We start from the raw sequence: 1,153,433 nt of genomic DNA on the forward strand, positions 1-1,153,433 counted from the left end.
TTATTTGTTAATGCAATTATAAATGGATTGTTTTCTTAATTTATATTTTTGATAGTTCTTTGTTACTGTATAGAAATGCAACTGGTTTTTGTATTTTGGTGTTTTATCCTGCAAATTTACTGAATCCATGTATTAGTTCTAAAACGTTTTGGTGGGATCTTTAGGGTTTTCTATATATAAGATCATGTCATTTGCAAACAGGCCCAATTTTTACTTCTTCCTTCCCAATTTGAATGCCTTTTATTTCTATTTCTTGCCTAATTTCTCTGGCTAAGACTTCCAGTCCTATGTTAAATAGATATGGTGAGAATGGGCATCCTTGTCTTATTCCTCATCTTTGAGGAAATGATTTCAGCTTTTCCTCGTTGAGTATAATGTTAGCTGTGGGTTTGAGTTATACATGGCTTTCCTTATTTTGATGTACATTCCTTCTATATCCAATATTGTTGAGAGTTTTTATCATGAATATAGGATGAATATTGTCATTCTGTTGAGATGATCATATGATTTTATCCATACCATTCTGTTAATGTGCTGTATCACACTTACTGATTTATGTATATTGAAACATCCTTGCATCCCAGGGATAAATTCCACACGATTCTGGTGGTACGTGATCCTTTTAATGCACTGTTGAACTCTGTTTGCTAGTATTTTGTTGAGACTTTTTGCATCTATTTTCATTAGGGATATGGGCCTGTAATTTTCTTTTCTTGTTATGTCCTTTTCTGGCTTTGGTATCAGGGTAATGCTGGCCTTGTAAAATGAGTTTGGAGGTACTTCTTACTTTTCAGTTTTTTGGAAGAATTTGAGAAGTATTAGCATTAATTCTTTAAATGTTTGGTAGAATTCAGCAGGGAAACTATGTGGTCTTGAACTTTCTTTGTTGGGAATTTTTGATCACTGATTCAATCTCTGTACTGGTTTTTGCATTTTTCATTTCATTTATTCTGTTCTTCATCTCCAGAATTTCTGGGTGGTTATATTTTATGATTTCATCTCTCTGTGTAACCTCTCAACTGGTTTGTGTATCATTTTTCTGATTTGGTTTTATTGTCTTTATGTGTTTTCTTATAACTCATTATGTTTCCTTAAAACAATTATTTTGAATTCTTAATCAGACAGATTATAGATCTTTATTTCTTTGTGGTCAATTACTGGAAAATTATTGTGTTCCTGTGGTGATGTCATGTTTTCTTGATTTTTTTGCATGTTCCTTTACATCTTGTGCTGCTATCTTTGCATTTATAGAAGAAGTAACTTCCTCCAGTCCTTACTGAGTGGCTTCTAAAGAGAAATATTCTCACCTGTCAGCCCTGCTAGGGATTCTGAGGTTTTCTCAGAACTTTTGGATTTACCCCTCTCAAACTTATGGATTTACCCCTCCCACACTTATTCTCTCTTGGGGAAGGGTGATAATTCTGAAAATTGTATGCCTTCTGTTAATCTTACAAAGCCAGACTTAATGCTGACAGCCTCCCATTTTCTTTCTCTAAGGTGGTGCTAAATATTCAAGTTTGTGTGCTTTCTCTTAATCTTTGTGGTTGGGCTGGCTTTCTGCACATGCTCACTAACTGTCTTCAAAGTCTGATACTTTCTGCTCATGGGGCACACTCAGGCAGCCCATCATAGGGGTTGGGAGTGTGTAGGTGAGGCACATGGAACACTGGGGGTGGCTGTGGGCCAGTCAGGGGGATCCACAGGTGAGGAATCTTCAGCATTCTCTGGACAGGCTTTAGATGGAATCCATGAAGCAGTTAGTAATCCAGTCTAGGCTGGATTAGATTGTTCAGTTCACCTGCGATATTCTCTCCAGGAGTGGGGTCCACGTGACCACTAGTCCTCTACCTCAGAGCCCTGAGTTATGTGTGACCGCCCTGTTCAGCTTTCCTCTCTCCTCTCCCTGAATGGGGTCCCTGCATGGAACTCAGCCTGCTTGTGGGTTTACCACCACTCCCGGTTCGTGTCTCCCACTTGTATTAAACGGTATTGTTCTAATCTTATCTGTACGCATGAAGTGGAGGAAAAGCCTTGGGACAGGGGAAAACCTTGATCTCCATCTAGGTTTCTTTTTAATATGGAGAAAAAACCCTATTGAACTATGTAATGCTTAGATCTGAAAGGCAAACTAACTCCCTAGGTGACAGTAGCATGAGCAAGTAAATGTAATGCTTCCATGACAGTCCTGTGTGGAGCTTGCAGGTTGAGAGAGAGCTCCTGAAACAAGCTTTCTTCCAGGACCTGGGACTGCTTCCCTCAGGACCAGGCCCAGCAGAACTGGGCACGGGGCTGGCAAGACCAGTCCCTCCTAATCTGAAGCACCAAAGCTCCCCAGGCCCGCAGTTAGTAGGATCCACAACCTTTTGATGAGCTCTGAGTCCTGGCTGCTGCATTCCTACTCCCTCCCTGCCCCACAGTTGTGCAGGCAGCCTCAGTACTCTGGATGGACTGGGAAAGAAGTGGACCTCTTAGCAGCATCCTGCACAGCTGGGGAAGAAGGTTCACTTTCCCTTGTGGGAGACATCATAGGCTAAGAGAGTCTCTCTTGGCATTGAGCTGTGCTGTCTTGGGGGAGGGTGATGTGGGCAAAAGTGAAACTATTCCTTTTACCCTCCTCAATACGTCTAGTCTCAGATTTTTTGCTTCAATAGAGTACTAGACTACCAAACTTCCACAAAGATATTCTCTCTTTTTCATGGGTGATAGTCAAAATTGGTGTTCTTTGAGGGGAAAAAGAGAAAACTCCTATTCTACAATCTTGCTGACATAAATCTCCCCCATTATTAAATCTTATGTTTATAATTAGATTTTTCTGTATTGTGCTTAAGAATTAGTGGTATGCCTGCCATGATATCATTAGGTAATGTTCTTGTAGTATGTTCTAATATAATATAGATAAGTTCTATATAGAAATGTTCACATATATATATGAATTTCTGGAATCTCTAATCTGTCCTATTTCACTGATATATTTATTTATCTTTACACTAACACCTCACTGTCTTAACTATGGTAAACTTCATGATAAATTTGATGTATGACAATGTAGTGGTACAACGTTTAAGGTCAATTTAAAATTATCATAGTTGTACTTTGTATTTTGAATTTTCATATAAATTTTAGAATCAGCATTTTCGTTTGGTAAGATAAAATACTGCTAATATTTTAAATATCATTACATTGAAACTATTGAACGATTTAGGAGGAATTGACTACTTTGCAATATTTAGACTCCCAATCCATGAACATTTACACCTTCCTCAACTGTTCCCCATAATGTTTACTATAAAGACTTTCATTCGTTTCTTCTTTAACTGTTCTCGATTGTGGTAGGCAGTATGGCAAAAAATCCACAAGCTAGTCTCTGGAACCTGTAGATATGTTACCTTGAATAGCAAAAAGGAACTGCGTAGGTGTGATCAAGTTAAACATTTATGGATGGAGATTATCCTGAATTATCTGGGTGGACACAATGTAGTCACAAGGATCTGTAAGAGGAAGACAGGAGGGTCTGAGTCAAAAGAGACGTGACAAAGGAAGCAAAGACTGGAGCAACGTAGCCATAAGCCTACTAATATAGGCAGCTTCTAGAAGCTGGAAAAGGCAAGGAAAAATTCTCCGCTAGAGCTTCCAGAAAGAATGTAGCTCTGCTGACCCACTTTGTAATTCTGATCTAAAGAATTCTAAGATAATGAATATGTGTTCTAAGTTTGTGGAAATTTACTATAGCAGCAATAGGAAACCAATATGGCCATAATATTTACTATAAAGATCTTGAACATCTTTCATTAGTGTATTTCTGAGTATTGATATTTTTGATGCAGTTGTAAATGATATTAATTTCATTTTCTAAATACTCTTTGCTGTAAAATAGAAATGTAATTATTTTAGTACATTATTTACCTTGTTTCTAGTGACCTAATTAAATTTATTTATAAATTTCGATATATTATTTGCAGTTTTTTGGGAGTTTCTATTTATACAATTATGTTATTTACAAACAGCAGCATTTCATTTCTTCCTTCCCTATACTTCCTAATTCTTTGTCTTATGGCATAATTTAGGATCTGACCTAGTATGGGGTACTAGTAGGAAAGAATGTATATGCGAATATAATGTGTTAGACATTTGAAAGATATAAATAGCTGTTATAGATATTATGGAATTAGATTTTTTTCTGAGTATAATTAATGCCTTAGAGAAAAAGAAAGAAAAACTAAAGGTGATTAGCCACCAATTAATACCTAAGTGTGAAAGCTAGTCAGTCTTTTTGAAAACATATAAAGACTCCTATCTCCTAGGATCAGAGGGTAGAAAAATCTGGAGACCAGGCCTAGTACAAAACTATAAGAGTAGAATACTTTTCAACAAATGGGTTGGGAAAATATGCAAAAATAATTAACCCTAAGCATACCTTGCACTTGGTTTAGGTAAAGAGTTCTTAATAGAATTCAAAATCATAAATCATAAAACAAAAGAAAAATCCTCTTTTAGTGATAGGGATAGACAAGAATATATTAATTGGCTCACTGGTCACCTTCCTTTTACCTGAGGCCTTGTTAATGCTCTAGGGAAGACACCAGAAATAGCATAACTTCAGGTGCTGTTAGTACTTGCCCATTGTCATTTAACATAATCTATTTGGTTCTGTAACAGCCAGACTGGTAATTATATACAGATAGACAGTCACCTCCATCCTTATATTCTTTATATCTACAAGATCACTATTAATTTCTGCCATTACTCTCTGGAAGTAATCTGTGTGTGTGCGTGTGTGTGTGTGTATGTGTCAGTGGAGGGGGTGTTGTTGTATTTGTATTTGTATTTTTATTTACTAACATGTCCAGATGTGGCAGATGGGTAAATTTAGAGAAATCACACATTAATTATATTACAAACAAGGAAACCTTAATTGAGCAATAATTTTTCATTGACAAGACACATAAAGAAAATAACAATAAAAAAATACATTTGCCAAGTGATCCATGTTATGAATTTATGAATTGTATTGACAGAAACATAAAGAAAAAAATTCAAACTTCCCTTTTATTTTCAAAGAAAATGCTAATCAGAGTAGAAAAGTATAGAAAATGTTGGTAGAAAAAAGTAAAGTACAGTTTAGGTAAGACTGTGGGAGCACTAGATTTGTCCTTGCTCCATCAGGCTATTAATTATATTAACATATGTTTATTGAACACCTGCTACTTCTGTGGTATTTTATATTTATTTCCCTTATACTTGTTTACAACCCTTTGAAGTATAATTCCTAGGATAATGATTGCAAAACTTGAGACAGAAAGTTGGAATAAGGTAAATAAGCAGCAGAACCAAGGAGCCAACCTTGAGTTCTGCCCCTGATTTCCTAGCTCTTGACTCTCTACCAATCATCACTGAAAACTGATGAATCACAGTGAGCATAACATAGTTGTTCTTGGGATAAGATGGGCTATTTTAACACATACTCTACCACTTATCTATGGTATTTATCTCTTTAGAAGCTCTCTAAGGTTAGAAATACTCAAAGACATAATTTTCTTAAAAGTAAATGACATGGTTCTAAGTGCCAGGACCATGGACAAGTGAATTTCAGTCTAATGTCAAGAAAATTTTGATAAAAAATTTCAAACAGATGATTTATAAATATTTAGAAAGGCAGTGAATGACCCATAAAAGCCAATGAGGATTTTTAAAAATCCTCACTTAATTAAAGTTATTTTTTGATAGACTTGTAGAAGAAGAGGGTTCATTCCTCCATTCCATCATTTAGACTTTTATTCAGCAAACAGTTTTTGAGTGCAAGGAATTCTTCAAAAGACAGGGGATAGGCTTGTGAATAAAACAAAAAGGCCCTGCCCTCTTGGTGAAAAATGAAAAAAGGATAAAAATATAATTGCCTAATATAAGTGTATATCTATATCTATCTATCTATCTATCTATCTATCTATCTATATATATATATACCTATGTATCTATATCTACATCTACATCTATGCCTATACCTATCTCTAAATCTATCTATCATCTATTGATCTGTACATGATACATATTATGTGATATGCAATGTCAAGTAGTGACAAATACTATGCAAAAACATAAAACAGTGTTAGGAGATAAAAAGTGATGGAAAGGGCATGTTCTTTGAAGCAAGATAATTAGGGAAGGTATTTGTTGGGATATATTTGAGTAGAGTTTGTACACTGTGAGGGAGAAAGCCATGTCCCTACGTGAGGGAAGAACATTTCATGTAAGAATATCAGCAATTACAAAATTTCTAAACAAAGGCAATGTTTTACAAGAATGGTTGGAGATAACTAGAGTTCAGATCATGTGGGGACTTATAGGAAAGACATTGATACATTAGGAACAGGGCTGTAACCTAATCAGATTTGAAGGATTATTTTGGATCCTGAGCAGAGAACAGTCAGAAGGAGGAGAGTAAAAGCAGAGAGATGAGATATGAAATGCTAAAGCTACAGAGTAAGAGAATTTTAACGTGATTATTGACAATTTTTTTCATATTTTTGAGGAATTGATGGATAATTCTGAACTTCCTGATAATATGGTTAGCTACACTTAATAATTTCTCAGTGAGAATCCCAAGGGAATGTTGATTAATGACTCAGTGTCAGCTTGGAATGAACAGAGGCACAGGACTTTGTTCTTTGTTAGCTTGGAATGAACAGAGGCAAAGGACTTTGTTCTTAATATTATCCTGTTGAGCGTCTTTATCTGTGATTTAGCTGGGTACATGGAAAACATGCAAATGAAATTCACAGATGACCTGAAGCTGGCAGTAAGCCATTGAAGCACATAAACAGGCTATAAAATTACCACAACAGACTGGAAAATATAGTCATATTTTCCAGAGAAACTACTTTGCTTCAGAGAGTCAAGTTTAAGACACCAGACAAAAATTCCACACGAAGCTAAGATCACCAACCCTACAAACCCCCGAGTCCCATGGAAAGTCTAAACACCATCACAGAGATCAGACTATAGCTACAATGTCAGAGAAAAACAAGAAAGTGTGCCATCCATATGTCAAAAATTTTCAGAAATTTCTGTCAGTAAAGAAGAGGATTTCATTTTCTACAGAGAAAGATAACCAGGGAAATCACAGTTCAAATCAATAACAAAAATACATTGTTGATGCAGTAGGAATATTTCAAGGGGTATATAAACCAAACTTAATAGAATAATATTGAACCCTCTGGCGTTCACTAGAGTTATTAAGCAGGAAGTCATAGTATAAGAGGGTTGGCTAACCACTGTTAACACTGAAGAATGAGGGAGATGCTTTAGGGAAGTTATAAAGTCTACATAATCCTACCCCTTCCATGCACTCAATAGAATTATATACATAGAACAAACACTGGTGAACAAGAATTAGTCATTAAAAATACAGAAAAACAATCAGAAAGAAAACTAATTCCATGAAGTAAAGTTAACAAATTCAAAAAAATCTAACAGTACAAAATTTAGAAGTTTTGGGGAAAAATTTTATGTAAATAATTAACACTAAAAAATATCCTATGAAGCTGATGGGCATCTAGTCAGAAAAGGAATTTGTATACTACTGGAAAATCATGTTGGCTTCAAATATTCTCAAAATAAAACAAAATTTTGAGTAAAGGAAATGTATCTCAGTAATTTTATATTCAGAAAAAATTCAACCAGCCATAAAGCAATGAATGATCTTATATCTGCAAAACCATCCTTGAGCATTTACTATTGAGAAAATTACTGGAAGAGTATCATATCTGGACAACAAATAACTCCCTAAAAATAAAGAATGAAGGAATTTGGAAGGCTATAGTTTAAAAAATAATTGATTAGGAACTTTGACTCTATTCAATCTCAAATCAGGGCAAACTAATTTTAAAAATTACATTTAGGTAAGAGAAAAGTAAATGTGATATATCTTGACTATATAAAATGGTAATTCACCTGACAAAATCAGGTTGTTGGAATGGAGATAAAAGGTAGGAAGAAGTATGCTAAATCTCTCATTTTTCAAAACAGAGTCAGCAGGTACAGTCAATAATATAAATGTTTAAAATTATTCTAATTCTTTTCATATAATTTAATATCAGTTAAATGTCATCATTCATAATTTATATTGTACATGAATATAGTGATTTTTTTCAGTATTGCAAAATGTCTTCACACAAAAACATCTGGAATATGAGAGCTTATATAAGGATGTATCCATTAAAAATACATCTCCTTACAAAGACATCTCAGCAGCAATTGAGAAAACACCTATATTAACAGTGTTTTAATTACACACAAAGTTTTATTCCTTACTCAAATCTCTGGAGATTTGTCATTCAAGTTGGGATCATTGTTCCTCCAAGTTACCAGTAACAGGTTGCCTTCCCTATTTCCAGTGAAATCTTCCTAGAATATTTAGCTCATACTTATACTCAGATGTTTACATAAGCTCCATATATTTATAACCAAATTTCAAGCACATTTAAAAGAAACCAATGAGAGGAGGAAGTTAGAGGAAGGCAGAGAGGGACACATCTCTCCTTAAAGACACTTCTGAATTTAGCACAGACTGCTTCCTTATATATTCAATTTACTAGCACTTGGTCAGTTATCTATACACAGCTGCATGGGAGGCAAGAATGCAGTCTTTCTTCTGGACCACCATAAAAAGGCAATATGAAAAATATTTGACAAAAATAAAATTTTTGCCCTGGAAAAAACCAGACATAGTGGACATGAAACTTTTGCTAATGTACTCAGTGTCTGACACATAGAAAAATGATGACCAAGAATTTTTGTGAGTCTAGAGAGCTAAAGTGAGATCCATGTTTATAAGATTTTGGAGGGAGGTGGCAGTATAAACCATAGAGAACATAAACATTTGCACATTTGCTTGAAAATAGAATTGGATATTCTCTGTGTTCTGTGAAAACACAGAACACTAGTGATGTTCAAGCAGAGTTAGTAGTGTGGTGTAATGAACTAACTGATCTCTACAATTCATTTTAGATTTGATCCTATAATGATAAAATAGAAATTATTTTGTTAGTAAGGTTTTAAATAGCAAAATAAAGATTAAACATGTATCAGTTCTGAAAATCTCTCAATTCTTTTTGGTATTATTTTTTACTATTATAAGAGATAAAATATATCATTTTATTTCTTATGCTGGTTAAACTCTTCCATTTTAATAAATAAATGTGCCCAAGAAAAATGTACTTCTATAAAGTGAACATGGAAATATTACAGGAAGATAAAAAAGGAATAACCAAAACTAAAGAGGGAAACATATGAAATAATTTTCCTTAAGTTCAAATCCCATAAGTAATGGATTTTAAATCCTAAAATCCCAAAAATTAATTTACAGTAAACATTTTTTAGACATATTTGTTTTCTTAGGGTTCTTTTACAGATCTTCTCTACCGTGCAAGAATGTTCCAAATTCACTTATTAACCCCCTACCTTTATGTATTCAGACTTTTATTTTATTCTGGTTTAGACATCCCACATAATTTTCATTATTAATCATTGAGGTAATAGTAAATAATAGTGGTGAGAAGCACCTCACTCTTTCATCCATGGAGTAAGCTCTTCACCTGATTTTGGTTCCTTCAAGTGAAAGCAGAACTACTCTCCTATAACTCCAGACCAGACAAGGGAAATTTCAGTAATTGGAGAGGTCCAAGGAAAAACTTTTAATATTCAGTGCTTCAGCGAAAAATTAGGGATTTTCACAGAGTGGATCTATTCCTTACTAGTGAACTAAAATATTTAGGAAAAAAACCCAATTCTAATAAATATATTTGATCTTGAATATTTTTTGAAATCCTCCCCTTATTTTTCTACTTAAAAGCAATTCCACTGCAGAGTAAATAAACCCGTGCACCACAACTACTGAGCCTGAGCACCCTAGAGCCTGCAAGCTACAACTACTGAGCCCACACACCCTAGAACCCATGTGCTGCAACTACTGAAGCCCACATGCCTAGAGCCCGTGCTCCACAACAAGAGAAGCCACCACAATGAGAAGCCTGTGCACCACAATAAAGAGTAGCCCCTGCTTGCTGCAACTAGTGAAAGCCTGCAAGCAGCAATGAAGACCCAACACAGACAAAAATAAAAATAAATAAATTAATTAATTAATTAAAAAAAATATTGGAAAGCAATTCCCCAGATATTCTACATAGAGTGTTTTGCATAAGCAAAGATTTGCATGTCCTTAGAATGGCAGAAAGAGAATTTAGTTGGCCTTGTTGAGGATTTAATATATCCCAGGCACTGCACACAGTGCAGTATATACATTATCTCTGAAACAGCATTTCTACTTAAACATACACTTCAAGTTCATTTAAATATTTTGCTTTGTTGTAACACTTTGCAGATATTCCCTTTAAATTTTCTATTGCCTTTATTGTTAAACTTTATAGTTTTTCCCCTTTAATTTCATATTACATTGGGCTGCAAAAAGGATACAGGATAATGTGTGGGCATCAAGTAAATTAATTTAGATGTGAACAATTCCATATACAATTTAAAATAAGCATATAATCCTTAGGTTTTTGAGAAAGTGGGACTAATTCATTGAGTTAGTTAACGACTGTCAATTTAATTATTTCCTTTTAATACTATCTTTACACATCATCATTTTTATTAAATATTGATATGAAAGTAGCAGAGATACTAATGATTTTCAGTACCCATTCACTGCTTCTAAAGAAATTTAATACTTAGCTGGTCATACAGTCAACTCTAATAAAGACCATGGTTCCATCCTCCTTTGCATTGTGGATGGGCTTTGAGACTGCCATCAACCAATGGGTTGTAAATGGAATCTCTACATAGCAGTTATGGGAATCTTCCTAAAGAGATACTATTATTATTTTTGATTCTTTATTATTTTTCCTATTGTTTTTGATTCTTTTTTCCATCTTATTACCTTGAGAACAGATGCTACTCTGCCACATGAGAATAAGTTCCAGACTCTGCACAAGGCTGAGTAATAAACTGAGTTCATGGAGATACATTTTGCCATTATGCTAGTATAATTTCCGAGGGTTTTCTATTGCTCACAGGTAAATCTATGTCTAAGTTACATATATAGTATTTCCCTTATAGGTAATACATTTTTAGCTTAGAACGATTCTTTCTTAATGTAGATGCACTAGCTTAGTATAAAAAAGAGTGAATCCTTATTTTATTTACAGTCAATTTCTTATTAGCCAAGTCAGTAAGAAAATTGCTATTAATATCAGGAAATGATGAGATTCACTTTACTAAGAACCAAAGTGTCGATTTTCAAATATGAGGGATATATTTCCACCTCAGAGATTGGTACCGCAATCCTGTTTTCTCTCTCTGAATTATTTTCCAAAGTGATCTTATTCAACATGATATACTTTAATAATATTGATATACTTACAAGTCTTAGAGTTATGGACTCAGCACCTTCCTCCCCTGAACTCCAGACATGTGTATCTATATTTTTCTACTTCATGTATCCACTTGGATTTCCAATGATTATTGCAAACATAGCAGAAAATAAAAGAATACTTGATTTCTACACCTACTCTCAACCTTCTGCTTAAGAATGTTCTTTTTCTTCTTTTTCTCACCCTTTTATTTCCAACCTATTGGCAAATTTTAATGACTTTATTTAAAGAACATATCAAAATTCCCCTCTCTCCACTACTACCACTTTAAATAAATCCGTTCGTTAGATCCATTCCAGGACTAACAAAGTAGTATTTTATCCTAACTTCCTTCTTCAAAATACACTCCCTTTCCATTTATTCTGTATATATTAGTTTATTCATTTCCTTTACTTCAACCAGAATGATCTTTCCAGATACTCAGATCCTGAAGATACCCTATTTAAGCCCTCAATCGATTCCCATTAACTTAAGAATAAAATCTGAACTCCATATGATATTCTAAAAAGTTTGCCATTAACTAAGGCCCTATTTGTTGACTTCACTTCCTGATATCCTCCAGCATCCTCACTGAAGTCTAATCACACTGGCTTACTTTCTGGTTCTGCAACTACCAAATTTTATTCCTCTAGGTCTTTATATGACCTGCTTCTTCTTTCTGGTCTATTTGTATCCCAGATTTTGGCATGTGTGGATATCTCTTGTCATTTATGTATGATGCTTAATATTACTAGAGTAATGCTTTTCCTGGAAATTTAACTGAATAGACCCATCCATTTTTTATCTCAATTAACCTATTTTATTTTTATTATATAATTTACCACTACTGATCAATCTCATTATATTTTTGTTTTCTATCTCCCTTTACCAGAGTGCAAAATTTATGAAATAGTGGTCTTATCTTCTTGTTTATCTGAATTTCCCCAGAACCTAGAACAGTACTTGACATGAATATTTAAAGTAAATTAAGGAGTAGATTACTTTGAAGCTTATTGTCCTGAAGTCTAGACTGTTGACTAATGATATTGCCTTCATTACACATTAGTAATTTTTGCCTCTATAGTTATAATATAAGCAATGAAAAGGAATTTTTAGATTTCATTTTGCTCTTGATTGATGCAAATAAATACAGAAAATATTCTCAGTTATCTGTAGACATTGTCATTGGATTGATGAACAATCTTCACCTTTTTGATATGTTTAAATATTTATTTTTAAATGAAACAATTCTCTTGCTCAGATTTTAGGCTTACCCTTTGTGTGCGTGTGTGTGCACGCATAATAGAATCATCCAAGGGTTACAGAGGATAAAACAAGTGGAAGATAGGGACCTACTTCCTCTTTATTGGTTAAAAGATAGAGCTTACTTTGCACTGAGCTACTGTGGGTGACGATTAGAATAAAAATCTCAGTTTCTGGTGGCTGTACTTCCACTTACTAAACCTGTCTTTTGCCCACTCGTTTCTGATGCAATCCAGACCCAATGATTAGCTTTGTTCTTTACTTCCTAAAATAACTGGCATCTGTCAACTTCTTTTGTAGATGTGAGCATTTTCTAGGACTCAAATCCTGGCTTTCAGTTCTCTATTATGCTTTTTTGAGGTTAGTTCGTTCTAGGATATCTAACACCAATCAGAATTTTAAGCTATCTTTAATGACATTCCTCTAGTCAGTTAAAAATTGATATCAGTATACTAAAATAATAATAGCATAATTGTTCATTTTTATTGGATACAGAGTAAGTATTCAACAATGTACTCAAACCTTATTTTCACTACAAACACTCTATCCTTTGAAGTGATTATTATTTTTATTTTTCAAGTGAGAAAACTGAGACTCTAAGATTTAGGAAACTCAAACTCAGATGCACAAATGCACATAATTTGATTTCAAATGTCTCACATATATCCAACCAAGTTATGGAGGAGCATTATTTTTCTCAGGAAAAATAAATTACTCAGTTCCTTTGTGTTCCACGACATCAAAAAGTGATAGTATCCCTTCAGTATAGGCCATCAAAATCAGGGCATTTCTCATAGCCTATACTTGTGGAAAAAGTGCCAATATATTAATAAGTAAGAAAATTTAAAAGTTTCAAAAAAGAGGGTAATACACTATATCAAACCATGAAAAAGTTTAATTAGAGAAGATACCTATTTCATTTGAAGATAAAGATACATTTCAGTAAAACTATATAGTTGCTATTGGGTCTGTTTTAGAACTGACCCACTGTACTTTAAGTGCTGCACAGTAGAATGTAACTGGTAAAGCTTATCTGGTACTTAGAACGTAGCAAAATACAAGAAATCACAGTAAGCAGGAGTAGCCTCTTCTTTTTATAATACAGTCTCTTGAAAAAGGAGGAGAAAGTCCAGTTTAGCTTACTGAGAGATACTTTTAACTCATAGATCTCCTAACTTCATTTTTTTTCCAGCGATAGAGCTTTAAAAGCGATAGATTTAAATTAATGTTACAATGTCCCATTTAAATGGATAATTATTAACAAAATCATTCAGATTACTCATCACCAATTTGAAAGCCAAGAAAGGTAAAGCTAGGGCTTCTCTGGTGGCGCAGTGGTTGAGAGTCTGCTTACCAATGCAGGGGACGCGGGTTCGTGCCCCAGTCCGGGACGATCCCGCGGAGCGGCTGGGCCCGTGAGCCATGGCCGCTGAGCCTGCACGTCCGGAGTCTGTGCTCCGCAACGGGAGAGGCCACAACAGTGAGAGGCCCGCGTACTGCCAAAAAAAAATAAATAATAAAAATAAAGGAAAAAAAAAAGGTAAAGCTATATAGGTCAAGGTCCGTAACTTCTACTTGTTTTATCCTGTAACCCTTGGATGATTCTAATGTGTGTGCCTACACAAGTACTCACACAATTAAAGGGTAAACCTAAAATCTGAGCGAGAGAATTGTTTTCTTTAAAAATAAATATTTAAACATCTCAAAAAGATGAAGAAATAAGGACAAGTTAAATTATAGGAAACAAAATATAGGAATGAAAGGCTATCTTTGTAATTATATATTATGTCTCTATAATCAGTGTTTGATTACTCGTCCTTATTAGCAAAACTGGCCATTTGAAATATACTCAGAGTTCTATTCATGAACCTTATGTAACTAATTCAAAACATTGATTTATTTGCACAAAAACATTATAAAACACTTTTCTTTTAATTCACTGTATTCTAATTACTTAGAAAAAGAGACTTGAATTTAATTAGCATCTTAGAAATAAAATATTTGGCTTGACAGTAAAAGAGGAATCATAACCTTGTATTATACCATGTTGCCTAGGCTGTATCACTTACAGTGTGGTTTGCAGCAGTAGTTTAAGTCCATTTAAAGAATGCAGAAATGATGTCCAGAATACTGAGAAATGACTTCTAATTATCTGCTGTCTCAGATACATCATGGTGTGGTTCAATTCAGAGACTATTGTATCACAATTCAGCCTTGAAGTTAAGTGTGAGCTTCATTTATAGGGCAAAATCTTTGAGAAGTGGGTTATGACTATGAAATGCAGAGGAAAATCTGACTCAGCATCAAGTATTTATTATATTCCCTTTCTTAAATAAATAATCCTCTTTATTAGGAAGAAAAAGTATTAGACATCAAGAACTATTTATGCTTGTACTTCTAGATAATTGTATAGATTTCCTTACAGAGTTAACTATAACTATAACTATAACTATAACTTTCATAACCAATACCAAATTAAATTCAATAAATTTTCCCATATACTATATATTCAAGTGCCACAAGGGCAACATTTTATTTAAAAGTTATTCATTCTTTCAAAATGTTATAAAACAACCCACACTCTGTTAAAACATTCCACTTAAGGACAGGCTGCCTGCATAGCACTATAAAACTGTTTAATTGAAGAAATATTCCTTTTGTTTAATTAAAGAATAATAATTTAATATTGACCCTGGGATTGCAGATAATCTACAAGCTATGACTGTGGACACTTAAGGCAGTCATACTGAGTCTGAATTTTATGCCTATAGTACTTTGAGCTGTATGACCTTGAGGATGATCTTTCACACATTTGCAAAATGAGACAAAATTTATTGCCTTACCTATAGGCTAGTTGTGTGACTTAATATGAATTTCTCACCTCGGAAAATTGGGAAACAAACCAGTCTCTCTGGACAGCCTCCCTCTTTCCACTTTCTTAGTTAGGTGAAGCACCTTGCCGTAAATGGTGGAATGGGGCTTCTTCACAATGGCAGCTGCTCTGAATATTACAACCTGGAGTGCAGGGGAGTTTGCTTACCATGGTTGGAACCTTAACCAAAGAGAAATCTCAGACAGGAGACAGCCAGACATGTAAATTCCTTGCAGTCCTTCAAGAAAAGTCTTCCATGCTGAGTAAACACAATGCTGAGAAATTTGCTTAGTTTGTTCTTAGACATCAGTGAGGCAGGTGCCAACAGGGTGAAAATGATGTTGCTTCAAATCTTTCCTTGTCTCATTTCCTTTTTCTCCCCCTCCCCCATTATTATCCTAAACTTGTACCTTCAAAATACGCTTTCTAGAGGACATGGCTTAAAACATATGATGTCTAGCAAGTCAATTATTTATATATCTTAGGAATTATTATTATTATTTATTTTTTTGAGGTGGAGAATGGTAGTATGAAGTTGTAAATTATAGAATATTTCCCCTTATTATAAAATTAGCATCATGAAAAATTAGTGTATTATTAAGGTGAAGGTTTAGAAATTAGTATGACATATGGGATAACTAAACATTAATTTGAATCTTTTGTTTGTGTTTTATTGTGACAGTGAGGCAATAAAATTAAATGCTAGTTTCTGTTTACAAGTAACATGAAATAACGGAAACAATTTATTTAACTAGTTCTCTTTTTGTTTTTTGTTTTCCCAATTGTGTTGAGGATAAAATTTTGCTTTAAGTCTTTGGCAGCAATTTCCTTATGGATTCAAATCATAGAATATACAACTCGGTGTAGGAAGAGAGACAGCTCCTGCATAGATTGTGTAGTTTTCAAAAGCTACTTTAAGTCTGAATTTTTATTTCTATATTCCTAGTTCCATCTGTTTTTTTTTTTCTTTTTTGACATCTGTATGTTGAGTTCTCCCATCTGAAAAAAAAATGATGACAGAAGAAAACAAAAACTGCAGTAGGGGGCTTCCCTGGTGGCGCGGTGGTTGAGAGTCCACCTGCTGATGCAGGGTACATGGGTTCGTGCCCTGGTCAGGAAGATCCCACATGTTGTGAAGCGGCTGAGCCTATGAGCCATGGCCACTGAGCCTGCACGTCCGGAGCCTGTGCTCTGCAACAGGAGAGGCCACAACAGTGAGAGGCCCACATACCACAAACAAAACAAAACAAAACAAACAAACAAAAACAAACAAACAAAACTGCAGTAGGAAACAAAAGTCACTGGAAATGTTAAACAGCCAGAAAATTCCACATGAATATCAAACATTTAAAACAGTAAGTGTAATACCTGTGTAGTTTAAAATATACATAGAATTAAAATGAATATAAACAATAACAAAAAATCTGAAGTGGAGAAAATGTGTTTTAAATGATCTCTAACAATATTGCAGGAGGTGGTAAAGATAATAACTTGTATCCAATGTAATAAGTCAAAAATAATGGTTGTGATATCTACTATAACCACTAAAAGAACACTGAAAGAATGTAACTAATAAGCAAATTATACAATAGAAAACAAGAAATGAACACTTTATTAATTCAAAGAAACAAGAAGGAATTAAAACAAAACAAAACAAGAAACAAAAGAGCCTAATTGAAAACATAGTTGGCATATTAAAACCTATTTCAGTAATTATTATAAATGCAAATAGACTAAATAGTTCATTGTGACTAAGATAGCCAGATTCAATTAAAAAAAAACATATGCTGTTTATAAGTGACACACTTAACACATTACTGACCAGGGGATCTTTGCAGAAACTAACACCTATGTCTGTAATACATCTCTGGTCAAAAATATGTTAAAATAAAACAGAAAATTGAATGATAGAAAAAAAAATGTAACATGCAAATATCACAATGAACGAAAAAACTGATGTAATTATGCTAATATCAAACGTTAACTTTAAGGAAGGAAGCATTATTAGTGATTAAGAGGGGTAATTTTTAAAAATAAAGGGGTAAACCCCATAGGAAATTATCACAATTAAAAAATTTGACCAAAGTGGCATGTGGAGAACCATGCTTTCCATGATGAAAGAGTTCACATAGTTTTGTCAGGTATCCATGTAACAATTACCATAATTGGCAAATCCTGAGCCATATAGAAAACTTCAATAAATAAATTTTAAAATTGTTCAGCATCTATTCTTAGACTACTGTGAATTTAAGTTGGAAATTATTAATAAAAGGATAACTAGAAAAAAATACAAATACCTAGAAATTTTTAAAATACACTCAAAATTAATTGAAATATGAAAGAAAAAGTTTAAAATATTGGCTGAGATTAGTAAAACAGGTCAATTAGATGTTTAAATGATTAATATGGGGATAAGGAAATGCATACTTGTGGGTTGTAATTAAAGAAGCTCTCCAAGGTATATTTATAACTTTAATGCATATATTAGAAAATAACAAGATTTGAAATTAGGTAACCTAAGCACTTCCAACAGAGGAAGCTAGAAAACAAAGAGCAAATCCATCCCTAAGACAAAAAGAGATACGAGGGAGAAAACCTTGAAGATAAGAAGAGAAATAAATGAAATAGATAAATAACAGAGAAAATTAACAAAGCCAAAAGCTGATTCTTTAAAAAATAATATAAAAATATATTTTTGTAAAGAATGAGGAAAAGCCAATTAACCAAAACTAGGAATGATGAAGGGAACATTACTAGGAGTTCTATTCACAAAGAAATTAAGATGATATTGTGAACAACTGTATGCCAAGGTATTTCATAACTTAAAGCAAAACATAAATTCCTTGGGAAAGCAATTATATTATCTGACATAAGAAGAAATAAAAATTTTGATGAGTCCAATATTTATTAAAGAAATTGATTGTATTATTAAAAATCTTCCTATAAGAGAAAGTTCTATCTCAATTAGATTCACCAGCGACTGCTCCCGATGTAAGAACAATGAACATTTATCTTGAACAATGTTTTCCAAGGAAAAAGGCAATATTTCTTAACAATTGTTGTAAGACCAACATAACCAGATATCAAAAGCTGACAAACATAATAAAGGAAAATTATAAATAAATCTCTTTCATATACATAAATTACAGATACTTAACATATTGGCAAAACACATCCAGATATATAGTGTTCTATAATCAAATGTTGCTTCTATATTATTTCTACTTGTTCAAATTATTTTTTTCTGTTTAAATTCTTTCTCTTGCAGTTGAAAAGAAGTACATTTTTCTATACTACCGATGAGTATATGTTGATATATATATATATATATATATTTTACAGTAAGTCCTTGTTGGTTATCTACTTAAAATATAGCATTGTGTACATGTCAATCCCAAACTCCCAATCTATCCCTCCCCCATGACCCTTTCCCCCTGGTAACCATAAGTTCATTTCTAAGCCTGTGAGTCTGTTTCTGTTTTGTAATTAAGTTCATTTGTATCTTTTTTTTAAGATTCCACATATAAATGATATCATATGATATTTATCTTTCTCTGTCTGATTTCCTTCACTTGTATGATAATTTCCAGGTCCATCCATGTTTGCTGCAAATGGCATTATTTCATTCTTTTTAATGGCAGAGTAATATGCCATTGTGTGTGTGTGTGTATATATATATATATATCACATCTTCTTTATCCATTCATCTGTTGATGGACATTTAGGTGGCTTCCATGTCTTGGCTATTGTAAAAAGTGCTGCAGTGAACATTGGGATGCATGTATCCTTTCAAACCATATTTTTCTCTGGATATATGTCCATTGGGGGATTGCTGAATCATATGGTAGCTCAATTTTTAGTTTTTTAAGGAACCTCCATAATATTCTCCATAATGGTTGTACCAATTTACATTCCCACCAACACTGTAGAAGGGTTCCTTTTCTCCACACCCTCTCCAGCATTTATTGTTTGTAGATTTTTTTGATGATGGCCATTCTGATTGCTGTGAGGTGATATCTCATAGTTTTGATTTACATTTCTCTAATAATTAGTGATATTGAGCATCTTTTCATGGTCCTCATGGTGATCTGTATGTCTTCTTTGGAGAAATGTCTATTTAGGGCTTCTGCCCATTTTTTGATTGGGTTGCTTCTTTTTTGAATATTAAGCCACATGAACTGTTTGTAAATTTTGGAGACAAATCCCTTGTCAGGTGCATCATTTGTGAATATTTTCTCCCATTTTTGGGGTTGTCTTTTTGTTTAGTTTGTGGTTTCCTTAACTATGCAAAAGCTTTTGAGTTTAATTAGGTCCCTTTTGTTTATTTTTGTTTTTATTTCCATTACTCTGGGAGACTGATCAAAAAAGATATTTCTGTGATTTATGTCATAGAGTGTTCTGCCATGTTTTCCTCTAAGAGTTTTATAGTATCCGGTCTCATATTTAAGTCTTTAATTCATTCTGAATTTATTTTTGTGTACGGTGTTAAAGAGTGTTAAAATTTCATTTTTTTACATGTAGCTGTCCAGTTTTCCCAGCACTATTTATTATATATATATATATATATCTTATTAATTATATTGTTTAAGTTGGGTCTTCTCTGTACTTATGTTTTATTTCCATTTGAAGTGTTTTGTATATAGAGTAATAATTTAAATCTCTATTTTGGGTGAATTTTGTCTGACTCTCTATCACTTCCTTCATTTCTTGTAGTTTCTACTTTAGAAATTTTGTTGCTGTGTTTTTCATAGGCTAGCTGTTTGGAATTGTTGTACAACCATTGTGAATTCCAATCTTTAATACTATAGATCTATCTCATTTAATGGTTGGAGGTTAAATTCTGCCTTTCTTGATAAACCTCTGTTTTCTTTTTGTTTGCATTTGGCATATATTTTGTTGCTCATTTTATTTTAGCCTCTTTAATTCAACTTGCTTTAGGTTTATCTCTGGCATAAAGCATATAAATCTAATACAGAGAAAAAACTAAGTGTGTATAAAGTTAACATGGAAAAACAAACAACAATAACAAAAAAGACAATTAAAACATTTCAGCAGATTAAAACACTTCCCTCAATAATTTTCAAAATGGAGGCAATTTAATATAATATTCATAATATAAATACAATATAAAAATGTAACTACAAATTTGTTTACATGAAAGAAACCAAGAAATTCAAAACCAGAATATAACTGAACAGAAAAATCAAGGAAATGTTAGATTTGAACTTCCTGAAATCAAAAAAGAAATTGAAGAAATGACAAAGCAATCTCATAAATAAAGACAAATTACAAGATATCTAAAATATATATGACAAAAATCACAGTAAGGAACATAGAGATAGAAAAGAGCAAATAAAGACAGTGATTGATATAGGCAACAGACAAATATATTTCAAAATATTAAAATTTGAATCTCTGAAGGAGAAAAACAATATAATGCAATAAAACAAAAACTGAAAACTGTAATTGAACAAAGACATGCTAGTTGAACATATTACAAGGGTACTAGTAAAGATGACCCAGGATGGTCAGGCGGGTGCTAGGAAGTTAACAGAAAAAAATATTTCTGTGTGGAGGAAAAAAAGGAAGTTTATCAAGGAAAAAAATAGTTTTAGGTGTCTGTCATCTTTTTTAATGAATCTGAAAACTATATAGATGATGATATTCTCACATGAAGCTTATATTTTATATATAACATAAATATATATCAATGTATATGTATATGTGTACACAAATAATATTAACATATATATTATATATGACTATATATATATATATATATATAGTCATATATATGGAAGCTGACCCATGAGCAACATGAATTTGAACTTCATGGGTCAACTTATGCATGGATTTTGTTCCATAGTAAATATTACAGTACTACAAGATACATGATTGGTTGAATCTGTGGATGCAGACCTGTGGGCATATCCATGGATATGGATGAACTGCATGTACTGAGGGCCAATTATAAGTTAAGTGAAGATTTTCAGGTGTATGGAGAGTTGGCACCCCTAGCCCCTGTGTTGTTCAAGGGTCAACTGTTTATTTATAAATATATATGTTACATACTTATATAGCATACAAATATATATGGATATATAGATACATGGATGCATATGTATATGTATGTACATACATATATATGAACTTTATATATATATGTATATATATACATATATTCTAATACTCTAAAATTAAACAAGCAATTAATAAAAATGTAAATGGATGATGTGTGTATTTCTGTAAATCACCCAAATGGCTATTCAAATGTAGAAATAGTCAAGTCATATTATTCACTCAAAATTTCTTTGACAATTTACCCTAAAATAGTAGATACTGAGTACTAGTATTTTCTGGTTAAAAAATGATATATGAAATATGTTCTATGTTGTAGGCATTGAGTTAACATTGGGACTGAAGATGAATAAAATGCCATGAAAACCATTAGGATTTAATTCACTTAAACGTACCCAGTTATTTTTTTTTCTGCTTTATAACAAATTTAATTAGTTATACATATACATATGTTCCCATATCCCCTCCCTTTTGCATCTCCCTCCCACCGTCCCTATCCCACCCATCCAGGCGGTCACAAAGCACCGAGCTAATCTCCCTGTGCTATGCAGCTGCTTCCCACTAGCTATCTGCCTTACGTTTGGTAGTGTATATATGTCCATGCCGCTCTTTTGCTTTGTCTCAGCTTACCCTTCCCCCTCCCCATATCTTCAAGTCCATTCTCTAGTAGGTCTGTATCTTTATTCCTGTCTTACCCCTATGTTCTTCATGACATTTTTTTCCCTTAAATTCCATATACATGTGTCAGCATACAGTATTTGTCTTTCTCTTTCTGACTTACTTCACTCTGTATGACAGACTCTAGGTCCATCCACCTCATTACAAATAGCTCAATTTTGTTTCTTTTTATGGCTGAGTAATATTCCATTGTATATATGTGCCACATCTTCTTTATCCATTCATCTGATGATGGACACTTAGGTTGTTTCCATCTCCAGGCTATTGTAAATAGGGCTGCTATGAACATTTTGGTACATGTCTCTTTTTGAATTATGGTTTTCTCAGGGTATATGCCCAGTAGTGGGATTGCTGGGTCATATGGTAGTTCTATTTGTAGTTTTTTAAGGAACCTCCATACCGTTCTCCATAGTGGCTGTACCAATTCACATTCCCACCAGCAGTGTAAGAGTGTTCCCTTTTTTCCATACCCTCTCCAGCATTTATTGTTTCTAGATTTTTTGATGATGGCCATTCTGACTGGTGTGAGAGGATATCTCATTGTAGTTTTGATTTGCATTTCTCTAATGAGTAAAGATGTTGAGTATCCTTTCATGTGTTTGTTGGCAGTCTGTATATCTTCTGTGGAGAAATGTCTACTTAGGTCTTCTGCCCATTTTTGGATTGGTTTGTTTGTTTTTTTGTTATTGAGCTGCATGAGCTGCTTATAAATTTTGGGGATTAATCCTTTGTCAGTTGCTTCATTTGCAAGTATTTTCTCCCATTCTGAGGGTTGTCTTTTGGTCTTGTTCATGGTTTCCTTTGCTGTGCAAAAGCTTTTAAGTTTCATTAGGTCCCATGTGTTTATTTTTGTCTTTATTTCCATTTCTCTAGGAGGTGGGTCAAAAAGGATCTTGCTGTAATTTATGGCATAGAGTGTTCTGCCTATGTTTTCCTCTAAGAGTTTGATAGTGTCTGGCCTTACATTTAGGTCTTTAATCCATTTTGAGCTTATTTTTGTGTATGGTGTTTGGGAATGATCTTATCTCATACTTTTACATGTCCCTGTCCAGTTTTCCCAGCACCACTTATTGAAGAGACTGTCCTTTCTCCACTGTACATTCCTGCCTCCTTTATCAAAGATAAGGTTACTATATGTGCGTGGGTTTATCTCTGGGCTTTCTATACTGTTCCATTTATCTATCTTTCTGTTTTTGTGCCAGTACCATACTGTCTTGATTACTGAAGCTTTGTAGTATAGTCTGAAGTCAGGGAGCCTGATTCCTCCAGCTCCATTTTTCGTTCTCAAGATTGCTTTGGCTATTCGGGGTCTTTTGTGTTTCCATACAAATTGTGAAATTTTTTGTTCTAGTTCTGTGAAAAATGCCATTGGTAGTTTGATAGGGATTGCATTGAATCTGTAGATTGCTTTGGGTAGTAGAGTCATTTTCACAATGTTGATTCTTCCAATCCAAGAACATGGTACATCTCTCCATCTATTTGTATCATCTTTAATTTCTTTCATCAGTGTCTTATAATTTTCTGCATACAGGTCTTTTGTCTCCTTAGGTAGGTTTATTCCTAGATATTTTATTCTTTTTGTTGCAGTGGTAAATGGGAGTGCTTCCTTGATTTCATTTTCAGATTTTTCATCATTAGTATATAGGAATGCAAGAGATTTCTGTGCATTAATTTTGTATCCTGCTACTTTACCAAATTCATTGATTAGCTCTAGTAGTTTTCTGGTAGCATCTTTAGGATTCTCTATGGATAGTATCATGTCATCTGCAAACAGTGACAGCTTTACTACTTCTTTTCTGATTTGGATTCCTTTTATTTCCTTTTCTTCTCTGATTGCTGTGGCTAAAACTTCCAAAACTATGTTGAATAAGAGTGGTGAGAGTGGGCAACCTTGTCTTGTTCCTGATCTTAGTGGAAATGGTTTCTGTTTTTCACCATTGAGGACGATGTTGGCTGTGGGTTTGTAATATATGGCCTTTATTATGTTGAGGAAAGTTCCCTCTATGCCTACTTTCTGCAGGGTTTTTATCATAAATGGGTGTTGAATTTTGTCGAAAGCTTTCTCTGCATCTATTGAGATGATCATATGGTTTTTCTCCTTCAATTTGTTAATATGGTGTATCACGTTGATTGATTTGTGTATATTGAAGAATCCTTGCATTCCTGGAATAAACCCCACTTGATCACGGTGTATGATCCTTTTAATGTGCTGTTGGATTCTGTTTGCTAGTATTTTGTTGAGGATTTTTGCATCTATGTTCATCAGTGATATTGGCCAGTAGTTTTCTCTCTTTGTGACATCCTTGTCTCGTTTTGGTATCAAGGTGATGGTGGCCTCATAGAATGAGTTTGAGAGTGTTCCTCCCTCTGCTATATTTTGGAAGAGTTTGAGAAGGATAGGTGTTAGCTCTTCTCTAAATGCTTGATAGAATTCGCCTGTGAAGCCATCTGGTCCTGGGCTTTTGTTTGTTGGAAGATTTTTTATCACAGTTTCAATTTCAGTGCTTGTGATTGGTCTAGTCATATGTTCTATTTCTTCCTGATTCAGTCTTGGCAGGTTGTGCATTTCTAAGAATTTGTCCATTTCTTCCAGGTTGTCCATTTTATTGGCATAGAGTTGCTTATAGTATTCTCTCATGATCTTTTGTATTTCTGCAGTGTCAGTTGTTACTTCTCCTTTTTCATTTTTAATTCTATTGATTTGAGTCTTCTCCCTTTTTTACTTGATGAGTCTGGCTAATGGTTGTCAATTTTGTTTATCTTCTCAAAGAACCAGCTTTTAGTTTTATTGATCTTTGCTATCGTTTCCTTCATTTCTTTTTCATTTATTTCTGATCTGATTTTTATGGTTTGTTTCCTTCTGCTAACTTTGTGGGTTTTTTATTCTTCTTTCTCTAATTGCTTTAGGTGCAAGGTTAGGTTGTTTATTCGAGATGTTTCCTGTTTCTTAAGGTAGGATTGTATTGCTATAAACTTCCCTCTTAGAACTGCTTTTGCTGCGTCCCATAGGTTTTGGGTCATCGTGTCTCCATTGTCATTTGTTTTTAGGTATTTTTTAATTTCCTCTTTGATTTCTTCAGTGATCACTTCGTTATTAAGTAGTGTATTGTTTAGCCTCCATGTGTTTGTATTTTGTACAGCTCTTTTCCTGTAATTGATATCTAGTCTCATAGCATTGTGGTCAGAAAAGATACTTGATACGATTTCAATTTTCTTAAATTTACCAAGGCTTGATTTGTGACCCAAGATATGATCTATCCTGGAGAATTTTCCATGAGCACTTGAGAAAAATGTGTATTCTGTTGTTTTTGGATGGAATGTCCATTAAGTCCATCTTGTGTAATGTATCATGTAAAGCTTATGTTTCCTTATTTATTTTCATTTTGGATGATCTGCCCATTGGTGAAAGTGGGGTGTTAAAGTCCCCTACTATGATTGTGTTACTGTCGATTTCTCCTTTTATGGCTGTTAGTATTCGCCTTATGTATTGAGGTGCTCCTATGTTGGGTGCATAAATATTTACAATTGTTATATCTTCTTCTTGGATTGATCCCTTGATCATTATGTAGTGTCCTTCTTTGTCTCTTCTAATAGTCTTTATTTTAAAGTCTATTTTGTCTGATATGAGAATTGCTACTCCAGCTTTGTTTTGGTTTCCATTTGCATGGAATATCTTTTTCCATCCCCTTACTTTCAGTCTCTATGTGTCTCTAGGTCTGAAGTGGGTCTCTTGTAGACAGCATATATATGGGTCTTGTTTTTGTATCCATTCAGCCAATCTGTGTCTTTTGGTGGGAGCATTTAGTCCATTTACATTTAAGGTAATTATTGATATGTATGTTCCTATTCCCATTTTCTTAATTGTTTTGGGTTCATTATTGTAGGTCTTTTCCTTCTGCTGTGTTTCTTGCCTAAAGAAGTTCCTTTAGCATTTGTTGTAAAGCTGGTTTGGTGGTGCTGAACTCTCTCAGCTTTTGCTTGTCTGTAAATGTTTTAATTTCTCCATCAAATCTGAATGAGATCCTTGCTGGGTAGGGTAATCTTGGTTGCAGGTTTTTCTCCTTCATCACTTTAATTATGTCCTGCCACTCCCTTCTGGCTTGTAGAGTTTCTGCTGAGAGATCAGCTGTTATCCTGATGAGGATTCCCTTGTGTGTTTGTTGTTTTTCCTTTGCTGCTTTTAATATGATTTCTTTGTGTTTACTTTTTGACAGTTTGATTAATATGTGTTTGGCGTATTTCTCCTTGGATTTATTCTGTATGGGACTCTCTGTGCCTCCTGGACTTGATTAACTATTTCCTTTCCCATATTAGGGAAGTTTTCAACTATAATCTCTTCAAATATTTTCTCAGTCCCTTTCTTTTTCTCTTCTTCTTCTGGAACCCCCATAATTCGAATGTTGGTGCGTTTAATGTTGTCCCAGAGGTCTCTGAGACTGTCCTCTGTTCTTTTCATTCTTTTTTCTTTATTTTGCTCTGCATCAGTTATTTCCAATATTTTATCTTCCACCTCACTTATCCATTCTTCTGCCTCAGTTATTCTGCTATTGATCCCATCTAGAGTATTTTTCATTTCATTTATTGTGTTTTTAATCAATGCTTGATTCATCTTTAGTTCTTCTATGTCCTTGTTAACTGTTTCTTGCATTTTGTCTATTCTATTTCCAAGATTTTTGATCTTGGAAATAGAATCTTGGATCATCTTTACTATCATTATTCTGAATTCTTTTTCAGATAGACTGCCTAGTACCTCTTCATTTGTTAGGTCTGGTGGGTTTTTATCTTGCTCCTTCTCCTGCTGTGTGTTTTTCTGTCTTCTCATTTTGCTTATCTTACTGTGTTTGGGGTCTCCTTTTTGAAGGGTGCAGGTTCATAGTTCCCGTTGTTTTTGGTGTCTGTCCCCAGTGGCTAAGGTTGGTTTAGTGGGTTGTGTAGGCTTCCTGGTGGAGGGGACTAGTGCCTGTGTTCTGGTGGATGAGGTTGGATCTTGTCTTTCTGGTGGGCAGGTCCACGTCTGGTGGTGTGTTTTGGGGTGTCTGCGGACTTTTTATGATTTTAGGCAGCCTCTCTGCTAATGGGTGGGGTTGTGTTCCTGTCTTGCTAGTTGTTTGGCATAGGGTGTCCAGCACTGTAGCTTGCTGGTCGTTGAGTGAAGCTGGGTGTTGGTGTTGAGATGGAGATATCTGGAAGATTTTCGCTGTTTGATATTATGTGGAGCTGGGAGGTCTCTTGTGGACCAGTGTCCTGAAGTTGGCTCTCCCACCTTAGAGGCACAGCACTGACTCCTGGCTCCTCAATTTGGGATGTTTTGTTGTCTATTCATGTATCCCACAGATGTAGGGTACATCAAGTTGATTGTGGAGCTTTAATTCACTGCTTCTGAGGCTGCTGGGAGAGATTTCCCTTTCTCTTCTTTGTTCTCACAGCTCCCGGGTCTCAGCTTTGGATTTGGCCCTGCCTCTGCGTGTAGGTCGCCGGAGGGTGTCTGTTCTTCGCTCAGACAGGACAGGGTTAAAGGAGCAGCCGCTTCGGGGACTATGGCTCACTCAGGCCGCGGGGGAGGGAGGGGCACGGGGTGCGGGGCGAGCCGGCAGAGGTCGGCGTGACGTTGCACCAGCCCGAGGCGCACCGTGCCTCCTCCCAGGGAAGCCTTCCCTGGATCCCGGGACCCCGGCAATGACGGGCTGCACAGGCTCCCGGAAGGGCGGCGTGGACAGTGACCTGCGCTCGCACACAGGTCTTTTGGCGGCGGTAGCAGCAGCCCCAGCGTCCCACGCCCGTCTCTGGGCTCCGCGCTTTTAGCCCGGCTCGCGCCCGTCTCTGGAGCTCCTTTAAGCAGCGCTCTTAATCCCCTCTCCTCGCGCACCAGGAAACCAAGAGGGAAGAAAAAGTCTCTTGCCTCTTCGGCTGCTCCAGAGTTTTCCCGGATTCCCTCCTGGCTAGCTGTGGCGCATTAGCCCCCTTCAGGCTGAGTTCTCGTCGCCAGCCCCAGTCCTCTCCCTGCGCTCTGACCGAAGCCCGAGCCTCAGCTTCCAGCGCTGTCCGCCCCAGCAGGCGAGCAGACAAGCCTCTTGGGCTGGTGAGTGCCGGTCGGCACCGCTCCTCTGTGCGGGAATCTCTCCACTTTGCCCTACCCAGGTACGTGGGGGAGTTTCTTGCCTTTTGGGAGATCTGAGGTCTTCTTCCAGCGTTCAGTAGGTGTTCTGTAGGATTTGTTCCACGTGTAGCTGTATTTCTGGTGTATCCGTGGGGAGGAAGGTGATCTCAGCGTCTTACTCTTCCGCCCTCTTCCCCGGAAGTCTGCCACGGAAGGTTTTACCCTGTTATTTCTATCATTCAGTTCTATTGTATTAATTTCCTAATGTTACTCATAACTATTACATAATTTAATCTCTTTTAACCACAAACTTCCTGTTTTAGCACTACATATTTATGTAAGGAAAAAGTAAATAAGCTGAATAATAATTCACATATTAATTAAATATTAACTGCTTGTATCAAAACAAAGTTTTGGGGAAAATTTGCAAGGTTCTATTGCTCATCTGAAATGTCAAATGTTTCAAAGTCTCCTTTGAGAGAGGGAACACAACAAAAGCACTTAAGATTCTAAAGGAACACGGATGGTAGGAAGAAGATAATACAAAGCATTTGTTTCTAAGGGCAAAAGAAAGACATTGGTGATATCAGAGAAAACCTTTCTAATTGTTTCTCAGGGAATTAGTGGCAAGTAATATTCTACTGATAAGTATGGTTTGTTCCAAGTTTGTAAATCAGACTTAAGCATTTGAAATGTAAGTAAATATAAAGATAGAAAAAAACACCACTTCGCTTCTAGTTCAACTTCTCCAGCTAGTTCCAAATACCTATTTGTATCTTGCCCACTGAGAAATTAGAATAGGGGCAGAGAGGAAAGTTTGTTGGGGGAAACAGAGAGAAAATGTCTTTCCATTATTTTTTATAAGGCTCCCATTTTAATATCCCCCAAGTATATTTGTCTTTGTTTCTCTTTAGCATCATTATATCTTTAGCATCCCACAGAGGTGGGAGCTCTTGAAGTAATCTATGAACACTCTTGTAATTTTTATTATGATAAATGAAACTACATATTTTGGAATATAGATATAGATATATAGATACAAAGATGTATGGGATGTGTATGCTGCTAAGTAATGTGAGTTTACAGATAAGCTAGTTATATATTGTAAATGCTCACATTTTAGTCAGCCATCTGTTCTTTAAATATTAGGACTTATGCATAGTTTCAACATCTGTGCATGCACATGTAGAATTGTACAGTGCTGGTAAAGTGCTGACAAAAGTGTAAACAAAAAAGTAAACCAATGAAACTTCAAAGGCCTTTGCTTTTATGAATTTATGTAGATTTATCTCCTGCCTCTAAAGTACATCTGTTGTTATCTTCATTGAAATTTAAAACTAATCAGAATCCTTTTGAGAACAAAAATGTATTTAAATTAAATTTTAAATGCTTCATAAATTCATTTGTAAATGTACACAGGTGAACTAGATTTTGAGTATCAGTAAGATAATTTACCATAAGCCATACATGGCCACCCAGTTACTTTAAAAATATCACTACTGATTAACCTTAAAGAATTTAGTAGCTATTTACTGTGACTGACTACATTTCTTCCAATCAGGAAAAAAATTGCACACACACAACATCAATCTGATAAAGGAGAAAATATAATTTTTTTTTTTTTTTTTTTTTTTTTTGCGGTACGTGGGCCTCTCACTGTTGTGGCCTCTCCCGTTGTGGAGCACAGGCTCCGGATGTGCAGGCTCAGTGGCCATGGTTCACGGGACCAGCCGCTCCGTGGCATGTGGGATCTTCCCAGACCGGGGCACGAACCCGTGTCCCCTGCATCGGTAGGCAGACTCTCAACCACTGAGCCACCAGGGAAGCCCCAGAAAATATAATTTTTGAGGTCAGTATTTCTGAAGAGTCTACCAAAGATATAAATATCTCTCCATATATAAACAAAGGGAAAAATAAAGGAAAAGGAAGAAAGAAAAATAGAAAAAAGGAAGGAAGGAAGGAAAGAAGAGAGTGGGAAAGAGAAGAAAAAGGGAGAAAGAAAAAGAGAGGAAGGGTTATAGAGAATGTTAGGAGAGAGAGAATAAAGAGAAGGGACAGAAAGAAAAATAAGTTACATGAGTGAAATAATTAACTGAATAATTCATATCAGAGAAAAAGTATTTAGGATTTTAAAAAGTTATCATTTGAAGTGAAAATACATATGCCTTAAAAAATCTTGGAAATAGCCTTATTGTATTAATTTTTTTATGTATGGACACAACTTTTATCTTAGAGCATAGGAAAAAATATTTTTTGGGGGGAGAAATGTCACATTTAACTTTAAGCCATATGGAGAACAGATGAATATTATTTAAATCCTAGCCAGGTCAGATTACCATATAACCAATAGGGAATAACAAAATAAATGCAATGAGGTTTCAATATGCTTTCAACTGAGAAAAAAAAAAGAGAGAGAGAAATACATGTACCTGAGATTATTACAATCATTATTTTCATTTGAGTTTGCAATATACAACTACATGAAAGTAGATAAAATCTCAAGTATTTTGAGAAATTTCCTGTACACTATGAAAATTCATTCTTTATTTGTTGATAATTAGGGTACTAAGGTACTCTCAAGGTGGACAGTGACATCGCACATTATAAATAGCAGTTAAGCAGCAGTCTTACTCTGAAAAATGCAAAACCTTTTTGAGTGTTGGAGTTCCGAGTTTGTTCTTAGTCCTTTTCTGTAAGCAAATCGCCATTGCTATACTTTTGGGAAGTTTATCGTTAATCACTGATTTCCATATAACTATCAGAGTTAGCCACCATTTTAACAGCATGACATTATAATAGGGTGCATTATTTGTTACTAGTGTTGGGGAAGGGGAAACTTCCCCTTCTACTCTTCTTGTGTTCTTGTGGCTGGACTAATAATGAAATCAACACAAAACAGATTAGCAGAAAAAAAAAAGAAACAACTTTTAATTTGTGGGCTTAGAAGTCTCCTAGAAAAAGAACCTAAGAAGTGGCCAAAGCAGGTAGCTTTTATACTTTTTAGACAAAGAAACAATAAATATGTGATAAATTGACAGGGTAAAGAAACTTAAGCTTTGGGTCCTTAATTAGTGAAGAATCTAAACAGAATTTGGACTTGGGGGTGGTAAATTAAAGAAATAACAGGATTTATTTATATGAACTTCTCCTCTCAAATTCCCTATCTCTGGAGATAAGGGTGTTCTACCTCCAGTTAAAGGGGTTACATCTTTCACATGGGAGATTTACTTCCTGCTTTTAGGGATACAGAGAGAAGGGTCAGAGTGTCCCTCTTGCATTGGCCATTTCTTAAGTAACTTTAATTCAAAGCAATCAATACAACATTGAGCCATATTTTGGGGTGACTGGCCCTGGGCCCCAACACTAGATAAAACCATGAGGGAATTCCAGAGACCCTGGAAACTTTCACTCAGGATTTAGGGAAAGTTGATTTACTTCTTGGGGAATCAGACGTTCTCAAATAGGAACCCCCAGCACATCATAAAAAGCCTGATTTTCTTTGACTGGTATCCTTAGTTTTAAAAAAACAAATACTAAAATACCACAACTATTCTGGAGGTTTTGGAAATGTGTTTATTTCCTGCAGGACTGAATAAGAGTGCATCAACAGAGGGGGCGGTATGGGAGATCTTCTTTCATCCAGGCAGTTTCACAAGACCCAGCTTTAGGGTTCTAAAAGGAAGAGCCAGATTATGTTTTTCCCATTTCAGCACTCTCTGCCTTTTATTCTTAGTATTAACTATTAGGTTATCACTGAGTCCTAGTTTATTCTGGTGTTTTATGATTTTCTGAGCTTTCATATGTATAGCAGTATAATGTGAGATATAGCAATAAAAATTGAAAATTTTATGTTAGTTACAATATCCTCATATAAACTTGTAAATGCCCTTGAGTATCCTTTCTAATGTTGGAGCTGGTTAGATGAAGAGACCTGGAGGTGGTCTTTCTTCATTTTTTAACTTCTCCTCAAATCCAACCTGTATCTTCTACCTTTCTCAAAGTTGTGAGTAGAAAATGCTTTCTTGGGCTTCCCTGGTGGTGCAGTGGTTAAGAATCCTCTTGCCAATGCAGGGGACATGGGTTAGAGCCCTGGCCTGGGAAGATCCCACATGCCATGGAACAACTAAGCCCGTGCATCACAACTACTAAGCTTGTGCTCTAGAGCCCGTGAGCCACAACTACTGAAGCCCACGTGCCTAAAGCCCATGCTCCACAACAAGAGAAGCCACTGCAATGAGAAGCCCATGCACCACAAGGAAGAGTAACCCCTGCTCGCCACAGCTAGAGAAAACCTGCGTGCAGTAATGCAGCCAAAAATAAATAAAATAAATAATTTAAAAAAAATGCTTTCTTCTTTGTAAATATTTCTGATTTTTTCCTGGGCACCTCAATTTGGTTGCTGTTTGATTTTGAGACCTGAGTTTTACAGACAATCTATAAAAAATACAGCTTTTGCTTTCTGTTACAATTTTTTTCTGATTTTTTTTAAGATTTTTTTTTATGTGGACCATTTTTTAAAAAGTCTTCACTGAATTTGTTACAATATTGCTTCTGTTTTATGTTTTGTTTTTTTGGCCACGAGGAATGTGAGGTCTTAACTCCCCAACTAGGGATCGAACACGTACCCACTGCATTAGAAGGTGAAGTCTTAACCACTGGACCGCCAGGGAAGTCCCTTTTTTCTGTATTTGTTAGTAATCATAGAGAACATGATTAGTTAACAAAAATGAATTATTTTTCTTTTCAAATAAAAGCTTGACTTGGTTTTAAACATTTCCAAGGCTATAAGCATCCATTAACTCTCAACAACGTATAGGAAATAAACTGATCAGAGCTTAATGTGAAATAGAATGTCTGAGATAAAACTGATATCAACTGGCAGAATTATCTTTAATATCATTATAACATAAAGGGGTCCTGGAGCAGGCTCTGCTTTTAAGCATAAATACCATTTTTGCTTTGTCGTAACTTATGTACTAATGTTTTAATGTACATGACTATAGTTTAACAACAACAAAAGATTGCAAATTAAAATCTCAATACATTATTGCATATTTAAGCTTTTGAGATATTAAAATCAATTGATTTTCTGATGATGATTATTTTATAAAATAGATTTTCACCAGCAAAAGGGATTCTAATCTTAAAAAAGGAATTCACCTAACTTTATTTGTATCCTTCTGTAACTTCTTTACGACTGTTACAGCTGCTACTTTTTAGAGTAGCTACTACATCTTTCTGTGAACCAAGAAACAATATTAATGGTACTAACAGAGGAGGAGTTCAAATATTTAATGAATTTCAGAAGTAATAACTATTTTAGAATTTAGGCATCTGACCTAATCTCAGTAGTAGGCACTGGAGGATTTAAGACAATACAAAGAAATTAAGCAAATAGACAAAATATGGAGCATATACATGAAAGAAAATTTGGTGCTGTGCAAATAACATGCTATATAAATGCTTCATAACAATATAATATGGGTGAATAATTAATATAAAAGATCTTTTTTTTTAAATGTGTGACTTTTATCAACTTGACAAGCATGATGATAGTGATTTGTCTTCTCCTTATTTGATGTGAATTCATCTGCTAGAATACATTTAATTATACACATTCCAATCCTAGGAACACATAGATAAATGAAAACCAGGAGCTCACAGCAAAAGCAATATGAAAGATTAAGAGAGTGAATAGATAGACTAATGAGAAGGGATTAAAATACCTCAAAGTTTATGAGCTAGAGTGAACAAAGTCTGCCTGGGGACATAAAGTCTATCTATAAATATTAATTACATGTAAACATGGATTAAGGACAAAATTTTTAACCCAAGAGTAAAGACAGGAACACTGTATAAAAAAAATAGGACAAATGAAATATACTGGATATTTGAGAAACAACTGCATTGCTTCAGAAAGATGACATGGGCATAACTTTTTGATTCTTTTGGAAATATCTTCATAATGAACTGAATGGTATAGAGGCAACATAGTTGCCTGGCTTAATTCCATTGAGAAGTCCTCAGTGACAAAATATGGGAAGCATTAAAATTTAAAAAGTAGCAGTGTGTTGCACTGTTTCTTTGGAAGACCATAGCCCTAGTTCCTTATATGTGGCATGCATAGTAAACTGAAAAATATTTTTCTTTAGTTATTTCTATGATTATGTGAACTCCACTGTAAGTAGAGTACTTAGATTTTAGTTTTTCTATAATAGAAAAGTTGAGGAATTTAAAGGCACAATTAATTGAATAAAATTAATCTGTAATGTCTACATTTAAAAATCTAAGAACCCTGTATCAAACTATGGACTATGTTCACAACTATGAGCCTGCAAAGAGTATTGAGAGCAACCATTTATTTAAGATAATTCTATGTGTCCTGGTGTTGGACATCTTGCCCTAATGCCTTAATAGACTCTGATTATTGGCTTTGAGTATGACATTCCAAGCTCCCATCTTCCCTCAGTTTCACCTCTCTCATAAACCTGATTTTGGTGATTGGATCCTTCATTTTGCATTTTTATCACCCCAGATTCAAACATAATCCTAAATTTCTATTATTTACACAAATTCTACCCTTTTACATTTTGCAGACATCATATTAATTGCCACTATCTTCTTGAAACACTATGTTAAAAGACTTTTGTTGTAAAAAAACCAAAAGGCATAGTCACTTAATGATGTATAACATGGGTATAGTAGAAGAAAGTACCAATTCTTGTACCATGGATGAGCCAGTCTTAATCATGTTATGTATGATTCTAAAGCCTGTGTTCATATCGTCTCTAAAAGACTCTTACCTGAGAGAATTCTATTTTCTACATAACTAGCTCTATCACAAATGCATATATGTCTTACTCCTTACTTTACATTGTCACTTGGATATTTCAAAAATGTCTTAAACATGAAATTTCCACCACAGATCTATTGTTTTCTATCTAGCCATGCTCCCTTTTTGTAATTGCAGCGCCAAGCACAGTGCCTGACAGCAGTATTGATTTCAATAAATGTGAACTAAGTAAATGAATGAAGAAAATGAATAGGCTCTTGTTTTCCCACCCTTGCAGTGAGGGAGTTGATCTGGATTACTGATTCTCAGTTTCAGATTGTATCTAAAATTAATGTGGATGAATAATTATTTTAATAAGTGCCTACAATGCCTCTGCCCTAGTACAGTTGGGATGGAGCATAGTAGATTCATTTCTCATCTTAGTTCAAGTAGGAGGATCCAAGTAGGTTATTTCCTAGGAAGAAGATGAAGTTTAGCTCAGAGATGACACAAAATAATATCCAGGGAATGGCTTGCAGTGGAACTTATGATATAGAAAAAGATTACTGAATTCTAAGATGGTGGAAAAATGAGGATAAAAAGCAGATAGGACTGGAGAAAAAATATCTTATTTCTGAAACTCTAGATGAAGCATAAAGATAGTTCAAAATGTAGTACTAAAGAATAGAAAACTTAGGGATTGGGTAATCAGAAGAGTCTCCCCGCTTCCCATTCATCTACCTTGACTACATACATACACTCCAACTTAAATGAATTTGAAGCAAATGACAGATGGATCTAAATTTGAATGTGAGCATAGTTTTGGTGCTCTGAAATTACTTCCAAAATTTTCAGCTCTACTATAGTGGTAAAAGCTCTCTACAGCTACAGTAATCAAGACAGTTTGGTAGTGGTGAAAAGGTAGACATTTTACATGGATGGGGAAATAAAGGGGTCCAGAAATAGACACACATTATATTGTCAGTTAATTCTGACAAAGTTGACAAGCTGTTTCAATGAGGAAACTATATTCAGTATAAATATAGACCCTTACCTCATATTATAAACAGAAAAGTAACTCAAAATGGATCATAGGCTTAAGTGTAAAACCTGAAAGTATAAAACTTTTAGAAAAAAGGTAGGAGACCATTTTTTCTACATTGGAGTAGACATAGCTTTCCCAGACACCAAACAAAACACATGAATCATTTTTGATATATCAAATTTCATGACCAATATTCATTTAAATTTTGGTGTTCAGAATATATTATTTAATAAATGAAAGAACCAGCCACAGATTAGCAGAATTAATTTCAACACATATATTAGACAATGGATTTGTGATCAGAATAAAGATTATAACACTTTACTAATGAGGCAAACAGTTCAATAAAAATGGGCAAAAGTGAACAGATACCTTATAAGAGAAGACATATGCCAATAAGCATAGGAGAAGCTCAACATCATCAGTTACCAAGAAAAGCAAATGAAACCATCATATGACTAAGCATATATTAAAGGGGCTATAATAATAGTAATAGTGATGATAAACAGAAAACAACGAAAATAAAAATGAACAACAGGGCCTCCCTGGTGGCGCAAGTGGTTGAGAGTCCACCTGCCGATGCAGGGGATACGGGTTCGTGCCCCGGTCTGGGAGGATCCCATATGCCGCGGAGCGGCTGGGCCCGTGAGCCATGGCCGCTGAGCCTGCGCGTCTGGAGCCTGTGCTCCGCAACGGGGGAGGCCACAACAGTGAGAGGTCCGCATACCGCCAAAAAAAAAAAAAAAAAAAAAAAGAACAACAACAAAAAACTGACTATGCCAAGTATTGGTGAAGGTGAAAAGCAATTAGTACTCTTCTACATTGCTTGTAGGATTGTAAAATAGTACAATTACTTTGGAAAACAGTTTGGAAGTTTCTTAAACAGTTAATTATTCATCTATATGTGACCTAACTTTCTACTGCTAGCTAACGATCTAAAAGAAAGGAAAGTGAATGTCCATACAAAGACATGTACATAAATGTTCATACATTTTTATTTTCAATAGCCAAAATCTGGAATCAAACAAATTGTTCATAAAAAGTGAATGGGTAAATTGTTGTTTACCCATATAATGTTATACTACTCAACAATAAAAAGGAAGCAACTATTGATACAGGCAAGTACAAGAATATAGATTATTTTCAGAATCCATATGTTGAGTGAAAGCAACTAAGAAATGAAGTATAGGTACAGAATTTATATTTCTGAAATATGCAATTTAATGTATAATAAGAGAAAGCAGATCACTGGTTGACTATGGATGATGTTGAGGGGGAAAATGTGTTTCAATAGTGGTACTAGGAACCTTTGGTGATGGAGGATATGTTCATTTTCTTGGTGTGGTGAAGGTTTCTTAAATCTGTGAATTTGTCAAAATTCATAACGTACTCAAAACGTGTGCAAATTTTGCATATCTATTTTACCTTAAGAAAGTGTTTTTTAAAAAGTGCCTCCAAGCACTCATTCATTCCAATTTAAACTTTCTCTGGCCAAAGGAATAGAGAAGTAAGTGACTTCATTTTTAAATCTCTTCCTTCCCACACCAAGTTTAGTTAAAAAAAAAAAAAAGCAAGCAATAACATTAAAATATTAAAAGTTACTCACCCATCCCCTATAGGAATTATATTATGAGTATAACCGAAGATGGTATTAACCAGGAGGTTTTAAAAATGGGGAGAGTAAAAAAACTTCTTGCTCAAATGTTTCATTATTAACCCATAGTATTCAATCTATTAAATAAAAAAAGCCCCCATTTTAAAGTTTTAAATTTGTTTTTGTTTTTTTTTTATTCTTTTCCTATAAGGTTGACCTATATCAAGCCCCATTATTTCTCAAAGATAACAAAATATGCAGAGATATATTTTAGAAACTGTTAATTGTTGGGAAAATATACCAGCAATGCCGTGGACTATATTTCAAAAATTGTAAAGATTTTTATTTTATACTCTACTTTTGTAAAACAATTATTTTTTTATTTCTAAAAAGTATTTTTTAACAAAATATCACTTATATTCCTTTATTTTTGTAAATTTTTAAATTATCATTATTTTATTTTATTTTTCTTAAAATATATAATTAAATTTCCTTAAAAATATACATTTTATGGGAAACCAAGATTTATGCTTATGCATGACTAATATTGGTATTTGAACATAAGCTCTCTTGATTCTAGGGATGTGTTTCTCAACCAATGAATTAACACAATAGTTTAGAATAAACATTTTTTAATCAAGTTTGATGTATATATAAAATTTATTTTGTCATAACCAAGAGAGCCAAGTACTACCACTGAATGTAATGTTAAGCTGAGTTTGGCATGATAGATGACAGTTAAAACTAATGGTAAATGCATGAGGCACAGGGTAAAAACAAGCATATAGCAAAGTTAATTATATGCACTCTGAAATATTAAAAGAACTTTGCTTCACAGTTATAAAAGAGAACACATCAGGTTGACAAACTGGCTTATTTAGTTAATTATATATGCTTAGGCAGTGAACAAGAAAAAATAAGATAATAGATAATGTAAACTTTCCAGTGCCCTACCAAAAGTTCTAGTATTCAGTAGCATTCCAGCAATACAAAAATTGTGTTAATAGTCTATGAGAGATTCAGAAATAGTGGATTGTGTGATTAAAGAAGCACAAGATATGTATTAACTTGGTATTGGTATTCAGTTTGCAGTAGGAACCAGAATACATTTTCACAATCTCTTTCCAAAGCAGGTAAAGAAATGGCTCATAACAACACATTCTTACAAACATAGGAAGTAATTCTGAACATGTTTTTCTTTTATTATTCTCTGGACCAAGCTGTGAGACATTTAGGAATTTATACAAGTAAATAAGTACAAAATAGTATAGGAATTTTTCTGTTTTCCTTTGTTGCTTGTTGAGTAAAAAATGTTTCCATACTGTACTTTTGGAAAATTTAACTTATGTAAGTAATATCATAATATATAAGGTACATTTACCTTCACTTTTAACCTTAGGTCACCAAGTGCACAGTTAACTGGAGATTTGTAACGATTATGTAGAAAACTGAGCCAGTTCCAGATACAATAAGCAATAGACAATAAACTCTATACCTGACAACTAGCGTTTTTAAAATTTACAGACATTTAAAAAATGTCTGTCTCCATTTAAGTAATATTGAATCATTCTTTTTCCATTTAAACAATCATAAATGTTTCAAAATCATGTTATATGTATTCACTTGAATATGTATTTAGTATCATTTTATTTCTTCATTGTCCCTGCACTACGAACTGAAATTCACACTGTCTTGAAATAATGTCACAACTTTTCCAGATTTGAAGATTTACTATTAAATAAGCAGTCAGGCAAAAACAATGTGAAAGGTTTCCCATGGCCCAGTTAAAAATGAAATTTCTCAGTTTGATTAAACTGATTGATTCGTTTAATTGATTAATAATGTGTGTATGTAAATTTATATATTTATAAGTCAGTGACAACTTCTTGGTAACAGGATTTTAAACATTAAACATAGGCCAAATAATTGATTGAATTATAATTCAATTGGTTACATTACATGTTAAGTTAAAACACTTGAGGGATCTGAATCTTAATATAATAAAGACAATATTTTCCAAAGTAAATTTCAAGCTAATGCTGTTGTTGACAAGTACAACCCATAGCCAGTCTTTCTTTCCTTTTTTGTTTGCTTGAGGAGTTCTGCCAAGCCTTTAAATTCCAAGCATTAAATCATTAGTTTAATCATTAAGATAGTATGCAATTACCACAGTTCTACAATGATAAATAGCTTTCTTTGTCCTTATTATTTCTGGATTCTCTTAAATAAAGATTTTGCCCAACACTCTTCTGTTTCTTGAACTTAAAAAATAATTCTATTAAAGGAAATGTTTTCATTTCAGAAAATTCTTTATTCAGAATTCCAGAAATAGAACAGAAACATGACTGCAGAAAAATTAATGAATGCTTTTATTACTTAAACAATAAAATTAGACACAAATGGAAATCACATTAAATTTTAATATATGAAAAGCTAATACAGAAATTTAATTGTGCAAAATATTATTTGTAAAATATAAAGTTGGAGAATTCAAATGATTTTTTTGGCATTTTTAATGTTTAAATAGGCTTTGTTGACAAACTGTATAGAAAATATCTTGTAAAATGAAGGTTCTAACAAGGCAGAGAAAGCATATAAACTGTGAAACATAGTATTTTTTGTTTTATAATTACATTTACATTTTTCTCAAAATTACAAAATTGATGGAGTCATTAAAGAAAAACTGCAATGTACAGAAAAAAGAAAAAAATAATCAGCCATGATCATACCATGAAGAGATACTCACTTTAAAAATTGTATGTTATTTATTGTTAGTCTATATCTTGACTTTGGTGATTGTTACATGATAGTGAATATTTTTTAAAGCTCATCACATTTGCATTTGCACTTCCAGATGTGACGGAATAACCTGTTTGTCCATTTGCCTTAAACAATCAATAATTCAGCCAAAATATAAGAAGCATAATTTTCAGACATGAACCAAATATAGCATAAATTAGTGATTTCTGAGGAAACAAAATAAATAAGCACAGGAAACCAAATAGACCCTAGTGGCCTCCCTAAGTTGATAATATAGAATTTAAGATTTAGGGTAGACAAGGCATCTATAATCCATAGGGCAGAGCACTGGAGAGAAGTAATCTATGTAAAGAGAGAGATCTCGATGTCTAGAGTATTTCCCTTGAGTCTTCATCTGAATAATGATCAATGTTGGACACAGGGAAACCGTCCAAGCCCAAGCAAAGAAGCACAAAAAAGAGAGCAAGCAATAAAATCACTAGAAACATCAGAAGGCCAACTATAATTTATGTTCTCATTAGGCAGAGTGGAAATACCTCCTCAACATATGGAGTAGCAAGTAGAGGACTCTAAAAGGAATGGCCTCAAAAATGGGGCCAAGTTTACTGTAGATTAAAGGCTGCTCTGGTCCTGCCTAACAGAGCTTAAACTCAATCCTGAGGAATAACTAATTGTTTCCACTTTACTTAAGTGAATCCTGGAACCAAGCCCAAACATATTTAAAAAAATATAAAAACAGAACAAAACAAAATCAGGCTACAACATAAAAATATCACAAACATAATGACTAGCATCCAATCAAAAATTTCCAAGCATGCTGATAAGCAGAAAAATATGATCCATAATAAGGAGAAAACCAATCAATAGTGATAGATCCAGAAATGACAGATAATGGAATTAGCAGATAAAAGAGCTATTAGAAATATATTCCATACATTTAAGAAATTATGGTAGAGGAAAGCATGAGCCTAATAAGGAGAGTTATAGACAATATAAAAAGACCCAAAGCAAACTTCTAGAGATAAAAATACAATGCCTCAGAAGAAAAATACACTGGATGGCATTAATTAAGCATTAAGTCTATAGAAGAAAATGTTAGTGAACTTGTATTTATAGCAAAAATACTAGATTCTATCAAAATACATTTTATCTTATTTACTTCTAAGGTTTATAGATTCAGCTATTATATTTAAGTCTATGATCTATTATGTGTTACTTTTGTATACAGTGTGAGGAAAGGGACAAAATTCATTTTGCATAGGGATATTTGTTTGTTCCAGCACAATTTGTTGATAAAATCATTCTTTTACAATAGAATTATCTTGGCAGCTTCATTAAGAATTGATTGCTCATATAAGGTGGATTTATTTCTACACCCTCATTTTTTTCTATTGATATATATGCCTATCTTTGCTTTATTGCTGAACTACCTTGTTTACTGTAGTTTTAGACTAAGCTTTGAAATCAGATAGTGTATGTTCTCCATCTTGATTCCTGTCTTTCAAAATTTGGCCCTTCTGTGTCCTTTGTGTTTCCACATAAATTCAAGAATCAGTATGTATGTTTCTAAAATATATTATTCAATAGGATTACATTAAACCCATACATGAATTTGGGGAGAACTAACTGATATCATAAAAATACTGCATCTTCTACTCCATTAATATTGTACCTCTCTATATTTATTTAGTCTTGTTTTATTTTCTTCAGTAATACTTTGTAGTTTTCAGGATACAGGTCTCCCAAATAATATGTTAAAATATTTCTAAGTTTTGCTTGCTCTTGATGTTATAGTAAATAGTTTTTCTTCTTTTTAAAATTTTTAAAATTTTAGAACAGTTTTATATTTACAAAATTATTGCAAAGATTATAGAGAATTCCTATATACTCCTCATTCAGTTTTCCTATTATTAACATCTTCCATTGCTATAGTACATTTGTAACAATTAATGAACCACAAGTACTGATACATTATTACTTTATTTTGTTATTAATAACTACTTTAAAATTATATACCTCATTCTGATTGCCCTAGTTTTTTCTCAATATCTTTTCCTGTTCAGGATCCCACCATGATACCACATTACATTTAGTATACAGTTGACCATTGAACAACATGAGTTTGAACTGTGTGGGTCCACTTAAACATATATTTCTTTCACTAAATACATACTACAGTACTATATGATCCAACTTGGTTGAATCTGAGGATGCAGAACAGTGGATATGGAGGAATGGTGTATACGGAGGGCTGACTATAAATTATATGAGGATTTTCGAGTGTGTGGAGAGTTGGCATCCCTAACCTCCACGTTGTTCAAGAGTGAGATGCAAGAGGGAGGGGATGTGGGGATATATGCATACATATAGCTGATTCACTTTTTTATACAACAGAAACTAACACACCATTGTAAAGCAATTATACTCCAATAAAGATATTAATAAATAAATAAATAAATAAATAAATAAATAAAACCTTTAAAAAAAAGAGTCAACTAATATCTTCTTAGGTTGCTTTGATTGTTAAAGTTTCTTAATTTTCCTTGTTTTTGATGAAATTGAAAGTTTTGAGGAACACTGGTAAGGGATCTTATAGAATGTCCCTCAATTGAGATTTGCCTAATGGTTTTCTCATGATTAGGTTGAGGGAATGTGCTATAGAGAGGAAGACCAGAGGCATAAAGTGCTATGATCTTCACATTATATCAGGGGTATATACTATCAGTATGTCTCGATATGTCACATCACTCTTGATGTTAACCTTGATCGCCTGGCTTGAGGTAATGATTGTCAGTCTTCTTTACTGTAAAGTTACGCTTTTTTTCACTCTCAGTTCATAGTTTTAGAAGATAGTCACTATTTACAACCATGATTAAGGAAGGAGAAGTGATACTCTTCCTCCTTAAGGGGAGAGTAAGTATATAAATTACTTGAAATAATTCTGAACATAGAATGTATTTACTCTCATATTTATTTATTTCATCAATCATTTTTATATCAACATGGACACATAGATATTTTATAATTTGGTCATGTTGCTCAAATTTTTCCAGCTTTGGCTATGGAGACCTCTTTCTATTGACCTCTATGTCCTTTTGAAATATCTCCATTATTGTGGATAGGCGTTTTGTTTTTGTTTTTGTTTTTTGAGATTCTTCTTATTTTCTGACACCATAAGATACTCCAGGATCATCTTGTGTATTTCCTATCGAGTATTAGAATCAGTCATTTCTCCAAGGAGCACTGGTTCCTTTTATTGGTAAGTGGTATTAGAAAACAAGATCTGAATTGTAGGGATACTAATTACCACCAGGCTATCTTCACTTCCAGGCCTTCTCAGCTGAAAAAGCATAAGAGATATATATGAATATATAATACTAACCTGTGTATACATACATATCTATAAATATTTCTATGTGTAACAACCTGTATTTATATGAAGGTAAATATGAGTTCATACTGATGTTTCCAATTCTAATCCACTACCACATTTATTATTCTATCTTCCTCCCCTTGTATATCTGTAACTCTCCACTCAACAGTAAGAAACCCAGTTCCCAGGACTTCCCTGGTGGTGGTAGTCCATTTGCCTTCCAATGCAAGGGATGAGGGTTTGACCCCTGGTCGGGGAGCTAAGATCCCACATGCTTTGCGGCCAAAAAGCCAAAACATAAAACAGGAGGAATATTGTAACAAATTCAATAAAGACTTAAAAATAGTCCATGTCAAAAAAAAAATCTTTAAAGGAAAAAAAAAAAAAACGAAAGAAACGTGGTTCCCAACATCCACTATCCATTTACTTATTTGTTCAACTCTAGTAGACATGTATAGTTGTTCCAGAATTGTTAACCAGTAAATCCATGGGAAAAAACTTTATCAACTAGAGTACAAGTCTTATGTACAGTTCCTTTTGTCTTTAGTCTTACAAACTCCACTCATTTCCAAAGGTGCTTAGGTCAACATCTCACTCCCCCAGCCCCTTCAGCGAGGTAATGTCATACAGTTGTAATACATTTATACTATTTTGTTACATTCTACATTCCATCCTGAGATCACCTGAACTCCTAAATGATTTTTCAAAATTTGCATAAGGTTTATTCTTTGTGCTGTAAAGTTCTAGAGACTTTGACAAATGCCCACCATCTTGTATTCACCATTACAGTATCATACAGAATATCATCATTTCTCTACCCTAAAAATAATCCCCTGGGAATCACCTATTCAACTCTTTTATATCAAGTGTTGATCCAGTGAATTTGCTATGCTCACCGATTAGTTATAGAAGTTTTTTTGTCCATTCTTTGGGATTTTCTATGTAGACAATCTTGTCATTTGCAAATAGAGACAGTTTTATTTCTTCATTTCCAATCCATACACCTTTTATTTCCTTTTCTTTTCTTATTTCACTAGCAAAGACATCCAGCAAACAAACTGTAGTGTTGGAAGAGGACCTCCTTGCCCTGAACCTTGGTTAGCCTTTCTAGAGAATTTATTTCCCCCAGTTTTGAGGTAAAGTGTCTACTTTCTTACTATTAAGTATGATGCTACTGGAAGGTTTTGGGGTAAGTGTTCCTTATCAAATTGAAGTTTTCCTGTATTGCAGCTTTTCTGAGAGGTTTTGTTTTTAAATCGTGAATGGATATTAGATATTGTCCATTATTTTTCTGTGCCAATTCTGTGATCATATAATTTTTCTTCTTTAACCTGTTGATGTGGTAGATTACATTGATTGATTTTGAATGTTGATCCAGCCTTGAATGCCTGAAATAATTTTTTTCAAAGACTTGTTTAAGAGCAGTTTTATTTATTTTTTTAAAAAAATTACTGAAGTATAGTTGATTTACAATGTGTTAATTTCTGCTGTACAGGAAAGTGATTCAGATACATATATATTTTCTTTTTCATATTCTTTTCCATTATGGTTTATCACAGGATATATTGAATATAGTTCCCTGTGCTATGTGATAGGACCTTGTTATTTATCCATCCTATATACAATAGTTTGTATCTGCTAATCCCAAAATCCCAGTCCTTCCCTCCCCAACCATCCCTCCCCCTTGGTAACTGCAATTCTGTTCTAAGAGCAGCTTTAGATTCACAGAAAAATTAAGAGTAAAGTACAGAAGTTTCCCATATACCTCCTACTCCACACATGCACAACCTCCCCCTTTATCAACATCTACTACCAGAGTGGTACATTTATTACAACTGATAAACTATATATTTTTAAATTTCCTACTATTTATGGCTAGTATATAGAAATATAAATTACTACACATGCAATTCTTACTGTGCATGCTAGTATTGGGCCATAAACATGACTGTTTGAACTGAAACATTACAAATCAATCTTAATAATCAATGGTAAAAATTAAATTTGTTATATTCTCGCAAAGAACATATTTTTCCTATACCAGAAATGGCCTTTGGAATACAGCAGATGGATTCATTTGGATCACCCTGAGGCTGGGGCACATATCTCTTGCATTAAATTTAGGCTACCTGGGGGGGCAGAGATCATGGTCAGCTGGACCACCTTGGATAGGGGAGAGATGCCCTTTGGGCATAAAAATAGGTCACAGGTGCTGTTAGTGATCATATACCTGCCTGAAGGTCACCAGATCCACTGAGAGTCAAGACCCTAGGTCACAGAAAGGGCTAGTTGTCTAGTTGTTGCATTGTTTACCTGCAAGCCCCAACTTACCATGAATAGATGCAGTGTCCAGAGAAGGTAGATCCCCCAGGAAACCTTGTGATGTACATTCAACTTGAAATGAGAGACTGGAACAAAAACTTCTAGTAACCAGTAATTAGGCACATTTTCTGTTGTTGTTTATAGGGGTATATACCTGCTTGTAATTCAGTCCCTTGGCTCCCGCTCATGAATCTCCCACCCCTTATGAGCTTTAAGGTTAAGGAGAGAGCACAAAAGATAAAAGATCCCACCATCCTATAATGGGGGTGCTAAAGCATCCTAATATTATAGAGAGCACCAGGATCTTTTGGAAAATTTCAGGACCAGAACATATTTAACAGTACCTGGAAAGATAACTAATCTCCCTCAAAAGCAAGAGCATGCAAGCCTGGAGAAATTACTAGAAATTTAAATGTTGATTTCAACTTGTGAATGCTGGCAGACAGTAGGATGTGGTTTACATAGGAGACTCACTTCTAACTAAGGCACTAGACTGACCCATCAGAAGGGGAAAAGAGAGCTGCTGAACTCAGGGAGCAAAAAATACTTCCTTAGACTCTGATTCCATTTGGAGACAGCCTATTGTATTAGGAAAGTTCCCCTCCTGAATTGTAGAAATGTCTAAGAGATGAATGCTGTTGGTTCTGGGCCAGACTCCTGGGAAGTTTGCCAGCAACTGAAGCACTGTGGCTAATACAAAAAGCAGAGTGACTCTGAAAGAACTGTCAGGGAGAAAATTGTCAGGAGTGAACAAACTGGGTTAAGGACAGGAAGCTAAAATAATTCTAGGGGAAGAGACATCTGGAAATAAAGGAGGATGAGAAAATATTATTAAGAAGGCATTGTGGAACTTTGAAAGCTGGGAAGCATTAATAAGATGCAAGTTAAAATAGTTGAGGGTGAGATTGGTTCAAGATGGCAGAGTAGAAAGACATGCTGAACAATCATCAACAGGAAGATGCCAGAACTCACCAAAAAAGATACCCCAAATGCAAAGACAAAGGAGAAGCCACAATGTGATGGTAGGAGGGGCACTATCACAATAAAATCAAATCCCAGAACTGCTGAGTGAGTGACTCACAAACTGCAGAACACTTATACCACAGAAGTCCACACGCTGGAATGAAGGTTCTGAGCCACATGTCAGGCTTCCCAACCTGGGGGTCCAGCAACGGGAGGAGGAATTCCTGGAGAATCAGACTTTGAAGGCTAGTGGGATTTGATTGCAGGACTTTGGCAGGACTGGGGGAAAGAGAGGCTCCACTCTTCAAGGACACACACAAAGTAGTGTGCACATTGGGACCCAGGGGAAGGAGCAGTGACCCCATAGGAGACTGAACCAGACCTACATGCTAGTGTTGAAGGGTCTCCTGCAGAGGCAAGGGGCAGCTATGGCTCACCAAGGGACAATGACACAGGCAGCTGAAGTTCTGGGAAGTATTGCTTGGCATGAGCCCTCCCAGAGTCTGCCATTAACCCAAGAAAGAGCCTGAGTAAGCTCCAGTGTTGGGAGGCCTCAGGCCAAAAAACCAACAGGAGGGAACCCAGCCCCACCAATCAGCAGACAAGTGGATTAATGTTTTCCTGAGCTCCGCCCACAAGAGCAACAGCCAGCTCTACCCACCACCAGTCCCTCCCATCAGGACACTTGCACAAGCCTCTTAATAGCCTCATCCACCACAGGACAGAGAGCAGAAACAAGAAGAACTACAGTCCAGCAGCCTGTGGAACAAAAAGCACATTTACAGAATGATAAACAAGATGAAAAGGCAGAGGGCAATGTACCAGATGAAGGAACAAGATAAAACCCCAGAAAAAACATCTAAATGAAATGGAGATAGGCAATCTTCCAAAAAAAGAATTCAGAATAATGATAGTGAAGATAATCCAGGACCTCGGGAGAAGAATGGAGAAGTGACCTGGAAAACAGAATGGTGGAATTCACTGATGGAGAACAGAATAAAGAAAAAAGAATGAAAAGAAATGAAGACAGCCTAAGAGACTTCTGGGACAACATTAAACACAACAACGTTCACATTATGGGGGGTCCCAGAAAGAGAAGAGAGAGAAAGGACCCGAGAAAATATTTGAAGAGATTATAGTTGAAAACTTCCCTAACATGGGAAAGGAAATTGCCACCCAAGTCCAGGAAGCACAGAGTCCCATACAGGATAAACCCAAGGAGAAACACGCCGAGACACATAGTAATCAAATTGGCAAAAATTAAAGACAGAAAAATTATTGAAAACAGCAAGGGAAAAACTGACAAATAACATACAAGGGGACTCCCATAAGGTTAACAGTTGATTTCTCAGCAGAAACTCTACAAGCCAGAAGGGAGTGACATGATATACTTAAAGTAATGAAAGGGAAGAAGCTACAACCAAGATTACTCTACCCAGCAAGGATCTCATTCAGATTTGATGGAGAAATCAAAAGCTTTACAGACAAGCAAAAGCTAAGAATTCAGTACCACCAAACCAGCTCTACAACAAATGTTAAAGGAACTTCTCTAAATGTGAAACACAAGAGAATAAAAGGACCTACTAAAACAAACCCCAAACAATTAAGAAAATGGTAATAAGAACATACATATCAATAATTACCTTAAATGTGAATGGAATCAATGCTCCAAATAAAAGAAACAGGCTTGCTGAATGGATACACAAACAAGACCCGTATATATGCCATCTACAAGAGACCCACTTCTGACCTAGGAACACATGCACACTGAAAGTGAGGGAATGGAAAAAGATATTCCATGCAAATGGAAATCAAAAGAAAGCTGGAGTAACAATACTCATATCAGATAAAATAGACTTTAAAATAAAGAATGTTACAAGAGACAAGGATGAACACTACGTAATGATAAAGGGATCAATCCAAGAAGAAGATATAACAATTATAAATATTTATGCACCCAATATAGGAGCACCTCAATACATAAGGCAACCACTAACAGCTCTAAAAGAGGAAATGGACAGTAACACAATAATAGTGGGGGACTTTAACACCTCACTTACACCAATGGACAGATCATCCAAAGAGAGATTAATAAGGAAACACAAGTTTTAGAAGACACAATAGGCCAGATAGATTTAATTGATATTTATAGGACATTACATCCCAAAACAGCAGATTACACTTTCTTCTCAAGTGCACATGGAACATTCTCCAGGTTAGATCACACCTTGGGTCACAAATGAAGCCTCAGTTAATTGAAATCATAACAAGCATCTTTTCTGACCACAGTGCTATGAGATTAGAAATCAATTACAGGGAAGAAAATGTAAAAAACACAAACACATTGGAGGCTAAACAATACCTTACTAAATATCCAAGAGATCACTGAAGAAATCAAAGAGGAAATAAAAAAAAATACCTAGAGACAAATGACAATGAAAACATGATGATCCAAAACATGGGATGCAGCAGAAGCAGTTCTAAGAGGGAAGTTTATAGCTATAAAAGCCTACCTCAAGAAACAAGAAAAATCTCAAATAAACTATTTAACATTATGCCTAAAGGAACTAGAGAAAGAAGAACAACAACAACAACAACAACAAAACCCCAAAGTTAGCAGAAGGAAAGAAATAATAAAGATCAGAGCAGAAATAAATGAAATAGAAACAAAACAATAGCAAAGATCAATAAAACTAAAAGCTGGTTCTTTGAGAACATAAACAAAATTCATAAACCATTAGCCAGACTCAACAAGAAAAAGAGGGAGAGAACTCAAATCAATAAAATTAGAAATGAAAAAGGAGAAGTTACAACAGACACGGCAGAAATACAAAACATCCTAAGAGACTACTACAAGCAACTCTATGCCAATAAAATGGACAACCTGGAAGAAATGGACAAAGTCTTAGAAAGGTATAACCTTCCAAGACTGAACCAGGAAGGAATAGAAAATATGAACAGATGAATCACAAGTAATGAAATGGAAATTGTGATTAAAAATCTTCCAACAAACAAAAGTCCAGGACCAAATGGCTTCACAGGTGAATTCTATTAAACATTTAGAGAAAAGCTAACACCCATCCTTCTCAAATTCTTCCAAAAAATTTCAGAGGAAGGAACTCATTCTATGAGGCCACCATCACCCTGATACCAAAACCAGACAAAGATACTACAAAAGAAGAAAATTACAGACCAATATCACTGATGAATATGAATTAAAAATTCCCAAGAAAATACTAGCAAAGAGAATCTAACAAAACATTAAAAGGATCAGACACCATGATCAAGTGCAATTTATCCCAGAGATGCAAGGATTTGCATCTCTTGCAAGGATTCTTCAATATATGCAAATCAATCAATGTGATACACCATATTAACAAATTGAAGAAGAAAAACTATATGATCATCTTAACAGATGCAGAAAAAGCTTTTGACAAAATTCAACACCCATTTATGATAAAAACTCTCCAGAGAGTGGGCATAGAGGGAACCTACCTCAACATAATAGAGGCCATATATGACAAACCCACAGCAAACATCATTCTCAATGGTGAAAAACTGAAACCATTTCCTCTAAGATCAGGAACAAGACAAGAATGTCCACTCTCACCACTATTATTCAACATAGTTTTGGAAGTCCTAGCCATGGCAATCAGAGAAGAAAAAGAAATAAAAGTAATACAAATTGGAGAAGAAGAAGTAAAACTCTCACTGTCTGCAGATAACATGATACTATACATAGAGAATCCTAAAGATGCCACCAGAAAACTACTAGAATTAATCAATGAATTGGGTAAAGGTGCAGGATACAAAATTAATGCACAGAAATCTCTTGCATTCCTATACAGTTATGATGAAAAATCTGAAAGAGAAATTAAGGAAACACTCCCATTTACCATTGCAACAAAAAGAATAAAATACCTAGGAATAAACCTACCTAGAGATAAAAAGCCCTGTATGCAGTAAACTATAAGACACTGTTGAAAGAAATTCAGGATGGTACCAACAGATGGAGACATATAGCATGTTCTTGGATTGGAAGAATCAATATTGTGAAAATGACTATACTGCCCAAAGCAATCTACAGATTCAATGCAATCCCTATCAAATTACCAATGGCATTTTTTACAGAACTAGAACAAAAAATCTTAAAATTTGTATGGAAACCCAAAAGATCCCGAATAGCCAAAGCAGTCTTGAGGGGAAAAAAAACAGAGCTGGAGGAATCAGGCTCCCTGACTTCAGACTATACTACAAAGCTACAGTAATCAAGACAGTATGGTACTGGCACAAAAACAGAAGCATAGATCAATGGAACAGGATAGAAAGCCCAGAGATAAACCCACACTCCTATGGTCAATTAATCTATGACAAAGGAGGCAAGGAAATACAATGGAGAAAATATAGTCTCTTCAATAAGTGGTGCTAGGAAAATTGGACAACTACATGTAAAAGAATAAAATTAGAACACTCCCTAATACCATGCAGAAAAATAAACTCAAAATGGATTAGAGACCTAAATGTAATACCGGACACCATAAAACTCTTAGAGGAAAACAGGAAGAATAGTCTTTGACATAAATCACAGCAACATCTTTTTTTATCCACCTTCTTGAGTAATGGAAATAAAAACAAAAAGAAACAAATAAGACCTAATGAAACTTTAAATCTTTTGCACAGCAAAGGAAACCATAAACAAGATGAAAAGACAGCCCTCAGAATAAGAGAAAATATTTGCAAATGAATCATTGGACCAAGGATTAATCTCCAAAATATATAAACAGCTCACGTAGCTCAATATTAAAAAAACAAACAACCTAATCCAAAAATGGGCAGAAGACCTAAATAGACATTTCTCCAAAGAAGATATACAGATGGCCAAGAAGCACATGAAAAGCTGCTCAACATCACTGATTATTAGAGCAATGCAAATCAAAACTACAATGAGGTATCACCTCACACCAGTTAGAATGGGCATCATCAGAAAATCTACAAACAACAAATGCTGGAGAGGGTGTAGAGAAAAGGGAACCCTCTTTCACTGTTGGTGGGAATGTAAATTGATACAGACACTATGGAGAACAGTATAGAGGTTCCTTAAAAAACTAAAAATAGAATTATCATATAACCCAGCAATCCCACTACTGGGCATATACCCAGAGAAAATCATAATTCAAAAACACACATACACCCCAATGTTCATTGCAGCACTATTTACAATACCCAGGTCATGGAAGCAACCAAATGCCCATTGACAGACATATGGATAAAGAAGATTTTGCACATATATACAATGGAATATTACTTAGCCATAAAAAGGAACGAAATTGGGTCATTTGTAGAAACATGGATGGATCTAAGACTGTCATACATAGTGAAGTTAAGTTAGAAAGGGAAAAACAAATATCGTATATTAACGCATATATGTGGAACCTAGAAAATGGTACAGATGAACTGGTTTGCAGGGCAGAAATTGAGACACAGATGTAGAGAACAAACGTATAGACACCAAGGGGGGAAATTGGTAGGGGGTGGAGGGGTGTTGAATTGGGCGATTGGGATTGACATGTATACACTGATGTGTATCAAATGGATGACTAATAAGAAAAAAAATTAAAAATAAACAAGTAAAAAAAAAAGAAGGCATTGTGTGAGGACTGCCTGTGTTAGAATACTACCATCCTCTAGATATCTGGCCTATTCATTCTCACAACCACAGCACACAGCCTCTGAGTTCTCAAATATACAGTAGAGGAGAATTGCTTGTCTTGCCTAAAAATTACTTAAAACAACAACAAAAAAACCCTCTCCACTATTTCGATTGCTGCTCTGCCATTGAGTTTCTCTGAATCTGCTCAGACAAGGGGAGAACAAAGCCTGAAAGGCAACAATGCCTCCCTAGACAGTTGCTTGCTGAAAAGAGAGAATATCCTTAACATTCCTAAGTCAAGGGGACTCCAAACCCCTGGAAACTGATTTTTGGCTCACTTGATGAAACTGCCATTCCTTTAGCCTCAACCGAATAAAGCTAGCACCGTTCAGCTTGCTCACTAATGCTGGCTGATGGTTTTCATAGTGAGGGATGGATCAAATCAGAGTTTGTTGCATGGTGGAATGCTGATATGGGAAAGATGTATCTATACAATAATCACAGCTTTTAACAGGAACTCAAGACTTCCAGGAAGAAAAGAGTGTAGAAATGGGAAGTGACAATGAACTTCTTCCCTTTTTCATTTTTTTTAACATCTTTATTGGAGTATAATTACTTTACATTTTTGTGTTAGTTTCTGCTGTATAACAAAGTGAATCAGCTATACGTATACATATATCCCCACATCCCCTCTCTCTTGCATCTCCCTCTCACGCTCCCTATCCCACCCTTCTAGGTGGTCACAAAGCACCGAGCTGATCTCCCTGTGCTATGTGGCTACTTTCCACTAGCTATCTGTTTTACATTTGGTAGTCACATGAAAGGATGCTCAACATCACTAATCATTAGAGAAATGCAACTCAAAACTACAGTGAGGTATCATCTCATACCAGTCAGAATGGCCATCATAAAAAATCTACAAACAATAAATGCTGGAGAGGGTGTGGAGAAAAGGGAACCCTCTTGCACTGTTATTGGGAATGTAAATTTATACAGCCACTATGGAGAACAGTATGGAGGTTCCTTAAAAAAACTAAAAATAAAACTACCATATGACCCAGCAATCCCACTACTGGGCATATACCCTGAGAAAACCATAATTCAAAAAGAGTCATGTACCACAATGTTCATTCTTCCCTTTTACTACTTCAACTTCAGCAGATAGACATTTATACCTGGATGAAACAATTTCTGAGACTCTGTTGAAAGATAATATTAGTGTAACAGCCTATCTATCTATTTCACTCCTGAGGGGAAATGACACACCACAGTTGACTTGACATACATATAATATTCTCCAAAAAGCAAATAAGTATTTGGGGTCAGGTAGAATGATAAATAACTCCTCTTTTTATTCTTGTCTTGGATATATGGTATGAGCACCTGAATCAGGGGGTTGAACCAAAGTACAATGAGCAGAATTGTCTAAGGGGACTTCCAGAGGACTCAGAAAATTTGATTTGTAGCTAGTGGTCTAACAAATAGCTTCTAAATTTGTTTTGATAAAAATGTTCAAAAGTACTTCTGTTTTATGTGAGATGGACGATAGTCCACATTTGTCCCAGATTCATGCTTCTGTTTTTACTCACAGTTTAGCCTGCAGGGATGTTAACCCTGACATTTCATAGAACATCATGCTGTATTAATGGTATCATCCTGGTCGAATCTGATAAACAGAAGAAATAAGTATTCTGGATGCCTTAGTAAGATGTGTACATGCCAAAGTGAGGGAGATAAACTTCAAAAGGTTTTCAGGGGCCTTCGATATTCCTGAACGTTTTTGGGAACCAGTGGTATGGGCATGCTGAGACATCATCTTTAAGTCAAGGCTGATGTACCTTTCATGCTCTACGATTAAAGGAACAATTTGAATTGCTCCAAAAATCAACTTGGTGAGCTTCCATGGATTTGGAAGGAGATGCTGAGAAGCCCCAGTAGGAGAGTGGAGCAGGTAGAATTCTAAGATAAACTCAGTGGCCCTCACCCTTGTATAAGCTCCTCCCTTTGAGTGTGGGCTGAACTTGTGAATTTGATGAACTATCACTCCAATGATTATGTTATATTATATGTCAAAAGATATTTTACTGAAGTGATTTTGCTCCCAAAGCAACTTATTTTAAGATAAGGAGATTGTCCTTGGTGAGCCTGACCTAATCACGTGAGTCTTAAAATGAATAAGGTTCTTCCTGGTGAGAGACATTCCTTCAAATTGCAAAAGGATTTGATATTATGGAGATTTTCTGTAGTTGGCTTTGAAGATGGAAAGTACCAGGTAGCAAGGAATGCAGGGAAACTCCAGGAGCTGAGAGTACCCCTTGGCTAAAGTTATGAAGGAACGAGGACCTCAGTACTATAAAAACAAATAATTGGATTCTCTCAGAAATCTGAATACACTTGGAAACAGATTCTTCGTTAGGTTCTCCAGACAAAAACTCAATCTGGCTGATACCTTTATTTCAATGTTAGACCTTTAGCAGAAAAATCAGCCAAACCATGTTTGGATTAATGACCTACAGAAGTGTGAGATAATAAATGTGTGTTGTTTTAAGTTGTTAAATTTGTGGTAATTTATTACAGCAGCAATAGAAGAACTAATATCAGATAGCAAAGAGCAGTTTCCTAAAATTCTGGGAAAAAGCCATGTCTTTTGCTGCAGAGCATAATTTACCATTTGCAAGATATTCTCGCAAGTGATTGGATCCTCGAATAAACTAAATAGTTCACTCTGAGTTATCAAGTGAGTTTACAGGCACCAGATCTACAAATCTTGACTTTGCTATTACCTTATCCAGTGAATCACAAGTTCAGAGGGCACAACAGCAATCTCTTTAGGATGCAAATGGTACATTATAGCTTGGGCTCAGGTAAATTGAGTGATCAGACACCTGTGTTGCTCACTTCTGTTGCACAGACGCCTTTGCTTTAACTCACACCTATAGATTATGGTGCAGCTTTTTACAAACAAATAGCAGTTGAATGAACCAACTCAGAACTGGTTTACTGATCCCTTAGCTTAATATGTTAATGCAATCCAAAAAGAGATGGTTTTGTACTCCAGCCCTCCTTTAGTATTGTCCTAAAGAATGCATGAGGTATTGCCCTAAAGAATGCTCTCAGAAGCATAGCTGTGAGCATTAAACATAGTTATTCACCTTTTATGTTAAAAAATGGCCTAATATATGACTAAACACTTATTTCTGGACATTGGCCAATAGCTTGGATGATTGGCTAGGGAAGAAACAAAATTGAACTTTCAAGAGACAGTGGATGGATATTTTGGAGTGGCACAAAGTGTTAGATATTTGGGTCTCAGTAATTCACAACAGAGAGCATCCACCAAAGAGGAACCACTCAACATTCTTGTAGATAGATTCATTCTAAGGATGTCAATCAGGCTCTTCTGATCTATCCCAGCACTTGCACAAATATTCGTGAGTGGAGTGGCCATACTAGCAGCTATGAAGCCTACACATTAGCTCCTTCTCATCAAGGCTCATCTTGTTACTACCTTTGCTGAAGGCCAAACCTGCCAAAAGCAGAGACCAATGTTTAGTCTTTAATGTGGTACTAGTCTTCAAGAAGAAATCTAGGAACTTAATAGAACACTGACTGTGTTGAATCACATCAACCTCACCAAGGACAATGATTATTTCTTATTGGCCTTGACATCAATGTTTGCTTTTTCTGACTGCAGTTACTCTTCCAGCACAACCCCACATAGGATCCACCATATTGCTAACTCAGACCAAAGGGCCCATTTTATGTTTAAAAAAGTTCAGATAATGGTCTATTAAAGTTAAAGTACCAGTTTTAGAAAAACACTGCAAGATTATGGAACTGTCCTACAACATGGAACATATATGCCAGGTAAATAGCTTAGTTGGTGTTGTTTTCTCAAAACCTAGAATGCTGGTTCAGGAACCAAGAGGTAGATGTAGAATTAGTCAGTTGCCATGTTACATCCTGTAACTCACTTGCCAAATTTTCACTTTGTATCTCCTCACCCATAGGCTTGGCAAGATTAAAAGTCCTGGTCTGGAGTGAGGTGATGTAGGTTTCTACCAAGGAATACAGAACTTGAAGTTATGACTCTCATAGCTTCAATATGACTCTCACATGGTCATATTGGGCTTATCATGCTGTTGGTTCAGTAGACAGTGAAAGGAGATTGTTGGAGATTGTTAGAGTTTTGGCAACACAATAGGTCAGAAAGGGCTATATCTGGAATTCAGGAGATTCGCTGGGGTAAATCTTGATGATCCAGACATAGTGATAACTATGTGTACAGTTGCAACAACTTTAACCTGACAAGTACAACAACTGAAGGCTCTAATTCTTCAGGGATCAAGGGCTGGGTCTTCTCATCAGTCAAGAAACTGAGACCAGCTGGGGATAAGAGTAATCTAAGACTATACAGTAAAAGAGAGAGATGATGAATATCAGTTAAATCCTAGGGACAAGTTACAATTCTGGGTATGTTAAGTTATTCAATTAACACTCTTGTATTAAGCTTTGTGTAGAGTCTGAGGCTGGCCACTACAACTGTGGTGTACTGGACTTAACGTAGGGCACAGGAGATCTTGAGCGGTGCAAGGAGAGGTGGTCTCTATCAGATATTTCTTATATTTACCTCAAACTTTACTGTAGGTTTTTGCTCTAGCATGACAGCATTTTAACATGGATATACAACACATGTCTTGCTTTCTGAATGGTGTTTCTCTGCTACAGCTCCATTGGAAGACTGTTGAAGCTGAATCAGCCAGGATGATGCATGCATGCACATATAACTGTGGGGCAGACTGGGTAAACAAATACCCCTATTCGTGTCTCAGGCTGATATGCATTTTATAGGATTCCTCATAGAGTTCTTAGTGGGATTGGGTCTCAGTGACCCATAGTGGAAACAGACTAATAATGCTACTTAAGACAACTTTCCCTCTTTCTTTTTTCAATTACTGCCTTCACTTTGGTGCCTTAATGTCACTTCTAAAAATAAACACCTGCATAAGAGTCCTTGTCTCAAACATGCTTTACTGTGGGAACCCAAACAAGGACAGCAGGGTCCCTGAAATATCCTATATACAAAGTACCTAAACAATGAAATATCCCCATCTTTACTATGGGCTGTTTGCCCAAGTTTCCACCCTGGTTATTCATCTCAGGAAAGCTGTAGTCCTGACCATCAGCAGAAACCATAAAGAAAAACAAAAAACAAAGCCTGAGGGAAATCTTTTCAAACCCAAAGCTGTAATGTTTTCCTTGAAGCCTAATAGATTTCAGGGTCAATATACATGTTTAACTAATTTCCAAAAACCTGTTACTGTCAGACTCAAGGTGTTTATAGTCCTTTCAATATGTAACTTTCTAGTTCAAACTGTAATTAATAATATCACATGTATGAAAAGTTATCTGAGTTATGCATTTGACTTCCTTTCTCTGGGTGCCAGGCTCTTAGAGTCAGAACACTAGAGTAATAGTTTTATTGACATCAGAATTCTAGATAAACTGTTTTTATTATTTTTTGGCATAAAAAAATCTAAAGAACTTGATAGAGAAGACACAGTCTAGGAGCCTGACCAATTTCTTTCCCCACTTTCTCAATTTTCTCTTTTTCTGGACGTTCCAGGAGAAAACGTGAAAAGAAGCAGCACAGAGACTCCAATAGCCACTCTATTAATAGACTCTTGCTCCCTTTGGGGAAAAAAAAAGTAAAGGAAATATTTTAGGATGTCAAAACCATTGAGATTTGGGTAAACTCTGACTATATGAGACTTTATGTGTATACACAGCTATCACAAGAATACATCTGCCAGTGACTTTTAATGGTTGTTAATGCCTCAGAATATATGGAAACTAATATATTTCTAAGTTTGTAAAATAAATTTGTGGTGCTTTACAAATTTCTTTTCAGATATAACTGAAGAATAAGAATTAAGGCATGATAAATATACATTTTAGAGGAAACTAGGTGTTACTCTTAATGATAGACTCAAAGCAACCCCAAATACCTTCATATTGATGTAATAATAACCATATAGAATCTTTTGAATATGAAATCCATCAAAGAATTTACGTGAAGGTAGTAGTTTATGATATATAATTTTCCCCTATTATATAGTTTTATGTGAATTTTTAATAATAGACGTTTATGCTGGTTATTTCCTTCTATAGGGATTTTACTTAATTCTCTACTTTATCTTACATTTACAACATTTGTTAGAATGAATAGGAATATTTATATAATTACAATCCAGTCTCACCACCACAGCAAATTTTTATTATGGGTAAATCTATATTAATATTTTGGTGTAATATCCCATTAGACCTTTGGGTAGAAGTCACTTTATCTGTACTCCATGATATTCAGTGAAGCGTAATTTTCATGGAAAATGCTATAAGCATATTTCATCCTCAGAAAGTTAATTAATATGCTAGAAGCCTTGCTACCAAGTTACATTGATCATATAAAGGATATGGATATCACTTAAAATAAAAACAAGTGAAACAATCTCATAATTTCCTCATATTTCCATGTCATTTTACCTATTTCAAATTTACTTTAATGGTCCAATTAATTCATAATTTTGTGTATTTTATAAAATTTATAAGATGAATCAAAATAATTTAATACTACATTTTAAATTTTCTTTTTTTCTCTAAAATAATATATTGTGTCTATTTGATCACATATTCAGACATAATAGTTATTCAAATTCTTAACTATGGGCTTTATAATAAAAATTGTATATATTCATATTTATGCATTGAAAAAGAGAAGTGCTCAATGAGCTATGAATAAATTATGACTCATTAACTCATTGATCACAGATATGAAAGCGTGGCAGCCTGGAATACTTTCTAAGTGTCATGAAAAGGACAGTCCTTTTTTGCAAAACTGTATATAGTGGTGTTGGAGAAGGTCACGGAAAGGGCATGACCACTGGATGACATGCAAGCTGCAGCTTACCTGCCTCTTGTGTTTTCAGAATGTACATTATGCAGTCCATTTCCTTACTAATTGCTACTTCAAGGATACAATCTTTAGAGTAAAGTATTACTGAGACCATCTGGACAGTATGCGTGACTGAACTTAAGGCTTCTATATAAACTCTTAAGATTCTGGTGGCAGGTGAGGAGATCTACTCATCTTGCTACTACGCATGACAAGCCTGCTACGTAAGGTCCCTTGATTGTTAACACAGCTGCCTACCAATCTGGAGTGGTCTTTCTTCCTTCAGTCTCTTTGACCTCTGCATAAAGGGGGCCAGTTTCAAATTTCACCCTGGGAACCCCTAAGGAACTGAGGTTTGAACCAGCAAGTGGTCGAGCACTTTACCTTTCACTGAAAGGAGAAACAGGAGAATCCCTTCCGGAAAGGGTAAGGTCATTCTCTTTCTTTCAGCATTTGCACAGTGAAAGACACACACAGGAAACTGGGGAATGTCTCCTACTTCAAAATGAAGAATCAGATTAAGTATTTTTGCAATGTTTTTCATATTATTTTCTGGAGATCAAATTTGGCACTGGTGAGATTTGAATCAAATACACATCATTATATTAAGCTGCTTTCAGTAGAAATTTTTTAACACAAATGTGAAAGCTAGTATTTTTTAAATACAGTTGACCCTTGAACAACACTGGTTTGAACTGCATGGGTCCACTTATAGGCACATTTTTTTCAATAGTAAATAATATAGAACTATACAGACTGAGGTTGGTTGCATAAGAGGATGCAGAAATAGGGATACAGAGAAACCTAGGATAGGGAGGGCCAACTATAAATTATATGCAGATACCGGGGGAGTTGACACTCCTAATGCCAGCAGTGTTCAAGGGTCACCTGTAATCTGCTTAGTATATATATTATATATATATATATATATTATATATATATATAATATATATATAATACATTTAATTATTTTTCAGTATACTTATTTTTCAATCATATTTCCTATCAAGAGAGCTAAAATTAATTTTTATTTTTTTTTTAATTTTTATTTTTTTTTTGCGGTATGCGGGCCTCTCACTGTTGTGGCCTCCCCCGTTGCGGAGCACAGGCTCCGGACGCGCAGGCTCCGGACGCGCAGGCTCAGCGGCCATGGCTCACGGGCCCAGCCGCTCCGCGGCATGTGGGATCCTCCCAGACCGGGGCACGAACCCGTATCCCCTGCATCGGCAGGCGGACTCTCAACCACTTGCGCCACCAGGGAGGCCCTAATTTTTATTTTAAAATATTGTTACCGAATTAGACACGAGGCTCCCTCTTGGGGACCAAGCCTAACTCCTGACTCAGTCAGGGAGTTCTTTCCCACTTAGGTTTGTGCTAATAATAATGAAACTGAGTTTGTGCAAGCAAGACAGGCTCTTATTCAATGGCCAGAGAATGGAGAAAGGGAGCTCAGGCTCTAAAGGCACCTTCTCCCCGAAGGGATGGGAGTATAGGAATTTAAGGGTTAGAAGGCAGACAGGTCTTCTGGGCCTCTAGGAAAGGGGTGGAAATTTCCAGGCACTGCCAGGGCATGCACAGTCTTCCAAGCTCCTTTGCACGGGGCACAGATTATGCCTAGCTGAGTACAAATCCCTCCTTTGGGCGGAGATTTTAGTATGATAATGAAGCAAAGGTAACTCTCAGATTCCTCCAGGTGGGTTCCTGTGGTCAAGTCTGTGCTGGTTCGAGGTGGTTGACCACTGTGTACCTCTCAAAGCATATATCTCTCAAAGTACAGCTGCAAAGCATCTTTGCCATATACCAGGTACTTTTGAAACAAACACAGAGATAATCAGGGCAAGTCTCCTTCAGCTCTCAGGGGTTGGTATAGAAACAGAGAGAAAAATCAAGGCAACGAAAGTGGTGACCTTTGGCCTACTTTGCCTGTTATCTTGTTTCTGCACCTGGGCCCTGGGCTGCATGGGTGACAATATTATTAATTTCTTATTAACAATCATCACAGTAATTATTTAATAAATTGTACTTATTGTTCCACTATCAACTATTAAGACTTCTAGTCACTACATTTAGACAAAAGGTCTGAGACACTTCTCTGAAAAATGTAGGTTTCTCACTTGGGAAATGAGGGTTGTAACTATACACATGGTCTTACCCAGACAAAAGAGTAATGGTTAAAGGCTCTGGCTCTAAGTCACACATCTACTGATTCATTGAGTGCAAGGTGCTCCTCTTCGAGTTACAATCTTTTCACCTATAAAATGAAGACAATATTACTAATGCCTAATTGAAAAATTGCCTGAAATATTAAATGAGATATTCCACGTGAAGCACTTTACACTGTGTCTGGCTCATATTAAATGTCAGTAAATGTTATTTTTATTATTGTTATCTCTATGGATTTTTTTTGGTGAACGCTGGATAATGTTTGTAAAATCAATTTGTATATTATTAATATCTGTTCAGTATTAATTTATCACTTTATTAGTATCAGACTGAAAAAAAAACCCTCAGTTAATTACTTTGGAGTAGTTGATCTCTATGTATTGTACCAGACAAAGATAATAGAGCAAAGTCATTATGTGGATCAGGAAACAAATAATTTTCATTTTTTAATTTAATTTTTTCCATAAATTTATTTATTTATTTATTTATTTTTGGCTGGGTTGGGTCTTCACTGCTGCGCACAGGCTTTCTCTACTTGCGGTGAGCTGGAGCTATTCATTGCGGTGTGTGGGCTTCTCATTGCGGTGGCTTCTCTTGTTGCAGAGCATGTGCTCTAGGCGCACAGGCTTCAGTAGTTGTGTCACATGGGCTCAGTAGTTGTGGCTTGTGGGCTTTAGAGTGCAGGCTCAGTAATTGTGGCACACGGGCTTAGTTGCTCTGCAGCATGTGGGATCTTCCCAGACCAGGGCTCAAACCCCTGTCCCCTGCATTGGCAGGCAGATTCTTAACCACTGCGCAAACAGAGAAGTCCCCAAATAATTTATAATGTTTTAATATGAAAAGAAACTATCAGATAACTGTATAGTGTTACATTATTTATGAATTAATGACATGTTGAATATCTTATCTTCTACTCTGCCCCTAAATCTTAAGAGTGGACACACAATAGGATGTTCTTGCTAGAAGTGAGAGTAACATAGATAGCCCCATTGGAAGATTCTAAAATTTGTAACAAAGTAGACAATCAACAATAACATTTGCAAAGGGGGAGAGTCTAAGATTTAACTCAAGGGCAAAAAGTCCAACTAAAAGAACCCTACCCAGTTAGATGGCAAGATGTGGTAGACATGTACAGGCACTGCCCAATTCCTGCTTCATAAAAGGGCTTGATGCCCACCAGCAGGGGGTGCAGGTGGCACATGGTCTCCAGGTGGCAGCTCCTTCATGCCAGCCTCAACTCCCCCAAAGTCATGTCCTTCCTGTGGCAGCCCACAAACAGCTACTGAGCCAGGTGGTGATATAAAAGTCCTGTCATTTCAACAGGCAACACATACTCCAGAGTTCCCCACCATATTGGCTGAGGCTTCGTCAATCCTGAATTGAAGTTTGATTTCTTCTTTTGCCCAATCCAGCTTCTTCTATTCACAGGTGTTGATTTCCAATAAAGAATTTACACCTTGGGCTTCCCTGGTGACGCAGTGGTTGAGAGTCCGCCTGCTAATGCAGGGGGTGCGGGTTTGTGTCCTGGTCCGGGAAGATCCCAATGCCGTGGAGCAGCTGGGCACATGAGCCATGGCCTCTGAGCCTGCGCGTCCGGAGCCTGTGCTCCGCGACGGGAGAGGCCACAACAGTCAGAGGCCCGCGTAACACACACACACACACACACACACACACACACAAAGAACTGACACCTTAAATTTCATCTCAGTGTCTGCTTCTCAAGAGATAATTTGTGACACTAGAGCAGAATAAGAGAGACTTTTTCCTAGCTTATAACTGAGATAGCAAATCAATGTAAATTTTTTTTCCTCAAGTTATTATGAAATATGAGAATAGGTATAATGATTAAAACAATTTGTTTCCTTTGACAATTTTTGGTAATAAAACTAAAGTAAATGATATGAGAAAATTAGGGACATGTTAGTATAGGAGACCTAAATGTCAATATTATGGCACAGTCATAGAATATTATGTTGTCATTACTTATCATGCAGTGATGTTTATTAAGTAGTAGTATTAATGTCAAAAATGTTTTCAATATTTTAGGAAATAAATGGAATTAAAAAATCCAATATATTTTTATTTAGGCTAAAGATACTATGCACAAGATAAAATATCTAATGTGATTTTATTTATGTTAAAAGCATTATGCCTAGAGGGAGATATGTCAAAATTTTTTAAATGTATACTATTATTTCTTTTTTTTAAAAAAATTTATTTATTTTTGGCTGTGTTGGATCTTCGTTGCTGCATGCAGGCTTTCTTTAGTTGTGGCGATCGGGGGCTCCTCTTCGTTGCGGTGCATGGACTTCTCATTGTGGTGGCTTCTTTTGTTGCAGAACATGGGCTCCAGGCACGCAGGTTTCAGTAGTGGTGGTGTGCGGGCTTCAGTAGTTGTGGCGTGCGGGCTCAGTAATTGTGGTTCGCAGCCTCCAGAGCGCAGGCTCAGTAGTTGCAGCGCACGGGCTTAGCTGCTCCACGGCATGTGGGATCTTCCCAGACCAGGCATTGAACCCATGTCCCCTTCATTGGCAGGAAGATTTTTAACCACTGCGCCACCCAGGGAAGTCCCACTCTTATTTCTTAATGGTAGCAATTTTTGTTTTCTTCATGGCTTAGTTTTTTGTTTGTCTTTCAGAAAATGAGCGTTTAAACATTAGGAGTTTACTATTAAGTGACTAGATTTCTGCTCTTATATTGCTTGTTTTCTAACCAGGAAGAAAGGGCATGTAATAAATTAACGCTATTGTCACACAAGTTACTCTAGGCATTTCTAGTATTCCATACCACTTCAGATCTCATTTGTTATTTTGGCTGCTACATTATTTCACATTAATTAAAAAGTCAATTTAAAGTTTATAGCTGCAAAGCCACAGTTCTCTATAGACAGTTTATTCGATGAGGTATTTAAAACTAAGGGCAGAATGTGTTATTTGTTCCTATTAAGGTTCATCATTTTAGATTCAGCACCAGTTTCCAGCCTGTTAAAATTTGTTTATATCTAGATTCTATCTTCTGTTCTTCAAAGGTATATGTCATCTGAAAATTAAATCACTTCCATCGATACCTACTCTAAATTTTTGTCAAAAATTTCTTACTAAGATTCAGAATTTGCCATAAATTTGCCTTAGGTTTACAGAGGCCAATTAGTTAGTACTTTCTGAGTTAGGTTATTCAACATGTTAGGTATCCATCCAAACGCAAAACTTTCTAGTTTATAGTTCTTAAACTTTTCCCATAAATATAGTAGGAGACAATAGAACAAAAAAAGAAAAAGTTTATTGTGTGATGAAACAGTCTGTCAAGAGTTTAGACAGGATGAATGACAATATTGTACCTTGAAGTATGATATATGAGAGATTTATCAGTATTTACAATACCTAAATTGTCAGATAAACCATGGACCATAAATAATAGATGAATATATGAATGAATGAATGAATGAATGAATGAACCTAGTATGTAGGTAGACTAATTGATCCATGACAAATAAATGTAAAGTTACCAAAAAAAAATAAAATTATCTAGAGGACTTTTCTTCCATTTTGCTACATCTGGATTTTGAGTCAGGTTTTTAGGGTAAGAAAATCCACCTTTTACACTTATCTATGCAGATGTTTCTTGTCTCCTTTTTGGTTATTTCAATTTTTGATTCCTAAGTGCTTCCATGCTTTCCAGTCTTTAAAATTATGATTACTAAGCTCATTTAAGTATTATCTTTCCTGAATTTATAGACATGGCCAAATTACTGTTATTCTATGAGATTGCCGAACAATGTCTGATTCATTTTAGAGGCAAATGCTTTCGTATTTTCAAACTTATTCATAGATATTATGCATGGATAAGCACCAAAGCAACATTATTTTATTGCTTTTATTTGAATTCCTTTTATTTTCTGCTAACTCCTAGGGCTCCACGTGGTCTCTGCTTTTAACATAATCACGGAAGACTGTAGACCTTTTTTATCTGTTGTCTAAAATAGTCTTCCCACTGTTCCATGCTTATTGATTCTCGTACTTTTAAAATCTCTTTTAGAAATCAATATTTTGACCTTGACATATTCTTAATTTGAGTATTAAAAATACATTCCTTACTTCAGTTTCATTTTCTTTGACTTGGTTTGCTTTGTTGAACTAAAAGTTATGAAAAGTAAAACTAGGACATTTTCTCTGAGATATTTTTCTTGATGAGTTTGCATTATTCTATTCAAATCATGGCAAAAAGATTCCAACAAAACATGGGTTTTATGTCACATAGTGTTTAATTTATTTTGGATTGGAAGGACATCTTTTAAACTCTCAAATTTGTCAGTCTATATTGTTTTTTGTTTGTTTGTTCGTTTTGTTTTTTGTCTTTCTGTCCCACCATTCCCAGTTCACACATTCTTGGTCACTCATTTTTACCCCTCCTTATGATTCCCAGTCACATGGTTCTCTTTCCAACCATGACAACTTACCTTTAGAATGTCTTCTCCTTTACTTTGCCCACTCTCTTTCATTCATTCACTTTAAATATTTCTTCAAATCTTTCTTCCACTGCTGCATTTACCATGATTAACCATATGTATCTCTTTCTAACTTCTTATATTGTATTTAAATCTAATTCCCAGTACTGTGATTTGAATATATTCATATGCTTCACTTGCTTTCACAATTTTTTTGTGTTTTACTCTGTAATAAAAATTCCCGCTTCTCTGATATAAAATTAAATATTATCTCTTATAAGAAGCTTTTCTATTTCTACCAGGAAAAATTAATTACTTGATTTTTAGTGACACTGAATGACTATTTTACAGGTATCTTGCATAATAGGAGGCATTCTAAATGCTTTTTAATAGTTTACTATTAAACAATCACTAGTTTCTTTGTAAGGGATAAATATATATGTAAGTAATCATTAAAATTAAAGCCTTTCTTTGCCATTCTTTTACTACAGAGCCTAGGACAGGGAAGTGGTTGAAGTTAAGTTATTCAATTAAAATATGAACTGTATTCAACTTGAGATGCTTTATTATAACTTCTAAAGACTAGCAAATTATCCACCAAATAGTAGTGTTCAATAAATATTGTTGGATTAATTTTTCAAATAAAATTGAAATGTCATTGGTCACCAGAGAGTAGTCACAGAAGAAGTAGCTATAAGAAATAGGTAAAATATATGAACACATTCTAAATGACCAGATCCTAAGAAAATTATAAAATTGAAATGGAGAATTAGAACAATTTACTTAAGCAAAAGAAAACATTTTAATCTGCCGTAATATCACTTATTTTCTATTTCATTGTGTGTGTGTGTTTTGTTCCACTCTTTCCTCTTTCCTCATTTCCTGTGGGTTATTTGAACATCATATAGTAACCATTTTGATTAATCTATATTTTTCAAATATTATTTTATTGTAGTAAAAGCACTTAGCATGAGATCTATCCCCTTAAAATTTTAAATGAACAAAGTATTATTGTTTTTTTAATAAATGTTTGTTTGGTTATTTATTTATTTATTTTTGGCTGCATTGGGTCTTTGTTGCTGTGCACGGGCTTTCTCTAGTTGCGGCGAGTGGGGGCTACTCTTCGTTGCAGTGCGTGGGCTTCTCATTGCAGTGGCTTCTCTTGTGGAGCACGGACTGAGTTGCTCCACGGCATGTGGGATTTTCCCTGACCAGGTCTCGAACCCATGTCCCCTGCATTGGCAGGTTGATTCTTAACCACTGCACCACCAGGGAAGTGCCCACAATGTATTATTGTTGACTATAGGTATAATGTTATACAGCAGATCTCTAGGGCTTATTAATCTTGTTTAACTGAAATTTTATACCTGTTAATAAGTAATTCCTCATTTTTCCTGTTTTTCAAGTCCCTAGCAACAACGATTCTATGAATTTGACTACTTTTTATACCTTAAATGAGTAGTATCATGCAGTATTGGTCTTTCTGTAACTGGCTTATTTCACTAAGCATAATTTTCTCCAGGTTCGTCCATGTTGCAGTATATGGCAGAATGTCTTTCATTTTCAGTCTGAATAGTATTCCACTGTATGTATATAACACATTTACTTTATCCATTCATCTGTAGATAGACATGTAAATTGTTTCTGTATCTTGGCTGTTGTGAATGGTGCTGCAGTAAACATGGGAGTGCTAATATCTCTTTGAGATCCTGATTTTAATACTTTAGGATGTATACCCAGAAATGGGAGTGCTGGATGATATGGTAATTCTGTTTTTAATTTTTTGCAGAACCTATGTACTGTTTTCCATAGTGGCTGTATGATTCTACATTCCCACCAACATTGTGCAAGAGGTCTGATTTCTCTATATCCTTACCAACACTTGTGTTTTGTTGTTGTTATTGTTGTCATTGTCAATAGCCATCCTGACTGGTGTGAGATTATATCTCATTGTGGTTTTGATTTTCATTTCCCTGATGATTACTGATGTTGAGCATCTTTTCATTTACCTGCTGGCCATTTGTATGTCTTCTTTGGAGAAATGTTTATTCACGTCCTTAGCCTACTTTTTAGTTCGGATATTAGTTTCTTGCTTTTAAGTTGTTTGAGTTCCTTATATATTTTGGAGAAATACCCTTCATTGGATTTTGCCTTATAAACATTTTCTCCCATTCTGCAGTTTGCCTTTTCACTCTGTTGACTGTTTCCTCTGCTGACGAAAGCTGTTTAGTTTGATGTAGTCCCACATTTTTATTTTTGATTTTGTTGCCCGATTTATCCATATTTTTATTATTGCATTTCTTTTTGTAAGTTTTTAGTGGTTGCTTTAGTTTTGGCAAATATTTTCTCTAAGGATCAGATAGTAAATAATATAAGCTTTGTGAGATATATTGTCACTGTTGCACCTTGTCTATTTTGCAAGTGTAGCAAAAAACAGCCTTAAGCAATACATAAATAAATGGACATAGTATTGCATCAATCAAACTTTATGTACAAAAGCAGATGGAGGATGGACAGGTTTTAGTCCAAGGGCAGTAGTTTGCTAACCACTGCCATTGTAGGGATCACAATCTGTATATGTAACTTACTACCATCCACTAGTATCAATATTCGCCAATTTTAAAAGAAAGTACATATTTCACTACATTTTTGTCCCTTTATATGCTCTATTTTATGATATAGTGGTAGTAATTATTATGCTACATATTTGGAGGATGAATCAGGCAATTTTTGCTTTCAACCATGAAACATTATTTTAAAAATACAAGAGGAGTCACTGAGTACTAAAAGAGATCTTAAAACTCTGAGAATCAATAAGTATGGAATAAGGGGTAGACTATTTTAGAAAATAGATAAGAAAAAGATCTACTGTCTTTGGTAATTGTGTTAAAAACAGAGACCAAGAGGAGTCATAGGAGGTAGGAGGAAAAAAATGAATTCAAATAAGAGCAATAAAATAAAATTCCTTTTGTTATTGTCCTAAAAGAGTCATTAAGGCTTTATTTTCTCTCTGTTCCTCAGATTTAGTAATATCTATTGATCTATTTTTAAGTTCCCTAATTATTTCCTCTCAACTCCCTTCTGCAGCTGAGTTTATCCAGTGAGTTTTTAAATTTTAATATTTTACTTTTCAATGTTAAATTTTCTTTGGTTCTATCTTTTATCTTCTATTTCATTCCTTTTACTTAAAGTATCTTTTTTCATTTGTTCCGAGTGTTTTTAATTGTTTCTTAGAATATTTTTTATGATTCATGCTTTGACATTTTGTTGGATAATTCCTACATCTGTGTCATCTCAGTATTGACATTTATTAATTAAATTTTTTTCATGAGAGTTTAGATTTTCTTTATTCTTGGAGTAATGGTAATTTTGGGTTGTATCCGGGACATTTTGAGTGTTATGTTAAAGAAGTCTAATTCATATTTAAATCTGCCTTTTTTTCAGGCATTCAGTATGCTGAGGTTCAAAAACATAAAACCTAACCCACTTAGTGGGATGTGGTTGAAAGGTCAACTTACTTTTCAAAGCCTTTGCAGTTCTGTTCTGATTTGTCCCATGTATGTGCTACCTTTAGGAATTCTTTGTCAATTTCTCTATGAATTTACTCTAGGAATTTTTAGTAAGTGGGAAGTATGGGATGGAATGAACTTACTCTGTCATTTCCAGAACTATAATCAGGAAGTTATTTTTTATATTTGCAAGAATTATTTTAGTTTGATTGTTAAGGTGTAAGCCAGTGAAAAAAATATGTTGAAATGAGAGAGGGAAGTGAGGGGACAGAGTATGTGAACAGACATATATTTGAAAAATGTTGCCATTATGAGATGCAAAGAGACAAGGTGGTAGTAGAGGAACTCATAAGTTTATAGGAGAATTTTTATCCCCAGAGGAGTCAACATGAACATTAAATAGTGATAAGAATTAGGCAAAATGGAATAAGAAGTGGAACCCAGAGAGGAGGAGCTTAAGACAGGAAAAGGGTCATGTTTCCTATTTTAACTGGAGAGCATAGAAAATATAACTGTCTTTGAAATTAAGTGTATTTGGTTATAAACACTTAATTAAATCTATAGCCCCTCTCAGGTTAAGGGAAGTCAATTTTAACATCTAAGAATATAGAAAGGACTCTTTAAATATCTTACAAAGAACTGGAGAAAGATACAGAGCTGACTAGGGAAATTAAAGCTGGATACATTTGTAGATATTTTTAAAAGATTAGTTGGTGTAATGGCACATGGAATCTCAGCAGAATTGAAAGAAACTGATGACAGAGAATGACCAATATACAAAATCAGATAAATAGAGGGATACAAACACTGGAGGTCTCTGTGAGATCAAAAAACAGGTATAGGAAGTGTAAATGCATCAGAGGTTTGGGAGGATAGGGGATTATAGTGAGATAATGATGTAGTTAAATTTATGAATTTATGGGTTGAGTCCCTCTCAATGACAACAAGATATATAGTTTGATGAGAGGAATAAGTGGCAAAATTGGAATGGAGTGGAATAGTGAGGTGGAAACCAATAACCAAGAGCCTGGGATGTTGATTGGAAAATGACAAGGTCTCTGGTTTAAAGAGATTTGGGGCCATAAGAAAATAAATAGCTTCAATGGGTGTCTAGAAAAGTGTTCATCTTCAAAGAAATATCTGAGGATGCAGAATGTTTGTAATATACAGGTGGTTCAAGTAGTGGTTCAAGAAGTGGTTCAGGGGCCTCCCTGGTGGTGCAAGTGGTTAAGAGTCCGCCTGCCGATGCAGGGGATACGGGTTCGTGCCCCGGTCTGGGAGGATCCCATATGCCGCGGAGCGGCTGGGCCCATGGGCCATGGCCGCTGGGCCTGCGCATCCGGAGCCTGTGCTCCGCAGCGGGAGAGGCCACAACAGTGAGAGGCCCGCGTACCGCAAAAAGAAAAAAAAAAAAAAAAAAAAAAAAAAACAGAAGTGGTTCAGGCACAGCCTTGGGAGCCAGACAGCATGGGCTTAAACTTGGCTAGCTGTGTGACCTTGGGCAAGTTAAGTAACTTTATGACTTCTGGTTACATATCTGTAAAATAAGGGTACATTAGTGTCCATGCTAGACAATTAAACAACTAATACAAGTGTGCCCGTTATTAAGCAATTGTCTCTCAGCTTTAAAGCCATCTTTCTATGCTCGACAGCAGCATTTGGTTTCAGTAGCAGCTATTGATTTCAGTTTGCAGATATTTTTGGCACTTCTGTAATCAACCTCATAACACCTGTCAGAAATACCAGCACCACCTGGCTGGGGCCCCTTTTTTAGGGGTATTATGTCCATGTCCATGATCATCTTCAATAGCCAAAGGAAACAGTACCAGTTAGGCAGCAAACTCCAGAAGTCTGGGTCCCTGCTTTACTGTTTCCCACCTCTAAGTTTTAAATTCTTACAGTTCCCAAATTTTGCTTGTTTCACTAAATCTTGGGTTTGAACTGCATTCTGTGATACATCTGTAGTGCCTTTCAGTCTTCTAATTTCTTCAATACTGGCTAAATAATTATTTATCTTCAATTATTTCTGTTGGCAGTGTGGTTTGTATTTTCCTGATTGCATATTATTGATACTACATAAAAATATTTATCACAGAAACTTCTTAAACGTGCTAATTATTATTTTGCTTTTATTAAAGCAGAAAGATTTTGTAATCATGGGATATATAGGTGGGTGGGTTAAGGAAGAGAAAGGACAGATCAGCATGAGAATGGATAGATAGAAGGGAATATATGACCGGGGGATTTACCTCTTATATGTTGCCTCTAAGAATAATATCAGAGATAGGATTTCTATGTGCTTAAAGCTACTTAATGATTAGTCCCTGTACAGATTTAGCTTTACTTCTGAGTAATAAAGAAAGATCCTTCAGGAAGAGGCTCTAGTTGATGGGGACCTGATTGATACTTTGGTGCTGAGAACATCTACAGCTATGGCCTAAGTAGTTAGTGGCTTTGCTTTAATTAAAAAAAAAAAAAAAAGAACTACAAGTGAAAATAATAAAGTGTTTTTCACCTGTAAAATTAGACCCTCCAAAGTGATTATACTCAATGACAGCTAAGTTGTAACATCGTAGTCATTTCCTACATTTGAAGTAAACATGTAAATTTATAAAAAATCTTTCCAGAAAGAAATGTGGAAATACGTATCAATAATTTAAAATATAAACATTTCATACTCAGTAATTCTAGATATTACTAGTGTTATCTAAACATAACTGGAATTGCCGTTGAAATTTTGCATAAAATGTGTTTAAATAAGAATAGTATCTGTAGCAGGGAAAGACTCTAAAAATTTACATTCTGCCAATAGAGGAATATCTAAATAAACTATAAGGCACCTGTGTGGTGATGGAATGATATTCAGCTATTAAAAATGATGGTTAAGAAGATCACTTAATTTCATGAGGAAAAGCTTAATTTCATCATAAGAGCACCTGGAGATAGATATATGTCTTCATCACGCACACATATTCCAACATATAAAAGAAAGACAAGTTAAAAATCGTCATCTAAGATCCTTAAGTATATGGAATTAAATACATTTTTTCCATTTTATTGGTTTTTTTCTTTTGTAAATGTTATATGTTGAGCCAATATTACTTTTTGATCCTCAAAACAATAGTAAATAAAAATTAAATGTATGTATGCATGAGTCACTATTCTTAGGAAAAAATTGGTGAGAATTCTAACTACATATCTTATAATGTGTGGACATATTGTAAGCTTCCTATAGAGTGGTATAGTGTACTACCTTCCAATGCTGAATTTCTCAGTTTATAATATAGACACGATAAAATGAATTAGAAAATTTTATATCTCATTTAAATGAGTAGGGTAAAGAGAGAAAGACTCAAAATCTATTAAGATTTTTTCATCTTATCATTTGTATTATAAAATTTATAGATTGTACTTAGCTAAAATATGAGCAATCATGATTATGGCAACCATAGGAAAATGAATAAAAATGTAGAATATATGATATTCCTCTATTTATAAAAATCCTTATATGAACTTAAGCAAATATATAACCTAAGATTGTTGATTGTGTCTTTGATTGCAAAGGGTAAGGAATCTATAAAACACTTTCTCTTCTTGCTTGATGTAGTCAATATGCTTTTGCCTATGTCTGGATGGATTCTTTTCTTTCATGGATAGGATACCACTGATATGAATCTGGAAATAAATTTTTCCCTTGCTGCACTGTCAAATATAGTTTTTGCATGTCTCATGTCTTAAGTGATTAGTTTTCTATTGTTTTAATCTTTTTCTTGCTTGTTCATGAATACATTTCAAAAAAAATCAGTGTATCTCTTTGTATTTGTTTTCTTAGCTTTTTTTAAATTAAGAAATCAAATTTGGTTATTGTATAACAGTTCCAAGGTCTTAGGTAGCAAAAGGAATGAATTTAACAAAGTACAGTGAAGAAATAAAAACAGTCATATAGATATGTATATTTTTATCTATATGTTTTTGTTTTCTCTCAGATGTGATTTCAGGGAAATTAAAGGGATACATAAAATAATATGCAGAATCATGATTAGAAGAAGAAAACTATATCAAATGTTAGCACAAAGAGATAGATATATCTGAATCCTTGTGGGTTGGAAGTTTTAACTGGAATTCAGAAATATACATTATTCCAAAGGAAGGAATTTACAGAGAGGCAACACAAGAGTTTTACATGTGAAGATGTTAATATCTTGTGATGATAAGATATCTAAAGGAGTTAAAATAGTGGAAAATATTTTGTTATGTTACTATATTATGTATGTTATTAAATGTCCAACTATGTTAGAGAGAGATGAAATAATTACCACCTTCAAAATGCAGACTGCAAAATGTTAGGGTCAAATGTATTCGTTGTGAAAGTCCAGACTTAATTGGATATCTGTTCTGGGCTTCATTGAAATAAAAAGTGTAGTATACATACTTACTTCATACTTTATTGCCAGTTTCATTTTGGTGAACGTCAAGGCAATCAGAAGTATAACAACCAATTTTTACCTAATTCTGACAAATAGATCTTGGTTCATGAAGTAAAATAATGGGGAACTTAAAAGAAAACAATTGTATAACAAAATATTTACCAAAGCAGGATACGAGTATAAGTACAACATTATGGGAAAGCAGATTGTACAAAGACAAATTTTCAAATTCTAAAGAATGAAAGATTGCTGTTTCTCATGATGTGTATTTGAAAAAGAAATGAACACACTTTCAAACTTACACAAATGGGTTGTGAAACATTAAAGAACATCTTAAACAGAGTCATGTGATTAAGCTGATGTCCTCTGACTATTACACATTTCAAAAATACATATAGAAATAGGAATGAATATCACAAATTTTATCAGAAGGAATATAACATAGTCACAGGGACATGCATAAACTTCATTAAGAGGGCTAAAGCTAAAAGGCAGGTAAGGCTTGCCGCTTTTTCCCTCAAAGCACCTCAAGGTTCTTTAAAAAGCTTTTTGGTAAAAAATATATCCATAAAAAATTATAAATTTATTAATAGCATAAGATGTGTGGGAAAATGTACTACTTCTCCTCTTCTGTAAGATGATTAAGAAAATTATATATTCCTACTCGATGTGATATAACTTATACTGCCTTCCTATGAAAGGAGTATACTTCTCCTTCTCAGTGATAGCAGGACAGAGGGTGTCACGTCTTCACCAGTGAAACACAATCAGAAGTGACAGTAGGGTGACTCTGAGAAGAAACTTTAAGAGTCATCCCTTATTTTTTCCAGCTCCCTTTTTATTTTTCCTTTGTCACCAAGAGTTTGCTATATATGTAGAGTTCTTTTTAGTTTGGAACCTGGAATGAGGACAACAGAGGAGAGCCAGACAAACAGAGCTAAGGCTAACATGCAATAAGAGGAAGACAGAATCCCTGTTTTCAGAAACTGTTGGCATTACTGAGTTGCTGTTACCCAATTATATTATATTCTTATATAACTGTTTTATATAGATGTATATAAAACATATATATGTGTCTTTTATAATTCTATTGCATATATATACACACAGAAAGAAAAGAATCCATAAAGTGCAATATTATGTCTATCTTTTATATTTTTACCACCACAATTTTTAGATTAAGAAAAAATAGATTATATATCAATATAAGAACAAAGAGACCCTTGGTAAGTGAGGAGCTATTAAGAGAACATGTAGTTACTACCATTACATGAGACAGCTATTTTTAAGTTCTTTGGTGAAAGAGAAAAACAGTAATGGAATCCAAAAGCTAGCATTAAAGATATTTTGCATTATTATGAACTTTCATCAAATCTTTAACCATGGTCATTTTTAAGTCTTTTGTCATTTACAGACAGTTCTGGGTGTACTCTGATGCTTTTGCAAAAATGTTCCTATAAAAGGGTTACATGTTCAAGGAATTCATTGAAGAGACTCTGACAAATACAGGTTTCTGGTAACTGACTATACTGCTGAACTGAATGAATAAGCATTTTCAGAACTCTAATGGAAAACTGATGAATTCATAAAAGTGCTAACAAAAGATCAAGATAAAAAAAATTAGTTACGTGGGACTGAGTGAACTGATGAGGATGATTATAATTTTTGTGACTTTCTGTTTGAATAAAAAAAATATTCCACAAGGACTCACAGGCAAAAAATATACAAATCGGGCTTCCCTGGTGGTGCAGTGGTTGAGAATCCGCCTGCCGATGCAGGGGACACAGGTTCGTGCCCCGGTCTGGGAAGATCCCACGTGCCGGAGCGGCTGGGCCCGTGGGCCATGGCCACTGAGTCTGCACGTCTGGAGCCTGTGCTCCGCAGCGGGAGAGGCCACAGCAGTGAGAGGCCCACATACAGAAAAAAAAAATATATATATATATACATACATATATATATATATATATATGTATATATATATATATATATATGTATGTATATATATATATATGTATATATATATATATATATATGAATCAATTTTCCCTGCAAAGTAAAGGAGCTGTTACAGTGGAGGATTACTGGACTGAATGTCAATATTATGACATAGTATGAATGTGTTTCGTGTTTGGTAATTGCAGTTGTTGCTTTTGTTTTGGTCATCCATTTACAATGCTTGGTGTCAGTTTATTTATCTCTCGTAAAAATAAAATACAGTGTGTGTGTGTGAAAAAAAAAAAGAACACTGACAATATTCTAACACTGTGTGCTTAGACACAGTGGTTGAAGTGGACATTATAAGAAAAGTCAGATTCTAGATATATCTCCTTATTGAAGTATAATTGACATATACATTATACTAGTTTTGGGTGTACAATATAATGATTCAACATTTGTATCCATTGGGACATAATCACCACAATAATGCTAGTTACCATCTGTCACCACAGAGTTACAAAATTTTTTTTTTCTTGTGATGAGAAAAAAAAAGGAAAAAATAGATTATATATCAATATAAGAACAAAGAGACCCTTGGTAAGTGAGGAGCTATTAAGAGAACACGTAGTTACTACCATTACATGAGACAGCTATTTTTAAGTTCTTTGGTGAAAGAGAAAAACAGTAATGGAATCCAAAAGCTAGCATTAAAGATATTTTGTCTGAATTCATCTTTTAAAGGAGGACATGAGTTATCCTTTAATTAAATACTGGGTAAAATATTCTACATAAGCTTATCATGGATGTCTGTATTTAGTAAAGAAATATGTAACAAAACAAGAGAGACCTGATAAATTCATAGACAGTTTTTAACCCAGACTGAGGACAGTTCTGTTGAGATAGAGCCATTCCAATAGTGAGCAAAAAAAAAAAAAAAAAAAAAAAAAAAAAAAAAACAAGAGGCAAAATTCTTAGATGTGAAAATATATTTAAGTATAAATTTACTTATATTGAATAACTTAAGTATAAATTACTTAGTGACTTCCTAACTACTTAATAACCACACTCAAAAGGTGAATAGTAAATTTTCTTAGAGAGACCTTCCATAACCACCCCATCTAAAATACCCTTCCTCATTAATGGACACATTACACTGTTTACATATTTTTTTTTCACTTAAAAATCAGTTTTTCTAAGTTGTAATCCATATACCGGTCAGAATGGCCATCATCAAAAAATCTAGAAACAATATATGCTGGAGAGGGTGTGGAGAAAAAGGAACACTCTTGCTCTGTTGGTGGGAATGTAAATTGGTACAGCCACTATGGAGAAGAGTATGGAGGTTCCTTAAAAAACTTCAAATAGAACTACCATATGACCCAGCAATCCCAGTACTGGTCATATACCCTGAGAAAACCATAATTCAAAAAGTGTCATGTACCAGAATGTTCATAGCAGCCCGGAGATGGAAACAGCCTAGATGTCCATCATCAGATGAATGGGTAAAGAAGATGTGGCACATATATACAATGGAATATTACTCAGCCATAAAAATAAACAAAATTGAGCTATTTGTAATGAGGTGGATAGACCTAGAGTCTGTCATACAGAGTGAAGTAAGTCAGAAAGAGAAAGACAAATACCGTATGCTAACATATATATATATATCGAATTTAAGAAGAAAAAAAATGTCATGAAGAACCTAAGGGTAAGGCAGGAATAAAGACACAGACCTGCTAGAGAATGGACTTGAGGATATGGGGAGGGGGAAGGGTAAGCTGTGACAAAGCGAAAGAGAGGCATGGACATATATACACTACCAAACGTAAGGTAGATAGCTAGTGGGAAGCAGCCGCATAGCACAGGGAGATCAGCTCGGTATTTTGTGACCACCTGGAGGGGTGGGATAAGGAGGGTGGGAGGGAGACGCAAGAGGGAGGGGATATGGGAACATATGTATATGTATAACTGATTCATTTTGTTATAAAGCAGAAACTAACACACCCTTGTTAAGCAATTATACTCCAATAAAAATGTAAAAAAATAATCTAACACTAGGAAGTTCTAACTTACTACTAATGCTGGCTCTGGTCACTCATGTCCCATCAAAATGCTTTACACTTTTTAAAACCTTGACAACTCATAATTTTGTTGAAGGACAGCCATATTCCTGGTTCCATAAATGCAGTAACATGTTCATTTAGGTTTATAAATACCAATAAAAATGATCAATTCAAAAATAAATCAGTTTTTCTAAGTTGTAATCCACATACCATACAATTTATCCATTTAAGCTCTAAGACTCTATGTTTTTTAGTATATTTACATATATGTAAATGTAAAGGTACATATATGTAAATGTAAATGTACTATATGTAAATGTACTATCATCATCACAGCCAATGTTAGAATATTTTTTCATCTCCAAAAGAAACCCTGTGTCGTTCAGTTTTAACTCCCCTATCCCATCATCTTGGGGATGAGGAGATTTTTTTTTAAACATCTTTATTGGAGGATAATTGCTTTACAATGGTGTGTTAGTTTCTGCTTTACAACAAAGTGAATCAGTTATAGATATACATATGTTCCCATATCTCTTCTCTCTTGTGTCTCCCTCCCTCCCACCCTCCCCATTCCACCCCTCTAGGTGGTCACAAATCACCTAGCTGATCTCCCTGTGCTATGCAGCTGCTTCCTACTAGCTATCTATTTTACGTTTGGTAGTGTATATATGTCCATGCCTCTCTCTCACTTTGTCACAACTTACTCTTCCCCCTCCCCATATCCTCAAGTCCATTCTCTAGCAGGTCTGTGCCTTATTCCCATCTTACCCCTACGTTATTCATGACTGTTTATTTTTTCTTAGATTCCATATATATGTTAGCATACAGTATTTATTTTTCTCTTTCTGACTTACTTCACTCGGTATGACAGACTCTGGGTCCATCCACCTCAATACAAATAACTCAATTTTGTTTATTTTTATGGCTGAGTAATATTCCATTGTTTTATATGTGCCACATCTTCTTTATCCATTCATCTGTTGATGGATACTTAGGTTGCTTCCATGTCTTGGCTATTGTAAATAGAGCTGTGATGAACATTTTCGTACATGACTCTTTTTGAATTATGGTTTTCTCAGAGTATATGCCCAGTAGTGGGATTGCTGGGTCGTATGGTAGTTCTATTTGTAGTTTTTTAAGGAACCTCCATACAGTGCTCCATAGTGGCTGTATCAATTTACATTCCCACCAACAGAGCAAGAGTGTTCCTTTTTCTCCACACCCTCTCCAGCATTATTGTTTGTAGATTTTTTGATGATGGCCATTCTGACCAGTGTGAGATGATATCTCATTGTAGTTTTGATTTGCATTTCTCTAATGATTAATGATGTTGAGCATTCTTTCATGTGTTTGTTGGCAGTCTGTATATCTTCTGTGGAGAAATGTCTATTTAGGTCTTCTGCCCATTTTTGGATTGGGTTGTTTATTTTTTTGTTATTGAGCTGCATGAGCTGCTTGTAAATTTTGGAGATTAATCCTTTGTCACTTGCTTCATTTGCAAATAGTTTCTCCCATTCTGAGGGTTGTCTTTTGCTCTCGTTTATGGTTTCCTTTGCTGTGCAAAAGCTTTTAAGTTATATTAGGTCCCATTTGTTTATTTTTGTTTTGATTTCCATTTCTGTAGGAGGTGGGTCAAAAAGGATCTTGCTGTGATTTATGTCATAGAGTGTTCTGCCTATGTTTTCCTCTAAGAGTTTGACAGTATCTGGCCTTACATTTAGGTCTTTAATCCATTTTGAGCTTATTTTTGTGTATGGTGTTAGGGAGTGTTCTAATTTCATACTTTTACATGTACCTGTCCAGTTTTCCCAGCACTTATTGAAAAGGCTGTCTTTTCTCTACTGTATATTCTTGCTCCTTTATCAAAGAAAAGGTGACCATATGTGTGTGGGTTTATCTCTGGGCTTTCTATCCTGTTCCATTGATCTATCTTTCTGTTTTTTGTGTCAGTACCATACTGTCTTGTTTACTGTAGCTTTGTAGTATAGTCTGAAGTCAGGGAGCCTGATTTCTCCAGCTCCAGTTTTCATTCTCAAGATTGATTTTGCTATTCAGGGTATTTTGTGTTTCCATACAAATTGTGAAATTTTTTGTTCTAATTCTGTGAAAAATGCCAGGGGTAGGTTGATGGGGATTGCATTGAATCTGTAGATTGCTTCGGGTAGTATAGTCATTTTCACAATGTTGATTCTTCCAATCCAAGAATATGGTATATCTCTCCATCTATTTGTATCATCTTTAATTTCTTTCATCAGTATCATAATTTTCACCATACAGGTCTTTTTTCTCCTTAGGTAGGTTTATTCCTACATAGTTTATTCTTTTTGTTGCAATGGTAAATGGGAGTGTTTTCTTAATTTCACTTTCAGAATTTTCATCATTAGTGTATAGGAATGCCAGAGATTTCTGTGCATTAATTTTGTATCCTGGTACTTTACCAAATTCATTGATTAGCTCTAGTAGTTTTCTGGTAGCATCTTTAGGATTCTCTATGTATGGTATCATGTCATCTGCAAACAGTGACAGCTTTACTTCTTCTATTCTGATTTGGATTCATTTTATTTCTTTTTCTTCTCTGATTGCTGTGGCTAAAACTACCAAAACTATGTTCAATAATAGTGGTGAGAGTGGAAATGTTTTCACTTTTTCACCATTGAGAATGATGTTGGCTGTGGGTTTGTCATATATGGCCTTTACTATGTTGAGGCAAGTTCTTCCTTGCCCATCTGAGTGCCTTTTTTTCTTTTTCTTGCTAAATTTTCCTAGCTATAGCATTCAGTACAATATGAATAAAAGTGGCAAGAGTAGACATCCTTATCCTTTATTAACTTTAGGGAAAAGGGATCTATTCTTTCACCATTAAGTAAGATGTTAGTTATGAGTTTTTCATAGATGCTCTTTTACAAGTTGAGGAAGTTCCATTCTGTTCCTAGTTTTTTTTTGTTGTTTGTTTGTTTTTGCAGTACGTGGGCCTCTCAGTGCTGTGGCCCCTCCCGCTGTGGAGCAACAGGCTCCAGATGCGCAGGCCCAGCAGCCAAGACCCACGGGCCCAGCCGTTCCATGGCATGCGGGATCCTCCCGGACCGGGGCACGAACCCGTGCCCCCCGCATCAGCAGGCGGACCCCCCAACCACTGCACCACCAGGGAAGCCCTGTTCCTAGTTTTTTTAAGTATTTTAATCATGAAAGAATTTTGGTTTTTGTCAAATGCTTTTTCTGTGTCTATTTAGATGATCATGCGATTATTCTTTTTAATTATATTAATATAATGTATTACTTTAATTAATTTTCAACTATTATACCAACCTAGTATTCCTGGGACTGATCACTTGATAATGATATATAGTTCTTTTTGTATGTCCATAAATTCACTTTGCTAGATTTTGGTTGTGGATTATTTTGTTCATATTCATAAAATGTATTGTTCACTGATTTTCTTTCTTTTTAAATTGTGGTAAGAACACTTAACATGAGATTTACTTCCTAACACAATTTTAAGTGCACAGTACATTATTGTTAACCAAAGACAATGTACAGTATATCTGTACAACTTAATCATCTTGCATAATGGATACTTTATACTCTTTGAACAGCAACTCCTCATTTCCCCCTCCCCAGCCTTGACAATGACCATTCTACTCTCTGTTTCTATGAGTTTGGCTACTTTAGATACCTCGTATAAGTGAAATCATGCAACATTTGTCCTTCTATAACTGGCTTATATTGTTAGCATAATGTCCTCCACACAGTTATGCTGTTGTATATGGCAGGATTTCCTTCTTTTTCAAGGCTGGATAGTATGTCATTGAATACATATATTTTTTTTCACATTTTCATTATCCATTCATCTGTTGATGCACATTTAGGTTGTTTCCATATCTTAGCTATTGTGAATAGTACTGCAGTTAACATTAGAGTGCAGACATCTCTTTGAGATGCTGATTTCAACTTTTAGAATAAATACCCAGAAGAGGGATTGTTTGATCATATGGTAGTTCTATTTTTTTTAATTTTTTTGTGAGCTTCCAGATTGTTTTCCATAGGAGCTGCACCATTTTTCCATTCCTGTTTTCATTGTACAGGTTCTAATTTCTCCCATATCCTCACCAACAATTTTCTTTTTAAATTTATAATAGCTATCCTGACAGGTATGAGGTTATATCTCATCATGGCTTTAATTAGCATTTACTTGATGATTAGTGATGTTGAACATCTTTTCATATACCTGTTGACAATTTGCAACAGGTGAAACATCTATTGAAGTTCTTAGCCCATTTCTAAATAGGGTTATGTGGTTTTTGTTTTTTATTAAGTTGTTTTGAGTTCCTTATATATTTTGGATATTAACCCCTTATCAAATATATGGTTTGCAAATATTTCCTCCCATTCCATAGATTGTCTTTTCATTATTTTGATTGTTTATTTTGCTGTGTAGAAGCTTTTTAGTTTGATGTAGTCTTACTTGGCTATTTTTGCTTTTGTTGCTTGTGCTTTTGGCGTCATTTCCAAGAAATCATTACCAAGACAACTGTCCTTAATTTTTTCCCTTTGTTTTCTTCTAGGACTTTTACAGTTTCAGGTCTTATAATTAAGTTTTTAATCCACTTTGAGTTGTTTTTGTGTACTGTTTAAGATAAGGGTCAAATTTCAATCTTTTGCCTGTGGATATTCAGTTTTCCCTGCACTGTTTGTTGAGAGACTATCCTTTCTCCATTGTGGATTCTTAATACTCTTGTTGAACATCATGTAACTGTATATGGTTGAGTATAATTCTGGGCTTTTGTTTCTGTTACATTGGTCTCTATGTCTGTTTTTATGCCAGTACTATACTGTTTTTATTACTGTAGCTTTGTAATATATTTTGAAATCATAAAATGTGATGCTTCCTGCTTTGTTGTTTTTTAAGATTGCTTTGGCTATTTGGTGTCTTTTGTGGTTCCATGTGAATTTTAGGATTATTTCCTCTATTTTGATAATGTTTATGTATTTATCTGGCCTTTTCCTCTAGGTAGTTAGCTACAATATTTAGTGATTTTGCTTGTTTTGTTTAACATTGTGTTTTAGTACCAAGTACAGTGCTAAGAAAATAGTAGGTTTCTCAAAAATACTTACTGAATAATATTGAATAGAAGGAAGGGAAACAAGAAAGGGAAGAAAAGAAGAGAGAGAGAGGATCAATATACAGAAAGTCTCTCATTAGCCTAGCTGGTGAAGATGATGAAGACAATGGTGACAAAGTCAACTAACAGTGGTGATTAAATCTTAAAAAGAACTAGAGATGGTCATAAATTCTAGAATGCCAAATGCCAGATGTATTAATCATATAACAAATGGTATTCTGAATCACTTGTACTGTTGGTTTAATTAATGTTTACTGAACACAGTGTATGTGCCAGGTGTAGGTGATACAGAGATAAAAGCATATGTTAATTGTGCTTAAGGAGCCTTAGAAAATCAGACTCTTCCATTTGGGGGAAAGAAATTAGGAAGATTAGAACCCAGTAACTGAATAAAAATAAGTGTAAATACCAATGACATGTTTCTAAACCAAAAAAAAAAAAAAAAAACCTGAATGATGTGACAATTGCTTACCTACACTTGGATTAAAAGCATAAGGCTTCTGTTTTCCTAAAGCGTTTTGTTAACCACTAAAATAATTTTTTTATTCTTTTTAATACTAAGGTGTAAGTGCCCTATAACATTATCATTTTCTTTAAAAGTAACATTTAATAAATTTGTCACTAAGCTAATTAGTCCATATTTCTGAATTACTCAGTGTACTGCATTTGTGGCTTACTATGACTAAAGCAAAAATTATTTTCATCACTACCATGTTAATTTTTTAATTGGGGTATGGTATTAAAGTCAAAAAAAAACCTTTACTATGTTTACATTTGTTCTAATAATTAAATGTTTGGCTAATTTTCTTACTCAAAACATCTCATTATACTCTAATAGTAAAATGTGTGTTCTATATATAATATTTGGTGTTTAATGCATTTTTACTTTTATTTAATTCAAAATACATGAAATGTCCCAGGGACCATTGCTCTAATATAATAAAAGTTTAGGTATTTGTGTATTTCAAATAATGAATGATTATGTAAGGCAAAACAACTTCAGAGCTTGTTGATTGTATTTTAGAGCCAGATCTAAATGGAATAGCAAACACACATGCAAAAAAAAAAGTCTAACAGTGAGTATAATCATAACCTATTTAGAATGAATAGTTCAATCCAAGACATAAATGCTTTATCAATGGCTTTAATTGGAAGAAAGGAGGTTTGCAACCACTCAAAATATGATGGCTGTGTCAATGTTACAAAACATATTCTTCTTAAGAGCAGAGGGGTGGAAAAAGAATGAAAAACATGATGGACCTTGAATAACAGCTCAACAATAATGCTGTATAATTGCTTTTCATCCTTTCTATCAGCAGTGAAGCTTTAAAATATTGATCAAAGATGATGACTATCACAAAGTGCTTAAAGTGCAGCACACTGTTAAATTTCCTCAGCTTCTGAAATAATTATAGCATGAACAAGCATAAAGATGATTTCCCCCACCTTCACCTGCCTTCCTCAAATGATTTTCCAGTCAAGGTAGATGGGATTAAAAGAACTCTGACATGAATGAGCTACATTAGAACGTCAATGTCAAAAGATATATCACAGGCACTTGTCTCAAAAAGATAAAAATACTGTGAACGTTTCACATTAGTGCACACCAGAATTCAGACACCCTCCCTACTGACAAACACAGTACTGAAATAAAGGGCACAAAGCACACCCAATGCATAAGAAAGCACAACAGAGATATGAGAAGTGTTCATTGATAATATAAGAAAGATAGCTCTTGTCTGCTAAGACTTTACAGCTAAAGAAATGATGGAGAAAGTAAAGTTTTTTACCAATTTATGGGAATAAGAAATAAAGGACTTTTTTTCAAGAATTTAGTAGTTTATGCTAGATTAAAATCTTAAAATCATGGTGTCATTAGAATTTAACTATATTAATTTATTCATTTAAAAAATAATTATTGAAATCCTAGTAAGTGTCAGGCATCGTGTAGAAACACAGGTGCTGTGCTGTTACAATAGTTGCATGTGGGGCTCCAAGCCAGGCTCTCAACTCCTCTGATTTCAGCACAGGCATCTTTGCCAGTTTCCTATGTCAAGTGCTCACTCTGATGTCTCTCTGCTCTAGAATGCCACTCAGTTACAATTAGAGGAATTAGAAAGTAAAGGAAATTTAATGCCCTTCAAAGGGAGTCTTAACCAGCGGTGAGTGGATAAATGTTTCATCCCCCATGTTCTCTGGAAGGATAAATTAAGATACATTCAGTGTAGTTTCTCAAATGATTCCCTGAGAGTGGATTTAGCTCTTGTTGTTCACAACAGTAGCCAGAGCATAAGTGCTCAATCACAGGCTTTCTTTTTCACCTGTTCAGTTTCCCCATTCTCTCCGTTTTTGTTACTCCGTTCTTCCTCCCCTCCCCCTCAAACTTCCAAGAGCTTGTTTCAGTACCTGCTCTCAGGAAGGAACCTAAACCAAAACAGTTGATACTGAAAGTAGCAATAGTAAATAGCCTCTTTAGATGGGATTCTGAAATTGGTTTCCTCACAGGTCAAATGGCAAGAAAGACCCCGTTACTGGTGATAAATGGGATGCTGAAAACGCCTCGTTTATGTGCTTTACCACCATGTTTTTAAAGACTCAATTGTGGAGAGTTGAATGAGAATCAGGTGGAGGGAGGCACACAGGTTTGTGTAATAGCTCTAACACGTGAAAGCTATGAGGGCAAGCCCTTTATACGGGTTGTGGAGGCAGCTTACCTTTTTCAGTTGTTCCAGAAGTCTTGAGGTGGAAGGATGGCAGGCTCAGTTCAGCCAGCTATGAGCTCAGGACATGCTAGAAAATTAAGAAGGCCTTCTTGCACTGTTTATTACCTGCAACTGGAGGAGAGATAACACTGAAAAAGCAGGTCCAGGATTGAATTACAAGTGTTGAACAGTTGCAAAATACATGGAACATTCAGCTTCTGGGGGTGTCCTGACATCAGTGTTGTGGTAGTGAGTAAGTGAGACTCTGAGAACTTGGATGGCTAAAAAGAATTGACCTGAGAATGTTGAACCTCCGGATTTTCCTGATATCTCTGGACTTTTTGAGCAGCGTCTTCCCTTGACAGAGGACAATATAAAGAAATTACCTGAGGTGAGTCCCTTGAAATGTTTTTTTTTCCTCTGAAGGTCATTCACATCTTCAATATTTCACTCAAATCTGTAAATATTCTCAACTCTCAGTATAGTCCAAGAAGGGAAATATAGTCTCTGCTACTAGTAAGATATCTCATCAGACAAGCTTCAGGACTGGGGTAATAGGTAAATACGCACTAACAGAAACTCAGAAACCTATATAGGAGTGGATATTGATAATATTTCACTGGATAAGTACATAATATAGGTTGAAGAAGTACAGCTTTATTTACCTGGAGGCATAATTTAGAGACATAAAATACACTCTGTGTGAACACTTAGAGCTGGTTTTAATATGATGCTGGAAGGACTACTTAAAGCTTGAAGCAGTAGTGGTTTACAATAAATGATGTGGAGATGCCAGGATCTCTCTGGCAAAGTTCTAAGGAAGAGCTCAAAGTGGTGGGCCTGAGAAAATAGGTTTATTACTTGAGACTGGAGTTCTCTTAACCTTTGTCCTTTAGAAGGTCCAGAGAACACTAAAGTGATATGCAATTCAACAGAGAGGTATTTGAGAAAGTTAATGTTGGGTATTTTCCTTGGGCCAGAATTAACAGTGAGTGATACTTCCATATTTCTTGGTGTGATAGAATCCTGGCCTAGCAGAACACAGGTGATGGCACTTAAAGGCAAGACACACATAATGGTAAAAATAAAAATAAAGCAGAATTGTAGGGTATCTTTACTCAGAGCAATCTGTGGCTATGGCTATTAGACCACGGTGGTCCAAGAGAGGAGAGAGATAGGCGGTAGAACAAGCCATTGCTTGACTTACTTAGCCAGAATAAATTGGTATTAGTTGCCTCTATGGGAATTTGTGATACCTTGCTCAATTTCCAGATTTGAATCACTTAGATCCAGAGCCCACTGATTAAAGGTAAGTCTAGATACTCTTGAGGAGGGATCCTGAAACGTTACTACATGTATATGATATTAGTATTTCCCCAGTACTTGCATAAAGGGCTTGCAGCTGTTTAAAACAGTAATGGTACCTCCGGGAAAAGAGAATTCCTTTGGACTGTTAAATATAGGGTCTGAGCAAACACTGATATCAGTGAGACCTAAATGAAATCACAGCCCCTGTTTAAAGTTGGGTCTTATAGAGGCCAGGTGCTCTATAGAGTTCTAGTCCAAGTCCAAAAAATACACAGACCCAACCTGTGGTTATTTTCTTGACTTTTACGTATATATTTTTGTTGGACATACTTAGCAACTGGCATTGCTTTTAGAATGATTACCTGGACTTAGAATAGAACCAAGATACAAGAAGGCCTTGAAATTACCCATTCCTGGCTAAAAAAGTAAATCAGAAACAATGTAAAACCCTAAGTAGCACTGCAGATATGAATGCTCTTCTCAAAAACTGAAAGAAGATGTGATAGACCCTATCCCTTTCAGTTTGCCTTTTTGACCCCTTCAAAACTCAGATGAATTCTGGCTAATGACACTGTGACTACATAATCTTAGCAAGTGGTTGCCTCCATCACAGTCACTGTGCTTAATGTGATAATTTTATCAGGAAAAATCAATACAGTCCCTGGCATGTTGTATGCTTTATTGATTTAGGAAATACATAGGTAAGAGAATCAAATGTAGTTATTTGTTACGTGAGAAGAACAGCAGTAGCCTACAGATGTTTACCACTATAGGAGAATTGAAGTGTAGAATGCTAAAGTTGGGCAACATGTGAATGCCTTCTGGAAATCTACTCTCATCATTTCTATGTAACGTAACATTATATTGGAGACCCTAGTCAGCACAAATAGGAAAGGAAGTAATAAAACTGCCTTTATTCATAGAAAATAAAATTGTATAAATGGGAGATCCTAAGGAATCTATAGAAAGATCTGTAAGAACTAATAAGTAGATTTTGCAAAGTCAGTGGATATAGGGATATTTAGAAATCATCTGTATTTTTATAAATAGAAATACACTATTGGGTAATGAAATAAAAAAGAAATACCAATGAATATAACATCAAAATATTGAATATATGTGAAGGACCAATACAAGGAAACTATCAAACATTGCAAAGAGAAATTAAAGAGAAATTAAATAGTGGAGTTTATTATGCATATGAATCGGATAACATAATTTTAAGTTATTCTCTGCAATTGATCTTTAGAATTTAAAATTCCAATTAAAATAATAGGTTTTTTTCCCAGCAAAACTGACAAGTTGGTACAAAATTTATATGAAAATGCATTGGGCCTAGAATAGCCAAAATAATTAGGAAAAATAAGAACAAAGTTCGTACTTACACTACCTTAATTTATGTTCCACCTCAAATGTTTGTCAACAGGTAAACTGATAAACATTAAGGTATATCAGTAAAATGGAATATTACTCAACAACAACAAATTCTGATACCCACGACAACAAAGATAAATCTCAAAAATATTCTGAGCTAAAGAGGCCAAATGCCAATTTGCACATACTCTATTATTTTGTTTAAATTAAGTGGTTGATATGATTTCATATTAAATTTTAGAACAGACAAAACTAGAATGTAAGGACAGAAAGAAAAAGAATGGTTTCCTGGTGATTGCAATGAGACACGAGAAATTTGGGGGGAATGGACATGCATACACAAGTATATATTTGTGATAATTCCTTGAGATATATGCTTAAAATCACTGAGTATTATTCTATGTAAATTATACCTCAAAGTTTATTTAAAATAAATGGTTAAACAAAATGAAATTTTACTGCAGCCAAGTAAGAAACAGAAATATTGGTTGAGTTTTGTGAAATAATGGAATTATTGAAAGTTGATGAATGGGTGCTATTGAAGTCACCTATGATACTTGAAATTCATTTGTAACATTAACTATTGTTAACTTTCAACTGGAAATGTAATTTAGCTCTTTCAAATTTCGTTTTCCCACTATTGAAATCCCAAACCACCCAGTCATGTTTTGTGTCTTTACACAAAACTATACCTTTTCCAGTGAATAATATTTTATAAAAATAGAAATACAGTGAAGTAGAAAAAGGATACCTCAACTTTTAGTTGTATTAAAAAAAAAGTTGTTAGACATCTTAATGGCTACAGTAATGACATACTTTAACATAACTTGAAAATAATGAAATCAAAATAAGCTTCTCCTAATTTACTCTTTATACAGTGTATGAGGTTAATCATTAGATGGTGCAAACCGAAGATTGTATGCAAAGTATGTGTCTGAGAGTATGAGAACTTACAAAATTCTAAACCTTGCAAATTGGATGAGATATGATTAAAGTACCTATAATTTAAAAATATAAAATGTAATGCATTATATTGTATCTTGCATAAAGAAAGGCTGTTGAAATCATAGCATAGGATTGTCAGATTGAAATATAGAACAAATATTAACAATCAGATTTTCTCCTCTAGGACAACATAGAACTAGTTAGAGGTCACTTTTATTTATGCCACAGCAGTCAGGTGGACCAGACAAACCCTTTGCTGCTGTTCTTAATGTCTCACTTTTTAGCGCTTGCTTGGAACTTGCCTGTTTCCTAAATCTTAATTCAATCTGAGGTTCCGCCAATAAGTCCTTTTTTGGCTTAAACTTGTTAGATTAACTTTCTGGCAGGTGTGCTTGCATATGGGGAAAAATAACACTTTTGGTTACTGTTTTTCCATCAGTTGTCTCAACATAACACACTGGTTAGGATGATACATTTGTTAAAAAGAAAAAAAGGCAAAGATTAAAACTAACACACTTGGAAATGTACAATCAAAATTTAAATTATTGTTTGGAATAAGCAATAACAAAATCATAGAATACCCATGGGTCTTCCATTATATGTGTATAACAGGGAAAAAATCCATTGTTTTTAGTGAGAGGTAATTAAGATGAAACAACTAAGATGAGTGTGTTTCTGAACTGAGTGTTTGATCATATCACTCCATTGCTATGTAGTGATACATATCACTCCCAATAAATGCATAATTAAATTCAGTTGTCTTGACATTACAAATTCATTTCCTTAACTTCCCACACACTCACCTATTTTCCAATCCTACAAAACCCATGAGCTTCCAGCAATCAACTTTCTCAGTATTCTTGAGCCATTTTGATAGATGGGACTATTCAGAGTCATTATTTCTTAAGTGACTTTCCTAGTCAATTCCATATAAAATGTTCAGTTTATGGAGATAGATTTGTTCACAATATTTCCTTGCTATTCTTTTTTTTTCTTTTTTCCTTTAATATTTTTACTGGAGTATAATTGCTTTACAATGTTGTGTTAGTTTCTGCTGTATAACAAAGTGAATCAGCTATATGCATACATATATCCCCTCCTTCTTGCATCTCCCTGCCACCCTCCCTATCCCACTCCACTAGGTGGTCGCAAAGCACCGAACTGATCTCCCTGTGCTATGCAGCTGCTACCCTCTAGCTATCTATTTTACATTTGGTAGTGTACATATGTCAGTGTTACTCTCTCACTTCGTCTCAGCTTCCCCTTCCCCATTTCCTCAAGTCCATTCTCTACATCTGTGTCTTTACTCCTGTCCTGCCCCTAGGTTCTTCAGAACCTTTTTTTTTTTTAGATTCCATATATATGTGTTAGCATACGGTATTTGGTTTTCTCTTTCTGACTGACTTCACTCATTATGACAGACTCTAGGCCTATCCACCTCACTGCAAATAACTCAATCTCGTTTATTTTTATGGCTGAGTAATATTCCATTGTATATATGTGCCACATCTTCTTTATCCATTCACCTGTCGATGGACACTTAGGTTGCTTCCATGTTCTGGCTACTGTAAACAGAGCTGCAGTGAACATTGTGGTGCATGACTCTTTTTGAATTATGGTTTTCTCAGAGTATATGCCCAGTAGTGGGATTGCTGGGTCATGTGGTAGTTCTATTTGTAGTTTTTTAAGGAAACTCCATACTGTTCTCCATAGTGGCTGTATTAATTTACTTTCCCACCAACAGTGTGTGAGGGTTCCCTTTTCTCCACAGTCTCTCCAGCATTTATTGTTTGTAGATTTTTTGATGATGGCCATTCTGACTGGTGTGAGGTGATACCTCATTGTAGTTTTGAGTTACATTTCTCTAATGATTAATGATGTTGAGCATTCTTTCATGTGTTTGTTGGCAATCTGTATATCTTCTGTGGAGAAATGTCTATTTAGGTCTTCTGCCCATTTTTGGATTGGGTTGTTTGTTTTTTTAATATTGATCTGCATGAGCTGCTTATAAATTTTAGAGATTAATCCTTTGTCAGTTGCTTCATTTGCAAATATTTTTTTCGTATTCTGAGCGTCATCTTTTCATCTTGTTTATAGTTTCCTTTGCTGTGCAAAAGCTTTTAAGTTTCACTAGGTCCTATTTGTTTATTTTTGTTTTTATTTCTATTTCTCTAGGAGGTGGGTCAAAAAGGTTCATTCTTAAAAGTGAATCTTAAAAAGAAACATATGTTCAACATTTCTTTTAGTGAAGGATGACAGTTAAATGTCTAAAGGCGGAAAGAGTGGATCAAAGTAGAGAGGAAATAGAGATGGATGTACTTAGTTGTTGAATAAGAGGTTCTGCCATGAAATTTATCTGGAAAGCTCTCAAGGATAGAAAGTCTAAAGAGGAGTTAATTAGAATAAATGTAAGCATCACTGCCTAATTGTGATCATTTTCCTCTGGTACCTACTTGATCTAACTTTAATCCTCACAGTCTAAATATATAATAATGACCAGCTTTAACAATTACTTTGCTAAAGTTAATCCTTCAACAACATTTAGAGAAACCAAGGGATCTAGAAGGGATTTCATTTTTGTAAAATAGAGGTTGCTTCTTTACTTTTTAACCTTAAGCATAGATTGAGCATTGAACCAACTCATTTTCTAGTTGGGAGATGAGTTTTCATAACCTTGTGGTGTTACCTAGGATACCAAGCCCTTGTGACGTTTAGACACCTGCATAATTTTTCCATGTACACTATATCTGGTCACTTGTGAGGCAAATCAAAGAAAATCATTTAACCAAATGAGATTCTGATGAAATGAAGATTGTAAAATAATATTTTGACAATTTTTAAATATTTTCAAATTATTCTGAAATACTGCCTTTCTCCAGTATAATTTTTGAAATCAGTTTTTTTCCCACATAGTGTCAATCATTTATTGCTTCTAGTTTGTAACTTAATCCTATTATCAAAACACTACGACTGACTTTTATGACTTTTTGATGCTGTTAACTATGATGTTGATGCTGATGAGAAAAATAATTCATTCTAACTTATGTAATAAAGTCACTAGTAATTTTTTAATGAAAGCTTTTGAATAAGATTTTGATAGTTATATAATCAAGCGAGTGAACTAAATCCTAATAAAATTTTCTAATAAAATTGTATAAAAATAATTTTTATGTCAGAAATAGTCATTGTATAAAACTATTTGTTTATTTTCTAAGCTGTTTGATCTCCAGAATTCATTTCAATAAATGATACCATGATTGAATTAATGTGTTGTTACCATCTTCAAGCTGGAGTCTTAGGTGGACTTTCAGAAGGGTGTTCTTCCTCATTGAGCTCATGGTTGGAGAGTGTATGGGAGGTAATGGAATAAGTGGACGTCATGATCATGTGCTCACTTATGCACATCTTCTGCTTGGTTCCATGTGGAGTAACGAGGGATCTTATGTTAGTGGATCACTATATAAATCTTTAGATAGTGATGTTGGCTAAGGTCCTATAAGAAAGAAAGGCAAATCCATATTCAGAATGGGCATCAGTTCTAGTCATCATGAAAGGAGTCCACTGCTGAAAGGAGTCCCATGTAATCACCTTACTAACAAGTCGCTCACTGGTATCTTCTAGGCATGATCCATAACAAATCTTATGCACTGGATTCTGTTGGATATTCAGAGGCATCAGCAGCTAGATTAGCCTTGGTAAGTGGGTGTAGCTCTATTGCTCTCTTCATGGGCCCATTGTAACATCACTGCTGTTGCTGAAGGCAGGCTGACTGACCTGAATTTGTTGAATCAAAGCTTTACCAATAGGGAGATTTCACCTCACTGCTGGCTTTCAGGGTCATACCTGAGTGTGGCTGTAGTATAGAAGGAGTGTATCTTCAGTTTGCATTCATATATGAGCTGACCCACATACAAACCAAGCTCATCCTTGCTTTTTCTCCAACATCTGTTTTAAGTGCTCCCCTGGCACCCATAGGTGTGACATGAGGGATACGTATTGGGACAACATTGGAGGACATGGGAGTCTGAATCACTTGCTTGTGAAGTTAATTTCTGCTCTCTGGACCTACCTGTACCGTATGCTTCCTAGAACACGTCTGTCTTGTGATGAATTGCTGCTGGGCCTCCCCAGTCTTTTGACTTGGTAACTTGTTAGGTCTGATAGAATGCCTATTCATGATGGACATTCTTTTTTTTAATTGGATTATAATTGGCATAGCATTTAGGTTACAATGTAATAATTTGAGATTTATATGCATTGCAAAATTATCACCACAATAAGTCTAGTTACTGCCTGTCACCATACAAAGTTAAAATAATTTTTCTTGTGATGAACATTTTTAAGATTTACTTTCTTAGAACTTTTAAATTTGTGAAACAATATTATTGACTATAGTCACCATGCTGTACATTATATCCCCATGACTCATTTTATAACTGGAAGTATGTAACTTTTGATCCCTTTCACCCATTTTGCATACTCATGATTGGCATTCTTTTTTTTTTTTTTTTTGCGGTACGCGGGCCTCTCACTGTTGTGGCCTCTCCCGTTGCGGAGCACAGGCTCCGGACACGCAGGCTCAGCAGCCATGGCTCACGGGCCCAGCCACTCTGCAGCATGTGGGATCTTCCCGGACCGGGGCACGAACCCGTGTCCCCTGCATCGGCAGGTGGACTCTCAACCACTGTGCCACCAGAGAAGCCCCCCAGTAATCTTTTGAAAAGTTATGATGATTCTGTTGGATATTAATTTGAAAATTACTACTTTAAAGTATTAGTTTCCTAATACTTTAGGAACAGTTGACTGTCCCTTTTAATTTTAGATATTCCTGTTACTTTTTGTAACAGCTATATTGAGGGTAATTGATATAAACTGCAGATATTTAAGAACACAGTTTGATAGCTTTTAAAACTATCAGTAAAATCAAGATAGTAAACATATCCCTTATCCCCCAAATTTCCTACATTGCCTTTGCAATTCCTTCTCCCTCCTCTCCCCAACCTTCACTCCCTCTCTTCCCAAAAATAAAGCCTGTCCCACTTTTGGTTACTTTACTTTTTGGTTACGTAACTTTGCACATACAGAGTTTCATATAAATGGAACCAAAACAGTGTGTACTTTTATCCTATTTTTTTTTCACGTCATAATTATTTTGAGATTTATTCATGTTGTGATATGTATAAGTAGTCTGTTTTTCAAAAAATTGTCCTGTGGAACATTCATCTAATAAATATGTAGGTTTTCAGCTTTTGGTTATTACAAATACAGCCACTATACTGTATATGTGTAAGTCTTTCTATGGACATAAGCTTTCTTTTCTTTAGGGTAAAAAACTGCATGGAAAGGTTGAGTCATACGGCAGTTGTATACTTAAGTTTTTAAGCAATAGACAAACTATTTCTCAAAATCGCCATATCATTTTACATTCCCAGTAGCAATTCCTCATCCTTTTCACCATTGGATGTAGTTATTCCTTTTATTTTTTTTCCATCTTTATTGAGGTGTGATTTACAAAAATTTAAGTATATTTAAACTGTACAATGTAATATTTCGATACGTGTATATATTGTGAAATGATTACCACAACCAAAATAATTAACATATGCATCACCTCATATAATTACCTTTTTTTCCTTTGGTGATGAGAACACTTAAGTTCTACTCTCTTAGCAGATTTCAATTATATAATACAGTACTATTAACTGTAGTCACCACTAGTACATTAGTTCTCCAGAACTTACTGATCTTATAACTGAAAGTTTACATCCTTTGACCAACAGCTCCCCATTTCTCCTACCCGCCTTGACCCTGGTAATCAGCATTCTACTCTGTTTATATGAGTTCAAATTTATTTGATTCCACATATAAATGAGATCATGCAGTATTTTTCTTCATGTGTTTGGCTTATTTCACTTAGCATAATGTCCACAAAATTCATCCACATTGTTGCAAATGGCAGAATTTTCTTCTTTTATTATGGCTGAACTATATTCCTTTGTGTGTGTGTGTATGATATCTTCTTTATCAATTCTTCTGTTGATGGACACTTACTTGGCTATCATGCATAGTGCTGCAATGAACGTGAGTGCTTTGAGATAGTGAGTTTATTTCATTTGGAGGTATACCCAAAAGTGGGATTGCTGGATCATATATTTTACTGTTTACCCTAATGGCTGTACCAATTTACTTTCCCGCCAACATTGCACAAATATTCCCTTTTCTCCAGATCCTTGCCAACACTTCTCTTTTGACTTTTTGATAATAGTCTTCTTAACAGGTGTGAGTTGATATCTTACTGAGGTTTTCATTTGCATTTCCCTGATGACTAATGATGTCGAACACTTTTTCATATACCTATTGGTCATTGTACATCTTCTTTGTAAAAATGTCTATTCAGGTCCTTTGCCATTTTTTATTTAGATTTTTTCTTATTAAGTTTTATGAGATCCTTATATATATTTGAACCCCTTAGCTGTTACATGGTTTGCAAATATTTTCTCCCATTCCATAGATTGCCTTTCCACTCTGTTGTTTATTTTTCTTGATGTGCATAACCTTTTTAATTCTATGTAGATCCACTTGTTTGTGTTTACTTTTGTTTCCTGTTCTTTGGGTGTCATATCTAAGAAAATACTGCCAAGACCTATGTCATGGAGCTTTTCCCCTATGTTTACTTTTAGGAGTTTTATGGTTTCAGGTCTTATATTTAAGCATTTGATCCATTTTGAGTTGACTGTTCCTTTTAATTTTAGATATTCCTACTTGTATTTTATTGTGGTTTTAACTTGGATTTGGCTAATGACTAATAAATTTGAATATTTTTCATAAGCTTATTTTTATCCATAAATACATACATTTGGATGAAATATCTGTTTAAATTTTTGTGCGTTTATTTGTTGAGTTGTATGCTTACTTATAATTAAGGTTTGAGATCAATACAAGTTCTTTATCAGATATATGCCTTGCAATTATTTGCTCACAGTCTATAGTTTCTTTTGTTTATTATCATTCCTAATAGTGCTTCTTGAAGAGTGAAAGTTTTAAATTTTGATGAAATACAATTGACCAATTTTTATAGATTATGAATTACAAGGAAGAAAAATTACATATCTTAAGTCTTTCAAAAATAAAGGTAAAATTTATGAATATATCCCATTATATATGCATATATGTTATTAGGAATAATGGTACAAAGAAAAATATAGATAAATAAGAAATAAAAAGGTTTCAGATAATGTGTCATAAAAAAGTGGAGACTAATTCCAGAAGTGAGAGGTTTCAGTATTTTTTTCAAGATCCACTATTGTAAATCACCACGTTAAGAGTGTAGGGTGATTAAAGAGAGCTCTGTAATCTCAATCCATCTTTGAAAACTAGGAACAGTAGGGAACTTTCTTCATTTCACCCTAGTATTTATTAAAAATTAGCATCAAAGATTACACAGATGGTCTCATAACACTACTTGTATTTGTTGTTGTACTAAAGCCACTAGAAGTACAAAAAAGAAAATAAAATAAAATACAGCTCATGTAGATTTAAAAGAGAAATAAAACTTTGATTATTCATAGACATTACCATTCTGTGCATCGAAAAGTCAAAGAATCTACTGAGAGACTCTTAGAATTTAAATGTTAATTAAGCAGATTTCCTTTATTCTGTATCCTGCTTTTCTCTCGGTCTTCCAAGAAGCAAACACCAAGACAGAATTAAATGTATGAGAATTATATGAGGTGAAATGCCTTTGTTATAGGAAATAGGGAGGGAGATGTAAAAGGGTGGGTGAGAGGTCAGAAAGGGGGATAATGTTGGGTGAAAGTATCTTAGACTGCCCAGCAGTGTAAAGAAAATTCTGCAAAGCCATCAGTGAGTCCTTGAACAAAAGGCAAAAGACAAAGTGATCCTTTCTTTCCCAAGAACTGGTCTGCCTTTGTATCTCTGATGTATTCCAATATGACACAGTTTCTGTGCAAACGGGTGATGGATTTCAAAACTGGAATGGCCTTTGTCATTTATACTCCCTACAAAAGAATATCAGCAAGGCATATTCTCATGACTGCCACATCATAATGTAACAATACTGACACAGAATTTTAATTTATATGATAATATTGCCATAGTGACTTATATTTGCTAGCATGTATATGGTACATAGTTTTCATGCCTTCCCTTTATTTTAGATGTGTCTCTTATAAGAACACCATTTTAAAACAATTTTTACTTTCCTCTGGGAGTCAAACTCATTCTGATTTATTTGGATTATTGATGTGCTTGGAATTACTCTTTCTGACTTTATATTTTTAGTCTTTACAATGGTTTCTTTCTCTTCTCTTTCCTCTTTTCTGTCTTAATCACTTTCGACAGTTTCATTTCCTTGTTGTTTAAACCCCCATGTTGATTTCAATTGATAATTTTTTTCTAGTGGCATTTAATAGTTGAGCAGATATATTTACATTTAATCAGTAATCTTTACTGCCTCCAGAGTAGACCCAAATGATGGAATATTTGTAGATATTTACATTCAATATTTGGGATGTAACAAGGAAATCATGAAATTCAGGACCCTGCCATAGGAATAGAATATTTCTGTAATCTGTGGATTGTCTTTTATTTTGTTTTAATAAGAAGAGTTTAGAAAAACTCAGAATGTAGGTATATAGTCCTATTGACTCAGAAACAATTATTTTACACTGTCAGCTTAAATAGATTGGGAAGAGGAGATTCATGACCTTCGTCTTGTCTCTAAATATATCTTCTGCCTAAAAAGAAGACTTCTCTCTGAAACTAACATCATTTTCTAAATATATGTAGAGTTAATGGTGTGTACATTACAAAAATGATTAATAATCTTAAAAATATACTTAAATACTCAAAACAATGAAGATACAGTAATCATTTACATCCAACTAATGCATGACCCTTTGGTTCATATGACAAGGTTCAAAGAATGTACATTTTTTCTCCATTCTAAATAACTGGAAAATAATAATGTCAAGTTGCAAACGTAAAAATTGCACCAAGGAGAACAACTACTACAATGAAATGAAAAAGGTTATCATATATTCTTTCTGTGTGAGTGGTCTCTAAACATGGAATCTGTTCTTGACATTTTGTGCTAGGTAACAGCACTGTTTTTAAATGTCATCTTCTAATTATTGAGATAAATTGTCAAATTACTCCCTTTTGATACTCCCTTATTTTCTCCATTGTGATTTTTTTACATTTTCTATTTACTTCCATTTTTCTTCTTGTGAAGTATAAGGTGTACAACTCTATATATTCTGTAGATTCCTCAAATTTTACATTCAAAGAATTGGAGACTAGAATTGGCAAACAGACAGAATATCTAAATATGGTCTTTATGAGGGAGGATGCCTTTCATTCTAACACAATTATTACGTCTTTTGAAAACCAGTATTATAACATCTAGAAAGCAACGCCAATACAAACAATACAAAACTAGCTTTCATATTACATACAAATTCTCTATCCATGAACTCAACAGGATATATTAACTACTACATGCAATGTACTATGTAATTATTTGAGTTATTAAAATGACCTGTGATTCAAACTTTGATATGCAAAAGTAGTTGCAAAATATGATTTTGACTATAGTTGCACAAAATCTGAAAAGTTTAAAACAGAAAAGAATCAGTATAGCACAAAGTGCTACATTAAGACAGAAGATTTCATTAATTGGTAGAATGTATAACTAGAGTCTACGTATAATTTCTAAGACTCCGTATGCATCAAGAGCCTAGTAATAAGATGGTAAATTCTAGATAAACATTTGGATGAAGTCAATTGACAGTTTAACAGTTTCTTACTGAAATAATATAATTTCGTATCTCTAAAGGAACATAATTTGAGACCTATTGATTTATCTTAAATATTTTCTCTGTTGAATAATATTACATTTTTATAGAAACTATAGTTTATGTTGATGGTTTTCATTTCTAGGATTTTTTAAAATTATTTTTTCTGTTGTCATAGTAGCTCTGAGTATTAGAAGTCTATCTTTCCCACTTGTAACATTTCAAGTTGTCATTAGGAGTAAGTGCAAAGAAAAAAAGGAAACATATTGAATAGCATTGTTTTTTAGTGATTTTAAATATGAGTGTGAAATTTCCTTTTTTTTTTTTTGATCCATTGAATTTTGGCAAAGCAGTTTTACCTGTGTATATTTATTCAGTGGTAATTCCATGATACATTTAAAAAGAAGTATCTTAAAATCTTTTAGAGTCCCTAACCATTTTAAGATTTGTTTTAAAAAATAATAGTGAAAACTAACATTTTAGTTACAATAAATGGAAACACTAATACTTTGCTTATGATATCACATTTTGTCTTTTTTAAAAATAATTTTATTACCTGTTTGAAAGAATGTAACATAGAATCTTTTTCTGAACCATTCTCTGCTCAGGGATCTGAAGCCATATAATTTTCCTGTAATTCTTATATTAGTTAGTCAGAAATCTTGCAACAAATTTAATCCATGACTACCAATAGGATGGGTCAGCTGCTGTCTGTATTTTTGGTTTTGTTTTCTTTTGTTTTTAGCTTTTGAAATGTAACTTAAATTATCTTCCAAGGAGGCTTTGCTTTTTTTAATCTCTCCTAAAATTAGAAAACAAAAAGCAACTAGACATATACATGTTAAAGAATTGTTGCCAAGCCTTAATTCCATAGTTTATGTACTCTCCTGCAGTGTCTTTTATAGAAAATATTATAGTTTTCATCTTATTATATTCTCTTTAACATAAAATTTACTTTCCTTTTATTTGGATATATGATGATTTATATTTGTAACAAGCTTGTGGTTTCAACTCATAGCTTTTGCTTTCACAATTTTTCTTCAGTAATTTATTTATTTGTGATTAAACAAAAGTATACTAAATATGAATTTGGTTTAATTCATGCTTAATTACTTGTCTAGATAACATTTCATAAATAATTTATGCATACTCTTCTTCATATAATTCTTTCATCATATATATTCACTAAACCAACTTTTTATGTAATTTTGGGACAGTATCACAGATGGAAAAAGTACTAGTCAGAAGACCTATGGTTAAATCTTTGGTATATCTTTTGAAGTTATTATTGTTAATATTATCACTATGGTGTCTAAATGATGCTGTTGATCCTTGTTTTGATGAATTACATTTTATATTTATTTATATGTCCTTATATTTATATGTCATATATTTATATGTCAGGTATGTCATTTACCATTTCATTGGTAAATGAAACTAGTACACATTCGTTCTTCATGTTGCCATTAATACTATTATTGTTATCAAAGAGATAGTCATCAATATCACATATTCTGCAGTTACAGAAATAAGGTTTATCTGTAAGGCCAGAGGAGTTTGGGAGTCAAATAAAAGTAACTATTTCAAGCAGTTATTAATGTAGAGTATTAAGTAACAGAGCATGAAGAATGTGTCACTCTAGAATTGTAACTTGGAAGGCATAAGCAGTATTTAGTAAAAGAGCAAATGGTTGAAGTAATAAAGAATAAATCTCCTTATGACCACATGCTTGGATGACTTAAAATATCTGTACTGAAACCAGTCAACAAAATGTGATTGAAGGACAATTTCACAATGAAATATAATAAACATAATTCTTGATGTTCAATTCATGGTTTGATTGGATTAGATCATAGGAAATATGAGTCTTATGCTTGTAAATTATAAAGAGATCAGTGAAAAGAGGCAACGGCTGGACCAGATACCTTCCATTAAAGCAAATATTAAAGCAAGATGAGCCAGTCTATTAGTGAACAGAATTTCAAACAAATTAAGATCTGGCAATGTTAAGCAACATTATTTACTTGATTTTTAAAATTTCAGACATGTTGTTGCCTTAATCTATGACTTCTTAAAATATTAGTTATATACCATCAACTAGTTTACATACCTCACAGACCCTATTATTCTCCATTGCAGCACCCTTTTCATCTCTTTTACATTTGTACTTATTTATTTGTTGTGGCTAATTTTTGCATTTCAACCAGACTATACAATTTAAGGCCAGGGATTATGTCTATCATGTGAATACCTAATGTGGTGCTTAATACTTTACAGCTATTCAAATATTAATTGTGTGAATGAATTGAACGATTTACTATTGATAATCTGAATATTACTTGCCATATACTCCACCCTAATATATTATTGCATACCTTATAGTCAAAATATATTTTATACAATGATATCTTTGGTGTTTGCTATTTTTATGCAAACTTATAAAGAAACAAACATGATGACAAAACTTTACTTAGCTATATACCCCACAGGCATCTGACCAAAGATTTAAAAGCTGTAGATATTTAATGTTACTTATATACTGTTTGGTATGATATTTCAATTTTCCACTCTGCCAAATATTAGTACAGGGATTAATTATTGAAACCAACATCAACTATGATGCTCCAGCTGCTTTGGTACATTAAATACCAGATGCCTATAGGTGACTCCATGAGAAAGGATGGATACACTTTCACTACAGCATCAGCTAAATGAAATTTGCATCCTTACTACCTTTAATTAGCATAATGTCTATTCCTTTTTTTTTTTAAACATCTTCATTGGAGTATAATTGGTTTACAATGGTGTGTTAGTTTCTGCTGGATAACAAAGTGAATCAACTTTAATTACAATAAATTTAACAACCACTGAGTTTTTATTATTTTCAGAAGATTAAATGAAGGAAGAATCTACTCAGTGTTTAGTATTTAAAAATTGTGCTATACAGAAATAATCTGACTCATGTAAAAGAGTGATTTTAAAACTAAAACTGTTTTCTTAGAAATTTGAAATTTAAAAAGTAAGTTTTGATGCCAAAATTTAGTCAATTTAGTCAATCTGATCTTATACTTTTTTGTCTTCAACTTTCAATAAACTGGTATACAGTCAATATTGTTTTATTGGTTCTGGATAAAATTGTATTCTTTTTGCATAGTCTGATCCTAAGCACAAATAAAGAGGAATCAAACTGAGTTTCACAGTCAGTATTCAGTAAGTATAATATCTATCAATTAATTCCACATTTTATGTCTTCAGAATCAGAGACTGCTCAGATAAAGCAATCAGAATTGCTTTATTTGGCATTAAAAAATCTACATAAGTGTCTGAATTATCTTTTTTTACAATTCTATTGACCCTAACTTTGCCTTACAATATACTTTATAGCAGTTTCTCAAGCTATCAAATTTATACAGGTTGTCATTACTACATTTTTACTGATAGGTAAACTGAAAATCAGTGTTTTATTAAAGTGATTTACTTAGATTTTGCACAGTGATTTACTCAAAGATGTGAAGGGACTGGATAAGAACCGTATCATCCTCGCTCCCCTACCTCTAATGTTTTTCTAGTAAATAAACTTTGAAAGACCTTAAAAAACTAACAACTATATTTTGGTGGTTTGTTTAAAATACATCATAACTGGTATGTACAACAGTGATACTGTCAAATTGTCTAATTTGATTTGGGAGAACATATATTATAATGAGTCAAAAGTGAATAGATCAACTTTAATTTTGTAGCAGAAGAGAAAAGGCAAGCGAATTTCAATTTTTTCATGGCATTCTGGGGAATATACTCTCTGATCCTGAGAGCATCTTGCCAGACGACTGGACTAAGATCTAATACACTGGTAATAATTGCCAATACATTGTACAAAGCCAATATGAAAAAGATATTAGAAAATAAAGAGAATGCCTCCAAAATACTTGCCCCATAACTTGAACTTAAGACCTCAAAATCACAGAGAACTTAATGGGTAAACATATGTGAAACTTCTCCAAAATGAGGCATTAGCGACTCCAAGGCTTGAACAGTTAGAGCCCTCCCTGCTTGCTAATCTTGCACACTTATAGTCCAAACTGCCCTAACTGGCATGCTGTCTTAGGATCAGGTTAGACTTCACCTCTTCCAAGAAATCTTCCCTTACCTACAGAATGTTTCATTCTCTTTTGAGCTACCCTACCAAACTGTTTCTCTCTAGCATGGCTTTTATCACATAATATTGGCCTTTTTTTCCTTAAGAGTAGTAGCTGAGACCCATAATAGTTCAGTTTCTGGCCTATGGTAGACACTCAGTACATGTTCCCTAAAAGAATGACTAAGCAATTAAATGAATTAATTTATCCAGAAGAAAAAAAAATTTAAGTGTGAGAATGAGTTACTTAGTCTATATTTGGGAGATATATGTCATATGATATATGACATATGTCAACCAGTTCAGAATTAAGATAAGATCCAATTGCCTCAGATTCTAAATTAGAAAATAACTCAGAAGGTTCTGGAGATTCTTAAGACCCAGATGTGGACATAAAATTTGATAAAGTAGGAGAAAAAATCTTTGAAACTCACTTAGGGTGTTGACATGACCAACTTCAATGAATAAAGGGACCCCCAAAACTGGCTGTAGAGAAAATCTGGAATTCAGATATAGAGATAGGTAAACCCAGGAGGACTTTTGTAAACAAATGATACATCAGTATTTTAAATTGCTTCTTTAGTATTAGGATCAATTTCATACTTAACCTTTCAGAGAAAACTGTTGGAAACAGCCCAAGAATCTGAAAGTAACTATAGTTTCATGAGATTAAATACAGAAATATACTTAAATCTAATATAAAATTTTAAATATATATCCTCATGTATGTATATATTATGAATGCAATACTGGATTGATGTTTACTTGTTTTTGGGGTTTTTTTTTTTTAGCTGTTCTCTTTGGTCTGTCTGGTGTATCAACATACCATTAGAAAAGCAAAAGGAAAGAGTCAAACTTGTGCTCTCTCTCCTAGAATTAGGATTAAATGTCTAAGGGTTTCTCTAAACCAAATGAAATCATTGTTTACACATTAATCATAGCTGGTATGCCAAAGAATTACCAGGAATTACCACTGGTATGCTAAAATTTCACTAGAAAACTATTATAATAAAAATACTTGTTTAAATCACTAATTCTATTATGAAGCAAGTCTGAGGTTCATATCATGATGTATAATTTCATATAATTAATTAAAGTTTATAAATTTTCACTTTTAGTATATTTTGAAACACTTTGGATACAATGAGTTTTGTCTTTCAGACTTTTATTTTCCTCTGAAATGAGCACTAAATATTGAAAACATTGCTTTGTTTTTAAAATCATATGCTGTTTAGTTATGAAATTTAATATTTGAACTGTATTTTAGATCTCTCCAAATACAAGAATATGATACCATCACAATTATTTATGATAAAATGTATATATTAAATGAAATGGAAAAACACTGAACTAGGTTAGCTAAAATTATATAATGGAAATAAGTCACCAAGCTAGAAAAATTAGACAAAATAAATAACACACATTTGGAAAATGGATCTTTGATCAAGCACTAAAAGCAGTCATTTTAATTTCTTCACAGAAAACAAAACTGATTTTAGATGGTTCAGAATGTATTTACCCTACAATTTATTTATAATTTAAAAGCATTTGAAGGTGATTTGTGATAGAATCTGTGATCTGTAGCAAAATTGAAAGTTTAAGATTTGACGTTTTCCTGCTTAAACTCTTTCATACCATTAACTCATTTATGTAACACTTACTTATTGTCACATCCTATGGTAGGTTCATTACACTCATAATGATAACAGGTAGGCATTTTTATCCCAATTGCATAGGGTAAAAAGTGAGTTTCAGAGAAATTGGGTAACTTTCCCAAGGTAGCATGTTTAATACATGGGAAAGTTAGAATTTGAACGTAGGAAATTTTGGCTTCAGACTTAAGGTCCTTCTCTCTCTACCAAACTGCTTTTCTGTTCAGTATCATACCTTACTACTTTTCACTCCCAGCTCAGTTTCCACTAAAGCAGTATAAATATAGACCAGTTTTCTGAAAATTCCATGATGTTTCTTACCTACTCTCTTTATACCTTTCATACATTACTTGTTTTCTTTCTTTTTTTCTTTTTTTTTTTTAGTTTATATTGAATTTCCTTCTACTTTTAAATACCTGGTAAACGATTTTTCTTAAAAATTATTATCATTTTATAGATTCCCCCCAAATCCCTTCCTGACCAACACCATTCTCCTCAAAGGGTCATTTGCTCTCTATTTAACGTTTGTACCTTCTGTGTTCTCTGTACTTCGTATGTATGCAATTTTTGTATATTTATATGTATATATAAATTTTCTAATGTGTTGGCTTCTTCAGAGATTATGCCATAATATATTTGTATATGAATTCCTAGTGCCTAGAACATTGTCTGGTACATAATAGGTGCTGAATAAATATTGAACTAAAATAAAAGGCTTTAGCTTTTTTCACAATCCTATTTATAAAGGCAAGAGGCCAAATCTGGATGGATGATGAGAATATCATTGTTTTTGACCTTAGATGACTGGAATTATGAGTAGAATATTTTAAATTTGGATATTTTAGAAAAGGATACTAAACTTGAAATCAGAAGACCTAAATAAATTTTTTCTTTTTCATGTACAAGCAATGAGAAATTAGGCATTTCATTTCTCTCGAAGCTTTAATTATCCTCTAAAATGTGGCTTATACAACTCTTTTTATATCACATAGTTATTTTGAGGAATCAAATGAAAATGGAATAATGCATATGATAACACTTGCAAACTGCAAACCATTAAATGTGATGGTCCTTTTATTATTTCAGAGAGAGAAAGTGACCTAAGGAAGATTAGCAAAATATAGTAGGTCTGCCAGTCTAGTGATTTAGTAGAGTTAGGTGCCATGGACTATTTTAACTGAATTTGTGGGTAAGTCTTCCAAACATTCAAAGATGAAATTTGTCAGCAATGAACTGTAGTTAACCCAAGATGTAGTTGTGAGTGGCATGCTGTAGACTAAATTTAGTCTTCATCTGTTTAGGAATTACATTTGAAATTAAAATGAAATATAGAAATCATGAATGTTGAAGTTATTATCTCTCCACTTCCAAAACTGTTCCATCAAAAAGTAATGAAGTTTTTGAGAAAAGTGAAAAAAATAAAATGTAGTTAGAATAATTTAGGATTACTCTACACCATATCTGCTTGTGGCTATTCAGAATCACATATTTAATTTAAATATTTGTTCCTTTATAAGTTTAGTATTTTCAGAAATTATCAGCTTTATTTTCAGCAATTTCAACCCAAGTTATTATTTTACAAAAAGCTCTTTGGGAAAAATCTGTCCTAGATATTTTTAACAAATGAATAGGGAAGTAAAAGAAGAGGGACCCCAGATTTGAAGATCAAAAGTAACTGAAAATTTGTCTCCAGCTAGATATTCAAATTAAGAAGGAGGAAATAGTAAGATCTCTACTTAGATTTGTTCCACTGAGGATGCTTCATTTTTTAGAGCAGTAATGAAAGTAGTCAAGTGTTCTGTCAGTCAAGTGTATTCAGCAGAGTTATCTCAAGTTCTAGGCAAGCGAAGAGCCATACATTTTGTGAATATATTCTTCTTTTGATTACTGCTTTCCTGATGGATGAAAAGAAGCTGTATGCTGGTATACAATGGTACTTTAGGGGCTAAGAGAGAGCACATTGTTGCACAGCCAATATTTAATAAAGATATGTACCCTCAGGGAATAGCTCTGTTACATATTAATCCAAAAGTAAGCAAAGACTGTCAATACCTCTTTAAAAGCAGAATTAATTCATGATTAATTGTGGAATTAATTAATTCCAAATTATGGAATTCTTATTTGTTATTTACAAGAAAACCCATGAACAAGCACTATTCTTAGACTTGAAAAAAATTCAGTTGATATTAAAACAAGACAATTCAGAAGTCTAATATTTAGGTAAAATATTCAGATTCTATGCCTACAATAAAATTGGAAACTTATTAGACAGGTGACATGACATTGAGTACTTCTGCAAAATCCAGTTTGAGAAATATTATAAACTATTTTGAGATTTATATTATTTTTAATCAATTTTATAGGTGAAAAACATACTTTGATTTAGACTTTGTATGATTTTCTAAAGGAATTCAAAACCTGTTGAAGGATAAAAGAAAACATCTGGAAAAAAGAGAAAGACTGAGAATAGAAGCTGAAAAAAATTAAAATAATTCTAAGCTTTGAGGAAAGTTCTAGAAAGAATGATTAAAGAAATGCCATCTTGAAAAATAATGGTAATCATTAAATATAGACAAGATTTTATTTAAAACACATTATGGTAATATGACACAAGTTGAACAATAAATAAGAGTAATGCACATGTTCACTTATAAATATTCATTGGTGTCCATTATTCCAAGAAATTTCTTAGCTTCTGTGAACACAAGTATAAAACAAAAACAAAGAAATTGAAATCTTTGTCCTCATGGGGTTTACATTCTAGCTAGGGGGAGTAATTGACAAATAACTAAAACATAAAAACAAAGAAAAATAGAAGGTTGTAAGGCATGCGTGGGGTGATGAAAGTTATAATTTAAATAGGGTAACCGTGGAAACCCTACTGTAAATATGGTTTCAAAGAACTGAAGGAAGGGAGAAAGGAATTGAGGTAGATATCTAGGAGAAGACCATTAGAAAGGACTCAAACATGCACTTTACCTTGCTTTTAGTGCTGCTTTCAATAAAGTCTCATATAAAGTTTAGATATTTAAGATGATTAAATGGTTATAATTATAAATGAAAAATATACTCTCAAAGTGTTAATGAAATAATGTCAGCTTGTAGTACAGTGCATACCAAAGATTCTGCCCTCCAATCTGTACTCTTCAGTAGTCAATAATTAAAATCAGGATATAGAAAGCATACTTCTCAAATATGTAGACAAGTAAAAAATGGTAAGGTTAGTTAATCCTGCATGGATAAATTTTACTTCTAAAGAAAATTTGTCTACATCAACAGAAATGAACTTGGCAAACATGAATATTAGATCTTGTATTTGGTGACAGAATCAGTTTTATAAGTGCAGGATTATTGGGACCTGGCTAAACAGAAACTTTATTTAAAATACTAGAAATTTTTGGGCTTCCCTGGTGGTGCAGTGGCTGAGAGTCTGCCTGCTGATGCAGGGGGCGCGGGTTTGTGTCCCGGTCCGGGAAGATCCCAATGCTGTGGAGCGGCTGGGCCCGTGAGCCATGGCCGCTGAGCCTGCGCGTCCGGAGCCTGTGCTCCGCAACGGGAGAGTCCACAACAGTGAGAGGCCCACGTACCACAAAATAATAATAATAATAATAATAATAATAATAAAATACTAGAATTTTTTGATCACAAGCTCAATGTCCTACAGAGTTCATACTGGGGTAAAAGATAGTTATATTAAATTAGGATTTGCTCTACTGAAGAAAATAATTCAGTCATTGTTTTTTGTAGTGTTTATTACATCAGAAACAGTATGTTCAATGTTAAGAAAGGTATTGTAAGGGGGCACTAAAATATTGATGTTAATCTAGAAAGGAACAGTAACCCTAGAGGAAGATTTAAACTTTACATATGGTCTCCCACATACAGTTAATACAGATAATAGTCTTGATTTAGAATCTCAGAAGTGTCCATTTCCTCAATGGTCTTTGTAGGCTGGTTAGGAGAGAGGTATTTATGCCATTCAGTTCTAGACATTGCTTTTAATTAATAAATTGGGATTTGCTAGACAAGCCCAGTAGGAAAAGGGTTGTGAAAGTTTATCTTCACACATAAGGCATTGTTTTGGGAAAAGGTGTGGAAGTAAGACAATGAAGATCACTAAGAGAGGACTTTGAGGTGATAATTCAAAGAAAAATAAAGAAAACAAGTAAATCTGGGTGGAAGATTGCATAAGAACACTTTGGAGACTATTTTTAATTTTTTTTTAATTATTATTTTTGGCTGTGTTGTGTCTTCATTGCTGCATGTGGGTTTTCTCTAGTTGTGGGAAGCTGGGGCTACCCTTCTTTGCAATGCACAGACTTCTCATTGCAGTGGCTTCTCTTTGTTGTGGAGCACGGGCTCTAGGTGCACAGGCTTCAGTAGTTGTGGCACTCAGGTTCAGAAGTTGTGGCAGACGGGCTTAGTTGCTCCACAGCATGTGGGACCTTCCCAGACCAGGGCTCAAACCCGTGTCCCCTGCATTGGCAGGTGGATTCTTAACCACTGTGCCACCAGGAAAGTACCTATTTTTAATTTTTATAGTAAAGATTTCAACTGGATTCTTGGTAAAATGGAAAATTATTACAGAACTTTCAGGAATGGCATGAAGTCCAACAATTAGTAACAAACTGAAGAAAAAAGTTGCAGATTTCCATGTCTAGAAAGGGCCCCATGGAAAGAAACTACAAGCAGTCTCTCGATGCCTGGCTGATGGTCATAAAGAAAGCAGAGACCTCAGTCCTACAATCACAAGACATAAATTCAGCCAACAACCTGAGGGACCTTGAAGTGGATTATTCCTTGGTCTAGATTTCAGATGGTTGTGACTTTGCTAAATTAACTTTTGTTAGGTAGAGCCCTGGGGTGTTGATAATGAGCCATGGGTCAACAAAAGACTACAAGGGAAAGTGAAATAGAGAAGTTTATTATTTACAGGTTCTGGAGAAGTTACACAGCACACCTCTAGGGGCCATAAAGGGAGGTCAAGGCAGGGTGCAGGCAGAGGGAGCACCTCAGGACCTGGGGCATACACTCTGTCAGGGTCCATGGGGTGGAGTGTTTTGGGGTTCCCCTGCTAAGTCTGGAATAGTCACCTCAAACCAAAAAGAGTGGGGTTTTGGTAAGCTTTGATAGGGCTTTATCAAAGGAGTGGACAAGGGGAAGTCTTGGGAGATGGGGTAGAGTTCTTACCACAAAGAAGTCTGGGGAGTTTATCAGGAACTTACAATTACTTGGGACTCTGGGGGGCTGTTAGCTAAGGTATGTGCTCCAGGGAGGGGCTCATATCAGTTCAAGGTCCCTGCAGGCCACTTCACCACAAAAATGGATGCCAAGGTAGCAATATCATGGAGTAGCTGAGGTAAACTCTCAACATAGATTATACTGCAGCCTGATGGAAGTCTTGATATCAGTCTTGGTCTAGCTTCCAAATGGCTGTGACTAAGCTGAGAAAAAGACCCAGCTGAACTATGCTTGTACTCCTGACCATGGAAGCTATGAGAGAATAACCATGTTTTTGTTTTAAGCTTCTAAATTTGTGGTAATTTTTTTTTATTTAGCAGTGGAAATACAATCCATTCAAACAATTTTAATAGCAAGGTAGTGTGGTGTAGTTATATAACTTATGTCAAACCAAATAAAATTACCTTAGCCAGAGAAGAAAAGATTTAGAGATGGACATGTGAATCAAGCCGAGTTGATCAAAATTCTCTTTAAGATATTTTTGCTAGAGCAGATAGACGGTTTTCTGCTAAAGCTTTCTATGCCAGTCATCATGCTACCTGCAAAGAGAGAAAATCTGAAAATATTATATTTCATCTATATTGCTATGTATAAAGAGCTTCTGATCAGTTGCACACCTTAGAATTCCATAGCTGCATAAGAAATATGATTTGCCAATGAAAGAGTAAGCCTAATACAAAGACTAAATATTGGGCCTCTTATCCTGTCCTAGTATATCCTTCCTAATCACTAAATTCTGGTTGACTGTATATCTATATATATATATGCTATTTACCAAACACATCACTTATACTTTTGTATCTTTGTTCACAGTTTGTTTCACTGAAATGTACTCCCCTTTTTATATTCAATCTCATCCATTCTCCAATGATCTGAGTTGAACTTGCCTGTCAAGAGAATGTCTTTGATTCAAAATAAATTCTTAAAATAATTTTACTTTGGTCATGCAAATTAAATTCCTCTTTTGGAATTTAGTAAAAATGTCTCTGTGACTTAGTTGCATGATCATTTTTTTTATAACTTCTCCAAGCTTATTTGAAATTAATGTAATTTCTGTTTATAGGCTTTCTTTCATTTTAAAAAAATCATTTCTAACTACTGTTTATGGGCTTTCGGGTCTAATGTAAAACATATCATCATTTAAATTTAAAAAATATCATTTGTAATTACTGCTGATATTTTTAAAGGGATTAAATTTGAAATACATGTAAATATGTGATTATAAATAATAGTTTTAAATAAATGAAATGCTACAATCTTGGCTTTCAAGAATGAAGAATCTATCATCAACTATGCAATTGGAATGGAGTGTAGATACCTCTTCTCATTTTCACTACTTACTACACTCTGATACTGATCAGGATCCTGGGAGACAGGTATTGAACTCATAATGTCCTCTCAGAATTCTGAATAAGACATTGAATTTGACAAGTTTGATATGTAGCTAACAATCTATACATCTCATAGTTTCATATTTGTATAAATTTCTGCTTTAGTCTCTAGACTGTAAATACCATTCTGGGGCAGGGGTATGATATATACCTTGGTATACTCGTCCTCTCAGCTGTGACCCAGCAATAAGCACTTTGTTTTTACTCAGCACAACTTTGGTACTGAAAGTGAATTAAGGAAGCAGTCGGGACCGCTTAGAACTGAAGCCTGGTAAAAATGCTTCCTCTTGGCGGCAGCATATGGGGCTTGCCATGAAGTTAATAATAACAGTGAACTAATCTGCTGAGGAATAGGACAGAAAAGAAAAAGTTATGTGATGACAGCTTTGTAATGCACATGCATGCTGATATTTTAAAATCAATGTTGAAGACCTTACTTGACTGACATATATTTAACTTTATTATGAAGTATGGTCTGTAAAGATAAGAACTTTGTAGATAGTTCACTCATCTATCCTCAGCATCTATTCTTGGCATGTATTAGTGATTAATATTGACTAAATGGATTAATGGATCAATTATTATATCAATGATTTGAAATATGAATTTGAAGATAAGTTGCTAAATATGTGGTCCTTGTTACCTGAACTTCTGGATGTCATTTAAAGCAACAAAACCCAATTTGAAGATCATCTACTTATATTTATTTGAAAAAACTCTAGGTTTATATTAAGAAAGGTTCACTCTTTACCCCTGAATTCTGACGTTTTTATATCTACGTTCCACTTAGTCTTCAAACATAACATGTCCAATCTTAAGATCATCATATTTTGCTCAAAATAGTTTGTCCCTCTTGTCTTCCTCATACTATTGAGGCACTACAATTTTTCTAGCCATCAAAACCTACAAACGTAAGGTAATTTTCAAATGTCTTCTTGCTCCATCATATCGGATTAATTGTCTTAGACTTTGAGTACCTTGTTAAACACATTTATTTTGATAACAACCCAATTACACATGGTAGAACTCAGTCTACAGATGGGAAGATGGTGAGTGACTTCCCCAAGAAATGTTTAAGTAACCATTACTCAGGCCCAGATTTATTTCCACTTTCCTCATTAGCTCTTTCTATAGCATTCATTCTCATATTTTACTTTCTTTTTTTCCTGTTATCCAGTAATGCACATGTCCTAAATTTTACATCTGGTGTTGTAGTTGAATTGTTTCACTTGTGCTTACATTTCCTCAGAAATAGTAAGCTCTCTGATGTCTCAGACTAAGGGCTCTCTCTAACCACCCCTGAAAAGTGAGTAACTGCAGTATTTCCTTTTGCTACATTCTTTGGGGGCAATTACCACTCTCATTTTGAAGCAGCCCATGATCATAGAGAAATCCCCAGTAGGTGTTTGTAAGGTTCAATTTTGTATTTTTCCAGTGCAGTGAATATGTACTTCAACAATAGTTCTAGCTATTAGACTGAGGTACATTATTACTAATCCCCATGAACTCACAGTTAAAGTGAAAAACATGCAAGAAAATAGCAATTTCAAGAGAATCTGATAGATGTATATCATGGGTCCTATGATATCTATAAGGAATACCAAACCTAATGTGGAAATGTCTTGAAAACCTTTTGGCAGGGGGAGGGACTCATTTTTATTGAGATAAATTCATGTAACAAAAAAATTCACCGTTTTAACGATTTTAACTGTAGAATTCAATGGTGTGTAGTAAATTCACAAAGTTGTGCAACTATCACCATTATCTAATTCCAGAAAATTTTAATCAACCCAAGGAAACTCCATACCCATTAAGGAGCCATTGCTCACTTCCCCCTCCCCCTACCCCCTAGGAAACCAAAATATGTTTTTTGTCTCAGTGGATTTGCTTAATCTGGACATTTCATATAAATAGAAACATACAAATATATTAATCTTTGTCTAGTAAGCTCAGTGTTTGAGCTTCTTTAGGGACAGTTTATATCTATTGCTTTTTTCTCTTCTGTATATGGGTCATATTTTCTTGTTTATTTGTATGCATCATATTTGTTGTAGAAAACTGATCATTTTTAATATGATAATGTGACAACTCTGGAAATCAGATAATGCCCCCATCCCATTATATTTTTATTTCTTAGGACCCCATTTATACCCAGAGTTTCTTTTATCACTTATATACACCTATATAATTTATATACAATTTATATATTGAATACATTGAATATAATTCTGAATAATTAATTTTGTAAAGTCTTTATTCTTTGTCATGTATGGCCACTAATTTCTCTATCTGGGTGGTTTGGTGGTGAGATTTGCGTAAATACCTAGAAACAATAAACTCCCAGTCTGCTGATGGCCTCTGCATGTTGGGCACGTCTTCAACGCTCAGCCAGGCAGTTTACAACTCTTCCTTAGTCTGTACTTCCTCTCCATGTAGAGCATAAAGGTCAGTCAGAGGTGACAACTTAGAGCCTTCTTTCTTTCTTGAGCATGTGCCCTACTCTGGGAATTCACATTGCCTTCTAGATTCCCAAGAATAACTTGGAGCTTTTAAAAACACCTATTACCTAAAGCATCTCATTCTTCAGGCTTTTCTCCCAAGTGTTTTGTTTAGTCAGTGATTTGTTCCAAATGTTATTCACTGTCCCAGACAGCAATGGATATTACATCTCCCTATAAAGTTTTTGACAAATGCCCCAGATAGTTTCATCACTGGGAGAGTTCCTATTGGGCAAGACAAAGGCAAACCCTTTGGAGCTGGTCATCTAGGGAGCCACTTAAAAGGTCAAACAAATCATAATTTTGTTCCATTTGGTACTGGTACCTGAACAAGGGTTTTGGGTTGTTACCTTCAAAGTCATTGCATAACTGGGGAATGTGAAGTAGAAACAGGGTAGATTAAAATGCCACAAGGTTCTTTCCAAGTTTCAGATGACTTTTATTACTTAATTATTACCCTCACTGCTGCAAGCTTTTGGTAATTTTCCCAAGTTCCATAAAGGTTGATTCTGACAGTTTTTACACATTTTTCATTGCCTTTATGGAAGGATGAATTTCGGGATTTCTTTGCCATTTTTACTCACAACACTAGAAAAAAACTTTTATAATAATGTTACAGCTAAGCTGGACTTGAACAAGCAGGAATTAGGTAGGAAAGGTAAGAGAAACAAACCAGGTAGAGAAAGCATTGTGTTAAAAGGCCCAGAAGCAAAGGAGAATGGTGTGTGCTTGGAAATGGCCCTAATTCTCTGAGGCTAAATGATAGGGGGCAATTAAAAGTAAAAAGACATTCATTTTACAGGAGATAGGATGGAGACTGAGAGCTCCTTATGCCATAATACAATATTTGGACTTAATTTGGGTAATGTGGACTTAATCATTTAATGCAGATTTGTTAAATCATTTCTGTAAACATTGCAGAGGATGGATAGATTGAGAATAAACTTAGGAATCTAGTAAAGAGGCTAATATTAAAAGTCAAAAGCATAAGAGATGATGAACCAAATTAAGGATGTGACTGTTGAAATGGAGAGAATGTTTACATATTTAGTACTTAGAGAGGAAGATACCTAGGAGCTAAAATATATAAATATTGATCTCCAGTTGTTTCATTGAGTGCAGAGACGGAAGGCATGACAACAAGAAGGAAAGGTGGGGAAAATGTCTAGAATGATTCCGATATTTTGGCTTTGGAAACATGAGAGGAAACTGATACCATTCACTGAAATTAAGAATACTGGCCATGACTGATGAACCTAGTGGCAGGGCAGGAATAAAGATGTAGACATAGAAAATGGACTTGAGGACACAGTGGGGAGGGGGAAGCTAGGGCGAAGTAAGAGTATCATTGACATATATACACTACTGAATGTAAAATAGTTAGCTAGTGGGAAGCAGCAACATAGCGCAGGGAGATCAGCTTGGTGCTTTGTGATGACCTAGAGAGGTGGGATAGGAAGGGTGGGAGGGAGGCTCAGGAGGGAGGCTCAAGATGGAGGGGATATGGGGATATATGTATGCATATGGCTGATTCACTTTGTTGTACAACAGAAACTAACACAGTATTGTGAAGCAATTATACTCCAATAAAGATCTATTTTTTTTTAAAAAGTACTGACCATGAAGTGAATTTGGAGAAGGAAAACTAAATAAATTCAGTTTGGACATTATGAGATCAAGTTGTCCTTGAAACATACAAGGCCATATTCAACAGACATTTAGAGACACAGGTTTGGTTCTCAAGGGGAAATTCGGCACTGCTGATGCAGATTTGGGATAGCCAAAGACGTATGGAAGTGATAAAAGGAATTCTGGGTATAAATGGGGTCCTAAGAAATAAAAATATAGGGAAAAAATGGTTAAGGCTACCCTAGGAGTCATTAACAATTTAATAGACAATTTATTAATAGTATTTCTAGTGAAATTACATCATACACGGAGTCAATGAAAAAGATTATTCACACTAATGAACTGAATGAAGTTTAAATTGCTTTCTTAGGTGTGTACCTTAACCTTACTATTAGAGAAGTTTTCTTATAGTAGTTCCAAAACTTTTTCTGATGGAAGACTAAGTCTGGAGTGAAAACTTGGTTCTAATAGTATAGAATCTAAAGTTATCATTTATATGGTAGAACAGTAAGCGATCTCAGGATCAACATTGTTTTTAATTTAGGTCATCAATATGAGGTGATTTTTTGTTTGTTTTGTGTTTGAATTTGTTTGTTAATATCATCAGCTGCAAGAAAATTAAACTCTTCTAAGAAAATAAGCCAAAAGAATCCCAAAATATAATCATGGAGAAAAATAAAATTGCTCTTGGGAAATCTGAGGTATAGTTATATCACCCAATATTAGCTTTATTCCCTAACTTTATTCCAACATTAGAGATTTAAGAAACATAGCTACATCCAAAGAAATAGCCCATGTTTTGACAAATAAGTAATTAATGATTTCTTCCTATTTTAATATTAGTTATTTGTGGATAGGGGCTCCACTTTAGATTTTTTTAATTGTCATAATTAAATAGAGTAATATCACATATATAATACCAAATATTCTATATTTGAAAACAAACATATTACTTGTATTTTTAAAAAATTGCAATAATCAGTCACAATCACTGTTCAAAATGGGCAGCATGTAAATTTCTAATAAAGAGTTAACTAAGTTTTTCAGAAAAGGATTATTTCAGTGTGAGTAGCTCCATTCATACAATGAGAATTTTTCAGTAAACACTTCATATATGGGTGGATATGGGTAGTATATGTGAGGGGCAACAAACATATCTAGAAAGGTACAGATAGCAAATATTTTAGGCTTTGCAGTTCATATCATCTTTCATAGCTACTCAAATCAGTCCTTGTAGTGCAAAAACAGCCATAGCCAATACATAAATGAATGAGCATCGATGTGTTAAAAACAAACAAACAAACTTATTTACAGACACTAAAATTTGATTTCCTATAATTTTTATGTGTCACACAATATCATAATTTTGATTGTTTTCAGTATTGGGGATGAAAAATACTTCCTTACCTCAACATGCAAAATGAACCAAAACAGACAGAAGGCCACATTTGTCATTTGGGCTATCCTTTGCTGACCCCTGGTCTAGAACCTAAAATTGACATGATTATTTCCTCACACTCTATACATATAAGCAGTTTATATACAGACTAAGATCAAATTTTCTGGACTCTGAAAAACCTAAGCTGGAACAGTGTGATTTTTTTTCTTCATCATCATTCTATTCCTTGTATTTGACATAGAATAATAGGGTTTTTTTTTGTTGTTCTTATTGTATTTCATAGACTCAGAAAATGTTTTTTGGAATGACTGCATACATGTATGACTGAAAATATTAATGACATTTCTATTTCGGCAGGGCACTAAGAAAGAGCCAAAATGACTCAATTTTCTTTTCCCAGCATTTTTATGTAACCACATTATAAGCAGCCCAGTTTCTTCACTGGTTTTGACTTAACCCACAGTGTATAAGGATAAACAGTTTTTAAAATTCCATACCCATTTCAGTGGTTCACAAACGAGCATTACAACAGAGTTTCTCATAGAATAAATAAAGCACATTATTGGTTATACGCTTGCAAAGCTTAGGCATTTAAAGACTTGAGTGTTTTATAACTATAAAGCAGAATTATTTTAAATATCATTATTTCATAAATATATATAAAGTAAAATAACTATTAATTTTAATTTTGGATGATAATGGTCTAAATATTTCAAAATTTGTTTTCCTTGCATCACATATTTAGTTGTGTTTTCCAGCTATTTAATTTTTCAGTTGGAAATAGTTTTTTAACAGAGCTTGATGTATTATAGCATAATGGTTGAGAGCATGGGGTCTGCAATTAAACTAATTAACTACAGTTTTTAGATCCACTTTTTACTAAGCATGTGACCTTGCACAATTTACTTATCTGTGATTTATTTTCTTCTTTTTGCCTGGAGATAAAAATTCCTAGCTCATAGGATGTTGATATGTAAAAGATTTAATATGTGAAAATTGCTTATAACTGTTTCTGGTACAGTTTTTGAAACGTTTTAAGAACTTACTACATGTGAACTTTTAACATATATTTAAATTAGACAATAAAATATCATAAACACTTTTCTCAGTTATCTATTTCATCCTATCCAGCAAATATAATGTAGGAGAAAATAATTTGGAGACATTAAGGAAGATTTCAGACAAATTGGTTAATGCATTAAGAGTATATATTTTTAAAATTTATTTATTTATTTATTTATTTATTTATGGCTGCAATGGGTCTTCATTGCTGCACGCAGGCTTTCTCTAGTTGCGGTGCGTGGGTTTCTTATTGTGGTGGCTACTCTGGTTGCAGAGCGTGGGCTCTAGGTGCTCAGGCTTCAGTAGTTGTGGCACACGGGCTCAGTAGTTGTGGCACACGGGCTTAGTTGCTCCACAGCATGTGGGATCTTCCCAGACCAGGGCTTGAACCCGTGTTCCCTTCATTGGCAAGTGGATTCTTAACCACTGAACAACCAGGGAAGCCCAAAAATATAGATATTTTTTAATCATATAAGTAACTGGCATTGAAAATCAGAACTGAAGGAAACCTCCTACCATCAGAAAGCAGCTAAAGGCACTGTGGAATTTTACCCCAGATCAGAGGAAAAACAGATTTCTTTTCCTTTTAGAAGGCATACTCATATCAATCCATGGGCATGCATGTGTTTGTATCAAGTTTCTTTACCTTCAGTTATTTTAAGTTAGAAGGAACATTTGTCTCCTTTTGATGTAAAAAAAAAAATTCCCCTTTGAGTTAAGACTCCCTCTTCCTTGGCTGCAAAAGCATATTAATGAGAACAGTATTTATAAAAATGTAAATTATCATATCAATATCACTGTACTTAGTATGTGTAGTGATTTCAAAAGTGGATAGAATGAATACACTAAGATGTCAAAATGGAAATAAAAGGGGAAAAATGAATTTTTATTAGAAATTATGACATCTTCTCAATGTGTAATAGTTGCCTATCACAGCATCCTGCACATCACAGAAGATCAATAATTACTTATTAAATTAATGAATAAATAGTGCCACTGATCTCCTGCAGTCTTCACAACTACACCCAATAAATAAAACTTTGCCTCACTTTTCAGTCCCTGGTGTTAAAGAGTACTTACTTTGATTGACAGATGTGGGTCAAAATGTGAGAAATTAAACAGGCTTTCTACAAATTAAGTTAGCCCAGGAACCATTTGCCATAAACAGATTAGAAGTTTGTACTGAATTTATCTCAATTTGCCTGTTAAAAATCTTTGATAAAAGACTCATCATCATCTCACACTCAGAATAATTGAAACAAGACCTGCCATATAGAACCTAATAGCTTCCTCTACTCAATAAACCTGCTTCTGTTACTCATTTACTTAGCCTAAAAATCTCAATACCTAAACTTTGAGTCCTGTTGATTTTTTTCCCTATAAACCCATGTAGTCATAGAAATACTTATTCATTTTCTCTGTAAATCTCTTATTCTGCAGTAACTATGTATAAAGTCCTAGAATTAAAAAAAAATCAAATCTTATCCCTGAACATGAAAAAGTTTTAACATTTCTGAGGCTCAGATTTATCACCTGTTTAAAGGGAATGATATTGTCTTGTTCTAATAGGTGTTATGAAATTTACACAGTGATGCAAATTAGAGCCTTGGGAATTCAAAGACTTTGGTTAACATCCTGCCTCCTCTTCTTAACAGCTGTAAGTCTTTGAGCAGTATTTCGACCTATGAACCTGAAATAGGAATAACATCTACTTTATATGCATCTAGAGTGAAAGGTGCACTTTCTGGCACACAGTAGGAACTAAATAAATGGTATCTACTAAAGAACTTGGTGGAAAAGTTGGGCATATAAGGGAAAGTTGGACCTACAAATATGAGTGAAATAGCAAGGTTATATGCAGAATAAAAAGAGCCTTATATTCATAGAGTTGTGACAAAAGAAGGGAGTAGCCAGTACTTCTGAAAGAGGAATTATTGGGCTTCCCTAGTGGCGCAGTGGTTGAGAGTCTGCCTGCCGATGCAGGGGACACGGGTTCGTGCCCCGGTCCGGGAAGGTCCCACATGCTGCGGAGCGGCTGGGCCCGTGAGCCATGGCAGCTGCTCCTGCGCGTCCGGAGCCTGTGCTCCGCGACGGGAGAGGCCACAACAGTGAGAGGCCCGCATACTGCAAAAAAAAAAAAAAAAAAAAAAAAAGGAATTATTTACAAGATGAGACAATTTAACGGAATTTTGAAAAATCAGTAGGTTTTCACCTAATGGATATGGGTAGAAATATATTCTATGAACAGGAAGAATGGTAGAGATTAAAAAGCAATGAGAGTTGGTATAATGATCTTAGACTGAATAGCAGTTTATCAGCCTTAATTGAACATTGAGTGGAAATGGAGAAGAGGAAGAGAGGAGGGAGGGGGTAAATGTGTTTTTAGATGCAGGTAGGGACCATACCTTATGAGACACAATAAAAATATGACTTTATTTTTACTGAGACAGAAAATAGATGAAGGTTTTGAACAAGGGAATTATCTAATCTCTGAAAAACTGTTGTGATTTATAATAAGAAATATATTTTTGTTCTTTGTCCCCTTTTCTGGCACATAGCCCCTTAAACCACTGGAATTTCCTGAGTGTTAAGAGACATAAAATATATCTTATGTCAATGAGGTGATTTGGAGGCAATCTAAGTAGGGGAGCTGGTTGGTAGGAGAACAAACCATGTGATTAGAGGGTAGGAACTTTCAGTCCTATCCCCCTGATCTCCAAAGAGGGAGGGGAGAGGGACAATAATTTGGATCAATAGCCAATGACCAATGGTTTAATCAACTATACCTATCAAATAAAGCCTCTATATAAACCGAAAAGGACTGGGTTCAGAGAGCTTCCAGTTTGATGAACGTGTGGAGATTTGGAGAGAGTGGCCTTCCTGGAGGGGATATGAAGGCTAGGTGCCCTTTCACCATACCTTGTCCTATATGTTTCTTCCATCTGGCTGTTGTTGAGTTATATTCTTTTATAATACATAAATAATATTTTATAATAATCTACTAAGTAAAATGTTCCTCTGAGTTCTCACAGTGAGCTACTCTAGCAAATTAATCAAACCTGAGGAGAGGGTCATTGGAACTTCCAATCTATAACCTGTTGGTCAGAAACACTGGTAATAACCTGGGTTTTCAACTCATATCTAAACTCAAGAGAGAGGAGCAGTCTTGTGGGGACTGAAGCCTTAACCTGTGGAATCTGAGCCTATCTCTGGAGAGATAGCCTCAGATTCGAGGTGAATTGTAGGACACCCAGCTGGTGTCCGAGAATTGTTGCTGGCATAGGTAAACCTCCCCTCCCATGTAGAAATTGGGTGATCAGAACTTTTAACTGTTAGCGGCCAAGTGGTTCCCAACCAGCAGTGCAGGGGCAACTTCTAGGTTCTAGGCAGACTCACTACAAATACATAGATTCAGCTGATGAGAAGACAATGAACCTAAGTAGATTACTCACAGAATACAGCAGGTAGCATGAGCTCCATGTTTTCATCATTACTTACCCTCCTGAGTCCCATGGGGGTGATGCAGAGGTGCACCCAAATGGATGTTGTATATGTTGTGTCACAGCTGAGAAATGCTTAGGATAGTCCCAGTCTTAAAAAGTGACCTCTAGGAAACCTGTTCATCTTCCTTCCAGAAAGATACATTATTACCCTGAAATGTGAGCATGTTTTCTCAGGATAGAGGATTGAGGTCTTTATCTGTGTAATCTTGGTATGTATGTTTAGGGAAAGAGACATTCTCAATCTTTACTATCCTGGAATATAAAAATAAACTTGAATAAATATGCTTTGAATACCTAGGCATACAGAAATGTGAGATAATCATTGAAAATATTTTCTTCCAACTAAGAGAACTCTTGAGCACCCATATGAATGAAAGTGGGGAAGCACCAGAAAACCTAAGAGAAAATTTCTCCAAGATTTAAGGACAATAAATTGAAAGCTCTGGAGTCAACAAAAAACGGCACCTTTAAAGAGCAATGAGATGTTATGTTGACAAAAGCAGAGTATATAAACACATAGTGGTAGGAGATTAACTCAGGGAGGTAGGCTTGGGAAAATTATAAAGAATATTATCAGTTTTAATTTGGACCTCATGTTGAGATTCATGAGAAGCTACTTAAGAGTTTGAGTAATAGAATGGCAAGATTTATTTTAGATTTTAGTAAGTTCACCCTGGATGCTATGTGGTTTTAAAATTTGAAGGAGTACCTTTTAAGGAAAATAAAGTATTATAAATCTGAAATAACTGTGGCATTTTATATATTGGTTAGATTTGGTATGTTTTGAAATCAGAAACAATAGAAGTTTCTAGCAGATAGAGTACAAGCAAACGAGTATTCAAGAATAAAACATTATTTTGGACTGAATGCTTAGGCGAATGGATTTGCCATTATTATAATGACTAAAACTAAATTGGGAAGTGGAATCAAGAGGGCTGTTTGGATAGAATGTCCATATTATCCATATCAAGATCCCTTTGAGATTGAAGGGGAATATATTAGTAGTTATACAAAGACAATAAGACTATAAGTGTAAATACAGATTGTCCTGGCTAAACTGGGACCCATGATCATCACGGTTTTAGGTATTTGAGGTGCTTATTAGCTATTCATTTGTAGAAGTCAAATTGGGAGTTGGATAAGTGAGTCCAGTGCTCTGTGAAGAGATCAAATGGAGGTATGATTTTGGAAGTAATCAGTGAACGGATGATTAAATGAGAGTAAATATCACCACTAAGAGAATTAATGTAGAAAGAATAAGAGATTGAAGAAAGAGCTCTGAATAAGTCTAATTTTTAGAGTTTAAGATGCATAGGTAATAGCATAAAGGAGACTAACTGGACTTGGCAGAGAAAATGGAAGAATGTGAGCCCCACAGAAGCAGAGAATTTTGTCTGTTTGATTTATTAACATATCCTGGGCTCCTCAAAGCATGGTTAGCACATAGTAGGCACTCAATAAATATTTGTTGTATTAAATTATTTTTTAATTAAAAAAATTATTGAAATATAGTTGATTTTTAATGTGTTTCAGGTGTACAGCAAGGTAATTCAGTTATGCATATATAATTATTTTTTTACATTGTCTTCCATTATAGGTTATTACAAGGTATTAAGTACCTTAATTTCTTTATACTAAGTATATTAATAGCTTAATATCTTAATACTGTGCTATACAGTAGGTCCTTATTGGTTATCTATTTTATATATAATTATGTGTAAATTTTAATCCAAACTCCTCATTTGCACACACACCCCAACTTTGGTAACCATAAGTTTCTTTTTTTTTTTAATTAATTAATTTATTTTTGACTGAGTTGGGTCTTCATGGCTGCATGTGGGCTTTCTCTAGTTGCAGTGAGTGGGGGCTCCTCTTTGTTGTGATGTGCGGGCTTCTCATTGTGGTGGCTTGTCTTTTTGCAGAGCAAGGGCTTTAGGCACGTGGGCTTCAGTAGTTGTGGCTCACCGGCTCTAGAGCACAGGCTCAGTAGTTGTGGTGCACAGGCTTAGCTGCTCCACAGCATGTGGGATCTTCCTGGACCAGAGCACGAACCCGTGTCCCCTGTATTGGCAGGCAGATTCTTAACCCCTGCACCACGAAGGAAGCCCTGATAAGTCTGTTTTCTATCTGTGAGTCTATTTCTGTTTTGTAAATAAGTTCATTTGTAAATATATTTTTTTGTAGATTCTACATATAAGTGATATCACATGATATTTGTCTATCTCTATCTGGATTGCTTCACTTAGTATGATGATCTTTTGGTCCATCCGTATTGCTGCAAGTGGCATTATTTCATTCTTTTTCATGGCCGAGTAGTATTCCATTGTGTATATATACCACATCTTCTTTATCCATTCATCTGTCAGTGGGCACTTAGGTTGCTTCCATGACTTCGCTATTGTAAATAGTGCTGCTATGAACATTGGGGTGCATGTATTTTTTTGAATTATGGTTTTCTTCAGATATATGTCCAGGAGTGTGATTGCAGGATCATATGGTAGCTCTTATTTTTCGTTTTTGTTTTCTTTTTTTGTGTTTTTATGGTTTTTTTTTTTTTTTTTGTAGTATGAGGGCCTCTTACTGTTGTGGCCTCTCCCGTTTTGGAGCACAGGCTCCAGACGCGCAGGCTCAGCAGCCATGGCTCACGGGCCCAGCCGCTCCACGGCATGTGGGATCTTTGCAGACAGGGGCACGAACCCGTGTCCCCTGCATCGGCAGGTGGACTCTCAACCACTGCGCCACCAAGAAAGCCCTTATTTTTTGTTTTTTAAGGAAATTCCATACTGTTCTCCATAGTGACATTCTCACCAACATTGTGCAAGGGTTCCTTTTTCTCCACACCCTCTCCAGCATTTACTACTTGTAGACATTTTGATGTTGGCCATTCTGACCAGTGTGAGGTGATGCCTCATTGTAATTTTGATTTGCATTGCTCTAATCAATAGTGATCTTGAACAACTTTTCATGTGCCTTTTGGCCATCTATATGTCTTCTTTGGAGAAATGTCTTTTTAGATCTTCTGCCCATTTTTTTGATTAGATTGTTTGCTTTTTGGTTTATACAAACAGCTCATACAGCTTAATTTTAGAGATAAACCCTTGTCACTCACATAGTTTGCAAATAGTTTCTCCCATTCTGTAGGTTTTCTATTTGTTTTGTTTATAGCTTCCTTTGCTGTGCAAAAGCTTTTAAGTTTAATTAGGTCTCATTTTTTTATTTTTGTTTTTATTTTCATTACTAGACCTTTTGGCTGCAAATAGATCAATTTGTTGTGAAAACTCATGAAATAGATAAAACATCAATAAATGGCCCTTTTACAGTTTGTCTGATAATGTGCTATTATCAAAGTTACTTAAATATGCATTGGGCACACTGCAAACAACACAGTAAATCATTAATATCATGAGTCATGTTTGCACAAGGCCAGCAAAACCAAAACAAATAAGCCCATTTAATTGGCTATTTCAGAACTCAGCTGTAAAAATAAAATATTACAAGCATACCTAGTATTTTTATTTAATATCAATGGTATAATTTACACATAATAAAGAGTTCCCACATTTTTACTTTGAGTTTTGAAACTGTGTTTACCTACTTACCACCATCGAAAATCAGACATAAAATAGTTCCATCATCAGGAAAAGTTTCCAAAATTTTTTCCAGTCCATTTCCTGTCTTTCTCTGTACCCTGATGAAATCACTTTCTGATTTATATTACCATGGATTATTTTGCTTATTTGGGGACTTAATACAAATATAAGTGATTATGAGTAAAGACAGTTAGAATCTGTTTCTTTTGCTCAAACTAATGCTTTTTTATATACTGATATTATTTTTGAAGATTCACATTATCAGATAGAAGTATGTTCTTATTTCTAAATTAATGAGTTTTTATTATAAATGCATGTTGGATATTATCAGTTTATTTTGCATTTATTTAGATGATTATATGCTTTTCTCCTTTCAATTGTTAATACCATAAATTGATTTTCAAATATAAAATCAGTTTTTCATTACTGAGAATTCTCACTTGATCATGAAGTACTACCCTTTTGGTATATCACTGGATACACTGTGCTAGTATTTTGTTAAGGACTTTTGCATGTATCATGATGAGATTATTCTGTGATCTTATTTTGTATAATAGTCTTATCAGATTTTCACATCCAATTATACTGGTCTCATAGAATGAATTGGGAATGTTCCATTCTGCTGGATTTTCTAAAAGATCTTATATACAATGTTTGTTTTTTAAAAGGAAAATTCACCAGTAAAGCATTCTGAGCCTAGAGTGTTTTTTTTTTCCATAGTGTTTTTAAAAAATTATGTTTTCAATCCTGTTGATTGATATAAAGCTATTTTCATTTCCTATTTGGTTTTGGATGAGTTTAGGTAAATTTTATTTTCTTAGAAAAATTTTGTGGCTGACCTAAATTTTCAACTTCAGTGGCATAATGTTCATTATATTTCCCTCTTATCCACTTAATTTCTATAATACCTGTACTGTTGTCTCAGCTTTCATTGCTGGTATTTTTAGTTTGTTTTCTCTCCTCTTGTTTAGTCATGCAAGGGGTATATTTACTTTCTATCCCTGGAGCTATCACAAACCTGTTGCAGTGATGGCTCCTAGGACCATTTTTTTAAAGTAATAATCTATGCTTAGTGAGGTGGAGATGCCTGTAATGAGCATGTCTAAGTGAAGGAATTCTCCAAAACCCACCAGATGGTCGTGTTCCAGGGGAGGATTTAAAGGTCATTCTATTTACTAAAGTGATGAGGGATATACAGGTGAGTGGGGCAAACACCAGCATCTTGGCAGTTCACTGGTATATTTCCTCTGAAAACCAGAGCTTACTGTAGAAGATTCTGTTATAAAACTAGATCCACTGACAGCAGTAAGGATTCTAGGCTTGCAAAACTCTATTGGCCAGGTGTTGGTGTTTTGCTGTCAGAAGGCAAGTGTTCAATTATCATAATGAACAACAATGTTAAAATGACAGCCAAGACCCAAAGAGCATTGTGGAATATTTATTAGAGCACAGTATCATGACGGCAAAATATGTGGACAGTCAGTAAGGGTAATTCTAACTTTGTACCATCAGAAGAAATCAAGGATGGATGATCATGAATCTGAGGGCAGTTGTTCCATTAAAACATCATGATAATTTGTTCAATTTCTAGACCTACATTAGTTTTTAAACTCAGAGCAAATTGACTGAAATAATGGTTAGGTAACCAGAAGGAAGGACTCTACATTGACACTACACACAGTAATGATTACCTCAGTCCTTCCTTAAAGGAACTGAAAAATGACTATTTGTATAACTCTGCACTGTTGGCGAGGGGAATGGAGGAGATACTTAAATACTTTGAGGACTGTCCACAAGGTATGATTTCACATGTGTATCTGGAGACATGAAGTGGCTTCATAACTTTTGGTAGACAATTCCCCATGGTCCTCTCTGTTTTTACATTTTTTTGCATGTTTTTAAATCAACTTTTTTTCTGAAGAAGGTGAGCAAACAAACTTAGATGATAGTCATAGTGTACCCTTCCAGAGCAGAGGTCAGATTTGTTTATTAACTATGATAATAAAGATAATGTCTAGCTCTGGGGAGAAATATAAGCAAGTTTTCTAACAGCTTCCTTATCACAGATTTGAGTTTAGTAAGCTTGTGGTCCCTCAGCTGAGGTTCAAACCCACTCTTTTGTGCAGTATCCACTTGTATCACCCCACATGGACCCCAATGGGACTTGTAGAGCAGGTGGAACTAATGCAAACATGAGATTCTTCTTGTGCCATGAGTAATAAAAGTCCTTTGTCTTTGACCCAGGAGTCTCATGTCTTCTGCTACCATCCATGAACTTGTGGCAGGTTAACTGTTAGCTTGCAAATAGAGGAAATTCCAGATACTTTGTACTTCTTGACAATTACTCCACAAACCCTTAGAGATTCGGAACATAAATTGAGCAGGTATTAAGTTGAGTTCAGACATAGACCTACCTGTTAGTCATCTCTCTAACCTCTAAATGTATAATCAGAATCAATCTACTTGTCATAAGGCATAAACACTATATTTGGCACTTAGCCCATGTGGTAGGCTATATTGTAGTTTGGAAGTCTATATGGCACCTCTGAAACTGTTCTTCCACAACCAGGATTTCAATTTTAAAAAGTCACATCTTTGAGGGAATAGCAGAAATTGATGTCACCTTAAAGAACTAATGGGTGGAGAAGTAGTGGTCCCAACATTCATCAGTTTAATTCATAAATCCAGACCTTGCAAAAATCAGATAGAATATAGAGCATGAAAATTAAATACTGGTATCTCAAGCAAGTGGTAACTTTAATTTCAGACACTCTACCAGATGCAGTATCTGCACTAGAGAAAATTAACATTATCTCAGAAACAAGCATGAGTCCATAGGTTTATCAAATTCATTTGTTTATATCTCTATTAGGACAGAGAATCAGAATGAGCTCACATTCACTTGGAAGAGATAATGGTATATATTTACAGTTTACACAGAGCTATGTCAATTCCCTTGTTCTCTTTCCTGTCAACCAAAGAGATCTAGACAGTCTAGACATCAAGGACTCCAGAGGATGGGAACTAAAGATTCAGAGACCTGCAACATTGGTGAAATGGCTAAGGACCAATGCTCTTAGCATTCTGGGAAATCCCTTCCAAAGTAAAACAAATTATTTCATCTGACTCTCCTACCATGAAGGCTTCTTAGATTTATTTTTCCGTCTTGCTTTCTAGTAGTTGTTCTAGAAATAACAGTATCTATCTTCTCTGATTAGATTTTGTCTTTAAATAACCTTATACTGTTTCACAAATAATATAAGTGACTTACATAATTCCATTTACTTTTCTCTCATACTTTGTTTTCTTTTGGCTGTGTTGGGTCTTTGCTGTTGCGAGAAGGTTTTCTCTAGTTGAGGTGAGCAGAGGCTACTCTTCGTTGCGGTGCACAGCCTTCTAATTGCGGTGGTTTCTCTTGTTGTGGAGCATGGGCTCTAGGCACACGGCTTCAGTAGTTGTGGTGCACGGGCTCAGCTGTTCCATGACAAGTGAGATCTTCCTGGACCAGGGATTAAACCTGTATCTCCTGCATTGGAAGGATTCTTAACCACTGCCCCACCAGGGACGTCCTTCATACTTTGTTTTCTTGATGCTATATATTTTATTTCTACATATACTGTAAATTTCATAAATGCATGCATTTTCATAAAATAGTTAGTTAATAGTATCCTTTGAATATACAGCAGAATTTTGGCCCCCATAACCTTTGACTCCTGGTGTTATGCTGAAGAATAAGTTCCATTAAATGAAAAAAGGGGCTTTCTAGATGTTACTAAGGTTACAAATCACTTGACTTTAAGATTTCCTGGATTATTAAACTGGGTTCAGTGTAATCATGTGAGCCCATAAAGCTAGAAGATGACTGTAGAAAAGGAAGTCAGATGAGAAATACAAGAAGAATTTGACCGTCCATTGCTGGCTTGAGGATGAAAGGGCAATGTGGAAAGTATGAGAGAGAAATTAATTCTGGCAGAAATCAGTGTATTTAGAAGTGGATCACGAGCCTAGAAGATACTTGGGGCCCAGGTTTATAACTTGATTTTAGCCTAGTGAGATTCTGAGCAGAAGATCTATCCACTACATGCCAGGCTTCCAACCTTCAGAAATTGTGAGATAATAAATTTGTATTGCTTAAAGGGCTGGTAATTTGTTATATAATGATAGAAAGCTAATTATATATATATATATATATATATATATATATATATATATATATAACATAATTATGTATATTACTATGTATATTATATACATTGTATATATACAAGTATATGCATATATATATATATAATACATACATAATAACTAACATATTCTTTTCTATTGTTTTGTACTATTTCCACTCTGCTATAGTTTGAATGTGTCCTCCGCAAATTCATATGTTGAAACCTAACCCCAAAGGTGATGGTATTAGGAGGTGGAGCCTTTGTGAGGTGGTAAGGTCATGAGGGTGGAACCCTTATGAATGGGATTAGTGCTCTAATAAAAGAGGCTTCAGAGAACCCCCATCTTTGGAGTCAGTTGCCCTGTCTCCCTCCTTCCACCTATCCCTTCCACTCTCCCCTCCAGTTTCCCTAACTGGCTTTCTATAAACCCTTTTCTATAAATCCTACAGGCACAAGAGAATGAATTATGCCAATGACTGGAGGGAGCTTGGAAGTAGATTCTTTCTCAGTCAAGCTTCTGATGAGATCCCAGAACTGGGGTAAACCTTAATTACAGTTTTATGTGGCCCTCTGCAGAGGGCCAAAGTGAGCCATTCCTGGATTCTAGCACCACAGAAACCATGAGATAATAAATATGTTGTTTTAAGCCACCACGTTTTAGGTAGTTTGTTATGCAGCATAAACACTCTGGGAAGTCCAATGTATCTTAAGAGTGATCTTCCTCAGCTCTCTTGCCCTATCCTCAGCCTTCTATGTATTATCTCCTTGCATTTTGATAAAGACTTGTAAAGAGTTGTGGGGCAGGTAAAGAATTGCTGTGTGTTTTGGGGTCCTCAAAACTTAAATTTAAGAATTTAGCAAATCATGCCAGCTGAAATATGACAGATAACTTACCCAATTTCTAAATATAGCTAATTTCTTCCCATTCTCTTTGGCATCTCCTTCCTCTTTCTGCCAATTAATCAAAGCTGAAAGCAGTATTAGTCTCTTCTCTACTAGGAAGGACTTGCTACACTCTGGAATTCATTTGGCATTGATACCATATCTGGCACAACAGCTACAATAAGGCTAATGCTAGAGTCATTGAGCTACAGCCATTCTGTAGTAATTCTTCAGTGTTTATGATAAGGACCACCACCCTTGGATCATTTAGGTGTTTAATAGGATCACTAGTGTCTGACACCTCTCTTTGAAGCACATTATTTTTGATTTACTGTGTTGGCCAAAGTAGAAGGACAGTTTCAAAGGCTTCAGTTTGGCTTTCCACACCATGATAACACTTAGTCTGTAAACCAAGGTCCAAATGTGGGAGTTATTCCAACTGTCAAATACGTCAATCTCAATTATACCTTCAAGGACTGTGGAAATGAACACTGAGTGGATCCATGGTTCCATGGGCCCACTATATGTTAAACTTCAGCCAGGTATCCATATATTACCTGGCCATTATGAGTCATTCTAACAGGATTGCCAGCAGACATCAATGTCAAACCAAACTCGGTGTCCAAGAGTCTTCAAAACATCAGGATAGTCTCCTTTTCTCTGTGTTCTGTCACCTGAGTAAAGGGTTGTATGTCTCTTTGGTGAAGGACTGGTAAAAATCGTTATGGTCTATACTTTTCATAGTTTCTTCCTATTAAACTATTCCTATTGTCTGCATCTTCCTATTAAAATGCCTGGCCACCTCCTCCATCATTGGGTTCCAGATGAGAAAATAGGCTTAAGTTTGGGCACTGAACAAGGCATGATGACTTTTTCTTTGTATTACTGACATTAAGCTTCCTCCTTCTCTATTTTTGCTTTCTTTGGATTTACTTTCCTACATAGCAGAACCCTTGTTGGTAACCTGTCTGTTTGGATGTCATGTTCTATTAAACATCTCCACAAATGCCTGCAGGTCAAGCCCTCTTACTTGTTCTCCTAACCTGGTCTGAAATTTTGGCATTTTTTTCACACTGGCATTTACACTTTCCTTCACCTGTGACATTACCTTCTCCAGGTTTTTAAGAGCCACCCTAGAAGCAGGTTTGCCACATCCCTTGAAGTCTTTGACAAGCTATTATTTCCCCAAGAAAATGCCCTATGGCAATTAATTCTTACTTATTCAGTCTTATGTTTTAGTCCCCTTGACCCCTCCAATAGAATCTCAGGGACATTCCCTGGCTCCTACTGTGATATGCTGGCAACATCTTGCAGTTACTTTGGAGTGTACTTATTTTCATCCTTATCAAGTTCAACATATCTCCAGTGTGCTTATGTGACAGTATAACAGTTGTTTGGGGCCTGGTAGTTAGGAAAGTAGGCCTTGGGAGAATTACGTCTTATAGAGGAAAATCCTTAAGCATCTTCTTTTGTGTGGGGGAGTGCTACGTCATACTACACAGAGATGGGTCACCTCTTCAATCTCTGAGTGGTCTGCACACCATACATTTTCAGGGGCCCAGGTTTTACAGATTATGCCTGACTTTAGCATACCAACAAGCAATGGCAGCCTTTAAACATCTCCAGAGCTCTATGGCCATGATTATCAGATCCTGAGTTTTATACTCTTCTGAGTCTCTCTCCCACTGGAGGAGATAAAGGCCTTTTTTACATGCTACTAAATAGGATCTTAAGTTTTTACTCTGACCTCTGTTTGTTAACTGCCTTCAGTTTCTTGTTAATCATCCCACTGCAGGACATCAATGTAACTTAGTACATTGGTACTTAGTAAACAGGCAACTGTACTGCCCTTGTAGTCATTATTTCCCCTATAACTTTCAAATGCCTACATTATCTCACCAACCAGTCAAGGCACCTCCCACCACTGGGTTGTTTCCCAAGTTATCATTGATAAAATCTTCCAGAAATAGACCTGCAACCTTGTGCACAGTGTTCCATGTTTCACTCAGGATGGAGTCTTCCCTGCCGTGGATAGCCTTCAAACTTCATCTTAGAAAACTTAATTTTCTCGGACCCCTCCCATGATCACCTTTATTAGTTCAGATCCTCTGAGAAGCATGCTCCAAGAGGAGATTAGATATACACATTTTTTTTTAAGAAAACACTTGTGAAAGATAATAGATGAAAAAGAGAAAAGCAACCCCTAAATATCCTGGAGCTTGCCTCATAGTATCAGTCAGAACTTAGTGTTGCTATAAACTGGCCTGGCAGTCACAAATAGGTTGGTTGTTCCCTTATTGAAATGAACATTTCACAGAACATGAATATCAGTCAAGTCTACTCTGGGACTATGATTCATTAACATAAAAACAAGATCGCTCCATGTAATAGTCTGCTTGGGCTGCCATGACGAAATAGCACAGACTGGGCAGCTTAAGCAACAGAAATTTATTTTCCACACTTGTGGAAGCCATAAGTCCCAGGTAGAGGTGCTGGTAGATTCGGTTTCTGGTTAGGTCTCTCCTCCTGGCTTGTAAACAGTGCCATTTCACTGTCCCCACATGCCCTTTACTGTGGGTACACTGTGGATAGCTCTCTGGAATTTCTTTTTATGTGGACACTAGTCCTATCAGATTAGAACCCAACCCTTATGACCTCATTTAACCTGGATTACCTCCCTAAAGGCCCTATCTCTAAAAACAGTAACATTGGAGTTGGGCTTCAACATATGATTTTTGGGGAAACACAGGGCAATCCATAACTTTCTATAGACCTACACATAAAAAACATGAAAATTGTCCAAGCCCAAAGTACCAAACATCCCTGTCTTAATAAGAAGTATATATTTGGTGTCCTGGGGATCTCTGAAGTGAGAAGTGTCTCTTTGTATGATAATGAGATGGCTGTTTGGCAGTGGTTTCCTGGATGGCCTAAGGATGCGGGGTGGGGGGGATGGATGCCAGTGGACTAACCATGTGGTTAGAGGGTGGGAAATTTACTACCACCAGCCCCCAACCCCCAGGTTGAGTTCATCACCAATAACCAATAATGTAATCGAACATGACTAATTCAGGTGCCATAACATGCCCTTTCTGAAGAGAATTAGGAGAACCTCCACACTGGTGAGCACATGAAGATTCTGGAAAGGTGGTACACCTAGAGAGGATATGGAAACTGTGTGACCTTTCCCCATACCTTGTCCTATGCACCTCTTCCATCAGGCTGATCCTGAGTTGTATCATTTTATAATAAGCCAGTAATATAAGAAGTAAACTATTTTCCTGAGTTCTGTGAGCTGTTCTAGCAAATTATCAAACCTGAGGAGAAGATTGTTGAAGTCTATGCATAGCCAGTTGGTTTTAGAAACACAGGTAACCACCTGGACTTCAATTGGTATCTGTTGTGGGGTAGAGCAGTCTTGTGGATTGAGCCCTTACCCTGTGGAGTTAGCACTAATTCTGGGTAGGTAGTGTCAGAATTAAGTTAAATTATACGGCACCCAGTTGGTGTCAAGAGAGTTGGAGAATTAGATGGTGTGGGTAAAACACCCACAAATCTGGTGCCAGAATTGCTGTGGTAAGAATGTAGAAGAAACAGGTGTTTTTTGCTTTTTTGTTTTTTCTTACAATCCCTCTCTTTCAGCTAATCTGAGTAGTCATTGTTTCTTTACAAATTACAGCTTTATCCTTCCCCTAGTGTGCCCTCCCTGTAGATAAAATTTATTAAAATTCAATGATACAATTATCCCCACTTCCTGACAACATTCAATACAGATCTAAGCCATACTTACAACCTCCCTTGAATCACCTAACACAAGTCCAGATCCTATAACAAGTTCTTTCTAATACCTCATAATTGGGACACCCCTCAGTTTCCTGTGATATGCACTTTTTCTTGCTGGAATGAGTAAAATCTGAATTTTCAACTACAGGTATGTTCTTGGTGGTTTTTGACTGTGGGGCATTGACTTGGGAAAGAGAACTGGGGCAAACCAAGAGAGCCTTTGGCCCACAGTACATATCTGATACTTGTAGGAAGAGAGGAAAGGAAGGAGGATTGCTAGCAAGAGACTGAGTATCCAGTGCAGTTCTGAGGAAATCCGATCTAGGCGAATGGCCTAAGCAAAAATGGTTCATTAGAGGTGTCTTTAGTTTGGCAGAAACGTCTCAGCCTTTGGTTGGGAGCAGTCTGGGTGAAGTGTGGCCATATTTGTGAATGTTTGAATAAATCTAAATGTAAGACAGCTGATGGTCATCATTCAACTATGTTCTTCACAAAATTTTCTGCTGAAGGCAGATCTCACTGGCACATCTCCAGGGACAATACAAAAAGAAGAGAGAGGAAACTGAGATGAGTTTCCAGATCAAAGTTTTGTCACTGATGAAAGATAGTACAGTTTGGCAATATTAATACAAATAATGGATGCAAAAGCAATTTTAAAACATATGATCATTGCAACTTCACATCTGATTGGATATGAGGGTTTAAAAAATAGGAATAATTAATGGATAACAAGAAGCTTGAAGTTTGAGTAACAGAGAATGGTAAAGTTAAAGCAATAATAAAGTTAGAATAAGAACAGTTTGTAGGAGGATATGATGAGTTGATTTTGAGATTCTGGAGGAATTTATAAATCAAAATTACAACAGAGTATTAAAAATATGACTGGTGTTCACAAGAGGTGAGAAGATTTTTAAAGAAAAAAGCAAGAGTTATTATGAATTTACTTTGATTTTATAGTTGAAATTATGGGAGGTTAAGTCACTAAGATAGCCAGGATAGAAAGAAAAATAATAGAAGAATCAGGGAAGAGTATAGAAAAACAGCAAAGGTAAAGGTGAAGCAAGAGGAAGAGGTATTAATGGAAACAAAGGCACAGCCCTAAGAAGTTTAATGAAAAAGGGCTAATTCAGGAATCCTACAATGATAAGAAAAGTATGTATAAATTAGATGAAGGAAAAGAGTGTGAAATTGTTCAGGGAAATAAAAAACAAGAACTATTAATTTACTGATCAGAAGACCACTGCTATCCATTGAGCAGTGTCAACAAGGAAATCAATACAGAATACATTCTAAGGATAGAAAGTGTTTTCCAAAGTTTGGTCAAGAGCTCACTTAGATTAGAAACAGATTCCTGGGTTTTCCCCAGAATAGTTAAATTGGAATCCATGGAGAATAAGTTGGATGGGGCAGTGAGTCATATAAATCAAAGTCTGAGCACCACTAGTAATACCACTTTCTAAAGAAATTTGTAAGTAAATAACGAGCTACAGAGAGGATAGGAAAATAAACAATGAAATACTTAATAACATGAATTAATAAAAAAACACTAGAAAAAAAAGTGTTAAGGCACTCCATGGAGAGAAACATGAGATAAGAAGATTTGATAATTAACCAATGAAGAACTTCAAGATGGCATTCCCTCCTAGGAATTGAAGAGTATATACTTATAACTACTCTTATTTACAATAGGGATGGGCTGAGCCTTCTTTTTTTTTTTCTTATTAGTTTCTGCTTTATAACAAAGTGAATCAGTTATACATATACATCTGTTCCCATATCCCTTCCCTCTTGCATCTTCTTTTGAAGGGCACCACAGAAGGGAAAGAACAAGCCTTGCAGAAGATAAACTCTTAAAATGATAGTTTCTCCCTGCTCACTTCACCAATATATCACTGCCTAAAATGACAGAGGTACTTACTCTTTCTAGCTTTTTGAAATTTTCCTTCAGGCTAGGTAGGTAAGTATGTTAAGGTATTGAAAACTCTGGATAGTCCAGTAAAAAGCATTATTTACATGTGGTCAATACTGAAAAGTATGACAGACTTGTGCCTGTATCTCATATAAGAGAAGTGTGTGACAAGATCAAACGTATCTGCAGGGAGGCTGTTAACTGGAGTATCTTTCACTTTCAAGGCTCTGTATTAGGGGAAAGGAAGAGAGAAAGTATCTGGAAACCAGTTTTGAGCATTTGTCATTTTCATATTTAAAATATGTCTTCAGTCACAGACTGATGTTTAAATGTTATAAGAATTATCAACAAAGGCTACAATTTATAATTTTTAATGTAGTAAATGAATTTTATTGTATACCTTTAATGTTATAAGCTGAAGAGTAATAGTGATTTATTATAATGTTACATTTTGGATAAATGCTGTGCATGTGTACATAGATATGTACAAATGCTATAGATATAGATATGTATTTAGCCACATTTTCCAATTCTGGTAGTTTAGCTTTATATTTAGAATATTTTGAGATACTGAAATCAGATTTTTCATTATGAGATACCCTTGACAAAATTCAAAACAGAAATTTTTAGAACTAAAAAAATATTTTCAATGGCCTTGGTCCATAGAATCTGTGTTATCTAATAAGGATCACCACTTTCTTAGATAAACATGATGGCATATGAAGATGTAATAAAGACAGGGATAAGAACTTGAATAATACTTATTAGTAGAACTGTTCTTGAAGCTGGGTATTAATTACAATGAAAAATTAAGCATATATTTGCTTTGTTTGGTTCTATTAATGTAAATAACAATACTACTTATGAAAGAAATTGATTTGAATTAGCATACATAATCTTATAATTACAAATTAATATTCATTTCATATTATCCTCATGTTAAAATATTTCAGTGATTTGTTAAAATATTAGAAAATATAATTTTTGAATAAAAATTATTTGCTTGTATCTGAAACATGTTTCAGACTATTCTGTACTGAAGTGGAGATCAAATATGATGGACAAATATTTTATTCAAATGTTTTGTAAATGAAATGTTCAAGGAAATTATAACAGCCAAGTTTAGATATTACATAGCCCAAATTTTCCTTCAGTCTTTCCTTATCTGTGGCAATGGAATCATTTACAATGTTAATCACAGGGTTATCAGTCTTCCTGGCCTCCTAAAATATCATTATTATTCTAAAAATTCTGAACCAGTAAAAATCAGAAAAGGTCTGCTGGGTGGGTGGGGAATCTAATCTATGAGCAACTGGACAAGAACTAATACAAAATAATATTAAATATAATGATGTTAATACTAAAAAAAAACAAGAATATGCTATTTTTCAGAAGGGGAAAACTTCATTTTTATGATAGAAGGAAACTCAACACCCTACTTAAAAACTTTAAACTTTGAAAATGACAAATGTTTAGAGTTCAAGATATGCCTATCACAATATTTTAGATACACCTTCCATCTCAGGATAAACGTTAAGTATTAATTACTTACTGACATGCTATATGAAATGTATCGAGAGCTAAAATCTGTTGTACATTGCTTTGTGAGAAAGTTTAATCTACCAAGAAAATAATGGTCTTCAGCGCATATTTAAAAGAGAGTTAAAAAACTTTTTTTCCCCCCCTGTGGACCTCTTCTTTTTATGTGGTAAAATTTTATTTCTAAATAGATAGCCTTAAATACTGAAATTATTCAGCATCATCCTTCTTAGAAAGTAATAAATGTAGAATTACTGTTTACATTGTTATACCGGCATTTCTTATCATGACATATACAGAGATCATTCATTACAGTACTGATTGGTAAACTAGAAATCTGACAGTTCTTCCTAGGGTTCTATCAATATTACATTCATTGCATACATATAAATAAAAAGATTCATATGAAAGAAGTGGAAGTAGATAAAATACTTAAGATTGTGAAAACATGTATAGTGTGAGTACTAAAATAATTTTCACAGCACAGTTTTAAAACCTGTCTAAAGTGTATAACAAAACTGCTAGCTCCTTGTCTACTGAAGATTTTAAAAGACTTTGAAATCCTAAATAATATTGTCTGAAAATACTTAGTATATTATAATTTGTGGTTATTAAAGTTTTTAAAGTGATGTCTTCTTCCCCATGGCTGTGTATCTTCCTATTTCTCCGTTATTCCTGAAAATAGTTTTTCCGTTGGCTTAGGTAACTCCTCCCATTTATTTTCTACAGTTTGTCAGGGTTTCTCAGGATATCTGAGCATACATTCATTTCTGCTGTTTGGAAGCTTTCCAGGAAATTATATACATACATATATATGTGTGTGTATATATATATATATATATATATATATATATATATACACACACATATATATGTATGTATATATATATACACACACACATACAAACATATATATAATTTTAATTGAATATCAAAATTGTTTCTGCTTCTATATTCACCTAATAGTAGTAGTACTATCACATAGCAGGGAATTTAAAATGAAACTTTTAAAAGGACCAACTCTATGTCTAGTTTCACGACAGATTTATACACAAAGATTTGCTCACTAAAATAACAAAGTGAGGGAGCTAAGCCCTGCATGATTGAAGATGTAAAACTTTTAATGCTAAGTATTCAAACTATGTAAGATTTCTTATATAGAAAACATACTCAGTCTTTAAATAATATGACTTGCTATACAGGTTCTAAAAGACTTTACTGATCATTACCCATTTAATAGTCATGGGTTTGAAGGAAACAATGTGACCAATAACCTTAAGTTGCAAAATACAGACAATTAGTAGATTATCTAACAGAATTTTCCTTTTTATTTTTCTATAGCTTCATGTACATCAAGTACAATTTTTGTTGCTTTATAGAACATTTTATTTGCTTAAATTATTATGCAATAATTGATTAAACTATTCTCACATATTTATATAAAACAATAATTTAGCTATCTCCATGTAACTTGAATATTAAATACTTGAAATTCATGGATTTTTCCATAAAACTATTTTATCTTAGATAGGAAGTTACTTGCTGGAAATGTGGTATAAATGAAAATAATGGGCATTTAAAAAATAAACTCTGTTGCATTTTTAATGTTTTTACTAGTTAAATAAATGACAATATAAAATAAACGCATCATTCAGAATATCAAAAAGAGTTCATAGTACCTTCTTGACAACATGAAACACATGTAGTTACTATTTTTAGCAGTACTAAGTAGCTGAATGCACAGTGAGATAAAATTACATGAAATGTCTCTCCCACTGATTGGTACAGGGCTTGAAATTGACTTATTCAAAATATATTTATAAACTCTTAGCTAGTTTAGCTAAAAGGAAATCTACTAAGGAAAATGGAATCAAAGCTAATCAGGAGAAAAGAGCATCTTCCCACACTATACTCACATTATACTTTTGATTTGCATTTCTCTAATAGTGCTGCTATGAACATTGTGGTGCATGTATCTTTTCAAATTATGGTGTTTTCCAGATATATGCCCAGAGGTGGGATTGCTGGATCACATGAAAACTCTATTTTAGTTTTTTGAGGAAGCTCCATACTGTTTTCCATTGTGGTTGCACCAATTTACCTTCCCACCAACAGTGTAGGAGGGTTCCCTTTTCTCCACACCCTCTCCAGCATTTGATATTTGTAGATTTTTCAATGATGGCCATTCTGACCAGTGTGAAGTGGTACCTCATTGAGCTTTTGATTTGCATGTCTCTAATAATTAGCGATGTTGAGCATCTTTTCATGTGCCTGTTGGCCATCTGTATGTCTTCTTTGGAGAAATGTCTATTTAGGTCTTCTGTCCATTTTTGGATATGGTTGTTTGTTTGTTTGTTTGTTTGTTTTTTGATATTGAGCTGCATGAGCTGTTGTAAATTTTGGAGTTTAATCCTTTGTCAGTTGCTTCATTTGCAAATATTTTCTCCCATTCTCAGAGCTGTCTTTTCATCTTGTTTATGGTTTCCTTTGCTGTGCAAAAGCTTTTAAGTTTCATTAGGCCCCATTTGTTTATTTTTGTTTTGATTTCCATTTCCATACAAGGTGGGTCAAAAAGGATCTTGCTGTGATTTATGTCAAAGAGGGTTCTGCCTATGTTTTCCTCTAAGAGTATGATAGTGTCTGACCTCACATTTAGGTCTTTAATCCATTTTGAGTTTATTTTTGTGTATGGTGTTAAGGAGTGTTCTAATCTCATACTTTTACATGTACCTGTACAGTTTTCCCAGCACCACTTATTGAAGAGGCTGTCTTTTCTCCACTGTATATTCTTGCCTCCTTTATCAAAGATAAGGTGACCATATGTGTGTGGGTTTATCTCTGGGCTTTCTATCCTGTTCCATTGATCTATATTTCTGTTTTTGTGTCAGTACCATACTGTCTTGATTACTGTAGCTTTGTAGTATAGTCTGAAGTCAGGGAGCCTGATTCCTCCAGCTCCATTTTTTGTTTTCAAGATTGCTTTGGCTATTCAGTGTCTTTTGTGTTTCCATACAAATTGTCAAACATGTTTTTTTTAAATCTACATTTTCTTACTCTCTTCTCTCACATTTTATAATTTTTGATGTCCCCTTTTACATCTTCAAGTTTATCCTTTGCTGTTTATTATAGTTATCATCACTTTCACAAAAACATTTTTGATTTTTGTTTTTTAAACTGTGTACTGGCTTATTTAAGTCATTTACTTTTCAGTTGTGGTTTTCTCTTTCCTATAGATTCTTCTTTTCTATTTAGAGAGGATCTTTCAATATTTATTTTAGGATATTTTTTTTGTTGCTGTATTCCTTTAATTTTTGCTTGTCCGAGAAATTCTTTCTCTCTCCTTCTATTCTAAATGATAATCTTGCTGGGTGGAGTATCCTAAGTTTCAGGTTTTTCCCTTTCAGGACTTTGAATATATCTTGCCACTCCCTGCTGGCCTGCAATCTCTATTTGTGTAGAGAATCAGCTGATAGCCTTATGGAGTTTCCCTTGTAATTAACACTTTGTTTTTCTCTTGCTGCTTTTAGAATCCTCTCTTTATCTTTAACTTTTGGCATTTTAATTATAATATGTCTAGGTATAGGTCTCTTTTGGTTCATCTAGTTTGGGACCCTCTGTGAATCCTGTACCCGGATATTTGTTTCCATTTTTAGGTTTGGTAAATTTTCAGCCGTAATTTTTCAAATATGTTTTTGATGCCCTTTTCTTTCTTCTCCTTCTGGGATCCCTATTATGTGTCAGTTGGGATGCTTTATATTATCCAACAGGTCTCATATATTGCTTTCATTTTTTTTTTCACTTGCCTTTCTTTCTGCTGTCCTGATTGGTTGATTTCCATTATTCTATCTTCCAGATCACTTATTCATCCAGAGACCATATTTTAAAATGTACTACTCTGTTAACTTTGATGAACAGCCTAGATTAGGAATAAATATAATAGTAGAAAATATCTTCAATAGCATTTATATAACATTAATATTAATAATAATATTACAAAAGAGTAAAAGTTTACCTGACATGGTTACAACTTCAATGTCAGGGCATGTTATAAAAACTGCTGAGTTTAGTCTTGCAACATTGTGCAATGTCCCTTTCAAAACTAGATATTTCCTGTAGAAGCCAATTGTATGCAATACAATGCCAGTGTGTTAGGAAGTGTAACCCAGGAATTCTTCTGGAAATTAGGTGGTGTGGAAAGGAATTGGAAGTTTATACTTAAACTAAATTAAAGGACATAGTTGTTTTATATTTCAACACTTACTAGAAAGAGAAAAAAGGAAACTATATACTCCTATGCCAAGACAGGTTTCCTGGGAGAGTATAGTTTTTAGGGGCTGGCAGTCAGGAAAGCACTAAAAGTGCTGGGTGGATGGGGGGCACCTGCTACTAGAAATTATAAAGTTGGCCAGAGCCTAGAAACAACAGTAGTGATTAGAACATTTAGTCGAGATTTGAACATTTACTTCAATGTCAATGAGTGAAAATAAGTATTTGCAAAGTTCTTGGGTTGCAGTAGGAGCCACACATTCTCCAAGCTAACAATTTCTCAGGGTTGGAAACAGCAGTTACTGGTTAAACACTATTTTATTAAATGAGGCTGTTAAGTACATTGAAAAACATTCAGCATGTTTGGATCTTGCCCCAACTCAACCACAGATTCTTAAGTCAGGGCTTAAATGTTAAGTGTTTGTGTAAAGCTTGTATTCTATGAATTCTGTTTTCCTTCCCTGCCCAAATCTCACCAGTTATAAACTATTCTATACTCCCCCAATATTTTATCTCTTTTCTCTTTACACTTCCTATCAGTCAATCCCGTTTCATCCTTGTGCACATTTGCAAAGCCTCAGCAAGCACGCACATGAAAATGACACTCACATGTGCACGCGAAGTCCTGAATTCTCACAAAAAGAAATTAAAGAAGAAAATAGAATTTTGTAAAACTCATTGGAAACATAAATGGGAAACAGTGAAACCCAGTTTGTATTCTCCAATCTTTATTTGCTATATACTCTTCTGAACTTGTTAAAAATATTATATTATATTTTCTCATGCAATTATGTTATCCCATAATCATCCCAGCATATTGAAAGTCTTGAGGAATTAACGTGTTTACAGCTAAAAATGCCCATATTTTAGCTATTTATTATATCACTATGCTTTTGATTTCACATCTCACTAGTAAATGATTTCTTGTGTCTGTTTTATTGGCCTTGTCAGCCCAAACCTAATTTCTGCCAATGAATGATAAAGAAGAAAAGAAGATTGTAGTTCTTACCTACTGCAGTTGTTCTTCCAGTAAGCTTAATATAGTATTCAAATATGCAGCAAGCCTAGGGTCCCTTAGCTATTTTCAGGTTCAATTCCTTTGCTGAATCAAATGCTTTCTCCCAACCTTTCAACCTCTTTCCTCCTCTGTAGTAACAATATCTGTTCCATTGGACAGTGATCTGTTGTTTACATGCCAGATTTTTTAAGCTACAGATTTATAGCTGGATGTTGCAAGGAACTTCAAGCAACAGCTTGATCAGTAAAACAGGTAGTCATGCTTCAATTGTGCTTTGCTCTCTTACTTGGTAACAGGCCAGATTGAAAAACAAAAAGGAATGGGAAAATATAAATGAGTGCCTAGGGTAGGTTACATAGTACTTTAGGATATAGAGACTGCAGCAGTGTGCAATTTGAAATTCACAGTAATGGACATCTCACTTTGTGAGACTTTGCTATTATGGATAGACTATGCTATAACAGAATAAAGGAGGGGATCTAAAAATAGTTCATTGCATTGTGTTGCTATCTATGGGCAATTCTGCTGTATAAAACTTTTGCCACTCTGTCTGTGGAAACCAATTAGACATAGGACGCTTTTTGGATGGTACACACAAATCTAGCTAGCCTCATTTCTTTTTAAAAAGCATAAGAAGAAGAAAGGAGTGAAAAGACATTTGGAGTTTCTGCGTGTGGATAACAAGTAGCCCAGAAGCTAAGTAAAAAGACCCAGTTCCAGCAATTATTGTTGTCGAAATTTAATGCATATAAGTGTGCTCTTAATACATTTATTTTCTTTTTTTGTATTTAATAATATCTTTTAAAGAAAATGAGTCAAATTTATTGTATCATATGAAAACAATCACTGAAGTTTCCTACTCTTTTGGAAAAACAAAAGGAAATATATATCTTCTCTCTATTCAGACACCTGAGTTTTTTAAATAATTAAATGTCAGCATTTTAAATGCAAACCCTATTTTCAAGAGGTTTATGATTGCCTGTTAAAAATCAGTATCAAGCTAGAATTTGGCACAGTGAGTGTTTAGTGGAGGGCAGTGACATTTCAAACGCATTTTTCTTTAATATATTATGGACCCAATTTCCAAGAGATTGGCCAATTTACTTTCAGAACAATTCAGTGCCTTCCAAGATCTCCATCCCTGCTGCCCTCCATAAGTATACTCTAGCCTGTGTAGAGTGTTCCAATACACAGATGTAGGGAATTCTGAGAAATCTTAGCCGAATGAAGAGAGAAGAAGAGCAACTTATTATGAAAAGTTGCTGGTTCAATGAGCTAAATCATATTCTTGTATTGTAGAGTATAGGATTTTGGGAAAAAAACTGGAAAACTAGCAATTTCCATTTTATGGTGTGGACAAAATGTTACAGTTCACAGTTTTCATAATTACAGTTCATAATTACAGGTGAACTTATTTCAGATACACCCATGCAAAATAAACAGGGAAAATAGTGGTCAATGTATTGTCTTCAATGTCTTGTACCTCAGTTGAAGGACATAATTAAAGGCAGACAGGAGAAAAGAATGGCCAAAGAGGGTAAAAAATGCAACACAGTTTTATGACAATAGGAGCACTGAATTGGAAGTCAGTACATGGGGATTTGAGTTATTAATCCATAACTTCCCTTCTGTAGGTCTTGGTGTCTTCAACTGTGAATTAAGGAATTTAGAACCCTTATTCCTACTAAGTTTTACCCAGAAATTTATTTATTCAATCCTAAGGAATATCTATTTTTCTTTCCTTTTCCTTTATAAATTCTAAATTAAAACCCTCTAGCCTTATGACCAATTAAATATTTTATTTTTATGAAATAAACCCATAGGAACTAAAAAGGACTGATCTCATCAATTAGCCTTCAATTTCCTGTTTTTCAAGCATATCAATTATAATTTATGAGATTAAGATGAATGGTGAGAATTCCATGATACTGAGGGATAACGAGGAAAATAAAAATGAAAAGTGCTTTTTTTAAATAATAGCAAAAGCGTGTAATTAAAATAGTTTTTCCTCTGGCATTCTGGAAGATATATAAAAGGTTCAGAAAAGGTTGTTTTGACCTAAAATGAATGTGGTGGAATCATGGGGCACTTGAGACTTTTAAACCCAGACAGCTGGGCCATTCATGCCTACAATCATTTTTGGCTGTTCTTTTTTATTTCATCCATAATGTTTCCCAGTTAATAATTATGGATTATGTTACTCATTAAATATATCTATAATCTTACTTGATTGTCTCAATTCTCTCTATTAAGTAGACTGTGGTTTTTCTAGTAAGAATTTAATACAATTTTTCATGTCTGAATACAGCATTTGGTCAATTTGTTGAGAAGACCTGGCCTTTTAAATCTGTTTTCCTCACCTTTGCCTCAAAATCCCCAAATGTCTGCCTTTTGCAGATGGAATCACTGTAGCAAACAGAAAGGTGGAGTTTGGCCTTTTGCTGGGTTTGATGTGGTTCTTTCTTTCAGGACAAGACCTTTCCTATAAAGGGATTTTTTTTTTTTTTACTGTTTTGCTAATGTTTATTTTCTGAGTTTCTCTCTTTGTTTATATTAAAATAAAGTTTGAGGGGAAACAAACCTTCTGAAGGCCAAAAAAATCTGTAAACATAATATAACAAGGCATATTTTTATTTTCCATGAGCACTAACTGGTTACTTAGTAGCAAATTGGTCAGTGTGCTGTTCAAAGTAGTTTCTGATTTTGCCAAAGTGATGAAAGTACCAGACCTAGATCAGAGGTTACATTCTCTTCTTTCTGTGCTGGAAGTGGGCCTGCAGGTCAAAATGTAATAAAATAAAAATATATACCGCATCATCTAAAATTAGAGAAGGTGCTATGTTGCAGATGATAGAGGCTTATTTAAGGACTTATTAAATTGATGTGCAAATTAATTTAAAAAGTAGATGAATAGCTTTGGTGGACACCCCTCTGCCAGTTTGGCACTACTCTTGAGTTATATTAATTTTGTGGCAAGTGGTAAATATGATGATGAAAGGAAGTTACAGGTAAGGGAATAGCACACAGGTACTAAGGGCAAGAGAATGTGGCAAATACAGATTTGTCGATGAATTTAAAAGCTCAGAAATTATAACAGCTACAGCATTTAACAAAAGTTTAAAATATAAGTCAATATTTATTGAATACTCTTATATGAAATAATATTGATTATGATGTTCTTGTGCTTTCATATCAAATATTTATAATGTGTAGCATTAAGCAAGTCAATAATTTCATGATACCATTTATATTTTTTCACAGTCTCATTAATTAAAAATATGCAAGTAAGATTTCAGTTCTGTGAAGTAAAGAGCTTATATATTGTATGCAGAAGAACATGTTATAGGTTAGATACTTGGATCTATATAAAGAAAGGAAGAAGGCCAGAGAAGGAATAAATCAAGGTAAAATAAAATCCTTTATTTTCTTAACAGATTTAAAAGATAATTGTCTAGTTAAAGTAATAATTGTAAAAATGCATTGGATTGCAATAGCATTTGTTCGAGTGAAATGAATGACAGCAATGCCACAATACATGAGCAAGAGGAATTGGGGATATTTTATTCTTAGGTTCCTGAAATTCAGGTGAAGTGACAATGTTATTTGTAGGTTGATTTACAGTAGTTATATAGTAAACTCTAGGGCATGTAGTAAAATTTTAATAATAATTGGTATGCTAAGAAAGAACATAAAAAGGAACTATTTAAAATGCTCTATTTACACCAAAAAAGGAAGAAATATTGGCAAACATAGGAGATATCAATATATTAATAATCACTATAAATGAGAATGGTGCAAATATAATTAAAATTTACAATTTTTCAGATTGAATTAACAAAGAAGAACCAATTACCATTGGCCCTCTGTATTCATGGATTCCTGCCACCATGGATTCAGTGAACCACAGGTGTATCCATGGATAAGGAGGGGCAACTGTATTAGGCCATTTTATATAAGGGACTGGATGATGGGTGGATTTTGATATCCATGGAGAGTCCTGGAGCTAATCCTCCCCACAGATGGGGAGGGATGACTGTGTATTTTGTCTACAAAGATTTGTTTTAGATATACATACTCATATAAGTTAAAAGTAACCTATAGGTGCATTAGAGGTTTTCTCTAATTTGGGAAGTAATTCCACCTTCCACCAAGTAGCCCTCTTTCTATCCCTAAAATTTGCCAAGCTCTGTCACACATCAAGGAATTTTAATATATTGCTTCTTCTCTCTGTAATCTAATCCATTTGCCTTCTTATTGACCATATCCTTCTCATCCATCTTGTTTCCTCTACACTATTCAATTACATAATGTTTTTTTTTTCTTTTTTTTTTTGCGTTACGCGGGCCTCTCACTCTTGTGGCCTCTCCCGTTGCGGAGCACAGGCTCCAGACGCGCAGGCTCAGCAGCCATGGCTCACGGGCCCAGCCGCTCTGTGGCATGTGGGATCTTCCCAGATCAGGGCATGAACCCGTGTCCCCTGCATCGGCAGGCAGATTCTCAACAACTGCGCCACCAGGGAAGCCCTCAATTATATAATTTTAACTGTATATTTTTTGTTGATTAAACTGGTGTGTCTTATCTCTTTCAGTAGACATAAGCTCCATGAGAGCAAGGACTAGGTTTGTCTTGCTCACTGATGTAATTCCAGAAATTAGATTAAGTGCTTACCATTATTAGTTCAAGATAGATGTGAATTGAATAAATTACTTGCTAAATGAATTTAAAAAACATTTTTTAGTGCGTTCATGATTAATATGGCTTAATATGTTAATCCCTGTATGTTGCCTTAACAACAACAACAACAACAACAAAATGACTGTGAAGAGGCAGAATGGGGAAGTAGATTGGGGAGATACAGGGAGATGGCTTTTCCCATCATCACACACAAAAAAAGAGACTGCTTCATCCTCCTGCAACAGAAACCTCAAAGTACAGGTGTGATGCTGGTATAAATTAGGCCTAAATTATGTAAAGAGACAAAGTTCTCAGGTTCTTTGTTCTTAAAGGACCCTTAGCAGGGACACACATGAGAAGCTAGAGCCCACTGAATGGGAGTGCTATTAACCATGGAACTATTGACTCACACACAACAAAGGTATTTCATAAACAGAAGTGACATTACATTTGGATTTCCATCTCTGTGGGACATAAAGGAATGAAGAAGAAATATTTCTCTTTGATTTCCCTTGCACATTATGGGAAATACAGTGGTGTTTGTCATGTGGTTATAACCATGAAGAGGAAGTCAGGTCTGCTCTCCCCCCACTGTTCACCACTTCAGGATCTAAGTAACCATGACAGCATTCATTCATCCTCAAAGCTTTGAAGAGAATTTGAGATGAAGGTTGAGGAGAAAACCCAGATATTCTTTTAAAAGTTAGAATTCACAAGGAAGGAAAAAAGACCTATTCATAAGAGAGACTGTTTTGGGTGAAATGCAATAAATTCCATACTCATAAGAGTTAATGTCTTAGTTTTTTAAAATAATTGTCAACAAAAGCTTTTATGCTTAAAATTAATACTGTAGAAGTTACACAGAATTCATGTTTATTGACTATCAGGAATCAGGGCAAGGATATTCAAGCTAACATGAGTGCATGGGGGTGCCGAGGAAAACATGGATTTGATAGTAAGGAAAATAATCACAGAGTTTAGGTAACAAGGAGAATATATGTCTTTTGCATAGCCTGGACACACTAGAAGTTTAATAAGAGCTGTTTTTTGAGAAAATAATTTGATGGCTCAGAATCTAATGTTTTGCCTTGTATGCTGGCCATTTACTCCAGGTATGATGTTTTAATACTTAAATTCAGGGAGTAAAAATACTATATTTTCAAGAAGAAACAATCAGTGTGTTGTGTACCACATTTTACTTCTTACACTCTAAAGTGTGTCTGTAATATCCAGGGGTCAGCAATCATTTAAAAAGCCTTTTGTGAATTCATAGAAGTTCACAGATACACTGTCATAGATAATTTATTCTGGGCTACTGGCTTTACAGAATGAGGCATGATTGTAATAGGAAAGTTGATGAAATTTACAAGTAAATTGATAATTCATGAAACATTCATTTTTCACGTTTCATATATGTTTCATTTATTCTGGGCAAAGATATATGTTAAAAGAGACTCCTATTTTAAGGTGATTTTTATATAATTTTGCACAACATTCACAAAGTCTTTCTTTTGAAGTCAATATAGTACAATCTCATACCAAATGAGAAAAACCTCCAACACTACTAAATACACATGAAAGATAAATGCTCACATTCACAACACATATAACTGACATATATCTACTATGGATTTAATACTTATTGAGTGAAAACATCATACATACAAATGTAAAATGATTTGTGTACTTTCAAAGTTCTCAGATTTTTACCAGTTGTTGCAATATATATACAATATATATACATACATATATATACATATGTATATATATACGTATATATATTTTTTACCAGTTGCTATATATATATATATATATATATATATATATATATATATATATATCAAGGATCTTGCTTGCTTTAATATAGTATGTTAGACACTGTTTTGTTGGCCATACACATAAAAATGTGTGGACTAAAAATCAACTTTAGACAAGCCTTTTAGATAGCCTCATCCACCAGAGGGCAGACAGCAGAAGGAAGAACAACTACAATCCTGCAGCCTGTGGAACAAAAACCACATTCACAGAAAGACAGACAAAATGAAAAGGCAGAGGATTTTTTACAAAATGACAGAACAAGATAAAACCACTGAAAAACAACTAAATGAAGTGGAGATAGGCAATCTTCCAGGAAAAAATTCAGAATAATGATAGTAAGGATGATCCGGAACCTCAGAAAAAGAATGGAAGCAAAGATCAGGAACATGCAAGAAATGTTTAACAAAGATCTAGAAGAATTAAAGAACAAACAATTAGAAGAATTAAAGAACAAACAGAGCTGAACAATACAATAACTGAAATGAAAAATACACTAGAAGGAATCAATAGCAGAATAACTGAGGCAGAAGAACGGATAAGTGACCTGGAAGACAGAATGGTGGAATTCACTGCTGTGGAATAGGATAAAGAAAAAAGAATGAAAAGAAATGAAGACAGCTTAAGAGACCTCTGGGACAACATTAAATGCAACAACATTCACTTTATAGGGGTCCCAGAAGGAGAAGAGAGAGGAAAAGTACCTGAGAAAATATTTGCAGAGATTATAGTGGAAAACTTCCCTAACATGGGAAAGGAAATAGCCACCCAAGTCCAGGAAGCACAGAGAGTCCCATACAGGATAAACCCAAGGAGAAATATGCCAAAACACATAGTAATCAAACTGGCAAAAATTAAAGACAAAGAAAATTATTGAAAGCAAGAAGGGAAAAATGACAAATAACATACAAGGGAGCTCCCATAAAGTTAACAGGTGATTTCTCAGCAGAAACTCTACAAGACAGAAGGGAGTGCCATGATATATTTAAAGTGATGAAAGGGAAGAACCTATGACCAAGATTACTCTACCCAGCAAGGATCTCATTCAGATTCAGTGGAGAAATCAAAAGCTTTACAGACAAGCAAAAGCTAAGAGAATTCAGCACCATGAAACCAGCTCTACAACAAATGCTAAAGGAAATTCTCTAAGTGTGAAACACAAGAGAAGAAAAGGACCTAAATAAAACAAACCCATTACAATGAAGAAAATGGTAATAGGGACATACATATTGATAATTACCTTAAAGGTGAATTGATTGAATGCTCCAACCAAAAGACACAGGCTTGCTGAATGGATACAAAAGCAAGACCCATCTATATGCTGTCTACAGTTCAGACCCAGTTCAGACCTACAGAACATACAGACTGAAAGTGAGGGGATGGAAAAAGATATTCCATGCAAATGGAAATCAAAAGAAAGCTGGAGTAACAATACTCATATCAGATAAAGTAGACTTTAAAAAAAGAATGCTACAAGAGACAAGGAAGGACACTACATAATGATCAAGAGATCAATCCAAGAAACAGATATAACAATTAAAAAATATATATGAACCCAACATAGGAGCAGCTCAATACATAAGGCAACTGGTAAGAGCTATAAAAGAGGAAATCGACAGTAATACAATAATAGTGGGGGACTTCAACACCCTACTTACACCAAGGGACAGGCCATCCAAACAGAAAATTAATAACAAAACACAAGCTTTAAAAGACACAATAGACCAGGTAGATTTAATTGGTACTTACAGGACATTCCATCCCAAAACAGCAGATTACACTTTCTTCTCAAGTGCACACGGAAAATTTTACATGATAGATCACATCTTGGGTCACAAATCAAGCCTCAGTAAATTTAACAAAATTGAAATCATATCGAGCATCTTTTCTGACTACAATGCTATGAGATTAGAAATCAATTACAGGGGAAAAAATGTAAAGGACACAAACACATGGAGGCTAGACAATACGTTACTAAATAACCAAGAGATCACTGAAGAAATCAAAAAGGAAATCATAAAACACCTAGAGACAAATTACAATGAAAACACGTAGATCCAAAACCTATGGGATTCAGCAAAAGCAGTTCTAAGAGGGAAGTTTATAGCTCTACAAGCCTACCTCAAAAAACAAGAAAAATCTCAAATCAACAATCTATACTTACACCTAAAGAAACTAGAGAAAGAAGAAGAAACAAAACCCAAAGTTAGCAGAAGGAAAGAAATCATAAAGATCAGAGCAGAAATAAATGAAATAGAAACAAAGAAAACAATAGCAAAGATCAATATAACTAAAAGCTGGTTCTTTGGGAAGATAAACAAAATTGATAAACCTTTACCCACACTCATCAACAAAAAGAGGGAGAGGACTCAAGTCAATAAAATTAGAAATAAAAAAGGAGAACTTACAAAAGACACTGCAGAAATTCAAAGCATCCGAAGAACAACTCCAAGCAACTCTATGCCAATAAAATGGACAATCTGGAAGAAATGGACAAATTCTTAGAAAGGTATAACCTTCCAAGACTGAACCAGGAAGAAATAGAAAATATGAACAGACAAACCACAAGTAAATTGAAACTGTGATTAAAAACCTTCCAACAAACAAAAGTCCAGGAACAGATGGCTTCACAGGTGCAATCTATCAAACATTTAGAGAAGAGCTAACACCCATCCTTCTCAAATTCTTCCAAAAATTTCAGAGGAAGGAACACTCCCAAACTCATTCTATGAGGCCACCATCACACTGATACCAAAACCAGAAAAATATACTTATAAAAAAAGAAAATTACAGACCAATATCACTGATGAATATAGATGCAAAAATCCTCAACAAAATACAAGCAGTCAGAATTCACCAACACATTAAAAGGATCATACACCATGATTAAGTGGGATTTATTGCAGGTATGCAAGGATTCTTCAATATACACAAATCAATCAATGTGATACACCATATTAACAAATTGAAGAAGAAAAATCATATGATCATCTCAATAGATGCAGAAAAAAGCTTTGGACAAAATTCAACACCCATTTATGATTAAAAAAAAAAACCTCTCTAGAAAGTGGGCATAGAGGGAACCTCCCTCAACATAGTAAAGGACATATATGACAAACCCACAGCAAACATCACTCTCAGTGGTTAAAAAGTGAAAGTATTTCTTCTAAGATCAGGAAGAAGACAAGGATGTCCGCTCTCGTGAATATTATTCAACATAGTATTGGAAGTCCTAGCCACAGCAATCAGAGAAGAAAAAGAAAAGAAAGGAATCCAAATTGGAAAAGAAGAAGTAAAACTGTCTCTGTTTGCAGATGACATGATAGTATACATAGAGAATCCTTAAAATGTCACCAGAAAACTACTAGAGCTATTCAATGAATTTTGTAAAGTTGCAGGATAAAAAATTAATGCCCAGAAATCTCTTGCATTACTTTACACTAATGATGAAAATTCTGAAAGAGAAATTAAGGAAACACTCCCATTTACTATTGCAACAAAAAGTAAAATACCTAGAGATAAACCTACCTAGGGAGACACAAGACCAGTATGCAGAAAACTATAAGATACTGATGAAAGAAATTCAAGATGATACCAACAGATGGAGAGTTATACCATGTTCTTAGATTGGAAGAATCAATATTGTGAAAATGACTATACTACCCAAATCAATCTACAGATTCAATGCAACACCTATCAAATTACCAATGGCCTTTTTTACAGAACCAGAAAAAATTCTTAAAATTTGTATGGAGACACAAAAGACCCCGAAGAGCCAAAGCAGCCTTGAGGAAAAAAAATGGAGCTGGGGGAATCAGACTCCCTGACTTCAGATTATACTACAAAGCTATAGTAATCAAGACAGTATGGTACTGTCACAAAAACAGAAATATAGATCAATGGAACAGGATAGAAAGCCCAGAGATAAACCCATGCACCTATGGTCAACTAATCTATGGCAAAGGAGGCAAGGATATACAATGGAGAAAAGACAGTCTATTCAATAAGTGGTGCTGGGAAAACTGGACAACTACATGTAAAAGAATGAAATTAGAACACTCCCTAACACCATACACAAAAATAAACTCAAGTTGGATTAGACACCTAAATGTAAGACTGGATACTATAAAACTCTTAGAGGAAAACATGGGAGAAACACCCTTTGACATAAATCACAGCAAGATCTATTTTGATCCACCTCCTAGAGTAATAGAAATAAAAACAAAAAGAAACAAATGGGACCTAATGAAACTTAAAAGCTTTTGCAAAGCAAAGGAAACTACAAACAAGGTGAAAAGACAACCCTCAAAATGGTTGAAAATATTTTCAAGTGCAACAATGGACAAAGGATTAATCTTCAAAATATATAAACAGCTCATGCAGCTCAATATTAAAAAAACAACACAATCCAAAAATGGGCAGAGGACCCAAATAGACAGTTCTCCAAAGGAGACATACAGATGGCCAAGAAGCACATGAAAAGCTCCTCAACATCACTAATTATTAGAGAAATGCAAATCAAAACTACGATGAGGTATCACCTCACACCATTCCGAATGGGCATCATCGGAAAATCTACAAACAACAAATGCTGGAGAGGGTGTGGAGAAAATGGAACCCTCTTGCACTGTTGTTTGGAATGTAAATTGATATAGGCACTATGGAGAATAGTATAAGATTCCTTAACAAACTAAAAATAGATCTACCATATGACCTAGCAATCCCATTACTGGGCATATACCCTGAGAAAACCATAATTCAAAAAGAGTCATATACCACAGTGTTCATTGCAGCTCTGTTTACAATAGCCAGTTATGGAAGCAACCTAAATGCCCTTCAACAGATGAATGGATAAAGATGATGTGGTACATATATACAATGGAATATTACTCAGCCATAAAAGGGAACGAAATTGGGTCATTTGTAGAGACGTGGATGGATCTAGAGACTGTCATATAGAGTGAAGTAAGTCAGAAAGGGAAAAACAAATATTGTATGTGAATGCATATATGTGGAACCTAGAAAAATGGTATTGATGAAATGGTTTGCAGGGCAGAAATAGAGACAGAGATGTAGAGAACAAACGTATGGACACCAAGGGGGGAAATTGGCGGAGGGTCGTGGTGGTGTGATGAATTGGGAGATTGGGATTGACATATATACACTAATATGTATAAAATGGATAACTAATAAGAACCTGCTGTATAAAAAAAATAAAATTCAAAAATTCAAAAAAATTAAGATTAGCGTTGGTATGTTTAAAAATCTTTCATTAGAAACAATATTAAAAAATCAACTTTAAAAACACATTCTGGGGCTTCCCTAGTGGCGCAGTGGTTGAGAGTCCGCCTGCCGATGCAGGGGACACGGGTTCCTGCCCCGGTCCAGGAAGGTCCCACATGTCGCAGAGCGGCTGGGCCCGTGAGCCATGGCTGCTGAGCCTGCGCGTCTGGAGCCTGTTCTCTGCAACGGGAGAGGCCACAACAGTGAGAGGCCTGCGTACTGCAAAAAAATAAAATAAAATAAAAAACACATATTCTGGAGTTATTTTAGAAAACATAATACATTTTTTAGAGAGATTGATGATTTCCATCATTTACATATATTGGGAGCCAGAAACCTTAGTTTTCTTATGATTTGTTTGAGAAATTTCAACCTTACAGATCTTACAAGTTCAAAGCAGTGCAGTGTATTTTAACATACCACATTTTTTTTTTTTTTTTTTTTTGGCGGTACGCAGGCCTCTCACTGTTGTGGCCTCTCCCGTTGCAGAGAACAGGCTCCAGACGCGCAGGCTCAGCAGCCATGGCTCACGGGCCCAGCCGCTCTGCGGCATGTGGGATCTTCCTGGACAGGGGCAGGAACCCGTGTCCCCTGCATTGGTAGGTGGACTCTCAACCACTGCACTACCAGGGAAGCCCAACATACCACATTGTTAAACCTACCGATATTCTCCCTGGAAAGTAACTGAGAGTATACATGGAATTATGTTCCATGGAAACATTTTAGGAAAGCTAAAAATTTCTATCAGTGGAATATGATTCTCTGAACATTAGTAACTAGACATAAGTTTGAAATCCTGCACATAGACACTGACTTTGGGATATAGACTTTCTTCTTAGAAGATGTACCCTGTCGTGTTTCAAACTATTAGATATGTTAAGATTGGACTACATTACTTTGCTTACCTGCTTCCTATTATATCAAAAAGCATTCTTGGGCTTCCCTGGTGGCGCAGTGGTTGAGAGTCCGCCTGCCGATGCAGGGGACACGGGTTCGTGCCCCGGTCCAGGAGGGTCCCACATGCCACTGAGTGGCTGGGCCCGTGAGCCATGGCCGCTGGGCCTGTGCATCCGGAGCCTGTGCTCCGCAACGGGAGAGGCCACAGCAGTGAGAAGCCCACGTACCGCAAAAAAAAAAAAAAAAAAAAAAGCATTCTTTTTTTCAGGTGTATTTTTAATTGAAGTTACAGTTCTAAGAACTGAGTGGAAATGTTGTTTAGAACCATATTCAGCTATCATGGTATTTTCTAGGTAAAATGAATCATTTAAATAAGTTTCTCCCACTGGTCATTGTTCAATTTCAGTTTTACATTTCAAAATAAAGAAAAACAAAGAAAACATTTCAAAATAAAGCAAAAAAACAATGAAATGTAAAAACAATACCTATCTTTTAAAAAAGTTTTGACATATTTAATGTAACATTTTGTAAATTGAAGGTATATAACATGCTACTTTGATACATTTGTATATTGTAACATGGTTGCCATTGAAGCAACATTTATCATATTACTTTATTATAGTATAATGTTACTCTATATATTTATTATTCTGTGCATTAGGTCTCTATAGTTTATTTACTACTTGTTACAAACAAAAGAAAGCTTCATGAATTTGCATGTCATCCTTGTTCATGGACCATGCTAATCTGTATTCTAATTTTAGCATATGTGCTGTGCAAGTGAGCACTTGATATACTGTCTTGAGTTAGTGCAAACAAGATAAACTTACATTATTACAAACATATGCTCTATGAGCAGCTAAAATATTAAAAATCAAGGTAGTGGACTGTGATAACTGGTGCAAAAATATAATTTAATAAGTGTTCTTTAATTCAGAAACATATTCAGATAAGAGAAAGCCATAATAATTTCAGTAGAATGCAGGGAGGATATTTTATTGAAAGAAAACTAGTAATGATATGGTTTTTGCACTATATTATTTTTGTAAATACTCACTCTGCCTACTACTTACATGGTTAAGTAATATTTGCTACTCTTTGTTGCTGGACTTGGTCATATAACTTGCTTTGAATAATTGGATGTTGGCAGATGTGACAGAAGCTGAGAGTTGCTCTCACTTCTCTTTCACAACCATGAGAAAATCATGCCCATGTTGACTACTGAGCCCAGGAGAAAGATATAAACTTAGGGGGCAGAAATCATTATTCCTATCTTTTCCTAGCCTAAATCTATTCTGAATAAATGACAGTGGTTTTAACACAATGACCTTTAAGAATTTTGCTGCCTTTATATGGCAATAGCTAACTGATTGCACTGAATTCAAGACACACTGAAACATTCATCTTTTTTACAATGCCTTGACACATTAGATTTCCTTAGCCTAGCATCCTCATACCCTTTTTAAAGCTTATCTTTCATGGTCCTCTTCAAATGACACATTTCTCTGAAAGCATCAATTATTTATCAACTTATATCTGTTTCCCTGAACACAGTTTTTGTGCTGTTTTACAACACTAATAAATCATACCTTGTGTTATATCTGTGTATTTTTCATATATCTACTTCTGGATTCTACCTCTGAAGAGTGGTTTGTATCACATCTATCTCACTATTCTTAGTTTTTAGAATCTGGATATTGGTTATTATTAATATTTCATAAATATTTTTGCAATGAATAAATATATATTAAGCAATGTATTGGGGAGTCCTAATCAAAAGTAGAAGCCTATTATTGCTCTATTAGTGGGGTAAGATGGGGAAATATGTCAATTATTATATGAGCAAATATAAGCATAAATTAAACAAATTACAGAGCAGTCTTGGGCTCTTTGACTTACAGAACTGAGGGCTCCTTAGTTGGTTTTGACTTGCCATCAACATCAAGTTCCTTTACTGTGATTAGAAAACCTCTGCTCTAAACTGCTGATATTGAGGAGATGTTTTCCTAATTTATTTAAAATTAGTAGAAAAGCATTTGCTTGCTGTACAGATGTTTTTACACTGGTGAACAAAGAAATATGTTTGAGCTACATTATTAAAATACCTGTGAGTATTTCTCCTGCTACAACCTAGAAACCACAAGGAGTCTTGGTACATTCTAAACGTATCTAAATGGAGAATGGCATTTAGAATCCAACATCTGGGCTCTGGGTGTGCTCTTTACCACGTGGGTGCTATTGCTTCTAGGTCTTCTCAGTGTATAGTGTTAGGGAATATAAGTACATATACTAACCCACATAAATAAACATGTCTATATCTAATTATTTGTGTGTGGATATAAATATATATCCCCAGAGTTGACCTTTCAGCATGTGGGTTGGGGAGCTAACCCTCAATGCAGGCAAAAATCCATGTATAGCTTACAGCTGGCCCTCTGCACTCAGCTCCTCCATATCAGCAATTCCACATCTGTGTATTCAATCAATGATAGATCATGTAGTACCATAATATTTACTGAAAGAGATCTGCATTTAAGTGGACCCATGCATTTCAAACTCATGTTGTTCAAGGGTCAACTGTACACAACAATGCATTTTATGAGTCATATAAATTCACCATATATATAAAATATATATACATATGTGTGTATATATATATACATATATATATACATATACATATATATATATTTTTTATATATATAAAACTTTGTACTAGTTAAGTCGAATCCAAATCCAACATCACAGAGTTAAATGTAGCCTGTCCTCCTTTCCTTATTTGTGAATTATTTCTCCAACAGTGAGAAACCTGGTTCTTACTTGCTACGAGGTACTTGTTTTATTAACTACAGTGTACTTACAAAGCAATTTAAGAATTGCTACCCATATTTCCATGTTTCTTCTTGAAACATATTTATTCAGTATTCAGTCAAGGTACTGTTTCCTGAAATTACTTAAAATTGCTTTTTCTGTTGTACTGAACAGCATGTTAATAGTTAGGTTTATTTATTATTGTTGGTATTTCATTTTTAGTTTTCCCACATCCAGGTTGATTTTAATTGTTCATTTATTTTGGGGGTATGTTAATGGCATGTGAAATATGGCTATGGTTCTAATACAAAAGATAATGAGAAATGTCACTTCCTCCTAATCTCGGCTATTATATTACCAATACCTGCTTTTTTTCCATTCCATTCCTATCCACCTCTGATAAGAAAATAAACCCTTTAGTTGATTCTTACCCATAAAGCCAAAATAATAGTGGATCCGTAAATATATAAATACCACTGTTAAAATAGATATTAACCAAAAAAGAAAGACACTAACTTTAGAGTGAAAAAAATAAGAAGGACGACATCACCAGTAATAACACATAACAGCAATATGAACCTTGTGAAGTGATGCTTTAAGAACTCAACATCAGCTCTGTTATATTCTTGACAAAAATACATAGTAATGAAGAAGTCTCACACTCAACCAAATTGACTGACATTCGATACAATAATTTATCAATATTCTTCAAATGTGTCGAGGTCATGAAAGACAAGGAAAGTCTGAACTTACAGACTAAAAGAAAGTAAAGAGAAATAATAAATAAATTCAATGTGGGATCCTGGATTTGATATTGGAGCAAAAGGAAAATGTTAGTACAAAAACTGGTGAAATTTGAATAAAGTTTTTAGTTTATTTCATAGTATTGTACCAGCGTTCATTTTCTGGTTCTGAGAATAACACTGTGGCTATGTCAAATGGAAATATTAGAGAAAGGGGAAGGAAGGATATATGAAAACTCTTTTTAGAATTTTTAAACTATTCTCCAAATCTAAAGTTAGTTCAAAAAATCTTTTAAAAGATCTCTACTTTTCTTTAGATTCAAATATTTTATTAATAATTATCAAAACTGTGGGTAGCTTTAAATACCTTTCATGCCAAAATTTGGAGTGGAATCCAGCTTTCTTGATTCCAAGTTCAATAATCTTTCCAATACTCTTTATTCTTCCAAATGTTCCCGGGATATTTTACTCAAAGTACAATTGATTTGGTAATGCATTAAACCTGAAGTCTATTGTTAGGCATTATAAAATATGAAGCTCATTCTTTAAAAATCTCATAGATCCCTATTCTTGACTCCACTGAAAATAATACACAAACTCCTCCACTTAATTTTGTGGCTACTCAATTAGTTACTCTCTACAAAAGAGTGAGATATCCAAGATATATTTTTAAGAAGGCAGTAGACTGCTTTTTAATATATATCTTAGAATTGTAGAGCAGTGAAAAATCATTTAGAATATTTTTAGATTCCTCTCCTATCCTAAGCTTGTCCTTAAAATTGGTAGTTTCAAATTATCTCTGTGGTTTTATAATACCCTTTCTGCTTTTTTGGGTGATATTAAAAAATCTTTAATTAGATAATATTTATTTTTAAAAACACTATCAATAGAGAACAAATACTTATTAATGCATATAGTAAATATATTTCTCCCTGACCTCCAAAATTAGCATTTTCATTCTTTAAGCCATAGTTGAAATCATACTACCAGTTGCTAAATTATCAAATAATACTATCAGGAATTATTGGATATTTTCATTCTGTGTTTTGATTTGGCTGCATTTTCCAGTGCTACATTTTTATGTGATTGGTAGATTGTTATTTAAATGACACCAGTGCCTGTTAAAACATGCAGAAAATTAAGCTCACAGAGTCATGTGCTGAATTTTATAGATGGTTCTATAGTGATACTTTTATTAGTATTGATCTATTAAAGTTTATAGCAGCTAATGAAAATAATATTATATAATGTGGTATACAGATATTAATCTATGGTTAAAATCATCATTTGGGGATTTATCAGTAAAATAAAGATTTTATTAAGTTAAAATTCTAGATTTGGAACTATTAGGCTAAATTTTCTAAATTTATAACATTTCCTTGAATCTTGCACTATAGCATCTGTAATGTCATTCTTTAAGTAATTGATTTTGCATGAAATTCATTCCCATTTTGATTAGCTAATTGAGATTATAATTGTCATTTTAACGTAAAACTTAAAGTGAAGTTACTTCTAAGAAAGATCCTGAGCAGAAACACATAGAGACAAATCTATTTAAACAGCACATTATTTTGAGGATCCCACAGAACTGAACTCAATAAGAGCCATTGATAATGCAAACCCTGGGGACATCCTTATTAGCCTGCCCACCAAGTGGACTGTGTGTGTGTTATGAACTCTGTGGGTTAGCAATGGCCACTAATTTAAAGCTGGTAGAAGAGTCATTCTAGATACTTAAAATGCAGTCACCTACCCTTTTCTGGCATTTAAAATAAAACTAAGTCAGTGTAAAGTTGGTGAAGTAGACTTGACACACTCCAGGGTGATACATGAAGTTGTCTTGTGGTTTTGTAATGCCAAGTTTAAGTTGAATATGAATGTTTAGACTTTCAAGGATTTCCTCTTTTTAGCATGGTGGGAATGAGGGACATAACATATCATCAAATGTTCACTGAGTGTTTATAATTCTTCGTCTCCAGATATAAGAAAGTAAAGAAGGATATTCTGTCTACACTAAAATGTGCTTCAATGGGATAGTTTCCAAATGACTGATGTATGTAATGATGATGATGGTAGGGTGATGAAGACGATGATAATAAACTATTTTAAATTTAAATACAAAAATAAATAAAACAACAGAAGCGGCATATTTAGGTAAAGTGTGGCTGTCAGAGCTCAGAAAATGACCACTGAAAACTTGTGCCCTATCCATGTCCTCAAATTTGTCTTCATTCTCTCTTTCTCTGGGTTAGGGAGCGTTTTATTGAAACCACTTCCAGTAACTTCAAATGTAGACTAAAGAGAGATGTAACCCAAGTTAAGCTTCCTTTCAATCTTTTCCTATATGTACTATTGATAGCAGAATTTCTAAAGTAGTCACATGGAATTTGGAGTTTAAAGTGTTTCGGGGACCAATCCCAAGTTTGCTCATTATTTTTACTCTCTTAGTCATTACACTGTGAATCTTGGAAACGGTAAGTAAACCTAAGTTTTTCAAGTTACTGTATTACTTGGAAACCTATACGTTAAATTTCCCCATCCTCCACCAGGGAAAGTTACTATAATATATTACATCTCATAAGATATAAATCTCATAGGATTTTCTAGTACAATTTACATAAAATACACATGCTTCTGGATCAAAAACAGTCAACGAAAATCTAACAACTGTGCCATTAGAAGAGGCATAAGGCTGAAGCTCATTCACAGATTCATTTACAAGATGGAAACACTGCTAGAATCACATAAACATTTTGTTCTGTATTGTATAGTTGTAGAAATAAGATTAGTTACTGGTGAATTATGACATGTCTCTTTACCATCCCCCAAACAGGATAAGCATATTTTGAAGTATTAAAGTCCAAGTGAACTTTAATACTTTGGTTTTGATTTTACCTCCAAGTCTATGCTAGTCTTCATACTTAAGCCATAGTATTTTTAAAAGTATGAAAAAAAAATAGCATCGTCAAAAACTGGTTTTGCTTTAGCTTGACATTATTAGAAATATAATTCAGTTTGTGTAGATTCTTGTGTTCTTCCTATAGTGACTCTGGTCACTAACAATATTTAACCTATAAATTTTAAAGTATCACATTTTTATGGGCAGTTCTGTTGATGTTTGTTTTTTTAATTTTTATATAATTTTTAAAGTTTACTTTTCATTTGCAGTTATTACAAAATATTGGTTATAGTCCCCATGTTGTACAATAAATCCTTGTGCCTATCTTACACCCAATAGTTTGTGCTCCCACTCCCCCATTCCTATATTGCCCCTCCCCCATCCCCATTGGTAACCACTAGTTTGCTCTCTACATCTGTGAGTCTGCTTCTTTATTGTTATATTTAGTTTGTTGTATTTTTTATATTCCACATATAAGTGACATACTGTGTTTGTCTTTCTCTGTCTGACTTATTTCACTTAGCATAACGCCCTCCAAGTCCATCCATGTTGCTGCAAATGGCAAAATTTCATTCTTTTTTATGGTTGAGTAGTATTCCATTGTATTTATATACATGTGTGTGTGTGTGTGTGTGTGTGTATGTATGTATGTATATACATCTTCTTTATCCATTCATCTGTTGATGGGCACTTAGGTTGCTTCCATATCTTGGCAATTGCAAATAATGCTGCTATGAACATTGGGGTCCATGTCTCTTTTCAAATTAGTGTGTTTGTTTTTCTCAGATGTATACCCTGGAGTGGAATTGCTGGATCATATAGTCATTCTATTTTTAGTGTTTTGAGAAACCTCCATACTGTTTTCCACAGTGGCTACACCAACTTACATTCCCCCCAACAGTGTACAAGGGTTCCCTTTTCTCCACATCCTCACCAACATGTGTTATTTGTGTTGTTTTTGATGATGGCCATTCTGACAGGTATGAGGTGATATCTCATTGTGGTTTTGATTTGCATTTCCCTAATGATTAGTGATGCTGAGCATCTTCTCATGAGCCTGTTGGCCTCTACGTTTCCTCTTTGGAAAGATACCTATTAAGTTCTGCTCTTTTTTAAATATAAATTTATTTATTCTTGGCTGTATTGGATCTTCATTGCTGTGCACGGGCTTTCTCTAGTTGCGGCGAGCTGGGGCTACTCTACGTTGTGGTGTGTGGGCTTCTCACTACAGTGGCTTCTCTTGTGGATCACAGGATCTAGGCACGTGGGCGTCAGTAGTTGTGGCTTGCAGGCTCTAGGGTATAGGCTCATTAGTTGTATGGGCTTAGTTGTTCTGCGGCATGTGGGATCTTCCCGGACCAGGGATTGAACCCGTGTCCCCTGCACAGGCAGGAGGATTCTTAACCACTGTGCCACCAAGGAAGTCCTTCTGTCCATTTTTAAATTGGGTTTTTTTGTTTGTTTGTTTTCTTTTATTTCTTTTTATATTAATAGACTGTTCCTACATTCTTTTCACACTGTAGTTTTGACATGTTTATTAGAAAACTGATTTTCCCTGATTAGGAATAATCGTAAATATGGCCTAATTATATTTCAGATTCCTTTGCAAAAATTGTACTAATTTAAAATAATTTGTAATGGACTAGCACATAGAAAAATGCCTAGCACCACATAGTAGAGTTGGTGCTTGGGGTGCAGGTTCTGGGAAGGTTGGTTTGCATATGAAAGTTACAATCACAGGCAAGTCTTTTGATCTAAGAAGTAGATAATACTGCAAGAGGCAGTTTCTCCAGTGTCAGCTAGGCCCCAGATGTCAGAGCATGAAAATTACAGAAAATAAAAACATATGCTTAATATATACCCTTTCACAATTCTTTTAAAAATCTACAAATTTTTATTCATTATTTTGATCCATTACAACGTTATATATCAATTCAAATACTTGAGTGGTGTTAGGAAAGCTTTTCCTTTCAGAAATCTTGTTGACTTCTTCCTATGAGATTATCCCAGTTCATGGATTCGGTGAACCTGCCTTTTATCTGGCTGCCAAGCATAGGCATTCACATCTGTTTATAGCTCCCTGGGTACTTTCAGGACCCTACACACTGATAAGTATGGCACTGTGGAAAAATCAACTAATTACAAGTTAGGAATAGCAAATTGTATATTTTGAATAAGGTAAGGTTTTTGCTTTTGGATTGCTTTACATATAGTGGATGTCAGGTTTTCTCAAATTCAGCTGGGTTTTTTTTAGTGCTTGGTTAGTTTGCATGTCTTAAATTATGTTTGAGTTTTAGAATCTTTTCAAACAAACATTTAAAAATTTTGCTCTCTGTCAAGTTTGTTTCCTGTTTTTCTTTCTTTTTTATAAAATAAAACCATTGTTATTTGAGGAAACAAGTACCTCATTTAATGCATGTTTTGCACATACTTCCCTAGTTTACTAGATTTCTTTTTTGTTATTCGTACTTTTATAAAATAATTTTTATAAATAATTTTATAAAATCTAATTTGTCAGCTTTTTACTTTATGATCTTCTGGTTTTAGGTCAAGCATAGAAAGGCCTTCTATACTTCAAATTTATAAAATTATTTAACCAGACTTTCTTCTAATAGCTTATACTTCCCTATCATATTTTCACTATAGATTTTTTTAGCCACTTAGAATTTATGTTGGTATTAAAATATTCTCTTAATCGTGTAATAAAACCCAGTACATATTTGGGACTCTTTACAGACTCCATTTTTTCTCTAGTGACAAATTTATTTTTTGTCAATAATAATAAATATTTTAGTAATTGGCAGGTCTTTCATTACTCTATTATTTGCCTTTAGCCTGACCATGTCCTGATTCTTTTTACATGTTTAATTTTCAGACAACTTTAGAATAGTTTTGTCAGTTTCCAATAAAAAAGTAAAAGGTTATTTTAGTTGGTATTAAGTCCAAAATATTGGTATTTTGGGGAGAATTAATGCTTTTAAATATTTAGTATTTAACCCATAAACATTGCTTAAATATTGTTTTTCAAAGGATGAGAAGTGATAAGATGCCGCCCCCACCTTCTGGTATTTACATTCCTTTGTAATTTCCTCTCCTTTAGTATGGGTGGGACCTACAGCTTTCTTCTAACCAAGAGAATATTTCACAGGTGATGGAATAGCATTTCCATGATTATGCTTCATAAGATTGTAATTTCTACTATGTTAGAAGACCCTCTCCCTTGTCTGCTTTGATAAAACAAATTGATATGTGCAATACTCTATGTAAAGGCCCATATAGCAATGAACTGAATGTGATCTCTATCGGATAGCCAGAGAAAAACTGATGCTTTTAGTCCAAAAGTCCAATGGAAATAAATTCTGCCAATACCAAGTGATCTTCAAAAAGATCCTTCCTCAGTCAGGCCTTGAGATGAGATTGTAACCCAAAGAGAAACCTCATTTACATGCAGTATACGGATATGTACACACTGAATTTAATAAGCTAGTACTTTCAGTTTTTTTGCATGGAATTTTTTCAATTAAATTAATTGGCAATTTTCATCTTCATTCCATCTTTCACTAATTTGGTACTAATGCTAGGTCAACTAATTTACAAAATAAATGAGAAAGTATTTTTTTCTAATCTTAAAAAATTACATTGTATATTATTTTCTTCATTACAACTTGAAAAAATCATATAACTTCCTCATAGAAACCCTATTAGAAGCAAATTTGATAAGCTGTGTAAACCTCTTTAATCAGAGCTTGAAATGTTTGGCATTCAGTAAATGTTAATTAGTTTTATTAATGGTACTACTCTGACAGTTTTACCAGTTTCTTCCAAGGTATTTAACTGTTTAGGTTTCCTGTCACGTAATGACATTTTAAAAATTGTACTTTATGTTATATCTAATGCTTCAAATTATTTGCATGAGTTTTACAGAGCACTCATTGGCCCCTTCAATTTACTTTGCATATGTTGTGATTTTTCTTATTCTTATTTTGCTGCATTGTGTGGCTTCTCCATGTCTTTTTTTTTTTTAGAATATATTCTTTTTAGATAGGATTATTTCTTGTATATTTTATTATTCTACTCATTCTCCATTAAAATTTTTTTGATTAGGTCCAATTTACTTGTATCTTTTTTTCTTTGATGGTCAGTGCTTTTTTTAAAAAAATTAATTTATTGTTTGGTTGCGCTGAGTGTTAGTTGCAGAACACGGGATCTTCACTGAGGCATGTGGGATCTTTCGTTTTGGTGCGTGGGCTCTTTGTTGCAGTGTCTGGGCTTCTCGCTAGCTGTGGTGTGCAGGTTTTCTCTCTCTAGTTGTGGCATGTAGGCTCCAGGGTGCATGGGCTCGGTAGTTTGCCACACGTGGACTGTCTCGTTGAGATGCGCGAGCTCAATAGTTGTGGCCCATGGGCTTAATTGCCTTGCAGTATGTGGGATCTTAGTTCCCCAACCAGGGATCGAACCCACGTTCCTTGCATTGGATGGCAGATTCTTTACCACTGGACCACCAGGGAAGTCCCCAGTCTCCATTTCTTATTTCACTATTTTTTCTTTAATATTATGTCTCAATTCTTAAAGTAGACGATTAATTCAATTTTTTTCTCCCATGTAGCCTTGAAACAGGTTAAAAGTGACTTTTTTTTCTTTAGGAAAATGTTTAAATATCTGTAGATTTAGCTATGTAATCTTTATATTAAAACATTTTTCTAGATATTTAGCAATTTTGGTGGTAATTTCCAGTTTTGGCACCAACATTATTTCTGATTTTTTAATAGTTTTTTATATTTTTGTTTTGATATTCGTTTTATGCTTTTATAGTTGTACTACATTTATTTATATTGTTCAAAGTACATGGCCTATGTTATTTGATAATTTTTGAAATTGAGATTTCCTTTGCAGAATAATATATAGACAACATTTTAAAATGTTTAATGAGGATTTGATAGGGAGTTTTGTATTTCAGGGCATAGAATTCAATACATATTTTTAAACCTACATTATTGGTTAAATATTTAATTATTCAATATCCTTTCTTACTTTAAGGTATATATTCTCTAACATAATAGAGGCAAGTAAGTTTTTTTGTTTCCATTGTGTTTCTTCAGAATTTGTTTTTATATTTCCTATATTTTATAACAATAATTTAGTTTTTAAGGGTTCATGGCATTTCGATCCTCAATGTGGATTTTATATTTTTATCATTTTATAATATCCTCTTTTGGTTTCATTTAACGAATCATATACAAACTTTGATGTTAATATCTTAAACTAGATTTTTTTTTTCTAATGATTGTCTGGCAATTTTTAACCATCTTCTACTGGCCTTGGTATAGTTTTATTCCTGAGTCAAAATATAGAGTGATGTGTATTTAAATAATTAAGTACACAGACCCTATCATTGAGGCCAAAAAGTTCTGAAACTATCCTCGCAGTGTTCCAAGCAAGGCAGTTCTTATGGTAATTACATTAAAGAGACAAACAATTATGAGTCTCCCTGTGGTATAATTCTATCAGTGCAAGAACTTATGGGAATGGGAAGCATATTATAGTAGTGAGATCAGCATTATTTTAAGCACTAAAATGCAACTTACTGAGGCTAAATAACCCAAGTAATGGCATTCACAGAACATTCCTGGGTTTGAGGTTAGCAAATGTTATCAGTATCTTTGGCTATATCACTTATTCTGTAGAATCAGAAATAGAAATGTATTACCAAAAAGAATATCTCAGAAGATAGAAGTTAATTCAATTTTAAACACTATAGACCTTGCATAATATTTTATTAGACTTCTGATTTTTGATGTAATCAAATACAGGAGGCCCTAATCAAAGTAGTTGTTTCCTAAAAATATTAAAGACTGTAAATAGACTTTTCTTTTCCTCTCTCTCTACCTTTTATTCAAATTCTATAGCAGCATAATGTTGCTTAGGTCATAGATGAACCTGAGGTAGAAACTGCTTTTATGATCAACAACTCATGGTGATTTAGTCTCTGCTATACTCATAGATCCATGAATGTAGTAACCATGGCTAAAGTAATTGTCTTCCCTGTATTCTCATTGTCAATCCTATGCTTGGTACATTATGTCTCCTGCTGTTGCTTAATAAGTATATTTCACCTTGACAATAAATATGAGTGAATGAAGTTGACTACTAAAGTTTATCAAATGTATCAAAGTCATATTAAAATACATATTTTTAAGTTTTTCTCAATTATCCTAGAGATAAGAGTATTAATAAAAAATGGATTATATGTATAGAAAGTTTAAAAATTTGTGCGTTAACAGTTGTTTCAGGGAAATTATTGGTCAGTGTTTATCCACATATTGGGAAAAACTAATAACAGTAGTCAGTTATAAAGATGGTTTAGATCATATTTGTTGAAGGTTGAACCAGTCAAGTTAAGTCTACAAGGAGTCAACAAGATCTGACTCTTCCATGAATAAGATATTGAGATTAAACAACTAAAGAAGAAAGGGCAGAAGAGAACATTTGTTGAAAGTGTGTTATGAATGCGTAACAGGGAAACAGTGATATAATCACTATCCATAGACTTTAAGATCACATCTTTATACTCACATGTTTTAAACAAACAAGTAAATAAATGCTTTAATGAGGATAAAGCAAAGGTATATATCTCTACCAAATCATGTAACTCAGATGTTCCTGGTATTGTCCTTGTTTACACTTTTGCCTAAGTTCTTTAGTTCAACCTAAAATTGATAAACTCTTAGAATAACAGTCTTAACTTTAATAAACATTGGCAAAATTAACTGAGTTTATTTTAGTAAGAGTAATAGCAAAATTGGCTATTTCACCACACGCACAATACTCCCCCTATTTATGTTTCTAAATGCCCTAATCTTTGGATTCATTAGATATGAACACTGATTTTATTTTTATATAATGTACTAGATTCTTTTTATTTATTAAAAAAAATTTTTAATGTTTATTTATTTTGGCCGAGCTGGGTCTTAGTTGCGGCACGTGGGATCTTTAATTGTGGCATGTGGGATATTTTAGTTGCAGCACAAAGACTTCTTAGTTGCGGCATGTGGACTTCTTAGTCGTGGCATTCATATAGGATCTAGTTCCCAACCAGGGATTGAACCCGGACCCCCTGCATTGGGAGCACAGAGTTTTACCCACTGGACCACCAGGGAAGTCCCTGTACTAGATTCTTTGTATACATTGTGACTGTGTCCCTGAAATAAATCACCAGATGTGAAATACATATTCAAAGTGAAAAAAAGTAAATAAATTACAGATATATACATATATAAGAATTGTCCTCTATCAATTTATAAAACAAAACCAGTAAATAACTCTTTTTGCCCCACCATTGCTGACAGTATATTCAAGTATTTTACAATTTTGTATAATACTGCAGGTAAAAATTTTAATGACCTACATTAAGTTAAAATGCACATAGAAAGAAGCCTATACAATTGTAAATAGCAAGTTCATATTTTGTAAGAGTCCTCCTTCAAAAGACAAAAACTTGAAAGAAAAAATTTTTTGAAAAGCACTGAAATATAATAGCAGTGAGGAATTACTGAATCCTAGAGGATGACAGGAATCCAGATCATGAACCTGGGATCAGAGCCATTTTGCCCTGTTGGTGTCCATATGTCAATCAAAAAGAGCCTGGAGCTTCCGGGTAAGATGGCGGAAGAGTAAGACGCGGAGATCACCTTCCTCCCCACGGATACACCAGAAATACAGCTACACGTGGAACAACTCCTACAGAACACCTACTGAACGCTGGCAGAAGACCCCAGACCTCCCAAAAGGCAAGAAACTCCCCACATACCTGGGTAGGGCAAAGCGGAGAGATCCCCACACAGAGGATCGGTGCCGAGCGGTACTCACCAGCCCGAGAGGCTTGTCTGCTCGCCCGCTGGGGCGTGCAGCGCTGGAAGCTGAGGCTCGGGCTTCGGTCAGAGCGCAGAGAGAGGACTGGGGCTGGCGGCGAGAACTCAGCGTGAAGGGGGCTAATGTACCACAGCTAGCCGGGAGGGAATCCGGGAAAACTCTGGAGCTGCCGAAGAGGCAAGAGACTATTTCTTCCCTCTTGGTTTCCTGGTGCGCGAGGAGAGGGGATTAAGAGCGCCACGTAAAGGAGCTCCAGGGACGGGCGCGAGTCGCGGCTGAGAGCGCGGAGCCCAGAGACGGGCGTGGGACGCTGGGGCTGCTGCTGCCGCCGCCAAGAAGCCTGTGTGCGAGCGCAGGTCACTGTCCACACCGCCCTTCCGGGAGCCTGTGCAGCCCGCCACTGCCGGGGTCCCGGGATCCAGGGGTGGCTTCCCTGGGAGAACGCACGGCGCGCCTCGGGCTGCTGCAACGTCACGCCGACCTCTGCCGCTGCAGGCTCGCCCCGCACTCCGTGCCCCTCCCTCCCGCCCGGCCTGAGTGAGCCAGAGTCCCCGAAGAGGCTGCTCCTTTAACCCTGTCCTGTCTGAGCGAAGAACAGACGCCCTCCGGCGACCTACACGCAGAGGCGGGGCCAAATCCAAAGCTGAGACCGAGGAGCTGTGAGAACAAAGAAGAGAAAGGGAAACCTCTCCCAACAGCCTCAGAAGCAGCGGATTAAAGCTCCACAGTCAACTTAATGTACCCTGCATCTGTGGAATACAGGAATAGACAACAAATCATCCCAAATTGAGGAGCCAGGAGTCAGTGCTGTGCCTCTGAGGTGGGAGAGCCAACTTCAGGACACTGGTCCACAAGAGACCTCCCAGCTCCACACAATATCAAACGGCGAAAATCTTCCAGAGATCTCCATCTCAACAGCAGCACCCAGCTTCACTCAACGACCAGCAAGCTATAGTGCTGGACACCCTATGCCAAACAACTAGCAAGACAGGAACACAACGCCACCCATTAGCAGAGAGGTGGCCTAAAATCATAAAAAGTCTGCAGACACCCCAAAACACACCACCAGACGTGGACCTGCCCACCAGAAAGACAAGATCCAGCCTCATCCACCAGAACACAGGCAGTAGTCCCCTCCACCAAGAAGCCTACACAACCCACTAAACCAACCTTAGCCACTGGGGACAGACACCAAAAACAACGGGAACTACGAACCTGCAGCCTGCAAAAAGGAGACCCCAAACACAGTAACATAAGCAAAATGAGAAGACAGAAAAACACACAGCAGGAGAAGGAGCAAGATAAAAACCCACCAGACCTAACAAATGAAGAGATAATAGGCAGTCTACCTGAAAAAGAATTCAGAATAATGTTGGTAAAGATGATCCAAAATCTTGGAAATAGAATAGACAAAATGCAAGAAACAGTTAACAAGGACCTAGAAGAACTAAAGATGAATCAAGCAACGATTAAAAACACAATACATGAAATAAAAAATACTCTAGATGGGATCAATAGCAGAATAACTGAGGCAGAAGAACGGATAAGTGAGGTGCAAGATAAAATAGTGGAAATAACTGCTGCACAGCAAAATAAAAAAGAATGAAAAGAACAGAGGACAGTCTCAGAGACCTCTGGGACAACATTAAATGCACCAACATTCGAATTATAGGGGTTCCAGAAGAAGAAGAGAAAAAGAAAGGGACTGAGAAAATATTTGAAGAGATTATAGTTGAAAACTTCCCCAATATGGGAAAGGAAATAGTTAATCAAGTCCAGGAGGCACAGAGAGTCCCATACAGAATAAATCCAAGGAGAAATACACCAAGACACATATTAATCAAACTGTCAAAAATTAAACACAAAGAAATCATATTAAAAGCAGCAAGGCAAAAACAACAAATAACACACAAGGGAATCCCCATCAGGATAACAGCTGATCTCTCAGCAGAAACTCTACAAGCCAGAAGGGAGTGGCAGGACATAATTAAAGTGATGAAGGAGAAAAACCTGCAACCAAGATTACTCTACCCAGCAAGGATCTCATTCAGATTTGATGGAGAAATTAAAACCTTTACAGACAAGCAAAAGCTGAGAGAGTTCAGCACCACTAAACCAGCTTTACAACAAATGCTAAAGGAACTTCTCTAGGCAAGAAACACAACAGAAGGAAAAGAACTACAATAACGAACCCAAAACAATTAAGAAAATGGGAATAGGAACATACATATCAATAATTACCTTAAATGTAAATGGACTAAATGCTCCCACCAAAAGACACAGACTGGCTGAATGGATACAAAAACAAGACCCATATATATGCTGTCTACAAGAGACCCACTTCAGACCTAGAGACACATACAGACTGAACGTAAGGGGATGGAAAAAGATATTCCATGCAAATGGAAACCAAAAGAAAGCTGGAGTAGCAATTCTCATATCAGACAAAATAGACTTTAAAATAAAGACTACTAGAAGAGACAAAGAAGGACACTACATAATGATCAAGGGATCAATCCAAGAAGAAGATATAAAAATTGTAAATATTTATGCACCAAACATAGGAGCACCTCAATACAAAGGGAATTATTAACAGCCATAAAAGGAGAAATCGACAGTAACACAATCATAGTAGGGGACTTTAACACCCCACTTTCACCAATGGACAGGTCATCCAAAATGAAAATAAATAAGGAAACACAAGCTTTAAATGATACATTAAACAAGATGGACTTCATTGATATTTACAGGACATTTCATCCAAAAACAACAGAATACACATTTTTCTCAAGTGCTCATGGAACATTCTCCAGGATAGATCATATCTTGGGTCACAAATCAAGCCTTGGTAAATTTAAGAAAATTGAAATTGTATCAAGTATCTTTTCTGACCACAATGCTATGAGACTAGATATCAATTACAGGAAAAGAGCTGTAAAACATACAAACACATGGAGGCTAAACAATACACTACTTAATAACGAAGTGATCACTGAAGAAATCAAAGAGGAAATTAAAAAATACCTAGAAACAAATGACAATGGAGACACGACGACCCAAAACCTATGGGATGCAGCAAAAGCAGTTCTAAGAGGGAAGTTTATGGCAATACAATCCCACCTTAAGAAACAGGAAACATCTCGAATAAACAACCTAACCTTGCACCTAAAGCAATTAGAGAAAGAAGAACAAAAACATCCCAAAGTTAGCAGAAGGAAAGAAATCATAAAGATCAGATCAGAAATAAATGAAAAAGAAATGAAGGAAATGATAGCAAAGATTAATAAAACTAAAAGCTGGTTCTTTGAGAAGATAAACAAAATTGATAAACCATTAGCCAGACTCATCAAGAAAAAAAGGGAGAAGACTCAAATCAATAGAATTAGAAATGAAAAAGGAGAAGTAACAACTGACACGGCAGAAATACAAAAGATCATGAGAGATTACTATAAGCAACTCTATGCCAATAAAATGGACAATCTGGAAGAAATGGACAAATTCTTAGAAATGCACAACCTGCCAAGACTGAATCAGGAAGAAATAGAAAATATGAACAGACCAATCACAAGCCCTGAAATTGAAACTGTGATCAAAAATCTTCCGACAAACAAAAGCCCAGGACCAGATGGCTTCACAGGCGAATTCTATCAAGCATTTAGAGAAGAGTTAACACCTATCCTTCTCAAACTCTTCCAAAATACAGCAGAGGGAGGAACACTCCCAAACTCATTCTACGAGGCCACCATCACCTTGATACCAAAACCAGACAAGGATGTCACAAAGAAAGAAAACTACAGGCCAATATCTCTGATGAACATAGATGCAAAAATCCTCAACAAAATACTAGCAAACAGAATCCAACAGCACATTAAAAGGATCATACACCATGATCAAGTGGGGTTTATTCCAGGAATGCAAGGATTCTTCAATATACGCAAATCAATCAACGTGATACACCATATTAACAAACTGAAGGAGAAAAACCATATGATCATCTCAATAGATGCAGAGAAAGCTTTTGACAAAATTCAACACCCATTTATGATAAAAACCCTGCAGAAAGTAGGCATAGAGGGAACTTTCCTCAACATAATAAAGGCCATATATGACAAACCCACAGCTAGCATCGTCCTCAATGGTGAAAAATTGAAACCATTTCCACTAAGATCAGGAACAAGACAAGGTTGCCCACTCTCACCACTCTTATTCAACATAGTTTTGGAAGTTTTAGCCACAGCAATCAGAGAAGAAAAGGAAATAAAAGGAATCCAAATTGGAAAAGAAGAAGTAAAGCTGTCACTGTTTGCAGATGACATGATACTATACATAGAGAATCCTAAAGATGCTACCAGAAAACTACTAGAGTTAATCAATGAATTTGGTAAAGTTGCAGGATACAAAATTAATGCACAGAAATCTCTGGCATTCCTATATACTAATGATGAAAAATCTGAAAGTGAAATCAAGGAAACACTCCCATTTACCATTGCAACAAAAAGAATAAAATATCTAGGAATAAACCTACCTAAGGAGACAAAAGACCTGTATGCAGAAAATTATAAGACACTGATGAAAGAAATTAAAGATGATACAAATAGATGGAGAGATGTACCATGTTCTTGGATTGGAAGAATCAACATTGTGAAAATGACTCTACTACCCAAAGCAATCTACAGATTCAATGCAATCCCTATCAAACTACCACTGTCATTTTTCACAGAACTAGAACAAAAAATTTCACAATTTGTATGGAAACACAAAAGACCCCGAATAGCCAAAGCAATCTTGAGAACGAAAAATGGAGCTGGAGGAATCAGGCTCCCTGACTTCAGACTATACTACAAGGCTACAGTAATCAAGACAGTATGGTACTGGCACAATAACAGAAAGATAGATCAATGGAACAGGATAGAAAGCCCAGAGATAAACCCACGGACATATGGTCACCTTATCTTTGATAAAGGAGGCAGGAATGTACAGTGGAGAAAGGACAGTCTCTTCAATAAGTGGTGCTGGGAAAACTGGACAGGGACATGTAAAAGTATGAGATTAGATCACTCCCTAACACCATACACAAAAATAAGCTCAAAATGGATTAAAGACCTAAATGTAAGGCCAGACACTATCAAACTCCTAGAGGAAAACATAGGCAGAACACTCTATGACATAAATCACAGCAAGATCCTTTTTGACCCACCTCCTAGAGAAATGGAAATAAAGACAAAAATAAACACATGGGACCTAATGAAACTTAAAAGCTTTTGCACAGCAAAGGAAACCATAAACAAGACCAAAAGACAACCCTCAGAATGGGAGAAAATATTTGCAAATGAAGCAACTGACAAAGGGTTAATCTCCAAAATTTATAAGCAGCTCATGCAGCTCAATAACAAAAAAACAAACAACCCAATCCAAAAATGGGCAGAAGACCTAAATAGACATTTCTCAACAGAAGATATACAGACTGCCAACAAACACATGAAAGGATGCTCAACATCTTTACTCATTAGAGAAATGCAAATCAAAACTACAATGAGATATCATCTCACACCAGTCAGAATGGCCATCATCAAAAAATCTAGAAACAATAAATGCTGGAGAGGGTGTGGAAAAAAGGGAACACTCTTGCACTGCTGGTGGGAATGTGAATTGGTACAGCCACTATGGAGAACGGTATGGAGGTTCCTTAAAAAACTACAAATAGAACTACCATATGACCCAGCAATCCCACTACTGGGCATATACCCTGAGAAAACCATAATTCAAAAAGAGACATGTACCAAAATGTTCATTGCAGCTCTATTCACAATAGCCCGGAGATGGAAACAACCTAAGTGTCCATCATCGGATGAATGGATAAAGAAGATGTGGCACATATATACAATGGAATATTACTCAGCCATAAAAAGAAATGAAATTGAGCTATTTATAATGAGGTGGATAGACCTAGACTCTGTCATACAGAGTGAAGTAAGTCAGAAAGAGAAAGACAAATACTGTATGCTGACACATATATATGGAATTTAAGAAAAAAAATGTCATCAAGAACATAGGAGTAAGAGAGGAATAAAGACACAGACCTACTAGAGCATGGACTTGAGGATATGGGGAGGGGGAAGGGTAAGCTGTGACAAAATGAAAGAGCGGCATGGACATATATACACTACCAAACGTAAGGTAGATAGCTAGTGGGAAGCAGCCGCATAGCACAGGGAGATCAGCTCGGTGCTTTGTGACTGCCTGGAGGGGTGGGATAGGGAGGGTGGGAGGGAGATGCAAAAGGGAGGGAATATGGGAACATATGTATATGTATAACTGATTAAATTTGTAAAATAAAAAAAAAAAAAAAAAAAGAGCCTGGAAATGTCCAAAGGAGAAATATAGTGTAAAAGTTATTACAGAGGTAAACCTGGCTGGCCTTGAGAATGTATTAAATATGTAATACATGAAAACAATAGATTAAGTGCCTGCTTTCATGAAGTTTGAAATCTGCAATAATAAATGCATTATAACTACTTGAAATAACATGTGATAGGGAATACTATGATATAAACATCAAATTAGAGTTCTGGAGGAAATAACATAGCTATAGATAAATATGGTTTCCCTTTTTATTTGAGCCATGTGGAAAGTGTTCAGACATCCAGAGATCTTTGAATGTGAATTGCATCAACAGCAATATAATGAATGGTCTTCTAAAATGTTTTATTTTAAAATTGTGTGACCCTTTACAGGTGCAGGCATAAGAAGTCTTACTAGAAGGTATTATTTATTAATATTGTTATTATTATTATCATCATTATTATTGAATCCTATGTAATTATGATGTATTACTCAGGAATAAAACCATAGAAAATTGACAGTTTAGACAAATAAGGTTGTGTATTCATATGGTGAAATTGAGCATTTTAATATCACAGCCAATGGGCAAGTTGATATCTTATATTTTGAGCCTAGATTTTTTTTCATTTTCACTCCTTTGAGGAAACTAAACCACCAAGTCATTAAAAAATGTATCACAAGCCTAAAGTAACGTATTATTCTTTTGACAGACTGAATGTCTTCTTATTGCTAATGTACTCATTTGTTTTTACATTACATTTGGAATTGAGTGATTCACAATGTCCACTACTTTAGACTCTTCCATCAAACCATGGTTATAAAAATAACGAACTGAAAGGGACTATTTTTATTAGCAGGAAGTAAAAAAAAATAATTAAGTTTAATGAAACTCTGAATTCTTAGACCCTAATAAGAAACATTTTTATTTGTTCTTTAAGTTAACAGAATTACTTGAATGATATGGAAAATAAAAGACAATCAAACACACTCCTGGATCTAAATCAGTGATATTGTGAGCACGGTATTACTGAGCAACTATCACGGCATTTATTGCTAAATAGAAATATTTATGGCTCTAAATTCTTCTAATCCATCCTAGTAGATTTATCTGTTTGTCTCTTCCACTATCCAAAGAACAAACTGAGGATAAAGCCTAGGTCATTCACTCAGTATTACTAATAACAATAATCATAACAATACTTATAATCATATGCTATGTTGTGTGAATACCTTCAGGCGCTTCACAAACAGTGGCTTACTTAATGTTCATAACAACCACGTGAGGTAAGGTCTCTTATGAAACCCACTTCAATTCCGGTATCTGGATTTAAAGTCCATGTTTTTAACCACAATATTATGCAATACCCACTAGTACCTTATTGTCAGTTAACGGCTGTCTCTTTTAAATGACTTATGAAAAAATATTTTTTATCAATCACTGACTGCATTAATGTAGAAATATAAAAGAATACAAACACTCTCTCTCTTCTCCAGGGTCTCAAAATTTAGAATTAGGAATCTATATGCATACATATTTGAGTATGTTCCTAACTTTTTTGTGTTGTATTTTTTCTCCTTTTCTGTTTTCTGACTTAAATTTTGTGTTGATTTCTTTTTCTGTGTGCAGTAAATAGTCTTAGAACTATGCTCACTAATTATAAGAATCTTCTGAGGTTTTTTCCCCCTATGGAGAGAAATTTCTTTTATTCAAAGAGGCCTCAGTGGGGCTATAAGACTACAGCAATACTATTTAAGCATAAGATTCACTTCAATTAAAAAAGGACACTTTTTACTGGATGTTACACAATAGTAGTACTTCTTTTTAGATAATGAAAGTGAGAAAATTTAACACTACCTCTATGAAAATATAGCACAATATTAAAATATTTGTGATTTAATTTTTAAACTCATTAAATTACTATTAAATATAGCATTATATCCTTTACTGAGTTTGCATTTTCTTTCAAAGATTGTACAACCATGTAACAAGCATTTCAAATCTAAATATAATATATATCATACTTTTAAGATTATGATCTTTTAAACAACCTCATTATTCTGTCTATATTTTTAGTTTTCACTTGTGTAATCTTTTGTTTTATTTCCCCTTCTTAAGACAAATTTTATCAGTTTCATGTACTATGCCCATATAGCAAACACAGTGAAATTAGTTATTCCTGCACTTTATGACAAATGCTCTGTGCTTCTAGTTCCAAGTCTTATGTGATAAGGGGACTACATAATTTTTGTGCAAACTTGAGCCACTCTTGGGAATCCAAAGGGTGCTTTTAATAATTAAACAAAGGTAACAAGTATAATTTAACAACTCAGGGCTGTTTTGAATAAATTGGGATATACTTTTACCTTATATACAAGTTTTCCAGCCCTTATGTAAGATAATCTTTGATAGAGGAAAGAAGAGTCATTCACAGCTGTCTCCCTTCCCTAATGCAGAGATTTTACCATATTTAACATCCTACCTTTTCTGGATATCCAATGAGGGCAACTGACAAAAACCCAAGTTTGGTACCTAGAACCATACTGACCCAACTAGATGTGTATATTCAAGTAGTCAAAAAATAGTTACTAGTGCCTCCCTGGTGGCGCAAGTGGTTGAGAGTCCGCCTGCCGATGCAGGGGATACGGGTTCGTGCCCCGGTCTGGGAGGATCCCATATGCCGCGGAGCGGCTGGGCCCGTGAGCCATGGCCGCTGAGCCTGCGCGTCCGGAGCCTGCGCGTCCGGAGCCTGTGCTCCGCAACGGGGGAGGCCACAACAGTGAGAGGCCCGCATACCGCAAAAAAAAAAAAAAAAAAAAAAATAGTTACTAAATACATGCCAGGCACTATGCTATTATTTGGGAATTCACCACTCAATGAAATAGGATGCCTTTTGTATGGAACTCTTAGTCTAACAAAAAGGGGAAAACAAATGGGCAGATGCAATCTTCTGTGATAGGCAACATGACGGAGTATGTAACAAGGTCTAAGAGACCAAAAGTGAGGTAAAACTATTTCAGTTTTCATGAGAGACATCTCCGGAGAGTAAACTGAAATCTTCAAATTTACAGATTCTTTTTAATTGGCCAGGTAAAAATGAAGATTATTTCATTCAGTAAGAATAGCAAAGGGACTTCCTTGGTGACACAGTGGTTAAGACTCCACCTACCAATGCAGGAGACACGGGTTCCAGCCCTGGTCTGGGAAAATGCCACATGCTGCGGAGCAACTAAGCCCATGGGCCACAACTACTGAGCCTGTGCCCTGGAACCTGTGGGCCACAGCTGTTGAACCCGTGTGCCACAACTGCTGAAGCCCACATGCCTAGAGCCTGTGCTCTTCAACAAGAGAAGCCACCACCGCAATGAGAAACCCGTGCACCACAACGAAGAGTAGCCCCCACTTGCTGCAACTAGAGAAAGCCCACTCCCAGCGATGAAGACCCAATGCAGCCAATAAATAAATAAATAAATAAATAAATAAATAAATAAATAAATTTTAAAAAATGGTATGTGTAGAAGCCTAGAGGGTATAAGATCCATGGACTATTTGGAAGAAGAATATGAAGTTTGATAAGAGGGGGCTAAGATATGGGAAAGAAATGATGAGAAACTTGATGAATGAGAGTACAAGAGCTCATTTCCAAAGAGCCCTTTAAGTCATTCTAAAGAGTTTGATTTGCGTCCTGAGCCTAATGGCATTTAAATGTTTTACGTAGGAGAGTCATGCAACTTGATTTGCGGAGTGGCAGTGAAAATGTGTTGTTCAGATTTCTTACTGTTAGGTACATGATTCACAGAGGTGCTGCCACTCTGGATCTGTCATTTTTGGTGAGGATATACTTCCTGCCAGCGGCTCTCAGGAAATGACTGAGCAAGGTGACGATGACAGTGCTTACCCATTTCTGCAAGAGACAGGGATCCTTCAGGTGGCCCCAGGACTCCCCATTGGCTCAGCTGGTCTTTCTTAGAACTGCACTACAGTCTGAGATTCTTTGTATCCAACTGTCTTTCCTTCCTCCAATAAACCTCTTGTTCATCTAATCATATCTTGTCACCCAAACTGACATAATTTGATCTCTGATTATTGGGCTTGCAAACTGAAATTCTGTGTGAGTGTCAGCCTTGACTGAGCCTTGGACTTTGTTTTGTCCAACATTACTGTCCACTCTATGGATGCCTACTCAAACTTACATGCCTCAGAGAGAATAACATTAATTTTAAGTAAAACCTTGGATGTGCATATCTTAATAGAGATGTTCATACATATGCATTTTCTAATTTAATCATAGCAATGTCTATTTGTCACACTACTTTCATAGCCCTTTGAAGGCAGGAAATTTTCCTCTTGGTCATTAATATACATCCTACCCAGTAGATCACCTAAAATATGATAGGTGAACAAGTATGGTGTGTAACATTAAGGAAATATATTTGCCAATTAAACAATGATTTAATGCCAATTTATCTTTATTAGATTAATTTTTAGTACTTATTACATTAATGAAAATATTTTTTAATGAAAATATTTTATCATATATTATACTTGTCATACATAAAAAGGAAAATAAATTTGTTGATTTAGCCCTAAAATCATTCTTTAGAGTATGACTCTCCTGATCACATTTCAAGTCGGTTCTTGATAACTGTGCCTTCCATTCCACACAATACAATTCTGTGTCCCATCATGAATATTGGCCAAAAAATTTACTGTAAAAATAAAGCAAACAAAAAACTTTTATAAAAAAGTCAATGGCACTGTGTTGTTAGGATGACTTTGTAACTAAATAGAGTTAGCTACATTTTTCAACTATTTTGCATTGATACATAACATCATATGAAGTTCAAAACATGTAAAAATAAAACATGAATGCACTTTTATAACTACATGACAAATGATGCTATAGAGAATTGCGAGCATGGAGAATCTACCTTTATGTTCTTCCTCAGTCCTTACCTCCCCAAAATGACAGTCTGACTTCTATTGTCCATTTATATAACTATATGTATACATGGAATTATCCAGCAATACGGTATAATTTCTTCTGTTGTCTAGTTATTTTAATATTTTTGTCCAGAAAATACATCTATTCATGCACATATAGCTAAAGTTTATTCTTTTTTATTGCTGCATAGTGTTCTTTACATGAATATATTGTAGTGATGGATATATGGGTTTTTCTAATATGTGGCTAATTAATGCTCTGATTTTTTATAAATTTTTTGAGCACATGATTGATTATATTCCCACAGAGGTATATGAATTCCAATTCCTAAATATTCTAACCAATAATGGTTACTGTTAATTATTTAATTAAAGGTATTCTGTTGGTTGTAAAATGACATTGAAAGATACTTATTAGAAAGCTTGAAGAAAGACAAATTATATTCCCTTGTCAAAGTTAGAAAATAAGTTCCAGATCATCGTCCTTGAATATGCCCTGATCATACCTTTTATTATAAAGTTTGAGATAGATTATTCCTTAGGGGGCTGAGCTGGGTATTATAGACTGTTTAGCAGCATCCTTGACCACAAAATGCTAGTAATACTTGCTTTTTCCTCTCCCCTAAGCTTGACAACCCCAAATCTCCAGGTATTGCCAAATATTCTCTAGGATGCAAAATTACCCATGGTTACAAAGCACTGGTATAAAGGAAAGATTCAATCAACTTTATGTTCAACGTCCTGAAAAACAAATACTTCAAACTTTTACTTAGACACAGTTTCATGCTTCAGGCACATTCTAGGAGGGGAAGAGTGGAATACTTATGAGAGTTTTGTACCTAATTTATCAGGAAAAGGGAATATGTCTTAAAGACTTTAACCACAGCAGATATCTCGAATATAACTGATTTCACCAATGAGAATATGTTTCTAATACACATTTTGTGAATTAATATGCCATTATTTTGACCAATGTGAAAATCTGTAAATGCAATTGTATATTTCTTGAAGGTGAAGGACACTGAATCAAACTGTAGTAAGCACTTCTAGGGTATAGTTTCTCTTATTTAATGCTAAATGACCATTCTTGGAATATGCATTAATTACTAATATGAATTAATTATTAATTAGGAAAAACAACTGGCCCATAAAGTACCTTAAAACTAAGGCATATGTAATTTCCCATTGTTTATTTAAAAGTAAATCACAGGGCCTCCCTGGTGGTGCAGTGGTTGAGAGTCCGCCTGCCGATGCAAGGGATACGGGTCCGTGCCCCGGTCTGGGAGTATCCCATATGCCGCGGAGCAGCTGGGCCCGTGAGCCATGGCCGCTGAGCCTGCGCATCCGGAGCCTGCGCATCCGGAGCCTGTGCTCCGCAACGGGGGAGGCCACAACAGTGAGATGCCCACATACCACAAAAAGGAAAAAAAAAAAAAGTAAATCACAGATATCATAGTAATTGGTTATACGTCTTGATTGGATTATTACATCAATCAAGCTTCATCAAGAGAAGCAGAATCACTTGGAGATATGTACAAATACATGTGCATTGATTTCTTATAGAGTTTGACCCTATGAAATTGTGGTAATGGTTAGGCAATCTCCGTCAATAAGGCAGTTGTTTCATGTCTGATGTTGGAGCCTGAAGTCCACAGGGTAGGAAGTCGGGATAACAACATGAATGGAAGGTGGGAGAGATAAGAGCAAACTGGAGCTCCTGAGGACAAACAGAAAGTATGTTAAGTGGTGGTGTGGGTGTCCTAAGCAGCTTAAGCCAACCCATCACAGAGCTAAACATACACTCCTGACCCAGGAGTCAAAGATGCTGAAAGAGGATCCCGAGACAAGTAGAGCATCATAGGCCAGCTGTTGCCTCACACCAGTGAGGTGAGGCAGCAGATCTTTAACGATGTGTATGAGTTGCAAAATGGCTGCTGCTTCCCTTCCTCCATCCAATTTTATCCCAAGTGTCTTTCTTTGGGCTCACCCTAAATAGAAAGTATACGAGAAAGAAAATTTTGGAAAATGTAGTTCAGTCTAGTCAAATTTAACCTTACAAAACCATGACAGTTTATAAATATTATAGCATGATATATATTGACTTAAAACGTTATTTATTTTTCTATCGATAAATAATTGGCTAGCTTATACCACCCCTTTCTCTTCCCCCTCTCAAGGTAGTTCATGTTTTATGAATTATAGCAATTATACCTTGAATCCCCACTGATCTGTTCATAAATTCTCCTTTACCTCCTTTTTCCTCTACCTCCTTATTTTATGTTCCATCATCTGTTATCTATAACTTGCCAAGTGCAAGTGACATGATGATCTTGATTTTCAGACACAAAGCCATATTTGTTTGACTTGCTTTTTCTATGAGTAGTAACTCAGTTTAAGTTGTAATGAATATCTAAATATTCATTTCTAAATAGTCAAAACTATGCTGTGGTTATATTTTCTTTCTTGAGAATCATTTTGTAAATTTTTAAATGGTGTTTCATTACCTTTATTATGTTTTCCTTGATTTCTCTGTCTATCATATCTGTACATTCATCTGCTGTTTTCTATAATCTGCTCTTATCCCAGTGACTTCCTTCCTAGAGCAATCTGGATCAGTTGCTTTTTAAGCCAGTTACAAGTCCTGGGTCATGTCAACAGTGTTCCATGTCTTCTGTCTTCCTCTTCCTCCTTTGTGCTTTGTGTATTCTTCAGTATTGGGAAGAGCATATTCTCAAATAACATCCTAAGAAGGGAGTTGCAGGATGTTAAACTTCTGAGACTTCAAATTTCACACACACACACACATATGCTGCTTTACATTTTCCTCAAATTTGGTTAATAATTTGTACATAGAAGTCTAGGTTCAGTATTGCCTGTAAGAACTTTTTAAGTCTTTGCTGCATTGCGTTCAGCACCTGATATCATTGATTAAAAACCTGAGGCCATCGTGATTCTTGTGACTTTGTATTGAATATATGTCATTTCTTTTTTTTTTTTCTCTCTCTCTTTAGAATCTCTTATAAACTTCTCTTTATTCTGGCTGTTTTAAATTTCACAGGGTTGTATCTAGTTTAAGTTTTGTTTGGTTTTTCTTTTCACCCCTCAAATTTCTTGATGAATACTTAAAGCTTGAAGAGTTGGGAAATGCTTTTCTACTATTCTTTTTCCTTAATTTCCTTTGTTTGTTTGTTTGTTTTTCCTTTCTGAAACCCTTGTTAGTAGGATGATTATGTATTGAATTGAGTCTCTGTGTATATTTTATGATTTGTTTTATTTTATATCTCAGAAGGCCATAATTTATGTCTTTAACAGTTCAGTTCTATTCTTTTTGGATAATGTTTCTTCTCTTATCATTTTTGTTGTCGGTTGTTGAAATTTATTATGTTGATGACATTCTGCACATGCATATGAATCCTTATTTGTCCATTTAAAATGTATAGTAGAGCTGCTGGAAACTCTTTGATTAGGTCTGTGTTCATCAGTGTCAGGCCTGTTATTAGGTGAGTGAGCAAAGAACTGGCCATTATTTTAAAAACCTCCAAATTCCTGAAGGCATGGGGTCTCTTTGGGTCTCTCTCATTTCCTCTATTACTATACAGTGTTTTCAAATCTCACGAGTAAAGAACAAAAAATCTTTCTCATTATATAATTTAGATTTGTTTCTTTATTTTCTAGAGAGTAAGCACATGGTAGCTGCATTCTACAAGTTACCTTTTGAGAAAAGAAGGGGAAACATACCCATTGCCTCATACACATAATTTGTATAGGTTTTTCTGATGTTCACCCATTGTTCACTCTTTTAGATACATATTTTGAGTTTCTTTAGGATATCTTCATAAATTGTAAGACTTCTCATGAGAAATGGATTGCTGGATCCCCTGCTTTGATTCATCTACCAATGTACTTATTTATATTTATTGTACTTGTTTTTATTATATGTGATAATTTTAAGTGTCAGCATGAAGGGTTTTTTGGATAGAATAAGCATTTAAATCAATGAACCTTGAGTCAGCAGATTGCTCGCCATATTGTGGGTGGGCCTTATCAAATCAGATGAAGACTTGACTAAACAAAATGTCTGGTTTCTGCAAGCAAGAGGGAATTATCTGGCTGACTGCCTTTGGACTTCATCTGTACCATCAGTTTTCCTAGGTCTCCAGCTTGCCATTCTTCAGACTAGAGCTGCATCATTATCTCTCTTATGTCTCAAGCTTGCCAGCCCACACTGCAAAGTTTACACTCTCTGGCCTCTGTAATCATGTGAGCCAGTTCCTTACAGTAAATTTCTCTGTATATATTTACATATCCTATTGGCTCTTCTTCTCTGAGAACCGACTAATATACTGGGTTTTCAATTTTTTTTTTATTTTTAAAAATATTGTATCTCCTGTATGTCTTCCTTTTTAATGCAGAATTAAAAAATATTTTACCATTATTTTAACACAGTTTTAGTAGGAATTAAATATAAGCATCTGTGTGCTCAGTCCATTATCTTGAATTGGAATCAATGTTTACTTTTTAAAAAAGAAATCTGTAGTCTGTATGTGGAAATGGGTTGGATGGGGTCAGAATAGAAGGAAAGATTCCAAGTGGATTAATATTTCATTAAATCAGGTAAGATAGTGATGACCTGTACAAATGAAATTCAGTGTATATTAAGAGGCTATTTCAGATCTAGAGCATGCTTTGCATCAAATGTGATTTTCTGTTTTGTGATGGCTTCAGCTTGATGCTTCCTCTAGGTCTGTGGGGATTTTCAGTCATTTAATTAATCTGTCTTCTGTTTTATTCTCCTGCACTTCAGGCTGCCATAACAGACCCTAGACTGCATTTATTTTTTCAATTTGATAACATTTCCAAATTGGTAACAAGCCTTGTCCTATCTTGTGCTTCTCCAGCTTTCTGAAACTCTAATATCTGCTCTTTTGTAACATTTATCATTAATCAAGTCTCTTTCCTTTGCTTGTTTTCTAGCTTTCTTCCCTCCTTTGATTTGAAGGATGTTGGCTTTTTTCCTATTTTCTTGTAAAATTTATTTACTTTGCTTATTGTTATAAGCTAATATAAATTCCATCTTTTTGCCAATTACTTTCAAAGGTAGGGACTATAAACTTTCTATTCATCCCAGTTTTCCTTGCTAGGAAAGACTAAACGTGGGTCCTCTTTAATTTGTCTAGATGGATATCTTCTCATTCAGCTGTAGATTTTGACTATATCCTGAATCTTGGATCTGCCTCTCATTTGTGTTGGTACTCTTGTCTTTGGGAAATTGTGCATAGATTTCATGTATTTGGCTTGAAACCTGGCTCCCTAGAAAGACTGTGTGTCAACTGACCCCTCTGTCTCCTACCACTTAAGCTTTATGTTTACTTTATCTATTTTGGCCATCATGGAGACAATCAATATCCCTGCCTTAAAGGACACCTTCTTGGCGTGACTTCTCCTTACTCAATATGATAATATGTATAAAATACATAACTAATGAAAACATACTGTACAGCACAGGGAACTCTACTTAATGCACTGTGGTGACCTAAATGGGAAGGAAATCCAAAAAGAAGGGTTATATGTATATGTATAGCTGATTCATTTTGTTGTAGAGTAGAAACTAACACAACAGTGTAAAACAACTATACTCCAATAAAAATTAATTTTAAAAAATGAGAAGCGGATTCAGGTAACTAAAACGATGATGAGTAGGATTCCAAATATATCTATTTCCTGAGTTCTGTTTATAGGAGTTTATAGTCATTTTTAGGTCTTTGTCTTATACTCTATAATCCTTATTTTACTCAATTACTTTTTTCAAACTCTGTCATCCAATTTCCCAGACACTGAACTGTAACAAAACTGAGATATACGAGGCTGTTGCACCTATCATATATTAATAATAGTTAAAATTAATCGAATGCTTATAATGTTAGGAACCATGTTAAGTACTTTACATGACATATTTAGACTCTCAAAATACTATGATTTAAGTAATAATTTTAACATCATTTTATGTATAAGAAAACTTAAACTTTGTGAAAATAAGTTATGCATTTAGCCAGGATGCTACATCAATGCTACTTATTTTAGAGTTTATTAACAATAGGATCATACCTCCATTACTAATTTTTATATAGGCTACTATAGATTAAACTTATAGTGAGCTAACATACAGCCCCCAAACTGTCAATACCTTAAAAAAACATTTTTTTCTTAACGCATGGCTTCAAGATTCACCCCTGAAAGGAAAGAGGGAACATGGATAGCTTATATTTGCAGTTCTATATTTTGTTCCATAAGTGACACCTGCCATTTTCATCACAACCCATTGGCCAGAGTTAATCAAATAACCCCACCTAAGAACACTAGAAAATGTAGTCCTTTGTGTGCATGGAAGAGAAGACAACTAGTTATTCATGACCATTAATAATGTTACTGTAACAGCAGTTCTAAAAACCAAGGGTGTCTGACTCTAAAGACCATGATCATAAGCACTCAGTTATCCTTTCTTCTCTCAGTTTTAATAAACACATTTAACAAAACTATATACTAACTTAAAATAAAATTGTTTAAAATACAGAAAAAAGTGAAGAAAGAAAACTAATCACTAATGACTGCTGATATCAAAATATGAAAGTGCTTTCATAACAATTCCATACATAAATCCTAATAAATAGTTAAGATAATTACCAATGTTGTATTCTGTAGTTTTCACCTATTATTTAGCATTTTCATGAATTCAAGCTTGGTGAGATTATATTTAAAAATTATAAACTATGCTAGAGATATTCTACTTAACCAATTGGCTAGGTTGGATATTAAAGTTGTTGACGTGCCTTAGTATTATTTAATAGTACTCCATTAAACATCTCGGCCCCTCAACATTACCTCTAACATAAATTTACAAGTATAGCAATACTCACCTTTGTGATCTGATTTTATATTTTTATATAATTGTTTTGCATTTCCTTTACTACTTTTCACTTCATTTGTGGCTTCACTCTTTTTCTTTCTTTCTTTTTTTTTTTTTTTTTTTTTTTTGCAGTAAGCGGGCCTCTCACTGTTGTGGCCTCTCCCGTTGTGGAGCACAGGCTCCAGACGCACAGGCTTAGTGACCGTGGCTCATGGGCCTAGCTGCTCCACAGCATGTGGGATCCTCCCGGACCGGGGCACAAACCCGTGTCCCCTGCATTGGCAGGCGGACCCTCAACCACTGTGCCACCAGGAAAGACCGTGGCTTCACCTTTTATGCCTGACTAAATCAGAGATTTGTTTAAATTTTTAAAGGAATAAAGTACTTCTAAAAGAAGGTATTTTCAGTATCAAATCTGTAATTGCCTAAAAATTAGATTTTAAGAAATAGCATTTTCATCAAAATATCTCCAGGGAATATTTGACTTTCACCAATTCAAAGCAAATTGTTTTCCACCAATTATTGACTTGAATGACTTATTTTCCTATTAGTAGAATCCTGTATGGTGTGTCTTTTTTAGTTCTTCCTCCTCTGAATGTTCCCTGGTGATTCTATGATGAGAGAATTATTTTTTTCTCACTGATTTTAGAGAATGGCTTTTGCTAAATTTGGCCTTGTATCTGATAGAACCATGGAAACCACGAAACTTTCTAAGAAACAAGTTAATGAGCTCCTTTGCCTTAGCAGTTTGAATTTCATTATGATACAATCCTATCTCAACAATTCTATAAATTGTATAACTCTTCAGAGGTAACCCCTCACATAGTAGGGAACTGTTCTGATACCAGTGGAGTTCATAAGTTAATTTTTAGTGACAATCTCATAAATTTATAACAAATATATTTTGAACAGTATTACTGTTGAAATGATGGCACTCAAAGAACACTTTTTAAAAATATTGGATTTGCCGTATTATGCTTATGATTGTTTCTGAACAACATTTGGCCTAGGAACGAAGTATATTCCTGCTGTAAAATTTTTCAAGCTGGTTTATTTTTTACTACTATACTTCCTTTACTATATTTGGCATATATATTTGGTTTCTCCTTTCAACGTTGTTCTTGAAATTTTTAAATAAATTATATCCTCTTGCATCTACAGTGTTTTATTTAGAAGGCTGTAATTACATAAACACAATAGTCAGAGGATGTTCTATTTAGCAGAAAATAATTACTTTCTCTTTAACATACCATAGATGCAGAATGGAGGTATAGAAAGATAACATTTATACAGAAAAGAAAATGTGAAATATTCCTTCAAATTAGGATGTTGTGATAGCTTCATTTTCAACATGAAGATATTTTATACCTAAAAGTTGAGCAAAACATGTTTAGAAGTGAAGACACTTAAAATCATATCTCATATGTTGCCATAAAAAGCAATGATATTTTTATGGACTTAATAAAATCTCAGCTTTCAAAAGACTTGTAAAATTTATTCTTAAGCAGGATCTGTCCTGCAGTTAAACCCAGTATTTAAAAGAATTTTGATAACTTTTTCCTTTAGCTTACACTATAATCAGCTCAACTGAATCATTGTCTTTGTGCCATAGAAAAATGAGAAACTTTGATTCTGTGCGTAGCAGAACAAACATAAATAATTAAAGTGATATCCTCTTTTTTTAAATTAATTTTTATTGGTGTATAGCTGATTTACAGTGTTACATTAGTTTCTGCTGTACAGCAAAGTGAATCAGTTATACATATATATATATATATATATATATATATATATATATGTATATATATATATCCATTCTTTTTTAGATTCTATTCCCATAGAGGTCATTATAGAGTATGGTGTAGAGTTGCCTGTACTATACAGTGGGGTCTTATTAGTTATCTATCTTAATCCTATATTATAAATTTTTACTTTTTAAAATTAGGTCAAACATATCTTTATATTCACATGATATCCGTAAGTAGCAGATAACAATAGCTAACCAAGCAAACACAGCAAAATATCTCATTTAGTCTTTCCAGCTACCTGACCAAGTGTTTACAACTGCCCATTACTTACCCACTTACTTGGTTTGAGCAGACTTTAGTCAAGCTTCTCATCTCCCCACAGAGCCTGAAACTTTGGCTTGCCGCTAAGCTTCAATAAGCACTAAGGTGTATAGCATGCCCTCTTAACAACTCATTCCAAGAACTAGTTGACCAAAGAGAGAAACATCTTCTGCTAATATACCCAGTCATATTTTCTGTTCATCCCCACTACTTACTACCTCCCTAACAAAATTCTGCTAGCCCTACTTACCTCTCACAATAATTAATACATAAATAAGATTTTTTCTTCTGTTTAATTTTGAGATGCTTGCAGGTTTTGTGGTCAGAGATCTCTTCCTATTACAAAAGATTTTTTTTCCAAAAGACTCGCCTTACCTAAGTCCAGGTTTGTTTTTATTTGGTATACACAATGTTGCTGTTATTATTCTTATTTATATCATCTAGGAATCCGCATATAAAAGAAATATAGATATTTAGCAAAGATTACATATATAATGTTGATACTAGAATTTTAACATAAGTCTTAGTGCGTAGCTTCATTTTATACTGCCTCAAATGTGCTGATATTTATTAGAAGGATTTGTACATTTTAAAACACTAGGCTGAATTTTCAGTTTCTGATCTGTTCGCCATACTGCCTGCATTGTTGGAATGGGTCTTGCCAAGCCACTGCTAAGTAGAATTATTAAGCACATATACTCTTTTGGCACTTGGCCACATGTTTTGTCCCCATGATCAAGTGATAGAGACTGCATGCCACCAGCACATGGTGCAGCAATACTGTTTCCTGGCTGCCTGACAGAGCCCTCTGTGATACCTCATCCTCAGTTGGTAGGGTGGTTTTGATCTAGCCCTTCATCTGGATACTCCTGCCATCTCATCCCTCGGAGACCTGAAGCATGATCTAATAATCACATGGCAGGAATTGACTAAAATTTAACAGGAGACAATGAGAGCTATAATTCTTAAATCCAAATGAGTGATCCTATGAATTCCATCCTTACTGGATGGAATTTCAGGAATTTGAACAAGTGAGATTTCTTAGAAATGGGGTCTTCAATTTGTTCTGTTCAAATCATACCACAGAGAAAAAAATATCAAATTATCCTTGGTCTTTGTTGAGGCATGTATCCCCAAATCCTATCACTTTGCAGTTTCATTGTAGAATACATAAATTAGCACTGCTCCAATTTTTACCTATATGTAGAACTGACAAAGGTGAATTTCTTCACTTTCCACTTCCTTGTGTAATTTTAGGATAACTAGTGAACACCATTCCAGTTTCTGATTGTTGTTTAATGCATTTACATAAAAAACAGACATAGAATAAATCATAACAAGTTTTTGTGGAACAGCTCAAAATGTGGTAGGCGATGAAATTGTTTATCAGGCCCATAGCATATGGTTCTCTATAGTGTTATTTCCATGATGTAACCCATATAATTTGTGGGCCTAGCTTCTTTTAGAATAAATAGGAGGTTTGGGCACAAAAGCAGGTACTCTGTCAGTATTCTGACAACAAAATAAAAAATAATTCTGGGATTCTAAGTTTAAGATGTTAACTATGATTATTGTGCCTTGCTACAAATAATAAGAGAAGTTCATATCTACATTTTATCTGGGATAGAGAAGCAATCATTGATGCATGGCTATGTATAAAGATTAGCAATGGGAAATTACTTCTTCAGGTTATACAGAAAAGAATGTCAAGCATAAGTTTATATTCAAGCTGCAATCTAAAAGTTGAATCATGTGCTCAGGAGCATGCCATTGTGTTGTGCTTTTTTCTTTTGAAATGTTTCACTGCTGTCCTCCAGAATTTGTGCATGGCCAACAAACTATGGAATTATAAAGTATCTTCAGTAAGAGTGATGCCAAAATTAATATTAAAAAAAACCCAACTTAAATGAAGAGAAATGGAGAAAAAAAAGAGGGAAATGAAGCATTTGGTCGTAGTATTCCAGCTAATTAATAACTTTTTAGACTCATTTAATTATATATTTAAACAGGCATTTAACTTTGCTAAATTTAAGATAAATTTAGGATTTAAATTCTATGTTGAAAAAATTTAAAATATCAAATATATAAAAACAATTTATTGTGCCTCAAAGGAAAAACATGCACCTATTACAAATATGTAGATAAAGATATCTATATCTATACCTCTATATCTTTCTATATTTAGGTGTAGTATATATTATTTTATAAGTTAAAAGCAACTTGTGTGTTGTTGAGAATCTAGCTTTGATCATATTATTGTAGGAAATTACTTTTCATTTGTAAAAGTTGTGACTTTATGTTGAATATTGAAAAAATAATATATGGTAGTCCCTTGGTATCCGGGGTGGATTGATTCTAGGACCCACTATGGATACCCAAATCCCTGGATTCTCAAGTCCCATACAAAGCCCTATGTATCCAAGGTTCCACATCTGTGGATTCAAACAACCATGGGTCATACAGTACTGTATTTAATGAAAACAATCTGCATGTAAGTGGACCCAAGCAGTTCAAACATGTGTTGTTCAAGGGTCAACTGTATATGTTTTATAATTTTATTTTTAATTTTCCTTCCCTATTTTTAGTAACTCTGCCTTCCATAGTTTCCACTTCTCCTTACCCAGCCAATTTGGAAACTATTATTTGACTGTAATTCTAGAATAGAACATATTTATAAAATCATCAAATCCAGCTCTCTAAGCAGAACTAGAATATAATTTTTTACAGTAACCATATAAGTAGTCTATCTTCAAGTTTTCTATGGAACTCCTACTTTGAGTGAGTGATAGTCATTTTAAACATTTTGGAACTAATGCAGGAAGCAGTATGTGATGACTTAGTTGTCCAAGGTCAAATACTACATCGTATTTATAAAATTAGAAAAATTGGAAAACTCAGCATTTATGGAAAGAGAGGCTTTGTGTTAAGAGATTAAATATCTTTTTAATTTGCTATAGATTATTCTGTGCTCCCTCCACCCCCGCCAATTCTGAGGCCATTAATTAAAGTATAAGTAGAGGTGAGAGTGTTGGAATTATATACAATTACTTTTATTCTGAGAGATTAGATTTGAAGTTGGTGGAGAACACATAGGTAGATCTGCACAGGCAGCAGTTAAAAACATTTACTTGCAGTTCAGGAGAGAATTTTCTCTCCTAAATGTTAAATTTGGGAATTGCATATTTGGTCCTAAGGCTTTATTAAATTTCACTGCCATTCTAAGGTCTAGGGATAAAACTGCATTGAGGTTTGACAAGGATTCTCCTCTGATTCTAGTGATTTGAAACTCATAAATATACAAAGGAAAATATAAATACAGGAGAAATTTTGAAGTCATTAAAATTCTAAAAAGTAGATAATTTGTTAAAGTAGTGACTGGGCAGGGAAGGGCTTTATTTAGAATGAATAGTGTGAGCTCATAAATGGGTATTGTTGAAAGCTGCTATGTGTGTTGTAGTTTGTTAGGCAGCATTAGGACACTGTCACAGAGAGCTACTAGAAAAGCTCTTTGGTAGAACCTGATTCCAAGGCATTCCAGGGATGGAAACAGGGCCAGTTTGGCTACAGTGTAGGAGTGTGGGTAAGAGTAATAGGAGGAGAAATTGGAGTTATGAGCACAGTGTACAACATCAGTAACTGTTAATGGATGAGATTTTCTTGGGAGTTTTGTAGAGTGAAAAAAGGAAAATAAAAGAACAAGAAATGGTAGAGAACAGCATCCTGTTAGGAACAGATAGAAGGGGAATAACCAATGAAGGAACATAAGGACATTTGTTAAAGAAATTTGAAAGGAAAACTTATAAAGTATCTCAAAGCCAAGGAATCCAAGGGAGGATGATTTCAAGAAAGCCAAAGTGATCAGTGATATTGAGCAACTCACAGACAAGTTTGACAATATTAGATTTAGCCATTTGAAGGCAGTTAATTATTAGTTTCAAGTAATTTCCTCTGCTTATCTGTTCCTTTTTATACCCCAGTGTGGAAGCAGCAAGCAATATACTTCTTCACAAATTTGAAAGTCACGTTTAGAATGGTCTAACTTAAAATGAATGAGATATGCTATCTTCAAGTTTTATTTTTAGAGTTGTGTCTATAGGGAATGTGAGTGCACCTCTGTATGTGTATTTAGAAACATTTCAAAGAGGTAGAAAGAGACCTGCGACTCAGGTAAAACCAGAGGCCTTGAAGGCATTCCATTTGTACTAAGGATTCATAAAGAAAAATTTAAAACCAACAACCTCTGATTTTAAATATGGAATCCAAATTGAAAGTTACTAAAACAGATGTTCTGAATTTAGCAGCTTATTGGATAATTATGTCACATGCTCCAGGGTTAGTTGCAACAGATTTATTCATTGAAATTAGTGATATGTCTGAAATGAGTGAATAGTCAGCAAGTGTTAAATAATCTTGCTGGAGGTTGGTAAGGCATTAGTAGAGAAACCAAAGTGAACTAGGACGTTGTGTTTACAATACAGAAAAATAACTACTGGGGAAAATGTGTTGCCAGGGTAGCATACATTAAAAAAAAAAAAACACCAACTAGAAGAACAAATATCACAGCTGATTTTACATTTTTTATGGACTGAATATACATGTCCCCCCAAAATTTGTATGTTGGCATCCTCGCCCTCCATGTGATGGTATTAGGAAGTGGGGGGCTTTTGGAAAGTGATTAGATCATGGAGGTGGAGCCCTCATGAATGAATTAGTGCCCTTATAAAAGAAACTCCAGGGAGCTCTCTGGTCTTCCTTCTGCCATGTGAGGATACAAGGAGAGAATGGTCACCTGCAAACAAGAAGAGGTCTCTCACCAGAACCCAACCACACTGGCACCCTCATCTCAGATTTCCAGAACTATGAGGAATAAATTTCTGTTGTTACAAGCCACTCAGTCTATAATGGATTGTTGTAGCAGGTTCACATTAAGGCTACATTTTTATAAGTAAATAGATCACTTATTAAAGTAATATATCACTTTAAATATATCATTACGTACCATTTATGAGCTTTATGACCTTGGCCAAGTTAGTCTTTCTACATCTCAGTGTCCTGATTTGTTAATTGGGCACATTAATATTAAGATTTTTGTGAAAGATTTAAACATACAATGTATAAAAAATACTTAACCTAATACACAGTGTGGGTCAATAAATCTTAGTCACTAATAATTGTATATGCTAGCTAACTTCCAAAGTTCTTTATACCTATAATATCTATCATCAGATGAAGTGGTTCAATGTGTGATAAACTTGAGGTTTTTCTTGTTGAATGGGGGGGGAGGGGATTTGGTTGGGGGCCTGGCACTACATCAGCCTCTTACTTCCTCCTTAAGTGGCCCAACAGTGCTTCAAGGAGCAGAGATGGAAGACTATTGTCCTGAGAAAGCAGACAATTAGCAAGTTATCTTTTCAAAAAAGACAGTAGAAATATAAAGCACAAGTCCATGTTTCAAATCTCTAACTATAATGAAGATAATTATTGTCAAGATTTTCTATTTTAATCTACCTATTTCCTCCATGGTCTGAAGACTGGCACTGCACTCCTTCCAAAATCGAATATAAGATTTAAACAAACCTATCAAAATGACTTCTGGCCTTTAAAATAACAAGTTATAATCTCTTTGGACTCAGATCCATGGCATAATTCTAGGTTAGCAGCATGTTTGCTAAAATGCTTCCAAAATTGCCTCAGCTCTTTCCTTTGAGCATCAAGGCTTGACATAGATGTATGCACAGATGATATAGTCTAGAGATTTTATAGACAGAGTTTTCTATTAAATGCATCTTGGAGGATGATAAAGTGTCTTAGGTGAATTCCTGTTAGGCTTTTATTTCGGTTGTCTTTACTTCTAAGGAGAAAAGAAAAAAATAGATTGCAGAAAGCTATTTCTGCATGAGCTTCTCCCATCCCGTGGTATTTCTGGTTCAATAGGAGATTAGTTAGCTACTCCAGTCATTAAGTTACTAATTTGGCAAGTCATATTCTTTTTTCATATGTTTTTTTCTCTGCTACATTCCCTAGGCCTTTCTTAGGAATGGCTTCATTAACATTGAATGGGCTTTCTTTATGGAGGTTGGAACTCCCAGTAGATTTAAAAAATATTTTACAAGCTGTGCAGCCCTCTGTTAATTGATGCTTTGCCCTCTTTCTAAACACCCTTAGATATATGAATCCAGCAGAAGCTAAAATATTGTAAATGTAATATTGAATAATTATGAGTCCTTTTTTAAATTAAACTTACTATATGTAATATTCAAAATTTAACATGGAAATTACAGCTTATAAAATTCAAAATGTGACTAATTACTATAAAGCATATTTGGAGTAAGCTATTATTTCCTCAAATGCTTTAGCTAATTGATCAATTAATGTTTATTGACTTGTTTTATATTAATATTGAGATTTGTTGGGTGCACATTGGATGGGACCATAACAGGCTGTGTGTAAGAATTAAGCCATGAATGCTCCCTTTAAGAAATTGAGATTTCTACTGTAGACAAAAACTAATACTTATTATAGTTGAACCAGTTCAGAATTACCTGATTCCTTTTAAGTTATTAAATGTTTCAGAAATCATCTGCAAATGTTTGTTATTTATCATCCACTTTGATAGACATTGATAGAGCTGGATATTTAAGAATCATTTGAAAGTTTTTAAATTTCTTTTTTTAAAAAATTTTATTGGAGTATAGTTGATTTACAATGTTGTGTTAGTTTTAGGTGTACAGCAAAGTGATTCAGTTATACATATACATGTATTCATTCTTTTTTTTTTTTTTTTTTTTGCGGTATGCGGGCCTCTCACTGTTGTGGCCTCCCCCGTCGCGGAGCACAGGCTCCGGACGCGCAGGCTCCGGACGCGCAGGCTCAGCGGCCATGGCTCACGGGCCCAGCCGCTCCGCGGCATATGGGATCCTCCCAGACCGGGGCACGAACCCGTATCCCCTGCATCGGCAGGCGGACTCTCAACCACTTGCGCCACCAGGGAGGCCCCATGTATTCATTCTTTATCAGATTCTTTTCCCATATAGGTTATTACAGAGTATTGAGTAAAGTCCCCTGTGCTATACAGTAGGTCCTTGTTGGTTATCTATTTTATATATAGTAGTGTGTGTATGTTAATCCCAAGCTCCTAACTTATCCCTCCCCCCCTCCATGTTTCCACTTTGGTAAACATAAGTTTGTCTTTGAAATATGTGAGCCTGTTTCTGTTTTGTAAATAAGTTCATTTGGTTCATTTTTTAAAATTAGATTCCACGTATGAGTGATATATGATTTTTGTCTGATTTACTTCCCTTGGTATGATAATCTCTAGGCCCCCCCCGTGTTGCTGCAAATGGCATTATTTCATTCTTTTTTATGGCTGAGTAATATTCCATTGTGTATATATACCACATCTTCTTTATCCATTCCTCTGTTGACAGACATTTAGGTTGCTTCCATGTCTTGGCTATTGTTACTAGTGCTGCAGTGGACATTGGGGCACATGTATCTTTTTGAATTATGGTTTTCTCTGGATATATGCCCAGGAGTGGGATTGCTGGATCATATGGTAGTCCTATTTTTAGTTTTTTCAGGAACCTCCATACTGTTATCCATAGTGGTTGTACCAATTTACATTCCCACCAACAGTGAAGGAGAGTTCCCTTTCCTCCACACCCTCTCCAGCACTTATTGTTTGTAAACTTTTTGATAATGACCATTCTGACCAGTGTGAGGAGATACCTCACTGTAGTTTTTATTTGCATTTCTCTGATAATTAGTGATGTTGAGCATGTTTTCATGTGATTTTTGGCCATCTGTATGTCTTCTTTGGAGAAATTTCTATTTATATTTTTGGCCATTTTTTGATTGTTAAATTTCTGTGTTTTATAGTTATCAGTATTGAAGTACATGAATGATTTTGTTTTGTGTAACTGTATTTTATTAAATAAGTGTCATGAAAATTACATGAGGAACTCATAATACTGACAAGAGAGAAAAGATCAATAAGGCAATGGAGAAGACTTACCTTATTATCTTTCTACCTGAAATTCCTAAATAAATCACATGAACATGTGTGTTATGTGTACATGAATGTGCATATATATACACAAACATGTATCTTTATGTGTTCTAATCACTTATATACCTACATATTAATATATGTGTAACATGCATCTTATGAAATCCTCAACTACCTTGAGAAACAAAAAATAGTCATCAGGAGAAAGAATACTGAAATGAATACCAGAAAGACTGAACATGGAATGTAGCCTTATTTGGAAATAGGGTTATTGCAAATGCAATTAGTTAAGATGAGGTCATAGTGGAGTAGGGTTGACCCCTGATCCAATATGATTGGTGTTTTCACTTTAATTGAAAAATATTTTTAATACATACACAAATCTTGGAGTCTTAAAAGTTAGCACTAAAACTAAAGTAGATAATATTCAACAAAAGCAGTGAATAGTGTTATTTCAGTGAATTTGCAAACTATGTGACACAGAATACATTTTGTAGTGTTACAAAATGTAGATGTTACTTCTGATACATAAACTCTTAAAAAAGAACAACTAGACAAAGAACTCCACTGAGTTAAGTCAATAGCTATGTCTCATGCCAAAATAAACATATTTTATTTATAAAACTTCTTTCTTAAGGATTACTTTAAATGTGAATATAATAACAAGATGTAGTTGTGTGTGTGTGTGTGTGTTTTAATTATTGGTCTTATTCTAATAAAGAGAATGGATGTTCAATTGATTCTCCCCTCAGGAACCTGTACTTACTACCAATTTTCTCCTAAAATAAAATTCAAAGTATGGTTTTTGTATTTAAATCCCTATGTTTTTAGCCTTTAATCTCTGTATGTCACAAAAATATAGATTAGACATCCAAACTAAAATGGGGATTGTCTGTTCTGTGAAACCTCACAGAATTGCCACTTCATTTTGTTCCAGTTTCAACCTTTGAGATATTTTGTTCAAATAAGTGTACACATATTTTACTAACTAAGAATTAAAGATTTTAACACCTAGATTGCACTCACTACTTTATTAACTAGTGTACAGATGAAAACCCATCACATACACAAATGAACAAAGAAATATCCTTAAAAATCACTTGATTGATATTCTTCATTGATTAGTTCATGCCACAAAGAGAACTGATTGAAAAAGGGAAAAAATTTCAAAAGGACAAACAAAGCATTTTATTCTGGCAGCTCTTCTCAGTCATTTGACTAATTCACTAAATTAGAGGTTTTTATAAGAATCTTATGTAGATTCTGTACAGAAGAGACAGAGTAGATAGAGAAGAGCCCACACAGCCTTTCCCATTCTCAACACAATGGTAAATGATGCATTTAAGGAAGGTTTTTAGTTATGTCAAAGTCCTCAAATGTATTTGGAACATCAAAGAGTAAACTATATTCAGATAAGTTTTGATTTTAAACATATTTTATTATGCAAACTGCTCTTATTTGAAAATAAATTTAAAAAATAATACTGTGAAAATGCAATGAAACTCCTTTGAATTACACTAAAGATCACTTATTAACATCAAGAGAAATTGTGTTTATTCTTTAACTGCCTCTCACTAGGTTCCATGAATTAAGATTGCTTTTTAGATTTCTATTTTTTGGCATTTCTTCCATTTCCTTTATTCTTTTGAATTAATGCCCCTCACTCATAATGGTTTCAACCTAAAACTTCCTGATTGTTTCTAAAAATAATTCCCAATGTTATTTTTTTTTAAATTATTGTGATCCTGTTTCATAGGGAAAATTTTAAGTTTTATTAAAAACCAAAATCTAAATGTGAAGAATTTACTTCCTAACCCCTTGTTAAATAGTTCTCACTTTTTCCCAACATGGTTCTTGTCCTAGGTTGAACACCAAACAAAAAATGTGTTGGTGGTCCACAAATTTCAGCTTACACCTGCAAAGGTACCTCTCTATAACCTCCTCCTGATACAACACTGCATAATTTATTGTACAAAGAGACAAAAAGTTCAGTTTAAAGAAGAAAAGTCAGTAGAACTTATTTTTAATAGATTTTCAATGTAGCTGATTATCAAGCTTAATCTAATCAATTCAGTACACATACTTCTTTAACCTAGTGGACGATACTCTTTAATTCTTCTGTTTTAGCATTCGCCTAATTTCATTTCTCTCCACCACATTTCCAGTTATTGTTAAGAGTGTGTTCAGTATCCCTAGGGATAACACATCTGTACCTGGTACAGCCGCTCACTTCTCTAAGCTTTTCTCTCGGATCTTATTTTCCACCCAACTCTACCTACCTACTTCAGTGACCATGCTCTAGAATATGCAATTACCTATTACTGTTCTATTAAAATACCTATTTCAGTAGCCTCATCATCTGACCACCACTTCCTAAATTCTAGTAAATTTCCCCTTAGTACTTTTCCTGATAAGACTTCAAATAACTGAACAGTAAACAATCACTGACAGACTTCAAAAGAACTGATGTACTTGGTCACCGAACATGATGCACATCTATTCACAGTGATTTGTGGACAAAAGAGCTAGCAGCGAAGTTTGTGTAATTACTTACGACTAATATAGTTCAGTAACTGAAATTTAAATAGTACTGTTGGAGGATTGATGTTATTTAACTAAACTATGATAATGCACAGATCTAAGATTGCCTTATTCAGTTATGTTATTTTATAATTTAGAAAGTGTTTTGATATAGGGACAATATTGAAAATATTGCAAATACTTTAGTTTGTAATTAAACTGAGGCAAATTTACTCTTCTAATATTTCAACTAGTAACAAGAAGCAATGTGGCTTTTATGACAAAGACATATTGATTTCCATTCTGGGTTGTAAGGGTATGCTCTCCTTCCACGGTAATGTCTTCTTTTCCTACTCCTCTGTGTAACATCTATAGAGTTGTACAATATGTTGTTTAGTCTCCATGTTGCTGTGCAATCCAGTCACTCACTGCTCTTCCTAAAGGAAATAAATGATCACTAAAGGTGGCTGAAATTTAGGAATAGGAGATTATTCTGAAAAGAGAGCTTAAGCCCAAGGTCCACATTGAGAGACACAGTAAAAACTCTACATCTCACTTTTATAAATGCTGGGTTATTCTGAATAGGCATTTGATAAATAACCACAACTTTTTATTATAGTATGCAGACCTTTGTCCTTATGTTTTTGATTGAAATGTGCTAGTGATAATACTTACGAGTTTAAAAATGTGCAGAAGGTAATCAATATATAGCTTAGTTATAAAATATCAATATTTAGAGTATGGACCTTCCTATTGTCCCATAAATTTGTTTCCTTATTTATTTTTGATAATACTAGATGGCTTTCAATAGTTTGTTTTTCCTCTTAGAATACAGCTCATATAATTTTGAAGAAAATCACTTTGCTTGAATCCTCAGTATGCTATTTTAAATCTCTTATCTTAGATTTTACACAGTTTAATCTTTCTCATGTAATAGGGAGAATAAGAGTTTCTTTATTTTTTGCCATTACATCACTAGACTCTCACATGAACAAACATATTAATATATGTAAAGTTAATGAGCATATATTACTATTGGCTGCTGATTTGGAGACTGCAGGGATCCATTGGAAGAACAGGCAAAATAGAAAGGAAAATGATAAGACATAGAAGAAAAGAAACCAAAAGAGGGAGGGATCTTGTATGGTCAATCTCAAATTGTTGGGATTTTTAGGAACAGGAAAACTGAATTGAATCTCCCTATTTGAGATATTGAGGTCCCTTCCCTCTTGAACCACTGTATTCTGGACTGGGAGTTATGGTTATAATAATGTAAACTATGAGTGTTTGTAAAGGGACAGAGGCATAGAGAGTGGAATATAATGGAAACTCAGAAAACAGAATGAAAAGTCTATATTAAAGTATTATAATGTTTATCTAAAGACACCATTGATTTAGGTATTGTCCAGCCATAGACTGCGGTAAGATATTTCCAACACATAAGCTGACTTTTATCCAGAATATGAAAATAACTCCTATCTATCAACAAAAAAAAGACAATTAAATTTTTAAAATGAGGAAGAGACTTGAACAGAAGGTTCTTCCCAGAAGACCAATAAATATATAAAATAATGGTCAATCTCATTTGTCATCAAGGAAATACAAATTAAATCCACAGTGAGATACCCCTACAGACCCACCAGAATAAAGTAAAAACCAAGGAGAATTCCAATTGCTGGGACTGATGTGGAGCAGCTGCTTCTATCATTAAAAAAAAAAGATGGATAAATTGAAAAACAAACACAGGAAAAGATGCTCAACACAATTAGTCATCAGAGATTTGTCAATGAAAACCACAGTGATAGTTAAATGGTATGGTCCTAGCTTAAAAACAGGCATATATACCAATGGAACAGAATAGAGAACCCAGAAATAAACCTAAACATATGGAGTTAACTATTTCTTGACAAGGGCACCAAGGACACATGATAGGGAAAAAATAGTTTCTTCAATAAATGATGTTGAGAAAACTGGATATCCACATGCAAAATAATGAAACTGGACCCCAATCTTACACCACACACAAGTAACTTCAAGCAGATTAAAAATATAAATATAACACTAAAACCATAAGACTCCTAGAAGAAAAATAAAGGGGGGGAGCTCCTTGACATTGGAGTTTGGCAATTATTTTTTGGCTACGACACCAAAAGCACAGGCAACACAAGCTAAAATAAACAAGTAAGACTACATCAAACTAAACAGATTCTGCACAGCAAAGGAAACAATAAATTGAAAAGGCAACCTATGGAATGGGAGAAAATATATGCAAATAATATATCTGATAAGGATTTATATATATATATATATATGTATACATTTATATATATCCCAATAGCAAAAAAGAAAAATTCCAATAAAAAATTGGCAAAAGACCTAAATAGACATTTTTGGAAGAAAACATTCAAATGGTCAATGGGTACAGGAAAATGTGCTAAACATCATTAATTATTCAAGAAAATGCAAATCAAAACCACAATGAGATATCAACTTACACTTGTTAGAATGGCTATTATCAAAAAAGATGAGATAACAAATGTGAGGATGTCGAGGAATTAGAACCCTGTATGCTAGGAATACAAATTGATACAGCCATTATGGAAAACTGCATGGAGATTCCTTTAAAAATTAAGAATATAATTACCATATGATACAGCAATCCCACTCTTGGGTATATATCTTAAGAAAATGAAATCAGTATCTCAAAGATATATCTGGATTCTCAGGTTCACTGTAGCTTTATTCACAATAGTCAATATAAGGAAACAAACTAAGTGTCCTAAGATGGTTGAAGAGATGAATAAAGTGTGATACACACACACACAGAGACACACACACACAATGGAATGTTATTCATCCACAAAAAGAAGGAGATCCTGCCATTTGCAACAACATGGATGAGTCTGGAGGACATTACACGAAGTGAAATAAACTAGACAGAGTAAGAAAAACACTATGATACCACTTATATTTGGAATCAAAAAATATGTCTATTGCTTAGAAACAGAATAGAATGATGGTTGCCAGGGGGCTTTGGGGAGAGAGATAGAGAGAGAATTGTAAGTCAAAGGGTACAAACTTTCAGTTATAAGGTGAATAAATTCTGAGGATCTAACATATAGCATGGATACTATAATAATATAGTATACTTAAATTTTTCTAAGAGTAGATCTTAAACATTCTCAAGACAGAAAATAATTTAAAAAGACATAAATATATGAGGTAATAGATGTGTTAATTATCTTGAACATGGTAATCATTTCACAATATATATGTATCTTAAATCATGTGTACTTTATGTACAAGTATATTTGTCAATTTTTCCTCAGTAAATCTGGGGGGAATTAAAAAGCTAAAGGCATAAAAATGTTTCAGTTATGCAAGTTTAATTAGCTCTAGAGATATGTTTTACAGCATATTGCCTACAGTCAACAAAATTGTATTGTGCACTTAAAGATTTGTTAAAAGGATAGATCTCATGTTAAGTGTTCTTACCACAGAAAACAAAGGGACACAAGGAAACTTTTGGAGGTGATAGTTATGTCTATTACCTTGACTGTGGTGATGGTTTTATGAGCATATGCATATGTCCAAACTCATCAAATTGTATGTACTAAATATGTGCAGTTTTTAGAATATCAATTATACTTCAATAAATGTGTTTAAAAACAAAAAGAGAAAGTTTGACAGTAGCAAATGTTGGTAAGGGAATGAGACAAATGGAACTCTCATGTATTGCTGGTGGGAATGCAAAGTGATACAGTAACATTCAAAAACTCTGTACTGGTATCTTATAAAATTAAACGTACACTTACCATACCACCCAACAATTTTGCCGCTAGGTATTTATTTAGGAGAAATGAATGGGAATGTACCATGAAGACTTTCAAGTTAATGTTTATAGCAGCTTTATTCATAGTAGCCTCAAACTAGAAACAACCCAAATGCCTATCAACTGTAAGTTAAAAATATATAATGTAGGTCTATACAGTGCAATACTACTTACCAGCAGAAATGAACACTTTCAATAACGGATCAACTTAAAAAGCAAGTTAAGTGAAAGAACTGTGGTGTTATTACCTACTATATTTTCACTTTTGTGACATTCTATAAAGAGCAAAATATCATGAAAAATATATGATCAGTTTTCTGTGGAGAAACAGTACTAAAAGCACATCACTGAGATCTGGAAACTTTACCTTTCACATAATATTAAGATAACTCCAGGGAGATTAACTAAATAAACTGTGTAGTTTATTCTCTTAGTATCTAATTGAAGGATGCTGTTAAATATTTGAAAGGAATAAATCAATCTTTTGACTTTACACAGAGTTTAGAGAAAACACTGTACTCGAGTTTTGCTCCTTATACACATAAAGAAAAGTCAGGGAATGTATCATTATTTATAGTATCACACAATTGATTAATATACATTGTTGTTGCTTTGTAAAAATACATTGAAAAAAATCTAAAAATTAATTCAGTGTTTATTAGTAGAATTTTCTCTCATAATTTGCATAGATGTTCCACAAAGAGGAGCAAAATGACAGGATTCGTTAAAGAATATAGATAATGAACTAGGAAAAGAAGTATATCTTGTGAAAAATACCACCAATTTGAAATTGTAACCATTTAGAATCATTTTTCTTATCACTATTATCTGAGAATATCTGGAACAGTAGGTAATAATTCGAGGGAGGTCTTCTATGTTTCTCCAGTTTTTCAAGGACATTATGATGTTAGAACTTCAATTCTTTAGTTCAAAAGAATTTTTTTGACTTTCCAGGAAGCTCTTGAATGGAAGGCTTATAAGGATTAGGACACAATTGAATAGCTGAAGTCAAAATAACGACTTTGATATTTCTTTGTGCCTCTTCTATCAAAGCAAAGGGAGAGCTCCTCAACTGAAGGAGAATGAAGGTCAACAGACAGGAGGTGTTTGGCGGCCTTAATTTAACTAGTATGCAAATGATTTAAAACATTCTTTTAATAGTACTTGGGTCAATTACTAAATCTGACATGAAAGGTCTACCTTTCAAGGAAACCAAGCTTAGGGTCCGTATGCAGCCTTATGGAACCAAAAGAATAGCCAGCACTCAGCATGGAGCTGGATGTTACATAAGTAAGAAAACAGAATTACTCTCCAGCCCTATGGATTTATGGTCTGTGAGGAAATGACTTTCAGTGTGGAAATTTTCAAAGTTAAAGTACTGCCACTGCAAGGAATAGTGAAATTGGAGGAAAAAATTCTCTGAGTGTTATTTTTGAGGATAGAAAAGTATATTTTGTAATTATAGATGATTTTGTTTTCATACAGAGAACAGACTATTTTGAAAAGTGTCAAAAGTTTTAGAGATTGTCTGTTTGCAGGAAAGCAAATCATTGGCTCTTTATTTTATGAAATACAATAATTCGATTCCTACCCAAGAAGCCAGGTGCTTTAGAGAGTCAGTAATATGTAAAATGAATGCAGAGTTTGTAGTCATACAAACAACTTGGCAAATATAGCTTTGCCACTGGGGAAGAATTCTGGGGCAAGTGACTTCACTTTTCCAAATCTCAGGTTCCTTATTTTTATGGTGGTTTAGTGATATTTAGTTCATTGGATTGCTGTCATGATTTATTGACATAATATGTAAGTATCCTGGCACTTTGTAGACATTCAATACTATTTGTTTTCTTTCCTTTTAAAAGAAGTAGCTCAGTACATTGAATTGTATGTATACTTTCACATCAGAAAATTCTGCTGGATACCGCCATTTTAAACTGTCTTTTCTCTATCTAAAAAATAGGTAGTAAAAGTATCTGACTGACAGATCATCCTAAGATTTATGATGGTTAAATATGATAAAGAATTTTAAAGTTTTTCAAAAACTATGTAGGATAAAAGCAATGTGAATTATTTTATTAAAAATAATGGCATATTTCAGATATAAAAATATGTAAGGCGTACCATTTTACAAAATGTAAAGTATCTATGTGCCAATAATTCACCTTCAGAAATTAAAAATAATACTGTAATGAGAACCAACCACATGGGTATCTTTCCAGTCCCCACACCAATTACTCACTACCCCCCTCACCCCTACACAAATAACTATTGGCCCAATTTGATATCCATTGTTATCATGAAATTCTCTATACTTGTAGTATATATGCATTTTCCCATAAATGTTATTTCACATGTTTTTAATTTTTGTTAAATGGAACATATTATATTACATGTGTTCTTCTATAATGTTATATGTTACATGATATATTGTGAGCCCCATCCTGTTGATTTGCAGAATTCAAATTCATTTATTTTTAAAACTTATTATTCCTTTTTATACATAAACTGACTTTTTTTTTTGCTAAGATTGATGGTCCTTTAGTTAATTTTTAATTTTTTATTATTATAAACAATGCTGCTATATATTTTTATGCATATCCAAGTGTACCTGTCAAAGAGGTTCTCCGGAAGATATATCTGAGAGTAAATTGCTGGATAATAAATGCCCACATTTTCTACTTTTCTAGACCACAACAAAATGCTCTCTAATTTGTGTTAATTTGAATTTTTAGTCTTCTGCCTTGCAAATAATTAGTTCACATATCTGGCTTTTCCACTTTATAATTTTGTTCTTTATTGTTTATGCTTTACACATCTTAAGATATCTATTCATTCCCCAGGACATAAAACTATTCTTTCTATACTTCTAAAATTTTTTTTTTTTTTTTTTTTTGCGGCATGCGGGCCTCTCACTGCTGTGGCCTCTCCCGTTGCGGAGCACAGGCTCCGGATGCGCAGGCTCAGCGGCCATGGCTCACGGGCCCAGCCGCTCCGCGGCATGTGGGATCTTCCCGGACCGGGGCACGAACCCGTGTCCCCTGCATCGGCAGGCAGACCCTCATCCACTGCACCACCAGGGAAGCCCTATACTTCTAAAATTTTAAGGTTTGCTTTTCATATTTAAGTTGTTAATCCAGAATATTTATAAGTGTGATGTAAGAGAGGAATGCAGTACTTTTCTTTTTCTTTTTTATTCAGATTACTGATTAGTTCAAAATCATTTACTGAGTAAATCATTATTTTTCCACTGATCTTGCTTGTCACTTCAAACACCAAGTTTCCATATATGCACAGGTTTGCTCAGTGATCTTTATTTTGTTCCAGTAAAATCCTTTTCTTTTCTGACACAAATTTCAATTTAAATTCAATAAGTCTGTAATTTGATACCTGGTAGAACAAAATCCTCTGTCTTGTCTTTGTAGGTTTCCTATTGCTGTGTTTAAAAATATCCTCAAATTTAACAGTTTAAGCACCCATTTATTATCTCCAGAGTTTGATAGATTAGAAGTCTGGACATGACATCACTTGATTCTCTTTTCAAGGTCTTTCAAGCTAAAATACAGATGTAGGCTGGGCTGCCTTCCCATCTGGAGCTTGATTCCTCCTCCATACTCATGGTGTTATGTCAGGAATCAATTCCTTGACTTTGTAGGACTCAGGTCCCTGATTCCTTGCTGGCTGTCACATGCCCTTCATTCTCAACTCTTGGAGAGCAGCTGCTTTTCTGTCACGTCCCTCTCCATCTTCAAAAACAGCAATGTATCTCTCTTGCAATAAATCCCTCTCATGCTTTAAATCTCTTCTTCAGGAACTTTACAGTCCATTTTAAGGGCTGGCTTGATTCCATTAAGCCCACTTCAGATAATCTCCAATATCCCTTTCTCTGAGGCAACTGGGCCATATAACATTATAACATAGCCTAAATACAGGAATGACTAGATAATCACAATCACAAATTGCATGGAATATACATAGGACATGTACATCAGCATGAGGAGTCTTCGACGACCATCTTAGAATTCTGCCTACCACATTTTCCTAATTCACGTGTCCCTTGAGTGTCATCCATGTTTTTCCTAGAAATTTTAGAATCATCTTATAAAATTTAACAAAACTCTGATTATTTTCACTGGATTTATATTTAATATATCAGTATAGGACAAATCAACCTTTTATGATATATTACCCCACTTCTAAATGTGACATATGACTCCATGCATTTTAGTATTCATTCATATATTTAATTAGTTATATTATTTTCTCTCTCCTGGTCTTGAACATTTTTTGTTGTACTTATTTCTGAGTAATTTATTTCTCTTTTTTATTGAAATTGTGAATGACATTTTATAAAATCACATTTAAAATCATTTTTGTTGGGTTTGAGAATTCAACTACATTATTATTAATTTTATTGAAGTGCAAAATATATATGTGGGTATATATATATATATAAATACACACACACATACACACACACACACACACACATATATATATATATATACATGCAAAATAAAAAGCATACAGCCCAACAATTTTCAAATAGTGAAACACTTCTGAAATCAGTGCCAAATCAAGACGTGGAAACAGTAATTGTATCCAGAAAACACCACTAGTTATTATCCGTACCATCTGCTCCCCACTCCCTATTTAGACACTACCCTGATATTTTTCTTCTTTTTTTATAATTAAGGTGAAATGCACATAACATACAATTAAGCAATTAACTCTTTAAAAATATACAAGTAAGTGGAATTTAGTGCATTCAAAATGCTGTGCAAATACTACCTCTCTCTAGTTTAAAAATTTTTCATCATCCCAGAAGAACACCCGGTACTCTTTAAGTAATTTTGTTTTCAGTAATGTTTTGTAGTTTTCCGTGTACAAGTCTTTTACCTCCATGGTTAAATTTATTCCAAAATACTTTATTTTTTGGATGCTACTATATTTAGAATTCTTTTATTACTTTCCTTTTTAGATTTTTTCTGCAGCTGTATAACAACACAACTAATTTTGGTATGCTGATCTTGTACCGAATGATATCATTTGCAAATAAGAGATAATTTCCTTCTTCGTTTCCAATTTGAATGCATTTTATGTCTTTTTCTTTTCCAGTCACTCTGGCTAGGGCTTCCCAAACGGTAGTGGTGAAAAATGGTCATCATCCATGCATTATTTCTGATCTTGGAGGAAAAGCTTTCTTTCTTTCATGACTAAGTATGATGTTAGCTTTAATTAATGCTGTTCAGGAAGTTCTATGCCTAGTTGATTTATTCTCATGATGCTATAGCATGTCTTTTAAAGAAAATAATTTCTTAATGTTAAGTGTAGTCCACTTTTCTATGTTTTTCCTTCCCTTTGTTGACATTAATTTCTGTGCCCTAAAATATAAACCTTTGCATACAATAGGGTTGTGAAGATTGTATCCTGTTTTCTCCTAAAAAATTATATTGCTTTACTTTTCACATTTCAACCCACAATCACATAGAATAAATATATTATATATATAAATATATAAAAAAATAAATATATTTGATATTAATAAATATATATAGGCATTAGATATATATAAATATATATATAATGGCATTATATTAAGGTTCTTATGTTTCCATGTTATCCAATTGACCCAAAGTGATTATTGAAATGCCCATCTTCTTTTTTTTTTTTTACTGCACTGAAGTTTTACTTTATAAATAAGAAGACTTTATATGTGTGTGTCTATGAAATTATTCTATTCACTTAACTTGTCTTGGTTCTCTGTACCAATGTGACACTGTCTTACTAGAACATCAAAATATGACATGCTATTTGAAATTAAATCTTCCTATTTTTATTCTTTTTCAAAATGTCCTTGGCTCTTACTTGTCTTCTGAATTTTCACATGACTTTTAAAATCAAATTGTCTGTTTCACACACATAGAATAAAATTGCTGGGATTTTTTTCTAAATTTAACTGAATCATTAATTCATGATAAATTTAATTTACTCCTTATCAGTGTTTGCCTTATTGTTGTCATGTATTTCAATTATGCATCCATCTTAAACCCCAAAGATATTACTATAATTATTTTGATCAGTCATTACCCAGTCAATATTCATTTATGATTTATCCTTTTCTAAGATTCATTGTTAAATTTCCTTCCTCTAGAGTCAGTTTCACTGCTTGTAACAGTCATTTAAGTATTTCTTTTACTACATAATTATCAGTTGAATCGAAAAGTTTCTGTGTGTCTGAAAACATCTTTAGTTTATTCACTTTTGAACAATATTTTTACGGGTCATAAAATTTGGAATAGACGGTGCATTCCTTTCATAATTTTAAAATTATTATTCCCTTATATTCTGACTTCCTTTATTTCTGTTGAGAAGTAAATTGTTGTCTTGTATTGTTCCTTTAAAGAGATTATGTCTTATGTTTTTCCTCCAATCTAGTTCATAATTTTTTTCTTGAACTTTGGTTTTCATAAGTCTTATAATAATATTCCTCATGTGGTTTTCATTGCATGAATCTTGCTTAGGTTTCAACAGAGCTTCTTGAATGTGTGGGATTCTCTTTCACCAGGGTTGCATAGCCTCAACCAGTGTCTCTTCAAGTATTGTTTCTATTGTTTCTGTCTCATTCTTTCTCTCTTCCTCTTGGATGCCAATTGTATGTATGTCAGTCCTATGCAATAACATATGAGTTAAACCTGTTTACTGACTCCTATATTGGTCCAACTTTCTTTAACTCCCTTTATTATTTTCTGTCTCCGTACTCCGGTTTTCATGCTTTCTCTTGGAAACATCTTCCAGTACATTAATACTATTTTCTGGAATATCTGCTCTGCTGTAAAACCTACGACATGAGGTTTGATAGGTTATACTTTTCACTAATACTTACCACAATTCAGTTCTTAATAAAATTTTTAATGTAAATTCGGTTCACTGTGGAAAAATCTCCAGCTTTTCAGCTGTTTTTGAACTTTTTTCTTTCTGTATTTTAGAACATATTTATCATAGTCAAAGTCCTAATCATCTAATTTAAATATTTGAAGCACTTATATGCCTGTTTCCATTGTCATTTTTTTTTGCTTGATGTTCAGCAGTATAATCGTGCTTTTTAGCCTACCTAATAATTTTTATTTAATGACTTATATTGTGTATACAACATATAGGAGCCTCAGATGAGGTTATCTTCCTCTAAAGAGGGTTCACACTTTACTAGGCATAAATAGAGCTGACTGACAGATTTATTCTTGTCAAGAACTCTTATTTGAGGCTACATTGTATCTCCCAGTAAGAGTCAGTTCACACCTAGTTCATTGGTGTCTCTCCAGTGTTTTCATATGTTGAACCTATTATATTCTGCAAGTGTCTCTCCCCTCAGGACCATACTGACATCTGGCTATGTCAGAGGCTATGACACTTTACACCAGATTCTCAGCCTCCTGCTGGCATTTCTGACTCTCTTTCAACAACTGCCTATTTTACTATTTCCTGTAATGCTGGGTTTGGCAAAATCCTCCCTACAGGCCAAATGCACCATCCTTCTTCATTTTCCCAAAAGTTTTTGGTGGCTTAAAGATTAGAATTTTTCTATTATAATGTTGAAAAAAATCAAAGTGAGAAAATGTTTTAGGATATATGAAAATTAAATTTAAAAGGTTCAGAATCCATAAATATAATTTTATTGGAACTCAGACACATTTATTCATTTAAGTCTTGCCTAAGGCTTCTTTCTCACTCTACCATCAAAATTGAGTAGTTGAGACAGAGACCATATATGGTGTTTCCTTTGCACTGCTGCTCATGGCATTACAAGTTGTAGTGAGGATGTTATGACATCACAACATTGTGAGTGCCACCTATGTTGCCTGACTGTGTGAAAAGACATTTTCAAAGATAAAATATGTAAAATCTCTTTACAGATCAGCATTAACAGGTGAATGTCTGCAATCAGTTTTGAAGATAAAGAAAACAGACTTTGAACCCCAGTTGGAAAAATGTCTTCCCCTTAAAAAAGAGTTTCATTATGGTTTTTAATATATTTGTACTTTAAAAAAACCCTATTATTTTTACTATTATTATAGTTTAAGTTTCATCAATACAATTTTTGGTTATTTATTATTTCTCATGTTATATAAGTCTCTATATAATATCCTCTAGTTTGCTCATTGGACTACAAAGACTAAAATGATTATTATCTGACTCTTTACAGAAAAATTTGTCAAACCCTGCTCTAACAGGTCCTAAATACTAATTGTGGTTTTTCAAGGATGCTAACAATTTCTGCACTGCTTTTCAAAATCTTTCCATTTAGGACTTCAGACTTCTTCTCATTACAGCCCCATTATTCAGAAAATTTCTTGAAGCTCTGAGGGCAAAAAGGAAACAACATACCTGAAACACGTGTCTGTTTCTGTGATAACAAATTGATTCTAGGAGGGAAGGGTTCCCATGTAGTAAACTTTCCACTAAGTGGTCAAAGCATAGTTCAGAATTGGTGTCCATTGCTGGGAGGTTGTATATAAGTGTGCTTTATGCTGCTGGGCCCAGAATAGTCTCCATCTCTACCACCTTGGCAATTCCTTTCTGACTCAACTTATCAGTTCTGTGGTGGTCAATAAAAATGGCTGGCTAAGGGCAAATGGTCAAAGCATTTTTTTCTACTCAGTTGTTTACTTCATCTTCTATGGGATATTATTTCTGGTGCAAATTAACATATGGTACAATATCATTATACTTTGTCCCTACAATCAAATATTTGTGCACATGCCTTACCCCAGACCTCCAAGCCTCTGAGAAGCCAGTAAGGCTGTTTATCACTGACCATACCCATATATATATATTTTACTTTTGGCTGTGTCTCCTTCTATTCAAAATAATTTAGGGATCTGACTGCACTTCACGACCTCTTCCACAGTAACCCTTGTATAAGCCATTTTCATTTCTTGCCTGTATTACTGCACTGGTCATATTGATTTTCCATATCCCTATTTCCACTCTGCAATCTCATACCCATTCAGAGTACTACAAAAGTACTAGTTTTAATTCCAGACTTTTTAGTCACTTTACAGCTCCTATTACAAAGTAACGTAAAGTGGTGTTTTTGGAATTCTGCCAAAACAGAGTTTAGTGGGGAAAAACTCTTGGCTAATATTCTACACTAAAATTAGATAACCTTCAAAATATCTGGGTTAACATTTGAGTGAATAATATATAAATATAATATTATATTTAAATATTTAATTGATCTGGAATTTATTTTGCTTTAACTTATATATATGGATATAACAATGCTTCTAATTATTAGCTCTTAGTCATAATACCATTTACTTAATTATTAATAACTTTATCAATGGTCATTTCAGTGTTGAGATCTTACTATAATATTTTGAAGTGTGTTATACAATTGATCACCCATTTTACTAAGAATATGAATTACATAATTATGTCCTTTAATAATTAGGTAACTGAATTATCTTAATATTCTCTATTTGATCATAGTTAATTGTTCTATTCTCCTATCATTTTATGTCAAATTGTTAATTTTTTTTTACTGAATTGAACTATAACCTTTGTCATGTTATATACCCTTATAAAAACCATTACTTCTTTCTAGTTTTTTGACTCACTCCATTACTCTAATTGCTAATATCTATACCAACGTCACTTGTGACTTGATTGCAGTGAACTTATAATATGTATTCAAGTATCTGGTAATTCAAGTCTGTACTTGCTGCTTGTATTTTTAATATTTTAAAAAGCTATTATAAAATCATTATATCCAAATAGCATTGCAAAGTCTTTGAGAACTGAACTGTCATTGGAACTATAGCCCACAAAAGGTCAGTGTAACTTAATGCCTGAATATAGACAGGTTAATTTTCTGATAAATATTAAAAAAATCAATATTCTCTACAGGCTTTATTTTTATTTTTTAATTCTATTGAGGTATAGTTTATTTACAATGTGTTAATTTCTGCTGTACAGCAAAGTGACTCAGTTTATATATATATATATGAAATATCCTTTTTTGTATCTCCTCCATTATGATTTATCACAGGATATTCCACAGGCTTTAAATGTCAACATTCTCAAGTCTCATAATATAATACTGAAAACTTCCAAAGCACAATTCAAAACATTCAGCATATGTAGATATCCAGGAAAGTCTTGATTCACATAAGAGTATACAATCAACAGATGCCCACAATGAGATGGCACACAGATATTACCTGACAAAGACTTTAACTGTTCCAACAAGCAATTATGAACACTCTTTAAACAAACAGAAAAATAGAGAGTATCTACAAAGAAACAGAAGATGTAAAAAACAACCAGATGGAAATTTATAATTAAAAATTATAATAACCAGATTCTACTGAAATAGGTGGCTATAGTGATGGTTCTAAGTTTATCCTAGTCACAGCAATCAGTCAAAAAAAAATAAATTAAAGATATCCAAATTGTAAGGGTAGAGGTAGATCTGTCACTATTTACAGATGACATGATAGAGAACCCTGAAGTCTCCACCAACATCTGCTAGAACTAATAAATGAATTCAGCAAAGTTTCAGGATACAAGATTAATACACAGAAATCTGTTGTGTTTCTCTACACTAATAACAAAATATCAAAAGGGAAAATTAAAAAGAAAACAATCCTGTTTAAAATTACATCAAAAGAAATTAAATACCTGAATAAAACTTAAACAAGGAGGTGAAAACCTGTACTCTGAAAACTAGAAACATTGATAAAGGAAACTGAAGATGATACAAAGAAATGGAAAGATATTCCATTCTCTTGGATTGAAAGAATTAATATTGTTAAAATGGCATACTACTCATTTCAGCAATCTATAGATTTAATGCAATCCCTATCAAAATACCCAGGACATTTTTCACAGAATTAGAACAATAATCCTAAAATCCATATGAAACCACAAAAGACCCAAGGTTGACAATCTTGAGGAAAACATAAACAAAGCTGGAGGTATAACTCTCCCAGTATTCAGAATCTATTACAAAACTACAGTAATCAAAATAGCATGGTATCAGCACAAAAACAGATAAATAGATCATTGGAACAGAATAGAGAGCCCAGAAATAAATCCACACACCTATGGTCAAGTAATTTATGACAGAGTAGGCAGGAGTATACAACAGAATAATGGCAGTCTTCAATAAGTGGTGATGGGAAAACTGGACAGCCACAGGCAAAACAATGATTAGAACAGCAACTCACACCATATAAACTCAAAATGGTTTAGAGACCTAAATGTCAGAACAGAAACCATAAAACTCCTAGAGGAGAGCATAGACAGGACACTCTTTGATGTAAATTGTAGCCATATTTGATTGGATCAGTCCACAAGGGCAAAAGAAACAAGAGCCAAAATAAACAAATAGGACCTAATTAAACATAAACGTTTTTTGCACAGCAAAGAAAACCATTGACAAAGTGAGAAGACAACATATGCAATGGGAGAAAATATTTGCAAACAATACAACCAACAAGGGGTTAATATCCAAAATATACAAACAGCTCATACAATTCAATATCAAATTAACAAACAACTCAATACAGAAAAAAAAAAAAAAAGAAATGGGCAGAAGACCTAAATAGACGTTTTCCATGAAGACAGACAGATGGCCAATAGGCACATGAAAAGAAGTCCAATGTCACTAATTATTAGATAAATGCAAATCAAAATCACACCAGTCATAATGGTTATCATCAAAAAAGTCTATAGATAATAAATGCTGGAAAGGGTGTGGAGAAAACGGAACCCTCCTACACTGTTATGGGAATGTAAATTCGTGCAGCCACTATGGAACACAGTATCATGTTTCCTTAAAAAACTAAATATAGAACTACCATACAATCCAGCAATCCCATTCCTGGGTATATATTCAGAAAAAAACAAAAATTCTAATTTGAAAAGATGCCTGCATCCCAATGTTCATTGCAACACTGTTTACAGAGCCAAGACATGGAAACAACCCAAGTGCCCATCAGTAAACAATTGGCTTAAGAAGATGTGGTATATATACACAATGGAATATTGCCCAGCCATAAAAGGGTTGAAATGTTGCTGTTGCAGCAACATGGATGGACCTAGAGAATATTATACGTAGTGAAGTAAGTCAGACAGAAAAAGACAAATATTATATCACTTATTTGGAATCTATAAAATAATACAAATGAATCTATATACAAAATGGAAACAGATACAGATATAGAAACCAAATTTATGGTTACCAAAGGGGAGAGGGAAGGGAAGACATTTTAGGAGTATGGGATTAACAGATACAAACTACTCTACATAAAATAGTTAAGAAACAAGGATTGACTGTTAAGCATAGGGAAATATATTCAATAGCTTTTAACAACCTATAATAGAATATAATCAGAAAAAGATAACTGAATCACTGTGCTGTACACCTAAAACTAATGCAGTATTGTAAATCAACTATACTTCAATTTAAAAAAATCAAATGAGACCAAGATATTGAAGTTAGATTGAGAAGTATTTTTTTTCTCACCATAAAAGATGAATGCTCTGAATTAGCATGTAAGAACTTCTCCAGTTTCTTGTTCTAAGTATAAATTCCTATCCATACAGAAGATATTCTGATTTGGGGATCTAGAGTTGGCCATAAAAATTTGCTATTTAACAACCACCTAGGATGTTTCTGTTGTAGGTTTCTAAGGACAACACTGCCCTAAATAATTCCCGATCTAAAGATCGTTCATGTGTAAATTATATTTTATTGATTTATATTTTCCCTACCTAGTAATTACTCAGGTATTTCAACTCTTCTTCTTTAGAGAATTGTTTCACTCCACTCCCTATGTGTTTCCATACTTATATTTGTTGTAAGTATAAAATTTGGATATGTGACTTGGACTTTTTTTTTTTTTTTCAAAATACTGGTGTTACATTTGGAAAACTGCAGTGAGGATTTAACGATGAAACTGAAGCAAATCACATTTGAGTCTCATAACTCATCTTAGTAAAAGAAATGTCCACTGTATTCAGTATCTTATCTAATTTATTTTTATATACTTCTTTTCAAGTATACATAATGGTCTCTAAGCAAATACCTGTTGCATGTTAGACTATGAATTAATGAGGAAAATAATGAATTAGGTTTTGAGATTTTTCTAATAAAAATATTCAGGTCAGAGTCTAGTTTGTTTAAACATGCTTGCCATGGGATTATTATGGATATAAGCTCTATAAGTTTGTGTGTTGGAAGAAAAATGGGGAGTCTGTGGACTCATTTATGTACTTATGTTTGGCAGAATATACAGTTATTCTGCTTCTGAGTGTCTTGGCTATTGAATCATCAGTATAAGAACTAGCAGTATGTACTTAAAATGCATATGGCCAAGTAATAACCATAGCTATAGTTATTGTATTTTTATTCTGTGCCACAATTTTTATTCACCATCTTATTTAATTCTCAAAAATTCTGTAAGAATTTTATAGTGTAGGCAACAGGGGTTCAGGAAAGTTTTGCAATTTTCCTAAGATCACACAGCTTGTATGAGTTACCATTTAATCATTGATGAATCTGACTACAAAATTTGTCCTCTTAATGTTGGTGTTATTCTGTTTCATGGATTAGGAGAACAGAATGACTAATCTAAGAAAAGAAAAATACATTTTTCCAAATTATCATGTCATGTTCATAATTACTCTATGTTCATAGGAACAGTATGTTAGCCTAATTTACTGAGATACTTAAACTTTGAGGGAATAATAAACTTCTGTACTCCAAATTCAAAACCCAAGAGCACAAAATAAATTATCATAAAACATAAAATTATATACATATGTTTAGTGAAAATGCTTCCACTAACTCTTAATGTAGCCTACTTCAGTTTAAAATTGTTCCTTATATTTTCAAAATATATTGCTCTGTAATACTCATCTTTTAAGATCCCATCATCCTGCATTATAGACAAGAGTATCCCTTCTTTTTTGTGACAGATCTTCAACAACTGAAAACAGGTCCCATTCTATTCTTTCTAGTCCTCATCTATCTTCCCTTTCCTTTTACATTAGACCTGACTCTGGTCACCTATTTCCATCCGGTAAGCTTTGGCACACAACTCTAATCCATATCCCTCTAATAATAAGCTATTCAGACACAAATTCAATAATCCAAAAATGTTCTGGCTAGGATTGCAATTATGTAGGGGTCCAGGTTTTTTTGTAGGATAGAGTGGAGCACAAACAATAAGTGCCTGTATCAGGCATACCTGCATGCATTTTAGTATGGATGTGTCATTTGTGTTTAGATACTATTTTTTCTTTGTTGAGAATCAGGGAGACAGACTAGAGCCAAGGAATAAGAAAGAAGAGAATTGATTTTATTCTGTTCTCCAGACTTTTACTAAACTTTAGTTTCGTATTTTAGAAAAAAAAAAGTGATTTTTAGGGTTGTTCACCATTTGTCCTGCTAATTAACTAGAAGACCATTGAAACTAAATCATTTTTTCATAAATATGATATAGCAATCGGAAATTTTGTATATGCTTTGTAAAAAAAATAACAGTGGTTGTTTGGGTATAAGATGGCCCTAAATTCTAACTACATCTTTTAAATGGAAACAGGTGTTATGATCAGATTTTGATCTGCATTTATATTTAACCTCTGTTCAGGTAATCAAGTGTGTACTCCTAACACCTATTTCTAGGATGCTTGAGTGAAAATAGAAAATCTCCTGTCGTCCTTTCCTTCTTTCCCTGTGTCCTGCACACACACACACACACACAACCTAGAGATGGAATGATTTTCAATATTGGTGCACCCTTTTGTTGGAAAACAAAAACACGGGATGGAAAGAATTACTCTCAAACACGTTCCACTGTCATGACTGTCACTGGTCTAGAATTATTTATTTGGCATAAGGCTTGATGGGTAGGATTATGTTTCAGCTGGCGATTCCTAAAACAGTAAGATTCTATCCATAGTCTCTCAGTGATCCAATATTAAGAGAGTAGAGGATCTCAGGGTAAATTGCTAGTTATGTTACAAATGCATAAATTGGTTACTTTCTGTTTTGCTTTTTTATCCTTCCCATTTTTCCAATAAAATCATCCTCTTTCGCACTTGTTCACTGGCACCCTTGGACATTTTTTAAAAACATTTTAATATGTCCTTGCCTAAATAAGATCTCCTCATTCTCATTTTGCTTAAAAGACAGTTGAACTGAGTGTTAAGTGACTTTGGAGTTGAGCTGCTTGGGGTTGAATCTGAGACCTATCAGTGATCTGCTATTTAACTCTGTATACATTATATAATCTCCTTGGTCTCAATTTATTCATGTGTAAAAGAGAAAAACAACATCAACTAGATTGTATGCTTAACAATTAAATATGCTATTTCACATGTATAGTATTATCATAGTACCTGGCACATAAAATTTTCTCAGTTTATAGACTGATAATATTTCTTTTTTAGTTTGGCTATCATTTATTTTAATGAAGGGAAAATTAAGTCTTTTTTTAGGGTGATAAATTTTAAATTACAAGTGTACAATGGTTGCTATCTATTTGACTAACAGGGCCTAATAAATCTTCACATTAAAAATATATGTAATTTTAAGTAATAGCATAAATCAGTAGAGAACAAAACTATATTTGCAGTAAGTCACTGGATAATAAGTGCTTCCTATGATAATGTTAATCTCTTTACTCTCCGAGGTTTATTAAATATTTTGGAAAAGTATTAAAAGTAGTATATAGTACTTTGCAGCCACCAAAACAGTGCATCCAGATATTGTTAGAAGAACTGCTGTCACATTTAATAATATTCTCTATTCAGTCTTACTGTAAGGAGAATAAATTCAGTTTGTATTTCTGATAAAGGATAAACTCTTAAATTCAATTCTCTAAGAAAGACTATCATCTTTCAAATCCTCCTTTCTTTCTGGGAAATTCAGCTAGAAACTCCCTGGTAATTAATTATAAAAGCCAGAATAACTTTTGGGGGTTTATTTATTTATTTTTTACTTTTTACTTTTTAATATTTTTAACTTGAAAATGCTTGAGTACAAAAGCATTTAAAACTCCACAGTACTTTAAAAAGTTAGTAATTAACTTGTGTTAATACAGTCTTCCCCCTATTATTTTTGGTAGGGATCAGCAGACTTTTTCTGCCAAGGGCAAGAGAGTAAAACATTTCAGTTTTGTGGGCCGTAAGGTCTCTGTAAATACTACTTAATTCTGCCTTGGTAGTGTGGAAGCAGCCACAAACAATGTGTGAATGAATATGGCTGTGTTCCAACCAAACTATTAACCAAAAAAGGCAGTCTGCTGAATTTGACCCTTAAACTATAAATTACCAAAACTGGTCTAAATCAAGCCCAAATGAAAGATCATAAACGTGTCAGATTTCTGGTGGAAAACAATTTCTACTTACATAGGCAGAATTATTAGGGTTGAGCCTATCTAACTTAAAGTTACATAATATTCTCTAAAACTGTAAGCTAAAGGACAAGAAACCTAATATAGGACTCATCATACCTTGTACCGTTCCTCGTAACACTCTTATCCTTCCCGTCAGAACATAGTTCAGAGTTTCAAGAGCCATATGTAGAATAACCATTTCCAATTTCCCAGATTCTTCAAGGTATCAAACCCAAATACACGTTTATATTAGAAGCCTCCTGAGGCTATACTTGTTTGCTTTCTTCTGGGAAAATAAAAAAATATATATACATATATACCCAGGCCATTATTATCCCAGGGCTTACTAAGGCAATCTCCTACTATGCATGTCCTTAACCAAGTCCTGAAGAACCATAACATTTCCTTGATTCTACTTTTACCCAATATGTGGATGACCTTGTGTTGTTTCCAAAAGAGAAAGGGCATCTAAGATTGTTTCCATCTATCTACTCACACTTTTAGGTAAAAAGGTCATAAGTTTGCCAAAGACAAGTAACAATTTTGTCAAGGTATACTACTTAGGACATGATTTTTTTTCTGGTGGAGTTAAATCCCTTATGCTGGATATGCTAAAACCAGTTCCAAATTTTCTGAGGACAGTAAGAGTAATTCAGAGGACTTCAGAGTCTCCCTGGCTACTGCAGACAATAGGTTCCCGACATTTCTAAAATCCCTTTTCCGCTATATTATTTAACCTAAGTCCTTTATAACCTAACCTCTTCTCTCCTGATAGCCTTGGGAGTTCAAATTCCATTTGTTTTCTTGTTTAGCCCATGAGTTTACCTAAAGCAATGTAGAATTTTCTATGTTTAGCCAAAATTATTTTTCTTGATTCTTGGCTTCTTGCCCTGTGCCAAAGAGTCATCAAAAGCCCTAAAAACTTGAATAAAGTCTTACATCCTCTCTCAGACTTAGCCCCTGAAATCTTGGTTTTCTTGGCCACTCTGATATTCTCAAGCCAGATTTCTAAAATTGACCTTACCTACTCCACTTTAGCTAAAAGGAGATGAAGCTTGCACTAAAATCAACCCAACCTCACAAAAAAGAACATCTCTTCCTTAAATAATTTTTTAAGTCCTCCTCTTATTTCAGCTCAGAGATCTGACAACTAATTGCCAGATATAACAAGCAACTGGTTCTTTTTACATCAGTATGTCATCAAAAACATGTACACAAGTAAGAATGTAACTATAGAAATAGACTCTAAAATTACTATTAATCTAAAGGTTGTACCTCTAAAAATAAATTAGTAATTTGTACAAATTTTTATGCTAACCAAGTAAACTATTTAAACAAGTGACTACATATAAACTCAGTTAATATAAGCCATTGGTCCTAATATAAATGTCCTTTTAGTTTCTGTTTATGATTTCTCTAATAAAATTTCATATTCAATTGTAAGAAAAAAAATCTTATAGTTATCCAATTTAGGTATATTGAATTATGAATTCTATAATTTTGTATTCTGCTTAAAACCAACTTAATTCTTCTTTTTAAATTTTTTTGGTGGGGGCCAAAATAACTGCACAAACAAAATTAAAGTTACTTTGGCAGAAAGAAAAGGAAGAAAAGTTGAGTCTCATGGCAATTTGGCAATCCCTACCATGGACAAAAGTAACAGAACCTGCTGTGATGCAATGAGCTGACCGTTCCCACTGACTCTTCACTATCCCCACAGTGCTCTTTTCAAATGGAGACTTAGAATCAAACTGATGTAATAGAAACCAATTCTTAAATATTAACTGCATTCTTTTGAGACAGGAAAGCTAGCAAACGTTGATAGAAAATAAAATGCAACCAAACCATAACAGAAGAAGAAATATTTTTTTCAGCATAAAACAAATTATCTTAGTTAACATGATCAAAACCTGTAATAGGTCATTGATGCAAAAATTGGGTTAAATAAATAAATCAAAAAACAATAGACACATTAAATTAAATTTATTTTAACTTTAAACATGAAATCATATTCATGAATCTGTTACTCACTAGTCAACTAGTGTAGATGTGTCACTTTCTAGAATAAACCACATCTATAATTCTTTGCCTATCATTTTTTGATTTCAGTTCCTTTAAAATGGGGAAAATATGTAAAGACATTTCTAAAAAAAATCTATGCAGAATTTTTGTAAGTATATACATTTTTCTCAGATTAATTGAGATCAATTTTTTACCTAATTTGATGGCACTCTTTTTTAGTGATATAAATGTATCATGCTTTTTAAAGAGCACTCAATTTAGTTTTCCTTTAAAAATGGCAAGGTTTTGCACACCAAGTTCTGTTTGTTTATGTAATATTTTATTAAAATGTGTTTTAGTCTATTTGGGCTGCTACAGAAAAATACCATAGACTGGGTGGCTTACAAACAACAGAATTTTATTTCTCACGGTTATGGAGGCTAGGAAATCCAAGATCAAGTTTCTGACAGGTTTTGGTGTCTGGTGAGGACCTACTTTTCCTGGATCGTAGTCAGTTGTCTTTGCTCTGTGTCCTCACACGGAGGAAGGGGTGAGAGTTCTCTCTGGGGTCTCCTTTTTAATGACACTCTGTCCCATTCATGAGGTCTCTTGCCCTCATGACCTGATCACCTCTCAAATGTCCCACCTCCATATAGCCTCACATTGTGGATTAGGTTTCAACAACATACAAATCTGGGGGTACAACACATTCAGTCTAGATGAAAATGCATAATCATAAAATAAAACACAATATACAAAATTTAGCAACAAAAGCAAATTACTTAGGGAAGTATTCACTCAACTTGTGTGAGTGTGTATACTATCAGAAAGTGCACCTCTTGTTATTTCCATGCTCCATGTGAGCTATAGTTCAATAAATGTTTTTCTGTAATTCAACCAATCCTGAAGTGTTTCTTGATGTACTAAGATGAAGAATGGGTTACTGTGTTGAAAGGAAAAATGTCTTGAGGACAGAGTGTGGTCAGTTGCTGGACTGAATGGCTTGCTGAGGATGCTGCACAGGAGTAGGAAGAACAAGGAGTAGAGGCAGGCTGGGAAAGTAGGGAGCCTTACCATATGCCAAATCGCAAAACTGAAGTGTTCGTAAGCTTCCCTTTGTTCAGTACTATGGAATAATATTACTAGGATGTCTACTTTTATTTATCCATGTTATATAAATGGTTTACAGATGACCCCTGGATGTTGGCCTTATGTTAGTTACTTCTTCAGAGTAGACTTGTACCAGCTAACTCAGCCAAACTCAAATACTTGCACATTCAATTATGTTAAATATAGTCACAATAGGTTGATTTTTTTTTTTTAGCAGTTTAGAGACAGTTGGCTTTGCATACCTCCCAAAAATGCACCCAACATCTGCTAGCCATAACTAAAATAGACTGTTTTGTTATAACTGACCCCAAGCCTACGCTGCCCTTTGGAGCTCTTTGACTCAGAGACTTCATAGTTCTGCCAGGTGACATCATCTAGATGTCAGTCTCTTCTCTGATTCCGCCTTTCTCCTGGGAGTCCCTTTGCTCCCTTTCCTTTCTGGGTCATAGCACACTCTGATGGGCTGTTTCCTCTGGAGGGTTTCATGCTGTGTAGGGATTTCCCACATGCAAAGCTGTCAAAACACCACCCAAGTAAAGCTCTTTGTGTGCTATTGCCACCTTGTGGTCAAGACTTTTTCCTTGATGAGGCCCTAATTCTCTTTCAACTCCTGACTTTCCATTAGGGAAATACCATTCCAAAGTTTGAATACCATTCCATACTTACTGATGAGGAGTTGTTTACTAAAGAATGAAGTCTGAAGCATGATTCTAAGAGAATCTTCCTTTATTACATGTGCTATGAAGTTCACTCTGGATCTTCTAAGGAAATTACAGCATAGAATCACCACTGATTTTTAGCAACAACCAAGAGTGCCAGAACACTAGAAACACAAAGTGATAAAAAAAGAAACATTTTAATGATTACATGCACATGAACACTACTCTTTGAGATTTATAACCACTGGACCCATTGCCTTCTTCACAATATGTCAAGAAAATGAGTTCTGATTCTAGTACTGACAAAATAGTTTATCTCAAGCTAATTCTCACAAAGGAAACAATTATAATCTTAGAACCAAAATGAAGAAAACTGCCAAACAATAACAAAACAAAATAACTATCATCAGCAAGGAAATGCAGGAGATTTGACCCTTGAAATAGGGCATCACTGAGTGCGGCCCACATTCCTAAGGCTTCTTTCCTGATGTCACGCCCCATTCCCATAGCGAAGGGGAATTGGAACACAAACAGAAAGCTTCAGTCATATTAGGGGAAAGTTAGATAAGAAGGTTAGGAATGACAGAACATCTGGAGATTGAGGGAAGAAAAAATTCTGGAAGAGAAAGCCAAAGAGAAGAGGAACAAAAGTATGAATGTAACACCCTTCAGATTCCAAATACTGAATACCAAACATTAACAAAATCTTAAAGGCAACCAAAGGGGGGGGGGGGAAGCTTTGATTACATACAAGGAAAAACCAGCAGGAATGACAGTTGGCTTAGTAGAAACAAGAGACAAGAATATAGTGAAATACAATCATTGAAGAGGCAAACTTTTTTAAAAAGACATTTTCAAATTAGAATTCTGTCTAGTGAAAATGTCTTTCAAGAGTGAAAGTGTAATAAAATATTTCAGATTAAAGAAAGCAAGAGAATTTTCCTCCAGCAGGCCTGAACTCAAAGAAATACCAAAGAAATATCTGTAGAATGAAAAGGACTAAGACATGAAATTTTAGATCTCCATATAAGAAGAGGAAACACAATAAATGAGTAAACATAAAACATTTTTTTTCTGTTTCTTTTTTTTTTTAATTATTTGAAAGTCAGTTGCTAAAGGTGAAATGAAGTAACTTGGGGTATATAAGATATGTATAAAAATATTTCCAAAAGATGATAAGGAAGTTATTGGAATAAAGTTGTTTTATATATATGTATATATGTATATTTATATTCAAATTGTTATTATATATAAAATAGTATAATACTAATTCAAGGTAAATAGTGATAAAGAGTAATTTTTTTATCTCTAGAGCAAACACTAGAAATACACAAAGAGACAGAGCTGAAAATCTGAAGGAAGATATATCAAGATAAAATTAACATATATGCATTTAATCTGAAAGAAAAGGGAAAAAAGAACAACTGAATAGAAAACAGAAAGGGCAAATCAAAAACTAATAGCTAGATAGTAGACATAAAAACCATACTCTTGCTAACTGCATTAAATGAGGATGGATTCAATTTCAAAATTGTATAACAATAAAAAAATCAAGACTGAAACATATGATGTCTAAAAGGGATGCTCAATGTACCTTAAGAGATGTACCATGCAAATAATAATCAGAGGAAAGCTGCAGGCTGCAAAACAAGAAATAATACCATACATAAAGAAGGACATGCCATATGTCTAAGTCACTTAGTATATTAACATTCTTAAGAATATAGAAAGTAAAAACTGATAGAAATGAAGGGAGAATGAGGCAATTCTATAATTTTGTGGAAAAAGTTCAATTCTCTTTTCTCAATATTTAAAACCACAAATAAGAAAAACTATTTCACCTCTCAAATCCCTCCAATGCTTTATGTTTCGCTCAGAATAAAAGCTAAAATCTTTATTGTGCCCCCCAAAACTTGTACCTCCTTCCCCACTCTACCTCCTTTTACTTTCCCTCTCCCACAAAATACTTCAGGTATCCTGTCCATGTTGCCATATCACAAATCCTCCATCAGCTTCCTGTTTCAGAGTTTTAGTATTTTTAATTTTGTCTTTCAGGAGCAACCTTCCTCCAGATACGTTCATGGTTTGTGACCTCATCTCTCTTAGGTCTTTGTTCGAATGTCATATTCTTACTGCAGCTTCCTCTGTCCATAAAATTTAAAATGTCAACCACTTCCCTCAGCATCCTCCATTCTCCTTTCATCCTGATTTTTACTTAATTGTACTTATCATCATCTGACACCCTCCTTACATATCATACTTGTCTTTTTGTTTATTATTTGTTTCCATGCACTGGGATATAAAATCCATGGAGGATATTCATATGGTTTATTCCCAGCCATATCCTCAGTGCTTAGAACAGTCCATATTGTTGTCCATATTGGCAAATAAAATAATGAATATATAATTACACAATATTTTTCTAATCCAGTGACAGATCTAATATCTACACACCTATGATCAAACAAACATCAGATGAAAGGCACTTATAAAATAAATTGCAAAGAATTAGAGGTCTGGAAGGGAACATTTTGGTTTAACACCATCCTTTCCTTTTACCACCAAGAAAACCTAGAGAGACCTGGAGAGATTTGACCAATGTACAAAAAAGTGAGTAGCAGACTATACCAATCTATATATTTTCTACTCCTATACAGTGGCCATCCTAGAATTTGGGATCACTGAAAGTTTTCTTTTTGTCTCCCACTGAATTTCTTTTTTTTTAATGACTTAGTTGCCAATGTTTAACATTAGTGTATTTCTCGTAAGAGTCTAAATATCAGCTTCTCTTGAAAAATTGGAACATTTTCAACACAAGATTCATGTTTCCATTTGGCAATAATCTCCACTGCTTAGTTGGGACATGTGTTCTCAAATCTGCTTCCCTCTTTTTTTATTTAACCATATCTTCTTGGTCCTTTTGGATATCTGATTTTGTAACTTGGAATTCATCTTTTATTTTGATATTTTGTTTTGTGTATGTATCCATAAAATTGTTGATTCTGGTAATTATGGCATAATAATGGACTGAGGAAAAAACAAACTAGCATTATGGAAAGGAAATTTAAATGGCACTATGATTCAAAATCACTGCACCATGCATTTGACTAATTAAATATTCATACACTTCTACTTAAATGTACTTTTTAGAATTTCTATCTCCAACTGAAATTCTACCTCAAAAAGTCACTTAAAAATAAAAAAAGTCACTTAGGGAAATAATCCCTCAACATTGAGTTTTTATTTTAAATTATCTTAATAAAATCATATTTTTATTACCTGCAAGAGACAGGCTTAATTAATTAAAAGAAATCTTGATTGAGAAATAATAATAACTATTAACAAAATAATTATAATTATTTTGAGATATCATGAAGGAAGCTAAAGCTAGGTTAACTGTGTGGGTGTCGATTTGATAGTCAAAGAGAAGCCCATGTTTACATACAGAGTTTCAGTATAGTTAAAAGAGGGGTATTAGGAAGTGAGGGAGATATTTATGTTAAATTTAACCTAACTGTACTGAATTAATCTTGCCTGACCCAGGACTGCATTTCTGTTACAAGTGGTATAAGTAGAATTCTAAGAAAAACAAGTCTCATATTTTCATGAGTATATAAATTTCTTATATAAATCTTATCCACTATTTAATTTTTGGTGATATCAACAATATGCACAGGCTGTTTGATTCTTGGTTCTAACTTAGACCATTATATGTATTTTTAGTGAAAATGTGAATTGAAGACAATCCAAATCATTAGGTTATTTTTCTCTGTTTTAATGATATACTAAATAAATTTTTCTGGTTCTTTTATTTTTCTTTATTGCCTACACAGCCTCCCACATGGCCAAATTTCTTTCTCGATTGCATGTTGGTGACTGAACATGTAGGTGCTTACTAAAATAAATATGCTAATGGGACTTATGGGCGCAGCTTTTTTCCAGCTAATTTAGCATTTTTCCTTTAATGTCTGCATAATATTCTGATTTCCTAAATAGTATAGCTGGCATTGATAATTACCAGTTTTGCGGGACTATGTTCCCAGTTCTAATACTTGTGTTATCATCTGTCTTGCAGGATGATTTCTTTCCCCTTTGTGTTAGGATGATTCAGTAATGACATTCTTATTCAAGCCATTGCTTCTTAAAGTCTGAACTATTACTTTTCATATTCTTCTCTCTGTACCTTTCTTTTTTTCTGAGAGGAAATCACCTACCTTAGGGCATAACAGACTTTTCTTTTAGAGGAAACATTTCTTTCAGCTGCAGGTGGCAGACATAGACATCATGATGGCATAACGCATTTCACCTGAAAAGAGATGATAGTTTTCAGTTTTTCTAAAAATTGTTTACATCAACACAACATTATCATTGCAATACTACATTACATTGTTGTTTATGTTATTTCCGAAATCACGGGGACTACATTTTGGAAAAGATCAATAAATTTCAGTTATAAAAATTGTCCTGTGTTTCCCATATCCCATCTTCAGTGTGAAAATGTGGTTACTCGCTCTGGGCTTTCTCCAGCACTGGGGAAAATGTACTGTGCTTTGTCCGGGAAAAGAATGCATTTATGTGAGATGGCTCAAATGATCATTACCTCCAGACTGTTGTGCATTATATTTTTCTTGCTGCTCTGTTTCGTCCAATTTTTTAAAAGAATTTATTTATTTTATTTATTTATTTTTGGCTGCATTGGTTCTTCGTTGCTGTGTGTGTGTTTTCTCTAGTTGTAGCGAGCACGGGCTACTCTTCATTGCGGTGTGCGGGCTTCTCACTGCGGTGGCTTCTCTTGTTGCGGAGCATAGGATCTAGGCGCATGGGCTTCAGTAGTTGTGGCTCGCAGGCTCTAGAGCGCAGGCTCAGTAGCTGTGGTGCACGGGCTTAGTTGCTCCGTGGCATGTGGGATCTTCCCGGACCAGCGCTTGAACCCGTGTCCCTGCACTGGCAGGTGGATTCTTAACCACTGCACCACCAGGGAAGCCCTTTTACAATTTTTTAAGTTTTTGAATTTGATATTAGATATTTGCATCAAAACTTAATAATTTGGGCTAGAAATACTAGGAACAAGTTGTTTCGCTGTGTAGCCGTATTGTGGAGCCCGCCTATACGATTGTTTGACATGAAGAATGGGCTGGCAAGATGGAGATAAGTCTTATGCTACATAAAGCCCTGGTTGTCTTTCTACTCTCACAGAATTCTCTTTTGTGCTCTCAGTTGACAGTTGAGCAAAAGGACTCTGACTTCATGTATATGTTTCTGATTTAATTATTATAAAACTATATTTATTAAAGACATAGGGAATTATATAGCAGAAAACAAATTTGGACTCACTGAAAAACCCTGATTGAGACTAAAAAGAAAAAGAAAATCTGAAGCATTTGTGAAAAACTTACGTTCTTATTCATTCATTCATTCACTCATTTGCTCATTTGTCTATTACACAAATATATATTGAGTGTTAAAGAGGCTGTAGAACCAGAATGCTAGGGTTCAAATCCCCTGTTTGTCACTTTCTAGCAGTTTAAACTTGGGAAAGTTAAATTCTTTGTAGTGGGTGGGACTTCTAAATCATAGGTCTTCTTAAGAACTCTCAAATATGATGTAAGAATATATTTGTTATACATACAAAGAATTACCAGTCAATGAATATTTGTCACCATTAGTAATTTTATTACATACCAGGCACTATGGATACACAAAGGGAAATAGCAAAATATTTGGTATCAAGTAGAACTCGACAGAGATGCACATTATGGAGTTAGAGGGTATAAGTGAAATCAGTCTAAATATATTGTGATGTATATAAATAGGTGTAGCTGATATACATCAAAGATATGCATAAAATGAAATGCACATAATATACTAAAGAAGTTGGAAAATAAAAAACTTACTTTATTGTGAAGGCCTGAGAAGATTTCAGATAAAGCTTGAGCATTTAGAAATCACTAGTGAACAAGAAGGGAAGGGTATTTGAGGTAGAAGGAGCAGCATATGTCAAGTCTCTTGAGGTAGCAGAATAGAATCAAGGGCGGCTAGAGGATAGGTCTGACTGGAAACAAAGTGGGCTGAGATGGGACAGGAAAGAAATGAAGACATAAGGTTGCTGCAGGTATACAAAGGACGGTTAATTGATAGCCTTAAAAGATTTTAAGCAGGCCAATGATATAATTTAGTTTCTTCTTAGGAAATAGTGGTGGTACCTCTACTAGATGTGGATGTGAAAAGACAAGTGGTAAATAGACCACCGGGATGGATTTTGCAGTGACCTGTGAGAAAAGTTGCTGACCTGTACTAAAGAAAGTAGTGAGAAGAGGGAATAAATAGATGTGTTTTGGGGGGCTTCTCTGGTGGCGCAGTGGTTAAGAATCTGCCTGCCAATGCAGGGGACATGGGTTCAAGCCCTGGTCTGGGAAGATCCCACATGCCGCAGAGCAACTAAGCCCGTGTGCCACAACTACCAAGCCTGCACGCTAGAGCCCGTGCTCCGCAACAAGAGAAGCCACCGCAATGAGAAGCCCCTGCTCTCTGCAACTGGAGAAAGCCCGCGCACAGCAACGAAGACCCAACACAGCCAAAAATATATAAATTTCAAAAATAGATGTATTTTTATGAAATAGAATCTAATGCAAATACCACCTAGTGAGATAAGGATGAACTGAGTTGGAAATGATAAACAGAGGTATGGCCTGACACTCCCAAGAAAACATTTTTTATGAATAAAATGATATATATGCTTTTTGTTAGATTGAATGTCAGTTGCTTGGTCTTTTAGATATTTAGATACACACAGGTGTGCACACACACACACACCATTAGTCCAAGAAGGCTGGATCAGAGAATCATTCTGGGAGAATCATCTTAAAATGGTAATCATGGATGTGGATGAGATTATTTAGGTATGCAGGAAGGGCACCGAATAGCCAGGGAGGTATACAGAATCCAGAAGAGAGAGGTGATACAATAGCAAAGAGAAAGATCAGGAAATGAGTGATAAAAACTAGCCATTGATAGAAATTCTTAAAAGTGACCCTTCTCCTAGGAAATTAGAAGAGCAGTGGTGACATTGCAAGAATAGTCTCATTGACATGCTGCTGACTGACCCAGACTGCAGGGCATACAGTGGAAATTTTCTGTTCTTGCCAAATAATATTTAATCTTATATGTTAACTGTTTCAAACAGCATGTGTGGTTTGGTCCTGTTTCTGTTAAAATATTTATTTACTTATGTACATAGGCAGGGATATATGATTTTTATATGTGAATGTTAAGAATTCCTATTTTTAGTGGTTCTATAATTATTCATCATTTTCTTCTTTGAGCTTTTCTGAGGTTTTTATTTTTTTAAACAATGCACATACTTCTTTTTTTTAAAGAAATTAGGAAGTATTATTTAAAGACTAGCTGTTAAAAAGGAGAGGAAAAAGTAGAAGTAAAGGTACATCTAGAGTTCAAGGAGTTTTAACATAAAAGATTATGGAAATATAATTATGTTTACATTCTGAAAACAAGGAGTCAGTGCAGAGAGAAGGCTGAATATGTAAGAAGAAAGGACCGTCATGAAGAGAGGATCCCTGGAGAAGAGAGAACAGGAGACACCGACAGGATGATGGCATGGAAACAAGGTCTGCCATGGAGAGGAAGACATTTTATCCTTATAAGTAATAGGAAGAGATTCAGCATAGATGTGGGCTGAAGACACTGATGCTGATGTAGATATAGCCTATCTATCACTGTGAAAACTGATTAAGTTTACCTATATTAAGTGTTGGTAAAATTTATTTTAAATAGATTTGGTTTAGTTATGTAAGGGCCAGGTGTATAGGTAATATATGACTCAGGATTGGTGTAAAACAGTATGGAACAGTAGAGATTATCATTATTATTATTTATTTCAAAAATCAACTGTATATGATCCCAGGAAATATTAAATTCACACAGATATGGGGTTGACTGCAGCTGAAAGGTTCCCACTTCCCAATCTATTTAAAAAATGTTAAATTAATGGAATACATTTAAATAAAACTTCAGGTAATGTTACTTATACCATGTATATAAACATCACTTAATAGAAATATGACTACCCCAGACTCCTTCACTTACATTCATGTGGATTAAGTTCCCTAATAGAAAAAATATATTTTCTATTTTCTTAAATAGTTTCACTTTGACAGCTTTCTGAATAAAAATTCATGAATATAAATATGATGATCCTTTTCAGATTATACATGATTTTTTGTATACTGACTTTTTTTTTTTCTGTGCTGGCTTTCAGCTAAATAAGATTTCAGACAGGAAGAATGAGAAAACCAACACAAATTACAACAGAATTCATTCTGAACAAAATGAAGTGGGATGTAAAATATAAAACAAATATCTAAAAATGAGATTTTGGGAATTGCATGAGATTTTTATATTGTTCATATTACATTTTAATAGTATGAGAATAAGTTTTTCTCTACCTTTATGTTTTGAAGCAAAGATTGTGCGTTATAATGTTTTATAGGGAGTATGATGTAAGCTTGCAGATATCAGAACATTAAAAGGAAGCAATTTTTGCCAACTCTATTTATGTTATTACCTTCTAGAGAGAAAGAATTGGCCAAGTATTTTCTCAATTTTCCATCATATTAAGAAACTCTAAAACGTTTAAATTTGCTATCCAGTTCACAGGCACAGTGTGTAATTACCTACAAGCATTCTTATCTGGGGGTTGGGTGGGAAACAAGATGAACCCATTTAATAGAGTTAGATTATATTTAAACAGTTTGAGTTTTCTGCCTGGGAAATTAGGAAAACAGTGCTTTAAAATAGCGTTTTGAATGTCTTATAAGAGACCATGGATAATGTTTATATATTTCACAAATGAATTTTTAATTAGCTATTATTTCAGTATTTTGCCTGAAAAGAGCATTTTTTTCCTGACATTTAGTCTCTGAGATGAGGCAGTCAAATTTCCAAATAGTTTGTGATAATAACTGGCCATTTACTCTCCACTATATCAACACCAAACTCTGGAAATAGAAAGCATTTTATATGAAATAATTTTACCTTATAGATTTCTTAATGAAATTGTATGCTATTAATAAGGTGGTATTTTCTTTTATATTCTCCAATAACAAAAAGGATGCCTGAAATAGCAAATAATAGCTTTGATCCAATTTGTAGGCAATTCTGTATACTATCTGTAAATCAAACACTTAGAATAATAGTAATTGACATACCAAAACATTTATTTTGTATTTATGAATACTATTATTGTTACTACATCTTAGTTTGGTAAAGTACGTGGAAGAACAATATTTTATTAAAGAATTTATCAAAAGTTTTGTAAGCTGTAAAACACTAAATATAGATTACTTTATTAATTTTACTTATTATAATTTTAACTAATATTAGTTCTACCTCTGCTACTACTATTACTATTTTTATTTGTGCATGTTTTAGTTGGTTCCAAATGTTCAAAATCCATTCGGTAACAACTTACTACGTCAGCATTTTAATTATTAATTAAATTCAAACCGTTCTTTAGCACAGCTCACTTTGAGAATTAACATCAGAAGAGTGCATAGTTATATGTTGCAGTTATAACTTTTCTTCATTGCTAACAAATTGAATTGGAAAACATATTTACTTATTTAACAGAGGTTTTTATATTTCAAGACAGAGTAAGATTAGGAAATGATTGATATATATGTGCAATTAGGAAAATACAATTACAGTTTGCTTGGAAAAAATCTAGGGAGCATAAATAAATACAACCTCAAAGTATTATCCCTAATTTTGAGAAACATTCAAATAGCAAATGTAATGTTCATTACAAGCAATACCTAAATTATTGATATTTACTATATTTTAAGTAGTTAGCTAAGTAAACAATTATGTTAATTATCTAATTGTACCTCCATCATGCCAGTAAGAATTAGGTAAGATTCCCATCTTCCACATGAAAATACTGAGGTTTTCTCAATGTCACAGAGCCAGGAAGTGCTGGTTCTAGTATTTGAACTCTTCTGTCTTCTTACCCACTATGTTATACTGTCAAAGAGTCATTCTTTTCTTTCATATGTTAAACATTATGTCCAGTTATTGGGTGAAGGTGAAATTTCTCCTCCATCTGCTCCTTTGGGATTGTGTTTATACAACTATATTTGTTTCTACTAATCTCTTAGCAGTTGCTTCTTTTTAGACATCCGCATGTAGCTTTTGCATCTTTAATTCTAATTCATCACATTTTAACATAGTTGTCTTTCGGAAATAGCAGGTAAATTTGAAGCGAGGATAATACCTCATGATATGTGAATATATATATTGTATTATATATATAAATATTCACATAAAACTTCTGAATGGTTTTTTTTTTGTCGTTATTGTTGTTCTCGAACTACCATTTGAGTTTGACAGCATTTCAATTTTTTTTAAGCTTCCCTGGAGGCAGGTCAAACATCAGCATCTAATTTATCTATACAAGTGTGAAATTGTGAACTTTGGGATTTATGCCCTTAGTTTGTTTGCCTTTATAAAATGTAATTGTTCATTCATTGCACAATAAATGCTTAGCAGTGCCTGTAATGCTATAGAAAAAAACATGACAAATGAATTGGGAAAATTTTATATGTATAACAAAATTTATTTTTCCACTGAGTTGCAAATTAAGAGTGTACCAAGTTAAAATTTTAGAAATCAATGGAACAGACAAATAGAGTTGATTTGAAGAGCCTGCTGAACTAAATTCAGCATGGGGCCTGGGATGTTAAAGGATGACATGAGAGAATCAACAAGATGTCTATGTTTCAAGAGTTGAGACATTGTGGGAGCCATCTAGTTAGAGTATCAGCAGTGGGTTAGCAGAAAAATAGTCCAAGTTGTGCAAGGGAGAATGCAGTAATAAAGCTAAGAGTAGCAAATGAAGATCAGTATCACAGAAAACTTCTGAGGTATGGGGATAATAGTAAAAAAGTAATTAGGACAATGCATTTTGCTAAATAATGTGTCTTTGTTTTGACTGAATCATTTAACAGTCCAGGTGAGCACTGCCTAGGAGGCATCTTTAATAAAGGCAATAAGTGACCCTTCACAGGCAGCCTGGTAAAGAAGCAGCACATTGTGAATATTTATGTACATTTTTTTGCTCATCAATGAGGTTTTGTCACTTACAATCAGATAGTAAAATAATCCTATCTAGAGTTTTTTGGTTTTAATTCATCATTTTTATAAAAATAATGTTTAATTTTAACTAGGAAGAAATATTATACTAAAGTGGGTTGGTTACATGAGAGCTCTCATCTAATTTATAGATGGATACAAGTTCATAACTTATGTATATAGGTCGAATCATTTAAAATATGTTCTTATATTTTTTTAAATCCAAAAACAAAAAGAAAGAACAATGTCAAAAGAAATAAACTTCCCTGAGTTTGTTAAGAACCTGAGAAAGGTATTCTCACTTTTATTTGTGGAGTGCCCTAGTAGAAAACAAATAGACGTTACTTAACACTTGATATGTGTCCATTTACAGGTATATATTGTCATATATACTAAAAATATTCCTTATATAAAATTACATGTTCAAAAATACACCAAACTTCTTAATTCCACAAATACCTAATTTAGAATAAATGATTATAAGGCAGAAAATGGCTTTACTGTTCCTTTTGTCAAATCTCAATTCTAAAATTGAAAAATCTGTGTCCCCAAAATGTGAAGTAACTTGCTGTGAATTCTAATCCAAGGATCTTCTCACAGTATCCTTATCTCTATTACAGAAGACTTTAGAATAGCTTTAATGATACCCTTGTGAGTGTCCCTCATCTAAATATTTTAACTGCTTTAGTTAAGTAGTACACAATATTTTGGGGTGATAATTCTATTCAATGGCCATTGTTATTTAGAGAATAAACCTAGATATTTTCTACTGGAAAGAAGCAAATAATAAAAATCAACTAGGCTTCTGTTATTTTAACTTTCTCATCTGATCTGGGATCTGAGCTGCCTTTTTTTTTTTTTTTTTTTTTTCCAAACTGCCCTTCTCCTCCACCACAAAAGTGGATCTGTGGGAACCTTTAGGAAACAAATTAATGCTGGGACAGATAAAACTTGTCTTTTCAGTGGGATTCCAATATCTAAAGGATGATTTAGTCTTGACTCTGCTTGAGGGCAGTTGATGCATGTGGAGAGAGTTTTCATGATGATAAAGAAAGATAGGGACAGGGATAGGCAGTAAAACAGAGAGCTTTTGACAATTTTGAAACTCCTGATTCAGAATACCTGACACCAATTCTGCTCTTTGGACAACCTGGTTGGTCTGTTAATAATACACCAAATGTTTGTGAGCACCTATCATGTGACAGGCATAATCAAAACACTGGGGAAACAGCAATGAACCAAAAAAGTCTTATGGACTCACATTCTAAGTGGGAAAGCCATAAACACTACCATGGAAGATTACAACAGCACCATGTTGAATAAAGTATGGAAAGTGAATTGGAAATGCTGATAGTGGGACTGGGTAGAGTTCTGAACAGGGTCAGCAGGGAAGGCTGAATTGAATAGGTTATTATTTGACGTATAAGTCAAACATTTTGATGGGACCAGACATGTGGAGAGTAAACATCAGTTCGTGTGTCTGCAGCACAATGAGATAGGTGGGTAGGAACTTTATCAATTGTTTGTCACTTATCAAAATTACCTAAACTCCATGAGGCCATATGTTTTATTTCTGTGGTTCACTCCTATATTCCCAATCACCAGAATAATGCTTAGCACACAGTTAACACTCAATAACTTAAATCTTTATTAAGTGTGTTAACTTAAAACAGCCTGTTATTTTACCAGCAAAACTGGTTTATTCAGGAGCAGCAAAGTACCATCAGGTACATGCAACTATGGCAGACCAGAGTCCAGTAAAGCAAAGGAGAAAAACTCTTTTATAGAGAAGACGGGGAAGTTAGGAGGTCTGCTGTAAACAACACATCCATTGGAGGAAACCGAAAGTTTGAAGTATGGTGGCTTTTCATTGGCTAAGTTATGACAGTTGCTCCTTGGCTGAGCTGTTGCGAGACAAGGAGAAAATCCTTTTTGCTGCTACTGTAGGTAGTATAAAGGAGGGTCACTTCCTGCCAGAGATCAGCCTCTTTCTGTTGGGATCTGCACTGATGTTGAGTGGTACCTGCACGAGAGCACCCCCTTCTGGCCTCTTGACTCCACTTTAGTCAGATTTTCTTCTATTTTCACAAGTGAGTATATGAATGATCATTGTGTTGAAATAGCCTGTTGCCAAATTGCTGTCACACACAACACCCACACACGATGATCTTATCTGACAATGAAAACCGGTAAAGGCAGGGAGAACTGAGAAATTGGAAAGTAGTTCTAGATCTAGGTATATTTTAGAACAACTTAATCTCTTGGACCTTCTTGTTATTATAAACACATGAATTATTTTTAGTTTTCTTCTCTAACCAATTCAGGTTAGATTTCTGTCGCATGCTGTTAAATGAGTCCTGAATAAAATGGGATATATTCGTGCTTAAAAATGTCACTTTCCTTTTAGTTGGGCATTAGCAGTTTACAGGGTATTTTAGAAACCTGGTAAGTCCTTAAATTCATAATTTCCCAACTGTATTTTTTTCAGAGAAAAACTTTTTACAGACATAACTAGAGAGATAGAACTCACTTGCCTTAGCTAATAAAAACTTTCAATAAGTTAAAAATATATATTTTTCATGTCTAGAATTTCCATAAACATTATTGTTAGTTTTGAATGGGACCATTAGAAATTTTAAATTTTTGGCAGGAAAATTGGAAAAAAAACACTTTGCAGAAAAAGACTTCCAGTTCTCTCAGTTATAGCAAATGTTTACATCAAGCTATATCAGGCATATAAAATTGATTATTTTTAAAGTAGTGGAACATACCAAATTTTTGAAATTTAAATTAGCTAATGAATATTTTTATTTTCACGATAAAGTTCAAATTCCTTGATAACTCAGAATGCCCTTTATTTTCTTAGAAATGTAAATTGAATGTTTCAATCAACAATGAAAATTTTATGGAAATAATTTACAATAATTTTTTTCCAGATTATGATAATCTTATAAAATTTAGCAAAAAAAGACGTATTACTGCACACTTACCAGTATTTGAATACCAATAATGACAAGGTAGCTCTTTAAAACAGTAAAGATAGTGTAACTAAATGTTGAATCAAGTGTAAAGATAGTGACTCAAACATGATAGATAGGTAGAATTGGAGAAAAACGTTTAGAGAGTCTATGGCAAAATATAGTAATGACCAAAGAAGGACACTGATTTAAAATAGAATAACAATAAACCAGTCTAAGAATTGATAAAAACTAAGCCTAAGAATTGAAAACGTGGAAGGCCAGCAAACTGTAGGTGTTAGAAAATCAAGACAGCTAATCATCTCACTAAGTATGAATACTTATAATTTATACTACCTAGGAAAATGCACCGCTCTTGTAATATAACATTCACAACTTCAGTATGCAGCTGTGCTCCTACCCACAGGCTAGTTTTCCCCCCAGAGAGAGTGTAGTTATAGGTCTTTCAAGATTAAGTTCTTACTTTGAAATCTAGAGGCTCTAATTATCTCAGACATTGGGAAAATCTTCCATTGTCCACTTCTCTTGATTTAAGTTTTAGGAAATTGTGACTCATTAAAAGTACATTGTTTCTCTTTTTATTTATCTTGTAACTTTGTGCCTTGCTGAAATACGTGCTATGTGATATATACTATGCTTTACTCTTCTATTATGTATTTTATTAATTTCCCTGAACAGCCAAATGTCGACAACAGGGAGAGCGTGACCTTTGAATTCTAGTGGCTTATGCTGTTATAAGACCAAATATACAGGATAGAGGAGAATGTTGTTCAGGTTTTTATTTAAATTCAGCCAGAGAATAAAGACACATTGGCCTAGGGTCTGTCCACCCCTCAAACACACCCATCTCCCTTCAAGGGATTGGACTGCAGTGAGTAGGTGCCTATAGTAAGTAGCTTTTAGCTACTATACTTTCAGATCCACAATGCCGTTTCCTCTAAGGCCATACTTCCTTTAGGATCCTCCCTTCTGCCTTTTTTTGAGGCTTCTCTAACGGGGAAACTTTGCTCAGTGACTCCTTATCAATCTGGTGAAGACTTTCTCAGAAATCTCCTGGGAACATTCTTCTTAACCAATTCTTCTTTCTCTCTTTTCACAGTTGTCAAACCGGCATTATGGTCTGTAGCCTCTCTTCAGCTGTGATCTGCTCTCTCTCTCTCTCTAATTATCCTTTGTAGCCATTGTATTTCAAAGAATCTCTTAAAAGTCTATTTCCTTTTGGCATCTGCCTCTCTGGGAACCAAACTGTCACAGGGAAACAAGCTCAGTTCTCATCAGAAACAATAGGAAATACAAGAAAATTAAATGATATCTGTAAAATGCTAAAATCTAACAAATCAATTTAGAATACAATATCTAGTGAAATATTATTTAAAAATTAAAATGAATGGGCTTTTACAGATTAAAAACAAAACATACTACCAGAAACTGAGAAACCAGCAGAATTACTCAAGAAGAAATCCTAAAGCAATAGCCCTTAGATAGAAGGAAAATGATACTAAATGGAAGCTCAAATGTACAAGGGCTGAAAAGTATCATAAGCTATATATATGTTAAGTAGTACTAAAAATACTTTAAAATATTGTCTTATCTGAATTTCTTTAAAAGAGTAAATATTTTTAAAAGCACAGAAATCAGTGAAATAAAAAACACACTAGAAATAGAAAATATTAAAAATACAAGTTCTTTGAAAAATTGTTAAATCCCTAGCAAATCTAATCAAGAGAAAGCAAATAGCAAATATCAGCAATGACAAATGGATATTAATACAGATTATATGCATATTAAAATGATAAGGGTACATTATTATCTAATGTATAGATAAACTTGAAGATTTGTCTATTTCATGTGAATCTTCAAGTATAGATAATTACTCAACTGTGGTAAACTTGGAAAAATGTATCATAATTTGCAGTGTATCCAATTTAAGAAGCTTAGAGTACCTGAAGTTGAGAAATAGCCTGAGAATGATTGTTGGCAAACCTTATCCAGATTTGTCTGAATTTGCTATTGCTAAACACAAGAACTGAAAAATGAAAAATATTCCTTAGTTACACCAAGCATTATCTTTCTTGTAGATCAGATAAGAGCATAGGGAACCATATGAAGAATTATGTTTTTTTTTTTTTACTGGTCTAATGAATAAAAATGACTGTTGTGAAACTGCATTCTGGCAACTACTAGCTATGCAGTCTTAAAAAGTTACCAAAACTCTTACACTCTTTCATGATTTTACAGCAAGTGGTATATACTTTCTCTGACCTATTTCTTGTAAAATGCATAGTAAGATGGGACTATACATTAAATCTAGATTTATTAATCCATGTTTCCCATCTCTGCTTGGAATATAAATTTTATGAAAGTTAATGACAAGATATGCCTCTGGGCTTTAATAATAGACACTTTTAATTCAAAATATCCAGCATCTAAATCACCTTCCTAGTTTTGAAAAATTCATATTTGTGTGATTTTTGGAAAGGGAAAAAGAGTTTTCTTCAGAAGTTAAGAGGAACATGTTGTATCCTTATCTTTTGGTGGCAAGGGTGAAAACATGTTATCGAGGTTTGGTTAATCCACCAAGGATTTTGAATCTTCAACACATGACTCAAGATCAAGGATAAGTGAAAGAATCTTGGTGGTGATGGTGTGGAGAGGATCGTGCTGTCCTTATCAGCCTGTGCTTGTCTAGATAGAGACAGGGGTATTGTTAGAAACAGCACTATCTGCATTCCTAAGTTTAGCTCTCCAATTTTCTTATGAAACCTATAAATTAAATTTATTTTCCTGATAAGGTTAGAACCTGTGTCTAACAAGTGCATTCAAGACTCAGGCTGAATGACTGGAACACCTATTGTATAACTGCTTTTGATAAAAGTTTAAGTCATTGAGACAGTCAGTCCTATAAAGCCCTAAATGCTAATGACCATGCCCTTGAAGTGTGGAAAAAATAAGGCCCGGTCTTTCTGGCAAAACAAATACAGTCTGTGATAAACTAATAGAACACCAAGAGAAAACCAACAATATGTCAACCAAAGACAGATAAAATTAAAAAATGGTTCTAAAGCCTGACACTGAGGACATGTCCCTAGTCAATGCATTGTCTAATGATGTTCTTGTCTGCCTAATGATGAAGGAAAAATGAGTAAATAAAGTCAATTTATTCCTGAAAAAGCTGACAAAATTCAGATCATTGTGGTTTTTAAACATAACAAGAAAAGCACAAGGGGATGCAGTGAAATGATGTGACTTTAAGTGCACATCAGTCCTGGAACATATAAGTTAGATCAACAATCGTGAAATATCTAAGTACTGAGAATATCTCATCTTCTAAATGCATTAAGCTTTGAATGATCAGCCAACTTTAAATTTCAGAAGTTCTTTACATGCCTGAATATGTGCCCTAAGGGAAAGAGGGACCTGTATATGAAGCTCCTATCCCACTGCTTGACACGTCAGTAAATGTTTATTAATTTGAATGAAAAGGATGTTTTTTTTTAATTTCAAAGTATCTTTGCTTAGAAAGGTGAATATATGAAGACAGTATTAGGAAATAAAAACATGCTGTGTAAGAGTTGAATTTTTGAGAGAAATAAATAATGATAATGTTTTGAAGAAAACCACAATGAGCAATGAAGCTCATATTTTGAAGAAAATATAAGGTTTGATAGTATTTGTGGAAATCATATAAGCCAAATTTGGTAAATATGCTGAAGGAATGAGGAAAGTCACATCAAATTTAAATCTAATTGAGTAAAAAAAGAGTTTAGCATATACATCTTTGAGAAACCCCCAAGACATTTTAATAAATTTGACAGCATAATCCCCTAAAATATCAATCATTTAAACACTGAATTAAGATGTCTCTTATCATTTATGTTAATAATTTAATTGAGTTTGCCAAATAATATTTTATTGGAAGTGACACCAGTAAATCTCAGGACCACTATTAAAAGATGTCAATATGTTTCAGAGATAATGAAAACTTTGATGACTGTCAAATGTGTCTCACTGCCATTCTTAAGCTTTTTGTATTATGATGAAGTTCCCTAGCTAGCTGTGCAACACCTGTGTGTTAATGCATGATACACAAATAAGGAGTACAGATATCCCCTCACCAGTATAACTAAATTATGTTTCTTACCTTTACCTGAATTCTGCAAAAACATTTATAATAATTTTATGATATAAAGACTTTTTAATGTCAGCATTATAGAACTAAAGTATCAGCCATTTGATAGGAGATGTTATACTTGAAATGATAATATTTCTATCAGAAGAAATATAATATTTCTATGTGCTATGGCACATAATATAAATGGCTATAGATAGACGTATTGATTTTATTGCATTTTGAAACAAGTAAACAATTTAACAATAGTCCTAAATTTTGAAGTCTATAACAAACACATTAGTAACTACTATTTATATAACATTATGTTCATGTACAAAACAAAAGTAGGTTAATAACCATTCACACATTCAATTATGAGTTATTCACTACTGATGATTCTTCTTTTTTTGTTTAGTGGAACATGATTTTAGTTATTTATGTACTTGAATCCATTTGATTTGCTTGGAGAAAATTAGTGTCTACACATATTTTCCCTCTTTACTATTCTGATAGTACTCAAAGTAATTTATGACATTTAAAAATGAAAATCTATAACTATTTTAAAATAACTGTCTCTGGAATCCTTTTAAGAATCCAAAGAATTAATTAAATTTGAAATTTTAATGATTTTAATATATTCAGGAATGAAAATCACTAAAGTCTTGATCTTTGCTCAGTTATTTAAAAATCCTGATTTAGAAGATATTTTCAGAGGTCACCTGTTATATATAAGCTCATATGTTCACTAACTAGTAAATAGCCCATTCAAGGAATTCATTCTTTCTCTAGCTAGCCCATTATTAACAAAGCAACAGAAACAAAACAAAACCAAAAAACACCGGAAGACTGATTTCAATCTCTCCTACTGAGGGAATTTGTGGAAGTTTATACACATTATCATGAGAAAGTCACTAGATTCTTCCCCCAAAATATCATTCTTGCTTCTTTATCAAACTTCTGGGCCTCCAGTGTGTGTGTCGCTTGGATGTAAAGTTGAATAGGAATAGTCCATGCCCTTTGTTAATTAGCCAGTTGAAGAAACAGACATGTAATATAAGAAAAAATAGAATGAGTCAAATAAATAGAGTTCTAAGTAAAACAAATGGGATTACAAGGTAAAAGTTATTAATTATGCTCTGGGGATTAAATTAAAGCTTCACAGAGGAGGTTATCTGAACAAGACCTTGAAGGGTGAGTAGGATTTTACCAGAGAGAAAATGGAAGGGTACTCTAGAATGGAGGAAGTCATGTTGCAAGTTTACACCTGTGAAACAGCAGGAATCACTGTAGTACATGATCACAGATCCAAACAATTCATGATACTAGATTATGTTTATTTAAGGGTTTTAGTATTTAGCATTTGTAAAATCTCCTTAACTTAGACAACTAACTCTAAAAGATTGATATTCTCTTAAAGCATGTCTAAGAGAATATAATTTATAAACACGTATATTAAATGTAGAAAAATAATTGTCAGAAAACTAAAATTGTCTGCTAAAACATTAAAAATATGTATTAAATTTGATATGATAGCTTCCATGCAAAAAATAGAAAACTTGAACAGCTTACTAAGCAACAGTTGAGAAAAGTAAGAAAAGGAAGAGTCCACTATTAGGAAGTTGTCTAATAAGTTTTGCTAGAACTGCTCCCCCACCACTCTTTTCTTTCTTTCTTTCCTTTTTTTTTTTAATACTAACACTGACATTGACATTTACATGGTTTCATGGAATGGGGAGGAGTAGTTTTGTTTATGTACACACACACACACACACACACACACACACATTGGTGTAGAATTTGGCAGCCACTTACTAATAAGTTTCAGCACTCGTTTTCCAGAAAGCCAAATTAGAGAGAAAGAGAAGAGGGAGAAGGCAGAAAGAAGAGGGTGAGAAGGACAAGAAAGGAAAATAAAGGAAAAGTCAAAGACTGAATTTTGCAGAGAGGTACATTCTGGGTTGATAGAATATATATTTCTGACAACTTGAGTCATATTGAAATTGTGTTAATCATAAAAGTGTCTGACTGAGTTAAAATTGTTGAATCAGAAGTACACATTTCTAGAGAAAAGACAGGGCGACCTCATACATTCTGTTTTTTGTTTTTTTTAAGGTTGTATTGTTCCAAAAGACCTGTTTCAAAACCAAAACACATATGTGGCATACAAACTTTTGTCGATTATGATTCCCAAGAAAGTTTGAGAAAATGTGTCTCTAAAAGGGGGGAAAAAAAAAGAGAGAGAGAGAAACTGGTCAGAGTGTTTGTTTTCACCCTTAAACACTTCATTCTTTGGAAATCTTAATTCCCTGCCTCTTATGTCTGCTTTTGACTCAAGACTTGAGTTCTCATAGGTGGTTTCTCTCACTGCCCAACTCCTGTTAATAGTAACTGGGGGAAGAGTTGTACTGTGTGTTGAATGGCGAGTTTTGTAAACTTGAGCATTCAAGTACTTCCTTAAGCCTCAAATTTCTTATCTCTAAATATAAAACGTCAATAGCTTTTACTTCATAGAATTGAGGATTAGATATGGTGATGCAAGTGCAAGTTAGGTGCATACAGCAAGGACTCAACAACATTAACAAATATTGCCTTATTTATTGTATTATCATTTAGCATTACTCATCATTCCTTAATATGCTTAGATTATAATTTCTTTGTATATACATGTGGGTTTTTTTGCACATGCCTTCACGTGCAACATCATCCATCTGTCCTCTGACCTTCTGTAAACACATCACATAGAAATGGATGGATGAGATGTTTAGAATGGATTCGCCTAAAATATGGCTCCTATGTACCATATCCAAAGCTAATATGGGTAGAGGAGTTTTCTCAACAAGATAGGCACTAGGATTAGAACTTGAACTGTTTAGTACCTATAACACTTAGAATTTAGTACTACTAATATGAGTAATATTTAGTACTAATACTGTTACTAAATAACTATCATTCCAACTCAGAACAGTGGGGAGCTGTACAGAACCAATCAACTTAGTTATATCTCTGTCTGTAAAGCTACACATTTATTTATTTTCTTAGTCCTTCCTTATTGCAAACATATTTTAAGGCACCACTAGTTGCTGACCATACTAGCATATGCACTAAAAACTACTGAAGGAAGAAAGAATTGGTGGTGAGCAAAGAGTGCAAAGCCACCCCAAGCTTGCATCTGTTTCCCATGATGAGATAGAGAAAAGGAATGATCATGAAAACTCAATCCGGTAGTAAAGATATATTCAAGGTGCATGCAACAGACGTACAGGAGCAAATTACCATTGAGCCCAATAACAGTTATGTGCGATTTTAGTGCCATGATGACAAATTTAACCCATATTTATACTAACTCAAAACAATAACATTAATGACGACTTCTGACACATTTCATTTCATTTCATAGCCAACCTCTGTTCGCTCTAGTTATTCCAGCCTCAAAACATTTTTCCATTTCTTTTTGATGCTGGCTGCCAAATCTTCATCATTATTATGGGTTTCCAAAGTATTTTTGAGAGAATTATGTTTCTCAAAGCCTGTGAGAAAGGGGGAGTAGAATCATTTTGCAGGTGAATGAAATTAAGACTTTGGAGCATTAAATAACAACGAGGCTTCACAGCTGTGACTTCTGATAACTTGTGTAAATTCTAAGTAACTTTTAAAATCCCATATTGATATTGCTGCCTTGATAATTTTCTCTGCAGTATGAGTCTCCAGGGCACTGTGATGCACTTTTATTTCCTTTCTTCAGCCACTTGTGAAAGACTTGGCTAACTCTACACTGCTTGTGGATCGCTTTCAGCCTCACACAGGGACATACGATTAACTCCTTTTTTAATTGGCTTATTAAAGCCAACACCTGCACCTTGTTTAGCAAGTCACCTGCAGTGTAGAGTAAATTAAAGTGATTAAAAAGATGTGTGAGTTTCACTCCACATTGTCTTTGCATTTTCATCTTCCTAATCTCTTGGCCAATTTTTTTTCTTAGCATCATTGATACTTGAGAGTAATACATGCAGGGAAGTTTACTGTTTTAATCATTTGTGCCTCTATTCAATTCAACAATATGTATTCAGTATCTGCTATGTGTCAAGCTCTCTGTTGCAAATCTTGGGAGATAAGCAACAGAATTTTTTTTACAGATGCATAAACTGAAGTTGATAGACATACAATGCTTTGATTGAGGCCATGAAGGCACAAAGTGGTGAAGTTCAGTTCTGTTTGAATTCCAATCTCATGCTCTTTCTCCTAGAAGTAAATTTAGTGATTGGAATAGCACGCTATGTTTCCATTTGCAGAAGTGCTTGAAGAGGTTGCTCATCACAAATCCATTAATATTTCTGTTGCATGGAATTATTTTTATTTTGTGTCCTGAAGAAGGAAATTGAAATATGACTAAAGAGATTTGCATCTGTGCCTATTATCTCTCTACTATCAAGTAACCTGAGCAAGTCACTTTGATTGACTTATATTTCAGCTATCTTATCTGTAAATAAGAAATCAATTACAGTTAGATCATAATTTTGACGACTGAATAAATAACATACATAAAAAGCATACCATGAAAGGTAAAATAATCTATAATTTTAAGGTACTTAAGTGACATTCAGCCAACTCTCCTGTTTTTCAAATCGGAATTTCCAAAAAAAAAAGACAACAAAAATAAACACACAAATAATTTTGTTGTATTCTTCTTACCAGCTCATTACTCTTGATTAGGAGTGCTACTTTTCTTGCCTCCACCCAGTTAAGAGAGCAGAGTTGTGAAAAAAATGTGAATAATGTTAAACTCTCAATATACAAACTTTTTAAATAAACTGCCACAATTCATGAGACTGTGTTCTATTCACTGTTTGTATTTCCATTACTGACATTCTCTCTTTAAACTTATCAATCCAACAACTGTCCCCATCTAGTTCCACTGAAACTGCAATCACTAACTTTGCTGATGCTTGCTATTTGTTGATCTCTATTTTCATTTTAGATTGGTGTCATTGTTGCCACTTTTACCCTTTGGAAACTATCCCCTCATTGGTTTTCCTGTTGGTCTTTCCTAGTTTTATTTTTCTGGTTGTTCTTTCTCGGTTTTCATTCTGCATATCCTTATTGTTACGCTTTAATTATAGAGGTTCCCAGGTGCTCACCCTGAGTGCTCTTAAGTCTTTCTCAGCATGCTCTTTTCAGTGATTATATTTGTTCTCATTGGTATAGAGTATACACCCAACTCCTTAGAATCTCGACTTTGAAATCTGCTTTTCCCTCCCTTACAGCCATCAAGAACAGCTGTGACCCTGTGTACCCCTCTTCTGCCATATCGAATTACACCAAAACTGTATACCTACCTAAGTTGGAACAAACTCCTCTCTCAATACATCTCTCTCCCTCCCTCCCTCTCTCTCTCAACAGAATGGTGACTGAAAGATGAGAGGCAACCTTTTAGTTTTGTTTTTAACCAGAACAGTAACAGGCACATTTTGATAATGAAGGTTACCAAATCCTGACAGGAGCATGGAGAGGTAGAAGGAGCTGGTGAACAGAGCAAGAAGTAGTTTAGCAGATGCCAAGAAAGAAATGAGTTCTAGAAACACAGTGTTTCTTGGCTTTCTGATATTTCTTCATATCCTGATTTTTGTGATAGATACATTTTTTCTTATAATACATTCACTTCATTTTCTTAAACAACAGAATGTGTTTCTATTATTTACAACGTGTCCCTCTTAACTAATATTCTAATGTGTTCAACTAAAATCGACGTCCTTTTGGATCAGAAATGTGTACCTACAAACTGTACTGTAGGTTATTTCAAAGGGAAATACAAAAATCTCAAACTTAATATGTCCATTAATTTTCTGTCATTTTTAACTTATCCTTATTTCCTCTCTGTAACAACCACACCCCCAAAAGTAAAATTTCTGCCAAATATTCTGTATTTTGCACTTCAAAAAATTAGAAAACACAGATGGAATGTTAGGTACAAAGAACTGTTCATTGAGTAAACACTCAATAAAAGTTAGCTATTATCCTCTGTATAATTGTGGTAGCCTACATGCTATTATGCACAAGGTTGTTAAACTTAAAGCCTAGGGATGCTGTCATAAGGTGAAATACTAGTTTTTCATAAGTAGACTCATTGTTTTTACTGAATGGGAGAAATTTTATCTGAGTAAAGTAACATAGAAAATTTTCTTCCATCCCATAGGAGAAAAAAACTACAATTTTCATATTAAGATAGTGGTTAGATTGTGTTCAGAGAAGGTCAGAGAGAGATGGCAAAGCCGAAGAGCTGTGTCAGAAGAAAGAGAATCCATTACTGGGATTAATAGCAGTTTGATGCATGAATCTTGCAAATGATATTCATGGAGACATACTGTCTCAAATATAAAGAACCTACTTAAAGTGAACTTTCAGCAAGATCAAACAAGAGCAGTAGAGTTTAGTATTTTCTGCAGTTTGTAGAAGAAAAACGTCATCTATCTGTCCTCTGCCCTTCTGTAACCACATCACATAAAAATGGATGGATGAGATGTTAGGATGGATTTGCCTGAAATACGGCTTCTATGTACAGTATCCAAAGCTAATATGGGTAGAGGAGGCTTCTCAACAAGATAGACACTAATATTAGTACAAATACTTGAACTATTTAGTACCAATAATATTTGGAATTTAGTATGATGAATGCTAGTAATATATAGTATTAAATATTACTAAATAACTAGCATTCTAACTCAGAACAGTGGGGAGCTGTACAGAGCCAGTCTACTTAGTTATATCTCTGCCTATATAGCTACACATGTATTTATTTTCTTAGTCCTTCCTTACTGCAAAAGTATCTTAAGGAGCCTCTGACTAAACTAGAATAGAAACAATTTAAAGGTTTTACAGATTTATTGTAATGAGAAACTCATTGTGCATCATGCAGTATTTATTGTGTGTATTTTATCTGTAACTATCCCTTTACTGACTACTTGTATGTTAGTCTATTCTTTTTTATATATATAAAATGCATTTCTCAGTGCTTTTTGGTTGATCTATATTATGATGCCCTCCAAGTATTAACACTGATTTTAAAACTTATGACCAAAACTGAACTGTGTGGAACATGAGGGAATAGCCATACTATAGAAGAATTCTCTCTCCTCAGGATTATATTTAGGTTACAGGTGTTTAGTCATACTACTCATTTTGATTTATGATAATTTGTTTATAGGATGAGAGCTCATAGAACTTGTGAATTTTAGATATCAGCCAAAAATATTGGAAAGCAGAATTTAAAGCCAGTTTAAAAAATTTACTTTAGAAAACTGGTTTAAACATTTTGAAGTATTTTCAGCTAAAATCTTCTAAAACTTTGCTTTCCAATTAATATTTATCTAATACCTTTATTACATCAACTTCTAAAACCTTTTCTGCTGTTGTAATTTTAATTAACAATAATTCTCTAGAAAGCTCTCTATTATGAAACTGGTTAGCTGCTTAGGAATCCAGAGATGGTAGATGAGGTCATTGAGAGGATGTGACTGCTGGTTGAACCAAGAGCTGGCCCAGGGCAATTGGAGTCTCCTCACTTCTATACCTTGTCCTTGGAATGTACATTCCACCTACTAGTCCTATACCAGCAGCTGTTTCAAGGACAAAGTTTTGAGGAAATAATGTATTGTTTAGACCATGTGGATTGAATACCTGACTGGACCACGTTAAGGCCCCTATATAAGATTTTAAGATTCTGGAGGACGGGTACAGAGACCTACTCACCTTGTGGTCACGCAAGACAAACCTCCTATGTAAGTGACCTTGCTTACACCACCTACCAGTCTGGAGTGGTCTGCCGCTTTCTTAGGTCTCCCTTGCCCTCCTTGTATGGGGGCCAGTTTTGGATTTCACCCCAGGGAAATCCTGAGGTTGTAAATCAACTAATGAGTACTGTTGAGAATAATAAGAGGTACGGATACCTAATTCTAAGTTTCTGATTTTTTTCTATATTTTAAAAAACTTGGGCTACCCTGGTGGCGTGGTGGTTGAGAGTCCGCCTGCCGATGCAGGGGACATGGGTTCGTGCCCCAGTCCGGGAAGATCCCACATGTCGCAGAGCGGCTGGGCCCGTGAGCCATGGCCGCTGAGCCTGCGCGTCTGGAGCCTGTGCTCCGCAACGGGAGAGGCCACAGCAGTGCGAGGCCCGCATACAGCAAAAAAAAAAAATTAATTAATTAAAAATAAATAAATAAATAAATAAATAAATAAATAAGTCTTTCTATCTGTTTATCATTTCTTTCCTTATCTAAAATATCAGTAACAATTGATGATGAGATATACATGCTACATTTATATTGAATCTTACTTCAGGAATATATTCTGTTTTGAAAAAATAATATTCTTAACCTACATTGGTAGTAAGAAAAATCTTTTTCTATATGCATACACATGGCTATTATTAGAAAAATACAAACATTAATATTTTTAAGAAATATATAAGATAACTATATTTTCTAAATTATGTTGGCCTTTCCAATCTCCTTTATGTTATAGATAAGGCTTTAGCTATGTGATGTAATTTTAACCACACCATGCAGTTGCCAGTAATGTAGATGAAATGAGAGTTCTTTTTTTCTTATGAAGTTTTTAAGCAGTAATAATGATCTGGGCGGGGGGAATAATGCTTTCTCAAAGTGTTACCTTTGTTACTTATCTTTCTGGCTAATCATGGGTGTGAAATATATTGTTTTAACTTCCAAGATACCCATCCAGATTCTTCTTCAAATGATAAAAATTTAGTGAGAACCCTGACCTCCATTAGAGTCAACGTTTGCCCCATCCTTGTTTCAGAGATAGCTCTTTGTATAGAAAGTGCTAATTGCCTAATTAAACATTGTGATGACCGAATTTGTTGGAGCAAAATTGCACAGGATTTAGAACTTTAGAAGTACAGCTTAGTTTTATGATTTTTCTTACAGATTCCAAGAATCCAACATCTACCTTACCTGTTTGCTTTGGATCTCTAATAAGATATAATCAACTGATAAATTCATTGATTTTAAATTATTTTATTCAATCCATATTTATTAAATACCTGCACTGCACCAAGCATTATATTAAGTACTGGGACAACTGAGATGAGATGACTCTTACTGAAAGCCAGAATTTTAATGAACATTATAATTGCTCAGTCATATTAGTCATATATTAAAAGACCTAGACCCTTATCACTCAGGATAGTAGAGAGAAAACCAGCCATCATTAGGTAGATAAGCATAGAGTGCATATAATATGACCTAAAATTTTGACCTAATGATATTTCACTGGCTTTAAAAAAATTTAGCAGGTAAAATCATCTGAATACTCCATGCAACACCTAATGCCCTTTTATAATATGCCAAAGAGTTTAGTGAAAGATCTGGAATGCACTTGAGATTTTCTTAAACAAATTTCTAACAATCAGGCAGCCATCCCACAAAAAGAAATTGGTATTAATATATAAAAATGATATTCATCCTTATTATGGTTTTCTAGATGGGGTTTGCATATAATTCTTATTAAAACTTGGCAGCTATTCACTTCAAAGTCAATATTCTAAAAGGTTCTACTATATATTAGAAATAAAAAGTATGGCATATTATATCATCATAATGATGGAGATAGAAAATGTCTTATTTATTATGGTAATAAATCAAGTAATAAAATATCACCTATGTTAGAGCTAGAGGATTAAAATACATTTTAAATCGATTTAAAACAGTAAAACCCACACATTTAAAGTTTATGTTAAACTGGGATAGAGATTAAACCTGACTGAAATAAAATAAAACAGTCTGTCAGGAGCTCAGTTTCGCTGAGAGAGAGCTGACCTGCCAGGTTGGAAGCAGCCAATTAAAGCAAGCCAAATGAAGTAATAGTTGAGCCTTTAATCACTTACTGTGATACTGTAAGCAAGAGGCTAAACTCCCCTATTTCATTTCTTCTCATGGAATGGCATTCACAGCAATCCATGGGGGAACATGGGACAGGGGAGGAGTTTAGGTCAAGGGTCAGGTGAATCAACACAGTGGAAAAGTACTGACTATATTGAGGGCACAGAAGAAAAGTGTCTTCAAGGTTTCCCTTTCCTCCCAGTAATAAAGTCTCCATGGAGGCTCCAGAGGAAGGGTTGGCAGAAGGATCCAGATGAAAAGAAGTCTCTTAATGAAGGTGGTTGCACTAGGATTGTAGTTATTCCTAAGAGCATGACTGGCCTGGGGTGCCTGAGTCTAAGATGGCAACTGCCTTTAGAGACCCAAATGCACTGGCTGCACTTCCAGTCCAGTGTGGGAGTGGGGCAGCCCCCCACCATGAGGTGAGGTAAAGGCTGTGAAATTGCTTATATTTGGGTTTTAAAGATCAGAGAGAGATTTTTTTGACGAGGAGCTCAGCTCCTCAATTCTATTTTAATCACTGAAGTCCTGGAAATACATATATATTGTTTAAACTATTTATCCATATGTATATTCACCTAATTACCCTGTCATCTTTCTTGCCCCTAGAATGCATTTGTTGACCAAATGAGATGTATCTGCATGTTTTCCCACTGAGACCATGATCTCTTTTTGTGGCCTTGCATACTCCTGAGAAAAGGTCAGTTCTATGAGATAAAATCACCTTCTCACAGCGGGGTTTTCCTTCTCATTTTATCCTACTGATTGTTTACAATTTATTTCTTCCTGTTCTAACTGAACAAGCAAGTCATTGAATTTAGTGTAAAATACTTAGTGAGGTGCCATGAGCCTCGGATTGGCATTTTAAGGTTATGATGTGGTCATGGACACAATTACAAGTTAGACAAAATTTAGTTGAAGCCTCTGTATTCCTCATGCATTTCTATAGTTCCTCTCATGGAAACAATTGAATACTTTCCTATTTAAAAAAGTCTGTCTTCTCATATAGACCTTAATATCTTATGACTCATCAGTGGCATTCCATTGTATTTAAATAGAATCCAGTGAATAAATTATGGAGAGTTAATGTACAATATGGTAACTATAGTTAATAAGGATGTATTGTATATGTGAAAATTTCAGAGAGTATGTCTCCAGTATTCTCCCTATACAAAAGGTAACTATGTGAGGTTATGGATAAGAAACTGAAGAGACAAAAAATCACATCACATACTTTCAATATATACAATTTTAATTTGTCAGTCATACCTCAAAACTGCTGGTAAAAAATGTAATTGGTTTAAAAGAAGAGAGAAGAAACTTAAAAAATAGAATTGAGAATCATTAATATGCCTTACAATATAAAATATAAGTAGATTCTTGTCAACCATCAAGTTGACCACTAATATGGTCTTCTATTTCTATAATTTGTTATTTTAAGAATGTTATATATATGGAGCTATACAATATGTAAACTTCTGAGATTTTCTTTTTTCAGTCAGCATAACTCTATGGAGATTAACTCATATTTTTGTATACATCAACAGTTTGTTCCTTTTTATTGCTAGATATTGTTGCATTGTATGGATGTACTACAGTTTATTCACCACTGAATGACATCTGGATTGTTTTAGTTTTGGGCTAGTATAAATAAAGCTGCTATAGACATTCACAAGCAGGTTTTTGTGCATATGTATTGAATAACTCTATTTCCCTGGTACAAATGTATAGGACTGCAATTGCTGAATGGCATGGTAGATGCAGGTTTAGTTTTTTATTTCTTGATTTGGTTTGTTTATTTATTTATTTATTTATTCATTCATTCATTCATTCATTCATTCATTCATTATTTATTTATTTATTTATTTATTTTGCTTTGTTTTGTCTTTAAGAAGCTTCCAAACTCTTTTTCCATAGTACCTATACCATTTTACCTTCCCACCAACAATGTATGAATGATCCACTTTCTCCATGCCATCTCCAGCATGCAATGTTGTCACTATTTTTTATTTTAGTAATTCTGATAGGTATAGAGTAATATCTCATATGTGTCTTTAGGTACATTTACCTCATGGCTACTGAAGTTGAATATCTTTTCATGTGCTTACTTTCCATCATCTGTACATCTTCTTTGTTGAACTATTTCTTCATGTCTGTTGCTCATGTTTAAACTGGTTTGTTTACTCTTACAGTTTAAAGAGTTCTTTCTGTATCCTAAATTCTAGTCCTATGTTGGGTATGTGAGTGACTGTAAATGTTTTTGTGTTTTTAATTTTAGGTTTCACGTGCTCATTGTTGATATATATAAACACAGTTTTTTGTATAATTATATGGTATCCTGTGATCTTGCTGAATTCATTTACGCATGGTAGGAAAATCTTTTCTTTCTTCCTTTTTCCTTTCCTCCCTCCCTCCCTTCCTTCCTTCTTTCCTTCCTTTTCTCTCCTCTATAGATTCCTATGCCATTTGCAAATAGGAATATAGTTTCATTTCTTCCTTCTGATAGGTGTGCCTTTTATTTTTTGTCTCACTGAACTAGCTAGAAATTCTAACATTGTATTGAATTGAATGGTGCCAGTAGAGATATTTATTGTGTTGATATAAAAGTATAAGAATTTATTTTTTCACCATTAAATAAACTGTCAGCTGTAGTATTCTGTGGATGTTCTTTATGAAATTCAGAACGTTTCCTCTATTGCTGGTTTGCTGAGAAACTGAAGAGACAAAAAATCACATCACATACTTTCAATATATACAATTTTAATTTGTCAGTCATACCTCAAAACTGCTGGTAAAAAATGTAATTGGTTCATTTCCAGTGAACCATCTGGACCTGGAGGTTTATTTTCTATGCTCTAGGGCTATTCATATTATACATTTAATATTGGGTGAATTGTGGTACTTTGTGTTTTTCAATGGTTAGCCTATTTTGTTTAAGCTAACAAATTTACGTGTGTAGAATTTTTTGCTTTATTCCCTTATTATCATTTTGATGTCTGTAGTGTCTATAGTGATTGCTCCCTTTAAAAATTTCTACTGCTGGTAATTTGTGTCTTCTCTCTTTTTTTAAATCAATCTTTCTAAAAGTTTGTCAATATTATTGATCTTCTCAATAGACCATCTCTTTGTTTCACTGTCTTTCCATTTATGTTTATGTTTTCAATTTCATTGATTTCTTCCATTTATCTTTATCACCATGATTTCATTTCTTCTTGATTTGGGTTTAGTTTGCTCTTCTAGTTTAGGCAATTGTCCAGACTAAGTTGTCCCTTTTCTGGTCCTTTTACCAGCTTTTGGGGAGTGCTTTGTTTTTTTCTTTTTCTGCTAGAGTTTCCTGGTTTTCAACTGTATCCGTTCCTAGTCTAGATACTAGTTATTTGTTCCTGAGTTCTTTGACTGAATTATCTTCTATCCACCTTTCAGTGTCTTCTTATATTTGTGTTATATGCATATAATGTCTATGTTTTATATTTGTACTTAGCAGGAGGAATAAGGAAAAGTATATCTATGCCAACATATCTTCCCAAAAGCAGAAGTTTCTTTTTTTTTTTTTTTTTTAGTTATGGAAGATCATGATCTTTGATATATTTTTTCTAGAGAAAACATAACTGATTTAATTAATTTACTATGAAGATAAAGAAGTAAATGGGATTTTATTATCATTTATAAAACACAAAGTCAGAGTGAATTTAGTTTTCACCAGTAGCTGTTCTTTATATATTTAAAGAAAAATTTAAGCAGTATTGACTAGGGAAAAAAGAAAGCAAGCTATTACCCAGGGAAGGAAAACTACAATTAAGCCTACTAAAGCATTTCAAGAGAAATAAAATGGAAAATTTCACTGAAATTGACAGTATAGTAGTTAGAATGATACACTTATTTTTCTGGACAATATGGGTGCTTATAAAACTAGTTATCATTACAACTTTGTTTTCTTATAGACTTTAAATTTTTTTCCTACTGCTAAAGAAATATTTAACTATTCACTTAAGTTTTCATGCCATCTTGGTGGTTATGTTTCAGTTTTGGAAGGAATAAGAATATGTTAGTATCTGCTGGTTTCCATTCAAAATGGCTTTATTTTGCATATATTCACATTTCTTTATATCTCTCGATATATCTTTCAGCCAAGGCATTTCTACATTCTAGTAGTCTTGTTAGTACTAGCAAAATGCCCATAAAGTATCTGTTTTTAAAATTACTTGCCTTTTCTCATATTATTCTTATTATTTTTAAAAACAAGATAATAATAATGGTGAGAGTGGGCATCCTTGTCTTGTTCCTGATCTTAGTGGAAATGGTTTCAGTTTTTCACCATTGAGGACGATGTTGGCTGTGGGTTCCTCATATATGGCCTTTATTATGTTGAGGAAAGTTCCCTTTATGCCTACTTTCTGGAGGGTTTTTGTCATAAATGGGTGTTGAAATTTGTCAAAAGCTTTCTCTGCATCTATTGAGATGATCATATGATTTTTCTCCTTCAGTTCATTAATGTGGTGTATCACATAGGTTGATTTGCATATATTGAAGAATCCTTGCATTCCTGGGATAAATCGCACTTGATCATGTTGTATGATCCTTTTAATGTGCTGTTGGATTCTGTTTGCTAGTATTTTGTTGAGGATTTTTGCATCTATGTTCATCAGTGACACTGGCCTGTAGTTTTCTTTCTTTGTGACATCTTTGTCTGTTTTTGCTATCAGGGTGATGATGGCCCTGTAGAATGAGTTTGGGAGTGTTCCATCCTCTGCTATATTTTGGAAGAGTTTGAGAAAGATAGGTGTTAGCTTTTCTCTAAATGTTTGATAGAACTGGCCTGTGAAGCCATCTGGTCCTGAGCTTTTGTTTGTTGGAAGATTTTTTTTTTTTTTTTTGCAGTATGCAGGCCTCTCTCTATTGTGGCCTCTACCGTTGCGGAGCCCAGGCTCTGGACACGCAGGCTCAGCGGCCATGGCTCACAGGCCCAGCCACTCTGCGGCATGTGGGATCTTCCCAGACCAGGGCACGAACACGTGACCCCTGCATCGGCAGGCAGACTCTCAACCACCTCACCACCAGGGAAGCCATGTTGGAAGATTTTTAATCACAGTTTCAAATTCAGTGCTGGTGATTGTCCTGTTCATATTTTCTATATCTTCCTGGTTCAGTCTCAGAAGGTTGTGCATTTCTACTTATTTGTGCATTTCTTCCAGGTTGTCCATTTTATTGGCATATAGTTGCTTATCTCATGATCCTTTGTATTTCTGCTGTGTCAGTTGCTACTTCTTTTTCATTTCTAATTCTACTGATTTGAGTCTTCTCCTTTTTTTCTTCATCAGTCTGGCTAATGGTTTATCAATTTTATTCATCTTCTCAAAATACCAGCTTTTAGTTTTATTGATCTTTGTTATCATTTTGTTCATTTCTTTTTTATTTATTTCTGGTCTGATCTTTATGATTTCTTTCCGTCTTCTAACTTTGGGGTTTTTTCTGTTCTTTCTCTAATTGCTTTAGGTGTAAGGTTAGGTTGTTTGAGATGTTTCTTGTTTCTTAAGGTAGGATTGCATTGCTATAAACTTCCCTTTTAGAACTGCTTTTGCTGCATCTCATATGTTTTGGATCGTTGTGTTTTCATTGTCATTTGTTTCTAGGTATGTTTTGATTTCCTCTTTGATTTCTTCAGTGATCTTTTGGTTATTAAGTAGTGTGTTGTTTAGCTTCCATGTGTTTGTATTATTTACAGATTTTTTCCTACATTTGCTATCTAGTCTCATAGTGCTGTGGTCGGAAAAGATGCTTGATATGATTTCAATTTTCTTAAATTTACCAAGGCTTGATTTATGACCCAAGATATGATCTATCCTGGAGAATGTTCCATGAGCACTTGAGAAGAATGTGTATTCTGTTGTTGGATGGAATGTCCTATAAATATCAATTAAGTCCATCTTGTTTAATGTATCGTTTAAGGCTTGTGTTTCCTTATTTATTTTCATTTTGGATGATCTGTCCATTGGTGAAAGTGGGGTGTTAAAGTCCCCTACTGTGATTGTGTTACTGTCAATTTCCCCTTTTATGCTTGTTAGTATTTGCCTTATATATTGAGGTGCTCCTATGTTGAGTGCATAAATATTTACAATTGTTATATCTTCTTCTTGGATTGATCCCTTTATCATTATGTTATGTCCTTCTTTGTCTCTTGTAATAGTCTTCATTTTAAAGTCCATTTTGTCTGATATGAGAATTGCTACTCCAGCTTTCTTTTGATTTCCATTTGCATGGAATATCTTTTTCCATCCCCTTACTTTCAGTCTGTATGTGTCCCTAGGTCTGAAGTGGGTCTCTTGTAGACAGCATATATAGGGGTCTTGTTTTTGTATCCATTCAGCCATTCTATGTCTTTTGGTGGGAGCATTTAATCCATTTACATTTAAGGAAATTATAGATATGTATGTTTCTATTACCATTTTCTTAATTCTTTGGGGTTTGTTATTGTAGGTCTTTTCTGTCTCTTGTGCTTCCTGCCTAGAGAAGTTCCCTTAACATTTGTTGTAAAGCTGGTTTGGTGTTGCTGGATTCTCTTAGCTTTTGCTTGTCTGTAGAGGTTTTAATTTCTCTCTCATATCTGAATGAGATCCTTGCTGCTTAGAGTCATCTTTGTTGTATGTTTTTCTCCTTCATCAGTTTAATTATATCCTGCCACTCCCTCCTGGCTTGCAGAGTTTCACTGAAAGATCAGCTGTTAACCTTAGGGGATTCCCTTGTGCATTATATGTTATTTTTCCCTTGCTGCTTTTAATATTTTTTCTTTGTATTTAATTTTTGATAGTTTGATTAATATGTGTCTTGGCATTTTTCTCCTTGGATTTATCCTGTATGGGACTCCCTGTGCTTTCTGCACTTGATTAACCATATTAGGGAAATTTTCAACTATAATCTCTTCAAATATTTTCTCAGTCCCTTTCTTTTTCTCTTCTTCTTCTGGGACCCCAATAATTCGAATTTTGGTGCATTTAATGTTGTCCCAGAGGTCTCTGAGACTGTTGTCAGTTCTTTTCATTCTTTTTTCTTTATTCTGCTCTGCAGTAATTATTTCCATTATTTTATCCTCCAGGTCACTTATCCGTTCTTCTGCCTCAGTTAGTCTGCTATTGATCCCTTCTAGGGAATTTTAAATTTCATATATTTTGTTGTTCATCTCTGTTTGTTTGCTCTTTAGTTCTTCTAGGTCCTTCTTAAACGTTTCTTGTATTTTCTCCATTCTATTTCCAAGATTTTGGATCATCTTTACTATCATTTTTCTGAATTCTTTTTTAGGTAGACTGCCTATTTCCTCTTCATTTCTTAGGTCTGGTGGGTTTTTACTTTGCTCCTTCATGTGCTCTGTGTTTCTCTGTCTTCTCATTTTGCTTACCTTACTGTGTTTGGGGTCTCCGTTTCGCAAGCTGCAGGTGTGTAGTTCCCATTGTTTTTGGTGTCTGCCCCCAGTGGCTAAGGTTGGTTCAGTTGGTTTTGTAAGCTTCCTTGTCAAGCGGACTAGTGCCTGTGTTCTGGTGGATGAGGCTGGATCTTGTCTTTCTGGTGGGCTGGTCCACATCTGGTGGTGTATTGTGGGGTGTCTGTGACCTTATTATGATTTTAGGCAGCCTCTCTGCTAATGGATGGCATTGTGTTCCTGTTTTGCTAGTTGTTTGACATATGGTGTCCAGCATTGTAGCTTGCTGGTCATTGAGTGGAGCTGGGTTTTGGCGTTGAGATGGAGATTTCTGGGAGATTTTCACCATTTGATATTAGATGGAGCTAGCAGGTCTCTTGTGGACCAGTGTCCTGAACTTGGCTCTCCCACCTCAGAGGCACAGTCCTGATGCCTGGCTGGAGTACCAAGAGCCCATCATTCACACGGCTCAGAATAAAAGGGAGAAAAGGAAAAGAAAGAAAGAAAGAAGGTAAAATAAAATAATTAAAATAAAAAATAATTATTAAAAAATTTTTAAGTCATAAAAAAAGAAAAAATAAAAAGAAAGAAAGAAGAGAGGAACCAAACCAAAAAACAAATCCATCAATGATAATAAGAGCTAAAAACTATACTAAAAAACAAACAAACAAACAAAAAACAGACAGAACCTTAAGACAAATGGTAAAAGCAAAGCTATATAGACAAAATCACACACAGAAGCATACACATACACCCTCAAAAAAAGAGAAAAAGGGGAAAAAATATATCCTTATCCCCAAAGTCCACCTCCTCAATTTGGTATGATTCCTTGTCTATTCAGGTATTCCACAGATGCAGGGTATATCAAGCTGATTGTGGAGATTTAATCCAGTGCTCCTGAGGCTCCTTGGAGAGATTTCCTTTTCTCTTCTTTGTTAGTACAGCTCCTGGGGTTCAGCTTTGGATTTGGATCCATCTCTGAGTGTAGGTCACCTGAGGGCATCTGTTCTTTACTCACACAGGACGGGGTTAAAAGAGCAGCTGATTCGGAGACTCTGGCTCAGTCAGGCCATGGGGAGGGAGGGGTACAGAATGCAGGGCGAGCCTGTGGGGACAGAGGCTGGCGTGATGTTGCACCAGCCTGAGGTGTGCTGTGTGTTCTCCCGGGGACGTTGTCCCTGGATCATGGGACCATGGCAGTGGCGGGATGCACAGGCTCCCGTGAGGGGAGGTGTGCATACTGACCTGTGCTTGCACACAGGCTTCTTGGTGGCTGCAGCAACAGCCTTAGTGTCTCATGCCCGTCTCTGGGGTTCGCACTGATAGCCGTGGCTTGTGCCCATCTCCGGAGCTCCTTTAAGTGGCGCTCTAAATCCCCTCTCCTTGCACACCAGGAAACAAAGAGGCAAGAAAAGGTCTCTTGCCTCTTCGTCAGTTCCAGACTTTTTCCCAGACTCCCTCCCTACTAGCCGTGGCACAGTAGCACCCTTCAGGCTGTATTCATGCCACCAAACCCAGTCCTCTCCCTGGGATCTGATCTCCAAAGCCCGAGCCTCAGCTCCCAGCCCCCACCAGCCCCGGAGGGTGAGCAGTCAAGCCTCTCGGGCTGGTGAGTGCTGGTCGGCAGTGATCCTCTTTGCGGGAATCTCTCCGTTGTGCCCTGAGCACCCCTGTTGCTGTGCTCTCCTCCGTGGCTCCGAAGCTTCCCCCCTCTGCCACCCACAGTCTCCACCCACGATGGGGCTTCCTAGTGTGTGGAAACCTTTCCTTCTTCACAGCTCCCTCCCACTGGTGCAGGTCCCATCCCTATTATTTTGTCTCTGTTTTTTTTTTTTTTTTTTTTAATCTTTTGCCCTTCCCAGGTACGTGGGGAGTTTCTTGCCTTTTGGGAGATCTGAGGTCTTCTGCCAGTATTCAGTAGGTGTTCTGTTGGAGTTGTTCCACATGTAGATGTATTTCTGGTGTATTTGCGGGGAGGAAGGTGATCTCTACCTCTTACTCTTCTGCCATCTTGAAGCTAACTCTCTGAAGTACTTCTTATTGCAAACCCAAGATCAAAGAAGACCTTGGGGTCCAGAGGAACATCCACAACTCAATCTTCTGAGAAATTTCCTGCAGTAGAGCCCACCTTTAGCCACCTCATTCCTATTAATATCTGGATCAAGCTAGAAACTTCCTAAGGCATTTGAAATGCTCCTGCCATCTGCCACATCTTTGAGCAATCTAAGCTTTAAATTATTTTAATCCCTTCCTGCTAAGGTCCTAGTTGCCTCTCTCATCCTTAAGGGCTGAGCCGAGGAAATAGTGACTATTTCCAAGGAACATGCTGCCGGGAAGATACTGACAGTGAGGTTTTCTCTAAAATGGAATGTGCTATTCTGATGAGGTAGTGAGTGACCTCACTCCTACAGATCATCAGCCAAATGACCGTCCCCATGATATTGTGTAGAATACAGCTTTGGTGGGAGATCCGACTGGGAAGGTACCTGAGGCTCCTTCCATTGCTCCTGGTTCCTGATGGCCCTCATATATACTCTCTCCCACACGCAGATGCATGCACATGGACATGTACAGTCACAAAATCCAAACTGATTGTTTTTACAAATAATGTATATGCATACACGTGTCCTTGAACATAGGTGTGCACTGATTTTCTAAGCCCAGTAGTTTGAGATTTAGGTCTTAGAATATTCTGGCAAATTTTGAAAGTTACAGTCTTAATCACTAGTACTGGCATCACTTATCAGTTGCCATGGAATTGATATAAATGCCTCACTTTACCAAACAGTTCACCGAAACTGTTTTGTTGAACATAGTATTTATTTGGTTAGACATAGAAAATGGGGTCATTTTTCTTGTAAGGATCATAAAAGCAATAAACTATATATAATTTATATCTATGTTTCAGATCATCTAGAAATATCAATGGAACATTGTAGGCTTGTTCATGTCTACCAAATTAATAGAAAGTAGATTGATAAAAAGAAAAATTTGTGTTTAAAAATGGAAAATAAGACAAAGCAACAATGACAACAAGCACAATCAAAATAAAGACTATTCTTTCAGCTTTTCATATATGAACTATAATATTAGTAAAGTATAGTTATTATAGTTTAGAACATTGAGAGTTAATTATCTTTTTTTAATTATCTTTATCTTTAAAACAGTCATTAATAACTAGTTTCACCAAAAAGGAGACTTAAAGATCTAAAAGTCAATTATGCCATATTGAATAGTGTCCCCTAAAAATTCATGTCCACAAGGAACCTCAGAATATGATTTTATTTTGAAATAGGGTCTTTGCAGATGTAATTAGCTAAGATTAGATCATATTGAATTTAGGTGGGCACGAAATCCAATGACAGGTGTTTTTATAAGAAAACTGTGGGAAGACACAGATATACACACAGGGGAGATGCCATGGGGGGATGGAGGCAGAGATTGCAGTCATGAGTCTGCAATTCAAGGAAAGCCAAGATTGTTAGCAATCATCAGAAGCTAAAAGTAAGACATGAAACAAATTCTCTCTAGAACTTGTAGAAAGAATCAGCCCTGCTGATACCTTGATTTCAGAATTTTGGCCTCCTGAATTGTGAGAGAATAAATTTATTTTAAGCCATCCAATTTGTACTTTGTTTGAACAGCCCTAGGAAACTAATACACAAACTAAGGAAATCAGAATTGGCATTTTGGAAGAATTAGTCATTATATTTGACAAACTGACACAAACTCTAAATACTAAGACATCTACACATAGAATCTGGGTTTTCAAATCTAGACAGAACCATATAATATTGCTATGTTTTCTGTTAGTTATAAAGCTGATCATTGAGGAAAGAGTTCTCCTTCCTGTCTGAATTTGCCATTTATCTTTGTTGTTGTCATCATCATCATTATCATTGTTATTATCATTATATCCATTATCATTATCTTCAACAACACTATAAACAAATATCAAACTACTTAATCATTTCATTTAGCTTATCATAGTTTTAGATGTATGATCCCTGTCATAAAGGACATCAGGAGCAACCAAGTATTGAACAAGCACATAAATAATTAAGAGTGCACTTCCTTTCTTAAACCCATTTGTAGCAAACATCATTACAAAGAAATGTTCCTTTTAACCATGTTATTTCTACCATGGGCAGATGGCCAATACTGAGTAAACTCCAATAATGTGATTGAATTGAACCCTCAATGATGAATCAAATTACATTGTGGATGATTCCTTTGGTCCTAACCCAGCAACAGCCATTTTCAAAACCAAATATAAGTGTAATTTGCATTACCAGAGTAAGTCCAGTGGGTCTAAGCTCAGAAAATTTGAGACAAAAAAAGTTGAAGCAAAGATTGCATTAACAATTTCTTAACTGTCCTTTACCCAAATTCAAATTATATACCCTTGAAACTCAAATATTTCTAATTCATCACCCAAAGGCCTCCTACAAGCTTAAACCATCCACACAAACTAAATGTTTAGGGTCCTTCCAAAAGAGAGGAAGAGAATGCGGTTAGAGGAGAAAGGGGGAAATAGGAAAAGACGGAAGGGGAATGAGAAGGAAACACTGGCAAGGAGAGAATTCTCTCTCCAGTTCACTGAATAGGGATGGCAGTTAATATTTCCCTTTTTCCTCCCCTGAGTTCAAAGTTTGTTTTTTTTTTTTTTTTTTTCTATTCTAATGAATTAGAGAGACTGGGCATCAATTCAAGTTTTACTGTAATTCTGCTGACTGGAAATTTGATACCGAATAAAAGATTTATTATAAGATAAGCTTATAACAGCAAAACAGTGTGGACATACTGCATTTCGTCATAATGGAATTTTACCTCTAAGAGCTTCCTCACACTAATGAATTGCAAAATAAAAGTACAAGTATTTGAAGTTCAGAGAAAATTTTGTTCAAAAATGATGTGATGATTACACGTTTGGATTAGACAGTGGGTACTTATTTTATTCATTATTATCAATAGACTGCACTACCATGATATATAATGTAATTACCATGAATTATTTTTTAATGTGAAACATACATTCACTAGTCTAATGTAAAATAATTAATGCATTGGTGTAAAAAGCAATGGGTATAGATTTAGATTTTTCCAAGATAAGAAATGAGAAGTTTCAGAACACGTAATGGTCTTTACCATTGAAAGGGTAATTTTATTGTCTTATTGTGTTTTACAAAAAACAATACTACACAAAATTTACATTTTATCAGAGTTCTCAAAATTCTTCTTATGAGATTTTTTTTCTCCCTGGATGTCTGAGCAGGTCCAGATTGCTGACATATTTTTGGTGGCAGACCCAAAGGGTCTCCCTTGGTACCTTTTGGAGAAGTGGGTGGCATCCTAGACTTCCTACCAGCTCTGCTAGGACATAGACGGTTAGAAATAAAGTCCATCTCATATGATTAATTAATAGGTATTTTTTTTTCTGGTTTTGTCAGAAAAAAGATCTTTCACAAGAATTTTGAAAATTGTACTTGTCTTATTTCTTACAAAAATGTGCAGTTCACTTTTCTGAAATAGATGCAAAAGGATATTAATGTGACTTCATGAAAATAATTATAAAAAGTCATAGTTTCTTATTTCTATGTTTATCTGAAAAGAAGGAGGTGATATTAAATACAGAGCAAAAGGAAGCTTTGGGACTAACAATTTGAGCAACTGTCTCCTACACTATTTAGTAACCTGTATCTTATCCTTGACCTGATACAACGCCTTAATAATAATCATAACCATGCATAATTATGTAGCCTTACAGTTCACAATGACCTTTCAAATCTATCATTTTATCAATATAGCACTACCGTTGAAGTAGACATTGTAACCTATTTTTTTACTTGCCAGAAAACTGACATTAGTTCTCCTATGTAAGTAAATAAGACTCATCGTTTGGATTTAGGAATTCTCAGACCAAGTTCTGTGCTGTATAAAAAAGTGAAAAATAGTAAAGTTCACAGTAGTAACATCTATCCTATTGCAGACTGTAGGAGGGCCACTGAACATTGAGCATTAAAAAAGAAAAATGACCTACCATTGCAGTGGGATTTCAGAGAAAAACCCTTCTGTTGTTTTTCTCTCCCTCCCCATACTGAAAGAGATTCTCAGCCACTGATCTTGAAATTGCTCAGAGATTTAAAAGCAATGTCATTGTTGTGCTTCATGGACAAACGTTCCTCAAAATCCTATTTCCACTTCTTTCATTCCCTAATGTTACTTGTATAGATACACTCTCTTCCAATCAGATAAGCCCTGATTTCAGAGTCTGTTTAATTTTTCTTATATACTTGCATCAATGCCTAGGCTGATATAAATTTTAAGAGGTCTTCTGAGAACAATATGGGTACTTTCTCTAAGGGATCATTCCCTCTTTGTCATAATCAGCTCAGGCTGCTATAACAGAACATCATAGACTGGGTGACTTAACTAAGACCTAAAATCAAGGTACCAGCTGATTTGGTTCCCGATGAGGACACACTTGTTGGCCTGCAGATGGCTACCTTTTGGTTGTGTCCTCACATTGCAGATTTATATAGAGAGACTTCTGGTCTCTCTTCTCTTTTTATAAAGGAACTAATACCCTCATGGGGGCCTCACCTTATGACCTCATCTAAACCTAATTACCTCCTAAAGACCTCACCACTAAATACCACCACCTTGGGAATTTAGATTCAACATAAGAATTTTGGAAGGACACAAACATTCATTCTGTAATACTCTTTAACCTAAGTCTTCACATTTTGAGAAATAAAACATATAACTTTTTTTTCTGCATGTTTCAGTACCAGATCCTTGGAGAATGATCATGTTTTTCTAAAAGGAGATCTCTGTCTGGTGGGCATAGTGGTAGAAAAGGTTACTGACAATGAAGAAAGATAATTTCTATTTACCAAGCATGTCCAGGAGGCAGAAATAAGATAGGCATATTCCATTCTTTATATGGTTTAATCCTTAGAGCAATTCTATAAAGTATATTATCTTACCTCAGTTTTGTATATGAAGATATCACTGTTTATGAAGTTTGAGTAACTCTTCCAAATTACTCATCTTTTAAGTAGCACAGACCAGACTAGAAATATACATCTATATATATTTAAGCATCTGCTTTTATCATTTGTTGCATAGTATATAAAATGGGACTCAACTTAGGGTTTTAGCTTCTATGAGTATAGTTTATAGTTTTCAGGTCACAGCAATCTCTCTAATGCAGCCATGTCTTAGTAGCAGTAGGAATTTGTACAGGGTACAATGGACAGAGTGGAATTGATGAGTTATCAGAATAGACCTTTTGGAGAAGGCTGACTCTGAAATAGGTTTTAAGCAAAAAATGGAGGGACTCCATTCCACATTCTAAGTGGAAGTAATGTTGTGAGCAAAGTCATAGAACTTTCTAGCATATTTTCTAACAAAACACGCACATTTTTCATAATGATGGGGGTAGTGCTGACAAAAGAAAAATTTCAGAAAGTTACCAAGTTCCAGTGATTATACTTCTACTGCAAAAGGGAGGATATATATCTGGGACAAAAACAAAAAACAGAAAAAGAGATGAAACAAAGCTTGGAAATGCAGTCATGACATCTGTGTCGGGATAGTATCTTAGTAGTGTTATCACAGGAACAAGCAATAATCACAGAAGTGGTGTTTAATATTTTTTAAATAAAATAAGATGAATAAAATATTAAGATTTAAACTAATTAAGCACAAAGTGTTAATAGGTTCTGTTAGGGTTTTTTTCTCAGATTTTTGTAAATTTAAATACATGCAGAAATAGATTTTGTTTTTGTAATTTTAGTATGTTTAGGAAATGAAGGTTTAAAATGCATAAAGAAATAGAAACTAATTTTCTTAACAGTTCATCATCTAGAATGGCCAAATATTCATTTGGTCATTTAATTGTGACTTCTTTTTCTTACTAAAAGAATAAATATGACGGGTAACTCTTTGTTCCTTTTTTCTACTCTTCTATACTATTTCCCCATGGCCCTTAAGGGCAGTTCTCAAACTGACACATATATGGGTTTTTTCAGTCTTTGTTTCTAAATTTTATAGTTTTACTGCTTATATGTATTAATAAAAACCTTTGATATAATATTGCTTGAAATGTAGATAGGTGATAAACACAGGAAGTTTCCTTTCTTCCCTCCTTTCCATCTCTTTTCTTTTCTACCAAAAACCCTAAAACTAAAGCCTCTCCTTTGATTCATTTTGGGGTAAGCAGAGAAATGAAAGACACGGAGATTTTCTGGCAGCAAAGAGACCTATTCTAATAAAGGAGTAAGAGCAAAATATCTAGAAAAAAAAAAAAGTTGGAAGGAAGCATCTTAAATTTACAATGGCCTGGTAAGAAATATTCAGATGACTATCCATCCATATGTAAGATAGTAAAGGCCAAATTATGAGACACTCAAGATGAGTCAGGATGAATAGATTAAGGCCAAAATGAGGTAACTCTTTTTGAAGTCTAATCAGGTGGTTAATTTACTCAAATGTATTATAAAGGACCTTATAAACACCAAATTCTTTTGAATTTAGAAAAGCCCATTTTTCAGTGAAGTGCCTGGGTCTTCCTGGCATATGTTGCAGTTAATAAAAGGCTACAAAATTGAGAAATACTTTTATAACTTGGCTACGACCTACTCAAATCAATATTCCCTTGTTGAAAACATGACATTTAACTTCTTCGTTGTTTTGTAAAAAGAGTTCTATATTGTTGTTTAAATCCCATAATAAATACTGTTTAAGAAAATGAAGAGGGTACATAAAATACCTGGAACTTTAGATATCTGAGCCATAACAACTTAGAGACACAATTCAGTAAACCTTGTGTGGATACACGTTTCTTCTGACTTATTGAAACAACGTTTTCAACTAATTAAGAAATTATTAACACTCATTAGTGTAGCCTATGATGTGTCTTTTAGGGCTAATTCCTATGGAATTAATTTACTTCACAAATACTTATTGAGTGCTCTCTAGGTACTAGGCACAATTTAAGGTGATTATAATAAAAACACAGCAATGGTAATAAATATATTTCCGTCCTTGTGGAAGTCTAGTATTGCATAATAGGTTTGCAAATTCAAATACTTTCATACTTCCATAAAGGTTAGTGCATTTGTACAGATTTCACTAACTAAAATGTAATGTTGAATGATTGAAAGAGCAGTTTCTCCATCGTATGTCCAGTACTAAGATATATGAATATAGGAACAAATAAGTCATTGTTATTTGGACATTATTAAAGTAAAATAAATTTATTGCAATATTTCCTAATATGTTTTTTTAAACACTATTTTTTTAATGCTCCTACAAAATTTTTTCTCAAGAAAATACTGCCAAAATATCACTCTCTAGAAAGGTTACATTGCACAATAGTAGACTAAATCCTTAAAGGAAACATGCAGGAAAAAATGTACATTTTTTTCTTTATACCAGTATTTCCCAAATGTCTTACCCTGGGATCTTTTGCGTACGTATCAGCAATCTCAGGATATCACTAATCCACAAAAAATTTTGAAGACTGTTTCTCCAAACTAAACCAAATTTTGGGATCGTTATAGCTTTAGTAACAAATGTCATTTGCATGGACCCTACTAATATCCACAATATGCATTCTTGTCATTAAAAAAAAAATTCCTTGAGTTTTGCCTAGAAGCTGAATGCTAAGCCAAGATGCACATTTCTCAGCATTCCTTGCAGCATTTTATGGCCATATACAGTAACTAAATTTGTGCCATGTGGCTGAGGTTGGGCCAATAGGATTTATTTTAAAAAGTAATGGATACAGTTTCATGCCATATGTTTAAAGACAACCTGCTTATCCTTGACTTTCTCCTTTGCTTCCTGCTGGCTGTGAAGTGGTAGGGAGAATAGCCTTTTTAGCTGCAGAGAGGATGATAGAATTGTCTAACTAGACCAAGTCCATTGATGAACTTGTGGAAGAACTTGCTCTTGATGCACTGTGATGAAAGAAAGAAGTATATTAACATCAATATTATGTGAGCCATTATATTTTTATGTATCATTGTTTTAGCAATTTTGTATTTAACCTAAATATTATAGTAATAATCTTTGATTCTTAATTTTCAACATTTCTTTTCACTTTGACATTAAGCCCAGTCTTTCATTCCCACGTGGGTTAGTTTGTTTAAAAAATTGGCTACTGAACTTCCCTGGTGGAACAGTGGTTGAGAGTCCACCTGCCGATGCAGGGGACACGGGTTCGTGCCCCAGTCCGGGAAGATCCTACAAGTCATGGAGCTGCTGGGCCGCTGAGCCATGGCCGCTGAGCCTGAGCGTCCGGAGCTGTGCTCCGCAACAGGAGAGGCCACAACAGTGAGAGGCCCGCGTACCGGAAAAAAAAAATTGGCAACAATTTCCCCTCCCTATATATCCACCCTTTTGCAATGTGATTTTGTAGTTATTCCCCTTAATGTTTGAATGCAGCTTTTTTTTTAACTGATCTTGATACTACCTTTTTAAATAAATGTGTATGAGGACCAGTAAAACATTTTCTTTATCCTCCATGCAATCATAAAATTTTACCAAAGCTAGGTAAAATTAGGATTTAGGTAATATTAGTCCTTTGTGTCATGTGACTTGTTGTGTTCCATAATCCTAAAATGAACATTGGTCTAGTCTTCCTTTCAGGTACAAATTTTCATCAACTTCAGATATTTCAAATTCCAGTAAAACAATTTGTGACCAGTAGACTGACAATCAGTAGTGTATTGGATCCCCCTACACCTCCTAATTTTGTTACTAATGCTAAACATGGTCCCTAATCCTTTGGGTAGTATTCTAAAAGAGGGGCAGTAAACATTATAAACAGTAACACTCCTTTAAAATGTTCAGACATAATGCTCTTTGTAATCACTTTTCATCACCAACTACTCTTTGTGTATTTCTATTCCTTCTAGCATAAACGTTGTGTCATTTCAGAGAAAATAACAAATCCTCCTCATACAAAGTTCAGCTAGAGCTTTTCTATTACACTGAGATTAAGTCCCATTCGGTAGGCAGTAATCTGTTCTGTAAAATGGTATATTACTGTTTTGAGGATTGAATGAGATAATCACATGAAGTACTTACTGAATGATAAACTGAATACTTCTTATAAATATTAGCTAATAACTATCTGCATCATCATTGTTGGCCGATTGTCGTCATCATCATCATTATCCTCACTGTCACTTATAACTGACTTTTGAGATCATGGTCTTCACTTTTAGCCCAGTCCAAGGTCTCTGTCGCATATTTTTTGCACATCTTTTCTCTTTTCTCTTCCTGTAAAATCCTACAACATTTTCCAAGCACAGGACAAATCTTATCTTTTCCATGACCTCTGTGCCAATGAGTCTTTTCTTTCTTGTTACTTTCATAGAGCTAGTTTAGTATGTATTACCTCTACCACTATTCTTTGCTCTGTTATGTATCTATTTACTGTTAGTCACATCTCTTTAATTAAACAGTTCGTTTTCTGTTTGTTAAGATAATTACACTCAAAAGAGTAAATGAAGTATATTCATCTTAAGTGTACAACTAAATGAATTTTTCCTCGTTTACTCCAATAAAACGAGCACTCATATTAAGATATGTCACTTCCAGCAGCCCAATGGATTCGCCTGTACACCTTCCCAGTTATATCACTCACTTCCCCTCCCACAGGGACATCAACTTTTATGACTTATATAAACATAGATTAGTTTTGCCTGTTCTTGAACTAATGCATGGAATTTATCATTCTAGTATTTTTTAAATTTTATTTAGAAGTAATTATAGATTCATAGGACATTGTAAAGAAATGTACGGGGAGGTCCTGTGCACCATTTACCTAGCCTCACCCAATATTAACATCATACATAACTATAATACGGTATCATAACCAGGAGCTTGATATTGGTATAATAAACAGATTTCACCAATTAGTAATGCATGTACTGAATTTTGTGTGTGCAAGTGTGTGTTTCTATGCAATAAAATTACATGTGCAGATTTAAGTAACTAAACTATAAGACACAGAAGTGTACCATTACCATGAGGCTCCCTGGTGCCATTCCTTCATAGCCACACACATGCATCATCACCACACCTCTGCAGCCTAAATTCCTAAAACCCTGGCAAACATCAATCTGTTCATCATCTCTATAAACTTGTTATTTCTAGTAGAATTATACAGTGTGCATCCTTTTGAGACTGGCTTTTTTTCATGCAGTGTTACCCCCTCGATGTTCATCCAAGTTGTGCATGTACCATTAGTTTGTTCTTTTTTATTGTTGAGTAGTATTCCATGGTACACCTGTACTATGGTTTGTGTAACCATTCACCCATTGAACACTTGGATAGTTTCCAGTTTGGGGCTGTTACAAATAAAAGTTCTGTGAGCATCAGAGTACAAATATGTGCAAACATAAGTTTTCATTTCTCTGGGATAAATGACTGAGAGCTCAATTACTAGCTCATATAGTAAGTTTAGTGTTAGGTTTTTTAAATAAACTACCAAACTCTTTTTAACTGTGTCTATAATATTTTACATTCTCATCAGCAGTGTATGAGTATTCGGGTTTCTCTGCATCCTTGCCATCATTAGAGTTGTCACCATTTTAAAATATTTTAGCCATTTTGACTTGTGTGGTTTTAATTTGCATTGGATCAAAGTTTTAATTAGCATTTTCATAATGACGTTGAGCATCTTTACAAGTGCTTATTTGTCATCTGTGTATTCTCTTCAATGCACTGTATGTTCATATGTCTTTTCTCAACTTTTATTTGGACAGTTGTTTTTATTAAATTTTGGGTTTGGGGAGTTATTTAAATATTCTAGAATATAAATCAAGACAGTGTGGTATTTACAGAGTGATAGATACATAGAACAATAGAACAGAAGAGAGAACCCAGAAAGAGTCACAAAAATATGCCCAGTTGACAAGTGTGCAAAAGCAATTTAATGGAGAAGGGATAAACTTTTCAACATATTGTGCTGGAGCAATTGGACATCTATAGTAAAAAAAAAAAAAAAATGGACCTTGACCTAAATCTCACACTTTATACTAAAATTAATTCAAAATGGTTTTTGAAGTTAAACATAAGTCTAAATCTAATGTTTGGTAAAGAAAAACATAGGAGAAAATCTTTAGGACCTAGAGTAGACAAAAAACCCTTACACTTGATATTAAAAGTATTATTCATGCAAATAAAAGTTCATAAATCAAATCTCATGAAAATTACAAAATTTGCCCCATGAAAAACTTTGTTAAGAGGATGACAGATATTTTAGAGACTGTGAGAAAATAATTTCATTTTTAAGTGCAGGAATTAGATTTGTGTCTCTCCTCATATTTCATACACAAACAATTTCTAAATGTAAATAGTACACAGTCATTTTGAGAATACCTGTTGAGATAAAACTTGTAAGTTGACTGAGAGAGATATTCTCTTTCTACTTTGGTATCAAAGAGGGCAAATTATTCCAGAATGCACAGGGAAAAGTCTGATTTGGTATTACAGAATTCATGAAAGAAAATGCAAAACTTTTTGAGAGCTCCAGTTTTCGTGGACCCTGTTTAACACAATGGTTCTCTGAAAATGATGTGCATTGTTTACCATGCACGGGTCATACTCTAATGTCCTTGTTGACAGGTGTAATTGATTGCAATGGAACTGCTCTTGACAGAGCTTGGTCTGCTTGCTTTGCAGTATTTGAGTGTCCTACCACCGTGTTGCTTCAAGTCAATAGGAAAAAATTACCAATATTCTGAAAAGTCCTTTTATGTATATCCTGGCTATCAAATGTCAACATAGCTGACAAAGTGGCCAGCAAACTGCAAGTATTAGATATCACACAGTGATTATAAAAATTTACAGCTGTCAGCTAAAATGAGAATGTCTCCCATGGGTGTGAAAGTAAAATGTGAAGATTAGCTGATAAAGCACTCTGCTCTGGCTTTTTACTTCATGAACTAAGATCACAGGGATGTGAGAATGTCATCCACAATATTCAACAAAAGGTTCACCAAGATTTAGAACATGATATGGGATTTTTTGCAAACATCTTTCTTATGTAAGACAAATTTTTAAACTACTTTGAAAGATAGGGTGAAGTTGTTAATTGGCAAGATAAACTCAGAAAAGATTAAAATGAACTGAAAGTAGCATCATACATTTAAACAATGAATTGCATTCCCAAGTAATCATTAATTGTGGCATGGGTATTGCTGTTATATTTAAAGGTACTGCTAATTTGAAGATAAGACAAGGGTCATCAGTTTTCAATCATGCCTAGAGAGGTCAAGGGTTTTGACAAGAAAAGTAGGGATATGACTAAGTTTTGATTTGACATTTGCACTCCTCTAAAAGAAAATTTTCTTATACATCAGTGTATTCATATACATGTTTGGGAACATGCCTTTATCAGTAAATCTGGATGAATTCAAGGCTTGGTTATTAGAATTTTGTCTGAATATCAGTGGCGTTGTTATAACAGGGAAGTGGATAATTTAGAATGGTGTGTGGATCAGCAGAAAATGCAGAAATATCCTAGAGGTGAAGCAGACACAGATAAGGAATGAACAAGAGACACATAAAGCAAATTTTACAAATTACTCTCTCAAGCCATCCTGCTACCACATTTATGAGAACAATGTAACTTCTTAGTTTACAACTTTCTAATCCAATAGCTACAATTCAATACTTTATTTCCTCTCTTGGATGTGTGCTACCTGGATTTTTCTGTCCTTAGTTTCTTTCCATCATCTCTATTACCAGGTTAATTTTTCTAAGGCATAATTCTTACTACAATAATTTTAGACTCACAAATTTGATTATCAAGTAAAGCCATCCTAATTTAGTATGACATTCAAAGTCTTTGGCCTCAAAATATCATCATAGGAATATTTCCCATTCTTTCCTATCAGTTATCTAAATAAATTAGATATGCCATGCATAATACCTAATCTTATTGCAGCCTTTTTCACTAGAATTTTCCTGCTAGCATGTATGATTTTTATTTCCAGCATATTAAACTTGGAATCAGTATAAAAATTTGGAGAAGCCATTTCTGACAATATATTAGGGAAATATGCAGTACACTGGGATATATGTAATGACTTGTTGAGGGAAGAGAATCTGGTAAAATTAAATCTTTTTTCAAAAATGTGAGTGGGAGGGCTTCTCTGGTGGTGCAGTGGTTGAGAGTCCGCCTGCCGATGCAGGGGACGTGGGTTCGTGACCCGGTCCGGGAGGATCCCATGTGCCGCGGAGCGGCTGGGCCCATGAGCCATGGCCGTTGAGCCTTCGCGTCCGGAACCTGTGCTCCACAACGGGAGAGGCCACAACAGTGAGAGGCCCACGTACCACAAAAAAAAAAAAAAAATGTGAGTGGGAAAACATTAATTTGTATGAGTTTATTAGCAGTGGATATTGATGCTAAAATAAGCATACATAGGAGCCTTGAAACTGATCTGAGGCCATGAGTGGTAAAAGATAGCTAAAGTTATAAAGAAAGAGAATATATAAATGATTGGAAGCAATGAGAGTGCATCAGTGTACAATAGTCATGAGGAAAGGATTATTAGAGAGATGCCAACAGACATGATAAGTGGTTACTAATTCCTGTACTAGAGCAAAACTAAGTAAGAATTCAGCCACATGAAGATGGCTCTACATAACAGGAATTCTGACAGGATTGTCAGTCAGAGGGAAACTTTCTTGACTCCAGTCCCCATGATATCCATCCTGCTGGTAATGATGACACCTAATTGGGTTGAGGATTTTGATTTTGTTAGGTTTGTTGAGAAACTACCTTTTTCTGTTTGCATAGAAGAAGTCCCTCCTCACCCTTCAAAATGGTTCTGGAGATTTGGGTTAGGTTCCTACTTCTCATGATGTGCACTAATGTGGTAACAACCCCAGAGTATGCTATGTTCTTACTTAGAGACTGGTCCATTTCCAAGGTCACTAGCAATTGCAGAAGTTATGCCATTCTAAGTTTATTCCGAAAATAAACCTTAGCATTATTGTAGATTCCATCCAGCAGGTTTAGAGCAGGATCCATTTAGTAGGTTTAGGCTTTTTATTTTGTTCTTTAAAAATTAACTATAACAAATCAGGCACAAGTCAAACATCACTATTACAGTTACTTCTTGAATGGCTCAATTAAGAAAATGTAGCATACTGGACTTCCCTGGTGGTGCAGTGGTTAAGAATCCGCCTGCCAATGCAGGGAACACAGGTTTGAGCCCTGGTCCGGGAAGATCCCACATGCTGAGGAGAAACTAAGCCCATGCACCACAACTACTGAGCCTGCGCTCTAGAGCCCACGAGCCACAACTACTGAGCCCGTGCACCTAGAGCCCGTGTTCCTCAACAAGAGAAGCCACCACAGTGAGAAGCCCACACACTGCAACGAAGAGAATCCCCACTCACTGCAACTAGAGAAAGCCTGCACGCAGCAATGAAGACCCAATGCAGCCAAAGATAAATAAATAAATTAATTAATTAAAAACAGAAAATGTAGCATATTAAGTAACCCAGTCTGTATATAATAAGTCCCTTTTAATCCTTAGTTCAAGAATATTGGGATGACTCCAAAATGTACAGAGAGTAATGATACTGCTCAGCATCATATCAACATCAGTTATCTACCTAGAAAACCAAAATTCTCAGTAAAGGAATGATATGGATTAGCAGGCATATACAATTAACAGAAAATAGCAGTGAAAGGGACAAGATATTAAAATACAAGCATTTGATGTTTGCCTACATTCTCATATGTATTTATCTCTCTATTTTTGAACACTGGCAACAAGGTTTTTTTTTTTTCAACAGTTTTTACTTTTATTTTTTAATTCTATTTATTTATCCATTTATTTATTTATTTTGGCTGTGCCACGTGGCATCTGGGATCTTAGATCTCCAACCAGCGATCAAACCCATGCCCCTGCAGTGGAAGCACAGAGTCTTAACCATTGCACCACTGGGGAAATCCCCAAACTTTTTTTTTTTTTTTTTTACAGTTTCTAAAAGCCATTGGATAAATGTGATATTAATATCTATTATACCATTCCAAATTTCTAAAAGTTTATTGAGAAGACAGAAAAGTACAACATTACTGTCAGGTATCATCATAGATCTTTAAGACAATCCATAAATTTCAAGTGGAATATTTTCTATCTATATTTTTAAAAGATTTTCTGGGATTCTATAAGAACCAAGGCTCAAAGTCCAAGTTTCAGGTTGGATTATCACAAGTTCTAGGTGCACATTTTATTCTCTTGCATTTATATAGTGCCCTCATACTTTAAAAATTAACATCTAGCTATATCATATCCATTTTCATAAGTTTTGTTCTAACACAAAACAAATAATTCAGCAAGTGATTACTATAAAGTGTTTCAGAGTAAATAACTCTTGGGGTCAATTAATGGTAAGCTCTAGAGTCTTTATAGATTCTTGGACTTTTCTGTCATTGACACTTGGAGGACGGGGGTGCTAAATTCTCCTCTCTACCCCTTTTCTTTCCTATGTCAGAAACCATAGTTTTAAATCATTTATTTATTCCTTAAGGCCTAGATGTGCTATGTTGGAGCAGCTAAACTGGACAGTTATTTCAATAATTTCTCTTACTATTTCACTTGGCTTTAGCTCAGGAAGGAATAAAGACAATCTCCATAAAAAAATAATGGTTGTTGTAGCAATCTTCACAGTTGTAAGGATGAAAGTGAGGTGATGACAGATATGTTCAGTGCAAAGAACTCAACAGTAACAAAGGACACATGTTCCTTTACTGTTAAGAAAATGGTAAAAAAATTACTTAATTGTATGAAAATGGTTCTGCATATTACTAAAAAATTACAACTTAGAAAGTATCCTCTCTGATCTTTAAATTCTATTTACACACCCAGTTATGGAAGTATGATCGCAATCAGATACTTCAGGAACCTTCCTTTGCAATGTTTACGCTCTTGGTTCTATCAGACTATCCTGAAGGCTAAACAGAATATTGGCTCTAGAATACAGGCCATGCAGACTCCTGTAGTATTTTGCTTGTATTTGGAATGCCTTTGTCTGGATCTGTATAAATGTGTCAATGCTCCAGGATATATTTCAATAAAAGTTTTGGACAACTGTATGAACATAGCTTAATCCCTTCTTTTCTTTTTTTAAGTAAAATGATCAAAAACTATAAAACAAGGAAAATCTTACATCAGTAATGAACTTGAGACACAAAGTGTTGCTATCTGCCCCTCTGATACAGTAAAAAAATTATCTTGATAAAACGCAGATGGAATCCGATCGAAGGGGATATTTAAATCTGACACCAAGTTATTCCCTCAGCTGAAAGATGAGTGTACCTCAGCAATAAGTAGATGACACATCTGCCACATAGCACTAGTACTTCTAACACCAGAAGCTGATATGGCAGAGGACTTATTCCAGTAAAATCCTGTGAAAAGCAAGCAGACTCTTCCTGAAGTGACAGTCTCAATAATTGGACAAAATTGGCTCGAAATAGTATCTTAAGCTTTAAGTGGAAAAAAACTCAGTATCCCTTATCTGAACCATAGTGTCTGACATAACATAGATGTACAAAAAATATCTACTGACTATATGTATTGAATAAACTCTATTTAAAATGGTGTGCCAAAATAGTTTGAAATCCCATACTGTGGAACATTTTTTAACATGGTAATAGGAGGATGTAAACTAAATAAACAAAGCTATAGTAATTTTAACAGAAAATAGTGTGGTTAGGAAAAATTTCATAATATGAAATGAGAAACAGCATTTTTGTTTTGAATACTGAAATAAACAAGTTCCACTGTCCAAAACATATAATTTGATAGGAAATATCGCTAAAAGTCTCATGGTAAATTTGAAAGTACTGCAATCATCCACCATCTGGTGATTGTTTATAAGATTAGCTGTACAGGGATCTAGGCATTGCTATTGGGATTCAATGAGTTAGTTAGAAGGAATAAGAAGGCACAAAGTATTTTCTACAAATATTATAATGATGCGGTGTACCAATTTCACACAATAAATGTTACTGGCATGTGGATAAAATGATACAATACTATTCGACTTTGTTTCAGCTTTGTAATATGTATGGTTATTACATCATTCATGTTTCAGACCCAGTGCCTTTACAGAAGTTCGTGTTTGTGAAAGGGTTGAGTGGGTGGGATAGTCAGGGAAATGTTTAAGGACTGTGAAATTCCACTTTGAAAAATCCTGGTCAAGATTAAGTAACAATCATGCCCTAAAATTAAATAAATTTGTTCTGGCAAATTGATAAAGATGGGTTTTCAATATTGAAAATTTTCAATGTTGAAACATTAATTTGTTGAAATTTACATTTTGTCTATTTTTCCTTTTCTCTGCTAGAAAAGAATTCTCCATTTTCTCTAATTAACTCATTAACAAAATAGCAGTAAATTTGACTGCTTCTATGAATAACTTGAGCCTCTTTAACTTTATGTTTTTCAGTTAATGTTAGAGTCAGAAATTATGTTTACCCAGAGGATAACTGGAAAAATTAACATTGCTCTCTTTCACTACCATTGTGAATTTATCAGTGATTATAGAATGAAAAAAAATACATAAACATTTTGGCAAATGTCTCCAGGCATCTGATGATAATTGACATAAGATGTATTAAGTAAGTTTTGTCTCCAATTTGTCAGTCAAATCATGCCAACTTCAATATCTTTATTAACTTCTCTGAGCAAACATAATCTAAGAATGGGGTTATACCTAAGGTAAAAATTATTCCATTTAAAATTCTTTACCTCTTTTACAAACTTAGCTATTTATACCAACATAGCTAATTTTACAGGAAAATGAGGGAACATGCATATAGGTCACAAGAAGAAAATTATTATTAAAAATAGTAGATACAGTAGAATCAAGACTTGTCTACAGAAGGAATAAATTTATTATGAACTAATTAGCAATGTGAAAATATTAAATATCACTATGTGTGTATGTATTCTCTCGACATCATGATTATTTATTAATTAAATCTTATTATTTGGCATATGGCTATTCTGTCTCCACTTCATGTACACTAAACTTCTCTCAATTCCTCAAATGCTCAAACTGAATCTAGAGGGACTAATATAAGCAGTCCATGCACAATTAATAATGTACGATTTTTCATTAATCCCATGTGTTAAGTAGCACTTTAAACACATGCACACATTTATGTGAAGTCATATTTAATAATTGCAAAAATCTGATATGATGGTGCATTATTATCTCCATGCCTAGAATTAGTAAACAGGAGCATAGAAAATTTGAAAGTGACTTGCCTGGGGATACTCACAGTATGTAAATAAAGAAGCTCTTAAAGCACAAGGAGGAGATTAATGCATTCCAGTTTGAGGGGAGACACAAGGAAAGACAGAATGACACAGGGAACATAATCAATTTGAAAAACTGCATGTAATGAATATGATTGAAGTAAAATAGGACCCACTGGAGCATGTCTCACAAATAAGTATAGAATGATACACATGCTCACTTCATTGTAGACTGTCCTGTCCAATATCTACTCCCTTGTCTATCAAGACCCAAATAACCAAAGATAGATATATATTATATTATATTATATTATATTATATTATATTATATTATATTCAGACATCTTTCTTCATTTAGAAATACATGTCCTAAAATGTTTAAAGATTATAGAAAAAGACTTTCTGAAAATTTGCTCACATGCAATCAATGTTGAACTAACTGGAATTCTTAGGTATCACTATTATCCCTATATTTAGTAATGTCTATTTCAACTCTGAATAGTCATGCCAGTTTTTTGCTGTTGGGCCCAATTGTTTTATGAATGAAATAATGTCAATAAATAAAACACCACTGATAGCCATTTTAGACCTTTTGAGGAATGAGGTAATTTATATATAATTGAATGCATTAAATGAAATCCAAACAGTATACAATTTTATAATTTAGTCATGATGATAACACATTCTGAGAACTGAACAAAAATGGTTAGTCTGAGAAAATGGATTGTTTATGGGTGAGAAATTTTATTAAGTTCCTAATGTAATGAAATTTATACTGTCTTTTAATGTATGATGTATAATGATACTGTGTGAAAATTAATTATGTAGATGAAATGAAGTGATTGCATGTAATTTATTAAATTAGAAATATATAAGTAAAATCTTAGAATAGCAACATAAATTTCTTTGAAGTTATTTTTCTGATTTTCACTGAATGAATGTTCAGCTTGAATATGATGACTTCCCAGTACAAATTAAATAAGATATCATAGAAATGAAAAATCAATGAGAGTAAGTTTTACAGCTGCTTTCTTTTGAACTGTATTTACTGTTCACATACAGTAAGCTTGCACTTAATGTGATCAATTGATTAAAATATTTTGGACATAAACTTCACAATTGTGGGAACTTAAAAATGAGTAATATTCTTGGGAGTGGAAAACTAAAAAAAGTTATTCAGAAAATACCAGACTACTCTGAAAATAATGTAGTTTCTCAGAGTTGTCTGTTTCATCTTATGTGTGATGAAAATTTGCTGAGTGCCTACCTAGCATCTATTTCCTCTTTCATATACACATAAAAGTATCCAGATATTTTCCTTGGGTTTCCTTCTCTTCCAGCACTGTCCTCATGCTGGCTGACCCCAGTACTGATGAGCCTTGATTAGCCTAAGCCAATTGGTAATTCAACCTTAAGTGTTACACTCAGTATGATTTCAGACTCTTTTTTTTTAATTAATTTTTATTGGAGTATAGTTGCTTTACAATGTCATGTTAGTTTCTGCTGTACAGAACAGTGAATCAGTTATACGTATACTTATATTCCCTCTTTTTTAGATTTCCTTCCCATTTAGGTCACCGCAGAGCACTGAGTAGAGTTCGCTGTGTTATACAGTAGGTTCTCATTAGTTATCTGTTTTATACATAGTAGAGTATATATGTCAATCCCAATCTCCCAATTCATTCCTCCCCTCCCCCCTTGGTATTCATAAATGTGTTCTCTACATCTGTGTCTAAATTTCTGCTTTGCAAATAAGTTCACCTGTACCATTTTTCTAGATTCCACATACGTGATATTATATATTTGGTTTTTTTCTTTCTGACTTACTTCACTCTGTTATGATAGTCCTAAATAGACATTTCTCCAAAGAAGACATACAGATGGCCAACAAACACATGAAAAAGATGCTCAACATCACTAATTATTAGAGAAATGCAAATCAAAACTACAATGAAGTATCACCTCACACCAGTCAGAATGGCTATCATCAAAAAATCTACAAACAATAAATTGCTGGAGAGGGTGTGGAGAAAAGGGAACCCTCTTACACTGTTGGTGGGATAGCACTATGGAGAACAGTATGGAGGTTCCTCAAAAAACTAAAAATAGAACTACCATATGACCCAGAAATCCCACTCCTGGGCATATACCTGGAGAAAACCATAAATCAAAAATATACATGCAAAAAAAAAAGAAAGAAAAAGAAAAAGATACATGCACCTCAATGTTCATTGCAACACTATTTACAATAGCCAGGATATGGAAGCAAAATTATGTCCATCAGCAGAGGAATGGATTAAGAAGATGTGGTACATATATACAATGGAATATTACTCAGCCATAAAAAAGAACAAAATAGTGTCATTTGCAGAGGCCTGCATAGACCTAGAGGCTGCCATATAGAGTGAAGTAAGTCAGAAAGAGATTTCAAGACTATTGATTGGATATTTCATTTTAGTTGTTTTGTATGTGTTGATAGGAAGCCTGAATGAAACTATTTTGCCAATATGAAGGAAAGGTAGCTTAATACAAGCTAACACTGAGGAGGGCAGACATGGCATATGAAAAGAAATTTGGTCCTTGAAGACACTGAGCTGCTGAAACAAAACAAATTAATTTTCAGACTTTTTGGTTTTTCAGCCAATAGCAGCTCACCACACCCCACCACCACCCTAAGTTTTCTGTTTCTTGACACAGATCTTCCTGATTGATATATAATATAATGATAAAATGATGTTTGTGGTATTGGGATTTTAGAAATGAATTTGTGCATATACAAGTGATGAACTGTGAGAATAATTAATTGTATGATCAAGAAATAGAAAAGGTAAATTTCACAAAGACAGAGTGGTTCTTGAACAATCTAGAAAGATAGCCCACCTGTATAGCATAATTTTACCCATCAGGTGGGCTGCAAATTATGTAAGAATCAAGATGATAAAATTAGGGAATCCAAATCCTAAGAGATATATTCCACTTACACAATGAGAGATACTAACATGTAATGTAAAGGTAGAATAAGATAAACAATAAATTATAATGAATTCCTCCTGTTGTCATAGAATAATGACTAAGTGATACATACATGGTGGTACACACACAGATAAAGTAAGGTCACATGGATAGGAAGTTACCAAATAAATCTGTTGTGCTTTGAATTGCTCCTATTCTATTTTCAATTAATCTGGGAAACTCAGGTAAATAACAAATATGTATTTGGTAAATCAGAGATGAGCATGTAGAGTACATGTTTACTAAAATCTTTACTTTTATTGTATGTTAACAATGTGCACAACTGATTATGAGTACTCTGATTTTACTCTAGATAGAACATGTATAGAACATTATAGTGCTTTATTTTCCCATTATCATCATTATTATATTATATATGTTTTCTGATTAAATGGCACTAAATAAATTGGGAATAGTTTGGTATTGGGGACAATAATGCTTGAATTCATACTGTCCTTAGGAAGTGGGAAATCTAATGGCAAGTTTAACAAGTTAAAATCTAGAGGTAAATCATGTGAGATTATTCTCTTAGGTAAGAAATGCATTATCTAAAAATAAATCAGATATTATCTATACTAGGATTTACTGTGATTTTCTTATTTCAAATACACATAGTTTATGCTACTTGAAGAAAAACCAGCACAACCTTGCTTTTTTGTTTTCTTTCCCTGAATAGAGAGCAAATTAATTAAAGTGTTTACATCTATTTTTTTGTTATCAGATACAGACATGGAGAAGAATTCATACACATAATCAATATATTTGGAAATGTGAGCCATAAATATATATTTAATGGAAATTTTAATCATAGAATCATAAATTCAATTATTCAAAAATCTTGCAGCAGAGAGTTGAAGCTTTAGTCCAAGGAAAGGCAACCAGGTCTGCTCTACTTGGGTTCGGTTAGTTATAGTCAAAAAAAAAAAAAAAAAAATTCAGAAGCTCAAAAAAAAAAAGTCTTGCAGCAAAGAGAGGCACAGAGAAATCTTCTGAATTCTGGTCATTGTGCATTTCTGCATGGGACATTGTTGTATAGAAAGGTTTTCATATACACATATAAGGATTGTCTTCATCTGCATGAGATATGTCAGTATCTATCTATATATATATGTTTTTCGGTAGCTGTTGCATTTAAAGACTTCTTCTATTGAAAGACCTATAGCCAAGTTGTAATTCTCCTACTTACTGATAAATGATTTTATCAAGTCAGTCTCCCTTTAACAATGATCCAGTGGGATAGTAAATGTAACTCTTATTTTCCTGGACTTTTAACCACAAATGATAGGTTCAAGATCATTTGCATAAGACAATCTAAGAAATTATGAAACCTACTGTGTGGCTCTTAGTTTATCACCCATTTCTAAAGATTATAAAATAACTGAGAAGATTGATTAAGAAATATCAGTAGTGGGGATTCCTTACAGGGAATGCTCAAAATAACTAGGGTGAGCTTAAGAAAAATTTCAAGGCAGCTTGACATTGGTTTCCTTGAATTTGAGTGAATCATATGAACTGGCTCTTAGTCAGATTTTCAAAAGGTTAAAGATCAAGGGCTGGCTAAAGCTATCCATGATTTTAGTGAGAAGGAAGAAGACTAGAATGAAAGTACAGCCATCATAACAGCATGACAAATATTTCTATTTCCTATTGGCAGTATATAGATACCAAGGATGAATGCTGAATTGAGTTGTTTTGAAAAGGACTTTCAACCAAGGGTATAAAGGAGATATAAGTGACAGTAAAAAGAAAGTTTGTGTGGAGTGGTTAGCCAGATTGTTGGGTGTTTGGGGGGTGAGGCTGGGGGAGGGAGGAGTAGAAAATAGTCAACAGTGAGAATAATCAACTGCATGACCAAGTAGAATATGCAAGTTTCTCAAAGACTGGGTTTCTTTTTTTTTTTTGCGGTACGCGGGCCTCTCACTGTTGTGCCCTCTCCCGTTGAGGAGCACAGGCTCCGGACGCGCAGGCTCAGCGGCCATGGCTCACGTGCCCAGCTGCTCCGCGGCATGTGGGATCTTCGCGCATGTGGGATCTTCCCGGACCGGGGCACAAACCCGTGTCCCCTGCATCGGCAGGCAGACTCTCAACCACTGCGCCACCAGGGGAAGCCCAAAGACTGGGTTTCTTAATAATCCACAAAAGCTTTTGGGGTGAGGAAAACGATTGCACTTGGAGAGCTACCATATCTGAGGGTGTTTGACTGCCAACAGAGAACCACTGACATGTTGCAACATAGTGAATTTTTTTTTTTGCTCTTTCCCCCTTTTTTGTACCTATCCATTATTTGACAGCACAGAGAATGGGGGTAAATGGTAAAGTCAAAAAAAAAAAAAAGAAAGAAAGAAAAAAGAAAAGGAGCACGCCCATTTTCTGTCTATCCCCTGTAGCTTTGGGAGCCTGAGTTAATCCTGAACTTGAAGGGAGAAAATACTTAAAATAGATAAGAGGTAGATATTAGATTGTACTAGACTTTTATAAAATGAAAAAAAGAAGGCAAGTTGGTATTATTGTGATCTTATTGGAAAATCTTGCTTAGATACAGCTATCAGCAGTGATAAGAAAGACTAATGTTGTTTTGTAGTTTATACATAATAAAATATTACAATATTTCTCCCACACATACTCTCCTCTTGAAAGATTTAGTCGGTTGGTTTTGATAATAATAAAAAACAGACATTTATTAATTGTTTTCTGTTGCTTATTAACATAAATGTTCTATTATATGTATATCGATCTTTCAAAAATCTTTAAGAGGTGAATATGATTAATATTGCATTTAACAGAAGTACACACTGAGACTTGGAGTGATTAAGTGATACTTCTGAAGGCGTACAGCCAGCAACAGAGAGTGCCTGCGTTTTAATCAAGGTCCATTTGATTTTTTTATACATTTTTTAAATTTAACTTAAATCTTACAAAAACATCAGATTATAACTGAAGTCATCATATACACCATCAGTTCTGTACTCAACACTTCAGGAGCTTTTACTCTGAGAAAAGAGCAAGGGTTTTGAACTTAGAACTCGAACCTCCAATCTGCTTTTTACTGGAGTCAGAGATTCTCAATTTTGTGAAAACTCTGACTTCCTTTGTGAGGATCTGATGAGGTCATACATGTACAGAATCTAGCACACAAAAATGGTTAACACTATACTCCATTAGGTCATTTCTCAGACTCACTTAATGTACTCTCTATCCAAATACACTACTAACCAAACTTTACAACTAGAATAATTTATACTATTCTGACCTGACTCCAGAGTAAAATTTTAAAAGAGGCACAGTCTTACTGGCATCACTTTTATGCATGCCTTTCTCCAGGGCTGACTTACAAGCTTATTATAGGGAAGGGATACAGGGTGGGACACGATAAATGTCAGCTGGGAACCTCAATATCAGTGCAACATAAAAATTCTACTGAGGAACTTCTTTTAGAAGCAGAGCCAAGAGGACAACTGTGGAAATATTTATGTTAATAAATCATGGTTTAGGAAAAATATCAACCCATGAAGCAGGTTTGGAAAGTTGTGTTAGTCTATATTTCTACTTGATCCAATAGTGCTCTAAATAGAATCTCAGACTTCATCACTGAAAGTTAGTAAATGATAATTAGGTTTTGAAGCAATTTTCTCAGTTTACTCTCTTACCCATCATTGACATAAAACCAACATGGTGCAGTATTTCACCTTTCTAGTGTACTTTTGCCAAAGATGACTTCAAATGGAACCAAGTTCATTTCAATAATAAAGGGATATTTTAATTGAAGTAATCAGACAGTCTTTTCCAAACTGTTATAGCAGGTATCTGTCAGAGTATTGTGCAATCAAGACATATTGTTACAACATAAATTTCTGAAATAACACCACTAAAAATCTAATTTACAAACCTGCATGATACTTTTAAAAATTTTGTTTTTAAGGATTTCAGGTGCACAGAATTGGCTTAATTAAAATCCTTTCTTCCTGAAAGATATCCTCATTTTCCATGAACGGTGTTATTTCATTTCATTGTGTTTTATTTTTTTAGTTATAGAATGAATACCTATGTATCCCAAACCAGAGCATAGCTGATAATTTATATATACTTGTGTGCTCATTTTACCATCTCGTTGCATCTTTCTCATACTAACCATTAGTCTAAAATTTGCTTTTATCATTTCCTTGCTTTGTTCCTTTTTCAGATTTATCTCACATGCATGCATGTTTATATGATATATGTAGTTATTGCTTTTTGTTGTTTTTAAACTACATATAAAGTCTCTAAAACTGAGTCCTTTCCACAGGACTCCTTTTCGCTAAATATTATGCTATAAAATTTGATCACTGCTATCATGTGTCATCTAAAATCACTGATTTTCATGGCTGTGTAATAGTTCATTATATACATATAATGATTTTGTAATTAAATTTCCTGATTTTTTTTTTTTTTCTTTTTGCGGTATGTGGGCCTCTCACTGTTGTGGCCTCTCCCGTTGCGGAGCACAGGCTCCGGATGCGCAGGCCCAGCGGCCATGGCTCACGGGCCCAGCCGCTCCGCGGCATATGGGATCCTCCCAGACCGGGGCACGAACCCGTATCCCCTGCATCGGCAGGCGGACTCTTAACCACTGCGCCACCAGGGAGGCCCAAATTTCCTGATTTTTAAAAATATTTATATATTTATTTTTGGCTGCATTGGGTCTTCATTGCTGCATGCAGGCTTTCTCTAGTTGCAGCGAGTGGGTGCTACTCTTCTTTGCAGTGCACGGGCTTCTCAATGTGATGGCTTCTCTTGTAGTGGAGCATGGGCTTTAGGCACGTGGGCTTCAGTAGTTGTGGCATGCGGGCTCTAGAGTGCAGGCTCAGTATTTGTGGCATACGGGCTTAGTTGTTCCACAGCATGTGGGATCTTCCCAGACCAAGGATTGAACCCATGTCCCCTGTATTGGCAGGCAGATTCTTAACCACTGCACCACCAGAGAAGTCTCTGACTTTTTTTTATTGTTGCATAAGTAATTATAAGAATGTTTTCATATATGTTCCCTGATGTATATGCACAAGGAGATATGTACCTAAAAGTGGAATTGCTGAGTTGTATGGTAGGCAATATCCAATATTACTCAAAGATGATCTTAGCAACTTTCGAATATGCAGTGCAGTGTTGTTAACTATAGTCACCATGCTGTACATTACAGCCTCAGAACTTACTTATCTTATAACTGGAAGTCTGTACCCTCATTAGTTTAATTTTTTGAAATATTTGATATAGTAAGATTTCTGAAATTTTTCCAGCTGACTAGATGTAGAATATTACATCATTGTGATCTTGATTTGCATTTCCCTGATCACCGTGAAGGCTTAGCATCTCTTTGTAAATTGATTTGCTATGTATTTTATTTTTGGCAATTTTTATTCACTTCATGTAAAAATTCTAATAATTATACAGAATTATTCAAAACTTGTCAGAATCTGGTGATTCTCCAAACACATATTAAGTGTTTGGATTAAGTACTGCTGAAAACAACTAAATATGAAATAGTCTTCAGGTAAAGTAGAGGAAAATTACTTTACTTTTTGGCTAATCACTGGGCCAACAAAATACTTCCATTATTTTCTGTAAATGTACTTGTTATTTGAGGGAATATATACCATCATTATAAAGGCAGTTTATAATAATTCAAATATAGCTATATGAATCAGTAGAATAGAATAGAATGGAAAGTATCTTGTATGATAATGTTTAGATTCAAATAAAGAAAGCACTGTAAACACATCGTTAAGTGAAGCTGTATTAGTAGAGGATACTGAGAGGTCTTGCTTGAGATATGAAAAACTGAATTGGATTCCCTCTTTTTTCAGACCTAATGTTAACCTTAATTTAAAGAGATTAAGTAGATAACTATTTGAAAATTAACAAAGCTATTAGTAAAAGAAGGAAATAATTTAATAGTCTTAGATATGTGTGATTATTTTATTGGTTTTTTTAAAAGTTACTGAAGTACAGTTGATTTACAATGTGTTAATTTATGCTATACAGCATATTGACTCAGTTATACATATATTTTCCATTATGGTTTATTACAGGATATTGAATATAGTTCCCTGTGCTATACAGTAGGACCTTGTTGTTTATCCATCCTATATATACTAGTTTGCATCTGCTAATCCCACACTCCCAGTCCTTCTTTTCCTCCACCACGCCTCCCCCTTGGCAACCACAAGTCTGTTCTCTATGTCTGTGAGTCTGTTTGTGTTTCATAGATATGTTCATTTTTGTACTATTTTAGATTCCACATATAAGTGATATCTCATGATATTTGTTATTCTTTTTCTGACTTACTTCACTTAGTTTGATAACCTCTAGGTCCATCCTTCTTGCTGCAAATGACATTATTTAATTCTTTTCTATGGCTGAGTAGTATTGGATTGTGTGTGTGTGTGTATATATATATATATATATATATATATATATATATATATATATACACACACACATACATACATATACACATACATACCACATCATCTTAATCCATTCATCTGTCCATGGACATTTAGGTTGTTTGCATGTCTTGGCTATTGTAAATAGTGCTGCTATGAACATAAAATATTCATGTATCTTTTCCAATTATAGTTTTGTCTGGGTATATGCCCAGGGGTGGGATTGTTGGATCATATGGCAACTCTATTTTTAGTTTCTTGAGGAACCTCCTTACCATTTTCCATAATGGCTGCACCAATTTATATTCCCACCAACAGTGTAAGAGGGTTCCCTTTTCTCCACACCTTCTCCAACATTTATTATTTGTAGATTTTTAATGATGACCATTCTGACTCATGTGAGGTGGTACCTCATTGTAGTTTTGATATGCATTTCTCTTGTAATTAGCAATGATGAGCATCTTTTCAAGGGCCTACTGGCCATCTGTATGTCTTCTTTGGAGAAATGTCTATTTATGTCTTCTGCCCATTTATCGAGTGGGTTGTTTGTTTGTTGTTGTTGTTATTATTGAGTTGTATGAGCTGTTTGTATATTTCAGAAATTAAGCCCTTGTCAGTTACATCATTTGAAAATTTTTTCTCCCAACCTGTAGTTTGGCTTTTCGTTTTGTTTATGGTTTCCTTTGCTGTAGAGAGGCTTGTAAGTTTGATTAGGTCCAATTTGTTTATTTTTGCTTTTATTTCTATTGCCCTGGGAGAGTGACTGAAGAAAATACTGGTGGAATTTATGTTGGAGAATGTTTTGCCTTTGTTCTCTTCTAGGCGTTTTATGGTGTCAGATCTTATATTTAACTCTTTAAGCCATTTTGAGTTTATTTTTGTGTGTGGTGTGAGGGACTGTTCTAACTTCATTGATTTATATGCAGCTGCCCACTTTTCCAACACCACTTGCTGAAGAGATGGTCTTTTCCCCACTGTATATTCTTGCCTCTTTTGTTAAAGATTAATTGTCCATAGGTGTGGAGGTTTAGCTATGGGCTCTCTATTCTGTTCCATTGATCCATATGTCTGTTGTGTCAATAGTATGCTCTTTTGATTACTGCAGCTTCATAGTATTGTCTGAAGTCTGGGAGGGTTATGCCTTCCACTTTGTTCTTTTCCTTAAGTATTGCTTTGGCAATTCTGGGTCTTTTATGGTTCCATACAAATTTAGGATTATTTGTTCTGTTCTGTGAAAAATGTCATGGGTAATTTGGTAGGGATCACATTAAATCTGTAGATTTCTTTGGGTAGTATGGCCACATTAACATATTCTTCCAATTCAAGAGCATGGAATAACTTTCCATTGCTTTGAATAATTTTCAATTTTCTTTATTAATATTTTGTAGTTCTTACCACATAAATCTTTCACCTCCTTGGTGAGGTTTCTTCTCAAGTATGTTATTTTATTTTTTGCTGTGATTTTAGAAAGTATTTTTTTTTTAGTTTCCTTTACCAATATTTCATTGTTAGTGTAAAGAAATGCAACTGATTTCTCTCTGTTAATCTTGTATCCTACTACCTTGCTGAATTTGTTTATTAGTTCTAGTAGTTTTTGTGTGGAGTCTTTAGGGTTTTCTATATATAGCATCATGTCATCTGCATATAATGAAAATTTTACCCCTTCCCTACCAATTTGAATACCTTCTACTTCTTTTTCTTGTCTGATTGCTGTGACTAGGAGTTCCAGTACTATGTTGCATAGAAGTGGTGAGGGTGGGCATCCTTATCTTGTTCCAGAATTTAGCAGGAAGGCTCTCAGCTTTTCACCATTGAGTACTATATTGGCTGTGGGTTTGTCATAAATGGATTTTATTATGTTGAGATATGTTCCCTCTATACCCACTTTGGTAAGAGTTTTTATCATGAATGAATTTTGAATTTTATCTCGTGCTTTTTCTGCATCTATTGAGATGATCATCTGATTTTTATCTTTTGTCTTGTTGATGTGGTGTATCACACTGATTGATTTGCCTATGTTGAGCAATCCTTGTGACCCTGGGATGAATCCAACTTGGTAGTGGTGTATAATCTTTTTTATGTGTTGTTGAATTAGGTTTGCTAATATTTTGCTGGGAATTTTTGCAACTATATTCATCAGATATATTGGCTTGTAGTTTTCTTTTTTGGTAGTGCCTTTGTCTGGTTTTGGTATCAGGGTGATTGTGGCTTCATAGAATGTCTTTGGGAGTGTTCCTTCCTTGTCAGTCTTTTTGGAGGAATTTGAGAAAGATTGGTATAAGTTCTTCTTTGCATGTTTGGAAGAATTGGCCTGAGAAACTATCTGGCCCTGGACTTTTGTTTGTAGGGAGTTTTTTTTTTTTTAATTATAAATTCTATTTCACTTCTAGTGATGCATCTGTTTAAATTATCTGTTTCTTCTTGATTCAGTTTTGGTAAGCTGTCTGTTTCAAGCAAGTTGTCTATTTCTTCTAGGTAATCAAATTTGTTGGCATATAATTGTTCATAGTATTCTCTTAATTTTGTTGTTGTTATTGTTTTTCTTTTTTTTTTTCTGGATTTCTGCAGTATCAGTTGTGATTTCTCCTCTTTCATTTCTCATTTTGTTTACTTGGGCTTCTCTCTTTTCTTCTTGGTGAGCCTGGCCAGAGGTTTGTCAATTTTGTTTATGCTTTCAAAGAACCAGCTCTTGTTTTTGTTTCTTTTTCTTTTTTTTTAATCTCTATTTTATTTATTTCTTCTCTGATCTTTACTATTTCCTTCCTTCTGCTGACTTTAGGTTTTGTTATTTCTTCTTTTTCTAATTCCTTTAGGTTGTGAGTTAGGTTTTTTATTTGAGATTTTTTTTTATTTCTTAAAGAAGGCCTGTATCAATATGAACTTCCCTCTAAGAAGTGCTTTTGCTGCATCCAACACATTTTGTATGGTTGTGTTTTCATTGTTATTTGCTTCCAGGTATTTTTAAAGTTCTTCTTTGATTTCATCACTGACCCATTGGTTTTTTAGTAGCATGTTGTTTATTCTCCATGTAATCATTTTTTCTCATTTCTCTTTCTGTGGTTGATTTCTAGTTTCATGCTGTTGTGGTAAGAAAAGATGCTTGAAATAATGTCTATCCCCTTAAATTTGTTGAGGCTTGTTCTGTGTCATAGTAGGTGGTCTTTCTTAGAGAATGTTCCATGTGCACTTGAAAAGAATGTGTTTTCTTATTTTTTTCAATGTAATTTCCTGAAAATATTAATTAAGTCAGTCTAACTGTAAGGATCTTTTTTGCCTTATTGTTTTTCTGTCTGGAAGATCTGTCCATTGATGTGAGTGGGGGTTAAAGTCTCCTACTATCATTATATTCCCATCAGTTTCTCTTTTTATGTCTGTTAATATTTCTTTTATATATTTGAGTACTGCTGTATTTGGTGTATATATGTTAGTGAGTGTAATATCCTCTCCTTGTGTTGATCTTTTTATCACTATATAGTGTCCTTCTTTATCTTTCTTTATAGAGTTTGTTTTAAAGTCTGTTTTGTCTGATATTGAATGTGATTATTTTGAAGCATGAATTTATAAAGAATTACATTGAAATTGTTAATATAAATTATTAGTAGTTATTATCTGCATTTAATCAAAATTTGTATATTTTTAAAGAACATAATAAGTGCCTAGTAGATGAGTAACAAAGGAGATAAATAGGCAATTTTCAAAGAGAAAAACAAAACTAACAAACAAAAGGTGGTGAGTTATTAATGTTTATAGTCATCAAATAAAAGGCAAACTAAACACAAAGTATAATTTTATGCTTATTTAGAAAAATGGATCCTAAGACTCACTGTAAGCAGATATTAGTCAAGCAGGTATCTTGTATATTGTTATTGCTGGCTCCTGGGTGCATAATATTGGAAGGAAAGCATGTTATTGATATAAATTAGGAACAATAAATATTTCATAACCTTGGTATAGGAACTGATTCCTGGAGACTATCTTAAAAACATAATTTAAGGAAAGAGAAAAACTGTTTGCAGGGTAAAACTTATCATGGTTTTAATTTAATTATGAGCAACTATATATAAATAGCTTAGATATCAGAAAATATATGCAAAATTAAAAAGTTAAATTATCCCTTTAGGCAGAATCCTTCCCTTCATTTTTCAACTATGTAATTTCAGTTATCTCTAGCATCATTTAACTCAGGAGTGGTTTTCTGACATCCTCAACCCATACCAATCCTTTGTCCCAAACCTGATTTACCTGTCTTTTCTATATGGCCTCATGGTAATCTGTAAATGACTTATGTTCTTTACAGTTTTCATGGAACTTTCTTGAAAATAATGCAGATGACACCTGGGTCCTTCTTGCTCTTTTATATCTAGGTAGAATTATCATTTTTTTTTAGTTTCTCTACTTGGAGATGCAAAACAGTTCTCAAAATTTATGAAGAAACTTACTTTCTCATGGTTAGTTGTGGACTGCTGCCCCATGTAAGCCATCTCTAGCCAGAAACTAATATAAATCCTTGATTTCACAAATTTCCACTAATCATCTAGTATATTTTTCAGGAGTTGTGAGTTTACATTTCAGAGAAGAAAATATTTCAAATTGTTCACAAGAAATTCCTATTCTGCCTTCCTGCCATTCTGTCAAGGAATTTCCACAACCTCTTCCTTCAGTCAACCTAGTCATCTGACTGTTAATCTACATAGCTTCCTCTTAATGTATTTATCACTGCCCTTTTCTTCTCAGTATCAAAAACTACATTGCTCTTATTGTTCCATTTTACCAGGCCAAGTAATTTTGCCATCTCTTTTCTTACCTTAGATACTCATATATCCATATCCTGGGGGGGGGTCTCACTTTTTGTCCCAGTTAGCTTATAAAGTTACTTTTCTAAGCAGACAACTGTTAAAAAGTTATGTTTTTTACTCTATGCTTATTAATATATGTTTACATGTCTGTTTCTCTTATTCATTATGAATTCCATGAAGTCAGATAGCACTACTCTTTTGATATTCATGACAACTGGAAAGATCTTTTTTGTATAATAGGTGCTCAATAATTATTCATAGATAATAAATAAATGAGCAATATTTGGGGTGATATTTTCATTTAATTTTAATTATATTTATTTCATGTTTATTTTATTGATCTCCAGGCTGATTTCATGTGTGCTTTGTCATATAAAATAAATTAATGAATAATATGTAATGATTAAATATACATGTCATAGTAAATGCTATGGAGAATTTACAGAAAAGCAAGTTTCAAAGAAAATTACCATCCTCTGGTGGATGACATATACAGCATTATGTAATGATTCACTACTTTTTTTAAAAAAAATTGATTTCATAACTATTAAATAGTAAGTGTGGTATCATTGACATATATACCTGCTAAGTTCAACTGAAAAACTACCTAAATTTTGAACCTATTAGCTGAAACCAATCTTTATTGAGATTTAGTGTGATAGAAAAGAACATTAACCTACAACTGAGAAGACCTTTATTTTATGTCTAATTAAAAGACATTATAAATTAGTATAGGTCAGTACTTTCTTTTTTGGACTAAAATTCTCTATTTAAATAGCATAGAATTAGATAAGAGATTGAAACAGAAACTGGTTCAAGAAGGCATCTTAGAGAATGCCTGTGTGACACATGACTAAATTAGAGCACAGAGCTTCCATTTCTTCTAAAGAGATACATTTGTTGTAAGAATTAAGGGAGGAGAAGTTTATGTAAAAACATTTTCCAAGATTATAAGGACATACAGGTTTCAAGGAAGAGGCATTAAAAAGAGCATGTAAGTAAGGACAAACGTGGACTGGGAGCTTGGGGTTGGTAGATGCAAACTATTACACTTAGAATGGATAAACAACAAGGTCCTAATGTATAGCACAGGGAGCTATATTCAATATCCTGTGATAAACCATAATGGAAAAGAATATAAAAAAATGTCTGTATGTGTATAACTTTCACTTTGCTGTACAGCAGAGACTGGCACAACATTGTAAATCAACTATATTTCAATAAAAAAAATTTAAAAAGTAGTGGGGAGAAACAAATGACATCATGGCAGGAGAGTAATATAGAAGTCTTGGCAAGATGGAGAAGGAGGCTCATATGCACTTAGCATAAAGTCCTCCAGGTTCATCCATGTTGTTGTAAATGGCAAGATTTCCTTCTTTTTATGGTTGAATAATATTCCATTGTACAGAAAGACAAATGCTTTATGATCACACTAATGAATGGAATCTAAAAATGTTAAACTCATAGAATTAAAGAGTAGAATAGTAGTTGATCAGGGTTTAGAGGGTAATGGAAATGGGAAGATGTTGGTGAAAGGTTACAAACCTTCAGTTATAAGATGAATAAGTTCTGGGATCTAGTATACAGAATAGTAATTATAGTCAATAATACTGCATTATATACTTGAAATTTTCTAAGGGAATAGATCACGTGTTCTTACCACACACATGCACACAAAAATGGTAAATATGTGAGATGATGGGTGTAATTAACTTGATTGTGGTATCATTTCACAATGTATACATATGTTAAATAATCATATTACAAACCTTAATCATGTTATTCAACCTAAATATATCCCATTTTAAAATTTGTGAATCATACCTCAGTAAACCTGGGGAAAAAAATTGCCTCATATTTCCCAAATCAGAGCACTCAATTGCCATGGAAGCAAAGGAAATAGTTGTAGGGTTTCAACTTGCTGTATATCAAGACACTAAAAGCAGGGAGTTTAGAAAATTGATGAATTGCATTTTTGAGAATTTCATTTAATTTAAAACAATATATCTGTGAAATTGCTATTTTAGGTTTCTAATTAACAAAGAGAAAAACTTCAGTGAGATTGAAAAATATCAGGGAGCTGTATTTCCAGGCTAGGTTCTAACACTAAATAATTGACCTTGATTAAGGACATAAGCCTTTTGGGCCTACATCTTTTCATCTTAAAATGAAAATGTTGGATTTTACTATTTTAATGTTTTTTAGCTCTCTCATAATTCTTAGTAAATTATGCTTAATATATATATGCATATTTCTCTGTTTTTCTCTCCCTTATTAAAACTTTGAAAAGGGGTGATGTTTGACAATTATGTGCCTGGTGAATAAAATTCTGTAGAATTAATAATAAAGAATAACAATTTAACTATTGAATTATTAGCACTTTGTAAATATAGGAATATCTATATTATATAAAGAGTATTTTAAATTGGGAATTTTACCCACAGTTGCGTCATTTTAATTTTATTTTTTCTGTTGAACTAGATCTAATTCATTTATTTACATGTCATTCACAAATATTTTAGATACTATGAATTCTATTTGAAGAAACATTCTAGCACATATTATAGATTAAGGTTTCTGTTAGCTTTCTATATATTTTTTTCATAGGCAAACGTATAAAGACATTACTCATATACAAATTTATATAGGGGACCTTGAATGACATAATGGAAAATGTCCTCAGTAACAGTTGTAAAATAGATGTTGAAATAGTTCCCATATGGCTGTTTCTTATAAAACTCTTAATAAAAACAGAGTGTATAATTTATTATTACTCAATAAAGGTGATTATGATGTGGAAGAAAATAGTATTTATTGACCATTATGTGTCTGGCATTCTACATTCATTACCTTAATTTTCAATATCATTGAGACATGGGTGGGATATCCCAAGAGAGAAGTGGGGAAGATGCTAGGGGTAACAGATAGAATATTGGCCAATTTGGGGCTTGAATCCAGATCTATCTAACTCCAAAGTACCTACATTTTTCCATACAGTCAAAGTACATCCACTTCCCTGGCCTAAAGCAATGTTCTCCTTCTGACATTCTAGTTAGTTAAAGATCATTAATTTCTGGAGGAGTGGATGACTTTATTCTACTAATAATGAATTTTGGATTCCATCAGGGCTTGTGGAAACACCGACTGCTGGCCTGGACCTCAGTTCCAGAGGTTCTGGTTCAGTAAGTGAATGGTGGGGTTCTTGAATTTTCATTTTTTACAAGTTCCCAAAGGTTGGTGCTGTTGCTGTTATGGGGACTATGCTTTTAGGACCACTGGTCTAAATTAATCCACTCCATTGTGTAGCAGGTGACTCCAAAGAAATGAACTTAGAATTCTTAAAGGAATTGATAATCTTTTATGGAAATAGAGAATTCAAAACAATAAAATAATAGTAATAACAATAAAAACAGCAAGGAAATGATTACTCCCTTAATTGTAATACATAGAGCAAGCATTAGTTTCTCTTGAGCACTTACCAGGTAAAAGGTACTAAATGTTTTACGTGAAAGATGAAGTCCTCAAGGTATCTGCAAAGTAAATAAGTGTAGAGAAAATGGCAGTCACAGCATGAGTGTAATCTTTGCAAAGTGTGGAGTTTGTCAGCTAAAAGTCCATTTGCACAAAGGAATTAGCTGATGTTCTTTGCAGGAACCAGATCACAGCTTCATCCAAGGCCTCACTATTTGGATGAGATGGCTTATTTTGATAGACACTTGACTGCAGTATTCTGATTTGTCTTCAGGTCCAACATTAGTTTTGTTTCTTTTTCGTTTTTCTTCACTTCCTAGAAAAAGGAGTGAAAAAAAACTTAAGTAGTTGTTCTTCCTAAAATATATATTCTTATTTTCCTCTTACGCTTCTGTAACACTCTCCTCTCTCTTCTTATTCTCAAAACCTTTTCATTTTTCTTGTCTTCCTAAACCGTAAATTAGTCATGTTCTCTAGAGTTTTATGTTCAACCCTTTTCTATTTTCTCAATAAACCTCTCATACCTCTAACAGATCTAAAATATGATCCTTTCATGATCATTCATGTATTTATGCCTTTGAACTTTCTGAATAATGTTCCTGGGATGACCTTTTTTCTTTCTATTCATCTAGCATATTACTGTTGAGCTCAATTCTCACTCCTACAATGCCACTCCAAACTCCTTTAAAAATTTCCTCTGTAATTCCAACTACATTTGCATATATCTTGAATATTATCTACATTAATTTATATTATACTTATTTATTTATGTCTCTCTCTCTCTTCCAAATGACCCTGAAGAGTGGTTCTTATGCCTTCTTAGTCTTTGTGTCCTTCCCTTCATGGACTCTGAGAATATATGTTACACTCCAGCAATGAAATGAATAAACGATTGATATCATTTGCAAATTGCAAATAATATATAAACATGCTCTCACTACGACATGAGTAAAGCCCTTAAATAGGAATGACTAGCATATTGAAGGTGGTCACTTATTTTACCACTCATTTGGTGATAGACTGACTGCTGTCCAGAATACTCCTCTACATGACTCTAAATCTCTCTATACTGTGTTTTCTCTTTCATTGTCAGATTTGTTCTACTGGTGCAGGTGCCCTGGGAAAAACCGTTTGTGGTGAGGGGATGTATTTCTAACACTTAATGTCCATTTTTCAAAGGATTACACTAATAAGTCAAGTCACAACTGAGATGAAAGGAAATCTAGATATATAGGGAAACTATTAATGAAAACCCAACAAGTCTAATGTAGGACCAAGTCCATGAGTATGCACCAAGTATATACTCATACATAGATGAAGCAGGAGGTACAGCTGTGGGTAGCAGAGTTCCAGAAATGGTAGTAGGGATCTAGAACCAGATATTCTAGACCAAAGTTAAGAGTAGAGACTCTTCAGTAGAGGAACAAAAACACGGTGATCAAATGAAGCTGGTCTTGTTTTGTGGCTCACAAGTGTATCTCTCCTATCTTATATTAGCATGTGTCCTGGATTTGTGTGCAGAAATTGAGTGAGATGAAACTTCTGAATAATGGCCAGAGGAGAGGAATGTCAGACAACCTCAGATATATCTTGGCATCTTTTCTTTAGTTGTTATGTGTACACCACAAGGGTTTAAGCTAGAAAGATCTATACTTTTTCATTTTTATGTTTTAGTATACAGCATATGGAAGATTCTCAACAAATATTGTATTAAAATAAATAAGTAAATGAACAAAATAATAAAAATAGTTGGCTTCTCACACTAATGCATTCACCTCAGTCTTTTCATATACAGGTCCAGCAAGCCCCTCAGCCCAGCATTTTGATTGTTTTTAATTTTGTACTTTCATGCTGAAAGCAGTGCCTTAGGAAACATGCTATTTTCTGTGAATTGTAGGCTTGAGATGACTTTGAGAGTTCCTCGGATCCATTTTTGTGCCTCAAGGCAACACTAGGACTAAATAGACTGAAAGAAAGTATGGAACATTCTTAGTCTTGTGTAAAAACTTAGTTGTTTTACCCGGCAAAATAGCGTACTTCACATTTTTCTTTTCTTGATTGGTGTTAAAATCATTTTCAATGTCACCAATCAATTGCCTATGTTCAGTGGCCCAAACCGTGTTACTATAAAATGAATGCTATTTTTTATCTGACTTTAGACATTGTTTCCTCATGGCTAAATTTCAAGTTTTATAATATTAAATACCTCATCTTGCAGAGACATAATTTCATTTCATATCAACATTTAATTTGATCTGCATTTCTCTTGACAACACAATATCAGTGATCCAATGTGTTGTTACCACAAAATAATTGTTTCTAAATGGCACTGATCACTTTAAAAAATTGTTTCTCCTCTATATGTTCTGAAATGACTCTATGACATGCTCAGTTGCACAGGAACTAGCTAAAACTGCAAAAAAAAATTGGCAATAATTTTAGAAGTAATTAAGAATTATGTGAAGATTGAGAATTGATTATTTCAAGAAATATAGTATATTATGGAGGTACATACATATATATATATATATATATATGGAGAGAGAGAGAAAAAGTGTGTGTGTATAAATTTTATATCCATAGAACTTATTTGTGAGATGTATTAATTATGTACACATTCAAAATATTAGTTGCACCTATCATCAACTAAAATGTTTAAGCATTTTGGAAGAATATAATTTTTTTTTTAGTTTCTAAATTTTTACTCAGTTCCAAATATTGTGCTTGACCCCAGGGATACAAATTCAGGTAAGACCAAATTCCTGATCTCAATGACCATAATGTATGAAAATATACACATAGGTAATTTTCATATAATATTATAAATAAATCACAACTATATGTATAAATTCCTAAGCCAGCACAGGAGTTCTTAAATTATCCTGGGTTAGGGTAGGTAGGTAGAGGTAGATCAAGTAGATTTCAAGGAAAATGGTAATCCAGAGTGGAATGTTGAATGAGTATTAGGAGGTAACCAAAAATGATGAAACCCTTCTATCCACTTTTCCATGTTTGCATGTTTACTGCCATTATCCTAGCCCACATCCTCATGTACCTGTATTATTTTAAAAGGTTTTTGGTCTCTTGCCACCCTACACCTCATTAATTCTATGGCAAAAAAAATGATATTGTTAAAATGTAAATAAGACAATGTTTCTACCCTATATTTTCCAATAACTTCCTGGAACTTAAAATAGAATCTGAATGCTTTATGGACTACCTAATGGCCTAAAATATTCTAAAAAATTATGGTCTGTGCCTACTACTCATTTCTCCCTATACTTAAGCAATTTAAATTTTTTTTCTCCTTCTCAAAGTTAAAACGTGTTTTCTACTTTGAGACTTTAGACTTATTTCTTCCTCTGTGTTAATTAATGAGTTCCTCAAGGCTGACTTTTGGAGGTTTTAACATATGGCCCCACTTTTTCTTTTCTTTTTTTTTTTTTTTGGCATTCCTTCTATAAATAAGTCTATGTCTTGGCCTCCCAAATCAAAGGGCTTGTTTGACCAACAGAGTGTGCCAGAAGTGAAGCTATGTAACACTCAAGTTTCGGTCTTGAGTTGTCATGTAAGAAGTCCAACTATTTTGAGACTGCCTTGCTGTGAGGAAGCCAAGAAACAGAGTCCACTCATGTATTATTGTTAACAGTAGAGGTCTTCAAGTCATTCTAACCCAGGTATCATAAATGTGAGTGATTGAGCTTTTAAACCATTACAGCTCTCAGCCATCCAACCATAGCCAACCTTTGAGTCTTTAAGTTGAAGTCTCAGATACCATGAAGCAGAGGGAAAATTATCCAACTGTTCCTTTGTATAAACATTGGTTGTTTAAGCAATTACATTTTGAGATAATTTGTTATGCACCAATACTAACTGATATATGATATAAATCTTATTGCAATAACACCTTCTCAGAAAATATTTTCTGACCAGTTTATTTAAAATTGGGTGCCATCACCAAATTTTATTAAGCATAATATTCATAACCATACTATTTGTAGCCCAAATCTGGAAATAACCCAAATGTTTATCTATAGTTGAAATAAATGTTGATATATTTACACAGTGACAGATTATACAGTACTTAGAATGGAGGATCTATATTCACATGCAAAGTCATTAATGATTCTCCAAATAAAATTTTGACCAAAAATAATCAGGTGTGAAAGAGTACTTTTCATGTGAATTATTTTATATAAAGTAAAAAACAGGTGAAACACCCTTTGTACTCTTTTTAAAAATGACAAGAGGGCAGCTTCTGGGGTGCTGGTAATATTGTGTTCTGAGTGCTGGCTGCAATTTGTACACTGTATGCATAAAATACAAGTCTAAGTATTGGCCTTCAGTTATTTCCCACTTTTATAATACATTTTTTGTTTTTCTTTATAATTTAAGTTATTGAGAATTATCTGGTATTATCAATATAATTATTGTTATAACTCTGTTGTCACCCTTCCAGAATGCAGTGAGAACAGAACCTAGTCCTGTTTACTTTTTTATGTCTTTTGTCAGATGAACTGAATTAGTGTCAACCTGTAGAATATTAATATTATGTAATTATTTGTAAATTATATTATAAGATTCTGTTATATTATTTGATATTAATTTAGAAACACTTAAAGGAAAGAGCTTTTTGGAGTGAATCATGGTAGATTCTGGAATTGAATTCAAGAGTACTTACCTTTTAAAATCAGAAAAACATATAAGCTGGAAACTACTGTGTCCTATCCTAATTAAACATAGCTAAAGCACTCTTTTACACTGAAATTCCAGGTTTTAAGAGAAATATAACAAACTAGGGTATCTTCAGAGAAAAATAACTAGAGGATTAAAAATATTCCAGAACTTATACTGTGCAAAAAGATTGAAGGTCGCCTGCTTTCACTTGAAAATCTGTCTCTTATTTGTGCTTCTATGAATCCTACTTCTTTTAAAAACATAGCAGAGTTTTCTGTTTCTTCTTGTAAACAGAAAACCCATAGTGAGTTATTAATTCAATCATTCATTAAAGATAAAATCTCCAGACACTCAGCACGTGAAGTTTGATCTCTGTCTCCTCATCTCAGTGAGAGAGAGAATGCTGGAGTATGCTTGGTTTCGCTCTCTTTCCTCTATATTCTCAAGACTACCGCTGGGCTATAACATGGAGCAAAGTAAGACTCACTCTGTTTATTTCCCAATTCTCAGGGACCAAAATCCTGTGGTGCCTTTCCAATATGTGAAAACAGTTTTCTAGTTGTTTATAGTGTGAGGACAAGTTTAGTATCCATTATTATATCACGGTTGGATGCAGAATCATGACCAAAGTATTCAATTAAAGATATACTTTTGCACTTACTTAATATCTGCTTCCCTCCTTAGATTGCAGTCTCCAGGAGACTAGATTCCTACCCATCTTTAAAAATCAAAACAAACAAACCAATAAAAATACTTCTTGGCCTGTGTCTAGCACACTGCCTAATGTGTAATTTGTGCAAAGTAAATATATACTGAAATAATGAGTTAGTTGCTAAAATATATATAAAAACCCAAAGAAAGACTCCTTTTACACCATTATTTCTTTGGTTATCACAGGCACAAATACTTTGAAGAGGATAAGTAATATATCTAGATATTTTATGTAATTATTAGTTACCAAGATTCACCTTCCTACAAAGCAAAAGAAATGAATATATATCCTTCCACATTAAAAATTTTATTTAGTTTCACAATAGCCCTATGCAGAATTACTATACCCCAAGAAAAGTGAGAGCTATAGAATTTAAATTTGAATAATTAATGGGTCAAAACTTTAATATGAACTTATTTCTTTTTGCTTCAGTACGCTACCAAACTTATCTCTTACTGCAGTAATATGATTTGGTGTATCAAATATACCATTTACTGTTTTTATATTGAAGTTAATTTTTATACATCAATTATTTCTTAGGAGTAGTATATAGTATGAATGTGAACATATTGGGTAAATTTATAATTATTTTTGCAACCATATTGTAACTCTTTCAATGGCAAGAATCATTCCTTAATAGCCATATACCTATATAAAATGTGTGTATGATATATAAGCAGTTAATAAGTATTTTGTTTAACTGATCATGTAACATTATATTAGAACTGTTATACTATTCTTTATTGATGCTATATATCTTTTGCAGTAAACTATGAATCTTTGACTCTCACGTTTACCCACAACTGATGAAATTCCATTCACCTCACACCTCAGAAAAAGAAATTGAGGTGTCTGATGTGATTAAACTAGGGAGACTGGGGGTATACCATGTGGGCATACAATATCTACTTTTCCAGCTTTAATGTAGCATCTGCCCTTTTTCCATACTGATCTAGACTCCTTTCATGGTATATCTACCAAGAGCTCTTTTACTAGCAGAAGCCCTTTTACCCTGATGGCCACTGTCACTGCACACCATAAGGGTGTTAATGTTTAAGATAAGAGATCCTGTCTCCTAATGCCCAAATGCTACTTGTTTTGCCTTTCTTCTTTAACACTGATTATTACTGATGCAAAATTCATGCTGAACTAAGATGTGCAATAATTCCTCTACCCAGATGGTGGTTTTCTGCTAAATGTCTGTCCAAGCTCTTGTTCATTTAGACACTGGCTTTCTCACTATTGAATCAGACAAGTGGGAATTACAAAAGTATACAGTTTAGATTTAAACTGGGAATCTAAGTGCCTTTCATATAAACAGAGTGATAGCTGCCAATATGTCATTCTCCATCATGCCTTTGCCTAGATTCATTTTCTTGTACTCTTTTTTATAACAGACATAGTCAAAATAGAGCAGTGAGACAAAGGTAATTAAAAAGTGACAAAGATAGATGAGTAGGGTTCAGTGTGGCTTTCTTCTCTTATTTAAATATTTCTTTTTCTACAAAGCAAAATTGGAAATATCATCCATCAGATTATCTCAAACTTGTCATCTGACTTAATTAGTTAGTTAATATGGGCTTCTAAATGGGCATACTTCTATTTTTACAGGAAGGTTTTATATAAAAGAAGCTCTCTGTTTAAATTAACTAAAGTCTTTCATCAATCTCTGCCCAAATGTGTACAAGAGAACACTAAAACAAATAACCTTTATGTGATAGTTCCATGAATTCTGGAGAGAATCAATAAATGTTCATTGCAATATTAATTGAGTCATTTGAAGTGAACACACATAGGGCACTTTCCTGGGTGTCACTTGCTTAAACTATTCATTTATTGTCAACCCAGGATTTTAAAAAAAAAAAAGGTTGACAAGTCAACTGCAAAACAGAAGCACAATACATGACAAATACTTGAGCACTCTTCTAGGCAAAATTAAATAGGTTCTTGTGGATACCTAGGCATATGGAAACTGACTGCAAGAAGTCTGTGAACTCTCTAAAAATGCGTGTAAATTTTTAGTTATACGCAAGTGTTTACATGCATATTTCTTAAAAGAGCTTCCATTGCTTTTAACGCATTCTCAAAAAGGGTCATGAATCATTATTCTACTTTGATTCTGGTATAATCCCATCTAGAAGTGTTTCAACAACTTGTATATGTTCCCTATATATAAGAATGAGTCAAAAATAGAATATGTTTATTACTTTAATTGTAGTGATGATTTTGTGGGTGTATGTATATATCCAAACTCATCAAATTGTACACATTAAATATGTGCTCTATTTTGTGTGTATATATATATATATATATATATATATATATATATATCAATACAGCTGATAAAAGAATCATTAAAAAAATAAGACGCTTGCATTTTTTGAGAAATAGGAGAATGGAGAAACCCTATTCCCATGCAATTTTTTGTTTCTCACATTTGTGTTTCTTGTCATTGGCAAGGCCTTAAATAGAGATTGCTGATTTAGTGCATATACCATGACCAACAGGATAAGCTATATACTTTTTAATATACAGAACCCCAGCAATTCCATGGAGAGTAAAAGAAGAAAAAAAAAAGAATATCAAGGCCACTTTTGAAGTAAATAAATATAGATAAATAAAATCATTAGAGACATTATGGATAGGCTTAAGTAGTGCTATAAAGCAAACAGATAAAATTGTTTTTGACAAAATCATATTTACTGGAAACAGAAGAAGATCTCATGAAAAGAATATCTCATTTAACAATAACTGGTAATAACAGAGTTGAAGAAATGGAACTGAAAACTATATAAACATGTAATAATAATCTGAATAAATTCCTGAGTTACTAATATGTGGAAGGAATTCAATAGCACTGCTAAACAGAAGCTTCTTTGAGAATACTGCAATGCTAGAATTTTGAAGGAGTGTTCTACCTTGATTTAGAAAGAGGGACTTTTATAGGACAGGAAAATTTCAGCTGGTATCAGGAATAGTTGCTAAAAAATGGTTTTGGGAAGAGGTTAAATTGTTCTTGTGATTTAGCAGGCATTGTTTTGTGCAATTTGATTTTGAGAGCTTTGAGGAAGAGTTAAGGTCATGTGCAAGAGGGTGGGGAGAAGCAGCTGCAGAGGCCAAGGGAATGTGAAGGCCTCTGTGGCTACCTCTCTTGGTTAACAGGGAGATGAGTCCCATCATTTTACTGTACTTTGGTTTGTTTAGAATTCCAGATCTAGTGCTGATGGCAGTCTAGGACTCACTGGAGATGACTGCTGTTGTGGCTTCCTGTGACTATTGTCTTTGCAGTTGCATTTCAGTCATGTATCATGAGGGACTAGAAACATTTAAAAATTTGGAGAAAACCTAACAACAGACAGTAGAGAAAACAAGTATTAACTGGAGAATGGCTAGCAAGTCTTGAACAGTACCTCTTAGTCAAAATCCTGCTATTGTTGGTATTAGGTAGGTTCTTGTCACCACCTTGATCAGTAGAGAAGGGCACTTTGATATTTATGGATTTGCAAAAACTTTGTTTATCTTCTTGACCTTGGCTTAGAAGCAGGAGATCTAGTCCCCTCCCAGTCACATCACAAGCTGTAAAAGCATATTAACTAGAGTATATGCTTCTAGGCATAAGCTTTTATTCAGAATGCCAGGACATCCTGACAATGCCTAGAAAGACTGATCTACCTTTGGGAAGAAAGGTAGACTTTAGCCAGAGGGATAAGCTGAATTTCAGCCAGTTTCTGTAACAGTTCTTCAAAAACAGTTCTCAGAAGAGGATCAATTTTCCTTATAATTTAGCAGCCATTGTGTGGGCAATTTGGATTTGAAAAGAAAGGTAGATGTTGGGGAGGAATAGTTGTGAGGCCTGAGGTTACCCAGGGGTCATGCTGGAAATTTTTCAGTCTGTCAGGACCTTTCACAAATAAAAAGTCTGTAACATATCCCCAGAGAGAAAATTATATGGATAATTAACAAAGACTATATATATATCACAAGAACACTGACAAATACTAACACTATCTTTTCTTCTCTTTTTATCTCTTTCTTAATATGTGAATAAACTGATATCTGGAATAAAGTTCACTAAATATTGAGGTTAGTTATTTTGGCTTAGGATGTCCTTTGTCATTTTTTTCTTAGTTTCTATGTGATTGAAGGGTCTATTTTTATTACTAAATATGCATCACTATTAAAGCAATAATATTTTAATAAAATTATATTGATGGATATAGTATTTAATCATTTATAATGATTTAGCCAATAAATGATGCCTAATTACATTATTTTGATTTCAGTTTTTCTTTTTAATTTTGTCACTTTTGTGCATTTAAAATTTTTTTCTGTTTAAATTTTTTGGTCTTTCTTTTCTATATTCTATTAATGGAATACTTTTCCATCTATGCTGTTTACAACAATGGAAAGTTAGAATTTTAGGTATTCATAAAAAGGGATTACATAGAAACATGCACAGTTTCTAGAATTGGTATACATCTTACATATATTAAAAGAGCACACATAGCAGTATAATTCTATAATCCATTTCTGGGAGAAAATAGTAATATATTCATAGGCTTCCCTGTGGTAACAATGGAAATTCTTCTCTGATGTCCACAGTTGTGGGGAATTAAAATGCCTAAAAAGAAGCATCAATTTTACCCTTAAAGTTATATTTCCTCTAGTGAATTCTGATCCCATCATAAGAATGCATTTCTTTCATTCTCTCTCTACTCTCTCTTTCTCTCATATATATATACATATATATATATGTATATATATATGTTTAATGTGTATTTAATGACAATGAATGACAAATAAGTGCTTAATGCTTATTTATAGAAAGATATTTAAAAAGTTATATGTCAATGTTATCAGTAGTTGTTTCTAGAGAGTAGGATTATTGATTTTCAAACATCTTTTAATTTTATAATTTTATATAAAAAGAAGGTATTGTTTTTGCAAAAGTTATAAGATAAACAAATAATAAATAAAACAAAAATGAGAAATTACATTTTTAAATAGTTTTTTCAGCATACATGAAAATCCAAACATGACTTTTCACCATTTATTTTGGAAATTAGTTCACTCCAAATAATTTTCTTTGTTGAACATTCAGAGTTTATAGATTTCTTTAATCACTCAGGGTTTTCAGAACATTTAGGATAATAAAGGATGATAAAAAGAAATATTTCGTTGAAAATAAATTAAAACCAAAGGAAATAAAAAGTGTGAAATTTACAAAATTCTTAAAGTGAGCACAGTACATACAGATGAATGAAAAATTATGAAACTGCTCCATGTTAGACACACACACACACTGAAATACAAAAAACAAATCATAATTTTTACCAAATTGCCCTATTTATCAATGTATTATTTTTAATCAATTTTTAAAATTTAAGCCAAAAAAATGTTAAGGCTATCTTTCAAAAGCAAACTGTAGTATGAAACTTTTAATGTGTAAATTATTTCTAGTAGTGTTACTTTCCTTACAAGCAGTTAATATTTAAGATCCTGTACCAGCCATCTTAGTATCTGTATGAATGATATACCATTAATTGAATGTCATTATGCTCAAAACTGAGTAACTAGTATGTTAGCAACATTTTAATCCTATCACTTCTACAATGACGTACTACAAATAAAATTAAGGCAAGAAACATACTGAGAAGGGGAATTCATAATAAAGAAGTATCTGGATTTTGCTTTGATTTTATTGGCCCTTCATTTTCAGTATATTACCCAAACTACTTGTCCCCATACAGTGTGAAAATTGTGTTAGATTCTCCATTTGTAAATTCCCTGCTTATATAATAGGATTCTTATTGATTCTCTATTAATATCAATGAGATTTTTAAACATGTATTAGAAGTTACTTCTCCTGATTTTCTGTTTATTTTGACTTAAAAAGTTTCATTTTAAAAAAGTTTCTATTCTTAAACTGATTAGTGTCAAAATAAGAAAGGTTTTAATGAATGACATGTAAACTTTTGGAAAACAAGAAACAATGAGATACTGGGTCGGTTTTTTTCCCATTATAAAAGAGCCTTTATCATCTCTGATAAGTGGGGCAGAGACTACATTGAGTAATCAAAAACTTATTTAACAAGAAATGACTGGGCTGCTTGTTTTCTAGGGAGCTGAAGATACATGATAACAATTGGCATGAGGGATACTTCACAGAATATTGTAGTTTAAGGAAGCAACTGACGTTATCAAAGATAAAGTAAGAATATAAAAATTGGGATGTGTCATTAATAACTTGATTGAACCAACTTTCAGGAATGTAAACAATCCAAAAGCTTGTTCAGATACATTATTTCTAGCATGTTTACATCACTAATAGCCTTTTAGGTTTATAGAGTCCTTAATGGAGCATCAAATATTTTCACATACATTATTATCATCACAAACATCTGCTTCTGATATAATCATAGGTGCCCCCAACTTAAAGCTGAGGGCATGGACCAGAGAGAAAGATTAACTGCTGCAATATCACTCTACTCATCCATCCACCCAAACAAACAAACAAGAAGCTTGATTTGAAGTAGGCTTTTTGCTTCTAGGGTTAATAATCTTGAATTGACCTTATATGTCACTCAGTATTCCCCTAATTGTTTGAAAATGACCCAGATCTCTTCATTTCTTTTAATCTGGCCCTGAGTCATACTGTGGCTGGCATCACCATCAGTAAGAAATTGCAAAATCCTTTCTTTTTTTCCTACTTTTCCCCCTTTCTTTCTTTTTGAAAGCACTGATCATTAACAACTTATCCCTACTAAAGGACCTTAATTACAGATATTTATATAAAACAACTTATGCAAGTAGACACCATCATACAAACAATTCAAAAGCATTCTCATGAGCAAATTGATATGACATTCACACAAGCTTCAGTGTTATCTTTTGAATAACTAAAATCTTTGTAGAGGTATTTATATGGTTAGGCAGTAAAAATATAAACTGTGGATGGTTCATTTGCAGCAGAAAATACCCACCCATTCACCTATCCCTGCCACTCTCAGAAAAAATATAATCACTTACTGGCCAGGCTAGTTTTCCCCTGGAGAAATGCTTTTAAAGTGGTCTTCTGTTCTATACAACTGTACAGAAGTACCATGGGGGCTTTTTTGGAATGGGACATTGGACAAAGTTCTGGGGACCCTTTATTTAAATCATAAGTTCTGAATGTGTTCTTGTTGGGAGGAGAGGTTGAATTCTACTGCTAAAATAAAATTTGGAAATAATGCCTTATAACATAGATTAAAAATAAAAACAAGATAATAAATCAAACTTTAATTTCCTAAAATATATGGATGGCATTTTTTCTTATTTTTATTTTTCATTAGCCTTCATCAGTTTATTTCTATAATCAATATGGGTCCAATGTAAGAATGTATCAATTTAAGTGTTTTTTAAAAGCAATACAAATATAAAATACTTAATTTTCATTTGAGTCCAACAGACTCAAATATTTATTCCTCATTATAGTTCATTAGTTTTCAGGAAAAGTTTATATGTTTTTATGAAATATTCTCCTCTGCATCACTGTCCACTTGAATCACATCTTGAAATAATAATTTGATCATTTTAAACAGGGGAGGTCCAGTGGGAATGTGTATGGCACCTTACTCTCAGGTGTCAAATGGTCCTCTGAAAACACTGCCATCTTGTGGTTACTCTCTTAAAACGATTCCTGCCTGTCTGTATAGGCTGCAAAACTACCAGTAAAGACCAACTTCAGTTAAAATGGCCAAGAGTACTACAATTTTCAAGTGAGTTAGCTCGTTACTCAGTAGGAACTTAAACAATACCAATGCTAAAGATAGTAACAAAGGTCGACAAAATATATTTTTTCAAGACAAAGCTAGTTACTTAAATACAGTCTAAAAGTGTAACTGAGGAGAACACAGCCAGAATATGTATCTAAATATGAAGACACTAGTAGATTTCTACTATCTGTATAATAACAATAATAGCTAATGTTTATTTAGTGCTTATTGTTTATGATGCTGAGTTCTAGGTTCTTTATAACCAATAACACATGTAATCCTCAAGTCCCTTAGTAAAGTAGTTCTCGCTCTCTCTTTCTCTCTCTTTCTCTCTCTCTCTCTCACACACACACACACACACACACACACTATATGCTTTATGTTAATATAGCATTAGATATTCTAAGTATAATAGTTAATGTATATATTATCAAGAAACAATGTTATCAGAGTCTTATAATACACACACATATGTGAAAATAATTGGATATATTTGAATTTACTTGGTAACAATTTTAATTAATACAAAAAAATGTATAATGTTTCTCCCATTCCTGCTCTTCAGTTTCCCTTTTCATAAATGACCACTCTTACAATTTCTTGGTATGTTTATTCTGGATAATACATACTCATATGTGTGTCTGATTATATATAATACTCATGTATATGTGTGAGTGCACATGTACGCACTTGCATGTGTATAATATCTGGGAAAACACATTTATTTATTTTTTTTATATGTTGAACTTTACTTTCTAGCTCTGGGCTATATACCAAATATTTCTATGCCTTATCTTCCTTTTCTGCAAGATGAAACTAAAAATGTTACCTACCCCATGGAATTATTGAAAGAATAAAATAGTAAAAATTCACATAAAGGTAAGCTCTCAGCCTATCTCCTGGCATTTGAGTGAATTCTTATATTAATAGATACATTTTGCTGCTGCTGCTGTTGTTGTTATTATTTTCTTAACTACTATTAAGGTAATAGAAAAGGACTTTCAAGTAATTTTCTCACATCAATCTGATTATAGGAAACACATCATAGAACTACCTATTTTATCAAAAGGACTTTTCTGCTTAGTTGCGCAGGAGAGTCTACCATTTCACATGTGATTTTTCTTATTGTTCAGGGCTGTTGTTAGCACATTAGCTCTAGAAACTTGGATGCACCAATGTTGAAAACCCTCATAAATATTTCCTTCAGTTATATAGAGATAAAAACACTTGTGTGGACGATATGGCAAGGATTTTTTTCAAAATTATGTGTGTTTAAGTCATATAATAATATCAATTTAAAATTATTATTTTAAATAGTGTAACTTTTTTCTGATTATGACTGTAGCTTTTTAAAATTCATTTTTAATAAAGATAGGAAAAATTTTGAAGTTACTGTAATGCGCATCTCTTCATAAACATATAATGTGTTGATGGAAAATTACTGATTATACAAAATCATGAAAAAATTTTCTGACCGTCTCCTTAACCATGGTCTTAACTATCTCTAATTTTTATGAAGTGTTTTTATTTCTGATGTTAGCAAATGTGTCATTGCACCTTCTCTAAAGTCTCACCAGGGATGCCAGAGCCTGCCAAGAGGGCACATTAATTTCCGGGAATCAAATCAAGGTCTTACTAAGGTTATCAGGAATTGCTAACAACTAGAAAATGGTGCAGTATCTATATGTATACCTGTGATTCTTATTAAATCTTATCTGTCAGTCTTTTTTAAACACCATGATAACCCTTGTGTACTTGACCAGTCACAAGGATACTTCCAATTCCATAAATTGCAGGTTTTTTTCACTACACAGATTTCTAATATATGCATCATTTTGCCATTTTGGTATAAAACTGGGACATTCAAAACATGAAATTTCAACATACATTTCAATAATTAGCATTAAATGTTTAATAATATCAATTGGCATAGAAAAAGTAAAAACAAAAAAAGCAAAAAGTGTTTATTCTTTTCACAAAATTGAAAAATGATTATAGAATTTATTCATTTCGCTGAAGTCTAGTTTTCCCAACTGTGTCCTGTGAAGCTATGTTACCTTAGCACAAGTATCAAAGCAATTCTGAAAAATAAAATATAAACAAAATACACCTTTCAAATACAGATTATGATATATTATTTTTACTATTCCAAAAGGCAGGGATCTCCATGATCGCACACAGTTGTATTTCTAGAAAAATGTTTTGTGGGCGATTAATGCTGAACAAACTTTTGATTCCAATTGTGAAAATTATCAAAATACTATTGAAGTTTGTCTCATTGACATAATTCCCCAGCCTATCCATTTGTAGATATTTTTAATCCAGTTAATATGAAATATATATATTTTTTTATTCAGACTGATATATATTCATATTATACATTATTTCAATAGACTTTATATTAAACTGGAAGTGGACTGTTCCTCAAAATACTTACAAAGATAATGAATGACCACATAACACCACATATTATTTAGAGTTGAAATAAATATCACACCTAATTCACACAGATCTCGTTGGAATCACTCAGCAGCTGTGTTAGAAAATTGTCTCACAAGTGGCCCTGGCTGATTATGACTTTGCACTGAACACTCTGCAGAGTGTACAGCATTCCATTTACTCTGAAAGAATTCAAGAGGAAAAGAAAAAAGTAAGATATGTCTCCTCATCTAGTTATGGGATTCTGAGATATTGTAAGAAAATCAAACCAACATATGTGGAAAATGACTTCAAATATAGCAGAGATGTTTGACCTGTTGTATATATATTTTTGTCTCCTTTTGTTTTCAAGTACAATATTTTATGGTTACTTATCATGTTTCAAGTGACTGAAAGTAATAAATGCTGAAACTGAAGTAACCTTCCTCAAACTATTAGACATCTTTGGAAATAACTTTTGACAGTGCTTTTCCAGGTGAAAGTTTTGGGACACTAAAGTTACTTGTAAAGGGATTTATAAAAAGGTGGCATACTTAGAGATAAATATTTGGCATCTTAATTCTACTGGCTGTCTGATCTATTCATTCAACAAGTCCTATCAAGATTATTTCTTCTGCAGGGAATTTGATGGCACAAAATATTGGCATAAAGTTCAAATTATTAGAATATTTTTTTCTATCACTCATCTGTAAATTACAGATTATGTAACAAAGCTATTTCAATGACACCATCTATGTTCCACCTGTACCTGAAGGGGTTTGCCTTTTGATAACATTAGCAAAGGGGTGCTTGAACAGACAAAAGAGGAAAACTAATGGAGGAAGAAGAGTTTTGAGGGAAATACCTCAAGCCAAGATCCAAATAACCTACTCCAAACCATGTCCCTTAATGTCTAGCCTTGTTTTGTCTGTTAAGGATTTAGCTGTGACTTTCCAATCAAAATGAGTATACCACATTACTTAAGATAGTTAGTCTTACATACCCCCGTAAAGTAATGATCTAATTCTCACTTCTTTAGTGAAAAAAAAAGTCTGAAATATACATCAATGAGAGTGTGTGTTTTAACTTAAAGATAAACAAGATTAAACTTCAAATCCAACAGTTTTCAAATAATTATTGAAACTTCTAAGGCCCTCCTGTCTTAATTGTCTCTTTCTCTGATCTCTGGTTCCCCTGTATCCTGCCTGCCCACCCAAAATGACCACACCCCTAGGGTTGTCATAACACAAGGCAGACTCACTGCCAGGAATGCATTCTTAAAATTTAAATGATGCCTTTGTTATCAGAGAAGAAATAATTGGTCAATAATATGAAGTCAATTCACTCTTTGGAAGATTTTAACTTTTATTTATTATTTACTAGCTCACAAAATGTACCAGCTTTCCCCACATTTACAACTAGCAGAATCCTAAAATGCAGCGGTAGTTGGGCAGTGTTGCTACATCTTTGTTGAAGTTTTCTGGCAGCTGTATTTCTTTTAACTGTAAAAGGAAGAGAATCCCGTTGATTCACCACAGAGCAAAAATAACTCATATAAACACTAGTGTCAAATTACATAATAGGTTTCAGGCTAAAATACTCAAAAACACAATTTAAAATAATGAAATACTTAATTTACAACTCACATTATGAGTAGAAATTTTTTAGCTAATTCACTTTTTATTATATGTATCTAATACTGTGCTTTTTAGAAGGAATTTTATCAAATAACATAAAATATTAATTTTTAAAATTTTGTATTTAGTTTAGGATTTTTTTCTGTTGTTGCTGTTAACAACTAACCATTTTGGTGAAAAGGCAATAATAGTACTTATTTCTGGCAGTGTCTATAGTTCTCTCTATGTCAAAAATTCCAACTACTTCTAATTGGTAATTTAGGGATTAAAACATTGTACATGTTTTGTATCTCACTTCTTTGCTTTGATAACCAAATTTTCAATTATCATACACTCCAATTTAGAAATATCTGGTGATATGAATATTAAGAGCAGTTAAATTATGTAGAAATATTTCTTGCTTAGTAAAAATATATTTGAAAGCAAAATTACACTGTTGAAATACCTAAACAATTGATTAATACAGAAGTAAATTATTTCCAGTAACAAGTAGATTTTTAATAAATATGTTGTTACCAGAATACTTCTATTAAACAAATAACTCTTTGAGAAGCACCAGGGAAGTGATTTGGTTTCTCTCTTTCAAGATTTGTTTCACTGTATATTATGGGGCAGAAAACATTTCTTTTAGGAAAATTAATGGCATATATATATATATATATTTATATTTATATTTATATTTATATTTATATTTATATTTATATATTTATATATATATAACACCTATTTGGCAGTTTTACTTAATATATTAATAATGGGATTAGAAAATGAATACAATATTTTCAAACCTTTAGCCACTAATATAAAATATTTAACCTTCCTTTGTAGAAATGTAAATGCATTAACTAAAAGGGAAACCACTTTGTTTAATTAAGTAATAAAATAAAGAACCTCAGGAGTTTATGCTGTACTCTATGAATATCATTTGAAATATCCCATATTCCACTACTTTGTAATTATCTTTCTAAGTTTGTTTTAGTTATCTAGAAATGATTAATTTATGGTCAATATGTGCTTCTCTACAAAGTAGACTAATAGGCAAAAAATAGAAAATATATTTTACACACTATACAGATGGCACATTTTAATAACCTTTTGCTTATCTGATTTAAAATATTCTAGAATTTACATGAGAAAACTTTTTAAAATGAAGAGTGGAAAAATTTATAGATGGAGGTACCCATTTACACACAGTTTGTCAATATGGAGGGGTATTGTAGTAAAATCATTAGCAAATATCTCTGCAGTGCTTACTGTGTGCCAGGCCCTGCTGTTCAGTGCTCCAAATCTTTTAGTTCATTCATTGTTCACAGCAAAACTATGAGTTAGGTATATTTTACTAATAAAAGAAATGCAGTTAAGTAACTTGCTCACTTGGCTAGTAAGTAGCAGAATTTGTGTTTTCTACACTATATCATCACACTTACAGCACATTTGGTCCTGGCTGAAATATCCATAAGACATCTGGTCCACGCCAAAAGGACATCAAAATCTGGTTCTATCCAAGATGTCCATGAACATGTTTGGTCTGTGCCATATGGGTTGGACAGGACCAAATACCCAGGGCCTTTTGGCATGAACCAAGTGATTTATGGAGGTTTTAGACAGGACCAAACATCTGCTAACCTTTCATAACTAGTAAAACACAACTTCAAACAAAAGTAAAAATAAACATTTCCCTTCACTTATGTGAATTTAATAACAATAGCAACAACAAAAAGGAGAGTGTAGTGAAGTACAATGATAGTGGGCATTAAAATGTACAGAATTCAAACAAGAAAAAAAACTCCATAACTGAAAATTAAAAATAAAAACAAAAATGAAACCAAAATGAAAAGAGGCAAACTTGAAATTACAATTTTGTCAATGTAAATGAATTTACCTTCATGTTTTGCTATTTGACTTAGATTAAAGTCATGTCATTACATCACATTATTGTAGCAGTATCTTTTGGATGCAGTGGATTTTAGACAATAATTCAAATCACTACAAATTCAACAATATGTTTGGCTAATTAAATGCCATAGAATTTAAAAACAGTAATGATATGGAGCACAATCTGTTTCTTACAAGAAGCACATTAACAAAATACTCTTGAAAAATAATCATTGTGTGTTTCTTTTTTTTCTAGACTAGCAGCAAAAATTCAGAAAACAGTTAAATTGAAAGGACTATATTACTAAATGTATATAAGGCAACAACTTAAGAATCATCTACCTCAATTGTCTTGACTATTAAGCCCCTGGTTTACTGTCTAATGTGAAGGGAGCACATACTTTCTTAGTCCAGTTGAGAGTCATTAGTCTGTTTTTATTGTACCACCTCAAGCAGAAGTGGCCATTTGCATATGAACTTTGTGCAGAAGCATATCTACCCTTAGTCCACTAATATTAATATACTTTATAATACATGCTCAGTTATTTTCTTAAGCCTTAGGATATAGCAATAAATGAAATAAATTCTACGTGTTCAAAGAACTTTCTCTTCTCTGGGAGAGAACGGCCATGCACACCATGAAGCAACGTGGGCTCTATAAGAGTTGTTATAGAAGAGTGTTATGGAAGCAAAAGGATGAATAGGCTGTAGTTCTCTTGATAAGAGGAATGTGGAATAATAATAAATGTCAGCTATCCTTATTACGACTATATAAGCACAGAGTAATAATCTCTGAAGAGGAAAATTCAAAATGCGATATAATCCTTACACTTAATAAAATTAAAATTCTATCCTAGTTATCTTGATTATGTTTATATTTATGTAGATTAAAACAGAAGTTGTGATGTAAATTGATAAGTGGACCAAGGTGACCTTAATGATTCTCTCAGCCTGACTAAACTTCAGACAGGCTTCCTCCTGACTCTAGGCCATGACCTCCTGTTATGTAGAGCATTTCTTTAGAAAACTTGTAATTGTGAATTCCTTCTCTGCACATTGAGATGTTGTAAACCTTTTTCAAAGCTTCTTGCCTGTTTCGCAGCACAGGACTGCCTTTGCCAGGGACCTGGGAGCCATCGCTCTGAAATGTCATTGTCAGTAGAGATAGCATCCCCAGTTCACAGTCTCTATGGGAGGGTAGAAGCCTAACTTCTGCAGATGCTTTGCTCCAATTGTAAAATTAACCCTGTCATGAAGATAGGAGCTGCTTACTTTCCTTTGGATAAAACCAATTAGTAAACACAGATGGCCTAGCAACCCCCAGACCAGCTCTTAAAAATTCTCCAGCTCATTCTTTCAGAGAAGTTGAATTCAGAATGAGTTCTGATCTCTCTGCCCTGTTGAAATAGTCTTGAATAGTCATCCTTGCCTGTTTAACTTTGTCTGGTGTAATCTTGGCTTTGACAAAGTGAATGGAGCATCATTTATAGTCAAAATCAACAGATGATTTTTTTAATTAGAAAAAAGAAATAGGTGAGATGCATATTACTGATTGTATAGAAATAAATGCTGGAAGAAACAGCTAGAAGTTGTAAAAGTAATTGTCTTTAGGGAACAGAATAAAAAATTGTGCAAATTTGGAGCAGGGGACAGGAATTTTTTATTATAAGCCTTGTAGAACTATTTTTATTTATAAATTATGAACATGTATTACATGTTGAAATTTTTTAAATTAAATTTTAAAGACACCAAAGCAAAAGATTTCAGTTAATTAAGCACATGGGAAATTAGATTAAAATAATCTCATAAAATTTAACATATATTAAATCATTGTTAAATTTGCATAATACTTTTCTTGCTTACTAATGCCTCCTTGTACATACATTCTAATTTATGCTTCTTTTTAAAAACATTCCCAATAATAACAATGCCATCAATTATAATATTGTGCATTTTCTAGTGCTTTTCATTTTACAATGTGCTTTTATATAAATTTTCATTATAATTATATTGGATATCTCCTTCACCAAGCTAACAAAACAGAAATAATTTTAAGAGAGAGAGGGAAAGAGAGACAGAGCAGATAGGTAAGCACCATATTACTGAGAAGGCTACCTTTCTTTCAGTGCATTGCAGGGTAAATGGTGAAATAACTCAAATGTGTGAGTCTGTTTTAGCCACTGTCTGCTTAACACTCCTGCCTCTTTCCACTGTGGCTTAGTTTTTCAGTATGCTTGAAGTCATTTGGTAGTGTCTGCACAATCTGAAAGTCCTTGCCTTTGTTTTCTGTCACATAAATCACAACTTAGCTATGGAGAACTCAAATAAATGATCATTGTTACTTGTCTGACATCTCTCTACTCACCCAACAAAAGAAATAAAAAGCGAATGTGTTGCTTTTTAGAATGAAGACAAAGTAAATTACAGCATGTGCAAATTATATAGTTTGTTATTAGAAAAATAATTTAGAAGAATTTGGTGCTTCTTTTTCAAATAGTAAACCACAAAGATAAACAACCTGTTTGTTTTATATAGCAAGTTCATATGATTGAATGGTGTGTATGTTCTGTATGCACTTGACTATGATATTATATTTCCCAAAGGCTCAATTTTCTTATATCTAAAGCTAGCACAACGAAAGCAATTTATAAGGCTTTCAGATAAGTAAAGCTATAACATATTAGGTTTTCTCAACTCTAAGTATACTACATTTAATAAAATCTATTCTTAATATCCTCATTTGAAATACAATAAAAATATATATCTTACAGGGGTTATTTTTAAAATTAGATTAAATTATATTTTAAAAACACATCTATAACCTGCCAACTACAAAAATTTTATTGTACTACTGGGTAGGATCTTTCAGTGGAATTCCTTTTGGTGCACCTCAACTGAATACTGCTGTAGAGGAAATAGTATTATGGAAAATGATGAGGGTAAAAATAATAAATATAGCCTTTGGAAGAAAAAGGTCAACTTTTGTCCTTGAAGCCAATGAAATTAATACATTCATTTATGAACTCAGAAGGAGTAAAGAGTGTGCTTCACAGTTTAAAAACACTTGACATGAACTCATCTTCTTCTAAACTTCCTAATCCCCAATTCTGATATGATACTTATTCAACTCTGAAGCCCTATATCTGCAAATTCCTTAATCCTACCTCAGGCCAAAGACTTGATTTTTGGATTTAGTACCTCTAAAACTGCTTCAATAGATTTATAATTTATTATGTATTCCTGGACTCTTGGGTAATTAACAGAAAAAATGGGGATTATTTTAAAGCTACTATGAGAGGAAGATACCATATCTATATATCTGTCATCTATACCTATTTATCTATCTATCCATCCATTCATATAGGTGTATATATTTTGTATGCTATACACATTATTTTCTCTTAGAATTTGTATCTGCTTGTTTGTATGTCTGTGTACAGCAAATGAAACGAAAAGGCATTATATATAACAAGAAACTAATGCATATATTATATATATTATATGCATATACATGTTCATATGTACACATGTAAGTTTTACATAGCTTAGAATTAATTAGAGACTATAAGTCAACATGCAAAGAAGAAAGGAATATATTACTGCATATTGTAGATTTGAATATTTGTTTGATGTTCCCATAAAATAATCTAAAATAAAATATTCAATACTTTTGAATTTTATAACTGGGGAAAAAAACCTTAATCTACTCTTTGATGTCTGCTATCCTTGAACATAGAACTTGTATCACAATATTACTTTAGTATTTTAGAATGAGTTTATGTACAAACTTTAGTATTTTAGAATGAGTTTAGGTACAAACAATGTAATTTACAAATAAAAATGGACCTCAGAGATGCATAGTTATATGTCCAAGGTCAATAGTTAATTAACAAAAAAAGCTAAAATTGGAATATATTTTTCCTGACTTCACTCTTTTCTTTTTTTGAGACATGTGGAATATTACAGTGGAGTCTTATTAACATTAATACAATAATTGTTCTTCTTGAATGAATGAACCACAGGACTTAGAAAACTCACAGACCAAATACAGGCTTAGACACTCACTTACCTTGAAATCCACTCATAATAAATGTTATGAAAGTCTGTGATAGACAATGTGTTTATAGCTGTCATGCACCTAGCAAGTAGTTACTAGAACTGGAGGCTGTAATTCCATGTATAATGCATGAACTCTCAGGCTGTCAAACCCATGTATGTCAGAAATGCAGTCATACAAAGTTTTATGCATTCAGAACATACTGCATAGCTCACCTTCACCTTCAGGCATCCTTTAGATGGCTTCAAAAAGCTGGAAGAGGAGTTTGTTCATACTAATAGTCAACCATCCCACAAGTAATGTGCATCAGGAGATGAAGTTATATAGAAAGAGGTTATTCTCCTCTAGGCATATAACAAAATTGCTTTTTCTTTTCTTCAACCACTGTTTGAGAGGCTTAGAGATGATGACATAAGCTGTGTTGTAAACAGTCATAGAGAATATGTTAAGCATTCCATTTTGTCACAATATACAGAACACATAAAAGTTTCCAAACAATACAGTTGATGCTAATTCCCTGCCTAATGACAAAAGAGATTTTAAGAATTTACCAAAGCATTTGATATTTGGTTTAGCAAAATGGTTAAACGCATGGACTCTGGAATCAGAGTCTCAGTTCTAAACTTGCCTCTGAAACTTAAATTTTACAACTTTGGGAAAGTTCCTTAAAACTACTGTATCATTAATTTTCTCTTCAGGAAAATGGGCTGATAATATCTACCTCATAAGGTTGACTTAAGTATTGAGTTGTTACCTTTGCAATACTTAGAAGATGTCAGACATAAAGTAAATATTCAGAAAAATTCAGTTTTTCTTATGAATATTTAATGAGTCTCTAACTCAAAAATGTAAGGTAGGGCTTCCCTGGTGGCACAGTGCTTGAGAGTCTGCCTGCTGATGCAGGGGACACGGGTTCGTGTCCCGGTCTGGGAAGATCCCACATGCCGCAGATCGGCTGGGCCCGTGAGCCATGGCCGCTGGGCCTGCACGTCCGGAGCCTGTGCTCCACAACGGGAGAGGCCACAACAGTGAGAGACCCGTGTACCGCAAAGAAAAAAAAAATAAAAGAAAGTAAGATAATGTAAACTCAGCCATAGCATTTATGCTCAAGGTAGAGCTGTCATTTCCTACTTTAGCACATTGTCTGCTAAAAGCCAAAACAATATCAAAAGAAATATAAACAGAAAATTAAAAATATATTTATATGCTTAAAAGCAAGATTAATGTATCCATGAGCCAGAAATAAAGTAGAAACTACAGGAAGTGAATGGGTCTGAAAGCACTGCTCTTCAGGTTTCTGAGCTAGAGACCTCCTGGGGACCAGAAGATCATACAGACTAAACTGTACATAAAATATGGCATACTACAGCCAGATTCACTGCTTTAGGCAAATGTATGTAGAAGGCCTCATGCTTGATGGTGAAAAAATAACATGACTACCAATATAGGGCTTTGATTTTATCAGAAACTATGGATACAAATAAGCTAAGGCCAGGAGGGAAAGGCAAAACACATACTGGAAAGACAAATTTAGCCAACTCCTACTAATTTCATGATGACTGATGATTTGTAATAACTATAAATATATAAGACTTCATTCTAGATTGGGGATTTATCAGATAGAAGAATGCAAAATGGCTATCAAGAAGGAAAGAGTAAATCAACTGTACTTCAATAAAATGTTTAAAAAGAAGGAAGAGAGAAAATAAATAATAATAACAATAGCAATACAGAATAAAAACATTTCCCACTCAAAATTAATCTGCAAACCCAAATTACAAAACACATGAAAGAACAAAGTGCTACAAACACATCCTACAAAAACCAACACTTGAGACATGAATTTACTTAAGATGAATTTCATTTGCAGGAAGCAATCTGATAAAGATTTAAAATAAGCATAGTTAACAAACTCAGATTGATAAAGAAGACCATAAAAATAAATGGTGAAACTGACATAATTAGATATGAAGGAAGGACTGATAAGCATGAAAAATTTAATTCTTTTTTCCTGTGAAGAGGTAATTAGTGAATTGAAATATAATATTTAGTAACTAACTCAGAATTTATTACAGAGAACTAAAGATATAAAATATATTAAAGAAAAGGTCAGAGGAACAGAAGAGAGACTGGGCTGTGCCTGCATTCTTAAATAAGAGTTACAGAGAATGTAAGAAATGTCAGAGTTAACAATGTTTAAAGAGATAATTACCAAGAGTTTAGCAGAATTAAAAATCAGAGAAATGAATTTCAAGTGTGGGACAAATATAAATATATATTCACACCAACAACACTGTGGAAACTCTGAAGGAAAAAACACATATAAAAGAAGAAAACCGTAAAAAAAACTACTTGAGAGAAAACAGATTATTTTCAAAGGAATTGCAAGTACACTGCAGCAGATGGATGAATAGCAATCGGTTTCATTTATCTAATATTCAAATATTTATCAATTTCCTACTGTTGGCCTGACACTGGTATTCATGCTCTGGAGAGAGCTATGAACAAGAGACAGAAATCCCTGCTGTCATGGAACATATTATATTCTAGTAGGAGAACAAGAAAGAATAGAATATATAAACATTCTAGGTCAAATAACTGCGAATCTGCTGTGTAAAAAATAAGCCATTATAAAATGATAGGGACAATAAAGATATTTTCAGGCAGTGAAAATGAAGATTACATTTTAAAAATAACCAAATAAGGAATAACCACATTACAAGAATGATTGTACGTTTATAAAATCTACTGAGCCACAATACCAAGCCAAGAAAGAAAAATATGTGGTCACTTCAGCAAACAGAAAAAAAATCATTAACATACAATGATTTTTCATGAATTTTTAAATTTTCTAAACTATGTGTTTATTGAAGACCATAAAGTGATGAAATTGTGGCTGATATGACCAAACTCACAACTTTATAGTATTAAAATACATACAATATCTGACATTGATGTTAAGGTAATAAAACTGATTTTAAGTGCTGCAAACAAATTAGGCTTCTATTTGATAAAATATGCTTTCAGACTTATAATTAATACAATAAAGAAAATATGCAATGCATTGAGGAGAAAAATGCGTGCAACAATCTTTTAAAATTTTTCTCTTCATTTTTATTTTTATTTTTTGTATTGAAATATAGTTGATTTACAATATTACATTAGTTTCTGGTGTACAACTATTTTTTGAAAGGTAATTGCATGGAATTAATTACACATGATGGAAAAGGCTGAGAAGCTAATCAGGAGATACTGAAGCAACCTTAAAAAATGATCATAATAATCATAATAATAAAGAGCAGGAAGTCATGACTGTCCCTAGATATGGAGGTCAAATGGAGGAGATTGTGTTAACTGATCAGAGGGACTGACATCAACTTACAGAAGTTAAACATTCTGGAGCTGTCTAGCAGGAACTGGCCCTATAAAGAGATGCAGCTGCTGCCAGTGACATCTCACAAGCACAGGAAGAAGGGAAAATATCAGTCCCTTCTCTTTCAATTTCCTCCCCATATTTTCACCCAGCCAGAAATAGGCTGGCACTTAGGAATCACAGGAGTCAGACCCCATTTCAAACAGAAATGAGAACCAGAAGAGGTAAGAAATGCATTTTGGAGCAAACAGTGAGAAAACAAAAGGAAAGATAAAATGATCCTTAACTTATATTATATGCACAAAGCTGAGTTCACATTACTTAAAATCTAAATGTGAATAGTAAAACTTCAAAAGTATCAGATAAAACAGTATCATTATAATCTTTGCTGGGAAAGTTTTCTTAAATAAAACAGAAGCATGCAAATTATAAATGAAATACTGATGTATCTTGCTACATTACTATTAAAATTTACTTTTCAACATAAACAACATTTAAATATATATATATATATATATATATATCTGTAAATTAGAAGAAACCTTTTCAATGCATCTAACTCCTATTGAATTACTTTCCAGAATATGGAAAATCCTAAAAATTAATGAGAAGAGATAAATAGCCTAATATATAAATGGCCAAAAGATGAAAGGAAATCCAATGTGCTGATAAAATATAAAAACATAAATATACTATCAACACAACACACAATCATTCCCACTCATTAGATTGGCATCAATTTAAAAACCCAAAAACATGAATATTAATGAATATTAATGAAAATATTAATGAAGAGCAAAGAAAATGCTCAAAAACTACTGGTAAGAATGTCAGAATAACTATTATGAAAAGCTTGGTGTTAGTGAAGTGAAAATATATTGAACTGAGGCATAGCAAGATAATATAATTTGCCGATGGTTCACAGTCTGTAAGTGGGGAATGTGGATTTTTTTTTTTACACTTTTCTAAATGAGATGATGATAACTCTACTGATTACTTGCATATGCTAAAAACTATTAGGTGATGATATATACATGTAATTCTATCAACAGCTTGTGAAATATTAGGATGTTTCTTTTTTTAAGTTTTTAAATTTTATTTTATTTATATTTCTATACAGCATGTTCTTATGAGTCATCCATTTTATATAAGTGTATAAATGTCAATCCCAATCGCCCAATTCATCACACCACAATCCCCACCCCCTGTCGCTTTCCCCCCTTGGTGTCCATATGTTTGTTCTCTCTCTACATTTGTGTCTCAATTTCTGCCCTGCAAAACGTTCATCTGTACCATTTTTCTAGGTTCCACATATATGTGTTAATATACGATATTTGTTTTTCTCTTTCTGACTTACTTCACTCTGTATGACAGTCTCTACATCCATCCACGTCTGTACAAATGGCCCAATTTCATTCCTTTTTATGGATGAGTAATATTCCATTGTATATATATACTACATCATCTTTATCCATTCATCTGTCAATGGGCATTTAGGTTGCTTCCATGACCTGGCTATTGTAAATAGTGCTGCAATGAGCATTTGGAAGAGTGTGTCTTTTTGAATAATGGTTTTCTCTGGGTATATGCCAAGTAGTGGGATAGCTGGATCATATGGAAGTTCTATTTTGAGTTTTTTAAGAACTTCCATACTGTTCTTATAGTGGCTGTATCAACTTACATTCCCACCAACAGTACAAGATGGTTCACTTTCCTCCACACCCTCTACAGCATTTGCTCTTTGTAGATTTTCTGATGATGCACATTCTAACTGGTGCTAGAGGTGATACCTCATTGTAGTTTTGATTTGCATATCTCTAATAATTAATGATGTTGAGCAGCTTTTCATGTGCTTCTTGGCCATCTGTATGTCTTCTTTGGAGAAATGTCTATTTAGGAATTTTGCCCATTTTTGGATTGGGTTGTTTGTTTTTTTAATATTGAGCTGCATGAGCTGTTTATATATTTTGGAGATTAATCCTTTGTCTGTTGATTCGTTTGCAAATATTTCCTCCCATTCTTAGCATTGTCTTTTTGTCTTGTTTATAGTTTCCTTTGCTGTGCGAAAGCTTTTAAGTTTCATTAGGTCCCATTTGTTTATTTTGTTTTTATTTCCATTACTCTAGGAGGTGAAACAAAAAAGATCTTGTGATTTATGTCAAAGAGTGTTCCTCCTATGCTTTCCTCTAAGAGTTTTATAGTGTCCAATCTTACATTTAGGTCTCTAATCCATTTTGAGTTTATTTTTGTGTATGGTGTTAGGGAGTGTTCTAATTTCATTTTTTTACATGTAGCTGTCCAGTTTTCTTAGCACCACTTATTGAAGAGACTGTCTTTTCTACATTGTATATCCTTGCCTCCCTTGTCATAGACTAGTTGACCATAGGTGCATGGGTTTATCTCTGGGCTTCCTATCTTGTTCCACTGATCTATATTTTTGTTTTTGTGCCAGTACCATATTGTCTTGATTGCTGTAGCTTTGTAGTATAGTCTGAAGTCAGGGAGTCTGATTTCTCCAGCTCCACTTTTTCCTCTCAAACTGCTTTGGCTATTCAGGGTCTTTTGTGTCTCCATAAAAAATTTAAGATTTTTTGTTCTAGTTCTGTAAAAAATGCCATTGGTAATTTGATAGGGATTGTATTGAATCTGTAGCTTGCTTTGGGTAGTAGAGTCATTTTCACACTATTGATTCTTCCAATCCAAGAACATGGTATATCTCTCCATCTGTTGGTATCACCTTTAATTTCTTTCATCAGTGTCTTATAGTTTTCTGCATACAGGTCTTTTGTCTCCCTAGGTAGTTTTATTCCTATGTATTTTATTCTTTTGTTGCAGTGGTAAATGAGAGTGTTTCCTTAATTTCTCTTTCAGATTTTTCATCATTAGTGTATAGGAATGCCAGAGATTTCTGTGCATTAATTTTGTATCCTGCTACTTTACTAAATTCATTGATCAGCTCTGGTAGTCTTCTGGTGGCATCTTTAGGATTCTCTGTGTATAGTATCATGTCATCTGCAAACAGTGACAGTTTTACTTCTTCTCTTCCAATTTGTATTTCTTTTTCTTCTCTGATTGCCAAGGCTAGGACTTCCAATACTATGTTGAATAATATTCACGAGAGCGGACATCCTTGTCTTGTTCCTGATCTTAGAGGAAATGCTTTCAATTTTTCACCATTGAGATTTATGTTTGCTGTGGGTTTGTCACATATGGCCTTTATTATGTTGAGGTAGGTTCCCTCTATGCCCACTTTCTGGAGAGTTTTTATCATAAAATGGTGTTGAATTTTGTCAAAAACTTTTTCTGCATATATTGAGATGATCATATGGTTTCTATTCTTCAATTTGTTAATATGGTGTATCACATTGTTTGATTTGTGTATATTGAAGAATCCTTGCATCCCTGGTATAAATTCCACTTGATCATGGTGTATGATCCTTTTAATGTGTTGTTGGATTCTGTTTGCTAGTATTTTGTGGAGGATTTTTGCATTTATATTCATCAGTGATATTGGTCTGTAATTTTCTTTTTTTGTAAGTATCTTTTTCTGGTTTTGGTATCACGGTGATGGTGGCCTCATAGAATGAGTTTGGGAGTATTCCTTCCTCTGCAATTTTTTGGAATTATTTGAGAATGATGGGTGTTAGCTCTTCTCTAAATGTTTGATAGAATTCACCTGTGAAGCCACCTGGTCCTGTACTTTTGTTTGTTGGAATATTTTTAATCACAGTTTCAATTGCATTACTTGTGGTTGGTCTGTTCATATTTTCTATTTCTTCTTGGTTCAGTGTTTGAAGGTTTTACCTTTCTAAGAATTTGTCCAATTTCTTCCAGGCTGTCCATTTTATTGGCATAGAGTTGCTTGTAGTAGTCTGTTAGGATGCTTTGTATTTCTGCAATGTCTTTTGTAACTTCCCCTTTTTCATTTCTAATTTTATTGATTTGAGTCCTCTCCCTCTTTTTCTTGATGAGTCTGGCTAATAGTTTATCATTTTTGTTTATCTTCTCAAAGAACCAGCTTTAGTTTTATTGACCTTTGCTATTGTTTTCCTTGTTTCTATTTCATTTATTTCTGCTCTGATCTTTATGATTTCTTTCCTTCTGCTAACTTTGGGTTTTGTTTGTTATTCTTTCTCTAGTTTCTTTAGGTGCAGTATAGATTGTTGATTTGAGATTTTTCTTGTTTCTTGAGGTAGGCTTGTATAGCTATAAACTTCCCTCTTAGAACTGCTTTTTCTGCGTTCCATAGGTTTTTGATCATCGTGTTTTCATTGTCATTTGTCTCTAGGTATTTTTTGATTTCCTCTTTGATTTCTTCAGTGATCTCTTGGTTATTTAGTAATGTATTGTTTAGCTTCCATGTGTTTGTGTTTTTTACAATTTTTTCCCTGTAATTCATTTCTAATCTCATAGCATTGTAGTCAGAAAAGATGCTTGATATGATTTCAATTTTCTTAAATTTACTGAGGCTCAATTTGTGACCCAAGATGTGATCTAAGCTGGAGAATGTTCCATGCATACTTGAGAAGAAGGTGTAATCTGTTGTTTTTGCATGGAATGTCCTATAAATATCAATTAAATCTATCTTGTCTATTGTGTCACTTAAAGCTTGTGTTTGCTTAGTAATATTCTGCTTGGATGATCTGTCCATTGGTGTAAGTGAGGTGTTAAAATCCCCCACTGTTATTGTCTGACTGTTGATTTCCTATTTCATAGCTTTTAGCAGTTGCCTTATGTATTGAGGTGCTCCTATTTTGGGTGCATTTATATTTATGATTGTTTTATCTTCTTCTTGGATTGATCCCTTGATCATTATGTAGTGTCCTTCGTTGTCTCTTGTAACTTTCTTTATTTTAAAGTGTATTTTATCTGATATGAGTATTGTGACTCAAGCTTTCATTTCATTTCCATTTGTATGGAATATCTTTTTCCATCCCCTCACTTTCAGTCTGTATGTGTCCCTAGGTTGGAAGTGTGTCTCTTGTAGACTGCATATGTATGGGTCTTGTTTTTGTATCCATTCAGCAAGCCTTCGTCTTTTGGTTGGAGCATTTAATCCATTCACATTTAAGGTAATTATTGATATGTATGTTCCTCTTACCATTTCCTTAATTGTTTTGGGTTTGTTTTTATAGGTCCTTTTCTTCTCATGTTTCCCACTTAGAGAAGTTCCTTTAGCATTTGTTTTAATCTGCTTTGCTGGGGCTGAATTCTCTTAGCTTTTGCTTGTCTGTAAAGCTTTTGATTTCTCCATAGAATCTGAATGAGATCCTTGCTGGTAGGGTAATCTTGGTTGTAGGTTCTTCCCTTTCATCACTTTAAGTATATCATGCCACTCTCCTCTGGCTTGTAGAGTTTCTGCTGAGAAATCAGCTGTTTACCTTATGGGAGTTCACTTTTATGTTATTTGCTGTTTTTCCCTTTCTGCTTTCAATAATTTTTCTTTGTCTTTAATTTTTGTCAATTTGATTACTCTGTGTCTCAGCACATTTCTCCTTGGGTTTATCCTGTATTGTACTCTGTGCTTCCTGGACTTGGGTGGCTATTTCCTTTCCCATGTTAGGGAAGTTTTCGACTATAATCTCTTCAAGTATTTTCTCCAGTCCTTTCTCTCTCTCTTCTCATTCTGCGACCCCTAGGATGCGAAAATTGTTGTGTTTAAGGTTGTCCCAGAGGTCTCTTAGACTATCTTCATTTCTTTTAATTGTTTTTTCTTTATTCTGTTCTGCAACAGTGAATTCCACTATTCTGTCTTCCAGGTCACTTATCCGTTCTTCTGTCTCAGTTATTCTGCCATTGATTCCTTCTAGTGTATTTTTCTTTTCAGTTATTGTATTGTTCATCTCTGTTTGTTTGTTCTTTAATTCTTCTAGATCTTTGTTAAACATTTCTTGCATCTTCTCGATCTTTGCCTCCATTCTTTTTCTGAGGTCCTGGATCATCTTCACTTTCATTATTCTGAATTCTTTTTCTGGAAGTTTGCCAATTTCCACTTCATTTAGTTGTTTTTCTGGGGTTTTGTCTTCTTCCTTCATCTGGTACATGCCCTCTGCCTTTTCCTCTTGTCTATCTTTCTGTGAATGGGAATATGTATTTTCATTAAAGTTGTGATCTTAAATTTCCATAGCTATACTCTATGATGATAAATAAAAAATATTTATTGTAATGAGCAGTAAATTCCAAAATGATCAATGTTTGAATTGTTGAAAAAAGTTTGTTTCCTAAGGTAAGAGACTGTGTAAGCATGGGTCAAACTATTTTGAAGAAGGTGTAAATTGAGGGGACTCTATTAATCGGAAAATATTCTGATCTATCTGAGAGTGATAAGCGTTTTCCACTCTTTTTATTTTCTTTGTTTGTCTTTTTAATAAAATTTTTAAAGATTACTTTCCATTTAGAGACATTACAAAATATTGGCTATATTCCCCATGTTGTACAATACCTCCTTGAGTCTGTTTTATGCCCAATAGTTGGTATTTCCTATTCCCCTGTCCCTAAGTTGCCCCTCCCCTGCCATTGGAAACCACTAGTTTGTTTTCTATATCTGTGAGTCTGCTTTTTTTGTTATATTCATTAGTTTGTTTTATTTTTTAGATTCCACATATAAGTGGTATCATACAGTATTTGCCTTTCTCTTTCTAACTTATTTTACTTAGCATAATGTCCTCCAAGTTGATCCATGTTGCTGCAAATGACAAAATTTCATTCTTTTTTATGCCTGAATACTATTACATTTTATACTTTTATGTTTACATATATATATATATATACCACTTCTTCTTTGTCCATCAACCTATTGACTGCACTTAGGTTCCTTCCATATCTTGACAATTGTAAATAATGCTCCTGTGAGCTTTGGGGTACCTGAATCTTTTTGAATTAGTGTGTTTGGGGTTTTTTTTTTTCGGATATATACCCAGGAATGGAATTGCTGGGTCATATGGTAGTTCTATTTTTCATTTTTTGAGAAACCGCCATGATGTTTCCCACACTGGCTGCACCAATATACATTCCCACTTACAGTGTATGAGGGTTCTGTTTTCTCCACATCCTTGCCAACTTTTGTTATTTGTATACTTTTTGATGATAACCATTCTGAAACAAGTGTGAGATGGTACCTCATTGTTGTTTTTATTTTCATTTTCTCCATAATTAGTGATGTTGAGCATCTTTTCATGTGCTTGTTGGCCATCTGTATGTACCCTTTGGAAAAATGTCTAGTCAGGTCTTCTGCCCATTTTTCATTGGGTTGTTTTTTTAATGTTGAGTTGTACAGGTTGTTTATATATGTTCAATATTAATCCCTTATCAGTCATATCATTTGGGAATATCTTCTCCCATTCAGTAGGTTGTCTTTTATTTATGTTGATGGTTTCCTTTGCTGTGCAAAAACTTTTAGGTTTAACTAGGTACCATTTGTTTCTTTTTGCTTTTATTTCCTTTACTTTAGGAGACGGGTCCAAAAAAAGATTGCTGCAATTTATGTCAGAGAGTGTTCTGTCTATGCTTTCATCTAGAAGTTTTATAGAATCTGGTCTTACATTTAAGTCTTTAATCCATTTTGAGTTTATTTTTGTATATAGTGTTATAGAATGTTCTAGTTTCATTCTTTTACATGTAGTTGTCCAGTTTTCCCAACACCACTTATTGAAGAGATTTTCCTTTTGCCATTTTATATTCTTGACTCCTTTGTCATAGATTAATTGACCATAAGTGCATGAGTTTATTTCCAGGCTCCTTTATTCTTGTCCATTGATCTATGTGTCTGTTTTTGTACCAGTACCATGTTGTTTTGATTACTGTACCTTTGTAATATAGTCTGAAGTCAGGAAGTGTGATTCCTCCAGCTCTATTCTTCTTTCTCAAGATTGTTTTGGTTATTTGAGGTCTTTTGTGTTTCCACAGAAAATTTAAAATTATTTGTTCTAGTTCGGTCTGAAATGCCATTGTTATTTTGATAGGGATTGCATTGAATCTGTATATTGCCTTGGGAAATATGGTCATTTTAACAACATTGATTCTTCCAACCTAAGGACACTGTATTTCTTTCCATTTGTTTGTGTCATCTTCAGTTTCTTTCACCGGTGTCTTATAGTTTTTGGAGTACAGGTTTTTTGCCTTCTTAGGTAGGTTTATTCCAAAATTCTCAATAAAATACTAGCAAACCAAATCCAACAGTACATTAAAAGGATCAGACACCATGACCAAGTAGGATTTATTCCAGGGATGCAAGGATTTTGTAATATCTACTTATCAATCAATGTGATACACCACATTAACAAACTGAAGAATAAAACCATATGATCATCTCAATAGATGCAGAAAAAGATTTTGATAAAATTTAACATCAATTTATGACAAAAACTCTACAGAAAGCAGGCATAGAGGGAACATTCCTCAACGTAATAAAGGCCATATATGACAAACCCACAATTAACATCATACTCAGTGGTGAAAAGGTGAAAGCATTTCCTCTAAGATCAGGAACAAAACAAAGATATCTACTCTTGCCACTTTTATTCAACATAGTATTGGAAGTCCTAGCCATGGCAATCAAAGAAGAAGAAGAAATAAAAGGAATCCAAATTGGAAAGGAAGGAGTAAAACTGTCAATGTTTGCAGATAACGTGTTACCCTACATAGTAAATCCTGAAGATAATACTGGAAAACTACTAAAGCTTATCAATGAACTCTGTAAAGTTAAAGGATACAAAATTTATATAAAGAAACCTGTTACATCTCTATAAACTAACAATGAAATATCAGAAAGAGAAATTAAGGAAACAATAATCCTATTTACCATCACATCAAAAAGAGTAAAAATCCTAGGAACAAACCTGCCTAAGGAAGGATTTTCCTTTCTTAATAAAATTCTCTTTAACAGAGTTCCTTGGAAATCTCCCAAACCAGTTTCTGTGTGTATATTTTACATATCACACATTCTCTAATTAGATGTTATGGATCCCTCCCCTCTTTACCCATTCTTCTCATGTCTGGGAATAGGTTTCTTAGAAGCTCTATGATTCTAATGGCTGTCAAGATTTTTCCCCCCTAACTGTAAGTCTCCGTTACATTGTTATTTTTTTATATATATTTTCAGTCACATAAATATTTTTTCCTTCACTAAGTGTTTGTTTTGGTGGAAATACTTCTTGCCTAGCTAAAAATACTGACATACTCTAACAGACTAACAAAATAGGGATCCTTTCATGCTCAGATAGTTTCTAAAGACAGTTTAAGGTTTCTCGTTTGTTTGTTTGTTTTGTTTTTAATTTATTTATTATTGGCTGCATTGGGTCCTCATTGCTGTGCAAGAGCTTTCTTTGGTTGCAGCGAGTGGGGACTACTCTTCCTTGTGGTGCACAGGCTTCTCATTGCAGAGGCTTCTCTTTTTGTGGAGCACAGGCTCTAGGCATGCAGGCTTCAGTAGTTGCATGAGGGCACAGTAGTTGTGGCTTGAGGAATCTAGAGCACAGGCTCAGTAGTTGTGGTGCACAGGCTTATTTGCTCTGCAGCAGACAGTTTTGGTTTTATAACATTATTTTTTCAGTGCATTATTTCCACCTTCTATCGTGTTGTATCCAGGGAAATTGTCTTAAAGTCAAAATTAAGCAGAAATAACTTCTACAAAAACTCTAACAAGTATCTTATATCAAGAAACTGAAAAAAAAAAGTCTATTTGTCATGGAGCACTTCCCCTATCATTAATTCACATGAACCATAACCAAACCTGGGTCTCCTAAATCCTATGGATTGCAATAAAATGTGCATACAAAATCTTGTATAAGGATAAAAACTTGACCAAATGTATTTGCTAAGGATATTTTCAGCTCTGAGATCTGTCATTTTATATTTCTCTCAACTATAGCCATTTGTTGCTACTAATTGTATTATATAAAGCAATGGCTTTACAAAAATAATAACACTGACAGTAAACCACAGTCACTGCTCTGCTACAGTACAAGTTTCCAGGTTACCTACATTCACAGCATTAATTTACTTGTTCAGGACATTTTATAGATTAATTTCCATGCTTAACAAAAATCTTAAAATTTAATAATATTTAATGTTAAATTGCTAAATATCTGAATGATTATAACACTTTTTTCAGAAACATTTGCAAAAACATATTTCTACTTGTAAATATTCATACATGCTGCAGATAAAGTGGGGAAATATACAAAATTACTAATTATGATCTATTGACTTGTAATTAAGTCATTCAAGAATGTGTAATTCTATCTTAGCAAATGACCTAGAAGACAACTCATTTTTAATTCAAATGCTTTGCCAAAAAAATGTACTAATCGGATAATTTGTATTTATATATTCCTTCATATAAAAGCAAAATATCCCTTTAATATTAAATACACCATTCTAAAAATAACTTGTTTTCAGGTTAAGGATTGCCACATTATATGTTTATTTAACCTTAAGGTGGAATATTCTGATAAGTGTCTTCATGTCATGAATCTGAAGGTAAGCTGACCTCCTCTGATATGAGATTACTTCAGTGCCAGCAGGAATGAGTTCCCTGTGGTGAGCACTTGGCTCCTGACAGACTTGTTTTCTGTGTATTCTGTGGATTCTTAGCAGGGTAGGAAGCAATAGGAACAGACAGAACCATCACAGTTGACAAGAAACTCACTTTGGTGTTCAGTACAAAGATGAACTTAAGTCATGTTTTCCTCATAAAATATAATTACATCACATAACTAAAGAATGTCTACTTCATTCATCTCACTGATGAGTAGTAATATGGCTTTTGAGGTTGATAAAAAGAAGGAAGAACACATGAATTATTGGCCTACTTGGCCACCTTTTTAAGGAAAAGGTTCTGATTTAAATATGCATCTCCATTACAAAGTTTCAGTACACTTTCAAAATGATGTCTATTTTACTGGAAAACTACTGGGTATCTGCTAAATTGTATTTATGATATAATACTGTGTGTGGTATTTTTGAAAGTAGTGTTCATTAATTAGAAGAAGGATAAAAGTTCAAGCTTTGGAATCAAACAGAATTAAGTTTAAATTTAGCGCCGTCACTTAACTTCTATAAGCCAGACATTTCTTCATCTGAAAAAACATCAACATTGTTAATATTGTCAAGTTCTAATGTTATGAGACTTAAGTGGGAGGACACAGATTCAGCACTTAGCACAGTGAATGGTATCCAATAAACACAAGCTATTAGTGGCGTTATTATATTTCCTCTTAAATTATAACAAATTTAGAGAAAATGTGTATGCATATTTGTAGTGGACCCTTAACTTTTAGCTGACATTCAAAGCATATTTTAAATACAGAAGAATGAACACATGATTCCATATATACATATATATATATATATATATATATATATATATATATATATATAGTAGAGGTGGTGAGAATGACACAGGTTAATTTACTTGATAAAAAAGTTAAGCAAGGCCACATATATAACTAAAAATGGAATTGTAGACCTCTAGATTTATGAACAAATATTTTAATCATTAGGCCATTTGATCTTTATATCGCCTTAAAAACCTTAGTTAGTATATGTTGTACTAAGGTTTTATTTAAATTAGTCTTCTTTGTTCTTTCCTGCTAAGGAGCTTTTTAAAATTTACTTGTAGCATAATTTTTAAAAAGTATAGGTAGTCTTTAACTTGTAAGTGTACTTTCTTCTCTAATTAATTTTGTAGAATTTGTATTATTTTCCTATAGAAACAGCACTGTAAACATATCTTGCTGTTTTCCAGAACTAACCCTGACAAGCCCATGTATTCAATGATATCACTGAATAATAGTAATAACAGTATTAATCTCAGTTCTGGTTTCTGTACAGATGTGATATAAAAGGGAGGGGGAAATAGAAGGCACCTGTGCTTTTTCCTCACCCTCTCTCATGGAGCAGCATGAACAGGAGAAAACTTCTCCTCCCCCCTCCCCATCCTCCTCATTATTCTTCACTTCACCGTTGTTGTTATTATTTTCATATGACCCTAGTCTTTGACTCATTTCCCCCCACAGCATAAACCCCTCCCACCTCTTGTGGTATCTTCTGCTAATTAGTCAATGAATCCTTACCCTAGCAGTGCCCCCTCTACCACAATACCAAATCTACTCTGTACCCCAAAGCAACCCAGTCTCCAAAATTATGTTTTCTCAGATCAAAGCTCCCATTTCCACTAGGCAGATCTGGAATTAGGAAACCATGTGCCTGGGTTTAATTCATGAAAAGGGGGAGGGATTTTAGCCCCTTAAACTTTCTCGGAGTATTTTGCTTTTAAAAAGGAACTCATCCAGTCAATTGATTCTCTAAATATTAATATTTTAGAGACTCTAATATAGATGATGTGACTGTGGCCAAGGAGTCTTGGGAGAGTAATTTATTGGCATCAGTAGCATCAGAAGCCAGCCCAGGCTTTTGAATGTCTGTTCCTAGGGGGCCCTCCCTAAGCTCTTCCTGGTTTTCACAGATTTGTCTACTGTGCTTGGCATACGAAGCAACAGATGTTGATTATACACGGGCACAGGGATTCTTTTGGGAGCAAACAGATATTTAGGGCAGTCAATCAGGGAAAATAACTGCAGGGAACCAAGAGCAAGAGGTCGTGAGAGAACAAGAGGCAGATGGCATTAATTTGCATCCTGACTGGTGGTTTGAAGAAATACTATTTACATATATAAATAGAAGTTTCTTCAGATAATTGTTTCTTTCACAGTCAGTTATTAAATGTTTATTTCACTCATTCATTCAATCACTCATTCAACATTAATTATCAAGCTCCTCTTGTGTGCTGTGTACTGAGGGTATAGAGGTGATTAAAACAGACACAGTCTGACTTTCAGAAATCACAGAGTGTAACAGGGAAGAAAGAAAACTGAACAGTTTTTTTAAGGAATGTTTTTATTTTGAACAGTTTTAGATTTATAGGAAAAAATGCAATCACAGTGCAGAGAGTTCCCATACACTTCACACCCCATTTCTCCTATTATTAATAACATATTAGCATAGTGCACTTGTCACAATTAATGAACCAATACTGATATATTGTTATCAACTAAGGCCCATAGTTTATTCATATATTCTTATATTTTACCGAATATTTTATTTCTGGTCCAGAATCCCATGCAGGTTACCACATCCATTTGCTGTCATGTTTTCTTGGGCTACTCTTGGCTAGGAGAATTTCTCAGACTTCTTGTTTTTGATGACCTTGATTGTTTTGAGGAATAATAGATATTTTGTAGGATTTTCTTTATTGGAATTCATCTTCTGTTTTTTTCCATAATTATCCAGGGGATATGGTTTTTGAAAACAAGACCAAAGAGATAAAGTACCATTTTTATCACATCATATGAAAGGACCACACTATCAACATGATATTGCTGTTAAACTTGATCACTTGCAGAGGCTGTGTTTGTCAAATTTTTTCACTATAAAGTGAATCTTTCTGTCACCTTTCCATAGTGTATTCTTTAGAAGAAATGACTATAAACAGGTTTTAAACTATAAAGTGGGAATAGTGATAACATAGGAAGGTACAGAGAGTTGTGAAAATGTGCATAAGGATGAAATAACATAACCAATGGCAACAAGGTTAAGAAATCTCCCTCCTTAAGAAATCATGCTTATATAGTATCTGGAGATGGAAATTAATTAGCCAAAAGAAGCATGAGATAGAGGGGGCAGAATAGGTATGCAATTATATTTAGTGTTTTTAATATTTAACACATTTGTATAGGCTAATGATCTCTTCAATTTATAAAATTTTATTATCTAAGGTCAACTTAAGCCCAAAGTCTGTCTGAATAGATAATCTGCATGCTGAGTTTTCTATCTACATAGAACATTGTACCCAGTGGATGAAGATAAACTTAGGAAATGTATATAGGTTTAGCTAAATATATTTTTCTAACTTTACTATAGCCTTTATAAACTCAATCAAGTTAATATAAACTATTGGCAAGTGTTTCTACTCAATTCTATCTATTCTTTGTAATCTTTTAGAGGCAGGTGTTAACCCTGGTGTTTTGAAAGAAAGTCTGATAATTACTAGGAAGGGAAAATGATTGATCCTGTACAAATGGGATGGGTGCTGAAGGTGAGGTGGCCTAAATCCATTATTCTAATTTATTTGTATTTAACCCCAGAAATCAGACAGAGATGAATACCCTGGAAAAATACAAACAGGAGAAATGTGTAATTGTCAAAATACGCAATTGTTCAATCATTCAGCAGTTATTATCCAGTCTACTATGGAGCAGCACAGTTTTTTTCTTTATTGGAGTTCATATGATGAGCATAATCAACTCAAGTACTTTAATGTTATAAATACAAATATACCTCAAGGACTTGGTTTTCACACTGTGCTGTTTAACTACCTATGCAAACTTAAGACAATTAGACTAAACAGGATCACTTCTCCCAAACCTTAGAAAGCTACATTTTTTTAGAGCATACGGAGCAACTTGTGTAGAATAGAAATTGTAATAACACATAACTGGTTTTCTTAAAATATCATCTCTAATACCTGCTTCAGAACTAATTGGTCTGGCATGGGTTATGGAAGATAAAAAGAGAGAGAGAACCCACAACAGACACAAAGAATAAGAATTTCTGAGGGGCAGGGCTGAGAAAGTGGATTTTTGAATAAGTTCTCCAGGTGATCACAAAAGCACTAAATCTTGAGCCCCCCTAGCCTGGATCCAAAAATATAGTAATAGCAAGAAAGAAGAAAGAAAACAGAGGAGATTGGAACAGTAGAGAACAGGAGAAAAAATACTTTATTCATTGTTAATAGGCATACTCAGAGCTCTCAAATATTTAAGAAGTAGCCAGAAAAGAACTTTTATATAATCATGAATGTGTTTATGTCTCCTGAGGTAGTTTGAGTGCATATGGAATCATGGCTTTTTTTTTTTTTTTTCATCATCAGGAAGTTGAGATATGTAAATTCAGTGGGTAAGGGCATAGGTGTGCTCTGGGAAATGGAGAGCACAGTTAGAAGATACTGAAATGTTAATAAAAATGCCACCTTTATTCTCTGAAATGCTAGTGGAAAGTTAAGTATGTACAATTCAAAGAAGCTTCCAAGTATACTCACAATTCATTTCTTCTTGATACTTAGTTTTCTACCACTTGCAATATCTTTCCCTTCAAACTCACGACATCTGTTTTAAAATTCAGGCGTAGTGAAAGAACTGGTTAAGCCTTTTTAAAACTCCATATGCCCATTTATTCCTACCGGGCAGCGTGTTATCTTACTCTCCTTTAGTTCTTCCCCTTTTACTTTATTTCTCCCTTTAAAGGCTCTGATTGGTGGGATCATTTCTGTCTTCCAAATGAGATCTCTTGCCCGTTGCCTGGGGGCTTGGCCTCAGCTGTTCTTTCAGCTCATCCTTAAATTTTGTCAGAAGCATTTACAGGGTTCAGGGTCTTAATCTATACTACGTTATGCTAGTCTGATGTTCTCATTCTTTCAAAATGCCATAGTGAGATTTAACTGTGGCAGAGTCCAAGCTCAGTGGGAAGCAGCTGCATAGCACAGGGAGATCAGCTCAGTGCATGTGACCACCTAGAGGGGTGGGATAGGGAGGGTGGGAGTGAGGGAGATGCAAGAGGGAAGAGATATGGGGATATATGTATATGTATAGCTGATTCACTTTTTTATAAAGCAGAAACTAACACACCATTGTAAAGCAATTATACTCCAAAAAAGATGTAAAAAATAAAATAATAAAATAAAATAAAAATGAAGGCATCTAATTACCAGCTGTACCTGGAAGAATAATATAACTTTGATAATTGTCATATTCCTCCTAAGGAAATAGAAATAATAATGCTACATTATAGGATTCTGTGAGAATTAAACAATAAATGTGATGTGAGTAGCTCAGTGTCTGACACTAATAGGCGATCAAGCAGCAGTGGAGACCATAATTACTAGCACAAAGTGAAAGTATTAGAGATTTGCGGTTCTAGTGAATGTCTTTCTGTGTTATTACAGCATCTCTGAATCAATTTGTACTATTATTCCTATGTTTCTCTGTCTTTAAAGCTCATTCAGAACCACAGTCTCTCTGGGATTTAAGCCTAGTTTAACTGTTTAATCTCATCAGGGACTCCAACCCAGATTATACTTCTATGACTAGAACTATGATAATTTCAATCAGTTTACCCCACAAAGCCACATGGTCCAAGGACCATCAAATTAGAATTATTTGGGAGTAGAGTTATATGTAAAAACTGCAGAGCCCTGTACCACATCCTAGAAATACTGAATCAAAGTCTCTCTAAATAGAGCGTGAAATTGTGACTTTATGAAATTGTATTAGCTGAATGTTGATGCACTGTTATAGATTGAGTTTTATTGCCTGACTCTGTCCACCTATCACCTATGGCAGGGCTGGACTTTGGAACCAGCAAATAATTGGCAGACAAAAGTAGAATCTAGGTTTCCAAATTCCAAAGTAGTGCTATTTTCCATACTTCATGCTACTTTTCAAAAGACAAATTATTCCTGCTATAGAATTTTGTAAAGATTGTCACATTGTGACTTTTTAGGGATATTGATACTATCACTGAATATTTTGTCTTGTGAATTTCATCATTTTAGATAGGGTCAAGCATAGGATGAAGGGAGTGAGGCATTTACTTCACATATAAAATTTAAAGGGGCACTAAAAATAAACTCAGTAATTCAGATAAATACCATTTTAATGCAATGTTTAAAAAAATCAAAGTTAATGTAAAAAAAAAAACCCTGATAAATAAAATATCAAAACTTTAAAGACTTGATCAATATTAGTGATTTTTCCATTTGACTCAGGTTCTAACATGGCTTGATGTAACACTAATTCTAGAAGCACATAATTAAAATCGTTCTATTATTTTGCAGACATATACATAAAAAGACACAGCTTTTGTCTATTAACAGTTTACAAAATTGTTAAGAAACAGACAATTCAACACAACACAACTGAAAAGATATTTATTGTATCTTAAGTACTTAAGAGTGACTGTCATAGACTGAGTTGTGCCTCCCCCCAAAATTCTTATGTTGAAGCTCTAACCCTTTTATCTCTGAATGTGACTGTATTTGGAAATAGGATCTTTAAAGAGGTGATTAAGTTAAAATAAAACCTTAGGATGGGCCCTAATCCAATATGACTAATGTCCTTATAATAGGAAATTAAGATACACAGAGGGAGATAACGGATGTGTGCACACAAAGGAGAGTCCATGTGAGGAAACAGCAAAAAGGCAGCAGTCTGCAAGCCAAGGAGAGATGCCTCAAGAGAAACCTATTCTGCTAGTGCTTTGTTCGTGGACTTCCAGCCTCCAGAACTGTGACAAAATAAAGTTCTCTTAAGTCTCCCAGTCTGTTATTTTGTTATGGCAGCTCAAGCAGGTTAGGAAAATGCTTATTTGTGTGGTTGTGGTATGATGGTGCACATGTCACGAAGTGGTGACATTAGAACCTTTTTTTAAAAAGTAGTTAACAGTTGGTCAGGGGGAAGGTACAGGAAATAGAATTTGCCAAGTGGAGAAATATCTGAATGTTTGAATGAATGAATGAAATTTAAAAAGAATAAGATTAATGAATGCACCAGGTAAAGAAAATCACAGAGCCATATATATTTGTATCTCATGACCTTACTCTGTCATTAAGCACACTGCATATGATCAATGAATTTATACTGAGAATTTCAAATATGACATATATAAAATTAAATGTAATTCTATATCAAGCAATTATTTATTCAAAGTGAACTCTTGTGGTTCCCCGACCCTGTGAGTTTTTACTATATAAGGAGAGCTCCATGGATGAATGGTATGAAAACTGATATATTTTATTCACATTCATTCATTAGGCCCACCCCTGAAAGAAAAATGACTGGTACTCTTTTACAATTTGCACTTCTTTCTTTCTTTCTTTTTTTTTTGCGGTACGCAGGCCTCTCACTGTTGTGGCCTCTCCCATTGCAGAGCACAGGCTCCGGATGTGCAGGCTCAGCGGCCATGGCTCACGGGCCCAGCCACTCTGCGGCATGTGGGATCTTCCCGGACCGGGGCACGAACCCGTGTCTCCTGCATCGGCAGGGGAACTCTCAACCACTACACCACCAGGGAAGCCCTGCACTTCTTTCTTAATAGGAACAATTTGTTGTTTATAAGTAGAACTTGCTTTATGACATAGTGGGTCTTGAAAATCAGAGCAAAAATTGTGGTAATCAATACATTTTGTAGCAAATATTGACTACTCATATAAATCCTTATGCTACACCATAAACAAAAATAAACCTCAAACAGAATAAGAACTCAATTGGAAGGTAAGACTAACAAAGAAGAGGTACAAGACTTTTTTTTAAGGAACCAGATGACGGGCAAAAATACTTAAACTGTATAGAAATAAACTTACAAACTACACAGAGCAAAATTGATAAATTCAATAAAATTAAAATCCTTTATTTATTAATTAATTTATTATTATTATTTTTAACACCTTTATTGGAGTATAATTGTTTTACAATAGTGTGTTCGTTTCTGCTTTATAACAAAGTGAATCAGTTATACATATACATATTATCCCCATATCTCTTCCCTCTGGCGTCTCCCTCCCTCCCACCCTCCCTATCCCACTCCTCTAGGTGGTCACAAAGCACTGAGCTGATCTCCCTGTGCTATGCGGCTGCTTCCCACTAGCTATCTATTTTATGTTTGTTAGTGTATATATGTCCATTCTTATTGAATTAGAGTTGATGTACAATATTATGTTAGTTTAAGGCATACTACATAGTGACTTGACATTTGCATGCATTATGAAAAGATCACCACAGCTAGTCTAGTAACAACCTATCCACCTACAAAGGTATTGCAGTATTATTGACCATACTCCCTATGTTGTATATTACACCCTGTGGCTTATTTATTTTATAACTGGAGGTTTGCAACTCTTTTTTAATTGAGGTATAGTTGATTTACAATGTTATGCTAATTTCTGTTGTATAACAAAGTGACTCAGTTTGGAGGTTTGCACCTCTTAATCCCCTTCACCTATTTTGCTCAAACTCCTCATCTCCCACCCCTCTGGCAACCACCCCTTTGTTCTTAGTATCTATGAGTCTGGTATGATACGGTATTTGTCTTTCTCTGACTTATTTCAGTTAGCACATACCCTCTAGATCCTTCCATGTTGTTGTAAATGTCAATATTTCCATGTTTCATGGCTGAGTAAGTTCCATTGTGTATATACACTACATCTTTCTTATCCATTCATCTATCAATGGACACTTAGGTTTCTTCCATATCTTAGCTATTGTAAATAATGTTGCAATGAAGATTGGGTTCATAAATATTTTTGAATTATTGATTTTGTTTTCCTTGGGTTAATACCTAGCAGTGAAATTTCTGGATCACATAACAAGAACTTTTATTTTTCAAATAATCATAGAAAGGCATTGAAAAGAAAAACCACAGAGAAAAATATTTGTAATAATTACAGCAACAAAATACAGTTGATTGTCATTACTTGCAGTACTGCATTCTATAAAGTTATCCAAACACAGATTTAGCCAATACTGAAATTTGTTCCAAGGGAAGATATAGAGTTATGTTCCTATGAGCCTCTGGTCAAAAGGTTTTCATCAGGCCATCCATATAGCACTTTGTTTAATGTGTGTTTCTGTTTAGTGACACCTTATTTAATACATATTATTGATTCATTAACATTAGCTCATGGTCACCAGCACTATAACTCTTGCCTGATCCAAGGTTATCTAACATACTTCTTTTTAAAGCACATCACATCTTTCTTGCACTTAGGAACAACACTACACTGAACTTCAGCACTATGCTTGAGAACCATTTAAAACAGTAAAATTACCAACAAACACACAAAAATGAATACAAGGTGGCACTAAATAGACAGCAAAAATGACAGAGCAGAAATAAGGAGCTAGAGTTTTATCTTACTCTACCCCAGCAGGGACCATGCATGTGTATCAAGCAACTCAAGTTTTTTGCTGCTCCATGCATGTCTTTGAATGATTGTGAAAGCACCATGACTGTTTATTTTAGGGTTATAGGTTAATTTTAACAGTAGGCAAATTCAAAAATATGAAATCTGCAAATAATAAAAATCAACTGGATTAGTATTTGGAATATATAAATTATTCCCTACAAATTAATATAAAAAAGTAAAGCAGCCCTGTAGAAAATGGGCAGAACATACACAAAAATTTGATGAAAGGGGAAAGACAGAAAAACAAACAAACATGAAATATGGCCAACATCATGCATGATCATGGAAATGATAATTAAAAACATTAAAGCATTATTAGATACCCCTTCACAATGATTACCCTAATAAAAACAATTACTGGTGAGAATATAGTACAATGGGAACTCAATAATATTGCTGTTGGTAGTATACATTGCAATAACCACTTTCAAAACAATTGAATATTTTAGATAGTAACATTGAATATTCATTTTCTATACTAAGCAACTCCAAGCCAAGGCATACACCAGTGAGAAAGAATTTGAACATGTACACCAAGGGTCAGATGTAACAACATTTAGACCAGTATTTCCATAATACCAAAAATCTGGAAACATCCCAATTGTCCATCAGCAATAGAACAGATAAATAAATTATGCCATCATGATAAATAAATTATGCCATCTTGATATAAGGGAATACAAGAGAATTTACAGCAGTAATAATGAATGAACTGACTCATCAACATGAGGACATCAACCTGAGTAGATTTAAAATATGTAATGCAGGGAGACAGAAGCAAAGAACTGAAGAATACTATAATTTAATCCAGTTAAGCAAAGTTATAAAATAGATAAATTTAAACAAATATTTGGGAATGAATAATACAAAAGTCAGTTTTGAATGATGAAATGAAAAGTGAAGAGTGCAAGATTGCTAAGGTGGGCTTTCATATGCTAATACCATGTTATTTCTTGTCCAGTGAGTCAACAGATATAAAGGTTTTTATTATTTTACTATGAATTTAAACTATAGCATAAGCTTCATAGTTTCATGTGTTTGTACTATATAGATCATAATAAAAACAATAAAGATGAAATTACCTGAGGAAAAAAAGACTTGGTTCAATTCCTAAATTTGTGAAAAGCTCTAAAACTTGTGAATTATTTTACCTACCAAAACTAATATGAATCAGATTAAAAAATATATAAAAGAAAAAAATTGGATCTGATTTAGATAAGCTTTGTACAATAGTCAGTTCCCCATGAGGTAGGAAACTGCTTTGTGTTGTTTTTTCAAACACAGGAAACAATATTTTTGGTCACGTCCCCCCAAAAGTTAAACTGTAAAAAATGCTTCCATATTATTATTAACTGTTAAGATGAAATGAGGTGTCTTGGATAAAACACCAAACAAAGTTTAGCTGTATTTCAGTCTGACACCTATTTCTTTTCTTCCATACTTCTCTACCAGCTTGCTCTGAATATTTTTGAAGTCCCACTGTCTTTGCAAAATCAATTCTTGTTTAGTATTAAGTTAAAATCCTTGCAGTCAGAGCAAGAAACAAAGGAGAGGAAGTATGTAACTTCGGAAAAATCAATTCAGTTGCCTCTTTGCCTAATTTTTTTAATTGGTGTGTACTTAATTGGGTTAATGTAATAATTAAATATATCCTCATATATAAAACCCAGTACAACTGCAGTCGAAAGATGAGTGCTCAATTAATAGTAGGTATTATCTGTAGTAGTAGTAGCAGCATCTGCAATGCAGAGAGTCAGTAATCAAGGATATTTCTCCAACTTTTGGTAATGATAAAATAGTAAATAAATGCTAGTAAAGGTCTATATCAGTTCCTTAGAGGAAAATTGTGTGCATTTGTTTATATTATTGCCTGTTTTATGTAAAACTTCTTTTATTAATGAGCTTGTACATTTCCCAAGGGAAGTTACCATAACTCCTTAACTTTCCCTCCTAAGCTCTTAGCATATTAGTGGCGAGATTAAAAGGATTGAGCAAATGGAATAACTTCCAACAAAACATATTTAATCCAGTTAGAAAGAATCAGAATATTTATACATGAAGTACATTTCTAAACCACTTATTTTACTAAAGAAAATTTAGAAATATGAACAATGTTTTCAATGTTTGTAAATCCATATTTATACTTGGAAATTGTTTTAAAACACGTATAAGCCTATAAAAGCCAATTCATTTTAGAACCTATTGTTACATTATATTAGAAATGATATGAATAAGGTAATTGATAACATTGATCTTGGCTCCACAGAACAGTATAAATAATTTTAAAATTTAAAGTTTAACCATGAATATGTATTCAATGAGGAACAGCTCATTGTATAATGTCTTAATTTTTATTTGGTGAGTAATAGTGTGTAATGATTCAAAGGGAAACCTTAGATTATTTAGAGAGCAAAAATGTCCTTTATCATTGTAATAAGTATGATTCTTTGTCTTATAAATGTTCACTAACCTCGTATTCCATTTACTTTACTTAAGCCCTTAAATTGTAGTGCTCCAATATAAGAAATAACATTGTCAACTTTACCCAGAGTGCCATCTAATGGCACTGATGTCTCAGTTTAAATCAGTCCAATATGCTGCTTTGCATAACTAATTTCAACTGAAAAGAAGTGTATCAAGCATTAGATATTATTTTGCTTTCCTAGTATTGGTTTTCCAGTTTCTCTTTACAAAAAGATGAAGTAGAGAAACTATTATAAGGATAAGTAAAAAAGAAAATATAAAATAAAGACAAAATATAGTATATAGCAGAAGGTTGCAAAGCTGTGTATTTCTGACAGTGCCAAAGTAAGCTTTTTTGTGTGCACAAATCATTAATAAAAATTGCAAGTTGAGAAGCACAGAAGCAGAATTAGTGTTAGGCAGCCATTTTTGAAATAGTAATTTGAGACTGCCAATTTCTGGCAGTCTTGATTATTATTTAGCCTTTATCATTAATTAGCTGTAAAACCTTTGGGAAATGCTCAACCTGGCTTATCTGCGTCCTGTTGTGTACAATTACGATAGTGATATTTTCCCTAACCTATTTTTGTCACTATTATGATGAAAGAATAAAAGGGAAACTTCTTTGCCAAACTCAAAATGTTATATAAATATAGAGATTATTGTCAGATCAAAACAAAGTTTATAAGAAGGAAATGCCTGAAGTTCAGTAATTGGCCAACTATACAACAACCTTTAAACAATCTATTATATGAGAAAACACAACAAATTATCTTTAAATTTTTGCATTTTTTGTGTATTTATTTGTTTATCCAGCTTTACTATTCATGTGGAGTACTTTCACAAGTACTCCATACACAGTCCCACTATTAATTAATACCACTATTAGTTGCCATGTCTTTTAAACATATATGATTTGAGGAGAAATCAACTATCCTTTGCTTCAGCAACAAAACTTGCAGTAACATCTCACACAGATATCAAACTTTTGCTTTCGCTCTTATCTCTTTTATTTTCCCTGAGGGTTTGTATAAGAAATCAAGCAATTATATAATTCAATATATCAATGACTTATAGACATGGCTTAGCATGTTTTGGTTTTAATGCTTTTAAATGGAAACAGTTATGTATGAGCATCATTTCAGTAAGTACTTATCTTTTTCCTTGGTTCTCATTTACTTGTTTAAATTAGAGTTTGGAACTTTTCACAGGGAATCATCACTTAAAACTACTAAATCTAATCAAGAAATATCTTCATGTTCCACCTTCTTAAATTCTGACATAAGACTCGAGAGCTAGCCTGAGTTTTCTAAAATTTTATACTTGATTTCTCAAAGTATTGATTCTCTCTTATGTCCGAGTCTAAAAGGATCTCTGTCTAACTGGCTTGAAGGAATAGACAAGAATCTTTTCTTTACTGATACATAATTCATCTTTGATTATATTTTTAACAAATTTTAGATAGACTTTTAGGTATTATAAGTTGTTAATTATTTAATTGGTTTTAGACTTTTTCTCTTAAATAAGAGAAATGAAGAATTGAAAATAAAGAATTATCCTCCAAGCATAATAAACTTTTGAATGGGTCTATAAAAATGTTATTTTAATTTGAAAAGACTTATTTATATCTCTTAATATATGTCTAATTTTTTGAAACAATAATTTAAACACATTCCGAGAGAGAATTTGTTTCTGATGAGGAAAAAATACAATATGAAGACCAATTCAATAATCCTATCTTGATTTTCCAGGGTAGATTACCACAATAAATAGTTTAATGATCATAAAAATGATCAAGTGAAGGATAGGTTTTAAAGAGCTTCTAAAAGACAATATTTAAAAGAAATAAAATCACTCTTCTCTTAACCAGTTACATATCAATTGCTATTATAGATAATATGATACTAATTTAAAATAACTCCAAATAGATATGATAGTGAAAGGAAATATTTATTTATGCAGAGTTCATAATAGTAATAGAGTATCTATTTACATATATAATTATATGGTAATATAAAATTTTAAAGTAAACTAATTTTTCATTATGCAAAAGCTATTCTCAATACTATAGGAACATTTTTCTGAGATCAAAAGAGAATAACAGATGGTAGTCAGCATATAGAAATATGTCACCGTTTTGAAAAGTATATCTGTAAGAAAAGAAAATACCCGGATAATGGGAATTTCTATAGATATATATGTGTAGGGAAAATTTACAAGAACTAACTAAAAAAAGAGTCCAATATATAGGCAGAGATAGTTTTAAAGTGAGGCAGAATCAGTTGAAATACAGGTAATGAATGAATGGATTGCAGATCAGGCCTCATTACATAAGGTAGCTAAGTCACAATGTTCAGCATACATAAATTTGGAGAAATCTACATTTATGATGCTTGGTAATGAAAAGGCAACTGTTTTATGATGATTCATAGACCCTTTTACAGTGATAAAATAGAAGAGTAGCTTAGCAAGTCACCGAACTTTTCACAAAGGAATCAAAAGAGGAGAAATAACACAGAGAGGTCCATCTGTTCCCTCTCTCTCACCCTGGCAGGACCACACGTAAACTATTCTAGACAGGATTATTTGCTTCTGAAAATGGAAGTAAAACTATGTGGTTGGATAAATATGGGACAGTCTCATCTGACTTTTGGAAAGAAAACTTTTATTTTTTCCCTTTTACTCTTCTTCAAGTTTCAATGACAGAAAAAAATTAACATTATAACCAGAAGTGGAATGGAATGTAGATAACTTTAAAATTCAAAAATGGAGAAAGATTAAATCCCCCCTACTTAATTTACATCAACATTTTCTGTAAATAAATAAATGATATCAATATCTACAGGGTACAGTGAACAAGGTATTATTTGAAAAAAAGATCAGAGCACCGTAGAATAATTGTTACATAACCCTTTCCAATTGCTTCTCAAAACTAAAACCTGTAACAGGAGACCAATAAATAAGCCAGATAAATTAAAAATTCAACATATTAGCAAATTAAAATTACCATGCAACTATTTAAAAACAAGAGTATAGTTGAAAAAGTACTAGTCTCTGAGCCAAGAGGTCTGAAATAATGTAGTGGTTCTTCTAATAAGATTGACATTATATATATCAATCCCTTTTTATGGATCATCCTTCTCAATAAATAAGTGGAATAGACTGGGTATTTTTAAGACCAAATTCTAATACAATTTGTAGATATATCAAGGATTTGTAGACAGAGATTAGAATGATCAATATTCTACTGAAATAATGAGAAAAGATTATTTTCTTTTCTGATTTTCTTTTCTAACAGCGTCATTCCAAGGGTTTTATGACTTATTGGAGTCTTTGAGGTGGCCTAATAAATATTATACATTTTCTTAACCTTAGTTTTGAACCAAAATGTATCAGTAGGTGGATACTAAAAATATAATCTTTAACATTTATAAAGCGTAGGTTGAAGGACGCATCTTAATGTCAGAACAAAACTGTGTTTGGTAATTGCCCATCCTCCCCCAAATTTGAAATGTCCTATTTGAAGTGAAACTTGAGAATCGATGACAAATGCCCTTGCACAGGCAGCAGACTGCCATTGGTCATGGTGAAGAGGGAGGAGAAAAATAGCAAATCCTCTGCACTAAGTTCCTTTAATGAGTGATTTACTCAATTGAGAAACCAAGATGAACGTCTGCTGTTGACCAATCAGATAAGTAGCTCTTTCAGTGTCAGGAGTAAGTGATGGGATAAAGAGACCAAGAGCATATCCTCAACTCATATAAGCAAAAGATATGGGGGTGAGGTAGTCCTTCCAGCTTAGCTTAAAGACCATACTTATTTGTCCTACTCTATAAAATGTAATAAGTGCAGTATGAAGCAACATATAAAACATTGCTGTAAGAAAGTATATTTGAAATATCAAATAATTTTGATGACTTTTTTTGAAATTTCAGAGAATAGCAGATAACTGAATAATTAGAAAATAAGAACTAAAGGAAAAGTTAAAATATTGGGGATAAAACATTTTGGAAAACAGAAGACAAATATGATGGATATGGAAGATTGGTACTTTTGAATATAAGTTATTTTATGATTTTAGATACTACTTAATACCAGTGATAATATTCATACTATAAAAAAAGGAAATTTAAATGAAATGCTTTTTTTCTTCTGGCTAAGATAAAGTAATAGGGATATGATTTATATTTCTGCCTGAAACAACTAAGAAGTTTTAAAAGTGTATATATCAATATATAAATAAATATGCATGTATAATTATATATGTATATATAAATGTAATGTATGATACATATACATACTTTCAAACTAAATGAAAAGAGCCCAAACACCCCAGTAACAAAATTAGCAAAATACTTGAACAGAAACTGAACTAAAGATAATATAGATATAGAATATAGGCATATGGGGCCTCCCTGGTGGCGCAAGTGGTTGAGAGTCCGCCTGCCGATGCAGGGGATACGGGTTCGTGCCCCGGTCTGGGAGGATCCCATGTGCCGCGGAGCGGCTGGGCCCGTGAGCCGTGGCCGCTGGGCCTGCGCGTCCGGAGCCTGTGCTCCGCAGCGGGGGAGGCCACAACAGTGAGAGGCCCGCATACCGCAAAAAAAAAAAAAAAAAAAAGAATATAGGCATATGAATCTCAGCACCTTTATTCTTTAGGTAAATGCAAATTAAAAACATGAGACAACACTACACACCTATGAGAATAGCTACAAGCAAAAAACCTTTTCATATCAAATCTAAGTGAGAATGTAAAACAGTATAATGATTTTGGCAATTTCTTAAGCATACAGAAATATGTGTTAACAAGTATTTTTAGAAAGTTGAAGACAATATAAAAATAGAATTCAGTCTTTCTACTCCTAAGTATTTACTGAAGATAAAACTATGTCCATAGTAGGATATGTATACAAATGTTCTTAGCAGCTTTATTTGGAATAGCCCCAAACTGAAAATAATCCAAATATCCATCGGCAGGGGAATGGATCAAATATTGTGGTATATCCACAAATGGATTAGTACCCCACATTAAACAAAATAAGTTAAAGAACTGTTACTGCATTAAAAATGTCTAGGTTTCCAAATAATTATGTTGAGTCAAAGAGACCAGACAAAAAATGTATAAGATTTCATTTATATAAAATCCCAGAAAATGCAAACTGATCTTTAGTGATGGAAAGCAAATCAGTGGTTTCCTGAGGAGCAAAAGGGAAGGACTACATAGGAAATTTAGGGGAAATTTAGGAAATTTATATATATTTAAAGTGTACATGATGATTTAACATAAATATACATTGTGGAATGATTACCAAGACCAAGATAATTAAAACATCCATAACTTGACCTAGTTAAGTCTTTTCCTTTTTGTGGTCTCAGCAACTTTTATGTAATACTGTATTATTAACTATCATCACCATGCTGTACATTTGAGCCTCATGATTTATTCTTATAACTAAAAGGTTGTATCCTTTAACTTACATCTCCACATCCCCATCTCCTCAGCCCCTGGAAAACGCCATTTATTTTCTGGTTTTATGAAATGGGCCTTTTTATTTTTGTTTTTAAGATTCCATAAATAAATGACACCATACAGTATTTGTCTTTCTCTATCTGGCTTAGCATAATTCCCTCCAGCTTCATTCATGTTATCCCAAAAGGCAAGATTTCCTTATTTTTCTGGCTCAATAATATTCCATTCTGTGTGTGTGTGTGTGTGTGTGTGTGTGTGTGTGTGTATAAAATCATAATTTCATTATTCGTTCATCTTCTGAAGGACATGTAGGTTGTTTCCATATCTTGGCATGTTTGTCATGAATTATGCTGCAGCAAACATGGGGGTGCAGATATCTCTTCAAGATACTTTATTTCCTACAGGTACATATTCAGGAGTGAGATTACTGATTTAAATGGTTGTTCCATTTTTAATTTTTGGAGGAACTGCTGCCATAGAGTATTCTATAATGGCTGTACTGATCTACATCCCTATCAACAGTTTACAAGGGTTTCATTTTCTCCATATCCTCACCAACTTTTGTTATCTCTTGTCTTTTTGATAATAACCACCCTTACAGGTGTGAGGTAATACCTCCTTGTGGATTTGATTTGCATTTCCCTGATGATTGGTGGTGTTGAGCACTTTTCCATGTACCTCTTGGCCATTTGTTTGTCTGCTTTGGAAAAATCTCTATTCAGCTCCTTTGCCACTTTTTAAATCGGGTTTTTGCTTTTTTGCTATTGTGTTATATGAGGTCTTTATGTATTTTAGAAATTAGCCTCTTATCAGACACGTGGCTTGCAAATAGTTTCTCTTATTTCAGAGATTGCCTTTTCAATTTATTGATTGTTTCCTTTGTTGTGCAGAACATCTTTAGTTGATGTAGCCCCAGTTGTTTATTTTAGCTTTTGTTGCCTGTGCTTTTGATATTTTAACCAAAAAATTGCGAAGACCAATGTCCAGGAACTTTTCCCCTATGTTTTCTTCCAGTAATTTTTGGTTTCACGTCTTACACTGAAGTCTTTAATCCATTTTAAGTTAATTCTTGTGAGTGGTGTAAGATGGGGCCTAGTTTCATTCTTTGCATGTGGATATCCAGCTTTCTCAGAAACATTTATTGAAGATGCTGTCATTTCCCCATTGTATGTTCTTGGTGGCTTTACTAAAACTTAATTAACCATATATGCATGGGGTTATTCCTGGGTTGTTTATTCTGTTCCACTGGTCTATGTGCCTATTTTATGTCACTATGATAGTGTTTTGATAACTATGGCTTTGTAATATAGTTTGAAATCAGGAAGTATGATGCCTAGAGCTTTGTTCTTTCTCAAGATTGCTCTGGCTATTCATATTTTTTTGTGGTTTCATACAGATTTTAGAATATATTTTTCTATTTCTGTGAAAAATGCCATTGGGATTTTGATAGAGATTGCATTGAATCTGTTGATCATTATTGGACAGTATGGACATTTTACCTTTTTTTGTGAAAGAATATTAATTCTTCCTCAAAAATAATAAACTGTTTAGGAATAAATTTAAACAAGGAGGTGAAAGTCCTGTATACTAAACTATAATTCATTAGTGAAAGAATTGGAGAATATATAAATAAATGGAAAGATATCTCATGCTCTTGTATAACTTTGTTAGTGCATGGAGATTTGAAGCACACAGACCCACATATCAACTTACTGGAGATTTAGTGGACCTAATACTTTTTGAGGGTTCTAGGGTTGAAATTTTAACTCATATGTGAGTTATAATTTTATGAAGAAATAATTGACTCAATATTTACTACATCTAATCATAGGTGACTCTAAGAGGAGGATTTGAATTATCGTATAAAAGAAAGAAATTAAAAGAAAGGGTACTGAAGATTATGTTACCATATGTCAATGGAGAGACAGGGCTCCTATAACCCAAAGATAAAGAATGAAAACAAACCTACTCCGTAATGTTTTATAGCAATACAGTTGATGTAGTGCAGGCCCAGTGAAATTTTTATGTTTTTTCCTCAATTAAAAGCATATTTGAGCATACAACACAATTAGCCATGTGGATGAATCTGAATTCTGTGAACAGAGACAGATTTTCTAGATGATGTATTTCTAGATTTCTTTTAAACTTTACATTCTTTTGGGAAGCTCTTTTTAGAACAGTGAATTTTGCAGAATTACTTAGAATAGTACTTTGAATAAAGATCAACAGAATACAGGATTTAAAATTCGGATGGACGGTGATTTGTTATCATTTCATAATTAAATTAAATGACGTATGAAGTAGTTATTTTGGCATTCAAAGCTTAAATAGTATGAAAAAATAAAATTTACAGATCTATGGCTGTTAGTGGATTTACTTTATTTGTATTAACTTTGTGAAAAGTAAGAGACTTTATACTTTATGACTCTCCATCATAAACAACATCCCAAGTAATATCAATTATGTTTCAGTTGAAATAATGGCATTAGTTATTACATTTACTTTTAGTATTACTAATTATGGTCTTTTTGAAACAAAATACAAGGCATTAAAATGAGCATAAAAGTATAATCCAGGAATGACAGATCAGCAATAACATATTAACGGGCTTCCCTGGTGGCGCAGTGGTTAAGAATCCACCTGCCAATGCAGGGAATCCAGGTTTGAGCTCTGGTCCAGGAAGATCCCACATGCTGCAGAGCAACTAAGCCCATGTGCCACAACTACTGAGCCTGCACTCTAGAGCCCACGAGCCACAAGTACTAAGCTCACATGCCGCAACTACTGAAGCCCACATGCCTGAAACTCATGCTCCGCATCAAGAGAAGCCACCACAATGAGAAGCCCATGCACCACAACAAAGAGTAGCACCCACTCAATGCAACTAGAGAAAGCCCACGCACAGCAATGAATACCCAACACAGCCAAAAATAAAATTACTTACTTAATTAAAGATACCCATATTACCAAATAACATAGTTTTATTCCAAAGCTAGTCTAAAAGTTATGATGATCTCTAGAGTTAAACACGGAGATAATCATTACCTAAAACTTGTCTGAAATTTTGTCTGATGGGCACTGAAATTTGAAAGCCTTGGTCTGAAAAACATATTTGAAAATAGAAGGCAAACTGTGGTCCCAGGGTTATGGTTTTTATAGTCTGCTTACACTAATTGTTTCTAAAATATTACATATTACTATTTAGTACAGTTTGATTCAATCATAAGCTAATTTGATAAAAATATGATTTCATTAGAAAGACTATTTCAAAGCATAACCTTTCTGTACAGGACAATGAAGTTAACAGAGTTTGTAAAATGTATTTTGGTTATGCCCAAGTTTGACTGAATCACAATCAAGTTAATTATTGTACATCTTCCATCCTTGCGGAAATGATGTTTTATTTTCAACACCTGAATTTTAAAGCATCTTTTCTTAGGGGGTGGGGGTGGGAGGGGATGAGGTCATTATAGAACCGGAAGCCTAACTAGCAAAACTAAACTGTTAAAAGCACATTGGAAGCTGTTTCAGGCTACTGATAGCTGTCATTATTTAGAAGTCATTGCAATATAAAATTAGTGATGTTGTCAGAGCTGAACAGTAACTCCTTTCCCTGATAAAAGCAAGGAAGAAAGAGAAAGGTAGTGCATTTGTAAAGATGGCACCTCTTCGCACTGGTGTGGAGCTCAAACTGAGCTTTAATTTTTATAGGATTGAGAATCTGATGTTCTATATTTACAATAAAGCTAGTGTACCATTTATTTTCTAATTTTTGCCATCTGTTTCCTCTCATAATTACTGCTTAAAAAAGAAAAGAGTTGGGGTGGGCAGAGAATCATCAATAATGTGACAGTTTGCACCAGTATGTATACTGGCTCCCATCATAATATAAGAAGTCTACACTAAAAAATAATACTACTTTGTGGTGTTTACATGCAGATAAAACAAAGTAATGCAACAGTATATCCCCAAACTTGATAAAGAACATTTTAACTCCAGCTCTATCAGCAGCCCCCGTTCTGTCTGTGGGGTATATGTGAGGCTAAATTTAGATTGCCTCCTATGATTTTGATTAAAGTTACCTTATTCCTGGATGCAAATGGAAAGTCAAGGTGGTAAAAAGTTTGCCAGAATTTCAAAAAGATTGTTCGTAAAATATAAGTATGGGCTCCTTTGCTGTGATGATAGCCCTCTACCACTCTTTTCTTCAAGATATTTAAAGTCTGTAGGGATTAGTGACGTCCTAATAAAACAACATATGTTAGGCTCTTTTATAGATGAAATATGCATACAATGTTCAATGTTGATGATCCTTTTAATTTTTTCATAATAGCGTTTATGACTAAAAATGTAATGATGAGACATTAAGAGCAAAAATTCAGTTTCTGGCTAATAAAATGGAACTTGGTTGAAACCATGAAAATTACTAAATAAAAAGTTTTTAGTCAAATATATTTATTGCCCTTGGTTTAGTCACAATTGTTCCTTTTTTGTAATTGAATTCTTTTTAAATATCATGGAACTTAATTTAGTCAAACTTCATATGTTTCATTCTCATCTGAGAAAGTTAACTCCTAAGAGGAAATAAAAATGAGTAAAAGAAATATCTAAATCAAAACTTCTCCAATCACTGAAACTTGAAAATATTAAAAATTAGTGTTCTAGTTTTCATACTAAGCTTTCCCCGTACATCTTAGCAATCATAGTGTTTTACCTTGAAATATATTTTGAGGGAAAAAATTACAATAATGAGTGAAAGATAATTCCCTTTCTACAAAAGCGAAATGTAGAAAATACTTTAATTCCTTTATGACTGAGAGCAAGCTCCATCAGAAACAAAATTCTAATTTCATATCATATATATGTGTGTGCATATATGTATGTGTGTGTATTTAGAGCTTTAATTTTTATAGGATTGAGAATCTGTTGTCAATGAATAAAAACTCAGTGACTAATTACCTGGCCTGAGAAATCTTAATGCATTATTCTCTGTCTTCTTTCAATTTAGGCCTTTAAAAAAAAAAACTGCTTTTTTTTTATACTCTAACTTTATCTCTAAAGGGCGAGGTTTTATTTTTATTAAAAAATAAGAAAACATTACCAAATAATTATGCTTGTCTATTAATTATTTCTGTCATTTCTTTCCTTTGTCACTGGAATAATTTAGCTTTGGGTCTGTAAATATTCTGTTCTAGAATTTTTTTGAGGGTGCATAACCAACAATTAATGAAACTTAAGAGCTGATTATCTACATTTCTAAATTTTAGTTTTTCTTCAAAGTCATAGGGAGCCTAAAATGGGATATTATTGCCATTTCAAGGAATATTTAAATATCTAGAACACAGAGGTCCATATAAAAATTTCAACTTAATGAGATTAAACATTTTTTAAAGAAAATCAGAATGAATTAAATGATTTTAAGTTTTTTTAATAAATCCACTTTTTTATCACTGGCTCATTACATCTTGAGATGATTTATTTTTCTAGTTTGGGTACTTTTCAAAATAGAATTTTTATTCAGCATTTTTATTTGTGAAGGCAAATAAAAAGTTCTATCAAAATGTCCATATTTTTTAAGTGGGGATGAGGCAAACTTCAAATTTTGGATTTTATGAAATGCTTGACGTATCTGTTATTTAATAGAGATAGATTTTCACTGAAAATATTATTATTTAAAAATTTTTAAAAAGCCAAGAATAAGCTTCAGGATTCATTATCTAATTATGGCTGGTGATGCACTTTTTTCAAAAGTATGTATGTGAGTGTGCATGTGTGTGTATGCATATATACATATATGTATATATCTATGAATATATTAATATATATTATATGTAAAACATTTAATTAAATTCAAATACAATAATAGTTAACATTATATAAACATATACATGCCAAAATTTTTTTTAATTATCAATTAAAGAAATTTGCCGAAGTTGAATTTATTTTTAAAAAAGAAAATTATTTTCTTTTATATATTATCTTTTCTTTTTCTTTTTTTTTTTGTTGTTGTTGTTTTTGTGGTACGTGGGCCTCTCATTGTTGTGACCTCTCCCGTTGTGGAGCACAGGCTCCGGACACGCAGGCTCAGTGGCCATGGCTCACGGGCCCAGCTGCTCCACAGCATGTGGGATCTTCCCGGACCGGGGCACGAACCCATGTCCCCTGCATCGGCAGGCAGACTCTCAACCACTGCACCACCAGGGAAGCCCTATATATTATCTTTTCTATGTAGCTATTCAGAGTTTTTAAAAGCATGTTATATTTTAGAACCTGGGTAGGAAATATCTGAACTAAGGTCATCTTTTAGTGTCAGAATGTAAAGAAGTACTAAAGAAAAAACAAAATCACAACAATGTAGGTATGTCAGAGACACAGAAGCCAATGTCCAAAGGTGTAAAAGCAAGAAAATAAAGTAGCATTGGATAATAATTCAAAGTATAAAATAAATATCTATTAGTCCACACTGATATGAATAAATAGATGGAGGAGAACAGGCAGATCTCCCATGCAGGAGAACTTATGTAAGTACTTCATCCTCAGAAAGGTAGAGCTTAATTCCTCAGACCTTAAGTGTGTGCTATACACAATCACTTCATTCCAAAAAGTACAATGTGGAAAGAAGAAAGAAAAGAGTAACTTTATAGTGGAAAAAATTGACAAATAATATCTCAGCCAGGTGATCAAGGTCAACATCAATGTTGATAAGTTATGTAGATAGTATGTACCCTTGATATGATGTGATGAGAATGACACTTTACCACTGTGGTCATGTGTCCCAAAACACATAACTTCATTATAATCTTGATAAAAATGCCTGACAAATCCCAATTGTCTGTTAATCCATAAAATTACTGACCAATAATCCTCAAAATTGTCAAGGTCATCAAAAACATATAAAGTATGAGCAAATGTCACAGCCAAGAGAAGTCTAATGGCACACATAGATAAACTAGGTAAAATGCATCCCAGATAATATCCTGGAACAAAAAAAGGACATTAGCTAAAAATTAATGAAATCTTTATAAGACATGGGATTTAGTTAATAATAATGTATCAGTACTGGTTCATTAACTTTGAAAAATGTACCCTAGTAATATGTAAGATGTTAATAATAGGGGACACTAGGGGTGGTATACATGAGACTTCTCTGTACTATCTTCATAATTTTTCTTCAAATTTTAAATATTATAACTAAACACTCCAGGTACTAAAATTAGAGGAGAAAAATATTAGTCACACAATATTCATGTCTTTCCTCATGAACAAAGATCACAAATAATTTAAGCCATATATTCTACAGAAATAATTTTAAAATTCCTATTATGAGAATATTACTTTCCCATCTAATTCCAAAAAAAAAAAAAAATAGATGTTTTAATTAGACATTTCAACTAGGGTAGGAGAAGACATTGTATGTCATGAAATAGGAGCAGAACAAGATGTGGCAATTTATACTGAGTCACTCAAAATCAAAAAAAAAAGTGTCTTATTATTCTATTTTGTTTGTCTTTGAGCTATATTATTTTATTCTATTTTGTTTGTCTTTGAGCTATATTATTTCCACTTTAAGAAAGATAAATGAGGCCCTTTATTCATATAGACATTATTAAAGATAGGACAGTATTTACTTCTGATCTCATAGACTCTTGTAGAATATGAATGATTCCGAATGTCAGAGACTATAAAGAGTTTATTTTCGAAAGCATATTGATATTCTCAAGATGTTTGCTTTCCTAAGTAACCCAACGTGAATGGAACAAAATGTTTCCATGGTGGCCCACTTCAAATGTAACCGTCTGTACTTTTTAAGATGTAAAGTATAAACATGGTAGAAAGTGTGTCTACTCTTTTAATCCAAAGACAATTAAACCAGAGTTCACTCCTGTGGTTCTACAGCAGTAGTCCCAGAATTCTGCACATTTTTTATCATCTTATGAACTTATTTCTAGCCTGTGACACTTTTCCCTCCCACTTTGACTGCAAATTCTTTCTCCTTTGCTTAGTGTCTCCAAAACATGTGCCTTTGAGTATTTTGTTTTTGTGTTTGTTTGGGGTGCTTTTATTAAATTACAGATATTCACATGTACTTTTTGCAATGCAGTTTTCAGAAAATACTCATTGGGAAATTTAAGAAGTGCTTTACTCCCACCCACTGTGCAGCTATGTGCTGCAGGCCAAACATAATTAAAATTATTTCAGTCCTCTGAATCCTAGACTCTTTTCTAACAAATTAGCATTAAAATGCCAGAAAAAAATGAGCCAAGCTGACACTGCTAGATGAAAACCATTGGTAAGCTTTCTTTATTTCTGCCTTCGTAAGACCCTTTCAATTCTGAACTCCTAACAGTTAGTTAAGGTCTTTATAGAAACGTTGACAAATTAGATTGGACCACAGAATTTGGATATTTTGTTCTATTTTTTTTTAGCTAATTTATGGCACTTGTACTAGTAGACCAGAACCCCAATATCTTTTTGTCTTATTCATAACACAGGTAATTTCTTATTTTGCAATCTCATTCTCTTTTTATTTTTTATAGATTCTTTATTTCTTTTTATAACTTTTTATTATGACGATACTTTGACTTATTTAATCATTCAGTATATTTTAGTAAATTCAGACGATATATCAGGTGTACTATGAAGTGCTAAGACTATAAAAAAACAAAAAACAAAAAAAAATACAATCCTGTATGGCAGGGAGCTCACAGTCAAATGTGGCACAAGAACAAAGTAGATAATTAAAATAACTAATTGAAAATTAAGTAATATACTTGCAGTCCTTTGCATCTTTCCCCTGTCTACTGACTAATGTATTTTTGACATCTCAAAGCTTTCCCTCACCTTAAGATTACAGACATCATCTGGCTCAAACTAAAATTAGTAGTAAAAATCAGAACAGGCAGACCAACAGAGCTTTTCATGAAATGATGAGTTCCAAGTGAGATCTTCATCAGTCTTAATTTCAAAAATCAGGGCTGTCAGTATTGTTTACCTGGATCCTCAGTAGCACTTTATGAGCAGTGCTTCTTAATCAGGGTAAATGTTCTCAAGGAATATTTCAGTCTTGTTCATTCACCACTGGCTCCATTCTAATTGTACTTCCCTGGCCATTCTACCAGCAATAATAGGTTGCCTTGAAAAATACATCACCTTTAGAGTCAGATGAACTTGGGTTTTACTCCTAGCTTCATCATATTGCTAGTTTTACCTTGGTTGAGAAAAATTATGAAAATTTCCTGAGAGTCTGTGGGAGCTCTTAGTTTAGAAAACAGTGATTCTCAGTCAGGTGTCATTTTACATCCCAAAGACATTTGGTAAGATCTAGAGCCATTTTTGATTGTCACAGCTGAAGGGTTACTACTGATATCTGGTCCATAGAGGCTGAATATGCTGCTTACCATTCCACAATGAACAGGATAGCCCCTGTCAGCAAAGAATTACCTGGCCCCAAATGTCAGTGGGGCCTGTAAGAAATCCTTTGTGTTACTTTACAGGAGTTGCCATAACAAAATAGCACAGACTGGGTGGCTTAAACAACAGAAATGTATTTTCTCACAACTCTGAAGGCTGGAAGTCCATGATCATGGTGGCAGCGGGTTTGGTTTCTTCTGAGGCCTCTCCCCATGGCTTGCAGATGGTCACCCTGTTGCTGTGTCTTCACATGGTCCTTCCTCTGTGTGAATGCATCCCTGGTGTCTCATCTCCTTACAAGAACAGCAGTCATATTGTATTAGGGCCGTACTGTAATGGTCTTATTTTAACTTAATTACATCTTTCAAGGCCTTTTCTCCAAATACAATTATATTCTGAGCTACTCGGAGTTGGAACTTCAGTATATGGATTTTGAAGGAACACCCTTTAGCCCATAATATCTTGTCTAAAACACTGACTGGTCTATACTCAACCTTCAGTTACTATCTCAGTAAACTGTAACTCCTTCCTTTCAGTTATTCAAGGCAAAGGCTTTGGAGTTATCCTTTGGATTTCTACCTCATGTATTTTCTTTTTCTTGTTAAGTCTCGAAAGTATATCCAATATCTGACCACAGGTTTTTCACTGTTACCCTCCTTGTCAGAGCCACCATATCAGTTAGCTATTGTTAATAAACCACCAACCACACAACTTCAGTGGCATACATATAACAATAAACATTTATTCTTATAAATTTGCTAGTTGGTTGGTGAAATTCTGCTCTAGGCTGTGATGGCTGGACATTGATGAACAAGTAGGGCTCAGCTCAGTGGGCCAACACCCTGTGTCCCTCATCTTCCTCCTGAGACCTGGGCTCCAACTGAGGCACACTGTTTTAATGGAGATTGCAGATGCATGAAAGGTTAAAGGGGAGCTTACAAGATCTCTCAAGGCTTAGGATCAGAATTGGCTAAGCCCCACTTCAAGAGGTGGTACGGTACCTTCCACTCATGATGATGTTGCAGCAGCAAGAGTTTGATGTGGGAAGGAATGAAATATTTTGGCCAAACATTTAATCTATCATAGTAGTAGAAGGAGAGTCATGACTCTGGTATCTATGAGCAAAACATCTACAGAAGAATTTATACTGGCTAGTTTGGAATAACTTAACCAACTCAGAATAAATCATTATTACTAGCAGGATGGTATCAGCTCTTGGCCACAGACCCTACCCAGTGGCTAAGAAAGGGTAGGCTTAGCTAAAACCCCCTAAAATGAAGTACGTTACACAGAGGAGGTAAGACTTCTTATATTATGAAGTGGAAGAAACTTAGTTTCCTTAGGAGCCTTAGTCTCAGAGTATACAAAGCAATGAGATGAGTATAATTCAAGTTAAAGTAAAAAAAAAAAAAACTGATGAAGATGTTAATAGTTTACTTTGTTGTGTTCTCCAAATAAATCTAGAAAAAATGAAGCTTATAAATATTATATCTATAATATATGTGTATATTTATATTTAATATTTTAACCATACATATATCATTTCTCTAATCTCCTTCACTTAATTTATTCACTACAAAATAATATGATCAGCTATAAATGAAAGATTTTTGTTTTCCACGGTTTTAAAAAATATTATCTTACTGCCTTGTATTGTTAAATGTTTTTAATGCCTAGTATTTTTATTTCTATACCATTGACACTTTAATTTTACAGACATTTTAAACTTCAAAAGCTTATGTGTCTATTGGTTCACACTCATTCTAGGAATATTTTCTAGAGATTTAAATAGCAACTCCCTTCTGAAAGAAGTAAAGGTTTGTTTATTATTATTTTGATTCAAATGGCATGTATACCATTTTGGAGAACATACTGCTGACAGTGTACATTTTCAACTCATTATCAGTTTTACACAGCCTGTCAGAGTTGAGTGACTAATTTATAAATATGTGGCACTTTTCTTAAGAAGAAATGATAATTGTAAATTCTTAGAATGTAAAAGGTGCCATAATCACTTTATCCCTGGTGTAACATTAATAGAGTTTGTTTAATAAATCAGGTTTATTGCTTGTTATAACTCTATGATGCTGGGTTGCTTTATACTTGCAATCATATCTGCGTGGTGCGGTTTTACCCCTTGATGGCTGCTAGTTGCAAAGACATGAATAAAGATTAGGTAACAACAAAATCTGGAACATAGGCCAGTTGCTTTAAAATTGTAATTTTATTACCATTAAATCAGTAATTTGGGGGTATGTTAAATTTTGGGAAGGTTTCCAAAATATAAACCTTATATGTCATAAACTATAATTATAGGCTGTTTTAGAGAGAGAGTTTGCACTAGAAAGGTGAAGTATTACTCTGTTATAGTCATTATAAAAGTGATTTGAATATAAACAATTTACTGAGTGAGGCATGGCTCCAGAAGCCTCCAAAAAATATCCTGTTTTCTCTAAACCATCAATGAAATATCCTAGAGAGGGTTTCAATAAAGATGGTTTGAATTCATCTTAAGTCAGATTCAAGTCTGAATAGCTTCTTAGGCATTTATCTGTTATGTCTGCTCTGAAAGAAATATCACCTCCTATTGCAATACTCTCCTTCTCCCTCAGGCTTAGAAGTGTTTCACATAGCTGGCACATGTAGGTACTCCAGCTGCTCCAAAATTCCAGTAATAAACTTGGCTTTTGTTTCTGGGGAATTTTAAAAATTTACTCATTTCTCTTCACTGAAATGGATGAGAGGTTGGAAAACAAAGAGACATCCTCCTTGGATCTACTCTAAGTTAAAGAAATTGATAATTACAGACATGCATATATGTGCACAGACTTACACACTCACACAAACACACTGATCAAGGGAGAAAATGATTCTTCTTTTACGTCTGCTAAATTTTCACAAAAGTGATGCCAACCAGGAAACACTTGACATGGATGAATGTTGCAAACATACTCTGTTTCATAACCTCAACCCTTTATTCCATTACTTATATAATATTTATTTGGCACCAATCTGGTGTCAGTCACATGAATCTTGTTGAGTGCCTGTAATTCTAAAAGTCGGTTCATTTTAGTTACCTGTCACAGAAACAGTAGGTGATGCTGACATTTAAAGTTCCTGACTCATGATAGGAGTGCACAGACAGCACTGACTGAAATGGAAGGAGGCAGTATTCATACCTCTGGAGGAAATATCAGATCATCCAGTGTAAAACTTGGAACACCAAAATATAGTCTCCAAACTCTCTTTTGCAGGCTTGATTTAAACTACCAATAGTGAAATATTGACATTCATTGATACAAGCTTTCTGGATTTATCTCTGTTTTCTGGTACAGAAAACAGTCTCAGGTTCACTTGGCTAGAGGGCCTGTCAAGAAGCTCCCTGATAAATGAGTCATACAGTTGGAATGATCTGATGAGAGGAAAGGGAGAGGGAGATTGGAGGAGCGACAGTGATGATTCAACACCCTCTATAAGCCGGGTACTTTGCTCATTTACTATATGTACCATATTATGTAACAATCATCTCAAACCTATGACAAAAATTTGAATTATAGTTAATAGATAAGTAAACTAAGATCAGTTAACTTATTTTAAGTCATATGTCTTATAAAAGTTAGATCTAAGTCTAATAAATTTGGTCAGATTCTAAAAACAAGACTCCTAGGAAAAGCAAACGTATAAATCTTGGATGCATTAATAGTTATGGGAGGGGTTTCCCTGGTGACGCAGTGGTTGAGAGTCCACCTGCCGATGCAGGGGACACGGGTTCGTGCCCCGGTCCGGGAAGATCCCACATGCCGCGGAGTGGCTGGACCCGTGAGCCATGGCCGCTGAGCCTGCACGTCCGGAGCCTGTGCTCCGCAATGGGAGAGGCCACAACAGTGAGAGGCCCGCGTACCGCTAAAAAAAAAAAAAAAAAAAAAAAAAAAAAAGTAGTTATGGGAAACTTCCGTGCAAAATATTTGCCAAAAAAAGGACAGAAAAGAAAAGAGAGCTTTACATTCTGGTCCTGGCTTGAAGTTCCTTAATCAGCTTAGACAGCACCTATATAAATTATAAAAGTCAGAAGTGGAGTAAAAACTAAAATTTGGTTTTGAGGAAGATCAATGGCTTAAACATATTTTAAGTTTAATTTTTTTTTTCAATTTGTGATGTTAAATTGATTAGCAAATGTAAAAAAGTAATAAAGCAAGGGTAAAAAAGTAATAAACAAAAACCTCTACTAAATAGAGTGTGGAGACCAGAATAGGGGAGTTTTCACACCCTCTGATGATAACAGAGCCCCATAGGAAGAAGAAAGACTCCTTCCCTGGCAAGGGCTCAGCCAATGAAAAGCAATGGACTCTTTAGTTACTATAGCCCTCCCGACTTCCTTTTCCTCTCTATAAAAGCATTCTCTTTTCCTTGCCATGCGGAGACTTACACTGGCTCGAAGTGGTTGCAGACCCCTAATTGCAATTCTTAGCTGATCTCAAATAAATCCATCTTTGCGGGAGCAATAACTGGCAGTCTAATTGTTTCAGGTCAACACGAACAAATTATGTGATGTATTACGGACATAGCTTGACCCTAGGGAAGTCAGAAACATGGCCTCCTCCCTCAGGGAGCTAACATTCTAGTTTTAGTTAACTATAGTAAATAATATAAAACACTCCATCTTTAACAATATAGAACGGACATCAAGCCACATAATATTTGTTATAGTTTTCTATCCCAGTTGTAACAACTTACCATAAATTTAGTGGCATAAAATAACACAAATGTATTATATTATTGTTCTGGAAGACAGAAGTCTAAAATCGGTCTTCGAGATGTTCATAGAGCTTGCTTCTTCTGGAGGCTCTAGGAAAAAAAATACGTTTCTTTGCCTTTTACAGTTTCTAGAAGCTGCGTGCATTCCCTGGCTCATGGACTCTTCTATTTTCAAAGGGCATCACTCCAGTCCCTGCTTTTTTTGTCCATTTCCTCTCTCTCTAACATTGCCCTTCATATCTTCCTCCTGTAAGTACTCTTGTGACAACATTGGGTCAATCTGGACGGTGCAGGATAATCTCCCCATCTCAAGATCATTAATTTATTCAGGTCACGAAACTCCTTTTGTCATTTAAAGTAAGGTATTCACAGGTTCTAGAGATTAGGACAAGGGCATCTTTGGGGACCATTATTTTGTCCTTAAATGCTATATAAGTTAGAAGAGGGAAATCACATAGTTCAAAGAACTTTTCACTTCTATAACTTCACATTTCCAAATTTTTCAGTTTACAGTGTCTCATCCCTCTAATCATAAAAGCCATTTTAAGTGCACTTTCCCTAGCCAAGTTTTTTTCAGTTCTTCAAATAGATTGTGCTCTTTCTATGCAAAGGTTTTGAAATTACATTTCCTGGGGCCTAAAATATTATTAATCTCCCCAATACTTCTGTTGTATAAGAGTTCTCATAAAGTTTTATTTGTGTAATTAGTTTATTTGCATAACTTCCAGTTATGCAACTGAAACATAAACTCTGTGAATGCAGGGATCATATCTCTCTTGTATTAGAGGTTAAATAAGGGTATGTTTATTCAATGAATGAATGAAAGAATGAGTAAAATACATAAATAAAACTCTTGTCGCTAGGTATTATGAACTACAAAATGACAGGAATGCACTCAAATTTTAAGAGCTTACTTCAAAGGTATTCCTTTTTTTCTATCATTAAAAGGTAGTCTCACGTTTTGCTAAAGGAAAGACACACTAGAAATTAAAATAAGAAAATGCTATAATACACTCAGCAAAAGTCAATGCTCTGTGTGTCCCCAAGATAAAGACCTTAAGATTATCTCCCAAAGGTCACACAAGTGGCCTTCATTACCTTGGTACATTTGCCAGAACCCTGGATCTTGCCCTCTGGCTTAGAAATTGATTTTGTCAGCATACACAGAGCAAATTCATCTCTCATGAGTGGATTTACATTAAATAAGCATACAAGTCTTATGCCAATATATTAATTTACAATGAGATATATTGTCACAGATGCTGGAATATTTAAGTCTGCATAAGTAGTCCATTTGTTCCCTCTAAATTGTTCAATATGGAAGGGAGATAACAAAATTTTGCTTGGTTAGCACAGATTCAAGGATAAAAGCAGTTAGTATTAATAAAATTGTTATATATTCTTTAGAAGTATTTAGGACCCCACCTGACTGCAGATCTACTAAATTAGTACACACTCCTGTCAGACACTGACAAGATGGATGGTCATTGCTAATACTTTTTCTATGAATTTCCTCTCCTGTGCTTATTTGACTGAGTGATATTTCTCTGTTTATATAAATTTACACATTCTCCACTAATATTTAAGTCCTTTTAGGCCTACTAGCTATTATGTCCCTTTAAGATGGTTTCTATGACTTTGATTTAATTAATTAGATTTTCATTGTTTTTTTCTCTCTAATGCTTATCTTATTTACATCATTCCTAAATCCTTCAAGAAAGAATATTGCACACTTTTGTTAAAAACTTCAATTTTTATGCAGTCCTTACAACTACTAAACATTTGTGAATGCATTAAAAATAGCTTTTAAAATACTGTAGGGATCATATTCTGAAAAGACAATTTATTGAGACTCCACAAAATTATTTTTCCAATGTTCTTAAAAATCTATGAAATATCCAACTTGATATATATTTTACAATGAATAATGTTATCATTTGCTAATAATCTGTGACCTCCATATACAAATTGCAATCTACTCTTATAGACTCTGTTTACACAGTGAAGAACAGGTAAGTGAGGTCTTTTTTCATGAAGTTTACATTTTATTGGGGGAGGCAGAGCATAACACAAACCAATAAACAGGCTAAAAATGTCATGAATAAGTGATTTGATTGAGAATGATCATATGGAAACTATTTTAGTTGTTCGCTTAGCAAAGGTTTCTCTTCAGAGGTAATGCTTCAGATGAAATAGCCATGAGAGGGTAGCAGCCATGTGGCCATTAGGGCTCACGGAAAAGAACAACAAAAACCACAAATATAACAAACCTAGAAAGTGTTTCTAGTGTAACAAACCTAGGAAGATTAGTGAGGAAGAGAAATAACTTTAAGAGAGAAGACAAGAAAAGTAGGCAGGAAACAAATCCTGTCCGGCCTTGCAGGTCAAGGTCAAGACTTTGGCTTTTAATCTCAGTGTCATAGAAAGTCACCGGAAGCCTTCAGAATGAAGAGTGAAACGATATGATTTGTATTTTTTAAAAGATGGTTTTGTCTTCTGTCTGGAGAATGGATTATAGAAAAGCAAGAGCTAAACTAATGAGTTCTTTTGGGAGGTTACTGCCACCATCCAGATGACAGATGAGGACTAGAATTATGGTTGTAGTGGTTGAAGTGGAAAGAAGTGGTCAGGTTTGAAATATCTTTTGCAGCTGGAAAGGACAGGACCACTGGTTAGCTTGTGTGGAGCCTGAGAGCAAGCACAGGGACAGGAGTGGTTTGTGGATGGTGTCATTACAATATCACTCTCCTTTATGTCCCCAAGACTTAAGTGCAGAGTCCATCTGACATCTGAGGGATCGAACAATCTAAGTTACTAACAATCTAACATTACTTCTGTTCACATGCCTCAAATTGAGATAATCATTGTTCCGCCCAAATACTCTGCACTTTGGTATTTCTGCTTCTTTCTAACGCACTTCACTCTGCCTAGAAGGATCCTGCTATTCATCCCTGCCTCTCAAAACTCTATTCATTCTTTAAAAATTCAAATTCAAACAAGTGCTAACTCTTTTGTGTGTGGGGGGGGCGCTGTGTTGGGTCTTCTTTGCTGCACGTGGGCTTTCTCTAATTGTGGCGAGCAAGGGCTACTCTTCGTTGCGGTGCGTGGGCTTCCCACTGCAGTGACTTCTCTTGTTGCGGAGCACAGGCTCTAGGTGTACGGGCTTCAGTAGTTGCGGCTCGCAGTCTCTAGAGCACAGGCTCAGTAGTTGTGGTGCACGGGCTTAGTTGCTCTGTGGCATGTGGGATCTTCCCAGACCAGGGCTTGAACCCGTGTCCCCTGCATTGGCAGGCGGATTCTTAACCACTGTGCCACCAGGGAAGCCCCACGTGCTAACTCTTGTCAAAACTTTTCTGAACCCTATAACTGGTATCTTTCTCTTTAGAATATCCAAGAACTTGACTTATAACAACTCTTAAATTATTAATAGTACAATGCATTAGAGTTATTTGAGCAATCATCTCTTCTATTATCTACTCAGGAGAATGAGTATTGCTTTGCATTTTTATACTTTATATTTTTGTATGTTATAATAACCATTCTTTTTATATCCTGGATATTCAGAAAAAGTAGGATAAGTAAAATAAAAGTCCACAATCAGTTCAGAGTTAGTCCCACTATTTTGGCAAAAACTAAAATTTTAAACTGGCTTAACAGTGCACTGTAATTCATTTTTGTATAATAAGACCAAATACAAAGAATTTTTTTGTTTTTAATTCAGTTATAACTGAGGGAGCTGTCAGAAGAATTTACCTCTCATCAGAGGCAGCCCATGCCCAATTAAATTTAAATAGGAGGAACAGGGCCGACCACAGTAGGGTAAGAAAGCATAGTCGTCTTACGTGAATTAGAGCCAACTCTGAAAGGTCTTTCCAGCTCCAGAGCTTTCTGTGGAGTTGGTGTTTTACACCTTAACCACTGTTCAATTTCTATCTGGACCGTTCTGTTTCTCATAGTCTCTTACAGGTATTGTTACTAAGTATGCTTCTAATAAATCTTCCACGCATGAGTCTTTGCCTCAGAGTCTGTTTAACAGGGAGCATGACCTCAGATACAAATAAATCTAAGTAAAATGAAAGAAGCAAAACCTTTGAGGCAAAAATAGTTATAACAAATTAAAACCTGCAGCTTCATAAACGTTACATTTATGAACATTAAATTAAGTCCACTCAGAACAAATGACTTTAGAGCAGTGTTTTAGTCAGCTTTTGTGGGGGTTCTTTTAGGTTTTCCAAAATTATATATATATATGTAATTTGTCCTTTATCCTGCTGAATTAGAAAATTCTAACTCATATTTATATGACATTATGAACTGTAGCAAGCAAGCATATGTGGATATCGATATTCTGGTAAAATATAAATGAAGATTTACTTTTTTTTAAGTAAACAAGGTAACAAACAATCAAACCTGGAAATGTAGATGTTTCATGTATTAGTAGGAAAAAAATTACTAATTTGAACTAAAGTTGCGTTAGCATTTTTCTTTTTACGTTTGTCCAATCACATGCCATTAGTTTCTCTCTGTAGTGAATGAAGAAAACTCTGAAATGTTGGAAAATTGTCAAGCTCTTGAGTCATTTCCTAAAATACTTGATTTTATGCTTAAAATTAAATGAACTTTCAGCCATGAAGTGAAATGTTAAAAATTATTCAAGAACCTGAATCTTTTGTTAAAAAGCAATACTTAAGCAAGGCTCTTTAAAATATAGAAATAGACTTGACTCTCACCAGTATTGCAAAATGATTTTTTTCATCTCATTCCACTTGTCAAAACTTTGTGTAAGTACATTTCCACACAAAAGAGGACAAACTGAACATTGATAAAGCAGATTGAATTCCCTGCCCCTTTTTTTCTCATAAACCAGAGAAAATTCCCTTCAGTCTCAATGCTTTAATGATAGTCACAATTTTCACTAGATTCTTCAAAGTTGTCCCTCACCTTCTATTCTCTCATAATAAATTATTATAAAGTGGTTTTTGCATTAGCTTTCAGGAAAATTTATTTTCATCCCTAGTAAGTCTTTATAATGAGGGATATATAGTGGTGCTGTAAGCTCTTTAGTGAATTAGTCAGACTGAAGTGACTAACAAAGTTCCCTGGTGCATGTGCCAATTTTAAGATGATGACGATTATTATTTAGAGTGGCTTCTAAAACTATATGTTATTATAGCAACTTTGTTTTCTTATATTTATATATACCAATATACTTATTTATATGTTATATATAATTATATAAATAAATTGTTTATAAGGTATCTTTATATATACTTATCAATATATAAATATAACATATTTATCTTTACATCTTATTCATATTACATAGTGACTTCTAAAGCTATGCATTATTGGTAGAAATGTAAAAAATTTAGTATCTTTCAGAAAATTAACTTGAAAGTAATTTTTTAAACACTAAAAATATTTCTTCTACTTAAGAATTTTATTGAAGAATTTAATCAAAGGAGGTTTAAGACATGGAAAGATTTGTGAACAAACATTGATTTAATAATACTAGAATAGGGCTAAATAAAATATGTCAATGTGATAAAATAGTCAACCATTAGCTATTGTACAGGAAAATTATAATAACATGAGATAAAGATTCATGAAACATGAACATCAAATACAAAATTATTCATATTTGTATGCAATCTAATGGAAATGGATATAGGAATGTTTGTGTATGTATGTGTATCGGGGTGTGTGTTTAGTTGCTGGTTTTCTTTTTCTTTCCACTGTTATATAACATTTCATGATGAATGTGGTTTACATCTATTATGTAAAACAGCAACACTGAAAGTTCTGTTTTATCAAGAGAAAGACTTGCTGGTTTCAGAGCACATTGAAGATTAGCGGAATTTTTTTTGAAAACTGGGGAATGCCTAGTATAGGGGTAGAATAGAATAGGAGAGAGAAACATTCTCCAAAAAGATGCACTAAGAGCAGTGATATGGACAGAGTTAGACTAAGAGGGTTATTTACTGTGTTTGTTTTCTTTTTGTTGTAGTTGTTTTCTAAAGGCATATACATACATACATACATATATATATATATATATATATATATATATATATATATATATATATATGGATTCAAAAGCATTGTAATTTGGGTGTTTATTTTATATTTAAACTCAATTTAGCCAAATTATTTTCAGATTAGAGAAGTTATCATTTGAACAAAGAAATTAAACTGTAAATAACTAATGAACAAAAGTGTGTGTATGTATATGTATATATACGTATAAATTGTGTTTCAAGGAATTGGCTTACACGATTGTGGGGGCTAACTAGGTGAACTGGAAACTCTCAGGTAGAGGAGCTGAAGCTTCAGTCCACAGGTAGAATGTCTTCTTAATCAGGAAAACCTCGGTTCTGTTCTTAAAGCCTTTCAACTGCCTGGATCAGGCCCATACAGATTATGGAGGACTCCAAGTCAACTGATTGTAGATGTTAATTAATTCTGCAAAACACCTTCATAGCAGCACCTAGGTTAATATTTGATTAAATAACTGGGAACTGAAATCTAGCCAAGTTGATGCATAAACCTGACCATCACAAGCACTGTGAAACAAGAAATAGTGCACTTGAAAAGCAAGAATAGTAGGAAACGCTAATATTGACCTACCTTGCTTGATGAAAATACACAAACCAAAACATTTTGGTTATATGCAAACAGGTGGAAAATTCACATTTCAAGGCTATAATTAGAATTTGTATCTCTAATAAATTGGCAAATCTGTCTTTTCCAAAACTATAACTTCAAAATATCACTTTTTTTTTTTTTCTGCAGTATGCGGGCCTCTCACTGTTGTGGTCTCTCCCGTTGCGGAGCACAGGCTCCGGACGCGGAGGCTCAGCGGCCATGGCTCACGGGCCCAGCCGTTCCGTGGCATGTGGGATCTTCCCGGACCTGGGCACGAACCCGTGTCCCCTGCATCAGCAGGCGGACTCTCAACCACTGCGCCACCAGGGAAGCCCAAAATATCACTTTTTAAATGATCATATTTCATTTGTTTTGTGGTAGAAAATTCATTCGGCTTGGAGAGAAAAACAAAAAAAAGCTGGAGTCAAATGAAAATATAATAACTTTTTAAGCTCTGTTATAAAAAAGAGTGATGAATTCAGCTGTGGTTAGGTGAAATTTGGTATATATATATATATATATATATATATATATATATATATATATATATATTTATTTTTAAATTTAAAATTTTTAAATTTAAAATTGAAGAAAACATGTGAAATGCTTTATGTTATTGACCCAAGTAAAAAATCCTAAAAGACCAACCAATTTATTTATTAGTCCATATCACAGCATGTAACAGTGAATTTCTGATTTGGTTTAATATATCTTTATTTTGGTTAAATATATCTTTAATATATCTTTAAATACTTGTATTCTGTTCTTAATAACTAGTAATTTGAAATCAGCTGACATTGATTTGGGGGGTAGTAAGACTTGATTTGGGGGGTAGTAAGTCTTTCATGGTTTTCTTCAATTTCAGTACTACAGAATCCTTTTGAGCATATTTCATGTATATAAAGTTATAGCAATTAAAACTACTACTAATTCATCTCAAGAAATTATATACAAAATATATAAGAAGTGGTTGTTTTAACATGGTTATTGTTGCAAGGGAAGTTACTACCCTGGGATCTCTATACTCAGTATGCATGTCTCACTTTCTTAAATCTCACAGAGGTGACAGCACACTGAAACACTGTCATGAATATAGTTCATTGATATTAACTATTTTGGTAGCAGTATCTTGAAGCTACATAATGTAACTTTATTGTGCATGGGTTTAGGAGTGAACTACATATTACAAATCTGAGATAAAGTGTTCACATATAGCCATAAACAAATACTCATTTATGTCCCAGGATTCCAAATTTAAACTCTAAAAACATCAACTAGCAATTTCTGAAGTACAGTTAAAAGGCTTGTGGAGCAAGTAGACACAAACACATGCATCAATATTGTATTTAGGTAACATTTTACTCCTTGGCTGAGACTAAAGACAAACTTTTACATTAATCAAAATAAGTCTTAAAATGTAATCAATTGCATAATTTTATTTCCTCTTAGACTATATAAGACATCAGGTTAAATAAATATGAAAAAGAATGAGTAAGTAGGTTCTGAGCGGCTATCAGGATGGATCCCAGAGATGGGCATGAGATGCTAAGGCTGCTGCTGCAGCCACCAAGAAACCTGTGTGCAAGCACAGGTCACTATCCATACCTCCCCTCCTGGGAGCCTGTGCAGCCCGCCAATGCCAGGGTCCCGTGACCAGGGACAACTTCCCCGGGAGAACACATGGGGCACCTCAGACTGTTGAAATGTCACGCCAGCCTCTGCCACTGCAGACTCGCTCCGCATTCCGTACCCCTCCCTCCCCCTGGCCTGAGGGAGTCAGAGCTCCCTAATCAGCCACTACTTTCACCCCATCCTCTCCGGGCGGGGAACAGACGCCCTCAGGCGACCTACACGCAGAGGTGGGGACAAATCCAAAGCTAAACCGCAGGAACTGTGCAAACAAAAAAGAGAAAGGGAAATTTCTCCCAGCACCCTCCGGAGCAGTCGATTAAATCTCCACAATCAACTTGATGTACCCTGAACCTGTGGAATACGTGAATAGACAATGAATCATCCCAAAATTGAGGTTGTGGAGTTTGGGAGCAAATGTAGACTTGGGGTTTGCTTTCTACATCTAATTTGTTTCTGGTTTTATGTTTATTTTACTTAGCTTAGTATTTAGAGCTTATTATCATTAGTAGATTTGTTTGTTAATTTGGTTGCTATCTTCATTAAAAAAAAAATATATATATATATATATATATATATATATATATATATATATATATATATATATTTCCTTTTTCTCCTTTTGTGAGTGTGTATGTGTATGCTTCGTTTTGTGATTTTGTCTCTATAGCTTTGCTTTTCCATTTGTCTTAGGGTTCTGTCTGTCCTTTTTTGTTTTGTTTTTTAGTATAGTTTTGAGCACTTGTTATCATTGGTGGATTTGTTTTTTGGTTAGGTTACTCTCTTCTTTCTTTCTTTTTTTAATTACTTTTTTATTTTTAGTAATATACACTTTTATTTTTGATTTTAATAATTTTATTTTCTTTTTCTTTCTTTCTTTCTTTCTTATTTTTCTCCCTTTTCTTCTGGGCCATGTGGCTTACAAGGTCTTGGTGCTCCAGACTGGTGTCAGGCCTGAGCCTCTGAGGTGGGAGAGCCGAATTAGGACATTGGTCCACCAGAGATCTCCCAGCCCCACATAATATCAAATGGCCAAAGCTCTCTCAGAGATCTCCATCTCAATGTGAAGACCCAGTTCCACTCAACTACCAGCAAACTACAGTGCTGGACACCCTATGCTGAACAACTAGCAAGACAGGAACACAACCCCACCCATTAGCAGAGAAGCTGCCTAAAATCATAATAAGTTCACAGACACCCCAAAACACACCACCGGACATGGTCCCACCCACCAGAAAGACAAGATCCATCCTCATCAACCAGAACACAGGCACCAGTGCCCGCCACCAAGATGCCTACACAACCCACTGAACAAGTCTTCTCCACTGGGGGCAGACACCAAAAACAACAGGTACTACAAACTGGCAGCTTGCCAAAAGGAGACTCCAAACACAGTAAATTAAGCAAAATGAGAAGAAAGAGAAATACAGAGCAGATGAAGGAGCAAGGTAAAAACTCACCAGACCAAACAAATGAAGAGGAAATAGGCAACCTACCTGAAAAAGAATTCAGAGTAATGATAGTAAACATGGTCCAAAATCTTGGAAATCAAATAGAGAAAATACAAGAAACATTTAACTGGACCTAGAAAAACTAAAGAGCAAACAAAAGTGATGAACAACACAATAAATCAAATTAAAAATTTTCTAGATGTAATCAATAGCAGAATAACTGAGGCAGAAGAATGGATAAGTGACTTGGAAGATAAAATAGTGGAAATAACGACCACAGAGCAGAATAAAGAAAACAAAATGAAAAGAATTGAGGACAGTCTCAGAGACTTCTGGGACAACATTAAATGCACCAACATTTGAAGCATAGGGGTCCCAGAAGAAGAAGAGAAAAAAAACAGGACTGAGAAAATATTTGAAGAGATTATAGTTGAAAACTTCCCTAATATGAGAAAGGAAATAGGCAATAAAGTCCAGGAAGCATAGAGTGTCCCATACAGGATAAATCCAAGGAGAAACATGCCAAGACACATAATAATTACTCTATCAAAAATTAAATAAAGAGAAAAATACTAAAAACAGCAAGGGGAAAGCAAAAAATAACATACAAGGGGATCCCCATAAGGATAAGAGCTGATCGTTCAGCAGAAACTCTGCAAACCAGAAGGGAGTGACAGGACATATTTAAAGTGATGAAAGAGAAAAACCTACAACCAAGATTACTCTAGCCAGCAAGGATCTCATTCGGATTTGACAGAGAAATTAAAACCTCTACAGACAAGCAAATGCTGAGAGAATTCAGCACCATCAAACCAGCTATACAACAAATGCTAAAGGAAATTCTCTAAGCAGGAAACAAGAGAAGGAAAAGACCTACAATAACAAACCCAAAATAATTAAGAATATGATAATAGGAACACACATATCGATAACCACCTTAAATGTAAATGGATTAAATGTTCCAACTGAAAAATATAGACAGGCTGAATGGATACAGAAAAACAAAAGACCCTGTATATATGCTGTCTACAAGACACCCACTTCAGACCTAGTGACACATACAGACTGAAAGTGAGGGGATGGAAAAAGAAATTCCATGCAAATGGAAATCAAAAGAAAGCTCGAGTAGCAATTCTCATATCAGACAATATAGACTTTAAAACAAAGACTATTACAAGAGACAAAGAAGGACACTACATAATGATCAAGGGATCAATCCAAGAAGATATAACAATTGTAAATATTTATGCACACAACATAAGAGCACCTCAATACATAAGGCAAGTGGTAACAGCCATAAAAGGGGAAATCAACAGTAAAACAATCATAGTAGGGGACTTTAACACCCCACTTTCACCAATGGATAGATCATCCAAAATGAAAATAAATAAGGAAACATAAGCTTTAAATGATACACTAAACAAGATGGACTTAATTGATATTTATAAGACATTCCATCCAAAAACAGAAGAACAGAATACACTTTCTTCTCAAGTGCTCATGGAACATTCTCCAGGATAGATCATATCTTGGGTCACAGATCAAGCCTTGGTAAATTTAAGAAAATTACAATCATATCAAGTATCTTTTCTGACCACTATGAAACTAGATATCATTTACAGGAAAAAAATCTGTGAAAATTACAAACACATGGATGGTAAACAATAAACTACTAAATAACCAAGAGATCACTGAAGAAATCAAAGAGGAAATGAAAAAAATACCGAGAAACAAATGGCAATGAAAACACGATTACCCAAAACCTATGGGATGCAGCAAAAGCAGTTCTAGGAGGGAAATTTATAGCAATACAAGCCTACCTCAAGAAAAAAGCAACATCTCAAATAAACCACCTAACCTTACACCTAAACCAATTAAAGAAAGAACAAAAGGAAAAAAACTCAAAGTTAGCTGAGGAAAGAAATCATAAAGATGAGATCAGAAATAAATGAAAAAGAAATGAAGGAAATAATAGCTAAGTTCAATAAAACTAAAAGCTTGTTCTTTGAAAAGATAAACAAAATTGATAAACCACTACCTAGATTCATCAAGAAAAAAAGGGAGAAGACTCATATCAACAGAATTAGAAATGAAAAAGAAGACGTAACAACTGACACTGCAGATATACAAAGGATCATGAGACATTACTACAAGCAACTATATGTCAGTAAAATAGAAAACCTGGAAGAAATTGACACATTCTTAGGAAAGCACAACCTTCTGAGACTGAACCAGGAAGAAATAGAAAATAGGAACAGACCAATCACAAGCACTGAAATTGAGACTGTGATTAAAAATCTCCCAACAAACAAAAGCCCAGGACCAGATGGCTTCACAGGCGAATTCTATCAAGCATTTAGAGAAGAGCTAACACCTATCCTTCTCAAACTCTTCCAAAATATAGCAGAGGAAGTAACACTCCCAAACTCATTCTACAAGTCCACCAACACCCTGATACCAAAACAAGACAAAGATGTCACAAAGAAAGAAAACTACAGGCCAATATCACTGATTAACATAGATGCAAAAATCCTCAACAAAATACTAGCAAACAGAATCAACAGCACATTAAAAGGATCATACACCATGATCAAGTGGGGTTTAACCCAGGAATCCAAGCATTCTTCAATATATGCAAATCAATCAGTGTGATAAACCATATTAAAAAATTGAGGAGAAAAACCATATGATCATCTCAGTAGATGGAGAAAAATCTTTTCACAAAATTCAACATGCATTTATGATAAAAAATCTCCAGAAAGTAGGCATAGAGGGAATTTACCCCAATATAATAAAGGCCATATATGACAAACCCACAGCCAACATCATTCTCAATGGTGAAAAAGTGCAACTATGTCCTCTGAGATCAGGAACAAGACAAGGTTGCCCACTCTCACCACTCTTATTCAACATAGTTTTGGAAGTTTTAGCCACAGCAAACAGAGAAGTAAAAGGAATAAAAGGACTCCAAATTGGAAAAGAAGTAAAAGTGTCACTGTTTGCAGATGACATGATACTATACATAGAGAATCCCAAAGATGCTACCAGAAAACTACTAGACCTAATCAATGAATTTGGTAAAGTAACAGGATATAAAATTAATGCACAGAATTCTCTTGTATTCCTATACAGTAATGATGAAAAATCTGACAGATAAATTAAGGACACACTCCCATTTACCACTGCAACAAAACGAATAAAATACCTAGGAATAAACCTACCTAAGGAGACAAAAGACTTGTATGCAGAAAAAGATATGACACTGATGAAAGAAATTAAAGATGATACAAACAGATGGACAGATATACCATGTTCTTGACTTAGAAGAATCAATACTGTGAAAATGACTATACTACCCAAAGACATCTACAGATGCAATTCAATACCTATCAAATTACCAATGGCATTTTTACAGAACTAGAACGTGAAATCTTAAAATTTGTATGTAGACACAAAAAAAACCTGAATAGCCAAAGCAGTCTTGAGGGAAAAAAATGGAGCTGGAGGAATCAGACCCCCTGACATCAGACTATACTACAAAGCTACAGTAATCAAAACAGTATGATACTGGCACAAAAACAGAAATATAGGTCAATGGAACAGGATAGAAAGCCCAGAAATAAATGCACACACATATGGTCACCTTATCTTTGATAAAGGGGGCAAGAATATACAATGGAGAAAAGACAGCCACTTCAATAAGTGGTGCTGGGAAAACTGGACAACTACATGTAAAAGAATGAAGTTCTAATACTCCCTAACACCATACACAAAAATAAACTCAAAATGGGTTAAAGACCTAAATGTAAGGCCAGACACTATCAAACTCTTAGAGGAAAACATGAGCAGAAAACTCTGTGACATAAATCACAGCAAGATCCTTTATGACCCACCTCCTAGAGAAATGGAAATAAAAATGAAAGTAAACAAAGGGGACCTAATGAAACTTAAAAGCTTTTCACAGCAAAGGAAACCATACACAAGATGAAAAGACAACCCTCAGAACAGAAGAAAATATTTGCAAACAGAGCAACTGACAAACATTAAACTCCAAAATATACAGGCAGCTCATGCAGCTCAATATCAAAAACACAACCCAATCCAAAAATGGACAGATGACCTATATATACATTTCTCCAAAGAAGATATACAGATTGCCAACAAACACATGAAAGGATGCTCAACATCACTAATCATTAGAGAAATGCAAATCAAAACCACAATGAGGTAACTCCTCACACTGATCAGAATGGCCATCATCAAAAAATCTACAAACAATAAATGCTGGAGAGGCTGTGGAGAAAAGGGAACCCTCTTGCACTGCTGATGGGAATGTAAATTTATACAGCCACTATGGAGAACAGTATGGAAGTTCCTTAAAAAACTAAAGCTAGAACTACCATTTGACATAGCAATCCCACTGCTGGGCATATACCCAGAGAAAACCATAATTCAAAAAGAGTCATGCACCTCAATGTTCATTGCAGCTCTATTTACGATAGCCAGGACATGGAAGCAACCTAAGTGTCCATTGACAGATGAATGGATAAAGATGTGGCACGTATATACAATGGAATATTACTCAGCCATAAAAAGAAATGAAATTGAGTTATTTGTAGTGAGGTGGATGGACTTAGAGACTGTCATACAGAGTGAAGTAAGTCAGAAAGAGAAAAACAAATACAATATGCTAACACATATATATGGAATCTAAAAAAAAAGGTTCTGAAGAACATAGGGGCAGGACAGGAATAAAGACACAGATGTAGAGAATGAACTTGAGGACATGGGGGCAGGGGAGCGTAAGCTGAGACGAAGTGAGGGAGTCCATGGACATATATACACTACCAAATGTAAAATTGATAGCTAGTGGGAAGCAGCCACATAGCACAGGGAGATTAGCTTGGTGCTTTGTTGCTTTGTGTCCACTTAGAGAGGTGGGATAGGGAGGGTGGGAGGGAGACGCAAGAGGGAGGAGATATGTGGATATATGTTTATGTATAGCTGATTCACTGTGTTACACAGCAGAAACTAACACACCTTTGTAAAGCAATTATACTCCAATAAAGATGTTAAAAAAATAGCAAGAAAAAACAAAAACAAAAACAATGAGTAGGCTCTTTTAACTGAAATTCTGCAAAGGAGATAGCTCCAAACTGGAATGTAGATGCAGCAGAGTAACTAATTAGACAGCCATCTGGCACCATTTAGATCAGGGCAAGAAGGCCTCCACCTACTAATAGTCCTTTAAGGCATCATTTTCTTACTGCAGTGTGCTAATTGATAGTCATGTGAGGGCCCTGAGTTAGAAAAGAAGTGTTAAATTATGCTCTGCATATTGTGATTAAGATGATTAGCAAATTACATTATAGGGAGATGTCAAACACAATCATTGATGTCTCCAAAAATGTCAATAATTATAACTGTGAGACCCTAAGTACAGAAATGCCTTGTGAAAAATTATTTTCATCAGAAATATTACCACCATCTCCCTCTCTTCCATCCCACTTCTTTATTTGTCTTGAAAAGTTCAAAAACATAAGAAATTTCATGCCCTATCAAACTGTATTATTGGGGAGAATTGTGGAAGACACATAATTTTTCTTTTTTAATGCCTAGCATTGTAGATGAGCCACCAAGGTAAAAGAAAAGTGACAACATGACTGAAAATGCCCTTCATGTCTTGAACTAACTCTGGAATTTGGGCACAGCCTGCCAAGATTATGTGAGTGAGTGAGTCCTGCTTTCCTTCTCAAACAATTGATTGCCCAGCAAATCCCAGTTATCTCAAGAATTTTACTATTTTCTTCTATATTCATCTGTCAATCACTGCTGCATTACTGATTTTTCCAGCTTCTCTGCCTTCTCTGCCATAATTATCCCTAAGCAGGAGAGACAAGGTACTTTTTTCTTTTAAGGGTCATCATTAGAATAGCTTTTAAAATATGTTGGAAGAGTATCAGGAAGTAAAATATGTATTTTTAAGACACAAAATTGTTCGGGCAATTATAGATCCAATTATTAAATAGAACACTCTAAAGTGTCTAAAATATCCAGTTATTGTGAGGCAAAATGTGCTTTTCCCTGTAAGATATAGACTGACTTTTCTGTTCCTCAAAGTCCTTTGGGGACTATTTATCTATGGCCATTGTCTGGCAGGCAGTTATTTTGCTAACTTCCACATTCTCCCCTGAGGATTACACAGACTGGACATTCCTATCAGATTGGATTTAGGTGCTTTAAAATGACTTGTGACCAGTAAAGTGTAGAGGTGGCCACTCAACAGACTCTAAATCTTTGGAAGATTATTTTTAAAGCAAATCCTTTAAAACTGCTATACAATGATCTCTTTTATTTAGAATGATGGGAGAGAATAGCAGAGAAAACCAGTAAGGATCACCTTTCTGATAAACTAATGGAATATGACTTATTCTCAAGCTGTGGATAATGCAACTAATTCTATTATGGAAAAAGTTTTAATCTAAGAAATCCAGTCCTAAAAGTATTCATTCACTACATCTGAAAAACACAACAAGAATTAACTCTTTAAATTATGTATTAGTCAGATATAATGTAGGAATTACTAGGTTATCACATGATACCCCCTTAATGCTTAAAATGTGTCTTTAGGTTCATGTATCTCTGGTGCATATTTTCTTTGAAATAGAGAAAATTAACTAAGTACCTATATGACTAGCAATGGCAATTAACTATTCTTATACCAAGATCTAAATTATTTCTTATATTTGTAAAATAGAATATTTTAGCTCAAATTATTTTCATTTCAGAAAGCTAGTACACCATTCCTAACTATGAATGTAGGAGATACTGCTTACATCTTAATTGTGTTTATGAACAACTATTGGGGAAAAAATGAAATCCCTCCAGTTTATAATTGGACTATTTTAATAAAATGTATTTTTTTCTATTTTTTGGTAATAAAACTGTTGCCACTTATATATTAACACAGAGTTTTTAACTTAGTTTTAATTTGGAGTTTTAACCCAGGGTACACAGACTAATTTTAAGTTATACGATGGCTTTTTCTGAATAGATGGCCAAGCTTCAATCACACATATTGAGAGCCCCTGCCATATAGGCATGCCAGATAGGCATCCATGATCCATTCACTCTCTTTCAATCACATGTATTATATAATACCCTTACACAGAAGAAAATAAGTTCCACTAGAGTTATCTATTCTAAGAATTCTAGAACAAAAAGGTAAGATGGTCTGAGTTATTTCAGTATTTTTGTTGGCATCTCATCATGAACACTGATACACTTTGCTGATATATAACAGTAAGTAGAAGAAAGCTTTTTATCCAGCCTGTGTTATGAGCTGAATTGTGCCCCCTGGAATTCATATTTTGACAGCCCAATTGCCAGTAACTCAGAATGTGACTGTGTTTAGAGATAGGTCCTTTTCAGAGATGATTAAGGTAAAATGAGGTCATATGGGTAGGTCGAATCCAATATGAGTGGTGTCCTTATAAGAAGCAATTAGGATGCATACATGTACAGAGGGAAGGCCATGTGAAGACACTGAAGGAAGATGGCTATCTACAAGCCAAGGAGAAAGATTTCTTAGAAGAAACCAACCCTGACATTGATCTAGAACTTCTAGCCTTCAGAATGTCTGTTGTTATGGCATTCCTAGAAAATTAATGCAGCCTGCATTTATGAAATACTGTCTTCTAATATGTGCTCTGGAGAATAATCAGTCAACACTCAAACAGTACATTCAGCCCACCCACTAAATGTCAACTACTGTGCCACAGCATCCTGGCAATGCAATGATGAGATAGAAACATAGGTCCCTGCCTTCACGGTGCTTACATTTCAATATGGAATACTTATATGAAGCATTCTTTACCCTCCTGCAGCTTGGAATTTTGAGGGAGTTTGTATTCCTATAGGAAACAGTTACCTTGGTAATGAAGTGAATCTATAACAGTGTACTAAAATTAACATACCAAAAAGAGTATTTCAAAAATACTAAGATGGACAAATACCTGACTATTAATAAGGATATAAAGATAGACAACAAAATACACATTGTAATCTAGAAGAGGCACATAATTCAATCCAGAATAAATTAATCATTAGAAACTAAATAGGGTATCACATTTGAAGGCTTCACAGCATAAAAAATTATTCATTTATTTATGCATCACAAAATATGATTAAAGTTGAATTAGAAAACTTGAATAAACATTGAGTCTTAAGAAAGTGTAAAATGTTTTAAAAATGTGACTGCTCATTTCTTGGAGATCATTGAGGGGACATGACCACTGGTTGAGCCAAGAGCTGGCCCAGGGCAATCAGAGGCTCCAACCACCCCCCTATCCTTGAAATGTATGCTCTGTCCACCATTCCCATAGGAGGAGCCATTACAAGATACAGCGTTGAGGGAGTGTGTTGAAACCATCTGGACTGAATGTATAATTCCACCCAGTTAAAGCCTCTATATATAAACTTTTAAGGTCTAGAGTGTGGGTGTGTATATCTACTCATATTGTGGTCACCCAAGACAAGCCTCCTCTGTAAGTCCCCTTGCATAATGAAACAGCCACCTACCAATATGGTGTGGTCTTTCTGTTTCTGTGGTCTCTCCCTATCCTCTGTGTATGAGGGCCAGTTTTGGATTTCACCTGAGGAACTCCCAATGTTTCCAACCAACATCCTTTTTCATAACTTACTTCTTGGAAGCTTTTTACAAATTATCGAGAATTTATTCCATATTATACTACTTAATTAGTAGAGTTTATAAGAGTGGGTTTACTAATTCAAGTTATTTTTTAAGCCAAAAAGCCTCCTTAAATTAAATTTAAACCATTTTATTCTTTATATTAAAAAAGTGGAAGCAATATAAAAATTTTAAACATCTGCAGATAATTCAAATAACACCATCCCAAATTGCTGATTTTGCTATTCAGTGAAATTTTTTCTATGTTTCACTTTAAAAGATGAGATAGGATGCATAAAGAGATAATGAAAAAATCTATTTTATTATAAGATTACAATAAAATTAGATTAGGCATGCTATTTTAATTTTTCCTGATTTCTTCTTTTTTTCTTCCTCCAGTTTTATTGATATAATGACATACAGCACTGTATAAGATTAAGGTGTACAAACTAATGATTTGACTTACATATATCATAAAGTGATTAACACAAGTTTAGTGATGTCATCTGATATAGCTACAAAATTAAAGAAATAAAAAAATTTTTTTCTTGTGATGAGATTTACTCTCTTAACAACTTTCATGTGTAACATACAACAGTGTTACATCCCCAGTACTTATTTATCTTATAACTGGTTGTGTATACCCTTTGACTGCCTTCATCCAATTCCCCCTCCCCCAACTCCCTATCTCTGGTAACCACCAAACCAATCTCATTTTCTCTGAGTTTGTTTGTTTAGTTAATGGTTTTTGAAGTATAATTGATTTCATTCTTTTATATGACTGAGTAATATTTCATTATCCATTTACCTATTAATGAGCTCTTAGGTTGCTTTCATATCTGGCTATTGTAAAGAGTGCTTCAGTGAAGATAGGGATGCATATATCTTTTCTAATTAGTGACTTGTTTTCTTCAGATAAATACCCAGGAGTAGAATTGCTGGATCATATGGTAGTTCTATTTTTAATATTTTGAGGAATCTCCATGATGTTTGCCATAGTGGCTATACCAATTTATATTCCCACCAACAGTCTACAAGGGTTCCCTTTTTTCCACATCCTCGTCAGCACTTGTTATCTGTTGTCTTTTTGATAATAGCCATTCTGACCGATGTAAGATGATTTCTCATTGCGGTTTTGATTTGCATTTCCCTGATGATTAGAGATACTGAGCATCATTTTATGTGTCTGTTGGTCATCTGTGTATCTTCTTTGGAAAAATGTCTATTCAGATATTCTTCCCAGTTTTTAAATCGTTGCTTATTTTTTGGATGTTGAATGATATGAGTTCTTTGTATATTTTGGATATTAACCCCTTACCAGATATATCCTTTGTAAAATCTTCTCCCATTCAATAGGCGGCCTTTTCATTTTTTTGATCATTTGCTTTGCTGTGAAAAATCTTTTTAGTTTGATGTAGTCCATTTGTTTATTTTTGCTTTTGTTTCCTTGCCTGAGGAGACATACCCCAAAATATATTAATACTGAAGTCAAAATGTGTACTTCCTATGTTTTCTTCTAGAAGCATTAAGGTTTCAGATCTTACATTTAAGTCTTTAATCCATTTTGGACTTTATTTTTGTGCATGGTATGAGAGAGTAGTCCAGTTTGATTCTTTTGCATGTAGCCGTCCAGTTTTTCCAGCACCATTTATTGAAGAGCTGTCTTTTCCGCATTGTGTATTCTTGCCTCCTTTGTCATAGATTGACTGTCCTTAACTATGTGGGTTTATTTCTGGACTCTCTATTCTGTTACATTGATCAACATATCTGTTTTTGTACCAGTACCATAATGTTTTGATGACTGCAGCTTTGTAGTATATTTTGAAATCAGGGTGCATGATACTTCCAGCTTTATTCGTCCTTCTCAAGATTGTTTTGGCTATTCAGGGTCTTTTCTGTTTTCACACAAATTTTTAAAATATTTGTTCTAGTTCTATAAAAAATGCCATGGGTATTTTGATATGGATTGTATTCAGTCTGTAGATTCCCTTGAGTTGTACCATCATTTTAACAATATTCTTGCAATCCATGAACATGGTATATTCCTCCATCTGTTTGAGTCTTTTTAAATTTCTTTCATCAGTGTCTTATGGTTTTCTGAGTACAGAATTTTTAACCCCTTACTTAGATCCTCCCTAGGTATTTTTATTCTTTTTGATGTGATTGTAAATGGGATTGTTCCTTAATTTCTGTTCCTGCTAGTGTATTGTTAGTGTATATATAGAAATGCAACAGATTTCTGTACATTATTCTTCTATCCTTTAACTTTACTGAATTTATTGATGAGCTCTACTAGATTTTTGGTACCTGCCCACTGATAGGTGAGGCTGGTCCCATGTCTAGTGCCTTCCCACTGATGGGTGGAGCTGGATCCCAGGGTCTCTGGCTGTAAGGCTGGGGATCCTGGGACTAGGGCTGGCACAGTTGTACGTGGGGCCAGTACCTGGGCTCTCTGGTGGACACAGTCAGGTCCTGAGGCAGCTGTGGGCTCAGGGAAACTTAAAGAAGCAGGCCTGCTGGTGTGTTGGGCAGTGACTCTGCCCAGCTATTTTCTTGACCTGAGGAGTCTCTGTACTGGTGTCAACAGGTGGGAGGTGAGGGCCAGATTTCAGGATTAATAAACTAGAGGGATAATTTCAAACTGGTGCTTGCCAATGCCACTGTCCACATGGTAGACTGAGCTTCCAAAAATGACTGTTGCCCATGTCTATTTCCCCAGGGTGTGCTCAGGCTGCCTCCTGCCTCCCCAGGCAAGATCAGCAGGTGGGTTTGACCCAGGATTCTTTCAAATCCCTGCTTCTGCCCTGGGTCCTGGAGCATTTGAGATTTTGTGTGTGCCCTTTAAAAGTGGAGTCTCTATTTCCCATAGCTCTCTGGCTGTCTTGAAAGTAAGCCCCACTGGCTTTAAAGCCAAACAGTCTGAGGGCTCATTTTCCCAGTGCAGGACTCCCACACTGGAAAGCCCAGTGTGGGTCTTGGACCCCTTGCTCTTTGGGAAGAACCTCTGCAATTATAATTATCCTCCCATTGGTGGGTTGCCCACTCAAGAATATGAGTCTTGAGAATACCACGTCTCCACCTCTCTGACCTGTCTCCTTGTGGTTCCTTCTTTATATCTTTAGTTGTAGAACTTTTGTGCTAGTCTTACAGTCTAATCAATAGTTACTCTGTAAATAGTTGCAGTTTTGGTGTGTCCATGGGTGGAGGTGAGCTCAGGGTCTTCTTACGATGCTATCTTGGACACTTTCTTCTGATTTCTTCTTAAATTCTTAAAAATAGTGGGCCATATTAAGCTTGCCAAAACCATCACCCCTTGCACAAGACAACACAGCTTAGAGTTAACAGAGATCTTTCTCAGCCTGTGACTCCTCCTGCCCCTCCAAGTCTTCATCTGAAAAACTGTGTGCATTGAACTGGATGTGATTTTAAATATCTTTCAAGGCACATTATTAAATAATTCCATCTTTGATTTTTTTCTTTTGGGGAATTAAAAGTAATATGGGGTAAAACTGCCCACATAGATACTGCATTTTAAATAAAAATAATGAACTCTCTTTTTCTCAAACTAAGAAAAAAGAAAATGGAAATAAGACAGTTAACTGAAATTAAAAGTCTATCAATCAAAAAACATATTAGTCTTCAAAGATTTATTGAAAATTATGGGGAAGATTGGAATTATTACATTGCTTAATTTTTGTACTAAATAGGTGTTCCTTTAAAAGAAACTCCAATTATTCAATTATAAATGAGGATATCTTTTTATTTGCATTCATACCTCTCTCACCTGAGTACAATTTCCCATATTTATATCACATTTATTTTAAAATTGTCCACATTTATTTTAAAATTTGCCCAAATTGTTTGGTCAAATTCCAATATTTAGGTTAATTGTTTGCCTACCATAATTTACTGTGACATAATTTTACTATAGCTGTGGTGGTATTTGTTTTGTTTTTGTTTGTTTTAATTCATCCCTTGTTTAACTGGGTTTTAGGATTCAGTAATTTCTTCATAAATGTGCTCAAAGTGGTTATATCTTGGGATTGTTGTGATGTTTGAAAATATCTTGATTTTGCCTTTTACTTGAATGAAAATTTGACTAGGTGTAATTCCTGGGTTGCATTATTCTTTCAAAGTCTGACAGTTATTCCATTTTTTTCTAGGTTTGACTGCTGCCTTGAAGAAGTCAGAGTCAACAATATTTCCCTCTTTCACTGGTAAGTTTCACATTAAACAATGTTTCCTTAATCTTTGATATTCAGTAATTTATAAGAATGTGTTACTCAGGATCTTTTTATTTCTTTATCTATTATAACATATTATATATTTATTATATAGTCAATGTATGTTTATAAATGTACATTTTATATATATTGTTGCTAACACATAAGAAAAAATGTTTAGTAGCTTACATTCTTACATCTTGCACTAAATAAATGTCAGTGAAATAAGACTTGTATGTATTAGAAGACAATGAGGTACTAACCTTGGAAGGAAAATATCCCAGTTCCCTAACTTATAACACATTTTTAACCCTTATAGACCTACTCCATTCCACATCTTGCCCCAGGATCCAAATTCATGTCCTTGAGGGTTACTTGAAACCTGGGCTCTAGAATCTGATCTAGCTTAAGAAGTCTATGAAAATTTCTCACATACAGATAGGAAAAAATATATTTAACTGATTTTTTGTTACAAAGGGCATGAATAGTAATTAATCTTATATAATAATGCATTTTTCTATAGCTTGACAGGTGTAAGTGATAAAGAATTAAAAAGATAAACTGAGAAATTAAACATTGAATAATTAAAGAAAGCCCACAGAAGTAGTTTCAAACTAAGAAGGCTTTGAAATTAATATCTTAATTCAAAGATTTATATCTTTATAAAATTACATATATCCTAATCTTAAAATTGCTGAGCATTAAATATTTCACTTCTATTATTATTTAATGATATTCAAGTATAACTCCTATATTTAAAAATAAATTTCATTCCCATTATCTTTCCATGATATTACAAGAGAAAAACATAGATATGTTTTGAATCCATTTAAAAGCAAAGCATGCTGTAGTTTGCTTTATGATCTCACTGAATTAGAATCTAATAAAATAGAACTAATATTTTCTTTCAACACATCGAAACACATGTCCTTTTTTCCTTTATGTTAGAGCTATTACATGAATTGATTGCTTTCTTTAAAGCTTTAACTGAAAAGTTAAACTCGTTTGAAGTAATTCCAGAAATATAATCTTTAAAATATAATTTTCTTGAACCTGGAGGAGATAGAGGTATAATTAATTAAATAATAAATTAAAGAATAGTAGATTTTGATATGAACAAAGAAAGTGAAATATTCATTGGAGGCCTGAAAGAACTAATGCTCTTTCCTAAGCAGCTAAAGTATTATTTAGTATGACAATAGATTTTGGGTAGAGATGAAGTTAGTCAGTTGGCAAAAAATAAAATAACATAGCATCCAAAGTCTGGACACGCTTTATAAATGTGCTACAATCCTAGGAGAGATTATTCACATCATAGTGGTGATTATTTCTTCTTGATTTTTTTTCAGTCAATGATAAAACAATAGTTTTAATAATAGAATATGGGCTTAAGATGAAATATTCAGTGCAATGCATCTTTCTAATAAAATTGCTATAGTCTTATGCTTCAACTTTACCTTATGTATCAAATGCCAAACCTGATTTCTAACATGCAAACCTTTAGCACCTATCTACTTAAGTAATTTCTTTCTTAACACCTAAAATCTATTTATTTTGAATGCAAAGGATCACATTGCAACAAGCACTTTTATAATGTCTGCTTAGGGAAAATTGAGAAAGGGCACATTTACATAGTCTAAGTGGAGTGTGTGTCTGTAAGAAAGTCACACATTGCATTATATATTGCTTCACTATTTAGTTCAAAGGGAACTTTCCAGAAGCTTAAATATATGCACAATACTAATGAGGAGAGGGGAAAAAATGAAGTACAAATGATCACATATGTGGGAAAGTAAATTAGTCAATTCCTAGAGGGAGTGAGCTCCTTCACTTCATGTTTCTAAGCTGTGCTTGAATCACCATCTGTCGGGTTTTGTGAATAGAATCCCTAACTGAATGGTTAGTCCTGTTATGAGTGGAAAAAAGCCCCACTTCTTCTAAAAAAGAATAACAGACTTATTAACAGACTTTATTTATCTTAGAGCAAGTTCAGATTTACAGACACACTGAATAGAAAATGCAGAGAGTTCTTATGTACAACCTCTCCCACACTCTTCACAGTTTTCCTTGTTATTGATGACTTGCATTGGTTCAGTACTTTTCTTACAAATGATGAAACAATATTAACATGTTATTTATAATTAAAGCCCAGAGTTTGCATTATAATTCATTTACTGCATTGTATAGTTCTATGGGTTTTATAATTCATCTACCCTTATAGTAGCATATAAATAATTTCACTGCCCTAAAAATTTCCTAAGCTCCACGTGTCCATCCCTTCTTCTGCCCCAGTCCCAATTACTGGTAACCACTACTTTTCTCACTCTTTCTAGAGTTTTGCCAAAAATGTCCCTTTTATGATTCAATGCTATTTTACTTTTAAGTTTAAATACTACTGAGATAATACATAATAAGTTTAAGCAAGAAAGCATACATGAAAATGGAAATGATATGTTTTCCACACAAGACTCTATCCAAAGTCTGAAAATTTTAGAAAAGGATTCAGGTCTGTAATATATGGGGAAGAAATGGTGACATAAAAATCTCCATAGCTGTAAAATTTTGAGATATCCAGAATTGAGGATAAAGAGAGATTTCCTATAATTCCATGAAATTCTTATGACATATAGCAGGTACCTACCCAAATAAAGAGTAAGCCTTGTTGTAATAACTTTTTGAATTGCAGAGGAAGTTTACTAGTGCTTACAATTTTTTCTACCCTAGACACTGCAATCTTTATCAAAAGATATTTTATTTAAAAAATTTTTCAAGGCATTCTTTAAATTGAAATGTTATGGAACAAATAAATGTCTCATTGAAAATGACTAAACCTATAATACTAAATGGAAACTATGCATTTACCTATATTGTCAATTTAAACATAATTATGTACAATGAATTATATTTTATAAATTATGGATTTCATCTATCTATATCTATATCTATATCTATATATTTGTGTTTCTACCCTTACAAGGATAATAGTGAAATAACTTCAAAATAGATGACTAAGATAAGTATTACTGTATTGCTTAGGGCTAGATTCCAATATTTAGATTTTCCAAACTCAGATTCTTTTCTGCATTTGCTCAGCAGTACTTTTACCCATCTTGGTCAGAGACAGAATGTTTCTTCCTTGTACCAGAATCTTAATAACCAGAATATACGTCATTTAGAGCAGTGGATGTGTGGTTGGAAAAGGGAACGTGCACTGACTCTGTGGGTCATCATGCATGGTCCTCATGGAGATGATTTGGATTTTTCCCACCTCTTCAATATTTCTGAAGTCACACTGAACTTCTGGCATTTTTTTTCTAGCTTCTCATCATACACATTTTAGACATCTCAGGCAACTTTAACATTTCTTAAGACCTTCAAATTACCAAAGGAGTTCCATCAATTAATCTTTGATCACCAGCTGATGTTTACCCTCTGATTACTACACCTGTCCCCCTATAGGTGTCTTGAGCAGCCAAAAACCTTGCATTTTATCTGACAGCATGATACTTTCCCTTGTTTCTGTGTGGAAGGTCCAGTGGTGTCACATTTGCCCCTCTTTTTGTCATCGGTTCTCATGCTATTCACTAGAGTACAAGTAAAATGGGAGATAGAGAAGCTGTAGTGAAATAAACAATACACAATCAACTCAGGATAGTGTATTGGCTGGGCACATTTGCATATGAAACATTCCAGCTCTCGAGCTTGCCATGTCAACCTCTGTACATTCTGGCGTACTGAGTCTCATTGCCTCTAAGGATACAATAATATAGAGAACGTGAACAAAATACAAATACTAATACACTATAGTTATTTTTAGAAAAAATATTTTTGGAAAAAAATAGCTGAAAAATGCTTCTGTGCCGTGTTGGGTGGCATTATGTGAGGTATATGTAAGTCTGATTTTGACCTTGCTCAAAAACATCTGAGGATAGAAAATTCATAAGCCCTAACACTAAATTTGCTTTCCTCCAAAATACTCAGCAAAAGGTCTGCCACTTATGCTACTGCAATGAGCTTCTTTCTTTTTGGGTAGTGTTATAAATCACTCCTAATCCCCCTTGCTGTAGCATTCAGGAAATTACAGTTAAGCTGCAGTATGTATAAATGAATATAAATAACAAATCATTAGAGAAATTATTGTTTTCATTTTATTTCTGATTAGGAAAATAGGAATTCTTCTCATCTAGGGGGTTAGATCTTTAAAGTTAATTGATTCATTTGAAAGATGAGGGGGGAAAATGAATCAACAGAGATCAGTATTCTTCTAAAAAGAACAATGGTAATGATAGTATTAATAACAACAAAAATAAAAAAAATAATACTTATACTTAAAAAAATAATAAACCAACGTTATCTGAGTCCCAGGCTCTTCCTTGTAACTTCATTTTGTTCTCATATTATTCCTTTGAAGAATGATATATTTATCACTATTATAAAACAGAAGATGCTCAGAATTTGAAATGTTAAATTGTTTGTTTAAGAACAACTGGCTACAAAATGGTAGAGCCAAACTGAAACCTAAGTCCATGCTTACTCCAGATCGCACACTTTAATATCTTTAGTAAACTAGATACAATGATATTATTTTTAAATGCCAAATTAATAGAAGAAATTTACATAGATGACTTGGCATAGTCATTTAGCAATGAAATATGCTTTATGCCATTCCATATACTTTTAACGATATGAAATATCTATTTGGAAATATAATTTATTGTATATAAATATTAATCCATAATTCTTGGATATTTCTATTATCACTATTCTACAATGAATATTAAAGAAAGCATTGCCTTCTCTCTTTTTATTATAAAATCATACATAGTAATTTCATAGATGTCAAAAGAACTGTACCAAGAATTTTAATCATTCTACCTAGTAGTTACCGGTAATATTTTGCTGAATTTTATTCCAACTTTGTACTCATTCACAGGCACACACTCCCGCACAAGTATATAATCACACAAGAATATAAAATATATAATCATTCCACAATATTTTAATAGTGCTTAACCTTACTACTAATAATGAAAAATACATTTAATAAATACAGATTTTTACCCACTGATTAAGAACTATTAAATGATTGATAGCATCAAATGTTGGTGAGGGTATGAAATTATAACCTCCCTCACATTTTGTAGACATATAAATTTGTGAAATCTTTTGGGAAGGCAACACTGTTTGTCTGCCCTTTGACTCCTCATTTCTATTTCTGTGATCCTATTTTTCAAAAATACGTGCATACGAGCATAAAAATACATGAATACAATTGAGCTTTGCTTCATTCTTTTAAAACTCAAATAAGAAAACAAATAACCATTAATAGAGGAAAGGTTAAGTAAATTTGAATAACCACTGTAAGTAGTACTATGCATCTGTTAAGAAGAAATGAAATCAGGCCAAATGTATTAACATGGAAAAATCTTGAAGACATGTTATTAAATATTAATAGTAATTGTAGTCCAATACATAATATGTGCCATTCATTTTAAAAGATGTGTATGTATATCTGTCTGTTCTTAAATTCATAGGAAAGAGGGCTGTAAGTGGAAATTGTATAGGATGTACTGCTGGCTGACTTTCTAGCACTCTGACAAATTTCCCAGTCCTATGTTTTGGTCTTGGTTTTGGTTTTGTTCCAAGGGTGAGCCTTTTACGATTTAAGTCAAATGTCCATGAATTTATGATCAAAACTTGAACATGTTTCATAATGAGTGGGGCACTATTAATAGTTATGCATACTAAAAAGTATAAACCATATCTCTCCCAGCAAACTTCACAACTGTCTCAGCAAATTGTGACACATGTTCTCTATACTTGATACTAGTTAGTGAATTTTACTCCCTCTTTACCATTTGTTTTGATACATGCACCTAATCTAAAGAATCATTTGGGAAACAAGACTTCTGCAGATACTAGAAACCAAAAAACAAAAATAAACAAACAAAAAGAGTCCACTTTCTTCTCTGGACCTAGGAAAAACAGCTTCACTCATGTATGAAAACAAGGAGTTTGGAGGTGAGGTCTACAACTGCAACAGTTATTATGATTAAGGAAAAGCCTAAATCTGCTCAAGGACCCTGTGTGTTCCCTGGATTTTGCTGATACAGTAGAAGAGCATAGAGACAGAGAGAAATTAAGTTACTGACATGTTTTGGAGGCACTTAATCAAACCTCACTTGAAGCTCCAGAATATCATCTGGAGTTTTTAGTTGCATTAGTCAGAAATTTCTCTTTTTTGTTTAGGTCAATTAGAGCTGGGTTTTCTACTTTCTATATACATAGTACTAAAAAATATTCACTCAGAATCATCCTTAATGATGGTTGCCTTTCATGCAGAGTCTGGGAGTGGGGGATTCATGGAGCCAAGGTTGGGGAGTTTCACATTTTGTTTGGGTTCTCTCAATATTTTTTTACATTTTACCTTATTTACCATTTATGAAATAAATTTCAAGCAAAAACTTTTTATGTGATATTTAGATTGAAAGATAGCATTATATATTTTGGTTTTATCCTCTGCAAGTTAGGAAAAAATATACACTATGATTTCTCCCTGGAGAATCCCCTATTTTGAAATATCCTTAATAGAATCTACTTACTTTTTTTCCTTGGCTTACAGTTACTGAGTTGTTTTAGGTTGTATGATTATTTTAGTAAACATTTCCATTGCTGGTGTAGCCAATTATTTTTAATAATGTTTAACAGATGTTAATGCTCATTATCCTTTATTAAACTTGTATCTTATATTGTACAGTATGATTCATTTCTCATTGGCTGCAGTACATATTCAAATATTTTTTTCACTAGTAGCTGATCTATTCTCTTGAAGCATAATCTATTTAAAACTCTCATCTTTACACCAAATAGAAACTTGAGTTACTATAGTTTTTTTAGTTACTGTTTTTTATTAGACCTTATGCTGTTTATTGTTAAATAAATAGGAGACTAGTCTTTTAAAGGTTTATTTGCAGCTTAAACTATCTTTTCTGTCTGTATGTTTGAATTATATTTTATCTTTCATTTATAATCTAAAAACCAGAATAAATCAAGGTAACATTTATTGTATACTATATCCTAGAAAAGGACTATGCAAGTGAGAGTCATTATAAATTTCTCCAGGCATTTTCTGAATTAAGAATAATTATGAAGGAATATATTTAAATTTATTTATTTTGGTAAACTTTTAAATGTAAATACCCATACTTTATGTTCAGACAATGTTTCTGACCATTGTTTTGAATATGGATAATAACCTAATTTTATAATGTATTTCTACAGAACAACTTGATTTTCACAGGCTAAGCATCCGTTCTCTGTCCTTTGTATCTCTAATCTTTTTCTGCATCCTTTGTGACTCCTCTATTCTATTCTACATGTTAGAACATCTTACTACATTTTCTCTACATATCACTGATTGGGTTTTCTTCCAAAAATTCTCTTTTTAAATTTCTTCATTATGTACTGAAAATATGCTGTTGCTTTATAAATTTCTTCATCATATTTATCTCTCATGACACTTTATCCTGTGGTATTTTCTATTCACTTTCTCCCTTTTATCTTTACCATTCCATTCCACTGTGGTTTCTTTTTTTTAATTGAAGTATAATTGATTTACAATGTTGAGTTTGTATCAGGTGTAAAACGAAGTGGTTCAGTTATATATATATATTCTTTTTCAGATTATTTTCCCTTATAGGTTATTAAAAAATACTGATTATAGTTTCCTGTGCTATTCAGTAGGTGCTTGCTGGTTATCTATTTTATATATAGTAGTGTGTATATGTTAATCCCAAAGGAAATCAAGAACATAAACCATTGCAATACCCACTTTTCACTTAGAACTCTTTTCCCAGGTTGTTTGTGCTTTAATTATGGGAGTTTTACTACCTGTGTTCAATACTTTATTGTTAGTTCCCTGCCTTCACTTTTCCAATACACCCCATATTAATTTTATACCAGATATTAATTATTAAGATATTCTATCCTCCAGCCTGTTATATCCAAAGTTCTGATGGCAAAGAGGATGCATATAGCTATGGATAATTAAAAATGCAACACCAATACTGGAAGAAGGACAGCTCTAAGATTTTACCACAGGGCTATAGAAAATGCAGACTGCCAAATGATTCTCCTAATCTACTTTGATGCTAGGATGTTTTCTTTACGCCATGCCATATAGCACAATGAGTGATCAATTGCTTCTCTCAGTCAAGTTCCACTGTTCTTGTAATAAGTAAATTTCTTCCTTCCAGATAGATGCAGAAGTATATGTATCAACCAAAGATTGCATTATGTTGTTTCTTTTTCTTTGACTTTATACATTCTATTGGAAATTATACATTCTATTGGAAATTAGAGGCTGTATCAGACCCTTTATTTAAAACAAATTATTACTTTCTAAGCATAATTTTAACATTACTGGAAAAATAATGTTACATCTTTGAGATGTAAAGTAATCACATCTTTGAGGAAAGATGTAAGGGAAATATATGTTGTCAGTCTATTTCTAAATTATGGGATTGTGATAGACATACATTTAAAATGCCACGATTTCTTCTTTTGGATTTAAAATTAAAAGCAAATTGTGGTCTTTTTAACTTTTGTGATTTTATGTCTATTTTAAAGAAAAGCATGAAATAAATATGAATGTGAATTTAGTTTTGCTAATGGCATCTTTGAAAGCTGAAATAAACACTATTATATGCCTTGTGTTTGTTTACATGACAGTCATTGACAGAGGAGGTAGTTCTACATTTATAGAATTTAAAATAATTCCTCTATGGCAGCTCCAAATGCGTAATTTTGGTTTGCTCTTCTGCCCTGATGTTCAGGGTTATAAGCTCTGATGTGGAGGATGATGCCTACCTGCCTACCATTGCTGTTGCTGTGGAGTAATACATAAAGGTTTTAAAGGTACTTAAATGAAGACAGTAGAAAAGAGAGGCATTCTTTACTGATCTCAAGAAGGCAGCCAAGTGGATTAGCAATGCCATCCAAATTTGAAGCAGTTTATGAATGCAACAATGTGAATGCATGAAAAAATAAAATTGGCCTCTGTTTTTTAAGGATTTAGGAATACAAGGTTGTTTAACAATGGAACCATAATCTGTAGTATTAGGGAGCAAGACTTCATTTATAGTCAACTTCAACCACGTCTAGTCATAGAACTCATGATCCTAGTTAATCCACTTAGAACTGTTCCAGACCATATTTGTAGTTTTGATAACTGGAAGCCAAAGCTCTCCCCACATAATTTGAGGTTATTTAAAGCTGATTATATACTAGGAAAAAAGCCTGTACAGTTTACATCTTAAGTCTAAGAATATCACAAAATACCAATTTTCATCAGTTGTAAGAATATTGGCATTTCGTTCACAGTCTGAGTTCTCCACATTTAAGATGGAAGGAACCAGGGTTCTTGAATAAAGCTCACACATTAGCCTGAGCTTCTCACTCATTAATAGAGACACAAATTACTGGACCATTAATCTGGGGCAGGACCTGCTTGTTTTGGGTTGAGATAAAGTTTACCTAAATGTGGGTTCAGAAATCAGGACAAGATTAAAGATTGAATGGAAGGTAAAGATGTGTAAACATCACAAGTATAAAACAATTCAGAAGAGGAGAATGGAAATTTTAATATATAAATGTGTACTCTGTATATCTACAAAATATATAATAGTTGATAAAACAAATAAGAAATAAAGGAATTTTAATGATATCAATACAAGATATTCTGTAAGATATTATACTCTGTTTATATGCTAACTGGCAGTATTCGGAAAATAAGACACTTGATAATGCAAGAGAAAGCCAGACTAACAAAAGGACCCCACTTCTTGAGAAAGATCTAAAGAGTGTACAGAGTATGCTCTCTGACAGGAGAAAGGACTCTTCCTAGATCATATGCAAACAACAAAAAGAGGCTATAAAAGTATAGGCAGTTTTAGAGAACTCAGTAGAAATAGCTAACCTAGTCTGGAGATTCAGAGAAAACTAACTGTTCTGTTTTGAAATGAGATATATGAGAAAATTTTCAGGAATGAGGAAAATAGAAGAGTATAAGCATAGGATTACTTATAACCACAATTATGATTACAGTTTTGGGAATGATAATAATGATAGATGTAAAAGAGTAAGGAAGGGTAAGACATTTGTATTACAAAAGCTAGAATTTATTGTCATTGACAAGTAACTCATTAGTAGATCTTTCTCAGAAGCCCTGAAAGAGAGCTTGAGTTAGGTAATCTTACATTACGAAAATCTCTTCCCTTACATAGTTAGTTGAAAATCAGTACAGATTAACTGCAACCCTCCCCCAAACCAGACCTCAGTAAGAGCCAAGGGGCTTAGCTACTGTAGGTTTTGTACTGAATAAATAGAATTTTAAGCAAGTTGAACAAATATAAAAATTGGAGCAATAAATTCCCTTATTAAATGTGTCACCATTAATTGAAACACTTTTACTAGCAGTAGCCATATTCTATATGACCATACAAATATTTTCATTACTATTTAGTTATTCTCCTTAGTTGAAATATAATTTTTCTTTTATAAAGGAGATATAAATAAAACAAAATTATTAAGAATTTAGAAGCTAGACCTTGCAAAAACCTGTACATTTCCTGGAAAAGGTCCCTGTATTGTTCATCACTGCTTCATTTAAACTGATAAAATATTTCAAACTTTCAGAGTCTCAGGAATATGAAATTGCTTCCCTCAGCCATGTAGCTTCTCCATACTTTTATTAGGAAAATTAATTCTACTTGGTTAATTTTCCTTACTTGATACAAAAGAATCAATAAGAAGCACGTTAGTAGTGCTTCCAAATATTAGGACAAATTATCTGTAATTTCTGTTACTTTAACTTTTCTTGAAGTACATCTGCAAATTTAAATGGTCATTGGTATTTATTTTGCCAAGTGTTTTCAGAGTCAGTCACCTCTAAGGGACACACACACGCACACACACACACACACGCACACATACTTATTACTAGCCAGATAAAAAACATACCAACGTTTTAAACTCAATTGACTAATGTATTACATACATATTATTTCTCTCCATTTTTCTTTTGCTTATGCAAGGTTATTTTTTTCTTAATTGTATTTCCTTCAACTTAATATGAAAGACATTTTAGACTTATTTCAGCGATTTAAAAAACTATTGAACTCTTAATAATTCCCATCAAAATAGAGTACTTGCACAAGAATAAGAAACGACCAAACTATATCTTGTAATAATACATAAAAAGTAATATGAAATAGTATATTACTAATTCATTTTTTATCAAAGGTTAAAATAAGCAATACAAAAAATAATATGAATTTAATATTTTAGTTCTACATAAAAATAAATGATTTAGTTTAAAAACTCAAAATTTCATATTCCTGAGACTCTGAAAGTTTGAAATATGTCTCTTAAAAAAGAAATTCCAGTGGATTGTCACAAAGACTGTCAAATGCATTTACTGCATTGTTGCATTAAGATGAGTGACTCATAAAAATCAAATCTTATACTCTTTGCTAAATATTGCTGGGAGGAAATATGGGGCAGTAAAAAGACAATGAATAATCTGATCCTCTAGTTTTGTATATTGGTCCTGTATAAACCAACTTGTGACATAGGACAAAATAATATAAACACTTTCTTTAATACTCTTATCTTTAAAATAAAGACAAAAACTCCTCCTCTATTTTTTATGAGAAAAAAATATATAATAAATCCAAACAAAGTTATAAAATATAAAATGTTATTATAATAAACATTTTTTATGTGACAGATATGTATTTATTCCTTCTATACTTATTTATATTTGTTACCATTTTTGTTAGCTTCTTACATCCTTCCATCTTGTACACTATTAGAAATGACAGCCTCTAATGGTGAGGCTACCATAACATTTTGAGAAGAAAAATATTATATTTATACTTGCCCAAATCATAATATTTAATGAGTGAGTAGGACTTAACCACTTAACTAATTAAATTAGTCTGCCTTAAGTAAACCATTATAACTGCTGATTGTATTGTTTTCATGAATTGGGATGATGATTTACCCCATAAAATTGTTATTTAAAATTTTTATTTGTAAACAATGGAAGAACTATGTACCTAAACATTACTCATATTCTTTACTGTGATATATCACTTAAGATAATTATTGTTATGAAAATATAAAATTGGAGAAGCACAGAAAATTAAAATTTTAGCTTAGAAACCAATTCTTAGCAATGAAAAACTACAAATTCTGTCAAATATTAAATCTTGGGCTCAAAAGATAAGAGAGAAAAATCTTATTCCTGTTATTTAAAATTTAGTATTAGAGATATATGATTGATGTTTTTTCCCACTGAGTTATAATCTTAAAGAAGTAAGATGAGATTCATATACATTTGATATTATGGGAGGGAAAAAACAGTAAAAACACATTTCAGCCATTAAATTGTAGCATCATTCTTCTTGCCAATTAAAACATGAATAATTAAATTCCATATAAGATCATTCCACATAGAATTCTGCTTGGATAACCCATCTCTATCAAAATCTATTTGTTATATTTTTTCTTTCATCAGCTGCTGAGGATTGAGTTAAAGATATCACCAGTGGGAGTGAAAACATGATTTGGAAGCTTATGTTAAAAAGTTTTAAAAGTTGCATCACTAACTCCAATCTAATTTAAATTGTAGTAACATTTTCAGGGCCTTCTCTGTGCCTCATGCAAATTTCTTCTCATGCTATCACAGACATCCCTAATATTTTGAGTATATACTATACAGTGTACTTAATTCTGATGTGTCCTTGCCAAATTTTTCCATGTCAAAATTGATTTTGGATTTTTATAAGAGCCACATTTCTAAAGGATTAATTTTGTTCTTCAAAAAGGGCAGTAAATGTATTTGGCCGGTTAAGAAATGTTGACTAGTACCACTTGTAAAGTACTGTATACTGCCATTAAAGCATTTGTTTAGTGTAATAACTTACAAAATAGGATTTTAGTAATATAAAATAGCTAATGTTTCTAAGTAGCTTGCCTAACCACTTCCACTCAGACCTAAATCAGAAATATAGAAAATATGGTTCAGAAAAATCCTTAAATGTATTTCATATAGTAGTTATCTCAGAAGATGACATTCATAATGACCTTGACATAATAGGAAAATTGATTCATATTGTAAAAGTGTAGTATTCCTGTGATGCTTTGTTTTTTCTTCCCATGAGGAGACTATAGCTCAACCAACTTTGGAAATTGTGAAAATACTTTGTGGCTAGTCTATTGACTTGAATAAATATCATCAGAGACCTCAGTATATCCTCCATTAGTGCCTACCAACAGAAATTCAGAGTCAGGGTTTCAACTACACCTAACTTGTGAACTTTCTCTAAAATTCTATGGTTTATACAGCCTTAATTCCTACAGATATCAATTGTTATCATGGCTTTTCATCATGGCATTCTTCAATACTGGAGATTTTGATGGATTTTTGGCAGTAAAACTCTTCTGTTCACCCCTTTTTTCCCTTCCAGATAGTTAAAGAATCATATATCATGAAATAATATCCAAGTAGGTAATTACAGTATTGCATGGCTGGGGGAGCATCTGACAATCCCAAAGACCTGGATTATGTGGTGGAATAGATTTGGAACTTGAGATTTAAGTTCAGGATTAAAGTGAGGTGGCATGAGAGTGTGAGGGGCTCAGCATACCTGCTTAAACTGGGAAATATTTTTAAAACAAAACAAAAACTACCATGTAAAGTCTCTGGAAATGTTCCTAATTGTATATAGCCAATGAAGAAATATTTATTCAATAAAATATACTAAAACTTGGTAAGAAGTATGAGAGTCTGGAGAATTTGCATGAATACCTGTATCGTCCATCCCTGTTCCAGTGAGATGGAAATTCTACTCCAGAAAGGTACAGCTAAGAACTCCTACAGGCTGTCTGGGTGCAGCATGACTGAGAATACAAGGGGCTCACTTGCCTTTGTATTGGCTTTTGGATCGTGGGTTTCACACCCAGAGAGAAAAGCAGGAGAGACCTGGGGCTGCTGCACCACCAATCTCTGAGCACTCAGCTCCTAAAGCAGGGGTTTCACTCAAATAGAAGTAAATTGTTGCTCCTATCACCACACCAGAGATGTGTCTCCTAACCATTTCCCCAGGGAAGTAGCAGACTCTGTAACAGGGAAAGTAAATCTCTCCCTTAAGGGACAGACTAAATTCGCAAACAGAATAAGGAAAGTTCAACCTAAAGGTGCTCTCAAATACAGTAAAAGTTGTGGTGAAAGGTAATTAGGAAATGATTGATAGGTTCACTGGTTTTACAGGCTAAACTGCAGGTTTTTCACCAACTTAAAATTGAATGAATTCAGCTTCCTATATGTCATCCCACTTTTTCAAAGGGCCAGTTGGATGCATGATAATATCACAAACCCTGCCCAACACACACAAAAATGTTCAACTCACTCTGACTTCTGTAGCAATATAATTTTTCAAAGTCTATGAGATACTTTACATATTTCTGCTGCTAAAAATTGACCAAGAGAAAGCTAAGCTCTAACAATAGTAAATATTCAGTGTTTAAAATATCTTATAAACTGTGTTCAGAGAATATATGTGCATATACTATACTTACATGCATATAAAATAAGTGTGTATGCTAATCCACTTCATAAGAAATTTAGGATACAAGGACTCATTATATATGAGAAAACTGAGTCATGCAGAGGTTAACTAAATTATTTAGCTTCACATTATTAGCAAGTGGTATAGTTTAACTTTAATGCCAGTCTAGCTACAGAAAACTTCTTTAGCAAAATGTAAAAAGAAACTATAGCATTATGGTTAAGAGCTATCATTTGAGGGAAGAAATATAGTAGAGAACTATTCTGTACATAATCACAAATGGGTATAAGTACAAATGTAAGACTAGGTAGAGAAGTCCACTTGTATTCACCTTTAACTCTGTAATTCTATAGCTGCATCTCCAACAGAATGTTTCCCACATGCCTCAAATTCAATCACCTGTTAATCTTATGGGAGTTCCCTTGTATGTTTTTTTGTTGTTTTTCCCTTGCTGCTTTCAATAATTTTACTTTGTCTTTAATTTTTGCCAATTTGGTTACTGTGTGTCTCGGTGTGTTTCTCCTTGGGTTTATCCTGTATGGGACTCGCTGCACTTCTTGGACTTGGGTGGCTACTTCCTTTCCCATGTTAGGGAAATTTTTGACTATAATCTCTTCAAGTATTTTCTCTGGTCCTTTCTCTCTATATTCTCCTTCTGGGACCCCTATAATGCAATGTTGTTGTGTTTAATGTTGTCCCAGAGGTCTCTTAGGCTGTCTTCATTCCTTTTCATTCTTTTTTCTTTATTCTGTTCCACAGCAATGAATTACAGCATTCTGTCTTCCAGGTCACTTATCCATTCTTCTGCCTCAGTTATTCTGCTATTGATTCCTTGTAGTGTAGTTTTCATTTCCGTTATTGTATTGGTCATCTCTGTTTGTTTTTTCTTTAATCCTTCTAGGTTTTTGTTAAACATTTCTTGCATCTTCTCGATCTTTACCTCCATTCTTTTTCCAAGGTCCTGGATCATCTTCACTATCATTATTCTGAATTATTTTTCTGGAAGGTTGCTTATCTCCACTTCATTTAGTTGTTTTTCTGGGGTTTCATCTTGTTCCTTCATCTGGTACATAGCCCTCTGTCTTTTCATCTTATCATTCTGTGAATGTGGTTTTTGTTCCATAGGCTGTAGGATTGTAATTCTCTGTAAGTATAACTTTTATATGCACTGGGAAGACAACAATTTGTGTGATTTGCTTTATTACAGTGTTCACTTTAATGGTCTGGAACCAACACTCAGTATCTCTGAGGTATGCCTATATTTGCTTGAGGACATTGTCTGCCTTACAGAATCTGTTAAACTAGTGTGCAATATGGGCAAGAAGTGTGAGGGAGTTAACACTCCTGAGCAGCCGCCTTCAACTAATTACTAAAGAAATTAGTATATTAAAAAAAAAAAAAAAAAAAGCTCCCTCAAGCCTCAGATGGGATACTGGTAGCACATGTGTTCTTCATCATTTCCCAGAGTCACCCAACAAGATTAAGGTCCTGTTGCCAACAGCAGCCACTTATTTAAGAATGTACCCTCTTTTGCCTTCTTTTTGTCTCACTTCCCTATTCGCTACCAATGTTTCCTGGGATTAACTTCAGAATTAATTACTTATACTTAAATCATTATCCCAAGATATGCTTCTGGAATTCTTATAGTAAGAAAGGTAAAATAACCATTTCTTACCTTTGCTCACTGTTTTTTATTCAGAATATTTTTAACATACAAACAGTAACTAACAATAGAAACACGCTCTAATAATTTAGAAATAACTTTTCATGCCTATTGTTTTAGTTAACACTTTAACGATTCTGTGAAATGGGAATTTCTCCATAGACCATTTTAAAGATAAAGAAATTAAAATTACAGAGGTTTGGTAACTGAGGAAATCATAGGTTATAGATTATGTAAATGATGTATCAGAATCCCAACTCAGATCGAGTGACATTAAATCTTGTGCTTTTCTCATAATATATTGAGGTAAACACGGTAAATATTCTCTGTTTTATGAGATTACATACATGAATATTTATTTACAGAGGGCTTATAGAATTTGGCTAAGTTCAGAAGGCTAGAGAGGCTCATAATCAAGACTAGAATCAGGATCTGTGTGTTCTTATTCCTGATTATGTTCTTTCCACTATATTGCAAGACATTGATATTTAAGCAGGCTGAAATCAACTCAATGAATTTTGGTCTAGAATTAACTAAAAAGTTTGGAAATAACTCTCATGGCAATTAAATTCCATGAGTGATTTTTGAAAAGTAAAATGATGAAAACATTATTTTATATCAAGACTTATTTTATTGTTTCTGGCCAAAAGTCTGGCAAATAGTGTTTTAAGAAAATTAACATGCCAAGGGTATACAGGATGATTTGGAGGAGTACAAGATTGAGGTCAGAAAATTTAAAGGGGCGAGTCATTATAGTAATACAGGCGTCAGGTGATAAGGACCTGAAATAAGGTAGTGAGCGGCAAGGAGACTAGAAATGGATAAATATAGAAAACAATTATGGAAGAATTACTATAAGGAAGAGATTGATTACAAGAGAGATATGATACTATGTTATTATGTGATTATGACAATACAAGTGTATTTTTTCTCTTTCAAATATGGACAACTACTCTGTTTTCCTATGATTATATACATGAATGTATGAGTGTGTGTATTTCTAATCTATGTGTGTGTGTGTATATATATATATATATATACACACACACACATATATACATGTATGTATATATATATTTCTAATCTAGAAATAGAAAGTTAAAATGGCCTAGAGATTCATTTTCCAAAAGAAAATAGGATTACAAGTCATGTTTTCAAAAATATGTGTGTTTGGCTATTAACACTATTAACACACTTACTAGGCCTAGTTATTTATCTGAATTGAAAAAAGAAAATTCCAGGTAATATCTATTTTCCTAGTAAGGGCAGAAGACGAGACCATACAGTGACAGATTCTGGAGTCTATATAAAAGAAACCAAGTTGATAGCCTTTGTTTTGTATACAGTTTACAACCATATCCTTTGTATAGTATATAACTTTGTATAGAGTTATAACAGATTATAAATATAATTCACTATGCTTTATCATAAACACTACTCTAATACTTAAATAGTGAAAGGAAATAACCTGATACATTTACTTGCAATGCATTATTATATTTCTTCTGGGTGCTTATGACAGAATTCCACAGGGTATCCCAGCTTTTCCATTTTACCCATTTTTCGCCATTTCATAGTCTCTTCTCAATTTGTAGCAGCTGAAGAGAACCTAAAAGAAAAGTAAGCAAATATTTCATATTACTTCTCTACTTAAAACACTCCAATAGCTTCCTTATGCAATTAAAATACAATCTAAACTCTTTATCATGGTGAAGAAATTCCCTTCGCACCCTAATACAAACCCACTTATCTGACTTCACCTATTTCTCTCCCTTTCATCAGGTTTTAGTCACTTTGACCTTTTGTCTCTCTCTTGAAGCTTATTTCACCAATTGCCATTATTTTTGACCCCTGCCTGAAACACTATTCCGAAAGGACTTCACATAACTGCTTCTAATAATTCACATCTAAAACCTAATATTACCTCCTCAGAGAGGGCATACCTGACCACTTGATCTAGAATAGATCCTGAAAAGCACTTATATCTATGAAAATTCATCTTTGATTGATTTCTGTTGTTTGCTTCTCACTACTAGAAGGTAGCTCCACATACGGTGGTTGTAATGTTGCCAAGCACATGGTGAGCACCCACTAAATAACTGCCAAATACATAAATTTATTGAATAATAGCAGACACTAAACAATAAATTATTACATAATTATTTTAATTCTCACAATAAACTGCTAGGTAGATATTTTAATATATGAAGAGCTTAGGTATAGATTGTATCTAACTTTTATTAGATCATTGATAGAAGCTGATCGTCTGAATACTATGGAATAGTTACCTCCACATCATATTCTCTGTTTTGACTATAAGCATTAGACCATGGACCTTGTGTAGTATTATGCACTTTTCTAATAGTTTATATTTAAATAGATATTTATAAAGTGGAATTACAGCTATGAGAAAATAGAATAAATTTTAATTAAACATGCTATTATTTATAATATATGATACATTTCTCAAATAACTCAATTTTGATAAAGAAAGAATGAAATGAAATAGAAAATGAAGAGGTAGAGGAAGAAGAGAGGGAAGAAAAAGAGGTGGAAAGAGAGGAACAGAAACAGGAGGGAGAATGAGATCAACAGATATTATTAAAAATATCAACTACTGATGTAGCATTCTCACTTTTAAATAAATGTCCATTAATTTAAAGGCAACATTCATCAGTATAGTTTAATCAATTTCAGCACAAATTTATTCTGATATAGCATTGTTAAGAACAGTTCAAACTATTAAAAAATGAATGTGAAATAAAGAGGCTCTTGCTTTATTGGAACTGAGTGACTGAGATCAAGAGTGGTAGCAGTCACTTAGGTTACAGTGGCACATTAAGTGGCTCTGTGAAAAGGTCAATTCAGTTGTCTAGCTAGTTAGCAGCGTGACTTGCCAGGTTTTCCAGATCTGGTTTTGGCCATAGTGTATAATATACCTATTTTTTTTCTAATTTTATTGAGGTATAGTTGACAAAGTTTTTATATAATTACATTGTACAACTTGATGGTGTGATAAATGTTTACATTATGAAATATTCACAAGGTCCATTCACGTCACCTTCATTTGCACACCACACACACATATGATACCTTGGCAGACACACACCACAATAACCTTGTGACCTTCTTTTATTTTTTCCAGATGTTCTAAAATATATTTTAATCCATATGTATATACATGTATATGTTATATGCCAAAGAAAAATTTGGGTTAATCAGTGAAAGCACAGACTGCATGATGAATTTGACAGTATCTTATCTCTTGAGTTAATATTCTAGAATATTTTTAGGTGTAATTACTTATTAGCAGATGCTACAATCTGATTATAGCCAATATCAAGATTCATATTGTTCCTGTTGACACTTCATTTCCTCATCAAATTGAAGGATAAGATTTTGTAAATGAGTATTATGAGTCCACTGTTGATATGTGTATTTAAATTTCATCTTTCTGAAAATTGTTTTTAGAAGATGATTATGGTTTATGTTTCTCTCCATTTTGTTTCAGTACTGTTTTTCAAAATATTACTTGAAAGCATGTGGTCATTAAAAACATTCATGTATTTATAATTCTATTAATATTCATGAAATATCTTGTTTCTGAAACTTTTTATATGAGTATCAAGCAAATGGGTTCCAAGTTCATCTCTAAATTAATTAATTAGTACACTACTTTAAAAATATTTTGGGACACTGCTCTGTGCACTCCATTGTGTGAGGTATTAGGTTAACATGGTGAATAGTATGGATTTAGACTTTGCCATCATGCTGCTTTCATTCCACCTAGTAGGATCCAAAACCATGAGCAGTCAGTAAAACAAATCATAATATATACTACAGAGACAGCCTGTGGGATACAAACATATATTCACTTTTTTGAATTGTATAAGAAAATAAAGCTTTTGTCAAGGTTGAAGTCTTAGAAGTTCTAAAGTTGAACTGAAACCTACAGTTATAGAGAAGCAGAGGGAACAGTACGTGAGACGATTTGAAAGGCAAGAAATTGCACGGTAGGATTTAGAAAAATAAGAGTTCGGAAGGCTATAGAATAAATTTTCAATGGTGGACAAGAAAGGAAAAACAGATAAAGCTATAGGAAAAGGTAAATGGATAGCTGAAATAGGGTTTTGTCACTATGTTGAATTGTCTGGATTTTTATTTTAAGCTCAGTGGCAAAGTCATTGCAAAGTTTATGCAAAGGCTTATGTGACAAAATGTCATGTGAATTTAGAAGGATTACTTGGAGTGGAGAAAACTGGAAACAGAGACATTCAGGAAGTTGTTGCACGTATCCAGTAGGGAGACGGTGTGAAGAGGTAGAGATAATGTAGTTGATGACAATGATCATTCTCTTGACACAACATAATAAACCACCAAACCTAGCTAGACTCTGAGAGGAAGTTTAATATAACATAAAACTCAGGTTATTTTGTTCCTTTATTAGAGCCAGAAATATTAGAGTATTAAAAATAAGTCATATAAAATATGAGCTATTTAAATTATCTGTTCTAAGATAATTGCACTTTACACATGATGTTTGTTTTGCTTTTTAAACAGTCACTCATTTGCTTTTCTATATACATTTTGAAACAGCATGTCAAAGTCTCCATATTCAAAATGAGGGATTTTCAAAATAATAAAGGAACAAGGACATTAAACAAATAATCTAACACACAAATAATCAGAAGCACAGGGACCTGATACTGTAATTCTGTGTAAATTAACTAAAATACCTTGTAATGAACAAAAGCTAAGGACTTGACTGGGATCAGTAATGTGAAAGTCTGGCAACTGTGATATTTTGCAGGTTCACTTCTGAGTTGGCTATAAAGGGCAGTGTCCTCAGGCAGACTATTTATATTTGTACTAATTTCCTAAGGCTTCCATTAAAAAGTTCCACAAAGTGAGTGTTTTAAAACAAAAGAAATGTGTACTCTCAAGGTTCTTGAGGCTCCAAGTCAACAAAGTTTGTTCCTTCCAGAGGCTCTAAGGTGAAAACTGTTCTTGGTAGTTGTAGGCAATCCTTTATCTCCTGTAACTTAAATAATGTCCTGTGAAGTTAGCTATTATTAATACAACTTTTATTAGATAATAAGGGAGTAATAGAAGAAAAGAAGATATATTTTATAAACTTATTCATAACAAATACTGATACATACTCATAAAAAATAAGGAAGAACTACTTATAGCAATTAGAGTCACATGGTCATAACTAGTATTTATAACTATCTTTTTCCATTATGCAGTTGATATTCCCTGTGCTCTGAGCAAGCACCTCAGCTGGTCATGGTTCTTTGCTTGGTGGATTGATCCATACCTTCAATCCTGAAAAGTTTGCACCTTTAGTAGTCCTGCCTGGATTGGGTTGTTTTGATTTTCCATTAATTTTACTCTTTTTTTTTGTTTGTTTGTTTTTTTGCGGTATGCGGGCCTCTCACTGTCGTGGCCTCCCCCGTTGCGGAGCACAGGCTCCGGACGCGCAGGCTCAGCGGCCATGGCTCACGGGCCCAGCCACTCCGCGGCATATGGGATCCTCCCAGACCGGGGCACGAACCCGTATCCCCTGCATCGGCAGGCGGACTCTCAACCACTTGCGCCACCAGGGAGGCCCTAATTTTACTCTTAACCTCTCCAGTATATGAGGAGGAATATCATTCAGTGCAGGAGTTAGGCTTGTTCATTTTGGAAGTGGGTGCTACCCAATATTCAGTCAATCACTAAATAGTATGCATTGACTATAGCACTGACTTATCCTGTGATATATGACTTAATCTCACATCTACTTCAAATATTTATTTAAATTCTACTTCTCATTGAGGCGAGCCTTGCCACTATATGTAATATCACTGCTCCCATTATTCTACTCCTCATCCCACATCTCTTTATTTTTCTCCATAATACTTATCATGTTCTAACATATTACATATCTTATGTACTTTTTAACAGAAGTATAACATGTCAACACAACTAGAGATTATCAGGCAAGGCAGCAAGTACCTGGTAGCTATTGTAGTTTTCACTCTCAAACATGGTAAGGCTGCCCATCAAAGAATGCTTTCTGTGTTCTAACAGAAGATATACCCCAGTGAACATATCACACTCTATTACTGCAAGATAGGGAGTTTCTTTGTTGGAGATTGAAGTTCATGTATCCCTCATTATTCACTGGATACATTCAGTCCTAGAAATCTTTTCTTTACATTTTGTTGTAACATTTGGACATGGTATCAAAGTATGCCCAATAACATTGTCATTATTTTCTTTATAAAAACAAGTAAACATCAGTGTTAGGTAACATTAAACTTTCATCAGTGAAGCTGTTTGCTGTAATCTTCATAGATTACTTTAAATTAAACAATCTTCATAGATTACTTTAAACAATCATGAAGTCAGAGGTTCAGTTTACTCAGGATTCTAATAATGCCATTTAGACATATTGCTTAAAAAACCACTTATTAAAGTCTTTTCTGGCATTATCTGCATCTCAAATGCACACTTTTAATTTCTCATTTCAGCAATTCATGTGAGCACTCTTCTACTTAACAATTAATATATTTCATTATGTTAAAGCAGGACCTTTTACTCAATTCTTATTTTTTTTAAACACGCTAAAAACTCAGTGATTGTGAAGTGCTCATATTATTTATTTTCATTATGTTTTTCAAATTGAATAAATAACAATAGAACATTGTTGCCAGCAGACTGTTTTTCTGTGACTAAAGCAAATATATATTGCAAATATATATTGAATTTTAGGACAACCTCTTCCTTGCTATGCATTGAGATTGTACTCTTTAAATGATTAAATACTAATCATTTTATAGTCTAAATCATGGTTTGCAAAATAACCATTAAATAAATTAAAAAAAAATCTTTTATGACTAACGTTGAATGTAGGGAAAAGAAAAATATCTAAGAACATTCTTTTTTATATGAACTACTCATATGGCAAAGGTTAATTTATACTCTCTAAACCAATGTTTCTGTCCAAATGTAAATTAAACAATCTTCTAGCATGAATATATAATATAATTGCTTTTCCACATTAGAGGTATTAATATTATATTAAGTCTAACCGTCATTTGATAGAGGAATCTTGCCGATAGCTTATTCTGCTTTCTCTGTGAGAATAATATTTTCATTAATAATATGTCTAATTTTACTAACTCCTCAAAAGTAGTTTGACTCAGGCATGTTTTTCTACAAGTGGGATGCTTTTGAATGATGTTTCTGTTCTGGGGTGTGCTCTTGCTTTTAGCAACAAAATTCATCAATTTTGTATGGAGGGACGTTGGTTTTCTTCTAGAAAACACACTATTTGGTTTTGGGGGTATTCTTTTTGCTGTCTTTGAAAAAAACAAAAAAAGAAACACATTCTTGATGCTTCATGATGCTATTTGAAGATTCGTAAAAGACAACCTACTGGCCAATATTTTAGTAAAAGTCCAATACATTTCATATTTCAGATACATTTCTGATTCTCCATTTTCTGTTTTGTTTTAGTTACTTGTTCAAAACCATCATATTTACAGATTCACTTATATCATCACTCAAGATAAGTTTTATATTAAAGTTCAGTTTTCTCCTTAACTTAGTAACATCATCTTCAATGATATTTGATTTATTTTCTTCATTATCTTACCTTTTCATAACAATTTATGAAATATTGGCCTAATATTATTTTAGCTTAGGAGTTTGAAAACTAAAAATATAACAACTTAAACATAGCAAAAGTAGAAAAACATGTGATCAGAAGTAAAATAAAAAATTATGGTAACTAAATGTTAGCAGGGGCAATCTAATAATCTTTGTCCATATAATGCATAGATAGGTTTCACCTGTATGTTTAATAAGGGAATCATGATATTTTATTAAAAATCATAATCCATCATATATTTAAACTGTTTAAAATGTTAATAAAATGTTTATATTGCTTTTTTGTTTTAAAACTACCAAATAACCTGAGAACCACACAACAGACAGAATAATCACAAATTATAGTCAAAATTATTGTGATCTTACTAAATTAAATCTAGAACAGTTTAATCAACTCAATATTTATTGAGCCACATTTGTACTAGGTACTGCATCTGGATCTTGGGATGCAAAGATAAATAAAACAGGGGTCTTCTAGTTAAGCATGATGAGGTGAGCACTTACATTTACTTCCATGCCCTTTTAAAACTACAAGAATTGACATAAGCAAGATAGTGGCATGTGACGTCCCAGCCCTCATCCCTCCACAGAAACTTCAATTTAACAACGGCAGATGAACAAAAATATGTTGATAAGAAGTCCAGAATCCAGCTAAGAAGTAATAGTGTCCAGATGCACACAAAATTGAGTACAGCTGCATTGAGATGGATAAAAGAACAATTTCCCTTTACCCATATTAGCCCTTTAGCCAAGCCAGAACAACTCGGAACCTAGAGAGATTGCTTTGGCTGATGACTATTCCCTCAGGAGAAAGAAAGAACATGCATCTAAGATCCCTGGTTATTTGGGGTGCTGCCCCAGAACATGAAGTGTAGAAGGAACCAGCATAGTTGGATGTCTGGAGGCATCCAAGAAGAAAAGAAAGGGGTAGGTAGTTTACTGCAGAGCCACATCTCTGCAAGATTGGGAGAAAGCACACAACCATGAGACATCTTCCCCAGGAGGATGGGAGAGGAGTGGAGAACACAACCTTATAGTGTACTGTACTCCAGGACTAATGGGTGGGTGGCTTATTGTAGGTAGCATGGCTATGCAAGATTGGGAGAAGGCACACAATCCTTACATTCTCCCCCAGGAGGGAGGGAGAGGAATGGAGAGTACATCCAACATCCCAGACTTTCAGTGCACTGCCCCACAGAACAGGAGTGGGTTGCTTCCTGCAGCCAGCATGGTTATGCAAAATTAGTAAAAGTTCACGGTCAAGAAACTTCTTCTCTGGGAAGAAAAGAGAGGAGTGAAGAAGGCACATCTGTTTTTAAAAAAAAAAAAAAAAAAACCCGAAAGATTCATTATCTCTAGCTTGACTAATTGATGAAGGTCTTTCCCTGTCAAAGCCAGTCCATAAAGACTGGTAAAGGTGGCTATTTCTTCGATTGCACAGAGGGCAGACCTGGCCTAGGAGGTACATGAATGAGAAATTTTCTTTCAAGAAAGCTAACTATCCAATGGAAAAATAAATCAAAAGATCAATCATAAAAGAAATAAAGATTTCCACAGTAAGGCAATTTCAATGAAACATACTAGAATAAATCCTTTGGTCCAGATTCTAAATACTGAAACACTAGAACTTCAATTAACTTTCTATTATCTCAATAAATCTAGAGAACATTCAATGAACAGCAAACACTTGAATATAAAGAAGAATTACAGAGACAAACTATGTCTAAAGAAAGTCAGACACTCTTATGTTGTAGAATAAAGCACTGTAATGGGGAAAGATTAACCCTAGTCTATTTGATGCCCTGATCTCATCAAAAAAATCTTCAAATTACCAAACTATTTCCAAGTAACTTAACTGTATTCCAGATTAAAGCTCAAGTATATTTATGGAAGTTGTAAAATATTCAGAAATCAAGAAGGTAAAATTCCCAACATTGGGCATCCAATGAAAACTTCTCAGGCAAGCAATGAAGCTGGCAAATACATCCCATAATGGAAGGAGAAATCAATCAATAGAAAAACACTAAGATGTGATCCAAATGAGAGAATGTCAACAAGAACACTGAAAATGTTATTATAACTGTAATGTAACTATATTAGTATAACTTTATTGTAATTATACTGTTACAACTCTTTTATGGAAGTAGAGGAAAGCTTAGTATGATTAGTAGAGAAATTACATGTATAAAAAGACACAAATCTAATTTCTAGAGATAAAATTTATAATACCTGGACCAAAAAGAAAAAAAAAGAAAAGAAAAATCACTTACTGAGAGTAATAGCATACTATATACAGCAGAATAAAAAGTTATGAAATTAGGACAGAGCAACAGGAGCCATTCAAAGTAAAATACAGGTAGAAAGAAATATGAACAGATTATCATCAGCTGTGGGACAACATTAGTCAGTTACATTCACATAACTGGGGTCTCTGAAGGAGGACTTAAAAATATTTGAAGAAATAATGGCTGAGGATTTTCAAATTTTAATCAAAATTACATCCAAGAAGACAAATAAATCTCACTCACAAGAAACATAAAATTATACTGTCTCATTATAATTGAAGTACTCAAAACAAGTCTTAAAATCAGCCAGAGAAGAATGGCACATTACATAAAGAGATTTTAATATAAAGATGATAGCATACCTCTGGTCAGAAACAGTACAAGCCGAAAGACAGTGGAGGACCATCTTTAAATTACAGAAGAGGGCCTCCCTGGTGGCGCAAGTGGTTGAGAGTCCGCCTGCCGATGCAGGGGATACGGGTTCGTGCCCCGGTCTGGGAGGATCCCATATGCCGCGGAGCGGCTGGGCCCGTGAGCCATGGCCGCTGAGCCTGCGCGTCCGGAGCCTGCGCGTCTGGAGCCTGTGCTCCGCAACGGGGGAGGCCACAACAGTGAGAGGCCCGCATACCGCAAAAAAAAAAAATTAAAATTAAAATTAAAAAATAAATAAATAAATAAATAAATAAATAAATAAATTACAGAAGAAAAAAAAAAACCCACCCATCTAGAGTTAAATAGTCAGTAAATCTCTAAAAGCAAAGATGAAATAAAGATATTCTCATACTACAAAAGCTGTAAAAATAAGTATTCATCAATAGCAGACCAGTACTACAAGAAACATTAAAGGAAGTCACTTAAAGCAGATGAAATTTATACCAGATAGGAATCTGCATCTACACAAAAGAATGAAGAGCACTGAAAATACTTATTTTTGTGTCAACTAAACCTGCATATGACTGAATTTATACAAAGTAAAGAAGTAAGCATAAATATACTGGAAAATGTATACTAAAGTGTTTTTAAGACCAAAATTTGTCTTTAAAACTGAAAACAGTGCAAATGTTCATCAGCAGTATAATGTGTAACTAGATTGGGTTATATTGATATTAAAAAACTTTTATATAAAAAGATGAATATTAAAACAATATTAAATAAATGATGCTAGGGGCAAAATATGCATACACTTTCATTTGTATAAAGTTCAAAACTGTAAAAACTTCATGGCTTTAGAAGTCAGAAATAATGTTTACCTTTGAAAGATCTTGATTGGAAAAGTTCATAATGAAACTTCTGGGTTGTTGGGTGTTCTATTTTATTTTATTTTTATTTACTTATTTTTAAAAATTTATTTATTTTATTTATTTTATTTTTGGCTGTGCTGTGTGTTCCTTGCTGTGCACGGGCTTTTCTCTAGTTGTGGCAAGCGAGAGCTACTCTTTGTTGCAGTGCACAGGCTTCTCATGGTAGCTTCTCTTGTTGCGGAGCACGGGCTCTAGGTGCGAGGACTCAGTAGTTGTGGCTCACGGGCTCTAGAGCGCAGGCTCAGTAGTTGTGGTGCATGGGCTTTGTTGCTCCACGGCGTGTAGAATCGTCCTGGAACAGGGCTCAAACCCATGTCCCCTGCACTGGCAGGTGGATTCTTAACCACTGTGCCATCAGGGCAGCCCGGTGTTCTATTTTATAACTCAGGTGTAGTCTATATGATATATTCCCTGTGTGCTTATTATATGTGCATTTACTGTATTTATATTATTATTAAATTTTTTTTTTTTTTTTTTTTTGCTATACGCGGGCCTCTCACTGCTGTGGCCTCTCCCGTTGCGGAGCACAGGCTCCGGACACACAGGCTCCGCGGCCATGGCTCGTGGGCCCAGCCGCTCCGCGGCATGTGGGATCCTCCGGGATCGGGGCACGAACCCGTGTCCCCTGCATCGGCAGGCGGACTCTCAACCACTGCGCCACCAGGGAGGCCCAATTATTAAATATTTTAAAGGATTCAATTATAATTCTCTTGGGGAATCAAGGAGTAAATGTATATTGAGTTGGAAAGGGTAACAATATAAATCCTTATCTTCAACAGTAGAATTGAAATATATAATATTCATAACTAATATATTTTAAAGATATCAATGTTCATGTATATAAATGTTTCTTTAAATCTGAAAAAAGTAGATAAATGATTGCAAACTTTTTAACTGAAGCAGCAATAGGGAAGGGCATGGTGGATCAGGGGAACTGATATTTTAAAATATAAATCATCTACTATATTTTTACTTTAAAATCTATAATGACATATTTTAAAAGATAGTACATATTTAAAGACAAGTGTTTAGTTCTCATGGACCAAACAATATATGGGGGGATAATATGCTGTATTTCTTTATTAGAATTTTTATTATACTATATCATCATTTATTAATTTCTTATCTCTGTAGAGTAGAAATTACTACCTTAGGTCAAGGAATTTTTTTGTGTTCTTTTGTTACATCTGAACAACATAAAATAACTTCTGGTATATGGTAGCACTCTGTAAATACATGTTAAATGAATGTATAAATAAATGCATTAAAGATAGATATCAGTCTGTAAATTCTGGAAAAATTCATGTTATGACAATATAGATAAAAATATGGTTTTAAACAATTGAGGGGAAAAGGTTAAGTTTAGAAATTTAGGTCCTGTCAGAATGTCAATGTGGGATATTCTGAATGAATCTTACAAAAGAGTCAATGACTTTACAATTACATGTTGTTTTTATCCTTTTTGTTCAGTCTTGACAACATGGAAAAATCGACCACATTGACTATCCTGGGCTTTTACTAATTGTTTCATCTCTTTATTTATTCCATTTTTAAGGACTCAATAATTCCTCAGACTTAAGCTGAATAGTTGGCTTTCAGTGACACAAAATAACTTCTATTTAAAATACCATTGGTGCTGCTGGATCACTTACAGTAGATTATAATCCTTGATTTTTCTATTATTTTTATCATTTCAAACCCTCCACTACTTTCACATTTGCAGAACCAATTCATGAGTCAGATATAACTATTATTCAAAAATTGTAGCTTTATTAAGCTGCTGCTCTCTTTAGGAATTCAACTTCTTCCTTACCACTACATGTGAACTACAGTAACACTTGGGATTACATAAAATAATTATTAAGTAAGTAACATAATCATAGATATTCATATTCATTAATAAATGCAAATTATAAATGATTAAAAGTTCCTTAGCAATGTTTCTTAGATGATGTCCCCAAAGTCTATTAATTATACTTGGATTTAATTATAAAGTCAGCTGTGAGACAACTAAACATCAGGAGAGCAGTTGTTTTGATATATTACATTTTTGGTACTGAGCTTTGTGATCAGTTTACTCACCAAATTATGTAATTTGAAATTCTAATCCCACATTTAAATTGTGTTATGCCATTATATATGAGCAGGATCAATGGAAAACATGATTAAATTTTAAAATAGGTTGTGAAAATTATATGCTACTTATACCAAATTTCCTAATTACAGGTTTATAATCTTACTATACTTTAGCATAATGTTTATTAGATTTAATAGAAAATAGCTGTCCATGAAAATGTTAGTAGAAGTAATATGGATTTCTAAGTTTGGATATTTCCATTATATTTTATATTTGTTCTTTCCTTAATCTATGTCTTTTTACTGCACTGAGACTGTGAAATCCCTCTTACAGGAAAAATCTGATTTTTTAAAAATATGGCTTGCCTATATTTTAAAACTAAAATTAAAGGAAAACCTTAAATTATTACAAATTAATTGTTTTAAAATATATGCATATTTATATTTGGACAATATTTTACTGGAGACAGAAAAATAACTTGAAAATATATAAATCCACAGTAAAGACAAATTAATGCTGAATAGGGACTCAACATACATACTATATCTGAGTTTATTTCTCTATTTAGTCAGGTTAGCCTAGCAATATATATTTATTAAGTACTCACAAGATTTATACTTTAAACTACTCAATATATATCAATCAATAGAAAATAAAGTACAACAAACAAAACAGTAAAAACACGATATTTGTTTCCTGTATTTGATAGTAGCAGTTGTTGATAACTAATCCATTAGTATCCAGTCAGTTAAATTGATTTTGTTTTTGCACTACTCTTTTGTCATCTATGATTATCACATTAAGTTTTCATAAAAGTGATAATTTCTTAGAAAATGACCTGTTTCATAACACTCTTCATAAACTTTAAAAATCTGATTTAAATATTTTTATGAAAATTAATGACAATTTTTTAACAGTGATGGCCTGCTAGATAATTTTCACTAAAATTTACAACTTGTATTATTAAGTTTAATGGTTAATTCTTACGTATTCATTAAGTTGTTTTCTAACTTTATCGTTAGGTTCAGTGATTATTTGCCTTACAAAAATTTTTCATAGTTTTATCTAAATGAATTATCAAGTAACATACCTTATGCATTTAGCGTGGTTTCCCATACCTTCTACATCTCATATTTATCTGAAACTAAAATGGGTCTGAAATTGATTTCTTCATAGACATAGATTTTACTAAAATTAATTTTAACTCAATATTTAGCTTGTGCTTATAGATTCAACAAAGTGAACTCTAACAAATACAGCTTCCATTTTCTAACCATTTCACCTGAACTTCACTTTCCAATCTACGGTCCTACTGATCCCCTTCAAATATCCTGAACTTTCACTCTAATTTGATTTATTTATTTCAATTTCTGTCCTTGCTTATTTCATTTCCTTTCCTGAACATATTATTTTTTGACCTGTTCAAGTGTAGCTAATGTCATAAAATATTCCTTAACCACTCAAATTAGAATTGAATTCTCCCTTTCTAAGGATCAATTTATATTTATTAGCACATTATCACTTTTATAAAATATATTTAATTCTACTTGAAATCATGGTATGTCCATACATTTTAGAATATTGATTCCTTGAAGCCAGGTCCTGGTTTCCTTCATTGTTTAATAAAAATAAATATGTTACATATTATTTTAGCACTTTGACCATTTTCCCAACTCTACCCTCAATTTCTCCACCATAAAATTAATCTCTCATGCTTTTTCTATATTAAGGAACACTGTATAATTTATAATTTCAATTTCTCGTATAACTTACATTTACCCCTATGTTGATTACTGCTTCCCAGGTGATAGGTTTGGGGTCTTTTACATTCTTTCTCTTAGTGGCTTTCCCTAGGACATTTGTTCTTGACCTTCTTATCCTCTCACTTCACTCACATTCCTAGGTGAGGTCATCATCATTTTCTTAGAGGTTTCCACTTCCACTCATAGATTGGTTACCAACCTATATCACCTAAGTTTAGAGTGACATGTAAACTCCAATCACCTTCTGGAAATGAATGGATATCATACAGAAGGATAAACTGTGTGTAAAATGGAAACAGTGACCACTCTGTCTCCCAGTTGCCTCCCCTCCTCTATTCTATATCTTGCTAAGATAAGCATAGGTTGATTTACTCTGATCAAAGATTGGTTTTCAGTTGTCACTTCACCCTCTACATAATAATCAGATTCCTAGTGCTACAGAGGGAATATCATGACTCTCTCTCAAATCTTCTCATGTTTCTCTCTCCCACCCATGGCTTTAGTGCAACCTCATAACTTTTCTAACTGGCTACTAAGCTACCAGTCCATTTACTGTTTCCACAGGTTTGTTTGATTTTTTTTAATGTTTTTATGTTTTAATTCTAATTTTGAAATAATTTTCGATTTACACAACAGTTGCAAAGATAGTTCAGAGAGTACTCTTATACCTTCACTTAATTTCCCCAAATGGTAACATCTTAAATAATTATAGCACATGATTTCTGAGCTAAAATTAAGAAATTAGCCTGGCACATTACTATTGAAGATTTTATTGAGTTTATAAATTTTTCCATTAATGTCATCTTTCTCTTCTAGAATCCCATTCAGGATATCACATTACATTTAACCATCAAGTTTCTTAGTCCCCACATGTTTGTAACAGTATCTCAGACTTTCCTTGCTTATCATGACATGGACCATTTTGAAAAATACTGGTGAGGTATTTTTTAGGATGACCATCAATTTTTAATGTTTTCTCATGTTTAGACTTGATATTTTTTGAGGAACATAATGCCGAGGTGACGTGACCTTCTCATAGCATGTCAGAAGGCAAATAACATTAACATAATTACACTGTTATTAATGTTGATCACTTGCTTAAAGTTATATATGCTAGTTTTTTCTACTGTAAAGTTACTATTACTTTTCTATATTCTTTGTAAGTAAATCACTAAGTCCAACCCATTCTCGAAAGGAGAGGAATTAAGCTCTATATCTGGAGAGGAGATGATCTACACATATTATTTGGAATTCTGTAAGGAACTGTATCCTTTCTCATTTTTAATGAAACATTGTTTCTGTATTTTTTATAGTCTGAAGTACAATTGTTTTAGAAAGGTGTACAAAGTCTTCTTTAATCAGATACTTCCTTTCCTGGCTAACTTCTTTTATGGATTACTCCCTCTTGTACTTTGTGAAGACTAGTTATAGTTTAGTGTGATTGTACCATGATTTTCCAAACCATTCTTTTCTGGAATGACCTGTCCACCATATAAACACTCATATATATCCTTTCCTATTATATTTTCTCGACATTCTCAGAGGGAATTGACTGGTTATTTTTGTGTGTGTGTGCTACTGTGCAAGGACTGTATCCTAGAACCACATTTATCAGAGTGCTTAACAATTTTTTTAAAATAATTTACTCATTCAACACAACATTATAGACTAGACACTGAAGATATTTCTATTAATACTTTCACTGCCAGATCTCACATTCTCTTCCATAATTGCAGTCAATAAGTGTTTAATGAGCAAACTGATGTAAGACTCTTCTAGGTTCTCAAACATGTGATTTAACTGTATTGTTACATGCTCATTCACAGTTATGTAGCAGTCATTACAAGATGAAGATGATGATAGATAGTAGGAGGAAGAGTAAGAAGGGGAGGAAGAAAAGATGAAATTGAAGGGAGGGAGGAAGGAAAGAAGGAAAGAAGTACAGATAGAGGGAGAAATGGATAGAGAGAAAATCTAATACAGAGAAAAAGCAAATTCAAATTCTATCTTTCTGGGAGATAAAACTCGAAAATCCTCAAGCAACTTATTCCTTTCCTCTTAGGTTTCTGTGTTATTTTCTATCTACTGCTCTACTCTAAATAAGAGTTACATGTATAAAAATTGCTTTTTCCAAAATGTCATTTACAGTTGATAAGTCAAGTGCAGAGGTTTGTGCCTAGAGCATTTTCCATTAGCATTTATGTTTGAGGATATTTGTGACTTTCACTTTCAAGACATTTCTGGACCATACATGGTCTGTGTCAGCATTTTTCCTGATTTTTTCATAGCATGCAAATTGCTGATTATTAACCTGAGAGAAACCTTTGATTGAGGTTTCCTTGTGTTCAAATAATTCACTTTAAAAAAAATACTGTAGGAAATGTAACTGCCATTGACTCTTTATTTCATCTATTTTACATTTCTTAGATTGCATATAAATATATCCTTTCTCAAAAATGTTTTAGTAATATTTGTAAGACTCGGGACAATGCATTTGCTTTTGAAAACAGAATTCATGTTTATTGCCCCAAAATCTTCTCTGTAGTTTTAAATTTTACTTTAAATTATTAAAGGATTTTTAAAGATAAGTCTTTCATAATACTTTCCTAATACATTGCCCTGGCTCACTATATATCATACTAATTGATCATTTTGTTTCAATGGCATTTTAATCGCTTTGAAAACCTATTACTACATGGGTAGACATATTTTATTTCTTCAGTTAAAAACTGATACAAATGAATATTCATTTTGTAACAATTGGTTGTAAGAGCAAAATCTATATAAGAGTTGTTTTTAAGGAAAATACATGTAACAAATATGAATCCAAATGTTCAAATGTGCTGTTTTCAATAAAACCTCTCATTATAACCATTACTTTTCCTAAAATTTATGTGAAGCTACAGCTTGTTTTGTGTATTCTTCTAAGTAAATAGATGTCTTAAATTTATTCTATTGTTATGCATTTATGGTAAAATTGCAGTCTCATTCTTTTATAAAGTTATTTCTAATGAATATCATCCATTTTCATTCACTAGAAGCAGAAAATAATATAAGAATTATAACATTATAATGGAGTGAGACATGTCTACATATGAAATTAATAGATATGGTGTTGATTTAAATGTTTACAAAGAGTAGTTGAGACTTTAGACAGTGGTATGTAAGCATTCTTGATGAAATAAACATGTAAAGAGAAAGCTATGGGTTTTTGCCTAAATTATATCTACCTGGTAAAATGTTATTTATGAACCATCATAATTATCATTTCTTTCTCTTTCTATCTATTAATGAGCAAACAGCTTGAATTGAGCTATTTTGAAAGGTTATTTGACTTTTTTTTAAATTGAGGTATAGTTGATGTACAGTATGTATAAGTTTCACGTGTGCAACATAGTGATTCACAATTTTTAAGTTTATTCTCCATTTATATTCCCTGTGTTGTATAATATATCCTTATAGCTTATTTATTTTATACATAGTAGTTTGTACCTCTTAATCCCCTACCCCATCTTGCCCCACCTCTTTCCCTCTCCCCACCAGTAACCACTAGTTTGTTCTCTATACCTGTTTCTTTTTTTGTTATACTTACTAGTTTGTTTTAGTTTTTAGATTTCACATACAAGTTCAAAAGGCTATTTTACTTTCAATGGTACCAGGAAATTGTGTATTTGTATGAAATTCAATCAGAGGGCATATGTTAGTGGCCCCATGAATGGTTTAATAGCATGTTTTTAAAAATTTTTATTGGAGTATAGTTGATTTACAATGTTCTGTAAGTTTCAGGTGTATAGCAAAGTGAATCACTTATACATATTCCACTCTTTTTTAGATTCTTTTCCCATATAGGCCATTACAGAGTATTGAGTAGAGTTCCCTGTGCTATACAGCAGGTTCTAATTAGTTATCTAGTTTATATATAGTAGTATGTATATGTCAATTTCAGTCTCCCAGGTTATCCCTCCCCCCATCCCCTAGTAACCATAAATTTGTTTCCTACATCTGTGACTCTACTTCTGTTTTGTAAATAAGTTCATTTGTACCGCTATTTTAAGATTCCACATATAAGTGATATCATATGATATTTGTCTTTCAGTGTCTGACTTACTTCACTCAGTATAACAAGCTCTAGGTCCATCCATATTGCTGCAAATTGCATTATTTTGTTCTTTTTTGTGGCTGAGTAATATTCCATTGTATATAAGTACCATGCTTAATTTTTTAAATTTATAATTCCTAATAATTGTAAGTTACCAATGATGAATGTTAAAGAGAAATATGAGTTATTTCTCTCAATATTATATTGTGAGATATTCATATTGTTACATGAGGTTTCTCATTTCTGTATGGCATTTCCTTACATGAGTATACATGAGTAACTTAGTCCAACTCTTGATAGAATTTTAGTTTATTTCAAGTTTAAGACAATTATAAATTGTGTTTTTCAATATTTTTGTTCAGGTCTTTGGTCTTTGGTGAATATGTGTGTGTGTGTGTGTGTGTGTGTGTGTGTGTGTGTGTGTTGGATATATATGAATGTGTGTTGATTACTTAGTTGCAGTGTATTCATACTGTTTAGATTTGGTAGAAACTGTCCAAAATTTAAAAAATAATAATAATATTGAGAGAAAAAATTCTATACAAAAGAATACATACAGGATGATTTAATTTAATATATATATTAATAGTTGCAAAACAGGAAAACTAATCAAGGTGTTAGAAGTCAAAATATTATTTATCCTAAGGTAGGGAGGGTAGTTACTGGAAGTAAGCAGAAAAGGTCTTCCATGGGATCCTGCTAATTATCTGTCTCTCAATTTGAGTTCTGATTCATGGAGTACTCAGTTTTAAAAATATATCAAGTTTGGTAAACAAAGTACACTTATGATTTTTGCACTTTTCTATATGTATAGCATAATTCAGTAACATTTCACATTATCAACAAATATGGAAAGATATTCAATATATAGCAAGAATGGTTCCTTAGACAACCATAGGTTTCTAGCCATTTGATATTTGAAAATTCTTGCTAGCATTTCTACAATATTAATAAATATATACGTGCATAAAAACAACTTATTGTGCATTGTATTTAATACAGAAGTTTCTATACACTCATTCAAAAATACTTATTGAAATACAACTATGTGCTAAATACTCAGATACAAATTTTGATTAAAGGAAATATATACCATGAGACAAGACAATCATCGACTAATAGGAAAAGCAAGTCAACCAGGCAATTGTACTGCTGTGTGGTGTCTGCTAAAATCAGAGTGACCATACATCATGCTTTGCTCTGATTTAGACTAATTGTTATTATTCAGTTATTAACATCTAAATTTTAAGTTAAAAGAATCCACTTGCACAGTAATTTGTATGATCAGCCTAGCTGTTGTTGAATTAAAGATCAAAGTATTATGAAAATCTGGAAAGGAAATTAATAAACTCTGCTGCAAGTTGGAACAGTTTTGTTTGTTTTGCTGCTGTTGTTTGTCTTGAATTGATATAGTGGGAGTGAGGAAACAAACACTGGGCTGGATCTTTTAGGAATATTTTTCCTCCTCACTCAAGTCATCGTTAAGTTTCTTCTAGTTGCTAACACATTTCTAATGCGTTTTACACTAAGTAGTTATTAGTATTCATTTGATCCTTGTCTTAAGCAGACCGTCTCTGAAGGACAGGACATTGATTCATCTCTGCGATCCCAGTCCTAACACAGTCACTATCAAAAATTAGCCCTTCCATAATTTGTGGTTAAATTGGTTAATTAGCTTACAGATCATGTTGATCTTCAAGAGTTTATGACTCTACCAATTGAAACACTATAAGCAGGGGTCCCCAAATCCGCGGGCCGCGGAGCTTCATCTGCGCACCCCCATCATTCCCCATCCCTCACGATACCGCCTGAATCATCGCCTGCATTACTGCCTGAACCACTCCCCTCCCGTCCGTGGCAAAATTGTCTTCCACGAAAACGGTCCCTGGTGCCAAAAAGGTTGGGGACTGCTGCTATAGAGCCTAGAATTTAAAAAAAAAAAACAAAATAACGATAAGGATTTATATCAGTACACCTCATAGTTCCATGTAAAGCTTGTACGCTAAATGTATAAAAATCTTAACCGATATATTCACTTTTTACAATGTTAGTGCAGTTGTAACATTACCACTTGTGACTGGTACCTTCATCTCTGAGTTTATATCTAATATGGAAATATTTTTTTAATTTAAAAAAATTAAAAATATTTTTTTAAATATTTTTTTTAATTTAAATGTTTTAAATTGTGTTTAACATTAGATTTGTACAAGAAAACAGTGACTTACTGGAGCAGATGGTGATACCCTTTGAAGGCAGCACAGGAAGAGTTAAGAGCAGAAGCTCTGACTTCAAATTTACACACTACTTCCTCCAAACTGGGTGATCTTGGCCAAGTTATCTTAGTCTCTTCATTCTGAGGTTTATTATCTGTAATCTGGAATCCTAGTAGTACATAGTTCTTAAGGAGAGTGAAATGATTAAATTAGATACCTATAAAAGTTTAGAACACAAAGACCGGCACATAATAAAAGCTTGTTATCATCCCCAAATTTGAAAATTTACAGAGAGGAAGAGAGAAAATAGATGCTAAATCTTCTATCAAGTTATATTTCAACATGTATCTGGTTCTGATATTAGTTAAATGGTTACTTGGTATTAAATATGCTGAATTCCAAGAATTTCCTAAACTCATTCACTTTGAATCCCTTGCCTTTCAATGAAAAGAACTTGTGATTGAAAATTCTAATATCCCAAATTGATCAAGTATTTACCAGTGTTTAATTCTTCAGTGATTTATAAAAGCTTTTTGATTACATGAATCCTTCAAATCAGTGAACTGCAGGCATAGACATATTTCATTAATAGGTACAAATAGATCAGCACCACATCGTTGGAGAAAATTGAACTTATTAGGGAAGATTATCTTGCTATAGAATTGCTGTCCATGCCACCTGTGTTGACTATCTGTGCCACTGAAACTCCAGTGGTGTACAGGGATGAAATCTAATTATTTAGTGTTATTATCTATATTGCTCAGGAAGATTAGTGTTTTAAATGGGAGATAAGTTCACAGTAATTTATGCAGCCAAAGAACAGGAAACAACCTTTTTTTCCCACCATTGATTGGAGAGTTGCTATGAATCAGATTTGATTCTTAACATGGTCCTTCAGTACATATTTTTGGTGCTTTTTTTTCATAAACATAGCTAAAATGATTTTTGTTAATTTGTATTTATTTTTAAAAAATCGTTTTCACTGACTAGTTGTCTCTTGAAAAATAAAGTGAATATTATGGAGCATAGTAGATGAATTTTCTTTTCATGGAACATAGAAGACTTAGTTTCCCCAAGCTTCTGTAACAATAGACTTTTTCTGGCACATACCAGGTAACTAAATGCAGTCAAACCTTTTTTGTTTAGGGGACACTGATTTTATCACTGAATTTATCATCATTTATATAGGGAATGAGTTAAAACATTTTTTTAGTACTCATATTGAAAGGATAAATATGTATCTATATCCCTAAACTTTGCTTAATATAGGGAAACAAACATTTTTCTAAGAAAATTAATGTTGTAAAATGTTATTGGAGAATATATTTTAGTGATACAAGGATTTTAAAATAATTTTATTTTTTTCAGACATTTTAATATAAAAATTAGAAATACTTTATATTTTTATAAAGATAATGCTTTACATTGATTGAGCAGGTATCATGTTAGATATTATACTTAGTGCTTTATGTGGTTGCCTTATTGAATCCTCCCCCAAGTGGGCTATGTCTGATCTACTAGATGACAAGCTATATGTAAGACAGGACTGTATTTTTAGTCATCACTGTAGTCCCCTCCAAACTAAGCACTTAATTTTTTATTAAATAAAATGTTATTCTTCCTAATATGTCTATGTAGTAAGGAACTGAGACAGAGAAATGATAAGAAGAAGATCATGCTGCTTATCAAAGCTCATGCTTCTAATAAAAGTTAGAATCTGGATTTGTCTAAAACAATCTGACCAGAGAGCCTAACTCTTAACTACTTAGATCTAACAAAATATTGGCACCTCTAAATGCTACTAATTTATTTCCCCAGTGCAGTTTCTCCTTGTTTTAATATGCAAATGTCATTTAACTAAACTTTTAGGGAGAGGAGGCGAGGTAGTAGTGAGGAAATTATTATTTTTGCTCTTCTAACTCCACCTAGGTTAGACTAGAATTTGTTACACTTGGAATACAAACAGATACATTAAAGAATATTCAGATTACGATCATGCAAAATAGGTACGTGATGAGGCAGTTGCCTGCAAGCTACATTATATGTCTTGAAAAATAATTTTCCAAAATCTTAATATTTTTCCCTCAACCATGTCTGGATAATCTACTATACATAGTTTATCCATCAATATTTCCATTTTTGCCTGTGGTAGCTATGCAGGCTGTAAGTTTTAGGAAGATATGTCTGTTAAGAAAAAACTGTCTAAAATGTGGAAATCAGTAAAGAATACTACATGTCATTTCAGTGTTACCGAAGACAATATTTAGCAAGCTCACCAAAGAATTACTTCATATTCTAGAAAATTTTAAGTGTAATTGATTTTATGATTTAACATTTGAGTAAACTGTGAATTTACATGATAACTTGTAGATTTCTGTTCAGCAGAAAAGATACCACCAAAGTTGTTTATTTCTTTCCTTTTTTAAAACTCTCTATAGGGCCAGTTTTGTTTCTAACTATTGTTTTAACAATCACTTTTTTTTTTTCTCAAAATGAGAATGAAGAGCCAGTTCCTCAAAATGTTTTCTTTTTAACCAGCTTTATCATCTATGATACTCTTATTAATTATGGGATTGAGTAAAATATGTGACTTTTTTTCTTCTATATTTGTATGAGAGTAATGTTTTTAACTCTGAATATTATATCTTGAATGACGTATGCAACGTACCAGTGCCCTTTAGCCAGTGATACCAGGGGTATCACTGGAGTTGAATAAGTTGGATTCATGATTCATTAAAATGAGGGAGAATATACACCTTGGGTACTTGCGATGTGTTTCAGTAACAGGTAAAAAGGATTAATTATAGGATTTGGGCTTTTGTTAGGTGACATTGGAAGGGCTTAAGGGAGCAGGGCATTACCTGGATTGCTACCTAGATTACATGCTGTCAGGAAGCAGAGGTAAATGAATGATTGGGTATCTAAGTGGGTTTTAACTAGAAAAAGTACAAAATAGAATGAGGCTAAAATTATACTTGAAACAGAAGCAGCACTTATTCACATTTCTCTTTCTCTAAAGAAAACAATAGCAATGATAACTGATATAATAATTTTACAACTAACAATAACAATCCACTTCTTTTCTGACTCAGAGGATTGTTGGAAAGAAAAGAAAGATGGAACAGAGAGTGAAGACGTGTATTGCCCAACTTCTTACTAGCGGATTGGCTCATTCAAAACAGGGGCTAGGCAGTTCTTAGTCTGTTATGCTCTTTTATTTATTTATTTATTTATTTTGCGGCACGCGGGCCTCTCTCTGTTGTGGCCTCTCCCGTTGTGGAGCACAAGCTCCGGACGCACAGGCTCAGCGGCCATGGCTCACGGGGCCAGCCGCCCCGCAGCATGTGGGATCTTCCTGGACTGGGGCACGAACCCACGTCCCCTGCATCGGCAGGCGGACTCTCAACAACTGCGCCACCATGGAAGCCTTGTTATGCTCTTTGATATCGCTGATATTTGGCTAAAAATGTACTAGACTGGAGTCACCTTTACAGGGAAGGGATATCTCTGCACTGAGCCCTGGGGAACAAACCTTCTTTGAGCCACAGCTCTCTTCAGTTGAAGAAGAAGCGAAATAGGGTCAGCCAGGGATTGCTAACGGGTTCTGAGCAAACCTAAGCCATAAATCTTTTCAACCACAGATTCATATTCCTTCCATAGTTGTTAGCAAGGAGAATGGCACACAGTCCTGTGTTTATAAAAGGAAGAATTCTGGAAGCTAATTGAGGTAATTGATACCTTGTTCAAAAACACAATTCTTCCCTCCCATCTTGGAATTGCATAATCCATCTTTCTCTCTCTCTCTCTCTCTCTCTCTCTCTCTCTCTCTCTCTCTCTCTCTCACACACACACACACACACACACACACACACCACACATACACTCTGAGGGACTGAACCTAAGACACTGAGCGTTTGGTTCATAGGACACAAAGATAACTACCTGAATGTACTGCTTACATTATCAGATTAGACTATAATAAAAAGTCAAGTCAACATTGAGTTATCACTCTTTTTTACAAAAAGTTGAGGTTTAGAGAAACAGCAAGATAACTATAGAAAAAAATATATCAGTATACTCTGTGGATCTGAGATATTGTGTGGAGTAAAATTTTGACCCAGAAAATGGACTTATGATATTCCATAAATATTAGCTCTTGGTATATTTATTATATGTATAATTAGCCACTTATTAAATATATAATCAAAGTAAGAATCAGTGCCTATGTTGAAAATAATTGTATTGAACTAAGGTTAAAAAGGGAAATCCTGTTTTGCTATTTGTCTCTGTATCAAATTGGATATACAGAAAAACATTTTTTTTTAATTTTCAGTAAATCATAATCACAGTTACACGACAGAACATTAAGAAGCTTTTTTAAGTCATTGGGTTTTCATCATAAATATATTACAATATATAATCACATTTTATCCTGTATTCTTTTCTACTGCAAATGATATCTTTGTCATTATTATATAAATTTTCAATGCAAAAATGTGACAAGGTTAATATAACAAATGCTTCTGAACCCACCAATCAGCTTTGGAAGTAAAATAAAATAGATATATTTACACTATTGTGTGCAATTACCAGACCCTTACACTTTATTAAATATCTATCATCTATTAATCATTATTTCAGAACTATATTAAATATATAGATATTAATATATGCTTGCCTTCATTGCTCAGCATTTCTTTGTTTTTTTATTTATACATGTTGATTTATAGATTTCTAGTTAATTCTTTTTAATTGAAATACAATATTCCTTTTCACAATATTGCAACTTTCTTACCCTTTCTCCTCTTGTTGAATATTTAGATTGTTTCTATATTTGGCTATTATAAATGATTTGTGATAAGCTCTCCTAAATATTTCTTCTAGGACCCAAGTAAAAGACATTTTTCTAAGGATCTAGAATATATACATTGCAGCCATGCATGTCTTCACATTTACAATAAATTGCCAAATTAGTCTCCAAAGTGCTTTTTCAATTTTGAATCCCATGATAGTATTACAATGTTTATGTTTTTTACTACCAGACGTTTAAATTTTTTGTTTCATTTGGATTATATCTTAAAGAATTTCCCTCCTAAAGTCTTTGAAGAAAGTTCACTTTACCACACCTGGACTGCAAGAAGAAATATAGCAAAAGGATGCACCTCATCCACCTTTGTTTCATAATCTCCAGAACAGATACTTTCATGGGCTATCCTTTCTCACCATGAATTCAAGGCAAACTATTTTTCACCAAGATTATAAACCAACGGCTAAACTCTGAAGCAGTCTTTTTCACTCAATACAAAGTAAACAAGAATTTTATTTTGATTGGAGGTGGGACTAGTATTTTTCATTGCCTCCAAATGAATGTCCACCAAATAAAATGGATCTAAATCTTGTGGAAAAGTTAAAATAAAAAAAACTAAAGCCACTGGCAATACTTTAACCAAAGAAGAAACTGTTTAAAACACTTGTTATCAGATGTTTACATAACTACCTATAATTTTTTATCTTTAGAATAATGAAAATTGTGATGTTCCATTTGTTTTGCCATGGTGTTTCTTAAATGTATCTTATCAAAAATTCTTTACACTAAAAAAAAACAAGATAAAGTATTACTGGACATGAATGAAAGCAAAATATTCTTAGGAAGGATAATTAGAAAGATTGTCTTTTTGCATTATTCATTTACTTCTCCTTTGACACAAAGTTTTTTGAAAATGGAATTAAACTCTGAAAATGACATTCAGAGTTCTCTGATGTTTGGATTTTAAAAACTTTCAAGTTTTTTTTTTTTTCATATCACAGAAAGAAAAATCTAAAATTCTTAGCGTGGCCTTTCGGTCTAGACTTGATGTGGCTTCTGTCTGTTTCTCAGACCTAAAACTTAACACATCACGATCCCTGTCATCGAAAGCTCCAGTCACATTTCACGATTTCAAACTGTGTTTCATTCCTCAACTATGACAGTAATCTAGTATAGGGCTTTCACAATTATTATACAGTGCTCTCCCAATCAGCTTTTTGCATAACCAGCTCTTTCTTTTTATATAGATATTTAGAAAACTCTTATAATGCAATGATATCTTATTGTTTAGACATTTTATTTTATATCTTTTGAAAGAGATTCCTTAGAATTGGTTAAATATTTTTTTACATAAGATGTTTCTTTTCCCATTCTTAGATACTGAAGTGAAATATGCATGTGCTTATCTGAAACCTGTACTAGAACTCTTTCCTGACTATACAGTTTCCCACATACAGGTTAGAACCAGGCATTGAATATAGGACTATAATGGGTGTCAAATAAATCTGAAATCTAGTATCATAACTGAGTAAAGTCAAATTACAAAAACCTAAATGATTTCTAGCCACGTCTTTTCCCCCAGCTTTATTGAGAAATTATTGACAAATAAAAATTATATATATTAAAGTTGTACAAAGTGATACTTTGACATAAATTGAATTGTGAATTCAATGTAAATTGATTATCTCGATCAAGCTATTTAACATATCCATCACCACATATACCACTTTTTCTTCCATGTGGAGAGAACACTTGAAATCTACTCTCAATAAATTTCAAGTGTACAGTGTATTACTATTAAGTACAGTTAACATAGTTAACAAAGATGCATAGTCCACATCTAAAATAATATTAAATACTAATATTAATATTAAATATTAAAATAATCATGAGACTCTTATCAGGTTGCACATACTTCACTGTCAAAGGAATGATTAAAAATACAATTTTTATAATTTTTATGCAAAAATTATATAATGGAGGACATTTACAAAAGAAATTTAAATGTATAGCCAAATTATATTTTTACATTTTATTAAAAATTTTTAAAAAACAAAACAAACTGTTTACATTACAGCAGATTTACATCTGAGTTTTGATTAGAATGTTTATATTACTATTCTGACTCCATAATTTATAGTAGACCCTACATGTATTACTTGATGATGTTAGCATTTATCTCATATTTACTTGTGATGATTAATGAGAGAACACATTCAATGAATTTCACACAGTGGCAAATTAAGCACTTCCTGAAAGGATAAGTTACTATATATTCTGTTTCATATTTTCAATAATTTTAGATAAGTATATAAAATAATTTAAAAAAAATTTTAAGTATAGAGTATGTTGTTATGTTTTGCAACAAAGATTTTAATGATAAAGGATTTTGTTTCTTAACTTTTCTCTTAATGTATCTGAAAATTATTCATTGACAGTAATGACAAGATTACCAACTAGTGGCAACCATCATTAATTACAGACACATGGTCCTTGTAAAACTGAAATATCAAGTTCAGTCACTGTATATACTAGGACTAGATTTGATATATGTATTTTAAATCTGAAAAATGACGATGTGTTAAAAGTGGACCTGATAGGTGTCATGAGTTACAAATTCAGTACAACACACTTCCATTCACAAAGAGGGCGATTCATATACACTTGTTAAAATTATATTTTAAAGATGAACACATACTGCAATATATTTTAGCAAGTAAATAGGAGGTAACCTTGATCACAAAAGTTGGATGTAACATGGAGTATATATGTAAGTATTCATATATTTTAGAGTAGAGATAGGGTACATGGACTCTGAATTTAGCCACATTCTTTGTAAATTTCAGCTTTGTCACTGTCTAATTTGGGGGCGTAGGCAAGTTTTTTAATCTCAAGTTATTTAAGCTAATTGTCAGTTTCACATATTTGTATACTACTGCAATATTACAGGGATAATCTGATATTTATGCATGTACTGCTTCTAGCAGGACAGAGCAACTACTCAATAATGTTTTTCTCTGTTATTACCTCAATACTTTTAACAATTCTGCAAATAATACAATCACAATAATCACTAATATTTATTACCCTAATGATAATGAGTATATCTGATCTTTTACATACCACTTCTTAATACAGTGATCTAAAGAATGCAAACGTTTGATTAGAAATCAGTATGTTGGGGCTTCCCTGGTGGCGCAGTGGTTGAGAGTCTGCCTGCTGATGCAGGGGACACGGGTTCGTGCCCCGGTCCGGGAAGATCCCACATGCCGTGGAGCGGCTGGGCCTGTGAGCCATGGATGCTGAGCCTGCGTGTCCGGAGCCTGTGCTCTGCAATGGGAGAGGACACAACAGTGAGAGGCCCGCGTACCACAAAAAAAAAAATAAAAATAGATAAAAATAAATAAAAGAAGAAAAAAAGAAATCAGTATGTTGTTATTTAGACCTTATAATTAGCTAGGATGTTAAAATAAGAGTCATATCATCAATTAATTAAGATTTATTTATTCATTAATCTTTACTGTCAAATTAATTTATTCATTAATCTTTTTTTTTTTTTTTTAGTTTCTGCTTTATAACAAAGTGAATCAGTCATACATATACATCTGTTCCCACATCCCCTCCCTCATGCATCTCCCTCCCTCCCACCCTCCCCATCCCTCCCCTCCAGGCAGTCACAAAGCACCGAGCTGATCTCCCTGTGCTCTGCGGCTGCTTCCCACTATCTATCTACCCTACGTTTGGTAGTGTACATATGTCCATGCCTCTCTTTCGCTTTCTCACAGCTTACCCTTCCCCCTCCCCATATCCTCAAGTCCATTCTCAAGTAGGTCTGTGTCTTTATTCCCGTTTTACCCCTAGGTTCTTCATGACATTTTTTTTTTCTTATATTCCATATATATGTGTTAGTATACGGTATTTGTCTTTCTCTTTCTGACTTACTTCACTCTGTATGACAGACTCTAGGTCTATCCACCTCATTACAAATAGCTCAGTTTCGTTTCTTTTTATGGCTGAGTAATATTCCATTGTATATATGTGCCACATCTTCTTTATCCATTCATCCGATGATGGACACTTAGGTTGTTTCCATCTCCGGGCTATTGTGAATAGAGATGCAATGAACATTTTGGTACATGTCTCTTTTTGAATTATGGTTTTCTCAGGGTATATGCCTAGTAGTGGGATTGCTGGATCATATGGTAGTTCTATTTTTAGTTTTTTAAGGAACCTCCATACTGTTCTCCATAGTGGCTGTACCAATTCACATTCCCACCAGCAGTGCAAGAGTGTTCCCTTTTCTCCACACCCTCTCCAGCATTTATTGTTTCTAGATTTGTTGATGATGGCCATTCTGACTGGTGTGAGATGATATCTCATTGTAGTTTTGATTTGCATTTCTCTAATGATTAATGATGTTGAGCATTCTTTCATGTGTTTGTTGGCAGTCTGTATATCTTCTTTGGAGAAATGCCTATTTAAGTCTTCTGCCCATTTTTGGATTGGGTTGTTTGTTTTTTTGCTATTGAGCTGCATGAGCTGTTTATAAATTTTGGAGATTAATCCTTTGTCAGTTGCTCCATTTGCAAATATTTTCTCCCATTCTGAGGGTTGTCTTTTGGTCTTGTTTATGGTTTCCTTTGCTGTGCAAAAGCTTTGAAGTTTCATTAGGTCCCATGTGTTTATCTTTGTTTTTATTTCCATTTCTCTAGGAGGTGGGTCCAAAAGGATCTTGCTGTGATTTATGTCATAGAGTGTTCTACCTATGTTTTCCTCTAAGAGTTTGATAGTTTCTGGCCTTACATTTAAGTCTTTAATCCATTTTGAGCTTATTTTTGTGTATGGTGTTAGGGAATGATCTAATCTCATACTTTTACATGTCCCTGTCCAGTTTTCCCAGCACCACTTATTGAAGAGGCTGTCCTTTCTCCACTGTACATTCCTGCCTCCTTTATCAAAGATAAGTTGGCCATATGTGCGTGGGTTTATCTCTGGGCTTTCTATCCTGATCCACTGATCTATCTTTCTGTTTTTATGCCAGTACCACACTGTCTTAATTACTGTAGCTTTGTAGTATAGTCTGAAGTCAGGGAGCCTGATTCCTCCAGCTCCTTTTTTCGTTCTCAAGATTGCTTTGGCTATTCGGGGTCTTTTGTTTTTCCAAACAAATTTTGAAATTTTTTGTTCTAGTTCTGTGAAAAATGCCAGTGGTAGTTTGATAGGGATTGCATTGAATCTGTAGATTGCTTTGGGTAGTAGAGTCATTTTCACAATATTGATTCTTCCAATCCAGGAGCATGGTATATCTCTCCATCTGTTTGTATCATCTTTAATTTCTTTCATCAGTGTCTTATAATTTTCTGCATACAGGTCTTTTGTCTCCTTAGGTAGGTTTATTCCTAGATATTTTATTCTTTTTGTTGCAATGGTAAATGGGAGTGTTTTCTTGATTTCATTTTCAGATTTTTCATCATTAGTGTACAGGAATGCCAGAGATTTCTGTGCATTAATTTTGTAACCTGCTACTTTACCAAATTCATTGATTAGCTCTAGTAGTTTTTCGGTAGCATCTTTAGGATTCTCTATGTATAGTATCATGTCATCTGCAAACAATGACAGCTTTACTTCTTCTTTTCCGATTTGGATTCCTTTTATTTCCTTTTCTTCTCTGATTGCTGTGGCTCAAACTTCCAAAACTAGGTTGAATAAGAGTGGTGAGAGTGGGCAGCCTTGTCTTGTTCCTGATCTTAGTGGAAATGGTTTCAGTTTCTCACCATTGAGGACAATGTTGGCTGTGGGTTTGTCATATATGGCCTTTATTATGTTGAGGAAAGATCCCTCTATGCCTACTTTCTGCAGGGTTTTTATCATAAATGGGTGTTGAATTTTGTCGAAAGCTTTCTCTGCATCTATTGAGATGATCATATGGTTTTTCTCCTTCAACTTGTTAATATGGTGTATCACATTGATTGATTTGCGTATATTGAAGAATCCTTGCATTCCTGGAATAAACCCCACTTGATCATGGTGTATGATCCTTTTAATGTGCTGTTGGATTCTGTTTGCTAGTATTTTGTTGAGGATTTTTGCATCTATGTTCATCAGTGATATTGGCCTGTAGTTTTCTTTCTTTGTGACATCCTTGCCTGGTTTTGGTATCAAGGTGATGGTGGCCTCGTAGAATGAGTTTGGGAGTGTTCCTTCCTCTGAAATTGTTTGGAAGAGTTTGAGAAGGATGGGTGTTAGCTCTTCTCTAAATGTTTGATAGAATTCGCCTGTGAAGCCATCTGGTCCTGGGCTTTTGTTTGATGGAAGATTTTTAATCACAGTTTCAATTTCAGTGCTTGTGATTGGTCTATTCATATCTTCTATTTCTTCCTGAGTCAGTCTTGGCAGGTTGTGCATTTCTAAGAATTTGTCCATTTCTTCCAGGTTGTCCATTTTATTGGCATAGAGTTGCTTGTAGTAATCTCTCATGATCTTTTGTATTTCTGCAGTGTCAGTTGTTACTTCTCCTTTTTCATTTCTAATTCTATTGATTTGAGTCTTCTCCCTTCTTTTCTTGATGAGTCTGGCTAATGGTTTGTCAATTTTGTTTATCTTCTCAAAGAACCAGCTTTTAGTTTGGTTGATCTTTGCTATCGTTTCCTTCATTTCTTTTTCATTTATTTCTGATCTGATCTTTATGATTTCTTTCCTTCTGCTAGCTTTGGGGGTTTTTTGTTCTTCTTTCTCTAAGTGCTTTAGGAGCAGGGTCAGGTTGTTTACTCGAAATGTTTCCTGTTTCTTAAGGTGGGATTGTATTGCTATAAACTTCCCCCTTAGAACTGCTTTTGCTGCATCCCATAGGTTTTGGGTTGTCGTGTCTCCATTGTCATTTGTTTCTAGGTATTTTTTAATTTCCTCTCTGATTTCTTCAGTGATCACTTCGTTATTGAGTAGTGTATTGTTTAGCCTCCATGTGTTTGTATTTTTTACAGATCTTTTCCTGTAATTGATGTCCAGTCTCATAGCATTGTGGTCAGAAAAGATACTTGATACAATTTCAATTTTCTTAAATTTACCAAGGCTTGATTTGTGACCCAAGATATGATCTATCCTGGAGAATGTTCCATGAGCACTTGAGAAAAATGTGTATTCTGTTGTTTTTGGATGAAATGTCCTATAAATATCAACTAAGTCCATCTTGTTTAATGTATCATTTAAAGCTTGTGTTTCCTTATTTATTTTCATTTTGGACGATCTGTCCATTGGTGAAAGTGGGGTGTTAAAGTCCCCTACTATGATTGTGTTACTGTCGATTTCCCCTTTTATGGCTGTTAGTATTTGCCTTATGTATTGAGGTGCTCCTATGTTGGGTGCATAAATATTTACAATTGTTATATCTTCTTCTTGGATCGATCCCTTGATCATTATGTAGTGTCCTTCTTTGTCTCTTCTAATAGTCTTTATTTTAAAGTCTATTTTGTCTGATATAAGAATTGCTACTCCAGCTTTCTTTTGATTTCCATTTGCATGGAATATCTTTTTCCATCCCCTTACTTTCAATCTGTATGTGTCTTTAGGTCTGAAGTGGGTCTCTTGTAGACAGCATATATATGGGTCTTGTTTTTGTATCCATTCATCCACTCTGTGTCTTTTGGTGGGAGCATTTAGTCCATTTACATTTAAGGTAATTATTGATATGTATGTTCCTATTCCCATTTCCTTAATTGCTTTGGGTTCGTTATTGTAGGTATATTCCTTCTGTTGTGTTTCTTGCCTAGAGAAGTTCCTTTAGCATTTGTTGTAAAGCTGGTTTGGTGGTGCTGAACTCTCTCAGCTTTTGCTTGTCTGTAAAGGTTTTAATTTCTCCATCAAATCTGAATGAGATCCTTGCTGGGTAGAGTAATCTTGGCTGCAGGTTTCTCTCCTTCATCACTTTAATTATGTCCTGCCACTCCCTTCTGGCTTGTAGAGTTTCTGCTGAGAGATCAGCTGTTAACCTGATGGGGATTCCCTTCTGTGTTATTTGTTGTTTTTCCCTTGCTGCTTTTAATATGATTTCTTTGTGCTTAATTTTTGACAGTTTGATTAATATGTGTCTTGGTGTATTTCTCCTTGGATTTATTCTGTATGGGACTCTCTGTGCCTCCTGGACTTGATTAACTATTTCCTTTCCCATATTGGGGAAGTTTTCAACTATAATCTCTTCAAATATTTTCTCAGTCCCTTTCTTTTTCTCTTCTTCTTCTGGAACCCCTATAATTCGAACGTTGGTGTGTTTAATGTTGTCCCAGAGGTCTCTGAGACTGTCCTCTGTTCTTTTCATTCTTTTTTCTTTATTTTGCTCTGCATCGGTTATTTCCACTATTTTATCTTCCACCTCACTTATCCGTTCTTCTGCCTCAGTTATTCTGCTATTGATCCCATCTAGAGTATTTTTTATTTCATGTATTGTGTTTTTAATCGATGCTTGATTCATCTTTAGTTCTTCTAGGTCCTTGTTAACTGTTTCTTGCATTTTGTCTATTCTATTTCCAAGATTTTGGATCATCTTTACCATCATTATTCTGAATTCTTTTTCAGGTAGACTGCCTATTACCTCTTCATTTGTTAGGTCTGGTAGGTTTTTATCTTGCTCCTTCACCTGCTGTGTGTTTTTCTGTCTTCTCATTTTGCTTATGTTACTGTGTTTGGGGTCTCCTTTTTGCAGGCTGCAGATTCGTAGTTCCCGTTGTTTTTCGTGTCTGACCCCAGTGGCTAAGGTTGTTTCAGTAGGTTGTATAGGCTTCCTGGTGGGGGGGACTAATGCCTGTGTTCTGGTGGTTGAGGCTCGATCTTGTCTTTCTGGTGGACAGGTCCACGTCTGGTGGTGTGTTTTGGGGTGCCTATGGCCTTATTATGTTTTTAGGTAGCTTCTCTGCTAATGGGTGGGGTTGTGTTCCTGCCTTGCTAGTTGCTTGGCATAGGGTGACCAGCACTGTAGCTTGCTGGTCGTTGACTGAAGCTGGGTGCTGGTGTTGGGATGGAGATCTCTGGGAGATTTTCGCTGCTTGATATTATGTGGAGCTGGGAGGTCTCTTGTGGACCTGTGTCCTGAAGTTGGCTCTCCCACTTCAGAGGCACAGCACTGGCTCCTGGCTGCAGCACCAAGAGCCTTTCATCCACCCAGCTCAGAATAACAGGGAGAAAAAGCAGAAAGAAAGAATTAGTAGAAGAAAGAAAGAGAGAGGGAAAGAAAGGAAGAAGGGAAGAAAGAAAGGTAGGAAGGAAGAAAGAAAGAAAGGAGGGAGGGAGTGAGGAAGGATGGAAAGAAAGAAGGAAAGAAAGGAGAGAGGGAGGGAGCAATGAAAGCAAAAGGAAGAGTGAATGGAAGAAGGGAGGGAGGGAGGGAGGAAGGAAAGAAAGAAAGAAAGACAGGAGGGAGGGAGGGAAGAAGGAAAGAAAAAGAAAGTGGAAAGAAGAAGGGTGGGAGGGAGGGAGGAAAGAAAAAGAAAGAAGGAAAGGAAGAGCGGAGGGAGGGAGGGAGGAAGGGAAGGTAGGAAAAAAAGAAAGAGCAGGTAAAGTAAAATAGAATAAAGTATGAAATATAGTAGCGTTATTAAAATTAGAAAGTAATTATTGAAAAAAAAAAAACGGACCGATAGAACCCTGGGACATATGGTGGAAGCAAAGCTATACAGAGAGAATCTTACACAGAAGATTACACATACACATTCACAAAAAGAGAGCAGGGGGAAAAATCAAAAATCTTGCTCTCCAAGCCCACCTCCTCAATTTGGGATAATTCGTTGTAAAAAGAGGAAAAGGGCAAGAAGTCTGAAATCTTGCTCTCTAAGTCCACCTCCTTACTTTGGAATAATTCGTTGTATAAAGAGGAAAAGGGGGGAAAGTCTTAAATCTTGTCCTCAAAGTCCACTTCCTCAATTTGGGATGATTCGCTGTCCATTCATGCACTCCACAGACGCAGGGCACATCAAATGGACCGTGGAGCTTTAATCCGCTGCCTCCGAGGCTGCACAGAGAGATTTCCCTGACTCTGCTCTCACAGCTCCCGGGTCTCAGCCTTGGACTTGGCCCCGCCTCTGTGCGTAGGTCGCCGGAGGGCGTCCGTTCTTCGCTCAGACAGGACGGGTTTAAAGGAGCCGCTGATTCGGGGGCTCTGGCTCACTCATGCAGAGGGGAGGGAGGGGCGCGCAGTGTGGGGCGGGCCTGCGGCGGCAGAGGCCGGCGTGACGTTGCAGCAGCCCGTGGCGCTCCGTGCGCTTTCCCGGGAAAGCCGTTCCCGGGTCTCGGGACCCCGGCAGTGGCGGGGTGCACAGGTCCCCCGGAAGGCGGGGCGGACAGTGACCCGCGCTCGCACACAGGCCCCGCGGCGGCGGCGGGCCGCGGCGGGCGGCGGGCGGCGGCGGGCGGCGGCGGCGGCGGGCGGCGGCGGGCGGTGGGCGGCGGCGGCGGCCCACGCCCGTCTCCGAGGTCCACGCCTTACCCGCGGCTCGCGCCTTTCTCCGGCGCTTCCCTAAGCAGCCCTTTTAATGCCCTCTCCTCGCACACCAGGAAACGAAAGTGAAAGTGAAAAAAGACTCTTGCCTCTTCAGCAACTCCAGACCCTTTCCCCGGACTCCCTCCGGGCTAGCCGTGGTGCACTAACCCCTTCAGGCTCTCTTCCTGCCGCCCGCCCCAGTCCTCTCCCTGCGCTCCGACTGAAAGCCGATACCCAAGCCTCAGCTCCCAGCCCCGCCCGCCACGGCGGCCGAGCAGACAAGCCTCTCGGGCTGGTGTGTGCCTGAGGGCACCGATCCTCTGTGCCGGAATCTCTCCGCTTTGCCCTCCACACCCCTGTTGCTGTGCTCTCCTCCGTTACTCCGAAGCTTTCCCCCTCCGCCACCTGCAGTCTCCGCCCGCGAAGGGGCTTGCAGTGTGTAGAAACCTTCCCTCCTTCACGGCTCCCTCCCACTGGTGCAGGTCCCGTCCCTATCCTATTGTCTCTGTTTATTCTTTTTTTCTTTTGCCCTACCCAGGTATGTGGGGAGTTTCTTGCCTTTTAGGGGGTCTGAGGTCTTCTGTCAGCGTTCAGTAGGTGTTCTGTAGGAGTTGTTCCACGTGTAGATGAATTTCTGATGTATCTGTGGGGAGGAAGGTGATCTCCGCGTCTTACTCTTCCGCCATCTTCCTCCTACCTCCTATTCATTAATCTTTACTGTCAACATCAACATAAAGTTAGTACAATTATTTGTACACAGATAACAAATGTAGTATATTTTAATTCATTAAAACATTGTTATAGTATAATTTTATATCTACCAAGAATATATATGTTTATATCATCAGAGTATATATTTTATTTAAAATTTTGGTTTATTCATAACGGGATTATTCTTTTAGAAAGGTAATATTTTAATTTTTATCTTTCTTTTTTTGAGTTATTTTATTTTTGTATTTTGTAACCAGCACTAACTAATGTATCTCAAGAAGCACTAGGAAGTTTGATACAAACATTGAAGCTAATTTTTGCAATACAAAATGTATGTTGTAAGTAATAATATCTTGTGAATCTATTATAGTTGACTATTGCACATTACTGTGGACATGTGATAAGAATGTGTTTGGAATATGAAGATAGAACTAGCATATCTTCCCATGCATAACTCTGCATTTTTGTTTAATTTTGCAGATCTGATTGAAATCATGATGCTTTTTTCAACACTAGACACTTTTTTCCTAAGTTATATTCATTATGAACTACTTCAAGTAAACTATAAGTATGCCATTAAATATCTTATGTTCTCCCTAGGTTGCTGTTTTAAAATGTACTACAGGTGGTAGAAAAAATAAACTGCTTTGATTTGAGAGAGAGAGAGAGAGAGAGAGAGAGAGAGACTACTTAGTATAATTATGGGGAAAGAAGCTCAAAGTTTGAAATCAGAATACATACCCAGGATTAAAGTTATCAGAAGAGTTAAGAAAATCAGTAAATTTGAAAGCAATGATTTCTTAGGTTTTCTTTTTTTTTAAGCTATATATTTGGAATATATATAACTTGTTGAGTTTGAAAATAAGTATACACTCATAAAACTATCAGCCACCACCATCAAGGACATAAATATATCCATCACCTCCCAAAGTTTCCTCCTGCACATTTATTAACATTATTATTATTTGTGGTAAGAACATTTAACATGAGATCTACCCTCTTAGTAAATTTTAAGTACACAGTATAGTATTATTAGCTATAGGCACTCTGTCTTATAGTAGATCTCCAGAATTCTTCCGAAACTGAAACTTTGTACCTTTTAACCATCACCTCCTCATTTCCCCTTCTCCCCAGCTCCTGGTAACCACTATTCTATTCTCTGCTTCTATGAGAGGACCTATCAGACTATTTTCAATTCCACATGTAAATGAGATCCTATAGTATTTGACTTTCTGTTTCTGCCTTGTTTCTGCTATACCTAGCATAATTCTCTCCAGGTCCATCCATGTTGTTACAAAAATAGAAAGACATTCTGTGTTGATGGATTGGAAGAATTAATATTGACAAAATGTCCATACTACCAAAAGTAAACTACAAACTCACTGTAATTTCTATCAAAATCCCAATGACATTTTTCACAGAAATAGAAAAAGCAATCCTAAAATTCATATGGAATCATGAAACACCCCAAATAGTCAATGCAATCTTGAAAAAGAATAACAATGCTTGAGACATCTCACTTTCTGATTTTAAATTATATTACAAAGATATAGGAATTAAAACACTATGGTACTAACATAAATTTATAGACCAATGGAACAGAATAGAGTGCTTAGAAATAAATTCATGCATCTATGGTCAACTTATCTTCAGCAAGTTTTCTACAAATTTGAGTTAATTTGACCTTTTGCTATTAGGTTAACCTGAGTGTAGGGCACACTTAGATTAACCTAATCAGAAATTTTCATTTCAATCTAGTAGCCTGTGAACAGCTATCCTATTATGTCACAGTTTCACATGTGAATATTTAGCTAGGAACAATTTAGTTTATAAAAGGAAGGAAAGAAGAAATAAAGAATGGAAAAAAAATTTAAGTCACAGCAAAGAATTTCTTTTACTCTAGAAACTCAAAATATCTGTCTCTATATATCTTGGGTCAAGTAAAGCCTCGTCTTGTCTTTTTAACACCCTGATTGTATTGTTATATTTATTTTGACTTCATAATTTTGTGGTCATAGCTTTAAGAGATTCTCACATCCACAATACTGTGAACTCTTTGGAAAGCAAAATCTTTATTCTCAGGAACCAGATCAGTATCTGAGGCATAACTGATATTAAATACTATTGTTTGACTAAATAAATTGGTAGGTGAATAGATAAACTTATTAACACTATAGTATTAAACAATAATTGCAAATTTTTATAAATGTCTTCACTGATGCAACCTCTTGCATGGAACTGACACATTAAGAATGATATGAAGTTAAAGCACTAAAATAATACTACTTATTGATTGTGGATATTTATATAATTAATAAAGTAAAAAATATCTTCGAACAATGCATATGAACTTCAGTATAATTCTTGGTTTTCTATACAGATGAAGTAAATAAAACAAGATATGATATTAAATAATTAAATAATAAATAAATAATTTTGGCTAATTTCAAGAACATGTTAAAAGAAATGTTAACTTCTATCTGTCTTAATAACATATAAAAAAGTGTAGGGAAAAGGTTTGAATAACGTATATCTATTTTCAACGTCGGTTCGGAAAAATTGAATAGCCTACTTTTCTTGTGATAAAAATTTGAAAGTGGTCAAAAGATACCAAAAAAAAAAAAGTGAAGTTTTGTTGCAAGCAGAGGCATTCTGAATCATTCATTTCCAAAAATAGGCATTGATGTATCTAAATTACTAAGGATTTGGGGTTGGGAGGGGAGGTGGGGCAAGCTTATACTGAAACTGTTGCTTTAGTTCATTTTCTTTCTTCTTTCTTCTCCTTGACTTGGTAACAATAAAGAAAAATTTAAGAAAGACAACAAATTGAAGCTCAAGATATGTGGAATAAAGAAAAGAAGGACAACCAAAATGTTTTGCTTTATAGAATTTAAAAAATGTTTTTGTTTTATTTTTACTATGGACCATCAGTACTAGTAAATTCTTCAAAACTTAATCATAGAACAATTTACTGTAGCCCCTTCCCACTACTCTGAATGATTTGGAAGGTTCAATAACATGAGAAATTCTGCTCCTGAAACAATTAGAGTGCAGATGTGATTGAAATAAGTAAATTGCAGGTGTTGTTAAGTTTTTTAAATGACATTTCTCTTATGCTAAATTTTATATCATGGAGTTTCCTTAAAGGGAAAATAATTTTAGCTACTATAAAAGAAAAAATGTATTGAGAGATTATTATATATTTTAGTTTGAATCTCAATTTTTTTGTGTGTTTGCTTACTAATTTCTTATAAAGATCAATCGTCTCTCTCATCCTACAGCCCTATTCCATCAGAAAATCTGCATGATGCTCCACTAGACAAGGTAGAGAAAATTTTTTTTTTATTTTTTCTTTGTGGATTTAAATATTTATGTACCTATATCTCTTGATATATATATATATATATATACATATATATATACACATATATATTTATATGTATTTATATATATGTATATATATAAATATTTTAATGTTTTGGGTACTGTCTACAAGCCTCTAATTTTCCTCTTGCCCCAGGTCCTCACAAATGTTATAAATTTGTACCAGGTAACCTCCTGCCTGTACTTTTCTAGTGTATGCACTGTACAAAGGCTCAGAGGGCTGGGAGAGTGATTTCTTGTCCAGGCTTCATTTTCCAAAAGCTATGCCCTAGCCCTGACACAATTTAACCTGGAGAAGTGGATGAGGTTTGTAATTCATGTTTCCTTTTGCAATTTCCACAAAAGTGCCTTGGTATATTCAGGAATCAATAATTAGCTGAATCTGACAACAATGATGAGTTCTATCTGAGTGAATATTTAATTGTTGTTAAGCTTTAAAGACGAACGTTCCACCAAGGGGCCAGTGTTCCAACACCCATGTGCCTAGTCTTTTAAATATTTACTGGATTTTGTACTTTAAGGATAATAAGTTCCATTAATTTTCAAATAAAATCAGAAATTTGTAGGTGAAAAATGTTCCAATACTCCAGAATGTATTTAATGGCTTTAATTTTAACATGCTTGTGTGTAAGAGATAACTGTTACAAAATAAAATAAAATTCTCAGCCCGAGTTTGACTTAGCTTAGCAGTTAAAACTATAAAACTACCTATTAGAAAGGAACACAATAAAAATGGTTCCACTGACTTTAGAAATAATCTTGAAAATAGGATAAAAGAAATCACCTTTGAAAGCTGTAAGAAATGTGTCTTCTGCCTGACAAAGTGGTAACACTGGATCATCTTGTGTTGGGTCAGTGACAGTATGCTGATTTGTGATCATCGTTGAGTAATAAAAGACAGCATGGCTGACTTTATCCACACTGATTCCGATTTAGAGCTACCAGATGTTTGTTGGCACCTTTTACCACAAGATTTAGTTCATTTAGTCAAAACGATTAGTAGAAAAGCACATGCTAGAGTGAATCTACTGTCCTGTAAGCAAAGCTGAGACAGTGATGGAGCAAAATAGCTTATCCACAGCAAGTCAGCAGGAAGTTTTATTCTGTCACCTCTCTTCATTAATCTGTACACATGACTGCTTGGAGAGACAGTGAGTTGATTAGGTCTGCAGTACCATCAGCATGCAGACACTCATCACTACTTCTCATTTTCATATGACCCAGATGGTATAGCTGCTTGACTGCAATTTTCCTTTATATGTGTTTTTAATAGGTTCCTTTTATAGATATTGACTTTCCACCCTCTTATGCATATTTAAAGCCAAGCTGAATTAACTTCTCTTTTAGTTACAACTTGAGGTAACCACATATTGAAAAAAGAAAAACCTTGTATATAATAATTTTTATTTTATTTAATTAATTAATTTATTTGTGTGTGTGTGTTTTAAATTTCCTTTATTAGAATCTTTTTTATTTTACTAGCAAAACTTAACTTTTCGGAGAGGAAGACTTTACAATTCTTACCTAACTTAAGTGAATGCACGTTTTCTAATTATCTCTGTGCCTAAAAATACCTCATGTGTCCAAATTATTAGTTAACTGGTTTCTGTGATGTCCTAAGGGAATATAGTTGACATATAATCCCAGGATACAGTTGAAGGAATGGAGGCAAAAAAGTCACTTCAAGGAGGAGTCAAAGAAACGAAATTAAATCATAGACAGGATCTTACTATTAATCTGATCTGATTAACTGTTTTTACAAGTGAGAAAAAGTGAGGAACATTGAAATTATTTGATTGAGTTTACACACAGAGTGAGTAAATTCCTAGAGTTCCTTTTTTCCTTACCTTCTTGCTCAGAACTTAAGATGGTCTAACTCACTTGGGGGACCCTGTGCCTTGAAACATAGTGTCTCAAACCCACTTTGTGTGGGAAGCCCATTGCCTTCTCCATAAAGTGTGCAAATTCCCAAATGTAGGACCACCCTCTGGTGCATGTGCATCTCCAGGCAAATAGTTTTTGTGTGGCCTCTGTTCATATAAGCAGTTTGATTTAAAATAGATTACAAAATTCATGGGCCTATCTGAAGTATAGTGATTTATTGATGAAGGTTTGGAATAATTGAGTAGAGAAGAGAAACTTACATGGCTGTGTATTGTCGAATCACTGCACATGAAGATTCTTTATAGCATTCAGGCATCAGTTTCTGTTCATGTGAGCCCAAGAAACATGTTTTTATTGTTAAATGTACCCTTTCTGGTTAACTTAATTTATTCCACTGTTAAAAAGAACAATGATCTTACAACTCACAATGCCAAGACTCTTTAAAACCTATTTGTATGGAAACAAGGTAGATATTTTTGCTTCTGCAGTTCCCTAGTACCATTTATTTAAAGGCAGTTACATCATTACTTATAGTGCTGCATCAACCATAGCATGCTGCCTATGAAGGCTGATTTCTACCGACTGACTCTCTCAAAGGTTGTGAACTGTGCTTGATTGAAGATGACCGTAAATGCAAAGGAATGTGAATATTGTGTTCTGGCCATGTTAAAATACTATTCTAATGTTTATGCATAAACATAGGATGACACGTCATCTAGCCATGACTTCTCTTAAAATCTTTAGTCTCTAATTGTTGTTTCTAGAATTTAACCTTTTTTAATGTTGATGGCATACTAGCCTTCTATATGCCATGACAAGCAGAAAGGTTAGGCAACCAGCCAATGGGAAGAACAAGAATAGTTGTAGTCTGTCTGTATCTCACCTAGCATGGCATAATACCAACCTGGAAGAACACAGAATAACAACATCAATTGTAGAAAAGAGGGAGCATTGATTGGAATAGTCCACTGATGTTGCAGAGCTCTCATGGGAGGTAGGTGTGGGCACCCCTGGACTACAGCCTGAGATACCGTGTGGAGTACATAAATGGGGGAGGTGAGCATCCTGGGTACTGGCTGTGGGGGGTGAGGCTAAGGGATGCCTGCCACCACTCTGTCCACTTTGGAGTATGTAGACTGGAGTTGCCACTGTAATTAGAATACTGACACGTGCAGAGCTCCAACCCAAAGGTCACCATTGGACCATTGGTAGTCCCTGCACTGAATTTTTTCTATCTAATGAATAAGATACTCAAAATGTCACATAAGCACCATTCCGGTGGCCCACTCCTACACAATCTCATGAAAGACATCTTCTACTGGCTAACAGGAAATCTCTACTCACTAGACTATTCCCCCAAATTGGGTCCACACTCCTGAAACAGAGAGCTAGGACTCAAAATACTACAGGACTTCGTAAGTTTTGACAAAGGTGTGGCAAAACATACTGGGCCCCTCTGAAGCATGGAGTCCAAGGTGAGGGTCCCACTTGCTAGGACAATTATATAAGGTCAGTACTACCCATGGGTTTACACTCATCCTAGCTACCTCTGTCTTTGACTTAAAATGTCTTCTGTTGCTGAATGTTTGTTCCCCATTCCTATTTTGTTTCTGGCTGTTGTTTCTGTTGTTTGCTTGACTTAATTCCACTTTAGCATTGGCCCAAATACATTACTTCATTTATTAACTAATTATTGCACATCTTATATTTGTCACTAATAATTATAAACCCTGGGAAAGAGCAAATATCAAAACAAGCAAAACGCCCTCACCTTATAAAACAAAACTCCCTCCCACTTACATCCCAGTGGGAGAGGTATGTAACAAGATAAATAAATAAAATCCGTACTATATTAGCTATAAATAAAAGCTCTTTATAAGAGAAAAAATAGAGAATCTTGGGATGAGATGTTCTGGGGGTGAGGGAAATACAATTTAAGAAGGACAGCTAGAAAGGACCTGGCTGAGAAGGTGATACTGCAGTAAAGACTGAAGGGAAAGGGAGGAAACCATGCAGATGTCTGGAGGAAAAACAAGTTCACATGCACTCAGGCAAAGATATATTTGCCGTATTCAGGGACAATGAGGAAGCCAAGCTGATGGAACAGAGTATGAGGGGAGGAGTCATAGAGGGTGAAACCTGAGCAGTCTTCTTCATGGGGGTGCAACCTGTGTAGTTACATAAGACCCCATGCTCCCAAGAGCCTCCTACTGAGTTTGATGCTTTGTTGTTGCCATCTTGAAATATTTACCAGTTTTGCTGTTGAACTTGTGTTTTTTAAGTGAAGTCTGATGGGGAAATGGAACATGCATGTGGGCAGAAGTGATATAATATGCAAGTCCACAGTTTTTTGCAATCACATTCACGTAGTACAGGAGTCACAATACCTCATGAACACAGGATACCAGGGGACTAAGGCATGGGCATTCAGCAAGACTCAAAGCAAATGTAAGGTAGGAGTGAAATATCTATGATTTAATAAGTGGGGCACTGACAGTCTTGAAAAACCCAACTTTCTTCTTAAACTAGAACTTGCTTTGAATGCATAAATAAGATGGCTGTGTAATAAAAAACACAAGCAACCATACAACCCTATCATATCTTTCTTACTCATTTTATTTCCCTGTATTAGCCAACTACTTCCGTGGCAATGATGACAGAAAGAAAAAACTGGGCAATCGGTAGCTCTTTTTCTTTGTCTTTCCTTATTCATCAGTGAACTGAAGGTAGAGAATACTAGTAAGATGGGAGCACATCAAGAAGTGAAATAAACCATTGAATTAGTTTTCTAAAGTGCTTCCACTGTTCTGGAAGAATAAAATATATACACATGTACAAGTTATAAAATATATATTGTTCAATTTCAGTGTTTCTGTATATGACTTAAATGCTCTTATGCTTGCAGTAAAACTAGCATTCACAGTATTAAGATGGACAGTAAATCTTATGCAATAATAATTAAAAATTTAATTATTGTTTACTTAGAATGACAATAACAAAAACATGACAAGTTGAGAGACTGGTGAAGGAAGAAAGAGAAAAGCTTTATATTTAGGTATCTTTAGTAACACCTTTTTCCAATTTAGAATAAATGTGCATGTATATCTTTAGTTTGTACTGGGCCTCATAAATGAGCAGCTGACCTTGCTGAAAAGTTAGAATTTTCAGGCCACATGGAATTTTCTCCGTAATTGCATTAAATTTAACTTTTATTCTAAGATCAATAATAAACATTAGAGTTTTAAGAGAAGAAATGACATAATCTGTCTTATGTTTTAAGAAGATCCTCTGGCTGCTGAGAACACTTTTCTTAGGGGCAAGAATAGAAGCAGGGAGACCAATTAGGTGTCTCATATACTAATTCAGGCAAGGGATGATGGTGGCTGGAATTGGGTGATACAACCAGTGGTGGTGAGAGGTTGTCAAGATCTCCATGTATGTTGTAGGTAGTAAATACAATAGGCTATGCAGTTGGATGAAGTTGTCAAAGAAGAGACTGATTAAATTTCAAGGATGTAGACCAAAGCAAATGGGAGCATTCAGGTACAAATTACTGAGAAGTAGAAGACTGCAAAAGAAGTGGGTTTTATTTTTATATTTTGTGGGAGAGGGAATGCCAGCAACTCTTTTGTGAACATATTAAATGTTTCATATCCCTTAGATACCAGAAGAGAGATAGGTAGTAGGCAGATGGATATTAAGTCTGGATTTTGGATATATGGACAAGAGGTGTACATCTGTGAACCATTCATCAACAGATTTTGTGTAATGCCATGAGATTAGAGAAAATCACCAAGGAGTGCCTGTATGTACAGTAGACAAAAGACCTAAGGACTAAACCCTGGGCCTCTCTAGTGTTCAAAGATAAGGCAGTTAAGGAGGAAACAGGTAGAAAGGTAGAAAGAAAACCAAGATATTGATGTCTCTAAAGCCAATGGATTAAAAAAAAAAGTGATTTATCTGTTGGTATACTTCTTCTCACCTCAGGTGCAGAGGTTTGAGTTAATCATATTCAACAGCACATTATAGCACACTGTTTGATTGGTCTTTGCAAATTCCTATTGTTTAATTAATTTGTTTATTACTTACATTTCATTACCTCACTCATTCCTCTGCTCCAATAGTATGTGTATACTTTACATGTTGTTTCTATGTACTGTAAAATGGATATAATTATCTGTGTGCATTGGATTTTTCACATGAACAGTATCATATAGATGAGGAGTTAGATATCTCATTCAGTCTCTCACTTATTTTCAATAAACTTTGTGCTCTGAAAACCTGGTCATCTTATACATCTTATACATCTTGCAATTACTCCTAACTGTTCCATCATACTCCAAACGGTGCATCATCAAAGAAAAATTGCAGTGGACAGAATTAAAAAGACAAGGAAAACCTTATTCAAGACTATTGCAATAGAAGTCAAAACTACTGCACTAGAGGAGAGAGATTAAACTCAACTCACCCGAAACAATAGGCGAGAGAGTTTCTAAGCCCTGCAGTGAGCTAGTGGAAAAGTGCTTGAGGACTTTAAGGGGAAATTGATCAATATGATTAGGTCATCTGTATTTGCTAATTGCCCCTTATCTAAATTAGGTCCCTATCCTCCCACAGAGACTGGGAGATAGGGACACTATATTCTTTTTTTTTTTTTCACATTCTCCTCCTTTTTCTTTTTTTTAACATCTTTATTGGAGTATAATTGCTTTGCAATGGTGTGTTAGTTACAGCCACTATGGAGAACAATATGGAGGTTCCTTAAAAAACTACAAATAGATCTACCATACGACCCAGCAATCCCACTACTGGGCATATACCCTGCGAAAACCATATTTCAAAAAGAGTCACGTACCAAAATGTTCATTGCAACTCTATTTACAATAGCCAGGACATGGAAGCAACCTAAGTGTCCATCAACAGATGAATAGATAAAGAAGATGTGGCACATATATACAATGGAATATTACTCAGCCATAAAAAGAAACGAAATTGAGTTATTTGTGGGACACTATATCTTTAACAATTACATTTCAGAAGGATGGCTCCCCAGGTCCTTAAGAAAGACATTTCTGGGTAAGCAGCAGAGAAGATTTACATCTCACAGGAGAAGAGAATTTAAAATTGCAAGTTTTCTAATGTAAATAATCTTTAAAAAAGGAGGTAAAGGGCTTAGCAGGAAGAAATCTCTCTAAAGTTTAGGCAAACCAAGGAGAAAGTTAAGGCTATCTTGATCAGCAGCTACCACGTTTTAACTATCCATTTTTCAGAGATAAGCAGTAGGTTGCTTCCACAAATAATGGCATGATAAACATACTTGATTGCTGTTCACACCTTCCAGCAGTGCATGAGCAGTCCTTCAAATTCACAATCCTAACCCCGTCCATTACCCACCTTGTTGTGTTACATTTCTAATATGTAAAAAGAGACAGCTCATTGTTGTTGTTGTTATTTACCTTTGTATTTATCTAAATACTAATGGTTATCAGCATCTTTTGGTATATGTGTTAGCTTCCTGTGTTTTCTCTTCTATATATTATCTGTCATAACATTTGCGCATGTTCTTTTCTATCAGGATTATTTTGTCATTGCCAGTTTTATGAATTTGTAGTTCTTCTATCTTCTAGACTAACACATTGGCAATGTTAGAGATAGAAAATACCTTCCCCATTCTGTTTTCCATTGACTTTGTCCCAGGTGTCTATTGCATAGAAATTCATAACTTTGCTATAATCAAACACAGATAGTGCCTTTGCCTTGATGTGTTCTTTTCAGGTTTTCATATGAAATTTTTCCCTATCCCCACATCACAAAAAATTATTATTCTATATTTTTCTTAGCTTTATAATATTTCCTTTAATGTTTGTTTATTTAATCTATGTAAAATTTAACTAGTCATCTCTTGGTAGCCATAGAGGATTAGTTCCAAGATACCCAAGCCCTTATATAAGATGGTATTTTAGGGAAGAATTCATATTTATTTTTCTCCATGTATGTCATTTATTCTGTACCATTATTAAAGTTTTCCCTTTGTTTTGTGTTTTATTATATATCAGGTTTCTGAAATTTTATGGATTTGCTTCTTAACTCTGTAATCATTTTTCACAGTTCAACTGTTTTTTTTTGCTCTCATTCCATATTTATAATAATTTTTTCCATATCTTAATATGTCATAGAGCATAATTTTCATCTTTATCCAATTCTTTTAGATTGACATGGCTATTTTAGAGCCTTAAATTCTCCATATAAACTTTAAAGTGAGTTTATAGAATTTCTTAAATTACAAAATTAATTACTCTCTCTTTGCTTATCTTTCATAATCTTAAGTCTTCAAAAAATATTGATTAGTTATTTTGTAAAACATACCGCAGTTGGGTTTGTCCAATGTTTTCTCATAATTGGCATTAGGTTCTGCATTTTTGGCAAGAATACTAAATAGATGATGCTGTATTTTCAGTGCATTGTACTAACAGGTTATGATATTGAGTCTTCTTATTACTGGTGATGTATACCTTGATCATTTGGTTAAGTTATTGTCTGCCAAATTTCTCCACTGTAAATTCATTTTCTTTCTCTTTGTAATTGATACTTACTATCTTGTGGGAGATACTTTTGTTACCGAACCAAACTGGGGTCCACTAGCCCACGTGCAGCAAAGCCAATCTACTGACACCAGGTTGTGGTGAAGGGAAGTGCAACATTTATTGCAGGACGCCAATCAAGGAGTTCAGGATGGCTAGTACTCAAAAAGCCCCAGCTCTCTGATGGGTTTCTGCAAAGCATTTTTAAAGGCAAAGTGAAGGAAGAGGAGTCCAAAGGTATGTGATCAGATCATGCACAATTCTCTAATTGGTTGGTGGTGAGGTAACAGTGCAGTGTCACAGGGGTTAACATTATCAATCCTTAGGCTGCAGTATGTCTGGGGCCTATGTGCTCATGACCATCAAGTAGTTAATTTCTTCCATTTGATGGTGGCTTTAGCATCTGTAAAACAACTCAGGAAATGTGCATCACATTGCATTATCTAAGTACTTCAGAGAGGAGTTAAAGCAGAGGATATGGGGAAGGGGTGTGTTTCGGGAAAGTCCCAAGAGTCCAGCTCTACAGTCCAGTTACACTTTGAGACTATACAATTGTTCTTTCTCCTCATACTTCCAGCCGCTAATTTTAGCATCCAGTGATGGATCTTGTCAACAACATTTATTACTGTGAAACTTGCTTAATCATGAAAATTTTCTGTTCTTGCTAATTATTTCATAGTTATGTAACATGTTAACATTTAGGAAAGTGGGGTAAGGAATATAAGAAAATTCTTGGTATTATTTTTGTAACTTTTCCATAAGCCTAAATATACTTAAAAGATAAAACAAATATAAAATAAAAGAAACTAAAATTTTACTTGGGTTTATATTTATATTTAGGTTAATTGTTAGTTAATTTGAGGAAAATTAACATCTTATAACTGTCTACTAACACCTTATACTTTTGGTCGTCCCAACCAAGAACATAATCCCACCATCTTTTATAAGTGAACAGTTTTGTGGACATGAAAATGATGAAATTTTTCAAATGTTATTTCTATGTCAAAACAGGTGCAAATTTAAGTTTGATAATTTCATTTAGCAATGTGGAGGTTATTGGTGTCCTTCCTAAGGAAAGTTTCAGTGGAATAATAAGGTTGAAGCCCAATAAGAACATGTTCAATAGAGAATAGTGAGAAAGGAACTGGAAACAACACACACACACAATTATTTCAAGAAAGTTTTGTGTAAAGGATAAGAGAGTTCAGATCAGTAGCTGGTAAGGTAAATGGAATTAAGATGTTTCTTTCTCTGTATCTTTTTCTTTTTTTATATTACAAAAGAAATATAGCACAGTTCTATACCTGATAGTAATCATCCAGGAGAGAGGTAAAGTTTGATATGGATATAAAGTGCAGAAATAATTGGAGAAATTTCTTCAATAGTATCCAATACAAAAGTGGGAGCTTGGCTAACTAAAGGAAGGAGAGACCGGTCAGTATTGTTGAGGGTTTTATTTAAGCCATGTTCTGTTATCCTAGTGCAGGCAACATTAAACAGAAAGCTGGATATGGCAGTTTTGTGTTTCTTTGTTTAAAGAGCATAATAAATAAGGATCCAAATTCTTGAGGGTAAATACCAGTAAATAATTATGATGGTTTATTAAAAAATTTAAGCTTGGATCCAAATTCTTGAGGGTAAATACCAGTAAATAATTATGATGGTTTATTTAAAAATTCAAGCTTGGAAGATGAAATGTGAGAACATAAGGTTGGGGACAGTAAAAAAAAAATGTGGTGAGATCAGTGTGTTATAAATTTCTTTAAAGTCAAAGGTTGTGACAATTGGAGTATTAGAAGGAGGGAGATTTTCATGTCTTTGAGTTTTATTTATAGGGTTTTATTTCTCCAATTATATGAACTAAGCTTTTGCCTAGGAATGTAGAATCAATTATAATTAATTCTAGTTTAAAATAACAATTCTTTTCAAGGTGTAACACTCATATTTCTTCTACAAAATCAAGCTTTGTAGAAGGTATGAGATAGATGATAGAAAGATAGGTAGGTGGGAGGTACATAGATAGTTAGATACATGGAATTTTTAGATAATATGTATCACACAGGAGATCATCTATGCCTAAATATTATAGGAAAAATAAATATAAAAGTTTCTTATAAATTTCAACATATCAATCTCTGTTTATTGTGGTTTTCTATTATGGAAGTTAATGTGCTTTATGTCATTACAAACAATAACTTTTACTTGACCAAGATTTTTCTCATGTATTCTACAACAGAACTAATATTTGATGAACACACACACACATACACACACACACACACACACACCCCTTGGAAGATATAATTGTTCAGGTGTAAATGTATCTGGAAATCATTCTGAAATATCTGTTTTTACTGTTTGCTCACATAATATTTTCATATCTTGGGCATTGATATTGCTGCCTTACAGTCCATTTATATACTTAACTATCTCTCCAGACCACTGTCATTCTTATACATGGCATAGACAGTATCTTAATATTTATGGTTCCAGCATTAGGCCAGTGCTGGGCACATGGGAGGTACTGAATATTTATCTGCTGGATAAATAAATACATGAATAACATGAATCAATAAAAAGAATGAAGCCAAGAAAAATCCTGAAGAAATACCCTAAAAATAATATGAAGTATCTTATGCTTGTAAAGCACTAACGTATGATGAACTAATGAGTGTTTTTTACCTTATTAAATAAATTAGCTTTATTAAAGCTACAGGTAATACAGTTTTACTATAGTCTTCATGAACTCTGCCAGGTTTTTCATTATTTGGTGTAGTATCAAATTAGCATTTAGAGATCTCTGCTAACAACTTGAATAAAAACAAAGGGATTTGCTCTACAAAGTTTGTAACAATGACCAGTGATGTTTAAACAGTGTATCAAATCCTGCTGTAACAATGGAGTCATTTTTGGTCTCTATTAGTCCATGCCCTACTTAAATTCTTTTTTTTTTAACATCTTTATTGGAGTATAATTGCTTTACAATGGTGTGCTGGTTTCTGCTTTATAAAAAAGTGAATCAGCTATACATATACATACATCCCCATATCTCCTCCCTCTTGCATCTCCCTCCCACCTTCCCTATCCCATCCCTCTAGGTGGTCACACCTACTTAAATTCTAATGTGAGACAGTTTGTTTTAAAGTTGACCCAGTTACTCTGAAATCCTAGGATCCTGTCTCATGATACTAAAGATTTGTTTTTCTAAAAATAGGCCAGAAAATCATTCAAAAGTGTATACCAAGAAAAAGTTAGGTGCCTATATGTGCCTAAATTGGATATATTATATATATATACCACATATATACAGTTTAGGGATAATTTTCTCAAAAATTTATTCGGCTTTTATTTTGAGCCCACATAACAATATTTACTGATCTTTATCGTTCTTATTACTGCTTGGAATTTTAACTATCCACTGATATTTCTCCCCCTGCTCTTCCCACACTTACTAATGGCATGGACTGCATCTTGTTACTTTTTTGTAACCACAACATTTAGACCTGTATTGGACATATGGTAGGAACTAAATATGTATTTGCTGGATGAATAAATTAATGCATGACATGCATGCATAGAAGAGGGACCCTCAGAAATAGCTTGTGCAAAAATTCTAAAAATAATATAAAGTGTCTTATATTTGTAAAGTACTTGTTAGTATTTTAGGTATGACGAGAAGGTAGGATGAAATGATGAACCCATGGCTTGTCTTTTCCCTATAGTTTGTTTTTCTCAGTGAAAGGGAAACAAACAACTTTATGGTTTACTTTTAAAAGATCATTAGTATGGGAATTAAAAGGGGATAAAAGCTGATTTAATGGAAAGAGAAGAAAGAATGCAAAGCAGAACACTGAGGAGGAATTTTTTAAAAAATATTTCTTCAATACTATCTTGAAGTGTAGGAAAATCAAATTCCTTGATGAAAGATGGAATATGACATACAACTTTTTTTTCTTTCTTATGTTCAAGTGTTCCTATCATTAGACATAAAAATTAAAGGGCTTGGTGGATAGAGCAACCAACCAAAATAATTTCTTGGAACAAAGGATCACTTAGGAGTATGAAATTGGAAAAAGAAGCATCAGAGGAAGATTTAAGAAACCTGGGGGAAGGAAAATAAGTGTTTTTTGTTTTGTTTGTTTTGTTTTGTTTTGTTTTGTTTTGTTTTTAATAACCAAAAGCAGCTTCTGTTTAAAGTGACTGTCAAGGGAACTTTCTTCTTCCAACCACTCCTATGGAGCCACCTGCCACATGGCTCACTGAGGAGCAGCTGTCCACATGGGAAAGGACTGCTTGATTAGGTATAGATTTTTTATTATGTTAATTAAATCAATTTTCCTGTTCCCTAGCTCTCTTGTGAAATTTACTCCTGGCAAAATAATAGAGGAATTAAACGTAAGGTGTAGTTTTTATAGGTCTTTCTGAAATAATACTACAGATTAGTGAGCATTTCTATTTTGTGTACTGTCAAAGTGAGACATGATTCTGAGAAGCAATGCATTATACAAATTATTTTCAATTTTTGATTGTTTTCATCACCCATTTTTTTTTACCAGTGATTATGGTAGGGGATGGATAAGGGCTGTGGTAGAGGTGTGGTTAACAAAGGCTGTGATAGAGGTATAGTTTAGGGCAAAGAAAGGAAGCTACATCAGAAAGTGAGAATTATTGTAGGAATGATAGATCAAATTATTAAGACTAAAGAACAACATTAACACTATATATATACCACTGTAAAAAATACAGCTAATGTAGGTATTCTTATAGAGAAAAGAATATCAGCATAAAATCAGTCTTTTACTAGTCATTTCATCTTAATCAGACAATTTTGACTTATTTATAAAAAGTAACTCATATTCTGCCTCAGAATCTTTGTGTTTAATGCTCCATCTTTCTGGAAATTTCTTCCTCTGGATTTAGATATGTAATCATTACTTCCTTCAGATCTCTGCTCAACCCTCACTTGTCAGAAGAAGACCTACCTAACCACTCAAAACACTTTGAAAAATGCATTGTAAACTATAGATTGCCTAAATATCAATGGCAATGTCCACAACTTCTATTGGTTTTGTGTTGCAAATAATACTGTAATAGTTCTGATCTCAAATCCCTTCTTTTTTAGATACATAACTCAAGATACACTTTTCTCTCTGAATACTTAAAAGTTTTCATACTGTATTTAAACATATTACTATTTTGTTTTTAAATTACTTGACCATAGCTATGGTAAATTATATAATTTTAAATTTCATGAGTCCTTAGCATATTACTTTTATACAGTTTTTGACTGCCCCATTTATATTCGCCAACAACAGCTATTTGTGTTATCGCTACCTTCAAAGGGGACGTAATTTACTTCTGGGTAATGAATTATTTTCTTAATGTTTAAAGCAGACGTACAATGCATGATAAAAAGGCCATAAGACAGGTTGTTCTAGTTAACATAAATTTCAATCCAAATGATGTATAAGCCATACCTCAATATATGAAAATTTCGTTTATCACATATATACTATTGAATGCATTTACTACAGGATTTATTAAATGTAGTGAATATCTGTCTATCCATCTACCTACCTATTATCTATGTACCTATCTTTCTATCCATCCATCCATCCGTCTATCTGTTCCATCTCTGGAATTGTTCCAGTGGAATCTTTTGCCATCATGAAATTATTTCCTTAATTTATATCAATTATAATTTTTTGTCTTTATATGACAACAGGTGATGGCCCTCATCAAGGATTCTACCACTGACAGCAAAATCCCTTAGATCATTGTCAAATCAACTGCTTTACCAATGATGCCACAATATTAACGAATAAATATTCTACTGACTATTTTACAGGATGCATGGAAAGTATATACATTTTTCACTGTCAAAACAGTTATCTTACACTCTCTTCCTTTAACGCTGCCTGCAGAATGATTTATCTGCTCATTGCAGTATATGTTTAAATCACATTACTTCTAAATCTACATGTTCATCATGTATGGATGATTAGGTGTACTTAGTTTAGATATTCTGCATCTTTATTCTTTTAATATTTTATTTCATTCCTTTTAACCTGTCTCAGCATTTATGTCTTATTTTAGGCTACACTTTCAATACCCTTTTTTTTCAGCACATATAAGTTGTGTAGTATCTATTTTCATATCTATTTCATACCTTAAAGAGCAAACTTTCAAGTTACTCTTAACAGCTCATTATCTTAACTAAATAAATTAGATGACAAAAATGGCATTTCCTTTTATTTACATTTTAGTTCTGCATTCGTATCATATAATGACGACTTATTCATTCAGAAGATATAAATATCACCCCACAAAAGGCTATAAAAATAAGGAAAAAGGCAACTGCCTCACTAATCTGTTACAGAAAACAAAATAAAAAAGTTTGATGCATGTGCTAAACTTTGGAAGAGTCATAGAAACAAACATATTTAGAATTATTAATAATTCAGATCTAGGGGCTTCCCTGGTGGTGCATTGGTTAAGAATCCATCTGCCAATGCAGGGGACATAGGTTTGAGCCCTGTTCCGGGAAGATCCCACATGCCACAGAGAAGTTAAGCCCATGCACCACAACTACTGAACCTGTGCTCTAGAACACACGAGCCACAACTACTGAAGCCCACATGCCTAGAACCCGTGCTCCACAACAAGGGAAGCCACTGCAATGAGAAGCCTGCGCACTGCAACAAAGAGTAGCCCCTACTCCCCGCAAATAGGGAAAGCCCGTGTGCAGCAACAAAGGCCCAACGCAGCCAAAAATATTTTTAAAACTGCAGATCTATTCTTAAAAAATTAATATGCTATATTAGTTTTATGTTGTAATTTCTCTCATGTCTGATAAAAAGCTAAACAAAATCTAACCAGTTATTTCTCATTAATTATTTCCATTAACTTCTAGATATATCACTCAAAACAAATATACTAGGTAGAGTGAATTATTAACATAAAGCTTTTTAGTCATATTTAATTCCACCTTTGTTATAAAGATAACACAATAATAATTCACACGATACAACATGAAAGTCTTGGGACATAAAGTTTTATGATAATATTTCTTAAAATATTTCAGCCTGATCATCTACTTCTGCCAAAATAGCCACAAATGGTAATAGTTCAGGGGATAGTCTTAATAAATCAAAACACATATTTCCACTTGGAAGTCACTAATTCCACAGACCTAATAGCAAAGTGTCCTCCATTGCCAAGATTCTAATCATCCAGTTACAGTGTCATAAAAACCAACATCACTCTTCCTTTAGCAAATTCTCCAAATTTGCTAAAATACGGAAGAAACTATCCAGTCTTATTTGAGCCTTCTTATCTGAAGGACTTGTTGTAAGTCATAATATTAAAAAAAAATTAAAGTTAAGTAAATTTTATTACTCAGCTTTCAGTACCTTATAGTAATAAGCAAACCCCAAATCTTGGTGAATTACACCCACAAAGTTTATTTCTCATTGATATTACATGTTGGCTGCAGGGCTGCCTTTTTATATATTTCCTCAAATCTGAGAAGTGGTAAATGTTCCCACAGCAGAGGGAAAGCAAAATTGCATAAACATGGGAGTGCTCTTAAACTTCTGCTCAGAAGTGGCACACATCGTTTCAGCTCGTGTTTTATTAGACAAAGGTAGTCACATGGTAAATGCTGACCCCAATGAGGCATAGAAGAATAACACTCTTACAGGGATGGGCATTCAATCTATAGAAACAATAAAATTCATGACAAAATTATGTTAAAAAATTAAATATGAATAATCGTCCTTTGTCTGTTAGATAAAACATTAACTCTAGGATCTCATTCCTATACTAAACCAATATATTTTAAAATGAGCTATCCTGTCTTTTTAAAAATTTATTATGATAAAATAAAAAGATTGAAAAGATTATATTTTAAAAATCTCATAAATTATAAAATTATCCAATAACGAAAATACACTTGAAAAGAAAACTGTCAGAAGTGTAAATAAAGTAATATATACCTAATTAGCAATTATAGCTTTCGAAGTGATTTATCACCACTTTGGCAATTGTTATTTAATTTGGCAATTGTTCTAATTTATTTTATTTTATTGTTGAAATATATTTGACATATAATGTGTAATTTTAATGTGTATATCATTTTGACTTGATTATGTCATTTATATACTGTAATATGATTGCCACTCTAAGCAATAGTTAGCACCTCTTTCACATCACATAATTGTCATTTCTTTTTTTTCTGGTGGGAATAATTAAGGTCTACTCTCATAGTAAATTTGATGATTATGATGCAATATTATTATCTATATTCACTATACTGCGTATTAATCTCCAGAATTTATTTGTCTACTAGTTGCAAATTTGTATCTTTAAACAATATCTCTCCTATCCCACCTTGTCTAGAGCCTGGTTATCACCATTTTATTTCTGTTTTTACAAATTTGGCTTTTTTAGGTTCCACATATAAGTGATATCACATAGTATTTGTCTTTCTCTATCTGACTTATCTTCTCACTCAGAATAATGTCCTCAAGGTCCAGGTTGTCACAAATGGCAAGATTCCTTCTTTCCCTTCACTGAATAATAGTCCATTGTGTATATATATACCACATCTTTTTTATCCATTCACCCATTCACAGGCCCTTAGGTTGTTTCCATATCTTGGTTTTTGTGAATAATGCTGCAATAAACAGGGGAGTGCATTTATCTCTTTGATATCCTGTTTTTTTTTCTTGGGGGTATATACCCAAAGTAGCATTGCTGGATCATATAGTAGTTCTATTTTTAATTTTTTGAAGAACCTCCACATTGTTTTCCATATGGTTGGACTAATTTACATTCCCACCAAATGTGTAAAAGGGTTCCCTGTTCTCCACATCCTCACCAACACTACTTGTTACCTCTTGTCTTGATGACAGCTATTCTGATAGATGTGAGTTGATACCTCATAGTGGTTTTGGTTTGTTTCCCCCGTAATTAGTGATGTTCAGCATCTTTTCATGTACCCATTGTATCTTTGAATGTCTTAATTGAACACATGTCTATTTTGTTCCTCTCTCCATTTTTTTTTTTTTGTGGTACACGGGCCTCTCACTGTTGTGGCATCTCCCGTTGCGGAGCACAGGCTCCAGACGTGCAGGATCAGTGGCCATGGCTCACAGGCCCAGCTGCTCTGCAGCATGTGTGATTTTCCCGGACCTGGTTACGAACCCATGTCCCCTGCATTGGCAGGCGGACTCTCAACCACTGCGCCACTAGGGAAGCCCTCTCCATTTTTAAATCATATTATATTTTTTATTATTAAGTTGTATGAATTCTTTATATATTTTGGATATTAACCCATTATATAAGGTTTGCAAATATTTTCTCCCATTCTGTAGTTCATGTTTTGCCTTTCTTTCCATTCCTCCAGTTATTTTCTCTATGTATGTACATGTGTATGTGTGTATGTGTATATTATTTATTTTTCCAAAATACATGTATGGTGGGCATCCAGTTAGGTATTTAATTCTCTGTTTAAACACTTAAGATTAATTAGAGCAGCTGAAGTCTTCATAATGCTCTGCTATAAATTCTTCTAAGAAGATAAAGATTTTATAATAAAAATCAAATCCATTATTACCAAAAGTGCATTGTGCTGAATGTTTTCTGTTTGCACCTGCAGATCTATTCCTCTTCACCCTGTACTGGCCCCAGAAACCTGACTGGGAAGAACTATATCAATTGATTCTGTTGCCCTCTATTTTCCAGTTTGGTTCAGGGGTTAGAAAGGAGTAAAGTTGGCTTTTTTTCTGCTGAGGTCCTTCCCTATTTTGTTCCTCTAGGGTGGCTATCTTCCCTGTAAGAGGCAACAGCTCTTACTGGGTTGTCTTCCCCAGATGTCTCTTTCTACCTTCTAGGAACCACTCTACTCTGCAAATTCTGGCATAATAGCGTTAATGCTTCCCAGTTGTAACTAACCATGGGGTACTGATCTCTGGTTATTAGTTCCCATTAACCCTGCCCACATATTTGCAAAACTATAGTACATTTTTCTCAATCACCATTTTTGTCGTGACTTTCGTTTCCTGCCAGGATCCTTAGTAATATATCAATTCACAGTTAAATAATGTATCACGTTTTTTAAAAACAGCTACAAGTGGTTATAAAAAGAAGAAAAACAGAACCTATATGAAATATCTACTATATGTCTTCTTTATTTCTAATATTTATGTCAATTCCAGAAATGTTCATTAACAGGTTCCACAGAGAGTATATGAAGATCACTTGGTAGTCAGCGTCTACATGGATTTTACATTACCCATTCTGTGGATAACCATGTGCTTCTTTCTCAGAGACATGCTATAAACATAATCCATTAAGATCTCTTTGTTCATTATTGGAGGGAAAAAAGAAGAAATTACTGAGAAGGAAAAGATGTTTATGAAGCATCTAATGTATACTAGGCATTATGCTCAACACTTTTCAAAATATTTTTTATTAACCCACACCTCACATGGGGAAATATGTATTCAACAAGTGCAACCTACTTCTGAAAGTGAGTGAAGATACAAAGAAAAAGTATTAATTTGTTTATTGATTCCACTTAGGATAATAAAAAGACCTTCAAACCTTATGCAATATTCTCATTTAAACTACTCTAGAACTGGACCAGCAGGCACAATTATTGCTTTTATACCTATTGACATGTACCATCAAGAAGAGTAATTTAGGACACCCTCAAGGTCACTAAGAAAGATAATGATTTCATTAAAGCTATCTAACTTATCTTAACCACTGTGTTTCTCATTACATTCTAGCATACTATTCTTTAACTTAAATAAAACTAAAATTTTAATTAACTCTAAATGTAAATATACTCACCAGCAGACAATTCTTAGGAAATACAACCAATACAAAATAAATTTCCAAATGTAGAGTAATATCTGAAAAAGAAGTGCTACTATGAAAATAAATAAAACTAATGCAAGCTAGATGCCAGGCTCCATATAATATTTCTCATTTTATTCAAATAATTTGAAATAATGAACGTATATGTTATATATTCTTACACTACTATATAGTTTTTAACAGGGTTGTTAGATCATCTAATATAGATTTCCCAATTAAACTTAAAGTGAATCTAGTTGAAACTTTAAAAGACATGCCAAATACATAAAAATTGTTCATTATTTAGTAAATTTATATTTTTCATTGATGCATTCATTTTTAGTTTGCAAAGTTAAATTCTCTTTATTTTTACCTCAAGTATCTTTTTAAATAAAAATATAAAATAATTAAATACAAAGGAAAATTCCATATTCCTGCCTTAAATTAGGAAATTCCTGGGTGATACCTTGCTATTTGGCTGGTATGGTCCTTCCTAGGAAGAAGAGATTTAAACTGAGAAATAATCCTTGAATCATCTGTCTTGAAAGATTTTTGTACTACAAAGTGGAAGTCATTAATCACAAAGTTAGAATGAAGACCTAGATGAGAGTAACCATCAGGCTGCAGAACTAGAGTAATCAAATGGCAGTTGTATCTTATGCTTGAGTCCTTCTGAACAAATGCACTGGTTTGCATGTAGGTATTGGTGGTTGAAGACAGAGGCAATATTTGCTGAGCTGCCATAATAATACTGCATTTAATGATGGCTTAGCACATTGGTGGCTTTATATTTTTTAAAAGATACTTCATATTAGACAAGGCCCTGGGTGGAGCAAAGAAAAGTCTTTTCTGAATTCTTAAGTGCCATTTTGTTTCTGTGACTGCCATATTTAACACATAAGACCATAGTAAGTAACATTTTTATGGTGCATTATGAAAATAAAGATATTGCCTTCTAGTTTGAGATTGTGTTAAAGTTCATTATTGAATTTAGGTTTTTTTCAAATTACCATGATTTGAAGATTACCAAAGATTAAAATAAAGAAATACTAAAAGTACTTTCAAAATATTTTTGAAAACCATAACAAAAATGCACTGGTCATTTAAGGAATAAATTATACCAATTCTCTACAATCTCTTTCAGAGGATAGAAGCAGAGGACATAAGTTCCTAACTCATTCTATGAGACCGGCATTACCCTAATACTAAAACCAGACAAAGACATTATAGGAACAGAAAACTACAGACCAATATCCCTCATGAAAATACATGCAAAAATCCTCAAAAATAATAGCAAATTGAATTCAAAAAAGTATAAAAAAATTATACACCAATACCAAGTGGGATTTATCTCACGTATGCAAGACTGGTTCAACATTTGAAAATCAATTAATGTAATCTATCACATCAACAGACTAAAAAAGAAAAATCAGAATGTTTTCAATAGATACAGAAAAAGCATTTAACAAAATCTGACAAATTCATGATAAAAACTCTCAGTAAAGTAGGAAAACAGGGAAACTTCCTCAACTTGATAAAGATTATCTACAAAAATCCTACAGCTAATATCATAGTTAATGATGAGAAACTCAAAGATTCCCAATTAGAATAAGTACAAGGCAAGGATGTCTCCTCTCAGCATTCCTTTGCAACATCATGATAAAATTTCTTACTAACGCATAAAGAAAGAAAATGTATACAGCCTGGGTTGGAAGACACAAAACTCTCTTTGTTCACAGTGACATGATCATCTCTGTAAAAGTCCAAAAGAATCAACAACAAAAACTCCTGGAACTAATAAGCAATTATAACAAGATTTCAGGATACAAGCTCAATGTACAAAAGTCAATTGCTTTCCTGTATACCAACAATGAACAAGTAGAACCGGAAATTCAAAACCCAATACCATTTACATTAGCACCCACAAAAAATGAAATTCTTAGGTATGAATCTAACAAAAAATATACAACATCTATATGAGGAATACTGCAAAACTCTGATGGACAAAATCAAAGGAAAACTAAATACTTATGGATAGGAAGAATAAAAATTGCCAAGTTATAAGTTCTTCCCAACTTGATCTATAGATCCAATACATCTCAATCAAAATCCGGCAAGTTATCTTATGGATATGGAAAAACTTATTCTAAAGTTTGTATGGAGAGGCAAAAGATCCAGAATAGGCAGCACAACATTGAAGGAGAATAACAAAATTGGAGGACTGATGCCTCCTGACTTCAAGAGTATAAATAAAGCTACAATTATCAAGACAGTGTGATAGGGGCAAAATAATAGATAAATAGGTTAACTGGACAGAATAGTAAGCCCAGAAATAACCCCAGAAATATAGCCAACTCATCTTTGACAAAGGAGCAAAGGCAATACAATGGAACAAAGATACTCTCTTTGACAAATGGTACTGAAACAATCAGACATCCTCATGCAAAGATTGAACCCAACACAGAACCCTTCACAAAAATGGACTATAATTGGATCTAAATGTAAAACATAAAATTATAACACTATTAGAAGATCATAGAAGAAAACCTGGATGGCCTTGGGTACGGTGTTACCTTTTTAGGTAAACTCCAAAAACATGATGCCTAAAAAGAATAAGTGATGACCTGGAGTTCATTAAAATTAAAAACTTCTTCTCTGTGATAGGTAATATCAAAAGAGTGAGTACAGAAGCTAGAGACAGGAAGAAAAATATTTGCAAAAGACACATCTGATAAGACATTGTTATCTAAAATACACAAAGAACTCTTAAGATTCAACAGTTATAAAACAAACAACCTGATTTTAAAAATGGGCCAAACATCTTAACAGACACTTTACCAAAATAAGATGTACAGATGGCAAATACACATATGAAAAGACATTACACAATACTGGTTTTTCAATATATGTTTTTCATAATCATAATTTTGGGTGACATACTTCCTATTTAGGAACGTTCATCTTCCAAGTTCAGTAGAATCTTCATACCATCTTTTAATATTCTTCTATATCAATTCTTCTCCTTAATAATAGCAATGGAAATTTGAAATGTGCTATTGCTTTTTCACTTTGTTTAAAATTTTGTCCTTTAATATTTTTTGTCAATGATAAACTTACATTGACACCTCATAATCCTAATGTCTGCTGTTTACCTTAGGGTATAATGACATATCCATAATTATCATATAGGGAAATGCAAATAAAAAATGTGATACCACCACACACCTATTAAAATGGCCAAAATCTGGAACATTGACACCATTAAATGCTGGCAAGGAGCACAGTTGTGGGAACATATGGTAAGTGTATGCTTAGTTTTTTAGAACTGCCAAACTGTTTTGCAAAGTGGCTGTGCCATTTTGCATTTCCACTAGCAGTTTACGAGAGTTCCTGTAGCTCCACATCCTTGTCAGCATTTAGTTCTGGTTGTTATTTTTATAAGCATTTATAGAAATGACAATAAAGTTAGCATACACACTATTTTATATTTGTCTTGAGTGTAAATCCATTTCCCTTGTCAGAGTAATTACTTGAAAAACCATAATCCTGACCAGACACAGTGATAACTACTTTCACAAACATCATTAATGATTACGTATTATTTCTTGCAGTAATAGATATACATTTATTCATCAACTGATTGATAGAATTTCAACATAATCATCAATAAGGTAATTTTTATTCCAAGTTATATCTAGAATTCATTCTTAGAATTGAAAGTAAGTACCTATGTTGACAGCAATGTGAAAAACCATGTCTTGTTCTTTTTACGTACATTACTGACACTGCTAATTAGATATAATAGCAACTTCAAGAATCACATGGTCATCGATGATATATTAACTGGGGTCTGCCAGGCATAATGTTGAAGGGAGCATCCTTCTATTTGACCTTGCAAAGGTCAAGGTTAAATCCAACACCAAATAACAGGTTCAAGTCAAATAAAAAGGTATAAAATGAACTTCACACTCCATATAACCAGTTCTATGTTCTTCACAATTATTTCTGCTTTACTTTACTTGGATGAGAGTTTATATTCTACTAGGTTCTTTTCTACTTACTTCATTCCTCTGTCTACTAATTCTTCAAACATCTTTCCTTTTATTTTTTAATTTTATTATTTTACCTCTGATTATTTTTCAAGTTCATGTCTTATATTTTATTGATACTATAAAATTGATTTTTACTAAATTATTTTTTCTAATTTTCTTAACTACATCCTGGTTGCCACCTTACACAACAATTTGAAGACATAAATTATTTTTTCTTATTTGCTGATTCTTGAAAGATATTTCAGGCCTCTGGTTTGCCTGTAAAATGGGGGAAATGCTTCTTTATTTTCCCTGTTTAGCTCCAGGTAGCTATTCAAAACCTTCTTTCAGATTTTAGTGTGAATATATATTTAAAATAATGAATATCACTACTAAGTGTTCCTGATGGGAATGGAGAAATCTAGAACTATGAGCAGTCCCACTTGCAGAATGTCATTTCTATGTAGTCTTTTTTCTTTGAAACTTGTGAACCAGGTTATGCCCAGTCTCTTTGTCAGATGTGGCTCTCTTTCACAACAGGGGCAAATTTTTCACATCATGCAAAAGTCTCACTTCCTTATACTTTTCAATTTGATATACCCACTGATATTTCTCATCATAAGTAATTTTAATATTTAGTCTTTAGCAATAAATCTTAGATTGTTCTCTACCAGTCTCCTCACTTTTCCTAGTCTCAGTCCTTCATCATCTAAGTCAGGGGAATGTGTAGGAATCTTTTAGATCTTCTTTGTTTCTGGGAGTGCTGTCCCTGAAGAGGTCGTCACAATTTGATCTTTAATATTTTCCTCATCTGGTTCTCCTTGTAGTTGATTAAAAAAATAAAGTATTTTAGTTTTCTGGCATATGGATAACATTCCCTGTTAGTTTTAAATGCCTAGATATATTCTCGTGTTTTCATTTGCTCATTCAAATGGGAATATGGAAAACAGATAGTTCTACTTTTCTAGAAGACCTTTCCTAGATGGTATATTGATAGAAACTCCTACCATACAAAAGAAAAATACTCACATTGAAATACTTTTTTAACCTGATAAGGAAAGATGACCTAGAAAAAATTGCATCAATTATATGAAAATCCAAGACAGTCAGATAAGTGATTTTTTAAAGTGTTAACCTAATTATAATATTCCATTTGTAAATCTTAGTTTCCTAAGCTTAAATTAATTATAACTTTAAATTAGTTTCTTAAAGCTTGAATCTGGCTTGTGTACAGTAGTTTTCTGACTCCTGATTTAGGAGCATAAAATTGATTGATTTATTCTTAGACTAGTAAACAATGGAATTTTGCAGAATGTCTGACTAAACCAAACAGGAGCAGATCCCGGGAGTGTTCTGCCCAAATCCGCTAAAGGTTGAGCATTCTAATACATGCTGCTGGATTTCTACTGCCATCTGCATCTCTCCTTACCTGAGGCTTTTCCCTGGCCTCCAGGGCCAATTTTGTCCCTACACAGCAGGACGGCAAATGAGCATTCTCATCCCCCAGAGCTGTCCTCACCCAATGACAGAGGAGGTGACTTAATATTTTAGCTCCCTTGCCTCTGGGTATATATTCTGCACCATTCTCTATCATTCCCCACTGGGATAAAGTCCCAGTTCTGAGAGTAGACATTTATTTGAAATTATCCCCCACTGGCATCTTTATCTTTCTCATTTTACCTCCCCACTCTCCAGGAATATTTTCTGAGATTACTTCTGAATTTTCACTTTAACCCTGCCTCAATGATCTGTTTTTGCTGGAATGCAAACAAACCTATAAGTTCTATTAAACAGTGCTTGTGTATACAGAATTAAACAGAAAAAAGCAAAACAAAACAGACCTTTTCAACATGATCAATAGATAAATACAAATCGAGTTTATATTGAATGTCATGAATACTGGTGTTCAATACCTTAATCCAGAGCTTCCCAGCAGGTTTCTGACAGTTTACAGGTGTATCACAATTGTGTCACAGTGTGCCAAGATATTGATGATCTCATCCCTGGCAGACCAGAATCCCTGGTCAACGTGTCTCTACCTATAGGTCATCTCAGTTTGTCCTGCTCTACTATATAAATATTACCATATTTATCCTGTACATGCCAATATTTTTTAAATGTTGGAAGAATGGCCTTAGACTATTGTCATCAAATTTTTCTGTAAGCTGTATAGTACACAAGTTTCTATGGATATAAATTTAATTAAAGTTAGAATTAATGTCATATAAAACAAGCTTCTATATGAATCGTTAGTTATATTGAGCATGAAATATTTGACAAATTCCCAAGAATTAAAGAAAACATAGATATACCCAAATATGGTATTCAAGCTTATATAAATAGTTACCTGTGTTGAGTAACTCTCTGGATTTTGATTATTATTTTTGAATATGTAAGAATTCTCAATGGATAGATAGCCTAGTGAAAATATTAGTAAGCAATGATATGATTGTCTTTGTTGATAAATAGGAGAATGATAGCTGGTTGAGGCACTAGAGTCTTCAGACCTATTCTCAATCATCCTTACTAAAAGACCAGATTACTAGGAGGTCTAAAGTGTTGTAGCAGGGATGTTAAATGTTTGCTACTACTGCTTTTCTGAAATAAATAAATGAATAAGAACACTACTCTCATACAGAAAAAAGAGGTACTTAATACTTTTATCTTTAGTCATTGTGTCACTCAGAAAAAGTAACAACAATTTCTATTAATGATAAGGGTAAATACAATTTATTCTCCCTCAAGAAATGTTTTATGGCATATAATTTCTAGAGAGTCAAAATACTTCAGAAAAGTAAAACTTAAATCTAACATGTTTCAAGAATTTTATTATTGTTTGGAACTAACTATATACCACCGTTTATGGCTGTAAGTTTATAATTATAATATTCATCATATTATGATCATTCAAACTAATACTTAGTCATTATTGAGTTATAAATTTTTTAACAAGTTATACCCTCTAATTTCAAAGAAACTTGGGAAGGTTTAATAATCTAAAGTTAAATGATTAAAGTTTAAAACAAGGCAGAACCGCTCTAATAGAAATTGAGAAATTTAGTATCATTAGGCATCTTAGATGGGTTAATTAGCAATTTTAAAACCTAAATTGAACTCCATTTTTTTCTTGAGTGTTATTCTGATTTCATTGTATGACACATAAATTCAAAAAAAAAGTCCATGTTTTTTCTGTGAAGAATTTTTGGCAGGAATTAATTTTAAAGGATGTTATTACATGTATGTTTATTAAAACACATTGGGATAGAATAGCAGATAAGGACTACAAGTACATGTTACAGAAGACATAAAAACTCCCTGTATGCATAGAAAAGTAGTTTATCATTTTCAGTGCAAAGGCTGAAGAAAATGAAAGTACTGGGGATTTCTACATGAAAATACTAAGAGCACAACGTTTTAGATTTAATATGAGTTTGCATAAAACAAAAAGTAATAATGCATAGTTAATCACAAAGTGCTAGCCTAGTGTGAAAATCTTTTTTTTTTTTTTTTTTTTTTTTGCGGTACACGGGCCTCTCACTGCCTTGGCCTCTCCCGTTGAAGAGCACAGGCTCTGGATGCACAGGCTCAGCGGCCATGGCTCACGGGCCTAGCCGCTCCGCAGCATGTGGGATCCTCCCGGACTGGGGCACAAACCCATGTCCCCTGCATCGGCAGGTTGACTCTCAACCACTGCGCCACCAGGGAAGCTTGTGTGAAAATCTTTATGCAATATACTTTTAAAATCCCTATTCTATTTTTAAAATTGCTTTGCAGAACATTTGGTCCTGTCCAAAACGTTCATAAAACATTTGGATTACAACAGAAGATCCTTGAAATTTAGTCCTATCTAAAATGTCCATGAGCATATTTGGTCCATGCCACATGATTTTTGACAGGACCAAATATCAAGGAACTTTTGGTGTGGACCAAATGTCTATATGGACATTTTGGACAGGATCAAACATGGTCAAATATTATGGACTTTTTGAGTGCAGTAAATGGATGTGGCAGGTAGGACCAAGTGTCTGCTAATCTAAAAGTTCATTGTATCTACTTTATTTTTCCTCCAACTGAAAGCCAATTATATACAGTGGATAGGAAAGGAATGTCTAAAGTCTATTTTGGATCTATTTCCATGTTGATTAGTTTCCACAAATTTCCCTTCTCTGAAGTGTTTCATACACATTTTGTGAATTTGCCTTTACCTAAGAATTTTTATTACTACAGTTCTATGACTCACAGTTCCAGTTCAGTTTCTATTTACCTGGATAGGTAAGCAGTATTCTAAATATTTGAAAATAAACCAATTTAATGTAATAATAATCCTGAACTTTTATCATACTAAGGAGAGTATATTTAATGTTATGCATCTCCTTATAAAATAAGTATTATTAATCCAAATGAAATAGCATAAGAAAGGGCAACATCAAACTAAGTCTGCATTGGAATCTGAAAATCAGTATGAAAATATGTGATTGGGCTGATCTATATTGTAATCAACTATTTATTAATTGTGTAAAGCTAAAAACTAAAATATTGTCTATGAAATTGCCTAGAATAGTGCTTTGCTCATAGTAGGTATATAATAAGATTTGGTTGACTCTGTAGAAAACTTTGCCTAGAAATTATGGATAGAAAGTAGATAGAACTTTTTTCCTTTCTATCAGGGAGAAAACAATTTAATTAATAAAACAAAAAATAGGCTTACATTTAAAATAATTACTTATAAATATAAGCTATTCTTTGTGATTACATAATATGATTCAGACTGAAGTAAATTCTATCTTTGAATGATTATAGCACTTTTTGTACCCTATTTATATTTTTTGTATGTTAAATCATATCTGAAATACACACACACACACACACACACACATATATACGCTATTATATTCTATTTTAGAACCTACTCCCAAATACTTGGCATAATTTAATATTCTATATATTCTGTACAATGTTTTTTTTTTTTAAACTGTTCAGTGTCAATGACAGTGATAGAAGGAATGTGGGAAGAAAGCACCATAAGTGGGCTTCCCTGCTGACGTGGTGGTTAAGAATCCTCCTGCCAATGCAGGGGACACGGGTTTGAGCACTGGTCCAGGATGATCCCACATGCCACGGAGCAGCTAAGCCCGTGTGCCACAACTACTGAGCCTGCGCTCTAGAGCTTGCGAGCCACAACTACTGAAGCCTGCATGCCTGGAGCCCGTGCTCCACAACAAGAGAATCCACCACAATAAGCCCGTGCATCGCAACGAAGAGTAGCCCCCTCGTCTCAACTAGAGAAAACCCGCGCACAACAAATAAGACCCAACGCAGCCAAAATTAAATAAATAAAATAAATACATTAAAAAAAAAAAGCACGATAAGTGCTTAGTAGAGGAGCATTGAGCTGGGCCATGGAGACTGGGAGCTACTGGAAAAAAGTATTCAGAAAATAAGTATAAAAGTGTTCCAAAGAGTAAAACAGCATGACAAAATAAAGGAAGCCGATGTGTATGTGGCACGCTTGGGAAACAGCGACTACATACATTTGGATGGAAATAAGAGTCCTAAGAGATAAACTGAGAGAAATACTTCTGTTTATAACATTACAGTACAAAAAGATGTTCAAATGATCGTATGATAGATAAAATGTATAGAAGTCTTATTTTCCTGACAAACAGATAAGGTAGGCACAGCCTAGACTTGGGAGAGCTGCTCACAACCAGAGAAACGGAATGATTGGATTCACTCATTATTCACTCAACTATTCTTTTATGGCATGCATTAGGGAATGCAATGATTATGTAACTGCAATGTTAAAATCTGACAGCTCTCCTAAATGTCTTTCTGGTTCTGTGTTTTTAAATGGTTCTGGTTCACCAGCTGGCAAAGGACTCAGAAATCTCTCTAAAATATAACCATTCTCATCTTTTCAAGTCATTAGATTTTTGGTGAAAGTCATAGCAAGCCCAGATCTCATGCTGAGGATATTTGCATCTGAACATCATGAAGCAGGCTTGAACCCTGCAAACCTTAGTTCAAAATTGGCTACTGCATTGATTCGAATGAGTGCACTGCACCGGTTTTCTTTGTTCTTACATTTTTTTCTTAATCTTCAAATAATTTGATCTGAGGCCTATTCCAAGCTGCATTACAAAGTCTGTGAAACATAATGACGCATCGAGCAAAATGTAAAAACTAAATCTATAAATAAAATTAAGGATGAGATGGAGACAGTCTTCATATAATCTCCCCATGTTCATTAGCTCATATATTGTGCAAAAGCAAATTTTATCAAAAATGTTATAGCATATGGAGGGATATGGGAAGCAGATACTGCAAAAAGCTTAAAATTACAATTTAACATCATAACTTGAGTCATAAATTATATACCGGAATGTCACGCCCTTAGATACCTTTCCATTCTTGCTTGCAAGTATATGAATTATTGGAGAAATTTTACATCATAAAATTATTCTCCATTGTATTTTTCCCTCTTTCCAAACTAGATAAGGTTCTCAATTTATAAACCTGAATAAAACTCTGGACCTCTTACTACTTTTCCCAGAAAGTATAAGGAGAATTAACTTTATTAGACACTAAACTTCATAAGTATAGGGACATTGTTTACCCGGATCGCTGCTTTATCTCAAAGTAAGCTAGTGTCAATATACAGAGCACGGAAATAAATATTTATTAAATGAATGCACCTATTAGGTAATTACAAATATAAGAGCATATAAGAGGAAATATGGGAAATGGGAACAATTGGACCAATAGGAAATCACACTTAAATGGAACCTGAAATATGAATAGTGATTAGCAGTGAAGACTGAGGAGATTATTGGACTGCAGAGAAGAGTATTCTAGACTGAGGAAATTATTATGTATTCAACAACTTCTCAATTACTACAACCTGTATATGGGTATAGCTATGTATATATGAGTCTAAACATATATATATGAAATTAATGTATAAAACAGATTATTTATATAATCTATAAACAAATCTTAAGAATATGAGAATCCCTTCTATTAGTTCTTTGTCTTGCCTTGTCAAGAATCTTCAACCCACAGTTTGGGAACTACTAAAAATAAGAATTCTTAAAGATAACTCTAAAGACCTCAAGAATTAAATGGAGTCATAAAAGTTGATTTTACACCACTTAATTTTAATGCCTGTTTCCTTCTGAAACTTTTCTGCCCTGGATAGCATGATGATAGTGTTTTATCCTGCTTCTCTATTTCTTCTATGTCTTTATCCTTGGCATTTATCTTCCTTCTGATCTCCTAAATGGCACATCTCTGGACATACTTGGGATTATGTTTGCTATCTTTGTGTAGCTATGTCTGTCTCTTGTTCTGCACTTAGAAAAAAACTCTTTTGAATTTATTCTCATCTGTTTCTACTGTTTCAACTATCAATTCTGAGACATGAGTTTTTTAAAATCTAAATCTCTGATGTCATCTTAAAGCTTCAATCCTGAGTTTCAAAATTGTCAGTAGACATTTCTACCTCCCTGAAATGTAATTATGTTAAAATCAAATGGTAAAAAGTCAGAGATAATTAGGGAGAATATGTAGGACATAAATTGAAAAGGTCTGAAGCCAAAATTCTGGGGATTATCAACATTTCCATGTAGGGAAAGTAAAGACTGTAAAGGAGTTAAAATGAACTAATAGAGAATAATATGAAAAACTGAAGAGTCATATAAGGGAAAGTACGGAAGAAGAAGGTCACCAGAAAAAGCAAAGCTATTTACCTGTTTAGCTAGCTATCTAGCTTTTTTTTTTTAATCAAGATGAGTGTCCATTAACCATTAACCTTAATAAGTAGATCACTATGTGTGACCTTGAGGAGGGCTCCTGAAGAGAATTGGTAAGTACGGAATCAGAATTTGTCAAGCTGTGAAGTTAATGGATGGGACGGTATGGAGGCAGAGAATAGATTTACTCATTTAGGAAGTTTGGCTTTGAGGTTGTCTTTGATATAATTATAAGAAAACCGTCAAGGGGGAACATCAAACTCAGACTTGGACCTTGTTCTTGCTAAAGAGGTGCACGTGAACTAAGTCTTAAAGGACATATTATGTTTTCAAGATGATAAGAGTGATCAGAGTGGCATTCTAGAGCAGACGAAGGCACAAGATATCATTGAGAAATTATAGTAGAGCAGAGCAGGTCCAATGCAGAGCAGGACCAGATAAAGATGAGGCTAGAGAGAAAATAGAGGGCCTTATTTTCTTATTTAAAAAGATCTCGGGCTTCCCTGGTGACGCAGTGGTTGAGAGTCCACCTGCCGATGCAGGCGACGCGGGTCCGTGCCCTGGTCCGGGAAGATCCCACATGCCGCAGAGTGGCTAGGCCCGTGAGCCGTGGCTGCTGAGCCCGCGCGTCCGGAGCCTGTGCTCCGCAACGGGAGAGGCCACAACAGTGAGAGGCCCGCGTACAGCAAAAAAAAAAAAAAAAAGATCTCATGTGCCTTGCTGAAAAACTTTAAATTTTTCTTGCCTTGCATTCATGGACTTACATTCTAGCTAAACAAACAAATAATTTTAAAATGTTGTGATAAATAGTATAGAAAAAGAAAAAGAGAATGAGGTGGATAGTGAATGTCAGGGTAGGGAGCTGCTATTTATGAGGTCTGGGAGTAATCTCTCCATAAGGTGACATTTAAGCAGAGACCTCAAGGAAGTGAGGAAGTGATCCATGTAGGTACATGGAGAAAGAATTTAATAAGCAAAGGGGGAAATGAGCAAAGGCCAAGAGGAACGCTTGTATATGGCCTAGATTTTGACCAAACAGCAAGAAGCCCATAATAGCTGCAAATAGATCTGCATTCATCATAGAAAGAGATGAATTTAGGGAGGTAGAACAGTTGCTGTGTTGCAAAGTCGTTGGATAAAGTGACCTGAGAAATTTGTCATTATATTTCCTGGGTAGCTTATATTTTATCAATTATTTTACTCCAAAGTACTTATTTATTATATTAAATAGAAAAAGAATATACAGAAATGTTGAGATACAAAAAAAAATTGATAAGTGATAAGTGATATATACACATTATACACAATGATAAGTATATATATATACATAATATATATCATTATATATATATAGTGCTATATATATCATTAAGTGCTATATATATCATCATATATATAATATATATATATATAAGTGCTATATATATATATATATATATATATACACATGTTATATATTTCCTTCTTGTGATTTGTATTTTTATTGATGCAGTCATCCGTGTCTGTGGATTTGTGTGTAAAACACAAATTATGAGTGTATTCCCTCTATAATTTGCATCCAGTTTTTTTGCGTTAAAATTCAATCTAGTCAATTTTCCATTATAGTCAATTTATTTGGACAACACATATTTTAATGTCCCATGGGATTAACAACCCCTTATGATTTGCATTTAACATGTTATATTAGTCCATGTAATAAACAGTGTGAATGTAGGCATAAGCTTGTACGTGCATACACACACACTCACACACTCATTAGAGGAAACTTAGTTTTGCCTCATGTAGTAAAACGACGTTGATGCTTCCATTTCTCTTGTTTCTGTGTACAATGTGTGTGGCTACCAGCATTTATGGATATCCTACTTACTTTATAAACATCAGCAGGATGTCAAATCCTCATATACTTCCAATCTCTGACTTCCCTAGTCCTGAAGTCAATATTCAGACTCATATTCATGTGATTAGGTCAGGCTCACCTGAATAATCTTAAGGTAACTTGAATTGGGACCTTAATTACATTTCAGTCACTTCCAGTAACACCTATATTAGTGATTGGAGAAGGTATGCGTACACAGGGGCTTGGAATTTTGGAGGATTTACAAATAAAGTTGTTTTGAGCATTCACATACAAGTATTTGTAAGAACACATGCTTTCTTTTCTCTTGCATAAATACCTAGAAATTTAATGAGTGGATGATATGCTAAACACATGTCACTTTTGAAGAAACTGCCATGCTGACTTACAAAGTATTTGTGTCATCTTACGTTGCCAGCGGCAGTGTATAAGAGTTCCATTGTCTCTCTAACTAGATATTCTACTGCATGTGTAGTGGTATCTCAGTGCAGTTTTATTTCTAATTCCTTAGTGACTATTAATGTTGAATATGGTTTTATGTGCTAGTTTACCATTTGTTCATGTTATTTTGTAAAGTGACTTTTTGAATTTGTGATATTTAAAAAAATTCGTTGTTTCTTCAAATTGGATTATAAGAACTATATGATAGATACTCATCTTTTAACAGATGTGTAATTTTCAAATATAATATATTCTTCTAATCTATGCATTTTCATTCTCTGAAAAAATATTAATAGAGAAAAAGTGGTTAATTTTGATGAAGTCCAAATTACCAGTTTTTTTGTATGCATCATGCTTTTGATGTCATGTATAAAAAATATTTTCTTAGAACAATTTCATAAAGATTTTCTCCTTCCACAATTTTAGAATTTTAACTTTTACATTTGAGTACTATGGGCATTTTGAATTGCCCTTGAATATGACATTAGGTATTGATTGAACTTCATTTTTCTGATATATGGATATCTGTTTCAGCACAGTTGGACTATCCTTTCTCCACTGAAATCTTTAGCATCTTTGTCTAAAACCAACTGAATATATATATATATATATATATATATATATATATATATATATATATATATATATATATATATATATATATATATATATATGAGTCTATTTCTGTACACTCTATTTTGTTCCATTATTTACTTTTCTGTCCTTATGCCAATACTATCTTGATTATTGTAGTTTCATATTGAGTCTTGAATTCAGATAGGGCAAATCTTTCACATTTGTTTTTACTATCTTAATGTAATTTTTTTTCTTTTTTTTCTCTCAATGTAATTTTGGCTTTCTTTTTTTTTTTAATTTAAACTAAAGCCAAACAAACGAAAAACAGTCCACCAGTTTCTCCCTAACCTCTGGCAAGCATCAGCTTGTTCTCTGTATTTATGAGTTTGTTTGTTTGTTTGTTTGTTTGTTTATAGATTCCATGTATATAAGGGATCATATGGTAATTATCTTTCTCTGTCTGACTTATTTCACTTAGCATAATACCCTCAAGGTCATCCGTGTTGTCGTAAAAGGCAAGATTTCATACTTTTTATGGCCAAATAATATCTCATTGTGTGTGTATGTATATTTGCATACATATGTGGATATATATATATCATAAAGTCTTTATCCATTCATCCATTGATGGACACTTAAGTTGTTTTCATATTATGGCTGTTGTAAATAATGCAGCAATGAACATGGAGTTGCATATATCTTTTCAAGTTAGTGTTTTTGTTTTCCTAGGATAAATACCCAGAAGTGGAATTGCTGGATCATATAGTAGAGCTGTTTTTAGTTTTTAAGGATTCTCTATACTGTTTTCCACAGTGGCTGTGCTAATTTACATTCCTACACATGGTGCACAGAATTTATCTTTTTTCCACATCCTCATCAATATTTGTTATTTCTAGTCTTTTTGATAATAGCCATATAACTGGTGTGAGGTAATATCTCATTGTGATTTTGATTTGTATTTCCCAGGTAGTTAATGATGTAGAGCATATTTTCTTGTACCTTTTGGCTATCTGTATGTCTTCTTTAGAAAAATGTCAGTTAATATCATCTGCCCATTTTTTATTGAATTGTTTAGTTTTTATGCTTTTGTATTCTTTCTATATTTTAGATATTATCCTTTTATCAGTCTTATGATTTGCAAATATTTTCTCACCTTCAGTAGCTTACCTTTTCATTTTGTTGATGGTTTCCTTTGCTGTGCAGAAGATTTTTAGTCTGATGTACTCCCACTGGTGTCAGATTCAAAAAAGCACCTCCAAGACCAATGTCAAGGAGCTTATTGCCTGCATTTTCTTCTAGGAGTTTTATGGTTTCAGACCTTAAGTTGAATTCTTTAGTCCATTTCAAATTAATTTTTGTGTATGATGTAAGATAGTGGTCCAGTTTCATTAATTTTCATGTTGCTGTCAAATTTCCCAAATCTCCCATTTATTAAAGAGATTGTCCTTTCCTATTGTATATTCTTGGCTTCTTATAAATTAGTTGACCATATATGCATAGATTTCCTTCTGGGCTCTCTATTCTGTTCCACTGACATATATATCTGTTTTTATGCCAATACCATACTGTTTTAACTACTATAGCTTTGTAATATAGTTTGAAATCAGGAGCATGATGCCTCCAACTTTGTTGATTCTCAAGATTGCTTTGGCTTTTGGGGTCTTTTGTGTTTCTATACAAATTTTAGAATTATTTGTTCCAGTTCTGTGGAAAATGCTATTGATAGTTTCATAGGGATTGCACTGAATCTGTAGATTGGATTCTTCTAGTACCTGAGCAGTGTATATTTTTCCATTTGTTTGTGTCCTCTTCAATTTCTTTCATCAGTGGCTTATAGTTTTCCAAGCATAGGTCCTTTACCTCCTTAGTTAGATTTATTCCTAGAGGCTTTATTCTTTCTGATGGGATTTTCTTTTTTTTTTCTTTTTTTAACTGGAGTATAGTTGCTTTACAATATTGTGTTAGTTTCTGCTGTACAATGAAATGAATCAGCTATATGTATACATATATCCCCTCCCTCTTGGGCCTCCCTCCCAACCCCCATCCCACCCATCTAGGTCACCAAAGAGCACCAAGATGAGTTCCCTGCACTACACAGAAGATTCCCACTAGCTATCTGTTTTACACACGGTAGTGTATATATGTCAATCCCATTCTCCCAATTCCTCCCACCTCCCCCACCCCATGTCCACACATACATTCTCTCTGTCTGCTTCTCTATTCCTGCCATGCAAATAGGTTCATCTGTACCGTTTTTCTAGATTGCTTTCTTTTTTTCTTTTTTTCTTGCGGTACGCGGGGCTCTCACCGCTGTGGCCTCCCCCGTTGCAGAGCACAGGCTCCGGACACACAGGCTTAGCAGCCATGGCTCACGGGCCCAGACACTCCTGGCACATGGGATCCCCCTGGACTGGGGCACGAACCCGCGTCCCCTGGACCGGCAGGCGGACTCCCAACCACCGCGCCACCAGGGAAGCCCCTAGATTGCTTTCTTAATTTCTCTTTCTGGTAGTTTGTAGTTAGTCTGCAACCAACTTCTGACTATATATTTTGTATTTTGTAACTCTACTGAATTCATTGACGAGTTCTAGTAGTTTTTTGGTGTTTTTTTTAAATAAATTTATATATATAGTATCACACCATCTGCAAACAATGATAATTTTACTTCTTCCTTTCCAATTTGGATTTCTTTCATTTTTTTTTCTTGTCTGATTTCTGCAGCTAGGACTTCCAGTATTATGTTGAATAAAAGTTGTGAGGTATCCTTGTCTTATTCCTGATCTTTTAGTAAATGCTTTCAACTGTTCACCATTGAGTATGCTGTTGGCTGTAAGTTTGTCATAAATGGCCTTTATGTTGGTGGTCCATGTATACCCACTTTGTTGAAGTTTTTATCATAAGTGGGTGTTGAGTTTTGTCAAAAGCTTTTTCTGCATCTATTGAGATTATCATATGATTTTTATTTTTTCAATTTGTTAATGTGGTGTATCGCATTGATGGATTTTCAGATATTGAACCCTCCTTGCATCCCTCAGATAAATCCCACTTGATCATGGCATATGATCCTTTTAATGTGTTGTTGAATTTGGTTTGCTAATATTTTGTTTAGGATTTTTGCATCTATGTTCATCAGTGGTATTGGCCTATGATTTTCATTTTTTGTGGTGTCTGTCTGGTTTTGACATTAGAGTAATGCTGGCCTCATAGAATGAATTCAGAAGTGCTCCTTCTTCTTTGTTATTTTTGAAGTTTGAGAAGATTAGGCATCAACAATTCTTTAAATGCTTGTTAGAATTAACATTTAAAGCACTCTGATCCTAAACATTTTTGGGGGGGAGTTTTTGATTACTGATTCAATCTTCAGCTAGTAACTGGTCTTTTCATATTTTCTATTTTATCATGATTCAGTCTTAGTAGATGGTATGCTTCTAGGAATGTATCAATTTCTTCTAGGCTGTCCAGCTTCTTGGCTTATAATTGTTCCTTATAGTCTCTTATGATCCTTTATAGTTCTGTGGTAATAGTTATAATATCTTCTCTTTCATTTCTCATTTTATTTGTTTGAGTTCTTTCTTTTTTTTCTTGGTGAGTCTAGCTAAAGATTTGTCAATTTTCTTTATGTTTTCAAAGAACCAGCTCTTAGTTTCATTGATCTTTTCAAATGCCTGTTTAGTCTCTATTTCATTTATTTCTGCTCTAATCTTTCTTTCCTTCCTTCTACTAACTTTGGGCTTCATTTGTCCTTCTTTTTCTAGTTCCTTGAGCTATAAGTTTAGATTGTTTCAGATTTTTCTTCTTTCCTGAGGTAGACTTGTATTGCTATGAACTTCTTTTTTAGATTTGGTTTGCTGCATCCCATAGATTTTGGATCGTGTGTTTCAATTTTCATTTGTCTCCAGGAATTTTTTTATTTCTCTTTTGATTTCTTCTTGATCTATTGGTTGTTTAATAGCATGTCATTTAATCTTGACATATTGGTCAATTTTCTAGTCTTTTTAGTGTAATTAATTTCTACTTAATACCATTGTGGTAGAAAAAGATGCTAGATATGATTTCAGTCCTCTTCAATTTATTAGGACTTGTTTTGAGGCCTATTATATGATCTATCTTGGAAAATGATCTACATGCCCTTGAGACAAAGGTGTATTCCATTGTCTTTAGATGGAATGTTCTGTAGATATGTTAACTCCATCTGGTCTAATGTGTCATTTAAGGCTGATGTTTCTGTCTAGATGATCTATCCATTGATGTAAGTGGTGTATTAAAGTCCTCTTCTATTACTGTATTGCTGTTTGCTTCTCCCTTTATGTCTGCTAGTTTTTGATTCATATATTTAGGTGCTCCTATATTGGGTGCATAAATATTTATAAATGTTATATCTTCTTGTTGGATTGACCCCTTTGTCATTATGTAACATCTTTGTCTCTTATTAGAGGCTTTATTTTAAAGTCTACTTTTATTCCTGATGTAGGTATAGGTACTCCAGCTTTCTTTTGGCTTCCATTTGCATGGGATATATTTTTCCATCCTTTCACTTCCAGTCTGTGTGTGTCCTTATATATAAACTCAGTCTTTTGTAGGCAGCATATAGATAGGTCATGTTTTGTTTTGACTTTTATGCATTAATCCATTCTATATTTTCTGATTGAATAATTTAGTCCAGTTACTTTTAAAATGATGATTGATAGGTATGTGCTTATTGATATTTTGTTATTGTGTTCTGGCTGTTTTTATAGTTTCTCTCTTTTCCTTGCTTCTTCTCTTGCTCTCTTCCTTTGTAGTTTGATGACTTTCTTTAGTGCTATGCTTATGTTTCTTTCTCTTCATCTTTTGTGTATTTACTCTATGGTTTTTTCTTTGTGGTTACAATGAGGCTTACCTATAACAACTTATATCTGTAATAGTCTATCGTAAGTTGATAACAACTTACATTAGACCCCATTCTAAAGCTTAACATTTCTCTTCTTCCACCCACATTTTATGTTTTTGTTGTCACATTTTACATCTTTTAATCTTGTGTATCCGTTCAATTTTTTTAAATTTAATTATGTATTTTTAGACTCATGGTTTATTGAGAAGTGTATTATTTAGTTTCACAATATTTATGTTTTGTGTAAATGTCTATTACCAATTTAATTTAAGTTAATTTATTATTCATCTAATTTAATTCCATTTTGGTCTTTTAAAAAATACCTGGATATCCTTAAGTTTACTGAGACTGAATTTAAATCTTGAATATGATATTTTTTGCAACATAATCTCTGTGTACTTGAAAAAAAAGTGTATTCTGCTGTTGTTAAGTGGAGCATTCTACAAATGTCAGTTGAATAGAGGTTGTTGATGATGTGATACAAGTCAAGTAATTTTTGATATGTTTGTGCTTAAATATAATGTACTATCTTGCTGTATGTTGTTTTCTATTTTCTCTTTACTTTTTCCACTTTTTGTAGGCAATTTTATTTTACTTTTATCCAGCTTTATTGAGAAAAGATTGATATTTAACACTGTGTAAGTTTAAAATGTACAGCATATTGATTTCATACACTAATATATTGCAAAATGATTACCACAATAGAGTTAGTTAACACCACCATCACTTTACATAATTACAATTTTTTTCTGATGAGAACATATAAGATATAAGAGAGTATCATTAACTATAGTCACCATGTTGTACATTAGATTCCTGATACTTACTTATAACTGGAAGTTTGTACCCTTTCACTCCTTATTTCCCCCACATTTCTCCTTAGCCCCTAGCAACCACCATTCTACTCTGTATTCTACTCTTCCATTATTTTCCTTTTCTGTCTTATTTTAGATTGCATTGATCATTTTTAATGACTTTGTTGTCTCTCATATTAGCAATAACTATAATTCCTTTATTTTTTTCAACTGTTTGCTTTAAGGTTCAGTAAATGCAGTTTAACTTATACAATATTTTACCACTTCATGATAGAATAAGAATCTCCCAACTGAATTCTCCTAAATTACCTTCTATCCTTTGTGCAATTGCTATCATAAATTTTACTTTCATATATATAATTAATCACACAATATATTACAATTATTTATGCATCAGTCAGTTACCTTTAAACACTTTTATGTAATAATATATTTTATAGTTGTACACATATTAACTGTTTCCACTGATATCCATTTCTTTGAATAGATAGAGATTTCCATATTGTATCATATTTTTCCTAAAGGATTTAATATAGTACTGGCCTACAATTTATTACTTCTTTCGGCATTTGTATATCTGAAAAAAAATATTTCTGCTAGTTTTAAAAGATATATTCTTTTAAAAGATATATTCTTTTATTCTTTAGAAATTGAAGTGTGTAGCTTCACTGTCCTCTGTCTTGTATTCATTCTAAAAGAAATTTGCTATAATTCTTTTGTTTCTCTTTGCAATATTTCTTTTTCCTCTGGTTGCTTTTAACATTCTCTATTTATCTCTGGCTTTAAGGAATTTAACTCTACATGACATGGTATAATTTTTTTCATATTTCTTATATTTGAGTTTTGCTGAATTTAGCTCTGTTGGTTTCTGGTTTTAATAAAATATGGAGAGATGCTTACTCTTAATTCTTCAAATATTATTAACTCTTTTCTTGTTCTCCTTCTTAAATTAAAATTATTCATATAGCTGATCATTTAAAGTTGTTCCACAGCTCACTGGTAGTCTGCTTATTCATTTTCATCCTCTTTTCTCTATATATTTCATTTTAGATAGTATCTATTGCTTTGGACTCAGTTACCTGATCTTGCTGTGCTTTTTGTTTCCTGTGGTTTCTAATCTATTTCATACAATGATGTTTCTTAGATCTTGCACTTTTCATCTCTAGAAAATTAATTTTATTGACCGTTTATATGTTTTAAATATTTATTAATATGCTCAATCTTTCATCTGTCTAGTTGAACATATAAATTTTATTTTAAATATTTTTTTTGATGTTGACCATTTTTAAAGTCTTTATTGAATTTGTTACAATACTGCCTCTGGGGTTTTTTTGTTTATTTTTTGTTTTTTTGGCTGCGAGGCATGTGGGGTCGTAGCTCCCTGACCAGAGATTAAACCCACACCCCCATGCATTGGAAGGCGAAGTCTTAACCACTAGACTGCCAGAAAGTCCGCTAAATTTTAATTATAATAAATATTTGAATGCTTTTGTCTACTAAGTCTATAGTGTTCTTTCTAGGTATGAGTCTATTGCTTTTTCTCCTCATTAGGATTTATGTTTCTCTGCTTTTAAAATACCTAGTTAATTTTGATTAGGGATCAGATATTGTGAATTTTTGAATTTTACCCTTTTAGCTGCTAGATATTTGTGTATTCCTGAAGTGTTATTAAGATTTATTCTGAGACACACTAAATTTCTTGGAGACAGTTTGTTTCTTTCAAGGCTTGTTTGTAAGCTTTGCTTTATAGGACCCAAATAGCTATGGTCTATTGTTCATTTTTTCCACTACTGAGTCAATATTCTTCTGAGTACTTTATCTGATACTCTGTGATTTATAGTTTTACACACCAAGTGATAGAAACAGGAAAAATCTACACTTTTTGTGAGCATCTAGGATTGTTTCCTGTGCTCCTTTTGGGCTATTTCTCTGGCTCTGTATTGTTTTTTCACTCTCAGGTGCTGATCACTCCTTAGCTAAAATTTTGAGGAGGTTTCTCTCTTTGTTTTTCTGTAACTTTCTGTCTTCCAATATGTTTTCCTGCAAACTCTATGTGACTTGGATTTTCCAGACTCAGCTTTATCTCTTGCACTAGTAAATTCCCAGCTCCATTTTGATTAGTGCTAATCCTCTTTACTTCCTCTTTCCCAGGAATCAGCTTCCTGCATTGTCTACTATTTAATGTACAAAAATTAACTAAAAGTATATTATTTTTAATACTTTGCCTGGATATTTAGTTGTCTCAAGTAGGAAGGTAAATCCAATTCCTCTTTCTCCATATTGGCTGGAAGTAGTGGTCCTCTTTTATTTACAATCTTAAAAACTAAATTTAGAGGTACCTAATTATTTCATATTTTTGTCTTTGTGAGTAATGTAATAGAGTAAAACTGTTGATAATGTCCCATGTTACCACATCAATAATGTACTAGTATTCCACATACAGTGTTATAGTGAATATTTTTACATATTACTGTTTAGCAAATGTCACTGAATTTTAGATATATATGTAAGATATAAAAAGCAAATAAAAATCTTATGATTTAAAATTATATCACAAATTCAGTAACCTGGTAAAGACTAATATAAAACCACTGGAAACTACCAAGCTATTTATTTGAAAATCTAAGCAATGTAGCAGATGCTGAAATTGGAAACAACTTTGCTAAAACTCACCAAAAGAAAATGGAAGGAAGAAAAGTTCACTTTAATTACACTGGGTAACATAAAAATACATTTTCACTGTCAGATTATTCACAAGTTATATTTAAAGATACCATCTCTGTGAATATTTACGTACTGTGAACATGACTCCTCTCTACTAGTCAGAAATTTGTTTTCAGCTATCACTCAGAGCAGCTACTTCAAGATATGCTGCTTTGAAAAAGCCATTGAAAGTTTTAACCTCTTTCTTCAAGTACATCCTTTTATAGGGTGCCAAAGGACACCTGGAAAAACACACAAAATACATCTTTATTTTCCCTCTTTTGAGAAAAATAAACTAATAATTATCTATGCAAATTTCAATTACTATTTGCATGTTACATTTTCTGAGGGTAGTAGAGGCTTGAGCTTAGATAATATTTCAGAAAATTGAATATATTTTCACAGGAAGAACTTTCTATCATATTGCTGTTTAACCAAAAATAAAATATTTATAATCACAAAAATTAAATGAAATTTCTGGTGCTATCTTTTACTCAAGTTAAATGGAGTTGGTTAATATCTCCGAGGTTTAGATTTTCCATTTATCTACCACACGGGTTTTTACTGACAATTTTTAAACATTTACAATTTTATTTTAGAATGGTTTTAGAATTACAGAGATAGATTTTTCCATATACTCCACATCCTTATTTCCCTTTTATTAGCATCTTAAATTAAATTAGTATGGTATATAACAATTAAAGAACTAATATTGATGCCTAATTATTAACTAAAGTCCACAAAATATTCATAGTTCCTCAATTTTTACCTAATCTCATTTTTATATTTCTATCATTTATTCTTCTTACCTGGGATACCGTATACAGTTGTCATGTCTCCTTAGGCTCCTCTTGGCTGTAATACTTTTTTGGACATTTCTTGTTTTTTGTTTGTTTGTTTGTTTGTTTTTGGGTTTTTTTGTTTTTTGTGGTACACAGGCCTCTCACTGTTGTGGCCTCTCCCGTTGCGGAGCACAGGCTCCGGACGTGCAGGCTCAGTGGCCATGGCTCATGGGCCTAGCCACTCCACGGCATGTGGGATCTTCCTGGACCGGGGCACGAACCCGTGTCCCCTGCATTGGCAGGCGGACTCTCAACCACTGCGCCACCAGGGAAGCTCTGGGCATTTCTTGTTTTTGATGACCTTGACAGTATTGGAGAAGACTGGTCATATATTTGTGGATACCCCACTTTGGGATTTTTGCTTAATGTTTACTCATGATTATATTGATTACTATGGTTTTATCAGAGGAAGATATAGAGGCAAAGTCATTTTCATTACATCGTACTTGATATATACTATCAACGTGACTTATCACTCTTGATCTTGACCTTGATCAGCTGGCTGAGATAGTGTTTTTTAGGTTTCTCCATAGTGCTTTTTAGGTTTCTCCACTGGAAAGTTATTATTTTCCCACCTTATCATACTGTACTCTATGAAAGGAAGTCACTATGTGCTGCCTAACTTAAGGAATAGAAGTTATGAATTCATTATGCTTGTGAATGTGAGTGAGCATCTGCATAAATTGTTTGAAATTGTTCTACATGAGAGATTTAACTTTTTCCAAATACATTTACTCAATTATTTATTTTTATTAGTATGGACCCTTGGATATTTATTTTATAATTTGGACTATTAATCCATTGTTACATTATTTATTTTGCTCAAGGTGTTAGAGCTTTGACCATTGGAAGCTCTTTCGTTAGGGTTTTATGTACTTTAGGTACACTCCCATCATTGCGTGTAGGTTTGTTTGTTTGTTGAGCACTTTTTAACTGTCTGGAACTACAAGTTTCTCTGGAGTTCTCATATATTTATTGCCTCCGTCCTTTAATCACACATTTCTGCTTGAACTTTTTATTGCTATTTTATTGGTATTAGTTGATGCTGCTGTCTCCAACTCTATAGCTACATGAATCATTCTAGTGTCCTCATCAGGTAACCAACCATTCTAACAGTGAAAATCCTGGATCCCACCATCCATACATTACTTAATTGTTTAATTAAAGTGAACACGTATAGTGGATCCAGAATTGTTACACCATGCCCTGTGAGGACAATTTTAATTAATTTTTGTATAGTACTTATAGGCAGCTTATTTTGCCATTAGTCTTACAGGTGCTACTCATTTCCAAAGTTATTAAAGTCAGCACAATTTTCTCCACTCCTTTCAGGTAGGTTGTGCCATGCATTGATGAATACAGTTAGATTCTTTAGTCACACTCTGAATTCCATCCTGGAACCCCCCTGACCTCCTTTTTTTAATTTTCATACATCAACTTTTTCACTTTATGTTGTAAAGTGCTACAGTTTTTGATAAATACTTACTGCCATGTATCCTCCATTACTGAATAGTTTCAGTACCCCAAAACCAATTTTAAAAATTCTCCATGCTTCAGATCCTTCAACTCCTTCCCAAACCCCTGACAACCACTACTCTATTTATAATCTTGATCATTTTGCCTTTTCCAGAATGTTCTATAATTGGGATCATGCAGTATATAGCTTTTATAGAATGCCTTCTTTCACTTGGCAATGTGTATTTAAGATTCATACATAACTTTGGATAGCTTCATAGCTTTTATTCCTGAATAATATTTCATTATGTGGCTAGACCACAATGTATTTATTTTCCTGTTGAAAGATATCTTGGTTGCTTCCAGTTTTTGTGGTAATAAATAAAATTGCTGTAAACACTCACATGCGAATGATGGTGTAGAGATAATTTTTCAAATCACAACATAAATATATAGGATAAAAATTGCTGGATTATAAAGTAAGAATATGTACAGCTTTGAAAAAATTCAACCTGTTTTTCAAAGTGGGTGTACCTGTTTGCATTCCCACCATCAGTAAATGAGAATTCTGGTTCTTCTGAATCCTTGCAACAATTGGTATTGTCAGATTTGGGGTTTTTTTTTAGCCATTCTAACAGGTGTACAGTGATATACTGTTTTTTTATTTGCATTTTCTAATGACAAATAATGATGACCATATTTTCATATGCTTATCTTTCACTTATTTATCTTCTTTAGTGATGCAGCTGTTCAGATCTCTTGCCTACTTTTTAAATTGGGTTGTTTGTTTTCTTATTGTTGAGTTTTAGGCGTTCTATGTATATTTTGGATACAAGTTCCTTTGCAAATATATTTTTCCTGTCTATGTCTAGTTGAAGAGTACAGATCCTGTTTAAAACCTATGTGTGATTTTTTGGGCCTGACCATAGGTAATTACAAAGGCTTCACTGGCAGACCTCATGGGGAAAGGCTGCCCTCCCCACATGAGACTCAGTACACAGCCAATGCAATACAGTCTCTGAATGGAGATGTACTCAAGACCTCAGAAACCTCTTGTCTGTCATGTTTCTTACAAATTTACATTCTTAGTCTCTGCACCTGTATTCCTAGATCTCTTTATCTGAGACCTTGGGCTGAGCTCTCCTTAGTCACCTTTGTAGAGACCTCCCTATGTGGGAAGAAGGAGGAAACGTGGAAGACCTATTTTCCAAGCTGACACAGTACCTAGTAATTTTTCACACCTACACCTCCCCTCTTATGTTTCCCCTCACCCCAAAGTCCATAAAACTGTTCGAGCCATTTGTTCAGGGCTCTCCCCACAGTAAGATGACCCCTTATCTGCACTGGTTGACCAGACCCTTTACTGGTGTGCAGTTCCACGGGCAAAATGGAACAGGGAGAGCAAGCTGGTTCTTCCTCTGGTTTTAGATTATTGCTTATACCATCAGAGTAAGTGATTAAAGGCTTAACTCTTTTATTTTTGACTTGTTTTAATTGACTACTTCAACACGTGGCAGCTCAGCTGAACTCCTGACACTAGGCTTTTTGTTCTCTTCATAGTGTCTTTCAGAAGAAGTAGTTTTTAATTTTAATAAAGTCAACTTATCAATTTTTTCTCTCTCATGATTGTGCTTTGTGTGTTGTATCTAAAAACTCATCACCAAAACCAAGGTCATAAAAATTTTCTCCTAAAAGTTTTATAGTTTTATATTTTACATTATGTTCATGATCCATTTTGTAACAATTAGTTTCATAATGCATTAGTGCTGAGTCCAGGCTAATTTTTTTGCATATAGGTGTCCACTGTTCTGGTATCTTTTAGTATAAAGTCTCTCCTTTCTCCATTGAGTTGTTTTTGAATCATGCAAAAAATATCAATTGACTATATTTGTATTGATCTATTTATGGGAAATCTATTTTGTTCAATTCATTGATGATTCTATTCTTTTGCCACAAATATTGTCTTAATTATTTTGAATGTATAGTAAAACTTGAAATCAGATAGTGTGAGTCCTTTAACTTTCATCTTCTTCAGCTGTCTTGTGTTGGCTATTCTAGCTCTTTTGTCCTTCCATATAGACTTTTAAATCAGTTTACTGATATTGATATAATAGTTTGCTGGTATTTTGCCTGAGGTTGCAATGAATGTAAAGATTAAATTGGAAAGAATTGACATTTTAGATATTCAGTCTTTCAATTCGTGAATGTGGTGTATTTCTCCCTTTGTTTAGATCTTCCTTGATTTTTTTCATCAATGTTTAATAGTTTTGTGCATACAGATCTTGGACACATTCTATTTTATTGATGGAATAAGTTAAAATTGTTCCCTCTGCTTCTATTTTCTGGGAAAGATTTTGAAGATTCAGTATTATTTCTTCAATAAATGTTTGTTAGAATTCTCCAGTGAAACCAAATGTCTCTAGTGTTTTCTTTTTTAGAAAATATGTAATTATTTATTTAATTTCTTTAATAGATACTGGACTCTTCAGGATACCCATTTCTCCCTGTGTCAGTTTTGGTAGTATATGCTTTACAAGGAATTGTTCCATATTACCTAAGACAGCAGATTTATGGTTTGGAGTTCTTTGTACTATCTTTGTTATAATTTTAATATCCATCAGATTGGCAGTAATGGCCCCACTTTAACTTCTAATAGTGGTAATTTCCCTTGCCCCTTAATCCTTCCCTGGCTTTAGTGTTCTTAATATATTTTCTTGAAACACTGTTCCCTATTGACTATGTGTGTGTGTGCATGTGTGTGTGTGTATGTTTGTGTTCCTCTTTTAAGGTGAGTCAGGAAGACTGGTGGGTGGGAAATGGGGAAGGGGGGGAAGTGTCTTCCTCCAGCTGAGATAAGGCTCTGGCAAAGTCTTTTCCACTATAGAGGAGAACTTTGTTAATGGGGAGTTTTGTGACGTGTTCTACAATGATTATTCTTTTCTGCTTTGCCACAGCCAATAGTGTTTTAGGTTTTATTTTTCTTAACCTAGTAGGGATCCTGGACATAAAGTTTATAAAAATGCAGGCCCCTTAAAACTGGGGTGCCCAAGAGTTTCTCACTTTCATATTTGTGCATACTCAGTCTCCAGCACTTCACCAAAACTACCATTTAAGTCTTCCTCCCAGTTTATGGCTGTAGTGGCATCTGCTCCAAGTAAGTAGATCTTAGCTGTGACTCTGGATTCATCTGTCTCTCTGGACTTAAGGCTGACAGTTTGACCTGCAAATTCATTTCTCTGTTTGATCAAAGGAAATTTATTGATTTTAAGTTTTTCCAGCTTTGTCTTGTTTTAAAAACAGAAACTATGACCACCACCCCCAAGCCCTTTAAATGTCAGAGCCGAAATCAGAAGTACACAATTGTACATTATAAGAACCTAAAATATGTCCATCATTCACATTACAAAATATATAATAAATAAATGTCATTTTCACTTCTTTCAGTCTAACTAATTTGTGCACAACCACTAAATCCCAAGTACTCAGCAAAGTGTCTAAGATACAATAGGGACACAACTTGACCTTTGTCTTTTAGGAAGTGCTAGTGGTTTTAATCACCTTTCAAGCCATACCTAAGTTTATCCAACTGCAGAGAATTCATCATCCTTCCACTTATGGGTGTTGTATTCAAACTGTATTTGCAATCAGCAAGCAATTTAATCATTTCATTCAGCTATTTATGACAGTCACCATGGCTACCAGCTAATAGTAGAAATGATACATAAGAGCAGCACAGATTAGAGAACACTTCAATAATCAAGGACTAGAACACAAATAACCAAACTAGAAGTGTCACAATTTCTTTTCACAGTGTTCAATGTTACAGAAGAGTTTCCCTGTCTTGTTTACCTAAGCCCATTGTCTGAACCATATGTCAGAAGACATAATGATAGATATTTGTTTCATGTGCATCTGTAACTGGTTATCCTAAACATGAGAGTCATCATCTGGTGCCGTGATACTGACAGAAATTTAAGAAGGATTCTTCAAAGATCCATTATGATATGTTCTATGTAGAATGATCCTAAGTACTACATTTTGTGTAGTTGGTGGATTTTGTTTTCATAATTAACTGTTATTTCTCATTTAATATATAAAGATATATTAATAATCAGAATATATAGTGAGAAAAGATAAGAATCTTTACTCAACTATGCTAACCTAAAGCATTCAGATGAAGAAAAAAAATCTTTAGAATGATTTGGGAATTACATGGTCTGCAAGGCAGTTCATTCCACTGGTAAGTGTGCTTGGTTGTTTTTTCCCATGGTTTAATTATGAATGAAATAGCTCACTGAACTGTTATTTTTCAAAACCTCTGAAACTGACTCACTTTCTACATTAATGCTTGTAACTAAAAAAAAAAAAAAAGTTTTTTGATCTGAAGTTTATTCTTTTATTTCTGAGATCCAGTAGGAACTTCAGTTAAACCTTATTGTCACACTCCCTTTATACCACATATGTAAGCTTCAAAGATAGTTTCTAATCCCTCAATTTCTCTTCTGAAACACTTCTAGAATCATCATTCATAATTTCTTTTTCTTAAAAACTATACTTCTGGACTTGTGTCACCTTTACTTGTGTATCTATGGAAAGTTTTGGAGGGAAAAATGTATATTTTTAGAATAATTGTGTTAAACCAAGGTAATTAAAGAGACACTTTAACCTCAGCTTGGGCACACATCCTTGACTTTCTCAGTTCTCACAATGGAAATGGTCGCTTTTCCCTCTGCTGTGAGTGTGGTTCCCTCTCTGTGATCTGAAAACAAATGCTCTCTCTCTTCCTCCTTCCCTCCCTTCCTCCATTTATTTATCTTACTTTCACTCTTTAATCAACTGTTATCTACTTTGAATCCCAAAATACAAATTAATGTGTGCACTCAATGATTTCCACTGACTTTTCAGTCTTTACCTTATTTGAAATCTCTGCAGTATTTGACACCATTTGCCATTTGTTTCATTGTAATACTTTTTATAATGTAACACAAACCTAACTCATTGACTTTAGTCTCCTAGCTTCCCCTTTAAGGATTATTCTTTTCTTGTCTTAACTTTAAATTAGTTGAGAGAAACTTTATTAGTTCTTTTTTTTCCTTTTCTAACAGCCCACTCTCCCTAAGTAACACAATCCACATCTTTAGCGTCAAGGATTCCCAAGTCTATAACTCCATGACTTCTCTCTCTCAAGTTGGAAAGCTGTGTATCCAACTGACCTCCGTGTTTTTCTAGCCTGAATGATTAACAGTCATATCATGCTCTAGCTTTCCAAAGCTAAACTCATCATCTCCTTCCACTCATCTACTTATCCTTATATTTTATGTTAACACATTCAGTGATAGCATCCAAATCAGCAAGAGAGAAATCACCTTTGATTCTTTCATCCCTATCCCCATCCAAATTTAATTAATACATATGATTAAAAAACCCCTTTAATATATATTGATTCTATTCATTTCTCTCTGTCACCACTGGGTATCCCTTAGCTATGAGCACAAATTGCAATACCATATTCTCCTTTCTTGTTTTTAGCCTTCATTTTTTCTAAATTATTTCACACTTGGAAATCCAGGTACATTTTTTTAAATGCAAATTGGATCACATAACTTCCCTACTTAAAACCCTTCAATAACCTTCCATTGCTCTATTGCTAAAGTCTAAATTTCTTAATGTCGAACTTAAATTCTGAGGAGACCTCTCTTTTCCTAATACTTTATTTCTTTACAGCTTTACTCACTTAGAATGCATTATCCAGTCATACTGGACTTACAGTTCTCCAAATGAGTCATTTTCATATGCCACTGTTTTGTGTTTTTTTTGTCCCCATACTGCAATGAAGTTCTAATCTAGACATTTGCTGTTCATTAGTTTTCTTGGCCCTTTGAACACTTAATTTCCAGACATCTTATGTGATGCAGTATGAATATTTCTTCCTTTACTAACCTATTTTTTAGTCATAGAGCTATATTGTGACCTTCGTATGTGATTCCATAGAAGTCCACACTTACTTCTATCATACAATTACAAAGTTCTTTTCTATTTAGGTTCCTATAACCCCTATTAGAATATAGGGAGTTAAATGGTAAAGGTATTATATTTTCATCAATGTCCTATGCTTGATCTATAAGGGCGTTTATAGATGTCAAAAGAATGGTTAGATTGGCAGCCTTTTGAAACCTCATTTAAAATGTACTGACAGTGCATTAATGATCTGCTTTTTTTTTTTGATAAACTTTCTGTAGTGGCTAATGAAACTGTCATCCATCCATCTACTGGCTCACATGGTGGATGTGAAATAAACCTAACACCTCAAACAGTTCCTAGAATACAGTGGTTATTCCATACATATTTGTCGATATAATGAGTTACTGAAAATAAATTAATTCTAAATTACTCACTCTAACCTTTATCTCAGTATTCAATCTGACATCATTTTTTTACTCCATATCTCTTGAATCTTCCTTTTACATCACACTGCCATAATAAGGCCTCATCGAGTTTTGCCTTGACTAAAATATAATCCTGTTTCCTTTTAGCATCCCAATAGCCAGTTCATCCTTTATTTTCTGTTAGAGCAGTGACTTTCAACTGAGGATGAGTTTGAATTCCCCTACCCACTAGGTTTGGCCATGTCTAGTTAAGTCTTGCTGTGACCACTGATGGGTGAGGTGCTACTGGCATCTAGTAGGCAAAGACCCAGTCATCATCCTATGGAGCACAGGAGAGCTCCCAACAACAAGGAATTATCCAGCTCAAAATGTCAGTAGTGCTTAGGTCATAAAACTCGCTGTTAGAGTGGTTACATGCTGAAATGTACATCTATTTGTGTTGTTTATCTTTGTTAAACGGTCTACACTTGTATTTTCTAGAACTCCTAGGGTTCTGTGGAGGTCCATCAAGCATTTAACCAATTTACTGTCTACTGTTTGATAAATTGAGATTATTAGTGAGATATTATGACAAAGATTTTTAATCATTCTCAATATCTATTTCTTCCTTTGTGCTTCTAATAAATAACTGTCCTCACTTAAATTTTAGGAGCACATAACAGCAAAGTTAGAGACTAACTTTCTTAGCTGTCCATGTGTATTCATTCATACATGGTTCAGTTTGGTCAGCAGATTGTGAGTATAGGTGATTTGTACAAAGCCAGGACTGTTTTTTTTACCTTCCAGTTAGATAGGAATAGCATTTGAAGTCATGCTTTCAGGGTGGCAGGACCAACTACAATTGTGACTGCTTGCCTTATGACCATTAATTTAAGAAAGGAACTTTATTTTGGGACATTAGCAACTTAAACTCTCACAGATACAGATGAAACATATTCTTCTTGATAAGCTATCTCCTAAAATCACTTTTGCACTACAAGCTGAAGCTTGACAACATAATATGATACACACGACACTTTGTGATATAATCTTTGCTTGCAAGTCTTGCTCAGCTTCATTGCCATTGGTACTCTATAGGACTTTATATGATAGAGCCTCAGCTCTGTCCATTTCCTTCCTATTCTTAGTGTCCTATCACTTCATCCTCATAATCTCATTGCTTAAAATTACTTTAAAATAGAATACACACTCAACACATTTTTCTAAATAATTACCTATGCAATATTTCAAAATAATATGGTTAATGGCCCAACCATTACAATACTCAACAGTTTCAATATTTGAAAACATAGATGATTGATTTCATAATCCTATAATTATAGTCTTAATCATATAATCTTACCTTATAAAGTATCAATGAATCAATAGCTGATTACATAGGTTAACTGTGACATTAGTTAATAACTGTTTATAAACAAAACTGAATTTCATTTATAATATGAACCTGGATTTTGACTCTATCTTATTTCCAGATTTTACCTTTTTTTAAGTTTACTAGTTATGGTGATTGATTTACTTCTCATTTGATTTGATGATCAGATATGCAAACTTCCTTAGATCAAAAAGTTATTTTCCTTTTCAATCAGGTAGTTTGGGTAACATGAGAAAGCAGGATTAGGGTGTTATTTGAGATCTCATGAATTCAATTTGCAGTGAATATTTTAGTCAATAACTGTTTTATCAATTATGGAAATATATTTGCTTAAGACACTAACTATAATATATGTCATATGTTATTCACCAAGTATGAGTCTCCTTAGTGAAAAATTTTATAGCAAGAAAAGATATAAGAAATAGGTTCATAATGCCTGCACACTAGGAGAAATTTATTAGTGAGAAGAAAATAAAACTGGTAAAATTATTAGAAAATAGAACTCCTTTAATACAATCACAAAGAGAAGACAAATTAAAAGACAAATGGTGAGTTATTAAGATATTGATACATATATTGAGCCTGCTAATGAAACATATATACAGAGCTTCTAAATAATTATTTTAAATGGGTATCTTATGTACCCATCATGGGAATTATCTCAAGTCTCATAATTCTTCAAGAATTATTCCTATAATTATCTATATCCCTTCAAGGAAATGTCATGGTAGATAAAAACAAGCAAACAAAGCAACACACACACACACACAGACACACACACACACAAAGCCAATGCCATAGATTTTGGTGTTACTTATACCTGATTTGAATCCTAGTTCTATTATTTATTAATTATATTGACTAGGTTATTCAACACTTCTTAACTTCATTTTTCCCATTAATAAAATAGGAAAAATAATATTACGAGGGCTAGTATAATTAAAGGACTTGGAGCATAGTAAATTTTCAGTAAATAAAAATTTCCTACTTCCGTAATAATAAAAATACGTTAATCATGTTTTCTTAACCAAAATTTAGGACACATGTTCTGACATCTTTTACTCTGTTGTGGTTGTATTGATCTGAAAATCCTAAAAGAGCATTGAGATGTTAATTTGTTAGCAATTGTTACAACGTGATTATACTTAATTATACACAACTATTAATTTTTTTAAGATATTGGTAAATGTTAATTATTAGAGGTACATGGGGGTTAGTCACTCCCAGCTAACCTCATTAACAGTCTAAAAGGAAAGAAACTGTAGACTCTATTCTGCCATATTACAGTCATTCATAAATAGTAGGCAGCGATTTTCTTATACTCACTTCTGTCTTTTGGACTAAAATCTCACCTGTTTTTTTCTTTGTGGTGTTCCAAAAGCACCATCCTTGAAAATCCAGCTAAGGTCTTTGATAAAAGGCTCTAGATGAGATTAGTCTAGTCAACTCTGCAGATTCAGGTGATCCTTCTGTACAAGTAGCTGAGCTCAGAATATTTTAGAGGTCAAGTCCAGGGGACTATACTTTAATATTGTTAAAGAAAAAAAAAAGAAGTATTCTGAGCCTTGTTAAAATGGTAAAGAAGACTTCATTCAACATTATTGTGATAGGTGTAAAGACTACCACAGTGCGGATCAAGATCAGGTTCAACTTCTAAGACAAAAGCAAGTGAGATTTTATATCCAAGGAGCAGATTGGGGGTGGGAGGTGGGGGGTGTTGGGTCAGTGGGTGGAAAATTTCTAAGAGGAGACATAAGGAAGGGGGATTTTTGCTAAATATACTTAACAGGATTCTTGCTGTATGCAGGCCAGGGTGATCAGATATTATCTGGGGAATAGTAGAGGATGAGGAATTTGATCTCATACCAAGGGTGATCAGATACTAAGGGTGAAGATTTTTGCTCAGCTAACCTAGCAGGATTCTTGGTACAACTGAACTATGCAAAACAAATAAATGTAAAAACAAATAAATGTAAAGGAAACTAACTTATCTTATGCATTTCATGTGAAAATAAGCATGAGAATATGTTAGTCTTCATGATTACCATGAAAGGGAAGCTTCAGAAATTCAAACACACTTCTGCAGCCAAAAATGTTACTAAAGGAGTGAGTCTCTCACTGAACATTTAAAAGATAAAGATGTGGTGCTTGAAAACAACATTGCAAATAGAATCTAATTAGTGACTATGTTAATTCTTTTCCCCACTTGTTAACATTAACAGGAAATGATATTAATGTTTTCAGTAGCTGAAAAGGGATGCAATTAACTTTACATTTTCATATCAAAAGAATTGCAGTAACATTATATAATAAAACCTAGCTTTTCATATATGCATGAAGAAATGCAGTCTTCACTTATTGGTGGCTTAAAATTTTTAGAAATAAATTTTAGAAATTTTAGAAACGAAGAACTGTGTGAAATTAGAGACAGTGTTATTGTAAATTCACAAATACTTCTTTGCTGAGTAAAAAATGAGCAAAATGCAATTCTTGGTAAAACAGTGATAGATTACAGAGAGAAATCTGGAGAGAAGGGAAAAGAATAACAAAGAAACATGAATACAACTTTCACACCCTCCATAGAGCTTTGCAAACACCATTTTAGAACAATTCATATATTTCATTTTCCTCATTTAACTCATGTAGCTTAGAAGTGTCATTTTGAATAAGTATATTTCCTTTACAACAACCTCATGCAGACTTTATGCATAATTTATTTACATAAATTTCCTTTACATCAACTTTTACTTATTAGAGTTTCATTTAGCTTATATGATACATTTACGTGTGATCAATTGCATTTTTATCTTTTAATGTAAGTCACCTTATATTACACAGGCATACCTCATTTTATTGAGCTTTTCTTTACTGCACTTCACAGATACTGTGCTTTTTACAGATTAAAGGTTTGAGGCAACCCTGGGTTGAGCAAGTCTATCCATGCCATTTTTCCAACAGCATTTGTTCATTTTGTGTTTCTTCACGTTTTGGTAATTCTCACAATATTTCAAACATTTTCATTATTATTATATTTGTCATGGCGATCTATGATCAGGGATTTTTGATGTTACTATTGTAATTGTTCTGGGGTGCCACGAACTGTACCCGTGTAAGATGACAAACTTAATACATAAATGTTGTGTGTTCTGACTGCTTCAAAAATCGACAAATCTCCAGATTCTCTCCCTCTCCTCAGACCTCCCTGTTCCCTGAGACAGAATAATATTGAAATTAGACTAACTAATCAAAAGCTAGAGATGATTAAGCTTAGTGAGGAAGGGGTGTCAAAAGCCAAGATAGGCTAAGCTAGGCCACTTGCACCAAACAGCCAAGTTGTGAATGCAAAGGAAAATTCCTTGAAGGAAATTATAAGTGCTACTCCAGTGAACACAAGAATGACAAGAAAGGGAAACAGCCTTATTGCTGATATAGAAAAAGTTTGAGTGATCTGGATAGAACCAGCCACAACATTCCCTTAAGCCAAGGTTTAATACAGAACAAGGCCCTAGATCTCTTCAATTCTATGAAGGCTCAGAGAGGTGAGGAGGCTGCATAAGGTCTAAAACTGAACCATCAGTATCATGGAGGTATGCTTGTGTTAAGTTACAAATTATCAAAATAACAGTAACTTTCAATGATCATATCACTGGAATACTGAAAATCTATTTGGCACATACAGTTACTCTAACTGAATAATCCCAGACATCCTTTTACAGTCGAATCCAAAATTCTTTTGCAAAATTTTATGGACTAGACCAGTATCCCCATATATATTTAATATCACTTCCATTTATTGAAATGTTAACCAGTGTCACTAATTTTCATCTGCTGATGTGGAAAAGGACTAAAGGATCAAATTTTTTTCAGGGTACTCAGTTTAGTCAAGCTAATTTCTGTTCATCAACAGCATGAAATATTAGTAGATATAAATCACTGAAATAAATCTTATTAATTTCTAAGAACTTCTCTTCTAATGATACATTATAATTTTCCTACCTAGCTCAAAAACATTAGAATAATTAAGTTGATGTATTATATAATGACAAATTCCTTAGATGTGTTCAAGTCACATTAATTTGGGCAGATTCCTCTAATCATTTTAAGACTGTGTTTGATGCTTTAGTATGAATTATTCTTAATGTAAATAATACTGTAGTGGAGAAAAAATATGTTATTATTTAAGAAAATTTGAGATTAGTAGAAAATTAGTTCCTATTGCTAGATAATAAACAATATAACAGTGTTTCTATTAAGCATCAATTATATGCATAGCACTCTGGGAAACTTTAAAAGATTGGAAAGAAAAAAAAGAAAGAAATGTCTGTATTGCTATAGAAATAATACTAAACTTCATGAATATATTAGAGGGCTTCCCTGGTGGCACAGTGGTTAAGAATCCACCTGCCAATTCAGGGGCTATGGGTTCAAGCCCTGGTCTGGGAAGATCCCACATGCTGCAGAGCAACTAAACCTGTGCGCCACAACTACTGAGCCTGTGCTCTAGAGCCCGTGAGCCGCAACTACTGAAGCCCGCATGCCACAACTACTGAAGCCTGCACGCCTAGAGCCCATGCTCCACGACGAAGGGCCACCACAATGAGAAGCCCACACACTGCAACAAAGAGCAGCCCCCACTCGCCGCAACTTTGTTGCACAGCAGCGAAGACCCAACACAGCCAAAAATAAATAAATAAATACAAGAAACAAGAAAACAAGGCAAAAAACTTATGATAAACATTGAATAAAATATAGGCTTTTTACAACAAAGGAGGAAAGCCGTGAATAACATAAGTGTTGTCATGGTGACTCAGAAAAGTGTTGTCATGGTGAGTCAGAAAAACCTTCAAATATCGGTATCTCATTTTCTTCCCACATTTTATCTCTTACTGTTCATTGTGTATGACTAAGTTCTCCTTTTTCTCCCCAAACTAGTTATCTTACTTGTACTCTTGCCCTAAGTGTATCATGCAGCTACTATGTCATGATTTCATTCTGGTCCAAACCCCACTCTACTAATGGTCAATTATCATGTTTTATTATTTTATTTCTGTCACAATTTATAATTGTCATAAAATTATTCATTTATTTTCATGTTTGTCTTTTTAATATTGCTAAAATACATTTGAGTATTTGAAAACCTAAATATATATATATTATTTAATATGTTACCCTTATGATATAATTACTATACTATAATTCCCCCTTCCCATTGATTGTCAAAGTTCCTAGAAAAATTGTCTATATTTCACACTTATTTCTACCAGTTCATTAAGGGCTCACAGTATGATTGTCTTTTCTTGGGATTTGTTACACTAAATCAACCACAATGCAGTTACTAGAGACTGTGATGTTAGAAATTATGAGCTATACACATCAGATAGATATAGAAAAAATAAAAGAATTTTTAATTTTAGACATGAAGTCACTTAAATATCTAGAGAGGGTTTTCAGACTTCCTTTATGGGAGAAGACAAATAATTATATAATATAAACCTAAGAATATGAGCAACTTAGGGTTGGAATTCCTATTATAGTGAATGTAAATAGAGGTCAGATTGTATCACCAATAATGGCCTAAAATCTATGTTTGTCCTGAGTGGCAGTGTGGGGTGGGAAGGTGGTGGTTTTCTCTGGTTTCTATGAAAGTTCAGCTACCTGTGAATTTATTGGTCAAATATTTATTTGGGAAAGCAACTTTAAAGTGGGCAAGTTCTTCCTAAACCTAATAATATTTACAATTAAATACAGGTGAACTTTTTCAAAACACAATATTAAGAAATGATCTCTGGACAATTAGTTTTTCATGTGTATTTCTAATCTTAAAGGGAATTTATCCATTGGATAATGTACTTGTTATTCCAAGTAAAATTTTTTTTTTTTTTTTTTTTTAAGTTTTTTTTTTTTATTACAAATTTAATCAGTTATACATATACATATGTTCCCATATCCCCTCCCTTTTGCGTCTCCCTCCCACCCTCCCTATCCCACCCCTCCAGGCGGTCACAAAGAACCGAGCTGATCTCCCTGTGCTATGCGGCTGCTTCCCACTAGCTATCTACCTTACGTTTAGTAGTGTATATATGTCCATGCCGCTCTTTCACTTTGTCACAGCTTACCCTTCCCCCTCCCCATATCCTCAAGTCCATGCTCTAGTAGGTCTGTGTCTTTATTCCTGTCTTACCCCTATGTTCTTCATGACATTTTTTTCTTAAATTCCATATATATGTGTCAGCATACAGTATTTGTCTTTCTCTTTCTGACTTACTTCACTGTGTATGACAGACTCTAGGTCCATCCACCTCATTACAAATAGCTCAATTTCATTTCTTTTTATGGCTGAGTAATATTCCATTGTATATATGTGCCACATCTTCTTTATCCATTCATCCGATGATGGACACTTAGGTTGTTTCCATCTCCGGGCTATTGTAAATAGGGCTGCTATGAACATTTTGGTACATGTCTCTTTTTGAATTATGGTTTTCTCAGGGTATATGCCCAGTAGTGGGATTGCTGGGTCATATGGTAGTTCTATTTGTAGTTTTTTAAGGAACCTCCATACCGTTCTCCATAGTGGCTGTACCAATTCACATTCCCACCAGCAGTGCAAGAGTGTTCCCTTTTTTCCACACCCTCTCCAGCATTTATTGTTTCTAGATTTTTTGATGATGGCCATTCTGACTGGTGTGAGATGATATCTCATTGTAGTTTTGATTTGCATTTCTCTAATGAGTAAAGATGTTGAGCATCCTTTCATGTGTTTGTTGGCTGTCTGTATATCTTCTGTGGAGAAATGTCTATTTAGGTCTTCTGCCCATTTTTGGATTGGGTTGTTTGTTTTTTTGCTATTGAGCTGCATGAGCTGCTTATAAATTTTGGAGATTAATCCTTTGTCAGTTGCTTCATTTGCAAATATTTTCTCCCATTCTGAGGGTTGTCTTTTCGTCTTGTTTATGGTTTCCTTTGCTGTGCAAAAGCTTTGAAGTTTCATTAGGTCCCATGTGTTTATTTTTGTCTTTATTTCCATTTCTCTAGGAGGTGGGTCAAAAAGGATCTTGCTGTGATTTATGTCATAGAGTGTTCTGCCTATGTTTTCCTCTAGGAGTTTGATAGTGTCTGGCCTTACATTTAGGTCTTTAATCCATTTTGAGCTAATTTTTGTGTATGGTGTTAGGGAGTGATCTAATCTCATACTTTTACATGTCCCTGTCCAGTTTTCCCAGCACCACTTATTGAAGAGACTGTCCTTTCTCCACTGTACATTCCTGCCTCCTTTATCAAAGATAAGGTGACCATATGTCCGTGGGTTTATCTCTGGGCTTTCTATCCTGTTCCATTGATCTATCTTTCTGTTTTTGTGCCAGTACCATACTGTCTTGATTACTGTAGCTTTGTAGTATAGTCTGAAGTCAGGGAGCCTGATTCCTCCAGCTCCATTTTTCGTTCTCAAGATTGCTTTGGCTATTCGGGGTCTTTTGTGTTTCCATACAAATTGTGAAATTTTTTGTTCTAGTTCTGTGAAAAATGCCATTGGTAGTTTGATAGGTATTGCATTGAATCTGTAGATTGCTTTGGGTAGTAGAGTCATTTTCACAATGTTGATTCTTCCAATCCAAGAACATGGTACATCTCTCCATCTATTTGTATCATCTTTAATTTCTTTCATCAGTGTCTTATAATTTTCTGCATACAGGTCTTTTGTCTCCTTAGGTAGGTTTATTCCTAGATATTTTATTCTTTTTGTTGCAATGGTAAATGGGAGTGTTTTCTTGATTTCACTTTCAGATTTTTCATCATTAGTATATAGGAATGCCAGAGATTTCTGTGCATTAATTTTGTATCCTGCAACTTTACCAAATTCATTGATTAGCTCTAGTAGTTTTCTGGTAGCATCTTTAGGATTCTCTATGTATAGTATCATGTCATCTGCAAACAGTGACAGCTTTACTTCTTCTTTTCCCATTTGGATTCCTTTTATTTCCTTTTCTTCTCTGATTGCTGTGGCTAAAACTTCCAAAACTATGTTGAATAAGAGTGGTGAGAGTGGGCAACCTTGTCTTGTTCCTGATCTTAGTGGAAATGGTTTCAGTTTTTCACCATTGAGGACGATGCTGGCTGTGGGTTTGTCATATATGGCCTTTATTATGTTGAGGAAAGTTCCCTCTATGCCTACTTTCTGCAGGGTTTTTATCATAAATGGGTGTTGAATTTTGTCAAAAGCTTTCTCTGCATCTATTGAGATGATCATATGGTTTTTCTCCTTCAGTTTGTTAATATGGTGTATCACATTGATTGATTTGCGTATATTGAAGAATCCTTGCATTCCTGGAATAAACCCCACTTGATCATGGTGTATGATCCTTTTAATGTGCTGTTGAATTCTGTTTGCTAGTATTTTGTTGAGGATTTTTGCATCTATGTTCATCAGTGATATTGGCCTGTAGTTTTCTTTCTTTGTGACATCCTTGTCTGGTTTTGGTATCAAGGTGATGGTGGCCTCGTAGAATGAGTTTGGGAGTGTTCCTCCCTCTGCTATATTTTGGAAAAGTTTGAGAAGGATAGGTGTTAGCTCTTCTCTAAATGCTTGATAGAATTCGCCTGTGAAGCCATCTGGTCCTGGGCTTTTGTTTGTTGGAAGATTTTTAATCACAGTTTCAATTTCAGTGCTTGTGATTGGTCTGTTCATATTTTCTATTTCTTCCTGACTCAGTCTTGGCAGGTTGTGCATTTCTAAGAATTTGTCCATTTCTTCCAGGTTGTCCATTTTATTGGCATAGAGTTGCTTGTAGTAATCTCTCATGATCTTTTGTATTTCTGCAGTGTCAGTTGTTATTTCTCCTTTTTCATTTCTAATTCTATTGATTTGAGTCTTCTCCCTTTTTTTCTTGATGAGTCTGGTTAATGGTTTATCAATTTTGTTTATCTTCTCAAAGAACCAGCTTTTAGTTTTATTGATCTTTGCTATCGTTTCCTTCATTTCTTTTTCATTTATTTCTGATCTGATTTTTATGATTTCTTTCCTTCTGCTAACTTTGGGATGTTTTTGTTCTTCTTTCTCTAATTGCTTTAGGTGCAAGGTTAGGTTGTTTATTCGAGATATTTCCTGTTTCTTAAGGTGGGATTGTATTGCCATAAACTTCCCTCTTAGAACTGCTTTTGCTGCATCCCATAGGTTTTGGGTCGTCGTGTCTCCATTGTCATTTGTTTCTAGGTATTTTTTAATTTCCTCTTTGATTTCTTCAGTGATCACTTCGTTATTAAGTAGTGTATTGTTTAGCCTCCATGTGTTTGTATGTTTTACAGCTCTTTTCCTGTAATTGATATCTAGTCTCATAGCATTGTGGTCGGAAAAGATACTTGATACAATTTCAATTTTCTTAAATTTACCAAGGCTTGATTTGTGACCCAAGATATGATCTATCCTGGAGAATGTTCCATGAGCACTTGAGAAAAATGTGTATTCTGTTGTTTTTGGATGGAATGTCCTATAAATATCAATTAAGTCCATCTTGTTTAATGTATCATTTAAAGCTTGTGTTTCCTTATTTATTTTCATTTTGGATGACCTGTCCATTGGTGAAAGTGGGGTGTTAAAGTCCCCTACTATGATTGTGTTACTGTCGATTTCTCCTTTTATGGCTGTTAATATTTCCCTTATGTATTGAGGTGCTCCTATGTTTGGTGCATAAATATTTACAATTGTTATATCTTCTTCTTGGATTGATCCCTTGATCATTATGTAGTGTCCTTCTTTGTCTCTTCTAGTAGTCTTTATTTTAAAGTCTATTTTGTCTGATATGAGAATTGCTACTCCAGCTTTCTTTTGGTTTCCATTTGCATGGAATATCTTTTTCCATCCCCTTACTTTCAGTCTGTATGTGTCTCTAGGTCTGAAGTGGGTCTCTTGTAGACAGCATATATATGGGTCTTGTTTTTGTATCCATTCAGCCAGTCTGTGTCTTTTGGTGGGAGCATTTAGTCCATTTACATTTAAGGTAATTATTGATATGTATGTTCCTATTCCCATTTTCTTAATTGTTTTGGGTTCGTTATTGTAGTTCTTTTCCTTCTGTTGTGTTTCTTGCCTAGAGAAGTTCCTTTAGCATTTGTTGTAAAGCTGGTTTGGTGGTGCTGAACTCTCTCAGCTTTTGCTTGTCTGTAAAGGTTTTAATTTCTCCATCAAATCTGAATGAGATCCTTGCTGGGTAGAGTAATCTTGGTTGCAGGTTTTTCTCCTTCATCACTTTAAGTATGTCCTGCCACTCCCTTCTGGCTTGTAGAGTTTCTGCTGAGAGATCAGCTGTTATCCTGATGGGGATTCCCTTGTGTGTTATTTGTTGTTTTTGCCTTGCTGCTTTTAATATGATTTCTTTGTGTTTAATTTTTGACAGTTTGATTAATATGTGTCTTGGTGTATTTCTCCTTGGATTTATTCTGTATGGGACTCTCTGTGCCTCCTGGACTTGATTAACTATTTCCTTTCCCATATTAGGGAAGTTTTCAACTATAATCTCTTCAAATATTTTCTCAGTCCCTTTCTTTTTCTCTTCTTCTTCTGGAACCCCTATAATTCGAATGTTGGTGCGTTTAATGTTGTCCCAGAGGTCTCTGAGACTGTCCTCTGTTCTTTTCATTCTTTTTTCTTTATTTTGCTGTGCAGCAGTTATTTCCACTATTTTATCTTCCACCTCACTTATCCGTTCTTCTGCCTCAGTTATTCTGCTATTGATCCCATCTAGAGTATTTTTTATTTCATTTATTGTGTTTTTAATCGATGCTTGATTCGTCTTTAGTTCTTCTAGGTCCTTGTTAACTGTTTCTTGCATTTTGTCTATTCTATTTCCAAGATTTTGGATCATCTTTACCATCATTATTCTGAATTCTTTTTCAGATAGACTGCCTATTACCTCTTCATTTGTTAGGTCTGGTGGGTTTTTATCTTGCTCCTTCTCCTGCTGTGTGTTTTTCTGTCTTCTCATTTTGCTTATGTTACTGTGTTTGGGGTCTCCTTTTTGCAGGCTGCAGGTTCGTAGTTCCCGTTGTTTTTGGTGTCTGTCCCCAGTGGCTAAGGTTGGTTTAGTGGGTTGTGTAGGCTTCTTGGTGGAGGGGACTACTGCCTGTGTTCTGGTGGATGAGGCTGGATCTTGTCTTTCTGGTGGGCAGGTCCACGTCTGGTGGTGTGTTTTGGGGTGTTTGCGGACTTTTTATGATTTGAGGCAGCCTCTCAGCTAATGGGTGGCGTTGTGTTCCTGTCTTGCTAGTTGTTTGGCATAGGGTGTCCAGCACTGTAGCTTGCTGGTCGTTGAGTGAAGCTGGGTGCTGGTGTTGAGATGGAGATCTCTGGAAGATTTTCGCCGTTTGATATTATGTGGAGCTGGGAGGTCTCTTGTGGACCAGTGTCCTGAAGTTGGCTCTCCCACCTCAGAGGCACAGCACTGACTCCTGGCTCCTCAATTTGGGATGATTTGTTGTCTATTCATGTATTCCACAGATGCAGGGTACATGAAGTTGATTGTGGAGCTTTAATCCGCTGCTTTTGAGGCTGCTGGGAGAGGTTTCCCTTTCTCTTCTTTGTTCTCACAGCTCCTGGGTCTCAGCTTTGGATTTGTCCCCGCCTCTGCGTGTAGGTCGCCGGAGGGCGTCTGTTCTTCGCTCAGACAGGACAGGGTTAAAGGAGCAGCCTCTTCGGGGACTCTGGCTCACTCAGGCCGGGCGGGAGGGAGGGGCACGGAGTGCGGGGCGAGCCTGCAGCGGCAGAGGTCGGCGTGACGTTGCACCAGCCTGAGGCGCGCCGTGCGTTCTCCCAGGGAAACCGCCCCTGGATCCCGGGACCCCGGCAGTGGCAGGCTGCACAGGCTCCCGGAAGGGCGGTGTGGACAGTGACCTGCGCTCGCACACAGGCTTCTTGGCGGCGGCAGCAGCAGCCCCAGCGTCCCACGCCCGTCTCTGGGCTCCGCGCTTTCAGCCGCGACTCGCGCCCGTCTCTGGAGCTGCTTTACGCGGCGCTCTTAATCCCCTCTCCTCGCGCACCAGGAAACCAAGAGGGAAGAAAAAGTCTCCTGCCTCTTCGGCAGCTCCAGAGTTTTCCCGGACTCCCTCCCGGCTAGCTGTGGCACATTAGCCCCCTTCAGGCTGAGTTCTCGCCGCCAGCCCCAGTCCTCTCCCTGCGCTCTGACCGAAGCCCGAGCCTCAGCTCCAGCGCCGCCCGCCCCGGCGGGGGAGCAGACAAGCGTCTCGGGCTGGTGAGTGCCGCTCGGCACCGCTCCTCTGTGCGGGAATCTCTCTGCTTTGCCCTACCCAGGTATGTGGGGAGTTTCTTGCCTTTTGGGAGGTCTGGGGTCTTCTGCCAGTGTTCAGTAGGTGTTCTGTAGGAGTTGTTCCACGTGTAGCTGTATTTCTGGTGTATCTGTAGGGAGGAAGGTGATCTCCGCGTCTTACTCTTCCGCCATCTTACCCGGAAGTCCCCAAGTAAAATTTTAATTAAGCAATTTAAAAAGAGCTGTAAATGTAAGTTTAAATTTCACCAATAAATAGATGTTATTGCAATTTATTTATTTATTTTTTTTGTGGTACGCCGGCCTCTCACTGTTGTGGCCTCTCCCGTTGCAGAGCACAGGCTCCGGACGTGCAGGCTCAGCAGCCATGGCTCACGGGCCCAGCCACTCCATGGCATGTGGGATCTTCCCATACCGGGGCACGAACCCATGTCCCCTGCATCGGCAGGCGGACTCTCAACCACTGCGCCACCAGGGAAGCCCTTGCAATATTTTAGAATATCCAGGACCTCTGTATTTATAAATCTAACTCTTGAATAGTTGGGAAGATTTCACTAGTCAGACAATTGAAGCATATACAAAATTTAAAATATTATATTTATAAATTCAATTTAAATTGAAGAGTGGAAATTGATTAACTAGGTTGTAAGGTTTCTTTAAGAGTCTTGGATAAAATTTGCTAACAATAAATTAATCTGATTTATAGTTAATATTAATGTGTAGGGGAAAACATTCTTAATTTGTTATAAAATAATTTTTGAAGAAATTTCTGAAAAATTTATACCATGCAAAGGAATCCCACTTTTAAGAACACCTGTAAGTTCACGTTTGAATACTAGACTGCTCATCATGTGCAAAGGATGATATACATTTGATCACTCTTTCCACTTATGTTTTTTCTCTTCCCCTTTCCAGGAATTCCTCAATCAATATAGTGAAATATTAACTAAGCTTCAAGGGCCAAGCATAATACCATTAACTCCATTAAGTATTTTCTAGATTACTCCTTTAAAAATAAGTATTTTCTTTCTCTATGTTTTTTTCTTTTTACTCAATGGTACTACTGACTTCATTATAATTGAACTGTTTGCACACATCTGCCTCTTCCTCTATGATGCCAGCTTCTTGTATTAAAGGGACTGTTATACATTTGTTTTGAATAAAAAAACCACTGGATTCTGATATTGAGAGCAACACAATCATGCCCAGACAACTAATACTTACATTTGGTCATAAAAGAATATATGAAATTTTAGATGGATGAGTAGAAAGTCATCAATACTAGAAAAATAGAGTTTGAAGTTTATATGTATTACTTATTAATCAGTTTAGCATATTTTTAATGAAAAAAAGTACTCACCGATTGTTAGGGTTCCCTTTTGGACAAAAGTTGATCCAGTAAATTTTATATATTGAGTTACACTGAGGTGAGTAGGAAGGTAATGAATAACTGCAGAGCCCATAGACTATACAGTCAATAAATTGAACCGTATGTTTTTCACATTCTCTATTTTAAGGCATGTAGCAAATAAGAAAGAAGAGCCAAATATTTCTTCAGTTCATTGAATAAAATTTGGCTGCATGAATGACAAAGACTAAAGCTCATAATATAGTTTATGACATGACATTAACTTTGTTAAAATGTACATTTAAAAGGTGTCTTTATGTCCATAAAATCCTTAAAATGTAACCTACATGTTAGACTATTTTAAAGAGTAAATATTTTATATTAAAATGTGCCTCTGTGCTTTTGAAGAGCAACACTTTTAATGAAACTACATGATCAGAAGTACCCATATCCTATAGGATTTTCAGAATTTCAAAATCTGATATGATAAGAGTAATTGAAAACTATTGGTATATTTAATTTTCTTTATTGCAATTTTTGCCGTTAAAATTACTATATTGTACACCTGAAACTAATATTGTAAATCAACTATACTTCAATAAAAATTAATTAATTAATTAAATTGACTTTTTTCCTTTTTTTACCTCTCTGCAATTAAAGTAACTTTCTATCTTGCTTAAACTTTTTAAGATGCAGACCAGAAAAATTATATGAAATGCAAAGAAATGAGTGATCTATTTTAATAATTCTATAATGGGAAAAGCAAGAAATAATGGTTTAGCAAAGACTTTATTGCAGACTTGGAAGAAGTTTTTCCAGGATTAGTAAATACAGTACTTTCAGATGGAGAAGAGGAAAAGCAAATTTTCAGAAATAATAATCACATGATCAATATCAGAGAAGTACAACAGGGTATGGTACTACTTAGAGAACTATGAATAGGCCAGAATGATTATGGTGTATGATGGCTGTGCTGAGAACAGAGGTAGCATATGCAACTGTAAAGTAGCTTTTGCTATCTTTTAAAAAATAATACTAAGTAGTGTGGGTCATAGTCTGTAGACGGTGAGGAATCTTCCAAAGTAATTAAGCAAGCAAATGTAATTTGGGTGAGAATTTTTTAAAAGTAGAATTAATTAGCTAATAACTTATTCTTAGAAGGCAAGTTCAAAGTGTACTTAAGACCAAGAAATAAAAAGCAGAAATCTGTGATTTCATTAAAGTGTTGTTTGCCAACATTTTCTCAGAGTGAATAATAAGGATCCTTCAAAGAAAAGGAATATAACCATATATGCAAATTTTGGATAAAGTCCCAAAGTAAAGAGTCCAGCACAGATGACATTAGACAAGAAAAGTTTTCATGATCTCATCCAACAAGGTAACAGATAAGTATGAGAATTCCTCCTAAAAATTCCAAATGAATCTCTTTTGAAGTGTTGCCACTTGGAGTGACTTTCTCAACTTATTTTAATCTTCTTTGATTGGACATAGCATGATAAGTGAAGTTATTAGCAGAAGGCTTTATTGATAGGTTAATGAATCCTCATCCAAGATAGGTGCCTTTTTTTCCCACTATTTATCTATAGATATTCTTGATTCATCTTTTCTACCTATGTCACATATGGATTCACCTATGTGATGTCACATGATTATCATTTCTTTTTTGTGATGAAAAAATTAATATTTACTTTCATTGTAATTCAAGTATATAATACAACACTGTTGACAGTAATCATTATGCAGTGCATTAGATCTTCAGAACTTATTCATCTTCTAGTTGCAAGTTTGAAACCTTTGACCAACATCTTCTCAATTCACCTACCTTCTGTTAACCACCATTCTACATTCTCTTTCTATGCATTTGGCTTATTTAGATTCCACAAATAAGTCATATCATACAATATTTGTCTTCCTCTGTCTGATTTATCTCATTCAGCATAAAGCCCTCAAGTTCTATACATGTTGTCACAAAAGGCAGAATGTTCTTCTTTCTCATGGGTGAATAATGCACCATATTTTATATATATATATATATATATATATATATATATATATATATATATATATATATATCGACACTTAGGTTGGCTATTGTGAATAATGCTGCAGTGAATATGGAGATGCAGTTATCTCTTTGATATCCTGTTTTTATTTCCTTTGTATACATACCTAGATTTAAGTTTGCTGCATCCCATGGTAGTACTATTTTTAGTTTTTGACGAACCACCATACTGTTTTTCATAGTGGCTACACCAATTTACATTCTCCCTAGCAGTGCACAAAATTTTCCTTTCCTCCACATTCTTACAAGCACTTGTTATCTCTTCGATGACAGCAGTTGTAATGGGTGATATAAGGTGATATCTCACTGTGCTTTTGATTTGCTTTTTTAAAAAAAAATTTTTAATTTTATTTATTTATTTTTTTGGTCATGTTGGGTCTTTGTTGTGGCACGTGGGATCTTCATTGAGGCATGCGGGATCTTTCGTTGTGGTACATGGTCTTCTCTACTTGTAGCATGTGGGTTTTCTCTTCTCTAGTTGTGGTGCACAGGCTCTAGGGCGTGTGGGCTCTGTAGTTTTCGACATGCAGGCTCTCTAGTTGAGGCGTGAGGGCTTAGTTGCTCCATGGCACGTGGGATCTTAGTTCCCTGACCAGGGATCGAACCCACCTCCCCTGAATTTCAAGGCAGATTCTTTACCACTGGACCACCAGGGAAGTCCCTTGATTTGCTTTTCCATCACAATTAGTGATGTCTAGCATATTTTCATGTACTTGTTGGTCATTTGGATATCTTCTCCGAAAAAAATGTTTATTCAGTTTCCCTGCCCTTTTTTTTCAACTGGATTGTTTGTTGTTCTATTTGCTGCTGTTGCTATTGAGTTATACGAATTCTTTATTTATTTTGGAAATTAGACCCTTATCTGATATATGATTTGCAAATACTTTTATTTATTATTCAGATGTGGAGACTGAGGGACATATTTAACTGGTTTGCCAACATATTTAATTTGATTTACAAATTCTCTTGTCTTCAATGAATATTTCTCCTTTCTCTTCTATTCTCAAAACTAATTTGTCTTCCATTCACATTCTCAGTGACCTTATTTTTTACCCTTTTGAAAAATAGAAATCATTACTCACTGCTTCCACCTCTAATAATGTCTGAATCTGTGTTTATATACAGTGCTTTCACTCTTATTTTACATTTGATAAACTCTTCTTGTTCCTATTGTAAGACCAGCATTTTCACTTGTGTACTAAATCCTGTTTTCTCATTTAGTGAAACATGTGATCTAATTAATATTGTTTTTGTCCCTTATGCCTTTCATTAGTGTTTTTTTCCACTGAATAATTCCTACAAGTAAAGCTATATGCACAATATCTACCATCTTAAAAATATAACACTTATGTTTTATGTAAGAGTCATTCCGTTATGCTCCCTGTTTCAGTAAAACTTGTAGAAAAATAAATTCTCTACCGTAGTTGACACTTGAATGACATGGATTTGAACTGTAGAGGTCCACTTATAGACAGATATTTTTCAATTATAAATAATACCATACTACACCGTCCTTGGTTGGTTGAACCCTCAGATGAAGAGGATCTGTCAATCCAGAGGGCAACTATAAATTACACTCGGATTAATTCTCTTGTTGTTCAAGGATCAACTATACTTTATTTGTTATCTAATCAGCTTTATCATTGCTAGTCTAATAGAATATAACTTGTTAATATCATCAATAAATTCACATTGCTAGAATCAATTATCATTTCAGAATCTTCCTCTATGTTGCTCTTTTTGTACCAATGATATAGTTCATCCTTTCTCTTTTTGAAGACACTTCACTTGATTGTCACAACAATCAATATTTGGTTCCCTTCTTATTTAATTAACTAATGCTTCTTAATCACCTTTGCTGCTTCTCATCACTTACCAAAGCTCAATACTTGGACCTCTTCTAAATACAATCCCTTTATGATTACATAGAGTCTCATGAATTTAAATACCCTTCAAATGATGATAACCTCCAAATTTTTTATCTCCATCATAGACTTCTCCCTAGAATCCCTGCCCTATAAAATTGAATGCTAATGTTGCAGGTTGGAGCTTCAACGTGTGAATTTTGGGAGTACACAAATACTCAGTCCGCAGTAGTTTCCCTTTTTTAAAAAATTGTTTTTCAGGTTTTGTTCTTTATGAAGTTTTAGGAATAGTTCATGACTTCTCCTAAACTATGTGATGTGCAGTTATCTCTTTCTGCTTTGTCAATATTTTTATCTTGTTCTACTTACTAGTATGTATTAATGCATTTTATATAGTTTTATTTTTAATGTTGGTATTGTCTTCTTTAATTGCTTCTTGAGTTTATTTCATAGTTAATATTTCCCTGACACCCAGATTATAATAAAAAATTCTTAAAGTACTTATATTCTTCACTAAAAGAACTGATGAATCCCTCTAGCCAGTGATTGATAGTAGTGACAACAGTAGTCATACACTTTTGCTACTGACATTAACAATAATTCCCTGATGTCTCTCCATTTAAAGAGATTCTGGTTTTGGAACTATATGATATATACCATATGCATATACACATTCAAATGCATGTATGTCATGTGTGCGTGTGTGTGTGCATGTGTGTATGTTGTAGTCACCTACAGAAACTCGATTAACCCCAACCAAAATGTGGTTTAGAAGTCCAGACTTATGACACCACACACACACTAAGGTGGTATGAAAAGATTATTACTGGTTTATTACTAACATAATGAGACGTTCTGGAGAGAACAGAGTGACTCACAAGTTAGTCTGAACATTATTTGAGAAAGAAAAGAGAAAGGAGACTGGCTAGAGTTTTTTGTTGTGATTAGGGAGTGGGGCAGGATGAAGGTTCCCTTGCATACTGGAAGGGGCTTGTGTGGTTTGAACCACCTGCCATGCCACAGGGAACCCCCAAATTTTCTTATCAGCATACCCAGATGTGGAACAGAATGGGAAAGTGGTGGGTGGGAGAGGCTGTGAGGTTTAAAACTGTCAGTAAACATTAAAAAATGGAATCAGACAATTATTACAATGCAAATATGCTATTTTAGCTTTCCTATTTCTACTAGAAATTGTTATTTCCTGAGAAAATTAATCATTTTCTCTGATCTTTATATTTACTTTAGTTCAAATTACTAATATATTTATTTACATAGTCATTTTTCATTCTCTCATATGATCTTTTAATTCCTTTGGTTTCTATGAGCATTTTGCATTTAGAATCCTCTGTTTTGTGCATGTGCAAATTTGTCCTCCTAAACTTCGTAGCTTTTGTTGTACAAATTATTTTTAAAGAATTAACTTTTTTTTTTACTTACACTATCCTTTTGTTGTAGTATATGTTTTTCTTTTATTTGTGTTGTTCATTGTTTTATTCTTTTACTAAAATATTGAATTTTGTTTTTAATATATTTTCTAGTTGTCTTTGTTAGTATTAGTATTTAAAGCTATGGATTTTCCTCTGGGAACAACTAAATTAGGTGATTTATTTTACAAGTCCATTACCAATATGATTTTTAGTATGCTAATGATATTCTTTTATGTTACTAACTCCAAAATAGTATGGCTAGATTAGGAAGAGGCAATGTTATTATTTTAAATATCACTAAATGAAGTAAAAACCTTTGCAATATAAGCAGCAACAGAGGATTGTAAAGCACATACCAATTTTATTTTAACTTCTTGGAACAGAATTGATAACATATAATATGAAGTAATATGTAAAAACCTAATGACTAAGTGAAATAAAGTGAATATTTACAAGATCAAAACATGAAAATTGTTCATGTATAAAAAAGAAATAAGCTTAATTTGAATATCTATGAAATCAAACAACAAAAAGTTGATTTCTAATTGTGAATAATCTACTTCCAACACTTGTTTTTGGCTGAAATTAGTACAAAGTCTTTTGAGCTTAATACATACATATGAAAAACTATGTGAAATTGATTTGTGTTTATGATGAGTCACTTAAAGCAATGTGGTAGAATTTTATTAAAATTATTACTTGTAACCCTTTGTCTTGTATTCTCACAACTATATTACTGATAAAACATTGCTCAGGTTTTATATCCTTTTTTCTACTTTTATATAAAACGTGTTTTCACATAAGAAGTACTTAGAAATAAGAAGTATTGTACAGTGGCTTGAGAACTGTCCTGTGTCTTAGAAACAGGTTCATTTGCCTGTCTGTCCAATGGAAGTCATGTAAATGGTACCCACATGTGATCAGGCATGGTATCTTTTTATCTTCAAGTGAGTTGAAGAATGGCTTAAATTTAACATTATTTTACTTAAATCATATTCTTTTATTCTATTAAATAACATTTCACTTTTACTGTTTAATGTCATTTTTACTCACCCTCCGTCTCTCTTCCTCATACTCACTCAAGTATAGTTAACTCACTAACATTTCCTGGTACAATTGACAAATAAGTCCTGAGTTCAGCCTTTGTATTCATCAGTGCCATTCCTTTCAACTTACTCTCTTGTGTCACCTCATGCATGCTGTGTGTTTTTGGTCACCTCCCTTGTTATCCATAAGATTTATAAATTTTTGCTGTTTCTTTGTATTTCATTGCAGTGCCTGATAGTTTATTTTCCTCTAGACTCCCAATGTTTCTCAGGTGCATACTCATGCATCTGCATTCTAATTAAAGTTATACATTGATGTAGTTTTGGTTTCGTTGGGTAGTACATCACTAAAGCAGAGACTAGTTGGATAGTGAATGTTCCCAAAGCATTTTACAAAATGTGTTGCTCCTTGAAATAATTTCATTTACAGCAATTTTTTGTGTGTGCCATTATTCTGTAATGCAAACTGTAGAATACCGAGGCTTATGACACAGAAATAATTGTAACAGATGAATGAATAAAATAAATCACAGTAATATTTTCCTATATTCAAACACACATAACTTTTTCCTAATACGTATTTATTTACAAAACTTACCCTGGAATAAAGTTCTTCTTAATTTTTTTTTCCTTCATATTGATTAGTTTATGCATTAAAAGAGCCAGGGTTAGACATTTGTATGGGTTAGATAAGTCTTGAATTATTTTGTTATTGTTGCTCTATGATATTTACTTCCAAGTAGAAGATGCTGAAGGTCATCATTAAATCAAACAAAATACATTTAAAATAGTTTACCTTTTCCTTGAAAGATGTAAGTAATGCCAGGGCTTGCTCTGTGTGTGTGTGTGTGTGTGTGTGTGTGTGTGTGTGTGTGTGTGTGTGGTGAGGAATGGGTGAGGGTGGTGGTATGGACCAGACTATAAGGTTATAAGCCTTAAGCAAACAAAATTTGACTGGATTTTATACTTAACCTCTAATATTTGCACAATTATTCTGAAATCAACATTTGGTTATTGCTTTACTTTATATTAATTATAGTTTCACTATAAATGCATGAGATATAGCAAAATTGCTTGTTAGAGACTCAAATACCCGAAGTCAAGTAGGCAGATAAACATTAATCTAATTAACAAAAAATATCAGTAACCACTAAATGGACTAATTTTGTCTGTGAGTGTGTCTATGTGTGTCTGTGTGAATGGGGTAAATTATTAGTTTGTTTCTAAGCTAAACAAAAATGAGAACAAACAAATTAAGAGTAAAGAAGGGATGACTTAGCATAAATGGCAAAAAGATTTGATGATTTGGGGTTTGGAGAGGGGCCCAAATTTGAGGGTTTGGAGGAAAGAATGGAATATTAAAAGAATGAATTGATAATCAGTACAGTAAGTTGAAGTTGAAGAGATAAGTTCTATTGTATAAATGGCTTGAAAGTGGGGTGATATTAAATGCAAGCAGCCGAAGTTACAATGTAATCAGTGACATTAAAGTATAAAATCTAGAATGTATTTCAAGGAATTCCAAATATGGCCTAAAACTACCCCTTACACTACTCTCCTATCCCACAAACTTCACTTTTCATTCATCCAAATCAATATGTTTCCCCAAATACATCTTATTAATTCTCAAAGCTAAAAAAGTACAGATGCTTTCCACTCCTCCCATCTCTTTTCCTCATACACAAAATCAATCCATATTTCAATTCTCAATTCTTTCACTAGTCTTCTTAAACCAGTCTTACCTACGCTGGTAAAATCCTCCTGTAAACTACTAGAGTCTGTCTGCTCTAACTTCGGTCTATTACCAACAGGATAGTAAGATTTTCAAAGAAAAATTATTTGCATTCCTTACAATATCCTTTGCTAAGATACACACAGAGTAAGTATTTAAGTAACATTACATTTACTGACTGATTGACTAGAGAGGAATGACAGTGATTAAGACTAGTGGATCAGTGTTTTCTTTTTCGTTTTTTCTTTATTCATTGCTGGATGGTTCAGGGTTCAGGAAGGAAATTATTCTGGCTATATATTTTTTTTCATAATACAAATACAGTGTAAGTAATGACCTAGGTAAATCCTTAATATCACACAATAACATCTTCTGTGAGTCATGTATGGTTTTCATCCATCTTTTTCTATTTAAAAATACCCACAACATTTAATTTATCACAAAATGTCTCTTTACTCATTATGTTCAATAAACAGAATTTATTTGAAAATAACATCATTGTTACCTCTTTTGTATGTATGATTAACAGTGTTGATCATACATTACTTTGAGCACAATGAGCTTTTAAATGAAATTAACAATTTACAGTAATTCTGTAAAATTTTTTTCTGAGAAAATTTGAGTTTCAATCAAACATATCTTGGGAGAAATATATCTTGTAGCTTTTTAGTAAGCAAAGAATATGATTGTCTATATCTAGTTCAGACTGAACGCATTCCTGGGCTTTCTGTTCTTAGCACTGTTCCCTTAAATAAATCCCAGGTTGCTGCTGCAGTCCTTGTGTCTTTCACCTTTTTCTTCGACTTCAACTTTTTCCCCCCATTTCGGCATTAAACGCCTTCTTCTGATCTAGTCATAAGGCAAAAAGCGTTTTATCCTCTTTAAAAGTTTTCATCAAAGCTCTATTGTTTTGAACTTTCTCCTGTATCATCACCTCTTCTTATCAAAAACAAAAAACAAAAACAAAAACTGTATTCATCCCCATGTCCCCACATTTCTAGAATCTCCCTATTCCAATTCCCTTTTCCTGAAATACATCCTTACCATAACTTAAAGTTTTCCTATCATGGTTTTACATTTATTTTTATTATACTAGTAAACTTATTTTCAGTATAAATCAAAAAAGGACCTATATGAACCCTGTAAAATATCTAAAGACATCGGTAGCACACTATGCAGAAAAGAATGATTTTCCATCTGGAAATAACATTGAATACAATGTATCTTGTTTTCTATTAGTTTGGTAAATTTTCTTGCTTACACTAGTTGATATCATGCTCTATTAAATTTGTCAACATTTTCACACGTACTAAAAAAGGTACACATAAATATGACTTTTGAGTTTGAAGAAATTACAGTTTTTATGTGTGAGGTGAACTTAATAAAAGTAGATGAACTACACAGTTCCATGGTACTAAATTTTGTAACAGAAAATGAGACCTTCTTTCCACCTCAATGTCGAGTTCATTCTTCTCCACTAGATCATTCTCTTTAACATGAAACATGCTATTATTTCACCAACGTAAAAAAAAAATCACATTTCTAATTTACTCCTCAAATTATAGTCCCAAATCTCCTTTCCCTTTCACAGTGAATTTTTTGAGAGTTCTCTAGAGTCATTATCTAATTCCTCTCCCCCATCTCTTCTTGAATTATTCCAGTCACATTTACAGACCCTTAACTCTATAGATATCACTCTTGCAAGACCATCAGTGAGGTTCATCTTCCTAAATTTATCCAGTTCTCCTTGCTTATCTTACTTTTCCTATCAGCCACATTTGACACAGTTGATCCCTCCACCATCATTAAAACATTTCTTCATTTTGTTTTCAAGGTTCTTTGATCTTCCCCTGTCTCTATCAACTTGTACTTCCTTGATGATCTCATGTGGTCTTGGGTTTTAAAATAGCATCTATATTCTGACAACTTCCAAATTCACAGGTCTGTTTGAAATTTATATTCTGTATTCAAATGGGTACTCAACAGCACCATTTGTATAGCTAAAGGGAATCTCAAATTTTCATTTCTAAGACCACATTTCTAATCTCCTTCCAACATAATAATTCTGTAGTCTTCCCTGTCACAAGGAATAGTAACTCCAGCTTTCCAGAGACTATAGCTGTTGACAAGTGGGCATTTTGTGTCAATCACATACAATGCCATTTTTTTGAAGTTGAAGAGAGATAATATAGTTCCTTTTACATAAGAGGCACTCAGTGAAGATTGACTGGTTTATTATAACTCTGACAAGTAAATTCTCCATTGATGAAAATAGGCTTCACGAAGAAAGTTTTATGTCTGTTTTGTTCACCTCAATATCACCCCCAGTTAGAAGACAGGTACTCTCCAATGTTGTATGAATGAGTGATGATGATGATGATGACCTTCACTTTTTAATGGAAATATTTAAGAAAAATTTACTTACATGTAATTTAGTTTCTATCTGCACAACTCTCTTCTCTGTGACAACCTAGTGCAAGACAACTGCCTTTTCAATATTTCTAACCTTCAGATATTTGCATATATGTGTATTTTTCCCCCACAGTCCCCTCCTTTTCAATCAACACTTTCTCATTGCCTTTAAGTATTCCTCCATGGCATTCTTAATTTTTAATTTTCAGTGATGCATATGTATGTGCATAAATTAAAATATTCATAGGCTTATGTATTCATGTGCAGTTTAGAGAATAAAAAAAACTAGGGGGACAAAGTATTCTTTAGGAGTAGGAATAAATGCCATTTGTACCATCTTTTGAACAGGCCATGGGATTCTCCTTCCTTTTAATAAGGAAAACCAATGAAAATTGAATTTGGTGCCATAGGGGAGAAAAACTTGTCACCCCGCGATGTCTTTTTGGCATATGGATTATTTCAAACTGAAAACATTCAAGGTCCAAAAGACTCAGCATGAAACTTTGATCTCCCTCAACTGCCTAAAAGAATGTAGAGAGAGAAACTGTTCCAGGAAGGGAGCTATTACCATAGATCACTATAGTAAGAATTAGTTGTGGGACACAGGGAAGGACTTAGCTAAGGCTATTGAAATTCCTCTCTGTGTCACATTGTCTCTGGCCCAGCAAACATTGGTTTACCAAACATTTGCTACTTCGTCTCTTTGTAAATTGCCTTCCTCCAATTTGAGGTCCCAAATCACTAGCCCCAACATCCTCTTTTTCCTTTTGGCATTAAAGGTGAGCTTTTCAGCCATTTTGCTGAGTTACTAAGATTTGGGGGATCTCTTCCATGTATACATGTTAGTAAACTTTGGTTTTCATTTCTCCTGTTAATCTGTCTCATGTCGATTTAGTCCTTAGCTCAGCCAGAAGAACCTAGAAGGGTAGAGAAAAATCTCTTCCTCCCTGACAATGTCTTTTGAAATCTTCTGAGAGGGAACAAAATGAATTATGTGAAATGTTTGTTCATAGTCTTTTTTTTTCATAAAGAAGGCAAGATAAAGTACTCTAAAATACATATTAATAATTTTTGTGTTGGATTAATGGACCTTTAAAATTCTCGATGCAATGTCTTCAAATACCTTATTTTTGTCATTCTAATTGCTGTTATTTTGGTTTTAATTTTATGTAGATTACTTATGACTTAATGTAGTCAAATTTTCAGTATACATGGTTTCTAGTTTCTGTGATAGATGTCATAAAGGCACAACAACCTCAGGTGACCATTCACCCACACTGTCTACTAGTACATTGATGTTATCATTATATTTTAATATTTTATCTTTGCTCTCACTTGAAATAAATAGTGTGGTATACTGACAATCAAATTTAGCTTTGTTTCATATGGCTATTCATTGCTTCCAACTACAGTTGCTAAAGAAAACCTTTCCCTCTCACTGATTAATCATCATCTTTACCATGAATAAAATTGCCATATATAGCAGGATCGTGTGTATTAGTATTCCATTTCTTTTTTTTTAACATCTTTATTGGAGTTTCTTTTTGCAACTGTTTATATCTGTATTAGTTCCACACTATAGTTTTTTGATAGGCTTTGGATTGAGTTTGTAAATTTAGTTAAGAAAAACTAGCTCTTTATGTCTTTTTAATCTTCTATTACAAAAACCCATTAAGCAGAAGTAATTATGGCTCCACCCATATAATCTCAAATCCTTTTGCCAAGGGCATGTTTTTACTTATTTGAGTCTGTCCCAGTTTCTCTGTGTTGAGGGGCTGTCTTCAGTCTGCCCGTATCCATTGTGTTTGTATGAGCAGGAATTTATGTCACAACTGGCAGATTATAACTGAAGCCTAAGAGGTGAGGGAGTATTAATACTCAGGTCTCTGACTGCTGATTGGGACAATTCCAAGGTGAGACCTGCACTGTTTCCAAAGTACTCTTGTATGATTGAATCATGGGTAAACTCTCAGGGACTTTAACTGATATTATTTCCTTGCTTGGCTGCTTCTCATCCTGTTCTATTTTCTTTGTCCTCTACTTGTTTTCCTGGGAACTAATAAATTACTTCCACACAAATCTCCCTCTCTGGGTTGGCTTCCAGGAAGCCCAACCTAAGACATATTATTAAGGAATCTATTTGTGGTGATACTGATATCAGACAAAATATTAATCAAGGCAAGGAAGAGTTTTTTATTATTATATGTTATAGTCAACAAATATGTAACTTATCAACCATAGTTATTGTCAGACTACTGAGATTTTAGTCATGTTCTATAAACTTGGGATATAAGAGTGAAGACAATAGGTGAAGTTTCTGCTTTCATACATTTTCCATTCCATTTGAGAGAGGCATAAAAATAAGTAAATACATGTATACATGCATGCATACATACATACTTGCATAAATTAATAAACAAAAGAGGCAGAAAAATACCCTAGTGATGAGTGCTATGTAGAAAATTAAAGTAGAATGTTGTAGAAAAGACATGGGACAATGCTTCTGATTTAGTAGTCAAAGAAGGACTCTCTAAGGTTATATTGAAGTTGAATTCTAAAATGACAGGATGAGTCTAAACATTTGAAGATCAAGGATAAATATATTCCAGCCAGAGGGGACAGCTGGTGCAATGGCCCTAACACCGAAAAGAATTTTGCCAGAAAAGTTTTAAAGTGGCCAGAATGTTTTGAATAGGATGAGTGACAAAGGAAATTTTTAAAAATGAGTGAGAAATCATCTGTGTCATTATTGATCAGGACCCTGAAACTCATACCAAGTACCTTTTTGTGAGTATGGTAGAAATACATTAGATATTTGAACAGAGAAGTGACTTGATCTGATTTGAATGAAAAGATATTCTAAATATTCTGTGGATAAATGGTTCTAAAATGATGTATTAGGTTTGGTTCTTTAGGAAAAAAAAAATAAGAGAAGCAGGATAGGGCAGAGGGAGGATTTAGACTGTGATAGTGTTGCAGCAAAGGCTTCAGACAATCCCACATAGAACTTGGGAACTGGCCCTTCTCGGTCCTCCCAAAGTTAGAAAGGGGTGTTTGCACCTTTGCACTCTGAGAGCAGACAGCTGCAAAGGCAAGGCCACTACCTTTGGCTAAAGACAGTGATAAAAACGGAACACAGCTATAAGCCACCCCTGGCCCATGTTCCCAGCAGCTGGGGAGAATAAGTGCCATAGTTAAAAGGGGAATCCAGGCAGCAGACCAAAGCATGTGCTACACTTGAAAATAATGGATATAGGGAGACTATAGTGACCTAGGTAGGGGGTGATAGTTAACTGGCCAAGTGCAGTGTCAGGGTTGGTGGGGACAACTATTACATTTGAGATATATTTTGAGCCAAATCCTAACTAATTTGCTGATAGATTTGGCAGAGTGGATAGAGAAGAGAAAAGAGACAAGGGTGACTCTTAGTTTTTCCTCTTTTTTTTTCATTCCTAAGCAATAGAATAAATGATGAGGTAGTGATATGGGAAAAAATGGCAGAAAACAAAAGTTGATGGAGGAAATCAAAAGTTCACTCTAGGATATGTTGTAGTTTAGATCCCTATTGTATATCCAATATCAAGTATTCAGTGTATCATGCAAATCTTGAATTTAGGGAAGCTGTTAGAGATATAAATGTGGGAATCACCGCATAAAAAATGGTATTTAAAATTATGGGACTGGATAAAATGACCTAAAGCAATGCCTGTCAAGCTTTTTTTTTAAATCCACAGTAAAAAACATTTTATGGCTTAACCCATATTCATGTATAAAAACTGAAATAAATTTTTCACAGAATTGCTTGCCCCAGTTATGCAGGGTTGAATATTTGAAAGGACTTATAAGGCTTCACCAGTTGAATACTTATTAAAGCTTTAGTAAAGTTTAAAAAAATGCACTACAACTGGAGAAAGAATGCACAGGCAATTATTGGTGACCTGAGAGATTTCCAGCCATAGTTCCCCAGAGTCCTTTCTAAGCTGCACAGGAGGTGTTTCATCTTTAGTTTATGAACCATCAAGATATGCACATAGAATCTGTTTTGGGGAAGCCCAGGAAATCGTTTCCATTCCAAGGCATCTCTTATAACTCGCTGGTCACTTTCCCAAGGCAAATTGTATAAGCAGTGAAGCCAAGTGTAAGCTATCAATTTATATATTGGTAAATAATGTCAGTAAGCTTGTCCTGGGTGCTTTTGTTACCTAATCAAACTTGGGTCCCCTTGCCTGCAAGCACTGCTGACATCTGTTGTGCTGAAGGAAAGTGTAGCATTTATTGCAGGATACCAAACAAGGCGTCCAGGGCAACTAGTGCTCAAAATACACAAACTCTCATATGGGTTTCAGGAAGGCATTTTTAAAGGCTAGGTGAGGGAGGGGAGTCAGTATGTGATAAGCTAATGCACAGTTCTCTGATTGGTTGATAGTTAGGTAACAGGGTGGTATCACATCATCAATCCTCAGGCTCTAGTAGGTCTGGGGAGTAAGTGCTCAAGATCATCAAGTAGTTAATTTCTTCCATTTGGAGGTGGTTTTAGCATCTGTAAAACAACTCAGGAAATGTGCATCAGATACTATTATCTAGGTCCTTCAGAGAGGAGCTAAAGCAGAGGATATGGGGGATGGATCTGTCCCAGGAAGACCCCGTAGGGCCCTGCTTGGTTACACTTTCAGGGAATTTTTCACCCTTAATTATAGCATGGTATATATTACTAGTTATTAAAAACTCATCCTGATCTTGACCAAGAGTTAATACAAGATGTCAGGCATCCTCAGAAATAAGCATGGAGCTGTCCCAGGCCAGTTGTAAAATAACTTTTTCTCATGCACTTACTATGTGTGATGTTCACTGACATTTTCAATGCAATTCTTATTTTATTTCATTACAAGCAAAATCTGGTCATGATCCATTAAACTGATTTCATGACTTTGATTTTAGGCCTCAATTTGAAAAAAAACCCACTGACCTAGGGAAAATGTAGGGGAAGAAGAGACGAGAACGTGGGGTTGGGGTCACTGGAAATACCACCAACACCTAAAGTTTGGAAAGAAAAAGAGGAAATAGGGAACATTTTTGAGAGAAAACTAAGGAAGAAATACAAGAAGACTGCGGTGTCCTGAAAACAAAGAGAAGAAAAAAAATTCTGGAAGGAAAAATGATCAACTGAGTTGAATGTTATTGTGAGACATAGGAATTCATAGACTGAAAAACGAGCATTAACATAAGTGAGAAAAATGTCATTGATGATCTTGCCCATAATTGGGAATGGATGCCTGTCTGGAGTGGATTGAGGAGAGAATGGTAGGTGAGAAATCAAATACAGGGGCAAAAGACAACATCTTTAAAAGTGACTTGCCCTAAAAAGGATCAAGAAACAGAGAAATAATTCGACTGGGTCATGGGGATCAGAGAGTGTATTTTAATGGCCTAAATAACAGTGTGCCTATGTGATGAGGGAAAAAATCCAGCTGAAGAAAAAATTTGGTGATTTAAGAGATAAAAGGGAATATTGCAGGAAAGAACTGGAGAAAGCAAAAGAGGGTGTTGGCCAGAGAACAACGGGAGGGTTTTTACTCTGTGTGAGAGCAAGGATAGTTTATCCATTTCAGTAGGAAGCAGGCAGAGTATTATGGCAACAGATGTAAAACAGTACAAAGGATGGTATGAAAATGAGAAAATTCTCTGGTGACTTTTAATTTCACAGGTGTGTTTACTCCATGAGAAAGACATAGAGACAAGGAGTGTTAGATCTGAAGAGAGAGGTATGATACAAAATATTTATCTGAGAGAGTGGGATAATAAAAATAAAATGAGTTTCTAAGAATCAGTGAGGGCCCATTTGAGATTTCTTAATGACAGACCAGATGATTGTATGTTTTTCTACAGCCATTTTCAACTTTTTGGCCATAGGTAGAGAGTTAGTCAAGGGCTGTTTGCAACTGGAGTTGACTGTCTCCTGGGGAAATGTGGTAGAAGGAGAGAAAAGTAAGAGTTAAGGACGTATGTACAAACATGAATAGAACTTTCCAATCCGCATTGAGCAAGGAGACAAATGAGGACGTGAGGGTAGAGTGGAAAAGGAAAACTAATGATGGGGTACAAATGTAGTGGAACAATATATAGAGTGGGGATTTTAAAGCAAGTGAACTCTGAAGACAAGAGGTAGGCAGAGAGTAAACCCCTGAAATAGAGATTTGGGGAGATAGTACAGTTATTGATGCTCACAGCAACAATAGTATTACTATTGGGTAAGATAGGGTGAAGGAAAATATAGTTGGAATTGAGGTAATAAAAACATGAGAGCTCAGAGTGCTAGAAAGATTATCTACATGGATTTTGACATCTCCAAGAATGAAGACTGAGATGAGAGAGTGGAGGACAAGCAGAAATGACACTACTCTTATAGCAGTGGTGACCCCTGACTTTTATGGATGGATGTAAGTTTTTGCCAGCCTCCAGCATAAGAGCCTCCAGACTGATGCCTAAAAATCCTCTGCTTTTTTGATGCTGGCAGCTGAGATACTCTGTCAAAGTTTTCTTTAGTCATTTCACTTCCTGATTCCTGAAAGGTAACAAGATTTCCATGATCTTTGCTATTGTGTCCTCCAGTATCAACTTTGTGCCTCTTCAGCACTTAGGTAGTCCTTCTTTGCCACATCCATATATAGATGGGCACCATTTTTCTAGTCCTCATTTCATGGAAGGAGTAGCATTTTATGATTGCTCTTTATGCAGGTTTTTCAGTCCTGTTCCCTGAATTTCCAATGCAATGAGTTTCCTGTAGGGTATGATGAGAACACTTCTTGGCTTTCACAACTCTCATGGAACCCTGTTGACTACAACATAAAATTGAAACTCCTTAAATGGACATACAGGTTACATGATCATAAATTTCCATCTCACTTTTTCACCTCTCATTCTCTTATATCCTTTCTACTTCACTCTTCTGATTCCCAGTGTGAGTGAGAATCTTCATTGATCTAACTACTTTCTAACCCACTAGCCTGACTTGTGCCTTCTTCCTTTTAGACATATTTTTCCCTCCTAAAATATACCATCACTTTTGTTACCTGACCAATTCCTATCATTCTTTAAACCCCATTCAAATGTAATTTCATCAATTAAGTTTACTCTAATTTCTCTATACTAATTTCTCTATATATAGCTTAAAATGTATTATTATTCCTGCTTTTGAAATAATTTTCATCATGATATATTGATTTACAAATCTGTCTTGTTCTCTAGCTTGCAATTTTATCTGTGAAAGCCTTTTTTTGTCGTTTTGTTTGTTTGTCTTTATATTTTCAATAAAATTCCTAGAATATAGGAAGTCTTTAGTAAAACTGATTGCTGAATGCATAAATGAGTTAAAGGACCATTTATCTTTGTGGCAAATGTCTTATATGATCAGCATAATATGACACTATATATGACCCTGAAAGACTAAAGTTAACACATGTAAATTTGAAGTCTTCTTAAACACATATGTTTTGTTTTTATTTTTCAACAATTGGTATCCAATTCAATAAACAAGTATATCAGCTCTCAAATACAGTCTTTCCAGGGACATAGGCAATTCAGCAGCCATTCTTTTTACTGGGGAGGATCATGTGAAACTGTCATTTTTGTGATCACAAATGGTGTTGAATATTAGCAATTTCATGTTTCAAACTAAATATCTTTCAGTACAGAAAAAAAAAATCTTCCTGTGCATTTACTCTTTACCAAGTTTAAACCTCTGTTTAAATTCTCTCGCAAATTTTAAGTGTGTATATTTGATTTATGTCAGATATCCTTTTGATATGGTGATATAAATATCTTATTGCCTTTTCGATCAAATTTTGCATAGTAAGGATCTTGCATTTGAACAATGCTGAAACAGCATAATATTAGTGTAATTGCATTGACATCGTAACAGTTCCTTGGCAGCAATTGTGCTCTCAATAATGCAAATATAGTGCATAATTAATGTAGAGGATAACACCATGAACAGCAGAACGCCTCCTCTGGAGCTTATACAATGTCCCTGTATTATTGCTATGAGAGCAATGTTTGCATCCTGTGCCTTCTGAGGACAGCATGTGATGGGCAATATGTGAGTATCATAAATGATGAAAACTGACATGTACAGCAGCTGTGCATCTTGGTTTCTTCAGATGTTCATCTGTAAAGTACATATTGCTCTTGTCAGTCTGCCCATATACTTTGAATACACAACACAGAAGAATAGATTAGAAAAATTAAAAATCAACTTAACAATTTGCTGTGTTTGAAACCGTTTTAAAGTGCAAGCCATTCTTAGTCTTATGAACTATTTGTCAACTTATAGTGCATAAAATGGCAAAATATTTTATTAATGTTCTCTATGCCTTCTTTAATACTTTAATACCACAAAGCAAGTTCTACCTCATATTCATTTATTGACAATCTCCTTTCGGAGAGACATAATCTAAGTTAATTTTTTATGTTTCTATTTTCTCATCTATAAACCGAGAGAGGTGTGCTATATGTAAGTAATGTTTTTATTTAGATTTAAATGAGATAATGCAGTGCAGTATTTATTTAGCTCAGTGTCTATCATAATGCAGATACTCAATGAATTTTAGTTATTATTACTATTACTATTAGTCAATCCTGACCTCCTCTTATAAACATTTACAATTAAATGATACCAGTTAAGTTAACATAGATATCAGTATTTTAGAATGAGATGTCTATAAAAGGCACGGCCTTTTTCTGCATTGTTCATCACTGAATCTCCAATATCTAAAAGAGTTCCTGGCTTACAAACAGAATGTATTTGATATCTGTTGAGTGGATTAATAAATTATCTGTAGCATGTGTAATTTTAAATAAAATCTCAAAAGACTGATTTCAAGCTTCTAATTATACCTAGATTCTCATCTCTCGTACATATGACTCATAGGTACAAGGAGCTCTAAGAAGTAACTGATTATATCTTTGCAAGTGAGCGAGCGAGAGAGAGAACCAAAAAGATCAGTTTGTTAATTTTTCTGGTCAGCTGTTTACTAGTTACATTAATTGTCTTCAATGACTTAAACTTCATAGATCTTAACCATATTTAAAAACAGTAGAATTAAGTAAAAAACAAAAGACTTTCTGTAACATACAGCCTAATAGATTACAAAGAATCTGGCTATCTTGTCAGATACAAGATTTCTGATAGTGTTTTCCTTACAAGAATTATCATTATTATTGTGGGTAATTTCTGTAAACATTGCCAAATTAAAGTGGATTAGTTAGAGCATATATTTGAATTATGATTGCCTGAGAGGCATACTGACTCTTTTTCAAGCCTGAAATTCTCAGTTCTTTCCTGTTTTGATATTTTAATGGTTCTTTGAAATATTAATTACAAGGATTTTATTTACCTTCTATTTAAATCTTAGTCATTTTCATTTGATTTTAAAACAGTATGATATCTTGATGATGCTTCCATTCATGTTTATGAAATTCCTTGTCCTGAGCAAGCAATTGTTTCTGTCTTGCAGAAAATAGTAGCAAACATCAGGTGAATTGAAAAACCTAGAATCACTTTTAGATATTTTCAAGTCTAGCAAATTTAATACGTTTCCATTATGGCCAAATGCTTTATATCGTATTCCTTGTTAACCTTATAAACAGTCATTCTCAAAAGATAAATAGTAGGTTGTGGCATACAGAATTGCCCATCTCTGATTTTTAATATATACATAAATAAGAATTTAATAAGACACAACTAACTATATATTAATATTTAAAAGTGAGAGATTGGGCTAAAGGAGGGTAAACACTTTCTATTGTCACATATTTGTAGTGGAGTAGTTATTTAAAGCCAATTCTATCTGTCTCATTATTCCTTATATTATTTCATAGTTTACCAAACTTAACATTTTTAAATCCCATATTTTTTTCTCCACCATCAAAGATCCATTCCTTTGGATTAGGATTTTCATTCTTTTAGAACATCTTTTTTAAGCAACAATTACAAAAATGGTAATTTAAGAATCCAGTATCAACAGATATATATATATATAACTATCTTTGGAATTTGTTCATAAAAATAATTTCCAAGAAATAGCTAAATAAATTTTAAAGAAGAAGAGAATAATAGAATAAAAAGATAAATGCAGAAAATATTTTTAAAAACTGTTTTCCTTAAGGCAAGGAAAAATTGCTTATAACTTGTATTATCCCGCCGTGGAGCACAGGCTCCAGACGTGCAGGCTCAGCAGCCATAGCTCACGGGCCTAGCCGCTCCGCGGCATGTGGGATCTTCCCAGAACAGGGCACGAACCCGTGTCCCCTGCATCAGCAGGCGGACTCTCAACCACTGCGCCACTAGGGAAGCCCTATAACCCATATTCTTTCCCTGTGGCTTTTATCTTACTGGCATTTACAACAACTCTGCTGATTCTTCTGTGTCCCTACTGAAAATCATTTAGTATTAAAAACATTTTCCTGCACTGCCAACTCTTAAAAAAATAATAAATAATAATACATTAACACTCCCAATCATTGATGTAAATAATTATGAAGTATAATAATGATGAAGTAGATAATGACTTAACTACTAGTTTGAAGGAGAAAAACAATCACATTTCCCAGTGAACAAATCAACGATAGCAGATATTCACTCAGCAGTATTCTTTCCTCCCCTTATTGGGAGGACTGAAAAGTTTTATACCCACAAGTCAGAACTAATGACTCTCCTTTTTGCTTTCATATTGCAGGCATCCTAAAATTCCAAATATCAGAACAGATCATACTCAAAAGACATCCTTATGCTTCCCAAAAGGTTGGCAGTCATAGAAATCTTGAAAATGTTGCAGAAGCATAGAGGGCATTTTTCAGTCTGATTTTGATTTTCTTTCAAGGAAAGTAGATACTAGCTTGTTAAGTATCAGAGAGCAAGACTATGACATAGTGCCATCTTAAAAAAGATCTATTTTCTTATATTAATCCATCTGATCTATATTTCTGTGGAAACAGGGCCAAAAAGTCAGGCAACAGCCAAATAGGACAGATTTCAAATGTTGATTGTTCATGGAAAAATTCAAGTTTTAATATACAGAAAAATATAAAATGTTTACAGACTTTTCTCAAAAGTCAGAGTGCTTTAATATTCAGTTTATAGATAAAATAAAAGACTGAAAAGTAAGGATACATTTGAATTTATGTCTTTTGTGTATTTCTAAGTTTAGGCAGCTTTTAACAAAACATTTTGTAATTGTGTTTTTAATATATAGTTGAACCTAAAATAGTTGTATATTATATATTTTATAGTTATGTAAATGTATATAATTATATGTACTTGTATATTTATATTTATACTTAAAATAATTTGATTCGATTTTTCTCATAAATCAGGCATTTACTGAATTCTGTACATGCTGTATATGTTGCATATCATTTTGGCACAGAATGTAGGTGATTTTTAAATTTCTACTTTTGTTCTCACATGGCATAAGTCCTTGTAACCTTTAAATGATCTTATATTGGCAAAATATATGACAAATACAAAAAGCAGCCCCTGACCATAGTAGATCTGTCCTGACTTGAATAGTTAGATGATAGTATATTCCTGCTGACCATAAACAATTTCACAGAAAACCAAAGCATACAAGGTCATTCTGTGGCCCTGATGGAGTGAAAACAGAAAAAAAGACCACTCCATAATAATGACTGAACACAAAGAAAAACTGAAACACTGTACAAGTCACACAAATGATCTTATATCCACTTCACTCCGATCCTGGCTAATATAACTGCTGCTTCTTTACCATATAAAGTTTAGCCTCACTTCATTTCTTCTGACTTTTAGATAAAAATTATTATGCTACTGTAGGTATATTCCTAGTGGTCTCTGACTGGAGAGAATTGACAAAGAAAATTGTTAAAAGTTGTATGCAGTTGTTGTATGCCATTAAATATGGGATAGCACTGTGCATTTTTCTCAGAAAAAGAATGTAAAACAAAGAAATACATTAAACATCTATTTTCTACCAGACTTCTTATTTGGCAGTTTCTATATTGAATTTTCTTAACCACCCTGTGAAATTCTGCAATTTAAGAAACTGGGTCAGTGTTAAATAATTAGAGTCAGTGAGGGAACTGGGGTCTTTCTGAAACTCTGTAGGAAGTTTCATACAGGACAACACGGATGTATGACGTTTCCCTATTTTTATGTTTTTCCATTTAATGGATACCCCAGAAAACCATCCACCACAAAAAGAAACCTCTTTTATCTAACAGTATCCTTTTGGAATTTCTTTTCTACCCTACCTCCTTACTTTTCATAAACCATCCTACTTACTCTAAGTCTCAGTTTTTATTTTAAAATATTATCGAACCAAGGTGAAATTTCTGCATTTTGGGAGATACCTTTGACAGAGTTTGTTATGGCTAACGATAGTTTAGAGAAGGAATTGTGAACCATTCTTTCTCTTCCTATGATCTGAAACACTTTATAAAACATGGCAAGTATATCATTTAAAATTTGAAATAATTGTTAATAATAAATAAATAAAGGTATTTCTCTATCACCTTTTCTTTTTCTTCCAAAAATGCCAATTCAGTTACTTTGTTTGCCTGTCTTTTCCCAACTGAATATATATTTGAAATTCATCATGTATCAAGTACCAATATGTACACTAGGATGCATTCTGGATTTTATGAGCTTCCATTAATTTATCAATATACTCTTTTCCTTATATTTCTTTATACTTTTATATTTCTAAAAATTTTGAATTTCAATTTTGAGGAAACTGTGCACATTTATTTTATTAATTTGTGCTATTTATTAATTTAAAGTGATTTTCACAACCCTACTTTTTAAATTTTAATGAATCTTGTACCCTAATTTTTCTGTATTTAAATATTTGTATATATTTTAATGAACTTAATTTTTACATTGCAAAAATGCTTAGATAGGGGGCTTCCCTGGTGGAGCAGTGGTTGAGAGTCCGCCTGCTGATGCAGGGGACACGGGTTCGTGCCCCAGTCTGGGAGGATCCCACATCCGCGGAGCATCTGGGCCCGTGAGCCATGGCCGCTGAGCCTGCGCGTCCGGAGCCTGTGCTCCACAATGGGAGAGGCCACAACAGTGAGAGGCCCACGTACCGGAAAAAAAAAAAAAAAAAAAAAAAAGCTTAGATAATCTAATTTGAGAATGTCTTTTGATTTTTGTTTTTTTGTTTTTGGGGGGTTTTTTTGAGAATTTTAAATTGCCTTTGGTTTTCAGGTTTATTGTGATAGCCAATAGATTCATTCTTATAGTTGCTTTATCATCATCTTCATAAATTCATTGGTCCATTTTAATCTTCTTAATTGATTCCTCCGCAGTCTTTAATATAGCTTGTCTCTCACTCTAGAGATACTTTGTCTCCAGTACATCTTATTCTTGGCTTTCCATTATTATATAATTTATTATATCTGTCTCATTTGTGTCTTAACTTTTTCCTCATAAACTGTAAGTACCTGAACATTTTAGGAATCAGACATTTTCTCCTTCTACTTAATCTGTATTTGCTCCTTCAGTGATAGCATCCAGGATTATAGCTTTAAAAATCAATGGCACTCTGTTTACTTTGAGTGACACTTTTGTACCCAAATTCTCTTTCTTCAACCCTAAGTGGATCTCTAGTAGGTATCTCAAACTGAACAAGTTCAAAGCATAACTAGACCTACTTTTCTTCTTATACTTTTCATGTTAGTAAATGGCAAAAAATTTTACAGTCCTCTAAAGAGCAAGTAGTGTTATCAAACGTAGAAATTATTGTCAAGTTTGGGCACTTGGTGTAAAAACCCACCAATTCAGGTGCTAAATGAAGATAATAACTTCAAAGGTCTGTGATGACACCTTCATGGATACAATTGGAGAAATGTTACAAAGAATGGCTTCACACCTCAGACTTGGGAAGAATATATTCATTTCCTATAGTATGATATGATGTGTGGATTCATTTTACATTTAGAACCCTTACATGCCAAGCAGTTGAGTAGAAAGTAGTCTCAGAGGAGGAGGGTAAATCCATCAGAGATTTCCACTTTTGCCTTGATTTTTATCTGTTACATAGTAGATTTACATTTTATGTCTATGCTTTTTAGAGTTTGGTAAATATGTAGGCTATGCTTATTTTTTTTAATGCATTACCAGTTTTTAAACAATGGTACATTGTTCTTGTGTGCACTGAATTCAAAGACGTGTGTGTGTGTGTGTGTGTGTGTATAAAACTTTTATTTTAAATGGGAATCTCATCTTTCCAGATTATAGCCCCTCAGGAATTACATAAATAGGCTGATAATCCTACCTCTCTTCCCAACTCAGAACTCAGAACTGAGTGTTTACATTTATTAGAGAATTTATGTTTCCTCCTCCTTCTTCACCTCTTCTCCTACTCCTCCACTACTCCTTCTCCTTCATACACTTCCCATTGCTCCAAAATCCATGATTTTATATTTGAAGATTAAAAAAAAATTGATTCAGAAATTTAAAAGATGTACCTTAATGTAAAACTGGTACAAATAATTAAAGTCAAGATTTTTAATGTATCTTTTGATCTAACATTTCATTTCTTATCTGTATAATGCTCCTCTTATAACTCTGTTAGCAACTAGGCTCTATCTCCACTACATTGCAAAGATCCTGCCACATGGTATAAACCTAATAAATACTTTAACTGTTTAAGTGTATAAATAAACTCCATTCCAAAGCTGTAGTTTTAAAGTAGAAATTAAATAAGAACATCAAACAAATACAAATGGAGACATAGCTTAGAGATTTAACCAGAAATGTCATTATAATAATGACAGAGTAAAATGGAGGGGTAGCATTTTAGGATGCATGAATACTATTTTCTTTTTAAGACTGTTATACAACACCTAAATTTTTTTACATTTCTTGTAGAATGGGGAATATTTCTGCTTTTACGGTGCGACCAGTTGAACAACTGTAGTTTTCACCGTCATTGTTAAATTTACTAATATAATTTTGATGTTTTATGTATCAATATTGAACTAGGAATTGGACCCAAGCAACCTCTGTTTTATCATTTTATTGGCCTGGACAACAGTTGAATAACATGGATAACAGTTTGATTATGCATGAACTTTATGACTCTGTATACAAGGAGAAATACCTTCTTAAAAAAAAGCTTCCATAAATTATTGTCCTTTAGTAAAAATCATTTTATGAAATGCAAACTTGTGTAACAATAGTTATCATGCCAAATATTAATCTTATGATATTGGTTACACAGGAACAATGATTGGTCTTGTGAATGTAAACTATATGTATGCATGCATTTAAGTATTTACATAGATGTATTTCAGTAGGAATATGGCCTTTATCATAAGGCTAATTTATTTTATCAGTCTGTCATAAAAATGCCCTGTAGGCCTACTTTTTTTTGAAGTTTAAATGTTTTGAAGTCTTCTCATGCTTCCCTAAATATTTCTTCCATCTTTCTGAAAATAAAATTAATAACTTTCAAAGGAATTGAAGAAATTGTCTACTAGTTACCTTAAATTGATAAATCATAATAATATCATTCCATGGTAATTGTAGAGAAGTTATAACACAGTGTCTTTACCATCCACTGTCTTAATATCACTTCTGCTGTAGGAAATTATAATTCTTGGAATTAATCCTAACAGATTAAGCTAACAGTCTCAGATTTAACTTTTGCTGTCACACAGCTTCACCTTCTGCAGTGGCAATCTTGTGATTTGAATTCATATCCATTAAGTATTTTAATCATCTTGTAAAATTGAACTTGATGAAAATTGAACCATATCTGTGGCTTTTCCAACACTCACATAAAAACGCACACGGAAGCAAAGGCACAAATATATATTCTTCTGTACACCATGCTCCTTTCATTAGACAATTTTGATTCTAATTGGTTGTGTATGGACCTTATTATCTAATTATAATGCTATTAAAAAAATAAAAAAAATTTACATAGGGTATCTCTAGTCTTAATCATGGACATTAATATACTGTTCTTTGAAATTCAATCTGACAGCCTCTTCAAATTCAGAAATTGGCTTGCCAGAGACCTCCAAGGTCATGATCCTTCAAAGCAGTGTTTGTCAAATTGACCTGACACACCTCCTGCTGGCAAAGCTACTCTTCGATTATTAATGTGCAGTGGAAAAGTGACATAACCTTGCATACTTATCTTATAGATCAAGAAAAAAATTGACAAAGTGAGCAGACAAAACTACCTTGAGTTAAACCTCATATATGTGATGAATACAAAAAAGAGTATGATTTGACATGTGAATTTAACTGAAAAAAGAATTCTGAGTTTCTAAAAGGCAACATAAATGTGCTGGAAGATAGTAATATTCATATCCTCAATATGAAACATGTTAAGTATCTGTATAGAGATTCTTGCCTTCACAACTGAAAATAGTAATCAGTAATATTGATTTACAGCAGATTAAATTGTAGAAGCTGCTGTGCAGTTTATAAAGAAGTAATTCTACTCCCTGCTGCTACATTCTATCTCAAGTCAACAAAAAATGCATTCAGTTAGTGTTTGTTATACATCGATAATTATTTTCAATACTGTAGAGAATATGAAGCAGAAACCCATAGAAGATGTACTGTGTAAGCATTGCATTAACATATATTACATATAATTAAGGGATATTATTTTCATAAAAGGTATTTTTATAAATTATTCCTTGATAAATTTTTCATGAAATTAAAACCTATGTAATGTAACTATCACCCACAATTTCTCATGTATGCGTTTATATATGTACGTATGAAAATATTGGTTTGCCCAAAAAAGTTCGTTCAGAGTTTTCCATAACAGCTTATGGAAAACCCGAACGAACTTTTTGGCCAACCCTATTACGAATAAAATCAATTAATTACAAAGAAGAACAAGCCACACATAGATCTTAATCATGTATCAGAACTTCTGAGGATAAAGAGATATTTCCAAAAATTCTAGAAAAGGAATTAAAATTATCTAACATCTGAGTTCTTATCAGTAAAACTGTACTCCAGGGGACACTGGAAAATGGTTTCTGAGTTGTAAAGGGAGATAATTTTGATTCATCAACTTTATACCTTTAAAAACCTATCTTTCAAAGAGCTATGTGCAATAAAATACATTTTCCTATATTTAAGAAATCAAACAAGGTATCTCTCCCATGCATCATTTCTTAGGAAATCACCTCTAGGAAAAGACAGTGAGCATCTTAAAGGAGGACACTGTGAATATAAAATATTTCATAAAGTAAATGTAAATCAGAATATCTATTAAATTAATCAATTAATCATAATATTTCTATGTCAGGCCCGTAAATCAATCAGCCTAAACGTGAAAAGGAAGAGAGTAGGCTCCAGAGGAATATCCCTAAAAGATTGTGCCATATTTTAAGAAATAGGTGAGATGAAAAGAGAGATGGGAGAGGGATAATTTACTGATTAACTTGAATAGTGGATAAATATTTTCAGAATATATATACAGGTTAAAGGGGGAATAGAGCTAAATAAAGTTTACCTGGGTCTTTTTTACCTGCATCTATGCTTCTGCCAATAACATTACTCCCTGCTTTTGGGTTTTATTTTTTCATGAATGGCTGAGTCCTTTCTAAGCCATCTCTTTTCCAAATTATCATAATTTGGGTATATGAAAAACATTAAGAAATGTGATTCTTTGTCCTTTTCATGTAACATCAATTGATAGTTTGTATATAAATGAATCGATAGGTACTCAATATGTATTTGTTGTATTAATGAATTAATCAGACAATGAGGACCTGGAAAAATGTAACGCTGGAAATTCAAATCTGAATGATTAGTCAACAGAAAAAATAAGGGAGGAATGAGCAAGAATTTTTTTTTAACTGACTTGATACAAGGAGTAGCGTGAAGAGAAAGAAAGAGACAAAGGTAACTCTTTTCTATCAAGTTTTGATAAAATTTGGTATTGATGATGGAAGTGGAGAAGTCTAGAGTTGGAAGAGCTGATTTGAATGTTTGGAGATAAACGACTCTGAGTTCATTGTAAGATATATTTAGAGAGACCAACAGTGTATTCAGATAGAGATATTAATGTCATATTTTATTAACAAGATTGTTTTGTCTAACCTTTAGACATGGTAGAGATTTTTGTAGATTTTCCTTTTGATACATTGTCATAGCACCGTGGGATTGAAGTAGTACTGCCTAGGCATTTAACATGAAGTATTGATTTTGTTATCCTGAGTTCTAAGTTTCTTGATAGCAAGAAACTATTTTTATTCTTTTATTTATGAGCCTTGTATATTTCCTGACACAGAGACTTTCTACAGATGTATGTTAAACTAAAAAAAACAGGTACAGAAAGAAATATAGGTTTTTAGCTTGGGAATTCTTCTAAAAACAGTTTATTCAAGCGATAAGTATCGAAAAGTACTCAGTTGTAGGCAAAGCTGATACTAACAAAGTATAAGAAAGTATTCACAATGGAGAATATTTAATAATAAATTAGGATATGTAAAGTAAATGCATTTGAAATAAAATATGTATCAAAATATTTTTACTGAATAGTTATTCTAAAAGTTTGATGTGATATTTTCCCAGAAAATGACACTAGAAAATATAGGAAATTTGTGTATTATTTTTATCCTTAATAAAATATTATCAAAACTCTCCCTATGTTTTAGAAATTATAGACAGAACAAATATCATAACTTGATGTTTCCTTGAATAGTTTTTTATGAAAAAATATGATAGCAAAATAAAAATCTGTTTTACCTTACATTGAATTCTTTCCTAAAATGAATATGAAGATCATTATGCAATAATATTCTAGAGTTTCTTTTTCTTCCAAGGATTCCTTTATTTCTTTGATATTCAGAATAAATCCTATTGGAGTTCTTTAGTTTTGCTCATTTTCTCTTACTTATTTACAATACTAACTCTGTCAGAACCGCATTCATCTGGCTTTCTGTGAGATTGGAAAAATTCAAGTCACTTTCATAAACTTAATTATAGCAAGCATTATTGTGATTTTTATTTTTAAATTTATTTTTATGTGAAATATTCCAAATGCTGGACTTCCAGAAATAGACCTGTGAAGAACTGGCAGGTTGAAGATGTAGATTGATTTTGGTTACAAAGCAGAGAGAGATTAGAGTGGGACAAATTATATAAGTAGATAGTTTCTTTCATGAACATTATGCTGTTAATGTGATTGTTTCTTCCACAAGAAATTTATTAATAAATATGCAGACCTAAATAAAGAAATTTCTGGATATATGCCAATGTATTACCTCTTCCTTTGTAACTGCTGTAATTACTCAGAATATATACAAATGTAGAAGAACAAGTTTCTACCCTCAAAGAGCTTGCAGCCATCTTTTTACTCCACTCCGCATTACCTCTGTGCATTCTCTCCCATAGTCCCCAGAACCTAGCAGCATTGCTAGCATTTACAAAAGGCTAATTCCCTACAATATCTTATAAAAACCCCATAATACTCCACCTTTTTCATGAACCTTTATTCAGCAACTTAAAAGTTAATTTGTTCTTTTTTTAATTTTTTAATTTAATTTAATTTATTTTTTATCAGCAGGTTCTTATTAGTTATCTATTTTATACATATTAGTGTATATATGTCAATCCCAATCTCCCAATTCATCCTGCTACTTTCCCCCTTGGTGTCCATATGTTTTGTTTATTTATTTTGTATTATCTCTAGCAGTAGAAATAAACACAGTGGCATTCAGGCAAAAATGAGAAAAGTATGGGGTAAATATATTTATTGCTAACATGAAAAAAACCTTTAATATATTCAAAATATTGCATGATTCATAGTACTTTTAGTTAAACTAATTTTAAAGATGATTTTAAGAATCAAGAGAGTAAATCTGAAGTTTTGCTGTGGTCTGCATAGCGTTATGTAATGCTTATGTGGTTTTTATTACAGTATGTTTTGAACTGTTGTAGTAACTGCAGAAGTGCAGTGTAACATTTACTGTATTATAAGCCACTGCTTAAAATAGCACCTTATTGATCAAGGGGTTTGAAATGAAGGCTTAATATCCTAGACTGTCATTAAAAGAGGGGAGAAAATATAGAAAGTCAAATCAAAGTCCTAAAGTGAATACTTTATGAAAGAGAACAGAAGCTTACAAAGTGAATCATCAACTAAAACACGTACAATTGCTTGTGGGTATATTTCATTGTTCAACTGTAATCAGTATGACAATCCAAGTCAGATACTGTAATAACAATAACTTTTAAAAGTCTTTGAACATTTATTGCTCATCTCTCTTGCATGTCATTTGGTTCAGGGTGCTTCAAATTTAAAACAACCTGAGTAGAATGCAGTCATTGTTTTTGAAATTATTAGCAGAGGCAGTTGAACGAACTCTTCAGTTTTTTACTTGGTGTTACTGTGGTATTTTATGCCTTGTAATAAGTCTGGAGGTAAATACACTTAGTAAAGGAAACACTATTAACAATATATATGCTTTACTCTAAAATAGGGTTATTTTCTGTTTGTAAAATATACTTTTGTAAGAAAATACACACACACACACACACACAGAGAGAGACATGCACACACACACACTTTACAGTTCCATAGATAAAAGAGAACACAGTTCCTAATCTCCCAGAATAATAAAGAGCAAGCAGATTTGAGGCAAGTGCCATTGGAATCAAAACCAAAAATTTTGTTTGTTTGTTTCTTTTTCTCTTGTCTTGTTTTTGCCAAAATTACAAAGAGTATATTATACATGTCAAATTTCTAATCTGTTTCTTGAGATTTATCATATAACTTTATTTCTAAGACCTTCTTAATGGAAACTGTATTGTTAATTGTAATAACTTGGAAATGCTGTACCTTTCTTCAAATTTTTGTAAAAGACAGTAATGACCTCAAGATGAGAGTCAAAATCAGACTTGAGGATGTCAAAGTTTTAAAGCACTTATCATAAGTCCTGAAGACTTATAAGTATCCCTAATGATATTAAGAAACCAGATTATCTAGGGACAAAATCTATTTTTCCTTACTCACCCTATTTGTTTCATCTTCTTTATTTCTTATCATCTCTGCTTTCTGCAGGGTAACCAGGGAAATTAGATGATTAAAACTAAAAACATTTAGGAGATTGGGTGGGAGTTCGAGACCTCAGGACAGTGAAGAATGAACAAAACCAAGGGTACTGAAATATCCATCTTGTCAGCCCCAAATACCTGTAATATAAATATTGGAGACATATTTTCGACATGAGTGCTATTATAGATACTTAGTCAAAATGAGAAAGTAAAAATTTTGTCTTTCTCTTTCATAATCTTCTCTGTCCCCAATCCAGTGCTGCTCTTCTGCACCAAAGGAAAACAAAAAACAAAAAATTCCAGAGTCCTCTACAGGCTGATCTTAGAACAATTTTATAGTGATACCCAAAGTGTTAACTTAGTCATTATTTTAAAAGTGTAATTTTAATGGATGGATCAAATTTGTTTTAGATGTTATACTTATGCTTAGAAATATAAATATAGTTGGGCTGATTGGAGATGACAAATTTAATAGGATTAGGAGATAAATGTGCAAGAAAGAAAATAATCTAGAAGATGATAAAAAGGAGAATAAGATGATCTTTTAAATGAGTGAAGTATAAAATGGATAAAGTTCAAAAGCCAGAGGAATTAGTAGTTTGTAATAGTCATGAACATTGAAAGATACAGTTCAAGGCATTTAGTTTTCATATATTTTTGTACAGGACAAAATTAGATTTAAAAAGTTTAAAAACACAGTTATTGCCTTCAAAGAATTGCAATATAATAGCTAAGAAATTTATCCATGACATTAAGTGCATGGCCAGGTTTTAGACACTGTCACAGAATGGGTTCCTCAGAAAGAAATACTGAGAACTATGCACCTATGCACCTATGCACTCAGAAGGAAGTCTGTTGGGGAACTTCTCTGGGTAATCACACCTGTAGGAAGCCAAGCAAGCAAAGGGAAAAGCTGGTGTATTAGTGTTTTCCAAAGTTGTAGATCCCAATTGTTTAGTTCAAATTCAAGTCAAGAATTTTCAGTAAAGGGAAACATTAGCTGCTTTCCATTTTTAAAGGATGATTTAAACCACTGTATATAGACTATGACTGTGGGACCAAAATGAATGGAAATAGAAGAGTTGGGAAACTACTGCCATAGTCAGAGTAAGAGATGATGTGATTTTACTGCTTTGGTCACAGAGAAGTTGGAAGATACATTCCAGATATATTTGAAGATAGAGCCACCAACAGTTATTGGTGGATTGATGGAGTGATGAGTAAGAGAGGGGTCAAGAAAAATTAGTTTTAAGTCCTAAGCAACAAGAAGAATACAGTTGATATTTACCAAATAGGACAAGATGGGGTCAAGAGTGTTTTATGAGGGAAGAATAGAATTTGAATGTAGGAAGGATTGAAATAGAGTTTTGTTTAGCACAATTTAAGTTTGAAATAGTTATTAGACATCGATGTAGAGACACTGAGTCAATAATTTCATAAATGAGTCTGGATTTCAGAAATGTCAGTCTTGCAATTTGTTTTCATTGTTATTTCTTACATTTTGTTCTTCCTTACGGGGCCATTTTTTAAAAAATATTTTCCAGATAGTAAACAATAGAAGTCTACTTGTCAATATATGAGTGAGTTGTAAGATATCATTTAAAAAATATGAAAAATATATGCATGCTTTAGGGGCTTCCCTAGTGGCACAGTGGTTGAGTCTGCCTGCCGATGCAGGGGACACGGCTTCATGCCCCGGTCTGGGAAGATCCCACATGCCGCGGAGCGGCTAGGCCTGTGAGCCATGGCTGCTGAGCCTGCGCATCTGGAGCCTGTGCTCTGCAATGGGAGAGGCCACAACAGTGAGAGGCCTGCATACGTACCAAAAAAAAAAAAAAATATATATATATATATATATATATATATATATACCATGCTGTTTTGATTACTGTAGCTTTGTAGTATAGTGTGAAGTCAGGAAGGGTGATATCCCCAGCTTTATTTTTCTTTCTCAATTTGCTTTGGTAATTCAGGGTTTATTGTCATTCCATATAAAGGTTATGATTACTTGTTTTAGTTCTGTGAAAAATATCACAGATATTTTGATATGGATTGCATTAAATCTGTAGATTACTTTGAGTATTATGGCCATTTTAACAATTTCAATTCTTCCAAGAAGAACACAGAATATCTTTCCATTTATTTGTATTATCTTCAGTTTTCTTCATCAGTGTTTCATAGTTTTCAGAGTATTAGTCTTTCACCTCCTTAGTTAACTTTACTTCTAGGTTTTTTCTTCTCTTTGATATGATTGTAAATGAGATTTTTTTTTTTTGCTTTCTCTTTCAGATAGTTCATTATTAGTGTATAGAAAAGCAACAGATTTCTATATATTAATCTTATATCCTGCAACTTTACTTAATTAGTTCTGGTTGTTTTTTGCTGGAGTTATCTATATATATATATAGTATCATGCCATCTGCAAAGGGTGACAGTTTTTACTTTTTCCCTTCTAATTTGGATGTCTTTTATTTCTTTTCTTATCTGATTGTTATGGCTAAGATTCCCAATACTAAGTTAAGCAGAAGTAGTGGGAGTGGGCATACTTATCTTGTTCCTGACTTTAAAGAAAAGGCTTTCAGCTTCTCAATGGTATGTATGAAGTTAGCTGTGGTTTTGTCATAAATTGCCTTTATTATGTTATGTTCCCTCTGTACCAACTTTGATGAGAGTTTTTATCATGAATAGATGTTGCATTTTGTCAAATGATTTTTCTACATCTATTGAGATGATCGTGTGATTTTTCTGTTGCCTTTTGTTAATGTGATATATCATATTAATTGATTTGCACATATTGAACCATCCTTGAGTCACTGGAATAAAACCCACTTGATCATGTAGAATGATCCTTCTAATATATTGTATTCCATTTGCTAATATTTTGTTGAGGATTAAAATGTAAGTAAGTTCTGTGCCCAGAAGTCCATGAAACTATCCTCATCTTTTAGCATTTTTTAATTCTTCTATTCTGCTTTGGTGATTTCACTACTCTGTCTTCCTGATTGTTGATCTGTTCTGTATCATCTAATCTGCCATTGATTCCCTCTAGGTATATTTCATTTTAGTTATTGTATTCTTCAGCTCTGATTTTTTTTCTTGTTTATATTTTCTTTTTGTTGAAGTTCTCACTGTTTTCATCCAGTCTTTTCCTGAGTTCATTGAGCATCTTAATGAACTTTACCTTGAGCACTTCATTGGTTAGATTTCTTCTCTCTATTTTGCTTAGTACTTTTTCTAAGGTTTTGTCTTGTTCTTTTGTCTGAAACATATGTCTTCATCTGCTCATTTTGTGTTATTTTCTGTGTTCATGTCTATGTATTAGGTAGGTACATTATGTCCTCTGATTTTGGAATAGTGACCTTATGTAAGAGAGTCCTATGGGGCCCAGCAGCATGTTCCCCTCTGTCCAAGAGCCAGATGCTCCAGAGCTGTGCTCTATTTAGGCTGCTTGCATGCTTTTGTAGTGGCGAGGCCAACTGCTGTAAGTCTGCTGGTTGGTGGAGTGGGTCCCCAGCACTAATAGACTAAAGAGAGGATTCCAAAATGGCACCCACCAGTGCTGGTGTCAGCATGGTAGAACAAGATCACAAAAATGACTACCAACAGCCTCTCATTCCTTGGGGGATGTCACAGCTGCCTCCTACCTCTCTGGGAAGTTCTCCAGGATCAGCACCCCAGATGCCTTTCAAATTGCTTCCTTTGTTCTGGAACTGGGAGTGAGTGAATATTTGCATATATCTTCTAAATACAGAATCTTGGTATTCTACTGTTCTCTGGCTCTCTTGAACATAAGACCTGATGGTTTTCAGAGTCACACGTTTTGGGTGTTTATCTTCCTGATGCAGGACCCATGGGCTAGAGGGCCCAATGTGGGGCCCAGGCCTCTTAATCCTTGGGGAAGACCTCTGCAGTTGTGATATCCATATCACTTATGGGTCACTGCACCAGGAGTGTAGGTCCTGACTAGACTGAATCTTCATCCTTTTTACCTGTCTGATTGTGGTTTCTTCTTTATATCTTTAGATGTGGACGTTTTCTGCCAGTTTTCAGGTTGTTCTCAGTGATAGTTGTTCTGTAAGAGGTTGTAATTTTGGTGTTCCCATGGGAAGAATTGAGCTCAGAATCTTCTTTCTCCACCATCTTGGTCCTTCCACTTCTCACCTGTCATCTAGAACAGGCTTTAATAAGCCTGTCACAGAAATGAAATGTGCCAAGAAATGAAAATTAAAAAGTCATGCAAGGTCTTCCATTTAAAGAATACAATTTAATTTTTCAAAAGATGATTTTTAGAGGAGTTTTACATTTACAATAAAATACAGATAAAGATACAGAATTTTCCCATATACTCCCTGCTTCTACACATATATAACCTCCTGCATTATCAACATAACACACTACAATGTTAATTTTTTTTTCTTACAAAGAATGAATGTACATTGACACCTCATAATCACCCAAAGCCCATAGTTTACCTAACTATGGGCTTTGGGTGATTATACATTCTATTATATTGTGGTATTTGTGAAATTGGTATTATACATTCTATGGGTTTGAATAAATGTCTAATGACATGCATGCATAATTATAGTATTATACAGAAATATTTTCACAGCCCCCAAAATCCTGTGTTCTGCCTATTCATTGCTCACACACCCTTACCCTGGCAATCTGATATTTTTACCATCTCCATAGTTTTGCCTTTTCCAGAATGTCATATAGTTGGAATCATACAGAGTGTAAGCTTTTCAAATTTGTTTCTTTCACTTAATAGCAGGCATATAAGTTTCCTCCATGTCATTTCATGGCCTGATAACTCACTTCTTTTTAGTACTGAATAATATTCCATTGCCTATATGGACCATGGCTTATTTATTCATTCACCTACTGGAAGATGTCTTGGTTACTTACAATTTTGGGCAATTATAAATAAAGCTGCTAAAAACATCTATTTGAAGGTTTTTATATAGACCTAAGTTTTCAACTCCTTTGGGTAAATACCAAGGTGTGTGATTGCTGGGTTATATGGTAATGATATGTTGTGTTTTGTAAGAAACTGTCAAACTGTCTTTCAAAGTGGCTGTACCATTTTGCATTTCCACCAGCAATGTATGATAGTCCTGTGGATCCACAACCTCATCAGCATTTAGTATTGTCAGTATTTAAGGTTTTGATCATTTTAATGTGCATTGTGGTATCTCAGTCTTGTATTTGCATTCTCCTGATGACATATGTGGAGCATCTTTTTATAAGTGTATTTGCCATCTGTATATCTTTTTTGCTGAAATGTCTGTTAAAGTCTTTGGCCCATTTTTTGATCAGGTTATTTGTTTTCTTATTGTTGAGTTTTAATAGTTCTTTGTATATTTTGTATAACAGTCCTTTATCAGGACTTTTGCAAATATTTTCTCCCAGTCTACGGCCTGTCTTTTCATTCCCTTATATTAACTATCACAGAGCAGTTTTGTTTTTCTTTTCAATTTTAGTGAGGTCCTTTAACCAATATTTTCTTTAATGGATTGTGTCATAAGGGTTGTATCTAAAAAGACATCATCATACCCAATGTCATATAGGTTTCCTCCTATGATATTCTAGGAGGTTTATAGTTTTACATTTTACATGTAGGTCTGTGATCTAATAAGATTTCCTTTTTGAGAAGACAGTAGGTTTGTATCTAGATTCTTTTTTTTTTTTTTTTGCATAGATATCCAACTGGTCTAGTACCATTTGTTGAAAAGATTATATTTCCTCCTTTGTATTTATTGCATTGATTTTGCTACTCTGTCAGAGATGAGTTGATTATATTTATGGTTGTCATTTTGGGGCTCTCTATTCTATTCAGTTGACCTATGTGTCTATTCTTTCACCAATACCACACTATCTTGATTATAGTAACTTTACAATAACCCTTGAAGTGGGCTAGCATCAGTTTTCCAACTTCGTTCTTTCTCTTTGATATTGTTTTGACTCTTCTGGGTCTTTTGCCTCTCCATGTAAACTTTAGAATCAGTTTGCCCATATCCGTAACATGACTTGCTGAGATTTTGTTTGGGTTTGTATTGAATTTATAGATCAAGCTGGGAAAACTGACATCTTGACAATTTTGATTCCTCTATCCATAAATATGAAATATCTCTAGATTTATTAAATTATTGTTTTATTTTGTCCATCAGAGTTTTATAGTTTTTCTCATATAGATCTGGCATATTTTGTTAGATTTATATATAGTTATTTTATTTTTGGTGGTGCTAATGTAAATGCTATTGTGTGTTTAAATTCAAATTCCACTTGTTCATTGTTGGTATATAGGAAAGCAGTTAACTTTTGTGTATCTACCTTGTATCCTGAAACCTTGCTATAATTGCTTATTAATTCCAAGGATTTTTTTTATTCTTTTTGATTTCCTCAGAGACAATCATGTCACCTTCAAACATAAAAAAAAGTCTTCCTTCATAATCAGTATACATTTTATATTTTTCTTGCCTTATTTATTAGTAAAGACATCCCGTATGATGTTGAAAAGGAGTGATGAGGGAGAACATACTTTTCTTGTACCCTGCTCATATTGGGAAAGCTTTGAATCTTTTACCATTAAGTATTATGTTAGCTGTAGGTATTTTTGTTGATAGTCTTTATCAAGTTGAGTAAGTGCCTCTCCGTTTAGGGTTTACTGAGAGTTTTTTTTTATCATAAACAGTTGTTAGACTTTGTCAAATGCTTTTTTTTGCATTTATTGATATGATTCTGTGATTTTTTTCTTTTTTCGGTCTTTTGATCTGATAAATTATATTTATTGATTTTGAATGTCAAATCAGCCTTGCATACCTAGGATAAATCCTAGTTAGTCATGGTGTATAATTCTTTTTATACTTTTTTTTGGACTTGATATACTAATATTTTGTTGAGGGTTTTTATACCAAGTCAAGAGAGATAATGGTGTGTAGTTTTCTTTTCTTATCTTTGACTGGTTTTGATATTAGGGTAATACTGGCCTCATAGACTGAATTTTGAAGTACGCCCTCTGCATTTATCCTCTGAGAGACTGTAAAGAATTGGTATAACTGGATCCCTCTGGAGTTTTTAACCCTGCAGAATTGTCCACAGTGAGCCTCCAGCAATTTTTCAATTACAGTTTTTGTTTTACCTACATAGTACCGGTTCCTGTGATAGTCTCACCTTCTGAGTTTGTTCCAGTAAGCCACAACCCCCTGTATTTGCCTGTCTGCTTCTCCAGTTTTGGAGGTAGCAGCTTGCCTTGTATCCTTTCCTCTTATGGAACAAAGAAAAGATGATTTTTCAGTCTGTTCAGCTTTTTACTTGTTTTCTGGATGGAGGGGTATTTTTAAGCTCTTTACATACAGAATAAGAAACCAAAAGTCCAATACAATTTAATTTTAAACATCAAAAATATTGAAATGAGGGGGAAAATAGTTACCGAGATTGAGGCCAAAGAAGGAGTGAAATAATAACCAGAGTGAAGGAACAAGATGAATAATAAGGAATTTCTCTTACATAACAGATAATCAGAGCAGCATAAATATTTGCTGAAAGCATAGACAAAAATTATTAACAAGAGTATGGCAAAATCAATAATTTTAAGCCAAATTGATGTATTTACAAATACTGCCAACTTTTCCAAACTTTAGCTATTGTCCAAGGAAACATTTTATTCAGTTCATTTTCCTACATCATTCGAGGTCACATATTTTTGAGATTCCGAATATAATATCATCTGGAATCAATAATTACAGAAATACTGGTTCAGTGAGAGTCCTCTCAATAAATTCAAGCTGTTGCACCAGCAGCAAACTCTACAAACTTCTGTAATCACAATATACAGTGCTATCAAAAATATGCAAAAATATTTGAGATGTCAGAGCGACCACTGGATTTTGAACACTTTTCTATCTTATGAAGGCATGACCTACAATTAACTTTTTTTAAAATCCAGAAAGTCTTTAGTTTTTATTAATTTAACTCATTCTTTTAATTGGACATGAGATGGACATTAGCAATTTCTGGAAAGATACTTCAGTTTCTTAGATCATAAGCATGATTGGGACCGGCTTTGTAGATCAGTATATATTGCACTTCCTGCACAAATATAATTGCTTTTACAAGACAAGCACGCATTTTAGAAGTGTTTTAAATAAATTATAGAAGGGGTTTATAAATATTTTCCAAGCCAAGTGACAATGGGTAATAAATAAGGATTATTTTTACATGTTTATCATATTGGATATATTACCAAATAAGCTAATACTTGCAGAAGAGTCTATTCTAGAGATTTCTTGCATAAAAGTCACTGAAATAACTTAGATTAGGGAATTAGGTTCACAGTCCAAAGGAATCAAAGAAAGTTTTAAAATATGTTCTGGATTTTATAAACATGTTCCTTAATATGCTGGAATAATTGAGGTTTTATAACATCAAATCCAAGAAATGAAATCATATTCTTAGCACTGACTTTGTCTTCATTTAACATGATCACTATCAAGCCAAATATCTTCATATTACTGACTGTAATAAAAATACTCCATTATTTCCATTGAGTTATCTGTCCTCAATTGCAAATTCTGAAAATTAATTAGATTTACTATTACTTCACAATATTTGGTATTATTAATTTTTAAAAATCAAACTTTATCGTTTTTCTTTTTTACCTTTATTATGATATATGATGCTGGTTTGTCTTTAAAACTGATAATATAGGGCTTCCCTCGTGGCGCAGTGGTTGAGAGTCCGCCTGCCGGTGCAGGGGACACAGGTTCATGCCCCGGTCCAGGAAGATCCCACATGCCGCGGATCGGCTGGTCCCGTGAGCCATGGCTGCTGAGCCTGCGCGTCCGGAGCCTGTGTTCCGCAACAGGAGAGGCCACAACAGTGAGAGGCCCACGTACCAGGAAAAAAAAAAAAACTGATAATATAAAATTTTTCATATCATTACATTTAAATAATATATGTATTAAGTAGGAAAATAGTTTCCTAGGTAAGTTAAGGTGAAGATATGGCCAAAGGACAAAAAAAGTTATGTAGGAAGCTACATTTCCAGTGCAAGATGGTTTAAAGTTTGGGAAATGTGATTCAGAATGTTCAGGAGACAACTGCATTTAAAAAAATCAGTTTGTCTATTCTCAGTACTTATTTTTCTTCTGTATATTAAACTTTGGTGATAACTCTTCTTCATCTCTAAAGCTCAATATTCCCCTTTTTTAGCTTATTGCCATGTGATTTATAGTGATTTAAATTAATTATTAATTATGTATTTTACATTGCTTTTCTTCTCCATTTCTTAAAGCATTCTAAGATTTTTCATTAGGTGACAATTAGCACAATAAGTTATTTTAAGCTTTTCATTTATATGAAGAAGGCTTTGGAATATTACCCTTATCATGTATTTTGGTAAGATCCCAAATTTGAAAATGGAATTACTACCTGCCAGTTTAAATGTAAAGAATCCATTGATTGCACACTTATGTTCTGTCAGAATGCTTTTACAAAATAACTACCTTTTATAAAAATTGAACATCCTCTTGATACTGTTTTTCTTCAATTCCTAAGACATACAATTCAAAAGCTCTTTTTGGAAATGCAGAATGTTATTTAAATGGAGTAGGGGGGCTTCCCTGGTGGCGCAGTTTTTGAGAGTCCGCCTGCCGATGCAGGGGACACGGGTTTGTGCCCCGGTCTCAGAAGATCCCACATGCCGCAGAGCGGCTGGGCCTGTGAGCCATGGCCGTTGAGCCTACGCGTCCGGAAGCCTGTGCTCCACAATGGGAGAGGCCACAACAGTGAGAGGCACGCATACCGCAAGAAAAAAAAAAAGAGCATTATTTATAATCTATTATTCATAATCAAGTATCATAATTTTAAATCCATTAAAATTCAAAAGATGTCACATCAGAGAAAAAAGACAACACAACATTGAATGGTTCTGTTGCTCTAGCATGTTCAGAATTTTGTATGAGAAGAAACACATCAGATCACAGCTGACCAAATAAGTTTCATTAATTAGAAAAATGAATTATTACTCAGCATAAAAAGAGAGTTATTGAAAATAAAACTTAGATGTCTCTCTGCTAAAACTCAATTTTGTTTGTAATTTATAAAAGTTGACAATTTAATCCAACATGTTCCTGTTGAATTGAGTTAATCATCGCTATCATTTTCCAACTATACCATGCTGCCATCAAAATATGTTTTTCAGGGCTTCCCTGGTGGTGCAGTGGTTGACGGTCTGCCTGCCGATGCAGGGAACATGGGTTCATGCCCCAGTCCAGGAAGATCCCACATGACACGGAGTGGCTGGGCCCGTGAGCCATGGCCACTGAGCCTGCGCGTCCAGAGCCTGTGCTCCGCAATGGGAGAGGCCACAACAGTGAGAGGCCCGCGTACCAAAAAAAAATTTTTTAAAGAAAAAATTTCCAAAATTGCAAAGAAGGCATGTCAAAAGCCAATACAGGCTGAAAGGTAGGCATCTTGTGCCAAACAGTTAGCTAAGTTGTGAATGCAAAGGAAAGGCTCTTGAAGAAAATTTAAAATGCAACTGCAGTGAACACATGGATGATAGGAAAGCAAAACAGCCTTATAGCTGATATGGAAAAAGTTTTAGTGGTCTGGATGATGATCAAACCAGCCACAACATTCCCTTAAACCAAAACCTACTTCAGAGCAAGACCCTAATTTTCTTCAATTCTGTGAAAGGTGAGAGAGGTGAAGAAGCTGCAAAGAAAGGTGTGAAGCTAGCAGAAGTTGGTTCATGAGGTTTAAGGAAAGAATCCACCTCCATACTGTAAAGTGCAAGGTGAAGCAGCAAGTGCTGATGTATTGATAGAAGCTGCAGCACATTATCCAGAAGATCTAGTGAAGATAATTAATGAAGGTGGCTACACTAAATAACAGATTTTCACTGAGGACAAAACAGCCTTATATTGGAAGAAGATGCCATCTAGGACTTTCATAGCTAGAGGGAGGAAGTCAATGACTGGCTTTAAAGTTTCAAAGGACAGGCTGACTCTCTCCTTATGGGCCAATGCAGCTGTTGACTTTAAATTGAAGCCAATGCTTGTTTACCATCCCTCAAATCCTAGGGCCCTTAAGAATTATGCTTGGTCTGCTCTGCCTATGCTCTGTAAATGCTTTCTTGAGATATTTCTTTTGTTGTGGTGGTCTGGAACCGAACCCACAATATCTTCAAGGTATGCCTGTGTGTGGTAAGATGGAAATCATATGCACACAGGTAACAGCAGTTTCTATGATATCTTGGGGGTAGAAACAACCATTCAGTAGAAATCATCTTGACTCTTCACATATCATTTACTCTTACATCCTGGCACTCACCAATTCCTGCTGGATTAATCTCCTAGATATATGTTTTATCTATCCTTTCCTTTCCATCTCTGCTACCAGTTCCTTTGTTCAGATTGTCATCAAACAGCATCAAAATTATTCTAGCACTTTCTCAACTGATAATCCATGTTCCCTTTTGGCTCCTTCTAACACACTCTCCAGATAATTATCAGTGATCTTTCTAATACTAATATACAGATATAATACAATAGAATAAAAGTCATGTTCCCTAATGTCAAATTGATACCATCCATGCTCTGGCCTCACACTCTCCATCACCATAACTCTACATGCCTTTTCTGTCTTAAATCTTATTTTCAAGTCAACCATTGTATTTTTTTCACAACTGTTTTTTTTTTTTTTTTTTTTTGCTGTACACGGGCCTCTCACTGCTGTGGTCTCTCCCGTTGCGGAGCACAGGCTCCAGACGTGCAGGCTCAGCGGCCATGGCTCACATGCCCAGCCACTCCGCGGCATGTGGGATCCTCCCGGACCAGGGCACGAACCCCTGTCCCCTGGACCGGCACGCGGACTCTCAACCACTGCGCCACCAGGGAAGCCCCCACAACATATTTTTTATCCTTGATACATCTTTGCTCGTGAGGGTCCTTTACATACACTATCTGACCTCCTTCCTTTACTCACCATTTACCTTTTAAACTTGAACTAATGTTTAAAGAATTAGCTATTTGTTACTCATAAAAGTCCATCTTTCCTGAAACCTCCACCTAAAAGTTTGTTCTTTGATAAAATTTTGTGTCAATCATACCGAAATTAACAAATGATAGTTTTTAGTTCGTGTGTTGCTTTTTTTTGATGGCTAAATTTGTGTCACCGGAGTCAAAGGATATCCAGATAGCTGATTAAACATTAGTTCCAGGTGTGTTTGTGAGGATGTTTCAGGGCGAGATTAGCATTTGAATTGGTGGACTAGGTAAAGCAGATGGCTCTCCCCTAAGTTGATGGGCATTATCCAATTTTTTGAGGTCTTGAAAACAAGCAAACAAAAAAAGGCAGAGGAAGGTTGAATTTGCCCTCTTCCTGACTGTTGACTAGAACACTTACCTTCTGCTGCCCTCAGTGTTCATGGTTTTCATGCCTTTAGACTCGGATTGGAATCAGCATCAGTGGCTGTAGCTCTCAGGCCTTTGAACTGTACTACTGGCTTTCCTAGGTCTCCACCTTGCACTCAGTAGGTCATGGAAATTCTCAGCTTCCATAATCACGAGTCAAGCACTTATAATAAATCTCTTTATATATGTATATATTCTATTGGTTCTCTCTCTGCTTAACCCTAATGGAGTCTGTCTTTCTTACTTCCTGAGTACACGGGCTAGTTATTTGTAGATCTTTCATCACTGGTATAGCACCAAACATATTCGAGTGTAATAATTATTGAATAACAAATGAATGAGTAATATTTGCCCCATTGTGGGGGGTGTATAATAAGTCCTAAAGACATTATTTCAGACAGAATGCCAAATATTAGAGATTGAGGAAGAAAAAAGAAAACAAAACCAAAATAAACTTACCATGTCCCTAATACATTTCTGACATTTTTTTTTTTTTTTTTTTTTTTTTTTTTGCGGTATGTTGGCCTCTCACTGTCGTGGCCCCTCCCGTTGCGGAGCACAGGCTCCGGACGCGCAGGCTCAGCGGCCATAGCTCACAGGCCCAGCCACTCCGCAGCATGTGGGATCTTCCCGGACCGGGGCATGAACCCGTGTCCCCTGCATCGGCAGGCGGACTCTCAACCACTGCGCCACCAGGGAAGCCCAATTTCTGACATTTTTAATGTTAATATAATTTCATTTTGATACTTACTTACTCTTTATAAAATTTTCCAAATTCTCTGTCCTTTTAAGTGTTTTACAAACATCTGATTTTGAGCAAATATCCATAGTCTTAAATATTTTTAAAAAAGAGAATTAAAACTTTTGAATATCTATTATTTCAGACAAATATGAAACCAAAGTATGCATTTTATGCCTTTTGTATATAAAATAATAGACCTAAGTTATCTGTATTCCAGTCAGTAAATTCAATTCTAGATAATAAACTAAGAGAATATAAATAGGTTTTCAATTGCTTTAATTTTAGATCTGAGTTATAAAGAAATAAATAAAAATTGTATTTTTCTTTGCCTACTTTGTGGTTTTCTATCATGAAATAGTCACTTGTACCCAGACATTCAGTTAAAGTTAATTACTTCTTTGATTATAGCAACCATTTGATGCAGTTTCTATTTCACTAAGACAATTTCAATAGAAGTAAAAAAACAGTCTTGCCAAGCATGAATCTACCATATCATATAGATAATTTCTATAAAGTCATTATTGAAAAGGAAATAATAATTGCTCTGTTTATTCATGATATGTGTTTTCATTACAGTGTAAGCTAATCTTATCTCAAGTATTTGGAGGTTCATACTCCTGAGAGTACACATAGGAAGCAATATTCTGATAGTTTCAGATGGCATGGAGCTGTTACTGCTTTGACAAGATAAAGAATAAGAATACTGAAAATCAATGTTGTAGTTTAATTTTCATAACTTTCAATATTAAATCAGTTTTATTTTATCAAAATCACAATGTGTCTAAATGGTTGTTGCCGAAGTATAGGTAACTTCTTTAATAAAAAATAGTTGTTTTTAAGGCAAGAGTTATTTTCCAGCCATATTCTAATCTGTAAATATATAAAGTTTATAATATCTTATTTTTCTAAGTAAATTAAGATGATTTAGCTTAATATAAGTTATGTTTCACCTACATTCAAAATTGTTATTTAGATACATCAGAATTTCTCTTAAATGAAAGATAGTTTTAGAATCAATAGTCTGTGTATTTCTAGCTAAGAAATATATTTTAAGCTAAGGTTCAAGATCATACAGAAAGGATGGGAAGTTCAATTGTATCATTTTGTTCCTGCATGCTTTAGTTTCCTCAAATGGGAATAGTCACATAAAATATTTTATGAAGATATATATCTTCATTTGGGGGGGGGGAAACAAAGAGGGAAGTTATTGGGAGAAATAATAAGTAGATGTTTCATTTTATAAAAAACTAAAAAGTTGTTTTTAAAGTGGTTGCACTGTTACATTCCTATCATCAACACATGAACATCTCAGTTGCTTCCTATCTTTAACAACACATCATATTGTCCCAGTTTTTAAAAATTGATATATGTTAGTGGGTTTGTAATGGTATTTCCTTGTAACTTTAATTTTCATTTATCTAATAATAATGCAAATGATGTGGGTCATTTTTCATGTGCATAATGTACTTTCAACCATCTCCTTCAGAAAATGTGCACATATATCATTTGTCTGTTATTATTGTTTCTCCTGATTATTGAATTATAAAGTTATTTATAACTCTGGAAACAAGAATTTAAGCAGATATTATATTTAAAATATGTTCCAGTCTACAGATTTTTTTTTTCATTTTCTTAAGAAGGTAATTCTAGGATCTGTCATATCTAAAGCAAGACAGATCCTAGATGGAGAGACGAATTATAAGCACAGGCTTACTTGGGAAAGATGCAGGCAAGAATGAAAAAGAATTCAGCAAAGTTGTGGAGGTCGAAGCCCTGAAGCTTACAAATATAGGAGAAGTTCTCCGCCTCACTTTAATTTTTTTGTGAGTTTTTTTTTTAATTTTAATTTTATTGGCATATAGTTGATTTACAGTATTCTGTATTCTGGATACAATATTCTGTCAGTTTCAGGTATACATCAAAGTAATTCAGTTATACATATACATATAGTCATACTTTTTTAGATTCTTTTCTCTTATAGGTTATCACAGAATATTGAGTGGAGTTCCCTGTGCTATACAGTATATTCTTGTTGGTTAACTATCTTATATATAGTACTGTGTGTATGTTCTTCCCAAGCTCCTGATTTATCCCTTCCCCCAACATTTCCCCTTTGGTAACCATAAATTTGTTTTGGATGTCTGTTTGTAGGCTTTGTAGACTTTTTGATGATGGCCATTCTGACCAATGTGACATGATATCTCATTATAGTTTGGATTTGCATTTCTCTGATAATTAGTAATGTTGAGAAGCTTTTCATGTGCATTTTGGCCATTTGTATGTTTTCTTTGGAGAAATATCTATTTAGATTCTTGTGCCCATTTTTTGATTGGGTTGTTTATTTTTTTAGATACTGAGCTCCATGAGCTGTTTGTATATTTTGGAGAGTAATCCCTTGTCAGTTGCTTTGTTTGCAACTATTTTCTCCCATTCTGTGGGTTGTCTTTTCATTTTGTTTATGGTTTCCTTTTCTGTGCAAAAGCTTTTAAGTTTAATTAGGTCCCATTTGTTTTTGTTTGTTTGTTTGTTTGTTTTGTTTTTATTTTCAATACTCTAAGAGGTGGATCCAAAAAGATATTGCTGCAATTTATGTCAGGGAGTGTTCTGCCTAGGTTTTCCTCTATGTTTTATAGTATCAGTCTTATATTTAGGTCTTTAAGATATTTTGAGTTTATTTTTGTGTGTGGTGTTAAGGAGTGTTCTAATTTCATTCTTTTACATGTAGCTGTCCAAGTTTTCCGGCACCACATATTGAAGAGACACTCTTTTTTCCACTGAATATTCTTACCTCCTTTGTCATAGATTAATTGACTATAGGTGTGTGGGTTTATTTCTAGGCTTTCTATCCTGTTCCATTGATCTATATTTCTGTTTGTGTGCCAGTGCCATACAGTTTTGATGACTGTAGCTTTGTAGCATAGTCTGAAGTCAGGGAGCCTGATTCCTCCAGCTCTGTTTTTCTTTCTCAGGATTGCTTTGGGTATTAGGGATCTTTTGTATTTCCATACAAATTTAAATTGTTTTAGTTCTAGTTCTCTGAGAAATGTCATTGGTAATTTGATAGGGATTGCATTGAATCTGCAGACTGCCTTGGGCAGTATAGTCAATTTGACAGTATTGATTCTTCCAATCCAAAAACATGATATATCTTTCCATCTGTTTGTGTCATCTTTGATATCTTTCATCAGCATCTTATAGTTCTTGAAGTAGAGGTCTTTTACCTCCTTAGGTAGATTTATTCCTAGGTATTATATTCTCTTTGATGTGATGTTAAATGGGTTGGTTTTCTTAATTTCTCTTTCAGATATTTTATAGTTAGTGTGTAGAAATGCAACAGATTTCTGTGTATTAATTTTGTATCCTGCAACTTTACCATCTGTTCTTTCACTTTTTATTTCATATCTTTCTACTTATGGTTTAATTTTTAAATTCCATTTTATTTATTTTTTGGCTTATTAGCTTTAAATATTATTCTGCTATAATATTTCTAGTGATGTCCTCTTACTAGTTTATTAGGATTAAATCTTCTTTTATATTTAGTGATGTCCTTTCATCTTGATATTGGTATTACATTTATTCTCTTTTATATTCTTGATCAGACAGCAGAGATATTTATCAATTTTAACAGAATCAGTATTTTCTTTTTATTGATTTTCTGGGTTGTTTTTTTTTTGGTTTTCATTTAACTGATTTCTATTCTTTAGCATTGTCATTATTTTCTTTAGGTTTAATTTACATATATTTTTCTAGGTTCTTAAGATAGAATTTTAAACATTGCTTTGCAACACCTTATATTCTAATATAAGCAGTTGTTGCTAGAAGTTTTCCTTGTGTATTATTTTGTTGCATCCCATAATCCATAATAGTTTGATAATTTTTATTCAGTTCAACATAATGTTTTTTCTCTAGTGAATTCTTCTTTGGTGTGCATATTCGTCAGATTTACATTTATTTTTTTAATAAAATTCTAAATATTTATAGATTTTCTAAATGTCAGTCTGAAAAAACATTCTAATTTTATTCCAGCTGGGCAGATAATATAGTTTGTAAGATATCAATCTTTTTGAATTTCTTGAGATTAATTTTATCAAAAATCATATAGTATAATTTGGTGAATGTCTTATTTGCATCTTGCAGTTTTGTGTGGCATGATTTGTCAACTTGTCCAAGTCATATATTTTTACTGAATTTTTTTTTTTGTCAAATTGCCCTATTGGGGCCTCCCTGGTGGCACAGTGGTTGAGAGTCCGCCTGCCGATGCAGGGGATACGGGTTCGTGCCCCGGTCTGGGAGGATCCCATATGCCGCGGAGCGGCTGGGCCCGTGAGCCATGGCCGCTGGGCCTGTGCATCCGGAGCCTGCGCATCCGGAGCCTGTGCTCCGCAGCGGGGGAGGCCACAACAGTGAGAGGCCCGCATACCACAAAAAAAAAAAAAAAAAAAAAATTGCCCTATCACTTATTCTATTTAAATCCTCAACTATAATGATAGATTTTTCTATTACTTTAATTCTTATGAATTTTCCTTGAAGTATTTAGAAACTGTGTTAGGTGTAATATACACAGATTTATAAACTCTGGATCATTTAGATCTGAATGAGCATTTTTAAGAAATATCTCTCTTTTATCCCTGATAATATTCATTGTTTTCAGTCTACTTTGTCTGAAAATATTAGAGTCAACTCAGAATAAGATTTCTTTTTCTAAATTTATTTTCCACCTTTGCCTTTAAAATGGCTTTCTTGTAGAATTACATAGTTGGAAGTTGCTTTTTTAATCCACTCTCTGTTTTTCTTAATTTATTTATACCATTTACATTAATGTGAATAGGGTATGATTAGGTTTAAGTCTACCACTTTATGATGTTTTATGTTTGTTCCGTTTGTTCTTTATTTCTTTTTATTCTTCCCTTATCTTCTTTTGGATTAATTATTCGTAATAATTTCTTTTTTATCTTCACAGTGGGCTTAGTAGCTATATATCTCTGTTTTGGTCTTTACTGCTTAGCCCAGGATTTACAATATATATTTTAACTGTCTACTATCTACTTTCAAATAATGGACAAATCACATGCAATGTAGAAAACCTGGAGTATATTTCTCTTCCTGTCTCTTGTGCTGTTTTTGTCATACATTTTACTTAGATATTTTACAAACTTCACCTTGTAACTATGTTTGAATTAAACCATTATAAAGAAATTTGTCAAAAAAACAAAAAGTCTTTTATTTGTACTCAAATATTTGCCATTACCAATAATCCTAATTCTTATGTGTAAGTAAAATTTCCACTTGCACTCATGTTCTTTTTTTTTTTTTTTTTTTTGCGGTACGTGGGCCCCTCACTGTTGTGGCCTCTCCCGTTGTGGAGCACAGGCTCCGGATGCGCAGGCTCAGCGGCCATGGCTCACGGGCCCAGCCGCTCCGCGGCATGTGGGATCCTCCCGGACCGGGGCACGAACCCGCGTCCCCTGCATCGGCAGGCGGACTCCCAACCACTGCGCCACCTGGGAAGCCCCTGCACTCATGTTCTTCTATACCATTTGATTCCTGCCTGAAGAACTATTACTACCATTATTTTGTGATGAGTTTTGCTGAGAATTAAAAATCTTAGCTTTTTTTTTTTCTAAAAATGCTTCCATTTCATCTTCATTTTTTTTTTTTTTTTTTTTTTTTCTTTTTGCGGTATGCGGGCCTCTCACTGTTGTGGCCTCTCCCGTTGCGGAGCACAGGCTCCGGACGCGCAGGCCCAGCGGCCATGGCTCACGGGCCCAGCCGCTCCGCGGCATATGGGATCCTCCCATACCGGGGCACGAACCCGTATCCCCTGCATCGGCAGGTGGACTCTTAACCACTGCGCCACCAGGGAGGCCCTCATCTTCATTTTTGAATGACATTTGACAAGTTATTGAACGCTAACCAGTTAGGATACTTCCTCCCAGTACTTCAAAGATATCTTTCAATTGACCTTTGGCTTGCACAGCTTTTGACTAGAAATCTATCATTTTTTTATTTATTTATTTGTAAGTAATGTGCCATTTTCCTCTGGCTACTATTAACATTCTTCCTTTATTACTGATTATCTGTCTTATTTTAATGGAAAAATTATTTTTATAATTCTGTAGCTCTTATTAAACATTGTATTGGCTAATATTGAACTTTTTCATGCCATATATATATTTTTTATTTATATATATGTTTCAACTTGTGAACATTTACCAAAAGAAAACCTAAAAATTTTAATTGTTTTGCACTGAAATATGAGAAAAAATATGGGGATATTTGACATTAAAATGATGAGTCCTTTTTCCATAAACATAGCAAACATTTTTTTCTACATTATTTCTTTTTTTTCTTATGGAAATATTTTATAAGTTTTTATGTCACTCCTGCATCTCTTTCATTAGATTTACTTCTAAGGACTAGATTTTTGATAGCATTAAAAAATCTATATTAAAAATCATTTCTATCTTCTGATATATAAATACAATCAATTTTTCACTAGGCACTCAATGTAAGAATTATCTTGTTGGACAGATACCATTTTGAATGGGTTGTATTTCTATGCACATGCTCCAAAATTTTAAATAACAACTTATTTGATAACCAAGTTCTATGTATATATTATATAGTATATGTATATATATTTTATATATATGCCTGATGTATTATTTACTACTGTTTGTATATGTATAGACATACTTCAATTTTATTAATAAATACAAGCAGTAATTGTTATGCTATTATTTAAAATGTCAAATCTTTGACACTCACCACATAAGAGGAATTTCAGAGTATTTTCTATTTAAGTCAAGCATGTGCATACACTATTCAGAAATTCACTTTTAACTGGATATTCAACAGAAGTAAACCTAAATATATAATAAAATTATGGGACTTAAATGAAAATATTCATGAGCTTTATGAATAGTAAACCCTAAACTGAAGTAATCCAAATGTCTGTCAACAGTAGAATGCTTCAATAAATCGAGGTTAATTCACATGAAAGGACAATATACAGCAATAAAAATAAACTATAATTCACCTGAAAATTATTTGTCCATAGTAGCCAATACATAAGCATACCTACTATATTGGTTTCAACATATTATATCCTAAGTAGGCACATCTAAGATGTCACCCCATTGACCTTTGACTGGCAAACCTTTGACAAGGAATCTGTCACTTTTATCCTTATTTATCTGTGAGTACTCTGTCATTTTCCACTTTTTTTTTAAAGTTAACTTTGTGATTTTCTTTCTGGAAAGAAAGGTGAGGGTACTTATAAAGATGGAAATCTGTCACTTTTATCCTTATTTATCTGTGAGTACTATGTCATTTTCCACTTTTATTTTTTTAAGTTAACTTTGTGATTTTCCTTCTGGAAAGAAAGGTGAGGGTACTTGTAAAGATGGGCATGGTGAGCTGCTTGGTTGTGATAATATCTACTTTGTGACATAAGTAAATAAGTGTAAAGTTGTCCATTTTGCAGCAATGTGTCAAGTTCTTCATGGTTTTAGTGCAATGCTCTGTATACATGTTATATGCAATTTAACACAATTCAAAATAATGAAAAGGTGTTTTACACAAATACAGATGTATTTTACACATAATACAGCTATGTATACATACTCTTCTTTGTTTCTTGCATGAAAATGTACTCTGTAACATGACTAGTATCTTTTTTCATTTTACATACAATGATATCTTTTAAAATCCTTCTATATTAGTTTATAACTATGTACCAAGGTTATCCCATTAAAAACAACTTTTATATTTCTTTAAGGGTAATCAAGTGTCTTGAATTCAAATGCATAATGTGTTAGATATGTACTTGTTCTGCATGAAAATGCATCACACATTGTTTTCACAGGTTGTATCTAATTAGACAGTCATTCCTTTACAAAGGTACCATAATTTATTTTCCCAGTTCCCTTATGATGAGTCTTAGAATTTTTCAGATTTTGCCAATATAAATAGTCTTGTATATATAGATCTGAAAGATAAATGACCAGAAATGAAATTTCTCATAAAAATGAGCATTACAGTAGACACCTGCTTTGGCTGCTGGGGATAAATTCCACGACCTCCAATGGATACCTACCTGAAACCATGGAAGTACCAAACTCAGTACATATTATGTTTTTTTCCTATACATACATACCTATAATAAGGGTTAATTTATAAATTAGGCACAGTAAGAGATAAACAACTAATAGTAAACTAGAATAATTATAAAAATATACTGTAATAAAAGTTATGTGAAGGTGGTCTCTCTCTCTCTAATATAATATATACAAATTTAATAACTAAGCAATTATGACATACTGTGGCCTTTGCAGTTTGAGGTGTGACAGCAAAACTAACACAAATTTCTTTTTTCCTACTTCACAATTTCACAGTTAGAAGATTCATTCTTACTGTGTATCTTAGCAACCTCAGCATAGGACTTTTTTCTTTCCTTATTAAGTTGAGAACGTTCACCTTTTCATTTAAAGGAAACAAATTTATGGCTTCTCTTTGGCATATCCATATTGCCACATCATTACTCTTGCCTATTGGGGCCATTATTAAGTAAAATAAGGGTTACTTGAAAACAAAAGTGCAATACTGTGACAGTCGATCTGATGACCCAGACAGCGACTTAGTTACTAACCAGGGGGATACACTGGATAAAGGGATGATTCACATCCCAGGCGAGACTGAGCATAAGGGTGCAAGATTACATCATGCTACACAACAGCGGCATACCACATGAAACTCATAGATTGTTTATTTCTGAGATTTCTCATTTAACATATTTGGACCATGATTGAGCACAAGTGACTGAAACCCCAGTAAGCAAAACAGTGGATAAGGGGGGACTACAGTACAAATTTTGATAGATAATGCAAAATTCATCTCCTTATTTAATTAAACAAGCATTCATTCACATCAATAATACAATTGGGTGACTGTTTTCAAATAGTTTCTCTAAACTAGATAATTAACAAAGTATATTTTTAAATATGATAGGTAAAAATTGGTATTGTAGGACTTACAGTCATTTTATTAAGGTAGAAATTAGACATACATTAACACATATAAGAAATGTATTTTGTGAGTAAACAGCCTGAACTCTTTTCATATTTGATTGCTGATCTACATAGTTATTTATCTTTTTCTTATTCATTTTGTATGCAATGTTGGAAGCATAAGATCAAAATTCATTATGGGAGACATTGTGCTATTGTGTTTTTAATATTAACATTTTTTAGTGACATAAGCATAGTACTGATGCCAGATGTTGTATCAGGACTTTAATACTATATTTATTTTACAATGGCTCTCTATTCACTGTCCAATGTGTGAAGAAACTATGCTGCATATTCATGCAGAACATAGTACCAAACTGTGACCAACACAAAAGAATTCTTAATTCAAGACACATGATTACTTGGGGTGTTTTGTTATTGCATATCTTTGGATAAATAACCTAACTGAAATGCCTAATATTTACTATACCTAAATGTACAATTATTCTTAATATTCCTAACATATAATAGCATTGCTATTGTAAATACTGGTACCAATAACAATAAAAATAATAACAAATACAACATCAGTTATCTTACAAGGATTTTGATTCAGGTCTAATGAATGTTACTCAGAAATGGAGATAACGGAAGATGCTGCTGTTTAATTTCACAGCACACAACACATAAGTGTTGATAGAGTTATATGCTAAGGGTAAAGATTAATAATAAGAATAAATATTTATGGACAAATATTAAGACATAATTTTAATATAGTTTAAATAGAAGGTCAAATAATATCCTTTTTGCTTTCACATACCAAAACATTTTTGACCCTACTTGTTATTAAGTGTTATACTTTATAATATTAAATACTAAGTAGAATGCAATGAAGTTTTATCAAGAAGAAATCATATTGTTTATTATCACATAATTAAATATTTTGTTGTAATCTTTATGCACAAATAAAGCTGTAAAAATCATAAAACAGCAGGGAGCAGAGCAGCATGTACTTTAGTCTTCATGTAGCAGTGCTGGTTGATAAAAATTTTTGTTAGTAATATCTAGACTCTTGTGTAAACCGGGGTATTTACTACACTTTATTTCAGAATCAAATATAAAGACATCTAAATATGTAAAATGGAACTTAATTATAATAGTCAAATGTTACAATATAGAACTGTGTTGAAAACCTAATATATGTCACTAGTGTGCTTCTTATTCCACAGATGCAATTGTACGTTGACTAACAAAGAAGGTATTTCATGTGGCAGCATCTAAGTAAAACTTCCATTAGCAAACAACACATTTTTTGTTTCAGTGTTTGTTTGTTTTTGTAGGGTACTGTACTTGTTTAGAATCACTACCAAATAACCCATAAAAGGGAGTTCTAATCCTAATCTTTCAAGTTCCAACATCAATTACACTTTTCCCAGTAAACATCATCAAACATTATTAAGAGGCTAATGGTACTCTCCTCTGTGTTTGCAAAGAACTTGACCATGACTGTTACTCAATCACACCTCTGTCATGGCAACTACTGCACTGTGTAATAATTTATCTTTGTGACTGTTCTCTTTCCCATTAATATGGACCTTCTTGAGCAAATCTTTCCATTTTTACTTCACCTATTTTGATGCTCAGTTGCTAGGTACATCCATGTTAATGACTGTTAGGAATTCTTGGAGACTTGACCATTTATCATTATTGACCACTTTATACTTGATAACTTCCCTTGTTCTGAATATTCCTTTCTCTGTGATTAATATACTTATTCTAGTTTTTTAATTAATGTTAGCATGGTATTCATTTCTCTATACATTTTTTTAAGATTTATTTATTTTATTATTTTTTTAAATTTATTTTTGGCTGCATTGGGTCTTAGTTGCAGCAAGCGGGATCTTTCATTGAGGCATGTGGGTTTCTCTCTAGTTGTGGCATGCAGGTTTTCTCTTCTCTAGTTGTGGTGTGCAGGCTCCAGGGCGCGTGGGCTCTGTGGTTTGTGGCATGTGGGCTCTAGTTGAGGCGTGTGGGCTCAGTAGTTGTGGCATGTGGGCTTATTTGCCCTGCAGCATTTGGGATCCTATTTCCCTGACCAGGGATCAAACCCGTGTCCCCTGCATTGCAAGGTGGATTCTTTACCACTGGACCACCAGGGAAGTCCCTATATATTTATTTTTAAACTATCAGAATTTTTACATTTAAAGTGAGTTTCTTATAGATAACATATTTTGGGATGTTGTTTGTTTACTAAGTTTGGCAATTTCTGTCTTAATTAGTATATTTAGACCCCTCACATAAAGTAATTACAAGTTTGTTGGATTAATATCTACCATGTTTGTGACTGTTTTTTTGTTTTGTTCATTAGACTTGTTATTTGTTTCTTTTCTTCTTTCCCTCTTTTTTGACCTTCTTTGGTTTTGACTGAGCATTTTATATGATTCTGTTTTATCTCCTCTGTTAGTATAAGAAGTGTGCTTCCTTTTTAGTTTTCTTTCAGTGGTTACCCTACAGTTTTCCATATACATCTACAACTAATCTAACTTCACCAAAATAATATTAGACCACTTCAGGGGTAGTGCAGGTCCGTAACAACAAAGTATTCCTAGTTTCTCCCTTCCATCCCTTACAGCACTACTGTCATTCATTTCACTTATCCATAGGCTCTAATCACCCAATACATTGTTACCATTACTATGTTAAACAGTTATCTTTCAGAGCCATAAGAATAATAAGAGATTTTATTTTACCTCATTTTATTCCTTTTTCTGTGCTCTTCATTTTTAGATAGATGCTAGTTTCTGGCCTGTAGTATTTTACTTCTGAAGAATTACATATCCACTAATCCCTTAATGGACAGTTGAACATTTCCCACCTTTTGGTTATTTGATATTATGTATAATAGAAGTTTTTAAAGAAAACAAAATTAACACGCTAGAAAAATCTAAGCATGTCACTTTTCTCTCTAAAATATTTTTAATACTCTTTTGTTCTTAGAATAAACCCCACTTTGTTGATGGTGCCTTACAACATTTGGCTCAGGTTCATTGTTCCAACCTTAAGCCTCTTCCCTTCTTCACCATCATGAGATATTTTTGCCATTTTTTTGCATAATGCACACTCACGACCCTCATGTATGACCCTTATATATATTGTCTTATCTGCCTGGAACTCACTCCCTCATTGACTTTTTCACTGATTATTCTTTCTCTTTCTTCAACTTTTATATGTTTCTTACAAAGATAATCAGCCTTTACCATTCTAAACTAGGTCTCTTGTTCTAAACTTATATAACAACCAACTTCTCTTTTTAAGGAGAAAGTTGATAAGGATATATAAGAATTATCATTACTTAATTTGTTCTCTAATTATGGTCATTTGTTGCTGTATATTCTGGCTCTATAGTTCTCTTCCATTATTGTATTTCTAGTGTTTATCTTAACATCTTAATATTCATTGGTTAAAGTGTACCCGTGAATATTCTTCGAGTAAATTCATTAATATGCAGTGAGAGAGTCATAGTTATTTTGACCTAGTGGTTTGTTTCATTGATAAGGCAAAACTAATAACCCATTTTTATTTCTATTCTCTTTATAGAGACACTGTCCTACAGTTCCCAAAATACAGACAATATTTTTATTTTTATTTTCTTCAATGAAGGTGGCTAGTTCTTTCCTTCCTAACATTTTAAGTTTATTCTCACAATTACTACAATACTTTTTGTTACTTTTGACAAATACTTTTAGATATAAATACATGTGACCATAAAGGTGACTAAATTTAGATAGTTTTAGATATTTCTGTGATTGTATTAAATGTCACATTACATTTATATCTATTTCTTGACCAAGTGAATACCTGCTATTAACCTTGGAAATTTTACACACATGCAATTAAACTTAAAGTATTTGAGTTTGCTAATGTTATATTATTTGCACCAAAGTCTCAGCTTTTAGGGAGATCGCTGAATATTATTCTCAGAAGTAAACGTCTAATCAAGAAAGTGTTTTACAAATATACTATTGTTATAAGAAGAGGAGAAGGCACACAAAGAGAGATGTGTGACAGCAAGGCTTGATACCAGAGAGCATGTTAGTGGGAGAGTCCAGGTGAGACAGTCCAGGTGAGACAAGGATATGCCTGGTTAACAGCTGATATGTTTATACTATCTGCTCTCTCAGGCTTCCATTGGCTCTGAAGCACAAGTAAGTAATGCAAAGTCACACAAGGAAGTAATGCAATGTCACACAAGGTCAGTTAGTTCTTTGGCAAAGTCATTTAAGGAAAAATTTTAAGTATGCAGTTATTTTCATTTAATAATACAGAAGTGTTTAATGTTAATAAACTTTCAGATATAATGTTTTAATATTAGTTAAGTGAAGTATTCCCCTAAAGAACTCCAGGCATTTAAAATAGTGTACTATCCACATACACAGGGGAATTTTAGTCACTCGGTTTGTGCAAATTCACTAACTTGCCATTTCGTTATTTATGAGAATTGATGATCATTTCTTGGCCAAATTATTGCTATTATTACCACCGTGTATCATCTTTCTTGACAGGTAATCAGTCACATCCTACAATGGATGCTTCAAAGTACATAAACCTTTCTTATTCATCTTTATATTTCCATTCTGTTATGAATTATATGCTTGTGTTCCCTTCAAGTTTATATTGAAACCCTAACCACCATTTCTCATCCCATAATCTTAAGTTTTAATTTTTCTGCTAATAGCAACACTTTGTTCTACTCCTGCATCACATGGGAAACTTTTTCCTACTGTTTAGAGTTGAACACTCTGTGCCAGTTAATGCTTGTTTCAATCAGTTTCCAAACTTCTAATTGTTCTTTTGTTTGTTTGTTTGTTTACATCTTTATTGGAGTATAATTGCTTTACAATCGTGTGTTGGTTTCTGCTTTATAACAAAGTGAATCAGTTATACATATACATATGTTCCCATATCTCTTCCCTCTTGCTTCTCCCTCCCTCCCACCCTCCCTATCCCACCCCTCTAGGTGGTCACAAAGCACCAAGTTGATCTCCCTGTGCTATGCAGCTGCTTCCCACTAGCTATCTATTTTAGATTTGGTAGTGTATATATGTCCATGCCACTCTCTCACTTCGTCCCAGCTTACCCTTCCCCCTCCCCATGTCCTCAAGTCCATTCTCTAGTAGGTCTGTCTTTATTCCTGTCTTACCCCTAGGTTCTTCATGACATTTTTTCCTTAAATTCCATATATATGTGTTAGCATATGGTATTTGTTGATAAGAGAAATTTGGAAAAATTTGTCTCCTAATTAATATTTCTAATACATATCTTCTCATATTCATTAAGAAGATAAAGAGTAAAGAGACAATCACTGCTTCTTCCAATCATTGTGTGTTTCATGATCATTTGTTAAATGTCCCAAACAAATGCATTTAGTAACATCTAACCTGTATATAATATTTATTATGTTCAAACAGTTCACAACCCATAAATTTGATACTATTATTTTCTCCATTTATACATGAGGGATTAAGTCATGGAAGGGGCAAAATTGGGAAATTTCACATGTTAATTGAAAGATTTGGGGCTTCGTAGTTCTGCTTTTAACTGTTACTTTCTGTTGACTTTCTATATCCAATGTACTTCATGACAACTCACAAGGAGAATAGAAGGCACAAAAAACTCCTGAACACATTAGTTCCCTTACATCTTTCATAAGGGGAGGTTTACTTTCTTACAACCTACATGACAGGTGAGAGGTTAGGTCAATGCCTTTTTTGTCTGATCCTTGTGTTACATGCACATTACTTGTTCACCTTCTTGTAAAACCCTTGCTAGTTGAGGTTGATATCACCTGGTCACACTACTCTCTTACCCTCTTGATTTCTGACATCTTCTTTACTTGCTATATGGCAGCTATCACACCTGTTCTATCCTAGGTCATTTTAACAGCAAAATATTCAGTTTAACCAAAATTCTGGCTTCTTTTGTCCCTCAGAATACCACCGATTCTCTTTTACCCCAACAGTTCAAAACAGTATTTTTGCACATTCTATCTCCACACTGATTTACCATTTATTCCAGAGTACACTGAGTACCATTAAAATAGGGCTTGCCACTCATGAAAAATTCCTTATAACTAATTTCAAAAGCACATTCAATGCTCGAGTTGTTTGATCCCAGTAGCATTTAAAACACACAACTGGAACTTCCACTTCTGGTGGGAGTTTTTCTATGGATACCTAGGAAATGTAGATAACTTTAAAATATATTTGGAAACATAAGAAAAGACAGCGGCATTCTTCAGATATGTTTTACTTCAGAGGTCTTGCCATTTCTTAATGGAAACAGGCATAAGTCCCAGGTAAAGAACCCTTTTAAGGTCATGTATTATGGATAAAAACTAAAATAAAATTTTAAAATTACAGCTGGAGTTTAGAACTGCAAAAGCTGCCAGAAATTTGGGAATACAAGTTCATTATGAATAGATTCAAGCAGTTAGACTCACACCTATGGTAGTTTTCTCCTAGAAAATAAATTTATTTATGTGAACAAGGCAAGCAAGTCAAGAAGATGTAGAAAGACAGAGTGGTGTTTTTCAAAGTCTCTTGTTGATGACAAGATAAAAATTACATTTTAGGACATGCCAAGGTGTGAGGGTGTGCTAATGATCTGGAAGTAAGGCAAGAGAAATATTTAAGCTAAAGCAAAGCAAAACAAAAACACATGTAATGTAAAAGAAAATGAAATAAATAAATAAATAGAAGTGATCTCGGGTGGCCTTGGCCTGCAGTGGCTTGAAGGAGGATTTCGGTTCCTGGCCAGAGATTGAGGTCAGGCAGCGGCAGTGAGAGAACTGAATCCTAGCCACTAGATCACCAGGTACCAGTGGCCAGTGACAAGGCCCTGGCCCATCAGCTGTGTAGAAATGAATTTCCACATAGAGACAGAAAGAAGTGAAACAAGTTAAGTGTTTATTAGGAGGAAAAAAGTATGATACGTGAAGGTACACAGGTGGACTCAGAGAGAGAGTCGTGCCTTCATGGTAGTTTGAATCACTTTTATGGGGCATTTCTTCCAGGCCTCCTTTGACCAGTCATCCTGGCTTTGCCTGGTTCTGAGTCTGTAACTGGTTTATCTCAGGGTCCTCCCATGTATGCATGTGCATCTCTTAGCCAAGATGGATTCTAGAGAAGAGGTCTATGGGTAGTTGATATCACTTACTATGGGGTGGCGCCCCCTCCTTTTTTGACCTCAAAGGAGCCTTTCTATGCAAGTGTAGTCGGAAAGGTCTCCTTGACTTTGAGAATGAGGAATATGTGGTTTTTAATCTCTTATCTGGGCGGGGCCCAGCCTCCTCTCTTGCTCCTGCTGTTATGGAGTTTCTGTCTGTAGGGAAGAAACTTCAGCTGTTCAGCCTGGGGTCCATCTATCTCCTGCCTCAGAAGGAATTTAAGAAACATTTTGATCTGCAAGAGTAGTACTAACACATATTCACAGATTAAAATTATTAAAACACACTCCATGATATGTACAAGAAACACATGATAATTACATAGACTATGATAGATTATAACTGAAAGAATGGACATATGTGTACCATACAGACCCTAAATTAAGGAAGATGGCATAGTTTTAGAAATATGAGAGAAATGAGACAAATAGAGAAGTATTAGAATAAAGGAAAACATTAAAAAATGATTATATAATTATTCCACTAAATAATATAACAATTCTAAATTGGTATGTACCCAGTAAAACAGCTTTAAAGTATATAATACAAGTTGATAGAACTAAAAATTTAAAAAGATAAACCCTAACTCATATCAGGAAATTCACATACTTCTCTCAATAGCTGACAAAATAAGCAGAGAAAAATATCAGTAAATTCATAGACTATTTGACTAAAATTTAGTAACAACTTAACTATATATATATGTAAACATATGGGTATAATGTGTAAAATACAAATTTTAAAGTGTACCTGTTTACCAAAGTGTTCATATTCTAAGCCATATTATAAGCTTTAGCAATTTTCAAAACTAAAAACTTGTTCAGTTGAATTAAGTCAAAACTAAATAACAATAATAATAAAATACTAGGAAATGCTAAGATCTTTGGAAATTAAGCTATACACTTTAAAATTACCACTGGGTCAAAGCAGAAATCCCAATTGAAATTTGAAAACATTTGGAGCTTAGTACCAAAATATGACATATTAAAACATCTAGAATGTAGCTGAAGACTTACTTGGAGAGACTTTTAAAATTAAATGCATCTTATTATAAAAAGAAAAGCTGAAATCAATTATTTAAGTATACATCTCAAAAAGATAGATACAAAAAAGTCATCCTATGTAAGGGATAGCAAAGCATTGAAAAGATAAAGATAGAAATTAATAAATTAGAAGATTAACATACAATAAAGAAACAAAATGAAAAATTATTACTTTGAAAGCTGAATAAAATGCATGGTCTTCCAGCATGATTGAGAAGAGCAAAAGACAGAAAGCACACATTAATAGTACTGGGAATAAAATAAGTGCCATCACTATGAATCCCAGAGACATTATAAAAAGGTAATAATGGATATAATCATGGATATTTGAACAATATTATATTTAGATAAAATTGATAAATCCCTAGAATAATTTAACTTCCCATGCATTATACCAAATAATGAAAAGAGAACAATTCCCCACTCATTTTATAGCAAGATCGTATCCTTTATAGGATATTACAAAAAAAAGTATATTGAAGACTAATTGTCTTCGTGAAAACTCTTAAAATACTATTGACTCAAATGCAACGTACAGACAAGTGTAGTATATCAGGATCAAATTAAGTTTATTGCAAGAAAGCAAGTCTGGTTTAACATTTAAATACCAATAAATGAAACTCACATCATTAACAGAATAAGAAGATAAAAATGCACATGATCTTCTCAAAGATGTTGAAAAAATGTTTGTTAGAACTCAGTACCTATTGATGATGATGATGATGTTAGCAAACTAGGAAAAAAGAAAAGTCTTAGATACAGTGGAATTTGAACTGGGTTGTTAGCTGACTGGTATTAATTAACTAAATTGTGATACCTGAAATCCATATATACCACAACCATGTTAAGTAAGGACTGTTTGTGGTATATTATGTGTGAAGTGTATGGTCTTTTTGCGTGTAAGTTATGTTAAAATAGGAGACATTATGTCAAAGAAAAATTAAAAAATTAGTGAAAAATATAATTTATTTTGTTTTATTCAGGATTATATGTCATAATAACCCTTCTATATATTTCATATCAACTCAGACATTTCTATTTTACCCTCTAATGTGTGAGGACAATAAGGAAGAGAAACGGTTATAGAATGAGAATAAGGATTATCCTTGTGTTTAAAGAATATACTATTTTTAAAAAGCTTAGGGACTTCCCTGGTGGTCCAGTGGTTAAGACTCTGCCCTTCCACTGTAGCAGGCAAGGGTTCAGTCCCTGGTCAGGGGAACTAAGATCCCGCATGTCGGGGTAGCTCAGCCAAAAAAAGAAAAAAGAAAAGAAAAAAATTTTTCTTACAATAAAATAATTGTTTATAGGTTAAAGCAATTCAGTGAAAAGGGGATGTTCAAGATGCACATAGACATATGCTTTGTGGGTGCCATCATGGAAGAAAAGCATTCATTCTGATGATTCAATATATTCAGCATATTCAGAAAAGAGAGTGTTTATCAATTCATAGTGTGTTTAAACGAAAAACTTATTGAGGTTGAAATCAGCAGACAACAGCAAGAAATGTGAAGGTTTTCTCATTAGACCATGAAATGAAACAAATTTGACATAAATATCTAAAGAATTCAAACCATAAGAAATGATTATTTGATAGATTGTTCTTAATTTTGTTCATGAGTATATTGTGTTATTTCAGTTTACTGAGCATTTCTTTTTTTATCTCAGTATATGTGAATATTCACTTTATATACTGTAGATGTAAATTTGCTTGCCTAAATTGAAAAAAAAAGAGCTGTGACTCCATTGTTACTAGTCATTCAGTAATGAGGAGAATACATTTAGTAAAAACAGATTAAAATTTCAGTATATAATTTAATACTTATTTGTGGTTTAACTAAATATGATTTATGATACTTTATAGGTGCATTAATTTGATGATAATGTTTCCAAATAATGTAATTTAAAAATATCTTGCAATTACAACTAACTTGATTTCTGCCATCCTAATCAGTGTCTTCAAAACTGGTTATGTTGACAGATGGTGATGCTCTAATAAATGCCTTGGAATCACCTTTCCCCACTGAAAACCACTTCTACATATAAATCACATCTATTTGCTCCAGATATATGCCAGCCAGCCACGGTGGAGAATTTTTATAAGATATTAAGAGATACTATTCACTAGTATGGAGCTCACAGTCAATAGCAGGCTACAGTGTCCTCAATTAACTGTAATATGGATGAGACATAGCACATATAACAATGTACAGGGACTTTAATGACAAGGACTTCAGAGATTCTACTAACAATTGATTCAACCAATATTTATTCAGAATCTACTTCATGTGATGTAATTACACTAGGTGCTAAAGGTATGAAAGCACAAAACAAAATGTCAACACCAAAATAATGATAATCTTTGCTGTCCTTAAGTCTTTTATAGTAGAGCAGGAGATCACACAAGGATACAGATAGTTAAAACATAAGACAGAATGTTGTATGCAATATAGGAAGTATCTATACTTTCTCATTTACTTAATCAAACAGTCTTGAAAATTCAGAGTTGATTAATCAATTTGATTCCTTAAGAACTGAGAAAAGAAGTATAGGTAGAGGCACAAGAAAAATTATAGGTTTTGGTCTTTTGCAGCTTTGACACTGAATTCTAACTCTTAAAATAGCTACTTTATATATTATTAGTTATAAATTATCACAATTCATGGTATTATGAAAAGTTTGTGAAATAATATATATTATATAATGGCACATGTGTGTTAAGGGTTCCTTTAGGGCTGTACAATATAATTGCTTAGAGAGATTATAAACTTCATGATATTTTAAATGATACACCACAGGAACTCAATTAGAATTTTTAGTGATAGGACCCCAACATTAGTTCTCTTTTTTTTTCTTTTAAAGCTCCCCAGATTATACCAATGCTCATCCTAGTTTGGTAACTACTGCTTAGTATTTTATTTATGGATACAAGACTTTATGCAGGTCAGGGAAGATGATAAATTTGGCAAATGGTGAATGGTCAACTTAAACTTTCAGATTATTTTTACATTTGCCCTTTTTTTTTTTTGAAGTTGTTAGTATACTATGAATCTACTCTAAGTTTTAAGTTCATCTTGCTTTAACCTTATTTTCTATACAGTTACTGGGATGCTTTGCCTAATGGATATTTATTATTACTGATTAGCAAAGGATGTAATGACATTCAAAATTAACTCACATTTGTAATACAAAGGATTTCTCATTTCTGAAGACAACCTACCAAAAAGTCAAGTGACTTCTAGTAATTTTGCTCAGGTTGTACTACTAGACTTGGTTTAGACACATTTGATATTTCAATTGGGGTGAGATCCTTAAGTTTAGAAATATAATGATTTAATAATCTATGCATATACTGCATAATTTTTAGTACATAGCATGCATCTGCACCGAAGTATCCTTGAATACCCATGCCTCAGCAATAGTCTGAAATTACTGGCCATTTTCTATGTAACTTTTTTTTTTAATTTAGGAGAAAAAAGATGGAATTAAATTGTCACTCATAGAACATGATAACATGAAGTCGATTATTTCCTACCTGAGGTCACTTGTACCAGTTGTTATAAGTTAGACGATGAGATGAATGCATGATATGTTTTTTAAAACTTTACTTATAGCTAAGGCAGTAGTCAAGGATTATCAAACTTTTATTCTAAGATGTATTGTTCATTTTTGTTATATTTGTTACACCTGTCATTTTCTGTGAGGTGGTTAAATTCCTAAAACAAAATGCCATTGGAAATCAAAGAAAGACTAGCTGAAGATGCTGGGCTTCATCTGTTTTCCATGGACAATTGAATTTTCTCACTTACTTATACAAGCTTTTTTAGGACATTAGAAGCTAGGATGTATATATTTTTAATTTTATACAATTTTTTAAAGGTTACTTTCCATTTATAGTTATTACAGAATATTGGCTATATTCCCCGTGTTGTACAATACATTCTTGAGCATATCTTACACACAATGGAGTTCGTACCTCCACTTCCTCCACCCCTGTTTGCCCCCACCACTGCTAACTGCTAGTTTTTTCTCCATACTTGTGTCTGCTTCTTTTATGTTATATTCACTAGTTTGTTGTATTTTTTAGATTCTACATATAAGCAATATCATACAGTATTTACCTTTTCCTGTCTGACCTATTTCACTTAGCATAATGCCCTCCAACTCCACCCATGTTGTTGCAAATGGTAAAATTTCATTCTTTTTTATGGATGAGTAGTATCCCATAGTGTATATGTGTGTGTGTGTGTGTGTGTGTGTGTATATGTATATGTATATATATATATATATATATATATATATATATATATATATATATATATATATCTCAGATCTTTATCCATTCATCTACTGATGGATACTTAGATGTTTACATGCCTTGGCAATTGTAAATAACACTATGAACATTAGGGTGCACATATCTTTTTGAATTAATGTTTTTGGTTTCTTCTGATATATGGTCAGAAGTGGGTCATATGGTAGTTCTATATTTTGTTTTTTGAGAAACCTCCATAATGTTTTCCACAGTGGATGTACCAATTTACATTCCCACAACAGTGTACAAGTGTTCCCTTTTCTCCATATCCTTGCCAACATTTGTTATTTGTAGACATTTTGATGATAGCCATTCTGTCAAGTGTGAGGTGATATTTCATTGTGGTTTTGATTTGCATTCCCCTTATGATTAGCAAGGTAGATCATCTTTTCATGTGCCTGTTGGACATCTGCATCCACTCTTTGGAAAAGTGTCTATTCAGTTCTTCTGTCCATTTTTTAATCAGGTACTTTGCCTTCTTGATATTGAATTGTATGGGCTGTTTATATATGTTGGATATTAATCCCTTATCAGTCATATCATTTGCAAATATTTTCTCCCATTCAGTAGGTTGTCTCTTTTTGTTTTGTTAATGGTTGCCTTTGCTGTGAGCTAGGATGTATTTTTACTTGCTTGAAATGAATTTCATTGTTAAGTAGATGAATTTTTTTTCTCAATACTTCTTTGACTCATAAGGACACAGAGTATTTGTTGATTGCATTGTATATGAAGGCATATTGAGTATGAGGGGTTCTTGAGACAACTTGCACATCCTCAATTAAGTTCTCATTAAATACTTCACTTGTGATTAGAACAGGATACAATAGAGAATAGACAGGCAACTTCAATAATTTTTGCTCCTGGCAGAAAAATCTATGCCTTTTAAGCCAGATTTACCCTTGCCCGGATTTTGAACTATACTGAGAAAGTGATGTATCAATAATATAGTTCAGCTTAGGTTAGAAATTATTTGTTGCATTTTTGTACTGTAAAACTGTGTAGTTGTTATCCTCTATATCTGCAAATATAAATATATTTTTCTGCATTTTATAGCTACATGATAATCATCAAATTGTATATAAACTTGAATAAGAAGCTTTTCCCTACAAGTCTTCACTGTGTAGTAAACAGCCAGGTAAATACAGTAATTGTAATAATTATAATTATAAATAATTATAATAAATGAACTCAGTGTTACAGTGGATATATGGATATAAAACCAAAACTTACTTCTTTATCCAGTGCATACATTAAGTAATACTAAAACCATGCATATTATCATATTAAACAATACTGGCGCAGAGCATACTATTCTGAATCTATGTTAAATAATACTGGGAAGAGACATTAAAAATAATAATAAATTAGCTGCATGCTCCAGGAAATGCTTGCTTTTGGAAGATAAGATTATAAACCAAATAAAACAGTTTCCCTATCAAGACTCATTTCAAGAACCTCTTTCTAGCTATGCCAAGAAATAAAAAGTGATTGTCATAAAACCGGTCCATTCCCAACTAATTCTCTGCTTTGCAAGATAAGCTAAAAATAACACAACCAAAGACATAAAATCGTATAAGCATTCTCATCTAATGTTTTTACCTTGAGCTATGATGAGAGAAAAAAATAGTTTGATTCAAAGATTAAAAACTTTATTCAGCTGAGGTGCATCAGGAAGCAACTAAAGACCCAATCGCTCCCTGGGCCAAGCAGTACTGTAATTTATAGGGTGAAGGGAGGGGAGAAATATGTGTTTTTGTGGTTTGGTTGAGGTAGAACTTTTCTTCATCTCTAACTGCTGTAAAACCTATGGTTGGAAAAGAAGGAAATTTTTGTGATTCCATCCCTATTGTTAGGGATATGGGGTACAGTACCATTCAGGCAACTGTCATTACAATTCTTTTGAGAATGGTTTTTGCAAGCCTTGCAGTTTTTCAAGTTTCAGAGGAAGCGTTGTTATTCAGAGAAAAAGGCAGGGAGAGGAAAAGAGAATACAAAATATATATATGTGTGTGTATATGTATATAAAAAGGCATAGCTTGAAGCCAGAAAATTGGAAACTGTTTCTAATGTTTTTACAGACACGAGTAACACTGTCAAGGTGGTATTCTCCCTTACCACAATAAGTCTAATAAACTTAACTTTGCCTGAATAGTGGATTTTTCTGATATTTCTCGGTGAGTTGAAATGTGACAATAAGAAATAGTGAAAGACTACAGAATGGAGGAAGAAATCTGGAAAAGGAAAAGGAGGTCATATGAAAAATATTTTATCTACATCTTTAAGGTTTTTGGGGGGTTAAGAAAATTGAGGAAATTGAAGACAGCATATCACTGTTATGGCATGTGTGGTTTCCCACTGGGGAAAACATGACACAGACTCACTTAATAAAAAATAAACAAAAAGAGATATCGTTATACACACTTCATCCATTGAAAGGATAATAAAATGATACTATGAACAACTTTATGTTCATGCATTCAAAAACTTAGAAAATATGGATGAATTCCTTAAAAGCTGCAAATGACCACACCCAGTCAAGAGGAAACAGACAAACTGAATAGTCCTATAAGCAAAAAAAGGAATTAAATTTGTAAATAAAAAGCTCGTGGGCTTCCCGGGTGGCGCAGTGGTTGAGAGTCCGCCTGCCGATGCAGGGGACGCGGGTTCGTGCCCCGGTCCGGGAAGATGCCACATGCCACAGAGCGGCTGGGCCCGTGAGCCATGGCCGCTGAGCCTGCGCGTCCGCAGCCTGTGCTCCGCAGTGGGAGAGGCCACAACAGTGAGAGGCCCGCGTATCGCGAAAGAAAAAAAAAAAGAAAGCTCCCGGCAAAGAAATCCCCAGGCCTACATTACTTCATTGGAGAATTCCACCAAAAATTTAAATAAGAATTTACATGGATATTAAACAGTCTCTTACAGAAAACAGAAGAGGGAATATTTTGCAACCCAGTTTATGAGACCAGTGTTGTTCTGTTGCCAAAAGTAGACAAAGAAAGCTCATACACACACAAGGATTATCTAGACTTAAATCTCTTGTAAACTTACATGCAAACATTCTCAACAGAATATTGGCAAATTGGATCCAATAATGTATAAAAAGAATTATAAAGCATGATCAACTGAGATTTTTCCAGGTATGCAGAGAGTAGGAGAAAATATTTGCAAATCACACATGAAACCAGTGACCATATTGAAAATATATAAAGAAACTCTCAAAACTCAAAAGTAAAAAAACACACACTTCAAGTAGAAAATGGACAAAAGATATGAATAGACATTTTACTGAGAATATATATAGAGATGGCAAATAAGCACAGGAAAATTAAAAGTACGGGATATTGTAACACAACTACCCAAATGGCTAAAATTTTTTTAAAAAATTAACAATGACAAATGTCAAATGCTTTCAAGAATGTGAGCAAACTGGATGATTCTGGAAAAGACGAAACTATGGAAGTGGTAAAAATATCAGTGATTGCCAAGAGGAGCAGGGGCAAGGGAAGGAGGGATGAATAGGCAGAGCTCAGGGAATTTCTAGGGCAGTGAAACTACTCTGTGTGATGCTATAATGATAGATACATATTATACACTCGTCGAAACCCATAAAATATACACCAAGAGTGATTCAAGGGTAAACTATGGTCTTTGGATGCTTACGATGGATGTGTCAATGTATGTTCACCTTTGGTAAAACATGTACAATTATGTTGAGTGATGTTGATAATGAAAAAGCCTATGCATGTGTGAGAGCAGAGGGTAACTGGGAAATCTCTGTACCTTCCTCTCAATTTTGCTATGAGCATAAAACTGCTCTAAAAAAATTCTTAAAAAATATATGGGGTGGATGGACCTAGAGTCTGTCATACAGAGTGAAGTAAGTCAGAAAGAGAAAAACAAATACCATATGCTAACACATACATATGGAATCTACAGAAAATAAAATGGTTCTGAAGAACCTAGGGGCAGGACAGTAATAAAGATGCAGATGTAGAGAATGGACTTGAGGACCCTGGGAAGGGGAAGAGTAAACTGGGACGAAGTGAGAGAGTGGCATGGGCATATATGCACTACCAAATGTAAAATAGATAGCTACTGGGAAGCAGCCACACAGCACAAGATCAGCTCGGTGCTTTGTGATCACCTAGAGGGGTGGAATAGGAAGGGTGGGAGGGAGGGAGACGCAAGAGGGAGGAGATATGGGGGTATATGTATATGTATAGCTGATTCACTTTGTTATAAAGCAGAAACTAACACACCATTGTAAAGCAATTATACTCTAATAAAGGTGTTAAAATATATATATATATTTAAGGGCCATATAAAGGCAAATGGTCTAATGAGTAGTAGGTACAATGCTTAGATAATTTAAAATGATGGTTGCAAATTAGTTTAGAATGCTAGAGCGGGTCTATTGATTCAGGGACTGTGAAAAGTCTGAGCTCTTACCTTTCTTGCAAGACATAAGATTTCTAGACTAGAGACATAGCCAATTTATTACTTATGGCAAAAGAACAGCAGAATTCCTAGCCCCAGATCTCTCTGCTCCAATATTCTTAGCTGTTATGGGAAGGGCCAAGTGTTACCTGTATATGCAGGTACAGGTACAAAAGAGGAATTGCCAAGTTAGGATCTGATTTTGATCCATCCATCCCTACCCTCATCCATCCCATGCAACAATCATTAATGAGTACTTCTTACACTGCAGACATTTTAGATGCAACAAAAATGTTCATGGCTTTAAGAAACTAAGATTATAGCTGGTGATAGAGATAGCTAACAAATAATAATGGTAGATACATAAGGGTTATTATAGGTATATATATGGAATACTAAAATCAGTAACCAAAAGAATATTTAATTTTTAAGAAGAATGAGAAGGAAAAGATTCATGGCAAGAACATCACTATGAGACAATTACAACAGTCTAGTCCTGGATTGAAGGGTACCTGAAAGTGATGTTCGTGGAGAGAAGAGGATGAATTTAAGGATTAAAAAAAAAAAAAAGATTATTTGGAAAAGTTTCTGTGCAGCCTCCACTGATTGATTGACAGACAGCTGTGGTTGCCTGGAAACTGAGAATATTTAATGAGTATCCATTGTTTGGTAATCAGACCTGATTGTATCCGAGATAGACTAGAGATGGTGTTGAGCTCTCAGGAATAGAAACCCATAATAAGCAGAGGTACCAGGTACCCACAATTCATATTTCCTTCCTAAGATTTGGAAAGAAAAGTCTCTGAAAGAGAATTAGAACCATACTGGAGTGATAAGTGATGAGGAAATTTAGCCACTGAGTATTAGCTTTACTGTTCTTACCAAAATCATTTCTGATAAATTACTACATCATAAAAGATGATTTGAAGAAGCTTAGGGTATTAATATTTGCATATGCTTCCTCCAGGTGAACATATAACAAAATAAGAATGCAATTCAATTAAACTATTAACACTGATTCTTTGCAAGAATAATAGGTAAAAACATGAAGATTTGATGTATATGTAGTCTAAACAAAACTTAGTGTTTATTTACTAAGTTAAATAATATTGTTTTGTATATTATATATGCTCTGCTAGGCTGGGAATCTCTCTTATTCCTTTATTTTCACTTTATCATTTCAGTATGTAAGAAATATAATTACTTATAATCATACAGTATATTATATATTATAATTATATACAATAATTATTAGTAAGAATTAATAACAACAGAAATAGATTTTTTAGGAAAAACATATAGGAAATGTAACTAAGAACTAATTTTTTCCCTGAGCTTCAAAAACTCTGAGGCAAAAATATAAAGGTAAGCTGAGTCCAGATTGTTAAGATCATAAATATATTGTAAAAGAGTTAACATTTTATTCTATATGCCATATGTCCACTTCCCAGCTAAGCCACTATATTCATGAGAATAGTTTCAGAATCTGAATATCCTGTAAATATTATTCACCATGTATATTTTCATATAAGATATCGAGTAGCAGAGTAAAAACTTTCTTCTCTCTCCAAACTGCCCCTGATCGCCATCCCCTGAGTCGTGTTTATCAAAGCACTCCATGCTAACAAATTTTTGAAGACATATTTGATTAGTACTGATTTTAGGCAGTTCATGGCAAAAGTCTTCTAGAATAATGAAGGACAATTTATATTTCTTTAAGTTCAGATAGGTACCCTCAGAGAGAAGATATAATGTTATAAAATCTAAGAGTGGTTATCTGTTTGTCAAGTTAGACATTGTAACAAGTTTTATGCTGATTAATAAATCATAGGATTGCTTCCAGTAAAATCCAGGATTTTTCTCAAAATATAGCTTTCAATCCACTCTAGGAACTTCATTAGTGCATAGTAGAAAATTCAGACATCTGTATCATGAGGCATGGGAAGTTCTGTCCTGGAAACAGAAACGTAGGCAGATGTGTTTAAATTGTATGAAATCTATATAAGAGTTCTAAAGTATGTTTTATTTTCAAAATTATGGATTTTTCTTATTCAGAAAGATTTTCATGATCATGGAAAATGAAATAAAAATAAAATAGAGAAAGAAAAAAATAGTGGAGAGACCACTACTTACACTTCAGCTCTTATTCTGTTTATTATGTTATTCTTAACTGTTTCTCTTATCATTGGGTACTCTTTAACCTGGTTATATTCATAATTATCAATTTAATAGCTCTATAATATGGAGTATCCTGAAGTATCTTGAAGAATTTCTATATTTTTGAGTACTTAAACTATTTCTAAATTTTCACTTTCTAAATAATATTGAAACATGTGTCTTTGTGCATAAAGATGTTGGAAATTGGGACTTATTTCATGAAAGGAGAGCTACAATATGTAAAATTGTGTACATATGTTTGGAGGTATTATTTTGAAAATTATTTTCTTTTTCTACTGTATTCTTTGCTTGTTTATAATATTGGTAATTTAGTGATTCTCTTATCAATCAACCGTATTACAAAAATGAAGCCTCATATTGTCTAGTTTAGAGAAAAACTGTTAAAAAGTTATTTTCTTAATTTCATAATCCATATACTCTCACATCACCTTGTGAGATGGGGCTTGGTCTATGCTTTCTACACTATTACTGGCAGTAGTATCTGGAAAAAATCAATTTCTACATTCTCACTATTTCTGGTGCGATTTTTCTTTAATGGCTCCATTGTATCTAAGCTCTGTGATATTAGGTGAGTTGCTAAACATTTTTGTGTCTCAGTCTCCTCACTTGTAAAATGAAGTGAGATATCTATCTGACCAAATTATTGAGATTAACAAATGAGATAATGCATGTCAAAACATGTAAGACTGACACATTACACATTGAATAAATATTTCCTTCACACTTTTTCAAGAGAATACACTTTAAGTGCACAATCACTGATCTTTCTGGCTTTGATCTTGGCTCTTTAACACACCTGAGTCTATGAAATGTATGGAGGAGTGTGAATGCCCATTATATCTCTGCTTCCCTAATCATTAATCTGGGAACATCTTGCTGTTGCCTGTCTCTACCTTGACAATGATGAACGTTGAAACTGAATCCCTAGAGAGTCTGCTAAGCTAAAACAAAAACCAAAAAACAAAAAACTGCCCAAGTGAAATACAGCCCTAGCCTTCAAAAATTTTACATATAATGGTGGTTGATGACAAGCATGGTAACAAATACAAATAATATAAATACATATATATAGCTGAATTGAGAACTATAATAGGAATATAAGTATAGAATAATAAAATGCAAATTGTTCCCTTACAACCTTTGAGATGCAAACAGACTTTAGCTCTAGGAAAATTTTCTGCTACACTATATAACTTAAAAATAATGAGTTAAGTCAAAACAACTTTTTGGCTCTGGTGTCTGAGTTTCCCATATAAAGGAAACCTGTCCCAGCATCAAGACAGCTAGTCCCTGAGTATGTATTTCTTCTCAGATGTTGCCTGACTCTCTTTTTCCCTCTAGTGGTAATCTGTAACATTACTTCAACCATATTTCAAGACTGAACCGTCCTATGTTCAAAACAATTGTCCCAACTTCTATACATCAGGATTAAGAATGTAGAAAACATTCTGTAGACAAAAGAATTAAAAATAAAATAATTTCATGTTCCATGAAAAGATCATGAAAAGTGACTTTTACTACAGATAGGTTCTTCTAAATTTATCCTGGGTTGTATGTTGGTTTGACCAGTTACTTGCCATGTTAAACTGGCAGGAAGTAATAATAATATAATTTGAATAAAAAATAATAAAAGAGAGAAGCAAACTTTATTGAGCATTTGCCATTTATCAAGGTCTGTGCTAAATGTTCCACATACATTCTTACAAGGAACTGTGAGATAGACATGATATATAAATGACAGTTAAGGAGCCTGAGTTTTAAGATGATTAAGTGTCTTTTTCAAGATCTGATCCAGCTGTCTAATTTCAAAGCCCTTACCCTAACACTATACATTCTTCTCTATCTGAAAAACGTCTAGTGAATAAAATTTCTCAGGTAGCAATGGATTACAGCAAGAGCCCATATGTTATCATTCCTTTGCCCTATATTTTCCTCTAATTGCCATTGAATTTTTTTAATTGGGGTATAGTTGCTTTATAATGTTGTGTTTGTTTCTGCAGTACAGCAAAGTGAATCAACTAAATGTATACATATATCCCCTTTTTTTTTGGATTTCCTTCCCATTTAGGTCACCATAGAGCATTGAGCACAGTGCTATACAGCAGGTTCTCATTTGTTATCTATTTTATACATAGTATATGTATATATTTCAATCCCAATCTCCCAATTCATACCACCCTCTTTTTCCCCCCTTGGTGTCCATACATTTGTTCTCTACATCTGTGTCTCTATTTCTCCTTTGCAAATAGGTTCATCTGTACCATTTTTCTAGACTTCACATATATACATTAATATACGATATTTGTTTCTCTCTGACTTACTTCACTCTGTAGGACATGTCTCTACAAATGACTCAATTTCGTTCCTTTTAATGGCTGAGTAATACCCCATTGTATATATGTACCACATCTTCTTTATCCATTCATCTGTCGATGGACACTTAGGTTGCTTCCATGTTCTGGCTATTGTAAATAGTGCTGCAATGAATATTGGGGTACATGTGTCTTTTTGAATTATGGTTTTCTCAAGGTATATGCCCAGTAGTGGGATTGCTGGGTCATATAGTAGTTCTATTTTTGGTTTTTTAAGGAACCTCCATACTGTTCTCCATAGTGGTTATATCAGTTTATATTCCCACCAACAGTGCAAGAGGGTTCCCTTTTCTCCACACCCTCTCCAGCATGTGTTGTTTGTACGTTTTTTTTATGATGGCCATTCTGACTGGTGTGAGGCAATACTTCACTGTAATTTTGATTTGTATTTCTCCAATAATTAGTGATGTTGAGCATCTTTTCATGTGCCTCTTGGCGAAGTATCTAAAGAGACAGTGCCACCTCTTCACTTCCCATTCATAATTTAGTCTACCTCAGTCTACTTACAAACCAGTACCATGAAAATGCTTTTGTTAAGGTTACCAATGACTTATGTCAGGTACCGTGAAACAATGATCCATGTAGATTTCCAGTGATCCTTACTGAAACAGTTTAAGAACATTAAACTGAAAAGACCACTTCCTCCTTTACAAAAATGTTCTTTTAACTTCCATTACATTATTACTTCAAATTATTTTTCCTCCTCCTCCTTCCTCTTTCCCCCCTTCCTCCTTTTCCTTCTTTTCCTCTTGGTCTTCATCTTTATCTCAGTAAAGCTTTTTGGTTTCTTTTGTATATTCAAATCCTCTACTTGAATTGAGGGTGAAGGAATTTTTCAGGCTCATTTTTGGTTCTCTGTTCATTCCCATAGATTAAAAAGTAAAAATACATTTATACACGTTACAACCAAATTTGTATCTCAACGGGATTTCTAATGTTGTATCCATCTAATTAATTGGCATTTCCATTTTAAAGTCTCAAATTCATCTACAACTAAATACATCTTAAATATATCTTGGTTTTCCATACCAAATCATATTTTTATCCCTATTATCTCACATTCTGTCTTATCTCAAAAATTGCCAGATTTATTTGCCCAGATGTTCAAACTGGAAACATTGGAGCTATGCTTTATTTCCACTTCCTTTTCCTTCATCTGCAACATCCCATCTATCAGGAGGTATTTTTTGTCTCTTTTTTTCCTTCCTATTGTGAAACAAAGAATGTTGTTCACTATCCAGTTCTACAAGGATTAAGTCATTAGCCATTGCAATTGCTGACTGACAGTACACCCCAAGAGGAATTCAGAATGAGACACGCTGTGCTTTGGACAAGCAGACTCCTTAGATAGTTAGATGCAGATCTCTTAAAGAATTTTAATAAATCCAGATCCTTTCATCTTCCCTTACATAGAAAATCACGAAAACCGTTAACTTGAGATATCTGTTCTTTGTGACTAGCAATAATCCTTTACCAAGATGTGTGCTTGACTGCAGGTATTTCCTAGCTGAAAATCATATATAAACTTGCTCCTCCCTTACCTCTTTAGAGAAGTTTCCTCAGAGCCATTGAGAGGCTGTTTCCCAGGCTATAGTCCTCAATAAGGTCCCTGAATAAAACTGAAACTCACAACTCTTACTCTGTGTGTTTTTCTTTCAGTCAACCTTATATTTTTCATAAGCACTCTTAAGTCTAGCCCCCACTCAAGAGAGGAGAATTAAACTGCACCTCCTGGAGGGAGTAGTATCTAAATATATAACATTTGAATATATTATTTGAAATTCTTTTAAAAGATTTTTCTCTCCTCCCTATTTTTTGTTTAATAATTTATTTATATCACTATGTAATCACTGATATCTATTTTGTTCCTTGGGTTTTCACCAAATACTACCATTATTCATGTTATCTCAAATTGCTCCAGTTTTGGAGTTGGCTCTTTTAGTTTGGTTCCTCTACCCCTCTGATATGTCTCCATTATTAACATTTTAGAATTTCCTTTCTTTTTTTTTTCTTTTTTTTTTTTTTTGCGGTATGCGGGCCTCTCACTGTTGTGGCCTCCCCCGTTGCGGAGCACAGGCTCCGGACGCGCAGGCTCAGCGGCCATGGCTCACGGGCCCAGCCGCTCCGCGGCATATGGGATCCTCCCAGACCGGGGCACGAACCCGTATCCCCTGCATCGGCAGGCGGACTCTCAACCACTTGCGCCACCAGGGAGGCCCTAGAATTTCCTTTCTTTGCGGTACTGCATTATACTCCAGGCTCATATTTTATTTTCCTTGCCCTGGCCCTAGAATCAACTATTTTCTGAAGGATCTCTGAATTTTTTTTTAATTGGAGAAAAGGATTAAGAACCAAGATCTGGGTTGTGCTCATAGCGACTGGTGTGTCACTGATCATAGGCACGCTCAGTAGACAGTGCCAGAAAATTCATGTATATACACTCACCCATGTATATTTATTTATAACTACAAATATTATTTGTATACACAGATATATCACAATGTATGTATTAGCATGTATATATAGTAAATTTGAGTTTATACCGATATTTCTAACTCTATTCTAGCCCTACAGTGTCCATTTACCTCCCTTACCCACCCTGTCCCCGCCGCACCTGCTTACTCATTACTCTATGTGAAACCTGACTTACTGTCTATCATGAGCTTACTTCTTTGTTCAACTCTAGTTCATCAAGTAATTTCAGAATTTCTAAGCTGAGGCCCTTTCTGGAGTTTATTGTAGTCACCTATCTTAGAGTCCTCAGTCCTCTGACAGGATGAAGTGTGCTTTATGGCTCTGTAGATTAACTGGCTCATCTTGGCTTTTAGAGTAAGAGTAGAATGATGATCTCCTGCAACATTTCTACATCTAAATTGAAAATCCTATTTTCTATTTTTTATATGGATGATTAACATTTTTCAGCCACTTTCCTCCTATTTTCTATATTTAAGGCTACTCTCAATTATCACTGTCACTCTCGTGGTCTTAATATGCAGTAGTTTTGTAATTACTAAGATAAAATGCTATTTATATTATGATTTCACCTTTGACTATAGGCTATTTATAAATCTACATGTTTAAAAGCAACCTTAGGTACATTTGCTGTTATCTTTTTTGTTACTTTAGCATATTTGCAGTGTGATCAGTGACTATATTCTGCATGATTTCACTCTTTTTATTTTCTTTTACTTTTTGATCCAGTTTATACTTGCCATACTGTGATTTATAGTAAGAAATACATATTTGGTCTTCATCCTGGATTTTGGAATAAAGCACGTAAAACCCTTGAAATTTCCTGTGATACTGGTAATAAAGGTTTCTTTTGTTATGTTAATGAATTTTGGATCCCATCTAAGGATGGGGACTGGTTGCCTAGAGAACCAATCATGTGATTAGAAGTTTGGAACTTCAAGTCCTACCTCCAACCCTACCTCTGGGGAGGGGAGAGGGACTGAGAGTCAAATTGATGTCCAATGAGTTCATCAACCATGACTGCATAATTAAGCCTCCCTAAAAACCAAAAAAGGATGCGCTTCAGAAAGCTGTGTTGTTGAAAACATGGAGGTGCTGGGAGAATGTAATGCCTGTAGAGGGCATGAAAGCTCCAGGCCACTTCCCCATGCCTTGTCTTATGCTTCTCTTTTGACTGGCTGTTCCTGAGTTACATCCTTTTATAATAAACTGATGATCTAGTAAGTAAAATATTTCTCTGAGTTCTGTGAGCTACTCAAGGAAATTCATTAAACCTGAGGATGGGGTCTTGGGAATCTTTAATTTATAGCCTGTCAGTCAGAAACACAGGTAACAACGTAGCCTTGTGACTGGTGTCTGAAGTGTGTGTATGTGTGTGCGGAGGGGTGGAAGGGGGGGGTGGTCTTGTAGGACTAAACCCTTAACCTGTGAAATCTGATACTGGCTCAAGTAGATGGATTGTGTCAGAATTAAGTTGAATTGTAAGACACCCAGCTACTGTCCAGAGAATTGGTTTTTGGTGTGCAGAATCACACACACACATACATATTGGGACTGGTACCACAATGTCAAGAATGCTGAATTTTTTAAAGTGTTGTTTTACTTGCTTGAAAAAAGTTTTTACTGCATATTTGGGCAACAAAGCTGTGTATAAGGTGAATTTTATTTATAATCTCAAATCTTTTATATTTTTACTGATATTTTGTCTGCGTGTTCTGTGTACTTCTGATAGAAGTGTGTTGAAATCAATCTATCTGGTGGTTTCCTTTCTTACCTTTTTTCCTCCTTCTTCCTATTTTTGTTGTTTCTTTCTTTATATATTTTGAAACCATGCTATCAAGTGCCAAATGTTTAGAATAGCTGGATTGAATCTTTCAACATTATAAACTCTCCTCTTGCTATAGTTTAAATCTTCTTGATATATCCTGTGTATTATCATAACATTAGCTTTCCTTTGGATAGTGTATTTATAAACATCAATTTCAATTATTTTATATTCAAATTTTCTGCTTAACAAATCTTTAGATCTATTTATTATTCACAGCATACATGTATTTAGCAATATAATAATATTTAGAGCATTTAGTGCATTTACACTTAATATAATTTCTCATTTACAATGTGATTTTAATTCATTCCACCTGCTCTAGGTACCCACTTTCTCATGACTTGAACTTGTTTTTCATTTTCTCAGGTATGACAGGTGTATTTTATTTGATACATGGTGCTACAAGGTCATATAAATGAACACCAAAATGAATGTAAAAGACCTAAGGACACAAATTATTATTCTTTTTTTAGTTTTTTTAATTGAGATATAGTTGATGTGCAATATTATGTATAAGTTTCATGTGTACAACATAGTGATTCATAATTTTTGAAAGTTATTCTCAATTTATAATTATTATAAAATATTGGCTATACTCCTTGTGTTGTACAATATATCCTTGTAGCTTATATATTTTATACATAGCAACTTGTACCTCTTAATTTCCTACCCCTATCTTGCCCCTCGTCCCTTCCCTCTCCCCACTGGTAACCACTAGTTTGTTCTCTGTATCTGTGAGACTGTTTCTTTTTTTGTTATATTCACTAGTTTGTTTTATTTTTTAGATTCCACATATAAGTGACATCATGCAGTATTTGTCTTTCTCTGTCTTAACTTATTTCACTTAGCATAATACCCTCTAACTCCATCCACGTTGTTGCAAATGGCAAAATTTAATTATTTTTATGGCTGATTAGTATTGCATTGTATATATACCACATCTTCTTTATTCATCTGTTGATGGACACTTAGGTTACTTCCATATTTGGCAATTGTAAATAATGCTGTTATGAACATTTGAGTGTATATATCTTTTCTAATTAGTGTTTTTGTTTTTTTTTCATATATATACAGAGGGGTGGAATTGTTGGGTCATATGGTAGTTCTACTTTAAGTTTTTTTCATAAATCTGTTTTCCACCATGGCTGCGCCAATTTACATTCCCAGGTACAGTGTACGAGGTTCCCCTTTTCTCCACATTTTTGCCAACGTTTGTTATTTGTATTCCTTTTTGATGATAGCTTCTAGGAGTTTTATGGTTTCCAGTCTTGCATTTATGTCATTAATCCATTTCAAGTTAAATTTGTATATGGTGTTAAAAATGTTCAAGTTTTCGGCAGTTTTCTCAGAACCATTTATTGAAGAGATTTTTTCTCTATTGTATATTCTTGCTTCCTTTCTCATAGAGTAATTGACCATAAGTGAGTGGGTTTATTTCTGGGCTCTCTATTTTGGTCCATTGTTCTGTGAGTCTGTTTTGGTGCCAGTATTATACTGTTTTGATTACTGTAGCTTTATAGTATAGTCGGAAGTCAAGGAGCATGATTCCTCCAGCTATGCACTTCTTTCCAAGATTGCTTTGGCAATTCAGGGTCTTTTGTTTTTCCATACAAATTTTTAAATCATTTGTTCTAGTTCTGTGAAAAATGTCCTTGATATTTTGATAGGGATTGCACTGAATCTGTAGATTGCCTTGGGTAGTACAATCATTTTAACAAATTTAATTCTTCCAATCCATGAACTTTCCATCAGTTGTGTCTTCTTTAATTTCTCTCATCAGTGTCATAGTCTTCTGAGTATAGGTCTTTTACCTCCTTAGGTAGGTCTATTTCTAGACATTTTATTCTTTTTGATATGATTGTAAATGGGATTGTTTACTTAATTTCTGTTTCTGATAGTGCATTGTTAGTGTATAAAAATGCAACAGATTTCTGTACATTAATTTTGTATTCTGCGATTTTACTGAATTCACTGATGAACTCTAAGTTTTCTGGTGGCATCTTTAGGATTTTCTATATATAGTATTATGTCATCTGCAAACCATTATGTCTCGAAATTTTTGATTATTTTTAGCATTTTACTCTTCCCATTCTATGCTTAGTAATTTTCTAGAAATTAAAGCTTTCATCCTCGATTTAGTAAAGACTAATATTAATTCACAATTTTACACTTTTGTCATTCCAGAAAATACCAGAGACTTAAGACACTTTAACCACATTTACCTCTCATTTGATTCTGCCCCTTTCCAATGTTTCAGATTTCCCAATCCTTAGCCCACACCACCTGATCCCTTGAGAATGGTACACTCTTCAAGATGAATATCACTGTGTTTACCGTATAAACATATATGTGCAAGCTTCTTTAAACTGATTAGTGCTTCATACTCTGGTAACATAAGACTTTATAAGTTATATCTTATTTTTATGAAAATAGCAAAAAAATAGAAAAAAATATATCTTTCATGTATGAATCTAATTTTCAGAATTTCATATTCTATATTAGTATATTGAGTGACATACAAAATGAGAGATCATTTCTTAACACCACATTCTACCATAATTTTATTCTTTCCAGAAACACTCAGCTCCTATATTTTCTATTTTAAAATATGTCAGTACTATTCCTTCCAGTTCTCCCAGCATTCATATTTGATACCTCTAATTCTTAACATACCACATCCACGTCAGTGCTGAACTTCCACTGTATTAACTCCCACTTACTTTTCAAACTTATTTCCTTCTTTTACTCTGTTCTATATCTTCTGTTATTCAAAAATGGAATTAGTTTTTGTGTGGTATATTGCAAAATCTTCCTAACTTATTTCCTTGTTTTTGTTCTTCCTTTTTAATAGATGAGTATATCTACTGAAAAATGCTGACATAAGGTACTCTCACCTGGGTTCAACTGTACCAATAAAGTGGTCCTCATTGCCATAAAATAATTCACAACCATGATATAACATTTAGAATCTTCCACAACCTGTCCCTTGCCCACTTTTCTAGCCTCATATTTTGCCACTCTCTCTTTTGCATTTTATTTTACAGCAATGCTATACCTGATCTGAGCCTTTGTTCAATCACTGATGGATAAGGAAATAAAAGAAGAAGGAAAGAAAGGGAAACAAATTGTTTCTTAAACTATGTTTAGTATGATATATTAAAGCAGGTGTTTTGAGAAAATAAATATATCATGAGTTTTGAAATTGAACACCTAGGAAAATACTCAATGCCAGTGTTCATGGGGAAAATAAAATAGGACTATTTGAGATAAAAATATATTCAAATCCTAAAAACAGTCTTTGTGAATTTTAGTAATCAATTATTAAGATCATTAAATAATCAGTGTTGTTACAGTTATTTTTACTGAATATTCATACAATTTATTTTCTGTATAATTCCTTCCTAAAAAGGCAGATTTATGTAAAAGTTCATGTAAATATCTAAAGTCCTCTTATGAGAATCTCATATCTGACCATTATTTGGGACATTTGTTGACTTATTGTAAATTAACAAACATTTTTTTGCCTGTGAGAGAAGAAATTTCCCCCAAAACATATTACTTTTGTTGTGGTATAAGAAGTAGATTCAGTGGCACTCTACTGTAGCATAATACTGTGTCTTACTTTACTTAAGACACAATTTTTAGAGAGATCAGAATGATTTTGTTTAGCAGTTGTTACACTGGCATCTTGATCTTGGACTCCTTAGATTCCAGAACTGTGAGAAATAGATTTCTATTTTTTGTAAGCCACCCAGTCTGTGGTATTTTGTTATAACAGCCTGAAGGACTGAGAGAGTAAGTATATGAGAGTGAATCTATTTGTGTAGCTTGGGAGTTTGTTTTGGGTTTGTTTTTGAAGATGATTCCTTTTTTTAAAAAAAATTGTATTTTACTGAAGTATAGTTGATTTAAAATGTGTTAATTTCTGCTGTACAGCATAGTGATTCAGTTATACATATATACATTCTTTTTCATATTCTTTTCCATTATGGTTTATCACAGGATATTGAATATAGTTCCCTGTGCTATACAGTAGGACCTTGTTGTTTATCCAGTCTCTATATACTAGTTTACATCTGCTAATCCCAAACTCTCAATCTATCTCTCCCCCTCCCCCTTGGCAGCCACAAGGCTGTTCTCTGTGAGTCTGTTTCTGTTTCATAGGTAAGGTCATTTGTGTCATTTTAGAGTCCACATATGAGTGATATCATATAGTATTTTTATTTTTCTGACTTACTTCACTTAGTATGATAATCTCTAAGTCAATCCATGTTACTGCAAATGGCATTATTTCATTTTTCATGGCCGAGGACTATTCCATTGTATATATGTACCACATCTTCTTTATCCATTCATATGTTGATGGACAGTTAGGTTGTTTCCATGTCTTGGTTATCGTGAGTAGTGCTTTTATGAACATAGGGATGCATGTGTCTTTTTTTTTATTGGGGTATAGTTGCTTTATGATGTTGTGTTAGTTTCTGCTGTACAACAAAGTGAATCAGCTATATGTATACATATACCCCTCCCTCTTGGACCTCTCTCCCCACCCCAATCACATTCATCTAGGTCACCAAGGATCACCGAGTTGAGCTCCCTGTGCTATACAGCAGGTTCCCACTAGCTAGTTATTTTATACATGGTAGTGTATATATGTCAATCCCAATCTCCCAATTCATCCCACCCTCCTTCCCCTTCCCCATGTCCACACATCTGTTCTCTACATCTGGTGTCTCTATTCCTGCACTGCAAATAGGTTCATCTGTACCATTTTTCTAGATTCCACATATATGCATTAATATATATTTGTTTTCTCTTTCTGATTTACTTCACTCTGTATGACACTAAGTCCATCCACATCTCTACAACAGTTTTGTCTGGATATATGCCCAGGAGTGGGATTGCTGGATCACATGGAAATTCTAGTTTTAGTTTTTGAGGACCTCCATACTATTTTCCATACTGGCTACACTAATTTACATTTCCACCAACAATGTGGGAGGGTTCCCTTTCCTCCACACACTCTCCAACATTCCTTATTTATAGATTTTTTAATGATGGCCATTCTGACTGGTGTGAGGTGGTACCTCACTGTAGTTTTGATTTGCATTTCTCTAATAATTAGTGATGTTGAGCAGCTTTTCATGTGCTTCTTGGCCACCTGTATGTCTTCTTTGGAGAAAAGTCTATTTAGGTCTTCTGCCCATTTTTGTATTGGGTTGTTTGTTTCTTTAATATTGAGGTGCATGAGCTGTTTATATATTTTGGAGATTAGTGCATTTTCCATTGATTAATTTGCAAATATTTTCTCCCATTCTGAGGGTTGTCTTTTCATCTTGTTTATGGTTTCCTTTGTTGTGCAAAAGTTCTGAAGTTTCATTAGGTCTCATTTGTTTATTTTTGTTTTTATTTCCATTACTCTAGGAGGTAGATCAAAAAAGATCTTGCTGTGATTTATGTCAAAGAGTGTTCTTCCTATGTTTTTTCCTAAGAGTTTTATAGTGTCTGGTCTTACATTTAGGTCTCTAATCCATTTTGAGTTTATTTTTGTGTATGGTGTTAGGGAGTGTTCTAATTTCATTCTTTTACATGTAGCTGTCCAGTTTTCCCAGCACCACTTATTAAAGAGACTGTCTTTTCTCCACTGTATATCCTTGCCTCCTTTGTCATAGATTAGTTGACCATAGGTGCATGGGTTATCTCTGGGCTTTCTATCTTGTTCCATTGATCTATATTTCTGTTTTTGTGCCAGTACCATATTATCTTGATTACGGTAGCTTTGTAGTATAGTCTGGAGTCTGATTTCCCCAGCTCCACATTTTTCCCTCAAGACTGTTTTGGCTATTCGGGGTCTTTTTTGTCCCCATACAAATTTTAAGATTTTTTGTTCTAGTTCTGTAAAATATGCCACTGGTAATTTGACAGGGATTGCATTGAATCTGTAGATTGCTTTGGGTAGTATAGTCATTTTCACAATATTGATTCTTCCACTCCAAGGACATAGTATATATCTCTCCATCTGTTAGTATCATCTTTAATTTCTTTCATCAGTGTCTTATAATTTCCTGCATACAGGTCTTTTGTCTCCCTAGGTAGGTTTATTCCTAGGTATTTTATTCTTTTTGTTGCAGTGGTAAATGGGAGTGTTTCCTTAATTTCTCTTTCAGATTTTTCATCATTAGTGTATAGGAATGCAAGAGATTTCTGTGCATTAATTTTTTATCCTGAAACTTTACCAAAATCATTGATTAACTCTAACTCTAGTAGTCTTCTGGTGGCATCTTTAGGATTCTCTGTGTATAGTATCATGTCATCTGCAAACAGTGACAGTTTTACTTCTTCTTTTCCAATTTGTATTCCTTTTGTTTCTTTTTCTTCTCTGATTGCCATGGCTAGGACTTCCAAGACTATGTTGAATAATAGTGGTGAGAGTGGACATCCTTGTCTTGTTCCTGGTCTTAGAGGAAATGCTTTCAGTTTTTCACCATTGAGAATGATGTTGGCTGTGGGTTTGTCATATATGGCCTTTATGATATTGAGGTAGGTTCCCTCTATGCCCACTTTCTGGAGAGTTTTTTATCATAAGTGGGTGTTGAATTTTGTCAAAAGCTTTTTCTGCATCTATTGAGATGATCATATTGTTTTTCTTCAATTTGTTACTATGGTGTATCAGATTGATTCGCGTATATTGGAGAATCCTCTTTTATAGCTGTCAGCAATTGCCTTATGTATTGAGGTGCTCCTATGTTTGGTGCATATATATTTATAATTTTTAAATCTTCTTCTTGGATTGGTCCCTTGATCATTATGTAGTGTCCTTCATTGTCTCTTATAACATTCTTTATTTTAAAGTCTATTTTATCTGATATGAATATTGCTACTCCAGCTTTCTTTTGATTTCCATTTGCATGGAATATCTTTTTCCATCCCCTCACTTTCAGTCTGTTTGTGTCCCTAGGTCTGAAGTGGGTCTCTTGTAGACAGCATATATATGGGTCTTGTTTTTGTGGCCATTCAGCAAGCCTGTGTCTTTTTGTTGGAGCATTTAATCCATTCACGTTTAAGGTAATTATTGATATGTATTTTCCTATGACCATTTCTTAATTGTTTTGGGTTTGTTTTTGTAGGTCCTTTTCTTGTGTTTCCCACTTAGAGAAGTTCCTTTATCATTTGTTGTAGAGCTGGTTTGGTGGTGCCGAATTCTCTTAGCTTTTGCTTGTCTGTAAAGCTTTTGATTTTTCCATTGAATCTGAATGAGTAATCTTTTTTTTGTGTGTGTGTGGTATGCAAGCCTCTCACTGTTGTGGCCTCTCCCGTTGTGGAGCACAGGCTCCAGACACACAGGCTCAGCAGCCATGGCTCACGAGCCCAGCTGTTCTGTGGCATGTGGGATCTTCCCAGACTGGGGCACAAACCCACGTCCCCTGCATCGGCAGGCGGACTCTCGACCACTGTGTCACCAGAGAAGCCCTAGGTAGAGTAATCTTGTTTGTAGGTTCTCTCCTTTCATCATTTTAAGTATATCATGCCACTCCCTTCTGGCTTGTAGAGTTTCTGCTGAGAAATCAGCTGTTAACTTTATGGGAGTTCCCTTGTATGTTATTTGTCATTTGTCCCTTGCTGCTTTCAATAATTTTTCTTTGTCTTTAATTTTTGCCAGTTTGATTATTATGTGTCTTGGTGTGTTTCTCCTTGGGTTTACCCTGTATGGGACTCTCTGAGCTTCCCGGACTTGGGTGCCTATTTCCTTTCCCATGTTAGGGAAGTTGTCGACAATAGTCCTTCAAATATTTTCTCTGGTCTTTTCTCTCTCTCTTCTCCTTCTGGGACCACTATAATGTGAATGTTGTTGTGTTTAATGTTGTCCCAGAGGTCTCTTAGGCTGTCTTCATTTCTTTTCATTCTTTTTTTTTTTATTCTATTCCGCAGCAGTGAATTAATTACACCATTCTGTCTTCCAGGTCACTTATCCATTCCTCTGTCTCAGTTATTCTGCTATTGATTCCTTCTAGTGTAGTTTTCATTTCAGTTATTGTATTGTTCATCTCTGTTTGTTTGTTCTTTAGTTCTTCCAGGTCTTTGTTAAACATTTCTTGCATCTTTTCAATCTTTGCCTCCATTCTTTTTCCGAGGTCCTGGATCATCTTCACTATCATTATTCTGAATTCCTTTTCTGGAAGGTTGCCTATCTCCACTTCATTTAGTTGTTTTCCTGGGGTTTTATCTTGTTCCTTCATCTGGTACATAGCCCTCTACCTTTTCATCTTGTCTATCTTTCTGTGAATGCAGTTTTTGTTCCACAGGCTGCAGGATTGTAGTTCTTCTTGCTTCTGCTGTCTGCCCTCTGGTGGATGAGTCTATCTAAGAGGCTTGTGCAAGTTTCCTGATGGGAGGGACTGGTGGTGGGTAGAGCTGACTCTCATTGTAGTTTTGATTTGCATTTCTCTAATAATTAATGATGTTGAGCATCCTTTCATGTGTCTGTTGGCCTTCTGTATGTCTTCTTTGGAGAAATGTCTCTTTAGGTATTCTGTCCATTTTTCAACTGTGTTTTTTTGTTGTTGTTGAGTTGTATGAGCCATTTGTATATTTTGGAAATTAAACCCTTTTCATTTGCATAATTTGCAAATATTTTCTCCCAGCTTGTAGACTTTTTGTTTTGTTTATGGTTTCCATTGTGGTACAAAAGCTTGTAAGTTTGATTAGGTCCCATTTGTTTATTTTGGCTTTTATTTATTTTGCTTTGGGAGACTGACCAGAGAAAACATTGATTTGATTTATGTCAGAGAATATTTTGCCTATGTTCTCTTCTATGAGTTTTTTGGTGTCATATCTATATTTCAGTCTTTAATCCATTTTGAATTCATTTTTGTGTATGGTGTGAGGATGTGTTCTAACTTCATTGGTTTACATGTGGCTGTCCAATTTTCCCAACACCACTTGCTAAAGTGATGGTCTTTTCTGCACTATATATTCTTGCCTCCTTTGTCAAAGATTAAATTACTGGAGGTGTGGGGGTTTATTTCTGGACTCTCTATTCTGTTCCATCGATCATATGTCTGTTTTTGTGCCAATACCACACTGTTTTGATTACTGTCACTTTGTAGTATTGTCTGAAGTCTGGGAGAGTTATGCCTCCTGCTTTGTTCTTTTTCCTCAGTATTGCTTTGTCAGTTCTGGGTCTTTTATGGTTCCATATGTATTTTAGGCTTATTTGTTCTCCCTCTGTGAAAAAAGTCATGGGTAATTTAACAGGGGTCACATTACATCTGTAGATTGCTTTGGGTAGTATGGTCATTTTAACAATATTAATTATTCTAATCCAAGAACATGAGATCACTTTTCATTTCTTTGAATCATTGAAGATGATTCCTTTATATTCTGAACACTTTACTTGGTTCTTAATTGTTTTATTAGAAAAATGAAGAAAAACTGGGATTTGTCAGCTGCCTCCCTATGATAGCAATAGCTTTCAGAAACATAATCAGACAAAAAAACTTTGATCATATTTTCTATTTATGTAACATGATTTCCTTATTTAAATATTTAAAATATGTTATATAGAATGATGCCAATGCATATGTTTGAGTGTAGAAAAACAGTAAAAATATTTTTTAAGAAATCTTTGGATATAAAAATGATCATTCTGATTTATTCTTATATATAATGGTATATGTAAAATACAAAACCATTACATAAACAATACATACATAAACTCAGAATACTACAGAATCAAACACTTTTTTTTTCTTGTCAAAAATCATGAGACGTTAAAGAGGTGATTGAGTTACTTCCTTCTTCTCAGGGAGCTAAACCATAGGCAGGAATATTATATTTTATGCTACTTTTTGGTAGACACTGTCTCTTTATTAAGGGTTTTATATTTCCTTATATAGCTCAGAGTAGTCTCACCTTTTTTGAACTAATATTTATAAATTATATCAGCCCTTTTACAGATCAGTTTCTTGATTATCTTTATAACCCAATGCAAGTTTGGTTAAAAATGTGTTCCAATATATTCTTTCTTTTTTTCATTGTTTTTGAAATTACCCACAGATAATCTGAGAGGTATTGTGACACTTTAAAAAATAATTCATAGATATAGGAACAGTTGTTATCCCAATAAAGTTAAGGATTTGATAGAGTATATCTTGGAATCTGTATTTCCATGTGTTGGAATTTTCCTTAAAATATATCTGATGATAATGTAAAGTTTCTTAAAAAAACTTTATGTGTATAGCTGGATTTTCTCTATGCACATTTATTTTCATTATATGAGTGCACGTATATTGATATTCCTTATCCCCAGTGACACTCTCATTTACAGTTCTTTACTTATCTAGAAATTTAGCCAAAACTTATCTCAGAGAGCAGTGACATTCATAAAGTCTCTGGACTACCTTGAAATATGATCAGATTATCAACTAATTCTGCTAATGAGATCCCTGAGATCTAAAATGATATGGTTAATGTGCTCAATAATGAGATTTATATGAAAATCAGTCTATAGTGAGTAGAATAGTTTAACCTTTCAAGATCATTCTAGGATAACCAGTCCTAGAAATAAATTTCATTAGATAAAATATTATTAACAAATAGCTTCTAAAGTATTTCAAATAAATATAGTGCTGTTTTTGTTATGGCTGAGTAACTTGTAAGAGACCTAGCCCACCAGCAAATGATAACTGGGTAATTTTGAAATTATGGATACTTTTTAAATAAAATAATCTGAAAAATCTATGTTGTGAAAAAGAGGAGGCAAATTTTGGAGGTGATGTCAATACTGTAAAAAGAGAATTTCATATGAGAAACACTAGCTCTGAAATAATTTAAACTTGGTGGAGAAAAAGACAAAATAAAAATGTGAAAGAGAAAAAGAGGTTGAGAGTGAAGGTAAGTAGAACTTCTGTTTCAGGATACATTGCAAATACATGGTGCTTCCACTATGAAAAAATTCTGGATAGACTAAAATTTAAGAGAAGGGAAAAAAAAAAAACCTCTCCTTGCTATAGTCCTTTCTAGAACCTACAATCTCTTGGAAGATACCATTAGGAGTCTCTGTGGTTCTTTTATATACCAAATGTCAGTTACACATGGGAATAAACCTAGCTGAATAAAAAAGAGATAAATGGAAAAAGTATAAACACAATGTAGAGTTGTTGAAGAAGCATATATTTCAGAAAATAGAGAGGCAGAACTTATGTAATGAGGCCAGTGTAACTAGAGGGAAAATATAACAAAATATAATAAAAAATACAATATCCTTCATAAGCACAGACAGGAAACCCCTCAGATATTAATGTACTGAATCAATATATTAAAAGATATATTTGCAAACATTTTGAAGACATCTGAAAAATCCTATAACTGTCATTGCACTTAATTGTAAAAGATTGAATTATGTTCCTCTGAGATCAGGAATGTGACAAGGATAACTCTGAGCACTGTACTGGATAGATAGAAAATATATATGTGTACAAAAACATAAATATTATGTAAATAAATAACTAAATATTAAAATTATATATATATATGACATGTGTTCATACTAATTTCTGCAACTCTCATCCAGTATCATATGCCTTATTTGAACCTCCCCTCTTATTTGTCTATAACCTCCTACTCCAATAATGAGGAACCATCTGCCATTCTTTTGGTTATTTGTTCAGTGCTAATATAAACTTGTACTAGTTTCAGAATGCTACCCATACCCCATTTAAAATAACTTTAACAACTAAAATATAGTACTTATACACAGATACTTTATCTTTAGTCTTTATTCCCCACTTGTTAAGCTGATTTTGAAATGCATATTGAAATAAAAAGAACACAGAAGAGCCAATATGATGGTAAAAAAGAATAATAACATTAGAAGATTCACCACCTGATTTTAAATCTTAATATAAAACTACAATAAAGCCAATGTGGAACTGTAGAAGGATAGATAGATGGATTACTAGAATACAGTATCCACAATAGACCTACAGAGATTTCTCACAAAGGTGCCAAGGCAATTAAAGGAGAAAAAGAAAATCTTTGCCACAAATGGTTGGAATAACTGAATATCTATATGTTAAAAGAAAAAGCAAAGCAGAAACTCTTACCCTCAGATCTTATAAAAAATTAACTCAAAAACCAGATAATTGCTCAAATATAAAGTGAAAATGTAGAAGAAAATCTTTGTAACCTTGAGATAGTCTTTTTTGATAGAATGCCAAACACTCAAAAAAAAAAGAAACCTTGATGTATTAGAATCAAAAAAAAATTATAATCTTTATGTTTAAAAGATGTTATTAAGAAAAGTTTGAGAAATGAAAAGTCTAACAAAAGGGCAAAACAGTTGAATAGACATTTCAAAAAAGATGACAAATGACCAATAAGCACATGAAGTATTTAATATTGTTAGTTTTCAGGAAAATGTAAACATTTAACTTAGAACCATACCAAGAAATAAACTAGATAATTTCCTACCTTGTTTATGGTGATATAAAGTTTAAACCTATTTTAGATAAAATTGACAGCACATACTAATAATAGGTATAATTATATATTTTCCCCATGAGCCAAGTATTTCAACTCTTATGTATGCAATGAAAAGAAATGAATACAGTTGCTCACCAAAAAATTTATAACAGCTTTTATAGGGTATCCAAATACTGGAAACAACCCATATGTATGTCAACAGCTGAATAATCATATTGTGGTTTATTTATATAATGGGTTGTTACAAAATAATGACAATAAATCAACTCCTGCACCATGGAAAAAAATTGTTGAATAACATGGAAATAATGATGAGAAAGAAATCAAGCACAAAGGAAAATTGACTTATTACTGAATTCATATTAAGTTCAAGGACAGGTAAAATTGATTCATATTTTTAAGCTCTTAAAGCAATTTTCTCTTGGAGTGAGGCATTGCTATGGTTTGAATGTTTGTGTCCTCTCAAAATTCATATGTTGAAATCTTAACCCCCAAAGGTGATGATATTTAGTAGGTTTTTGGGGAATTGATTTGGTCATGAGGGTGGAGCCCTCATGAATGGGATTAGTACTCATATAAAAGAGATCTCACAGAGCTCCCTAGCTCCCTTCCACCATGTGAGGACAAAAGACAAGGAGAAGCCTTTGACCCAGAAGAGAGTCCTCATCCAATCATGCTGTCACCCTACTCTCAGACTCTCAGACAAGCATTGTCTGGATAACAATAGAAGGAATTCTTCTGAGATCTTGGAAATTACATAAGTGTTTGCATATAGAAAATTCACTGAGGTGCACACTTGAGAATGATGTATATTAATCTTTGTGCACTATACTTCAAAAAACAGGCAAAAAAAGAATAAAGTAAGAATTAAAATTTTACTGACAACTATTCAGAATTCCAAAATGAGAGATTGGAAGAATGAAGATGATCAATAGTATTTATTAATGTTAATAAGTTAATATTAGCATTAAGAAATATATTAGCTGAGAATATTTCTTAGTGAGGAATTTTAAATGCATTTATTCAGGAAGCAGAAAAAAATCCCAAGCAAAATGAATAAAAACAAGTTTAGAAGTGTTGGGTTGGCCAAAAAATTCGTTCGGGTTTTTGGTAAGATGTTATGGAAAATCTCGAACAAACTTTTTGGCCAAGCCAATACCACAGGCAATCTTTAGAACAATGCAAAGTTAAGTTCTTAGAAGAAATCATATGTTTAAAATAAAAGATTATTTACAATGTACAGTTATATATTCTACTGCCTTTTCAATAATAACAATGGAATAAAAATGGCATATGAATCAAATCTTTAGCATACTGAGAGAAAATAACTGTAAATTTGGAATTTTATATCCAGCAAAACTATTAATTACAATCAAAGGTAAAACCCATAAATAGATGAAAAAGGTACAGATAATCACTGAGAACATGTTCCAAAGGAAGGAGTTTACTTAAAGGATATATAAATGGTGGATTGCAGAGACAGGAAAACTCCCTTGAAGGGAAACCTGAAAAATAAAAAAGAATGGTGAACAAGGAAATGGTAAATTGGCGGCTGTGACCAGCCTGCAGGAGGACCACCACAGGAGGTAGGATGGAACACCACCCAAAATTTAGTTTAGATATTAAGTCTGGTAAGATTGATGAACACATACATACACACACACTCCCTAAGAGGCTATGAAAATATTTACAGCAGTCATCCCAAGCTGGTCCAAAAATTCCTTTAGAGAGCAAGGAATGGAGACTGACTTGGCTTTTTGTTATGTTCAGGATGAGGGATGCCAGTGAGAGTTCCTGCATACAAGCAGGCACTTGCTTGGTTTCAATCTTGTTTGGCACCAAAGGAGGAAATACCTGAGCATTCTTATAATTTTACCCAGATGTGTGGTATAGAGGAAAAGGAAAGGACGGGTGATGCTTAAAAGCTGTCAGCACTCAAACATTACTATATGGACTCAGACTCTTATTGAAGAAGTGAAGACATAAAATTACACAACTGAAGTATAAAATATCAATATCAAAATATGTAAGTTTAAGAATGAAATAGGCTCAAATATGAACATTAATCACAAGTAATTTTGGATTCTAGTCAGCAGGATAAAAGCATGCCAAAGTCTATGTACCTTTAAAACGAGTCTTCATTAAGTATTTATAAAAGATGTCTAGTGTAACTTTTTAAGAAATAGAATGCATAACTTTAAAACTAGTTAAAGTAGGAAGAAGAGAGGGAGGAAATAAGCAAGCAAACAAATCTCTATCAATTCAAAAGAATCTATGAATGTATTCAATGGTAAAATATATCAGAACAGGAAAGTAAAAAGTTCAAAATAGCTTGTTTGCCATTAAAATAAATACATGAAAACTCAACAAATGTAAATAGACTAAAATATATAGAAGGAGGTATTCAAATGAGATAAGCAGAAAATTGAATATATGTTTACAAGAGACAAATAAATGAATATGAATAAATGAATAATGCATCTTCATATGAATAAATAAATCACTACTTTGAAAAAATTAGAGAAAAGATCTAGTAGTCAAGTAGAAACACCAAAATATAGACTTAAGGTAAAAAAAAAAAAAGATTCAAGTGCATGAGGGTCAACATAATGAGAAAAGTTTCAATGAGTAGGAAATAATTTAATAATTATATATAGGTAATAACATAACTTCAAAATACATAAAGTAAACCTTGAGAATAGTGCAAGAAAAAAGTTTACAATGGGAGTTTTAAAAAAAACCTGTATCTGAATAGCTCAAAGTGACAATAGTTCAGTAACCAAATATAAAAATTTAGACAATAAATACCTAATTCCTGTACATAGAGTGTGAGCAACATCTGGAGAAGTTACATTGATTTCTAGCATACATAGGATGTTTACAAAATCAACCATGTACAAGACATCAAGCTAGATTCAGCAAATTTTCAATCATCATTATCATAACAGCATATTTTTAATCATAGTTAAATTAAGAAATAAGTAACAAAAAAGTTAACAAAAATGTAATAAAATTGTTAAATTAATATTTTGTTTCTAAATAACTCTGGATCAAAGAAAAAATTGCAATAGAAATTACAAATATTTAGAAGTGCATAACAAAAACTATAACTCAAAATTGTGAAAGAGTAAAACAATGCTTATAGCAAAATTTATTACCCTAAAGACAATGTTAGAGAAGAAAAAAAGGGCTGGAAAATACTGAGCTAAACATCCAATGTAAGGAGTCACTCAAGGAATAACAGGATGCATGCATAAAAAAGAAGTATCACTTTAACAGTATTAAAGATAAGAACACACATTAATGGGAAAGAAAAAATATAGGATCAACAGAGTCAAATATTCTGTTAGTTTCAAAAAGAAAAAAATAGCTTTTTCAAACTAATTCTGGAAAAAATAGAGAATCAATTATATTAAAATAGAAATGAAAATGGAAGGTGTTATAAATGCTGCTGTTAAAAAATGAAAAGTACAAAAATTAAAAGGTTAATTCTTAAAAAATTCTTTATCATTAATTATAATAAAGGGACTTGAAAGTAAAAATAATTGCTAATAACAAAACTTTTGAATCTGCCACTATTCTGCATTCACTTTAAAGCCTCCTGGGGAAGGATGTGTCTTAATGACCTGGAATTTTCAGTGGCCATCTTTTACCTTTTCTGTTTCTCAGTTAAGTATTATAAAACTGCCATCCACTGATTAGAACTAGCTTTTAATGATGATAATGCTCTTCTTCAAATAGCATTGTTGAATTTTTTGATGGACTAATAAATCTTAGAACCTTGGAATTATAAATTGAAAAGCTGTCTTCCTATAATTTTGTGGGATGACAATGTGGCAGGAGGGGAATGCTATATGGGGAGATCAAACAAATATTATATGATTTTATAAGCCTTACTATCTATTTGTAAAAATATGTTTCTTCTGACTGAAGCTTGATGGGGTACATAGTCTCATTGTCTGGGTAGGAAAAGTTTATGTGGCCAATAAAAGCTCTTTGGAGTCTGTCTTGCTCAGTTTGTGCTGGTAGAACAAAATGTCATAGACTGGTGCCTCAAGCAACAGATATTTATTTCCCATAGTTCTGGAGGTTGAGAAGTTCAAGATCAAGGTGAGTGCAGATCCTGTGTCTGGTAAGAGCCCACACTTCCTGCTTTATAGTTGGCCATCTTCTCACTATATCCTTACGGCAGGACAGAGCAAGCAAGCAAGCTCTTATGTCTTATCTTAGAAGGTGGCTAACCCCATTTATGAGGGTTCCACCCTCATGAGCCTATTCACCTATCCACCTCCCAAAGGCCCAACCTCACAATACCATCATATTAGGGGTTGAGATTTCAAGGTATGAAAATTGTAGCAACACAAACATTCAGTCCAAAACAGAGTCTGAGAGTGAAGTTGACTCTACTACCCCCTAACCTTTTAGGTGGTGTTGGTGAGGAGAAGAATTCCCTGAGACTGATAAACCAAAAGTTCTAAAAAGTGAGGATGGCTTAATATATACAAATATAGTCATTATCTAATCATGTATATAGATTATAATTATCTGTCATACATTTAACATTCCATACAGAAAAATCTAACATTTTTGACAACCCAGTTTAGGTTTTATTATGACTAACCTTCTTCTTATTTTTTTTTTTTTTTTTTTTTTTTCTTTTTGCGGTATGTGGGCCTCTCACTGTTGTGGCCTCTCCCGTTGCGGAGCACAGGCTCCGGATGCGCAGGCCCAGCGGCCATGGCTCACGGGCCCAGCCGCTCCGCGGCATATGGGATCCTCCCAGACCGGGGCACGAACCCGTATCCCCTGCATCGGCAGGCGGACTCTTAACCACTGCGCCACCAGGGAGGCCCCCTTCTTCTTATTGAAAGATTTTTTTTCCTGATCATAAGAGCAACTTATGTTAATTATGAAAAAATAGGAGATAAAAAAGCACAAAGGAAAAAGTCATGTATGTATAATCCAAATCAGAACTAATTTCTATTACCACTTTGATGTGTTATCATTCTCTTTTTTTCTTGTGGGTTCATGTGTGTGTATGTGTGTGTGTGCAAGCAAACAACAAATACATTTATGGCCACTTTTTGATTGTAGAAAGTGATTAGCAAAGAATGAAACCAGTTTCTTTTTAAGATTTGTATAGGCTAAATCAGGTTTAAATGTATTGAGATCATAGTATGATAATATAGGAAACAATTAACTTTTATAATAGAAACGCCTAAAAGGCACAGATAATTCAGCTATTCTGCTATTCAAACTGATAACTATTCATGCAATTTTTACCTCTACCTTTGTCTTCAAATCATTTTTCTACCTTGAAAAAGCAATGACATTCATAAATTATGTGTATACCTACAGACCTGTAGGCAATGTTTTTTTTTTTAATAATATGTATCTTCATTTAAGTCTCATAAGATTTTGCTAAATTGTTCAAGTCTCTAGGCTATAATTATCTTAAAACATGAGTCATGCTTCTGTCTTCACTGATTAATCCCTAAGTTGCAAAAAGGCCTTATGAACACTATTAAGCTAAATTTATGATTTTCTTTCCTTCAAAAAACAAGCAGAGTGTGGTTGTCCCTCCTCTGTGCTTCCATAGAACATTACACAATCCTTCATTTTAGCACCTATCTCACTGTGCTGTAATTATTTCTTTGCATTTGCCTCTCCCATTAAATAATGATCCCATTAAAGCAGTGCTTATTTCTTATTCAACCCTAAATTCCTGTCATCTAGCAAAATTCTTGATATACAGTAGATTTCAGGAAATAATTGTTAAATGAATGAAACCTTCAAACCTCCTATATGACTGTCACCAGCGTTAATGGCACAATTTGTACAGCAATGTTAACAGAATGGCTTGCTTTCATTGTTATCTTTAGAGATTTCACAGCTGCTACACACACGTTCAGTCATCCTAAGGTTTAGCAATCTCCATATAATTTTACAAATTGTTAAATAATTTAACATGGCATATGTGAGTTGACCGGGTAGAAAATAAATTTACAATTACTAATTGATTTCTGGTTTGGTCTTTGTCAACATCAAATGAAATAGGACCAGTCACCATTTCACAATATATGTGTATCAAATCATCAGGTTGTACACCTTAAACTTACACAATGTTGCATGTCAATTATATTCCAATAAAATTGAAAAAAAATGTTAACAAAAAAAAAGAAATAGGACCATAACATTTCTGTAGCATACTTAGAAAGTCACATTGGACCTTCTGTACTGCGATTCAGAAAATCTCTACATTTAAAGAACTGTAATGGAATCGAATGGCCACTACTATCAGTAGAATCTCTATTCTGTAGAAAAGATGTAACTTTATTTTAAAACATAGTAATTAATTGTTTTAAATAGCATAGTCTGCACAAGTCATCCTAATTAAGAACTAGAATTGTGGTATGCACAGACTTCTATTAGAATATGTTAGTATATTAATTAATTGTTGGCCACGTTTGATTCTGCATTTCTAAGCTTTCTACTGGAGCTACTGTATAAGACTGAGCCATATTCTATTGGTTACCTATACTGGTGGGAACTTAATTCTTATTGGTGGTTCAGAATTATAATATTGTATATTCTTCATCTTAAGGAACCTAGCTAAAATTAACAATAGTCTAAAAATAGGTTGCAGTATTTTAGGACTATTTATGGTAAAAGTGTGTGTGATTTTTCAAAATCTGGAAAGGCTTTGCCCTGAGGTATTTTATGATGACATTGTGTGAGAGGCTGGCCAGAGGTAACTGGGGTTCTTTAAGTTAGTGAAAGTGATTTAGCTCTAGAGTTAATGCTGGAAAGTGTAGCTGAGTTAAACGTATAGAATGAAATTCTGTGAATCAAATTCAGGTTTAATTTAGAGTTACTAACATAAAATAAGATCTTGTTGATTTGAAGTAATAAAAACTAGGAGGCAAAAATAATACATAATGTTTCAAGTTAGATGTTAGAGGTTTGACCATTTAAAGCCTAAGAAATAATTTAGTTTACTATTACCCACTACCTCTGTAACTTGGGATATATGAAAGAAAAAACCCAGCCTGACAGAATGTATTGGAAAGATCACAGAGCCTGCCAAAGTGAATTCTTCTAACTGCAGATAGGAGTGTAAAGCATTTCAACCAAGGTAGAGGCCCTCCACAACTCCTGAGTGAGTCAAACTCATAAATTTAATTGCCAAATTGATATTCAGGATCTATATAAACATTCTGAACTTTAGGTTTGCCTTCAAGACCCTCAGTTTTCCCTATCCTAGTTCAAAGTACCAAAATCCACTATACGTCTCAAGCCAGTGTTTAGAAATCATCCTTGATTCCTCTGTCCTCCTCACTTCCACATACAATTACTGTCACTGCTACCTCCAAAACATGCCACAAACACATCATCTTCTCTTTGTTTCATACGCTTCCAGTCTAGACCCCTGTATCACCTCACCTATATCACTCACAGACCAAGTGGTCTCTCTGCTTCCATGTTGCTTCCCTCGCACATTTTCTCCAAAGGGAAGCCAGAATAATTTGCACAAGCATAAATCCACTAATCTCTCTCTTCTGCTTAAATCAGTTAGCTATCTTCCAAATGAAATATGAATAATGCCCAAACTCCTTACTATAGTTTATAACACCCTGTGTGACAAGGCTCTGTTATATATATAAAAAATTTATTTTGTGACATTTCTTCCTCATCATTAAATCTCCATTTACATTGGTCTATTTTGAAAATTCTTGAACATGATGATCTTTGTCTTACAGTCTTTTTTTAGATGTATTATGTATAAAATTCACTATTTTAAAATGTATACTTCAGTAAGTTTTAACATATTCACAAAGTTGTGCAACCACTATCACTAGCTTATTGCAGAATATTTTTATAACCTCGTAACAAATCCTATACCCATCAGCAGTCACTTTTTTCATTAGTTCCAGTCCCTGGCAGCCACTGATCTATAGAGTTCCTATCTTTATAGATTTGCCTATCCTGGACTTTATTATAAATGAAATCATACAATATGTGGCTTATAGTGTTTGGTTTCTTTTACTTAGCTACTGTTTTCAATGTTCAGCCTTGTCAAATGTATCTATATTTCTTTTTGGCTGAAAAATATTCTATTGTATGGATATACCACATTTTGTTTTTCCATTCATTAGTTGATGGAAATTTGGGTTTCCACTCAGGGGCTATTATGAATAATGCTACTATAAACATTCATGCACATGTTTTTATGGGCATATGTTTTTAGTTCTCTTGGGTACAGGGTTGTTTCCACTTTTGGGCTATTGTGAATAATGCTACTGTGAACATTCATTTACATGTTTTGTGTAGACATATGTTTTCAATTCTCTTGGGTACATACCAAGGCTTGAAACTGCTATGGGAAACATATGATTAACCTTTTGAATTCCACATTAACCATTTCCACAGCAATGGCACCATTTTATATTTCACTAGTTATGAATGAAGGTTCCAATTTAATTGCAGGTAGTTAGTGTCAGAATTGAATTATAGGATACCCAGTTGATGTCCTCAAGAGAGTTGGAGCATTGGTTGGTGTGAAAAAGATCCCTACACATTTGATGTCAGAAATGCTCTGCAGGTAGAGTAACAGTTTTCTCTCTCACACACACATTCCTACCTCCCCAATCTGGTTATAAAGCAGACCAAAAAGAAGTAAAATAGGAGTTAAAGACAGTTTTGAGCAGTGAAAAAAACCTTGGTCTTTCTATATTATGGCCAATTTGATAATCTAAATGGTCAATTGGATGGAGTAGTAAAATCATTCATGTTTCTTTATTATAACAACTCATAGACTCACACTGTTGTGCATCAGGATACAGGAAAAAGAAATTTCCCTTTGATTTATAAATAATTTATAAAATTAAAGTACTGTCAAAGAATCAAATTAATTCAAAGAAACTAGCAATATAGATTTGTTATTAAGTTTCCATTTATCAAAGAACCTAATAGGGGGTATTTTTATTGCTTTATTTACTATATTGTGTACTGCATTGAAATCTCAGTGAATATATAGTATAGATTTGGCATAGCAGACAAAAAAAAAGGTTTCAAATAAATAATCCAAATCAGAGATTTAAATATAAGCTGATGGGTAGAGTAAATGTCAAGAAACCATATAGAATATGTCTACCACTTTATTCCAAGCAATCATCAGTCTCCATATGATACCTTTTAGTGATTTTATAAGGCACTTCTTTGTTTAAGCTTTCCCTCAGTGAACAGTGGATTTAGTAGGAATTCTTCGATATTCAACTTTACAGAGCAAGAAGTGTAGCTGCTTCCAGAAGGAGGCAATCCTATGGTCAAATATCAGGATTTGGGACAGGAGAGAAAGTATGTATCCAGTGTCTATAAGCAATAACAATTACTACAACACAATTGAGAATACATCAGTGTGTCTTGAAAATACTTCCTAAGAGAATTGTCTCATTAGGAGGTGAATGAATGGTTTGGCTATCAAAACTCTGGCTTTAAAAAAAAAAATCATTCTCTTTCCCCAAAGTGTCTGCTTCCTCCAAAGAGCAATCACCACATGGTCATATTATTGCCAAGTTGATGAATTATAAGAGTTTTCTTTCCTGACACAGCTGACACAATGTGAAGAGTGATATTCTAATACTAGGCAACAAGCTGTAAGTGAACCCATCCAGGGTTTAACATATTAGTAGGATAGACAGATAGGAAAGCAAATAACTTTAATTACAGTAATATAGCAAATATCTCTTAGTAAAGCATTTATCATGTGAACAAAGTAGAAATTTGCCTAATTGTGCCACAAAATCTAACTGATTAATGATTGTCTATTCTGCAGTTGATTCAATCAAGTCATGCTCACAATCTGAGTTTGTAAAAGAAAATATCTTTTCTTTTTCTGAAACTTAGTATATACAATCACCCTACGTTTTTCACTTTTACTTTCATGTATACAATAGACATCACTAACTAAATTGCCAAGAGATATGTAACACTGATTTTCAGCACTGAGGGAAACTATATCGTTTGGTAAGTCCTTAATTATATTAAAGAATAAAATAAACAAGTTTTAAAACTAATTAATTTAGTTTTTATGTTATAGAAAGTAATTCTAAATTTGTTACAATTACTCTAACGCTCAGGTCACTTGGCATAGCTAAAAGTAAAGAATGCTTCATTGCTGATCAGAATGACAAACATGCTTTACTTTTCACTGAATTTTAGAGAATGTTAATTAGATAACTTGTTGCATAAGTAATGAGTTCTCACATGAAGAGGTAATCCTAAGAATCTTCTTTTTGTGCCTTGATACAGACTTACTAGTAGGTCCATGGTAATTATAAAATGCTAAACCAAGGATATTGGAAAGAAGTACATTTTAGATTGTAACTAGTAGGAGATTATATGTAATAAATTATAAATATATATATATATATATTAGGAATATTGCAATTTTGGCAAACTATACAAGTAGACTTGAAACATATTAATTCTAAATACATTTTTTCTGACTCTGGAAATTATGAGATTAATATAAGTATTTAAATGTACTAATCTTGTATGTAAAATGTCAATTTATTTGATAGGGAGTGGCCAAGATGTAGAAAGACCCTGAGCTTACCTCCTTCCACAAGCACGCCAAAATAACAACTATTTACAGAGCAACTATCAGTGAGAACAACCTGAAAAGTAGCAGAAAAGATCTTCTACAACTAAAGATATAAAGAAAGAAGTACAATGAGATGGGTAGGAGGGGTGGAGCCATGGTATAGACAAGATACACATCCCCAAATAGGTGATCCACAGAGAGGATAATCATAATTGAAGAGATAGATTGTCTTCAAGGAGCTAGGGGTCTAGCACCATAACAAGCTCCCCAGCCTGGGGGTCCTGCACTGGGAAGATAAGCCCCCAGAACATCTGGTTATGAAGGCCAGCAGGGCTTGCATTCGGGAAATCCAGACGGCTGTAGGAAAGAGAGACTCTACTCTTAAAAGGAACACAAAATCTTACATGCTCTGAGACCCAGGGAAGAAGCAGTAATCTGAAAGGACCCTGTGTCAGACCCACTTGCTGATCTGGAGGGCCACCCAGAGAGGCAGGAATCAACTGGGATTCAACTTGGGGACATAAACACAGGTGGCAGCAGTTTGGATGGACTCATTCTACTACAAGGACACTGACACTGGCAAGTGCCATTACAGAGTAGTCCTTCTAGCTTATTAGCACCAGAACCAGGCCCCAACCACCAGCCTGTCAGAATCATTCCTCGGAAACCCAAGACCAAGCAGCCAAACATGCAAAGACACAGCCCCTCCTAACAGCAGGCCACAGCAGCTGTGGGCCTCCCTGAGCCCTCCAGCCACGCTTGGACACAATCCCACACAGAGAGGGCCTAGGACTCAGCTCTACACACCAGTAGGCTGGCACAAGCTCCAGTAAACCCTGAGCCCAGCAGCTAACCACACCAGGACCTGGCTCTACCCACTAATGGGCTGACAGTAACCATAGGACCTAGCCCTGTCCACCAGCAGGCCAATACCAGCTCTGGGTCCCACCAGCCCCTGAAACCAGTCACCCCAGGATCTGGCCCCACCTAGCAGTGAGCTGGCACCAGCCCCAGGACCCCCCAGCCCCTGAAGCCAACCACACCAATACCTGGCCCCCTACACCTGCAGGCCTGGACCAGGACTGGGACTCCCCTAGCATGCAGCCAACAATACTGTGACCCAGCTCCACCCATCAGGAGTCTACAGCCTCCACACTAGGCAGGGCCTGACAACCAACCAGGCAAGGCCCAGACATGTCTACCAGCACAGCCAAGTAGTTGACTCTACCACAACAGAGGGGTCCACATAGCCCAATAGAGAGTCCCCCTAGATCATATAGCTCTCATGAAGAGAGGGGAGTGTGCTGCTGGGCCCATAGGATGTCTCATACATAAGGCCACTACTCCAAGATTGGGAAATGAAACCAACCTATTTAATACAAAGAAATTAAAATAGAGAATCAGGCAAAATAAGGCAACAGAGCAGTATTTTCTAATCAAAGACAATATAAAATCCCAGAAGAGCTACACAAGGTAGAGATAAGCCATTTAACCAATAAAGAGTTCAAGGTAATGGTAATAAAGATGCTCAATTAACTTGGGAGAAGAATGGATGAACACAGTGAGAATTTAACAGAGATTCAGAAGCTATAAAGAACCAAAAATCTGAAGAATACAATAATTGAAATAAATACACTAGAAGGAATCAACAGTAGATTAGTTGATACATAGGAACAGATCAGCAAACTGGAAGACAGAGTAGCAGAAATCACTCAAGCTGAACAGAAAACAAAAACAATTAAATAAGAGAGGATTTTAAGTGACTCTCTGGGATAACATCAAGCATACTAACTTTCACATTATAGTGGTCGCAGAAGGAGAAGAGAGAAGGGGGCAGAGAACATATTTGAAGACATAGCTGAAAACTTACCTAACTTGGGAGAGGAAATAGACACCCAGGTTCAGGAAGCACAGAAAGTCGTAAACAGGGTCAAACCAAAGAAGTCCACACCAAGACACATTGTAACTAAAATGGCAGATATTAAAGATGAAGAGAGAATATTAAAAGCAGCAAGGGAAAAGAAACTAGTTATGTACAAGGGAACTCCCATAAGAAAATCAATCAATGGACTTTGCATCAGAAACTGCAGGCCAGAGGGAGTGGCACAACATATATAAAGGAATTAAAAGAAAAAAACCTGCAACCAAGAATACTCTACCCAGCAAGATTATCATTCAGATTTGAAGGAGAGATAGAGTTTTACAGAAAAGCAAAAGCTAAAAGAATTAAGCACACAAAACCAGATTGAAATCATATCAAGCAGCTTTTCAGACTGCAACAGTGTGAGACTACAAATAAACTTCAAAAGTAAAGGTAAAAAACAGAAACACGTGGAGGCTAAACAATATGCTACTAAACTGCCAACGTCTCACTGAAGAAAACAAAGAAGAAATAAAAAGAAAATACTGGAGACAAATGAAAATGGAAAAACAATGATCAAAAATCTATGGGACAGGGCCTCCCTGGTGGCGCAAGTGGTTGAGAGTCCGCCTGCCGATGCAGGGGATACGGGTTCGTGCCCCGGTCTGGGAGGATCCCACATGCCGCGGAGCGGCTGGGCCCGTGAGCCATGGCCGCTGAGCCTGCGCGTCCGGAGCCTGCGCGTCCGGGAGCCTGTGCTCCGCAACGGGGGAGGCCACAACAGTGAGAGGCCCGCATACCGCAAAAAAAAAAAAAAAAAAAAAAAAAAAAAAAAAAAAAAAAAAAAAAATCTATGGGACATAGCAAAGCAGTTCTAAGAGGGAAGTTTATAGTGATACAAGCCTACCTCAGGAAACAAGAAAACTCTCAAATAACCTAACCTAACCTTACACCTAAAGCAACTAGAAAAAGAAGAGCAAACAAAACCCAGTTAGTAGAAGTAAAGAAATAATATCAGAGCAGAAATAAATGAAATAGAAACTAAAAAGCAATAGGAAAGCTCAGCAAAACTCAGGGCTGGCTCTTTGAAAATATAAAAAAAAGTTGATAAACCTTTAGCCAGACTCATTAAGAAAAAGAGAGGGCCCAAATAAATAAAATCAGAAATTAAATAGGAGAAGTTACAACCAATACCACAGAAATACAAAGGATCATAAGATATTACTATAAGCAATTATATGCCAATAAAATGGACAACCTAAAAGAAGTAGACAAATTCCTGGAAATGAACAGTTTCCTAAGGCTGAATCAGGAAGAAATAGAAAATATGAATAGACCAATTACCAGTAATGAAATTGAATCAGTCATAAAAATTCTCCCAACAAACAAAAGTCCAGGACCAGACAGCTGCATAGATGAATTATATCAAACATTTAAAGAAGAGTTAACACCTATCCTTCTCAAACTAAATATTTCCAAAAACTGCAGAAGAGGAGCACTTTTGAACTCATTTTGAGGCAGGAGATAGATGGGTCCCAGGCTGAGCAGCTGGAGTTTGTCCCCTGTTGGGGGACAGGAGTGAGAGAGAAGCTGAGCTCTGCCCAGATGATAGATAAAAGAGACCACACATTCCTCACGCTTAAGGTCAAAGGGACCTTCCCAACTACACTTGCACAGAAAGCCTCCTTGGAGGTCAAAAGGTAGGGGGGGCGCCACCCCACAGTAGGTGATGTCAACCTACCCATAGGCCTCTTCTCTAGAATCCATCTTGGCTAAGAGATACACACATACGCATGGGAGGACCCTGAGATAAACAAAATATGGACTCAGAGCCAGGAAAAGCAAGATGATTAGCCAGAGGAAACCTGGAAGAAATGCTCCATATAAGTGATTTGAACTACCACAAGGGCACGATTCTCTCTCTGAGTCCACCCATGTGTCTATCCACATGTACCCTTTTTCCTCCGAATAAACTCTTCACTTGTTTTGCTACTTTCCATCTCTTTGTGGGAGTTCATTTCTACAAAGGTGCTGGGCCAGGGCCTTGTCACTGGCTACTGGTCTAGTGACTAGGATTCAGCGCTCTCACAGCCAAAGCATGACTTCAGTCTCTAGCTGGAGAACAGAAATCCTGCTTCAAGCTGCTGCAGGCAGAGTGAATTCCACCAAGCGAGCACCACCCTGATACCAAAACCATACAAGAACCCTGCAAAAATAGAATATTGTAGGCCAATATTACAGATGAACATAGATGTAAAATTTTTTCAGCTAAATATTAGCAAACTGAAATAATACGCTGAAAGGATCATACACTATGATCAAGTGGTATGATCCCAGGGATGCAAGAATGGTTCAGTATCTGCAAATCAATTCAATGCAATACACTACATTAATAAATTAAGAGATAAAATAATATGAACGTCTCAATAGATGTAGAAAAAGCTTTTGACAAGGGAACATACCTCACATAATAGTGGCCATATATGACGAGACCACAGCTAACATCATACTCAACAGTGAAGAGCTGAAAGCATCTCCTCTAAATTCAGGAACAAAGCCAAGGATTCCCACTCTCACCACTTTTATTCAACATAGTATTGGATGTCCTAACCACAGCAATCAAACAAGAAAAAGAAATAAAAGAATACAAATTGTAAAGGAAGAAGTAAAACTGTTACTGTTTGCATATGACACGATACTCTATACAGAAAATTCAAAGATGCCACCAAAAAACTACTGAAACTCATCAGTGAATTCAGTAGTGTTGCAGGATACAAAATTAATGTACAGAAATCTGTTGCATTTCTATACACTAACAATGAGCTATCAGAAAGAGAAATTAAGGAAACAATTCAATTATAATTGCATCAAAAAGAAGACATAGGATTAAATCTAACTAAGGAGGCAAAGACTTATACTTGGCAAACAATAAGACACCAATGAAAGAAACTGAAGACAACACAAATAAATGGTAAGATATACCATGCTCAGGGACTGGAAGAATTAATATTTTTAAAATATCATACTACCCATGGCAGTCTACAGATTCAGTGCAATACCTATCAAAACACCAATAGCATTTTTCACAAAACTGGAAGAAATATTTCTAAAATTTGTATGGAAATGCAAAATACCCTGAGTAGCTAAAACAATCTTGAGAAAGTACAATGAAGCTGGAGGTATCATACTGATTTCAAACTATGCTACAAATATATATTACTGCAGTAATTAAAGCAGTAGAGTACTGGAACAAAAACAGTCATATAGATCAACAGAACAAAATAGAGATAACAGAAGTTAACCCTCACTTATATGGTCAATTAATCTATAACAAAAGATGCAAGAATATACAAGGGGGAAAGCACAGCCTTTTCAATAAATGGTGTTGAGAAACTGGACAGCTACATTCATAAGAATCAATCTGGACTAATTTCTCACACCATATACAAAAATAAACACAAAATGGATTAAAGACTTAAACGTCAGACCTGAAACCATTAAACTCCTAGAAGAAAACATAGCACACTCTTTAACAGAGGTCTTTTTTTTTTTTTTTTTTTTTTTTTTTGGCTATGTCTCCTCAGGAAAGGGAAACAAAAGCAAAAATGAATAAATAAGACTACTCAAACTAAGAAGCTTTTGCACAGAGAATAAAACTATCAACAAAATGAAAAGGCCATGTAATGACTGGGAGAAGATATTTGCAAACAATATATCTGATAAGGGGTTAATATCCAAAGTGTACAAAAAACTCATACAACTCAACATCAGAAAAACAAACAACCAGATTAGAACCTGGTCAGAGGACTTGAATAAATTATTTTCCAAAGAAGACATATATAAACAGCCAACAGTCACATGAAAAGGTGCTCATCCTTAGTCATCAGGGAAATACAAATAAAAACCACAGTGATGCATCACCTCACACCTCTCAGAATGCATATTAGGAGAAAGTCAACAAATAACAAAAGTTGGCAAGGATGAGGAGAAAATGGAACCCCGTTGCACTGTTGATGGGAATGTAAATTGGTGCAGCCACTATGGAAAACAGTATGGAGTTTCCTCAAAAGATTAAAAATAGAACTACCTACCATGTGATCCAGCCATTCCACTTCTGGTTATTTATTTGAAGAAAATGAAAACGCTAATTTGAAAAGATACATGCATCCCTATGTTCAATGCAGCATTATTCACAATAACCAACATATGGAAGCAACCTAAGTGCCCAGGGATAGATAAATTGATGAAGAAGATGTGGTATATATACCACAGCCATAAAAAGAATGAAATTTTGTCTTTCAGGACAGTTTGGATGGAAATAGATGGTATTATGCTAAGTGAAATAAATCAGAGAGCGACAAATACCATATGACTTCACATATATGTTGAGTCTAAAAACAAAACAAATGAACAAACATAACAAAACAGAAACACAGTCATAGATACAGAGAAGAAACAGGTGGTTTTCAGAGATAATGGGTGTTAGGGGGATAAGAGAAATAGGTGAGAGAGATTATGTGTTAAGCTTCCTATTAAGAAATGAGTCACAAGTATGAAATGTACAGTGTGGGTAATACAGTCAATAATAATGTAGTATCTTTGAATGGTGACAGATGATGTCTAGACTTATTGGGGTAATCATTCTGTAATGTATAGAAATATCAAATCACTATGCTGTGTAACAGGAACTAACATAGTGTTGAAGGTAAATTATACTTACAAAAACAAATAATCAAACGAATAGAGATCGGATTTGTGATTACCAGAGACAAGGTATGGGGGGAAGGTAAATTGGATGATGGTGGTCAAAAGGTACAAACTTCCAATTATAATATAAATAAGTACTAGGGACGTAAAAACAACATAATTAATATAATCACAGCTGTATGTTATATATGAAAGATGTTAAGAGTGTAAATCCTGAGTTCTCATCACAAGGAAAAAAGTTTTTTTTTTTCCTTTTTCTTTTATTTTTTTATTCATGAGATGACAGATGTTCGCTTAACTTATTGTGGTAATCATTTCACGATGTATAAAGTAAAATCATTATGCTGTACACCTTAAATTTATACAGGGATATTTATTAATTATACCTCAATAAAACTTGAAGAAAAATGTATTTGATGCAATTCATAAATAGACATAAACTTACAATACAACCTACTAACTGAAAGGCACTTTCCCCCTTTATACATGGCAAGCATTATTTACTCTTCAAGATTTAATTCATCAAGAGCCTGCCATGACAATGAATGCCCATCTCCAATTTTCAGACTTCTCCAACACCCCTAGTTAAATCCAATAGTTCCATTTTATATATACTGCTGCATTGTCTCATGAGTTTAGAACACATAACCCCCTAAATTATATTCAAAATGTTGGGTATAAGAAGTAAGCATTTGTTTTCTGCCAGGATGATATATATTCTCAAAATTATGGTGAAAAAAATTATAAAGTTTAAGAACCTGTATCCAAATTGTGTTACTTACTAGAGGGAAGGATCTTAAATTTTAATTATTAGTTTTAACTATTGTATAGCTACATACATGCATAAGTGAAATACACATTTTAAAAATTAACAAAGATGAATACAATGTGCCTAACATCCAGCTGAATAAATAAGCCATAATAGTATTTTTCTCTTTATTTTTTTTTGGAACTTCATTTAGGTAAATATTAGACCCTCTCTCTGTATTTTTGATATTTCATGCCTTTCAGATTTTCCTTCTCTTTTTTTCCCTTATGCTGTGTTCCACTTTTTTTTTCACATCTATCACTATTCCTAGCTTCACCTCTAATATGCTATAAAAACAGCAGCAGCACGATCCTAGTTTGAGGTTTGTACTGCCGTCCGACACAATTTTGTTTTGATTTAATACTACATTTACATAGCTTTATGGATGCACACAAGGCAAGATTTATAGCAGGTACAGAATCTTCATTTCACCAGGAAACCCAAAACCTAAACAGTACACTTCTTTTATCTCCTTATTCACAGAGGCAGTGTATGCAACAAATGAAGCAGGCATAATATCCACATGATGTTCTGTTTTTCCAGAAAGAATTCACTTTTGTATATGTCTATCGCCTAGGCTATGTGCAGTAGTGATCTTAGAGAACTTTAATCCAGTCAGAGGTTGAACAGATTTGAACCAGGTATTCAGCTCCCTGAGAGGACTGATCTATTTAGGGTTTACTGTTATTCTGAGGATTTATTCCCTCGGGGTTCTGCTATCCTTAGTGGGCTCTACACCCCATGATAATTATATTTATGGATCTCAATGGGATGTGTGTTGTTCCTGATGTTCTTAATAGGTACATTTTTATTTATTAGAATGTTATTTATGGAAATTCTTGAGTCCTGAATTTAAGCTGTTTTATTCACAAAACTTTTTTTTTTTTTCTTCTTTTTGCGGTATGTGGGCCTCTCACTGTTGTGGCCTCTCCCGTTGCGGAGCACAGGCTCCGGATGCGCAGGCCCAGCGGCCATGGCTCACGGGCCCAGCCGCTCCGCGGCATATGGGATCCTCCCAGACCGGGGCACGAACCCGTATCCCCTGCATCGGCAGGCGGACTCTTAACCACTGCGCCACCAGGGAGGCCCCACAAAACATTTATATTAACTTTTGCATGTTGTCTGTGAGCACTAAAAACTTATGATCACTCAAGAAAAGATTTTTAAGAGCATATCCAAACTGGATAGTATTTTTCCGTGAAATGGGCTTTTGACACTGAATTCTCAGAGGTAAATTTTGGTTTTTTATTTTGTTTTGTTTTGTTTTGTTTTACTCTATCTTCAGCATCAAGCACCTATAGACTGACTAGTAGTTTATGAGTTTTAATGAATTTTCCCAAGATATACAATACTAAACAGATCAGATGCTTGAACATAGGAATTTGAACTGAAGAGACTCAATTTTGTATATGAACAGAATCATAAAGTCATATGGACGGAAGTGGACCCAGAGAGAATTACCTGGGTACCCTAACTAATGGAGTGGTAAAGTAGGAATTAATTAGTTTCTGTTCCTTAGAGGAGAATAAAACAGGACGGTACCCGTTTCTCACTGGTCTTCTTGCCTTGTGCTAGCATTCCTTTTACAGTTCAATTTGGCCTGGCTGCTATTGTTTCTCCTGCATTCAGTATAGAGCAAATTGTCTTATTATACTTTAATATGTGAAAAAAAAGGTAAAATAGCCATTTGAAAATGTAGAAATATAAAATTTAAGGAGTATTTGTTGTGAGTCAACTTGGGTAATTATCATTAGGATTATAATACTAATTCTTTCTGATTAAGGTGTTTATTTTTACATATAAAGGATTAAGATAATCAAAATTCTTGGAACTATAAGCAACACCTATAAGTAGTACATACTACCACTCAGTGATTGGTTCTTTTTGTCACACAAAAAACGAAACTTTCTGACAGAGTCTTTTCTTGTCTATCATTGCAGAAGGTAAATATTAATACATACTATCTTTTAATCAATATATATCTTTGTGTGTTTATGTACTAGGAGCATAAAACATGGAAACAATCTTAGAAGTCTATCAATTATAGGTACCATACCTATAAGGTTAATACAATGTTTTTGCTTTCATTGTTTTCATGCTCTTTCTTTGTTCTCTTCTACTAATTTGCCTCGGTTTCCATAGTAGGTGCTACATATATGAAACAAAACCATTTGTTCCTCAGTATTTGTAGGCTCAAGCAAATTTTCGTCCCTTGTTAAACTATTAAGTAACCAGAAACATCATATGGAAAATTATTTGGTTTTCTTTTTTATTGTTTTTTCCCTTTATTATTTTGTTTTTGTTTTTACATTATAGTAGTTTTGTCAACAAAATTATTAGTAAGATAATGTGCCCAGCCTCAAGTTACCAGCTGTCCATTCCCCAAAACGGCTCCAGAAAAACCTGTTGAACAAGCAAAACTGAATCTACTAAACCTATGGATGTAACAAAGAGTACCACCTTGGGAATGCCTAAGACTGCATGATATTTATGGTGAAATTTGCAAAACAGAGAGCTTGTTGAGACTGGGCATAGTCTAAGGCATAATAATTTTATATTGGTGTACACAGTGGGGTATAGGTCTTGAAGAAATCTTGGTGAGCAATCTGTTAATTGTGATAAATAACTAATTTAGTTTAGCTGGTTCACTGTCTTATGTTACAGGAGCAACTATCTCCTAATGCAAGAATCTAAGAAATATTTGCCTGTTCTCAGTACTTTTGTAGTATGGGATAAGAAAATCACACCGGTTTCTAGCATTGTTTAACATGAGGAAAAGAAATTATATTTGGTAGTATATAGATTAAAGTTGTTATGATGGTTTCAGCACTAAGGACCTTCCACTTCTTTGCCCTTGCTTCAAGGAACTGACAGAAATAACACACTTTAGTTTTTAATCTTCTGATTTTTTTTTTCCATTCTATTATAAAATTGTTCTAGAAACCCGTCCACCCTCAGAATTCTCACCTAATTAACCCAACCAAAATCATATTTCTCCTGAGTTTCCCCTTAGCATTTACTAATGTAATTCATACGGCATTATTTTGTTCATGTTTCACTCTGCTCAAGTAATTTATGTGAACTCTCTGAAACACAGGCCAGACTTCTCACTGGGGCATAATTTCATTCAGCTCCATTGTCCCAATAGTCTCTTATTATGCCCTCATTTAGTTTCCCTTCAACAAATATTCACATCACTTTTTATCACATTTCTGTTAAAATTTTCCATATATTTAGCTCCCCTCAGAGAGAAAAATAATGAATTTACCTACAAATGCCAGAATTATCCATGTTTTATCCTTTCAGACTGAAACAGAGATTAGATTCATGCCCACAGTTGTCAATATAGAAACTGCTTCTAGTTATAATACTAAAAAGGAATATAAGAATTATTCCATTATATTATTTTTTTCCTAAAAATAAGGCGGATACTTTCTGAAATCAAATGTTTTTCTTATTTTCTAATTTGCTTAAAATAAAATATTTAAATTGATTAGATTTTCGAAACTTAGGAGAAACATTTTTAATTGTAAAAATAAAGTATTTTTAAAGAGAAGTAATACAAATTTAATCCTGTTTTTTATATCTAGAATTTTAGAAAACAATTATATCTGTCCTGAATTTTCCTTTTTTTATCCCCCTCCACACTTGTATAATTACTGTAGAAATTTGATAAAGTATTTGCATTTTTTATTGAGATCTTCACACACCTGGATGTTAATTTTAAAAGTAGATGCATGATATGTTTATTTTCTCTTTATTAAAAATATAAATTGAATTCAACTTGACTCCTTGGACTTCAGCTGGTTTTTCTTCTTCCTGTGAAATAGTGACCAGCAATGGAAAAAGAAAATCTGCCATTATGTGTTATGATTTATTATGAATTAATCCATATTAATTGATTTTTTAGTAGGTTTAAGTGTTATTTTGTAAAAATTTAATTTTTAATAAAAGTAATAGTAGTATACACTTGGTCAAGACAGCATAAATATAAGTACTTATAAATATTACTAAACAAAAATATAAAATTGTATTGAAATGTATCTGTTCTAGAGATTGAAGTGATTTTAAAACATGAATTTAAATGTCTATTGGTGAATATAATTTAAAGGAAGAAGTACACAATTTTATCATCAATTTATATAACAATATTTTATTTTTATAAAGGTAATTATTGAGAAAACCTGTTTAAGGAAATAATAGAATTTTGTTAAGGATTATCGCATCTATGTTCACAGTGATATTGGTCTGTAATTTTCTTTTTTTATGGTATTCTTGTCTGGTTGCAGTATCAGGGTGATGGTGGCCTCAGAGAATGAGTTCAGAAATTATTCCTTCTTCTGCAACTTTTTGAAATAGTTTCAGAAGGATAGATGTTAACTCTTCCCTAAATGTTTGGTAGAATTCACCTGTGAAGCATCTGGTGCTGGACTTTTGTTTATTGGGAGTTTATTAAACAAAGATTCAATTTTAGTACTTGTAACTGGTCTGTTCATATTTTCTAGTTCTTCCTGGTTCAGTCTTGGAAAATTGTACCTTTCCAAGAACTTGTCCATTTCTTCGTGATTGTCCATTTTATTGGCATTTTGTTGCTTATAGTAGTCTCTTATGGTCCTGTGTATTTCTGTGGTGTCAGTTGTAACTTCTCATTTTTCATTTCTAAATTTATTAATTTGGGCCCTCTCCCTTTTTTTTCTTGATGATGAACATAGATGCAAAAATCCTCAACAAAATGCTAGCAAGCCAAATCCAACAATACATTAAAAGGGTCATACACCATGATCAAGTGGGATTTATCCCAGGGATGCAAGTATTTTTCAATATCTGAAAATCATTCAGTATGATACACCACATTAACAAATTGAAGAATAAAAAACATATGATCATCTCAATAGGTGCAGAAAAAGCTTTTGATAAAATTCAACACCATTTATGACAAAAACTCTCTAGAAAGTGGGTAAAGAGGGAACATATATCAACATAATAAAGGCCATATATGACAAACCCACTATTAATGTCTACTTAATAGTGAAAAGCTGAAAGCATTTCCTCTAAGGATGTTTATTCTTGCCACTTATAGTCAACATAGCTTTGGAAGTCCTAGCCACAGCAATCAGAAAAGAAAAATAAATAAAAAGAATCCAAATTGGAAAGGAAGAAGTAAAACTGTCACTGTTTGCAGATGACATAATACGATACATACAAAATCCTAAAAATGCTACCAGAAAATTTCTAGAACTCATCAATGTATTCAGTAAAGCCTCAGGATACAAAATTAATACACATAAACCTGTTGCATTTCTATACACTAACAGTGAAAGATAAGAAAGAGAAATTAAGGAAACGATCCCACTTAGCATCACATCAAAAAGAATAAAATACCTAGGAATAAACCCATCTAAGGAGGCAAAAGACCTGTACTATGAAAACTATAAGACACTGATGAAAGAAATTGAAGATGACACAGACAGATGGAAAGATATATCGTGTTCTTGGATTGGAAGAATCACTATTGTCAAAATGACAATACTACCCAAGGCAATCTGCAGAATCAATGCAATTCCTATCAAATTACCAAAGGCATTTTTCACAGAACAATTTTTTTTTAATTTGTATGGAAACAGAGAAGACCCCAAATATGCAAAACCATCTTGAGAAAGAGAAACAAAGCTGGAGGAATCACACTTCCTGACTTTATACTATAAAGTTACAGTAATCAAAACAGTATGGTACTGGCACAAAAACAGAAATATAGATCAATGGAACAGGATAGAAAGCCCAGAGATAAACCCACACACCTATGGTCAATTAATCTATGACAAAAGAGGCAAGAATATACACTGGAGAAAAGACAGTCTCTTCAATAAATGGTGCTGGGAAAACTGGAGAGCTACATATAAAAGAATGAAATTAGAACACTCCCTAACAGAAAAATACAGATGGCCAAAAGGCACATGAAAAGATACTCAACATCACTAATTATTAGAGAAATGCAAATCAAAACTACAATAAGGAATCACCTCACACCAGTCAGAATGGCCATCATGAAAATGTCTACAAGTAATAAGTGCTGGAGAGGGTGTGGAGGAAGAGTAACCCTCCTACACTGTTGGTGGGAACATAAATTGGTACAGTCAGGGACTTCCCTGGTGGTGAAGTGGTTAAGAATCCGCCTGCCAATGCAGGGGACACGGGTTCAAGCCCTGGTCTGGGAAGATCCCACATGCCATGGAGCAACGAAGCCCGTGAACCACAACTACTGAGCCTGTGCTCTAGAGCCCACAAGTCACAACTACTGAGCCCGCATGCCACAACTACTGAAGCCCGTGTGCCACAACTACTGAAGCCCGCGTGCCTAGAGCCTGTGCTCTGCAACTAGAAGCCACTGCAATGAGAAGCCTGCTCATTGCAACGAAGAGTAGCCCCCACTCACCACAAATAGAGAAAGCCTGCATGCAGGAATGAAGACCCAATGCAGGCAAAGATAAAAATAAATAAATAAACTTATTAAGAAAAAAGAAGGTACAGCCACTATGGAGAACAGTATGGATGTTCCTTAAAAAACTAAAAATAGAGCTACCATATGATCCAGCAATCCCACTCCTGGGCATATATCCAGAGAAAACCATAATTAGAAAACACACATACACCCCAATGTTCATTGTAGCACTATTACAATAGCCAAGACATGGAAGCAACCTAAATGTGCATCAAAAGAGGAATGGATAAAGAAGATATGGCATATTTATACAATGGAACATTTCTCAGCCATAAAAAAAAATGAAATAATGCCATTTGCAGGAACATGGATGGACGTAGAGATTATCATACTAAGTCAAGTAAGCCAGACAGAGAAAGATAAATATATGATATCACTTATGTGTGGAATGTTTAAAAAAAAAGATGATGCAAAGTAACTTATATACAAAGCTATGACCCACCCACATAGAAAACAAACTTATTGTTGCCAAAGGGAAAAGCGGGGGGAAGGGAGATAAATTAGGTATTTGGGATTAAGTGATACACACTACTATATATAAAATAGATAACCAACAAGGACCTACTGTATAGCACAGGAAACTATACTCAATATTTTGTAATAACCTGTAAAGGGAAAGAATCTGAAAAAAATAGATATATGTATGTATAACTGAATCACTTTGCTGTACACCTGAAATTAACACATTGTAAATCAACTATACTTCAATTAAAAAAATAATAGATATCAATGAAATTTTGTTATGCAACATGCTTTAAATATATGTTTAAATACAATTTTGACAGTACAGATCTGTCTCCTACAATTTATGGGAACATTTTTCTCATCATCAAATCAATCACCAAAATCAAACTTACTTTCTTTTAGAAGCATCCTGACTCTAATTTTTAATTCAAACAAATATGTTAATGTTGATTCCTGTGACAAACATCACAATTCTGCATTAAAATTTTAACAGAGATATTTAGATAGAAATTAGATCCTCCCAAAACACTTATGAGACAGAGGTTGTAGAGGTAGAAATTTATTTAGAGATTAATACCTCCAAAAGGAAGGGGGAACAAGACAGAACAGAGGGAGAAGTCAAAGTGCAATGAAAGTCTAACTAAGCCTCACACAACCTAGTGAGCTGCCCTGGATTTAAAAAATATATATGCCTTTTCACAGTGGTCTAACTGGTCTAAAATTCCAGACATTTGTAACCTCCTTGCTCAAAGAATGCGAACTACTCCACCTCTGCCTTGAAGCAGTACTGAAGGAGGCTTCCTATAGCTAGACAGCAAATGACTCTTTGAACTGGGAATTTAGCAAACCTCTGTGTCTACCAAATGTCACTTTTGCTTGCATATCTACCTCTCCAAATTTGGGGCTACCTCCTCCAAGATTCTGGTATCTCTTTTATTCTGAGAAGAAAATGAAAAGAGGAATGTTAGTGAGAAAAACAGTACTCTTCACTCCTGTAATAGTTCCAGGGCCACAATTAGTCTTCATCATTCAACTCCTCCAGTATTCATTCTAAATTCTATTACCCCCAGCTACCACTGGCTCAAGTGGCTTTACTAATGGCCTACCTCTGACATACCTGATGAGTTGAGTTCTATGTTATTATGCATTTCTATGATTGTGTTTGCTAAATGTCTTCATTTACAGTCACAATTAGTCAAGGGAGTACTCAGATGCATCAAAGTAAAACATCAGGAATCCACACATTCCTGTCTGTTTCTACTGTGTAACAGCAGCCTCCTGATGGCTGGTCGGTCCCTGAATATAAAGAACCCAAAGTGCCCAGGTAGCAGCCATACCTTATAAATTAATGGAATTCTTGCTATGTACCCTGGCAAAAGTATGACTCCTTTGGGGACCGGAAGCTCTAATTCTGCAGAGTCCAGGGTTGTGGGAAGGGTAGCAACGTGATGATTCATTAAGAATGATGGCAAATACTGCCACTCCTACTTCTACCCCTTAGTACTTGGATCTATGTTTTATTCATACTTAGGACAGAACATAATATAAATGTATTTGATTCAATTATACACTGCTTCCTGGAGGATGGTTTTCTGCCCTTGAAGAATACTGCCTCTATGGTAATAGTTCAGCTGTGCTTCTGGCAGGCAGTTCCAACTCTCTGTTAATAGAGCAGCTACTGAATGGTATGGTAAGGGATATGATCAGCCCATCTCATGGTCATGGGTCCACTCCCACACCTCATTTGAGTTAAGTGCATCTCTTGGTCTCATGCAAAGTTATGTAGGAGTTCACACTGGTGAATCAAACACATATTCCTAAGAGAACAACTCACTAGATTTGTGAAAACTTTCTTACTCAATCCATATGAATTTGTATAACTATTATTTTTAACAGCCGGATGACATTGATGGTATATAAACTTATGCTGAGGAGCTATAGCTTAAAAGAGACCCAATTTTTGTGCTCTGCATTTAATTCTGCCATCTTGTTGACAGAAGTTAAAGGTAACGGACTTCCAGTATGAAAAGAGTCTATAAAAGTCATCACCAATTGGCAAGTTGGTATCCTAGAAATGGTGCCATAATGGGGACACAGAGTTAGTCTCTGTTGCTGGCAAGATGGACATTAAATGTCGCCAGTAACTAGATCACCCTAAGGTCATCCAGCCTTACTAATCTGCAACTCTAGTGCTGGCATAGTGGGCATAGGAATCAAGTGGCCTTGTGACAGAAGTGGAGGCCATGCATGAGCCCAACAACAGGGAATGTCACTAACCAAGCATTTTGTAGGTATTTCATCCTTGCAAAATATTGCCTCTATGGTAGGCCTTCAGCTGTGCCTTCATATTTGTTGAATAAATCAATGAAGATTAAGATATATAATCGATATTACCAGTTCTGAAAAAGAATGAAGATACCTATAGAGAAAAAAGTTATTGAAATATGAATGGTGTATTCAAGCATTAAACTAGCTCAAGAAGGCTTTAACCATGTGATGATTGAGTGACCCTGGTTTTGTAATTACCACTTTTCTAATGTTTATGAATTTGTTGTATTTTAAGACTTGAGGATGGACTGTAGCATACATGATATATTTCTCAGTTCTTTAGTTCCAAACTATAGAGTATATTTCTCAAAAATTTCACATGCATGAAACCACATGAATGAGGGTGATTCAATGTTTTTATCTTTTCAGGAAAAAGGGATAGATCTAATTGGTTTAAATCAGATTCCAAAATATCTCAATTTTTAGTGTCACTTTGAATTAAAGAATATCAAGTGTCATAAAATAGACTAGTTCCTAAATTTGTTGTTGTTTCTTCTTACAAAAACAATATATTCTTCTTCTAGAGACATTAGAACATGTTGAAAAACAATATAAATAACACAGGCATTAGTGAAAGCTAATATTTAAAGAGTATTTACTATATGCCAGGTATTGTACATGTATCATTACAATCAATCCTTGGAAGAAATTTATGATACATGAACTATTACTTTTCTCACACATGATAAATAAGGCAGGAAGATATTAAGAACCATGCCTAAGGTCAAACACCTCCATCCAGTCTAAACTTCTATATTTTTACTAAATATTTAAAGAGCTAATTATTTACAGAATGTTCTTTAAAGTTTTCCCCTTTTATTTTTGATACTAAAACATAGTTTGTAGACATAATGATTTAATATTGCTAAGAAAACATCTCTTAAAACTGTTAAGTTCATGGACCTAGAAATTTATTTTTTTAATATATAGAATATGTTTTTCTCTGTGTCTTTGAAATACATACACATTTGAGTCCACAGATAATTTATTTACATGACACATGGAAATTAAACTAGAAAATTATTTGAGCAAGGAAACCTCAAAGCATCAAATTATGAAAGGTTATTTGAGAGTTATGAAAAACTAAATTTCTTCCTGATACTGATATGAAATAGCTAGTGGATAAATATAATAATAAAATAAATTGGCCATTCAAATAATACTCCAGTGAGTGACTCTGATTAACCCCCTAGGTAGTTCTTGTTTATCTTGAATAAATTGTAGATTCAGTATGGCTAATCATTTGACAAGTTTTGCTCCTAGTCTTGCTTCTGCCTTACTATTTTGGGAATTAATTAATGATGAGAATAGAGCTTTCATTATTTTTATTTTTTATAAACTAGTATTGGAACCCAATTTTTCTCTGGTTTATATCTATGTGTTCCTGAGTTGGTTGACACCTTCTGTACCTCTTGAGTTAGAAAATACTCATCACAAGAATCAAAGAGAATTCTGAGCAGGAAGTGTCTTCAGACTACCTAAACTAAGTTTTGTACTTACTAGATGAGAAAACTGAGATTCAGTAACATACTTAAGATCTTTCAGGAAATAAATGATACACACAAATTGGTTAACTTGAAGGGAGTTCAGTAAAGGGTTTATTTTCAAAGATAAAGGTAAAAGTAAAAGGGATATCATAGATGCTTAGGGTTCCCTACAGAAGGAGTTTCTATGCTAGACCCAAGAAATCAAAGGGGAATCAGAGATCACCAGAATCTGGAAAACGTGGCTCTGTGGAATAAGCCACCTGAAAGAAATAGTGGTCATTGACTGATGGATGAAGCCAAACCCCAATAATATGACCAAAATGGAGCTCAGAGAATTAAAACACTGACTCCACTCTTTATACAACTTCATCTTGCTTGTGAAGCCTCCCACTGGCTGAACCTGCTCAGAAACCAGGTAACCAAAGAATATGTTGATGTATCCATATTGGTAAAGTCCTGGTGGATAGAGCATTCTAGAGAAGGGTAGCCAGTAGACATAGAATGGCAAAAGGAAAACAACAAGAACAAGCACTTGGATGAAATATCCATAGAAGATATACATTCCTCTGACTTTTAAGATCACATCTATGAGGGAAAAAAGTACTATTCTTGCATTGCAAAACTACTTCTGATCACTTTCCTAGGCATTTTCTTAGACACGGGGGTCACAGTAATGAAGAAGACAAATTAACTTCCTACCCTCATGAAACTTAGACTGGAGTGGGAAGAATACAAAAAGTGGTAGACAAATATGTTAAATGATTATAGTTTTAATAAATACTCTGTAGGGATGAAGTGCCTTAGAAAAAAGAATAATAAATATGTAAGATGGACAGAGCAAAGAAACGATTATGTTTACTTCAGAGATGAAGAAATTTAAGGATTATCATTTTGCAAGTTTGCATATTTTAATGGTATAGAAGATCTACACTTTCTGTGTTCACACCCAGTGTTTTCTGTTTTTGTGTTTCCCTATTCCCTGTCAGGGAAGACAGTATTTTAAAATAGTTAACATATTTCTCTTTCAAACTCATATCTCTTTGTACAATTGATACTTCCAGTATTCAGTGAACAAAGCTTCCTATGCTTGTTGCCATAGGAAAGTGGTGATAAAGTAGAAGCAAAGAACATTTATGAGTCTAAAATGGTTTGGCATTATGAAGACTCAGTATACAAAACAATCCCTGTGAGTAACGACAAGTTTCTTACTGAGACTAGAAAATTTGCCAGTTGTAAAGAGATGGAGGGGTGGGAAAGTGGAGACTTGAGGATGAAAAGGGAAAGCAATAATAATAATAAACTAATAAACTAACAAAAAGAAATTTCAGATCTAATCAGATAAATTTGGAGGATCAAAGAACATAAGAAACATGTGCCCCCATTCCATGAAGACTCAGAATATTGGTTTAAAAAAAAGGGGGGGCAGAAATTACTGCACAGTATGTCTGGAAAGAAGTTTTGGGAATGATCTTACAAAATTCTATTGAACTACAGGAGATAAAAGAGAAGTAATTTCCACTTACCCAAGTAGAGAAAGGCCTTACACAGCAACATGGAGTTGTATCATAGAATTTTTGTTGGTTCTAGAGTAGCTAAGGCTGGTTGAGGTGGAGCCAAAAGGAATAGTTAAACCCAAAAGATGAAATTCAGACATGACAATGTACATATCAATAAATTCCAGTGCATTTGAATGATGTCATCAGCATATGAAACCTTCTCTCACTTGACTCAACATTAATCTTCCTGTAATTTTGATGCAATCAAGGGAAAGTTTCTGATACATGGGCAGGATGGGGTTTTTAAGAGAAATTAGGATTTTTTATGGAAAAAAATAACAAAATACTCATTTTGCATACCTGATTTCACAGTATGCAATTTGAAACTATGACAACTGCAACTTCGGGATATTTAGATGTTTCGATTATAGAATTTTTTCCTGTATGCATTCATCCATATTAAAGTGATTCATTAGGTTTTAAACATTGTAGTCTCTGCTTTATTTTAGAAAAGTGTACACCATTAATTCTTCTAATCTGAGCTTGTGAGCTTATGAGGAAAATGTTTGCATTTTTGTGTTATACAGACCTGGATTTGTATATAGTCTCTGTTTTGCAGTTAGACTAGCTAAACCTCATTTTTCTTATCTGTATGAGGAAGAGAATATCATCTATCCTTTAGGTATGTTTTCTGGTATTGAAATTATATAGAAAATATATTAAATAACAAATATTTAATAAAAAGCTACTTACTTTTCTTTTTAAAATTGATAGATGAGTCTATAATAGTTTAGGAACGTGATAGATCTGATGTCCAGATGTGACCTGATTATGTTTTTCAAAGTAACTTGTTTCTTTGCCACTTTCTGTAGGTAGTAAGCAGCCACTTGGTAATAAAACATCACTATCTTGCAAATGATAGTGTTTTTAGACTCAGGAAACATGTAGTTGCTTTTTCTAACTCAAGGCACATATATTCTGAATGTGGGAGGAATTCTATAATCACAGAATAAGCATCCATTACATGAAAGACAGAGCTTAGAGTTTCAAATGAAAAATAAATAAATAAAACCACATTAGAATCAAAGAAAATAACTTTCATAATTAGAATGAGGATGAGGGCTGATGTTATTTCTCAGTTTATTCCATTCTTTTATGTTTCCCTTAATCATTGATAATGATATTCAAGTGGTTTAATTCTATCCAGTAGTAGAAATGATAAGTAGACCATTGACCTACCCTATGCATTCACAAAAATGGAAATTGTATAAAATAAAGAGAAAATCATTAAAGAATCTCTTTCTTCCCACTTGAACTGTTTTGTTATCATTTGGCTACTATGAGCACATTTCATTTGTACAAAAATCACAATTTTTAAAGTAACAATAGCTAAATATTCTAGTCAAGACAGGTGGGAAGTCAAATTGAAAACACAACTGAATAATTAGACTGAATAGAAATGATTTAATGTTAAATGACAATGTTAATACTGCATCCACAAAATAAAATGAAAGAACCTATATTCCTAGTAAAATCTATTAATTTTAAATAAAAAGTATATAATATTTGGTATTAAAATTATGCTAAATATATAATATGGTTCATATTATAAAAATAAATGACATAAATGATTGTGTGCTATGGGGGATAAAAAGTAGGAAAATATAGGGAGAGATAAATAAAAAGAAAAAACCTTTTAAAATGTAAGAAATTGTTAACATGGAGAAGGGAGGCATAGAGAAATTATCTTTAACCATATTTTAATTTGGAGATTTGAAGAATGTGGGAGTATTTTAGTCAAAATAGTTAAAGTATAACAGGTATGTCAAAATAGATGGAAGTTAGGGGTCACATTAGTACAGAAAATATGCCAGAAACTATCATATAAAAAAAGACTTGGTCTCATGAAAGCAGAATGAATCAAGCAATTGTTTATACGACTTACTGGATATTATCAGTCCTGCTGCTAAGATCAGTTATATCACCATATTTTCAAATGTCTAACATATTTTCAAATGTCTCTGGATAAACCAGTCTTCTTAATAAACAGCAAGAAAACAAGCCTATGATGTACAAACTATTTCTACCTTGTCAAAAAATACAGAATTTGTATCTTCCTCCATCTAAGTCCATCCTTTCAAACAGAACTAAACCACATGCAGATACAAGGGCACTCATGTTTGGTAAATGATTGAAAAAGGTGGTGGGGGGGTGGAGTCAAGATGGCAGTGTGGAAAGATGCCCAGTTAGCGTCTCCCCACAACTAGGGAAGACCTAAATAGACATTTCACCAAGGAAGACATACAGATGGCCAAGAGGCACATGAAAAGATGCTCAACATCACTAATTATTAGAGAAATGCAAATCAAAACTACAATGAGGTATCATCTCACACTGCTCAGAATAGCTATTATCAAAAAATCTAGAAACAATAAATGCTGGAAAGCGTGTGGTGAAAAGGAAACCCTCCTGCACTGTGGGTGGGAATGTAAATTGATACAGCCACTATGGAGAACAGTATGGATGTTCCTTAAAAAACTAAAAATAGAACTACCATATGACCCAGGAATCCCACTACTGGGCATATACCCTGAGAAAACCATAATTCAAAAAGAGACATGGGGCTTCACTGGTGGCGCAGTGGTTGAGAGTCCGCCTGCCAATGCAGGGGACACGGGTTCGTACCCCAGTCCAGGAAGATCCCACATGCCACGGAGTGGCTGGGCCCGTGAGCCATGGCCGCTGGGCCTGTGCATCTGGAGCCTGTGCTCCACAATGGCAGAGGCCACAACAGTGAGAGGCCTGTGTACCGCAAAAAAAAAAAAAAAAAAAAAAAAAGAGACGTACCACAATGTTCACTGCAGCTCTATTTACAATAGCCCAGACATGAAAGCAACCTAAGTGTCCACAGACAGATGAATAGATAAAGAAGAGGTGGCATACATATTCAATGGAATATTAACCATAAAAAAATGAAATTGAGTTATTTGTAGTGAGGTGGATGGACCTAGAGTCTGTCATACAGTGTGAAGTAAGTCAGGAAGAGAAAAACAAATACTGGATGCTAACACATATATATGGAATGTAAAAAAAAAAAAAGAAAGAAAGAAAATGGTCATGAAGAACCTAGGGGCAGGACGAGAATAAAGATGCAACCCTACTAGAGAAGGACTTGAGGACATGAAGAGGGGGAAGGGTAAGCTGGGATAAAGTGAGAGAGTGGCATGGACATATATACACTACCAAATGTAAAATAAATAGCTAGTGGGAAACAGCTGCATTGCACAGGGAGATCAGCTCAGTGCTTTGTGACCACCTAGAGGGGTGGGATAGGGAGGGTGGGAGGGAGATGCAAGAGGGAGGAGATATGGGGATATATGTATATGTATAGCTTATTCACTTTGTTATAAAGCAGAAATTAACACACCATTGTAAAGCAATTATACTCCAATAAAGATGTTTTTAAAAAAGAAAAAGGTGGGGGAGGAGTCAAGGTAGCTGTGTGGGAAGATGCTGAGTTAGCGTCTCCCCACAACTAGGGTGTCTGCAGGCTGCTGGTGGAGGACCCTGACACGCAAGGAGATGGGAGGAGCCCCCAAGTGAACCTGCAGGATGTGGGGGGACTGAGTGGGGAGGAGAAGAGGAGGCCAGACAGGATCAGTGCACCTGAGGCTGGGGAAATCAGGAAAGGCAGGTGGGAGGGGCCTTCCAGAAGGAGCGAGAGAGGACCGAGGGTGATCGCCCTGCCCACTTGGGCCCAGGGAGCCTGCTGAGGTCCCAGGCCAGTACACCCCATCCAAAGCCCCACCAGGCCACATGGATCCTTGGGGCATAGGAGGGAGGCCAGGGAGATCAGGAGAGGCATGGGGAATGGGCCCTCTGTGAGGAACAGAGAGAAACAGAGGGCGATTGCCCCACCCACTTGAGCCCAGGAAGCCTGCTGGGCTCCCAAGTAAGGTCCCTTGCCTTCTGAGACACGGGGTGAGGGGCACGCCTGGGCCCTTCTGTTCCATTGAGCTGAAGCCCCACCATCCACAGCTCCCAGGACCTTTTCCAGCCCTGTGGGTCCTAAGCATTGGCCCCGCCCACCACCCTAAACTCACCCTTGCTTAGGCTCCACCCTCCACAGCCAAGGCCTTCCCCCCCGCTTTTTTTTTTTCCCTCCAACTCATTTTTACTATTATGGTACGGTTGTGTCATCTGGTTGTTGATTCATCTATATTTTTATTTTTATATTCTTTCTAACATATCTGTTAGTTTCCTAGTCTAATTTTATTTTTTACTTTGTTATTGTTTTTTTTTTTTCTTTACCATCCCACACAGCTTCTGGGATCTTAGTTCATGAGCTAGGGATAGGGCTGAAGCACCTGTTGTGGGAGCTCTGAGCCCAAACCACTAGACTAACAGAGAACCTCAGACCCAAGGGAATATTCATTGGAGTAAGGTCTCAAGAAGGTCCTCATCTCAGCACTAAGACCCAGCTCTACCCAGTAGCCTACAAACTGCAGCGTTGGAAGCCTCAGGCCAAACAACCAGTAATACAGGAACACAATGCCACTAAAAAAAAAAAAAAAAAAAAATGAGACAGCAAAAAAATATGTCACAGATGAAGGAGCAAGGTAAAAACCTACAAGACCAAATAAATGAAGAGGAAATAGGCAATCTTCTTTAAAAAGTATTCAGAGTAATGATAGTAAAGATGATCCAGAATCTCGGAAATAGAATGGAGGTATGGATTGAGAAAATACAAGAAATGTTTAATAAAGATCTAGAAGAACTAAAGAACAAACATAGATGAACAACACAATAACTGAAATGAAAAATACACTAGAAGGAATCAATAACAGAATAACTAAGGCAGAAGAACAAATAAGTGAGCTGGAAGACAAATAGATGGAAATTACTGCCAAGGAGCAGAATAAAGAAAAAGGAATGAAAAGAATTGAAGACAATCTTAGAGACCTCTGGGACAACACTAAATGCACCAACATTCGAATTATAGGGGTCCCAGAAGAAGAAGAGAAAAAAAAAGGGTCTGAGAAAATATTTGAAGAGATTATAGTCGAAAACTTCCCTAACATGGGAAAGGAAACAGTCACCCAAGTCCAGGAAGCACAGAGAGTCCCATAGAGGATAATCCCTAGGAAAAACACACAAAGACACATATTAATCAAACTAACAAAAATTAAATTCACAGAAAAAATATTAAAAGCAACAGGGGAAAAACAAAAAATAACATACAAAGGAATCCCCATAAGGTTATCAGCTGATTTTTCAGCAGAAACTCTGCAGGCCAGAAAGGTATAGCAGGATATACTAAAAGTGATGAAAGAGAAAAACCTACAACCAAGATTACCTAGCAAAGATCTCATTCAGATTCAGTGGAGAAATCAAAAGGTTTTCAGACAAGCAGGAGCTAAGCTAAAGAAATTTATCTAGGTGGGAAACCCAAGAGAAGAAAAAGATGCACAAAAACAAACCCAAAACGATTAAGAAAATGGTAATACGAACATAATTAAGAAAATGGTAATAGGAATATACATATCAATAATAACCTTGAATGTAAATGGATTAAATGCCCCAACCAAAAGACAGACTGGCTGAATGGATACAAAAACAAGACTCATATATATGCTGTCTACAAGAGACCCACTTCAGACCTAGGTACACATATAGACTGAAGGTGAAGGGATGGAAAAAAGATATTCCATGAATATGGAAATCAAAAGAAAGCTGGAGTAGCAATACTTGTACCCGATAGAATAGACCTTAAAATAAAGAATGTTACAAGAGATAAGGAGGGACACTACATAATGATCAAAGGATCAATCCAAGAAGAAGATATAACAGTTATAAATGTTTATGCACCCAACATAGGAGCACCTCAACACATAAGGCAAATACTAACAACCATGAAAGGAGAAATTGACAATAACATAATAGGGGACTTTAACATGCCACTTACACCAATGAATAGATCATCCAAACAAAATATAAATAAGGAAACAAAGCTTTAAATAACACAATAAACCAAATAGATCTAATTGATATTTATAGAACATTCCACTCAAAAGTGGCAGAATACACTTTCTTCTCAAGTGCACATGGAACATTTTCCAGGGTACGTCACATCACGGGTCACAAATCAAGCCTTGGAAAATTTAAGAAAATTGAAATCGTATCAAGCATCTTTTCTGACCAAAAAGCTATGAGACTGGAAATCAATTAAAAGAAAAAACTGTAAAAAACACAAATACATAGAGGCTAAACAGTGTGCTACTAAATAACCAAGAGATCACTCAAGAAATCTAGAAGAAATAAAAAAAAATACATAGAAGCAAATGACAATGAAAATACAACAACCCAAAACATATGGGACACAGAAAAAGCAGTTCTAAGAGGGAAGTTTATAGCAGTTCAGTCTCACCTCAAGAAACAAGAAAAATCTCAAATAAACAATCTAACCCTATACTTAAAACAACTAGAGAAAGAAGAACAAAAAAATCTAAAGTCAGTAGAAGAAATCATAAAGATCAGAGCAGAAAAAAATGATATAGAAATGAAGAAAACAATAACAAAGATCAATAAAACTAAAAGCTGGTTGTTTGAGAAGATAAACAAAATTGATAAACCCTTAGTCAGATTCATCAAAAACAAATGGAGAGGATGCAAATCAATAAAATTAGAAATGAAAAAGAAGAAATCACAACAGACACAGCAGAAATACAAAGGATTATAAGAGACTATTACAAACAACTATATGCCAATAAAATGGACAACCATGAAGAAAAGGACAAATTCTTGCTAGGGTACAATTTTCCAAGACTGAACCAGGAAGAATTAGAAAATATAAACACACCTATCACAAGTAATGAAATTGAAATTGTGATTAAAAATCTTCCAACAAACCAAAGTCCAGGACCAGATGGCTTCATAGGAGAATTCTATCAAACATTTAGAGAAGAGCTAACACCTATCCTTCTCAAACTCTTCCAAAATATAGCAGAGGGAGGAACACTCCCAAACTCATTCTACTAAGACACCATCACCCTGATACTGAAACCAGAAAAAGATATCACCAAAAAATAAAATTATAGACCGATATCACTGATGAACATAGATGCAAAAATCCTGAACAAAATACTAGCAAAAGCATCATACACCATGTTCAAGTGGGATTTATCTCAGGGATGCAAGGATTCTTCGGTATACACAAATCAATCAATGTGATACAACACATTAACAAATTAAGGAATAAAACCCAAATGATCATCTCAATAGATGCAGAAAAAGCTTCTGACAGAATTCAACACCCCCTTATGATTAAAACTCTCCAGAAAATGTACATAGAGGGAACCTACCTCAACCTAATAAAGGCCATATATGACAAACCCACAGCAAGCATCATACTCAATGGTGAAAAACTGAAAGCATTTCCTCTAAGATCAGGATCAAGACAGGATGTCCACTCTCACTACTCTTATTCAGCATAGTTTTTTTTTTTTTTTCTTTTTTGCAGTACACGGGCCTCTCACCGTTGTGGCCTCTCCTGTTGTGGAGCACAGGCTCCAGACACGCAGGCCCAGTGGCCATGGCTCACGGGCCTAGCCACTCTGCGGCATGTGGAATCCTCCCGGACTGGGGCACGAACCCGTGTCCCCTGCATTAGCAGGCGGACTCTCAACCGCTGTGTCACCAAGGAAGCCCTCAGCATAGTTTTGGAAGTCCTAGCCATGGCAATCAGAGAAGAAAAAGAAATAAAAGGAATCTAAATCAGAAAAGAAGAAGTAAAACTGTCACTGTTTGCAGCTGAAATGATACTATACACAGAAAATCCTAAAGATGCCACCAGAAAATTACTAGAATTAATCAATGAATTTGGTAAGGTTGCAGGATACATAATTAATGCACAGAAATCTCTGACATTCCTATATACCAACAACGAAAAATCAGAAAGAGAAATTAAGGAAACAATCCCATTTAGCATCACAACAAAAAGAATAAAATATCTAGGAATAAACCTACCTGAGGCAGCAAAATACTTGTACTCAGAAAACTATAAACACTGATGAAAGAAATCAAAGATGACATAAACATATGGAGAAATATATCATGTTCTTGGATTGGAAAAATCAATATTGTGAAAATGACTATACTACCCAAAGCAATCTACAGATTCAATGCAATCCCTATCAGACTACCAATGGCACTCTTCACAGAATTAGAGCAAAGAATTTTACAATTCGTATGGAAACACAAAAAAGACCCCGAATAGGCAAAGCAATCTTGAGAAAGATAAATGGAGTTGGAGGAATCAGGCTCCCCGACTTCAAACTATACGACAAAGCTACAGTAATCAAGACAGTATTGTACTGACACAAAAACAGAAATATAGATCAATGGTACAGGATAGAATGCCCAGAGATAAACCCACACACATATGGTCACCTAATTTATGATAAAGGAGGCAAGAACATACAGTGGAGAAAAGACAGCCTCTTCAATAAGTGGTGCTGGGAAAACTGGACAGCTACCTGTAAAAGAATGGAATTAGAACACTATCTAACATCATACACAAAAATAAACTCAAAATGGATTAAAGACCTAAATGTAAGAGCAGACAATATAAAACTCTTAGAGGAAAACATAGGAAAAACACTCTTTGACATAAATCACAGCAAGATCTGTTTTGACCCACCTCTTAGAGTAACAGAAATATAAACAAAAATAAATAAATGGGACTTAATTAAACTTAAAAGCTTTTGCACAGCAAAGGAAACCATAAACAAGACAAAAAGACAACCCTCAGAATGGGAGAACATATTTGCAAATGAAACAACAGACAAAGGATTAATCTCCAAAATATGCAAACAGCCCATGGAGCTCAATATCAAAATATCAAACAATCCAATTAAAAAATGGGCAGTAGACCTAAATAGACATTTCACCAAGGAAGACACACAGATGGCCATGGGGCACACGAAAAGATGTGCAACATCATTAATTATCAGAGAAATGCAAATCAAAACTACAATGAGGTATCACCTCACGCCAGTCAAAATGGCTATTATCAAAAAAATCTAGAAACAATAAATTCTGGAAAGGGTGTGGTGAAAAGGGAACCCTCCTGCACTGTGGGTGGGAATGTAAATTAATACAACTACTATGGAAAACAATATGGAGGTTCCTTAAAAAACTAAAAATAGAACTACTATATGACCCAGCAATCCCACTACGGGGCATATACCCTGAGAAAAGCATAATTCAAAAAGAGACATATACCACAATGTTCATTGCAGCACTATTTACAATAGCTAGGATATGGAACCAACCTAAATATCCATCGAGAGATGAATGGATAAAGATGTGGCACATATGTACAATGGAACATTACTCATCCATAAAAAGAAATGAAAATGAGTTATTTGTAGTGAGGTGGATGGACCTAGAGAGTCTGTCATATAGAGTGAAGTAGGTCAGAAAATGAAAAACAAATACTGTATGCTAACGCATATATATGGAATCTAAAATAATAATAATACTGATGAACCTAGTTACAGGGCAGGAAGAAAGCTGTAAACATAGAAAACGGACCTGAGGACACGGGGTGGGGAGGAGGAAGCTGGGATCAAGTGAGAGTAGTATCAACATATATACACTACCGAATGTAAAATAGATAGCTAGTGTGAAGCAATAGCATACGCCAGGGAGATCAGCCAGGTGTTTTGCGATGACCTAGAGGGGTGGGATAAGGAGGATGCGAGGGAGGCTCAAGAGGAAGCGGATATGGGGATATATGTATGCATATGGCTGATTCACTTTGTTGTACAGCAGGAACTAACACAGTATTGTGAAACAATTATACTCTAATAAAGATCTATTTTAAAAAAAGAAAATGTTTTGAGTAAGAAATTCATTGCTAAATATTTTAATTTTTCTCAAAAAATAGTGCTGGGAATGCCTTTGAAATCCTGTAAAATATGCTCAAAATTATTACCATGCCCCTATCAGAGCATAGCTACAATCCCAGGTCCTGTTTGTGTTGAAAAGAGAGAAAGGAGAACTCAGGAAATACATGACAGAAGGCAAGAGAATACGTTGACAAGGTCAAGAGTAAACCTGAGTTTTGTCCCCATAGATATTAAGTTATAAATGGTATTTCGGTATTTTTCACTGATTTCAACAATAGAAGGCCTACAGTATCCCTAGGCTGTGGGGAGGGTGCCAGGAATGGAACTGCTCAGAGAATAGGGAAACTAAATGTATATTTATTATTTCACAAATTAAAAATGTAAGTTGCGCTGCTAAAAATCATTTTGAAAAACACTGGTATTGTTGAGTTAAATTAACAGTACAAATTTTCTTTTACATTACAGACTGTATATACCTTTATGGACCAGCCTTAATACCAAAACCACTAGTTATTATTTGCATTTTAAGCAATGACTGAAGAACAACACTTGGAATATCATCTGACTCTAAGCAGAGGACCTATATCTTTCCCTTTGCTGTAAATCTAAGCTTTAGTTTCTGAAATTCAATCCCCAGGTCGTGATCTAATACATTTAACAATATTCTTGGCATTTTTCTGTCTCTCACTTCTCAGGGACATAATGAAATACAGTGAAACACCAGTTTAGCTGATGACAAAGCTGTGTAGTAGGACAGGATATTTAACCTCTGGGAGCCTCAGTTCCTTTATCTGTTAGTCATGCCTATCTCACAAAAGCAGTTTGAGGATTAAATGTAAATATCATGTAGAGTCCCTTGATCCTCTCTTAATAGTAGTCATAATTACTATCATCACATTTATTGTTGCTATTTCTGTTAATTAATAGGGTGTGTTCTGAACTTGCTGTAGCCTGTTTCCCTAAAACTCCCTAAATTATGTCTTGAAGAGCCTGCAGGTCAGGGCCCTGTTCTCTAGGTTGGGCTTTCCTGATATTTCCTGCCTAACTGGTTTCTGATGCTTTGCCTTTCTTCCTCTGGCATTTTGTCTCCTTTCCCTTCATTGTGTAGAGTCACAGGCACCAAATGAGCCCTGCACCCTCACCTATCACCTTCTCAACACATTGTGCTTCTCTAGCGCTCTCTTGTGCAAGCAGTGAAGTTGGGGTTCTGGATCCAACCAGTCATTTAGGTGAACAAGGCCCTGACTCAGGCATTAACTGTGATATGCTCCCATGTAAAATGAAGGTTTTAATTCTGGCTGTATATACATATGTGTGTGTGTGTGTGTGTGTAGATATATACACACATAAAAGTTATTTTAAAATCGTACTTTTATTAGTTTAAAATCATACTTTTAAACACAGTATTCAACTAAATGAGATGAGAATAATCTAGTCTCACTTCTGGGCATAAAATGTTTTAAATTCCATAATAACTACTTAATTGTGTATTTCTCTTTTCTTCTAACTTGAAAGATTAACTACCACCACCAACCCCCTACTGTGTGCATGTGGTCACTTTGAAAAAACAGAGAGAGAAAAAAAAAGTGAAGTCCTTTAAAAAATATATTATTCTTCTAGCATGTTCCAGTGAATTTGTTTTTATCGTGCTAAAATCCTAAGGAAACTGACTCTGAACACCTGATTACAATTTTGAATCATTACAGCCCTTTAAATTATTTGATTCCAGGGCCTCCCTGGTGGCGCAAGTGGTTGAGAGTCCGCCTGCCGATGCAGGGGATACGGGTTCGTGCCCCGGTCTGGGAGGATCCCATATGCCGCGGAGCGGCTGGGCCCGTGAGCCATGGCCGCTGAGCCTGTGCGTCCGGAGCCTGCACGTCCGGAGCCTGTGCTCCGCAACGGGGGAGGCCACAACAGTGAGAGGCCCGCATACCGCAAAAAAAAAAAATAAAATAAAATAAATAAATAAATAAATAAATTATTTGATTCCAGAAAGGTAATATGTCATAATGCAGCATGTAAAACCACATTAAAATACTACTCAGGCTGCCAATATTTTTCTTGCTTTTTAGTGCTTGAGGAAAAAATAAAATAAAAGTAGCATCATGAAGATTTTTCTTCCTGTTTTTAAGTTGTTCTATATTTATTTGGTAAGAAAACTCACCAAAGCAAACAATTTCTTTCATCCATATTCAAACCATCCTCCAACTTTTTCATCAAATGGAGGTCTTGACCAGCATCTCACACAGCCTCTCTTTTTTGCTAAAGTGGTTCCACGTGGCAGCACAAAATACAGAGTTTAATTTAAAAGGGAGGCAATAGAATATTGGCATCAGCCAATTGTTGATGTCAAGAGAGAAAATGCAATAAAGTTTTGCCTATTACTGAAGAAACCTAAAGGTGATTTGTGAACCCCATCTGCTGTCCAAAAAAACATATAAATCCCGATGCCATTATCAATAACAGTAAACAAGTTTCAAAGATTAGATAAAGTCGGCACTTGAGCCCTCAAGCCTTGAAAAGACTTTCTAGGATGGACTGAAAATAAGGGCAGAAAACCTGCTTTAAAAAAGCGGCACACGATCATTTATATTAACCTTAAAATGAGGTTAAAAATACTAAATGCATCACCAAATATAATTTTGTTTACTAAGTAAGAAAATTCAGAATCCATTTGGAAAGATTTCACAAGAAAATGATTGCTATTATATAAAAGAATGAAGAAATTTTATATATATTATGTTGATAATTCAATAATATAAACAAAGACCCTAATAGCCTCGTACATAGCTTCTGTGATGCTTTAGCAAAAAGTCCTGTACAAAAGTCACTTCTGAGGTGTTCTTACACATAGGTGAATAGAACTGTAAAAGCATTACGACCACAGAAGACTGGACCCGCTATTAGCTTTTGTCCCAATGCAGCCATCTTTAACCTAGTCAACAGCATATGACACAGCCTGTTGAAATAGTTCTATACAACATGACTGCTTTAAATGGTGATAGTTGTAAAGGAGGGATATCTCCATTTTTAAAAGAAATTCCCAGATTTCAATGAACATTCAAATTAAGAATCACTGAAATATTGTTAATTTATCAAAAGTCATACAAGAGCTAAAATACTGTGCCTTCATTTTAAACTCCTACGTTGATTCTTTACTTCTGGAATATTTTTAGCAGATTGGAGTAAATAAAAGAAAACTAGTATAAAGGCATTGTCCTCAAGAAATGTCCTTTCCAGTAGAGAAGAAAAGTTGCAAACAAACTTTGTATTAAACATTTTAAAGTGCTCACTAGAAATGAGTGTAATTTTTGTGGGAAAGTCAATGAAGGAGGGAAAAAATTACTTTTGCCACATTAAATGAAGGAACGTTTTATAAACATGTAACATTTGAAATAAATTTTGTGGAATAAATAGGTTTTTACCAGATGGAGAAGAGAGAAAATGAGTATACCACCAAGCTCATCTAAATGCAAATTCTTAAATAGGTATAAAATATTTCTCTGTTTGATTCGGAAGTTCTGAATGACTGAGGGAAGGGAAGAGAAGGGAGGGGAGAAACAAAGTTAGCAAATACTATATATCCTGACAGCTGAACTGGAATTAACTTTTCCAATTCTCAATTTTTTCATCTATGAAATAGATTATAATCCTTGAAGAAAAAGGAAAAAAAGAAAAACTTTTGTAGAATTCAGCTCCAAAGCATAGTACCTCTCATATAGTATCAATAATTACCCAATAGTCTCATTTCCCTTCCCCCATCAAAGAAAGATATGAGAATACAGGGAAAAAAAAATACAATATGAAATTACACTTTATTAGCGTTTAGAGGACTTGTGAAAGACATGATTGAATAGAATGTTTGACTAAATCTAGTGCTACAAATGTATTGTTATTACTTTACTACAAGGATGGTTCATGGTATTAATGTGTGAATCAGAAAAAAATTCTAAGATGTCAGAATTAGCTACCTTTTAACATATAGGTGGTTTCTTTAATGTTTTCTAAAAGATACAATTTTCTATTAAGTAAATTCAATTTTCTACTGAATTTTGACTTTGATTATGAAATCAGAGATATGCTCTGATAAGACAAAACTCTTTATATGTAACATAAATACATTTTAAAAGGCATCAATCTTCCAAAATCATGAATTTTGAAGGAGATGGTAACTTTCTTCTATATTTACATTAATTTGCACATTGTTACTGGTCTTTTAGAAGAGATTTATTCAACTATATTCAGTGTATGTCTATTGATTTCCAATTATGTGCTAGGCACTTTAATAGCTGCTATACTTTAACATCCAGATATAGTTATGATTAAGAAATAGATATAATCTCAAGAAACTCATGAATATTAAGGGAAAAACTGAAGATCCCATGAATTACATTAATGTCAAAAAGATATAAATGCTATAAACTTTCTATATATCATATATATACATACTATGTGATATTGCATGATTGAATCCAAGAAGAAATTGAACATTATACAAATCATGAGATTAAACAAGGTTAATTTCAATCAACTTATAATTGTTTGAAACTAAAGGGCTTGAAACACATTTTCTCATTTGCTATGCTACTTAAATAACACATGGGGAAGCTTGCATAATTTTTTTAAGGTGAATTTAAATTTTAAAAAATGTAATAATATTTTACTATGCATTAAAGTCTAGATTTTTAGTTCAATGTTAAAAACAAGAAGATAAAAGAGACAAAAGAGAGACAGAGATATACAAAAATTCTGTGGAACCATAGAAGCTAAGCATGTTTTGCTTTGCTGTCTTGGATAGTAACAGAATGCATTGAAGAGGAAATGCCATTTGAACTGACTTTTAAATGATGAAGGAGAAAAGAAGAGAGAATATATCTTAGAGAAAATAAGTGCATTGAAATAGAGGCATGGACTTCTATAACATCAAAAAAGAATGGTGAAAAATTCATCACTATTAGGACAGGGTGGAGAAGTGACAAAATATAAAGGTTAACGTATAGTTAGGCCAAATATTAGGAAGGCTTAAATACCAGATCAAGAAGCTTAGGCATTATTCTCTATTTAACAGAGATTATACATGAATATCAAACTTAGATTTCTGTTTGAGAAATACAATGATGACAACAGGGAGAAGGACGGATTCAGCTTGGGCAAGAACAGTCAAAATGCTTATAGCCACATTCCAAGTGAGAAATTAAGAGAGATTAATCTAAAGGGTGGCAGTAGCAAATGGAAAAATTTACCTGCTAAGGATTGAGTGAGAGGGACCTCCTGAAAAACAATTCTCTAATAATGCTTAAAAACAATCTAATTAATAGCAATTGATATTTTTCATGGTTTCTTAGATTATTTTAGGAAGGAATGTAGAATAAATTTTGCTCAACTATCTACCCAATACAGAATCTTCTCTAAAATGGCAAGACAACCACACTTAAAAAAAAATTATTATCCACATGTACATCTCTATTGCTTGAGACATTCAGCAATAGTTTCTTCTTCTGGTTTATCTTCTGTGATAAGCAACATATTATTTTCCACATGTTTATTGTTTCCTTAATTTTCATGCACTATGTTCCACACATGTACAATGTCTCTATGTCTCCTGGCTCTATTCAAATTCCATTTCAGTATACTAATTACAGTGGGACTAATATAAATATCACTTGGTATTATTTTTCAGTAAAATCCAAGTATCAAAGAAAAGCAAAGGAATGACAGATTTAACATTTTAGTACAATTAGCCAATAGAGTAATTATACACATAAAAAATAACTGAAATGTAAAGTTGTTTTTAGGGAAGAATAATATAATGAGTTTAACTCCATGCATTCTTTTAGATTAGATCAACATATGAAATTCCTTTCACAGTAATAAGAAATTAGTTCAGGAAGGGAAATTTTCTGAGCTGAATTAGTTTAATGAAGATGGACAGGGTAGATCTCAGCTCTAAACTTACAGTCAGATAGACTGTCTCTGACAGTAAATTATCACTTTATTAATTGCATTATAGATAAGATGTTAAAATCATCCACAGCTGCATAGATTCTTTAGCCATGATTCATTAAAATAGTTTTATAATTAACTGGATTTTTATTGTGGCAAGCCTGTAATAAACGCTGTAAACAGCAGAAATGAGGATATTCTGTAATTTATTCTATAAGCATATTCATATATGCAAACCAAAATGTAAATTCTTAATCTTTAATGTCTTGTGCTTTTCCCAACACTTTGCAGTGATTCTCAATCACTGTATCCTATTACCATAACCTGAAGATAGTCACTTGTATTTAGAATGGAGGAGGAGATTCAGGTGAAATCACATTTTGTTCATTATATTAACTTTTTGACAGCAGTTATTACAGAGGTGATTTGGGCAGCTTAAGCCAAAAAATGTAAAAAGAAAGATGTATTATTTTGTTCTTGTATGTCCTCTAAATAATGAGAAGATATGGGATGGTTTTAAGTCTTCGTAAAATCATATTTGTAATTTTGAAACATCACAGTGGTGATAAATCTGAATTAGAAGGAGTAGGGTAAAAATATAGGGATAATTTAAGAGGCTATTTGAATTAAGGAAGCATGAAAAGATAAAGGACTGAACAATGTAGCATTAATGGGAATTAAGAAAATGGGAAAATAATTATAATTATTTGAAAGATATTATCAACATAATTTGATTATATGGGCTACTTGAGAGAAAGACTAACTTACATGACAATACCATTAATAAGAGGAGATGGTGCAGGTTTGGTGAAAACATAGTCCCTTGCCTTAAAATATTCCACAGTGAATTGTAAAAGTAAGACAGGAGATAATATTGAGCTTTACTCCTCAAAGTATGATCCGTGGAGCAGTAGCACTGACATCCCTTGGGAACTGGAAAATGTGAAAGACAATGAGAATAGAATAAAAAAATATAAAATTTATATACTACAAAGCTTACAGAAGAGAAAGAGAATGAATGCCATACACAATTCAAGACAAAATGAGAACAAAGATTTCACAGTTTATCCAGGAAAGTTATGAATAGGTAGCAGAACAATATGAATACATTCACATGGAACATATATTGGTGATACTTCTAAACAACAAACACAAAGAAAATAACTTTAAAAGACTGACAATCAGATAAAAATATTTAAAGTGATAAGAACCTTCTCAGGGGAGACACATATACTCCAACAAAATTGTGTCAAAAGAACTACTACAAAATAATCCAAAAAAGAAGGAAAATCAGATACAGGGTCTTATTAAAAAACAAGGAAATAAATACAATCTTTAATACATACATATGTGAATACCAACATTCTTCATTGTTAAGAAAAAATTACTGAGAAATAATAAACAGTAAAAAATTTCCAATAGCTTTCCATTTTTTCCATTATTACATTTGTTATTATTTAAACAGTCTCAAATTAACATGTATTAATTATATAATAAAAATAATGGGACAAATTCTTAGAAATGCACAACCTGCCAAGACTGAATCAGGAAGAAATAGAAAATATGAACAGACCAATCATAAGCACTGAAATTGAAACTGTGATTAAAAATCTTCCAACAAACAAAAGCCCAGGACCAGATGGCTTCACAGGCGAATTCTATCAAACATTTAGAGAAGAGCTAACACCTATCCTTCTCAAACTCTTCCAAAATATAGCAGAGGGAGGAGTACTCCCAAACTCATTCTACAAGGCCACCAACACGCTGATACCAAAACCAGACAAGGATGTCACAAAGAAAACTACAGGCCAATATCACTGATGAACATAGATGCAAAAATCCTCAACAAAATACTAGCAAACGGAATCCAACAGCACATTAAGAGGATCATACACCATGATCAAGTGGGGTTTAGTCCAGCAATGCAAGGATTCTTCAATATATGCAAATCAATCAATGTGATACATCATATTAACAAACTGAAGGAGAAAAACCATATGATCATCTCAATAAATGCAGAGAAAGCTTTCGACAAAATTCAACACCATTTATGATAAAAATCCTCCTGAAAGTAGGCATAGAGGGAACTTTCCTCAACATAATAAAGGCCATATATGACAAACCCACAGCCAACATCCTCCTCAATGGTGAAAAACTGAAACCATTTCCACTAAGATCAGGAACAAGACAAGGTTGCCCACTCTCACCACTCTTATTCAACATAGTTTTGGAAGTTTTAGCCACAGCAATCAGAGAAGAAAAGGAAATAAAAGGAATCCAAATCAGAAAAGAAGAAGTAAAGCTGTCACTGTTGGAAGATGACATGATACTATACATAGAGAATACTAAAGATGCTACCAGAAAACTACTAGAGTTAATCAATGAATTTGGTAAAGTAGCAGGATACAAAATTAATGCACAGAAATCTCTGGCATTCCCATACACTAATGATGAAAAATCTGAAAGTGAAATCAAGAAAACACTCCCATTTACCATTGCAACAAAAAGAATAAAATATCTAGGAATAAACCTACCTAAGGAGAAAAAAGACCTGTATGCAGAAAATTATAAGACACTGATGAAAGAAATTAAAGATGATACAAATAGATGGAGAGATATACCATGTTCTTGGATTGGAAGAATTAACATTGTGAAAATGACTCTACTTCCCAGAGCAATCTACAGATTTAATGCAACCCCTATCAAACCACCACTGGCATTTTTCACAGAACTAGAACAAAAAATTTCACAATTTGTATGGACACACAAAAGACCCCGAATAGCCAAAGCAATCTTGAGAATGAAAAATGGAGCTGGAGGAGTCAGGCTCCCTGACCTCAGACTATACTACAAAGATACAGTAATCAAGACAGTATGGTACTGGCACAAAAACAGAAAGATAGATCAATGGAACAGGATAGAAAGCCCAGAGATAAACCCACACACATATGGTCACCTTATCTTTGATAAAGGAGGCAGGAATGTACAGTGGAGAAAGGACAGCCTCTTCAAAAAGTGGTGCTGGGAAAACTGAACAGGTACATGTAAAACAATGAGATTAGAACACTCCCTAACACCATACACAAAAATAAGCTCAAAATGGATTAAAGACCTAAATGTAAGGCCAGACACTATCAAACTCTTAGAGGAAAACATAGGCAGAACACTCTATGACATAAATCACAGCAGGATCCTTTTTGACCCACCTCCTAGAGAAATGGAGATAAAAACAAAAATAAACAAATGGGACCTAATGAAACTTCAAGGCTTTTGCACAGCAAAGGAAACCATAAACAAGACCAAAAGACAACCCTCAGAATGGGAGAAAATATTTGCAAATGAAGCAACTGACAAAGGATTAATCTCCAAAATTTACAAGCAGCTCATGCAGCTGAATAAAAATAAAACAACCCAATCCAAAAATGGGCAGAAAACCTAAATAGACATTTTTCCAAAGAAGATATACAGAGTGCCATCAAACACATGAAAGATTGCTCAACATCATTAATCATTAGAGACATGCAAATCAAAACTACAATGAGATATCATCTCACACCGGTCAGAATGGCCATCATCAAAAAATCTAAAAACAATAAATGTTGGAGAGGGTGTGGAGAAAAGGGAACACTCTTGCACTGCTGGTGGGAATGTGAATTGGTACAGCCACTATGGAGAACAGTATGGCGGTTCCTTAAAAAACTACAGATAGAACTACCATATGACCCAGCAATCCCACTACTGGGCATATACCCTGAGAAAACCATAATTCAAAAATAGTCATGTACCAAAATGTTCATTGCAGCTCTATTTACAATAGCCAGGAGATGGAAACAACCTAAGTGTCTATCATTGGATGAATGGATAAAGAAGATGTGGCACATATATACAATGGAATATTAATCAGCCATAAAAAGAAACGAAATTGAGTTATTTGTAGTAAGGTGGATGGACCTAGAGTCTGTCATACAGAGTGAAGGAAGTCAGAAAGAGAAAGACAAATACCATATGCTAACATATATATATGGAATCTAAGAAAAAATAATGTCATGAAGAACCTAGGGGTAAGACAGGAATAAAGACACAGACCTACTAGAGAATGGACTTGAGGATATGGGGAGGGGGAAGGGTAAGCTGTGACAAAGTGAGAGAGTGGCATGGACATATATACACTACCAAACGTAAAATAGATAGCTAGTGGGAAGCAGCCACATAGCACAGGGAGATCAACTCGGTGCTTTGTGACCACCTAGAGGGGTGGGATAGGAAGGGTGGGAGGGAGGGAGACACAAGAGGGAAGAGATATGGCAACATATGTATATGTATAATTGATTCACTTTGTTATAAAGCAGAAACTAACACACAATTGTAAAGCAATTATACTCCAATAAAGATATAAAAAATATAATAATATAATAAAGAAATAATGATTATTCAAAAACAAATATCAGTTATTGACATTTACTTGAACACCTTTTAAAACTAAACCAGAGTTTCAATTAATTTCCATGATGGTTGTGTAAGGAAAATAAATTTATCAATATTTTCCATTCTTCTCTTCCACTTTCATGAGGATGATCAATATTTTCCACAAACAAACATGTACCAGTTGAAGCCTGAAGTGTTAGACATGCTATAGCTGTCAAATGATTGGTCAGAAATTTATTTTTTTATACATTTCCAAACATGTATAGTATTTATAATTTCTATATTTTATCAAAATATCTTCATTATGTTATAACTGTTCATATTATGAAATAAAATCCACATGCATGCTTATAATTGAGATCATCTATATGAGCAACAATCTCTGTATGTTTAATGAGAAATGAGTGTGTAACTTTGCCTGATGATAGGGGGTCAATTATTTTTTACTAAAGTACTATTTTTATAATTAATTTTGCCCAGGAAAGCATAATGATGCTTTTTACTGAAAAGTAGTTCATTTCACTTATATGACCACTTCAGATTTTCTTTTCTTTTTTCCTTTGCAATTCGCAACAAGAAAAATATAAGATACATCAGAAATGTCAAGTCTGCTGGTTGACTCGATTTTTAATGCTTCATTTTAACAATAATATTGGAAACATATTCGAAACTCCTCTTGTGTATTTTGTGTGTGGGGTGGGGAAAAATTAATTAAGAATTACTGAGTGTTTCACAGGCCAGTTCCTTCCACACGTGGTTTATTTAATAACAACTTTAATCTTTCACAAAACTATAGATAACCCAAATACTGAAAATTATCATTTAAGGAAAAACTTTTCCTTTTGAAATAATTTTAAGAGATGTGAAGTTGATACAAAGTTCCTGTATACCCTTCCCCTAGCTTCACCTAATGTTGCTGTTTTGCATAAACATGGTGCATTTTTCAAAGCAAAATAACACTGATATAATAGTATTAACAAAAGTACACACTTTATTCAAATTTCACCTTTTCCACTAATATCCCTTTTATGTTTCAGGATCCAATCCAGAATACTACACTGCCATTTACTCATTTTCTCTTCTTACCCTCTCCTAATCTGTGATTTTTCCTATTCCCCCTCTTACCAGAAATCCATTGTCTTTTTCTTTATTGAAGTGTAACTGACATAAAACATTATATTAATTTAAGGTGTACAAAATAATAATTCCATATTTTATCTACTGAAAATAATCACCAAAATAATTCTCATTAACATTTTTCACAATACGTAATTAATTTTTTTCTTGTGATGAGAACTTTTAAGATATACTCTCTTAGCAAGTTTCAAATATGCAATATAGTGTTAATAACTATAGTCACCATGCTGTGTATTACATCACAATGACTTATTTTATAACTGAAAGTTTGTACCTTTGGACTCCCTTTACACATTTTGCATACTGTATTTGTATTTCTCTGACTTATTTCACTTATCATAACGTCCTCAAGGTCCATCTGTGTTACTGAAAATGGGAAGCTTTCATTCTCTTTTATGGTTGAGATTTATTCAATTCTATGTAGATACCATACATTCTTTATCTATTCATCTGTCAATGGGCACTTTCGTTATTTCCATTATCTTGGCTATTGTGAATAATGCTGCAATGAACATGGGAGTACTTATATCTTTTCTAGTGTTTTCACTTTCTTCAGCTGAATACCCAGAATGGAATTGTTGGATCCTTTGGTAGTTCAATTTTACTTTTTTGAGGAACCTCCAAACTGTTTTCCATAGTAGCTACACAAATTTATATTCCCCCAACAGTGCACAAGTTTTGCCTTTTCTCTATATGCTCCCCAATACTTATTACTTATTTTTTTATAATAGCCATTGTAATAGGTGTGAGGTGATATTTCAATGTGGTTTTGATTCATAATTCTCTTATGATTAGTGATGTTCAGCATCTTTCCATGTGCCTGTCGGCCATCTGTATATTTTCTTTGGAAGAAATATATATTCAGAATCCTCTGCCATTTTTTTTTTTTTTTTTTTTTTTTTTTTTTTTTTTTTTGCGGTACGCGCTCTTCCCACTGTGTGGCCTCTCCCGTTGTGGAGCACAGGCTCCGCACACGCAGGTTCAGCGGCCATGGCTCACGGGCCCAGCCGCTCCGCGGCATGCGGGATCCTCCCAGACCGGGGCACGAACCCGCGTCCCCTGCATCGGCAGGCAGACTCCCAACCACTGCGCCACCAGGGAAGCCCCTCTGCCATTTTTTAATTGGATTGTTTGTTTTTTTGCTATTGAGTTGTATGAATTTTCTTCTAGGAATTTTAGAGTTTAAGGTTTTATATTTCAGTCTTTAATTCATTTTGAGTTAATTTTTGTGTTTAAGACAGTGCTCCAGTTTCATTTTTTTTGCATGTGGATGCCCGGTTTTTTAAACTCCACTTATTAAAAAGAGTGTCCTTTCCCCATATCCTTGACCTTTTGTCATAAATTGACTATATATGTGTGGGTTTATTGATGGGCTCTCTATTCAGGTCTGTTTATCTGTTTCTATTTTTATACCAATATCACACTTTTTTGATTACTGTTACTTTGTAATATAGCTTGAAATCAGGATGTGTGATGCCTCCAGCTTTTTCCATCTTTCTCAGGATTGCTCTGGCTACTTGAGGTCTTTCATGGTTCCATGCAAATTTCAGGATTTTTTTTCTATTTCTGTGAAAAAATTCCATTGTAATGTTGTTAGGGATTGTTTCCATTGGCTCTACACATTGGTATATTATGGACATTTTAACAATATTGATTCTTCCAATTCATAAACATGAAATATCATTCCATTTACTTGTGTCTTTTTCAGTTTCTTCCATCAGTGTCTTATAGCTTTCAGCATAAAGGTGTCTTATCTCTTTGGTTAAATTTATTCCCAGGTATTTTATTCTTTTTGATGCAGTTGTACATGAGATTGTTTTAATTTCCTTTCAGATAGTTCATTGTTAGTGTATAGAAATGCAACAGATTTTTGTATGTTGATTTTGTATCTGGCAACTTAACTGAATTTGTTACTAGTTCTAACAGTTTTTTGGAGGTGTCTTTAGGTTTTTTTTATATATAATACCATGTCATCTGCAAATGGTGACAGTTTTACTTCTTCCTTTCTAATTTGGATGACTTTAATTTATTTTTCTTGCCTGAGTGCTTTGGCTCTGTCTTCCAATAATATTTTGAATAAAAGTGGCAAGAGTTGCCATCCCTGTCTTGTTCCTCATTTTAGAGAAAACTTTCAACTTTACACTACTGAATATGATGTTAGCTGTGTGCTTGTCATATCTGGCCTTTACTATGTTGAGGCACATTCCCTCTATAGCTACTGTGTTGAGAGTTTTTATCAAAAGAGGATGTTAAGTTTTGTCAGAAGCTTTTACTGCATCTATGATTATTATCTTTCATTTTGTTAATGTGGTTTATCATTTGATTGATGTGTAGATATTGAACCATCCTTGCATCCCTGAAATAAATCCCATTTGATCAGGGTGTATGATCCTTTAATTTCTTTTTTTAAAATGTTTATGAATATTTGTCCTATGCTATTCACATGGGGTTTCAGTAATCAATTTAAAATAAATAATTGTTATTAAAGCATATTGATAATTTATTTCTTATACACACAAATTAATGACTACATTGAATCAGACATGGTAGTCTTTGTAAAAGCCAATAACTGTTTTTAGTATATGTGTACATTCTCACATTTCCCCCACACTACTCTCACCAGTATGATATAACTAAAGGAACAAGATGAAACATGTTAGACAAAAGGGATGTATATAATCTTAATATGCTTCCAAGTATTAGAAAATAAAATAATGATAGTTAACTGTTGTTGAATATTTTCTATGTGGCACTGAGTTACATAATCAATATGCATTACATAATAAAGTCCTTAAAGCAATCCTACAAGGAAGATACCATAATCTTTATTTTTTATATGAGGAAACAATCTCATTGAGGGTTAGAAATTTTCTCAAAGGGACACATAAGTAGTAGAGCATGAACTGAATGCAGCACTGGGTAAACTTAATTAGTGTCATGTCTATACATCTAGTCTGTTCACTATTATACTCAATGTGCCTAGCCCTGTACCTAGCCCAGGAAGCCATAAATCCATTCACACTTTATCAATGAACACTGTATAATTTTCTGAATACTGTATAGTGTGATTCCCTTAATCATTACCTAATACATTTACTGACAGATCATTCTTATTTATTTATAGCTTTCCATGGAGGTCATTATATTCCCCATAGTAAAAAGAATAAGCATGTAAGCTGCTATGTGTTCAAAGATGGTATTCCAATAGCCTTTCTTTCTTATGAAACTGCAAGTCTCATATTTACTAATAAAGTTTGCTAAGTTGAACACTTCGCCTCTATATAATCTATTTTTAAAACACATACACACACACAAAAAAATGGAGGTTGAGACAGGGGATAGAAAGAATCCTCAACACTAGTTATCATTTTGGAAAACAGAAAGTAGACTCCCAAGAGTTTTAATTCTGTTAACAATCCAGAAAGTGTGGAGGAATCTAGGGATAGCAAAAGTAGAGCATGAGATGCACTCCTGTGTGGGAAATCCCAAATAAAGAACTAGAAATGTGGAAATATATGCCCGAGATGATGGGGACATAAATGAGAAGAGTGGAATAATTGCTAGATCAAAGGGAATAATAATAATAATAATAATAATAATAATAATAACAATGTTTTCTACCTCATAAATTTGACCAAGCCTGGCCTTATTACAGAATGAATTCCAGGAAGTCCTCTGAGAATTTATATTCATTGGTTTAATGTCATAATTCATACTAAGAATCACTAGGAAAAATTAAGGTAGATTATCATCATCAGTTATGTCTGAACACTATGGTTATTCACTGTATGTTGATTTCCTAATCTTCCTTTTAACCTTAGTTGTTTCAGGAGTTGTCTTTCTTACTTACTCTCATAATGAGATGATCATGTAACAATGGAAGATGAAAGCAATTCAGTGGCGAAGGAACAGGTTTCCATCTTTCCATCTCCACTTACCCACACTGTGTCCTTAAAAAATCATTTAATATATCTGAATGTTTGATAGAATATTGTAAATAAAACACCCTACTGTATGTGCTTATAAAAGAAAAAAAAGCATAATTTGGATTGAGAAAACGCTCATTGTAAAACATCACACACACACACACACATACACACACAAAAACTGGTAGTTTACCACTGATCATTGTATTTGAATTATTTTGAATCTTACACTTGATATGCTTAATTTAGACTATTTATATCAATTTGACAAGCTGCATAACAGATTTAACTCCTCTCAATACTTGTATTTCTGTCATTCCTAAATTCAACAAGGAAATTTTGCCCCATCTTGGTTGGAAACTATTAGTTCAAGCCCACTTATGGGATGTATAATCAGTAGATTAGATCAAAATCAGACACAACTGACTTCCTCAAAACTTATCATACATACGATGCTGTATTTAAAACAAATACAAAAAACAAGCTTAAACCATCACACTACTAAATACACATACTCTTCAAAATAGAAAAGCAGACACTATTATTATTTCTTAAAAATGCTTAGTTGATACAAGTTTACCTAGGTACAGAGAAAGTCTAAGAAAGAATAACCTGGTTAATACCAATATAAATAAAAAGTCCTCCAGTGGGAAACAGAAGAATCAGTGAGCAAAAAAGCCAGACATAAAAAATGTGCTGTATTCCAGCATCTGTTGATGTGTCGACATTCCTGATATAGCTCTATTAAATACAATGTCCTGGGCGCTTCTACTAGTTAAAACAAACAACAAACAAACAAATCAGATTTCTCCAGAGCCTCTGTCACTCTTTCCAGCCCCTACTGTGCTCCAGCTAATGTAAAATATGCTTTGGAATATATTTGTTATGAAATATTTTCTCAGTGAAATAGTACAGAGACATTTAATGAGATCTTCAAAACAGATGGGGATATTTTAGCTGCCCTCACCCCTTTTGCTTGAACAATATACTTTGTAATTAGTGGTGTGGTAAAACATTCTTTTTAAATGGATAGGAACTGAATACATTTTCAGGCTATCATGGGAAACCCATGAAACACGAGATCCAGGAAACAAGGTTTTTTGGTTTTGGTTTTGTGGGGGTTTTTTTAACACATTTGCTTTGCAAGGGACATTTTTAAAAGCTACAAGTAGTTTCCTACATTTCATCCTGTTATTTACCTCTGTGTAGTTTTAAGAAGCTATTTTAGTTAACAATTTAATAATTGCAAATTAAATGGAGAGGATGTTCTTTTTTGTTAATTTCCTTTTATGTCTGACTCTGATTTTCTTTCATCATCAAACAGTTCTTTTCATTCTTTTTTGTTTGTTTGCCCTTATGTGTTTTTTCCTTGTTAATGTTCAGTGTTTTTTCTCTTATATTTATCTTTTTCAACTTTTATTTTCTAGTCAAAATGTACAGAGTAACATAACCCTTACAGCAGAAATCTCTTTCTCTGCTTAGACGAACAGATGATATGCTCTGCAAAAAGTAGTCGCAAAAGGTAAGAGGGAAATTTTAAAATATTCTATTTTCCATACAACTGTCAGGAATGTAGTCTCCCTGACACAGGTCTAAATATTTTAATATATTCTAAATAAAGTGACATATCACAATTTTAGTCCATAAGAAAATGTTTCCCTCTGTTGCTTAGGAAATATATATTTACAGGAATTTACTGTTTTTAGACTTTCCATAATATGAATCAAAAATTGACTGAAAACAAAAGTAACTGCTTTGTGTTTTTGTTTGTCTTGTATATTGCATTTGATTATTGACAATCTCCCTATGTTTCACTGGATTTGCTCTACAATTTGTTTCTGTATTTCTTTTTTCAGACGTATTGACTTAAGTAGTTCCCCTGGTTTATTTAGCCAGTCCTAAAACAAATTAAGACATTATTATGCTGTTCATTTTCCTATGACCTCTGACTCTGGCAGTCCAACCTTCAGTCATGGTCTGAGCTTTCCAAATGCAGTCTTTGCTCAGTTCTCATTGCTCTTCTACAAGCTCCTTTTTTATTTGGAGAACCTTTTCTCATGCTCCTAGATTCCACTTCAGCGTACATTTTCACAGGATTTCTCCAACCCTCCCAGCACCAGCTCTGCCAAATCCATATGTTTGGACATTGGGGTCCTAAAGACTTTATTTTCTTTTAGGAATTTTCTCCACATCTTTGTTGTTTGTTTGTCTTTCTTTATCAAAATGAGGCTAGAGAATGCTTGAACATCAGTTAATAAAATGTCAAAGACCCAACAGGATAGAGTGGATGGAAAAGTTCTTCCTTACCAAGGGTAGGGTAGGATAAAAAATCTGAAACTGGATCAACAGTACAAAGCAGAACCAAAGTGGTTAAGAAACTGTGTATGGTTTCTACAGCCATTATTTCAAAAGCAAAGAGGCACTATGTCAAGAGCAATGAGGACTAGATAATCAATGTGTTTAATTATTTAGTCTTCTTCACCACTGGCTGTGATTTTCTTGAAATAATTGTTCCATAATCTATCTAAATGTCCCTAGAAGACAGTGCTTGTGATATAGAAGATGCTCAATAACTCTTTGTTGAATAATTTAATTTTAAAAATAGAGACATAGCCAGTCACTGAATCACAGTTAAGTAACCTACTAAAGAGAAGATTCTTCAGAAAATCCCAATTTTTAAATATCTGCATGTATTTGAATTAGATCTACTTCATTGAACTTTTCTTCCCAATTGATGGAAAATTTCCAACAGATTCTTCTATAGTGCATTACAGTGTTGAGGCTTATGTGATGCTTTCATTATGAAAAAAAGAGGGTTCAATAATTCTAATATCCCAGATAATTTGTTTTTCAACCACATATATGTTTCCACTTCATAATAGGTTTAATTAATACTTAATCACTTTAAAATTTTATTCAGTCAGTTTAACTACTCTTGACAGCTTCCACTAAGGAAATGTTTTGTTTCTCTTGCAGGAAAGATTTTAAGAATTTTCACCTGAAATGTCTTATGGATCTTATAAATGCATAACCCTGGAAGCAATATTTTCTGCAATTTTCTTCAAAGCTAGTAACATATAAATTCACTAAAATATTGTGTTACAAGGATGCTTGGAAACTCTCCTAGTGATAGCTGTCATGTTAATGGGCTGAGCATTTTGGGGTAGATAGACCAGATGCAGTGAGCTATTTTGGAAAAATAGCCCCAAGTTTTTGGATACTAAAACACTGACATCTGCTTGAAGTAAAAACAGGAATTATTCTAAAAATTAAAGTGATTGGATCAGTTTTTTTTAAAAAAGCATGTTTTATTGCCATTGGTAAGAATAAAATTCATAGAAAGAAAGCTGTTATCAAATATAGGTTAAAGCAATGCAGTAGCAAGGGTTTTTTTTGTTTGTTTTTGTTTTTGTTTTTTTTTTAATGGTACACAGGCCTCTCACTGTTGTGGCCTCTCCCGTTGAGGAGCACAGGCTCCGGACGCTCAGGCTCAGTGGCCATGGCTCACGGGCCCAGCCGCTCCACAGCATGTGGGATCTTCCCAGACCGGGGCATGAACCCGTGTCCCCTGCATCGGCAGTCAGACTCTCAACCACTGCGCCACCAGGGAAGCCCTGTAGCAAGGCTTTTTAATGCCAATTAATTCTTCTTTCATGTATTAAAAATTCTTCCTTTATATGTATTATTTTTAAAAGTTTGTATAAAGGAAGAAAAAAAAGAAAACAGCCATCTGCTTAACTAAAGAATATATGAAGTTATATGAGAAAAGAAATCCAGCCTAATATCTTTCTATATATGAGATGTTCTTGCAGTTCTTTTTTTTTTTTTTTTTAGGTTTTCACCTAAAAAGTACATGTTTGTTTACTTCTACATCTTTGCTTGGGAATCGGTCTCTTTCTTCTACTATTACTGCAGAATATTATTTCAGAATTTATAAAATTTATGTAAGCCAAAATTTAGGGAAAGGAAATATGATTGTGTTTCCAAAAGCCTTGTAGTTGAATATTTTATAAGAAATAGGAAATTTGTCTATTAATCTGGAATAATGTTACTTAATATTTGTAGAGGACAAACTCAGTGTCAAAACTTTAAACTTTATAGGTTACATATTACAAATAGACTGTAAGTTGTGTATGATTAGTATTCTTATTTTACACATGAGGAAATTGTTATAGCAAAGATTTAAGTATTGCTCACAGTTACATGAGTCATGGAAAGATGGAGCCCTGATTTGAACACAATATTTAGAATTTGCCTACTCTCTCTCACTCTTTTTCTTTATTTGGAATCTATTTTAAAAGATCCAGCAGGAAAAAGTGAAACCACATTATCAGGTTTTCAAGTACTCAGAAAAATATTGCACATTCACTTTGGCTATCTAATCAGAATTTGTCTATACGTAATCAGTTACTCTGAATGGAGTCATTTTTCATTTTTAGAAATGCTTTTCTAAATTAGGACCACAATATTTTACACTGGCAAGCATACAGATGATTTGAAGCCTTATTAAGCACTTATGATCTATGAGACTTGGTAAGTCATTAGAAACAGTTAAGTTACTATTTTATCACCTGTATAGTTGACTAACAGTTCTGATCATGCATACCTATATATAGTGCTAATGTGATGATCTGAGGATTATAACCTCCATAAGGTCCCTAGTGTGGTGCTTTTTAGTTCCTTTATATTCCTGAATCCCAACCTAATTTTCTTCCTGTTTGACATCGCTACTATCAATTTCATGTTTTGAGTCTCCTGAACACCAGCTATTTCTCACACACAGTGTGTGAGATATTATTCTTATTAATATTGCCCACTAAAAACCTCATCCATTTTTCCTCTTTTATTTTTCTACTGCCATTTGTGGTCTAGGACCACATAATACCTCACCCACCACTTCCCTAGGGTCCTGTTTCTAGACTTTATCCTCATCAATCATATATGCTGCTGTCAGAGATATTCCATGGTGATATTATATAATCCCAGTGCTTTAATCCCCATGGTGATTCCCCATTGTCTTCAAAATAAAGTGAAATTTACTTAATATGGTCTATAAGAACATTCATAAAATGGGTCCCCCTTATCTCACTGCAGCCCTCCAAATTTTCTCACAAATTTTCTTTTCTCCCATTCTTTATGTTTTCCTATTTCTTTTGCAAAGAGAAAACTTCTCCCTCCTTTTCAGAGTCCAAATTAAATAACTCCTCTTTTTGGTCTTCTCTGTATTCTACAAAGAATGGACTACTACTTGACTTTTATGCATCATTGTACCCATTATAAATTTCCACCAGAGTATTTGGTTATTAAGTTCTCTCAATTCATTTAGATATGCACACAAATGGTTTATTTTTCCAAACAACTGCACCCCCAGTTAAGCCAAATCAAAATTTACTCCTAAATAATGCCTCTCTTAAAAATATTTTAGCCTTTTACCATAATTGACAGTTACTGTGGTTAAAGACGAAATCTCATTTTTTTCAATCTCAGCAGGTTTATGTTAAAACTCTAATTTATGGGTTTTTAAAAAAATTTTAATTGAAGTAGAGTTGATGTACAGTATTATATGTTACAGGTGTAAAACGTAATGGTTCACAATTTTTAAAGGTTATACTCCATTTATAATTATTATAAAATATTGGCTATATTCCCTGTGTTGTAAAATATATCCTTGTAACTTATTTTATATCTAATAGTTTGTACCTCTTAGTCCCTTATGTCTATACTGCCCCTCCCCACTTCCCTCTCCCCATTGGTAACCACTAGTTTGTTCTCTGTATCTGTGAGTCTGCTTTTTTTGTTGTTATATTCACTAGCTTGTTGTGCTTTTTAGATTCCACATATAAGTGATATCATACAGTATTTGTGTTTCTCTATCTTATCCATGTTGCTGCAAATGGCAAAATTTCATTCTTTTTTATGGTTGAGTAGTATTCCATTTTATATATATGTGTGTGTGTGTGTGTATCCACATCATCTTTAGCCATTCATCTGCTTACCCATTCATGGGTACTTAGTTTGCTTCTGTATCTTGGAAATTGTACATAATGCTGCTATGAACATTAGGGTGCATGTATCTTTTCAAATTAAGGTATTTTTGTTTGTTTCTTTCTTTTCAGCTATATACAAAAGAGTGAAATTGCTGGGTTATATGGTAGTTCTATTTTTAGTTTTTTGAGAAACCTCCAGACTGTTTTCCCCAGTGGCTGCACCAATTTACATTCCCACCAACCATGTATGAGGCTTCCCTTTTCTCCATATCCTCACTAACACTTGTCATTCATCTCATTGTTGTTTTGACTTGCATTTCCTTGATGGTTAGTGATGTTGAGCACCTTTTCATGTGCCTAACTAGAAAAAAACATAGTCAAAATACTCTTTAACATAAATCACAGAAATATTTGTCTGGAGTCATCTCCTAAAGCAAAGGAAATAAAAGCAAAAATAAACAAATGGGACCTCATTAGATTTGAAAGCTTTTGCACAGCAAAGGAAACCATTGACAAAACAGGAAGACAATCTACTGAATGGGAGAAAATATTTGCAAATGATATGACTGATAAGGGGTTATGGCTAATTAGTTCATTGTTAGTGTATAAAAATATAACAGATTTCTGTATATTGATTTTGTATCTTGCAACTTTACTGAATTCATTGATGAACTCGTTTTCTGGTGACACCTTTGGGATTTTCTATGTACAGTATCATGCCATCTGCAAACAGGGACAGTTTTACTTCTTCCTTTCCAATTTGGATTCCTTTTATTTCTTTTTCTTGTCTGATTGCTGTGGCTGGGACTTCCAATACCATGTTGAATAAAAGTGGTGAGAGTGAGCATCCTTGTCTTGTTCCTGATCTTAGAGGAAATGCTTTCAGCTTTTCACTGTTGAGTATGATGTTAGCTGTGGGTTTGTCATATATAGGCTTTAATGTGTTGAGGTATGTTCACTCTATGCCCACTTTCTGGAGAGTTTTTATCATAAATGATGTTGAATTTTGTCAAAAGCTTAATTTGCATCTATAACTTATGGTTTAAATGTATTATTTAAAATTTTTATTTAAATACTTTTGATACATAACATTGTCTAAACTTAAGGGGTACACATACTGATTTGATATTCATATATTACAATATATTTCAATACTTTAATATTATTGCCATTGTAGTGGTAATTAGCACCTCTATCATAGCACATAATTATTTCTTTCTAGGTTTTGGAAAAATTAAGATTGAGTATCTTAGCAAGTTTGAATATTATAATAAAATAACATTGTCTATATTCACTTTACTGTGCATTAGAGCTCTAGGAAATATTTACTACTCATTTCAAGTCTGTAACCTTAAATAATTTCTGTCCTATCCCCTCCCTGTCATCCCCTGTTAACCACCATTTTACTCTGTTTTTGCAAGTCTGACTTTTTTAGATTCCACTTATAAGGAATATCATACAGTAATTGTCTATGTTTGACTTATTTCACTTAACATAATGTCCTCAAGGTACATCCCTGTTGTCTCAAATGGCAGGGTGCTCTTCTTTCTCATGGCTGAATTATATATATAATTATTTATCCATTTGTCTTTTGATGGACACTTGTTTCCATATCTTGGCTATTGTGAATAATGCTACAGTAAACATAGAGTGCAGATATCTATTTGATATCCTGTTTTCATTTCCTTTGGGTATACACCCAGAAGTGGAATTGCTGGATCATATAATTGTTCTATTTTTTAAATTTTTTTTGATAAAAATCCTATTTCTATGGTGGCTGTACCAATTTACATTCTCAACAACAATGTACAAGTGGTCCCTTTTCTCCTCATCCTCTCCAACATTTCTTATCTTTTGAACTTTGGATAATAGGCATTCTAAGAGGTGTGCAGTAATATCTCATTGTGGTTTTGACTTGCATTTCCCTGATGATTAGTCATGATGAGCATCTTTTTATGTACCTTTTGGCCATTTGGATATCTTCTTTGGAAAAATGTCTAGTTCCTCTGCCCACTTTTTAATTGGATTACTTATTTTGTTACTGAGTAGTATGAGTGCTTTATAAATTTGGAAGAATATTAACCCCTTATCAGATATATGTTTTATAAAAAATTTCCCCATTCTCTAGGTTGTTTTTGCATTGTTCATTGTTTCCTTTGGTGTGAAAAAGCTTTTACACTTGATGTAGTCCCACTTGATTTTTGCTTTTGTTTGTGTTTTTGGTGTCATATCCAAAAAATCTTTGCCAAGACCAATGCCGAGGAGGTTCTTCCCTACATTTTCTTCTAGGAGTTTTATGGTATCACGTTTTATGTTTAAGTCTCTAATTCATTTCAAGTTAGTATTTGTGAGTGGTATAAAGTAGGGATCCAATTTCATTTTTCTACATGTGTTTATCCAGTTTTCCCAGTACAATTTTTTGAAAATATTTTCCTTTCCCCATTGGGTGTTCCTGTCTCCTTTGTCAAATATTAGTTGACCATATTTGTGGGGGATTAATTCTGGGCTCCCAATTCTGTTCCATTGGTCTATATGTCTATTTTTATGCCAGTACCACACTGTTTTAATTACTATAGATTTGTAGTACTGTGTAAAATCAAGAAGCATGATGTTTTTAGCTTTGTTTCCCTTTCTCAGGATTGCTTTGGCTATTTGAAGTCTTTGTAGTTCCATACAAACTTTAGGATTTTTCTATTTCTGTGAGAATGCCATTGTAATTTTGATAGGAATTTAGATGCCTAAATTCTATAGGCTTTGGGTAATATCGAGATTTTCTTTTAAATTTCCCCAAATGCTTTACTTCTGCATCATGGATAGCTTAAACAGAGCAGATCGTTTGGGGCTGGCTTTCACATAAATTTTCTCTCCCCCTCTCTTGGTCTGTATATGTTTCCTCTAGATTGGTTAAAATGTGGATAGGAAAAAGGCTTCATGAATTGGAATCTAGATGTGTTGTTCTCCCGCTTCCTTGGGAATACTTTACTATATCATCTCTCCAAAATGCCCCCCTTCCTTGCTCCAGTAATACAGGGACAGCTCCACAGGCCAATGAACAAGCAGATTACCAAGTTTGGAAGAAAAAATAAAAACAAGAGGCTTTATTTTTTTCAGAGATATTCCCAAAATGTATTAGTATTTCTCTTTGGGCTCAATTTTCACTCAGTAAAAAAGGTGAAGCAACCCTCTTCTCTCTTACAGGTAGGAAAGAAAAGAAAATAGATGTCCTTTGGTCAGTCAATGCTAGTCATCGAGGAGGACCCAAGACCAACATGCTTTAATACAATTGAGGGAATCTCCCATCAAAATGTTAGTTTTGTCATTATTTAATTACTACAAATAGAGGATTCAGACAGTGTCAATTGAGACATGGCTGCCTCCTGGCAAATTTCACAAATTGGAAGTGTTAGTATCCCTCAAATACCAGATCTTATTTGAGGTGTCCTTCTTTTTCATATGGCTTATTGAAATCAGTTAATTTGGATATTAATTTCTCCTCTAGTCTCCATATTTCTGAAATTCCAGAGCTGAATTGATTATAAGTCAGTCTATTAACAAAGCATCCACTCTATTTTGAATAGATCTTTTCATACATTCTTTCTTCTGGTATGGAATTGCTTAGGCCTGTGAAACCTGCCTTTTAGATTAGATTTGTTCCTTATACACTGGAGAATGTATCAAATGGAGAATATTGTTCAGTAGATTTCTGAGATGAAGTTGCCATTAATAATTTTGCAATGGGTCCCTTAGTGTACAGTGAAGACCAGTTTTCCCACATGCTTTCAAAGACTGCCTAATTTAGGTCTCAAATTCAGTAGCTATGGTCAGGTGTCCAAACGTATGCAACTAAACAATCCAAGGCCAACTAGACCATATGATGAGAGGATGGATGTCTCTTGTGCCTATGGATAAGCTACTTGAATACAAGGATAGCCCCTTAAACTGCCCCTCTATGATCACAAATAATGAATGGCATTTCACTCAGCTGCTCTAGCACTGTCTACAACTAAAATTCAGAACCTCACAAACTAGTGTTCTGTGACACACAAATCATTTACTCTACCTGCCTTCATTTGGGCTTAAAAGCACAAAATTAGCAAATAGTTGTTGCATTTCTTGATGTCTAAAGATTGTAAATATGGAAAGTCTTTTTTCATAGTATTCTAAGTATTTCCTCAGAATTACCTGCTTGCTAAAAAAATTTCAGCATGCACACACACACACACTTATATATATCACCCACATATATACATATTTTAATACTGTACTTAAACAGTTCAAAGTCAAGTTGCAGCAAGTCACAAACTAACACTTTTGATGAAGTTCATGTGTATCCATTAAACCTGATGCCTTATAAACTAGCCATTGACAAGTAAAAAAATAACCTCTCACTTGTAGACAAGGTCTCATTTGTTAGAGTTACCTGTTAAGTCTGTAACAGTTAAGACAACAGCTCAACTCTAAAAAGGGGCAGTGCAGCTTTGTATACCACCAAAATGAGAAATCTACGTTGTCTTTTTTACTAAACCAATGCTAAAACTTAAACTCACTGGATCAAGACTCCACCAGAAGTTTTCATTCTAATTCTACTATCAAATCCCTTTCGTTAGAGGTTTTTCAAAGTCTTAAATTCAATACACCAGATGCTAAAATTTCGCCTAAATTAAACTTATTCCCTTCTACCACGGAACTATAGACCTTGCACAGAGCAATTGGGAACTCAGGTTTTCTGCAGAGAGAAGTGTAATAGATCCCGAAGACAAAGAAGCAAGTAAGTCCGTCCTTCTGCTGCAGGAGAATGGAAAAAAAAAACAAAAGAACAAGTGAGTGGTGAAGATGTGTTTTTAACCTAAGATCACCTACTTAAGAAGGCTGTCATTAATATCACTTATAACAGGTGTCAAAAGTGTTTGGCTCAGGGCTTCCCTGGTGGCGCAGTGGTTGAGAGTCTGCCTGCTGATGCAGGGGACACGGGTTCGTGCTCTGGTCCGGGAAGATCCCACGTGCCACGAAGCGGCTGGGCCCGTGAGCCATGGCCACTGAGCCTGCGTGTCTGAAGTGTTTAGCTTATGGTAGTCACTCAATAAATAGGAGCCTATGTTTTTAATATTACTGTTAGCCTTTTGTGACTTATTCCTTGGTATGTATGTTGTATTTTCCACACTTTTTTTTTTCGTGTAATCCACTTTGGACCTTCCAAAGCCTTCCACACTGAGGTAAAGGGAAGAATTTCTACTAAACCAACTTCGTGCAGAAAAGTAGCATAAGCCAATCTAAAGAAGATCCAGAACAATTTACCCCTTTGCTCCTTAATGTAGAATACGATGAGCAATATATCCTTTCTTTTATGCTCAGGACAGCATATTTTAAGATAATACAATCTAATGTCCTTAATAAGCTAGTAATATTGTGGAAATAGCATGTACACTAATAATTATAATAAATGAAGTAGGTGTAATGCAATGTATAATTGAAACACACAGGTATGGTACTTAATAGAAAGAAGCAGCGTGAGCATGGTTAGGGAAAGCTGCTTGGAGAAAGGAACCTAGAACATTTGGTTTCCATGTAATTCTACCTAATATCCTGCATTTCTCTGAACTAAACGTGATTTTTAAGTATTATAGTTAATAGAGAAATACTGAATTTTTTTTCTTTCATGTATCTTTTTGTTTTAGTCACAAAAAGAGAAACATATGTTTGACAAAGTAAAATCAATACCTCTAAAACATAACTTTTTCCAATAACAGAATTAAACATACACATAAATAATATATTTTGTAGTATGAAAGGGAGAAATGTATGTTGTAGGAAAAAACAATTTACTGAAGGCAGCTAACACTGCTGTGAGAAATGCCCAGTGGCATTGAGCATAAAGTCTAGTGGATTTGTTGGAATCCATACTTCATTTTGATACAGAAAGTGTGTAAATACAAGCCCTATTTCAGGGATGATGGGCATCACCTTTCTTTTATTCATTTTTAAATAAAATCTGGATGATTTGCACTCACCTACCAAATATAACTCTTTTGTTCATGAATAAGTAGTATTTGAATTGGATCATATTTTGTGTCTTCCCTTTTTACGGGAACAAAGTGTTAATCAAAGAAATTTAGGAAGAATTTACAAAAATGTGCACTGTGTATACTACTTCAGAACTTAAGAAATGTTGGAGAAAATGTGTCAGTATTTCTAACTTAAGTATAAATTCCTTAAGTATGAAATCCCTTAACTGTAAATTTTGAGTTGAGTGAAACTACTTACATACCTCATTAGAGAAATGTTTAAATCCCAAGTAAACTGTCACCCAAGCAAACTGTCAGTTTGGATATCTTTAACTGATTACAGAGAGAATCATGTCTCATTGCACTCTCCTTCTGGCCAAGGAACATTTGCAAGGTTTTAGTAAAATGTGAGTATAGTTAACTACCTAATAAATAACACTGAGTAAATATAGACATTATTCTGCTTGAGTGAAAACACCAGAAACTGAACCAACAAGGCCCAACAATTTGTTTTAAAATCAGTGTCTCTTTTATGTTCAATAAGTGGGAATACATTCACTATCTTTCTCATTCTATATAATTACAGCAGATGGTAATGTTTTTCCTTAGACTGAGAACTTGGCATTTTACATGTTTAATTTGGCTCAAGATACAACATTTATAGAACTGCATTCCAAGCAGTGATTTTCTAAAAGATTCCCTATTGAATATGAATGTAATTATGTTAAATATTCCACCCAGAAATTACAACCCTAACCCTAAAGGTTATTCCTTGGGCATAAAACAAAAATATAGGACTTTTTTTTTTTTTGCTATATTTTCTAGGCCACAGAGAAGTCTATAAATTGCTATTCCAGGGTAATAACTGACTTAAAATTTGTATATAAATACAATTAGCTTTAACACCCAAAATGATATATTAAGCTTACTAATTATGGTTTTTCCCTTTGCATACTGATTAATGTCAAGGCTGTTTCTGTATGACTGGGAGCTAAAGGCTTATAGTAGATGCAGGAAAAGGGGGAGGAAACAATTTGGATTATCTCAGTTAAGGATTTCTCTGTTTTTGCTCTTTTTCAATTGTTCTGCTTAATGAAGGGGACTGGTCCACTTTCACAACTAGCACAAATCATTAAATCATTGCTTATTTTTAGAAGAATCATCAAGGCTTATGGAGAGAGAAGAATCCAGGCCAACTTAACTTAAAAGACCACCCCTGCCCTCAGGTAGCTGGGAAACCTGTAACAAATGAACAGCTTGCTGTAGTAGGTTTGGAGTCAATACTTAACCTATAAGAAATTACAAATCTTACTCAGTGCAACTTGTTATGCAGGAGAGGAGGTTATCATGAGAACTAGGCCTACTGAGTTTGGCTAATATTTGTCACTCTTTATGAGGAACATGTTGTGACTATGGGAGAAAGAAAAAAGAGGACAGAAGCAATTTCAAGAAAGAATAAGTAAAAAGTGTAGAGTTTGGTATCAAGTTGTTCAACATGAAGTAAAAAAAAAAACACAAAACACTTGAGTGTTTATTGAAAGTAGTACTCCACCTCAGATAAAAAAGTGAAAGGGATAAAAGAAAACTTTTATTAAGACTAGTTAACTGTGTATTATATAAAGATCTTAAAAAGGATGAAAATAACCTGCACAAAAATTAAGTGTATGAAGGAAAGCAAGGATCATAAACGAGGTAAAGATTTTGGTGAAGATAAAGAGCAGAAAACAAAGAGGAGAAAGATCAGAATCTCTCTTAAATCACAATTTATGGAGTGCTTTTCTATACAGAATGGTTTAAAAAATTATTACAGTAAATACTTTCTTTCATATAGAAGCCCACCACTATAAGACAGTTCCCACGTCAACTTGACCACTGGCAGCTGAGTACAATTCAAAAACCTCTGATTAGAAGGTGAGCATAGCACTTGCTCTGCTCTTATTAACAATGGTTAAGAGAAGTTTAAATATGCAAGACATATAGCCTTATGAAAATGGCAAAAAACAGAACAAAACCACCACCACAACAACAAAAATCCTGGCAATATCAATTTCTGGCAAGGAGCAAAAGGACTTCTCTTTCATCTCTGGTAGGAATGTAAAATGGTGAAACTGCTTTGGAAGATAGTTTGACAGTACCTTACAAAGCTAAACACAGTCACACCATACGATCAAGCAGTTGTGCTCCTAGATAGTTACCCAGTTGACTCGAAAATGTATCTTCACATAAAAACCTGCCTACTATGTTTATTTCAGCTTTATTCATAACCATTGAAAAGTTGAAACCAGCAAAATATTCTTCAATAAATAAATGTGTACAAAACTGTGGTGCATCCATACAATGGAATGTTATTCAGTGATAAAATGAAATGATTAATCCAATCAGACAAAAACATGGATAAATATTGAATGCATATTACAAAATGAAAGAAATCATTCTAAAAGTGCTTTATAGCATTTGATCACATTTATAGGACATTCAGGAAAAGGCAAAACTACGTAGACAGTAAATGAATCTCTAGTTTTCCATTAGGTGCTAGTTGTTTCAGTAGAACATCAATGGCACAAGCAACAACAACAAGAAAAATAGATAAATTGGACAACATCAAAACTGAAAACTCTTGTTCTCCAAAGGATACCAACAAGAAATCTTGTTCTTCAAAGGACACCATCAAGGGAAAAGACAGCCCACCAAATGGAAGAAAATATTTGCAAATTATGTATTTAGCTAAATAAGTGTTGGGAAAGGCAGTCTCGTGTGTGCAGTCTTCAGATCCCAACTGAGACACATAAGAATGGGCCTTGGGCTTAGAACACTTCCTTACCAAGAGATAATTAGCCACACAGCTTGTGCCGGACTTATCATCTTGTGTGGGAATATATTTCCCTATTTAATGATCAATAAATGTTCTTTTGTATCTGCTCAAAACATGTGCACATTATGGGAAAGCCCAATGCTGCTGTTATATCTGTCCTTTGAGGAGCGTTAACAGGATCCTTTCACTGCAGTGTGAGAGGGGTGTATGTAGGCAAATTGCACTGCATTAGCTGCAAGGAGAGACCCGCTGACCATGGGGGCCCAAAGTGATCTACTGAAACTGATCTTACTTGGTCTTTTCTCTGTGTAAGTAAAGCATTGTTCCCTCCAGTGATCAACAGTGTTGTGTTTTCCTCAGGACTCTGACACCAAGATGCAACGGGCAGAAGTGTTTAAAGTCCTCCACTGGGATTGGTAACCAGTGCACAGTACTCTGCTTGACATAAGGAATGTGTATATAGATATATTAAAAATTCTTACAACTCAATATTAAAAAGAGAAACAGCCATGTTTTAAAAAAACAGGCAAAAGATATGAATAGACATTTCTCCAAAAGAGATATATAAATGGATATTAAGCACATGTAAAGGGGCTCAACATTATTAGCCACCAGAAGATAAATGCAAATCAAAATCACAACGATATACCTCTACACACATTCTGTGATGCTTATCATCAAAATAAAATTTTTTAAGGGAAAATAACAAGTGTTGGCAATAATGTGAGTAAACTGGAGCATTTATGCCCTGCTAGTGGCAATGTAAAATGGTGCAGCCACTTTGGAAATAGGAAGTTCCTCAAAAACATAAACATAGAGTTACCATATTACTAAGCATGTCTACTCTTAGAGAAATGAAAACATATGCCACACATACAAAATGTACACAAATTTTCCTAGCACCATTACATATAATAGCCAAAATGTGGAAACAATCCAAATGTTCATTAACAGATTAATACTTAGTGTGATATATTCATACAGTGGAATATTGTTCAACCATAAAAAGGAATGAAATGAAAAATTAAATTGCAGTTTCCAGTCTGGCATGTAAGAAACTTGGAAGTTGCCACTCCATTTAACAATAAATAAAAAGCTGAACAAACAGAAAAATCAACAACTCTTCATAGATCAGTAAATGAATTGAGGTCACAGGGCAAACTGCTGCCCCTAAGTTAGAGAAACCTGCAAGGAACACAGAGCATCACAGCTTACCAGAGCAGAAACAGCCATAGGAACCAGTGCCAGGGTAGAGAAATCTGACTTGGAATTGATGAAATGTTGGAGACTCAATGTGGACAAGTATGAGAGATTAAAAACTCCAAGGGTATCTACTCATTGATGGTCCCCCTGTCAACTTTTATGAGTTATACCTCCTGGAACTCTACAAGATTCTTGCAGTGAACGTCACAGAAAAATTCCCTCACGCTTCCAGCTGGGGGACAGGAAAAAGGAACCATTATGAAATACACCTGAGCACACTGTTCTTAATAAGATCTGTCTTCAGGAGAAACTATTTAAACAGAGCCTGGGGTTTTATCATAGCCTAAGTGACCTACAGGAAAGGAAATGCCTAATTCTGTCCCACCCTAGCCATCCTGTCCCACCTAAGTGGAGGTAAAAAAACAAAACTGAACTGAGAAGTACTTGTGAAGTTTATAATGCAGAGGTTCAGGCTTACTAAAAACCTGAGACCTAATAAAAGGACTACAGAATGCTTCCTGGCCCCCCGCTACACACACTACCAACTTACTAAATATCTATTTACAGCAGTCCTCTTATCAAGTATATCAAGCTAAGCTATAAAGAAAAAAATTACAAGGCACACCAAAAGACAAAAAGCACAGTTTGAAGAGAGAGAGTAGCATCAAAACCAGACTCAGATATGTCAAGGTTGTTGGAATCATCAAACCAGGAACTTAAAACAACTATGACTAATATGTCAAGGTTACTTACCTATGAAGTAGAAAGCATTCAAAAACATATGGGTAAGGTAGGTGTACATATGAAAATTTTAAGAGACAAAAAGTAATGATAGTAATTAAAAAACATTGTAATAGAAATGAAGAATGTCTTTGATGGGCTTATTAGTAGATTGGACATAGGTGAGGAATGAATCTTTGAGCTTGAACATATAACAATAGAAACCTCCAAAACTGAAAAGAAAAAAGCAGAGAAGACAGAAAAAAGCACAGATATCAAGAACTGTGGTACAAGTAAAAAATGTGCAAAATACATGTAATGGAAATACCAAAAGAGAAGAAAGAGAAAAATGAAAAAAGAAATATTTGAAACAACAATGACTGAGAAATTCTCCAAACTAATGTCAGACATCAATCCACAGATTCAGGAAGCTTAGAAAATATTAAACAGTATAAATGTCCCAAACACACACACACACACACACAAACACACAACACACCCAGGCATATCATTTCAGTTTCAAACTACAGAAACTAAAATATGAAGAAAAAAGTCCTGAAAAAGCCAGTAGAAAAGAACGTTTTACTTTTCAAAGATAAAAATTATATTTGATTTCTCAGAAACATTCAAACAAGACAACAGTGGACTAAAATATTTAAAGTGTTGAAAGAAAAAAAACTACACACCTAAAATTCTGTACCATGTGAAATTATTTTTCAAAAGTGAAGGAGAAATAGACTTTCTTAGACCAACAAAAATTAAGGAAAATTTTTGCCAGTAGACCTGCCTTGCAGAAAATATTACAGAGTTTTTTAGCGAGAATAGAAATGATATAGGTCAGAAACTCAGATCTACATAAATAAAGGAAAAGAATTGTCAAAGCACTGTCAATAAGTGAAGGTAAAATAAAAACTTTAATTTTTCTTATTCATAACAGATAACATTTTGTTCAAAATAATAGCAACAATGTATTCATTTATGCTTATAAATTTATTTATGAATTCTTATGTATAAGTGAAATGAGTAACAGCAATGACACAAAGGTTGAAAGGGAGGAATTAAGATGATTTTTTATTATAAATTACTTGCACTACCAATGAAGATGTATAGTGTTATTTGAAAGTGGACTTAGATTAGTTGTAAATTTATATTGCAAACTCTAGGGCCACCGCTAAAAAAAAGTTTAAAAGTACATCAAATATGCTAAGAAATGAGAGAAAGTGGAATAATATAAAGCTCAATTAAAACCACAAAAAAAGTGTAAAAAGAGTGGAGTCAAAAATATCATCAAAGAAAAATGGCAACAAATTGAAAACAGTAACAATATGGTGGGTATTAATCCAACTGTATCAATAATTACTTTACATGTCAATGGTCTAAATGCAACAATTAAAAGACAGATTATTAGAGTGGATCATAAAGAAAGACCCAACTATATGTTGTCTATAAGAAGCCCACTTTAAATATAAAGACATACGGATTTAAAATAAAAGGATGGAGAAAGATATATTATGCTAACAGTGATTAAAAGAAAACAGGAGTACCTATGGTAGTGTCAGACAAAAGATCTTAAAGCAAGAAAAGTTAGCAAAGATAAAGAGGAGCATTACATAAAGGAGTCAATTCTCAGAAGAAAATATAACATTCCTTAATGCATATGTGGCTAACAACAGAGTATCAAACGACATAAGGCAAAAGCTGATAGAAATGTAAAGAGAAACAGATAAACACACTATTATAGTTGGAGATTTCAGAAAGTCTAACAGAAACTAACAGATCAATTGACTCATAGCTTATATGTACTACTTTATCCAACAACAAAAGAATACACATTTTTCTCAAACTACAATGGAACATTCAGCAAAGTAGACCACATTCTGGACCATAAGACACACCTTCTGAAGTTTACAAGGATAGAAATAATACAATGTCTGTTCTTAGACTACAGTGGAATTAAACTAGAAATCAATAACAGAAAGATAGCTGGAAAATCCCAAAATAATTGGAGTAAACAATGAACATCTAAATAAGTCAAAAAAAGAGATCTCAAGAGACACTAAAAAATATTGTGAACTTAGGGAAAATGAAAATACAACTTATCAAAACTTGCAGAATGGGTGAAAGCAGTACTTAGAGGGAAATTTATAACATTGAATGCATATATTAGAAAAGAAACAAGATCTAAAATCAAGATCTATATGAGGAAAACTACAAAATTCTGTTAAGTGAAATCAAAGAATTAGTAAATAAATGGAGAGATATTTCATGTTCATGGATAGAAAGACTCAAGATTGTCAAGATGTAAGTCCTTCCTAAATTGAACTATAAATTCAATGAAATCCCAATCAAAATTCCAGAAAGTAATTTTTTAGATATTGACAAACTGATTCTAAAGTTTATTTGGAGAAGCAAAGAATCCAGAATAGCTAACATAATATTGAAGAAGTACAAAGTTGGATAACTGACACTACTGACTTCAAGATTTAATATAAAGCTATGATAATCAAGACAGTGCAATATTGACAAAAGGATAGACCAATGGATTAATGGAACAGAATCGGGAGCACAGAAATAGACCCCCATAAATAGATTCAACATCACACTTGTTCTGAATCACATTACCTGATGACATGAAGATTCACAGGAAATTTGCCATGAAAACTTCTAAATGGCTAATAAACATTGGCCCCAATGTTTTAACAAAAAGGATAGCCCTTTCCTGAGCACTGTAACAATAGGAGTGTAAGTAGAGAGTAAAAAAAAACAAGGGAGTGTTTTCAGCCTTGTGATCTGTCAAAAAGGAAAACAGATGCCTTAAAAATAACAGCATCAATACAACACTGCCTACCATTGGCATGATCAAGCCAACTAGAGAACATAGCTTGCAAACTACTTAAAATTCGTTGGTATAAAAATCTTACCTTACCACCAAGTTTTGAATAAATATAGAGAAAATATAGTATATCTATATATCTGTCTGTATTTATATCTATTTGTGTATATATATATATATATAATAAAATAAACATATAAAGTATGTATTTCACTTATCTTATGTTAAAGTAATAACACATGTTATTTAAATTCTAATTGACATTTAAATTGTAACTGAAATTCTAACTGAATTCCCAAAGATAGGGAGAGACTTTTAAAAAATATTTTCTTTAATGTTTGACTTTTCTAAAAATATGCATGTATTGCTTTATTAAAAAAACCTACCCGGTAATCTATAAATACAGGAATTCATACTGTAATCAAGGAGTTCATGAAATATTGCTACAAAAGTTGCAATAATATGTCATTTCAAATGGAAAATAATACTTTTTCTATGTCTTCTGAATCCTATAATTTTAGGATGCTGGAGAATTAACCAGGAGCAATTTTAGGTGTTTAAGGGTGTGTCCAGAACACATCTTTAATCCAATAACCAGTTATAACAAAAACATGGGAGGCCATTAAATGTTACAAAAGTTTTTCATGATTTTTATACTGTTACCTTATAATGCCTCTTTTTAGATTAACTTGCTTAACATAAATTTTTGGAAGTTTTAACTCAGAGAAGCAGAATTGGGAAAGCATCTTTCCCACTCTTATAACAAGAAAAAGCTGGACAAAAGGCAAATTAATGACCTTTTGTAAATCCATCAGAGTGCTGAGGTCAATGGACAAACCAGTGGGGAGGAGGAGGAATGTGCGCTAGACCAACCACTGTACCTGGAAGAGGCTCAGGGTCTCTTGTGATGATCTCAGGACTGAGAACTAGGCTCATAGTGCATCATAAAACAGGTGTAATCTGAACATCAGAAAAGGCCCTTCCCTCCCAGTCCCAGATCCCATCACCGTGCTTACAGCATCAAGTGAAAATAAGTTTGAAATGCAGCTATAACAGTTGCAAGAGACAGATCTTATTGGTGGAAGAGTGGAGCAGGTTGCAGAAATTAGAAAAATCCTCTAGCCAACTCGCCTTTTTTTTTTTTTTTTTTTTTGCAGTACGCAGGCCTCTCACTGTCGTGGCCTCTCCCGTTGCAGAGCACAGGCTCCGGACGCGCAGGCCCAGTGGCCATGGCTCATGGGCCCAGCCACTCCATGGCATGTGTGATCTTCCCGGACCGGGGCACGAACCCGCATCCCCTGCATCGGCAGGCGGACTCTCAACCACTGCGCCACCAGGGAAGCCCTCACCTATCTTTATAGTGTGAGGGTTTGTATGCTTCTATTTAGGAGCCCAGCTGGGTTTAAACATTGTGGTTGCTACGGTTACCTTCAATGAACCACAGGCTCCTGGGCTTTTGGGAGAAATATCTGATTATACGGGCAAGCACAATACAAGATAAGCCTGGAGCACCCTTTAGGGCCAGAAAGTGAGAAATGCTACAAAGAAAAATAGATGGCACATGAGGGACACAGGAGACAGCTTCGAAGAGCAGCCAATGCTGAAATGATTTGAGCAATAAAATAAAAGATGGCAATATTGGACTATATGCAAAACTTAGAAAAAATAAATGAGTGAATAATTAAATAAATGAAAGAATAAATAAATGGGAATGAATAACTACACAAATATAAAAAGAAACATTTTTTTCTCTTTTTAAATTAATTAATTTATTTATTTTTGGCTGTGTTGGGTCTTCGTTGCTGCAGGCGGGCTTTCTCTAGTTGCAGTGAGCATGGCTACTCTTCATTGCAGTGGTTTCTCTTCTTGCGGAGCACAGGCTCTAGGAGCGCAGGCTTCAGTAGTTGTGGCAAGTGGGCTCAGTAGTTGTGGCTCGCAGGCTTAGTTGCTCCGTGGCATGTAGGATCTTCCCAGACCAGGGCTCGAACCCATTGGCAGGTGGATTTTTAACCACTGTGCCACCAGGGAATTGTAAAACAAATTTTTCTTGCAGAATAATTTTAGTTAACAAAGTTAGAAGGAAGGAAATTTTAAAATTACCACCAAAACAGTGTAATAATCCCTGCATTCTTCAATATATTGAAGAATGCTAAAATTAATAGAGAAACTGTAAAAAGAAGGATGATATATGCAGTGTATGCTTCACAAAATATTTATTAATCACTGTGGTGATTTTAACTTATGTCCACAAATTATTTGATACTCCTCCGTCTAGAAGGTGGAATTTAACACCCTCCTCTTTAGTATGGGCTAGATTTAGTGATTTACTTCACACTGCAACTTTACAGTGAAGAAGCCTTGTAGACACAGAGTTAATCAGTGATTAACATTAAACTCACCACTGTTATCTCATGTTGATATCATGTACTCCTCTAATAAGATATAATTAGGAAGACACATTACCTCTATATTTCTCTTCCCACAAAATTCATAACCCCAGTTCAATTATGAGATAACACCAGAAAACACAAAACTGACTGACATTCTATAAAATACCTGAAATAAAGTGTTCTTCAGAAGTGTCAAGGTCATAAAAGACCAGGCATGATCTAGAAACTGTCACATATTGAAGGGTATTAGGAGATGTGACTAATAAAGCAACATGGGCTTTTAGGTATGGTCATGGAACAGAGGAAGCCCGGTAGTGGAGAAATTGGGGAAATCCAAATAAAATATCTAGTTTAGGTCATGAAATTGTATCAATGTTAATTTATCAGTTTTGATCTATTAGCCATGGATATATAAGATGTCAACCATAGTTGATTGTGTTAAGGGTACACAGGAAATCTGTACTACCACTGCAATTCTTTTATACATCTAAAATTATTTCTAAATAAATTCTATATAAGCTCTTTAATAAAATTAATTAATGGTTCTTTTGATAATGTGGCTGCCCTGAAAATTCTTAACAGTGATTACTCTGATAAATATAAACAGAAGTCTTAATTCACAGTAGCAGATTCTTGTGCTCAATAAGGTAGAAACTTAGGAGGGGTGAAAGCCTGGAAAGGGTAGGAAAATATCACTGAAGTCGAAATTGTAAGCTCAAGGTAATCAATGCATCACTTTCATACTAATTACTAAACAGTAGAATTTATTACCTATTAGAAAATGATCAATATTTTGATGTAGCTATTTTTTCCATGCAAAGGTATTCTCTAAAACTAGTTACCTTCAAATATTTTTTTAAAGCCAGGGAAACTTCTTTAGATTAAACATTATATAAAAAAAATATTAATGTACAAATGTACTTATAATTTAATTTCTCTTAGTTAAAAAACATATTGTGATAGGCAGAATTCTAAAATCAGCCATAAGATTCTCTATGCCCTGGAAAATATACACCTTTTCCTAGTTGTTCAATGAAACACTAATCTGGGTGCTGTGTGAGGGGATTTTGTAGACATAATTAATGTCCCAAATTATTTGCCTTTAAATTAGGGAGATTATCTTCACTGGGTCTTACCTAATGGGTGGCGATTCAAAGCATAAATGGGATTTGTTTGACTCAAGAGACATTATTGGGCTTCCCTGGTGGCACAGTGGTTTAGAGTCCGCCTACCGATGCAGGGGACACGGGTTCGTGCCCTGGTCCGGGAAGATCCCACATGCCGCGGAGCGGCTGGGCCAGTGAGCTATGGCTGCTGAGCCTGCGTGTCCGGAGCCCGTGCTCCTCAACGGGAGAGGCCACAACAGTGAGAGGCCCGCGTACCGCAAAAAAAAAAAAAAAAGAGAGAGAGAGAGATTATCTATTGCTAGCTTGGAAGATGGAGGAGGCAAAAACTGCTGGCAGCCCACAATGTATTGTGATCTACAATGTATTAGATCTACAACTACAGGGAAATGAGTTCTACAAATAACAAGAATGACTTTGGAAGTGGATTTTCCCCCAGAGACTCTACATGGGAACAGCCTTCAGCTGAGAAACCAGGCATTCCACACTGTGCCTCTGACCTACAGAACTCTAAGCAAATATACAGGTATTGTATACAACCACAAAGTTTGTGGCAATTTGTTACACAGCAAAAGGAAACAAACACAATAAATCAATGAGAATGAAACTGTATAGGAGCAAACATTTGATACACAGGCTTCTTAATGAAATTTCCAATCTTTTATCAACTTAAATATCATTTTCTATTTTGTTTCAGTGGTATCATTTTGAAAACAAAATCCTGATTCACATACATAAGAAGTTGCAAATGCTTACTATTTTTTTTAACAGTTCACATTGTGACTTCATGATGCTCTTCAATTAAACTGATTAAAAGCTTGGGGTAAAAAGCAGCAGCAGAATATTTCAAGTTTAGATCACTAAAAATAATCTAACATACTTATATCATTTAAGCAGATACACATTTTATAGATATTTACTGATATGTATCACTCAAAACTTACAATAAGCAGTAAACCTATATAGTGTAATATCATGTTCAATTATGCTTAAGCTTATTTTGTAAAGCTTACTTTTATGTCATTATAAACTGAAATGTTATATCTAAATCTGGCATCATCACTCAAGATGTTAAAAAATCAGTCAAGGGACTTCCCTGGTGGTGCAGTGGTTAAGAATACACCTGTCAATGCAGGGCACACGGGTTCAAGCCCTGATCTGGGAAGATCCCACATGCCACGGAGCAACTAAGCCCGTTCGCCACAACTACTGAGCCTGTGCTCTAGAGCCCACGAGCCACAACTACTGAGCTCGTGTGCCACAAATATTGAAGCCTGCGTGCCTAGAGCCCGTGCTCCACGAGAGAAGCCACCGCAATGAGAAGCCCGCACACCGCAAAGAGTAGCCCCCACTTGCTGCAACTAGAGAAAGCCCGCACACAGCAACAAAGACCCAACACAGCCAAAAATAAATAAATAAATAAATTTATAAAAAGAAAAATCAGTCAAATGATCTGAAGAGTCTGGAGTCATTTTGAAGAAATATAGCTTATGACAATATGTATAATATTGTACTGTTGTACACTTTTACATGGAAAGTTTTGCATGTCTGAATTTTTTAAAAGTCAGTACAGAAATACCAGCTCCATAGTCAATTACTTATTTATGAAAGTGAAAGGCATAAATATATGCACAGTGTTGGCAGAGGAATGTTTATTTCCAATGTAAGCACACAAATGCATTGAACTGCATAAGTGAAAAAATATTGTTAATAATTCATGTCCTAAAATTTGGTATCTATAGTACAATTAAGTGTACTTGTTTTTAATTATAGTTTTTAACAAGTAAAATATTTAAATCAAATTTGAATCAAGTATTGTGGACCCCCAGAATCTTTTCCATGCAAATGCATTTTAAAAAATCATTGACTTAAACCATGTAGAGTACAAACCCAAACACATTTGTTCAGGAGCCCTGGAATGAATTATTGACTAAGCATGGATCACTGAACCAGAGCTGAAAAACCTCAGGGGACCAACAAAAACCCTTGTAGGTGGAAGATGAATATCTAAACAACAAAACAGATGGTTGCTCTCTTTCTGATGATTTCTAGAGACAATACCTCTATATTCTTCATATACCTGAAATTCACAAAGCTCTGCATTATATTTGAATTTAATCTCCCCTATTTAAATGTGTACCATTTCTTGTCATTCAAAAAAATTTTTAATGCCTTTTCAAGTTTCTTCCAATAAAAACTTTATTTTTTGAATTAGGGTTTTCATATTCTTCAGATAAATACCCAGAAGTGTGATAGTTGTAGCCAAGATATGGAAACAACGTAAATTCTCATCAATGGATGAATGGATAAAGAACATGTGATATATATATATTTACACACACATATACACACACACATATATAATGGAATATTACTCATCCATTTAAAAAATGAAATTTTGACATTTGCAACATGGATAGACCTTGAAATAAACTGTTTATAGAGAAATAGATGCAGAATTTGACCACTTTCACACCCCCACCGCTACCACTCTGATTCAAGCCATCATCACCTCATACCTGGAGCCTGATAATTCTCTCCTAAATTTTCTCCCTGCTTCTGCATTTATACAACATAGAGTGTCTTCAACACAGAAGGCAGAGTAAACTTTCCAAAAGTAAGTCACATCCCATTATCATTCTGCTCAAAACTCGAAATTCCTCCCTGTTTTATTTAGCGTAAAAGCTGAAATCTTTGCAATGACTACAAAACCCTATATGACCTGTTTCACTGCACATTAACTCTCCAATATTCCTTCTTCACTCACTCCCCTCTAGTTACGCCAGCATTATTACCATTATTACCAGTTCTCAAACACCAGAAATTGTTCTGCCTTAGGTCCTTTGCACCATCTCCCCTTAGAGTACACTTCCTCTAAATTTCAGCATTCTTAACCCCCTCATTTTTTTAGGTCTTGGTTTATCTTTAACATTCTCAATATGCCTTCTCCTAATTTCCCTATTTAAAGTTGCAAAATGCTCATCACATACTCTGGCATCTTAAATCCCTATTTCTTTTCCTATATTTTTTCTTTCTCTCTCTTTTTCTTTCTTCCTTCTATCCTTCCTTCCTTCCTGTCTCTCTCTTTCTCTTTTTTCCTTTCAAAGTAGAACTTCTTGTGTCTTAATATACTATGTTAGTTAATTATTATGTTTCTTGTTCATTGTTTACCTCCCTTTACTAGAATTCAATTTCTACAAGAGTAGAGATGAGGTTCAAGTAGCTACTAAAATAGTCCCTGGAACATAGTAGTTGCATAGTAATAATTTGTGAATGAATGAATAAATATTGGGGAGAATTTATGAGAAAAAGTCCACCTTTTTCTTTTCCTTGTCTGGGACAAGAGGACAATCACTGTTTGGGATAAGAAGCTCTAAAAGCTACTGGAAATTTTATGGAGTCAACAGGGAAAAAAAAGTCAACTTAGGTGAAATTTCCAAGCTTCAGGATAAGAGCTGCACAGTGAGGCTGACAGATTGAGTAAGAATAGATCTTACAACCAGCACTGAACACACTGGGTAACGAAAACACCTGAGAATAGCTAAGGCAATCCCACAACAATCCATGAAGTAGGCAGTGTGCTATCTCAGACCACCCTGAGACACCAGGCTTTCCATTTGAACCAGAACTTTCTTGGAGGCAGAAAGAAAGTATTGAAATTTTAAGAAACACAGAAGACCAAGAAACCCTATCACAGACTTTCTTATTCCTGTTAGCCAATCACTTATGCTGAAAATGAAGACAGAGAATGAAAAGGAAAGATAGATCAACCCGCAATCCATTTTCCTTTCAGTCATTCCTTACTCATCAACAAGCTAAAAGAAGAGAATGTTGGTATAAAGTGTGCATTATCAGGAAGTAAGTTAACAACATTTGTTTGTTTCCATTAGCATTTCTACTCTATTGGTAGGCATAGAATACATAATCAGGTACACACTAAGAAATACAAATTGTATAATTTGGGTGATTCTCCATATGAGTTAAATGCTCTTATACTTGCATTTAAAACTAGCATTATACAACATAAAGATGAAAGATAAAATTCATTAATTTAAAACTGTATTTTAAAAAATTGTATTTTTTACTTAGAACTATATTAAATAACAAATAAAAAGCACCATAAGAAGATATACAGATTGCCAACAAACACATGAAAGAATGCTCAACATCATTAATCATTAGAGAAATGCAAATCAAAACTACAATGAGATATCATCTCACACCAGTCAGAATGGCCATCATCAAAAAATCTAGAAAAAATAAATGCTGGAGAGGGTGTGGAGAAAAGGGAACACTCTTGCACTGCTGGTGGGAATGTGAATTGGTACAGCCACTATGGAGAACAGTATGGAGGTTCTTTAAAAAACGACAAATAGAACTACCATATGACCCATCAATCCCACTACTAGGCATATACCCTGAGAAAACCATAATTCAAAAAGAGTCATGTACCAAAATATTCATTGCAGCTCTACTTACAATAGCCAGGAGATGGAAACAACCTAAGTGTCCATCATCCAATGAATGGATAAAGAAGATGTGGCACATATATACAATGGAATATTACTCAGCCATAAAAAGAAATGAAATTGAGTTATTTGTAGTGAGGTGAATAGACCTAGAGTCTGTCATACAGAGTGAAGTAAGTCAGAAAGAGAAAGACAAATACCGTATGCTAACACATATATATGGAATTTAAGGAAAAATGTCATGAAGAACCTAGGGGTAAGACAAGAATAAAGACACAGACCTACTAGAGAATGGACTTGAGGAAATGGGGAGGGGGAAGGGTAAGCTGTGACAAAGTGAGAGAGTGGCATGGACATATATACACTACCAAATGTAAAATAGATAACTAGTGGGAAGCAGCCGCATAGCACAGAGAGATCAGCTCGGTGCTTTGTGAACACCTAGAGGGGTGGGATAGGGAGGGTGGGAGGGAGGGAGACGCAAGAGGGAAGAGATATGGGAACATATGTATATGTATAACTGATTCACTTTGTTATAAAGCAGAAACTAACAACCCATTGTAAAGCAATTATACTCCAATAAATATGTAAAAAATATAAAATAAAAGAGAAGTCAAGAAAGACCATGGAAGAGAGGAAAAGTTTGATATTTTAGTAAGATTAATGGCACTTTTTATCTTGCTTTTTAGAACAAAAGCCTTCATATTTTCATTTGGCATTGGGCTCTACAAACTATGTAGTTAGCCCTGGTTGTAGAAGAAAGGAGTGGAGACATGATAGGGGTCACCAGAAAAAGCACCGTAAATAATGAATTTGCTGTAAGAAGGTATTTGACTGTAATCCCACTGAGTGAACCAGGGAAAGTGTCCTCAGGGTATGTATAAATGTGCTCCTCTCTTTTCCTGCACATGAAGGCTTTCAAAATTCACCATTTTTGTTCATTATCCTCAAGTGATAGGGTCTCTCAAAATATCTACCTCAGCTGTTATAGCTAGATATCTTTTAGTTAAAACTGGAAAAAAAAACTAGCCTAAGAAAAGATCAATAGTTTTCAAATTATTTTTCACATATCTGGACAATCTAGATTCAAACATTATTTTCTGAAGTCAAACTGATTTTTCTCAAATTCTTGGCTGGACTTTCTATTTTGACATCTTTATCAGGATGCCCGTGGAAAAACTTAGCTATGGAAACTCTTATCCCACATACTTTTAGGTTCAAACAGAAAGATAAAGCTTGATTTTTAATACTTCCTCAAAAAGCTCTGAGATTCATAAAATCAAACTTTCTTAATTTTTATGCTCATCTCTGAGCCAATCATTGTGAGCAGGATAGCAAAATGGACAGAAAGGCTTACATTGGAGCAATGTCTTTCCATCCTGGGGGAGTAATGGGACCCCATGTAGAGTACTTGCAGTGTGCATAATGGCCATATAATCTCAAAAACTCTAGGGTATGCCAATTTTTTACCTATTGTTTCTCAAGTCCATGCCTGCCCTTCTATGTTATGCTCTGTATTGCAAGGGTTGAGACCATAAAAACTATAATTCTAAGGTTCAGTTGCCAACTGGCTTCCAGTTAAGATGATTAATGGATGACGTCAAGAAGGGATTAGTAGTCAGGAGATGGAATCCAAACACTGCTTTTCATCTCTTCACCTCTTAGACTCTCTGACAAAAACAAGTTGCTAAGTCCCCAGAGGTTTTTGGTGATTCCTTCCAAGAGAGCAAATAGTGCCTGGTGGTGGATGTAGGCCCCCAAATATCAGCATTTCAAGCATGGATTAAACAGTAGCAGCCATCTCCAGTATATAATAAGTGCAGTTCTATGCTATGAAAACATGACCTCATTGTTTTTTGTTTAAAGTTGAAAATGACTTCCTGCAGTTTCTAATATTTGAGTTACCATCTTTCTATTTCCACCCCCTCAGACTTCAAACACCCTTGTACCCAGCCTCTCTTTCTAAAATGCATAGCGTGTTTTCTCTCTTCGCACCTGATTGGCATAGTGGCTGTTCCTAGCTATCAGCATAATGAAGATCAAGAGACCAACAATAAAAGTTCTTCCCTTTGCACTGAAGAAGAATTGATATTGGGAGCATTTCATTTGGCTTCTCGGATTTTATAAATAAAGGCATGCGAATTTTGAATTTCAAAAACTATTGGTATCTGTATCATCATCTGTGTAATTCGGGGCATGATGGGACAGATCTCATACTATCTTATTTCATGGTATGGTTAATTGCAGGTTTTTAAGTACTACATTAGTGATAGTGCCAGCATATAATTTTATATTGCAAACAGCTACTTTTTTATGTTGATGGAATATCAGAAAGACCATGTTTATGCATCTTTTCAGTTATATGCTTTCACTTCATGAGACCTGAAAATAAAAGTAAATTTCTAGAGAGTCAGTTTGAATTAGTTATAGATGCTGAAGGTAAGGAGATAGGCTTACCAAGCTATAATAAGAGACTCCATGTTATCATTTAGCTGTGGTAGTCTTATATGATTTTAAATATCATGATAGTTAAAATCTTTGAAACTTATCTTAGATGTTTTGACAGATATATGAGACTACTGACACTTTTTTTGTAATTATAAGCAAGAACAAATAATGTGACTAATAAGATATAAATTTTTAATATTTTATAAAATATTTTGGATATATGGGTCTTTTATTACTTTTAGTAAATATAATAATTATTATTAATAGTAACACTAAGTTAACTAATTAGTAAGCAATGACAAAGTTGTTCTATAAGGCTGGCAGTTAACCAGTAAAGAAACACTGCTTCTTTTTTGGGTCCAGTTTGTTACTTGCGTTGACAGGAAAAGCAAGATGGGCTCAGGGGATAACTCCCTGCTATATCCCTTGTACCACAGGATGACACAAAAACAAAAAGTATACCTTAAAAATGAAAATAGATGTTTTATACACTTTCAAAAATAAGAAATAAATAAACCAAAAGGGGCCAGATAACATGGCAATGAAACACACACAGTTGGGCCTGTATTGTTGAGGAATTAGTTCTGTGCTGCACCTAAGCAGTTTTATAGCCTGCAGCTTTGCCATAACGTGGGCAAGGCAGAAAGTCTCATACCTCATCAGAACTCTGGAGGTGATAAGAAACTGTCATGACAGCTGTCTAGGAACAGAGGGAAGTGAGCGAGAAATGGTCTTTCAGCAGCTTCTCACTAATCTCCTGTTCTCATGTTCTGGAAGAATTACTGGGTGTTCTGCTAAGACTCATGTCAGCTTTGATTAAACATTGCCTAGATGGTCTATGTGGAGACATGAAACATCAATAGGGTGACACAGCAAAGCCATTCCCCTATAAAAACTACAAATAACACCAAAGAAATAACGTGTTCTATGATTAGAACTAATTACACACATGGAAAGATATAACAATATATCTATCAATATGTAACTTAGATTTGTTTGATATAAGACATACCCTACCCTAATTTTTCCTTATCTTTTTTATCTGGTTATGGGATGACTAGCATAGTTACAACTTGCTGGGATAAATTCTTTCCCTTGCTTTTGAGGGGGCACTAATAGGTTCTTGAAAGAGATTTTGGTTATGAGGTGGTCAGAACTAACTGCTAGGTTCCTCTTATGCTCAGTTCCTACTCTGACCATATCTAGTCTCAAAGAAAGGTTGTGTAATCTATGGTGATCTGAATTTTTAAAACTAATCTATGGTGATCTGAATTTTTAAAACTCAAGAAAAATTATGGGTCAAGGTAAAACTGTATGTTTCAAAGAGATTGAATGCTAAGCAGAGATGAATTTTTTTCTCTAATCTGATTATTCTACAATGAAATGAAACAGGCGACTTATAAGGGTATGAGTAACACTGTTCTCTGTCACAGACACACACACACAAATATGTTCCCACATGGTTCTAACCTATACAAGATCCCATCTGCTTCCAGAAAGTGAAAGTGGACCCTCCTCTTACTGAATTTCTGTGAGTCAGGTATTTGTTTGGGAGTGAAGGTAGACAGAGTGAACCTTTTTTGTTCACTTTGATTTGGGGCCATTATATCCACTTAATCATGCAAACTCATTCAATATTACCTCCCTTGAGTGTGCTACTGAGATAAAGTTGAAGACCCGAGTGATCTTACTATTTTACTCTTTAAAGAAATGTACGTACATATTATCAAGAAAAAAATGATCAAGGGTAATGTATATCATTATTGATAAAAACAAAATCATCTTTTTAGTGATATTTTGTTTTGACACCACCTACAACTACTATTTCCAAAATATAGACTTACATTGGCCACTTTACCTGGTATATAGTAAACAGATTAGCAATTGGAAAATAAAGTTCACTATAGAGCTTTCAAGCTTTCTGCTCTGAGAAAACTCTTTAGTCTTTAAATATCAACATAAAGGCAGCCCCATAACAAGGTTTTCAAGGATAAAAATATATTTGGGGACTTCAAAGAAAATAAACTGGTTTTAAACCTAAAAATTCTACATTTAAACTTCTTGTGGGAAAAGACTTTCAACTAGAATGATGCTCATTGGTTATGGAAAGATTTAATTGATGGAACATATTCTTTAGAATAGGAGTTTTATACTGGGAATGGATAGACAAGTTCATAGAATTCTCAAAATCTGGGATCAGCCATACTACACATCGCTGATGTTCTACATGGAGAGTGCATAGTTCATTCATCTTTGTCTCTTCTGTTACTTCATGAGTTATTATGGCTGAGATTAACTTCTCTGATTTATATAGGCAAGTAAGAATTTAAGAAGTATATTCATAGTCTTTTCAGATTTATTGAATATATTAATATACAAAAAATTGAAGATACTTATTGTATACATTTTGATGACCTTGATATATGGATGTACCCATGATAGCATCACCACAATCAAGATAATAAAATAGTCCAGCACTTCCAGAAAATTTATTTTGTCCTCTTGCTCTTATTTGTAGTAGGAATACTATACTTGGCATGAGACCTACCCTCTTAACAATTTTCTGACTTGAAATATAGTTAATTTAAAATGTCATATTAATTTCAGATGTACAACATAGTGATTTGATATTTTTATACGTTATATACTCAATTTAAAGTTATTATAAAATATTGGCTATATTCTCTGTCTGTATATTATATCCTTGTATCTTATTTATTTTATACCTAGTAGTTTAAACCCTTTAATTCCCTTCATATATCTTGCCCTTCCCTTGACCTTGCTCCCACTGGTAACCACTAATTTGTTCTCTATATCTATGACACTGTTTCTGTTTTGCTATAATCATTCATGTTTTTTTTGGATTCCATATATAAGTGAAAACATACAGTATTTGTCTTTCTCTGACTGACTTCTCTAAGCATCCATGTTGTTGCAAATGGCAAAATTTCATTCTTTTTATAGCTGAGTAATATTTCATTGAGTATATACATATACCACATCTTCTTTATCCATTCATCTGTTGATGAACACTTAAGTTGCTTCCATATCTTGACAATTGTAAACAATGCTGCTATAAACATAGGAATGGATATATCTTTTCAAATTAGTGTTTTGATTTCTTTGGCCATATGTCTGGGAAAGGAATTGCTGGATCGTATGGTAGTTCTATTTTTGATTTTTTGAGGAAACTTTATACTGTATCCTATAGTAACTGTGCCACTTTACACTCCCACCAACAGTGCATTAGGGTTCTCTTTACTCCATAACCTTGCAAACACTTATTATTGTAGACTTTTTGATGGTAGCAATTCTGAAAACTGTGAGATGATATTTTATTTCATTTCATGATTTCCTTTTGCCTGATGATTAGTTACATTGAGCATCTTTTTATGTGCATGTTGTGTTGATTTTTGTGTATGGTGGAAGACTGAGGTCCAATTAACCAAATGAGATTTATTCCTAAGATGCAAGAATGGTTCAACATATACAAATCAATAAACATTATACACTGTATTAACAGAATGAAGGATAAAAATCATAATCATCCCAACAAATGCAGAAAAAATTGGCAAAACTTGATATCATTTGTGATAAAAACAATCAACAAATTAATTTTTAGAAGGAATACACCTCAACATAATAAGGTCATATATGATAACCCACAGCTAACATCATGCTCAATGGTGAAAAACTAAAGCTTTTCCTCTATGACCAAGAACAAAACAGGGATGCCCATCTTGCCACTTCCCTTCATAATAGCATTGGAAGTTCTAGCCAGAGCAATTAGGTGAGAAATAAAAGGCATCCAAATAAAAAAGGGCAAAGTAAAACTGTTTGCTGATGACATGATCCTATATATAGAAATCCTGAAGACTCCACAGAAAAACTTGTGAGAAACAATAAACAAATTCAGTAGAATTTCAGGATACAAAGTTAATAGAAAAAAGTTAGTTGCATTACTATGCTCTAACAATGAACTATATAAAAAAGGGATTTTTTTAAAAGCCCATTTATAATAGCATCAAAAAGAATAAAATTCTTAGGAATAAACTTAACCAAGGAGCATAAAAATTTGTACGTTCAAAATTGCAATACATTGATGAAAGAAATTAAAGACAAATAAATGGAAACACATACCATGCTCACAGATTAGAAGATTTAATACTGTTAAAATGTCCATACTGTACAAAGTGATCTACAGAGTCAATGCTATTTCCATTAAATTTCAATGGCATTTTTATTAAACAGAGGTAGAACAAGCCTAAAATTCATGTGGAACAAGAAAAAACCAAAAATAGTCAAAGCAATCTTAGGAAAGTGGAACAAAGCTTGAGGCATTATTTCCTCATTTCAAAATATGTTACAAAGCTGTAGTAATGTAAACAGTGTACTACTGGCATAAAGACAGATGTATAGCCAAATGGAACAGAATAGAGCCAGAAATAAACCCACACATATATGAGCAACTGATCTTTGACAAGGGCCAGAAGAACCCACAATGGAAATGATAGTCTCTTCAACAAATGATATTGGGAATACGGGATATCCATACTTTTTTTTTTTTAATTTGCACATTCAACTTTGAGAGGCTGAACCCTATTTGTTAACTCAGTTTGTTGTTTAGCCTTTAGTAGAGATAATTAACAGTTTGATGTGGGATTTCTTCTAGTTAAGTTTTGGTTTCCAAAGAGATAAAATCCAAACAGTGGATATTAATTGATTAAGACACAGGAAAATAAAAACTAACCTTTTTTTGTAATTTCTATCATTTCCCACCATCTATTTAAATTCCCTAGATAACACTAATATTCTATTATGGCTTATAACTAGTGACACATGTATTCTGATTATTCATAGCTATAGATTAAGTTAATTTACTAAGCACTCAGTACATTCCAAGCAGATCCTGAACAAGGTACTACACAAGCTACCCAACCCTCCAAACAACTGGGTCAGAATTCAAAGAACATGGAGCAGTCCTGAGGTCCATAGGCTCACATAAGAATATGATTCCCTCTGTAATAAACATAATAGTTACTACCACTGAATTAAGCACCTACTATCTGAGTCCTCTATCAGACCATGGACATGTATTTTCATTTGCCTAGGAAGACCATGGGAGGATAAAGTTACTCAAAGTCGCACAACCCAGCTTGGCTTCTAGAACCCATGTTCTTTCTATGGCACAACTTATGAACAAGGGTCTGTCCACCTGGGTCTCCAGGTTAATGTGGCAGTTTCTTCCTTTTGGGGCTGTAGTCCTATTCTGAATGTAGGCAGTCTTGACTGAGGCTCTGACACTCTATATATGACTTATTAGCCCCTTCCCTGCAAAAGCTAGACCTGACTTGTGGACTCTGTTACTGGCTGGAGTCCTGCTCCTTCAGGGATGGGTTTCTGGCAACAAGGACATCCACTGGTCACTGTCCAGACCAGTACTGCCGGCCCCACCCACCACAGAAGCTCTGGGGTGGAGTTAGTTCATCCAGCCTGATCTACTTTCAACACTTTCTCCATAATAAGTGCTGATGAGAGATGTTTGGATGGTCACCTACTGTGGGCCAGCATTACATTAAACACCTAAAAGTTATTGTTGAACTTGAGTGGTACTCATCCACCCTGAACCCTCAGGTTGCCTGTCATCCAACCCCACATCAGATCATGGCCAGAAGTATGAAGAAATATTCCTTTGGTATGTTGACATAGTTGAAAAGGCCTTGTGCAAGAGATATCCCAAGAAACAACAAATGTGAGATGTACACATAGAGACTCTGGGTTCCTACAGAATCGTGGGTTGTTGATCAGAGTTCACATTGTCAGCGGGAAACTCACCAAACACAGGTTTGTAAAATTACATCAGTGGCAATACGAAAGTTGGAAAAAGTAGTGATTGGTAAGGTCGAGTCTGTCTCAGGTGGGAACAGTTCATCCTATAGGTGCTATACCATACATCAGTTCTTTACAATGTGCATTAAAATCACCTGGGGCTCGTTACAACGTGGATTCTAACTCAGTACACCTGAGGTGGGGCCTGAGGCTCTGCATTTCTAACGAGCTCCCCTAACATGCTGAAGCTACTGATCCTCAGATTACACTTCACAGAGCAAGGCCACAGACCTCCTTGACATAGGTTTAACATAGAGAAAAATATAGTTGACTTACTTAGACCTGAGTAATACACATAGGTGGCATTAGACCCTTCCAGACAAGTTGCATGATCTTACCAGAAAAGTAATCATTCATAGAGGAAAGAGACCAAGCCAGCACAGAGTCTCAGAGCATGAGGGAGTTGGAGCCTGGGGTTGTCGGGACTGGAAACACATATTGAAACCAAGAGAGGGAAAGAGTAGGCAGCAGTCACAAAAATAGCAACAACATTGTTCAACTGAATAAATAATCTGTGTTTGAAAAGCAGAGAAGGTAGCCTGGGGTATTTGATGTTAGGCCCGGGAACGGTAGACCCAGGACACAGGACTTACTGGCACAGAAAAGGCAAACTTCAAGTCTTAACAATAAGCAACAGAAAGAAATCAGCATCGGCAAACCAAAAACGCCAGAGTGAGCATAGGGTCACAAATGTACATAAGGCAACCAGGTAGATTCCCAGATCTGAGAAGTGAACTTACCTGCTCGTCTTCAGCTTCCAGAAGGAACTGAGCAAGTGAAATCAAGGTGTCCTGGTCCCAGAGGAAAGAGCGCGTCCAGCAAGGAATCCAGGAAGGATGAAGTTCGGGAGCTGGAAAACTCAGCCAAGGCTCAGCTCTGCTACCCACAGCAAGATCTGATAAATTTACGTCGTACTGAACCAATGAAAGGCCTGTATTCCCTCCTACGTGCGTGGCGCAGAATCAATACGTGTGAGTTAAGTGGCTCTAGCTGTGAAAATAGGCAAACGGTATGAGGCAGGAGGCACGCTGGTGGAGCCCTGAATCTCAGAGTGAGGTCCCAGATCAGCAGTATCAGCATCACCTGGGAACCTGTTAGAAAATGCAAATTCTCAGCCCTGCTCCGTACCTACTAATCAGAAACTGTGTGGGTGGATCCAGCAGCCTGTGTTTCTACAAGCCCTCCAGGTGATTCTGATGCACCTCACTGTAGTAGAGTCTATGGAAAACATTGTGGAGAGACAAGGCCAGGTATGGCAAAGCGCAGTCATTGTAAGTGGGCTTGCTAATGGAGCTTTTAAAGAGCTAGTGAAGACTGAAACCTGTTTACAGGGAGAAGAAAACCCAGTAGAGATCATGTAAAATTATAATTAATAAAACATGCTCAGTGATCAACAAAACTGGGCAATGATATTTCTGTGGTAGAATTTTATCAATGTTGAGCAATTATCCAGCCATTAGTAGGACAATAAAGTTTTGATGCTGATAATGACATCATGAATGTCGAGGGATCAACTCATAATATGTGTTTGAAAATTCTCTCTTGATGTATTTTTAAGAAACTCACCAGAAAGAAGTACTATTTGGTGTCCACGCTTGTGAAGAGATCTTGCTGCTTTGACCCCTTTTACACCTCAGAAAACTTTAGAATTACCAATCTTAGGTGGTGAGCCAGGGTGGTTAAATTGGGAGCCTTTCTTACAACCTTGATTGGGGGTTGGAGGGCGTTTTAAAAAACAAGTTTCCTTCTCTCCAAGTGAAATCCCACACCAATATTTGGATTTATAATGTGGCCTAGACCAATGTGTGGTTTTTTTGGTTCTGTTTCTTTTAGCATCCCTTGAGAGAATAAATGATAATGGAGAAGAAAAATTTCACAATGTCCTGGCTTCTCTTGCAACACAGGAGCTTTACTTACCTGCTTTTATGTGCACTTTGGTACTGTCAGCTCAACAGACCATGTCCTTATGGCAATATTGGTACTTGCAGAGAAAAGACATCTTGCTCTTCTCGCATCAGTCCTAGGTTAGACCCTGTCCAGCCGTGCAGGGGTGTTAGTTTATGAATGCTGCAGCAGTGAGCATAATGAATCATTTATCCCGTGGACATAAAAGACATACCAAGTGAAGTAACTTTAAATAATTGGCTTGGAGTGGCTAGTAGCTAGGAAGTGGCTTTTAGAGATAACCAAGGTTGAGAGGGTACTTTTTTTTTTTTTTTTGGCGGTACGTGGGCCTCTCACTGTTGCGGCCTCTCCCGTTGTGGAGCACAGGCTCTGGACGCGCAGGCTCAGCGGCCATGGCTCACGGACCCAGCCGCTCCGCGGCATGTGGGATCCTCCCAGACTGGGGCACGAACCCGCGTCCGCTGCATCAGCAGGCGGACTCTCAACCACTGCGCCACCAGGGAAGCCCAAGAGAGGGTACTTTTTAAAAACCATTTGCTATAGATGATGAAAACGTAGGGTTTGCCCTCTTCATGTCTGCTCCTTTCAGATAGATGGGTCCAAAAAAGCTGTGTTTTCCCCCATTCCTCTACCCTGCCATCCTGTTAAAACAAACAGGGATTTATGACCCGCTTCTCAGTACATGTAAAATTTGTACAAAAATATCTTCTATGAAAATGATTTGTAATCTGTAGACTTAATACCTGGGAGATGTCTTGAGATGTAAAATCCCATCCTTTAGGTTGCAAGGTTTTTTGTTTTCTCCAAATAAATCTGATCCTTAAAGTTAAAAAAAAGGAGATCTCAGCAAGGAAAAACAAACTTGAGGAAAATAAACATGGTCTTATGGGATCTGTCTGACAAAAACATTGAGGAAGCATTTTATTTTAAATATGAACACAAGTGTAAGACACAAAACCCAAGAAAACAAGTAGGGGTTTTAATAACAGGCACAGTTTGTTTTATTGTGTTTGGCTTTAATGGCACTTCACAGACACTGCGTTTTTTAACAAATTGAACATCTGTGGCACCCCTGCACCAAGCAAGTCTATTGGTGCCATTTTCCAACAGCATTTGCTAATTTCGTGTCTCTGTGTCACATTTTGGTAATTCTCACAATATTTCAAGCTTTTTCATTAGGATGATATTTGTTATGGTGATCAGTGGTCTTTCATGTTACTATTGCAAAAAGATTGCGCCTTGCTAAAGGCTCAGTTGTTGGTGATCATTTTTCAACAATAAAGTAATTTTTAATTTAAAAAATATGCTCCATATTTTTCAAAGTATATAAGGGTTCAAAAGGTAGAGTAACTATTTTGCTCAGAAATATTTGGTCAGAATTGAGAAATGGCAAAAGAGCTACATGTTTAATAGTGATTCTCTATTCTGTTAGCTTCTAGCCATATTGACCATATTAATTTAATTAATTTAAATATTAAAAAATTGTTTCTTAGTCATACTGATCATAGTTTAAGTGTTCAATAGTTACATGTGGCTAGTGGCTGCTGTACTAGACAGCACAGATATAGAATATTTCTATCACTGCACTGGACAACACAGCTGTATATTAATTACCTACACATATATTTCAATAAAAAAACATGTATTATTCTTAAATTATTTGCTTTTCTCTATACTCTGTTTCTATTATATTTAATTAAAAACAATTTTATTCTCTTTGAAATGAATATAAGAATTGAATTCATAAATTATCTTTTTACTTTATTTTTCTGATAATTTCTCCCTTTTTCTGTGTCTTAAAATAGTATCAGTTGCAGTGAATTGGAAATTAAAAAGAGGGGAAGGAAGGAGGTGGGAATGAAGAAGGGAGGAAGGAAGGAAGGGAGGAAGAAAGGGAGAAAATCTAAACCTAGTCTCTTGCCACAGACTGTAAGAAAATAGAAACACTAGTGTAGAATATTCTGAGCTCAAAATGAAAGACCATGCATAGAGATCCATTCATAAATCTGTACCATGAAAGAAATATTATGAGCTCCTAGGATAGAAACTATGTGTTAGCACTCACATACAGTTGAAAATAATAGATGCTTGATTGTGTTAAATTGTATTACCAGTTTTTCTTTCTACACTTTCAGGTCCGTTTGTGGTCACTGAATTGCCGTTAATAAGCATCACTATAATTGCTTTTTATTAATTGACAAACTATTTTGTATTATATAGAGAAAAACAAATTATGTTTGTTTTGTCAAATGTTGTTTTGTCAAATTATGATCAAATCATATTCTCTAGATCATAAAACATATATATACATCCCTACTTATAATGAAACTATTAATATACCAGCATCAACTGACGTTTTATAGTTTACTATATTTGTCTCCTTGGAGTGAAGATATTCATTGATGTTGCACACACGTTTATCGCTCTATCTGGAGGAAAACCAAAACTCTTGTTTGGGATCTGAGAGTTACTCAGACACAGGGAAAGGCAGGGTTTACTCTTACTAGCCAGATGATGGGAAGTCAATGCTTGCTGCTATACTGGTACAGGGCACCTTAGTCATTAGACTAGCATAACATCTGTTATAGCTAACATTAATAAATTTCAGAGAAAATAAAACAAATTACAGAGCAATTATAATAAACATATGTATTATAAACTGTGAATACAGAAGTTTGATACTGTACTGAATCTCAACTTCTAACTCCTTATGCTACAGGGAAGTCACAAATGTGAAAGTGTGCAATTGTGAAAAGATGTTCTCTGTTTTTCTATAGTTTCCTAAATAATACATGTGTATTTTGTTCAGATATGCCCATTTATTTTCCTGTTTGGTTTATATGAAAATATTATGGAAACATGTTGATTATTTCACCAGCCAGACCACAGAGCATTCTAAACAACTTAGGGGGAAGGAAATAAAGCATAATGAGTAAATATTTAGACTACCTAATAGGAGCAATGAAGATGATAAAATTAGAATGTATGTTTTACTTTTTGAGCATGATAAATACACATTGAGGGTCTACTATTGCAAGTTGTTTAGAGATGTTTAAAAATACATAAGAAGGGTTCCCATATCGCTGAAAATTAGTTACTAGAATGAGATAATACATACATTACCACAATAACAGAATGTACCTAGTGCATCATTTGTGAATGATAAATATTGATACATTGTGTTCTATCAAAGGGACAGTGGTTATTTGGCAGAGTATGATTAAAGTAAAATAGAATGACTAGAGTTTATCCTGGATTTTAGCTTTATGAACAGAATTTTGATACATGGATAAAGAGTCTAGAGAGATCTATATTCTTTTCAAGATATTTGGCAGGTTAGAGTATTGTTAAATCACCAGCCTACCCTTCTTTTTCCCACACAAACACATACCACATCCCTTTGATTCCATTCCCACGAAAGAGATTAACAATCAAGACTTCTTTCTTACTTACCTCTATTTGAGGTATGCCTGCCTACCTATATATGATCTATCTTTATCTTTATTTGTCTTTTAATCTATTATTTTAGTCATTATTTGCTACAGTAACAGGTAACCCTAATACCTCATAGATTACAACAAGACATATTTATTTCTTGCTCTTGTTACTTGAAGGCTGCTTGTTGGCTGAATGTCTGGTGACTTGATCTGTCTTGTCTGAGGTGAGCTCACCTTCTTCTCCTTCCAGAACACAGAGATAAGGAATAGACCCTATTTGGAGCATGATGTTCTCTTATGAAAGTGATGAAACGAGGCAGAGCCAAACTGTGAAAGCTGAATTTCAGGTGTCTGCTTAGAAGTGGAATATGTCACATCTGCTTATATTTTGCTGGTCAAAGCAAGTCATTGACAGGGACATGTCAGTGAGGTGAGGAAGTATGATGGCCTAAAGGGAATTGTGTTAAAGGCAGGAAGAAAGTGAATAATTATGAATAAATAAAGATACATGCCATATCTATTTACAGATATTTTAAAGTGACTCTTTATAGACTCTGACTTGAAAAACTGACATTGCTTTATACCTGTTTTTGAAAATTGCTTTTATTTAATGTGTCATGCAGATTATTTCGTATATATGATTTTTTTTACTTTATTTATTTTCTATACAGCAGATTCTTATTAGTTATCTATTTTATACATATTACTGTATACATGTCAACCCCAATCCCCCAATTCATCCCACCACCGCCATCCCCCCATTACTTTCCCCCCTTGGTGTCCATACGTTTGTTCTCTAGTTCTGTGTCTCTATTTGTGCCTTGAAAACCATTCATCTGTACCATTTTTCCAGATTCCACATATATGCATTAACATATGATATTTGTTTTTCATTTTCTGACTTACTTCACTCTGTATGACAGTCTCTAGGTCCATCCACGTCTCTACAAATGACCCAATTTCATTCCTTTTTATGGCTAAGTAATACTCCATTGTATATATGCACCACATTTTCTTTATCCATTTGTCTGTTAGTGGGCATTTAGGTTGCTTCTATGACCTGGCTATTGTAAATAGTGCTGCAAGGAACATTGGGGTGCATGTGTCTTTTTTTTTTCCAGAGCTAACAAAATATGTTGATTTTTTATTCAGGCCTGAAGTTTCCACAAATAAGACACACTTCTTTATAATTTCATGTGTCTTTCTGAATTGTAGTTTTCTCTGGGTATATGCCCAGTAGTGGGATTGCTGGGTCATATGATGATTCTATTTTTAGTTTTTTAAGGAACCTCCATACTGTTCTCCATAGTGGCTGTATCAATTTACATTCTTACCAACAGTGCAAGAGGGTTCCCTTTTTCTACACCCTCTCCAGAATTTGTTGTTTGTAGATTGTCTGATGATGTCCATTCCAACTGGTATGAGGTGACACCTCATTGTGGTTTTGATTTGCATTTCTATAATAATTAGTAATGTTGAACAGCTTTTAATGTGCCTCTTGGCATCTGTATGTCTTCTTTGGAGAGATGTTTATTTAGGTCTTCTGCCCATTTTTTGATTGGGTTGTTTGTTTTTTTAATATTGAGCTTCATGAGCTGTTTATATATTTTGGACATTAATTCTTTGTCCAATGATTCATTTGCAAATATTTTCTCCCATTCTGAGGTTTGTCTTTTCGTCTTGTTTACAGTTTCCTTTGCTGTGCAAAAGCTTTTAAGTTTCATTAGATACCATTTGTTTATTTTTATTTTTATTTCCATTACTCTAGGAGGTGGGTTAAAAAAGATCTTGCTGTTATTTATGTCAAAGAGTGTTCTTCCTATGTTTTCCTCTAAGAGTTTTATAGCGTACAGTCTTAAATTTAGGTCTCTAATCCATTTTGGGTTTATTTTTGTGTATGGTGTTAGGGAGTGTTCTAATTTCTTTCTTTTACATGTAGCTGTCCAGTTTCCCCAGCACCACTTATTGAAGAGACTGTCTTTCCTCAATTGTATATCCTTCCCTCCTTTGTCATAGATTAGGTGACCATAGGTGTATAGGTTTAACTCTGGGCTTTCTCTCCTGTTCCATTGATCTATATTTTTGGTTTTGTGCCAGTACCATATTGGCCTGATTACTGTAGCTTTGTAGTATAGTCTGGATCAGGGAGTCTGATTCCTCCAGCTCTGTTTTTTTCCCTCAAGACTGCTTTGGCTATTCAGGGTCTTTTTTGTCTCCATACAGATTTTAAGATTTTTTGTTCTAGTTTTGTAAAATATGCCATTGGTAATTTGATAGGGATTGCATTGAATCTGTAGATTGCTTTGGGTAGTATAGTCATTTTCACAATATTGATTCTTCCAATCCACGAACGTGTTATATATCTCCATTTGTTTTTGTCATCTTTGATTTATTTCATCAGTGTCTTATAGTTTTCTGCATACAGGTCTTTTGTCTCCCTAGGTAGGTTTATTCCTAGGTATTTTATTCTTGTTGTTTCAATGGTGAATGAGATTCTTTCCTTAGTTTATCTTACTGACCTTTCATTGTTAGTGTATAGGAATGCCAGAGATTACTGTGCATTAATTTTTCATCCTGCAACTTACCAGATTCATTGATTAGCTCTAGTAGTTTTCTGGTAGCATCTTTAGGATTCTGTATGTATAGTATCATGTCATCTGCAAACAGTGACAGTTTTACTTCTTCTTTTCCAATTTGTATTTCTTTTTCTTCTCTGATTGCCATGGCTAGGACTTCCAAAACTATGTTGAATAATAGTGGCAAGAGAGGACATCCTTGTATTCTTCCTGATCTTAGAGGAAATGCTTTTATTTTTCTGAAAAAAAACTGTTTGTTTTCCATTAGACTATGCAGTATAATTAAAATATTCTTTTAATCTTTGAATACTTATATCATTAAGCAGGAATAAAAATCATTAATGAAGCATATCATGCCACAACCTGCTGGTCTATGAGTTTCTGCTGAAAAATCTGCTGATAGTCTTATGGGGATTCCCAGGTACCTAACCATTTGTTTTTTTTTGTTGTTGCTTTTAATATTCTCTCCTTGTCTTTATCTTTTGACATTTTAATAATAATGTATTGATGTGGGTCTCTTTTGGATCTCCTTACTTTTTCATATATATACTTAAAGAAAAACACTGGATACAATGAATATTTTTAACTTTAGTCTCATAAAATATATCTCATTTAAAATTTTTTAGTTCATATCACATCCTGAATATGATGCATGAGCATATTTTCCATATTTAGGGACAATCCCTTTCTTTTATTTATTACCTTGTCATAACCTCTCATTTTTCTATTGGCTTCTATTGTCTCTTTTCATATTCAGCTTTGTGTGCAATTCACATATTATGAAGCTATTTAATAAAGGTTTAATATTGGTAAAATACAAAATGTATACTGTTTAAAATATAAAGAAATAGTGTTGATATATCTGTATCTCATTTAGCAAATACAACGGCTTCTATAGAGATACAACTTGGTAAGGTGATGAGGCTTACCCTTCCTCACATAAATTGGCCAAGTATAAAGCACACCATCACTTCACAACTATGCAAGGCTGCCCCCTCCTATATAGCAGATTGCAATATATCCTGGCAATCAATGTATCATGAGTCTTCAGATAGATTTTTCAAATGTAATTGGTAAGACAATTGACTCCGTAGCAACTCAGAGGAGCAAAATACATGAGTCTAAAATGAACAGTTGACAGGTAATGATTAACTGCTGGTTAAAAATATGTATTCTTGTTCCATGTTCCAGCTGGGATTTCCCCTAACTCTCTCTAACACTCTCTCTAACACTCTTTCCTTTTTGCTTGATTTCTCATCTTCCTCTCTTGTTCTGTCTTAGTACATGTTATTATTTATGTAATTCAGGGGACTACAAGTGAAAGCACTTGAAGGACACATATAAAGAGAGAAATATTATGTAATGTTTTTATGTAATGTATATTTTTATGTAATGTATATTTTATATTTTTATGTAATGTATATTATGTAATGTTTTTCTTTAAATAATTTTAAAATTGCTTTTTAATACAATGTGACTTAGAAATCTGTATATTTATCCCTGTAGCAGAATATTTTTATTTTAATTATTGGAGAGTTATATTACACTTTTGAGTGTCTATTATGTATTGAAAAATTCTTCATATATTCAAAACAGAATTTATTTTCCTCAAAAGTAATTTGACTTTGGGAAATATGTTCTCATATACTGTCTTGAAATACACTTTGTTTTCCATTAGACTATGCAGTATAATTAAAATGTTCTTTTAATCTTTGAATACTTATATCATTAAGCAGGAATAAAAGTCATTAATGAAGCATTTGAAATTATTGTAAAACTATGCACATAGTTTATCAGTTAGGATTCAGTGAGAGAAGTAGAACCACTATGAATGATATAAAATAAAGAGCTCTTTATAGGCATTAAACATTATGCAAATATGGTAGCTGGTTTAACATTTTTGTATGACTATCTTGACTCTATCTCTGGGACTGAGCTTGAAGGTAAGAGGTAGAAAAGTTGTCGAGGAAGATGACCATGAAATAATAGTGACCAGGAGCAAACTGGAAATTCATGAAAGCAAACTGTATCTCTATTACCCTCAACATCTCTACTCTTGATAGTACAGAAGATTTACAGGTTAAATATGCACTCTTCACAGATCTGCAGGGTCATCCGGCTCAAGACTTGGAGAAGTTGAAGTAGGAGATCTGAGGACCTGGAAAAACCTCTGCTCTAAGCAGAAGGTGAGGTAGTAGATCAGCATTGTGCTGCACCAGCAGCTGGCCTTACACTGATATTCAAAAAATAAAAATAAATAAATAACAGGTAGTTGTTCACTCTAGCCTATCAAATCCATACATATTTCTCTTGTAACCAACTCTAATTTAGAAATATACAGGGCAAGAAACTCTGGGAAATGCAATTATACTTTAACTAAATTGCCACAATTCAAAGCTACCCTGGTTCAACCATTAACAACTTGGCAGCCATACACATCTCTTATAACCATACTTATCTTCTAAAGAAAGACAACAGCACAATAATCTTCTTCCTAAAATGATGTGCTTAGTCCATGTACAGCCAAGAGCACTCGAATTCTATCTCTGAAAGAGAACGCAAAGGTTTTGTTTTGAAAGATGTCCATTTCCCTTCTACCTAAATCACATTCCTCTTTTGATGTCTTAAAACTTAAATATTGAGATATAAAGTTAGCTATTATTAATAGTTTTTATATTAGATGGTAAGAGAATAAAAGTGTTGTAGAACAAAATTAATTAATGTAGTGTTTAATTAGTAATTTACTATTTGACTTTGTATGATTACACCAAAGAAAAATACTCATAACTATTTTAGTCCTCATATTTATGGTTGGTTACCTGGTTGTTGCCAGTGTGTATAACTTCCATATTCTAGTCCCTATGTCCTCTTTCTTGTGCCCTCAGTAAATATCCCATCAATCTGTGATTATTTCATGGTGGGATGAAGCAAACCTCTACTCTAAAAGTAGAAAATAAAGCCCATTAAGTAAATCATAGAAAGGAAAAAAAATGGCTAGTGATTGTTTAAGATATTGCTATATATTTTGAGGCTGATAAAAAACCAAATATACATAACTTCCAAATAATTTTTTAAAAATAGGTTTCATATGTGTCCTGCTTGGAAATTTTCTGAAAGTTTTCTCATCAAGAATTATTCTTATAATCATTTCTATCTCCACAAGAAAGACGCATGGTAGGTAAAATCTAAAAAGAAACAAAGAATAATAAACACAGATCTTTGGAAATGTGTATATATGATATGAATACTAGTTCCATTATTTGTTAATTATATGATCCTGGCTAGGATACTAAACATCTCTCAACTCCATTTTCCTCATTAATAAAACAAGAAAATAACACTTATAGAGCTCATATAAAAATAAAACGTGACTGTATAATTAAAGAACCTGGAGTATAGTCAATTTATTAATTTTATTCCCTTTAGTAGGTAGTCATGCAAACATGGCAATGATATTTTCTTAATCAAAGCTTAGGACATGTTCTGACAGGTTTTTTCTCTTAATTATGAGTGTATTGATATGAAAATCCTAGGAGAAAAGTTGAACTGTTAATTATATTTAGTAATTAATGCAAAGCGACCTATTCTAAGTTAATCATACACAACTAAGTCTTTTTTAATGTATCAGTAGCTGTCAATTACCAGAGGTAGGTGAGTGTTTGCCACTTCCACTAACTTCATTATCAGTCCAAAAGGAAAGAAACTTCAGACCCTATTCTGTTTCATTACAGACATTCATAAGTAGATAGGTAGAAACTGTCTGGTACCTACTTCTGTAATTTAGAATGAAATCTCAGCCCTTATTCTTTGTGGTATTCCAAGAACACCCTCTTTGAAATATTCAGTTGATGTATATTATAAAAGATTCTGTATGTAAGATTGGGCTAGAGCACTAGGAAGACTCAGGGGACCAAAAATTGCCTGAGTCAGTAACTGAGCTCAAAACCTTTTAGGGACTAAGTCCAGGGTACTCTCCTTTAGCATAAGGGTTAGGGTTCACTTAACTTTTATGCCTTGACCATGTAAGAATGTAGAGTTTCTAGGAACTATTAAAACAATAAAAAACACATAGTTTGAAAAGTACTAGTCTTATCAATGGGATTCCGTTTCTCACATCCATTATGCTAATTTGCAAATCTCTTATTGTTGAGTCAAGATATAGATTGTGGAAATTCTTGTAGTACTATCTCTGTAATGTGGCCTTTCTGTTTAAATGCTAGCTGACCATCCTAGGAGAATAAATTCAAAATTAGGGCAAATGAATGCCCTAACAGTACAAACAAAGGCACACATTTATTTCACATCATCAATTCTGAAATATAAAATGTCAATTAGTGATATCATAAAATTTGTCCTGAATCATTTTTATTTAAATTATCAATTTATATAATCAGGACTGCCTTAGGAAATACAGATTGGATTTCCATTGGATATATATCCATCAGCTATCCATTGGATATACAGAATTTGCAAATGGCAGATTGATTGACCTTAATGTTGTCACATAAATTAAATGCCAAACTACTATAAACCTGGCAACCAGTTGCCTGCTCTGATTTTCCCTCATCAGTGGTTCTCAAAAATACGATAAAAATGGCTAGTGCCAAGAAAAATATGCTATTTTATGGAAATGCTGTGATAAGGTATTATTTATAGGAGTTGGCTCACCAATTATGCCTTTCAAAAATAGTTGCTTTATGTAAAAATAGTAGTAGTTAAATTTTTTGAGGACTTATGTCAGAAATGATTCTATAGGTTTTTTCATGTGTTTATTTATTCTTCAAAATAACTCTGTAAATTAGATACTATTATCATTGTATGTGCAGATAAAAGCACTGAGGCAGAGAGATATTAACTAATTTGCCTAAGGTCAAACAGCTAGAAAATTGTGGTAAAATGGAAACAGACTTAGGCATGTGGCTCCCGTGGCCATACTCTCAACTAGGCAATATACTGACTCTGTCATAGTGTGTAGTCAAGGCTGACTTCAGGGCATATGACCTATCAAGTTGAGCAGGGTCCTATATCTGTACTAGGTTCAATGCTCACATTGTTTAGTTCATAAACTTCATCCCTTCCACTATGGATACACTGTTCTTGAGTCCATTGTGCAAGAACAAGGGAGACTGTCAAAGGAAGTTGGCTGACATCAACAGAATAGTGACCTTGTCCAACTGCTTCATGTGACCCTCCTCTGAAACTAAATCTTTGCCAGTTACTAATGCTGCATTAACAAACGGTCCCAAAACTCCGTGGCAAGAACAACTTTATGTTCACTAATTCTTTAACTGGTCTCATCTCCCTGGTATCTGAGACTCAGCTGGTTATACTTGATCCACGAGGATTACTTTATAAGCAGGGGCTGATGTACTCCAAGGTCTCTTTACTCATATATCTGGTTGTTGATGCTAGAAGTTGTCTGGAACTTCAGCTGAGGTTGTTGAAAAGAGCATTTTCACATGGTCTCGTCCTGTGTCCTGGAATTCCTCACAGCATATTGACTTCAGAGTATTCAGATTTCTAACACCAAAGACTTCTTTAAAAAATGGTTAGTGCCAAGTAACCAGATAAGCTGCTGGTCTTTTCTCACCTAGCCTCAGAAATTATCTAGTATCACTGATACTGTACTTCACTGGTTAAAGCAGTGGGAGATTCAAGGGGAGAGTACTCAACCTCTTAATACGAGAAGTATGAAAAAGTACACCATAATGAGCATCTTAAATAATTTCTTATAAATGCAGAAAAGCAAGACCCTCTATCCACAATACATATGAAAAACCTCCTATATATTTGCTATGAATCTATTTTCTATAAATGGATCTGTACAAAGCTTATGATGTAAAACACTGATGTCACATAGTCTCACAACTGACATTCAAAACTTAGCAGAGAATTTGACATATAATTGGTGCTGAATAAATATATGCTGCTGTTGAACTAGCATCTCCACTGTCATTATTGTGTTGAACATTCATAAAGGAAAAACATGAGAAGAGTAATACCTTGCACACAGGTTACAAGCTTAACTAGACGATCAGAAAATATAAGGTTGATTAGCAGAGATTTTTCCAGGAATAATAGATTTTAATAAAATCAAGGAAATAGATAGCAATAGAGGAAATCGGCTCCTGAAAATATTATAGTGGAAATTGGAGTCACAGGATGAGAGAATTATGGATTTATTAAACAATGATTTGACTTCTTTACAAAAGGCTAAGTGAATTAACTTTTATTGGATGCAATTTAAGTTAATTCTGTTTTTAAATGCAGGCAGATATAAACCATTTATAAAATCTGAAAGTATCATAATATGAGAAATGTTTAGCATGGGCATGAGAAAATTTAGATTTTCCATCTGTTGTTTTAAATATAATAATTAAGACTTTCACAAATGTTAATTTAAAACTCAGTTTTATCAGGAAATGTCATTGCTATGCATAGTTTGTAAAGTATTTCAAATCTTGTTTATTTATGTCAGATTGACAAACTCAGCAAACTTCCCAGCCATGTTTATGAAAGCAAAGGGAAGAGTTGAGACAAGTTTCCCCATTACACATGCAATCTGATTGACCCCACAGTGATATTTATTCCAGGAGCTACTACTGAGACACAGTATTATAGTAATATTTCTAGACATTTTTATAATATACAAAATAAATAACAAATAGTCTCTATATGACCCAATTCTCATTGTTTACTTTCCATGAGATTTTTTTCTTATTCTAAGGAATGAAGGGCGGCTCAACTTTGTTTCCAAAAATATGTGTAAAATTCAAAGATAAAAACAACGATATTCTTCAAGCATAATTGTTTTTTTAAGAAGTTAGATGCAGAAACTCCTTAATATATAATCAAATTAGAGAACTCAGAAAACATTCACTCCCTTCTTAGAGAGTAAATACTTAGGGATTGCTTGTCATTTATTTTGGACACAGATCTAGGTATTGTGGACACCACCGTATGTAAGACCCAGTCCACATTTGTAATATTCTGGGGAAGAAAGACAACAACAACAACAAAGAAACAACCTGAATATAATGAGAGGTGGATGATACAGTTTGGTAAAAACTCTAGAACACATAGAAAGGGCATTATAACCAGACAGAGGAATTCAAAGAAGGCTTCCCAGAGGAGGGCAGCTTTGAGCTGAGACATGGAGACTGCACAAAAGGACTTTCTTCCTAAAAGACTTATGTTTCTTGAGTGAGAATATTTTTTGATGATTCATAAATGACTGTAGAACATTTCCCTATGGAAATACTACAGATAGCACATGTGGTCACTGAAGTAAGAACTCTGAAAAACAAGTATATAATACAAAACTTAACATATAACTTCTGCTTCCTCTATTTAAATCAGAACTTTTAAACAAAGGCTTTCAAATGAATACTTCATTTGATCCCAAATCTTTGCTCCTCTTGATTCTATATGTCAAAAAGCTCATAGAATATTGGATCAAAAGGATTGCATAACTTTTGTTTTGTTTTGTTTTGTTTTTTGCGGTACATGGGCCTATCACAGTTTTGGCCTCTCCCGTTGTGGAGCACAGGCTCCGGACGTGCAGGCTCCGTGGCCATGGCTCACGGGCCCAGCCGCTCCGCGGCATGTGGGATCTTCCCGGACCTGGGCACGAATCCATGTCCCCTGCATCGGCAGGCAGACTCTCAACCACTGCGCCACCAGGGAAGCCCTGCATAAGTTTTTGACACAAATTTTGTTCTGATTTTAATGATGATATATATTCATTACACAAAATTTGGAGCCTGCTAATACAACAGAAACAGCAAAGAGGAAAATTTCCACATAAACTTCTCCTATCTATAGATATATGTGGCTAAATATATAGGCTGTGTAATCAGGGGAAGAGAAAAGTTCAAATCCCTATACTCCCAATATTTAAGAGTCATTTTATTTCACCAACCAGTAAAGAAAAAGGCCTAGTGCCTTGAGACCATATAAGCCTGTGAGCACAAATAATTTTCTTTTCACTTTAATACCCAAATTCTTCTGCCAGGTTAGTCCTACCATGATGACATAAGGGCATCCTCAAATCGATTTGGAGTGTCTCCAAATCGTCTTGGCTTTAGTTGCTCAGTGTTTCACACACACTTATCTGGTCCAGCTTCCTTATGTGAACACATCCTCACACTTTATGCCTCAGTCTCTGTGGTAGGTACCTCTGTAGACACTGCCCTTCCGCCATGGTGACGGTCTTTGCTTTCCTTCTAGTTTACACATCTAGCATGAGATGACATTATGTTCTATAGAGAAATGAGGTTACTATACTTTTCTACGTCAGTGTTGAATCTTGTCATCTTGACCTTGATACAACACAGTATATATAAGGTTCTTCAGTAAATAAGGACCCTTTGCTTCAGGATGTATATTTTATTTCCATATGCGTGGAAAGAAGAAACACATTTTTCTATCTCCTCTTTCATCTGAGTCCAAAGTTCCTCTGCATAAATCTTTCTTTCCCTCTGTCAGCCCCAAATGATACCAAGCAACACGTTTCACAAATGCAATTAAAAATCACGTGCATGCACATGTGGAGAAAAAGGATAATTTTTCCTCTTCCAATCTAATTCTTGTTAGACTCAGCTTCAACATTTTGCTAAGCATATAAAGAAAATTTTTAAATAATGCAAATATGTGATAATAGATGTACAAGTATAGAAAGAGACAGAAAAAAACTAAACAGGGTTTCCCTGGTGGCGCAGTGGTTGAGAGTCCGCCTGCCAATGCAGGGGACACGGGTTTGTGCCCCGGTCTGGGAGGATTCCACATGCTGCAGAGCGGCTGGGCCCGTGAGCCATGGCTGCTGAGCCTGCGCGTCCGGAGCCTGTGCTCCACAACGGGAGAGGCCACAACAGTGAGAGGCCTGCGTACCGCAAAAAAAAAAAAAAAAAAAAGAAAGAAAAGAAAAACGAAACAAAAATCTTCCTAATGTTTTAAATTTTGAAACTGTCAGAAGGACATTCATTAAATATCAAAAAGAGGAGATGACTAAGTAGGCTGTTCAAAAACCAGAAATTACACTGAGATTTTTACAGCATATGTGAAAAGCAAACATAGGTCTAGGACTGAGAACTCAGGGAGTTCACTCTAAGTTCAGATACAAGTAAAGAGATTAACAATAAGTACAATTTCTGAATTATTACTAGTTGTTACATGTTAGTAGTTGTTACATGTTACATACTCATGTTTCATGAATCCTACAATTATCTAAGGCATGCTTCACCAATTCATCTACACTTGAAAGCTTACAATGAATTTGAATAAAAACCCCAGAAATAAAAATAATTTCATAGAAAAAGAGAGTTCTTATTATTTTATATTAAATGACATAAAAAGCACAACAATTATAATGGGGATCAAAGCATAATCAAAACTTTAATTTTGCTTAAGACCAAACTGATTAATCCAAGATTATTTAAACAACAAAGTTATAAATTCAGCTTGGTTTAGGGTAAAATATGTTATTTTACAGTACCGCACCTAGATGACTAAAGTAGTTTATCACACAGTTTTTATCTCTTTAGTTTTGCCCTGTGTTTGCTACAGGATGCTCAGGTCAGTGACTATGATGCTAATTCTTCATGCTCAGGGACGTAAGGAAAGGTGAATAACTCTTTTCAGCATACCTGGGATTGAAATGAGAGCAGCTTCTCTCATTGTTACACCTAACGAACTCCTAGCAAACACTGTTCTTTCTGTCCTCATAGTTCTGGGTTCTGCTGGGTTCAAGGTCTCAGTACTAAGAGGAGGAAGGTTTCCAGCAAGGGAACAAAGACTGTTACCATTATATTAGAAGGTGAGATCACTTCTCATTATTTTATGCTTATCGGGCCAGTGGAAGAACAGCAAAAGAAAAAAAAAGGAGAGGAGCTAGAATGTGGGTAGGTGTAAGATCATGAAATTCATGAGGATATAGAGCGGATGCTGCAAAATAGAGCTAGAAGTTGGTAAGGAATCAATGGGACTAAAATACCACATTGGTAAGATCTATAAAGACTTGGATCCCTCAAGAAAGTTATGGTCAATTCACATGTATAAGTACAAACATACATACATACATACACACATACATACATACATACATAAATGGTAACTAAGATGGAACAAAGTATAAAGGGAACAGGAAGATAGTGGAGAACACAAGTACTAGGTATAAATCGCAAAATCAACTGCAAAAATGAGGAATGTAGTATTTACTCATTTTCTTCTCTGCTGTGCTATACATATATTTGTATATACTAACTACTTTTGCAATTTAGCCCATATATTACAGAATATTAAGGCAGAATTAAGAGATAATTCTAGAAAGAAGCAGTGGTATACAGAGACTGTAGATTTTAAGCTCAATAAGAGATTTCATGAAACTGTGGTTCTCATTTGGGGACAGAATAAAGATACTTTTAGTTACAGAAGAGATTTTTGTATGGCATAGGCAGAGGCACCACTGCTGCTATTACTGTTTTTGTGGCTTGGATATTTGAGTACGGAATAAAGGTGTATATTGACATTAAGCAGTCAAAATGGTGGACATGCATATATTTTTCATAGTTTTTGGGTGTCTGGAATCTTGAAACACCCTGTGCTAGTGTGAGAAATGTCTAGATCTTTTTACTGTGTCTTCCTTTGAAATCAGAAAAGTACTTCCCCTGCCTTTCTTGTAGGCACTTGATGTGAACTCCATCAATCTAAATTGTAATAAAGAGATACAAGTCAAAGAAGTAGGCTTCTAGTTGAACCTCCTCTGGCAAATGTAATGTCAAATCCAGCTGCCCATTCTAAAAATATCAGAGGTTTTAGAAAGAGTGTCCAGTAGAAAGACTTGACTGTATTAACTGTGATATCTGTGCCTCTTGATCCAGTGATGATGGTACAATTGTCATGTACTCTAGACTGGACCGTTCTCCCAGCTGTATAACTTCTGACTTGGTTGTTAGGCTTCTGGAAGATTCTAAGAGTTATCAAATAGTCTTTTATTATTTTGATAAAACTCGTTATAGTGGGGATTTCTTTTTTTTAATTCTGTAGTTTTTTTTTAATTATAAATTTATTTTATTTATTTATTTATTTTTGACTGCATTGGGTCTTCGTTGCAGCATGCGGGCTTTCTCTAGTTGCAGCCAGCGGGGGCTACTCTTCATTGTGGTGCGCGGGCTTCTCACTGCAGTGGCTTCTCTTGTTGTGGAGCATGGGCTCTAGGTGCTCAGGCTTCAGGAGTTGTGGCACGTGGGCTCAGTAGTTGCGGCTCACGAGCTTAGTTGCTCTGTGGCATGTGGGATCTTCCTGGACCACGGCTGGAACCTGTGTCCCCTGCATTGGCAGGAGGATTCTTAACCACTGCACCACCAGGGAAGCCCAGTGGAGCTTTCTTGTTTTCAATGATGAACTCTCTGCAAATGCCCCTAAAGTGACAGTGACTAAACACAATGATATATTTCATTCCTGCATAAGAAAGGGATAAAAGCTATGAACAAAACAACACAACACACCACACAGAAAAGACTTTATTATCTCTTACTCTTCTATAGCAGTGAATACAAAACATACATTAATATCTCAAAAAGGTATAACCTTGCCTATGCATGTAAGTTTTCATATAATCAGACAGCAGGGCTCATTGAAACCTAATCCCAAATCCCCCCACTTTATTTTTGAATAAAATGTGTAAGTATCTACATTTTCAGAAAAAAAGGTGGAAATACATGAAAGAAAAATAATGCATAAAAGCAGTCTTTTCAAGACATGAAGTAGATTTGAATGGCTGTTTCAAGACAAAGCAGCTAAGAAAACAACTTAAGGGCAAAAAATTCCCTTCTTGTTTAAAAAAAAAAAAAAAGGTACCTGTGGCAGTTTAATATAATTAGGTCTAAGGCAGAATCTAAAAGAAAGAACAAGATGCTGGCAAGGGAACAAGGAAAAAGAGGGAGTGGACTTCAATGGTTTTGGGTTGGGACTCAGTGTGTCAATTTGTGGGGTTTCCTCTCTAGGAAATTGCTATGGCAAGAGGGATGTTTAGGTAAGGATGCTACCGTTTTCCTGCTCTTCGGGGGGCACAGTATGGACATTCTTCCAGTTGCTGGGAAACTGCCAGAGAGGAGGAGTTCCCAGATGTTAAGATGTAGGTACTGCGCTTCCCTGGTGGCGCAGTGGTTAATAATCCACCTGCCAATGCAAGGGACATAGGTTCGAGCCCTGGCCCAGGAATATCCCACATGCTGCGGAACAACTAAGCCCGTTCACCACAACTACTGAGCCCACATGCCACAACTACTGAAGCCTGTGCACCTAGAGCCCGTGCTCTGCAACAAGAGAAGCCACCCAGTCCGAAGCCTGTGCACTGCAACAAAGAGTAGCCCCCACTCACCACAACTAGAGAAAGCCTGCGCACAGCAGTGAAGACCCAACACAGCCAAAAACTTTTTAAATAAATTAGTTAATTAATTAAAAAAAAAGATGTAGGTATTGAGCAAATTTTGACATACAGAAATTTCCTATAGGATTTCAGAAGCTGAGAGATTCACAGATCCTGAGATTTAGAGATAACTGGGGAGAATTAACAAATGGCACTGTGGGCTACAATTGCCTTGCATATTGGGTTTAGATCAGACTGTAGGGTCGTGCTAGGATGTAAGATTTCTCTGAGAAGACTCTTCCGCAGGTTCCTAAAGGACCAGAAACACGGACATCTTCCTAACAAGAATCCAGCTATCTCAAGGCATTTGTTTCCCTAAAGAACACTAGGGTTTCAACATACAGATCTACGTTGCTGTATCTAACAACGTTTTTTTTTTTTTTTTTTTTTTGAAGTCTCACCACACCAGCTCCAACAGTAGAGGGAGACATAATAGAGGATGAGGTGTTTGATTTTTTTTTTTTGCGTCCCCTGCATCGGCAGACTCTCAACCATTGCGCCACCAGGGAAGCCCGAGGTGTTTGATTTTTAAAGATAATTCAGCTCTCACATTTAGTAAAAAAATAAGTTAGAATAATTTCTTAAAGAAAATTATACTCTTTATGATTTTATGTGATATTTCAGGGAGATTTTAATTTTCTTTTAAAGCATTTAAGTATGTGACTCCTTAAAACCTCTCCAAAGCTGCAAAATTGTATATTAGCATAGAGAAACATTTAAAGCAGTTTCATTTCAGATTTATATTCATATATGCAAGAATGTCTTAAAGTAAATCTTTCTGCAGGATTTTGAGCTGTTCTAGCAGAGTGGAGAAAAATCACATTCTGGGTTAGTGAAGTTTCTTACTACTCAGAAAGTAGAAAATTATTTTGGTACCGTGAATTAGTAAAGAGCCGACACCTCTCCAAAATTATTCACTTTAAGTGAAATCTAGAATCATCTGCTTTCAAGATAGAATCAATAACCTAGGTATCAGCAATGGGTAATTTCAAAATAATTTTAAGATTTTGTATAAAATGTACATTTGATGGAGTCTATAATAGAAAATAACTCATTTAAAAAATCTCCCTCAGTTATTTATGTCTTCATTAAGAACTCATTTAATAAACTCTTGATGTGTGTGAGGCTTTATCCTAGCTACCAAAGAAGACATAAAATGTTATTAGTTCAATATTTCCCCCCTCCTGGAGGAATGCAAAATAAAATATATACACAGATATTAATGCATGCTTTAGTGCATGGTAGAAGTTTTGAACTTCTACTGTGATAAAAATAATAAAATTTCTCCTCTGGAAAATGTTAGTTCTGTTAAGAAGAGGAATAGAATTCAGGGATAAGAATAAAAAAGTCCACTTAAAGGGAATTTTGTTTGCTTTCTATAATCAATTCTGTCTTAACTATCTCAGCTTTCATATGAGGACGTATTGTAACCCAGTATTAGGCCTGGCACATATGTAGAACAAATAATCCGGCCTAAGGCAGCCAATCATTCCATTTTTCAATCTACATTGTTTGGTTCAAGGTTAGCTTGTGATCTAATGAATGTCAGGAATATCCTTAGGAAATTTACTCTTTCCTGTGGATTAAAGTTTCTGAGGATGAGGCTATGAGTTGTAAAAGAAGAATCAATTGTGAAAAAGAGAGTTGTAAGAAATATATGCAGAGAAAGTAGTTTGGGGGGATGTAAATAGATTAAATCCTGCATCAAGCCATATGTAAAACCAAACTTGCCCCTGTTCAGCTGTATGAGCCAATAAAGTCTCCTTAGTGCTATTTTAGCTAATTTTAGTTGAGATTTTATTAATTGCAAGGAAAAGCAGAGGAAGAAGGTTCTTAACTGCTACAATCTATGACATTTTAAAATATAAAACCATTTTTATTACCTAGAGTAAAGAAGAGGGACTCTTGGACTCAGGTGATATTTCCTGACATTGTGATTTGGGGCACATTACTTATTCCCTCAACCTCAATTTCTTTGCTTTAAATTTAAATAAAATAATGTCTTGCCTATAGAGTCATTTCAAGTTTGGAATGATACAGTATATATGCAATGCCTATTCTATACTAAGAATATTTTAAAAGCTGTCAGTATAATAACAAGAATTACAGATTATCTAATTGAAAGATAACCAGATTTCAGTCAAGTCATGCCCCACATTTCGCAAAAAAAGATGATCTGGGTCAAATAATTTACATGACATGATTTTCCCATATGGACTTTTGTGGTTGGTAGTACAGGTTGAATTTGAATCCAGGTCTTTTGAGTGCAAATTCAGTAGCATCTCATTATTCAGGTACTATTTTTCTTTATTTACTTGTTTATTTAATATCCTTGGTTTTCTATTTTCAGTTATCTACGTGAATACTTTTTCACAAAGCCAGATTGCCTTGGAAATTTCTAAGTAAAGACCACCTGGAAATTCTCAAGGTGGTATTTATTACCATTCAGATATACTTCCTTAACATGAAAAAAGCCTTTTCTTTTTCTTCTCTCAACATTATGAAAGAGAAGTGGAAAAAAAGTGTAAGGGAGAGAAATGCAAAAATATGAAAAATATTTTTCATAGAAAATCACTTATATGCAATCAATATTGGCATAAATAATTCAAATAAAAGTAATTTTGAAAAACATATGGACATTATAATCAAGAAGGCAATTCTGCAGTGTGAGTTCTTTGTCAACATTCACAAAGCATAGGGGAAAAGATGAACATTCTCTCTTAATTGAGGAAGAGGAGGAGAGTGACAATGTTATGGCCTGCAGCCCTTTGTTTATGTACACTTCCTTTGGTGATTTATGTTTTTCACAGCAAAAGTCGGGAGTCACTGCTAATATATCAATATATTATAGGTGTCAAAAGTGAAATACATTCTTGCTGGAGAATAAAATAGAAAGCCATTAATAAGGCAAAGTAAAGAGTGTTCAAAGCAGGCTGTTCATGTCTCACTCATAAAATCATCTCAAACAGAATATGATGATTTGTAAACTTTTTTAAATATCTGCAAGCTATTGTGCAATTGTAATTTAGCAGGTTCAGAACCTATAACTATTCATTTCCCCTCTTGAATTTAAACACAAAGAAATTAGAGAGAGATATATTTAGATTGTATGTATTTATCCATTACCATATATACACACACATACATATATCTCAAAAAAAGGTTTAAAATTATGTTTTAAACAGCAAACAATTAAAAATTTATATAAAATTGTTATATAAGTTTTGGTCTCAACTAAAGGGGGCAAGGAATCAGACAGGAGGCTATTCTTCAAAACTCAGGAGATAATAGATAAAGAAAATGAATTGTGAGATAGAAAAAAGGGACAGATTCAAAATGTAATTAAGAAATTCACTTATTCAATGTTATGTTTCCAGAAAGGTCAGAGGAATGAAATAACACTAAGGTTTACAAACATGAAATATAATGTGGACAATAATAATTCAATCAATTAGAAAAACCAGTGAAGAAGTCCAGTAAGGGAGTGGAGATTCAGATGGTAGGAGTCATTAGCATCTATGCAGTATTTAAAATCAAAAGTGTAAACGAGATCAACTTAGCAGAATGTATCTCCTTAAAAGAAAAGAGGACGGATTTTTTGGGAAGCTACATGCCAATAGTTTGCATTTTCATTTTGACATGTCTAGCTCCTATCATGATGCCTCACACAAATCTGGGATCCATATATCTACAAATGTTCATAGAACAAATAATTACCAAATTTGGAAAATAGGCAGAAATAAAGGAGCTAAATTAATACTGAAAAAGAATGGTATGGGAAATAGAAAAAAAAAGTATAGTTTCTTGGTAATCAACTGGATTTGAGATTTTCAATAGGATAGAGTTTAAGACTTCAGAAAATTCACCAGGAAAGTACGATAAAATAAGGAACAAAAATAAGCTATTTGGGGAGAAAACATTTGCAAAAGATGCATCTGATAAAGGAGTATTGACCAAATACAAAAAGAACTCTTAAAACTCAAGTTTAAGAAAACAAACAACCTCATTAACAAGTGGGCATAAGACCTGAACAGACACCTTGTCAAAGAAGATATACAAATGGCAAGTAAACATATGAAAAGATGTTAAACTCCTATGTCAATAGGGAATTGCAAATTAAAACAATGAGATTATACTACACACCTATTAAAATGACCAAAATCCAGAACACTGACAAAACCAAGTACGTGCAGAGGTATGGAACACCAGGAGCTCTTATTCGTGGCTGATGGGAATGCAAAACGGCACAGCCACATTGAAATACAGTTCGAAGGTTTCCTACAAAATAAAACATGCTTTTACCATATGATCCAACAATTGTGCTTCTTAGGATTTACCCAGAGGAATTAAAAACTTATCTCCACATAAAATCCTGAACACAAATGTTTATAGCATCTTTATTCATAATTGCCAAAACTTGGAAGATGCCCTTTGGTAGGCAAGTGGATAAATTGTGGTACAGTTGATAAACTGGTATTCTATTCTGCTGATAGAATATTATTCAGCACTGAGAAGAAATGAGCTATGGAGCCATGAAAGGACAAGGAGGAACCTTAAATATATATTACTAAGTGAAAGAAGCCAATCTGAAAAGGCTACATACTGTATGATTGCAACTATATACATTCAGGAGAAAGCAAACTATAGACACAGCAAAAAGATTAGTGGTTGCCAGGGGTTGGAGGACAGAGAGGAATGCCTGCTTGAAAACAGTGAAATTACTGTGTATGATGCTGTAATGATGAATACATGCCATATATTTGTCCAAACCCATGGTTTGTACACTAAGAATGAACCATAACGTAATTTATAGACTTTAGGTGATGATAATGTATCCTAATATAGGTGTATCAATTGTAGCAAATGTACCACTGTGCTGAAGAATGTAGGTAGTAAGGGAGGTTGTACATATGTAGGAACAGGGAGTATATGGGAACTCTCTATACTTTCTGCTCAATTTTGCTGTGAATCTAAAACTCCTCTTACAAAATAATGTTCAGGTAAAGAAAATAAGCCCGGTATCTTGGCAGTTGGGACTTCCTTAAGGAATGTTTTGATATATAGGGATGGTGTAGGGAGAAGAATACAATGAACTAAAGATCAAATGTAAAATATTGGTGACTTTTTTCTATGAAAGTCTAATGCTTTTTCAACTCAGTATTTTACTCATATTCACAATATCCCTTGAACATTGCCTGAGGTTTGTTGTTATGATGGTTCTTCTTAAAGTTTTGTTTTGAACACCAAATTCTGGCAAGGATATGAAGTAACTGAATCACTCACATATTGCTGGTGGGAATATTAATGATTCAACCACTCCAGAAAAGAGTATTTCAATTTCTTACAAAAACTAAACATACACTTATATCATCTTGCAAATTCTTGAGTATTTAACCCAGAGAAATAAAAACTTATGTTCACACAAAAACCTGTGCATAAATATTCATAGCAACTTTATTAATTATTCCCTCAAGCCAGAAAAAAGTCTTTTCAATTTGTAAATATTCAAACTAACTCTGGTGTATCCATACCCTGGAATACTACTCAGCAATAAAGGAAATGAAATCTTGATACAAGCAACAACTTGAATAAATCTCAAGGGAATTATACTGAATGAAAAAAAGCCAATTTCAAAAGATTGTATTCCATATGATTTCATTTATATAACATTTTCCAAATGACAAAATTACATGCATGAAGAACAGATTAGTAGTTGTCAGGCATGGGGGCAGGAGGCGGGAGAAGGGTATATCTATAAAAGGGTAGCACAAGGAATCCTTGTGACAAAAGTGTTCTGTGTCTTGATTGTGGTGGTGGTGACACAAATCCACACATACAATAAAAGCACATAGATCTAAACAAACACATAAATGAGTGTATGAAAAGAGGAGAAATCTGCACAAGATCAATGGAATGTATCAATGTAAATTAACTAGTTTTGATATTGCACTACAGATAGACAAGATGATGCCACTGGGGAAAATTGGATGAAGGAAATATAAAATCCCTCTGCATTAAGTTTTGCAACTGTTTATGAACCTACAGTTATCTCAAATAAAAATTATATTTTAATTTCCATAGCTTCTTAGAACATTTATATATTTGTCATCAGAGAATCATAGGTTGGTTGTAGTATTTAGAATATTTCAGTTGTTACATTTATTTTCCCCTCTGCACACACCCCTGTTGGTTTTTCACTTTTCAAGAAGCTTTGAGATCCGAAAATATTTTCTCCATAAACAAATCAATCATTAATTTTATTTTTTAATATTTTTATTTTATAATTATTTATTTGCTAATTATTTTAAAATTATCTTTCATATTTATTAATTTTAAAAATATTTATTTATTTATCATCTATTATTTATTTATTTATTTTGACTGTGCCTGGTCTTAGTTGCGGCATGCAGGATCTTCGTTGTGGCATGTGGATCTTTAGTTGCAGCATGCGGACTCTCAATTATGGCATGTGTGTGGGATCTAGTTCCCTGACCAGGGATCGAACCTGGGTCCCCTGCATTGGGAGAAAGGAGTCTTACCCATTGGACCACCAGGGAAGTCCTCATTAATTTTAAATACACAAAGCATTTCAATTGTTTTTGTTCTTCATCTCTTCCTCTATCTCTCACCTTCCATCTGATATTAGTTTCCTATGCATGAAGGACAATTTTTTAGAATTCCCTCTTGTAGGGGACTGCTAGTGGTGAATTAGCTAAGTTTTGACTTTATTCCTGAATGATAATTTTAATATATATGACTTCTGCATTGGGAGATGTTTTTTCAACATTTCTATGACATCATTTCATTTTTATCTGCCTTGCAATTTTCTGTTGACAAGTTAGCTGTCAGTCTCAGTTCATTTTTGGTTCCCTTAGGGTAAACATTTTGGTCCCCATTGTGGTTATTTTGTAGATTTGCTCTTTGTCTTTTTTTTTTTAATCAGATTTACTATAATGTGCTTAGGAGTACTCTTTTAATTTATGCTTATTTGATTTTGTTAGAATAGAATTAAAATATTGATAACTTTCATCAATTTTAGAAAGTTCTGATTCTTTGTATCTTAAAAATATTGTTTTTTATTGTTTTTATTGTTTTGCTATATTATTGTTCTTGTCTTTTAGCTTCTTGAATTCAACCTTACAGACCTTGTTTATGTAAGCTTTTGTTAGGCTATAGAGTAGTTACAAATGTCCCCAAATCTCAGTTGTTTATTTTTTTTTTTTACTTGTTAATGTCAGCCTTTAGCTAAGGCACTGCTCCATGTATAATATCTTTTTCATTCTGGTATCCAGACTAGTGGAGCAGCCCCTATCACTGCAGAATGCTTTTATTATGTCAAAGGAAAAAATTGTACAGCCATGTCCTATCTCTTAAAACTTCTTCCAGAAATGAGAAATATTCATTCTGATCACCTTCTAGTGTACAAAGCCAGTTACTTAACCAAATTTACATCAACAGAATAATAATCTAATCAAAATGAAACCTGTAGATGAACTGTAAAAAATAATACAATCTGCCATATACTTTCTCACAATATTCTCTATATCTTTTACCATTTGCTACCTATTTTAATTCTTTTGTTTCTCCATGCTTTTTTATGAATATTTTGACAGTTAATCTACTAATTCTGTCTTTAGTGGTGTCTGGTTTGCTGTTAACACATATTTTGAAATAATAATATGATTCCCATATTTCCTAGATCTAGAATTTCATTTCTATTTAACTGATTTTCTCATCATCACTCATTCTTTTCAGTTCTCAGCCAAAATTTTCAAGCTTGATTTTATCTCTTTGAATATGTTAAGCATAGTTTTCACCATCTGTCTCTGATAATTCCACTGTCTGTGGTTCTATGCATCTGTTTCTGTTGTTTGTTATTTCTGTGTGTTTTCAACTCTTATTGTCTTATCTCCTTATGGGACTGATTATCTTTAATTATGTGATGGACTTTGGATTTAAAAGCTATTTATAAAAGTATATTCAAACCAAGAATAATGTTATTTTTCTCAAAATGTTTGCTTCTGCCAGATGCATGAGGGCTTACACTCTATCATCATTTAAATCCAGTTTTCATGGTATGAGATTCTGTAGTGGGAGGGCTCTGAGATGTTTTGATGCTGGACAGCAGTTCACATGGGGTTGGTTGACTTCCTGCTTGTTTTACTCTGAGGGCAAATCCTCATAGCCTTCACTCTCAGTGTACCCTGGACTCCAATTTTTTTTCTCTCTTTTCCTATAAGTCTATCAAAATTAGTGCTTGTAATCCCTGGTCCTTGTTCAGAACTGGCAAAGTCCCAGGACAAGTGAACTTCCAAGACCAAACTTATATTTATGCATTTTAGTTTTATCTAGTCTAGTGAGATAAAACCTAGTGAGACCTAATGAGTCTTATCTTTGTTTTTAGCTTTCAAATGTTCTAAGAAGTGTTTCTTAAATATTATTGTGCATTTTTAATTGTCTCCAATGAGAGAATTGATCTGAATTACCTATTCTGACATTCTAGATTGTCAGCTTTGATCCACTGAATTGACTCATGCAAAACATTTGCTTGAAACATTTTCATGGTAAAACAGTTTCTTTATTTAAATGTGTTGCCTAAAATTATACAAACTATTATTCAAAAAATTAGCATCTTCTTCATGTGGAACTCTACTCTTCCAACTTACAGCCATCTCAGCCTGTGGAAATTCGGTCTCAGTGTTCACATCAGGGGGTTCACTGGTGTCTATTAGGTTCCTTCTCCTTCACCTGGAGTCCAGGCATTCCTTCCAGGCAAAAGCCAACATGATTATAGGGTTCATTTTGTTCTCATTTTTTTCAGGGTTCATAGACTGTGCTACCTTTTATCCAATGTCTGAAAACAGATCTTTCATGTATTTAGTCCAATATTCTAGTTATTTCTGGCTTAAGGTTAAATTCAGTCTTATTTAGTCCATCATGGATTTTTTTTCACTAAAAAAATTAGTTTGTTATTTTATTGTTGACTTGTAGGAGATTTTTATCTATTTTGGATAAAAATTTTGTTACAAATATACACCAAAAGATTTTTCAGCCAATTTGCCACTTGCCATTAATTATCTTAATGTTGAACAGATTAAGAAATTAGTAGATTTTTATGACATTAATAAAATTCAATGATAAATTACCTATTTATAGCTAAACTTTTAGTATTGTAATACGTTACATGCTTCCCCCTCCCCCCCCCCCCAGATTACTAAAGCGAAAGAAGTTAATTTACCATTTTGGATAATAGGGGAATGGATGTAGAAGAAACAACAACAAAAACAAATGAAAATAACTCATGTGATTAGACTAATTACACCAGCTGCTGACACCCACTGCTAAATAAACATATAATATTCCATTTCTGGCAAAAGAACAGTGTTTAAGTAAAGCATCCACCCCAATACCAGATCAAACTTGAATTTAAGTGTGTGTGTGTATATATATATAATATAATGTAAGTACTAATACAGTTTTATATTGCTAGCTTTATGACTGGGCAAGATTACTTCCTGGTTTTCATTTTCTTCAGCTGTAAAATGGTAATAATAATCCTTACCTTTCAGATTTTTTTAAACTGTAAGTTACAAATATGTAGTGTGTAGTAGATTATCAACATTGGATCCTAAACTGAGCTTCCTAGGTAGCAAAGGCAGTGCTAACATTTTTTTACTTCACTCACTCAAATTTTATCTGAATTGACAGAGACCGAAAAACAGAACACACAAATACAAAAACTAAACAAATCTGCAAAAAAATTTTTTTAAAAAGAGAACAAAACAGGGTTTAACTTAAATCCTTCATCTGATAATCTCTACAGTTTACCATGTTCCTGATCCAGTTCTAGAATTTTGCACGTGTCAAGCTATCAAAAAGTGCTTGAAGCTTACCCCTCCAACTCACCCTTTTACTATATTTTTACTGATGTAATCAATATATTTTATAGTCTAATGTGAGTGGTTTCAACGATTGAAATACAAAATTCTCTGAATTTCTCTATGGATCCTTCTACCTAGATGTGCCTTTCTGAGATCCTGTCATTTAAGAGTTACTGCCAGAAAGCTGGACCCATATTCCATTTATACTGGAATGCACAAATGCTTCTCTCTCTCTACATTTGTCTCTCTCTAATTTGCTCTTAATATTACAACCCTGGGGGGGGGGCGGTGAAAGACTGTCTACTCTTTGAGCACTTCCCTGATTATTTTTATACATTATCATTATTTTTTAAAAGGCTTTTTTATTAGTAGAATTGTTTAGTATACACGTATGGAAAACAAAAGCTAAATAAATAAAACATATATTCTGCCAAACTATCTTCCAAAAAGTTGCATCTATTTTCACTTTCACTTGCAGTGTATATAATGAATATATCATTAAAGTACACTTAATTAATTTGTGATATAATCCTTTATGTTTATAATTATTTAAGTAATATCACAAGCTATTTTGTTTATTTTGAGTAATACAAAGGTATATAAAATAAAATATGAAGTACCTATGACTTCACCATTTTCATTGCTAAGGCTGCTAATATTTTGGTGTATTTCTTTCCAATCTTGCATTATGTGTGAGTACATATGTTTGGGTGTAGATGTATAAAATATAACTAAATATAAATTATTTGTTATATTTCCTATTTTACTTTTAAAATTAATATTATACTATATATGCATATTTCCATTGTGCTCTTAAAAATAAAGGATGCTTAAATCAGCATACATTTAGCAAGAAGATTTTGTAGATCTACTGAGAATTTTGCCCTCTATTCCAAAAATAATATTAATTTCACTAAACAGCTACTTAATAAATTCAACTTTTTTTGTTTTTTTAACTATAAACATCACTGATGTAATCCATTATAAGTATATTTATCTTCAATTAAAAATGCCTTAGTCAGCCAAACATAAGCAAGAAAAGAAAATGTCTGTTTATGAGTCCCTCACAAAGGGAGCTACAGATTAATCTCAGACCTTTTAAAAGTTCACAAATAAAGATGTTTTACATCTTTGAAGTATGCTCTAATAAAAATCAAAATGTCTAAACTATAACAGAAAAGAGACGACGATAGGGGATGCAAACTTCTCCAGATAAAATAGTTTCCACCTTTGAAACTTTGAAGCAAACTCAAAGCAAATATTTTTATGATTAGTAAAGTTTGATTTTAAATTAAAAACGACGTTCTTGGTAAAAGCATAAAGCTAGATTTCAGGAGCTCTGGCTTCTTTGCTTAGATCTGCTAGTTGTTTTTTCCAGGTTTGGAGGAGATTTTTGGTTTCAAAAGCTTTCAGGGTTGCATCTCAGTTTCTACTACTTTCAAAACTCTAAAATAAATACTGTGGAAAAATAATATTGAGACTAAATTGTCTACAATTTCAAAAAAAGAACTTATGTTTCATGCTAGGCCAATACAAGTGGAGAAAAATAGCAATTTTTCACTTAAGAAAAGTTACTTTATCTGACTTTAATCCAGAGGTAGTCACTATGTTTCCTTGTGTCTTAGTTTTGAAAATCTTAGTTTATCCCCTCTTGCAGATGTTATGAGGGTCCTGGTCCTAATCTCTCCACACTCAGCACTCAGCACTCTGCAAATTAAAGACATTGTACTGGAAACACCTGTAAAGCTTGTTGCAGCATGTGGCCTGAGCAAGTTAAAGCTCCCCAAGGTCACCTTTAACCCAGGATGAACTGGATTTGGTGAACCAGTACACTAGCTTTCTATCCCCATGGCTGAAGAAATTCAGCAACATCATTTACACTGTTTCTTGGAGGTTTGCAAAGGTGACTTGCTTGATCACACGACCTGCCTTCACTTCTCTCACTCTTCCAACTCCCTTCCCAATGTTTCTGGGATCACTTCCTCCCAAAATTACTTTCATTTGAATTCTTGTTACAAAGTTAGCTTCTGAGGGAACCCAACCTAAGCTCTTCCTAATGTATTTTCCAAAACGTTTAAACATCCTGTTTTCTATGCAGACTTTGAACACCCACATTTGACCTAATAAAATGATGAATATGAAAATTTTAATCAACCTTCTTATAATTTCATCAGATGAGAGTATCTCAAAATTTTATCAGGTTTATAATTTTAACATGATATCAATAAATATTTTTTTAATATTAGAAAAATATATATATACATATATATATATATATTTCAAATGTAACACTTTACTTTTGGATTGAGTTCCAAAACAGCAGCAGTTTGAATGATGACCCCTTCTTAAAAATTCTGTCATCAGAATATGTTTCACTTCATTGTTGCCATACGACCATTTTCCTGAAATGTTAAATAAAGCAAGTAATAATTTGAAATAATGGAGCACTTCTACTGTGTAATTTTTACCTCTGCCCAAAATACTGTTCAGGAATCAAGAAAAGTCATTTGAGTTTTTCCTTTTTTAATCAGTCATTTTAATGTGAATATTGAATAAAGCAGATAATCCAAACAATTTTACTCTGAACCCCACTCTCATGATATTTGATTATCATATTCGTTGAGCTGGTTTGAAGTTATTAATCAAAGGCCATATTTAGATGCTTTCTTAATAGTGCTTTTCTGGCTTTCGATTTTAATTTGTTCAGTAATGATTTGGTAACAGAAACAAATCCCCCTGTAACATATTTTCTTCTGTTTGTATTAGTTGTAACTTAACTATTCCCAAGGGTTTTACTAGGTTGCTAATAAGCAAACCTGGAAAAGATCTAACATTGTCTGCATCGATTTCATAGCAGTTCATTCTGGCCCTTATTGAAAAAGTCAGTGGAGGAGTTTAAGAAACCCCAAGGGCCTTAACTTAGATACTGTCAACTCGACCAACTTGATGATGCCACAGGTGGGAGTAGGTCTTTAGATTCTTTGCTGATTAAGTTACAACAAAGCTCCATGAAAGGAAAGACCTTGTTTGTATCACTCAACACTGTCTCCCTATCAGCTGAATGAATAAATGAGCATCTAAATGAACTAATGGATAACTTACTTATGTGGCTCACATGACCACAAAATAGTTTTGATTTTATTTTGTTTTCTCTAAGCTGTATAATTCTATTTAAATATTGCATTCTCCTATTCTTTGGGCATATAACTAGTGAACTGTTATCTTCTTTCCAGTTATGGATGGCCACATGACAAAGTTCTCTTCAATGGAATATTAGTAAGGATATGTATGGTCACTTCCACTCTGGCCTGTGAAATTCTCCAACATGACCTTCTTCAAGATAGGTTCAGGAGAGCTGTCCCCCCCTTATAAGGCATCCTGAGTAGGAAAATTTTTGTTCCATAAACCACTGAATTTTAGTGTGTATATCTTAATTCAGCTTAGCCTACTTTAATGAACATATAAATGTAAAATAAATTTAAATACAGTCCCATTGAGGTAAAAGCATGGGCTACATAAATCTGACATATATACATATATATGTGCATGTATGTATGTGTATATATATATATATATATATACACATATGTACATTATACATATGTATATATAATGTATATTTCTTTTGAAAGATATTTCTAAGGCCAAAGTTTTATTTTAAACTGACTTGTTATTTGTGGCTTATGTCTGATTCAGTTTCATTTCTATTTTTGTATTTTATCAGTTTTATAGGGGTTTTAACTTCAAACTTTCTTCCTTCTGTGATGTGAACTTCCTTTAAGTCAGATACATGCTGTGAAAAAGTGGGTTTCATGTTAAGATCTTTTTTCTTTTTACTGCTTACCTACATTGCTCTTTAATAGACTACAAAGCAAAAAGATGGCAATTTGAAATTGTCCCAAAGATAATTTTTGGATAAAGATCTCAAAACTACTTATGAATGATGACATGCAGAATAATAATGAACTGAAAAAACAGAGAAAGCTTAGCCTTGAGGAAAGTTATTGCTCTATCTCATTATTAGCTCCAAAATATTTTACTGTCTAAATTTTTCATGGATTTATAAAAGTTCTTTTTTGTAGAAAAGTTGTTTTTTTAAAGAACTTGTAGTCTTACATATTTTAGCCATTTATTTTATTTACAGAGCCATTGACTAACTTCCAGATACAGTAAATTTCATCAAACTATGTGCATGTTATATGTGATTTTAAAATAATATCTATTCCTCTGACTGAAGAATTGCTTTGTGAATTTCATTTTAATATCTTTAAATGCAATATGACACTTCAATTGAAAGTTACAGTAAATGGTGAAACATTCAATTTCTGAAACTCATCCTGTATCTTCTAGATGACATTAAAAAAATTACTATGAATGAATAACCCTGTATACCTACATGTCTAGGCAATAGTAGAACTCTGCTGCTCTGACTGTCTTAAGGGTCTCAGTTACTGAGTGTGTTCCAGCGTGGCAGATCTTTTGTCAGAATAGGCCAGTTTAACAGACTAAATCAAATAAGCTTTAGCTCTTGCTCTTGGGATTAATTGTAGGTTTGGGTAAACAACATCAAGATGGCAGTTCTCAAGCATATTGGATCATACGGAAATCATTCCCTGGTATCTTAGTTTCTCTGAAAAGCTGTCCATTGCCACCTTAGGAAACTTAATAATCAAAATCTTATCTTCATACTCCTCATCATGAAAGTCTTTGAGGGGAAAGATTTTGGCTTACATTTCAGATTATAAGAAAAAAGGTAAGGGGCAATATTAAAAAAATATTTTAAGGAGTTTGTGAAACCATAAAACTCTAATAATTGATATCTACAAAGTATCTACATGTGTACTAGTACTATTTACTGTTATAATTAATGAAATGTACATTTATCAAAATGTTGAAATTGAGACTAAGATTTGTCACTTTGAATTTCCTTCAATCACCAGAAACTAAAAATGGAGCTAATGTCATTTGTCAAAAGAATTAAAGGGTCTTCATTTACTTTTTTAAATTGAAAACCAATTTTCCTTTCATAAAAGTCCAATGATTTTAACTCCTTATTATAAGTTCATAATAGCAAAAAGAAAGATTTTCACAAATAAAATACATAATGTGTCTGGAGTGAAGACTACTGAAAAACTTTGAATGGAAAACTGAGATTTAGAAATCCTTTCATTTATATAATCTATGTAAAATATTAACAAAACAGTCAACCTACCTACAAATTAAGGAATTTTTTAATAAAACATTCCTTTCAAACTTCCTTGGTTCATTTCATCAAATCCCACTTCAATAGCATGGACGTGAATGCCACGTGTTCTTCAAACCTGCTTGCATTTTACGTATGAGTGTATGTATATATGTACGTGTGAATAACCAGCCCCAAATTGTTCTAGACAAGAAGCTACACATTTTAATGCATTCACAGCAGGTTACCAGTTGTAGAAAGCTGAATGATTGCCTTTCAATTTATACAAACTCAAAGGTATCTAAAGTAGGTAGATTTCATGCCTTAATCCTCCGGATTGTAAAAAAGATAAAATACCATGCCCAGGAGTAAGTTAATTTACATAGCTAAAGATATGTACAGGTATAAGCAGATATATATATATATATATATATATATATATCTTGAGTTGACCTCAAGATAGATTATCTTTTATTATCTGGGTGGGCCCAGTGTAATCACATAAGCCCTTAAAAACAGAAGAGATAATCAGAGGATGAAGTGCAAAACAGCAGAAAAGAGGTCAGAGACTCAAACTGTGACAGGGAATCTTTGTTGCAAACCTGAAGATGGAGGGGGCCATATGGAAAGCATAAGAAGGAATGCAGGTAACCTCTAGGAAGAAAAATGGGCCCCACCAACAGCCAGCAAAGAAACAGAGACCTCCATCCTACCTTGCATGGAAATAAATTCTGCCAACAACTAGATGAGCTTAGGAGCAAAACCTTTCCTAGAGCCTTCTGTGCGTAACTCAGCTGTGATAAAACCTTGATTTTGGTCTTGTGATTAGTAATTTTGGTCTAGTGATCAGTAATTTTGGTCCTGTGATTAATTTTTCACAAACGTAAGGATGGAAATTGCTCTGTGAAACTAATTTTTTTCTTGATAATGAGAAGGGATAAATAGTCTCAATATTTGGTTATATTTAGACACAACTTATATCTTTTAAAATATCCTAGACAAAAATTACTTAATTAAAGAACTGAATTGGATTAATGAGGTCTACCATATGTTTATTTAATTGGTAATGATAAACATTCTTTTATTTTGAGGTGATAAGTTACATTGAATTAGTAATGTGAAGTCTGCTTATAAAGAATTTAGCAGTTCAGGAAAACAATAAGGAAATGAATTTTTTAAGTTTAGGTAGGACAATATAACCTCCCTTCACCTCAATAATATACGCACAGTAATGGTAAAAAAATATGGCTAGGCATTTAATCTGTCCATAATATAAAATAAGGAAAAAGGAAGTTACTCTAGTTACTACTGCTAAGGTAGATGGATTATAACTGCCAGTAATCCAACATTTTTTTAATGCTCTTCAAAAAAAGAAGAAGAAAGTAGGTGTGTTTTGTTTTAATCTTTAAAACTTTTTATTTATTTATTTTTTGGCCACACAGCAGTTTTGGGGATCTTAGTTCCCAGACTAGGGATCGAACATGTGTCCCCTGCGGTGGAAGCAAGGAATCCTAATCACTGGTCCACCAGGGAAGTCCCTGTTTCTCTAATTTTAATTTTAGATCTTTCTTATCCAAATCAACTCTGCTGAGTTAGGCTCAATTCAAAGATTTGTTTTGTTTTTACTCTGTTAATTAAATTATTTCCAACAGAGTTTCACACACTTGTTCTAATACCAGCTTACGGGCCACTTGTGTTCAGTAGTATAAGGTTATAACTATGTACAACTGATAGGATCAGAAAGGAATTACACAATTCTGGAAGAAGCAAATACAACAACCAGGCTCATAACATTAAAGTTGTATCTCATTTAACCCACATCAGAGATAACAAGTACTTAACTACAGCTCTTTTCAAGACATAATGTAGAAGTTGTCCCTTAAGTGTTTTGTGACTATATTTATAATCAAAACATATAAGCAATCAACACAGAGAATAGTGGATTCAGGAATATTTGGGTGTTTTGCAAGACAAAGTAGAAGTCAGGCTTAAAGCACACCATTAATCTCAACACCAAGTTCAAGTTTTATACAAAATGAGACATCACACATTCTATGTTGGAGTAGAATTGATTCCTTAATCATTTTATCCAACATCTACATTTCTTTAATAGTGGCACACTGTGGTAAGCCACAGGTGGGATTCCTGAAGTCTTGATCACACTATAAAAATTGCTTTTCCTTAACCATAAAGTAGCTCCTATTCATTCCAGTGGTTATGTTAAGGGCAGCTGATGTGAAGTGCACAGTTTTTCTGATAGAGGCTGCATAGGAGCATAAACTTCAGATTGACTCATATAAGGAGGTGGGGTGACAAAGAAGAACCACTTATTCACCTGTATACTTAACTCTGTAGTTATTCTTTTAGCACTAAGTCTAATTAGTTTGGTAGTAAGTCAAATTGAAAATAATATATGTCAAGGTCTAGCTATTTTTCTCAAATTCTTTGAATCTGGATCTTTTAAATTTTTTTAAACATCTTTATTGGAGTACAACTGCATTACAATGGTGTGTTAGTTTCTTCTTTATAACAAAGTGAATCAGCTATACATATACATATATCCCCATATCTCCTCCCTCTTGCGTCTCACTCCCACCCTCCCTATCCCATCCCTCTAGCTGTTCACAAAGCACCAAGCTGATCTCCCTGTGCTATGTGCTGCTTCCCACTAGCTATCTATTTTACATTTGGTAGTATATATTAGTCCATGTCACTCTTTCACTTCACCTCAGCTTACCCTTCCCCCTCACCATGTCCTCAAGTCCATTCTTTACATCTGCATCTTTATTCCTGTCTTGCCCCTAAGTTCTTCATAACCATTAAAATTTTTTTTTTAATTTTTAGATTCCATATACATGTGTTAGCATACGGTATTTGTTTTTCTCTTTCTGACTTACTTCACTCTGTATGACAGATTCTAGGTCTATCCACCTCACTACAAATAACTCAATTTCATTTTTTTATGGCTGAGTAATATTCCACTGTATATATGTGCCACAACTTCTTTACCCATTCATATGTCAATGGATACTTAGGTTGCTTCCATGTCCTGGCTATTGTAAATAGAGCTGTAAAGAACATTGTGGTATGTGACTCTTTTTAAATTATGTTCTTTTCAGGGTATCTGCCCAGTAGTGGGATTCCTGGGTTGTATGGTAGTTCTATTTTTAGTTTTTTAAGAAACCTCCATACTGTTCTCCATAGTGGCTGTATCAATTTACATTCCCACCAACAATGCAAGAGGGTTCCCTTTTCTCCACACCCTCTTCAGCATTTATTGTTTGTAGATTTTTTGATAATGGCCCTTCTGACTGGTGTGAGGTGATACCTCATTGTAGTTCTGAATTGCATTTCTCTAATGATTAGTGATGTTGAGCATTCTTTCATGTGTTTGTTGGCTATCTGTATATCTTCTTTGGAGAAATGTCTATTTATGTCTTCTGCCCATTTTTTGATTGGGTTGTTTGTTTTTTGGATACTGAGCTGCATGAGCTGCTTGTAAATTTTGGAGATTAATCCTTTGTCCATTACTTTATTTGCAAATATTTTCTCCCATGCTGAGGGTTGTCTTTTCTTCTTGTTTATGGTTTTGTTTGCTGTGCAAAAGCTTTGAAGTTTTATTAGGTTGCACTTGTTTATTTTTGTTTTTATTTCCATTTCTATAGGAGGTGGGTCAAAAAGGATCTTGCTGTGATTTATGTCATAGAATGTTCTGCCAGTGTTTTCCTCTAAGAGTTTTATAGTGTCTGGCCTTACATGTAGGTCTTTAATTCATTTTAAGTTTATTTTTGTGTATGGTGTTAGGGAGTGATCTAATTTCATTCATTTACATGTAGCTGTACAGTTTTCCCAGCACAACTTACTGAAGAGGCTGTCTTTTCTCCATTGTATATTCTTGCCTCCTTTATCAAAAATAAGGTGACCATATGTGCGTGGGTTTGTCTCTGGGCTTTCTATCCTGCTCCATTGATCTATATTTCTATTTTTGTGCCAGTAATATACTGTCTTGATTACTGTAGCTTTGCAGTATAGTCTGAAGTCCGGGAGCCTGATTCCTCCAGCTCTGTTTTTCTTTCTCAAGATTGCTTTGGCTTTTTGGGGTGTTTTGTGTTTCCATACAAATTTTGAAATTTTTTGTTCTAGTTCTGTGAAAAATGCCATTGGTAGTTTGATAGGGATTGCAATGAACCTGTAGATTGCTTTGAGTAGTATAGTCATTTTCACAATGTTGATTATCAGATCAGAAATAAATGAAAAAGAAATGAAGGAAAAAATAGCAAAGGTCAATAAAACTAAAAGCTGGTTCTTTGAGAAGATAAACAAAATTGATAAACCATTAGCCAGGCTCATCAAGAAAAAAGGGAGAAGACTCAAATCAATAGAATTAGAAATGAAAAGGGAGAAGTAACAACTGACACTGCAGAAATACAAAGGATCATAAGAGATTACTATAAGCACCTATATGCCAATAAAATGGACAACCTGGAAGAAACGGACACATTCTTAGAAAAGCACAGCCTTCAGAGACTGAACCAGGAAGAAATAGAAAATATAAACAGACCAATCACAAGCACTGAAATTGAGACTGTGATTATAAATCTTCCAACAAACAAAAGCCCACGACCAGATGGCTTCACAGGCGTATTCTATCAAACATTTAGAGAAGAACTAACATCTATCCTTCTCAAACGCTTCCAAAATATAGCAGAAGGAGGAACACTCCCAAACTCATTCTATGAGGCCACCATCACCCTGATACCAAAACCAGACAAAGATGTCACAAAGAAAGATAACTACAGGCCAATATCACTGATCAACATAGATGCAAAAATCCTCCACATAATACTAGCAAACAGAATCCAACAGCACATTAAAAGGATCACACACCATGATCAAGTGGGGCTTATCCCAGGAATGCAAGGATTCTTCAATATATGCAAATCAATCAATGTGATACACCATATTAACAAACTGAAGGATCAAAACCATATGATCATCTCAATAGATGCAGAAAAAGCTTTTGACAAAATTCAACACCCATTTATGATAAAAACTCTCCAGAAAGTAGGCATAGAGGGAACTTACCTCAACATAATAAAGGCCATATATGACAAACCCACAGGCAACATCGTTCTCAATGGTGAAAAACTGAAACCATTTCCTCTAAGATAAGGATCAAGACAAGGTTGCCCACTCTCACCACTATTATTCCACATAGTTTTGGAAGTTTTAGCCACAGCAATCAGAGAAGTAAAAAAATAAAAGGAATCCAAATCAGAAAAGAAGAAGTAAAGCTGTCACTCTTTGCAGATGACATGACACTATACATAGAGAAGCCTAAAGATGCTCTCAGAAAACTACTAGAGCTAATCAATGAATTTGGTAAAGTAGCAGGATACAAAATTAATGCACAGAAATCTCTTGCATTCCTATACACTAATGATGAAAAATCTGAAAGAGAAATTAAGGAAAACCTACCTAAGGAGACAAAAGACCTGTATGCAGAAAACTATAAGACACTGATAAAAGAAATTAAAGATGATACAAATAGATGGAGAGATATACCATGTTTTTGTTTTTTGGGTTTTTTTATCCAGCTTAGTTCATGCTCATGGAAACAATACTTAAACAACATTGCAAGATACGATGTGCCAAATTACAAATGTCTCCTGTCATTCATGGCAATAATGGGATAACAGCAAAAGGTCAAAACATCTATTGTCTAATGTGCATAAGTTTGAGAAAACTTAGGTAACTGGGTTTCAACATTACCAACACATTGGAAATACCCAAAAACTTTTTAAAAATATAGGGCTTAGGATCAATTCCAGGCAGATTGAATCAGAATTGGGGGGGAAGGGGTGATACTTTGGATCAGTATTTCTTTTAAAGTTCCTCTGAAAATTCTAATGAACAGCTATGAATAATGCATAGTGATTTTATCCCTGTTCTATGATAACAATGTGTTGCCATGATAGCTACTAATTGACAGAACTACAGGCATTTATTTATGAGAAGCTAAAATGATGTGGTTTTATTGATGAGGTAAAGAAGCATAAAAGCAAACAGTAAGATACTACTCTGCAAACCCAGCCAGACAACCTGAATTATCACTAAGAGACAGTCAGTCCTTTTGGTTAAGGTACTATGAATTCATTGTCCCCTGCTAAAGACATATATCCCTTATGAAATATAACATATTTGTTTAACATTCACATTCATTTATCCACTCATGTATTCAATATACTTCACCTTATATTCAATATGAATACATATATTCATATATTCAGACGTCCTATTATGTGTCAAACATGGTGTTAGGTAGTGGGTATTCAATGGTGAATAAGAAGTGGATATAGCCCTCAAGATGATCAGGTATATTAAAAACTAATTATTAGTAAAACACTATACATTCTTAAAAGACACAGATATGAGTGATCAGTTCTTTTTTAAAATATAATTTTAACTAGGAATTTGTCCTTGAATAGAACAGATTCAATGGGCTTTCCAGGAAAAAAGAAGAGTGTCTGCCAAAGCATGGAGACTCAAAAATAAATGTTATATTTGAGGAAATCCATGTAGTTAAAATGTAAGGTGATCCTACGAGAATGGGTAGCAGAGATACGTTTGTCAAACTAGGTTAGGTTTTTTATTTATATATATACACATAAATCATAGATCTACTTATATATCTATATAAATATTTATTCACAAATTTGAAGTTGTTTTTATTCTGTAGACAATGGGATATGCCCATAAAATGTTTACAGGTAAGAATATTATGGTATATAGTGACATAATTGTGAGTTAAAAAAATTCTACCAGTAAGATGAGGCTAGAATATGACAGATAATGTAATAAGTTTTTGCAGGAATCAGTAAAAGGTAATAAAAATCTGAACAAGGAGTGGGATTGTAGAGGTGGTAAGATAGAGTGAAGTCTACAATTCTTTGGAAGATATATTGTATAGGAGTTAAATATAGGAGATGAACATAAAGATGTGTGAAAGAAGGGGTTAGAAATGCATCTCATTATTCTAAGTGGATGAGTAGTAAAATGGGGCTATCATGGAGATTAAAAAATGCAAAAGAAATAGATTTGAAGAGAGACAATGAGTTGTTTGCAATATTCTGAATTAGAGAAAAATTTTATGGCATATAGGTAAATGGTAGATGGTGACCAATTTAAAATGTTGTAAAACAGTGATAGCAGCAATAGCTTTAAGAGAAAAGTTAAATGTGTAACCTTTTCTCAGTAATGGAGTGAGAAACTATTGATGGTGGAGTCAAGTGAGAAGAAATCTACCCTAGCTATTTCATGGTGATTAAGGGTTTACTTATGATTGTAATGATGAGGATTATAGTCCTAGAAGAAAAAATAAACTAAACTAAATCTCAGGTAAATTTACTCAGACTGCCTGTTCAAACTCAATATATTTTAAACTAAATTCCTCATCTTCTATTCCAAACCTCTTTTGTAGGCTTAGGTTTCCAATTTCAGTTGATGGCAGGCAGCTCTTTCCTTCTTATTTCTCACACCTAAATCTTGAAATCATTTTTGATTCGCATTTTCCTTCCTCAATCAATATCCAATCCATAAAGAAATCTCCTTGGCTCCACATTCAGTATATCTACAATCACTACTTCTCAGCACCCTCACCATTAGCACCTTATGCTGAGGCACCATTGTCTTGTCTGGACTATTGGAATCACCTCTGATTTTCCAGCTTCTCAATGAAACAAAATGATCCCTTTAAGATATGTCAGATCATCTCAATGATATTCTCAAAACCTTTCAGGGAATTATCACTATGGTAAGTGCCAAAATCCTTACAATGGTCCACAAAGTTCTACCAATATAACCCCTTCCTCTGTCTCATATCGCCTCTTTCCCTCTGTTTTAGTCACACTTGATTCTTTGCTTTCCTTTGTCATTCAAGGCATGCTCACACTGCAGGATACTTGCACTGGCTCCTTTGCTTGTCTGGAACACTTTTCCCCAAATATCTACAGAGTTAACTCATTTCCTTACTCTTTGCTCACAGGTCACCTTTCCAATGGGGACTGCCTTGTCTACCCTTTGTTATCCTTTAACAAACTGACTTTACCCTGCTCTCTCCAGTTTCAATCCTGCTTACTCTCCTTTATTTTCTCCATAACATCACTATCTATATCACATTATTTATGTTGCTTATCACTCTCACCAGAAAGTAAATATGGTCTCAATAAGTACTTGTTAATAAATGCATACTTATAATGCCCATGTTTTGCCTTATCAATATACATAATGGCAATATATCAATGGGTAAAATCTGTATCATACAGTTATTAAAGTATTTTCCTAATTGTTAGTTCACATTTATTCCACTTCAAGAATTGTATTCATAGAGCCACTAGGTGGACCAGAATTTGTCTTTCCCTAAGGATTGAATTCTGAAATTATTTTATCTCAGACAAGTTTTGTCTTTTATGGAAATATTCTCTGCGTTTCAGCAAATGTTTCCCTGGTGTCTTCCACTTCTTGGTTCATGTTAAAATTTCATTTCCCTTCCCCATTGACCATGTGACTTGCTTTGGTCAGTGAAGTATGAAAAAAAATTGCGTGTCACTTATGAGTGGAAACTTTATGAACAGTGATTGATTTACTACACTGTCTCATTTTATTTGCCACAGCAACAAGAAATATCCCAGACAGTGGCTGCTCTGCCAGCTTAGGTCTAAAAGAGAAAACAATGTGAGGCAGAATCCTAGCCAATTCACCATCAATATATAGCACGAGTGGGAGAAAATGTTAATGTTTTAACTAAGATGTTCCAAGTAATTACTATTTCAACATAAGTTATCATTGTGATTGACATATGCTTTCATCTCACCAATGAGCTCATTCCCACTTAACTTCCTCTTCAGTTGTTTGGCTACATATCTTTCTCCATTGAGTCTGGAACCTGCAACTGATGTTTAAACTCTGTTTCTTAAGTGATAATTTATTTACCCAACAGTTATTAACTTGGTGTGGATAGAATGGGCAAAACATCTCATGTGACAGTCAAGCAAGGATACAAACAACACCTAAATGTTACTGTTTTAAATGCATGAAGAATAAGTGTCAAACATATAAGAACTATAAAAGAGTGATTTGCCTTTGTCAAGGAGATCAGAGAATATTTTCTGGAAAAATTAAAGATGGATTTGCGAAATGAAAGAATAATAAGTATTAACAAAAGAAAAGGGAAGAAAGAACATTAGAACAGGGTTAAGAGTGAATGTGAGAGACTCAAAGCCCAGTGTAACTACAGGACAAGAAAAACAGATGAGCGTGGTACAAAATGAGGTTAGGGGAAATCCAGTTTATAGAGCCTTAGAGCCCCTGATAAGGAGTTTTAGTTTAATTTCAGAAGAATGAAAAACTCCTGCAGGATTATAAACTGGGAGGAAACACAAATATTGATAGATCTGAAATTTGAAAGATTCACTCTGGCTCCATCAAAGAAAAGAGATTATAATTCAGCAAAAGTGCGAGTAGCCCTGTAAAGAGCTACTAGATTAACCCAGGTGAGATATGAGAAAGGTTTGCATCAGGTGTGTCGTGTAGACTTAAAGAGCAGAAAGTGGATTTGATGGGTATTAGGGAGGTAGACTTAGTGATAGGCTATTCATGGGAGTGAAGGACTAACCAAAATAGTTTTGGTTAATTTCCAGATTTGTAAATTGCATAAGTGAATAAATTGTATGGCACTTCATTGAGGTAGGAAACACTGAAGGATCACCTTAGAAAAGAAAGATAATGAGCTCACAGGAATATCACACATTTCTAAATTTATATAATTATTTTAAAATATGTAAGATATTCTCCAATTAGATGTGAAATCTTTATGTTTGGCATTATATCACTTATTTATTTATTTACCCTAAAATACATAGTAGTTTGATACATTCCTTGGTAGTTTGCTATAATGTGAAAGGGAGAAACAAGAACATAAAGGAATAAATGCTGCAAAACTTTTAAATCAAATGAGTAGCAAATGCTTTAAAACTTGCATAAGGGAATAGAGCTAGGCAGGAATGCTTTACCTGGATGAGATCACTAGCGTTTAGCATTGGGTAAAGAAAGAATAAAGAATGTCATAAGTGGAGGGAAATCTAAACTTGCCACTATCATTTTTGCATGCTCTTTCTGCTAAACTGATGTTTGCCATTCAAATTAATAATGTTCATAATTATTATAACAATTTCTTGATATATTTGTTCTGATCATTATGGGAGGAAAACAATCACTATTTAGTCAACTGAGCCACACTGTGCCCTGGCTCTTGAGTTGAAAGTTTACACTCAACCAAGAGTTCTATTTGTTGTTGTTGGTGGTGGTGGGTTGTTTGTTGGGGTTTTTAAAAGAAATCATTATTAATCATGTGATGTCTGCCTTAAAACAATTATTTTAGCTGCTATTTTTCTCCTATTTGATAAAATATCATTCATTTTATTGGAACATATGGCAACAGAATACTTGAGTCTAAACACAGGCATCTGACAGATCTTGTTCCTTGCTGAGAAATAATTATTTCAATATAGTTTGACAATATAGCTTTTTCCTCAGACATTCTATGCTTCACTTTTCCCCTGAAGTAAGCATGCTGTTAAGAAAATTTATTCACACAGGATCCTTTACTCAATCTACAGCCATAACAATAAACATTCTTTCTCCTAAATCCTTCCCAGATTTCCCTCTAGTGAAAATAAGGATACACTACATCTATAGATTTAATATGGTTGTTTTAAATTTTAAATGTTTAAAATTTTAAATGTTTGATGGGTAAGTTAACCTTATCCATTTTTTATGTGCCAATGTTTTTGATTGTAGAGTGATTTTGATATAGATTTTTTTGTTAGTTTTCCTTGAGATTTCTATCAGATGACATGCTATGTGTTTCCTAAAAATGGGTTTCATAATATTTTCATTGTATTTCTATTCAATCAAGAAAACTATATTTAAAATTTTAATTCAGCTTTAATTTTCTAATTGACCAGGAAACGATTTATTAAAATATGTCCCTTGTTCACATACCATAAATAAAATACAAAAATCAAAGTTCTCTTGATTCTTCTGAATTTTTCCTTATGCAGACTTGGGTCTCATATATTATTCTGATCCATGTGTTTTGCTTTCCTTGTGCTTTAATTAATGTATCCTTTTTATCAATATATAATGCTTGGGGCTTCCCTGGTGGCGCAGGGGTTGAGAGTCCGCCTGCCGACGCAGGGGACGCAGGTTCGTGCCCCAGTCCGGGAAGATCCCACATGCCACGGAGCAGCTGGGCCCGTGAGCCATGGCCACTGGGCCTGTGCGTCCGGAGCCTGTGCTCCGCAATGGGAGAGGCCACAACAGTGAGAGGCTCGCGTACCGCAAGGAAAAAAAAAAAATATATATATATGTAATGCTTTACTCACTTTGAATAAATACAGAGACATTCCTAAATTTATGCCCAAACCTCAATTTATCATATCTCAATATTCACTTCTACGGCATCTAATCCATATAATAGGTCTGGTAGAAAACATCCATTTTTCCTAATGTATTGAAACCCTATTCTATCCTATCACATTTGTCTGTCTTCCTTATTAGAGTGTTTACTCCACTACTGCAAAGGTCTTAAGTATAATAGAACAGTGAATATGGTAGGTGTTCAGTGAACAACTGTGAAACAGAACTGACCTATACAGGAGGTGTCTGCAAGTTCCTTATGATGAGGAAAATGGGCCAAAAATAAATTAAAGATTTATGTAATTTTAATATAAATGGAATACGGGTTATGGGAGCAAAGAAACAAGTGGATTGTATTATCTGTCATTCATCATCACTTAGTATCTCCATTATGACTACTCGAAACATTTAATGTTATAAAAGAATACAGAAGTATTTCTAAGATATGGTCAAGGGTAACCATTTATTCTCTTAGTGGTATTTTGGATAAAGACATGTTCTTAATTTTAATGAGGACTCTTTACAGATATTTTCGTTATGGTTAATGTGGTTTTTGTTCTGTTTAAGAAATCTTTCCTACATCAAAATCATAAACAAGACCCCTGTTTTCTTCTAAAACATTTACCTTTACAATTAGCTCTGTAATATATCCAAAATTACATTTTCTATTATTTGGGAAATCATGTAAAGGTGGATGTTTTTCTATATAGACATCTAGTTTAACAAGCATAATTTAATGAAAATATCATCCATTCTCTACCATACTGCAAGGGCACCATTGTAATAACAGGTAAACAGATAAGTATTAGGTAATATACAAATATGGAAGAGCTGATTGCATTTCTGATTAGTTTCTTTTAATTGAAGAAAAAATTTTAAAGTCTTATAAAAGCAACTAGATTGTAAGAGAAGGACTAGTAAAAGATGAGTCCAAATAGATAAAACTGAGAAACATGGACACACATTTTTTCCTTCTCTAGAAATTGCTTCTCCTCTTGGCTTTTGTTAAAAGAGTGAAATGTATACCATCATTATTCGTGGATTCTAAGGCATAATTTATCACATTTATTATTTCTGAAATTGGGATTCACCATACAGTCATTGGCATCTTATAAGTAAAAAGTTTTTTTTTCTTTCTTAGATGTACCTGAAATAGTGCTGAAGCTTAAAAATTTAACAGTTGTCATACATTTGATGACATATAGTATATGATTCTATCTCCCTGGCCAGAGATTACTAACTTGTACACCTGACCTAAGACCAGTCAGAAACCAGAGATGGTCTCTCTCTGGAATCTGTGCTAATACACACTAGACATTAGTAATGTTGGTGGCTTGTAATATTGTAACTGCAATATTAGGTAGTCTCAGGGATCAGTCTCAGGGCATGAACACAAAGTCATTTGAGAGAATGTGAGAGAAAACTAGAAGGGTTGAGGAAAGAGATCGTGAGTCATATAAAGGAATAGAGTGTGGCTTTTCCTTTTCTTCCTAGAGGCTACCTGACTCCAGTTCTATGCATGCATGTATTTCAGTGCTTACATTTACAATATTGCCTGCTATACATAGAAAATAACTTTATATTTGATTTAGTTTAATTACTATTAAAATTTTTCTTTTTTTTTAATTATTATAAAGTACATTGACTTTTATTTAAAGCTCAGTCTCACTTGTACTTAAAGAAACGTGAATGAAATCAACGAGATATCATTTTTCATATGCCAAGCAAAGATTTGAAAGAATGGTGTTAAATATGTGTGGTTGGTTGTCTGTCAACTATACCTCAAAAAGATGTAAAAAATAAAATGACAAAAAGTGTTGTTTGGGATTGCTGCAAAATGAAAAATCTCTAGCACATCCAGAGTGTATAAGAATGTTTTTGGTTTATTGAGCTATAACTGACCATTAAAATTGTATTATATTTAAATTGTACAATGTGATGATTTGATAAACATTGTGAAAGGATTTCCACATAGGGTTAGATAACCCATCCATCCATCACCACACATATTTATTCTTTTTTTTTTTTTTTTTTTTGGTGAGCACATAAGAGCTACCCTCTTGGCAAATTTCAGTTATATAATACTGTACATCAACTATAGTTATCATGCTATTCATTACATCCTCAGACCTTGTTCATCTTATAACAGAAAGTTTGTACCCTTTTATCAACCTGTCTCTATTTCTGTTGCCCCCAACATCTACAACCACCATTCTACTGTTTCTAACAGTTTAACTTTAAAAAAAAATTTAGATTCCATATATAAGTAATATCATACAGTATTTGTCTATCTCTGTCAGGCTTATTTCATTTAGCATAATATTTTCCAGTTTCTTCCATGTTGTTGCAAATAGTGGGATTTCCTTCTCTTTTAAGGCTGAAAAATATTTCACTATACATGTATATGTATATGTATTCCATTGGTTATATATTCAGATGTAAGATTGCTGGATTATATGGTATAGTTCTATTTTTAATTTCTTCCATAGTAGCTATACCAATTTATATTCCTACCAAAAGTGCACAATGGTTCCTTTTCTCCACATCCTCACCAGCACTTGATATTTCTTGTCTTTTGTATAATAATCATCCTAACAGGTGTGAGGAGGTGATATTGCATTGTGGTTTTGATTTGTATTTCCCTTATGATTAGTGATTCAGTTCCTTTGCCCATTTTTAATTGGGTTATATTTGGTTTATTTACTATGGGGTTGTATGTGTTCTTTGTATATTTTGAATATTAACTCCTTCCCACATGTATGTTTTGCAAACATTTTCTGCCATTCCATAGGTTGCCTTTTTGTTTTCTTGATGGCTTCCTTTGCTATGCAGAAGCTTTTTGGTTTAATATAGTTCCACTTGTTTATTTTTGTTTTTGTTGTCTTTGCCTTTGATATCAAATCCTTCCCAAAAATTATTGCCAAGACCAATGTCAAAGAAATTACCACCTATGTCTTCTACTAGAGGTTTTACAAATAACCCAAATGAAAAATGGGGAAAGGACCTGAACAGACGTTTTCCCAAAGAAGGTATACAAATGGCCAACATGTACATGAAAAGGTAATCATCATGAGGGAAATGCAGTATTAACCACCCCCACCACATACACACATATGGGGTTTGAGGCATAAAAATTTGTATTTTTTTATAAAGCATTGCAGGTTATTTGTATAGTGACGGTTTGGGAAACATTGGAATCGATCAATAACTTTCCACATTTCAAGAATCAGAATTATCTTGTGAAACTTCTTTTTTAAGAAGAATCTCAGATGCCACATCCCAAAGATTTTGACTTAATAGGTCTGATGTGAAGCCTAGATGCCTTTTTTGTTTTTGTTTTTTAAGAGCACTGTATTCTCATGTGTATTTGGGCTTGCAAACTACCAGAGTTAAAGCCTGTAGGAAAGACAATTGTAGCAGAACTCTGAACTTGGAAGTACAGTGTTCAGAAACAGCGGCCTCCATCCCTGTGGTAACAGAACACATTTTGGGAAGGAATAATATGGTCAACATAGTTTCTGGAATCCATGAGGCTATATATACACATTTGGAGGAAGAAAGTTTAGAAAGTTTCCTCTAAGCTTCGTCAGAGATCTGTGGGATTTGTTGGTTGTTGTTGTTTGTTTTTTCTCTTAGTCCCCAGGAAATTTCTTTCCCTTAATACTGAGTCAAGAACCTCAGAAAATCAAATAAATTTTCCTAGTGTCTTATTGGCCTCAGAATCCCTCTCCTCAGTCTCTAAGAAAAGCACTGCTGAAGGGACTCCAAAATTTATCAGAGGTTTGAAAATGCATACCTCTTTCAACCCCATCAATGCACTGCACAGAAAAGTTAATAGAGTCCAAAGATAGAAGGGAAACTTCTATTCCTGGAAATATGAAAGGTTAGATCACATGAAAAAACCACACAGTTTAAAAAAAAATCCAAAAATGCTGAACAGAATAAGACAAAATTCTTTCTGTTAAAATATTATTTTCTAAAGTCAAAAGTAGAACTCTCATAAATATATAAAATGCACATGCATCAACAATTTATTAACTAACAGATGCAGTAAAATGCTAGTGGTTCAAAGAACATTTGAGGAAGAAAGATTTATATATTCATACAGGAAAGATTTTTTTTTAACATTAGAACAGCATTACTAGCATTACATACAAAATTAATTAAAGTACTCTATGGTAATAAATTATAGCTTTGGGGGTTATCTATTTTACTGAACAGAAATTATTTTTATTACTATCTGACAAGAATTCTTTTTATTACTTTTGATTTTCTGTAAGTTAACCTCTACCCTTGCAGAGTTGTAAAATATTTTAATCAATAATGAATAGAGGGCCTCCCTGGTGGCGCAAGTGGTTGAGAGTCCGCCTGCCGATGCAGGGGATACGGGTTCGTGCCCCGGTCTGGGAGGATCCCATATGCCGCGGAGCAGCTGGGCCCGTGAGCCGTGGCCGCTGGGCCTGCGCATCCGGAGCCTGTGCTCCGCAACGGGAGAGGCCACAACAGTGAGAGGCCCACATACCGCAAAAAAAGAAAAAAAAAAAAAATGAATAGAATGCCAAACAGATATATATACCCCTGGAGTGTCAATTCCTGCTAGACAATGCCCAGCACTATAATGAAAAAACACTCCACCAGCCCATTTTGCCAATTTCAAAGTTTTCCATATTTTTCTTAACACGTGTTCACCCTTGTAATCATAAATAATTCTCAAAAATTATTATTCACCATAATAAAAAGTAAAATAAAAGGCATAGTCTTATATGTTGGCGTGATTCATTTATATAGGCACAGGAAGGGTTAATTAACATGCATAAATCTCCTTATATTGGTCAGCAAATGTAGAACTATTTGTATTAATCCACTGTTAGAGCAGAAAATTAGGTCTGTCTGGAGTTTTTATAAGGAATCTAGGATTGTATTTTCAATAGGATTTATTATTTGCTCTTCTATATGAGGAAATCAAGTCCAAGAAATACACATCCACTTCTTTGCAAGGCCCCCCAAATTCCCCAAGTTTCCTGGCCTACAGAAAACTTACCTTTCTCACTAAGGGACTTGGCTCCATAAGTCATAGAACAGGTAATATGCCAACTTCCTCGAAGGGCTTTGATGGCACTTGTTCTACATATAAAGTACAGCACATGATCCTTTTTTTTTTTTTTTTGCAGTACACGGGCCTCTCACTGTTGTGGCCTCTCCCGTTGTGGAGCACAGGCTCCGGACGCGCAGGCTCAGTGGCTATGGCTCACGGGCCCAGCCACTCCGCGGCATGTGGGATCTTCCCGGACTGGGGCACGAACCCGTGTCCCCTGCATCGGCAGGCAGACTCTCAACCACTGCGCCACCAGGGAAGCCCCAGTACTTGATCCTTAATAGTGGGCTTATCATACTTCATTACATACGTGGCATTCCCAAGTATGACACTCATGGCTTTGGTTACACAATTTATTGTCCAATTATATCCTATTGAAAAGGAGGACATAGTCTAATTGAACCAAAATTGAATAATTATATTGCTATGAATGTGAAGGCTCAGTAAAAATATTTATTTTTGCATTTTGAGTGGTCACTGAGAGTCATATAACATTTTTATATGTTTTATTTCAGTTTGTAAAAGCTAGGTCTACTAATTTGTGGGTTACAGATAAAGAAGAAAGCTAAGTCACTTCCTCACTTACTCATCAGAAAATGGACTATTAAAAATAATCACACTTTTGTAAAACAATTAATTACAAATATAGTTTTCTAATCAGTTTATATAGTGCTGTATAAATAATTCTTGTTTTGTTGGGTCTTGGGTAAGCAATCAGCTTATGAAGTTGTAAATGTCTGGACAAAAAAGAAACGCAGAAATAATGATTCAGTTTCTTAGTACTGAAGAAACTTTTTGTTTTTGTTTTTGTATCTGTAAAGGGCATTTATTCTGAGAATCTAAAACCTTTACAGAGAATATTGAACTTCACAGAAAAAGCCTACACAGGATTTCATTGTTGATTCCTAATACAATAACCACCTAATGAGGGAAAAAAGACAAATTTTTAAAACAATATTGCTCCAGTTTGTCTGCAGTTATGTGATTTAAAATATCCCTGTTCTATTGAGGTATAGGCTGCAAACTTTGGTAAAGTTAGAAACATTAACAAATCATTCCAAAAAATACAAAACTACCTCCCCATCAAATCTGATAATTTTCTAAGAGAAGTTAGCCCACATGCATGTATCCAAAACCATTAATTGAAGCATCAATTATTAATAATTCTTTCACTATTTTTTACCAGAAAATCTAATTTCTAGCTTGTAGTGCATAGCAGAATTTTCAGGGAATAATCAGGGGAAAGAAAAAAACCACCAGTTTGATGATAAGATGGTCCAGTTCTAAAGGTCTGTTCTTTTCAATGGTCTTGACATATTTTCTTAATTGCTTAGAGCTAACAAATAGAAAAACAAACAATATATATGGTAACCGCAACAAAGAAAAAACATTTTTTAAACCCTATTTCCTTTCTTCTCTCACTCAACAGAGAATAGAACCCCCTTTCTATTAACATAGATCACCAAATAGATCACAAAACTCAATTTCTAATCCTTGTGGCCGCTAATAGAGAAAAGGTCAAAAACAAAGCGAAACCAGAATAAAACTTAACAAAGAACCAAAAGAAAACAAAGCCATAAAATCAGAAACTATAAATCTCTCTCAGGAATCACTCAGGAGCCAAGAATTACTGTGATTAACAGCACATGAGGTGTTCTTGTTCTTCTTGGGCAGCATCCTAATTGCCATTGGCTAGTTAGTCATCATGAGCATCTTGGTGGAAAAGCCCCAAAACATTTAAAGTATAATGTTCAAAAATCTAAAAACATGATACTCTAAAACATGTAAAATTACTGCATGTCAAGGATTTATTAAATAACTTATGAACAGGGAACCAGAAAATTGGCAAAGCTGGTTCAAAGGCATTTGTGAGCAGAGCAAAGTTTCAATAGAAACTTTTTTATAAATGGCAGATTAAGATTGCCAAATAAGATACAAAACGGTAAATGTTTTTGAGAGGCAATAAAGGGTAACCTTTGAGATTTATCTTTTTTTAACAGGACAACAATCATTTCCATTGATTGTAAATGGCTTACAACTGGTCTCAGACAAGAGTGATTTGCACTGTAATAAGTCTTCCACAAGTTAACCTCTACCCTTAGAAAGTTGTAAAATATCCTAATCAATAGTAAATAAAAAGTCAAATAAACTCCATGTCCCTATAAAATCAGACATCCTCAGCACCACACTCATCAAGCATTCAGTAAACCCTTCTGACTATTTCCAAGTTTTTGACATTTTTTCTCAATATTTCAAATACATATTTACACTCACACAGAATTAGTGAAAACCCCTAGTGTCCACCTCCTCTTCCTCAAAAAAAAAAAAAAGGCAGATGGTGTATTAATTTGCTGGTGCTGCAGTAACAAAAGACTGGGTGGCTTAAACTTCAAATATCTATTTTCTCACATTTCTGGAGTGTGGAAGTCCAAAATCAAGGTGTCAGCAGGTTTGGTTTTTCCTGAAACCTCTCTCCTTGGCTTACAGATGTCCATCTTCTCCTGTGTACTCACATGGTCTTTTCTTTTTGTGCACATAACCCTAGTGTCTCTTCCTCTTCTCATAATAAGGACAACAGTCCAACTGGATAAGAACCCCACCCTTATGATGTCATTTAATCCCAATTATTTCCTTAAAGTCTCTATCTCTAAATATAGTCACTTTGAGTGTTAGGGCTTTAACATATGAATTTCAAAGGGAAATTCAGTCATTAACAGATGGAGTTAAAAGCAATAAGATACAACTGAAGCTTTATATGATTTGTTGTCATTTGACTGGCACATTATCAAAGAGGTTTGCATTTTAATTTCCCTGAGAAAGGATTCAGGTCATGAGTCCAAACAAGATGTAAAGTTGCAACTGAGAATGCTGCAGATAACAAATGCACTCAATATTTTTACTGTAAGAAAAAAAAACAAACTAAAAAAAATTGCTGGTGACAGAAAGAGACAAGCAAAGTCTGTTTAAGAATAGGTTCTGTGTTAAAAAAAAAATCCACTCAAAGACTAACATTTTCTCAAGGGTTTCGGATTTAGATATCTACTACCAGGGTAGCTCAGAAAAGCTCTAATAAACTTCTATAAAGTGATCCCAGTTTGGGAACATCATTGGATATAAGGTCAAAGCAAATACAAATTCTCACTGGATTTGTTTCTTAAACTAGATATATCATTAAGCACATAAACATAAACTCACATCCATGAATTATAAAACACAATAGCAAACAACTGGTAACAAAACAAAAAACAAGAAAATTCTGGAAGATTTCCAAATAATATAATTATCAGATGTAGACTATAATGAAAGCATGTTTAACACATTTAAGAAGGAAGTACTCAAAAAAGTTAAAAGGAAATAAGATGCTACTCATAATAAATCCTGAACATAAAAAGATACATAAATGAATGAATGAACTAGAAATAAGAGTATAATACTGAAATTAGAAATCCATTAGATGGTTAAGAAGTATTATAGATAGGGCTTAAGGAGAATTAATAATTGTAAGAGAGATCTGAATAAATTAGTTCTCTGAAGCCTAGAGAATAAAAACAAAAGACACAAAATTATTAAGTAGAGGTAAAGGAATCTGGAGGAGAGACTACAACTAATATTCATTCCACTAGAGTTCTGGAGAAAAGGAATAAGCAGAAATATTTGAAGATATAATGACTAAGAATTCTCTAGAATTATTGAAAGAGATATACTTATATTCAAATCTGATAAGCACAATGAATGTCAAACAAAATACACAAAAATATGTCCAGGCATAGACACATGATTCTAAAACAGGATAACACTAAAGACAACTAAATGAAAGCAGCTGGGGCGAAAAGACAGATTACTTATGAAGCAATTATAATTAGACTGTCAGTAGGCTTTCACAATGTAAGAGTATATGCCAGAATACCAAGATATAATATCATCAAAGTTGAGGGGAAATGACTGTCAACCTCAATTTCTGTATCCTAGAAAAACTTTTATTCAAGCATGGGCTACAGTAAGACTGTTTCTGCGAATGTGCCTCAAGAACATAATACTTAGAAACCTTATTCTTTGAAATGAAACAGGATATTTTATAATACAAAACAACATTACTGAGAAAACGTACTCTTTAAAACCATAAGATTAAGTAAACTTTGCTCTTTGAAAATATACCAGGGACTAGAAGACCAGAATAAGCCAGCTTTGAACTGGAAAAGAATAAAATAGTGAGATGATTGAAGCAGCCATAATTCTGTATAGCAGCCAAGGAACATCTTTCCCTGCTTCTGTTAGAAATAATCATATCTGCTCTTACTGCTTGAGCACTGTTCAAGGAAACTCCACCCTAATGCAGGAGGCCTTTACCTGGAACATTTCATAAATTCAGCTCTGTCACTAACAATTAGTGATCTTTTTGTCCTACCAACATTCACTGTATCAAATTAAATATGTATCCAAATAAGCAAAACCAAGCATTGATAATACTAACAGATCTAGTAGGGTTGTTCCATAAAACTTTCTGTGTGATGAAAATATTCTATATTTGCACAGTCCAGTACAGTAACTGCTAGCCACGTCTCTATATTGAGTCCTTGTTACTCCCTAATGTGAAAGGGTAGCAGAATTTTAAAGTTTCTTCAACTTTAATTATTTTTAATTTTAATAGCCACATATGGCTAGTGGCTAACCCATTGGACAGCTGCAGACTATTACAGGCTTCTTTTTTTGTATTTTGAAGTACAGTTGATTTACAATGTTGTGTTAGTTTCAGGTGTACAGCAAATGATTCAGACATATATATATATATATATATATGTATATATATATATATATATATATATATATATATATATATATTCAGATTCTTTTTCATTATAGGTTGTTATAAGATATTGAATATAGTTCCCTGTGGTATACAGTAAATCCTTGTTGATTATCTATTTTATATGTAGTAGTTTGCATCTGTTAATCCCATACTCCTAATTTATCCCTCCCACTTCCCTCTCCCCTTTGGTAACCATAAGTTTTCTTTCTATGTCTGTGAGTCTATTTCTGTTTTGTACGTAGATTATTTTTTAGATTATGCATATAAGTGATACCATATTATATTTGTCTTGTTCTGTCTGAATTACTTCACTTAGTATTATATTCTCTAGGTCCATCCATGTTGTTGCAAATGACAATGTTTCATTCTTTTTTATGGCTGAGTAATATTTCATCATGTGTGTGTGTATGTATATATATACATATATATGTGTGTATATACATATACCACATCTTAAACCAATCATCTGTTGATGGGCACTTGGGGTGTCTCCATGTCTTAGCTATTATAAATAGTGCTGCCATGAACACTGGCGTGCATGTATCTTTTTGAATTAGATTTTTTTATCTTTTCCAGACATATGGCCAGGAGTGAGGTGGCTAGATCATATGGTAATTCTATTTTTAGTTTTTTGAAGAACCTCCATACTGTTCTCCACAGTGGCTGCACCAATTTACACCCCCACTAACAGTGCAAGAGGGTTCCCTTTTCTCCACACCCTCTCCAGCATTTACTATTTGTAGACTTTTTGATCATGGCCATTCTGACTGGTGTGAGGTGATACCTCACTGTGGTTTTGATTTGCATTTCTCTAATAATTAGCAACGCTGAGCATCTTTTCATGTGCCTGTTGCATCTGTATGCCTTCTTTGGTGAAATGTCTATTTAGGTCTGCTGCCCACGTCTTGATTGGGTTGCTTGTTTTTTTCCTTTGTGCTTTTTTGTATGTTTTTGTGTGTTTTTTGATATTGAGTTGCATGAGCTGTTTATTTTGGAAATTAAGCCCTTGTCAGTCGCATCATTTGCAAATATTTTCTCCCATTCAGTAGGTTGTCTTTTCATTTTGTTTATGGTTTCCTATGGTGTGTAAAAGCTTATAAGTTTGATTTGGTCCCATTTGTTTATTTTTGTTTTTATTTCTTTTGCCTTGAGAGACTGATGTAAGAAAATATTGCTATGATTTATGTTTGAGAATGTATTGCCTATTATTCTCTTCCAGGAGTTTCATGGTGTCATGTCTTATATTTAGGTCTTTAAGCCATTTTGAGTTTATTTTTGTATATGGTATGAGAGAATATTCTAATTTCATTGATTTACATGAAGCTGTCCAGCTTTCCCAACATGACTTGCTGAAGAGGCTGTCTTTTCTCCATTGTATATTCTTGTCTCCTTTGTCATAGACTAATTAACCAAAGGTTTGTGGGCTTATTTCTGGGCTCTCTATTCTGTTCATTTATCTGTATGTCTGTTTTTGTGCCAATACCATGTTGTTTTGATTACTGTAGTTTTGTAGTATTGTCTGAAGTCTGGAAGGGTTATACCTCCAGTTTTGTTCTTTTCCCTCAGGATTGCTTTGGCAATTCTGGATCTTTTGTGGTTCCACATAAATTTTAGTATTATTTGTTCTAGTTCTGTGAAATAGTGGCTGTTTTTTAAAAAGTAAAGTAAACCTAGGGAGAAGGTGTGAGATAAAAAAGGAGTATGCAACAATTTTGGTAAACATCTGAACTAAATCACTGATTGCATATGTTTATAAGATTAATAATGGGGATTAAAAAGGGTAGAATTAAAATATCAGAAAATATCTACAAAAATTGCGTTGAGTTAAAATTGTTAACACTAGAATACTATATTGTTCTGAAATCAAGTTGCAATTTTGTTTAAATTTATTTTGTATCACTATATGCATTCACACACATACATTTCCAAGAAATAGAGGGGAAAATATTTAAAATTTTAAATATTATTCTATTTAAAAATAGACTAATATAAACAAGTCAAACATGACAAAAATGGCTGAAAAAGAAAATTAGTCTCCAAAATCACTTTCTTATTTACTTTGCAAAGGAACATGATCACTTAGAAAAATGGAGGATTTTCTCTTTTGAACAACTCTAAATAAAACTTGAACCCAACTGCTTTTTTATCCTATTTTTACTCTTTCCTCTGATAATATACACAAGATTATCCTTTCCTCTCTTATTCTTTCCTTTCATTCTGGTAAGCCTGAACCCCTGAAGTCAATTACCACTTTAAATTAAATGCATTCCAAATAGGGAAAGACACTTGATTTTAAATCTACTTCTAATTCTAAACTGAGAGCCACTGTTAATTCTTTTCAATGCCTAGATACGGAAGACAAAAGTAAACAGAATAATTTAAAATAGTCTTAAACATATACAATACATGGCTGTGAAATATATATCAATTAGTTCACATATACTAGGAACGTTGGATTAAATTAAAAAAAAAAAGATGGAAAAGGCAGGTAGGGAAGACACAAAGGGTGACCTATAGTCTCAAACTGAAAATTCTATAGGATATCAGAATTGTTTAGAAAAGCTATGATGTTTTGACAAAATCTTATTGAAGTCTTTACTTGAAATTAGACCAGGCCATAATCCAGTTCCATAAGAAAAGATAAATCCACTGTAGACTTCAGAGAGAAATTTTCAACACCTTTACACATGATTCAGAGTTCCTGACTCTGATGTGACACTAACTCTCTTCTCACTTTGTGTGAATGGCCTTAACCAGACCATTAGAGGATTTGATATATCAGCAAAGACTACAATGGGAAGAGCCCATTGCTGGATACATAACACTTTGCTAAAAATTTTGAATAAGTCTTAAAACAGAAGTAGAATAAGACCCAGAATAAACTAACGGTTTCACAGGTTAAACAAGTATATGCTCCCATCCAGGTGAAAGCTGTCAATGGAGAAACCCTCTTAATAAGGACACCTGTAGATGTTGTAAGAGGAAAAGAAATTGAAAAAAATAACACACTGAATTAGCCAAGAAAATAAAGGTTAAAAAAAGGGGGGGGGCGCGGGCTTCCCTGGTGACACAGTGGTTGAGAGTCCACCTGCCGATGTGAGGGGACGCGGGTTTGTGCCCCGGTCCAGGAAGATCCCACATGCCGCGGAGCGGCTGGGCCCATGAGCCATGGCCGCTGAGCCTGCGCTCCGCAAAGAGAGAGGCCCGCGTAAAGCGGGTGTGTGTGTGTGTGTGTGTGTGTGTGAAAGTCTCCAGTGAAAAAAGAATCAAGTACTTAATCTTTCCATTTATCTCTTAAACTCACAAGAAGAAATACCACCGTTGGGCTGCACCACGCGGGTTTACAAGCCTGTGCTTGCCCAGCTTCAAGACCAAAGAAAGAGCCCGGAGTCAGCAACAGAGACATCGATGGTTTAATGGATAGAGGAGCTTACCCGCCTGAAGCAAGGTCCTGGAGAGACATCCCACCTTGTGCAGCGGTATGCGGGCAGGACATGGTGTCAGTCTTTACTGGTAGGTGGGGGGAGATTGCCAGTTACAGGGGGAATTAAGTAAGGTTGGCTCACTACTTGCCAGGGAAACCAGCAGAAGTGCATGCCCCTCACAGCCCCTTTGATGAGAACAATCCCTAGCTGGGGCCTGGGGCAGTCACGTGAGCAGGGTATAGGTGAAGCAGGCACTGGTCTAGCTAGGGGTGTACAGAGAGCAAGAGAACAGCCATCTTGAATGGCCTGACCATACAACCACAAAATATTAAAGAATAATTTTGAAAGATTTTAACTAAAATTTATCTTACAATGTTTACTTTAAGCTCTTGAACCATCTCATAATTTTCCCCAAAATTCCCATGCAGCAGATAACTTGCTACATGGAAGTGGCAAGTTGTCTGCTACATGGGATAACATAGCAGATAACTTGGCAATAATCTATATAACTATAATCTTGGCAATCCCTACGTTTCATCCTATAACTCTCACCCTTAATTTTTTAAAAACTATTGTTCCTCCTTTGTGATATCCACCAACTTAGCAGAGAGGGTATGCTAGAATTAACTTGCACTGTCTTATGGGACCTGACTGTGCTCACTTCTCCCCCAGTTTGAATCCAGTGACATCATGTTGCTAAAATGAAATTGAGTAGTATTGCATTATAGAAATCAGAACCATTTTTTAATGAAAGCTAGTTGTTAAACATAAATCACTATGCAAATAAAATACCAGATTATGTAGTTTCCTGAAGGCATCTTCCTGTTAATTCTCTATTTTTGTCTTAACATATAAACCATCAACAAACCATAATAAATGAAGAATTTCCACAAAGGTCTTTAAAGTCTGATTGTATCATGAGCAATTCTAGAACAGAGGATAGGCAGGAATGAGTTTTTCCCTCTTCTAATGATGAAAAGATAACAGCAGTTTTTTAAGTTTTATAATGTTATATACAAAGGCATTTGGGATAAAGTAACTGAATTTCTTTTTTTTTTACTTGCCTAGTAAATGTTTTCTATATTCAACATGCAACAAATTCTGCATGGTTGAAGAGATCATCAAAGTTAAAAACCAAGTTTGTGTTAGGTCTCCACTTGTTAAAATGCAGCTGTTATTGCCCATTTATTCATAATCCAGTCATAGATAATTTGGACATTGATTTACCAGTATCCTTGTGTCCAAATCTAACCTAAATTGAAGATCTCCAGGAGGTACTAGAGTATTAATAATGTATACTTATATGTGTAGAATTTGTGGGATTGTTATCAAAGCTCTCAGCAAGGCCCTGATTAACCCATTCAAAACTAGACTCAATCTATGCATTATCCTCTGAAACTAGAAGTAAAACTAAAGCTAGTACTTAAGAACCTAATAGAAAAAACACTAATCATACCTTGTCCTGGTCCTTGTAATAAACTAATCCTCCCAGTCAAGAAAACAAATGGACAAGAATGTAGATTTATGCATAACTTCAGGAACACACACAAAAATAATAATTCCCTTCCTTCTATACTTCTAAATGCAAGTACTATTTTATCTTCTGTATCCTTGTGGCGATATCTTTAATAATCACTAATTTGTGACTATAAAAGTTCAGCTTTCCTTAATGTCCTTGTAGATGGAGGTTGTCAATACCCAGCTGCCTTTCCCAGGAAAACCAATGACGTGCCTGGACAACAGCAACAATTTACCTCAGAACTTTACTGAGACACCCTCCTAATTGTCACAAGTCCTTAAATAGGACTTAGCAGCCTCAAAACTCCTTATAATGCTTCTCTTTTCCAATACATTGAATCCAATTACTTTTTGCATTGTTATAAAATGAGATCAGCTTTAAAACAAATTCCATCTACTTGCTGATTTGGCCCAGTTTGAAAAAAAAAATCCAAAGTTAATTTTCCATAACAAGGTGCCTAAGATTTTATTTATCCCAATGACATAAATCCCTCACTTTTGACAGGCTATAAGCCGTTCAAAAATTTCTCAGATCAGTTACTAAGAAAAAATTAAAAGTATTCCTCTACCTCCCTGTCTACTGCCATGAAAGGATATCCAAAATTTCTGAAATTATCACACTGCTATATGACTTAAGTCCCTGGTAAGCAAATCACTTCCTTTGAACCAAAATGTGAGCAGTCACTGTGGACAGCAATCACCGTCCAGTAACCACTCACACTTACTATCATAAACTTTGTTACCTATTTATACATGAGAAATACGGACCACTGATATTTTGATTAAATGCCAAAGGCATGATCAGAGATTATGGGTTAATTAGTCATTCTCTTCACCGAAGGCCAATTTTCCCCACTTTCTATCAAGGCAATAACAGCTGCATTTTAACTAGTGGAGACCTAATATGAACTTTTAGTTCAATGACCTCTTAAACTGTGCAAACTTGGCTGCACTTTGAATATACAAAAAGTTTACTAGGCAAGTAGGCCTACCACTTATCAAACTCTATTACGTTTACCCAAACACATTTTCACATAACGTTAAAAAAAAAAAAAAACTTAAAAATCTGCTGTTGTCCTTTCATTACTAGAAGAGGGAGAAAATCATTACTGCCTAGCTTCTGTTCTAGAATTGTCCATAACACAATCAGACTTTTAAAGTCTGATTTCCTTGTGGAAATCCACCATTTATTATTGTTTGTTGATGGTTTATATTTTAAGACAAAAATAGAGAATTAACAGGCTGCAACCACCTTTACAGATCTTAACTTCCTTGGTAGAATAATACCCTTTGCTAGAAGCAAAATCAACCTGGAAGATAATACTCATTGCACTTACCAGAGCCTGCCAATTAGCAAGAGAGAAATGAGTTAATATGTATAATGATAACATGTCCATGATTTTGGAAGACTTAAAAAAGTTGAGTGTTCTTGACCTCAACAGGCACTCCAGTTTAAAAAGTTAAAGAGATTAAAGAACTCTTAATGTTTTCTGAGGATTTGACGATAATGGTACAAATGATACAAAAAGAGATGAAAAAGAGGCTAAAGTACCCTAAATGATCATTATGCCATACAGATAGATTTTACTAAGATCCTTGAATCTATAATAGCACTCAAAGACTAAATCTTTGGAAAAGTGCAAAGAAATGATTATGGAATGACAGTGATTGGCTCCAGAAACAGAAAAAAAAAAAAAAAAAAAAAGATTTGCGGAAAAATCTGATTGCAAATCATGAGAAGATGACATCAAATGGAAATTTATAAAAATAAAGTTGTATGAAATTATCCATTACAGCAAGGAAAAATTGATATGTACTTAATATTTGAGAGGAGAATTTTTTAAATTGTTGAGTTTCTGATGCATGGTTTACTTGTCACCAATATAGTCCTGCTAAAAGTGACAGTATTGGATATGGACAAGATCCCAAGCTTCAGGATTCCTGATAATCTCCAAACAAACTTAATACTCTACTCCCATCTCCATAATGGATTTTAAAAATGAACCACTCACTGCTTCCTTATTCACAGAATTGTCTAAAGCTCTGCCTTGCCAGAGAGTTACAGCTCTGAAGGTTAAACAGGAAGAGAAATATTTGATTTGGTGTTCCCAGTCTTGAGAATTTCAACCCACCCAGTGATGAGGATGCACATTTTGTTGATATTCTCATTAAACAGCTTTGAAAACTTTGCAGCTTACTCAGAAACTTCACTATCATATCACCTCTAACCTTTGGGAAAGGTGCAAAAAACAAACAGACCACTAAAACTAAAATTAGTGAAGTTCTCTTAAGACACTTGAAATTCCATTACTTAGGTTATGCTGCTGGTTCTAAGGACAGGATTGACCCCTGTTGGTGTTCATCAATTCTCTCTTTGTTGAAATAGTAACAGTCGAAACCATATAACTCCTAATTTCATTTCCTTCTTAGATATTTCCTGTTGAGAATAGATGTGACAAATATTGCAAGGGGCTTATCTAATAAACCCAGTCTTATCACCCAAGGTACAGACTATGAACAAACAGCTTTTCCTCAATATCCTCCTAACGAACACTTTTATGTTGTAAAACCCAAGAAGTAAATTCTGCTCTTCTGGAAGAGATGTCAGGAAAAGACAGCCTTCAAACTTTAACCAAAAAAAAAAAAAAAAAAATTAAGGTATCATTCACAGATGGCGCATCAATAAAATCTCAAATGGTCGAACCTTGGATCCACATCTTTTTAAAAGATACAATTGTCAAATTTCATTTCTTTGCCGCACTTTTATCTTTTGTGGCAAATTTTGGAAGTAAAATCCAAATAATTGTAAATAGAGTTATAGGAGAAATAGCTGTCCATGGGAATGTTGACATTGTTTCCTTTCGAGAGATTCTAGAAATGCAGCTAGAGGAATTTAGTGAACATAAACTTATTAAAATAAACAAGGAAAATGGTTGTGAATGAAGAGGCCATAGAGGAAGTGACATCAGCAAAACTATTTGTGTTAAAAAATTGTTATACATGTTTCACACACTGAAAGCACAAAGGATAAATGTTGGAAGCTGACTGAAACTTAGAAGTATGACAATTTCAAAGACAGTAAAGATGCTTAACCTGTATCATAAGCTATATGATGAGAAGAAGGCAAATGCTGTTCCAAACTCATTTTTGCAAAGAAAGAAAGCACTTTAATTACCAATGTTTCTGATATTTTATTACAGGGTACTAAATAAGTATTATTTTTACTAGCTATTTTTCATTTCCACATACATTTGTCACTGGCAGTAAGAAAGATTTTAATATTTTGACAATTTTTTGAAGATCTTGGAAAATTGTAACTTTCCATTGATTGGTAAGTTCCCTTGGCTCAGTTTCAGTCTGTAGAGTCATTATTATGGTCCCACACTATCATGCAAAGACTGTAAGTATGCATACATATATGCATGCATACATATATACGTGCATGTATCACATATACGCATGTCATATATATATGTATGTATACAATATACATAAAAGTTTTAAAATATCATAGGAAACATCAAATTCAGGATAACAGATGTGTGCAAGTTAGTTTATGTGGACAGAAGCAGTAATTTGCATTGAGGACAGAAACATATATCTTCTATTGCATTTTTCATTTTTTTTTCTTTCTTTCTTTCTTTCTTTATATTTATTTTTGGCTGCATTGGGTCTTCATTGCTGCATGCAGGCTTTCTCTAGTTGCAGTGAGCGGGGGCTACTCTTCATTGTGGTGTGGGGGCTTCTCATTGCAGTGGCTTCTCTTATTGTGGAGCACGGGCTCTAGAGCACAGGCTCAGTAGTTGTGGCGCACGGGCTTAGTTGCTCCGCGGCATGTGGGATCTTCCCAGACCAGAGCTCGAACCTGTGTCCCCTGCATTGGCAGGCGGATTCTTAACCACTGCACCACCAGGGAAGCCCCTATTTTTCTTTTACTAGGTTGTGATTACACACATGTTCATTATACTATTCTTTACGAACTTTTGGATGTCTAAACTACTTTGTACTTTTTGTTAGGAAAATAAAATTAATATAAAGAAGTAGAGTTATCTTCTTTTAGCCATTTTACTCCCTACATACAAACCATTAATACAAGGACCTAATTACTTTGTTCTGCATTTTCAATGGTGGTCTCAGCTCAAAATCACTAATAATAAGTGCTTCTTATACAAAATCTGTAAATATATTTCTGTAAGTAAAAAAGTGTGCTAGTTTGGTGTCATGAATTGAATCCTACTTAGTTCACACACATTATTTAGCACCTGAAAAATAATAGTGTTTAAAATAAAGAAGCAAAAGAAAAAGATAAAAGAAATAGGGAACCTTAGTATTACGAAGATGTTTTAATTTCTCAGGCTATAATAAAGAACACACCAGTGGCATTATCACAACTCCACAGACTAATTAAAAATTGAAACAATCTACGCTGTTAACTCTAAAACTCCAGGGTCGGTCACGTTTGGTCAAAGGCAGAGGAAAAACTGCATCCGTGGGAAAATGTTTTCAGTTATCTGAATGTATTATTGATTTGGCTTTGGAAAGAGTATATCAGAAATTGTAAAATATATATTTTTTGATTATGTGATGTTCTTGGTTAGGACAAAACTGAGAAAGAAAAATTCAAGGAAGACGGTCGAATCTAATAAAAAGGTAATTCACACACATAGTGGAGAAGAACAAGAACCCACCTAACAAGCTGTCTGATGTTCAAAAATCAGGTCATCTCATCATTAAAGTTACAGACAACTTCTGGAGAGATAAACACAGAGTATGAGCGTGACGTGCAAATCACAGGAGGACAGTGACATGGAACAGCAGAACAAGTACTGACAGGAATAGCTGCTGTGTAAAAGGAGCTAATAAAAAAGCTTTTTAGTTTTCTTGTCACTATGGTAAAGTTTGCTCAAATCTTAAGAGAAATTCCAAATGTAGCAAAGGAAAAGTATTCAGGAGGGATTACTAAGTAGTGGATATATCCATTTTATTGGGGGCCCCGGAATAGTTGCTTCAATAGCACAAAGAGCAACAGCTGAGATACAGAACTATCAAAAGACTCTTCACCTTGGTAACTATGTGATGGGATGGGAAATCTGTCTGGGTGTCAGGGCTTAGGGAAGGATTTCTGAGGAGTAGATGGAGAGATAAGATATGATGGCAAGAAAGACAAGTCAGATGAAGAAGATTTGGGGATCCTTTTCGGGCTAAAAATATATGAAGAGAAAATTAAGGATGACAATCATATAGTAAATGCTATTTTATATATATACTATGACATATATGCAAGTACTATACTATATATATGCATATACTGTATGTGTATACTATATACATCTTGTCTTAAATATATTTGCCACTGTTAGAGAAAATATAGACTGAGCTTCTAAGCATGTCTAGAATTCAACCCTGCAATTGGGATGCCCAGAGCAAGTGACTTACCCAAAATAAATTTACATAGTTAATATACTGAGTAGATAACAAAAAAGAAAGGGGCCTCCAGAAAAGTCTAAGGCTTGGAGATCCCATCTTTTTTTTTTTTAAGTTGAGATATAATTGTTAAAATCAAATATAAAATGGTGACTGGTCTTGAAAATTCCCTGAGCAGATAAAACCAATCAAGCCATACAAGTGAAACTTAATTTCAATTTTTCTGCAGAACAAATGAAATTCAACTTGGGCTGCTTCTTGTATATACCTCTGAAAATCATAAACAAAACATAAACTGTTCCCCAAAATTGACATGAAATAACCGCTTTTAACCAATCCTCTATCACTAGGGAGAGCTCTAATGTTTAAGCAATCACTTTAAATTATAAACAGCCTCTGTGTTCTCACTATATAAGCTGTCTTATAAACAATATACCTCTAAGCACCATTTCACTGTCAGTTTAAGAGCTCCCAGTTTGCAAACTGTTTTTATGTGCACAATAAATTCTTACTATTACTGTTTGGAAATCCAGTGGTTTTACTTCTACTATTTCTGAATTTTTGACTTTACTGACACCATATCACTGCATAAGTTTAAAGTGAACAATGTGTTGATTTGATACATTTATATATTGCACATGATTACCATTATAGCTTTAGCCAACACATCTATCACGTCACATAATTATTATTTATTTTTTGGTGACAACAGTTAAGATCTAGTCTCTTAGCAATTTTGAAACATATATACAAGCATATCTGAGAAGTATTGTGGGGGGTTGGTTCCAGAACACTGAAATGAAGCTAATAGAGCAAAAAAGCTAGTCACACAAATGTTTTGTTTTTCCAGTGCATATGAAAATTAGGTTTGGGGTGCTGTCAGCAACATGGCAGAGTGAAAAGCTACCTTTCTCTCTCCCCTTCATTCTACAACCAGTAAAGCATCCACAGCTCAACAAAGATGCCTCTGCCCGACACAAGAGTATGCTGGAGAATTCCACACCTCTGTATGGCAGGAGGTGAGTGGACTGGAACGCATAGAAGAGGTGGAACCTAGGGAACAGTGGAATCAGTACCTGTAATCCCGGCTTGCTGACAGCAGCAGCTAAGCCCGCAGCTTCAGAGACTCCAGCAGCAGAGGAGGCAGGGCACACAACTCCAGCCCCTGACCACAGTGGTCCTCGTGGCAGCAGTGGCTGTGGGGCCTGGGACGCCATGCACCATCTGCTGAAGCACCCACAACCCCAGCGCCAGGTCCTCCATCCGCAGTGGTAGAAGCGCGTGAACCTGATAACATGGTAGAGGCACCTGCACAACTGACCCCGGTTCCACACACCCCCCTCGTGCCCCTCCCTCCACAGTGGTGGAATCTATGACTCAGGGGACCCTGGACACCAGGGAAGATCCCACAATCCCAGTGACAACAGCAGCTCTGGCAGAAGCAAGGCAACAATGACCCTGGAGGCACAAGAAGTGACAAGGAAGACACAGAACTATACCTCTGACAGAGGCAGGGAGGCCAGAAAGTGCCAACTCTCAAATAGAACCAGAGGCAGCTCAAGTAAGAGAAACGAAAAACTTGTGTTAGAGTGCCACCTACCAGAGAACAAAAGAAAGGACTCTATTAACCTGTCATTTAACTTCAAATGTGCCAGCAGAGGAATAATTGATCAAGTCATCTGCAAACAGTGACAGTTTTATTTCTTCTTTTCTGATTTGGATTCCTTTTACTTTTTCTTTCTCTGATTGCTGTGGCTAAAACTTCCAAAACTATGTTGAATAATAGCGGTGAGAGTGGGCAACCTTGTCTTGTTCCTGTTCTTAGTGCAAATGGTTTCAGTTTTTCGCCATTGAGAATGATGTTGGCTGTGGGTTTGTCATATATGGCCTTTATTATGTTGAGATAAGTTCCCTCTATGCCTACTTTCTGGAGAGTTTTTATCATAAATGGGTGTTGAATTTTGTCAAAAGCTTTTTCTGCATCTCTTGAGATGATCATATGGTTTTTCTCCTTCAATTTGTTAATATGGTGTATCACATTGATTTGCAAGCATCATGAAGATCCACAGCAGCACTACACCATAAAAAGAAAATGACAGTTCTCCAGAAACCAAACTTAAAGTCATGGAATATTGTGGCCTAACAGATAAAGGACTCAAAATAGCTGACATGAAAAAACTCAGTGAGATACAAGAAAACTCAGAAAGGCAGGTTAATGAATTCAGGAATAAAATTAATGAATAGAAGGATTACTTTACCAAAGAGATTGGAACTCTTTAAAAGAATCCAACTGAAATTCTGGAGCTGAAGAACTCAGTAAACAAGATGAAGGATGCATAAGAAAGCATCAGAAATAGAGCAGACCATGAGGAAGAGAGAATTAGTAAGCTCAAAGCTAGAAAGCTAGAAATGAAACAAGTAGAAGAGAGACAAAAGATACTTTAAAAATGAGGAAATTCTGTGAGAGCTTTTTGACTCAAGAAGGACATCATTAGTGTAATGGGTATCGCAGAAAAAGAAGAGAGGGAGAAGGGAACAGAGAGATTATTTAAAGAATCATAGCTGTGAAATTCCCAAACCTGGGGAAGAAACTGGATATATAAGTCCATGAAGCTAAGAGACCACCTAATTACCTCAACACAAAAAACTTTCTCCAAGATACATAATATTAAAACTGCCAAGAGTCAATGACAAGGAAAGAATTTTAAGGGCCTCCAGGGGAAAAAAGGATGATAACCTACAAAGGAATCCCAATTAAGCTATCAGCAGATTTCTCAGAAGAAACCCTATGGGTCAGGAGGAAGTGGAATGGCATTCTCAAAATACTGAAAGATAAAAACTGTCATCCAAGAATACTCTTTCCAGCAAAGTTGTCATTCACATATGCAGGGGAAATAAAGAATTTCCCAAACGAAAGCTGAGGGAGTTCATCAAAACTGGAACTGCTTTGAGAGGTATTCTTCTACCAGAGACAAATCAGCAAAAATACACAAAACTTTAAGCAAGATAATAAGCAGACAGAATCAGAAAATTTCAATTATTTATCAGAATAGGTTTTTAAACATTTTATTAAAGCATAACGATTAAAGGGAGAAAATAAAAGAAAGCAGAAAAATAACAATAGCTATTTCAGTTTGGTAACAAACTCACAACATAAAAAGAAATAATTTGAGACAATAAAAAAATAAAAAGGGGAAAGAAAAAGGATGGAACTCACATAAGTAAGTTAAGATGCTATCAGCAGAAAAAGAGATATTTTATCTATGGGGCTTTTTATACAATCCTCAGAGTAATATCAAAACATAAACATAGAGCAGAAACATGAAACAAAACAGAAGAAACTGAGAAAAATATCACAGAAAATCACTGAACCAAGTGAGACAGAAACACAAGGAAAAAGAAACAATGGATATAAAGCAACAAGAAAACAAAAGATAAAGTGGCAGTACTAAGTTCTCATCTCTCAATAATCACCCTAAAAATAAATGGACTGGATTCACCAATCAAAAGACACTGAGTAGGGCTTCCCTGGTGGCGCAGTGGTTGAGAGTCTGCCTGCCGATGCAGGGGACACGGGTTCGTGCCCCGGTCCGGGAAGAACCCACATGCTGCGGAGCGGCAAGGCCCGTGAGCCATGGCCGCTGAGCCTGCGCGTCCGGAGCCTGTACTCCGCAACGGGAGAGGCCACGACAGTGAGAGGCCTGCGTACCGCACACACACACACACAAAAGACACTGAGTAGCTGGATGGATTAAAAAACAAGACCCAACTATATGCTCTCTCCAGGAGACACACCTCAGCTCTAAAGACAAACATAAGCTAAAGTGGAGAAATGGAAGATGACAGTCCAATTTCCAAAAGGAAAGTGTGGCAAATTCTTAAAATAAGACAACAATGAATTTTGCCACATCGATTGTCTCTTCCTTTCAAGAATGATTCCCCTGCGGCATGCAATGCTGTTTGATAGCATTTTACCCACACTAGAACTTCTTTTCAAAATTGGAGTCAGTCCTCTCTGACCCTGCCACTGCTTTACCAACTAAGTTGATGACACATTCTAAATCCCGTATTGTCATTTCAACAATCTTCACAGCATCTTTACCAGGAGTAGATTTTATTTCAAGAAACAACTTTCTCTGCTCATCCATGAGAAGCAACTCTTCATCCATGAAAGTTCTATCATGAAATTGCAGCAATTCAGTCTCATTTAGACTCTACTTCTAATTCTAGTGCTCCTGCTATTTCGACAACATCTGCGGTGACTTCCTCCACTCAAGTCTTTTTTTTTTTTTTATTCCTCCTCTCAAGTCTTGACTCACTCAAAGTCATCTATAAGGTTCAGATAAACTTCTTCCAAATTTCTGTTAATGTTTATATTCTGACCTCTTCCAATGAATCACAGAGGTTCTTAATGGCATTGAGAATGGTGAATCCTTTCCAGAAGGTTTTCATTTACTTTGCCCAGATCCAACAGAGAATTCACTGTCCACGATAGCTATAGCCTTATGAAATGTATTTCTTAAATAATAAGGCTTGAAAGTCAGAATGACTCTTTGATCTGCAGAATGGCTGCAGAATGGATGTTATGTTAGCAAGAATTAGAACAACATTCAACTCCTTGTATGTGTCCATCAGAGATTTTGGGTGAGCAGGTGCATTGTCTGTGAGCAGTAATATTTTGGAAGGAATCTTTTTTTCTTATTGGTAGTTCTCAACAACAGGTTTAAAATATTCAGGAAACCATGTTGTAAACAGATGTTCTGTCCTCGAGGCTTTGTTGTTCCACTTATAGAGCAAAGGCAGAGTAGATTGAGCATAATTCTTAAGGGTCCTAGGATTTGGAGAACGGTAAATGAGCATTTCCTTCAACTTAAAGTCACCAGCTGCATTCACCCCTAATAAGAGTCAGCCTGTCCTTTGAAGCTCTGAAACCAGTCATTCTAACTATGAAAGTTCTAGATGGTGTCTTTTTCCAGCATAAAGCTGTTTCATATACACTGAAAATGTGTTGTTTAGCCACCTTCATAAATCATCTCAGCTAGATCTTCTGGATAACTTGCTACAGCTTATACATCAGCACTTGCTGCTTCACCTTGCACTTTTATGTTATGGAGATGGCTTCTTTCCTTAAACCTCATGAACCAACCCTCTGCTGGCTTCAAACTTTTCTTCTGCAGCTTCTTCACCTCTCTCAGCCTTCTCAGACTTGAAGGGAATTAGGGTGTTGCACTAAGTAACCTCTAAGAGTAAGGCTTTTGGCTTAAGGCAACGCTATGGTTGGTTTGCTCTTCTATCCATGAAAACTTTCTCCATACAGCAATAAGGCTGTTTAACTTTCTTATCATTTGTGTGTTTGACTAAAGTTCCACTATGAATGTTCCTCAAGAACATTTCCTTTGCAGTCTCAACTTGGCTAACTGGTGCAAGAAGCCTAGTTTTCAGCCTATCTCAGCTTTCAACATGCCTTCCTCACTAAGCTTAATCATTTCTAGATTTCGACTTAAAGTGAGAGGCATGGTACTTTTCCTTTCACTTGAACACTTAGAGGCCATTATAAGGTTTTTAACTGGCCTAATTTCAATATTGTTTTGTTTCAGGGAATAGGGAGGCATGAGGAGAGAAAGAAAGACAGGGGAACTTCAGGTTGGTAGAGCAGTCAGAAAACAAACAACATTTATTAAGTTCACCATCTAAAATGGGCATCATTCGTGGTGCCCCCAAACAATTACAGGAGTAACATCAAAGCTCACTGATCACAGATCATCATAACAAATATAATAATAATGAAAATGTTTGAAATACTGGGGGACTTACCAAAATGTGACACAGAGACACAAAGGGAGAAAATGCTGTTGGAAAAATGGCGTCAATAGACGTGCTCTAGTAAGGGTTGCCACAGACCTTGGCTTTGTAAAAATCACAATATCTACAAAGCACAGTAAAAACAAGATATGCTTGTAATAAAGTATTGTTGACTGTAATCACAAGGCTGTGCATTAGACCTCCTGAACTTATTATTTATCCACTAGTTGCAAGTTTAAAATTAGAAAAAAATATTACAAGGTAAGATTGTTTCATAGTTGCCTCTAAGGAGAAGACTTAAATTGTGTGTGGGTTTTTTGTTGCCCAGAGTATGGCAATTTCAGAGAGATAATTACCATCTTGACAGGGAATTTCTCCCTAATGAGCTTAAAGATACACAGAGTAATGTCTATTTAGGTCTTCTGCCCATTTTTGCATTGGGTTGTTTGTTTTTTTGCTATTCAGCTGCATGAGCTGCTTATAAATTTTGGAGATTAATCCTTTGTCAGTTGCTTCATTTGCAAATATTTTCTCTCATTCTGAGGGTTGTCTTTTGGTCTTGTTTATGGTTTCCTTTGCTGTGCAAAAGCTTTGAAGTTTCATTAGGTCCCATTTGTTTATTTTTGTTTTTATTTCCATTTCTCTAGGAGGTGGGTCAAAAAGGATCTTGCTGTGATTTATGTCATAGAGTGTTCTGCCCATGTTTTCCTCTAAGAGTTTGATAGTTTCTGGCCTTACATTTAGGTATTTAATCCATTTTGAGCTTATTTTTGTGTATGGTGTTAGGGAGTGACCTAATCTCATACTCTTACATGTACCTGTCCAGTTTTCCCAGCACCACTTATTGAAGAGGCTGTCCTTTCTCCACTGTATATTCCTGCCTCCTTTATCAAAGATAAGGTGACCATATGTGCGTGGGTTTATCTCCGGACTTTCTATCCTGTTCCATTGATCTATCTTTCTGTTTTTGTGCCAGTACCATCCTGTCTTGATTACTGTAGCTTTGTAGTATAGTCTGAAGTCAGGGAGCCTGATTCCTCCAGCTCTGTTTTTCATTCTCAAGAAGACCTAAATAGTCATTTCTCCAAAGAAGATATACAGACTGCCAACAAACACATGAAAGAATGCTCAACATCATTAATCATTAGACAAATGCAAATCAAAACTACAATGAGATATTATCTCACACCAGTCAGAATGGCCATCATCAAAAAATCTAGAAACAATAAATGCTGGAGAGGGTGTGGAGAAAAGGAACACTCTTGCACTGCTGGTGGGAATGTGAATTGGTACAGCCACTATGGAGAACAGTATGGAGGTTCCTTAAAAAACTACAAATAGAACTACCACATGACCCAGCAATCACAGTACTGGGCATATACCCTGAGAAAACCATAATTCAAAAAGAGTCATGTACCAAAATGTTCATTGCAGCTCTATTTACAATTTCCGGAGATGGAAACAACCTAAGTGTCCATCATCAGATGAATGGATAAAGAAGATGTGGCACATATATACAATGGAATATTACTCAGCCATAAAAAGAAACAAAATTGAGCTATTTGTAATGAGGTGGATAGACCTAGAGTCTGTCATACAGAGTGAAGTAAGTCAGAAAGAGAAAGACAAATACTGTATGCTAACACATATATATGGAATTTAAGAAAAAAAAATGTCATGAAGAACCTAGGGGTAAAACGGGAATAAAGACACAGACCTACTTGAGAATGGACTTGACGATATGGGGACGGGGAAGGGTAAGCTGTGACAAAGCGAGCGAGAGGCATGGACATATATACACTCTCAAACGTAAGGTAGATAGCTAGTGGGAAGTAGCCACATAGCACAGGGAGATCAGCTCTGTGCTTTGTGACCACCTGGAGGGGTGGGATAGGGAGGGTGGGAGGGAGGGAGACTCAAGAGGTAAGGGATATGGGAACAGATGTATATGTATAACTGATTCACTTTGTTATAAAGCAGAAACGAATACACCATTGTGAAGCAATTATACTCCAATAAAGTTGTAAAAAAAAAAAAAAGATACACAGAGTAGACTCAGTCTGGGACATTTCATTTTTGCTCTTTTCTCTGTCTTTCTCTTTGTCATATATCTTATAAATTTTATTCTCTTTTCTCCATTTCTCTATATGGATGTTTACTATGGTCATTTCAACAGCAATTTGGTCTAGAATATAATTAATGCATTTAATTTTGACAGCATCTCTTTTGTTAGTGAAATACTGCTATAAAAGACAATTGATGAAATGATTGTGCATTTCCTATGTTTGGTTTGAGAACTTGGTTCTGATTTCTGAATTTGGTGAAAATAGTTATTTATTTTATTTTGTGTGCTCTTTGTTTTCTGAAATTTTTTATATAAAGGACACATGAGATAGAGGTACCCCAGTTAAAAATTGCTTAACATATGGTTCTAGGAAAAATACTACAGACTACCTCCGATGATGAAGAAATCTATTCTGAAAACAACGCTCCTGATAAGCCACCTTTGTCTGGAATAGAGAAGAAAAAGAAAGTCGGGAAATGCAGATTGTGGTTTTATTTTTTAATATTAAGTCCTCTGTGTGAGGATAGGAGAGGTTAATTTTATCAGTTCTGAGGGGATACAGAATTTGTTAATGGAAGGATGTTTGCAGTGATCAAATTTGTCCTATCCTATAAAATCTGAGAATTTTATATCACTGGGATTTTATTACTTAGATTATATTGATATTAATTATATACTTTATCATGTAAATTTTTTCTAGTTAGTTGGGTGGAACCATTCATCTGAACAGTATACAAGATGGAAAATAGACTAAGAAGTGATTTTTAGCTGAGTGTGTTTTGTGTCCTTAGATAAGAGATTTTCCCAGAGGAAACTGAGCGGTTGATTTGAGGCTAAGAGGGTAAAAATATATGAATAGCAGTAAACATAACCTATGGATAGATTGACTATGCTGCTATCCACATGGATGACCCTGCACTCCATGCCAAGATGGACGCAGAGCTGAGCACTTATTCAGTGCACCCAGTGGTTTCAATGGATCTAAAGGACTACAAGCCATGTATACTTTACTGTATATGTTAGAAACGAGGTGATGGAGTTTCTAGCATTAGGTATGTTTGTTTTCTATAGTCCGGGCCACCCCCTTTGTTGTCCATGGACTTTTTTTAAAGTCCTTTTCATCCAGCTTCGCAAGCTCCAACTTATTTTTCAGAAAAATGAGCTGATCCTCTCTAGTTTGTGCATCCATATTTACATACCAACTTCTTCACCAAGAGCCATTTAATTACTAGTATCTAACCTCCCAGGCAGAAGGTGTTAATAAAAAAAAAATCTTTCACAAGTATTAGAAAAGTAGATCTGTAATTATTGTGGTAAATGGGACTTTCTTTGCTTATTTTCCTCCGTGAGTAAAACAGCGTAGTTTCTTCCTTGAAAAAAACAGTGATGTCCTTCTGCACACCTGCTTGTCTTTTGAATCACTTGTTTTTTAAAGCCAGAAGAATAAAATGCTAAACTCATAAGGCAAGCTCAAGTTAGCCTTCTTTTCACTGTGCAGTTCCCCCTCTGATGGGGATGGAATTCAAAGGGATATTTATTGTGCCCAAGTAACAAAAAAATGGGCAGTAAACTTTGTCCATAGACCATGGTTAGCCTTAAGCAGAACCTCTGTTGATATATTTTTTTCAAACACTGCAGTTCACATGCAGTTACATACAAGCTTTTTTTTTTTTTTTTTTGCGGTACGCGGGCCTCTCACTGTTGTGGCCTCTCCCGTTGCAGAGCACAGCCTCCGGATGTGCAGTCTCAGCAGCCATGGCTCACGGGCCCAGCCACTCCGTGGCATGTGGGATCCTCCCGGACCAGGGAACGAACCTGGGTCCCCTGCATCGGCAGGCGGACTCTCAACCACTGCGCCACCAGGGAAGCCCACAATGCAAGCTTTTTAATGGGTGTTGAGACCAATTGCCAACATTTCTTAAATATTTGCTACGAAAAATTCTAGCTCAAGATGATAAGCCTGGAATAAATGACACTAAATTATAATAATACTATATCCAATTTATTTGAAAAATAGCCAGTAACGCTGTTAGTGTATGCAGAGAGAAATGAAAATGATGAATACATTGTTTCATTCACTAACAATGCCTTTTCTATTTTGTTCTGATTTATTAAAAATATTCCTCCAGGGCCTCCCTGGTGGCGCAGTGGTTGAGAGTCCGCCTGCCGATGCAGGGGATACGGGTTCGTGCCCCGATCTGGGAGGATCCCATATGCCGCGGAGCGGCTGGGCCCGTGAGCCATGGCCGCTGGGCCTGCGCATCCGGAGCCTGTGCTCCGCAACGGGAGAGGCCACGACAGTGAGAGGCCCGCATACCGCAAAAAGAAAAAAAAAAAAAAAAAATTCCTCCTGAGGTTCATGGTAACCAATAAAGCTTAATTTTATTTATTTTTAATTTGACTATTTTCTATAATTCTAAAAAGCAAATGCCCACGTTTCTGCATTTAACCTTATTTTTAGTATATGAAAACCAAACTAATATTGATATATTAAATATATTAATAACAAAGGTGAATTTTAAAACTTAAGTTCAATAACTTTAAAGCAGATCAAAAAAGAGCACCCGGTGGACTTAATTTGTAAAAGGAAGGATTTGGCTGGAAAAAAATCAATAATTTTCTGATTCAGAGGAACAAAGTATAAAGAGTTGTTGGAGAATCTCCCTTTCTAGCAATACCAGTTATCCTGGATGTTCTGAATGTACTAACGAGCTTTCCTGAGGGGTGAAAAATATTCTCTAAGGCTTTTCAAATTTAGAATTTCTATTGTTTGCAATAAAACTTAATTTTCATATAAGGAATTCTACAATTCCTTGGACAAAACATGCATACTTGGAAAATGCAGTCATATATTTCACAATATTGAAACTCATGTTTCTTTCTGAGATAATTTTCCCTAAATGAACCAGATTTTTGTATTTCTTTTATAAATGTAAAATTATTTTTACTATTCTTTTTCATGAATTCTAAATAAAAGCAAAAAAGGAAGGTGTCTTAGTCAGCTCAGGTTACTATAACAGAATACCATAGACGGATTGCTTAAACAATAGACACTGATTTCTCACAGTTCTGGAGGATGAGAAGTTCAAGGCCTAGGTGCTGGCAGATTTCAGTTTCCGGTGAGAGACCTCTTCCTGGCTTGAGGAGAGCTGCCTTCTTGCTATGTCCTAAAATGGGGGGAGGGAGGGAGGAAGAGAGAGGGCGAGAGAGAGAGAGAGAGAGAGAGAGAGAGAGAGAGAGAGAGAGAGAGAGCTCTGGTTTCTCTTCCTCTCCATCATGGGAGCCAAATCCTCACAACCCCATCAGAGTCTAGTTACTTCCCAAGGTCTCTACCTCCAAAACCATAACATTGGGGATTAGGGCTTCAACATATGACTTGCGAGGGAGGGCACAAATATTCAGTCTGTAGTAGATAGGTTACCTGGGTATCATTTCAACAACTTTCAGGAACTGCTGCTTTTATAATTGTAACCATGATTACACATCACCTCAGGATATCTGGTCCATAGATCACACCCTCATCCTTAACTTTGTCTCTACGTCTTCAATGTTTCCTCCTCTAAAGATCTTGTCTCAGTGCAAGATAATGTTTGTTGTTTTATCATCTTACAAAAGATATGTTCTTTTCTAGCTGCTGTCTAAATGATATTTTCTTTTTAGACCAAATTTTAAAGTGTTAAGTTCACTGCAAAACTACATTATAATCTTCTCTAACATAAAGACCTCAACATTTTTTTTTTTGGTATTTCCAGTACCTAACAAAATACCAAGCCTTTAGAAAATATTGAATATACACAGTAAATATTGAATACATAACATAAATATACAGTGAAGAAGTGAGTGAATAAATGGAGAGATATCTCATTCTTTTTTAACTTCTTAATGCAAGTTTTACCTACAATACTACCTATCTACTGAATCTGATCTCATCTAGTTCACAAATTACTTCAAAAAAAAAAAAGAGTTTAAGAAAATAGGTTCTGGAGTAACCCAAACAATGAGTCATTGAAGAAATCAAAGAGTAAATTAAAAAAAAATCTGGAGACAAGTGGAAATGGAAACACAACAATTCAAAATCTATGGAGCACAGCAGAAGCAGTTCTAAGAGGGAAGTTTATAGTGTTACAAGCCTATCTCAGAAAACTAGAAAAATCTCCAATAAACAACATATCCTTACACCTAAAGTAACTAGAAAAAGAAGAACAAACAAAACCCAAAGTTAGTAGAAGGAAAGAAGTGGTAAAGATCAGAGCAACAATACTTAAAATAGAGACAAACACACACACACAGACACACACACACACAGAGAGAAAATATCAATGAAAGTAAGAGCTGTTTTTTTAAAAAGATAAATAAAATTGATGAAACTTTAGCCAGAGTCATTAAAAAAAGGGGGGGGGCAAATAAATAAAATGAAAACGGAGTAGTTACAATCAACAGCACAGAATTACAAAGGATCATAAGCCATTACTGTGAACAATTATATGCCAATAAAATGGACAAGCTACAAGAAATGAACAAATTCCTAGAAATGTACAACCTCTCAAGATTGAATCAGGAAGAAATAGAAAATATGAACAGACCCACCCATAACCTGTAATAAAAGAGAATCAGTAATTTTAAAAAAACAAACTCCCAGAGAGGAGATCAAACTGGCAGAGTAGGAGGATGCTGAGCTGACAACCCTCCATGAACACATCAAAAATACATCTACCTGTGGAGCAATTCTGACTGAAAACAAACTGGAAGCTGGCTGACTCTTCTACAACCAAGGCTATAAGAAAAGATACACATAGTCAGGTAGGAAGGGAAGAGAGCTGATTAGGTCTGGACCCGCACCCCTAAAAGGAAATACAGAAGAGGAGGGGAATTATACAGGCTCTGAGATCTTCCCTGGAGAGTCAGCAGTGTGAGCCACACATTAACAATTGTTGACAAGGATGTGGAGAAAAGGGAACCCTCGTCCACTGTTGGTGGGAAAGTGAATTGGTATAACCACTGTATGGAGTTAGTCAAAAATTAAAAGTAGAACTGCCATAACAATTCAGCAATTCCACTCCTGGCTATTTATTCCAAGAAAATGAAAACACTAATTTGAATATACATAGGTACCCTTAAGTTCATTGCAACATTATTTACAATAGCCAAGATATGGAAGCAACCTAAGAGCCCATCCACAGATGAATGGATAAAGAAGATGTAGTACATATACACAATGGAATATTACTCAGCCAAAAATAAGAATGAAATCTTTACATCTGCAACAACCTTGGTGGACATAGAGTGTATTATGCTAAGTGAAATAAGTCAGACAGAGAAAGACAAATACCGTATGATTTCACTTGTATGTGGAATCTAAAAAACAAAACAAATAAATAAGCATAACAAAACACAAACAGAATCACAGATACAGAGAACAAACAGGTGGTTGTCAGAGGGAAGGAGAGTGAGGAGATGAGAGAAATAGGTGAGGGAGATTAAGAGGTATAAACGTTCAGTAGCAAAATAAGCAAGTCATGTGTATGAAATGTCCAGCATGGGGAATATAGTCAATAATAATGCAAAATCTTTGTTTGTTGACAGATGGTAATTAGATTTCAAAGAAAAAATAATAATAAAAGAAAGAAAATAGGTTCTGGAGTCAACCTACCTAGCTTAGGTATTCTATCACCTAAGAGCTACCTGACTTTGAGCAATTTTCATATATGTTCTGAGCCTTAGTTTCCTGACACTTGGAGTTAATTGGGAGATTTAAAGGATAAAATGCAAGTAACAATAATAATAATAGATAAAATGCATTTGCAAAGTAGAAATTGTAGTTGCTTCATAGAAAGTTCTATAGTGTCTTTTACATTTTCCAATAATGGATAACTTGAGATCTCTGTCATTACAACTCCTTGTAAGATTTGATATTATTGACCACTTCTAATTTCTTTTTTTTTTTTGATGTTGGGGGTAGGAGTTTATTAAGTAATTTATTTATTTTTGCTGTGTTGGGTCTTTGTTTCTGTGCGAGTGCTTTCTCTAGTTGTGGCAAGCAGGAGCCAGTCTTCATCGCGGTGTGCAGGCCTCTCACTATTGCGGCCTCTCTTGTTGCAGAGCACAGGCTCTAGACGCACAGGCTCAGTAGTTGTGGCTCAAGGGCCTAGTTGCTCTGCGGCATGTGGGATCCTCCCAGACCAGGGCTCGAGCCTGTGTCCCCTGCATTAGCAGGCAGATTCTCAACCACTGCACCACCAGGGAAGCCCCGACCACTTCTAATTTCTGAAACCCTTTTCTTCAGTGTCTATAGTGACAATCTTTAATTCACAGGTAATGACTAGGTTTCCTTTGCAGGCTTCTAATATTGTCTGCTTAAATACTAGAAAGATAATTTTCTATCCTCAGAGTTCACCCTTTTCACTTCTTTTGGATGATTACAACCACACTGTACTTTTAATTATCATTGAAATGCTGATAGGCCAATAAACTTAAAAAAAAAAAAAAAAAAAAAAAAAACCTTTTCTCCTTCAACAACCAAAACCATGAATTAAATGACATGGTAACCTTTTCCACTTAGATGTTCCGCATATATTTATCTTCAAAGAAAACAAAAATCACTATTTCTCTTATATCTGTACTTCCTATTTTCCTTAACTGGAAAAATAATTGTCTTCTCTTATGTGGCAGGTTTTTTTTTTGTTTTTTCTTTGTTTCTCTTTGATTTATGCCACATATTTCGGAGAGATAGATACAAGTCCTCTTGTCTACCTTTAATCTTCCTTCTGGTAAATTGTGCCACAAGTCCCTGGCTTATTAACACACTTTCTTCCCCTTTGTCTGTGGTATACAATGAGTCTGCTAAGTGAGAATCATTATAATTTTCTTAAATAATATTTGTTCTCTCTTTTCCAGTTTCCGTTTCCATACAAAGGGTGCTACTTCATGTCTTACCAATTTTATCTTACTGTATCTTTATAACAGGTCTTGGAATGAGTATTGTGCTTCCTCTAAATTTATCTTTTTTTTTTTTTTAGGTTGATTTGACTTTCTAGGTCCTTCAAATTTTCATGTAGATATTAGAACAGCTTGTTAATTTCTACCCAAAGGAAAGCTTACTGAGATTTTTATTGAAATTGAATTTATAGAATAACTTAGAAAGCATTGACATCTTAACAATATCTAGAATTAAGATCCATGACCAAGATATATATTTCCATTTTTCAAAAGTCTTCTTTATTTTTCTAATCAATGTTATAGTTTTCAGAGTCGAGATCTCAAGTATCTTCTGCCAGATTTATTTCTAAGGACAACACATTGGATGTTACTGTCATTGACATTATTTTATTGTGACTTGTGATTTTTTGGTCCTAATATTTAGATATACAATTAATTTTTGTATAGTGAAGTTTTATCCAGAGACCTTGCTAAATTCACTTTATAGTTATAGAAGCTTTTTACTTTTTCTTAGGACTTCCTACATAGGTGACAATGATGTCTAAAAATAGAGTTTTTACTTCCTTTTCAATCTGTTTGCCTGTAAATTCTTTATCTCACCTTATAGCACTGCAAGCAGCTACAATACAATGTTTACAATATATTGTGAGAGGATTCTCCTTGCCTTGTTCTAAAATGGAGGGAAAACTATTCAGTATTTTACTATTAAGAATGATGTTAGTTTAGGTTTATCATAAACAGCTTTATCAGTTTTAGGAAGTTTCCATATATTTCTAGTTTTACTGAGAGTTTTTACCATGTGTGGATGTTGAATTTTGTCAAAGGTTTTTTCTGCATACCTTGAGATGGTCACAGGTTTTTTGTCTGTTTGTAAATATAGTGAAATATATTGATAGAGTTTAAATGTAATTTATAAGTTACTCATATAACTGGGATAAATCAAGTTGGTCATGATGTATTATTCTTTTTATATATTGTCAGATATAATTCACTAAAATCTTAAGTAATACTTGTCTCTGTTCATGAGGAATATGGGTCTATGGTTTCTGGTTCTCTTATCAGTGAAATGCTGGTCTCATAAAATGAGTTAGGAAGTGTTCCCTTACCTTCAATTTTCCTTTAATTTTCCTGAGGATTTTGTGTAGAATTGGCATTATCTCTTTCTTTAGTGTTTCATAGAATTCACCAGTGAAGACATCTGAACCTGCAGTATTCTGTGTGAATAGGTATTTAACAAAAAATTAAATTTCTTTAGTAGATAGTGGGCTATTCAGGTTATTTTTTTTCTTTAGTGAGCATTGGTAGTTTGAAAATTGTCAGAGAATATTGTCTATTTCATCTACATTTTCAAAATAATGGACAGAAAGTTGTTGACTCTCTTGTTAACCTTCTAATTTCTATATCTGTGGTCATCTTTCTCATTCCTGATATTGGTAATTTGTTTGCTTTTTTATTCATTCTGGTTAGAAGTTTATCAGTTTCATTGATCCTCTCAAGTGTCCAGATTCTGCTTTTATCCATGTAATATTTAAAATTATTTTTCTGTTCTCTACTTTGATTTCTGATTTTTATCTCTATTATTTCCTTTGTTCTGCTTACTTCGTATATGTTACACTTCTTTTTCAACTTTGTTAAGGTGGAAGCTTAAATCAATCATGTGATAACCTCTCTTCTTTTCTGCTTTAGGAATTCTAATGCCATAAATTTCTTTTTCAGCTCTGCTTCAGCTGAAGGACACAAGTTTGATATGTCATGTTTCTGTTTTATTCTGTTCAAAATACTTTCATTTTCCCTTTGATTTCCTCTTTTACCCATGCATTGTTGAGACAAGTGTTATTTAGTTTTGAAAACACTTGAGGATAATTCAGGTATTTTTCTGATATTGATTTCTAATTTAAGTCCATTATGGCCAAAGGAAGATTCTTAGTTTTACCTGACTCAAATTTATTGAGACTTTTTCATTGCTCAAATATGGTCTATCTTGACAAGTGCTCCTTGTGCACTTAAAAAGAATGTGGATTCTGCTGTTGTTGGTTTGAGTGTTCTGTAAATATCAATTAGATGAAGTTGTCTAACAATCTTGTTCAAGTTTAATTGTCTTAATAATTTCCTGCTTATTTGTCCTTTTCATTATTGAAAGAGTAGTATTAAAATTTATAGCCATAATTGTAAATTTTTCTGTTTATCCTTTTGGCACTATAAACTAATGCTTCTTGTATCACTATTCTGTTAGTAGACACATATATGTTTATGATGTTTATATACCCTTAATGAATTGATATCACTGACATTATTAAATGACTTTATTCCTAGTAATATAATTTGCTTGTTATTAATATGGTAACTCCAGCCTCTGTTTGATTAGGGTTAGCATGGTAGATCTTTCTTCATCCATTTATATTAAATATATATTTCTTTATTTTTAAAGTCTTTTTTTTTTTAATGACAGCATACAGTTGTACACTGCTTCTAAATTCATTCCAACAATTGATCACTTTTGATTTGGATAGGTCGACCTTTTAAATTTAATTTAATGAGTGACATGTTTGATTTAAATCTGCCATCTTGTTATTCATTTTATAAATGTCCTATCTGTTCTTTATTCACTTTTTCTGCATTCTTATGAATTAACTGAATATATTTTATAATTCTATCTTATAACTTTTTTGGCTTATTAGTCATACCTCTTTATTTTGTTTATTTTTATTCATTGTGTTTATAGTATGCATTGGTCCTCTTCTGCCCTTTGTGGTATTATTGACATATATTTTAATTTTGCATATATTATGAACCACACAATTCATTGCTATTATTGTGTTTTCAAAAGTCAATTTTGGGGGGACTTCTATTTCTAAAAAGATGGAATAGATATGCTTTTCCATAATCCTCTTATTAAATACTAATGTATGCATTATTAAATACATAGTTTTTAGCTATGTATAGATGTGTATAAATATGTATATATGCATGTATACATATGTGTATGTGTGTAAAATATAATACAAAAGTGAACTCTGACCTTATACAAATATTTCTGAAAGTGAATCATAGATTTAAATGCAGAATATAAAACTCTGAAACTTTTAGGAAAAAAAAACATACAAAACATAGGATCTAAGGCTTGTTGAAGAGTTCTTCGACCTGACACACCACAAGTATGATCCTCAGAAGAAAAAATTGATAAACTGAACTCATTGAACTTAAATATTTTTCTCCTGAGAATTCCCTGTTAAGAAGATGAAAAGTCAAATTAAAGAGTAAGAAGGGATATTTTAAACCATAGATCTTACAAAGACTTTTACTTATAATACTTAAAGAACTCACAAAATTCAATAGTTAAAAAAAAGAACCCAATTAAAAAATGGACTAGATATATGGAACAGATACCAGACTATATACAGATGGAAAATAAACACATTAAAAGATGTTCAACACTCTGTATGACAGACTCTAAATCTATCCACCTCATTACAAATAGTTCAATTTTGTTTCTTTTTATGGCTGAATAATATATACACTACCAAACGTAAGGTAGATAGCTAGTGGGAAGCAGCCACATAGCACAGGGAGATCAGCTCTGTGCTTTGTGACCACCTGGAGGGGTGGGATAGGGAGGGTGGAAGGGAGGGAGACGCAAGAGGGAAGAGATATGGGAACAGATGTATATGTATAACTGATTAACTTTGTTATAAAGCAGAAACTAGCACACCATTGTAAAGCAATTATACTCCAATAAAGATGTAAAAATTTTTTTAATTAAAAAAAAAGATGTTCAACAGCACTAGCCATCAGGAAATTCAAATAAAAACCATGATGAAATATTACTATATACATCTTAGAACATGTACATTTTTTTAAAAAGACAATAGAAAATGCTGGTGAGGATTCAAAGAAACTGGATAACTCATACACATTGACTGGTAAGAATGCAAAATGATACATCCAGTCTGGAAAAAGGTTTGCCAGCTTCTTTTAAAACAAGAAAACAAAATCAAAACCAGTGTACACTTAACCTATGCCCCATCAATTGCAGTCCTGTGTATTTTCCTGCAGAAATAAAAACTTCTGTCCACATAAACCCTATATATAATTGTTCGTAGCACTGTGGTGCAACCATACCATAGAATACTATCAACAGTATCATAATGAACTATCGATACATGTGGCAACTTAGATGAATATCAAGAGTAATATGCTAGTAAAAAAAAAAGCCAGCATCAAGAGATCATATACTATATGATTTCAATTATATAGTATTTTTGAAATGATAAAATTGTAGGAATGAAAACAGATTAGTGATTGCCAAGAGTGAGGCATGGTGAAGGGCAAGAAATTGATGTGATGATAAAGGGATAGCACAAGAGAGATCTCTGTGGTGATAGAATGGTCCTATATCTCGATTGTGGCTGTGGCTGCATAATTTTACACATGTGATAAAATGACATATACAAACACATTGTACCAAAATCAGTTCCTAGGTTTTGATATTGTGCTACCATTACATAAGATGTAGCCATTCTGAGAAACTGGGTGAAGAGTACTGGGGATCTTTACTATCTTTGGAACTTTGTGTGAATTTATGATTACTTCAAAATAAAGGGGCCTCCCTGGTGGCGCAGTGGTTGAGAATCCGCCTGCCGATGCAGGGGATACGGGTTCGTGCCCCGGTCTGGGAGGATCCCATATGCCGCGGAGCGGCTGGGCCCATGAGCCATGGCCGCTGGGCCTGCGCATCTGGAGCCTGTGCTCCGCAACGGGAGAGGCCACAACAGTGAGAGGCCCGCATACCGCAAAAAGAAAAAAAAAAAAACAAACAAAAAAAAAACAAAATAAAAATTTTTTAAATTAAAAAGTTGATTAACTTTAAAGAGATTTAAATAATATGGATTACACGGAAGCATGAGGAAACACTTGGGGTGGTGTATATGTTCATCATATTGATTTTAGTGTTGGTTTCATAGGTGTATAGACATATCAAACCTGAACTAAAAAAATGTGCACTTAAAATATGTGTTTATTGTACATATATTCAATAAAGCTATATTTTTGTCTTATTAAAATAATAACTAGTATGCTCAAAGTAGATTAAGCATATTCTCTGAGATTTATGCTACTATCACATCTATACTGAAGTTTAGAAAGTTTTCATAGTTATCCAAGGTCATAGGATTGGCATATGAAGGGCCTGGAATCTGAAAAGTCTGACTGCAATTTCTATTTTTTGAACAAATGAAGTTCTCCTCCTTCGTCACTTCTTACCTGCCTTACAGTAAAATTCTCCTTATCTCCTTATTCCACACTGTGGTCCTTTCAAATCAATTCTGAGACATTTACCACTGGGTTCTCTAAAACATACATCTCATATTATGACTTTTTTTTTCCAGTCTCTTTGGTAACTTCCATAACATTCCAGTTAAAAATCCTTAGAATGCCATAAAAACATCAGAAACATTCTCTGACTCCTTTCTAGTTTAGCACACACACACACGCACACTCAGACACATGTATATAGAATTTAATAATTTGTTCTATAAAATATAGTTGTATCATAATATATATAACTTAACATATATATCCTATATTTTATAACTTATATACTTGTAATATGTATATAACTTTTATAAATATATAAAACATACACGGGCTTCCCTGGTGGCACAGCAGTTGAGAGTCCACCTGCCGATGCAGGGGACACGGGTTCATGCCCCAGTCCGGGAAGATCCCACATGCCACGGAGCGGCTGGGCCCGTGAGCCATGGCCGCTGAGCCTGCGCGTCTGGAGCCTGTACTCCGCAACGGGAGAGGCCACAACAGTGAGAGGCCCACGTACCGAAAAAAAAACCATACACAATTTACTCTCTTACAGTAATGAGCAATCAACAAATCTCAGCACTTTTCCCCCTATGACAAGAACTTGCTCTCTTCTATTCGTCTCCTGGCTCTTACTCTTCCTCCTTTTCCATTTCATGCATCATGTCACATTATCCTGCAAACCTCCTTGTGCTTGCAAAGCATCCTTTATCACAATATTCACAAGAAGAATTCTAAACTTTCAATTTACTTTTCTTTCTTTCCATAGCCTCCTAAGCACAGGTATTGTGGCTTCCCTCTCGCCCCTCCCGCCCCCCACTCCTACAGCCATCCAGAATGCCTGTAGATATTCACTTAATTTGCTTATGGAGTACCTGCTTTTATCTCATTTACAAATAAAAAGCAAAACAATGTTCTGTTACTTCTATGGCATCTTCTTACCTATTTCAAAAACAAAAACTGTATAAAATATACATAAACAAGAACCAGTTCAGCCTTAAGAGATAGAGGTAATCTATCCCACAGGTCACTTCGAGTTCCACCCTCTGGGTTTCAATGCTACTCTCAGGGTAAAGAACACAACTGCTTACCATGACCTGGGGTAAAAAGACCTTTTGTACTTATCTTCATTGACTGCAATCATTGCGCTCCTTGGAAACACAGCATTAAACTAATGACTTTTTTTTTCATTTAGTCACTGAATGATTTCCTTCTTTCCTTGGGTTTCTGGTGTTTCCTTTTAGATTTTTGCTATGTATATAACTCTTCAAATATTCCAGGAATTTTCTAAGGGTGATTATGCTAAAGGCCCAAAATACTTAATCAGAGTGATTAAGGGAAATCAATTCATACTTCTTACGCTTTTTTTTTTTCTTAAAATTGAATTAAATTTCAGGGTTCCTTTTGATCATTCATCATTACATGTTAGGGTTTAATCTTTTTCTTATGTGAACAATTTCTTTCATAAACAGTATATCTTCCCTTAACCAGGCTTTACTTTTCCAAATCAACATCAGCAAAAGTAATGTTTTTAATCAGATGCAATATTAAAGATAAGACTAACATTAATTTTTTAAAGATTTTTAAAAAGATTTTTCAAGTTACAGAAAAAAGTTTCATGTGGGTTAAAATTCCATTTTAAATAAAATGAATTCCAGAAATGGTGAATCACTTTGTACATCTAGAAGTTAAAGTGAAATGCAGGTTAGAGCAATCAGAAGCACAACTGCAAGTACAAAATGAAAGGTTTTTTTGTTTGTTTTTTCTTTTCCCAGGTTATTGCTATATGAGAGCAAACAAAATACTTAAAAGAATAACTAGGACACATTTTCATATGATTCATATTATATTAATAATTTTCATATTATAAGAATTCATTGTTTAATACGGTTAGGACTAAAATATTTGCTATAAACAACAGAGCAAGGTGGTTTAAAAGCAATGTTCCCCATGATCTGTTAATTGCTTTTATCTAGTTTTATCTTTCAATCTTTTGGGCATTATATAGAGAAATAATATATTAAAAGATACCCTCTGAAGAGGGTTTGGCGTGAAAGAATATAGTGTTTTAGTATGGATTTATCACACTATCAGCTTACTGAATCTTTGATAAATTTCAGTAGAATGTGTTGAATAATGCTGAAAAAAGACTATGAATTTCTAATTTATTATATTAAAGATGTGTTATGTGAGTTATCACATTAAAATTAGAATTCTGAATTTGCTTTCTTTTGCTCTATAGGGTCCTGTTAGAAATCGTTCCAACAGTATGAAATGAAGATCATTTCATGTATTCCAAGTTTGGTTTTTATGTTATTTTGCTTTCAATCTTATGTTACACTGCTTTTACCTTCTAAACTTTCCTAAGATTCTCTTCTGTTTATTCCTCCAATATGCATGATATTAATATTACATTCATGACTTTTAAAAATATTTTAAATAGAATATATAAAACAATATTACACATATGAAAATGTTTTGCTATTTTTCTAATAAATGTAATTTGCAGGTAACCATACTGTAATATAATGGGGCTTTTTATGAATTTTATTTTATTTTATTTTTTTACAGAAGTTCTTATTAGTCATCAATTTTATACACATCAGTGTATACATGTCAATCCCTATCGCCCAATTCATCACACCATCCCCCCCACCCCCCAATTTCCCCCCTTGGTGTCCATACATTTGTTCTCTACAACTGTGTCTCTGTTTCTGCCCTGCAAACTGGTTCATCTGTACCATTTTTCTAGGTTCCACATATATGCATTAATATATGATATTTGTTTTTCTCTTTCTGACTTACTTCACTTTGTATGACAGTCTCCAGATGCATCCATGTCTCAACAAATGACCCAATTTAATTCCTTTTTATGGCTGAGTAATATTCCGTTGTATATATGTACCACATCTTCTTTATCCATTCGTATGTCGATGGACATTTAGGTTGCTTTCATGACCTGGCTATTGTAAATAGTGCTGCAATGAACATTGGGGTGCATGTGTCTTTTTGAATTATGGTTTTCTCCGTGTATATACCCAGGAGTGGGATTGCAGGATCATATGGTAGCTCTATTTTTAGTTTCTTAAGGAACCTCCATATTGTTTTCCATAGTGGCTGCACCAATTTATATTCCCACCATTACATTCCCACCAAGTGTAGGAGGGTTCCATTCTCTCCACACCTTCTCCAGCATTAACTGTTTGTGGATTTTTTGATGATAGCCATTCTGACTGGTGTAAGGTGATATCTCATTGTAGTTTGTATGGCAACACAAAAGACCCTGAATAGCCAAAGCAATCCTGAGAAAGAAAAATGGAACTGGAGGAATCAGGCTCCCTGACTTCAGACCATACTACAAATCTACAGTCATCAAAACAGTATGGTACTGGCACAAAAATAGAAATATAGATCAATGGAACAGGATAGAGAGCCCAGAAATAAATCCATGCACCTATGGTCAATTAATCTATGATGAAGGAGGCAAGACTATACAATGGGGAAAAGACAGTCTCTTCAATAAGTGGTGCTGGGAAAACTGGACAGCTACATGTAAAAAAATGAAACTAGAACATTCTTTAACACCATACACAAAAATAAACTCAAAATGGATTAAAGAGCTAAATGTGAGACCAGACGCTATAAAACTCTTAGAGGAAAAGATAGGCAGAACACACTCTGACATAAATCACAGCAATATCTTTTTTGATCCATCTCCCAGAGTAATGGAAATAAAAACAGAAATAAACAAATGGGACCTAATTAAACTCAAAAGCTTTTGCACAACAGAGGAAACCATAAACAAAATGAAAAGACAACCCACAGAATGGGAGAAAATATTTGCCAATGATGTGACCAACAAGGGATTAGTCTCCAAAATTTACAAACAGCACATGTGGCTTAAAATCATCAAAATAAACAACCCAATCAAAAAGTGGGCAGAAGACCTAAATAGACATTTCTCCAAAGAAGACATACAGATGGCCAAGAGGCACATAAAAAAATGTTCAACATCACTAATTATTAGAGAAATGCAAATCATGCGAGTTTCTGATTCTCCATTTGCCATCACCATGGCTCCATCTCCAGATCCTTTCTCTGCCCTTCTCAGCCTTGTTATAGACTGAATCTGTGGGCTAAATCAACCAGGCCCTCTTTACCTCTGGTTTTCAGTTGTGTTCAGAGGGTGAGATGCATTGGCAGGAGATTGATGAGCAGAAGAGAGAGGTCAGTGTATTTCTATCCCTATTCCCTGCCTGTCTTGTTGCCACAGTATTGCAAGGTGCTGAGTCCCTCTAGGGTAAAGGCACCAACTGACTCCAGCTTCCTTACCCCAGTTCTCTATCTTTGCTACTCCACATAGTAGTGGTGTTGGCTTCCTGCTTCTGGTTAGTTTCCAGTTGTCTCAACATACCTTTTACGGTTTCTTTAACCCTGCCCATACCTCTGTAACTATCTTCATTAACTTTTCTTGAGTTAGGCTTTTGGAGTAGAAGTCCATTTCTTTTCTTTTTTTTTTTTTGAATTTTATTTTTTTTATACAGCAGGTTCTTATTAGTTATCTATTTTATACATATTAGTGTATATATGTCAATCCCAATTCATCCCACCACCACCACCTTCCTGCCACTTTTTCCCCTTTGTGTCCATACGATTGTTCTCTACATCTGTGTCTCTATTTCTGCCCTGCCAACCGGTTCATCTGTACCATTTTTCTAGGTTCCACATATATGCATTAATATACAATATTTGTTTTTCTCTTTCTGACTTAGAAGTCCACTTCTTGATGGGATTTTTATTTCTAAACACTGCAAGGTGATGTTGGCATTGTTATTTTGGAAAACCATGCAGCATTGGGTTAAGGGCATAGTTTAGAGCCATACTGCCTGGGTTTGAATCTCAGCTCCATCACCAGTAAATTGCTTAATCTCACTGTGACTCAGTTACCATACTTGTAAAATGGACACAATAACTTTGTACCTGTCTCAGGGGATTGCTTTGCGATTATTAAATGTGTGATTTTATGTAAATCACTTTAATCCATGAGTTATAGTGAATGCACATTAAATGTTACTTATTTTATTTGTAATAAAAATGTTATTTAATGAGGTAAAAGGACAATGAATCCATTCTTGACAAGGTATAAAATGTTTTCTGGGAAGGTGAAGTAGTACTACTAAAATGTTAGTGCAAATAATTGCTTTTCCTACAGGGTGGTTCACATACCCGTATTAGATCAGATTATAGTTTGTTAAATAAAAGCTTTTCCAGTACATTTTTAATGTCATATAAAACATATCATTTTCTTTCTCTGATCATTTTTCTTTCACATAGAATGACTCTGTACAGGCATACCTCGTTTTATTGTGCTTTGTTTTACTGCACTTCGCAGATATTGCATTTTTTACAAATTGAAGGACTGTGGCAACCCTACATCGAGCAAGTCTATCAGTGACATTTTCCAACAGCATTTGCTCACTTTATGTCTCTGTGCCACGTTTTGGTAATTATCACAATATTTTAAACTTTTTCATTATTATTATTATCTCTATTATGGTGATTTGTGACCAGTGGTCTTCAGTGTTACTATTGTAATTGTTTTGGGGCACCACAAACTGCACCTGTAAGACTGAACTTACTAGAGAGATGTTGTGTGTGTTCTGACTGTTCTATTGACTTTCCAACCATATCCCTCCCTCTCCTTGGTCTTCCCTATTCCTTGAGATGCAACAATAATAAAATTAGGCCAATTAATAACCCTACAGTGGCCTCTAAGTGTGCAAGGGAAAGGAAGAGCCATGTCTCTCACTTTAAATCAAAAGCTAGAAATAATTAAGCTTAGTGAGGAAGGCATGCCAAGAAGCTGAAATAGGCTGAAAGCTGGGACTCTTGCACCAAACAGTTAGCTTAGTTGGGAATGCAAAGGAAAAATTTTTGAAGGAAACTAGAAGTGCTGGTCCACTTTAGTTGAATGTTTAGTTATTGAAACAAACTACATTTTTCTTTTTACAGCAAGAAAGCTGACTCTGGCCGTGTCAAATTCATGCAAATGGTTACCAATACTTTACCAATGCTGCCTACATTTAAAAAATGAGATAAAGTCTCTGAGTCCCTGACTAAGGGCATTATAGATATTCTTACCATATAGACTATTGTCAGAAAGGTCACATATTTGTCCAATGAGTTAATTTTCCCAAAGTGGGGGTGTTAGCTTTCCAAAAACAAATAATTTAGCCATTTTATTTATTTATTTATTTATTTATCATTTTAAAAGTTTCATTATCTGTTTATACACAACATTGTTCCAGAAAGGGTTTAAGGTGGCTTAAAAGACTCCATAAAATACACCAAGGAATTAGTAATAGAAGAACCAAGAATGAAGCGTATGCAAAATGCTTATATAATCCTAGTCGTTTACTCTGGGTGGACCACAAATTTGGCTCTAAGTTTTTAGCAGGCAGTCAGAAAGGGAAACTTAGTTACATCATTTACAGTGTTCATAAAGCAAAAACAAACCAGTTACCTAAGCGAAGCACTGTTATTTCTAATACTAAGACCAGAAAGAAATTTCTCTTGAGAGGCTTCATAAAGAGGTCAGTGTATGATGTAATTAATAATCAGTGTTCTCAGTAGCAACCTAATGGGAGACACAAAGATGAATTTCACAGGGCTCTTTCTTCAATACAGGCAGATGGCATCACATCAACTTGAAACTCAGGAAAAGCAATTTTATCATGAGTTTGGGGGTTGATGGGGGGAACACAATATGATATGGTCAAGGTACTCAGCTCTTTGCTCTGCTCAACAAAACCAAAGATACATTTTAGAACAACAGAGTTGAATCCAGTACCCAGAATGACTCCGGGGAAGTCCTGAAACCCTTAAAATTCTACGCAACATTTTCTGAATAGGTGCGTTTATTCTTCTTGCCAGAGAAAACACAGTTTATCAGATACACTGTACCCAGCGTACCCAGGTGATACACATAAATTAGGAACCGTTTCTTTAGACAATCTAGAGAATTAGACTACAAATCATTCATGCTATTCAGATACTTACGTTTTCTTCTTACAGCCTAGCTTATTTTTCCTCTGCAAAAAGAACCTTTTTTGTTTCCATGTGGTGCCACGGCTTGGGTGAAGGTTTCAGGGTGGTTAAAAAGTTGCCTCCTGGCTGGAGGAAGGGGCTCGGGCAGAGATCTCGAGGCGGGGGAAGGCATGGGGGTCTCCAGAGGCCGCCGGGCTCTCGAGGCTCGGAGTCGCGCTGACAGGAGAGCCTTTCGAAGAGATACTCGACCAGCTCGGCCTGGGGGCCCGGCCAGACTGCGCAGGTCTGTCAGGTGCACGCCCTTCTGCTTGAGGAGCTTCTTGATGAGCTCCTCCTGCCGGAAGCGTCTCTCCGGGAACTCGCAGAGCTGGGCGCATGCGCTCACAGAACCCGGGGCCTGCAGCTCCAAGAGCGCCCGCTCCAGGCTCCGCTCCAGGCTCTTCTCCAGGGCCGTGCCGGCCTCCGTGGCGCCCACGCTGGCGCCCCACTCCTCCGGGGGCAGCTCCTGCCCGTCCTGGAGCGGGGCGCGCCCGCCCCACTGCTTCCACATCTTCAAGAGAGAGGCTGGGCGCCCTTGCGCTTCTCCACAGCCAACTCCCGGAAGAAGCGGCCCACGCCCCACGCCTTCGAAGTAGAAGCTCAGAGAGAGGTAAGTGGACGAGGCCCGAGGGGCAGGTTGATCAGGGGGGTGATGGCGGCCTCCACCTCGGTGGGAGAACTCTGCTGGATGGGGGGCTCACGGTGAGTCAGCAGTGAGGAGGACTTCCCCGTAAAGTGTGCTGTGAGGATGGACCCGGAAGCAGGGACCTGGGTCTTATTCTTCTCTCCAGCAACTTGCTAAACACTTTTATTACTTCCAGTAATTTGTCTGTAGAGTCTGGGATCTTATAATAATATCATCTGTGAATAATGACATTCTCGTTTCTTTGTAGTTCTTAGGCTTTTTTTCACTTTCTGCCTGCACTGATTAGGATTTTTAGTACGAAGATGAATAAAAGTATGGATACTAGACATTCTTCCTAATTTTAAAGGGCATGTTTGTAAAGTTTCTATTAACAGTGATGATACTGAAACCGTGGGTTAAATCCGTTTCACCTGCCGTCACTAATCAAGGTGTTTTCAGATTTGCCTGACCTCCAAGCTGCACTTAGCCTACACAGTAAGGTGTTTGCCCAAGTTGTTTTCCAGCTGATATAGTTTGAGCTGAGCTGGGTAAGTCTAGATAGGACCACCCACCCTTCAGCTGGGCATTCCAGAGTGTCTGCTTGGTGACCTTTTGACATGAAAGGGCTAAAACCTCTACCCTCAGAACATGCAGAGGCCTGTAGCCTAGTTACACCTGCTCAGGATGTCAGTTACCACACCTTTTTCCAATCACCTTTCCCCACACTCCCCATGCCTTGGACCACCCTGCTTTATTCTTTAAAAAAATTTTTTTAAATTTTATTTATTTTTTTATACAGCATGTTCTTATTAGTTTTCCATTTTATACACATCAGTGTATACATGTCAATCCCAATCGCCCAATTCAGCACAACACCATCTCCACCCCCCTGCCACTTTCCCCCCTTGGTGTCCATCCTGTTGAGAATTACTGCTGTTGATGATACTGTGGATAAGACTAATCAGATCTCTGGGCTGCATCTAGTGGGAGACACAAATAATAAACAAGTGAAAATGAATAAACTGGGTCAATACTGATTATACTGAATGGTTTGAAGGTACTATATGTGACGATGGGTAAGTAATGAGGGATGCCAAATTCCAATAATATGTTTAGGGAGTACTTCTTGAGAAGGTGGCTCTTGAACTGAGATTTGAAGAATAAAAAGGAGTTATCTATGTGAAGAGATTAACAAAGTGTCAGTATCTTTTAGACTAAAGGATGCCTAAATCTGCCTGGGAAATCCAGACAAATCTTTGCTTAGAAGGCTTTATATTTAAAGTAGAAGTATAAAGAATCTGTCAGAGAATTGAAAGAAATTTTCTTTCCTCACTCTCCCATGGAATGGAAATCAAATATTCTAAGAAGTGAAAGGAAAAGAAGATGGTGTCAAAAACTGTGAAGAGTCTAGGGTTTTACCCTATTACAAGCTAACAAGTTAGCCTGCCACAGTTTCATGAATGCTGGCAGAAGTTTTGAGACTCCTGAGTCTGAAACAAAGGGCAAATTATTACTTACAACAATTATAGTGCCCAAATTGTTAGCATTTTCTTGTGCTAGTTTCCAGAACCTCCATTCTCATAGGGTGATGCAACAAGGACAAGGTACCAGGGGCTGAAGTGTGTTACATAACAGGGGAGGGACCAAAGCTTAAGAAACCCACATCTTTTATAATGGCTCTAAACGTGTCTGCCCTAGATTTGTCCAAGTAGGAAACACTGTTTTTGTAATGCTGAACTATAAACCAACCTTCCCTAAGCAAGTTGCTTCACAAATACCAGTTAAAAGATATTATAGTATGGGACAAAAAGGTAGTTAGTGTCTCTGCTTGCAAGAAATGAGAGAGACTTATGGCGAATTGTGTTAGAACATATGGGAACAGTGTTATGGACTGAATTGTGTCCTCCAAAAATTCATGTTAAAATCCTAACCCCCAATATGACTGCATTTGAAGTTAATGCATTTAAAGGAGTAATTAAGGTTGAATAAGGTCATAGAGGTGGACCCTAGCTCATTATGACTGGTGTCCTTATAAGAAAAGGGAGAGACACCAAGGATGTACCTACACAGAGAAAAGGCCATGTGGGAACACAGCGAGTAGGTGGCCACCTGCAAGCCAAGGAGAGGAGCCTCAGGAGCAACCATGCCTGCCAAAACCTTGGTCTTGGACTCACGGGCTCCAGAACTGTGAAAACATTTACGTTGTTGAATCCACCCAGTTTGTGATATTTTGTTACGGTAGCCCTAGCAGAGTAATACAAAGAGTAAGCACATTTGGAACTTGAAATCTAGGTTATTTATTATGTAAAGAATGAGTCTTTAGGGAGAAAGAGAAAAGCATAATCTTCATCAGTACGTGGGAGGATTTATGTGTCAAAATTTTTGAAGAGTCTGAGATTTTGCCTACTTACAAGCTAACAAGTTAGCAGGTCACAGTTTAGTATGTGCTGATAGAATATATGAGGTTCTGACTGGGTAAGAGAAGAATAGTTTATTACTCACAGCAACAGCAATAGCCAGATTATCAGCATTTTTGTCCTGGTTCCCTGAGCCCTATTTCCTGGAGGACCCGATGACCCATGAACATGCAGTGGTTGAAAGTACAGGAAAGAAAATCTGAGCTCAGGGAATCTGAAGTTTTTTTAATGGCCAGAAGTATGGTGCCATTTTGCACTAGAGGAAGACTGTGTCTTCTAAGGATGTAAGCCCACCTGACCTTTGCACCAGATAAGAAACAATCTCTGTCGTCCTAAGCTGTTTGCTATATAAACATCTTTTAAAAGATAGTCCAAAACAAGGGGAGTCAACACTTCCCTTGCAAGATGTATAAAAACAGGAGAGAACAATGAGAAATTACTTTCAAACATTAAAAAGAAAGCAGAGAAGGAAAAACCAACATATTTTTTTGTGAGAAATGTCTTGCATATTTTTGTTGTTGTTGTTAAAGTATCTTTTAAAAGGTAGAATGGGTGGTTGCTTCTGAAGTACAATTTAAGAAGAAACAAGATGATGGGTCCTACTGCAAAATATTTCTCCCTTTATGCATGGCTAATACCCGAAATGCTACCAGTGCATTTTAGCCTTTGTGAAAAATATTGCACCACCCATAAAGTCTTTTTCTTTTTTTTTTTTTGGAAAACAAATAGTCCTGGGAACAAGAAGACATTGTAACTAACCTTTCGGTGTAAAGTAAATTTGGCTCAGTCATTTTCCTCCTAACAAGAGAAATTGGAGTACTGGATAGTAGTAGGAGATCCTATAAGGTGGGAAGATATAAGAAGAAAATGCAGGTGTTAAAGACACTATTTATTTATTTATTTATTGCCACTGCCACACAGCATGTGGGATCTTAGTTCCCGACAAAGGATCAAACCTGTGCCCCCTGCAGTTGAAGCGTGGAGTCTTTACCACTGGACCGCCAGGGAAGTCCCAAAGACACTTTAAACAATATTTATCTTAGAATTGTCCTTCTTGTTCATATGTTGCAATAATTTTCTATGTTTAGAATTATACCATAGTACACTGGCTTGTGTACTCTATTAAATGTGTGTATTAATGGTTTTTATAATGCCTGCTAATTTTCCAAAACTCCATTTTTAAATAGATTTTACATTTAAAACAAAAATTAATAGCGTTCATCTTTGTGGATAATTAAATTTCTGCATCTGTTAATGAGTGCAATATTAAAATGACTCCATAAAATTCTGAGTCAAGGCTTAAAAATTAATCAACATAGTCAGTATACTAAGGTATTTCTGTATGCAAAACTGAAATTCTACTCTTATTAAAAATACATATATTTAATAGTTTTACTATGCTTATGTTATACTATATTTTATTATGTATATGTACATAATAAAAATATACATATACATAATACTTGTAATATGTATAGTTATAGCCTGAAAGAGACTTTTTTCCATTTCATATGTACCTGAATAACTACAAGTTATTATAGTGTCAAATATATGGTACAAACTATAAATTCCCAAACTATGTAGAGGCAGCGCAATGCACTGTAAAGAAATTGAACTGAAAAAGATTCCTTTAAAGAAAGAGCGACTCCATAATGGATACAAAGAATTTGGATAGACAGGGACAATGAAGGTGTAGCAAACTGGAAATAAATCATGGCATAAATGATTAAAGACAGGAAGTTACTATGGACTGAATTGTGGCTCCCCACCTCCCGAAAATTTGTATGTTGAAGTTCTAACCTCCAATGTGACTGTAGTTGGAGATAGGAGATAATTTAGGTTAAATGAAGGCACAAGGTTGGGCCCTAATCCGAAAGCTGATGTCCTTATGAAGAGGGGAAGAGACACTAGGGCTCTCTCACTTTCTCTGAAAGGAAAGGCCAGTGTGAAGATGTCTGTCTGCAAGCCAGGAAGAGAGGCTTCATCAGGAACCAGCCCTTCCGGTACCTTAATTTTAGGCTTCCCGACTCAAAAACTGTGAGAAAATAAGCTTCTGTTGTTTGAGCCACCTAGTCTGTGGTATTTTGTTATGGCAGCTTGAGCTGACTAACAGATACGTAAGGCATCTTTCAAGATAGTTGATATGCAGTCTAGGTAAGATAGAAGCTTGGTACAAATGGCCTTTTGTTACAGGAGATACGGTCTATATAGTTTGTAAATAAACAAATGAATAAATGAGTGAATATGCACATGAATAAGTGAATGTATGAGAGAATGAAATCAAAGCAAGTCCATGACAGACATTGACGGCCTTGAAAGGAAACTGAAAAATTATTTTTTGGTAGCAGGAAGCAACTACAAATGTTTGCTTAGTGGTGAGACACGATGAACACCATGTAGGAGGATTAATGTGTAAGCTGTTTATGTTTTTTCACTCAGGAGGAAAGAGGCTGGATCCAAAAAGGGTTACTAAAATCTATGGTGTGATGAGCACTTGGCCTGAGGGAAGAATAGTGTTGTAATAAAAAGGAAGGGAAAGATGGAAAAGCAATGAGAGGAGTCATGGTTCATTTTATCAGTGAGGGAGGAGCCAAATATGGATCTATGCCTTAAATCCTAAGAGCATAGGGGACAGCGACACGGAACTCAATTTTGTGAGTCAGTTTGGTGAAAAGAAAATGTTTGAGTTGGAAAAAAAGATTTGAGATGACAACTGGGTATATGAGGGAGAATGACTGGGAGACTGTATACAATAGATAAATAATGAGGTCCTACTATACAGCACAGGGAACTATAGTCAGTATCTTGTAATAACCTATAACGAAAAGAATATGAAAAAGAATATATATATATTCTTTTTCATATATTTACAATGTTGTGTTAGTTTCTGGTGTACAGCAAAGTGATTCAGTTATATAACATCGCAAGTCAACTATAGTTCAAAATTTTCTAGTTGTCCATGATGGAATAATAGATATCTGCATTATCTGTTAAACATCATTGTTTTATTTAATATCTCCATAGTTTCTATAACTGGACTTATGAGTTAGTTCATGGCTGAATTGCATTACCCATCAGAACTCGAGTTATTTTCTAAAAACCATGGGTTGAATATTTTTAAAATAAATTTTTTTTAATTACAGTACTATTCAAAGTCAGTATAATTAAAATGAGTCTCGTTTACACTAAATATTTATGGTTTATCTACACACTCAGAAACATAGTACAAAGATACTACTTCTTCCTTCAGTAAAATAATACATATCTAAATACAGTTGACCTTGAACTACATGGGTTTGAACTGTGTGAGTCCACTTATATGTGGATTTAAAAAAAAATTAATATGCAGTCAACCCTTTGTATTTGTGGCTTCTGCATGGGCAGATCCATCCAACCACCACTGGTTGAATCCAGGGATGCAGAACCCACAGATACAGAGGGCCACTATGGGACTTGAGCATCTGTGATCTTTGGTATTTTGTGGCAGGTCGTGGAAGTAATCACCCTAGGATACTGAGGGAGGATTGTAGTAATATATTTGGCATAGTAGTGGTAAAATAATTACCAATGTTAATAGAGTGGTTACTGTATATCAGGCACTGTTCTAATGCTTTATGAGTATAACTTCATGAATCCTCCAGTAATAGGTACTATTATTAATCTTATTTTTACAGATGAGAAATCTAAGACCCATAGAATTTAAGTATCTGAGACAAAATCCAGATTTTGTGGCATGGTAGACTGGATCTAGGGCCCATACCCTTAACCACAATGCATAGACAATGAAGTAGAAATTAAACATCGGTTTGAATATTTTTGTAGCCTATAGTATTAAAAAATACCATGATTTACCTGTGTCATATCCAGATACGAACTAGTTTTGTTATATTACCTTTATGTAAGAAGTACCAGTACAATCAGCAATTGAGGAGGGGTTGTGCACATTTTTATCTCTAACAAAACCTGGAAGATTTCTATAGTTCAGGATATAATGACCCCCAAAAAAGTTAAATTGAGGGCACACATATGTATGAAACACTTCTGATAGGTCTGAGAGTTTGAAAATATGGGGTTGGTATAAAATGGGTAAAGGGTTGATGCTTCTCTTGGAACAAATTGTTATAATTCTCTTAATAACAGTATTAATGTATACTGTATTAATGTATACTGTATAATGTATTAATTAACAGTATTAATTAATTAGAAAGTGCAGCTGCACATAACAATTACTCTTCCCTTTTTGAGAAGGGATAAAATGATGGTGGTGGGGGAAATTTTTAAAAATATATTACAGAAAAGTCACTGTAGAGACTAAGCTTATGAATTAAAATTACGTGGATGTATTCAGAACCAACTTGGTTTGGAGGTTGGTCATGGAGTGGATATTTGTGTGCAGAGTAGCACGAGAAATGCAGTATTCCCTAAAGTCATTAAACAAGCTGGTCATGTTTTAGAATTTCCTCACACCAAACTGGTCAGATCCTTAACTCAGGCTGTGTAACTCAATCAGATTGACAGCACTGTCAGTAGCAAAGGTTATTATGATTGCAATTGAATTGGACCTCTGTGATTAATTCCCCTAAAATTTTGAAGAGGAGAAATCAACCTGAATCATCATATGAAACACAGGCACTAAAAGGCAATTCATTCAGAAGCTGCAAGTGCTCAGCAAAAGATGGAGTTAATTAACTTGGCCCTATACTCAACAAAGATAGTTAATGTGATTAATTTATGCCCTTAAAGGAATATCAATTTCTTGAGCTAGAAAACTTACTAGCTTTCCCATGCACACTGTAGTTATGCCAGAACATAGGAGTATGTCTACCTCCTTATTCCTCCTTCTCCTTTGCGTTTACTCACTCTCCTATTTGCTTGCCAACATTTACAACTCTTGTTTATAACTGCCTTAATTCCCCATAAACTAAAAATGTAATAAGATACTGCAAAATGTAGTTCTTCTTTAGTGATGTATTGGGTGGAGCAGGGTTTGATATTCTCAGTCAGCCATTTATAGCCAGAATTGTGAAAGCCCCTTTTGGCACTAGATTGAAGTCATGATAAATGGGGGCAATGGACAAGCAAAACAAAAAAGCAATTTCTCCCATATGAAGGCTTTGCTGTTTTAGTCATAAATAGCCTAACTAAAATTATACCACATATTAGGTAAATGAAGAGTGAATAAGTAAAAAAGTTTGGTTTCAATATTTCATTTTTTTACCATTATTATCATTTATTTATTTGTGAAGTGATGACAGGTACTTGGCTTTATTCGAGCTATTAGAGAAGACAGAGTTCCTGCCCTAACTGTTTCCTATTCAAAATGCATAAATTCAGGAAGCAAGACATGATTTTATTCATATAAGGATGAGGTCTTTTTTCTTCCCCCCAAAGTGTGACATTTTTCTGCTAATTTTTCTCTACTTAAGGGAGGGAATAATAAACGACCAAAAAAAAAAAAAAAAAAAGAAAGAAAGAAAAACTTCTGAGGATAAGTGAGTAATCATTAGCATAAATCCAATATTGTAAAGGAAGAACACTTCATTTTGATTATTAAGGTTATACAAAGCATTACAATATCAAACATGCCTAATAATTGGTGAAAAAATCATATTTTAAGGCAAGACAAGAAAAATTTTAACATAAAATTTTTCTCTGCTCATTTGGGCCACCTCCCACCTCTCTAGTGTGTATTGTGCATCTGCATTATACATTAGCCAAACCTCCTCAATGGCAGAAATACCTGCTCAATCATAAAGATCAATTTTTCTTCTTCTGGCACCAGCCATGTAACCCCTTAGAATATAACATTACTTACTTACGAACTTATTAATGTTACCAGCTGTATTACTTGTGTTCTGCCTATTCTACAAGATTGTTTCTTGCGTCACCAAACATGTGATTGAGCCTCCAATAAAAATGACTAGGCGACTTGGAACAATTGACCAAATATATAGTTCTATAAGATCAGTGATTGTAATAGTGTAACTATAGTTAAGGGAAGAAGCAACAAGAGGAACCATTTCTTGGACCATATCAGACTAGTAAGACAGGCGGTCTGGAGGCTATTGTTAACAGGGCCCAGTCCAGTAATAGCACACTGAGCGGCCTATCAATGAAATCCTCGCCTTACATGGGGATGAGAATTCCTAGCAGCATGAGACAAACTAGTCATGAAATGCCCCCCAAGCCTTGGTTGAAATTAAGACCAAAAGAGGGGTGTGGGGATTGTAAAATAAGGAATATTGCCCACCATCCAGTTCTACAAGAATCAAGTCATTAGCCACTGCAATTACTGACTTACAGTATACCCTGAAAGAAATTTGAAATTCGGGGAAAATATCAGGATGAGGCATTTTGTGCATTTGCAAAACTGGCAGAACTGGCCCTCAGATAGTTAGATGTTTTCAGGAGAAAATTTTATGAACCCAGTTTCGTGCATCTCCCCATACTTAGAAAAGCGCTAAAACCATTAACTTAGATATCTGTTCCTCATGAATAGCAGTAACTTTCTTCCAAGATGTGTGCTTGATTGCATGTACCCCTTCGCCAAAATCATATATATACTGGCCTTCTCCCCTCACCTCTTTGGAACAGTCTCCAGAGGTATCTGAAAGACAATCTCTTGGGTTAAAATCCTCAGGTTGGCTCAAATAAAACTTTCCATTTCTTTCTTAGGTTGACTATTGATTAATTTTTTTGTCAACCTTAATAAATATCCTTTATTTTTACTAGGAAACAATATCAAAAAAAGTCTTCTGAACAAGAATATCAAGTCACTTGGTTAGAGATTTTATAATGGAGAGAAATAAAGGAAAGGAAATTTTAAGAATAAACACAAATTTTTGTGACATAAATAAAAATATAAAAGCCTTATCTCTCAGACTGAAAGTCTGTCCATGAATTGTGTTCTTTTAAAGACCAAAAGAAACTACTGTCTTACCAATAATTTTTCGTTATGTCATTTGTAGAGGAAAAAAAGGAACAAAGCTTTTTCCTGTACTTTCCCACTGAAGTCAAAGACTCAAAACTTTCTTTTGATACTATTATCATTCCTGTGGAAAGTGGAATGAACACACTGAAATTGTGCTTTTGAATTTGCTTCCAATTAGTAGTGATTGATTGTATGCATATTTGTTAAATCATTTTTGGTGCAGAGACAAAATAAACATTGATGCCTCCAAACCAATACACAGATGGGAAATAAAGCCAGAAAAGGCAGCTTCCAAACCTTCCCTATAGCACTTGAATTACGTTTTAAAAGATTTTATCATCCTGTTTTCAAAGTTTTATAGGGGAGGGTTGCATTTTACTTTTCATATATTACACATGAGGTTACCTGTCTTTTCAGTTACAGAATCTATAAGAAAATCCCAGAAAATCCTTGTGCAAAGATGTTCCATTTTGGTCTACTGCACTTTTCTTTGGCAAACTTTTGCAGCTTGTCAGCATTACAAAGTATGACAATCTCCAAAGTATAGGGTGCCAGCAGGACAACAGGAAATACCCACTACAATAAAAGAGTTTATAGTGTTTAAAAACTTATTTTCCAGGAGCAGAAAAACTGATCTTCTCAACAGACAAATGTAAAACACTTTACAGTTAGAAAAACTATGCTTCACTTTTTCTCATAATTATTTCAAACAGCTCTAGTTGAAAGATATTCCATGCACTCAAGGATAATCAGCAAACAGTTATGGTAAACCACATGAGTTTGTTTCTTGAGCATGAAAGCATTTCATAGTGAAAGCCTAGGAAAGCTGATGACTAAAAATAAATTTACATACATATTTCTTTGATAAAATAGAGCTTTTATAGTTATAAATTGCTCCTGTGTGTGGTCTCACTGTTAAAATATCATTATTATTTTTTGTTCTTGTTCTCTTGGGTATATTTAAGATAACTCACTTGCAGGTGCACATTTAAAAACTCCATTTTTAAATTTCTTTTAATTTTCAAATTTATGGACATCTACAAGATGAACTTGAACAGCCAGAATAAATAGAAGTATTCTTTTAAGTAAGTTCAATAGTTACATCCAATAGAAAGAAGGATCTGCCAGGAAGAGAGGCCCTTAATCTGTTTCCCAGCCAAAAGAAAACATCACCCCCTGTCAAAACTATTCCCAGACCAGCGAGAACAAAGTTCTTCATTCACAAAGTAAAAGACGCCAAGGACAACCAGAATGTTAATTGAAATCCAAGGAATAGCTTTGATTGCAAAATATTCAGTCTTTTTAAGTGGAACTAAAATTTAATTTGTAGATAGTTGCAATTTATTGAAATTAGGAAGATATTTCACTATCTTCTCATGAAATGTCTTTGTGTACTTCATATTTATTCTGTTTTAAAATACATCATGGTCTATATGTCAAACTCCTGTTCTTACATTGTTGTTTTTATTCATAAAATCACACCCTTTGTACAATCCACTTCAGAAGTGTATCACATGAAGACTCTTTGTTCTAACCCCAAGACTTTTTTCTTTTCTTGTTTCTAAAATCAGTTCATGGATATTAAGACATATTTCACACACACACACACACACACAAAATGGCATAGTGTGTTCAGGGAAGGGTCATAAATCAAGTGAAGTTTAACTGTATTAGTTAAGTGTGAGGTTCAGGATGGAAAAGATAATCAGAATCTATTGAGATCTTTAAATACCTTTTCAAGAAACTTGGATTTGTCTCACAGGCAATACAATAGCATTCCTGTTTGGGGGGTTGTTTTTTGTGGGGGGGGCGGGTAGGTGGGGTAGAGTGGGGTTTGGATGGGAGATAGCATGATCAGATCTAAATTTTAGTAAGGTCATATGTTAACAATGTAATAAATGGCCAGGAGAGCAGAAAGTCTAGACTCTTGGATAATAGTTAATAAATTTTTCTTTTCACTGAAATAGCCAAGTTTGAAATGATGAAATACTGAAATTAAAAAAAAAAAAAAAAGATGGAGAGAGGAAAGGGAATTAAATAGCACTCTGAAGTTGAGATTGATGAGGTATTGTGATTTCTTGGAGGTAGAGGTTAAGGCAAAGGATATGACAAGGATTTTAAAGTGGGGAGTTGGAAGAAGTGTTACCCTAATAATCGATATAGAAGTAAGTATGGAGAGACAAACTGGTGTTGAAGAAATAGATGAATTCTGAGAAGTAAATTTCAGTCAACAGTATTATTAGTAGTTATTTATTGGAAGATAAACATCAAGCAACTTGCAAGTTGTTACCATCTTCTTGTTACCACTTTCCCACAATGAGAGACTAACCCACCACACTGGGTGTGAAATAACAAAGCAATGAAATCTCAGAGAATTTCAGTGACAGGAACTTGAAAGTAGAGTTAGAAAGTCTAATGAAACCTTGTGAATATACCCAGTTTGAGAATCATTTTATAGGATTAAACTCGAGTTGTGATTTTTTTATCCTCAAGGGAGCAAGGTATAAAACATAAATTTTGATTTATCAAAAATAAAATGAAAACTTCACATCAGAATAGCAAGAGGCAGAGAGCGTTCAGAATGGGACAGAAGGCTTCAGAGTTAAAACAATGAATTGTCACGACTAACAACTAATGGTTGACAGATGAGAGTATGGTATTCATATTTTGTTGCATAAATGGTTGACTAAATTAATGCTTCATGTTCTTATTTCATTGTGTTGCAGAGTGGCTTCTTAGCTAGTTTGTTTTTTTTTTTCGGTACGTGGGCCTCCCACTGCTGTGGCCTCTCCCGTTGCGGGGCACAGGCTCCGCACGCGCAGGCTCAGCGGCCACGGCTCACGGGCCCAGCCGCTCCATGGCATGCGGGATCCTCCCGGACCGGGACACGAACCCGTGTCCCCTGCATCGGCAGGCGGACTCTCAACCACTGCGCCACCAGGGAAGCCCCTTAGCTAGTTTTAAAAGTGTTCAGTTATCCTACTGAGCAATCAAACTAGACAAAACCTAACGAATGACTCTGCATGTTAGTTGGTATGAAGGTAAGTCAGAATCAGCCTTTGGATACACACTGAAGTGTTTAACATACTCTCCACTCTTAGTGACTTATTAATACTTGACTGTGACAAGTATCAATAGAGCCAAGATCAAAAACTTCAAATCCATTATTGCCACAGATTTCCCATTCTAAACATTCAAGAAATATATATGCACATTACATAAGTCCAAAAACTACATTAGAGCTCCTAGGTTAGACCTTTCTGATCACCTGAGATAGTACCTGTGTGAATTGCAATGGTTCCTTTTGCATAAACTGTAAGGCTACATCTCTGGCATCCTTTTCCCCTTGACTCCCCTCCAGCTTTTATTTGGCCTCTCAAGTTTGAAGTCCGTCTGCTTTTAAAAAATTGATTTAAAAGGAGTCCAAAGGACTGACTTCAAAAAGTAAGCTTCTTCTTAAAGAAATCCCAAGACTTTGGCAGTTGGATACAAAAATCTTTAAATTCTCTTACATGACTCAAAACTAACTCTCAACTAACTCTCTACCCTGCCAGGTTGTTCCTTAACACAACCCAGCATGATGATATAAATAATATTCATAGCTTTGACTTTGAATATTTGTATTTTCTTTCTTTTTCATTTTTACAAATTAAGATAGGGCTTGAGAAGGAAGGTGCCAGTCTTCCTTATTTATTTATTTATTTATTTTTTGGCCAAGCATCGTGTGAGATTTTTTTAGTTTCCCAAACAGGGATCGATCCTAGGCCCTTGGCAGTGAGAGTGCAGAGTCCTAACCACTGGACTGCCAGGGAAATCCCCAGGCTCCCTATTGTAATTGTAGTATGCCACTGTTGACTTCTATTAAATTTACTTTAGAAATCAAACCTTTTTAACAAACTGATGGGCAACCTGACAAAGTAGCTTTCCTACGAATTTTAACATCATTTCTAGAACTCAGGAGATTGTCTCAAACATATGTAACCATCGTAAAGGGCCCTTGTGTAAGACTCAAGAGACCTGAGCTGTGTTTCTATCTTTCTTTCAAGCAATATGGTATTTTTCCTAGCAGAATGTCTGAAGCTATGTTGTAGCTTATGTATACAACTCATATCTCTTTGGATTTTATCTCTATGCTGCTCTTGATGGACCCCAACCCTCTGGAAAGTTCTCATTTTGAAGACTCTTCTAAGGAATTCTCACATGACTTTATAAAAACTTCTAATTATATTCGTTTGTTTTTTTCCCCACTTCTGGGTCCCTTATTGCTCTATCATTTATATGCCCTCATCACACACTGAGAAATACAGTTTTGAGGTCACTATTACCATATTTCTGCAAACTGCCTCTGTCTTCTGGCTGTCACCTCTCCTGATTTTCTACTAGGAACGATCCTTATCCAGTTATCCTTGCTTTCTAGCAGGTATAACCGTCTCCTGGCAGGAGCCACTGCTAAGCTTACTGTGATCTTGAGAAGCCCTTACGATAGGGTTTTATGAGGCAAAGTGGACAACTACTCTCCCCATTGTTCTTCAGATGCTCTTTCAGGGTGGTTCTAAGGCAGTGTGTCTTGTTCTTTAATAACTACAGTCAATGAAACCACTATTTTAACTCCAAGCAAAAATTTTATATTCCTTCTCTCCTTTTCTCATCATTCTCTTAAGATTGAGTTCACGGGATACTGGGCAAAGAAACAAATCTGAGTGAAACCCACCTAGCTCAGCATCATTGATCCACTACAATAATTAATGCTTTGTGACTATGTCAGGTTTATCTACCTAACAGTGTAACAAGTTTCTGCTTAGCTTCTTAAGTCAACTGACTTCTGATCAGAAATGGGTTTTATCTGAACCTTGCCTAATATTAGGCAAGGTTCAGGTTCAAGGTTTGTTACGTGTAAAGCAAGGGAAATAGGAATGATGGGCCCTAGAGGTTTCATGTAAACCTGGCTCACTGTGGTCATCTGCTCCTACACTCTCTTCTGTATGGAGTAATGCCTCTATATCACTTATATTTAGCTTAGTCTTATTTCCTTAAAAAATGACAATATATTTAAATTTCCCTAACTGTTGTCATATTTTATGACAAATTTATTTGGGACCATTTCATAGTTTGAAGATCTCAGAAGGACCTATGCAGCAAGATTATATTCTGCACTTAGTGTGCATGTATATGTTGGAAGAAGTACTCTTTTCAAACATGTGGGTAACATTAGTTACCATTTCCATTTAGCAAATTCACCTAAATAGAATCATCTTTGGAAAGATTTCTACCATGAGAAGATACTTACTCATCCATAGAAATTTCCTCTAATTAGTATGCTTTTCTTTCATTTCAGGAATATAATTTTCAATTTTTTAATTAAGGGATATAAAGTAAATCATATTTCATCAAAAACAAAATGTATAGTTACAGTCAACCAACACAAAATAGGTGAAACCATAGGCTTATTCTCAGCTATTATGGTGATATACTTAATCAGGTGCATGTAATAAAATCAGTTCTTCTGCTTCTTCTTGATAACATCAGAAAAGAAGAGAGCCATGTGGAAGAGTATAACATTATTGAATATGCTATGACAGGCATGTAATTGATTATTTAATTTTTGTTCTGAAATTTTTGTTGATATAAATGTTGTCGTTTCACATTTTCTGATAAGGTATTTGATTTTCATTAATATGTATGCATGTGCTAACATATCTCAGTACAGATATGGTTGTGCTGCAGGTAAAATAAACGAAATGCAGCTGACTCAGGAATGTGAGGTGGGCAGGAATCAGGAATGAAACCTATTTAGTGCATTCACAGTGTCTCCAGATCAATGCTCCTAAAAGTTTTTGATTCATGAAACTCTAATCTAAACTATGGATCTTCTCCATAGAAACATAAACACACACACACAAGTAGAACATGTACTTTTAAAATTGTCACAAATGTTCTATCCATGAAACAGTAAACGCAGTTTGAAATTTAAGGAAAATCTTAGAGCATGCCAACTTTGATGGAACAGCCAGAGCTTCAAGTGCTGTGAGGACAACAAGGTTGATAAAATTGCATTTCAATGGAATAAAATAATGAGTGACTAAGGATTTTCTACCTATATAGGCAGCATCTTGGAGTCTATTTGAAAGAATTGTTATTGTTATTAATATTGATTAACTATGTGCCAGTTGCCATCCAAAGTACTTCATCTGTGCTGAAAAATAATAATCTTCATAATTCCATTGGGCAGATACTATTTTGATTACCACTGTAAAGATGCTGGTGTATAGATAAGGAAACTAAGATTAAAAAAAAGAGTAACTCCTCAAATTATCCAATGTTTAGTCTATAGAGTCTGTATTTAAACTCACTGAGTCCTGTTCCAGACTAAAAGCTTTTAACCATCATGATATATCACCCTGCTATCTTCTGCCCAACATGAAACATCACCACAAGAGCAGATAACAGTGGGAAATGTAGGGGAATAATTAAATACTAACAGTAGGTGATTCAGTCCTCAAGTAAAAGACACAGCCCTGAAAACAGATGAGAGGTTTCACTTTAGTTCCAAATGAGAGAGAATTGTTACTTAGAAGACAGGGCTTATACCTACATGGGTGTGGATATTAGACAGGGAACAAGAGAGATGCCTAGTTAGTAGAACTGGTGTAGATGGAAGGTATTAGATCTTAGATCAGAAGAGTAGTCTAGTTAAAAAACCTGGCAGAGTAAATTTTTTAAAATATCATTACTTCCTAAAAGCCCATAATGTCCTTCTCTCTAAAAGTAGCCTTTGAAAAGTCAGTAACTCCAATTGTTAAGATCAGAGAAATGCATAAACTGAAAACTACAGTTGTGCATTTTTTTTTTTTTTTGTGGTACGCGGGCCTCTCACTGTTGTGGCCTCTCCCGTTGCGGAGCACAGGCTCCGGATGCGCAGGCTCAGCGGCCATGGCTCACGGGCCCAGCCGCTCCGCGGCATGTGGGATCTTCCCGGACCGGGGCACGAACCCGTGTCCCCTGCATCGGCAGGCAGGCTCTCAACCACTGCACCACCAGGGAAGCCCCAGTTGTGCATTTTTAAAAAGAAATCTTGGTGAATAAAATATTAACATGTGGACAGAGTTGATTAAAGTCTTTCTCCTGACTATATGGTTGTTCATACGAGTCTGTTTCATTCAAATAATTGCTTAAGAGAAACAATTGAAAGAATGGCTGATAGATCTATGAGAAGTAAACTAGGGAATATTGTATCACATTTGTCAACTTTGAGAAAAAAAAATCACTGTTATCTATACATATTCACTTTCTAAAGAATGAGTCTTAGTGTCTCAAATCTGTTGACTATCACAGCTGAATATTTTCTCAATACCTGTTGAGAATGTAGAAGAAATGTAGGTATCTAGACATTGTTATTATTTTGGAAGGCTAGGCTCACGTTCAGTACAGTATTGCCCCTAAGTAATATATGACATGTGACTATAATACAAGACTTTATAGGAGCCAGAGAATATACAGTAATGCACAGATAAAATCAATCTTTTTTTTTTCATTTTGTGCCAGGAAAGATGATTATATTTTAATGAGTGTTTAATGGAAAGAAAAGGAATAGGAACAGAAGCTCTGGTGTTGACAACCAATACAATTTAGAAATTCATTCCAATTAGTTGTAACTTGAAACCCAGATTTAATTAAAACACTATTCTTAGAAGAAATATAAATATGTCTACTGGAAAAAGTAAGTGAAAAAACAACTATAGTCATATGCAAAAAAATGTTTACAATGACATACTTCCATAGTGAACAAAATTAGGGAATATTAAATGTCTATATTAAAGTGCAAAACAATACCTGGAGAAAACCATAATTCAAAAACATACATGCACCCCAATGTCCATTGCAGCACTATCTAAAATAGCCAGGACATGGAAGCAACCTAAATGTCCATCAACAGAGGAATGGATAAAGAAGATGTGGTACATATATACAATGGAATATTACTCAGCCATAAAAAAGAATTAAATTGTGCCATTTACAGAGATGTGGATGGACCTAGAGACTGTCATACAGAGTGAAGTAAGAAAGAGAAAAACAAATATCGTATATTAACGCATTTATTGGAACCTAGAAAAATGGTACAGATGAACTGGTTTGCAGGGCAGAAATAGAGACAGAGATGTAGAGAACAAACGTATAGACACCAAGGGGGGAAAGTGGCAGTGGGGTGGTGGTGGTGGGATGAATTGGGAGATTGGGATTGACATATATACACTAATATGTATAAAATTTTAACTAATAAGAACCTGCTATATAAAAATAAATAAAATTCAAAAAAATAAAAAGCATTTCTGCCTGTGTAACATATTTTATGATCTTACTTGACCATGGAATTTGTGTGTGTGTGTGTGTGTGTGTGTGTGTGTGTAGCACTTAGTAATCATTCTTAGACATTGTATCACACAGAACTCAGTTACTTAAAGGAGCAAAGCCAATGTCTTTAATGAACCACATGGATTTGGTGAAGAGTATATTATAAACAATTATAAACAATTTTAATACTCTTTGTGTTACGTTAAATTCCTTTGGAAGTTGTCTAAGAATTAAAATATACAGTTGTTGAACTATAACAATTTTAGCAAAAAATAACTAAATTTTATAAGCTACACCTTTCCAATTTAGTACATATTAATTCAAAAATCTTGAAAATTGAAAAACATACAATCACCAGTCTGTAAAATAACAAGAACTTGAAATGCAATTAAAATCACAAAGTATTATTCAGGTATCCATTAATTATGCATCTAGGAAGTATGCTTAGGGGAGATATAAGTGATGCATCTCTCTCTTATACATTTAGGTCTATATAAGCAAGAACGACCATAAGTTTATCCTTCTTAGTACTGGCTCCCTCATGCCTCGCTCAATGCCTTTATTAACGTTCATTAGGAGAAATAATCCTCCATGCATATTTGATGAAAACTAAAAATAATACATATATTCAGTAGTTCTATCAAGCTTTGTCATTATCTGCATTATCAGAGCAACAAAATAATTTTACTTATAAATATATATTGTGTTTTCACACTTTTCCAAAGTTGTCATTGATATGATATTAAACTTAAATTATTTGATTTATCATTTACTATCCAGCCTCTTAAGGAGTATCACCTAAGTTGATAATGTTACACTAATAAACAAATTCGATCATATATAGCAGTTAAATTCAAAAAATGAGACTAAAAAAGCAGATTCTTTCTGCAGAGTGAGAGGACTTTCTCAAGGGAAGAACAATTACCAAGAATGCATATTAATTGTTCCTTTGAAGACTCATAAGTTCAGCAGAGATAATATGAGCAACTGACACCTTACTACAAATTAACTTATCAGACTAACTTGCCTAACACACATCAAGGCCATAAGGGAATTGACAAAGGCTAATTTTGAATAGTAGAAAGAACTTAAGGAATGTGATCAAGAAGGGAAGAGGATAAGAAGTACAAGAACTGATATTAGCATGCATCCATTGAGAACCTGGTATACAATTATGAGATAAAATGAAGGAGAGAATAATAGAAAATAAATAGATTCTGAGTTAAAATTCATGTTCTTTGCAATTTTGTTCAGCGTACATTCTGAAATAAGTACCCATTCTAATTATCTACCCAGCTGTCATTAATGTTTACAGAAAATAAAAAGTAAACTTTATACTGTAATAAGTATTAAAATAGAACATTTCATAAACTTTGTGTCACACTTCTATACCACTCTACTTCTGTTGAACTAAACAAATTCACTATTATGAATTATTTATTACGATAGCCATTTTCTCGAAACTACAACCATATGCCATAGCATTCAGAAAAAAACATAATGGTACTTACCTTGTCCTGATGGAATATGTATAAATTTTGTGCCTGCTATGTTGATTGAGTAGTCTCTGAATTGCCAGAGTAAACTAAATTATCTTGGGACTGATATATGTACTGATTCTAACTCTTCCATATGATTGAAAATCTGTCTAAAATATTAATAAACTTTTAAATTGTCTAAAGGGAAAAAAGAAACAAAACATTTGTCAGTTTAAGAGCTGTGCAGTCTGGCTAAGTTAAGAATTAGATAATTAATTGACAATAATGAAATAAAATAAGCAAGTTATGAACAGAGATCTTTGGATATACTTTAAGTATTCAGTTCTGTATTTTTAAAGCTCATTTGAAGTGCGTATGGGATATAATGGTCACTGCTTAAAAAGTGAAAAAACATAACATCTCACAAAACGTTTACAAAATAATTAGAAAAATAAATTTCCTGTTTATACGTACAGTAGTCAGACAAAAAATATAAAGAAGACTAATCTGAAAATTATTTATTATTTGGTAACAAATGCAATAGAATATATATCAATCAAATATAAGAAATTTCCATTAACTTAATGTACAGTATAAAGAAAAATGAAAATAAAAAACAAGGTGATGGCCAACTTAGCTAGCCTATAGTTTCCAGCTCTTCAAACACTACTTCAGGTGTTGTTGTGAAGGTATTTTGCAGATGTGATTAGAGTTCAGAATCATTTGACTTTAAGTAAGGGAGATTATCTAGATAAATAGATGAGCCTAATTTAATCACTTTAAAGTCCTTAATTTTTTTTTTTTTTTTTTTTTTTTTGCGGTATGCGGGCCTCTCACTGCTGTGGCCCCTCCCGCCGCGGAGCACAGGCTCTGGACGCGCAGGCTCAGTGGCCATGGCCCACGGGCCCAGCCGCTCCGCAGCACGTGGGATCCTCCCGGACCGGGGCACGAACCCATTTCCCCTGCATCGGCAGGCGGACTCTCAACCACTGCGCCACCAGGGAATCCCTAAAGTCCTTAATTTTATATTGAGTCTTTTTTGATGAAGAAGAAACTCTACTTGGTGATAGAAGTTTCAGCTCATGCCTAAGAGTCTTAACCTCCCATTCCTGATGACCTATCTGTTGGATTTTAGACTTGCCTTGCCAGTCCCCATTTTCATATAAGTCAATTCCTTGCAATAAATATTTTAATACGTATCTGTCCTACTGGTTCTATTCTCCAATTGAACTCTAATTCAAAAGATAAAATATATTGTAAAAAATTACATAATTTTAGAATATTATTTTCTCCAAATCTATGAATTTACTGCAATAGCAATAATAATTATAATTGGAATTTTATAACCAATATAGCAATTTTTATTTAATATTGGAGATATAGATAGCTGAAAACAGCATTACTACCACTAAAATTGGGGGAAAATAGCTGGAATAACTTCAAATTAATCATTTTTCTTAAAACCATCTGAGAACTACAGTGATAGGGCAAAAAACTCATCCAAAATCTCAGTAGAGAGAGGTGACTAGAAGAAATTGCAGAGTTAGGATTGCAGCATTTGCTAACTTGGGTCAGACTTGAGACCAGTGCTATGTAAGTCAGTAATAACATTACCGAACCAAACTTGGGTCTGTTTGCCTGCGCGCAGTACAGCCAATCTGTTTGCGGTGAAGGAAGGGGCAGCGTTTATTGCAGGGCGCCAAGCAAGGAGTCTCGGACAGCTGGTGCGTAAAAGATCCGAACTCCCCAAAGGCTTTCAGGGAAAGGTTTTTAAAGACAGGGTGAGGGAGGGTATTTGTGGGGTGTGTGAGATCAGCTCGTGGATGTTCTTCTGATGGGTTGGTGGTGAGGTAATTGGGAGTCAACATCACCAACCTTCTGGTTCCAACCAGTCTGGGGTCTACATGCTTGTAGGTGGCATACTTAACTTCTCCCACCTGGTGGGGTTTCAGTGTCCACAAGACAGCTCAAAGGACACGGCTCAGAATAGTATCTATAGCCCTGGAGGAGGAACTAAAGGTCCTTGACTTTGTTTAATGGCTAAACTATTATTATTTTGTCTTGCTTGACTGTTTTCCTTTCCTTCTGCATTGTCCTGCCTCTCTGATTAAATTTACTCTTTGGAACTCAGGGAAGGCGTAGGAGGCTACAGGGTTTCCACAGACCAGAGGCAGGTAGAAGATGGGGATGGGCAGGGAGTCAGTTCAGGGTACGCCCCATAGGGTCCTGCTCAGCTACCATAATATTCAACTAGTAATATTTATCAAATTGCTAAAGCCTGGGTGTGGGCTAGCATGAGAGTGTGAAGACCCTGGGGACACACATGGGGGACTGGGATACATACTTTTTTACTGCCCTATTCTCAGAGAACCCAATCAAGTACTCACAGAGAAAATTGAGGTGAATTTTGAGAAAGTTTGTACTGGGGGAAGGAAACTTAAGCTACTGCAGAAGTCCCTTAAGACCATGTCCTGGAAGGAAGTTCTTAGTCTATAGGAAGAAAGGTAATAAAACTGTACAGAGCCTGAGGACATTGATGGAAACAGCTTGGTGAGGAGAACAAGAGAAAAAAAGCTCAACACGAGAGTAAGGCCCAGCATAATTATGGAAGGATGGGCAAGAACACCTGTGAAGACCATACTCTCAATACAGGTTCACAATGTCTACCTCAGATTGAAGTTTAATCAGGATATCAGGTAAACCCTCCTAACCCACTACCAATCTAACAAGTGTTGAGTAAAAATAATATTGGAGTACAGATTCACTCCTGGGAGCAGTGCAAACAGAAGACACAAAGCCAAGCTTGGAAACACAATCCGGGTAAGGCTTGTTAAATCCTATTGAACTAAAACATTTGTTCTTCAAAGGATACTGTTAAGAAAATGAAAAGACTATACATAGGCTGAGAGAAAATATGTGCAACTCATTTACTGTGTAAAAGAATTTTATCCAGAATATAAAAATAACACCTAAAACTCAAAAGCATAAAAGCAATGCAATGCATTTAAAAGCAATGCATTTTAAAAACAAAATGCCAAAATCCTAAAGACCCTTTATGAAAAAATATAGAGAAATGGTAAATAAGCATATGAAAAGATGTCCAAAATTAGGTAAATATCATTAAGTAAATCCAAATTAAGACCGCAAAGACATAACATTATACACCCATTAAAATCATTTTAAAAATTTAAAAATGACAAAATGTCATACTGATGAGGATGCAGATGAAATTCTTATTCACCAATGGAAATGCAAAAATGGAAAAGCTATTTTTGAAATGGAAAGGAAGTTTATTATAAAATTAAGCATACAGTTATTATATTACCTAGTTATCTTATTCCTTGTGTTTAAGCAAATGAATTTAAATTTTATGTTCACATAAAAGCCTGTATGCATACTGTCATAGCTACTTTATTCATAATTGTCAAAAACTGGAAACAACCAAGGTATTCTTAAACAGGAGAATGAATAAACAGACTGTGGTACATCCATAGAATGGAATAGTAGTCGGGAATAAAAGGAATAACTACTTATTCATACAGCAACATGAATGGATTTTTAATGTATTTTGCTAAAAGAAAGATGCCAGGTGCTCAGCTAATGACTTACTGGTTACAGAAAAAAAAAAAAAAAAAAAAAGCCAGGCTCCCATGCCATGAACTTCAGAGCTGCCTGTGAGATTAGTCAGAGGCTACGACTTCACCTAACATCTTGTCCTTGCTGGGATTTCCCCCCTTCCTTTTCCTGCCTTCTCTGCTCACACATAGATTTGCCCCTGAGAGTACTTTAGTAAATCACGTGTGCATAAATCCTTGTCCCAGTTCTGCTTCTGAGGAACCCAGCCTAAGACAGAAAAATGAATTGAATTTAGAAGCTCTTTCAAAAAGCTCCTTACTGGTTTACTTAATGGAATTTCTTTAAGTTTCTAGAGCATTGCTGCTTTGATCTTATAACTGTAATATAACAATTAAGTAGATGCTTTATATAATACACGTAACATATTCCTTGGGGAAAAAAATCCCTATAAGGTAAAAACTCTTAGTTGTTGTTGTTTTTTTTTTTTTGCGGTACGCAGGCCTCTCACTGTTGTGGCCTCTCCTGTTGCAGAGCACAGGCTCCGGACGCGCAGGCTCAGCGGCCATGGCTCACGGGCCCAGCCGCTCCACGGTATATGGGATCTTCCCAGACCGGGGAATGAAACCACGTCCCCTGCATCGGCAGGCGGACTCTCAACCACTGCGCCACCAGGGAAGCCCCCCAAAACTCTTAGTTGTTTTAAATCTGTTAGCAAATATAGACAAAAAGTAATTTTTAAATTTTAAAACAACTAACTCTGTTCCTGAATTTAATAACACCGAGTATACAACTAATGACCTTCAAAACTTGTAAGTGTGAAAAAATTATAAAGAAGTTTTTGCAATACTTCAATATAAATTACTAAATTCTAAAGCAGTAGATATCCTAACTTGTGTGTAATATAGTAAGGTTATGAATAATAGTGAAAGATATGTGAAATTTAATCAAGAGTTAGTGAAAAAGAGTTGTCACAAGCTGCCACTTTAGTTTTATTTTCCTTAATATTGCTTTAAATAATCTATAATTTATATTAATTTATTTTTAATAATTATTAATGCTTATTTAAATTATAAAATAATTTTTATATATAAATTGATTTGAATAGTATTTAGGCTGTTTCAATATGGAGTATAATGTAATAAAATATTTTAGGTAATGTGACAAAAACTATAACATTTAGTTTACAGCAAAACAAGCAACCATAATTTGATGGCATAGATTAAATTATATTTATGAACCTGAGGAGATAATTATTGGTGTAAAATTTAGGCACATTGTTTCTCAACATATCATGATGGGTAAGAATAACAGTGTTTGAACCAAAAATCTAACTCAGCAGGTCTTGTGTGGAGGTGTGTTGTCTGCATTCATATCACGTGCCACTGCTGATTTTTGTGCATTTTACCAATGAGACTCTAAATATATCTGTGATGCCAATTTAATTCTTCAGTTAAGACTGTTGTCATACCAAGTAAGAGAACACTTACAGTTATCTGTATGAGTTGAGAAAACCTTGTTTCTTGGTCATTTTGAACGGATGAAATCATGACACTGTTGTCAACCTAAAACTTCAGAACCCCAAGTTCTTGCAAATTTTGAATGACTACGTTTGCATAAACTGGCTGGCTGGACTGCTACTGATTTCAGTTATGGTACCTTAAAGTCTTGAGCCACAATTGCTATTTTTAGAACAAAATTTAGCAATCATTATATTAAAATTCAATATCTTTAAAATATAATTTAGTATACATGAGTTAATAATTTATACAATGAGAATAAATAATACCATTTACATTGCTTTATCCAGACACTCTTCCCTATAATATATTGTATTCAAAGTGCTGATTCGTGACTTCTGAATGGTTTGTCCAACTTAACGTGAAATTTGTTTTAGGTCATTAATGTTTTTTTCTGTTACTTGGTAACGAAAAAAATAATGTTTTAATATTGCAAATCATAAATCTCTCACTTTCTAATAATAAAAACAAAACCGTAAATGCTTTGTGGCTCCAAATTGAGCAGTTGTAATCTTCCTGAGGTTTGAGTGTCGGTGGAGAAGGCCAAGAACACAATTCAAAGCCAAGGCTAGCAAGGAAAACAAGCATGAGATTTCCAGGCAGATTCTTTAAGAGGTACTTTGTTTCCCAGAGGAAGAAAAGTATGTCAGCCGGAAATGGGACACTTTCTGGGATTAAGAATAAAAGGAAACTAAGCAGAGAACTCCTGCAAGGGAGAAAAAGGATAAATGGATCATTATTAGCAGACAACATAAAGTTCCTTGCTGTTCTATTTTTCTTGGCTTCTCACTCTCTCCATCAAGGAATCTCTCTCACTGGGCTGCCCTAGCTCTATTTATTAAAATAAAACATTCGTTTGACAAAATTATTCCGATACCCTGAGGGATTTATTATAACTGTATCTGAGCAGGACAGGGTACTGTGAGGACAGAAATTTAGGATTTAATCTTGAGAATAGTCTCCATAACCTCACGTGAGAGAGAGTTTTGCCAGCTCAAATCCTCTTTCTCAAAATAAAGCCAGACAATGCATGACCCAAAGTGTGCCCTACTGCTTTCCCCTTGGGGTGCAATTATCTCAAAGTCTAGTTTTAGCCCTTGTCATAGATTAAAAAGTGAAATTGGAAGGTATATATAACAACCAAGAAATATTGCTGGAGATGCTCCTGTCCAGCACGGATCCCATTGATGGTGTGATGATTAGTCTCATGTAGCAACTTGACTACAAAATAGTACCCAGTTGTTTAATTAAACTCTAATGTAGGGACTTCCCCGGTGGTTCAGTGGTAAAGAATATGCCTTCCAATGCAGGGGATGCGGGTTCGATTCCTGGTCGGGGAACTAAGATCCCACATGCCACAGGGCAACTAAGCCTGCGCGCCACAACTACTGAGCTCGCACGCCTCAACAAGACAGCCTGCGTGCCACAAACTACAGAGCCCACGAACCCTGGAGCCCACGCACCACAACTAGAGAGAGAAAACTCACCATAACTAGAGAGAAGCCCATGCACCACAACTAGGGAGAAGCCCGCTCACCTCAATGAAAACCCCGTGTGTCACAACTAAGACCCGATGCAGCCAAAACTTCTTTTAAAAAGCAGCAGGTTAAAATAAATTACAAAAAAACCCCACTAATGTAGGTATTGCTGTGAAAGTGTTTTGCAGATGTGGTTAACTTCTATTGCACAGTCAACTTTAAGTAAAGGAGACTACCCTTGATTGTGAAGGTGGGCCTCATCCAATCAGTTGAAGACCTTAAGAGCAAAACACTTTTCCCAGAGAAGAAATTATGTTTCAATATTACAGCATCAAAGGCTGACTGAGTTTCCAGTCTGCTGGCCTGTCCTACAAATTTTGGACTGCTAACTCCCACAACTGTGCGAGCCAACTCTTTAAAATCTCTCTCTCCCTCTGTGTGTGTGTGTGTGTGTGTGTATTTATATATCTACCATTGGTTATGTTTTTCTGGAAAGCCATGGCTAATATAGATAGCTACTCAAAGTGTCCAATAATTATATGTGTTGACTGTAAAAGAGCAGATTGTAAAAAAAATCACGGAACATTCTCTTTTTTACCTCTGTAAGTAACCTGAACACTGTAGCTATACTTGACCTCAAAACACAAATAATGTGGGCAGAAATCCTTTTGTACTAGTCTCAGTACACAAGCACGTATGTTTATATGCAGGATAAGCACATACACACGCACAAGTGTCTTTTTCTATCTAGCATTTGCTTAATGTTATTGGCCATTGTGAGCTCTCTGAACACATTTTAATGGAGCTGAGTAATCAGCCCAATATAAGGAATTGGGTTGAGAATGGATCAACAATTGACTTTTTTTTTTTTTAAAGAACTCAGGAGACGATAATATCTGAGAGGCGATGAGGCAGCTGCCTAAGATGTCCAAATAGCTTTTCCATGTAACGTTGACAGTAATGAATCGTATATAATACCAGCTCTAGATGAAGGAATGCTCAGCACATTCAAAAGAATAGAAAAGTCAGAGAAGCCTGGAAACATTTAGCATTACTACATGTCATAAAATCAAGATAATAGAATAAAGAACACACAGAATATATCATCACTGCCTGTTTTACTTTCATTTTTAAAAAGCTATTAGCTTTTATCTTTATGTTTAAATAACAATCTTAGTCCTGAAAGGCACCTAGTAAAGTCATGTTTTCTATTACTCCACCTTAAGATAAGTTTTCACCTAGATATAATCTCTTTACTTTATTCTGTATATAAAGAGCAAAAGATGTTCACATGTTTCTTTGGTTCCTTCTATCTGTGTTTAATATTCTCATCTTTTCTAGATTATTTTTCAGTGGTTTCCATAGTGTGTTCAATGGATTCCTGCGTGTCTCTGAGATGTTTTCAGGGCTCCATAAATTCAAAACTATTTTTATCACAATACTAGGATGTCATTGCTTTTTTGTACTGGATGTAGTGATGTTGGAAAAGGAATTGTTGAAGGGAAAGGGCATGAATTGTGACTGTGTTACCAAATCATACTAGGAGATATTTTATTTTTCACTTTACCATATTCACTTGAAAACAACAATAAAGCTTACTTAGGAAGGTCCTGATGAAGCAGTAAAACTTATACAGTATACTAAATATGAATTCCTACATATTTGTCTGTTTAAAATTCTTTATAATGAAATGGAAAGTACATATAAAGTGCTTCTGCCTGGTATGGAAATATGAGCGTTGTCTTCAGGTACAAAAATATGAGAGTTGGGCTTCCCTGGTGGCGCAGTGGTTGAGAGTCCGCTTGCCGATGCAGGGGACACGGGTTCGTGCCCCGGTCTGGGAAGATCCCACATGCCGCGGAGCGGCTGGGCCCGTGAGCCATGGCCGCTGAGCCTGCGCGTCCAGAGCCTGTGCTCCGCAATGGGAGAGGCCACGATAGTGAGAGGCCCGCGTACCGCAAAAAAAAAAAAGAGTTGTCTGGAGGAAAAGCACATGTGCCATTGAATTGCTAGCAGAACTAGCTGCTTCTTTTGCAATGGAAAGCATTCTTACTTAAAAGAATGGCTGGCAAACAATGGTTATTCAGATTTGGGTATCTGGCAGATATTTTCTCACAAAAGAACAAAGTAAGTCTGTCACTTCAAGGAAAGCAACTGACTTAAACAGAATTATTGCTAATTGTAAAATTTGATATTTTAAATGAAAGAGTTTTGAAAAACTTGTATCTGCCACTCTGACAGCCTGCCAACACGTAAAGAATTTTCTGATCAAATTGGTAGTGATATCAAGAAAAGTAATTTTCCACAGTCTGTATTAAAATGTGACTACATTTGGAAGATATGCATGACTGAGAACCATTGTTTTCCAAATGATCAGTGATGATCATTTCATATAATAAATCATGTAATCGAGTAATCAGTTTACATGTAATCATGTAAATAATACAACGGCAGTGAAAGAAAGACCAATGCGTTTTAATATAACATTTTCTTGGTATGACTTAAGGTTCTACTATAACAGTTGGTATGATATGAAGTAAGAAATAGTCACACTTTTCTGAAAAGGCTATTAAAATATCTCTTACTTTTTCAGCTACGTTCAAGTACTCTCAACTTTTTTTCAGCAATTCAAACCTTTTTCAACAACACATTTTTTCATAAACTTCAGCCAACACAAAAGTTCCTCTTTGTTCATATTCTTATTCTCCAGATTCCTGTCCTTGGGTTATTTTTCGCATATACTATATTTTTCCTTGTTGACTTCAACCGCACCTGTGATTTTAATTTCTATTTGTACTCTGGTAACCCCCAAATCTATATTTCCGATGGACTTCCCTTTTTGAGACTGAGACTTCTTTAATCAAGTGCTTGCTGAACATTCTTTCATTTAATCAATTACTGCCATATAAAAATCACAAATTTCACAAGCTCGAAATTGTCTTTGCCACTCTCTCCTCAAGACCACCTCTCCCTTCTTCCACCCATACTGTTCTCGAGTGAGTGACTTCTTCATATGCCTGTTTACTCAAGAGGAAAGCTGTTAAAACCCTCCTTTATAGTAAAAGCCCTCCCTGCAAAACTCCACCCATCCCATAATTTTATTCCCTAACAACTATTAGGTCTGTCTCATAAAAATATCTTGAGAAACATTCTCTCCAGCTCCACAGATTTGCGTTATTTCTCACTTGGACAATCAAATAGAGACTAAATGTTTCCCTGACTTTTATCCCATACCCCTCTACTCCATCCTTCATACTGCTGCCAAACTGATTCCCAAAACGCAAACCCCATCACGTTGCCTCCTTGATTATATTTCTCCAGTGGCCTAGCATCACCCCTATAGACAGACATGTCAATCTGATGCGGTAGCATTTTTGTCCACTGAAATGATCATGGGGAAAGTGAAAAACAAAACAAAAACCCACTTAAGTATGGAAAAGAACAAGCAAATCAGGGACAGAAGAGATTTTTACACACACCTACACACACATGCACACACACACACACTATAGTATGTATACAAGTGCATATGTATATACACTGGAAGTTACATCACATTATAACTGCCAGAAAACATCTGCTAGATAGGGAACACTGGTCTGAAGTTGTGAGAGTATTTGCTTGCTCTGGAGTCAGAATACTGCCAACTGTGACACAAACTAGCAAACACTGATGTGATCTGCTTTTGCTGTAGGTCAAATCACAGACCTTATGACTAATGTATGTTACAGATACTGCTGGCTACATACTGCTTCTTCAATCAGCCTCAGGTTTAGGAAAATAAAAACCAATAAAACAACACCAGTGGCATTCTTAAGATGTGTAAAGAAGCCTGAACTCATCTCCATACAAAAATACACCCACCCACCCACTGAGCTGCAATGAAAACTCCATGGGAGAAGGGAGTATTATGTGGCTTATACCCAACACATACCCTGGCACCTGCCATAGTTCAGGAGTTCCATAGATCTTGTAGAATTAAAAAAAAATTGATTAATTAAACAGTACCTTCCTGAAGGACTTGAAATATTTCTAAAGGACATTCTATGGCAACTTCACTCTTGACCCTTTATTTTTCACAAAAGAGAGATACCTTGAAAAATTGTCTGTAACAACAAATTATCTGTAGTTAGTTTTGGGTTTTTGTTTTCTTGTTTTATTTCCACTTGGATAGCAGTAGGTACAGTGTCTGAGAGGGTATAATATTAAGTTTCTAGTATTGTGAAAGCAAATTTATCAGAGGCACAGCAAGATATTTCAAGAAACTATGGCAATCTAACTATAGACAGATATAAAACCTAGAAGACATGGAGAAATAAAGAGCTACAGAAGAAATGAGCTTAAGAACATTGGTCCCTGGAGAGTTTTTGTTATTATTTGTTTGCTGGTTGTTTGGTTTTAAATCGCAGACTTAAAGTCAGACTTTCACCCAAGGAAATTTTGAGTCATCAGACTTGTAGTGGAACCTCAGAATAGTTATTTTTTAAAAAACGATAGATCTGAAGTACAAGCAAGTTTAGGGAATATTACTTTCTAAAGACATTTTTTACTTAAAAAATAAATGTTTAAGTTTATTTTATATATAAATATTTGCATTGCTAAAATTTTATCAATTTTCATACAATAAAGTATCACCTGCAACATGCCACTACAGAATGAATGGTTATTACTTTAATCATGGAAGTCTTTATTAGGCTTTGTAGTAATAATGTTAAATATTTTCTCCAGTTTTGTCCACTAATTTTCTCTTCTGTTGTTGGCATATTTCATCTGCATGACAATAGTTTGGTCCAAGGAGCTATCATTTCTCTATTCCAACTTCCATGGCCAATCTGGCTCTTGCTAAGAAAGTTCTGTATGATTTTTTTTTCATTTGAATGGTCTTGTTTTAGCATTCCATTCTATATAATTTTATAACTGACTTAGAATTCACTGAATTACTGTTCTGTTTGCCTAGTTTGCTTACATTTTAAAGGAAAAACTTTGGCAAAATTTTTTTAGACATGAATGGAAGATTCCAAAGTGTCTCTGGTAGAATCATCAAATTTTTCTCATTGATCGTATCTGTCTCTCAGATCTCCAGAAATGTCAAGACGTTTTCTTCAGGGTAAGCCATTAAATTTTAAATCTAGAAAACAAAACTTTCAATATTTTTTGAGAAATGTGAACAGAAAGTATTCTTAGATATTTTCAGAAGAATTTGCAACCTTCTCACCTCAATGATACTGTCTCCTTACCTTCAAATTGACTGTTTTCCCTGAAGAAGATGAATATTTTTTGCTATTTTTGCTTGCTATTCACTTTTAAATTTTGAACTGATTATTCTTTTCCTCTGTTAGGTAAACTTTGCCTTAGCATTTAGAACAGTGCAGTACCTAAGTAGGATAACTGTCAAGAAGTTCATGGCTTAGCATTATTTCAACCTTATTATTGGAGATATTCCCATAATATGTCATGTAAAAAAAGTCCTTTCTTTTTGTGTGTATCCTTTAGTTTTGAGAATATTAAAAGACCTTGTTCAGGCATCTACTGCCCCTGTTCCTTAAGAAGAAAAATGCAAAGAGGTGATGCTGGAAAAAAAAAAAAAAAAAACACTTCATATATTTGTAAGTCTTCAGCCCCATCTCCAATGCAGAAACCCCTAGACCTACTGAGCTAATTTACTCCACGTATCAGCTACAAAAGATCCTTTCATTCTTCTGGCTTAAAGCTTAAATTAAAAGTAGGCTCTCTTTCCCCTGGCTTTTCTTGACGTACCTTATTTTTGGTGATCAAAAGAGGTAAGCAAAGATCGATCACAGAAGCAGTTTCTTCCTAAAGTCTAGGTGGTTAGCCTAATGTTTCATTTCCTATGTTTTTTGTAAGCATTGCATGCGTATTTAAAATATTTTCTATCTGAATAAATCTAATACCATTGCCCCCCCCCCAGGTTAGTTAGAACCTACTAACACAACACTGCAGTCCTTGATTCATCCCTAGAACCTCAGTTCTCCAGAAAATGACCAAGTAGAAGGAGCACTAAAATGAAATCTTAAATGTTCAATTAATGAACTTTATAAAAATTTTATACTATTTCATAGGTTGTAGGAAAAAGGAAAAGGCAATTAGCCAAATCCTAACCTCTAACTTAGGAACTAAGGGATCAAGCTGACTGCCATATCTGTCATTTCACCTCCCTTCTTTGATGAATTTTGTTTCTTAAGACAACCCTTAATAAAATAACACACTGAAGTGAAAATAATTTCAACATGTGAATTGCCATGATTGCAAAACATAGCAATTCTAGAACCTGTACTGAGACATTTGGTTTACTCAGATGACATCAGTGTATGTTCAGTAATTTATATATTTGAGTCATGGAACCAAGACTGCATATAAAAGAATTAGTCTGACCCCTTAAATATTTACTTCTTATACTTTTACCATTTGTGAAGTCACTTTCATCATTTTGTGAGGCTGCCCTAGGTGATAAACATTCCTCCTGTAGTATCAGTTTTCCCTCAATTTGTTAAGTAGCTCATTCTTTGTATAAATCATTCCTGGATCCTCATTACATGATCCTGACATGTGAACAACATCTATTCTCCTAGAGATAACAAATACTTTATTCAATATTACCTGCATTTAAATGTCATTATAGTATAATTTTCTCTGATAGTCTATCAAAATGACTCAAAACAAGGGTTCCATTCATTTTGAAAAGAAATCACAATCTATATTAAAATTTGAAAAATCATATGTTCACATGATTTATTATCATTCTTTCCATTAACATTTTGTACACAAAGCAATTTATTTTGGACCAATGACTTGGCATTCAAGACCATGAACTGCTTACAGTGTATTTGTGTAGTTTGGCTCCAACCAAATAGTCCTTGCACATCAATGGCTCTGAGACATGACTTCCCAAGCAGAGTGAGCAGTTAATCAAGGATCTACACGCATTTTGCTTATTCCCCATGAACACCATTTAGGGTTTTCTTTTTATTTTCCCCTTTTTTTGCTAAGATACCACTGCTTGCAAAACAACATTAAAGAATGACCCAAAATTGTAATGTCGAGTGCAGAGTGGTGGTGCTTGAAGGAAAGGGATGATGGACTAGAAAACCCTCATGGTCGCTCGTTGTCATTTCCCCAAATGCTGTGCCCTCTGTGTAAATTTCTAAGTCGCATTGCCTGTGTTTACTATTCCAGTTCTATCTACTCACCCTACATCAGAAAACATCCCTGGTCAAACATAATAAGGAAAGTGAAAGGGAAACAGGCTGGCCAATCCTTTGGGTTCTCAAGGTAAAGGATTTAAAAGGAAAGATACTAAAAAGTGAACAATGGATAGAGATTTGTCCTGGATTATTTTCTGTATTCAGAGACTTTAGTAAGAACATTTTTCCCCCACTTAAAATAAGTTTTCCTATTTTGTTGGGAAATTTGCCATGATTTAAAATACTCTGTTATCCTAAACTAACAATTTACAGAATAACTTTTAAAGCAAAGACTTTGCAACTGAAGAATTGACTGCATGTCTTTTATTTTTGCAATTCAAAACATTTTCATCTATACCTAACATTAGGGTAGAAAAGTACATTTTTCCTAAGATCATTATCTTGAAAAAAGCTATTCCATTTTTCAGTTTGTTACCCTCCTCTCTCTCCTTTCCTATCCCTCCACATCCAGACTAATCTATAAGACATTATTCACCATTACCTGATTGAAGAAAATTTCCCTTCTCTGGCATACTTCAGCTCATGAAATCCTCAAAGACACAAGTAGAAAAGACAAAACTTCTCGCAAAGAACAAATTGTCAGTTCTTATAAATTCAAGGTTGAAGAATGAAACAGTTGTACTCACCTAACAATTCTGTATTAGGAAAGAAACTGTTTAGTAAAAATCACATACTATTTAACCCTCTTGAGATATTATTCTGCATCTTGAAATAGATTCAAGGAGATCAAAATGCAGTGTGACCTTTACCAGAATGCCCACATTTTAAGATGCTCCCTCCATTCCTGATTCATTTTCTGCAGGTCAGTCTTTTTCTAGCAGCTGCTAGATTGCTGCAGTTCCTTGGTTTGACTTCATTTTTCCAAGCAGTAGTGTCTTATCTCAGACTCTATACAGTATTTACATTTGACTAAATCTTAAATTTATCATATGCTAATGATTCCTGAGGGATAATTATGCATGCTACCTATACACCATTCTTTAAAGTACAGTGATTAAGCAGTTTCACCAAAGATCAGGCACATTGCCAAACCATCATCATTTTTTTTTTTTTTTTTTTTTTTGTGGTACGCGGGCCTCTCACTGTTGTGGCCTCTCCCGTTGTGGAGCACAGGCTCCGGACACGCAGGCTCAGTGGCCATGGCTCACGGGCCTAGCCACTCTGCGGCATGTGGGATCTTCCCGGACCAGGGCATGAGCGCGTGTCCCCTGCATTAGCAGGCGGACTCTCAACCACTGTGCCACCAGGGAAGCCCCATGATCATTTTTAAAGAGTCAAGAGAGTTGAATTACGTTGCATTAAATACAGTGATTGTAAGCAGGAAATAAACAAGAAATGCTAGATAATTTACCCTAATAATCGAGAACCATTTGGGATTCAACTCAATTCTTACTCAAAAGAAAGTTCCCATAAAAACTTTTAAGAGAGTTTTATGTCCTGGCTTTACAGATAAGTAGATTGTATTACCATATTTTTATTAAGTGTTGGAATCTCAAGGGTACGGAAATGTAGAAAAGCTGTTTTTCCACTTTTACCACACTTAGGTGGTGGCCCAGATCCACCTAGAATATTCCTTTTCTGCTTTTTATTCTGAGGGTGGAATAGCCATACCACACCCTGCACAATCTCTGAAATAACATAGCAAAGCAGTTACTTACAAAATCACTGATTTCCAAAGACAATGAATCACATGCTATCCTTGCCTTGGTAAAATGTGGAATGTTGTTTAAACCATGTATCCTTGGAAATGATGTCAGTAAAAATGTACCTGAGAATGTAAAGGAGATAAAACACTTTGTGAGCAAGGTTGCTTTGCTAATTCCATCTGGATTAAATCTCTTCCGTTCCATAAAATATCAGAGGTTTTTAACATAAGATATCTATCCTCATTTTATATCTTATCAAGTGAAATTATCAAACTTTCTGTGTAGTTTAAGAGTTAGAACAACCAGATTGTTTTGTGCTTAAGTTTCATTTCCGTATTTGCTTTCGGTCCTTGCTTTACTCCAGCATCATTCCCTCTACTCTTCATTAGAGAGAAAAATTTGCAGGAGTAAGATGAACCTGAAAGATTTTCTTCATATATTTTTCAGTCACCTCAGGCTAAAGTTTTTTTGTTTTTTTTTTTAAAGGAAAACTCATTTTTTCTCAAAAGACTAAAAAAATCAAGATCATAATTTATCCCTATGCCAAACTGTATCTGAGTTTCATAGTATCAGTGATAATATAGAAATGAAATCTGTTCATTGTTCTAGTTTTCCTTATTTGCCTCATATTTGCTGTTCACTGCATCAACTGCTGGAACTTTTCGGTAAATGTGCAAGTTGTAAAGGTTTTACTATTTCTCATGTCTCTGGAACGTAAGAGTTAGATTTTAAATATTCAGTGCTTGAAATGTCAAAATGTGTTGCTGGGAGAGGTTATATAATCCCTTTTGCTAGAGACCTTTAAGAACGGAATAGATACCTCTTCCCTGCTAGTTTAATGTAGCTGTGCCCAAAGGCAAGGAAAGACAGTAACTGACCTCCAGTAACTGAGATACTTTTAAGCTCTATGATTTATGAAATGGATGTGCAGGATTTCAGAGTAGTAGGTAGATATACCATCTAGTGGATCTTTACCCAGTTATAAAATTTATAAAATTTGCCTAACCTATACAGTACATTTAAGGAATGTATTTTTAATGAACTATAAAAGCCTTAGTCTCAATTTGTTAAATTGATTTAATAGTCACTGAATATCATAATTATGTGTGGTAAGATGAAAAATGTCCCCGCAAAAGACATGCAAATCAAATCCCTGGAGCTTGTGATTGTTACTCTTATTTGGGAAAAGGGTCTTTGCAGGTGTGATTAAATTAAGGATTTTGAAATGAGGACAAAATCCTGGATTATTAAGGTGAGCTTTAAATCCAATCACAAATGTCCTTATAATAAAAAGACAGGGGACTGGAGATAGAAGAGGAGAAAACACATAGAGGAGAAAGCAATATGCAGACAAAGGCAGAGATTGGAATGATGCAGCCACATGGCAAGGAAAGCCCAGCTTCTGCAGCCACCAGAAACCGGAAGAAGCCAAGAATGGATTCTCCCCTAGACCTCCAGTGAGAGTGAGGCCCTGCCAGATTTAGGATTTCCAGCTTGCACAATTATGAGAATAAATTTCTGTTGTTTTAAGCCATTGAGGTTGTAGTGATGTGTTACAAAAGCCACAGGAAACTAATAGCATGCTTTAGTAAAATGTTAAATCCGAAACTACAGTAATATGATATAATTGAATCATTTGACATTACATAAATTTTATTATGCTTGTGTTATTACTTATATTTAAGGTATCTACTTAACAATATTTGATATATATAACAAACTTTTGCAATACTGATGAACTAAATACTGAGTTTTGGAACTAGAGCAGTAACGATAACTACATATTTTTATTTGCTCATCCCCCATTTCATCCCTCTGACATCTCCCAATAGGTTATTATTATCAAGAGATTTGTGATTATCATTTCTTATCCTTTATTCCATACTTATATTTCCATAAACAAGATAAATGTTTATCCCTTTGTAAATATTTTTAAATGATATTATTCTGAATATAGTCTCCTGCAACGTTATTAATATTTAATATTATAGATTAAAAATTTGTCTTTCCCACAGCTTTAGTTCATTTATTTTCTCTTCTGTACAGCATTTTATTGTGCGACTTGTAAGTCCTTTGGGTTGTTTCCAATTTTTGATACAGTAAATAATACCATCATGAACATCCTCCTGGTATTTCTCCTGGAGCACATATAAAAGTGTTTCTCTATAAATTTAGAAATGCAGTTACTGGGTCACGGGTAAATGAATTTTTTTCCACAATTGCCCTAGAATTTAGAATTTTACCAGCAGCAATTGGTGTTCATTCACCTCCTCACCAACGTTTATAATTGTGAACCATTTTTTCTACTCTAGTGGCATGAAATAATATTTATTTTGGTTTTAACTTTAATTTCACTGATATAAGTAAGGTTGAGCAAATATGATATAAGCCAGTATCTTCCAATGGCTTCTAAGACCGTGCTTGGTCTGAGCCTCTACTTCTCCTCCTTCTTGTTCTATCTAGTCTTCTCTCCCAGTTCAGTCACGCTAAGCTCCTTGCTGATCTTTGAGTCTACCAAACACACTCCATACTCAAAGTCTTTGCTCTCAACTTTCCTTTTGCCTGGAAAGTGTTTTTCCCCAGAAATTTCATGATGTGCCTTTCAGAATTATTATATTTTTTGTATTATTATATTCTGTACACTTTTGTATAAAATACTTTTTCCCCCATGTCTTTGCCACGTGTGGCAATCTGATTGAAAACAGTAAATCAGGGGCTAAAATGATTGTGCTGTTAAGTCTCTAGATTTAGTTGTGATGATGACTTATATCTCTAAAAATTTTAGTAAATAAATAACAGTAAATAAAAAAGACTGTAGTGCCCTTGAAGCAAGGAGAGTGACTAAACTATCATTGTTTAGTCACAACACAGACTAAACTGTATATTGTGTTTCTCAAGTTCCATATCCTAAGTGATATTTTTAAATTACTTTTAGTATGTGCTGTATCTATCATAAAAATATGGCTATGTATATTTATCATGTTTATCAACTTTTATCTCTAAGTTAAATTTTATTTTTTCAAACTTTTTTCTCTACCATGATACAATTCCATAGAATAGCACTGTGAAAATTAACATGTTCATGCAGTCATTGATTGAAAGTAATTTGTAGAGCGCCTATAACTACTGGAGACTGCTCTGTTATCCTAGGCTGTCATTCAAACAGTATCTCTTGGCTATCTGGAGTTAACTTTATTCTCATTGATGACCGACAGTGCAATACTGCTCATTAAATATGGCACTTTGAATTTCACCTCAGCTTTTGAATAATTCCTTTATTTAATAGTTGACTTATCAGAACCCAAAAGAGAATTGCTCAAAATGACCTGATATTAGCCTCTCTATAGCTTGGTCTTCCAAAGTGCCTCTGTAAATGTAGCAAACTTGGCATTCATTTGAAACTTGCTCTTATTATGGATAGCATTAGCCATGAACCAGAAAACATGAATTCCCTTAGTAGAAGAAATATAAGATACCTTTGCTATTTGAATTCCCTCAGAGGAATATGAGATGATTATTCAACATTCAATGGCAGTAAGCTATTTTTAATGCTAAAATATAACTATATGATTTCTTTGAAATATATTAATCATAGTAATGTTTATCTTAGACTTCTTTTTGTTGTAAGATAGCCAATATACTCAGTTTATTAATTTTTTCCTCTATTCCCTTTGATAATAATTTAACCTTAACTTATTACTCTTTTTCCTTATTTTCATATTCATATGAAAAAAGGAGTTCTACACATACTTATTTATAAATTAATTAGTTGTCACTAAGCACGTTACTAGAGCCTCATAACTTGGAAATAATGCTTGGAGAATATGTAAAGAAATCAATGTTTTAAAAATGCTTTGTCAAAATATTTGAAAAAATAGTATAATCTTTTCAGAAAAACATAAATAATTGAAATAAATATATCAAAGCTACAATAATCTCTAGCCAAGCAAAATTAGGTTACACTTTGTCTAGCCACTATTCTGGAAATAAGCATTACTCTTCATTTTCTCTACAAATTTTAGGCATTATATCCCTGATTAAAAGTGAAATTAGGAAATATAAATTTTCAAGAACACTCTAGCAGTATTTGACAATATCTAAATCTGAACATTTTGAATGCAACCAAACAGATTAATTTAGAAGAAATAAACCTAAATTTTAAAATGTACCGTGGAGCCACTAAACCCGTGCGCCACAACTACGAAGCCCGTACTCTAGAGCTTGTGAGCCACAACTACTGAGGCCACGTGCCACAACTACTGAAGCCTGCACTCCTAGAGCCCATGTTCAGCAACAAGAAAAGTTACCGCAGTGAGAAGCCTGCACACCACAATGAAGAGTAGCCCCCGGGCATCCCTGCTGGCGCAGTGGTTGAGAGTCTGCCTGCCGATGCAGGGGACACGGGTTCATTCCCCGGTCTGGGAGGATCCCACATGCCGTGGAGCGGCTGGGCCCGTGAGCCATGGCCACTGAGCCTGCGTGTCCGGAGCCTGTGCTCCGCAACAGGAGAGGCCACAGCAGTGAGAGGCCTGTGTACCGCAAAAAAAAAAAAAAAAAAAAAAAAGACAAACAAAAAAGAGTAGCCCCCGCTCGCAGCAACTAGAGAAAGCCCACGCGAAGCAATGAAGACGCAACACAGCCAAAAATAAATAAATAAATAAGATGTATAGGTTACTAAGTATTTAACATGAACATATATTTCTATTTGTATATTCTTGTGTATGTGTATTTAGGTATATGTATGTATCTATTTAGGGTCTGTTGTGGCAGTCAGCTTCTAGGAAAGCTTTCAGTGACCCTCACTTTCTAGTATTCTAGGATTATACATAATCCATGCTCCTGGATGTGGGCTGGACCTAGGGACTTACTTCTAATGAGTAGACTATGGCGAAAATCTCGCAGATTAGGCAATGAAAAGACTGGCTTCCTCCTTGCGCATCTTCTCTGCTCTCTCGCTTCCTTGACTGAAGCCAGCTTCCTTATTGTGAACTGCCCTGCAGAGAGGCCATGTGTCAAGGAACTGAGGGTGGCCTCTAGCAAACAGCCAATGAGAAACTGAGTCCCTCGATTCAACTACCCCTGAGGAAATGAATCCTGCCAATGACAATGACTGAGCTGGAAAGCTGATCCTTCCCTGCTTCCAAGTCTTCCAACTCTGTTGAGCCTTGAATTGAGATCACAGCTTTGGCCATTACCTCGATTGCAGTCTTTTAAGGGACCCTGAACCAGAGAACCCAGCCAAGATGTGGCTGAATTCCTGAGCAACAGAAACGTGTGATATAACAGATAGTTGGTTTTTTGTTTTCTGTTTTTTTTTTGTGGTACGCAGGCCTCCCACTGTTGTGGCCTCTCCCGTTGCGGAGTACAGGCTCCGGACGCGCAGGCTCAGCAGCCATGGCTCACGGGCCCAGCTGCTCCACGGCATGTGGGATCTTCCCAGACCGGGGCACAAACCCATGTCCCCTGCATCGGCAGGCGGACTCTCAACCACTGCGCCACCAGGGAGGCCCCTAGATAGTTGTTTTAAGCCAGTCCATTTTGAAATACTTTATTATCCAGCAAAAGCTAACTAGTACATTTACATATTTATCCACAACTGCACATAAAATTATATAAATACTGTTTACTGGAGTACTTACTACCAATCCTCCCACTTAACAAAGGTAGTGGTAAAAAATCTAAGTATCATGAAAGGTATTCTGGTTAGTTTTCTTCCTATTAATTGTTGCACAGATAAGTTTAAATTCTAGAAATTGGGAAATGTATGTTTTTCAAACGTGCACTGTGGAAAATATTGTCATTAAATCCTGCAGGCACTTCTTGGTGACTCCTCTGCTGGTTCATAATAGTAACATAAATTTTTTTTAAACTGCTCTTATGACGTTGCAAGCTGAGTGCTATTTCAACGTCTTCATTTTCTTCTTAATTTTTTTTAAGTTGTTTCCTCCTGCTTCCCATTAGGAAATGACATCCATACTTCTTTTTTTGTTCATACTCTGCTTTGATGTAACAGCATTGTGCTTTCCTTTTTAATTATATCATGTGTTTTTATTTGTGTCTATGCTGACTTTGGAAAAGTACTTTCTGGAGTTCATAGCTATATGTTTCAAAGATAGCCTTCTCTGAATGAAATTAAAAGGAAAATGCTGAAATTCATTTCCCAACTTGCATAGTGATTCAGTGTTTGAAGGAAACTCACTTTATGAATGCTTATAAATTGAAATATTTTGCTTTAATTTTGGTTGCTGGTAATAATATAATGCTAAAAATATTTGTTAACTTCTAATAAAGCTTTCACATATATTATATATTTTCTCCTAATACAGAATTGCATACTAGCTAGTAGTATTCACAGGAAGAAACCAATGCTCAGAAATGTTAATTAACTTATATAAGGTCACAAAGCTAGTAAATAATTGTGTTAGAAATTGAATTGATAAACTTTGAATTCGAAATTCTGCTTTTGGGAATTCCATGGTGGTCCAGTGGTCAGGATTCTGTGCTTTCACTGCTGAGGCATGGGTTCAGGCCCTGGTCGGGGAACTAAGATCCCACAAGCCATGAAGCATGACCAAAAAAAAAAAAAAAAAAAAAAATTCTGCCTTTTATAGGAAGTAAGAATATATAGCTTAAACAAATAATATTCACAGTAAGGTTACCACTAGTTCAAAATACCATAACTATTTTCCATTTCTACACCTTGATCTTCTTATCAGTAGAATAATAGATAATTTCTAACTTCTAATGACTCTAAAAACTTTGATGTACCGTGATTCTATGCTGGTCACCATTCACATTTGATGACAAAACCTATAACATGTGTTGAAAAAACAACATAAAAAAGGGGCCGCCACCTTAAACAAAACAAAATAAAAAATAATTAAGCTATACAAGTATTATGAGTTTTGTCTTCAAATCTCCTTGATAACTTTACAAATTCACAGGGGGGAATTTATTTTGCCCTTGTGCTGAGTGACAGTGAAGGGGAAATGTATGGGGATGGTGATAGATGTATGAGTATATTACGAGCTCATTTTATTTTTCAGAGCAATATTATTGAGTCTACCCTTATACAAGTTTACCCTTTAGCCTTCCTTCCATGAGTTAGTTCTTCCTTTACCTTTGGTTCCCCAAGCTTCACAGGGCCATGAAAAGTGATACTTAAATTCACCAAGTTTGATAAATGCCCTCAAGGCAACTGGGCTCATTGTTGATTCTAGTCATTTGTACTTCCTTCTCCAGAAAAATTCCCAGCATTGAATCTCATGTGATCAAATTATGTCGCTTAAAACAACAACAAAAAACAACTCATTCAGTGACTTTCAAGCCATTTCCTCTTACTTCCAAACTAGGTTAGCACCTGCCTTTTTGTAATTTTCTCCAACCCTACTTTTGTCTTAATTATTGGTTATTTCAGTACAGGCGAGATGATTCTGTTAAAATCGTAGCCTCTCAGTTCCTTAACTTCTTTCTTGTGATTCAGTCTCAACCATTCACTGCCAGTGTCACACTGTCCTAAACCTTGTCATTACCAATAATGGCAACTCAGCAATTTTTTAAATCCAATTTTCATATGTTTGTTTGTTTGTTTATTATCTGGCTTACTTCCTCTAGTTGTCAGTCCAACTCTGATAATCTATAAAATCCTTCAGGATCTTATCCCGTTATACTTTCACTTTTCAATGTTGCATGCCCCCTTAGTGTCTTTCTTCCCTCTTTAGCCAGTTCAGTAGTTAACTATGATAATTTCCTTGAATGTATCCTTAGCTCTCTTGCTCCTTCTGTGTTTCCTCATACTCACATGGAAAAACCAGAATCTCAGTTAACTGCCTACTCATTGCCTTCACCTATCTAGCAGGATAACCGCACTTACAGCTTTAAAATATATTTAGAAGTCAATTACTTTTCAGCACCTCCACTGCCATCACCCTGGTAAGAGCCACAGTCTTTTCTCACCTCAAGTACTGCAGTGGATTGCTAACTTGTCTCCTTGTTCTCACCTTTAATTTTCTTCCATCTGGGCTCAACACAGCAACAGTGATCATACCTTTCAAAATTAAATCAGATCCTGTCACTCATCTTCTTAAAGAAAGACTGTGACCCCAGTTCATTCAAAGTAACATGAAATTTATTAAAATTACATACAATTAAGGTGAACATATTTCCTGATTCCCCCTGGAACATTTCAGATTATGCCTACTTTCCTTGCACAGTTATTATTAGTGTACATACTATCTGTCCACTTGATCACTTCCCTTTAATTTCCCTCTTTTTTAAAAATTTCCTTGAGTATTGCTTATATCACAGTTATCCCATTGAACAATGTAACATGGTCCCACATGGGGTCTTATGGTGACTGTTCCCTCTTCCTGGAAATCTTTTCACCCAGATAATCAAATAACTTTCTCACTCACCTCTTTCATATCTTTTAGTCAAATTCCTCTTTCCCAGGAAAACCCATCTTAACTACCCTATTGAAAATTGCAGTCTGCTTCTGCTACCCAAGACCTCCCAATCTCCTTTACCCTGTTCTATTTTTTTCCTTTGCCATTGATCACCTTCTACCATTCTTTGAAATATACTTTAAAAAAAATCTGTCTACCTTCATAAGAATATAAACTACATGAAGGAACTGATTTTCCCTGTTTTATTCTCTCATATAGTTCGAACTACCCAAAGCACTCTGCAAGAAAGTAGTTCCTTAAAATATTTAATGAAATAAATAATACAAAAAAGTTACCATAACCAAAAATCATCATTTTCTAAACTGAAAGGATCAACCCACCATTAACCAGCCCAACACTTAAAAACCCTTCATACCAAGACACAAAGTGTTCCAAATATTATGAATAAAGTATCTTAAAGCTTACAAGAAGAGAAGGGAAGGGAGACAATAATAAAAGTTCAAAAATAAGAATGATATAAGAATCTTCTATAACCACATCTAAAGTAGAAATTGAGAAAAGCCTTAAACATTTATAGGGAACTATCCAATCCAACATTTTATCCCAAGACAACTATTCCATAAAATATTCATATTGTATAACGATATTGCTAGGTATCCAAGGTCTCAAAAATTCACTTTTTTATTCACCTTTTATTCCTTTCTAAGGGAGTTAATGAAGAATGTGCAGCACTAAAATAAGAGTAACCCCCCCCCCAAAAAAAAAGAGCCAGGCAATAGAGGACCCACAAGAGATAAGTGAATAGGTGTCTCAAGGGGATAAGAATAAAAAATCCAAAAATAGCAAATTTGAAACAGAATGCAGAACAACCAGCCCAGGTTGGAGCATGGAGCTTTGAGGTTTTGAGTCATTCCAGGAGATTTGAGGCAGTAGGCTATGTAGTATAAGGAGCTGGAGCTGATCTTCCTGAAGAAAACAAAGAGTCTTGAGAGATTGTGCCGTCATTAAAAGAGAGCAAGTAAAATTCCATCCACAAGCCCAAGTGAGAGAGAGGGAGCTTGAAAACATTTCAAGACAATGACTTGAAAATAAATAATTCACCAGTGAGGAACTGAAATTACAGGCCTCAGACACACATAGCAGTGGGGTGCTAATTTACACAACTGACATTGCATGTGAATCTTCAAGATGAGGAATTACTATCAAACTGTTCCATAGCCTTGAGGCTCTTATCTGTAAAGACCATGGGAAAAATAGAAATGAGTTAAAATGGAATAGACTGTAACAAAGAGTAGTAACCAGAATAGAATGTTTTTTGTTTTTGTTAATAAATTTATTTATTTATTTATTTTTGGCTGTGTTGGGTCTTTGTTGCTGCATGCGGGCTTTCTCTAGTTGTGGTGATGGGGTTATTCTTCGTTGTGGTGCACGGGCTTCTCATTGCAGTGGCTTCTCTTGTTGCAGAGCACGGGCTCTAGGCGTGCGGGCTTCAGTAGTTGTGGCATGCAGGCTCAGTAGTTGTAGTTCACAGGCTCTAGAGTGCAGGCTCAGTAGTTGTGGCTCACGGACTTCGTTGCTCCACATCATGTGGGATCTTCCTGGACCAGGGCTCGAACCCGTGTCCCCTGCATTGGCAGGCAGATTCTCAACCACTGTGCCACCAGGCAAGTCCCAGAATAGGATGTTAAGTTAAGGGAGGTTTAAGAATATAGAATAGACTTCAACCTATGTAAAGACATAGAAATTGCGTTATAAGTAGGGAACAACTATGTATACAGGTGAGTTGGGACTCAATAATGGGGTGATAATCCTCTTCAAGTGGAAGGAGAGAAAACCAGAAAACATAAAAGCATACCTTCCTTTGTGACAGAAGGAAAGAAGGTGGAGCATTAATGCAGATAATTAACAATAATGTATTTGTGCTATTGAAGTATACCAAAAAACATGTAGTTACTCAAATACTAGGTAATTATTACAAGAGTAATGTGCTGGCAAATATATTTTATAAAAATGTCTTACAATTGTTTCAAATTTAAAAAGAAACAGATTGAGCTTTGTCTTCTAAAATTAAAAATTAATTGTAAAAAAAGAAACTATCACATGGAAGATTGATTTATTTGATAAGTGTTTATGAAGGACCCTACTGTATGCCACCAGATACTCAATACAGTATGTTAATTGAATAAAGGTAAATGTTTGACAATTTAATTTCTTTCTTTTATTTATTTATTTTTTAACTGTAGTACCAGTATTTCTTGAATAACATTTAATTCCCTGAGGTGGAGGAATTGTGTAGGAACTTAAGTGAGATAATATATTTACTATGAGGATAAGATCAAGACACACTTTTTTTTGGGGGGGAAGATCTATATTAATGAAAATGGTAGCTTCCACTTTGTACAGATACTATGTTAAGTTATATAACCTGAAATTACTGAACTTCCATTCAAATACGTTGACATTTATATTTTAAAGTGAGGTGAGAATTCTGTTTTCATTTTGTGTATTCTTATTGCAGCAATGAGTTATTATATAAACATTTACTAAGACGTTGTCTAATACATTATATAATTATGTTGTCACCAGTCTTCTCTTAGCAATTATTCTCTCCAAAAACATATTTCATAAGAGAAGTTCTACTTATGCAGCTTTGCAAAAGGATAGCAGTATATAATATTATTAAAAGAAAATACAACCTACACCTTTCCTTTAAATAGTCTTACAAAAAGTTACCTCACCTAAATTACAGTTTACTTTTTTAACACAAATGTTTCAACAGCTCATATTTCAGATAGAATGGGCTTAAAAATTATGATTATATTTTAAGATATGTTTTAATTCCAAGCCCTTGCTAGCTTTGAGATCATTGTTATGCAGAACCAAGATTAAGAAAAAAAATTCCCACTGAAGTATTCCATTAAAAAAGAAATAATCAAATAAATTTTTCCCTGCACTGTATCTTGAGTATATATATATATATATATATATATATATATATATATATATATATATATAGAGAGAGAGAGAGAGAGAGAGAGAGAGAGAGAGAGAGAGAGAGAGAGGTGAAATATAATATATATTTCAATGCTGTGTTTCAGAGGTATTCTTTTCTTTATTTTATTTTTATTTTTATTTTTTTGCGGTACGTGGGCCTTTCACTCTTGTGGCCTCTACCGTTGCGGAGCACAGGCTCTGGACGTGCAGGCTCAGCGGCCATGGCTCATGGGCCCAGCCGCTCTGCGGCATGTGGGATCCTCCCGGACCGGGGCACGAACCCGTGTCCCCTGCATCAGCAGGCAGACTCTAAACCACTGCGCCACCAGGGAAACCCCAGAGGTATTCTTTGTATTAAAATAAAAACCACTGCACTTCCTGTTGAAACACTAAGGACTTAGAAGAATCAAATAATTTTTCAAAACAGATTTTAAAATTTTGTCTACAAAATATTTATTTGCAAAATATTTATTAGCATTTTTACGTCATATATGAGGCACTGTGGTAGGTACTATGGGAACAAAGATATGTATAAAGTATCACTTTCCTCAATGCACAAACATTCTAGGAAGTAAAATATGGAAGATTAGTGAATATGTACTATATATAGTGGAAAATAATAGATATGACAAGAAATATGTAAAAAATACTATGGAAGGGGTTAGGATTACTTTTTGAGGATGAGAATACTTTATTGGCAATATGAATAGAATCTGGTAGTTTGGTCAGTGTATTAGTTTTCTGTGGCTGCTATAACAAACTCCCACAACATTTGTTGTTTAAAAAACCAGAAATTTTTTTCTCTTATGGTTCTGGAGGACAGAAGTCCAATGTCAAGGTATTGGCTGGACCACACTTCTTCTGAAGGCTCTAGGGAAGAATATTTTTTTGCTTCTTCCAACTTCTGGTCTTTCCAGATCTTCTTTGGCTTGTGGCTGCATAAATCCAATGTCTTCCTGTCTTCACATGGCCTTCTCCCCTAATCTCTAGCTTCTCCTCTTCTGTCTCTTATAAGGTCATTGTCATTGGCCATAGAGTCCACCCAGGATGATCTCATCTCAAGATTCTTAAGTTAATTACATCTGCAAAGACCCTTTCTTTCCAAGTAAAATTACATTTACAGGTTGTATGGGTTGGGATATGAACATTTTTTTTCCATTATTCAACTGACTAGTCAGAGAGCAGTATAAGAGATTCCTAGGGGGAAAAATGTGATGTGAACTGATTTATAGAAAAACACAAAATAGCATGCATTAAAGTGAATAGCTGAAAACTGTAGAAAAATAATGTATGAATACTTGGAAAGTCAGCTGGGACCAGGTTAAAAAAGATCAGCAATGTTGGAAGTTATCTGGTTGGCAGTGGAAAAGCGTTGAGAAACATTTAGCAGTTTCATATTAAAGAAAAATATTAGAGAAAAGGTCAATGAGAGGAAAAGATGAAGACTGAATTTTCTAGCCAAGTTTTATGAAAAGTATATATATATATATATGTATAAATATATATATGTGTATAAATATATATATATATATGTATATATATATATATACACACATATATATATATATAATTCAGCCATGAGAAAGAAGGAAATCCTGTCATTTGTGACTACATAGGTGGACCTTGAGGGCATTATGCTAAGTGAGATATGTCAGACAGAGAAAGATAAATACTGTATGATATTACCTATATGTGGAATCTAAAAAAGCCTAACTCATGGAAACAGGATAGAATGGTGGATACCAGGGGCTGAGGGCTGGGGGAATTGAAAGATGTTGGTCAAAGGCTTCAAACTTGAATTTAGAAGATGAATAACTTCTAGACATCTAATGCATAGCATAGTGGTTATAGTCAACCACACTGTATCATATATTCCAAAGTTGCTACAAGACTGGGGACTTCCCTGGTGGTCCAGTGGTTAAGATTCCTCGCTCCCAATGCAGGGGGCCTGGGTTCAATTGCTGGTCAGGGAACTAGATCCCGCATGCTTCAACTAAGAGCCCGAATGTCACAAGTAAAAGATCCTGCATGTGGCAACGAAGATCCGGCGTGCTGCAACTAAGACCTGGCGAAGCCAAATAAATAAATAAATATTTTTGAAAAAATGTTCTCATCACACACAAAAAATGACACCTATGTGATGTGATAGAGGTGTTAGCTAAAGCTAGGTGGCAATCATATTGCAATTGCAATACATAAATGTATCAAATCAACATGGTGTACACCTTAAACTTGCACAATGTTAATGTCAATTATAATCTCAATTTTTAAAAAAAAAGGAAATTTAAGCTAGTAGGAGGAATATTAGAGCTGATCTTTTCCTGGTCATGATATTTCAATCTATGGACAATTTTCATCAATGATAGCTGAAGGGAAGAAAGGACAGTCTTGCCTACACTTTTTGCCTGCTGTTGATGTGCTGAGGGGTTGGCAAAATTTTCACTTTCATAGCTTCTTATTTTCAGCATTTAGGCAGTACCCACAGGCACCTCTACTCTCTATAATACCACTATACAGCAGAAATACAAAGAGGGCAACATATTTTAAATTTTGTAATAACCACATTAAAAAGTAAAATGAGACAAATTTAATTTTAATAATATTTTAACCCATGTCTAAAACAGCATTTCAATATGTAGTCAATATAAAAAAAAATATGAGTGAGATCTTCCTACAGATTGAATGTTTGTGTCCCCTCAAAATTCATATGTTGAGACCTATATGACGGTGTTTGAAGGTGGGATCTTTGGGAAATGATTAGGTCATGAGGGTGGAGCCCTTGTGAATGGGATTAGTGCCTTTATAGAAGAGACCCCAAAGAGATCCCTCACCCCTCCTCCTATGTGGGCACACAGCAAGAAGACAGCCTGTCTACAAACCCGGAAGTAGGCTCTCATCAGACACTGAATCTATCCATGCCTGATCCTGCCGCCAGAATTGTGAAAAACAAATTTAGCTTGTTTATAAGCAACCCAGTCTGTGGTATTCTGTTATAACAGCCTAAGGGACAAAGACAGATCTTTTACATTCTTTTCAAGTCTCCGAATTTGGTGTGTATTTCATATCTACACCACTTCTCAATTCAGATTAACCACATTTTAAGTGCAAAGTGAACATATAAGGTTAGTGGATATGCTACTGATCATCATGGCTCTGCAACATGTCCTTGTCTATGTGGTTGTCTCAATAAGATAATTTGACATCTGGCAGTCACATCTCATAGACTAAAAGGAGAGTATTGAGAAAAAATAACAATTCATTTCTATGCATGCTGGTATTTATTTTTCCTACACATTACCATGTCTTGCTCCCTTTCTTTTTTAAACAGACAATAATACCCATCCATTTTGGGAGTTGCTCTTCCTTATTTATGGGTTTCCCCCCCTCTGTGTGATATTCCTCATATTATCCCATGACACTACCGCCCACCCCCAACTAATGACAGTTTGTTGGAGGATGCCTATTTCAAGTGGCATTGCAACAATAATTACAATTTTGTCCACATTATGATCCCAAAATGCTGAAGAGTTGGCATTAACACTTTCATTCCCCGGATAGTCCCAGAGGCAACTGGATGTTGCAATTCGATGTGAAGTGCAGGTGTTAGAAATAAAAGTGTTCCTGAAAGCAGAGCTGTTGGGCATCATTGTTATTTTATATTCTTCCTCTGGCTTGAAATTTGATGCTTTGATGGAACTATTTTATGTGCTAGTCTGACAAATCTCCCTACAGGCACGTGAAATGGATGAAAAGGCCAAGGCAAAGAGGAAAGATTAATTAGCTTGTGTAGGGTCACTTAACACCCCAGTGGCAGAGATATAAACCCAGAAGCATGAATTTGTAAGAATTTACACAAAGTACTTGGCAATTTCATTTTCCTTGATGAGAACTATAACTATAGTGTAAAGAGCTGTAATTTCTGGATGCCACCCCTTTAAATGAATATCTACTGTTTGGTCATACTACTATTATGTAAATGCTTTTCTATTAATTTTGTATCTGTTGTCAATCTTTCTCCCATGAAAACTGATTTGTATATTTGTATTGTACTAAAGTGATGAAATCTAAGGGCTGTTATTTGTCTCGCAATCTAATAAAAACATGTGTTTGTTACTTAGTTCCACAAGAGGGCTTTACATTTCTACTTTACATGGAAATATTTGTATTTTTATTAAAAGTTATATTGAAGAATTTTTACAAATCTACCCATTAGTTCCAGTTACACAGAAATCTTTAAATTTTAAATTGTGTATCTGAAGCTAGAAAGACTGCAGTTTTATAATGTAAATGTGATGACAGACCAAGCAATGTATTTAAATAAGTATTGCATGAGAAGATGTATCATATATATTATATACTAAAATCCACAAATTATAATACTAAAATCCACAAAGTTAGAAGGGTTAGGGATAGAAGAAAGTATGTAGGCTAGTGATGATGGTGGCATAATATATGAAAATATGAATTGTATCAATGCAATCTTCATTTGTTTGTTTACTTGTTTGTTTATATTCTAACATGGCCTTTATGTTCTCAGCTTGAATACATTTTAGACATCTTCTCACAGCCTCTTGCCAGTGTTGCAATCTAAGAATGTCTTTCTTAAGGACCTGGAAACCATCCCTTTGAAATGTAATCTTCGAGAAAGATATCCTTACCTCCCAGTCTCCATGGGGAGGTTAGGAGCCTATCTTTGATAAGTACCAACTAGCAAACAGATGGCCTAATCACACTGACCAACTTTCCCTTTACTGTCCTACAGGATTTTTCTACCAACTCACCCAGTGCTTAAAAAATCTCCCACCTTTTGTTTCAACAGAGTTGAGTTCAATCTCTCACTTACTGCAATTAGTCTTGACCCCTTTCACAATACTATTGAATAGTCCTTTTTTTATATATATAATTTTTTATCATTGTGTTCTGAATTCACAGCATTCTTTAAAAATTTATTTTTTATTTTATTTATCTTTGGCTGTGTTGGGTCTTTGTTGCTGCTCACGGGCTTTCTCTAGTTGTGGAAAGCGGGGGCTACTCTTCGTTGCGGTGCATAGGCTTCTCATTGCAGTGGCTTCTCTTGTTGCGGAGCATGGGCTCTAGAGTGCAGGCTCAGTAGTTGTGGCTCATGGGCTCAGTAGTTATGGCTGCCAGGCTCTAGAGCACAGGCTCAGTAGTTGTGGTGCATGGACTTAGTTGCTTCGCAGCATGTGGGATCCTCCTGGACAAGGGATATATATATATATATATATATATATGGTGTCTATTAAGTGTGCAATAGAATTATGCCTAAAAAACAATGTATATACCTTAATTTAAAAATATACTTTATACTAAAAAATGCTAACCATTACCTGAGTCTTCAGCAAGTCCTAATCTTTTTGCTAGTGTAGGGTCTTGCCTTGATGTTGATGGCTGCTGACCGATTAGGGTGGTAGTGCTGAAGACTGGGGTGGCTGTAGCAATTTCTTAAAATAAGATAACAATGAAGTTTGCTGCAATGATTCACTCTTCCTTTCATGATCTATTTCTCTGTAGCACACAGTGCTGTTTGATAGCAATTTACCCACAGTAGAACTTCTTTCAGAATTGGAGTCAATCCTCTCAAACCTGTGCTTTATCAACTAAGTTGATGTCATGTTCCAAATCATTTGTTGTAATTTCAACAACCTTCACAGCATTGTTATGAGGTATAGATTCCATCTTAAGAAACCACTTTCTTAGCTCATCCATAAGAAGCAATTCCTCTTCTGTTAAAATTTTATTATGAGATTGCAGCAATTCAGTTCCATCTTTGGGCTCCACTTCTAATTCTAGTTCTCTTGCTATTTCCACCACATCTGCAGTTACTTCCTCCACTGAAAGTTTGAACCTTTCAGAGTCATCCGTGAGGGTTCAGATCAACTTCTTCCAAACTCCTGTTAATGTTGATGTTCTGGCCTCTTCCCATGAATTGCAAAAGTTCTTAATAGCATCTAGAATGGTGACTTATTTCCAGAAGGTTTTCATTTGTTTTGTTCTGATTCATCAGAGGATTCACTGTCTATGGAAGCTGTAGCTACTAAAGGAATGTTGTGGCTGTTATGATCTTCTATCCACACCACTAACACCTACCCCATATTAGTAATAAAGCTATTTTACTTTCTGATCATTCATGTGTTCCCTGGAGTAGCACTTCTAATTTTCTTCAAGAAGTTTCCTTTTCATTCACAACTTGGCTAACTGGTGAAAAAGGCCCAATTTTCAGTCTTTTTTGCCTTTTGATACTCATTCTTCACTAAGCTTTATTATTTATAGATTTTGATTTAAAGTGAGAGACATGCGTGACTCTTCATTTGAACACTTAGGGATCATTTCAGGGTTATAATTGGGCTAATTTCTATATTTTTGTGTCTCAGGGAATAGGGAGGCCCGAGGAGAGGGAGAGAGAATAGCAGGTCAGTAGAGCTGTCAGAACACACACAACGTTTATCATCAATTAACTTCACTGCCTTATATGGGCACATTCTGTAGTGGCCCAAAGCGATTACTGTAATAACATTAAAGATCACTGATCACAGATCACTATAACAAATACAATAATAATGAAAAGGTTTGATATATTACAAGGATTACCAAAATGTGCCACAGAGGCATGAAGTGAGCAAATGCTCTTGGAAAAATGGTGCTGATAGACTTGCTGGAAGCAAGTTGCCACAGACTTTCAATCTGTAAAAAATGCAATATCTGTGAAGCTCAGTAAAATGAGTTGTGCCTTATAATTTATAGATATGTGTCTATATATTTATACAGTTGGCTCTTAAACAACACAGGATTGAACTGTATGAGTCCATGTATACACTGTTTTTTTTTCAGTAAATATACAGGTGGCCCTCCTAATTCTTGAATTTCACATTCAGAGGTTTATCTAACTGCGGATGGAAATTTCCATGCACAGTTGATTGACTCCTTGGGTGCAAAACCTGCATATATAGAGGGCAGACTGTATTCATTGGACATGCCATATATGCCAGTTTATATAAGAGAATTGGGCATCCTCAGATTTTAATATATGCAAGGACTCCTGGAGCAAATCTGCCACCTTATTGAGGGATAACTGTATATAATATGTTATATCTTGTTGCATATATAATGTTATGCATATATAACATTGTATATATATGTAGTTTTAGATAATTGAGTTTTGGGTATATATGTACTTTTAAGTATCTGTATAGTTTTAGATATATATATATATATATATATATAGTTTCAGTTTTATGTATTTTAGGAATACATTCAAAAGCAATAATCATAGATTTATGAATAAGCATGTTCCAACTACAGTATTGTTTAGAATAGTAAAATGTTAAAAACAAACATTTCAATAGTAAGTAATCATAATGTGGAATATTATACAAATCTTAAATTCATAATTTGAGACTTAATTGTTCTTAACATACAACGCTAAATTTGTGTTTGCAGTTTAAAGAGTTAACAAAATAGTACATATATCATTATCCCACTTTTAATTTGAATCCATTCATATGGAATCAAATTGGAATATAATTTTGAGTAAATTTGTATAGAATAGAACAAAATCCAAACTTTAAATATAGTAATTGCTGGGTTTGTTAAGATACTGGGCAACTTTAATTTTCTTCTTTAAAAGTACCATATTATTGGGCTTCCCTGGTGGCGCAGTGGTTGAGAGTCCGCCTGCTGATGCAAGGGACATGGGTTTGTGCCCTGGTCCAGGAAGATCCCACATGCTGCGGAGCAGCTCGGCCTGTGAGCCACGGCTGCTGAGCCTGCGTGTCCGGAGCCTGTGCTCCGCAATGGGAGAAGCCACAACAGTGAGAGGCCCGCATACCGCAAAAAAACAAAAAAACATATTTTTTAACTTCTCTGTAATTAACAAATAGAGTTATAAACAGGAACTTACAATGATATTTTCCTTAAATTAAAAAAATCCAACTTTTTTGTGTGAATTTATGATTTTTTTTTTATAAACTCAGGTCAAAAATTCCCTCAATCTGTGGTGGTACGGAAAATTGACTTGTGCATTTTTCATTATTCATACAGTTGTCTTAACTACTAGAAAATTTGAAACAGTGAAGAAATTGTTTTTCTTTTTTTTCTGTCATAAACCCTTCAGCTATTTTTTAACTTCTTCATGTTGTATGCCTTATGATCAACTGAAATTAAAAGAAAGTAGATTTAACTTAATACAAATTTAATTGTTCACCACATTTTGGCAGTTAGTCTGTTTTTAAGTCTTTAAGTACTTCGCCTGAAGCAGTAAGTTGCAGTTATTCAAAATACGCACCATTTGGAGGATGTATGTATTTTAAGACTCTCTTTGTACAGGCTGGCCACAGAGTTACTTTCTTTTGCCAGTGTGTAATGATCCCGTCATTGAATAGATATTATTTTTAGCAGAGTTAGTCTTCCATAGCCTGTAACAAAAGAATTTTTAAAAAAGACTAAAATACTAGCCTTCTTTTTTTTGTGACGTGTTACTATATGGACTATACCACCTGGAAAAAAGAAGAAGAAATGAAGAAAGAGGGTAAATGATTTTTTCTTGTGTATGTTGTAGGCATCTATCTAATTTATTGAGGGGCATGAAGGAAGAATTTAGTCCCTCAGTAGTATTGTGTCTGGTACACAGAACAATTGCCAGGCCACCTTTTCAAAATTGAGTTTCAAAGTTTAGAGAACTGAATCACTAAAATAAAAATCAGCTTGAGCCATTTTTTGTCTCATTTATCCAGGCCAAACTAATTTTCTCTCATAGACTCAAAATAGCTCTAATTAATATTTCTGATTTTTACATTCTTTAGACTTCATAATTTCTTTGGTGTGCATTACCAATTCTGAACATTTTTTAAAATTTTTTGAGTGCAAATTTTACCTTTAACAGAGAATATGTCCATGCTAGTTACCAATCTTTTCTTGTATACCTTACTTCCTAAAAGCTTTCCTTACAGTATCTCTTATTCTTCAACTAATCTTTACTAAAGATATTAAAAATAAAGTGAAAGAAATAATTAATATGCTTTCAATTTTAGGGAAAGCAGAAAAAACTGTTTTGAGTTTTATAAATATGAGCAGAATATAATTATTTAGGCTGCTTATGCATCTTTCATGGCAATATATTTATTCAACTTTTATAAAGTAATAAATAAAAAATTTTGGTAATAAATGCTGCTTTAGATGACAGTAGTTTAATAGTTTATGCTAATTAGTAACTTCGATTCTTTTCCCACTATTTTTTTCTGAACAGTTAGTGCTCTTGGGTTATCCCATATGGATGGGCTGCAAACAAAGATTTAATGACTTTTTCTAACATCCCTTCATAAATAAATAGTCTGCTTAGTCAGAAATATTAAATAAAATAGCACTATGGTTCAGTATTGGAAGCTGAGAGTAATTCTCAGGCAATATTTCTTTCACATATGCTTCTCAAACAGAATTTCTGCTTCTGCTGTGGTGTAGAATTCAGGGACTATGCTCAACTCAGTTCCTGCCTCTCTTTAAGTTCTGCTGCAAGATACAACTCTGGGAAACCAAAAATGTAGGTGTTAAAAGCCAGGTTATATCCAGGAATCAGCCTTGCCAAGACTCAATCACAACCTTTCCTCTGAACTGTAAGGATTTCATTCCATGTGTGTTTCAGTTCAACTCAAGTGAAGAGAAAAATATGTGATAGTATCCAGCTAACATACCACACTTTCTCCTGGAAGGTTTAGATAATCAAATTAAATTTATTAAAACTATAAATTTTCATCATTTCCCCAAATGTCTTTTGAAAATCTGCTGTGAATGCTCTAGGCACTGCTGTAGGTGATGAGAATGTAATGTGAACAGGTCAGCATGTTTCTTACGTTCAGGAAGCTCATGGGCTGTTTGGGATTACAGGCTATCAAGTGGCAACCCAACAGGGTAGGTTGTTTATGCAGGAAAAATTCTTGAGCTAAATTTTGAGCTACCAGGGAGCAGCATGTATGATTTGAACAGGCTGGGTGACCTTAATGATGCATGGCTGAAGGATGGTCAGGTGAGTGATACAAAGAGCAGCATGGCAGTATTGCAAGAGAGGAAGTACACTGAAGTAATTTAGTCCACCTATGGTTGGAGAGGGTTAGCAGAGAAAGACTGGAGAGATAAGCTGGACATGATCATGAAGCTTCCTATAAACCATGTGAAGACAGAGTTGGCACTTTTCTTGAAAACAATAGGAGCTAATGATGGGCGAGTGAATGATGGGATAAGATTTACATTTTAGGAAGACCATTTTAATGTGAATAGGGCCAGAGAGATGAAGACTACTGAAGGAAAATAGGTAACTAATAAAGGAGACCTGATTTAGGGATGTGGCAGTGGCAGTAAGAGTAGTGAACAGCAGATCTGGGAAATATTTAGGTGGCAGAACAATTTGGTGTTTGATTAGGTTGAAGTAAGAGGGGGAAAAAGAAACTAATGTTCAGTATTCCTGTGTAATTGACGCATTTACTGTGCGAGAGATCAAGGGAATGGCAGTTCTGGGGAGGATCATGGTGAATTTAGTTACTGAAGTTTCATTTTCAGTAACTTTGAAATATCCATGTGAAGATGTCTATTTGAGAGCTGGGTTATATAGGTCTGAATTTGGGAGTTAAGAAAAAACTCAGAATTATAGAGTCCATAACATTGATTTTCATCCTACCTACCCCATTTTTTTTTAATGAATCTTATTGGGGGAGGGAATATTATTGTTATAGTTTCCTGTATTCTTGATTCAGGGTGACACACATATTTCCCATATTTTACCTTGTATCGCTTACTTAATTCTAGAAAAAATTTCCTCAGTCATATCCTTAGAGAAAATATTGATGTTGGGGTATACTGACATTGCAACAGATTACTGGAGGTTCTTTAAAAAACACACATTGTAGCTTCTCAAATGAAGTTACATAATACTGTCATTTATTTTTTTAGATGAAAATGTTTACATGCACGTGGTTTCTTAAAGATCTATTCTTAGGCACTAAAAGCTTTATTTTCCCTTATTTTGGAGGTTCTCAAAAGTTCTATTTGGATTAGAGTATATCCTCTTACTATGAGAAAATAGTAGGTGCAACAGAAACATAGTATGAACATTTACAAAAAATAGACTATCTAAATTTAAACTAATATGTACCACTACTAGATAGAATTCCCCAATTACTTTTCCACTATTTAGGATGCTCTTCCATCACAGATGTACTTAGTTCCTGGTAGTAATCTTTTATGTGCTGTCTTTGAAATTCAAATGTGCTTCTAAAACATATGTAATATAATTTATTCTGAGTTAAGTTTATTATCCCTATTTTATAGGTACGATAAATGAAGCTCCATAAGGTTACACAGTTTGACTAGCATAACACAAGTCATTTGTGAATTGAGCAAGGGCTAAACTAAATATTTCACTCAAAGTCCCTTGATTTTTTTTTCTCTATCATAAAGTTTTACTTTTCATCAGTGAACTTATTTGCAAGGTGGCTGGCTCACTTTAGGAATGTCACTTCCAGAAATAAAGCCACAGGTCTCCAGATGTACAGAACTCAAAACTTTGGCAAGATAGTTATTATATCAAATCAAATTTATCTAAACAATGAAAGGTTTATTTATTAACTTATTTTACATAATATAATGCTTATTTAATAAATATGTCTGCACTCATATATATCTTTATATCAGGACTCAATGTTGGTTAACATTAGTTAATATGCATAATATATATTCACACATACCCACAGGTGTATATACAATCACTATTCAATACTGGTTAACAATAATATCTATGGAATTTACAGAGTTTTAATAGCTTGCTTAAGATTACCAATGGTTAAATGGCAGAGCAAGAAGCGGCAGAGCAAGGATTCAACCCTATTCTTCTGAATCCATATAAGTTATTTTGCTATACCATAAACAATGCTATTATTACATTGGGAGAAAAAAAGAACAAAAAAATCTTATTTAAATTTTGGTTGGCAAATTTTAGGTATTTAATTTTATTGTTTAGGCATAAAATGCTCTAATTCAAGTGATAGTTAGCTAGCTTCGCACTGTACTGAGACTACTGTTAGTTTATCCTCTAAAAACTAAACATTTCCTTTTGCTGTCCTTTAGAGGTTATAAAACCAAAAACAAAAAAAATTTTTGCTCTATAAAAACTAAAATTTCAGAATAAATGTAACAATTTATATGCAACTCAACTGGATCGGCTAACATATGATATTGTGTTCTTTTGAATATTGCATTAGAAGGTTGATCACCAACTGTCACCTACATGAACTGTTTTGATAATCGAGATGGTCATATATAAAAGTTTGGTTGCTTTGAGCATTTAGAAAACTAAAGTATTCTAACAACCAGTAAATCAGATAGATTTTTCATAGATCACACAGATAAATATTCATTTCAGTAAGCTATCCCAGTTTATTCTAAGGGCAAATATGTCTATTTCTTTATCCTGTGTCATGATATTCATGCTCTATCTATTTATCTATCATCTATGTACATATCTATTTACTTCTTTATTTATCTATCATCTATCCATATTACTTAGAATATTTAGGATATCCATCAGAGAAAATAACATAAAATTCAACTAACTCATTTAAGTAATAAAGGGAATTATATGGCTCACTAGCTGAAAAGTCTAGAGCTAGAGAATAAATACTTGTCTGATCCACAGGTCGATGGTATCTTTAAGGCTGCATATCCATTTGTTTGTGATTCTTTCAGCTCTGTCTTCCTCACTATGTTGGTTTCATCCTTAGCCTGTTTTTCCTCATGTTGGCCAGATGGCTCTCCATTTGGACTACATGCATTTATTTTTTTATCTAAGAGAAGGGCATTGTATCAAGTTTGCAATTATTTAAGAAAAGTTTTGGCTTCCTTCCAGTTGACTAACTTATTTCCCTTGAACCAATCACTGGGGCTAAAGGAACACCATCTGTTAGCTTGTCTTAGTTTTAAATCATTGCCAACCCTGGACTAATCACAGTGACAAACGTCAAGAACAACAGCAACAATAGGATTATTATGATTGGCTTAAGCCAGTCAGGGCCTTCTCTTGGAGCTTGGAATAGAATCAAAATTCAATAGATGTCTGAAACAGAGCGTGTGACTTGCTTCTCCAAAGGAAAATCTAAGTACTTTTGTAAAAAAAAAGAAATGGAATACAGGGATGCATTAACAAATGCCCACCATTTATTGTAAATCTATCCATTTATTCACTCATTTATCCTTCCAATTGTATCCATCTATCAATAATCTCAATCAATTTATCTCTTCCTCCACCTTTCTACATATGCAGCATGCTTATGTTTATTTGATTATTATCAAATTTTATTATCACATGAAGTAGCATAGAAGTACAGGAATACAGTTTGGGCAAATATTGAGGTCAGAGTATTACTATTAGATATTCTTATTGAAGAATAAAAGCTGTCAACATAAGTTCAGTTCTGAAACATACATGAGACACCAAGTCAGTTTTCCAGTTCTTACACTTTTTTAAAGATTCTCCAAAATTAAAAAAAAAATCTGTTAATTACTTCCATTGTGTGAAGGATAAGGAGAAATTAGCCTCATACTTTGGAATTTAAGGAAGTTAAAAAGTGAAATAAAAACCATTTAATTATTTCTAAGCTTGTTAATTTGGTTGGTATCTTAGAGAAGCAGAAAAAAAATTAACTAGTTAGTGAGAGAAGCACAAAAATAAGTGGATATTTTGAATACGGAGGAGATTCACATACATTTTGCTTTCATAATATGTGAGATAGAAGTTTAGTTTTGTTGGATGCAAAGTTTGAGAGAGCTTGGTCTATTTGTTTGTTACTTACGTGAAGTGTGTGTGTGTGTGTATTTGTAGATCAGAGTAGAAAGCATAAAATTAAAGACAGAAAACAGTGACAGTAGTTGGTGATGGGAAGTTCTAGAGGAAGAATTTTTTTCTTCAGTTGACCTGATGGAGGTGTAAGCTTTCCAAAGTAGAGATGTATTTTTGAAATAGAGGGTATGAAAGAGGAAGCTTGGTCATAATAAGCAATTTCTGGTGCAGAGGAGAGCAAAAAGAAAAAAAAAGAGGAAATTTAGTCAAATAGCCACAGAATTTCAGTAAGTGGATGCAGAATTATTTGCTAACTGCCTTAAAGAGAGTAACAGTTACATATAATGGAGAAGTATTGGAAAGGCTGTTTTGAGTACTATAAGTGATCAATTTAATGATAAAACCAATAACCACCTCTAAGTTAAATGGAGAGGCAGGAGATTGCTGATAAAGTGTGAGAGTTGGAAAGATTTAAATAGCCAATGGAGGCATTCTCAGGTATATATATGTATGTATATATATGTATATATATGTGTATATATATATATACATATATATGTGTATATATATGTGTGTGTGTATATATATATATATATATATATATATATATAGAGAGAGAGAGAGAGAGAGAGAGAGAGAGAGTAAAGTAAAGTCAGCGCCATTTGACTCCAAAGGCAGTACTTTTAAATATATTATGCTACCCATGGAGAGAGAGCAGTAGAGAGGGAGAGATTGAGAAAGAAGAGAAAGACTCCATTGGTCCCCAAAAGTAGTTGAGCCTTCTTTAAACTACATGATAAAAACATCATAAATCTACTGTTTAAATCAAATATGTATTCTCAGATATTTATGTGTTCTGATCCCCCCAATAATTAATAAATAAGCTATTGACTTGTACAAGCTTGACTTTTCCCTTAAATGGATTAAAAGCTACAGGTATATTACAGCTATTTCTACTCTTAACCTATCTTCCCTCCTCCCTTACTTCCCTTCTCTCTTTTCATTCACAAATATTTTGAGTGCCAATTATATGCCAATTATCCAAGTACGCGGTCAGATTTGTAACCATCTCCAAGCTAGTAGGAAAGAAACAGACACATGTTTCCATTACAGAGTCAGAGGGTATGACAGAGGCAAGCATACGGTGTTATGGCAGAACATTAAATCTTGAAGGATGATATGACAGATTGCAGTATTGTTTACAAATAGCTGTTTGTAAACAATACTGGCCCTTTCTTGATACCCCTTCTTATCCCAATAACCTTGGCTATGTGACTTATTTTTACAATAAAATATGGAAAAAAGTGACAGGCGCAGTTTTATAAGACACAGTGTAATTCTACTTTTTTTTTTTTTTTTGCCTGTTGTGGGACCCAAAATATGCTAGAAAAAAGTCGTTTCTTAATCCTAGATCCCAGAATACAGAGGATGTGGCGCAGAACCACAGCCTACCCACAATGGACATGCACTTGAGCAAAAAATAAGCATTGGTGAGCTACTAAGACCCAGTCCTTAAGAAGGCATGGATTATTTTGGAGCTGAAAGTAGTTTAATAAAGTTCAAAGCAAAGATGTGTATATAGTGAGAAGGGGAAGGAGAGATGATGAAGGGTGTGTGGAGGGGGTAAAGGAGATGGTGGGGGAGATTGGCAGGAACCCAGTTAAGGGACTTCTATCTCATGCCAAAGACTTAAGCTTTAATTCTGAAAGCTATAGTCTTAAGAGAAAGAATCTTGTGATCAGTTTAGGTTCTTAAAAGTGAAGCTCTAGCAGCACTGTTTTGGTAAACAGATTGAAGGGGAAAAGAGACTGGAAGCTGAGAAACGAAATAAGAAGCTATTTAATAATTTTATTCTGTAAGGGTTTTCCAGATATAGTCTCTCTGATCGCCACTCCTTGCACATACCTGCCACCTTACTCTTGACATTTCTTTGTTTATCTGCTGACCAATAATATTTTGCAGTTTCTTAAGACGGCTAGAGTAACTCAGTCCCAAACGATGAATTCTGAGTTATATCTGACTCCTTAAATTTTTCTCAGTAAATGGTGGAACGACTCTGCTCCACCAAAGCCAACTTATAGAATACTTTCCTTTGGTTTTGCCAGGTCAGTTGACTAAAGGAATGTCTAGGTAATAAAGTCCAGAGAAATACAAGGAATATTGTATTAGCATCAACACATAAGGAAACAAAAAAACAAGAAACCCTGAACTTTGAGAGGTCTGTCTTTGCTTCTGCAGCTGCCTTGGTGTCATCCTCCATATGTCATTTTTTCATTTCACTTTAAACATAAACTCTGCAGTCTGGGCAGGGATCTCTATAGGCAAGTATCACAATTAAGGAAATTCACTTTGTGTTGTTGCCTGAGGGTGATCCAGGGACTTGGAATCTGGAAACTGCTCTTCTGGAGCCTGCGCTCTAGAGCCTGCAAGCCACAACTACTGAAGCCCGCATGCCACAACTACCAAAGCCCACGTGCCTAGAGCCCGTGCTCCGCAACAAGAGAAGCCACCACAATGAGAAGCCCGCGTGCCACAACGAAGAGTAGCCTCTGCTCACCGCAACTAGAGAAAGCCCACGCTCAGCATGAAGACCCAACACAGCCAAAAATGAATAAATTTTTTTAAAAAAAGCACTGGGGCCTCCCTGGTGGCGCAGTGGTTGAGAGTCCGCCTGCCGATGCAGGGGACACGGGTTCGTGCCCCGATCCCGGAGGATCCCACATGCCGCGGAGCGGCTGGGCCCGCGAGCCATGGCCGCGGAGCCTGTGTGTCCGGAGCCTGTGCTCCGCAACGGGAGAGGCCACAGCAGTGAGAGGCCCACGTACAGCAAAAAAAAAAAAAAAAAAAAAAAAGCACTGGAGGAAATATAATTAAATTTCTCCACTGAGAAACCTCAGCTGGATCCCAAGCCTTCCACAGGAATGGTAATAATGTATTTCAACATGTTATTTATCCCACGTAATCATTTCTCATGAAGTTTAACGATGGCTGTGTTTATAAATAACATCTGGTAAATATGCTTTTAAGATACAAATAGAGCTATGAAGCTGACTACTAGTAAAAAGCCTGGCAGATGTTAATATACCCTTCAAGATTTCTGTGTAAAAGGGTGCACTTTGTATGATCACAGGATAAGAATGGGATGGGATAAGGATAAGTAGTGGTCCTCTGTGTTGTGCGAGGAAGATAATCTACAAACTTTCACCTGGTAATAAAAAATGTCCTGGTAAGAGAGCGTGTGATATTTAGGGCTGCAGAAAGCTTTTCACTTCACTACAGGAGCTACTGCTGAGCAAAGGGATGATCAGTCCTCTAAACTTTATCATAGAAAAATACATTAAAAATAGATAAGAAAATAACAGCAACATGAACAAGAGAATACCTGTGGAGTGAAAATGTGTTAACTCCCTCGGAGGAATTCAATAACAGGCAAGTTAATCTTTTTGTAAAGAAGCTGCTTCATACTGGGCCTCCAGGGGTTGTTTGTTCATATGCCAGGGCACCTGCTATTAATTTCTTACATCCCATTTCAGGAAGAACAATTCCTCTTTATGTTTTCCTCACCTCTTACATCACGTTCTTGCGAGAACATCTAAAAATAAGGCAAGACAGAGAGCTAAGATGCAGAGTTTTTTTTTTAACAAAAATTCTATGTTAGTACACACCCCACCCCCAATTTTTTATTTGAAAAGTTTCAAAAGTAACTTCAGTAAAAAGCTATTCATTGATCAAGCCATAAAGCTAGTAGGTGGTTGGGTCAGAACACAAATTTCAATCAGCCAGATTTCAAAGCTCATCCATGTGGTAAATTTTTTATAACCAAATAGAGAGTCTGCTTAAAAAGCATCTCCATACATGTTTCTTTAATTAAGCTATTTAATAGTAGCCTGTTACAAGAGAAAACATAATTTTGTTTAGCCTTACATTTTATAGGCTAAAGGTGTCATTTCCTTTAGCCTTCTTTTGAAGAATAGTTACCTTGGAAAATGATTTTGGCACTTTCTCTTGTTGCCACAACATCCCTGACATTCAACTCTGGATGGCATTTTCTTCATGCAAACACATATCCTCTGTGAAACAGTTCCTCAAAATGTTCATTTCTAATTTGGTTCATTGGAGGGAAGATTTTTAACCAGTGCATTTGTTTCTGATATGGAGACACATCAGAATCAATACTGAAAAAGCAGATGGCTGGAGGAATTACACACACCATAAGGGAGTCTCTCGTCTTTGCAGGACACACACATGGTAGTGAATACATAACACATAAGGGACAATGTCATGGCATTTTGAAGCAAAAGCCAGAGCCACAGGTTGGGGAAAGAATCTTTATGCTGTCTGAAAAGCATTTTTCCTCCAGGGGCTGGTTTTACCTTTGAAGCAATCTTTCCTGTCGTTACTTAGGTCATTTGCTACTAAATCTATTGTCCAACTTTGACAAAAATTTAAAGAAAATGTAAGAAAAAATTTTCAGTCAAATGCATCTGATTAATCATCAGAAAATTGGTATGGATAAACTACTTTACTATAAAACGTTTTCCCATCATGTGGCTCTTGACCTAAAACAAATAGACTGCCTGATATTTCTCCAGTGAAAATGGGTTTATTTGGGATCAGCAGGGAATTGCATTTTGAGGTTTGCAACCGTGGTGAGCCACGTGCAAGTCCCTACATGACAGGAGAAGGAGGATGCTTTTTTTTTAAATAAATTTATTTATTTTATTTTATTATTTATTTTTGGCTGCATTGGGTCTTCATTGCTGTGTGCGGGCTTTCTCTAGTTGCGGTGAGCAGGGGCTACTCTTCATTGCAGTGCCAGGCTTCTCATTGCGGTGGCTCCTCTTGTTGAGGAGCACAGGCTCTAGGCACATGGGCTTAAGTAGTTGTGGCTCACGGGCTCTAGGGCACAGGCTTAGTAGTTGTGGCAAACGGACTTATTTGCTCTGTGGCATGTGGGATCTTCCCGGGCCAGGGCTCGAACCTGTGTCCCCTGCACTGGCAGGTGGATTCTTAACCACTGTGCCACCAGGGAAGCCCAGAGGATGCTTTATTAGAAAGGAAAAGGAAATTGGGAGGGCTATAGTAAACCAAGAGTCCATGGCTTTTCATTGGCTGAGTCCGTGGAGGAAAGGAATCTTTCTTTTTCCTGTTGGGCTCTGCTGTCATCACAGGGTGTGAGAGCCCCCCTTCTGGTCTCCTAACTCTATTTAATTGAAATTTCTCTTTATTGATTTTTATTTTGTATTTCCCCCTTCTGATCAAGAACTTTCTCTGAAAGCATCACTGATCAAGAGTCAGGTTTTCTAGTGTTAGTGGCTCTTTGTCCCTCAAAGCCAGTAAGGACATTTCCTAGGTGTAGTGTCTCATGTTAAAGGGAAAGTGCCCAGACTGGAAACCTATTGAGGTCACATTCAAGTAACATGGAAGGCTAGGAGGCAGAGCTCTCAGGAGCTAAAGGTCTTATGTTATCAAGATCATAGACCTTGGAGATCATTTGAAAGGTTATGTAATCATCAAAATTTTGATGACAAACTTCCAATAGACCTGGTTTGGATACCTTGGGAAAGCTGTCTCATCAGATGTCATCTGCTTCAATTCTGGGAATTTTTTTTTACTTTTAGGTACCTGATGATTTTCATGTTCAGTCAGGGTCTGGCACTTTCTTTAGATGTGTCACATTAATCCAAGAGTATATTTCTTGGAGATTGGCAGCATTAGGGTTTGTTAGCAGTATCTGATAGGGGCTTCTCCAGTAAGGTTGAAAAGAGTTCTTCTGGAAGTGTCTTTTCCAATAAACAAAATCTCCAGCAAGGTGTGATACATGAGGTATTTGTCTTCCAGGAGTACACTGTGAGAAGATTGCTCTACCAAAACATGATTATTTTTCATAGAAGAAATTAGGCCTTTGCAGTATTGAGATTGAAATATCAGTCGTGGGTCAAAAAAAGTAGGAGTCAAGTGCATTGGGTATCCTGTGACTACCTCAAAGGGTGAGATTTTATGAGTTCCAGAAAGGGTGGATCTGAGATTTAGAAGGAGCAATGGCAGTGCCTTTGGACAAGGTATTTGGAGGGCCTCTACAAAGTTTTCCATTTGCATCTTGATGCCATTAGTGTGTTCAGCTAAACCAGAGAATTGAGGGCGGTTAGTGCAGTGAAAGTGTTGTAAAACCGGCCAGATGACACAGACTTGTCTAGGTACGGCCAGTAAAATGGGTCCTCAATCACTGTGAAGTTTGAGAGGAGTTCCCCATGTAGAAATAATCTTTTCCAAAAAAAAAAAGTCTTTAGCCACAGAAGAAGCAGTAACATGTTTGAAAGGGAAGGTTTCAGACCAGTATGAAAACATACTAAATACTAAACACACTAAAATATATTGATATCCATGACACATAGGAAGTTGTACAAAATCCATTTGACAGACCTTGAATTGTCCATTAGGCAGTCTAAAATGTCTGGGAACAGTTCAAACAGGCTTTTCTGGGTTGTATTTCAAACAAGTGGGATGAGTAGATAGGCAATTTCTGTGACCTTGTTAATGGTCCTCCACCAATACTGATTCATGAAGGCTATCATTTGGTCAGTTAACCAATAGTTTAATACATGTACAGTAGTGAGGAGAGGAAATTTTAGAGTCTCTCATAGGACTGGGTTGTTATTTGGTCCAAACCAGACCTTTCTCTTTTTATCAAACCAACAATTGCTGAATTTCCAATCATGTTTTTCCTCTTCTGAGGTCAACTGTTGGATTTCTCTAGTCAGTTTTTTAAAATGATCATTTTGGGAAACATCCCTTTAGACCATGACAGAGGTTTGGCCTCTGTTGGTCTCTTTAGTGACAGCATTCCTCATGGAAATATGAGCAAGGTAGTTTTCCTTAGCTTCCAGAGACAAGTCTAGAGTGCCCCAGAATTTCAAGAACAGCTCAAGTGTCAGGTAAAAGTACTAATAATTTCTAATAATTTCTGATCACAGGGACCATTTTAAATTTTAATTCCACTGGAAGTAAGGAAGCCATTTGTGTCCATGATATTCCAAAATCATGAGCTACTCCAAAAGCATATATATTATTAGTATAAATATTGGCAGTTTGGTCTTTGGATAAAGTACAAGCTTGTGCAAGAGTGTAAAATTCAGCCTATTGGGATGAAGTATCCACAGGTGAAGATGCTACCTAAACAGCATCAAAAGGAGTTGCAATAGAATGCTCGGCACAGTATTTATAATATCAACTTTTTTTTTTTTTTTTTTTTTTTTTTTTTTTGCGGTACGTGGGCCTCTCACTGTTGTGACCTCTCCTGTTGCGGAGCACAGGCTCCTGACGGGCAGGCTCAGGGGCCATGGCTCACGGGCCCAGCCGCTCCGCGGCATGTGGGATCTTCCCGGACCGGGGCACGAACCCGTGTCCCCTGCATCGGCAGGCGGACTCTCAACCACTGCGCCACCAGGGAAGCCCTATAACATCAACTTTTAAATAAACCATCAGTGAACCATGAGAAGTCAGCATTACCCAAATAATCTCCTGAAGATCATCACGAGGAGTCAGGAGGTGGTCCATCTCTGTTAAGCAGTCATGAGGAAATTCATCAGTGATGGAGGGGAAAAAAGCAGCAAGGTTAAGGTTATTACAAAATAAAACAGTTACGTGAGGAGTAGTTAAAAGGACTTTATAGGAGGTGAGGTGGCTGACTGAGAAGCATTGAGTGTGATGAGAATTTGGGAGAGCTTCTACTGCATGATGTACAACAATGGTTAAAGGTGATCCCACAATGATTTTTTCGGTGGTCTTAACCAAAATGGCAGTGACTGTAATGGCTCTAAGGCAAAGGGGTTATACACACATCATAGAGTCCAGCTGCCAGCAGTAATACCTTATGGGTCAATGGTGGTCCTCATGTTTTTGGGTGAGTATGCCGAGGGCATTCCCTTCCTTTTCATATAAAAGCATACCTCATTTTACTTTGCTCTATTATACTTCACAGATAACTTTTTTTTTTTTCAAATTGAAGGTTTGTGGCAACCCTGTGTCAAGCAAGTCTATTGGTGCCATTTTTCCAATAGCATTTGCTCACTATTTGTGTCTGTGTAACATTTTGGTAATTCTCTCAATATTTAAAAATTTTATTATTATTACATTTGTTATGGTGATCTATAATCAGTGATCTTTGATGTTACTATTGTAATTGTTTGGGTACTTTTTAGCAATAAAGTATTTCTAAATTAAGGTATGTACATTGTTTTTTTTAGAGATAATGCTATCGCACACTTAATAGACTACAGTATAGTGTAAACATAATTTCTATAGGACTGAGAAACCAACAAATTTGTGTGACTTACTTTATTGTGGTATTCACTTTATTACAGTGGCCTGGTACCCAGCCTGCTGTTTCTCCAAGGGATGCTGGTACAAAATGGAAAAAGGTAATCTGATACTTAGGATACCCAAAAGCAGGTAAACTTATCAAACTCTAAGACTTTAAAAGCTATGTTGTCTGGTTTTTCTGATAAAATTGGGTTTGGTTGTTACTGTTTAGCAAAAAATAAAGAGATTTGGCTGAAAGAAAGAAATTTGGAATCCAATTTTGGCAACTAGCCCAAGAAAACCTCAAGGTCAGTACTTAGTTTGGGGTTTGGGGAAACTTAGGACACCATGAAGCCTACCTGGATCTGGGTGTAGACCTTGTTCTGATATCAGATGCCCTAAATATCAAACCTGGGTTTGGGCAAACTACAATTTTTCTTTGGCCAATTTATGCCCCTTTAAGGCCAAAAGCTTCAGCAAATGGATGCTGACGTCCTGTGAAGAGGCTTGAGAAGGAGAGCAAAGAAGCAAATTATCCACATATTACCATAAAAGCAGGAGTGTGGATATATCCCTGGGTGAAATTTATGTCACCCAGATCAGCCTCCAGGATTTGTGAGAAATAACAAGGACTCTCAGTAACACTCTGAGGCATTACTGTCCAGGTGAATTACTTCTTCCCAAATGAAGACCAAAAGGTATTGGCTAGCTTCATCAATTGGAATACTAAAGAATGCAATGCATACATCAATTACAGTAAAGAATTTACTTCCAGTGGGAATGGATGTTAGTCACGTAAGAGGGCTAGGAATGTAGGATGTGAGGAATAGCAATGTTGCTTATTGCTCAGAGGCCAGGGACAAACCTCCACCCTTGGCCCTTATGTTGTCTCATTGGTAAATGAGTGTTACAAGGGCTAATACAAGAGATAATAAGGCCTTGAGACTTGTAATCTATGGGCTCTATTGCCTTGAAGGGCTTTGTTACTTATAGTATATTGATTAATTCTAGGGAGAGGCTTTGAGAGATTTATCTGAATCTTGGTGGAAGGTTCACTGTGAATTTTGCCAATATCAGTTGTAGATTTCACCCCTAAGGAGGATAGTAGCTGATTCAATAGGGACAAAGGATCAGCGTTTCCAGAGTCAGCTCTAGTATCATCAGAGATGACAAAGATGTCAAAGTATCATTGAATTTACCTAGTTGGTTACTTTGATGGCTACTGTCAAATTCTATAAATATTTCCTTATTTTCAGAAAAAAACAATTCCAGCATGATACTTCGCTAAGAAGTCTTGGCCTAGTAAATGGATGGGGTGGAGGAACTATGGAGAAAAGGGTGTGCATTTCTCAAAGGGCCTAAATAAAAGGGAATAGATTCAAAGACAGGAACCTCTTTAAGGCTCATTAGAGGTCCCCACTATTTGAACTGCTGGATTACTTTGAGCTGGGGGCTGTTTTATAGTAGAGGGATTGAGTACCAAGAGTGTCATGTTAGTGTCAGTTAGTACTGGGAGAGATTCATCCCCAATCTGGAGAAATGTTTCTCCAGGCTGACTTAGAGGGAGAATTGGGAAGAGGCCCTGTAGCTCCTCAGAACCCTGTCATTGAGAATTGGGAGGATGTTGGAAAGCCTGTGTTGATGAAAAATTAATCAGTCAATCTAAGAAAGAGAAAATTTTATCTGAGCCAAATTTGAGGATTATAACCCAGGAAGAGCATCTCAGACAGCTCTGAAAACTGTTCTGCCTGTCAGAAGTTAAGACACAGTTTATATAAGTTTTTTGAGACAGGGCTGTACATCAGATGACAGTTTACATAATCCAGATCTAAGGGCTGTTGTGGTAGGTCATGTGACCCCTTTACAAGATCAGGAAGGAATGTTATCTTTTAAGAAGTTGTCTTGTTGTTGCTGGGAGAATGTTGCTCTTTATGGTTAAGCAGGTATTCCTGCTGATGGGAGAGGTTTGGTATATGCATAATGCAGACACACAATGCAGTGGGGGAAGAGAGGAGGCCAAAGAGCAGAGAAGAATTTTTATGTTTAAATTTTTCTTGTCTTGCCATAAAATATGAATTCTATTTCACACCTGGTTAGGTGCCTGAAGCACTTAAATGTGTAACAGTCTCTTCCAATGTCCTATTTCTTTTTTGCAATAATAGCAAAAACTAGGAGGGTTTTGCTTTCATTCAGGAGCCTTCATTTGCTAGAGTTGAAGATTAAGAATTTTGGTGATCTTCCCTTTAGGTGATTTAACTAGAGTGGGAGACATGTGATTTGCCAGATTAACTAAAACTGGAGTGGACATAGTTTCCCATTCCATCCTGCTTCTTTTTACTAGACAGGAAAAGTCTCAGTTCAGCCCATTAATAAACAGAGTTAAAAGCTACCCAGGTGGAATCAACATCTGAAGGAAGATCAGTATTTTCTTTAGAAATAATTTGAAGTCAATTATAATAGTCATGAACAGATTCATCAGATTTTTGTGTGCAAGACTGAATTTTGTTCCAGTTAACAGCCTTTGGAAAAGCCCAAAGAATTGCTTGATGAAGTCGCCCAACAATTGCTCAAGCCTGATCATATAATAATAAATCATCAGGTTGATCTTCCGGTTGATTCTAGAGACCTTCCAGGATTTTCCCGGTCAGCCATTTTCATTCAATACTGGGCCTGGCCTTCACCAACAAGTATAAGAACTAGCTGATAAAGTTAGAGAAACTGGGTTGATACAGTTGAATGACTATATTAAATTCCTCAGCAAATCTGTGAGGATCTTCGATTACTTAGGGAACATCTTTGAACATGGCTCACAGTTCAGCTTTAGTCCAAGGAATATAGGAAACGAAGGGTTTAGCCTCCAGATCCTCAGAAGGCTTAATTTTAAAGGGACAGGTTTTGATAAGTTCAGAGGAAAAGGGGAAAGGGAGAGTTTCAGAAAATAGGGGAAGTTTGGTGAAAGAATTGAGAGAATTGAGGTCATAAAGGAGGCATAGGCAGTGTGAAAGGAAAAGAGGGAAATGGTGCCAGAGGCAGAGTCTGGCCATGAAGAACTGAGGGGGAGAGACAAAATAGCACTGGAGATGGAGCTTGAAACAAAGAAACCAAGGAAGAGCCTGAGGCTTCAGGAGCCATTTTGTCTTTCTTTAATTGTTTGTCTGCCTTAATTAATCTTAAAATCCCATTTTGCAGAGAGGCAATTTTAGACTCCTGATAACATTGGGAAGCCTCAAAATACCAATCGAAATAAGCATTCCACTCAGTTCTGGAAAATTTTGAGCTATTACAGTACAATTTGATTTTAAGAAAATTGTTTGAGATTTCAAAAGTTTCCCATAATGGCCATTGATATTCTAAATTGCCTTTGGTCCCATCAGTCCATTTAGTTAGAAAGGCACATGAGGAAGAACCTCAGTTTTTAAACTAAAAATCGGCCAGAATCCCTGTATGTGTGTGTCAGGGGATGGGAGGAAAATGCCCTCAAAACAGGTAACTGAAATCCCACTCTCAGATTTTTCTCTATAGTAAAAGAATATTTTTCAAACAGCTTACAGCTCAAACAACTGAGTTCAAACTGATTGCTAGCTAATACCAGCCACTTCTAAGAAAACAGCTTGGTCCTAGAAGAACCAGGCCAAAGGCTTTTCCACCTAGTTTCCAAAAAATAGTTCCCTTCCATTGAAGGAATGGGTGAATGGCTTCTCAGCCAGCTTTGGTTGAAACTGTCTGATCTCAAAATCAGACCAAAGTGCCATAAGAGTTCTTACATACCAAAAAGATAAAAATCTTAAAATAGATTCTGAATAACGCCTGGAGAGCTTAAAATGTGAAGAGGGTATGAGCTCAGATCCAGGAGAAAGATATACTTTCAAACTCCAGGGTTGGCAAGAAAAGCAGTGAGTGACAATGGGCTCGGGTGTGAGTAGCACACCTGTTTACTCACCGGTCCCAAAGCCATTGGGCATCTTCTCTGGCCCCTGTCTGGGTTACCAAAATGTTGACCTAAAACAAATAGACTGCCAGATATTTCTCCAGCAAAAAATGAGTTTAGTCAGGATCAGCAGTAGATTGCAATCCAAGGTCTTCAAACATGGTAAGCCTTGTGCAAGTCCCTACACAAAGGAAGGAGAGCACTGTTTTATAGAGAGAGAAAAAGGAAGTTGGGAGGACAGTAGTAAACAGAGTCCGTGGCTTTTTATTGGCCGAGTCCTTGCCAGGAAAGGAGTCTTTCTTTTTCCTGTTGGGCTCTGCTGTCATTACAGGGAGTAAGAGCTCCCCCATCTGGTCCCCCAACTCTAATTGAGGTTTCTCTATTAATTTTTTTTACATGGCCAAGGTTAAATATTTATAAAAGTTGTCTTTGCTATATTGCTTTTGAAAAAGTAATTTTATGACAGTGTTCATAAGTAACTTTTGTTGCATATTTTGCCCACTCAGAATTAGAGTTACAAAATGTTTGCTTTTAAAACTTAAGAATGTAATTTTTTTTTGAAAAAATGATGGATTTGAAATTTAACTTAGCTGGAAAATTGCAATTTTCAATTTTACTATAATTTCTTCCTTTTAGAAAAGCTTAAAAGAAATGCATACTTTAGGTGCAAATTGCCCTCAAAATGTGCAGCAACTTCATCTTTGATTCCTTTGATTCAAGGTTATAAAAAACACCTTTAACAATTCTGTCTTGACCTAGAATTTATACAGAAGACAAGATAGATGATGCAGAGGAGAGAGACCTAAATATCACATTGTGTAATGTGGTTTTCTAATATATCCTGGGACGTTCCCTTCCCCTAGAGAAGGGGTGTGGTAGTAATGGTGATGATGGTTGAGAAAGAGGAGGATGTTGTAGTCAAAAGAGAGTGGTACAAGAATTTGTAATTTACTCCCCTTATTATTACCCCCTTGCTCATAGATGTGTCACTTTAAGGAAAATCATTTGACCTACCATTCATTTCCCTCATGATACTATATTCAAATGCGTATCTGAATTTATAGAAACTTCTACCCTTATTACTCATTTTTCTTTCATCAGATCTTATATGTTTATATACATTTTTTTTCAAGGCGTCAGGGGACCTTGGGTTTCATAGGCATAAAATTCTTCTTATAAGCATAAAATTAATCTTGTCTATTAGTCCTGGTCACAGGTGGAGTCTATTGCATTTTATAAAATGGAAGACAAAAATATTAATCAAACATGTAGCTAACACCCATAACAGTTATAAAGCAGTTTATTACTTCTTTCTATGAAAGTTACCAATAAATAACATAAATGCTTTAAAAAACATATGTCACCTAGGAATAAATATTCTCTCATCTGATTTAGATACAATGACAATTTTCTATGTCAATAAGAAAAGGAGATCTGTCTTATGTGTGGAGAAATGGTATTGATTCAAGTCAAATTTTCTTAAATTTTGTACAGTTTTCTTTTCATTATAAAATGTAATTATCATGCAAGGATATTTTAGAATAAGAAAGATTACAAATTTTGGTACTGAGACTTGTACAAAGTCAGTTGACTTTTTCAAAGATATATTCTCCAGAGTGAGACAATGATAATGAGGACAGCCTACTAAATCCCTCTGACTCTCCTCTGACTTCCTCTTTCTCAAACACATGCCGTGTCCTCCCATGATGTTCTTAATTGTATGAGTAAAGATTCACTAGAGTTACAGGTAGACAGCAGGTTTTCTCCATCCTTGATCAGTCCTGCCCCATGCTCATTAGATGTATCTGTTGTGTCTGAAGCAGCCCTGTAATTAGGAATCTTAAATAACTTACTGTCCATTGCCTATTGCCTATGACTATGACCTTTACCTACTTTCCTCCACCCACGCATGCAGAAGTCCTCATCCTCTGTTGTGTTAGAGTCAGTCCTCTGTTTGCACTTATTTCCCATGAACTTGTTTATCTAGAGGAACTGTTTGTTTTGTGGCATTTCTAGGTGTCCCCCAGGCACTCCGGAGGCAGACTAGCCACAGGTGAGAACTGTGACTCACACACCAATTTTTTGTTACTTAAACAGTCACAATAACACATACAATTGATTTAACCTCAACCTCCCTTTTCAATGTATAAATGCACATCTTCTGAAAAGCAGGTGGAAGAGTTCTTGTAGGCTTCATTTTTCCTGAAGGAGATACTATCTATGCAGTTCAAAGTATAGAAGGTCTGGGATTAAATACTGGTGTTATACTTTACTCTTCAGGACTGACTCAGTCTTGGAGCAGTCCTGACTAAATGAGTAACTGAAAGGCCACAAAGAGATTAATGAGACAAAACAATGAATGACTGTTAGTATTTTGTTAAAATGTGAAAGTATATTATTTATCCACATTTTAGATTTATTGGTAATTCCATGTTGGTTTATGTAACATTTAACAAAAGCAGTGGAATTTTGCTACAGCTTCTCAAAGCTTTCAACTTTAGACAAGAATCTTGGATTGTAATCTCAGTTTTGATGTCCACTTGTTGTATGACCTGAGGTGGGTAGCTTAATCTTCCTGAGAATCAATTCTTCATAAAATGAGGGTTTTAGATTTCAGGTTTGCAGGAGTTTTAAATTTCCATGGTGCTATGGTTCCATGGGAGGTACAAGGAACAAAGTGTTGTGCCCATGATGGCTCTCTCTATCTTCAATGCCTTTTACCACCAAGCCCAACTGAAAAATTACTCCTCATCCTTGAAGGTTAACTATAAATCCAGTTTTCTTAGTCAAATATTGAGAAAAATCTAAATAGTTTGGAATATTACAATAACATATTATGGAACTAAAGAATTAGAGGCAGGAATACTCACACACACACACACACACACACACACACATTTTTATTAGAATGCTGAAGAAAGCACTAACAGTACTAGGATTTTAGGTAGGATGAAGATATTTCTTTTCATATACTTTTTTTTAACTTAATTAATTAATTTTTGGCTGTGTTGGGTCTTCGTTGCTGCGCAAGGGCTTTCTCTAGTTGCAGCGAGTGGGGGCTACTCTTAGTTGCAGTGCGTAGGCCTCTCATTGCAGTGACCTCTGCTGCTGCGGAGCATGTGCTCTAAGTGTGCGGGCTTCAGTAGTTGTGGCACACAGGCCCAGCAGCTGTGGCTCATGGGCTCTAGAGCACAGGCTCAGCAGTTGTGGCACACGGGCCTAGTTGCTCCACGGCATGGGGGATCCTCCCAGACTGGGGCTCGAACCCGTGTCCCCTGCATTGGCAGGCAGATTCTTAACCACTGCACTACCACGGAAGCCCTCATATACTTTTTTACTTGAATATTTTACTATATTTATAGATTTTCAACTGCTAATGGTTTATAATATATCCTTCACATGGGTTTTTTGCCTCACTCTTAAAAATTAATTTTTAAGCAAAATTAGTTATGACTTGCTTGTATCCTAAATTATTGGTCTTCAAATCCTTTATGTTCAGTACCCTAAGAATTTCAAGTATTTCAATAAACTTTATACCACTTGACATATATTTCGATGAACATCTAAAAATTCTTATTGAAAATTGAAAATGAAATTGAAATAGATTCAAAGAATCTATTTTCCAGCATATCTGAGAAATTAATGTTTAAAAAATTAATTTTCGGGCTTCCCTGGTGGCGCAGTGGTTGAGAGTCCGCCTGCCGATGCAGGGGACACAGGTTCATGCCCCGGTCCGGGAAGATCCCACATGCCGCAGAGTGGCTGGGCCCGTGAACCATGGCCGCTGAGCCTGTGCATCCAGAGCCTATGCTCCGCAACAGGAGAGGCCACAACAGGGAGAGGCCCGCGTACCGCAAAACAAACAAAAAATTAATTTTCAGTATATTCAATAAAATATATAAATATATTCAGTGAAATCTAAATCTCACAGCAATATTGCATTTACCTTTTTCCCTGTGAAATCTAAATAAGGTTACCTTTGTTTATACATTGCTTTAATATTTGAGCTTTTATTTATAATTCCATGCAGAATAAATGTCATAATTAATGTTCTTTATTGGTTCCCTATCATACTCCTTTGCAATGAAAATAAATATAAAATTAATTTTTAATTGGTTTCAAAATTTTTATTACAACAAAGATTTGAGTGTCAAAATGTTATTATATATTGAATTATTATGGCTATTAATTAAAATGATCAAAATAATATTAGTATTATTACAACTTGATAAATATTTATTAAACATAAAGCAATGAGTTTTTTCTCCAATTCATGTACTCATGAATTATTTATTGTTTCTAGGAAATAAGCTCACCAATTGTATTACTGTTTTTCATTTTATAGCTGGAAGGGCTAAGGAAACTTATTGCAAAAATAACAGAGAATATAAAGAGCTATGATGTGGCATTGTCATTTAATTCTTTGAACTCTGAAAGATTGTGACAGGGAAGTATAATTAGGTTGATTAGATCTTCCTTCAATCAATTTTTAAAGAAAAAAATTGGAACTTACCTGATTTTGCAGAATTTTTTGCCCAGTTATTAATCATTCATGTGCTCAGTTTCTTCAAAGGATACCAAAATTCAATATCAATACTTTGAATTAATGATCATCAATTATAAATACTGACTATATAAATAATTTAAAAAGCCCATTTTTTGCTGAAAAACCTACAGGCTAAATTAGACATATTTTTTGTCAGGATAAAAAAAGTAAGACTTTTATATTTAAATTAGTGATTAGTGTGCATTCCTATAACAATCACGCATTACTGAACACAATGTGAGACTTAGATAATTCCATTTCTTCATATAACATGTTGAAGGGATGCAACTTTAGTTCCCTAGATATAAAGATATTTATCATTTTATGGCAAATTTCAATGCTCTGTGCAAATCAGAACGCAACTTTTTGGCAACCTTAGCTTGTTTATGAATAAAGCAGAATTTTCTCTTGCAGCATGGTTTATAGCATGGATGTGAGCAAGAAAGTCAGTCTAATGTACAATCAGCTACATTGGTAGAGATGTTTATTTGGTAGAGATGTTTACCATTTTCAATGTAAGCACAAATTAAATTGAATTATAAAGTATTCAGAGAAGCAACTTCTGAGGTTATGGAGTAAGCATTTCTGAAAATCTGCCCCTCCATAAAAACAGTGAGAACACTTGTACATACTGTCAAATTCAACTTTTTCTGTAATCTGAAAATTAACAAAAAGCATGGCAGAATCCAAGGATTATTCAAGGAAACAACAGAATCTCTGTAAGAACAGCTAATCTTGTGTTATTTTACCTTGGCCTGATCATATCCTCCTCCACCCCAGGTCCACAGTAGCCTTGACAGCCAACAGTCTCACAGCTACGGAAGTTAAGAAAATCAGGAACCTAGTAGCCCTTGGGAGGGTGGGACAAGTGGATTTGGAGTAGTCCACAAGCACCATCCCCAGAGAATTGTCACTATCTGACTTGTTTGAAAATTCCCTAGAGAAGTTCCATTTCTAGGGGTTGTCTCCATTTCAAAGAATATAGTAAACTAAATAATAATATAATTAAAGTGTTGTACAAGTAAATATTTACTTAACACAAAGTCAGTAAGGGAGGATTAGACGATCAAAAAGACATGACACACAGAAAAACAGAAACTATACATCCTTCTTTAGCAGTAAATAATTAAAATAAATGCACTAGAAAGACTAATCAAAAGACAGAGATTGGCAGAATGGGAAAAAAAAAGGAAACTGTACATAAATAGATTTAAAGTGAAAGGTTAGAAAAAGGTACACCCAAAAGAGACCTGGAATGGTGATGTTAATTTCAGGCAGAATACACTGACAAACATTTTTACTAGAGGTGAAGGATATGTAATGATGAAAGTTTCAACAAACCAGTAACAGGCATATATGGATGCAGAATATCTTATCTTGGGCTAAACTATCTGGTTTCTAACACTATTATTTGCCCATATCAAAAAAAAATTTAAACCATATCATGAATTTTGGTGTAAAATGACTTCTAATTAAACTTTTGATTATCTCATTTTTTTTCCCACATGGGGCAAGTGCCATGATAGGATTCTAGATGAGTCAGAGATATACCATTCTTTGAAAAGGGGGAAAGAAGTGATTTAATAAAATAAATTGGAAAGAAGAATTGCATGATATACCAACCATAGGTGTAATAGGTAATCAGTTGTATCAGACTGAACCATAAATAACTGCCATTTTTTTAGATTGAAGGTGCTTAAATATTTGCAATTTTGTATGGTTTAATATTAGTAAGAAAGAGTAAATACAGAAATAATATATCTGAAGAATCTATGTATATCCCTAGGGATACAAATAGATAGTTTGGAGAATAATGCCATGTATCATGTGACACCCCACTGAATTATTAACTCATTGCATTTTAGTATTTTTGCCTTTTCTTCAATTAGGCTCATGATTTCTTTGAAATAATGGGTCATGCCTTATTTATTTTTTAACTTCAAAATACAGAGCATAATAAGCACCCTTCAGATGTTAAATGAATGATTAAATAAATACATGAAAATTTTACATTCCCTTTATTTTTGTTGTTCTATATTTATAAAATCCCCCTAGCCTACTTCTTCAACATCATCTTGTATAATCGCTACTCCAGATCTCCACAAATACCCTTCATTTTTACTTTGCTTCCTTAAATATTTTCTTCTCGGTTAACATCTATTCATAATTCAAATCATAATTCATATTTCGTTTCTTCAGGAACACTTATACTGACCCATTCTTCCAACATCAATAAGTAAGGTTCCTCTTGCCATGTGTCCTACATAGTATGTGAGATATATACGTGCGTTTGTGTGTGTGCACACATGCATGTACTCACACACTATGTGTGTGTGTGTGTAAACACAGGGTTTTGAAAAAAACAGAAAATTAACAAAGTTTTAGTTTCTAAAGCATTTATCTTAAATGTAATATATATGTATATCTTATACATATATATGCCATCTCTCTTTTTCTCTCTATATATATATGACATGAATGATAATTTAAAAGTTTAATATTCACTTAATACCCCATATCATTCAGTTATATGGAGTAATGGCTATATATTATTGATTATTAGGATTTAATGTGCATTAACATTGTATAAATAGTAAAGTCTCATTACAGTTTCCAGTTAGTTGTCATTTATCCATTAATTTGAACCACTGAGAAAAGAGAATTTATGTGTCAAGGTTATAAGATGCTAAAAGACAGCATTTAATTATCTTGTAGTTGAATATGGAAGTTGAGGAAGAGCATGATATGGGACTAATGAACCAGCAAAAATGCCAAGTACCATTCAGCACTAAAGTAACTGGGCAGAGCAGCGGAAAAGACTACAATAAATGATTACCTCATTAATTTTAAAATTAAAGGGCAAGATAAGGTGGTCACTATCATAGGGTTATTAAGGTAAAACAAGCTAATCAGCACATTCCAAATGTAAGGTTGTCAGCTAATCATCCAATGATTACCAATTTCTGAAGAGTACAAGAGAAAGCAATTTATTCTCACTTTATCAATCAAACCAAGTAATCAAATGCTTTATTGAAGGGAAAGAAAATCCTTCTTAATTTATTTTTATCTTTTCTTAATATAATTTAACTATCATGCATTGGTAGGCAAATTATAGGTAGATAGTAATTTTTATTTAATCTGCATCATGCCAGAAAAATGACTTTCTTATCAAAATAATGTTAAATGTCAAAGTCTTTCAAGCTTGACCACACTAACATGGTGATTGTTAATGTGAACCACAGACTCAATTATATCTTCAATTCTCTCTTACAAAAAGTTTTATTATTAGAAACCTTACAAACAAATTATACCATGAATAACTTATTAACGAAAAGTCTTCATGTAGATTACTAAATCTGGAAATGAGAGGGAAACAATAACAGAGAGAAACTGTTGTTAAAAAATCACAAAAACAGAGGTGAAAATGTTTTTGTAAGCAAACAAATTAAGTAGCAAATAAAATAAGCTCAGATAAGATAAAAGTCCCAGGATTACATAAAAATCTATATTTGTTCAATTTACATAACAGGAGTCGGAAAAGAAGGTTTAATGAACACTGATGAGCATGTAAGTGAAATAGTTGTGTTTAAAATTAATAAATATCAGATAGATAAATAGATAGATGATAGAGTTCTGCTTCTGGACATGGCGAGGTATCAGGGAGTAATTTCCCTCTAGTCATAAAAAACTAGAAACAAGGCAGACATATGAAACTACAGTTTTCAAACATTGAACAAGAGACATCACAGGATTGTGATCCCTAAGTAAAGGGAAAAAAATAAGATTAGTCGTGCAATTTCTCTAGCTTTCTCTCTAGATTCAATTTCTGTGATGTGTAAGCAGGGAGGGGAAAATCAAACAGGGCATAGTAGTTTTAATGAATCAAGTAGGCTGAAGCAGATGGAAATTGTGTGATGGGATATTAGTGAGGAGAGAGTATGCAGTAAAACAACTCTAGGGAGTCCCCTTAAATCTTTGCTGAATACAAAGAAGAATATGCATGAGATGAAACTACAGAAGTCTTATCAGGAGTGATCAGAGTATTGGGAGCGAAATGATTCCCAGAGCAACTATAGGGCTGAGAACTGTTTGAGTATCAATTAATCAGAGTGGATAGTCCTCAGTGATCACTTGGGACATTTAATAGAGATCCCAGAAAGACAACACCCTAGTGTTTTGGCTAAACTACCCTTATAGTAAAGGCTACTCTCTCTGCACATATCATCATATGGCTTAAAAACCAGCCTCCAAAGGATAAAGCTGAACCAAAGTCACTTAACAGCCTGCCAGCACTAACTGTCATTCACTTTCAAGGAAGATAACAAAATCCAGACACACAAAAACATAAAATTCAAAATATCCAAGTTGAAGAAGCAAGAGAATGTAATGAATACCTGGGAGAAAAATCAGTCAATAGAAAGAAACCCAGAAATAATAGAATAACAGCGAAAGATATTAAAACAGCTCTTACAATAATATGCCTCTATTTAAATAAAAACATGAACATAATACACAAAGAAATGGAAATACAAAATGGGACCTACAAGAATTTCTAGAGAATAAAAAGAATACAATATCTAAAAGTAATAACTGGATGGGATTATAGGAGTTTAATCATTGTAGGATAAAAGGTCAGTGAGTACATTGGTAGGAGTAGGTTATAATCCAGGACTCCCACTTACGGGTATATATCCAAAGAAAATAAAATTGGGATGTTGAAGCGATATCTGCAGTACTGTGTTTATGTCAGCATTATTCACAATGGCCAAGATACAGAAACAACCTAAATGTTCATTGACAGATGAATGGCTAAAGTGTAGAATAGCATTCTGGTGTCTAGGTGTACCAGAGTATATTTATTCATTCACCTACTGAAGGAAATCTTGGTTGCTTCTAAGTTTTGGAAATTATAAATAAAGCTGCTAAAACACCCATGTGCAGATTTCTGTGTGGTCATGTTTTCAGCTCCTTTGGGTAAATACCAAGGAGCTTGATTGTTGAGTCATATGGTAAGAGTATGTTGCATTTTGTAAGAAACCACCGAACTGTCTTTCCAAGTGGTGTACCATTTTGCAGTCCCATCAGCAATGAACAAGAGTTCCTCCTGCTTCACATCCTTGCCAGCATTTGATGTTGTCAGGGTTCCTGACTTTGGCCATTCTATTAGGTGTGTAGGGGCCATTCTAATAGGTGTGTAGGGGTATCTCATTGTTTTAATTTGCATTTCTCTGATGACATATAATGTGAAGTATCTCTTCATATGCTTATTTGCCATTTGCCGTTTCTTCTTTGGTGAGGTTTCTGTTAAAAAGTCTTTGGCCCATTTTTAAATTAGCTTGTTTATTTTGTTATTGTTGAATTTCAAGAGTTTTTTGTATATTTTGGATAACAGTCTTTTAACAGAGGTGTCTTTTGCAAATATTATCTCCCAGTCAGTGGCTTGTCTTCTCATTCTCTTGACGTTGTCTTTCACATAGCAAAATTTTTAATTTTAATGAATTCTATCATCAATTCTTTACTTCATGTATCATGCCTTTGGTGTCGTATCTAAAAAGTCATCACCATACCCAAGGTCATCTAGATTTTCTCCAATGTTCTCTAGGAATTTTATGGTTTTGTGTTTTACATTTAGATCTGTTACCCATTGTGTGTTAATTTTTGTGAATGGTGTGAGGAGGTCTGTATCAAGATTCGTATTTTTGCATGTGAATGTCCAGTTATTTCAGCACCATTTGTTGCAAAGACAATCTTTACTCCATTTTATTGCTTCTGCTTCTTTGTCAAAGTTCAATTTACTATATTTGTGTCAGTCTATTTCTGGGCTTGCTATTGTGTTCCATTAACCTGTTTGTCTGTTCTTTCACCAATACCACACTGTCTTGGTTACTATCTTCTTTTTTCTTTTTTTTTATTTGGTTGCGTCAGGTCTTAGTTGCAGCATATGGACTCCTTAGTTGCAGCTGGCAGGCTCCTTAGTTGTGGCATGTGAACTGTTAGTTGCGGCATGCGTGTGGGATCTAGTTCCCGAATCAGGGATTGAACCCGGGCCCCCTGCATTGGGAGTGCAGAGTCTTAACCACTGTGGCACAAGGGAAGTCCCTTGATTACTGTCTTCTTTTCCCCATTTTTATTTGTTTATTTATTTGTTTGTTTTTGAACAGGCAAAGGCCATTGATTCAGACCTTGCTATAGAGGGATCAGCCATTGTAACATTTTGTCAGAGACTCAAAATTAGGCAGAGGAGTGGGAAAACTTATGGTGAAAAAAAGAGAAGGCTTCAGGTGTGCTCTGATGGAAGGCCGTTGGCATAAGGAAGCTGTAGAGGATTAACTAGAAGCAAGGCATCATGTGCTTGGTTAGCAATATGTATTTGGCTTTCTCTAGTTGGTCCTAAGTTGGAAAAGAGAACAAAAATTAGGGGAGCTGTCAGTTATTAGTCTCCTCCAGTTATTATTTTCCTCTGTTTGATTGAATCTAACTGCAATTCTTCCTGATATTTTTGGTCCCTTTCCATTATGATTTTGAATTCCTGATCCTCTTTACATAATATCTCCAAACACTCATTTGAGGATTTTAAATTCAGGTTTGAGTGTTGTGTGACACTCAACTTTCTTTTAACACTTGGTTGATTTTTTGTTGTTGTTGTTTTATTGGTGGGAAGATTTCATCAGCTGACATGTTTCGATTTTAATTTTTTTACAGTATATTTGTATGATTTGAGTTGATGTTTTTTCTGTTTCTAGAAGTTTCTTGACACTGGTTTTAGTTCAAGTATACCATATTCTGTCAGTATAATGAAGTATAATAATTTTATTGATTGGTGAGTGGTGAAGGGTATCTTTTTTCTTTCATTCCTGTAAGAATTTAACAATTTTCCCCTCTTACTTTCTTCTTCTCTCTCACTGCCACTTAAGCATGGGGTACTACCACTTCACTATGTGTCTGATTTCTCCAGTGGCAATGCTTCTCCGAGGCTCTCACCTTTATCCACCACACCTTCAAGCCCCTACCTTGTAGTGAGTTGTGAAGTAAAAATTCCTAGACCTATGGTCTTTAAAATAGTAAATGTTGAGTTTGGTCTTCCTAGTAGTGATCTTGCCTATTTCATCTATGTCCTCCTCCTTCCTCTCCTCTTTTCTCATATTCTCTTAAGGCCCCTCTCCCCTGACATACTGGGATCTGGGTAAGAGCTCTGGTGGAGTTTGGTGTTTGTAGTAAACTCTGCCTCTGGCTTCTTTTAAAAAGTAGGTCATGTGTATTTTTTTCCTGGGCTGATCTCTCTGTCTCTCTCTCTCTCTCTCTGTCTCTCTCTCTCTCTGTGTGTCTCTCCTATCTCTCTTTCTCTCTGAAGATGTAAGGGTAGAGATTCTGGTTACTGTCATTATCTTCCAGACTCAGAAATTAAAAATGTATTCTTTAGAAAATCCAAGTCAGTATAAAGCCTATGATTTTATTTCGAACATATAGTTGTTAATAACTTAAAATAGCTAAATAATCAGTACATACTTTAAACATTTACGATTATATATAGATTTACGTTTTTCAGAATGTCTTCTCACAATTTATTAAATTTTCACAAAATTATGTTTTATTAATAAGAAAACTCTATTCAGTGACTTGGCTGAGACACAACAATGGCAAAGACAGATCTAAACTGAGCCATTTGAACATAAGTCTGTTTCTCTTTCCAGCACACTGTGGATCTTTGGGTGGAGACATCTAATTGAGCAAATGATTCTTTTGAGTGAATAATAACCTTTAAGATGGCAAATTCGAACCTCATTCTTGGAGTCATTCACCCTAGTTCACCTTGGTTATGAGACTATTTTTTACTTCACCAGATGGCTGAGCATCACTTTTAAGATCTTTGTGTGTATAAACATAAATAACAGAAATTTCTTTTTATTAAGGTTTATTGAAAAAATGCAAGCAGCCTCAAGGTCCTCTACAAATAAAATTTTATTGGATTTTAGTCAGTAACTACGATATTGTAAAACATAAAATACCTACCATAATTTTGCAAACCAAGGGTTATAATGATTTGTTTACTTGGGAAAAAAACAAAACATTTAATTTGTCTCAAGTTCAAACTAACATGCCTGGCTGACTGTAATTTTTATTTATTCATTCCAAATATAACACTGAAAAGTACCATCTCTTGTCATTACTAGACTTTGGGTCTCTGCTTTTATGTTTAATTTATTATCAACTTGTGACTTTTTTTCCTTTTATAGCTGTAAAATCAATTGAAATAAAATAATAATTTGGTTTTACTGCTAAACAAGATGCTAGATGTCCTGTTTGCCAAGTGTACAGTTTATAAGTAGCAACATGCCTTTAATAAAAAGTTTAATAAAAACACCAAAACTAAAATGTCAAAATGCTTACCTTTTATGATAAGATCATTAGTTTTTATCAAATCAGAGAACACATCATTTGTGTCTGCATAATTGAAAACAAATATTTTGACAAGCAGCAAATGCATGTAGGAAACATTGTACATTTCAAAAAAAAATGAAGCTTTCAGTAATATAGAGGAAAAGTTTCTTGTCAAAACAGTTTTCATCGGCAGTTGTCCAAGTAGGTTCTATAGCTAGTGCTCGATGTTTTATCTGCATTGCATGTGATAAAAACAAACAAACAAAACTACTAATTTGATATATCTGTATTACTGAAGTTCTCTTCAGTTAGATATGAAATCCTTACATCTATAGTTAGGCAAAACCCTGATGGAAAAGAAAGGGAAAGTTACCCTTTTGTCATTTCTAGGGCACTGGGTGAATGTCAAAAAACATGGTTCAACCATTATTTGAATCTGAACAAGTATTTACACCATTGGTAAATTGAATATATAAGTAGAATATTATTTCACACAATTAAGTACCTAAATACAGCATGATTAGCTATTTGAATTGGTGGACAGAAGCACCTATGGTTTCCGAGGTCACATGAAAAATCCATGTTTATTGTTTTGTCTCCTTGTTATTTATCAATGTAATATAAATATATCTAAGAATCAATGTTTTGAGAGATGGATCAGTTATAAAGTGAGCCATATACATTACAAATCTAATAACTTGCAAAGTTGAAAAATTTTGAATGGAAAACTTCTACATATCCAGTTCTTAACATAGCTAATGGAAATGTACCTTAACTTTTATTGGTAGTACTTATTACCAAAATAAATATTACAGGTTTATTTGTTTATCATCCAGCTCCAGAAGTTAGGATGTTGCTTCATGAAAACATGACCTTTATGTGGTCAGTATTACAGTCCTAAAACCAAAGACAGTGCCTAGCACATCATGAGAACTCAACAAATATTTCTTCTATTGGAAAGAATACCTTTTTTACCAGTAAAATATTAGATTTAAATAATTTAAATAAAAATTGGTTTAAATTATAGTAAATGAGTATATCATGAACATTTCATTCATTCATCTGGAATGCTAACTTGTATAAAAAAAGGCTTTTTCAAACACAGGCAACTTTCAAAAAGGATATATTTGGACATAAACTTGACAAATGGCAATAACAATGAATAGATTTTAGAAAAACTAACATGTTGAAATAAATTAAATTATTACAAATACCTTTGTACAGATTAACAACTGGAGCCTGAAAGGGGTAGTTTTTTTGAGCTTGTAATTCAGTTAGAAAAGACAATATTTTAAGGATATGATGATTTCAGAAAAATGTTTAAAGAAGTAAACTTGCAGGTAGAAAGGCACTTTTGACTGTTGAAGTACCAGTCAAAACACCATAGAGTATTGGATGGGAGAAATAGAGGTGATCTGATTATAATGTGATCAAATGATGAAAATACATAAAATCTAAAACAAATTGCAGTGGTTGTACCTAATGCAGAATTGAGTATGAGAATTGGATGGCATTATCAAAAAATAAAATAAATTAACAAAATAAATACATAAACAAATAAAGAAGTAAATAATGAAGCTGTCTGATATCAGAACCTAAAACAAGTCAAAGTAGGATTTAAAATTTTTTTAAATGCCGAAATAATGACAGTAAGAATTCTTCTGGCAATTAACCAAAACTGGTTCTTAATTTTTTTCTAAGACTTTAAATTTTCATAGCCTCTTATAATTTGCCAAATGTTTTCTCATTCAATATCTTACATACATTTTATGAGCATTCTGATATAGAAGGTGTACTGAGTGCTTACAAAAAATCAGGCATTGTGAAAAGACCTGGGGATCCACAGGGGAACAAGCTGGATGTTCTTAGACATGTTACTTAGCAGTTCTTTCACCCTCAGTTTCTTCATCTGTAAAACACACATGAAAGAAAATCAAGCATAAAATATGCATAGATAGACATAAATGGAATTATTTTTAGATTTTATAAGATGATACATGGAAAGCATTTACATCAGGGTTTCGCCATATTATAAAAATGCAATTAAATATTTCATCCCTTAAGCTATAGAAGACTATTTACTGATATTTAAAGTATTCAGAACAGATTGAATGACAAAAGATAGAGTTAAAATAATATGTACATTAAGTAAATGACACAAAGTGTTAACAGTAGTTAAATTTGGGTAAAAGGCATCCAAATATTCTCTGTAACGTTTTTATTCTTAGCACTTTTGTGGAGGCTTGAAATGATTTCAAATAAAGTGTTTTTAAAGTACATACAGTATAATTACTCCTTTAAAACAACACATTTTTATAGAAAAATATTTAAAAGCTATATATAAAAGTATTAACAATGCTTATCTCTGAACACAGTGATTATGAGAAATCAATTTATTTTTTATGTGCTTTCAAAATCTTGTATGTGAATCATGTATGAATTAATTATATTAAAATTTCATTTTAAACATATTTTAAAACTAATTTATAGTCTATATTAGTTAACAAGGGAGCACAAATCTAGAAAGAAAACCTTTAAAAGGACATAGATGTATAATACCTGTAGAAAGTACAGTATGAGATTTCAACTAAGATGAAGAACTTGTAAAGAACATTTATTTAAAAAGAAAAGAGAACTCTACTGTAAGTTTGCTTTTTAAACATTTTTAAAGCATCATCTTTTGATAAGGTTTAGAAATAATTTATGCTTCATTGTTGTTATAAATTGATTTGTCTTTTAAAAAAGTTCTATTTAGAAAATAAAAGAACAGAAAACTACCTTAATCTCAACATTGCTTCCATATGCAGATAATGTGCATGGAATGACACAGATTATAAGTTTCCTTTTCAATGAGGTGTTATATGCTTTTATCTTCATAAAGACACAGGAAGGAGGATGATTTTTGGTTCTTGAAATCAAAGATCAGTTTGGTTTTATCACTTCAGTTTGAACTGAAAATTTCTGTCAGAGACACATATGTTTATTTCTCCAGTGCATCTGCTGGGTCATTTATCACCCTTGGTCTGTACCTACAGTTCTCATTTGTTCTCTATATTCAGGTCAGAAAAGGCATTTAGTGTCATAATTGGCAAAAACACCTATTTTTCATCTTTTATTCTAGTTTCAAAATGTCCTCTATATATCTGTTAAAACTTAATAGTGAATGTTATGAACAAGTGAAAAGACATCTCAACTCTTTATAAATACTACCTAACTTTAGGACTTCTTTTTTTTAGGACATCTTTTATGAAAATTGTTTAAACGTGGCGCATTTCAGAAGTATACTAGAAAGAGTTATAAGAGAAAAATCTAGGTGATTGCTTCATTGGATTACTTGTGGGGTTATTAGAATTAATGTGTATAGGTGGCTGTTTATCTCAGTGAACCAATTTTCCTATAATATCATTGGAAGAACATCTTGCCCTGTATGTTAGCATTTTTAGAAAATATTTCCAAAAGGAGTAACCCAGAAAATCATGTGGCTTTACTAGATTAATCAACATACTTTTGCCCCTCATCATCCTCACCATTTCATGATGAGCCTAATCTCATTGTTACTTTGGGCTCCACGTTTCAACTCTCAATGAACCTATGATTCCTTACCTATCTTCTTCTTCTCTTTCTTTTTTTTTTAACAAACAAGTTAGAAATAATTTACTTTGTATAGTTTCCCTATTTTTAAAAAAATTGTTATACAATTTTTAAAGGTTACTTTCTATTTATGGTTATTATGAAATATTGACTATATTCCCCATGTTGTACAATACATCCTTGAGCCTATCTTACACACAATAGTTTGTACCTCCCACTTTCCCACCCTTATATTGCCCCCTCCCCCCACCACTAGTAACCACTAGTTTCTTCTCTATATCTGTAAGTCTGCTTTTTTGTTATGTTCATTAGTTTATTGTATTTTTTAGATTCTACATGTAAGTGTATCATACAGTATTTGTCCTTTCCTGACTTATTTCACTTAGCTTAATGTCCTCCAGGTCCATCTATGTTGCTGAAAATGGCAAACCTCTGTTCTTTTTTATGGCTGAATAGTATTACCTTGCATATTCATATCACATATTCTTTATCCATTCATCAGTTGATGGACATATCTTAATCTTCTTGATCTCTTTGTTCTGTCTCAATGACCTGGCCCTAGAATGACAACATGGCATAGTAATTGAGTCCCGAATGTGAAAGCAGATGTCCTAAGTTGAAATCTCATCTAAGTTCTTCATCCTTTTTGTGTCTCAATTTCTTATATGTTAATTGGGAGGATAATAATAGTACTATCTCATAGAATTATGAGATGAAAACGACAACATATTTAATGCGGTTAGAATAGTGCCTGGCATATGTTAAGTATAAAATTATGAACAATAATTATTACTGTATTATTAATTATGGAAATCAACCTCTTCTACATGATTTTGCTCTTTTTATTTCTAACAGATTTCTATTTGGTTCTACTATCTGTTGCTCCATAGCAAAGTAGCAGACTAGCTACTGCAGTCTTATGTCATCAATTTCTTCTTACCTATTTTTCTTGATTGGCTATTTGCACATGTTCACGTTTCTCCAATCTGTTTCAAAAATAAAAAGAAAGAAACACATCCATATCCCCTCTAGCTATCACCCTATCTCTAATCTCTCTGTCCTTCACAACCAAACCAATTTAAAAATGGCTAAAGAATGTCTATCAGCAATATCCTAGGATACTTCAAAGCCACAAGAGAATGATTATACCCCCTAGAAGAGGGACAGGAACAAAACCTGGGGCACATGGTTGCGCTCTGAGCTGAAAGCCCTTTATATAATTTTCTTTACTTCACTCCCCTTCCTTTGCCTTCTCTCACTGAAGTTGCTTTATCTCACCATAAAATCTTAGAGATTATCTTCTTCTCCCTCATCTACAAGCTGAACTCTCAAGGAGATCTTATCTACTCCTTTAGCCTCAATGAAAATTAATATGTCAATGACTTCCAAATCAAGAACTTCATTTCAGTTGTGTCTCTGGGCTTCAGATCTCCACCTGCTATTCAGTACCTCCTCTATGTAACAGATGATTCAACATAATACATCTAAAAATTATTCAACTATTCAAGCACCCCATCACCAAATTCTTTTTTTACAAGATCTATCTCATTGCTTGGTAACATCATGAACACATTTTTCTTTTCTTTCTACTTATTATGTAATATTAGATACATTTTTTAAAAACAAATAATAATATAAAACATATCTTATACTCACACCTAATTTAAGGAATAAATATTATAAAATGACTAAAGCCATCTGTATACCCCCTCCTGTATTGTATTACCCTTCCTAAAAGTAGAAGTAAGTAACCATTATCCTGAAATTAAAGGTTATTCTTTCTTAATGACAAAGTGTGCCAAATTAATAGGGTTAATAAACTCAGTGATTCCTTATGTATACTTCATATAAATGAAACTATTATTTAGTAGGTTTATAATAGGGTTTAAGATACACCTTGTAAGCTACACTTTATTTTATGCAGATTATTCATCTCTAGGACATAGAGAAAAATAACTGAAGAAAAACATAATCCTCATAAGGACTGTAGCAATTAAAAAAAATAATGGTAAAGATGATGTGTCAGAATTGAGCAATAGAGTGTTACAACACAGAAGAGAAGCAACATCTAAAGAGATGATGTGCTGGGCCTTTCTTGTTAGCACAGGTTCTTTTCTTAGGTCTGCATTTATTTCCTATGTCATTGGTCACATTACTTATAAAAGCTGCATAACACAGAGAGTAATGCTTTATGTAAACTGGATAAAATGCCTTATAACACTGGGATAATAATACTGGCCACCCACCAACTTCACAGGAATAGTCTAAAGAATTAATGAGACCATGTTTGCCAGGTTTTATGAGATCCATGGATAAAAGCAGTTATAAAAGTACAAAGTCCTGGAAGGAATTCTGCTGTGGTTTGAGTGACAGGTATAGTGTCTTTTCAAGAAGAATATAGTTTTGTGTTCTAGCTGACGTGAAAAACATTATGAGAAGTCAGATGTGTAAAGTGAAAGAATACCAGGGAAATGAAGGCAACTGGAGTGGAGAAGGATCTGCCCAGAGATCTATAACAGATACTATTTAAATATCCCTTTGTTTTCTTGCTTGCAGTTAAATCTTTATCTAAGAACTGAGATGCATTATTATTGCTTTGGATTAGTATGCATGAACAAGGGAAAGATAGTGTCCTACTTTTCTGGATCATCCTATACAAGAATCCTGGCCAAATAACTATTTCTAGTGAAGAAAAGCTATTTTTCTCACAGTAAGATGGAGGACTATAAATACAATTTCAAAACTTACATTGTTCATTCCACTTTCCCTTTTAATTGAGCACATCCTTCCAAGTACATATAACAGAAAAACATTTCATAGAGTATATCAGAATTTCTCAAACTCTGTCCATGAAACATTATTAGGTTGAGATGCCCCATGAAAAATAGTAAGACTCTAAGACTTAAATAAACAAGTTTAATGTTATTATTCCCATTATTCATCAAACACATTTTCTTACAAAATACTTAGTTAATATTTATACATCAGAGTCTAAGAATTTGTGTTCTTTTAGAACACACATTCAAAACTAATGAAAATTTCTTATAGGTGTGAGAGTTATTCTAGGCATGTTAAGGGGCAAAGCTTCAAATACCATGAGAATTTAGAAAATGAGGCACAGCAACTCAAGGATGGAAAAACTAAGAGGGTAAAGTTAGATGTATAACAAAGTTATATGCAGAAAAAAATACAAATGTTTATAATCTGTGCAGAGAAGTGTGAAAATGCACATTCTTTCAAGGTAATTAATTTCATGTATACCCTAGTTGGTGTGGGAGGTTTTAGATAAACTTATTCTTCAGTTTGTGTTTGACTATGGGAAAAATAAACTGGTGTTGAGTCTGAAAATAATATAAAAATAGTAATCTAATCTTGAATAACAACACAAAGAATAATAAATCTTATTCTATGTGCACGCACAGAAACATCCACACATACAAATATAAACACATGGATTTGATATATAGAGAACGATTTTATTTTCTAACTATAAAATTGTTTTCTTTAATATGTACATAAGTCAACTATTTAAAGACTCTCAGTAATATGAAATTATTAGAGGGCTTTGACTATGTTTGAGGCATATTTTTCTATCAAAAATATAACTGATTAAAAGACCAGCAGTAAAAGTTTAGCAAATAGAAAAACAAATTTGAAAATATTTTATAAATTACTTCTCAAATTTTAAAAGCCAGGTAAAATGAAATTCAATAGTACATAAGGGGAAATGTATTTATTTTCAAGTCAAAGCCTGATAAATTAAATCCCTCTATCATCTAAAATGTTGATGTTCAGATCATAATATTAAAAACAAAGTATCTAGGATAGGAAATCATTTAATAAACTTACCATATACATTATAATACAGTATGATATTAATTACTTTGGCTCCCAGAATGCTGAAAAGGAGAGAGTATTGGTCCAGTAGTGAAAGTTCTGTGTTCAAATGGTGAACCCAATTAATTTGCACCACATCCTCCGGTCTGAGGTTTCTTATTAGATTCCGGTGCTACCTTTTCTATCTTATAAGGCTATTGTGATATTTAAAGGATCAAAAGCCCAGTCTTAGGGTTGGAGGATCCAGGTGTTAGTTGTAACTCTGGAAACTCAAAGCTTCATTTTATTTTTCTATAATACAGAGATTAAAAACATCTCTTTAAACAGTTATAGGAACTAAAAAGGAAACAAGGGGACTGAATACTGTTAACTGGAAAGATCAAATCCAAATGTATATTACACTTCTATCACTAATCCCTATTTTACGCAAAATCTTACATGAAATCTCAAGATTAAAAACAGATCAAAAGTAAAGCTAGTTATAGCAGAGATATATTCCTGCTTGGCATCCCTCCAGTCCCCAGATTCCTTCACCAGGAAGTTTTATAAAACATTGACATTTCCAAAAAAAAAAAACAAAAAAGTGTGGAATTAAGTTTTCTATAATATTTTTTTAACTAGCCTATTGTGTTACATACATTTGTTCATGAAATCCACATGAAAACTTGCCTATATGTTACTATTTAATTTTATAATATAGGAAACTGAGACCCAGAAAGGTTAATAAATTCCCCCAAGATCGTATAACCAATGTATGGTAGAGGTAAGGATCAAATCCATATCTAGGCATATACTGCCATATCATCCTGCCTTCCTACTATTATCAGTTATATTTGAGTTGTGAGAAGGTGCTACTAGAGTAATAAATAATTAAGGACTGGAAGATATCATAAAAATTAAAATCATAGATCACTTGATAATTATTTGAATAGGCACAGAAAGCTTAATATATACATTTCCATTCCATTCATTTAAATATAGTTCTTTTTATCACTTAAGAGTTTAGCTAAATATCATTCCTGTATATTAGCATTACCTTTCATCTTGTTTCTGTTCATCAACCCTCCCTCTGATTCATAGAGAGAAACATGACTTCTTCAGTTGGCAGAAATTCTTTAATTCAAAGACAGTTACTTTACATTGAAACAACAGAGCTAGCCTGATAATTCTGATCTCTAATCCTCAATTTAGGGCCACTACCTCTGGAGACATGTTTAGGACTGCAGACTCCAATCCATCAGTAAACTTTGACATTCACACTTTTTTTTTAAATCTTTTTGGAATATAACTGCTTTACAATGGTGTGTTAGTTTCTGTTGTATAACAAAGTGAATCTGCTATACATATATATATATCCCCATATCTTCTCCCTCTTGCGTCTCCCTCCCACCCTCCCCATCCCACCCCTCTAGGTGGTCACAAAGGACTGAGCTGATCTCCCTGTGCTATGTGGCTGCTTCCCACTAGCTATCTATTTTACATTTGATAGTGTATATATGTCCATGCCACTCTGTCACTTCGTCCCAGCTTACCCTTCCCCCTCCCCGTGTCCTCAAGTCCATTCTCTATGTCTGCGTCTGTATTCCTGTCCTGCCCCTAGGTTCTTCAGAACCATTTTTTTTTAGATTCCATATATATGTGTTAGCATATGGTATTTGTTTTTCTCTTTCTGACTTACTTCACTCTGTATGACAGTCTCTAGGTCCATCCACCTCACACTTTCTTAAATCAACACTCCAATTTGCATCTTTGAGACTGATGAAGTATACAGGCGCCTTCATTAATTAGATATGTACATTTCATATTCCTATTCTTCTTTTGATATTATATCTCTGCAAGCAATTGCCAATGTCTTACATCACTTATTCTAATACTAACAAAATCTTCAGTATTAGTCACCATCAAAGACCTTGAAAGATGGGGTCAGCCATTGGGTTTATGAGTCTTAATACTGCTTACAATAAAAGTGCATCTCTTCTACCCTGATTTATATTTCTGATTTTTATTTCTATTTTTCTAATGATACCTTGTTCTATCTAGATCTTCTTCCAAGAGCTGTCACTCTGATACTCAGATGACTTTCAGAAAGCAATAAGCTCTCATATTCTTTTTTTCGGGCACCATGATCTTGAAGCTAGGGCCTAAATCTCTGGTGAAGTTGCCACCCTTTTTTGTACTTCATTTCCAGTACCAAATTGTCTATCCATTAGCATTATCTTTTGCTGCATATATTGGACAACCAAATTACACCACCGTAACCATATATGGCTTGATTTTTCTTATATAATCAATGTCCAGGAAGGCACAGCTACTAGAGAGTATGTTTAAGGAATCTGTCTTTCAATTCTACTTTCATTAATATCTGCTTTTTGTCCAAATCATCACTGAAAGGCTTTTCATTTTGGTATGACAGCTAAAACTTATAAGAAAAATTGGTGTAACAGTATTATCTCCTGTTAAAACTTTAGTTTGGAACTGGGTTGGTTACAGTATTATCAACCTGGTTTCCAGAATTTCCTTTCTTGTATGATTCCAAGTTAGAATTGGCCAAAGGTAAAGTTGCACAATATTTGCAAGGTGAAAGTTAAATAAGATCCATTAAATTCTGAAGGTTGCCATTGGTTAAAAGTGGTGAAAGACAGACAAAGTGGTGTCATTTTAGTCTTAACTCTTCCTAAGTTTGGTGTTTATATCTCCTTCCTAACTGCCAGCCAGGCCAGCCAACAGCAAACTGAAGCCCACCATCAACTGTTTCACTGCAGATTTACAGAGGTAAATCCAGAAAAGCCAACAACTTTCTGTGGACTTTGCACCTATCCCTGTATCTCTGTCTTACTCCAGCACCTGCTTGTGCATTGCTTCCAGATTTCCATAGTGTCAGTGACTTACTGAATTACTGCCACTCATTTATTCCCACTTATTGATCATCTGTGCTTGTCAGACTATAATTAGAAATATGTAAAAATGCAATTTAAAAAAAAGACATGGCCAACTGTTTTTGTAGACTCACATCCAAGAAGTTTTCTCATGGTCCAATATGTTATTAAGTATGTTATTTCTGATTCATTCATCTGTATCAAGACTGATGAATGATCTGTCTTAGATGACTTGATTCTTCTTTTCAAACATACTTTCCCTAGCTCAATACTGACCTAGAGAGGTAAAAAGTCATATAAGAGAATTCTATAAAACATTATACACCAACAAACTAGGGAAGCTAGATGGGATGACGAATTCCTTAAGAACACAGTAATTACCAAAATTCAAGAAGAAATAGGAAATCTGAACAGACTTATGACAAGTAAAAACATTGAATCAGTCATCAAAAATCTCCTGACAAAGAAAAGTCCAAGACCAGTAGGCTCATTGGTGAATTATACCAAACATTTAAAGAATTTTAGCAGCAATCCTTCTCAAATTCTTCCAATAAAAGTAGGAGAGGAGGGGACACATCTTAACTCATTCTCTGAGGACACTGATACTCTGATACTGGTACCAAAGCCAGACAAGGATAACATACACACACACACACAAAAAAGCAACAGATCATAATTCTTATAAATATAGATGTAAAACTTCTCAACAATATAATAACAAACTGAATCCAATAGCAAATTAAAAGACAAAGTTTTAAAATAAATGTGTATTAAATGATTAATTTATCATCTAGCAGCGTATCAGCATTTAATAATTACCAGCAATTTTTTATTGTCATCAATGTTTCTACTGATGTCATTGTTATTATTTTTGTATTCATAGTACTTATTCCACAGCCCAACACATATTATGATTTTTCTGTTGATTTGATATTGCTTGTGAAAAGACAATTTTACCTATCTTTATGTGTGCCCAACAATGAAACAGGATCTATAAAATGATGGTATTTTTCACTAGACTATTTACTCCTATAATGGAAGAATCTTTGTTGTGCTTTTTTAATTCCTTCAAACTAAAAAAATATTTTTGTGCATAATTATTCTTAATGCATGGTTGATGATGCACAATACATTGTTATTTGAATAAATTAATAAATGCATAGACCAAAAAAATCTGGTAATACTAGATAATAGAGTTTTTAAAACTTTAAGCTCAAAATAAATAAGGCTGAGGCATTGAGAAACAAAGATTTTCCTTCAAACTATCAACAGTTTGTTTAATAACATATTAGACCATGAGAAAACTTCTTGGATGTGAGTCTACAAAAACAGTTGGCCATGTCTTTTTTTTTTAATTGCATTTTTACATATTTCTAATTATAGTCTGACAAGCACAGATGATCAATAAATGGGAATAAACGAGTGGCAGTAATTCAGTAAGTCACTGACACTATGCACCATACAGAAAGACCAAATTTTTTAATGCATTTTTCTCAGTTCTGTTTTTAAGCCCATAGAAGATGTCACTATATTAAATGCCCAGTAATAACCAGTGGATGAAAAACATAAATTTACATTAATGCATCAAGAATTAATCACCTTCTATTATGAACCATTAAACCAAACAGAAAGTGTTCAATTAACTCAGAGCCAAAGTTACTGAATATTCCTATCTTGCCTGTAGAAAATCATATCTTTTTTTAAATAACAACTTTTATTTTAATTCCTTTAAAAAGGTTAAAGACTTTAAAAATATTATTATTATTGGGGGTACAGAATATATTTTAAGGCTTCATAGTAATTACTTTTATTATTTAGGTCTTTTTTCTTAGCACATTGGCTACATGCTTTTAAATACTTTATACATTATTTGTATATGTAGGGAAACAAAATTTGCCATTCTAAAATGTGTCTCTTTGGCATAAGGATTCATCTAGGCTGATTATTTCTAAGAAACAGAAGACTCAGAAGTCTTTCTTTTTACCTCTCTCTTAGCTGCCTGAAGAATTTAGATAAAGGACTTCTTCCTGGAACAGAGCTATATTAAAGAGATATATTTAAAAGTATGGGCTAGGTGTGATGGGACCTAGAGACCAGAGTCCACTTGGTGTCCCTCATGTCTCTGTGTGGCTCAGCAAACATTTGTTTACCAAACATTTGCTTTTCCATCTCCATGTCAATTGTTTGCATCCTCTTTGAAGTCCCAAACCACTACCCTCAATATCCTCTTATCTTTAGCTGAAGATGGTATTTAAGGTGAGGGCTTAGGCCATTTTGGTGAGTTATTCAGTTTTCCTAGGTCTCTCCCATGTATACATATTATGAAACTTTTGTTTGATTTTCTCCTGCTAATCTGTCTCATGTCAAATTAATTCTTAGATCAGCCAGAAGGACCAAAAAGGGTAGAGGAAAATTTCTTCCTCCTTGACAATTCAAACAGAAAAGCAATGGATATCATTTGTTTTTAACTATTTCTTTGATAGAATGCATTAATAAAATGTAGCTAAAAATTTATGTGAAAAAGCCTTCTTTATGCATAAAATGTAAATAAATGTACTACATTGTTTTTACCAATGCCAAAGCCCCTTTACAGTAGCATGACCTTTTGAAAATTATGATAAGTAAAAGGAAGTTAGATCAGTTATTCTTTCTCAATTATAGGGAATTTTACGTATAGTATTTTGTCTTGAAGAATAGCATGGTAATGAATTCATGAATGTCTCCAACTGAGCTCCATAATGGACAGCCAGAAAATAGTTAACATAAGAAAAGCCATCCTCCCTTGTAACTTAATTTTTTCTTAATTCAGAGAAATTTCTTAAGAGAGGATCCTTTAAAGTGTCTCTGTAGAGTGATGTGGATCTATACACTGGATATATTAGGCAATATCTCCTTTATATTTGTACAAACTATCTTTATCACAGATTTCTATAGTATGGACACACAGAGAAGTTACTGATACCTTCAGCCTCCCTTTGCTAAAATAATGCCTTAGTTATATTGTTCTGGTTTAGTTATATTCTAAAATTTAAGGAATTTATTTACTAAGTGAATTTTTATGTACAAATTCAATTTCCCACTTATTTTCAAAGAGATTATTAATCACATAAGTTTCTGAGATTCATAGATAACTTCCTCAGGAGCATATCCTGGAAACTCATATTTATTTATTTTTTTCCAGTTTTAGTGAGATATAATTGACATACAGCATTGTATAAGTGCTTATGGATTCCCTGGGGAAAAATTGGGATTGGGGAGTTCCCTCTGGGTTATATGTCCCTGTGCCAAGGGTGAGGTTTTTTGGCAAGAGTGTGTCTAAGTCTTTCCTACTCATTTTGATGTAGGTATTTTCTTTCTGCCAAAGAGTACATAGCTAATACAGACTTACTTTGGAGATATCGTGGATCTGGTTCCAGACCACCACAATAAAGTCAATATTACAATAAAGCAAGTCACATAATTTTTTTTGGTTTCCCAGTGCACATAAAATTATGTTATACTATACTATAGTCTATTAAGTGTACAACAGCATCATGTCTCAAAAAAAAGTGCATACTTTAGTTGAAAATATTTTATTGCTAAAAAATGCTAACCGTCATCTGAACCTTCAGCAAGTTGTAATCTTTTTGCTGGCAAAGGGTCTTGCCTCGATATTGATGGCTGCTGACTGATTACAGTAGTGGCTGCTGACAGTTGGGGTGGCTGTGGAAATTTCTTAAAATATGAAAACAATGAAGTTTGCTGCATCGGTTGACTTTCACAAACGATTTCTCTGTAGCATAAAATGCTTTTTGATAGCATTTTACCCACAGTACAACTCTCAGAATTGGCGTCAATCTTCCCAAAACTTGCCACTGCTTTATCAACTAAGTTTATGTCATATTCTGAATCCTCTGTTGTCATTTCAACAATATTCATAGCATCTTCGCCAGAAGTAGATTTCATTTCAAGAAAGATTTCATCATCCATAAGAAACAACTCCTGATCCATTCAAGTTTTATCATTAGATTATAGCAATTCAGTCCCATCTTTATGCTCCACTTCTAATTCTAGTTCTCTTGCTATTTCCACTACATCTTCAGGTACTCCCTTCACTCAAGTTTTGAACCCCTCAAAGTCATCCATGAGGGTTGGAATTAACTTCTTCCAAATTCCTGTGAATTTTGTTATTTTGACATCTTCCCATGAATTACAAAGTTTCTTAATGGCATTTAGAATGGTGAATTCTTTCCATTTATTTTGGAAATAATGGGTTTTCCATTTATTTTGCCCAAATTCACTGGAGGAATCAGTGTCAATAGCAGCTATAACCTTACAAAATGTATTTCCTAACAAAATAAGACTTGAAAATCAAAATGACTCCTCGATCCATGGGCTGAAGAATGGATGTTGTGTTAGTGGGCATGTAAACAACATTCATCTAGTTGTACATCTCCATCCGAGGTCTTTGGTGACCAGGTGTATTGTCAATGAGCAGTCAATACTTTGAAAGAAATCTTTTTTTTTTTCTCAGTAGTAGTTCTCAACAGTGGACTTAAAATAATCAGTAAACTATGTTGCAAACAGATGTGCTGTCATCCAGGCTTTGTTGTTCCATTTTTAGAGTACAGGCAGAGTAGGTTTAGCATAATTCTTAAAAGGTCCTCAATTTTTTGGAATGGTAAATGAGCATTGACTTCAGCTTAAAGTCACCAGCTGTGTTAGCCCCTAACAAGCCCCTGTCCTTTGAACTTTTGAAGTCAGACACTGACTTATCCTCTCTAGCTATAAAAGTCATCTTTTCCATATAAGGCTGTTTCATTCACACAGAAAATCTGTTGTTTAGTGTAGTCACCTTCATTAATTATCTTCAGTAGAAGATAAACAACAGATGGAAAACCTGCTGCAGCTTCTACATCAGCACTTGCTGCATCACCTTTCACTTCTATGTTATAAAGATGTCTTCTTTCCTTAGACCTCATGAACCAACATTTGCTACCTTCAAACCTTTCTTTGCAGCTTCCTCAACTCTCTCAGCCTTCAAGAATTGAAGAGAATTAGGGTCTTGCTCTGAAGCAGGCTTTGGTTTAAGGGAATGTTGTGGCTGGCTTGATCTTTTATCCAGATGACTAAAACTTCCTCCATAACAGCCACAAATCTGTTTTACATTCTTATTAATTGTGTGTTCACTGTGTAGCGCATTTAATTTTCTTCAGGAACTTTTCCTTTGTATTCACAACTTGGTTAACTGGAACAAAAGACCCAGCTTTTGGCCTGTCTCATCTTTTGCATGCCTTCCTCACTAAGCTTGATCATCTGCAGCTTTTGAGTGAAAGTGAGAGACATGGAACTCTTCCTTTCACTTTTAGAGACCATTGTAGGATTATTAATTTTCCTAATTTTAATACTGTGAAAGGGCATACAGTGTCTCAGGAAGTAGAGAGGCCCAAGGAGAGGGAGACTGTAAATGGTGGGGCAGTAAGAACACAAACAACTTTATCAGTTAAGTTCACTGTCTTATATCGGCGTGGTTCGAGGAGCCCCTAAACAATCACAACAGTAACATCAAAGCTCACTGATCACAGATCATCATAACAAATATAATAATAATGAAAGAGTTTGAAATATTATGAGAATTACCAAAATGTGACAAAGAGACACAAAGTGACTAAATGCTGTTGAAAAAATGGTGCTGATAGGCTTCCTCAATGCAAAGTTGCCACAAACTTTCAATGTGTAAAAAAGCAATATCTGTGAGGCACAATAAAGCAAAGCTCAATAAAACAAGGTGTGCTTGTAAATGATAAAGCTGGAGTTCAAGCCCAAACAATCTAGGAGATTAAATTTAAGGGTCAAAATTTTATGTAACATCTCAATGATAAAAGTGTTGCACATTTCGAAAAATAACTTTTCTGTAGAACTTTTCTCTCATGTGCTATTTATATTGTGAGAAACTAAATTGAAAACAGACGTGTATTCAGATAATGGAAAACCCTGAACACCAAGCTAAGACTGTAGGATTTGGGACTCTTTTTCCAGGAGCAGAGGGGCTATTAAAGACATTTTTAACAGAGGAATGGTTTTGTGCATTAGTATGTTTCATCTGGGATTGATGTTAATGATGGGTGGGAAATTTTTGAAAAATAAGATACAAGAGAGCAACTAGGATAGTATCAAAATAGGCTTTTAAGACTCCATACATACAGTTCCCCATATGGCTGAGTTAGTTCCTACGGGGCACAAACCTCTCACAGATAATTATACATTCTATGGAAACAAATGAAGCTTAAAGCAACTGGTACATGATCAAAAGCAGACAGATTCTAAAGGGGAGTCTAAAATTGGAAAAAGCAAATGACACTGCGTGAGTAACCATTTTTATGACTGTTAGTCTGAGGGCACGCCAAGTCAGTTTTAGTTGGGGAAACTAAAATAAAACTGAAGATTTTTGTGAACTTCAAAACCAGAAGAGAGACTTCAGAGCAACCTCAGCCACTGGAAACTAACTGAAAGACAGATAAAACCAAATGTGACCAACTTACAGGGCAACTGAAATCTCATATGTAGTTTATAGGAATGTTAACTGTGCAAACACTTTGGGAAAAAAATCTAGTAGTTTTTTATATTCTTAAACATTTATCTACCCTATAATCTAACAGTTCCATTACTAAGTATATAAGCAGGAAAAATGAAAACATATGTCCCCAAGATTTTATAATAATTTTCATAGAGCCTCATTTAAAATAGTCCAAAACTGTAAACATCCTCAGTGTCCATCATAAGAGAATGGATAAACAAAATGTCATTGTTTATAGAGTGAATCACAGATACAAACGAGAACATGGATAAATATCAACAATATTTTGCTGAGTGAAAGGTGTCTTACACAGAGTACATAGTTAATAATCCTAAAGGCAAAACTATTATAGTGGGAAAAAAATTAGAACAATGGTTACCTCTGAACGATGAGAATGGGGATTGACTGGGAAGAAGCATGAGGGCCCTTTCTGTGATGATGCTAATGATCAGTATCTTGATAGAAGTTTGGATTACACAGTTTTTGTTTTTATTCTTAAGACTTCTGTATCGTGTGTGTGTGTGTGTGTGTGTGCGTATGTGTGTGTATAACACCAAAAAAAGAAAAAAGAAAGAAAGAAAAACTCTAGGTGCGCATGCTGGAATATAAAAAACAGATAATATACTTACATTTGCAATTTACCTTAAATGATGAATGGATTGAAGGATGGATAGATAAATATGCCATAAGCAACTATAGTAAAATGTTAATGGCAGAAATTAGGTATCAGGCATGTGGGTTTTCACTGTGAAATTTACCCCAATTGCTGTATTTTAAAAGTTTTTCTAATTAAAATATTCTGCATAAAGAATTGATGAGTTGGTAAACATGGGTAACAATGCTAATGAATAATATTAACCGTAATTTACTGACGTTTTCTACTTACCAATTGTTAACAATTCTCTCTTTCTCTCTCTTTCTATTATCTCACTTAATCATTACAACAAGGTAAAGCAGTTATTTTAATATCTATATTATAGATGAGAAAACTGAGACTTAAATCCGGTCACATATCTAGTACAAGGAGGTACTTGGATGGGAATCCATGTCTGTCTAACCACAAAGCCTGTACCTTTAAATAAAGCCACTACACGGTACGGTGAAAAGATTAAGAATTTGTGAAATACAGCGAAATATAGTATTGGATAACAGTATGTCTGCAGTAAACTTTATAGTTCATGAACCTGTTATATTTCAAACTTACTGAATAATGATGCCAATAACAAAAATAAACACATAGGTGGTAAAAGCTTCTTTGTGTGGATACAAGCAAGAGAAGAAAATTACAAATTCAGTTAATAATATATTGAATAATTAATATAATTTTGATATCCAAGCAAAGATGTTCATCAGTATTCAAAAACTTTCAAAATTAAACAAAGAAACACACTGAGAGTTAAAAATTTGTGTTATAAATCACTTACATAGAAATAGCTATGGAATATTTGAAGCCAGCTAGTTATCAGAGGAAGTTACTCCACTGTGAAAAAAAAAAGAAGAAAGTATAAGGTAGGGAAAGCCCTGGGAAGGAAGAAAGAAAATAGAAAAAAAGATCAGAGGAAGAGGAGCCACGTGTGGGCAATATTCCCTTTTATAAGAAACAGAAGTCTATGATTGGTTGGAGCACAGCAAAGTGATGAATTTGTATTATGCAGAACCATAACACTTCCAAAGTGTGCCTATTTTATAAGGTACTGTCTTAGGAACTTAGAATGTAATAAGGATGAATACCAATGGATTCCTGAACTAGAATATTTTATACTCAAATGAGAATGAAGAATATGGATTTAAATATCAACAGTATGTTGGATCATGTCCCAAGAGAAAGCAATGGGAGTTAGTAAGCATATTCCTTTCTTGAAAGCAAAAATCATATCATTTACTTTATAATCTCTACTGGTTGTTCAATACACAGTTGTTGAATTTAATCAGAATAATGTTATTTAAAACATCAAAGTATCAATAAAACAATTTTGAGATTCAAAATCACGTTTTTTGTTTCTGACTAAACTCCAGAAAAGAAGGTAAAATTTGTGTTATTGTGGCTATTTGGTTCATTCTGAAATTTAAGATCCTATTGTTGACACAATACCTATCTCTTAGCAATAAAGTGTTGAGTTTGCCCTTTTTCATCTCTTGCTTCCTGTATACCATTTGGCAGAATGCAGCCCCAGGAACAGTATTCTATGACTGCTTTTTTCAATTCAATTCTACTTTATCAATGAAATTTTTTTGAGTCTCAAGCAGAGCTTGGTACTATACAGTCTAACAAATGACCTCAATTTTCTTCAAGTTTATTGCCAACTTGTAACCACTGACTCAGCATAACCATTCATCATCCTTTCGTATGATGAGTGTGTTTTCTGAATGCGGTTATCAGCATATGACAGATTCTATATGACTGCTTCAAGGACTTCTGTGGAAGCTTGCATATGATTGAGAGTTCATGAGCTGCTCCACACTTGTGTCTCTTCTCTGGTTGCACACATTTAGCAGATGACGCAGTAAGCTAGCAAGGGCTGGGTGGGAATTACTTACTGCTCCCCAGTTTTTATTTTACCAGAAGCTTAAATGTCAAAAGAAATGTTCTCCACAATATAATCAAATGACATCTAGGTGAAACACATTTTTGATAATGATTACATTTAATTTTTCTAGGGAAAGACAGATTCTTTCCTATTAAAACTAATTGGAAAACTTACATGTTATTGTTTTAGCTACTAGAAGCTTCACAGCTTATGTCTTTTTAGGGATCTTATTCTCTTGGAATGTAAGTTTATGGTCAATTTCCCAGATTTCGGTTTTTTTCAATTTAAATGTCCTAAGAGCACAGGAGATAATAAAATATTTTTGATATCACTGTAAACAACTAAAAAAGAATGCCCATCTTGGTACAGAAATGGTATATTACTAATGTCAAATGAGATAGTTATTTAAAACCTTTTAGAAATACCTTGTGCATTCAGTAAAAAGTTGTTATAACTTCAGAATGATAATTATTATTGCTTTGATGCATTTTGTCTTCTGTATACTCCGATAATGTTGTCACACTAAAAGTCTATTTTCATCATATATGCAACAACCATATACATATATACATATGTTTAAAGAGAGACAACATATTATTAGTTCAGATATCAATTTTATAGTCAAATATTATTACAAGGAATAAATTTCTACTCTTTATCCTTTTGCAGTGTAGAAAAAATATATACATTAATTTGGAAAGAAATTTCTAGTCATAGGTTAGAAATATTTAATTTAAGCTTTCTATTAAGTCTCAACAACGACTTTTCTATTCATGAAACCTCTTTGCAATCCATGAGGGTTAGATCTGTGCTTCTTAAGGCTTAAAAGGAACTTGGACCCTAAATACATTGATAGTTAAAGTTTCAGGGGTTTTTGTTGCAATCAGGGTATAAACTTTTCAAATAATAGTAGGGTTTATGCCCTTAGTGTGAAAGTTTAACAGGTCTGTTAATAAACTTCCATTTGGATGACCTGAAAACAAGAAGTGGTTTGGGATAATATTATGTAATGACTGACTGACCAAGACACTAAACCAGGTAACTAACACCTAGTGGTCTCATACTATCTGTTTCCTATAGTTGGAAAAGTGTTTCTACAGTCACTTAAAACTTTTCATTTTATCTCATTTAACAGACTTATTTTTGATAAGTAAAATGTCAAGTAATCCGTCATATGTTTTAAAAGTTATACCTATCTATACTCAAATACATATGTACACAAACATGTGGGTATATTCATCAGACATCTTTAAAAAGAAAATAAAACTCTAGTAGTAGTAGTTCCCTCAGAGAAAGAAAACTTGGGAACTTGGACAAATGTTTAGGAAGATTTAAAATTTTACTGTCTACACTCATCTAACTTGCAAATTCTGTACACTGTACATTTATCAAACAAACAGATATAATATTACTATAAATTTAGTCTACTCTTTTCCCCTTGTCTGACCTGATAGACACTTTCTCCTTGAAAAAAAATAAAAGAAATTGAAGCAAGTTTTCCTAATTAAATTTCATCAGAATTATTTGTTCAACTTTTATTTGTTAATTCTCTTGACACTTTAATTATATTGATCGAACTATCTAAAACTAAATATAATATCTTAGTTTAGTGAAACACTTTACATCCTAAAAGCACAAAGAAATTTCATGCCTATAATCCCATATTCCTTGTTAGCCCATTTAGGGAATGAACCATACTATTTCCTATAAAAGTGTAAAATCTGAGAATACTGATAATTACAAGCAGGCTTTAATTGTTTAATTGACTGTGAGAAAGCAGATCACATATATGTATATTTTTCTAATGGTAATACTTATACAGAATGAAGCAAAGTGAAAATTTAAGCAGTTAGAAAATTTTGGTTAGTCAAGATGCACATGTAACAAATATTAATGTGTCCAAATCAGTGAATCTTATCCCACCTGTCTGCACAGTTTTCTTCAAGAAAAAAAAGTAGTTGCAGAGGTAATAGGAGACTTGAGAATCGTGAGGAGGAATATGGCTGTGAAGTTATGAATGGTTAAGGTACAAACCAAGTTAATCGTGCCTCTGATTTTATGGGATACTTCCATCCTCTGTCCATAAAGCTGGAGGATTTTTTGGCTTTTATGTATTTACTTTTGTTTTTATTTGTCATTTCATCTGTACCCCACTAATATCTTTGTAATATGGCCTTGCATATGCCTGTATCTTTGCAAAATATGTATTTTCTTTCATATGTACATACTTTTTGATTTAGATAAATGTACTTGCTATAAACTGGTTCACTCTCATTTTACACACCTTTTATTAAATTCTATCTATGTTGCTGTACACCAACTAGTTCTTTCTTTCTGTTATCTGAAGACTATTCCACAGTGTGTCACTACCACATTTTATTTGCCCATTTCCCTAATGATGTACACACAGGTTGCTTTCAGTTCTTTGTTAGTATGTATTGTAAAGAATGTTCTCACTCAAATGTCAGGGCTTATGTGAGTTCATATATATACCAAGGACTAGAATATAGATTACAGTATATATGAATATTTAGGTTAAATATATACTAGCATGTTATTGTATTATATGACTTTCTAATTGTTGCCTATCTGATGGCTTTTAAAAGTGTCTAGTTTTTAAATTTGCAATTATCTGGTACTAACATGTTGACATAGCTCTTTGTATTAAAATAGCCAATTAAGCTTTCCTTTCTGTGAACTGCTTATCCAAATCCTTTTCCTATTCTCCAATTAGATATCAATGTATTTCTTGTTGATTTACAGGCATTCTTATTTATTCTAGATATTATCATATGTCAAAAATAAGATGCACCATATTCACACATTAAAACATTTCTGAAATCAAGATATATCTAACATGTATGAAGTTGGCCATTGTTCACATGACATAACTTTTATATCCAAAGACATTTAAATGAGTGAATATTTGTAAATTTAGAATTCTAAGTAAACTGTTGTACCATAATTTATTTAGTAGCATTTTTTTCTTTCTTAGCAACGTAAACATAAACTAATAATATTTCCAAGAATCAAAGGCATCTTAAAGTTGATAAAACACAGTATTACTTAATGGTTTTAGTTACAGCAAGTTGTTTTTCCCAAAGCTTATCAGTTGTCACTTAACTGATATTTTGTGTCATTATTCAATAGAAATTCTTAATTATGAGATAATCAAATTCATATTTCATTGTCTATTACATGCTTTTGAAGTCTTCATTAGGTTTCCTTTTGCAAACTCCAGATAGCAGATATGTCTCCTCCTGCACATTCTTCTATTAGGGTAATTTTACCTACTTAATTTTGACACTTAATATAATTTATTCAATTACATTATATGATGCTATAAGGAAGGAAAAGGTTTCCTCAACCCTCTTCAGGTCCCTCACTGGGTCTGAAAACTAAACTGACAAAGACAGATTAATAGGAGGAAAGCAGACAAATTTTATTTAATATAAGTTTTACATGACACAGGAGGAAGCAAAGACCTAAGGAAGCAAAGACCTAAAGAAACAGGTAGACCTAGTACCTTTATGCTTGGTTTGATAGAGTGAATAGTCATGGAGGAATAAAATAGGCTTAAGAGTATAAGTTAAGTGTAGTAAACTGGGGGGAAGTTAGCAAGGCCTATTCGTTTAGATTCTTCTAGGTGTTCCTTTGTCTTTAGAGATAAGGACACCCCTTTGCTCCAGGAATAGGGAGGCACCTCTCACATGAGTGTCTTATGATCTGTTTCAGGGGAGAAGGGTTGGGGGAAGGTCAGAGTGACCTTCCCACATCTACTGTTTTCTCAACCTCTTTCAGCTTATAGTATTTAATATTCCAAGATGCCATATTTTGGTATGATGTGTCCTGAACCCCATCAATGCAAAGTAGAAGTGAAACTGAGTAACTCAGATTGGGACTTGAAGCCAGCCAAAACCCAGATTGGAACTTGAACCCACGTGGCTGGGACTCGAACCCAGCCAAAACCCAGACTGGGACATGAACCCACAGTCTTTTAACTGAGATCACACACCTGGTCTCAGGACTTAATGAAGCTCAGGTTCTTGATGTCTCATGAATTCAGTGAGAGACAAAGTGATAGGTAAGAAGTGGATTTATTTAGAGAGAAACTCCACAGACAGAGTGTGGGTCATCTCAGAAGGTGAGAGTGACCCCAGGGTATGGGGTTGTCAGTTTTTATAGGGTTGGGTAATTTCATAGGCTAATGAGTAGGTGGAATATTCCAGCAATTTTGGGGAAGGGGTGGAGATTTCCAGAAATTAGGCCACCGCCTACTTTTTGACCTTTATGGTTGGCCTTGGAATTGTCATGTGGCCTGTGGGTGTGTCATTTAGCTTGCTGATGTGTTACAATGAGCATAGGCTCAAGGTCTAGTGGAAGTCAACTTGTCCACTGTCTTGGACCTATTTGGTTCTGATCAGTTTATGTCGTATCCTTGGGCTATGTCATTCTTTTAAACATTGTGCCCTGCCCCCTTCCCTCCTGTTTCAGAAATATAACTTATATTTGTTGATAAGGTGTTTACACAGGAATATAGGGAGTAAGCCAATATTAACTGCACCATATATTGAACAATTTTCTCATTGAATTATTGTGCCACATTTATTATTTATAATAAAGTGTTACTAACCTCTACATTCTGCTTTTCATTTCCTGAAAATCTATTTTAGTGCTTTTTAAAAAAACTGTTATATATTAGTTTCTGAGGGGGTAATTCTTCTCCTTTAGCTCTGTTTCTTAGAACTAAGCTTAGTTATTAGCAGACATCCATTTCCACAAAAAGCTTAGAACATGTTTATTTAATTTCACAAAATATCTTGGATGGATTTGGATTAGATTACACTGAAATTACATTAAAATTCTCTTGCCCCATTTATAACAATTCTTCATTACCTGTTTTGTCATATCGTCTTTTAAATTATTTCCAAATAAGCCATGGGAAAAGTTGATATTTTGCCACCTGGATAAATGGTACTTACTTTATTTTATATTTTATTTCTAGATGTATATTGATGGTACAAAAAAATTCATTATGTTTTATAAGTTCATATTTTCAGAAAAATTGCTTAAATCCACTATTATTTTAACTAACTTAAATGAATTATACATTGATTTTGTTTGGTATTATATATTATTAATTACATCGTCTCTAATTAAAGAGTTTTATTACTTCCCTTCCAATATTTGGCCTCTTTTTTGTTGTATTATTTTAACCATAACATCCACAATCATGTTGTATAGTAGCAGTGAAAATGCCATCTTTTATTGCTTTTCCCCTAAAATTAAAGAGAATATAGCTAAACTTTCTTTTTTAAGTATGATATTTAATGTAAATTTTTTATAGCTAGTTTATCACGTTGAGGAGCTTCCTTGCTATTCCTAGTTCTCATTTTCTTATCACAAATGGATAACATTTTTAGATTATTTTTCTTCTTCTTTTGAGATATAATCAAATTTCCTGTTTGGTGAGTTAATATGATGAATTACATTGATAGAATTTTTAATGTTATTGGGAAATATATTATACATACAAATGAATATATATACTATGCATTTAAAGTTTAAATATAATAAAACAAAGTCTTGCTCCAATAATGGCAAAGTAACTTCTATTCAACAAACCCTCTTGCAGATAAAAATCATGAACCCTGGATCAAATATACAAATACAACTGTCATTGAAGAGTAAACAAAAGAGAACTGAAACTAAGCAGTATTTGACCCTTGAAAGAAGAAAATAATAAGAGAGATATAAGTTTATATGTCCTTTCAATGAGGGCAGTCTCGAGTCCATTCAAGGAAAGAATTTAAAAAGAAATTTCAGTCTGTTTAGCTTGAAGAGTGAGAATAGGAAGTGGTAACCCAGAAAAAAAAAGAACCATAAACTCTGAAATCTGCGTGTAAACTTCATCCAAATCCTTGTTTGTGTCCTAACTTTGCCTTTGTAAGGGATATTTCATGAAACCCACTGAAATTTCAAGTAATCCATTGATAAGCAACAGCCAGAAAGCTGAAAGTACTTAAAAGTGATTCAACTACTACTAACCAAGCAGATTTCCCAACCTGAAGAACAGAGAAAAAATAATATTAAACACTAGTGATTTGTGAGACAATACAAAGCAGTCTAACAGTCCCAGAAGGAGAGAAGAACTAGAATGGGGCACAATGTTTTAGTAAATAATAACAAAAATTTCCTGTATTTGATAAAAATTATAAAATTTCAGATCCAAGAATAGAAAGAAAACAAATATTTAGGGACAGTTATACTGCTGATAACCAAAGATAAATAGAAAATCTTGAACGCTGCCAGAGAAAATCATATATATATATATATATATATATATATATATATATATATATATATATATATATATATATATATATATATATAGCAACAATAATACACATGTAACTAACTTCTCATTAAAAACAGTTGAGGCCAAATACAATGGAATAACATCATTAAACCTCTGAAATTAAAAAGCAAAGAACAACAAAAAAAACCCTTTCAATCCCAAATTCTAAATAACTGAAAATATACCTCAAAAATGAAAACAAAAATTTTAAGATCAATAAAAATGAAAGAATCTGTTATCAGCAAACTTGAACTTCAAAAAACATTATTCTGGGTAAAGGAAAATGACATGAGAAGGAAACACAGAAAAGGGAAAAACATCAAAAATGAAAAATATGTGAATAAATGTAAATATCATATATATTATTTTCTTAATTTTGTCCAGAATTTTCTCTAAAGAAAAACTTGTAACATTATAGTATGCAGTTTATTATGAATTTAATTAATATATAGAGGACAAAATAGCACACAGGATGAATGTAAGTGGAATCAATCCAAATGTTCATCGATAGATGGGTGGATAAAAAAATATGGTATATACGTATAGAGGGATATTATTCAGCCTTAAAAAAGAAGGAAATTCATACACCATGAAAGCAGTATGCATAAGAATACTGGAGCAGTTTTATTCTTTCATTTGTATGTTCCCTCTTGATTTACTTCTTGCTTTTCTCCCTTTCTAATCTCCATCCTTTTTGCCAGTTTTCTTCTTTCTTGAATAATTCAGAGCAAAGTTATTAGGTTTATGTATGGTATGAAGCTATGTGTCTATGTTGAAGGTAGGGAGTAGGAGAGGCCAGTAACGCAGTATGGAATGTCAAAACTCTTCAGGGTAATGTTTGCCACTGTACAGCAGTGGCAAACACTGATCACATGTAGGCTGAGTAGGACATCCGTGTAGAGTGGTGGCAAAGTTCCACAACAGGTTTCTGACGCCAGGCAAAGTGAGGATGTTTTCCAAGTATTGGTAATGGATCACAGCCATAACTTGACTTACTCTCCTCCACTTTTACCTAAAAGTAAGTAAATTCTTATATGAATGGGACACAGACAAGAGGAGCACATAACTCTTGTGGTTAGTGAGACACCAGAGACAATTTTTCAGAAGCTAGAGAACTACAGGGTTATGGCAAAGGATAAAATAATAGCACCAAGATGGAGGGTTCTGATAACAATTTCCCTAAATTTACAGTTTTTCAAGAGCCTGAGAATCTCTCCAATAATGAAAATTTTACAATGTGTAAGATTTTTTTTTTTTTTTTTTTTTTTGCGGTACACGGGCCTCTTACTGTTGTGGCCTCTCCCGTTGTGGAGCACAGGCTCCGGACGCGCAGGCTCAGTGGCCATGGCTCACGGGCCCAGCTGCTCCGCTGCATGTGGGATCTTCCCAGACCGGGGCACGAACCCGTGTCTACTGCATCGGCAGGTGGACTTTCAACCACTGTGCCACCAGGGAAGCCCTCAATGGCCTTTTTTAACTAAGAGGTATTGAAGCGAAGATCAAATTTCTTAGACTGTAATGTCAAAGATGTACTAAAATGTTCTACTTCTTCATTACATTAAATTACATGCTTCTATTATTTGTCATGTACCTTGCTTGGTGAGCTTGAAAGAGGAGAAAGCAAGATACTGGTACAGAATCATTCCACGGGATATGAGAAGGTACAGTGGTTCTTAGAATGTATTATATATCAATTAAATCCATGTGTCTTAGTTTATATTCCACCAGTAACACTATGACAGTCAGTTGAGTGTGTTTAGTTTATTTTGATATAATCCTAAGCAAGACCAACATGGAAGAAGGAAAGTGAAACGAGGAAGAGAAGGCAGCCAATAAAGAATGTATTCTCAAGTACTTTATCACAAGGCACCTAGAACCTTGCCATGCTGTGGAACTCAAGGAATCAGTGTAGAATATGTACCTTAGAGTTATCCAGCCAAAGGTGGGGGTGCTGGAGTATAAATACGATAATTACCTTCAATCACTAGCAGAAGGTAGCTCCCAGTAGGCATTTATTCTCCAGTATTTTACTTCCAGAGCAGTCTTCAGCCACCAGAGAGAGCCCTCGGTCAGTTGAAAATAGGTCAAGATGCACTAAAATACACAAACCGAGGAGACGTGACCAAGCACCATGGTAGTCTACTTATCTTTTCTTAATGCTACTTATATTTGGACATATTTAAATCTAATTTGACAAATTAAAGGGATGTTAATTTTTCATGCCTTTGTTGAAAGCTGTTTAGTCTTCATTGAATCCCTTCATTTTAGTCTCTAATGGGAGAACTCATATTCTAAAAAGCCTGTCTTAAATACAACTTTTTCTATCAACCTTTCTGGATCCTCTGTGAAAAAATATTTACTTTTTCACTTATAATCTCTTAGCATGTTATTCATAAATCTTTTCATTTTACCAAAAATTAATAGTATTTATCTATGTTTTAGAATCACTCAGAAGTTACCTGCTAATTTTGATTTCTTAAAGAAGTTTTCAAAGTACTATTTTTAAAGATTTTGGATTTGCATTTATCTATATATTACCCAGTATTTACATAGTGTTCAATAAAAGTCAACTTGAAAAAAAATAATCATTTTAACCTTTGAAATCACAAATGTTGGCCAAGTATTTTGAACACTGATATATGTTTCTATTCAATAAATAGTTAATATAACATTTCCCTAGTTTAAAAATATTTACATGAGATTCATCCCAGAACAGCTTACCCTAATCATATACAGAAAATCGTTCACAGAATATATCTGGAAATTAATCCTCAGGTTAATTTTTTGGTGTATTTTTACCTTTGTCTAAGTTGATTTACAAATATTCCCATCCACATGACAGTTTTGGAATTTTCCTTTGAAATTCTTCAGGATAAATATTTTTCAGAGCCTGAGGGAAACTGTGGGAATATGTTTAATATTCTAAGATTATTTTTCCATAACTTTCAACAAGTTTTTGCACAGTATATAAAGGTGAATTATGTAAGTGATTTTTATGCCAACTTTATTCACTAGTGATTTCAAATCTCAGATGTTGATCAAAGGTTAAGAACATCACAATGATTTTCTCCTTAATTAAGCAGATAATTTTCTGCAAATAATCACCAGATTATTTTAAAAGCACTACTATTAAATTACATTAATAGTTGATAAACTATCTTTCTGACGGAAACTTCTTGGCATTTCAGAGTTTATATCGAGAGGTATAATTGCTAGGGGCAGGGGTATGTTTTTCTAAGTATACCCATGAGAAATAGAACCTAAGATAAAGGAGGACAGAAGTATCATGTTTTGGTATAATATAATCATCATATAAATGGGTTTGTTTAAAATTAAACATGGTAGAATGTACAGCTAGAAAGACTTTAATTCACTCCAACATTTTCATTTTACAGGTAAGAAAACTTGTGCCCTGAGAAGAGTGATTCTTCTAATATTCAAAGGCCAGAAAGAAAGAAATTCAGATCCTTCTGGTCTCCTAATTACATGTACTTCATGAGAGGGTAATAGAAAACCTCCCTCTATCCTTTTCTTAAATTCAACCAATTTCTTAATCAGGCAAAAGCAGTGACAAATGGCAGTCAAAAGATGGTATAATGGAGGTAACATACTGGTCCGATAACCCACTCATCTTGCACGGGGACCTGTGAATAAGGGGTGGGAACCGTTTCTAGAATGATTGCTGTAGTGCAGTAGCTCTCAAATATTTCACCTCAGGACTCCTTTAGACTCTTAAAATTACTGGGTATCCCAAAGAGATTTCATCTAAGTAGGTTAAATCCATTGACACTATATTGGAAATTTAAGACTGAGAAATATTTAAAATAATTATTAATTAAAATAAAAATCAATTATATAAATTAATTATATAAAATAATAACAAACCCATTCCTTGTTAAAATAAAGCACATGTTTTTATGAAAAATATCTATCTTTTACAAAACAAAAAATAGTGTTAGGAGTGGTGGCATTGTTTTATATTTCTGCAGATCTCTTTGATATGTAATAGAAGACATCTAGAATGTTATATCTGCCTCTGCATTCAATCTGTTTCAATATCACATGTCAGATAATCTCTGGAAATCTCTATTGTATATTTATAAGAGAACAAGAGTGAAAAAAGGCAAATAACTTAATATTGTGAAAAGAGTTTTGGTCTAATGGATCCTGTGAAAGGGTCTTGGAAATCTTCAGTGGTCCTTGGACTGCACTTTGAGAGCCAAGGAACCTGTGTAAATCTTGCCACATAGAAACTGGAGACTAGGGGAATACTAATGTCCATAAACACATACAACAGTACTATAGAAAAAACTGGAGCTCTGGACTAAAAGGAATAATCCACATGCTGAATAATTCTTTTTAAGTCCCATAAACCTTCTGAAGTTAATCTTCCTCAGAACGGTGATAAAATCAGTATACCAAGGCTTATTTAGAGGTCAAATAATAGAAGTCAAAACTCTTTATAAACTGTAAATTTCCTATAAACATTTTTTGTGATCACTCACTTTTTTAACCTATCATGAACCTTGTAGCTTCACTGCAACAAAATTTTTTATAGCTTTATCTTTGGGAACCAAGTTCCTGTTATTTCCACATGTATGTCATGTAATTACAAATTGTCATTTACACTCCTATATTATCTGCGATGTTATAAGAAATGACTACAGTAAATCAAATACTAATTTAGCAAGAGAAAGTCTACTTTCCTTTCCTTACACTAAGTAATTATTTCTTTCCATGTTCATAGTATATTTTCAATAAATCTGTATTAACTAGACAATTATATTAAGAAAACAACTTTGGTATTTGCTTTAAACTAATATTGTTAACCTTAGTTTCTTTTCTCTTAAAAGCTCCAGGAATATTTCAGAGTTAGGGAAAATGCCCTGAGAATTCTTCCTACTTTGAAAGCCAAAAGTAAGACTAAATCTGGCCATAAATAATTCAACCACTTCATTAATCAAAAGAGAAGTTTTCCAAAGGCAGAATGGTCCCAGGCTCCAAATATTATTCAGAGATCAAACAACCTGGGGACTGAAAGTGAAACAATGAATTGATGATAAAAATAGGCCAATAATGACAGTCATTTAAGCAATTTCAGGACATGTAAGAAACAGATCCAAATTACAAAAAGGAAATGTGAAAGGAGAGAACCATGATAAAATTGCTGAATGTAAATTACTGTGCCAGAAAATATGGCAGGTTTGGAGCTGTAGGCCTTCTCTGGATTAGCAAGAAATCTGAATGCGTTCATGAACTAAGCAAAGGTAAAGACTGAAGAATAATAATTATAGGGCATATATTGTGAAGGATCTAGGGCACAAACAAACAATTTAGCTTTGGAAAGGTATTTCACCACCCAATACTGTAAAAAAGAAAAATATAATTAATTCCTTTAATCAAAATTAATTTAATGTCTGCATAGCTATAACTAGACTCTTGGAGAAGAGCGATGATCACAACAGCCAAAACTCCTTGCCCTTGGGGCTTATGTTCTAGTTGGAAAAGCAACTGTCAATCATGCAAAGTAATCATTCAGTCCAATGGATAAGAAGGGAGGGAGAGAAGGAGAGAGGGAGGGAAGGAGGGAGGGAGGGAGGAAGGAAAGGAAGGAGGGAGGAAGGAAGAAAAACAGCAGAAAAAGAGAGAAAGGGAAAGAGGAAGAAGTGATAAATATGGTAAATATTATAGGGAATGATAGCCCAACTTTAAATTTTTAAAAGGTTTACTAACAAGAAATTTGAACAAAGACCTGAATGAAGACAAAGGTTACTACATAAAAATCTGAGGGAAGAGAATTCCAGTCAAAGGAAATGACCAGTGCCCAGGCCCTAAGGTGGCATCCTAGCTAATGTGTTACAGCAAAAGCAAGACAGGCAGTGAGACAGCCTAGGATGAACAAGGGACTGGGACCGTGTAGTGGAGGATGAGATCAGGGTGGTTAATGAGGGTCTAGTCCTTGAAGGATATGATTGGCCATTTTAAGATTTTCGGCTTTCATCCTAAGTGAAATGAGTAACTGTTGGAGAGCTTTGAACATAAGTTACATGAAAAGGATTACTTTATCTCTTGTATGCAGAAGAGATTGTAAGAGGTCAAGGATAGAGGCAGGGAGACCAGTTAGGAGACTATTACAATAATGCAAGTGAGAGAAGATTGTGGCTTGGACCCAGATGGTAACCATGGAGATGGTCAGAAGTGGTAAGATTCTGGATATATTTTCATTTTAAAGCTCCCAGGATTTACTGAAAGTTTTGATATGAGGTGTGAAAGAAATAGAGGGGTCAGGAATAAATCATGAGCCTGAGGAAACTTGTAAAGAGAGGGAAGGAAAAATGGAATTAGTTCAAGTGAGATGAACTTACACTTAGTAGTAAAACATCTTTGAGGTCATGTTCTAAGACAAAGAGTGTCAGACAATTTTAAGAAAGCAAAATGTTTGAAACAGCTACCATAAAAAACTTGATATGGAAATGGAATAAAAGTTTCCCCACTACTTTCTGAACTCTTTCAACTTCCTCACCAGTTTAGAGAGCACAAGGACACTGATGAGTCCCTCGACTGAAGCCTCAGAATTACTTCTCATACCACAGCTCTGGGTTAACTGCAGCCAGTACATCCAGTCCTTCCCTGCCACTCACTACTTCATGAAACTCATATGAGGCTACTTCTCTTCACTGTCATAAACTCTGGATTTCTGGCTTCTGCCTTCTGCTTCAAAACAGAAACCACTTTCTGATAGAGTATAATTGCTTTTAAAATGATATGAATCCTGTTCTAGAAATTCCTTAAGAAGTCTAGGGAATAAAATGTTAAAGAAAACCCATTGACTCATACAAAATGGTTAATGATTGCTGATCAAATACATTATTAGTATTAATTTATCTGTGTTATTGGATATGAATTTGTGGTTAGACCGTGTTTTACAAGGTATTTTAGCCTCCCAAAGTATGAGATATGAATATATACAGTCATATATACAGTCATTATGTATGAACTTTATGGAGAATTTGGTCATCATTACTACTATTCATGTAGCTGAATCACCTTATTTTATCATGGGATATAAGACTCAGCATGCCAAAACGTGTGATAGGAACAAAGGAGACACATTGAGAAAAGTTTTTCTCTTTGCAAGCCATGGACAATTTCATGACTCAGCATTGTGACACCTCTTAATTTTCTAATTTGTAGACAGGAGGAAAAACAGGAAAGAAAGAAGAACATTATATATTTTAATTGAAATTTAATGTAAAGAGATAAAGGAATTGTCTCTTGCAGTTTCTAGACTAAATTTCTAAACATATGAATCTCCTGTATCTAATTATTGACTTCAAAATTAAAACAAATCTTCAGTAATATTTAAGACTTGTATATATTCATTGATTATTCAGAAATCAGTACATGGATTTTAAAAATTATGAATTTTAATTCTGAAAGAATCTTTGGAGATAACTTCTTGATTTTGCTTATGTGATTTATTTAGTCATCTGTTCATTTAATAACAAAAAAATTGAACATGTATTTATATGTCATTCACCATGTGAAGTACTTGTAATAAATGTGAATATGCTAGATGCAAGCTCTTCCCTAAGAGAGTTTTAGATCTGGTAGAAGAAGCAATCAATTAGAACCATAACAAGACACAAAACTATAGAATGTGGAAGGTTTAGGTAACCTGAAAATGGCCTGAATCGTCAAGGAAGGTTTTTGTTTTTTGTGTTTTTTTTTTTTTTTTTTTTTTTGCAGTACGTGGACCTCTCACTGTTGTGGCCTCTCCCGTTGCAGAGCACAGGCTCCGGACACACAGGCCCAGCGGCCATGGCTCACGAGCTCAGCCGCTGTGCGGCAGGTGGGATCCTCATGGACCAGGGCACGAACCCGTGTCCCCTGAATCGGCAGGTGGACTCTCAACCACTGCGCCACCAGGGAAGCCCTCAAGGAAGGTTTTTAAGAGGAAGAGTCATTCAAACTGAAACCTACAGAATGTTGGAAGGGAGTTGTCAAGGAAGGAAGGAAGGGAATTGGCAAAGATTAGCAAAGATTAACTGGAGAAATAAGCAGAAAGTAGTTCATAAAGGCAATTTTAACCTAAATGAAGGATTTGAAATCTGTGGAGGCAAAGAAAACCATTTAAACATTTTAAGCAGATTAAGTCCATTCCTTTTTTAAAAAGAGTTTATTTTTATTTGTTTTAAAGTTGTGATCTTTTTAACACATAATGTTAAATGTATGTGTTTTGGAGTTTTCTTTTTAAGAAACTTTTCCTCTCTTCACAATGTCTTTTAATAAACCACTAGAGATTCAATTCAGGGTCATTTGTTCTCTTTCCCAATCACATTCCTAGCCCTTCTTTCCCCTCCAGAGGAAACAGTTTTGGGGATGTATGTGTATATTATTTTCACCTATGTTTTTATGCATTTATTTCACATGTATGTACCATTAATAATATTTAGTATTATTTTGGAGTTAAAATCTTCAGATAAATGGTATCTCCATGTATATATGAAATTATCTTTCTTCTTCTGAATATATTATTTCTAAATTAATCTTTATTGTGAGTATTGATATAATTTGTATAATTTCTATCATCTTTTGTATTTTCAATATACTATGAATTTTATTTGCATTTTTTTCAAATTTCTTGCTTTTTATTAGATTGATGAAGCATTCTTTAGTCCCTTTCTTTTTCTTACTGCTTTGGAAATGTTACATTCAATTGCTTTTTTTTGGTTCCCTTATATTTATAATATGCATATTTAGTAGAGTTTAAAGTTAATCAGTACAGTCAGTTCTTTGTATCCATGGATGAGGAACCACTGAGTATGGAACCCACAGATGTGGAGGACCAATTGTACTACCATATTTGATATAAAAGACTTGAGAATCCACAGACTTTGGTACCTGTAGGAGTCCTGAAATCAATTCCCCCAGGGATACCAGATACCAAGGGATGGTGATATATTTGTCCTCTTTCAGAATCCAGAATGGCATTGTAGTATGTTGGCTTTGAACTCCTCTCCTCCCTCTTTCTCAGTTTATTTTGTTTTTACCTTGATGTTAAAGCCCTAGAATAAGTATTCTTTTAGAATTCCTGTATGTGCATATTTTGATTTCCCAACACTTGCATTTCTTTGCTCTTCTTTTTTTTTTTTTTTTTTTTTTGCGGTACAGGGGCTCCCGTTGTGGAGCACAGGCTCCGGACATGCAGGCTCAGTGGCCATGGCTCACGGGCCCAGCCGCTCCGCGGCATGTGGGATCTTCCCAGACCGGGGCACGAACCCATGTCCCCTGCATCGGCAGGTGGACTCTCAACCATTGCGCCACCAGGGAAGCCCTTTGCTCTTCTTGATTAAATTTGTTACTTGCTTTATCAATTCATTCTGCTGGTCATTCAGTCTCTTCACATTTAATCTTGATTAAATTTGTCATTCTTTTCTTTGCATAATAATTTTTTGTTTTACTTTGCTGAATTGGTAATATTATTTCACCCTGACTCTTGAAGCATGACATATTATCTCTGCATAAAACTTGTCTGGATTATTAGTTACTATGTATGAGCACTGTTAAGAAACCATCCCATTGTCTTCTGTGGTATGTTGTCGCTCATGAGAAGGTGGCTGTATATCTATTTGCCTTTACCGTATAGGTAGACAGTTTATTTTTTCTGGTGCTTTTAAGGTTTGTTTATTTGTTTGTTTGTTTTAAAGATTTTTGCAGTATAACTGTAATATGTCCAGATATCGATTTTTAAAATGTATCTTGTTCAGGTTCACATGTGATCTTTCAAAATTTAAACACATATTTCAAATTGAAAATATTTCTTCAATTCTGAAAAATATTCAGCCATCATCACTTGGAATACTATCTTTCTACCATATTTTCTCTTGTTTGCTTCTGTAACCCCCAAATTATCTTTCTTTAAATTTTTTTATCTCTTTACTTCTTTGTATTATTTCCTAGGTAACTTTCTTGGTTATATTTTGTCATTAAGAAAATCTCTTCCTTTATCTAGTCTACTGTTTAACCCATCCTTTTAGTACATTTGTTGTAATAATAATACTTTTTATTCTTAGAGTTTCTATTTGTTTTCTTGTTGTAATAGGCCATTTGCTGTGCATTTAATTCTGTTCTTATCTAATTATTTTCTGCCATCATTTTAAAATATTTTAAATATAACTTTCTTAAACATTTAGATTATTATTTCTAGATCTGGATATAAATTATTCTTAAATATTCTGACTTTCAACTCAAGAATTTTCTATTTTGTCATACTATGTTTTATATTTTTAGTTTTTAACTGTGAGCTTATCTGGAGTGTGTGTTACTGAGAGTGTGGGCTGGGATATTTGAAGAAATCCTGAGCGTTCTACGTTGTAAATATTATTCGGCAGAGCCTTTTTGTGTTTATTTTTAATGGGAGACTAATGTAGTTCACTAGTGGTTTGGTATCTGTTTTCATGTCAATGTCTTAGATAGTATGTATTTTATTCCCATGTCCAGGAATGATCCAAATTTGATATTGCAAAATAGTCCCAGGAGATTCTTGTTCTACTCTAGATCTCAATAAATATCAGGCTTCTTTGTAGTGTACAGGGCTGTATTTTAAAATTCCTATTTCATAAGTGGGACATTACTTTGGGCTGTTATCTGTATTACTGAAACTCAGTTGCAATTTCTTGCCTCATATAAACCTAAGGTCTCAATTTCTATTGCTCCAAGGATCTTGAATCTCCAAATTCTTACCCTTATATTAACTTTCCTAATTTTATTATCCATTCAGCTTCAGCAACCTTTCAATATTACATTTGAGTTAACTTTTTATTTCTGATATTTGACAATTTATCATTCTTGCTTGTTAACTTAAAAATACATTCTAAATTATTTTAATACATAGCATTCTAAAGTAGAATTCTAAGTGTTTAGATCCTGGTGTGAGGTAAACTCTCCCAGTCAGCACAATCTTCAATATCAACATGATCCAGTCTGCAGACAGGAAACCCTGTTTGTAGTGTTGCTCAAATCCATTACATATATTGAATATATATGAGGGAAATTATCAGGTGATTCATTGGATTTTTGAGTTTGAGGAAGAGGAGAAACTGGCCATGATTATGTTAATATTTCTGTAAATGAGATAGCTGAGGTGTCATTAACAGAAATGAGAAACACATGAGAAGGCTTAGCTTGAGAAGATTAAAGGTTTCTTTTTGGATATATTGATCTTGATATCCCTTGAGAAATCTATTTAGGAAGTTAGTTTGATATATGGTCTAATGCCTAGGAAGAGACTTGAACAGGATATTTTTAAAACTGGGAACAATCTGTACCTTATTAATAATTCAAACAAACTGAATAGGTTGAATGACCCAGCAGCATATGTACAATGAGAAAAGAACAGAATTTAAGATAGAATACTATATTATAATGACTTTTAAAGGATGACAAGGAACCAGAAAAGAAAAATAAGAAAGAGCATCCTAGCAGTAGAAAGAAATCCAGAAGAGGATTATGACTGGAAGCGAAAGGAAGAAATTTTTCATAATGGAATAGTTAAAAAAACAGTATCAAATACCTGTAGCTAAGCAAAATAAGAAAAAAATGTTCTTCTGTGTATAGATACAAACATTGGTGAACATATTAGAAAAATCTCAGGCAATTCTTAAGTGGTAAAGTGCAGATTTCAACTGAATGAGAAAAACTTAGGAGATACGAACATGGAAATTTTTATTGTAGATAGATTTTAATTCATTAAAGAATTAAGAAATTAAGAGGACCTAATAAATGTTGATGAAGACTGGGTGTTGTAAAACATGTTAATTCTCCTCAAATTGATCTATATATTGAATAAAATCAGAATAAAAATCCCATTATGTTTTTCTTTCTGTCTAGAAATTAGGAAATTCAATGTATAATTTTTAGGGAAATGAAAAGGACCCAGAAAGGTCAAGATGAACTTAAAGAGGCTGGATCACTTATACTATCTGTTATCTAAACTTAATAAAGCTGTGAGAATTAAGACAGTGTGTTTTGGCACAGGAATGTATTATCAAACAATGGAGAAAAATAGAATTCCAACACATGTTCAGATTTTTAACTTAAAAGTAACAAAGTGGTATAGAGAGGAAGGAATAAAATTTTCAATAATGGTGGTGGGTCAATTGAATTTCCATTTGGAAAAAAGAAAAAAAATTATCCCTACTTTATACCATTCACAGAAAATCAGTTCCAGGTCTGTTGTATGTCTAAATATGAAATGTAAAACAATAAAGCTTTTAGTAAATACCTAGGAGAATATCTTGATGACTTTGGAATACACAGAATTTCTTAACTAGTACTCAAAGCACACTAATTATAATGAGAAAAATTGATCAGTTGGACTGTCATAGGACCCAACTCTGTATCCAGTTTGCTATAAACAGTGTCTCTTCATCTGAAGAAATATTATGTGGAATCCCTTGTATGTGGATCAACTGCTTCAAAAGCCCTTGAATAGTAGTGCTGGTTGAGGATGTGCAGACAGAGAAGGAAAATTTATACTCAAAATCCATGTCTATTTCTATGACAATGAACTGTTGACTCTTCCAAGATGGAAAGACCCAAGTAGTCAACTTGCAACCAGCTAGCCAGTTTTCCCCCTCAAGGAATAGTGACGTATTTGTAACTCAGTGGTGTTCTCTGTTCCTGGAAGGTTGGATATTTGGTAGCAGTGATAACTAGATCAGCCTTGGAAAGTGGGAGCACTTGTCATAGAACCCATGCATAGCCTCCATCTCTGCCATCATGGCTACTTCTGTTGTGCACCCTTTGTTCCAGTACTGGGGTTGTCAATGGCAATGCTGGCTGGTCAGCTGGCTTTTGTTGTTGTTGTTTACATAGTTGTTTAGGGCTTTGTGCATTCTGATAGGCATTTATATGCTATACAAATTCTTCACTCTTTATTACCATTCTCTTATGTCCATATATATACCTTTAACCCATACTTCCTAATTCTTTATTTTATTTTTTTATTTTATTTCAGGTTCCTGAGTAGCCCTCAATTTCATTTGTCACTGCCCATGAGTCTATATATACTCTAACCTTGGGACATTTCTTATTTCACACAAATTAGATGGCAAGATACATGAGCTGAAATTCTGCCAAATGGGAGGATTATTTCTCACTAAACTTTTTATGGCCACACCTAAATGAGGTTACTATCCAATGTCAGTTACTATCCAATGTCAAGCCAATCATCTGTCAGCCAAATGTTCATTTTTCTCCCTTTTTTTAGCTAGTTACAAGAGACTCCCCATATGGCTATGTGTAAGTGAAGGGAGGGGCACTGGAGCAGCCTTGATATGTGTCATGGGAGTCTTTGTTGTCTGCTCATGCAGCTTGTTTGGGCCCTCTGGACCTGCTTGTGCTTGATCTCAGATAAACCACTTCCATTTCACAATGACTTACTTCTGGGCCCCTCAACCTTATGAAATGATGGGTCTGACAGGGCTCACTTCATGATCACCATGAACGGATGGCAGTGGGTGGAAGGCAGGAGCAAACTTGTCCCTAGTGGGGAACCACTCTTCTAGAGTAGTGATGACAATTAGCGATAGCTATTGGGTCCATTTTTCTTAGTGTTACTCTTTTCTTGATACATCTGCAATACCTGATACTTTCTCTTCTACTGGTGATACCCTCTCAATTCACTACTGGTGAACATTTCATTAATTAGATTATGACCTTGTACCTGAGGTTGTGCCCCACTTACCACCAGTAAGAGAGTTTTCATTGCCAGACAGACAGTAGTGATCCAGCACTGAAATCCTATCTTATCCCTTGCTTTCTTGGTTCCGACTGTCACTGGCTGGGCTATTTGGAAACAGATACTGAGATAAGATGTTTATTAGGGGTCAATATTTGTTAAAGGTAGTGGAAAGAAGCATGATTGGGAAGAAGAAGAATTGAACTATGATACAGGTCTGACATAACCCCTGCCAACCCTGGGGAGAGGGGGATAGGGAGGACATTGGATTGTCCACTATGAGGACCAAATGGCCATGTCTTTATATCGCTGACCCTCTCTATCAGCAGATGCGAGTTTCCTTGGAGAAAAATGTGAACTCTGTAAAAAGTGGCTCTCTGCAACTAAAGCAGACTCTGAATATACTGAGAGCTAGAGGCTGTATGCTGACCATACTCCCAGCAGCCAGACAACAAACCCTTTCTTGAAGGGAGATCTAGGTGGCACACCTCTATATTAACTATCAATTTTTTTCACACAACCAAAAGGTATATAAGAGTAAGAATGAACAAACAACTGCTATGTGAAATCACATGAATCTCATAAGTATAATGTTGAGTGAAGGAGGTTAGACCCTCCCCCAACAAACAAAAGAAGACTATATATAGAATGATTCCAAATATATGCATTTCAAAAGCCGGCAAAACCAGTCAACATTGTTGGAAGTCAATATAGTATTTATCTTCAAATGGTTAATGCCTAAGGTTCATATGAGGAAGTCTTCTGGTATGTTGTTTATGTTCTATTTCTTTATTTGGGTGACAGTTACACGTATATATTCCCTTAATGACTACATATTTTCCTCGGTGTATATAATACTTAAAAAAAAATCTTTTTAAGAAAGTTTTAAAATATGACTATGAAATTGATGGTAGAAATATGATAGTAATTATAAATTATTTTACTTAAAAGGCATATTATTCTGCACTTAGTTGTAAAATTTCAAAAATAGAATCATGATGTATCACTTAAGATTCAGTCATAAATTACAGAGACCACCAACAGTGGCTTAATTTTATTTCTAGCTCATGCAAGGATTTAGAGGTAAAAAGTTCAGGGGTGGCATGTTAGCTCTGCTTCCCAAAGTCTTCAGGGAGCCAGCTCCTTCTAGATGATTACTTCCCATTCCTAAGGTATGGACTCTGTCCTCATGGCATATGATAATGGCTAAAACTATAATAACAATACCCTATTTTAGCAGTAGAGCAGAGGAAGGAATAAAGAGAAAGGAAAAAAGGCATGAGGCACATGTCATTTAAGGAAAGCCCTGAGAAATATCCATAAGGCTATTTCTATTCAGGCCATTGGCTCAAAATTAGTCACATATCAATCACTTGGAATAAATACGTTTGGGAAATAAAAGATTTACTTTGGGCGGTCATGTGCCCATCTAAAATACTGAGAGTTCTTTTGCTTTGAGAGAAGGAGAAAACAGCTATTCGGTTCAGCCATCCGTTTTCATCACACAGGGGAAAGTAACAATTTTTATGCACCTGCTTTAAAAATAACAGTAGTGAGCTTTAAAATGTCACATTCAACATAGGAACTTTAGGAAAGAGTTAGTATGAATTATTCTAACGTCATTTAGAAAAAATTGATCACCTAAGAGAATGTAATGTAATAAAACATATAACTAAGACAAAGGAGTGTGTCACTAATGGATTGTTTTTAAATTTTTAAAAAGTATTCTGTATCTAGCTGATAGCAAACACTTTTGAGGAGTGCCAGAGTTTCAGGAAACACAAAGTAATAGGTAGAGGAAAATAGATGTTCTCACAGATATTACATTTCATTATCTTAATCATATTGGATAGTACCCAAGAAAGTATATTTCCCTTATAATTTGTTAAGGTGAAAAAGTCATGTTCACAGAAAATTGCTCGTGATTTAACTCATCCTGAGATGAATATTCTGAAAAGAGAAATATTTTTACATTTCTCAGAGTTAAATTACAACCATATGCATTGCATACATACAAGAAATGTAAATATGATGTAATGAAATGTATTTTGAAACATGTAAGAAATTCTTTTCTATTTCTATAAAATTATGTTTAATAATCCTCCCCCAATTCTCCATCCTCCTCTACCTACAATTTTATCTCCATTTCTTTAAAACTATATTTCTTTAAAAAGATGACTTTCATCACTATTTCTAGATCCTTATCTATCATTTGATTTTTCTGATTTTGCAATCTGATATCTTACCACTACACTGCATCAACTCCCACAAATTCACCATTAATAATAAAACTCTCTGATATTTTTCAGCCTTTATTTTTTATAATAACTGCATAGAATTTGATAGTGCTGACGCCTCCTCCTAGTCATTTACTCTTAAAATCCTGATCTTCTCCCTACTGTGCAATGTACATGGTACATTATTAATGCATATATGATGGCATATGAAGCACTGCAACATCTATCCCCTATTCCTGTTGCCTCTCTAACCTCACCTCCAGATACCCTTATACCGTTTTTAGTGGACCAAGAAGCCTACCTGCCATCATGAAAACATTGTTTTAGAAAAGTTGTATTGGAAAACCTATTTGATTGCCTAGGGAGAAGGGAAATTTACTGACCAACCAAACCACAGAAAATGCTGGAGTGGAGGTTGTCTTGGGATCAATCAGAACAAATTGTCAATGCTCTCAGTACTCACTCTCTCAACACTATTTCTTTTTCCTCATTGGCTTCATTTCTTCAGACTGCCTTTCTCCACCAGGTGGGAGATATAACTTCCTGACAGTTCCTAGACTCAGACCTTCCCAAGTTGAGCTCTAATGTGGAAAATTAAAGGGAGACCTTTGACTAGTGTTATGGACTTCATTTGTATCCCCTCAAATTTATATGTTGAAACACTTTTCCCCATTGTGATGGTATTTGGAGACTGGGACTGTGGGAGATAATTAGGTCATGAGGGTGGAGATTGCAAGATAGGATTAGTGACCTTATATTACAATATGAAGAGACAGGAGAGAGCTTGCTTCTCTCTTTGCTCTCCACCATGTGAAGAGACAAGGAGAAGACTGCCACCTGAAGAACTCTCACCAAAAACTGAATTTGCTTTCATCTTGATTTTGGACTTTACAGGCTACAGAATTGGAAGAAAAAAGTTTGTGGTTTAAGCCACCCAGTCTGTGGTAATTTGTTACAGCAGCCCAAGCAGACTAAGCAACTAGCTTGGCTTGAAGTGTGTAAAAGACTGGACTCAGAAAACTGATTATTTTGTTCAAATCCCACCTCTAATACTTATTAACCATATGACTTTGGAAAGTTACTTGATTTTTCTAGGCCTTATTATTCCCAGCAGTAAAATGTAGATAACAATAGTGTCTATCCAATACAATCGTTGTGAGATAAATGAGTTAATATAAGTGCCTAGAAATGTTAACAATCAGGGGCTCTCAGAATAAGATTTTATACCCCTATTAGAATTATATGTTTGGAATGATTTCCCGAATTATATGTTTGGGCCAATTTCCCCAAATTACAAGGGGTTTCCATGCTCCAAAATTAGAAAGAGTACAAGTTAGAAAAACACATTGCAAACTATTATGAGAAAAAGCTTGAACGTGATACATTCATAATATATGAACATTGATGTACTTAGGCCACATGTAACCATGGTCTAACACTAATAATATATTGTAATTGTTTTGAGTTTTTTAAAAGCTCAGTAGCAGATAGAATTGGTTTGTTACGTTTGATAGAATATTTTGTTGGAAAATCTTGACTTTATTAGCATCTTTATACGGGAACCACCTGAAAACACTGAAGGCTAAATAAATGATGTGCAAAGGAAAACATCATTCAAGTGAGCACATTAATAGATGTCACTGCAGTGTTTTTGGAAGCCTGAAACCATAGATCTAGCTCACGTAACAAATGACTGTTCGAATACTTACATATGTCAGCATAGCACAAAGGAAGAAAGGGATTGGTAGTTATTCCATTGTCGGAATTTATAGTTAGCTGATCAGAATGATTCAGGAGCTCTTGTTTTGCCAGCAGTACAAGTATATTATACTATGCTAAAATAAGGTTGCAATACTGAGAATGTTTGGGTTCATAAAACTCTGCCATTTGCCAAAAATATATTATTCTAGTCTTAGAATTCAAATGTTTATTGCTCTTCTCTAGTGTCTATTATGTAATACTGTGTTTAACTATAAGAGTGGTTAGATTTGTTTCTCTTTGTGGTTCCAACATAAAAGCCCTATCACCAAGAGACCCTCCATGGTTAGAATCGGAAGTAGCCAGATACCACCAAGAGAGTTAATCCAAATATTGTACATGGAATTGTGGTTTCAGAGCATACACCAAGACATGTGATTTGATATTATGTTTGAAAAGAACATACACATTTCGGATTGTTAGAGAGTTCATAAAGGAGTTTATGTTACAAAGTTCACAAAGTTTATTATGGCTTTACTAGACTCTCTTAAATTGAATACAGAAAATAAACACAGGAAAAGTGAGTTGATTGAAAATATACGCTAGAACAAGCTAAATAATTTAACGTGACAAAAAGGAGTTCTGAATGTTTTCAGTAATATTATTCTGTGTTTGTGTGTGTTAGTGTACATGTATGAATTTGCTTTCACATCTGTGTGAATATATATTTAAAATCTCAGAGGTACTGATGGCTTCCACTGAGTTAAGCCATCAAAGTTAGGGTGTCAAGTCCTTGTGATTCCTTGTGACTATACACACTTTCAAGATGGTTGCAATAAGATATCCACTCCGTGCAGTAGAATAGATTTTAGTGTGGAAGTTAAAAGCTTAATAATAACAATAACCTTGTATTGATTATTTTACAGGGTATTTTACATATGTCTAATTCAAACAATGACATATTAACTAGATTATTATTTTTAAAATTTCTTTGTTAACTTGACTTATATCTATTTCCTCTGTTGGACTGTAAGCTTCACAAGAATGAAGGGTCAATATTGATTTTGTTGCCTATTTTACCCTAGATCTTAGAGTGCAGCTTCTGACTCAATAAATACCTGTTGATGAATGACTCTCCATGATATAGTTAATTAATTTATCACTCAAAAAGATAAGAGCTTGCTCTTGGACCCATGGTTAGTAAGTGATGGATCTGGGTTAGAATTAAGATAGAACTGAATTTAGAGTTAATGCTTTTTCTTCCCCTACATAAACTTATTAAAAATTATCATGATAAAATACATATTTAATTACCAGTTGAGGAAAATGAACTGCCAAGATTGAGTGATTCACAAAGAATTGCCAGATAAATAGAAATAAAACTACCAGAAAAGTGCAGTATAATGGAAGCCCATGGAAGAATGGAATACTGAATACCACTGAGAATTAAGTTAGACCCATTTTGAAAACTGTTCTTTAGATTTAGCATCATAGAGAGGATTGCTAACTTTAGGGAGACCTACTTCAGCAGTGGTGGAAGAAGAGTCAACCTTCAATAGATTGAGAAGGAAATGAAATTAGAAAAAAATTGAGAAGAGTTTTTGAAAAGTTTGGCTGTTAAGGGGAAATAGAGTATAAAGTTTGAAAAGCAAGAAAAGAATATGGAATCAAGGAGGATTTGCGGAGTTTGAAAAAATGAGCATATTTACATACTAGTGAAAAGGATTCCACTCAGAGAGCATTGATACCTGGCAGGGATCTGGAGGAGATAAGTCTAAAGCACTGTGGGGAAATTATATAGGAGCAAAATATTAATGTATGTAGAAAAGTAAAAAGTGTAGTGATAGGTTAGATTCTAGTAGCTTTATAGTTTTGTAGTCATAAGTAGAAAATGATCACTTCAATTTTCTCTGGAAAGTAGAATGAAAGATTATTTGAAGGGTATTGGGAGAAGTCTTTGCAAAGGAGAGAACCCAAAGTATATCCCAATCTCTAGGAAATCTCTGGAAGTAAGTGAAGCAAAATTGAGTCTGTGTAACTTGATACAAGAGAATCACACTGTTATGGGATTTTCCTATTTGGAAACTACTTTCACAGATACCATGTAATTGATACCAATCAATTAATTGAGTTTAGAGCTCTGCAGCAGCTGTGATGTTTTCTCCATGATTGTGAGCCAAATTGTTGTTATATGCACGGATAACAAATATCCAAAATACTGAGAGTATTAAAAAATGAAGTGCTTTGCCTCCGGTATCTTTCCTTGTCTTCTTTTGTTAAAACTGTGTTCTCCCAGGTTTTTGCCTCTATCTGACGATTTCTAAAAAGACCTTGTCATCCTAATCTTTAGGAATCTACTTTTAAGAAAGAGGGGATCTTTTCCTCGTCTACCTCATATGTGTAACTGACCAGTAGTGTTCTCCATGATAAATGTTAGGTTCCAATCAAAGAGGAAGTAAAAAAATACCTACAAACAAATGACAGTGAAAACACAATGACCCAAAACCTATGGGATACAGCAAAAGCAGTTCTAAGAGGGAAGTTTATAGCAATACAATCCTACCTTAAGAAACAAGAAACATCTCAAATGAACAACCTAACCTTACCCCTAAAGCAACTAGAGAAAGAATAAAAAAAAAAAACCCAAAGATAGAAGAAGGAAAGAAACCATAAAGATCAGATCAGAAATAAATGAAAAGGAAATGAAGGAAACAAAGCAAAGATCAATAAAACTAAAAGCTGGTTCTTTGAGAAGATAAACAAAAGTGATATACCATTAGCCAGACTCATCCAGAAAAAAAGGGAGAAGACTCAAATCAATGGAATTAGAAATGAAAAAGGAGAAGTAACAACTGACACTGCAAAAATAAAAAGGATCATGGGAGATTACTACAAACAACTATATGCCAATAACATGGACAACCTGGAAGAAATGGACAAATTCTTAGAGAAGCACAACCTTCTGAGACTGAACCAGGAAGAAATAGAAAATATAAACAGACCAATCACAAGCACTGAAATTGAAACTGTGATTAAAAATCTTCCAAAAAACAAAGCCCAGGACCAGATGGCTTCACAGGCAAATTCTATCAAACATTTAGAAAAGAGCAAACACCTATCCTTCTCGAACTCTTCCAAAATATAGCAGAGGGAGGAAGAATCCCAAACTCATTCTATGAGGCCACCATCACCCTGATACCAAAACCAGACAAAGATGTCACAAAGAAAGAAAACTACAGGCCAATATCACTGATGAGTATGGATGCAAAAATCCTCAACAAAATACTATCCAACAGAATCACAGCACATTAAAAGGATCATACACCATATGATCAAGTGGGGTTTATCCCAGGAATGCAAGGATTCTTCAATATACATAAATCAATCAATATGATACCCCATAGTAACAAATTGAAGAATAAAAACCATATGATCATCTCAATAGATGCAGAAAAAGCTTTTGACAAAATTCAACACCCATTTATGATAAAAACCCTCCAGAAAGTAGGCATAGAGGGAACTTACCTCAACATAATAAAGGCCGTATATGACAAACCCACAGCCAACATCATCCTCAATGGTGAAAAACTGAAATAATTTCCACTAAGATCAGGAATAAGACAAGGTAGCCCACTCTCACCACAATTATTCAACATTGTTTTGGAAGTTTTAGCCACAGCAATCAGAGAAGAAAAAGAAATAAATGGAATCCAAATTGGAAAAGAAGTAAAGCTGTCCCTGTTACCAGATGTTACCAGAAAACTACTAAAGATGTTACCAGAAAACTACTAGACTAATCAGTGAATTTGATAAAGTAGCTAGATACAAAATTAATGCACAGAAATCTCTTGCATTCCTATACACTAATGACGAAAAATCTGAAAGAAGAATTAAGGAAACACTCCCATTTACCACTGCAACAAAAAGAATAAAATGCCTAGGAATAAACCTACCTAAGGAGACAAAAGACCTGTATTCAGAAAACTATAAGACACTGATGAAAGAAGTTAAAGATGATACAAACAGATAGAGAGATATACCATGTTCTTGCATTGGAAGAATCAACATTGTGAAAATGACTATACTACCCAAAACAATCTACAGATTCAATGCAATCCGTACCAAACTACCACTGGCATTTTTCACAGAACTAGAACAAAAAATTTCACAATTGGTGTGGAAACACAAAAGACCCCGAATAGCCAAAGCAATCTTGAGAAAGAAACACAGAGCTGGAGGAATCAGACTCCCTGACTTCAGACTATACTACAAACCTACAGTAATCAAGACAGTATGGCACTGGCACAAAAACAGAAATATAGATCAATGGAACAGGATAGAAAGCCCAGAGATAAACCCACACACATATGGTCACCTTATTTTTGATAAAGGAGGCAAGAATATACAATGGAGAATAGACAGCCTCTTCAATAAGTGGTGCTGGGAAAACTGGACAGCTACATGTAAAAGAATGAAATTAGAACACTCCGTAACACCATACCCAAAAATCAACTCAAAATGCATTAAAGACTTAAATGTAAGGCCAGACAGTATAAAACTCTTAGAGGAAAACATGGGCAGAACACTCTGACAAATCAGAGCAAGATCCTTTTTGACCCACCTCCTAGAGAAATGGAAATAAAAACAAATAAAAATAAACAAATGGGACCTAATGAAACTTCAAAGCTTTTGCACAGCAAAGGAAACCATAAAAGAGACAAACTTCAGAATGGGAGAAAGTATTTGCAAATGGAGCAACTGACAAAGGATTATTCTTCAAAATATACAAGCAGCTCATGCAACTCAATATCAAAAAACAAACAACCCCATCCAAAAATGGGCAGAAGACCTAAATAGACATTTCTCCAAAGAAGATATACAGATTGCTGACAAACACATGAAAGAATGCTCAACATCATTAATCATTAGAGAAATGCAAATCAAAACTACAATGAGATATCATCTCACACCAGTCAGAATGGCCATCATCAAAAAATCTACAAACAATAAATGCTGGAGTAGGTGTGGAAAAAAGGGAAGCCTCTTGCACTGTTGGTGGGAATGTAAATTGATACAGCCCCCATGGAGAACAGTATGGAGGTTCCTTATAAAGCTAAAAATAGAACTACCATATGACCCAGCGATCCCACTACTGGGCATATACCCTGAGAAAACCATAATTCAAAAAGAGTCATGTACCACAATGTTCATTGCAGCTCTATTTACAATAGCCAGGACATGGAAGCAACCTAAGTGTCCATTGACAGATGAATGGATAAAGAAGATGTGGCAAATACGTACACAATGGAATATTACTCAGCCATAAAACAAAACGAAATTGAGTTATTTGTAGTGAGGTGAATGGATCTAGAGTCTGTCATACACAGTGAAGTATGTCAGAAAGAGAAAAACAAATACCATATGCTAACACATATATATGGAATCTAAAAAACAAAAAATGATCATGAAGAACCTAGGGGCAGGACGGGAATAAAGACACAGCCCTCCTAGAGAATGGACTTGAGGACACGAGGAGGGGGAAGGGTAAGCTGGAACAAAGTGAGAGAGTGGCCTGGACATATATACACTACCAAATGAATGTAAAAGCAATAGCTAGTGGGAAGCAGCCACAAAGCACAGGGAGATCAGCTCGGTGCTTTGTGACCACCTAGAGGGGTGGGATAGGGAGGGTGAGAGCAAGACGCAAGAAGCAGAGGATATGGGGATATATGTATAGGTATAGCTGATTCACTTTGTTATAAAGAAGAAATTGACACACCATTGTAAAGCAATTATATTCCAATAAAGACGTTAAAAAAATATTGTGTTCCATTCTTGTTTGTTTATTTATGTATTAGTTTATTTAACTTAGGATCAGAAGCCCACATATACTCCTCCAAGCTTGAAAAGATTCCAAGTAAACCAGGAGGTGTTTTAATGTCTGAAATAACTGACCTCCAAAGGGAGATGTAGCCAGTTTTAAAATAAATTAAATATACATTTAATATATCTATAATATATATTATATATAAATATATAAAATATATATTATATATATTTTGCACATTGGCCTAGCTAGTTCAAATAAATTGCTAAATTCAGATAAATATATATAAGTATATATTTAATATATATTATACATATAAAAAATATATATTTTCCACATTGGCCAAGATAGTTCACATAAATTTGGCAGATTAACTATAGAGCTAAACATCTTCTTTAGAAATAAACTAGTATTAGACTTTTACTGTGCTATTCTAAAAGTCTAAGTAGGAGAAATTTTTAACGTATTTAGAGGACCTAAACTTTAAGTTATATTGAAATCTCAAATGTAGAAAACCATATTTAGTGTTTATAAATTTAAAAATATTAATTATAAACTTTCAAAAAAATTTGTATCTATATGAGATGATGGTATTGTGGTAAACATTTCATGATGTATGTAAGTCAAATCATTATTCCATACATCTTAAACTTATGCAGTGCTGTATGTTAATTATATCACAGTAAAACTGGAAGAAAAAAAAGTAGCTAAAATGGTTACTTCTCTAGGAAATATAATTCCTTTATTAGCAATATGCCAATGTTATAGTACTTTGCTAATAGATCAAAGATTTCTGAAGCCAATAAAATAAAAACGACAGTGAATCCCAATTTTAAACAACAGATGTGCATAGAGAAGAACATCCAAATAAGTAGAAACAAATTTTATGAATTACCCATTATAATGTCACATTTAAAAGTACATTTTTCATTTGTAACTCAGTTGAATATAGTATTTCCTTTTTGGAGGGAGAATAGAGGAATCTTTTCCCTAAGTGTGTAAAGCATTATCAGCATCTATTAATAGAACTTTTTAGTGCTTAAAAGATGTTTTTATAAGTACTAAACTATAACTGGCAACGATTCTTCAATATTAAAGTAATATTGTGGCAATAAATTATCTGCTACCTATTTATAATGAGTTTTTTATTCCTTAAATTATCTTAAATGAGATACTGATATGTTTCAAGTTAAAAGTATGGCAAGAATATAATCCCTATGTGTAAAATTAAGACTGGGGTCAATGATCTAATAATTTGCATTTATGATGATGAGAAGATTGTAGAACCAGTGATTTCACTCCACAGCACACAACTGGGTATAACAATATCCTGCCAGGTTTTCCTTTCTCCGTAGAAATGGACCTACATCATCAATCATTCGATTTATTCAACACACATGATATTCACTATATACTAAGCACTTTGTTGAATGCTGTTGTGCAAAGTGCATTTAGATATAGATCCTGTCCTCAGAATGTCACAACCTAACACATTGAATCTATTTTTATGGATCCATTGTCCTCTGTGTCATACATAGAGGAGAATGACCTCAACATTCAACTAGAATCCCTTGCTAGCCACTTAGTTGTTTTAAAGGTACTTAGTACTTATATTCACCATTAAAATAATTATGTCAAGAATTACTATTTCCCATTATAAATAAGAACTTTGAGCACTAGGAGATTAATTAGCAAAGGTAAAAATGCTAGTAAGGAAAGGCCCAGTATTAGAAAACAGGTCTTTATGATTCCATAATCTTTGATAATATTAACGTCATCAAATGTCAGCAAAAGTCAGCTCCCTATAAATATAAGGACACGAGTTACAAAACCTTCTGTCAGTATCTCTCCTTTCCATTCTTTCTAAACCAATCCTACTCCTTATCAGGGCTCCTAGCCTAAAACTACTACTATTTCCAAATCCCAGCCTGGCCTCCTATTGTCACACACATAGTTGATCCAGGTAGGGAGAAGAGTCAGCTGCACATAATTACTCATGAAATAAATTCAATTTAGTAAAGCGTTTCAGACACTTAAAGACCTGGGGGCCAACTCTGGTCTATAGGCTGTTCTCATAACCACAGTCTTCTATGATCACAGCAAAGTATCTGTGATCATAAAAGACTAGTAAATCTTATAAAGCATTTAAAAAATATAGATTGCTTCTGCCCACAAATAGACATAACCCTAAAATGCCCTGTATTCACTTGTAGCCATGGGGATTATGAACCACAGCGATGGGATTGAATTTTCCTCGGACAGTCTGTTTACACAGGAAAAATGTATTCAAAACCTGGAACTTCTCTTGGCACTGACTGGGGTTCAGAATATTTCCCCCATGCTCTGATCATATACGACATTTCACATATGGAAGATCATCTAATCACACAACAAGCCAGATTGCTCAGAAACTCTGAGAATTCCTACAACCCTACGTGTGTATACATGATAAGTCCAAGAGTTGGAATAGAGAGATTCCCTTAATGCGGGGTAGTAACTTTACTCAGGGCTGAGTGAAATGTTTTATCAGCTGAGATTTTCCTGTGCAAGATTTTCCACTCTTTATGTAGCAACACAGAAAACTCAAGAATATTAATACCTGAGCAAAACAGATTGTAGTTATAGTTGTAAAATTAATATGGTGGGAGGGGTAGGCAAAAGAAAAAAGAGAAAGGAGAGCATATATTAAGCCTAAGCATTATTTGCTTTCCCCAAACATGTTTTAAGTAATAAGATGATTCCTGGTGCAGCTTGAAAAATAATTCTGTAAGCTTTTTAATATCCATAAGATAAAAGTAGTATTGTTTTGAAAGTGTGTTTGCTTAAACATTCTTTGTGCCTAAACATCTTAGGGATTTGACCCTCTCTCAGTTTTTCTGAAAGGTAGACTAATTAGAAACATATATTAATTCAAGCCAGAGTACATATAAGATGTTCTAAACAAGTCTCTCACCCCCGAAGGATCATGATAAATTTAATCCTGTCTGCATCTGGGGGTGTATTGCCCTGCAGTTATTCTGTAAATCCAAAAGGCAGTCTGCTGCTCTTTTATTATAGTGAATACTTCATTCATAGGGTTTTGCATTATATAGAGTTTGTCCCCTGAAGGCATTTCACACAACAAGAGCCGTCTCTGATGAAAATACTTTATCCTTTAAAGTACAACAGTTCATAATAATATGGGAAATTTTAACTATATAAACTATAAAAATCTTAACAAATTGCCAGCAGTTAACACCCTTACTGATGCACTCATTTCCTTACTTTCCAGGGTCATCTGGGTTAACATAACCATTTAGATCAAAACATTGTAGAGTAGCTGATGGATGACACTTTTCCTTAAAGATGCTACAGAAAATAAGAAGTAATTGGGTGCTACTCCATTCACTATAGTAGCTGGTATAAAATATTAGTACAAGCTGGCCCAGAACTGTTCACCTAAGAACTTACCTAATTATAAAGGATAACTTTATTTTGTGCATGAAACTTCATTCTTAAAAATCATGGGTATAGGTCATAATGTCAAAGAAAACTGAAACTGACCAAATACAGATGAAGCTAGAAAAACAAAGATCATGGCAATTCCCTGGCGGTCCAGGGGTCAAGACTCTGCACTTCCACTGCAGGGGGCACAGTTTCCATCCTCCCTGGTTGGGGAACTAAGATCCCACGTGCCCCGCAGTGCAGCCAAAAAAACCAAACCAGTACAAAATAAACAAAAACACAAAGATCACTTTTTATAGTTGATATTAAATGGTATGCATTTCTAGATATCAGGAATATATACAGTGATCATAATGATGAGTTTATGGTTCTTTCTTTTTTCAAATTAACAGTGCATGGCAACTTAGTCTTCTCTTGAATTTCAAACATTGGTTTCGTGTCTGAGAACACTGGTATCCAGTCTTGGTATTACAAACCTGCAGTACAAATTCTAATTCTGGAATTTTGTTCAAGCTTCCTGAAATTTGATCTAATTCCTTTCATTGACCAGTTTTCATCATGTTTACCATATGCGTTTTAACCTGCGTAGGGATCTAGTTTCATTTCTCCAGATTCTGCCCAAGCTTTCTTCTTTGTCATATCTAGTTTATCTCGAACAGTTATTCTCAATCAGAGGCAATTTTCCTCTCCAGAGGATACTTGACAATGTCTGGATATATTTTTGATTACTACAACTGGGAGGATGCTCCTGGCATCTTGTGGGTGGAGGACTGGAATGCTGTTACAATATCCTACAATGCGCAGGAAAGCTCCCCACAACAAAGAATTATTCAGCAAAAAAATGTCAATAGTGCTGAGGTTGAGAAACCCTGATCTAGATCTAAATTTCCCCATTCTCCTGCCCAAACGGTTGACAATTAGCAGCATGGTTATAATAAAAAGATAAAGAATAGGGGAGGGATAATGTACATTCTGTTCATTTTTAAAAAATCTAGTGTACTGTGGAAAGTTAAATTTTACAAGTAGGCATATCTTTTATTAATTCCAAATTTTATTGAGATTAACATACATAGAGAAAAGTACACAAACCATAACTGTGCAGTTTCTAAAAAAATTCAAAATAAACACATCTAGGTAACCAGAACTCAAAAACAAAATGTTGCCAGGAACCTAGCAATGTCCTCCTAACTTTGAATATTCAGCCCTGGACTTATTTCTGAGTTCTAAATTTATATATTCAACTATTCAACTACCTCTTGACATGATGCCTTTTTACGAATTTTAAGGGAAAGTTGGAGAGAAGTTATGGTTTTATCACCATCTTAAGTCAGAAAGTTTTTGTTTCTTTTTTGGTAAGCTTAAGGATAGATTAGAGGGAAAGGTAAACATCGAGTTAAAAGAATATTGCACCATCATTTTTTAAACACAATCACTGATATGTATTTAATCTATTTATAGCTTCTGTAGCACCATAAATTGTATTGTATTAGACAGATTTTATATATATATAAAACACTATTGATTTCATTCTTATGGGTCAAAGCATTTATGCTTTTATCATTTTAATAGATATCAGCAGATCTCTCTTCAAAAAAAGCAGTATCATTCCCATTTTCTTCTGCAGTGTATTAAGTTTACTTTCCCTCTATATGCCCACCAGCCATAAGTATCACTATATGATACTTCACAATACTACTGCATGCAAACCATGCCCAATTATATTTAATGAATTTCAGCAATAAGCTTCTGAGTAAGAAATATTCAGATCATATATATTATATAATTTATTTTAAATGAATATAAAGTACACATAGGTATAGATAGAGATGTGATTACCTAAGTATAGCCAACGTTATAGGAGAATACATACCAACTTACTGAAATCAGTTCATGAAATAATGAGGGAAGAAGAGAAAATCAGCCAGTGTGGGAGCAGGTGGTCTTAGTACTTTCAGAAATAACTGAACAGGGCTTCCCTGGTGGCGCAGTGGTTGAGAGTCTGCCTGCCGATGCAGGGGACGCGGGTTCGTGCCCCGGTCTGGGAAGATCCCACATGCTGCGGAGCGGCTGGGCCTGTGAGCAATGGCCGTTGAGCCTGCACATCCGGAGCCTGTGCTCCGCAACGGGAGAGGCCACAACAGTGAGAGGGCCACATACCACAAAAAAAAAAAAAAAAGAAATAACAAATGCAAGTAGAATGCTAAACATATTCATCAAAAATTGATAAGTAGAAAGAAAGAAATATCCCAACACAAACTTAATGAAACACTCAGGAAGTTCTGGAATTGTATTGGAACTCTCTCCTTAGGCCAGCTGGTTAAAGGTTGTTAACAAGTTCCTTAGTGTAGAAAAATAGGAAACATCAGAAGCCACACTCTGCCCTATATATTTAGCTTTATATTAGTATCTATATTATGCTGTAGAGTGTTCTCATTAAAATATGCTCCATAAAAAAGTATCCAGCTGCAACTTTGTGGTTTTAGCCCACAGAGATCACAGAAATGGTGTCTCAGCTCTTTTAATCCATTATTCTTAGTAGAAGTCATGTAGGCAAACAAATATAGGGAGAGCATTGGTAGGTCAGCATTCTCTACATGATATTTGTACCAGACACCAGCTGGAAGCTGGAAGAAAAAGTGTTCTCTAGTCAGATGTGTTTGGGGACACTGGGTTAAGCAAAATTAAACAGATTGCTTTACTTTAGAGCTTTAGTGGGCAGTGTGTAATAAAAGGCCCTAAGGGAATATAAATGGAAATCTGCTGGCCCTATTTTGAGGAAGTAGATAAGTGGAGCTGCCCCTTGTACTGACACAGCAAGACTTTCAAGGTGTAGAACCAGGCCATTAGAGCATTGAGCGGTGGCTTGCTGAGAAGCAGTATCACTGCCTTATAGGACGGCACAAATTTGTCTCCAGGTACTGATAAGGTTAGGGATATAACAGTAGTGCATTTGCTCTTCTGGCTTCTCTGACCTGGCAAATGTTTTGGTCCATGTGTGCTGCCAAAACCGCTGACCTAGTTGTGCCAACTGGAGGAGTCCACAGAGATCTACTCCATCCCTGCAACTTTCCCTTATATTTACCTTTTTCTTTTGGTTAGTTATTTCTGGAGTAAACCAAAACAAATACAATGGATTTGGAGGCCCAACAGAGGCTTCTCAGAGATTTTAATATGCTGTTGTGGATCCCAAATTTCCAAGGAAGACAGAGTAAATGCAACATATTACAGAATTTTACACTATTGAATTGTTGAGTTAGCCATACATTTCAAGGGCAAGCAATCATAGAGCACACTTTGTAAAAGAATGCCCAAAATAGTCAAAGAATTATAAAAGTATTGCAGTAGCACAGGAAACTGTTGATACTAAGGAAGCAGTATTAATGTAGTTTGAAAAATATTCGGAAGATAATCTTCATGCTTTTGTTGTGTATGAACCACCTATCAAAAAATGGTCATTGTAATAAATTTACATATTAGAAAATTCTACTTATAAGTGGAAGGATGGAGGTTTGCTGAGAGACAGTGTTTGTGAAAGGTTGAGGTTAAGTGCCACCATAGTGTTTTCTAGAAGTTTCTGATTATACAGATCTGCATGATTATTTAAATCTACAGAAAAAAAGTAAAATATTTTTACAACTGTATATTTTTTACCATAATTTTTTTTTATTTTGACCATGACATTCAAAAATGTTGTTTATATCCCCATGTAGTTAATCATTCTAAATACTCCCTAGCATAAGAGCATATGCACAATGGAACTGGAGGGACATAGCTTGTTAACAAAAATCAGTCCTTAAAAACCAATATAATGAGTCCCTCCTACAATATCCTAACTTAAAATAGAAACTTCCATAAAGAGTTATTTTGAGTGTTATGATGTCTAATCAGACCGGAACCCCTGGGATAAATCATTTTTACTGAGATTTTCTTGAAGCAGAAGGCGCACAAGACTGATCACTGTCTGATTGCCTTGATGCCTTTTGCCTACTAAAGTAGAATATTTTGGACTTCAAGAAGACTCAGACTCCTATGGGAGAGCTATGCATATTTATACATTTTCAAGATAAAACTCAAATCCCTATTAGTATGGATACTTTTCCATAATTTTATGTTACCTTTCCATGAAGTTAATTCATTTGTATAAGAAATATTTATTGCATGCTGATTGTTTGCCCAGTTTTTTTTTTTTTTTTTTTGCGGTACGCAGGCCTCTCACTGTCATGGCCTCTCCCACTGCGGAGCACAGGCTCCGGACACGCAGGCTCAGCGTCCATGGCCCACGGGCCCAGCCGCTCCACGGCATGTGGGATCCTCCCGGACCAGGGCACAAACCCGTGTCCCCTGCATCGGCAGGCAGACTCTCAACCACTGCGCCACCAGGGAAGCCCTGCCCAGTCTTTTGAGGCATATACAGTGGTAAGCCCCTGACTTCCTAGAATTCACCTTAGGGAACCTAGTTGATTAGACAAATACTGTAAACTTTAAAAATAAGTGAACAATGACAAAGTATGATAAATGATAGTAAAGAAACATATAGGGAATATAAGGTGAATAAATAGATATACAAATGAGTGAGGAACTCTTTCATTTTGTGTGATTTGTGGAAGACTTCCCAGAAGTGATATTTAAACTGACATATAAAATATAAAGGAATAGTGGGTGTTTCAGAGGGATAAACATTTTCAAAGGTAATTGAATTAGCGAAGGCTCTGCATGTTTTGAGAATTCAAAGCAAGTATGGTTGGAGTAAAATGAGGTAGGAGAAATAGGGCATGAGATGAAGAAGAGTGCAAGAGGTAAATTATGAAGGCTATGTTCATAATTTTGCATGTTATTATTAGTGAAAGGGGAACATTGTGAGTTTTTTTTTTTTTTTTTTTTTTTTTTTTTTTTTTTTTGTGGTGTGCGGGACTCTCACTGCTGTGGCCTCTCCCGTTGCGGAGCACAGGCTCCGGACGCGCAGGCTCAGCGGTCATGGCTCACGGGCCCAGCTGCTCCACGGCATGTGGGATCCTCCCAGACCGGGGCACGAACCCGTATCCCCTGCATCGGCAGGCGGACTCTCAACTGCTGCGCCACCAGGGAAGCCCTGTGGGTTTATTTTTTTAATTTTATTGGAGTATAGTTGATTTACAACCTTGTGTTACTTTCAGATGTACAGCAAAGTGATTCACTTATATATATACATACAGTCATTCTTTTTCAGATTCTTTTCTCATATAGGTTATCAAAGAATATTGAGTAGAGTTCCCTGTGCTATACAGTAGGTCCTTGTCAGTTATCTATCTTGTATATAGTAGTGTGTGTACATTAATCCCAAGCTCCTGATTTATCCCTCCCCCCACCCCACATTTCCCCTTTGGTAACTATAAGTTTCTCTCATTCAGTATCTGTAAGTCTGTTTCTGTTTTGTAAATAAGTTCATTTGTATCATGTTTCTTAATTAGATTCCACAGGTGAGTGATATATGATATTTGTCTTTCTCTGTCTGACTTACTTCACTTAGTATGATAATCTCTAGTTCCATCCATGTTCCTGCAAATGGCATTATTTTGTTCTTTTTTACTGCAGAGTAATATTCCACTGTATATATGCACCACATCTTCTTTACCCATTCCCCTATTGGTGGACATTTACGTTGCTTCCATGTCTTGGTTATTGTAAATAGTGTTGCAGTGAACATTGCGGTGCATGTATCTTTTTGAATTATGGTTTTCTCCAGTTATATACCCAGGAGTGGGATTCCTGGATCATATAGTCATTCTATTTTTAGTTTTTTAAGGAACCTCCATGCTGTTCTCCATAGTAGTTGTACCAAATTACATTCCCAGTAACAGTGTAGGAGGGTTCCCTTTTCTCCACAGCCTCTCCAGCATTTATTGTTTGTAGACATTTTGATGATGGCCATTCTGACCAGTGATACCTCACTGCAGTTTTGATTTGCATTTCTCTGATAATTAGTGATGTTAAGCATCTTTTCATGTTGTTTTTGGCTATCTGCATGTCTTCTTTGAGAAATGCCTACTTAGATCTTCTGCCCATTTTTTGATTTTTTTTTTATTGTTATAGATCTGCATGAGGTGTTTGTATATTTTGGAGATTAATCTGTTGTCGGTTGCTTCGTTTGCAAATTCTCCTGTTCTGTGGGTTGTCTTTTCATTTTGTTTATGGTTTCCTTTGCTGTGCAGAAGTTTTTAAGTTTAATTAGGTCACATTTGTTTATTTTTATTTTCATTACTCTAGGAGTTGAATAAGTTTTAAGAATAAGAGTGACAATGATCCAGCCATTTTTAAAACACACTTTCTGACTGCTTTGGGGATATTGGAAGATTAGTAGGTCAAAAAAATCTGGAAAAACAAATACCCCAATAAATAGAGGGCAAAAAAGGGAAAACTATAACCTGTATAAAAGCAATAATGATAAATTTTTAAATACAGAATTTGAATTAGCAAACTAAAACCAAACTTGAAAAGATAGAAAGAGAAACAGAATGAATATTTTAAACCAGTGAAGGAAATGATAGACATTGAGTGAAATAGCACAGTCAAGCCAAATAAAAGCCTATATAAGAAGGAAGCAGGTTAGTTTTAAAAATGTATATCTCTGGAAGAAAGGGCATTTAACATTCAGGTTCTTGACTAAACTATGTATGAGAAACTTGTAGCAATTTGTATTCATATCAACAACACAAATTTTTTTCTTTCCAAACCTCATGTACTTGGAAAAGAAAAATGGAATATTATATTTATGTCTTTACTTATAGGATTAAAACTTATAGATTTGTAATATAATAATAGAAATTGTGATAGTATCAATAACAACCGAATGCTTAAAATATGCCAAGCACTGCATTACTTTATTTGATCTTTCTCACAAATCTAAGAAGTTGATACTATTATATGTACATTACACATGAGCTATTAATATTTAAGAGGTCAAGTAAATTTTCCATGGTTAAATGACAAACATGTAGTAAAGCTGCAATTCAAACTTGCTCACTTTTAAATCAGAGCTCTGAAACTGTACTCTGTACTGTTTTTGTATAAACTATTTAAATATTAAGGATATTATCATTTCTCATTCATGCCTATTAAAAGCTATTATTCAAGTTGCAGTCTGAAGTTTTTGTTTTTAACTATATCAAATGTTTTTTTCTTGAATATTTTACATTGTATTTATCACTAGAACATCACTTGTCATCTGATTATGTTAATATCCATGTCAGGTTTTTTTAAAATGTTTTAATACTTTGAGCTCTAAACTTGCTTAAGAAAATCTACCTGACATTTATTTCAATGTATGCTGCAAAGTTGGGATATAAATTAATTGTTAATAATGGATTAATTTTTCAGTGCTATTTATTTTATCACACACCCATTACCTATTAATTAGTAATCTTGCCTGTAATTAAAGTATTTTAAACACTAGAATTTTATCTGGGCAATTATATATCTGGATCAAAACACTTATGTGCTCTGATGACTGTGTAATATATCTTTTAATTATATGTGAATATCTAGAAGAGCCAGTACACATTTCTACTTCTGTTTTCAAAATATTATGAGCTTACTGATCTGGTTTGTTTTTCCAAGATAAATCTGTATTAAATCCTGGAATAGACCCAAACTACAGAACAAGTGCTCTTAAATGTTTTATTATATTGCCATTTCTGTGAGATAGATGGATAGATACATATAGATAGATGGATATAGATAAAGTACAAATTCCTACTAATATATAGTATATATACAGAAAAACATACAAATATACATGTGGCTAAATAAATTATTGCAAGTGGAATATCTGTGCTGCCCATAAACTTTCCTTGAGCCTGTGCTAAGTCGCTACTCTCTCTTTTCTCCAGAAGCAACAACTATCTTGAATTCTTAAACTGTGGATTAGCTCTGTCTGATTTTTAACATTGTCTCCCTTATCTATATAAAACACATAATTTGTATTAATTTGCTTTGGCAGCCAAAGGAAAGTTCCATAGATTGGGTGGCTTTAATAACATAAATTTACTTTCTTTCAGTTCTGGAGGCCAGAAATTCAAGACTACAGAGAGTTTTCTGAGGCCTCTCTTCTTGGCTCTCAGAGAGCCACCTCCTCACTGTCTTTTTTGGGTGTGACGGCATCCTTGTTGTCTTATATAGATTTTTTTTTTTTTTTTTTTTTTTTTGCAGTACGTGGGCCTCTCACTGTTGTGGCCTCTCCCGTTGCGGAGCGCAGGCTCCGGATGCACAGGCTCAGCGGCCTTGGTTTACGGGGCCAGCCACTCTGCGGCATGTGGGATCTTCCTGGACTGGGGCACGAACCCGTGTCCCCTGCATCGGCAGGCGGACTCTCAACCACTGCGCCACCAGGGAAGCCCTATATAGATATTTTTATATCTTATCTATTTCATCTTTGTAAGTCTTGTTTTATTTTGTGTCTGGTTTCTTCTTTCAATATTATATTTGTGAAATCTGTAAATGTTGCTCTTTGTAGCTGCAATTAATTTTTTTGCCATTCTTGCATATGATTACATTTTATGAATGGGCTATTACATTTTAAAAAATCTATTCTACTCCTAATGTTTGGGTTTTCTTCCAATTTGGGCTATTAAGGATACTTCAGGTATGCACATTCTGGTGCAAGATGCAAGGTTTATACATGTGTAAACCTCTTGTTGGGCTTACACCTAAGACTGGAATTATTGTGTTATAGGTCATATGATCAACCTTGTGTCATAGGTCATAAGCCAACCTGTTTTTCAAAGTTGTAACAACTTGCATTCTCTCCAGTAGTGTATGAGAGTTCCTGGCATTCCATGTGTTTACCAATACTTGGTATTCTCATTCTTTTAATTAGGACATGAGCCAGTGGTGATTGTGACATGGTATCTCATTGCTTTTAATCAGCATTTCCCTGACTAGTGATGAGGCTGAGTATCTTTTTATATGTTTATTAACTCTTTGGATGTCTTCTTTTGTGAAGTGCCTATTCAAATATTTTGTCCATCATTATATTGGAAATCTTTCTTTTCATTATTAATCCATAGGTATCTTTTTCCACTTTGGATATAAGTTCTATGTCATATACATGAGCTGTAAATTCATCTTTTGCTTTAGAGCTTGTCTTTTCACTCTGTTATTGGTATGTTTTGATTAACAGAAATTTTATAATTTAGTTTAGTCTAATTGATCAACATTTCCCCCTATGGTTAATTTTGTGTGTGTGTGAGCTGCTTAAAACGTTTTTCCTGATTTAGGGTTGTGAGGATATTGAGGATATTTTTCTCTATTTTCTTCAGAAGGTTTATTGTTTTGCATTTCACATTTGGATCTATAATACAAATGTGACTCAACAAAATTAGTTTGTTTTATGGTCTTTGGCTTTGGCTATTTTAATAGTCAGCATATCTGTGTCTGGGTAAAAATTTTTGAAATACTAACCAATAATTTTTTATCTCCATGGTCATAGATGCTCCTGCTTAGTCTAACATTCCCAATCTATTTAATCACAGCTATTCATACTTTAGGAAGAAGTTAGTTACAGACTAGAACAAAGGTTGTGAGTTATTGAATGGATTTTCAACTCACATCAGACACAATAGACCGAAGGCAAAGAGCTTTTGCTTTGCAATAGCTAGACACTTGAGAAAAAGGAAAATTTGCTTTGAGTTTTAAAAAGGGCTTGACTTGGCTTGGCTTGACTCCAGGCAGAGATAGAGTCTGAATTTCTTGGCAATAAGGTTATTAGCAAGAAGAAAAGAACACAAGATAGGGCAGAGAAGCAGTTTCCCAGCTTCTAAAAGAAAAAAAAAAAAAAAATATATATATATATATATATATATATATATATATATATATGACTCAAAAGGTTTTTGAATGGATAGAGAGAATATGAGAAGGGAAAAAGGAATTAAACCAATATTGCCTTGAGATAGTCTAACCCTTAGCTCTCCTTCAGTACTTAATGTTTTAGCAATGAGGCCCTGGAATAGAGAAACTGATGTGATGTTTCAGAGATGTTCAAGGAAAAGGAATTAGGTCCCACTTTGCCTGGAATCCTGAAGTATGAAGACTCTCAATGGGCCATGTTGATATGGTTGAAATGGAGGAGAAATGTTGGTAAGATAGGTCATGAAGAGTCTGGTTTAGCATTCACCCCACACTTTGTTCTGATAATTTCCTTTCCCCTGGGTTCTGTATATGCTCAGATATCTGAGCATCCCCACAGGCCCTAGCGGAATATTCAGAAGAGAGTTGAGAGTGCTGGCTATCAAGTGCCTCTGGGCGTGTAGATGAGGAGGAAGGGATGCACCATTTAGCTGAGGACCTTGGGTTGCCAGAGCTAGAGATAGGGTGGGAGTTGAGCCACACCTCAGGGGTTTTGTGTCACCGCTGTATGTCAGGGCAGAGTCCTAGTCAGGTGAAAGAGATGCAGGCAGAAATGACCAAGCCCCCAGGGACAAGCACCATGAATTACCCTTGCTGAGCAGTGTAAGTAATAAGTTACAATATTGGTGGATGCAGTGGGAACATGGGTAAACTTAGGTAGAAAGTGTCCCCACAGCACTGGCCTTAAAATTACCAAAGAAGAACATGTGGAACCAGATGGCATTGCCCAGTTGCCATGATGTTATATAAGCTTCTGCTAAACACAGATTTCACTGAGGGCAAGGAGAAGGAAAAACTGTGGAAAGAAGCCTAAAAATGTTTACACCAGAGACTGAGTTAATCTGGAAATAACCAAGCTATTTTTAATTTGATTTAATTAATTTGATTTTGCTGTGGGACAGAAATTGGTGCTCAACAGCTGAGTGAATAATATGAACAGAGAAATAAATACATTTATATCTTTGTAGATTTGAGTGTAGAAACTGTGATTTGTAAATCTGCTCTAAACCTAAAAGGAGGAACCAGAAATAACTCTCATTCTTTTCTGCTCTAGGCATATCGTATATTATTATGTCCTTCAGCTTCTATACCAAAACCTATAGTAAAACATTAGTATTTCTCTTCAAATCGACTTTCAAATCCAAAATCACCTCACCTAACTTCAGTGAGAAAAACTTTTTAAAAGTAATTTGTTTTGTTCTTTTTTTTTCTCCAATATTGCAGTATATGATATAGTCATATGGAACTGTCTGAAAATCAGTCTGAATTTCTTTATTTATTTTTTATTTTTTTTATTTTTGCTTTATAACAAATTTGATCAGTTATACATATACATATGTTCCCATATCCCCTCCCTTTTGCATCTCCCTCCCACCCTCCCTATCCCACCCCTCCAGGTGGTCACAAAGCACAGAGCTGATCTCCCTGTGCTATGCAGCTGCTTCCCACTAGCTATCTACCTTACGTTTGGTAGTGTATATATGTCCATGCCGCTCTTTCACTTTGTCACAGCTTACCCTTCCCCCTCCCCATATCCTCAAGTCCATTCTCTAGTAGGTCTGTGTCTTTATTCCTGTCTTACCCCTATGTTCTTCATGACATTTTTTTTTCTTAAATTCCATATATATGTGTCAGCATACAGTATTAGTCTTTCTCTTTCTGACTTAATTCACTCTGTATGACAGGCTCTAGGTCCATCCACCTCATTACAAATAGCTCAATTCCGTTTCTTTTTATGGCTGAGTAATATTCCATTGTATATATGTGCCACATCTTCTTTACCCATTCATCCGATGATGGACACTTAGGTTGTTTCCATCTCTGGGCTATTGTAAGTAGGGCTGCTATGAACATTTTGGTACATGTCTCTTTTTGAATTATGGTTTTCTCAGGGTATATGCCCAGTAGTGGGATTGCTGGGTCATATGGTAGTTCTATTTGTAGTTTTTTAAGGAACCTCCATACCGTTCTCCATAGTGGCTGTACCAATTCACATTCCCACCAGCAGTGCAAGAGTGTTCCCTTTTTTCCACACCCTCTCCAGCATTTATTGTTTCTAGATTTTTTGATGATGGCCATTCTGATTGGTGTGAGATGATATCTCATTGTAGTTTTGATTTGCATTTCTCTAATGAGTAAAGATGTTGAGCATCCTTTCATGTGTTTGTTAGCAGTCTGTATATCTTCTGTGGAGAAATGTCTATTTAGGTCTTCTGCCCATTTTTGGATTGGGTTGTTTGTTTTTTTTGTTATTGAGCTGCATGAGCTGCTTATAAATTTTGGAGATTAATCCTTTGTCAGTTGCTTCATTTGCAAATATTTTCTCCCATTCTGAGGGTTGTCTTTTGGTCTTGTTTATGGTTTCCTTTGCTGTGCAAAAGCTTTGAAGTTTCATTAGGTCCCATGTGTTTATTTTTGTCTTTATTTCCATTTCTCTAGGAGGTGGGTCAAAAAGGATCTTGCTGTGATTTATGTCATAGAGTGTTCTGCCTGTGTTTTCCTCTAAGAGTTTGATAGTGTCTGGCCTTATATTTAGGTCTTTAATCCATTTTGAGCTTATTTTTGTGTATGGTGTTAGGGAGTGATCTAATCTCATACTTTTACATGTCCCTATCCAGTTTTCCCAGCACCATTTATTGAAGAGACTGTCCTTTCTCCACTGTACATTCCTGCCTCCTTTATCAAAGATAAGGTGACCATATGTCCGTGGGTTTACCTCTGGGCTTTCTATCCTGTTCCATTGATCTATCTTTCTGTTTTTGTGCCAGTACCATACTGTCTTGATTACTGTAGCTTTGTAGTATAGTCTGAAGTCAGGGAGCCTGATTCCTCCAGCTCCATTTTTCGTTCTCAAGATTGCTTTGGCTATTCGGGGTCTTTTGTGTTTCCATACAAATTGTGAAATTTTTTGTTCTAGCTCTGTGAAAGATGCCAGTGGTAGTTTGATAGGGATTGCATTGAATCTGTAGATTGCTTTGGGTAGTAGAGTCATTTTCACAATGTTGATTCTTCCAATCCAAGAGCATGGTACATCTCTCCATCTATTTGTATCATCTTTAATTTCTTTCATCAGTGTCTTATAATTTTCTGCATACAGGTCTTTTGTCTCCTTAGGTAGGTTTATTCCTAGATATTTTATTCTTTTTGTTGCAATGGTAAATGGGAGTGTTTCCTTGATTTCATTTTCAGATTTTTCATCATTAGTATATAGGAATGCCAGAGATTTCTGTGCATTAATTTTGTATCCTGCAACTTTACCAACTTCATTGATTAGCTCTAGTAGTTTTCTGGTAGCATCTTTAGGATTCTCTATGTATAGTATCATGTCATCTGCAAACAGTGACAGCTTTACTTCTTCTTTTCCGATTTGGATTCCTTTTATTTCCTTTTCTTCTCTGATTGCTGTGGCTAAAACTTCCAAAACTATGTTGAATAAGAGTGGTGAGAGTGGGCAACCTTGTCTTGTTCCTGATCTTAGTGGAAATGGTTTCAGTTTTTCACCACTGAGGACGATGCTGGCTGTGGGTTTGTCATATATGGCCTTTATTATGTTGAGGAAAGTTCCCTCTATGCCTACTTTCTGCAGGGTTTTTATCATAAATGGGTGTTGAATTTTGTCGAAAGCTTTCTCTGAATCTATTGAGATGATCATATGGTTTTTCTCCTTCAATTTGTTGATATGGTGTATCACGTTGATTGATTTGCGTATATTGAAGAATCCTTGCATTCCTGGAATAAACCCCACTTGATCATGGTGTATGATCCTTTTAATGTGCTGTTGGATTCTGTTTGCTAGTATTTTGTTGAGGATTTTTGCATCTATGTTCATCAGTGATATTGGCCTGTAGTTTTCTTGCTTTGTGACATCCTTGTCTGGTTTTGGTATCAAGGTGATGGTGGCCTCGTAGAATGAGTTTGGGAGTGTTCCTCCCTCTGCTATATTTTGGAAGAGTTTGAGAAGGATAGGTGTTAGCTCTTCTCTAAATGCTTGATAGAATTCGCCTGTGAAGCCATCTGGTCCTGGGCTTTTGTTTGTTGGAAGATTTTTAATCACAGTTTCAATTTCAGTGCTTGTGATTGGTCTGTTCATATTTTCTATTTCTTCCTGATTCAGTCTTGGCAGGTTGTGCATTTCTAAGAATTTGTCCATTTCTTCCAGGTTGTCCATTTTATTGGCATAGAGTTGCTTATAGTAATCTCTCATGATCTTTTGTATTTCTGCATGAATTTCTTTAACTTGCATTTTTGTACCCTGCACTTCAATTTTAATTAAATTTTTGTTTTATAGTCCTTGATTTAAAAAAAATCTATTAAACAAGCTTATTAGATTTATTAACTTTGAATAAAAATCTTAAAAAATAAACATGCTCAGCCAATATACCAACCTTCAAATTTCTTTTCCACTTTTAGAACTAAACAGTGAACATTGAATCAGCAGTAAGTTTAGGTCTCATGGATCATTCTTCACCTTTGATTATATGCCATATTCTCTTTTCTGATTCCTTGCAACGAAGATTTTACCATTTTCCTATTTCCCTCATTCATCATTCTGATTTTTATCTTTTACTCCTACCGGTTTTGATTTAAATTTGTCTTACGCTAAATGACATTTGCAGCTTGAAACAAATCAGTCCTACAAAGCATGTTTCATTTAATTTACTTTCGATAATCCCCAACCTAATGTCTCAAAACAACTTTACAGTAAAAATCAAATTAACACTTTTGGACTAAGTGTTCAAATACACTCCTTCCTAAACCAATTTTAAAATAATTTTTTGAAAATAAGAGTATAAATTAAAACAATTAAAATTCCCCATACTGTCACTGACTGGAGATAATCATTTAGCATTCTCTTCTATTTTTGTATTTCCTTTTCCATATACTGTTCTGCTGAATACTTTCCATAATGTTTTCTCTTAGTTTATCTTTTTTTTATTTGTGTTCTATAAATTCAAGAAGATTTTTAACATGGCTGTTTCCTGTGTAGATTCTAATAATGAGAATTCTGTGGGAGCTAAGCTAATATCATCTAGTTATGAAACATTTTACTAATCGGAACTGAGATTAGTGTACAGCTTTGCTTATGTGGAATTGCTGAACACCTTTCCATTGGACTGTCTTTCTTAAACACAGCTTCTGCCAGCCAGATTTATATGGGAGTAGAATGATAGCAAGTCAAGGTAGACTCTTTCACAGAAGGCTGTGGTTTTAGGGCTCCTCCCCTCCTGGGGAGGATTCATATTCTTTAGATGTCACTTAGTAGGATTTAGCTTGTGTTTTCAAAATTGAGATTGCTGGAGGAAAAGCTACCCTACTTAGACTCTGAGATAGGAGTAAGGATTACAGAAAAGCAGACCTCAAAATTTGCTCAAGGCAAAATTTTAAAGCTTCTCCAGTGTCTAGATAAGCAGTTAAGACCTGAAGGTGCACTTCTTAGAGAACAGTGTCTCTAGTACCTGGCAACAGAACTTAGTGAGGGGTTTCAATAATAGATAAAGAAGAATATCAGAGAATAACAAAATGAGAAGTGAATAAGAGTGAAGAAAAAGTCTGTACTACTTTTCAATCAATTTGAAAGAGAAAAACAAAGGAGATGGAGTGGCAGCTTGAAGAGGCTCAAGGAAAGGTTGTTTGTTGCAGAGTTATACTAGGCTAGGCTAGGCAGTGCTACAATAGTGCAACCACAAGTTCTCAGAGGCTTAGAAGCATAAGGATGTTTCCTTGTTCACACTGCATGTCGATCATGTTGACTAATCAGGGACTCAGGCTAATGTAGCAACTGCCTTCTCAAATATTTCTAGTTACTGTGTCCAGAAAAAATTTTAAAAATACCCTCCCCACATAGACTCAGCACACAAGGATCGAATGGGAACAGATCTACTATAAGAACACTTGATTTTGGCAAAATAAGATCGGAAGTTACGTTACAGTTATTAACCCACAGTAGTTATGAAATCCCACTGGGAAACCATCAAGAATCCTCCTATCCTGAGACCAAGGATGTCCTTTAATATTACTTTGATTCTTTTCATTGGAAGGAACACCTCAGTCCATCATTCCCAATGGCTCCTGGTCCTGCCCTACAGTAGGTTCCCACTTGTCCATTATTTTCATTAGTCATATATGATATGTGTGAGTTGGTGGGCATTTTCACCTCATGGCCATGGAATTTTCAAAGCCCACCACTACTCATGGAAAGTTGCAGACCCAAGGGATTTTTAAATTTGAAGAATTAATAGCTTTATAAAACTGGGTATACACTTTTTTGTTTGTTTTGAAAAATGGTTGATTCAGACTTAGTTGGCCTATGATCTGTTTGCTTTTTGTGTCTGCTGTGTTCTGATAATCACACCCAAAGTTCTTTCTTAGACCTTTCCAGACTCCCAGTCCGAATCCCTTTTTCTTCCTACTTTCATTCCCTTTCTTTGAAATTAACAGCAACTACCCTGAAACTCTCTGGAATAATAATTGGGAAGACCCTTGATCTTTTTGATCTCTTGGCTGAGTCACTTTATTGTTTTATGTAGCCAGTTGGTTTACCTCACTTTTGTTTCACGAAGTCTTTTAAAACCATATTTCTTAATATTTAGGGTCTGGAAGATGTTGATTTCTTAAACCCTATGAAGTTCAAAATGTCTCTCCTCTCTCTGTGTCCTTTTATATCTGCTTGTAAACTGGCTAATACTTTCTCAAGCTCAACTCTTGCCTTTATTCACTTGCTAAATGTAGCCAGTAATAATCAACATACACTATTCTGTTTCTTTCTTACCAAGAGCTAACAGATCAGTATCCCTATAATCTGCTTCCTAAATTATTGCAGGCAATAACTTTGCCAATTTTTTTTTACGGTTGTTTTCTACAATAACGATTAAATACAAATAAAATACAAATTTAAAAAACTAATTTCGACAATATTGTTTTCTACTGTTAAATGGATTGCAACTATTCTTGCAACTACTGCAAGAATTCTGATAGAGAGACTATACTACTTCAAAGTAACAATTTTTTTATTTGTCACCAAAATGAACGCCTCCTCAAAATCTCAGTGACTTGCCATAATAAGTGTGTATATATGTATGAGTGTATATATACATGCATACACAGGACTCTACATATACATATACACACATGCACATAATGTACATATAGTATATACAAACAGAAATTTTCCTTAACCAATGCAAAGTCCAGTGTGATGTTTCTGATTGGATAGCTCTCCTTTGAAATGTAATTTCAAGAGTCTGTGCTCTTTCATCTTTTCCTACCACCATCCATTAAGTAATCAGACTCCTGAACTGGAGCTTTTGCATCTGGCCAGCCCATAGGCAGAAAAAGAGCAGCATAGAGAATTGTGTAGAGGTTTTAGAGACAGAACTAGAAGTAATATACATCACTACTGACCACATTGTATTGATTAAAAATACTTTTGCCTAGAAATTTTTACCTGACTCACCTAGGTGGAAAGGGACTGGGGAAATGTGATCTCTATTTGAGCTCAGGAAAAAAATAAAATCATGTATTAAACACATAGCATTGCATCTGTTATGTACATTTATATTTATATAAATATATTTGATTATAAATCATTTAAACATTCCCTAGTTCTTGCCTCAATACTCTTTATTCTATTTCTGGCTAATTCTACTCCAAAGCTAATCTCTAATTACTACTTTGAATTAGTGTGAATTGCCTTCTGTGTGAGAAAATTAAAAGAAAAAAGAGCATAATCATGGTTTCATTGATTTATATAAATTTTACTAGCTATCTCAAAGAGCAGTTAAAATGTGAAATAAGCAAAATATAAGATGAAATGATAGCTTGAAAAATGGAAGTATATAATTTGAAGGACTTGTCCACTTTGAATTTACTTTATTCTTCACATTTTGCTCTATCTTGTTATTGAACCAACTAATTTGTCCCATCTCCTTTCACAGTTCAATTCCTCCTATTGATGCTGGTCTCATGAAAACTAATTAGTATATCTCCATATCAACAGTGACTAATTTCTGAAAGCTTTGATACAGATAGCTTTCCATCTGTCCTGGAAATGGCATAATGTTTTTATTCACATACATATTAGAGATGAGAGAGAGGCTTCAAGAATCCTGGATCATTTTATTGGTTAAATGGAATGAATGAAGCTGACTGTACTATCTGAATACGTTTGGTTCCGAGGAAGGAAGGAGGTGGAGCAGGCCATATGCATTTCTAAAGGTTTTATATTAAGCACCTTTGCATGAATTTGCAAATATTCTGGAATATACTGGCAAGCCCCAGAGTGTAGAATCGATATGAAATGATATAAAATCAGAACATATTTAATTATTCCAACATTTTGATCTCTTCCATCCTGTCATGGAATGATAGAATCTTTCCTGCTTGAGTCTCTTCTTTCAAGAAATACCTGAAGACTCTTTTAACAGACTTCAGTGATTTGGTCAGGCTTACCCTTTTGATTAATTTAAAGTCCATCTGATTTTGGATCTTAGGAGGGTTTAGACTAGATTGTCAGATTATAGAGTTACGACTGGATAGAGAATGAAGTAAAATCAGAAGAAGAAAAATAGATGTGGAAAAATGAGTTTGGCAAGGGATTATAAGTATGTAGATCAGAGGGCAGTGTAAAGAATGATATCCTTTTGATATAATTAATTTTTGGTCAGGAGGGAAGGAGGAAGTGGTCTGAAAAAATTATTCAACAATACATTTGTAATACAAATATTTGTTGAGTATGACAATGTGACTGACAGTTATTGATACTGGGGATATAGCCATGAATCAAATAGACAAAACTCCCTAACTCTGTGGAGCTTACTTTACAAATATAAGTGAAACATGGGACGTCAGAAGGTAACAATTATAAAAGAAGGAGGTAAAAAAAGCTGGAATTTTCCTGGTTATATCAGTTTTTGGTGGGAAAGGGGGGACCTTACAATCTTAAACAGAGTAGTCAGGGAAGGTCTCTTTGAAAAGATGATATTAGAACAAATGACTAGAAGAAGATGAAGTAACAAACTACGAGGGCAGAATTTGTAACCATACTATCAAGACTTCAGCTATCATTCTAAATAAAATGGAAACCCACTGGTGGGTGCTGAGCAAGGAAATTATATGATTTCAGTTTATCGTAAAAGGATCGATCAAGCTGCTTACTGAGAATTAGTTCTAAGGTATTAAAGTGTAATGAGTTAGAACAGCAGGAAGGCTTTTTCATTAATCCAGACAAGAGGTGGTGGTTTGAATGAGAGATAATGAGAAAGGTGAGCAGTGGTCAAATTCTGGATATAATTTGAAGGTGAATCTAACAAAATTTGTTACTTTTCTACTGAAAATCATCCAGTGACAGACTGGATATAAAAATTATTCCAGGGCTTCCCTGGTGGCGCAGTGGTTGAGAGTCCGCTTGCCGATGCAGGGGGCACGGGTTCCTGCCCCGGTCCAGGAAGATCCCACATGCCGTGGAGCAGCTGGGCCCGTGAGCCATGGCCGCTGAGCCTGCGCGTCCGGAGCCTGTGCTCCGCAACGGGAGAGGCCGCAACAGTGAGAGGCCCGCATACCGCAAAATAAATAAATAAAAATAAATAAATAAATAAATAAAATAAAAATTATTCCAAAAAAAATTATTCCAAAGCTTTTGGTTAAATAAGTAGAAAGTTAGACATGGGTTTACAAAGATGGGGAAATCTATAGGAGGAGCACTTCGGGGAGGAGGAATGGAACAAGATGAGGAGCTCATATTTGGACACGTTAGCTTTAGATTTTTAGTAGACGTCCATGTGGAAACATCACGTAGGTGGCCAGGAAAGGAGTTTAAGCTGCAGAGTCACATTTGGGAGTCCTCAGCATATAAATAGTAATTTAAGCTAAAGAGGCTGATAAAATCACCTCATTAGGGGATGTAGGTAAAATAAAAAAGATCTAAGGTTTGGGCTCAGGGGCACTTCACTGTTTAGAGATGAGAGATTAGGAGGTGAGGAAGTGATATTCTTGAGGAGATTTCCTATAAAGGAAAACAAAAATGACCTCCAGTGGTGGCTGGAAAGTGCAGTGGTCAACTGGAGTGTTTTCTTTATTTAATTAGGAAAAATAACATCATATTTGTATGATAAGAATGATTTAATAATGAGAGAGTAGAGAGAAGGGGGAAGATAGAAGGAAATGCTGAAGTGATGTCTTTAGTAGGTAAGGAAAATAGGATTTAGAAAATAAATTAAGTGTTTGGCTTTAGATAGGAACATAAATAATTCAGCATAATAATAGCAGGAGCACAGGGAAATAATAATAATAACAGCTGAGCATAGGGGCATCATTACATGTAAGTGGGTAAATTTGGTCTAGAGGCTTGTGGAAGTGCTCTTTGTCAAGGTCATTTTTTAGACAAGTTTTTCCTGAGGTGGCAAGTATCTAATTATAGAAATGCTCCCAGGAGAAAGCTGCTAGTGAAATGGAGCAAGACCCTATGGTCCTCCCCCTCCCCCACCCCCTGCCATGTCCTCAGCCTGCCTTTTGTTTGTGGAAAAACTTTAGCCAAACAATAAGTTTAATCAGAGAAGTGAGAAAATGCAGAAACAAAGGAAAACAGTCTAATGAGACCAAATAATAGTAGTTTAGTCATTAAGCAAAGTCAAGGACTTTTAGTTAATCCCCCTCCCTCCATTTATAAAAGCTCTTGCCCACTGATTGTCAGTGTGGGGGAGTTGTCCTTTGAACAGGAGTCTGCCCTACCTCCAGGTTACTAGTCTCCAAAATAAAGCAAACTTTCCTTTCCACCAAACTTGCCTCTTTAATGGCTTTTCAGTGGTGAGCAGCTGGACCCCGACTTTTGGTAACAGCTTTTTGGCACCCAGTGTGAGGCTGTGCTCTCATGACATCTGGCCCCCTGAGGTTTTCCTGAATAGAGCCACTGGCCATGACAACTCACTGGGATGGTTGTGATGAGCCAGCTGCTCGTGGCTAGCTGTTCCTGAGAGGGGGATTTGGGGGGATATTCCTAGCAGCTGCTGAAATCATTTGTTTTGGAGATCCTCCCTGTTTCTCCCCTGCCCAGCACTAGCTGCCAATTTACGCTTTTCCTTGGTGGAACAGAAGCATGCATGAGCATTTTGCCAGTTGGGTCAGATGTGTGTCTACCATTGAGGACTGTTTGTGAGCACAAAACACCATTTCCAATTGGTTCTGACATGTGTCTGATGTTGAGGGTCATTTGTGTTGGGGAAGCATTTGTTTGGGGCTCTGTATCAGTCATCCTCTTAGAGGATTTGTGACAGTTCTGTCTTCTGATGTGTGAATATATACTCCATTTGTATGATTAATATCTTTGTTGTCTTTTGTAAAATGGGAAATTCAGGTTCAATTCATTAGAAAACTTTTAGCTGTGAAATTATGACTATGGAAAAAGAAAGATGATTTTTTAACAATGTATATAGCAACAGTATTCTAGACTCCAGAGAAAATTCATCAAGATGAAACTCTTTTGAAATTCCAAAACTGGTTCTTTTTGAATATGCAGTTAGAGAAAGCTAGCTTGATAAAACAGTTTTCAGAATTCTGACCCTGGGAGAACAAAAATATGCCTAGGAGAAAGCTTGAAGTTAACTCTTATCACGTCCTTGAAATACAAACACAGCCCATTTTCCTGAGCCTTCAGCTTTGGGTTAATTAGTGGAACTTCAAAATGTTTGGGTTCATTAAACACACATCTTGTACCACATTAAAGAGAAATTGTGCTCTGAGAAAAATGTGTGTTTTTAGAGGTTATGGAATACGTTCTTAAGTTTGCCAATCAGAAAATGCTGGTATAACAGTTCAATTACTTGTTTCTTGGTTTTGTTAAGGCCTTTTAAAGGTTAAAAATTGTAATCTGTAATTAAAGCTACAAAAATGATAAGGAAAACATTTCAGTGTGCAAAGCAAGTAGGATATATGTTGCTGGTGAGAGAAGGTATAAAGACTGGAGATATTTTTTTTTGAGGTACAAAGGAGAATAACTTTGTCCTAGAGCTGGTTGCTTATGGGGAAAATAAGGGAAAAATTAATATGGGTCCAGAAAGTGATAAAAGGTTTGTGGAAAAGAAACTTTGAGAAAAGAATTTTGTACATTGGCAGGATTAAAATTAGATTGAATTGAATTAGATAAATGAATTTTGTCTTAATAATAAGCTGGTACAAGACTGGAATTTGGTTTTCTCTCTCTGTTAAGAGAACAGTTTTCCTGGAATATTGAACTGCTTTTGATAACAAAGTTTCTCCTCTAGCAAACTTTGAGTATTTCAGAAGGTCCCTGAGGCATCTCAGAAGAAATATTAAAATAACTAGGATTATATGATATATTAAATTGCATGGAGGGCTTCCCTGGTGGCACAGTGGTTGAGAGTCCACCTGCCAATGCATGGGACACAGGTTCGTGCCCCGGTCCGGGAAGATCCCACATGTAGTGGAGCGGCTAGGCCCGTGAGCCATGGCCGCTGAGCCTGCGCGTCCGGAGCCTGTGCTCCGCAACAGGAGAGGCCACAACAGTGAGTGGCCCGCGTACTGCAAACAAACAAACAAACAAACAAATAAATAAATAAAAATTAAAAATTAAATGGAAAACATTGTCAAATAATAATGATAAACACTCAGATTATACTGTATGGGTAAATGTCATTAATATAAATGTTCTAAAAGCTATTAAAGAAAGACAGGTTTTTGATGACTTTCAGATAATACTGCTAAACTGAGTAAAAAATTTAAAGAATTCTAATGGAAAGTTATTGTTTTGCTTTCAACAATTTTTTTTTTTTTTTTTTTTTTTGCGGTACACAGGCCTCTCACTGTTGTGGCCTCTCCTGTTACGGAGCACAGGCTCCGGACGCACAGGCTCAGCGGCCATGGCTCACAGGCCCAGCTGCTCCGCAGCATGTGGGATCTTCCCAGACCAGGGCACGAGCCCGTGTCCCCTACATCAGCAGGCAGACTCTCAACCACTGTGCCACCAGGGAAGCCCTCAACCATATTTTTGATGCCACTGTTTAGGATGGAGAAAAATATCTAATGAAGTTGTCACAGAGTATAATTACTCATGATGTGTATCACTGCTGGCTTTAAGTCTACTGCTTGAAGCACATGTACAATGTTTGTGTGACAGTTGAGTATAATTGATAAAATGTATAGCCTATAAAGTGTTTCCCCATCAGCAATACCTATGTGCTTGTTTGTTAAGTCTGATTAGTTTTCCCCCAATGTGGCTGACTAAGCAAATATATAAACAAAAATGTAAGCCTAGCACCAAGGGACATGAATGGACCCAGAGTAGGCAACTGAGTCAATCTGGAAACGTTGGAAAAATATATTGATTATCAGTGCTTTCTGTGGAAAGATTTGCAATTAAAAGGAAAAAATGATGGAAGAAATTTTCACACATTGAGGTATGAGGAAGTTATTCTGGCTTATGCATGATTTAATTTGAACTTTAGGCTAAACAAAACAGACTGTAGCCTATTAAACATACATTGTAAAACCATTAAGGGTAAAAAATACACTCAGAGAAAAATACAAAGATGCATTTTGATTATTATCCTCATTGTAAGATGTCTATTAATTTTCAAATATTTGCCTAGGTACTATGACAAAGTAATCAAAGAGAGAGGTAATGTTTTCATAATACAAAATATTGATCCTAAGCTTGGAACTTGAGATTATTTCCAATTCTGTGTCCGTTCCCCAAATTAGGCAGGACTGTGCCCCAACTTGAGCAGGAAGTAGCCACAGTAGTCATCGCCCCATTCCCTAAAGAGTTGGGGAAAATTGGAAAAAAAATAGAACTAAAAACGATTTCCTCTGCCAAGTTTATGATTAAGCTCTCTATCCAAAACTTTATTCCATTTCTTGTTCTGTACATGCCTCTCCTCAAGATTAAGGAATATCAAAGAAAAGGGGAGATTGAAAAGAAGCAGGACTCTATGGTCCTCCCCCTCTCCATGTTCTCATCCTGCCTTTAGCCAAACAATAAGTTTAATCGAAGTGAGAAAATGCAAAAACAAAGGAAAACAGTCAAATGAGACCGTATAATAGTAGTTTAGTCACTAAGCAAAGTTAAGGACCTTTAGTTCCTCCTCAAAGGCTATAGATAATATTCTGAGCCATATCCTTTGAGCTGTCTTACAGACACTGAAGAAGAAGTTAATTACATTATGACCAGACTGTAGCCATGACATAAGCAGCCACAATTCTGAGAACTGGCATCTAAGAAATGGAAACAAACCGACCCTGAAACTAAAGACTAACTGTGCTTAAAACAATCAGGCTGACACTGATCAGACCACTGCATGACTAATTTCAAGATGACTGTCAGAGCTGACTGTGCTGTTTCTGCATGTAGACCCCTCCCTCCATCTATAAAAGTTCTTGATTGTCAGTGGGGGGGAGTCGGCCTTTGGACAGGAGTCTGCCCTACCCTCCAGGTTGCCAGGCTTCAAAATAAAGCAAACTTTCCTTTCCACCAACCTTGCCTCTTTATTAGATTTTGAACAGCGAGCAGCCAGACCCCATTTTCAGTAACAATTGTGGTTGGGAAAGGAGGATGGAGGAGAAGAAGCCAAGCAAATGTGCAATGTTGGCAGTGTTCCCAAGAGTAGCTTCAGGGTGATTTGACAGGAAAACACTGGAGGGTAAATTTTATTTCAGAGTTTCTAATGGTGTAAGCAGAATGTGTCTGCCATTTATGCTCCTTTTTTGGTTTCTGCTCTTTTTGTTTCTGTTGGCAAGCAAAGTCACATGGGCTTTTAAATTTTTTAGCAGGATTAATGAAGTCCAAGAGTTCAGCCCTTAGTATCTCTGTGGATGTCCAGAGGTAGAGGACAAGGCACCCACATGGCTGGTGTGGATTGTTACAGGAGCAGTGCACCACTGATCTGACTGAAGTGATGGCAGCTTCCTGGTCACAAAGACACAGCAGCTACCATTGCTTCCTCCCATGCTTTGGAACTTTGAGTACTTACCCTGAAAGCTCAACCTAGACTCTGCTCCTCCAGGCCACCCAATGGTTCTATAAGACTTTTAATCACTTGTAAGAAAGCTCTGTTGTCTTGGCTAAAATGAATTCAATTATGCAACAGGTACAGATATTTGTATTAGGGTCTGCTCTGGTGATATTATTAATGGTACTTTTTTCACTCAATATATTTTAGTTTAGAAGGAAAATCTTATCATCAGCAAAGCCTGTATTGCTCAGATTCTTCAGCATATACTTGTGAATTAATTGACTATATTTTAATATTTTTAATTGAATGAAAGCTTCTTTAAATTCTTATAGTGCTTTAAAATTTTCAAAAGTTTCACATAGATTATTTCATATAATCCCTTAATAACTTTTTTTAAATCCCCTATTCCTATATTGCCCCTCCCCACTTCCCTCTCCCCACTGGTAACAATTAGTTTGTTCTTTATATCTGTGAGCCTGCTTCTTTTCTGCTGTATTCACTAGTTTGTTATATTTTTTAGATTCCACATAAAGGTGATATCATACAGTATTTGTCTTTCTTTGTCTGACTTATTTCACTTAGCATAATGCCCTCCAAGTCCATCCATGTTACTGCAAATAGCAAAATTTCATTATTTTTATGGCTGAGCGGTATTCCATTGTGTGTACGTGTGTGTGTGTGTGTGTTTGTGTGTGTGTCTGTGTGTGTAACACATCTTCTGTATCCATTCATCTGTTGATGGGTACTTAGGTTGCTTCCATATCTTGGCAATTATAAAAATGCTGCTATGAACATTGGGGTGAGTGTATCTTTTTGAATTAGTGTTTCTGTTTTTTTCAGATATATACCCAGGAGTGGGATTGCTGGGTCACATGGTAATTATATTTTTAGGTTTTTCAGAAACTTCCATTATGTTTTCCACAGTGGCTTCACCAATATACATTTCCACCAAGATTGTGCGAGCGTTCCCTTTTCTCCACATGCTTGCCAACATTTGTTCTTTGTGTTCTTTTTGATGATTGCCATCCTGAAAGGTGTGAAGTAATATCTAATGGTGGTTTTGGTTTGCCTCTTCCTGATGATTAACAATGTTGAGCATCTTTTCATGTGCCTGTTGGCGATGTGCATTTCTTCTTTGGAAAAATGTCAATTCAGTTCTTCTGCCCATTTTTTAATCAGGTTGTTTTTTTTTGATGTTGAGTTATTGAGCTGTTTATGTATGTTGGATATTAACCCATATCAGTCATATCATTTGCAAATATCTTCTTGCATTCAGTAGGCTGTCTTTTTGTGTTGTCAATGGTTTCCTTTGTTGTGCAACAGCTTTTAATTTTAATTACGTCCCATTTGTTTCTTTTTGCTTCTGTTTCCTTTGCTTTAGGTGACTGAGCCAAAAAACATTGTTGATATTTATGTCAAGGAGTGTTCTGCCTGTGTTTTCCCTTAGTATCCAGTCTTACATTTAGGTCTTTAATCCATTTTGAGTTTATTTTTGTATATGGTGTTAGAGAATGTTCTAATTTCATTCTTTTACAAGTAGCTGTCCAGTTTTCCCAGCATAACTTATGTCTTTTCTCCGTTGTATATTTTTGCCTCCTTTGTCATAGATTAACTGACCATAAGTGTGTGGGCTTCTTTTGGGGCTCTCTATTCTGTTCTGATGATCTATGTGTCTGATTTCATGCTGGTACTATGCTATTTTGATGGCTGTAGCTTTGTGTACTATAATCTGAAGTCAGGAAGTGTGATTCTTCCAGCTCTGTTCTTTTTTTCTCAAGATTGTTTTGGCTATTTGAGTTGACTGAGTATCTTTATCTTTACTGAACAAATTTGGGGGATTATAATAGGGGAAGACTGTGGTTTAGAATATACTAGAACCTCAAAATTTAAGATTAGAAGGGAGAGGAATGAGATGGATGCTGGGACTTGAGTAACTGCCCAAGAATCAAGATTAAATTTGAAGAAATGGCTACCCTGTTAGAACAAAGTGAGAAGGTCGGGACAGAGATGGATACCTCCTTAACTAAAGGACAAAATTTAACCTCACAAAAGAAAGGGCCAAATTACAGCATAGGTCCCTGACATGATGGACCAAGACAGCACATCATTTATGCAGCATTCATGCCAAAATGTTTAACTCGATTCCAATCATGAGGAAACAATCAGAAAAAACCAACTTGAAGAAAGTTTGGCCAAAAATCTGTCTTGCACTCTGTAAAAATGTCAATTTTAGAAATATTTAGAATAAGAAAAGCCTGGGAAAATCTAGATCAAAGAGACCAATGAAACATGACAACTGAAATAAGATATGACATATTAGATTCTGGATCATTAAAGACATAGTAAAGTAATGCAGGTATAAAGGATAATATTGAGACAAATGCAGAATTTTATTTTATTTTATTTTTTTAATTTTATTTATTTATTTATTTATTATTTTATTTTATTTACTATTTTCTTTATTTTTATTTTTTTGGCTGTACTGGGTCTTCGTTGCTGTGCACAGGCTTTCTCTACTTGTGATGAGCAGGGGCTACTCTTCATTGCAGTGTGCGGGCTTCTCATTGCAGTGGCTTCTCTTGTTGCAGAGCAAGGCTCTAGACGCATGAGCTTCAGTAGTTGTGGCGTGCAGGCTCAGTAGTTGTGACGCACAGGCTTAGTTGCTCCATAGCATGTGGGATCTTCCCAGACCAGGGCTCAAACCCATGTCCCCTGCATTGGCAGACTGATTCTTATCCACTGAGCCACCAGGGAAGCCCCAAATGTGGAATTTTAAATTTGGACTCCATATTAGAGAAAATATTGCATCAGTGTTAAATTTCTTTAATATAAAGAATGTATTGCAGTTGTGTTTTCTTTTTAGTCAATATATGCCACAGTATTTAAGAGTGAAAAATCCTGATGTATGAAACTTTCAAATTCATACACATACTCATATATAGACTCAGACATGCACCTATACCTACACACACACACACACACACACACACACACGAACAGAGTGAGAATGCAAATGAGAGGAAAACTTAAAAATTGATGAATATAGGTGAAGAGCATATGTCGTTTATTGTACCATTTATTATAGCTTTTCTGAAGTGTTTAAATTTTTCAAAGTAAAACACAGAAAAACAAAGATAATGTAAAACGAGAGCAGCTGTACAAAATTAAAGTAACTCTAACTATATTGCCATTGGTAAATCAATTAAAAATATATAAAAGTCACAAATAACCAGATTATATGTCCACCAGGAAATACAATCTATCACCTCATGTTTATGCAAAGTAACACCTGAAAAGCTCTGGATCTTTGGTTCTCAATTATCAACCCAACTGATCAAAGTTATTGTAAACAAAAGTGATAAATTCAAAGGTACTTGCTTATATGAATATTATATCAATGTGAGCTGAACAATAAAACAAACCAAAAAAATTCCCCTGGAATAACTTTACGAAGCAGGTACTATTTCTGTTGATGTATGTGAGCAATGAGAAATAGTTATGTTGTGCTTCCAGAATTGATACTGTTCAGAAATTTAATTTAAAATGTGTCTATGCTTGTAACCTGGGTTTTGAGTACACAAATTTTTACATTACTTTTATTCTTCATATACTGTGTATATCAAAATATATATTTTGGGCTTCCCTGGTGGCGCAGTGGTTGAGAGTCCGCCTGCCGATGCAGGGGACACGGGTTTGTGCCCCGGTCTGGGAATATCCCACATGCCACAGAGTGGCTGGGCCCATGAGCCGTGGCCGCTGAGCCTGCGTGTCCGGAGCCTGTGCTCCACAATGGGAGAGGCTGCAGCAGTGAGGGGCCCGCATACCGCAAAAAAAAGAAAAAAAAATCAATATAAATTGAAGGTTAAACTTCAGAATATTGGATGTTGCAGCTGTTCAAATAGAAGCAGAAAAAAGTATTCTCAATGCTACTTTGTTAGTTTGCTTTGTGAAAGAAATTAACCAGTATATATAATAAGTTCACATTTTTGTTTTTGATTGAGCTATCTATGGAAATAATTTTGTTTTTTGTTTTGTTGTTGCTGTTTTGGTTTTTTTGACTACATTGTTTTTTGAAGTAATAATACAGAAAGCCTCACATATGATTCACTGAATTGCATTCTGCTTAAAATAGCCCTGATATTTTACATTGACCAGTGATTAAAAAGATTAACAAGAATCTAAAATCTGTTTATAAGGTTTTAGGGAATGTATAACAAAGCTATAGTAAAGCAAATACTAAGATCTATATTTCATAATAACAAGGAGACAACCATAGGATATGATATAAAATCTGTCACTATTTAAAACATCTCCAATACTACATTATTCTTGTGTCCATCCTCAATGATGATTTATGTTCCAGAGTAACCAAGTGCTTATTAAATTCCAGGAATCCATTTTTCTTATCTCTGAAAACCTTTACCACCAGCTGATCTGCAGACCACCAAAGCATTCTCATTTTTTTTTAACTGTGGCCAATGGAGTAATAAGAATAAAACAAATTCGAAATATCATTAAGGACAAAACTAAGAAATAGAAATGTGGATTGAAACAGTTAAAAGTGTAGAGAAGCAGAAGAGTAGATATAAAATAAATGTTTGATTCAAAATGAGTATTCAGGAGTCAATGATATGGAAGCTAGTGACAGGAAGATCCAATTAGGGAAAGTATATTAAAACAAGACAACAATAGCAAAATTAAAAGAACAAGGTGGTTAAGGCAGAGCAAAGCAAACCAAGACAAAAAGTAAAAGAAGAGGGCTTCCCTGGTGGTGCAGTGGTTGAGAGTCCACCTGCCAAAACAAGATGAAAAGACAACCCTCAGGAGGACTTCCGGGTAAGATGGCGGAAGAGTAAGACGCGGAGATCACCTTCCTCCCCACGGATACACCAGAAATACAGCTACACGTGGAACAACTCCTACAGAACACCTACTGAACGCTGGCAGAAGACCCCAGACCTCCCAAAAGGCAAGAAACTCCCCACATACCTGGGTAGGGCAAAGCGGAGAGATTCCCGCACAGAGGAGCGGTGCCAAGCGGCACTCACCAGCCCGAGAGGCTTGTCTGCTCCCCCGCCAGGGCAGGCGGCGCTGGAGCTGAGGCTCGGGCTTCGGTCAGAGCGCAGGGAGAGGACTGGGACTGGCGGCGAGAACTCAGCCTGAAGGGGGCTAATGTGCCACAGCTAGCCGGGAGGGAATCCGGGAAAACACTGGAGCTGCCGAAGAGGCAGGAGACTTTTTCTTCCCTCTTGGTTTCCTGGTGCGCGAGGAGAGGGGATTAAGAGCGCCACGTAAAGGAGCTCCAGAGACGGGCGCGAGTCGCGGCTGAAAGCACGGAGCCCAGAGACGGGCGTGGGACGCTGGGGCTGCTGCTGCCGCCGCCAAGAAGCCTGTGTGCGAGCTCAGGTCACTGTCCACACCGCCCTTCCGGGAGACTGTGCAGCCCGCCACTGCCGGGTCCCGGGATCCAGGAGGGGCTTCCCTGGGAGAACGCACGGCGCGCCTCGAGCTGCTGCAACGTCACGCCGACCTCTGCCGCTGCAGGCTCGCCCCGCACTCCGTGCCCCTCCCTCCCGCCCGGCCTGAGTGAGCCAGAGTCCCCGAAGAGGCTGCTCCTTTAACCCTGTCCTGTCTGAGCGAAGAACAGACGCCCTCCGGCGACCTACACGCAGAGGCGGGGCCAAATCCAAAGCTGAGACCGAGGAGCTGTGAGAACAAAGAAGAGAAAGGGAAACCTCTCCCAGCAGCCTCAAAAGCAGCGGATTAAAGCTCTACAATCAACTTGATGTACCCTGCATCTGTGGAATACAGAAATAGACAGCAAATCATCCCAAATTGAGGAGCCAGGAGTCAGTGCTGTGCCTCTGAGGTGGGAGAGCCAACTTCAGGACACTGGTCCACAAGAGACCTCCCAGCTCCACACAATATCAAACGGCGAAAATCTTCCAGAGATCTCCATCTCAACAGCAGCACCCAGCTTCACTCAACGACCAGCAAGCTATAGTGCTGGACACCCTATGCCAAACAACTAGCAAGACAGGAACACAACGCCACCCATTAGCAGAGAGGTGGCCTAAAATCATAAAAAGTCCGCAGACACCCCAAAACACACCACCAGACGTGGACCTGCCCACCAGAAAGACAAGATCCAGCCTCATCCACCAGAACACAGGCAGTAGTCCCCTCCACCAAGAAGCCTACACAACCCACTAAACCAACCTTAGCCACTGGGGACAGACACCAAAAACAACGGGAACTACGAACCTGCAGCCTGCAAAAAGGAGACCCCAAACACAGTAACATAAGCAAAATGAGAAGACAGAAAAACACACAGCAGGAGAAGGAGCAAGATAAAAACCCACCAGACCTAACAAATGAAGAGGTAATAGGCAGTCTACCTGAAAAAGAATTCAGAATAATGATGGTAAAGATGATCCAAAATCTTGGAAATAGAATAGACAAAATGCAAGAAACAGTTAACAAGGACCTAGAAGAACTAAAGATGAATCAAGCATCGACTAAAAACACAATACATGAAATAAAAAATACTCTAGATGGGATCAATAGCAGAATAACTGAGGCAGAAGAACGGATAAGTGAGGTGGAAGATAAAATAGTGGAAATAACTGCTGCACAGCAAAATAAAGAAAAAAGAATGAAAAGAACAGAGGACAGTCTCAGAGACCTCTGGAACAACATTAAACGCACCAACATTCGAATTATAGGGGTTCCAGAAGAAGAAGAGAAAAAGAAAGGGACTGAGAAAATATTTGAAGAGATTATAGTTGAAAACTTCCCTAATATGGGAAAGGAAATAGTTAATCAAGTCCAGGAGGCACAGAGAGTCCCATACAGAATAAATCCAAGGAGAAATACACCAAGACACATATTAATCAAACTGTCAAAAATTAAACACAAAGAAATCATATTAAAAGCAGCAAGGCAAAAACAACAAATAACACACAAGGGAATCCCCATCAGGATAACAGCTGATCTCTCAGCAGAAACTCTACAAGCCAGAAGGGAGTGGCAGGACATAATTAAAGTGATGAAGGAGAAAAACCTGCAACCAAGATTACTCTACCCAGCAAGGATCTCATTCAGATTTGATGGAGAAATTAAAACGTTTACGGACAAGCAAAAGCTGAGAGAGTTCAGCACCACCAAACCAGCTTTACAACAAATGCTAAAGGAACTTCTCTAGGCAAGAAACACAACAGAAGGAAAAGACCTACAATAACGAACCCAAAACAATTAAGAAAATGGGAATAGGAACATACATATCAATAATTACCTTAAATGTAAATGGACTAAATGCTCCCACCAAAAGACACAGACTGGCTGAATGGATACAAAAACAAGACCCATATATATGCTGTCTACAAGAGACCCACTTCAGACCTAGAGACACATACAGACTGAAAGTAAGGGGATGGAAAAAGATATTCCATGCAAATGGAAACCAAAAGAAAGCTGGAGTAGCAATTCTCATATCAGACAAAATAGACTTTAAAATAAAGACTATTAGAAGAGACAAAGAAGGACACTACATAATGATCAAGGGATCAATCCAAGAAGAAGATATAACAATTGTAAATATTTATGCACCAAACATAGGAGCACCTCAATAAATAAGGGAAATATTAACAGCCATAAAAGGAGAAATTGACAGTAACACAATCATAGTAGGGGACTTTAACACCCCACTTTCACCAATGGACAGGTCATCCAAAATGAAAATAAATAAGGAAACACAAGCTTTAAATGATACATTAAACAAGATGGACTTAATTGATATTTATAGGACATTTCATCCAAAAACAACAGAATACACATTTTTCTCAAGTGCTCATGGAACATTCTCCAGGATAGATCATATCTTGGGTCACAAATCAAGCCTTGGTAAATTTAAGAAAATTGAAATTGTATCAAGTATCTTTTCCGACCACAATGCTATGAGACTAGATATCAATTACAGGAAAAGAGCTGTAAAACATACAAACACATGGAGGCTAAACAATACACTACTTAATAACGAAGTGATCACTGAAGAAATCAAAGAGGAAATTAAAAAATACCTAGAAACAAATGACAATGGAGACACGACGACCCAAAACCTATGGGATGCAGCAAAAGCAGTTCTAAGAGGGAAGTTTATGGCAATACAATCCCACCTTAAGAAACAGGAAACATCTCGAATAAACAACCTAACCTTGCACCTAAAGCAATTAGAGAAAGAAGAACAAAAACATCCCAAAGTTAGCAGAAGGAAAGAAATCATAAAAATCAGATCAGAAATAAATGAAAAAGAAATTAAGGAAACGATAGCAAAGATCAATAAAACTAAAAGCTGGTTCTTTGAGAAGATAAACAAAATTGATAAACCATTAGCCAGACTCATCAAGAAAAAAAGGGAGAAGACTCAAATCAATACAATTAGAAATGAAAAAGGAGAAGTAACAACTGACACTGAAGAAATACAAAAGATCATGAGAGATTACTATAAGCAACTCTATGCCAATAAAATGGATAATCTGGAAGAAATGGACAAATTCTTAGAAATGCACAACCTACCAAGACTGAATCAGGAAGAAATAGAAAATATGAACAGACCAATCACAAGCACTGAAATTGAAACTGTGATCAAAAATCTTCCAACAAACAAAAGCCCAGGACCAGATGGCTTCACAGGCGAATTCTATCAAGCATTTAGAGAAGAGCTAACACCTATCCTTCTCAAACTCTTCCAAAATATAGCAGAGGGAGGAACACTCCCAAACTCATTCTACGAGGCCACCATCACCTTGATACCAAAACCAGACAAGGATGTCACAAAGCAAGAAAACTACAGGCCAATATCACTGATGAACATAGATGCAAAAATCCTCAACAAAATACTAGCAAACAGAATCCAACAGCACATTAAAAGGATCATACACCATGATCAAGTGGGGTTTATTCCAGGAATGCAAGGATTCTTCAATATACGCAAATCAATCAACGTGATACACCATATTAACAAACTGAAGGAGAAAAAACATATGATCATCTCAATAGATGCAGAGAAAGCTTTTGACAAAATTCAACACCCATTTATGATAAAAACCCTGCAGAAAGTAGGCATAGAGGGAACTTTCCTCAACATAATAAAGGCCATATATGACAAACCCACAGCCAGCATCGTCCTCAATGGTGAAAAATTGAAACCATTTCCACTAAGATCAGGAACAAGACAAGGTTGCCCACTCTCACCACTCTTATTCAACATAGTTTTGGAAGTTTTAGCCACAGCAATCAGAGAAGAAAAGGAAATAAAAGGAATCCAAATGGGAAAAGAAGAAGTAAAGCTGTCACTGTTTGCAGATGACATGATACTATACATAGAGAATCCTAAAGATGCCACCAGAAAACTACTAGAGTTAATCAATGAATTTGGTAAAGTTGCAGTATACAAAATTAATGCACAGAAATCTCTGGCATTCCTATATACTAATGATGAAAAATCTGAAAGTGAAATCAAGGTAACACTCCCATTTACCATTGCAACAAAAAGAATAAAATATCTAGGAATAAACCTACCTAAGGAGACAAAAGACCTGTATGCAGAAAATTATAAGACACTGATGAAAGAAATTAAAGATGATACAAATAGATGGAGAGATGTACCATGTTCTTGGATTGGAAGAATCAACATTGTGAAAATGACTCTACTACCCAAAGCAATCTACAGATTCAATGCAATCCCTATCAAACTATCAATGGCATTTTTCACAGAACTAGAACAAAAAATTTCACAATTTGTATGGAAACACAAAAGACCCCGAATAGCCAAAGCAATCTTGAGAACGAAAAATGGAGCTGGAGGAATCAGGCTCCCTGACTTCAGACTATACTACAAGGCTACAGTAATCAAGACAGTATGGTACTGGCACAAAAACAGAAAGATAGATCAATGGAACAGGATAGAAAGCCCAGAGATAAACCCACGGACATATGGTCACCTTATCTTTGATAAAGGAGGCAGGAATGTACAGTGGAGAAAGGACAGTCTCTTCAATAAGTGGTGCTGGGAAAACTGGACAGGGACATGTAAAAGTATGAGATTAGATCACTCCCTAACACCATACACAAAAATTAGCTCAAAATGGATTAAAGACCTAAATGTAAGGCCAGACACTATCAAACTCCTAGAGGAAAACATAGGCAGAACACTCTATGACATAAATCACAGCAAGATCCTTTTTGACCCACCTCCTAGAGAAATGGAAATAAAGACAAAAATAAACACATGGGACCTAATGAAACTTAAAAGCTTTTGCACAGCAAAGGAAACCATAAACAAGACGAAAAGACAACCCTCAGAATGGGAGAAAATATTTGCAAATGAAGCAACTGACAAAGGATTAATCTCCAAAATTTATAAGCAGCTCATGCAGCTCAATAGCAAAAAAACAAACAACCCAATCCAAAAATGGGCAGAAGACCTAAATAGACATTTCTCCACAGAAGATATACAGACAGCCAACAAACACATGAAAGGATGCTCAACATCTTTACTTATTAGAGAAATGCAAATCAAAACTACAATGAGATATCATCTCACACCAGTCAGAATGGCCATCATCAAAAAATCTAGAAACAATAAATGCTGGAGAGGGTGTGGAAAAAACGGAACACTCTTGCACTGCTGGTGGGAATGTGAATTGGTAGAGCCACTATGGAGAACGGTATGGAGGTTCCTTAAAAAACTACAAATAGAACTACCATATGACCCAGCAATCCCACTACTGGGCATATACCCTGAGAAAACCATAATTCAAAAAGAGACATGTACCAAAATGTTCATAGCAGCCCTATTTACAATAGCCCGGAGATGGAAACAACCTAAGTGTCCATCATCGGATGAATGGGTAAAAAAGATGTGGCACATATATACAATGGAATATTACTCAGCCATAAAAAGAAATGAAATTGAGCTATTTGTCATGAGGTGGATGGACCTAGAGTCTGTCATACAGAGTGAAGTAAGTCAGAAAGAGAAAGACAAATACTGTATGCTGACACATATATATGGAATTTAAGAAAAAAAATGTCATCAAGAACATAGGAGTAAGACAGGAATAAAGACACAGACCTACTAGAGCATGGACTTGAGGATATGGGGAGGGGGAAGGGTAAGCTGTGACAAAGTGAAAGAGCGGCATGGACATATATACACTACCAAACATAAGGTAGATAGCTAGTGGGAAGCAGCCGCATAGCACAGGGAGATCAGCTCGGTTCTTTGTGACTGCCTGGAGGGGTGGGATAGGGAGGGTGGGAGGGAGACGCAAAAGGGAGGGGATATGGGAACATATGTATATGTATAACTGATTAAATTTGTAAAATAAAAAAAAAATCTACAAACAATAAATGCAGGGGCTGGGTAAAAAAAAAAAAAAAAAACAAAAACGGAGCTGGAGAGTCCACCTGCCGATGCAGGGGACACAGGTTCGTGTCCCGGTCCAGGAAGATCCCACATGCTGCAGAGCAGCTGGACCCATGAGCCATGGCTGCTGTGCCTGTGCGTCCGGAGCCTGTGCTCCGCAATGGGAAAGGCCACAACAGTGAGAGGCCCGTGTACCGCAAATAAATAAATAGATAGATAGATAGGTAGATAGAAGAATCTGTTTGTCATTTATCCCCAAGTGTGCTTAAAATAAAAATACTCCCCCTAACTTCTTTCCAATAATTATTTACCATGTCAAGCAACTCTTAAAATTACTACTCTGTTTTCCTTTATAATATATAATACAGAAACAGGGAAATGCCTTTCTTGATTATTCTCTTCTCCATTGCTCTTAGAATAGGGCATAAATTATTAGCAAGGCCACCATGACCCTGCACCAACTGGACTTTATGTGGCCTCGTCTCTCTAGTCTCAGCTTCATTCAGGTCCCCCTGTTTCTTGTACTCTAACAGTGGGTTAACTTCACCTCCTGGAGCATATCATGTTCTTGTTGATGTGGTACTTTTATACATGGTAACTCTGCCTGGCATTCCCTCTCCCTACTCCCTTCATGTTTTCTAGTTAAGTCCAAATTATGCTTACATATTAGCTTAATAATCTTTTCCTGAAGGTACTATTTTTTGACCCTCAAGTAGTCAAACCATTCCATTAAACATCCCTATATCAAACTAAATTTCCCTCATACATTATTGATTACAGTTTTACACTTAATTGTGTTATTCTCTATGATTCTAAGAATTGAAGGTTCTCTAAGTTTGAATGTGTATATATGTATATATCCTTATAAACAGATATATGACAAGAAAAGGACCATATCTGCTTCTCCTCACCACTGTTTCCTTAATGTATAGCCCAGTGAGTGTCTACCTCTTGAATCTGAAGATTGAATATTTCCTCCACCAGTATCTCTAGATTTTATTAAAAACAAACAAAATGTGGCCCCTGTGTTTAGATTTCCTTCCAAACAAATCTTCATTGTCTTTCTATTAAATTTGCACATGATGTTTTTAATTGAAGTATAGCTGCTCTACAATATTATATAAGTTACAGGTGTACTCTATAGTGATTCATAATTTTTAAAGCTTATACTCCATTTATAGTTGTATAAAATATTGGCCATGTTCCCTGTGTTATACAATATATCCTTGTAGCTTATTTTATACCTAATAATTAGTTTGTACCTCTTAATCCGTATCCCTATATTGCCCCACCCCTCTCTCCCCACTGGTAAGTGCTAGTTACTCTATATCTGTGGTCTGCTTCTTTTTTGTTATATTCACTAGTTTGTTGTATTTTTTAGGTTCCACATATAAGTGATATCATACAGTATTTGTCTTTCTCTGTCTGACATTTCATTTAGCATAATGCCTTCCAAGTCCATTCATGTTGCTGCAAATGGCAAAATTTCATTCTTTTTTACGGCTGACTAGTATTCCATTGTGTGTGTGTGTGTGTGTGTGTGTATTTATACCACATCTTTTTTATCCATTCATCTGTTAATGGACACTTAGGTTGCTTCCATATCTTGGCAATTATATACTGGGTTGGCCAAAAAGTTCATTAGTTTTTCTGTAAGATGGCTCTGGTAGCACTTAGTTGTCTTTAACTTCATTTGAAATAATTTTGTTAGATTGTATTGTGACAGCTGTCATATCAGCATGCATTTTTTAAAAAAACCTTATCAAAATTGGTGAATTTTTGTGTAGACATTTTAATATTATAGATGGAAGGAAAAAAGCAACATTTTCAGAATATTATGCCCTATTATTTCAAGAAAGGTAGAAACGCAACTGAAATGCAAAAAAAAGATTTGTGCAGTGTATGGAGAAGGTGCTGTGACTGATCGAACGTGTCAAAAGTGGTTTGCGAAGTTTTGTGTTAGAGATTTCTCGCTGGATGATGCTCCACAGTAGGGTAGACCAGTTGAAGTTGACAGCGAACAAATCGATACATTAATTGAGAACAATCAACATTATACCACGCGGGAGATAGCTGACATACTCAAAATATCCAAATCAAGAGCTGAAAATCATTTGCACCAGCTTGGTTATGTTAATCGCTTTGATGTTTGGGTTCCACATAAGTTAAGAGAAAAAAAACCTTCTTGACCATATTTCTGCATGCAATTCTCTACTTAAACATAATGAAAACATTCCATTTTTGAAACAAATTGTGACAGGCAATGAAAAGTGTATACTGTACAATAATGTGGAATGGAAGAGGTCGTGGAGCAAGTGAAACGAACCACCGCCAACCATGCCAAAGTACGCACTTCATCCAAAGAAGGTGATGCTGTGTATATGGTGGAATTGGAAGGGAGTCCTCTATTAGCTCCTTCGTGAAAACCAAATGATTAATTCCAACAAGTGCTGCTCCAATTAGACCAACTGAAAGCAGCACTCGATGGAAAGTGTCCAGAATTAGTCAACAGAAGATGCATAATCTTCCATCAGGATAGCGCAAGACCGCATGTTTCTTTGATGACCAGACCAAAACTGTTACAGCTTGGCTGGGAAGTTCTGATTCTTCTGCCATATTCACCAGACATTGCACCTTTGGATTTCCATTGATTTCAGTCTTTACAAAATTCTTTTAATGGAAAAAAATTTCAATTCCCTGGAAGACTGTAAAAGGCACCTGGAACAGTTCTTTGCTCAAAAAGATAAAAAGTTTGGGGAAGATGGAATTATGAAGTTGCCTGAAAAATGGCAGAAGGTAGTGGAACAAAAGGGTGAAGACATTGTTCAATAAAGTTCTTGGTGAAAATGAAAAATGTGTCTTTTGTTTTTACTTAGAAACCGATGGCACTTTTTAGCCAACCCAATATAATCCTGCTATGAACGGGGTGAATGTATCTTTTCAAATTAGTGTTTTTGTTTTTTTGGTTATATCCTCAGGAGTGGAATTGCTGGGTCGTATGATAGTTCTATTTTTAATTTTTTGAGAAACCACCATACTGTTTTCCACAGCGGCTGCACCAATTTACATTCCCACCAACTGTTTCTCCACATCCTTGCTAACGTTTGTTACTTGTTTTCTTTTTGATGACAGCCATTCTAGCAGGTGTGAGGTGATACTTCACTATGGTTTTGATTTGCATTTCCCTGATGATTAGCGATGTTCAGCACCTTTTCATGTACCTGTTGGCCATCTGCGTGTTCTCTGGGAAAATGTCTACTTAGTTTTTCTGCCCATTTTTTAATCAGGTTGTTTGTTTTTTTGGTGTTGAGTTGTATACCATGATATAGAGATAGTAATGCAAATTGATCTTATCTGAAAAGGGTTTAGAGTTCTGGGTAACAGGAAATACTCTAGGGCTTAGAGTTCTGGGTAACAGGAAGTTAGCTATTTTAAGTATGAATGGATTTAGTTTAGGGAATCTAGTGTGTAAAAATGGTTGGTAAGGATGGAGCAGCAGGTTCCAGGTTTAACTTTCAGATCTTATCCAAGAAGAGGCTCATGTAGGAAACTGTTATCTCTGCCACAGTCAGAAAGTTACTGATTCTGGTGATAATGCCAGGTTACACCAAATTAACTATGGCCTGATGATCAGAAGTCACACCAGCTACACTGACTTGCAGTCAGTCTGCACCTGCAAGATGTGCTAGAGCTGCACCTCTCTTCCCATTGAACTCGGTTCCTAATTCAGATTTTGCACAAGACATTGGAAGCCTATGACAAAGGATTCTGGGAAATTTAGATGTAGCTGAAAATTTTCCAGCCTCTGCAGTAGAGATGCTATCTTGGACAGTAAAAAAAAGAATTGCCAAATACAAAATTTCTTTTTAAAATAAAGATACACATTTTGAAATCAGGATAATTATTTTTCACACATTCCAAGAAAATGTATATGTATATTTTATCACTTGATTAATACAAATATACATTTATATTTTCCACTTTGCCTCTTTAATCACAAACTTAGACTTATCAAACTCAGGAAAGATTACCCTTTTCCTTTGTCACTTCCATGCGTAATCCTGATCTCAATTATGTGATTGTTTAAGGGGAAGGTATTTTGTCCTGAATTACATCAATTCAAATCCACTTTTATTAATATGAAATATAAATCTGAAAATCGAATTTTCTTCCTCCTTTCTTCTTTCCTTTCTCCCTTCTTCCTTCCACTTTTTGTTTCTTTCTTCCTTCACCAAATACTCTCTGACTTCTATAAGCCAACATCCTTGCTAGGGACTGGAAATATAAAAAGGAAGAGGCCAACACAATTCTTTTTTTTTTTTTTTTTTTGCAATTTAGTCTAGCTGGGAGAACAGATTAAATAATTATGTAAAAGTGAGATTGGTATTATAGATATGGAAAATACAATATACGTATCAGTCAGTTTTCTGCCAGGAAAACCAGTCCTATGAACACCAGTTCAAGAGAGGGACTTTAATACAGGGAATTGAGCACAGTGATATTAAAGATGGGAAGGCAAGACTGTGAGTCAACCAAAGATGAGCCACAACAGGAAGCTCCTATCACGCCAGAGTTGCAGAGACCAATGGAGGAAGGTGAATAAAAAAACCTCCATGGATGGGGCTAGTTGGTGAGAACTGTGACCTTGTAGGAGACCTGCTCACCTGGAGAAACGTTTCCCAGAGCAGAGAGAGGAGGAGAGATATCCTGTTTCCTCCTCCAAGCTTCCATTAGCACCTCTATTGGAGGAACCCAACTGGGAGATTTTTGAAAAAAGAATAAGAAAATATATGTTTCAAAAGTGAACTCTTGAAATACACAGTAAAACAAGTGAAGGATAGGAAGTGGATCTGAGAAGAAAGATGCAACTAACCAACACAGGATATTATGAAAGCATAGAACCAGTCTAGGGGTTCAGGGAGTGACATCTAAATTGAGACCTACAATTTGAAATTTAAGTTTATCTTGGGAAGACCTGGGGAAAGAGTGTCTCAGGAAGAGAGAACAGTGTATCCAAATGCCTGAGAGAAGTGAAAAGGGGAGTCTTGTTTTCTCTCTATTTTTTTTTAAAATCACATTTCAGAGAACCAAACTATACCTTATATTGAAGGAATAAAGCAAAGCCAGTTCACTTTCTGGTCCATGCATATATATGTCCATTTTATTATTAATGATAAGTAACATTGAGATTATTTCCTTAGCCCTTAATCATTAAAGAAGAAAAAGGAAAAAAGGAAGAAGAAAGGGAAGAAGAAGAAAAAGAAAGTGAACCTCTTTTCAAATTCCTTAAAATATATACTTAGCGTATATTTGGATGTAAGGCATACAGATTTCTGTCACCTCTTTTGTGGTGTACTGATGCATGATAATAATTTCCAAGTAATTTCTGATGTTTGCTTTATAGCGTTTAATTACTCTGAATCTTCAATAAATTTTTATCATTTCCCTCAGGAAATAGATAAAGACTAATTAAAATGTGATAATTTATTCTATGTATTGTTTTTACTACGTTCCTTCTTTACATGCCATGGCAAAGTCAGTGATAAATATAGGGAAGTGGTTTCCATAATAAATAGTAAATCTCATCAGAGTAGACCATTTAGAATAGCAATTGTGCTCGACTGAAAAACCATAAATCCCTGCCTATAGTCCCCAGATAGAGTGCTATTTTAAATGCATGGTTTTATCATCATTCCCAAAGTTTTTCCAACTATCATTCATGGATTATAGGTTTTCAAGTCCATAGCATAGTACTAGAAATAGAGAGTGTGCATAAATATGCAGTTAGAGAATGAGGAAACCTTTATTTCAACACGGGCTTTTATTGCATAGGAGTAACACAAACTGATACCTAAATTGCTTTCCCTTTTACTAGCCTTAATGTCAAAGTTTGAGTGACTTACTCAAAATTGGAACAAAGGATTCAGTAGAGTCCACAAGCATTTGGCTGTGTGGGCAAAAATCATTCTTTTCATGAACAATATTCTTGTTTGATGCTCAAAGCACAATACAATCAGCATATTTCCCAAGAACTCTATCAACGTCAGTCAATCACACTTTCTTCTCAAAAAGGGAAAGCTGAAAAAAGGCATTTAGCCTCTCTCCCACCAGTAAAAATTTGTATTTACCTAGAAGTCACTTTTATCAGATTTAAAAAATATATTGGAATATGGGTGAATTGAACATTGTTCCCAATACCACTGAAGTATTTCTTGTTAGGAACGTCCCCATGACTGGAAAAACCTATATGATAATAAACAGAGATTTTCCCACTCCAACTGGAGTGCACTTACTAGAAGAAATAGATTCTATAGCCTTTAGGTTAGGGGAAAACAATTCAATAATATTTATTGGCAAGGATATATAAAAAGTGGTATTTAGGCATCAGTGGTGGCAATTGAAATTAGAAGAAAACATTTTCTTCTAGTTTAAAAGAAAAGCAAGCAAGCAAACAAAACAAAAAATTGTGTAGGGAATTATAAACACAATTATAGCACTTAGGAAATTAGGTCTAAGGAAATTATTAAAAATTAAAACAAAATTTACAAAAAATAACGGGTGTTTTTCGCTATATTGTTTTTTAATGGTTTTTAACTCTATACTGAAGTATAACAGGCATACATAAAAATACACAAATCTTAAGTTTACAGCTTGATGACTTTTTGCACATATGCACACTTATGTAATCACCAACCTGATTAAGAAAAAGGTCATTTTCTACACACCAACAGCTCCCCTTTTACCAATCAGTAACACGTCCTCAGAGTTAACCCTTTATCTGATTTTCATCGTCAAATATTAGTTCTCAAACTTCATATAAATGTACTTTTTGTGTGTTCTTCCACTGAACATTATGGCTGTCCTTTTCATTCATGTTTTGTTTGAGTGCAGTAGTTTTGCTCTTTTTAATTGTATTGAGTATTCCATTTGCTAAGTATACCGTAATTTATTTATACATTCTACACTTCATGGGAATGTGGTTTGCTTTCAGTTGGGGCATGCAGTTATTTTTAACAGATTACATAATTAAAAACATAAGTGTTCAAAAATATTCCAATTTAAAATGTGATATAATGGATTATTATGGAATGAGAAAAACAGATAATTATGAAAACTGTGTAGCAGCATGGAAAATGTAAAGAAACAATAAGCCAAATGCTAACTTGAACCTAATTTGTTATTACAACTGTGTAAAAATTATATGCTCAAATGAAAATAAACTGGAAGATGACATGTCAGAATGAAACCACTTAATGTGTTAGCATGGTTGGGTTATGTATTAAGTAACTAAAGTCATTCTAATAATTTTTTGCAATAAATGCATTTTAAGATTTAATCAATTTAGATGAGGTAAAATTTATATATAATAAAATTCATCCATTCCCCATTCCCACTCTTGGATTAACACAAATTCTAATCTGCTTTGTCACATTAACCAGCTTACCTGCTCTAGAATTTCACATAAATATCTGATTTCTTTCATTCAGTATGTTTTTGAGTTTCATCCATATTATTGCATGTGTTGATGAGATGTTCTTTTTTGTTGCTGATTAGTATTCAACTTCAGTGGATACACAACCATTATTTCATTACCTGTTGATGGATATTTGGTTTATTTTTAGACTTTTGACAAACATGAATAAGAATAGTTTGGATAATCATGTAAAACATTTTTCTGGATATGTTTTATTTCTCCAAGTAAATTCCTAAGAATGAAATCCCTGGTTCAAGGTAAGTAAATATTTAAATTTGCAAGTAACTTCCAAAATCTCTTCCAAAGAGGCTCTACTACTTTGCAATCTTACCAACAATACATGACAGTTCTAGTTGTTTTCATTCTTGCAAACACTTATTATTGCTATCTTGTTTAATGTTAGCCATTCTTATGGGTTCACACCATGAGGGACATCCCATTGGGATTTTAATTTATACTTCCCATATTACTAATGGTATTAAGCATCTTTTACTGCCCATTTTAAAAATTCATTATTTGTCTTCTTATTGACTTATAAAATTCCTTCATATATTCTGAATAAAGTTTTGGGTCATATTTATGTGTGAGGAACATTTTCTCCTTCTCTGTAGTTTGTCTGTTTATTTTCCTAATGGTGGTGTATGAAGTGCAGAAAATTTAAATTTTGATAAAATGCAGTTTATCACTTTTTTTGTTTTTTTCTTTTGTATCTTAATTAGGAAAGCTTTGCCCACTGGAACCTTCTATGTGTTATCCTTACTTTTAGGTTTATAATCCTTTAAAATTCTATTTTGTGAATTGGGAAAGATAAAGAAAGGCGTTTTTAAAAATACAAATATCGGGCCTCCCTGGTGGCGCAGTGGTTGAGAGTCCGCCTGCCGATGCAGGGGATACTGGTTCGTGCCCCGATCTGGGAGGATCCCATGTGCCGCGGAGCGGCTGGGCCCGTGAGCCATGGCCTCTGGGCCTGCGCATCCGGAGCCTGTGCTCCGCAACGGGAGAGGCCACAGCAGTGAGAGGCCCGCATACTGCAAAAAAAGAAAAAAAAAATACAAATATCTATTTGTTCAACCACATTTGTTGAAAAGAATTTCTCTAGTCACTTTGGCACCTTTTAGAAAATCGATTGAAAGTATACATTTATAATCTATATTTAAACTCTGTATTCAGCTCTGCTGCTATTCATGCCTACATAATTGATTCTTAAAACTACATGAATCACTCTAAAAGTGTAGGGGCTTTTAGGGATCCCTCAGAAACTTCAGTAGTTCATGAAGTCTTTACAATAAGAAATTATTTGCCCTTTTCACTGTTAACAGTTACATTAGTGATACAAAAACAGTGGTGAGTAAAACTGATCATGTCTTAGCTCAGACTGAGAAAATAGCATGAACCTATACGAATACTCATTGCATCTTCATCACCACACACTCACAAGGGACAAAAAATAGCAATCCTGTGCTAAATTTTTTTTTCATTCTACGAGAGAAGTGGAAAGTACTCACAAAATAGTTCTGATGCATACAAAGATATGATGGTGTCTCAAGGAAAGGTACTTCTGTGGTGGTTGAAGTTCATAGTTGAACAGTTTTTTTTTTCAATGGAACACTATTTTTACTTGAAAAGATAATTGGCAAACTATGATTATTTAGACTTGGGTATTCAGTAACATTTCTCTCTGGATGCTTGCAATATTTTCTGTTTAGTATGCAAAAGTTTAATTATAGTGTGTCTTGGCATGGATTTCTTTGGTTTTATCTATTTGTGATTTGCTCAACTTCTTGTATCTGTAGATTTATGTGTTTCATCAACTTTGGAAAGTTTTAACCATTATTTTTTGAATACTCTTGTAGCTCTACTCTTTCACCTCTCCTTGTAGTGCTTCTATGATATGACTGTTGGATCTTTTGTATTTCACCTGAGACTCTTTTTTTTTTTCTCTCTAATATATTTACTCTCCTTTGTTCAGATTGGGTAAATTCTGTTCATCTGTCCTCAAAGTCATCTAATCTATACTCTGTCATCCCCACTCTAATAATGAGACCACCCAGCAAGTTTTTTTCTTATTTCTACTATGTTTTTAGTTTTATAATTACCATTTTTATAACTTACCTTTCTTTGTTGAGACTTTTAATTTTTCATTTATTTCCAGAGAATTTGTCATTTGTTACTGAAGCATTTTTATAATGGCTCCTTTTAAACTCTTGTCAGATAATTCCAACATCTGATTAATCTGGTTGTTGATTGTCTTTTCTTATTAAGTTGAGATGTTCCTGCTTCTTATGATGGGTGATTTTTTTAATTGTGTCTTTAACATTTTGCCTATTATGTGAAAAGACTTTGGGTCCTAGTTAAATCATTTATTTTAGCAGGCTCATACTGGTTTAGATTTAGTACACATGTTCTGGCCAACTGTTGAGGGCTATGATTCCAATAGTTGTTTAATTTTCAGAGCCTTTGCAGTGTTATTTTGCTGTTTGAGTTATCTGATGACATTGAGGTTTCCAATTAATCCTGCTGGTGCTGCCTATGAATCAATAAATAATTATTGAGCAATTTTCCTAGAATATATTTATGTTCTAGGCAGTGGGCATACTACAGTAAATAAGGCAGCAAAACCTTTCTCCTTTAAGGACTTATGTTGAAGTGGAAAAGACAGAACACACATGTAAATAAACAAATAATTGAGGAAATAGTTGCAGGAGGAGGAACCTATGTAAGAGGATATGATATGAAATAGACTTTCTGAGGAAAGAAAATATGAACTAAAACCTGAATGAGAAGAAGCCAAATATAGGACAAATTTGGGAAAGAGCATTCTAGGCAGAGACAATAATGATGTGCAAATGTCATGAGAGTAGACAGAGCTTGGCATGATTGCTATCAGGTTATGGCTATCAACAGCTGGGTCTTAATCCTACTGGAAAGCCTCTGAGAAAACATATGAAACTCAAAATTGTCCTTTTAGAGGATGAAGGAAAAGAAACATCTGTTGACAAATTACAAATCCCATTGCCTGATGGGAAGCCCCATTGCATGAACTGCCTGCAGGGCATTATATAACTATGAGCAGCCAAGCAAGATCCTGTGTTAAAGATTTTGTGTTACATAATCATAAAAACAGAAAGGGAGCATGATTGAATTATGCCATGATTTTCTTAACTTTAAAAAATTATTTAATATTAAAAAGTAGAAACAGCATATAAGTATATTCAGGGACATCTACAGATTAATCCATTTAGAATGGTTCAACTGGTTGAAATATTAAAGTTTCCTACTTTATTGCAAAAGAGACTCCCCCAAATATGCAAGTCACATACATTTTATTTCCTATTCATCAGCTAGGTAGATAACTCAGAGTAGAGACAGATCTTTATTAAATTATATTAGTTATCTTTGCATCAAGCACTTCTAAGTTTTATACAGCATAATTCTAAAACCATCCTAATTATCACTTAAAGTATATAAACTAAGTAGGTACATATTGCATGATAAATTCTCATGCCTGCCTATGGTTCAATTTTTGCGACATTGTAATCTTTTTACAGTAGAAATTGTGAAAATATAAACATTTTACTGTTTAATTTTTCTTTTTTTAAAGAAAATGAAAGGCACAGGAGGTACTAAGATGTACACTTAGTACATAATATTAGTAAAATATACACTTCATAAAATTAATGTAACACTGGCATATTATGCCCAAAGTAGGCACTTCGCTTCAGACTATGTACTTGAACTTTTAAAAAATGCAAATGCATTGAAGAAATGGTACAGAATAGTAGTTATTGTACATTTCTGGAATTAGAATTTAAGAATTTGAATTCTGACTGACTCACCAGCTGAGTAAGCCTGAGCAAGGTATTTATTTTTTTTAATCTAAGTTACACGCTCTGTAATAAGGGGACAATAATTATATCTAATCTTCAGTTATTTTAAGGCTTAATATAATCCAATTTAAAGCACAATGGATGGTACAATGTAAATATTAAAGAATGTTAGCTGATTATTATTACTGTTATTCATTTAGACATATCATACTTCCTTAACTTTCCTGAGCGTGGTGATACATGCAGTGCTTAAAACATCTGAATACTCAAAAGGGTATGCAACAATAATGGCTTCACCATTTCTAAAGGTTGCTGCCACTGGGGAAGAAAGTAAATGTTGCTCTTGGTGTTTTTATGTCAACTAAAAAACTTTATTCCTTTGAGGGTGACTGGGGCATAGAATCTGGTATCTCAGTTGGTAAAGGTTTTCAGTGACTTTTCAGAAATTGCGCAAAGGTCTGCCTTTTATTAGGAAAATTGATCTTGGATCTTAAAGGTCAACAAAGTAAAGACTTGACTCTGATTCCTAAGAATCCCACAAAATAAGCTGCGTGTAAGATAGTTTGTCTGCTTTATGAGTTAACCCCATCTGGATTTGCACCTGTGATTTCTGGGAGCCTATACATTTAGAGCATGCACTTAAAATGCTAAGAACTTCCCTTCAACTGTGAAGAATAGAGTTTTAAAATTACAAATGTACTCTAAGAAAAACCTTTTTTTAAGCTACTTCATTCAGCAAGAGAGGATAAAAATGATTGTCCTGCAAGCAGGTGGCAGTGAGGAATTTACTGGTGTAGATACATAGTACCATTCCCTTCAGCTAGAGAATACATGAATGTGCTCACATTCTGGCATCTAGCCAAGATCAAGAGCACTTTGCTGTCTATCCAACTTATTCAGTTCAAACACATTTCTCTAATGCTTTATAAAAAATAAAAATTTAATGCAGAGAGTTTCATGAAAGATGGCAGAGTAAATACATGTTTTCATAGCTTCCCTACCTAAAACCTACTGAAATGAATGAAAATAATTAGAAGTAAAAGACTGCCTGTATGCTTATCATACATATCATAACCCCATACAGTAAACTCTGAAAAATATCAGTCAGTTCTAAAAACATTTGCATCAAGCTGAGAGACTCTGATTATCATAGATATATCCACAGCTGGGAAGAATGTATAGTGTAAAAAATAAGAAAAGAAGTTCTGAAGGGGTCTACCAGGAGATCCTACTTAGGGAGAGCCTGGGAAGTAAACACATCATAGGAGGAATGAGAAAAACATCTTATGAGACTAATTCTGCTAGAATAAAATGGCAGGCGGAAGACTTTGTAGGCAAGTCACATTATTTTGTTTAAGCTGATTTTCTCATACAAGGAAAACCCTGGATAACTTCCTACCAATCAAAGGAATGTGAAAAGAGAGAATCCCCACAGGTCAAAATATCCAATAAACTTAGAAACTCCTTGATGACAACAGCTACGGGTAGCCTCAGCTCCTTTTCTATACTTCTCAATCAAACAAGTGATTAAGAAAGGACAAAGCCAGCAATTCCTACATCTAAAATTTAATTCCTAAAGGACTAAGTGATATCTATGAGGGAAGGGGGGTGAAGGACAAGGAAATGGGGGAAATAGCAAGAGTAATTTTTTTTTAATTTACTCACATCACTGATATTCTTTTTTTTTAATTGAAGTATAGTTGACTTACAATACTGTATTAGTCTCAGGTGTACAACATATTGATTCTATATTTTATAGGTTACACACAATACAAAGTTATAATATTGTTGACTATTTCCTGTGCTGTGCATTACATCCTGTGACTTAATTTTTTTATAACTGCTGGTTTGTACCCTTTATCATTTTCGCCCCTCTCCCCAGTCTTCTCCCCCTGGGCAAGCACTAGTTTGTTCTCTGTATCTGTGAGTCTTTTTCAGTTTTGTTATATTTGCTCATTTGTTTTGTTTTTTAGATTTCCCATATAAGTGAAAACATACAGTATTTGTCTTTCTCTGACTTATTTCACTTAGTGTAATGCTCTCTATGTCTATCCAAGTTGCCACAAATGGCAAGATTTCTTTTTTTTTTTTTATGGCGGAGTAATGTTCCATTATATATGTATACTACATCTTCTTTATTCATTCATCTGTCAATGGACACTTAGGTGGTGTCCATATCTGGCTATTTTAAATAATGCTGCTATGAACATTGTGGTGCATATATCTTTTTGAATTAGTGTTTTCATTTTCTGTGAAAAATGCCATGGGTATTTTAATAGGGATTGCACTGAATCTGGAAATTGCTTTGTGTAGTATGGAAATTTTAACAATATTAGTTCTGATCCATGAGCATGGTGTATCTTTCCATTTATTTGTGTTATCTTGAATATTTTCATCAATGCTTTGTAGTTTTCAGAATACAGGTCTTTTACCTACCTGGTTAAATTTGTCCCTAGGTATGTTATTCTTTTTGATGCAATTATAAATGAGATTGTTTTCTTGATTTGTCCTGATAGTTCATTATTAGTGTATAGAAATGAAACAGATTTCTGTGTATTAATTTTGTATTCTGCAACTTCACTGGATTCATTTATTCTAGTTTTTTAGGTGGAGTCTTTGGGGTTTTCTATATATAGTATCATGTCATCTGCAAATAGTGACAGTTACTGCTTCCCGTCCAATTTGGATACATTTTATTTATTTGTTTATTTATGTTTCTTGTCTGATTGCTGTGGGTAGAACTTCCAGTACTATGTTGAATAAATGTGGTGAGAGTGGGCATCCTGCCTTGTTCCTCACTTAGAAGAAAAGCATTCAGCTTTTCACAATTGAGTCTGATGTTAGCTGTGGGCTTGTCATAAATGGCCTTTTCAGTGTTAAAGTATGTTTCCTCTGTATCCACTTTGTAGTTTTCATCATAAATGGATGCTTTCAAATGATTTTCCTTCATCTACTAAGATGATCATGCATTTTTTATCTTTTGAGAAACTGATATAAACTATAGACTCTTTTCCCCAGGAAACTTGAAACTCAATTATAATGTTCTATGGACTCCTGATTATGAAATTTTGGCACTAGTACCTGATAGTTTGAGTTCTGGGGTCATAATTTAAAAGTTTGAATGCCATGACTCTGTAGCTCTGTCATTATAGTTTCCTCATATGTAAAATGCGGACAGTCTACCTCATGTCGTAATGATCAGTATTTTGTGAGTTAATGCATACAAAGTATTAGTAGCCAGAATATACTAAGTGTTCAATGCATGCATGGAAACTTTAATTAGCACAGCACTTGGCATATAGTACAAGGTCTCAATAAGTATTTGTTAAAGGCATAAATAAGTGTTCTTGTCTATTTTTGAAGATTGTGAACATCAAATTGTTGGCATTACTTTAGAAATGATAAGGCAGTATACAAACAAAAGGTATTCTTGCCTAACCTTGGAGGCTCAGAGATGCTCATATGACAGGCATCAGAATTCTGCTATAAACATAGTGCTTCCTTTGCAAGCTTCATCCTGGTCATTACTTTCATACAAGAAAGTTCTCCAATTATGTTGACCTTTTGGTAGGCTCTGTAGTACCATATTGTATTACAGTTCTCATGTGTCCCTATTCTCTTATTTTTTTCTTTCAGAATTGTGTTTTTAATATAACATGCAAAAGTTTGGTTTCTAACACTGAACTGTATTCAAATGCTTTTGAGTGTTCTGACATCTGTTTGGAAATCAGATAAAAGCAGAAGTACTCTTGATTGCAAAACTAGACTTTCTCCTTTCCTTCAGTATAAGAAGCCAGACAGTGGACTTTATTTTACTTTCTTAAAATCTCTTCAAGATTTGTGTTAATTGGAATTCAAATGTGAAAAACAGATTAGGTTTCTTTATATCATGATGAGTGTTTTTGACATTACAACAATGTATCTCTGATATATTAATTGCTACATTTGTTTAAAAATTTTCAAGTATACATAAAATTTTGAAAGAATAATAAAGTGAGATCTTTATACCTTCCATTTATAATAAATAGTGTAATATTCTATGATTTCCTTGTTTTTAGGAAGTTTCAGTTATGGTGACATTACCCTAAATAATTCAGCATACATAACCACAATGTTATATTACATCTAAGAAAATTACAATAATTTTATAACATTATCTAATATCCTTAAACCAACCTCCCCAATGTGAGTCAATTTGAGCAACAAAAAAGAAAATAAAGAATTGATTATAACACATTGAAATGTAAAATAATCTCTGAATCCACAGAAAGAAGAGGAGAGGGCAGGGTTTCTTTACATAAGAATGTCAGATATCATATGTAGAAGCAATAGTAGAATTTTTTAAATCAACATTTTATAATTCCTGTGGAGGGAAAAATAATTGCTCCCCAAATATGTCTAGATTCTAATACCTGGAGTCTTTGAATATGTTACTTTACAAGGCAAGAGAGACTTTACAAATATAATTAAGAACCCAGAGATGGGGAGAGTTTCTTGGATTATCTGTATGGTCACAATCTAATCACATGAGTCCTTAAAAGCAGAGAAACTTTACCACCTGTGGTCACTGGGAGATGTGACTATGAAAAGAGTGTCAGACAAGTGTGATGTGAAAAGGACTCAATCTTTGTCACTAGTTTTGAAGATGAAGCAAGAAGACTATGAGCCATGGAATAAGAGTAGCCTCTAGAAGTTGCAAAAAGTCAAGAAGATATATTCTCCCCAGAGCCTCCAGAAAGGAATGTGGCCCAGCTAATGCATAGACTGTAGCCCAGTGAGACCTGTGTCTGACTTCTGACCTTGAGAACTGTAAGACAATAAGTTTGTGTTATTTTAAGGTACTAAATTTGTGGTAATTTGTTATGGTAGCAACAGAAAGGTAATTCAACTACTATATAACAATTGATTCAGCAAGGCTCAGCAATGGATGTTAAAAGCTTTGGATAAAATGTTGTTGAGTAATAGGATAGTCACATGGTTCCAGAGCATCACCCTACAGATGACTCATTAATTACAAAAAAAAAAAAAAAATGGATGTACCTTTACAATGGGATGCAATGGCATTTACCATTATAATCAAGAGCTCAAGCTTAGCATTTTTAATCAGGGGATGTTCTTAGAGCATGTGTTTCTTGATGTGATGCTCTATGGAGTTCAAAACATCCATGTAAAGTATTCTTACCAAATGTTTTATCTGAGTTTAATAACACCTATAGGCCTAACTTCCTTATATTTATATGAAATTCAGAAAAAAAAATTTAAAATATGAATAAACACTCACACCCAGAATATGAGATAACAAAGAAAACTGGACTGCTGTCTTCAAAAAGTCAGTGTAATAGGGGAAAAAGTAGAGGGTCTGTTCTGACTTAAAAGGTAATACAGAGATATCACTGTCAAATATACTGTGTGAACTTTGATTGGATCCTGGATAATAAAAATGAGAGAAGAAAGGAAGGAAGGAGAGAAAGAAAGAAAGAAGAAAGGAAGGATAGGGCTTCCCTGGTGGTGCAGTGGTTGGGGTTCCGCCTGCCGATGCAGGGGACATGGGTTCGTGCCCCAGTCCAGGGGGATCCCACATGCCGTGGAGCGGCTGGGCCCGTGAGCCATGGCCACTGGGCCTGCGCGTCCGGAGCCTGTGCTCCGCGGCGGGAGAGACCACAGCGGTGAGGGGCCCACGAACCGCAAAAAAAAAAAAAAGAAAGGAAGGATAGCTGCAAAGTATTTTAGGGATATATTCACTGTTAAAAATCCATAATTCCCACTGGCATCATGTTTTCCTTTTCTAATCATGAATAAATATATTAGCTGTGTACTGTGGAAAAGAGCATTGATTTGGAGTTATGGGATCTTAGTTCCATTCCTGATTATGTTTATGAATTATTTAGGAAAATGGTATTTAATCTATCTGACTGTCGGCTTCCTTAACTGGATTAGGATAGATGATCTCTACTGAATCTGAAACTTGAACATTCCTTGAGATTTCATCTTCAGAAAAAACTTTGGAAAGCTTTTGACTCACAATTCTGGTGAACTTCAAATGACAAATTTCCTGAGTTTTATGTTTTCTATTGTTGTGTAACAAAATACCACAAATGGGGTGGCTTAAGTCAACACAAGTGGATTACCTCAGATGTTCTGTAGGTCATACGTCTGGACATAGTGTGGCTGGATTCTCTATTCAGCGTCTCATGGGCTGAAATCAAGATGTTGGCTGGGGTTGGCTCAGGATTCTCTTCCAAGTTCACTGGTTGTTGGCAGATTTCCTTTCCTACAACTCTAGGACTGAAATCTCCATTTATCCTTCTAGCTGCTGGCTGGGGTCAGTGCTCAGCTCCTAGATGCTGCCCAGAGTTCTTTACCATGTGACCATCAGAGGTAATTCACAACATGAATGTGTGCTTCCTTCCAGAACACCTGGAGGCAATCACTAACCACTTCTTCTGATACCTGCCTGGAGAAAACTCCGCTTTGAAAGGACTTATGTGATTAGCTCAGGCCCACTGAAATAATCTCTCTGTCACAAGGTAAACTGATTTAGGACCTTAATTATATCTGCAAAATCTATTTTGACCAGTAACATATCCTAATCACAGAAGTGAAATTCATTCTATGCAAAAACCATGGAGTTTATTCAGGGCATGTTCACCAGGAAGCGGTAAATCCTGAGGTCCATTTTAGAACTCTGCTACTACATGGCTATCTCAAATCCATTATATAAGAAAATATAATGCATTCAATTGTCATAAGTATGTAGAAAGTATTTTGAAATATACACAATTTTCTGTGTAAATCATTAAAAATATGGTCAAACATATTTCTTATTTTGAAGTTGTAAAAACAAATTAACTCAGTTTCTCTAAAAGCTTAAGACATAGAAGTATCAGAAGAGAAATTACATCTAAAATTATGACAAATATGGATTAATACATCAGAACAATAAAGTGATTTATGTTGAAAACCTGCAAAAGTAGGGGGCCTCCCTGGTGGCGCAGTGGTTAAGAGTCCACCTGCCGATGCAGGGGATACGGGTTCGTGCCCCGGTCTGGGAGGATCCCATATGCCGCGGTGCGGCTGGGCCCGTGAGCCATGGCCGCTGGGCCTGCGCATCCGGAGCCTGTGCTCTGCAACGGGAGAGGCCACAACAGTGAGAGGCCCGCATACCGCAAAAAGAAAAAAACAAACAAACAAACAAAAAAAAAACCTGCAAAAGTATACTCTATCACATGTTAAGAGCAATCAGAATGTCCAACCAGGTGCAAAGAGTTTAGATCAAAGAAAAAATTAAACACATTTTTAAAGATTTTAGAAGCTGTTTAAAAATAATTCATAAATATAAAAGATCAATCTAAGCAAACACATTCCATGTCCCCCACACATAGAGAATCCAACTGTCCTCCAACATCTGCTGAGACATCATCAATCAAGATGCACTCTGCACATCCTGAATAAACATCTTTGAAAAGTTCTATTTGAATGTTCTTTATATACAGTCCAAATTATTCTATGTACTGTATCTTTGATTTCACTTCTATCTCTTCTACCTGATATCTCTTCTTCTGCTGAACAGACCATTGAATACTTCTTAATTACTCTTCCTCTACTCCTAACTTATTATTCTTTTCCAAGCTAAATACTCCCAATTTCACTAGCAATCAGACATATTTCTTGCTGCTAAATATTATCGTATTAGCTTTAGATCACTCTTTTATCATACAGAAGTCATTTTGGAACTTGATTATAATTGAACATTTCCCCCTTCTGTAAATTTGCTGAGAACATTTTTATAATATCATCCAATAAATCAAAGGGAGTAAGATAAGAACAGGTTGGATCCTGGTGCACATCTTTGGATGCCTGCTTTTCAACTGAAATCAATTCAATTCTTAGCTTGATTTCTGAACACTGGAATTATTCCAACTTTTTTTTTTTAAGTAGAATCTTAGATTATTTTTAAATTTATTTCTTATCTTTGGTTGCGTTACGTCTTCGCTGCTGCACGCGGGCTTTCTCTAGTTGTGGCGAGTGGGGCTACTCTTCATTGCGGTGGCTTCTCTTTTTGTGGAGCACGGGCTCTAGAGCGCAGGCTCAGTAGTTGTGGCACATGGGTTTAGTTGCTCCATGGCATGTGGAATCTTCCCGGACCAGGGCTTGAACCCATGTCCCCTGCATTGGCAGGTGGATCCTTAGCCACTGAGCCACCAGGGAAGTCCTGGAATTATTCCAAATTTTCCAAAACGAAATTAATATTGTGTTTAAGAAATGTCTTGTTGAAGTCTAGTTGTAATACGCCTATTGCATTTCACTAATCGACTTTAATAGTAACGTTTTTCCATAAAGAAAATGAAGGTATTTCGACATGCTTTGTCATTACTGCAGCACCCCAATGCCCTTTGATTCTGAGATCAAGTGTCATTCTAAAACCCCCTACAAAGAGCTATCACAGACCATATCCACTTTGAGCCTAACATTGATTTAATCATTTATATCACAGAAACACGGTTTTGGATGTGCATTGTAGCAGTAAAGTAGCAAAATACTGGGGGGGGGGGGGGAAAGCCCCTGAAGTTGTGGCTAGCTAAATGACGAGTATGCAGATAAACTTTATCCTTTGCAAAACTTATCCAGCAGTGTGTCTCTTTAGAAAGCAATACTGTGTAAGGCTGGGGTTTTCTGATGCATAAAGTTATGCTCTAAAAATGCCAAGGAGGGCTTCCCTGGTGGCGCAGTGGTTGAGAGTGCGCCTGCAGATGCAGGGGACATGGGTTTGTGCCCTGGTCCGGGAAGATCCCACATGCCGCGGAGCGGCTGGGCCTGTGAGCCATGGCTGCTGAGCCTGCGCGTCCGGAGCCTGTGCTCTGCAACGGGAGAGGCCACAACAGTGAGAGGCCCGCGTACCGCAAAAAAAAAAAAAAAAAAAAAAAAGCCAGGGAGCTGGAACACTCACTGTGGTTCTCAGTGGAATGTCCTGTTAGTAACCCCTGTGGAAATCACAAAGCTATCATGCACACTGAGTCACGAAGGTCACCCTGCATAAATCTGTCTACATTCATGAGTTGCTACTGCTAACTGCCACTAAGCCAAGCTCAGAGTACACCCCATGCTGCTGAAATGGCAGCCCTCACTGGCTGAAATCCCAGCTACTGCATTCACATTTCTTCTTATTTATCTTTAAGGCAGTACAGTATCTATTCAGAAACATGACCTTGAGCATTTGCATATCTGAAATGGTATTTTGTTAATGCCCCTATGATTTGAGAGAGGCATCTAGTATTGGGTGTAAACAATTCAAAGGAAAGATACTGGTAATAACCCCTTCTATAGAGATATGACATAGCACATTCTTGGTTTCTTTCAACAATGACAAATTGAAATAGCTAGACAAAAAATTATAGTTCTTCTAGGTGCTGACAACTAAAGATGATAATTTTATATCAAAATAATAATAGTTTTAATATAGGATGGTATATGTTTTGCATATTTCACAACTTAAAATTTCCTTTAAACATTATTTTAAAACATTATTATGGGGAAGATATTAATTTTCCCTTTTTGTAGATATGAAATATGTTCAGAAAGGCTAAGATACTTGTTCAAAGTCACACTATCAGGACTTGTAGTTAAGATCAGATCCAAATGCCATGCCATTTCAATTTTGGATTTCTGATTTTCAAGATTATGGATGTGTAATTTTTAATTAATCTCACAATTATTTAAAAACTACACAATCATTTCTCTGCTATTGAATTCTGTCCTTTACTTGTTTAGATATTAGTTTTTTAATTATGCAATTATTAAATATATATAACTCATCTGTGAATATCATTTCCTATGCATTAATATATGCTTTAGCCGTATTGTATTATCTGAGGTGTATTCTGTTATTTAAAAATAAGTTGTAATATAGTGTTTAAATTTTGATTATTCAAACCCATGTCATGTTATAAATTAATAATATGTGGGTAGTTCAAATCAAATTCCTGAATACTCAAGCCTGAAAAACCAAATTCATAACATCAAGAAAAACACAGATAAGAAAAAAAAAATTCCAGAAATGTTAAGGGAAATAGAACAAGGATGTGAAAGTTAAAGAGAGAGGCAAGGACAAAGTAATTCAATATGTAAATAATGGATGCCTCTGAAGAAGGGAATAAAACAAATAAAACAAAATGTTCAAAGACATAATGAAAATAAAACCACTGACTGAAAAGGACCTGAATCTGCAGATCAAAAGGACTTAATATTATATAATGGTTAAGAAGTAGAATTTTGAGCTAGAGACAGTTGTGTTGAATCCTGTTTCATCATTATCACTGGTATGGCTTTAGGTAAGTTATTAAAATCGTCAAAGCTTCACTTTTCTCATATGTAAACATCAGGTCGTACTGAGGATTGAATGAGATCATGTTTATAAATAGCTTAGTCAAGTTTTTGGTAAATTAAAAGTATTTAATACATGTTTATGCTCATCATTATGATGACAGAGGTGATATTTAAATTATTACAGACTTGTGGAAAGTATTAATTTAAAATAGTCAATATCTATTTTCTATTGAAATTTTTAATGTTGAAGAATTATGCAAATATTTTGGTAGAAAAAAACAAAAATCAGATACCACTTGACTGAAATTCCATTGGTAAGGAAGTTTAGGTCCGAGAAGTATTTAATACTTTTTTTTTTTTTTGAGAATCTAGAGAAGGACACTTTATATAAAATTTGACAAGACATTTTAAATTAATGGAAAAACTTTATTCAAATGGCGTAACTATTTGGAAAAACAACATGAAAAACATAAGATCGTATGATAGAAACATACATAAAATTCCAAATCAATTCAAAGCACAAAAGTGCTTAAAAAGGATAAATGTAATCTGGATGTGAAACAAAAGACAAAACAAAACACAACAAAACCAAGAGACAGCCTTGACTATATTATAACTTTTGTGGCAAAAGTTAAACATGAACAAAGTTAAAAGATAACAAACAGGACAAATATTGAGTGTACCAGAGGGAATCTATCATTACCATATAAAGATTCTTTATAGGTCATTAGAATATAAAAGGACAAAGGAAACAAATTGGCAATTAACAAGTGAAGTAATACAAATGGCAGACCTCTTAGTCAACATAAATAATAATTTTAAAACATGTAAAGTGAAATGAGACTTTTTAGTAACCAGTGAGATTAGCAAAGTTTAAAAATTATTTTTAATTCCCAACAAGGTTATGAAAAAAAATAGGTAGTTTAGATTTTATTTTTTTTAAGACACTTTATTTTTTAGAGCAGTTTCAGGTTCACAGAAAACCTGAACACAAAGTACTTGGTTTCCATATACTCCCTGCCCCCCAACATGCACCACCTTTGCCACCATGACCACCCTGCACCAGAGTTATACTTTTGTTGTAATTGATGACCTACACTGACACATCAATGTCGCCTAAATTCATAATTTACATTAGGGTTCACTTTTGGTATTGTATATTCTATGGATTTTAACAAATGTATTTACAGTGACATATGTCCATTATTATAGCATCATACAGAATTTTTTCTCTGCCCTAAAAATCCTCCATGTTCTGCCTATTCACCCCACCTTCCCCCAACTCCTGACAAATCCTTTTATTGTCGCTATCATTTTGCCTTTTCCAGAATGTCATATAATTAGAATCATACAGCATGTAGCCTTTTCAGTTTGGTTTCTTTCACTTAGTAATGTTAAGTTTCCTTTGTATCTTTTCATGGCTTGATAGATCATTTCTTTTTAGTGCTGAATAATATTCCATTGTCTGTATGTATGGAAGTTTATTTAACCCTTCATCTACTAAAGGATATTTTGGTTGCTTCCAAGCTCTGGCAATTACAAGGAAAACTGCTATAAACACAAAATTGCGCTCTCTCTCACTCTCTCTCTCCATATATATATATATATATATATATATATATATATATATATATATATGGAGAGAGAGAGTGAGAGAGAGGGCATTTTCTACATAACCAAAATACATAAGTGCACTTTCCTCTAAAGAAATTGAGTATTGTACAATTCAGTTATGTAATATAAATTTCATGTTCAAATATCACACATTGTTTCCTAATTATAAGTCCTTTTCTGTTTCTGTATACAAGATCCAATCAAGGATTACAAAGCTGAATTTAGTTGTCATGCCTCTTTAAACTATAACAGTACTCAGCACCCATCTTTTTATTTATTTATTTATTTTCTTCACAACAGTGACTTTTAAAAAATCTAGGCTAGTAGTTTTGCTAAATGTTCCTTGACTTGTATTTGCTCAGTTGTTCCTTCCTCATTGCTGGCAACATTGTTACATATGTGACACTGTGCCTTCTCAGTGCTTTTCATTAGAAGCTTGATGTCAGTTTGACATGATATTAGTGACACTAAATGTAATCATTTGGTGAGTCTGTAGTTTTCTTCATTGTAAAGATACTTTTAATAATGTGACCTGTGGAGTAACACTTTGAGACTATGGAAATAATTTGTTACTCAGTAATCTTTCACTCAATTTTAGTATCCATTGACGAGCTTTATCTGAGTCAGTTATTTCAATGAGAGCTGTAGTTATTTCTTATTTCTACCATTCCTTCTTAATTTATTAAGTTTGTAATTTTGTATAAAGAGCTTTCTCTTCTGCCTGCCCTTAACACTATTTTTAGTACTATTATTAAATTATAGATTATTTTATATTCACTTTGTTATATAAAAGTGTTATTATAATCTTTGATGCTCAAACTGTCAGTAATTTGGCCAGTGAGGCCCATTATACTGGTTCTTATGTCTTTTTATTTTCTCTCCACCAGTATTTGAACACTTGTTTTTTTTCCATTCTTGCACACAAAAAAATTTCATCTTACACTTTTCTTGTCCAAGATCCCAAATAAGCCTTTCTTTAAAGACTCATAGATTCAATACTTTTACTGAAAAATGATCTGCTAGGTATGCTTATTGCTGCTGGGGAATTCATTTTTATTATTGGGATTATGATCGTAAATTAAAATAAATTTAATTTAATATGAATATATTAAGGCAGAAATCCCTGAGCAGTTTTGTTTGGTTTGGTTTGGTTTTTATTTGAGAGAGGGATAATCAGGAGAAAAAATAGATCATAATAATTTTCCCAAAGGGATAAAAAACAAAATTTCACTTAATTATTTTAGTTGTTAGCCTGAGAAATACAGATGTAAATGTATTATGTAGAAATGTGACAATAAGTATTGTAGATCTAAACCAGTCTGTATGGCTTCTCAATTCTACAGGAAAACTAAAACAGATGAAATAACAAATTGTCTTGAAGGAAAAACCTCAATTAAATGAGAGAGGGAAAACTAAATATAACCTTATGTAAATACATGTTAAATGGGTCTACTGAAGATGAAAATTACAGATTTAACTCAGAAAATAAGGTTCAGCTTTATTCTGCTTTAAGGAAATTACCTAAAACAATGTGACCCTTAAAGATAAAAAAGTAGGATTGGTTCAAGATGGCACAGTAGAAGGACGTGCTCTCACTACCTCTTGCGAGAACACCAGAATCGCAACTAACTGCTGAACAATCATCAATAGGAAGACACTGGAACTCACCAAAAAAGATACCCCACATCCAAAGACAAAGGAGAAGCCACAATGAGACAGTAGGACGGGCGCAATCACAATAAGATAAAATCCTATAACTGCTGGGTGAGTGACTCACAAACTGGGGAACACTTATACAACAGAAGTCCACCAACTGGAGCAAAGGTTCTGAGCACCACATCAGGCGTCCGAACCTGGGGGTCTGACAATGGGAGGAGGAATACCTAGAGTATCAGACTTTGAAGGCTAGCGGGACTTGATTGCAAGTCTTCAACACGACTGGAGTAAACAGAGACTCCACTCTTGGAGGGCACACACAAAGTAATGTGTGCATCGGGACCCAGGAGAAGGAGCAGTGACCCCATAGGAGACTGAACCAGACCTACCTGCTAGTGTTGCAGGGGTTCCTGCAGAGGTGAGGGTTGGCTGTGGCTCACTGTGAGGACAAGGACACTGGCAGCAGAAGTTCTGGGAAGTACTTCTTGGCATGAGCCCTCCCAGAGTCCGTGATTAAAACAAATATCATATATTAACGCATATATGTGGAACCTAGAAAAATGGGACAGATGAACCGGTTTGCAGGGCAGAAATGGAGACAGATGTAGAGAACAAACGTATGGACACCAAGTGGGGAAAGCCTCAGTGGGGTGGGGGTGGGTTGAATTGACCGATTGGGATTGACATGTATACACGGATGTGTATAAAATTGATGATTAATAAGAGCCTGCTGTATCAAAAAATAAAGAAAATCTGGACAAAAAAAGACAAAATTAAATGTATAAACAAATATATATAATTTACAAATGAAAGTTACAAAAGTTCTTTACAAAAGAAAATGAGTATAAATCATGCACATGGACAAATAAGTATTCATTAAAATTGTTCATGTTTTATTAATGAAAGACACAATGTTGTGTCTTCCAGGAAAATACAAATAATATAGAAATTAATAAAATAACATTATAACCTGGAAATGTAAAGCAAATAAGAATCTGAGGGAAAATATATGCACTATTTACAGTAAGAAAAGTAAAAAGTCCAACTACCAACATATTTTACACACTACATTAAATAAATCTGTATCAAAATAAAAATTAAAACAGTGATTGAGGGCTTCCCTGGTGGCTCAGTGGTTAAGAATCAGCCTGCCAGTGCAAGGGACATGGGTTCAAGCCCTGCTCCGGGAAGATCCCACATGCTGCTCAGCAGGTAAGCCCATGAGCCACAACTACTGGGCCTGCGCTCTAGAGCCTGTGAGCCACAACTATTGAGCCTGTGTGCCACAACTACTGAAGCCTGCATGCCTAGAGCCCGTGCTCTGCAACAAGAGAAGCCACTGCAATGAGAAGCCTGTGCACCACAATGAAGAGCATCTCCTGCTCGCTGCAACTAGAGAAAAGCTGGCGAGCAGCAATGAATACCCAGTGCAACCAAAGATATAATAAATTAAAAAAAATTTTTTCAAATAAATAAATAATAAAAAATAAAACAGTGATTGAAAGCACATTTAAATATATTCCTTAAAAAAACACATACACAAAATGAAATTATTTTAAAAAACACAAGGTAATTAATAAACATTTAAATACATGTTAATAAACTGGTTGGCAAATGAACAGCAGAAACAATAATAAATCCAAGGGTAGATTTTCGGAAATACAAATTAAATAGACAAACCACAAACTATTCAGGAACAAAAAAGAGAAAACAATATTAAAGATAAAATGGTGATAATCCACAATTAAAAATAAAAGGAAAATAATTATTTGGTCACATAAAAACGTTTTCCATTCAGAAGCAAAAAAAAGTTGACAGGACATCCTTGTAAATATATTTCAATTGCCAGACAAATGTCATTTAACAAAATAATAGATGATAAAAACTTTGGCACCTTTCAAGAGCTGCAACTCAAATAGATATTGGTACATTCTAGAAATGTTACTGTAAAGATATTTGGGGCCTAATCTGATGACTGCAAATTATAATTAGATTTTCCCATCTTCCTATATTTACCAAATTGTAGAAAAATTATCAGAAATTTAAAAGAAAGGCATTTACGGTCATGCATTTCAGTCATAAAGGGAATCGCTTTAACTACATTTGAAATTTCAACTGATTGTTCAACCACCAAAATTCATCCCATATGCCAATAATAACATCTTCAAAATTTCATAACATAAAATCATTTTCAAATTCTCCACAATGGAGTATAACAATCTTCTGAACATTGCCAAATGGTATGAAAACAAACAAGACTTTTGATTTTCTTGGCTTAAAACCATGTTGCAAAAATATTTTCATGTGCCAGATATATATTAGAAAATATATTCAAAGCCATGAATTCAAAATGTTACTTTGAGATTATTTGTGGGACAAATACTATCCTTCATTAAAACATAACATCTATTACATACTCTATCTTTTTTTTTTTTTTTAATTTTTACTGGAGTATAGTTGATTTACAATGCTGTGTTAGTCTCTGGTGTACAGCAAAGTGAATCATTTATACATATACATATATCCACTCTTTTTTAGAGTCTTTTCCCCATATAGGCCATTACAGAGTATTAAGTAGCATTCCCCATGCTATACAGTAGGTCCTTATTAGTTATCTATTTTATATATTTTTAAGTTCTCTTACTAGCATACAATTCAATATTCCTCAATGTTTCTTATGATAAACAGTAACAATGAACATCATTACTGTATCTAACTTTCAGCTCAGTACATCCAGAACTTTTCATAAATCGAGGGAAAGTTTAGATCATAGCTACAGAAACAAAAGTGCTCACATTTAATTGTATTTCAACTTAATATAGTATAACACTGCTTCACGTTATAAAGTATTTATAACATACACTAGTATTAGAATAAGTTTATCAGATATATAGTGTAGGTATTGCCAGTCTTGTTTTATAGATGAGGAAATTTAAAACCAAATGATTAAATGACTTCTTTAAGATCACACAGCACAAGTTAGCAATATAAGTATCAAATCAGGTCTCCTGACAATACTGGTTTCTTTCTACCACACTACTCCAGAAACAAATATATCCCATTCTATACTGGAGTTTTTGTTTCAGTAAAGCCCTTAGCACTTTCTTAAAATTGGTTGAGTAAACCAAGTTTTATCAGTAATGGTAATTTATAAAAAGAGGAAGGGGTATTGTCACCTTAACACAAACTCTGGCTTGCCAGATTTCTATGTTAATTTCAATCTGATTACACCAACTTTTAGTGCCTACCTGCAGACATGGAGTATACATTAGAACAGCATCACTGTGTACCATGGTTCTCGTGTATAGAATAATAAAGAAACAGTACGACTCACCAGGTTAAACAATGAGCAGGAAATTTCAGGCTCGAATTCTAATCTGTAGTACCTTGGTGACTCATGAGAGCTTAAACACAAGAATTTAACTGGTTAAATCCCATCTGTAGATAAATTGAGTCAATTTAGTTCAGGAAAAAGGCTACATTTTAGGTACTAATTTTATTTGAATGTTCTTCCTCTCTCTCATTTTCTCTCGACAACAACTAACCTACTGATGACCTAAGAATCCCCTGTTGAGAGATGATCACAGTTAAAATTCCCTAAAAGGAATGCTTATATAAATCAGGGTTATGTGTGACAAAGCTATGTCTATCTCCAGCAGATGGCCTGTGATAACAGTGCACTGGTGATCTGATTGATTTCTATGATAAATAATTTTGGAAGATAAATGCTTTCTCTGCATGCAATGCATTCTGAAACTATTCTTGTAAGCAAAGTTGGGATAATGTGCTCTTTGCATTCTAATCCCTCCTAAAGTGTTATAGATGCTACAAAGAAATATCCACCCTTTCCACTCTTCCAATAAGAAACAAACAAAACAACTTTTCCAAACCTCTAATTAACATAACTCACAGAAATAGCAGAGAATTTAGATGAAAAAATTAAAATATAGAATGTTCCTTTGGGAAGGAAAATTGAGACAATATTACAAATCCTCACACTTGGGGAGAGGACTGGTGGGTGGGGAGACTGGAGCTAAAATTAAGCATCTAGATGTCAATGATGCCTCAAAAAAGCAAGGGAGAGGCATAGAAGTAAGAGAAATTAAAGCTAAATTAAGAAATGTATAAGCAGTGAGTTGAAAGACTAATGAGAATCTCAATCGCTTTCAGCCTCTAACTCCAAGTCAAAACAAAGAGGACTATGAGGTTAACAACTCAATAATAATTCACACTGAGGATGATGTCTGTCGTTTTGTGATATTTTTCTCCATACAAAGTTTCTTAAAAATTTTAATGAGATTGTAGAAATTTAAATGAGTAACAGTTTTTGTTTTTAATCTGTAAAAAAAAATGTAAATAAGTTTTTCTTTTCATATTTCTTCTGTACATCATGCATTTGTACCAAGTCTTACATTCTTTCTAGAAGAAGAGCAGGCTGTGTGCCTGAGCTACCAAATATTCACTGAAGTTTCTCAGAGTGCTTCTGTTCAAGAGAATGACATGTATTTAGTCATTATTATTTTTCTTTCCTTCCCTCCTTCCTTCCTACTTTCTTTCCTTTATCCCTTCCTTTTTTCCTTCCTTCATTCCTATCTTCCTTCCTTCCTCCTATTCATCCAATAAACATGTATTTTATATGCAAGTGTCAGCATCTTGGGTTTGAATATAAGATACTATTGTTCCTTCATTTTCCTCTGTAGCTAACAGTTTCATCCAGGGAAATTTAGGAACAAATCAAGAACCATGATTAGGCTTTGTGTCTCTCTACCCACAGTGATGGACCCTTAGGACAGAAGAAAGATGGACATTATCTTTGCCATTGTTGGCTCATGCCACCCCTGGAAATAGACACTATTTCACATCAAATTCTCACTTAATATTTTATCTATAGCCAACATAATCTTGGACCTTCTACTGAGAATTTATCTCACATGCAGCCTCTGACTTATACAAGTATTTCAATTTTATTTTTATGCCCAATGACTCAGACATGAAAAAGTATTTTCCCAGACCTCTTGAACTAGAAGAATAGGAATCATAAATTCTATAAGGTTTAAAATTGAGGAGAGAAGAGACTCTAAGCATCAATGATCAGTCTCCAAATATTTCTCTAACAGATTTAACATAATGCTGAACAGTGAATATTCACAAGGTCTCCAAACATAGTCCCTACTTATATAATGTCTAGTGGGGGAGACAGATATATAAAGTTTAAATATATTAATGAAAAGCATGTATATTGTTTCAAATGTAAATTGGAAAAACAGGGCTTTATCCAAAAATATAATAAGATGAGGCCAAATTTAGGTTAAAATTTCTGAGTAATGATATGTAAGCTGAGGTCTTCAAGTTGAATAGGAATTAGCCAATGGTAATTATTGGCTGAAGGGAAGATACAGGGATTGAGGAAGATTCATTCTTATTGGAGGGAAAGCCTTATGCAAATGCACTGATAGGTCAAAGAGGTTAGTGCATTAGAGAAGCTCAAAGTGACCCTTTTCAGTTGAACAAGTGGAGTGATGTGAGAAGAATTTGAGTAGAGAAGCAGAAGCTGAATTAGACAGTCTCGAAGGCCATGTTACATTCTTTTAAATGACAATTACTAAAAGACATCTTTTGTACTAATAGTATCCAATAAGAAATGTTATTTTAAAAATAACATCCTGACTGTCATGTAAAGATTGAATTACAGAGGGCTATATTATTTTTCTCCAGCCAATGTCAACATTTTCTCTATGTGAGTATACCACAAGGAAAAACAATTATAACCATGTGTTTCTTAAACCAGAAAAATATATTACCTTTCTCAAAAGAAAACAAAAGAAAGAAGGAAGCAAAGAAAGAAAGAATGAACAAACCCATAGTGTTGTGCCTGGAATACCCTACATGGTAGCCAAAGATAAGACCAGTTGTTCTCAACTGGGGACAATTTTGCCATCCAGAGAACATTTGGCAATGTCTGGAGATATTTTGAATTGTCACATCTTGGGAGAAGGGGGATGGTACTGGCTATTGGGCAGAAGACTGAGATGTTGCTAAACATCTTACAATGCATAGCCCCCCACACACACAATAAAGGTTCTCAGTCTAAAATATCAATAGTACTGAAGTTGAGAAACTGTGCTGTTGGTCATCAGGACCATCACTGGATTATTCATATCTTACCACGTACTCCCTCGTCTATAAACGTTTCATGGTCATCGAATGACCAAGAGTGAACTCAAGGTTAAGGACAACTTCAATCCTTCCATGGTGAAGTAGACACGGATCTATAATGCAAAGCAATTTTCAGCTTGAATCAGTTATATTTTTGCTGCCAAAATTAAGCTGTGATAATCAAAACAGCTAATATTGAATCCAAGCTTACAATATAATCAATACTCATGTTTGCAGGAAATAAGAATGAGATGAGCTGGAGTTCAGGCAGCAAGGAAAATCTTAGGTTAGCTGCAGCAAATTAGATGGTGATTGGTCTCATGCTGATGAGAGCAAGATACTAAAGAGACCAGAGTAGATTTATCATTTAATGAAAAGTTTTCTCTCTCTCCCTCTCCATCCCTCTTCTCCGTGTTTTAACTATTTGCAATAAATACACTTTGTGAATTGCTAATTACTATATGGTCTTTAAAATATATTTTAAAACCTAGTATGTAAAAAGTAACTTGTTTTCATTTTATAAATAACAGTTAAAAAGTATATATGCTCTACTGGGTCTCCAGGTCACAATAACTTGAAATGCAAACTCCAGTGTAAAATCCGCTACAGTCATAAGAGAAACAATGACTATAACAAAGTGATCATGAGGTTCTCTGTAGTGTATTGAAATGACATTTCAGCTCGACAAGATGATAAGAACTTCTCACAGAGACTGTGCTTGAAATTTTCTCTTAGCCACAGACTAGTTTATAAAGACTTAAATTGAACAAAGAGTAATCAGAAAACACACTTAAACTACTGAATTCAGAGCCAAAACTTAAACTAGTTATAAAGGAAATATGTTAAAAGAACCAGTCTCAGCACAATAGCAAATTCAGACAGCTTAAAGGTTACAAAGTTTTTCATATGCTCTAGAAATCTTTTTTGGGTAATAAAGAAATCATTTCACACCTCCATACTCAGGGAATATCAAGTTTTTCATTCAGTTTCTTCACCATGAAAAAAACTATACAAACACAAATGTTGGTTTGCAAACTCGGAAGCTTCCAGCGTGAAATCTGAAACTGGCCTCAGTACTTGGAGGTCAAGGAGAAACTTAAGAAAGAAGCAGATTCCTCCAGATTGGTAGGTGGCAGTTTTAATAAGCAAGGGAACTCAAAAGCCTTGTCTTGTGTGGCTGCAAGACGAATAGGTCTCTATACTACCGACCAGAATCGTAAGTTTATGTAGAGGCTTTAACTGGGTTCAGTCACACTCACCATCCAGACGGTCTCAACAACGCATTGCTCTCTCAAGGCTGTGTCCTTGAAAATGGATCCCACTGTGGGAACCATGGGCAGAACATACATTCCAAAGATGGCGGAGGGGATGAGCCTCCAATTGCCTAGGTAGAGCTAGAAGGTCAACTGGTGGTCACACCCTCTAGATTATTTCCCCCAAAAACAGAAGTTGGATTTTTATACTAAGGGTGAACATTAAACTGAAATAATTAGTGGAAGCTGAAAATACAATGACTGAACATACTTGGGAAAAAAATTCAGTAGAGGTTTTCTTACAAAATAATTTTAGAACTAAAATTCTAATAACTTTAGAATTAAGGTTATAATTACGATTTTGCTTTTAAGATTTTGCTACCATTTAAACTGCCGTGAAACATGATTCTACATCCAAGTTAGCTATTGTACATTTTAAATATTTATTTATTTATTTTATTGATTTATTTTTTATTTTTTTTATTTTTTTGCCTATGTCAGGTCTTAGTTGAGGCACGTGGGATCTTCGTTGTGGCATGTGGGATCTTTCATTGTGGCATGCAGGCTTCTCTCTAGTTGTGGCGTGTGGGTTTTCTCTTCTCTAGTTGTGGCACACGGGCTCCAGAGCACGTGGGCTCTTGTAGTTTGCAGCACACGGGCTCTCTAGTTGAGGTGCTCAGGCCCAGTAGTTGTGGTGCACGGGCTTAGTTGCCCTGCAGCATGTGGGGTCTTAGTTCCCTGACCAGGGATCGAATCTGCATTGGAAGGCAGATTCTTTACCACTGGACCACCAGGGAAGTCCCTATCATACATTTTAAAAGCACATTACAAAAGTTTAAATGTTAAAAATAAAAACTCAATGTTACATATATATATGTTTATTTAGAAAATATATAGTATTTCTAAATGACCAACATATGGCATCCCTAAAGGATTTTTCATAAGTATGTAATGTGAGAGCAAAACAAATACTTAAAATGAAAACTTCACTAACTTAAAATAATTAATTATTTTTTTAGGTATTTCTTGATATCTTTGAATTTTTTTAATCCAGTTAGGTAATACCAGGTCAATTAATTCACCTCTCCCACCACAATTTTCTCATCAATAGAATGAAAATAAACATGATTATCTCACAGATATGTTATAAGAATTAATTGAGATAATGTATCTAAAATGCTCAGAGCAGTTATTAGCACAGTTTGTTTTTGGTTTCTATGTAGGTTTCTACACCTTGTCAGAGATTAGCTAATTGCTTCCTTCTCCAGATATGGCACTTTGCTCACAGTAAAAAACACAGCTTTCCTCAGGCTTTCCCATTCCTTAGATCTTGCCAATTTAAGGAAAAACTAAATTAAAGATGTGTAAAGAAAGCATCTTGCAGAAACCTCCCTCCAAGTTTCTTTAGGATCACAGATTCTAGGGACTTAATTTTTTCCAATTTGCCTTTCAATATCCACTTTATGTTTTCAGTTTGAAAATATGCATTAAGCCCTAGTATTCTAAAACTTCTAACTAAAGTGGCAACAAATTGATTTTTATTTTATTTATTTTATTGAAGTATAGTTGATTTACAATGCTGTGTTAATTTCTGCTGTACACCAAAGTGATTCAGTTATATATATATACATCCTTTTTTATATTCTTTTCCATTATGGTTGTCACAGGATATTGAATATAGTTCCCTGTGCTATACAGTAGGACCTTTTTTTATCCATTCTATATAAAATAGTTTACATCTGCATCTGCTAACCCCAAACTCCCATTGATCTCTCCCCCACCCCCCTCCCCTTTGGCAACCACAAGTCTGTTCTCTATGTCTGTGAGTCTGTTTCTGTTTCATAGATAGGTTCATTTGTGTCATATTTTAGATTCTACATATAAATGATATCACATGGTATTTGTCTTTTTCTCTCTGACTTACTTCACTTTGTATGATAATCTTTAAGGCCATCCCTGTTGCTGCAAATGGCATTATTTCATTCTTTTTATGGCTATGTAATATTCCATTGTATATACGTACCACATCTTCTTTAACCATTCATCTATCAATGGACATTTAGGTGGTTTCCATGTCTTGGCTATTGTGAATAGTGCTGCTATGAACATAAGGGTGAATGTATCTTTTTGAATTATAGTTTTGTCTGGTATATGCCCAGGAGTGGGATTGCTGGGTCATATGGCAATTCTATTTTTAATTTTTTGAGGATCCTCCATACTGTTTTCCATAGTGGTTGCACCAGCTTACATTCCCACAAACAGTGTCAAAGGATTCCCTTTTCGCCACACCTTCTCCAGCATTTGTTATTTGTAGACTTTTTAATGATGGCCATTCTGACCAGTGTGAGGTAGTATCTCATTGTAGTTTCGATTTGCATTTCTCTAATAATTAACCATGTTGAGCGTCTTTTCATGTGCCTGTGTCTTCTGCCCATTTTTCAATTGGGTTTTTTGTTGTTGTTGTTGAGTTGTATGAGCTGTTTGCATATTTTGGATATTAAGCCCTTGTCAGTTGCATCATTTACAAATATCTCCTCCCAGTCTGTAGATTGTCTTTTTGTTTATGGTTTCCTTTGCCTTACAGAAGCTTGTACATTTGATTAGGTCCCATTTGTTTAACAAATTTTTAAAAGCATGAGCCAACAATGGCAAAGGATAGAGGAAAGGAGAAAGCAAAACAAAATTTTGAAAGCTAAAAAGTAGGTAGATGGGTATTAACTCAGTAATAAGATCAAAGGAAGCTGATTCCCTATCTAGTGGTAAAACCAAGAAATTACCCAATTTATGTTGAAGAGGCCCCTAAAGGCTCAGAAGCCCATGGCATCAAGTCCATTGAGAAGCAATCATGAAGGGGGTGACCAAAAAATAGGTGGATTGTTTAAATGTCTATTTATAAGGTAATTAGACACCAACTCTTCATAGCTATTGACTGTCAGTCTTCCACCATGATGTAAGACCCAAAATTCAGTGTCTAGAGATAATAAAACAAAAGTTCTCTGGGTTTTAGGAGTTGGAGTATTAAACTAAAAACAAAAGGATTGAAGTAAACTCTACTACTAAATATTGAGCCTTCTAACTTCCTTCCCTCCTTTATCTCCTGAAACTTTGGCAGCTGTACTATCAAGCAGAAGATAGATACAGTCTTTTGTGGATAATCTGACAAGTTAAAGGAAGGAGATTGGGAAAAAAAATACCCCCCACATATGACCCAAATTATCTTTCAGGTAAGCCCAAAGTCCTTCTGGGCACATGGTTTCCAATCAGCTTCTTTACATATCATCTTAATTATAAATAGACAGTAGAGGATTGCAAATATCAAGCATTTGGTATGAAAGACAGAAACCAAAACAAATAAACAAAAGAAATTTGGAGAAAACATATACAATGCAAAATGAAGACAACTTTCCAAAAACCCTATTATTACATACCTCAGAAATATGAGAAGATATTGCATGCATGAAACAACAACAAAATGTTATTATAAAACAATGTGCAGAAAATAAAACAAAAAAGAGCTCTGTAAAATAAAAATTGTTATAGTGAAAATGAAAAACTAATGTATTTGGATAGTAGTGTTTAGGAAATCTTCCAGAAAGAGCAAAATAGTAAAGAGAAAAAGAAAGGAGGAAAATAAGAAAGAAGAAAAGTAGAGGACCAGTTTATGTGAATGAAACTGATACATAATTGGAGTACTTGAAAGAGAAAAGAAAACAGAAAACAGGACATGATCAAGTACATATTACCAGAACTGAATCAAAAAGAAAGGAGCATAATATTCGTTTGTCCCATTAATCTTAACTTTGATCTCTTGGTGAACGTGGAGTACATGAGATTTTTCCATTGTAAAGTTTCTCCTTTCTCCTTTCTAATTAATAATTAATTTGTTTTAGCATTCATTGAAATTCTTGAATGAATCAGTCATCATTATGAAGAGTGACAAATGGAGATTTTTTGGAGTTTCATCTTTTCTTCTATATCTATTAGTTGGCATGGAACATCTTGTTCCAGCAAGTATCATCTATCTATCTGTCTATCTATCTATCTATCTGTCATCTATTATCTATCTATATCAGTATTGTCCCAAGGATTCCCATTTCATTCAGTGAGTTATAACCCCTATCCGTCCTTATTGATTTCAATACTCAAGTTGGTCAGTGGAAGCCCCTTTAACCATGCTCATGTGTCTTTTTGACATGTACACTTTTTTCAGTAATTTCTTTTCTTTTTTTTTTTGAGTACTTCCCATCTAGCCTACAAAGATGTTCCACACCATTCTGTTCTCTTATTTTCTCTATTTCAGTCATCAACTCATCCATTTCTCTAACGAACTCTGGATCTTTTCATCAGAGAGTGCTGGTCAGAAATAAGAATGGGTCTAGAATGCTTGTTGCTGGCTGGGGGGATTATTGATTCTAGGCTTTTTCTGCAGAGATATCTATATACAGTTGAAGTAAAATATTTTCTTTACCAACAGGTCTAAATGTTTTAAAATTTATAACACAACTTCTGGTTTGGGCATGGATTATTTATAAATGTTTTTAATTCACCGTATATTTTTTTAAAGTTAGCTTTGTTACTGATTTTTAATTTAACTCAATTGTCTCCCAAAAGTATAATCTTTGTGAATCAATGTTCAGCATTTTTTGAGATTTGCTTTATGCCAGAAGGCACATGTAGTGTAAATTAGAATCCCAAAACCCAAGAGAGGGAAGACCAGTACCTTCATATTCTCAAAAGAAATTTTTAAAAAATGTTTCACCCAGATCCTAGACCATGACAAACAAACTTCTTCCTAGTCTCATTATATAAGAGAGTGATTTTTTTTTTCCTTTTTCACTTAGGTATTCGTCCTTTGATTGTCCTGTTTTTTATTTGTTTATTTTGTTTTTGTGTTTTTCTTGTTTGCAATGGTCTCATACCATCTTACATTGTGCGTGCCCAATTCCTTGTTTTTCTATCTTGCCAGGGCATAAAAATCAAGCCAAAGAGGGATTAGCAAAAAGACTCAGTGGCTGACACATCAATTTATGAGTTCCCTGCTCTGCCTTTGGCTTCTTTTTTATTTAGGCTCTTGGATTTTTAACATTTTTATTTAACATTATATTTATATATTACATTTTTTCATAACATAACATGTTATACCATGTTGTATTCAGTAATATGTTAACTGGTAAATGTTTAACAACCAGGTCAGTGGAAGAATAGGTATCAGCCCTGATTTGTAATGGTTGAGAACTTCTGTGCTATAAAAGGTTTGTTACTCTCAGCATCGCCAATTCCAAGGTGCCAACATGATATCACTGAATGCTGAGTTGGGAAAAGCACAGTACGTGTCATTATATAGTATGACCATTGTACAATAGACATAACTTCAAAAGTATAGATAATAGTAAAAAAATATAAGAATTAATGAGTTTTGACTATTTATCTTTGTTTCTAATATAACACTTAAGTTAATGTAATTTAAAATCTTTAATATAATAGCTGTTTTCACAATTGGCTCCCAAAATTTTTTTTTTAATCTGAACATTTTATAATCAACTCTCTAAACCAGTATTAGCTGGCTCTAGCACCCATTGTTTATGTCCAGAAATGCTAGGGGTTTTCTAGTCTTTACATTGTCTGTTCCTCTATGTTGTCTAAAATATAGCTCTTTAACCCCTTAAAAAATAGGCTGATAGTTTATTAAAGGAAAACATTTTTTTCCACATATCAAAGGGTCGTTTTACAAAATGAACCTGTATTACACAAAATAAAGAGAATTGGAAGATCACTTTTATTTTCCTCAATAATTTAATTTGTTCAATAAATACATAAAATTAGCCAAGCTCATTTCATTCAAATCACAATACAGAGAATTTTCACTTTAAAGGAAAGCCCTTCTTGAGATACTTAATGATTCCTCTGAATACATTCAGTACTTCAAAGATAATGAAAGAAATGGTCTTTCTTCTTTTGCTAAGTAACTTCCAAAACTAAAATATATCTTTTTTCTTTTTTCAAGGTATATATTAACCAAATTAATATAATAAATTATCTATATAAAGAAGTCTTCTTTTGCAGTAAACTATTAAGTATTAAACTATTAAATATTCTCACCTTAAAAGAGATATTTTAAAATATTAGAATCATGAAACCTAGACAATGCAAAACACGGTTGTGAATTATGCATTTTTAAAAGGAAAATAAGCACTAATTTATGGTAAAATACTGCCTGGCTAGTAGACCACAATAATATGAAATCTCAAATACCAGACTCTCTGGTTCATAACTGGTCCTTGACCCCCCACCAAGTGAATATCAGAGGTGAAAAACTATATAATCAGGATAGTAAAAAATAACAACAAACAAAGTTGAAACTTATTGAGTACTAAGGGCTAGACATTGTGTCAAGTGCTAAAAATTTATTTTATCATTAAATCTTCCCAATGGCCATAAGAAATAGATCCATTTTACTGAAGAATATATTGAGATCCACACAAGTTGAGGAATTTGCTCAAGATCAGGCAATTATAACTGAGATTTTTGTTAATCTGACTTCAAAGTCTGTCAGTTTTTCTATCCTTTGTGCTTGTATTTACTTAATACTCTTCATCATTACAGCTAAATCTTGTATCAGTCTAGTTTGCAATGTCTCCCATTTCTTCCTTTTGCAAACTTTACCCTTCATCCAGACTCCTTTGATACATGTCTGAGATACATGCAGCTTCCACTCACACCGTTCCCTCTACTTGAATTTTTCATCTCCATCTCTTGCTTGTCCTCAGAGGCAATCAAAAAGTTCTTTGCAAGTTTCCCTTATCTGGGATATATCCTTTGATCAATAGAGCAACTATAATCACTCTCACTTTTGCACAAACTATACTCATTTATCACATGTGGTGATGTGTTTATTGGGTTTATTTTTCAGTGGTTCTTAAATAGTAGCACTTAGACACAAAGTATCAGCATCATCTAGGTACTTGTTAGAAATATAAAATTTTAAGGCCCCATCCAAAGCCTCTAAATTAGAAACTCTGGGGTGAGGCAGAACAAACAAGAGTTAACAAATCCTCCAGGTGATTCTGAAGCATGACAAAGCATAAGAGCCATTGTACCATACCATATAAGGAAGCTGTTCTTTCCTACCTATATAATATACACATATACATATATACTAACCTTTTGTGATTAAATTGATAGGTTATATACTTGCTACAGAAAAAGGCCTTCCCTTGAAGGAGGGGAAATACAGGGTTAAACATCTTAAAAAAGGAGTGATTCTGGAATAAGAAAGGAGACTGGCAGGGTATTTCACAAAAAGGATCCTAAATGAGAGCACTCCTACAGTGTAGGGAGAGAGAGTCTTTGTGTGCCTCACTGAGGAAGGCCAACACCTAGTTACCAAACTACATACCGCTTCCCAAACTTGGCTAAATATCAAAATATCCTTATACTTTTTTTTTCAAGTAAGCAATGCTTTTATTTATTTTTTGAATTTTTGAATTTTATTTTTTTATACAGCAGGTTCTTATTAGTTGTCTATTTTATACATATTAATGTATATATGTCAATCCCAATCTCCCAATTTATCCCACCACCACCACCACCCCCGCCACTTTCCCCCCTTAGTGTCCATACGTTTGTTCTCTACATCTTTGTCTCTATTTCTGCCCTGCAAACCGGTTTATCTGTACCATTTTTTCTAGGTTCCACATATATGTGTTAATATACGATATTTATTTTTCTCTCTCTGACTTACTTCAATCTGTATGACAGTCTCTAGACCCATCCACATCTCTAAAAATGACCCAATTTCGTTCTTTTTTATGGCTGAGTAATATTCCATTGTATATATGTGCAAAATCTTCTTTATCCATTCATCTGTCAATGGGCATTTAGGTTGCTTCCATGACCTGGCTATTGTAAATAGTGCTGCAGTGAATATTGGGGTGCATGTGTCTTTTTGAATTATGGTTTCCTCTGGGTATATGCCCAGTAGTGGGATTGCTGGATCATATGGTAATCCTATTTTTAGTTTTTTAAGGAACCTCCATACTGTTCTCCATAGTGGCTGTATCAATTTACATTCCCACCAACAGTGCAAGAGGGTTCCCTTTTCTCCACACCCTCTCCAGCATTTGTTGTTTGTAGATTTCCTGATGATGCCCATTCTAACTGGTGTGAGGTGATACCTCATTGTAGTTTTGATTTCCATTGCTCTAATAATTAGGAATGTTGAGCAGCTTTTCATGTGCTTCTTGGCCACCTGTATGTCTTCTTTGGAGAAATGTCTGTTTAGGTCTTCTGCCCATTTTCGGATTGGGTTGTTTGTTTTTTTTTAATATTGAGCTGCACGTCCTTACACCTTAATATAATAGAAATTTCTTACCCCAGGAGTTTTGAATTTGGTAGGACAAGCATCTAGCTTTGCAATCGTGCCACAGGTGATTTGGAGGCCAATTTGAGAACTGCATGTAAGTTCTGGGCAATGAGCTCCAGAGAGAAGCCACATTGAATGTTACAACTAAAGTTGCAACTTATTGTAGATCTCGATTAGGTTATTCTTCAGTAAAGAATTGTTTAGAAAAAACAACTTGGTCTGACCTAGGATTAAAGGAAATGCATGTGTCCACATTTAGGACAACTCTGTAAATACCTCTCTGTTAATTTACCATGGTGGTCATTTGTAGGGAGGTCTAAAGAGAGAAAAAAACTTTGGAATGATGAAAGACCTCACTCATCTCAATAAGTGTTGGGTGATTTTTCATAAAAGGTGAAGACAAATTTTTGTCTTTCTTCTCCTAAACAGGTTATGGTTTTCTTAAAGGTAGAAATTATACTTTTGTGTTGTTGCTATCATCATCATCATCACCATTATCCTACTCTAACTTCCAGTATTTGGTAAAAAATCTGTTATGCAGTAAAGAGAGAAAAATGAGAACTAACAAGTATTAGGGGCCTACCATGTGCAAGCACTTTATTATACACTTAAAGTACATCATCTATGTAGTCTTCAGAGCTCTTCTTTTAGCTGCATTATACGCTAAGGAGCCTGAAGCTCTGAGAAGGAACTATAATAACACTTAAGTAAGCACAAAACTAGTTTTTGAATCTTGTAGCCTGTGGTTTTAAACATTTTACCCTATGGTTTTTCCATGACACTTGTTTGAATCTTATTTATATATTCATTAAAAATTATTGATATTTAAACAATGATAATAAATCATTAATAGGAAAAACAGTGGCGTGGTACAGCATGCACTATTCTAAGAAATGTTTTCTCCTGTAGTAGAGCTATATGCCCAATGAGGCTTTCCTCTCCTCCACTTTCCTAAACAATCCCCATCTGTATGTGTATTATCGGGTTTGGCTGCTAGTGAATATATAAATAAATAAGTGGCCTAAGCAAGATAGAAGTGTATTTTTCTCTGTATTGCATGTCACAGTCTGAGAAGGTGGTCTGGTGGTATGTCATGCTCCTTAGAGATTCTGTCAGGGATCCAGGCAATTTCCACGTCTCCCGGATGGCACTCCTCATAGTTCAAAATGATTCCAAGCTCCAGGCATTAGTTTAGAGAGATGGATAAAGATGAGAGCAAAGGAAGACTTCTGGCAGCTAATATATGGAGCTTCTATTGACATCCTTCTTGGCCTGAATTTAACCACATAACCACATCTAGATGGAAGAAAGGCTAGGAAATAAAGTCTCCATTTTTATATAGCTGTATTTGCAGCTAAAATTCTGATAATGGAAGAAAATGGAAACAGATATTGGGGACAACCATTAGCCTGTATGACAAGATCTAAGCACTTTTTGGAGAAAAAACTAAAATTAAAAATGAAGCCTAATTCCAAAATGTTAAAACTCAGTGTTGGTATCATTCCCTTCAAATTCTCATTTTAAGTCTGGTTGAAATAATGAAACTAGGATTGCTGAAAAAATCTGAGGCTACATCTAAGAGAGATAACTCAATGAACATAAAGCAGAGGTTTCTTCATGGAGCAAAAACACATAATTTAAGTAACAATAATCATACCATTTCATTCAAAGTCTAAGCACTAAAATATAGAATGGTAAATTGCCTGAGTTTTTGTATGAGTGCATATTCTTGTTATAATAAGAAATAATTATTGGAAGTTTAATGTTGGAAAACAATATTGAGGCTTTTAAATATATCAGGAATCTCCAGCCAAAATAAAGTACATGAAATTCACCCTGATTTGGCTCATTCCTAAGAATAACATGGGACTGTTTCTTTGCACATGTTTAGTACAGCTTTTGGCACTATTATGATTAAGTGTTACACAATTCATGATGTAACACTACTCTCCAGGAAAGAAGGGGAAAAAAAGAAAGATAAATTCTGTGGGCCTTTTGGGACTCTGTTAACAGAAAAGCAAGAGACATTCAGTCCAAGCTCTGCTGGAAAATGGAAAAGACAAATAACGAGAATGAAAAAAAAAAAAGTAAGGAAATACAAGAACATTTTCCAAGGCTCGTTACATGGACTAGGAGTATGCCATGGTGGGGGGAAAAGGTTTGGAAAATTCTGAGAAAAACAAATAATACAAGTTGCCTCAGTATAGGAAACTTCAGAGAATCTTGAATGTACTGACAGGTATTGTCTTTCAATATGAGTGTGTGCCGATGAGGTGTTTCCCAAATTATTTTATTTTAGAACATGCTTCGTCAGAGAAACTAGTAAAATTAAGATCCCATGGGTCGCCTATTCAGAAGACACTGATTTAGAGACATATCACCACTGACTACCCATCTTCCCTCAGTTAACCTGAGTACCGAATCACACTTCTCTCAAGCAAGAACTTCACCTTCTGCTCTTCAGAATGCCCTTCTCCATCCATGTCCCTACTGAGATCCTATCTTATCTTACATGTTTCAAGGACTTATCTTGGCCCCACCCCATTCTTCCTAATCCCCTAAATTTTGTCAGTATTTTTCTGAATAATTGTTAGGACTTTATGCAATACCTAAATAAATAGATTTCTTTCTTTTTTAAAAACATTTTATTGAAATATAGTTGATTTACAATGTTGTGTTAGTTTCAGGTGTACAGCAAAGTAATCCAGCTATACATATGTATGTAAATATATATATTCTTTTTTAACATTCTCTTCCATCATAGGTTATTATACGATATTGAGTATAGTTCCCTGTATACATATACAGTTCCCTGTAGGCCCTTGATGGTTATCTATTTTCTGTATAATAGTGTGTATATTTTAATCCCAAACTCCTAATTTATTCCTCCCCTTCCCCTTTTGTAACCATAAATTTGTTTTCTATTTCTGTGAATCTATTTCTCTCTTGTAAATAAGTTCATTTGTATCATTTTATTTATTTCTTAGATTCTACATATAAGCAATATCATATGATATTCATCTTTGTCTGGCTTACTTCACTTAGTATGATAATATCTAAGTTCATCCATGTTGCTTCAAATGGCATTACTTTTTAAATGAATAGATTTCCTTCTTAAATGAAGATGTATGCCATTAACCTTCAAAATATTCAAAGCCTCCTACGTTCGTAGGAGTATGTTAGTCATCCAAATTTTACCAGGAATTTGAAGATGTGGTCTGACTTGAAGCTCAGTGGCAAGCTAGATGTCACCAGCAGAGAATGTACAGAATACAAAGAATAGAAGCAAGTTTCTAATTCTCTTAGGACATCAAATGGGATGAGAAAGTGAATTATAAGGAGTGTGTGTGTGTGCGCGTGCGCATGCACACATGCGCACAAGCATACCCATTGACGTGGTTCTTTTATCTAGCTTCCCGATTATAAAGATTATGTTTTCTTATTTTTAATCATCCCTTGAATTTATGCCATGAAAAAAATCAGTAACCTGTACTGGAAAATTGCAGAATTAATTCTCTTGATAATATGTGGGCTGTGTTTAATATGAATTGAAGAATAACAAAAAAATGTTATTTATGAAATGACGTTATCAGTAAAAATATCTTAAATTATTATATTGTATTCCCTTTTTCCAGTTTTATTGAGATATAATTGACATACAGCACTGTATAAATTTAAGGTGTCTGGCATTATGATTTGACTTATATACATCATGAAGTGATTGTCACAATAAGTTTAGTAGGCATCCATCACCTCATATACGTACACATTTTTAAAAAATAGAGAAGAGGTTTTCCTTGTGATGAGAACTCTTAGAATTTGCTCTCTTAACAACTTTAATATATAACATATGGCAGTGTTAATCATATTTATCATATTATATGTTATATCCCTAGTACTTATTTATCTTATGACTGGAAGTTTGTACATTTTGACTGCCTTCATCCAATTCTCCCTTCTCCCACCCCCACCTCTGGTAACCACAAATCTTGTCCCTTTTTCTCTGAGTTTGTTTGTTTGTTTTTGAAGTATAATTGACCTACAACACTATGTTAGTTCCTGTTAACACAACATAGTGATTCGCTATTTCTATACATTTCGAAATGATCACCATAGGTGTAGTTAAAATATGTCACCATACTAAGATATTACAGAGTTATTGATTATTTTCTCCATACTGTACATTTCATATGGGAGACATTTATTTCACAACTGGAAGTTTGTACCTCTTAATCTCCTTCACCTATTTCTTTCCTGTCCCCAGCTCCCTCCACTATGGCAACCACCCGTTTGTTCTCTGTACATATAACTGTTTCTGTCTTGTTATGTTAGTTCATTTGTTTTGTCTTTTATTTTCCACATATAAGTGAAATCATACAGTATTTGTGTTTCTCTGACTTATTCCACTTAGCATAATACCTTCTAGGTCCATCCATGTTGTTGCAACTGGCAAGAGTCCATTCTTTTATACCACATCTTCTTTATCCATTTATCTACTGATGGGCACTTAAGTTGTTTCATATCTTGGCTATTATAAATAATGATTCAATGAACATAAGGGGGATTATATCTTTTATAATTAGTATTTTCATTTTCCTCAGATAAATACTCAGGAATGGAATTGCTAGATCATATGGTAGCTCTATTTTTAATTTTTTGAAGAATCTCCATCTGTATGTCTTTTTGTCTATTCAAATCCTCCACTCATTTTTAATTGAGTTGTTTGTATTTATTTTTTAAATGTAATGGTTTACCAAGTGGTATGTGATTGATTAACATGGACCAAACACTATGTTAGATGTTATGGAAAGGAGATGTGTAAGCCATAACCACTGCCCACAAAGACTCCTCAATCTAGTATGTATTGAAAGTAAGGGGAGATAGTCAAATATAAAGCTAAATAATAAAATGTGAAAAGATTGATATTCTAATATAGTGGTGACTTGAACAAATGGTTACTGGATTGCAGTGCCAATAGGAAAAATAATTAATTTTGCTGAGGCAGGGAAGGTAATCTGGAAGATTCCATAGAGATAGCAACATCTGAGCTATGAACTGAAGTAAAAGTGAAGACTGAGGAAGAGATGAGAGGAGACAGTACGAGTAATGCCTGGGAGGGATAAATGTGAATGAACTATCTGAAAAGAGCAAGTAGAGCAGTATAATCCAGCAAAATGTCCAAACATGATAGGTCCTTTGTATTTTCCTTTTATACAAATGAATATGTGAGGAAATGAATGAATAAATGAAATACAGATGGGAGGTGGTTGAGAGAGGAAGATGGCTAGTAGAGAGAAGTAAGCAGATGAAATTCAGAATGGGAAGGACTCCACTTGCTATAGTTGTAAAAAAGTGGTCTAAAGTCAATTGGATATCCATATGCAAAACAAAAAGAAAGAACCTAGATACCAACCTTACCACCTTATTCCCTACATAAAAATTGACTCAAAATGGAATATAGACCTAAATGTGAAGCATAAAACCGTAAAATTTCTAGAAGAATACATAAAGGAAAAACTACGTGACCTTGGGTTTGGTGATCAATTTTTAGCTACAACACCAAAAACATAACCAATGACAGAAAAAGCTGATTATTTGGACTTCTTTAAAAAATTAAAAACTTCTTCTCTGTAAAAACAGTGTTAAGAGAATGAAAAGACAAGTCAGCCTGGGAGAAGAAAATTGCAAGACATAATTGTGATAAAAATTTGCATCCAAAATATACAATAAACAATAATTATGTGATGCAATGGATATGTAAATTAGCTTGATTGTGGTAAACATTTCACAATGTATATGTATATCATCATCTCATACATCTTAAATATATACAATTTTTTGGCAATTATACCTCAATAAAGCTGAGAGAAAAGATAAAAATACAAAAAGAACACTTAAAACTCAACATTAAGAAAACAGCACTGTTGGTGGGAATGTAAATTGATACAGCCTCTATGGAGAACAGTTTGGAGGTTCCTTAAAAAACTAAACATAGAACTACCATATGACCCAGCAATCCCACTACTGGGCATATACCCTGAGAAAAACATAATTCAAAATGTCGTGTACCACAGTGTTCATTGCAGCTCTATTTACAATAGCCAGGACGTGGAAGCAACCTAAGTGTCCATCGACAGATGAATGGATAAAGAAGATGTGACACATATATACAATGGAATATTACTCAGCCATAAAACGAAACGAAATTGAGTTATCTGTAGTGAGGTGGATGGACCTAGAGTCTGTCATACAGAATGAAGTAAGTCAGGAAGAGAAAAACAAATCCCATATGCTAACACATCTATATGTAATCTAAAAAAAGAAAAAATGGTTCTTAAGAACCTAGGGGCAGGACAGGAATAAAGATGCAAATGTAGAGAATGGACTTGAGGACCCAGGGAAGGGTAAGGGTAAGCTGGGACGAAGTGAGAGAGTGACATGGACATATATGCACTACCAAATGTAAAACTGATAGCTAGTGGGAAGCAGCTGCATAGCACAGGGAGATCAGCTCTGTGCTTTGTGACCACCTAGAGGAGTGGTATAGGGAGAGTGGGAGGGAGACACAAGAGGGAGGAGATATGGGGATATATGTATATGTATAGCAGATTCACTTTGTTATAAAGCAGAAACTAACACACCATTGTAAAGCAATTATACTCCAATAAAGATGTTAAAAAATAAAAGCCCAATTTTAAAAAGCTTAAAAGATCTTAGCACACATCTCACTAAAGAAAATATACATACAGATGGCAAATAAACAAAAAAATACTCAACCTCTTTTGTCACTAGGGAAATACAAATTAAAACAACAATGTAATACCACTATATACTTGCAGGTGGCTAAAAATAAAAAATAAAATAAAATAAAACTGACAATACCAATAGCCAGTGAGGCTGTAAATCAACAGGAGCTCATTCTCAGTCATTGCTGGTGAGAATGCAAAAGAGTTCAGCCACTTAAGAAGAGATCTGGCAATTTCTTATAAAGCTGAACAAGTCTGGAGAGCACCAAGATTTGGGAAGGTAGATGAAGTGAAGTTAGGAATATACATTGAAAAAGAACCAATGTGTTCATAGTTGACCTTCTTGCTTCTCTCCAACCTTCAGGTCACATAACGGACTCCACCTAGCTAATAAGCAGGAAGGGAGAGATTTATCCTACAGCATTAGGTAGACTACAGAATCTCGGACTCTATACTACTACTCTTTGCTGTGCTTCTAGAAAGAATTCTGGTGGAGGTGCTGGGGACAACCTAGTATCACAATAACTCTGTCACAGTCAGAAGATGGCTGCCAGCACTAAAGAGCTCACTGCCTCTGCCACTCCCCAATGCCAGTAAATTAAAGGCTCCATGCTTGCCCTTTACTGCAGTATAATTTTGTCATGAACCAGTATCTCCATTTGTATCTGAGAGAACCCAAATCACATGATCACATATCTGCTCCCCAGGGGAAAAGGAAGCTAGGAAATAGAGAGTTTAGTTTTCTATTTTTTTCTTTGTTTATTTGAAGGCCCAAAGTGTATTCTGAGAAACTCTCAAATATAAACAGAATTTTCAGAAAATTTTGAGTGGCCAAAAATAATCGATGTCCTTACCCACCTGTAATAGTGGGAGTCAAATAAAGGTCATAGAAACTCTAAAGGTGGAATTGGAGTAAAATATTGTTAATTTGTAGACAGGGTAGATGGTAATCATTTGCAATTTTCATTAGGAAAGTATAGAAGCCAGTGGTAGGGATGGAGGAAAAGGATGATTCAGTGCATTCAATGTAAGAGAGTATAAAATGTAACTTTAAAAAAAAATTCCTTTAGAGTCTATACATTACCTCTTCAAAAACTAGTGCCCAGACTAGTAAATATAATAGAATCAGTTGAACTAATTTTATTTTGAGCATGTCACACACAACTAGAAGAAGAAAATCTATACTCTGGTGCTCTCTTATTTTAAACAAAATAACAGAAATCACATTGACTTAATAAAATTTGGGGGCATGCTAATATAGCATAAAAAATCAATTTTGCAGCTGAAAACCAATCTGATACACTTTGATATACTCATTAGTTAAGGTAATACTGTTCTAAACTTTAGACAGGTCGATGTGTAAGTCCACCACTGATATATTTATAGTTTTATATGGCTGTATTCTAGCTTCCAATTTTTTGAGTTAAAGATGGTTGAGCATTTTTTTTTTTTTTTTTTTTTTTTTTTTTTTTGCGTTACGCGGGCCTGTCACTGCTGTGGCCTCTCCCGTTGCAGAGCACAGGCTCCGGACGCGCAGGCTCAGCGGCCATGGCTCACGGGCCCAGCCGCTCCGCGGCATGTGGGATCTTCCCGGACCGGGGCACGAACCTGTGTCCCCTGCATCGGCAGGCAGACTCCCAACCACTGCGCCACCAGGGAAGCCCAGTTGAGCATTTTTTTTTAAATAACCAATGTCAAGAGAAATTTCCCCTGATGTGATTGCTGTTAGTTAGAGATTTAAGGGGAATCCGGTTTAGAAAAATAATTGGATTGAAATCATTGTTTCCATTTACATCTCTAATCTAATATGGAATATTTTGAAACTTTAATTGGATTTTTGGGGTCAGATATATCCCCTAAAAATTCACCACTGAGCCAAAATGAATGGTCTTGTAAAATATATATAATGAAGAACATGTTATGCAGATAATATATAAAACCTATGCAACGTCAGGATAACCAACTGTAATTACATCATAAAAATTTTCCAGAAAATGTCACTCTGACAAATTCCATTTTTACTATTACAAATAAAACTATATCTGGGGGGGGGCTAAATTCATAGGTAATGAGGGCTTTAGGACCCTCAGCAAATGAACCTGTGATGAATTAGGACTGAATCTCTTCTTACCTTCCATGGCATTAGGAAATCCTTATCTTTGGGTGTGGTTAGATCAGATCAGGCAGTCATTATTCTAAATTAAATAATTGCACGCTGGATACTAATTTTGGGGAGCCTAACTAAGCTCTCTTAACAACTTGATTTTCATGCTCAAGTATTTAATAGTCAGTGACTTTAGGTTTTAAGCAGCTACCTGCTTAGTCAAATTTTATGCTGTGAAACAAACAAAACAACAGCAACAACAAAAACAGAATCAGTAGTTATGTTTCAGTACCCAGCTTGCAATAGCTGATGCTGGGATGGTATTACGAGGATTCACTTAGGAGGTTCAGAAATGCTAGAGGAAGAAGTCATGCCTTCTAAAACACTAAATACTAATAGTTTTGCTTTCTACTGAAAACATTATTACTTTGTCAAGTGTACTGTTTTTCAAAAGAGAAATTAGTTTCAGGCAGTCAGTCTACTCTAACAATTAAGCTAATAAAATAAGAAGTAACTAAAGTACTTTTTGTTCTTCTGAATCACTGAAATAGCAAAGTGAAGAGGACTTCCAGGAAAATTGAGACTTTTTCCAATAAAACTCTAATCTGAAGTCCTCATCCATAATATTAAGGCCAAAGCTGAATATATGTGTTCCTTAAACTTCTCTAAAACACTTTAGAAAAAGCTTTATTTTAATTTATAGAGAAGGAAATAGCCACATAGGATATCAGATTTAAACATTTTTTCAATATATATCTCAGATATAATAACTCAGAACATTGTTAAAATAAAAATCTGAAAAAAATAAAATAAATTTTCTTAAGAAAACTCAAGATTCAGAGTAAGCAAAAACTACTGGCACTTAATAAATGTTATTTTTTAAGATGTCAGTAATTTATGATTTATTATCAAATGTTTTAATTCCATTCTACCCATTATTTTATGACATTTTTAATAAAAAATTTTTGTCAGTGTATGGTCATAAAGTTAGAGATAGGAAATTTTTGTAATATTGGAATTGCACATCACATAAAATTTCAACCAATTGCTTTTTCCACTTCCAATTTTTAGGCAAGTAATAAATGCACATGGTAGAAATAAAATTTTACAGAAGATTTATAATACATCCTATGCCTCACAAACCCAAGTCTTCTTTCCCTGTAGCAACTACTTTCAACTATCTCTGTTTTGAGTTTCTTTTGGTAGTTAACTCCTTAATTCTAATAACCAACATAGATTTTTATTTCTTCCTTTGTCATTTTAAGATTTTTAAATTTTTTTATTATTTTAAATTTTTTTATTGGAGTATAGTTGATTTACAATGTGTTTCAGGTGTACAGGAAAGTGAATCATTTATACATATACATATATCCACTCTTTTTCAGATTCTTTTCCCATATAGGCCATTACAGAGGACATACTGTATGGCACAGGGAACTCTACTTGATTCTTTTTAAAGAAAAGGATTTATCAATATCTCACACAATGTCCCTTCCCAAAGTTGGTATGTTAAATTCCAGTGCTTCTCCATCAACTCTGCCCAATCTTTTGTTTTGTTGATCACTGTGTTCAATTATGAAAATTATAGTGCACTACTCCCTTGACATATTTTACTTATCCTATCCCATTTGTCATATTTTTAGGTGAACCTTTACTTTTAAAAATGCCATGATAAATAACCTTTACATTCTCTTGTCTAATCATATTTTAAGAATTCAACATTTGGTCTGTACGTTTATTCTGAAAGTTGAAAGCAAATAAACAGAACTTTTTGGGGAAATATTTACTCCCCATGGTTTTCATTTGGAAAGACCTGCCCTAAAATATTGACCTCTCTCCATCCCCTCTCTAACTTCTCACCAAAGGATAAATGACTTATTTGATAAGCAAGTCTGGAAAGGAAAACTGAATATGCTAAGCACAGCCCCTCCCTAGCCTACTTTTTAATTTGGTTACTATTTTTTTGCTATTGAGTTATAAGAGTTTGTTATATATTTTGCAGATTAACCCCTTATCAGATATATGGTTTGCAAATATTTTCTCCTGTTCCATAGGTTGTCTTTCTTTAAGTTTTGAGAGATGGGTTGAATTATGAATCCACTTCCACAGCATGCATTATTTCTCCAAATAAGACATAGAGATGGCCAACAAGTATATGAAAATATGCTCAAAATCACTAGGTTGTGGAGAAATTTAAATGCTTGCATACTATTGGTGGAAGTGCAAAATCATGCAGCTGCTATGGAAAACAATATGGCAGTTCCTCAAAAAATTTAAAAAGGAACTATGACCCAGCAACCCCACTTCCAGGTATGTATCCAAAAGAATTGAGGATATCAAAGAAATATCTGCACTCTCATGTTCATTGCAGCACTATTTTCAACAGCTAACTATGGGAAAAAAACTAAATGTCCATCAATGAATGAATAGCTTCCAGGATGGAATGTAGACAGGGGTAAATGAATTTAATTATATTATGAATATAAACATAGCTGTCCTAAGGGGAGTGAGAATTTTTTTAAAAGAAGCTTGGGTAAATAATTTTGGAAAACAATATTTTCACTGGAAACTGTAAAACTATAGACAACGGAAGTGTACACCAACACCATATTTCACAGAGATGCAGATAACAATTCTAAAACTGCTTTACATATATACAGAGATTGAATAAATAGGTAAATGAATTATAGTGACTGCAAACTAGGTTTCTTACTTCAGAGAGGGAAGGAAAGAAGGCTAGAATGAACCCTGTGGTATTGAATTGGAATGAGAGACATAGTATGCATTTTTAACATTATATATATATATATATACAGGTGAAGAGATACAGAAACAGTTATAGATTTATGGGTTAGTATACAAGCATATATTACCTAGCTGTGTGCTGAAAGGACTCGAAGCAATGACATTCAGTGGCAACAAACACACCCATTACCCAGATCTTGGTTTCTAAATACCATGCTCTAATGAAAAGAACTAGGGCTTCTTAGGAAAAAATGGCTGGTTTGGGGAGGAAAAATGTAGCAGGGATAACACAAGATGAGCCAGGAGAATTCTATGGTATCAAAAAGTAAGAAAGACTCAAAAAAAAAAATACAGAGACATTTCAAAGAGATATACACTTGTAGTAGCTAACATGAAAGAGCTCCCATTGGTCAAAGCTGGAACAATTTAACAGAATAAATAATATAAAATGAAATATAAATATATATTCATTCATAATAATATAAATACATGATTGAGTAAAGAAATAAATAGGGGAAGAGGGAGTAATATCTTCCTTATAGATGAATTCCAAATCATATATATGTAGTCATCTCCCTCTCCAGGAGGTAGATCATAATTCCTATCTCTTAAGTGTGGGCTGTACCTAGAGACTTCGTTCCATAAAGGAGAGAGAAAGAGTAATCTTACAGTGGAGAAACCTGACAAGGACCACCTTGACTGACTGATCACCAGTTTAATTATGAGAAAAACATCAAACAACCACAAATTAATGGATATTCAACCAAACACCTGACCAGACTCCTCAAAACCGTCTACGTCACAGACAAGGAAAGGCTAAGAAATTGTCACAAACGAAAATGGGGAAACAAGACAGTTATATTTAATGTGGTACCTGGATGTGATTCTGGAAGAAAAGGAGGACATTGATGAAAAAGTAGTGAAATTCAAATAAAGTCTGGAGTTTAGTTCATAGTAATGTACCAATGTGAATTTCTTAGTTTTGAGAATTGTACCACAATAGTGTAAAATGATAACAACAGCATAAACTGTATGAAGAATGTAAAGCAACTCTCTGCACTATCTTTACAACTTTTCTGTATATCTAAAACTACTCCAGATATAATGTTCATAAGAAGTAGATGATGAGATACAAGGGTTTTGACAGTTTTCATCTTCACTAGGTTTCGAGAAGCAATAAATATAGCTTCAGGTGAAGATTCTGCGAAGAACGAGTGTTTTGATGGGGAAAATAATGTGAAGGGGAATCCTTCCTTAGGTGGCAGATTTCACTGACCTAAGAAATTCCAGAGCAAGAGACAGTGCAAACAGCATTGTGCACTAAGAACACCGGCCACGAGAAACTATCATTAATCAGCTCTCAAAACAGATAGAGTACTACAGTTTGAGGAAAATGAGACTGATAGAAAAACAAAAAATTAGAAGTTTAGTAAGCTTCTAGAAATCAAGTTTTCCACTCTTACAAATTTATAAACTTTGCAAGAATAGCAAAGTCTCAAGTGCTTCTAATAAAAAGGAGTCTTATAGATAGTTGAATTTCATCTGCAGATATAGGAAATACACAGGGTCAGTGTCAGCCTCCTGTTCGGAGAAATATCACAGTGTAAGGTCACAGATCATGTAATCTAAAGTAGTGATCCATACTGGCTGGTATCTTGGTGAAGAGAAATTGAAGTTTTCCTTCACATAGCCTCGCTCTCTTCATACACTAAGGTTTTTGCTATGATTTTTGACAATACTAAATGCTAGAAACTGAATATATAGTTTTGCCTGGGATAACTACTCTAGTAGCTAGGCATTAGCTTATCTAAATTTTTTGCTAACACTGTGATAATCTAGCATGTCTTAGTAAATTTGATTTTTTTTTCTAAGTGACACACATGAATTATTTAAAGTTTATTTCCTGGTGGTTGTTTCCTAAGAATAGAAGACTGACCAGGGTCTCTGTAAAGATAACTGGTTTATCAGCATGTCAACCTAAATATTTTATTTTTAGGTTAAAATATAGGGGGCTTCTGGGCTTCAAAATACTGGGCCCTCAAATTCCAGGATGGGGAAGCGTATACAGAGAGCATTATTTAACTTCCAAGAATACTACAAGTTAGTTCGATTTATCTAGGGAAAAGTTTTTGCAGTTTTCTGACTAAGAGTAAAAGGCTGAGCTGCCAGCAAAGTCCCATTTCATATGTCCTGCCACAGCATGTATTCTCTGAAAATCAGACTCTGAGAATGAGACTGTAAACAGCTAATGCAGAGTGTTTACTAAGAAGGATCCTTGAGATCAGTACCTGTGGAAGAAGGGAGAAGAAAAAAGAACTGGGCAGAGAGAAGTCAAGCTTCAGTGGCAACTCCACAAAAAAAGCTCAGGATTGAAAATGACCCATCAGGTGTGTTGTGCAATGGGTCAAAATGGCTGGCCTTTTATACCTCCACCTCTGTCACTGGCGGTGGGTCTCCCTAAGGGTGTGACCAGGGCAAGGCAGCTTTCTGCATCAGGGGAAGCCCTGCAGGAGCTGTCATCTGACTCCATTCTGTTAAGCCAAAATAAAAGAATCCTTCCTCAAAGGGAGACCTGTATAGTGCCTTATTGTATCTACCACACAGCTCAGTGCTCCAAACCTACTTCCTAGATATATCCTTTATATACAGATCCCCATGTTCAATTACTGATATTTTATATGCATCTAATGTTCATGAAAATGCATTGCCTCATTCTATTAATGCTCATATTTTAAGTAATAATCTCTTTATAATTTACTGTTTATTTTATATTGGGGTATAGTTGATTTACAATGTTGTGTTAGTTTCAGGTGCACAGCAAAGTGATTCAGTTATACATATACATATATCCATTCTTTTTCAGGTTATTTTCCCATATAGGTTATTACAGAATATTGAGTAGAGGTCCCTGTGCCATACAGCAGGTCCTTGTTGATTATCTGTTTTATATATAGTAGTGTGTATATGTTAATCCCAAACTCCTAATTTATCCCTCCTCCCTCACCTTTCCCCTTTGGTAACCATAAGTTTGTTTTCTATATCTGTGAGTCTGTTTCTGTTACGTAAATAAGTTTATTTGTATCATCTTTTTAGATTCCACATATAAGTGATATCGTATTATATTTGTCTTTGTCTGACTTACTTCACTTAATATAATAATCTCTAGTTCCATCCTTGTTGCTGCAAATGCCATTATTTTGTTCTTTTTATGGCAGAGTAATATTCCCTTGTATGTATGTACCACATCTTCTTTATCCATTCATCTGCTGATTGACACTTAGGTTGCTTCCATATCTTGGCTATTGTAAACAGTGCTGCAATGAACATTAGGGTGCATGTATCTTTTCAAATTATGGTTTTCTCCAGATATATGCCCAGGAGTGGGATTGCTGGATCATACAGTAGTTCTATTTTTAGTTTTTTAAGGAACCTCCACACTGTCCTCCATAGTGGTTGTACCATTTCTACCAACAGTGTAGGCAGGTTGCCTTTTCTCCACACCCTCTCCAGCATTTATTGTTTATAGACTTTTTGATGATGGCCATTTTGACCAGTGTGAGGTGATAGCTCACTGTAGTTTTGATTTGCATTTGTCTAATAATTAACAATGTTGAGTATCTTTTCATGTGCTTCTTGGCCATCTGTATGTCTTCCTTGGATGGCTTCACAGGCGAATTTATCAAACATTTAGAGAAGAGTTAGCACCTAACCTTTTGAAACTATTCCCAAAAATTGCAGAGGATGGAACACTCCCAAACTCATTCTATGAGGTCACCAAAACCAAAGATACCACAAAAAAAGAAAATTATAGGCCAATATCACTGATGAACATAGACGTAAAAATCCTCAACAAAATACTAGCAAACTGAATCCAACAATACATTAAAAGGCTCATACACCATTATCAAGTGGGATTTATCCCAGGGATGCAAGGATTTTTCAATATCTGCAAATCAATCAGTGTGATACATCACATTAGCAAATTGAAGAATAAAATATTAGGATTGACATATATACACTAATATGTATAAAATGGATAACTAATAAGAACCTGCTGTATAAAAAAATAAAATTCAAAAAAAGAGAAAAACCATATGATCATCTCAATAGATGGAGAAGAAGCTTTTAACAAAATTCAACACCCATTTATGGTAAAAACTCTCCAGAAAGTGGATATAGAGGGAACCTACCTCAACATAATAAAGTCCACATATGAGAAACCCACAGCTAACATCATACTCAATGGTGAAAGGTTGAAAGCATTTCCTCTAAGATCAGGAACAAGACAAGAATGTCCACTCTAATCACTTTTATTCAGCAGTAACCTCTTTTATCAGACACTTGGGTGGTTACTGGTGGTGGTTTCTCATTATAAACATGCCATGATGAACATCAGTGTATCAGGATTTTTTTATACCCTCCACAGTATGGAACACATTAATATGCCCTGCAGTGAAACTCAGTAAATATTTGAAAATGATGCAATATAAAAGAAATTACATGGCTTTAAATCTGTAAGAATTTGGTTGCAAGTTCCAGTTTGGTCAATCATCAATTATCTGAAATAAAAGAGTGCTAAATAATAATAAGTAGTAAAAGAATTCCTGTTCTATTTACTATGCAGAGAGTTTTGAGTAACTAATGATATTATGTATAATTGCTAACTATTGTTAAGAGTCTCCTGTGTACTAGTCACTGTTAAAAACCTTTGAATGCATTCATTTAATTAATACTTAAAACAAGGATTGTTTTTCACGTTACTGTTTATGCAGATTAGGAAACTGAGAGAGAGGAAATAATTTTCTCAAGGTTATATAACTAATGAGTATTGGAGCAATGATGTGAACTCAGACCTGCTCTTACTACTGCACCATACTGCCTCCCCATAAGCATTATTCTTTATATTCTGAATGCACCAATGTGGGTTATTATTAAATTCAGATATATATACTTGATCTTTCATAATCACTGTACATATTAAGAAGTATAAATCATAACTGTCCATTAAAACATTTATTCCCCAAATTCTTTGAGCTTCTAATATATGCTAAGCACTTATTATCAAGATGCTGGTAGTAAAGTACTAAATAAAACAGTAATTCCTTTTTTCATGGAGTTTATATCCTAGGGAAGGAAACAGACAATAAATAAAATAAGTAAAATACGTGGCATGTTAGATGGGTTATATAGAGATAAATGCTAAGAAGAAAACAGTTAAACAGGAAAGGTGTTCCTGTTTAACATAAAGTCAGAGCATGAAAGTTTTTGGTAGAGAGGACAGAGCCCACCTCACTGAGATGAATTTTGAGTAAAATTTTTGAGCAGAATTTAATTGCTCAGTCAAAGCCTAGCATCGAATTTTCCATACATTCTCAATAAATATACATATTTTTAATGTAAGAAACTAAAGAAAGAAGAAAGTATTCCAACCATAGCCACAGATATAATGACCATATATAACAGTGTTTATTGTGATTGCAATTCATGGTAATCCTTTTGTGTGGAAGAAACTGTTTCGAACAGGTGCAGATTGTACCATTTAAGCAAATGTAAGCAATAGGAAGAAGCATCCCTTCATCAAAAATTTCACAAACATAAAATATAGATTTAAATTACATATTTTATCCTAATTTGCCCCAAAATTATATTAAATAGATTCTCACATAATATTCTTTCTTTTTGTTTCTTAAGTTTAGCAATTTACTCTTCTCCTAATACTCAAAATTGTAAGGAATTGCTGACTATACTGTCACACCCACATTTTAGATTTTAGAATTGTTTTCTCTCTATTTTAGTATATTCTCCACTTAGTTTCAGGATTCTAACATGCACTGCACGATCACACACTAAAAATTGCTATCACTTATATAGTGTTTATTATATGCTAAGTACTGCTCTGTGTCCTTTTAATTTTTAATGTACTTCTTATTCTAAGATGTAGGTATTTCAAGTATCTAATTTTATACATATAGAAACTAAGGCATAGAGTGGTTGCACAGAGAATCAGTGAGTATCAACTAGTCTGTTCCATAACACTGGGATCTTAGCAATTACATTAATCTGCCCCTCTTCAAAAAAATTTTTCCTAGATAACTTTCAATTTCAGGAAATTAATGTATGGTGTGTCGAGGTATAATAATGCCCATCAAATCCTATTTTCTTTTTCCTTAAGAAAATATGACATTTTTTATGTGCTATATATCATTTTCAAGGATTCTGGTTTGGAGAAAATGAAATACATATACCTCACCCTGTTTTTCTCAGTGAATGAAAATATAAATCCTGGATAGAATGCATAAAAGAGCTATTTGAGAACTCCAAAAAGTAAATGGTAGCAGCAGGAAGGGAGATGGAGATGAGAACTTTAAGTTCCCTTGAAATGGAAGTGAGTTTATTTTCTTTTCTTTCTCTAAGGGTAGCTAAGAACCCAGACATGTGTACTGGATACAGATAAAAGAAACTCCAGGAGAAGCTCTTTATTTCTGGTCCAAGTAACAGGAAAGGGTTTATCTATGAGTTATAGAGAGTGAAGGAAATCTGCTTATTTTTCTCCCCCTTCCCTACCACCCCAACACCTTGGCAATAGCATGGCAGCAGTGATAGCAAAGTCGTGGCAGAGATGATGGGTAGTTACCTAAAACTTTCACGGGGGAGGACTCTTCTCTCTGATCAGAGAAACTATGGTTCAAAGAACATGAGGCAAATTCCTGTTGCCTTTTCCTTTCTCTGTCCTCGTACTACAGTAATAGAAAGTGCAGAGCAGAGCAAGGAAACTCAAAATATAAACTAAAGTGGAAAGCTGAAAAAATTTAATAACATAGAAAAAAACTGGAAAAGAGAAATAGAACAAAAATAAAAGGAAGTGTAGCAAACCAAAAATCAAATACTAAAATGTTGGTAGCAAATTAAACACATCAAAACATACAGTAAATGTAAGTGATATAAATATACCAATTAAAATATATAGTCTGATTGATTTTTTAAAAAAAACTCAATTGTATGCTGCCTACAAAAAAACCCACTATAAATGTAATGATGTAAGTAAGTTAAAAGTAAAAGAATGGAAATTGATATCTCATGCAAGCACTAATTAAAAGAAAGCTGAAATGGCTCCATTAATATTAGATAAAGTAAACTTTAGAGCAAGGAAAATGACCACAGATAAAGGGAAACATTACATAATAATAAAATGACCATTTCACAAAGAATACACAGCAATCTAAAGATGTATGCACTTAAAAACAGGTTTCGGGCTTCCCTGGTGGCACAGTGGTTGAGGGTCCGCCTGCCGATGCAGGGGACACGGGTTCGTGCCCCGGTCCGGGAAGATCCCGCATGCCGTGGAGCGGCTGGGCCCGTGAGCCATGGCTGCTGAGCCTGTGCGTCCGGAGCCTGTGCTCCGCAACGGGAGAGGCCACAACAGTGAGAGGCCCGCGTACCGCAAAAAAAAAAAAGAAAAAAAAAAAAAAAAAAACAGGTTTCAAAATACATGAAGCAAAACTGGTAAAACTGAAAAGAGATATGGGAAAATTTACAATTATATTTGGATGCTTCAACATCCCTGTCTCAGTAATCAACAGAACAAGTAGACAGAAATCAGCAAAAATATAGACGAACTGAATAAAACAGCATCATCAGCTAATTGGATCAAATAACATTTATAAATACTCCAAAAAATAACAGAAAAATACACATTTTTCTCAAGTGCACATGCAACATATAGCAAAATAGACCATATCTCAAGGCATAGAACAAGTCTTAATAAATGTAAGAAAAATGAAAAATACAAAATATGTTCTCTGACCACAAAGTAAAAACAAACCAATAATAGGAAGATAATTGGAACTAAACAATATTTTAAATAAAAGAATTAAACATACTTTTAATAATTCATGGGTCAATGAGGAAGACTCTTAGGAAATTAGAAAATATTTTGAACTGAAGTAAAAGGAAAATATAAAAAATCAAAATTCGTGGTATGCAGCCAAGCAGTGCTCAGTATGAAAATTACAGTACAGTATTACATGTTTATATTATAAAAGAAGAAAAGTTCTCAAATCAGCAATCTAAGTTTCTACCTAAAGAAACTAGGAAAAGAAATATAAAAGAAACTCCAAGTAAGCAGAAAGAAGAGGATAATAAAGAACAGGAATCAGTTCAACTGAAAAGAGTAAATCAGTAGAGAAAATCAGTAAAACAAAAATCGATCCTTTTTAAAATAATTAATAAAATTGATAAGCTTCTAGCCAGACTGATAAATAAAAAAACAGAGAAGAAACAAATCACCAATATGAAGATACTGTTCATAATAAGTTAGTTATGATATACCTTATGCTTATTAAATCTATATCTGTTGCAGTCACATTCATTATAACTTAGCCCACATTTCACATATCCAGTATAAAGAATGAGGATCTACAATATTCGGTCTGAATATTACAAATTGGGTAATATTACAATTTACTCACAAATGATTTACCAGTGTACCTATTCCATCAACACATTCTTCTCTAATGGAGTAATGGAGTCAAAGTGACAAATGGAAAATTTTACAAAGCAATAAGATTATAAAATAGTAAAATTGAGAGAGATATCCTACAAGATTTAAAGGGAAGTTTAACAAGTCATAATACTATCACAGCAATGTTTCTAAAAAATTTAAAATGCATTCTTCCAGCTGCTGCTATAATTTTTGACTAATAGAGACTCACAATCAGTCTATTCCCTATTATCTGCATTTCAACTTTAATGAGTTCTACAGTAACATAGTGACTGACGAAAAGTTAACATGGGACCAGTGGTTTCAGCATAATTATAACACGTCATTCATTAGATTGTCAAAGTCTCCTTCCAGATATTAGCCTGCTAGTTTAATAAAGGAGGTAAAAAAATCAAGACCCGTTATTACCCCTACATGAGAGCCCTCAGGGAGTTGAGAAAATTCCTCAACCTAGTGTACAATGACATTCTGTAATGAGCAGCAGCTATACCCATGAAGTGAAGGTTGGACTTAATGGCATCAAATCCTCTGTCACTTTTCTTCACAGACACCCACTAAAAGTCCCAAGGCAGCATTTTAAAGCAGGAAAGTGCTCCAGCAATGGTTAATGAAACTATGATTTTTCCCTATGGGGAATACCCTTCTAAACTAGAAAACAAGCAAAACTAGTCCATTAACTCTCCTTTGAGAGGTGCTTTTGTGGCTTCATAAAAATAGCAGTGCAGAGTTGGAAAAACAATAAAAATCTCAGACTTTAAACACTAAAATGCATGCATTTGGTAATCAGCTTAATGAATGCTTAGTAAGGAAAGGGACTGCACACAAACTTATTATCCATGAGAGAATAGTGTAAAACCCACATTACATGAACAAAGAGGAACTTTTCCAGAAGCAAAGATATCTGACTTATTTACCTTTTCCTATGGCTCCTCTGCATTTATTAAAGGCACAGACGCAGATGCATGAAACTCGCTTGCCCAAGGGCAAGTTTGGGAGCATATTTGAACTGTGTTTTTTCTGGTCTCATGTTAGTTCCAATCTTGACCATTATCTTCTTGTGATGAAGGAAATATATTGTTTGAATAAAGAACAAACTGCAGCAGATTTCATAGACAAAGAATTGTCTCTATTTATATCAGTATGAATAACACCTTGCTTAGGAAAAGAGCCCTTGAGATGGAAAGATGAAATTTTCCTCACGCTACTCATTCAGCATATACTATTTTCTGAAAGAAAAGGAGAAAACAGAGAATTGATTTTTTTCTGCATACTAAATGAAGTGGAACGTGGTTTTTGACCATACCCAAGAATAATGTATAACGAAAGAAAAGGAAAGAAAGAAAGAAAGAAAGAAAAAGGGAAAGAAAGAAAGAAAAGAAAAGAATGTGGAAAATTTGAAAAAAGAAAATGGCTGAGCAACGAGATTGATGCTAGGATAATGATTGCCAAAATGTCTAACATTCTCCCAGACTTAACTAAACTTTAGAGAGCCTTCTTCCTGACTTTAGTTCCCTGACTTCTCTTTTCTTAGAGCTTTTACTTTAGAAAATTCTAAATTCTTTCTCTGCCCCTTTGAGATGTAAAGCTTCTCCCATCCTATTGCCTATTTAACAACTAGGAATGTCTTCCTTAAGGACCTGGAAGTCAAGCCTTTGAAATGTAATCATTAAGATAGAGCCCCTCAACCCCAGTCTTTATGGGAGGGTAGGAGCCTAACTTTGACAAGCACACATCAATCAATTAATAAACACAAAGTGGCCTAATCACATTGATAAACTTCCCTTCTTAAGACCTCCAGTACTTTCCCACTAGCTTCCCCTAGTACTTAAACACTCTCCCACCTTCTGTTTCAGTAGAGTAGACTTCAGTCTCGTATTGCAATAGTCAAGTAAAGTCTTTCTTGAGTATTTAACTCTGGCTGATACAATTTTGCTTTGACACTAAATGATTTGTGTGTCATCCTATAATGGGCTATGTCCCAAGAAAATTCACAGTAAAGATTGCTACCTACACTAGCCTTTGTAGTGGTTCTTTGGAAAACAGAAAAAGTGAGGCAGTGTTTAGCAGGAATAAACTTTGTAGAAGAATGGGAAGAAGAATGAGGTACGTCCTGACTCTTGAGAACAAGGCATTCCCTTGATTAGTCACAAAAATTTTTGGTAAAGAGCACCCAAAAAGTATGGCATTAGAGATAAAGTCATATTTAAAAAGAGACGGTGACTCCAGCTGGTTGGAGGACTTGGAGACCCTCTGACAAACAGTAAGGGTATACCTTGTGTGCACAAAGCTTACGTTTCTGATTATTTATTGTAGCATTCAGTCTTAGTAGGGTTATTGCTAGTGAGAATTCCTTGCCTGTAATAAGCTCTGAAAAATACTTATCATGAGCTATTAGTTACTAGAAAAGGCTTCTTTTTATACTTACCTGGTACTACAACTGTCTCTTTCTATTTTTGTCTCCTGCATATGTGTTCAAAGTTCTAGATTGGTAGATAGGGCATTTATATATTACTCCCTTTGGGATAGGAAAAATGATTTCCAGGTTAGGATTTGAGCTACAGCGGGTCACCCCGTTGGGCAGAAACCAGGACACCACAGCTCTTCTTTTGACATCATTAAATATCTACAACATCCACTGTAGCACCCAAAGCTCACAGGTTTTTATTGTTTATTTCACAACTGTTGTAGAATTATTTGTAATAACTCTGAGAGACAAAACGTCAAAATAAAATATGGAGAAACCAGACAGACGTCAAAACGTGATTGTAAAAAAAGAGACTATTTCACAACAAAGAAGGTATATCTTAGGGAATTTTTTTTCCTCTTCCTCCAGCTCATTTATTCAAATATCTCATTGCACAAATTTTTCAATCTCAGTAATACTCCAACCTATAGACCTACAAAACTGTCTTTACTTCTCATGTTGCTCAACTGAAATTACATGATATATCATTTTAGCTGCTTCTTTGAAAACAGCCTTAATATCCATATATATTTCTCTCATCTCACCTTATCTAATGGAAAATTGATTCATTGTTTCTCTGAAATTCAATAAGATATATGGATTGTAGTCCAAAATTTGCCCTGGATGATGATATGCCAATCCAGAAAATGAAATAATCCACCTGGTTGTTATCTAATCTTCCTTCCAAATCTAAATTTCTTTTCTAACTACATCTCACTTCTTTTCTTCTTTCCTTCCTTCCTTCCTCTCCCCTTTCCTCCCTTTCTCCCTTCCTTCCTTCCACTTTCCCTCACTCTATCCCTCCTTTTCTGGATTTTAAAGGTAAGTGCAATATTTTCTATACCTCCAAACGATTATGGGTGGTAAGCCACAATATTTTGAGAAAATACAAGGAAAATATTATAACATCCATTGTCAACAGTGCAAAACAGTTAAAATACTCCAGAAGAGGAACATCAGCTTTGTGCCTCTATAGTGGTTGTATGTTGTTCCCTAATGAGAAATAGATTTCCAGCTGGCAGAGGCAAACAGATTATTTTGAATGTACAGTATTAATTTAGTGCAATTACTATGATTAATGTTTTTAAAACAAAATTGTGAGGTTTTCCTAATGAATGAAGCTGAAATATTTATTTTATAATAATATTGTAGCATTGTATTAATATAAATGGAACAAAAAAACTAGAGAAGCATAGAGTAGCCAAACTATGAAATCTGAACACTGAAAAAAATTGCTTTTAAACATCATTACCTCGCTACTATAAAATTTCCTAAATTGAAATATAGAAAGTTTGATATTTCCAATTGATATACTATTTCTTGAGGCTTAAATTTAATTTCCAGAAATTAAAACTATGTGAAAAAAGAATCCCAGTAAAAAGGCGTAGTTACAGATAAAGGCTATTAAAATAGCGTCATTGTACAATGAGAGATGTAAATGAGACAGTGTGATACTTGCAAATAGTAAAGAGTTATGGGCATTTCTTTCTGAATAGAATTTAATAAAAATAAATGGACTGTAGTCCAGTGGTTAAGAACTTGGTTTCTGAAGTCAAGAATTTTAAATTACAATTAATCTGTGTGGCCTTTTGCAAATTATTGAAAATTTCTAAATCAATGATCTTAAAACTTGGATTCCTGAGTATACATAGAGTCTTTCCAAGGACACGGCATGGGTGATTTAAGAAAATCAATTTCCAGAACCTCAGATATGTGCTGCCTCGTCATGTACTTCCAGTGAAGGAACCACACACGATTTCCTTTCTCACCTTCTCCATCACAATTATCCCTTCTTCTGGTTGACAAAGTAAGGGGAAATTCTCATCCAACTCAAATCCTTCTACAGAAAATTGTCCTGACATTTAAAAACAACTGGAGAGCCAAACAAATGGACAATTCAAATTGCTTGTGTTGGTGAAGACTCTGAATAAGGCCCTATAAACCCAGTGTAGGATTTAGAGCACTGTGTTCTATTTTACTAAAGTACAAGTGTGACATTGGAAATTTGGGGTTTTGTTGGAAATTTTGAAATCAGATATACTATAGGATAGGAAGTTGGGAATAAAGACAATTTTCATTTCAAAATCATACCTCTTCCATGGTTTAATTATTGTTAAAGAACATACTGTTCCCGAGGGAAAAATCCATCAGAGTAAAGCAAAGAGAGCATCAGTAAGAAACAATGAAGTAACTGGCACATTGGTTCACCCAGGTGACAACTCACAGCAAGGCTCCATGCCTTACACATTTGTGTATCAATCCTCTCCCCCCACCCCCAGCAACTGTTTCCAATTAGAAGTACTGCTGGTCCTTTTGAAGTGAATACATGAAATTAATTTATAATCAGTAGCTTTTACTCACAAGCTAAGATCAACTTACTTTTAAAACTAGTTTATTTTGAAAATTTTGAAATTTCATTGACTTTATTAATTGTATAATCAAAACTATTCTTTTTTAATATATTTATTTATTTTGGCTGCATTGGGTCATTGTTGCTATGTGCGGGCTTTCTCTAGTTGCGGCGAGCAGGGGCTACTCTTCATTGTGGTGAGCGGGCTTCTCATTGTGGTGGCTTCTCCTGTTGCAGAGCATGGGTTCTAGGCACAAGGCCTTCAGTAGTTGTGGTTCACGGGCTCTAGACCACAGGCTCAGCAGTTGTGGTGCACGGGCTTAGCTGCTCCACGGCATGTGGGATCTTCCAGGACCAGGGATCGAAACAGTGTCCCCTGCATTGGCAGGTGGATTCCTAACCACTGCGCAATGAGGGAAGCCCCAAAACTATTCTTTATATACAATAAAAAGAAAACACTTCTGTCCATCTCATCCTAGACTAAATAATAACAAATTAAATAATCACATATTTGTTAGCAGGTAAAAGAATAAGATTTCATGTTTCTTTATGTGAGAACTTGTTATATCCGTTCCTCACTGACCAAATGAAGTAAGAATACATAGAACACCTGGGATCGTAATGCATTTTCATATTACTAAATAAAAGGATAAGAAAAGCTTTTTGAACCACAATGATTTCTTGGTCACATAGATTTCTCATATTATGAAGTGACAATTTCCAGCAAAGTTATTAAATAACAGTAGCAAAATATTGTTCACCTTTATTTGTTTGTCTGTGTATTTATCTTGTCTGAGAACACTGCTCTTAAAGTTTATCTCAATGAAAACATAAGAAGATAAATTCTACTCTATTCAAAGTCTGCTCAAAACAAGCATTAGAGTATATTCTATATTAAATTCTTTAATTATTTTTGTGGCTTAAAAACTATGCTTAATATCCACATTTCCTTTGTGTCATTACTATAGAAAGCATGGAATAATTTAAAAAATGGAGTTTTAAAAAAAACTTGGGATAGAGAAAAAAATATCAGAGAGTGATTTTTGAAATTTGCTTTTACTCTTTTTTTTTGATATACTGTTGCATGCTACAGTGAAGGAATGAAATGTCCTTCCCTATATTCAAAGTCATCTGAGTAGCCTGAATGATGTTTCCCATTATTTAATAAGCTTGAGGTACAAGACAAAATTCACAGGGAATCGATAATAGCACTTGTCTTTGTTTTTGTTTTGCAAAGTCAGACTTAGCCCAAATACAGAAAACAAGAAGGAAGAAATAGAGTGTGTGGGCTATTGACTTTTAAGTACAACATAGAGTTCATAATTAAAATATGATCTCTAATTGCTGACAAATTCATTGGCATAAACATAGAGATAACTGTAGAGTAAGAGTACATATCTATAAAAAAAGTTTTAATATCTACTTCATTATTTCTGTAAATTAAATGAGTCTAGCAGCTAGTACTGTCCAGGAGATGTTCAAAAAATTGTGGCTGTTGTGTGCAATCACCTCTTAATTTGACATGAATACTACTCACGTTATGGAAAATCATTTAATGTGCTATGCAGTAGTAGTTCCCCAACCTAATTTTGCATCAGAATCACCGGTGTAGTTCTTTAAAAGCAAATTTCCAAATTATATCTGAGAGCTAGAATCAGAAATATTGAGGTTGGGTCTCTAAACCTTGATACACTGATCATTTTTGAACCAATTTGCTGGGAACAGTGGCTCTAGACATTTAAGTCATCAGAGATCCCTTTACAAGCAAGCCGCCTTCCACGTCCCTTAGCATTGGTCAGATTTTAGACTTTTTGATGCATGCCCAGGATTAAAATTTTTAAGTATAGAAATGCAGAAGGATCTTATAATTAACATGAAGTTCTTAAACATACTTTTAATATTTTTCTATATGTATATTTTTTGTCTTTTTTGTTGTTGTTCTATGAATATATATGAGAATTATCATAGGGAGGCAGCATCACATGGAACATCATCAAATCCAAGATGCCAGTGTTTGTAATGTGCAGAATTATTCTATGAAACACTTAAAGAGAAAAAAAATTAAAATTTGACAAAATGCCTTCTTAGGACACAATTTTTATTAGACTTATTTCTGGTGCTACTTTAGACTTATTAAGGCATAAATGATATATGACCCAATCAGCTTGGGCATTTTCAGTATAATTTTGTGTTATGGCAGAGAAAGTTTTGTTAGTATTTCCTATTTGTCTAAACTAACAGTTTTATTTTTTCACCAGTTGAGTCACATGTTGCAGAAGGCTTTGCAGCCTTTGTTGAAAGTCAGCAGGAATTTTCTCTCAAATTGATATTTGATGCCTTAATGATAGTTCTACACTATGCATGAATCTTTCACACCAGCAGTTCATTGCTTAGAATTGTCTTCCATTATTAAATGGAACTAGAAAATTTCTCCTTTCAGTCCCCACTCTTGTCTGGTAATGAGAATTCTTTTTACAGATAACCCAGTAACAAACATATCACAGTTTCACCTACTTATTGGGAACGTCATTTCTTTGAGCAAGTGAGACTCTTTCTTGTTGATTTTCAAGGATCATAGAGTATCTTCTATTTAATACCTGATATCATATAGTTTTCAAAAGTAGCTGAAACTTACATCAACAGTGTGTGGAGTTATGGTGATCCACATGTTTGTCAACACATGGCATTATTAGTAATGCTATTTTTAACTATTCTGGTACTGGCGTAATCATATCTTCTTCTTGATTAACTTACATTTTTGTAATTATTGTTAATTGGGTATCAATGAGATTAAGCAACATTTTAAATGTCTCTTGGACATTTTTATAAACTCTCCTTTGAAGTGACTATTACAGCCATTTTTCTTTTAAATTTTCTATTTTTTCTTAACTATGTAAAGTTTATATTTTCAGAAAATAGGCACTTTTTATTATGTGTATTGTAAATCTCCTCTACACTGTGGCTTGCCTTTTCACTATCTTAGTTGTGTCTTTGAATAAACAGAATTTCTTAACTTCAAAGTACTCTGACTTATAAATATTTTCCTTTATGGTTAGTTATCTTTTGTGTTCTGTTAAAGAAATGTTTTCTTAACTCCTCCAAAAGAGAGGCACTTTTCTATATTATTTTATAGTGGACTTACTGATTTCCCTTTCACATTTAGAGTTTCAGTCCACTCAGTATAGAGTGTGAGGTAGAGGTTAAATTTACTTTACCTTTTTTTCACTTGCATATCTGACTAATCCAACACGATTTATTAAATACCTGTTATATTCCAACTGCTCTGAAAATTTACCTTTGTTACATATTCTCTATGTTTGTTTGTTAATGAACTCTAATTCTGCTTCATTTCTCTATGTGACTATCCTTCCAGCAACAACTGTCTTAACTACACTAGTTTGTAAAAAAAAAAAAAAAAAAAGTCTTAATATTTAATAGAGCAAGTTCTTCCTTTTTTTCTTCTACTTCAGACTGTCCGGCTAGTCTTGAATCTTAATTCTATATAAATTTTAGCATAAGCTTTTCAAGTTCTGAAAAAAAAATGTTGAGATTTTGGTTGGACTTCGGGAGCAAAGATATATTTTTTTTCCCTTTTTCTCTTTTTGTGAGTGTGTATGTGTATCCTTCTGTGTGTGATTTTGTCTGTATAGCTTTGCTTTTACCATTTGTCCTCAGATTGTGTCTGTCCTTTTTCTTTTTTTAATTTTTTAAATTGTTTTTTAATAATTATTTTTTATTTTAATAACTTTTATTTTATTTTACTTTATTTTATTTTATTTTATCTTCCTTCTTTCTTTCTTTCTATTATTTCACCCATTTATTCTTAGCCGTGTGGATGAAAGGCTCTTGCTGCTCCAGCCAGGCATCAGGGCTATGCCTCTGAGGTGAGAGATCCAAGTTCAGGACACTGGTCCAAAAGAGGCCTCGCAGCTCCACGTAATATCAAACTGCGAAAAACTGCCAGAGATCTCCATCTCAACGCCAAGACACAGCTGCACTCAATGACCACCAGGCTACAGTGCTGTACACCCTATGCTAAACAACTAGCAAGACAGGAACACAACCCCATCCATCAGCAGAGAGGCTGCCTAAAATCATAAAAAGGCCACAAACACCCCAAAACACACCCCAGACGTGGACCTGCCCACCAGAAAGACAAGATCCAGCCTCACCCACCAGAACACAGGCACTAGTCCCCTACACCAGGAAGCCTACACAACCCACTGAGCCAACCTTAGCCAGTGGGACAGACACCAAAAACAACAGGAACTATGAACATGCAGCCTGTGAAAAGCAGACCCCAGACACAGTAAGTTATGCAAAATGAGAAGACAGAAAAACACACAGCAGATGAAGGAGCAAGGCAAAAACCCACCAGACCTAACAAATGAAGAGGAAATAGGCAGTCTACCAGAAAAAGAATTCAGAATAATGATAGTAAAGAGGACACAAAATCTTGGAAATAGAATGTAGTAAATACAAGACACATTTCACAAGGACCTAGAAGAAATAAAGAGAAAACAAACAGTGATGAACAACACAATAAATGAAATTAAAAATTCTCTAGAAGGGATCAATAGCAGAAAAACTGAGGCAGAAGGACATATGAGTGACCTGGAAGATAAAATAGTGGAAATAACTACTGCAGAGCAGAATAAAGAAAAAAGAATGAAAAGAATTGAGGACAGTCTCAGAGACCTCTGGGACAACATTAAATGCACCAACATTCTAATTATAGGGGTCCCAGGAGAAGAAGAGAAAAAGAAAGGGACTGAGAAAATATTTGAAGAGATTATATTTGAAAATTTCCCTAATATGGGAACGGAAATAGTTAATCAAGTCCAGGAAGCGCAGAGAGTCCCATACAGGATAAATCCAAGGAGAAACACTCCAAGACACATATTAATCAAACTATCAAAAATTAAATACAAAGAAAATATATTAAAAGCAGCAAGGGAAAAACAACAAATAACACACAAGGGAATCCCCATCAGGTTAACAGCTGATCTCTCAGCAGAAACTCTGCAAGCCAGAAGGGAGTAGCAGGACATATTTAAAGTGTTGAAGGAGAAAAACCTACAACCAAGATTATTCTACCCAGCAAGGATCTCATTCAGATTTGATGGAGAAATTAAAAGCTTTACAGACAAGCAAAAGCTAAGAAAATTCAGCACCACCAAACCAGCTTTACAACAAATGCTAAAGGAACTTCTCTAGGGAAGAAACACAAGAGAAGGAAAAGACCTACAAAAACAACCCCAAAACAATTAAGAAAATGGCAATACGAACATACTTATCAATAATTACCTTAAATATGAATGGATTAAATGCTCCAACCAAAAGACACAGGCTTGCTGAATGGATACAAAACCAAGACCCATACATATGCTGTCTACAAGAGATCCACTTCAAACCTAAGGACACATACAGACTGAAAGTGAGGGGATGGAAAAAGATATTCCATGCAAATGGAAATCAAAAGAAAGCTGGAATAGCAATTCTCATATCAGACAAAATAGACTTTAAAATAAAGACTATTGCAAGAGACAAAGAAGGACACTACATAATGATCAAGGAATCGATCCAAAAAGAAGATATAAAAATTGTAAATATTTATGCACCCAACATAGGAGCACCTCAATACATAAGGGAAATACTAACAGCCATAAAAGTGGAAATTGACAGTAACACGCTCATAGTAGGGGATTTCAACACCCCACTTTCACCAATGGACAGATCAGTGAAAATGAAGATAAATAAGGAAACACAAGCTTTAAATGATACATTAAACAAGATGGACTTAATTGATATTTATAGGACATTCCATCCAAAAACAACAGAATACACATTCTTCTCAAGTGCTTATGGATCATTCTCCAGGATAGATCGTATCTTAGGTCACAAATCAAGCCTTGGTAAATTTAAGAAAATTGAAATCATATCAAGTATCTTTTCCAACCACAACGCTATGAGACTAGATATCAATTACAGGAAAAAATCTGTAAAAACACAAACGCATGGAGGCTAAACAATACACTACTTAATAACCAAGAGATCACTGAAGAAATCAAAGAGGAAATCAAAAAATACCTAGAAACAAATGACAATGAAAACACTACAACCCACAACCTATGGGATGCAGCAAAAGCAGTCCTAAGAGGGAAGTTTATAGCAATACAGTCCTACCTTAAGCAACAAGAAACATCTCAAATAAACAATCTAACCTAACACCTAAAGCAATTAGAGAAACAAGAACAAAAAAACCCCAAAGTTAGCAGAAGGAAAGAAGTCATAAAAATGTCATCAGAAATAAATGAAAAAGAAATGAAGGAAACAATAGCAAAGATCAATAAAACTAAAAGCTGGTTCTTTGAGAAGATAAACAAAACTGATAATCCATTACCCAGACTCATCAAGAAAAAAAGGAAGAAGACTCAAATCATTAGAATTAGAATTGAAAAGGAAGTAACAGCTGACACTGCAGAAATACAAAGGATCATGAGAGATTACTACAAGCAACTCTATGCCAATAAAAATGACAACCTAGAAGAAATGGACAAATTGTTACAAATGCACAACCTTCCAAGACTGAACCAGGAAGAAATAGAAAATATAAACAGACCAATCACAAGCACTGAACTTGAAATTGTGATTAAAAATCTTCCGACAAAAGCCCAGCACCAGATGGCTTCACAGAAGAATTCTATCAAATATTTAGAGAAGAGCTAACACCTAACCTTCTCAAACTCTTCCAAAATATAGCAGAGGGAGGGATACTCCCAAACTCATTCTACAAGGCCACCATCACCCTGATACCAAAACCAGACGAAGATATCACAAAGCAAGAAAACTACAGGCCAATATCACTGAGGAACATAGATGCAAAAATCCTCAATAAAATACTAACCAAAAGAATCCAACAGCACATTAAAAGGATCATACACCATGATCAAGTGGGGTTTATCCCAGGAATGCTAGGATTCTCCAATATACACAAATCAATCAATGTGATACACCATATTAACAAATTGAAAGATAAAAACCATATGATCATCTCATTAGATGCAGACAACACTTTTGACAAAATTCAACACCCATTTATGATAAAAACCCTCCAGAAAGTAGGCATAGAGGGAACTTTCCTCAACATAATAAAGGCCATATATGACAAACTTACAGCCAACATCATCCTCAATGGGGAAAACTGAAACCATTTCCACTAAAATCAGGAACAAGACAAGGTTGCCCACTCTCACCACTATTATTCAACATAGTTTTGAAAGTTCTATCCACAGCAATCAGAGAAGAAAAAGAAATGAAAGGAATCCAAATTGGAAAAGAAGAAGGAAAGCTGTTACTGTTTGCAGATGACATGATACTATAAATAGAAAATCCTAAAGATGCTACCAGAAAACTACTAGAGCTAATCAATGAATTTGGTAAAGTAGCAGGATACAGAGAATGCAGAGAAATCTCTAGCATCCCTATACACTAATGGTGAAAAATCTGAAAGTGAAATTAAGAAAACACTCCCATTTACCATTGCAACAAAAAGAATAAAATATCTAGGAATAAACCCACCTAAGACAAAAGTCCTGTATGCAGAAAACAATAAGACATTGATGAAAGAAATTAAAGATGATAGAAAAAGTTGGAGAGATATATCATGTTCTTGGATTGGAAGAATCAACATTATGAAAATGACGCTACTACCCAAAGCAATCTAAAGATTCAGTGCAATCCCTATCAAACTACCACTGGCATTTTTCACAGAACTAGAACAAAAAATTCCCCAATTTGTATGGAAACACAAAAGACCCTGAATATCCAAAGCAATCTTGAGAAAGAGAAATGGAGCTGGAGGAATCAGGCTCCCTGACTTCAGACTATACTACAAAGCTACAGTAATCAAGACAGTATGGTACTGGCACAAAAACAGAAATATAATTCAATGGATCAGGATAGAAAGCCCACAGCTAAACCCATGCACATATGGTCACCTTATCTTTGATAAAGGAGGCAAGAATATACAGTGGAGAAAAGACAGCCTCTTCAATAAGTGGTGCTGGGAAAACTGGACAGGTACATGTAAAACAATGAAATTAGAACACTCCCTAACACCATACATAAAAATAAACTCAAAATGGATTAAAGACCTAAATGTAAGGCCAGACACTATCAAACTCTTAGAGGAAAACATAGGCAGAACACTCTGTGACATAAATCACAGCAAGATCCTTTGTGACCCACCTCCTAGAGAAAAGGGAATAAAAACAAAAATAAACACATGGGACCTAATGAAACTTCAAAGCTTTTGCACAGCAAAGGAAACCATAAACAAGACCAAAAGACGAGCCTCAGAATGGGAGAAAATACTTGCAAGTGAGGCAACTGACAAAGGATTAATCTCCAAAATTCACAAGCAGCCCATGCAGCTCAATATCAAAAAAACAAACAACCCAATCCAAAAATGGGCAGAAAACCTAAATAGACATTTCTCCAAAGAAGATATACAGATTGCCAACAAACACATGAAAGAATGCTCAACATCATTAATCATTAGAGAAATGCAAGTCAAAACTGCAGTGAGATATCAACTCACACTGGCAGAATGGCCATCATCAAAAAATCTACAAACAATAAATGCTGGAGAGGCTGTGGAGAAAAGGGAACCCTCTTGCACTGTTGGTGGGGATGTAAATTGATACAGCCACTACGGAGAACAGTATGGAGGTTCCTTAAAAAACTAAAAATAGAAGTACCATATGACCCAACAATCCCACTGCTGGGCCTATACCCTGAGAAAACCATAATTCAAAAAGAGTCATGTACCAAAATGTTCATTGCAGCTCTATTTACAATAGCCAGGACATGGATGCAACCTGCGTGTCCATCAACAGATGAATGGATAAAGAAGATGTGGCACATATATACAATGGAATATTACTCAGCCATAAAAAAATGAAATTGAGTTATTTGTAGTGAGGTGGATGGACCTAGAGTCTGTCATACATAGTTAAGTAAGTCAAAAGGAGAAAAACAAATACCGTATGCCAACACATATATATGGAATCTAAGAAAAAAGAAAAATGGTCATGAAGAACCTAGTGGCAAGATGGGAATTAAGACACAGATGTACTAGAGAATGGACTTGAGGATATGGGGAGGGGGAAGGGTAAGCTGTGACAAAGAGAGTGGCATGGACATATATACACTACCAAACGTAAAATAGATAGTGGGAAGCAGCTGCATAGCACAAGGAGTTCAGCTCGGTGCTTTGTGACCACCTAGAAGGGTGAGATAGGGAGGGTGGGAGGGTGGGAGACGCAAGAGGGAAGAGATATGGGAACATATGTATATGTACAACTGATTCATTTTGTTATAAAGCAGAAACTAACACACCATTGTAAAGCAATTATACTCCAATAAAGATGTTAAAAAAAAAAAAGAAACCAAACCAAAAGTGGCTCAGAGACAGAATAAAATGCAGCAAGGATTTGTCTCTAGGGGGACCAGAGGAAGAGAAAATTGAAACTGAAGCATCTAAGTCTTTAAATAACTTTGGAAACTAGTCCAAAGTTTTCTACTTGACCAAAGTTCACTAGAAATCTTCAAAAGGGCATTCAGTTCCCATAGGATTCGTCATTATCTCACTCTGGGTGGTTTAAGATATTGATGCTAGAAATATTTCCTTATGCATAAGAATACATTTATTTTGTATTTTTATTCAATTGGAGGATTTATGCTTTTTTTTAAATTGATTTCACAAATAGCAACTCAACCCTGTCTATATATGTAGCCAAAATTCATCCAGTGCTTAACATCAAGTACATGCTGTACACACTAGGTCTCTACAAATAGCTGTTGAATTTTTATGAATTAATAAAAAATGAATTACATACATTTGGGATTCAGAGGTGGAGACAGATGTGCCTGGCCATCAAGAAGCTATTTTTCAAGTCATAATACTATTCATCCCATGAATGAAGCAGTGCATCAGGAAAGTCATTTCAAGAAGTGATATGCTAGGCAGAGAGAGCTCCAGCCAAAAGTATGATAATTAATTTAAATGTCTTTTATTGCCTGTAAATAAATTATAAATATTTGATAAGAAAGCTCAACTGTTGAAAGCAAAATTACCTAGGTCCTATACTTGAATTCTCCCTGAATCAAAAATAAAACCAAATGAATGAAGAAAAGCATAATCCTTCTAGAATCATTTTTCTTTTGAATAGTAGACTTTGTTGTCTCAACATTTTCATCAGTTTAAAACCACAAGGAGCTTGGCAAATGATTAGATCTGATTTAGAGTCCATTCTCTTTAAAATCTCTAGCTATGAAGAAATTAATAGACCTTTCAATATACCAATCATAACTTTCAAAGGGAGAGCAAGGCTTGCTCTGAAATTAACACTGGCATGAACCAGAACTGGCAATTATTTGCAAACTGAGAAGTTAATCAGGGTCAGAAGACAGTCTTTGTGCTTGAGAGTGGCAATAATACATTATATACTTATTCTAGAACAGAGGTGAACAAACTCTGGCCCTTGGGAGAAATCTAACCAACAGTCTGGAGTTATAAATAGTTTTATTGAAACACACCCATCCTTATTCATTTATGTGTTCTTTGCTTTCTCACTACAACAGCAGAGTTGAGCAGTTGCTTTAAAGACCTTAAGGCTCACAAATCCTAAAATACTTACCATCTGGACCTTTACAGAAAAAGTTTGCCAACCCTGTTCTAAACTAATATTACCTATGTAGGGTCAAGAATAAAGCTCCATACATTCTGTTTTATTTACCTATTTTTGCAGATGTTTTCAATATTTTCTTCATATTGAGTGAAACATGTAAAATATCAAATTTGATTTCCATTGAATGGCTTCCTTCCTTTTTGCTAAATAGATATTAGATCACCATACATTTTGTTTTTGTTTTTAGCGTCTATCCTATAATAAATGGTATTATTTTATTAAACCAAATATTTCTGATACTAATTACAGAAAATTAGATTGAGAAAACAGAACATTGTACGATATAAAAAACATAAAATATGATTATGTGCTTTGCATCCCTTTCTTTTTTCTACTTTCATTTTTCTACTCATGGATGAAGCTGATGCTAAAAAATTAAAAATAGTATTATATATGTTTGTCTCTGACCTAAGCTTGTTGTTTGTCCACCTTGTAATCAGTTTTGCTGGAGTTTCAGTTTCTTTTCTCTCATATATTATTTTTTAAATAATACTTCATTTTCTTCAAACTGATTTGAAAATTTGTGTTGCTCTCATTTTTCAGAGGCATTATTTCCTTTTAACCCTGAAAAAAATATTTTATTAAATACTCTTTCAGCGCACTAATTTGTACTGCACTTACTGAAGAAATATAATACCCTTCTTAGAAATCAAACTTTAGGGCAAATATATGTCAAATTATTTAAAACAAATGAAGAAACAAAACTCTAGCCTAATATTTAGTGTTATATTTTGCCAAATATCCTATTATAATGACACAAGAAAGAATAATACAAAGCACTTAACAAAAGCACAGACCACATAGTATGTGAGTTTCCAAAGAGTTTGGTAAATTCTGAGCCAATTGATAACCTTAATTTATTGAAGATGTGAACTCAAGGACATAAAATTATGTTAGCCAAAAGAAATATTATCTTACATTTGACTGTCTAATGCTGTCTTTTGGAAGTGAAATTAAGTGTATACAAATAAATGACTGCATTTTCCCAATTTGGGAGATCATCTAAAGATATGTAATTGAATGGAACTTCAGTGGATCATAATAGAATGCAATTTTTTCCATTGTCTCAGAATTCCTGCTGAAGATAAAAAAGAACATTAGCTAATAAGCTTCTCCACATTCTGAAGAGGAGCTTTGAGACACATAGTCACAGGATTTACTAATATTTGACCAGACCTTCTGCTTCCTTCACTCCCATTACTCCTTCTAAGCCAAATTTTAAAATGGCTCAAATTTGTCAGAGGAGAGAATTCTTCTGAGTGTTCAGTTACTATTAAGAAACATGGTGGTACTTTCTATCCCAGACAAAGCTAATTGGGCTCCAAGAAAATCATGCATAGAAATTAGGGAGCCTACTGAAAGCAAGACTCACATAACATCACCCAGATGGATGGTTGCTGAGCTGGAGAAACTTGTGTCAAGGTGGACTTGGATAGAAGAGTTTTTGTTGAGACTGCTAGGTATCCCCTTGGAGTTTCAAGGCATATGTGAAGGTAGAGGCTGAAAGCTGATTCTCTTCTACACATTTCTGAAAATTAGATTCCAGATGGAGTAACCACATAAAATGAGATGACAAGAGAGAGAATCATTGGGAGTGCCATATAAGTCCATTTTTAGTGGAGTAAGAATTAGGGTTGACATAAAATACAGGTTGCCCAGTTAATTTTGAATTTCAGTTAGACAACAAATAATATCGAGTGTAAACATGTCCTAAAAATTGCATGGGACATACTTATTTTAAATATGATTTCTTGTTTAACTGAAATTGAAATTTAAGTTGATGCCTTTTATTTTTATCTGCTAAATCAGAGAAGCCTAGCTAGAAGGTATGTGTGAATTAGTTAATGTACTGCTAGCTGCTATGACAAACTCCAAAGTGTATTATACTTCCAGTATGATAGAACTTATTTCTTGCTTATGAAAATTACAAAGGAGCCTTTCGTTAATTGGATCCAGATTTATTTCATTTTGTGGTTCCATTATTTTCAAAGGCTCCTTCCAAGGTCTCTGTGCTCATCTAGGCAGATGTGAAAAGAACATGGAGGATTGTAGATAGGAAGTTTTAGTGCGCCAGGCCTGGAAATGGCACTTACACTCACATTTCATTGGCTAGAACTCATCCATATCCATATCAGATTCCAAGAAATCTGGGAAATGCAGAATAGCTTTGTTTCCAGAAAGGAAAGGAAATGGGTTTGATACACAACTAACCAATTTCTAGCGCAGTACATTCCTATGTACCAGTGGAAAGTCTGGAAATTACCTTCACCCAAAGTTTCTTAAGAGGAACTTGTCAAAGAAGGCATCCTCCACAGTGAGGAGATTCAGCAATGAGACATTAGAATGTATACCTGTGGGTGAAGGTGAAGTGGAGAGAGCTAAAGAAGGGTTTCTGTGGTTAGACGGAGTATATTTCCATATCATAAGCTGTTCAATATAAGGATGCCAATAGACAGTCTCCATAAGCCCACAAGTTCAATCCAAAAGAAATTCAGCTTTTAAATACTTGTAACAACACCTCAGGCTCCAAATGATTACTCCTCTTTCCTCCATGCCTTCTTTAACCCAGTAGGAGCCAGGAATACAAGTAAAGAGGATAGCAAGAATGAAAGAACAGATTATACCATCCACACTGTAGGTCAGCTCAATCTCAGAGGCAGGAAAAATGGGGAAATAAAGTCTCTCAACTGAAGTGAGAATGAATTTATTTGACTCAGACTAATTGACACATAAAGCTGTCATTTCTACTCAGATAGACTCAGGACTCAAAAGGAAAATCTAAAATGGAATTGAAGACAATGGTTGATGAAAAACTGATTAATACCTTGTTTATATCCTACACCTATCATTCACATTCCTCAATAACCTGGTTACATATGAAAAAGAGAAGTTATCAAGGGGTTCTTCTAAATTCCAATATTTCTAGCCTCAAGTAATACCTATTAGTAGACAACAAGTGTCTCCTCAGAAGCAAACTTTTATTTCAAATTCTATTGAATTTGAAATAGCCATGTGTGTTATATATGATTGAATTCCAGCCAGGAACAGCTTAAGTGTGGAACAAGATGGAAGTTTTGCGTCATGTTGTCTGGTGGAGATTGATCCCAGGAGCCAAACTCTCTAGTTCAAGATTTGATTGTGGAGGGAAAACAAAAGAAAAGAAAAGAAGAAAAAAAGAGGAAGGAGAGTTATGAAAATTGGCAATAAAGATTGCTACAAATCATAACTGCTAATAAAAGGCCAGAGCTGCTCTTCTTACATCATTGGCACACAGTATATAAAGTTTCTCTGAGTTGTGCATAAAATATTTTAAATCTCATACTAGGGTTATTAAAACTTAACAGATGGGCTTCCATGGTGGCACAGTGGTTGAGAATGCAGGGGACACGGGTTTGAGCCCTGGTCTCGGAGGATCCCACATGCTGCGGAGCAACTAGGCCTGTGAGCCACAACTACTGAGCCTGCATGTCTGGAGCCTGTGCTCCACAACAAGAGAGGCCGCCATAGTGAGAGGCCTGCACACCACGATGAAGAGTGGCCCCTGCTTGCCACAACTAGAGAAAGCCCTTGCACAGAAACGAAGATGCAACACAGCAAAAATAAAATCAAAATTAATAAACTCCTACGCCCAACGTTTTCTTTAAAAAAAAAAGTACTTATATTTTAAAAAGTATATTGCTATTTTGGTGTGTATGAAAATAGGGTTATTAAAAATTAACAGAGGGAGACCTTCAAGATGGCAGAAGAGTAAGACGTGGAGATCACCTTCCTGCTCACAAATGCAACAGAAATACATGTACATGTGGAACAACTCCTACAGAACACCTACTGAAAACTGGCAGAAGACCTCAGACTTCCCAAAAGGCAAAAAACTCCCCACATACCTGGGTAGGGCAAAAGAAAAAAGAAAAAACAGAGACAAAAAAATAGGGATGGGACCTGCACCATTGGGAGGGAGCTGTGAAGGAAGAAAGGTTTCCACACACTAGGAAGGCCCTTCACTGGCAAAGACAGGGTGGGCGCAGAGGGGGGGAAGCTTCAGACCACAGAGGAGAGCGCAGCAACAGGGGTGCAGAGGACAAAGCAAAGAGATTTCTGCACAGAGGATCAGTGCCAACCAGAAATCACCAGCCCAAGAGGCTTGTCTGCTCACCTGCCGGGGTGGGTCGGGGCTGGGAGCTGAGGCTCAGGCTTTAGAGGTCGGATCCCAGGGAGAGGACTGGGGTTGGCTGCGTGAACACAGCCTGAAGGGGGCTAGTGCGCCACAGCTAGCCGGGAGGGTGTCCGGGAAAATGTCTGGACCTGCCTAAGAGGCAAGAGACCATTGTTTTGGGGTGTGTGAGGAGAGGGGATTCAGAGCACTGCCTAAACGAGCTCCAGAGACAGGCACAAGCCGTGGCTATCAGCACGGACACCAGAGACGGACATGAGATGCTAAGGCTGCTGCTGCCACCACCAAGAAGCCTGTGTGCAAGCCCAGGTCACTATCCACACACCCCCTCCAGGGAGCCTGTGCAGCTCGCCACTGCCAGGATCCCATGATCCAGGGACAATTTCCCTGGGAGAACACACGGTGCATCTCAGGCTGGTGCAACGTCATGCTGGCCTCTGCTGCCGCAGGCTCGCCCCACATCTGCACCCCTCCCTCCCCCCGGCCTGAGTGAGCCACAGCCCCCAAATCAGCTGCTCCTTTAACCCCATCCTATCTGAGCGAAGAACAGATGCCCTCAGGTGACCTACATGCAGAGGCAGGGCCAAATCCAAAGCTGAACCCCAGGAGCTGTGTGAACAAAGAAGAGAAAGGGGAATCTCTCCCAGCAGCCTTAGGAGCAGTGGATTAAATCTCCACAATCAACTTGATGTACCCTGCATCTGTGGAATACCTGAATAGACAATGAATCATCCCAAAATTGTGGTGGTGGACTTTGGGAGCAACGATATATATAATTTTTTTCCTTTTTCTCTTTTTGTGAGTGTGTATGTGTATGCTTCTTTGTGTGATTTTGTCTGTATAGCTTTGCTTTCACCATTTATACTAGGGTTCTGTCCTTTTTGTTTTTGTTTTTGGGGGTTTTTTTTAGTATAGTTTTTAGTGCTTGTTATTTCTGGATTTGTTTTTTGGTTTGGTTGCTCTCTTTTTTTTAAATTACTCTTTAATATTTTTAGATAATTATTTTTTATTTAATAACTTTATTTTTCTTTCTTTCTTTCTTTGTTTCTTTTTTTCCTACCTTTTCTTCTGAGCCGTGTGGCTGACAGGATCTTGGTGCTCCAGCCAGGTGTCAGGCCTTTGCCTCTGAGGTGGGATAGCCGAGTTCAGGACATTGGTCCACCAGAGACCTCCCAGCTCCACATAATATCAAATGGCGAAAGCTCTCCCAGAGATCGCCATCCAACGCTAAGGCCCAGCTCAACTCAACGATAAGCAAGCTACAGTGCTGAACACCCTATGCCAAACAACTAGCAAGATGGAAACACAACCCCACCCTTTGGCAGAGAGGCTGCCTAAACTCATTAAAAGGTCACAGACACCACAAGACACACCACGGGACATGGTCCTACCCACCAGAAAGACAAGATCCAGCCTCATGGACCAGAACACTGGCACTAGTCCTCTCCACCAGGAAGCCTACACAACCCACTGAGCCAACCTTACCCACTGGGGGCAGACACCAAAATCAATGAGAACTGTGAACCTGCAGCCTGCAAAAAAGAGACCCCAAGCACAGTAAGTTAAACAAAATGAGAAGACAGAGAAACACAGAGCAGATGAAGGAGCAAGGCAAAAACCCACCAGACCTAACAAATGAAGAGGAAATAGGCAGTCTACCTGAAAAAGAATTCAGAATAATGATAGTAAACATGATGCAAAGTCTTGGAAATAGAATGGAGAAAATACAAGACACATTTCACAAGGACCTAGAAGAACTAAAGAGCAAACAAACAATGATGGACAAAACAATAAATGAAATTAACAATTTTCTAGAAGGAATCAATAGGAGAATAACTGAGGCAGAAGAACGGATAAGTGACCTGGAAGATAAAATAGTGGAGATAATTACTGCAGAGCAGAATAAAGAAAAAAGAATGAAAAGAATTGAGGACAGTCTCACAGACCACTGGGACAACATTAAATGAACCAACATTCAAATTATAGGGGTCCCAAAAGAAGAGAAAAAGAAAGGGACTGAGAAAATATTTGAAGAGATTATATTTGAAAATTCCCCTAATATGGGAAAGGAAATAGTCAGTCAAGTCCAGGAAGCACACAGAGTCCCATAAAGGATAAATCCAAGGAGAAACATGCTAAGACACATATTAATCAAACGATCAAAAATTAAGTACAAAGGAAAATACTAAAAGCAGCAAGGGAAAAACAACAAATAACATACAAGGGAATCCCCATAAGGTTAACAGCTGAACTTTCAGCAGAAACTCTGCATGCCAGAAGCGAGTGGAAGGACATATTTAAAGTGATGAAAGGAAAGAACCTACAACCAAGATTACTCTACCAGCAAGGATCTCATTCAGATTTGATGGAGAAATTAAAAGCTTTACAGACAAGCAAAAGCTAAGAGAATTCAGCACCACCAAACCAGCTCTACGACAAATGCTAAAGGAACTTCTCTAAGTGGGAAACACAAGAGAAGGAAAAGACCTACAAAAACAACCCCAAAACAGTTAAGAAAATGGCAATACGAACATACTTATCAATAATTACCTTAAACGTGAATGGATTAAATGCTCCAACCAAAAGACACAGGCTTGCTGAATGGATACAAAACCAAGACCCATATATATGCTGTCTACAAGAGACCCACTTCAGACCTAAGGACACATACAGACTGAAAGTGAGGGGATGTAAAAAGATATTCTATGAAAATGGAAATCAAAAGAAAGCTGGAGTAGCAATTCTCATATCAGGTAAAATAGTCTTTAAAGAATGTTACAAGAGACAAGGAAGGGCACTCCATAATGATCAAGGGATCAATCCCAAAATAAGATATAACCATTATCAATATAAATGCACCCAACATAAATGCTATAAAAGAGGAAATCGACAGTAACACAATAATAGTGGGGAACTTTAACACCACACTAAATGGACAGATCACCCACAATGAACATAAATAAGGAAACAGAAGCTTTAAATGACACAATAGACCAGGTAGATTTAATTGATATTTATATGACATTCCATCCAAAAACAGCAGATTACACTTTCTTCTCAAGTGCGCACGGAACATTCTCTAGGATAGATCACATCTTGGGTCACAAATCAAGCCTCAGTAAATTTAAGAAAATTGAAATCACATCAAGCATCTTTTCTGACCACAACGCTATGAGATTAGAAATGAATTACACATTGTCAACTTTTTTTTAAAAAATGCATGTGTTAAACATATGGGAAAGTAATGAAAGGGGGAGGGGAAAGGGGGAGGGAAATAGATGATTATCATGGAAAACTCAGAATATTGATCTTCACTGAATAAAATAAATATATATATAAATATGTAAAATATCTTTTCATTTCTCTTGATTTAGAAAGGAACAGAATAAATCATTCTGTACTAAGGTTGTCTTTATAAATAAAACAAGACCAGTTAGATAAGCTTTTATTAAATATACATATTTTAGCATCTTGGTCTTTGTGTGGATATAGAGCAATAGTTCTTAAATTGTGGTCCTTGAGCAGCAGAAACAGCAACTGGATGCTGGTTAGAAATGCAAATTTTGTGGCTCCAGGCTAGACCTACAGAATCTGAAACTCTGGGAGGAAGCCAAGCAATCTGTGTTTTAACAAGGAGATTCAAACCAGGGTAAAATTTGAGACCCACTAGTAAATAAAGATAATAAAATGTCCATGACCTCAGATGAATGGCTTCTCTACTTACCTCCTTTAATTTCCCAAAACCAGCATCAGATCAGAGGACCTGAATATATTAAGTATTCAACAAATGTTTATTTTGAATAGGCAACTATTACCTAATTAAACCCTGAGTTAGATTCTGGGAACAAGAGAAAGAAAGAAAAGCATCAGCACTCAGGATGAAACAAACTTGCACAAAAGCCTTCTGAATCACTGATAAGCTGAGGGCTGTAGCAATTATCCCCAGAGAATGTCATTAGAACCCAGAAGAGTTTTACTTAGCTGCCTGGGTGGAAGAGGAAAGGATAGTGAAAGCTTACTCAGAGGAAGAGAATCTAAGCTGAGTTTTTAAGGATGAATAGAAGCTTTAGAGAATGACAGTGGGTGAAGGGTATTTCTTGCAGGGGTAATTGTACAAGAAAATATGATACAGCAAGGCTTATGTGAGGATTTGGGAAATAACAAGTCTTTTTCCTTTTGGAGGAGGTATAGTGCACATAGAAGCTGACTGTGCATGAGGCCGAAATTGAAATTAGATAGATAATAAGGTCTGGATCATGAAGGGCCTTGACTACCATGCTTAGGTAGGTGGCATTCATCGAGTAGGTAGGCACTGTGCATCATGAAAACATTTTAAGCCAGAAAGTAAAACAAAGATCCTTAAATTTTAGAATAATGATGTTGACAGCTGATTAGCTGATAACTGGGAAAGGAGTCAGTGAAGAGAGAGAAATGTGTTAGACGTTTATTATGTATTTCTTGCAATAACTTCCTAATACATCTAAAGTGAAACCATAGTTTGAATACATATAAATATGAATGTGTTCAGAGCACAAGTATTTGTAGTTTAAAATATGAATTTTCTATTATTTATAACGTTAGTGATGTCTTCATTGATATGAGATTAAAACTCTTAAACAGTTGTATTAAAGATCTCAGTAAAGAATGTAGTGACTCTATTACAAAGTAATTTTTTTAAGTCAAATGAAGAAAAATACTTGCATAGATGACTTTTTTGGTTTTTCCTCCAAATTTTTAACTTCGAGGTGCATTTGAAATGTATACTTAGGAACATCTACTTAATAATTCATTTATAGGATATGGTCCTCAGTTTAGGAAAGAAAAAGGTTAATCAATTGGATTCAAAATAGTAATATATAGCTTTAATAGCATGGAATTTTCAATAGACATACCATTTTCTTTCCTCTTATTGTTCATATATTGTCAATTGATTATTTTTAAATTGCGGTCTATGTCTTATTTCCTCATAGAAAAAAATTTTCACAACTAAAACTAATGATTCTCCTCTTTCCTCCTTTTATTCTCCCTTCCTAATATTTCCATCACACTTATTCAGGGCCTTTAAGTAAAATAAAGATCTTCTTTCCCCTTTTTTTCTTTCTTCCTTTCTAATTGCTTGGGACCTATAGATTCAAGGGACCCATGTACCTAGAACTCATTTCCCGTTTTTGTACACAGAGACACTCCTGTGATAGACAGTTATAGCTCAGGAAGGGTTAGAAGTTATATGTGTCTAGATCTGAGAAGACCAAAACATATCACCATTAAATTGCAAAAAGAACACTCACTTCTGCTTAAGCAGATAGAATATAATATTTCAGGAAATCTAAACCCTCAAGAAAAGGTTATTATTTAGTAATAAAAGGAGTTGAAATATTTAATAAATTGTTATGAAAAATAAACTATACTTGGAACTAAACCAAAAGGAGGTTATACTGAAACATTGCCTAGTAGACCCACACAAAAATCATTTAATCATCTAGGCCTATGTTTGACTTGCTGTTTATTATTAATTAAATCTCAAAATCTATGAAGTTACATCTTGACTTGTGGATTTTTGTCTGGTAGAGATATAAATTGTCTTCTGTCTGATAGATCTGATTGCTCCAAAGGTTATAGTTTTGTTGCTTTATTGAACATTAACCAGTTTGTATCTTACCATGTCCTTGCTCAGCAGGAGGAGCTAGGAATATCTCTGGAGCCTCTTTTATGGGACACCAATCTCATTTATGAGAGCTCTGCCCTTATGATCCAATCACTCCCCAAAAGATCTCACCTTCTAATACCATCAACTTTGGGAGTTAAGATGCAATGTATGAATTTGGGGAGAACACACTCAGACCTTAGAATAGAGTCTATAAATATTCAGATATGGCTTTTGTGGTGTGTCAACTTGCCTAGGATAAACTACGTTCTCCAGAATTGCCCTTCTAGTATGCTTCCAGATATGGTGGGCTACAGAGATATTCTCCCTGAGAGCTGGAGGACAAAAAAGAAACAGCAACCATTTTCTAGCATGAATCTGTATTCTTCCAGTGATCCAATCAAATCCTATCCTAGGTGCTTCTATGAAGAGATTTGGCAGATGTAAAGTTCCTAATCAGTTTTACTTTAATTTAGGGAGATTACTTTGGGTGGGACCACAAGTTAAGTATTCTGTTGGAAGGCCTTAAAAAGGGTCTAAGCTTTCCCTGAGGACACACCCTGAGCTCTGTTGGGTTCCAGCCTACTCTTAACCATTCTTTCCTGACTGCCTGTCACAGAAACCTTTGGCTCATGCTTGTGGGTGCCAGCCTGCTTGTGATGTTCCCTTCCTGACTTTCTGACCTTTGGGATATCAGATTTGCTTAAGCAGTCCTCATAATTTGTAAAACAATTCCTTAGAATAAAACAAAAGAATCAATAAATGTGTTCGGGAGGAGTGGTATATCCATATATCTTACTTATTCTGCTTACCTGGTTGAACCCTGACTGATAAACCTCATTAATAAGTTAAATAAACCTTTGCTATGTTTATTCTATATTTGTATGAGAGTCACACTTTTCAACTTTTAAAAACTTTTACTTTGACAAAATAAATAGTGAACATCAGCAGTAGTTCCTTTGGGCTCTGCTTGGATTAATAAAGTAAAAAAATATATATTGTGTCTATTTGAAACAAGTTTCTCTTCATGGTTGTGAAGTAATTCACATTGAGTTGTTACCGTGACACTATTAAAGAAGCATCTTAAATAATATTTATTATTACTTAGAAATAATATTGTTTAGAAAGTAGGTTACCTAATTTCTTATTTAGCATATAGGATCCGGTTCAATTTGGGGAATAACTTTGCCAGAATGTTTCAAACAAGATACTCTAGAGCTGGAATGCTTACTGACAGTCACTTATTTTGCTTATAACCCACTCCATCTGACTGGTTTAGCCAGGTTTACCAGAGACAGGAAAAATACAAAGGATATGATGACCAGGTAAGCTACTCTGGTCAAATGCTGCATCCTATCAGTCAGTTAAAATCAACAAGATGGAATGGCAAGTAAGAAGAAACTCTGGGAAAGGCCAACCGTTTCTATTAAGTGTTTCTGTCAATTGAGTCAAAAACATGACTCAAGATGACTTTTGGCAGCTGGAGGGACAGAAAAGATTGCTATTTTTTTCCAAATGAGCCCGTGGAGAGTTGCATCTGGTGAACAAGCATACTTTTAAAATAACCCTTGAGATTAGAAAAGGATGGGTAAAGTAGGGATGATAATTAGAAATTGGAGGAAATGAAAATGAGTAAGAAAAGGGGGGGTGGAAATAATGCAGATGAAAAGAGAAAAAATGACAGGGGAAAAATTCTCTTTCAGATCACTGCCCTATACCACAAAGAGGAAAGCAACCAGTCTGTGGGATTTTCTGTTGGTGACTCAACAGTGGCATAATTAGTTGTAGCTCAGATAGGGGCATGGTTTATGAGCCAACTAGGGCTCCTTACTAGACAGGGAGGGTGCAAAGGGGGAGAATTGGCGGACCACCACTCCTTGTGACTGAAAGAGGAATGATGTAGTCTGTTTGCACTTATCCTGCATTTCATCAATTCAACTTGTGATGTTTTCATTCACTTAAAAAAAAAAAAAGATGAAGTGCTCCCCAATGGGTGTGTTTCAGTTTCTAAACAATAAAGACGTCTGTTTTTTTGGTGATGCTAGAAGAGTACATTTTCACCAACCGCTTTTTCCACATTACACAGGGAGGGTATCCAGTATCCAAGTGGGTGGCTCCCTGAAAAGGACCAATTTTGGAAGCACCCACCTAGAAAAACATTTTAGATTTTTATGGTTCTTTTCATCCAAAGATCTCAAGGGATTACCAAGCAAAATAAGAGATCCTTGACAACATTTCAAGGTGGTAGGAGACAAGAGTTGCTGACATCCCTTGGCGGATGAAAAAGCAGTGGGCAAAATGAGGGTACTATGAGGCAGAAAAGAACAACAGAACCAAGAATCCTATACCTCAAACTAGTACTGCTGCCTCTGAAACTTTTGTTTACCTCTGTCATAACATAGTCTCGGTGTCATTATGTACAAAATAATACCCCTTTATTAAAGTACCGCCATTACCTATGTGTCAATGTGTATCATAACTTCCTGAACAAGGCACACATTTTCAAGGTCAGGGGTAATTTCCAATATGTATGTTATATAAGTTGGAATATTTAGTAATTTTTTACCTTTAATAACCATAAGACTCCTTTGGTTGCTATAAATTTACTTGTGTGATTAACAGGCAATTTGAAAGGTTAATTATGCATATGAGAATTATAGGGTTTTATGTCATTATAAACTGAACTTTCAGTAGAATATGCCATTTGGCTTTACTTTGCCAGTGGATTATTTTAGTTTGATGAATGGGAGGGGAAGAAGATTAGCAAATACATCCATTTATGTTCCTGAAATAGTTATGCTTTATTTTAAAAGTGAATTTTCTTCATTTCCACATAAACCTTTTTGCATTTCACTACACTGTTGACTATAATTCAAGTTGACTATAAGCTTGAGTTTTCCCAGGAATAGGTTAAATCAATTAACATTGGTCTTGTCCAGTCTCTGAAAATGCAAAACACATCTCCAGAATATTAAGTACACTTCCTTTAACTTCCAGAGCTCAAATTCAAAATATACCCCTCATGACCTAAAAAATATATAATCAAATGAGCTGCAAAGAAAGGTCTTTTTTGTAATATTAGTAAAAATGTTTGCCAAATGAGTCTTTGTTCCACGTTTCAGAAAATTCCTCATATACATATTTCAATATATTTAAAATGCTGAATCTAGAATTGGAGACTGTTAAATGGCTCATATTTATTTTCTTGAATGTCAAAATGTAGCCAGTGCCAAAAAGCCTCTGGGTGTATGTACAAAATTTGTAAAAATACATAAAAACCTACTGAACCAAAACCACAGTGGAACTCACAATAACTTTCCAGACAGCATAATTTACCACTTAGTCACTGGGGAATGCCAATCTCAAAAGATAGGTTTTACACCAGGCCAAGAAGATCAACAAAAATAAACCCTTCTTGGACTAGGAAAAAATGGAAAGTCCCATTCCAATGGCCTTAAAACAATACTAATATTAATGATAATCATAAATTAACTGTCTGTTTTGGTGTGCCAACATTTAGTTGAATGATTTTTCTAAACATTGTGCCTTTTGAAATGATAATGAATAATTAAGACTATTAGAGTATGTGGTGTTAAAGCATTTTCTGTTTGTTGTACATTGAGCTCTCTATTTTTTTTTTGCATGTTTCATATTAGATTAGCAGAGAAGCTGAATTAAATGTGTTTAGCCACAAGAGATAATTATAGTGAGTTTCTGACCTCTCTTATCCCTCTGTAGTCTGAACCCAGGTAAGGAGTACAGAAAGTCCCATCTACTCCACCTCCAACAGAGATCCTAACTTGGCTACCTCTGTCTCCTTCCCCACTGCCCTCCTTCAGACTGGAGAGATCTCTTGCATGGGCAGCTCTTTTCTGCTTCTGCTCATCTTTACGTTCCTGCTTCACCACAGCAATTTCTCAACTTGGTCTCTCCTCAGCAGTTCGATTTATCTTTTAAGAAATGGTCATCAGACCACCTCATCCTCTAGCTTATAATTTCCGGTAGCTTCCCATTGCACTTAGGATAAAATCCAATTCCTGCAAGAATCTATATTACAATGTGTGTAGCACCTGCCTCTTTCTCTATTGAGCATATGTATATACAACCTGCAGGACTGCAGTATAACAATGAAATGCTGAAGTTAAGATGAGTTGTTAGTTTGTTAGGCTTCTGTTCTTTAAATGTACTATACACATATATAAATCTAATAAACTATATTGTCAATGTGGATTTCAGGTGGCTTACTAAGAGAGAGGAGCTATCTTGTTTTAAAAGATAAAACATGGCAAGTTATATTAGGTATGTATGTTGTGCATAAATCTGAAATTCTGGATGTTGCCATTTCACTTACTACATCATTTTGTGCCTTTCCTCTGCCACACCAAATATAGAATGTTCATGTAAATAATTTATAAAAATCTATTCTTGGGGAGCCTAGGGCAGCTAAAACAAAAATAAAATAGATAACAGAGTAAAGTATATCAGAGGATTACCATGACGTATTACAAGAACTCAAAGGAGTTCTAGTGTGTTCTAGGTTCTAGTTTGTTTTTGCCAGATGTGTGATCCTAGAGAAAAATAATGTCTTAGACTCTATTCCTTTGTCTGTAAGATGTAGTAATGAAGATTTCTGTGTTCTTCACGAATGTACTGTTAAAATGAGATGCATGAATGTGTAGTGAATGGCAGTTTGACATTCAACTCTCTTTTTTCCCCCATTCCTATTACTCTTATCCTTCTCTGCACTGTTAAAATGGTAGGAACATTAGCCTTGGGGTCCTGAGTAGGGCATCCAAGTATCACTTAGAACAAAGAACTCAACTGAGAAGCTAAATGGATTTTGAAATTCATAAACACAACTGTCTAAAAGCCAAAGGGTTATTTACATGTTAGACCCCAGGCATTTATTATGGGGACAGTTTTCAGTTTGTGGTTTTGAATTACAAAATAGACTTGTCTTGGAAGAACAGGAGTCAGAGACTAGAAGACTAAATAAAGTCTATGAAACAAGCACAGAGTGAAGGAGAACTGAGGATGGTATCCAAAGAGCAGCTTCCCTGCTACACAGGGAATAGCTAAACACACAGAGACCTCTGGAAAAAGAAGTAGTTTGGAGAATATTTGAAGGTAATAATTTAAGGTTTCAATGCTCTCTGGATTCCTGAAAAGAGCGCCAGATCCCCTCTTTTGAGTCTTGGCCTGTTGATGTGGGGAGGAAAGAAAATAGGATATAAATACCCAGAAGGGATTGGCAAAATCCCAGTAGAGAAAATTTATACCTTACATCACAGGAAACATCTAAGGAAATTTCAAGCTTTTTGAAATTCTTTACTTGGAGAGGTGCCTGGATGTCAAGACACACCTGGAGAGAGATTAAAAACTGGTAAAAGAGGTATTTCCATGGATGAACCTAAGGACACACCTTACAAAGTCCAGTGGGGCTAAGAGTGGTAGGGAGGGCAAATGAGATCACACAACTCCCAAGGGGTGAGGGGAGGTAGAAGCACACTCACAGGGTCTTCTTTAGACTGAATGAACTTTGGCCAGGAGTTGAGACAGGTGGAGAGACCACGTGACCAGAGACCACAGGGACTAGGGAAAGTAGCTGTGGATGTCAGTCTACAGAGCCCCAGAATCAGACAGAACAAGAAATACCATAGCAGAGAGAAGTCCAGACAATGGCATTTATGTCAGACTCCCTCAGGAGGGAGATGGTTGGCAAACCAGAAGTGACCTCGTTTTCTAGAATTTTCTAGATTAAGCATGTTACATTGTGAAAATGGGAGTTCCACAACCTCGTTAAGTTCACTTACTAAAAAATAAAGACAATCAACTTAAATAAGTACACATCTGAATTGTGACTGCAAAATATCTACTCTCATAAATATGCATCAAGGTATCTAGCAGATGGAATTTTAATTTATTCTTGTTGCTGTTGTTGTTGTTACTGAGATAACGGATCACTGAAAACTTACAGGCTGCTGCCACTTCTAGCATCAAAGATGACAAATCTCTGCAGAGCAGTATGCCCGTCCCTGAGACTGTTGATCAGGATGGCAGCAAATTACGTGGGCCATCTCTTCTTCACTGTATATAGCTAGAACAGAAAACCAACTCTTTTAATTTCTTTTTTTTCTTCCTTTTCATAGGGAGAATTTAAGGGAATGTGATAGCTTCTATGAGAGAAAACACAACTTTTCATACAATAGTGATGCATAAAGGTATCCCTAATGTGAGCGTAAAGGCTTGTGACATTCTGGAGCCCAAGCTGTTGAAGGAGAACCTGATATTACAAAGGAAATATTTCAACTTACTGCCTGGGAGAGTAACAAATATTAAGGGATAGTCAAATTATGTATGTCTCCTTTAACTACGTAAAATCTTATGAATGTATTTAAAATGAGGTTACAAAAAATTGACTCAGAAACATTAACTATGCAGCAGAATCCATTAACTCAAGATTGTCTGTAATAAGTTACTAAATACACTCAAGAGACTTACTCTTATACACTGGTGCTAATTAAAAGTATGATTCTATTTCTCAGTCACAGATAGGGAATCCTTTATTCCATTAACTTTACAAATTCTTAGACTCATTAAGACTTACTATAGGTACCCTAAAAAATCACTCAGCCTTCCCTCTGACTATGTGAAAAGCAGGGCAATGAAAAAGAAAATCATATCACTTGATTATATGCCAAGTGTAGAATTGTCAGGTTTCTATGAAAAAATGGGGGGGGGCGTAGAAAATGAAAAAGGGATATATATTTTTATTTTCCAAATGTTTGAAACATTGTTGTCTTGAACCAAATACACTCTGATAAGAAATGTAAACTAAATAAAATGACTGTTCAGGAAAAAATGCCAATAGCTAAAGGATCATAATTGCATATGGAGAATTTTCAATGCTCTAGAAATATGTTTTAAATATTCTGCCAACATATGTTTCAGTTGCCAAGTCTTATAAAAATATAGTCTTTACTGAATATTTTGAAATATATTTGTAATAACTATATTCAGTAAAACCTCATTTATCTGACAACAGCTCGTTCAAAATAGAGTAATTTGAAGAACTACTATGCTATAGTTGGAGAGACAGAATTTTTCTGTTAATATTGATCATATATTTTGAAATAAAGCTTCAAGGTTACAGAAGTATATGTAAGGAAATCGGCTACTCACCAGTTGTAAAACTATGCTATGCTTCTCCATATGCAAACATCACAAAGATCAGGACATTTTCCCTATACATTTAAGTGGCTTCACAGTAAAGCCCAATCACCATGACTGAAATAGTCACAAGGTGGTCCATTTGTTCTCAAGGTCACTAAAATAAATGGGCTAACCCTGACATTTCTACTCACATAAGAAAAAGCAGCCTGACTTAGGACTATATAATGGAAGAAAAAAATCCTTATAAATTTTGCTCTATATTGTTATAATATTAAACTTTTACTTTAGTATCTTCCCCAAAACCACAAACAAATATATTTAAAATATTATTTTATAACCAGGACATGGAAGCAACCTAAGTGTCCATCGACTGATGAATTGATGAATGGATAAAGAAGATGTGACACATATATACAATGGAATATTACTCAGCCATAAAACGAAATGAAATTGAGTTATTTGTAGTGAGGTGGATGGACCTAGAGTCTGTCATACAGAGTGAAGTAAGTCAGAAAGAGAAAAACAAATACCATATGCTAACACATATATATGGAATCTAAAAAAAAAAAAAAAAAAAAAAGGTTCTGAAGAACCTAGGGGCAGGACAGGAATAAAGACACAAACATAGAGAATGGACTTGAGGACCCGGGGAAAGGGAAGGGGAAGGGGAAGCTGGGACGAAGTGAGAGAGTGGCATGGACATATATACACTACCAAAAGTAAAATAGATAGCTAGTGGGAAGCAGCTGCATAGCACAGGGAGATCAGCTTGGCGCTTTGTGACCACCTAGAGGGGTGGGATAGGGAGTGTGGGAGGGAGGTGCAAGAGGGAGGAGATATGGGGATATATGTATATGTATGGCTGATTCACTTTGTTATAAAGTGGAAACTAACACACCATTGTAGAGCAATTATACTCCAATAAAGATGTTAAATATATATATTATTTTTAATTAACAAGAAAGAAAAGAATAAATACCATAGTTTTCTTTTTCTGTTTTAGAATGTATTTTTCTAAAGTTGTAATAAATGCACAGGGAACAGAGTTCAAATGATATTAATGTATATATGATTAAAAGTAATTTTCTTTTTTACTTCTGCCCAGCTTTTGTCCCCAAAGGCAACTGCTATTATTAGCTTCTTGGATATCCTTCTATAGATATTCTATATACAAATAAGTATTTATATGTAGATTTTTTAACATAAATATTAGCATATGGAGCCTTTTTTTGTCTTGAATTTTTTCACTTTATATAAATGGGAGATCTTTGAATTTCATTGCATATAAAACTTCTTTATTCTTTTTTATATTTGTATAATATCCCATAGCATGGATTTACAATAATTTATTTGAACAATCCCCATTGATATACATTTTCAGTGCTGCAAAGGCTATCCTTATACATACATTATTCTGTGCATGTGAAAGTATATCTGTAAGATAAATTCCTAGAAATTGAATTGCTGAGGCAGAGGACATGCATTTACATTTGTGATTAGATAAAGATGTATTTAATTACAATTATATCAATTTATGCTCTCATTTAAAGTATAAAAGGTCCATACTATAGGGTTTAGAACTTATTTATTGCCATTTTGAAAGTCACCAAACTGAAGACTTATTTGCCTACCACTGCAAAATTTAAAGAAAAGAAAGAAAAAAATATAAACATGAATTAGAATTGAAAGGTTTGCATGTTTCCTTTTAATAAAACCAAATATAATCTCCAAATCTGAATTTTCTTTGAATGGATAAGCTGACATCATTTTTCACAAAGCCAAGTTATGTAAGACTAACAATTTTCTCCAAATTTCAGCATCATTGCAAGTAAACCAAAATAAAATAACTTCAATATGAATGGAAACAGTATAATCCATAGAAAGCTATGCAGTTCTTCATTTATATTGTAATGAGGTAGAGAATGTTACTAATCAATTTAAGATCATTCAACAGTGGCGTAGTGGTTAAGAATCTGCCTGCCAATCAATGCAAGGGACATGGGTTCAAGCCCTGGTCTGGTAAGATCCACATGCTGTGGAGCAACTAAGCCCGTGTGCCACAAATACTGAGCCTGCACTCTGGAGCATGTGTGGCACAACTACTGAAGCCCGTGTGCCTAGAGCCCGTGCTTCACAACAAGAGAAGCCACTGCAATGAGAAGCCTGTGCTAGGAAGAGTAGCCTCCGCTCACTGCAACTAGAAAAATCCCAAGTGCAGCAATGAAGACCCAGTGCAGCCCAAAATAAATAAATTAATAAAATAAAATAAAATTTAAAAACTCTACATAAAAAAAGATCATTCAGCAGACATCAAATATTTAACTCTATTTTTCCCAATTTACTTATTTTCTCAATTTTTCATCTTTTTTTCTAAAATAGGAAAACCTGGGGCTTTAGTTTCTCCAAATAAAGTACACTCTTAGAGATTAAAAGAAAAATATTCAGCAAAACTTTTCCTCTTTCAATGACTAATTCTTTTAGTAATTTTTGGAACATATTTGTGGACTTCTGCATAGAAACCTTTACTCTCAACTTTAATACCTGAGGAATTTCAAGACAACAACACCTGATTAAGAGTTACTTATTAACAATATTTTCCTCTAAACAAAATCACATTTTAAAATTAATCAATTAAAACTAATCAAGTTGATAAATACATTTTTGCCATATACCTTCATATGAAGTTTTTATATTCAAAAGAGCCATGTGGATGTAAAATATCCTGAATGCCTTTGAGGTGTTAATATTTTTCTGTTTGTCCATTAGACATGGGAATAAATTTTCAAGCAAGGAGAATAGAACTTCTTGAGCATTTAACTATGTGTTGTGGATAAATTCCACTGCCCACAATTATGTTTATTTGCTACTTTATTTTCTCTAGGTTGGCTAACTTTCTCTTACATTTCTTTTCATATCAATACACATTCAAAGTAACATTTGCTCTGATACAGCCCTATTCATTTTAACCTCATACTTGGAAGCATGAGGCATCAGAGTTAAATGAAACTCCTTGGGTGTCAAAGTATTCTTATAAAGAACTGCTCAACTGAAATTTATATCTCTTAGAGATTCAAGAAAAGGTATGCACAAGGCTGGCTCTCTGAGCCTCTTCAACCAGAGTCTTGTGACACTGCGTGTAAAGTCTGGCAGGGGTACCAGCCTGACCTATCCTTGACCAGTGCTGGGTTGAGGGAATATCCAGGCATGACTAAATAACAGTGGCAGGAGGTCAATTCCACTGAGGAATTTGAATGAGGCTTTCAGTAGAAGGAAAAAGAAGGGATGCCTGGGGAAATAGGATAGAAAGAAGAGCCTGAGGTGTGTCTCCAATTTGCTTCAGACGCCTAGCTCCAAGGATCCTTGTCTGAGCAGAACCTGAAAGATTTTCATGAGACACTAAGGCATAATCATAAGGCTTCAGCATCTCATAAAATATTAATATTCTCCTCCACAGTGACTGTGTAGCCCCATTCTTGCAATGAGGTTTCATTACGTGGAAACAAATTTTTGGAAATTTCTTATAATTGGAATTATCAGTTATTGATATTCTCTAATTCATAAAAATATATTGATGTCAGTGGCTTTTACCATAGTACTTGGGGCTTAGAGCATTAAAAACATTTGTCTATAATATCTTCCCACTATGATCCATAATCAGCAATGTTGTCAGCTGTCTTTCTAAAGTGAGGCCTTATTAAAGCTCTTTCCCAACATCGCCTACGTGATTTGGTCCTCACCTACATCATTTGGTCCTCACCACCAAGAGATAAAGTCCAAACTCCTAGAGTATTTGATATACTATTCAGAATCTGGTTCCAACTAACTTCTAAGTCACATCTTTCTCCATTCACCTATACACATTTTGCATTGTGGACATTAAACACTTCTTGAAGTTCCTCAAACATAACATTTTTTAATATAACTCTTTGCAATTGTTCTTACCAGTCTACATGGTACACTCATTATTTCTTCAAGGTAAATCATGTGCCACTTCTTATAAGAGGCCTCAATAATCACTATAAGAAAATTAGTAACTTCTCCCACTATGATCCCACCAATCTACTAGAGAGTGTGTTAACTTGTAATTATTTTTCTATATGTGTTTACCCTTCATTAGACTGTTAGTTAATTTTCAGGAATTGATTTTCATATTTGCACACCTAACGCCTACATGACATTTGGCCCATGGTAGGTGATCAATAAATGTGAGTTGAATGGATGAATAAACAATGAATTAAGTACACAAATGAAGCAAAAATACACAGATCTATAGAGTTAAATATTTTTCTTGTAGAAGGCTGCCTCATTTTTAATATAACTTTTTTTTTTTTTTTTTTTTTTTTGCTGTACGCGGGCCTCTCACTGTTGTGGCCTCTCCCGTTGCAGAGCACAGGCTCCGGACACGCAGGCTCAGCGGCCATGGCTCACGGGCCCAGCCGCTCCGCGGCATGTGGGATATTCCTGGACCGGGGCACGAACCCGTGTCCCCTGCATCGGCAGGCGGACTCTCAACCACTGTGCCACCAGGGAAGTCCTAACTTTATAGAATATATATTTCTTAACACAGTATTTTTTTTGGCCAATATTTATATAGAAAATTTTCATTTATATCTCTAAAACTCAATATGACATCTTTAAACAAATTACGTGGGAAAAAGTAATTTTCTAAATAAAATTGATAAAATGTCAAAATCACATAGATATTTTGAGAAGCAGGACAAATCTCAACAAAGGGGATATTCATCTTAGATGTTTCTGGCACTAAGAAAGGCCATGTTACTCCAATGTTTTGTTTTTTTATATAAGCATATCAATTACATTTGGTGACCTGGAAGAAATTTTTTAAATAGTTAATAGACATGTATAAAAATTGTACTGTTTTTTAAGAAATTGGGAGTGCGGGGCTGATGAGTAACTTGCTATATTTTTTCCCACATAAATAATGGGAAGTAAACGTCTGGTTAGTATTTTCATTCAGACTGTCTGATTTTGAGGAACAGGTTCTTATTAATAAATGGGAGATAGCTGTATTAAATTAGATATTTAATACATTCAAATTGTTGTGTTGTATATTGTGAGAAATGTAAAAATAAAGATGATTTGTGCCCTACCTTCATAGAGCTTCCTTTTAAGTTCAGGTCCGAGAAGTATGATAGGATCACAGTTAGTCTTCATTTGCAGTGTCAACTACATAAGGTACTATGTTTGTAAGGATTCTGAAGCCACAGCTTAGCATGGGAGGACACCATGACTATTAGTGATGTTTGTAACAGAAACATACTTGCCACCACTGCTCTAGGGATTCACAGGAAAAAGAAAGCACTTCTTGTTGAAGTGACAAATAGGAAGCTGCTGCATAGCCTAGGGAGATCAGCTCGATGCTTTGTGGTGATGTAGAGGTGTAGGATAGGGAGGGTGGGATGGAGTCTCAAGAGGGAGGGGATATGGGGATATATGTATACGAATAGTTGATTCACTTTGTTGTAGAGCAGAAACTAACCTAACATTTTAAAGCAATTATACTCCAATAAAGCTGTAAAAAAATAAAATAATTATTTTTTAAAAATCTCCTGAAAGAAGTGACACTTAAGCTGGGTAGGGTAATTTTAGAAATAGGAATGGAAAGAAGTGGTCAAAGTGAAATAGTGCCAGAAGCAGAGCTTAGAAAAGAAAGGACTAGGAAAATTCAATAAAAGCAAGTAGTCATGTTAGTTGAAGCCAAATGAATTCTTCTTATCCTCAGAAGGGAAGTATAGGGTAACTCCTAAGAAAGTCTCCTTCAGCTGGACCAAAATGACCAATGAGAAGCCTTTTCAGTGGAATAGCAATCTCACAATGACTTCGAAAATTAAAACTGAGAGCTACCATTTGCTAGTATATGGGAGGAACGAATGTTAATTGTAAGACAGAATGTACTAAGTAAAGGGGGAAAAGGGAGGAAAAATCTTGACATAACCTTGATTCAGTTAATGAAACATGGGCTCAAAAAAAACCATATAGCATTGTAGTTAATAATCTAATTAATAGGAAGTAGTAATAAAAAAAGGGAGAAATTTTATTTGGGACAAAAATACAAAGTTGCTACCTTTCACAAGGTGAGCTCAAAAAGAGAAAGAATTTATTTCTACCTGCTGATAGACAAAAACTCCAAAAACCTCAGAGCTAAATCTTCAACAACATCTTTTCAGGAAACATTATGCATCCCACATAATTACTTCAGACCTCCTAGGAATTATACATCCTGGGGTATTAGTGCTGATGGAAACACAAACAGTTCAGGATCATTCTTAAATTGGCCTCAGAGTCATCTTCATGAAGAGGAAATGAGAGAAAGTATATTTGCATGGAAGGCAAAAGAGGCTTACTGAGAAAATTAAATATGTTTTATTATCAATCAATTTACGACTTTTATTTAATCTCTTCTTAGTCTTTTCTGTATAAAAAAATTCTTGCCTTCTTATTCTTAGCCTCTTTACCAGTCTTGTGTCAAGCTAATAGTAACTTTTTCAGCTCATAAAACACTTCTGTGCCTATCAGCTATCTTGAACATCACCTAATAAGTAAAATATGATTATTTTATATCCTAACCTTTCTTCCTCCCACTCTCCATTCAAATGCTTCAATGCCTTTTGTACCAGTCTGGGTTCAGAGTATGGAAGTAGTAAGAGATACATATTAAGAGATTTACTGCAATAAAGTGACTTACATGATCATACGGGCTAGCTAGGCAAGTCTAATATCTACAAGGCAGACCATCAGAAACGTCAGGCTGGAACTTTCCAGCATGGATTGAAGCTATTTTCCACAGACAGAATTCCATCTTCTTTCAGGAAAGTTTCAGGTTTTAAGGCCCTGTTTTTAAGACCTTTCAACCTATTGAACTGGCCAACCAAGATTATCAGGGATAATCTCTTTTACTTAAAGTCTCTTTTATTTAAAGTCAACTGACTTTAAGCACATCTAAAAAATACCTTCATAGCAACATGCAAGTTAGCACTTGATTGAATTACTGGATACTGAAGACTAGACAAGATGATGGTCCAAAAAATCATCACGGCCCCCACCCTTGTCAACTTGGCACCCATATACATTTTATTAAACCATACTTACTATACAAATGAAGACAATAACAAAGTCATGTTTCCATCTAACATGATACAGCTATCCTTCATACAACTGAAAATACATTAATACTTAACTCCAGAAGAGGATTCAAAGATCTTCCCTGATATTCACTATTCTCTTTGATATCCTGTAACTGAAAAACTGTGATATACAATTAACTATTATTAATATATCTTATGTTAGATAATAAGGAGATAAGAGAGGGAAGAAAGCAAAACTACTTGGTTAATATATATGCAAACATATTTATAACAAAATAATCAAGAAATACTCATTACAGTCCTTGTTTCTGCAACTAGTAACACAGTCGTTGTAGGCATTTATGACTACTTTCTTCCATCAGCCAATTTTTTATTCCCTTTTCACTCAGCAACCGCCTAAGCTGATTATGATTCTTTGCATAGCAAAGTGACCCAAACCTTGATTCATGAAGGTTCTGGACCATTAACACTCCTGCCTGAATTGGGTTATTTTAGTTTCACATTGACTTTAATCATAGAACATGGTAGAACTAAAATATATCCTAAGGGATCTCCAGTGTTCCAGACAAAATCTTCCATACTTCCATTTTTCAGTAGCAACATTCCCTTGGCAATTAATATCATCCCAGACAGTACTGTAAGTCCCTTCTTGGCCTGTTGATTCAAAGATGTAAAGAGGCTGGGTGACAGTCTTAACTTTTAGTCCACAATAATAATTGTTTCTCCTGGTGGAAGCATTCTTCCCAATGGAACTAAGTCCTCCAGACCATCATAGCCTAAGGTTATGAGGACTAGAAGTGAAGATTTTGCTGATGGAACACTAAGAGTAATAGAAAATGGAGCCACTCCCATTTCTGTGTTTTCATTCCTGGACCAGTGGATTGTGGTTAAGGGAGAAATAGCAACATATATTGGATGCTGATTCAGAGCATATGCAGCCTCCTGCAGAGTACTGCCCCAACTCTGAAAATATGGCCACATAGCTGACATTGCAACAGAGTCTTTAAAATGTCATTTCACAATTCTATCAAGAAAGCTGCTTTAGGTTGGTTGGGAACATGATAAAACCAGTGAATTCTGTGAGCATAGACCCATTGCTCCACTTCTTTTTCTGTGGAGTAAGTTCTTTGATCAGAGCAATGCTATTTAGAATATGGTGATAGGGAATAATGTATTTTGTAAGTTCAGCAATGGTATTTTTGACAGAAGCATTGTGTGCAGGGAAAGCAAATCCATATCCAGAGTAAGTTCTACTCTAATAAGAACAAAATTCTGCCCTTTTCATAATGGAAGTGGTCCAATGTTATCAACCTGCCATCAGCTAGCTGGTTGATCATCCCAAGAAATGCTACCATGTTGCAGACACAGTACTGGTCTCTGCTGACAGACTGGGAACTCATCAGTGACTGTAGTCAGGTCAGCCTTAGTGAGTAGCAGTCCATGTTACTGAGAATAACTTCCATCTACGATGGTCCATTGGACGTGACAAGAGTGGCTGGGAAAAGAGACTGACAGGTATCCACAGAATGGATCTTCCTATCCACTGTATTATTAAAATCTTCCTCTGTTGAGTTCACCCTTTGATGAGCATTAACAAGGGACACAAATGTCTTGACAATCTTCGCTCATTCAGAAAGAGCTACCTATAAATCTCTTTCCCAGTCTTCCTTGTTATGAATTTTCTAATTATATTTCTTCCCAGTCCCTGACCATGTAGCCAAATAATTGGTCAGAGTCCACGAATAGGCCTAGACTCATAACTTTGGCCATTTAGTCTTCCAGGCAAAATAAAAAACCGCGTACATTGCTCTAAGCACAGCACACTAGGAGAGTTTCCCTTCACCACTGTCCTTCAGGAATATCCCAGAAAGGGGTGTAGTGATAGAACTGACCACTTTCAGGTGGTGCCTGCATATCATGCAGAACCATCAACCAGGCTTGAGTTTTCCCTTCCTCAGTCAAATCGTCACAGGGAATTCCCCATGAGGTCCTAAGTGCAAGCTAAAAGATAGAAGGCGATGTAGCAGGAGTATTGGCCTTGGGTATTTGGACTACTTCTTCATGCAACTTACTTATACCTTTAAGGCATGTTCAAGTGTGATCTCTTATAACCACCTTCATGTCATGGTTACTGTACATGCCCAAATTTATGGTTTTATGAGTCTAACAACACCCAGTTCACAATGGAAAGCTCAGTCCACAAGATAATTTTGTGGCTCATGATTAAGTATTCAGTATCTACTTAAGGCCCAGGATAGATAGATAGTTGATAGATAGATAGATAGATAGATAGATAGATAGATAGATAGATAGTTCAGTTCTATAGTTTCTGTTTCCCTGGAGAATCTTGACTAATACAGCCCATATGAATAAATTTAGCTTGATTCAACGTTATGTTTCTTCCCCCATTACACCCTTAATATCCATTCCCACACATATTTCACAGATTTCTATCTATATAAATTGAAAATAATGCAGTTATGCAGTTTTTTTTTTGGTACGTGGTGCAGCGCACTTCCTGGCAGGTCACACTTTGTTCCTCATCTTTTGCGAACTGCTGGGTCTTGAGTCTAGTTATAGGTCTAGAAACTAAGACAGGTGGTGCAGGTAGGTCATGAGGAGAAGCAGCAGTGTTTTGTAAGGTAGCTACAGCAGAGGAGGCCATTACAGGCGCTTTAGGCTAAGGAAGACTATCCTCCTCATAAGTGAATATTTTACATCATTTAAAAATTTACATCATTTAAAAAATTTGTTAACTAATACACACACACACACACACACACACACACACAATTCATCCTCTAATTTAGCATCTTCCACATATTTCCAATAACACACTCCTCTACTCTGAGATGTATTGGAGACCTAAAATAATGACTGAATGATTATTAAACATTTTCTATTTTTTTTCATAAAGCAAGTTATGTTCTACTAATTGTCAAAGAGGAAAAACAAAAGACCCAGATGGAAACTGTGGAAGTTACTATTTTGCAAGAGTCCAAATCTAGCTATAAAATGCTTATCCTTTGAGGTGATTCATCTTTATACAAATTTAAATCTCCTTTGTCTTTATGTCAGTGGTTCATTTCTTAGTTCTATCTCAATCCATCAGACTCATCACAAAACACTGTTTCTTTTATACATCAAGAACTCCCAATTGACTTCAAAATGTATTTTTGTCTTATTTTCACAGCAAATTAATCTTTACTCTCTTTGATTGCACAGGGAGATTTATGTATATATATATATATGTGTGTGTGTGTGTGTATATATATATATACACACACACATAAAAATACATGTATATTTTTTAAGGATTTGACATAAACAAAAACAGGATAAAAAGAATTACCTTTTATTGAGAAGTTACTATATAAAAGGCACTATACTGATTATATAAAAAGAGAGAGAGAAAGCCTTCCTTCTATAAAACCCTATTGTAGAGTCTATTGTGAAAGATGAGGTTACTATAATATTATCCCTGTCTTTAATGGAAAAGACAGATATATAGGCATATGTCATTATATGAGGGAAAATAAAGTGTTAGAATACAGATATGAGTAGAGTGCCCTGACCATATGTGGTACATGGAATCCCTAGATTCCCATCCCCTGGTGCACATGCCTGTTTAACCCCTTCCCCTTGAGTCTTAATCCTGAATCTGTTGACTTTGAGTTAAGCAAAAGGGAGATTATCCTAGGTGGGCCTGAGTTAACTGAGTGGCTGAGTTAATCAGATTAGCTCAGAAGTCACCTACTCAAAACAGTCACCTACTCAAAACAGCAACAGACACCCTCCTCTTCTGTTGGCCTTGAAGAAGCCAACCACCATGTTATGAAAAGGGTCACATGGCAGGAAATTGCAGGCCTCTCTGGAAGGTGACAGTCTCAGTCCCATAACCACAAGGAACTGAATTCTACCCACAATCTAAGTGAGCACAGATAAAGACTCTAAGCTCCAGATGAGAATGCAGCTTCTCCAATATCTGATTTTGATCTTGTGAAACCCTAAATGAGAATTCAGCCACACTGTGACTCAACTTCCAACTTACAGAAACTGAGATAATAAAGTGGTATTGTTTAAAGACCATGTAGGCGAAGTCTGTAATAACTTATTATATAGCAACAGAAAACTAGTAGAAGAGGAAGGGTAAAGAATTCAAAATGAATTTGCCAATGTTTCATTTTAAGACAAATTTCCAAACTGATCAGAAGCCCTTTCTAAGTGCCTTCTCTTGTGATCCTCGCTGTTATACTGACTTTAAGCATTTCCTGTCTTTCCAAAAGAGATGTGCTGCTAGGCATACCTGCCAGTGAAATAGGCAGCCAGCCAAGTCACAGAGAAGAAAGAAAGTCTCAATTCCAATGAAATCCACTGAAGGAATTGAAGAGCAAGCCAGCCTTGAGTGTTGCCACAGGCTTACTGCTCTAGAATTTCAGAGGCCGTATTTTCATCAAGCTTTGTCTCTTTCATCACTCAGACACAAATACTATGAATTCAATAAATCAGTGATTTCAGAGTGATTTGGGTAGATCTGTATACTATTGGAAAAAGTTTCTCTTCTGCAGAAATTCCTTAATTGGTGGGAATCACTTCTCTCTAATAATATTTTTTTCCCACTCCAAATATGGGTGCATAACTTCCTTATGTATGGACTGCAGACTTAGGTTAAATGTATTTGATTATTTACATCTTCTCATGCTCACTTGCCTAGAAAAGCATTCTTGTCTTAGTGGACAGTTTCAATTGCTTTGCTTACACAAATGAACATAACTACAAGTTAATATGTGGTGATATTTAAAGATATTTAATTTTAAAAGCACCATATATTCCAATAGAATACTAAAACCCGTGTTATTTTTGCATTAATTTTAAGTCAAATCATTAAATTCCACTAATGATGATTTTTCAATAGTTGCCATCATTCAAACAGTGCTGTCCAATAGTCACTACTACACATGTGACTATTTAAATCTCTATTTAAATTAAGCAAAACAAAAAATGAATTACCTCACTCTCGTTAGCTACATTTCAAATGCTCAATAGCCTCATGTGGCTAATCTCTGCCATGTTGGACAGTACAGATTATAGAACATTTCCATCATTTCAGAAAGTGCTATTGGACAATGCTGAATTAAGCCCAGATCCTCAGGCATTCTGTTAAAGCCTGTCAAGTTTTATCCCCTCTGTGATTTTATATCTAACTTCCCTCTTCCTGCCACATCTAGCCAGTACTCTAACCATTATAAATTACTTCCCTTTCGCAAATAAGATATTATTTAACCTTTGTCCATATGGCTTTCATGGTCATTAACATCATTTATTCCCTGGTCCAATTGATGAATTTCTGCTAATCCTTTAAAACTCAGCCCCACTATCACCTCCAGTGAAACACCTTTGTTGATATCCTCAAGCACAGATAAGTGTTTTCTCCTCTGACCTCCCATGACGTCCTATTCACACCTTGATTATAGCAATGTTTATATGAGTGTAATTCATTCACATGGGTTTGTCCTATAATTGTTCATGAACCTCCAGAGGAAAGGGACCTTATTCTTTTCATCTTTATATCCCTCCATACCAATTATGTAATAGACACTAAATACTTCGTAATATATCCATTCATATGCTTATTTTCCTCATACTGTTTCCTGACTGACTTTTGGGCAATAACTTTATTTACAGGTTACAGAAAGGAACCAAAAATAATCCATATGTGATTAATCAAAAGTTGACCTTAGGGGCTTCCCTGGTGGCGCAGTGGTTGAGAGTCCGCCTGCCGATGCAGGGGACACGGGTTCGTGCCCCGGTCTGGGAAGATCCCACATGCTGCGGAGCAGCTGGGCCCGTGAGCCATGGCCGCTGAGCCTGCGCGTCCGGAGCCTGTGCTCCGCAACGCGAGAGGCCACAACAGTGAGAGGCCCGTGTACCGCAAAAAAAAAAAAAAAAGTTGACCTTATAAGAAGGAAGCTACAGTAAGAGGAAAGGTAGAGCAAGAAGCTGACTTAAAAAAAAGAAGTATGATTTGGCAGATAGTGAAACAAGTGAATAACTTACTCAATGAGAAGGTAAAATTATCCTTGAAACTCTATAAAATCAGATACTATCATGTAGAAAACTGACTATACATACACACACACACATATATAATTTACAGTTCCATGGTTCTTGGCTCCCAGAGAAAGTGTTAGGTAATCAGATAATTCACTGAGGCCGCTGACTTTTCCTTTATAATTTGGTGGGGTGAGCAAAGGGACAGCTTTCTGGTGCATTGTAATTCTTTCACTATATAGGTGACCAGCCTCAATTTATAATATATTCACTTGGAGATTTTCTTAAATTCTAATTATACTATTCTCTGTTATGTTGTTCTGTCTCATTCTAGAAGGTGGTTAATTGTAAAAAGAGAAACTAAGATGTGCTACTAGTAAACGTTGCAATTATGAATAAAAATATTGTTTCACTGTCTCGATGTGAGTCATATTTTTTGTTTGTTTTTGTAGCCTTTTAAAAAATCAAAATGCTCGAGTAGCTTCCTGTGGCGAAAGCAGAAGAGCTCTACAGATTTTAGTCTAGCTACCCGCCATCCGTCACAGAGCTGGAAAGGCCCTCTAGCACACAAGACCATCTGAGTGACGCAGAAGAGTCCTTTTCAAGGGTCTTGGAACATGCAATCACTTGGCTGCCATCAGACATTTCTCGAGGAAAGGAATCCTCAAGTCCAATAGACCAGAGGGTCTTCTGGCTCTGCCAAGAAGAGTGACAGAGGCTATAAAACTGTCTGCTCTCCTCCTCTGCTAAATGTCTTGGCAGGAATCACACAGACTCAAGAGCTGTTGAAAATACGGCTGCTTTATCTCAACATGCTCCCTGAAAGACGGGTTGCTGCCTACTCTCTTGCTCCATCTACTGGAGTTTACTAAAAACACTGATCTAGTTAACACTTCGGAAAATTACATTCCAGAGTAACTTCCATTCCCTTATTGTTTCCCCTTAATCATTAAATCCTCAGGGAGCAATGCGTCTGACTGCCTGAAATGTGAATTTGTTTGCTGAATATTGTTTTTAAAGAAAAAAGAGCAATGGGCCAGCTGAATAAAGCAAAGTCCATTCCGAACACATATCTGCTTTAAGTTCTCCTTCAGAATAACTTTTGCCTTTTACTTCCAGAACTCGCCTCCTTTTCTATATGTACCTTATAATTCGTGGTAATTATATCAGTAACTTGCAGTAGAGGAAGGGGTCCAGGATTTGAAGTCAGAGGATAAAAAACCAGTTCTCATCTGCCTTCCTTAATACCAGAGATACCCTGGTGGTCTTTGTGTCCAGAACAGATGCTCTTACTTATGGGGACCCCATTAAAAACTCTGGTGTGACAAAAGAGGTTCTCTGTATTATCCCTACTATCCCCAAGTATGGGACACCCACCCTCATTTCTGAACCCTACCACTCTCTCCTGTTTGCCCCTTGCACTTGCCCATAAGCTTTTGCAAAATTATTATTGAATAAACTTTATTTCTTAGAGCCATTTTAGGTTTACAGAAAAAATGAACAAAGTACGGAAAGTTCCCATATACCTCATCTCCTCCAACCCGTTCACAGTTTCCTTTATTATTAACAGTTTGCATTAGTGTCATATATTTGTTATCACATATGAACCAATATCATTGATGAACAGTATTATTAACTAAAGTCCATAGTTTACATTAGGGTTCACTCTGTGTTATACAGTTCTATGGATCTTGTCAAATTCATAATGTCATGCATCCACAGTAGAGTAGCATACAGCAGCTGTCCCCAACCTTTTTGGCCCCAGGGACCAGTCTCATGGAAGACAATTTTTCCACAGACCGGGAGCCGGGGGGTTGGTTTGGGGATGATTCAAGAGCATTACATTTATTGTGCACTTTATTTCTTTTATTATTACATTGTAATATATAATGAAATAATTATACAACTCACCATAATGCTGACAGCAGGGGAAGCTCTGGCAGTAATGTGAGTGATGGGGAGCGGCTGTAAATAAAGATGAAGCTTCTCTCGCTTGCCGCTCACCTCCTGCTGTGCGGCCCGGTTCCTAACAGGCCATGGACCAGTAGTGGTCCGTGGCCCAGGGGTTGGGGACCCCTGGCATACAGAATAGTGTCACTGCCCTAAAATCCCTGTAAAATCCACTTATTCATTCCCTCCATCATTGATGACCACTGATCTTTTTACTGTATAGTTTTGCCTTTCCCAGAATGTCATATAATTGGAATCATAAAGTATGTAGGCTTTGCAGATTGGCTCCTTTCACTTAGCAATATCCAGTTAAGTTTCTTCTATGTCTTTTTGTGACTTGATAGCTCATTTCTTTTTATCAGTGAATAAATATTGCATGGTATGGATGTACCACAGTTTGCTTATCCATTCATCTATTGGAGATCATTGGGTTGCTTCCAAGTTTGGGCACTTATGAATAGAGATCCTATAAATATTTGTATGCAAATTTTTTATGAACATAAGTTTTCAACTCTCTTGGGTAAATACCTAGGAGCATGTTGCTGGATTGTGTGGTAAAACTACGTTTAGCTTTGTAGGAAACTTCTAAACATTCTTCCAAAGTGATTGTGCCACCAGCAATGAGTAAGACTTCCGGTTGCTGTATATCCTCATTAGCATTTGTTATTGTCAGTGTTTGTATCTTACCCGTTCTGTAGGTATATAGGAACTTTTTATTTTCATTCCCTTTTCTAATGGCTCTCTGAGCTTCACTGTGATCTCTCCACTGATGCCTGGTCTTGAGGGCCCTATAAGAATAAGAGCATCGTAATGAAAGTATCTGCCTTTGTCTATTTCCATATCTCCAGTGACTACAAGGCTTGGCAAGTAGAAGGTCCCACACATTGAATTCAATCTCCTGACTCCAATTGTTCTTTCCCAAATGTCCTTGGAACCAGTCTCTGTCCAGCCATATCACTCTGAGCACCTCATTTTGTGGTGATATGACCTTGTGCAAGTCACATAATCTCTCTGAATAGCTACTTATTTAGTTATCTAAAAATGGAATTTTCAGTAAGCTCCATGACAGTCATAAAGAATTTCGGTAAAGATGAAATGAGTCAAATATGAAGCTGCTTTGTATGATGCACAATATAAAAGTCAATTCTTTCTTTTTAAAAAAATTTTTATTGGAGTATATTTGATTTACAATGTTGTGTTACTTTTTGCTGTACAGCAGAGTGAATCAGTTATACATATAGTCACTCTTTTTTAGATTCTTTTCCCATATTGGTCATTACAGAGTACTGAGTAGAGTTATGCACACATACTGTGAAACCACCTAATTCAGGAAGCATAAAGAAATCACTTGCTTCAAAATGTCTTCCTCCCCTCTGTTCTGGAATACATTATATTATAGACACATACACACACAACACACATAAATATAAACACATGCATAAAACTAGTGTCTGAATTGAATATATAGCCAAATCATAGTAATATATTATGAGAATGTGTCCACATAAATTATAGTACATACCAAATATTTGCTCCTGAATATAACATATAGACAATTATTATAAATTCAAAAAGTCAAGTTTATTATTTATTCTTTTAGTTATTTTGTGTGAACGATTCCCCAAATATCTGATTATAATGAAAGGAGTTGATGTGGACAATGTGGCATTGGTGTTTGGTAACACTAGCAAGTGGTAATCAACAGTGCTTAAACATTGCTACTCTGACATAGGAAGCAAGTGAAACTATGCTTCCTGTATTCCAGAGACTAGTATAATATTGTCCAAAGCCATTAGGATCTGAGATGAAGATAACCATATGATTGTTTTCTGGACCATAGTCACTTCAAATATGGGATTACTATGTAACTTGCCACTCTTCAAACTCACAGGTGTTTGGGCCATGAAATGTTTGGTTTATGTATCTTAATAATATACAAACTGACCTAGATTTGCAAGAGATCCTGCCTCTAAGAATATTAGGAAAAGAGGAACTATTGAATTAATGCTTCAAAGAAGCTGACTTACCAACAAATATTTACTAAGCATCTACAATGTCTCAGGCATTGCACTTTCTCAGTTTTTGTTTGTCTTAAAAAACATCTCTACTTTGCCAACGTTATTGAAGGATAGTTTCAATGGATTATCAGTTATTTCATTTCTTTTATAATATGTCTCTGACTTCTATATGTCTTTTAAGAAGTCAAATATTAATCCACACACCACTCTTTGAAGGTAATCTGTATTTTTTGCTCTGGGTGAGTCTTAAGATTGTTCACTTTGTCTCTGATATGCTGAAATTTCCATTTAATGTGACTGAGTTTGAAATAATTATTATTTCAAGTCCTCTTTGAGATCCATTGGGAATCTTAAATCTGTTTCTTTCTCAGTTCAGATAGTTCAATAAAGTTTTATTCATTATGTTTTTATGTATTACCTCTTCTCCATTCTCTCCACCTTCTACTGTAAAACCAATTAATCATACCACTTAATCTTCCTTTGTCTTCTAACCTGTTCTACATATTTTCCATCTTTAAATTTCTCTGTGTTAACTTAAAAATAATTTTTTCTAACTATTCTTTCAGTTCCTCTTCTCTCTTCAACTTAGTCCTCTTTTAAAACTATCCGTTGAGGTTATACTTTCAGTTATTGCATTTTTTATTTCAAGAAGTTCTCTATTTTTTTAGATTTCCTTTTTTTTCTTATTTATTTTTATTGAATTACAGTTAATTTACAATTTTGTGTTAGTTTCAAGTGTACAGCAAAGTGATTCAGTTATACGTACGTGTGTGTGTGTGTGTGTGTGTGTGTGTGTGTGTGTGTATATACACACACACACGTATTCTTTTTCAGGTTCTTTTCCATTATAGATTATTAGAAGATATTAAGTGTAGTTCCCTGTGCTATGCAGCAGGTCCTTGTTGTTTATCTATTTTATGTATAGTAGTGCATATATGTTAATCCCAAACTCCTAATTTATTTTTCCCCCTGTCCCTGCTATCCCCTTCGGTAACCATAAGTTTGTTTTCTATGTCTGCAAATCTATTTCTGTTTTGTAAATAAGTTCATTTGTATCTTTTTTTTTTTGAGTATTGTTTTTTTTTGTTTGTTTTTTTAATTAAAGTTCAGAGTTTTACCTGCAGTGATGTTGTTTTTTTGGTTTTTTTTTAATGTTGGGGGTAGGAGTTTAATTAATTAATTTATTTTTGCTGTGTTGGGTCTTCATTTCTGTGCGAGGGCTTTCTCTAGTTGTGGCAAGCGGGGGCCACTCTTCATCACGGTGCGCGGGCCTCTCTTGTTGCGGAGCACAGGCTCCAGACGCGCAGGCTCAGTAGTTGTGGCTCACGGGCATAGCTGCTCCGCGGCATGTGGGATCCTCCCAGACCAGGGCACGAACCTGTGTCCCCTGCATTAGCAGGCAGATTCTCAACCACTGCGCCACCAGGGAAGCCCTGTATCTTTTTTTTTAGATTCCACATATTAGTGATATATTTGTCTTTCTCTGTCTGACTAACTTCACATAATATGGTAATCTCTAAGTCCATCCATGTTGCTGCAAATAGCATTCTTTCATTCTTTTTTATGGCTGAGTAATATTCCATTATATATTTATACCACATCTTCTTTAACAATTCATCTTTCAATGGACATTTAGGTTGCTTCCATGTCTTGGCTATTGTAAATAGTGCTGCTGTGAACATTGTGGTGCATGTATCTTTTCGAATTACAGTTTTCTCCGGATATACACCCAGGAGTGGGATTGCAGGGTCATATGGTAGCTCTATTTTTAGTTTTTTAAGAAATCTCCATACTGTTCTCCATAGTGGTTGTACCAATTTACATTCCCGCCAACAGTGTAGGAGAGTTCCTTTTTCTCCATACCCTCTCCAGTATTTACTATTTGTAGTCTTTTTAATGATGGCCATTCTGACTGGTGTGAGGTGATACCTCACTGTAGTTTTGATTTGCATTTCTCTAGTAGTTCGTGATATTGAGCATCTTTTCATGCACCTGTTGGATAGAAGTTCTCTGTTTTTTTAAAAAAAATCTTTCAGCCATTTTTTCACTTTTCTACATGTATATATTTTCAGGCTTATCTTTTTATTTTTTAAGCACAGTAAGTATATTTTATACTCTGTCTCTGAAAATTACAATATCTCTAATCTTTGTGGCTATGTTTCTGTCATCTATTGTTTTAGCTGATTCTGACATGTAAGGCTATGAATCCTTATATGCTTGGTATTTTCAACTGTGTGCTGCTCATGGTCTTGAAAATTTACAGATGTGGATATTTTGAAAATTTTTTAAAAAAGGATACTTTTCTACAGATTTACATTGGTTTCTTGCAGACACCTAGGGGCGCTACTACTCTGTGATCACTTTGAAATGTATTCACAGTTTGTAGGTTATTTTATAACTACCAGATGATATTAATTTGAGCTACAAATCTTTTATTCAAGTTGGTTATAATTATCATTTCTTAGGGCTTCCCCCACACTCTGTTCTACACATTTTTAAGGCAACTTTCCCTAATGTTCAGGGGATGGAACGGAGATTCATTTCTGATTTACTATTACTCTAATGCTGTAGTCCTCTGAAGCCCTAGCTTAATGTAGGAAAAATCTCTTATCAGATTTGTGTGGTTGACAGACTTTGGGCTTTAACTTCTATTCCCCTCATGTTTAAGCCATCAAAACTAAAGTACAAATTAGCCTTGATTAATAATTGCATCTCGGGCAAAAACAATTTCAGTACTCCTTTACCTCTTGCACTCCAGATTTTCCTTGGACTTTGGCTTGGTAATTCCTTACTATCTCATCAGATTTTTGATGGTTTTTGAAAGGTAGTCATAAAATATTTTATCCAACATCTGTTGTTGGTTTCAATGGGAAGACTGGTTTGAATAACCCTACCTGCTATAACCCTGGAAAGAGAACAAGACATGCAACATTTTCTAAACAAATTGCTTAAATTGAGTTTGAGTCTAAGTCTGATTCAAAGTGGAACAGGACGCTTTGTGAAAACAAACCTGACCAGAAAGTAAATTCATGAACCTACCCCAGGGTCTCAGAAATAGTGATACTATTATTCTGTAATAAATATGTACTGGCAAGAATTTTGCAGTGTGCTTTTCAGGGACTCAAAGTACAACTGAAACTGAATTTAAAAAATCAACACTGTACTTGAAGAGAAATTTTTGCAAATGTGGATAGAAAACAAAGTGTGTCTCTCGAACAATAATAAAGTGTCTTATTCAAAGAAATGACAATTCAACCTAAGCTGTAGTGGTACAAGAATGGGATGGAATAAAGAGAAGACTATTAAAACACTGCTAATAATTAAAGAAGATAAATTGGAGACATTGAAACCAGTCCTGCCAGAAATTCTTTGTTTCATAACTAAAGATTTTACCAATTTCATAATGATGAAACATTACAATTTCACTCTATGTCATTCACAAGTTTAATTTCATTATATAATTCTACTCCAATTAATTTAAAGTAAATTATGTATAGCTCCCTTTCTATAATTTGAACACAGTCATTTTTTTACAAATCTTTTTGTAGTCTATATAACATCTCAAGTTAAAAGAGTATCTCCAGGAAGTATCACAGGTAGATGTCTGGATCTAAAGAGCTGTACATTTTTCAGAATATTATCAAGTCAGGCTTTTTTTCTGGCTATCTACAAAAGTAAGATACAGATATATAAAGGATAATAAATGTTCAATATTTCTTTGTTTTGTTTTTTGTTCTGGACAGGAGCGTAGGAGATTGATTCCCCAGCAGAAATATCCATACTTTGGAAGTTCTGTAATTATGTAATGTACACATTTCTTTCTATTTATCTCTGTTTTTTTAAAAAATTCTATTATCTAAATTTTGACTTCCATAAGACTGCATATCAAAAGCTTAATCATAACATTTCAAGTTAAAATGGTCTTATGGAAACCTTCATTATTTGAAAGGCTTTGTCATCCACTTTCTTGATCAAAATAGGTAGTGACCTGTAAAGCAGCCAAGAAATTTATATTTGGAGTGCTTTCTTCTGATGGATGAAGGAGCAGGCAAAAGATTCTTCCTGGTAAAGTGTGGGCGGATAATTTTATGTGACAGACTCATTATGAATGAGGCAATATGAGCATGAAGTAGTTCACAGCATTTCTATCAAGTTCTGCTGATTAAAAAAGCAAGGTGTGGTTCAAAAATATCTGAGTCTCCAATAATTTTTGGCTTCCCTGTAAGTCAGACTACACAAGAATACCCTAGAGGTTCTGGACAGGAAGCCATGTCATCATTGGCAAGAAGGCTTCTAGAATTGGCCCCAGTTGGTTTAACTGAGCCTTCCAATGCAGCATGAAGGATGGAACTGGTGCATGTAATGGCATGAAGCCTTATATATTAAAACTGAATATCACTCAAAGCAATTGTAAGTTTTATCAGAAATCCTAGACACAGGCATCTTTTCAAAAGCTCAAACATTGAAAGGATCTTTTATAATATTGCATACCGTATAACAAACACTGTTGTCATCAGCAGGTTTGGATCTTCTGGAAGTCTGCATTCTGTCAAGGCTTTTGGCAGAGATTCAGGTAGAGAAACATTTACTTTAAAATGATTAATGATTCCCAACTCTATTTTGCCAAGGACCAAGCTTTTTGTCCTCTCTTTTTAGTCATTGATCCTGAAACACTTCTGCAACTTACTCAGCTTTCAAATTAACATATATACTTTGAAAAATACACATACTTGATTAGATCTTTCTTTTCCCTGGAAACTGATCATAGCAGGCTCTGGGACAAGCACTATGTACATATCTATTTCATTAGTATTGTTATTTGAATGGAGTAATTTAATTATTCTAAACCACATTTATGGGCCAACTGGTGAAGCCAGGATTCCATGCTATGACCTTGATTGGATAGGGTTTTAATAATACAGTTATTGTAACAGTGTGTATGTATTATACAGCAATACCATTAAACTATTTCACTATAAACAATGGAATAATCTAAGACTCTTTTTTTTTCCAGTACATGTGACCTGCAGCTAAGAAGTCAAAATCTCAGATGGTTATAAATATAAACTTTGTTATAATTCATTTATACTAGTATTGAAATATACTTAAAAACTTTCAGGCAAGTGAAAATTTCTGCTTCATGTCTCTATCAGATGTGCTTTGCTGTGAGGGAAAGTTTTTTCTCTCCCTTTAGGTAAGGGAAGAAGGGGATCAGAAGTATTGTGTTTTCAGGTGTTAGTGTGTGTGCGTGTGTGTTTCTTAATATGACCAGTTAGTGAAATAATGTAATTCATTAACATAATTTACTACATGTACATTTAAATACATGTTTAAGTCTAAAGTTTTAAAATAGTTTAATTTTTGTTTGGCTTGGGAAGAAAAAAAATTAAATAACAGGAAATGATTTTGGAGTCAAACTTTCTCATCAGCATTTATTTGTAGGAAAAAAGATTGGTCAAGGGAGGTAATTTACTGGACATCCACAAACTTGAAAAACTTGATGGGAAAACTTACTTAACACCAAGGAAGAGACAATCCATGCTCGGCTCAAATATGGTACAATTTGCAACTCCTAGTGGGAGGAGGCAACATATTCAAACTTTTCCAAGAATCAATAAAATTAACAACTTTTCCATGATGATGATTACATTATACAATTAAGAACTATAAAAACTCTTAATCTTTATTGTCTTTTGACTTGTACTTATATTATAAAAAGTGATTTTTAAATTCAAAAACTATTGAAAATAAAATCTTGAAATCTTCCCCATACAGAATTCTCATATCCATCAATGAATCCAGGTATTCTTAGAAATTAACCATTACTGGATTTCTCTGGTTGTAGTTGTTGTAGTGTTTACTGGTTGTAGTGTGTTTTCACTTCCTATATCATTCAACAAGTATCTATTAAGTGCCTGTGTGTACCAAACCCTGTTCTAGATGTGGGAATTTGAAAATGAACAAACATACAAAACTCCTATGTCAAGATTTATAGCAGGGATCCACAATCTATGGCCCCTTAGTGAAACCTGAACCCCTGCTCTTTTTAAAATACATTTATTAAGGTATAATTAATACATAAAGAATAGCACATAATTAAAATGTATAATTTGATGAATTTGAACATATGCAAACATCCATGATACCATCACCTCAATCAATGTAATAGATATATCCAGCTGCTCTCAAACTTTCCTTGTGCCCCATTGTTTTTGCTTGATTTTTTTGTTGTTGTTGGAAGAGCACTTAACATGAATTCTAACTTCTGAACAAATGTTGAAGCTCACAACACTATATCGTTAACTATAAGGCACTATGTTGTACAGCAGATTTCTAGAACTTGTTCATCTAGCGTAAGTGAAACTTTATATCCATTGAATGACGCCTCACTTCCCCTTCCCCTCAGCCCCCAGCAGCCACTATTGTTTCCTCTATTTCTATGAGTTGGACTATTTTAGATGCTTCATACAAGTGGAATCTTACAGTATTTGTCCTTCTGTTGTGCAAATTGCAGATTCCCGTCTTTTTTAAGGCTGAATAATATTCCACTGTATGTATATACCACATTTTCTTTATCCATTTATCTGTCAATGTTCAGTTGGGTCATTTCCATATCTTAGCAATTGTAAATAATGCTGCAATTAACTTGGGAGTGTAGATATCTCTTTAAGATCCTGATTTCAATTCTTTTGGATATATATCCAGAAGTAGGATTGCTAGATTTTATGGTAGTTCTATTTTTCATTTTTTGAGGAAGCCCTATTTTCCACAGATGCTACAGTATTTGACATTCCCACCAACAACATACAGGGTTCAAATTTCTCCACATGCTCACCAACACTTATCCTTTGTTTTTGGGGGTAATAGCCATCCCAACAGGTATGACTGGTATCTCATTTTAGTTTTACACTTCCCCGACAATTAATGATGTTTTTTCATACACCTGTTAGCCATTTGTATGTCTTGGAGAAACATATGTTCAAGTCCATTGTCCATTTTTAATAGAGTTATTTCTTTTCTGCTATTGGGTTGTAGGAGTTCCTTATATATTTTTAAAATTAACTCCTTATCAGATGTATGATTTGCAAATACTTTCTCCAATTCAGTACGTTGATTTTCTTTTTTTTTTTATTTTTTTAAATTTTTTTTATTTAACAAATTTAATCAGTTATACATATACATATGTTCCCATATCCCCTCCCTTTTGCATCTCCCTCCCACCGTCCCTATCCCACCCCTCCAGGCGGTCACAAAGCACCGAGCTGATCTCCCTGTGCTATGCGGCTGCTTCCCACTAGCTATCTACCTTACGTTTGGTAGTGTATATATGTCCATTCTGTTCATTCTGTTGGTTGTTTCCTTTGCTATGCAGAAGCTTTTTAGTTCAATGTAGTCCCACTTGTCTATTTTTGCTTTTGTTGCCTGTGCTTTTAGTATAATATCCAAAAATCACTGCTAAGATCTAAGTAAAAAGCCTTTTGCCCTGGTTTCTTCTAAGAGTTTTAGGTTCAGGTGTTATGTTTAGTCTTTAATTTTTCTGAGATAGTTTTTGTACATGGTATAAGATAACATTTTGATTACATTTTTTTCTTTTACATGTAGATATTTAGTTTTCTCATCACCATTTGTTGAAAAGAGCATCCTTTCCCATTGTGAGTTCTTGGTGCCACTTGTCAAAGATCAGTTGACTTTATATGCATGGCTTTATTTATGGGTTCTCTAGTCTGTTTCATTGGTCTATATGTCGGCCTTCATGCCAGTACTATACTATTTTAATTAGTATAGCTTTGTAATATATTTTAAAATCAGGATGTGTGATGCTTCAAGCTTTGTTTTGCTTTCAGTATTGCTTTGACTATTCAAAGTCTTCTATGGTTCCATATTGAATTTTAGAATATTTTTACAAAAAGTGTTGCTGAGATTTTGATTTGGATCCCTTTGAATCTGTAGATTGCTTTGGGTTGTATGGACATTTTAACAATATTAAGTTTTCTAATCCATAAACATGGGATGTCTTTCCACTTGTTTGTGTCTCCTTTAATTATTTTCATCAATGTTTTTCAGTTTTCAGTGTACAAGTCTTGCAATTTATTACAATTGAGTATGATGTTAGCTGTGAACTTGTCATATATGGTCTTTATTATATTGAGGTTCATAGCATCTATGCTTAGCATTTTTTTGTGGAAAAGTGTTGAATTTTGTCAAATTATTTTTCTGCAACTATTGAGATAATCCTGTGATTTTTATCCTTCTTTCTGTTACTGTAGTGTGTCACATTTATTGCTTTGTGTATGTTGAAACACTCTTGCATCTCAAAGATTAACATCACTTGATCACAATGTATGATACTTTTAATGTGCTGTTGTTTTGGTTTGGTAGTGTTTTGTTGAGGATTTTTGTATCTATGTTCATCAGGAATATTGGCTTGTAATTTTTTACTTTTGTGTGGTGGTGGTTTTGTCTGGCTTTGATATCAGGGTAGTTCTGGCCTAACAAAATGAGTTTGGAAGTATTCCCTCTTCTTCAGTTTTTTGGAGGAGTTTGAGAAGAATTGGCATTAATTCTTCTTTAAATGCTTGGTAGAATTTACTAGTGAAGCCATCTGGTCCAGGGTTTTTAGTTGTTGGAAGGCTTTTATTACTGATTAAATCTCCTTACTCATTACTCTTCTGTTCAGACTTTCTTTTTCTTCATGATTCAGACTTGGTAGTTTGTATGTATCTAGCAATTTATACTTTTCCTCTAGATTATCCAGTTTGTTGGTGAAAAATTCATAGTAGCTACCTATAATTCTTCTTATTTCTGTGGCATCAATTGTAATGTCTATTCTCTCATTTCTGATTTTATTAATTTGAGGGTTTTCTTTTTTTCTTGGTTAATCTAGCTAAAGATTTGTCAATTTCTTTCTCTTTTTCAGAAACCACTCTAGGTTTCATTTAGCTTTTCTACTGTATTCATAGTCCCTATTTCATTTATTTCTACTCTATACATATAATAAATCATACATATTATTTCCTTGCTTCTGCTAACTTTGGGCTTTGTTTATTCTTCTTATAGTTCCTTGAGCTTTACATTTAAGTTGTTCTTCTGAGATCTTTTTTTTTCAACGTGGCTGTTTATTGCTATAAACTTCACTTTTAATATTGCTTTTGCTGCATCCCATAAGTTTTGGCATGTGGTTTTTTCATTTTCATTTGTCTTAAGGTATTTTTCTGATTTCTCATTTGATTCCTTCTTTAACCCATTGGTTGTTCAGGAATGTATTGTTTAATATTCATATATTTGCATATTTTTTCATTTACCTTCTCTTTACGATTTCTAATTTCATACCATTGTGGTTGGAAAAAATACTTAGTATGATTTCAGTCTCTTTAAATTTGTTAAGATTTGTTTTGTGACCTAACATGGGATCTATCCTGGACAATGTTTCATGTATATTTAAAAAAAGAAAATGGGGCCTCCCTGGTGGCGCAAGTGGTTGAGAGTCCGCCTGCCGATGCAGGGGATACGGGTTCGTGCCCCGGTCTGGGAGGATCCCATATGCCGCGGAGCGGCTGGGCCCGTGAGCCATGGCCGCTGAGCCTGCGCGTCCGGAGCCTGCGCGTCCGGAGCCTGTGCTCCGCGACGGGGGAGGCCACAACAGTGAGAGGCCCGCATACCGCAAAAAAAAAAAAAAAAAATGTATATTCTGCTGCTCTTGGGTGGAATATTCTGAATATGTCTGTTAGGTTCATTTGAGCTACAGTTTTGTTCAAGTCCCCTTTTTCCCTACTGATTTTCTGCCCAGATGTTCTATCCATTATTGAAAATTGGGTACTGAAATCTCCTACAATTATTGTATTGCTATGAATTTCTCCCTTGAGTTCCTATAATTTTTGCTGTATATATTTTGGGACTCTGATGTTGGGTGCACATATAATTGTCATATATTCCTGATGAATTGATCCTTTTATTATTATAAAATGTTCTTCTTTGTCCCTTTTGACAGCTTTTGACTTAAAGCCTATTTTGTCTTATATAAATATAGCCACCTCTGTTCTCTTTTGGTTACTGTTTACATTAAGTATCTTTTCCCATCCCTTCACTTTCACACTATGTGTGTCCTTAATTCTAAAATAAGTACCATTGTAGGCAGCATGTTGTTGGATCTTGTTTTATTATCCATCAGCCATGCTATGCCTTTTGATTGAGGAGTGTGATCCACTTAATCCAATTACTTTAAAAGTAATTGTTTGTAGGGAAAACTTACTATTGCTATTTTGGGTTTTATCCATTTTGCAGTTTTTTGTTCTCTTTTCCTTCTCTTGCTATCTTCTTTTGTGTTACTTAATTTCCTGTAATCATATACTTTGATTTCTTTCTCTTCTTTTTTGGTGCATATTTGTATGTATTTTTTGTACCATAAGGTACATTTTTGTGTACCTTGAGGCTGACATAAAATATCTTATAGTTATAGCAGTCTATTTTAAGTAAATAATGATTTAACTTCATTTGCATACAACAGCTCTATTCTTTTACTTCTCCTGCCCAACACACTCTATGTTACTGATGTCACAATTTATATCTTTTTATATTGTGAATCCATTAACAAATTTTTGTAGCTATAGTCATTATTAATATTTTTGTTTTTTAACTTTATTGTAAAATTAAAAATGATTTACACACCACCATTATAGAATTATAGTATTTTATATTTGTTTTTATATTTACCATTACCAGGGTTTTGTACTTTCATGTACTTTTGTACTGCTGTTTAGTATCCTTTTGTTACAATTTGAAAAACTCCCTTTAACATTTCTTGTAAAACAGATTAGTAGTGATGAACTCCCTAAGCTTTTGTTTGTCTGGGAAAGTCTTTATCTCTCCTTCATTTTTGGAGAACCATTTTGATATGTATAGTATTCTTGTTTGGATTTTTTTTTTAATTCGGCACTTTGAATATATCATCCTACTCCCTTCTGGCCCACAAGGTTTCTGCTGAGAAATCTGCTGATAGTCTTATGGGGACTCCCTTGTATGTGATGAGTTTTTTTCTCTACTGTTTTCAAATTTTATTCTTTGTTTTTGAATTTGTCCATTAGATTATAAGGTGTCTCAGCATAGACTTACTTAGATTTATTCTATTTGATGTACTTTGTGCTTCATGAATCTGAATGTCTATTTTGCTCCCCAGTTTGGGAAGTTTGGGGCTATTATTTCTTTAAATAAGCTTTCAAATAACAGTGGTGTCCACAGTGGTAACAAGCAGACTTCTTATGAGATGCAACACTGATCTCATCACCCCTTTAATTAAAATTGCATGACTTATAGCTCTTTTAGATCTGGGTCCAGTCCACCTTTTCAACCCCCTCTCTCCCCAACACTTCTGTCTCCATCCTTCAAAAAATAAACACTGGTCATCCTGGAAAATTTGCATCTTAAGACCTAAAATATTCTCAACTTCTTCAAAAATGCTTACAATGGCTTTGCTCAGCTGACTAGTTGATACATTAGCAGATTCCCTCTTCCCAAGGAATCATCTATGTTCTTCTATGGCACCAGCATTTCTCCCTATCAGTTATCACAGAATATTCAATCACTCACCTGGCAATATTGAGCACCTAGTATAAGCAAGCATTATCCTAGTTGATGCATAGATATTACTCTTATCCTTTGAAACTTCAATATCTAATAGTATGTCAGAAATGTCAGCCTACTTACTTCCTATCTCTCAGTCTTCTCTGTGACTGGGATTCAGAAAGAGCTATTTATAATATAAGCACAATTTAAAAGACAGTAAAGTTTAAGAGTTTTATAATTCCTAATTGTACAAAGTGATCATCATTTTCTTAGTTTGATAGGTGCTTTAGAAAGCACTCAATTCATCTCTAAGCACAGAGTTAGCTAATAGAAATATGATTTCTGAATGAATAATGAAATAGATGGTCACCAAACACCTCCTTGGATTGGAGTTGTCCATTTTATGTTTTTCTTGTCTTTTGGTAGTCTATCCTTGTTGATAAAGAGAAACCTCCAAGGAGCCATTGCTCTTCTAAAATTTCAAGGTTGCAGGTGCAGTTCTGTAGTACAATAAGACCTCCCTATATCACACATTTAATTAATATACCTGAGACCCTCTAGTATAGGAGATACATATTCCTCAGAGCTTCTGCTCCTCCAGCAAATAATGCTTGATCTGTTTTTCCTAAGATTACCTGTTTCTCAGCAATTTTATTTCTCTTGTTGTCTTGTTTTTTGGCAGAAAAAAAAACTTGTGTACTTACAAAGCAAAATGCTTGAAGATAGTGACCAAAAAAAACTCTTTAAAAAGATATTCTAAGGGCCATCATCAAAAACAGTCCTCTACTAAATTGTTGATATCACATAACAGATTCCTAGCAAACATGATATTTTGGCCATGTACGAACAAATAAAACTAGAATAAGGGAATATATGTAGAAAAATATTTTCTTTTTCTTATTAACTAGAACCTTTGAATGCACTGAGTTGTAACATACTGATTTAACATTAGCCTCATACTAGACTCTTTATGAAGCAGAAAACAGGACCAATTCTGTGATCTCACACATGGCATCCTTTTAAAATCCTAGAGCAATGGGTGAGGTCCTAAAGTAGAAACCCAAAAAATGAAACCATATGCAAACTGCATCACCTCCGTGTAGGTCATCTATCTTCTGGTGTTTTTATGTCTGCTTTATTACCAGTTTTATTTAGGTTGCAGAACCACTGGGTTGAGGCCACATCTGTCTTTGTGTTGTGTAGAGCTCTTCACACATTATAAGTACTTAGGAAACATTTTCCAATGGTAATGATTCAACAAAACAAATCACAAGTAGTACATTCTGTTGCATGATACATTTATTTATTAGTTCTCTCCAAAATATAGATTATTATTTTACAAACTCTGTTTACTTACTTAATGCATTTTCCTAGCCAAGAAGCAATTTCACACCATTCTGAAATACACTCTGTGCCAGCTACTTAGGTGCAATTAAGTGTCACATGAGTTTTTACCTAAATTCTTGTTTGATACTTTCTCAAAGTTTAATAAATGTCTGTCTCAGGTATGATCTTTCTTCTTCAGAGTCTTTTTAGGTCCCGCTTGAGTTTTGCAGTTTGCATCAAAAATCATTTGTATTTAACAGATGCTATATTCCTAAACTTGTGAAGAACGCAATTTAATAGACTTTTTAAAGGAAGCTCACATTTCATTGCTTGACTGACAAAGCTTCATGGAAATTATGGCTTAGAAGTCTGTAGTCACTTTTACCAGAAGTTTGACACTGATATCTTGGCTTGGCCTCTTCATATGGTTCATAAAACTTTAATTCTTACAAAATATCCTGACATTTCTGAGTCAGTTTGGGTCCCTTGCATTTTTTAATTAATTAAATAGAATTTTCGAACAAAGGCAATATTGTATTACTTAGTTTTGATGAATATAATGAAAATACACAGTTACTCAAGAAATATTTTAATTTGTAAATAGTATACTTAGCTTTTTAAATATTGCACTTCCTTGTCAAAATCCAGAATATGTTAGGTGAGTGGAAAGAGAGACTCTATAAAGGGGGCAACTTTTAATACAGTTTCTGAAAGTTATGTAGTAGAAATGTGAAGTTGATGGAGGAGATAAGTGCAGGTTCAGGGCTAGTGGTTAGATGTTCCTATATGAGCAAGTCCTTCAAGGAAAGATAGAACAGGAAATATTCAAAGAAAAAAGGAAAGCACAGAATGCATGAAGGGGAGTTGCAGGAGGTAGTATCAGAAAGGTAGCTTTAGGTCAAAATTTGGCAGTACTTGGGACTTCCCTGGCTGTCCAGTGGTTAAGACTCCACTTTTCCAGTGCAGCGGTCACAGGTTCGATCGCTGCTCAGGGAACTAAGATCTCACATGCCGTGCAGCGTGGCCAAAAATTTTTTTTTAAAAAACCAACTTGGGGGCCTCCCTGGTGGTGCAGTGGTTGAGAGTCCGCCTGCCGATGCAGGGGATACGGGTTCGTGCCCCGGTCTGGGAGGATCCCATATGCCGTGGAGCGGCTGGGCCCGTGAGCCATGGCCGCTAAGCCTGCGCATCCGGAGCCTGTGCTCCGCAACGGGAGAGGCCACAGCAGTGAGAGGCCCGCGTACCGCAAAAAAAAAAAAAAACAAAAAAAACAAAAAAAAACAACTTGGTGGTACTTAAGAGGTTGTGGAGAAAGACAAGCAAGATTGTCCAGTGAATAAATCTTGAGGCTCAGACTGCCTTGCAAAGGACTGACGGAGACAAACCACTCCCCTGTTTTGGTGGCAGGGACTGCAACCCAAGCTCAGCTTCCTGTGGGTCTGAGTGAAGTCCCTTCCCCAAGCAACTGGCATTTTCCAGACAACTCTGAAGAACTGGCATGAATACTCATATTGAACTTTGACTCTTACCTCTCCCAAAGGGATTCTTCCCATGCACAACAAAGAGGTAATCTAGCAGAGAGGCAGTTACGCCCACCTGGAACACAAACTCTTGTTGTACCCAGAAGGATCCTGTCCTCAAAGAATCTCTCTAGGGGGTAATGAGGCATCAGGAGATGACTGTCTTCTCTTGCTTCACCTTGCTATATGTTTTCCTATCGAAGCCTATTCTTTATACTCAGACCCTTACAACATTATGGAATTCTCTCTGATATACTTCCCTACAGTTGCTGGGTATTTTTAATCACTATAAATTGCTGTTAATTTTTGAACAGTGAAATTTCATTACAGAGTCATTTACTATCCTGAAAAGAGTACACATGAGAAAGAAACAGCTAGAATCGAAGAGATAAGTCAGGAGCTGGGTAAGATTAAAAGAACTTAGGAGCCCTAAAGCTTGAACATTCTATGGTATTACCTCCCCTGACTGTGGATCAAAAAGAAAAATCAATGCTTAACTATTAAGAATGAAACATGTGTAGCCAATTTCAATATATTTTTCTAGGTTTTCTGATAGAAAAATCCTGGAAACTTTCGTCAAAACTGAACTTTATGATATACCTGTTTTGTGGTGCTCTCAAGGCTATGCTTGACTGCCTTTTGGGTTATCCACCCTAGGTTTGGGGCTAGTGCTTTCTAGATGAAAGGCATGGACATATATACACTACCAAATGCAAAATAGCTAGTGGGAAGCAGCTGCATAGATCAGGGAGATCAGCTTGGTGCTTTGTGACCTCCTAGAGGGGTGGGATAGGGAGGGTAGAAGGGAGACGCAAGAGGGAGGGGACATGGGGATATACGTATGCATATAGCTGATTCACTTTGTTATACAACAGGAACTAACACAACATTGTAAAGCAATTATACTCCAGTAAAGATATTTTTTTTAAAAAGAAGTCACAGAAATATTAAACGTGAGTGGCAGTGAGCATGAAATGGTGGAGACAGCTAAAGGATGTGCGAGTGAAATTGACCTTAGAAGGAAATTAATTGGAAAAGTAAAAAGGCAAGGAAGAGAATGAATCATGACCCTGGTTTTGAATGTCAATGCCTGTGAATCAGTAGCAGAGCTGTAATGGCATTATCAGAGAAGCAATGGATATGAGGAGGAAGAAAGTGCAGAAAAGGAGGAAGAGGAGTAGAAACAGAAGGAAAAGAAAAAAAATAATATTATTACAGCAGTTAACATTTATTGAGCACTTACAAAGTGCCAAGAACGCTTCTGAGCGCTGTATTTGCATTTCCTCAAATGTCTTGGCATGTGATTATTCACAGGAGGACTGGTCTGCTTTACATGAACATATTTTTGGCTGAACATATGTTCTTTGCATCTCACTTGTACATATATGGAATTTTCACAGAAATGTACGGCTATATTTCTCTCCTATACATAGGGACATTTAATCTCTTTAGGAGCTGGAGTCAATTGCTCTGCCCATATGAAATATAACTCTTATCCAGAGGAGTTTCTATTATATGAGTTAAAACTGGAAGATTCTGTAAACCACTGCTATGACCAGCAGCAACCTGTCCTCAACTTCTGGCTTCAAAGGAGTGAATATTAGGTAGTATCTGTGTAAAATAAGTGAGTTCATCTGTGAGTTGGGAGCTGGACCTCCTGGGTCACTATATGTGTGTAGTTCCCTCTCATGATTTATCAGTTGACCTGAACACAACTGATTCACTGTAAAGGACTTCCAGTGGTTTCTAAAGGTTTTAATTTTTTTTTTCTTACTAAGAAATTGTCTACTTGGCTTCTCTACCTATGTGTGAAAACACCAGACAACTGTCATATCCAAAACAAACTCAGTATCTTCCACCCACTCACACACATTATTCTGTGGTAACCCAACAGAGCAGTCCTTTCTCTCTTGATTCCTCCACTATGGAAATTGGAAAACCTGAATACAGGCACCTCCCACATACTATCAGTAATTCATTTCTGAAAAATCCAATATTCTGGGTAAGAAATTCCAAACAGGAACTTATTTCCCATTATTTAAGATGGGAAAATTATAATACATTGCATTGAACACTAAACCTGTAATCAATTTCCTAAAACATACATATCTAAAACACCCACCTACATGCAACTAACACGTTATAATATATTACTTACTAGTCTCTAAACAAATATGATATGCTATTAAGAAACATATATAGGAACATGACATTTATAAGACAGAATGACAGGTATAAAATAATAAATAAATTGATTTTAAAAATGCAACAACATGTTCAATAAAAAGCAAGGCAATTTCTTATGACATATTACTCATCAAGTCAAGTGGAGACTTGAAGAAAGTCAAAAAGGGAGGAGGAGGGAGAAAGTGGAAAAGTCACTATTTGCCATTAGTTGTGGAAGATGATGGTTCTAACAAATGAGTAAGGAAGAGGCAATTTTAGACATTCCAGTTGTTTTTTGCTGTATAACAAACAGTGGCCTAAAATGCCAACTCATAATTCTCCCTACCTACATCTACCTAACTAACGAGGAGAAATTCAGCCTTCAAGTTTTGAAGATTCTTTCTTCCAATTTGTATGGTACGAAATTATAGGAGAGCAATCTACTTTGACCATGCTGGTCTACTCCATGCTCCTTGCTTATTCCCACAGGGTGTTTTGAGAAAGGCAGTGGCACCACCTCCCATGATAACCTGGTGTTCCCAAGGCTAGTGCCTCACTGATCAGGAATAACCAACACAGACTGACACTCATGAGCTCTTACAGCAGAGATCCAGTCATCTCTCAGCAGGTTCTTTGCCAGGACCCATGCCAATCTCAGGACTGGCAAACTCTCATCCTCTCCCCACTACCAGGGAGAACTCTCCAAACTTCTCTTTGGTATGACTCTGTCCACCTTCCATCAGATTCGTAGCTCCCTTCTCTTCCTTTTACCTGGTAGACCACATGACCTCATCTTTACATGCCTTGAAAAACACAGTACAGTTTCCTTTCACCTGCAGCTGACAACAGAGTCAGGAAGGGCTGTTTTCCTTTGGTTTTGTTCCTTTCTAACTCATTCAGTACCATGTAATCTATTGTTTCTATTATGGACAGACACTTTTTTAAATTGTACATAATGTCATCCTCTTAATCTTAAGAGTTTAGTAACTTCCCATTAGAATCAAGACCAAAATACTAAACAAGACCCATAAAGGCCTGGAGGATCTGCCTCCACACTTCCCTTTCCCCTTTCTTTCTCAGTTCCAGCCATGCTGGCTAGCTTCCTGATCCAAGCAACACCAAGATTTGGCAGCTGGTAGGCTGTCCAACTCTCTCCACCCTTCACTGCCTTCTTCTTAATGCCCACTCATCCTTCAGATCTCAGCCTAAATGGTAGTTTTTTAGTAAAATTCCCTACTCTCCCATCTCCCAGGCTTTATTTAGTCACTTTGTTAAAACTCTAATCATTCCCTCTCCCTTGAACTTTTTCTTCATAATGCTTAAGATACTCTGTGGTTATACTTTGTTTGGGTGATTCTTATTTTACTGTCTTCTCTATTAATCCATAAACCCCATGAGAGTAAGGAGTCACATCTGTTTGCATTCCCCTGATTTTTCAGTATCTATCTAGCATGTGTCTGGCACATAACAATTTGTCTAATTAGTTATAATGAGCTAGTGGTAAGTGTGAACCAGTATGGCTCACAGAAGGTTCCCTGTAATGGTAAAATCTGACCTTGCTTTTGTGTTCCTTATTTTTCTCCTCTGGTCTGAGACCTTCACTTCTTGCTTCAGGGTCCATCGTACCAAGACTTGGTCTTTGTTAACATAAACCCCTACTGTAGGAATTTTGAAAACCAAACCTTTATTTGTTAACCCCTCAAATACCTAGGTAACTCATTGTTGCATTGTTCTGAATAGAGTATTTTGTGTCTATCATTTCTCTCCTGGTCTGTCTGTGGGGAAAAATGCCATTTTCTGCCTCTTCACCTAGTGTGAAAGGGGTTCTAAAGGCTCTCTGGGTAGTCTGTTCCTGCTTGGAGACTGAAGGAGGCATACATTCTCCATTTGGGCAACAACCATAACTCTTACTGCATAGCATCATTAAAACTTCCCAAGGCAACAGTAGCTGGGAGACTTTCTGTTTAATCACTTTATACCCAATAAAGTGTGGATTACATAATATTTTCATAATGCCATGGAAACCTAATGAGTCATCTTCCATTATAGGCAAGCATACTTGTGTCTATGATCAGGGCAGAGTGTCATCAAAGCTCGGAGGGAGGCATACTGACAGATTCTTACCAACTTTCCTTTTTTTAGACTTTATGATAACCACCCAAAACATTTGCCATAGTCCCTGAAGCAACAAGCTTAATCCTCGCAAAATACCTTCATTATGTATTGTGATTTTCACATTTTGAAATTATTTAAACTTGAGAGCATTTAAAGGGACCAGGCCTCTGATGACATTGTGAAAGTTCTTAATCTTATCAATAACATATTTCCAATTTATGCTGAAGAATGATAACTTCTGGGTAGTTTTCCTGCCCGTGGTGATTGGGTTAGCAGAGATTGCAGAGATGCCCTTCCCTGACATGGATTTCTTATTCACTTCCTGATCTGCTGTCAGTCATTTCTTGTTCTGCAAAGTGGCATTTTCCACAAATTAATATTTTCATTCCCTATTTCACTGACAGAAGTAAAAAAAAGCAGGTTTTTTCACATTACTCAGCAAACCTGTTAGAATAGATTAATGTTTTTTAATATACTAATCCACTCAATCTCTGGTTAATTTGTTCTCTACCATGCATTAACACCCTGATTTACTGTCTGTCTGTCTGACTGTTTGGTGGAAATGCTAAAGAAGATACAATTATTTATTTTAAAATGTCAAAATATAATTGAGAATGAGCAAATAATGCATGACAACGTAATACCTAATTTAGCACTCAATTTGGTAGAACAACAGACAGTACTAGAGAAGTTCAGAGGAAAGGAAGCTCAGTAAGACTTGAAGACAGAGGAGATTTGGAGGAGGAATAAGTGAGTTTCCACTGAACTTAAAAAGGGGTACTGAACATAAGATTTACCTAAGGGGTGAAGGGAAGAGCAGTGAGTGATCCAACTGAAATAAATTATGTGAACACAAGAACACAGACACAAAGAGAGAAGTATGATCATGGACAATGAGAGGGGATGAGTGGAACAAATGACAATTGCTATAGGGATGGAATTTACAAATACAGCATTTGGCTGAATTTTACTAAAAGGCAGAACATTAAATGCCAATTCCATTAACATTTTCTGAGTGTCAGCATAGGAACAAATGGACAGTGAAGCCAAGCCAGAAAAATATGGTTTTAAATCCCAGGATGCTACATCCTGCCTCTGAAAACTTAGGTAATTATTTAACTCCTTTCAGAATTAGTTTTCTTATCTGTAAAATGGGAGGAGGAGGGTTGTCTCATGAGTTTTTTGCGATTATTATACAAAACAATGCATATAAAGGACTTCAACTCTCATTATATATCAGCTGCTCTTATTATATCCTATGGAGGAATTCCCAGCATCTAGAACAGTGTCTAGCATATATTAAGTTCCCAATATATTTTCATTAATTGAGTGAATGATTTTTTTTTTTTTTTTTTTTTTTTTTTTGCTGTACGCGGGCCTCTCACTGCCGTGGCCTCTCCCGTTGCGGAGCACAGGCTCCGGACATGCAGGCCCAGCGGCCATGGCTCACGGGCCCAGCCACTTCGCGGCATGTGGGATCTTCCCGGACCGGGGCACGAACCCGTGTCCCCTGCATCGACAGGCGGACTCCCAACCACTGCGCCACCAGGGAAGCCCGAATGATTATTTTTAAGGGTCCCAAATCTCTCAGTCTTATTCATTTAGACTCGTTGTTGTTACTGTTGTTATTTTTAAAAACAGGCAAAAGAGTAAAGATGGATCAAAGAATGTTAGTTAATAGTGTCACCCTCATATATGAGCCACACATGTTGAACCAAGCAGTAATAGAGTAAATAACAAAATCAGCTATGAAATAAGAATTTCTGATTATATATGCTACTAGAAGTCAATTGTAGCTCTAACATATACCTGCTAAACTCTTTGTAATTTCCATAGAGCCATCTGAGAATTGAGAACAACCCCCCATCATACCCCCAACACACATAAACCAAGAGTTTTGTAGATAAACTTAGTTAAATATTAAGCATACATTTCCAAATGATTCTCCAGTTCCTATGATAAGTGTATATTTTTAATAAGATAGTCAAGTTAATTCTTCCTAAATAGTAAAGTAAAACTATATTTTTGCAATATTTTGCAATTTGGATTCAAAATATCCAAAGAAAGACACAAAATAAAACATAGAAAATATGTTACCCTGCTTTCACTTACATTACCTAGAAATGGTAAAAAGGTAGTCTATAAACATATGACAAATTGATGAAGAAATCTGGTAACTAAATCAGCTTCCTGCATTTCAAATATCAATGCAAAGAGGGCCAGATGGTGAATTAAAAATCTGCATAAGTATTGACTTTTAATGAAAAAACTTACATGCTCTTCATGGCCACAATTAGTATAGCTTCTCTGCTCTCCTCCCTTGATGCTAGGACCTTGTTACACTGAACTCTTATGTCAATAAAACCAGCTTGAAGTTCACATGCAAACACACTCATAGTAAGCAACCTCCCCAGCTAGTTAGAAAGGTTAATCACGGGAAAGCCCTTGGTAGAGGCAGGATATTTATTTCTAAATTGAAAAGTCCTCTTGATATTAAAGTTTGGAGAGAAAAATATTTGCTAACCCTATAAAATTGAATTATCATCAAGCAAGGAAAGTGGTTCTGCATATTTCCTACATGAAAAGGAAGTATTTGGTATCCCTTCAATTTTTTGCTCCTAAGTCCTGTCTTAGAGACTTTGCACACATATGAATGGAGAAAAAGCATGAAACAAGTGCAATACCTTTCCAATAAGTTGCCTCACTTTCTTCCTGAAGCCCATTTTTTTCTTTCTTTTTTTTTTCTTTTTTTTTTTTTTTTTACTGCTGTGAAAAAATAAAAAGAATATACAGGACACAGAACATCAGTACTCAGACTTTACGCTTCATGAGAACCTCATCTGAACAGCTGGTGCTCAGAGCTGTTGGGGAAAGATGGACATCTGCTCTACAGATATCTCACTTTAACCAATATTAGTTTTCTTAAAATGGTAAGTAATATGGATTGGGATATCCATCTGTCCGTGTTCTTGGTGTGTATACTAGCGTTGTCGATTTCAGACTTTTCTTTCTCAATATGACTTTCAAAAAAGCAAAACGAGAAAGAACTGAAAAGCCAGCAGCAGTTCTAGTACACCATGTAGAGGATCAGGGAAACCTGCATTTAATGTGGGAGACAGTATTTCACTGGTAATGGCACTGAAACCCATCAATTCTCCTTCTCATTTCTAGGATATGAGGGATATTATAAATGTTTAGTATCTACAGTATAATCCTGTTCCTAATAGGATTTTCAGACTTATTGCATGTGTCTTTTAATATCTACCATTTCCAGAAATTTACTTTCTTGTACATTTTTTTTTCTTGCACCTACATCACTAGCAGTTAAAGCTAGTAATCTTCTGAGTATTTCATAAAGAAGCCTAGACAACTCCAGCCAGTGCCACCTAAGGAACTCAATACTGATTGGTATTCTGTCAATTCACATCAGAAATTTTTGTAATAAAACTATAACAGAACAATCAAATGTATGTTGTGACAACAACTGCTATAAAATCAGAGATGAAGGTATTCACTCTAGGGGGAAGAATCTATAAAAAGCTTCATAGAAATGGAGTAGAAAATAACCCCTGTGACTGAAACTTGTTTGGTGATTAACTTGAGAGAAATTTTTAAAATCTGCTTATGGAGATACACAGATAAAATGAATGGTGTAAAGGCTGGGTGATGTGGTTCAGCCTAAGAAACTTGTAAAGGGTAATTTTAGCTTAATCCTTAAAATATTTTTGGATTTTGATAGGTAGAGAAAAAAGAGCATGGTATTTTTAAATGGAGGAGATATATAAGGGGAAAAGGTAGTAGGTCTTATGGGGCACCGTGGGTCCAAATAATATAGGCATTAAGATCATGGACTGCTGTCAGAGAATCTGTCTTGAACACCAGCTTTTCAACCTACTAGCATGTGACTTAGGATAAATTACTAGGCACCCCTCTTCCTCAATTTAATCATGTATAAAATGGGGATAATAGTACTTACTTCTAAACGTTGCTATACAAAATTAGTAAAGACAAAGAACTCAAGACAATTCTGGCACATCACAAGCACTCAATAAAGATGAATTACTCTTGTTATCATCAACATCATCATTATCATTATTGGCTCCAAGATATGTTTGTTAAATGAATAAAAGCATTCAAGAATGTGTGAATTGGGCTTCCCTGGTGGCGCAGTGGTTGAGAGTCTGCCTGCCGATGAAGGGGACACGGGTTCGTGCCCTGGTCTGGGAAGATCCCACATGCTGCGGAGCGGCTGGGCCCGTGAGCCATGGCCGCTGAGCCTGCGCGCCTGGAGCCTGTGCTCCGCAATGGGAGAGGCCACAACAGTGAGAGGCCCGCCTACAGCAAAAAAAAAAAGAAAGAAAGAAAGAAAGAATGAGTGAATTAATGATAGCTAAAGGAACAATAAGGAAACAAGCTCAGACTGAGTAGAGGATGTAAGAACTATAACTGGGAGGATCCTTCCAATGCCTAGATTGTTTTCTTATCTTACTATTCAGGCTCTGAACACCAGCTGTACAGATGAGGTTTACATGAAGGGCTTAGGGTCAACTATGCAGTAGTTAAAAAGTAAGGCCTCTGGACTAAGACAGACCTGCATTTGCATTCTGGTTTCAGTCTTTACTTGTGCTTGATCTTGGAAATCTGTTTAGATTTCAGCTTGCTCAATGATCAAATCAAGAAAATAATAGAGTCTACCTAAAAGAGTTGTTGTAAATGTTAAAAAAAGATAATGCACAGATAGCTTTTATCACAATGATTGGAACATAGTAAGTATTTAGTAAATAATGACTTGATTATTATCTTTATTATCATCCTTCTTTTTCTTCCTGAGAGGAGCATTTATAGTATAAATAAATACTTATTTGGGTATGTATGTGGGGTCTCAGTGGGGGTGGGTTTTAGAGAGATATTGGCCTGCAGGCAGAAAACTGCATTTAACCAGACTGGAAATAATGAAGGTGACAACATTGATGCAATCATAGAAAAGAAAAGAACAGGAGAGAGAAAAGGTATGTTCAAGGATGAATCAATGAATCATCTGAGTTTGCCTGAATAACTATGGAAAGTAAAGACCAAAAGGTCTTTGGATTCCAATCAGCAGCAAAACAAGACAGCGTTAACTCAATTACTAGTCAGTAATGACCTTGAATATCTGGTAGACCTGTATACTAACTTGTAGGGAGTTTTCCTATATGCCACCTCAGCTGATTTTCATAGAACTTTTATAATGTGAATTTTATTATGTTTTTTTTTTTATTTTATTGGAAAGGGAAACAAATATTCCCAGGAAGAAAGGAAATACTCCCAAGGTGCCATAGCCAGTAAGTGGTAAAATCAAAACTCTCATCCTAGTTTCTAATTTGAAATTCCATGGTCTTTCCATTATATTATTGCCTTTCTGGAAATTAGTTTGTCTCTAAGGCCTTATCTGTGTAAATCAATTATGAGGAAACAGATGATGGGTTTTCCAATACTGAAAATTGAATTTGACCAATTGACTTTTTCAGTCATTCCTGACTCTGATTCAGTAAGAGTGTAAAACCCTTGGGGTCAGTCTGGGTTTACTCAAGGAAAAACTGAACCCAGGAATTGTCCTCAGTCCACAAGCATCATTTTGGAGGTGAACGGAGGGCTGTTTGGTTGTTTATTTCTAACTGGCACAGTTTTCCCGACCTTGATCTAGTCCTGAATCAAGTGAGAAGCAGGCATCATGAGATTATTGTCTAGCAGAGTGGTTCTCAAAGTATGGTCCCCAGACCAGCAAAAACAGCATCCCCTGGTAGTATGTTTCACATGCAAACCCTCAAATCCCCTCCCGGATTGAATGAATCAGAAACACTTGGGGTAGGACTCAGCCATCTGTGTTTTAATAAGACTTCCAGCGATTCAGCTGCACATTGAGATTGAGAACCACTGATGTAGAAGAACACCTTACAAAAGCATTTATTTCATGGCAGAAACCATGTTGTATGTAGCTTGGCATTCAGATTTTCCAGCATATTATAGCTGTCTAATAAATGTTCAATAAAGCAATAAGTGGGGATCAAGCCGTGGCACTATCTGCTGTTTTAAAGCCCACATATGTCTTTATTTTCATATCTGCAGGTTGTAGAATTTTCTTTTCATGCCTTGACAGAATTTTTAAACTGCTTATTACATGACTTGTCAATGTATTACCACTGGAAATCAATAACTGGCACATTTATGCATTGAGAGTGGTCAAGGGGAGAAAAGGTCATCTGGACATGGTGACTCAGAAAAGATAAAAATTAAAGAAATATCAGAATAAGAATTCACATGAAATATGTAAAACTGAAAAATAATTTGTTAATAAGAAATTTACAATTTTATTTATTTTCCACTTAAACAGTATTACTGACCTGTAATAACCCAATCCACTTCATGGAGGGTCCTGAAAGTGACTAAGACAGCAAAAGCAGATGACCTAAACAAATTAAGATAGCAAGTCTCTTACAAGAAGTTTCCCCAATGAACCACATTCCCTTCAATTTATGCCTCCCGTAGTGAGTGAATTTGGTCTAACCCTGTGTAAACAGTAGAATTGTTTGGTTTCTGAAGCTAAGTCACAAGCTTCTACCTTGGCTTCTTAAAACATTCTGGGAGAATCCGTCACCATATATATAGTTCAATTGTCTTGAGACTGCCATTTTTTGAGGAAGCCAAACTAGCCACATGGAGAGGTGATGTAGAGAGAGTATGCTACCCAGGAACCTTCCAGGGGCTCGAGCCAGCCCATCTGAGGCACCAGCCATGTGGATATAGCATCTGTCTTAGATGTCTGGCTCAGGTGAGCCGTCAAATAACTCATCTCAGCCACCATTTTACAGCAATCTCATGACAGACTCTTAGTGAGAAGAGTCCAGCTGAACCTGGTCAGTCCACAGAACTCTGAAGAGAATAATAAATTATTGTTTTAAGCTGCTAAGTTTTGAGGTGGCCCTCTTTACATCAAAAGATAACAGAAATACTAATGTTCATTTCAAACAATCTTTCTGGTATCAATCACAGTGACAAAATATACATGAGTGCATATCAGTCATATCTTGCTATTTTTTATTATTTCTATCACTTCTTTTCAAGCCATATGAATGTAGATTTACTCCTCAAATGTGCTAGAAATGCCCACAAAATTCTTTCCCTTTCTACTTATGCAATTTGATCAACCAAAATTTGGAGAAACCTGAATTTCAAACCAGAGAATTGGTGCAGTTTTATGTACACAATATCACTCATCAAATTACTCTCCATTGAGCTCTGAGCCATGAGAGAGGGGAAAAAATAAGAACAGCACAGCAGGTAATGAAGCTTAGAATATAAATGAGAATGGTTGAAAGACAACTCTAAACAGTATGATTGAGGAAGTTAATATGCTTAATAAGATGTAAGCACATTTATATTTTTATTCATAATGCTGCTCTTCATACATTGATAAATCATGGATAAAGAGAAGCTACTCCTCTTTATCATTTGCTATTAAAGATAGTCAGCCGCTGCTTTTGTCAACTTTACATTGTTGTTAGGGAGGAAATGTGCAGCTAAAAGAAGACAATATATAGTTAATATATAGCCTTGTTTTATACATTAGAATATAAATCACAGCAGGGAACCAGATTGCTGCTAAAATATTATTAGCATGGCTCATCCCATTCACATAAATTGATCCATCCACCATGTGCAGGTGAATTCCAAGAAACAAGTTTCATATAGTAATTTTTTTATGTAGTTTGATTATTTCGGTCATCATGTAACAGAGTCCAACTGATCGTATAATTGACTGCAGTATGTGAAATTTGCTATTAAGGAGCTGCTTGATTTACCGCCTTCTTAGATTTTAGTTAACAGAAGACATTTATCCTGTCTCAAAGAAAACTATCTTTTCCGGACCAATGGGTATCTGTTTTATCTTCAAATCATCCATCACCTTCATCCCAGAGAGGCCATATGGTGTAATTGAATGAGCTGTGGACGAAGAGTTGAGAAGCGTCACTCATTCAACTGATGCTGTAGAGTTCTCACAAATGGTAGGCTCCCCATGTTAGGTGTTGGGGAGCACAGCCCCTGTCCCTGTGGGTTTTAATACTTCCACATGTTAGTGCTAACCCTATCATAAAGTATCTATGTGAACAAGAAGTCATGTGACCTTAAACACATCAGTTAAAGACTCTGATTTTGGATTGTCACTTGTGAAATGAGATTGATTAGGTAACTACCAATATATCATGATCCTAATATCTTGGAGGAAACTTCTTCCTTAAGTTCTAAACGCACCATATTTTCATCAAAATATGATGCTTCATGATTCAACACAAGAAAAATAACATGACTCCTCTTTTTATCTGAATAATAAAATTTTTAAAATATTAAATCCTATTTCACTTTTTAACACATTTTACATTTCTTGTCCTTTTAAAATCATACTGTCTAAAAAGCTTCCTGGATGCCCCACTAGTTTATTCCATTAAAAATCTTTGCACTGAGTTCCCACCTTGAAAATGAACAAAGAACAGCCATATGCTGCAAGGGCTAAAAATTATCTGTGGGAGATAGTCACAGAGTAACAATTTTTTTAAATGTGGAATAGTGTGATAAATATATATGAAAGCTACTATGGAAATACTGAATAGGAACACTTAACGTGACCTAGGTGGGAATCAGAGAAGACCAGAGGTATCTCTCTTATTAAGGATAAAGCTAACTGGTTCTCTACAAAACACTTTTGGTACCTTGGATGAGAATAGCCTTCATTGTATAGAACTGTACCTTGTATGGCAGGTCATTTAGCGCCCCCTGGCCAATGCCCAAGAAATGGCAGTGGAAATCCCCAGGCATGTGATAAAATCATTCTCCAATATTTCCCAGTGTTCCCAGGGAGAGGGGTGATACCACTGGGTTAAAGGATTCCATTATCTCCTGTCTGCTGAGATGATTTAGACAAATTGAGAGAATGAATCTGTTTACCTGGGGATAACAGGAGAGAACGTGAAATGAATAGATTCAGGAGACTTTATGCTGTTCATTGGCTCAGTGGAAATAAGATGAACTTTATCTTAAATCCCAATTCTTTGGAAATATTTTGTTTACTGTTTAGAGACATGGTTAACTATTCATGAAAGATAAGAAAAACTGTATTCTTTAAAATCCAAAAGGAAACACTTTATTCAGTGAAATGAAATAGGAGAAATACATAGCACACTCACCACATTAACATTGTCTTCTGACTGAGGGAGGAAAAATAAAAAATTTAAACTCATGTCATAGTTTATGATCTTTTTTATGGACTTGGAAAGTCCAAATGAGGGAAAAAATAGAGATTGTAATATCTTATCTAGTAATATTATCTTTAAGACTTGTTTTCTTTAAGGTCTCTACCTAATAAACTTGAGAGACCAGAGCATTTAATAATCTAATATAGTCAAACCAAAAAGAACAGAACAACTATAACTCTTTTTGACAGGTAACTATTCGTGTTACTGTTGGTTATAATTTTCTTTGCACATAACATGCAATACTACTAAATATTCACCGACAGAGAGGCAATTAAAGTTTATGCCCACCATGAAACTACTTGTAGGCAATAAGGCTTTCTCTTATGCTGACCTGCTTAAAAAGATTTAAATTGTTAGGAAGTTTAAATGCTAGGAAGTCAATGAAAATTATGTTTTGGGGCAGCACTGCACCAGAGATTGCAAGTTATGCTGCATTAAATTGCCATGAAATATCAATAAAGCCTCTTATGCATACACATTCCAGCCTGAAACATATTACTTTTACCCCAGCAATGTAGGCTCCATTTCTCACAGAGGAAGTTTCATTAAGGGACATTAGGGTAACTCTTTATTCTTCCTATCTATATGGGGACACATTTTCACCAGTTCCAAATAGCACTTCATAGAAAGTACTGATCCATGTATAGAAACTGTCAGCTCTCTGTGTGCAAAACAGCTCAGTATTCAGAATAATGGTGTTGCTGTACCAAAAAATAACTTTTTCTTTTTTAAACTTTTTATTGGAGTATAGTTGATTTACTATGTTGTGTTAGTTTCAGGTGTACAGCAAAGTGAATCAGTTATACATATACGTGGATTTTTTTCTCATATAGGCCATGACAGAATATTGAGTAGAGTTCCCTCTGCTATATGGTAGGTCCTTATTAGTTATCTGTTTTATATATGTAATGTGTATATGTTAATCCCAATCTCCTTTTCCTTTACTATTACCCTACTGTTTGTTTCCTTCATTTTCCCTGAATTGCTTACAGATTCATTTTTCAACCGTATGCTTCTTTGCCAGTGAAAACACATACAGGCACACACACACACATGACACACACACACATTTGGCCTCACGAATTATGTGAAAATATACCAAGAATAGCTAATCAAGGTGTAAATTATTAAACAAGATCTTAGAAATTTTTTCTCATTAACTTTTAATCGTGTTGATTTAATCACATGCATTGAATCATCATAATAATGATATGTATGCACTTAAAGAAAATTGCACAATAAGCATGAAAATGAAAGACTAGCCTCTGGTACTATTTTCAAGCAATTATAGGAAAAAAGTGGAGAAGAACAAAACTGAACATAAAAATAATACAAAGCCCAAGATAAACCTAAAAATCTCAGGAGACTTTTAATACAGACCCACATCCATAGAGAACTATTTCAATAATACAGCCACTGATGTTTTCATTAATCTAGTTTGTATATGTCTTTAGTGATGAAGTCTCTGTTTCTGCCCCCAGGAGATTATCTCAAAATCCAATCAGTAGTATCAAAAGATTTTAACTAACTGTCCTACTCTGACTTCCCTGGCATTGGGTAATAATGCTTTGCTCATTGCTGTTTACTGCTCTTTTATATTTATGACTAGTTTTCTTGCCATTCCTCTGATGCAATTCGGCCAAATAAAGAAAATATATATATACATATATACACATATATATAAATGAACATGTGCATATAATGCCTGTAAACACACACACACACTCACACATACACACCTACACACATGCACACACATACTTTATAGAAAAGAGGCCTAAACGAAAATTGAAATCAGTATTACTGATTTCAACCAGAGAAAATTTTAATATCAGTTAAGTTTGCAACATTATTTATGGTTGAGGACATGCAGGAGAAAACATTTTTTCTCTCAAGAATATTTCCAGTTAAGATGTACAGTTAAGATAATCATAGCCTCACATTGTGGAAAACAGAGAGCAAAGGAGGTGGTGGCATTCTGTCATTTCTGTTTCCAATGCCAATAATTGTACAAGAGTTGCCCACTTGGGGATGGAGGGGAAAAGGTTTTAAATACCATAACTTAAATGAATAGAATTAAAGCAATCTATTTGCTGCAACCTGTGTGTAACTACATTTAACCAAACCAAAATTACATTAAAAAGCAACTGGGGAACTTCCCTGGTTGTGCAGTGGTTAAGAATCTGTCTGCCAATGCAGGGGACACGGGTCCCAGCCCTGGTCCGGGAAGATCCCACATGCCACGGAGCAACTAAGCCTGTGCACCACAACTACTAAGCCTGCGCTCTAGAGCCCGTGCTCCACAACAAGAGAAGCCACCGCAACGAGAAGCCCGCGCACCGCAACGAAGCGTAGCCTCCACTCGCCACAACTAGAGAAAGCCGAGCACAGCAACGAACACCCAACACAGCCTAAAATAAATAAATTTTAAAAACTAATTAATTAATTTAAAAAGCCATTGGACTTCACTGTTTTTGTTGGCCATACCAGGCTTGTTCTAATTTTTAAGCACAAGAATGGGTTAATTTTTCTGGAAAGAAAAAATATTCCGGCAGGCATAACCAGCATATTAAGTAGTGTTCTAAAAATAAGAGTGTTAACTTTGAACAGAGGAAGCATTGTGTCTATGGCGTCACCTAGTCATCAAGATAACCCTTTAACAAGATACTTGTAGCACCGTTTCTGGTGACTTGACACCATACTCTTTCCCCTTTCAGTTGTTCCAGCATTGCTGAGACTTAATTAATAGACAGACTTTCAAGCTTCCCTCTGCTGAATGACCCAGGAAGTATCCAATAGGATACAAGAGTCTCAGTACTAATGACACATCTGAAGTATATACAAGGATATCCACTTCTGAGACAAGGGCATATGCTGGGGAAGGCAAGATGTAACTAAATGTTTGGGAGTCACAGGTGCCATACTCAGTCTTCTGGGAGACTTGTCAATTGAGCAATTGAATAGAAATTGACTAAATATCTCCTACATGCTGAGTGCTAAGAACATAGCAGTGAACAAACCAGCCAGGTAAATACCTATCTTCTGAAGCTAATATCCTACACCAACCTGTCACCTCCACCCTTAACAACTTATTTCAAAATGCCAGGAAGCTTACTAGGGAACCCTAAATAGGATCCACTTTTTACCTGAAAGCATTTCTGTGGAATAACAACCATCACAGTCGGCTATGGCAGTTCTGTTCATACGAATGCAAGAAGCTAGCAAGGATAAAATAGGTGTGGGAGCATTCTGCAGTGCCCTCAATTCAAAGTTCAACTGTTAGTCTTTCAAATATTCTGTGCCTTGAAAATGGTCATGGAATCCTTCATTCCTTTCTCAAGCTAGTCTCCTCTCTGCCAGCCCTGAACTTGCATCTCTGGTTACTCTGATTAATAACCAATTCAACTCTTGGGTTTCTGAATTACCTTAAGTCACAGGTGGTGCCATTTGCTGTCCCCGAACCTGTCACCAACTTAAGCACACATAGCACCAAAAATTACCCACTTCAAAATCATTAAATAAGAGGGTGGAAAAATATTTCCTCTTTTTCCTCTCGTCTTTCCTTTCTCCTTTTTTCCCTCTGCTTCTCTCCTCTGTCTTCTTCCTCCCACTTTCCCTCTTCTTCTTCTCCTTCTTCTTTCTCCCCCTCCTCCCCCTCTTCTTCTTTTTCTTCTTGTCTTCTTACTTCCTTTGCTTTTATCCCTATCTTCTTCCTGCATCTCCTTCTATTGATTTATTTCCATATTTCTTTCTTTGAAAGACACTCCTCTCCCCCTTGCATCTTCTAATGGATGCTCCTTCCATTCTTATCACCAAATTTGTACCTCATTATTTTATGTCAGTACTTTAGTCTTATATCACAAACAAGACATAGAACATCACATAATGAGAAAATTGTTTCAATTTCTATCTACTTTTTAAAACTATTTCTAGCAAAAGATTAATGGGTTAAAAAAAAAAACAGAAAAAAGGAAAGAAAAAAAAAACCTCCAGAGGAAGCCTAAGTCACAAATAGATGCCACCTCTGTCTAACAAAATGAGAAGAAGAAAGCTCCAGTGTTAACATAATTCTTGTCTGTCTGGGCAACCCAGAAGCTTGTGAAGTTCACTACCTGCAAGCTGGAAAACCCAAGGAATAAACTACAGGCATGTTCCAATGCCAAAGTCCTCAGTGGAACTCTGTTCTCTTAAACACATTTTTGCTAAACTGAGAAAAACAGACACATATCATAAGAGCGTATTTAATCCATGCAAGAATGTAACTATTAACAAGGCTTACTCAGCCACAAGGAGGAATTCTAATATTTCATTCTTTTTTTATATATAGTACCATGACCCTTTTCAGAATGCTCACCACTCTGACACAATAAATGCAAGGTATTTTCAGTTGTGCAGCAGGTCAAAGTGATAGCATCTAAACCTCTGGGGTTTTCACATCCTGTCTCTCAGAAATTCTTGCTACCACAGGAATATCTTTCAGTTTGTTCAGTCTCATATCAGCAGTGACACCCAGTGGATGGAAACATCTTGAACAAGCTGGCTCTCAGCGCTCTTGCTGTCCCCCTCCTCCCCTTCTCTCTCCAGGGAAAGAGTTTTGTAAGTGCTTTGTTTCTCCGACCTTCTTACAGCTCTCCACAGGAAAAGAATTTATCAGATTGCCTAATGCCAGCCAGCTTGTCTTTAAAATTCACTCAAATTAGAAAGCCTCAGACATTTCCTTTGCACTGAAGACATTTAAACCTATCAAAATATGTTCAACTAATCTGATATTTGGTTTCTAAAAATAAAACCAGATTATACAAGTGTAGGGATAAAAGAGGAGAGAGGTGGTCAATTAATTTCCTACATTTTGCACTTAAAAAATGTGATTGCCAGCAGAAATCATGGTTTTATTATTTATTCATAGCAAGTCATTCAAAGCACGTTAAACTAAATTGTGAGGAAAAAATAGTATAAACTGTGGACTAAAATCAACTTCATTCCAAATGATGGCTATCAGTAAAAATGTATCTACTCTTTCTAATGCAACTATTTTATTAAGATTAACCAGTTCAGCTGGTCTGAGTGAAATAAATGTCTTCTGATTTGCTAGAAACTAACAAGCTATAACTCTGTAAAAACTTTCTCATTATAGCTTCTTTATTCTAAATTCTCATTTGCACAATCTTTTTTTTAATAAAATGCCTTTAAAAGCAAAGACAAAATTTTTTTATATTTTCTTTAAAAAACAAACTATTTTTTTCCTCTGTGTAGTTAGAGCTAAAGGAGGTATTATGCACCTTTAAGTAGATCATTTTCCAGAATGAAACACTAGCACCAGCTCTCTTAGTTACTTAAATATAAGTCAAGGAAGCACTTACTGGCAAAGATTAGTGGGGGTGAGGCTAAGAATATTTTCTGACTTTAACAAAACAACTACTCTGAGATATCTGGTTTTCCAGATGGAATCTAGCATGGAAGTGGATCCATTTACATAGAGAACTGAGGGGATTTGGGAAGCAAAAGAACCAATACTCAATCTTATTATTAGTGACTGTCACCAAAGTTAGGAAAAGTCAATACGTTCCTTGAAATAAAATTACCTTGAGGGAATAGGAGGTTGTGCTGGTAACCCAGGCTTAAGAAAAGGGGTGTGTTTGGTGGGAGATAGCTGATTTGGTTTGGCATAGTTTATGCATATTGTCGAAAGCTCCTATATACTTAGATACCATGAGATTGACTGGAGATTGACTGAGCGTGGAAGTATGAAGTAACATTCTTCCACCGTGCCTAATATAGAGCAACATTCCCCAGCAGGAGTGAGTCCATTGGATCTGCAGGACAGTTAATAGGAGAAATAGGATTTAAGAGCCATAACTCCTCTTACAGGGCATTCAAAAGGTTGTGTTTCGCAAGGCACCAGCCTCTAGGGAGACACCTCTTTTTTTTTTTTTTTTTTTTTTTTTTTTTGCAGTAGGCGGGCCTCTCACTGTTGTGGCCTCTCCCGTTGCGGAGCACAGGCTCTGGATGCGCAGGCTCAGCAGACATGTCTCACGGGACCAACCGCTCCGCGGCACGTGGGATCTTCCCGGACCGGGGCACGAACCCGTGTCCCCTGCATCGGCAGGCGGACTCTCAACCACTGCGCCACCAGGGAAGCCCGAGACACCTTTTATCTCTTCAATGATGGAGTAAAATGTAGGCGTCCTGGCTAGATGCTGGAGCCGCAGGAGAGAGGCAACCCCAGCATAATACGTACGAATCCACATGGTCACGCACACACATTTGGAGGAGCACAGTCTTCCTCTCACTGGAGCAGCTCTTCCTGCCCCTTGCTCTCCTAAGGTTGCTTCTGTCGTCCCGTCTCAGCTTGTGGACATCCAATTCCACCTGCTCACTCATTTTCACCCTACTTTGAATGTGACAGGTTGCTTTACTTGAGAGGGCATTTATGTGTGCACAGCCTCTATGGCTCTAAAAAGCTCTCCTGGACCAGGCTGTTCAGATGGTGCAATAATACACTCACTTCCAACAAATTTCATTTTCACTTGAGGAAGGAACACTTTGTCTAATGCTCACAAAAGGAGGCATCACCCAGGTTAATTATAGTCCAGTCTTTTCTCATTATTTGTTTGCAAACTGGAATAACCCTCTTTGGATTATGTCTTCTGCTATTTAGAGAAAAAAAGCTGAGGGCTAGAAAAAAAAGGTCCACTAATGTAAATACTAAATATGTTTCTAATTGAGCATGTGATGCTCGGGAAAACAGTTATTGGAACAGTGATTGGAAAAATAAGAGAGATTGAGCCATTTTGTACTTACATAGGTGAAACAGGCTATACCATCTAGCTATTCGTTCATCCTTTGTTAAACATTTTTTTAGTTCCTGCTGTACACCAGTTGAGGTGATCAATGCTGGGGATCAAAGATAAGCCACATACCTTCTCTGCACTATTGACCTCTAATATGTTGTCCATGTGTATAGGGGCAAGAGGGTAGTTGTGGGGAGATGGCGGGGGTTAGTTACAAATCTTTTCTCCCAAATGATTTACCTCTGTTGGTCTCAAAACACAATGATCATCTTTCTTTCCATCCCATATCATGCATTTAGTCATCATGTATTTCTTTGATTTTTGTCTCTTTTCAAAAGGGACTGTCAGTGCTTCCCTGGTGGCGCAGTGGTTGAGAGTCCGCCTGCCAATGCAGGGGACACAGGTTCGTGCCCCAGTCCGGGAAGATCCCACATGCCGCGGAGTGGCTGGGCCCGTGAGCCATGGCTGCTGAGCCTGTGCTCTGCAACGGGAGAGACCACAACAGTGAGAGGCTCGCGTACTGCAAAAAAAAAAAAAAAAAAAAAAAGGGGGGGGACTGTGAGTTTAAATACATTAATTCACATGGAAAGTTGTTAGAAATTTTCCTTTTAGCAAAGTAGGGTTTTTTTTTTGTTTTAAATAGACTTTATTTTTTAGAGCAGTTTTAAGTTCACAGCAGAATCGATCAGAAGATACGAAGATTCCTTATATACTCCCTGCTCTCCCGGCATGCATAGTCTCCCCTGTTAGTCACATCTTCCACAAGAGAGGTACGTTTGTTACAACTGAGAACCTACATGGGCCCATCATTATCATCCAAAATCCATAGTTTCCATTAGGGTTCACTCTTGGGGTTGTACATTTTATGGATTTGGACAAATGTAAGAACATGTATCCACCATTAGCAAAGTAGATTTCCATCAAAGAAAGAAGGTTTGTAAATCCTGATATCTTATAAGGACTTAACCCAGGGATCAAGAAAGGTACTGAAAAACAAGTTGGGAAAAATGATAAAGGGAAGGAAAGAGGGAAGGAAATATGAACAAGAAAGGGAGAAAAAGGAGGAGGAAAAAGTGACTGCACACTAACTTCATCTGCTTTAATTACTGCCAAGGGTGGCCAATCTCAGATAAATTGATTAATCCTAGGAAAATGTTTTGCAGTTCTGGCCCGGGAAGCTCTGAAGGCACGATTTACCTACCTGAATGGCAAACATCAGATGGAAACCCCTGATGTAGGGAAACATTCTGCAGGCCTTGTGAAAAGAAACTTAAAAAAAAAATTCATATCAAAAATGGAACACAAGAAGGTGAACATTACCTTATATTAGGAACAAAATGATGCAGAAATAGGCTTAAACGGTTTTCTTGTTTTAAGCTTTTTGTAATTTTTGTTTTGTTTTTTGGCTGTTCTGCATGGTATACAGGGGTACCATACCCACCCGGGGATAGAACCAGTGCCCCCTGCAGTGAAAGGGCAAAGTACTAACCACTGGACCACCAGGGAATTCCCTATTTTAAGTTTTTTGGTTTTGGTTTATTTTCTGAACTTCTTATTAAACTATTAAGATATGATTTACAAATGCACAAATAATAAGTGTACAGCTTGGTGAATTTTTGTAAAGTAAACACACTCAGGTGACTAGCACCCAGATCAAGAACAAAAACATTATCAGCACCCTAAAAGCCAGTCTGAAGCACCCTCTATGTTACTCCCCTAAGACCCCTAAGAGTAAACATAACTTGCCTTCAAACATCATAGATTAGATTTTAAATTGCATATAAGTGGAATTATACAGAATATATTCTTTTGGATTCTGACTTCTTTTGCCCAGTGTTAGGTTTGTGAGATCCATTCATGCCATTGCAGGGAGGAAAAGTTTTTTCATTCTGTGTTATACCATATTTCATCAAACAAATATACCACAGATTATTCAACCATTTTGCTAATAATCAAAGCTTATATTTGTTAATATCTGCTATTATTTGCAGTAAAAAAAGGAGACTTTTTACATTTTTCCATGAACTTATTTTTAAAGTAGATTCATATAAGCAAGGAACAGTGTCATATACATATTGTTCTTAATTAGATGAATTATTAAAAGGCTATGTAAAAGGGGGGAAATTGAGAAAAATTCTTCTTGTCCCAACACACACACACACACACACACACACACACAGTTTGAGTGAAAGAAAGGAAGGCAGATTGGGTCTGTATATTGAATGAACAGTGTGGGAAAGTGTGGTTGCCAAGTTATCTTTGAAACCAACTGAGCTAAGCCCACATTGGAAAACATATTTATGACTGATACCACTTCCCCAAAACACAAATGTATGGAGGTCAATAATGATGCTTATGAAACTCATGTGCTTATTATAGTATGATTTTATTCATGAACAATAAGAATTCCTTATTCCGGATCAGGTAAATTTCTTTAATCTATACAAAAAGAAAATTACAAAAGTTGGTTGGGGTTGGTTTGTATTATATCTGTGTGTGAGTTTATGCATGCTTACACATACACACACACACACACACATACACACATACAGGTGCTATACACAGACTGCAAAATAAGCTGTTTATAAAACCTACCTATAGAGATTCCACTGAGGAATGAGTGAGTTATATAACTACTCCTTTTCTTTACTGATTTGAAAAAAAAGTCTATTTCACAAAATACCTGTAGCATTCAATGAATCCATTAGACATATAAGTTTATACAGGTTGCCTGTATAAAAGTCTACATTGTACTCACCTAAAATAGAGGCCTGATCTCAGTTTTAACCTGATGATGGACTCCCTCCATGCCTGTAGTGTCACAGCAATAAAATCTTTGCTTGATGACTAATTACCCCTGTAGACTGGCCATTTTCTGTTCCACTACATTCAGAAGTCACTAATGTCCTGGGTTCACCTGGTACATGCACTCACCTAGTAGAGCTAAAGGGACCTAGTTGTCCAAAGTGAAGTTGAAAATTTGCTTACCCACCACTTTGCTACAATGAATATAGGTTTAGTGTGTGTCTCTGAGTTGTCAAATTTAGCTGTCTATGCAGCCTGAAATGAACAAAGTTTACTAATTCTCCACCCCCTTTTTTGGCTGTGTTTGTGTGTGTATGTGTGACCTAACACAAATTTTGTCATTATAGAAGCAGACATTACTAAGCTCAAGAATAAAATCAAATGTTACCCTGCCTCACCAAAGATTTATGGTTGGAATTTTATTTTATTGGGAGATCAAATTTTATACTTAGGGGGAGGGAGACACTCAATGTATATCCTTCCCGGCATATTCTCACTAAACAATTTCTCCCGAATAAAAGGAAAAGGACTTAGCTATTTTTTAAATAATATATGTCCACTCTTAAATAAATTTCTTTTGGCCACAGTGATTATTCTGTCCTCTCTTGGAGAGAAGAGAATTGCAAGTGAGTTTATGAATCAATTCACTCCTGAATATTTACCCTCTTTTAGCCTAAATGTTGCCTCAGTTCTTTAATGACTTTGACATGTATTTATAGTATTTGAGGAACCAGTGAGGTGCTGATTTCCAGAACTGAGTGGGTAAAGGAAGAAGGTGAATATGAACATAGGGGATTTTTCCTTCTCTCTTTACATCATTACGATAAGAGAGGAGAAAGCACTATTTCTTCCAATGATACAAAGTAAATGATATCACTTCCACCTGCATGCTGCTGAGTTGGCCCAATCTGGGCATTGGTCACAGAGTTCAGAAAGCAGATTGATGATTATTGTGGAAGAGTTATTGTGGAGTTATTCTCTGGGGGCCAGATGCTTTCACACATTTTACTAATTGCTATGTCAAAGCTCATGTAAGAGCTGACTAGTATTAGTTATTAACAGATGAGGACTTTTCCATGTGGTCTTTGCAAATTCAGACATTTCTGTAGTATTCATACCATGATCAGATGATACATGCAAAATGAAGTAGAATTTAAACTAATATCAAGATAATTCAAACTATATAAAAACTTTGCCTGATACCTCCAGGTCATTGAGGCAATATTATTTAAAATATTCCTTCAATCATGTGAATTGTTTCCTCCAGACTCCATTTCACTTGTACATTGTTGGTGCCTCTGTGGGGAAGGCAGGATTAGCACCTCTGCTTCTGAAAACTCAGCTGGGCCTCTTTGCTAACACCATCCAAGAGGAAGCCTGCCAAAGAGTTGGGAAGTCTATTTGGGTTATATTCTACAGGCTGTGGTCACTGGAAAAAAATTCCAGTCTCCCATTTTTCCAATTCCTATTTCTGCATCACAAAATTAACCCAAAGCTGAGTGGCTCAAATCAATCATTTCATTATTCTCACAGAGTCTGTAGGACAAGAATTTAGATAGGAAACCTCAGAAACGGACTGTCTCTGGTCCACAATATCTGGGGCCTCCCTGGAAAAACTTAGAGGTTGAGGATGACTTGCAGGCTAGGAGGTGGAGTCATGTAAAGATTTGTTCACTCGCATGTATGACCTCTGGGCTGGCAGATTTATGCTGCCAGGAGCACCTACTGTTATGTATGGCTTCTCCATGTGATTGGGGTCCTCACAGCATGGTGGCGTCGGGGTAGCTGGAATTTTTTACATGGCAACTGAGGTTATCCTTTGCAAGTATTTAAATGAATAAGGGAGAAATAACATTACCTTTTTGATTCTGTCTCATAGACCACATGGTGTCACTTCAACCATGTTCTATCTGCTGAAGTAGTCATAAGCTCAACCAGAAATCTTTAAACCTGCAAGTCATCTAAATATGGTAGTGGGACTTCCCTGGTGGTGCAGTGGTTAAGAATCAGCCTGCCAATGCAGGGGACACGGGTTCTATCCCTGATCTGGGAAGATCCCACATGTCACAGAGCAACTAAGCCCATGCGCCACAACTACTGAGCCTGCTCTGTAGAGCCCACGAGCGACAACTACTGAGTCCCCGTGCCACAACTACTGAAGCCTGCACACCTAGAGCCCGTGCTCTGCAACAAGAGAAGCCACCGCAGTGAGAAGCATGTGCACCGCAACAAGAGTAGTCCCCGCTCGCTGCAACTAAAGAAAGCCAGCGTGCAACAATGAAGACCCAATGCAACCAAAAATAAATAAATTTATTAAAAAAAGAATATTAGGGCTTCCCTGGTGGCGCAGTGGTTGAGAGTCCGCCTGCCAATGCAGGGGACACAGGTTCGTGCCCCGGTCCGGGAGGATCCCACATGCCGCAGAGCGGCTGGGCCCGTGAGCCATGGCCGCTGAGCCTGCGCATCCGGAGCCTGTGCTCCACAACGGGAGAGGCCACAACAGTGAGAGACCCGCGTACCGCAAAAAAAAAAAAAAAAAAAAAAAAAAAAGAATATTACCTTTAAAAAAATAAAGATGGTAGCAAATATCAAAGGTGTTTTCCATGTATTTATATGAATATAATAAGCTTTTTGATAATATCTCCTGTAGAAATTGCTACACATGTCTTTTTAAGACATCAAGAGAAGCTAGAATAAACCTAGTTTTCAGGTTACATTAGCTTATAACAAAATATCCATTTGAAAACTTAGAATTTTTACTCTACACCAAAAGAGAGTCTGGCCTACCTATTTGGACTGAACAGCAAGTGGTTGACTGAATTATTACACAGGGTCCACTGATTTATTTTGTACTTTGACAGCTGAGCAAAATTGGCTTTCTTTTTTTCAATCTGTAGTTTCCATCTTGTTTGAAACTTATTTCTCTTCTGAAACCAAAGAGGATTATCTAGGTTTATGGTCAAACATTTTTGAAAATCCCCAAGACTATGTAGTTATTACTCAACATATTTTTCTACTTGAACATTTCCAGCAAGATTAGTTACCTACTTCAAAAAAATAGACAAAAATAAAATCCTACATATTAAAATATCTATTTACTATTTATGTTAACACTTAATTTACATACAAGTGATAATGAGAAAATTATGTATATGAGAAAATCATAATGAGCTTTCCTTTATTTCCTGCTTTGCCGAATCTACTTGGAGATAACATTCCAATTTTAATGGATATCACAATCCTAAAGGCCCCACTATTTCTTAGGGGTCTGTGTAATCTCATGTTACACAGAATGATTAGGTTTCAGAGATGTATTTTTTTTTTCCAGAAATGCCAAGCTGATAAACATCTGAAATTTCCACACAGCTGTTCTGAGTGATTTCCTCATTGCTATAATCACATCGAGAAATCAAAATTGGAGTAGAATATTTGGAACGCATTTTCTCTCCTATTTAATGGCCTGTTTGAGTGTTTGTGGTGAGGGGATGGTTCCAAGGGAGGTGGGAGAACAGTTGTTTTTTTCATGATTGTCACTATGTGTTTAGTGCTTAAAGGGAGGGTTTTCTGATATTTGCCTCAAATGTTCCTTGGGTCTGATGGTTGGCATCTTTACACATACAGCTTAGAAGAAAATTCATTTTGAAACTCAAACTAGTTTTACCTACTCAAGGAGAGCGTGGGGTTGAAGCAACAATTCAGGTTATCCAGGCCCCAGTTGCTTTCATCTCCATTTTTAAAATGTTTTTGGTATTTTATTTCATTGCAGCTACATTTTTGCTGATGAACTAATTTAAAGGATGGAAAAGACAATATTGAAACATATCAGTAGCTTCTTTGAAAGCCTACACTAGCCTGGTAACATACCCTTAGGTTGTTTGATTTGTATTCCTCTACTACGTCTCTGGGTCCCGTAACACCTCTCATCACTGCTGCAAAAGATCCCTCATGTTAGGGGCAGACACCAGCATTTTTATCAGAACAGAGGATTCTATTTACCAGGTAATGGATGTGACTATTTCTGAAGCTTTTCCTTACTGTAAAACAGCAATAAAACGAATGCCTACTTCATAAGAATCAAATGGCATACTACTTATGAAACCACTTTGTAAATAGAAACAGGCCATACAGTGAAAACAGATTCAAGGTCCAAGGCCTAAAAATGACTGCTATACATTAACTATGAGTTTGTTAATAGGGGGCTACTGTGGGTCGTATGGAAAAAGGGGAGGTGCAATGCAATGAAGTATGTTCCCATGCATTCATTCGTTCAGTGTGCCATGAGAATGAATAAAAAGGGTGGATTCAGGTTAGATTGGGGAGTGAGCTAAGATCTGAAGGGTGAATGATTGTTAACACCCTGAGGAAATAGAGAAGAGCAGGTGTGAATATTCTGAGCCTCATTAGAGCTTGGTGCGTTTAACGGACTCAAAGAAGCCGTGACTTCCTGTATTTGCCTGTTTCTCCAATATTGGGGCACTGCTAACAAACCTAAGCCTCTCTTCATTTCATGGATTCAACCTCTGTTAGCACAGAGGGTTTTGTTTGTCTGTTTGTTTTTGTTTCTGTTTTTTTTTTTTTCTTTTGCGGTACGCGGGCCTCTCACTGTTGTGGCCTCTCCCGTTGTGGAGCACAGGCTCCGGACGCGCAGGCTCAGTGGCCACAGCTCATGGGCCTAGCTGCTCCGCAGCCTGTGGGATCTTCCTGGACCGGGGCACGAACCCATGTCCCCTGCATCGGCAGGCGGACTCTCAACCACTGCGCCACCAGGGAAGCCCTTGTTCCTGTTTTTAAGATTCTTTGTAGAGTGCTTTATAAGTTGATTGAAATTTTCAGTCTCTCTTTTGTAACCCACCTTTTGTCGGAGGTGAAATAAAATGGTCTTCCCATAGTCCAGAGACACAACAGGCATGTGAAATGACAAAAGCAGGGCAAGACACTCACTAGTTGAGATCCAGGCTTCAGTGCCCTTTGAATGAGATTTTTCTGGAAACTTCTACTGTGTGCAGGAAGGGAGAAATCAAGCGTGAGGCTGGTAAACTTCCCACTGGTCCCAAGCAATCCGAGGCCTTTGACACTGACAGGTATGAGAGGAGTGGGAAGCCAGGAGTTACTGGGGAGAATGAGCACCTTGTTATAAAAGTAACTCCTTGAACTGTGATCATAAGCAAATTTGGGATAAGCATGTTTCCTCCACAGGGTGTTGTAAAGGTAACAAAGATAACAATTGTGTCTACTGGTTTGTTAATGGTAAAGTAATAGAAAGATATTATCTGTAATTTTTATCAAACCATGAACTCCTTCAAGGTAAGAGGGTGAGTCAAACTCATTGCACTTTCTTGCATCCAACCCAGGGCAGTGCAAGACAGGACATCTAGATGACTCTAAATAAATGTTTGTGGAATTAAATAATGAACTTTTCCTTATTCTGGGCAGTTAACAGGAATGTTAAAAGTCAGAGAGAGGGGCTTCCCTGGTGGCGCAGTGGTTGAGAGTCTGCCTGCCGATGCAGGGGACACGGGTTCGTGCCCCAGTCCGGGAAGATCCCACATGCCGTGGAGCGGCTGGACCGTGAGCCATGAGCCATGGCCGCTGAGCCCACGTGTCTGGAGCCTGTGCTCCGCAACGAGAGAGGCCAAAACAGCGAGAGGCCCACGTACCGCAAAAAAAAAAAAAAAAAAAAAAAAAAAAAAAAAAGAGAGAGTTGGCTTTGCTGCTTATTTACATTAAATTGTATTGTATTGTATTGTATCATGTTGCATTGAGTTGTACAGTGGTGTGGTGTAGTATGATATCCATTTCTCATAGCCTCATAGCTTTTGAATATCCACTGTAATGTAGAGGTCAGAGAAGGTAATTGTGTGTGTGTGTATGTTGAATAGAATTGGAGAGAGAGAGAGATTGAATTTTCTTAATGACACTGAGCCATCTTTCTGTAAACAAAAGTGAGAATCAGGGCTAAGAAGGGCTATAACAAGGGCTGATCACAGGATTTGCACAGGAGGAAGACATTTTCCATCAGAATTCTAGGGCAGGTGGGTTAGTAGGTGAATGGGGGTGGTTGCTGGCTAGGAAAGATGTTAAAGCTTTAATAAGGCAGGTTCCATGAAAAGAGCCACTGGAGCTAATTCTGGCCCCTTTCCAGGTGGTTTTATGCTTCAGGTGGGATATATATTGTCTCCAAAAAGAGAAAACAGGGATGAAGCCAAACAGAAAAACAGTAGCTCCCATTTCATTTCTACCTGCTGCAAATAAACCACCATGTAGTCCCAGTGAAGTAACTAAAACAATGTGCTGCCTGTTGTGGTTATGTTTCTTTTAATGGCCATATTTAAGTGCCACTTTCTTTTAAGTGGCAGTGTTCTGTACCCAAGAGGAGAAACATAAAAGAAGGTGATCTAAAGGTTATAACTTTGTAAGAATCACAGGACGACATACATTTAATAAATTGAGAAACTGAGAGTTTAAGCCAGGTTTATCTGGTCACGAAGGACAGGAAAAATCCTCCATGATACCTGGGTAACATAGGTAGCCAACATCTCCCCTGTTTTAGCCATGTCATATTCAGTCAATTTGTCTGACCCCTAAATAATATAAAATAGTATATATGGTTTACAGATTAATAATCAAGATAATCTCTTAGATGTATTTTAAGGCCCTTTTGGTTATTATAAGTCCATATGCAGGACCATACTCTTTATGATGTAGAAAATTCTGAAAATGTTTTTATGGACAATCTGACATGGTCTCCATTCTTTTATTCATTGACTTTAACCAGAATACACACTCCACTCTGATAAAAAAAATGCTGGAGAAAAACATAATTTGAAAAGACACAAGCACCCTAATGTTCATTGCAGCACTATTTACAATAGCCAAGACATGGAAACAACCTAAATGTCCATTGACAGAGGAATGGGTAAAGAAAATGTGGTACACATCTACAATGGAATATTACTCAGCCATAAAAAAGACTGAAATAATGCCATTTGCAGCCACATGGATAGACCTAGAGATTGTCATACTTAGTGAAGTAAGTCAGACAGAGAAAGACAAATATCATATAATATCACTTATATGTGGAATCTAAAAAAGGGTACTTATCTACAAAACAGAAATAGAGTTACAGATGTAGAAAAAAAAAACATGGTTATCAGGGGGTAAGTGGGGGGAGGGATAAATTCGAAGATCAGGATTGACATATACACAATATTATGTATAAAACAGATAACTAATGAAGATCTATTGTATAGCACAGGGAACTCTACTCAATACTCTGTAATGGTCTATATGGGAAAACAATCTAAAGAAGAGTATATGTATATGTATATATATAATTGATTCACTTTGCTGTATACCTGAAACTAACACAACATTGTAAATCAACTATACTCCAATAAAAAATTTTTAAAACCTGTTTTAAAAATATAAAGAGGGCTTCCCTGGTGGCGCAGTGGTTGAGAGTTTGCCTGCCGATGCAGGGGACACAGGTTCGTGCCCCAGTCTGGGGAAATCCCACATGCCATGGAGCGGCTGGGCCCGGGAGCCATGGCCGCTGAGCCTGCGCGTCTGGAGCCTGTGCTCCGCAACGGGAGAGGCCACAACAGTGAGAGGCCTGCGTACTGAAGGAAAAAAAAAAAAATATATATATATATATATATATATATATATATATATATATATATATATATGAGATTTTATATGCTTTTGCAGTAAAAGAAAAAAATGTTTGGTTAAAAGATCTTGCTATTTATTTCGATACATGAACACTTTCTAATTCATTCACTTAAAACTTAATTTTAAGTACTGATAGTTGGGAAATGTTTTAACAAGTGGACATCCTGAAAGTACTTTACTCACCAAGTTAATCATTTTCACTTGCTTTTCCTACACAAGTTACAGAGAGACATGAAGAGAAATACTTTATAGGCATTAGAAAGAAATAAGATTTAAGTTTTAACTCTTGAAAATAATTACACGAACACCTTGTATGCCAAAGGAATATAGTAATAAAAGAAATATTACCTCTTTAACCCCTGCTGAATACGTAATTGTATCCTGATGGTTGCAGAAATTTAAATTACCTACAGTTTGAAAACATCAGTACCAAGCACCAAATACTTGATTTTTATAACTCTTGGGCTGTGTCTTAGCTTTTTTGATGAAATTTCACAAATACATCTTTCTACTCATTGAAGTTTAAGGGAAACAGTTTACTTCTTCATGAAGTAAAGGCTTTGGGAGCAAAAGCTACAACAAAATGGAAAGGGCACCAAACCAAGAACTAAAAAGTCCATGTTTTTGTCCTTGTTCTGCTAGTGGTATGCTTAATGATCTTAGACAATATATTCTGCTTCTTTTTACTCTTTTCCTTCTTCTTACTCTTTTATGCCTTTAGCTTTTATATCTTTAGCATTATGTTTGAACAAAATGTTCTGGAGCCAAAAACAACATAGAAGGTGGAGAAGGTTGATAGGAGAAAATTGTGGATTAGACAACTGCTAAATGTTTCTTCTATGTCTTAGCTGATAGCAAAGCTGTAGTTAGAAGCACAGTCCTTGATCATAAGATAAGTGATATTATCTAAAACACTTATGAAAGTAACATAATAGTACTATTTTACAAGGTAATAATACAAGCTACCATTTATATTGGAGATTTATTTCCTCCAATGTCACAGAAGATAAAAGAGAAGGCATATACAAATGTAGATGGATTTGTACATTTGATGTTCAGAACATGTTGGTAATTCCTGGCTAATGACTTCTGTTTCCTTCCCTAGTTTCTAGACAACTCACTGTGAACAAAATACTTCTCTGAGTTTCAATTTTCCCTGTAGTGACAGGTTAATATGAGGAAACACATGTGAAAGAGGCTCATACATGCCCATTACAGGTACTCAGCAACAGCGCATTTCCGTGGGAGAAGAGGGAAAGAATTGTGTTCGTATTTGGGCTGGGACAGCAGCAGAATAAAAAGGGTTGTCATGAGAGACTTAATATAAGAGCCAAATATATGAGAGTGAATAGACTTGTAAAAATATGAGACAAGGATATTCAGACATGGAGGCATGAGTACACCGTGGTACATCTGGGCGATGGAAAAACGTTTGCGATGGCTGGAAGGTGTGTTGGAAGAGGTGGCAGCAGGAGCCATTTTCCATAACTCATAGAACAGAGTTTCAGTTTTATCTTATAAATGTGAGCTTTCCAATACAGTAGCCACCAGCCATCTGTGGCTCCAGGGCATTTGAAATGTGGCTAGTGTGACTGGAAATTAAATTGTTGATACTTCTCTTCAGTTAATGGAAATGTCAAAGCTGAAGCAATGCAAATTTTGTGTCATTGCTTATTAAACATAATGATTAGGAAGGCAGGACTTCATTTCACTTTAAATGCTAAAAGTTTAGCATCCTAATTTAAATGTTTAAGGTGTGAAATACACATCAGATTTTGAAGACTTGGTACCAAAAAAATGAAGTATTGAAATTTTCCAAAGTAATTGCATGTTGACATGATAATACATTGAATATTATTGGGTTAAATTAACTATATCATTAAATTAACTTCACCTGATTTTCTTTTTTTACTTTTTTAATGTGGCTAGACATATGAAAATGTCTCTCCCTGGAGTGAAATGTCTTCCTATTATCTAAAGCAATGCTGTCCAAGCACTGTCCATGTTATTGTTCTAGGATCCATGTAATTTAAGATACTCTTGTTAGAGAGAAACAAGAAATTAATATACAGTCTTGGAGAATATCCACATTTATATGGGATAGAGAAATAAAGTAGAAGTAGACTAACTCCCTACCTTCCACCCCAGATGCAACTGAAAAATAGTTGGCAGTTTTTCATAGGTTTTAACATGTATTTGAAAAACTTGAAAATGAGTGTTTGCTGGCTGGAATACTTCATTGTTTGTGTGCATGGTTCCCATAAAAATATTTTTTAGATCATGCTCTTTCTTGAATATCTAAGATGCTGTATCTGCTAGGGTATCTGTATCTGGAAGTAAGATCTCCATTTTTAAATACCATTTCCTGCCCTGAAGCTGGGAAGTGTCTGGCTGGAACATTTGCGAGATAATCAGCTACTACTCACCAGCTATCTCGATGGCCTGGCGTCCTGGAGCTTGTCATTTCAAAACAATGCAGAGACTGAGTTGTAACCCCATGGGCAGCTGAGAATTTAAATGAATTTCAGGTGCAGAGGTATATCACTTACAACTGAACACTTATAACTAGAACAAGCTTCAGACCTGGGAAAATTCAAAGTAAACAGAACAGATCTAATCATGACAAGCCAAGCCATAGCCTTGTAACTACAGCCCCAGTAAGCTGCATGGATCAGTTTGGATGGACATAACGCACTCATCATAATGGACTCATTGAATAATTAGTCTAGATCCAAAAGAAGGCAATATAGTTTTATCCAACACAGCTTTTCCCAGCATGCTTTCTCAAGCTTAAGAATCCATAGGGGCTCTCTGTCATGTGGGTTTATGACAGAATTTTGCTGTGGTGTAGACTGCCTGGCAGTTTATAGAAGGAGTACAGGTTTGTGAAAGGGAAGAAGGAGTTGAAATCAGGAGACTTTGGTCTGGGAGCCCGTGCTATGATCACCAGGCATGTCCTCCTCTTCTCAGAACTTTACCCTCCATCTTTCCACTAAGGGAAGATGCACTAAAGGACACTGATTTTCCCCGTCTTTCCTGACTTTCAATGATTTGCTATCAGGGCACCTTAATAACAGAAAATATGACATTGTGCATGGCTTCCGTCCTTCCTTAACTAGCTTAAAAGTGAGCACTGTATCTTAAGATTAGTTCCAGTTCAGGGAATATAGGTAATTAAATGTTCTGTGTTTAACCATAAACCCAATCCAGTTATTTTTACTCCAAATGGTGTCCAAAATTGAATTTCTCATCACTTATGCAAATCATAGCAAGGAAGAAAAATAAACGAGTGAATGCAGGTTTTCTTTAAATGCTTCAGTGTCGAGCAACCATAAAATTTTAGTAAAACTTTTTATTGTTTCCACATGTTCATACTTTACTTTCAGCTAAACATATAGATATATTTTTTAATTTACTTCCTGCACTTACATAGTTTATTCAAAATGCAGATTTTGTACAAATTTTTTAAATTTGTTTAATCTAAGTCATAATCTGCAAACTGCTGATAGTAGTAACCACTTTATATTACTAGGCTCCACATATATGAAAGTCACCATGCTACGTACGTTATAGATATTATATTTCATCATCACAACTAGTAGATTTCACTTCCCTGATCTAACAGGAGAACATTTAAAGATTACATATGTAGTCTGGCATTAAGTAGCAGATAAATTACATGACCAGGATTTGAACAAAAATCTGTCTGACTCTCACCTTCCCTGAATTTTTCATTTTGCACCTCCTACTCTGCTACTTTGCTGACAATATTTTTCTCATCTGTCATCTCTCTAAGCAGTTAAACATTGCATATGATCTGAGCCTTGTCTCTGGTGGTAGCATAAGCGCTCTCTTCCTGGTCTTTGAGCAAGACCTTTACTGAATTACATAAGTACTGACTTTTGTGGTGAAAACGTTTATATCTACCAGTATTTGAAATTTCCCAATTTTTACATAATTAAGAAAGATTGTGGGAAGAAAATTAGAGAATTTGAAGTTGCCCAATGAGTCCATTTACTATAACGGTGACCAAAAATCATTCAACTTCTGCTTGAATCCTTTCAGTGACAAGAGATCAGTACATTAAAGGCATTTAATTCCAGAAAGGTGAATTTCTAACGTTTTAAAAACTATACCTATGGAATAAATAATGTATATACATTTATGACAAAGCCTGAATTTTAGTCTAGTGTTTCTCACCTAACCTTCAGAACTATATAGCCAGATATCAACTAATCGCTCTGTATGTTTAGATTGTTCGGAAGCAATTAAAACTCAGTATGTTTCAAAGTAAACGCATTCTCTCCTGCTCCATATCTGCTCTTCTTCTAGTTTTTCTTACCTCTGTAAACAATACCTTCACCCACCCAATTCCTCAAGACAGAAATGCTGAAGTCATCTTTCATTTTTTACCCAACATTCCCAAGAAAATGCCAAGACTTCTTGTTGATTCTACCAACAAAAAAAGCCTTTGATTTTGTCTGTTCTCCATTCTTACTAACACCATCATATTATTGCTGGTTTTCTCAATCTTCTCTTGATTAATTTCCTTTCAGACTTTTGCAAAACTGATGAGCATGTAAATTTGAACCACATAGACTGAAACTTGAAACCAGAGGTCACTGTGACCAAGCCAGGACCTAGACTAACTACAGACTCATTCTATAAGTGTACAAGCATTTTCCACAAGATCACCAACTGGTATACTATGCAATAATAACAAATGCTTAGAACTGGACAACTGAGCAGATCTTCCAGAAGTAGGACTGAGCCACTTGGTAGAGTGAGATCCAGAGACTATGGATAATTCAGGGAAGAAGAAGGAGGTGTCAAGAAAAAAACTTGAATTTATTTTTTAAAAAGGTAATGAAGCCTTGGTTATGTAAATAATAATAATAATAAATGTTATATAACAATTGTATCCCTAATTAGTGAATCAGGGGAAATCATTTACATCTAAATTTGAATTATTTTCATTATGTTTCAGTAACTAAAGTTCCCATATTTATCACAACAGCATACCTTCAGACTGCTTATAATGTGATAAAAAATAAACTACTATGTTTTAAAGATTCATAGTAGAGTTTTCTGTTCTTTGTAGCCAACCCGATCGCTAAGCGGTATACCTACATTGGTCCCTTTATTTTTCTCCTATGTGAAATTCTTTTCCTCTTATCTAAAGTATTTTACCTCCTAAGTATAAACTCACAATTGTCAATTTTCCAATGCCTTACTGTTATTTAGTTTATCATAATTTAAATATGACATCACAGCAATCATATCTTATTATATTCTTAAAGTGTTTAGATATTAACTTCTGAGCCTGAGATTTGACAGAAAGTAAAATAACCAGAAAAAATATATGAACAAATCAAAAATTAAAGAGAGAAAGGTATACATAGTGCAACTCCTTGAGAATTTTTCAATAAAATAAAATAAGTAATGAAGCAAACTACTTTGTATTAATATATGATTATTAAATGAGAGAAATAAGCAGTACTCCCAGTCTATATATATACATGACTGTATTCACCCAGCATCAGATGAATCCAATCTAGTGACCAATTATTTTGAAGTTAGTATTTACTAAACACATGTTTAAGCTAATTCATATGGGAGACCATTCCATTTGATTTGCAAAGAGCAAAACATAAACAACAATCTAAGACAAAATTCTATCAGATATAATTCTTTTTGAATTACACTTTTTTCTCCCAAGGAAAGCATATTCTTCCATCCATCTTTGTTTAATGGGATTAATTGACTATTGCTACAGGATTTTCACAGATTTTTTTTTTTTTTTTTTTTTTTGGCGGTACGCGGGCCTCTCACTGTTGTGGCCTCTCCCATTGTGGAGCACAGGCTCCGGACGTGCATGCTCAGCGGCCATGGCTCACGGGCCCAGCCACTCCGCGGCATGTAGGATCCTCCCGGACCGGGGCACGAACCCGTGTCCCCTGCATCGGCAGGCGGACTCTCAACCACTGCACCACCAGGGAAGCCCACAGCTGTATTTTTAATCTCTACGAATTTTAACTGAAATCGCAATAACTACAAGTCAGTCCATTTTCACTAGGGCCATTATCCTTATCCCCATTCCTACCAGAATAAGTCTTTATAGCTAAAAAGGGGGATGGTAGAAATAATTTTGCCTCAAATATTTAGAAACTTAGATTAAAGCAATTGTTGAAAATTGATTATTGCCAAAGCCCTCTGCATTGCACAGCCCCAGAGGGCACCATTCTTAGAGAATAACCCAGCTTGGATTTCAAACACAGTACTGTTTCCTGTAATATTTTTTTTGCAAATCTGTTAGGGACAATTCCACAGTTGACTGTTCTGTCTCACCTATAGATCAATGTCTTCAGTGGCAGAAGTCATGTCTTTATCTTTGTATCATTGTCTAGTACACTGTTTGATACAGAGTACAAAAATTGTTCTTTGAACTGAATCAAACTGTCTGCTTTTCAAAGCATCAACCAGGGAGCTAGTTTGGAGATTCTTATCTTTTGTCCCATAAACTTGACTGTGACTTAATGCATCGCCTTAAGAGGTAAACACATGGAGTTTGGATAAAGAAAGGAAACAGTTGTCAAACCTGCTATGACACGAAATCAACCCTGGGAATCCATGAAATGCAGGTAACTTGAGCTGAACCTCCTCCATATACATAACCAGTCACTTGCCATTCTAGTCAACCTCCTCTAAAAGTTAGCTCTTACTTCAAATTTGCACATCAATTCACCATATAGTTTTAATTTTTCAGTTCTAATTCTTGCTTTTTTTTTTTCAGTTTTAGTTGCCAATTCATTCAGCTGTCCACATAGGACAATCCCTCTATTCCTGCATCACTGAAAACGCAATTGCCAGCACTTGTCCAACATCTTGTGGTGAAAAACATTGCTATATGCTCCATATGGTAATTTGGGGGAAATAAATTATCCCTCTAATTTTTGACTTATTTCTAAAAGGGGATTAGTGTTAAAATAGGGAGTATTTTTTCATTAAAATATTTACCTTTACTACTGTAAATAATTTCATAGTTTAACTCTTTCCTCTCTCCCCATCACAACTGAAAAAATGCTCATCCATTTTTTTCCAAGTTTAGTAATCAGAGATAACCCCAAAAAAACACATTTAGAGAGTACTGTTTTCCCCCTAAGGGCTAAGGGAACAAGAGGGACTTATCTTGGATTCACATCTAAGGATATAAGTTTTGAGAGTCTAACTGGAACTATGATGCCAGACCAGGAAGAGACTGAGATGTATTTGTTGGCAGCTGAGCTTGGACTGCGAGAGAGAGAGAGAGAGACAGAGAGAATATGGGGGTTTCTTGTGGTTAGGAACAGAGAAAATTGAGAAGTTCTCCCATCAATTTCAGAAGGGATGTTCCTTTGAACTGGTCCAGAGGTAGACCATGGAAGACTGAATAGAGCACTGGAAAATTTGTACTGTGTGACAACACCCAGGGTTCAAGTGATGTACATTGCAGTTAGATTGTCAAATGCAATACTCTCACCTATAGTCAAGGTAAATTATTTTTCCAGATAGAACAATGGAATATTCTGAATATTTTTGGTGCTAATAGCTCCTTATCTTTAGCATATATGGCAGGACCTGAATTAACCAGGGTGTTTTCAATATTTGCTATTTCCTATATTTGAAGATAATGCTACAGTTGGCAATCTTCTCACTTTCAGTAAAATAATACAAATATTAAAATATTGAATAAGTAAACTCAATCAAAAGGAACTCAGTGTTACAAACTGAAACACAGTAGTTAACTTCCTAATAATATATTAGGAAGTACTGAAGAGAAGTCTAATACATGCCCTTTACTAATGTACAGAAATGTTATTTAAATGAGAAAATAGGTGTGAAGCATTTTGAGAAAGGTGATATGTACCTACAAAGTGTCATTATGATGTTCAAGGTGGTATTTTGATTTTTGTGTTCTAGAAATTCTGTTTCTCTTGTAACAAATCCTTTAACATCTTTCAGAAAATTGCTGCCCAAGTCATTCTCATATATCAGATCTAAGAGCCCATATGCTACTTAGGAAACATTAACACCTTCCTACAGAAATATTAGCACATGATGCAAGCTCTGTAGCATTAGTTTGCAGGTGGAAAATGTTATAATATAAAGACATATGAGTCCCAGTTTTTAAAACATTTTCTTTTTTTTTTTTTTTTTTGCGGTACGCGGTAAAACATTTTAAATTGATTTTTTAATTTTAATCATTTTAAAAATTATTTTGTTCTTGTGGAGGAAAAAATATTCTTGCACACTTTTGAGCCAAGGTTGCACAAAGATTTAACGTAACTTACCCTTAGAATTCAAAAAGAACTTGACAAACATTAATTCTCCAACACAGGCAATAATCTCAGTTTCCCCATAACTGTTCTCAGAACAATAGACTGCATTGGTAACTCTCCCTGCAATCTCCTGGAAAACTAAGCCCACTAGAGGTAGGACATTTAGCTCAGGGACACTGAAACCAGTAAATGTCATGCTAACAATAATAATAGAAAGAGAAGCTGCAAGAACTTTCTCTGGAATTTTCCTAAGAACTTTTCATGAATCGCCTCATTTAATCCTCAGGGCAGCCCTAGGGAGTGAATGCTACTCTTCTTTCCATATTATAGCCAAGGAAACTAAACTGGAGAAAGGTTAGAACTCAATCAAATTCACAGGACTAGTTCCTGGAATATCTGTGATTGAAAGTTACCCAGGGCAGACCAGACCGTGGGCCCTGTCACTCTGTAGGACTGCCTGCCAGCAATTTTTTTTTTTTAACTGCTGAATTCTTCAACATGTAGGATAAAAAGTAGAAATCTGGGAGAAGACACTTCTAAGTGATTATATTTTTGTTATATTAAACAAATTTCACTCCTGGAAAGAAAGTACTATAATTAACAGAACTCAAGTCACTGTTATAATTCATAATTTGCCAGATCAGTGCCTTTACTATGATATGTGCAATTATCATGGCTCAGAACCTGGGTACCAAGGGGTTAAGTCTGTTTGTGTTCATAGTTCAACACTAAGATTTCTATGAATCAGTCTTCATTGACAGTACCTACTAGTCCCGTCTTCTCCACCTGTGCACCATCTATGCAGAAATCAAGGCCAGATAGCTAAGAAGCTGATTTACAGAGGAAGCGATAGTAAGTAGGTGTTGGAGAGTTTTGTTCTGGCTGATTGTAAATCTATGAAAAATATGTGTTCAATTCAGGAAGCAAGAATACATATATAATTATCCATTCATCAAATATTTATTGAGAACTCACCATGTACCAGGCACCATCGTTGGGTATTGAGCATATGAAGTCCCCACTTCCATGGAGATAACTATTCTACCTGTCTAAATAAAATTATGCAATTCCAAATTTTAGATATGTTATTGTCTAAGAGCAATAGGCAATAAACCAGCAAATATTCCGTCAAGTAGTGGTAAGTACAAAAAGATAGATGTATGGTAACGTGGGTACCATTTATCACCGAGAGACAAGTGAAGGTCTCTCAGATAAAGTGACAGGTACCTAGAAGAAGACAGGGAGTGGCCCAGGTTTTATAAGGCAAAAAATAGCCCAGGAAGAAGAAGTAGCAAGTGCCTGAGCCCTGGAGTGAGAGAAGGCTTGGTACATTTGTAAAGCTCATAGGATATTGGAGTGGTTGGAACGGAGCTAGGTGGGCTTGAAAGAAGTGGTGGAAGAGCAGGGAACTGATAGGAGGTTAGGTCATGGGAATAGTGATCGGGGGAGAAAGGTCAGATCTTGTAGGGCCATGAGGATCACAGCCAAATCTCTAAATTTTTCACTGCAGTGAAGCGGAAAGCCATTGGCAAATTTTGAGTGGAGGACAGATATGGAATGATGAACTTTAAAAGAATCACCCTGGAAGCTATGTCGCAAGGAGTCTGTAGGGCAGCCAAGGTGGATACAGGCGAAAGAGTTAGAAAGCAACTACAAGGATCCTGTCAAGAAATGTGGGTCTTAGATGAGCGAATCGGTGGTGGAAGGTGAGAAATGCACTGATAGTGGATATAGCCGAAGACAAAAATGACACGATATGATGACAGATTTGATGTGACGTGTGGCAGAAAGAAAGGAATCTAAGGTGACTGTGGGTTTTGACATAACCAAAAAACAGATTGCCATAGTCTGTGATGGGACAGATCAGGAGAAGAGACTTCAGACTTTGGTTTTGAACCTGGTAATTTGTGATGCTTATTAGATATTCAAGTGGGGGGGTGAATATACAAGTTCAAATGGCAGGTGAGTAGTCCATGCCAGAGATCAAAAATGTAGAACCATTAGCTTTAGACAGTGAAAGGCCTTAGTTGTAAACAAGGTCACCTACAAAATGAATATAGATAGAGAATAAAGTCCCCTTACTGAGCCCTGAGGAATCCAATGACTAGAGATCATACAGCTGAGAAAGAGAACCTAGTAAGGTATAGAGGAGGCCAGAAAATGGAACCCTGGAGGCAATTTGAAGAAAGGGTTTGAAGAAGGAGAAAGTGATAAACTACAAAATGCATCTGGTGGGTCCATTCTCATGAGGACTGAGAAACGGTCATTGAATATGACATTATATAGACAGTAGTGATCAATGTAGGGCAGTCTAATTCAGGGGTGGGGAAGAATCGGGATCAGAATGAATACAGGAGAGGTTTGAAGAAGACAAGTTGGTATCAACACGTATAGTCACAGCATGGGGATTTTATTTACCCAACAAAAATTCAGGATATATGGTTTCATATATCATGTGTTAGGAGTTGGGAAAATCAAATTTAAAACTGTTCCAACAAGTGCAAGATCTACGCTGTTAGGTTACAATGCAAGTACATTTACAGTGAAATGTACTAGAACAAACCCAGTATAACTTTATCTTCACAAATCCCTGGTTCCTAAAGACAGCTTGTCACAGCCGGCATCCTACTGTAGACTGATAAATATCTATCAAATGCTTTAGTCATTGTATGATTTAGGAGGATGTTTCCTGAAGCATAAGGTGAAATACTATTTCTAATTTTAAAATACCCTACATATGATGTTTATGCACGTGTGCATACTACCACATTTTCTCTCCATGAATAATGCATGTCCTATGTAACTTGAATCCAAAATAAGAAAAAATGCCAAACATCTAATAGTCTACGTTAAATACAAGAATAAAACTGCTGTGCTTGATAATATAAGCCTTGAAATAACAACAGTTACTGGGTTAATTCTATACAGAAAAAAATAAGGTCAAATAATTGTCTCTCTCTCTCTCTTGTTATATTTTTTCCTGCCATTCATTCACATAGTTGTTCAAATAAATGAATTCCACCTTAAAACTATAAGGCAAAGTGTTTATTTTTTGAACACCAGCTAATGAATGGGTCATTATAGACCAAAGTTAAAAAATGACAGAAGCAGTTGGAAGTGTACACAGCTGGAATCAAGAGATGCAAATTCCATTATTACACATGTCACTAATGCTTCTTTACTTCAAATAAGTCAGGCTACCTCAGTCCAGTCTAGATTACACAAAAATTATCTTACTAAATTTAGATTCAAAAGAAAACACAGTTTTGACTATGGAGCTGCAGAATTACTTGTGACTAATTATTTTAATGGATTGACTAATTTGTCAGCTAGAGTTTAATAATGTATGCTAGCTACTAATTAAACAGTCCTTGTCCCCACTGCCTCTAGGGGAATAAACTCTGGATCCAGCTCTCAGGAGACTAGGAATTGAGTTTTAGCCTCAGATATATGAGGTAAGTGACATTTTGTAGGTTATGTAACCGTGCATCTTCATTATACTATCCACAAATTAATAACATCATGGTGATTATTATTGTGTGTGTGTTATAGACAGAGAGACAGCAAAGAGACACCTCAGTGAGACAACAGGCTCTCTAATCCGTTCCCTGTTGTATCCTCAGATGCTTCACTTCCCAATTATTTCCTTCCTTTGTCTTCAGTTTGTTTCTCTCTTCTGCTCAGGGTACCTTAACCTTAATTTCTCTTTTAGTCACACTTCCTCTTCCACCTTTCATTTCCTTCTTCACTTTTAGAGCCAATTTTTTAAAAGAGCTGTCCACATACTCCTGTTCTCCTCTCTCTCTCTCTCTCCCCCCTCTCTCTCTCTCTGCTCTCATTTCTCTCTCCCCTCATTTTTCATACAATACTTTACTATAAATCTTCTTATCTGTGCAAGAATTACCTACAAATCAATCTCCTTCAACAGAAATTTATTAATATTAACCCAATACTCATTTTTTCTCCTATATTCTTATTTCCCAGGAAAGAGTATGTACAACAGGAAACAGTATCGTATTGCTCAAGCCATAAACCTTGGGAGATGATCTCAACATCTCCCCTTCCCTAATCCACTATCTTACTACATCACCAAGTGTTATCAATTCTACCTCTCTGCACCTTATTTACAGGAGTAAATATCATAGTTATATTGAGTTACATCCTGAATCCTCTATTGTCCACATCCCCCCAGTAGCATCCTAACTGGGCTCCTTGCAAGCAGCCTTACCCCTCCCTGTCTGTATATTATCTCTGGGAAGCCAGGGTAATATTTCTAAATGCAATCTGATCATGCCTTCCTCCTTCTAAGACTTTTCAGTGGCTCCCTATGTCCTCCTCCTCTATTTCCTTAGTATACAATCTAAATTTCCTGAGATTAAGTTTGGTTTAAAAAACCAATTTTCATCTACATGGTAACTAATCTCTCTACTCTCACCCCTTGCCACTTTCCTGCTATAAGCTCTATACTAATGATTTTGAATTATTTTCCCTCCCTTTTATTATTTTTTTCATGTACTATATTTTCCCATCTCTAGATTTTTAAATACTTGATTATCTCCCCAGGTAGACTTTTGTTACCCCAGGTTTGGAACAAGTGCCCACCTTGTGAAATCTTCTCACAGTCAGTTACTTCTCCCATTGTGTCCCTTTCCACATTATAATGATATTGACCACCACACTCTGAGAACCATGTCAATATATCTGTTGGGTTTAAGTTGGATACCTTAGAATCTTCATAGTGCTTGGCATTTAGCAACCAGTCAATGAAAGCATCTGGGAAAGAACTGTATAAATTGTTAAGCATTATACAATTGAAAGTTACAATATACCTTACTGAAATTCTTGTAAAAGGTAGGCATAGAAAATTTAAATTTTATTATAACACTTTCCCAGATGACAATTTCTTATCTACCTTCTTTTTTGAAGAGGTGCAACTATTTGCTTAATTTACAAACAACTGAAACCCAAAGAACTTTTCTGATTTTGTTTGTTGAAACTATAATTATACTGCCTTTATATGTTACATCTATTTATTTACATTTTATGAGATACACAGATATGTGCTTCTTTTTTAGGTCAATATAAATATACAATATATATTGATTTTTACAATGAATAATGTAATGGAGAAGGACTTCTATTAAGTTTAATATCTTTTTTTCCAATTCAACAGTAGTTCATATAAACAAAGGAAGGAATTACAATTTTAAGGAATCTTGAGGCAAAATCTTTTAAACAGAGAATAATCTGTCAACAAATAATCAGCCTCGATTTCAGTTTGGTGAAAAAAAATTCTCTAGTATTTTTTTCCCAAAGAAATTCCTATCTATATCACCAAGGAAAGAAAGAAAGAAAGAAAGAAAGAAAGAAAGAAAGAAAGAAAGAAAGAAAGAAAGAAAGAAAGAAAAAATCACGAGTGACTTGGTCCATGATAGAGAATAAGCACAAATATAATTAGCTGCTACATAATTTTAAAATATATGACTAAATACATAACTTAATAAATTGCTGCAAACTACTGAAAGCTCTCTTAGAAGCCTTTAAATGTTATAGTTCTTCATAAAATCCTTTCTTCCTTGGAAGCTATTTATTAGACTGTGCTCATATAGCTTGCATAAAAACTACCCGTTTGGATTTTGGAAGGCACTGTAACTCAACGGTGGATATTTAATTTAACCATTGCTTCATTAAACGGATATTTCTTCTGAAGCTATTAAAAAAATAGCTGAATACAGGCATTATAAATAAATAACCTAAATGGTAGTGTTTCTGTTTTCTGTTGAATAACAAATCATCTCAAAAGTTATTGGCTTCAAACAATGATAATTAATTATTTCTCATGACTCTGTGATTTGACTGGGATTAGCTAGATGGTTCTTTTGTAATTAAATCATTCATAAGACTACATTCAACTGGGAGCTCAGTTATGGCTAGAACATCCAAGATGGCCTTTATCCTCCATGATCTCATTTCACATAGTCCTCTCATCATATGATAGACCAGCCCAAGCTTCTTTACAGCATAGCATATGGTCCAAGAAACAAGCCCAACATTCAAGTGCTTTATCAAGCACTCTGCTGTATCATACTTGCATGTGTCCCATTAACCAAAGCAAGCCACATGGCCAAGCCCAAAACCAATATGTGAAAGAACTACAGAGTCTTAGAAACTGTAAGGCATGGCCTTTAGGAGACACCAATGGAAGTCTACCATAGACGTTTTAATTTGTATACTTGTGTTGTCTGATCATTTATTAAAATTCAAATCTAAACTCTCCATCAGCTTCTGTATCAGCATAATTTGATCAAAACAACCTTAAAACATGACTGTTTCCTTTTATAGTCTTATCCTATAACTTAAGTATTAAAAACTCTAAAATCAACATTTTATAAATGATGGGGTTTTGATACTGATTTGCATTCACTTACTTTTCCTAAAAGACCTAAAGCTTCATACATACTATTGTCTGTGTACTTGAACTCTTCTAAAATTTGGATTTTACCAGTCTTTGAATTGTTTTCGTTTTGACATGAATATTATGTTGTATAATATTCCTTAATACTGGCTTAGAGAAAAAGAAGTTTAACATCTTCCTTTATTGAAAAGTCACAGTAGCAAATTCCTTACTTAGAAGGAACTTGCTATTTCCAGAGTCCTGGCCTTATTATGCAACATTTTCCTGTCTTATTAAAAACTAGACTGAGGTTTTGTCAGAACACTTCCCATTCATTCAGCAATCCTATCTTGAAATTCAAAGTTGGAAGACCAGAGAAAATACTGGCTGGGTTGATTGTCTTCTATCATTTCAAGAATTCCTGGAGTTACAGAAAGTCTTCCCATGTAAATAAGAAGAGATTAGAGCACTTTGCTTTAAAACAAAGATTGTGTTCACTTAAGCTTTCTTGCTACCTTTGACCTGGCCCCTTTTTAAATGAATCATTAATTAGTGAGATTTAGAATAGGAAATGATTCTAAAGCTTACTGAGTTACCTTAGTTCTCCTTTGGCTCTATAATTAGTACACAATAGTTGGAATTTTAATCACGGGGCCACACAAGGCAAGTCTAATCCAGCATCCATGGTTTCTCTGGTCAACAATATGTCACCATTACCTAGACTAGTAGCTCATACATAGTACATACTCAATAAATGTTAGTCAGAGACTGAGAGAGAGACAGAGATACAGAGGGAATGTTAACAATTATTAAATGTTTATAATATGTTAAACATTGTATTAACCTCCTTAAATGCTGTGCATTATCTCATTTGAACACATTTATCAAACTTCTTCCTCCCTATATTCCAGTATTTCTTCTTCAAGACTAAATAGCCAATGGAGTTTCAACCACTCCAAATGTAACCTTGTTGTTATGGGTTGAATTATGTCCCCCCGCCCAAAATTCATATGTTAAAGCCCTAATGCTCAGTATCTCAGAAAGTGACCTTACTTGGAGAGCTTGTCTTTACAATTGTAATCCAGTAAAAATGAAGACTCTGTTCCATTATGACTAGTATCTTTATTAAAAAGGGATATTTGGACAAAGAAATACATGTAGAGGGAAGATTATGTGAAGAGACAAAGGGAGAAGACAGCCATGTACAAACCAAGAAGAGAAGCCTGAAAGAGATCCTTCCTTCACAGCCCTCAGAAGGAATCAATCCCGCTAACACCTTGATTTTGGACTTTCAGCCTACAGAACTGTGAGATAAATTTCTGTTGTTTAATCCACCTAGTTTGTGGTACTTCATTACAGTAGCCCTAGAATAGTAATAAATTAGTTTTCTCATGATTTTGGTCCACACTCTTAAGAATACTAATTACAATATAATACCTACCATTTATTCAGTACAAGAACTTTACAAATATTATTATCCAATTTTATACTGAAAAGATCAGTGCAAAGAAGATATTATTGATCACTATTTTACAGATGAAGAAATGGAAGTACAGAGAGATAGATTCGCCTGGTGTCCGACAAGTAATAGCAGAGCCAAGATTTACACCTGTGATTACAACGTCATTGCATTTAAACCCTGCTTTATACTGCTATTATTTAATTACAAGTTTCTAAATTTATGGTGATTAGAAGTGAGCATGGTACTTCATTTGTAAACTTACCTGTCCTGTCACTTAACTAGGACCCCATACAATCTATTAGTTAATTTTTCTATGAATTTCCTAGATTATCAGGCATTTAACACATATATTTTGAGAAAGGATCAAGAGCACTAAAGAATCACTAAATTCCTTTCTACTACCTCTGACTCTCTTTAGTGTAACACATTTGATTAACCTCGTTTAAACACAAAGATTATATTTACAAGGAATTACGTACAGAATTTTAATTTGTCAAGTAATGTTCCCAATCCTCACTTAATGATCTGCAGTTCTTTGGAAGGCTTCTTCTGTTACTCCTTCATTATCTCAGTAGATAGATCACCACGTGAACCTCGACCCATAGCATGTTATCCAAATAGGATAATCAAACTCTCTCTCTCTCTCTTTCTCTTAAATTTGATTCTTGGGGTTAAAAAGCTTTCAGGGACATAAGATAGTTGGAAATAGGTTAGGGTGAAGACAGAGCCTTAAAAAGTTTGCCCAGGTAATCCTGCTGAGTTAGGAGGACTTCTCTAGAATTTGTGTCTTCCAAGGGTCTAATTTTTCAGCATTTCCTTCTTTTTTGTAATTTATCTAACACTGTTAGAATAAACTGCTTGTATTGTTAAAGATATTAATCTATTCTGAGCTGTTACTTGCAACAAAGAAATAGAAACAACGCAGTTAGAATTGGTGATATTCCTCAGAGGACCTTCATAGTGTTGCGGGAGAAAAAAAATTAATGGAGACTGAGACAGATTCACAGGCAATTGGCCAGAATAGGAGAAATCTAATACTGCCTAGAAGTATGGTCTGGGATACTTAACCTGCCTACTAGAAAGTGGGCATCCTCTCTCAATACCAGTGATTGTTCTAATATTTTTCCACCTCTAATAAAATGTGAATGATACTTAAAATTCCCAATCCCTTTGCTTAGATGTCAAAAATAATATCATATTTAATGCAGAATTATACATGATTTTTTAAAAATAATTTTTATTTATTTATTTATTTATTTATTTATTTTTATTAGTTTCTGCTTTATAACAAAGTGAATAAGTCATACATATACATCTGTTCCCACATCCCTTCCCTCTTGCGTCTCCCTCCCTCCCACCCTCACTATCCCACCCCTCCAGGCGGTCACAAAGCACCGAGCTGATCTCCCTGTGCTATGTGGCTACTTCCCACTATCTATCTACCTTACGTTTGGTACTGTATATATGTCCATGCCTCTCTTTCGCTTTGTCACAGCTTACCCTTCCCCCTCCCCATATCCTCAAGTCCATTCTCAAGTAGGTCTGTGTCTTTATTCCTGTTTTACCCCTAGGTTCTTCATGGCATTTTTTTTCTTAAATTCCATATATATGTGTTAGCATATGGTATTTGTCTTTCCCTTTCTGACTTACTTCACTCTGTATGACAGACTCTAGGTCTATCCACCTCATTACAAATAGCTCAGTTTCATTTCTTTTTATGGCTGAGTAATATTCCATTGTATGTATGTGCCACATCTTCTTTATCCATTCATCCGATGATGGACACTTAGGTTGTTTCCATCTCCAGGCTATTGTGAATAGAGCTGCAATGAGCATTTTGGTACATGTCTCTTTTTGAATTATGGTTTTCTCAGGGTATATGCCTAGTAGTGGGATTGCTGGGTCATATGGTAGTTCTATTTTTAGTTTTTTAAGGAACCTCCATACTGTTCTCCATAGTGGCTGTACCAATTCACATTCCCACCAGCAGTGCAGGAGTGTTCCCTTTTCTCCACACCCTTTCCAGCATTTATTGTTTCTAGATTTCTTGATGATGGCCATTCTGACTGGTGTGAGATGATATCTCATTGTAGTTTTGATTTGCATTTCTCTAATGAGTAATGATGTTGAGCATTCTTTCATGTGTTTGTTGGCAGTCTGTATATCTTCTTTGGAGAAATGCCTATTTAAGTCTTCTGCCCATTTTTTGGATTGGGTTTTTTTGTTTTTTTGCTATTGAGCTGCATGAGCTGCTTATAAATTTTGGAGATTAATCCTTTGTCAGTTGCTTCATTTGAAAATATTTTCTCCCATTCTGAGGGTTGTCTTTTGGTCTTGTTTATGGTCTCCTTTGCTGTGCAAAAGCTTTGAAGTTTCATTAGGTCCCATTTGTTTATCTTTGTTTTTATTTCCATTTCTCTAGGAGGTGGGTCCAAAAGGATCTTGCTGTAATTTATGTCATACAGTGTTCTGCCTATGTTTTCCTCTAAGAGTTTGATAGTTTCTGGCCTTACATTTAGGTCTTTAATCCATTTTGAGCTTATTTTTGTGTACATTGTTAGGGAATGATCTAATCTCATATTTTACATGTCCCTGTCCAGTTTTCCCAGCACCACTTATTGAAGAGGCTATCCTTTCTCCACTGTACATTCCTGCCTCCTTTATCAAAGATAAGGTGACCATATGTGCGTGGGTTTATCTCTGGGCTTTCTATCCTGTTCCATTGATCTATCTTTCTGTTTTTGTGCCAGTACCACACTGTCTTGATTACTGTAGCTTTGTAGTATAGTCTGAAGTCAGGTCGCCTGATTCCTCCAGCACCATTTTTCGTTCTCAAGATTGCTTTGGCTATTCAGGGTCTTTTGTTTTTCCAAACAAATTTTGAAATTTTTTTTCTAGTTCTGTGAAAAATGCCAGTGGTAGTTTGATAGGGATTGCATTGAATCTGTAGATTGCTTTGGGTAATAGCGTCATTTTCACAATATTGATTCTTCTAATCCAGGAGCATGGTATATCTCTCCATCTATTTGTATCATCTTTAATTTCTTTCATCACTGTCTTATAATTTTCTGCATACAGGTCTTTTGTCTCCTTAGGTAGGTTTATTCCTAGATATTTTATTCTTTTTGTTGCAATGGTAAATGGGAGTGTTTTCTTGGTTTCACTTTCAGATTTTTCATCAATAATGTACAGGAATGCCAGAGATTTCTGTGCATTAATTTTGTATCCTGCTACTTTACCAAATTCATTGATTAGCTCTAGTAGTTTTCTGGTAGCATCTTTAGGATTCTCTATGTATAGTATCATGTCATCTGCAAACAGTTACAGATTTACTTCTTTTCCAATTTGGATTCCTTTTATTTCCTTTTCTTCTCTGATTGCTGTGGCTAAAACTCCCAAAACTAAGTTGAATAAGAGTGGTGAGAGTGGGCAGCCTTGTCTTTTTCCTGATCTTAGTGGAAATGGTTTCAGTTTTTCACCATTAAGGACCATGTTGGCTGTGGGTTTGTCATATATGGCCTTTATTATGTTGAGGAAAGTTCCCTCTATGCCTACTTTCTACAGGGTTTTTATCATAAATGGGTGTTGAATTTTGTCGAAAGCTTTCTCTGCATCTATTGAGATGATCATATGGTTTTTCTTCTTCAATTTGTTCATATGGTGTATCACATTGATTGATTTGCATATATTGAAGAATCCTTGCATTCCTGGAATAAACCCCACTTGATCATGGTGTATGATCCTTTTAATGAGCTGTTGGATTCTGTTTGCTAGTATTTTGTTGAGGATTTTTGCATCTATGTTCATCCGTGATATTGGCCTGTAATTTTCTTTCTTTGTGACATCCTTGTCTGGTTTTGGTATCAAGATGATGGTGGCCTCGTAGAATGAGTTTGGGAGTGCTCCTCCCTCTGTTGTATTTTGGAAGAGTTTGAGAAGGATAGGTGTTAGCTCTTCTCTAAATGTTTGATAGATTTCGCCTGTGAAGCCATCTGGTCCTGGGCTTTTGTTTGTTGGAAGATTTTTAATCACAGTTTCAATTTCAGTGCTTGTGATTGGTCTGTTCATATTTTCTATTTCTTCGTGATTCAGTCTTGGCAGGTTGTGCATTTCTAAGAATTTGTCCATTTCTTCCAGGTTGTCCATTTTATTGGCATAGAGTTTCTTGTAGTAATCTTGCATGATCTTTTGCATTTCTGCAGTGCCAGTTGTTACTTCTCCTTTTTCATTTCTAATTCTATTGATTTGAGTCTTCTCCTTTTTTTTCTTGATGGGTCTGGCTAATGGTTTATCAATTTTGTTTATCTTCTCAAAGAACCAGCTTTTAGTTTTATTGATCTTTGCTATCGTTTCCTTCATTTCTTTTTCATTTATTTCTGATCTGATCTTTACGATTTCTTTCCTTCTGCTAACTTTGGGGGTTTTTTGTTCTTCTTTCTCTAATTGCTTTAGGTGCAGGGTCAGGTTGTTCACTCGAGATGTTTCCTGTTTCTTAAGGTGGGATTGTATTGCTATAAACTCCCCCCTTAGAACTGCTTTTGCTGCATCCCATAGGTTTTGGGTCATCGTGTCTCCACTGTCATTTGTTTCTAGGTATTTTTTAATTTCCTCTTTGATTTCTTCAGTGATCACTTTGTTATTGAGTAGTGTATTGTTTAGCCTCCATGTGTTTGTATTTTTTACAGATCTTTTCCTGTAATTGATGTCTAGTCTCATAGCATTGTGGTCGGAAAATATACTTGATACAATTTCAATTTTCTTAAATTTACCAAGGCTTGATTTGTGACCCAAGATATGATCTATCCTGGAGAATGTTCCATGAGCACTTGAGAAAAATGTGTATTCTGTTGTTTTTGGATGGAATGTCCTATAAATATCAATTAAGTCCATCTTGTTTAATGTATCATTTAAAGCTTGTGTTTCCTTATTTATTTTCATTTTGGATGATCTGTCCATTGGTGAAAGTGGGGTGTTAAAATCCCCTACTATGAGTATGTTACTGTCGATTTCCCCTTTTATGGCTGTTAGTATTTGCCTTATGTATTGAGGTGGTCCTATGTTGGGTGCATAAATATTTACAATTGTTATATCTTCTTCTTGGATCAATCCCTTTATCATTATGTAGTGTCCTTCTTTGTCTCTTCTAGTAGTCTTTATTTTAAAGTCTATTTTGTCTGATGTAAGAATTGCTACTCCAGCTTCCTTTTAATTTCCATTTGCATGGAATATCTTTTTCCATCCCCTTACTTTCAATCTGTATGTGTCTCTAGGTCTGAAGTGGGTCTCTTGTAGACAGCATATATATGGGTCTTATTTTTGTATCCATTCAGCCAATCTGTGTCTTTTGGTGGGAGCATTTAGTCCATTTACATTTAAGGTAATTATTGATATGTATGTTCCTATTCCCATTTCCTTAATTGCTTTGGGTTCGTTATTGTAGGTATATTCCTTCTGTTGTGTTTCTTGCCTAGAGAAGTTCCTTTAGCATTTGTTGTAAAGCTGGTTTGGTGGTGCTGAACTCTCTCAGGTTTTGCTTGTCTCTAAACGTTTTAATTTCTCCATCAAATCTGAATGAGATCCTTGCTGGGTAGAGTAATCTTGGTTGCAGGTTTTTCTCCTTCATCACTTTAATTATGTTCTGCCACTCCCTTCTGGCTTGTAGATTTTCTGCTGAGAGATCAGCTGTTAACCTGATGGGGATTCCCTTGTGTGTTATTTGTTGTTTTTCCCTTGCTGCTTTCAATATGTTTTCTTTGTGTTTAATTTTTGACAGTTTGATTAATATGTGTCTTGGCATATTTCTCCTTGGATTTATTCTGTATGGGACTCTCTGTGCCTCCTGGACTTGATTAACTATTTCCTTTCCCATATTAGGGAAGTTTTCATCTATAATCTCTTCAAGGGCTTCCCTGGTGGCGCAGTTGTTGGGAGTCCGCCTGCCGATGCAGGGGACAGGGGTTCATGCCCCGGTCTGGGAGGATCCCACATGCCACGGAGCGGCTTGGCCCATGAGCCATGGCCGTTGAGCCTGCGTGTCCAGAGCCTGTGCTCCGCAGCGGGAGAGGCCACAGCAGTGAGAGGCCCGCATCCGCAAAAAAAAAAAAAAAAATATCTCTTCAAATATTTTCTCCGTCCCTTTCTTTTTCTCTTCTTCTTCTGGAACCCCTATAATTCGAATGTTGGTGCATTTAATGTTGTCCCAGAGGTCTCTGAGACTGTCCTCTGTTCTTTTCATTCTTTTTTTCTTTATTTTGCTCTGCAGCAGTTATTTCCACTATTTTATCTTCCACCTCACTTATCCGTTCTTCTGCCTCAGATATTCTGCTATTGATCCCATCTAGAGTATTTTTCATTTCATTTATTGTGTTTTTAATCAATGCTTGATTCATCTTTAGTTCTTCTAGGTCCTTGTTAACTGTTTCTTGCATTTTGTCTATTCTATTTCCAAGATTATGGATCTTGGAAATAGAATCTTGGATCATCTTTACTATCATTATTCTGAATTCTTTTTCAGGTAGACTGCCTATTACCTCTTCATTTGTTAGGTCTGGTGGGTTTTTATCTTGCTCCTTCACCTGCTGTGTGTTTTTCTGTCTTCTCATTTTGCTTATCTTACTGTGTTTGGGATCTTTTTGCAGGCTGCAGATTCGTAATTCCCATTGTTTTTGGTGTCTGTCCCCAGTGACTAAGGTTGTTTCAGTAGGTTGTGTAGGCTTCCTGGTGGGGGGGACTAGTGCCTGTGTTCTTGTGGTTGAGGCTCAATCTTGTCTTTCTGGTGGACAGGTCCACATCTGGTGGTGTGTTTTGGGGTGCCTGTGGCCTTATTATGTTTTTAGGCAGCCTCTCTGCTAGTGGGTCGGGTTGTGTTCCTGTCTTGCTAGTTGCTTGGCAAAGGGTGACCAGCACTGTAGCTTGCTGGTCGTTGACTGAAGCTGGGTGCTGGTGTTGAGATGGAGATCTCTGGGAGATTTTCGCCACTTGATATTATGTGGAGCTGGGAGGTCTCTTGTGGACCCGTGTCCTGAAGTTGGCTCTCCCACTTCAGAGGCACAGCACTGACTCCTGGCTGCAGCACCAAGAGCCTTTCATCTACCCAGCTCAGAATAAAAGGGAGAAAAAGTAGAAAGAAAGAATTAGTAGAAGAAAGAAAGAGAGAGAAAGAAAGGAAGAAGGAAAGCAAGGAAGGAAGGAAGAAAGAAAGAAAGGAGGGAGGCAGGGAGGGAGGAAGGACGGAAAGAAAGAAAGAAAGAAGGGAGGGAGGGTGGGAGGAAAGAAAGAGAAAGAAAGAAAGGGGCGGAGGGAGGGAGGGAGGAAGGGAAGGTAGGAAAAAAAGAAAGAGAGAAGATAAAGTAAAATAGAATAAAGTATAAAATATAGTAACGTTATTAAAAATAAAAAAGTAATTATTGAAAAAAAAAAAAAAAGGATGGATAGAACCCTGGGACCTATGGTGGAAGCAAAGCTATACAGAGAAAATCTCACACAGAAGCATACACATACACATTCACAAAAAGAGAACGGGGAAAAAATCGAAAATCTTGCTCTAAAAGTCCACCTCCTCAATTTGGGATGATTCATTGTAAAAAGAGGAAAAGGGGGAAAAGTCTGAAATCTAGCTCTCAAAGTCCACCTCCTTAATTTGGGATAATTCGTTGTAAAAAGAGGAAAAGGATAAAAAATCTTAAATCTTGTCCTCAAAGTTCACCTCCTCAATTTGGGATGATTTGCTGTCCATTCATGCACTCCACAGACGCAGGGCACATCAAGCGGACCGTGGAGCTTTAATCCGCTGCCTTCGAGGCTGCACAGAGAGATTTCCCTGTCTCTGCTCTCACAGCTCCCAGGTCTCAGCCTTGGACCTGGCCCCGCCTCTGCGCGTAGGTCGCCAGAGGGCGTCCGTTCTTCGCTCAGACAGGACGGGTTTAAAGGAGCCGCTGATTCGGGGGCTCTGGCTCACTCAGGCTGAGGGGAGGGAGGGGCACGCAGTGCGGGGCGGGCCTGCGGCGGCAGAGGCCAGCGTGACGTTGCACCAGCCCGAGGCGCTCCGTGCGCTTTCTCGGGGAAGCTGTCCCTGGGTCCCGGGACCCCGGCAGTGGCGGGCTGCACAGGCTCCCCAGAAGGGGGGTGGACAGTGACCTGCCCTTGCACACAGGCCTTGTGGCGGCGGCAGCAGCAGCCCCAGCGTCCCACGTCCGTCTCCGGGGCCCGCGCCTTCAGCCGCGGCTCGCGCCCGTCTCTGGATCTTCTTTAAGCAGCACTCTTAATTCCCTCTCCTCGCGCACCATGAAACAAAAGGGAAGAAAAAGTCTCTTGCCTCTTCGGCAGCTCCAGACTTTTTCCCCGGACTCCCTCCGGGCTAGCCGTGCTGCACTAACCCCTTCAGGCTCTCTTCCTGCCGCCAGCCCCAGTCCTCTCCCTGCGCTCCGACTGAAACCTGATACCCGAGCCTCAGCTCCCAGCCCCGCCCGCCCCGGCGGGCAGACAAGCCTCTCGGGCTGGTGTGTGCCTGAGGGCACCGATCCTCTGTGCGGGAATCTCTCCGCTTTGCCCTCCACACCCCTGTTGCTGTGCTCTCCTCCAGTACTCCGAAGCTTTCCCCCTCCGCCACCCGCCGTCTCCGCCCGTGAAGGGGCTTCTAGTGTGTGGAAACCTTTCCTCCTTCACGTCTCCCTCCCACTGGTGCAGGTCCTGTCCCTATCCTTTTGTCTCTGTTTATTCTTTTTTCTTTTGCCCTACCCAGGTATGTGGGGAGTTTCTTGCCTTTTGGGGGGTCTGAGGTCTTCTGTCAGCGTTCAGTAGGTGTTCTGTAGGAGATGTTCCACATGTAGATGAATTTCTGATGTATCTGTGGGGAGGAAGGTGATCTCCGCGTCTTACTCTTCCGCCATCTTCCTCCGTCCCCCAGAATTATACATCTGAATCTACAATCGAATATTCTCACAGTACTAGAGGTAACTGGTTGGAATTCATATGAATTTACCTGTAAATTTGCATCTGTTAACCAGACTTCAACAATTAGACAACTTGAGTTATCTCTCTCTCTAAGAAAACTCTCTTGACCCAAAATATTCTGCACTTGAGTTTGAAACACAGTGATATCCTTAGCCAGTGCCACCTGTCACTGACAGAGAATCGTCTTATCCTGACTTTACAATTTTATATGGCATCTTATGCCCTTTACTTTGGTCTCACACAACTTGCTTCTATTCTCTTGTGTTTCAGATAACTTCTCTTCAGTTACTAATCTCTCTGTTTCTGAATTTCTATTGAGAACGTAGACCTAATTGCTCATTTATACTCTCTAACTTGAACTATAACCCAACTCTGATAAACTTCATTGTGACTCAGCAGGATTGCCATGAGCCTCTTCCTCTGGGACAGAAAATCACCAAGAACCCCAATTTTTTTGCAACCTTTTATCAGGCAACTCACTAGGGCATGCTGTTTTGATACTGACATACAAGTGAGAGTACAGTGGAGGCCTTTTCTCTGAATCTGTGAGGCGACCACATAAAACCAGCCTGCAGAAAATGTGGCCAGCATGTGAGACCTGATTAGGTGTGTCCACGGCTGCGCCTGCCAGAGCACATCAGGTGGGATGAAGGCTCTCACTATATCTGTTCTCCACCACAAGGGCACGATTTGTCCCAGTGCTGCTGCATAAAAGTAGCCAAGAGAGGCATTTAAGAGTGATATATGAAAAGGGGAATTATAAGGTTTGTGTGCTGATATTTTCAGAGAAATTCTAAACTTCAGCAAGTGATGACACTCCATCAATATCTTCCAGTAAAAGACTTATAGATACTAATGAACAAATATGCACTAGAGTAAAGGCTTTCAGTATGCACCAACTATAGTAATTAATTTAGGAAAAGCATACCATCTGAAGGGAATGAAAAATTAGATATAATTTTTTTAGGCATAAATATAAACACGAAATCACTTTTTTTTCTTGCTTAGCTCTGAAAGAAATTCATCTTTTCAGGAAAACTTGGTTCAGACAGGCTCAGTTACTCTGCCAGTGTATTGGTTGAGGAAGAAAACCGGAATGATGGGTGACTCCTGAGGGCACCGACATATTCAAGTGAGAAAAGCACACAGTTGACTGCTTGGTCCCTAGTGGTTTTGTTGTCATTGTTGTTGTTGTTGAAAATAGTGTTAAGAATTTTTAAATGTCAGCATGGCACAATTGCTACTCCTGGTTTTCTCACACATGTAAGTATAAGTGGAAAGCTCGCTACCTTCTAGCCTCATCACTTTCTTTTGCTCCCTAAATCACAACCAGAGATTTTTCCACGTGATCATTTGGAAGCAGAAATATTGGTAACCAGTAACTATATGCATAAGTCCCATTTTTTAGCTCTACCTTGCCCCACTTAACTGTATTTCTTGTCTTTGGAAAGAAAAAAAATCAGAAGTTTTAGTGCCATTTCCTACTTAAACTGTCATATCTACCCAACTCATATTATAAAAATCTCATTTCATGGGGATGTAGCTGTCAAATGAGACAGTGTCTACAAAACGCTCATTTGCTGAAAACTTTTAAAGAAATTTTCACTGAATCCAGTTCATGGCATTAAGGTTTTAACTTATCAAGTCTTTTGCTTAGTTTTCAACCTTTGTGAGAAGTGTGATAAGTCACTGTCATCAGCTCACTGAGAGGTAGCTTCAATATTCGTGCAGAAAGTGTGTAGGTTTACCTACTTGGAAGTGACTGGGTAATTTTCTCAATGCCAAGTTCTTCATTACAGGCAGCATTCCTCCTAATGAATCTCCAAATAATCTAACAACCACAAAGTAGCCAAGAACAAACTTTCTAATTTAGAATATTTTCTTTTTAAAAAAAATCTCCAGTTTGTAATCCGTAGGCATACGTATAGCCCTCTGCTTACAACCCCATTACTGTTTTGTCATTGGCTTAGAGTTGTTGATCACAGAAACATTTAATCCAAAGATGATGCCTACCAAGATTTTCAGCCTCAGAACCAATTGTGAACTAGTTAGTTCACAAAACATACTCAGAGGTGAAAAAATGCCACTGGTCATTAGAATGAAATAAAGATCAGGCATAAGAAGAATGAAAGGTTTCAGATCACAAGAAATAGAATTTTAAAAGACTTCTAAAAAGCATCAAAATATATAAATGAATAGTATTTCTATACAGTAAAAATAAGTTTTTAAATTGGCCATCTTAGAGAAAAAAAAACTTTAAAGTTTTAAGTAACTTGAGTAAAGCCTGAACTGAAAAGAATTAGGATATTTATTTAGGGGTACAAAATTGTGAGACTGTGATACAGTTATTATTATTTTTTTTAACAAGAAAGCTATTTTTCATTACAATGTTATAGAAACATTTCTTTCTGATAACTGCAGAGTTGTTCATGTGTAATGATGGGAAAATTAGTTTCTGGGCACCTCAGTTTCCTCATCTGTAAATTGAAATCATAATACTACCCACACCACAGAATTCCTGTAAAGATTAATGGATTTAGTATATGTAGAACAGCCTCCAGTACATAGTAAAAGCTTTATAAGTGTTTATTGATATTGATAATATTACTATTCAATACATTACAATGTAGCCAAGCATTCAGTAAACACTGAGAATTCAGTGGTTAACAGGATAAAGTTCCTACTTTCATGAAGCTAACATTCTATGGTGAGGATAAGTTTCCTTATTGAATCTACATAGAAGCCATTCCACATATGGATAGAGAGGCTGCTTTCTAACAAAGCAACTACTTAGAAAAAGTTTTATCTATACAATGAGCGAACACAGGGAACTTGTGTTCAACAAGAAAATGTTATGGGACTCTTCACAGCAGTGCACTGGTAAAAGTTTAAATTCCTGTTCTTTAAGGAACAGCAACAATAAAAAGGCTCTGGTTTGTAGCATTTGCCAATTTCCATGGTGTAAATACTCTCACCATGGCTGATTTCAAGCAATCCATGTGATATTCATGAATGGTGGAGGTGGGAAGAAATACACCCTATACATACCATTGTGCCATCCAGATTTCCAAAATAGAGATATGATACAAAGAAACACTGTACAGAAGCAGTACAGTGTAGTAAAATAAATAGGAAGTGATAAATTTTGAGTCTTTATGACTTTTGTTTTTATTATAATATAACTGTACACACATAATTTCATTTTTATCAATGGCTATTTTTAATAACCAGCTCACAAATTTCTGATAATTTAACAATTAGCTCTCATGAGTCAGTACAGCCACTTCTAGCATACCACTGCTTCCCAAGCAACAATCCTACCTAAAAGATAGTTTCCACCATCTGTTATTGTATTTTATTATGTAACCGGGCAAAGTAAAGAAGAAAGCCAGCATTTGGAGAGTCTTCACTGTTGGTGAATCTGAATTTTGAAAAAGCACAAAAACTGACAGAACTAGTTGGACTTAACATTGATTTCTACATTCAAACAGAAAGGTTTTACAAGTGTTTCCAGTGAACTGATTTCTCTCATGCCATATTACACGTTGACAACTTGTCTTATTCAAAGAAATCATGTAGCTGCCCCAACCCTGGGCTTGAATAGATGTCATTTGGGGACACAATGAGGAAAGGTGACTAGAAGGGGATGGGTTTTAGTCTAGGCGTTGGTATGGATTCAGAAAGATGTCTTTGAGCCTAAAACTTTAGCCCATGTGCCACAGCAAACAGTCAAGGGAGTTCTAATAAAATGAGTGCACATTTTTTATGATCCAGCAGCCTTTAATGTGGACCCTAAAGGGATGTCCTGTTAAAATAGATGGAAAGAATAAAAATTTAGAATCTGAACAGGAGACACTGAATGATATGAAGCAGCCTTTATGTTTTTAGAACTCCCACCTAAAGATAAATTTTAAGGAAATGGATTAGATTTGTTGGACTTAATCAGGGGATTGCAAAGTCTTTACATTTGAAAAACTCTCTCTTCTGGAATCTGAGGAATGTTCTCATAGTGGCTCACCACAAAGATTAAATTCTGCTTTTTGAAGAAAAAAATGTTACTGTTTTGATCACAGAACTAACAGATTCCCCAGGAAAGAAAGACCACCCTCCTCAGAGGGACCCCTACAAGGAAGGCAGCTTGAGAAGTAAATCTGCCTATAATTTTTGTTAATAAGACAAACCCAATGACATAGATTGACAGAAATCTGAAGCCATATGATAGTGTTTTTTCCGATATTAAAGTGATAAATTAGTTCAACAATGTGGGCTTTATTGCCTTTAAATGTTAACTGCATAGGTTTGTATATTTCTATAGAGTTTAAAAAGTACATTAACATTCACTATATCAAATGATTCTCAGAAAAATTCTATGATAGTTTTTTTTTCTATAGACTCACAATTTATAGATAGAAAAACAGCCTCAGACATTAAATGACTTACCCAAGATTTGATCATTAGGAAGGCAGGAAGTCAAAGCTCACGCGCAGATTTTCTTGTACAAGTCTAGCGCAGGGTTTAGAAAACTTTTTGTAAATGGCCAGACAGTAATGATTCTCAGCATTATAGGTCATATGTCTCTGTGGTGACAATTGAACTCTGCAATTGAAGTGCAAAAGTAGTCATGAACATGGCTGTGTTCCACTAAAACTTTATTTTCAAAAACAAGAAGCAGGCCAGAGTTCACCCTTGTGTCAGACCATAGTTTGCTGACACCTGGTCCAGAGGAAAGAGCTTAGACTTTTAAGATAGAACTGAAAAAGTTCGGATCTACCACTGAACGTCTATGTGATAATGTGCAAGTTTCTCAGCCTCATTATATCTCCTCTTCCTCATCAATAAAATAAAGACAATTATATACTTCACCAAGATATTTTGAGACTTAAATCAAGTAACACATATAACATGTAAGCACACATCGACAGCCTCCTCTCTTTCCTCCCATCTCATATTTTATTCTTCTTGAAAGATATCTAATAAATATCCCCTATACTACAATTAACTGGAATATCCTTGATTCAATTTCCCTTCTCAGTTTTTTTTTCTCTTTTCCTCTCTTTCTCCATATTTTTTTTTAAATGTTCATATTATATTCCTTTCATAAGGCTGCCATAATAAATTACCAGTCTGGGTAGCTGAAAACAAAAGAAATTTATTCTCTCACAGTTCCTGAGTCTAGAAGTCTGCAATCAAAGTGACAGCAGGCTCACGCTCTCTCTGAGCCTTTAAGTAGAATCCTTTTTTGCCTCTTCTAGCTTCTGCCAGTCACCGTAATCCTCAGTATTCCTTGGCTTGCAGTAGAATCGCTCCAGTCTCTGGTCTTGTCATTACATGGCAGTCTCCCTGTGAGTCTCTCTCTTCACACGGCACTTTCCTCTTCTTGGAAGGACACCAGTTATATTGGACTAGAGCTCACCCTAATGACCTCATCTTAACTTGATGACATCTGTAAAGACCCAATGTCCAAAAAAGATCACATTCACAGGTACCAAGAGTTAGGACTTCAACATAATTTTGAGAGGGACACAATTTAACTCATAACACATACCACTGCTATCATCTTCCTTGCATAATTTCTCTTGGTAGGCACAGAAAAAAAGCCATAGGAATAGATATAATTCACATTGATCTTTACAGCAAAACATAAGGGCTCTATGTGATTTTCTAATTAACTGGTTTCTCATATACAATATTCAAAATTATCAACAAATGATTATGTTTTGGCACTTAACTCTAAATTGAAAACTGTCTGCATGCCAAATAAAACAGCAGTCTGCCACTGTCTGACACACTACAGAAATTCTCAGATATTACTTTAAGCAATGCCAAAATTCGATATCTATTTACTTTTAATCATTCATAAAATGAATTGTTTGCTAGTTATATCAGTTAGGATATGCTTTATTGCAAGCAACAAAAACCCAGCTTAAACTGTTTAAACAAATAGCAAAATCTATTGACTCACTTAATGCTGAGGGTATAAAGTGTCAAGGTTGATTATATTCTATAGCTTTAAAAAATAAAATTGTCTGGCTCTTCACTCTTATTTTCTGTGTGTCAGGTTCAACCATAGACTGCCTTCTCCTTTATTTCCAACACTAACAATATCTTGGAGCCCCATTCTCCCATGTTGGCATTGAAGACAAGAGAGAAAGTTGTTTCCTAAAAGTTATCTCAGAGTTGCTGGGAATTATCATTTGAGAAACATGAATTAAATCTCATTTATACCACAGTGGCTAAAATTAGGTCTATGGTTGTTCTGGAAGCAATAACTGGCCTGAGGAAGACATGCTGTATTCCCCAGTTGCTGAAGCTAGAATAATAGTCTCAGAGCACATGGACAGCTCTAGGTAAAGTAGATATTGGAAGAAAACTGAGGGAGTTACTGAACTATTAGAATGGACATTGAAAATGTTGCTCTATATATCAAGGCTCAACCAGAAGGAGGTGTGAGTATGTGTGTGTGTGTCTGTGTGTGTGTGTCTGTGTGCAAAGAGAAAGAGAGAGGTAGGGAAAGAGAGATTGATGTATTACAAGGAATTGGTTTTTGTTATTGTGAGGACCTGCTTAGCCAATTGAAAGTCTACAGGAAAAGTTGAAAAAAGGAGATCATGACTCTCTAGAACCCCATGAGCAAAGGCCATTCACAGTCTTTAAACTCAGATATGTCTTAAGTCCTCTTTTAAAGGCTTCCCTGAATAGGTCAGTCCCACCCAGAATAACATTCCTTTTCTTTAGCATAAAGTCCCTGATTAGGGACTGTAATCATCTGTGCACAATTCCTTCACAGCAGAACCTGCATCAGTGTTTGACTGAACGACTCAGGACTGTAGTTCAGCCTAACCAAGTTCATACATTGAAAGGCCATCACCTTTGCTGAGACTTAGTTCTCTACCTCAATTTTTAAAATTGTCCAGTTTAGCTGGACAAATTGCTACCTAGATAAAAAAACTACATTCCCCATCTTCCTTAGTATCTGTGTGTAGCTCTTTTACTGGCTTCTAGACAATATGATGTAAGTGGAAGTATCAGTACTATGTGGCATTTCTAGAATGTCACTTTAAAGAGACAGA

At 34.8% G+C, this 1,153,433-nt stretch overlaps 1 pseudogene; it reads right to left on the minus strand.

The window, feature by feature from the left end:
- Positions 1-156,650: 156,650 nt before the first annotated feature.
- LOC132501125 (U6 spliceosomal RNA) lies at positions 156,651-156,749 on the minus strand (annotated as a pseudogene).
- Positions 156,750-1,153,433: the final 996,684 nt, after the last annotated feature.

The sequence above is a fragment of the Mesoplodon densirostris genome, chromosome 13 (genome assembly GCF_025265405.1).
Source record: "Mesoplodon densirostris isolate mMesDen1 chromosome 13, mMesDen1 primary haplotype, whole genome shotgun sequence".
In the NCBI taxonomy this organism is placed as follows: Eukaryota; Metazoa; Chordata; class Mammalia; order Artiodactyla; family Ziphiidae; genus Mesoplodon; species Mesoplodon densirostris.